The sequence below is a fragment of the Macaca thibetana genome, chromosome 12 (assembly GCF_024542745.1).
Source record: "Macaca thibetana thibetana isolate TM-01 chromosome 12, ASM2454274v1, whole genome shotgun sequence".
In the NCBI taxonomy this organism is placed as follows: Eukaryota; Metazoa; Chordata; class Mammalia; order Primates; family Cercopithecidae; genus Macaca; species Macaca thibetana.
The window spans coordinates 122,929-1,038,731 of record NC_065589.1 but is presented as its reverse complement, the minus strand read 5'-3'; the positions used below and the strand labels follow the sequence as shown (position 1 = coordinate 1,038,731).

General features: G+C 50.4%; 12 protein-coding genes, 3 long non-coding RNA genes, 1 other non-coding gene and 1 pseudogene across 38 annotated transcripts; 11 read left to right on the top strand and 6 right to left on the bottom strand.

The window, feature by feature from the left end:
- Positions 1–18,669: 18,669 nt before the first annotated feature.
- ATG4B (autophagy related 4B cysteine peptidase) lies at positions 18,670–121,100 on the top strand. 2 transcript variants are annotated; one of them, XM_050751979.1, is made up of 14 exons: positions 18,670–18,673; positions 91,374–91,410; positions 104,395–104,496; positions 104,652–104,723; positions 106,875–106,973; positions 107,906–108,007; positions 108,661–108,733; positions 112,395–112,474; positions 114,569–114,762; positions 116,060–116,138; positions 116,487–116,632; positions 119,172–119,228; positions 119,729–119,822; positions 120,662–121,100. In XM_050751979.1, the coding sequence occupies exons 2-14, from the start codon at positions 91,401–91,403 to the stop codon at positions 120,733–120,735; spliced, it is 1,182 nt and encodes a 393-aa protein (XP_050607936.1). In that variant the 5' UTR covers positions 18,670–18,673; positions 91,374–91,400; the 3' UTR covers positions 120,736–121,100. The 2 variants fall into 2 exon arrangements, with proteins under 2 accessions (XP_050607936.1, XP_050607938.1); XM_050751981.1 differs by lacking the exon at positions 18,670–18,673 and adding an exon at positions 96,818–96,943.
- Positions 23,156–35,012, top strand: BOK (BCL2 family apoptosis regulator BOK). Its single transcript, XM_050751990.1, has 5 exons — positions 23,156–23,270; positions 23,723–23,971; positions 26,225–26,353; positions 32,189–32,352; positions 33,724–35,012. The coding sequence occupies exons 2-5, from the start codon at positions 23,752–23,754 to the stop codon at positions 33,847–33,849; spliced, it is 639 nt and encodes a 212-aa protein (XP_050607947.1). The 5' UTR covers positions 23,156–23,270; positions 23,723–23,751; the 3' UTR covers positions 33,850–35,012.
- On the bottom strand, positions 45,560–736,996 carry THAP4 (THAP domain containing 4). Of its 14 annotated transcripts, none has more exons than XM_050751954.1 (6): positions 736,987–736,996; positions 76,509–76,589; positions 66,514–66,673; positions 63,220–63,329; positions 62,167–62,270; positions 45,560–45,857 (listed from the first exon to the last, which is right to left on the bottom strand). In XM_050751954.1, the coding sequence occupies exons 2-6, from the start codon at positions 76,510–76,512 to the stop codon at positions 45,738–45,740; spliced, it is 498 nt and encodes a 165-aa protein (XP_050607911.1). In that variant the 5' UTR covers positions 76,513–76,589; positions 736,987–736,996; the 3' UTR covers positions 45,560–45,737. The 14 variants fall into 14 exon arrangements, with proteins under 14 accessions (XP_050607911.1, XP_050607912.1, XP_050607914.1 ...); XM_050751955.1 differs by lacking the exon at positions 736,987–736,996 and adding an exon at positions 644,128–644,137; XM_050751957.1 differs by lacking the exon at positions 736,987–736,996 and adding an exon at positions 243,268–243,277.
- DTYMK (deoxythymidylate kinase) lies at positions 124,215–136,075 on the bottom strand. Of its 3 annotated transcripts, XM_050751988.1 has the most exons (6): positions 135,760–135,922; positions 134,869–134,977; positions 131,927–132,043; positions 129,047–129,137; positions 126,917–127,114; positions 124,215–124,696 (listed from the first exon to the last, which is right to left on the bottom strand). In XM_050751988.1, the coding sequence occupies exons 1-6, from the start codon at positions 135,887–135,889 to the stop codon at positions 124,586–124,588; spliced, it is 756 nt and encodes a 251-aa protein (XP_050607945.1). In that variant the 5' UTR covers positions 135,890–135,922; the 3' UTR covers positions 124,215–124,585. The 3 variants fall into 3 exon arrangements, with proteins under 3 accessions (XP_050607945.1, XP_050607943.1, XP_050607944.1); XM_050751986.1 differs by lacking the exon at positions 131,927–132,043 and having other exon boundaries at positions 135,760–136,075; XM_050751987.1 differs by lacking the exon at positions 131,927–132,043 and having other exon boundaries at positions 126,917–127,042; positions 135,760–136,007.
- Positions 136,049–176,686, top strand: ING5 (inhibitor of growth family member 5). The gene is made up of 8 exons (XM_050751985.1): positions 136,049–136,220; positions 151,810–151,881; positions 156,715–156,881; positions 158,873–158,984; positions 159,467–159,560; positions 169,898–170,033; positions 170,169–170,230; positions 171,947–176,686. Exons 2-8 carry the CDS (start codon positions 151,854–151,856, stop codon positions 171,987–171,989), a joined length of 642 nt encoding a protein of 213 aa, XP_050607942.1. The 5' UTR covers positions 136,049–136,220; positions 151,810–151,853; the 3' UTR covers positions 171,990–176,686.
- Positions 179,298–179,648, top strand: LOC126932808 (uncharacterized). 4 transcript variants are annotated; one of them, XR_007718323.1, is made up of 3 exons: positions 179,298–179,343; positions 179,495–179,570; positions 179,609–179,648. It is a non-coding gene; the product is annotated as an uncharacterized LOC126932808 (long non-coding RNA). The 4 variants fall into 4 exon arrangements; XR_007718320.1 differs by having other exon boundaries at positions 179,457–179,532; XR_007718321.1 differs by lacking the exon at positions 179,495–179,570 and adding an exon at positions 179,419–179,494.
- D2HGDH (D-2-hydroxyglutarate dehydrogenase) lies at positions 180,953–214,870 on the top strand. 2 transcript variants are annotated; one of them, XM_050751969.1, is made up of 10 exons: positions 180,953–181,069; positions 181,505–181,913; positions 187,797–187,854; positions 188,789–188,928; positions 189,978–190,171; positions 191,079–191,247; positions 196,970–197,113; positions 198,022–198,164; positions 203,142–203,307; positions 213,817–214,870. In XM_050751969.1, exons 2-10 carry the CDS (start codon positions 181,598–181,600, stop codon positions 214,074–214,076), a joined length of 1,590 nt encoding a protein of 529 aa, XP_050607926.1. In that variant the 5' UTR covers positions 180,953–181,069; positions 181,505–181,597; the 3' UTR covers positions 214,077–214,870. The 2 variants fall into 2 exon arrangements, with proteins under 2 accessions (XP_050607926.1, XP_050607927.1); XM_050751970.1 differs by lacking the exons at positions 180,953–181,069; positions 181,505–181,913; positions 187,797–187,854 and adding an exon at positions 187,861–188,182.
- On the top strand, positions 242,948–249,760 carry GAL3ST2 (galactose-3-O-sulfotransferase 2). The gene is made up of 4 exons (XM_050752929.1): positions 242,948–243,225; positions 243,932–244,021; positions 247,161–247,416; positions 248,705–249,760. Exons 1-4 carry the CDS (start codon positions 242,948–242,950, stop codon positions 249,524–249,526), a joined length of 1,446 nt encoding a protein of 481 aa, XP_050608886.1. The 3' UTR covers positions 249,527–249,760.
- On the top strand, positions 254,698–260,217 carry NEU4 (neuraminidase 4). 2 transcript variants are annotated; one of them, XM_050751973.1, is made up of 5 exons: positions 254,716–254,763; positions 256,468–256,540; positions 257,454–257,657; positions 257,835–258,090; positions 258,871–260,217. In XM_050751973.1, exons 3-5 carry the CDS (start codon positions 257,457–257,459, stop codon positions 259,866–259,868), a joined length of 1,455 nt encoding a protein of 484 aa, XP_050607930.1. In that variant the 5' UTR covers positions 254,716–254,763; positions 256,468–256,540; positions 257,454–257,456; the 3' UTR covers positions 259,869–260,217. The 2 variants fall into 2 exon arrangements, with proteins under 2 accessions (XP_050607929.1, XP_050607930.1); XM_050751972.1 differs by lacking the exon at positions 256,468–256,540 and having other exon boundaries at positions 254,698–254,763; positions 257,451–257,657.
- On the bottom strand, positions 285,577–293,509 carry PDCD1 (programmed cell death 1). Its single transcript, XM_050751984.1, has 5 exons — positions 293,353–293,509; positions 286,991–287,350; positions 286,570–286,725; positions 286,322–286,356; positions 285,577–285,816 (listed from the first exon to the last, which is right to left on the bottom strand). Exons 1-5 carry the CDS (start codon positions 293,426–293,428, stop codon positions 285,577–285,579), a joined length of 867 nt encoding a protein of 288 aa, XP_050607941.1. The 5' UTR covers positions 293,429–293,509.
- RTP5 (receptor transporter protein 5 (putative)) lies at positions 303,663–307,305 on the top strand. The gene is made up of 2 exons (XM_050751968.1): positions 303,663–303,872; positions 305,670–307,305. Exons 1-2 carry the CDS (start codon positions 303,715–303,717, stop codon positions 307,240–307,242), a joined length of 1,731 nt encoding a protein of 576 aa, XP_050607925.1. The 5' UTR covers positions 303,663–303,714; the 3' UTR covers positions 307,243–307,305.
- Positions 326,583–334,360, bottom strand: FAM240C (family with sequence similarity 240 member C). Of its 2 annotated transcripts, none has more exons than XM_050751993.1 (3): positions 334,253–334,360; positions 331,143–331,291; positions 326,583–326,934 (listed from the first exon to the last, which is right to left on the bottom strand). In XM_050751993.1, exons 1-3 carry the CDS (start codon positions 334,262–334,264, stop codon positions 326,808–326,810), a joined length of 288 nt encoding a protein of 95 aa, XP_050607950.1. In that variant the 5' UTR covers positions 334,265–334,360; the 3' UTR covers positions 326,583–326,807. The 2 variants fall into 2 exon arrangements, with proteins under 2 accessions (XP_050607950.1, XP_050607951.1); XM_050751994.1 differs by lacking the exon at positions 334,253–334,360 and adding an exon at positions 333,021–333,044.
- On the top strand, positions 513,578–514,976 carry LOC126932809 (uncharacterized). Its single transcript, XR_007718324.1, has 2 exons — positions 513,578–513,727; positions 513,935–514,976. It is a non-coding gene; the product is annotated as an uncharacterized LOC126932809 (long non-coding RNA).
- On the bottom strand, positions 666,479–750,873 carry LOC126932803 (contactin-associated protein-like 4). Its single transcript, XM_050751996.1, has 15 exons — positions 749,778–750,873; positions 745,664–745,844; positions 737,978–738,084; positions 736,476–736,595; positions 732,883–733,080; positions 728,624–728,780; positions 706,565–706,692; positions 699,458–699,628; positions 698,618–698,836; positions 679,608–679,832; positions 677,997–678,130; positions 676,751–676,838; positions 668,795–669,007; positions 668,485–668,556; positions 666,479–667,580 (listed from the first exon to the last, which is right to left on the bottom strand). Exons 1-15 carry the CDS (start codon positions 749,857–749,859, stop codon positions 667,390–667,392), a joined length of 2,286 nt encoding a protein of 761 aa, XP_050607953.1. The 5' UTR covers positions 749,860–750,873; the 3' UTR covers positions 666,479–667,389.
- Positions 750,874–821,895: 71,022 nt separating this feature from the next.
- LOC126932805 (uncharacterized) lies at positions 821,896–825,468 on the top strand. Its single transcript, XR_007718317.1, has 3 exons — positions 821,896–821,984; positions 823,268–823,332; positions 823,951–825,468. It is a non-coding gene; the product is annotated as an uncharacterized LOC126932805 (long non-coding RNA).
- Positions 825,469–827,383: 1,915 nt separating this feature from the next.
- On the bottom strand, positions 827,384–827,483 carry LOC126933316 (small nucleolar RNA U13). The gene has a single exon (XR_007718551.1). It is a non-coding gene; the product is annotated as a small nucleolar RNA U13 (small nucleolar RNA).
- A 21,505-nt stretch (positions 827,484–848,988) lies between these two features.
- Positions 848,989–857,007, top strand: LOC126933140 (disks large-associated protein 4-like; annotated as a pseudogene).
- Positions 857,008–915,803: the final 58,796 nt, after the last annotated feature.

The window sequence follows — 915,803 nt, the reverse complement described above, 5'->3', positions numbered from 1 at the left end:
ATGGTGTTTCCATTCACAAAATAGAGTGATCCTCTATCACTGAAAATGAAAACGTCAAGTCCTAGAAAACACAGCATTCCTACACGTGATGTTAATATTGTTCTCAAACAGTTGTTGGCTGAAGATTCATTTGATAAATTTTTCACAAATAGATTACTCTTTTTTTTTTTTTTTTTTTTTGAGAGGGAGTCTCACTCTGTCACCCAGGCTGGAGTGCAGTGGCACCATCTTGGCTCACTGCAGCCTCCGCCTCCCAGGTTCAAGCAATTCTCCTGCCTCAGCCTCCTGAGTAGCTGGGACTACAGGTGTGCACCACCACACCTGGCCAATTTTTGTATTTTTAGTAGAGATGAGGTTTCACAATGTTGGCCAGGCTGGTCTTCAACTCCTGACCTCAAGTGATCTGCCCGTCTCGGCCTCCCAAAGTGCTGGGATTACAGACGTGAGCCACCACACCCAGCCCCAAATAGATTATTCTAATGATTCAGATGATTCTGATGTTAGTTCTGTTTAGAAATAACTCCAAGAACAGTTTTCTTTTTTTCGAGGCAGGGTCTTGCTCTGTCACCTAGGCTGGAGTGCAGTGGCATGAACACGGCTTACTGCCACCTTGACCCGCTAGGCTCAAGCAATCCTCCCACCTCAGCCCCCCGAGGAGCTGGGACCACAGGTGTGCACCACCACTCCTGGCCTCCAAGAACAGATTTATATTTTTATTTTCACACTGAAAATTAGTCAGATTTGCTTCAGCCTCAGAGTATGTTTATGTAAAATTAAATGAGCACTGGCAGGGAACCGATTTTTCTTCTTCTAAACTGGAAAAAGGTTAAAGCGAGCACCTGAGTTCCATGAACAGTCGGGACTAAGTCCTGCTTCAGATACGAGACAGTTCAACTCATACAGAGAGTATCCGACTTAATGGTGGTTCAATTTAGGAATTTTCAACCTTACAACGATGCTAAAGCAACATGCATTCAGTAAAACCGTGCTTTGACTTTTGATCTTTCCCTGGGCTAGCCGTACGCCCTACCACACCCACGGCAGGGAGCCGAAGCTCCAGGTCAGCCACACCAGGAGAAGGGTGAGCGACTCACTCTGCAGGCTACTGTGTCCCCAGGTGAGTTTGCCCGCTGCAGGCTGATGCTAGTGTTCTGAGCACGTTTAAGGAAGGCCGGGCTAAGCTACGATGGGTGGTAGGTTCTGTGTATTCACTGCATTTTTGACTTGCGATATTTTCAACTTAATGATGGGTTTATTGGGATGCAGCTTCATCATAAGTCCAGGAGCATCTGTATTCAAAATGGATGCTTTATAATTACACTAATATCTCCTATAGTTTCAAATAGCTAGAAGGAGGATACTGAATGTTTCCAACATGAAAAAATGATAAATGTTTGAGATAAGCTAATTACCCTGATCTGATCACTACACACGTATGGAAACATCATTATGTATCCCATAAATATGTACAATTATTGTATCAATTTAAAAATAAAGTAAAATAGGCCAGGCACGGTAGCTCACGCCTGTAATCCCATCATTTTGGGAGGCCGAGGCAGGTGGATCACCTGAGGTCATGAGTTCAAGACCAGCCTGGTTAATAGGGTAAAACCCCGTTTCTACTAAATATACAAAAATTACCTGGGCATGGTGGCGCACGCCTGTAGTCTCAGCTACTTGGGAGGTTGCGGCAGGAGAATTGCTTGAACCTGGGAGGTGGAGGTTGCAGTGAGCCAAGATGGCACCATGCTCTCCAGCCTGGATGACAGAGCAAGACTCTGCCTCCGAAAAAAAAAATAAATAAAAGTATTTAAAATTGAATGCTGAGGCAACATAAAATTATACGAATTCACCGCAATTACATCTGTGTCCCTAACGGGGAGTCCTGGCTGTGGATCTGATGGGGGACACCCCTGGAACGATGGGGGTCAACTGCCTGGGGAGTAGGGAGGGCGGTATGCTTAAGTGTGGAAGTTGTTGGCAGATGCAGAATCAGTAATGTGATATGAGACTCACTGAAGGAACATTCCAGAAACACACGTCAGGCCCAGAGGCAAAGGAAAAGCAAAGCCGATGTGCAGACACTGGGCCGGCAAGGAGAGAGGTGAAAGCCAGGAGGTCCTGGATGAGCCTCCTGGAGGGGGTGGTGGCCAAGCCAGAGGCGAGAAAGATGTCCCATGGGGAGAGAAAACCTTTCCACCAAATTTAAAGGAGTCAGAAAGGCGCTGCTGATTTAGGCTGCAAGGTTCAATGTAAAGGAAGGTGTAATTTGTGTTGTCAGAAACACCCGGAGGTGTGGAGTCGCAGCCACTTCCAGCTTAGCCAGAGGCCCACCCAGAAGCTGAGGTTGGGGGTCACCACACAGGGCAGAGGCCACTTCAAGGGAGGGGCAGGGGGAGAGGGGCAGAGACTGGGCATTGTTCTGAGATTTGAGTCACAGCCCGCAGCCAAACGTAACATGCATTTCAACTGAGCGCTCAAGCACTCTGAGGAATTGGGAGAGTGGGTGAGAGATTTAAAAATCCATGGTTGTGAGAGGATTCATATTTGTACAAAATTCATACGTGGCTCCGAAACATGAGTTTTCACCGAACGTCGTGCCCTGGATGTGTTCCCAGGTGTTTCTTCATGTTTCTAAAGGCCGTGTGATGTCCCCCATACCTGGAACAGAAAGGAAGTGGCCATAGCCAGGTCCTGAATGTGCAGAGTGAGAAAGAAAGGTGCTGGGGGAGGAGGACCTGGACTTCACACTTAACAAGAAGGCTGGGATGTGGCCCACACCTCTCTCCATGCAAGGCCATGCTGTGTGAGGGCAAGGGCCACTCAGGTGGGTAGATGATTAGGCCAAAGACAGAGGCTTGTCTGCTAGAGTTCAGATTCTCCCCTGGGGTTCCAGGGGCAGAAGTGATGCTATGACCTGGGTGCTGGGAATAGAATTCTGCCAGCAACCCCTGCTCTGGGCCTAGGCTGGAGGCCTCTGTGCCACCCGGTGGGCTCTTCCCACTTTGGGAGGGTCAGAGAAGCACCCCCTTCCCGGGGGCTCCCTCATGGAGAACACCGGGGGTGGGAGGTGGGTGGTGAGCGGCTCAGGCTCTCTTTGGGCTTCACCTTCCTGGCCAGGTACTTTGGTTTCTCCCTGGGAGTGGGTTCCAGAAGGGAATCCCCAGGTTCCATGGACCCTGAAAGAGGGGTGGGGCAGACTGCTGACTCTCCCCCAGGAGACCCCCAGTCACGAAGTGGGCCCTCCCATCTTGGCCATGAAGCCTGGTGGATCAAGAGAAGTGGGGGAGCTGAGGACAACGTTGGGGGCTACAGGAGGTCCTTTTGGGGAAAGTGACTCTGATAGCAGGTGTCAGAGCCCCTGGGGGTGTCCCTGCCATGCTCTGGCAGCTCTGCATCATCAAGGAGGATCCCCCAGCAAGGAGGTCTCACCGCCCCCTGGGTTGTCAGGTAAGCTCCTGGGGCAGAGGTGGCACTGGGTCCTCCGATCATCCTGGTGTGTGGGCTCAGTCTGGATCCCTGGGGGTCTTCCCCACCCCCAGACTTTCATCCACCTCCCGGTGGACTCCTCTGTGCAGGCAAGCACTCCCCTTGCTGGGCCTGTTTCTCCTCTGTCCAGTGCTGAGTGGGATTCTCCTTCAGCTTGTGAGGGGGAACTGTCCCCAAACAGGGACACCCTGGGGGCTCCTCTGGAACTGGAAATGCGGGAGGAGAAACTGGCTTTCTCTTCCGAGCCAAAGGGCAATGTTCCTCCAGCTGGGAGGCCACACCCCAGGCAGGCCCCGCCTTCCGCTTGTGATGCGGGGTCCTACCTCTGCAGCTTTGGGTGTCTGAGTCCGAGGCAGCGCTAAGGATGAGGTCACTCTGGAGGGCGGCCCGGGGTTCCAGGTGTGGGGCATTATCAGGCCTTAAGGAACATGAAGGATCGCCTGGGCACATGCCCAGGGCGCGACGTTCAGTGAAAAGTCATGTTTCAGAGCCACACACGAATCACATTTCCTTATCTCTGCACAGTGACCATGGATTTTTTTTTTTTAACTTTTTTTTTTTTTTTTTTTGACCGTGGATTTTTAAACCTCTCATCCGCTCCCCTGATTCCCCAGGGTGCCGGAGCGCTCCGTTGAAATGCGCGTTGCGTTTGGCTGCGGGCCGCGACTGCAATCTCAGAACAATGCCCAGTGTTTCAAAACAACATATTTGTGCAAAAAGAAGGCCCCCAGATCTCAGGAAGCGGGAAACAGCTGAAGAAAAAGAACGCCGGCGAAGGGAAAGGACAGGTGTTCCCGTGGGAGGACCGGGGGACCGAGCCCGCCGTCCGTCGCTCGGCTGCAGGTGGGGCCCGGCCGCCCCCGATGAGCCCCGCACCGCGCCCGCCCCGCCTGCACCCAACGGGCAAGTCCACCGCTCGCCCCCTACGCCAAGGAAAGCTGCAGCCCCGGCGCCCACGGAGGACGACCCGTACCGCGGCCAGGGCGGGGCGCGGTCACGAAGGGCAGGGCCAGGCGAGGGGCGGGGCCTCGGTGGGTGTGGTCGTGCGGGGCGGGGCCGTGGCGGGGGGCGGGGCCTGTCGCCAGGGACGGGGAGAGAAGGGCCGTGGTCAAGAGAGGACCGAAGAGAGGGGCGGGGCTGCCTCCGAGGCGAAGACCGTGGGGGACGTGCTCACGCGGGGCGGGGCCACGTGTGGGGGCGTGGTTGTCAGGGGCGGGGCCACGGGAGGGGCGGGTCCCGGCTTCCAGAGCCCGCGGGGCAGCCGTGCCCTTGCTGGAGACCGGTGCCTGGGGCAGGTGGGGGCCCCGGGGGTTTCCAGCCACAAGGAGAGGTGTGGACAGTTGGGGAATTGGGGCCGGCGCGCGGTCTGCGCTGCCCTCCGTCCCCCAGCAGCAGATCCCTGCCCCTCGCCCGGTCCAGCATCTCGCTCTCCCGCCGCACTCTGTCCACCGGTAGAAGCTTCAGGATGTGCCGCAGAAGGGAAGGGGCGCGGCCGGAGGGACCCCCGCCCCGCGATTCCGGCGCCACCTGACCTGCGGGCACCCCTGTCCTCCTGCTTCATCGGCCCCAATATTCCTCGGGTCGGGACTCTGGCCCCCGCTGCCAGGGCGCCAGGCACGGACAGCGGGGAGGCGGCACCAGGGAAGCCCGGAACGCAGGCTGAGACGCACTGACCAGCTGGGGCGCCACGGGCCGGAGCCTCCGTTTCCCTCTCTGCAAAGCAGGCTCGGCCAAGGAGTAAGCGGGCCCGCTGCGGAGGGTTTGGCAGTGGGGCCAGGGCTGCGCCCGGTGTGTGCGCAAACACCTGCCGCCCGTCCTCAGCGCCCGGTAGCCTCAGGCCCCAGCTCCAGCCAGCGCGCCCTGGCCTGTCCTGCCTTGCACGGAACGTCCGCCCCAACCCCACCCAACCCCCGGAGCTGTGTAACCCAGGGACAAGGGTCTGCCCCTCCCAGGGGACGCCCGGCTCGATCCAGTGTGCCCACCACTGTCTCCGGCGACCGGCCAGCCAGGCATAGAGTGGGCATCCTATTCAGGGGAGAGATGGGTGAAGCACACAGGAAAGGGGCGTGCGGTGTGGCAGCCTGGGCCTCCCGGCCTTGCCGGACTATGGAGATGGCTGCTGGGACGGGCGGGAGTCAGGCTCCTCAGTGCCAGGACTGGACGCTGTGTCTGCCACTCTGGGGCACTCAGCATTTCCAGGTGGATGGCAGCAACGTCCCTCAGTGTCCTTCACAAAACCCTCCCGAGCCGGGACTCACTCCGTGCCCGCCTGGACTGAGGCCAAGCATCCCGGCCTACATATCCCAAGAGGTTGCAGTGCGGGGCAGCACCCCAGGGATTCAGTCACTTCTGTCCTCACCAGAGGCAGCTCTTCACCTGAAAGCTTTTTTCTATTTTTAGAGACAGTCTTGCTTTGTCACCCAGGCTGGAGTGCCTCAGTGGTGTGTCCTCAGCTCACTGCAACCTCTGCTTTCCCGGTCAAGCAATCCTCCTGCCTCAGCCTCCTGAGTAGCTGGGACTACAGGCATGCACCACCATGCCTGGCTTATTTTTCTGGTATTTTTAGTAGAGACAGGGTTTCATCCTGTTGGCCAGGCTGGTCTCAAACTCCTGACCTTGGCCTCCGAAAGTGCCGGGGTTACAGGCATGAGCCACCACGCCCAGCCCTGAAGTTGAATTTAAGTTTTGGGAACATTCAAACCCGTTTTGGTGATGCCCAGGTGCCTTCGGGTGCCTCCTAACTGGCTACCCAGCCTCTGGCTCTCACCCAGCCTCCTGGAGGCAGCCAACACCAACCCTGGTCACTGACTGGACCACATCAGACCCCAGACCAAACACTGGCTTTACCTTCAGAGCCTAGACTCCTTGGCCCTCTGGTACGTAGACCCTGGCAGCGGCTTCTGCGGGATGGCACTCTCCTTCGTCACTTGTTCCAAATGCAGAGCTTTAAAAACTCCCCTTCCCACTGACCAGCGGCTCCACTTCTGAGTGTTAGTGCTGAGAAAATGTCAGATATGCACAACGATGTAGCTCACACGTCACTGGGCTACATCTCAACTTAAATACGCAATGACATGAACAATTTATAGAAGACATCCTTCCCATGGAGTATGGCGCAGCCATCAAACCATTGTGCATAAAACATGGTAATGGCTTAGCAAGGCGCTCACAAGCTACAATGCAAGAGGGGAAAATAGAAGAAGTGCTCCTACTAGGTCCTAACTTCCCCCTTCCCCTCTTCCCTCTCTCCCCCCTCTCCTGTAGTTGTATAAAAACATTTCAAATATTTGGCCGGGCGTGGTGGCTCATGCCTGCAATCCCAGCACTTTGGGAGGCCGAGGCGGGTAGATCACCTGAGGTCAGGAGTTCGAGACCAGCTTGGCCAACATGGTGAAACCCTGTCTCTACTAAAAATACAAAAAGTTAGCCAGGCGTGGTGGCGGGTGACTGTAATCCCAGCTACTCGGGAGGCCGAGGTGGGAGAATCGCTTGAACCTGGGAAGCGGAGGTTGCAGTGAGCTGAGATTGCATCATTGCACTCCAGCTTGGGCAACAAGAGTGAAACTGTCTTAAAAAAAAAAAAAAAAAAAAAAAAAAAGTCAAATATTTATAATGGTTGCCTGTGAACCAGATTATGAGTCTTATGCTAATTCTTTATATTTTTCTGTATTTTCCAACTTTTATAAAATGAACGTATTATTTTCATGAACAGGTTGCCTCTTGGGGACCCAGAAGACCAGCTTCCACTGTGTCCCCCAGCAGCCCTTCCCTCCACCCACCAAGAAGGCTGAGTCACTGACGCAGCCGGGAGTACAGCAATGCCCCTTATCCGTGGTTTCGCTTTTTCATAGTTTCGGTTACCCACAGTCGACCATGGTTCGAAAATATCAGTAAAATAAGTTCAGTAAGTTTGTTTTTTGTTTGGTTCTAGAAACAGGGTCTCACTCTGTTGCCCAGGCTGGTGTGCAATGGTGCAGTCTTGGCTCACTGCAGCCTCCACCTCCCTAGGCTTAAGCGATCCTCCCTTCTCAGACTCCTGAGTAGCTGGGACTATAGGCACACAGCACCATGGCCAGCTAATTTTACAGTAAGATGTTTTGAGAGAGGAGAGAGATCATATTCACAAAACTTTTATTACATTATATTGTCATCATTGTCCTATTTTACTATTAGTTATTGTTGTTAATCTCTTACTGTGCCTCATTTGTAAATTAGACTGTATCATAGATATATATATATAGGAAAAAACACAGTATATATAAGATTCAGTACTCTCTGCAGTTTCAGGCATCCACTGGGGGTCATGGAATTTGTCCCCTGTGGATAAGGGGATTTATGTGTAAAGGAATCTCCAACATAAAGATGAGTTCACAATCAGAACTGCCAAGCACACGAGCTTCCCACTGCGGCTGAAACAGATCGCCACAAATGTGGTGGCTTCAGCTGCACAATTTACTCCCTCACAGTTCTGGAGTACAGAAATCCAAAATGGGCCTCAGTGGGCTAGAATCAAGGAGTCGGCAGTGCTGGTTCCTCTGGAGGCCATAGGAGAGAATCTGTTTCCTTGTCTTTTTCAGCTTCCAGAAGCCACCTGCCTCCCTCAGCTCACGGCCCCCTCTCCACCTACAAAGCCAGCAGCAGAGCCTCTCTCTGACCCTCTTGCTTCCTTTTTTTTTTTTTTTTTTGAGACGGAGCCTCCCTCTGTCACCCAGGCTGGAGTGAGTGGCGCGATCTCAGCTCACTGCAAGCTCTGGTTCCCGGGTTCACACCACTCTCCTGCCTCAGCCTCCCGAGTAGCTGGGACTACAGGCGCCTGCCACCACGCCCAGCTAATTTTTTGTATTTTTTAGTAGAGACGGGGTTTCGCCATGTTAGCCAGGATGGTCTCGATCTCCCGACCTCGTGATCCGCCCGCCTCGGCCTCCCAAAGTGCTGGGATTACAGGTGTGATTTTCTTTTTTTAACGCATTCCCATCGTTAAGCACTTGCTTCCATATTATAAGGAGTCTGTGATGATATTAGGGCCACCTAGATAATCCGAGATAATCTCCCATCTCAAGAGTCTCAGCTTACTCATATCATCACTGTCCCTTTTTGCCACTTAAGGTCCCACATTCACAGGTGCCGGAGATCAGGACCAGGACATCTTTGGAGGCCATTATTCAGCTACCACATCAAGCATGGAAGACGGCCAAGGCAGAAAGGAAACGCCAGCGCAATCGAGGGAAGGAGTCACCCCACTCCCGCCCCTGGGAAACATAACTGAGAAAGCAATTAGGAGATTCTGGAATGTGTGTAGACATCTCGGAGACAGCCAGGGAATGCTGGTGTGTGTAGACATCTCGGAGACAGCCAGGGAATGCTGGTGTGTGTAGACATCTCGGAGACAGCCAGGGAATGCTGGTGTGTGTAGACATCTCGGAGAGAGCCAGGGAATGCTGGTGTGTGTAGACATCTCGGAGACAGCCAGGGAATGCTGGTGTGTGTAGACATCTCGGAGAGAGCCAGGGGAATGCTGGTGTGTGTAGACATCTCGGAGAGAGCCAGGGAATGCTGGTGTGTGTAGACATCTCAGAGAGAGCCAGGGGAATGCTGGTGTGTGTAGACATCTCAGAGAGAGCCAGGGGAATGCTGGTGTGTGTAGACATCTCAGAGAGAGCCAGGGGAATGCTGGTGTGTGCAGAGAGGGATTCGCTGGAGAAAGAAAAGGAACAGTACAAACATGAATTCAAATAAAACGCCACAGTGAAGGGACTGAGTAGCAAAATGGATGAAGATGAAAACATTGACAGGATGAAGACTGAGCCCAGGAAGGAGACTCTGCAGATTGTGGACCTAGAAATAAATTGTCAAGGAAAAGCTGAGAAACTGGTGGCGAGATCCACAAGTTGTTGTAGCCATCCGGCAGGCATTCCAGAAGGGCGGAGAGGAGGGAGGCCCCACCCACAAACAGACACACAGGCGCACACAGATGCACACTCACACACACCACACAGACACACACACACCACACAGACATGCACACCACACACACACACATCACACAGACACATACATACCACACACACACACAGATGCACACACCAGACCCACACTATACATACACACACCCCACGTACACACCACAGACCCACAGATGCACACACACACCACACACACAGATGCACACACCACACAGATGCACATAGATGCACTCACCCACCACCCATACACACACATACAAACCACATAGACACACCCCCCACATACACACCACACATACAGAGATGAACACACACACACACATGCATCACACAGAAAGACAGATACACAAGCATACACACAGATACATACCACACATACACACAGATGAACACACACACCACATAGACACTACCCACCTACACATAAACACACACAGATACAGACACACAGACATACACACACAGGAAAATTTTCCCCAAACTGAAGAGAAATGTAAGTTTTCAGGTTAAAAGGGGAAAACAAAATATTGACCTGACACATGATAGTTAGTCTTTAAAACTGTAATGAGGCCGGGCGCAGTGGCTCAAGCCTGTAATCCCAGCACTTTGGGAGGCCGAGGCGGGCGGATCACAAGGTCAGGAGATCGAGACCACAGTGAAACCCCGTCTCTACTAAAAATACAAAAAATTAGCCGGGCGCGGTGGTGGGCGCCTGTAGTCCCAGCTACTCAGGAGGCTGAGGCAGGAGAATGGCGGGAACCCGGGAGGCGGAGCTTGCAGTGAGCCGAGATCGCGCCACTGCACTCCAGCCTGGGCAACAGCGTGAGACTCCGTCTCAAAAAAAACAAAACAAAACAAAAAAAACTGTAATGATAAAGACAAATCTTAAAACCTGAGAGGGGAATTGTGTCCCCACAAAAAATATGTTCAAGCCCTGCCCCCAGCAGCTGGGAGTGTGGCTTGACTTGGAAATAGTCTTTGCAGATGTGATCAGGTTGACAATAGGTCTCCCTGGATTAGGATGTGTCCCATGGCCAGTGACTGGTGTCCTTAGACAGAGCAGGAGATCTGGACACAGAGACACCAGGAGGAGGCCACGTGGTGGGAGAGGTGGATGTTGGAGCCATGCAGCAGCGAGCCAAGGACTGCCGGGGACCGCTGGCAGGTGCCCGAGCGAGGAGATGGGCATGTGGCTGGCCCTGCCCTGGAGGCCTCAGAAGAGCACATCCCGCCCCCACCCCGACTTCTGGACTTCCAGCCTCAAGAACAGTGAGAGAATAAGTGTCTGCTGTGCTAAGTTACCAGGTTCGTGTCAGGAAACTAATGCAGGAGGCAGGGAGGGAGGGAAGGGAGGAGGAGGAGGAGAGGAAGGCTATGAGGCAAAAAAGGAACACAAATCAGATTGACATGTACAACTGGAGTATAAAGACCAAGGGGTGACGGCTTCAAATCTGTCCGCAGTCATCATCTTTCAAGCATGAGAGGAATTCCAGGCACTTGCCTGGACTCCCACCCTGACTCAGGGAGTTTGCCCCCACAAGCCCGCTTAAGGGAAGGAATGATGGGACAACACTGTCCACGAGAAAACAAAAGGCCCTGGAATGAAGCTGCACAGCAGGCAGAGGCCAGCGAAGTGTGCACCGGAGTCCACAGGCACTGATTAAACCTAAGAGCGCAGGGCAGCCACCATCCCTGTTATCTGTGTCTCCTTAGCCCTCTCTCCCTCCCAAATCCTTCTACGATAATAGGAAAGGAATTGTAAAAACCTCCCCCTAAAGGGGAAAAGTCCACAAGAAAAAAAAAAAAAGCTGGGGAGGAGACAACAGTAGAAGAGAGGTTTTGTTTGTTTTTTGGTGGGGGACTGAGTCTCTGTCACCCAGGCAGAGCGAGCCTTTGCTTCCCGGGTTCACGAGATTCTCCTGCCTCAGCCTCCTGAGTAGCTGGGATCACAGGCGCCGCCACCACGCCCGGCTAATTTTTGTATTTTTAGTAGAGATGGGATTTCACCACATTGCCCAAGCTGGCCTTGAACTCCTGACCTCAAGTGGTCCACCCACCTCGGCCTCCCAAAGTATTGGGATCACAGGCGTGAGCCGCTGCACTTGGCAAGATAAGAGGTTTTGATGTCCCCCACATTTTAACCCAAAGCCGAGGAGGGTGACTGACTTAGCAGGTGTAGCTGTCAGCCTCAGGGGAGCTCTGCTGTGGCAACAAACAGCCCTGGAATCCCAGTGGCTCCGGCAGCCCAGGCTGCTTCCTCACATAGGCACACGCCTATCCCGGATGCTCTGCTGCTGTCTCACACTCCATCCTCCTCCCACTTTACCCCAGGAGCCAGCAGCCCTCCCTGAGACAGAGCTGTCCTGTGCCAGAAAGGGGCACAGCTCCTCAAACATCTGCTGGGAGGGGATGGTCATCACCTGCTCATGCCCCACTGGCTGAGGTACATCAGGAGGCCCAGCCCCAGGCCCACCGGAGGACACCGTCCTCCTCCCACAGGCGCAGATGACAAGCACTGTGACCACGGCATGGATGAACAGCGGGGCTGGGGCTGGGAGCACAGGTTGCTGTGGGGGACCCCACACCCCTTCCCCACCTCCCAAGGCCAGGCCCGATGGCCCTTCCAAAGCTGACAAAACAAGGTCTTCTCTGGAGAAACTGGATCTAAGGGGTTACAGCCAAGGGACACGGGATGGCTAAGACTTGGGGAGAAGGTAGAGGAGGGGCTGCCTCCTGACTTTAGCCCCTGGAACCCTTCCTGCACTTGGCTCAGGCTGCCATTAGCTAGACAGGGACCCCCAACCCCAAGCAGGAGACCTCATGGGCTGTCCTGGGGGATGCTGAACTACCTGGGAAAAAGACCTCCTTTTGGGGTCCCCAAGAAAGAAGCAGGCCAGTCCCCAGGCTCCACCTGGACACCCAACAAGGAGTTGCTAGGCGTGCTCCTTCTACGGAAGGGCAGGCCTTCCCCCACAAAAAGGACCAAAGCACACAGAGGAGCACCTGGGGGAAACTGAGGTGCAGCAAGGAGCAGTGAAAACGCCACCTACCAAAAAAAGTCCCTCAACATGACAATCCTCAGAGAGATAAGAGATGACACCTTGGACCCACAGCCAAGCCAATCTGGGGAAGAAAAAAAAAAAAAAAGGTAAATTCTTTCTCACATTCACAAAAATAGTTCTGAAAACCACTTCAAGCTGGGTGTGGTGGCTCATGCCTGTAGTCCCAGCTGCTCGGGAGGCTGAGGCAAGAGGACTGCTTGAGCCCAGGAGCTTGAGGCTGCAGTGAGCTGTGATGGTACCAATGCACTTTAGCCAGGGTGATAGAGCAAGACTCTGTCTCTAAAATAAATAAATACAGAAATAAAATAAAAATAAAAACCACTTCAGTTCCTGGCCGGGCACAATGACTCATATCTAGAATCCCAGCACTTTGGGAGGCCGAGGCGGGTGGATCACCTGAGGTCAGGATTTTGAGACCAGCCTGGCCAACATGGTGAAACCCCATCTCTACTAAAAATACAAAAAGTAGCCAGGTGTGGTGGTGGGCACCTGTAGTCCAGCTACTTGGAGGCTGAGGCAGGAGAATCGCTTGAACCTGGGAGGCAGAGGTTGCAGTGAGCCGACATCACACCACTGCACTCCAGCCTGGGTGGCAGAGAGAGACCCTGTCTCAAAAAAAAAAAAAACTTCAGTTCCTGAGTCCTGACGTCCTTTCCAAATACCACATAAAAGTAAAATGAGGCCAACATGAAAAACCAAAACAACAAAACACTCGCGAAGGTCAGGAACAAAGCCTGGGCGAGCGGGGCATGGTCTCTGGGTGGGGAAGCCCCGTTCAGTTCAAACCGAGGCTGGAGAGAGAGGATGGGTACATTTGACTCAGAAAATGCACAATCTCTGCACAGGAAAAGAAATAATCTGAAGGGAAAGCCTGGTGAGAAATATCTGCAGCATTTACAACCAACTAAAGCAGTAATCCCAGAGAAATGGGCAAATTCTCTACCTGGAGATCCCAAGAGTCCAATGAGGAGCGGGGGATGAAACACGCTTGGCCTTACAGGCGGCCTGGGATGTGCACAGCAAAGCTACCTGGTGTCACCATTCATCTGCCGGTCAGCAATAAAGATGTTGTAATATCAAGGGTTGGCAGGGTGCTGCCAGAGGGGGTAGGTTCCAGCCAGGGCAGCTCTATCCACAGTGGGAGAGGATGTGGCTGGCCTGGCTGAGCCTGCACATGAGGCTGCATCAGGACCCCCTGGCCTGGCTGAAGCCCACTCTTCCAGACCCCTACTGGGGAGGGAAGGGGGTAGGTGCATGGGGGGTGCTAAAAGCATGAGACTGCGGCCCCTGCTTGCCCTGTGGTCACTTGCCCGTGCCTGGCTGCAAGGCCAGTGGACAAACTCTCCAGCCGTGTGGGTTCCCGGCTGTTTACTTAGCACTCATCTGAGTTTACACAAAACCCTTCTGGTCCAAGCTCTGATCCTTCATTAGTAGAGGAATGAACTTCTGGGAAAAGTGAATGGGGAGGGGCTGTCTGCTCAGGGAGCCACTGGGCAAATGGAGCAACAGGCCCACAGGCCTCGGCGCAGAAAGTGTATGGTGCCCTTCAGTCAGGTCCATCCCATCTGATCATCTCCTACCACCACAGATCCCTGCATGAGCGGCAGACCAGGGGCGTGTCCCCCCTTCCAGATGGGGAAGGGGCTCCAGGCAGCTTGAGGGAGGACAGCCTCCAGCCCAGGGAGCTCCTGTCCCTCTGTCTCTGCACCACGCACCTCTCCCGAGGGGGCCGCTCGGGTCACCTGCCCTGACAGCAGCTCTCACGGGACCTCGTTCAGCCTGTGCAAAGTGTAGGGGCTTGGTGTGCAATGCTGAGCCTCCTGGGGTGTGAACAGTCCCTGGCTCCATGCCCAGGGTAGGATGGGGTGCTTGCAGAAGCACCCGAGAGACCCTCCCTGGAACTGGCCCACTGCAGACTCCGCCCATCACCTCGAGGCCTCTCCTTGGAGGGTTCTGATCTGGAAACCAGGGGAATGATCTCATCCAGAGGCCTGGGCCAAGCTGAGAGGGTTTGCGAATTGATGCCCACTTGACCACTTTATTAGCTTCTGCTGCTGGTTCTCTTAAAACGTCTCCAGGGCTGGAGGATGCTATAAATTTTTGGTCAAGGATCCTCTGGCAGCCTCACCGTGCCAGCATCGGTCACATGGCCCAGCCCTAGACCTCCCAGAGAGAGGCCGGGGCCTGGGGTGCCTTTTCTGGAGGGGCAGATCACACATTCCCTTCCTTCTTGAAGCAGTGTGAGGGCTGCTTTTCTGTGACTCAGAACCAGCACATCCCACCACTCACTGCAGACAGGAAATATTTAGTTGCTTCATGAAGAAGTAGACGTTCTGGACCATGAGAAGGGCAAGGAAGGACCCTGAGGTTTAGAATAAGCTGGTCTCACTGCCGCAGACGACTTGGGGGGACCCACTAACGGGGTGGGGGCACAATAGCAGCAGGCCCTGCTGTTGGCTCAGTCCACTCAGGGCTTACCACAGCCCGTCTGCCTCCCAGGCCCAGGGAAACCCCCAGGAGGTGGGAAGAGCTGGGGGGTGTCCCTCTGCCCAGGAGGAAGGCTTGCACCGGCCACGTGAAAACACAGGAATCCCGTTCTAGTCCTAGTGAGAAGGTTCTGACCACCCTACCCACCCCGTATTCGCCTCGGCCACTTGCGCCAGAGTGGGGGTGACTTGGGGGGTGGGGCGGGGGCGCTCTCTGAGGAATGCTGGGCGGCAGAGTTTGAAGATGGGGGAAGAATGTTCCAGGAGGAAGGAAAGTGATCTCTGAGGAGCAGCGGAGGAGGCTGCAGACGCAGGAGGGGCTCTGGGCTCACTGAGGGTGCCAGGGCTGTCCGGAGGGAGGAGGGGCGGCTGGGACGGGGCAGCAGTGGCGAAGTAGCCAGGCAGCTACCCCAGGATGCATTTTGAAAGGAGAACGAGAGGTGTGGCCCACCCACAAGTGGCTTCCTCCATGCGGCCTGGGTCAACCCCATGCGCAGGGAACTGGCCAATGGGAATGTCCTGGCCCCAGCGGAGACACCAGGCTCTGATCTAACTCAGAACGCCGGACTCCCTCAGAGCGCCGCAGCCCACCTCTTGCATCCGCAGCACACCCTGCACTCCAGAGGCTTCCTGCGAGCTGCACGTGTTCGGCCCCACCTAGTTCCTCTGGCCTGTCCACGCCGTGCCGTGCCGGTCCACACCCCTGTACACACTGACAGCTCAGTACCCCTTAGGGGCTGGGCTCAGAACAGACCCTCTAAAGGAGGCCGGAGTGACCGGGCACGGTGGCTCATGCCTGGAATCCCAGCACTTTGGGAGGCCAAGGCAGGGAGATTATGAGGTCAGGAGATCGAGACCATCCTGATTAACACAGTGAAATCTCGTCTCCACTAAAAAACAAACAAACAAACAAACAAACAAACAAACAAAAAACCTGGGAGTGGTAGCAGGCACCTGTAGTCCCAGCTACTTGGGAGGCTGAGGCAGGAGAATGGCGTGAACCCAGGAGGCGGAGCTTGCAGTGAGCTGAGGTCAAGCCACTGCACTCCAGCCTGGGTGACAGAGCGAGACTCTGTCTCAAAAAAAAAAAAAAAAAAAAAAAAAGGAAAAAGGCCAGAGTGGTGGCTCACGCCTGTAATCCCAGCACTTTTGGAGGCTAAGGTGGGAAAATCGCTTGAGCCCAGGAGTTCAAGACCAGCCTGGGCAACATGGTGAGACTGCGTCTCTGAAAATAAGTTGTTTTTGTTCATTTGTTTTGTTTTGAGACAGCGTTTCGCACCTGTTGCCTAGGCTGGAGTGCAATGGCACGATCTTGGCTCACCGCAACCTCTGTCTCCCGGGTTCAAGCGATTCTCCTGCCTCATCCTCCTGAGTAGCTGGGATTACAGGCACCCACCACCACGCCTGGCTAATTGTTGTATTTTTAGTAGAGACAGGGTTTCACCATGTTAGCCAGGCTGGTCTCGAACTCCTGACGTCAGGTGATCCACCTGCCTTGGCCTCCCAAAGTGCTGGGATTACAGCCGTGAGCCACCGCGCCTGACCCTAAAAAAAAGTTTTTTAAACTTCGCCAGGTGTGGTGAAGTTTAATTCAGTTACTCAGGAGGCTGAGGCGCGAGAATCACTTGAACAGGTGTGGTGAAGTTTCCTCAGCTACGCGGGAGGCTGAGGCACGAGAATCGTTTGAACAGAGGAGGCCAACCTGAACAAGCCACTTCAGCCTGGGTGACAGAGAGAGATCCTGACTCAAAAAAAAAAAAAAAAAAGAGCAGGGCCAGACAGGACCTACCTATGCCTGAAGCTGCTGCAGCTCAACCCCCCATTCCCCGCCCCCATCTCCTGCACGGCTTTTTCCCTGCAAGTATATACTTTCCTCTGCAATGCCAGCGCGTTCAGAAACTCACATCCCACTTTTAAACGCTGACACCTATGACAAGCTCTTCCTCGATGGTAAGGAGCCCTCGGCCACGAGCAGCAAGCCCAGCTTATAAAGGACAAGGGGTTCGTTCGCCTTCCAGCCCATCAAGGATCACTGCTGGGTAGAAACCACGGCTCTGTGGGCCTTGTGGGCGGGTCCTGCCCTCCTCAGAGGGAGCCTGCAGTGACCAGGAGGTGATGGGGGGTGTCAGCCTGGGGCATGTGCAGACACACACCACCCAGCAGAAAGATTCTGGGCAGCTCACCACACAGCCCTCTGCCTGGTTTCGAAAAAAGGGGACCATCTGAAGGCCACCGGGTGGTGGGTGGAGAGGCCAGTCCAGAGTGAGACGGCCGGCACAAAGTCCAAGGGCTCTGCTGTCACTGACCCCAGTGGCCTACAGGCTGAATGCCCGCCCAGTCCCATCCTCCCCTGCGTCACCGACCCCAGTGGCCTGCAGGCTGAACGCCCATCCATCCCCGGCATGTCTTCCCCACTGTACCTGAGACAGGGTTATTTATTTATTTTGAGACGGAGTTTCACCCTTGTAGCCCAGGCTGGAGTGCAGTGGCACGATCTTGGTTCATTGCAACCGCTGCCTCCTGGGTTCAAGCAATTCTGCCTCAGCCTCCTGAGTAGCTGGGACTACAGGTGCCCACTACCACACCCAGCAAATTTTTTGTATTTTTAGTAGAGACGAGGTTTCACCATGTTGGCCAGACTGTTCTCCAACTCCTGACCTCAGGTAATCCACCCACCTCACCTCCCAAAGTGCTGGGATTACAGGTGTAAGCCACTGCAACCAGCTGAGACCGGGTAATTTACAAAGAAAAGAGATTTGGGCCGGGCGTGGTAGCTCACGCCTTTAATACCAGCACTTCAGGAGGCTGAGGAGGGTGGATCACAAGGTCAGGAGATGGAAACCATCCTGGCCAACACGGTGAAACCTCGTCTCCACTAAAAAATACAAAAAAGTACTCGGGCGTGGTGGCGGGCGCCTGTAGTCCCAGCTACACAGGAGGCTGAGGCAGGAGAATGGCGTGAACCCAGGAGGCAGAGCTTGCAGCGAGCCGAGATCACGCCACTGTACTCCAGCCTGGGCGACAGAGTGAGACTCCGTCTCAAAAAAAAAAAAAAAAAGGAAAGAAAAAAAAAGAAAAGTTATTTAATTGGCTTACCGTTCCACAGGCTATACAGGAAGCATGGCTGGGAGGCCTCAGGAAACTTACAATCACGGCGGAGGGCGAAGAGGAAGGAGGTACGCCCTATGTGGCCGGAGGAGGAGGAGGAATAGAGTGAAGGGGGAGGTGCCACACACTTTTAAACAGGCAGATCTCGTAAGTACTCACTCACTATCACGAGAACCGCAAATTCGCCCCCATCATCCAATCACCTCCCACCAGGCCCCTCCCCCAACACTGGGGTTTACAATTTGACATGAGATTTGGGCTGGGACCCAGATCCAAGCTGTATCACCCACACAACTCACTTCAGGGTCTAGCATTGGCAAGGGCAGTTGCCTCTACCCCGAGGGGTACCCCTCAGTGAGGGAAGTCTCTGGACACAGGGAGGGAGGCTCTGGAAGCCTTCTAAGACCGGCAGACCTCCCTCCCCACTCCATGATAGGAGAGTCTCAGATCTGCCTCAGACTCATCAGGCAAAGGAAATGGATGACAGATCTACGCACAGCATCTGGGATTTGCAGCCAGCTGGAGCAGGTGGCTGCATAGAGGAAGGTGCCCTGCTGCTGGGGGGCATCACACATTTGCCACCATGGGAGGGAAGGCTTAGCTCAGTCTCCAAGGTGGCACAAGGCCACAACAGCCTTCCAGGAGGAAAACCAGGATGCCCCTGTTCTGTGCCGTCAGGGGCTGGCTCTGTATGGCAGGGCCTGAGCCAAGGAGGGGAGAGGACCAGGGTAGGGGAGGCAAGCAGCCATCGCATGAGTGATGAGACAGAGAGGAGCCATGAGGAGGTGAATGGCTAGGCTGGGAGAAGCCCAAGGCCGAGGGGCTGGCTTGAATTTGGAATGCTGAATGTGGGCATCACTGGGTTATGGACCCCTCCGTGCCCCACTCTGTGACCACACAGCAGCCTTGAGTGAGCAGGCTCTTACGGAAATCCACCATCCTCCAGGTCACATTCCACAGGAGCTGATGGGGGCCCACCTGCTTCCATGCCACCCAGGGCCAGGTATGAGACCCAGGCCTGACCGCTTAGCACCTTCCCCACGTCCAGCCATAGCTGGCTTGGAAATGGGCAGAGTACAGGAGCTGCCCACCACAGGGGATCTCCCAGAGCTACCTGGACAGCCTGACCTTTTTCCACTGGCAAAGCCTGAACTTGTGAGGTATAGACAGGGAGCTGTGAGCTTTATCCTGCAATTACACCAGGACAGTCTAAGAGTGGAGCCATCACAGAGGAACACAGATGGAAAGTGACTCCTGGATCCAGCTATGCCTGAAACCAACAGACCTCTCTCTGGTCACACAGATCAACAAACTGCCCTGTGCTTAAGCCAGTCTGGTGGGCTGGTATCAGCACTCAGAAGCCTACTCACCAACCAGGGACCGAGTTCCATGCTAGGTCCACACTGGGACAGAGAGAGGGGTCAGATGCATGGCAAGAGTGAATGCAAGGATTCTGCAGAGACAGAAAATCAGGGCCAAAGGTGACCAGAGAATTGTAGGCTCCCAAGAAGTCAAAGCACTCTTGGGAAATTGAGGGCTGGGACTGGGCCTCCTCCAGGTCTCCATGGACAGGAAGACCTCAGCTGACTCTAGCATGACCCAAGCTTTTTAAGGTCTGAATAAGGGTTTGCGGTCTAGGTACTCCAGATTGCTTAATCTCCTAATCTGCTCTCTTTTTAAAATTTGTTTTAGAAACGAGTCTTTGCTAAGTTACCCAGGCTGAGTGCAGTGGCTATTCACAGGCACTACAGCCCTGAACTCCTGGGCTCAAGCAATCCTCTTGCCTCAGTCTCCAAAGTAGCTGGGACTACTAGTGCGGTGTCACTGTGCTGGACTTGATCTCCTCTTCATAAACACTTAGGTCATTTTCAGTTCCTTACTGCTAGCAACGTTCCGTATCGAACATCCAGAGACACAGCTTTACCTGGTTTCTGCAGCTCCTGGGGTACAGAACATGTCTATCAATTATGCCCAGTGACCCACTACCCCCATGTCAGTGCCCAAGAGACAGCTCCAACAGGAGACAGGAAGCAGGAAGTATGAACTCATTTTGCACAGGAGGAAACTGAGCCTGTGAATGGGGCAGGAAGTTGCCTGAGGCTACACAGCGGGAAGGTTGCAGGTGTGAGCTTCCTGGTCTCCTCCCTGCAATTATAGGCTCTTCCCCTGACAGAAGTACTTCAGGAACCATGGAGTCAGACCCCAAGGTTTACAGTCTGGCCATGCCCAGTCTTGCAGTGACTCCTTGGGAGAACTCTTTTCCCTCTCTGCATTTTTATAATGCTAGCTATAAAATACAGGGAATCCCAAACCTGACTGCTCTTCAGAAATTCGAGGCACACACTGTCCAAGGAGCTCTAGACTCTGCATTAAAGAGTACATTAAAATGCACCCTCAGATTTTACAGTATTATAGCTTTTCTGAAAAAGCAGTTAACAATGACTGAGCACTTATTACATGACATGGATTAAGAATTCAGTCCTCCCAACAATCCTGGGAGATAGGTATTATTATTCTCCCTACTCCCCAGTCAGGAAAGTCATAGCAGATAGAGGTTCCATAGCTTTCATTATCTTCTGGTAATGTTCCTTACAGGTTTTGGTATTAATGTTACACTGACCTCATAAAATGAGTTGGGAAATACTCCCTCAGTTTTAGTCTCTGTGCAGGTTTGTATGAGACTGGTGGTATTTTTTTTAACTGCTGGGAATTTCTCAATGAAACCATCTGAACCTAGAATTGTCTTTGTGGGAAGATTTTAAATTACAGATTCAATGTATTTAATTGGTGTAGGACTATCCAGATTTTCTATTTCTTTTAGCATCAGTTTTGGTAAGTTGTGTATCATCTAAAATTTCAAATGTACTGTTGAAAAGTCCTCCATACTATCTTCTTATCCCTTTAATGCTTGTAGTATCTATAGTGATGTCCTCTTTTTCATTCTTGATAGTGAAATTTGTGTTATCTTTGTTCTTACTCAATCTTTCCAGAGGTTTATCAGTTCTATTAATCTCTTCAGAGAACCAATTTTTGGCTTTATTGATTTTCTCATTTTTTCCTTTATTCCATTAATTTCTGCTCTTATTTTTATTATTTCCTTTCATCTTTAGTTTTATTTTTCTTTTTCTAGCTTCTTGAGTGGAAGCTTAGAGCAGTAATTTTCTTTTTCTTTTTCTTTTTTTTTTGAGATGGAATCGCACTCTGTTGTCCAGGCTGGAGTGCAGTGGCATGATCTTGGTTCACTGCAACCTTCACCTCCCAGGTTCAAGCAATTCTCCTGCCTCAGCCTCCTGAGTGGCTGGGATTACAGGCACCGGCCACCACACCCGGCTCATGTTCTTGTATCTCTAGTAGAGATGGGGGTTTCACCATGTTGACCGGGCTGGTCTCGAACTCCTGAGCTCAGGTGATCTGCCCACCTTGGCCTCCCAAAATGCTGGGATTACAGGCGTGAGTCCCTTTGCCTGGCCTAATTTTCAATCTTTCTTCTAAAGCTATCCAATTTCCTCTAAGCAGTGTTTTGGTTGTACTGCACAGCATTTGATATCTTATTTTTCACTGTTCTTGTCAACATATTTTACCCCTTCCACTGTGATTATTGACCCATTGATTATTTATAAGTGTGACATGTAGGCCGGCACGGTGGCTCACGTCTGGAATCCCAGCACTTTGGGAGGCCGAGACGGGTGGATCACGAGGTCAGGAGATGGAGACCATCCTGGCTAACACGGTGAAACTCTGTCTCTACTAAAAATACAAAAAATTAGCCGGGCGTGGTGGTGGGCACCTGTAGTCCCAGCTACTGGGGAGGCTGAAGCAGGAGAATGGCGTGAACCCCGGAGGCGGAGCTTGCAGTGAGCCGAGATCGCGCCACTGAGCTCCAGCCTGGGCGACAGAGGGAGACTCCGTCTCAAAAAAAAAAAAAAAAAAAAAAAAGTGTGATATGTAATTTCCAAGCATTTGCAGATTTTCCAGTTATTGACTTCTAATTCAGAGAGGACACACTGTATGATTTCAATCCTTTGAAATTTGCTGAGACTTGTATAAGGTCCATGGTCCATTTCGATAAACACCTATGTGCACGTGGGAAGAGTAAGTAGGTTTTAGTGTTGTACATATGTGAATTAGGTCAAGATGGTTAATCCTATTGTTCAAACTGTGTGAGGTTGATTCAAGGATAAAGAAAGAAACCAGTGGGATACAGTTCCGAAAGACACACACACACACACACACACACACACACACTTCAGTTATGCTGAGATGTTGGGGACTCCTCCAATTCGGTGAAAAAAAAGTTATGCTTTTCAATAAATGATGCCAGGTCAATTGGATATCCACATGGAAAAAAATGAGCTCTGGCCCCGTACCACACCATTCACAATAATTAATATGTAATCAATCATAGATCTAAATATGAGCCCTAAAACAAGCTTCTAAAACACAGGAGGATATCCTAATAAAAAGTTACTAACTATAAAGAAAATACTGATAAATTGGACATCACTAAGAGTAACTCCTGTTCATCCAAAGCAAAAATAAACCACAAAATAGAAGAAGGCATTTGCGATAACGTCAATCAACGGGCATCCAAGAATCCGTCTACAATACAAAGGGCACGCGTCGGACCAAGAACTCGTATCCAGACTATGGAAAGAACCTCTACGAACGAAGTAGACAGACAACCCGATTTTCAAACGGACCCGGGCGAACACCCAGGCGGCTGGGGCTGGTTCTAGGCCCCCATTGCTCCTCCTTGCAGGGGCCGCTCCGGCCTGGTCGCCGCCTCCGGGCGCATCCAGGGAACTCGCTCGGTCCTCCTTAAGCGGGAGGCGGTCGGAGAAGCTCGGGCCGCGTCTCCCCGACTCCGCCCCCGGGGTTGCCTTTCCCTTAGAAGGCCAAGCCCTAAGCCCAGCCTCTCGCCGGCTGGGAGTCGCGCGGTGCCCCCCTCGCTGCCCAGGACCCCGACGCCGCGGCCGGAGCCCCCAGCGAGCGCGGGAAGCCCCGCGGACCTCGCGCTCCCGGCTCGGGCGCGGACGGGGCGGGCGCCGGGGCGGGGCGCGCGTCCTCGCGGGTCTGAATGGAAGGGTCGAGGTCGGCGGCGGCGGCGAGCAGATCCTGAAGCCAGAACTCCACCCCGGCGCCCGCGCCATGCGGCGGGAGAGGTGAGCGCGGCGGGCGTGGCGTCCGTGCCGGGGTGCCCGGGAACGGCGAGGCCGGGGACACGCGCGCAGGACGCGAGCGGCGGAGGTGGGCGGCCCCGGGCGGGGGCGGGGCGGGCTGGGGTCCGGGCGGTCGCCGTGGGGGACGCGCTGGGCTGTGCCCTCCGCCCCCGCCGCCCACGCACTCGTCTTCGAGGGCGGGCCCGGCGGCCCCGGAGCAACCCGCCGTGTCCCCGCGGCCCCTCCGCTCCCTGGCAGCGGCGGGGAATGTCTGTGGCTGAATCGAGGCTCTGAAAGAACGTGGCGCTGGGTTTTTAAAGATTTGGGGCACAAAAAACGAGAGCGGACCGGGCGCCGGCTACGGCCCTTCCCGAGGGCCACGCCCAGCCCGGCGCCCCGCGCGCCCCGTTCCCCGCGCCGCTTCCCTCCACCCGGCTGAGCGCTTGTGCCCACAGGTGCGGCGCCCCCCACCCGCGTCGCCGCCATGGAGGTGCTGCGGCGCTCCTCGGTCTTCGCCGCCGAGATCATGGATGCCTTTGACCGCTCGCCCACCGACAAGGAGCTGGTGGCCCAGGCCAAGGCGCTGGGCCGGGAGTACGTGCACGCGCGGCTACTGCGCGCCGGCCTCTCCTGGAGCGCGCCCGAGCGCGCCGCGCCTGTCCCGGGACGCCTGGCCGAGGTGTGCGCGGTGCTCCTGCGCCTGGGTGAGTGCGCCCTGGTGAGACCCCCAGCTGCGCCTCCTCCCCTGCTGGGCCGCAGCCTCCCTCCGAGGCCGAGATGAGGGGCTGGCCCAGGGGCGCCCACCCCCTGCCTGGGACGGCCAGGCGCTCGGGACAGGGCCACCCAGGCGGGTGCTCCCAGATCTGCTCTCAGGCCTCCCACGCCACAGGCTCCCCCATCAGCTGCCTGCTCAGCCCAGATTTCAGCCATGCTGGCCATAAACAATAGAAAGCTCCAGAAAGAATAATCTATTAGTGGGTGGCTAAGCTCCCACAGTGACCCTTGTTCTCTGCTGGGCACAGAAACCCTTTGTAGGAGCACGTGTCCCGATGTTTATTTTGGAAAACAGATCCTTGCTGTTACTGGCCGAGATCCCGCCCGCTGCCCTCTGGATTCCAAGGCCTCCGAGGCCCCCCATTGGAAATTGCGCCCAACCGGGCTGGGTAGCCACAACCTCAGTATTCGTTGGTGCTGTGAGGACATCTGGGGGTGCTCGGTTCTGGGGTCACACACAGCCCACTGGCTGCCCCCACTGTCTCCAAGGTCTGGACTGCAGAGGGTGGGACCAGCCGTCCCTCACCACAGCTGGGCTGCCGCCGTCACCTGTGAATGTTTATGAGGTGCCCAAAGAGGGCACATGGGGCGCTTGTGGCTGAGCCCGGGAAGGGGAGGTGACAGCAGCGGTGAAACTCTGAATCGGTGGCTCTTCAGGCAGGGGGTTGGGGTTGGGGTTGGAGGTCACGACCCTGTGAGGGGACATGCTGCCTCCTTTCAGGCTGACGCTGGCATGGGCTGTGGGTGGCCCCTGCCTTTACATGGTGGGCTGGGCCCAGAGAGCAAAGCTGTGCAGACCTGGCCTGCCCAGGAGTGTGTGTGGGGTACACACAGAATCCATGGGGGCCAGCACAGAGCCTCCAGGAGGAGGTGGAGTCCCATGTGAGGCCTAGGTTGGAAGGAGGGAGAGGTCTCTGGGTGGGAGCGAGGTTGTTGGTGGGACTCCGTGAGACCCGCCACCTGCTGCTGCCTCTAGCCAGACTCTGAGAATGACCCTAGGGGATCCTTTAGTGGCCTTCTGGGAAGATGATGCCAGACTCCTGGAATGGCTGAGAGGAAGTCCCAAATGTCCAGGGGGGCCCCGGAGGGACACAGCTCAGACCTGCATCTGCCCTCACAGCTACTCAGGATCAGTCTCCCGAGGCCAGTGCTGTCTCCTGCCCTCGGGCAGCACGGACAGGAAGAAGCCTGGGTTGTGTCCCCACCTTCAGTCTGGGGCCAGCCTGCAGCAGCCCCAGAGGTCTGTGTTTGGGAGCCGCAGGGTCAGGCCTGGGAATTTCCATGTCACCCCCCACCCCCGGTCAGCCTCTCCTGGGCTCTGCTCTGGTTCCAGATCTTAATTAGTGAGATACAGAGCAGCTGGCTCCGGGGAGGGGATGAGGGCGCCTTTATCGGCCAGAATGGTCCGGTCAGCAGCATTACCCTGTTTGCTTTGGCTGGAGAATTGGCTGGGCTGGGGACTCCCAATCCCAGGGCCCTGTGGCATTCCTGGCACCATCTGCCCTGTGCCTGTGCACTGCTGCTACCAAGGGCACCACAGGCAGCACTCGGGGCGGTGGGCCTGTAGGGGGCCGTCCTCGGCTGCCTGGGCGGGCTGATGCAGTGCCACCTCCAAGCACGTCCCCTTGGCAGCAAGAGCCCAGGTGGGAGTGTAGCAGTGCGGGTGGCCCAGGACAATGGCTCACCCTCTGCACCTGAGCAGTCCCTGAGCCATGCTAGGGCCTGAGCCAGGCTCTCGGGCTTCCCCCTGCTCTCACCCCGAAGCTTTCTCTGCCCAGCCCCTCCCCACGTCGGGCTCTGGCCGCCTGCCTGGTCCCTCCTGCTCTGGGCAGCTCGGCTGCCTGTCGGCTGTGAGTCACCAGCAGGCACGGCCCACGCTCTCGCAGGATTCCCGCCCCACCGGCTTGGCCGGCTTGGCCTAGGGGCTGGCTCGTCAGAGGGGCAGGACTGGGGGCACCCTCAGCACTTCCTTGGTCTCCCGGTCTCTAGGGGCCAAGGTTGGGGGACGGCTCAAGGGAGGTCAGATGGGGTTAAGTGGAGGTGGGAATCAGACAAGTTAAGTCAGGAACAGGCCGGAATTCAAGCAGGGTCAGGTGGGGTCAGGTGCAGGGTGTGCCCCAAGCCAGTTGTGTCCCAGGGAGCTGGGGCGTGGGCTGTCTCTCACTGCCTTTGTGACCACACAGGGGATGAGCTGGAGATGATCCGGCCCAGCGTCTACCGCAACGTGGCTCGTCAGCTGCACATCTCCCTGCAGTCTGAGCCTGTGGTGACCGATGCGTTCCTGGCCGTGGCTGGCCACATCTTCTCTGCAGGTATGCCCAGCCTGCCCGTCCCATGGGACCTCAGGGAGGGATCTAGGGTCTGGCTCAGGCTCACAGGGACCCCACAAGCTGGCCCCCACCCATCCTGACGCTGCCCAGTGCTCACCGGTGCCATCTCGCTGCTGCGGGTGTCAGGAGCTGCCCAGCCACCAGCGTGGGCTCACACCACAGCATTCAGGGTCTCTTGTGGTTCTGCAGGCTGGTGGGCCTGCTGAGCAGCTGGCACAGGCTTCTCGAGCAGTGGTGGTTGTGGTCCAGCATCAATGAGGCTGCACGACCTGCAGTCCTGTGGGGTGGCACGTCCTAGGGCTGCTTGGGTTCCTGCAGGGGCCCCCCGCGCAGGGCTTGGGCTTCTCGTAGCGTGGTGCTGTGTCCCGAGGAGGAGTGGCCAGGGGCAGGTTTCCCAGACAGCTCCCGAGTAGATGCTGCCAGGCTGTTAGGATAGACCCTCAGAAGTCACGGGTGGCCGGGCGCGGTGGCTCAAGCCTGTAATCCCAGCACTTTGGGAGGCCGAGACGGGCGGATCACGAGGTCAGGAGATCGAGACCATCCTGGCTAACCCGGTGAAACCCCATCTCTACTAAAAAAAAAAAAAATACAAAAAAAACTAGCCGGGCGAGGTGGCGGGCGCCTGTAGTCCTAGCTACTCAGGAGGCTGAGGAGTAAACCCGAGAGACGGAGCTTGCAGTGAGCTGAGATCTGGACACTGCACTCCAGCCTGGGTGACAGAGCGAGACTCCGTCTCAAAAAAAAAGAAGTCATGGGTAACTGCTGGATTCTGGTGGTCAGAGGCAAGGCTTTAGGGCTCCAGCGTCCAGGAGAGGGGACAGCATGGGGGCAGGAAGTCCAAGCTGACTGGCTCCCGGGGGTGTCCAGAGAACAGCAGTGTGTCTCACCTGGCTGTGCCTGCCTCACCTGTGACCCTCCTGGGCACTCCCATCTCTGCCCTGGAGAGGCAACTCCGGGCCCCGCCTCCCCCCTCCTGCTGCTCCTGGCTGTCCACATGCTTCTAGGCCCACAGGAGGCTCAGGGCTTGTCTCCCCTGCTTGGTGCCCTGCTGTCCACTTGTCCAGCTGCCTCGGCCTGGATTTGTCCAGTGTGGCTTCTGTCCGCTTGCCCCGTGTCGTCTGGTCTGGCCCTGCAGACCTCAGCCCCTTTGACCTCTGTGACCTTGGATCCCGTCCTGGCACCCCGTGCTATGAGCTGCCCCTGGGTGTGGCAGGCGCTGGGTGCTGCCATAGGGGTGAGTGGTGCGCCAGCCCTGATGTGGCACCTCCCTGATCGGCACATCCCTCAGCTGTTTTCCAAGTGCTGTCTGGGTGCTGGGCACAGCTCTGGGCCAGCGAACCCCGGGTGAGCAGGATTCCCTGAAGTTTGGAGGAGGGGGAATGCTGTTCACCCGGGGTGGGTTTTTGGAAGACACCTGGCAGCAGGGAGGCCTTGCACACCGTCGTCTGGGAGCTGGTCTGGGTCCGTGGCCAATCAGCTGTGTGACTGTGGCCCTCTGTCATCTCTGTGGCCTCAGCTGCCTTGTCTGCAGGGCAGTCCTGACAGCAGCAGGAGCCGGGCATCAGGCAGAGGCGCCAGAGGAAGCCACACCCTCGCTGTGGGAGATGCATCCCATACCACGGGGGGGACCCTCAGAGCTAGGGGTCTTCAGATGGCCTCAGGACCTCCACCCACCGGAGGGCAAGGGGAAGAGGCCAGAAGTGTGAGGACCACTGCCTCTCGCTCAGGCAGACCCCACCGTTGCGGGGTGACCTCCAGCTCCTCTCCCAGGCATCTCCTCTGACCCCGGGTGGGCCGGCCGGAAGCCTGGAGACAGAGCAGGGCTGACACCCTTGGCTGGAGGCCAAGGCGGCGGGGGCTGCCAGCGTTTGCTGACAGAGTCCGGCCTCTCCAGTGCCACACTTGCTCACTGCTGACCTCCCTGGACAGAAGTGACTTAGGCTGGGACGCAGCGGTGACCCTGCAGGCTGCTGGAGAGGGAAGGCTGAGTCCTGGGGTGGAGTCCAGGCGAGGTCTGGTCCTGCCCCCAGGCTTGTTTTGTTGCCACAGCATGTACTGGAGTGCCTCAGACCACACTTGGGGAGGGGCAGTGGCCTCAGGCTGTGGTGTGGGGTCAGGAGGCAGAACCGAGCTGGGTGCGGGCAAGACGCCCTGTCTGGCACTCCTTGGGGTGGCCTCAGAGCCTGGATTCTGTCACTGCTCCTGTGTTCCTCTGGGAGATTGTAAATGAATCCTCTTTGGCAGTGTGGCTCCAAGGCCCCCATATGGCAGCCCGGTGGGGCTGATGGTGGGGGGCCGGACCCAGCCAGGCTGAGGCGTGTCATGGAGCAGACCTAGGTTGACTGAGGGTGCATATGGGTAGGGGCTGGGGAGTGGGCGGGTGGTGTGGCTCAGGGGCCGGGTGGGCAGGGGGCAGGGTCCACGGCACAGTGGGCGGCAAAAGCACGGTGGCAGGAGCTGGCGAGCTGGTGCCCGCCCCTCCTTCCCCCAGGGTAGCCCAGGCAGGCACCCGGAGGAGGCAGCGGGTGGGGCCCAGGAAGGAAGCCAGGAGTGGAAGGCGTCCTGGGCTGACGACCCCTCTTGGCCCTCCCTGGGCCGATGCTGGTGCGTGGTCGGCCCCCCGGGCGTCTGTCTCGGGGCTGCTGGGTTTACGAGCCGCAGGCTGGCTTTAAAAGGAACAGTCACTTCCGAGAATGCAGCAGCCTGCCCGGGCCCCGGAGGTGGAGCAGGCCCCGGAGGTGGGCCTCCCGCTTTGGCAGGGAGAGAGGATGGGGCCAGGATGCCCCTGCCCGCCCAGCCTTGCCTGAGCAGGGCCTGGCCTGAGGTGGGGGCGGTTTCTAGGAAGGCTCTGGTTGGTTCTGGGAGGGCGCCTGAAGGCCGGGGAGGGCTGAGGGGAACGGTGATGGCGGGACGAGTGGGCACACAGCTGACAGGGAATGTTGGGGGGCACCGACCAGGTGGTTTGGACCATGTGTAGAATTCAGTTTAAGTCTTGTGGGTTTCACTGGAAAACTGGAGCTGACTTCCCTGTGGTCAACATCCCCCACCCCACCTAGCGCCCCAGGCTTGTCCCATGCAGGCCTGGCTCTGGCCACACGGCAGCCTCCACCTGCCTGAGGGGAGCCGCGCAGGCTGAAGCACAGGAGCTGCGTGACCTGCAACGGGTTTCTGAACCTCCCTGAACTTAGAGCCACCTGACTAGGGAGCTAGGGCAGGGCCGCTCCCTTCTGCCCCTCAGGCCCACTGGCAGCTGCACCCCCAATCCCCTTCACCCTTTGTCCATCCCAGTCCTCTTGGGCCCTTTTGCCTACAGAGTGAGCCTCTAGCCTCAAGGTGCTTTACATGTCCTTGCCTCCCTGCCTGAGGCCCCTCCCATGCCAGCCACCCCTGCACACTCTGACCCCGGGTCTTCCTCCCTCTCTTCCTCTTAGCAGGCACCCCGAGGGTGTGCGCCCGGCCCAGCCCCTCCACTGCAGGCAGGCGGCACGACCTGCACTGGCTGGGGCTTTGGCTGGTGATGTGAGCCACCTGACGGCCGCAGGGCAGGGCTCCGTGGGGGTCTCCAAGTCTCCAGCCCCAGGAGCCTCCCATGAAGGCAGAGGCCAACAAATGTTTTCTGACTGTTTTCATTTAGGGCTTCAAAGTTCCCACTCAGGACTTTGGAATAACTCATTTCCAAAGTGGTAGAACTCATTTTCCTCCCCATTTAAAAGTTGGCAATAGTTTTTTCTTCTTTGAATTTGAATTGTATTTCTATAACTACATATGTAATTTTATATAATTCTTCTAATTATAGTTTTACTATAAGAAAAATTTAAATGGCCGGGTGCAGTGACTCACGCCTGTAATCCCAGCACTTTGGGAGGCTGAGGTGGTTGGATCACCTGAGATAAGGAGTTCGAGACCAGCCTGACCAAAAAGAAGAAACCCTGTCTCTAATAAAAATACAAAATTAGCTGGGCGTTGTGGCACATGCCTGTAATCTCAGCTACTCAGGAGGCTGAGACAGGAGAATCGCTTGAACCTGGGAGGCAGAGGTTGCGGCGAGCTGAGATTGTACCACTGCTCTCCAGCCTGGGTGACAGAGGCAGACCCCTATTCTTTCTTTCTTTTTTCTTTTTTTTTTTGTGATGGAGTTTCACTCGTCGCCCAGGCTGGAGGTGCAGTGGTGCAATCTTGGCTCACTGCAACCTCCATCACCTGGGTTCAAGCAATTCTCCTGCCTTAGCCTCTCAAGTAGCTGGGATTACAGGCGTGTGCCACCACGCCTGGCTAATTTTTGTATTATTAGGAGAGACAGAGTTTCACCATGTCAGCCAAGCTGGTCTCGAACTCCCGACCTCAGGTGATCCACCTGCCTCGGCCTCCCAGAGTGCTGGGATCACAGGCATGAGCCACCGTGGCCAGCCAAAGAGACCCTATTAAAAAAAAAAAAAATGCTGGGTGCGGGGGCTTACGCCCGGCCTGCCTTCTATGGCCGACCACCACATTTATGTATCCATTTATCTGTTGAAGGACACTTGGGTTCTTTCCACCTTTTGGCAATTGTGAATTGGCTGCTGTGAACGTCTGTGACTATTTGTTGGAGCTGGATTTTGTTTTCATAAAAGATCCAGGTTTGCTGCTGTATGAGGGACTGGAGGGCAGTGCTTCATCTTTGCATGTGCGGTGTCCTCAGGCTGACTCCCTCCAGGGATCACTGCTGGGCGGCATGTTTTGTGGCCGTTCAGATACAGCTGGGCTTCCCACCAAGGTTTACAAGGCTTTGCAGTTGCCTGAATCCTCACACTGCCATTTAAAAGCATTTATTTATTTATCTAGAGACGGGGTCTCGCTCTGTCGCTCAGGCTGGAGTGCCGTGGCGCAATCTTGGCTCACTGCAACCTCCGCCTCCCCAGGTTCAAGCGATTCTCCTGCTTCAGCCTCCTGAGTAGCTGGGATTACAGGTGCATGCCACCACGCCCAGCTAAGTTTTTTGTGTATCTTTTGTAGAGACGGTGTTTCACCATGTTGGTCAGGCTGGTCTTGAACTCCTGACTTTGTGATCTGCCCGCCTCGGCCTCCCAGAGTGCTGGGATTACAGGCGTGAGCCACCGTGCCTCGCCTACAAGCTTTTAATGCAATAGATCACATCTTGTTTTAATTTGCCTTTCTTGGGTTATGAATGAAGGTGAACATGTTTTGTGTCTCTGATTTATAATTTTTTTGTGTGAATCAGCTGTTCCAGTTCTGTGCTGGTAGTTCTTTTGAAAGCCTCTCTTTTCTCGCTAATATATAAAATGTCTGTCCGTGTTGAGGCGTTGTGTCCTGCCTTTTGTTCTTTCCCCCGCTGTCGCCATCTTTTGTCTTCTCTTTCAAGGCGGCTTCCATCTCAGTTCAGCCTCAGCATGTTAGGGGTCTGGGGAAGGCGGTTTCTCCGCAGGCCTCAGCTTCTTTATATGTAAAATCTGGATGCCAGGCCTGCTGCGGGAACAGGCTGCCGCGGGGTGCTGACTGTGAGGTCACTGGCTGCTCACTGGCTGCTGCCCTCAGTTCCCTCGCCTCACCCCGCGTTGTAGCTGCGGCCTCCTCCACAGACGTGGGCTGGGCAGGTGTGCAGTGGAGTCCGAGAAACCTGCCTGCCCGAGAACTGCCTGAGAGGGTGGACAGGCGGCCAGCTGGCCAGGTGTCCTGTAGGGGAGCGGTCCCCCTTGGGAGGGTCCCTGGTCATTAGCTGGACAGCAAGCACAACAGCAGCTCAGAGAGGCCCAGCCCCTTCCTTCAGTGCTCCCGTGGGCGGGATTCAAGTTCTGGTCTTGACCATCTCTCTCCTTGCAGGCATCACGTGGGGCAAGGTGGTGTCCCTGTATGCGGTGGCCGCGGGGCTGGCTGTGGACTGTGTGAGGCAGGCCCAGCCTGCCATGGTCCACGCTCTCGTGGACTGCCTGGGGGAGTTTGTGCGCAAGACCCTGGCAACCTGGCTGCGGAGACGCGGCGGATGGGTGAGCGCCTGAGCGCCCGCGGGGGTGGGAGAGCTGGGGTGCCAGGGTGCAGAGGTATGGGAGGGAGTGGCGCGTGTGTGATCACCTGAGCACTGCTGGGGGAGACGGGCGAGGCAGGGAGTGCGGCAAAGGCCGAGACCTACAGGCAGGCCCTGGGCGCTCTCCTCTGCCCAGATCCAGCACTGACTTACCCCCTGACCCTACCCCTGTACTAAAGACCCGCTGCCCCCAGCCCCTGCCCACCCGAGTGGGAAAAGCAAGGCCCCGAGGGGTGAGTATCAGAGCCAAACCCTTCGTCTGTCTCCATGCCCCCAGCTTCCCGCCCTGCCCTGTCCAGACCACAGGTGCTCCTGGGGCCTGGGTATGGAGGGCGGCTCCCCTGCCCAGAGTCCAGCGTTCTTTCCTGCACAGCAGGTGTTGGGCCCGGTGTGTAAATCAGTGGCCAGGGATGACAGGGCTCAGACCCCTCTGCTGGGGCCTTTGGTTCAACATCTCGAGAGATTGAAGTCAAGTGGTCTGTGGGAGCTGCCGTCTCCCGAAGGCTGAATTGGGGGTGGGGGAGGACACTGTCCTAAGATGACACGCGGCTACAGGCATCCCTCAGCACAGAAACCCCAAGACTTCCGTCCCCTCCTGCCTTCCTCCTGTGGAGTCTGGCATGGGGCTGGGCACTGTGTGCCCTGTGGGCGAGGACACTTTGAGCAACGCCAAGGCCACAGGTCCAGGCTGCAGGGAAAAGACGTCATTTATTAGCAGGAAGTGAAGGGAATAAGAGAATTGGATGTTCATTCACTCATCCAGGAGGAACTTCAGAGTCCAGGGAGTCCTTGGGCTTCTGGAAGCGCAGTTCCTGCTGTTGTTCCAGGCAGAGTCTGAATGAAGCTGGGTTTGCCTCTTCCTGGCAGCCCAGGCTCCGAGGCCCCACAGGAGGACGCTGGGGTACTTGTTGCCCCTGGGGCGCAGCAGGCAGGTGGTTGAGGGGAGCTGGCACCCTGGTCTGGATGTCCGGAGCCCCAGCAAGGGCCACGAAGGTCTCTCTCCTGCTTGGCAGGGGCCCTCCGGCCGGCCTGGCCTGGCTTCCCTCTGTCCCCACCTCCGGTGCCTCCTGGCCCTTCACACTGGCTGAATGTGCACGGTGTCGGGTCTGGTCTTGTGCTGGAGACTTCAGTCCAGGCCGCAGACCTCCTTCCCGAACAGTCTCCTGCATTCCCTCACACAATTTGCTGATATTCTGGTGCACAGTGCTTGGGGGCCTGGCGGTTTTGGGGGGCCTGGTGGTGCTGGGGGCCTGGCAGTTTCGGGGGGCCTGGTGGTGCGGGGGGTCTGGCGGTGTTGGTTCTGCTCTCTCACGTTCTCCCTCTTCCCTCCCAGACTGATGTCCTCAAGTGTGTGGTCAGCACAGACCCTGGCCTCCGCTCCCACTGGCTGGTAGCCGCACTCTGCAGCTTCGGCCGCTTCCTGAAGGCTGCCTTCTTCGTGCTGCTGCCAGAGAGATGAGCTGCCCACCTGGGCAGTGGCCGCAGCCTGGCCCCCTGGGCCTGACGCAGGAGGCCCTCAGCACCCGAACACATCTCCCTCCTCCCCACCCGAGCCTGGAGCACTCTGACCCTTGGAGACCCCCTAAGCCCCATTCCTCCAGAGACCGGGGCCCTCCAGAAGGGCTGAGCGGGGATAGGCTTGCCTGAGCCTGGAGCTGGGCTTTGGGGCAGCCTGCGACCCTCCCCACTTGTGCCCCTTCTCCTGGGATCTCTGTGTCTTCCCTTTTCTTTCTGGGGCCAGGAAGTCAGCGTCAACTCCCAGGCCCCAGATGCAGGGGCCCGGAAACACCTGCTCTCCCCTGAGCCCCAAATGCAGGGGCCTGGGAACACCGTGCTGTCACCTGAGCCTGGGGGTCCCATCCCAGGAAGAGGGGCTGTCTCAGGACCTGAGTCCTCAGGGGCCCTGCACATTCAATCTGAAGGTGACCCTGGCCTGGCCGAAGCTGGAAGAGCCGTGGGGACGCAGCCAGTAAACAGAGCGTAAGGCTCAGGTGCTGGTTGGTTAATCCGTTTCTGGAGGAAGAGTATGACCCCCACCTGTGATGGGGTCCTTGTGTGGTGGGGACCGGGGCCAGTGGGCTCCAGACCGCATGCTTAACCCGTGGATGTGAAACCTGCGGCAGAGAAGGAAGGTTGCATGAGTCAGATCCCAGTCCGGTAGTCAGTGGAGGGTGAGGGTGACCCCATCTGCTATTTTTGTGCCCATCCTCAGACAGCCATTTGGGGATGTGCCTATTAGGGCTCCCTAAGAACTCAGATGCCCAGGAAGCCCAGCCCCTCAGGACGTACCCACACGCAGCCTTCCCTTGACGCCTACGTTTCTGGGCACATGAGGCATCTTTCCTGGAACCCCGAGCCAGCCCTGTCCCGCCCCAACGCAGCATGGCACTCAGGAGATACAGGCTGGATGTGGGGCGGTCCTTCTGGGGAGGCCTGGCTTAGCAGCCTGCCCTCTGCACGCTGCCCACCTGAGCCCTCCCTGCCAGGCTTCATGCTGGGGTGGGCCACATGCCAGGACAAGAGGACCCCAGCAGAAAGCCAGCCCCGGACTCACATGGCATTCAGATCCCACTGGGGGGTTGGGGTGGTAATAAACTTCTCCAAATGATCATTCTCATTTTACATAGAATGTCACTCGCGTGTGTTAAAATGGCTTCTACCTACATACAACATGGTAAAAGGTGTGGAACGTTTGCTTGAAAATAATTGGGGGTGGGGGAGTGGTGAGAGGGTGGGGATGGGAGGGTTCCTGGAATTGGTTCTTTATCCTGATTAGATGTGAAGGCACTAATGCTGATTTCTAGTAGTAAAAAGAGCACCAATAGTCCATAGTGTGATGTCCATAGTGTGATGTCCATAGTGTGATGTACCAACAGAGAGATGCATAGTGTCACCACTGCGTGCTGCTCATTAAACACTTGCAGAAGGCAGGGTTCTGGGTCTGGTGGCTTTTGTTTTGAACACTTTCGTCAAACTAGAGTATAATGGGCCAGGTGCAGTAGCTCACACCTGTAATCCCGGTACTTTGGGAGGCAGGAGGATGGCTTGAGGCCAGAAGTTCGAGACCAGCCTAGGCAATATAACAAGATCCCATCTCTACAAAAATAAAATTAGTCAAGCACGGTGGCCTGCACCTGTGGTCCCAGCTATTCTGGAGGCTGACGGGGGAGGATTGGTTGAATCTGAGAGATTGAGGCTGCAGTTAGCTGTGATTGTACCACTGTACTCCAGCCTGGGTAACATAGTGAGACCCTGTCTCAAAACAAAAACAGGTGTGGTGGCTGACGCCGGTAATCCCAGCACTTTGGGAGGCCAGAGCAGGCGGATCACCTGAGGTCAGGAGTTCAAGACCAGCCTGGCCAACATGGCAAAACCCCAACTCTACTAAAAATACAAAAATTAGCCAGGTGTGGTGGCAGGCACCTGTAATCCCAGCTACTCGGGAGGCTAAGGCAGGAGAATTACTTGAACCCGGGAGGCAGAGCTTGCCGTGAGCCGGGATTGCCCCACTGCCCTCCAGCCTGAACAGAGTGAGACCCCATCTCAAAAAAGTATGATGGGAGTGAGCTCAGGATTCAAATTCCCAGCTGAAGTGTCACCTGAATAATCTGCAAGTTATGACTAGCCCAAGAAAGACTCAACTCCTTTAGCTGCGGGTCTGAGACTACTGAAAAACCCAGAATCTCGTCCTTCCAGTGGCTGGATTATAGCACATGTGGAACTCCCAGCCTCACGGTGTCTGCTGTGCAAGTGAAGGCATTGGTTGGCAAGGAATGGGATCCTGTCAGCTGGAGCTGGGATGAGGATGTGTGGGGCGACCCTGATGAACAGTGGAGACCCTGAACCCCTAAATCCTGATGAGTCTTCAACAGTGGAAGAGGCCCCCCTAACCCTAGTGGAAGCTTCCCCAACTCCATCTGAGCAGTTAACCCTGTGTTGTCTGAGGAAATGGGACGGCCCTGAGGCTGCTGATTAGCAAGACCAGGCTGCTGCTCCCCAGGACCTGCCCCCACCCCTTTTTGCTTCTAGACATGGAACTAGACTGATGTGAGGCAGGCCCTAGAGCTGAGATACAGGGCGTGAGCATGAGGAGATGCACTTACCCAAGAGGATGTGAGTTTTCCAGTTTACATAGAAACCCCAGGAACGTGGGAATGCATATTGAGGGCCTGGGAGAAGGGCAGGAGGAACACAGAGTTGGATCAGGCCAAATTTATTGGTACGGGCTCACTAAGCAGAGAGCCTGCATTTAGAAAGGGCTCTGATTGGTTGGTTGGCTGCTTGGCTGAAACATGGGCCAAAACATGGCCCACCATGGAATAACTGGACATGCCTGGTCACCCATGGTTAGTGTGGAAGGGATTCAAAGGCTTAGGAAGATTGGAATGCTAGAGTGGATTTGTTCTCCCTATTCTCCTCTTCCTCCAGCCCTCCACCCTCCTACCCTGCAGCTCTCCTCCTCTTCCTCCTTCTCTGCAGCCCTCCACCACCCTCCCCCTACAACCCTCCTCCTCTTCCAGTCCTCAACCCTCCCCCTCCCCTGCAACTCTCCACCACTCTCCTCCTCCCACTGCAGTTCTCTTTTCTTTGTAGCCCTCCTCCTCCTCCCCGGCCAGCTCTTCTCTTCCCCCTCACCCACAATACTCCTCCTCCTCCCCTTGCAGCCTTCCTCCCTCTCCTCCTCCCCTGCAGTCCTCCACCCTCCTCCCCTGCAGCGCTACTCCTCTTTTCTTTGTAGCCCTCCTCCTTATCTAGCCCTCCACCCTCCTACCCTCCCTTGGCAGCCCTACTCCCTTCCCTCCCTCCTCCTCCTCCTATACTTCTCTCCCCCATCTTCCCTCAGGACCCAGCCCTAATGCCAGTACCCCAAGCCTTCGCTGACCCTCAGCAGGGAGGCTCCCGACTGGGTGCACGGGGCAGTGCCCAGGAACTCTGGTTCAGGCCTGCCGCAGGGCTTGTTTGCCTCTTCAGTGGTGGCTCTTAGGTGCTGCGGTTCCGTGGCTGAGGAGCCACGCAGGAAGGCCCACTACCTGTGTCCCTCTGCTTTGTGCATCTGCTTCTCCGGAACAGGACCCCTGAGGCCAGGCCTGGTGGACCACCCTGCTTCCCATGCGGCCTTGCACAGGCCTTCCTGTGGACACTGCACACAGGTGACTGAACCTGATAGGACAAAACCTGGAGAGTGAGATGTCTCGAAAATCTCCACGTGGGCCGACCACGACCCTCCTGGTGGAGGCTCTCTTCTGCTACCGTGTGCCACGCCAGAGCTCCCCTACCCTGGGAACAAATGCCAGGGTGCCCTGCAGCCCAGTTCTCCTCAGTCCCCTCATCCGTCCAGAGAACAAACGCCAGGGGGCCTTACGACCCGGCTCTCCTCAGTCCCCTGATCCGTCCAGCCCATTTTCATTCCTCTCACTTTGGCCTCCTGTGTGTCCGACTGCCTCTGGGCCAGACTCATTGCAGGGCTACGGGCCTGGGCAGGCCCCACCTTCCTGCTTTCTGATGCAGCGATATTCTTCCCTTTTCAGGACCTTGCTGTCACCCAGGCTGGAGTGCAGTGGCGCAGTCTCGCCTCTCTGCAACCTCTGCCCCCCGGGTTCAAGTGATTCTTGTGCCTCAGTCGCCTGAGTAGCTGGGATTACAGGTGCCCACCACCACGCCCGGCTAATTTTTCTATTTTTCATAGAGATGGGGTTTTGCCACGTTGGCCAGGCTGGTCTCGAAATCCTGACCTCAAGGGATCCACCCACCTCGGCCTCCCAAAGTGCTAGGATTACAGGTGTGAACCACTGCGCCTGGCTGACATTCTCCTCTTAAAGCCTGATGCCAGCTCAGGCCACAGACATTAGCCCTTCTGACAAACCTGGAGGACAAGGTCCCCTCGCACGCCCCATCCTCTCCTCGCCCCTCCAAGGGGCCCTCCCCCGAGCGTCTCCTTTGAAGCCCTGCCCCCTCTATCACGCCCCCCCCAACCCACAGTCTCCAGAAACATGAAGGGAGGACCCCTGGGGTGGTCTGGCAACGTCTGCCTGGTGGACAGCAGGTGGGAGAGAAGGAAAGTGGCCAGTGGGAGAAGGGGCAGAGGAAAGGGGAGGAGGAAGGAGGAAAAGTGAAGCCCACGCTCAAGGTGCCCCTCCTGCCTGGGCTTCCTGCCAGATGCTTCTTGGATCAAATACTTTGTTATATTTCCAGCACAAGAAAGTGATGTTACAAACACTAAGAGAATTCAGAGAAACAGCAGGATTTAAAGTAGCACACAGAGATCTTTGTGTATCCTTTCAGTTAAAAGACAGGATGGAAGAGATGACCCATTTTTAACAGCAACAAAAAGATAAAAATCCTCATGCATGAAAGAAATGTGAAACCCTAAATGGGAAAAACTTTAAATATGCCATAAAGACACCAAAGTAGATCTCAACAATACCATGGTTTGAACGCATTCCCCAAAAGTTCATGAGTTGGAAACCTGGACTCCAATGCAGCAGTGCTGGGATGGGATTCTGGGGAGGTGATTGGCTCATGAGGACTAATCCATTCATGGACTAATGGGTTCTCAGGGAGTGGAGCAGTTATCACCAGGGGGCTGGTTATAAAAGCCAGCTTTGCCGTCTCTCATAAGACCCTCACATAATGCCTGGCATCACCTCGAGGCTGCAGAGTCCCGACCAGCAAGAAGGTCCTCACCAGATGCAACTCCTATACCTCAGCTCCCTGCCTCCAGAACTGTAAGAAATAAAATTCTTTTCTTTATAACTTACTCAGTCTGTGGTATTCAGTCAGAGCAACAGAAAATGAATTAAGACAGACAGAAAGAAATACCATGGTCCTGGATAAGAAAACTCTCCTAAGCAAGACAATTCTACAAAAGTAAATTTATAAATGTAATGTAATCCTTATAAAAACGCCGAATATTTTTCCCGGATCTAAAAAACTAATTATAAAGTTCATGTGAGACAGAAGATGCACAAGAGTGTAAAAATAGCCAGGAAAACCCTGAAAAAGAAATGGGGAGGTCCTCTGCCATGGAACCATCTCCTGGCCTCTGAAATGGAACACATGGCACCAGGACCCACGTAGGCAGGCAGCCCAGGGACATGAAAACCTGGAAACAGATCCCAGTGCCTGGAACATGCAGTCTATAAGGTAGCATACGATACCAGTGAGGAAAGGATGGACTTGTCAGTAAATGTTAACCACTTGGAAAAAGACGAGAATGAATCTGCACTTCATACCATACACGAAGACAAATTCCAAATGGGTCAAAAGTACTAGGAAAAGGTGAATTCCTTCATCACTGGGGAGTGAGCAAAATCTTCCTAAATAGGATTTAAAACCCAGGAGCAATAAAAGACAAAATGTATCCTGGGGAAAATGTTTTATAACATAGAGGATTTTCAAAAGTGTTGGTGACTTGAGTGGGAAGCAGGGCAGAGATTGTCGGGGACCGAGGGCGGGGGGATGGTGTTGAACAGGTGCGGGGTCTCCTTCCGGGGTGATGCGAGCTTTGGAAGCACAGAGAAGTGACGGTTGTACGTTATGAATGTACTAAATGCCGCTAAATTGTAGACTTTAAGATGGTTAAAATGGTGAATTTTTAGACCGGGCGCAGTGGCTCAAGCCTGTAGTCCCAGCACTTTGGGAGGCCGAGACGGGCGGATCACGAGGTCAGGAGATCAAGACCATCCTGGCTAACACGGTGAAACCCCGTCTCTACTAAAAAAATACAAAAAACTAGCCGGGCGCGGTGGCAGGCGCCTGTAGTCCCAACTGCTCGGGAGGCTGAGGCAGGAGAATGGCGTAAACCCGGGAGGCGGAGCTTGCAGTGAGCTGAGATCCGGCCACTGCACTCCAGCCTGGGCGGTAGAGCGAGACTCCGTCTCAAAAAAAAAAAAAAAAAAAAAAAAGGTGAATTTTAAAAATCATCTATAGGACTCTGATAAAAATGTTGTTTTATGTATATTTTACCTCGATAAAAATTATAACTTAAAATGAGAAATATTAGGATTAATATTCCTTATTCAAAAGAGCTCATGAGTTTGGAAAATCAAGAAAATGATTTAAAAAAAAAGAGAGAGAGAAGTGCAAACCAAAACCACCCCAAGACTCCATTTCTCACCTACAAGATTGACCCAAATCCAAATTTGACACCAGATTCGGCTGCTGATGGGGGCAGGCACCTCCTACAATGCTGTGGGGATGCAGAACACTTGGCCCCTTGGGGACAGGGACAACACCCAGACAAGCCGGATGAGCCTCTCCCTGCTGACTGGTAATCCCATTCCCAGAAATGTATCCTTAAGATACGATGGCCAGAATCCACAAAGATGTGGAAATGCCCTTCTAAACAGACTTAGAAGACAAGCACGCTGCAGTCCCAACGGAGGTGGGTCCAACTCTGACATTTGATTGGCCAAAGACTGGAAACAACCCGAGTGCCCGGCATGAGGGGATCTGTTGCCTAAACCATGGCGAGCTAAACCAAACCACGGCGAGCTGAACCACGGCGAGCCGAACCACGGCGAGCCGAACCACGGCAAGCTAAACCAAACCACGGCGAGCTGAACCATGGCAAGCTAAACCAAACCACGACAAGCTGAACCACGGTGAGCTGAACCACGGTGAGCTGAACCACGGTGAGCTGAACCACAGCGAGCTGAACCACGGCAAGCTAAACCAAACCATGGCAAGCTAAACCACGGCAAGCTGAACCACGGTGACCTTACCAGGGCACTCAACAGCTGTACCAGAGGCCTGTGTGGAGCAAACATGCCTGGTTTTACAGTTCCGACAAGAAAGCCAGTCAAATGATTTGCATTTGCAAAACAAATTATAACAATTTCTAGAAATTAAACACATGGACTTGTGTATCAAGTTGGTGACAGAAGCGCAGATTAATTAATCCAATTATGTAATATTTTAACTTTGTGTCTTCAAAGGGAAAAGTCTAAAAAGGCTAGCAGAAAAAACAAACTTTGACCAGTAGCCATTGTTAACAATACCTTTTTTGGTAGAGGTGGGATCTCACTATGTTGCCCAAGCTTATTTTGAAATGATTATATGTATTTATATGTAGAATAAAGCAAATACTGTTCATGTAATGAATCAAGATTTTCAGCTTAAGAGGTAAAATCAAAGAATATTTAAAAACCCTTATAATCTTTTTTTTTTTTTTTTTGAGACAGAGTCTTGCTCTGTCGCCCAAGCTGGAGTGCAGTGGCGCGATCCTGGCTCACTGCAAGCTCCGCCTCCTGAGTTCACGCCATTCTCCTGCCCCAGCCTCCCAAGTAGCTGGGACTACAGGCGCCCGCCACCTCGCCTGGCTCATTTTTATTTTTAGTAGAGACAGGGTTTCACCGTGGTCTCGATCTCCTGACCTTGTGATTCGCCTGCCTCGGCCTCCCAAAGTGCTGGGATTACAGGCGTGAGCCACCGCGCCCGGCCATAATCTTAAAATTTGAATGGAAAACAGTATGAATTCATATTTTTCAAAAATACACGTGTATATCCCATGCTAAAGTAGTTAGGGGTGAAGGGTCCTGATCTCTAATATAACCTCACGTGATTTGGAGAAAATAAACCAGAAATTGTTTTTTTTGAGACACAGTCTCGCTCTGTTGCCCAGGCTGGAGTGCAACGGCGCCATCTCGGCTCACTGCAACCTCTGCCTCCTGGGTTCAAGCGATTCTCCTGCCTTAGCCTCCCAAGTAGCTGGGATTACGGGCGCCCGCCACCATACCTGGCTAATTTTTTGTATTTTTAGTAGAGATGGGGTTTTGTCATGTCGGCCAGGCTCAAACTCCTCACCTCAGGTGATCTACCCACCTTGGCCTCCCAAAGTCCTGGGATCATAGGTATAAGCCACTGTGCCTGGCTGAGAAAATAAATTTTAGAACAATTTTCTGGTTTTGTCCATGGAAAGGCTGGGAAGTAGAGCAGCCCAGCCATCATAAGCAATCAGCGCTCAGTCTGTGGCCTCTAATTCCCACTCCCCACTAATGAGGACCAGGGCTCTGGAGAAATGGGTAGTTCCAGGTTCTGGGCAGGAAGAGTCAGAGGCAGTCGTGGCCCCAGAGCAAGGAGGCATCAAAGCCCAATGGATGGAGGGGCTCCTCCGGCCAATTACGAGATAATCTGAGCATCTCCTGTTTGCCGAAGACATAGGCAGCACTTGATTAAAATGGTATCAAATACAGTTGGCCCTCCATTTCTGTGGATTCAATTGTGTATAAAAAAATTCCCAAAAAGCCCACAATACAAACACCCCAAAAATATACGTTTACAGAGCATTTACACTGTATCAGGTATTATAAGCAATCCAGAGGTGACTTAAGGTTTATGTGAGGATGTGCGTAGGCTGCACGCAAATCCCACGCCATTTTATACAAGGGATGCGAGCATCTGATTTTGGTATCTGTGTGGGTCCTGTAACCCACCCCTGTGGATACTGAGGACAGACTGTATACATGAAAATATTAAGTTCATAACATGAGGAGGGAAGCGGGAAGGGTAAGTGCAGTGGAGTGAGGAACTCTCAGTCCTTTGGCACCACTGGAGGGTGCCAGGACATTCTTACTCCAAAAATCGATCATTAAAGGGAAATAATTAAGTGTTTATGCTGCCCTTCTAGTATGAACGTGCTTCAGGGTAACCCGACTTACCGTAATGGATAAAGGGAGGGTCTGAGAGAATTCCAGCCACTAAATGTCCTTCTAATGAGAGACAGAAGGACAAACATCTGCAGTCCCAGTGGAGGTTCTGGTTCTAGCAATGGTCACCCACAGGTGGCAAAACTGTCAGGGGAACAGTTGATGGGAAATTGACGATAAAGGGGTCAGGCTTCAACAAAGTGAGACAATCAGACATGAGGCTCCTCATGGGCTGTGACACGAGGAACTGAGCATCGCCCAGGTGTGATTCCAGCCACAACTTCAGATCCAACTTCCAGATGACAGGATATAGAGGGGACAGAGGAACAAGTTAAACACTACAAGGATGATGCTGAGTCCAGACTGGGGACACCTTCGAGGACAAGTGACCAGCTCTACCAACAAGTCAAGGGTACAGGGGAGGGAAGAGGAGGACTTTTAGGATCAAAAGGATCCTAAAAGACTTTGTAGCCAAACACAAACGTGAATAAAGCTTTGATAATCCAATCGTATGAGGATATTTCTCAGGCAGTCAGGGAATGCGAATAGGACTGAGTGTTGGAGAACGTTACAGAATTCTTACGCATTTTGAGAAACCACCACCGTGCCATCAGTTACTGACTTCTTGTCTCTTGGCTTGTCTGTGCTCTGCCCTGGGTGCTGCCCTCCCACACTCCCTTCTGGCTGGGCGTGCAGGAGCCCGGGATGCAGGAGCTGGGGCTGGGAGCTTCCTGGCATTCCCAGGTTACTTCAGCATTATTCTGGGAGCAGAGACAGCTCTGAGCCCAGCCTCCAGGTCCCCTGGCACCCCCTTGGCCCTTGGAATACCATCCCAGGCCCTCCTGCCCATCTTGCGAGAACCCCCTCTAAGCTCTGAGGTCCCTGAAACCCCACCCTGGTAACACATTTTGCCCCCAAGCCCTGGAGGTGGTACCTGCGGTTGCCACCCTGGATGTTAACCCCACGCAGCCTGAGCGATACCTCTGCCGACTCTGCTTCCCAACACCCGTGTAGCCTCATCTCCATCTGCCTGGCGAGATTTCTGATATGGTGAGGAGTTAAGAGAAAGCAAATGGCTTTGGTTGTTTTGGGATGCATACCAAAGGATTTAGGTGCAAGTGACAGTATGTCTGGAATTTGCTTCCATGTATTCCAGCAGAAGTGGGGAGGAAAAATGGAACTGCTGTGGGCAAAATGCTGGCAGGTACTGAAGCTGGGTGACAGGTACAAGGGTTTAGTGTATGTTTGGGAACTTTCATAGTGAAAAAAACCCCACAAAAACGAAAGCTGTATTACAGAGTTACAAACTAAAACTTACATGACGATGTTAAAAATCACAGCTAGCCTCTTGGGAATGCTCCATCTGTAAGAAAATATAGACTTGGCTCTTTAAAAGTAATGAAAAAATGACTGCCATCTTTTTTTTTTGGAGACAGGGTCTTGCTCTGTCGCCCAAGTTGGAGTTCTGTGGTATGACCTTGGTTCACTGCAACCTCCACCTCCCAGGCTCCAGGGATCCTCCCACCTTAGCCTTCTGAGTAGCTGGGACCATAGGCATGGACCACCACGCTCGGCTAATATTTGTGGGTTTTTTTTGTAGGGATCGGGTTTCGCCATGTTGCCCAGGCTGGTCTCAAACTCCTGGCTTCAAGCCATTTGCTTGCCTTGGCCTCCCAAAGTGCTGGGATTACAGGTGTGAGCCACTGCGCCCAGCCAACTCTACAGAAGATTTACAAATATTTTAGATCTTGTCAAAACTGCAAGAAGAGCCGGGCGCGGTGGCTCACGCCTGTAATCCCAGCACTTTGGGAGGCCGAGGCGGGCGGATCACAAGGTCAGGAGATCGAGACCATCCTGGCTAACTCGGTGAAACCCCGTCTCTACTAAAAATACAAAAAATTAGCCGGGCGCGGTTGTGGGCGCCTGTAGTCCCAGCTACTCGGGAGGCTGAGGCAGGAGAATGGCGTGAACCCGGGAGGCGGAGCTTGCAGTGAGCCGAGATCGCGCCACTGCACTCCAGCCTGGGCGACAGAGCGAGACTCCGTCTCAAAAAAAAAAAAAAAAAAAAAAAAAAAAAAATGCAAGAAGAAAGAAAAGGAAAGAGATTCATCCCTTCTTAATTTCTCTTTTACTTTTTTTTTTCCAGAGTCTCGCTCTTGTCTCCCAGGCTGGAGTGCAGTGGTGTAATCTTGGCTCTCTGCAACCTCCACCTCCTGGGTTCAAGCAATTCTCCTGCCTCAGCCTCCCAAGTAGGTGGGATTACGGGCGCATGCCACCACGCCCAACTAATGTTTTGTATTTTAAGTGGAGATGGGGTTTCACCCTGTTGGCCAGGCTGGTCTCGAACTCCTGATCTCAGATGATCCACCCGCCTTGGTCTCCTATAATACTGGGATTACAGGCATGAGCCACCACACCCAGCCTCCTTCTTAATTTCTTAGGGAAGACTTTGGAAAACAAACATCAGCAGATTAAAAAAAATGTACATCCTACACAAGTGATAATATTCAAAATCCTCAGCCATAAAAATAAAGGCCTTTTATTTGGTTTTTCTATGCCAGTACAGAAACATCTGGACAACACTCTTGAGCCCGCAGAGGCTCCCGGCCACACCCACTTCTGCTGCAGGGACTGTATGCCAAGGAGCCGAACCGTTGAGACACAGTAGCCAGGCCCTCCTGAGGGCTCCAGAAGCTCTAGGTTACGGGGTCACCTTCTTGTAGGTGACATGAAGATGCTGGGTCATTGGCTGTGTGGTGGTTGCCATGGAGACTGTCTGTTCAAGTTTGCCTTCAGAATTCAGCCTGAACTTCCGGGTAATCTGAGCAGGAGAATGAAACAAAAATACATTAGTTTTATCTCAAAAGATTCAATCAACGCCCGTGTGCCCATCGCATGCCACGCACTCGTCACGGGCTGTGAGCCAGGCAGTGTCCTTGCCAGGGGATGACAGACACAGCCCAGGGCCCCTGGTCACGTCACAATCCAGGTGCCCCTCAGCTGTCTCCAGAAAACCACCAGGTGAACACAGGGATTGTTTATTTAGAAGTCACCTTTTTTTGTCGACGGCCATACCACCCTGAACATACCCGATCTCGTCTGACCTCGGAAGCTAAGGAGAGTTGGGCCTGGTTAGTACTTGGATGGGAGAAGTCACCTTTTTTTGGTCTCTACAAATTATATACCTGATCAGACAAGCACTGAGCTTCCAATGCTTCCCTTCTCCACTGCCTCCCACTTTCACTGTAACTAGAACTGATGTCCAGTGTGTTCTTGGAAAGCTCAGAAACACCATCTTTGGAACAGTAATTCATCAGAATAAATTATAGCAGCTGTTTCCAACAAGAATCCAAGCCTATGGCAGCTAAGTCCCGAATGAGTCAGCCCTGTATGCCCAGAACGTTTGCCAGCAGATTATGAGTGCTCACTGTCAAAAGACAATTCTCTGATGGGCACTCTCTCTCTAGTGTCCCAGACGTGTGGGGGGTCAGGTGGGGGACACCAGAAGTCGATGAAACGGAGTTCTGCTTATGGCCATGGCTAACTACTCTGTAACTGACCAACCCCCTTGCAGATGACCCAGATTTTAAGAAGTTTCCTTAAAGGTGTCAGAGAACCACCAAGTCAGCAAGGACCAGCGCCCCAGAGAAAAGGAAGTGTGGAGGTGAAACCCAGTTTGGAGCAACTGGCCCTGATGCTTTTGCTGCCTAGAAGTCAAGAGGTTCAGGGGTGGAGGCTAAGAGGGATGTGGTAGCTAAGAGGCTGAGAAGCTGAGTGAGGCCTTCTTGGACTCATGGAGCTGGAGGGACAAACACTGGAATTTGGTGTCCGTCTAGGAGGAGAGGCTCAGCCGGGCGTGGTGGCACACGCCTGGAGTCCCAGCTACTCGAGAAGCTGAGGCAGGAGAATTGCTCGAACCTGGGAGGTGGAGGTTGCAGTGAGCCGAGATTGCGCCACTGCACCTCAGCCTGGGCGACAGAGCAAGACTCCGTTTCTAAAAAAGAAAAAATGAAAAAAAGGAGACGCCCAGGAAAGCACCCCAGCTTTGGGTGGGGACCCTGAAGGGTCCCATCCCAGGAGTAAGGGTTAACAGAAACAGGCTGGTAGTCCAGTTTCAAACCAGCTCAGTCTCTTCTGAACACGAGCTGTCCATCCATGACTGACAGGCAGAAGCACAGAACTACTCTTTGGTGAGGATAACATCAAATGAAGCCTCAAGTCATCTCTACAATTTTTCATACATAATGTCTAGAATCCAAGAAAAAAAGAAAAACTCCTTAGGTTACTAGGATATAAGATCAAAAGAAAAAACAGGAAATAGACACCTCCCCCACCCTCACCCAGGGGATGCCAATATTGGCGTTATCAGAAGACAATATGGAGAATTTCTGCAGATAAAATTTATCAAAAAAATAGAAATTCTGTAACTGAAAAACAATCACTCAAATTAAGGCCCCAATGATGAAATAAACAGCAGATTAGACACAGATGAAGAAAGGATTACTAAACTGGAAAATGATCAGTAGGAAATATCCACATTGAAGCCTGGAGAATAATGGAAACTATGGATGAAAGCATAAGGGACACATTGAAAATTGCAAAAGATTGAACACATGTGTAACCAGAGACCCAGAAGAAGACAGGAAAGAAAATGGAACATGGGCAATATTTGAACAGATGATGGCCAATTTTCTGAGTCTAACAAAATATATCAAGCCACAAATTCTAATTATATCACAGCAAAACTTTGGCTGATAATCAAAGGCAAGACAATAGAAACTTGAAAGCAGCCAGGGATGGGTGTAGGTGTAATGGTTAAGTGTCAAACTGACCAGATTAAGGAACACCTAGAAACCTGGTAAAGGATTATTTTGAGTATGTCTGAAAGGATGTTTCCAGAGGTGACTGACCAGGTGAGGAAGATCTGCCCTCCATGAGGGTGGGCACCATCCAATAGGCTGGGGGGCCCAGAGAAAATAAAAACAAAGACAAGGCAAATATATCCATCTGTTTGCTGGAGCTGGGATACACTCTTCCTCCCCTGTCCTTGGACAACTCCAGGCCCCCCGACCTTTGGACTCCCAGATGTCACCAGCACCTCCTCACTCTTCAGGGATCTGAGGCCTTTGGCCCAGGACTGAGAGTGACACCATTGGTTTCCCTGGTTCTGAAGCCTTTGGACTTGGACTGAGCCATGACACTGGCATCCCAGGGTTTCCAGCTTGTGGAGGGGGCATTTTTTTTATTTTATTTTTTGAGACGGAGTCTCGCTCTGTTGCCCAGGCTGGAGTCCAGTGGCCGGATCTCAGCTCACTGCAAGCTCCGCCTCCTGGGTTTACGCCATTCTCCTGTCTCAGCCTCCCGAGTAGCTGGGACTACAGACGCCAGCCACCACGCCCGGCTAGTTTCTTTTGTATTTTTTTTTTTTTGGAGACGGAGTCTTGCTCTGTCGCCCAGGCTGGAGTGCAGTGGCCGGATCTTAGCTCACTGCAAGCTCCGCCTCCCAGGTCTACGCCATTCTCCTGCCTCAGCCTCCCAAGTAGCTGGGACTACAGGCACCCGCCACCTCGCCCGGCTAGTTTTTTGTATTTTTTAGTAGAGACGGGGTTTCACTGTGTTAGCCAGGATGGTTTCGATCTCCTGACCTCGTGATCCGCCCGTCTCGGCCTCCCAAAGTGCTGGGATTACAGGCTTGAGCCACCGCGCCCGGCCTCTTTTATATTTTTTAGTAGAGATGGGTTTCACCGTGTTAGCCAGGATGGTCTTGATCTCCTGACCTTGTGATCCGCCCGCCTCAGCCTCCCAAAGTGCTGGGATTACAGGCTTGAGACACCGCGCCCGGCCGTGGAGGGGCTTTTATACTATTGAATGCTACATTCGTTAAGTGTACATGAAATAGTCATGAAGTTAGGCCATATACTAGGGCATAAAATAAGTCTCCAACTTTTTTTTTTTTTTTGTGAGATGGAGTCTTGCTCTGTTGCCCAGGCTGGAGTGTGCAGTGGTGCTATCCTGGCTCACTGCAAGCTCCACCTCCCGGGTTCACACCATTCTCCTGCCTCAGCCTCCCCAGTAGCTGGGAATACAGGCGCCCGCTACCACACCCGGCTAATTTTTTTGTATTTTTAGTAACGATGGGGTTTCACCGTGTTAGCCAGGATGGTCTCGATCTCCTGACCTCGTGATTCGCCCACCTTGGCCTCCCAAAGTGCTAGGATTACAGGTGTGAGCCACCACGCCCGGCATCTCCAACATTTTTTAACAGACTAAAATATTAGAGGGTATGTTGTCTGGGCTTTATAGAATTGAATTAAAAATCCTAAGCAATAGAATCTATTTAAAAAATTCTCAAATGTGTTTGGAAAATAAGTAACATCTCTCTAAATAACTCTGTTCAAAGAAAAAAAATCACTACAAAATCAGCCCAGTGTGGTGGTGGCGCCTGTAGTCCCAGGTACTCGGGAGGCGGAGACAGGAGAATCGCTTGAACCCAGGAGGCAGAGGTTGCCGTGAGCCAAGATCGTGCCACTGCACTCCAGCCTGGCAACAAGAGAGAAACTCCATTTCAAAAAAAAAAAGAAAAACAGGACACAAAAAGCACTAACTAGAGAAGAAAAAATGGTAACAGAATTAAAACATTTGGTTCTAGACTGGGCATGGTGGTTCACACCTGTAATCCCAGTGTTTTGGGAGACTGAGGAGGGTGGACCACCTGACGTCAGGTCGAGACCGGCTTGGCCAACATGGTGAAACCCTGCCTTTACTAAAAATACAAAAAATTAGCTGGCCACGGTGGTGGGCGCCTGTAATCCCAGCTACTTGGGAGGCTGAGGCAGGATAATTGCTTGAACCTGGGAGGTAGAGGTTGCAGTGAGCCGAAATCACGCCATCGCACTCCAGCCTGGGCAACAAGAGCAAACTCTGTCTCAAAAAAAAACCAAACAAACAAAACAAACAAACAAAAAAACATTTGGTTCTTCAAAAGGAACTGTCTAGGAAACAGAAAGGCAAAGCACAGGATAGGAATATGTTGTTGGCAAGTGCACGTGATAAAGGGCTTACACCCAGAACAAACAACAGACTCTTACAACTCAGGAATAACACAAACACTCAAACAAACGGGCAAAAGATCTGAATGTGCATTTCACAAAACAAGAAATACAAGTGGCAAATAAGTACAACAGAAAGATGATCAGCATCGTTACGCAGCAGGGAAGTGCAAATTAATATCACAATGAAACACCACCTTGTAGTGGCCAGGATAAAACTCAAAGGCCAACCCTTGGCGAGGCTGTGGGACAACCTTGCTGGGGTGTCAAGGGGGACAGCCACTCTGGAAGAGTTTGGTGCTTACCACAGAACCCAGCAGTTCCAATCCCAGGTATGCACCCAAGAGAGAGAAAAAAAAAAACCTGTCCACACAAAGTTAGGTCTGTACATGCTTACAGCTTTATTCATAATAGCCCGGAACTGGAAACAAATCAAATAAACATCCATCAATAGAAAAGATATACAAAACTGACACACTCACTGGTGGACCACCACACAGCAACAAGCAGACACGGCACATGCAGCAGAACGCGTCAATCTCGAGAGTGTTTCAGTGAGGGAAGGAGACCGGAAACAAATGAGTGCCTGTGCTGTGGCTCCGCTGATGCGGAGGAGCGCTAGGACACGCAGAGCTGCTGGGCAGATAAGGAGGAGCGCTAGGACACACTGAACTGCTCGAATGATGACAATGGGCACTAGGACATGCAGAGCTGCTCAGTCTGCAGTGGCAGAAACCGGGCCGGGGGCTGTGAGAGGGCAGCGGGGGCCGCCTGTGGAGCACAGGGACTTTCTAGGGTGCTGGGACTGTTCTCAGTCTTGACTGGGGCAGCATTACAAGATTATAAATGCTTGTCCAAATGTATCAAACTGCACACTTGAAGTGTATGCATTTATTCCACATAAAGTATACCTCAATAGAGATGATTTTTATTTTTATTTATTATTTTTTTGAGACGGAGTCTCGCTCTGTCTCCTAGGCTGGAGTGCAGTGGTGCGATCTCGGCTCACTGCAAGCTCTGCCTCCCAGGTTCATGCCATTCTCCTGCCTCAGCCTCCCCAGCAGCTGGGACTAGAGGTGCCCGCCACCACGCCTAGCTAATTTTTTTGTATTTTTAGTAGAGACGGGGTTTCACCGCGTCGGCCCGGATGGTCTGGATCTCCTCACCTCGTGATCCGCCCACCTTGGCCTCCCAAAGTGCTGGGATTACAGGCGTGAGCCACTGCGCCTGGCCGGAGATGATTTTTAAAAAGTAGAGGCCATGATAATGAAGACAGCGTGATATTGGCATAGGGACTGACAAACAGACCACCTGGAACCAGAGAGACAGTCAGAAGCAGACCTCTGATGAAGGATGCTGAGGGGCTCGGGGGGCGGGTGCGTGGGTGAACGGGGGGCCAGGCTCTTCAGCCAGGGTGCAGGGCAGCTGGCTCTCATCTGAGAACAAGGAGAGGGGACAGCACCTCACACTACACACACCACTCAACCCCAGGTGGATTAATGATCTAAAGGAAAGATTTTAGGGTGAACTGTGAAGCTTCCAGAAAAATTCAGAATACATATTTTGACCTGTTAGTAAGGAAAGGCTGCTTAACTAGGACACGTTAAAAACAGAATCAATAAAAGAAGAGACTGGCAAACTGAACCACATAAAATCCAGAACCTCTGCTCTTCAAAAACAATTTGTAAAACTCAAAAGATAATCGCAAACCGAAAAAGCTATTTGCAACACATTTAGCTAACAAAGAGCTTTATTCAAATTATATAAAGAACTCTGACATGTCAGCCAGAAAAGGCACAGTGGAAGATGGTCACCAGACCTGAATAGGCACCTCACTGGAGGATGGCCCAGCAATGACGTGAAAAGATGCTCAAGTTCACATCACAGGTCGCCAGCGGCAGCCCCGGCTGCAGTTAGGTCCACAGCCACCCACATAAGGCAGGAAGCTGGGGAGGCTCTGCCAGGCCGGGGGCCTCTCTGAGCCTCACTGTAAAATGGGGCCTGGGCCTGGACCTGCCTGTTCTCAGGGCTGCCGCAAGGCACGTGCTGCACAGACCGCACGGGGCCCTGAAGTTATAAAGCACAGACACACACAGCACAGGGAAGGTGCAGTGGGAGCCTGGGGACCCCTCAGGCCCTCCCCTAAAGAGTCACATGAGTCTCTTCAAACACGCTCAGTTCTCCCCTGGGGTCTGCCACCACTGCTCAGTCACCGGACATGAGCGACAAGCTGTCTCCGGGGCAACCCGGGTCCCTCGGCAGCCCACAGGTTCCACCATGCTCAGTCCACAGCTCACGAAGGCATTGCTACCCTCTGTGGGGCCTGCAGTCTGGGCCATGCCCACCAACACCCACACAAACAGTAAAGACACTCACATGTCCCATCCCAGCCTGATTCCCCAGATGCCACGGAGAAGCTAAGGCAAGGCCTTGCTTCCCCAGTACAAGCCTCGCTCTCTTCAAGGGGTTCCAGCCCAGTCCTCCAGAGCGAGGGGGAACAACCGGGTGCCTCTGCATCCACGTGCAGACACCAGGTCTGAGGCTATGGCCGGCAGCATCAATCCTGACAGCCGAGGAGGGGAAATGCCCCAAACCGCAGTCAGCAGGGCCACAGTGCCTAACAAGGGCCTCAGGACATCTGTACGGGGAAAAAGGGAAAATGGGACTGCTACCTCACACTACAGAGAAACAATAATCCCAAATATCATGTTTCTTAAAAGGAAAAACTGGCCAGGCACGATGGCTCACACTTATAACCACAGCACTTTGGGAAGCCGAGGCAGGTAGATCACTTGAGGCCATGAGTTTGAGACCAGCCTGAGCAACAAAGTGAGACCCCCATCTCTATTAAAAATGCAAAAAATTAGCTGGGAGTGGTCCTGCACGCCTGTAGTCTCAGCTACTTGGGAGGGTGATGTGGGAGAATCACTTGAGCCCAGGAGGTGGAGGCTGCAGTGAGCCGAGATCGCACTGCTGCACTCCAGCCTGGGCGACAGTGCAAAGCTCTGTCTAAAAAAAAGTAATAATAAAATAAAAAGTAAAAAAATTTTTAAAAAGATAAAATGTAGATGAAAATCTTGTCACCCAGCAAGCAACCCGGCACAGAGCTCTGAGGTGAGGCCTCCTGGGTGAGGACGGCGTGGTGGCTCCTGCACAGCCCCCTACCAGAATGGTAGTGAAGGAATGCTGTCCACAGTGTGAATCCACAGGAGAAAGAGGAGAGGTGGCACACAGCCACAGAACGCGAGGGGCTGGAAATCAGACGCACACGGGGAACTGACACAGCCGACCGAAGGGCGAGGCTGAATGCAGCAAAGGGGACAGGCGAACAGCCTGCCTCACACCCACAAAAGCTCCATGGCACAGCCTGAGCGTCTCTATGAGTGGCTGTGGATGAAGGCTGAGAACAGCAGGTTTGCTTGAAAATGTGTTTCAGAGGCAATTCAGCATTATTTCATGTATTTATTTATTTATTTATTTATTTATTTTTTTTTTTTGAGACGGAGTCTCGCTGTGTCACCCAGGCTGGAGTGCAGTGGCACGATCTCGGCTCACTGCAAGCTCCGCCTCCTGGGTTTACGCCATTCTCCTGCCTCAGCCTCCGAGTAGCTGGGACTACAGGCGCCCACCACCACGCCCGGCTAGTTTTTTGTATTTTTAGTAGAGACGGGGTTTCACCATGTTAGCCAGGATGGTCTCGATCTCCTGACTTCGTGATCCACCCGCCTCGGCCTCCCAAAGTACTGGGATTACAGGCTTGAGCCACCGCACCCGGCCTTATTTCATGTATTTATTTTGAGACAGGGTCTCACTCTGTCACCCAGGCTGGAGTGCAGTGGCATGATCACTGCTCACTGCAACCTCCGGCTCCCAGGCTCAAGTGATTCTCTCACCTCACGCTCTCAAGTAGCTGGGACTACAGGCATGCATCCCCAAGCCTGGTTACTTTTTGTATTTTTTGTAGAAACAGGTTTTGCTATGTTGCCCAGGCTGGTCTTGAACTCCTGGGCTCAAGCGATCTCCTGCCTCAGCCCCACAAAGTGTTGGGATTACAGGCGTGAGCCACCACGCGAGGCACAGTATTCTTCTTAACAGCCAAGATTCAGTAACAACCAACTTGCCCATCAATGAGGAATGGATAAACAAAATACAGCACATCATCAATGGAATAATTCAGCCATGAAAAGGAGTGAGGCCTGAGGCATGCTCCAAGTTGTATACACCCTGGAAACCTTACACTAAGTGACAGTCTACGGCCCCAATTCTAGGACATGCTCAGGACAGGACAGGACAGGCAATCTGCAGAGAAGGTAGATTAGTCGTAGCCAGGGGTTGGGGGAGATGGAAGTTGGGGCCGACAGTTAAAGGGTACCAGGTATCTTTCTGGGGTATAAAAAATGTTCTAGCCAGGGGTTGTGGCTCACGCCTGTAATTCCAGCACTCTGGGAAGCCAAGACAGGAGGACTGCTTAAGTCCAGGAGTTCGAGACCAGCCTGGGCAACATGGCAAAACTTTGTCTCTACAAAGTATACAAATAAATTAGCCGTGTGCGGTGGCTCATGCCTGTAATCCCAGCATTTTGGGAGGCCCAAGTGGGTATATTGCTTGAGTTCAGGAGTTCAAGACCTGCCTGGGCAAGGTGGCAAGAGCCAAAAAAGCTGGGTGTGGTGGTGCACACCTGTGGCCCCAGCTACTAGGGAGGGTGAGGTGGGAGGATCGCTCGAGCCTGGGAGGCGGAGGTTGCAGTGAGCCAAGATCTTGCTACCGTATTCCAGCCTAGGTGATGGAACGAGACTCTCTCTTAAAAATAAAAAACAAAAAAACTCAAATCAAAAACAAACAAATGAAAAAATTAGCCAGTTGTGGTGGTGTGCATTTGTAGTCCCAGCTACTGAGGAGGCTGAGGTGGGAGGATCACCTGAGTCTGGGGGGGCTGAGGCTGCAGTGAGTCATGATTATGCCACAAAAGATAAATGTTCTAAAATTAATTGTAATGATGGGTACACAGTGCTATGAATATACTAAAACCCACAGAATTGCACACTTGGAGTGATTTGAATAGTATGTGAATATCTTTTTTTTTCTTTTTTTGTTTTCGATAACGGAGTCTCACTCTGTTGCCAGGCTGGAGTGCAGTGGTGTGATCTCAGCTCACCACAACCTCTGCCTCCCAGGTTCAAGCAATTCTCGTGCCTCAGCCTCCTAAGTAGCTGGGATTACAGGCGCCCGCCACTACGCCTGGCTAATTGTTTTGTATTCTTAGTAGAGACGGGGTTTCACCACATTGTCCAGGCTGGTCTCAAATTCCTGACCACAGGTGATATGCCCACCTTGGCCTCCCAAAGAGCTGGGATTACAGGCGTGAGCCATTGCGCTCAGCACCGCGTTATATATTTAAAAAGCTGTTAAAAATACATAAGACAGTCGGGTGTGGTGGCTCGCATCTATAATCCTAGCACTTTGGGAGGCTGAGCTGGGCGGATCACCTAAGGTCGGGAGTTCAAGACCAGTCTGACCACCATGGAGAAACCCTGTCTTTACTAAAAATATTAAATTAGCCCAGCATGGTGGCACGTGCCTGTAATCCCAGCTACTCGGGAGGCTGAGGCAGGAGAATGGCATGAACCCGGGAGGCGGAGCTTGCAGTGAGCCGAGTTCGCACCACTGCACTCCAGCCTGGGCGACAGAGCAAGACTCCATCTCAAAAACAACAACAACAAGAAGGCAGGCACCGTGAGTGGAGCTGGCGGGACTGGCAGTTGCTCTGGGTAAGTCAGTGAGCGAGTGGTGGGTGAATGTGAAGGTCTAGGACATGACCACACTACCATAAACTTTATAAATACAGTACAGTTAGGCTGCATTAAATTTATGAAAATATTTTTATTTTTAAAAAGTAACTGTGCTACATTAAATGGCTTCTGTTACTCATGCAGTAACAGAAATTTTTCAGCTCCATTACAATCTTATGGCCCCACCATCATACATGGGGTCAGTCCGTCACTGAGGAAAACTTCTTTTTTCTTTTTCCCTGAGATGGAATTTCGCTCTTGTCACCCAGGCTGGAGTGCAATGGCACGATCTTGGCTCACTGCAACCTCGGCCTACCGGTTTCAAGCGATTCTCCTGCTTCAGCCTCCTAAGTAGCTGGGATTCCAAGTGCCTGCCACCATGCCTGGCTAATTTCTGTATTTTTAGTAGAGACGGGGTTTCACCTGGTTGGCCAGACTGATCTCGAACTCCTGACCTCAGATGATCCACCCGCCTCAGCCTCCCAAAGTGCTGGGATTAGAGGCGTGAGCCACTGTGCCCAGCTGTAAAACTTCTTTATGCAGCACATAAAGTTACAGAACTCTGAACTTAACAAGGAAGACACATTTCCCCCAATACTCATTGGAAAGATGAGAAACACTGACTTTGTATTTCGCTACAAAGAAAGTCCCAGGAAACTCCCCCAACACTGTAATAACAGGGACAGTTCCTTTCAAGCCCACACAAGCCTAGTAGGACAGACAGGCCCTCCAAGACCCAGCCCTTGCCTCCTTCTCTCCTTCTGGCCCTGCCTTGTGTGTGTGCTTCCTGGTTTCCTCGGTCCTGCTGATGTCAACCCAACGGGGAGGTCCAGCCCCTCAGGTTGTGCTTCCAGCTTCTGTCCGTTAAGTCACTCCGCAGAGGACCCCAAAGCCTCCGGGGTGCAGGGGCTGCATGGCACAGAGCCTTCCCCTGAGCACCACGCCCAGGCTTCCCAACTCCATTGTCTCTCTCCATTCGCAGAAAAAGAGGCACTTTTTAATTAATAAAACCCAAATCTAGTTATTTAGCAAAAATAAACAAGCAAACAAACAAAAATCCTGGTAAAATAGATAACCTTTGGCAAGTGTAATCAAGAAAAAGAGAAAACACACACAAAACATCAGTAAAAGAGAAGTGACACAGAATGGCAGGAGAAAACAGTAACTATTACTTCTTCTAAAAATTCTGAAAATCTCATGAAACAGACACTTTTCCAGGAGAACAATGAATCTGCAGATGAAGCCAAGTAAGAACGTGGAGAGATGAGCAGTCATGGAACAAAGTAAAAGCACAGCTGAGGTCTAGGTCCCAGACATCCTCCCAGAGAGGCCGACCAACTCCCATGGGGCCACCCTTCACCAGAGAACATTTGCAAAAGCTAAGAAGCTCCCAGCTAGCTTGTGAATAACTCCAATATCAAAATGGACAACGATGTCTAAAACCAACATATCATGACAACTCAGGGTTATCCCTGAAAACAAACATGGCCCAGCACTGATGAGCTATTAATATAATTTATTAGAGCAGTCCCCAAACTTTTTGGCCCCAGGAACTGGTTTTGTGGAAGACAATTTTCCACAGCTGGGGGATAGGGGTGGTTTCGGGATGAAACTGTTCCATCTCAGATCATCAGGCATTAGATTCTCATTAGGAGGGAAACCTAGATCCCTCACATGTGCAATTCACAGCAGGGTTTGCGCTCCTATGAGAATCTAATGCTGCCACCTGATGGACAGGAGGTGGAACTCAGGTGGTCATGCTAACTCACCTGCTGGCCACTCATCTCCTGCAGTGAGGGTGGTTCTTAAGAGGCCACAGCCAGTCTGGGGGTTGGGGACACCTGATTTACTGCATTAACAGCTTCAAGAGGAAGGCAAGCAGGGAAAACAGACTAATTCCCAAAAGGTTATAAAAGCATTTGATGAAATTCAAAATTCATTCCTGAATACAATTTTTTTTTTTTTTTTTTTGAGACGGAGTCTTGCTCTGTCGCCCAGGCTGGAGTGCAGTGGCGCTATCTCAGCTCACTGCAAGCTCTGCCTCCTGGGTTCACGCCATTCTCCTGTCTCAGCCTCCTGAGTAGCTGGGACTACAGGCGCCCGCCACCACACTGGCTAATTTTTTGTATTTTTCGTAGAGATGGGGTTTCACTGTATTAGTCAGGATGGTCTTGATCTACTGACCTCGTGATCCGCCTGCCTTGGCCTCCCAAAGTGCTGGGATTACAAGCGTGAGTCACCACGCCCGGCCCCTGAATATAATTCTTTTTTTTTTTTTTTTTTTTTTTTTTTTGAGACGGAGTCTGGCTCTCTCGCCCAGGCTGGAGTGCAGTGGCCGGATCACAGCTCACTGCAAGCTCCGCCTCCCAGGTTCACACCATTCTCCTGCCTCAGCCTCCCAAGTAGCTGGGACTACAGGCGCCCGCCACCTCGCCCGGCTAGTTTTTTTTTGTATTTTTTTAGTAGAGACGGGGTTTCACCGTGTTAGCCAGGATGGTCTCGATCTCCTGACCTCGTGATCCACCCGTCTCGGCCTCCCAAAGTGCTGGGATTACAGGCTTGAGCCACCACGCCCGGCCCCTGAATACAATTCTTAACGTACTAGAAATGGAATCTTGTTAACTTGAAAAAGACTGTCTTTTTTTTTTTTTTTTTTTTTTTTTGAGATGGAGTCTCGCTTTGTCACCCAGGCTGGAGTGCAGTGGCGCGATCTCAGCTCACTGCAAGCTCCGCCTCCTGGGTTCATGCTATTCTCCTGCTCAGCCTCCCGAGTAGCTAGGACTACAGGCGCCCACCACCACGCCCAACTAATTTTTTGTATTTTTAGTAGAGACGGGGTTTCACCGTGTTGGCCAGGATGGTCTCGATCTCCTGACCTTGTGATCTGCCTGCCTCGGCCTCCCAAAGTGCTGGGACTACAGGCATGAGCCACCGCGCCCAGCCTCGAAAAAGACTGTCTTTTTTTTTTTTTTTTTTTTGAGACGGAGTCTCGCTCTGTCGCCCAGGCTGGAGTGCAGTGGCGCTATCTCGGCTCACTGCAAGCTCCGCCTCCCGGGTTTACGCCATTCTCCTGCCTCAGCCTCCCGAGTAGCTGGGACTACAGGCGCCCGCCACCTCGCCCGGCTAATTTTTTTGTATTTTTAGTAGAGACGGGGTTTCATTGTGTTAGCCAGGATGGTCTCGATCTCCTGACCTCGTGATCCGCCCGTCTCGGCCTCCCAAAGTGCTGGGATTACAGGCTTGAGCCACCGCGCCCAGCCGAAAAAGACTGTCTTAACCAAGATATGCACCTGCACTGGAAAACAAAAAAAGTAGAAAAATTTTACAACTTAAAAAAAAGGCTATCCAGCTGGGCGCTGTGGCTCATGCCCAATCCTAGCACTTTAGGAAGCTGAGGCGGGTGGACTGCTTGAGGTCAGGAATTTGAGACCAGCCTGGCCAACAAGGTGAAACCCTGTCTCTACTAAAAATACAAAAATTAGCTAGGCGTGGTGGTGCACGCCTGTAACCCCAGCTACTCGGAAGGCTGAAGCATGAGAATTGCTTGAACTCAGGAGGCGGAGGTTGCAGTGAGCCGAGATTGTGCCGCTGCACTCCAGCCTGGGCAACAGAGTGAGACTCCGTCTCAAAAATAAAAAGGCTATCTTCTTATCTACCAGTAAGTAATTTACAGTGAGCATCTTACAGGTGGTGACACACAGATCTATTTCCACTAGAGTCAGGGACAAGCAACATTCATGCCTGCTGTTCTATCCGTGCTGTGCCTGAGATCCTGGCTGTCCCAAAGTTACACAAGTGGCCCAGTTCGACACAGAGAAATCAGAAGTGTCCACACAATGACCAATAATCAATTTGAAGATTAAACGGAAAAAAATGTATTTACAAGCAACAAAAATGATAAAGCTCTTGAGTTTACCCTAACATGAAATGTACAAGACCTATATGATTAAAACTATGAAGAAATAAAGCTTTTATATATACTATAATACACAAAACATGACCTACAGTCACCATAATACATTGCCATGCTGCTGTATATTGCTATCCATGAAAATACGTTAATTCTTCCCAAATTCACTCATGTATTCAATGCAGTCTTGATGTACATTTTATAAACCTTGAGATGTTTATTCAAAAGTTCATCTAGTAGAGGAAGTGCTTAAGAATGACTAAGAAAATTTGGAGGAAAAATGTGGGAAACATTCCCTTAGACATTAACATGTAATATACAGCTGTGAGAGCTAAAAATGTGTTACCGGTAATGAAGTGGACAAGCAAAGGAAGAAACAGAAACAAGGCTGGGCACAGTGGCTCACGCCTGTAAATTCCAGCACTTTGGGAGGCTGAGGTAGGCGGATCACTTGAGGTCAGGAGTTTGGGATCAGCCTGGCCAACATGGCAAAACCCCATCTCTACTAAAAATACAAAAATTAGCCAGGTGTGGTGGCGCGTGCCAGTAATCCCAGCTACTCGGGAGGCTGAAGCAGGAGAATCACTTGAACCCGAGAGGTGGAGGCTTCAGTGAGCTGAGGTCGCATCATTGCACTCCAGCCTGGGCAACAGAGCAAGACTCCTTCTCAAAAAAAGAAAAAAGAAAAAAACAAACAAACAGGCCCCTATATTTATGTGGATGTGGCTTAATATATGTATGACATTCCAAATCTGTGGGGTCAGGATGGAATTCAATGAGTGGTGTTGGGACCACTGGGCCACTAATCTGGAAAAGTTAGAATTATACGCTGCATCACTCAAAAAACAAATGTGAGACAGATTAAAGGTCTAGGTGTTAATGTAAAAAGGAAAGCTGTAAGAATACAAGAAATGAAAGAACAGGCTGGGCGCAGTGACTCATGCCTGTAATCCCAGCACTGTGGGAGGTCGAGGCAGGTGCATCATGAGGTCAGGAGATCGAGACCATCCTGGCTAACACGGTGAAACCCCGTCTCTACTAAAAATACAAAAAAATTAGCTGGTCATGGTGGCGGGCGCCTGTAGTCCCAGCTACTCGGGAGGTTGAGGCAGGAGAATGGCATGAACCCGGGAGGCGGAGCTTGCAGTGAGCTGAGATCGCACCACTGCACTCCAGCCTGGGTGACAGAGCGAGACTCTGTCTCAAAAAAACAAAAAAAACAAAAAAAGAAAATGAGAGAATGTTTTTATCATCTTGGAGTGGACAACAACTTCCTTAGCAAGAACCCAAATCCAAACATTGTAAAGGAAACAGCCCAGAGGCAACGATAGGAAAGCTGAGCATCTGTGGGGTACAACCCATCATGGACCAGGTCACAGACTCTAGGGAAATATGTGTTGCAAATAAAGCAGACGACAGATTAACCCATGGCATATAGAAAGCTCCCACAAATCCTTGAGAAAAAAAAGGACAATTTGGCCAGGCGCAGTTGCTCATGCCTGTAATCCCAGCACTTTGGGAGACCAAAGTGGGCAGATCACCTGAGATCGGGAGTTCAAGACCAGCCTGACCAACATGGAGAAACCCTGTCTCTACCAATAATACAAAATTAGCCGGGCGTGGTGGCGCACACCTGTAATCCCAGCTATTTGGGAGGCTGAGGCAGCAGAATCGCTCGAACCTGGGAGGCAGAGGTTGTGGTGAGTGGAGATCCCGGCACTGCACTCCAGCCTGGGCAACAAGAGCAAAACTCCGCCTCAAAAAAGGGGCAATGCATAGAAAAACAGGCAAAGACTTTGAACCTCAAGTACACAGAATAAGAAGCACAAATGGCCAGTGAGCATGGGGAATGAGCCCTCCCACTTCTAAGTGAGATTCAAAACAGGAGTAATATTTCATCTTTATTTCTCAGATTTGAAAGGACCGAAATTCTGAAAACATACCACGTTGTTAAGGAGTGGGGAACAAGCTGCCCTCATGCAAGAGATAGTGGGAAGATAATCATGAAGAAATACAATCTGATAGCGTGTATCAAATTTAAAATGTACCTGTCCTTTAATCCAGAAATTTAACTGGGAAAATTTTATCTATAGATACGGATATAGCTGCAGACGTGGACAACCCAAATGTAAAAGGATGTCTGTAACTAACAACAAACCTCAAATAAACCAAACCACCCGCCAGCTGAGGAGAAGGCAATGAAATGAGGGAATGTCCACCCTGGGATGGTCCGAGAAGGGAAGAGAATGAGACAGTGAAGACAGGCCTGTGAGACGCGGTGGCAACACACGCACTACCTCACGGAAGAGGAAAAGGTTGACTCTGCAGACCTCTGCACACACAAGACAGGAGGGCGCTGGGGCAGGGCCGGGAGGGGCTCACCTGCTCTACGTGGGGCTCCTTGGCGAAGGAGATCCTGGCGATGGAGTGGGATGCGATGCACAGCTCCTGCCCGTTCACCTCACCCTCCTCCACCTCTACCACACCTGCAAGAGAAAGGTGGTCAGCTCACCCAGCAGCTGCTCAGCTCGCAGAGAAGCAGCCTTGACTCTCCTTGCCTGCAAGCCAGGACTCCACAGGAGACCCCAACCCTGCAGCCATGGAGGCAATGATACTTCTCCTCCTCCCTGCTTCACCCTGTGGATACAGAGGGAAAGCCACAACTCTCCTCACAGCACAGGCAGGTGCTCTATGGAAGGCCCCTCTTCAGAGGTGCCCAGGGCCCCAGTCCTCCCACCTCCACCTATCAATCAGACTGGCAGAATCACCCCTAGTACATGCAGTGGCAGGTGGGGATGGACATCCAGGAAGAAACACTGATCTAGAGTCACGCAGGCTGGTTTATTTTTTGAGACAGAATCTCGCTCTATTGCCCAGGCTGGAGTGCAGTGGCGTAGTCTTGGCTCACTGCAACCTCTACCTCCCAGGTTCAAGTGATTCTCCTGCCTCAGCCTCCCAAGTGGCTGGGATTACAGGCGTGCACCACCACATCCAGCTAATTTTTGTATTTTTAGTAGAGACGGGATTTCACCATGTTGGCCAGGCTGGTCTTGAACTCCTGACCTCGTGATCCGCCCGCCTCGGCCTCCCAGAGTGCTGGGATTACAGGCGTGAGCCACAGTGGCCGGCCTGTTTTCCAGTGATTCCTAATGAGTGCACATAGCTCATGACCATTTCTGCCAACACGGCACTGGGCAAACGGGCCCTCTCATGGTCGGGGAGTTGCACGCACCCAACCTGTGTGCAGAGGCCTCTGCAGCTACACAGACGGCCCCGCAGGCTCCCACGACCGCCGTTATCACTCAGGGCCATCCCCATGGTCCCCACCAGCACATGTCTCAGCAGGGCTGCCAATGGGCGTCCCCGCACCCCTGCTTAGAATGCAGGCAGTGGCCTCCCATGGCCAGCACCCCCACCCCACAGGCCGGGCCTCACCTGTGTTCTGGGCGCTGACAAAGGCCACCTTGTTGGTGTCGGGCTTGAGGCGGATGAAGCCACACTCTCTGTGCATCGGCTTGCGCGTGTCCGGGTGGAAGGAGTTGAACCTGGATGGGAAGTTGGGGATGGGAAGCCTAGGCACTGGCCTCCAACATGGTGTGGGCTGCGTGGATGCCAGGACTATCCATGCTGCCCTCTAGGTGGCTGTTCCAGCCACGCCTACACACCTGCCTGCCCCCACCACCACTCTGCTCATTTTGGCTGTGTCTGTCTTACCTGTTGACCCTCCACTCCTGAAGATGGGCTGCTCCAGCCACGCCCACACACCTGCCCGCCCCCTCCACCACTGTGCTCATTTTGGCTGGGTCTGTCTTACCTGCTGACCCTCTGCTCCTGAAGACAGGACTTGTTCTTAATCACCTCAGGGCATATCCTTGCCCTAGGCCCATTAGCCCAGGCCTCACACAGTGTCAACCCTAAGCATTCCATTGCAGTAAACTTCACCCTAACACAACCTTTCTCTTTTGAGCTATGTTCTTGTGTAAGACTCTAATCAATTCCTACGGTAAGAAACACAACAGGTGCTGAGATACGGTATGGTTTCTTATCACCCTTCATCATTAGTGCAAATACTCAACAGAAAAAGACAGGCGTGTGCATCTTGAACTGAGGGCACAAACCCATGGCTTAGAAACTAACTCACTGGCATGGTGACTCAGGGCTATAATCCCAGCAATTCCAGAGGCCCACTCAGGTAGATTTCTTGAGCCTAGGAATTTGAGACAGGGTTGGGCAACACAGACCCTATTTCTACAAAAATAAAGACAAAAAAAAAAAAAAGCCTCATTTATCATTTCACCAACCTTATGAGTTTCTACAGGGACTCCGTCTCTATGATTCTTAGAGATAATTTTTTTTTTTTCTGACACTCAGGGCTGGTGTGCAGTGGCATGATCTCAGCTCACGCAACCTCTCCTTTTTGGGTTCAAGTGATTCTCCTGCCTCGGCCTCCCAAGTAGCTGGGATTACAGACATGCACCACCACACCCAGCTTTTTTTTTTTTTTTTTTTTTTGAGATGGCATTTCTCTCTTGTTGCCCAGGCTAGAGTGCAATAGTGCAATCTTGGCTCACCGCAACCTCCGCCTCCCAGGATCAAGCGATTCTCCTGCCTCAACCTTCCCGAGTAGCTGGGATTACAGGAATGCGCCACCATACCCAGCTAGTTTTGTATTTTTAGTAGAGATCGGGTTTCTCCATGTTGGTCAGTCTGGTCTCAAACTCCCGACCTCAGGTGACCTGCCTGCCTTGGTCTCCCAAACTGCTGGGACTACAGCCGTGAGCCACCATGCCTGGCCACACACCCAGCTAATTTTTGTATTTTTTTTTAGCAGAGACACAATTTCACCACATTGGCCAGGCTGATCTCGGATTCCTGGGCTCAAGTGATCCACCCACCTCGGCCTCCCAAAGTGCTGGGATTACAGGCATGAGCTACTGCGCCTGGCCAAGTTAAACTTCTGCTGGGCTAGGGATGGTGCTACACCTTACAGAATGGTGCATGCTCACTAACATAACCCTGACAAAGAAATACATTTATACCATACTCTAGGACACACACACACACACACATATACCATCACATTTACTGAAATATATTTTCCATTCTGGTTCATTTTTCTTCGAATGCTAGTCACAAAATTGACTTTCTGACCTTTTAGTGGGTTATAATCTAGAGTTTAAAAAAGACTGCCTCGGTTCTGGGGTATTTTGTATTATCCAGAATTCTCACCTTTTGGTTTATGTGCAGATATATTACTTTGACCTCAACCATTCAATCAAGAATAATGTAAAAAGGTATGAAATATTTATAAAAACAATGAGATCTTCTAAAAGGGGACAGAGGGTATCAGAGCTGGGGGTCTGAGAGCCAGGTACCCAGCCCAGTTCTGAAACTGCTAGGCATTATACAAACAGTACCAAGTTGGATTAGTAAGATTCTTTTTTTTTTTTTTTGAGACGGAGTCTCTCCCTATCACCCAGAGGCTGGAGTGCAGTGGTGCCATCTTGGCTCACTGCAAGCTCCGCCTCCCGGGTTCACACCATTCTCCTGACTCAGCCTCCCGAGTAGCTGGAACTACAGGTGCCCGCCACCACGCCCGGCTAATTTTTTTTTTATTTTTAGCAGAGACGGGGTTTCACTGTGTTAGCCAGGATGGTCTTGATCTCCTGACCTCGTGATCCGCCCGCTTCGGCCTCCCAAAGTGCTGGGATTACAGGCGTGAGCCACCAAGCCCGGCCCAGATTCTTAACGTACAGTTATGTAATGGAGACTGAGGAGGGAAGAGTTTGCTTTTTATACTTTATTGCTGAAACTTTAAAAAAAACTGTGTATTACTTCTATGATTAGAAAATAAAAATACATCAACCATTCCCCATCCCTGGTGGCTCTCCTCTACTTCAGAGGCCTACATGGCTATCTCCCTAAAAGCAGGCAATTTCTCCAACTGTGGGGTGGAGGTGGTGGGAAGGGATAGAAGGACCTCAAGGGGCTTCTGCTTTCTTGTATGGTAAGAATATGAGAACCACATACTAACAGCTTCCTTGTGATCCCAAATAGGTCAGGGCGTATAAAATACAACTATGCACTATTATTTTCAGTAATACTGGGTGACTAATTTTTTCTTTTTTCTGAGACAAGGTTTCACTCTGTCACCCAGGTTGGAGTATAGTGGTATGATCACGGCTCACTGTAGCCTTGGCCCTCCCTGGGTTCAAGCAATCCTCCCACCTCAGTTTCTCGAGTAGCTGGGACTACAGGCATGTGTCACCACACCTGGCTAAATAAATAAATACTTATAGTAGAGACAAGGTATCACTCTGTTGCCCAGGCTGGTCTTGGGCAGAATGGTGCTGAGCTCAAGCAATCCTCCTGACTCGGCCTCCAAACTGCTGGGATTACAGGTATGAGCTACCACACTGGCCACGGTGATTAATTTTGATACACAAATTAAGTATATGCATTTGTTTTTATGTTTGGATTAATAAGCCTGTAATTTGGTGGTCAGCTTAATATCACCAAAAATATAACAAAACCAGAAAGTACCATTTTTACCAACTCTGTGCCTCAGTTGCACATTCAGGCAAGAGGATGCCTTTCTGAAATAGATGGACAAGTTCCTTTTACACCTTCCTGCTTGGCCTCTGTCTGTCTTTGATCAGTCTGGAATTATTTTCAGAGACCTAGGTGGCCCACGAGTCAAGCAGGGTGGGGTGGAGGGAGACAACTTACGAGAAGTTCAGCATGGGCTGGCCCACATGGGAGATGTGAACCTCTTCCAGGTACTGGAAGGGCTGCAGTGTGGGGTAGGTTCCGGCTCCAGGTGGGTCCGACAGCCAGGTGCCCAGCATCCAGGACAGTGGCTCCACCACTGGGTTCATCTTGGGGGGCTCTGAGGACAAAAGAATGAGACTTATCAGTGGCCTCCCTCCAACAATGCCTTGCTGAGCTTTAAGCGGAATGCACGCTCCATATCGGCACTTGCTTCTGGTGGCCGCAGCTAATCCTGGAGGACCTGTCAAGAGGGGGAGAAAATGGCCAAACAACTGGCAAATGTCATACTGTGAGATCCAGCTTCAGAAGCCTCTACAGTTCCTGCAGAAAAAAGAGAACCAAGAGGTGCCAGGCAGGGCGCAAGCAAAGCCAGAGGCCTCGTGCCCCACAGCAAGGCTGAAAACAGCTCACACGGCAGGCACGGTGCCCTGGCGTGAGGAGTGTGTGAAGGAGACAAAGAGCACGAGGGAGAAAATGAAAAAGGGATGCAGGGTCTCAGAGCAGGAGAGCGTGAGGAGCCCAGGGGTAGGCGGGGCTTGAACGGAAAGTAAGATCTCACTTCCCTGAGGAGGGGCCGGGGCTTCGCAGTAGCCTGTGTAGTGGCCAGGAGACCCCTTTAGAAGGTTCCTGGAAGGGTTCAGTCTCTCATCCCACTAAGTGTGAGGGATGACGCCACGGGCCTGGAACTCAAAAGTGAGGGTGCTGAGAGGAACTCAGCAGGCAGGGGGTGCTGGGTTGGCTGTTCTTCTGGGTGACCCCCAAAGGGATCCCTGCTTCCTGCCCCACTCAGCAAGGACTGGGTGCTCCCGAGCGGCTTTTCAGGATTCACTCACGTGACCCTCGTCCTGGCTGGATGCCTGGGCCCTGCTCTCACTCATTTTCTAAGGGAGACCTGTGCAGGGACCACAGGAAAGCCCCACCGCGTGCTACCCACCAAGGGCGCTGGAAGAGGAGGACTGATCCCCAGAGGCAATCCCAAAGACCTTCTTCCCAGGCCTGCTTATCCCTCAAGTCTCAGTGCTTCAATTGACAGAACGGACACTGAACCCAGGAGGAGCAGCAGGGAGAGAAGCAGCTCTGTGGCCGCACGAGCCTCATCTACGAAGCCCAAAGACGCCCAAGCACAGAGACTGGCCCACACATAGGACTGACCCCCGGCGTCTCCTCCAGGCCCGCGCAAGCAGAAGACGGACTGGCAGGGACAGGATCAGGACTGACCCCCGGCGTCTCCTCCAGGCCCGTGCAAGCAGAAGACGGACTGACAGGGACAGGATCAGGACTGGGTGCACAGGCCTGGCCTTGTTGGGGAGGAACAGGAGGCCAGTGTGGCTGGGGGAAGGAGATCCTTGCCCCTCAGGAGGGCCGTGACCTTGATTCTGAGCAAACAGAAGCCCTTGAGAGGGCTGAGTGGGAGGGACGAGGACTCTGATCACAACCACAGGAAGCCAGGGAGGGCAATGGCAAAAACCCTGGTGGCAGAGGAGGGTGGCCTGGGCCAGGTGGCCGTGGTGGAGGCAGTGGAAAGGACCTAGATTCTGGATCTATCTTGAAGGCAGAGCCACCCGGATGTGCTGATGGTCTGGATGTGAGAGAAGAAGGTAACTGAGGTTTCTGGCCTGAGCAACTGAGAAGACAAGTTACCATCAACAGAGAAAAGGAAGAGTAAGAAGAACCTTGGGAGGTGTGAAGCTTGCTGATTTTCTAACAGCAAAACTCAGTCACCTGGGATAGTCCAAGTCCTAAGATGGGCTAAACAAACACCGCAATTTCTCAGACAACCAGCTACAGCCTTGGAGAACCTTTCAGTTTGGTAGATTTTATGCAGCTCAGCACTGGAAAGAAAGAGGCTTTGGGCCGGGGGCGGTGGCTCACCCCTGTAATCCCAGCACTTTGGGACGCTGAGGCGGGTGGATTACCTGAGGTCAGGAATTTGAGACCAGCGTGGTCAACATGGTGAAACCTCGTTTCTATTAAAAACACAAAAATTAGCCAGGCATGGTGGCGGCGCCTGTAATCCCAGCTACTCCGGAGGCTGAGGCACAAGAATCGCTTGAACCCGGGACGCGGAGGTTGCAGTGAGCAGAGATCGCGCCACTGCACTCCAGCCTGGGTGACAACGTGAGACTTTGCCTCAACAACAACAAAAAAGAAAAAAAAAAGAAAAAAGAGAAGAAAAAGAAAGAGGCTTTGCAAACCTCGAGATTTCGGGCCGGCTCTCTGGCCTGTGCCAAGTGCACCCCACAGCCACGGCCACGGGGCTCTGACTCTCCTGGGACCGAGTAGACCCACTTCCACTGGCGAGCGCAGCCTGCACGGCAGCTGAACCCTGTGGGAAGCGGCACCTGGGCGCTGTGGAGCAGCGATCTCCACCCCTCACGCCCGAGTCCCCAGCACGGCCACTACCGGCGCCTGGGTCCCGAGGGCCCCGGGGAGGCCAAGGGACCTGGCAGCGCCCCCCAGGGTCCCAGTGAACAGGGGCGCCAGGGCCGCGGTACCGGGCGTGGCCTTCGCACTCCCCACGGGGCGGGACAGCTCCGGGCCAGGGTGAGGGGCGCGCGCCCCAAGTCCTGCCTCTGCTCCAGGGCGGCCCCCTCCAGCCTCCGCCGGCCCCGGCCCAGAAGCGCAGCCACGCCTCAGGCGCCGCAGCTCCGCCCCCTCTTGCGCCGGCAGGACCGGGTGGGCCGCGCTCGCCCCCTAGCGCCAGGGTCGCGCCACTGCGCCCTCCTTGGGGAGCGGCGGGGGAGTCGGGGCGGAGGCTGGGCGGCGCGGGGCGGTGGGGCGCGCTCACTGGCTGCCACCTCACCTAGCAGGCGTCACAGGGCTCACTCAAGACCTCCAGCAAGGGCAGAGGCAGGAGCCTCGCCAGCCCCTACACAGATCACAGCGACCGCGCCCCTCGGCCCGCGAGCCCCCTCCACTCCTGCTTTCTGCCGGGGTCTCCTCCGGGTCCCCCATCTACTTGGCAGACGCCTCTCACCGGCACCCTCTGCCTCCCCACGGTCTTTCCGAACTCCCACCACCCACCGTGGAGTCCTCTCCAGGAGGCCCTGTCTGTCCTCCACCCAGCGCTCCTCAGAGGGGCCCGGAGAGGAGGAGCTCCTTAAATGGGGGAGAAAGACGGACAGAGCCAGGGACAGCCAGAGACGGGACAGGGACAGAGACAGAGAGAGACACGGGGATGGGGCCAGAGACAGAGCCAGGGCCGGAGACAGATAGAAAGGGATCTTTCTTTCTTCCTCAAACCTTTCTGGGGGTCTCCGAGGGGGAGACCCACAGCATTACTACCTTTCCCCCCAAGAATTTAAAAAAAAAACAAAAATAACGAAAAACCTTTTCCCTGAACTTGATTTTCAGGGAAAATAGGTCACAGATACAACCCACAGCCACCAAAACGCACATACGGATGCTGTGAGAAGCGGAGGGTCAGTGCCTCGCTGGAGGACAGGAGGGGCCTCTGGGAGCTGGGGCAGGGGTGGCCCCTGGGGAGAGGCCTCAGAGCCTGGCCTGGCTCAGAGACCTGGGGAGGAGGAGTGGGGAGCCCTGGACTTGGAGGCCTGGAGGCTCTTCTGGCCTCCGCTCTGCCACAGGGAGCTCCTGCAAACAGCAGGCCCAGGGCACCCCACGCGTCTGCCCAGGTGCCAAAGGGCCAGGCTGGCCTCCACGCAAGGCTGACCCCGCCCACCATCAAGAAGTAATGTGCCACTCTGAAAGAAAGGGGTGCTGCTGGCCGGGCGCAGTGGCTCATGCCTGTAATTCCAGCACTTTGGGAGGCCGAGACAGGTGGATCATCTGAGGTCAGGAGTTCGAGACCAGCCTGGCCAACATGGTGAAACCTCCGTCTCTACTAAAAATATAAAAAATTAGCCGGACGTGGTGGTGGGCACCTGTAGTCCTAGCTACTCGGGACGCTGAGGCAGGAGAATTGCTTGAACCCGGGAGGCAGAGGCTGCAGTGAGCCGAGACTGTGCCACTCCACTCCAGCCTGGGTGACAGGGTGAGACTCTGTCTCCAAAAAAAAAAAAAAAAGAAAAGAGAAAACGGCGTGCTGCCCCTGAAGACCTTCTGCTTCTCCAGCGATGGACTGTAAGACACTGCTTGAGTTCAGAGATGGACAAAAGGTAACAAGACAACAAGAGCAATAAAACATACAAACTGCAAAATGTTGCTGGGGCAAAGGTGAAACTAAGAGACAGGGTCTTGCTCTGTCACCCAGGCTGGAGGGCAGTGGCATGAATACCGTTCACTGTGGCCTCGACCACTGGGGCTCAAGTGATTCTCCCGCCTCAGCCTCCCGAGTAGTTGAATGAAGCTGCTCCATGAAGAAAGACCACTAACTAAACATGTAACAACTCAGGAGAGAAACGGCAAAGAAAGAGGAGAAGGTGAAACGTGACCTGGCAGAAGTTGAGAAAGTAAAAGAAAACAAGCCACCACCCAAATGAAGCAGTGCAGGGAGAAACAAACTGGAAGCAGTGCAGGGAGAAACAAACATTGGGAAACACAGCAGAACACAAAGGACAGAGATGAGTTTAAAAAAAGATAAAAGATAGAGAAATGGAAACAAAGTTAGAAGGACGGGAATGCCTGGCACACTGCTGATGGGAACGTGGACTGGCACAGCCTAGTGAAGGCCATCTGGCATGTGCTTGAGAGGTTAAGCGTGGAGCAGTGGCCCAGGACTGCCACTCCTGGAGACATGCGTACCCAGCAGAAGTAACACACCCGTCTCCACAAGACGCTGCCCATGAATGTTTACAGCAGCACCATTCCCAACAGCCCCAGAGTGGAAACAACGCAGATGTCCGTCAACCAATGAGTAAACAAACTGCAGTAAATCCCATGAAATGTTATTTGGCCATAAAAATGAAGTACTAATATAAGCTGCAATTCAGATGACCCTTGACAACACGAAATGTGAAATCAGGCTCAAAAGAGCACACATTCTGCAATTTCATCTCTGTGAAAGGTGCGGAACACACACATCTACAGAGACAGTACAGGGGTTGGTGTTTCTCCACAGCCGCGTTCTGTGGCAGAAGATGCTAGAGCCACATGTAGAAGGCGCAGGAGGAGGGAAGGTGACTGGCAAGGACATTATATCTGGCCACAAATGGTCCCTCCGGACCACAGGCACGTGAGCTGGCTCACTGACACATGCAGTGAGTGCGAACTACAAACTGGATTCTGAAAACCCAGTCCAAAAAGTCTTCAAATAATTCAATAATCTTATATTATCGGTGGTTGCCTGTTGAAATAATTTTTAGATAATATAGGGTTAAATAAAATACATTATTAAAATTGATTTCACTTGTTTCTTTTTACCTTTTTAGTGTGGGTGTTAGAAAATATTAAACTACATAAGAGACTCACTCTCTAGACCTTTTAGACAGTGCTGGAATGGAGTTTTCAACCCTCAACACTCAGGGAGCTTTGTTTCTATGTCTTCTCCCTGAGGACATTACCAGCAGATAGATGTCATCAGGAGACAACAGGGAAATGATGCGGAAAGAAACCTCCGTAAACACTGAATGTACTCAGCCAGAAAAAAAAAAAAAAAACGGTTACAGAAATTTTAAAAACTGGTTATAGGTGGTAGATGTCGGGTCATACAGGCATGACACTCAACTCCCAGGACCCTTGAAGGGGCGGAACTCCCCACTGGTCTTGTCCCTGACAGCTGACACCACAGAGGCTTACAAATGAAGTAGCAGTGGAAGATTTCATTTTAAAAACTAGGCCGGTCACAGTGGCTCACATCTGTAATCCCAGCACTTTGAGAGGCCAAGGAGGGTGGATCACCTGAGCTCAGGAGTTCGAGACCAGCCCAGGCAACACAGCGAAACCCTGTCTCTACCAGAACTACAAACAATTGGCTGGGCGTGGTGGCACGTGCCTGTGGTCCCAGCTACTCAGGAGGCTGAGGTGGGAGGATTGCTTGGGCCTGGGAGGCAGAGGTTGCAATGAGCCAAGATCACATCACTCCACTCCACTACACTACTTGGGTAACAGAGCGAGACCCTGTCTCAGAGACAAAACAAAACAAAACAAAAAAAACTAAAACACAACAAGCATAATATAAAATAAGATGACAGAACCAAGACTGAAAATGCTTGAACTCACATATTAAAAAGCTTTTCAGGGCCAGGCATGATGGCTCACACCTATAATCTCAGCTCTTTGAGAGACCGAGGTGGGTGGATTGCTTGAGTCCAGAAGTTTGAGACCAGCCTGGGCAACATATTGAAACCCCATCTCTACTAGAAATACAAAAAAATTAGCCAGGCATGGTGGTGCGTGTCTGTAATCCCAGCTACTTGGGAGGGTAAGTGGGAAGAATCACCTGCACCCAGGAGGTTTAGGCTGCAGTGAGCCAAGACCGTGCCACTGCATTCCAGTCTGGGCAACTGGAATGACACCCTGCCTTGAAAAAAAAAAAAAAAAAGGGTTTTCAGATTGGACACAAAGACAGACCCTCTTTTGCTGTAGATGAGAGACGCACCTAAAATAAAGCAATTCAGAGACATTCCAGAAAGCTGGGCAATAAGCAATAAGCAATAAGGAAGCAGGCTTCCGATCTCACCATCACATACAATGCATGGAACTAGACAATGAACGGCTCTTCCGAATGAAAGGCAGAATGCACAATGAAGACATAACCGCAAGGGATATTCCTGCACTAAGCATAGCAACATTTATAAAGCAGAAATTACTGATGACACACAAAGATGTCGAGAAAGAAACTAAATGAAATCACAGTTCACCTCTAAGTATGAATGAATACAAATAAAATAAAATTCCCAAATAATATAATTAATAAGGTAGTTCTGACTGATACATATTGAACTCGGTAGCTTAAAAAAGGGAATACCGCCAGGCGTGGTGGCTCACACCTGTAATCCCAGCACTTTGGGAGGCTGAGGTGGGCAGATCACCTGAGGTCAGGAGTTCGAGACCAGCCTAACCAACATGGTGAAACCCCGTCTCTACTAAAAATACAAAAAAAATTAGCTGGACGTGGTGGCGCATGCCTGTAATCCCGGCTACTTGGGAGGCTGAGGCAGAATTGCTTGAACCTGGGAGGCGGAGGTTGCAGTGAGCCGAGATTGCACCATTGCACTCCAGCCTGGGTGACAAGAGCGAAACTCCGTCTCAAAAAACAAAACAAAACAAAACAAAACTAGGGAGTGCCTTCTTCAAGTTCCTCTGGAACAGTCATGCAAACTGGCCTTCTGGTCAAAGAAAGCCTGTAAGTTCCAGAAAGCAGAAAGAAGTCTGCTGTCTGATCACAATGCAGTGAGACTAGAAATGAAAGTGAATCTGGTATCCCTTGAAAACACTGTGCTAAAAGAAAGAAGACAGCCGGGCATGGTGGCTCACGCCTGTAATCCCAGTACTTTGGGAGGCCGAGGCGGGTGAATCACGAGGTCAGGAGATCGAGACCATCCTGGCTAACACGGTGAAACCCCGTCTCTACTAAAAATACAAAATATTAGCCAGGAACGGTGGCGGGTGCCTGTAATCCCAGCTACTTAGGAGGCTGAGGCAGGAGAATGGCGTGAACTCAGGAGGTGGAGCTTGCAGTGAGCCGAGATGGCGCCACTGAACTCCAGCCTGGGCGACAGAGCAAGACTCTGTCTCAAAAAAAAAAAAAAAAAGAAAGAAGTCAGACAAAAATGTGTATATTCTATGATTACAACTGGATGAAATTCGAGGCCAGACAAAATGGATGGAGGGTGGGGGAATCTGAACAACAACAGGGAAGGGCTTGGCGGGGAGTGCAAAGGAGAACCTGGACCGCTGGGCATGGGTGTGGCTGCAGAGGCGCCTGCACCTGCCAAAACTCGCTGCAGGAACACCTAGGAGCTTATGTTCCACTTATGCGAATTATACCTCAATTAAAATGTTATAAAGAAAAGCCTCCCCAAACAAACTAATATTTCAAAAAGCAGAAACCTAAAAGCATTTCGTCCCTAGAGTGCTCACTACGTTGCTACCGCAGCACAGGGTTCTGGGCAGCCTCAGAGCAGGGGATGTGGCAGGGAGTGGGGTCAGCCTCACAGCTCAGGGCCTTGGCTCCTGGCCCCAGGGTCTGCCGTCACTCAAGCTGCGGCCTCTACTGAAGATCTAATATTTCGAGAAAAGCCAGAAGCTGATTTGGGACTAAAATATACCAATTTCTAAACATCTGTTCAAATTAAAACACCACCACTGTGGTGTGAGCTGCATACCTTGGGGCGGGTGCAGAGGGCCGGCCAGAGAGGGCTTTTGGAGTCACACACAGTGCCTTGCCCGGTGCCTCCCGCCTCCCACCTCTCCTCTCTTCTCCCAGGCGGGAGTGGGGAGGCCACTGGCAGCCACCCAGCACATCCCCATGCCCCAAGCCCGCAGCTCCCGACATATCAGGAGAGCTCTTTGCTGCCCTCAGCCGTGTTTCTGAGCAGGTTTCGCGTTCCTCAGGATGCTGGGGAGCTGGTTCTAGACACAGGCCCAGCCCAGCTGGCCCGGCAGCAGGGAGGGCGCCCACGGGGACACACTCTGCCCCAGTCCTGCAGTGGGAGCGGCCCAGAGCCCCTGCCATGAGACGCCGGGGAGAACTCGGTCGGGGCTGGCAAGCACAGGTAAGCACAGCTGGCTCCCCGGAAGGACTGGGCTTATCTGAAGTCTGGTCAAGTGGACCTGGACCGTCTGTTCCCTCAGGTGGGCCTGGACGGGCCAGCGCCTTTTATCTAGAAGGAGGACGTGGCCCGGGCTTTCTGCCTCAACCCTGCCTCGAAGACTACCCCAAGGGAGATGGATGTGACAGTGAGACTAGGGGGGTGGGTGGGGTGGAGATGGCCAGCAGCTGGCATTGCTGCCAGCCTGGAAGGGGACCAGTGACATCAGTGAGAAGGGCAGGTGCAGGTGCACGAGAGCTGAGGGCGAACCCTGGCGTCAGGACCGGAGAGGCCCACCACAGAGCGGGTGAACATTGGCGCCGGAGTAGGGGGTGGGAGGGTGTCCCGGTAAGAGCACGTTGGGAGAGGCTGCCTCAAACATTCTGGCTGTAAGTGAGCTTTTGAGTACATTTTGCTACACGCATGCCACGTCAGGGAAGCAAGTCCCGCGGGCCCTGGAGAGGAGCTACCCTGCAGGCGGCTGCTGCTTCGAGTGTGCAGGGCCCACACCACACTTGGGAACAGGAGAGCACGCAGCACTTACGTGGCAATTTCTTTTTAAAAAGACCAGAGAATTCTAAGATGGTTCTGAAATTCAGAAGAAACGCTTTTGAGTAGAAAAAATAACATCTGACTGGAAAGGAAGGAGCACGTGGCTAAGCAGCTAGATAGAGGCTGAGGCTGAAGACTGGCCTCAGGAGGGAGCATCTAACGGCTGTGAGAAATACTTCCCATCCTGTCGCCCTCCTGGGTTGTTATTTGCTCTGAATCTTAAAGGAGTTTAATTTGGACAGGGACAACAGGTCGGGCAGTAAACAAGCAGGGGCGGCACCTCCTCCTGGCGGCCGTTCCCCCTGCACCCTCCACCACTTTGAGCTGCGCGGAACGTGGCAGCTCCCTAGCCACTGTCCCTCCTTGTTGTCACTGAAGCATGGGTGGGGGTGAGGACGACCAGTAAGAGAATTTTAGAATCCAAACATCAGCTTACATGAGTCTAGATATATATTAAGATCCATCAAACTGTGACCTCAATATCTGTGTTTTTTACCCTCTGTAAATTACACTTCATTAGAAAAAAATAAAATTTAAACGTGAAACAAAAAATATTATAAAGGACCTAGTCTATTTGTCACTTTCCAACTCTTTAAATAAACCAGACAGGCTTTTCTAGGCATTTCTTTTCTGATTTCATTTTTCTTTTATTAAAATTTCAACCAAAATGCAAAAACAAAAATTTAAATTTCCTGCAAGAAATTTAAATTTTCATTTTTTGGCCCAAGACACTGAAAGCAGGCTTACCCATCCCTAAGTTTTCTAAACTCCGGACACTCGTCAAGGTTCCTCAAGGTTGTTTTCTGCCAATTGACGGGAAATGTTTGCACCTGGCTCTTAATGGCTCTGCAGGAAGTGAATGCTAACTTTAAAGGGTGCATTCTGGGAACTGTAGTTCCACTATGAAAGAGCTTGTCTCAGAAGAAAGTAAGACAATGACAGCCCAAATCACAGAATTTGAGAGCTGGAAGGAGCTTTGGAGGTCAGGTGAATTTTATGAAAGAGGGACTGGCCAGAGGTCTGGGCGGAGTGAGGAGTGCGGCTTCTACCCTCAGTCTCCTCCACCGGCTACAGCTGAGGAAGGCAACGCCACAGAGCCAGGCACATCCTAAATGCTTTCTCTCTCCAGAGCAGTCCCTCTGGCCACCCCTGGCATGTCCTTTTCTGTCTCCCAGAGGCTGGCTGGCGACTCATCTTCACCTGGATGTGGAGGATCAGAGACTGTTCTGTCTCCTGGCAACTGGCCCGGGAACCCAGGACAGGAAGTGAGCAAATGCACCCACTGGGACCTGGGGACGGCTCCTTCCTGGAGCTCCCACCCTCACATCTCTTTGTGTTAGTGACATGGTGTTTCCTGCCAAGGCACACAGAGAAAGGGACGCTTACTGCTTAGTACAATAGGGTGCATGGAAGCTGAGGCTCCACGGCCGGCACCAGCTGTCCCAGGTGGGGAGGAGCTGTCTGGGAACACTATGATATGTTTGGGTCCACTGGAAAGGCACACCAGTAGGGAACTGTTGTTTTAAAGTGACATCAAGGCCCTCAACTTATCAACCATGAAATGGAAGGAGTTGCACGCACAAGGGAAAAACAGAAATCATAATGGAGAGAAAATACAGCAAGTTTTCTATAAAATAAAAAAAGGACACAAAGTGGGTACAAATAATTTGCAGATGTTATGTTTGATTACCTCGTTAATCTGAGTCTCAATTGAAGAACTATTAGAATTTACAAGTGAATTTGATAAGATGGCCGATTACTAAAATGGGTAGCTTTCCCACACACTAGTAATAACTGAAAAATAATGGTTGGGGAGTAAGCTTCCAGTTTCAACTCCCGCATGTAAAGAGCTTAGGAGTCATATACCATAGCCTTACAACAGCAAAAAACAAACAAACAAACACTGAAAGAAATGAAAATCAACAACTTTTCCTGGATCCAAAAGGAAGTGAGGTTACAAACGTCTCTCCTGCCACAGAGAAAAGCAGTGAGATCAGCTCACGTGGAGCAGAAACTACCGTCTACAGGAGACGGAACTGGTGGGAACTTGATTTGGACAAAATGCTGGAGGCTGAACACGGCAGGTGTGAGAATCTCCTGGGGTCCCACATTTTCATGGGTTTTACCCCCAGGAACCCCATCAGGTTCTCCCCATGAAAAGCCAAGAAAAAAAAAAATCACCTCATGTCTCTGGAGGAGAAGGGGGAGGTGACTACCTTGAAATAAGCCCAGAGCATTCTCCAGGCAAAGGCCTGCTCTGCAGTGAGGCCGACTTCACCAGGAACTCATCTCAGCTGGGGAAGGGCATTTCACCACTCCAGCCCTGCCCGTCTCCCGTCTCACCCAAGCAGGAAGGAGAAAGGGAAGGACACATGTGAAGGTCACAGCTCAGGGACACGGGCCACTAACAGGCTTAAATCGAGTCACAAGCTGGAGCCTGTGTCCTCTCCCAGCCCTGCAGGCTCCAGCATTACATCCTGGGTGGGAATGGCAAAGGCCCAGGTGCAGGCTGTGGAAGGCAAGCTCAGAGAAACTCCACGACAACAGGGAGACAGAACAAGGACACTCAAGGAATTTTACAGGCGCTGCAGGATTAAAACACAGCTGACTGCCAGCCAGGTTAAGGGGATGCCTTCCAATGAAGGCCACTTACTTCACCTTCAGTCACGCAGCACTTACTGATGGGACATGCATTGACAAATGCGTCATGAGGCAAGTTCATCATTGTACAAACGTCACAGAGTGCACTTACCGTGTACCGCGCACCTAGGCTGTATGGCAGAGCCTGTGCTCCCAGGTTACACACCACGGCGTGTTACTGAATACTGTAGGCAGTTGTAACACAGTGCCAAGTGTGTGTGTTCCTAAAACACGTCTAAACATAGAAAACCTACAGTAAAAATATGGTGTAAGAGACAATGAACGGTACACCTGCACAGGGCACTTACCAGCATTGCAGTGTGCAGCGCTGGCAGTTGCTCTGGGTGAGTCGGTGAGTGAGGGGTGAGTCAATGTGAAGGCCTGGGAGATGACTGTACACTACGGTAGATTTTCTAAACACTGCACACTGAGGCTACACTAAATTGATTTTAAAAAAAATTGTACTATGATGTTACAATGGCTACAAGGCTGAGGCAGGAGAATTACTTGAACCTGGGAGGTGGAGCTTGTAGTGAGCTGAGATGGCGCCACTGCATTCCAGCTTAGGCGACATAGCAAGACTCCATCTCAAAAAAAAAAAAAAAACAAAAATTACAAATATGTCTCATGAACACAGATGAAAAATCTTTAACGAAACATTAGCCACTGAATAAAAAAAAAGTATAAAAAGAATTATATGCCATGACCCAGTGGGATCTACTCCAGGTATGCAAGGCTGGCTCCGTGCTCTAAAATCGATTAACGTAACCCGTCACATCAACAGGCAAATCATCTGACCATAAATCACAGGATCACATTAATAGGTGCAAAAAAATCATCTGACACATTCCAACATCCTATTCATGATAACAGTTCTCAGCAACAGGAATAAATGGGAATTTTGTCAACTGGATAAAGGACATATAAAAAAACTACTGCTTGGTGGCTCACGCCTGTAATCCCAGCACTTTGGGAGGCCGAGGCAAGCAGATCACGAGGTCCGGAGATCAAGACCAGCCTGGCCAACATGGTGAAACCCTGTCTCTACTAAAAATACAAAAATTAGCTGGACGTGGTGGCACACGCCTGTAATCCCAGCTACTCGAGAGGCTGAGGCAGGGGAATCCCTTTAACCAGGGAGTCGGCGGTTGCAGATCTCGCCATTGCATTCCAGCCTGGGTAACAAAGGCGACACTACGTCCCCCAAAAAAAAAAAAAAAAAAAAAAAAAAAAAGCAAAACAAAACAAAAAAACAAAGAACCAAACAACAACAAACACTACAGCTAACATCATAAGAAGGAAAAAAAGTTATTCTTTCTACTATCTCTTAACACTTTTTTTTTTTTTTTTGAGACGGAGTCTCACTCTGTCACCCAGGCTGGAGGGCAGTGGCGTGATCTCCACTCACTGCAAGCTCCGCCTCCTGGGTTCAAGTGATCCTCCTGCCTCAGCCTCCTGAGAAGCTGGGATTACAGGTGTGAGCCACTGTGCCCGGCCCTTTATTTTTATTTTATTATTATTTTTTGAGATGGAGTCTTACTCTGTCGCCTAGGTGAGAGTGCAATGGTGTAATCTCAGATTACAGGCATGTGCCACCACGCCCAACTAATGTTTGTATTTTTAGTAGAGGCGGTGTTTCACCCTGTTGGCCAGGCTGGTCTCAAACTCTTGACCTCAAGTGATCCGCCTGCCTCGGCCTCCCAAAGTGTTGGGATTACAGGCGTGAGTCACTGAGCCCAGCTAATCTGGATTTTTGAACAACTTTTTATTGTGAAAAATCTTGAACATTAGAAATTAAACAGAATAGTGTAATAAACCCATACACCTGTCCCTAGTTTCACCATTTATCACTCTTCTGACATTCTTGTTTTGTCTGCACTTCTCCCAACTCTTCACCTTCCATTTATTATTAACAGATTGTTTTTAGGACAGAAAAATCCAGTGGGTAGTACAGAGAATTCACCCTCTCACCCTGTCCTGTTCCCCTACTATTAACGTCTTGCATTAGTGTGGTATGTGTCTCTCAAGTTATGAACCAATACTGATACATTGTTACAAACAGGGTCCACGGTTTACATCAAGGTTCACTTGTTTCGTACTTAGATTTTGAAAATCCAGATTTCAAGAATTATCTGTAGATAATGAATCCATAAAGGAATGAAAAGAAAACAGATTTTGAAACAAGTGTTACATTACTGAACTTAGGAAACAAGTGAATAATATTTAACAGGGGTTGGTATCCTTACTATATCAAGAACATTTATAACTCAGTGGACAAGCAAGACCACAAACATGTGGTTCATAGAAGTGCTAATAATGTATCCTCGCGGAATCCCGGTGGAGAAGAGAACCACGCCCACAGAACGCCAGCGGGCACAGCCTCTGAAGGGTGGCTTGGACCAACCTCTTAAGCCCACTGGCCTGGATCCTTCAGTTTGGGGAACCTGCCCAAAAGTAGACACTGGCTAAAGACAACGAGCTGAATAGAAGTGTGTAGCCCTTTCCACGTAAATCCCTAAAGAATGACCCAAAGTTTCTGTCAGTGAAGAACAAATCCACATGGGCAGCAAGAACCACAGAGAATGCGGACCCTGGGGCCCGCGATACAGGCGGCAACCCTGGGGAGAGGGCGTCCTCTCCCCACCACACCCTCACTCCTGACACCCCTGTACCCATGCTGCACACCCAGCCGTGGCCTGGTCTCACCTTTGGAGGGGCACAGGGCATGCGGGGTGGTGCCTGCGCCTGTCTCTTGCTCTCAGGGGCCTGGCCCTGCACGGTCCTCCCCACTGACACACTCTCCCTGGAGCCACACTCCCTCTGGCTACTGTCTACTTGCCTCACTCTTCACTGCCAAACCTGGCCCTGACCCCTCATCACTGGCCCCCTCTCTGCCCAGCTCCACCGGCCTCTCCAGTGAGATTCCAGTCACCAGTGACCTGGGAGCGCGTCCAGCCCCCTTCTCTCCATTATCCTGGGGCACATTCAGCCCCCTTCTCTCCATTCTGATCAGAGTAGCACCCAGCACAGCGGGCACCCTTCTTTCCTGAATGACCCCTCAGCCTTCCCCTAGACCCACCTCGGCTGCCCCTCTCTCAGCGAGGCCTGCTCCTGGGCCGGGCACTGGAGCTCAGCCTAGAACCACACTAGACCCCAAGGCTTCAAACACCTCTGCCCTCCACCCCCACACTCACATGCCCAATTCCCAGAGGCCAGCTGCTGGCCTCGGACTGTTCAAACCCCGGCCTCAGCACCCAAGAGCATCTCAAACTCTGTTCCTCCCCCCATCTCTTTCTCCTCCCCAAAAGTCTCTCCCACTCAGCATCTTCCAGGTATTCAGGCCTAATCCCTGTAGCTGGCCTGCTGCTCTTTCGCTTCTCAACCCCCTGAACCCAGCCAGTCCTCCAGCACTGCTACCACCGCCACTCCTTCTCTAAAGTCTGAGCCATCGCCAGCTACCCTGGGACTGCCACAACAGTCACCAGCACCCCCCTTAAAACCGTACTGGAATAGGAATTTTTTTTTAAAGTCATGGCTGGGTGTGGTGGCTCACCTGGCCAACGTGGCGAAACCCCGTCTCTCCAAAAAAAAAAAATACAAAAAATTAGCCGGGCGTGATGGCACACACCTATAGTCCCAGCTACTCAGGAGGCTCAGGTGAGAGGATCGCTTGAGCCCAGGGGGTCATGGCCGCAGTAAGCCGAGATCATGCCACTGCACTCCAGTCTGAGATTGTCTCAAAAAAAAAAAAAAAAAAAAAAGTCATTAAATACTGCCAAAAAGGAGAGGAAATTTGGATACAATAAACAATAGTAAGTGAAGTGGCCAGTAAAATGTACACTTCAATCTAATAATCATGGTTGCTTGATGGAGGAATAAGAAGTACCTGGAACTAAGATGACATACAGCCTCCACCTAGGGAGGGTGGCACACAGGACCGATCAGCTCTCAACAATGACACAAAGAGGGGCTCACATGTTTGTTTTTAAAACTGAAAGATGGGCTGGGCACAGTGGCTCACAATTGCAAACCCAGAGCTTTGGGAGGCTGAGACAGGAAGATCACTTGAAGCCAAGGGTTCAAGACCAGCCCAGGCAACATAGTAAGATTCCATTGCTACAAAAAATTTAAAAAATTAGCCAGATGTGGTGGTATGCACCTGTAGTCCCAGCTACTTGGGAGGGTGAGGTGGGAGGATCGCTTGAGCCTAGGAGGTCAAGGCTGCAATGAGCTGTGACAGCACCACTGCACTCCAGCCTGGGTGACAGAGCAAAGCTCTGTCTCTTAAAAAAAAAAAAAAAAAGAAAAAAAAGAAAAAATTGAAACATACCCACTAGAAAAAGAGTAAGAAAATGGTGAGAAAGCCTAACAAAAAATAAAAAGGTAGGCCCGAATTCTCACTTACCAATAATCACAATTATAAATGATTACTCTACAAAAAGACTGGATTGAGTTAAAAATATAACTATAAAATAAGATGAAAAGGTTGAAAATAAGGAAATGAAGAAATAAGACTTTAAATGGGGCAAAAAGGGGTTTCTTGTGTTGGTAACAGGAAAACTTATGCACCAAACAGCATGGGCTTGAGGCAGAAAGCAACTCTTGGACATACAAGCAGAAATGGGCACCTCCAGAACCACAGGGGAGGCCACCTCCCCTTCCTCAGCCATCAGCAGACCGAGGGCCCGGCCTGACAAGAAGCTAGGGAACGCTCTGTCTGCTGACTAAGGCAAGTAAGCAAGTGCCCAGCTTCAGGTGGGAACGATGTAACCAGGGAGTGATGAGGACCCGTTCTTCCAGCCCCACACTGCAACAGTCACAAAAAGGGACTGTGTGAGCCACAGTGAAGTCTCAAAGGATTCCAAAAAGCAGAGCTCCTTCAGACCTCACCATTAGACCCTAATGCAATCAAATTTTAAAATAACTACAAAAAAATTAGCTCCCCTCCCCCAATCTGTGTGCACTTAAAAATCTGTCAACACCCTTTTAAATAGCCACAGGGTTAAAGGGGGCATCAAGGCTGGAATTACAAACGACTCAGAAATGAACAGCAACAAAAGCAGAGAGAGGCAGAGCTATGGCGCATAGCCCAAGGAACAGAAGAGCCACAGCCTCCATTGCAGGGTTAAGGAACATGCCAGGAACCAGAACTACAAGGAAAAAACCCAAGAAAGTAAAAAGACGTAAGGATTAACGAGCATAAACAACAACTCAGAGACACAAAGGGCTGGCTGTTTGGAAAAACCTGTAATGGCGACAAACTTCGGTAAGTTTAACCAAGAGGAACAGAGAGAAGGTGTCAAAAGCAACATCACCTCTGATAACTACAAACAGCTTTAAAATTCAGAGAGAAGTTGGGAGGCCGAGGCAGGCGGATCACCTGCGTTTAGGAGTTCGAGACCAGCCTGACCAACCTGCCTCTACTAAAAATACAAAATTAGCTGGGTGTGGTGGCACATGCCTGTAATCCCAGCTACTAGGGAGGCTGAGGCAGGAGAATTGCTTGAACCCAGGATGTGGAGGTGGTGGTGAGCCAAGATCGCACCATTGTACTCTAGCCTGGGCAACAAGAGCAAAACTCCATCTCGGGGAAAAAAAAATTCTGAGGGACGGCCTGGTGCGGTGGCTCACACTTGTAGCCAACATGGTGAAACCTCATCTCTACTAAAAATACAAAAATTTGCCGGGTGTGGTGATGGGTGCCTGTAATCCCAGCTACTTGGGAGGCTGAGGTAGGAGAATTGCTTGAACCCAGGAGGCAGAGGTTGCAGTTAGCTGAGATCTCACCACTGCACTCCAGCCCAGGCAACAGAGTGAGATGCTGTCTTAAAAAATAAAATAAAATAAAATTCCAAGAGAAAATAGTATACAATTTTAACCTGAGAATCCGAAAATCTAGATTTGACCTGAAAATCTGGGTTAGCAGCACTCAGTGGCCGCGTTCCTCCTCCCGGGACGCATCGAGAATGGGCTTTGTTTTTGGTTGTGCTAATGGCTGTTCCCCTGGGGATCCAGGAGGCCCTGAAAATCTTGTCCCACTATCATATACTTATTGACAAACATTGATCCAGATGAAATCAACAATGTGGTAGGAAAATGGTTTTCCTATGTATATGACAGGCAAAGGAAACCATCTGCCATATGTAAGTATCGAGAAACCAATTTTAAGAAGCACTTAACAGTAAAATGGGGGAAAAAACAGAAATAGAGCTAATAAACATATAAAGATTACACAGGAAATTTTGTTTTTTGAGACAGGGTCTCACTGTCACCTAGGCTGGAGTGCAGTGGTGCCATCACAGCTCACTACAGCCTTGACCTCCCAGGCTCGAGCTATCCTTCTGCCTCAGTCTCCCAAGTAGTTGGTTCAGGCGTGCACCATGATACTCAGCAAATTTTAAAATTATTTATAGAGATGGGGTCTCCCTGACGGAGCTTTCAGTGAGCTGAGATCGTACCACTGAACTCCAGCCTGGGTGACAGAGCAAGACTCGGTCTCAGAAAAAAAAAAAAAGAGATGGGGTCTCCCTAGGTTGCCCAGGCTGGTTTGAACTTCTGGACTCAAGTAATCTTCCCTCTTTGGCCTCCCAAAATGCTGGGATTACAGGCATGAGCTACTGTGCCTGACTTATACACCAAATTTTTAATAACAACAAGCAATAAAACTTGGGAGGTAGGTAAGAAACAAGATTTTTTACCACTTTTTAGTCTATTTTTCTGCAGTTTTAATTTTTGCAATAGAGAATGTATTGTATTTCTTTTTTTTTTTTGAGACAGAGTTGGGCTTTGTTACCCAGGCCGGAGTGCAGTGGCGCCATCTCGGCTCACTGCAACCTCTGCCTCCCAGGTTCGAGCTGTTCTCCTGCCTCAGCCTCCTGAGTAGCTGGGATTACAGGAGTGTGCACCACGCCCAGCTGAGAATGTATTTCAATAGATGTGTGTGGTTTTTTTTTTTTTTTGAGACACAGTCTCACTCTGTCACCCGGGCCAGAGTGAAGTGGTGCAATCCTGGCTCACAGCAACCTCTGCCTCCCAGGTTCAAGTGATCCACCTGCCCCAGCCTCCCCAATAACTGGGATTACAGGCGTGCACCACCATGTGCAGCTAATTTTTGTATGTTTTAGTAGTATCTTTTTCTGTTTCACTATATTGGCCAGGCTGGTCTCGAACTCCTGACCTCAAGTGATTTGCCCCTCTCAGCCCCGCAAAGTGCTGGGAAGACAGATTTGAGCCACAGAACCCAGCCTCAAGGGATGTTTTAATTGAATAGATGTTAAATAATTATTAAAGTTCATGATGATTTAACTTCAAAGATATTCATCAAAACGTAAACGGAAAGAACCTCCTCATGATTTTAACAGTTTCTGATATTTGCTTTTTCTGAGAGTTTACTCTCTTATTTTCCATCTAGCTCCTAACTCATCTGGAATTTCTGTTGTGTAAGGTATGAAACAGAAGCTATCTTTCCCTGTGCACTCTCCACGGAGGCGTTCAGGTGCTCCCAGCTGACGCGCGCTGCCTGCTTCCTTCAGGGCCTACATCCCTATACACACAGATGTCTCTTGTGGGACCGGGTGCAGTGAGCCCTGCTTTCTAACCCGGGTTCCTTCATCTACAAGGTGTGGCTACGACCAGAGCCGCCTCCTGAGAGCGCAGGGAGATTGCGACGCACCCCGCACCCCTCCGCCTCCACCCCAAGAAATGCTCAGGGGACATTGGCCACGTTGCAGAGAAACCCCTCCTAACGGGGCCTCCTGAGAGCGCAGGGAGATTGCGACGCACCCCGCACCCCCCGCCTCCGCCCCAAGAAATGCTCAGGGGACATTGGCCACGTTGCAGAGAAACCCCTCCTAACGGGAAGGGAGCATGGGTACGCGAGGCTCCGGTACTGACCGCGGCTGGGCGACAGCAGGCCACTCGGGTAGGGGACGCTCACTCTCCTCAGCTCGTCCAGCTTCTCCTGTAGCTTCCGCACCTGGCTGTCGGAGCGGCTGACCCTCTGCCGCAGGCTCTTCAGCTCGCCGTTCTTCTTCTCCACCTGCTCCCGCAGGCAGCACACCTGGCTCTTGTTCTGCCGGGAGGAGAAGCAGTAGGAGTGCAGTGAGTCGATAAGCTTGCAAGCCCCCGACGCCGACAGGATGACCTCGTTGATGGACATGGGGCTGGCGTCGCTGTGCTGGCTCTGCACGGCTTCCGTGGCTGGCTTTGGGGTGACGTCGGCGGGAGGGGCAGAGGGGCTCTGGGAAGGCTTCTGCGGTGTCGCGGTAAGTGATGAGCCGGGGGGACTCTGGGCCAGGCCCTTGTCGGGCCCCAGGCTGCTCCCACTGCAGCTTGGTTCCACATCTTTCTTCGGCCTCTTGCGGTCAATGGGCTCTCGGGGGACAGATGGCCTTTCTCGGGTGTGCTTGGAGGAGAAACTGTACGAATGAAGTGAGCCAATAAATTTGCACGCCCCAGATCCTGGGGGCGTAAAGTCATCCATGGAAATGCCACTCTTATCTGCCACGCCCCCTTCGATGGAGGGGGTGGTGCTCTCATCGCCAGCATCTGTGGCAGACACTTCTGCTTTTCCCTGGCTGCCTGCCACCGTGGTGGCCAGTCCGTCTCCTGGAGTTCGTTCCAAGGCTTGCTGGGCCTGCTCCTGGCTGGCGGCCTCCTGGGCCGCCCTGGGTGCGGCTTCACCCTGCAGAGCAGCTCGCTTCAACCTGCGGGACTCTGGCTTGGCCATCGGGTTTCCACTCGAGGACGGTGACCAACCTGTAGCTCCTCTGCCGGTGGCGGCGCTCGAGTGTCCCCTCACACCCTCTGTGGCCTTGCTGGCATCTTTCCTCCGGGTGCGGCCATGGCCTCCAGCCCCCCTCTTCTTCTCAGTCAGGTGGAAGATGGATGGCACAGCTGTGGGCTTCAGCAGGCGATGCTGGTCCTCCAGCCTTTTGGAGAAGCTGTCTTTGGTGAAATGCTCACTGCAGAGAAATGAATACTTAGTGGGAGTCCAGTTATCCCTCTGAACAGCTTTTAACCATTGGATTAGACGTTTTGAGTCCTTTAGCGGGAACCTACGGGACAAACGACAAAGTAATTAGAAATAATTAAATGTCTCCCCTTAAAATAATCAAGTGTAAAAGCAAAACAAGTATTTTTGCAAGCACCCTAAGCTGTATTGAATGCATCCACTTAAAAAAATACTTCAAAAAAATTTAAGAAACATCTTCTACTGGAGTAGAAATCTGAAAGACCCGTTGTCTCTCCATACGGAGCTTACAGTCTGTAGGGCGGATGGGAAAGAAGGTGACCAACTGCTCCCCAGCTGTGGTAAATGCCCTATGGGGACACAGGATGCTGAGAGACAGCGCCTGCACGGCCTCAGGACAGCAGGAAATAGCTCCTAGGAGCTGACTGCTAACTAACCCTCCCAAACTGCCTGGAAGGTAGGACTCTGGGTGCTAAAACCAGGGCCAGCTCCACATAGACTGGGGCGTGAGAGGTCAGGACTGCACCAATGCAGCCCTGGCTGTGCACAAGCGGCTGAGAATCTGGAGACCTCCAGAAGACTCCAGAGCTACAGTTCTGTGTTCCTGCTGCAAGCCCACCTCCAGGAATAAAAATGCTCCTTTTAAAAGTCAACAGCCCAGGGACAGGCCACAGTGGTGCTTGCCTGCAGTTCCAGCTACTCGGGAGCCTGAGGCTTGAGAATTCTTTGAGCCCAGAAATTCGAAGTTACAGTGAGCTAAGACTGCACCACTGCTCCCCAGCCTGGGGAACAGAGCGAGACCCAGTCTTCTCCCCTCAAAAAAAAATCAACCAACCCAGATGAACCTTGAGGACATTATACTGAATGAAATAGGTTAGTTGCAAAAAGACAAACACTGCATGATACCACTCACGTGAGGTACTTAGAGTAATCAAATTCACAGAGACAGGAGAGGCCGGGCGCGGCGGCTCACGCCTGTAATCCCAACACTTTGGGAGGCTGAGGCGGGCGGATCACAAGGTCAGGAGATCGAGACCATCCTGGCTAACAGGGTGAAACCCCGTCTCTACTAAAAATACAAAAAAGCCCGGCGTGGTGGCGGGCGCCTGTAGTCCCAGCTACTCGGGAGGCTGAGGCAGGAGAATGGCGTGAACCCGGAAAGCGGAGCTTGCAGTGAGCCGAGATTGCGCCATTGCACTCTAGCCTAGGCAACATAGCGAGACTCCGTCTCAAAAAAAAAAAAAAAAGAGACAGGAGAATGGGAGTTACCAGAGCCCAGGGAGAGGAGGACTGGGGTGTTAGTGTTTAACGGGTGCAGAGATTAGGCTTTAGAAAATAAAAATAATTCTGGAGATGGATGGTAGTGATGGTTACACAACAATGTGAAAGTATTTACTGCCATGAACTGTACACTGGAAAAAGTGGTAGGAAAGGCTGGGAGCCGCAGCTCATGCCTGTGATCCCAGCTATTCTGGAGGCTGAGGTGAGAGGACCACTTGGGTCCAGGAGGTTGAGGCTGCAGCGAGCTATGGTCACACCACTGCACTCCAGCCAGGGTGACAGAGTGGGGCTCTGTCTCCAAAAAAAGTTAGGATGGTAAATTTCATGTTACATGTATTATACCATAATTTAAAAATTGTGGGAGAAAAGCAACCGGCGCAGGAAGAAACTGAATAGGATGCTTAGCCATTTCTTCTTTATTACCTAATAAAGATCCTTCATAACCATTTCTTCATTAAGGCAAGCTGTGTGTTTAAGAAAACAGGCCTGAGCCTGGCGGGGTGGCTTATGCCTGCAATCCCAGCACTTTGGGAGGCCGAGGCAGGTGGATCATTTGAGGTCAGGACTTTGAGGCCAGAGTTCGAGACCAGCCTGGCCAATATGGCGAAACCCTGTCTCTACTAAGAGTACAAAAAAATTAGACGGACGTGGTGGCGCGTGCCTGTAATCCCAGCTACTTGGGAGGCTGAAGCCGGAGAATCGCTTGAACCCAGAAGTGGAGGTTGCAGTGAGCCGAGATCGCGCCACTGCACTCCAGCCTGGGCGACAGAGGGAGACTCCGTCTCAAAAAAAAAAAAGAGAAAAAACGGAAAAAACAAACAAAAACAAAAACAAAAAATCAGGCCCTAAGGTGCACATAAGGGGCAAGGTGGTCAGTTCTAACTGCTATTTGCTCCACCTGAGGCCAGCATGGACCAGGACAAACCCTAACAGGATGGACCGGGACGTTCTAAGCAACAGGACCTTCTAACCTCCTTTCTGAATGCTTTGTGAGGCCAACTCCAAAGGTACGCCCCCCACCCCCAATTCCGGTGTCCTTTCCCCCCATACCATGTTAGACCGTTGCAACACGTTGCCTTGTTTTCAAAAAATAGCAACAAAACTTCTAGGACACAAGCTCTGAAGGAAATTGTCATCTGGCTGACTTGTGAAATAATCTAAAGTTACTAATTCTTATAATACATTGTAATGATTTAAGACTGACAGCAAACTACTGTGAACTTTCAATAACACTATAAATAACACGTGCCACTGCCGTCTTTAAAACTTAAATAACACCCTGCAACAAAAAACAGAAACATCTACAAAGTGGTTTTCAAAGTCTGTTCGCGGTTCTGGTGCCTCCCGCGTGTAATCCGCAGAAATCTCACTGAAATAGGCTGAACCCACAAGGCCTTAGGGGGGTTTGGGCCCTGCCGCGGGGGCCCACGTGGGAAGCGGCCGAGAGCCCCGGGCCAGGCTCTAAGGGAGCGCGGGAGGATGCGGTCCCCAGCCGGCCGTCCCGCAGGCTCTCCGCGCAGACCCGCGTCCCGGGCTCGGGGGCCCCGTCCCGGAAAGCCCTCTCGGGGGCTGTCAGCAAGGGAGGCGCAGGTCGCATCTGCCCGGCCGCTCCTGCTCGCAGACATCCAGGCCGACCGCCCGCGGTCCGGAGAGGCAGCAGTCGCGGCCGAGCAGGACAATCGGCCCGGGACCTGCGCTTCCAGAACGTGCGGCTTCTGAAGCCGCGACGCCGGCCGGATCGATCGCGCGCAGGGCGGACCCGGGCGGCCGGGGTGGGGGCGGCCGCTCTGCCCGAGGCGCCCGGCCCAGAGACGGCGGCCGGGCCAAGGTCACACAGCGCCCACGCCCGCTCCCCCGCGCCCCGGCAGCCGAGGCCCGGCGCCCCCGCCCCCTGCGTTCGGGCCGGCCGCGGGGCCTCAGTTTCCCCGCAGGGCCGGGCCGGGGCGGGGGCGTGGCGGCCCGGGGCCCGCGTACCTGTGGAAGGAGACGGCGCGCTTCTCGCCCTTGCCCTGCCGATTGGAGCAGTTCACGGCCGCACAGCAGATCACCATTGCGGGCCTTGGCCCAGCCGCGCCGCCAGGCCCCGGCCCTCGCCGCCCGCCCGCCCGCGGACCGCCCCGAGGGAGGGAGCGCGGCGGCGACACGGCTCGGGACGTGGGCCGGCCCGCGGCGTCCGCGCCGTACGGCAAGATGGAGGCGCAGACGCCCGCCGCGGGCCCGCCCCCGCCCCCGCCCCCGCCCGCGTCCTCGCCAGGCGCGGGTTCGGGCGTCTTCGGGACCAGCGGGGCGCAGCCGGCCCCTCGCAGAGTCCGCCGGCAGGCGGGCAGGCGGGCGGTGGAGTCGCCCCGGCGGGGCCAGTCCGTACGGCGACATGGGCGCGCCGGGCACGTCCGTACCGCAAGATGGCTGCTCGGACAGGGACAGAGCCCGCCCCTGCCGCCTGGACAACTGCTCCCGGGTCCTCTAAGAGGAGGAAGCGCCACCCATGGCACGCAGTGTCCCGTCGGACAGCAGAGCGAGCCGTCGTCCCGCGACACGACCCCACGCCGCTCGCAGGGCGCTCCGGGCTCGCGTTGGCCCGGCCGTACGCCAAAATGGCGGCTCCCGCGTATTTCCGCTTGCGCGCCGTATCCACTTTGCCGCCTGCCGCGCGCCCCGATTGGCCCCCGCGGCGTCCCGTCGCCGCGTCGCGCTGCGGGCCCGTCGGAGCGACGCCGCTTGGGTCAGTCGGCGGCCGGACTGGGAAGATGGACGCAGGTGAGGAGTTGCCGGCGGCCTGCCTTTCCGCAGGAGGTGCTCGCCTTATCATCGGCCTCCGCTGCTCGGGGCCGGGCTGCCGCGACTCGCTCCTGGGCACACCGGTGCGGGCCAGGCTGGGCCGGGGCGGCGGGCGCTGCGGGAGCGCGGGGCGGTGTTGGTGGGTGGTGGGCGGTGGGCGCGGGAGGGGGACGGCGGCGCTCTGCGCCGCGGAACCGGCTGTCGGTTGCCCTGGAGCTTCTGCTGCTTTTCTGGTCCCGCCGGGAGCGCTCTGGAGGTTGTGGCTGCACGGGCCCTTGCGCCAGGTCGGCCGTGGAGAGCGGCGAAGCCTGCCGGGCGGGGAGTGGCGCGGCGGCGGACGGGGCGGCCGCGGTCGGGACCGGGAACGCCAGCGGCGGGCGAAAGCGTGGCCTTCCCGCAGCTGAGCGTGAAGGGATGGAAATTCTTTAACTTTTATGAAGTTATTGGTAGGTTGGAGGCGAGAAACATGACATGTCCATCACAATATACGCATATTTTTTGTTTTTGTTTTCAATTTAGTAACCAGTAGGTCCTCCAAGCTGCTTTTCCGTGACGACAAAGAGAAACAGTGAATTTGTGTCATCGGGTCTTAGTTTCTTGGGTTCATGAGAGAGAGATTGTGTGTGTGTGTGTGTGTGTGGAGTGTTGGTGTTTTTGCCTATTCTTTCATGCTTCCGCTCCATTTTTGCTGGCAAGATAGTTTTAAGTCGGTACCAAACCCATCGCTTGCCCAGTAGCCCTTGAAATATTTTTACACAGAAGTTTTAGCCCATTCATTCTTTTGGGAACTGATTTGCCTTTTATCAAGTATCCCCTTTCTGTAAAGAAAGATTTTCATCTGGTTTCATTCTGTCATTCTGAATGTCATTCTTTACTTATTATTTTTCTGGCAGCTACAACACGAATTTATTAAGATCTGAGTAGGAAAACTGTAATGTGTATTGCCAATATCTGTTTAAATCATTTGAAGCTGCTCCCCGCTTAAATGTGGTAGGTGGTTGGAGGAAACAGGAGCCCTGACTCCCTAAGGAGCATGTGTATCTTGTGAAGTTTGTGTTTTAGAATAACTGTCAGACACGGTTGTACTATTCGCAGCTGTGTGCTATTTGTTGTTTACTATTTTACAACTGTTGTATTATATCTTATTAGGTATTATTGTTTGTGATGCAGGATTTTTCTCAGCCACTTTGCCAGCCAGAGACCTCCAGCTGGCGAGGCCCCTGCCCAGGCCTTGCCTGGGTCCGGGCTCGCCGCAGGAGATGCCCTGTCTACTTGGCCCACCGGGTGGCACCTGGTTTGCACTCTGGCACGGATACCATGGCCGCCATGACTTCATGCTCAGCCCCTGGCGGGAGTGGGTGTGTGGGTGAGTGAGTGCCGGGTCCCGCCAGCTGTTTCAAGTGCAGACACCAGAGTGGGATCTGCAGAGCTTACAGCTAGACGTGTGGCAAGCAACTCCCACAGCGGACTCCAGCATCCAGACAAGGGGGCAGTGGATTCTGGTGTCCAGACAAGGGGAAGGTAGTGGCGCCCAAGCAGGGATGCTTGCAACCCTGAAGCCTAAGAGAGGGTGTTGCAAAGTGTCAACAGCCCTGTCACTCCCATTGCCCTGCTCCAGGCTGTAGCTCTGGGGCTACCTCCATCCCCCCAGCTGCTTCCCGTTGCTGTGGGCTGTCACGTGGGGCGACTGCCCTTTCCCAGCAGAGGGCCGAGGGCCATAGTGTTACAGCTTTCTTTGTACCTGCATTCATTGGGTGCTTAGTTCTTGTGCCACGTCCAAGAAGAATGAGATTACACCGACAATCGAAGAGTGAGGAGGGTGGAGAATAGTTTTATTGAGTGATGAAACAGCTCTCAGCAGAAAGGGGACTCAAGGGTGGTCTTCCACCCAAAGTCAGGTGGTCTCCCTTGGTGTGGCTGGGTCCAGGGCTTTTATGGGCTCAGAATGGGGAGTGTGTGCTGATTTGTTTGTGAGTATGCAAAAAAGGCTAAAACAAAGTCACCACTCAAAGATGGGCACAACAGTGTAATAAACCAATTAGAGAAGGGTAAGTATATGTAAAATAGGTGAAGGGTGGGGATTAATTAGAGGAAAGCGCACCAAACAGGAAGAGAGGTTTGCAGTCCAGTCTGTGGATTTATCGGAGACTCGTTGCTTGGCTTTCAGGCTTTAAACTGTGGCTTGAAGGTTGGGTTTCACTGGTGACTCGCCCCTCTCTGCCTAGGATTTGTCTCCCCCCTGCCTCTATCATTTCGATACCTTGACACTGGAGTATCATATGAGAGACTTGGTTAAGGTCAAAAACAGAGTTCAGGGTCGATCACATGACCTAAAATATGAAAATCATGTTCAAGTTAGGAGAACAGTTATGTTGTTACATGATGATAGTTTATTTTTGTCTTTTATTTTCTCTTGACTACCATATTGACACGATGATACTTTAATAGGACACGGGATGCTGCTGCATGCGGAATCAGAGTAGGAAAGTCGCTTGCATTTAAAGGTCTCTGTTTATGCTGATAAAAACATTTATGATGTTTGTAGGATATCATGGGGAATTTTCCTTCTTACTTGATGCTATATTTCCTTTCAGGGATGATTAATGATCTGCCCTCCTCTGATCTCTAGAGTTCTTGAAGATTCTGCCTTCCTTGACCATGTGTAATACAGTTTCTGTTTGTTCTGATAGTCATTCATTCAATACACTGTTTATTACTGACTGTCAGGTATGTGTTAGGCATTGTTCTAGACGCTAGGACTAGAGAAGTAACAACATAGATGAAAACCATTGCCCTGGGGTAACTAACGTTCTACACATGAGACCAGCATTAGCAGCGAAGTGCGTGGCTCCTGGGGACAGTGACTTGGACCGAGGATGAGGAGGATCAGAATTGTAGCCAGGATGGCCAGGAAGGGTCTCACTCTGAAGGTGAAGTTTTGACCAAGCCTCAAGCAGTGTAGGAGGAAGGGCAGGTAGGAAGAGCCTGGTGTGGCTAGGGTGCAGCGGGTGGTGGAGGGAAAAGCAGGAGCTGAGGATAAAGAGGTGACTTAGGTTCAGTAGTGGTGCCTTGCCAGGTCATAGTGGACTTCAGTGTTTATTCTGAATAGGATGGCAACCCTTCGGAAGGTTTTGTTCAAGAGGAGGAGTAACATGATAGACTGTTTAACAGGCTTGCTCTGGCATCTCTTTTGAGAATGTACTGCAGAGGGGCAAGGGCAGAGGCAAGGATTCCAGCTAAGAGACTGTTGAACAAGCTAGCAAGGAGATGCCAGTGGCTTAGTTCACGGTGGGTAAGAAGTTGACTTCTGCATGTGTTTTGGAGGTTGAGACAATAGAATTCGTTTATAGATTGGAAGTTGGGAGAGGGATGGGTAGAGAGGGAGGAGTTAAGATGTCCCCAAAGTGTATGACCTGAGCTAAGAAACTCAGATGGGGAAGACTTGGGGAGGTCCTGCCTGCTGGGAAGCTTTCTGTTGTGAGTTTGGATTTATGTGTGTTGAATGTGAGGTGCCTGTTAGACATCCTTGTAGCAATGTCCAGTGGGCTTTTGGGTCTACAGGTTTGGAGCTAAAAGAATAAGCCTGGGCTGGAGGTAGACTGGAGGTCACATCAGGTGAGGTTACCCAGGGTCTGAATGTGGGTGAGAAAGAAAAGAGGCCAAGGGCCTCTGCGGGTATGGGGAGGTCCAGGAGGTGGCAGGCAGACCACAGTGTGGCTGTGTTCTCCACCAGTTCCAGCACTGTCCCTAAAAGCACGCTCCCTATTCAGAGGACTGGCAGGTGCCAGCACTTTAATAGCCAGACTGCCATTCTTTGAGGACAGAGCTGGTATCTTGTGCTTGCATCACTTGTGTCTGGCATGTGGTTGGTAAAAAAAAAAAAAAAAAACAACTTGAATTAATGATAACCTACACATTCTCCTATTATAAAAACTTCCAGTGTGTAGAGTTTAACATAAATCCTGTATGTTAGCGTGACATGTAATGAATGCAGAGGCTGCTGGGGAGTGGGTTTGAATGTGCACGTTCTGCCCAGTGTGTGCACTGAAACTGTTTTCTAGTTTTCTGATGTAGCTAAATTTGGAGTTCTTTTCTCTCTCTCTCTATTTTCATTCAGGGCTGAACTACTAGCATTCTCATGTAAACTCTTGGGGATTTTAAAAAAAGGAGTAATCGTATGCAAACTGTTATCTTAAAGCTAACAGTTTTCTAAAGGAAAAGAAGAACCCTTTGTTGAATTTATAAAATATAAATCTTTTGGAAAATAACTTCTAAGTGTTTTAGGAAGATTTCTTCGAAATGAAGTGCTTTACAGCAAGCTCTTAAATTTACTTGTATGTTTTTTGTAGTTCTCCCTGGTTGAATGAAGTGTAATTGGTACTAAATGGAGAGAAGTTGGTTAAATTCATTGAGTCCAATTCCCGACATTTCTGCCTGTCAGATTAATAATATTAAGTCACATTTTTTTTAATGGAATTACTATGTTATTAAAATGCCATCTGCCTTCTTCTGCTTGTGATCGCAGAAGTCCCAGGGAAGAGGTGTGGAAAATCATGTGTCTGGGATCCAGCTGACCAAATGGGAGAACTGCTTCTAAGGGGGACTCTTTCTTAAAGTGTACAGTATCTCTCCGTCTTTTTTTTTTTTTTTTTTCCAGATGGAGTCTCACTGTCGCCCAGACTGGCTGGAGTGCTGTGGCTCTATCTTGGCTCACTGCAGCCTCTGCCTCCTGGGTTCAAGAGATTCTCCTGCCTCAGCCTCCCGAGTAGCTGGGATTACAGTTGTGCACCACCATGACCGGCTAATTTTTAAAATATTTTTAGTAGAGATGGGGTTTCACCATGTTGGCCAGGCTGTTCTCGAACTTCTGACCTCAAGTGATCTGCCCACCTCGGCCTCCCAAAGTGCTGGGATTACAGGCATGAGCCACCACACCCGGCCTACCTCTTCATCTTGTTCCTCCTGTGTGTCATCTTATTTTGATTTTTTTGAGGCAGGGTCTCACTTCATCGCCCCAGACTGGAGTACAGTGTGGCAGCCACAGCTCATTGCAGCCTTGGTCTCCTGGGCTCAAATGATCTTCTTGCCTCATGTTCCTCAGTAGCTAAGACTACAGGTGTCCACGCCTAGCTAATTTTTTTTTTTTTTTTTTTAAAGAGAGACAGGATCTCCCTGTGTTGTCCAGGCTGGTCTCAAACTCCTGGGCTTAAGTGATCCTCTCATCTTGGCCTCTTAACGTGCTGGGATTACAGGCATGAGCCACCGCACCTGACCTTGCATGTTATCTAATTTCAAATTAAAATCCTTACCTGGGAGTCTGGAGATGGGTGTGTGTGTGTGTGTGTGTGTATGTGTATATATATATATTTTTTTCTCTGTCATCCAGGCTGGAGTGCAGTGGCGTGATCTCGGCTCACTGCAACAGGGTTTTGCCATGTTGGCCAGGCTGGTCTTGAAGCCCTGACCTCAGGCAATCCACCCACCTCGACCTCCTAAAGTTCTGGGATTACAGGTATGAGCCACTGTGCCCGGCCAATGGGTATTTTTTTCGAAGCTTGACTCCTTTTCTGTCAGGGGCTGCATGAATTACCTTATAAATCACATGACACAGCATGTGAAGATGGTGGAATTATGACGGGCTGTGAAATAAGGCAAGGAAACCTCTCCATGGAGAATCGCTGAGGCAGCTGGCCTGAGGCCTAAGTGGATCTCATTCATCTGAGAGTCAGTGAAGGAGCCTGGCCAGGCGTGGTGGCTCACACTTGTAGTCCCAGCACTTTGGGAGACTGAGGTGGGTGGATCACTGGAGCCCAGGAGTTCGAGACCAGCCTGGTTAACATAGCGAAACCCCACCTCTACAAAAAAATACAAAAATTAGGCACGATGGTGCATGCCTGTAGTCCCAGCTACTCAGGAGGCTGAGGTGGGAGGATCCCTTGAGGCTGGGAGGGGGAGGTTGCAGTGAGCTGAGGTCACACCACTGCACTCCAGCTTGGGTGACAGAGCCAGACCCTGTGTCAAAAAAAAGAAGGAACGTTTGAGAATGGAATCATCGTGTTGGTCGATCTAAATGTTAGTGATTGTGAGCGTTAGTTTTGCACCCATTGTGGGTTCTCACCCCACTGGGAAAACTGGTGGCTGTGCCCCATTTCGTGGGTGAGGAGACTGATGTTGGAAGAAGTCCAGGCTTGTGTCTGTCCTGTAGCTATCGAGCAGGCTCTCAGACTCCAGAAACAAACCTCAGTAGAAATCAGAGGTGTTGGTCAGGTGCGGAGGCTCACACCTGTAATCCCAGCACTTTGGGAGACTGAGGTAGGCTGATCATCTGAGATGAGGAGTTCGAGACCAGCCTGACCAACATGGCAGAAACCCATCTCTACTAAAAATACAAAATTAGCCAGGCGTGAAGGCACATGCCTGTAATCCCAGCTACTTGGGAGGCTGAGGCGGGAAAAGTGCTTGAACCCGGGAGGCGGAAGTTGCAGTGAGCCAAGATTGCGCCATTGCACTCCAGCCTGGGTGACAAGAGCAAAACTCCATCTCAAAAAAAAAAAAAAAAAAAAGAAATTAGAAGTGTTAATTCTAAAAAAGTTCTCCTTCCTCCATTATAAAGTAGGATCTGGAAGGTCATAGAGGTCTCTGTACCATTCTGATGCCTCAGTCCTTCCTCCATCATAAAGTAAGATCTGGAAGGTCAGGGAGCGGTCTGTACTGTTCCAGATGCCTCAGTCCACGGCTCCTTGTTGTGTCTTCCTCTTCAGCTGGAGCTGTGAGGGTGTCCAGGAGGAGTGAGTTCTGCCCGGAGGGCCTGCCTAGCGCATTCCCTCCTGTCCTCCATGAGAGGGACAACGTGGGCCCCCCCAGAGTACAGGGAAGCCGTCCTCATAACTGAAGGGATGCGAGTCTGAGTCTTCGTTGGCTCTGTTGTAGGAATTGCTGCAGGTCTCTCTGGTCCTTGGAGCCAGCCGGTGAAGCGGGGCGGCAGGCTCTTGCTCTCTAAATGCCGTCACTCTCTCGGAGGAAGGTGTGTTATGTTGGATTCAGCGTTAATAGAGACTCACGTTTGGTTGGGTGTCTGTTGACCTTGTACTCTGCTGCACCTCTGCTTACATAATACGTCCATCCATGCCGGGTCTTGACTGCTCACCCGTTTCAGTGGTTTGAGAAGGCTGGCCTTGAGAGAGCGGTCGCTGCTCCTGTGTGGTTTAGAGCTCTTCCTGCACCTTGTCCGTCTCACAGCGAGGACATCAAGTCACAGGACGGTCACTTGCCTGGAAGGCTGCGTGGCTGCTCAGTGGTGGGCTCAGACTTCTGACTCCACAGCTGGTGCTCCGCTGTCAGGAACGTGCTCCAGGTGTGACGTGCGGACACTCCCCACTCGCAGCGTCCTCCACGGTACAGAGAGGAGGGCGCGGTGTGGTGGGAGAAGCAAGGGATCGTGTTTTCAGTGTGTCCGCAGCTAGTCCTAGGGGAATGTGTGACTCACTCCCAACAGAGGGCAGGATTCTGGGGAGGGCTGGAGTGCATTTCTCCAGACGGAGGAGCAGCGCAGCTTGGGGCACAGTGGTGTGGGAGCCCTCCTTAGGGACCCCATGGGTCATGTTTGCCGCGGCCGTGCTGCTCCTGTTCACCGCCAAGCACTGTGACTGCTCCTTGGTTTTGCTCCCCTCGGGTTTCCTGTCTCCTTGATGGTTTATGCAGTGAGGAGTCTGAGGCCACACACCGGTAATTTTCCCAGTTACAGCTGGAGGTGTGGTGGTGTATTTGAACTTAATGGAACACCTCTTATTCTCTTCACTCTGAAGTTGGCTTCCTTGCCTATAAAGTTTACTAATAAATCTAAGAAATACAACGACTTTGCATTTTACTGCTGCCGTGTTGAAAATCTCTCAACTTCACAGCTACTCAGGCCTCGTTACCCTACTTTCAGAGGGAGCCTTTTTCCTTTTCTTCCTTATCTACTTCTCTCATTCCTTTATCATTTATATATATATATATATATTTTTTTTTTTTGAGACGGAGTCCCGCTCTGTCGCCCAGGCTGGAGTGCAGTGGCCAGATCTCAGCTCACTGCAAGCTCCGCCTCCCGGGTTCACGCCCGTTCTCCTGCCTCAGCCTCCCGAGTAGCTGGGACTACAGGCGCCCGCCACCTCGCCCGGCTAGTTTTTTGTATTTTTTAGTAGAGATGGGGTTTCACCGTGTTAGCCAGGATGGTCTCGATCTCCTGACCTCGTGATCCGCCCGTCTCGGCCTCCCAAAGTGCTGGGATTACAGGCTTGAGCCACCGCGCCCGGCCCATTTATATTTTTAATATGGAAAACTAGACATCCTGTTTCTCAGTTTCCAGATTCTGATACTACAGACTGCTATTGATTCAACAATATGGTCCTTTTCCCAATGACATACACCACATTCTTCTGAAATACAGATGGTTTCCAAACTACCATGGTTTGACTTACAGTTTTTTGGCTTTACGAGTGTGAAAGCAGTATGCATTCTACAGAAACCATACTTATGTTTTGAATTTTGATCTTTTCCTGGGCCAGCAATATGCCCCCAGGTACTCTGGAGATGCCAGAGAGCTCCTCGTCAGCCAGTGATGAGGGGGGAATGACCCCTGCTCTACAGGGCACTGTGTGGCCAGGTGAGTTTGCCCAGTTGTAGGCTAAGGTAGGTGTTCTGAGCACATTTAAGGCAGGCCAGGCTACACTGTGATGTTAGGTAGGTTACATGTATTCAATTTTTTTTTTTTTGAGATAGAGTTTCACTCTGCCACCCGGGCTGGAATGCAGTGGCGCGATCTCAGCTCACTGCAGCTACGCCTCCTGGGTTCAAGCGATTCTCCTGCCTCAGCCTCCTGAGTAGCTGGGACTATTGGCGCCTGCCACCACGCCCGGGTAATTTTTTGTGTTTTTAAAAGAGATGGGATTTCACCATGTTGACCAGGCTGGTCTGGAACTCCTGACCTCAGGTAATTCCTTGGCCTCCCAAAGTGCTGGGATTACAGGCGTGAGCCACTGTGCCTGGCCTCAGTGCATTTTTGACTTAAGTATTTTCAACTTACAATGGGTTTATTGGACATGATCCCATCCTGAGTTAAGGAACATCTGTAGTCTACAAAGAGATACTTGCCAAAGTGTTCATTTAGTTCTGCTGTACTTTAAATAAAAGATATGTGTATCTTTAGTTCAAAGCTGATGCCTTGGAACGGTCTCAAACAGGAGAAGAATGTTCCAACAGCAAGATGGAATCATTGTCCTGCAGCGTTGAAATTAGACCGGTGGTGTTTGCATCCTTTTTCCTTGAGAATAAATTTTCTGGATTTTAGTCTATATACTGAATAAAGCCTAGAGGTCAAAGAATAGCAGGGACTTCTGAAGATTCAGGAGTGGCTTTAGAGAGATAGCGGGGACATCATGATGGTTTTCAGCTCTTTAAAAAGATAGGTGTGGGTCAGGTGCGATGGCTGACACCTGTAATCCCAGCACTTTGGGAGGCCAAGGCAAATGGGTCACTTGAGGTCAGGAGATCGAGACCATCCTGGCCAACATGGTGAAACCCTGTCTCTACTAAAAATACAAAAATTAGCCGGGCATGGTGGCGGGTGTCTGTAATCCCAGCTACTCGGGAAGCTGAGGCGGGAGAATGGCTTGAACCTGGAAGATGGAGGCTGCATGCAGCCAAGATCATGCCACTGCACTCCAGCCTGGGCAACACAGTGAGACTCCATCACAAAAAAAAAAAAAAAAAGGCATGGACCTTAATTCATCCCAACTCAGTTTTTGTAATCAAGTGCAGAAACAAGTAACCTTATATATATAAAAAGGTGGGAGAGAATGTAAACTTGGACTTTATTTATTCACAGTCACCAAGCAGTTTGGTTGATACTGTCTCTGAAAGCATGGACAAGTGAAATGTGTAAGAGCAGAGCTCTTGGGGGCCAGGTGCAGTGGCTCATGCCTGTAATCCCAGCACTTCAGGAGGCTGAGGCGGGTGGATTGCTTGAGCCTAGGAGTTTGAGAGCAGCTTGACAACATCATGAGACCCCATCTCTACAAAAAATACAAAAATTAGCTGAGTGTGGTGGCACATGCCTGTAGTCTCAGCTGCTCAGGAGACTGAGACTGGAGGATTGATTGAGCTTGGGAGTTTGAGGCTGCAGCAAGCTGTGATTGCACCACTGTACTGCAGCCCGGGTGACCACATGAGACCCTGTCTCCGGAAAAAAAAAAAAAAGAAAGGAAAAAAAAAGAGCAGAGCTCTTGGACAAAGCCCTGCTGTGGAAAGCTTGCTTCATCTGGCTCCAGCCACTCCACAACGCCTGTCTTCTTGCTCAGGAAGCCACAGCACTGCTCTAGGAAAAGGGCAGAGAGGGGCCGGGGTCTCCCACAGCTGAGAATCCTTTAAACGTTGCCCGTAGGGCCCTCTGCTGTGGATTTGGTAGTTCTGCCTGCACCGAGGGAGATGCTTGCAGGTACTTCCAAACCCTGTTTGGGAATTAGCTGCGCATACAATGCAGGCTTTTAGGTCTAATAAAATGTGTGTGCCTTTGACCCTGTGGTTCTGAGTCCTTGATGTTAATGACAGAGCTGACATTGGAGCCCTTCTGTCTGCCAGCCAGCACCTCATTGGAAGTGTTTCATGGAAACGTCACAGCCACATGCTGAGGCTGTCCTGTTATTATCCCATTTTATGGATGAGGGAACATTCACACCTGGTAGTTAAGTAAGTGGTCCAGGAAACTACAGTTTACCAGTAACCCTAACACAGTTTAGGGTTAGGGTTAGGGTTTACCAGTACCCAAGCTGGGCTTGGACTTCTGACTGCCCCTGCCTGTGTGCACAGCACAGAAGTACACACGATGCTTTGTAGTATCAGCTTACGTGGAGATCTGTGTTTACGTAGAATGCCGTGGAAACCACGGGCATAGTATGATTTCACCTATGAACCTGCGCATAAAGACTCTGGAAGGAGTCATTGCTGGGCCACGAGGCTTCACGTGATTTGTGTATTTTTGTAGTCTTCAGTATTGTTTTATAATTAGCGTGTCATTCATCTCGAAGTGTGGGGTGGTTATCAAATAGTAAATTTAGATGTGGGAGAAATTTATAAGTGATTGATTTTCAAAAGATTGCTGTGAAGTTGCTGGTGAAGGATGAGTGATCAGGCACCATCAGAGCTGGAGAGGCAGCAGATGAGAGTTGTGTGTTCCCGGTTGCCTGAAGAGTAGCTGGAGAGAGATGCCTCTGGTGCCAGCCCAGCATACGCGATGTGCATCTCGTCACGTGGGTGTTTGGGCTGGTGCCTTGCTGCTGGCTGGCGCCTTCTTTTCAGGAACATTGTGGGACATGGGTATCCTCAGCCACAGTTTTGTGGACAGGAAGACCCTGGGCCTCTCTAGTTTCTTTTTTTTCTCCTTCTTTTTGAGATGGAGTTTCACTCTTGTCGCCCGGGCTGGAGTGCAGTGGCGCAATCTCAGGTCACTGCAGCCTCCACCTCTGGATTCAAGTGATTCTCCCGTCTCAGGCTCCCAAGTAGCTGGGATTACAGGCACCCGCCACCATGCCTGGCTAATTTTTGTACTTTTAGTAGAGACGGAGTTTCACCATACTGACCCAGGCTGGTCTCAAACTCCTGGCCTCAGGTGATCTGCCCACCTCAGCTTCCCAGAGTGCTGGGATTATAGGCGTGAGCCACTGCACCTGGCCTAGTTTCTTAACTGAAATAAAACAGAGTAAGATGGTGTGCTGGGCTCATTAGCGCAGCGGGTAAACACCATGGCTCTGCAGCCAGCCGCCTCCTCAGAAAGTGGGGTGTTGCTGGCCGGGCACGGTGGCTCATGCCTGTCATCCCAGCACTTTGGGAGGCCGAGGCGGGCAGATCCATAGGTCAGAAGATCGAGACCATCCTGGCTAACATGGTGAAACCCCGTCTCTACTAAAAATACAAAAAATTAGCCGGGCGTGGTGGCGGGTGCCTGTGGTTCCAGCTACTCGGGAGGCTGAGGCAGGAGAATGGCGTGAACCCTGGAGGCAGAGTTTGCAGTGAGCGGAGATCACTGATGCCACTGCACTCCAGCCTGGGTGACAGAGCAAGACTCCATCTCAAAAAAAAATAAATAAAGTGGGGGTGTTGCCACATGGAAGTGGTGGCAGTGCTTTTCTGGTAGCATTGTTGGAATGAAAACAGGTTCAGTCCTTGATTACTAGGCTCTTTGTACCCAGGTACCTCTGGGGACCTGGCAGAGAGTTCGATCTCTCAGTGTCCAGGGGTGGACTTCCTACCTGGGAGTAGCACCGCATTCTTCTCCAGCACCTGCTCCTAACCAGGAAATTGGGGTAGACCAGAACCCCTAGTCTTCCCAGCAGCTCAGTGTTTCTTGCCCCAGAGCATGTGTGCCTTCATCACAGTGACTGAACATGCTGACAAGGTGCCATTTGGTAAACCTTAGGATGGCCATGAAAAATGACTCCTTATTCTGTTTCTTCTGTGGCTTCCCTCGTGAGCAAAGATGAAGGGGGTGGTTTCATTTTATTTTTGTCCTTTACGTTTTAAACATGTTTTAAGTCTAAAGTAAGTGCTCAAATCGGGTGGCTTTTTATTTTATTTTTTTGCTTTCTTGCCCCTCAGGTTGGCCCCTAGCTTGGCCTCACCCTCGTGTCAGCTGTTAGACACTGACTCAGTGGCTCAGAATATGAAAGGCTCAGGGAGTAGCATGCTGGCCCCACCTCCCTGTCCCCGTACCTTAGCGGAGCAGCTGCCCAGCAGGGCCTTCTGCACTTTCCCAAGAGTTTACTCCATCCATGGTGGGTGTCTTGGTATGCCCGAGATACGAGAGGGTGTGCTGCTGTTGGAAGAATTTACGATTGTTCTCTTCAGCACAGAAGTGCTATAAATGGTTCTTTTGATACTAGTTTATGAAATTATAAATGTCTGATAATTGTGCGTCTTTGGTTTCAACAGCCACTCTGACCTACGACACTCTCCGGTTTGCCGAGTATGAAGATTTTCCGGAGACCTCAGAGCCCGTTTGGATACTGGGTAGAAAATACAGCATTTTCACAGGTATCGGCTGTGCTGGAGCCCACCCTGGTCTGACCGCTTGGCCTGCAGAAGCATTTTGTGATCATTGTTCTCTGCTAACTCTGCCATAACATGTGACTTGCAAACTTAAGGTGTTGTGTGTGTGTGTGTTTTTTTTTCTTTTAAACAACCTCTAGAAAAGGACGAGATCTTGTCTGATGTGGCATCTAGACTTTGGTTTACATACAGGAAAAACTTTCCAGCCATTGGTAAGTACTCTGTTTTATTACAACACGGGACAAAATATACATGTTTTTAGGAAAGAGGAAAACTTACGCTTGTAGATTTGACTTCAGTATGCCACGTGCTTCATTTGAATCTTCACAGCAATCCTGGTTAAATGAATTGGCCGAGGCCTCCCTTGTAGTAGTGGCAGAGCTAGAATCCACGGCCTGACTCCAGGCCAGTGTATTTTCAACTGCAAATCACAATTTATTCCTGCAGCTGGAAGTCAGTATCATGAGTCACGACCAACATTGTTTTAAATGTAGGACGGAATGGCATAGAAAACTGTGTGTCCGCTGTGGGCAGGCAGCATGTTGCTTCAGGGATTTTAGTTTTAGTTGCGTATTTGAATGTGTGTTCTGGGTCACAGCTCTGCAACGTGTTTCTTACTTAGGTCCAGAGTGTTTGGAAGCCATTCTCTGTAGCCCTCGTCTTTTTTAGTATTTTCCACACTTACCTGTGGGGAGATTTGAAGGGCCAGGTGAATGTGACATGTTTTTATGTAACACTAAAGTACGTTCTGTTAAAAGCCATTCATCAGTGTTGTATGCCCTGGAGCTGGAAGGAGATGGGGACTGGTTCTCAGCCTTGCTCTCACCAGCGGAGAACTGAGGCCGGAGGTGAGGGCTGGGCTGGCGTCACGCTTCCTCAGTGCCGGGTCAGGGTTTGGTCCCTCTTCTAGGGGTAGTTTCATTCTTGATCCTGAAGTGAGGTGGAAGTCAAATAGCCACAGTGGCTTGACGTTGGAGAACACTGACGCGTAGGGACATACGACAGTGTCTCCTTAGGTTGATATTTAATGACACACCTTGTCAGATGTACCCTGGGAATATTGATATTTAATGATAGATTTTAATGACACACCTTGTCAGATGTGCCCTGGGAATAGCTGCTCGTTCCACAAGGGCTTGTTTTGCAGCTGCGCTGAACTTGCTCTCTGGGCGGCCTTGGATGCAGGTTTGTCCCCAGCCTCCATCTCCTTCACAGCCACCCTGCTGCGTGCTGGGAAGGAGAACAGGACTGGAGCGAAGCCTTTCTGGTTTGGCAGAGGCCCTGTGCAGGAGGTAGAAGCTGGGGATGAACCCTGCAGATGAAGCAGCCCTATTGCAGTCCTGAAGGTCAAGTGTGGTGTGTTTCCTTCTTAGCCCCACAGAGATGATTTTTTAAAATTATTAATTCATTTTTTTACTAGATGGAGTTTCGCCATGTTGCCCAGGCTGGACTTGAACTCCTGGGCTCAAGCAATTCTCCCTCAGCCTCCTGAGTGTCTGGGACTACAGGTGCACACCAGCACGCCTGGCTCTGAGATAAGTTTTTATCAGCAGTGGAGCGAGGGTGATCATGGGCACTGCTGATTGGGTTGTCGGTGGGTGACAGCCACCACTACCCCAAGACACAGGGTTTATCGTCCTTGCCAGTGCGTGGAGAAGCTGCCGGAAGCCCAAAGGTGGGCACAGGGCGAACCTTGTGGTCTGACCCCTGAATCTCTGCTTCTCACTGTGGTGTGCAGCCACCAGCCAGCCTCTTGCCTGCCACACAGGCGGCCCTCTCTGTTGTCACTGCTGTGCGGTGGCATTCCACTGGACCCCTGCTATGGACTGGCAGTGTTTCCCACGTGCCTGCCACGTGCCGCGCGGTTCCATGGTGCATGTTGTCCATCTTTCTGGGCTCCAGGGAGTGGCTGTGAGGGAAGGGCCCAGGCACCGGTGCTGGAAGGGCTGAGTTGCCGCGCTTGTGGCCCTTCCGGTGCTCTCGGCAGCACTGGTTGTCATCAAACCTTTGAATTTCTGCCTTTCTGGTAATTGGAAAATGACTTGTCTTGTTTAACTTTGCATTTTCTGGATGACTTATGGGGGTCAGTGTCTTCATATGTTTGTCAGACCTTCTTTTTGCCCCGTGACTGACTTGTTCATGTGTTTTGCCCATTTTGAGGAGGTTGTCGGGACATTTCACTCTCCAGTAAATGTGGCCCTTGGCGTTACTGAGTCCTAAGAGGTGTGTGTTGCCCCAAGTGGAGCTGATGGATGAGGGAGTCGGTGCCTGTGGTGTGGGACTGACCCGCTGCCTCCTGCCAGTGGGCTCGTGGCCTGTGGGGCCATCTGGCCATGAGCACTTCTCTCTGTCTGCCATGACAGGGGGGACAGGCCCCACCTCGGACACAGGCTGGGGCTGCATGCTGCGGTGTGGACAGATGATCTTTGCCCAAGCCCTGGTGTGCCGGCACCTAGGCCGAGGTGAGTCACAGCCTTGGGGAGGGCGCATGGCCCGGTGTTCTCAGGAAGCAGAGGGGACTGGGGGGTCAGGGCTTTTTAGAGCAGGTCACAGGTAAAACACAAAGTAGAAATTGAGGTTTTCTTGAATAATGAGCCACTTGTTTTTATTGATTTAAAAAACTGACTTTAAAGAATGCTGATAAATCAGCCTGGGCAACATGGCAAGACCCCGTCTCTACAAAAAATATAAAAATTAGCCAGGCGTGGTGGCTCCTGCCTGTAGTCCCAGCTACTCAGGAGACTGATACGGAGAATTGCTGGAACCCGGGAGATGGAGGCTGCAGTGAGCTGAGATTGCGCCACTGCACTCCAGCCTCTGCAACAGAGTTAGACCCTATCTGGAAAAAAAAAAAAAAAAAAAAGATGAATGCTGATAAATGTTTTAAATTGCTGAAACTGTTTTCTCTACAGATTTGTTTTGATAACTTGGCATATATGTATTTGAAATCCTGGAGAACATGGGTTTTTACTTTTAAAAGATTCTGGTCGGGCATGGTGGCTCACGCCTGTAATCCCAATACTTTTTTTTGCCGAGACGGGTGACCTTGTGATCCAAGGTCAGGAGATCAAGACCATCCTGGCCAGCATGGTGAAACCCCATCTCTACTAAAAATACAAAAATGAGCTAGGCGTGGTGGCACACGCCTATGGTCCCAGCTACTTGGGAGGCTGAGGCAGGAGAACCGCTTGAACCCGGGAGGCGGAGGTTACAGTGAGCCGAGATTGCACCGCTGCACTCCAGCCTGGGTGAGAGAGCGAGACTCTGTTTCCAAAAAAAAAAAAGAAATTCTGAAAAAGGTTTGGATGCCATCTGTATCTTGAGTGAAAGTGAAGACTTGTTTCTTGTTTCTCATATTTACGGTAGAGCATACCTGTAATTTTTTTTCCAATAGATTGGAGGTGGACACAAAGGAAGAGGCAGCCAGACAGCTACTTCAGCGTCCTCAACGCGTTCATCGACAGGAAAGACAGTTACTACTCCATTCACCAGATAGGTGGGAGGCTGCAGATTGTGCCAGGCCCCCCCCGGGCTGTTTGGAGAGGGTGGAGTGGTCGGTGGAGTGGTCGGTTTCCCGTAAGAGATTTTCTGGTGTTGTGGGATGTGGAGCAAGAGGCTGTAAACCTGTAAACACTGCCTCTGACGGCCTGTACACTGCTGTCACATCACCCCCGTGGCATCCCACGTCACCCCCGTCCCACCCCGGCCCAGACCCTGGGCCTTGGCCTTCCGGCTGTCCATGCGGCTTGCAGTGCCTGGTGCTCGGCACGGCCTGGGGAAATTGGCCTCACCCCATCAGTGAATGTGAATGCTCAGATTGGCATGGAGCGAGTAAAGAGGAGCTGGCCTTTCTTGCAGGCAAGGCCGGCTTTTGAGCCTGTGTTTTCACTTACAGAAGGAAGTGGTCCCTTCATTTCCGGCTTCTCCCCTTTTCTAAGTTCATAGCGAAGGACAGTCCCCGAGACCTTGTTTGTCCCTTTACACCTCCCCCAATCTTGTTGGGGCATGCTTCCATCTGAGGCTGGGTAGGGTGCTGTCCAGGCCTTCCTGTGATGTCTCCTGGCACCACGTGCCACCAGAGGTCAGGGCTGGGGGCATTGGGATGGTCGGGGCGGGTGTGTGTCGCTAATCTGGATCTGTTCCCTGCAGCGCAAATGGGAGTTGGCGAAGGCAAGTCCATAGGCCAGTGGTACGGGCCGAACACTGTCGCCCAGGTCCTCAAGTATGTACTGAACTTCCATTGCCGGGCACGGGGCAGCAGGGATGTTCCCTGGGGGTTAAATTCTCCTTGAGTTTTTATGGCTACAGGAAATAAGGGGTCTCTAATTATTTACTTCAGGGCTCTCGGAAGGTTGCCCAGAGGTGACTATGCCAAGTGGTCTTGTGAATGGGAATTTATGTTTTCTAATAAAATGAACACCATAGTCCCTTGTTCTTTGTCTGCTGCATGGATCCACCTGTAATGGTGGCTTCTGATGGGGTGGGCTGCTGAAGCTGGTGGGCAGCTGAAGCTGGTCTGCAGCCATCTGTGCAGGTGCCGGGCCCTTCCACCTCTGCGGGCTTGTTGGAGGCTGCCCTCTGCGGGCCTTGCCACCTGCGTTTCTCACGTTACCCGGAGACTCCCTGCAGCCTCGGAGACTCCCTGTAGCCTCGCTCGCCTTCCCATGCACATCAGCGTCTGAAAGTGCTCTCTGCACCTGCTCCGCACCTGCTTCCTCTCGCGCCTCACTCGGCCCCGTTGCCTGCTTCCCTCTGCGGCTTCCCCGCTCCCGCCCCCCAGATTCCTCTGAGATGACCCTCCTGGCAGTTCCAGAAACTTGCCTGTGGTTTCAGCTTTGTGTCCACTCTTCATTCCTCTTGATCCATCCGGGGTCATTTGGTCTGATTCCAGGTGTCCCGGCATCCCAGCATTTTTGGGGAGGCTCTGGCCGGTTCCCCCAGGACCTGCCCCCTCAGGGTCTCCTCCCTACTGGTCCAAGGGCCAGCGTCTCCCCAGCCTGTCTCCAGCCATGGTCGCTTGAAGCCTCTCCTGCATCTGCCTGTTCTTTATCCCCTCGAGGTCCTCAGGCACCCCACGCTCCACGCTCCTGAGATGGCCCTGTCTCCCCTCACCCACAGCTCGCTCCTCAGCACGGCAGTCACTGCCTCCACCCAGCTTTCCTGTCAGGTTCCTTGGGGTCCTACCCAAGTCCATCTCTCCCACATCCCACGTCACCCGCGTCCACGTCACCGGTCTGCTCCTCCGTCTCCTGGGTCTGCTCCCACGTCACCGGTCTGCTCCTCCGTCTCCTGGGCCCACCCTGTGTTCGTCCCACGTCACCGGTCTGCTCCTCCGTCTCCTGGGCCCACCCTGTGTTCGTCCCACGTCACCGGTCTGCTCCTCCGTCTCCTGGGCCCACCCTGTGTTCGTCCCACGTCACCGGTCTGCTCCTCCGTCTCCTGGGCCCACCCTGTGTTCGTCCCACGTCACCGGTCTGCTCCTCCGTCTCCTGGGCCCACTGTGTTTGGCGTGGCACCTGCTGAGTCCCCACTGCGTGCCCTTCAGAGTCCTCTGTCCAGCAGCTCCCCAGGCCCCACTATACCCCCACTCACACTTCCTCTTGCTGCTGCCTGGAGTGGCCCCATCAAGTCAGTGCTGTTTCTCTGGAAACACCAGGCCACTCACCATGCTCACTGTTTCTCCTGGTTCCCTGCCCGCTCCCCGCCAGCTCCTGCCCCTGTTGCTGGATGATCCTCCCCAACCTGCAAGTGCTGCTGCACCCAAGCACACAGACGGCTTCCACAGTTACACCTGCAGGGCTGATTTGTCCCTGGACTCCAGGCTCAGGTCCAGCTGCTTATTCTGCATTTCCACCTGGGTGTCTGTGGTGCATGGTGACCTGACAGCCAGAGCTCGTGCTGGCCCCAGCCTGCTTCTCCCACAGTGGTCCTTCAGGTGTTCAAACCAAAATCTGGGATTGTTCTAGACCCCTCTTTCTTTTTGAGATGGAGTCTCGCTCTGTTGCCAGGCTGGAGTGCAGTGGCGTGATCTCAGCTCACTGCAACCTCTGCCTCCTGGGTTCAAGTGATTCTCCTGCTTCAGCCTCCCGAAGTACCGGGATTACAGGCGTGAGCCACCGCACCTGGCCAGGACTCCTCTTTCTTTTTTCTTTTTTTTTTTCGAGACAGAGGATAGCTCTGTAGCCCAGGCTGGAGTGCAGTGGCGCGATCTTGGGCTCACTGCTACCTCCGCCTCCTGGGTCCCGGTTCAGGCAGTTCTCCTGCCTTAGCCTCCCAAGTAGCTGGAATTACAGGCATGCACCACAATGCCCAGCTAATTTTTGTATTTTTAGTAGAGATGGGATTTCACCATGTTAGCCAGGCTGGTCTTGAACTCCTGACCTTGTGGTCCACCCGCCTCGTCCTCCCAGAGTGCTGGGATTACAGGCGTGAGTCACCAAACCCGGCCAGTTCCTCTTTCTTTCAATGGGCCGTTCAGAATATGTCCAGACTCTGACCAGCGTTCATCCTTTAACTCCCTGTGCTGGTCCAAGCCCCATCTTCTTCCTTCTTGTTGATCTTCCTTCTCTCTTTGTCATCCTAGAGTCTCTTTAGCAAATAACAGCAGAGTCATCTGCATCAGACACATTGGCCACTGCTCTGCCCTGAACTGCCCTGGCGCTTCGCTGCTGACTCAGGCGGGGTGCTCTACCCCACCTCCCTGGCATGACACCTTGTGCTCCGGGGACACCCCAGCCTCGGGGCCTTTGCACGTGTGGTCCCTGGCACTTGGACCCTGCTCCCCCCACACCTGCCTGGGTTGCGCCCCATGTCTGCGCAGGTACCCTTTGGCACCCAGGGGTAGCTACGTTAGTAGCGCCACTCCCCGTTCCTGCGTTACTGTTCTCTGCAGTGCCGACCACCGGCCCACGTGGCTGTTGCTTCCTTGTTTGCCCTTCGCCAGGTCAGCTTTGCCAGTGCCGCTGTGTCCCTTGTGTGTGGATGCATCTTCAGCGCTGCAGCTGGGCCGGAGGTGGGAGGAGGAAGGTGGTGTGGGGATGGGGCGGGGAAGCAAGCTGTCCTCCCATCTTCTGCACTGCAGCTGGGCTGGAGATGGGAGGAGGGAGGTGGCGGAGTCGGGGGTGGGGGTCAGACTGTCCTCCCAGTAGTCCCCTTTGGGCTTGAGCATTGGGAGGGCCTGTGTGGCCATCCCAGTCCCGTGCTCCACCCCACCCAACTCCCCTCCACAGGTCTTCCATTCTGCTCCCAGGAGCACCAGGGCCTTGCTGCCTCGGGGCCTTTTCTGTTGTTTTACCTTTTGTTGAGGTCCTCTGACCCCACCTCCACCAGACCCAAGAGGAGATCAGAGTCCCATTAGACTTTTGGCTGCAGAATCTGCTCTTCCTGCGGCCACGGTTCCTCCTCACTGGTGTGCACAGTCATGCTCCCCACTAAGCTGCAGGTTTCTCTGCAAGGACTCAGGTTCCTTGGTTGTCAGCTCAGCGTGTTTGGTGGAAAGGAGAGTAGAGCAGAGCATGAAGGTGCTGGGAGGCCTTGCTCAAAGTTGGCAAAACTCACAGTGTCTCAGAGCTGGGTTCATGTTCTAGTTCTTGCCTCTGTGCCAGTGAGACCAGGAAACCAGGCTGCTCAAAACCCTCTTGTGTGTGCTCTCTGTGGAGACTGGGGCAAGGGCAGGCCCCCTGGGCCTCAGGTGAGAAGAAGCAGATTTACTCTGGGCTTTCTTCCTGTCTGTGGCATTGGCTATGCCCCGGACTTTAGGAACCTTGGCCCTTCTCATCCAAGAAGCACCTCTAACGCGACACTGCTTCCCACAGCTGTCACTGCAAAGATGAGACGTCTTTGAATTGTACAAAAGCTTATGGTCATTCTCCTGCTCTCTGTAGGAAGCTTGCTGTCTTCGACACGTGGAGCTCCTTGGCAGTCCACATAGCAATGGACAACACCGTTGTGATGGAGGAAATCAGTAAGTGGCTCAGGGTTTCTGTGGACAAGAAAGTTGAAATTATGGGCAGCACGTGCACTTCCTCGCCTGAGTCTCCACAGGAGCCTCGGCGAGTGTTGTCAGTCGCCCCGTGCCGTGCTGGAGCTCCGTGGGGCCCGCATAAGCCAGATGCACAGTGGCCCCGCTGTCCTCTCCTGGTGGTCATACCAAGAGAGGAGCGCCCAGGCTCTCTGGAGGCCGAGACTGGGTATCTCACGTCAGGTTTTGTGTCTTGGTTACAAATCATTTGTGAAGGCGTGCTGTACTCAGGCGCCCTCGTGTGGGAATTCTGGTGAAGTTCTGTTGCGTGCCTTGATGTGCCACAGATGCAGCAGCCCTCTGGCTGTACCATCTCGAAAGGCGTGTCGTGAAGGCAGAGCTCTTTTCAGCTTTCTGGAAGAAAGAAAGGTCTGCTGCAACCCTGAAGGAATCCAGGCGTGGCAGCGTTTACCTCGAGGAGGAAAACTGTGGCTCAATTTTAACAAATGGGCTCATTGAGTGAGTTCCAAATTCATGTTTCACCTTCCATGATGTAGCCAAGCTGAGAACTCTTAAAAATGCCTCACCACCTTCTTTTACTCGGGGCCACCTTTTTCCCAAGGAACTTCTCAAAACGCCCTCAATTGCAATTTTATTGAAGTTCTACAGGTACACTATTGCCTTGAATCCAGTTTTCCTTAAGAAAGAGCTCATTTAGGCCGGGCGCGGTGGCTCACACCTGTAATCCCAGCACCTTGGGAGGCCGAGGCGGGTGGATCATGAGGTCAGGAGTCCGAGACCAACCTGGCCAACATGGCAAAACCCCGTCTCTATTAAAAATAAAAAAACTAGCCGGGCATGGTGGTACGCGCCTATAGTCCCAGCTACTCGGGACGCTGAGGCAGAAGAATCGCTTGAACCTGGGAGGCGGAGGTTGCAGTGAGCCTTGATCACGCCACTGCACTCCAGCCTGGCGACAGAGTGAGACTCCGTCTCAAAAAAAGAAAGAAGAGAAAGACCTCATTCAGAGTCACAGATTCACAGTGGGAGTGGGTCCTGCCCTGTGACTGGGTGTGCCAGGTCACCGCACAGGTGTGTGCTGGGTCACAGACGCACCCCTTCCCTGCCTCTCTGTTTGATGCAGTGTGCCGCGTGTCACTGTCCGTCTTCACTGAATGTGCAGTGTGCCGCCTGTCACTGCCCATCTTTTGGATGCTTGATGGTCCCACCTTTGGCCAGTGGCCACCTCAGTCTGGCGATGTCTTTTGCTGTGTTGTGGCGTTTTCTGGGTTAAGCAGATGCTGCAGGTGCCTCTGAACGTTCCCTGCCTAGCCCTGGAATCAGTCTGGCTCCTCTGAGTGGGGAGTGGTGCTGAGAAACCTCAGTCCAGGTGCCGGGCATGCTCCGTGCTCCTGGAGTGTCTTCCCCATCACTTCACCCTCCAGCTGATGAGTTCTCCGGACTCACGGGTGTGTGTAGGTGGAAGGGGTGGGAGCAAGGAAAGAGGTTGCTGAGGAGGCCCGGAGGGAGCGGGTTCCGGCTGTGCTGGCACTAGCCAGGCTGGTGGGCTGCGCGGGTGTGGGCTGCGTGGGTACAGGCTGGCGGGCGGGTGCGGGCTGGTGGGTGGGTACGGGCTGGTGGGCTGTGCGGGTGCGGGCTGACTGGCTGCGTGGGTACAGGCTGGCGGGCGGGTGCGGGCTGGTGGGTGGGTACGGGCTGGTGGGCTGCGCGGGTGCGGGCTGACTGGCTGCGTGGGTACAGGCTGGCGGGCGGGTACGGGCTGGCAGGCTGCAGGCACTTTTATTTCTGTGATTTTCCTCTGAAGTGCACATGGCTTTTTCTCGTACTGTTCTGTGTGTGTGCTTTATTTCACAATAAAACAAATTAAGTATGCATAGAAAATATGTCTTTTTTCTCTTGGTGGCAAGATTATGAAAACATTTTCTTATGCTTTTCTATATTTTCCAAGTTTGAATTTCAGTGTAAGTACCTGGCTTTGTAATGCCCTTTTTCTGTTACACAATCATAATTTGCTTGCTTGTGGGAGCACTTTTGCGCAGCTGTGCTTGGTTAGTGAAAGCGTGTCTCCCTTTCTAGGAAGGTTGTGCAGGACCAGCGTTCCCTGTGCAGGAGCCACTGCGTTTCCTGCAGATTCCGACCGGCACTGCAACGGATTCCCTGCGGGGGCTGAGGTCACCAACAGGCCGTCGCCGTGGAGACCCTTGGTGCTTCTCATCCCCCTGCGCCTGGGGCTCACGGACATCAACGAGGCCTACGTGGAGACGCTGAAGGTGCATCTTGCCATGCGGCGCTTGCCCTGGGTCCTCGTTCCCTTCTCCCAGTTTTTAGTCACTTTCAGTGCGTCATCGTCATGTGGCCGTTTGTGCAGCCAGCTCTCGGGGGAGGGGTAAACGACCATGGTTTACACCATTTCCCAAGGGGTGGGTGGGCGTGAGGCACGTCCGTCAGGAGACATGCTGCTCTACTTCTACAAGTGTCAGGGCGAATGTCGAGAATGAAAGCATGAGGCACTTGTTGTAGGGGGTCCTCGGAACCAGGTGCCACTCCTTGGCCTGACAGGGAACCCTGCCCCTCCCAGGTCTCCACTGTGCCCTAGGCATGCCCGCCCCACTCCCCCACAGCCCTCTTGGCCTGAGCTCCCTTTGGAGGGTGGGTTGGCCTGTGGTGAAGAGACTTGTGGGCTGGGCTTGGGGATGGGCGGGGCTCTGTGAGGAACTCCAGCCACAGACTCTCCCCCATGTCATGAAAGTAAAAGGGGGCCAGGCCCGGTGGCTCACGCTCGTAATCCCAGCACTTTGGGAGGCCGGAGCGTGCAGATCACGAGGTCAAGAGTTCGAGACCAACCTGGCCAACATGGTGAAACCCCGTCTCTACTAAAAACACAAAAATCAGCTGGGCGTGCTGGCACACACCTGTAGTCCTAGCTACTCAGGAGGCTGAGGCAGGAGAATCGCTTGAACCTGAGAGGCAGAGCTTGCAGTGACCCGAGATTGTGCCATTGCACTCCATCCTGGGTGACAGAGTGAGACTCCATCTCAAAAAAAAAAAAGAGCAGAAGGGAAAACCATCCTTTCTTCAGTTAACTCAAATTTTAGACTGAGGAGTCACATTTGTATGGAACTGAAATGTAGCTTTCTGTTAAAATTTTTCAGTTGTCTGAACTTGGCCCCTCCCTCCAGCCTTCTGCCCACCCTGTTGTGTCCCTGCTGCCCCCGCACGTGGGCCCCATCTCCATCGCTTCTGCCCTGTCAGGTCAAAGCACTCAGCAGGGCCGCCTCCCCCACCCCTGCTCACATCTCCTGCCAGCCCCCCTCACTCCCAGCCTCCCCAAAGCCCACCTCCGACATGAAGCTTCCCTGGGCCGAGCCTGCAGGTTAGGTTTCTTGCACCTGTAGGATGTCCCGTGGTCTTTCCTGGACAGTAAGTTCTTTGGGACCTTGTCCCCTCCTGTCCCCTCTTGTGTCACCCAGTTGGGTCTCAGCAGGCCCTTGGGCCCCCTATGGCAGTGGGTGGGGGGACCGTCTGCTCCCGCCTGGGACCTGTGCTCAGCTTCCCGCCCCTCCACAGCACTGCTTCATGATGCCCCAGTCCCTGGGCGTCATCGGAGGGAAGCCCAACAGCGCCCACTACTTCATCGGCTACGTTGGTGAGTCGGGTTCCCACCGTGTCCCTGTGGGCCTGTGCCCTTTAAGGGCATTCTGTGAGCAGGTCCCACACGCCAGGTGGTCACTTGAGGCCACCAGTAGAAAAGCAGCATGCTCTGAGTGGGGGGGTTCACGTGCAGCCTGGCCACTGGCAGCCTCCTGCATACCCCGTTCCCTGATGGTCCCATGCCCTCTGCTCCCTCCCCTCCTCCTGCCCGCTGCTTCTCAGCATGATGTGGGTACAGTGGGTCTGAAACGCGGCCACCTCTGTCCCTTTCCTCTGCTGGCTCGGCCGCCCATCTGCCTGCCTGCCTCGTCCTCCCATCTGCCTGCCTGCCTCGTCCTCCCAGGTGAGGAGCTCATCTACCTGGACCCCCACACCACACAGCCGGCCGTGGAGCCCACTGGCAGCTGCTTCATCCCGGACGAGAGCTTCCACTGCCAGCACCCGCCATGCCGCATGAGCATCGCGGAGCTCGACCCGTCCATCGCTGTGGTACGTGGCGGTCTCCTGAGCACTCAGGCCCGTATTCCCAGTCGTCTTGTACTGAATGCTGTTTGGGAATGACGAAGAAAATCAGATTTTTGCATTTTGGTTTTTTTTCAACGTGTTGGGATGAGTATTGCGTTCACGGGGTTGGGATTCTGAAGGGCACAAGAGCCTGAACCGTGTCCTCGCACCTTCACGTCCCTCCCCCAGGCACCACCTCCTGCGCAGCCTTCATGGCCTTCGAGTGGCCCGGAGAGGGTGTGTCTGGGCGTGAGCGTGTGTGGGCACATGCTGAGTGTGCGTGGATGAGTATGAGCCATGGTGTGTTCCCCTCACACCTACATTTAAACACGCGGGTGGCTCCTCCACCCCCTCCTGTACTCCCTTCCTCACACCCACACAGACACACGGGCGGCCCCTCCACCCCCTCCTGCGCCCTCTTCCTCACACCCACATTTAAACACGTGGGTGGCCCCTCCACCCCCTCCTGTGCCCCCTTCCTCACACCCACACAGACACACGGGCGGCCCCTCCACCCCCTCCTGTGCCCTCTTCCTCACCCCCACGTTTAAACACACGGGCGGCCCCTCCACCCCCTCCTGCGCCCTCTTCCTCACACCCACGTTTAAACACGCGGGCGGCCCCTCCACCCACTCCTGTGCCCCCTTCCTCACACCCACGTTTAAACACACGGGCGGCCCCTCCACCCACTCCTGTGCTCCCTTCCTCACACCCACGTTTAAACACACAGGCGGCCCCTCCACCCCCTCCTGCGCCCTCTTCCTCACACCCACGTTTAAACACGCGGGCGGCCCCTCCACCCACTCCTGTGCTCCCTTCCTCACACCCACACAGACATACGGGCGGCCCCTCCACCCCCTCCTGCACCACCTTTTGTTTTCCGTAGGCTCTGACTTGATCTCTCTGGGGGATTTCCTAAGAACGAGCTTCCCTGTTTCTTCATTTTGATTACCTAGTTGTGATTTTTGGTGTGTGATTTATGCAGACCTGCCTGCCCTCAAATATATTTGATGGTGAAAGAGACCAAAGAAAAACCCCTAGAAATCATGAATGACAGTGACATGCTTAGGGGAGCAGTTAACTGAGTCAGGGGCTCTGTTGTGGATGCTCTGCCCCGTTTAGGAGGAAGAAGGCAGATCTGGGCCTGAAATGGCACAGTCTCTGAGCTGTGGCCCAGCCCCAGAGCGCACACCACACTCTATGTACCTGCTGGGCAGGGTGGCAGGAGTGGGGAACATGGGCTAGAGCTCTGTGGCTCACACTTTTTTTTTTTTTTTGAGACGGAGTCTTGCTCTTGTCACCCAGGCTGGAGTGAGTGGCGTGATCTTGGCTCACTGCAAGCTCCGCCCCCCGGGTTCACGCCATTCTCCTTCCTCAGCCTCCCAAGTAGCTGGGACTACAGGCTCCCGCCACCATGCCTGGCTAATTTTTTGTATTTTTAATAGAGATGGGGTTTCACTGTGTTAGCCAGGCTGGTCTTGATCTCCTGACCTCGTGGTCCACCTGTCTCGGACTCCCAAAGTGCTGGGATTACAGGCGTGAGCCACCGCGCCCGGCCTGGCTCACACTTCTTACCAGAACCTAGTCACGAATACGTCGTCTAACTAGAATTAAGTATGTTTGTTACCATAAATGCAGCTTGGTGGTTTACAGTGATTGGCAGTCTCTGAGTCAGGTCAGGCTAGAGACGGGAGCGGACGCGTGAACATTGAGGAGTTGAGACCAAAGGGGCCGCCCGGTGGGATAACTGTCCTCACCTGTGAGGAGGAGGAACGTCCCCTGTCCCCCGGGGAGAGTGCTCCCACACAAGCCGGGGCCGCGGAAACGGCGTCTTCAGAGGAAGGGAGTGCCCAGTTTGAACTTCTCCCATTTCGTCTTTGTTTTCCCCGTTTCTTTTTCTTCCTGTGTTAACATCGGCACGTCTGGCAGCGTTAATCCCTAGTGACTGTCGTTACAGGCGGCTTCCTAGTGACCGTCGTTACAGGCGGCTTCCTAGTGACCGTCGTTACAGGCGGCTTCCTAGTGACCGTCGTTACAGGCGGCAGCTTTAAGGATGTGATTAGGGTGATCCTCGGCAGGTCCCCTGTCTCCTCAGCAGGAGGCTCCCCATGGCAGTTCTCAGTGGCCTTTGCCACCAGTTGCCACCAAGCTTCCAGGGAGATGCTGAGTGAAGGCTGAGACCCAGCGGCCCTGCCTCACAGTCGCACTTGGCCCTAACTCATAACCTGCCTCATTCCTGGAAGATCGGTGAGGCCTAACAAATGCACACCACATACCATCTCATGGGTGAATGAAGGCAGAGCAACATAGTGGAACCTGAGGGGAGCCGGGCACTGGTGCAGCAGGCCGTGCACAGGGCACCCTCGGGGCTCCCTTCCCGGCCCCAGGAGGCGAGACAGGCCGGAGTGTCCAGCACATGCATGCTGGGGGCCTTTGCTGCGCCACTGGCCGGGGGAACGGGAGCCCCTGCCTCTCTTCGCCGACTGCAGATGTGGGTGTTCTGCTCATAGTCATTTCGTTTTAGGGGTTTTTCTGTAAGACTGAAGATGACTTCAATGACTGGTGCCAGCAAGTCAAAAAGGTTTGTAGCCGCCCCACCACCCGCAGCCGAGCTGGACCGCCCAGGGAGACAGGCAGCGGGGTGTGCAGGGGCCGAAGGCCAGCGTCCGGGTCTCAGGCAGCCTCACGGGCGGGGGAGCTTTGTCCTGCCTGGCACAGCTGTGCGGCTGAACGGGGTGGGGTGTCCTGGATTGCCCACCTGGCAACACGGTTAACAGCCCTGGGGACGGATGTTGCGTGTTGACTTTAGAATGAGATTTCCAGTGTCCTCATCCGTCTCCTGTTGAGATGGGGGTGGTGATGGGGTGCCGAGCTGCGCTGGCTGAGTGCGTGTGGCCCACCCCCCTCTGCCATCGTGGTCAGACTGTGTGTTGATCGCCACACTGGGTCCTCATGTAGCTGTTAGTGTGGAAGCTGCCTCTGTTCTCATCAGTGAAGTGGAATGACAGGTTTGGCCCCTTTCTCTTGGCTGCAGCAAGCACTGGGGTGAGGCTGCCCCTAATGACCATGTCTCACTAACAGCTGTCTCTGCTCGGAGGCGCCCTGCCCATGTTTGAGCTGGTGGAGCAGCAGCCTTCACACCTGGCCTGCCCCGATGTCCTGAACCTGTCCCTAGGTGAGAACTGCGGCTGCAGGGCCAAGTCCAGGTGGGGTCCCTCGGAGGTGGGGTCCCTCGGGGGTGCGGTCTGTGCCTTTGCTTCCCCAGTCCTGGCCCCCTTGGTTTTGACTATTAAGGTGTGTGTGAGCCTCAACTGTGAGCACTTGGCAGTGGTTTGCCTGTGAGACCAGGGGCAGAGTGGAGCGTCCTCTCCTCCAAGCCTGCGCCCAGCAACCCGGGACCCCCCTCGCCTTCCCCACCCGCGCTGCCTGCCCAGGGCACTGTGGAGCTGGGCGTGCTCCCATGGGGTCCGCACGGCTCTGGAGCAGACAGAACACACACTCTGTGATGACGCAGTCCTGGGTGGGGGACTCGTCCACTTGGGCACCACTGGCCATGGGTGGCGTAGACCGCTTGGACATGGCTAACGTGCCGAAGGATCCGGCCTGGGCTCGCGCAGTGAAGCGAGTGTGTGGCCGCGAGCTTGTCGTCCTCGTACCTGTCTCACCGTGAGAAGCTCTACAAGGCAGTGACAGTGGAACCACTCCTGATGACCACGAGGGTCAGGGTGCAGCGTGGGAGACACAGGACAGAGGCCCCCTCAGGCCTGAGATTGTGCCCGCCGCCCCCGTCTTCCTCACCCTGCCCCGCTCCTCTTCCCTGCTCCCTCCCCCCATATTCGCAGGTCTCCACAACCCTGGACCTTTTCACAGCTGCTTGGGGACAGCTGTCTGTGGGCCCCTCAGGGTGGGGCTGCAGAGCAGGTGCTGCTCAGTCTGCCCCATGCCACGGGCACTTGACTCACACGGAAGTAGCCCACCTGAGATGCCTGATGAGCTATGTCCTGTTCCTTCTAGATTCTTCTGATGTAGAGCGACTGGAAAGATTCTTCGACTCAGAAGATGAAGACTTTGAAATCCTGTCCCTTTGAAAATCCTGGGGTCGGGGGTGGCACCTGTGAGAGCCTGGGGCTCCTGGTGCCGCCGCACTTCATCCATCCCGCCCGCTCGCCTGCCGAGGGCCGCGCCCCGTGCTGCCTCCCCCCAGAGGGCCACCCGCTCCGCTCGTGGACTGAGGCTGCGCTGCCCGGGAGGCCTTACTGCTTGGTGTCCGACTGCCCAGCTCAGAGTGCCCGTCAGGGCCTGTGCATCTGCACACGGAGCCGTCTGTCAGGAGCTTCCAGAGCGTTCTCTGGACACTGCCAGCCCCGCGTTAGCGCCTGGGCCTCAGTCCCACTTGCTCCCAGGCGCCGGTTCTGTGGTTGGTTTGGAATTAAAGTCCTGTTTGAAGTTGTCAGACACAGACATGAATTTCTGGGGCGCCTCCTGAGTCAGTCTCAGAAGACCTGTGCAGGCCGGCGTGAGAGGAGCAGCAGCCACGCTGCGGCCCCACGCCCAAGGACCGGGCTGCTCTCGAAGGGGGCGCCCATGGCTGTGTCCTCTGCCCAGCCTGGTTACCAAGGGCGACCTCAGTGGGAGATGAGGTCGGAGGAACAAAGGCAAAGGTTGCTTTGGGGAGAGAAGTATTCAGGAAGTGGGTGTGTGGGAAACCTGAAGATGGCGTGCAGAGGACACGGCGTGGGCAGCCTGGGCAGAAGGGCGGCTGGCTGTCCTGGGGCTGTTGCTAGAGTGCCTGTCCTCAGAGTGTCCCTTTCCAGGGCTCTGGCATTCTGTGGTGGCTTCCCCAGGTGTGGCGAGGGGTGGGGCGGGGCCTCCACCTGTGACAGTCGGGCTCGGGGGTGGACAGTGTGCTTCTCCTAGGAGCCTTCCCTGTGTCCTTGCCTTGCTGAGAATTGCCCTCCTGTGTCACTGAGGTGTTAGGTGGTTTAGGGCCCAAAGGGGAAAACCACCCGAGCCTTGTGGTGTGTGATGGGCAGACATCACAGGGTGGCATCCTCTGGTGGCATTTCCGGAACCTCAGCCCTGATTCCAGAACCCACCACCGCCTGACCCTGTGTAACCTGCTGTCCTGGGTCCCGGAGTGCACTCCGCCCCGCTGCTGTGCTGCCTTCCTGGGGAAGTGGCTTTGCCCCACTAGGGAATGTAAACAGGAGGGCTTGGGGAGCGTGGGCACGGCGAGCATGGGCACCTTTCTCATGAGCACCTACTGTGGCGTTGGCAGGACTTGCTGCTGCTGCTTGTATAGGTGTGGGGACCGGAGATCCCCTCAGGACACACGCCGCCCGCTCTGCAGTGAGTGGCCCACCTGGGTAGCAGAGGACACCATCCCCAGTCCCCCCCCAAGACATAGTTTATTTCCTCGTATCCTTTCTCCCTTGGGTGTAGTTGGGGTGGGGAAGGAGGGAAGGCTGGAGCGATCTTCATTCCTTGGGCTCTGCGTCTGAGTCCATGGTGCACCGCTGTGCTGGGAGCTGTGGGGGCCTGCTGTAGTGGGAGTGTGGAACACCTTGACCAAAGGGGAGCTTTTTCTTGTGTGTTTTGAAAAAGGCTTAATGAAGAGAATGTTGTTCATTCTTAGTAGTATAGTTTGCAATTCTTAATGGCAAATAATAAGTTTCAGTAGAAAACAAACCTTGTGTCTATTTTTTCCTCAAGTTATAATTGTGATTTCCAGAAAAAAACCAAGTGAATGTTTCAGCCCATAGCATCACGTAAAGGATGTGGCTGCCTGCGTGGTGGGCTGTGGGAGCCTGAGCAGGTACGTCCCCAGCCCTGGCAGGCGGCCTGTCCTGCCTGTAGCCTGGCTGTCTGTGAGCCGTGACATCCGCCCTCTCATACAACCCTAGAAGGAAAAAGTGCAAGGAAACTAGGATTTTAGGAAAGTAAAATGGTTCCCATTCTTCAACAGGAGGAAGTTGCAGAAAGTGCCCTGAGTTGTAGGTTTGGCTCAATTTGAATCACAGCAAAGCCTTCCCCAAGCAAGCAGTGACTGGCCTGGCCTGTGGGAGGGCCATGTCTGGGACACAGCAGGGGGCTTGGTGAGGACATCGCTCACTCTGGCCAATGCGTCCCTGTGGGCAGTCCTGGTATAGGTGCGAAGGGCCCAAAGCCAGACAGGAGGGGGCACTGCTGGGGCCCTGGTGAGCTGGCTGAGGACTTGCAGCCTCTCAGATGCTCTTACTCGCTTCCTGTGGCTGCTCTAGAAGATGACCACATTCAGTGCCTGAAACAGCACAGCCTCTTCCAGACCCGGAGGGCAGAGAGCCACCTCGTGCTGTGGGCAGGGCTGCTCCTCTAGGGGAGAACATTGCTGTGTCTTTTCTAGCTCCTGGATGCCAGAAACTGCTTGGCTCATGGCGCTTTCTTCCAACCTCACAGCCAGCAACATGGCATCTCTCCAGCTTCTGTTGCTGGCATCTCACTTCCTGACTCGAACGGCCTGCCTCCCTGTTAGGCGGACCCCTGTGATGGGCCAGGCATGGTGGCACCAGCCTGTAATCCCAGCACTTTGGGAGGCTAAGGGGGGAGGATCACTTGCGCCCAGGAAAGAGAGGCTAGTGAGTCAAGACTGCACCACTGCACTCCAGCCTGGGCGACAGAGCCAGACCTCGTCTTAAGACAACAAAAAAAGGCCCCTGTGATGACACTGGGCCCACCTGGATAGTCCAGAAAGGTCTCCCATCTGAAGGTTCCTCACCCAGGCCCGTCCCACAGCCCATGGCAATGCTTACCCAAGTGAAATCCTTTTGTTTTGCCTGGATTTGTCTCTTGGCCACAGAAAGATACTGAGACCCACAGCTGCTGCCCCCACAGATGGGGGACCCTGCCTGCCTTCCACTCCAGCACACTGTATGCTGCTCTCTACCCAAAAAGTGCTCTGTGGGACAGATTCTACCAGGAGTGTCAAATCATTCCAAGTGTCACTTAAAAGGGAATGCAATGGGCCAGGCACGGTGACTCATGCCTGTACTCCCAGCACCTTGGGAGGCCGAGGCAGGTGGATCACTTGAGCCCAGGAGTTTGAGATGAGCCTGGCTGGCAACATAGCAAAATCCTGTCTACAAAAAATAAAAAAATTAGCCAGGCATGGTGAAGGCCTGTAGGCCTACCTGCTCAGGAGGCTGAAGTGGGAGGATCACCTGAGCCCAGCAGGTCTGCAGAAGGCTGCAGTGAGCCACGATCGTGCCACTGCACTCCAGCCTGGGTGACAGTGAGACCCTGTTTCCAAAAAAATAAAAAGGGATAGGATGAAAAGTTAAGCTCCAGGGTTGCAATGAAAATAGCAGAGTTAACTTCGGTGAGTTCAGGATGTAAGCTGTGGTGACACTCGGGCGTAGCCTGGCTGGAGCCCAGGGCATGGCTGCAACCGTTCAGACCCACAGTGGGACTCCCTCAACTAGGCAGGAACTAAGGTCCAGAAAGGCCCTACTGGGCCCAATGAAGGCGCTTCTCTCCCATTCAAAGCCAGCTCTGTCCTCAGTCTAAGAAAAGTGAAGCGTTCCACAAACAATTTTCAGGTCAATTTTTACTAGTGTCTAGAAGACATTTAGGAGAATTCCAACTGATTACCATTTACAGTGATCACAATGAAACTACTCAGAGTTATCACTGAACTTCAGTAAAAAATACAACAGAGTACCATCAGGACACTGATGGCAGCGAGAGGGCAGGAGACTGCTCCATCACTCTGCTCATGTCTATACTGCCAAGGTCCCCACCACACCCCCGCCCGGGGCAGAAGAGGCAGCGTGCAGATCTCTGCTGCCGGGAAAGAGCTCCTGAAGTCGTGGGATCTGGATACCGCTGGAGACGGGGCCTTCCGCGGGTCTCCCACCTCTCGAGGGACTACAGGGGGAGGCGTCTCCAGTGGGCAGCCTTGGGTCACTTCCACAGCTCCCCCAGCGGCTTCTCTGTGGCAGTGTGGATGGCGTCCTCAGAGAGCACACGGATGTCCTCGTGGACAGCTTCAATGCTTTTGGAAGCATCCACCATCTGTTCCCACCGGGGTTTCGGGAGAAAGAGGCTCATCAGCACGTTCCAGGCTGGGCATGGGAGCCCACACCTGTAATCCCAGCACTTTGGGAGGCCCACGAGGGAGGACTGCTTGTACCCAGGAGTTCAAGACCAGCCTGGGCTACACAGGGACACCCAACCTCTGCAAAATAATTGGCACCACTGTACTCCAGTCTGGGTGACGCAGTAAGACCCTGTCTCAAAACAACACCATGTTTCATTCTGTCCTCTGTGCTCGTGGCGGATTTCACACAGGCCAGGCTCTGGAAGGCCAACCTGAACCTCCTGGCAGTGTGGTGACCTCTGGGATACCCCACACCTCTCTGAACCTCAACCTTGATAGTGCCCACGGTACAAAGCCACCCGGCATTCCTGCCACAGCCCTGATGCAGGAGAAACATGACATGCCAACTGCCCACTCCTGCTCTCAGCCGACCTGAGCCTCCTTGTGACCCCAACCCCGATGAGTGCCCACTTGCAGGAGTGAGGCATAGCCCTCAGCACAGCCAGGCCCACCCAGCCCACCAGCTCGCAGTGAGTGGGAAGCACAGAGGGCAGACCCTGCCCTGCCCACGCTCCTGGGCACTGCCTAGAACGTAAGGAAGTTCCGCAGCAGCCAGACAGGACTGATGCAACACTGGGCCTGACCCGTCCCTGAGGGGAAGACGAATTTGGTCCTAACAGCTGTGCCGTACAATGGCGTGAATGGTGCGAGGAACGTGGGGAGGGCATGAGCACGCGGGACGGCCTTCTCTGCACCAAGGCAGGCAGTGAGAGGAACTCGGAAGCACTGGCGTCTCAACGGCGTCCCGGCTTCTGCTGTCAGGTGGCGCAGGACCCTTCTCAAGCTTCTTGAGAGATTTCCGGGATACCCTACACCTCTCTGAACCTCAACCTCAACAGCAAATTCTAGAAAATCTGCCAGAAGCGTGGAAGGCACTGGGAAGAGTCTAACCATTTCATGAGGTGTGACTGTGATGGAAGGAGAGTGACCCTCTACACAAAAGCCGCCTTCCCAGATGCCACTCACCGGCCACTGTGCAGCCACACAGCTGTCGCCCAGAACCACCCAAGATGAGCCTCTCCGGGCAGCTGACTGCCAGAGGGAATGCCGCACGGCCAGAAAAGGGTGCTGCTATCCCGCCTGTGTTCCGGGAAACGAAAAGCTGTGACCAGCATCATCTGCAGGCACAGCTGGTCAGGCTGGGGCAGGCCCTCGAGCACTGCTGTGTGGAGCTCAAGGGACAGAAGCTCTGCGGGCCGTGGCCACGACGACAGTGCTGGCGCCGGACGTGCCAGAAGCCGTGGCTGCTGTCTGGAAAGAGGCCACGTGGGCGGCAGTGGGCACAGGCGACTGGAGCCTGGGGGAGAGGTGGGGGCTGTGGTTGGGAGGAGCAGAGGCGTGCCTGCGTGTCCACTGGGAGGGGAGAGCCCAGCGTCCTGGGAGTAGACAGAGTAGAGCCAGACCTGGGACTGCTGAGACTGAAGGAGGCAGGGCTGAAGGGAAAGCCAGCACACGGCACCCTCCTGAACTCAGCCAGGTGCGGCCGCAGCGCCCACGCCCAGCGGGAGGCCTGCACCAGAGGACACAGTGGCAGGAACAGCCTGGCACTCATGTCTGAAGAGGGGCTGAGGCTGTGGAGGATTGCGCAGACTCTCACCTGACCCACCAGACAAAGCGCCAAATGTCAACATTTAGCAAAACTCACCGGATTAGAATTTGCTGGCACTAGCTGGGTGCAGTGGTTCACACCTATAAACCCAGTACTTTGGGAGGCCGAGACGTACAGATCGCCTGAGGTCAGGAGTTGGAGACCAGCCTGACCAACGTGGAGAAACCCTGTCTCTACAAAAATGCAAAAAAAGTTAGCCAGGCATGATGACAGGTGCCTGTAATCCCAGCTACTCGGGAGGCTGAGGCAGGAGAATCACTTGAACCCAGGAAGTGGAGGTTGCAATGAGCCGAGATGGCGCCACTGCACCCCAGCCTGGGCGACAGAGCAAGACTCTGTCTCAAAAAAAAAAAATTTGCTGGCACTGAGAACCCCTGAACGACTACTCCCGGGGCTCCGCATCTGGGAAGACCAGACAGAACGGCAGCAGCTCTGCTGGTGCGCCTGTGCCAGTCACCACAGGGTGTAATCCTGAGCCACTGCTCGACGGTTCCTACTTCCTACTGTGCAGTTCTGGGATTCTCACCTTCCAGTTCAAAGTCGTGTCTCTCATGAGCTGGTGGAAACACCGGAGGGCCCGCTCCTGGAAAGCCCTGTTCTCGTAGCGCTCATGGCCATACGCTCCCCGCTTGGCAGCATCTGCCAACTGTAACTGGAGGAACAGGACCAGGTCGGGTTTGGGAAGGCCCACGTCTGGCTGTTTACACCAATCTAGGGAAAAATTCTGCCAACAAAGAACCCAACAGTTAAAGCTTAGTGTGGTCTAGGTTTTTGTTTCAAAAGTCATAAAAATGGGAAAAAATTTGGGGACATTTGGTGAGGCACCAAGACGTGAGACTGTTTATATGGTGGCTCGTGTTTAATTTTTAAAACCTCAAATTAAAGGTTTTGCTTTCTCCAATGTCACCTTCTCGTTTTTCCTTTGTAAACAGACAAGTGGACAGAAACGTAGGCAGGTAGAATGGCTCCCGGTCCCCGCCACCCACAGCCCAGGCCCCACGGAGGCCCTCCCAGCGCAGCTACAGGCCCGGTGGCCAGGAGGAAACAGCCTATGTACAGAGCCCCTGGAGACCCCCGGCCTAGGACGCCTACGGCAAAGAGCAGCTGGGTCCGGACACAGGCACGGGGTCCTTGGCAGTGTCCTTTCTGCCATACACAGGCCAGGGTCTCATCCCCCATGGAAGAACAGGAAGGAGACAAACTCCTAGAGCCTGCTGTGTGCCAGCCCTGTGCCAGCCTAGCCTCCCCCACTGGCCCTCCTTGCCAGGGCTGTGCAAACACCCTCTGTCCCTCCCTTACTCATCCCATCTCCCTCCAAATGCTGTCCTGTTTCCGGAGGAAAGGTAGGACTGGAAAGGCTGTGACTCCAGGTCATCACACAACAGCACCATGAGCTGAGGGAAGGCGTCCACCAGCACCTCCCACAGGGCCTGCGGCTGTCAGTCGATCCGCACAGCAGGAAGAAGCAAAGGAATCATGAGTCTTGTTCTCCTTATTATACAACTTAATACTTCAGAGGGGAAGGACTCAAGCTAACACATGAGAAATGGCAGAATTAAAAAGTGAGGGCGTGGCCAGGCACGGTGGCTCACACCTGTAATCCAGCACTCTGGGAGGCTGAGGCGGGCAGATCACAAGGTCAGGAGATCAAGACCATCCTGGCTAACACGGTGAAACCCTGTCTCTACTAAAAATACAAAAAATTAGCCAGGCTTGGTGACGGGCGCCTGTAGTCCCAGCTACTTGGGAGGCTGAGACAGGAGCCAAGATCGCACCACTCGTACTGCACTCCAGCCTGGGTGACAGAGCGAGACTCCATCCAAAAATAAAATAAAAATAAAAAGTGAGGGCGGTTATCATGAAACATAACCACATTATCTTTCTTTTTACTGTCTCTTTAAGGGACAGAGCTGGGCGCAGTGGCTCACAGCTGTAATCCCAGCACTTTGAGGGGCTGAGGCAGGAGGATGACTTGGGCCCAAGAGTTGAAGGTTACAGCAAGCTTTGATTGTTCCACTGCACTCCAGCCTGGGCAACAGAGGGAGACCCCCTCTTGCAAAAAAAGGGGAAAAAAAAGTACTACAAATGAACCATCTTTGAAAATGCATCTGTGCGCTGGGCGCAGTGGCTCATGCCTGTCATCCCAGCACTTTGGGAGGCCGAGATGAGTGGATCACTTGAGGTCTGGAGTTTGAGATCAGCCTGGCCAACATGGGAAAATCCCGTCTCTACTAAAAATACAAAACTTAGCTGGGCACGGTGGCGTGTGCCTATAATCCCAGATACTCGGGAGACTGAGGCACGATAATCGCTTGAACCCAGGAGGCAGAGGTTGCACTGAGCTGAGATCACACCACTGCACCCAGCCTGGGTGACAGAATGAGACTCCATCTCAAAGGAAAAAAAAAAAGAAAAGCATGTGGAAAATATAATCCAAATAACAACTGTGGTTCTATCTGTGAAACAATCTCTAGCTGCATAAATGTTTGCTCTTCTTATTGATAAAACCAAATTAATCTAGCAAAGAGATAAAAGGAATTTAAGAATCACAAAACTCTGCAGAGTAATCGGAGGCATGTCACTCGTACTCGCATTCAAGGGCAGTCCTGGGTCCACACACCTGTGCTCGCCCGACAGGAGGCCAAGTGGCACTCACCTCCTTGGCACCGGTGAAGGCCACACCAGAAAATGCATATCTGTCCACGATGAGGGTCACACCCTGGCTCAACTTTTCCTTAATTAAGGGCCTGAAAAACAGAGGATGCTCCTGAGCCCTGGTTCTGGTTTCATAGGCCTTGAACTGTCAAGCTTAAATTATCCCAACAGGCCGTGCGTGGTGGCTCACGCCTGTAATCCCAGCACTTTGGGAGGCTGAGGCGGGTGGATCACAAGGTCAGGAGATCGAGACCATCCTGGCTAACACGGTGAAACCCCATCTCTACTAAAAATACAAAAAATTAGCTGGACATGGTGGCGGGCGCCTGTAGTCCCAGCTTCTCAGGAGGCTGAGGCAGGAGAACTGCTTAAACCCAGGAGGTGGAGGTTGCAGTGAGCCGAGATCACACCACTGCACTCCAGCCGGGGTGACGGAGCGTCTCGAGACTCCATCTCAAAAAAAAAAAAAAAAATTTATCCCAACAATACAACTCAGAAATCTCATACGACAACAGATACAGCACAGTGATTTGTAACCTTATTTTTAATCCAAAAAGGTCGGGATCTTCTCCAGAAGATGCCATTCCCACACCTCCAACAAAACCCGACATGGAAAAGATAACCTCACTAAATAGTAACAAACACAACTGGTAAACTTCAATGTTCCAGAAACACCGCAAGGGAAAGGGGAAGCATTGTCAGCCGTCTGGGCAGAAAGGCCAGCACTACCCTGTCCAGGAAGAGGAAAGCACAGGCAAAGAAGAGAGCAGAGGATGGTGGCAGAGGAAGCGCGGGTACAGCCAGCAGGTGACTCGTCCATGCTTATGACCCCTAACCTGGACTGCAAGGATGTTCTCTACCAAATATCACAAGTCCACCATCACCCCTACAGCCGCCAAGATCACGGATGTACAAAGACATGGGACCCGACACTAGTGAGAAGCACTGCTCAAGACAGAGAAAGAAAAGTCTGATTCAATCGACTCAGCCAGTCTCACTGGGGCCTTCAAATCACAGGGGCACCCACATAAGGAGTCAACTGGCCTCTGACAAAGCAGCAGAAGGACGCAATGGCGCAAAGGCAATTTCCTCAACAAACGCTGCTGGAACAACTGGACATCCTCATGAAACAGCATAAATTAGAGCAGACCGTATACCCTCCACAAACATAAATTCAAAATGAATCACAGGCCGGCACAGTGGCTCACGCCTGTAATCCCAGCTCTCAAGGAGGCAGAGGCAGGAGGATAGCTTGAGCCCAGGAGTTCAACACCTGCCTGGGTAATATAGTGAGACCCTGTTCTCCACAAAAAGGGGGGGAAAAAAAAAAGACAAAATGAATCACAGACCCAAATGTTAAATGCAAAACTATGTAACTCCTAGACAATAACACAGGAGAAAACTTAGATCACCTGGGGTTTGGCAGACTGTTTAGATACAAAACCAAAGGCACAACCAATGAGAGAGTTGATTAAGATGGACTTCACGAAAATAGAAAACTTTCTGCTTTGTGAGAGACACAGTCAAGAGAAGGAACGGAAGCCGGGCGTGGTGGCTCATGCCTGTGAGCCCAGCACTTTTGGAAGCCATTTGGCGGGATGGATCCCTTGAGGCCAGGTGTTTGAGACCAGCCTGAGCAACAACAGTAAGACCCCCATCTCTACAAAAAATGTAAACATCAGCCAGGGGCCGGGCGCGGTGGCTCACGCCTGTAATCCCAGCACTTTGGGAGGCCGAGGCGGGCGGATCACAAGGTCAGGAGATCGAGACCACGGTGAAACCCCGTCTCTACTAAAAATACAAAAAATTAGCCGGGCGCGGTTGTGGGCGCCTGTAGTCCCAGCTACTCGGGAGGCTGAGGCAGGAGAATGGCGTGAACCCGGGAGGCGGAGCTTGCAGTGAGCCGAGATCGCGCCACTGCACTCCAGCCTGGGCTGGGCGACAGAGCGAGACTCCGTCTCAAAAAAAAAAAAAAAAAAAAAAAAAACATCAGCCAGGGATAGTGGCATGCACCTATAGTCCTAGCTACTCCAGAGGCTGAGGCAAGAGGATCACTGGAACCCAGGAGTTTAAGGCTACAGTAAGCTGTGATCATGCCACAACATTCCAGCCTGGGCAACAGAGCAAGACATTTCTCTTTAAAAAAAATAAATAAATAAGGCTGGGCAGGGTGGCTCATGCCTCTAATCACAGCACTTTGGGAAACAAGACAGGAGGATTGCTTGGGTCCAGGAGTTCAAGACCAGCCTGGGCAACAATGGTGAGATTCCATCGCTACAAAAAAATTTTACAAACATTAGCCAGGTGTGTTAACATGCCTGTAGTTGCAGCTACTTGGGAGGCTGAGGTGGGAAGATCACTTGAGGTCGAGGCTACAGTAAGCTGTGATTGTGCACTGCACTCAGCCTGCATGACAAAGAGAGACCCTGTCTAAAAAAAGAAAGAAGAGAAAAAGGAAAAGACAAACCACAGCATAGGAGAAAATATGTATAAAAGACACATTTTATAAAGGACTGGTATCTCAAGCATACACCGAATTCTTAAAACTCAAAAATAAGAAAACAACCAACCCCCTTAAAAAGTGGGTCAAGGCTGGGCGTGATGGCTTATGCCTATATTCCCAACACTTTGGGAGGCGTAGGCATGGTTCATCACTTGAGGCCAGGAATTTGAGACCAACCTGGACAACATGGTGAAACCACATCTCCTCAAAAAATACAAAATTGGCCAGGCACGGTGGCTCACGCCTGTAATCCCAGCACTTTGGGAGGCTGAGGTGGGTGGATCACCTGAGGTCAGTTCAACACCAGCCTGGCCAACATGGTGAAACCTCATCACTAATTTAAAAATAGAAAAATTAGCCGGGCATGGTAGTAGGCACCTGTAATCCCAGCTACTTGGGAGGCTGAGAAAGGAGAATTGCTTGAACCTGGGAGGCATAGGTTGCAGTGAGCCAAGATCGCCCCACTGAACTCCAGCCTGGGCGATGAAAAAGAAACTGTCTCAAGAGGAAAAAAAAAAAAAGAAATACAAAACGTAGCATGGTGGCATGCACCTGTAGTCCCAGCTACTTGGGAGGCTAAGGCAGGAGGATCGCTTGAGCCTGGGAGGTAGAGGCTGCAGTGAGCCAAGACCGTGCCACTGTACTCCAGCCTGGTTGAGACCCCGTCCCAAAAAAAAGAGTGGGCCAAAGCACTTAACAGATACCTCATGAAACCAGATATACAGATGGCAAACAAGCATATGAAAAGATACTCCACATCATACGTCAACAGGGAAACGCAAACCAGAACAATGAGGTACCACACACCCCTTTCAGAATGGCAAACATCCGAACACTGACACCACCAAATGCTGGTGAGGATCTGGAGCAGTAGGAACCCTCGTTCACTGCTGAGGAGAATGCAAAATGCTGCAGCCACTCTGGAAGACAGTTTAGCACAAGCTTGTCCAACCCGAGGCCCCCAGGCTACATGCAGCCCAACACAAATCCATAAGCTTTCTTAAAACATTATGAGATTTTTTTCTTTAAGCTCATCAGCAATTGTTAGTGTATTTTATGCGTGGCCCAAGACAGTTCTTCCACTGTGGCCCAGAGAAGCCAAAAGACTGGACACCCATGGTTTAGCAGTTCTTTACAAAAATAACAGTCTTACCACATATTAAAGCAATGGTATTCCCTGGCATTTACCCAAAAGAAGTGAAAGCTTATGACCACACAGAACCCTGCATGAGGATGTTTATAATGGTTTTATAACTGCCAAAACTTGGAAGCAACAAAGATGTCCTTTAGTAGGTGAATGAACTATGGTACATCCAAACAATGGACTATTAATTAGGGAAAATAAGACATGAACTATTGGTCGGGCATGGTGGCTCACGCCTGTAATCCCAGCACTGTGGGAGGCCGAGGTGGGAAGATCACTTGAGGTCAGGCGTTCAAGACCAGCCTGGCCAACATGGTGAAACCCTATCTCTACTAAAACATACAACTTAGCTGTGCATGGTCGTATGCGCCTGTAATCCCAGCTACTCAGGCAGCTGAGGCAGGAGAATTGCTTGAATCCGGGAGGCGGAGGTTGCAGTGAGCTGAGACTGCGCCATTGCACTCCAACCTGAGCAACACAGTGAGACTCTTGTCTCCAAGCCATGGTTAGACATAGAGGAAACTTAAATATCTATTAGGGAAACAAGTAACCTGTAGCAGAACAGATGGACAAAAGAGATGTAGCCTTGGGTACCTGGGATAAGATTATCTAAAAAGTAAAATCAGGATTATTCTTCATTTTAAATTGGGCATACATATACGTGTTTCATCACTTTTCTACAAAGCCACAAAAAGCAAAATCAGAAGAACAATTGCCTCCATAAAATCTAGACGTGTTAAAAAGATTATAAAAATTGTCTCATTTTCATTTAAGACTTCGAGTGGGAATAGCCTTTCCAAGCAAGACACAAAGCTAAGCCAGAGGAGAATAATGCAGCGTTTCATGTAACACGGATGAGGAGGAACCAGTGAAAGTTCACCAGCAGGGAACAGGCTAAATGTACCGTGGAACAACTTTTCTAGAGAACATGCTACAACAATGAAAAAGCATGAGAAGGGCAGAGTTAGGGGATCTGTCAGTGCAGAAATCTGTAAGGCAGAGTTAGAAAGTTGCCAAATAATTTGTATGGTATGACCTCATTTATGTTAAAAAACAAAATTCTAACTATAGTAGTTTCTACATATGTATATAAACATAAAAACATCTGAAAGAACACACATGAACATTAAGTGTTGAATGAAGAGGAAACCTACTACGATGACGTAAAACAAAAAAGGTGGTAGGAGAGTTCATATAAACTATAACCTTCAGTTACTAATGTATCAATATCGGTTATCAATTTTAACAAATGTAACATAATACAGCACATAAATAATAGGGAAGGGGGAAGGCAGGGGTAGTATGTAGGGAGCTCTCTACATACTCTACTTTTTGATCAATTTTTCTGTATACCTAAAGCTATCTTTAAAACATTAAGTCTATGAGGCCAGGGGTTTGAGACCAGCCTGAGCGATATGGTGAGACCTTGACTCTACTTAAAAAAAAAAATTAGCTGGGCTTGGCAGCATGCACGCACGGTCCAACCTGCTCGGAATGCTGAGGTGGGAGGACTGCTTGAGCCTAGGAAGTTGAGGCTGCAGTGAGCCATTATCGTGTGACACTGCACTCCAGCCTGGGCCACAGAGCAATACCTTGTCTTAAAAAAAAAAAAAAAAAAAAAAGGGCCAGGTCTGGTGGCTCACACCTGCTGTAATCCCAGAACTTTAGGAGGTCAAGGCAGGCAGATCACAAGGTCAAGAGAGACCATCCTGGCCAACACCGTGAAACCCTGTCTCTACTAAAAATACAAAAATTAAATTAAAAAATAAAATAAATTAAAAATACAAAAATTAGCTGGCTGTGGTGGCACGCGCCTGTAGTCCCAGCTAGTCGGGAGGCTGAGGCAGGAGAATCCCCTGAACCCGAGAGGCAGAGATTGCAGTGAGCCGAGATCGCACCCTCTGCCTGGTGACAGAGTGAAACTCCGTCTAAAAAAATCCGAAAAACTTAAGTCTATTAGTTATGGGGTGTGGGGAGCAGAAGGAAGAAACAGCATTCGTTAGTGCCCTTTGGGAACTAGGGGCTTCACCACCTCTGATCACAGGACTGCTAAATAAAAGAACCTGAGGCCCTAGCATGACTGTCATTGTCATTCAGAATCAAGTGCGGCATTCACTGTATCTCAGGAGGAAGGAAAGTGGCCGGGGCAGGGGCAGCAATGTACAATGGTTTTTACACTTGTTCCCAGCGATTTGCAGAAAAAAGCAGGTGCACCGCGTGATCCTCCACGTCACTTTTCTTTTCCAAGTAGGAACTCAGAAGTTTGCCGATTTCCGTTGATCTTTCTAGAAAAAAAGAGAAACACACAAAATACAAGTGAGATCAGGCTTTCCCTCTACATGACAATATAGTTTGGGCTGAATTTCTCCTGGACTCAAGTCTCACTTTGAGTTTTACTTTACTAAATCTCTAGACAGGTTTGGCTCTTCTGCGGAAGTCAAAGGAATTTCTCTGAGAAAGAAGAGCAATCTGCAGACAAGCTGGGATGAAAAATGCTTTAGGAAAAAAGAACTCGGGAAGAAAGTGGAGACTTCAAAGCAAGCATTTATAAAATTTGTGGACTGGGTGGCCTAGGATTAAGGTCAATGCTTCACTTGAAAACTTTAAAATATATGCTATAAAACCCCTGAAAGCGCGAACAGTCATCAAACAAAACACAACACCCGAAACATCCACAAAAATGACACATGGACTACAAAAGAACTGGAGGAAACTTTTGGGGTCGAGACCACGGTTTCGCGCGGGTTTACACGTCAGTCATCACCATACCCCGCACTTCAAGACACGCAGCGTGGGCCGGGGGCGGTGGCGCGCGCCTGTGGTCCCGGCTACTCGGGAGGCTGAGGCGGGAGGATCGCTTGAGCCCGGGAGGTCCAGGCTGCCGTGAGCCGAGATGGCGCCACTGCATTCCAGCCTGGCCGACACGGCGAGAGCCCATCTTTTAAAATAAAAACCGCGCAGTTCACAGCACGTCGACCGCAGGCAACTAAGCTTAGGAGCAAAGAGTCCCTGGGAAGGCAGAGGCGCCGAAAGCCGCCGCGCACCCCCACCCGCCGCGCGCACCCACCCGGGAACCGGAGCAGTTCCGCGCGGTGGCCCGCGGCGCACAGCGTTTCCACCAGCTTGCGGCTCTGCGTGCTCTTCCCCGCGCGGTCCACGCCCTCCAGCACTATGAGAGCCCCGCGCCGGGCCGCCATGACTGTCCACCGCCCGCCCCCTGCGTCTCCACATCTCCTTCCGGAGCTCCCATTGGCCGGCATCAACAGCGCGCACCGTGATTGGCTCGCATTTCCCGGCCTCAGCCGGATTCGAAGGGATTGGCCGGGGCTGGGGCGAGGGCGACGCGCTGTGGGACCGACACTCGCGCCTGCGCCCTGGGCCTTGCCGTCACTGGATTGGGCGTCCTGGGCTTCCGGGGCGGAAACCGGTGCCCCGTGTCCCGTGCGGGCCTCCGTCCTCGGGCTAGCAGAGCCTTTCGCTTCGGGAGAGCCGGTGACGCCGCGCGGGCTGGATGGCTGCACACGCTGGGTCAGGGCGCGGACGAGCGGGGGGCAGGGTCGGAGGGGCTCCCGGGCGCTGCCCGGGCAGCGTCGCCTCTCGTTGGCTCCTGGCTGCGCGCAGCGGGCCCGACTCTCACGGCCCTGCGGTGCCCGCTGCACGCGCGAGGGCTCCGGTCCCGCGGCGCGCGAGACGCACGAGCGAGATGCCTTCCGAAGCGCGGGGCCCAGTGCCCAGGCTCAGCCGGGGCGCCTCCCAGAGCTCACCTGGAGCCCACCCCGACTGCGTTCTGGAAACGCTGTGTTTGACAGCAGGGGCAGGATAGGGGGCTGTGTAGACACTGGCTATCTGGCAGTTGTAGTAAAACCGTGGGGTTGATAAATGTTCACCATTGTTCCTGAAGCGCAAAACTGCAGGGCTCTGAAAAGTCCGTGTGTGTGTTTGTGTTGTTGTTTTGTTGTTTTTTGTTGTTGTTTTGTTTGAGGCGGAGTCTCGCTCTGCCGCCCAGGCTGGAGTGCAGTGGCGCGATCTCGGCTCACTGCAACCTCCGCCTCCCGGGTTCAAGCCATTCTCCTGCCTCAGCCTCCCGAGTAGCTGGGACTACAGGCGCCGCCACCACACCCGGCTAATTTTGTGTATTTTTAGTAGAGGCGGGATTTCACCGTGTTAGCCAGGATGGTCTCGATCTCCTGACCTCGTGATCCTCCGCCTCGGCCTGCCAGAATGCTGGGATTACAGGCGTGAGCCACCGCGCCAGGCCAAAAAGTCCGTTTTAAAAGGTGATGTATACAAATTATAGCACGGAGAGAGAACGGGCAAGTTGTTTCCTCTTTCCATGCCTCCAACTCCTCTGAAATGTGGGTCATGATGGTAAGAGGAAAAACTGTCTCTGCTATAGAGAGGTGGAAAAAGTCCCGCGAAGTGTCCCTGGCATCTAGAAAGCGCTCAGTCGCGTTTGCTGTTATCTTAGGGATATCTGGCTGCCTGGACATTTCTCAGATGAGACTTTTTGTTATTTTAGATACCTAAATTACTACTATCTTTATGTGCCAAATTGTCAGTTGTCAGCTAGACCTCACTTTCTGCTTAGCAGAAGAAAAGGTAGGAACTGCATTTCCCAGAATCATCTGTGTAGCTCTGTATTACAGCCTGCCAGAGAGAGGCACTCATACCTTTAGAGGCGATTATTCTTGGGAGGCACTCTCAGCCAGAAATATAGATGAAATTCAAGGCTGTTTGCTAATGAGCTTTTGAGAACCACCTGCCTCACTGATGTAGACCAAGAGATTGCTGGTAGCTTTCTAGTGTTGAGTTTGCATTGGCTTTGCCATGAGCTCTTGAGACCTCCACCCACTTCAGTGCTTTGGGCTGAGGTCATTGGCAATAATTTCCCTGACTTTGCTCCCAGCCTTTGTGTAAGCCCATTATCACTGCATACCTAGAGTAGCTTTGTGTTTTCCAGTAGCTGAACCCTGCCCAATTCAGTTTGGGGTTCTGGGTTATATTATTATTACCAGTTATGCCCTTTTTTCCTTTTTAATTTACTTTTATTTTTATTTTTTTTGAGATGGAGTCCTGCTCTGTCGCCCAGGCTGGAGTGCATTGGCGCAATCTCGGCTTACTGCAACCTCCACTTGCCGGGTTCAAGCGATTCTCCTGCCTCAGCCTCCTGAGTAGCTGGGATTATAGGTGCCTGCCACCACCCGCCTGGCTAATTTTTGTATTTTTAATTTATTTTATTTTGTAATTTAATTTTTTTTTTTTTTTTGAAACGGAGTTTCTCTCTTGTGGCCCAGAATGGAGTGCAATGGCATGATCTCGGCTCACTGCAACCTCCACCTCCCGGGTTCAGCCTATTCTGCCTCAACTCCCAAGTAGCTGAGATTACAGGCGCCTGCCACCACGCCCAGCTAATTATTGTATTTTTAGTAGAGATGGGGTTTCACTATGTTTGCCAGGCTGGTCTCGAACTCCTGACCTCGGGTGATCCACCCACGTCAGCCTCCCCAAGTATTGGGATTACAGACGTGAACCACCGCACCCGGCCTGCCCTTCCTTGACGTCCAGCTTAGCTGTGAGACTTCCAAATGGTGATGTAAAGTATTCTGCTGTCTTGTGCCCCGTTCAGGCAGAAGCTCTAAAAGGTGTTTTGTGGTTTAGTCCCTCCCTTTCTGCCCCCAGCATGAACACAGCATGTGCACAGTGAGAGCTGATTTTTCACCCCAGATCCTGTAACAAAGGCACGTGAAGTACAGCCGTCAGCAAGAAGTAAGCCATTGTGATTTCGAGTCACTGAGACTTTGGGATCCTTTGTTACCACAGCACAACCTAGCGAACGCTTACAAGTACTAAGAATGGTACTTATTATTCTCTTACATAGATAATCAAAGTAATATCCTTTTTTTCTGATTGATACCTCCTTATAAAATACCATCTTGTTGCCCTCCAAAGGATGAAGGGGATTGTAGTAAGGAAGACCACGTTCCCGGGGCTGGGCGAGGCTGCAGTACTGCCTCTCGTCAGGTCCAGGAGGACTCAGCAGGCTGATGAGGAGGAACACAGGGCATCCGTGTTCCTGCATGCATGGCTTTCCTGGCTCCCCTGGGACGGGAGGAAGGTGAGGATGGAGGGAATCTGGCTGGCTGGGCCTTGTATACTGGGGAGTGGAGGACCCTTTTGACTGCAGGGATTGCTGAAGCACATGAGCATCTTGAAGTGTGTTAATAAGATACAAGAAACGCTTTTGCCTATTCCAGCACGGTGTACCTCTCGTAGGATGCTTTTTAGCACAGGTAGCGGAATACCAGCCAGCCCACTGTGGCTCAGAGCATTAAGGTATTCAGTCATCTGACATTACATGAAGTCCAGTGTTAGGCAGGAGCTCTGTGACTCAGGACATCAGGTTGGTCCACATTCTAGCAGTTCTCTTGGTGTTCCTGCCTGATCACAGGATGACCGCCACACCCCGGCCTGCTGACCTCAGTCCTGGCGTGGGCGTAGGAGGGTCTATGTGGCTGAGAATCCAGTGTCCTTCGTACTGCCACGCTGACAGCCTCAGCCTGATTTCCAGCACTGTCTGTCCTGGAGCAATGGGTGCGAGAGTCACTCCACAAGACCCTGGAGGCCCGATAGGCGAGTAGATCCACTTCATGGGTGAAATGTGGGATGCTGGGTCTGTGTGGTCAGAGATAATAGGTGAAATGGAGTTGGCCACAGGCTGATAATTGCAGAAAGATGCAGGTGGACACATGGGTTCATTAGGTTCTCTGCTTGCTTGCTTTTTTTTTTTTTTTTTCTCCAGACAGAGCCTCGGTCTGGGGACATTTGGATTGGGATGGGGGTGCTAACAGCATCTAGTGGGTATAGGCCAGGGATGCTGGGTAAACATCCTATGAAGCATGATGTGGCCCCACACAGTGAAATGTCATCAGACCCAAAGTGTCCCTTGTGCCAAGGTTGAGAAACTTGCTCTAAGCAGACCACAGCAGGCACGAGCCATCTCTCTGGCAGTTTTGTTTTGTTTTTTTTCCAGACAGAGTTTTGCTCTTGTTGCCCAGACTGGAGTGCAATGGCGCAATCTCGGCTCAATGCAAACTCTGCCTCCCAGGTTCAAGGGATTCTCCTGCCTCAGCCTCCCAAGTTGCTGAGATTACAGGTGCCACCACCACGCCCAGCTAATTTTGTATTTTCGGTAGAGATGGAGTTTCACCATGTTGGCCAGGCTGGTCTGGAACTCCTGACCTCAGGTGATCCACCTGCCTCGGCCTCCTAAATTTAGTATTGGGATTACAGGCGTGAGCCACTGTGCCTGGCCCTCTCTGGCAGTTTCTAAAATAAGGTCCCTTCAAAAGCGTTTGCCAGTTTTGTGTGTGTGAATGAAAGAAGACAAATTGGTCTCTGGGAGAGTTATATTTAATATATGATATGTGAGGGCCAATAACCCTTAATAATAAATATTTTTTTTAGACAAAATACATGAAGACCAGTTTCTACATAGAGAATCAGTAAAAGATGGCCGGGCGCGGTGGCTCACGCCTGTAATCCCAGCACTTTGGGAGGCCAAGGCGGGCAGATCACGAGGTCAGCAGATCGAGACCATCCTGGCTAACACGGTGAAACCCCGTCTCTACTAAAAATACAAAAAATTAGCCGGGTGTGGTGGCGGCGCCTGTAGTCCCAGCTACTGGAGAGGCTGAGGCAGGAGAATGGCGTGAACCCGGGAGGCGGAGCTTGCAGTGAGCCAAGATCGCACCGCTGCACTCCAGCCTGGGCGACAGAGCGAGACTCTGTCTCAAAAAAAAAAAAAGAGTCAGTAAAAGATATAAAGCAGAAAAGGATGGAAGAACTACAAATAGGCAACAAATATGTTTAAAAAACGTTTAGCTTCACTTAAAATGAAATAAATATGATTAAGACATTTAAGGTTGGCTTCCCCCCCCACCCATGAGTTTAGCGAAGGTTAAAAATTTTAAAAGCCTGATGAAATCTAGGGTTGGCCGAAGTATGGAAAACACAACCAGTGGCCATGCCGCTTGGTGTAACCTTCCCTTTGGGCAATTCATTTAAAAGTATCAGCCCTTAAAATGTGCAATACTAGGCCAGGCATGGTGGCTCATGCCTGTAATCCCAGCACTTTGGGAGGTCGAAGTGGGTGGATCATGAGGTCAGGAGTTCGAGACCAGCCTGGCCAACATAGTGAAACTCATCTAATAAAAATACAAAAAAAATTAGGCTTGGTGGCGGGTGCCTGTAATGCCAGCTACTCGGGAGGCTGAGGCAGGAGAATCACTTGAATCTGGCAGGCAGAGGTTGCAGTGAGCTGAGATTGCGCCACTGCACTCTAGCTTGGGCAAAACAGACTCTGTCTCAAAAAAAAAAAAAAAAAAAAAAAAAAAAGCAATACTCTCTGAGCCTGCAGTACTGTTTCTTTCTTTCTTTTCTTTTTTTCTGTTTTGAGAGGCGCCCGGCCCTACCAGTTCTTTAGAAAAAATTATTAGAAATGTACTGCAGGCCAGGCGAGATGGCTCACGCCTGTAATCCCAGCACTTTGGGAGGCCAAGGCGGGTGGATCACGAGGTCAAGAGATCAAGACCATCCTGGCTAACATGGTAAAACCCCGTCTCTACTAAAAATACAATAAATTATGTGAGGCTGAGGCAGGAGAATCGCTTGAACCCAGGAGGTAGAGATTGCAGTGAGCTGAGATCACGCCACTGCACTCCAGCCTGGCAACAGAATGAGACTCCATTGCAAAAAAAAAAAGGACTGGTGAGACAATGTGATATCCTTGCTCCTCCTCCCATTGTTCGGTAGGGGTATAATGTTTCTCCCATTCAATCTGGGTTGGCCCCAGTGACTTGCTTGACCAATAGAATGTAGTCAGGTGATGTCTTGGGGCTACCAAAGTGAGGTCACTCAGGCGACTTCCACCCCAGCCTCCTGGGACTCAGACCTCCTGCTGCTGAGACTGCTGTGCTGGAGAGGCCACGTGGGTGTTCTGGCCCACGGTGCCAGCTGACGTCAGCCTTCTAGCCACCCCGGTGATCTCTGTTCTGTCACACTGGACAGGATTACCCAGTGGAGCTGCTGAAATTCCTGGCACACTGTCACACGTAACAAAATGGTTCTGGGCCGGGCATGGTGGCTCACGCCTGTAATCTCAGCATTTTGGGAGGCCGAGGTGGGTGGATCACAAGGTCAGGAGTTCAAGACCAGCCTGGCCAATTCGGTGAAAGCCCATTTCTGCTAAAAATACAAAAAGTATCTAGGCGTGGTAGCACACGCCTGTAGTCCCACCTACTCAGGAGGCTGAGGCAGCAGAATTGCTTGAACCCAGGAGGTGGAGGTTGCAGTGAGCCGAGATCGTGCCACTGCAGTCCAGCCTGTGTGACAGAGCAAGGTTCTGTCTTAAAAAAAAAAAAAAAAAAAGGCCGGGCGCGGTGGCTCAAGCCTGTAATCCCAGCACTTTGGGAGGCCGAGGCGGGTGGATCACGAGGTCAGGAGATCGAGACTATCCTGGCTAACATGGTGAAACCCTGTCTCTACTAAAAATACAAAAAACTAGCCGGGCATGGTGGCGGGCGCCTGTAGTCTCAGCTACTTGGGAGGCTGAGGCGGGAGAATGGCGTGAACCCGGGAGGAGAAGCTTGCAGTGAGCCGAGATCACGCCACTGCACTCCAGCCTGGGAGACACAGCGAGACTCCGTCTCAAAAAAAAAAAAAAAAAAAAAATTTGTTTAAACCACTAGGTTTTCAGGAGTCTGTAAGGCGGTCTGTAAGGCGGTGATACATAATGGTGGCAGATACACGCAGTTATATGTATAGCCATGTTCATTAGAGCATGATTTATGATACTGAAAGATTGGGGACATCTGTAAGGAGTTTGTTGAAGTCTGATACGCCACCACAATAAAATAAATCTAGTCAATGGGACAAAGCAGGGTGAGTAAAGCAGGGCCAGATGTTCACAAGGAGTATTCAGCTAAATACGTAAGTCAGCTCACACCTGTAGTCCCAGCATCGCGAAGGCCAAGGCAAGAGGATTGCCTGAGCCCAGCAGGTCAAGCTGCAGTGGACTGTGATCACACCACTGCACTCCAGCCTGTGACAATGTGAGAGCCTGTCTCAAAAAACAAAACAGGCTGGGCTCGGTGGCTCATGCCTGTAATCCCACCACTTTGGAAGGCCGAGATGGGCAGGTCATGAGGTGAGGAGTTCGAGACCAGCCTGGCCCCACGTAGTGAAACCCCGTCTCTACTAAAAATACAAAAAATTAGCCGGGTGTGGCGGTGGGCGCCTGTAATCCTAGCTACTCGGGAGGCCAAGGCCGAGGAATCGCTTGAACCTGGGAGGTGGAGGTTGTAGCAAGCTGTGATCTCGCCGCTGCACTCCAGCCGGGGTGACAGTGCAATATTCCATCTCAAAAACAACCTACAAACAACAAAACGAAAAGTAAGTAGTAGAAAAATGGTACTGTGACTCAATAAAAGAACAACCCAATGAAAAAATGGGCAAAAGTGCTGGGCACGGTGGTTCATGTCTGTAATCCTAGCACTTGGGGAGGCTGAGGCTGGAATAGTGCTTGAACCCAGGAGTTGGAGACCAGTCTGGGCAACATAGATACCCCAACTCTACAGAAAAATTTAAAAATCAGCCAGGTGTCACAGTGCGTGCTTATAGTCCCAGATATTCAGGGCTGAGGCAACAGGTCCTTTGAACCCAGGAGGTGGAGGCTGCATGAGCCATGATTGTGCCACTGCACTTCAGCCTGGGTGACAGAGCGAGACCCTGACTCTAAAAATAATAATAATAACGGAGGCTGGGCATGGTGGCTCACGCCTGTAATCCCAGCACGTTGGGAGGCTGAGGCCGGCAGATCACGGGTCAAGGAATAGAGACCATCCTGGCAAATGTGGCAAAACCCTGTCTCTACTAAAAATACAAAAATTAGCCGGGCGTGGTGGCGGGCACCTGTAATCCCAGCTACTTGGGAGGGAGAGGCAGGAGAATCGCTTTAACCCGGGAGGCAGAGGTTGCAGTGAGCTGAGATTGCACCATTGCACTCTAGCTTGGGTGACAGAGCGAGAGACTGTGTTTCAAAATAATAGTAATAATAGTAATATAATAACCAAAAATTGGAAACAACCAAGATGCTCTTTGATAAGTACATGGGTAAACTGTAGAACATCCAGACATTGGAATATTTTTCAAATTAAACATGAACTAGCTATTAAGCCACGGAAAGGCATGCTGGGGCCTTAAATGCATGTTGCTGAGTGAAAGGAGCCATCCTGAAAGGGCTCACACTGTATGATTCCAATTACACGACATTCTGGGAAAAGCAAACTATGGAAACAGTAAAATGATCAGTGGTTGCCAGGGGCTTCAGGGGAGGGGAGAGGGATGAATAGGGAAGCGCAGGGGATTTTTAGGGCCATAAGACTATGCTGTATGACATGTAATGGGGGCAGCTGACATCATACGTTTGTCAAAACCTGTAAGAATGCATCAGGCACCGGGCGCGGTGGCTCATGCCCGTAATCCCGGCATTTTGGAAGGCCGAGGCTGGTGGATCACCTAAGGTTAGGAGTTTGAAACCAGCCTGGCCAACAGGGCGAAACCTCATCTCTACTTAAAACACAAAACTTAGCCAGGCGTGGTGGCGCCTGCCTGTAGTCCCAGCTACTTGGGAGGCCGAGGCAGGAGAATCGCTTGAACCCAGAAGACGGAGGTTGTAGTAAGCCAAGATTGCACCACTGCACTCCAGCCTGGGCAAAGAAGCCAGACTCCATCTCTAAACAAACAAACAAATAAATAAAGCACAAGGCAGAATGAACTCTTATGGAAATAATGATGGACTTTGGCTAATAATTATCAATATTGTTTCATCAGTTGTAACAAATGTAACACATTAATGCAAAATGTTTATAATAGAGGAATCTGTGTGTGTGTGTGTGTGTGTGTGTGTGTGTGTGTGTGTGTGTGTGGCAGGGGGAGTATATGAGAACTCTACTTTCTGTTCAATTTTTCCATAAACCTAAAACTGATGGAAAAATAGTCTATAATTAAATGAAGCCAGTAAGGATGCACTCAAACTGCTAACATTAGGACTGAAAGGTGAAAAAGGCAATCACAGTCCTGCCTCCTGGGGAGGTGGGAAGCTACAAGTTCCTGTATGGTTTGATTTTTTTGTTTTTGAGACGGAGTCTTGCTCTTGTTGCCCAGGCTGGAATGCAATGGCACAATCTCGGCTCACCACAACCTCTACCTCCTGGGTTCAAGCGATTCTCCTGCCTCACCCTCCCAAGTAGCTATTACAGGCAGCTGCCGCCACACCAGCTAATTTTGTATTTTTATTAGAGATGGGGTTTCTCCATATTAGGCTGGTCTCGAAATCCCGACCTCAGGTGATCCACCCACCTCGGCCTCCCAAAGTGCTGGGATTACAGGCGTGAGCCACCACACCCGGTCAATTTTTTTTTTGTTTTTTGTTTTTCTTTTTTTTGAGGAGTTTCGCTCTTGTTGCCCAGGCTGGAGTGTAATGGCCTGACCTCAGCTCACTGCAACCTCCACCTCCCAAGTTCAAACGATTCTCCTTCCTAAGGCTCCCAAGCAGCTGAGATTGCAGGCATGTGTCACCACACCCGGCTAATTTTGTATTTTTATTAGAGACGGGGTTTCTGCACGTTGCTCAGGCTGGCCTCAAACTCCTGACCTCAGGTGATCTGCCCACCTCGTCCTCCCAAAGTGCTGGGATTACAGGCATGAGCCACCGCACACCAAGCATTTTTTTTTTTTTTTTTTTTTTTTTGAGATGGAGTCTTACTCTGTCAACCAGGCCGGAGTGCAGTGGCGTGATCTCAGCTCACTGCAACCTCCGCCTCCCGTCATTCTCCTGCCTCAGCGTCCTGAGTAGCTGGGACTACAGGCACCCGCCACCACGCCCAGCTAATTTTTTTGTATTTTTAGTAGAGACGGCGTTTCACCATGTTAGCCAGGATGCTCTCCATCTCCTGACCTCATGATCCGCCTGCCTTGGCCTCCCAAAGTGCTGGGATTACAGGCATGAGTCGCCACACCCGGCCTTCTGGCTCTGTTGTCCAGGATGGAGTGCAGTGGCACGATCTCGACTCACTGCAACCTCTGCTTTCTGGGCTGGTTCAAACAATTCTTGTGCCTCAGCCTCCCAAGTAGCTGGGACTACAGGCACCTGCCACCAAGCTTGGCTAATTTTTTTTGTATTTTTAATAGAGACGGGGTTTCACCATGTTGGTCAGGCTGGTCTCCAACTCCTGATCTCAGGTGATCCGCCTGCCTCGGCCTCTCGAAATGCTGGGATTACGGGTGTAAGCCACCATGCCCGGCCTGCATTTTTATAATGAACATAATAGTGGCAACAACATTGTTTCTGGTTTTCAGTATTTGACTGGGGTTTAGGGAAGAGTTCACCAAGGGGGACATAACTTGTTTTTTTAGATGGGAGTCTCTGTCACCCAGGCAAGAGTACAGTGGTTTGATCATGACTCATTGCAGCCTAGACCTCCTGGGCTCAAGCCATCCTCCCACCTCAGCCTCTCATGGTGATCATACAGATTTGAGTCACAGCACCTGGCTTACTGTCTTTAAAAATGCAGTTTAAATAATGAAAATACTGCTCCTGGCTGGGCGCGGTGGCTCAAGCCTGTAATCCCAGCACTTTGGGAGGCCGAGACGGGTGGATCATGAGGTCAGGAGATCAAGACCATCCTGGCTAACACGGTGAAACCCCATCTCTACTAAAAATACAAAAAACTAGCCGGGCGAGGTGGTGGGTGCCTGTGGTCCCGGCTACTCGGGAGGCTGAGGCAGGAGAATGGTGTAAACCCAGGAGGCGGAGCTTGCAGTGAGCCGAGATCCGGCCACTGCACTCCAGCCTGGGTGACAGAGCGACACTCCGTCTCAAAAAAAAAAAAAGTACTGCTCCTTTGATCAGGTTATGCTAATTTGTGTGACCAGCAACGCTGCATCTCTGAAGTCAAGGACGTGGCTGGGGGTGGGGCGGGGGGTTCTGGGGCCTCTACACTTTCCATCTAGTGGTCATCAGTTCTTGGGGCCTGGGGAGCCTTTCGGATGTTCTCTTGAGATCACAGGGAATAGAGACAGGACTGGGAAGTGACACACACTTCACCCATTAAAGACCTGCCAGAGATGAGTTGGAGTCCCAGCTTGGGGGTGTCCAGCTGTGAGGTGGGAAGAGGAGAAACATGGGTACTGGTGAACACTGCATGATGATGCTACACAAAGTTAGGAGGCAGAGAAGAATCCCCCCAAAAACTAATATTTAAACATTTTTAATTATTTTATTTTTTAAGATGGAGTCTCGCTCTGTCACCCAGGCTGGAGTGCAGTGGCACGATCTCAGCTCACTGCAACCTCCACGTACCGGGTTCAAGTGATTCTCCTTCCTCAGCCTCCTGAGTAGCTGGGATTACAGGCACCAGCCATTATGTCCAGCTAAGTTTTGTATTTTTTTTCTGAGACGGAGTCTCGCTCTGTCGCCCAGGCTGGAGTGCAGTGGTGCAATCTCGGCTCACTGCAAGCTCCGCCTCCCAGGTTCACACCATTCTCCTGCCTCAGCCTGCCGAGTAGCTGGGACTACAGGCGCCCGCCACCACGCCTGGCTAATTTTTTTGTATTTTTAGTAGAGACGGGGTTTCACTGTGTTAGCCAAGATGGTCTCGATCTCCTGACCTCGTGATCCACCCGCCTCGGCCTCCCAGAGTGCTGGGATTACAGGTGTGAGCCACCGTGCCTGGCCAGTTTTGTATTTTTAGTAGAAATGGGGTTTTGCCACGTTAGCCAGGCTGGTCTCGAATTATTGACCTCGTGATCCACGGGGTTTCACCCTGTTAGCCAGGATGGTCTCGGTCTCCTCACCTCGTGATCCGCCCGCCTCATCCTCCCAAAGTGCTGGGATTACAGGCGTAAGCCACCGCGCCTGCCCAATTTTATTTTACTTTTGAGATGGAGTCTTGCTCTGCCACCCAGGCTGGAGTGCAGTGGTGCAATCTCGACTCACTGCAACCTCCGCCTCCCAGGCTCAAGCGATTCTCCCGCTTCAGCCTCCCTAGTAGCTGGGATTACAGGCACCTGCCACCATGCTTGGCTAATTTTTGTATTATTATTATTTTGAGACGGAGTCTTGCGCTTGTCACCCAAGCTGCAGTGCAGTGACGTGATCTCGTTTCACTGCAGCCGCCACCTCCCAAGTTCAAGTAATTTTCCTGCCTCAGTCTCTGAGCAGCTGGGATTACAGGTGCCCGCCACCACGCTCCAGTAATTTTTGTACTTTTAGTAGAGACATGGTTTCACCACGTTGGCTAGGCTGGTCTCAAATTCCTGCCCTCAAGTGATCTGCCCGCCTCGGCCTCCCAAAGTGCTGGGATTACAGGCGCGAGCCACCGCGCCGAGTCCTAAACATATTTTAATTATGTTTCTCCAGTATTTTTTTTTCTTTAAAAAAATTTTTTTGGAGACAGAGTCTTGCTCTGTCGGCCAGGCTGGAGTGCAGACGTGATCTCCGCTCACTACCACCTCTGCCTCCCGGGCTCAGCCTCCGGAGTAGCTGGGACTACAGGCGTGCACCACCACGCCCGGCTAATTTTTTTTTTTTTTGTATTTTTAATAGCCTCGGGGTTTCGCCACGTTGGCCAGGCTGGTCTCAAACTCCAGGCCTCAAGTGATCCGCCCGCGTTGGCCTCCCAAAGTGATGGGATTACAGGCGTGACACAGCGTGCCGGCCCTCTCCAGTATTTTTGCATGCATCTTACTGCACACCTTTGCACGCCATCTTATTAACTATATCATACTGCTTGCACGTGCCGTTTCGGCCAAGGCATCCAGATGGTGCGGGTGCTGCCTGCCTCGACAGGTGGCAGCAAAGGAGCTGGTGCCCTCACTGGTGCTGGGCGGGGCGGCCGCTTTCCTTTGAGGGAAGGGGCGGCCTTGCCCGGGGAGGGCGCCAGGGTCCAGGCCCTGAGGGAGGGGACAGCTCGCTCCGGCCACGCGGTGCCGGCCCTCGGCTCAGGCCGGGCTGAGGCCCCGGAGGCTCGGGGTCCGGAGGGAAGGCGCTGAGCCAGACAGGCCCCAAGGAGCCTTCGGGAAGGTGGGGCCTCGTGGCGGCCTGTCCGGGATCCTGGCCGGGAGCAGCGCCGTCAGGACGTGCGCGAGGTCTCCGGGGCCACGTGTTGGCGTCTGGTGGCCCTGGGGTCGCTGGCAGGTTCGGAGGGGAGACGCCCACCTGGGTGCCTTGGGCTGTACGGCGGGCGGCGGGGCCGGGAACCCCTGCTCCTCCTCGGCCTCCGATCTGCTGCGGCCCTGGGTCCAGCTCGCTGCACGACGCCGCCACCACGACCTCCACCCGGGCCCCGCAGCCCGCTGCCCGCCGGAAGCCTAGGGGCGTGTCCGGCCCCGCCCCCGACCGCGGCCAATCAGCGCGCGCGACTCATGAATAGTGAGCGCGCTGGCACCGCCCCGCCCCCGCCTCCCGCGGCACCGCCCGCCCGCGCAGACCCCGAGCGCGGCCGCGGACGAAGATGGCGACCGCCATGTACTTGGAGCACTATCTCGACAGTAAGCGCGCTCCGCGGGCCCCGCGCCCGCCGCCCACGCGGAGCTCCCAGTGCCGCAGCCCCCCGCGCGCCGGGCACCGCATGCAGACCCCGTGGGCTCGGGAGGGCGGCGGGCGCTGCCGGGTGCGACTTGGGGCGCGCGGACGGGGCGGGGCAGGGCCGCAAGAGAGGGGAGGGCGCGGGGGGCGGGCGAGGGGGGGTCCCGCCGGCTCGGCCGCGCCAATTCCAGGTGCGTCACGGCGGGGCGGGGCCGGGTGGGGCGGGGCTTGCGGACTCGTCCCGCCCATAGCTTAGGTCCCGCCCCCACCCAGGCCCCGCCTCGTCTCCGCCCCCAGCTCCGGCCCCGGCCCCGGCCCCGCCCGTTCCCGGCCCCGCCCGTCCCGTCCGGTCTGCAGGTCGAGCTGACACCCGCTGCGGGGCTCCGGGGCTTGGGGGCTCCGGGGTTTGGGCCCCCGCCTGGCTGTGCGCCGGCCTCTTGTGTGACCGCGGCTGGGGAGGGCGTGCGGGCCACGGGGCGTCTCTCCCCGGCCCTGGGGACGGCAGCTCGGAGACGGGGAGGGCGGTGCTGTGTCCAGGTGGCAGCAGGTCGGCGCCCCCAGCGGCTGAGCGATGGTGCTTTCCCTCACTCTACAGACCAGGGAAGGCCCAGCGCTGCCCAGCAGACTGCTCAGGGTCCCCCGCTCGTAGAGGGGCAGAGCCCACGCGGGACCCCTGACGTCGGCCCGGAATGGGCACAGCTTTGGGGTCGCGGTGTTTGGGGTTGTGCTTGGTGACTCTGGAGGGCCCTTATGTGGGCGCTGCACTGGGGATCTTCATGGTCTTCGGCCTGGCACTCGCCCAGGAGCTGAGACAGTGGCGAGTGAGCCGTGGCCTGGAGTTGGAGACCCTTGCCCTAGAGGGACGCCCTGTTCTGCCCATGTGCTCTGCTGTCTCGTGGGGGTCTGAGTAGTGGGGGGTTCCCCGGGTAGAAGAGTCAAACCCGGGAGCACGCTGGAGGAGAAGCCTTCTCCATCCTGGTGCCCAGCCAGTGGGCTGGCCTCCCAACGAGGGTTGACTGTGTGTGTGCCTGGGAGGCTGCGCCTCTGTCCTCTAGGGGACGTGGGAAAACACGGGCTGGAAGCATCAGATGCATAAGATAGTGTTAGGTTTAAAATGATTGCCTGGTAACTGTGAACAGCAGATAGGAGGGTGGCCAAGACCGGAAGAGGCAGCCCCCCTCAGGAGCCTGTGTCAGCTGTGCAGGGGGCAGAGGTTGGCCTGCTCTAGGGGATATCAGTGCAGACTGGAAAACAGCACGGGGGTCTTCCTGGCAGACTGTTGGGGATGATTGCGATAGCCACAGGGACTATTTAAGTAAAATTAAAAATTGAATAGCGTTAGTTCCATTTCCAGTGCTCAGTAGCTCGGGATGGCCACCACTGTCTTGGGCAGCTCAGAGAGAGAGCATTTCTTTTCTTTTTTCTTTTTCTTTTTTTTTTGAAATCGAGTCTCACCCTGTTGCCCAGGCTGCAGGGTGTGATCTCAGCGCACTGCAACCTCCGCCTCCCGGGTTCAAGCAGTTCTCATGCCCTAGCCTCCCGAGTAGCTGGGACTGTAGGTGTGCACCACCATGCCCAGATAATTTTTGTATTTTTAGTAGAGACGGGGTTTCACCATGTTGGCCAGGCTGGTCTTGAACTCCTGACCTCAAGTGACTTGCCTGCTCGGCCTCCTAAAGTGCTGGGATTACAGGCGTGAGCCACTGCGCCCGGCCGAGAGAGAAAACATTTCTATCCTTGCATAAAGTCGCGTGGACAGCGTGGCTACACTGCTTGATGCACTGGATTTCTGGGTAAAGTCGGGGAAGATCAAGGAGGACCCAGGGTATTTTGGCTTGAGCCTTGGAGAATGCTGCTCCCTGAGGTGGGGTAGCCTAGAGGGTGGGGCCAGGTGGCCTCCTCTGCCTCTGCTGTTGGTTTCCAAGTTTCCCTCTCCCTTCTTTGACTTCTGACAGCTTTTGAAGTGTGTTAGCCTCTTATCAGCACTATTTGGTACCTAAGTCAAAAAATGATATCACAATCCTGGCGCTCCCCAAACCCTAACAGAAACAGAAGACAGAGTGGGCTTGTCATTTTAAACTTTAAGTATAAAACTTTTGGCCAGGCCTGGTGGCTCAACGCCTGTAATCCCAGCACTTTGAGAGGCTGAGGTGGGCAGATCACTTGAGGTCAGGAGTTTGAGACAAGCCTGGCCAACCTGGTGAAACCCCGTCTCTACTAAAAATACAAAAATTAGCCGGGCATGGTGGCATGTACCTGTAATCCCAGCTACTCGGGAGGCTGAGGCGTGAGAATCACTTGAACCTGGGAGGTGTAGGTTGCAGTGAGCCGAGATTGCACCACTGCACTCCAGCCTGGGCAACAAGAGCAAAATTTTGTCTCAAAAAAAGAAAAAAATACAAAACAACCTTTGAAGGTGAATTTTTGTCCTGCTACTGAGAGGTACCTGACTTCCATGTTTTTGTGTTTCAGGTATCGAGAACCTTCCCTGCGAACTTCAGAGGAACTTCCAGCTGATGCGAGAGCTGGACCAGAGGACAGAAGGTGGGTTTAGGCCTCTCAGTACAACCAGAACTGGGTTCTGACAGCTGGGAGCCAGCAGCTCCTGAAGGCTGGGGGCAGAGGGTTTTGAGGGGACCCAGGTTAGTGGGGCATTGGCCTAGCCCTGGGCTGTGGGTATCACCCAGTGTCTTGCAGTAGGTGTTGATACTTTCAAAACCACATTTAGTTTCTTGGGTTCTTACACATCTTTATATCATGCTCTTATAACCATCACCCTTTCCAATCAAAATATTTATTGCCATTTTTTTTCTTTTATAAATTTTCAATTTTCAGAGTATGTAGTGTGTGCATTGTTTTAAAAGTTTGGTAGTATTTTTTGGCCTTTTGGTGTTTAACTCCGTTTTTTTTTTTTTTTTTTTTTTTTTGAGACGGAGTCTCTCTTTGTCGCCCCGGCCGGAGTGCAGTGGTGTGATCTCAGCTCACTGCAAGCTCTGCCTCCTGGGTTCACACCATTCTCCTGCGTCAGCCTCCTGAGTAGCTGGGACTACAGGTGCCTGCCACCACGCCCGACTAATTTTTCTTTTTTTTTTGTATTTTTAGTGGAGATGGGGTTTCACTGTATTAGCCAGGATGGTCTTGATCTCCTGACCTCGTGATCTGCCTGCCTTGGCCTCTCAAAGTACTGGGATTACAAGCGTGAGCCACCATGCTTGGCCCTAACTACATTTCTCTTTTTTTTTTTTTTTTTTTTTGAGAGAGTCTTACTCTGTTGCCCAGGCTGGAGTGCAGTGGCACGATCTTGGCTCACTGCAACCTCCACCTCCCACATTCAAGTGATTCGCCTGCCTCAGCCTCCCGAGTAGCTGGGACTACAGGCACATGCCACCTCACCTGGCTAATTTTTTGTAATTTTAGTAGAAACAGGGTTTCACCATGTTCACCATGTTAGCCAGGATGGTGTTGATATCCTGACTTCATGATCCACCTGCCTTGGCCTCCCAAAGTGCTGGGATTACAGGCATGAGCCACCACGCCCGGCCCTTAAACTCCCTATTTCTAAACAACATGTTTTAGTTGTTTCTTATTTTATCTCTTGTCAGTTTTAAACTTTGTTCAGCCATATATGGCACATGCAGCTGTACTTCTCCAGTGGCCCCCACTAGCTCACCTGCCTGCACCTTGCTCCCCCATCTCCTGGCTGTAGTTAGTTGGAATTTGTGGTGAGACCAGTGATGGGACTTCCATTGGGCAACCGTGTAGGTGCTTTAACACTGAGCCATGCCACCTGCTGTGCTTATATATTTGACCCCTTTTGAATAAGTCTGCGTATTCTTTTGTTGTTTTTTTTGTTTTGGTTTGGTTTTTTTGGGGACAGAGTCTCGCTGTGTCCCCCAGGCTGGAGTGCAGTGGCTCACTCGGCTCACTGCAAGCTCCGCCTCCCAAGTTCAGGCCACTCTCCTGCCTCAGCCTTCTGAGTAGCTGGGACTACAGGTGCCCGCCACCATGCCCGGCTAATTTTTTTTTGTATTTTTAGTGGAGATGGGGTTTCACCATGTTAGCCAGGATGGTCTCGATCTCCTGACCTCACGATCCACCCGCCTCAGCCTCCCAAAGTGCTGGGATTACAGGCGTGAGCCACCGCGCCCTGCCAACTTTGCGTGTTTCTTAGAGTTACTCGTTGCCTTGTTTCTTGGCTTTTTTTTCTGCATTCTACCCTCGTCTCCCAGGCTGGGCTTTTCCGTTTGGTCTGAGTGTCAGGCTGTCTACCCTGACAGTTCTGTGTGTGTTTTCTTTCCATGGAACCCTCTGTCCTGGAGGCCACAGTCCTGATTGTTTCTAGGCCTACTGCACACTTGTTGCCCTGAGGTTTTCCTAGGATCTCCTTTCACCCCTCTTCAGTGTGGGACCCTCTTCCTGGAATCTTAAATGTCCTCTTTTTTTTTTACTTGCTCTCCTGTTTTGATAGAGCCTTTCCTCTGGTAGGTTCCTGAAAAAGGCCCATAGGAAGGTAGATTTTCTTGGCCGGGCACGGTGGCTCACACCTGTAATCCCAGCACTTTGGGAGGCCGAGGCGGGCAGATCACCTGAGGTCAGGAATTCGAGACCAGCCTGACCAACATGGAGAAACCCCGTCTCTACTAAAAATACAAAATTAGCCGGGTGTGGTGGCGCGTGCCTGTAATGCCAGCTAATTGGGAGGCTGAGGCAGGAAAATCACTTGAACCTGGGAGGCGGAGGTTGCGGTGAGCCGAGATCACACCATTGCACTTCAGCCTGGACAACAAGAGCAAAACTACATCTCAAAAAAAAAAAGAAAAAAAAGGAAGGTAGATTTTCTTGTAACGTAACATGTCTGGAAATGTGTTTGTTCTAGCGTCATACTCAGTTGATAGTTTGGTTGGGTATAGAATCCCAGGTTGACAATTGTTTTCACTCAGGAAGTTGGCGGCATTGCTGCCTTGTCTCCTCGCTTCGACGCTGCTGCAGAAAATCTGGTGCTGTTTGGATTCTTGGTCCTTTATATGTGTGATCTTTTTTTGTTGTTGTTATTCCTATTCAGAAGCTTTTGAGATGTATCTCTGAAGTTTTAAATTTCATGGTAATGTGTTTTGGTGTGGGAGCCTTTTTTTTTTTTTTTTTTTTTTTTTTTTGAGACGGAGTCTCACGCTGTTGCCCAGGCTGGAGTGCAGTGGCGCGATCTCGGCTCACTGCAAGCTCCGCCTCCCGGGTTCCCGCCATTCTCCTGCCTCAGCCTCCTGAGTAGCTGGGACTACAGGCGCCCGCCACCGCGCCCGGCTAATTTTTTGTATTTTTAGTAGAGATGGGGTTTCACTGTGGTCTCGATCTCCTGACCTTGTGATCCGCCCGCCTCAGCCTCCCAAAGTGCTGGGATTACAGGCTTGAGCCACCGCGCCCGGCCTATTTTTTTTTTTTGAGATGGAGTTTCACTCTTGTTGCCCAGGCTGAAGTGCAGTGGCGCAATCTCGACTCACCACAACCTCTGCCTCCCGGGTTCAAGTGATTCTTCTGCCTCAGCCTCCCAAGCAGTTGGGATTACAGGCATGCGCCACCATGCCTGACTAATTTTGTATTTTTAGTAGAGACGGGGTTTCTTCATGTTAGTTAGGCTGGTCTAGAACTCCTGACCTCAGGTGATCTGCCCGCCTTGGCCTCCCAAAGTGCTGGGATTACAGGCGTGAGCCACCATGCCTGGCCTGAGATTTTTTTATGCATTATGCTGGGCACATTGTTTTTTTTTTTTTTTTTGAGATGGAGTTTCGCTCTTGCTGTCCACGCTGGAGTGCAATGGCATGATCTCGGCTCACCACAACCTCCACTTCCTGGGTTCAAGCAATTCTGCCTCAGCCTCCTGAGTAGCTGGGATTACAGGCATGCGCCACCACACCCTGCTAATTTTTTGTATTTTAAGTAGACATGGGGTTTCTCCATGTTGGTCAGACTGGTCTCGAACTCCAGACCTCAGGTGATCTACCCGCCTCAGCCTCCCAAAGTGCTGGGATTACAGCCATGAGCACCGCGCCCGGCCTAGGCACACGTTTTGCAAGACTGAGATAGCTGTGTTTTTTCGCTTAGGTACAGCATCTTGACTAGGGAATATAGAGAGTTATTTAATTGCGAAATGTAACATATATTCAGAAATGAGGTACAACATTTATAGATTGCTTAACAAATATTACCAGGTGAACCTCTCTGTTTTCTGCTACTGAGATGGAGAAATCAAGCCCTTTAGCACCTGAAGACCTTTGTGACCCTCCTAGTCATGACACCCATCCATCCAAGAGGTGACCATCTTGAGTTTGGTGATAGTCACCTTCCACCTTTAACAGTAGTTTTCTTTTTTTTTTTTTTCTGAAACGGAGTCTCGCTCTGCCATCAGGCTGGAATGCAGTGGCACAATCTCGACTCACTGCAACCTCTGCCTCCTGGGTTTAAGTTATTCTCCTGCCTCAGCCTCCTGAGTAGCTGGGACTATAGGCGCGTAACTCCACGCCCAGCTAATTTTTGTATTTTTAGAAGAGGCGGAGTTTCACCACGTTGGCCAGGATGGTTTCCATCTCTTGACCTCATGATCCACCTGCTTTGGCCTCCCAAAGTGCTGGGATTACATGCGTGAGCCACCGCGCCCGGCCTTCAACAGTAGTTTTCTTACCTCTCTAAACCAAAGAGTTACGAGCTGTGTCTGTTTCTGCCCTTTGTATTAATGGAATCATCCGGTATGTTTTCTTTTGTTTCTTGCTCTTTTTGCTCTGTGTCACCTTCTGTGGGAATCATCCGTGTTGCTGTGTGTAGCTGTGGTTTGCTCTGTTTGTTGCTGAGTAGCACTCTGTTGTCTGAAGGGACCACATCTGATTTCTCCATTTCACTGAGGATTGGACATTTGGGTTGTTTTCTGTTTCCTGCTCTTATGAATGTTTTCCCACGTGTATTTCTTTAGGTTACATAAGGTTTCTTTAGGGTGTTTAAGAGTAGTATGTTCTTTCTTGACTGCTCTACCGAAAAAAAAAAAAAAAAAAAAAAAGAGTAGTATGCCAGGGCATAGGAAAGGTGACTACATAATTAATTATTCACACAGGATGTTTGAGAGTCAAAGAGGGCACTGTGACCACCTGCTGTGTAACATTCAGAACTGGGACTGTTCTGGGCACGCTGCCGTAAAGTCTGCACATCCACATGATCCCAGACTGTTTGTGCAGAACGGTTCTGCCCACTTGCACTCCCACCAGCACGGCGTGAGTTCATGTCAGCCTACGTCTTTGCCACAACTTGGTGTTGGCTGACTTTAGTTGTTGCCGGTCTAGTGAGCCCATCGTGGTGTCTTGTGCAGGGCTAGCTTTTCCCCCATTTCTCCATCAGATAAGAAAGCAGAGATTGACATCCTGGCTGCAGAGTACATCTCCACGGTGAAGACGCTATCTCCAGACCAGCGCGTGGAGCGCCTGCAGAAGATCCAGAATGCCTACAGCAAGTGCAAGGAATACAGCGATGACAAAGTGCAGCTGGCCATGCAGACCTATGAGATGGTGAGGGTGGGCGGGGGCCACGGCACCCGCAGACCTATGAGATGGTGAGGGCAGGGCGGGGGCCACGGCACCCGCAGACCTATGAGATGGTGAGGGCAGGGCGGGGGCCACGGCACCCGCAGACCTATGAGATGGTGAGGGCAGGGCGGGGGCCACGGCACCCGCAGACCTATGAGATGGTGAGGGCAGGGCGGGGGCCACGGCACCCGCAGACCTATGAGATGGTGAGGGCGGGGCGGGGGCCACGGCACCCGCAGACCTATGAGATGGTGAGGGCGGGGCGGGGGCCACGGCACCCGCAGACCTATGAGATGGTGAGGGCGGGGCGGGGGCCACGGCACCCGCAGACCTATGAGATGGTGAGGGCGGGGCGGGGGCCATGGGTCTTCCTCCGACCTCTACTGCCTCTCATGCAACAAAATGTAAAAACTGCCCAGAAATGGGCATAGCCAAGTGGAAGGCTAGCTTTGGTAGCCTGACGCTGCTGGAGGAAATACAGACAAGATACACTTCATGTGGGACCATCCTTGTTTTTTTTCTTTTTTTCTGGACCCTTTTTGTTTGTGTATCTGCTCGGAGGAACCATTTGGTTTTTTTTTTTTTTTTTTGAGACAGTCTCACTTTGTCGTCCAGGCTGGGGTACAGTGGTGTAATCTTAGCTCAGTGCAACCTCCGCCTCCCAGGGTCAAGTGATTCTCGTGCCTTAGCCTCCCAAGTAGCTGGGATTACAGGCATGCAGCACCACGCCCACCTAATTTTTACATTTTTAGAAGAGACGGGGTTTCACCCTGTTGGCTACACTGGTCTCGAACTCCTGACTTCAAGTGATCCGCCCGCCTCAGCCTCCCAAAGTGCTGGGATTACAGGCATGAGCCACCATGCCCAACCTCCAGGTGGCCATATTTTATTTTATTTTACTTATTTTTTATTTTATTTTATTTTATTTTTGAGACAGTCTTGCTCTGTTGCCCAGGCTGGAGTGCAGTGGCATGATCTCAGCTCACTGCAACTTCCACCTCCCAGGTTTAAGCGATTCTCCTGCCTCAGCCTTCTGAGTAGCTGGGATTACAGGCATTACCAACAGGCTAATTTTTGTTTTTTGTTTTTGTTTTTTTTTTGGAGACAGAGCTTTGCTATTGTTGCCCAGGCTGGAGTGCAATGCCACTATCTTGGCTCACCACAACCTCCGCCTCCCTTGTTGAAGCGATTCTCCTGCCTCAGCCTCCTGAGTAGCTGGGATTACAGGCACGCACCACCAAGCCCGGCTAATTTTGTATTTTTGGTGGAGATGGGGTTGCTCCATGTTGGTCAAGCTGGTCTCGAACTCCCGACCTCAGGTGATCCTCCTGCCTCAGCCTCCCAAAGTGCTGGGATTACAGGTGTGAGCCACCGTGCCTGGCCTGTATTTTTAATAGAGATGGGGTTTTGCCATGTTGGCCAGGCTGGTCTCGAACTCCTGACCTCAAATGATCCACCCGCCTCAGCCTCACAGAGTGCTGGGGCTATGGCATAAGCCACTGCGCCTGCCCTAATTTTTGTATTTTTATTAGAGACGGGATTTTACCATGTTGGTCAGGCTGGTTTCGAACTCCTGACCTCAGGTGATCAGACTGCCTCGACCTCCCAAAGTGCTGGGATTACAGGTGTGAGCCGCTGCACCTGGCCTCCAGGTAGCCACATTTTAAAGTAGGATTCAGCGTCAGATATCCCAGGCCTTGTTCACCGCATTTCACAACTCTGCTTCTCATTATTGCCCACACGCCTGTCTTTTCCCTAAATGGGATTCATTCCACTGCAGTCAAAATATGCAGAAAAAGCACAAGACCTTGCATGGACTTGGAAATAGTGGGCCTGGATTTAGCAGAGGTTTGTTCATTGACGACTCAATTAAAGGGCAAGAAGGCATTTCCTAGTAGATACTTTTGTACATTTGTGATTTCTAAGGTGTTTCAGTTTTACTTTAAAACAAGACTTTGGGTATCCTTTTGTAGGTGGATAAACACATTCGAAGGCTTGACGCAGACCTGGCGCGCTTTGAGGCAGATCTGAAGGACAAGATGGAGGGCAGTGATTTTGAAAGCTCCGGAGGGCGAGGGTTAAAAAGCAAGTCTGTTAAATTTTTTTCTTTATTACTGTTAACTATGGCGTTTTGAAGTTTTGTCACAGTAAATCATTAAAGTATGATCACTAGGGTAAGTATCATATTTGGGTAAACCTTGTCTTGCAAGCTGGGCACAGTGGCTCACGCCTGTAACCCCAGCACTTTGGGAGGCCAAGGCAGGAGGATTGCTTGAGGCTGGGAGTTTGAGACCAACCTGGGCAACATAGTGAGACCTCATCTCAACAAAAAAGTTAAAAATTAGCCGGGTGTAGTGGTGCACACCTGTGGTCCCAGCTACTTGGGAGGCTGAGGTGGGTGGATTGCTTGAGCCTGGGAGGTCAAGGCTGTGGTGAGCTATGATTGTTCCATTGCACTCCAGCCAGCCTGGGAGACAGAGCGAGACTCCTTCTTAAAAACAAAACACAAAACTTGCCTTGCTTTAGTGAATTCTATAAAAATAATTTTCATCTTGATTGTTTTTCAGAAGGCCGGGGTCAGAAAGAAAAAAGAGGGTCCCGGGGCCGAGGCAGGAGGACATCAGAGGAAGATACACCAAAGAAAAAGAAGCATAAAGGAGGGTAAGAGGCTTTCCCCTCTTTTTCCCAGAAGAACAAATACCCATAGCCAGTATCCCGGATGTAGAAACACTGATGGAAGCTGACCCTTGAGTGAAGTGCACTCCGTGTGCTGGGTGGCATTCGGGTTCTTCTGGTTCTTATGCTGTGTGCCTGTCATCAGCCCGTCCTCACCGCAGCCATGGAGGGGGTGCCGTTGTTGGGCATTTTCCGTGTCGCAGGGACCTGCCCAGGCGTTAGAGCTGCTGTGGTGTGGCTGGGCCTGCACCTGGAGTCTGACTCCAGTGCCTGTCTTCTTAGCCACGGTGTGTGCTGCCCCGCTAGGGACAGTAGGTTGGTGAGCGTGTTGTTGACAGAGGCCAATGTAAACCACTCTTCAAGTAGCTAGATTTCTGTGTATCTGTCAGTTATTTTATGTGTCAGTATATAGTTTGCATATATTCATTGTTAAATTACGTGGCCACATTTATTAAATAGACATGTCATTTAACTTGAAGTTCTTTGAGATACTTTATTTAAAGCATTCTCCCACTGACACCCTCCCTGCCAAAGGTATTGTGTACCCTCCAAAGAGATCAGAGCATTACCTCGGAGGAGTGACATTTAGACTAAAGAGAAAATGCTGAAATGCCACAAAGCCTCTATGGAGATGATTCTGGTGGGGAGTGGTCAAAGAGTGTCAGTTTTGGGCATGGTGGCTCATGCCTATAATTCCAGCACTTTCGAAGGCCAAGGCGGGAGGATCACTTGAGCCCAGGAATCTGAGACCAGTCTGGGCAACAAAGTGAGACCCCCATCTCTACAAAAAATAGAAAAAATTAGGTGAGTATAGTGGCGTGGGCTGTAGTCCCAGCTACTAGGGGAAACTGAGCTGGGAGGATCGTGAGCCATGATCGCACCACTGCACTCCAGCCTGGTCCACAGCGTGAGATTCTGTCTCAAAAAAAAAAAAAAAAAGAGTTCTTCATGACAAAAAAGGCACCATTTTCAGTTTTTTTGTTTTTTGTTTTTTGTTTTTTTTGAGACAGGGTTTCACTCTTGATGCCCAGGCTGGAGTGCAATGGCACAATTCTCCTGCCTCACCCTCCTGGATAGCTGGGACTACAAGCGTGCACTACCATGCCCAGCTACTTTTTTGTATTTTTAGTAGAAATGGGGTTTCACCATGTTAGCCAGGCTGGTTTCGAACTCCTGACCTCAGGTGATCCACCCGCCTCAGCCTCCCAAAGTGCTGGGATTACAGGCGTGAGCCACTGCACCCGGCCCAATTTTCAGGTTTTTTTTTTTTTTTTGAGATGGAGTCTCACTCTGTCACTCAGGCTGGAGTGCAGTGGCACAATCTTGGTTCACTGCAACCTCTGCCTCCCAGGTTCAACCAGTTCTCCTGCCTGAGCCTCCTGAGTAGCTGGGACTACAGGTGCATGCCACCACAGCCAGCTAATTTTTTGTATTTTTAGTAGAGATGAGGTTTCACCTTGTTAGCCAGGATGGTCTTGATCTCCTGACCTCGTGATCCACCTGCCTTGTCCTCCCAAAGTGTTGGGATTACAGGTGTGAGCCACTGTGCCCTGCTGCAATTTTCAGTTTTGAAATCTAGTGCTTAGCCTTTTGGCCAGGCGCAGTGGCACACGCCTATAATTGCAGCACTTTGGGAGGCCAAGGCGGGTTAATCACCTGAGGTCAGGAGTTCAGGACCAGCCTGAGCAACACCGTGAAACCCTGTCTCTACCAAAAATGCAAAATACTTAGCTGGGTGGTGGCATCTGCCTGTAATCCCAGCTACTTGGGAGGCTGGCGCAGGGAGATTGCTTGAACCTGGGAGGTGGAGGTTGCAGTGAGTCAAGATCGCGCCACTGTACCCCAGCCTGGGCGACAGAGCGAAACTCCATCTCAAAAAAAAAAAAAAATCCCTATATTCTTGTATTGTAAAGTAGTGCACAGATACAGAAAACCGCACAGAACAAACATGGTTTAATTAATTTCCGTAAAGTGAAGGTCTTTGTAACTAGCACCTAGTCAGTGGTTAGCTGCAGTTGGAGGGCCTTCCATATGCCCTGTTAAAATCATAAACTCCTTCTGTCCCCAAATAAACATGATGCAGATTTCTAGTGTTTATTTCCTTGTTTCTTTAATAGTTTTATAGTGCCTTCCTAGACACTATACATTATAGTTTAGTCCTGTTTTTCTAACTTTTTAAATTAACTTTATTAAGGAATAATTTACATGCAATGAAATGTTGTTCTAAACGTACAGTTTGATGCTGCATTCAGTTCCTTTAAAGCTATGGAAGTTTTCAGGCTTTCTATTTCTTCTCGGGTCAGTTTTGGACAAAATCTGTGTCTTTCAAGAAATTTGTTTCATGTAAGTTGTCAGATTTTGTTGACATCAGGTTGTTAATAATTTTGCATTATTATGGTTCGGATGTAGTGTCTGTGTTGATGGTCCCTCTTTCAGTCCTGATATTGGTAATTTATGTTTCTCTCATTTTATCTTGATCTTTTTTTTTTTTTGAGACAGGGTCTCGCTCTGTCACCCAGGCTGGAGTGCAGTGGCATGATCTTGGCTCACTGCAGCCTCACCTCCTGGGCTCAAGATATCCTCCCACTTTGGCCTTCCAAGTAGCTGGGACCACAAGTGCATGCCACCATGCCTGGCTAATTTTTTATATTTTTGGTAGAGATGGAGTTTCGCCATGTTGTGCAGGATGGTCTCAAACTCCTGAGCTCAAGTGATCCACTCACGTTGGCCTCCCAAAGTGCTGGAATATAATTTTTTTTTTTTTTTTCGTGAGACGGAGCCTTGCTCTGTTGCCCAGGCTGGAGTGCAGTGGTGCAATCTTGGCTTACTGCAACCTCTGCCTCCCGGGTTCAAGCGATTCTCTTGCCTCAGCCTCCTGAGTAGCTGGGATTAGAGGCATGTACCACCATGCCTGGCTAATTTTTTTTGTGTGTATTTTTAATAGAGACAGAGTTTTGCCATGTTGGCCAGGCCGGTCTTGAACTCCTGACCTCAGGTGATCCACCTGCCTTGGCCTCCCAACATACTGGCATTACAGGCGTGAGCCACCACACCTCGCCTAGAATTTTTTTTTTTTTTTTTTTTTTTTTTGAAACAGAGTCTCCTTGTCTCCCAGACTGCAGTGCAGTAGTGCGATCTCGGCTCGCTGCAAGCTCCACCTCCCGGGTTCACGCCTTTCTCCTGCCTCAGCCTCCTGAGTAGCTGGGAGTACAGGCGCCCACCACCACCCTCGGCTAATTTTTTGTATTTTTAGTAGAAACGGGGTTTCACCGTGTTAGCCAGGAGGGTCTCAATCTCCTGACCTCGTGATCCACCCGCCTTGGCCTCCCAAAGTGCTGGGATTACAGGTGTGAGCCACCGCGCCCGGCCGCATTTTTTTTTCATGCTATTTCTTTGCCTTATAACTTATGTAGAAGTATGTGTCTCAATTTCCAAATAATTTGGGATTTTTCAGATACCTTTCTAATTTTAATTTTTAGTTGAGTTCTGTTGTAGTCAAAGAACATTATATAATTGAAATCCTTTGAAGGCCAGCTAATTTTTGTATTTTTAGTAGAGACAGGATTTCACCATGCCGGACAGGCTGGTCTCGAACTCCTGACCTCAAATGATCTGCCCACCTTGGCCTCCCCTCCCTGTAAAGTGCTGGGATTACAGGCGTGAGCCACTGCACCCAGCCTTCATTGCAATATTTGGTCTATTCATATTTAACATAATTAATGATATGGTAGAATTTAGATTCACCATCTTGCTATTAGTTTTCTATTTGTTCCTTCTGTTCCTTTCCTGTCTTCTTTTGGACTAATCAAGTATTTTTTCAGCATTCCGGTTTTTTTCCCACTCTTGTCTTATTAGCTATACTTCTTTTTTTTTTTTTTTTTTTTTTTTTTTTTGAGACGGAGTCTCGCTGTGTCGCCCAGGCTGGAGTGCAGTGGCCGGATCTCAGCTCACTGCAAGCTCCGCCTCCCGGGTTTTTACGCCATTCTCCTGCCTCAGCCTCCCGAGTAGCCGGGACTACAGGCGCCCGCCACCTCGCCCGGCTAGTTTTTCGTATTTTTTTTAGTAGAGACGGGGTTTCACCGTGTTAGCCAGGATGGTCTCGAACTCCTGACCTCGTGATCCGCCCGTCTCGGCCTCCCAAAGTGCTGGGATTACACTTATTAGCTATACTTCTTTGTTTTTTTTTTTTTTTTTGAGACGGAGTTTTGCACTGTTGCCCCGGCTGTAGTGCAATTCGCAATGGCGTGATCTCGGCTCACTACAACCTCCATTTCCCAGGTTCAAGTGATTCTCGTGCCTCAGCCTCCTGAGTAGCTGGGATTACAGGCGTGCGCCACCACACCTGGTTAATTTTTGTATTTTTAGTAGAGACGGGGTTTCACCATGTTGGCCAGGCTGATGTCAAACTCCTGGCCTCCAGTGATCCTCTCGCCTCAGCCTCCCAAAGTGGTGGGATTACAGGCATGAGCCACCGAGCTTGGCCCAACTTTTATTTCTTAATATTTATTTTCTTTCTTTAAAAATTTATTTTCTGTGCATATTCTGCTTATGTATATTTCTTTATGTGGATGCAAATTTCTGTCTGTTGTCATTTCTCCTCTACTGAAGAACTTTAACATTTTTTACGGTATGTGTATGCTGATGGTGATGAATTCTCTTAAGTTTTTATTTCTCTGAAAATGCTTTTATTTTGCTGCATATAGAATTTTTGGTTAACCTTTTTTTTTAATCATTAAAGGTGTTCTCTCGTTTTCTTCTTTCATTGATTCTGATGATAAATTAGTGATAATAATTATTTTTGGTGATTTTTTTTTTGCTTCTAAGATTTCTCATCGTCACTGGCTCTTAACAGTTTGGTTATGATGTGTCTTGGTGTGATTTTTTGTGTATATTTTGCGTGGAACTTGTGCGTCTTTGAACTGTTGGTTTGTACTTTGCATCAAATTTGGAAAATGTTCAGCCAGTTCTGCAAATATTTTTGTGCTCTCCTTTCTCCCCTTCCTGCGATCCAGTTCCCTGTGTGTTTCTTAGTTTAGATTTTCTCACAGCTCAGTGAGGCTCTGCTTACTTTCTGTAAGCTTTTTTCTTTCTGTACTTCAGTTTGATTTGTTTCTATTACTTTATCTATTTATTTATTTATGAGACAGGTTCTGGCTCTGTCGCCCAGGCTGGAGTGCAATAGCACAATCTCGGCTCACCGCAGCCTCCGCCTCCCGGGTTCAAGCCATTCTCCCGCCTCAGCCTTCCAAGTAGCTGGGATAACAGGTGAGCGTCACCACACCCGGCTAATTTTTGTATTTTTAGTATAGACGGGGTTTCAGCATGTTGGCCAGGCTGGTTTCAAACTCCTGGCCTCAAGTGATCCGCCCAGCTTGGCCTCTCACCTTCCCTTTCCTCCTTTCCTCCTTTCTCTTTCTCTCTTTCTCTCTCTCTCTCTCTGTCTTTCTTTCTTTTTTTTTTTTTTGAAGGTCTTGCTTGGTCGCCCAGGCTGGAGTGCACTGGTACAATCTTGGCTCACTGCAAGCTCTGCCTCCCGAGTTCAAGCGATTCTCTGCCTCAGCCCCCCAAGTAGCTGGGATTACGGGCGCGTGCCACCATGACTGGCCAATTTTGTATTTTTAGTATAGATAGGGTTTCACCATGTTATGCAGGCTGGTCTTGAACTCCTGGCCTCAGGTGATCTGCCCGTCTTGGCCTCCCGATGTGCTGGGATTACAGGTGTGAGCCACTGTGCCCGGCCCTAAGTTAGTTTTAATCTCCTTTAATACAGTTTTCATTTAAGAGATTGTAGGGCTGGGCGCTTTGGCTCACGCCTGTAATCTCAGCACTTTGGGAGGCTGAGGTGGGAGGGTCATTTGTGTAGCCGGGATTACAGGCATGTGCCACCATTCCTTGGTAACCAGCTTTTAAAAAAATAATCAGTCCTATTTCCCGGCTGGGTGTATATGTCTTATGATTTGTTATTAGTTCTCCGAACTTGGGTATAAAGGAAGCGTGGAGAGGGAAATTTCTGTTCTCCCCAGGATGTATTTGCTCTGTTTTAGTCCAGGCTGATAGGCTTGGGGGCCTGGGGCGGGGCAGGGTCTCAGCTTCAGGTCCACCCAGGCCCCTCGAGGACCCTGAGCTCTTGACTGAGTGCCCCAGGGAGCCTGCGGATTGCCCTCTGCGGAAGACTCCGCCCTGTAGTTCATCTGCACTTCAGTGGGTTTAGATTTCCTCTCTCGCCTCCTGCCCCCAGCGGCTTCTGCAGTTGGTAGAAGTACGGGGTAGGAGACTGGCGGTGCCGAGCACACCCCTTCCTCGAGAACTCCAAGGCTGCAGGGATTTTCCATCTGCTTTTAGTGGCTCTGTGCAGCCTCTGGACTCTGTAAATGGTGGGGACACAGCCGCCATGTGTGTCTGTGTGGGCTCAGTGTGGCCCGGTGGCCAGCCCAGCCCTCACTCAGCGCATGAGGCAGGTGGACACCCGCCCCAACACCCCCCAGCACCGGCTGCAGGTCATCCAGCGCTTGTTCTCCACAGCTCCCCCACATCTTTGAGAATGTGGTTTTTGTGACTTGCTGGGTTTTGTGTTTTCTAACTCAGTGAGAACAGCGTTGAGTCTTCCTGCTCCTTCCTGCTTGGAACCTGAAGGCCCTGTCCCGACCGTGCCTTTTCTGTGTGAAAGCGGAGCTCCTCCTGGTCTCTTCCTCACCCAGCACTGTTTCTCAAGGGCATGCTAGGCATGAGGAATGCAGGCACCTATGGTGGTGGAGACCCCAGCTCCCTTTCTCAAGGGCATGCTAGGCATGAGGAGTGCAGGTACCGGGGTCCTCGTGGTGGTGAAGGAGACCCCAGCTCCCTGTTGGGGTTGGGGCTTCCTCCCTGAGCGCTCTGCCCTGCTTCAGAGACCTCAGGAACAGCCAGCACCTCTGCAAACCCAGGAAGATCCACCGTGGCCTCATGGCTTTTCCTGTCCTGACAGTGCGCTGACTAGCACTGTTTAGTAGCAGTCGGAGCCTGGGAGCTCAGCGCTGCCTGCCGGGCAGGTTGCAGTAGTGACAGATGAGGGGGTGATCACTGATGGCGACAGTTGCGGGGCTCCTGTGGCTCCGGGCTGGATCTAGCTTGTGTGCGAATCTCTTTCTTCTCCATTCCCCCGAGTGGCAGTGCTGCTCCTGTCCTGTTGTGCTCCCGAGTGGCACTGCTGCTCCTGTCCCGTTGTGCCCCCGAGTGGCAGTGCTGCTCCTGTCCCGTTGTGCTCCCGAGTGGCACTGCTGCTCCTGTCCCGTTGTGCCCCCGAGTGGCAGTGCTGCTCCTGTCCCGTTGTGCCCCCGAGTGGCAGTGCTGCTCCTGTCCCGTTGCAAGACGTCGAGACAGGCTGGCAAGGCGAGCTCTGAAGCTGGGCTCTAACGCCCAAGGTGCCAAGCAGGCCCCTTCCAGAGGGACAGGAAGATGGTGCAGGTGGGCAGACAGGGTGTCCTGAGGACCAATCGGTTGAACCCAAAGCCTGGGCCCGCTGGGGCGGGAGTGTGCACTCATGTGCCTCCAAGGGCATCATCCTGGGTGTGCGCAGGCGCCCGCCTGCCCCTGGGCTCTGGAGCTCTGTGGAGCTCTGTGGCGCGCGTTCCTGACCCATCAGCACAGTGTGTTTTCACGCCCCTCTTGGTCACGCTGTGGTGCCAGGCTGCTCTGCTTCAACGCAGGTCCTGTTCCCTGCTGGGGACCTGGGAGCATGCGCCATCCTGTCCCTGTGGCCTGCCCTCTTCAGGCCTGTTCCCCACGTGCCCAGGGCCCTTCCTGGAATGCAGTGTTCTTAGACCGCACAGATGCTCCGTGTCTCGTCTGAGATTCCATGACCTGAGGCTGCCCCCTGCGCTGTTGCTGCCCTGTGGCCTTGCTCTGGTGTGTGGACGAAGGGCAGTGTCACCTGTAGCACCTGGAATCCCGGAGCTTGGACAGGCAGCCAGTCCCCTGCTAGGAGCTACGTGGAGTGCTGGGAAGCCATTGGGGCGGGGCGTGGAGGGGCTCACTGGCACCATCTGGCGAGGGTTGCCCGCCATGCCCTGGGGAATTAGCACAGAGGGTGCCTCTTGTGGCATTGGAGCTGAAGGGAGTCAGAGAGCAGCTGCTGACAGCTGGGGTCAACCCAGCCTGTGCAAGGGACAGGGCTCCCCATGGCCTCCTGGTTGCCTCCCTCAGGGCTGGTGGTAGCACTCCCTGGCCACGCGCCATGGCGCTCCCTCAGGTGAGACTGGAGAGGCCAGTGAGGCCTCCACGCCAGCCTCAGCTTCTGGGGTGCCCTTGCTGGGTGGTCCCCTCATGCCCCCAGCCTTCTCCCACTACCGTCAAATCTGGCCAGCGCCCTCGAACCCGGTGATGCCGAGACACAGGTCAAGATGTCGGTTCCGGCTTTGTGGACAGAATTGGACTCGGCACAGAAGAGGAGGGCGTCACAGAGAGCATTTCGGGGACCGTTGGCAGCAGAGGGTGCTGCCCTGCTCTCCACGGGTGAGAGGTGACGCGAGGAGACTGCAGGAGCCCCTTGGAGGTGAAGCCACAGGTGTCAGCCCGGAATCAGCAGCTGGCTGAGACGTAGACCCTTGTGTGCCGCTGTCAGAGGAGAGGCCCGAAGACTACTTGAGACTGTTGCTTGAAAGCAGTATCGGCGGCACCTGGACCTGGACTTGTGACAGTGATGGATTTCAGCTCTAAAGAGAAACTCTTGTCTGGTCCCAGACAGAAAGAGCAGGAGAGCAGATTACCCGCAAAGGACAGACTTAGATGGGTACCCCTGTGCCAGAGGGCAGCGGGGAGGCTGGGTGCATGCTGAGCCCAAGTGTGTGTGTGTGTGTGTGTGTGTGTGTGTGTGTGTGTGTGTGTGTGTGTATACAGGCAATTGCAAAGGCGTAGAAGAGCTTTAGACAGGTGTCTGAGGAAAAGCTGAGTGTTGATTCCCTCTAGGAACCAGACTTCTCCTCCTTGGCTCTCCCTAATCGCAACTGTTTTTCTCACCGCCACGTTCCTCCCGCTAACCTGCCGTGTTTATGTAGCAACTAGATATTCTTGGGTTGGAGGGTGGGATAGGGAAGATACTTCTTCTGTCTGTACTAACGGGAATACACTGTCTATATACTACCTGCAGCTTGTACGTTTATTTGAAAAATACTGAAATATAAAAGCATAAATTTCCCCCTAAGTGCATCCCTTTCAAACGGGAAAGTCTCCACCTGAGGTCTGTGGTCCTGGTGGGGCGGCCATGGTGCTGCAGGTGGCAGGCTTGGAGGGAGGCATGGGCAGGGTGGAAGACCCGCCAGGCTGCTGTGTAGAAACCCACGTGGGGAGTGACAAGGGTGGCGTGTGGTCAGAAGGGGCCCTGTGCCAGGTGGACAGCTGGATGGGTGGTGGGCGGTCCAGGGAGTGTGTGGGGAGCTGCTGGTTTAGTGAGATTGGGCCAGAGGTGCCTGAGTAGGTGCGTGGAGGGCCCGGGTGCAGGATGCACAGCTGTTCTCGTGGGAGGAGGTCATGGTTACGGGAGAGCTGTTGACGGTGCAGGCCGTTCTGACACCTGTCAGTCTGGGGTGGGAGGCTGGCAGGCTTCTCTCAAGTGTCAGCCATCTGCTGGTGGAGGTGACATGTGCTTGTCTCCAAAGGGGCTGGGGTCTTTGGAGGGATGGCCGAGAAGTGGGGTGAGTCCAGAGATCCCCGGGGGAGTCCCATCTGGGAGGAGGGACCGAGACGAGAGTGGACTCGTCCCCAGAGTGGGACCAGAGCCCTGGTGCTATGGGTGAGTGCTGTGCTTCACGACCTCTTGGGTGCCATCCGTGCCCCTGTGTCCCCGCCTGGGTCCAAAGGTGGGTGTGATGTCTCCACCCCTGTGCTGCCAGCTGCTACTGTTTCTGGATTTTTGTGGGTAACAGCTTGCTTTCTAGCATCAGCTGACAATCTTTTCGTATCCTTAATGATTTTCTTGCTGCGCCTTCTGAGAACATTGCATGTTCAGAGGGGTTATTGAGGTTTTGAAAATGTGTGCTCCAGGAAGAAAACGTCCACAAGGTGTGTATTCAGTTAGTGCATGACTGCAGTGGCCGGCCCTGGAGTCACATTCGTTTCTGAAGGACAATAGGAAAAATGCTTTAAAAAAAGCATTTAAAAAAAAGCATTAAAAAAGCTTATTCATTATGTGTCGCTCCGAGCACGGTACAGATTACCCCCTTGGAATGATCGTCATCAGAGTTTTGGGGTGAGGGGGCCTTAAGTCAGAGGCAGAAGGGCCCGTGGTGTCTGTGCCGCCTCACTTCCCGCCATGGCCTTCAGCGGTTCCTGTGCCTTGTCCCCTGCAGGTCTGAGTTCACTGACACCATCCTGTCCGTGCACCCCTCCGACGTGCTGGACATGCCGGTGGACCCAAACGAACCCACGTACTGCCTGTGCCACCAGGTCTCCTACGGGGAGATGATCGGCTGTGACAATCCAGACGTGAGTGTTGCCTGCGGGATTCGCGCCATGGGGCACGGTCTTGTGTGGGGCAGGGCTGGCGGGTGTTGGCATTTCCTGTGTTTTGCGTACAGAACATGAGGCGTGTTGACTGTGGTTTCTTCCTTTACTTTGCAGTGTCCAATTGAGTGGTTTCACTTTGCCTGCGTGGACCTTACCACGAAACCCAAAGGAAAATGGTGAGTGGGGATGCTCGCTCCGTTTTCTCCCAGCCTGCTGGGTGTCGGGCTGCTGGCCTCCCCAGGAGAAGGCGCTCGATGGCGGGATCTTGCCAGGCTTAGCGGGGCGCGGTAGCCACGTAGGCATGCCCCACAGTGGCCTCGAGGAGTGTGGCTGGCTGGCTGGCTGCTCTGGATGTGGCTTTTTCCCTCCTTCGCTGCTGTGCCTGTCCGAGCCGGCAGAGGGATGTCCTCACCCCGGGACAGCGGTTACCAAGTTACGTAATATTCACGTTCACGGCCCCTCCTGAAGGACAACCTTCCGGACTCTGCGGGAGGTAGGGATCGTCTTAAATCAGAATGAGAGGTTCTTGTCCCCTAGGGAAATCTGGGAAGGATAGCACGAGAGGTGAGTCCTGAAGCCGGGGCGTGGATCTGGGGCCCGTGGCTCTGTCTGGTGGAGAAGAGTGCAGGTGCCAGGAGCAGTTTATCTTCCTGACCCTTGCATCCCCTTGGCGATGGCAACTTTCTGCATTGTCGTTCCTCAGATTTCATTTAAATAAAAACTTATAGTCTGGGCAACATCGAGAGACCCCAGCTCTACAAAAAATACAAAAATTAGCTGGGCGTGGTGGTGCGTGCCTGTGTCCCAACTACCTGGGAGGCGCAGGCGGGAAGGTGGCTTGAGTCTGAAAGTCCAAGGCTTCAGTGAGCTGAGATTGCGCCACTGCACTCCAGCCTGGGCGAGAGAGCAAGACCCTGTCTCAAATAAATAAATAAAAAGATAAAAACCTGGCTTTGTTTGCCTGTGCTGAAAATCTAAAAATGGATATATGTTCTGAAAATGAAATCGGAATGTGCTCTTCTGTGTGGCACTCAGAGGTCATCGTGGCAGCGTGTTTGAGACTCCGGCAGACTCGCCCGAGTTGGTGAGAGCCAGTTATCCTTGGTGTTCGGTGTGAGGACACAGAGGGAAAGGATGCTGTGTCTCGGAGGCTGGCCGAGCTCATGGTGTCATGTGGCATCAACACAGGCTGCCCTGTCACGGGGACACATGGCACTGCAGTGCCCCACGCTGTGCAGCCGAGGGACGGTGCATCAGGGTTTGGAGAAGGGGCATGGCGGCTATTAGGGCGGAGGGCCCTGGGCAGGCTCGGCCTGGGCCAGGCGGGGGTTGACAGTTGCCTTCACATGCAAGTCGGCTGCCTCCTGCGTGGGGAACCTATGGAATGTCCTCTGTGGCCAGCAGCTGCCTCTGTTCAGGAGTTCCCGGTGCGTGTGGCTCCGGAACTTGCTCAGAGTCACCAGGGAGCACTTGTGAGACGGCAGCTTCCAGGGCCCGTGCAGGGTGCCTGGCTGGGTTTCTGTGGGCCTGAGGGGCTGCCATGCTCATGCGTGCTTGGTACCTGCAGCCCCCAGACTCCAGACAGAGGGCGCCAGCGACCCTGCCATCGGCCGGGGAAGGAGGACCCACCTGTTAAGGAGGAACGCCTGGGTGTCAAATCGCTTTTGCTCATTGCTGTGTATCTGTCAACTTCAGAACCAACCTCCCGCATAGAGCCGCGCACATAGGCGCGTTTTCCCTGCGGGAAGGCCGCAGCCCCACTGTGTGTGCCTCTCCTGGTGCCGGCCCCCCGGCCTCCAGCAGGCCTGGCAGACATGGGGAGGCGGGGCCTGGGCACGCTGCGCCCTGGTGGAAATGGCAACCAGGGCCTCACTGCGCCTTTCTTGTCACAGGTTCTGTCCACGGTGTGTCCAGGAAAAGAGGAAGAAGAAGTAGGAGGAGCTGTGTGCCCGGATCCGAGGAGCAAGTTAATCTCTTCCTTCATTCGTGTTGCAATATTTCCCTTCATTTTAAAACTACCTTGTTCGGTTGATACTTAGTTAACTCCGTGGCCAGTTGAAATTCTGGATGTTTCCTAGAACAAGAACCCATCAAACCCTGTTCGCACAGAAGGGCGACCTTACAGGGACTCGCCGCCTTGACGTTAGCGTGGCTTTTACAGGACCCCCCCGCGCATCAGCAGGGACCCCCCGCGGATGTGGCGGGCGCGTGAGCCCGGGCTGCCAGGCGAGCTGCGGGGACGTGGTAACCTGGTCCACGGCCGCCGCTTTGCAGCGCGCGGCGCCACCCTCGCGTAGCTTTCCTGTGGTTTTCCAGGACTGTTTGGTACAGCCCAGGCTCCCTGCGCCCCAACGCCGCTGGAGCACGCCTGCCACTGAGCCGCGCGGGTGGGGCCCGTGCCTCCTCCCACTCAGCGCCGCGCCGCATCCGGCCGCCGTGCACTCCTGCTTGGGCGCCTCTGACGGCCCGGGAGGGCTGGGGGCCCTTTCTCCGAGGAAGTGGCCTCCGCTTCACTGCGCGCTGCCTTTTTAGCTTGGACTTCAGTCCTCCCTCGGGGGAGTCACCTCTGGAGTAAACGGCTCTTCATTAGCTTGGAGTAGCTGTGGGTCCTGTGACCAGCACCCACCAGACCCTGGAACAGAGCTGGGCTGATGTTCCGTTTCTCTGGGAATTGGTGATGTTTTTACTGTGAAGATGAAATTATCCTAATAGCATGAAGATCATGGGTCTACGTGTGTCTGTGAAGTGAGTCCCGTCTGCCAGGAGCTGATGAACCACGAATGCCTCTGCTTGTGCATTCCCAGGCCCGCAGCTCCCGTCCAAGGGGACTCTGATGTGAATTTGTTGTGAATTTATTGTGCCACAATAGCAGTTCTGGAATGAAGCTAGGAAACTCAAGTGTGCTTTTTGTTTAATCAGCATTCACCAAGCTGAGCTGGAGCCGTCTTTTCGGTGGTAGTTGGGGAAGGCTGTGCAGATTTGCTCTGCTGTGATGCGTTGGTGACGGTGCCTAGCCTGCGGTTCCCGACAGCAGCATCGCAGGCTCTCGGAAATCCTCTCCTGTGCCTTTAGAGGAAGGAGAGGATTCCTGAGGAATGCAGGGGAGCCTGTTTCTGTCCTCACACCACAGAAAGAAACCTGAGGGAAAACTGAGATGTGAGGTTCCCAACTTAAGCCTGGTTTTCTTCATGGTGGGGGGCCATTTCGAATGACAGCCTCACTTCCTCCTGATGGCTACATCTATATCTTTTCCTCCTGTTTTTAATGTTTCACTAGGGAGAGGAAATAAAGCAGAAAGGAACGTGTGAAGCTCTGTGTCTCAGACGGGGCCCTCCCCACGAGAAGCTGGTAGTCAGTGAGTGAGAACAAGAGAACAAGAACATCCTGAACAGTCCTGGTTGGAATGGTGTCCACATTCTTGTTCTGCGTTTCTTGAACTACATGGATGTCTCTGGGCCACCTGTCCTTTCCGGGAGCCGGCCGAGGGTGTGGGGCAGTGGGTGGGAGTGGATCCTCTGGGCGCAGGTGCCCGGCAGGTGCAGGCGGGCAGTGGGCCACTGCTGCTGCTCGTCCCTGCCAGTGTCTGGACCTGAAGGGGCTCCCTCCAAGCGATGCCTTCCTGTGGCTCAGAAGGGAAAGTGTCAGAGAGGGCAGGCTACACTGTTTCACACCCTCAGCCACGGCTGTGAAAATGGGTGGGTTTTGTTGGGTTTTTTCCTTTTTGAGACAGCGTCTTGCTTTGTCGCCCAGGCTGGAGTGCAGTGGTGCGATCTGGGCTCAATGCAAGCTCCACCTTCTGGGCTCAAGTGACCCTCCCACCTCAGCCTCCTGAGTAGCTGGGATTACAGGCATGCACCATCAGGCCCAGCTAAGTTTTGTATTTTTGTTGGAGACGGGGTTTCACCATGTTGGCCCGGCTGGTCTCAAACTCCTAGGGTCAAATGATCCGCCTGCGTCGGCCTCCCAAAGTGCTGGGATTACAGGTGTGAGCTGCTGTGCTCAGCTGGGAGATGGGTTCTCACGTAATGACTTAACTTTTTGTTAATAGGTTTTGTGTGTGTGTGTGTGTGTTTTTTGTTTTTTGTTTTTTTTGAGACGGAGTTTTGCTCTTGTCACCCAGGCTGGAATGCAATGGCACCATCTTGGCTCACTGCAACCTCTGCCTCCTGGGTTCAAGTGATTCTCTCGCCTTGGCCTTCCGGGTAGCTGGGACTACAGGTGCCCACCACCACGCCTGGCTAATTTTTGTATTTTTAGTAGAAACGTGGTTTCGCCGTGTGTGGCCAGCCAGGACTCGAACTCCTGACCTGAAGTGATCCACCCGCCTTGGCCTCCCAAAGTGCTGGGATGACAGGCATGAGGCACCACACCTGGCCAACACAGATGCTTAATGATCGTGGAGAATACATTGTGGAAAATTTTCTTCTCTCTTTTACCTTATTATGAGACGGAGTCTCCCTCTGTCACCCAGGCTGGAGTGCAGTGGTGCGATCTCGGCTCACTGCAAGCTCCGCCTCCCGCGTTCATGCCATTCTCCTGCCTCAGCCTCCCGAGTAGCTGGGACTACAGGTGCCCACCACCATGCCTGGCTAATTTTTTTGTATTTTTTAGTAGAGACGGGGTTTCACCGTGTTAGCCAGGATGGTCTCAATCTCCTGATCTTGTGATCCACCTGGCTCAGCCTCCCAAAGTGCTGGGATTACAGGCGTGAGCCACCGCGCCCAGCCCTCTTGTACCATTTTTGTGAAGAGGGATAGGTAAGTGCAGGGAGTTTGTGCTGAAACAGTGCCTGGCAATTTTTCAGAAATGAGTTCGATATTTCACTCCACCTTTGAGCTGTTCACACCCATGGCTACCCCTGGAAGGAGCTGGGGTTGTTGATGCTTTTGGCTGCCTGGCTTCCTGAGGTCTCGCTGTTTTCTGGGGAAAGATGACTGGCTTCCACGTGGGAAGCTTCTGTCTAACACGTGATGATGTGGTCCTGCCTGCCACTGTGCACCTTCCCAGGTATTGAATTTTGACCTTTTCACGTTTCTGTGCTTATGTGTTTTTAATGTTTACTTTTGCCACTTACAATAATATCACCAAAATAATATGCAGAGAGTTTTGGAAGAAACACAGAAAACATGAGCAGAATGAGACAATTCCTTGGGCTGTAGTTTGGACCCAACTGAATCCTGAGTACTCTGTGGCTGATGCTGTGCTAGCCGTGGGAGAGACACACTCAGGAGTGGCTGTTTGGCCAGAAAAGAAGGTCATGGCCCCTGGCCTGGCCCCAGCCCTGCAGGGACACAGGAGCCACACCATTTGCAGCATCCACACCTTGCTCCAGAAGGCCTGGCTGCCTTTTCCCGGGGGGTGATTCAGGGATTTAGTCTTGGACCAGACCCCCCTCCACAGCTGCCCAGCTCCAGACCCATCTCCTGGATTGAGAGTGTCTGGGCTGGACCCAGTGGGTCACTCTGGCAGCTTCATCTGAGCCGAAGGTGTGGGTCCTCTGTGGCTGTGTGATTGACCTCTATGGGAAGGAGCGTTCTGCCCATTTTCCTTGTTTTCAGTGTTGCGGTATCAGACAGTGATCTGAGGAAATCCTGTAGGGGAAGGCAGGCTGCTTTGAAAACAGGAGCTGGTGAAACTGAGCCCTCTGCATCTGTGAATGTGCCCCAGGTGCTGCTGCTGGGGACATGGATGCCGAGCAGAGGCCTGCATGGCCTCCTGAGCAGCAGCTGACCACCTGTCTCATGTTGGGCGGGACCCCTGGGCGGGTGGACACGAGACCACTGTTGGCCAGGGACACCGAGCGGAGGCCTACGTGGCCTCCTGAGCAGCAGCTGACCGCCCGTCTCATGTTGGGTGGGACCCCTGGGCGGGTGGACATGAGACCACTGTTGGCCAGGGACACCGAGTGGAGGCCTATGTGGCCGCCTGAGCAGCAGCTGACCGCCTGTCTCACTGTTGGCCAGGGCTTTGTGGCGTGGGTGTTTTCCAGTCTGCCTGGAGCAGCGAGCAGCAGCTGTGCAGACCAGTGGCGGTGGGAGGGTTTGCCGGGACAGATGGGGACACTGGCCAGCTTGTCTTCTGTCCAGCAGCCCCACTGTACTTGGCCTCCTGTCCTGTCATTGGGAGCCCTGGCTGGGGCTGCTTTGAGCAGTGACGCTGGCCCAGAGCAGCTTCCCACATGACCACAGAGCCGAGGGTCTGCCCTGTCCTAGGTTAGGTCTTCATGGTTTAGAATAAAACTGTGAGAGATGTTTATTATGGGCATTGAAGACTTAGGTTTTCCTAAATTTTCAGTGACCAGTGATCGGCCTTCAATACCTGTGCTGAGAGGAATTTTAAGCCAGGGGAAATGTGAGAAAATGTTCCCATTCAGGAGAGACTGTACTGGAGTTTCTTTCTTCCTCTGTATTTTGTGGTGTTCACCTTTAACCACATTTCATCCAAAAAGATGACGCAGCTTTAACATGAATGTTACATTTTTATTTTCAAGGAATTATTATCTATGTTCCCTTTGTAAAGGAAATATTGTAAATCTTTTTATTAGATAATGTAAAGATGTATATCAGTATTTTTGGATCATGTTATAGATTATGGATATATTGTTTAATAAATAAAGTATTTTTTGGAACAAACAGTTGAAAGTGCATCTGTATTAGCCCGTTTTCACGCTGCTGATAAAGACATACCCAAGACTGGGTAATTTATAAAGAAAAAGAGGGTTCTTTAAAAAAAATTTTTCGGCCGGGCGCGGTGGCTCAAGCCTGTAATCCCAGCACTTTGGGAGGCCGAGACGGGCGGATCACGAGGTCAGGAGATCGAGACCATCCTGGGTAACACAGTGAAACCCCGTCTCTACTAAAAATACAAAAACTTAGCCGGGCGAGGTGGCAGGCGCCTGTAGTCCCAGCTACTCGGGAGGCTGAGGCAGGAGAATGGCGTGAACCCGGGAGGTGGAGCTTGCAGTGAGCTGAGATCCGGCCACTGCACTCCAGCCTGGGTGACAGAACGAGACTCCGTCTCAAAAAAAAAAAAAAAAAAAAAAATTTTTCTTTTCTTTTTCTTTTTTTGAGACAGTCTTCTTGCTCTGTCACCCAGGCTGAAGTGCAATGGTACTGCGTGATCTCGGCTCACTGTAACCTCTGCCTCCCGGGTTCAAGCGATTCCCCTGCCTCAGCCTCCTGAGGAGCTAGGAGTACAGGCGCACGCCACCACACCCTGCTAATTGTTGTATTTTTAGTAGAGATGGGGTTTCGCCATGTTGGCCAGGCTGATCTTGAACTCCTGACCTCAGGTGATCCACCTGCCTCAGCCTTCCAAAGTGTTGGGATTACAGGCGTGAGCCTCTGCGCCTGACAGAAAAAGAGGTCTAATGGACCCTCAGTTCCACATGGCTGGGGAGGCCTCACAATCATGGCAGGAGGCAAAAGGCACATCTTACATGGCGGCAGACAAGAGAGAATGAGAGCCAAGTGAAAGGGGTTTCCCCTTATAAAACCATCAGATCTTGTGGGACTTATTCACTACCACGAGAAAGGTATGGGGGAACCACCCCCATGATTCAGCATCATTCTGGGAAATGGGTGTAAAATGTCAGTATTGTGCCCAGAGACAAGTGTGTGAAGTTGAATTTTGAAGGGGTATGCAGTGATTGGAGAGTGGTTTGCGGAGCTTGCTGGCTGGGGGTCTGCGGAGGACCCTGTGCCTTACCTTGGGTGGTTGCTCAAGTTCACTTCCAAGGAAGACGTGTGAGAATGCTGCAGTTGCTCTAAGAGAGTACTGTGCTTGCTCTGGAAGGGCAAGACTTGCTGTGTTGTACTTGCCCTTTGGAAGCTGCTGGAGTCAGCTTGGGCTCTGTATTAGTCCATTCTTGCATTGCCAGAAAGAACAACCTGAGACTGTGTAATTTATAAAGAAATGAGGTTTAATTGACTCACAGCTCTGCAGGCTGTACAGGAAGCATGGCGGGGAGGCCTCGGGAAACTTACATCACGGCAGAAGGCGGAGGGGAAGCAAGCACATTTTACCATGGCGGACCAGGAGAGAAAGGGAGCAGAGGGGAAAGGTGCCACGCTTTTAAACAAGCAGGTCTCCTGAGAGCTCACTCATTTTCACAAGAACAGCAAGGGGGAAATCTGCCCCCATGAGCCAGTCACCTCCCACCAGGCTCCTCCCTCAATATTGGGGATTACAATTCAACATAAGATTTGGGTGGAGACACAAATCCAAACCGTATCAGGTTATCACAATGTCACAGACTGGGGGGCTTAACAAAAATGTCTCTTATTTCTGGAGATTGGTAGTCCAAGATTAAGGTGCTGGTGTTGTCTGGTGCCTGTCCAGGGCTCTTCCCTTGGGTTGCCAACACTGCCTTCTCACGTGTGCCAACATGACTGACTGGGAGAGGGAGCTCTCTGGTGTCTCTTATTTTACGGACGCATGTCCTGTCGGATCAGGACCCCACCCTTGTGACTGACTTTAACCTTAATTACTTCTTCAGAAGTCCCATCTCCAAATATGGCCATATTGGGGGTTACAGCTTCCACATACGAATTCTGGGGGACACAAACCTAATAGGAGCTGATGGGTCTCAAAACGTTGCCTCGAGCAGTGCATTAACAGAACCTGGGAAGAGCTTGGTCCTCACGAGGTACAGTCGGCCCCTCACCCACCATCCAGGTGAAACCAATCTGCAGACCAGAGTCCTCGCTGGAAGAGGAGGCTGATGCTGGGGGAAGGGCCCCACAACACTGAAACCAGCACATGCCATGTTTTCCTCCAAGCATTCTCCAAGGGTACATGTGGGCTTTGCCAGGGGTCTGTGCCCTGGGAAAAAGAAAAATCAGTTGTTATTATTTTTTGAGACAGAGTTGTTTTTTTGTTTTGTTTTGAGACAGAGTCTCACTCTGTAGCCAGGGCTGGAGCGCAATGGTGTGATCTCAGCTCACTGCAACCTCTGCCTCCCAGGTTCAAGCCATTCTCTTGCCTCAGTCTCCCGAGTAGCTGGGATTACAGGCGCCCACCACCACCCCCGGCTAATTTTTTTATTGTTGGTAGAGACAGGGTTTCACCATTTTGGCCAGGTTGGTCTCAAAGTCTCGACCTCAGGTGATCCACCTGCCTCAGCCTCCTAAAGTGCTGGGATTACGGGCGTAAGCCACCGTGCCTGGCCAGAAAAATCAGTTATTTTAGGGGGTGGTATGGGTGGTAATCTTTATGAGTTCTGAATCATTCCTAATCCCAGGGGTCCAAGATGCCACTGGCCTGCTAGTCAGAGGGAGGGCGTGTGGAGGTCAGGTGTAAGGGGGTCCACAGGAGGGCGTGTGGAGGTCGGGTGGCAAGGGGGTCCACAGGAGGGCGTGTGGAGGTCGGGTGGCAAGGGGGTCCACAGGAGGGCGTGTGGAGGTCGGGTGGCAAGGGGGTCCACAGGAGGGCGTGTGGAGGTCGGGTGGCAAGGGGGTCCACAGGAGGGCGTGTGGAGGTCGGGTGGCAAGGGGGTCCACAGGAGGGCGTGTGGAGGTCGGATGGTAAGGGGGTCCACAGGAGGGCGTGTGGAGGTCGGGTGGTAAGGGGGTCCACAGACCTCATCTGTGGTTCTTTCCAGTTCCTGAATGTGTAATTGAAACAGTCACACTTGACAATGGGAGACTCCCACACCGGCCTGCAGAGGAAGGGCCAGCCAGGTAGGAAGGGCCAGGTGGACGTCACCTTCCCAGGGTTGTAGTCCAAAGGCAAAATGCATTGCTGACTTGGAAGAGCCCTGCATGGGTGATTCACCTGGGAAGAAGGTGAGTGGCCCTTGGGGATGTGGTTAAGGAGGACGGGAATGACTCCATTCAACTGCTGCTCCAGAGCCTCATCACCAGGACAAATCCAGCTTGCCGGTTTTCTGTGTGACTACCAGGACCCATCTGCTGTCATGGGCGTAGCCTTTGCCTCCTGCACAGCTCCACAGTCTGGCCTCTGGACCGAGTGCGGGCTCCTGCTCTCTGCCCTCATCTGCTCAGAGATCTGCATCGTCTGCACCCTCTGGTTCTATGGAATTGGGTGAGCTGAAGTAACAAGTACTTTGGGAGGTCGAGGCGCGCGGATGGCTTGAGTCCAGGAGTTCGAGACCAGCCTGGGCAGCACATGAGACCCCCCCCCCATCTCTACAAAAATACAATAACAAAAAATTAGCCGGGCGTGGTGGCACACGCCCGTAGTCCCAGCTACTTGGGTGGCCGAGGTGGGAGGACGGTTTGAGCTCGGGAGGCAGAGGTTGCAGTGAGCTGAGATCACCCCCGGAACTCCAGCCTGGGCAACAGAGCTAGACCCTGTCTCGAAAACCCACAAAACAAGTGCTGGCGATGCCTCAGGAAGGGGAGCCCAGGCCGGGAGGCTCCTCGGGACAGCAGGTACTGCGTCAGGAGGCCAGGAGCTCCCCAGGTGTGCGAAGGGTTTGAGGGCACGGAGGGCTGAACAGGCGGAAGCGGACACGGAGGCAAGAAAACACCTGCAGGAGGCAGCTGCCCCCTAAGCTAAGGCTGGGGGCCCAGGAGGGGTGGTCCGTGCAGGAGCTGGGGGAGGGAGGCCGCTGGCGAAAGGGGCGCCCCCTGGGCACGGCCTCAGAGGAGCGGGCCGGCCCCCAGGTCCCTCAGCCGAGCCCCCGTACCGGGCCTCGTTCTGGAGAACGCTCCGGCTGCTGCTTGGGCGTCTTGGGCTGCGCTCAGCCTAGTCCCTTCCCTACCTGAAGGGAGGCGCCCGACAGCCTGGACGCCGGAGGCCCTCCGGGAACGCAGGACGAGGGAGCGGCGATTGACCCTCCGAAGCCAGTCGGGGCGGGGCTTGGACGGCGGGGCGGGGCATGGAGGGCGGGAATGACGAGAGGGGCGGGACCTGTTAGGAGCGCGGGGCGGGGCTTCGATGGCAGGGCGGAGCCGTCAATGCGCAGGCGTGGCGTCGTCCCGCCCACTCCGGCCTAGCGGCTCTGGGCCTGCGGTGGGCGCTGAGGGTTGGAGCCCGGGACGTGGTCGCGGGTGCGTGCGCGCGGCCGCCCGGAGCGCTCGGCTGAGGTTCCCGGGCTGCGGTTCCACGGCGGGTGGGGGTCGCGGGGCGCGATCTCGGGCGCCTCCAGCCAATCTGTGCCTGTGAGCGGGGGTGGGGGCGGCACTGCAGCTCGTCACGTGACCGCGTGGAAGGCGCGCGCGTCCGCGGGGTCCCCTTGGGGGCGAGCGTGGCGGCTTGGGGTCCGGGGCAGGTCCCGGCGAGGCCGCCGCGAGCCTGCGTGTCGCTAAGTCCAGACCGGCTGCGGGGCTTCGCGCGCTCGCGGGGTTGCGGGCCGGGCCGGGGGAGGGCCCGGGTGCTCGGAGCCTTCCCCTTGGCTGCCCTCCTGCCCCTCTCCCTGCTTCTGCAAGCGTTTTTCAAGTTGTACAATGTGCATAAAACGTGAAATTCCCCTTGGCCATTTCCAGGCGCGCAGCCAGCAGCTCCCGGCCCTTGCCCCCCGGGCCCTGAGTACCGGCCTCGCCCCGAAGGAGGAGCCCGAGGCCTCCGTCCCGGCGGCGATGCTGCCCCGTCAGCTGCTGGCGCGGCCCGCGTGGTTGTTCCGGTGTCCCCCGGGGCCGCGCGGGGCCTGTGCCCCGGGAGCCGCGGGTTCTTGGGGTCGGCCGGTTGGCCCCCTGGCCCGCAGGGGCTGCTGCTCCGCCCCCGGGACCCCGGAGGTGCCGCTGACCCGGGAGCGCTACCCCGTGCGGCGCTTGCCGTTCTCCACGGTGTCTGAGCAGGACCTGGCCGCCTTTGAGCGCATCGTGCCCGGCGGGGTCGTCACGGATCCGGAGGCGCTGCAGGCTCCCAACGTGGACTGGATACGGACGCTGCGAGGTGGGTGAGGCTTGGGAAGCTGCGGCGGGGCCTGCTCTCCTGCGCCTTCTGGTGGAGGCTTCAAATCGGGCTGAGAACGAGCTGGGTGGGGGTGCCAGCCCCTGGCTGCGCTGAGAGGGGCGTGTGCACCGCCACAGGCTGCTGGAGTAAAGGACCACGAACGAGTCGCTTAGAACAACCAAGTTTTTATTTTTTTATTTTATTTTATTTTATTTTGAGACGGAGTCTTACTCTGTCGCCAGGCTGGAGTGCAGTGGCACGATGTCGGCTCACTGCAACCTCCGCCTCTCAGGTTCAAGTGATTCGTCTGCCTCAGCCTCCCTAGTAGCTGGAACTACAGGCGCCCGCCACCACGTCCCGCTAATTTTTGTATTTTTAGTAGAGACAGGGTTTCACCATATTGGCCAAGATGGTCTCAATCTCTTGACGTCGTGATCCGTCCACCTCTGCCTCCCAAATTGCTGGGATTACATGCGTGAGCCACTCCGACAACGCCCGGCCAGCAACTCAACTTTGTCGGGCACAGTGGCTCTGCCAGTATTCTCAGCTGCCCTGGAGGCTGAAGCCAGAAGTTCAAGACCAGCCTGGGCAACGTAGCAAGACTCCCCCACCGCCGCTTCTCCCCCATCGTCTCTAAAAATAAAAATAAATAAATAAATAAATAAAATCAGCCAGCCCAGGATTAAAAAAACAAACAGTAACAAAGTTACTCCAGCCCAGGAGTTCAAGTTTGCAGTGGAATGTGATCTCACCACTGCATTCCAGCCTGGGCAACACAGCAAGACTTCATCTCTAAAACAAAACAATTCCCCTCCCCACCAAACCCCACAAGTTTATTCTTTAAGCTCTGGAGGCCAAAAGTGTGAAATCAGGGTATCACAGGGCTGCGCTCCCTCCACTCCCTCCAAAGCCTCCAGAGAAGGCTCCTTCCTGCCTCTTCTAGCTCCTGGTGGCCCCAGATACCAAATTACTCCAGTCTCTGCCTCTGTTTTTCATACAGGTTTCTCTTCTCCGTGACACTTCTCCATCTGTCTTATAAAGACACTTCTCATTGGATTGAGGGCCCACCCTAATCGGGATGATCTCACCTCAGTACTGTCAACTTAATTACACCTGCAAAGACTGTTTTTCCTTTTTTTTTTTTTTTTGAGATGAAGTCTCACTCTTGTTGCCCCGGCTGGAGTGCAGTGGTGCGATCTCGGCTCACGGCAACCTCCCTGTCCTGGGTTCAAGCAATTCTCCTGCTTCAGCCTCCCAAGTAACTGGGATTACAGGCGCCCGCCTCCACGCCTGGCTAATTTGTATTTTTAGTAGAGACGGGGTTTCACCATGTTGACCAGGCTGGTCTTGAACTCCTGACTTAAGGTGATCCACTCACCTTGGCCTCCCAAAGTGCTGGGATGACAGGCATGAGCCCCGGCGCTCAGCTGGACCATTTTTTCTTTTTCTTTTTTCTTTTTTGAGACGCAGTCTCGCTCTATCGCCCAGGCTGGAGTGCAGTGGCGCGATCTCGGCTTACTACAAGCTCTGCCTCTTGGGTTCACTCCATTCTCCTGCCTCAGTCTCCTGAGTAGCTGGGACTACAGGTGCCCGCCACCATGCCCGGCTAATTGTTTTTGTATTTTCAGTAGAGACAGGGTTTCACAGTGTTAGCCAGGATGGTCTCGATCTCCTGACTTCGTGATCTGCCTGCCTTGGCCTCCCAAAGTGCTGGGATTACAGGCATGAGCCACTGCGCCCAGCCCCGTTTTTTTCAAATAAGGTCCCATTCACAGGTCCTGGGGCATTGGGAAGCGGACATATCTTTTTGGAACCCACTAGGTAAGATGAAGGGCTCCTGGCTGGCCACGCCTGCTCCTCTCCTCCCACTGCACTCCTGCCCACTGGCTTACAAGTCTGTGCATGAATGAGGAACTTCTCAGCCTCCGGGGCTGGCACTTCCTTTTGGTAACAGTGCCCAGTTTTCTCTTATTTTTATTTTATTTATTTTTTTGAGACTGAGTCTTGCCCTGTCAGGGTGGAGTGCAGTGGCACAATCTCCGCTTACTGCAACCTCCACCTCCTGGGGTCAAGTGATTTTTGTCTCAGTCTCCTCAGTAGCTGGGACTACAGGCCTCCGCCACCACAGCCAGCTAATTTTTGTATTTTTTTAGTAGAGATAGGGTTTCACCATGTTGGCCAGGCTGGTCTCGAACTCCTGACCTCAGGTGATCACACACCTCGGCCTCCCAAAGTGCTGGGATTACAGGCATGAGCCACCACGCCTAACCCAGTTTTCTCTTATGAAATGATTGCAGGCTGGTGTGGCAACTCACACCTGTAACCCAGTTCTGTGGGAGATCACTTGAGCCCAGGAGTTCAAGACCAGCCTGGGCAACATGGTGAAACTCTATCTCTACAAATAATTAAAAATTAGCTGGGTGTGGTGGCGTGTGTCTGTGGTCCCAGCTGCTTGGGAGGCTGAGGTGGGAGGACAGCTTTAGCCTGGGAGGTTGAGGTTGCAGTAACTGTAACGGTACCACTGCTGTCTAACCTGGGTGATAGAAAAAAATGATTTCTGAGATAACATAACCTATGTGCTTACACAATTAAAAAAAATCAACATGGTATTCTTGCTAAAATAGTAAAGTGAGGTAGAAGAGAATTGGTTGACTCTAATTTACAACAAAATGATATATTTAAACCTGTAGCACTGGCACCAGGTCCTGGGGCTGAACGTAGGGTGTGCTGTCATTGGGAAGATCTGGAATTTTTTTAATCTTTTTGTTGTTGTTGTTTTGGCCCTTGTAGAAGATTGAAAGTATTAAGAATACTCAGAGTTTCCAGACCATGTAATCTGGGAGTGCAGTGTATGTTAAAACAGTTCAGAAAGTTAGCAAGTTGAACTGGGGTCTAGGCTCAGATAATGGAAGCAGCTCTTTCCCTGCAGAAAGGCTGGGAGTCACTGGAAATCGCTGGACCAATGGTCACTACGTAGGAGCTCTCTTGAGTGGAACGGCCCCCACCCTCACCCTGCTCCCTAAATAAGGATCCCTCTGGGGCGATCTCAAGCTGCAGCCTTGAGTGTCCACCATGGCCCAGGGCCTGAGTGTTGTCCCTGGAGCCAGGTGAGGATGGACGCCCACTCTGGGCTTGACTGAGTCAGGCCCCAGTCCTGGCTCAGCACTGCTGCCTGGGTGACCCTAGGCAGTTGACCCTCAGTGCCTGCCCTGCAAAATGAGGCTTGGAGCTGCTGCCTTGAGAACACCATGTGGGTGAGTGGGGCAGGAACCTAGCGTGAGCCTTGAGCACAAGGCTTGGATTCCTGTGCTCCCAGCCTGCACAGAGGCCAGCACCCTGGGCTATGCTGCTGCTGCCCTAGTGGGCAAGGGGGCTCTCCCAGGGCTTGCAGGAGTGGGGTGGAAGCTATAACTGAGATTGAGGGGTGGCTACACTATTCCTCTCCCCTGCCTTGCCTGAGCCTGACTGGGCAAGAATTGGCTGTCCCCCTGGGACCCCTCTCTCCAGTCAGCACCCTTTTTGGATGTCCGTGGCCATGGACACCCTGTCTTGCTGCAGGGCCGCCCCTCAGTGTCTGTGTGCGCCTGTGGGAGGGCACCTTCCTCTGCATCCTGCTGCCCGGAGTTTGGTGAGGGTAAGGCTGAATTTCACTCATCTTTGAGTCCACAGGTTTGATCTTGAATGTCTGCTCAGTAGGTGTTTACTGAGATGAGGCTTAGTTGTTGAATTTTAGATGAATTGCCCCTTAGTGTGGCTTGCTTTTGGAGAGAGAGCATGTCTAGACTTCTGAAAACTCATTAAGCATCATATTCAAAAATCTAGACCATTTGCTCCGGATGGATGTTGCAGACGTTTAGTGAGCATGCCTGCACTGGCGGGAAGGTGGGGGTTTCGCGGTGTGAAAACAGGCTGCACCCTTGCGTCACCTCTGGCGGCTCTGCCCCCACGGCCCCCTCTCTCTTTGTGGGGCTCCCATCGTTAACACTGGACCACTGGGAGGGAGCCGTCCTTGTTATCCTTCCCGTTAGAAGGTAAACATCACGGGAGTGGGAAATTCTGTCCTTCTGTCCGCATTCTGTGTCTGGAATGCGGCCTGGCCTGCATTGTGGGGCGCACTCATGTATGTGTTGACAACCCTGTCACAGGTGCGTCCCAAGTGTGCCCAAGTCGAAAGCTTTGCCATGAGTCCTGGGGCTCCCGAGCTGAGTTGGGGACAGGGATGCAGCGAGCGCAGGTGCCACAGTTCCCTCAGGTGCTGCGCTGAAGTGTCGGCCAAGGCCCAGGCGCCCAGCAGGCCCCTCTGCAAACATTGCTGGTTTGATGAAAGAGAGATTAAGTGGCTTTCCGATCAGAAAAGTAAGGTGGACACCACAGCCTGGTTCTCAGAGCTCCGTGAAGAGGTGACAGGCACCTGTGACTGCACCTGCCGTCTGTCTGCAGCCCCCATCACCTGGGAAAGTCATCTCAAGGAAACCCAAAGGCAGAAAGACGCCAGCTCACTTGGGGCAGCAGTGGTTAGCAACGCCGGCCAACTAGCTTAGAGGGCTCCTATTGGTCACATCCAGGCACTCAGCAAATAAGGCAGCCGAGACTTACAGCCCAGTGAATAAAATGAGAAGCCAAGAGCCCTCATCACTGTGAATAAGCAGCTACGTAAACGTGTCAGTGGGAGCGAGGGGAAAGCCCTCCCTCGTGGCAGAGTCAGCTAAGAGGCCAGGCGCAGCGACTCATGCCTGTAACCCCAGCCCTTAGGGAGGCTGAGGTGGGTGGATTGCTTGAGGCCATGAGTTCAAGAGCAGCCTGGGGAACATGGCAAAACCCTGTTTCTACTAAAAATATCAAAATTAGCTGAGCGTGGTGGCAGGCACCTGTAGTCCCAGCTACCTGGGAGGCTGAGGTGGGAGGATCACTTGAGGCCAGGAGGTTGAGGCTGCAGTGAGCTGTGATTGTACCACTGCATTCCAGCCTGGGTGACAGAGTGAGACCCTGTCTCAAAAGAAATAAAAGGAAATGTAGGTGGACGATTGGATTTAGGAAAATCACTCGTTGGCAACCATCCTAGTAACTGATTCAGTCTAAGATAATCAAAGATGTTAATGGGTGAAGCTTGAGGAACGACAGGATGTCCACAAGGTCTCAAGTGTCTGCGTGTGAGGTGCGCACACATCACGAAACGAAGTGTGGTGGCGTGGCAGGAGGGAAGCCTGCAGACAGCCTGTTACCATGGAACCGAACTGACCTCACCACAAGTGAGTGGGCAACCTCAGAGCCGCCAATGCCTGGCCTGTGGGACTCTCGTCCAAGGGCCCAGCCTCACCCACCTCTGCACACTGCCCAGTGCCCGGCCTGCCACCTCCCACGTGGGACCTAGTTTTGGTTTTTTTGAGACGGGGTCTTGCTCTGTCACCCAGGCTGGAGTGCAGTGTTGCGATCATAGCTCACTGCAGCCTCGACCTCCTGGGCTCAGGTGATTCTCTCTCCTCAGCTTCCCAAATAAGATCACTGTCTGGGGGCTGGGCATGGTGGCTCACGCCTGTAATCCCAGCACTTTGGGAGGCCACGGTGGGCAGATCATGAGGTCAGGAGTTCAAGACCAGCCTGGCCAATGTGGTGAAACCCCATCTCTACTAAAAATACAAAATTTAGCCAGGTGTGGTGGCGGGTGCCTGTAATCCCAGCTACTCGGGAGGCTGAGGCAGGAGAATTGCTTGAACCCGGGAGGGAGAGGTTGCAGTGAGCCAAGATCGTGCCACTGCACTTCAGCCTGGGCAACAGAGTGAGACTCCGTCTCCAAAAGAAAAAAGCTCGCTCTGGGGAGAGCGCCCACTTGCCTCATCTGCAGCTCCCCCAATGCTGTCTCACGGGGTTTCCTTCCTGTCACAGGCTCTAGCAAGGTGCTGCTGAGGCCACGGACCTCGGAGGAGGTGTCCCACATCCTCAGGTGAGGTGGTGGCGCCCGGCTCCCCCAAGCCCTTCTGTGTTGCCTGCCGGTCATTTCCTCGTGGAGCCTGTGGGCAGCTGGGGTGACGTGGTGCGAAGCCAGCCGATGACATCTTGGTTTGTGTGTCTCAGTGTTTGTTCTGTGGTTTTTAAGTGCTATCTCAATGCATCTATGGTGTGTAATCATTTCCCCCCATTTGGCAATGCCCCTGCACATTTCTTGGCACCATCTGTAACAGCAAAGATCCTCCCCCATGGACACGCTACAGGGTGGCACTCGTCTCCAGGTTTCCATGATTGTAGACAGTGCTTTAGATCATCCTCAGCAGGTACTTTGTGGCAATTTGCACTTACTCTGTTAAACTCCGTCCCTGGGGCTTGCCTCCAGGGTTTATTTAATGTACGTGGGCAGATTCCTCTCTCCAGGTCAGGGAGCTTTGGTTTCTCCAAACCCTTACCCGTTGGGTGTGCTCAAGGCTTTGGGGCTTTGCAAAGGTGCAGACTGGTTGGGAGGGAGGTGTCCTTGGGCACACATCTGGGGGATGACAGGCCAAGGCTGGGGAGATGCAGGCAGAGGGTGGAAGGGGGTGGGGGCGGTGCGGTCGAGGAGCCCTGAGCTGGTCCCTCTGTGACCACAGTGTGAACGGGAAGGATGGGAGCGGGGCGTGTAGGACGTTCTGTCCTGTGCGGGAAGTCTTTTAGGACATAGAATCGGGGCCTCCACTTCCGTCACCCTGTGCACGGCTCCTGGATTGGCATCTGTCCTTCCTCAGAATCCCTCACATGCGTGGGCTGGGGAGAAACCGCCGCCGGGGCTGCAGGCAGAGCAGAGTAATCAGGATTTGGGGTCAGGCACTGGTCCTGTGGCGTGTCCTTGGGGATGGTAGCGTGGGGGTGGGGACAGAGCCCCGATATGCCTCCTGTCCTCATCCCAGGCACTGCCATGAGAGGAACCTGGCCGTGAACCCACAGGGGGGCAACACAGGCATGGTGGGTGGCAGCGTCCCCGTCTTTGATGAGATCATCCTCTCCACTGCCCGCATGAACAAGGTCCTCAGCTTCCATAGTGTGTCTGGTAAGCCTGTGCCGCCCTTCGGGGCCCAGGTGTCCCTCCTGGTGCTGGTGGAGTTCTTCCTTGCCAGTGTCTGCAACTCGCAGTGCTTGGGTGGGCGAATGAGTCAGGGACGGAGCTGGGGAAAGAACCAACGTCTGTAGCCTGGCCGCCCAGCCCCACCTCGCCTGGCCCCTCCAGACATGCCTGCTGTGGGGTCACTTTGATGACGTATGGTGAGGGCTGTCACTCCGGTCCCTTCTGGCTCCAGCCCACTCTGGAGGTGTGTGCGGTGCAGAGTGGCAGGCAGAGGGGATCCTGTGCTCACATGGCACGGCAGACCCAGGGCGCCAGGGCGTGGCAGGCGTGAGGGGATCCTGACCCAGGGCGCCAGGGCGTGGCAGGCGTGAGGGGATCCTGACCCAGGGCGCCAGGGCGTGGCAGGTGTGAGGGGATCCTGTGCTCACATGGCACGGCAGACCCAGGGCGCCAGGGCGTGGCAGACGTGAGGAGATCCTGACCCAGGGCGCCAGGGCGTGGCAGGTGTGAGGGGATCCTGTGGTCACGTGGCGTGGCAGACCCAGGGTGCCAGGGTCTTGCTCTGGAGCTGGGCCTCTCCCCACAAGGCCGGGCTCCAGGCCCCGGTCACTCTCTGGTCAGGCACCTGCACTGTAGAGTGTTGAGCAGCATCCCTCTGCCTACGAGGTGCCCATGGCACCCCCAACCCAGAATGTCTCCAGACACTGTCCCACGTGCCCAGGGCCAGGATCAGCCCCAGCCGAGAATCTTCCCCCTTCTGCTCCTTTCCAGGAGCATGTGTGTGGGTGGGAAGTTTTTCCCTCTCTTTTCATGTTACCCATTTTTCTTTTGTGTCACTGTAATCATAAAGGTGCTGTTAGGCCCGGATGTTTTCAGCCTTGGGCCAGCGATGTGGGGGCGCCTCTTCTCCTCGGCCCTGGCGCTGAGGCTGATGTTCCTTCTGGGTGGGCTGCCTGTGCGGGATGGGGGTGGGCCCCACCAGCCCCGGGCCCACTGGAAGCCGAGTGCTGTGGCAGCCTGGTCGCTCTCTGCAGGAATTCTGGTTTGCCAGGCGGGCTGCGTCCTGGAGGAGCTGAGCCACTACGTGGAGGAACGGGACTTTATCATGCCACTGGACTTAGGAGCCAAGGGCAGCTGCCACATCGGGGGAAACGTGGCAACCAACGCCGGGGGCCTGCGGTTTCTTCGATACGGCTCACTGCATGGGACTGTCCTGGGCCTGGAAGTGGTGAGCTGGGGCGGCCGCTTGGCGCAGAGGTGGCCATGGGGTGTCCTCTTGCGGCTCTCGTGGGCCCACGTGGTAGTGCAGGTGCATGGGGCCCCTCGGGGTGGGAGGTCTTGGTTCCTGGCCCTGGGCCCCTCAGGGACGTGCGGGCTACATACACCCCCATCCTGAGGGAGGCCTGGCCCTGCCCTGCCCTCCCATGAGAGGGTGATTTTGTGTCCACTGCCTCGGGGCCACATGGAGAGGATGCAGTTACAGGGGCCGCCGCCCTGGCAGTGGTGGGCTTCCGGGAGCCGGGTGTGAAGGAAGGCTCATCCAGGGTCAGCTTCGTGACCTTGTGTCGACCGCTGTTCCTCCAGGGCCCCTCCGTTTCCCTGCACCCTCACCAGCCGAGTGTCACGGGCAGAGCTCTCTGTCCTGTTTACCCACGTGGACGAAGCAAACACAAAACCATGCTTTGCTGCCATCCAGTAAATTATGACGCTCCAGTAGCTTTTATTCTGGCCAGCCACTGATTATCTTTATTATAAATTACTTTCTTGCACTCACGAGCTGTAGAAGCCTCCGACTCCCAGTACCAGCACACAGGACACGGAGAGGCCCGCAGCTCGGGAGCTTTGCTGCCTTATGGCTGGTGGGTCCGGAGGTGGCTGGGTCCTGGGCTTGGCTCTTTTCTGCGTTCTCAATGCCCTACTCCCGGGGAGCCTCCCCACTGCCCCCAACCCTGGGCGTGCCCCCTGGGTAGTGAGCTGCTGTGTGTGGGGGGTGTCACTCGTATGGGAGGAAAGTCCATCCATCAGCCTCTTGGCGTGACCGCAGGCTGTTGCAGCAGTGTCACCTGGCCCTGGAGGCGACCGACGCGGTGTCAGGAGGCTGGCAGGCGGGTGAACGCGCCTCTCTTCGCCCCCAGGTTTTGGCCGACGGCACCATCCTGGACTGCCTGACCTCCCTGAGGAAGGACAACACGGGCTATGACCTGAAGCAGCTGTTCATCGGGTCGGAGGGCACTTTGGGGGTCATCACTGCGGTGTCCATCCTGTGTCCACCCAAGCCCAGGGCTGTGAACGTGGCTTTCCTCGGTGGGCTTCCTCGATTTGTGCCTTGAGACGGGGAGTTGGGCTCGAGCGTCTGCTCTGACAGTGCTGGTGTGAGGAAGGGGATGGAGGGACCCCCCCAGGACTGTCGGTTCCCGTATCTCCTGACATCTCTGCTTCCAAGGGAATCAAATCCAGGACCTGGCTTTCCTGGTGGTCGTGGGTAAAGGTCTGGAGTGAGGCCTGTCTCTGTCTCTGGTCAGAGGACACTTCATTTCATAGCAAAACTGAGGCTTGTGTTGCCTCCTTCACCCCATTGTGTTAGTTAAGTAGCTTGTGGTGTAAGACTGAGGGACGTGCTGTCATTTGGCATCAGTTCGGGACACCACTCTTAGTTACCGTGGGGATAAAGAATTCCCTCCTGTAATGGGGGTCTTCCCTAGTCAGCCCAGACTGGGGGTCTCAGCAGACCTGCCTGCTGCCGTGTCTCCACAGGCCTGCTTTCCTCACGGCCGCTGCTTTGGTTCTCCCGGGACGTGCCTTTGTCTCCTTTCTTGCTTCGTTTGAATCGGGCGGGTTTATCCAGCATCTCCTCCTCAGGGGCTCAGAAGTCGCACAGCCCAGCAGTCTTCGCGTGAGTGGTGGCGGGTCTAGCTCACCGACTCCCAGTTCAGTGTCTTGAGCTGCCAGAAGATTGGGCAGCCCTGGAGGCTGCTGAGACTCCGCTTGTTCCCTCAGCACTTACATCTTGCGATGTGTGTTCCGTATTTAAACAGTCTCACCAGGATAGTTATTTTATGGCCACTGTCTCTGCCTTCCACTCTCTTGCGTCCGATCTTCCGTTTGGGAGTATGTTGCAAACACATCCTCGTTCGTTTCCTGAGGTAAAGGTCTCCTGGTGACCACTTCCTCCCTTCTGGTGTGTCTGAAAATACCTTTATTTCACCCTCATTCTTGAAGGCTCTTCTCCGCAGGCACACGGCTGCCGGCTGTCGTTTGTTTTCTTTCATCTCGGCTGCCGGCTGTCGTTTGTTTTCTTTCATCTCGGCTGCCGGCTGTCGTTTGTTTTCTTTCATCTCGGCTGCCGGCTGTCGTTTGTTTTCTTTCATCTCGGTGGAAATGCCGCCCCCTGTCCTCTGGCCTCCTTGCTGTTGGGTACTTCGCTGTCTGTAGGCTCTGCTGTGAGGGGATTCTGCCTCTCTCCCGGCCCCCTGTGGGCCACTTTAAACATCACTCTTTTTGATCTTCTAAAGTTTTCAGTGTGTGGTGTTAGTTCTTTTTCATCTCTTTGGAATTACTGAATTTCTTAAACCTGTGACTTGGCATCTTTTACCAGTTCTAGAAATTCTTAGCCGTTATTGCTTCAGATATTGCCTGTGTTTTCCTCTCCTTTTGGGAATGTGATTCAGGATAGAACGTCTCGTCCGTCTTCTGTGTCTCTTAATCTGCCCTCCGTATTGTCATCATCGTGTCTCTCTGTGCTGCATTCTGCATGATTTCTTCTCATCTGTCTTCCAGTTCACGAATGCCCCCTTCTGCTGTGTTTTATATGCTGCTGAACCCCTCCATGGATGGTTCGCTCTGTCCATTGAGTTTTACATTTTGATTATGAAAGTTTTTTATTTCTAGAAGTTTTATTATTTTTTTCAAATCTACAATGTTACTTTTTATAGTTTTTTATTCTGGGTATTCTCAAGCTCACCATTTGTGTCTTTAAACATAGTTTGTCGTCTATAATCCCAGCACTTTGGGAGGCCGAGGTGGGTGGGTCACTTGAGGTCAGGAGTTTGAGACCAGCCTGGCCAACATGATGAAACCCCATTTCTACTAAAAGTACAAAAATTAGGCTGGGCGCAGTGGCTCACACCTATAATCCCAGGACTTTGGGAGGCTGAGGCAGCCAGATCACGAGGTCAGAAGTTCGAGACCAGCCTGATCAACAGGGTGAAACGCTGTCTCTATTAAAAATGCAAAAATTAGCAGGGCATGGTGGTGGATGCCTGTAATCCCAGCTATTTGGGAGGCTGAAGCAGGAGAATCGCTTGAAACCGGAAGGCAGAGGTTGCAGTGGGCTGAGATTGTGCCATTGCACTCCAGCCTGGGTGACAGAGCGAGACTCTGTCTCAAAAAAAAAAAAAAAAAAAAACTTTGAATAATTTTTTATGATGTTTTATAATCAGGCAATTCCATTTTTTCAAGTCTGTAGTCAGTCTGTAAACGTTTTTTTACAGACAAGGTCTCACTCTGTTGCCCAAGCTGGAGTGCAGTGGTGTGATCATAGCCCCTGGGCTCAAGCCATCCTCTTGAGTAGCTGGGATTACAGGTGCACACCACCATGCCTAGGTAATTTTTTAAAAATTGTGTGTAGAAACAGGGTCTCATTATGTTGCCTAGGCTGCTCTTGAACTCCTGGGCTCAAACGATCCTCCCACCGTGGCCTCCTAAAGTGTGGGGGTTATAGGTGTGAGCCTGAGCCACTGCACCAGCCTGTGTGGTCTGTCTTAGCGTCTGTTGTTCCTGCTGGTTCACCCTCCTGGCTCCTTAGTTTCTCTGTGCTTGGCTGGCTGTGGCAGTGTTCAGCTCGTTACGTCTGAAGAATTATTTGTAGGGGTTCCTGCTGGCTGTGGCAGCGTTCAGCTCGTTACGTTTGAAGAATTATTTGTAGGGGTTCCTGCTGGCTGTGGCAGCGTTCAGCTCGTTACGTCTGAAGAATTATTTGTAGGGGTTCCTAGTTGCCAAAGACAAAGCACCTTCCTCCAGAGAGGGTTTGTTTCTGCTTTTGCTAGGGGGCTTTGGGTCTGTGCAGCCTGGGAGTGACCAAGTTCATAGGATGAAATTCTGTGAACCTCCCAGGCAGCAAGTCAGTGTAGGGCTGTGTAGGGCTGATCGAGGGTCATGATTTATCAGGAAAGTTTTTTTTTTTTTTTTTTTTTTAATATTACTCTTTTGCATATTTTTGAGAGACAAGGTCTCGCTCTGTCACCCAGGCTGCAGTGCAGTGGTGCAGTCGTGGCTCGCTACAGCCTTGACCTCCTGTGCTGAAGGGATCCTCCTGGCTCAGCCCCCCAAGTAGCTGGGACCAGGTGTGTACCACCATGCCTGGCTAATTTTTTTTTTTTTTTTTTTTTTTTTTTGAGACGGAGTCTTGCTCTGCCGCCCAGGCTGGGGTGCAGTGGCCGGATCTCAGCTCACTGCAAGCTCCGCCTCCCAGGTTTACGCCATTCTCCTGCCTCAGCCTCCCGAGTAGCTGGGACTACAGGCGCCCGCCACCTCGCCCGGCTACTTTTTTGTATTTTTTAGTAGAGACGGAGTTTCACCGTGTTAGCCAGGATGGTCTCGATCTCCTGACCTCGTGATCCGCCCATCTCGGCCTCCCAAAGTGCTGGGATTACAGGCTTGAGCCACCGCGCCCGGCCACCTGGCTAATTTTTAAATTGTTTTGTAGAGACAGGGTCTCACCGTGATGCCCAGGCTGGTCTTGAACTCCTGAGCTCAAACAATTCTCCTGCCTTGGCCTCCCAAAATGCTGGGGCCACAGGCATGAGCGCCTGCGCCGAGCTCCATTCTGCATTTTTCTCATTCTGTTCAACCACTTCCCCTGCAGTCTTCAGGGCAAGTTGGTTGGGACAGGCTTGCTTCTGGCCCTGACTCCTAAGATGTGGCCCTGTGGGGGTCTCCTGGACTCCTCACTCTGGGTGGGCTGGGAAGCTTGAGGCCAAACCTGCTGGCGGGGCAAGGGCTGTCAGCCAAGAGCGGCACTGGGCTTGGTGCTGCTCAGCCCCCAGGTCAGGCTCTTCCCTTGCCCTTGACGCTCTTCAGCGTGGTTTTTTTTTCTGGGACAGAGTCTCACTCTTGTCGCCCAGGCTGGAGTGCGGTGGCGCAATCTCGGCTCACTGAAACCTCCACCTCCTGGTTCAAGCAGTTCTCCTGCCTCAGCCTCCCAAGTAGCTGGGATGACAGGCGCCCGCCACCACGTCCAGCTAATTTTTGTATTTTCAGTAGAGACAGGGTTTCACCATGTTGGCCAGGCTGGTCTCCAGCTCCTGACCTCAGGTGATCTGCCCGCCTCGGCCTCCCAGAGTGTGGGATTACAGGCCTGAGCCACTGTGCCCGGCCTCTTCAGCATTTTTCTTAGGTATTTTTTTGGCCCAGCGTTTGTGGTGTTTTCACTGGGTGCTGGGTCACGTGGCCTAGCCCATCGCTGCTGGGTGGAGGCCCCTTCTCCTGGATCTGCCCTAATCGGGACTTGCCCGCTTCACTGGTGCCCCTCCCACCAAGGCTGCCACTCACTGTCCTCCCACCACCAACCCAGCCATCAGTTCTCATTGCCCCTCTCGCCCATTGCCTCTGGCACGAGCCTGGCCTGTGATGCTGCCCCCACACCCCCTTCTTGCCCACCCTCCACCTTCAGCCCCTGGTGGGGCTCCTTACCTCTGACCCCGGAACGGCTGGGGCAGCCCTGACTGCTTCTGCCAGACTCTCTCTGGGTGGCAGTGCTGTCTGGATCAGCGGGTCCTCTTCATCCACGTTTTCTGTTTTCTGCTCTCTGCTCTGATCCCACTCCGACTGCAGTCACTTGTGTGCCGCCTGCCTGTGGTCCTGGGAGCCCGAGGCCAGCCCAGCTGCCGCATCTGCTCTTCCTGCCTCCAGGTCTCACAGAGGAGTCACTCGCCTCTTTGTGCCGCACCCACATCTAAACCGTGTAGAACAGGCCCCTGTGAGGATGGCCCTGGGGTCCCGCGTGCTCGTGGGCTCAGTCCGGCTCTCCAGGGCCCCGGTCAGCCCTGGCTCCTGCCCTCCTGCAGCTGGGGCGACTTCCCACGTGGCACTCTTGTTCCACTTCCTGGGGCTTCCCACCCACTCTGAGCAAGATGCCAAGTCCCCACAGCCAGACCCTCCAACACCACCGACACCTGCAGCCACCGCCAGACCCTCCAACACCACCGACACCTGCAGCCACCGCCAGACCCTCCAACACCACTGACACCTGCAGCCACCGCCAGACCCTCCAACACCACCGACACCTCCCACACCCGGCCCTCTGTGTGTCTGCAGCCACACCCCATCATGGCGCTTGGGTCACAGGCCTCGAGGTGTTCCTGTGTCACCCAGTGCAGGTGTCTGCCTCCAGCCTCTGCACTTGTGAGACCTTCTCTCTGGAAAATTCTTCTCTGATATCCACGTGCCTTCACATTGCTTCCCCATCTCTCCCTGAAAGATGGGCAGGGCCCCCCTCCTGCTGCAGCATCTCTGGGGCTGTCCACCTGTGGACTCCCACTCAGTTCCTTTCCATCTTTATCCTTGAGGGTCGGCTTCCCCAGGGCAGGGGCTTTGCTGGTAGCCCCCCAACTCTGGAGCACCGCAGGGGGCTCAGCGTGTCCGGTAAACGCCTGCTGGATGAGGTCCTGAGTGCAGGGAAGACCTGAGTGCTGACTGTGTTAAGAGAAATGCAGCCGTTCCCAAAGGCTGCCTGTTGCTGGCCCTGTGTTTGCAGAGTTCCCAAGATATACCCCCTCTGAGTCCCACTGCTGCTGTCTCAGGTGCTGTGTGGTTCTTCGGCGCCTTCCCCTCCGGATGCTGGTGGTGACACCAGGCGTGTACCTGCCGGGCGAACCCTGGGCTGTTTCTTGCAGTGCCAGCCCTTGCACTCCTCGCGGCTGCCCAGCTCACCCCACATGAGTCGGGCTGATGTTGCTGCTTTGAAGGGGGACTTGGGTGGTCTGGGCTTGGCTCTGTGCAGTGCTTGACGTGCTGTGACCCGTTTCAGGCTGTCCAGGCTTTGCTGAGGTTCTGCAGACCTTCAGCACCTGCAAGGGGATGCTGGGCGAGATCCTGTCTGCATTCGAGTTCATGGATGCTGTGTGCATGCAACTGGTCGGGCGTTATCTCCACCTGGCCAGCCCGGTACAAGGTACTGACCCCCATGCAGGGCAGCTGGTCCTGCAGCTCCTTCTGCACCTCTGGACACATGGGACGGCTCAGAGGCCCTGGGGGGGTGGAGGGTCCCCGGGCGGAGCGTGGAGTGGCTGTTGGGCTCATATGTAAGAAAGCTGCTCTTAAAATATTTAGGATTTAGGACAAAGAATAGGGTGCCCTGGTCCCGTGTAAGGTTTGTAGTTACACAGATTTCCTGATCATCTGCAAGAAGGACAGGAAGGAACTAAGTGGCTATTTTTGGTGAGTGGGGAGACTTTCTTTCCATTTCTACTTTTCTTTGTTTTCCCACGTTGCTTTCTGTAAGCATGTTTTACTTTTGTGCTGGGAAAAAAGCCAGTAATTTTGTCTGTGGAGGGATGGAGTTTCTCACTGTGGCCCAGGCTGGAGGGCAGTGTCACGGTCTCAGCTCACTGCAGCCTCCACCTCCCGGGTGGAGTTTCTCACTGTGGCCCAGGCTGGAGGGCAACGTCATGGTCTCGGCTCACTGCAGCCTCCACCTCCCGGGTTCAAACGTTTCTCCTGCCTTAGCCTCCTGAGTAGCTGGGATTACAGGCACCTGCCACCACACTTGGCTAATTTAGACGGGGTTTTGCCATGTTGACCAGGCTGGTCTCGAACTCGTGATCTCAGGTGATCCACCCACCTCAGCCTCCCAAAGTGCTGGGATTACAGGTGTGAACCACCGTGCCTGGCCAAAGACAACTTTTTAAACCTCCTGAAAGTCAGCTCAAGCGGACAGCTGTGTGCTCCGCAGGCTGCCTGGGTCCTTCTTGGCCTCGAAAGATCAGTGGTTGCTATCACAGCCATTCCGCCCAAGCAGCCCTGATTTTTGCCCTGGAAGCCGGAGCCTCTGCTCACTCTGCCTTCCTTGCTTACTTCTAGAGAGTCCGTTTTACGTCCTCATCGAGACTTCAGGCTCCAACGCAGGCCATGATGCTGAGAAGCTGGGCAGCTTCCTGGAGCACGCACTGGGCTCCGGCCTGGTGACCGACGGGACCATGGCCACCGACCAGACGAAAGTCAAGGTGCCCCATGTTCTGCTCGCAGGTCCCCTCTCTGTCCGTCAAGTCCAGCCTTGTCTCGGGATGCCTGGAAGGGTCATTGGTGCAGCCTAAACAGTGTGGGGTATGGCTGAAATGTGACTCGGTTTCATGGCTTTAAGAGAGTAGCCTCTTTGGATGGAAAATGTATTCCTGGTGTCTAGGCCATTTTCATTAATATTTAAAAACTACTTCTTCCCTACCGTGTCCCTCCCCAGCCCCATGCTGTGGGATGAGCATGGGGACTGCGCCATTGCCAGTCCCCCGCAGCCTGTGGTTCAGCGGCCAGTCAGCGGCAGCTCTACCTAGAGTTGTGTGGAATGAGTGGAGGCAGGAGGAACCCCTGGGGCTGTGGAGGCTTAGCCCGGACCCCGGGAGTCCTAGGGTGGGCAGTTTTCTGGAGGAAGGGGCCTTGACTGTGTTACCAGATTATTTGTGCTTTTGGACACCAAAGGAAGGAGGGGCAAGGCCTGGGGCACTGAGAGCCCTTGGTCACCGTCACTGTGGCCTGGGCAGTGGGAGCAGCCCTTGGTCACCATCACCGGGGCCTGGGCTGTGGGAGCCGTCGGTCATTGTCACTGGGGCCTGGGGTAGTGGGAGCCCTGGGTCACCGTCACCAGGGCCTGGGCAGGGGAGGAGCCCTCGGTCTCCACTACTGGGGCCTGGGCAGTGGGAGCCCTTGGTCACTGTCACCGGGGCTTGGATAATGGTAGCCCTCGGTCACCGTTACCAGGGCCTGGGTGGGAGGAGCCCTCAGTTACCTTCACTGGGGCCTGGGCAGTGGGAGGTGCCCTCGGTGACCATCACCAGGGTCTGGGCAGTGGGCAACCTCTGTCACCGTCACCAGGGTCTGGGCAGTGGGAGGTGCCCTCGGTCACCGTCACCAGGGTCTGGGCAGTGGGAGGTGCCCTTGGTCACCGTCACCAGGGTCTGGGCAGTGGGAGGTGCCCTCGGTCACCATCACCAGGGTCTGGGCAGTGGGCACCCTCGGTCACCGTCACCAGGGTCTGGGCAGTGGGAGGTGCCCTCCTGGCTGCTTTGCCGGGGTGGCAGTCATGCAGCGCCCCCACCATCCCCAGGAGGGCTACCCTGACACCCTGGCCTCCACACATCAGCCCCCATGACTCCCACAAAGGAGGGCTGCCCTCGACACCTCCAACCTCCCTACCAGCTCCCATGCCACCCCCAGGGCAGGCTGCCCCCCACGCCCCCAGCCTCTGCACATCATCCCCCACACCACCCCCAGGCGGGCTGTCCCCGACGCCCCCAGCCCCTCCACAGCCTGGTCCAGTCCTACACTTGTGCCTTGAACATTAATGCCCAGAGCCGGGTTCATGACCAGGACAGGGCCGGGCGGGGCTGGTCCTGTGTTCACAAAGTCACCTCCAGAAGCTTCCTGGGACAGGTTTGGGAGAGACTTTGCGTGTCTGTCAGTACCTCATTCCGGCTCACGCTCCACAGGTGGGTAATCTGGCCTTTGTGTTTTGCAGAGAGCAAAACCGCCCTTTCTTAGGTGTGCGGCTTGGCAGGTTGACCCGGACACGCGCTTGTGCGCAGCTGCCCTGAGGCTTTTCTCTGCTGTTGTCCGGCGTTGGCGAGGCTGTGGGCAGGTCCTGAGCCATTCTTCTCTGCTTTCCACTTTGTTGTCTTTCCTTCTGGGAGCCCTGGGTTTTTGGACATGTTGAGAAAATGGGGCTTACGCAGGTCCAGCCGCTGCTGCAGGGGTCCTGTGTTTAACGGGGGACTCTCAGCCCTGCCCAGGCCCCGCTGTAGCCTCAGCCCACCTGAGTGGAAGCCACACTGGTCATGCCAGACGCCCCGGGCTCTTCTGAGTAGTGACCACGGCGGGTCTCATTGGCAATGCCTGTCCACCCGTCATGTGTCACTCAGCAAACCTGTTAGGGAGATGCCTCCTGTGCCGTGTTCCTGCTGGGTGACAGCAGTGACCAGGGCGGGAGAAGCCTTGACCCCTGAAACTCACACAGCAGAAGGAACAAGCTCAGCCCATGGCCCCTCAGAGCCAGGAAGCGCCGGGGAGGAGGGCCGGGCCAGGCAGGGTCATGGGGTGTGCCTGGGAGTGCCAGGAGGGCTGGAAAGATGACCCTGAGGGGTCATTTCAGCAAAGACTTGGTGTGGGGAGCAGAAAGTCTGGAGCAGGAGCACCAAGGCCCTGAGGGGGCGTGTGCCTGCCATGTTCTAGAACCTTCCAGAGATGGTGGGCATGGAGCCAAGTGACTGAGGCCTGAGCAGGCAAGGGGAGACCCCATCTTGTGGCCACAGGGACACACGGGGCGGCTGGTCTGATGAGGTGAGAAGGTCCGGCAGGCAGCAAGGTGCCCAGCAAGCCGGCCTTGCAGCCGTGCCCGTGCCGCTGTGACGAAGGGTCCGTAGAAGGTGCGGTGGTTGCTCAGGGCATGTCGTGACCCAAGGTGCTGATCTCACCAAACTAGCTCTAAAAAGTTATGAGAGGGACCGGCTGGTGGCTCATGCCTGTAATCCCAGAGCTTTGGGAGGCCAAGGCCAGCTCGGTCGGGAGACCTGAACCCCGTGGCGTTAGAGGAGTTAAAGACACACACTCAGAAACGTAGAGGTGTGAAGTGGGGAATCCGGTCTCACAGCCTTCAGAGCTGACAGAGATTTACCCACATATTTATTAACAGCAAACCAGTCCTTAGCATTGTTTCTATAGATATTAAATTCATTAAAAGTATCCCTTAAGGGAAACGAAGGGATGGGCCGAATTAATTGCAGCAGGAACACGCCCTTAAGACACAGATTGCTCAGGCTTTTGTTTGTGGCTTAAGAATGCCTTCAAGTGGTTTTCCGCCCTGGGCGGGCCAGGTGTTCTTGCCCTCATTCCCGTAAACCCACAACCTTCCAGCTTAGGCCTTATGGCCTTTATGGACGTGTTACATTGCTGCAGAGATTTTGTTTATGGCCAGTTTTTGGGGGGCTTGCTCCCAACAGAGGCAGGAGGATTGCTTGAGCCCAGGAGTTTGAGACCAGCCTGGGCAACATGGTGAGACTTCAAAACAATAAAAAATTGGTGGTGGGGAAATGGGGGAATTTTGGACACTGGCTAGATTCCCAGTGGTGGTGAGGAGTTGTTATTTTTTTAAGTGTGAGTGTGGCTTTGTGGTTATGTCAAAAAAACAGAGTCTTTTTTCTTTTTTTGAGACAGAGTCTCACTCTCACCTAGGCTGGAGTGCAGTGACACAGTTGCAGCTCACTGCAGCCTCGACCTCCTGGGCTCAAGCGATCCTCCCGCCTGAGCCTCCTGAGTAGCTGATTCTACAGGTGCCCACCACCAAACCAGCTGATTTTTATTTATTTGCTTTTTATTTTTATTTATTTTTTTTAAGACAGAGTCTCGCTCTGTCGCCCAGGCTAGAGTGCAGTGGCGCAATCTCGGCTCACTGCAAGCTCCGCCTCCCAGGTTCATGACATTCTCCCGCCAAAGCCTCTGGAGTAGCTGGGACTACAGACGCCCGCCACCACGCCTGGCTAATTTTTTGTAATTTTAGTAGAGATGGGGTTTCACCGTGTTAACCAGGATGGTCTCGATATCCTGACCTCGTGATCTGCCCGCCTCGGCCTCCCAAAGTGCTGGGATTACAGGCGTGAGCCACCAGGCCTGGCCGATTTTTATTGTTTTTAAGAGACGGGGTCTCCCTATGTGGCTCAGGCTGGTCTCAAACTCCTGGGCTCAAGTCATCCTTCTGCCTCAGCCTCCCAAAGCTCTGGGATTACAGGTGTGAGCCACTGCGCCCAGCCAAGTCTTTCTCTTAGAATTTCCTGAAATGATGGGGTCTCTGGAGGGGCAGGTGCTGGGCTTGAGCCCTGGGTGGGACCCTGCAGGGGAGAGGTGGTCCTGCAGCCCAGGGAGGATGGCCTGTCTTCTTGTGGTGCAGATCTCCACAATGAAAGCTGGAAGCAAGTGAAAGCCCAGCAAACCACAGGCCAGTTGATCTGAGCCCTAGGATTTGGCCCCAGGTTCCGCTTCAGCCGCCAGCACTGTCTGTTCCTCTTCAGAATCCTTCCTCCCTCTTGGCCTGACCGCCGTGTCCCTCCTCCCCCATGACCCGCCCACCATGTCCTTCCCTCCCCCACGATCCGCCCGTCGTGTCCCTCCTCCCCCACGATCCGCCCACCATGTCCTTCCCTCCCCATGGCCCGCCCACCATGTCCTTCCCTCCCCCACGACCCGCCCACCATGTCCTTCCCTCCCCCACGATCCGCCCGTCATGTCCCTCCTCCCCCACTATCCGCCCACCATGTCCTTCCCTCCCCATGGCCCGCCCACCATGTCCTTCCCTCCCCCACGACCCGCCCACCATGTCCTTCCCTCCCCATGGCCCGCCCGCCGTGTCCCTCCCTCCTGCCCCGACATGCCCCTTGAGCTGCCTGGGCCCTGCTGTCTTCCCGTCTGCCTGGGTGGCTCTTTGTGCCCCCTTCCCTACCCTGCCCTTCTCTGGTTCAGGGAGTGTCCAGGGCCCATCCTTGTCCTCAGGGCCTTCCCTGGCCCTTGCCACTCTGTGCCGTGACCTGACCTGAGGCTGCAGGGTATGCGCCTCCCCCTTCCGTCATCACTGCCCGCCTGATTGCCGGAGTCCCAGGGTACTCGGTGCTGTCGTGGAGCCTGGAACATTCACCGTCCCGGATCGATTCCGGGATCAGAGCTACACCTGGTCTGGGGCATTCGCCATCCAGGGTCGGAGCCACACCTGGTCTGGGGCATTTGCTGTCGGGGGTCAGAGCCACACCTGGTCTGGGGCATTTGCTGTCCGGGGTCGGAGCCACACCTGGTCTGGGGCATTCACTGTCCTGGGTCGATTCCAGGGTCGGAGCCACACCTGGTGAAGATACAGAACTTGCCACTGCCCTAACCCTGTGTGGTGTGCTCCCCGTCCCCGGGTGCTGTTCCCATAGCCAGCCCTTGTCTCATCTCGTCTCATCCTCTAGATGCTGTGGGCCCTGAGGGAAAGGATCGCAGAGGCGCTGAGCCGAGACGGCTACGTGTACAAGTACGACCTCTCCCTCCCCGTGGAGCGACTCTACGACATCGTGACTGACGTGCGTGCCCGCCTTGGCCCACATGCCAAGCACGTGGTGGGCTACGGCCACCTGGGTGAGCGGCGCCCTGGGGCCACGGTCCTACGTGTGCTGGGTGGTGGGCGCCATGGTCACCGTCGCCCCGCCAGGCTGCAAGGCAGGGAAGATTGACCATGGTCTCTGGCTTAGCATATCTCCGGTAGACACTGGCAGGACCACGGTGTCTAACAGGGAAGGGAAAATCCTAATCATTGTCACACTCATTTTGAGTATTTTGGAAAAGACTGCCATTGTGCACTTTTGATGGCAGAACGCATGGCTGAGCTTGCCAGAACATTACGGGATCTTCACTGGGATGCACGGTTGTAGGGCATCAGCCTTAACCTGAGTCCAGGACGCGGGTTTCAGGGGACTCCTCTCACAGGGCCCGGCCCCAAGGCCTTTGCTGTGCTTGATTCGCAGCCCCCAGCTGCTGCCACGACTTCAGATGGGAGGATTTCAAAACCACATTCAGATCATCTTTTTTTTTTTTTTTTTGCAGAAAAATCATGCTTTAACATGCAAGCTGTTAATTCATAGGAAGAAAATGTTTCAATCCTATCAGTTCTTTTTTTTTTTTGAGATAGAGTTTCGCTCTTGTCACCCTGACTGGAGTGCAGTGGTGCAATCTTGGCTCACTGCAACTTCCACCTCCCGGGTTCAAGCAGTTCTCCTGCCCCAGCCTCCCAAGTAGCTGGGACTACAGGCGTCCACCACCAGGCCTGGCTAATTGTTGTATTTTTAGTAGAGACAGGGGTTTGCCATATTGGCCAGGCTGGTCTCAAACTCCTGACCTCCGGTGATCTACCCTCCTCAGCTTCCCAAAGTGCTGGGATTACAGGAGTGAGCAAGCATGCCCGGCCATTTTCCTGTCAGTTCTTGGGAGCCTTGGAGCGAGGCATCTAAAAGGCCAGCTTATAGGGCAGGGGTGGGGGTGGGGTGGGGGCAGGGCTGGGGGTGTGGAGCGTGTGGGGGCAGGGCTGGGGGTGTGGAGCGTGAGGGGGCAGGGTGGGGGTGTGGAGCGTGTGGGGGCAGGGCTGGGGGTGTGGAGCGTGTGGGGGCAGGGTGGGGGTGTGGAGTGTGGCTTTGGGGGCTGACAGGTGCTCAGTCTGGCTTCTTCCCTGGCCTGGTGGCACTGGGGCCTCTGACCTGAAGCCTCCATCCACCTGCCAGTAAATGGGATTCAGATGCCACCTCTGTGGTTACAGGAGGGTCTAGGGTTTTGTGCGTGACGATAGTAATATGTATTATGTATGAAGGGCCTGTGCCGTCCCAGGCATCATTCTGAGCACTTGATGTGGAGAAACTTCTCTGCACAGCAGCTTTTAGGACTGGTGGTGTTGCTTCCCTTTTACACACGTGTGAACAGGTTCAGAGAATTTAAGTAACGTACCCAAAGTTGCCCCGCCTGCGGGACGGGTACGTCTGGAGGACTTGTCATAGACTGGATGGTAATCTTCTGTGATAGGAAGGCAGGACTCCTGAATGGTAAGGGGGTAAGGGCTTGATGGGTGTGTCATCCAGAGAAGAGAGGTACGGGAGCCCCAGTAATTCAAAATATGACTTCGAGCCAGGAGGTTTCCTGCTCTGCAGGTAACTTCAGCCTCTCTTGGCCACAGATAAAGCAGATCACCTTGGTCAGAAATTGAATGAGCCCCCTGTTACTTTGTGAATGCAAGAATGGGCCGGGCGCAGTGGCTTACGCCTGTAATCCCAGCACTTTGGGAGGCTGAGCCGGGTGGATCACCTGAGACCAGCCTGGCCAACATGGTGAAACCCCGCCTCTACTAAAAATAGAAAAAATTAACTGGGCGTGGTGGCAGGCACCTGTAATCCCAACTGCTTGGGAGGCTGAGGCAAGAGAATCGCTTGAACCCAGGAGGCAGAGGTTGCAGTGAGCCGAGATCGTGCCACTGCCCTCCAGCCTGGGTAATAGAGCGAGACTCCATCTCAAAAAAAAAAAAAAAAGTCCAGGCACAGTGGCTTACGCCTGATTCTCTTCTGATACTGTTTATCTTTTTGATTACTTCCACTATCTTTTCTTTTATTTATTCAACATATTAAATGTAGTTTAGGCCAGGCGTGGCAGCTTATGCCTGTAATCCCAGCACTTTAGGAGGCTGAGGCTGGTGGATCACCTAAGGTCAGGAGTTTGAGGCCAGCCTGGCCAACATGGTGAAACTCCATCTCTACTAAAAATAGCTGGGCATGGTGGTGGGCACCTGTAATCCCAGCTACTCGGGAGGCTGAGGCAGGAGAATCACTTGAACCCAGGAGGCGGAGGTTGCAGTGAGCAGAGATCGCACCACTGCACTCCAGCCTGGGCAACAAGAGTGAAACTCCGTCTCAGAAAAAAAAAAAAAAGCAAGAATGAATGTTGAATTTTTTAAATGCTTTTCCTGCATCTACCATGGTGACAGGTGCTTGTCTACTGATCCTTCTGGAGGCAGATGAGTCTGTGTTTCTGGGGTAGGCCCAAGGTGGCCGTCACCCTTTTTGTATCGTGCTAGATGAGTTTATGTTTGGTGTGGGATTTTGACAGGGGTCTTGGTGGGTGATTCTGTTCCACACTGTTCCTTTCTTCTGTCCATGCTGGATTTTGGTATCAAAATCATAACATGAATATTATGCAGAACTTGCCAGTGGAGCTGTTTGGGCCTGGAGGTTTTTTTGGGGGCAGTATTTTAAAATTATAGCTCAATTTCTTCAATAGCTATGGGACTTTCTAGTTTTCCTTTCTTCTAGATTGGTTTTTCTGGTTTTTTTTTTTCCATATTGGCATAAAGTTGTTCAAATATTCTTTTGTTTTCTTTGTATCTAGCATTTGTGGGATGCCCCCCACACCCTTTTTTTTTTTTTTTTGAGGGGACAGGGTCTCGCTGTCACCCAGGCTGGAGTGCAGTGCCTTACCACAGACTCGACCTTCTGGGATCAAGCAGGCCCGCCACCTCACACACGCCAGCAGCCCTGGCTAACTAAAAAAAAATTTTTTTGGCCGGGCGCGGTGGCTCAAGCCTGTAATCCCAGCACTTTGGGAGGCCGAGACGGGCGGATCACAAGGTCAGGAGATCGAGACCATCCTGGCTAACACAATGAAACCCCGTCTCCACTAAAAATACAAAAAAATTAGCCGGGCGTGGTGGCGGCGCCTGTAGTCCCAGCTACTCGGGAGGCTGAGGCAAGAGAATGGCGGGAACCCGGGAGGCGGAGCTTGCAGTGAGCCGAGATCGCGCCACTGCACTCCAGCCTGGGCGACAGAGCGAGACTCCGCCTCAAAAAAAAAAAAAAAAAAAAAAAAAAATTTTTTTGTAGGCCCGGTTTGGTGACTCACACCTGTAATCTCAATACTCCGGTAAGCCAAGGTGGGAGGATCACTGGAGTCCAGTAGTTCTAGATCAGCCTGGGCAACACAGTGAGATCTGATCTACACTACACACATTTGTAGATCCAGAGTCATGTAGAGCCAGTTGTGTGGCCAGGCTGGTCTTGAACTCCGGGCCTCAAGCAAGGCTGCCTCCTTGGCCTCTCAAAGCCAAAGATTACAGGCGTGAGGTACTGTGCCTGGCATCATTCGCTGCTTGCATTAGCATTTCTTCTTTGACCCACGAGTTATGCAGAAGTGTATTTCTTAATTTCCAAACGTGGTAGTTTTCTAGTTATTTTTAAAATTATTGATTTCTTTTTTACTGCATTATACCCGGGAAACTTGGCCCTTATCAGATCAGATTTTGGAAACTGGATCCGTGGCCAGCTTGTGATCAGCTTTCGTAACCGTGGAGTGCTTGAAAACACTGTGCTCTCTGCAGTTGGTGGAATCAGTGTTTGTACAGATCCATCAGATAAAACGTGTACGTCGTGTGCTCATTCTGCATCCTGCTGACCTGCCACTCCCTGAGGGAGGTGTTAGAATCCGCTGACAACAGACTCATCCGTTCCTCCTGTAGCTTTGCCAGTTCTGGAGTCGTGGTCTTAGGGGCACAGGACATGAGGTTCGTCTCTTCGTTCTGGGAAACTGAATCTCTTACCGCGCTGAACTCACGCTTTGTCTCCAGCATTGCGCGTTGCCTTGGTGTCTGCTTTGTTTATTACACGGTGGTGCTAACTTTCTTTTATTTAGTGTTTGCCTCACGTGTTGTTTTTCCTCCTGTTACTTTCAGCTTTTCTATCCGTAATGATTTAGACGTGTTTCTTGTGGACGCCCCCGGACAGGTTTTTCGCGTACTTGTTTGCCGTCTCGAATGAGAGCGTTTGGCTGCTGAGCAGGTCCTGCGGCGCGTTGTTTGGGTTTGTTTACTTCACCCTGCTCTTGGTCTCTCACTTCTTGTCTGTTTTTTTCCTCTGGTTTTTGCTCTTCTTGTGGTTTATGTTCTTTGTCATTTAGCTTTTTGCCATTTACTAACTGTTGGTGGTCGCCCTGGCAGCATAGCGGGCGTTTCTAGCCCTCTGGGTTTGAGGTTAATCAGAGTCACTACCTTCCTCCCAAACAATGTGTGATGGTGAATTCTCTGTGTCCGCTTGGCTGGGCCCTGGTACCCTCGTTTGGTCCAACTCCAGTCTGGATGTTTCTGTGAAGGTACTTTTTATGTGTGATTAACATTTAAATCAGTAGATGTTGGGTACAGGAGATCTCCCACCACAGTGTGAGTGGGCCTTACCCAGTCAGTTGAAGGCCACAAGCGCAAAGGAAGAGGGGATTCTGACCCAGATGGAGACTCGAGCTGCAGCACCAGCTCCGGCTGGGATCTCCAGCCTACTGACCTGGACTTCAGATTTTAGACTTAGCTCCCTCAGTCCCATGAGTCAGTTCATTAAAATCAGTGTCTGTCATCTACTTGTGTCTCTGCGTCGCTCCGTCTTTCTCTGTCTCTTCCTCTAAATATGTGTAATCTCACTCTCTTGCTCGCTCTCTCTGTAAACGCACATCCTGCTGGTTCTGCCTCTCTAGGGGCCCTGATGGCTGTGTGGCGTGAGGACTTCAGGGCCCCGTCACTTTGGCTGTCGTTTTCCCCCCGTCTATGGTTAGCCCCTGTATTTGCGGGCTTCACATCAGATTCAACCATAAAAATAACAATACAACAGTAAAAAAAAAAGCAACAATAAAAAATAAAGATGATGCAGTGTAACAGTGACAGACACAGCATTTCCATCGTACCAGGCAACGTAAGTAATCTAGAGGTGATTTAAAGTATACAGGAGGGGCCGGGCACGGTGGCTTACGTTTGTAATCCCAGCAGTATGGGAGGCCAAAGTGGGTGGATCACCGGAGGTCAGGAGTTCGAGACCAGCCTGGCCAACATGATGAAACCACATCTCTACTAAAAATACAAAAATTAGCCAGGTTTGGTGGCACGTGTCTGTAATCCCAGCTGCTTGGGAGGCTGAGGCAGGACAATCGCTTGAACCTGGGAGGCAGAGGTCGCAGTGAGCCGAGGTTGTGCCACTGCACTCCAGCCTGGGCAAAAGAGCAAAACTCCGTCTCAAGCAAAAAAAAGGATACAGGAGGATGTGTGTAGTTTATATGCAAATCCCACGCCATTTCCTGTCAGAGACTTGAGCATCTGAGGATTTTGATATCCGAGGGGTCCTGTATCCAGGCCCCCAGGGACACTGAGGGGCACCTGCCTGCTGTTTGGGGGTGTATTCTGGTCCTGCCTTGTTCAGCCAAGCATCACCCTGTCACCATGTTACTGTCCTGATTCTGCGTAGCCAGTCTGCACACAGCCTCTGCTTGAATCTCAGCCTCCAGAATTTTCCCTGGCATGGAAAAATAGGTGACGGAACAGCACAGGTTTATTTGTCTGGAAATGATTTAGTTGATAAAAATGTCTTTTCCTCAGTGGATTTCAATGGTTCTGGGTTGACAGTCGCTTCCCAGTGGCAGAGGGGAGCTTCTGTCCTCTCTTCGATGTCTGCTGTTGCCGAGACAGCCTCAGTGCAGGGCAGTTCCCTTCGGGGGAATGGAGGGGATCCGCTTTTTCTTTCTTTCTTTCTTTGTTTTTGAGATGGAGTCCCGCTGTCACCCAGGCTGGAGTGCAGTGGTGCGACTTCGGCTCACTGCAACCTCCGCCTCCCGGGTTCAGGCGATTCTCCTGCCTCAGCCTCCTGAGCAGCTGGGATTACAGGTGCCCACCACCACGCCCGGCTAAATTTTGTATTTTTAGTAGAGATGGGGTTTCGCCATATTGGCCAGGCTGGTCTCCAACTCCTGACCTCGTGATCCACCCGTCTCGGTCTCCCAAAGTGCTGGGATTGCAGGCGTGAGCCGCCGCGCCCGGCCGGCTTTTTCCTTCTTGCTGCTTTCAGCTCCTTCCGTCCGCCGCCTTTGGGGTTCTGCAGTTTCACTCTGGTTGGGCCGGGTGAGTGTTTTTTACCTGCCTGGCACTTGTGGGGCTTTGGGGTCTTGCTGGCTTTAGAAATTCCTCAGCCACCAGAGCCTCTTCAAACACCGTTTCTCCCCTCCCTCTCTTCTCTTCCTGGAACTCAGTCCAAGCCCCCTTGTTTCTTGTGTGCCGCTGCTGGGATCCCGCCTCTCGCATTTGGATGCTATTTGCAGTGTCTCGGGCTTGGCGTCCTCTGCTGTGTGTGATCGGCCGTCAGACCTGTCTGTTCAGGTCCACAGGCCAGCCATGATGCGTTTCACCTCCAGAAGATTGGCGTGGATATTTAAAAACTGCTTGGTCAGATTTTGTGGTTGTATATTTTTGTCCCTTATTTCTTTACATATGACACCTTTGTGTTCTGTGTCTGGAGATGACGGCGTCTGAGGTGTTTGTGGGTCTGATTCTGACCTTGCCCGTGGCGGTTTGTCTTCTTGTGTGTGTGTTGTTGGCACGAGCTCATGTTCGTTAGGTCTTTATCTGCAGGAATTATTTGAGGCTTGCAGGGGAGGTGGTTTGCTTCTGCTGTGGGTGGAGAGGGTGAGGGCCTGGGGCCCCCCCGGAACCTCTTTAATCGGCACGTTCTCAGCTGGGTTTGGGACCCGAGGCAGCGTGCGTTTCGGCTGCAGACCCGGGTACAGGCTGGCTGTTGGTCGGGAATACAGTTGGGTGTTGCTTCATGACGGGCATGCGTCCTGAGAGATGTGTCATTAGGTGGTTTCGTTTTGCACTAGCATCACGGAGGGCACTCACACCCAGATGGGACAGCCTCTTCCACACCAAGGCTGTGTGGTGTTGCCATTACCCCAGGTGACAAACCACAGCTGTCATCCACGTAATGCCGGAAGCAGTTGTGAAGCGGTGCTATGTGCCTGAACACAAAAGCTAATCCTAGAAAAGGGACCATAAAAATACGGTATAAAAGGTAAGAATGCCACACCCGTGTAGGGTGCCCATCATGAGTGGGTCTCGCGGGACTGGAGGTTGCTCTGGCGAAGCCGTGGGTGAGGGGTGAGGGATTGCAAAGGCCTAGGAAATGACCGGACCCTACTCTAGACTTTATAAACACTGCACACTGAGGCTACCCTAAACGGATATTAACAAGTAATTGGCCAGGCGCGGTGGCTCATGCATGTAATCCCAGCACTTTGGGAGACTGAGGCAGGCGGATCACCTGAGGTCAGGAGTTTGAGACCAGCCTCAACATGGAGAAACCCATCTCTACTAAAAATACAAAATGAGCCGGGCATGGTGGCCGGTACCTGTAATCCCAGCTGCTCCCAGGAGGCTGAGGCAGGAGAATTGCTTGGACCTGGGAGACAGAGGTTTCAGTGAACCGAGATTGCACCATTGCACTCCAGCCTGGGCAACAAGAGCGAAACTCCGTCTAAAAAAAAAACAAAAAACAAAAAAAACAAGTAATTGTGCTACAACATGGTGACATAATTAAGGTGATGGCAATTTTTCAGCTCCATTTTAATGTTATGGGACCAACATCATCTCTGTGGTCCGGTGTTGGGTGAAACATTGTTATGAAGCGTGACTGTATTCACATACTCTGGACGCCAGGCACGTGGCTCATACCTATAATCTCAGCACTTTGGGAAGCTGAGGTGGGAGGACTGCTTGAGGTCAGGAGTTCAGGACCAGCCTGGGCAACATGGTGAGACACCCCACCATCTCTGCAAAAAAAACAATTAGCCAGGCATGGTGGTACATGCCTGCAGTCCCAGCTACTCAGGAGGCAGAGGTAGGAGGACTGCTTGAGCACAGGAGGTTGAAGCAGTGAGCTAGGATCGCTCTACTGCACTCCGGCCTGGGTGACAGAGGGAGACCCTGTCTCAAAAAAACAAAGCGAAACGAACATTTTCTGTGGATGTGGTTTTTCTCTTTCACAACCAGTCCTCCCTGGGCAAGTCCCTCCCTCTCTGGCCTGAGCAGGCGTCTGTGGGGACTGGGAGGGGTGGGGACTGTGGGCGGGGTCCCTGCTGTACTCCCTGCCTCGGGTTTGTTCTCGCAGGGGTGGAGAAATCTTTTTCTATCTACCCTTTCTAGTTCCCAGCTGGGATGGACCCTGCAGCTACAGGCAGATTCATAGGACAAATATGGAGGCTCATCGACATGCGTTTCACGTCTGCTTGGGATTGGCCAGGGAATGAGGGATTCTCAAAGAGCTGGCTGTGAATTCAGGCCCATGTGGCGTCCTCAACAAACAGTCAAGTTTTAGGGACGTCACATGACAGGACATGGACTGCGAGTCTCCGGGAGGCATCTTGGAGGAGGCAGGGAGGTGGCAGAGGACGGCTGGGCCTGAGGCTGCCTTTATCTTTGTCGGTTCTGGTGGAGGGACGGTCTTTGCCCTTGTCATTCCTGGGCTGCTCTTAGGCAGGACCTGAGTCGGGGGAGCTTTTGTTGGATCTGCCGCTTCTCGGTTGCCTTTGTGGGAAAACAGCCCTCACCCCAGCATGGCACAGTTGGGGGTGGCGCGTCCCGGTTTACCTCTGGGGCTCCTCCTCAGTGTGCAGCTCTGCGTTAAACGCCACTGGTCTTGTCTGGGCAGCCCTCGAGCTGGTTTCTGGCTCCCTCTCCTGCTGGCCCGGAGGTGGGGCGGGATCCTCACTTGGCTCTGACCTTGGCTCTCCCCAGCCTCTTCTCTGAGCCATCCCCTTGTTGACCTCTGAGGTCAGAAGAGGAGGTTGTGCGTGGGGTGGGCCAGGACCAGGGTGTGCTTGGAGAGCCACCACCCTGGGGGCTCAGTGTGGGGTGAGTGGACCAGAGAGGAGGCGGCTGGGAGCCAGGGCTTTGTCTGCAGCGGGCACTGGCTAGGCAGCTCCAGGGGAGATGTCCGTGGGGTGGGGGCATCCAGATAGCCCTGGGCGCCACTGCGGACCCCTCCATCTGACCGGGTGCTGGGGGTACAGACTGGGAGACTGTCTGGGCTCTTCCAGGTCAGGAGGGAGGCAGTGGCAGGCAGGCCATGCAGTTGCTTATGTGGTCACTCTCTGCCTGGGGAGATGGGAGCCCTGGGCAGAAGGAGTAGGAAGAGGGGGGAGAACTTGGGGAGATGGGAGCCCTGGGCAGAGGGTGTAGGAAGAGGGGGGAGAACTTGGGGAGGTGGGAGCCCTGGGCAGAAGGAGTAGGAAGAGGGGGGAGAATTTGGGGAGATGGGAGCCCTGGGCAGAGGGAGTAGGAAGAGGGGGGAGAACGTGGGGAGATGGGAGCCCTGGGCAGAGGGAGTAGGAAGAGGGGGGAGAACTTGGGGAGATGGGAGCCCTGGGCAGAGGGGAGTAGGAAGATCGGGGAGAACTTGGGGAGATGGGGGCCCTGGGCAGAGGGTGTAGGAAGATCGGGGAGAACTTGGGGAGATGGGAGCCCTGGGCAGAGGGAGTAGGAAGAGGGGGGAGAACGTGGGGAGATGGGAGCCCTGGGCAGAGGGGAGTAGGAAGATCGGGGAGAACTTGGGGAGATGGGGGCCCTGGGCAGAGGGAATAGGAAGAGGGGGGAGAACTTGGGGAGATGGGAGCCCTGGACAGAGGGAAGTAGGAAGATCGGGGAGAACTTGGGGAGATGGGAGCCCTGGGCAGAGGGAGTAGGAAGAGGGGGGAGAACGTGGGGAGATGGGAGCCCTGGGCAGAGGGAGTAGGAAGAGAAGAGGGGGGAGAACTTGGGGAGATGGGAGCCCTGGGCAGAGGGGAGTAGGAAGATCGGGGAGAACTTGAGGAGATGGGGGCCCTGGGCAGAGGGTGTAGGAAGATCGGGGAGAACTTGGGGAGATGGGAGCCCTGGGCAGAGGGAGTAGGAAGAGGGGGGAGAACGTGGGGAGATGGGAGCCCTGGGCAGAGGGGAGTAGGAAGATCGGGGAGAACTTGGGGAGATGGGGGCCCTGGGCAGAGGGAATAGGAAGAGGGGGGAGAACTTGGGGAGATGGGAGCCCTGGGCAGAGGGTGTAGGAAGATTGGGGAGAACTTGGGGAAAGAAGCAGGGAGAAGCCAAGGTAGCAGCAGCCCCAGAGGAGGGGTCAGCACGTCCGGGGCGGGTGACATGAGGGTGAGGCTCAGCCGGGGGTCTGAGGGTTGCTAGGGAGGGGATCTTGGGAGGGGCTGTTGGGGGAGGAGTGGGGTTCTGGGGGCTGCCCCGCCCAGCCTTACCCGTGTACTTTGTCCCTCCAGGAGATGGTAACCTGCACCTCAACGTGACGGCGGAGGCCTTCAGCCCGTCGCTCCTGGGCGCCCTGGAGCCCCACGTGTACGAGTGGACGGCCAGGCAGCAGGGCAGTGTCAGCGCAGAGCACGGCGTGGGCTTCAGGAAGAGGGATGTGCTGGGCTACAGCAAGCCACCCGAGGCCCTGCAGCTCATGCAGCAGCTCAAGGCCCTGCTGGACCCCAAGGGCATCCTCAACCCCTACAAGACGCTGCCCAGCCAGGCCTGACGGCCGCTCCCACTGCTGCCAAGGCCCGCTGGGGGTCAGCGGATGGCTCTCGGGCGGGAGCGTAGGCAGTGGCTCTGAGTGATGAGCCGGCAGTGGGCGGGGGACCAGGCACCTAGTCGGAGGGACTGGGAGCCCACACTGGGGAACTGCTGGACGCAGGCCCTCGGGCAGGAGCATCTGGCAGAGCGGGGAACGCCGCAGGCTCCCTCCTTTGCAGGGAGAGGTGGGGCCTCTGCGGCCATCCTGGACGGGCCAGGGTGGAAGCGGGGCTGGGTCTCACTTCCCTGGTGGTGGTCCCTGGCTCCACCTTGCCTGCTGCAGCCCGGGGAGCTGGCACTGGGTGGTTCTTCCGCCTATTTGCTGCTGGTTCCCCGGGCAGTGCGTGGGCAGCGGGGGACTGTGGGCAGGACCACGTGGGCCGTGATCGTGGGTTGCCGAGATGACCGGAGCGCTACGGCTCTGCTGAATGGAGCGAGGCCCCTCAGGCCGTGGACGCCCTCGGGAGGGGTGACTGTGGCTTGTGTCTGGGCCTGAGTGACAGGAACGTGTCATTGCCCCCGTCTTCTAGAGGCTGCTGGCTGGGAAGACAGTTATCAGGGCGAGCTGTGCTCTGAGTCTCAGGTTCTGCTTCTGTGAAGAACGTGGTGCTGTGGGCGAGGGCCCCGGCGCGGACAGGAGCCCCTGCAGGGTGCGTTTCTGCTCGTCAGCCGCCCCGGGTAGCGGATGGGCTGGGCGATGCAGCTGGACGCACATCTCTTTCTGTCATGAACGTCCAGTAAATATCTGAATTGGTTACAACCTTCTCTTTGCTTCTGTTACTGGAAATCATCTTGCGAAGCCCGTCATGAAGGGCCTGTGCATCCCGTTTGCAACCCCCGGACCCCTGGGCCATGGTGTGGCCGGGCCTGATGCTACTGTGACTGTCACTGTGCCCCCTGTCCCCATGCACTGTCCTGGTGGCAGCTGAGCTCCCACCGGCTTCACAGGGCAGGCCTGGGCATGGAACGGGCACCTTGTAACCCTTGGTGGTCCTGGAGGCCCTCAGTGGCTGTACCTGACCAAGGTGGATCCGTGGGCCCCTCCTGTCTCTGTGGGCGTCTAGGATCTCGGATCCTGCTCAGAGGGGGAAAAGTACCTCTGACTCACCGCCCTGCAGAGCCCGCCTGCCCAGCTGGGGCCTCTGTGGACCAGCCACATCCTCCTGGTGGAGGTTCTCGGGGGTGGGGTGGGGGCCTTCGTCCAGCATTATTTTTTTTTTTTTGAGACAGGATCTCACTCTGTCACCCAGGCTGGAGTGCAGGGGTACAGTCAGCTCAGTGCAGCCTCAACCTCCTGGGCTCAAGTGATCCTCCCACCTCAGCCTCGTGAGTAGCTGGGAGTACAGGTGTGAGCCGTCATGCCCAGATAATTTTTTTTTTTTTTTGAGACAGAGTCTCACTCTGTCACCCAGGCTAGAGTGTGATCTCGGCTCACTGCAAGCTCCACCTCCCGGCTTCACGCCATTCTTCTGCCTCAGCCTCACAAGTAGCTGGGACTACAGGCACCTGCCACCACGCCCGGCAAATTTTTTGTGTTTTTCGTAAAGATGGGGTTTCACCATGTTAGCCAGATGGTCTCGATCTCCTGACCTCATGATCCGCCTGCCTCGGCCTCCCAAAGTGCTGGGATTCCAGGCGTGAGCCACCATGCCTGGCCATGCCCAGATAATTTTTAAATTTTTTTTGTAGAGATGAGGTCTCCCTGTGTTGCCCAGGCTGGTCTTGAACTCCAGGCCTCCAGCAGCCTCCCACCTCAGCCTCCCAAAGTGTTGGAATTACAGGCCTGAGCCTCTGTGTCCAGCCGACCCAGCTTTTAAGGCACAAATGAGGGGCACTTTCATGCCCCTCACGCTGGCCCAGCAGAACCAGTGGGTTCCAATGCCTGAGCTGCTCCCTGCTGTGCCTGGGGGCACCTGGGGCTGTCCTGCCTCTCTGGCCAAGGCCCGGCTCTGTCCCTGAGCTATGGCCACTCTTCTGCCATCCCAGGCTGGGTTACCCATGGGCAGCCCTACAGTATCTGTTGCACAGAGCAGAACTCAGGCTGCATGGGTGCCTGACACAAAGCCCCACATGTGCCCGTGTGCCCCGAGGTCAGCCAGTAGCTCCTGCCCTTCCCTCTGACCTCTGGTTGGGGGCTGGCCGTTTTTCCGCTTGTTCCTCCAGCTCTGCTACCGGGCACATGGTCCCTGCTGGGTAGGCTGCAGGCCAGGGTGACTTGCTGACCTTCTGACCCTGGCTGTGCACCTGCCGTCCTGTCTGGGTGGCTGCTCCTGGCCCAGGGGTGGCTTGGGGGCTTTCAAGTTTCTGCCCATGCTGGCTGCACAACCCCATATCCCACCCCTGGGTAGGGACCTGTGATTCTCAGACCTGGGGTCCATCGCCCTCCTAAGGGCCCCCTCTGCCCTGGCCATGGTCTAAATGCTCACTCCTGTTGTTGGAGAGGCCAGCCGGGTGACAGGGAAAAGCCCAGAGCCCCAGGCTTCCTGTGAGGATCTGGGCTCAGCACGGGCTATGGTACAGAGGCCTGGCCTGGCCTGCTAAGGGACACCGGCTGGCCTGCAGAGGGCGGAGGGGGAATTTCTCCCTCTAGTGCCCTCTGGACCCTGGGAGAGCAGGACCTCTGCGTCCACACTGCCTGCCGCCGGGCCTCTGGGGACTGGGGAAGCAGACACAGTCCCAGGACTGTTGCGGGAGGAAGAGGCTGTGGCTGCTCTTTCCCGGGGATCTGGCTCCAGGAGGCTCCGGTGACCATTGGGCTGGAGCAGACCAGTGCCGGGCACGTCCTGCCAGTGCCAGCCCCGCCGCCAGCCATGGGCACTTGTTCCTGGAGCTCCGTGGCTGGGTCCTACCATCTCCACTGCTGCCCTGCCCTGCCATGTTCACCTCCAGTTTATCCAGCAATGGGGAGGGGCTTCTTAGAACCCTCTCAGGCTTTCCTTTTGTGCCTTTAGATGACATGAAATACAGCACAGCCAGGCAAAGCAGGTGCCAGAGACACCTGGCTGGCCCAAGCTGGCCCGAGGAACGGCCTGTCTGCCGTGGGGAAAACCCACACCGCGTGGTGGCCGGGAGGCCAGGAGTGTTCGCATGCCGGAAACCTGTTGTGTTTCTCTACCTGACAGGAAAATCTGGTAAGACCCGGTCACATCCAGGCGGACTGTGTGCCTCGCAACCCGCAGGTTAACAGACTCCGAGTGACTGATGCGGGAGAGCTCGGTGAATCTGCATGAGGCCGCCGGCCTTGGTGCCCCGAGACAGCTCCCCCAGCGGCCACGTGACGGTGATGCGTGTCTGTGGTCAGGTGTGTGCAGAGTTCTGCACCGCCCGACCTCCCAGCGGGAGGCTCTGACAAGACCTGCGTCCACACGGAAGGAGCAGTGCAGAGCCCAAGTGTGTGGGGAGGAAGGCGGGTTCTGACCCCATCCTTCTGCAGCGGCTCCGGCCAGGGTGGTTGCGACGGGGGAGGTGCTGAGGGGGGCCTTTGTGTTTGGATTAGAAGCTGGCGATTGTCACATTAAGACCTCTAAGCTGCTGCAACGTGAGAAGATGTTACACAACCAGGGCCCCTGGGCTGAGGCTGAGCAGGGGGCCAGGGGAGTGGTGGGAGGGGCCCCAGGCAGGGCCAGAGCTGCCTGTGTACAGCAGGGGAGAGGGGAGAAGTTGCAGGCCTGGTGGTCTCAGCCCCAGGGAGAGTGCAGTGTCGGGGAGGACACTGCCCGTCCCTTCACTCCCGCAGGACGGCTGGCCCCTGGGAGAGCCCCTGGGGGAGCCAGTTTCCTGTAAGCAGAAGGGTAAGTGGTTGGGATCCAGGGGTGTCTGACGGTTGTGGACTCAGGCCCCAGAGGAAGGGTTTGGGATTTGGGGCTCCTGTGACCCCGCAGGTCCCTGAAGATGTCCATCAGGACCCTGGCTGTGTGGAGGTGTAGGGTCCAGCCCTACAGGGCTTAGCGGATGTTTTCCCTGTGTGTGGAGATGAGAGATTGTGATAAATAAAGACACAAGATAAAGAGAGAAAGAGAAAGCAGCTGGGCCGTGGGGACCACAACCATCAAGACGCGGAGACCGTCTCCGGTAGTGGCCCCGAACGGCTGGGCTAGCTGATATTTACTGCATCCAAGACAAGGGGGCAGGGTAAGGAGGGTGAATCTTCTAAGTGATTGACAAGGTGAAGTCAGTCATGTGATTACAGGATGGGGGCCCTTCCCTTTTCGGTAGCTGAAGCAGAGAGAGAAGGCAGCATACGTCAGCGTTTTCTTCTCTGCACTTATAAGAAAGATTAAAGACTTTAAGACTTTCACTATTTCTTTTACCGCCGTCTACTACGAACTTCAAAGAGGAAGCAGGAGTGCGGGAGGAGCATGAAATGCAACGAAGAGTAATATTAAAAGCTAATGATTAATAATGTTTATAATAATGATTGATAATTGTCCATGATCATCTCTGTATCTAATTTGTATTATGACTATTCTTATTCTAGCTGTTTTCTTTATTATACTGAAACAGTTTGTGCCTTCAGTCTCTTGCCTCAGCACCTAGGTGCTCTCACCCACATGGAGGCAGAGGTGGCAGGCGTGCAGGGCAGCGTGCCCGGACCCAGATGGCAGGCACGTCACTGACCGGTGACCGGGGCTCTGCCCACCTGGCCCGGCGCGTTGGCCCCCTCGCTATGCGGCTTTGCACTGGCTGCTTTCCTGAGTCATCAGGGTTTAGGCCCTGTTCTGCTGCCTCTGAGCGCCTGTGACCTGCCAAGGCCTCTACCCTCGGCCTGGGTCCCTTGGGGTGTCGCTGACTGTCTGGGACCCTGAGGCTGCCCGTGTGGTAGGTGTGTCCACCCCTACACCCACCCAAGCAACGCAGAGGAATGAAAAATAATGCCTCGAGGAGCTGGTCCAGGGCCGGGAGCAGTGGCTGACGCCTGGAATCCCAGCACTTCGAGAGGCCGAGGTGGGAGGATTGCTTGAGCCCAGGAGTTTGAGAACAGCTTGGGCACACATGGTGAGACTGTCTCCACAAAAAATTAAAAATAGCCAGGTGTGGTGGCACGCACCTAGAGTTCCAGCTACAGAAGGTGGCATGCACCTAGAGTTCCAGCTACAGAAGGTGGCGCGCACCTAGAGTTCCAGCTACAGAAGGTGGCACGCACCTAGAGTTCCAGCTACAGAAGGCTCTTACAGGGGAGGCGGGACAAGCCTGAGCTCAGGAGGTCGAGGCTACGGGGAACCCCAGGTGATTGTACCACTGCAGTCCAGCCTGGGTGACAGAGCGACGCCATCTCTCAGGAAAAATAAAAAGGAGCTGGTCAGGGAGGCCTAGAGCAAATAGCTGCTAGAATGTGGCACTGCCCAGGGCTGGGAGGGCTGGGGGTCCTTGAGGTGGACCAGGAGCCTGAGTTGAGGGTTGGGGGCAGGTGGAGGGGCCGGGAGGCCCGGGGCTGTCTTAGGAGAGCCCTCCTGACACCTAGGCCCTGGGCCGGGTTCCTCCTGGTGGAACATCCCAGACCTGAGCCCTCCCGCTCACTTTTCCTTGGACCTACATGCAAGGAGCTGGAGCAGCCGTCTGCCCCCAGGCTGAGGCCCCAGGACAGGCCCCTCCTCACTTTGGTGGCGGTCAGACCCAGGGCGGGTGCAAGCCCTTGGCAATGCTCCCGACACTGCCCCTTGGACCTCAGGGGTGTGGGGAGGACAGACCAGGGCAGGACCCAGGAGGCCACGAGGGTGGGTGGGAGTCACGGTCCTGGCAGCCCCACATTCAAGGGCTCTGCCCTCCTGTACCCACCCCCGGAGGGGGAACCTCTTGAGGGAGCATGGGCCCTGTCTCCCCGCCTGCCCTTCTGGGAGATCAAGAGTTGCTGTGAAATTTCTAGAAGTGCCCGGCCTGGCGGACAGGCATGGAGGCACCTCCTGGGTGTGCCCTGGCACGGCCTGACAGGGCTGGAGTCCTGTTGGGCTGTGGGTAGGTCCTCAGATGGCCTCCCGGCTCCTGCCTCACCCCCTCCCCATGGGCCCTGTGCCAGCAGCAGGTCCTCAGACGGCCTCCCGGCTCCTGCCTCACCCCCTCCCCACAGGCCCTGTGCCAGCGGCTGTGAAAACAGAGGCTAGGAAGCGAGGTGATGCTCCCTTTGTTTCTGGCAAAGCATGTGGCACCTGGAGCCACCTTCCGGGTTCACGGCCCTGGGGACGGAGGGAACGGAGGGAACGGGGTGCACAGTGGCCAGGGATGTTCAGCGTCACCGGGGGAAGGGGTGATACCCGTTCTTCCTGGTGTTGAGGGTTTGTGCCTTGACTCCGGAAAGCAGAGACTGTGGAGCAGGGCCCACTTCAAAGCACAGGGCTGGGGGCTGCGACCTTGGCCCTCTGTGGACAAGGGAAAGGTGGGTGGCCCTGGACTGGTGAAGGACTGGCCAGGAGGAGTTCTGTAGGGGCCCCCCTCCTGCCAGCCCCCAGCCCACAGTTGACCATTGCCTGCCCTGGAGCAGGAGACTTCCTTCCTGCTGCCCCGGACCTGGGATCTGAGACCCAGAAGCCGACTCCATCCTTTGTCTGTTCTGTTCTGAGGCTACCCCTGCCCCTACCTCCAGGTGGCCCTGGGCTTGCCTGCCCACCTGCCTGCAGTGTCGGCTGAAGAGGGTAACATGCTTGCGCCCTGCTGGCTGCTGCTAGCTGCTCCTGGCTGCTCCCTAGCGGCTCCCTGGTGGTGCCCTGGTGGTGCCCTGACTGTGCTCCGCTGGCCTTGGGTCTGGTGGGCGTAGCCCTCCTGATGGCACCAGGTCACACGCTGGAGCATGTGGGCCTCGCCATGCTGATGGAGGCAGGTTCCTGGGCATGTGGAGCTGTCCCTTACACGAAGCAGCTGAGGGGCCTCCGGCCAGCCGGCCCCCCCACCCCAGGGGTTAGGGCTCTGCCATGGGGGTGTGGACATCTGCTCTGACAAACGACATGTGCATTTGATTGGTGTTCCTGAGTCACCGTGGTCCAGGCAGCCTGCCAGAGCGGCTGATTCTCAGCGGGGAGCTGGGACCGGGCAGACACCCTGACTCCCTGGGGCCCCCAGCAGGGCCCCCCCCACTGGCAACAGGCAGCCTCCTCCCTCTGGCTGCCGGGCCTCTGTGCCTTTCCCAGCCTGGGGCTGGGGCCACAGCTCCACGCCACACCGCACTGTCCTTGTCTGCCCCCGCAGAGCGCGAAGGTGGCTGGTGGCTGAGGACCCCCTGCCCAGGCCCACACTTCTTGCTCAGGCCCCATAAGTCGCTTGGGATCTGGAGAGCTGGGACTTCGACCTGGGAGGGAGGCACCTGGCCATGACCCTCAGGCGTGTGTAGGGAGGTGCCTGGCTGTGACTCTCAGGCCGTGACCCTCAGGCGTGTGTCCCTGGCAAGTTGCTGTCCACCGGCCCCGCCGTCTGTCACGCGGGGCTCGGCCAAGGTGATTCTGGGGTAAAGACCCATGAGGCGCCATCTTCTTTGTTCCCAGGCTGAGCCTGTGGTGCCCTGGGCAGGGTGGGTGGAAGAAGCCGCGGGGAGGCCTCCTTAATGGTGGAGTGAGCGCCCACGTGGATGTCTCTTGACGGTGGAATGCAGAGGGCGCAGGGCGTGCCGGGTGGAGAGCTGCCCAGCCATGCTAGCAAGGCCCCGGCATCCCTCCCACCTGCCATTAGCACCGGGAGCTGCTCTGCGGGCCCCTCCCGCAGACTCGGGCTCTGGAGGTCTACAGAGCAGCCGGGAGGGTGATGCCCAGGCAGGGTGGAGGCCCCAGGCCCCTGGGTTGCAGGTGGAGGTAAATGGGGAAGGGGGGCTGGGGGTCTCTGGGCCTCTCACCAGCAGCTGCCCAGCCCAGGGTCTCTGATACCAGAGAGTCCACGTCTGCTCGGTCCCTCCTCCGAGCCCGTCAACCCACCCTCATTCCTGCCTCCGTGGCTATGTGGTCTGCACCCACCCAAACCAGGCACTGGCTGGGGCAGGGAGGCTGCCTTGGGCTGGGGCCAATCCCGGAATCCAGGCTCAGTTGGCACCAACAGGGAGGTGTGATGGGAAGGTGGAGAACTTGGCGTCGGAGGGCATGGCGGCCACCAGGGCTGGTGGGATGGGGTGAGGGTGGTGGTGACTCGTGGCCTGTAGCTCTGAGGAGCATCTGGCCTTCCTGTGGATTCGCTGTAGCACCTGGTCACAATGTTGCAGCATTTCCCTGGCTGCTTGTCTCTGAATTAATATCTGTTTCCTGAAGAGAGAAATTAATTTTCATGCCGTAAAATCTAAACAAATATTTCTATTTATTTTGCACTCCTGTTGTCCTGTTTCAGAACTTATTGTCCAGCCCAAGATTTTAAAAAGTCAGATTTTCATTGGTGTGAAGCAGGCGCAGGAGGAGGAGGGGGAGGAAGAAGAGGAGGAGGAGGATGGGGAGGAGGGGGAGGAAGAAGAGGAGGAGAAGGGGCAGGAAGCTGGGGACTCGGGCTGGGCTTTCCTTGCTCATCCTCACAATGGCCGCAGGGCCCGCTGCCCTCTCGTCTGCGTCAGGTCCTGAGTTCCGAGTCCAGAAGCCCTCGCTGTGCTGTTGGAGCCCACCAAGTCCGTCCCTTGTGGGGACAGCTCCCTCCAAGCCCCACTGGGGGATGGACACTGAGGGTGGGGCAGGGGAGCAGGGGTAGGTCCCAGGCAGGTCCTCCCAGGGCCTGGTGAACACAGCGGCCCATCGAGGGTTCCCCAGACTCCCTCAGCCAGTTCCTCCCGAGAACAGAACAGTTAAGACCAAGCCCTCCGATGGAGGTGCGGGGAGAGGGCGTGGCTCCCGTCCCAGGAGGCAGGTGAGCTTCTGGGGATTCCAGCTCACCTGCCCCACAACCGCACCCTGACTGTGCCTGTGCCCCGGGGAACCCAGAGCCGGCAGGGGTCGAGGCGGCGGGACCTCGGGGGAGCTCAAGCCTCGACTGTCCCCTCGCTGGAGGCTGGAGGCCAAGATGGTGTCCACGCTGGGCGGCTTGCAGAGGTAAGGGGGTCAACTGGGCCCTCCCAGGTGGACAAAGCGCGTCATCTGTGGCTATTCTGAGAGACTGACAGGAGTGGGTTTTGCGTTTGTCTTTCAAAGGAAGTGACTTGGATTTGGAGGCTGTTCCTAGTCAGGTTTCCCCGAATTCACCTGCCTTGGCTTCATTTCGGACGTAGGGGGCCCCTCCTGCCCAGGCCTGGGGCTGCTCCTGGGTATTTGGGGGTTCTGGGATGTGGGGCCCAGTGAGGAAGCTGTCCCCCAACACTGTGGCATGGAGATGCTCGAGTGTCCAGGTGATGGCCGGGGAGGGCGAGACCTGCTGGGCTTGGGACCTCCCAGTCTCAGTCTGTGGCTCAGGCCCGTGGCTGGGCTGTGGTGGTAGGAGTGCCGGGTGCTTGCTGGAACGCTGGTCATGTGTGCGCATTAGAATGCTCCCGGGGCTCTGGGTGGTGAGGGGAAGCTGGGCTCTGCTGTGCTGTCTGCCTTCTATAAACAGAGGGGAGGTGGATTTCTTCCCAGTTAGGTTTGAAGGGGAGGTAGGTGTAGCTAGGAATGCCTTGCATTTTCCTTCTCCTGCTCACCATCCTGTTTGGGGTGATTCCAGGGCAGTTCGAAGCCGTTCCTGTGCTCGCAGGTCCCTGCCTCCCCAGGGCCTGTGCCGCCATGAATTCAATCACCTTCCTTTAAGGGGTGACTTAAAATCAGCTGTTGGGGCACTGGCCAAGGACACCCCATCACAGGGCTGAGAGGTGTGGGGCCGGCTGCCTGGCCTGGACCGTCCTAGGTGCCCCCTCCTGTGAAGGTTGTGGACATATTGTGAAGAGGCCCAGGGCCTGGGGAATCAGGCTCACTTGATTAGCTGGGGCCGAGCTGAGGCCCCTCTGGCTACCCTGGGGCCCCCTGAGGTCGGCCAGGGCGGGTGTGCCTGACCCCAGCTGAGACTCTGTGGGTGAGACCTGGGCAACAAGAGTGAAATTACATCTCCAAAAACAAACAAAACAAAACAAAACAAAAAACCCACACCCACAAAACGTTTAATCTCAATTTTTTTCCCTTTTCTTTCTTTCTTTTTTTTTTTTTTTTTTGAGAAGGAATCTGACTCTGTTGCCCAGACTGGAGTGCTGGAGTGCAGTGGCACGATCTTGGCTCATTGCAAACTCCGTCTCCCGAGTTCACTCCATTCTCCTACCTCAGCCTCCTGAGTAGCTGGAATTACAGGTGCCCGCCACCACGTCTGGCTAATTTTTTGTATTTTTAGTAGAGACGGGGTTTCACTGTGTTAGCCAGGATGGTCTTGATCTCCTGACCTCGTGATCCACCTGCCTCAGCCTCCTGAAGTGCTGGGATTACAGGCGTGAGCCACCACACCTGGCCTCAATATTTTTTTCTAAGGAAATCAAAACTTAATAGTAATATGACAACTTGATCATATAAAATTTTTTTAATGTAAATCCTCTTATTGTGAGTTACATAGACCTTTCATTTCATGTTTGGATTTTCTCGTTTGTCCTGAACTTCCCTCCATCTTAAACAACCAGTCATTTTATTCTAGGACTAAATTTACCATACAAGATTCTTTCTAATATGAAATTATTTCTTTTTAAGCTTTCTTACCATAAAAACTCTTTATTTTTATAACTTTCTGTCTTGTTTCATACATAACCTTTAAATAAGCTTTGAATTAGACAAAAATTATTCATCTTTTTAAAAGGATGCCTTTTTTTTTTTAGCAAGAAAGTTTTCCTACAATATATTTTTATTGGAAAAATACCCAAATTTGAAATATCTATTGTCTAATTTAATATAACTTTAGATTCTAAATTATGACAAGTTTGTCTACAAGTATTTATCCTAATACCTGTACCTAATTATTTTATTTTAATCATTTACTGATTTATGAAAACTGTGATATTCATCATTTAAAGTTATGAAACTGCCCTTGCAGAATTATCACTGAGACAGTAGAAAACATCTGCCCTAACTGACTCCACGTTGCTTCTAACCTCCAGGCTGTCCTTGTTCATTCCTGGGTGGAGGCTGAGCTAACTTTGGGAGGAACAAACTTAGTTTATAGTTTAGCTTTGAAACAAAAATGATAAGAGTCCTTTCCCAAAACAAACCTCCTTACTGCCTGTGAACTAGACTGTGTAAAACCAGAGGATTAGAAGTTATGGTAATCTTACTAAATTCAAGCTGTAGCTATGGATCATTAAACCAATATTAATGTCTTCTTTTTTTTGTTTTTTGAGACGGAGTCTCACTCTGTCACCCAGGCTGGAGTGCAGGGGCGCGATCTCGGCTCACTGCAAGCGCTGCCTCCTGGGTTCACGCCATTCTCCTGCCTCGGCCTCCCGAGTAGCTGGGACTACAGGCGCCCGCCACTACGCCCGGCTAATTTTTCTGTGTTTTTAGTAGAGATGGGGTTTTACTGTGTTAGCCAGGATGGTCTCAGTCTCCTGACCTTGTGATCCGCCTGTCTCGGCCTCCCAGAGTGCTGGGATTACAGGCGTGAGCCACCGCGCCTGGCCTAAAGTGTTCTTTATTAAAGATTACACAAATAGAGACTATTCTGTCTTGGGCTGCGTTTATAGTTTAGTAACTTTTATGCCAAATTTTGACACCTTGTAGTATTTGGCAGGGATAAGTATGAAATTGCTCGATTAATCAATGTAAACAAAAATGGATGCCGGCAAATTCTTAGGACATTTCTAGTATTATTTACCAATAATTTAAAATCCAGCTTATTAAAGATTTGACTTAAGTCGAGTGAACTTGAAAAGGCATTTGACTAGTTTTTTTCTTTAGTATCTAAGTACTTTAATTTTTTAAGCCACTTAATTGAGCTCTTTTATATATTTTTACTAGTGAAATATTGTGCACACAACACATGAATACATAGACATATTAGGCATGCTGATAGAAGTACATCTTAACAGATTTACAAAGACTTTTTCTGTCTTTATCTTAGACTTTCAGATTCTTAATAACCTGTTTCAGAACCCTAGGCAGTTGTTAGCTAGAGTCTTAAATTTGCATATTAAAGGAAACAACTCAGGTGAAAATCAAATAGCAAAATTTACAACATATGGTATGGAGAGAAAAAGTCTGGTGTGCTAGAGGAAGATTAAAGATGGATGCCAAATCAAACATAAAATTATAAAAATCCACCATTGGATTATATAAGGAGACAAATTTTATTTTATTTAGATAGGGACTATCCATCTTGTAACTGGACCTCCGAGCTCTGGGCAGAGCCCACAGTGAATCCTGGATTTCCAAAAAGGGAGAATTATTATGGGGCTAGATCGTGTGATGCTTTTACAGGGCACTTTTTTTTTTTTTTTTTTTTTTGAGACGGAGTCTCGCTCTGTCGCCCAGGCTGGAGTACAGTGGCCGGATCTCAGCTCACTGCAAGCTCCGCCTCCCAGGTTCACGCCATTCTCCTGCCTCAGCCTCCCGAGTAGCTGGGACTACAGGCGCCCGCCACCTCGCCCGGCTAATTTTTTTGTATTTTTTAGTAGAGACGGGGTTTCACTGTGCTAGCCAGGATGGTCTCGATCTCCTGACGTCGTGATCCGCCCGTCTCGGCCTCCCAAAGTGCTGGGATTACAGGCGTGAGCCACCGCGCCCAGCCTTTTTTTTTTTTTTTTTTTTTTTTTTTTTTTTTTTGAGATGGAGTCTTGCTCTGTCACCCAGGCTGGAGTGCAGTGGCCGGATCTCAGCTCACTGCAAGCTCCGCCTCCCGGGTTTATGCCATTCTCCTGCCTCAGCCTCCCGAGTAGCTGGGACTACAGGCGCCCGCCACCTCGCCCGGCTAGTTTTTTTTGTATTTTTTAGTAGAGACGGGGTTTCACCGTGTTAGCCGGGATTGTCTCTCGATCTCCTGACCTCGTGATCCGCCCGTCTCGGCCTCCCAAAGTGCTGGGATTACAGGCTTGAGCCACCGCGCCCGGCCAATTTTTTTTTTTTTTTAAAGAAAGACATGTCTAAGTGTCTAAACTACACTCTTCTGTAAAAACCCAAGAGTAGCCTCTGTTTCAAATAACTATTTTAGTCAATAAATCAGGTAACACAATACAAAAGCAAGCAGTTTAAAAGCTAAGACAGGCTGGGCGTGGTGGCTCATGCCTGTAATGCCTGCATTTTGGGAGGCCGAGGTGGGTGGATCTCCTGAGGTCAGGAGTTCAAGACCAGCCTGGCAAACATGATGAAACCTTTTCTCCACTAAAAATACAAAAAATTAGCCGGGCGAGGTGGTGGGCACCTGTAATCCCAGCTACTCAGGAGGCAGAAGCGGGAGAATCGCTTGAACCCAGGAGGAGAGGTTTTAGTGAACCAAGATTGCGCCACTGCACTCCAGCCTGGGCAACAAGAATGAAACTCCGTCTCAAAAAAAAAAAAAAAAAAAAAAAAGGCTGAGATGAACTTGTCTGTTTACACATTTGGGGGTTCCATGGGAACACAAAGGGAGTCTAGCGCCTTCTTAGTTTCTTTAAGGAACCCCAGGCTCTTATAAACTGTTTTAGGTCTCTCGTGCAGCAGAGGGTGCAAGAGAAAGGAGAGACAGCAGAAGTAGATAGAGAAAAACAGAACTCAGTCAACTGAGAAAAAAAAAATTTTTGCTCAAAAACAGGACAAGGTCCCAAAAACATGAAGAACATGAAGAAGGCCTTTTAAATACACACGCGCACACACACACACACACGCGCACACACACACACCCCTTGGAGATTAGCTTTTAATTAAGCTGACTTTAACCATTGAGCTCCTTTAAAAAAATATTTTTAAATCTCATTACCATATTTCACCTGGGACAAATTGCTGCTGTTTCATAAATACAGACATTGCCCCTTCAATTTGGTCTGGCTAGCAAAAAGGTGGTCTTGTTATGTAAATAAAGTCCCTTTAGTGGTCAAAATAAAAAATATTTCCTCTTTTTTTTTTCTTTTGACTGGCATCTTTCTCCCCCACCACACCACCTTTTGTGTGTGTGTGTTTGGGGCTGAGCGGGGCGGGGGGGACCTTAACCGTTTGAGAGGCCTTGTTCCCAGTAATTTGGAATTTTCTTCAGATTTGATAAAGTCAGATAGAGTTGGTCAAACCCAATGGGAAAAAGATTGAAAAAACAACAAAAACAGAGACAACAACAACAACAAACAATTCAGTAAAACAAACAGTCACACAACTTATATGATTACTGAGTGCTCTAATGGTAAGGAGAAATTAAGACCAGCTGGTTGATAACTTTAGCCAAGACAGAACCCCAATTCGGCTACTTACCTAGGGATGGGTCTCAGGCTGAAGATATTCTCTACCATCTTAGAAGCAGGAAAAAAAGAAAAACCTCATCTTCCCTGTTGGAAACAAGCTCAAACTCCATAAAGGAGTTACCTGCCCTCCATCATCACGGCAGCAGGAGAACTTGCCTTCTTTGTTGGAAGCAAGTAAAACTCCAAAAGAACAGGGAGTTGTACAGCAAAAGCAACTTTAGATTTTGACCAAATTTTGGGAGATCAGGGATTTTTTGGAGGGGGTGCTCCCAGACCTCAGCAAATTGTCCTATTGGTTTGAGCCATAAAGTTAGCTCATGTCAGTACCAGGCGCTGATAGGAGGTTTGCCAAAGGTCAGGGGCATCTCCCCCAAGAGTCCCTCCGTCGTTACCGAAATGCAAACCCTGAAAATTTGAGATAGGTCTACAAAAGGAAAGTATCTTGGGCTCCCGAAATCACTAAGCTAAAGCAAAATGTCAAACTGGGAACTGCTTAGGGCCAACCTGCCTCCCATTCTCTTCAGTCTCCCCTCTGATCATTGAGACAAATGCATATCTGACTGCTTCCTTCGGAGAGGCTAATCAGAAACTCAAAAGAATGCAACTGTTTGTCTCTTACCTACCTATGACCTGGAAGCCCTTCCCCACTTCCAGTTGTCCCGCTTTTGCTTCCAGTTGTTCCACCTTTCCAGACCAAACCAATGTTCATCTTGCATATGTTGATTGATGTCTCATGTCTCCCTACAATGTATTAAAAAAACCAAGCTGTGCTCTGACTACCTTGGGCACATGTGGTCAGGACTTCCTGAGGCTGGGTAACAAACGTGCATCGTCAACCTTGGCACAATAAACTTTCTAAATTAACTGAGATGTGTCTCAAATTTTTAGGTTCACATTTTGGTAACCACAGAGGGATTCTGACCTTTGACAAACCTCCTATGGTGCTTGGTACCGGCGTGAGCTAACTTTATGGCCCAAATCAACAGGATAATTTGCTGATGTCTGAGAGCACCCCCTCCAGAGAATCCCTAATCTCCCCAAATTGGTCAAGATATAAAGCTTATTTTGCTGTACAACTCTTCTTCCTTTTTTTTTGGAGTTTTACTTGTTTCTAACAAGGAAGGCAAGTTCTCCTGCTTCCACGACGATGGAAGGAAGGTAACTCCTTTATGGAGTTTGAGCTCACTTCCAACAGAGAAGATGAGTTTCTTTTCCTGTTCTAGGATGGTAGAGAGCTGTTTTCAGCCTGAGACCCTTCCCTAGGTAAGTGAGTGAACTGGGGTTCTGTCTTGGCTCATGAGACAACCAGCTGGTCTTAATTTCTCCGCACGGTCAGAGTGCTCAGTGATATATTGTTGGGTTTTTTTTGTTGTTGTTTGTTCTTGTCCTTCTCTCATTGGATTTGACCAACTCAGCCTGACTTGGTCAAATCCGAGTGAGAATTCCAAATTGTGGGTAACAAGGCCTCTCTAATTTGGCTAAAATTCCTTGTAGCTGCAGAGGCGGAAAAAAGATCAAACATAAAAGCATGTGTTTGGTTTCTGTGTTTGCTTTCTGTCTTAAAAAAAAAAATTGTTCCTCCATTTACTTTTCTTCTACCCTATACCTCCTTCCCCCTTTGCCATCTGCAGTACCAAAGACTCTTGAGAAGACTTCTAATGACTTGAACTCTTTAAAGAATTCAGAACAAAGGCCCCACTCAACACTTTATGGTGTTCTGTCTTCATTGTGGTTTCAAGAGTCATGGGCGGGTTATTCTTAGGGCTAAAGCTCTGTTTTCCTGTATTGCATGACCTGACCTCTTTGGCTTTGGGGGTACCGTAGATGCCCTTGCACTGTGAGAGGATTTGGCCTTGGTGTGTATAATGGCAGATGAGAGCTACAAAGTTATGGGTGGCTGAGTACAGTCTACAGGAAGTGGTCTTGGCTGTTTTTTTTTTTTTTTTTTTTTCTTTTCTCTCCTAGGAGGTTGTTGTTTAAGGATCCTAATTCTAGTTTGGAGATGTATTCTAAAGGGTCTTCTCTATTGCTTTTCTCTCAACATTAATCTCAGTTTGGTTTGTCTGTGTGCATTTGTGTGAGGAACTGAACTGTTGTTTTCATAGGTAAATGAGAGACTGAGTTTTTCAGCTCCAAAGAGAAAGGGTATTTGCTTCTCCCAGCCAAAGGGCCTCTGGGTGACCAGGGGGCCTCATGGGAGTATCTAGGGAGTTGACCCCCCTGTGATGTGCAGCAGCCCTTCAGGGAAATCCCCCCAAAAGTTAATTTAAAACTAGTTAATCCAGGAAATGCATATAAAGGCTGATCACCCAGCGTTTTGAGCCCTCTCTGAGGTCATAGACCTCTGGAGAGAGAAACTGAGACTTGTAAGAGGGCAGAAATGACTCAGCAGTGACACACTGTGGAGTCCTGCCCACAAGCAGCACACATCAATCCACAACACAAAAACCTAGGCCACAGCTCAGTTCCTCCTTTTGAGACAAAAAAGCGGGAAACAAATAATCCCAGAATGAGGAGAAAACACAGAGAATGATCCCCTTTTGAGCACTCTGTAGGTTTTAAGGCACATCTACTTGCCAGAGTAAAATGGAAGTAATACAGTCTTTGTGCACATTTACATTACGGAAAAAAGAGCCCTAAAGTCGACCCTAAACCAACAGAGTTCCTACGTCCCCTTTTCCCCTGTTTTCTTTTCTACCTGCTTTAAATCTGCTGTTACCTTTCTACTGAGATAAAAACCACTGTTTTGATCTAACAGGTCTTTTTTGCAAGCCGGTGAACTTATATTTATCTCACGGCTAAAGTACTGAAGTAAAAGCTATAGAATCTTTGTGTGTGTGTCTGAGTGATGTATATGTCTATGTGTGTATATAGTTGAAGACCTTTATAATAGCCTTATATAATTTTATGTTCAATTGGCAATTAAGTCTGCTTTAGTTTCCCTCTAGCTCACCAGACTTTCTCTTCATATCTTACTATGTAAATTTTGCTATTTGACTTTCATCTGAGTTGTTTCCTTTAATATGCAAATTTAAGGGTATTTAGCTGACAACTGCCTTAGGGTTGTGAAACAGGTTATTAAGAATCTGAAAGTCAGCCAGGCATGGTGGCTCAAGTCTGTAATCCCAGCACTTTGGGAGGCTGAGACGGGTGGATCACGAGGTCAGGAGATCATGGTGAAACCCTGTCTCTACTAAAAAATACAAAAAACTAGCCGGGCGAGGTGGTGGGTGCCTGTAGTCCCAGCTACTCGGGAGGCTGAGGCAGGAGAATGGCGTAAACCCAGGAGGCGGAGCTTGCAGTGAGCTGAGATCTGGCCACTGCACTCCAGCCTGGGCAACAGAGCGAGACTCTGTCTCAAAAAAAAAAAAAAAAAAAAAAAAATCTGAAAGTCTAAGATAGGGAAAAAGTGGTGTTTATGAATCTATAAAATGTACTTCTGACTGGGTGTGGTGGCTCACGCCTGTAATCCTAGCACTTTGGGAGGCCAAGGAAGATGGATCACGTGAGGTCAGGAGTTCAAGACCAGCCTGGCCAACGTGGTGAAACCCTGTCCCTACTAAAAATACAAAAATTAGTGGGGCATGGTGGTGGGCACCTGTAATCTCAGTTACTCAGGAGGCTGAGGCAGGAGATTTGTTGGAACCTGGGAGGCAGAGGTTGAAATGAGCTGAGATCGCATGCCATTGCACTCCAGCCCGGGCTGGTAACAGTGAGACTCCATCTCAAAAAAAAAAAAAAAAAAAGAGAAAAAAGATGTACTTCCATCAGCATGCCTAATATGTATATGTATTTATGTGTTGTGGTGTTGTGTGCACAGTGTTTCACTAATCTAAGTAAATGAGTAAAATAAGATAATTAGGGAAATATAATAGGATAAATACTTGTAGACAAACTTGTCATAATTTAGAATCTAAAGTTATATTAAATTAAAAAATAGATATTTCATTATTTGAGTATTTTCCAACAAAAATATATTGTAGGAAAACATTTTTGCTGAAAGAAAAGGTGTCCTTTTAAAAGGGTGAATAATTTTGGTCTAATTCAAAGCTTATTTAAAGGTTATGTATGAAACAAGATACAAAGTTATACAAATAGCGAACTTTTTGGGTAAGAAAGCTTAAAGAGAAATAATTTCATATTAGAATCTTGTATGATAAATTTAGTCCTAAAGTCAAATGACTGGTTGTTTAAGAAGGAGGGAAGTTCAGGACAAACCAGAAAATCCAACCATGTCATGAATGGTCTATGTAAGTCACAATAAGAGGATTTATGTAAAAAGAAACCAAAAACTTTTATATGATCAAGTTGTCACATTATTATTAAATTTTGCTTTGCTTAGAAAAAAACCTGGGATTAAACTTTTTTAAAACTAAGGTTATTACATCCGTGTATCTCTCTATATGTGCTTTTAAAGTACTTCTGACATGAGTTACAGGACTTTGACTCCCGCATGTGAAAAGGACACCAAGTCCTGCTACATTTTCAACACTGACAGTAATTAAAGCCCCATCTTCTGGCCTGATAGAAGATGTCAATCAAAATAAACTGCATTCTTGAAACACAGAGTCAGAAATTAAAGCTATTCAGCCAAGTGTGGTAGCTCACGCCTGTAATCTGGGCACTTTGGGAGGCTGAGGTAGGTGGATCACCTGAGGTCAGGAGTTCAAGACCAGCCTGGCCAACATGGCAAAACCCCATCTCTACTAAAAATACAAAAAATAGCTGGGTGTGGTGGCAGGCACCTGTAATCCCAGCTACTTGGGAGGCTGAAGCAGGAGAATTGCTTGAACCCAGGAGGTGGAGGTTGTAGTGAGCAGAGATCGCACCATAGAACTGCAGCCTGGGCAACAAGAGTGAAACTCCATCTCAAAAATAAACAAGTAAATAAATAAATGAATGAAAAACAAATTTAATTGACTTCATGATGTTTTTATTAGGGTTTATTGTTTGGAACATTAAATCTCCTCTCTCAAAGAAGGCTTTTGCCTTTTTTGAAATCCTTGAGTTACCACTTTGTTTAAATGGATAATCCAATTTGTGATATCAAGTGTTTTAAACCTTTGATATTTGGCAAACTTGCAAAATCCAATTATAAATTATGTCTTTTTCTGACTTAATTAATCCTTTAAGACATTAGGTTCTCTAAAGTCCAACAATGACGTAGTTTAGCTTATTTGGTATAAAAATTATACAGGAGGCATTGTCAAATATGAAATGGTATTTGGTTTTCTTTAGGCTGTGTTTGTATAAATATGATATTGGTATGTGTTCCAAAATTATGGGAAACTCCTATAATTCTGATATAACTTAGTATGCTTTATCAATAACAATTATAATTATTATGTTAAATTACTGTGTGCCACAGAGGAAACAAATTTCTTTGTCAATTGTGTCTTTGACTGTGGTTGCCCTAAAACTTTTTGTCATCCATGGACATTTGTTTTCTTGTTTTGGTCCTCCTTAGATGGTGGTTTTGTAATCTGCTATAGAACTCTAACAGGTGTTCTTAAATATAGGATTCTGATAACTTTGGAGATTGTGGCATTAGAATAGAGAAAGAAACTTTCCAGAGTCTCTTGGAGAGCGGAAATGTTCTTGAATATCAAGCAGAACAGGGGTTAACTGCGTAAACTGAACCGATAGAAGACTAAAAAATCTTTGTGACCTTTGCATTAAACGTTGCTGATTCTTTCTTTTGTATTTTTCAGAGCTGAGAAAACTTTTGAGCTATTGACAGGTTTTTACAATTCAGTATACTCCTATGAACAAAATTTGGGGTATATTTGTTTCTCTTGAGGACTAAGCTCTGATTTTGTATCTTGCCCAAATTCCTATCTAAGAGGTCTGGGGAGTCATGTCCTACAAACCATAAATTCTCATCAGATGGGTTTTATTTGACCCTGTATATCATGACTTACTTCCCAATCTGACTCTGGCATAACAAGGAAGAAATAAAAACGTTTTACCCCAAAATATATTTCCTTACCATACCTTGAAATTGCCCTGCAACGTCTGTTGTGGGAAAAATTCACATTCTATAGAGAATCACCTTTCTCCTTTGTTTTCCTTTCCTCTCAGATCCAGGAGATCATCAACTAAGAGCCAGGCATGCTTTTAGGTCTGATAAGAAACATTTTACAACCTGCTATCTCTCTGAAGTCTGCTATCTGAGAGCTCCCTCTCTGCACAATAAAACTTGGTCTCCACAATCCTTTACTTTAACCTGAACATTCCTTACTGTTGATCTCAGGCCTTCAGATAAACTCAATCAATTGTCGTCCAGAAAATATTTAAATTTCCCTATAGCCTGGAAGCCCCTGCTTTGATTTGTCTCACCTTTCTCGATCAAACCAATGTAGTTTCTTAAATGTATTTTATTGATGTCTCATACCTCCCTAAATATGTTTCAAACCAAGCTGTACCCCGACCACCTTGGGCATATGTTCTCAGGACCTCCTGAGGGCTGTGTCATGGGCCATGGTCACTCATTTTGGCTCAGAATAAACCTCTTCAATTATTTTTACAGTTTGACTCTTTTCTTTGACACTCTCTACCTGGTTTCCCCAGAATTTGGAAACTATTTGTGAATATTTTTAATTTATGGGAGTACAGTTATTTATATAAGTGCAATAAGAATCTGTTTTCATTTTGCAACAGGACACAATTGGAGAAACTGGTTATTGTACTAAGGCTTTGACTGGAATGGTGAGCTTTCATTTAAGGAATCAAACTTGACTTATGGAGCCAATAAAAACCCGTTGGAAAAACTGGCCTCATACGTTTGTCTACAGAGTCCCTGTACAGGGTTCCTGACCTGTGGCAAGAAAAGAATATCACTTTCTGACAGGTCCAGGAGCCCCAAGTTTATCCTGGAACCTCAAGAGATGAGGATCACTCAACTCATAGGTATTTGATGGCACAAATTCATGGCTGGGCTCGGCTTTAAAAAAGTCTTATCTGAGATTCCTCCTATGGAACAATGTTCCATCAAAGCCAATTTAAAAGCCTATGTAGGCCGGGCACAGTGGCTCACACCTGTAATCCCAGCACTTTGGGAGGCTGAGGCGAGTGGATCACGAGGTCAGGAGATTGAGACCATCCTGGCTAACACGGTGAAACCTCATCTCTACTCAAAATACAAAAAATTAGCCAGGTGTGGTGGTGGGCGCCTCTAGTCCCAGCTACTTGGGAGGCTGAGGCAGGAGAATGGAGTGAACCCAGGAGGCAGAGCTTGCAGTGAGTGGAGATCGCGCCACTGCAGTCCCAGCCTGGGCGACAGAGCGAGACTCCGTCTCAAAAAAAAATAAAAAATAAATAAAAAAAAATAAAAAATAAAAAAAAATAAAAGCCTATGTAAAAAGTAATTATTCTTGCTGTACTGTATGCAAATAATTAGGCCAGGTACAATAAAGCAAACCAGTCTTACCATGATTTGTCTTTAGTGAAAATGGGAAAGTGGAGAGAGAAAAATTATGTTTCAAAATTATGGTGCACCTGTTTTTAGATTCTAGTCTTGCCTAATGTTTTCAATTTTTATTATTTTCTACAGTTTGGACCTAATTCTAATTTTCCTTGGCTACAAGTCTTCAAAATAATGTTTGCAATTTTTTTTCCTTCACTTGCCCCCTCCCCATTTTTCTGTTTTCTTTTCTTTCTTTCTTTTTTTTTTCTGAGATGGAGTTTTGCTCTTGTCACCCAGGCTGGAGTGCAGTGGTGTGATCTCAGCTCACTGCAACCTCCGCCTCCTGGGTTCAAGCAATTCTCCTCCCTCAACCTCACTAGCAGCTGGGATGCTACCATGCTTGCCTAACTTTTGTATTATTAGTATTATTTAGTAAAATGGGGTTTCACTATGTTGGCCAGGCTGGTCTCAAACTCCTGAACTCAGGTAATCCACCTGTTTCAGCCTCCCAAAGTGCTGGGATTATAGACATGAGCCACCACGCCCACCCACCCCCGTCATTTTTCCTAATTTGGAGTCACTAAAACCTAAGCTGTGTTTTCTTAAAGCCCTGTGAACTGAAGCCAGACAACTTAAACTTCAGAAGAAAATAGCAGCAACCTATTTATGTACATAAGCTACTTTCATACCCATCTACCAATGTATGGACTTTAAAGTTATGTGGCCTGTATCAATTTTTGCAGGATTATTCTTTGGTTTGTTGTTGTTTTTCTTTCTTCCTCCCCCTATTTTCTCTTCCTAGGACGTGAGACTTCACAACTTGCTAAAAATGAGCTTTCTTAATAACTCAGGACCTTCCCGTCTAGGAATAAACCATCCTAGTCGTGAGAGATCAGACGAAACCTGGGAACAGACTCATTTTCTTCTAAAATGCTTTCTCCAAAAGATTTTAAAGAGAAAATGGGGGAAATGTGAAAGGAAAATATCTGGAGCCCCCCAAATCACTGTAAGATAAAGGGAGGAGTCAAGCTGGGAACTGCTTAGGGCCAACCTGCCCCCATTGTATTCCAAGTCTCCCCTCTGCTCACTGAGATCAGTGCATATCTGACTGCCTCCTTTGGAGAGGCTCATCAGAAACTCCAAAGAATGCAACCATTTGTCTCTTACCTACCTGTGACCTGGAAGCCCCCTCCCCACTTGGAGTCTTCCTGCCCTTGCTTCGAGTTGCCCCGCCTTTCCAGACCGAACCAATGTTCATCCTGCATATGCTGACTGATGTCTCATGTCTCCCTGCGATGTATAAAGCCAAACCGTGCTCTCACCACCTTGGGCGCACGTCATCAGGACCTCCTGAGCCTGGGTCACGGGTGCGCGTCCTCAACCTTGGCAAAATAAGCTTTCTTTTTTTTTTTTTTTTTTTTTTTGAGACGGAGTCTCGCTCTGTCACCCAGGCTGGAGTGCAGTGGCCGGATCTCAGCTCACTGCAAGCTCCGCCTCCCGGGTTTACGCCATTCTCCTGCCTCAGCCTCCCGAGTAGCTGGGACTACAGGAGCCCGCCACCGCGCCCGGCTAGTTGTTTTTTTTTTTTTTTTTTTTGTATTTTTTTTTTTTTAGTAGAGACGGGGTTTCACTGTGTTAGCCAGGATGGTCTCGATCTCCTGACCTCGTGATCCGCCCGTCTCGGCCTCCCAAAGTGCTGGGATTACAGGCTTGAGCCACCGCGCCCGGCCAAAATAAGCTTTCTAAACTAACTGAAGCCTATGAACATCCCAAATTTGAGACAGGTTTCAGTTAATTTAGAAAGTTTATTTTGCCATAAAGTTCATCCATGTCCAGTGAGCTGGTCAGAAGGAACTGCAGGGGGATGTATGTGTCTGTGTGTGTGTATGTGTATGTATCTGTATGTATGTGTGTGTGTGTATTGTGTGTGTATATACGTATTGTATATGCATGTGTATATGTGTGTGTGTATGTATGTACATCTGTGTATGTGTATTGTGTATGTATGTGTATGTGTGTGTATTGTGTGTATGTACGTATTGTGTGTGTGTATATGTATGTGTGTATTGTGTATGTGTGTACGTATTTATATGTGTATATGTGTGCATATATGTGTGTGTATATGTGTGTGTATGTGTATGTATTGTGTGTGTACATATTGTGTGCGTACGTATTGTGTATGTGTGTATGTGTGTATTATGTATGTGTGTATTGTGTATTGTGTGTGTATGTGTATTGTGTGTGTGTTGTGTGTATGTCTGTGTATCATGTATTGTGTATGTGTGTATATTGTGTGTGTGTGTATGTATGTAGTGCGTATGTGTGTATGTACATATTGTGTATGCATATGTGTATGTGTGTATATGTATGTATGTGTGTACTATGTGTATTGTGTATTGTGTGTATGTGTGTATGTGTATCTGTGTTTGTGTATTGTATATTGTGTGTGTGTATGTACATATTGTGTATGTGAGTACGTGTGCATATGTATGTATGTGTGTACTATGTGTATTGTGTATTGTGTGTATGTGTGTATGTGTATCTGTGTTTGTGTATTGTATATTGTGTGTGTGTATGTACATATTGTGTATGTGAGTACGTGTGCATATGTATGTATGTGTGTATTGTGTATTGTTTGTGTGTATGTGTGTGTATTGTGTATGTGTGCATATGTATTGTGTATGCGTGTATGTGTGTACGTGTATGTGTATGTGTGTGTATTGTGTGTATGTATTGTGTATGTGTGTATGTATGTATATGTATGTATGTGTGTATTGTGTATTGTGTGTATGTGTGTGTATTGTGTGTATGTGTGTGTATTGTGTATGTATGTACGTATTGTGTATGCATGTGTGTGTATATGTATGTGTGTGTATTGTGTATGTGTGTATGTACGTATTGTGTATGCATGTGTGTGTGTATATGTATGTGTGTGTATTGTGTATGTGTATTGTGTGTGTATGTGTGTGTATTGTGTGTGTTTATATTGTGTGTGTGTATTGTGTATTGTGTATGTGTGTGTGTTGTGTGTGTTTGTATTTTGTGTGTGTGTGTGTGTTTAATCCTGGAGTGTGAAAAACCATCGCCATAAGAATTTGTGTGTCTTCCTCACAGTCATCAAGGTTTCCAAAACCAGAAGTTCCCTGAGCTGGAGATAGGATGTCTTAAGGCGTGTGTTTGTTTTTTTTTTTTTTTTTGAGACGGAGTCTCGCTCTGTCGCCCAGGCTGGAGTGCAGTGGTTGGATCTCAGCTCACTTCAAGCTCCGCCTCCCGGGTTCCCGCCATTCCCCTGCCTCAGCCTCCTGAGTAGCTGGGACTACAGACGCCCGCCACCTCGTCTGGCTAGTTTTTTGTATTTTTTAGTAGAGACGGGGTTTCACCGGGTTAGCCAGGATGGTCTCGATCTCCTGACCTCATGATCCGCCCGTCTCGGCCTCCCAAAGTGCTGGGATTACAGGCTTGAGCCACTGTGCCCGGCCATGTTGTTGTTGTTGTTGTTGTTTGTTTATTTTTTTGAGACAGAGACTGGCTCTGTCACCCGGGCTGGAGTGCGGTGGTGAGATCAAGGCTCACTGTAGCCTCAACCTCCCTGGCTCAGGTGATTCTCCTGCATCAGCCTCTTGAGTAGCTGGGACCACAGTCTCGAGCCACCACACCCGGCTAATTTTTGTATTTTCCATAGAGATGGCGGCCTCACTATATCACCTAGGCTGGTCTTGAACTCCTCGACTCAATTGATCCTCCCACCGCAGCCTCCCACAGTGCTGGGATCACAGGTGTAAGCCCCCACACCTGCCCAAGACTTTTATTACTCCTAATTTTAGATATTTTGTTGGTTCTTACTCAGAAGTTGTAGAATTCTCTCTGAATGCCCTGGGAACTGCTGTCCTGCAGGCACTCACGGGTCACTGAGTTGTACTCGCAGGGCCGGGGCCTGGGCCTGGTGCCTCAAGCCGTCCCCTCTGTCCCCACTGGAACTGGGCCAGTGCCTCCCTGGCCTCTCTGCTCTTTCTTTTGGGAGCCTCAGGGACTTGCCAGGGCCATCTGTCTGGGGCGGGTGCACTGTGGCCCCCTGATGGCCCTGTGTGATCAAGAACCATCAGTCCCAGCAACCTGCCCAGAGCCGGAAAGCCAGATCTTCTGGGCGCTCCCAAGGAGGCAGCAGGTCAGTGGCCTCCAAGCCCCGAGGCCCCAACAGCAGGAAGTTTGAGGCCCTTTGGGAACCACTGAGCTACTCTGGCAACCCCCAGAGCAAAGGCAGCAGGGCCTGGCCGCAGTCCCCTCAGTTATGAGTCCCATAAGGCAGCTTCAGCTTGAGGGGAGGGTCCTTGGGGACTTTACGAAGCCCCTAAAAGCTAAAGGCACTTGAAAGCAATGTCAAATGGTTTATAATTTTTGGCAATATTTCATTTTCCCCCACAATCATTAGCTTTCAAGTTTTTTAGCAGCTGAACTCTAATATTTTGAATTGATTTTTTACTTTTTTAACAGGCTTATTAGGATGCAATTCACATACTAAAGAATTTACCCAATTACAGTGCACAATTCAGTGGTTTTTAGTAAATTCACAGTAGTGCAGCCACGGGCTCTCCTTAAAGAATGTGTAACAACGTGTAACTCCTGGTGTAAGGACAGAAACACCATCTCTCTGCTTGGTGGAACACATCACCCATTTACTGCCCCACAGTCCTCTGGGTCGGTCAAGTGCACCTGTGGCTGGATTCACCTCCTGGGCCCCCTTCCCGGTTGCTCCAACATTGACCGCCCTACCTGATCCCTGCAGGCGTGGGACTAGCAGGTCCTTTGGCAAGGGAAGAGCCCGCCTTGAGAAAGCTGTGGCATTTCTCTGGAGACGTCATTGTTTTAATTGGGCAGTTGCAAAGAACAGAGACCAATTCATGTTGCCCCAAGGCCAAGGTGGGTGTTGTAAGTGTGAAAGCAGCTCTCAAACAGATAGCCAGTGTCTCCCATAAAAGTGCAGAGGGGCCATAAAGGTGCAGAGTGAGGGGCCATAAAGGTGCAGAGTGAGGGGCCATAAAGGTGCAGGGTGTTTGAGGAAGGAGTTGACTATAGCTGAACGGAAGTGATGGCCAAGAGTGGCAGCTGAGAGACCCTGCTGGTGTCCTGCGCGGGCCTTGTGAGGAGCCGTAAAACTGCCCTTCCCACCCCGGGCCTTATCAGTGGGTTAATCTCTAACTGTGCGGAGCCGTACAACTGCCCTTCCCACCCCATGCAGCCGCTCTGCCGGGGAGGGTCTTGGGGAGTCCGCAGAAGGGACCCAACGGCAGAGCAGGAGCTCCGCGGTCAGTGTGGGGCCTCGTCTGGGTGTGGGAAAACATGTCCTCTCTCACGAAGCTGTGGGTGTCTCCAGCGGGACCCTGACCCTGCCTGGGGTGCATGGCCCTCTCTGCTCTGCGGCCCCTCACGCTCCCCTCCCTGTGCCTGGGGATTCTAGTGTTTACTGGGCCTTGGCCGCTGGGAGCCTCTTCAAGGTGGTTGCATTTTGACTAAGGACTGGAGGGTGCATTGAAGAATTGTAGAGTGGAGGTGAAGGGAGGGCCGGAAGCTCCTGTCCCGTCTCCTAGAAGCGTGGCTGTGGTAGAGCCACGGTGGTGGCACCGGCATTGGTGTCTGAGGTGCCGTGTGTGCCGTGAGGATGAAGTGTGAGATATTATGGGAGTTCCTGGTTCTACCATCCCCAGTGTCTTCGAGACCCACACCCTTGGTGTGGAAGAAAGGAGACAAGATGTCATACGAAGAGGTTCTGTTGAAAGCCGCAGTCTTGGAGCTGGAGGTTCCAGTGTGGACTACTTGGTGGTTCCCGTGAGGGGCTGGGCTGTTGGCGGCCCTGAGCTGGCCCCATGTGGGTCAGCTAGTGGCTGGGTGGGGCAGGCACTTTGACCAGAGCCTTGCCTGCCAGCTCACTGCTGTGGCCACAGCCCCAGGGGTGCCTTGAGGTCCCACGCAGGGTGAGGGGACTGCGAGGGGCTTGAGGTCCTGAGGGCTGCCCCTGTTTGCTGTCAGAATGCACCTGGCCACCCTGGCGCAGCCATCCTTGAAACATTCCAACAGCAATGTTTCAAGAAGCAGAGATGGGGTCTCACTATATTGCCCAGGCTGGCCTCAAGCTCCTAGGCTCAAGCAATTCTCCCACCTCTGCCTCCCACAATGTTAGGATTACAGCCGTAAGCCGCTGTGCCTGGCCTGAAACATTACATGTTTGCCCGATTTGTCTTTCTTTTCTTCATAACCTTTTGGTTTTGTGTCTTGCTTAGATGGCAGCCTCATTCTCTTTTATCCTCTGACTTCGGTGGTTTTATTTTTTTACATTAAATCTTTGACCCATATGGAACTGATTGTGATCTATGGAGTAGATCTGGGAGAGCCGACGTTCGTTATCATGACTGTTTAGAATTTTTCTGGCCATCACTATATGTTTTTTGTCTATTTGAACTTTAGAAGTGACTTCTTAGTTAAAAATTCTCTTCTTGGAGATTATGCTAAAATTCAAGATTGTTTTATGCAAAAATCATCTCCTTTCCCCAAAAGGAGAGGAGTGCTGGGCCAGCGTGTGGGAGTGAGGACCTGCCTATCAGGAACTCTTCTTGGGCAGGGGCCAGTGGGGCGGGGCAGAGCCAGCCCAGCCCTCCCCTCTTCTCCCAGGCAGAGCATGAATGGTCGTGTGACCACTGAGCAGCGGGGCAGATCCTAACCCAATTCCACGCCCCGGGAGGGTGAAAAGTAACGTCGCACTGGGCCTGGGTCCTGCCTCCCTGCTGTTCTAGCACCCCCAGCCCCCTGACCCACCTGCCGCCTGCCCTCTCCTCCAGCTGCTGGGCTTCTTGCCCCGCTTTGCCTTGGTTACAATTCCTCCTTCCCCACTGGCTTGTTGTGCTCCTATGTACCCTGTAAGGCCCCATGCAAAGGCCCCAGTCCAAGCAGGAAGCTCACCCCTTGTGTCCTCTCCAGATGCTGAGCTCGTCGAGTGTAGGTGTGGTGTCTGCTTCCCTTGTAGCCTGTGCCTGACCTGCACCGAGACACTATGGCCCACGTGGCACCCCCAACCCATCACTGAGGAACCACGGACCACGTGGCACCCCACGCCATCATTGAGGGAACCCGGCCCACGTGGTAGCCCCACCCCATCATTGAGGGGCCTCTTTGCTGCTATCACCTGATGGGGGGCTTTGCCCAGTGGATGGGGGACCCTGGCTCCCTGCCCGACTCTGCGGTCAGGACTTATCCAGATCTGCTCTTCCCTGATTTGGCTGCACCTGCCGGGTTCCTGGGACCCAGGCCAGGCCTCCTCAGGCCTCCTCGTGTGGGCCCCGCCTCCCTGTCTGGAGGCATCATGCTTCCTTCAGGCCCAGTCAGCCCGGGCTGCCACAGCAGACACCACAGACAGGATGGCCCCAGCAGCAGACATGTGCTTCTCACGGTTCTGGAGGCCGGAAGGCGCGTGACCTCAAGCCAGCGTGGCGGGTTCCTAGGGAGGGCCCCCCTCCTGGCCTGCAGGTGCCACTTTCTCTCTGTGCCCCCGTGTAGGGAGTGAGGGTGGGGAGTGGAAGCTGCACTCTGGTGTCTTCCTTGTCTCAGAAGGACACGAATCCCATTACAGGGTCTCCACCCGCCCTCACAACCTCGTCCAACCCTGACATGTCCCAGAGGCCCCACCTCCAGGCACCGCCACGCTGTGTGTTAGGGGTTTGGCCCGTGGATTCTGGGGGCGCACAGTCCATTGCACCAAACTCTCAGCCTCTCCAGATCCCCTGGGGTGCAGAGCTCAGGGTCGCCGTCCCATCACAGTCTCCCAGGGGGCCCTGCCTGGGTAGAGGTCCCCTGACCTGCTCCCACCTCTGGTCCCAGGAGCGCAGCCCTGTCAGCTCCCGAACCCCAGGGAAGGGGATGGCTCATCCACTAGGCTCTTTCCAGCCCTGAGCCATTCACGGGTGGTCAGGGTGGGATCAGATTCAGGCCTGTCCTGGGTTGAGACCCCCTAAGCCCTGGGCCGGCACCCAGTGGATTTGAGGACAAGATGTTACAGAGATGAGGGGAGGCCCAGACCTGTGTGGCCCAAGGACCTGGGCTTGGCCGAAGGATGGGAGGTGGGGTGGGGTTGGCACAGCCTGGCCTGGGCACTCATGGGCTGCCATTTCCACAGGTACTTCCGGGTCATCCTCCTCCTCCTCCTGGCCCTGACTCTGCTGGTGCTGGCCAGATTCCTTCTCACGGACTTAGAGCTTGTCACACCGTAAGTCCTGCCGCCACCGTAAGTCCTGCCCCGGGCAGGCGCCTCCTAACAGCCCCGAGGGCAGAGCCCGGGACCCCAGCATGGTCACACCTCCCCACTGGGCCTGAATCCCTCTGGAAGAGGAGGGACAGATGGGCCCTTCCTCGGGGGCACCCGGAGAGTCTCCTGTTAACCACAAACCTGCCTGGGCCTCTGGGGAGGGCTCTGGGGAGCAGGGGCCGGGTCTGGGTTTGGGGGCAGAGCCAGCTAGTGTGTGCAGAGGGTCCCTAGTGTGGCGGGCAGGGCTGGAGGCCTCCTTCTTGCTCCCCACAACAGAGGTGGCCTGTGGGCCTGGGCTGGGCCTGGGCTGGGATCTGGGAAGGAAAAGGTCGGAACTGTGCTCAGGACAGACCTCGCAGCCCTGGGCCCGCCTGGAGACCCTCTCCTCTGCCCGCCTGTGGTACATCCTCTGTGGAGCCCCTGTGCATGGAGGTGCCCACCTCGCAGCCCAGCTGTGCCTCCAGACAGGGCTTCAGCCAGGCTGCTGGGAGGGTCTTCCAGGCCCTGCCACTCCCCAGCCCCTCTGGTTGGAAGAGAGAGGAAGCACCAGTCCCCTCTGGGCCGAGCTGAGCTGCCGGAGACAGGTCCCAAGGACCCTGTCTTTGCTCACCCGTGTCGCCCAGGCTGGTTAGGCCTGGAGACCCTGACCCCACCATCCTGGTCACTCCTGCTGGCCCTGCTCTGGGGCAGGGAGGGCGCCTGCTACTCCAGGCCCACTGGGTAGGTGTTGTGATGGGTTCCAAGAGTGGGCCCAGCGTCTACTCCAGCCCTACCTCTGGCCGCCAGTCTCGGCTTTGGGGTCCTTCCTTTTCCTGGTGTGAAGGGACTGCCAAGAAGCACCGCATGTGTGGCTGAGGTCACATGAGGTCACATGATGTCGCATGAGGTCACAGGGCCAGCTGCACGTGCACGCCTGGGCGCCAGGGAGAAGGCTGGGGTGACGTGTGGGCCAGAGGGTGTAGCCCCTGAGGGAAACAGAGGTGGGTCTGAGGGCACTGTCTCTGTGGGGCCCTGAGGCCGGGGCTGAGGGTCTGTAGGTCGGGGCGCAGTGCTGGATCTGGTGGGGGTTCCTGGGTTGGGGGTGTCAGCTGAAGAATCATGACATCTATAAATTTGGAGAGGAGACTTTGTTTCTTATAAAGTGTGGACATCCCACAGGCTGGGAGCACAGCCGTTGAAAGGCTGTGATCGGACACTTCGAGGGAGGGCGTGGGACGGGGACATACTCTGAATGGCTTGGCCAAGTACACGTTCAGCAAGTGACGGGAGGAGCTGTGGATATTCGTAAAGGGGGTCCTGACGCATGTGTCCTGAACAAACACGTGTGTTACATGTGACCCACGTTCACCTTAGGGTGGAGACTGCATATCTAACTGCGTTACAATTAGGCCCTGCACGTCAGAAGGTGAAGCCGGGACGGGAAGCACTCGGTGTGCAGCCTCTGTAAACCGCCAGAACCGGTTCGGGGCTGGGGGTCCCTGCTCAGGAGACAGTTACTGAGATGAGGCTTTTGTCCGATTGCAGCTATGGTTCTGGCTGGTGGAGCAGGGGTCAGCGAGGCAGCGTCTGGCGGGGGGTGAGCTGCACCTGCTTTAATGTTGTTCATCTCAGGGCCAGCGTTTGGCTGCCAGAGACAAAGAAAAGCTTGTGGCAGGGAGAACCTGGTTTCTGCTTTAAGTGCAGTGTGCGTGACTTAGCCCCTGCCTGGCGTGGCCTCAGGCCCTGTTGGTAATTTGGTGTCTTATGACCACAGTCGGTTCTGCTGGGCTATTGGTCTCTTTTCATTTTTTAATTAAAAGGAAAATTTTACTTTAAGTTCTGGGACACAGGTGCAGAACGTGCAGGTTTGTTACACTGGTATACACGTGCCATGGTGGTTTGTGTCTCACGCGTCCGTGTGAGGAGACCACCAAACAGGCTTTGTGTGAGCAACATGGCTGTTTATTTCACCTGGGTGCAGGCGGGCTGAGTCTGATAAAGGAGTCAGCAAAGGGTGGTGGGATTATCATTGGTTCTTATAGGTTTTGGGACAGGCGGTGAAGTTAAGAGCAAGGTTTTGGGGGCAGGGGGTGAAGCTCACCAAGTACATTCTGAAGGGTGGGGAGAATTACAAAGAAACTTCTTAAGGGTGGAGGAGATTATAAAGAACCTTCTAAAGGGTGGGGCAGATTACAAAGGACATTGATCAGTTAGGGTGGGACAGAAACAAATCACAATGGTGGAATGTCATCAGTTAAGGCTATTTTCACTTCTGTGGATCTTCAGTTCCTTCAGGCCATCTGGATATTTACGTGCAGGTCACAGGATATGATGGCTTAGCTTGGGCTCATAGGCCTGACAGTTTGCTGCACCTGTCAACCCGTCATCTGGGTTTCAAGCCCCGCATGCATTAGGTATTTCTCCTAATGCTTTCCCTCTCCTTGCCCCCCCACCACCCCCCCCGACAGGCCCTGGTATGTGCTGTTCCCCTCCCTGTATCCACGTGTTCTCATTGTTCAAGTCCCACTTATGAGTGAGAACATGTGGTGTTTGGTTTCCTGTTCCTTTGTTAGTTTGCTGAGGATGATGGTTTCCAGCTTCATCCACGTCCCTGCAAAGGACATGAACTCATTCTTTTTTATAGCTACATAGTATTCCATGGTATATATGTGCCACATTTTCTTCATGGTCTCTATTTAACATTCACACTGGGCAGTTGCTGTGTCTAAACCGCAAAGGGGAGGGGGTGTGATGATGGGATGGGTCTGACCTCCCATCCCATCACTGCTGGGAACTCAGTTTTAAGGTGTGTCTGGGGTCCCCTTGGCCAAGTTGGGTTTCATGTAGGGTTTTATTTTTAGTTCTCAGGGGCACAGAGTTGGGGAGCATGGTTATGGAAGACAGTTGGGGGAGTCTGTGTTTGGGCCACCAGATGGGAGGTTGTGGAGTGGGGCAAGGCTTGGGGCCAGGGTTCTGTGTTTACCCAGTGGGCCCCTGGCCTAGAGTTGGGGGGCTCAGGTTGGGAGGTCTCTCGTTGCGGTTGCCGGGCTGGGGTTCATTGTTGAGCGGGGATCGGGGCATCTGCACCCTTGCTGATGGTGGCCTGTGCCTTCCCTCCCAGCCTGTTTGGGGGCCAGGCCAAGGGGCCGCCCGTGACCAACATCATGTTCCTGAAGACGCACAAGACGGCCAGCAGCACGGTCCTCAACATCCTCTACCGCTTTGCCGAGACCCACAACCTGTCCGTGGCACTGCCCGCCGGCTTGCACGTCCACCTGGGCTATCCTAGGCTCTTCCTGGCACGCTACGTGGAAGGCGTGGAGCTGCAGCAGCACTTCAACATCATGTGCAACCACCTGAGGTTCAACCTGCCTGAGGTGCGGTGGCCCGCTGGGGAGGAGGGTGGGCTGCGGCTGTGGCTGTGGCTGCGGCTGTGGCTGCAGGGTCTGAGTGATGTAGCCTGGAGACCGGAGAGGAGGTGGAAGGCTTAGGGGCGGGGCATGCAGAGAGGGGGTGGGGAGGGCCTGGGCCGCACATCCTGCTGAGCCAACCCCTGCCCCTCCAGGTGGCCAGTAGCCTACAGTTGCTCTTGGAATGAGACCTAGGAGTCCCACAGCCCCTGCCCAAGGGCATCCCCAGTGCTCTCCCGCTTCTCTGGCCTCCTCTGGTACTGCACAGGCCCGGCTCACCCCACCCCGCTCCCGTGGCTGCAGGCCCTCCTTTGGGTCCCTCAGGTCTCAGCACAGAGCCCTCTTCCCCCCAGGGCTTCCCTGACCTTCCTTACAAAAGAAGCAGGGCAGGGAGTGTGGGCGGGAGGGCTGTGGGCAGGCACAGGTGTTTTAGGGTCACCCCCAGCGCTCTGTGGAGAATGGCCAGCAGAGGCTAGGTGACGAGGTGAGGCCAGAGGGAGACCCGGTGGGGAGAGGTGGTGGGTAGAGAGCGGGGCAGCTTGGGTGTGCTGTGGGTGGGGGCCGTGGGGCAGAGGGAGGAGGAGGGGTCAGAAGGAGAGGAAAGGAAGAGGGTGGGAGCAGGGAGGAGGCCTCCCACTGTTCTCTCCCTGGGTTTCTGAGGATGGAGAAGCCAGCGGTGTAGTTGGGCATGGCTTTCTGCATGACTTTACTTTCTGTGGGTGGGGTATATCCTCCAGGACCTCTGAGGGGGCACAAGTGAGGGTAAGTCCAGACCCACCCTGTGGGGAACCCGGGTCATGGGCCTTCTCTGGGCCTCAGTTTCTTTATCTGTTAGGTGGGTGTCACCCTGGCCTGGCAGCTGGTGGAGTGCTGAAGGCCCCCTGTGCCAGGGGCCCGAGGAGGGCCCTTCGTGTTGGGTCTGTGCCCCACAGCATCCCACCCCTAGAGGCCTCTGCGTCTTCTCGAGGTGCCATTGGGAGCTCCTCCTCCCTCCTCCTGCTGAGGCCCCATCCTGGCGTCCTTGGCCTCTGTTTTGGGCCCCAGGGAACCAGTGACCGTGCTACAGGGCCTGCGTGTGGCCCTGGCTCTGCTCCCGCAGCTACTGCACGAGGAGGTGCCAGGCCCTGGTCCCTCCGCAGATGTGTGGATGGGGGGGCTCCCCGAGCGGGTGTGGCCAGGACGCGCCTCCTCCCCGCGGGTGGGCCACCCTGGCCCGGGCCCGCGGTCCGCAGCCCGCCTCTCTGTCGCCACACAGGTGCAGAAAGTCATGCCAAACAACACCTTCTACTTCTCCATCCTGAGGAACCCCGTGTTCCAGCTGGAGTCCTCCTTCATCTACTACAAAACCTACACCCCCGCCTTCCTGCGCGCCCCGAGCCTGGACGCGTTCCTGGCCTCGCCGCGGACGTTCTACAACGACAGCCGCCTCCTCAAGAACGTCTACGCCAAGAACAACATGTGGTTCGACTTCGGCTTCGACCCCAACGCGCCGCGCGAGGAGGGCTACGTGCGCGCGCGCATCGCGGAGGTGGAGCGGCGCTTCCAGCTGGTGCTCATCGCGGAGCACCTGGACGAGTCCCTGGTGCTGCTGCGGCGCCGGCTGCGCTGGGCGCTGGACGACGTGGTGGCCTTCAGGATCAACGCCCGCAGCGCGCGCTCCGTGACCCGCCTGGCGCCCGAGACCCGGGAGCGCGCGCGGAGCTGGTGCGCGCTGGACTGGCGCCTGTACGAGCATTTCAACCGCAGCCTCTGGGGGCAGCTGCGCGCCGAGCTGGGGCCACGGCGGCTGCGCGGGGAGGTGGAGCGGCTGCGCGCCCGGAGGCGCGAACTCGCGACCCTGTGCCTGCAAGACGGCGGCGAGCCCAAGAACCGCACGCAGATCAGAGACCTGCGCCTGCGCCCCTACCAGTCCGGCAGGGCCGACATCCTGGGCTACAACCTCCGGCCGGGCCTGGACAACCAGACGCTGCGCGTGTGCCAGAGGCTGGTGATGCCTGAGCTCCAGTACATGGCCCACCTGTACGCCCTGCAGTTCCCGGAGAAGCCCCGCAAGAACATCCCGTTCCTGGGGGAGTAGAGGGGCCGGGGCTGGGGTCGGGACCTCCTGCGGACAGCAGCCCCTCTCTCCGCCATCACCGGGGAGGCCGGGGATCCTCGCAGGGCTTCTGGGGCGTTGGGAAACCCAGGCCCACCGGCTACGGCTCTAAAATGAAGAGGGTGGAGACCCCAGTAAGGAGCCGCCCACCCCGACGATCCGCCCAGATCCCTCCCAGAGAGCGCCCTGAGCCCAGGCGGCAGCCCCCCTCCCCCCGCCCCCGGGTCCGAGGCTGTGCCTCTCTTCACTGAATAGGACTGAACAGGAAGGCGGGGGAGTAGGGGAAGCTGGATGGCAGGTCAGCACCTGCCCGGCAGGACGCGCATGCCCATGAGCCCCGGGTCTCCCGAGGGTCCTGGGCACTGGGGCTGTGGGTCCTCGGAGGAACTCAGAGTGGCTCCCCTGAATTTCCCGGCGCTGGCAACAAGGTGCTGGTCCCAGAGACAGCTGCAGGCACAGGCAGTGCCACAAAGACCAGCCCGGAAATGGGGCAGGGGCAAGGGGTCAGCCGCTCCCGAAAAGCTCCCCATCTTTAGCTGCAGGAGGTTTGGTTCTGATGGAAGGACGTTTTCTACAGAGATGGCACAGCTGCTCACAAGACCAGAGCTCTAGCTCGGCTCCACGATCCCTGCTGGTCAGCCCCTAATGCCCCGTGAAGGAGAGGACGTCTCACTTGCCAAAGGAGTGGTTGGGGGTCCACATACCCTTGGTTGCCTTGGAGACCATGTTGGGTGTGGTGCCAGAGGGCAGCTGTGGGCAGCCCTCTTCGTCATTCACACGGAGGGACAGAGCCTCCCTGCCTGGCAGGACGTGATCCCTGGCTGCCAGGGGCTCAGCGGGTAAAGGGGTGCACATGCTGGGACCAGCCGATGCCTGGGGCACCCAGGAGATGCAGCTACTCTGCTGCACGCCAGCCTGGAGGTTGAGACCCCAGCAGTGGATCTAGGCCTGCAGGTCTAGGTGTGTCCTTGCTTTTTTTGGGGGGGCAGGGAACCAGTATTTCAAAGAAGAGAGATAACCCAAACCAGCAGCATAGGCAGCTCCCTCGGACCCCAGTGTAATGGGGGAGCTTTGAAAGGAATGAGGCACATCCCCCATATATCTCCCAACTTCCTGAGTCCAGCACAAACACATTCCTCCATATTTCTTTCAAACTTCAGAAAAACATCACCTGGGAGATATCCGATAAGGAATGCTAAATGTATAATGTTAACCAATTGTAATGCTGTAACCGAGAGGATTACCTTGTTCCCTGTAACTTTACATATCCTGTTTACATCGGGCTATAAAAAGCAAGCACTCGCATTGTTCGAGGCCCTCCTGTATGCCGTGGAATGGAGGGACCAAGTTCGAACTTGTAGTAAAGATCCTTGCCGCTTGGCTTTGACTCTGGACTCTGGTGGTCTTCTTTGGGGAACAAACAGTCTGGGCATAACAGCTTCAGGAAGAGTGAATTTTCAGTGAGAGTCGGCTGTGAAGAATGGCACGAGCTCCTCTGAGTCAGAGTCAGCCAGGGACCTCAGCAGGTCACCCTCCCTCCTCAGCCCAGGGACCTCTGCAGGCCGCCCACCCTCCCTCCTCGGCCCAGGGACCTCTGCAGGCTGCCCACCCTCCCTCCTCGGCCCAGGGACCTCTGCAGGCCGCCCACCCCTCCCTCCCCGCTCAGCCCAGGGACCTCTGCAGGCCACCCACCCTCCCTCCCCTCTCAGCCCAGGGACCTCTGCAGGCCGCCCACCCTCCCTCCCCGCTCGGCCCAGGGACTCCTGCAGGCCGCCCACCCTCCCTCCCCTCTCGGCCCAGGGACTCCTGCAGGCCGCCCACCCTCCCTCCCTCCTCGGCCCAGGGACCTCTGCAGGCCGCCCACCCTCCCTCCCTCCTCGGCCCAGGGACCTCTGCAGGCCACCCTCCCTCCCCGCTCAGCCCAGGGAAGCCACAGGAGGGCATTCCGCCAGGTAAAGGGAGAGTGGCCCTGGAGGAGCCCACGTGCCAACAACAGGAGTCCCAGAAGACAGAGAAGACCACAGATGAGAAAGCAGGTCACGCCGAGAACAAAACATTTCCGGACCACACCCAGGGTCGGGCTGCTCATTCCCGAGGCCCGATAGCGAGATGCAGATGGACTGGGGAAGAAGAGAGATTTTATTTCTGTAACTTGTTACAGGGAGATGGCCCGGAAACAATTACCAGACTTAACTCCAGATTACAGAGTTTTTCCAGAGCTTATAAACCTTCTAGGCTCTATGTCTACGTGTAAGTGTGATTCATCTAAAGACATACGTGATTAAATTCTTCTAATCTATAACTAAGTTCGAGTCCTGAAGATCTTCCTCTGGAACCTCAGTAAATTTACTTGATCTAAATGGGTCCAGGTGTTTACCCTTATCTTCTCTTCTGCTAAATCATGGAGGTTTGGGGAGTTCCTTCAGAGCCCAGTAAACTTGTTTGTGGAGGCCTGGGGAGTTTTTTCAGACCCCCCCAATAAAACCTGTTTAATACTAAACGGGTCCTGTTAAGAATTCCTTCATGATCTCGTCATGCTTCAAGGCCCGGGAAAGCCCTGGGCAGAACTCTTGGTGGGCTTTTGTTACTTCCCAGCTTTGTATGAGGCGCTGGCTCTCAGCTTCTAATATTTCACTTCACCCTCAGTCAGTGCCGGACAGTTGTCCGGAGGAGGCCTGCGTCGGTGAGGCCTGGCCTGCCGTGGAAACATTCCCCTGAGTTGAAGAAAGACTCACGGTTTTCAGCATCCAGTTACCCTCTGAGCATCAAGCAGAACCTGCCGGCCCCAAAACCAGGCCCCCTTGGCACACCGGGCCCAAGTGAGCCCAGCAGGAGGAGGTCTGCTTCTGAGCAGAGCTCAGGTCGTCTCTGGGAGGACGAGCGAGGGTTGGGGCAGTGGCCGCTGCGGTGGCAGCCCTGTCCCCGAACACAGCGCAGGTCATCTCTGGGAGGACGAGCGAGGGTTGGGGCGGTGGCCGCTGCGGTGGCAGCCCTGTCCCCGAACACAGCGCAGGTCATCTCTGGGAGGACGAGCGAGGGTTGGGGCGGTGGCCGCTGCGGTGGCAGCCCTGTGCCCAGGCATGGACTCTGCCCTCAGCTTCAGGCACCGAAGAAATGAAGTTACAGGAGGGGCACACTGTCCTTTTGTCTCTGCCTTCCAGGTTGGTGGGAACTGAAACTGGTACCATCTTTTTGAATGGAAATTTGGGGTCTTTCTGGCGACGTAAAATGGTGTGTGGTTTGCAGTAGAGTGTTGAGAACAGCCTGTCCGGGTTGTGCATTGAGAAGGGGCGGTTAAAATGCCGCCACATCGTGCAGCCATGAAAGGGGGAACACAGTGTGGCCGAAACTGCTTTTGGGGAGGGGGCACATCCCAGCCTTCCGTGTGATGCTGGGGTCACGTGGCCCCTCGGCTGCCAGAGCTCACGAAGGCAGTTAAGGAAAGCTTCCTCCCGGTGGCTTTCATCCCACAGGGACAGAGCCTCAGATGTGCCCAGGGACCTCTGAGCAGCCATGGGCCACGGGGTGACAGTTGGGGGTGGTGGGACCCGTGGCTGGCATATACCCCAGGTAGACGGTGGCTTGTCCAGGCAGAGATGCCCAGGGGAAGGAGGTGGCACCTGAGGGCAAATCTGGCTTTTCAGGAGAAGCTGAAAACACGGGCTTTTCTGTGAAATCTCTAGATTGAAAAAAGTGGGCTTGAAAAGCCTCAAGCAGAGGGAGTGAGGCCTGCCCCCCATCCCAGCTCTGTGGGCACACCCTGGTCAGACAGCCCTGCTCCAGACCCAGCCTCTGTCTCAGGGTGGCCCAGGAGGGGCTTTGCAAGGTGACGTGGGGGCTTGGAGGCCCCGTTTCCCTATGAGCCTGGGTGCTTAGGGGATGGCCCTGGTCAGACTCCACCAGGCCCAGACTTGGGGCACAGGAGAAGGGAGATGGGCCACCCAGTTCTGGTTGGGCTGGGGTGGGGCTTCTGAGAGGTGGGGAGGTTGTCCCTTCCCACCCACCTGCCCCAGTATTCTTGGCTGTGAGCAGGAGGATGTGTACAACGGCCAAGTTGCCTGGACTCGGTGCGCCCCTCGGGGGTTGTGAGTGCACAGGGCACTGGTGAGTGGCCCACGGGGGTCACGTGGCCCACGGGGGGGCGTGCAGATGAGTCGGAAGGAGCTGGGGCCCACTCCTCCCACTTCCTTCTCTCCCACATCCTCCCCGGCCCCCTCTCAGCTCCCCCCAGTAAATCCCCTCAGGCTCCAAGACCTGGAGGGACGCAGCAGGTTTATAATCTCAGCCTGGAAACCACATGACCTCCCTGTTTCCCACCACAGCACCCCAGGTTTCAGAAGCAGTTGAGGACGCCCCTCGCAGGGGAGGGAGGGACAGTGAGAAGGGAGGGTGTTCAGGGCCCAGGGAGCCCCCGCAGAGGCTGCCCCATCAGAGCGCACTGGGGACCTGTGGCCTCCTCTGAGATTCTGGCCTGGGCAGTGGTCATTTGAGCATCGGTTACCAAGGCTGCCTCCAAAATGGCAGGCCGGGGTCAGGCCAGCATGAATGGGGCTGGCAGGAGTCCTGCAGGGGCAGCTGTGCTGGGGAGGGGTCACCCTGGGCCCTGAGAGGCACAGGACATGGTGATGGGGTGCTGGCCTACCAGAAGCACAGATACGGAGCTGGAGCCCAGCAAGGCCCCAGGGGCCACTGTCCTGTGCTGTGAGGGTCTGTGCTGTGCCAGGGGAGGCCCCACACCCAGGAAGCCCGGAAGAGAGTGTGCACTCACGGAGCCCTCCTGCCAGGGCTGCATCTCTTGAGCAGCAGACCCCTGTGTCCCCCTGGGAGGTCCACTCATGGAGCCCTCCTGCCAGGGCTGCATCTCTTGAGCAGCAGACCCCTGTGTCTCCCTGGGAGGTCCACTGTGGCCTCACCACAGCCCTTGTTGGAGGGCACATCCCTGTGTCCTCAGCACCCCAGTGTTGAGCGTGTCGACCTGCAGAGGGGAGCCTGTGCTGGCCCCAGGCATCTGTGTGGCTCGTGGGTGCCCATCTGCACCCCTGGCCCCGCTCTGGGCTTCAGTGGAGCTGTGCCACCGTGGGAGTGTCCAGGGTCCTGACGTAGCCCTGGGACGTGGCCAGCTCCCTGGCCTGCTGCCCGCACAGTGGGCCCTTGTCTCTGCTCTGGGTCAGGCGAGGCAGCCACCCATGATGAGCTCTGCAGCCTTCCCGAGGTGGCCGGTGAGTCCCTGCCCTTGGCACCCCCAGTGCCCTCACCCCTCTACCCTGGTGCTCGGGGCCAGGACCCGCTCCTGAGGGATCTGTCCCGCTGGCCGGCTCCTCTGTCTGGGGGTGCTGGACGAGTCCCACCGCTTGCCAACCCCATGGTGGCTCCTCAGCTCTCAAACAAGGGGCGGGCTGCATGGATTCCGAGGGCCCCTCCAACAAGAGGTCCCACACGCGTCTCCCAATGGGACAGTTTCCTGGCCCACAGGGTGGGTGTGACACTGAGGGTTCCTGGGGGCAGATTCAGGGCATGGGATGGAGGCAGACGGGTTGTGAGAGGCCCAATGCAGGGGGCCGGCGCCAGCCCACAGGGTCGTTCTGCAGATGGGCTGGTCGGGGATGCTCTACCAGGTGAAGGGTCTGTGGCTGGCCAGGGCACAGGACGTTCACAGCGCAGGCTGAGGGTCAGAGCCGCCGAGGGCCCCCGCCGGGATCCTGCGCAAAGCTTTGGCCTCTGCACTTTACGTGGGCGCATGTGAATGCCCCTCGCCAAGGTGTTCCTACACCTGACGGGTCCCAGGACAAGAAGTGCTGACCCCAGACGGTGTGTGCGGAGGGCCTGGGCTGACCTCAGGGCTCTAGGGGGGCCCACACAGGATGGGCTGCGAGGGGTGGGGGTGGGAGGTCTGTGATGGCCCCCTGCCAAGCCAGAGTGAACCCTACAACCGGTCCAGGGGTCCAGGGGCCAGAAGGCCAGGTTCTCCTGGAGGTCCCATCTCCCCTAGGCCTTGGTTTTCCCTTCTGTGACTCCACAGCCCTGAGAAGGGCCCTGTCAGGGAGGGCGGGGGCACTGGTTAATGTCCAGGACACAGCCATCCCAGTCAAGCCAAACCTCTGGAACATGCTGAACTGGCCGCACTGAGCAGGGCTGGCCTCTGAGACGGAGGGGCCTGCTGAGGACACAGAGGCTCTGTGGAACCCAGGGAACTGGCCGCACTGAGCAGGGCTGACCCCTGAGACAGAGGGGCCTGCTGAGGACACAGAGGCTCTGTGGAACTCAGGGCCTGGCTGTGGCAAGGATACCCCAAGCCAAGTGTGTGGCAGCCTTGTCCTCTCTGTGGGCCTCAGTTTCCCCTCTGTGCAACGAGGGGAGTGACCAGCTGGTTTCTGGAGCCTCCTTCCCTCCCTCTCTGTCCCCAGGAGCGGGCCTGGGCCTCATGTCTGCAGGGGGTGCTGACGCCGGCTCCTGTGGCCCGGGCCTTGGGGAGGGAGCCAAGTGCCGAGAGAATGTCTTGCTTGTGCCTGCTCAGCCCAGAGGGACACGTGGCGTCTGCACCTGCTTCCCGCTTGGGCACAATTGCCCTTTGAGAGCAGAGCCAGGGGCTTCTTGGGGACAGGAAGCTGCTCTCAGAAGCCGCACACTGGTGGTGGGGGAGCAGCAGGAAGGGGCCGGCCAGCTGTCCTAGCCAAGAGCCTTTCAGGAACCGGCGGCCCAGGGCAGAGGTGGCTGGAGGTGGAGCTGTCTGTTCGGGCCTCAGGTGTAGGGGCAAGGCCTGCCCGGGTTTTGCACGAGTGTTGCGCCTTTACCTGGGTCTCCATCGGTCCCACCTGACTCGTGAGTGTGCGTGGGTCCCCGTTGTAGGCAGGCGTTGTGCCCTGGCCAGGTGCGGTGCTCAGCATCCAGCCATCTCCCTCCTCCCTCCTCCCTCCTCCCCTTAGCCTCCCATCCAGGTGCCCCGTGTGCCCAGCCTGGGTGACTGGCCGTGGCTCTGACCGCTCCGAGTCCTGCACGGTGGGTACCAGCGTTCCCACCTGTCTGCAGCTGCGCCACCTCCCTGTGCCAGGCTGTGCGTGCTCACGCACGGCCCGGCCTGGCTTTGTGCGGTCAGACAGAGAGACCCCCAGGCAGGTCCCGCCTGCAGCAAGCAGACCCCATATGTGCCCCAAATGCCCGCTCACCCGGCCCCTGCCCTGGTGGGTGTTGTCTGGGAGCCCCACTCAGCTTTGGGGCTTCTGATTCCTGTGGGTGCTTCTCAGGTCAAGGCCTGCAGGTGCAAAGCACCAGGCAGTGGGGTGGGGGCACTATGGGGCCAGCTGCCCTGCAGGCAGGGGTCTGACCACCGAGCACCTGTCCCCTGCAGGATCCCTGGCTATGGGCGACCCGATGACGTTCAGGAAGTGGGAGTGGGTCCCCTGTCCCCATGGCTCCCAGCAGTCCCTGTGAGCTCACCTCTTTGTGTCTCTGTTTGCTGTGGCCTCTATTCTGGGGACACTGAGGCTCTCCTTGCTTGAGGTTTTGGGTCCTGATTGTCCACATGACCTCCTGCTGGGTGAATTCCGGGATGACCTTGTGTCCTGGGCACATGGCTGGCAGGTCCCGGGGCTCTCCGGCCAGCCTCCCCTGCACCTCCGCACCAACTAGCCTGGCCGAGGGTCAACTCCCAGAGCCGTGTTGAGAGGGGAAGGTCTGATTCCATAGACATTTGGGGTACAGGGGTTGTGAGGGTGGACTGGGGAGGGGCTGCTCCAGATCTGGGGTGAGGGAGTCAGAAACAGGCCTGACCCCAAGGTGGGTACAGGAAGAGCCCTAGGTGTGGGCAGGAGCTGTCTGCACCTCCTGAGCCCCTTCCCCAATCCAGAGGAGGAGCGAGTGTGGGACTCCCTGGGCCTGCCTTGCTGACCTGTGGCCCTGTACTGACCAGCAGAGCATGGGGGCCCCTCATACCCCTTCACGGACAGTGCTCTTTGAGCGGGAGAGGACCGGCCTGACCTACCGCGTGCCCTCGCTGCTCCCCGTGCCCCCCGGGCCCACCCTGCTGGCCTTTGTGGAGCAGCGGCTCAGCCCCGACGACTCCCATGCCCACCGCCTGGTGCTGAGGAGGGGCACGCGGGCCGGGGGCTCCGTGCGGGTGAGTGGCCGGGCCCACTGGGGCTGCACACCCAGGGACAGGGGCGGGGGTGGCGGTGGCAGGCGGGTGCCCGAGATAGAGATGAGCAAACCAGGCTCAGCTGTCTCGGGTGCCCCACGGGGGGCTGTGCCCAGGTCCCTGGACATCCTAGTCAGTGGCACTTCCTCCTCTGGGCAGTGGGGCGCCCTGCAGGTGCTGGGGACAGCAGCCCTGGCAGAGCACCGGTCCATGAACCCCTGCCCCGTGCACGACACTGGCACAGGCACCGTCTTCCTCTTCTTCATCGCGGTGCTGGGCCACACGCCCGAGGCCGTGCAGATCGCCACGGGAAGGAACGCCGCACGCCTCTGCTACGTGGCCAGCCGTGACGCCGGCCTCTCGTGGGGCAGCGCCCGGGACCTCACCGAGGAGGCCATTGGTGGTGCCGTGCAGGGTAGGCGGGCAGGGTGCCAGTCTGGGTCCCTCGGATTGGCCACGGTCCACATGGAAGGGAGATTCCAGCTGGAAATGTCCATTCTGCCCCACCCCCGCCCCTGCCTCCAGTCATAAGGGAACCAACCAGCCCTCTCCCCAGGACTGTCCTGGGCCTCCCGTCCCAGGCAAATGGGTACTGGTCGCCACCCAGTCCATCTGGTGGGCAGGAGCAGGCCCTCTATGGCTGATCAGACTCTCATCCCCCCAGGTCATCCCTTTATCTGCAGAGGAGAAGACTGAATGCTGAGGTGTCTCTCAGCTCCCAAACCAACAGCCACCCTGCCCCACCCCTTCCTCTTATTCTTTACTCCCTTCTCACCCCGCCTAGGGCCTGGCCAGGCCTCGCCACGGCTTTCCCTCCACCCCGTCCTCTGTGGCCACCTGACCCTGGCCTGTGGAAGCCACAGCAGGGAGTGGAGCAGATACATGGCGGACCCCAGGACCCCACCGCAGGGCCTCACTCCCCCGCCCGCCCTCCGCTGTATCTGTATGGGCAGTGCTCGCCAGCCTCCCTGGGTGCTGTCCACCTGGGCGCGGCTGCTAAGGGCTGGGAGAGGCTTGTCAGCCTGGGAGGACTCAGGGCGGCTGCAATGAGTTGTGTGGAAGGGTGGTCAGAGTGTGACGGTCCTAACCCGAGGCACCAGCCCCTCCTTCCCCGACCCCTGTGCCTTCCTCCATCCGCCCCCCCCCAACCTCGGGGACTCAGCAGCCCCTCCCACCTCCGCCCTCCTCCCCACAGACTGGGCCACGTTCGCCGTGGGTCCCGGCCACGGCGTGCAGCTGCCCTCAGGCCGCCTGCTGGTGCCCGCCTACACCTACCGCGTGGACCGCCGAGAGTGTTTTGGCAAGATCTGCCGGACCAGCCCCCACTCCTTCGCCTTCTACAGCGATGACCACGGCCGCACCTGGCGCTGTGGAGGCCTCGTGCCCAACCTGCGCTCGGGCGAGTGCCAGCTGGCGGCAGTGGATGGTGGACAGGCCGGCAGCTTCCTCTACTGCAATGCCCGGAGCACCCTGGGCAGCCGCGTGCAGGCACTCAGCACTGACGAGGGCACCTCCTTCCTGCCCGCAGAGCGTGTGGCTTCCCTGCCCGAGACCGCCTGGGGCTGCCAGGGCAGCATCGTGGGCTTCCCAGCCCCGGCCCCCAGCAGGCCACGGGATGATGGTTGGTCAGTGGGCCCCGGGAGTCCCCTTCACCCTCCACGCCTTGGTCCTGGAGTCCATGAACCCCCAGAGGAGGCTGCCGGAGACCCCCATGGAGCCCAGGTGCCTGGTGGGCCCTGCAGCCATCTGCAGCCTCAGGGGGACGGCCCCAGGCAGCCTGGCCCCAGGCCTGGGGTCAGTGGGGATGTGGGGTCCTGGACCCTAGCGCTCCCCATGCCCTTTGCTGCCCCACCCCAGAGCCCCACGTGGCTGCTGTACTCCCACCCAGTGGGGCGCAGGGCTCGGCTGCACATGGGTATCCGGCTGAGCCAGGCCCCACTGGACCCGCACAGCTGGACAGAGCCCTGGGTGATCTACGAGGGCCCCAGCGGCTACTCCGACCTGGCGTCCGTCGGGCCGGCCCCTGAGGGGGGCCTGGTTTTTGCCTGCCTGTACGAGAGTGGGGCCAGGACCTCCTATGATGAGATTTCCTTTTGCACATTCTCCCTACGTGAGGTCCTGGAGAACGTGCCCACCAGCCCCGAGCCGCCCAACCTTGGGGACAAGCCTCGGGGGTGCTGCTGGCCCTCCTGACAGGCCTTCTGGCCGTGCCCATGCCCCTTGGGTGCCCGGGGCAGAGGGGTGGAATATGCTGGGGTGCCCCAGGATGGATGTGGGGGGGCTCTTAGTGCAGAATCCTGTGGATTAGAAGCAAGTTTCTCCTCAGAGTTCTCAAGCAGGGGTTGCTCTTCGAGAAGGGGAACAGCGGCTGGGAGTGAGCAGGGCAGGGTAGGGGCAGGAAGTGGGCCCTGGGCGACCCCCCACAGCTCCCTCCCGAGGCTGCAGGGTCAGGCACAGGACTGCAGGTAGCCCAGGGTGTTGTGGGTGGCAGCACTTGCTTGCTGGCTGCTTTCTGGCTCGAAATAAAGGAATCGTGCTTGTGTCGGGGTAGACGTTTCTTTCCTTTTCAGGTTCCAGCCCTGGGGAAGGAAGCTCTGCTCTAACCCGCTTCTCTGACCCCCATCCCAAAATCTCATTGCCTTGGCAAAGCTCTGCTTCTAAACATCCCGGGGCCAGCAGAGGGAGGGCAGGAGGGAGGAAGCGGCTTCCACCCTTGGCCTCCTGTGCGGTGATTTGCAAGTGGTCTGCCGCACTCTCTGAACTTCCTACCAGAGGAGTAGGAGGTAGGGCCTCTTCCCGAAGAGCTGGACACCAGGAGGGGGTCACCTTCCAGGACCAGCCCTGTGTCCCGCTCCCCTGACCCCACCCTGCAGAGGGCTTGGGCTCCACTGGGGCTGTTTCCCCAGGGAAGTTCCTTTTTATTTATTCTCCTTTTAAAGTCTTAATTTCTGATGACAAAAGCAATATGTGCTTACTGTAGAAAATCTGGAAAATGAGCCGGGCACAGTGGCTCACGCCTATAATCCCAGCACTTTGGGAGGTCGAGGCAGGTGGATCACCTGAGGTCAGGAATTCGAGACCAGCTTGGCCAACGTGGTGAAATCTCGTCTCTACTAAAAATACAAAAATTAGCTGGGCATCGTGGTGGGCACCTGTAATCTCAGCTACTTGGGAGGCTGAGGCAGGAGAATCACTTTAACCTAGGAGGCGGAGGTTGCAGTGAGCCAAGATTGTGCCACTGCACTCCAGCCTGGGCGACAGAGTGAGACTCAAAAAAAAAAAAAAAAAGAAAGAAAGAAAGAAAAAAAGAAAATCTGGAAAATGTAGAAAGCTATAAAGAAAATATAAAGAAAAAATAGAAGTGAGCCCTGGGCCCCTCTCTCCACGGGCCCTTCCTTCTGGCTTCAAGTGCTCCTGCCCAGCCTGCTGCCACACCCGTGGACGACGGCCCGGCCGGGGGATACACACGTGTGCCACCTTCTTCCTGGCCCTGAATTGTGTGTGATGGGCTTCTTTGCGTGTCTCTGGGTCTGGTCACCCTTTGGGCTGGCTTCGGTGACCATTCCCAAGGGCGGGGACCCACGGCCAGCCCCCAGCAGTGAGGGGCATCCGGGTGGTCTCTGAGTCGCCGAAGGTCCCCAGGGGAGCAGAGATGACCTCCCCTTGCGGCCCCCTTTTCCCCAGCAACTACTCTGCTGGGAGGGCTCCTGCCTGAGAGGGGCTACCACTGGGTTCCAGGCAGGGGCAGGCTGGGGGCCTGGATCCGGGGCCCCTGAGAGCCCTGAGTTCCCACAATCACCCCGGGCCCCTCCCCACCTCAGGCAGCCTCAGCCTGTCATAGGAGGGGCCCCTTGCCCAGGCCCTGGCAGTGCTGGTTTTAGGGGGTCTGTGTCTTAGTGCCTTGGGGCTGCTAAAATGAAATATATAGACCAGGGGGCTTGGAAACAACAGAAATGTATTTCTTATGGTTCTGGAGGCTCAAAGTCCAAGGTCAAAGTCTGTGATCATGAGAGCAGATTCCGTGTCTGGTAAGGGCCCTGTTTCTGGCTCATGGATGGCGGCCTCTGGCTGTGTCACACACGGCGGGAGGGAGGTCTCTCCTGGGTCTCCTGTATGGGACACTATCCCATTCATGAGGGCTCCACCCTCCCAGGAGGCCCCACCTCCTGACCTTATCACCTTGGGGTTAATATTTCAACATGGGAATCTAGGGCGCACGTGCAGATCACGTGTTGGGTGCATCCTGTTATGCATGTGTCCTGGCTTGTAGCGTGTGTGTAGGTGGTGTGGCTGGGTGCATCCTGTCATGCGTGTGTCCTGGCTTGTGGCGTGTGTGTAGGTCGTGTGCTGGGTGCATTCTGTCATGTGTGTGTCCTGGCTCGTGGTGCACATGTAGATCACGTGCTGCGTGCATTGTGTCACATGTGTCCTGGCTTGTGGCACGTGTGTAGGTCATGTACGGGGTGCATTGTGTCATGCATGTATGTGTACTGGCTTGTGACGTGTGTGTAGGTCACATGCTGGGTGCATCCTCTCATGCGTGTGTCCTGGCTCGTGGCCCATGTAGATCACGTGCTGGGTGCATCGTGTCACGCGTGTGCCCTGGCTTGTGGCCCGTGTAGATCACGTGCTGGGTGCATCGTGTCACACGTGTGCCCTGGCTTGTGGCTAGTAGGGTCATCACAGTCCACTCTTCTGCCTTCAGATCTGAACCAAAGGAGCCACAGGCCTCTGGTTCTGGAAGCTGTGGAGCCCAGTGGGGCTCTGCACGGCCCATTCTTCTTCATTTGCTTCTATGCTGGGGTGAGCGGCGTCCCCAAATTCTGTCCCTCTGGAAGCTCAGCCTGCTGCCTTATTGGAAGGAGGGCCTTTGCAGACATGATGGAGTAAGAGGAGGTCATACTGGATTGCAGTGGGTTTAGCCCAGTGATGACTGTCCTTGTGAACCATAGACGCAGGGAGAAGCCGTGTGAAGGTGGAGGCAGAGGCTGCAGTGACGCCACCACCAACCACAGGGGCTGCTCAGAGCTGGAAGAGGCTGAAGGACCCTGCGCTGGAGGCTTCAGAGAGGGTGCGGGCCTGTCACCCTTGGCTTCAGACTCGGCCTCCAGAGCCGCGAGAGGACACATTTCCATCGCTTCAGCCGTCGGTCAGTGAGATTTGTTGCGGCAGCCTAGGAAGCAGCACACCTTCCCGCCTTTGCCCTCTGTCCGTCCGTCCGTCCGTCTGTCCACGTGGGCCTCAGACCCTGGGGGTTCCTGGCCGTCACTGCCTGGCTGTGTGCAGCCTCGACCTCGTGTCAGACCGACTTGGGCTGGAGGTCCCCAGGAGCTCCAGTCACTGTGGCAGAGCCTCTCGACGTCCTGGGCTGTCTGCAGCTGGGGCACCCTCCGAGCTGGGGTTGGGTCCTGAAGGAGCCAGGGCCTCGGAGCCCTGGTCCCACCTGAGAAGGCACTGGCTCCTCCAGGTCTGGGCAACTGCTGAGAACCGGGGAAGGCTCTGCCAGGTGTGATCCCCCAGGCTGGGAGAGGGTGTGTGGGGAGGCTGCCTGGCTCAGGGCAGGTTGAGCCCTTCCTCCTGCCCTCCTGCCCCTGCCCCAACTGGAGCAGGACCTGCCAAGGGCTCAGGACATCTGGGGTCTGCTGGTGGGGGGTCGCTGTGCACTTTCCTCCTACTGCACTGGGAGTTCCTCTGGCATCCTGGGAGACCTGTGCCTCCAGAGAGACCACCCCCTAGATTCCTCCCACTGCAGGCAGCTCCCCTGGCACCCGACCAGTTCCTGAGCTCCTGCCCCACCTCCGCACTCCTGACAGCTGCTCTCCCAGCCGCCTCTTTTCCTTCCTTCCACCCCTATATGGTTTGGATCTGTGTCCCCTCCCAAATCTTATGTGGAACTGTATGTAATTCCCAGTGTTGGAGGTGGGCCTGGTGGGAGGTGACTGGATTATGGGGCAAATTCTCACGAAGGGTTTACTGCCTTTGCCTCGGTGCTGTCCTCACGACAGCGAGTTCCCCCATGACCTGGCTGTTTAAAGGTGTGCGGCACCTCCCCGCCTTGCTCCTGCTTTCACCATGTGATGCGCCTGCTCCCCCTTCTCTTCCACCAGGATTGTGGGTTTCCTGGGGCCTCCCCGGAAGCCAAGCAGATGCCAGCACCACACTTCCTGTAGAGTCTGCAGAACCGGGAGCCGATTAAACTTCTTTCTTTAAGAATCGCCCAGCCTCTGGTGTTCCTTCACAGCAGGGTGAGGGGGACACCCTGAGCCTTAGGGGCAACGCCTGCTGCTGTCCCCAGGCCGGGCCGGGCAGTGGCTCAGGAACGTGGCTGGGAACACAGTGCCAGGGCCGGGGTCAGGGCTCTGTCGTGGAGGTAGGATGTCTTTGTGGTTCCTTCCTAACCCTCATCCTTTTACCTCTTGTCCTGGCTTATGGGGCTGGCAAGGACCTCCAGGAAGACGTTAAACATCCTTGACGTCTGATAGGCCAAACAAGCGCTTGGAAGCTGTCTGCGTCCTCACTCCGGGGGCCTGCACCATGACGTCACTGCGAAGGGCTGCGCAGAGGGGGCCAGCTGAGGGTCTTGAGGTGAGAAATCATCCTGGTCATCTGGGTGGGTCCAGGGTCTCACCAGGGTCCCTATGGGAGGGGACAGAGGGTGGGAGAGGAGGGAAGACGCCTTGCAGCTGGGTTTGAAGATGGAGGAGGGGCCACAGCTGAGTAGCTGGTAGCCACTGGAAGCTGGGAAAGGTAGGAAGTGAAGCCCCCACAGCCTGCAGAGGAAACAGCCCTGCGGATGCCTTGATGTTAGCCCGGGGAGGCCATGTCAGAGCTCCAGCCTCTCGAACTGCTGGGGATGCATTTGTGTCATTTCAAGCTCCAGATCTGTGTGATTTGCAGCCTCGGGAAACAGTTGTCGGGCCACCAGGGTCCCGCCCTGCTCCCACCTTCTGGGCTCCAGGACGCGGGCGTTGGACCTCTCACCGTCCGTGTGGCCCTCTGCTGTGCACTCTCCTCCTCGTTGGTGTCTGTGCCGCATTCTGGTTGGTTTTTCTCGGCTTTTTTTTTTTTCCCTATTCACTAATTCTCTCTTTGCTGTGTGTAATCAGCTGGGAGTTACTCTCTTGCTCCCTCTCTCCCTCCCCCATCCTTTCTCTGCCCTTGTCTCTCTGTCTCTGTTTCTCTTTGTGTTTGTGTCTCTCTCTGTCTCTCTGTCTCTGACTATCTCTGTGTTTGTGTCTGTTTCTTTCCATGACTCTCCCTCTGTGTCTCTCTTTGTGTCTCTGACTCTGTGTCTCTGTCTCTCTGTGTTTCTGTCTCTCTGTGTCTCTGAGTCTGTCTCTGTCTCTTTGTGTCTCTGACGCTCTCTGTTCTCTCTGTGTCTCTGTCTCTCTGTGTCTCTGTCTCTCTGTGTCTCTGTCTCTCTGTGTCTCTGAGCCTCTCTCTGTGTCTCTGTCTCCCTGTGTCTCCCTTTCTGTTCTTCTCCACGACGTTCTCTGTGTTTGACTTTCTGCTCCCGCCCTGTGCGCAGAGGGACGAGGAAGCTTTTGCGCATGCGCAGAAGGCTCCTACGCGCCACGTGCTTCAAGCGCGTGGTTCCATTTAGGATGAAATAACGCCCCGCGGGGTGGAGAACGTTTGTGTTTTCCAGATGTGGCGATCACGGCCCAGCAAGTCCTCTGTTGTTCACGGTGCTCAGGTGGTAGAAACAATCTCGCAGCCCACCTGCGTGGCTTCCACAGCCATTCTCTTAAGCGTTTTCCACTTCGTGTGATTAAAAGAGTTGTGATGGCCCCAAGCACTTGCTTTACCTGCTCAGGTGTCATTCCATCCCATTCATTCCACAGCTTTCCCCAAATGCACACAAATGAAATGTAAATGTGAACGTGTGTGTATCTATCTCCCATTTCTCCCAAAGTGAGATCGTCAGCTGCAATCACTGCACAGCCATGCAGGGACCAGGCCCTGCCCCTTCAGCCCGAGGCTTCGGCCCCCAGCGTTGTCTCCGGAGGCTCATGCCTGACCCTTCGTGCTCAGCTTTTCCTGCTTCTTTGGGTTCCCAAGGCGTCCCAGTCAACTTCCCACCTGCAAACCCCCACCCTGGGAGCTTGACCAATGACATCAACATCTTTCAGTACTTGAATCCTTTCTTCTTCTTCTTCTTCTTCTTCTTCTTCTTCTTCTTCTTCTTCTTCTTCTTCTTCTTCTTCTTCTTCTTTCTTCTTCTTCTCCTCCTCCTCCTCCTCCTCCTCCTCCTTCTTCTTCTCCTCCTTCTTCTCCTTCTTCTCTTCTTCTTTTTTTTTGATAGAGTCTCTCTCTGTCGCCCAGGCTGGAGTGCAGTGGTGTGATATCTGCTCACTGCAACCTCTGCTTCCCAGGCTCAGGTGATTCTCCTGCCGCAGCCTCCTGAGTAGCTGGGATTATAGGCGTCTGCCACTATGCCCGGCTAATTTTTGTATTTTTGTATTTTTTTTTTTTGAGACGGAGTCTCGCTGTGTCGCCCAGGCTGGAGTGCAGTGGCCGGATCTCAGCTCACTGCAAGCTCCGCCTCCCGGGTTCACGCCATTCTCCTGCCTCAGCCTCCCGAGTAGCTGGGACTACAGGCGCCCGCCACCTCGCCCGGCTAGTTTTTTGTATTTTTTAGTAGAGACGGGGTTTCACTGTGTTAGCCAGTATGGTCTCGATCTCCTGACCTCGTGATCCACCCGTCTCGGCCTCCCAAAGTGCTGGGATTACAGGCTTGAGCCACCGCACCCGGCCTAATTTTTGTATTTTTAGTAGAGACGGAATTTCACCGTGTTGGCCAGGCTGGTCTCGAATTCCTGACCTCAGGTGATCCACCCACCTCAGCCTCCCAAAGTGCTGGGATTACAGGTGTGAGCCACTGGGCCCGGCCTCATTTTCCTTTTTTTTTTTTTGAGACGAAGTCTCACTCTGTTGCCTACGCTGGAGTATAGTGGCGCGACCTCTGTTCACTGCAATCTCCACCTCTCAGGTTCAAGCGATTCTCCTGCCTCAGCCTCCTGAGTAGCTGGGATTACAGGCATGCACCACTATGCCTGGCTAATTTTTTGTATTTTTAGTAGAGATGGGGGTTTCACCATGTTGGTCAGCCTGGTCTTGAACTCCTGATCTTGTGATCCATCCGCCTCGGCCTCCCAAAGTGCTGGGATTACAGGCGTGAGCCACCGCACCCGGCCCTCATTCTTCTTAATAATTGCATGAGAGCTGCTGGTGGGAGTGTGAAATGGTGCAACCACTGTGGAAAACAGTAGCCATATCACTTCTCAGAAACTTAGAGATGGAATTATTGTATGAGCCAGCAGTTACCCTGCAGAACTGAAGGCAGAGTCTCAGAGATACGTGTGCACCCAGGTTCACAGCAGTGTTATTCATGATAGCTAAAATGGGGAAGCAGCTGAAGTGTCCATCGATGGATAAGTGAACAAAACGTGGTCCATCCATACAAGGGAATATTATTCCGTCCTAGGAAAGAAGGGGATTCCGACAGTTATTATGACATGGATGGACCCCGAGGATGTTATGCTGAGTGAAATAGGCCAGTCACAAAAGGCCAGATATCATGTGATTCCACCCATATGAGGTACCTGGGGGAGTCGAATTCTTGAGACAGAAAGTAGAATGGTGGCTGCCAGGAGCTGGGGAAGGCGGAGTGGGAGCTAGCATTTAACGAGGGCAGAACTTTAGTTTTTTTTTTTTTTTTTTTTTTTTTTTTTGAGACGGAGTCTCGCTCTGTCACCCAGGCTGGAGTGCAGTGGCGCAATCTCGGCTCACTGCAAGCTCCGCCTCCCGGGTTCACGCCATTCTCCGGCCTTAGCCTCCCAAGTAGCTGGGACTACAGGCGCCCGCCACTGCGCCCGGCTAATTTTTTTCTATTTTTAGTAGAGACGGGGTTTCACCATGGTCTCCATCTCCTGACCTTGTGATCCGCCCGCCTCGGCCTTCCAAACTGCTGGGATTACAGGCGTGAGCCACCGCGCCCGGCCAGAACTTTAGTTTTTAAAGATGGAAAGTTCTGGAGATGGATGGCGGTGATCGCTGCACAACACTGGCAATTAGTTGAACGCCACTGAATCACCCACTTAAAAATGATTAAGATGGTGTATTTTATCACAATAAATCATTAGCAACAAACTTGCATGGTGAATTCTAGAGTATAGATGTGCTGAAATTTATCCCACATTTCCTTATCGAGGGACATTCAGATTGTTTCTAGTTTTTTTCCCCCTACCACTACAAAAATAGTTGCAGCAAATATTCTTGAACATAGGTTCTTACAAACTGGAATTCTGATTTCTGTACGATAGATTCCCAGATGTGGGGTGACTGAGCAGAACATCTCTATCATTTTTATTTTAATAGAGAATTATTTCTCAGAGGAAATGGCCATCCCTGTCCCATCAGTCGTGCGTGGGAAGGCTTATTTCCCTGCACACTTGCTGGTGCTTCACATCATCTGCCTTTTAGCTTTTTTTCCAGTGTGATGGGCACACCAGGGCATTTCACAGTCTTGGTTGTAGAGCAGGTGAGAGTGAGCTTCTTGGCCAAAAGACAGCATCCAAACCTCCCATTCCATGCTTGCTAATTTCCCTTTTCCTTGCCAGAAAACATGATTCTATTAGGCTCCATGCAATAGAAACTCTCCACTACCATATTTGAGGTGGGTGTCCTTAATAGATGGCATCTGCAAAACAAAACAAAACAGAGACAGAGTGCAGCGGCTCATGCCTGGAACCCCAGCACTTTGGGAGGCCGAGGAAAGTGGATCACTTGCAGTTGGGAGTTTGAGACCAGCCTGGCCAACATGGTGAAACCCCGACTCTACTAAAAATACAAAGATTAGCTGGGCATGGTGGCGGGTTCCTGTAATCCCAGCTACTTGGGAGGCTGAGGCAGGAGAATCGCTTGAACTTGGGAGGTGGAGGTTGCAGTGAGCCAAGATTGTGCCACTGCACTCCAGCCTGGGTGACAGAGTGAAACTCCATCTCAAAACAACAACAACAACAACAAACAAACAAACATACAAACAAAACTGAGCCGTGGGTTGGGAGAGGTCTCTGGAAGGCATCAAGAACAAAATTGTAAATAATGTGGAATGAGGTGGGGCTGCTATCGTCATTTATCTTCAAAATCTGAGCTATTTATGAAGAATGGTTTGGATGATGGGGAAGGAGGGAGGACTGTCTACACAGGCAGGTCCCATGGGGAAGGGAATAGGAAATTGGCTGGGGGGTTTCTTCCAGGGTGACCAGGATAAACTGTGCCCTCCAACTGGCATTAATGAAACAGGGTGGACATGAACCCTGGAGGCAGGAGTCCTGGGTTCAGACTCCACTTCCAAGCAGAATTACCATGGAATTCCTCAGAGCCTTTTCCCTCATCTAGGTTGGTGGTCCAGAGTAAAATGCAGGACCACCTTTCTGCTTACCAGGCTGTGAGCTCTTTGAGTATGGGAACCAAGTCTTTGTCATCTTCCTGTTTCTCCTACACACCCAGCACCTCGCTTAGTGTCTGGAATATGAGAAAAACTCCATTAATGTGTGTGGAATTAATTGTCAAATTAAGGAGTGAATGAAGCCCAGGCAGCTTTGACAGTACCTTAGTTCTCCCTAAGCTACTTTCACAGAGAGACAGTTTGTGTGGTTGTACTGGGACTGCACAGCCTTTTCTGCGTAGAGCTGAGGGTGGTGGCTCTAGTCTGGGTCTGTAGAGTTTTAACACTGGGATGCCTGTGGTTGCCTATGAACTCCAAGCAGAATAAACCCAAAGAAAACCACACCTGAGCACATCATAGTAAAAACCACTGAAACCAAAGATGAGAAATTTCAAAGTTGGCCAGAGAAATGGATTACCCTGAAAGGCAAGCCCTACTTTGAAAGGGGCCACATTTAGATGGAAAGTTGACTTCTCAAAAGAAACAATGGAGACTGAAAGACAGTGGATACCAGTCGTCAAAAAGTGCAGAACGGAAATAACTGCCAACTTAGAATTCTATACCTAGCAAAAATGTCTTTCATGAATAAAGGTAAAATAATGACACTCTCAAATACACAAAAAAGTGATTTTGTCATCAACAGATTCACACTAACAGAGATATGAAAGGGGGTTCCCCAAGTAGAAGAAAAATGATTCCAGATGGAAGGCCAAATGAAGAGCAATGGTAAACATAAAAAGTGGGTGAATCCACGAGGTCAGGAGATCGAAACCATCCTGGCCAACATGGTGAAACCCCATCTCTACTAAAATTCAGAAAATTAGCCAGGCATGGTGGTGCATGCCTGTAGTCCCAGCTACTTGGGAGGCTGAGGTAGGGGAATCACTTGAACCTGGGAGACAGAGGTTGCAGTGAGCCGAGATTGCGCCACTGCACTCCAGCCTGGGCAACAGAGCAAGACTCCGTCTAAAAAAAAAAAAAAAAAAAAAAGTGGGTGAATCCAAATGAATATGAACTGCAGAAAATTACAACAGCAGCAATATCTTGTAGGGTTTTGACTATATATAGACTTAAAATACATAATCAAAATAGTACTAAAGTGGACAGGGAGGTAAATGGAATGAAAGTGTTCTGAGATCCTTGCATTGTTCAAGAAAAGGTGAAAGTACCAATTTATATTAGCCAAGGATGCATGATGAAATCCCTAGTGTCAACACTGAAAGAACAGAATTATATGATTACCAGACTGATAGAGGTGACAAATGAAAAAAATAGAAAATGGTCATTTTTTAAAAGACAAGGGATTAAAGACTTAAATGTTAGACCTAAAGCCATAAATACCCTAGAAGAAAACCTAGGCAATTCCATTCAGGACATAGGCATGGGCAAGGACTTCATGACTAAAACACAAAAGCAATGGCAACAAAAGCCAAAATAGACAAATGAAATCTAATTAAACTAAAGAGCTTCTGCACAGCAAAAGTAACTACCATCAGAGTGAACCGGCAACCTACAGAATGGGAGAAAATTTTTGCAATCTACCCATCTGACAAAGGGCTAATATCCAGAATCTACAAAGAACTTAAACAAATTTACAAGAAAAAATCAAACAACACCATCAAAAAGTGAGCAAAGGATATGAACAGACACTTCTCAAAAGAAGACATTTGTGCAGCCAACAGACACATGAAAAAATGCTCATCACTGGCCATGAGAGAAATGCATATCAAAACCACAATGAGATACCATCTCACACCAGTTAGAATGGTGAGCATTAAAAAGTCAGGAAACAACAGGTGCTGGAGAGGATGTGGAGAAATAGCAACACTTTTACACTGTTGATGGGACTGTAAACTAGTTCAACCATTGTGGAAGACAGTGTGGAGATTCCTCAAGGATCTAGAACTAGAAATACCATTTGACCCAGCCATCCCATTACTGAGTGTATACCCAAAGGATTGTAAATCATGCTGCTATAAAGACACATGCACACGTATGTTTATCGTGGCACTATTCACAATAGCAAAGACTTGGAACCAACCCAAATATCCATCAATGATAGATTGGATTAAGAAAATGTGGCACATATACACTGTGGAACACTGTGCAGCCATAAAAAAGGATGAGTTCGTGTTCTTTGCAGGGACACGGATGAAGCTGGAAACCATAATTCTGAGCAAACTATCACAAGGACAGAATACCAAACAGCACATGTTCTCACTCACAGGTGGGAATTGAACAATGAGAACACGTGGACACAGGGTGGGGAACATCACACACTGGGGCCTGTCATGGGGTGGGAGGGGGGAGGGATAGCATTAGGAGAAATACCCAATGTAAATGATGAGTTAAGGGGTTCAGCAAACCAACATGGCACATGTATACATATGTAACAAACCTGTACCTTGTTCACATGTACCCTAGAACTTAAAGTATAATAAACAAAAAAATTACCTGACACAATGTAAATATCCCCAAAATATAAGCTACTATATGCATCAGAATTATTAAAATAATTTTGTGAGGAATCAGAAGTACAACCTCATATCAGATGTACTTTCCTTAAACAAAATTTTTGAACTTAGCACTACTAATTGTGAGATTTGCAGTTAATGAATCATTTCTTCCTACTATGAAAAAATAATTAGGCTCCCAAAAATCAATGGAAAGCAATTTGGATATTTTTATTTTACTTTTTTATTTTTTATTTCACTAGCTTTAGGGTACAAGTAGATTTTGGTTATAAAGATGAATTGTATAGCGGTGAAGTCTGAGATTTCAGTGCACCCCGCACTCAAGTAGTGTTCACTGCACCCAATAGGTAGTTTTTCATCCCTCACTGCCCTCCCAGTCTCCACACTTTTGAGTTTTCAATGACCATTATAACATTCTGTAGGCCTTTGCATACCCACAGCTTAGCTCCTGCTAATAAGTGAGAAGCTACTTCACTTAGAATGATGGCTTTCAACTCCATCCAAGTTGTTGTGAAAGATATTATTTCATTCTTTTTTATGGATGAGTAGCGTTTCATGTGTATATCTACCACATTTTCTTTATCTGCTTGTCAGCTGATAGGCACTCAGGTTGGTTCCATGTCTTTGCAATGTGAATTCTGCTGTGATAACCATGCACATGCAGGTGTCTTTTTGATATGATCACTTCTTTTCCTTTGGGTAGATCTGGATTGCTGCATCAAATGGTAATCTGCTTTAAGCTCTTTGAGAAATCTCCATACTGTCTGGTGGAAGAGAATTTGAAATAGTTTATATAAAGATAAACGTTGGTTTACAGATGTTCTAAGTATAACAAAACAATAAATCATTTAAAAAAAAGACAAGAAATGAGAGAAAATATACATAGAATAGGCAAGGCCGCCGGAGTGGTGGCTCACGCCTGTAATCCCAGCACTTTGGGAGGCCGAGACGGGCAGATCATGAGGTCAAGAGTTCGAGACCAGCCTGGCCAACATTGTGAAACCTCGTCTCTACTAAAAATACAAAAATTAGCCAGGCATGGTGGTGAGTGCTTGTAGTAATAAAATATAGACTCTGTCGCAAAAACCATAGAATAGGCAAGGCCAAAATAGAAAGAAATATTATGACATCCAATTCAAACCCAAATATATCCGAATTACATTAAACATAAATTGATTAATATTCCAATTAAAAGAACAAAATGGCCATGCAGGCAAAAACCAAAAACCAAACAAAAAAAAAGCCTTCCAAAACACAACTAAACTCCACTGACAGTAGATATAGAGAAGATATCAAGATTCAGAAAGAGTGACAGTAAAGAGGGGAAACTAGACCATGAGAATATCCACATAAGCTCTCTTTACATCTATAAGTTCCATGTGTTGAGCTACCATAATTTTGACCTCAGTCTCTGACTTGTAGCAATTAGCTACGTGAAATATAAGCATTTTGTTAAAACCATTTCAGCTAAGGAATTTAGAGACTTTGATGTGCTGCTGTGCTTTTTGTGGTCTTTTTAGTAATTTGTCCTAAGGCGGCCAATACCTTTTTAATTGTATCTCTATTTGTATAAATCCCATAACTGGGAACAGCTGTATTCTGGAGGCTGTGTCACTAGGTGTCTTCACATCCTCTTGGTAATTAAGTCTATGGGAAGCAGGAAATTCTTTAGAGGGTTAGGTTTGGAGGGATGTAAAGGGAACCACCTAATGGCCCAGGAGACACAGTCCCTTCATTTGTCAGCAGTGCAGGCATCTGTGCACTGTCCTTGATTTGGAGAGTCTAGCTAGCTTTTTCTTTTCTTGAGATGGAGTCTCCGTGTGTCACCCAGGCTGGAGTGCAGTGGCATGATCTTGGCTCACTGCAACCTCTGCCTCCCGGGTTCAAGCAATTCTCCTGCCTCAGCCTCCCAAGTAGCTGGGATTATAGGCACGTGCCACCATGCAAAGCTAGTTTTTGTATTTTTAGTAGAGACGGGGTTTCACCACGTCGGCCAGGCTGGTCTCGAACTCCTGACCTTGGGTGATCCATCTGCCTTGGCCTCCCAAAGTGGTGGGATTACAGGCGTGAGCCACTGTGCCTGGCCTGAACTAGTTTTATCCTTTGAAGCCAGCCCTCACCATCTCATGCCCCCTCCTCTTCCTCAGCAGTTCCTGGGCCTAGACAGAGGGTGCTTGATATGGTATATCTTCAGCAACAGCTCCAGGAAACTTCGAATGAGGGAGATTCGAGAGATAAATGGCATTAATACTTTGAGTGGGAGAACTGTAACGTACAGTCATAATGTGTCCGGAGTTGGTTCATTCAGTGGGTTCATGGTCTCGCTGACTTCAAGAATGAAGCCACGGACCTTCGCAATGAGTGTTACAGCTCTTAAAGATGGCACAGATGCAAAGAGTGAGCAGTAGCAAGGTTTATTGTGAAGAGCAAGAGAACAAAGCTTCCACAACGTGGAATGGGACCCGACCAGCTTGCTGCTGCTGGCTGGAGTGGCCAGCTTTTATTCCCTATTTGTCCCCTCCCATGTTCAGTTTTTGTCCTATCAGAGTGCCCTTTTTTCAATCCTCCCTGCGACTGGCTACTTTTAGGATCCTGCAGATTGGTGCATTTTGCAGAGTGCTGATTGGTGCATTTTACAGAGTGCTGATTGGTGCATTTTACAATCCCCTTGCTAGCTACAGAGCTCTGATTGGTGCGCTTTACAATCCTAGCTACACAGTGCTGATTGGTGCATTTTACAATCCTCTTGTAAGACAAAAAAGTTCTCCAAGTCCCCACTCGACCCAGGAAGTCTGGCCGGCTTCACCTCTCAATAAGAATTTACGTGCCCCTAACAGGAAGAAAGGAATCAACTCCATTAAGGAGCCAACTAAAACGGTCATGAAGAAAAATTACAACCTAGATCTTCTTTAGAGATGTGTAGCCAAGAGATAATTCAAGACTCAGTTTGAATTATAGGCAAAAAATAAAACTCAAGAACAGTGGTCAGGGCTGGAATCGAAGAACAAGTGTGTTATAGTTTTCTTTTGAAACATAATTCTTTTCGTCTCTTTAGTTTCCCCTTTCTACCACAGAGAAATAATAGTAACACCAATTTGTGTACAAAATAAGTTTTAGTCTCACTCTATTTGGCTTGATCATTTGTGTAAATTGCAGCAGGAACAGCAGCTGGCCATGTAGGCTCTTTTTAAATTGGCTTTGCTGGAACTTTATCTGAAAATATGTTATTTCAGTCAAAGGTCTTGTTAAAATAATGTCCCCAAAGTGTCCTGTTACAAAAGAAAATGTATTCTTATTGAATTTATGCAAACAACTGTATTGCTGTAAGTAAGAATGCTCATGAATAGTTTTTGAATTCTAGGGGTAGAAGGTAGCGAGAGAAAGCTGAACTTTGTTATTTCACTCAGTTTCTGAAAGCTATAAATAGGTTAAAATAAAAAAGTTTTTCTTGACTTTGGAAAACAAAACAAAGAATCAGTAACATTTTAAACAAAAAGGCCATAAGCCCTGTTCAGTTCTGATAAGGACAGGAAAAGGAAGCTCACAGGTAGCTAAACATCTAAATTACACAGTATTAAGACGTAGAACAAACTATATTAATTCAGATAGAGGGAACATTATGATACGTCTTAATGTCTTGGAGTACAGCCCCAGCCCTGTGTCTCATGAAAGCCGTTCACTTTGATGGCTGCCTTCTCCCAGATGTGAAGCTTGAGTTTGGTTTCAGACACCAGTGTGGAATGTTCAAGATTCAGCAGGAGTTGGTGCCTTTTTTAGATGATGTGATGTGGTTTGGCTCTGTGTCCCCACCCAAATCTCATCTCAAATTGTAATCCCCAGTGTCAAGGGAGGGACCTGGCGGGAGGTGATTGGCTCATGATTTCCCCCACGCTGTTCTCATGACAGTGGGTGAGTTCTCACAAGATCTGATGGTTTGATAAGGGGCTCTTCCCCCTTTGCTCTCTCTCCCCTGCCATGATGAACAGGATGAACGCAAAATTAAATTAAGACGTGCCTTGCTTTCCCTTCACCTTCCACCATGATTCTAAATTTCCTGAGGCCTCCCCAGTCATGGGGAGCTGTGAGTTAATTAACCCTCTTTTGTTGATAAATCACCCCGTCTCAGGAAGTGTCTTCACAGCGTGTGAAATCGAACTCATACAGGATCTCAGAGCATTTGTAGCTGGAATGCTCCCTGCCTGGGATGCCTTTCCTTTACATCTTCCTCTGGCTGTCACCTCTTTTGTTTATAAATTACCCAGTCTCGGGCAGTTCTCTATAGCAGTGTGAAAACTGACTCATACTCTATGTGTGCCCAGGAGTCAACTCTCTGTAACTTGGTAGCACATGGATTTGTTAACAGTACCTTATAAGGACCCTTCCAAAGTGGGGGGGAAAGAGGTCCTGTAACTGATGTCTTTCCAGTGTATGTAATCACCAGGCTGGAGGTGGTGATTTTGGAGTTCATGACCTGACTGGAAGCTGCAAAAAGGTTTTGCAGGCCAGGTGTGGTGGCTCACTCCTATAATCCTAGCACTCTGGGTTCACTTGAACTCAGGAGTTTGAGGCTGCAGTGAGCTATGACTGCACCACTGCACTCCAGCCTGGGCAACAGAGTGAGACTGTCTCAAAAAATGTGTATAATCTTGTAATGATTCATTTTTAGAGCTTTGATGATCCTGCCTGCAATAAGTCTAAGTCAGATGCTTAATGTAGGATTTGATTTTGAGGACTTTTGTGAAAGATGTTAAAAGGCTCAAAACATTTGATCAAAATAGAATCCTAGATCACTGTAAAATAATAGTTACTCATGTAACCATTGCCATCTTCAATGGCAAGACAGAAAGTTACACGGATGTAAAAACAAACTCAGTTTTCATAAGCAATCAAAAAACCAAATAAAAATGACACTGGAAATTATCTTGATAAAATGCAAAATCTTCGTTTTTTTAGGCCAGTTACTCAAAAGGCAAAGAAATGCCTTCTGCAGTGACTGCTTCTCCTGTGGAAGCCCATTGAGCGAACCTGGAAGTCAAAGCTGATGAAAAAGGATATTTGAATTTAGTCAGGAGCGGGAAGATTGGGTCCAGGGCCATGAGTGTACATGATATTATGGAGGAAAGTAAACAAGAAAACAGAAACCTTGAGCAGGACAATGCATTACTCTTAATAACAGCATGAGAAGTTTCCTGGCTACACTGAACAGTGCGGGGAAAAGAAAGAGAGATCAGCCTGTTACTGTGTCTATATAGAAAGAAGAAAGAAGTAGACATAAGAGACTCCATTTTGTTCTGTATTTGAGATGCTGTTAATCTGTGACCCTACCCCCAACCTTGTCCTTGCAAGAGACATGTGCTGCGGTGACTCAAGGTTTAATGGATTTTGGGCTGTGCAGGATGTGTTTTTGTTAAACAAGTGCCTGAAGGCAGCTTGCTGGTTAAAAGTCATCACCATTCTCTTAGTTTCAACTACCCAGGGATATGTACACGGCCAAAGGTCACAGGGACCTCTGCCTAGGAAAGCTAGGTATTGTCCAAGGTTTCTCCCCATGTGATAGGCTGAAGTAATGCTAAAAGGTTTATGGAGATGTTTGCATATGCATCTCAAGGCACAGCATTTTCCTTTAAACTTATTCATGTCACAGAGGTTTTTGTTCATATGTCTTACTGCCGATTTCCTTCCTACAATGATCCTATTGTCCTGCCACTCCCTTATCTTTAAGATGGTAAAGATAATTATCAATAAATACTAAGGGAACTCAGAGACCGGGCCGGCGTGGGTCCTCTGTAAGCTGAGCGCTGGTGCCCTGGGCCCCCGCTTTTCTTTCTCTATACTTTGTCTCTGTGTCTCATTTCTTTTCTCAAGTCTCTCGTTCCACCTAACGAGAAACACCCACAGGTGTGGAGGGGCAGGCCACCCCTTCAGAACAGTGTATAACAAGAAAAGCCAAGAGTACAGAACCAAGTTATATTGAAGGAAAACAGTGCTTTTCTAGACCTTTAAGATCAACATCTCAGCATCAGGCCACAACAGTAGTTACAACTGCAAAAGAAAGTTATAGGAGCTGATGAAAAGGCTGAAAGGGAGGGTTAGCATCCCAACCAAGCAAAAAGATACACCTTGGCAAGGGCACAACAACAGAAGGCAAGGATGAACGCAGAATTAAACATTTAAAAAAATTTTTTTTTGAGATGGAGTCTCGCTTTGTCACTAGGCCGGAGTACAGTGGCGCGATCTTGGCTCATTGCAACCTCCGCCTTCTGGGTTCGAGCGATTCTCCTGCCTCAGCCTCCTGAGTAGCTGGGATCACAGGTGCCCGCCACCATGCCTGGCTAATTCTTGTATTTTAAGTAGTTTTAGTAGAGACGGGGTTTCACCATGCTGGTCAGGCTGGTCTTGAACTTCTGACTTCATGCACTCTCCAGGACTCCCAGAACACAGGACGCCAAGACTGGCCCCCGATTTGGGCCGTGGACCCTGCGTGACGGGGCCAGCTCAGTGCAGATTCGTCAGGCAGCAAGTACTCTACACCAAGGCAAGGTGCTAGCAATAGGGGCACAGAGTCTGCGTGAGGGGCGAGGCGAGGGGCACACGGGGACTCCGTCTACTTTCCGCTCAGCTTTTCCATAAACCCCAAACTGCTTTAGATAGTAGAGACAATTAATTTTTTAAAAAAGTATAGCTATAAAAACTCCAAGAAAAGAGATGGCAGAAAGTGGATGACAATTGGTATAATCTTGAGGGCACCCACGTGGCCGATGGACTTGTGAAAATGTGATCGGCTGCAGGCCTACCTTGGCTGAGGGACCCCCTGCGGCACCGGTCACTCCCTCCTCGAGCCCAGACGTCCTGGAAGAGCTGGGGTCCTGCTTGCCACCTGCCCCACCTCCTTCGGCCTGCGATGGTTCATTCTGTGTCTGCTTGGCCACAGGACGCTGATGGTGGTCAAACACCAGTCCAGATGTTTCGGTGAAGGTATTTTTCTTTTTTTTTTTTTTTTTTTTTTTTTTTTTTGAGGCGGAGTCTCGCTCTGTCGCCCAGGCTGGAGTGCAGTGGCGCGATCTCGGCTCACTGCAAGCTCCGCCTCCCGGGTTCCCGCCATTCTCCTGCCTCAGCCTCCCGAGTAGCTGGGACTACAGGCGCCGCCACCACGCCCGGCTAATTTTTTTGTATTTTTAGTGGAGACGGGGTTTCATTGTGTTAGCCAGGATGGTCTCGATCTCCTGACCTCGTGATCCGCCCGTCTCGGCCTCCCAAAGTGCTGGGATTACAGGCTTGAGCCACCGCGCCCGGCCAGGTATTTTTCGAAGATAAAATTACCACTGAAATCAGTAGACTCTGAGTCAGCAGGTCAGCCTCTGAGACACAGGAGTCTCATCCAGTCTACCAAGGCAGGAGAGAAAGGAGGACGGAATCCTGACTGCAGGCGTCTTTGGACTTGAGTGGCTACTTCAGCTCCTCCTGCGTCCCCAGCCTGCCTGCCTGCCACAGTCACGTGAGCCAGTTTCTCCCAGTGAGTTTCTCTCTTTGTCTCCACATTCTATTGGTTCTTTTTTTTTTTTTTTTTTTTTTTTTGAGGCGGGGTTTTGCTCTTGTTGCCCAGGCTGGAGTGCAATGGCTCGATCTAGGCTCACTGCAACCTCCACCTACTGGGTTCAAGTGATTCTCCTGCCTCAGCCTCCCAAGTAGCTGGGATTACAGGCATGCGCCACCACACACGGCTAAGTTTGTATTTTTAGTAGAGATGGGGTTTCTCCATGTTGGTCAGGCTGGTCTCGAACTCCCCGACCTCAGGTGATCCGCCTACCTCGGCCTCCCAAAGTGCTGGGATTACAGGCGTGAGCCACCACGCCCGGCCTATTGGTTCTATTTCTCCAGAGAACCCTCACTACTACAGCTACCCCTCCCTGGGCCTCAGTTTCCCCTTCTGTCCATCAGTGAGGCTGGAGGCTGCCAGGGGCCGACGGCTCACACCTGGCCCTCCTGCCCCTGCCCCTGGTTCCGGGGCAGCCTGCACAGGCCAGGCAGTGGCCGAGGCCCACCTTCCCCACCCAGCCACTGCGGTTCAGCGGCTGACCTCCCAGCCCAGAAACGGAAGCTCTTTTTCTGTTGCAAAACGGAAAGTGTCCCCATTAAAAACTCACTTCCCGCTGGCTCCTCCCGCCCCGGGCCCCGCCGTCTGCTTTCTCTGCCTATGAACCGGCCCACTCTGGGCGACCCACTCTGGGGACCTCGTGTGCGTGGAGTCACACAGTGTTTGTCCTTTTGTGGCTTGTGCCCCTCGGTGTGACGTCCTCGAGGTTCCTCCACGCTGAGGTGGGTGTGGGAGCCCTTCCTTCCTTCCTTCCTGAGGTGACTCCCTTTGTGTGGCATCACCGCGCTGTTTGCTCCTTCTTCCCGCGGTGGACCCCGGGCTGCTGCTTCCGCCTGGCCGCTGATGTGAATTGCGCTGCTGGGAACGTGGCGCACCGACTTCCATCTTTTTAAGGCTGATCCTACTCCGTGTATGTAACAACTTGGTTTTGCAGGTTACATTGGGATTGAAAACGTAAGACCCCAAACCCACCTTGGGTTCTGTGCCTTAGTTGGGGACGGTGGTGCCCCTGTGCCCAGGGCAGGCGTCCTGCGCTCTCACTGCCCTGGCCAGCGGCCCCGGCAGTGCCCCTCCGGCCACACTCCGGCCAGGTTTTTTAAGGCTGGACAAACACAGGGGCCCCACTGGCGGGTGGGGAAGACTGACTGGGGTCAGAGGTATGGGAAGAACACGTGGAGATCCACTCAAGAAGGGGAGCGATTGTGCCACAGTCGAGGGGGCCACGGGGATGGTGTGGCCTCGGTCACCCTCCGGAGGACCCTCCACATCCTGAACTCGCCAGAAACTCGGGAGCCTCACCCAGACGCAAAGTGAGGTTCGTCCACACTGGAGCCCTGACGCATGAGGGCTGAGACCACCAGGACTCACACCGCAGCCCCTCATGCGGCCCCACCAGCTCCCAGGGCCTTGGCGCTGCACCCAGATGGCCAGCCCTGTCTCCTGTACCCGAGGGTGGGTTCCCTTCAGAGGTCCCCCCGCTCATCTTCGCTCCTGCTGGGAGCCCTGACCAGAGCCCTCCCCCTCCCGCCCCCAATTCCAAGGACCCTGGGCTCCATCCACGCGCCCACAGCACCTGTGGTCCCCGCGCACAGTGAGGCGTCTGGGGTGGGGTGGGGCGCAGGGGTGGGGGCGGCGCTGCAGGGCGGGAGGGGGGCGCGGGGGAGCTGGCCGGCCGCGGGGGCCTGGGACACGGGGCGGGGCTGCTCCTCTCTCGCTCTGGATCCCACGTGCTCCGGCCTCGCTCAGCGCCGCCCGGGAGCCCCGAGGCCGGCCACACCCAGGGCGCTCCTGAAGCCGCAGCCGCTGCTGTGCTAGGCCGGGAAGACCCGCCCGGGGCGCGTGGGTGGGGCGGGAGCGCAGCCGCAGCCAGGAGGCGACACACGCCCGGGCCAGCCGGGGACGGAAAAAGTGAGTGCGCGGGGCGGCCTGCCGGGAAGGCGGGAGGCGAAGTGCTGACTGCGCCGCGTTCTCTCAGCCGCCGCCACCGCGGACGCCCGCCCGGCCCGGCCCGGGACAGCGACCGCTTCCTCCCTCCCCTCCCGCCTTGTCTCTTTTTGTGAGTATCGATCTGAGCTCGCGTTCCTTTAAACAGACTCAAAGTGTGTCAATCAATTAGGCTTTTTTTTTTTTTTTTTGACAGGGTCTTGCTTTGTGGCCCAGGCTGGTGTCAGTGGCACCATCGTGGCTCACTGCGGCCTCGACCTCCCGGACTCCAGGGATCCTCCCGCCTCAGCCTCCCGAGGAGCTGGGACCACTGCATCTGGCTAATTTTAAATTGTTTCTGTAGAGACAGGATCTCACTTTGTTGCCCAGGCTGGTCTCAAACTCCTGAGCTCAAGCGACCCTCCCGCCTCGGCCTCCCAAAGTGCCACCGTGCCAAGCCTCAATTAGGTTTTTAATTTTAATTTGGCATTGTGTGATGCTCAGACTGCTGCCGTGTCATTTTCACACGACCCTGCCTTTGGGGACAGCGAGTCGTCCTGTCCTGCGCATGCATCCCCTCATGATCTCGAGTGACCTGACCCTCTGTGGGGAGCTCTGAGCCTCCTCCCGGCTCCTGCTGCCCCGGCTGTCCGCTGATGGAGACTCCAGAGCGGGCTCAAGCCCCCAGCCAGCTTTGGACGGCTTTGCCTTTGCCAAGCCAGTGCCGTGAGCCCGCGTGCTCTCTGTCTGCACATGTTTGCCGGTGACCCCTGGGAAGTGTTTCTACGAGGACAGGGGGGTTGACGGGGCAAAGGGCAAGTGCCCACCGCCTACCGGGCAGCGCCAGTGCGTCTCCAGCTCGGCTTCCCCGCCAGCCCCTCGGCCTGCTCCCTGCAGCCTCTCCAACGGCTGCACCCTTGTCAGAGCTCTGCCAGCCTGGTGGGTAGTTTCAACGTGTATTTTTGTTATTATGAGAGAAACTGAACATCCTTTCATTGTTTAAGGGATATGTGTATGCACACATGCACTGCTATATATGCATATATTGTAGATACACACGCACGTATGCATACATACGTCCGCACACCTGTACACACACATCCACACACATACCCCTGTGTGAGTATGTACACATACACATGTGTTTGCACACATATATCTACACGTGTGTAGACACGTGCACATGCAAGCACGCACACACATTTTCTCTGAGCTGTTGGGCTGCGTCTCCTGCACTTTCTCGTGTACTTTTGACCTTGCTTTTTCCAGACTCTTAGATCTTCCCACGACGGGCATATTCGCTCTTTTGTGGTGGTGCAAATATTTTCCCTCAGTTTGTTTATGATTTTTTTGCCAAGCTAAAGTTTTTTGTTTTCCAATATATGGAGTTCAGTGTATCAATATTTTCTTTAATTGCTCCCTAATGTCCTTTATTTGTTGGGAATGCCTTCCCTCCCACACTGCAAGAATGCACCCACGGTTTCTTGTTTCTTGTAGGATTTTTTTTTTTTTTTTTTTAGAGATGGAGTCCCGCTCTGTTGCCCAGGCTGGAGTGCAGTGGCGCCATCTCGGCTCACTGCAAGCTCTGCCTCCCGGGTTCCCGCCATTCTCCTGCCTTAGCCTCCCAAGTAGCTGGGACTACAGGCACCCGCCACCACACCCAGCTAATTTTTTGTATTTTTAGTAGAGACGGGGTTTCACCGTGTTAACCAGGATGGTCTCGATCTCCTGACCTCATGATCCATCCGCCTCGAGCTCCCAAAGTGCTGGGATTACAGGTGTGAGCCACCGCGCCTGGCCAGGGTTCTTTTTTTATGCTTCTCTCTCTGCTGCATTTGGGATTTGTGCCTATGAGTCTAACTTAGTGCTTTTCCAAATGACTATCCCTATCCCTGGGCCGTTGGTTAAAAAGTCTTTTCCCCCCTACTGATTTGGGTCTCAGGGACTGGGCCTGTTCCTCTGTCTTCTGGTGCTTATACTACCCTGTTTTCATTACAGTAAGTTTCCCCTGAGCTCATAAAGCTGGTCCTCTTTCACTTTCTTTTCATGTTTTTTTGGCTGTTACTTGCTTATTAATTTTTCCATATGAGCATAATAGTTCCAGAAGTGTGGTTTTATTGGGATCGTATTAAATTTACGAATTGCATCGGAAGAATGTGCATGTTTGCAGCTGTGGCGCCTCTTCGGGGCCCGGGGGTCAGGGTGCCTTTAACTTCAGCCTCTGCGGCAGCTTTCCCACGTTTCTGGCTAGGTTTATGCTGGGAGCATCTTCTCTCTTGCTGTCCTGGATGAAATATCGTCTGCCACTCCATCTCCTAGCACGCTGTGCTGTGAGTAGGTGTCTGAGAGCCGTGAGTTCTGGACGCTGATCTCACATGCACCACTCTACAGCTTTCTCATTGCCTGTGGTCATTGTCCATGGGGCCTATTGGATTCTGCTGGTGGAAACCCACATCATCTGCACAGCCCCTGGGCAGCATTCGCAGAGCCCCTGGGCAGCATTCCCTCCCAGGCCTGACCTGCCGGATCTCATCGGGAGTTCCCACGGGTGGGAGGTCTCTGTGCCGGTCCCTGACACAGGCATGGGGATTCTACCGCTCGTCCCCTCCAGGACCGGGCTCCAGGGTGGCAAGCACAGAATGAGCCCCAGGGCGGGGCAGTGGGTGGGTGGCTGCGGGGACTGGGGGCCTGGCAGGGCTCCCTTCCTGGCACTGTCCCTGCTGCCAGCTGCCAAGGACCGCTGCAGGGCGATGGGGCTCGAGCAGGCGCAGCTTTGCCCCCCCGCCACCCCCACCTGTGTACTTGGGAAGGGACCCGCAGATGCTGTGTCTCTCATAGCCTAGGGCAGCCTCCAACCCTGCTGTGGGGGCCCTGGCACCAGGCACCACCCCTGCCTGGAGGGACTGGCAGGCATGGGGACACGGGGGCGCTGGAGCGGGCACAGCCACTCAGGGACGCCCATGCCTGGCCAGGAGGCCTGGGGGCAGGGGGTCATGGGACCCTCCAAAAGACCTGGGCTTGGGGAAGATGGTGCCCCCCGCCCTGTGATGTAGGAGGGATTTCTCACCCGAGGACTGTATGTGTGCGTGGGGCAAACAGGGCGAGGAGGGCCTGTGTGTTTCTGGGACAGCGAGGGAAAGGCCTGACTCAGGCCAGGATCCAGGGTAGCCGCCAGCACTCTACGCGAAGCCTCAGCCTGGCCCCTCCCTGGAGGCCTCCCTCCCTCCTGCCCATGGCCCCCACAGCCGCCTGACAGGACAGAACTCCTTAGCATGCTCTCATATTTAATTATAATTATAATATAACAGAACCACAGGGAAGGGGGGGTCCCTTGTCCCAGCCACTCAGGTGCCCGCTGGCCGCCTGGAAGCTGGTGGCCCTGCCCCAGGAGTGGGGGTGCAGTGTGTGGATGTGAGGCATGGCCAGGCCGCGGTGGGGGTACTAGGCCGAGGAGGGGACGCCTGTACCTTCCCACCCAGGCCCTGGTGGGAGCCTGGCCAAACTCCTTTAAATAATTTCGTGAATGGGTGCCAAGGACAGCCCCCACGTTGGGCAAATGGGGGGGCCCTGGGTGCCTGCACCTCTGCCCTCATAACACCCAGGTGGCCACAGCTGGGAGGGGCCTGAGTCAGCCCCAGCCCTGCCCTCCTGACCTTGGGACCCTAGGATATCCCTCTCCTGAGTGGTGTGAGGGGCTGGGGTGGCATGGGGTGGCGGGAGGCCAGAGTGCTGACTGGGCCTGAAGGGCCTCCAGCTCTGCCTGCCCTCTTACTGCCTCAGTTTCCCTGCCCCATAAAGGGCCTGAGATGCTGCCTGGGCATGTGTGAAGGTCTAGGGGTTTCCTGCCCCGCCCGGCACAGCCAGGAGCTCTTCTGGCCTTCCCTGAAAACTTCTCTAGGCCTGTGGGGAGCAAATGACTCTCGGGGAGCCCCCAGCCCAATGCACCTCCTACCCCTGTGCCCAGTCTTGGACCCTGCATCCAGGGCGTCTCGGGATGCCGCTGCCGGGGGCACCTTGGCTGCTCCAAGGCAGTTTCCAGCCAGCCCCAAGTTCAGGCAGGAGGCTCCGGGGGCAGCAGGCAGGGCCGCAGCACCTTCAGCCCCGGGCCGCAGGCAGCAGCAGCAGCAGCAGAGTTTCAGGGAGCTGGGCACAGGCAGCTCTGTGCAGGCAGGACTTGAAGCAGTGACTGCATCTGGCCCTCCCTGTAGGGGGTGGTGGCACCTGCTGCCTGGGCTCACTGTGGGCACTGAGACATGAGTTCTGTGGTGGGGCTGTACCTGGCAGGGCTGTGCCCGGCGGGGCTGGTGCAGGTGCAGACTGGTGCGCCCATCGCCCCCAGGCAGCTCAGCCCATGGGCGGCCTGCAATGGCCTGCACCCTGCCTGCTTCTCCTGAGGGAAGGCGCTGACCTGGGCTCATGGTGGAGGGTCTGCAGAACACCAGTGGCCAAGGAAGCCGGTCAGAGGGGCCAAGAGCAGTGTCCATCCTCAGGCCTCAGTGGCCGGGGACTCCGAGGGCCGTCGGCTGAGCCCCTGCGGGCCGGGGACGAGGTGCCCAGCCCACTAGGAAAGACGATGGTGGCGTACTCCGTCTGCTCAGGGACACAGGGTGCCGGGGGCTCCGGGGTCTTCTCTCGCCACTGGAAATCCAGCTCCCCATAGTCCACAGAGAACACAGGCACGGCCGAGGGGTCCTCCTTCTTTCAGGAGAAAGAGAGGAGGAGTCAGCCCCCATGGCCCACCCTAGGAGGGAGGCCGGCGGCTCCACAGCCTGGCTGCAGCGCTCACACTGAGCCTGGGCCCCCCACTGAGAGCCGCGTACCCTGGGCTGTCCCGTCACTGCCGTCTGTGTGATCTGGGGGTGCCACCCCTCCTCTCTGGCTCAGTGTTCCCGTGTGAAATGTCCCTGGCATTCTTGCAGGTTTAGGATTCCAAAATGTCACTTTTCAAGGCGTCCTGCCTCCAACGTAAGATAAAAAATGACCACGCCCACCCCACACCCCCGCAGGCAGGCGCACACGGTGGGCTGGGGCCCCAGGTCGTGGCTTTAGGGATTGCGATTGCTGCCTGGGGGCCAGAGAGGTGGGGTCCTGGCTGTAACAGAGTGTGAGCCCTGCAGGCTGTGTGGCCCCAGCCTGTCCTTTCACCTCTGCCCACCCAGGAAGGAAGGCACCGTGGATCACGCAGGAAAAGAGTGAGACTCACCAGGGGCTGGCCGGTGCGCCTGGCTTCTATGGTCCCTGAAGAGAAACACACTTGGGGTCACCAGACCGACCCTGAGCCGTGCTCCCCAGGTGGGGGGTCTTAGCCTAGGGGCTTTCATCGGGACTTAGTCTGACGAGGAGGTGTGGGGGAGGTGGATGGGGTGCAGGAAGGGTGGAGGGAGGGGAGGCGGGAGTGAGGCCGCCAGCAGGGTTAGGGCAGGGCAGGACGAGGTGCTGGGAAGACGTTACCTTGTGCAGCCCGGGAGCAGATGACAGCCAGGACCCAGACTAGCAGCACCAGGCTGCCCAGCAGGCCGCCCACGACACCGACCACCAGGGCTTGGAACTGGCCAGCTGGCCTGGGTGAGGGGCTGGGGTGGGCTGTGGGCACTTCTGCCCTTCTCTCTGGAAGGACACAAAGGTCAGGGGTTAGGACGGGGTCAGGTTGGAGGGTCAGGGCAGGGGTGAGGGCAGACTAGAGGCACTGGGGTGCTTCCAGAGCGAGAGGACAGGGATGCCGGTAGCGTTCCCCGGGTGCGGAACAGAGCCCTGGACTGGAACCGGGAGGTCCCTGCCCTACGACCCTGGAGCTCGTGATCCTGTGCAGGAGAGGACACCCGCCCCAGGACCGGCTCGGCTCGCCCCTGCCCCGGGGCCTCTGAGGCCGCACCTGTCACCCTGAGCTCTGCCCGCAGGCTCTCTTTGATCTGCGCCTTGGGGGCCAGGGAGATGGCCCCGCAGAGGTAGGTGCCGCTGTCGTTGCGCCGGGCCCCGACCACGCTCATGTGGAAGTCGCGCCCGTTGGGCAGTCGTGTGACGCGGAAGCGGCAGTCCTGGCCGGGCTGGCTGCGGTCCTCGGGGAAGGCGGCCAGCTTGTCCGTCTGGTTGCTGGGGCTCATGCGGTACCAGTTCAGCACGAAGCTCTCCGAGGCGTTGGAGAAGCTGCAGGTGAAGGTGGCGTTGTCTCCTTCGGTCACCAGGAGCAGGGCTGGGGAGAAGGTGGGGGCGTTCCAGGGCCTGTCCGGGGATTCTGAGAGATGGAGAGAGGTGAGGAAGGGGCTGGGCGGCCCCGCAAAGCCTCCCCGGCCACCTGCCCACATCCCTCGGGCAGCAAGGGCTCAGGAAGGGCCAGCCCCGCTGGAATGTTGTTGAGAAGTCTCTGCTGGGGCCGCCCGGGGACGGGCACTCGCCCCCACTGTAGAGCCACTTCCTTCTACGCGAGGCTGCCCGGGGACGGGCACTCGCCCCCACTGTAGAGCCTCTTCCTTCTACGCGAGGCTGCGGCCTCTGCCCAGAGCCTGGCTCTGACTTGGGTCCCCCCGGTTTCCTTCTAAGAGTCTTCACCCCCTTCCCTGTTGAGGCCAGTCCCCCAGAAAGGGCTGTTTGGGGGCTACCCATCCCCAGCCCCTGACCCTTGGGCATCCTGGCCTGGTCCTGTCTGCACTGCTCGGTCACAGGGGAGTGTAACTGGGCGGGTGGGTGGAGGGCTGCCCACGGAGACCCCCGCCTTGGGAGGAGTGCAGCCCCTCGGCAGGCTGAGGGTCCAGTCTGTACCCCCTTTTCAGCACAAGCTCAGAGCTGGGACCATGTGGTATGGGCATTGCTGCCCTGGGCAGTGGGCAGTGGGGCCTCCACATTTTCCAGCAAGACAGTGGGGACTGGAGCTCACAGCAAACATGCTTCAGAGACGAGGTGGGCCATTGCCTCGGATGTGGACAGACACGGGCCCCTGACCCTGGGCTTCCCAAGACAAGGACCTCCTGAAACATATGCCTGCCAGGGCCAGGGCCTGGGATGCCCACATGACAACCTGGGGGTCGCGGCTCTTCTGCCAGGCGCAGGCACTGACACAGGGGCTTAAGATCCAGGCCCGAGATGCCATGCAGCGGGGTGATTTTCCCGGCCCACCCACATGTCCCATGCCACAGGGTTCCCCAAATATGGCACTAGCCCTGCACTGTCAGACGTGGGGCACTGTCACTCAGCTCCATCTCGGGCCCGGGAATGGCCCCCCAGGAAGTGATACAGAGACCAGGCCCTGGTTGCCGCAGCTGCGGTCCCTCTGCTTCCTGGGACAGGCGGCCTCTGTGGCGGGGGGTGGTGATGACTCAAGGAGCAGTCAGCTCAGAGGAGGAAGGGGCTGCTGCCCTAGCGGCCCAGGGCGTGCTGGCTGGACACCAGAAGTGAGTGGGGCTGTCATGTGACCAGGACCAACTCCTAGTGCCAACCTCACTGGGCACCTCCCAGGGGACAAGTGAGGGGTCTGAAGTGACCTTGAGGCCACCCGGAGCGTCCCTGTTCCCTTTGTGCCCCATGGCCTCCTGGCTGCCCAGCGCTCACCTCCTTCACCTGCATGCCTGTCTCCCAGCTTCCTGGTGGCGTGCCCAGAGGTGGCGGGGGGGGCCAGCTACACAAGGGGCTGCTGAGGTGGACCCCCTCTCTGAGACCGCCCTTGTCTGCTGGCTGGCCAGGGGAAGCTCCCTGCAGATGCGTGTGCAGGGTGGCCCCGGGGAATCTCCCAGCCACTCCAGAGTGGATTTTGACCAAGGAGGGCAGTGGGGTAGTGTGACTCTCAGGGCCAGTGGGCAGCCAGGTCAGGGCACTCAGAGATCTGCCTGAATGGAGGAAGATGGGCTCCTGGCATCAGGGCCAAGAGGGCTCCTGGGAGGTGGCCTGGGACAGGGCGGGCTGCAGTCCTTACTGGGACTAGGCTGTGGCTGGGTAGACTCAGCACAGAGCAGGGGAAATGCCCTGCCCTCTGGGTTTCTGGGAATGCAGTGGAGACCCAGTGGCACCACCACCGCAGGCAGCCCCTTGGGGCCTCCATCCAGGCAGGTGAGGAACAGGGGGCCATCACGGGAACTGTAAGCAGGGACCCTGCATGGTTAGGAAGTGCTGGGGGACCCCCAGCTGTAGGGCGAGGTGCTGGCGACAGGACCAAGGTCGCTGTGTGTCCACACCGCAATGTCCATGGAACCATCTGTGCATTGTTCGTGTAACTAAAAACTTAACTGCTATTTATTTGCACACGTTGGTGGAGGGACCCGCTCTTGACTTGATCTGTGCTGGTCGATGACAGGCTCAACCCTTTTCCTGTCTGGCTCGCACCGGCCCTCGGCCAATGGGCCTCAAGCCAGGACCCTGGGCTCTGTGCCCCGTCCCCCCTCATTTTGGAATCCACCCCGGGGAGCAGGCCCAGTTGGGCTCCTCGGCCTCCACTGCCTCTACTGACTGGCTGGGTGGGGTGGGGGCTAGAGCTTGGTGTCTGCGGTTCAAGCAGCCTCTCCCCCACCTCCCCCAGCCGGTCTCAGAGACTCTGGCTCCCAGAGAAGCCCCGAGTGGCGACCCCCAGGCAGGGCCTGCCTCGCCTCAGTCCTCAGGCCGCCTACTCCAGGAAGCCTTCCTGGCCTGCCTTGGCTGGGAGAGTCTACTAAGAAGGAGAATATTCAGAAATGACCACGGGCTGGTCCTGGGTCAAGTTAGATTCGGGGTGTTTCTGTGGGATTCCATTGTTTCCCCAGCTGCTCCCTCTGAGATCCATGTAGGATCGTGGGTTGATGAGAGAGGGCTGTGCCCTATGCAGGGTCAGGAGGGAGAGAGAGCCTGTCCCAGGGATGTGGAACAGGCCTGTGAGGCGGTGGGGGCGCAGGCGGGGGGTGCTCCCACAGAGAGACCCCACTGCAGGACGCGCTTTCCAGAAGTGCATAGAGAACGGTGTGCCTGCCCCAGGGGGAGGAACCTGCTGGTCCAGACCAGACCATCTCTGACTGTGGTCCCATTAGGGACAAGGAAACTGGCCCACGGGATGTGCAGGGACGCGGACAGCGAGCTTGTCCCTAGAGGACCTGGCAGGGGCGAGGAGTGGGGTCTTCCAACTCCTCACAGTCGTGTGTGTGTGGAGGTGGGAAGGGCTGTGGGCCGACCCGTGTCCCCGCAAATTCCTATGCAGAAGTCCTAACCCCATGACCTCAGAAGGCGGCCTTATTAGGAATAGGGTGACGGCAGCTGGGACTAGGTAGAATGAGGGCACAGGGCCAGGTGGGGGCTGACCCAGCACCCAGCACGCCTGGTTTCCTGCAGTGAGCCGAGATCACACCACTGCACTCCAGCCTGGGCGACAGAGCAAGACCCTGTCTCTAAAAGAAACAAAAACGTGTCAGGGACTGGGCTGGGCAGTTTCCACACTCACCCGTGCGGAGATGAAGGCAGAGCCCAGGGGATGCTTCTGAAGCCTAGGAACACAGATGGTGGCCACAAAGCCCCCCAGCCAGGAGAGGCTGAGCACAGCCCTCTCGGAGCACGGGGAGCCGACCCTGTGGCCCTCGGTCCTGCACGTCCAGCTCCCGACAGCGGGAGGGCAAGCTCTGTTTTTAAGCCACAGCTAGGAGAGGCTGAGCAGAGCCTCCTCAGAGCGCCGGGGAGCCGACCCCACGGAGCTCCATCCTGCGCGTCCAGCCCTCGGATGGTGAGAGGGCAGGCGCTGTGTCAAAGCCACTTGGTCGGTGGAGCTTTGGTATGGCAGCTCCAGCCGCCCAGTCCCCAACGCAAATGTGTCAATATTCTCAGTTACTGATTCCAGGTGAGGGATATTCATTGTCGTGTTTTTAAACTTTTTTTTGTATATTTTTCAAAATAGTCATTTTAAAATCTAACTTTAAAAATTTGACTTTAGGCCGGGCGCGGTGGCTCAAGCCTGTAATCCCTGCACTTTGGGAGGCCGAGATGGGCAGATCATGAGGTCAGGAGATCAAGACCATCCTGGCTAACACGGTGAAACCCCGTCTCTACTAAAAAATACAAAAAACTAGCCGGGTGCGGTGGCGGGCGCCTGTAGTCTTGGCTACTCGGGAGGCTGAGGCAGGCGAATCGCTTGAACCCGGGAGGCGGAGCTTGCAGTGAGCTGAGATCTGGCCACTGCACTCCAGCCTGGGCGACAGAGCGAGACTCCGTCTCAAAAAAAAAAAAAAATTGACTTTAAAGATCGGACTTTAAAAACATGTGTCATGGAGGCCAGATGCAGTGGCTCATGCCTATAATCCCAGCACTTTGGGAGGCTGAGGAGGGAGGATCGTTTGAGCCCAGCCTGGGAAACATAGCGAGGCCCCGTCTCTACAAAAAATGGAAGAAATGATCCCGGCAGGGTGGCGCGTGCCTATGGTCCCAGCTACTCCAGCGGCCCCGGAGGTTGAGGCTGCAGTGAGCCGAGATCACATCACTGCACCCCAGCCTGGGTGACAGAGCAAGACCCTGTCTCTAAAAGAAACAAAAAAGTGTCAGGGACTGGGCTGGGCAGTTTCCACAGATGACCCGATTTAATCCTCAGGACGCAGCATCACCAGGAGGCGTCCTCACCCATGACCCCAAAGCACACGGAGAAGTCAGTAAGGAGCCAAGTCCTGCCAAAGGCCCAGAGCTCAGCAGCGGTAGTGCTGACTGGAGCTCACGGGGGTCCCACGCCAAAGCGGAGGCTCTTATTTACGCTCCTGCCCCCGGACAGGGGCCAACAAGCGGCTGGGTTTGGGATATCTCATAAAACACAAGGGGAACACACACTGAGGTGGGAGTGGTGACCGCGGGAATGACAGAACGGCAAACGCCGTGAACAGATCAGGAGGGAAACGAGGCATGCTGGAATGAAGACCGCTGCGGCCGGGGTGGCCACATCTGGGTCAGGACAAACAGGACCCCAGTCATGCTGACTGCGCCTTGCTGAGTGCCCTGTGCTGAGTGTTACCGGTGGGGAAACCAAGGCACGCCGCCTGTGAGAGTCTTGTCCGGCACAAGCGCAGGCACCTGAGGCACGAGTGTCCGGCTGCAGACACCTCGCTCTTATCTTTCCCGCCTGGTCGGGGAGGGTGGGGTCTCGAGGACGTGCCTGAGGAGCCAGGGCACAGGGGAGAGGCTCAGCTCCCCTCCTGCCTCAGCTCCTCCTCCCCTGTGACGAGCGCCCCTCTGCACTCTGGTTCCCCCACGAATGTCTCCCTGGGGTGCCTTCTGGCCGCAGGCCCTTTGCCCAGCGTCTCCAGTTCTGAGTCCTGAGTGACCCGTGGGCCTCCCTTAAGAGGTGGTGCGAAGGCAGAAAGGCAGGGCCCCTGGCAAGGATGCCGCCTCAGGCGCTGGGGAGCAGGCCCCAGGAGAGGGGGCTGAGGTGGGGAGCACCTAGTCGCCTGCCACAGTGAAGGGGCACCAGGACCCCCAGGATGGGAGCCTCGAGGGGACGTCAGGGCAGCCCCAGGGTGCCCCTCATCTTGTCCTCCCAGTGGCATCACACCCCAGTACCCAGAAGGACCGTAAACCACCCTCCCCAGGCCTCGGCATCCCCAGGGGCAGGCTGGCTGGGCACTGAGGGTCCAGGGGTGGGCTGTGGTCACAGTGGACACAGAGGGTCACGGGCAGCCCAGGAAGAGGCTCCCCCTCTCCTCGATGCAGGAGCGTGAGGCCAAGGCCTCCCCCAGGGATGGTCTGAACAGGGCTCGGGGAGAGCCCTGGAATCTGGGCAGAGACCCAGGCGGGCACAATGCCCACCCAGGAGGGATCCTGGACACAGAAGAGCTGTCCTCACTTGAACAGGCACACTTTTGATATAATGAGAAAAATATCACCAGTTCATCTAAACTTTGACGTCGTAAAGCCAAGGTTAGTCCCACATGGGACTCGTCCCACCCTTAGGAAAACCGAGGATGCCCGGGCAAGGCAGAGCCGCCACACAGACTCGCCATGAACAAGGTGTGGGGTTCTGGCCAGCCTGACCCGTCATTCTACAGAATCACGCAGCCCCAAGGACCGGCTGGGAGGGGACAGAGGTCCTGCCTGCCCAGGAGCAAAGAGGGCACTTGGGCCAGGGGAGGAGTTGGGGCCCAGAGAGGAACCCAGGAGTCTGAGCTGCCCAAAGCCGCACAGCTCAGGGTATGGGGCAGAGCTGGGCTGCCGGGGGCCGGGCCCGCCACAGCACCCCCCGACCTGCCAGGGACTGAGGGGGGACGGTCCCTCCAGACTCCTGGCTCCGGGACACCTGACCGCGACCCCACCTACCTAAGAACCATCCTGGCCGCCAGCCCAGTTGTAGCACCGCCCAGACGACCGGCCAGGGTGCCTGTGGGATCTGCATGCCTGGAGCAGCTCCAGCAGTGCCGCCGGCCGCCTCCTCCGCTGCTCAAGCTGAGGCAGATGTGAGCGGAAGGGAAACTGTCCCAGGTCAGGTCGAAGGGAGGGTGCCCGCCCCTTGCTCCCGCCCCCTCTTCCTCCACCTCCACGTGGGCGGGAGTGACAGAGGTAGTGCTGGGGGGTGGGGATGAGGAGGGGGTTGTACTGGGGGAGGGTAGGGGACGGAGACAGAGACAGAGACGGGGGTACAGAGGAGATGGGGAGGAGTGGGCCCGTGGCCCCCACGTCCTACTCCGTGGGGGTCTCCCCAGCTCAGGGCCCCTTCCTCTCTGTGTCTCTGCTCACTGCTGTGGCCTCTTCATATCCCGCATCCCGCTGGAGCTGCCCCTCCTGAGGCTGTGGGGTGGGGGCAGGCCCTCCCCCTCCCCCTTCCCCCCCATTTCCCTGGGGGCCGGCCTCCCTGCCTGGGGAAGGTGGGTGGCCCCCTCTGGGCTCAGGTTCCTGGGCTGCAGTGAGGGGTGGGCTCAACCCCACTCCCATTCTGTCGGAGCCTCTGGGAGCCTCTGGGCTGCCCACAGCCTCTGCCCCTGCTGGGGGCAGGTGTCTGGCCCCTGGCCCCTGCCTTCCCGGCCCAGCCCCCTTCGCTGGGACACAGGTGGCCCTACTGAATGACAACTGTCCATGGCTAATCGGCTCCCCCTCAAAGCTTCCACCTTCTGAACAGCCCCACACCATGGCCACGGTTCCAGATCTTTCCACCGTGTGATGCTTCCAACAGTCTGACGGGGGGCCGGGGCGGTGGCAGGGGCTGGCTGTGAGGCTGACCTCACCTTCCAGCCTTGACCTTCTACCCCGGGGCCCTGCCCTCCAGCCCACTTGTGCCAGGGCCGGGTGGTTCAGCGGGTCCAGTGCCTGGGCCTGGCTGATGGCATTTGTGAAGCGGCTTGCTCATCTCCTTGTATTCTGCGCTGAGCATTTTATTACAGCGAATGGAAAACAGGAGAAATGAAACTGCTGATATTAGTGATGAGATGCGTCAGGCTCATCAGCTTAAAATAACCGAAGCGAGGCTAGAAACCGCCTGACAGCTGCGCAGCTGCCTGGCTCCGAGAGACACTCGGCCCGACTGTGAAGGGAAAACATTAAAGCACTGAAACGGTGGAAAAAGAGCATCAAAGATGATGTCTGCGAGGCGCGGCCACGGCGAGGAAGCTCTCGTTTATGAACAAAGGGCCACTCCCGGGTCTCGGAGATGTGAGGCTGCGTGGGTGGCCTGGCGGGGGGGTGGGGGGCCCAGCTGGCCGGGGGGGGGCTTGGCGGGGGGCCCCCAGGGGAGCCTGGCAGCGCCCACTGTGCTACCAGACAGCTAAGGTGGCCGGCAGCAACTGTATCCTGGCACACCCCCCCTCGTGCCCCAGGGGCTGGGGCTCTGGGGGTGGAGACGTGTTGGTCAGCAGGTGCCTCCGTAGCCCTGCGCCTCGCCAGGCTGTGGCTGAGTGGCTAAGCTGCCCGTGCTGGCTGTCCTTGTCCCGAAGGCAGATTCTGGACAGAACCGCCCTCTGCCCCAGCCCTGTGGAGCCGTGTTCCAGCCTGTGTTGAAAGCTGTCTCCGCTCCAGTGCAGCCTCCTCAAGGCTCCGAGCTTCATGGGACGGGGAATGCTGCGGAGTGGGCTGGAGGGGGGACTGGGCCCAGGTGGTGGGCTCTGAGGTGGGAGATGCTATCAGAGCCCTAGAAGGTCTCCTCACCACCAAGGCCCTGCCCCCGAAATTCCACCTGCCAGGGCTTGGACATGTGTCCTGGAGTAGGAGGCAGGCACAGGGAGAAACCCAGCTTCCATCCCGCCCCTTCCTTCCTTCTCCTTCTCGCACCCGTCCCCTCTCTCCCTGCAGTCCCTCTCTGTCACCCGCTCTCCTTCCCTCTTCCCCTCAGTCCTACTGAAGGCCCCGGGCCATGGGAGAGGAGACCTGGTGGGGTGGGCCCAGCGTGGAGCCAGGGGACTGTGGCCACTGAGGCCAGGGCTGCCTGATGGTCTCTCTACACCGCCACTCACCGGAGCACCTGCAAAGGGACACGTGGACCCAGGGAGGGTCTGCAAGGCTGGGAGGGGTCTGGGGTCTGAGCCTGGAGAGCACAGGGCCTGCAGGGATGGGCACTGGGCCCGGACTAGTAGGCTGGACGTACAGGGTCCTGGGACCCCATCCAGAAGTAGATAGGCGATCCCAGAGCTTAGGTGTGGGGTGGGGACTCATGGTGCCTGCACCCCAATATCACACTCCAGACCACTTATCAACACCCTCCTCCAAACACATACACTGTCCCCAACACACGATTTCCAACACACCACACCCCAACACACACAGTCCCCAACACTCACACAATCCCCAACACACAAAAAATCCCAAACACACACAATCCTCAACACATATACAGTTCCCAATACACACACAATCTCCAACACACACAATCCCCCCGCACACAGTCTTCAATGCACACACAAAATTCCCAACACACACAATCTCCAACACACATAATCCCCCCCGCACACAATCCTCAACACATGCACAAAATTCCCAACACACACAATCCCCAACACATATACAGTTCCCAATACACACACAATCTCCAACACACACACACACACAACTTCCAACATGTGTAGAATCCCCAGCACACACAATCCTCAACACACACACAAAATTCCCAACACATACAATTCCAAGAACACACACAATCCTCAACACAATTCCCAATACACACACAATCTCTAACACACGCAATTCCCTCACAATTCTCAACACACACACAAAATTCCCAACATGCACAATCCCCAACACACACACAATCCTCAACACACACACAAAATTCCCAACACACAATCCTCTGTACACATTGTCCCCAACACACATACAACTCCCAATATGCACAGAATCCCCAACACACACACAAAAACACACAGTCCCCAGCACACACACAAACCCAAACACACACAATCCCCAGCACACACACAGAATCTCCCTCCCCACAATCCCCAACACATACACAGTCCCCAACACATACACACAACCCCAACATGCACATAATCCCCAACATACACACAAACCCAAACACGTACAATCCCCACAATTCTCAACACACATAATTCCCAACACACATAATTTCCAGCACACATAATCCCTAACACACACAACCCCAACATGCACATAATCCCCAACACACACACACCCAATTCCCAACACACACACAATCCCCAACAAATACACAATTCCCAACATACAATCTATAACACACACACACCACAATCCCCAACACACATACACAATCTGCAATATACACACAATCCCCAACACACATGATTTCCAACACACACAACCCCCAAGCATACATGCTCCCCAGCACACACACTTTCCTCCCACACACATCCTAAGCCCGTGCCTTCCACCCCGTAGGCTTCCACTGTCTTCTGTCACAAAGAGGAAAGGCAGGTGGAGTCCGGGGAGCAGTGTAGATGGGGCTGAGGGGCCCTTGGCTGGCCGGCCCTGCCCACCCCTCCCCCATCTCCTTTTCTCACCCTTCCTTCCCAGGGAACCTGGACACCCAGGCCGTTCCCCCGGCCTGCTCCTTCCTCGCAGAGGGTCATGCCCCCTCCCAATCACTGGCCCTGGGACAGAAGTGGCCAGATTCAATCCAGGCTTTCAGTTAAAAGATAATTTACAACAAGCAAAGTTGTATGTGGTTTTTGTCTGTTTGTTTATTTTCTTTTAGAGACAGGGTTTTGCTTTGTCGCCCAGGCTGGAGTGCAGTGGTGTGATCTCGGCTCACTGCAGCCTCGACCTCCCGGGCTGAAGTGATCCTCTGACCTCAGCCACCTGAGTAGCTGGCATCCTGTGGCCAGCTCATATCTAACATTTTTTTTTTTGTAGAGATTGGGGTGGGGCAGGGGAGGTCTCTCTATGTTACCCAGGCTGGTCTTGAACTCCGGGCCTCCAGCAATTCTCCCACCTTGGCCTCCCAAAGAGTTGGGATTACAGGCGTGAGCCACCACAGCTGGCTGATGGTTGTATGTTTTGGTTGAGTATTGTATCATTTACAATTGAGACACTTGTAGATTTACTTGCAGTTGTAAGAAATTACACAGATGCTTCCTCATACACTCTGCTCAGTCTCTCTGAATGATACAGTTTGGAAAACCACAGGACAATGTCACAACCAGGTTAATGACTTTGATGTGATGCCTCCATCCCATCCTGAGTCCCCGTTCCTGGCTGACGTGTGCCTATCAGGGGCTGCACAATGTCCGCACAGGCGAAGGCTCCTGCGTCCCCGGACAGCGAAGCCACAGAACGTCCCCATCACCACGGGGTCCTCGGGTGCCCTTGGCAGTACACCCCGCTCCCTGCTGCTGGCCGCGAGCCTGTCCTCCACCCCCATCACTGTTTCATTCCAGCGACAGCCGTGGGAAGGTGCAGTCGGCGTCCTTCCGGGATTCCCTGGAGATGCTTCCAGCGCGTGTGTTTCAGCAGCCGGTTCCTCTCTGTGCTGAGCCATCCGGGCTGTGGTGTGGACGTAGCACACCACAATTTAGTCAGCCATTCTCCAGTTTGAGTCTGGGTGGACTCCATTTCTTGGGGACTGTGAATAAAGGCCCCGGAAGCCCTCTGTGGACGAGGCGCCCAGGAGGCCAGGGGCTCTAGGACTGCCTTCCCAGACAGGGGCCTGGAGAAGGTTCCCCTCGCTGGGGGCCCTCCCCTCTCCTGGTCTGAGAAGAGAAACCTAGAGTTTCCAAGGGGCCTGCATGTCATGACGCATGGCGCCCTGCACACGGCGGTGATGAGATAGGCCCCGGGGGCTGGAACATGAGCCGGCACCGATGGAAAGTGGCAGGGGGAGGGGATTCCCCGCTCGCCCGGGCAGCGGGAAGTTTCCATCCACGCAGGGACGGTCCGGGGAAGCACAGGAAGCAGCAGGACCATCCCGAAACTGCTTCTGCAGTGGGAGGCGGCGGGCGCCAGGCTGGCCGGGTGGAAACGACGCTGTAGCCGCCCGGGCCAAGGGCACCGCGGTGGGGAGGCAGCGCCTGATTCACAGCCATTTCTGAGGTTGGAACAGGAAATGGTTAATAGTGTTTGCAAATAAAAACTCTCTGTTCTATCCTGTTTTCGAAACATTTCCCAGAAGTTGAAAAATAACAACCAATTTATCTGCCCAATTTAAGAATAAACTTTTAAAAAATTGAATGAGATATTTCCACAATTTTTTATACACAAAAATAAAAATAGTTGGGCGGTTTGTTAAGGGGGGGTGGCAGGTGATTTCTACCCCCTCCGCTGTTTTCTAAACTTTCTGGAATATGGTGAGTAGTTTAAATGTCAATTTATGTTTTAAATCTCCCAGTGTGTGCATGTATGTGTGTGGGTGTGTGTGTTTACATGTACTGTATGTGGTATGTGTATTTTGTGTGGTGGTGTGTATGTATCCTTGTTCATGTATATTGTGTGTTGTGTGTTGTGTTATGTGTGTTGTGTGTAGTGTATGTGGTATGTGGTGTGTGTAGCATGCATGGTATGTGTGTAGTGTGGTGTGTGGTTGTAGTGTATGTTGTGTGTAGTATGAGTGCTGTGTGTACTATGTGTTTGTGTGTGATTGTGTGTTGTGTGTGTAGTGTGTGTGTTGTGTGTGCTGTGTGTGCTGTGTGTAGTGTATGTGGTGTGTGGTGTGTGTTGTGTGTGAGCTATGTGTGACATGTAGAGTGTCGTGTGTGTGTAGTGTGTGTTGTGTGTGTGGTTTGTGTGATGTGTTTGTGTGTAGTGTGTGGTATGTGTGTTGTGTGTGAGCTGTGTGTAATGTGTGTAATGTGTGTGGTGTGTGTGGTGTGTCTAGTGTGCGTTTGTGTGTGGTGTGTGTTGTGTGCCTGGTGTGTGTAGTGTGTTTGTATGTAGTGTGTGTGGTGTGTGTGGTGTGTGTAGTGTGTGGTGTTTGTGTGGCGTGTGTAGTGTGCATTTATGTGTGGTGTGTGGTGGGTATAGCTTGTGTTTGTGTGTGGTGTGTGTAGCGTGTGTTGTGTGTGTGGTGTGTGTAGTGTGGTGTGTAGTGTAGTGTGTGGCATGTGTGGTGTTTGGTTGTGTGGTGTGTGTAGTGTGCGTTTGTGTGTGGTGTGTGTAGTGCGTGTGTGGTGTGTGTAGTGTGTGCGGTGTGTGGTGTGTGTAGTACGTGTGTGGTGTGTGTAGTGTGTGTGGTGTGTGGTGTGTGGTGTAGTGTGTGATGTGTGTGATGTTTGGTTGTGTGTTATGTGTAGTGTGTGTGGTGTGTGGATGTGGTATGTGTTATGTGTGGTGTGTATAGTGTGTGTGGTGTATGTGGTGTGTGTAGTGTGTGTGTGGTTCTATAGTGTATGGTGTGTGTTGTGTGTGTGGTGTGTATAGTGTGTATGGTGTGTGTGGTGGGTGGTGTTTGGGTGTGTGTGGTGTGTGTAGTGTGTGTGGTGTATGTGGTATTGTGTGTATGCTGTGTGGTGTGTGTAGTGTGTGTTGTGTATGGTTTGTGTGATGTGTGTGTAGGGTGGTGTGTGTGGTGTGGTGTGTGTAGTGTGTGTGTGGTGTGTGTAGTGTGTGTTTGTGTGTGGTGTGTGTGGTGTGTAGTGTGTGGTATGTGTGGTGTGTGTGGCATGTGTGGTGTTTGGTTGTGTGGTGTGTTGTGTGTGTAGTGTGTGGTGCGTGTAATGTGTGTGTGGTATGTGTAGTGTGCAGTGTGTGTGGTGTGTGTAACGTGTGGCATGTGTGGTGTTTGGTTGTGTGGTGTTTGGCTGTGTGGTGTGTGTAGTGTTTGTGTATGGTGTGTGGTGTGGTGTGTGGTGTGTGGTGTGTGTAGTGTGTGTGGTGTGTGGTGTCTTGTGCGTGTGTGGCGCCCCTGACTTCTCACTCCAGGGCAGTGGGTGTCACTCAGGCCCCTGCTGGGCTGAGCTGGGGAGACACGCAGCGGTGACTGAGAGGCCCCCCAGGGTGGGATGCCCGGAGGGTGAGTGCAGGAGGTCCCTTGCATTGCTCCTTGGGAATGGCCTCCCCAGCCCCGCAGGACCTGGGGTTGGAGGGGAGAGCAAGGGGCCTCTTGGACGGTGGAAGAGCCTTCAGCAACAGAATGGCTGGACAGAGGCTGCGTCCCCAGCTGCGGTCCCGGGATCCCCACCCGCCTGGGCGGTGCAGGGGCAAAGCCACACGGAACCTTGGGCCAGGAACAGCCCCTTGCCCGTGGGGCCCACGGGGCTGCAGGGCCTGGGGTCTGGGAGGCGGCCCTGTCCCTGCCGCTGCAGCCACGAGCTGAGGTCTGTGTTGGGAGGGTGAGCCCCAGCTGAGGTCTGTGGGGGGCGGGTGGGCCCCAGCACCTGCGAACGGCCACCGTTCTCTGCCCGGCTCCTTTTCCTGTCCGTCTCTTTCTCCCTCTACACACAGACGGCATCCTGCTGAGCAAGGACCACCATCCCATCAGCTGACCGGCGCTCTGGCCCCACCAGGCCTTGGCGTTCGCTCCTCCCTCACCGGGAGCTGCTGCCTCTGCTCCTCCAGGCCCAGGCTGTGCATCCGTTCTGGCAGGAGACTGTGTTGGGACTCACCTGAGCTGCAAGTTCTGCTTCCCAGCAGGGAGGGCTCCTCCCGGCCTGCCATCTGCCCTCCCCAGAAGCTGAGCTCAGGAAGACGGGTACCAGCGTGTGAGGAAGGGGCCCCAGAAGGACAGCATGTCTGGGGGGAGAGGGAGCGCTAAGGCCCCGCACCAGGTGGGCAGCAGTGCTGAAGGGGCACCCGGCTTCCCCTGATTGTTTCCTTTCCCGGTGGTCTGATCTCCCACCCACTTCTCACCCTGTCCTGGAGCCATCCCTTGGGGAGGCTGGGCAGGGAGCGGGGTCAGAAGGCGTCTGCCCCAGGCCTGGGTCCCAGGGCCTGTCCTTGGAGGGACCACACAAGCCTGTCGAGAGGCTCCCGTGGCCGGCTCCAGGTAGGCGCTGATGCAGGGGGCCCAAGGACGACCCTGCCACATGTTGCAGGGACCCGTGGGTGCTGTGCACACCCTCCCTCATCCATCCCTGGCGAAGAAGCGGGGATGCTCATCGCTGGCTGATGGTGAGGGGGCTGTGTAAGCAGCTCTTGCAGGGCGTGGCTTGTGGGCTTGGGAGACAGACAAACGGGCAGACAGACAGCGGCGTGGACAGGATGCCCTCTCTGTTGTCCGCCACCCAGGCCTCTGGAGGTGTTCTGGGATGGGTCTAAGGAAGGCTCAACAATTCTTGAGTGAAGAATGCCTGGGCAACCAGCTCCCTGCATTTCATAAGGGCCGGAATTGCCATCCAAAAGGTTATTTTGGGTGACTGTGGTCAGCCACCATTCCAAAGCTTTTCCCTAAACTCTGAGCCACGTGTGGCCTCCAGGGCTGAGGAGCTTGAGAGGTGGGACTGTGGCAGGGCTGTGGCCCCAGCATGGCAGAATAGCAGCCAGGAAACACCAGCTCCAGAGCGCTGTGGCGGGAGGAGGTCCTCTGCAGGGGCCCCTGTGGACTGAGGCTTTGGAGGCAAGTGGACAGCAGGTGTCTCTTAGACCCCTGCAGGGGCACAGGACCAAGACCACAAGGGGCTCACACACGCACAGTGGCCCGGAGCCAACCAGCAGACCCCAGGACCTCAGGTGCAGCCCGGCGTGCGAGTTAGAATAGCTCCGGCTGGCTGTGTGATCACCCACAGTGACCACAGTGGCAGCTGGCTTACATCTCGTGTGAACAGGAAACCCAGAGGTGGGCGACCCTCCAGTGGTGTGACAACTCCAGCTGTCACCACGGCCCCGAGCTCCCGCCTTCCTGCTCCTTGGGCTCACAGCTCCGTGCTGCAGGCGGGCCTAAGACTGGCTGGAGGGCGGCCATCCTCCCAGCACTGATGGACAGAAGAAAGTGAAGCTGGAATGAGAACACGGGGCTTTCCCTGGCACTCTGGCCCTGCATGGAGGCCCCTTCCCAGAGCGCTTCCTAATGGCTTCCTCTTCCATCTTGCAGTCACACCTACCTGCAAGGCAGGAAGATGTCACAGATTTGAAAACTATGACAACATGCACTCACTTGCCAGCGTGAGCTGCAGAGTGGACAGAGACGAGGAGATAATGCGTGAAGTGGTAGAAAAATGAGAAGAGATTGTTCAGTGTGCAGAGCAGAGAGATGGTGAGATGGGAGCTGTGAGGAGAGCCGGGCGGCCTGGAGGCTCCCGGGGGCAGATCTGTGCTGAGCTTTTGTAGGGATCGCCGGCTGCCTCCGCCCCTGCACGTCCCAGCTCCTTCTCAGCTCACCCTTTCTTGTTGTGCCCTGACAGGTGGCTGCCATGCACAGCAATGCCACTGAATCTCACAAACTAACCTGAAAAGGTGTGAGAAGCTGGGCACACACATGGGGTGTTTACGTGAAGCTCAGAAGCTGCACAGCTAAAGGGCTCAGTGAGGGAGGCATCACAGGTGTTGAAGCCTCATCGTGGTCCGTGCAGGCACGGCCAGGCTGGTGGCACCTCTGCCAGGAGGGTGGGGGGTGGGGGTGGGGCCGCGGGCTGAAATCGGGAGCGAACAGGCAGTCGGCTCTGGAGGCTGGCAGAGCGAGGTTCTCTTTCTTCCTCTGGGAGGTGGTGACTAAGACTTTAGAATAATTTGTGAAACTCTGCATTTATGTTTTAGGCATTTTATGTAAATATTTTATATTTCTCACTAGTAAAACGTTTAAGAGAATACACCCACGGGACAATCTGCAGTGATACACGTTCTATAAAGTTCTTCTCAGCTTTGTTTGTGTGAAAAGCGTTAGTGCTGTTTGCAGAGAGAAGCTGAGTGAATAAGTTACATGACAGCCACAAGCTGGAAAAATACGAAGTGTTCAGCAAGGGATGAGTGTGGGCCACTGTTCCTGGTGCGCAGTAGAAAGAGAGGGCTGGGGATGATTCCTTAGAGCGATGTGTGGAAACACCTGGGCCTCTACACGCACAGGTCTGGGGAGGCCCCTGCGTGTCCACGGGCCCCCCACGGTGCTGCCACCCCCATGGTGCTGCCGCCCCCACGGTGCTGCTGCCACAGGGATGCTCTCTGGGTGGTGGGGTCATGGGAGATTGCATTGTATTGTATTTTTCCTTTCTGCTTCCCATTTCTTGGAGACAAATCTGGTTGCCATGGAGACCGTGCTGTTGTCAAGGTGGCTGATTGGCCGGCGCCGGATGCAGGGATGCTTCCTTGGGCCCCCGGCGGGCGCAGCCCTCAGCCCGCACTGCGGAGCCAGGCGGCAGCATGGACGGGGCTGGGGCAGACATGTGGGCCAGCACCTTCACCCTGGCCATGGCCGAGAGGAAACCCCAGGACGTCTGGGTTCTGCTACCTGAGCACAGCCTGGTCCCAGGACGCCTGGACGGCGGTGGCGTCCAGTACCTGCTGGTGGGGCTCTCGAGGTGCGGCCAGAGGCTGGGGACCCTGGGAGAGGGAGGGGGCTGAAGGTGCTTTTCCACAGGACTTTGGGTGGTCCCAGAGGCTGGGTGGGGCTGTCGGGCCTCTTCTTGTCCCTGAGACGGGAGGGGGGACTGGGTGCTCCTTCTTTCTCCCGTCTGAGCCTCTGCCTCGCCATGCTGGGCACACGGCTGCTGACGCAGGGATCCCGGGGAAGACATGGCGGGTGCCTCGTGGAGGGTTTGGTTTCCCTCACTCGGCTCCTCAGGCCAGCGCTGCCCTTGGACACAGGCTTATCTCCTGTTTCCATGGCAGTGCCGTGGCCTCGAAGCCGTCTGTGCTGACAGGTGGGCCCTGGGGCGTGCCGGTGCCTGTGGTCACCATCCAGCCCTGCGCTGCAGACGGCCCTGATCGGGGGCCTGGGGTGGCTGTGAGTCACATGTGAGCCTCACGGGCCATCGTCATGGTCGTGGTGCCGTCAGCACAACAGGGTGGGCCCCATCTCCTTCTCTACCCGGCAAGGCATCCACAGCTCTGCCAGGAGCCAGCTGGGAGGGGCGCAGGGCAGCTCCACAGCCTCGCAGACGCCCGGCCTGACAGGCCCCCAGGCTGCCGGCTGGTCAGTCCCTCTGTGGAGATGCCCTGGGCAAAGGGGGAGTCATCCTGCCCTTGGACACAGCCCCTTAGTGCCTGAGACCCCTGGGGCCAGGTGTGTGCAGAATCCCAGCTTTTTCAGAAGTTGGGAAAGTAATAACCCGTGTTGGGGTCTGAGAAGTGCTTGGAAGCACATCACCGTTCCCACAGCCAGGCGGAGATGGCTCTGAGTGGCTCCCAGCTGGCGGAAGAGAACTGAGGACGGGTGCCCCAACATGAGCCCCAGCGCCTGTGGCTTTGGCAGGCTCCTCAGTCCCATTTAAATACAGTCAGCAGTTCAGTTCCTCCAGCACGACCGTGTCCACGGGCTCTGTGGCCAGTGTGGCTGCCGGCTGCAGGTGGGGCAGTGTGGCTATAGAACATTCTGTCATCCAGAAAGTTCCACTGCGTGGAACTGAAGCAGAGCCTCTCATTCATGCAGGGTTCCCTGAAGCTCACAGCTGCTTGTGTGGTTAGCAAATGGTCACCGGTCTGGTGACTGCTGTGGACAAGCCAATCTCTCCCAGTGCTCTCCCCAAATCTCCCCTCGCCTGGCGACACCCAGCAGGGCTGCCTGGGCCATGACCGCAGGCCTCAGTGATGCCCTTTCCCTCAGCTGGCAGGTGACGGGGGGATCACCTCCTCTCAGTCAGGACAGGGACCCCCACTTGCTGAGCCCCCAGGGACAGCCCCCAGATGCATGCTTTTCCCCTTCTAAGTGTGTCAGCTGGCCTGCCTCTTCCTGTGTTAACCCCAACTCACAAAACACCAGCAGAGCCACGCGGGCGGCAGGTGGCCGACACCTCACAGAGGCCAGGCCAGAGCGGGTTTTGCTGCAAAACTGCTGAGAGGAGGTTTGCTTTGCTGAGAACAGCGCTCCAGATGAGGGGGTTGCAAGCTAGCGTGCATGGGCCTGCGTTTGCCCGTGTGGCCAAGGGGCTGGTGGTTTCAGAGCCTCAGCACAGGCAGGAGCAGGTGCTGGGCCGCCTTGGCCGTGGCCCTGGGTGGCTGGCGGGTGAGGTTTGAGGTTTGGGGTTTGAGTGTGGGATGCGAGGCAGGGGGCAGCGAGGCGCTGGGGTCGGATGGGCAAGGAGGCCACAGAACAGAGCGCGAGGCCCGGCCGTGGGGCCTCCTTCTGCTGCACTCACATGCACCTCTTTCCCCCGCAGGCTCCAGTGCAGTCGCTGTCCGGGGACCTGGGACTCGGCCCACGTGCATGTCCTTTTCCACCTGTGGTGGGACAGGGCCGGCCGCCGGGGGCTGGTGAAGATGCGCATCTGGGGCCAGCGGTGCAAGCTGTGCCCTGCGCCCGGAGACTGCCAGGTGAGGCCCCCAGGCGAGCGGCCCTTCCTCAGCAGGCTGGTCTTGCACATCCTGCAGGACTGCTACGGGGATGGCCTCGGCCCAACCCGGCACCCCAGGGAGGCCTACGAGGGCTGCTGTGAGGCCTGCGAGCTGGGGGTCTGTTTCCTTCAGAAGGCCCCAGACCCTGCCTGGAGCACCAACACCACGACAGGCAACTTCCCTGCCACGGCCTGGGGTGGCACCGGCGCCGTCTCCAGGGGCAAACAGCTGCCCACCTCCGGCGATGACCTCGGCAAGGGTGGTGGTGTCATCGCCATCCCCTTCTCCCTTGTGCGCGCCAGCAATGACCAGGTGCCCATCGCTGAGGGCCCTGCAATCCCTGCCTCTCTTTCACAGGAGGCCTCTCTCCCTGTGACCGGCAGCCATGGGGCTCTGGTCATTGGCCAGGGCTCCATCTACCTGTCTGGGGATTCTGTGGCCATGCCTGGGGGCAAAGGCTTCCCAGTGGCCATTGGAGACCCCCTCTTCCATGGCCCCGGCCTCCTCGGCAGCAGTATCCAGACCTTCGAGCTCAAAGGTTTCCTTTTCAAGGGCCGGGGTTCCCTCTGTAGCCCCGTTGGCGTGGCCCAGGGCTGGGGCCCCGTCTCCCTCAACAATGGCCTTGTCCCTGCGGGGAAACACACGCCAACCATGTTCTACTGCGTCGGCCTCTCGGCCAGTGGGGAGGGCTCCCTCACCTTCCCCTCCTCCCTCACTAGCATCTTCACCAACATCTTCTCAGAGGCCACCGATGGCCCTGTGGCCACTAAAGAGGCCTCCATCACCCTCCCCTTCATCTTTACTGATGTCAAGGACGCCGTTGCTGAAGTGGCTGAAGGCAACGAGAAGGAAGGAGGCGGCCAGGGCCTCATCCCTGTGGGTCACGACCCCCTGCCAGAGACCAACGCTGGTGGCCTCGCCTCCCAGGTCAAGGGCTCCCTCGCCCTCTCCTTCCCTGCTGATGTCCAAGGCAAAGATTCCTTTACTGACGTCTCTGAAGGCAAAGAGAAGGAAGGTGGCCTCGTCACCGCGGGTCAGGACGCCCCTCTGGAGGCCGATGCCCAGGGCCCCGTCACCGTCAGTGAGGGCTCCATCACCATCCCCTTCTCAGTCTTCGATGTCATAAAGCACAAGGGCGGTGGCCACGTTGCCTACGGCCCCCAGGGCAATGGCTGCGTCTCCCAAGGCTATTACCAGAAGAGGCGGCTGAGGTCCAGGTTCCACAAGGCCCGCTGTGGGTGCCGCTGGGAGGAAGACGAGCGCCCTGGCCGCGCCGGTCGCAGGCCGCACGCCGAGCCCTACGAGGATTTCTGGATCTGGGTGTCCATGACCGTGTGCGTCTTCTGGCTCATGTGCATGTGTCGGCTGAACCCCGGGATCTACCCGCAGCAAGTGTGACGCCCCGAAGTTCAGGCAACCCTCGCCTCTGGGACCCCGCCTCATCTCTGGGACCCCCGCCCCTGCCTCTCAGACGCCCGCCCTGCCTCCGAGGCCCCGCCCCCCCGCCTCCGAGGGAGACCCCACCCCTGCCTCTGAGACCCCCGCCTCCGAGGCCCCGCCCCATCACCTCCGAGGCCTCACCTTTGAGACGCCTGCCCTGCCTCCAGGACCCCACCCCTGCCTCTGAGACCCTGCCCCGCCAGCAGCCCAGCCTCTCCTGTCGCTCGCTTCTAGTGGTGTTGTGGGTCTGCCCTGAGCTGTTCCTGTGTGCTCCAGGCTCTTCCTATGTGTGTAACTCCAATAAAATCAAGCAAAGCCAGCCACGCAGCCCTCCACCGAGGGAGGTTTCCAGGCGAAAGAAACCTGGGCCGGTCCTTCTGTCCCTCCACCCTGCAGGGGCCCCTCACGCCCACCGCTTCTTCCCCTGGGGAGAGCTCCCTCTTGGGGATTCCACATTCCTGGCCATGTGTGCCTCCTGGGATAGGACAGGAAGCTCCAGCTCCGACTCGACTCCGTGTCAGGTGCAAATTAACCTCCCTCCTGTGTGGACCCAGGGGCCTCGTGGAAGAGGCCACTTACCTCTCTCCAGGAAAGACTCGAGCCCCCGCTGAGACTGGCTTGGCACGCCCTCCCTCTTCCCCCCATCCTCAGTGTAGCCTCGGGAGGGATCTTGGCCCCTCTCATCCATAGGGGTGGGGGGCCACGGTGGGGCTCTCAGCCTGTCTGCGTTTGATAAATTCGATCCATTGCAGATGACAGAAAACTCTCCTGTTACTCAAAGCCACACACTGGATTTTCATTTTAAAAGAGCCCAGGTTCCATTTTCTAGGGGCGGGGGGTGTTGGGACACCCGGCTGTCCCAGCCAGGTGGGGGCCTGACCGTGGCAGTGTCTGGGTCCGACTGTCCGGCAGGGTCCACCCTGAGGGTCCTGGGAGGTTGGGAACTGCCTGGGGAGACCCTGGCGTCTGCAACTGGGGAAGCCCTGCCCGGTAGAAAGGGGAAGCCTCGTCCAGGGCCCCTGCTGGGGAGGGGGGCCAGCACCTCCGGAGATTCTGCCCGCCAGGCTGGCCTGGACCCCTGGGGTGTGCGGGGGAGGCGTGGCGGGGGGGCGCTCTCCCACACAGCTGTGGTGGGCTCGGATGCAGGTGGTGGGGGGGCTTCAAGAGGAAGCAGTGGAACCTCTCATCCCAACCTGGCACCCTCTGCTTACCGGGCACCGATGGAGACCCCATGGGCCCCAGGAGGTTCCACCCCACACAGAGGCTGGAGACAGCAGCCAGCCTGCAGGTGACACGGACGAGGGTCCAGGAGAAACCCGAATCCAGGCCTTGGGGCCGAACTGCAGGGACGAGGGTCCCAGGAGAAACCCCAATCCAGGTTTTGGGGCCCAACTGCACGGACAGGGGTCCCAGGATAAACCGGAATCCGGGGCTTTGGGGGCCCAACTGCAGGGTGGCAGGAACCCCACACACCGACTTATAGGGCCCAAGCCAGCCTCATCCTGGGATGGGATTTGGGAGTCTGCTTTCCTCTAGTGGACCAGGGGCTCTGGGGGTCTCCTGGGTGGGCAGCTTGGCCGCCTCAGGCCGACAGCAGGTGCCCCTCGCCACCCCTTCTGCCCAGCGCTGTGGGGCAGTGGTCTCAGGGGCTGTGGGCGGGGGACTCACAAGAGCACCTGAGGCCCCAGGCAGGGGGCACAAGGCCCTGACCTCTCCCTTCTCCCATCGCCTGCCAGGCCATCCCTGGCTGGGAGCTTGCTGGGGCCCTGAGGGTGGGTGAGTTCTGGGGCCCAGGGCAGGGAGGGCACAGGGAGGCTCTGTGTTCTGGACCCATGCCCCTGCCCTCAGCGCCACACACCCCAGAAGCCTGTGCACAGGTGTCCTCATATGAGCACAAGAGGGGCCACCCTGCAGTGACCTCGCTTGGTCGCATGGCTACTAAAATGTGGCCACTGAAGAGGAAGAAGGCAAGGCTGGTGCCTTCTCCACAACCTACCCAACTCAGCCTTCAGGATGGCTCCCGGCCCATCCCTGCCGTTGGTCAGCTCCCAGCATCTGACCCTGTCAGGACACAGGACATGACTGTCACCTGGGACCCCCTTCCTTGTGGGCCCTGGGGGCAGGCGGAGCAGCCTCAGCAACAGGTGAGAGATCCCCACCTTTCCCAAGGGGATTCCTTCTGTCTGCCTCGGGGCTGCCCGGAAACTCCTGCCCTTGGGGTCCTTCCGCACCCTGCTAGGGAGCCCCAAAGGCTGCAGGCACCCGCCCATCCTGGAAGAACCCCCCCAGGGTTTCCAAAGGCACCTGGGACACCCCAGCTCCCTGGCCACCGCTCAGCTCCCTGGCCTGCTTGACCCCAACTCCCCCGACACCTGCCCAGGGCCCCTGTCCGGCCCTTTGACTCCCACCCCCCATGACCCTCACTCCTCCCCCTTCTCAGCCACTTCCTGGTCCTTCTTTCCTGACCCTCTCCCGACCCTCCTTTCTCGGTCCTCCCAGCCCTCTCCCGGTCCCTCTCCCCTCCTCCTGTCCCTCTCCCGCCCCCTTCTTTCTCCATTCCCCTTCCCTCCCCTTCCTCTTTCTCCCTCCCCCTCCCGGCCACACGCCCCCACCCCGTCCCTCTCTCTGCTTCCCTCCCTGTCCCGACTCCCCCACCCCATCCGTCTCCTCGCTCCCCTCCCTCGCCAGGCCTCCCCACCCCGTCCCTCTCTCCCTCCTTCGCCCCCGGCCCACTCCTCGCTGTCCTGCGGCGCCCCCGTGTGGCCGCTATAGGGGACGAGCAGATCCTGTTGTCGAAGGCCTGGGAGGGCGCGGATCTCTGGGGACGCTCCCTTGTCCCCAATGCTGTCGAACTGCTTCTCGGCTTAATCAGATGAGTTCGTTAAAACTAACAGACTACCCATCATCAGCATTGTTACCATTGGTTTCATTAGTGATTGTATTTATTTAATTAATTGTTACATTCACCAGTAAAAATGGGAGCTGAGGCCACGGGTGCACTCACCGGTGTGCGGCTCACCGCTGTGAAGGCAAATACGGTACTGTGAGTGCTGAATGCACTGCCGTGGTCGCGGGAAAGCCGAGGCACAGACACCAGCTCAAAAGCCAAGGGCAGGCCTGGGGCTCACATGCCAGGCAGCCCAAGCTGAACGCTCACCCTGAGCCACACCTGAGCGCTCATCTGAGGCCGCACCTGAGCCCGCACCTGAGCCCGCACCTGAGCCCGCACCTGAGCCCTCACCTGAGCCTGCACCTGAGCGCTCACCTGAGGCCGCACCCGAGCCCGCACCCGAGTGCTCACCTGAGGCCGCACCCGAGCCCGCACCTGAGGCCGCACCTGAGCTCTCACCTGAGGCCGCACCTGAGCTCTCACCTGAGCCCGCACCTGAGCCCTCACCTGAGCCCGCACCTGAGCCCGCACCTGAGCCCGCACCTGAGCCCTCACCTGAGGCCACACCTGAGCCTGCACCTGAGCTCTCACCTGAGCCTGCACCTGAGCCCGCACCTGAGCCCGCACCTGAGCCCTCACCTGAGGCTGCGCCTGAGCCCGCGCCTAAGCCCTCACCTGAGCCCTCACCTGAGGCCGCACCTGAGCCCGCACCTGAGCACTCACCTGAGGCCGCACCTGAGCCCGCACCTGAGCCCACACCTGAGGCCGCACCTGAGCCCTCACCTGAGCGCTCACCTGAGGCTGCACCTGAGCCTGCACCTGAGCCCTCACCTGAGGCCGCACCTGAGCCCGCACCTGAGCCCGCACCTGAGGCCGCACCTGAGCCCGCACCTGAGGCCGCACCTGAGGCTTCGCCTGAGCCTGCACCTGAGCCCTCACCTGAGGCCGCACCTGAGCCCGCACCTGAGCGCTCACCTGAGGCTGCGCCTGAGCCTGCACCTGAGCCCTCACCTGAGGCCGCACCTGAGCCCGCACCTGAGCGCTCACCTGAGCCCTCACCTGAGCCCGCACCTGAGCCCTCACCTGAGCGCTCACCTGAGGCCGCGCCTGAGCCCTCACGGGAACCTTAGCCTGAGCCCTCACTGGAACCTGCACCTGAGCCCTCACCTGAGCCCACACTGGAACTTTAACCTGAGCCTATATCTGACCTCTCACCTGAGTCTCCTGTATGGTTTGAGTGGCCAGGTTGGGCCTAATTAAATATGAGGTAGCAGTAACGACTTTAGGCAACTGAATTGATAGTAGAGATATTTAATATCAAAATCAAAGATGAAGGGCAGACACACTTTTAATGTAATTGCTATTAGTTCAGCCAAAGTTGAGGGGACTCAAAGTCTGAATAATTTCCTGACTTTAGGTACATTTCCTAGTGATGGGGGTCAGCTCGTCCAGGGTCAGATGTCGTTCCCGCTGAAACCAAGTCCGCCCAGAGCGTGTGAGGCTGAGCACAGGCTTGGGGTTCCCTGGGAGGGTCAGTGGGAACTCCAACAGCAGCTCCCATCACCCTGAGGTGGATAAAGCGAATGCAGCTCTAAGTGTCTGGGGTCTGTGCTGATTTATGTAACTACCTGTTGCAGGGTTGGGTTAGGATCAGGCTGGTTACCCTGGACCCTGGATATTCAGGTGGACAGGCAGGCCTTGGCCTTGGACAACGGCTGGATGGGGTGGGCTGGGGCTCCTTTACCTGCAGCTTTGGCAAGGGGAGCAGGAGGAGGCCAGGGAAGTCCCCAGGAGGAGTGACCACCCGGCGATCCGGGTCCCAGGATGGTTGGTAGGTGGAGGGTTACACCACTTGGGCCTCAGTGAGAGGTCCTAGCTGGAGCAGAAGTTTGGGTGTCTGTCTCCTTCCCTTTCCTTCTGGTGCCTGGCACTTTGCACCTCTGTACAGGAAAGGCAGCAGAGGGCTGGGGTCCTGGCGATGCCTCCACCCTGCCTCACAGCCTTTGGGGAATGTCCCCACCTGTTAGTGGCAAGTGTCCCTCTTTGCCTGGGACTTTGGAGGCCAAATTGGAGGCCTTTCACTTTTCCCCCAAGTTCTTCAGCACACTTAGAAGCATCCGCCCACCCAGCTACACCCCTACATTTTTCCCTTGATGCCCAGGGCCAGGCATCCTATAGGCACTTGATTACAGATGTCTGCAGGTGACAATCTGAGTGCCTGTATGCTACTCCTGTGGGCACCTAGCACCCTGGTACCCCTGGGAACAGAGCGTGAATGCCTTTAAATCTAGTTGGAGCAGAGAACCAATTCCAGACACCCAGAGCTATTTACATAACTCATTACTAGGGTCCTGGCCCTGTGATCACTCCCAGGACTAGTTCTGTGTCTGTCCAGGTGTGATCCAGGAGTGCAGTGAGGGATGTGGATGTGGGATTGGCCCAGGACTTCCACCTGCAGAAGAAAGGAAGGGACGGGAGGTGAAGAGAGGGCAGGGGAGCAGAGGAGAGGGGCGAGGGGAGCAGTCTTTCCAGCTGGGGCTGGCCTACGCTGCTGGGGTCATTTGGGAAGAAAAGGTGATTTGGAGTCGGGGACACTGAGGGTGCCCTGGAGCCAACATCTGAGGAGAGCGACAGGGGTTTCCTCGCTCCACAGCCCCAGGTGGCCTTGGTGGGTACAGGCAGAAAATGACATTTTCAAGTCCAGTTCCAACCCAGAGCTGGTTCCTAGACCCAGCGCCAATCAAGGGGGACCAGGGAGGCAGCAGAGGTTCCTGTGAATCCAGTGCAGAGTGACTGCCAGACAACCCACATCTTTTCTCAGCAGACTGAAGGCCACCCCACACTTGGGAGAAGCCTGGGTGAGGCACCTGGGGAAGACCCTCAGCCCTGGGAGAGTCCCTCCAGGGGTGAGCAGGGGTACTGCCCCTCGGGGTGTGGCTCGTTTAGCTGGTTTTATAAAATAAGAAAAAGCGCCCTGTGAGCACCCCTTTGGGAGCCTCGTGACACCCCCAAACATATACCTCGTTTCCAGGTCAGAAGTAGTGAAATGACCATTGCCAATGCAAGCGGAACTGCCTTAGGACACAAGGGGGAGGTTAGGGCCTGCTGAGGGGCCTCCGATGGTGGGCCCCGAGGGACCCCGAACACCTGTGCCCACCACCTCCCAGGTCATCGCTGGGCCGCCTCTGTCTCCTGGGAGGCTCTGCCTCGGGGAGCACTCTTCCCATGCTCCCAGCAATGACTTCCAGGCCTCCCTCAGCATCAAGAGGAGCCACGTCTTCTCCTTGTGACCCAGCAGTATAATTCACCCTAAATAATGGCAGAATGGGCTGTGTGTAGTCTTTAAGAGTCAAAACAATTTTACCACAACAGGAGTCATTCAGCAGTGGCTAACACTGCCCTGACCTGTGTGGTGCTGGGCTCCAAGGCGGCCCTCGGCACGCATGGGGTTCACCGCGCCCCCATGACCATTCCCGGCAGGAGGCCGGACAGAGGACTGCGTTATGTCTCCCCTAAAAGAACATCACAAAAGTCACACACTCCGGGTGCCACGCGTATTACAGACGGAGGGAAAGCAGATGAGCGGGCGGGACGACTACACCCGAGCGGGCTCGCCACACCCAGGCAGCGCGGGTCGGGTTTCAGCTTCCTCCGCCCCTTCCTTTTTCTCGGTGCAGCCTCAGTGACGCGGGATACAGCTCTGCCCTGGGGCCTCCCAGAGCCCACCTGGACCCCACACTGGGTCAGCCCTGGTGCGGAGGAGGCCGCCCTGGATGGGCACGGGGGGGCAGCACGCGATAGGGCGCTGAGCAGGGGCGTGGCCGTGCGTGTGAGGGCGCTGAGCAGGGGCGTGGCCATACGTGTGAGGGGGCTGGGTAGGGGCGTGGCCGTAAGTGTGACGGCGCTGAGCAGGGGCGTGGCCATGCGTGTGAGGGGGCTGGGCAGGGGCGTGGCCACGTGTGAAGGGGCCGTGCAGGGGGCGAGGCCACGCGCGTGAGGAGGCTGAGAAGGGGGCGTGGCCACGCGTGTGAGGGGCTGGGTAAGAGGCGTGGCCGTGTGTGAGGGGGCTGGGAGGGGCGTGGTCATGTGCGAGGGGGCGTGACCACGTGTGGAAGGGGGCTGACCGGGGGTGTGGTCACATGTGAGGGGGCCGGCAGGGGGTGTGGCCATGTGTGAGGGGGCTGGGCCGGGGGCGTGGCCACACGTGAGCGTGCTCTGCTGTGGGCTTCCTTCCCTTCCTGTGCAGGTGGTGGTGCCCTCTGCGCCTTCACTGGGGTGCAGCCACGTAACTGAATCCAGCCAGGATCAAGGGCAGACGGTGGCACAGGTCTTGCCACTGTCCCCAACCTGGGTTTCAACACAGCTGAGGCCTGGCATAGTCTTTCTGGCGCCTCTGGCTGGCTCGGTCTGAAAGGTGGGACAGACGCAGATGGGGCCTCCCTGGGTGCAGCGTGGGTGGCTCCTGGCCGGGGAAGTGAGAGGCCCCTGTGCAGTGTCTCTGAAGCAGCCCCAGGCCAAGGCTGTGGCGTGCTCGGTGGTGCTGCAGGCCCAAGATGTTTATGGGTCGAGGGTCCCCGGGGCCGGGATTCTGATCCCTGGTGAGAGGTGGTGGGAGGAAGTACAGACGTGTCTTTGGTGGCTGTTCCTCACATTGAGGTGACACCGCGTCTCCAAACATGTGACCTGGCTGGAAGCAGATGCTGCTCTCCAGTTCTCCCTCCTCTCCGTCCCTGCCTGGGACATGTGGATCTCACCCCCAGCCACTTCCTTCTGGCCTCTGTCCCCTGCCTGGGACACGTGGACCTCACCCCCAATCTCCTCCTTCTCGCCTCTGCCAGGTCACAGTCTGCACCAGAAGTTTGGCGGATCTCAGTGAGGCGTTAGTTTGCATTTCCTCGCGACGGGTGAGTTGAACACCCTTTCATGAGGGTATTGATCACCGTGTACCTTCTTCGTTGAAATGTTGTCAGTGTTTAAAGTAACAAATCTTCCTCTACCACTATGCTACAATTTTTGTGTAATATTTTGATGAATATTTGAAATACGTGCCGATTTTCTTTGGATTTCTTCTTTGACCATGCTTTATTTAGGAAACTCTCTTTATTTATGTATTTATTTTTTAAACCCCCTATTCTGAGAAGCATATTTAGAAGAGTCTTGCCCACTTTCCAAATATGTGGAGAGTCTAAAAGGGATCTTGCTATTACTGATTTAACTCCATTTTGATGAAGGAACAAACTGCAGGATCTCACTTTTTAAAATTACGGAGACTTATTCTTACTGTTTAACATAAGCCCTGGCCGGGCGCGGTGGCTCAAGCCTGTAATCCCAGCACTTTGGGAGGCCGAGACGGGTGGATCACGAGGTCAGGAGATCGAGACCATCCTGGCTAACACGGTGAAACCCCGTCTCTACTAAAAATACAAAAAATTAGCCGGGCGAGGTGCCGGGCGCCTGTAGTCCCAGCAACTCGGGAGGCTGAGGCAGGAGAATGGCGTGAACCCGGGAGGCGGAGCTTGCAGTGAGCTGAGATCCGGCTCCTGCACTCCAGCCTGGGCGACGGAGCGAGACTCCGTCTCAAAAAAAAAACAAACCATAAGCCCTATCTTCGTAAATGCTCCATGCACACTCGAAAATTACGTGTGTTCTGCAGCTGTGGGGTGGGACGCTCTCCAAGAGTTAATGAGGTGCAGCTGGTTGACAGTGCTCTTAAAACCGGCGAATCCTTCCTGTCCTGTCTGCTGTGCTTGCAGAGCCATTACATCTCCAACTAGGACAGTGAATTTCTCTATTCTTTCAGTTCTGTCCTTTTTACTTCGTGTATTTTGAAACTTATTATTTTTTTAGGCATTTAGGATTTTTCTGTGATCCTCACAGAGGCTGACCATGGTGTCGTCATGGAACATCCCTCTTTATCTTCAGGGGTGCTACCTGGTCTCATGTGCGTGTCCCAGGGCTGCTTTCTTATGCACAGAATTGGCGCTCTGTATCTTTTCCTTTTTCTATTCTTTTTTCCTTTTATTTCCTTTTTTAGATGAATTCTTGCTCTGTCGCCCAGGCTGGAGGGCAGTGGTGCGATCTCGGCTCACTGCAAGCTCTGCCTCCTGGGTTCACGCCATTCTCCTGCCTCAGCCTCCCGACTGGTTGGGACTACAGGCGCCCACCACCACGCCCGGCTAATTTTTTTTTTTTTCATATTTTCTTAGTAGAGACAGGGTTTCACCGTGTTAGCCAGGATGGTCTTGATCTCCTGACCTTGTGATCTGCCCACCTTGGCCTCCCAAAGTACTGGGATTACAGGCATAAGCCACCGTGCCCGGCCACTTTTTTCCTTTTTTTTTTTTTTTTTTTTTTGAGACTAGGTCTCACTCTGTTGCCCAGGCTGGAGTGCAGTGTTGCCATCTCGGCTCACCACAGCCTCGACCTCCTGGGCTCAAGTGATCCTCCCACCGTAGCCTCCAGAGTAGCTGAAACCACAGGTGCACACCACCATGCCAGGCTAATTTTTTTTTTTTTTTTTTTGCATTTTTTGTAGGCTGATTGCCCAGGCTTGTTTCAAACTCTTTTTTTTTTTTTTTTTTTTTTTTTGAGAAGGAGTTTCACTCTTGTTGCCCAGGCTGGAGTGCAGTGGCATGATCTCGGCTCGCTGCAACCTCCACCTCCTAGGTTCAAGCAATTTTCCTGCCTCAGCCTCCCCAGTAACTGGGATTACAGGCACGTACCACCATGCCTGGCTAATTTTTTGTATTTTTAGTAGAGACAGGGTTTCACCATGTTGGCCAGGCTGGTCTCGAACTCTTGACCTCAGGTGATCTGTCTGCCTCAGCCTCCCAAAGTGCTGCGATTACAGGTCAAACTCTTAGACTCAAGTGATTCTTACAGCTCTGCCTCCCACAATGCTGGGACCACGCCTGGCCCACTGTGGATCTTTTTCTATCCTTTAGACACCAAACCTGTCTTTGTATCTTAAGTGGGTGTCCATAGATGGAGTTGGGTCTTGGTGACAGTCTCCACTTTGCACGTGGAGTTTCTCCATTTGCCATTCCTGTAATGATTGATGAGGTTGCTGTACATCCTCCATCTTGCTACTTGTTTTCTAAGTGTCTTATCTTGTCATTTGTTTTCTATTTGTCATATTTTTGTTCCTTTGTTCCTCCATTCCTGCCTTTTTTGGGTTAATTGAAATTTTTTAGCACTCTGTTTTACACCTCTGTTGGCCTTTTAGCTGTGTCTCTTGGTATTACCATTTTTAGTAGTTATTCTAAAGACAACAAAATGCATCCTTAATTTATCAGCCTATTCATGTCACACAAAATGTTGGAAACTTGTAACAGTGTAATTCCTCTAACCCTGTTCTTCCTGTTATAGTTGTCATATGTTTAACTTCTACCTACATCACAAACTCCATAACACAATGCTGCTTTTGCTTTGGACAATCTTTTAAAGACATTAAAGTTCCCTTTTTAAGAAATTAACCGTCTTTTGGGTGTGGTGGCTCATGTTTGTGATGCCCAAATTTTAGGAGGCAGAGGCAGGAGGATTGCCTGAACTCAGGAGTTCAAGAGTGGTTTCAGAAACACAGTGAGACCTCGTCTATTAAAAGGAAAAGAAACTAGTTGGGCGTGGTGGTGCGCACCCGTAGTTTCAGCTTCTTGGGAGGCCAAGGCAGAGGGATCCCTGGAGCCCAGGAGGTTGAGGCCGCTGTGAGCCATTGTTGTTTTCCTCCCGGTCTCCCCCCTCCGGCCCCCACACAGCTCCTTCTCTGTTGCCCCAGGCTAAGCCCAGCCCTGGCGCTGCCCCTCCTCTCACTGCGGCTCTTGTTCTCCCTGCGCTCCGCCTCCTATGACGGCAGATGGGGAGGAGAAGGGTGGGAAGCGTGGCTCACAGTCAGCTCCATCACAGTGGCCCTGTATTTGTCCAGTTTCACAGCCATTTGCTAGAGGAGCGCAGGTCCAGCACTGGCTACCCTGTCATGGCAGGGGTGACCTCTTACCAGCCTAGCAGCCCAGAGGCGCCCCAGGCGGGGAGGCGGCAGGTGGACACCGGGCCCGGCGTGTTGTGGCAGTGACGCCGGCGGCTCACCAGAGCTCCGACAGCAGAGAAACAGGCTGCGAGTGTAAACGTTGACTTGCTGTGAGCCAGGGCGCCATGGCGCCGGCAGCATGTGCTGCAGAGACGTCCAATCAGTCAGCCCCTCCGTGCTTGGTGGGTGAGGCGTTGCTGTACGTGCACCATTAAAGAGCTCACAGGAGAGAAATGCAAACTCCTCTGGGGGCCCCAGGGTGGACTGCACCACTCAGCACGAGGCTTTCCCAGCAATGCGGGCTTTCTGAGGCTGTCATTTTGAGCATGTCTTTCAAGGCTGCAGCCCTTAAGCAGCACAGCCTGGGTGTTCAGCTGGATAATCCTGTAAATGAGGTTTAAGTGGTTTAATTGCCCACAGCAGCAGGTGGGAGTCTGAGCCTCTGTGCAGGGCTGCAGGCTGTGGATGGATTATGCAGGTGCTGGTCTTTAATGAGAGGACCTTCAGAGAGATGCAACAACACCGCATGTGAGGCAGAAATGAAGCCTCCAAGTCGTATTGGAAGAGCTGCTGTCCATGCAGCCACCGCCCCCCTAGATATTCTGTGAGGGTCCTGGCTCCAGTCCATCTGTCCATCATCTCGGGAGCAGCCCATGCCAGCCACATTGTCCTCCAGGCTTCTCCGCACAGACCTGGCTGCTGTGGGGTGCAGGGCATTCTGGTTGCACGTGTGCACTCCACCCCCTTTCACACGTGTATTCTCTGTAACACTCAGGATAATCCCGTGAACTAGAAGTCAGGTCCCCTGCTAAACTGGAGTAGGCCTGAGAAAGATCTTGGAGGATTAAGGCAGAGCTTTGCCCTGGATCTGCCTCCAGGGAGGTACCTGAGTCTCCACAGGGGCTGTGCCACAGAAGTCCCCCTCAGCTTTTGGAACCCCAGAGCCCTTCACTGCACATTCAACCCTTAGCCTCAGTCTCCAGGGACCTGGCAAAGCCCCAGCGTCAGCTTTTATGTTCTTCTGCATCACCGCGTCCTCTGCCTCGCTATGAATGAGTTTATCGGGCCTCCTCCTTGAGGAGTGAGGTTAGGGCAGGTGGCAGACCTCAGGGCCACAGAGAGTCATTAACTAATCTCATAGTGAACATGGCCTGGAGTCTTGTTTTCCAGGTGGATAAAGGAAAATTGGGCAAAGTTCGTAGGGGAAAACACCAAGTTTTGTGGTGGTTGTGTTGATGGAGGGGGCTGGGCTGAATCCGAGAGGCAAGTACATTTTAAGCTTGGCTGCCACACTCACGGACACTGCAGAGAATGAGGAAAAATGGCTGGTTGTGTTTTCTTTCTTCTGCACAAAAGAATAATTGCTTTTGTTTACAGATTTTCTGAAATGTCCTTCCAATTCCATTGCCCCTGAATTATGAGCTGTGCCAGCTTGTGTGCAACAAATGGGTCTTACTGAGCACAAATACACGGGTGCAGAGCGTCTTTCAAAGAGGAGGCATCAGGGAACCTCCTCTGGTCTCCACAGCCCCTGCCAGGAGGGTGCTTCTCGGGATCCAGACCTGTCTGGGCTGCTTCAGTGGCCTCCCCATCTTTCCCGGTGCGGCAGATCTGTGCCCACAGCAATGCGTCCCCTGCACCTGCACCACCACTCTTCCTAAGGCCCAGTGTTGATCTCTGTGGCCCCAGTGAGGACATTTTTGAGGCTTTGTAATCTCTGTAGGATGCCGTCCCGACCCATGCACACAGCAGGTGCATCCGCGAGGCACACCTCATATCTCAGCACTGCTGTGCCGTGATGCAAGTCCTCAGGGAGCTCGGCTCCACACTGTCATCAGGGATCCAGCAGACCCTTCCACCTGTGGCGCTGCCCTCCTCCGGGTTGGCGTCCTCTCCGATCAGTACACAGCTGGGGAGGAAGGTGAGGAGGCTGTTGCGAGGGTCTTATGAGCCAGGGCCAGGAGTGGACTGCGTCACCCCTGCCCACATTTCTTGGTCAGAACTAGCTGTGTGGCCAAGGTGAGCCCCTGAAGTGGAGGACGAAGGCAGGACCTGCCTTTCTCTCTCTCTTTCTCTCTCTCTGCCATTTGCCCCTCACCCCCACCCACCCCACCACCTGCGCCCTCCAAGGAAGGTGCCTCAATGCCCGTTAGTAACCCACTCCTGTTGTAAAAATTCCACTCCATTTCCTCTTCAGAGCGACTGCCAGAGAAAACCGGATAGTTGTGCCTTTCCCTGCGTTTCCATGGTGCTTTTATAATCCTGGTTTTAAAATATAAAATAGTGCGTGCTGGTATTTGCTTTTTAGGGTTGTAGTAAGAAGGTTAACAAGGTCCCACAAACCAGGTGGCTCAAAACAGCAGATATTGACTGTCTCACGGTTCTGGAGACCAGAAGTCTGAAACAAAGTGGTGGTGGAGTCTGCTCCCTCCGGAGGCTCTGAGGGGGAGGCGGGTGGCTCTGAGGGGAATTCAGGGGTTCTGAGGGGGAGGCGGGGGGCTCTGAGGGGGAGGCGGGGGGCTCTGAGGGGGAGGCGGGGGGTGGTTCTGAGGGAGGACGGGGACTCTGAGGGAGGACGGAGACTCTGAGGGGAGGCGGGGGGCCTGTGAGGGAGAGGTGAGGGGTGGTTCTGAGGGAGGACAAGGACTCTGAGGGGGAGGCCGTTCCTGCCTCTCTCCGCTGTGCTGGGGATCGCTGCGCCTTCGTGCTCCTCTGCTTGTGGATGCGTCACTCCAGCTCCGTCCTTCTTCACGCAGCATCCATCTCCCTGCGTTCTCTCCTTTATAAGGGCACCTGTCATTGGATGCAGAGACCATCCTAATCCACCATGATTCTATCTGGAGAACCTGAACTTAATTACATCAGTGAAGACCCATTCTCCATGAGGTCCCACTCGCAGGTTCTAGGGGGATATGTCTTTTGGTGCCACCATTCCCCCCGCTCCGATGCTCCTGTAAACTCATTAAACTTCATGGAGGGGATTCAGGTGGGGGTGCCCTTGGTCTCACTCTGTGGGCGTCAGGGGGCGCATCCCCTGCAGGCCAGCCCTTCTGCCCTCTCAGAGGCAGCCACAGCTCAGGCCAGGCTGGAGGGTGGGGTCGGCTTCCTCCCTCCCTCTCTCTCACTGTCTCCCACCCCCGCCTTCTTCGTCCCATCCCCCGCCCCCTGCTTCCTCCCATCCTCCCTCTTACTGCCCGCCCCCTGCACCTCCTTCCTTCCATCCTCCCTCTCACTGGCCCCCCTCCCCCGCCAAACTGCTTCCTCCCTCCCTCCCCCTCACTGCCTCCCGCTCCCTGCCTGCTTCCTACCATCCTGCCTCTCACTGGGCCCCCCACCTGCTTCCTCCCATGCTCCCTCACACTGACCCACCGCGTGTTAAGTGTCTGTCAGGCTGGGAGGCAAGAAGCAGCAGGTGCCTTCAGTTTGGCCTCATACATTCGTTGTCACGAGCTGGGTCTGCTTCCCTGGCTCAGACCTTCGATTTTCAGGGTCTGATGAAAATCTGATGAGTGGGGGGTGGGCACCCGGGGCAGCTGCCCAGGGATGGCTTCATGCGATCTCTTGGTGGACATCAGCTGCTGTCTAGCTGGGGCTCTGTTACTTCTATTCTTCAGGTCTGGTGCCTTTTTATGCCATTGCATATGGAATTGTTTAACAATTTCATTTTCAAATTGTTCATAGAAATATAGGAAGATAATTGAATTTTGTGTGTTGATCAGATATCCTGAAACCTGACTAGATTCACTGAATCGTTTTCAGTAGTTTGTTTTGTCGATTATATAGGGTTTCCTCAATACATAATCATGCTTGCAAATAATGGCTTTCTTCCTCTTTTTCCCCTCCCTGCCCCCATCTTGCTTTCTGATTTTTATGCTGTTTCCTTTTCTTGCCTTATTGCATTGGCTGGGATCCCAGTACAGTATGGAACAGAAGTGTCAAAAGTGACCTTAAGTATGGTGGTGTTAGTTTTCTATAAATGTATTTAATCGGGTTGTGGAAGATCCCCATTATTTCTGGTTTGCTAAGAATTTTATCGTAAGTACCTACTGAATCTTTTTTTCCTGCTACTGTAGGCTTGGGGTTTTCTTTGTGGGAAGGGTTTTATGTACAAATTTAATTTCTTTCATAGGGATGGGGTTATTTGCAGCTTCCCCCTTATTTCCAGTATTTCAAGAAGAGGCAATTTTAATGTTACATTGTGACAACCAAGACAAACCCTGGTTTCTAATAGAGAAATGGCAGATTTCTGGTTGGGGACAGCCAGCGTGCACAAGGGTCTCAGAACGTTTCATTGTGCCTGAAGGTGAGGGGCCTCTTCAGGACGAATGGGGCCTGTGGAGAAGACAAAGAGCCAGTTTGAAAGAGGTGGCACTGATGTAATCTGGGACAACCTGAGCATCAAAAAGAATGGGTCCATAGTTAACTGGGATACATCTAATCCGTTTACATCCATGAATCCACAGTGACACTCTAAGGAAAGAGAACGCCTGAAAAACTCACCTCAGGCAGATCTTAAACCAACTCTTTATTTTGAATATTGGCGGCCAAAGGGAAAAATCGAGCATTATCTTGTTTGCGCTAGAAAGACGAGGCCAGTATAACCAAATGGCTCTAAGTATGAGGAAAGACCTCCTTTAAAAAGGAATGTTGGGCTGGGCATGGGGTCTCATGCCTATAGTCCCAGCACTGGATTACAGTGTTAGGGAGGCCGAGGTGGGTGGATCACCTGAGGTCAGGGGTTCAAGACCATCCTGGCCAACATGGAGAAACCCCATCTCTACTAAAAATACAAACATTAGACAGGTGTGGTGGCACATGCCTGTAATCCTAGCTACTTGGGAGGCTGAGGCAGGAGCATGGTGAAACCCCATCTCTACTAAAAATATAAACATTAGCTGGGTGTGGTAGCGCATGCCTGTAATCCCAGCTACTTGGCAGGCTGAGGCAGGAGAATTGTTCGAACCCAGGAGGTGGAGGTTGCAGTGAGCCGAGACCGCACCGTCGCACTCCAGCCTGGGCAACAGAATAAGACTCTGTCTCAAAAAAACAACACAAAGGAATGTTGGCCCGTAAACGTGAATGAGTGACTGAGTTAGAAAAATCATCTTTTCCAAACACCACTGAAATCACGGACCAGGGCAAGGTTAGCCCGTGAGTGTTTAGACCGTGAGGTGAGCGGCTGCTGGGACAGGGCCCTCATCTGGTATCGGCGGCAGGGAAGGCTGTGAGCCTTCCCTCGTGTGGGCATCAGCCTCAGCCTCCCAGCGAGGGTCACCCAGGGAGCGTATTTCCTGGTGGGAAGTGCAGGAGCTTCCCATCCCCTGGATACGTCACAGCTGAAATGTTCACCACGAATCCAGCAACGTGTGGAGCTGATTTCCATTTCTAAGGAATGAGGGGGGATGGGAAAGAAACCCCCAGGACAGCAATGCCAGGCCCGGTGGGGACCTTTCCCGGACACCCGGCCTTCTCGGCGGCGAGGCAGGTGGTGGGACCGACAGGCCCGGTGGGGACCTTTCCCGGACACCCGGCCTCCTTGGTGAGGCAGGTGGCGGAACTGGTTCCACGTCTGATCTTCCTTAGACAAACCTGCCCTCAGAGGAAATTGTGGACAACTGGAGAAATTGGAAAATGTACTAGATATTGGCTGATATTGAAGGATAGATGTTTTGTTAAGTATGGTAATTCGATTTTGGCTCTGTGGGGAAATGCTCTTATTTTAAAAAGATGTGCACTAGAGAAAAAAGAAACAGCATGTGGCAAATACATCCATGGATGTCCTCCTGGTTTAACTGGTTCTGTGGCCTTGGTTTCTGCCTTTCCAATGGCACCTCTGTGATTGGAGTCCAGACCCCGGCATCAGACCGGCCTCCGCAGGGAGGAGCTGGGGTGCCCAGGCCAGGCCAGGCAGCTCCATTGCCCACTGCCTGGGCCTCACCTCATGAATGCCAAGCACTGTGGCAGGCATGGGCAGAGCCAGGCGGCTTCACGCCCACACCGGCAGCTCCTCAGTCCCTCGCCCTCCACTCCCAAGTCCGGCAGTTCTGGAGCACGGGAAGCTCTCTAGGGGCTGCTGGGCAGCAGGACCTGGTCTGAGTTTGACTGAGTCTGCCTGGGTCTTCGCGTGCCTGACTGAGTGTGAGCGTGTCTGAGTCTTACCGCAGAAACGTTAAAATGCTTGGTGACAGGTGTTAGGAGACTCCTGGGATCTGCACTGCAGCGCTTTTCTAAAACTGGGAATATTCTGAGTCTCAGAGCTTGTCTGGATGAGGAATCCCGGGGCCCGATTCTAGACAGGAACCTGAGGCACCAGCAGCAAAGGACGTGGCCCAGCCTCGGAGCCCCAGGCAGCTCGGCCGGGAGTGCGTCCTCCTACCTTCCCAACCCCGTCGCAGTTACGAAAAAGGAACAGTGCACGATTCCAAAGTTATATTTAAATGCCAACTGCATTGAATTTGGCAACATTTGCCAGGAGTTATGGAAAGCCTTTCAAAGATTTAGCAGGACAAAAACAAACTAGCAAGCGAGCATTGTCGGGTGCTTTAAAAGTAAACAGGCTTGAGCAATGGTGTTTGTTTTAGAAAGCTGACGAGCCTTGCAGGTGGATCATGGCAGTGCCTGTAATTACTGGGTATTCAGCTAAGATCCCCTCTGGTCCGTGCCTCATGAAAAGAAGGCATATTCCGCTGAAATTCAGCTCCTGGAGCTAAGATTTCAGAAATGCCCTCTGTACACCAGGTAAATTGCAAAGCGGCAAGGTGTGAGGAGGGATTCCGGGCTCAGGACCCTGGGGGCTGGCGTCCCTCTCCTCTCCCGGAAAGCTGGCCCAGCCATCCCTCTTCCCCTCGCCCCTCTCCCACCCTCCCTGGTCTCCTTCTCTCCCTGTCTCTCTTCTGCACTGGGCGCCTTCCAGCTTTGGGAGCTGGGCCCAGCTTTGCCTGAGGATTAACGACAAAGAGAGTGAAGATGTGGCTGGCAGACTGCCCGCTGCCCCTGTGGCCGGGGCCTCTACTGTCGATGGGAAGGTGACTGCATCATTGGAGAGTAATGGGGTCATGAGGCAAGCAGGAGGGGGTGGTGGTTCTGGAAGGTTCTGCCGGGCCAAACTGTGATGAAGATCGCAGCATGAATACGCCCTTCCATCCTCCAAAAGACCAGGGTGACACCTCAGTTTGTTACGGTGTTGACAGTAATAGTGTTCTAAGGACATCATCAGATAAAATCACTCCTCCGCAGCCCGGGGCTTTGCAAAGATTAGCGAGTGGTTTCTGTGCATGAACCATCTTCAGGGCTGTCAGTCGCCTCCCTCCCTCCCTGTGAATCCCCGAGTCACCAGCGGTGAGGGTGGGGCCCGGTGCTGACCTGTGACCCCAGCCCTGGACATCTCCGTGGCGGGTGTCACGAGGGCCCTGGCTGCGCTTCTGCCCACTGACTGGCAGGCCAGGCCCCCAGGCTTTGTGTCAGGTTCCGATCCTTCTTTCCGCACGTGCTGTCTGTCCAGGAGTTCATGGTCAGCCCCAGAAATGCACACTCGTGATGTCGTGGGCCTGCGCAGAACCTGCACGTGGTACAGCAGGGACCTGGCTACGCTATCCTCTGGTTAGTGCTTCGTTGGGTTACCCGTGACCGGCAAAGCTGGGGCTAATTTCCTTGTCTTTGACAACATGACCAGAGGGTCCAAACAGAACAGAACCCGAACCCCATAAACATCTTCGACCGTGAGACTCCACGGCAGCCCCAGCCAGCCGAGGCCCCAGCACTTCCGTTTTCCTGAGGGCTGATCCCTGCGGCTGCAAAAGAGTGCGCGCGAGGTGTGGGGTGCGGGTACAGGAGTCAGAACTGGCCTCGGCTGCAGCCAGCACCCTCCTCTGTCCAGGAGACCACCCCAGGTTCTCGATCGTCTGGCCTCTGGGCAGTGTGGTGGCCCCTCTCCCTCCCTCTGACCTGTTCAGCGTGGTTGCAGCCTGCAGTGGGGCTCCCAGGGCCCATGCCGAGCACCAGGAGGTGAATCCCGGCTCCAACAGCCCTCGTGGCCTTGGAGATGCTGCCCTTTCTAAACCTGAACTTTTTCAACTGTAAAAATGAGGATATTTAATTTTCTGAGATGTCTCAAGTACTAAATATGAACTAAAGGAATTTTGGAAAAGGACAAAGCTTTAGCAATATAAGGCATGTCCTGAAGTTGAAACTTATGTACATATTTTGATCAAAGGTGAAATAAAATTGCATTTAAATCTGCAGATCGGAGGTGGTCAGGCAGCTGAAGAGTTCCCTGAGATGCAGTGGTTTCTTTACATGGCTTATTGCAAGTTTGTAACATCATGGCAAAGGTTTACTACATATGCATCTTAAAGATAGGAAGAAAATTTAGCAGGAAACGTTCAATCCAATTGACTTAGGTTTTATTGGGCACCAGCTATGTGCTGGAGAACCCTGGGACTCTGCTGCAGCGCGGACCCCGAGGTGGGGTTGTTACGGGGTCAGCGAAGTGCGGGCCATTTCCATGGTGAAGATCCTGTGAACTCTGGCGTGGGTGCTTGGACCCCACGCGTGGTGTTCTTTCTCCATGACCCTCCGGAAGCTCACGCAGAGCCTGGAGCTCGCAGGCCCTCAGGCTGCCATCTTGTCCTTGGTGTGGAGAGGCTCAGCGACCTCTGGGACCCCGTCTGGGCACCTCCCTGGGCCCTGCAGCATCTTGTTCCTCCCCTCCAGCTGCTCAGCCCATCCCACGCGGAGCCTGGGGCAGGGTGACAATTTCGTCATTGTGAGTCAAGCTTTTGGGACTGAGTGACAGCCAAGCCTGTGTCTCTCAGCACCTGGGCACCTGTGAGAGCAGGAGTGTGACACTCGCCGCTGGGGGGGGTGTCACCGTGTCCCTGCCCAGCCGGCAGCTGTGACCTTGCTGGGTCTCCCAGGGCCCTGGTGGGCCTTGGCTCAGGCTGCTGCCCAGTGGGGGAGGTCTCACTCAGGACCCTCCTCACAGGAGAGGAAAAAGGCCTGCCCCGGGAAGCAGCCTGGGCCCCCACTTCTGGAAGCTTCCGAGCCCCAGAGAGACTGCGCCTGAGCTCCAGCTCTTGCAGCCTCTGCCTCTGCTCTGCTCACCGAGTGGCAGGTGCCCTCACAGGACGGGGCGGCCTCTGTGGCTGCCTGGGGCCTGCCTGCCTCCCTGCACCCTGCCCGGCTGCCTGTGGGTGCCCACTTCCTTCTCGCTTGCCGGCCCGCCTCACCTGCCCAGCCCGGCCACAGTGGACGGTGATATGTTGTGATCTCAGCCCCACGCAACGGGGGGACCTGGCGGCAAGAATGGCCTGGTCAAAGTGGTCCAGGCTCCCCGAGACCTGGGCAGATCCCCACCTGCCCGTGGCTGCCGCTTCCTTCAGCCTCAGGTGTTTTTGGCTTTAGATGTTGGAGAGTGGGGTGGGTGCCCGGCTCCAGCCAAGGGTGAGCTGTGTCCATGAGGACACTTGTCCCAGATGCCCAGAACCCAGGTGACGATGGCGCTGCTGAGTGGCAGGCGGTATAGCCCGGATGGCTGGGCCCCACGGTGATGGTCCCCGAGCGACAGCTACATTCACCCTTGCCAGGCCATGGCTGCTGACTGGCGGGGCCCAGGACAGCTCCATGCATGTCCTGGAGTCCTCGGCCCTCACGGCTGGCCGCCCATCCCAGAGAGGCTGCCAGGACAGCCAAGCCCGTGGTGATGGAACCAGCGGCCTCTGTCCCTCCACAGGGGACCGTGGTGTCCCGAGCCAGGGGCTGTGGATGGCCAGTCTCCCACATGGGCCAGCTTCTCTCTCACGGCAGCTTCCCAGGGTGGGCCTGGCCCATGGGCTCACATACGGGACCCTCTCAGCTTTCTGGGCTTCATGCAGGGAGGAAAGTTAGGCTACTCTCTAACGGGAAACCTAAGAGTGACCTTAAAAGTGATGGTTGGCCCCGTGACCTGGGGAGAACCGGGCTATGTGGGTGAATGGAGGGGGGTTGTGCACATGGAGGCTCCGCCGGCCCCTGAGAGAACCCAGTGCCTGCCTGGGACACCAGCCTCCATCTCGGGGGCCGGAGGAGGCAGCGCAGACACAGTCCCAGGGCCTGAGCCCACTCCTGGGACCTGCACCTGGGCAATGGCCAGAGGTCCTGGGACCTGCACCTGGGCAATGGCCAGAGGACACCAGGGTACATGGCACATGCAGGCACATGCGGAGGCACGGGGAGGCACGCGGAGGCACACGCAGAGGCACGCGCAGGCACGCGGAGGCACGCGGAGGCACGCGGAGGCACACGTGGAGGCACGCGCAGGCACCGGGAGGCACGTGGAGGCACGGGGAGGCACGCGGAGGCACACGTCCGGGAAGCACAGGGCAGGGTCGAGGCAGGGCCTGTGGGGCAGGCACTTGGCGGCGGGGGGGCCTCTCTTTCTCCTCCATCTGCCGAGTGCCTGCCTGGTGCTGGGCTCTGTGCTGGGTCCCTGTCTGTAGTTGGGTAGCTGGTGAGTGGGGAGGGGCACCCTCAGGCTCTGGGGGCCGCCTCAGGCTGAGGAAGGAGCACCACGGCTCTCTTGCTTGGGGCTTGAGCACCAAGGGCTGCCTGGAGCCTCTGGAAGCGCCTGCTGTGTGCCAGCCAATGTCTTGCAGCAAATGAGGAGCTCCGCTCCCCATCCAGCTGTCCCTGAGCAGTGGCTACACCCTAGGTCGGCTCAGGGTCACCCACTCAGCACCCACAGACCCCTGGGCTTGGCCCTAGGAGAGAAGGGCGTGCTGGCTTCGTATCTGCCTTCCTGAGCATGTCTGCTAGGAGGAGGAAGGGCACAAGTACGGATACGTCACTCAAGGGCAGTGACCTCAGAAAAACAAGCCAGAGAAAGACATTTCCTTCTGGAAAAGTTCCTGTGATCCTGGATGGGGTGTCAGGGAGATGGCAGGGGGAGGGTGTGTGGGTGAAGGGAGTGTGTATGTTGGGTTGTGGGTGAAAGGATTGGGTGAAGGGATGTGGGTTTTGGGATGTTGGTGAAGGGGGTGTGGGTGAAGGGGGTGTGTGTGTTGGGGTGTGGGTGTTGGGGCATGGGTGAAGGGCATGTGGGTGTTGGAGTGTGTGTGTTGGGGTGTGGGTGAAGGGGGTGTGGGTGTTGGGATGTGTGTGTTGGGGTGTGGGTGAAGGGGGTGTGGATTTGGGGTGTGTGTGTTGGGGTGTGGGTGAAGAGGGTGTGTGTGTTGGGGTGTGGGTGTTGGGGTGTGGGTGAAGGGGGTATGGGTGTTGGGATGTGGGTGAAAGGGGTGTGAGTGTTGGGGTGTGAGTGAAGGGGGTGTGGGTGTTGGAATGTGGGTGAAGGGGGTATGGCTGAAGTGGGTGTGCGTGTTGGGGTGTGGGTGTTGGGGTGTGGGTGAAGGGGGTGTGGGTGAAGTGGGTGTGCGTGTTGGGGTGTGGGTGTTGGGGTGTGGGTGTTGTGTGTTAGGGTGTGGGTGAAGGGCGTGTGGGTGTTGGGGTGTGGGTGAAGGGCAGGTATGTGTTGGGGTGTGGGTGTTGGGGTGTGGTTGAAGGGGGTGTGGGTGAAGTGGGTGTGTGTGTTGGGGTGTGGGTGTTGGGGTGTGGGTGTTGTGTGTTAGGGTGTGGGTGAAGGGCGTGTGGGTGTTGGGGTGTGGGTGAAGGGCAGGTATGTGTTGGGGTGTGGGTGTTGGGGTGTGGGTGAAGGGGGTATGGGTGTTGGGATGTGGGTGAAGGGGTGTGTGTGTTGGAGTGTGGGTGAAAGGGGTGTGGGTGAAGGGCATGTGGGTGCTGGGGTGTGTGTGTTGGGGTGTGGGTGAAGGGGCTGTAGGTGAAGTGGGTGTGCATGTTGTGGTATGGGTGTTGGGGTGTGGGTATTGTGTGTGTGTTAGGGTGTGGGTGAAGGGGGTGTGGGTGTTGGGGTGTAGGTGAAGGGCATGTGTGTGTTGGGGTGTGGGTGTTGGGGTATGTGTTTTAGGGTATGGGTGAAGGGGGTATGAGTGTTGGGATGTGGGTGAATGGGGTGTGTGTGTTGGAGTGTGGGTGAAGAGCATGTGGGTGTTGGGATGTGTGTGTTTGGGTGTGGGTGAAGGGGGTGTAGGTGAAGGGGGTGTAGGTGAAGGGGGTGTATGTGTTGGACTGTGGGTGAAGGGGGTGTGAGTGGGGATGTGGGTGAAAGGGGTGTGAGTGTTGGGGTGTGAGTGTTGGGGTGTGATTGTTGGGGTGTGGGTGTTGGGGTGTGGGTGAAGGGGGTGTGGGTGTTGGGGTGTGGGTGAAGGGGGTGTGATTGTTGGGGTGTGGGTGTTGGGATGTGGGTGTTGGGGTGTGGGTGAAGGGGGTGTGGGGGTTGGGATGTGGGTGTTGGGGGTGTGGGTGTTGGGGTGTGGGTGAAGGGAGCGTGGATGAAGGGAGCGTGGGTGAAGGGGGTGTGGGTGTTGGGGTGTGAGTGAAGGGGGTGTGGGTGAAGGGGGTGTGGGTGTTGAGGTGTGGGGGAAGGGGGTGTGGGTGTGGGTGTTGAGGTGTGGGGGAAGGGGGTGTGGGTGTGGGTGTTGGGGTGTGGGTGAATTGGCTGTGGGCAGTGGGGTGTGGTGTTGGGGTGTGGGGGACGGGGGTGTGGGTGTTGAGGTGTGGGGGAAGGGGGTGTGGGTGTGGGTGTTGGGGTGTGGGTGAATTGGCCGTGGGCACTGGGGTGTGGTGTTGCCTGGAGAGCAATGTTTGATCTGGGCTCCTGGTCTCATGGTTAGCAGTGTGGTGTCTTGTCATTTCCCACTTACTGTTCCGAATGTGATCACTAGGCTGTCAGTTTCCTCCTGGGTTGACTCTTTACACAGGTCTGGAGCTGAGGGGTTTCATGGTGGGTTGAGGGCTAGGGCTGTGTCCAGGCACACTGCTGGCTGGGCTCTGCCCCTGGACGATGAGTGCGGCTCAGGCACAGGGGTCCCCCACGCACTGTACATCCTGACTCACTTGTTCAGGGCGCTCCTGCGAACCCTCATGTCCTCGTTCTGCAGGTGTCTTGCGTGATGCTCAATTTTTTTCTCCCAAAACATCTTTATCCCACCTGAATCATATGCTACTCTTCCAGGATTCTTCAGTGTGAGGCTTTTACTCATTTTCTGGAAAATAAAAAGTGGAGAAGAGCTCAGCCACCTTGTGCCATTCCCATTGAGGAGTGTGTGCTCCAGCACCCGGACGGCAGAGGAGCTAGCTCAGCCTGGAGCATTGTGGTCCCCACCTTTCTGGCACATGGGGGATGGCGGAGCCTGCCCTCTGAGACTCAGGCCTCAGGAGGCTCCCGGCTGGCTCTTAAACAGTCTACCCACTCTGCCTTCTGGAACAGTCTCCTGGGTTGGCAGAAGTAGAAACGGAGGGCAAATTCTATTTTGGGCTTTTAGTCATTTTAAAATCTAAGCAATGATGCACTTCTAACTCTGTGTGTTAGTGTGGGTGATCCGCGGTCCCACCAGTGAGGCAAGTGTTTCTCAGATGGGGCTGTGGCTCCTGTGCCAGGTGAGTCCATCCCTCGTTTTTGAGACAGGGTCTCACTCCCGCCGCCCAGGCTGGAGTATGGTGGTGCGATCTCCCCTCACTGCAGCCTTGACCGCCTGGACTCAAGTGATTCTCCCACCTCGGCCTCCTGAGAAGCTGGGACTATAGGTGTGCACCACCCTGCCCGGCTAATTTTTGTATATCTTGTAGAGATGGGGTCTCACTATGTTGCCCAGGCTGGTCTTGAGCTCCTGGGCTCAAGCAATCTTCCTGGCTCAGCCTCCCAAAGTGCTGGGACTACAGGTGTGAGCCAGCGTGTCCGGCTCAGTCGGCCTCTCTCGACACTTGGTTATTGGGTACCTTTTGGTTTGAAATACGTAAACCCGGGAGTGGGGTTAAATGTGGCAGGTTATACTGAAAAACTTCAGCTCTGCTATTTGATGTAATATGCTAAAGTGAGGCTGACTGAAATGTTTACTTTCCAATTATTTTGGACTCCAGCATCTCCAGGACACCAGCAGTCTTAGAATATCAATCTACAGCCATCAAGAATGTCCAAGGCTGGGCGTGGTGGCTCACGCCTGTAATCCCAGCAGTTTGGGAGGTCAAGGCTGGCAGATCACTTGAGCTCAGGAGTTAGAGACCAGCCTGGCCAAATGGTGAAACCCCATCTCTACTAGAAATACAAAAATTAGCCAGGATTGGTGGCGGGTGCCTGTAATCCTAGCTACTTGGGAGGCTGAGGTAGGAGAATCGCTTGAACTCGGGAGGTGGAGGTTGCAGTGAGGTGAGATTGCACCACTGCCCTCCAGCCTGGGTGACAGACTCCGTCTCAAACAAACAACTAAAGAATGTCCATGACAAAGGGCAAGTGCCTACAGCAGCAGCCTTTACTGGAGCCCACTTGCTCCGGGTCAGCTCTCCCTGGGAGGCGTGGAGCCTGGGTCCCTGGGCGGTGCCTGCCCTGGCCTGGCCCCAGGTCTCTGTGGACAGCCCTGCTCTGTGCTTGAGGATGGGGTTTACACAAGGGAGCCAGAGCCACGTTTCGGGGTGCAAGGCAGCGGGTCTCCAAACGAACGAGGCATCCACTGTTCTGGGGCCGCCTGAACCCCTAAGCCGCTATCCGGCAAGCTCCTCGGGGCCTATCGGGTGGACGGTGCCATTTCTGCAGCCCTGGCTGCCTCCCTCAGGGCACTTTGTTCTTCACTTTGGCCTTGCTTGGCCTTGGAGGCATTTCTCTTTCCCCGCCCCCCACGCTTCTCTCTTGCTGGGGAAGAACACGGGCAGCAGGAGTGTGGCCCGAGGGGAAAACCAGGCAGCTAAGACCCGCGGGCTCGTTTCCTGCAAACACGTCACCTGCTTCAGGTGGAGAGGGCGAGGCTGCCTTCTGGAGCTCAGCTCAGGCTGCAGTGAACAGGGCTGGGGACTCCTTCCAGGAGCTTGATGTGACCCCTGGCTGGGGGCTTCCAGCTGCAGAGGTGCGGACACTGCGGCCTGCGCAGCCTGTTGTGATGTGGGTGCTGGGCGCTTTGCTGGGAAGCTGCCCCTGGAGGGCCACAGAAATCGCTCATCGATGCCACGCCCTTTGTTCCAGAAACTTAGACATGCAAAGTTGATCACGAAGGGACTGAACTCAGCCATCCTGCCTGTGCTGAGGACGCTGGCGCAAATTCAATGAGTGGAAACTCAGCCAATGAGGAGGGTGGGATGCACGGACCCCATCAGTCAGGGCCTGCCCAGTTGCTTCCCCGGAACTTCGCGCCTCCTCTGGTGTCTGGGCAGATGCCTCCCCGAATGAAGCCGGGGCTGGGCTAGTGTCAGATTCAAACCAAGTTAACAGCTGGAAAACATCTGACAGCTGAGACCTGGCTGTACTTGGCGGGGGCTTCAGAGAGCAGCGTGGGCGTTAGAGCTTTGGCTCTTAGGATGCTTAGCCTCCAAAGGAAGCCCTTTAAACCCTCATGGGACGAAAACAAACCAGCAGCAAAAGGGAGAACCAGCAAACTAGCAGAGACAGAAAAAACAGACATGCGGCCGGACGCGGTGGCTCACGCCTGTAATCCCAGCACTTTGGGAGGCCGAGGTGGGCGGATCATGAGGTCAGGAGATCCAGACCATCCTGACTAATATGGTGAAACCCCGTCTCTACTGAAAATACAAAAAATTAGCCGGGCGTGGTGGCGGGTGCCTGTAGTCCCAGGTACTCTGGAGGCTGAGGCAGGAGAATGGCGTGAACCCAGGAGAGGGAGCTTGCAGTTAGCGGAGATTGCACCATTGCACTCCAGCCTGGGCGACAGAGTGAGACTCCATCTCAACAACAACAACAACAACAACAAAACAACAACAACAACAACAGACAACGGTGTGCATTGGGAGGCAGGTGATGGAGACATTGTCCCCCGAAGGCGTTGACGTCAGGAATCCCAGTGGAAAGCAAAATTACAAAGTTTAATTCCCCCAGCGAAATGCGGGTGGGCTCACGTATTGTGCCAGATATCTCAGGTACTCTGTTCACATTTTGGGGGTCCCCAAATGCAGCGCCAATCTCTCAAGCAAGGACAGCGCCTGTCACATCACAAAGAGCTTACTTTTCCAACCATTTCTCAGCGACCGGCCGGTTTTCGCGTCTGCTGAGGGTCCTCAGCCTGTCCCCTTCCGGGATGCACACGCCTGTATCTCGCCTGCCGCTCTCTGTTATATGGGCTCGGTGACACGCATGCTTGGCGTCGGTTCAGTCCCAGAAAGACGCGCTGCCCTCTGTCTGGGCACCGTCCCTGGCAGAGCTGTCCGTCCGGCGGGCAGCTGTTGGCAGCATAGGAATCTGGAGGGCAGCCAGCTGCGCCTCCTCCGCTCTCAGCCCCCACAGGACTGTTTTTCTTCTTTCGATGGTTGCTTCCAGGAAGCTGCGTGGGTGGGAGGGAGCCGGTGTCTGGCAGGGGCGTTGGGGCATCTGGAAGTCCCTGGTTTTGCCCAGGCCTGTGTCTCAGGAATGGCGGCCTCTGCACTTAACGCAGGCGAAGTGTCTATCACAAAACGACGAGGCAGACACACTCGAGGCAGACACAGAAATGCTTAGGGTCTCTCTGCCCGGCCCATACGTAGATTTACGTATTTATTGTGAGGAGCTGGCTCTGGTAGTGACAGGTGCTAAGAGGTCTCGGGATCTGCCGTCTGGGACTCAGGAAGGCCTGCGGTGTCAGTCAGCCCGACTCTGAGGGAGGTTGGTGTAAATTTCAGACCTTGGTCTAGAGACGGTGAGATGAGGCGTCCTGGAGCAAGCAGGAAGGCAGGAGAGCAGGGGCCATTCCTCCTTCCTCCACTGAGGCCCCTTCAGGCCGTCAGAGGATTGGATGATACCCAGCACGCGGGTGTCACCCCGTCCACCAATTCCGATGCCAGTCTCATCCGGAAACACCCTCCTAGCCACACCCAGAAACACTGTCCTGGCTGCCGCCCCGGCGCCATCAGGTCGATGCATAAAGTGAAGCCCCCCTACTTTGTCCTGGACGGGGCTCCTCTCTCAGGCTCCATCCCTGGAGGCCTCAGGGAGCCGGCAACAGGGCCCGGGCCAGGGCCAGCCTCCATGATTTCTTTCCCATCTCCCGGGTCACTTGGTTCTTTACGAGGTTTCCAAGTAATTGATAGTTTCAGGTGAAAGCTTTTGGGAAAATTTCATTTACTATCATAAAGCAGACTGTACACTTATTTTTTATATTATCCTTCACAGTTTTTTTTTTTTTTTTTTTTTTTTAACTGGAGTTCTGTGGGTGTCATCAGTGGGTTGGGAGCTGTCTGTGATTTCCCGAGTCCTGGTGTGTGCTCAGGACACCTTGATCTGTGGCTCCCTGGAAACTGGGGTTCGGCTTCACGACCCGCCAGGACGTGACCCAGCACACAGAATGCACGAGGTGGAAAGACGGCGCTCAGGCAACGAGGGTGGAAGACGCCGGTGGGAACCAGCAGCTGCTTCAGAAAAGCCGCTGCGTGCAGCACAGATGGGAGGAAACGACCTAAAAACGGAAAGGAGTGACCCCAGGAGAGGTGGGGGGAAAGGAATGACCCCAGGAGGGCGTCTCCAGCCGGACTGCGGTTTTGTAAAGCCCGTGGTGGTCTCCCCAGGTCCTATGCGTGAGCGCCACGGGGATCCTCCACCTGCTCTGGACACACGGGAGGAGGGAGCCAAGAAGCCAAACCAACCAACAATCAAAACACCGGCCTAGGGCTTCGAAAGGTGCCTCCAGGCCCTTCATTCTGACTTGTGCGCGGAGGGACGTCAGGGCGCCACGTGCTGGCCCTGCCTGATGGCGCTGGAAGGTCGCGGGGAGCGCATTCTGATTCCCCCTGTTTCGGAGTTTGCAGGTCGAGTTTGCACTATCTGCATGATCAGCCAGAGGGAGGAGGAGTTTGGGAGAATGCATTTGCCCCACGCTGAGGCGTTTGCATTTCTTCCTCTTTCCTGAGCTACCCCAGTGCAGTGGGCTCCGGACGATCCTGTGGCAGGAGGTTCTGAGTGAGAGGCGGTCGTCCAGGCTGCAGGGCTCCAGCTGCCGGGCTCAGCCGCCTTCTAGCCCAGGAGTCCCGCCCGCCGCATCCCCTCCGCGCGCCGGCCGGGAACGCTGCCTCGTAGCCTCCTGCGCCAGTCCCGTCCTGCGCCCCTGGACCTGGGCTCTGTGACGGCGAAGCCGGCGTCCTCACAGTCGCAGCAGCAGCGCAGGCTGAGCCTTCCCCGTGTGCGGCATCACCCAGCGCTGTCCTTCGAGCCTCCCGGGAGCCCAGGGTGTGGGGGCCGCCAGACGCAGGACCTGAGAACCTGGACCCGGGCCCGGTATGCGCAGGAATTGGCAAGTGCTGAGCACCGTGTCCCTTTGCATGGCCACTCTGGGGGCTTCCACCCGCCTAAAGCACAGCTCCTGAAGCACCCTGGCCCTGCACTCACGGAGCCACGCTCAGGTGGTGTTGAGGCAGAAAATTAAAGAAAAATAAAATTAAAAAGAAAGAGAAATAAGATTTCCTGTGTTAGGCTGCCTTGTCCCAGAGGCAGCAACAAGCACAGCCCAGACCCAGGAAAAGTCTTAATAATAATATTATCGAATGTGCCTGGAGACTCTCCCGGCACTCCCTCAACATAGGAAGGAGAAAAACAAATTTTCCTTTGTTTTATGGAATGAGTTTATAAATTCCTGTTCTCTGTAACTAGCGACTTCAAGTATTCTGTGTAAGCAGTAGAGTGATGGTCATGAGCCTCTGAGCAGGCCTCAGTTACGGCCACCTGGGTGCCACAGTGAAGGTTATGAATAAGCTCCTGCCCAGGCTAACCTAAATAACGGACATCTGGGTTGCTTCACAACAGTCATGTGCAATCCTGAGTTTGTCCTGCCTCGGTATCCCTGCTTTCACACCACTGTAAGCTTGCTTCAAGCTAGCCCACCCCCTTTTGTGAAGTGTGTATAAAAGTCAGGCACTGTCTTTGTTCTGGGCCCAGTCTTTGGACGTTGAGTCTGCTGGGTCTGAGTGCACTCAGTGATAAAGATATCCTCCTGTATACACTCTAAGGTCTCTCTCTGGTCCTCCTGATCCCGCAAGAGTGCTAGGTCTCCCTAAAGGCCATCGGGCCCCTGGCTGGACCTTGGAGTCTTGCTCGTTTTCTCAGCCATGCTGTGCACATGGCCTCAGCCCGGCCCACCCTGGGCTGACAGGAGCCGCCCCCCGCAGGTCCGTTTCCTGCACTGGCCCCAGCACAGGGGTGTCCCCGCAGGGCAGCCCAGATGGGTCTTCACGCTGGCTGAGGGCTCCCTCAAGGGCAACCTGACATGGCTTCCAGTCTGGTACCTGTTCTTCCCTCACAGCACGTGTCTGTGTGCACACAGGGTATGTGTATGTGCGTGTGCTTGTTCAAGTAGGCAGATGGCTGGGAATCTGTCTCCTGCCCTCACAAGGTGGGTTCCCACCTGCAGGATCGAGGGAGGAGCCCCTTCTGGGCCCCCTGTTCCTGACTTCTGACCCCTGGCGCTGCCCCACGGTAAATGCCAGCACTTTTAGGCCACTGGGTTTTTGGTTATTTGTTATGTCAGCAAAAAAAGAACTAATACAAAGAGCACGTAAATTGGAATAGCCTCTTTACAGGGTAATTTGACTCCATCTATAAGAATGTAAAATGCAGACACTGTTTGACCTGGAAATTCCACTTTTAGCATTTAACTTTTAAAAATATCCACACCTGTTATCATATATGTGCACGCAAAGATGTTCACTGTGACATTATTCTTTAACAGTGAGAAATTGTGAGCATCAAACATTTGTAAAATACCAATGAACAGAATGACAGAACACATCATTATATTTTTATGCATGGATCGGATACTGCAGGGCACTTAAGAAGATAGTGAAAATATTTCCCAGACGTTTTGTTAGGGTATGGGTGTCCCAGGACAGCAGCGCCTGCATGACCCCACTTAGGAGGAGGAGGAGGAAGTCAGACCACCCGTGAGGCCCTGCCCAGGCCCAGGTGGGGACGCCGCTGCTGGGAACAGGGTCACCTCCTTGAGGAATGTGGAGAAATGGGGTGTGAAGGGGTTGTCACTCCTTGGTTTGCAGGTTTTTATAACACGAAGGTCCTTTTATATTTTTGGTTCCATTTTGAAAATTAAATGGAAAAATGCACGTGCATCAAAACATGTGTGGTTTGGTTTTGGGGGGGATTCCCAGACCCACTCCCCACCATGGAATGCAGGCAGACTCCTGTCCAGATTAGTCCTGAAGGAGGTCTGTGCCTGATGGGAAGGCAGAGCCTCTCGCCTGGCCTGGCCTCGGCTGGCTTTTGGGGTGCTCTGCAGCAGGGCAGGCACGTGGCCAGCGATCAGGAAAGCCAAGGGGACTTAGCCCTGGAAGCGGCCTCGCTGGTTCAGACGTGGCTGTGGGTGCCAGGCCTCCTGGGGAGCAGCCTGGGGACAGGAGGTTGCCTTCTCTCTGCCTGGCTGCCCTCTGCGTGGGGTGAAATGTTCCCGCACGTCCGTGTTGCTGTCTGACTTTTACACAGTGTACTAAACAGAGGCTTTGCCACGTCACAGCTGCGTGGATCTGTGGAGCCAGTGGAGACTGACAGCAGTGAGCAGTCCTGGGAGCCCAGGGTCTGACCCCCGTCGTCCAAACCCCGACCCAACGTGTGCAAAGCCCTCCCACCATCCACTCGCTGCAACTTTTCTTTAAATATGCCCATCTTTTTACTCAAATTTACTTATTTAAAAGTTAATTTTGGGCCAAGTGCAGTGGTTCATGCCTATAATTCCAGCACTTTGGGAGGCCGAGGTGGGCAGATTGCTTGAGCTCGGGAGTTTGAGACCAGCCTGGGTAACACGCTAAAATCCCGTCTCTACAAAAAAATACAAACAGCTGGGCCTGATGGTGTGCAGCTGTGGTCCTGCTACTCAGGAGGGGAGGATTGCTTGAGCCTGGGAGGTTGAGGCTGCAGTGAGCCATGATCTTGCCACTGCACTCCAGCCTGGAAGACAGAGTAAGACCCCATTTCAAAAAAAAAAAAAAGTTAATTTAACAAACCCCTTTCACTATTTAATTGAACATACTTCAAAATTAGTTAAATTAGGATCAATAATTTATATAAAAATTGTAGAAATACCAGAACAAAGTGTAGATGAACATTTTGTCCCAAGGGGTCTGGGCCATGCTCCACAGCCAGGACTCAAGTGGGAGAGGCGCTCACACTCTCAGAGCATTGAGCATTGAGAGGCAGCATGGCTGCAACTGTGAGGAAATATAGGGAGCCACATGACCAAGCAGGAGCTTACCTACTGACCACTCTGCCTGAGAGCCACCTACTGGATCACATCCCAAAGCTTCAACACCAAAAATGCCTCTCTAACATACCCCTGCTGTAAAGCCAAAGACAAGAGTCAGATACAAATAAAGACCCTGCACAAAGCTTCAGCCCTGTGAAAACATCCAGAAGTCTATTGATTGTATTCAATTTATACCACAGGTAAAGGAACACCCACATGCAGAGATGAGAAAGAGCCAATGCAAGAACTCTGGCAACTCAAATGGCCAGAGTGACTTCCATCCTCCAAACGATGGCTCCTTGTTCTCCAACAAGAGCTCTTAACGAGGCTGAGTTGGCAGAAATGACAGAAATAGAATTCAGAATATGGATAGAAACAAATATTATTGAGGTTCAGGAGAATGGCAACACTCAATCCAGGGAAACTAAGAATCACAATAAAAGGATACAGGAGCAGACAGATGAAACAGGCAATGTAAAAAAGAGCCTAACTGACCTGGTAGAGCTAAAAAATACACTACAAGAATTTCACAATGTGATCACGAGTATTAACAGCAGAGTAGACAAAGCCGAGGGAAGAATCTCAGAACTTGAAGACTGGCTCTCTCAAATAAGACCATCAGACAAGAATAGAGAAAAAATAATAAAAATGAATGAACAAAATCTCCAAGAAATATGTGGTTATGTAAAGAGGTCAAAGCTATGAATCATTGGTATCCCTGAAAGAGATGAGGAGAAAGCAAACAGCTTGGAAAACATACTTCAGGATGTCATCCAAGAAAAATTCCCCAACCTCACTAGAGAGGCCAACAGTCAAATGTAGGAAATACAAAAAACACCTGCAAGCTTTTACACAAGAAGATTATCCTCAAGACATAATCATCAGATTTTCCAAAGTCAAAATGAAAACAAGAGTGTTAAAGGCAGTGAGAGAGAAAGGGCAGGTTACCTACAAAGGAACCCATCAGGCTAACAGTGGACCTGTCAGCAGAAACCCTACAAGCCAGAAGAGATTGAGCATATTCAACGTTCTTAAAGAAAAAAAAACTTTCAACCAAGAATTTTATATCCAGCCAAAATAAGCTTCCTCAGCAAAGGAAAAATGAGATCCTTTTCCAATAAGCAAATGCTGTTCACTCACACCAGACCCACCTTACAAGAGATCTTGAAAGGAGCACCAAATAAGAAGAGGAAAGATTGTTACTGGCCAATACAAAAACACACTTAAACACACAGACTAGTGACACTATAAAGTAACTACATGAACAAGTCAGCATAATAACCAGCTGACAACATAATGACAGGATCAAATCCACACATATCAATACTAACCTTGAATGTAAATGGGCTAAATGCTCCATTTAAAAGGCATGGAGTGGCAAGCAGATAAAACAGCAAAACCCAACAGTATGCTGTCTTCAAGAGACCCATCTCACATGCAATGACACCCATAGGCTCAAAATAAAGGATTGGAGGAAAATCTATCAAGAAAATGGAAATCAGGAAAAAGCAGGGGTTGCTATCCTAACTTCAGATAAAACAGACTTTAAACCAACAAAGATCAAAAAGAAGGGCATTACATAATGGTAAAGGGTTCAATTCAACAAGAAGACCTAACTATCCTAAATACATATGCACCCAACTCAAGAGCACCCAGATTCATAAAGCAACTTCTTAGAGACCTACAAAGAGACTTAGACTCCCACGCAATGATAGTGGGATACTTCAACACTCCACTCACAGTGTCAGACAGATCATTGAGGCAGAAAATTAACAGACATGCAGGATCTGAAGTTAGCATTGGAGCAAATGTATCTGATAGACCTCTACAGAGCTCTCCATCTCCAAACAACAGAATATACCTTCTTTTCATTGCCACATGACACATACTCTAAAATTGACCACATAATTGAATATAAATCAATTCTCAGCAAATGTAAAAAGAACCAAAATCATACCCAACACACTCTCAGACCACAGCACAATAAAAATAGGGGTCAAAACTAAAAAATCACTCAAGACCATGCAATTACATAGAAATTAAACAGCCTGCTCCTGAATGACTTTTAGGTAAATAATGAAATTAAGGCAAAAATCAAGAAGTTCTTTGAAACTTATAAGAACAAAGATACAACATACCAGAATCTCTGGGATGCAGGAAAGGCAGTGTTAAGAGGAAAATTTATAGCACTATATGCCCATATCAGAAAGTTAGAAAGATCTCAAATTAACAACCTAACATCACAACTGAAATAATTAGAGAAGCAAGAGCAAACCAACTCCAAAGCTAGCAGGAGACAGGAAATAACAAAAATCCGAGCTGAACTGAAGTAAACCGAGACATGAAAAACCATTAAAAAATCAATAAATCCAGAAATTGGTTTTTTGAAAAAAATTAATAAGATAGGTCCCTTGCTAGACTAATAAAGAAGGAAGGAGAGAAGATAAAAATAAACACAATTAGAAAGGACAAAGCAGATGTTACTACTGACCCTACAGAAATACAAATAACCATCAGAAACTACTGTGAACACCTCTATGCACACAAGCTAGAAAACCTAGAAGAGATGGACATACACACTCCCCTAAGACTGAACCCAGAATAAATTGATTCCCTGAATAGATCAATAATGAGCTCTGAAATTGAATCAGTAATAAATAGCTTATCAACCAAAAAAAGCCCAGGACCAGATGGATTCAAAGTGGAATTCCACCAGAGGTCCAAAGAATAGCTAGTATCATTCCTACTGAAACTATTCCAAAAAATGGAGAAGGAGGGACTCAACCCCAGCTCATTCTATGAGGCCAGTATCATCCTGATACCAAAACCTGGTAGAGACACAACAAAAAAGAAAACTTCAGCCTAATATCCTTGATGAACACTGATGCAAAAATCCTCAACAAAATAACTGCAAACTGAATCCAGCAGCACATCAAAAAAATAATCCACCACAATCAAGTAGGCCTCATCCCTGAATGCAAAGTTGGTTCAATATACACAAATCAATAAATATGATTCATCACGTGAACAGAACTAAAGATAAAAACCACATGATTATCTCAATAGATGCAGAAAAGGCTTTTGATAAAATTCAACATCCTTTCATGTTAAAAACTCCCAATAAAATAGGTATAAAAGAACATACCCAAAATAATAAGAGCCATCTATGACAAATCCACAACCAACATCATACTGAATAAGGAAAAGCTGGAAGCATTCCCCTTGAAAACTGGCTCAAGACAAGGATGTCCTCTCTCACCACTCCTCTGCAACATAGTGTTGGAAGTTCTGGCCAGAGCAATCAGGCAGGAGAATAAAATAAAGGGTATCCAAACGGGAAGAGAGGAAGTCAAACTATCCCTGTTTGCAGATGACATGCTTCTCTATCTAGAAAACCCTATAGTCTTGGCCCAAAAGCTCCTTAAGCTGATAAACAACTTCAGCAAAGTTTTAGGATACAAAGTCAATGTACAAAACTTAGTAGCATTCCTATACACCAAAAACAGCCATGCTGAGAGCCAAGTCAGGAATGCAATCCCATTCACAGTTGCCACAAAAAGAATAAAATACCTAGGAATGCAGTGAACTAGGGAGGTGAAATTTCTGTACAATGAGAATTATAAAACCCTGCTTAAAGAAATCAGAGATGGCACAAACAAATGGAAAAGGCATTCCATACTCATGGATAGGAAGAATCAATATCATTAAAATGGCCATACTGCCCAAAGCAATGTACAGATTCAATGCTATCCTATCCAACTACCAATGACATTCTTCATAGAACTGGAAAAACTATTTTAAAATTCATATGGAACAAACAAACAAAAAAAGAGTCCAAATAGCCAAGGCTATCCTAAGCAAAAAGGACAAAACTGGAGGAATACTGTTATCTGACTTCAATATATACTACAGGGCTGCAGTAACCAAAACAGCATGGTACTGGCACAAAAACAGACACACAGACCAATGGAACAGAATAGAGGGCCCAGAAATAGGGCCACACACCCACAACCATCTGATCTTCAACAAACCTGATGAAAAGAAGCCATGGGGAAAGGACTCCCTATTCAATAAGTGGTGGTGGGATATCTGGCCAACCATATGCAGAAGATTGAAACTGAACCCATTTCTTACACCATATACAAAAATCAACTCAAGATGAATTAAAGACTTAATTGTAAAACCCCAAACTATAAAAACTATGGAAGGTGACCTAGGCAATAGCATTCTGCATATAGGAACAGGCAGAGATTTCATAATGAAGATGCCAAAAGCAATTGCAACAGAAGCAAAAATTGACAAATGAGATCTAATTAAACTAAAGAGCTTCTACACAGCTAAGGAAACTATCAACAGAATAAACAGACAACCTACAGAATGGGAGAAATTTTTGCAAGCTATCCATTCGACAAAAGTCTAACATTCAGAATCTATAAAGAAGTTAAACAAATTTACATGTCAAAACCAAACCACCCCATTAAAAAGTGGGCAAAGGGCCGGGCGCGGTGGCTCAAGCCTGTAATCCCAGCACTTTGGGAGGCCGAGACGGGCGGATCACGAGGTCAGGAGATCGAGACCATCCTGGCTAATATGGTGAAACCCCGTCTCTACTAAAAATACAAAAAACTAGCCGGGCGAGGTGGTGGGCGCCTGTAGTCCCAGCTACTCGGGAGGCTGAGGCAGGAGAATGGTGTAAACCCGGGAGGCGGAGCTTGCAGTGAGCTGAGATCCGGCCACTGCACTCCAGCCTGGGCGACAAAGCGAGACTCCGTCTCAAAAAAAAAAAAAAAAAAAAAAAAGTGGGCAAAGGATATGAACAAACACTTTTCAAAAGCAGACATACATGTGTCCAACAAGCATATGAAAAAAGTTCAATATCACTGATCGTTAGAGAAATGCAAATGAAAACCACAATGATATACCATCCTACACCAGTCAGAGTGACCATTACTAAATAGTCAAAAAATAACAGATGCTGGTGAGGTTGCAGAGAAAAAGGAACACTTATACACTATTGGTGGGGTGTAAATTAGTTCAACCCTTGTGGAAAGTAATGTAGTGATTCCTCAGAGAGCTGAAAATGAACTACCATTTTGACCCAGCAATCCCATTACTGGATGTATAGCTGAAGGAATATAAATCATTCTGCCATAAAGACACATGCACGTGAATGTTCACTGTAGCACTATGCACAATGGCAAAGACATGGGAGCAACCTAAATGCCCATCAGTGAGAGACTGGATAAAAAAGTGGTACATATGCATCACAGAATACTACGCAGCCATAAAAAGAATGAGATCATGTCTTTTGTGGGAACATGGATGGAGCGGAAGGCCATTATCCTTAGCAAACTAATGCAGGAACAGAAAACCAAATGCCACGTTTTCTCGCTTATAAGTGGCAGCTAAATGATGAAAACTCATGAACACAAAGAAGGGAACAACAGGGGCCTACTTGAGGGTGGAGGGTAGGAGGAGGGAGAGGAGCAGAAAAGAGAACTATTGGGTACTAGGCTTAGTACCTGGTGATGAAATAATCTGTATAAGAAACAGAAAAGCAAACACTACATGTTCTCACTCATAAGTGGGAGACAAGCCATGAGAACACACAGACACAGGGAGGGGAACATCACACACTGGGGCCTGTCAGGGGGCAAGGGGCAGGGGGAGGGAGAGTATTAGGACAAAGACTTAGTGCACGCGGGGCTTGAAACCCAGATGACGGGTTGATGGTGCAGCAAACCACCACGGCACATATATACCTATGTAACAAACCTGCACGTTCTGCACACGTGTCCCAGAACTTGTAAAGAGAAAAAAACGAGTTCAGATTCTGATCTTGGCTCAGGTGTCCCCAGGTGCACTGCAAACAAAATCAGAAAATAAACTCCACATTTTAACCACAGGAAGACCCAAGGCTGGGAGGTACCAGTGCATCTCCATCCCTGGGACAGGAGGCCGGGAGGTGCCCGGACGTCTCCATCCCTGGGACAGGAGGCCGGGAGCTGCCCAGACGTCTCCCTCCCTGGGACAGGAGGCCGGGAGGTGCCCGGACGTCTCCATCCCTGGGACAGGAGGCTGGGAGGTGTCTGGACATCTCCATCCCTGGGACAGGAGGCCAGGTGGTACCAGTGCATCTCCATCCCCAGGACAGGAGGCCGGGAGGTGCTCGGATGTCTCCCTCCCTGGGACAGGAGGCCGGGAGGTGCCCGGATGTCTCCATCCCTGGGACAGGAGGCCGGGAAGCACCAGCACATCTCCCTCCTTGGACTGCACCATGGAAAACCAAGGCCGTCTTGAGGGAGGTCTGGACTTACAGGGTGGTGGCATGGTGTGTGTTGGGGAGCCCTTTGTCTTTTCCCCGGGTGCCATGTGGAGAATTACACATGCACGCAGGAGGGGAAGGTGTTAGATACTCATGGTGGCAGGCAGGTGTGAGACAGGCAGGGCAGGGCCTACTGCTGTGTATGGGCAGTGGGAGGAGTGTGGTTTAAATGATCTTCCATCGAACATGCTAATGGCAGCCTGTTACTGGGATGAGGTCCCAGTGGCAGATTAAGGTGGTAAATGCCCCCATACTGTTTATCAAAGTTAATTGCAAAAGGAAGCCAGAGTTGTCTGTACTATTGGTTTGCACTTCATCCGTTGCCTTTTAAAGTGAGCAAATCAGTGACTCGTATTTGCTTTACAAGGCAATTAAAGTGGACCAGCTTCATACACAGGCAGGTGAGGGGGCACCATCTCTCCTGCTTATTGCTGGGCTGTCATGGGAAGAGCTGTGTCAGCTAATCCTGTGAGTATTATGGTTTCTCCTCAGTGTGGCTTTAGTGGGTCTAGAAATGGGGCTGCAGGAAACACAGAGTTAGCACGGAAGGGGACCCTCACCATGGAATTTGGAACTAACCACCTGCAGACATGAAGCTGGGCTCAGTCCTGCAGCAGCTGTGCAGCTAACCATGTGCAGACATGAAGCTGGGCTCAGCCCTGCAGGTTCTGTGCAGCTAATCACCTGCGGACATGTAGTTGGGCTCAGTCCTGCAGCAGCTGTGCAGCTAACCACGTGCAGACACGAAGCTGGGCTCAGCCCTGCAGGTTCCGTGCAGCTAACCACGTGCAGATGTAAAGCTGGGCAGCAACGTCTTATTCTCATAACCTCTTTACCACTATGAAAACCAAAACAAAGTTACTGGTGAAATGTAACTGTAGATTTCCAGAAAGTCAATCCATATCCAAGTAACAACCCTTATGTAATGGGGTAGACAGTGGTGTCATGCTAAAACCAAGTTGCAGTGTTGAGTTTCGTCAGAAATTTGTTCCCTGTCTGAATGTTATCATTTTGAGATAGAAGAATCATTTGAATCTTCATCATGACTGTCATTATCTTTTAACAACTTTTTCATTTTACTGATTGAGACATCAGGTTGATGGGACAATCAGTTCAGCAGTACACCCCAAACAGCACACGGGGAAAGTAAGATGGCATTTGTGAGGAAATCCGCCCTCCTTGTTTGCTGACCTGCCCGACACAGGCAGCTTGTCAGTTGTTGGTCGGTTGGCGTGGGCTCTGTGGCTCTGTGGCTGATCCCCTTTGTGCTGGTGGTGACTCTGTCCTCCCACTTTCTCTTCACACCACATCACACACACTTTGCTCTCAGGGTGCCGCACGAGGGCCCTAGCATCTGTCCTGGAGGGTGTGATTTTAAACCCACCTGCAGGCGTCTGCCCTGAGACCATGTGGCAGCGTTCCTCTTTGAGCTGTCATCTATATGAGCCAGAACACTGTTGTTTGTGGTTTTCAGATTATCATCAAAATGAAACACACACACACACACACACACACACACACACACACACACCCCCCTCATGGAGCTCCTAGATCCCTGAGAATATGTCCTTAGCGTTCCTGACCTCACTGTGGGAAGGGCTGGGGCAAGGCCCAAAATTCCTGCCTTCCTAAAACCTGTGACTCCAGGAGATCCCCCACCACATGGCCCAACTGGGTGGGGGTCACTGGATCCTCAAATCAACAGTATTCGACTCTAAGAGACACAGAGCTGGTTTAGAATAGAATAGAAGTCAAGATTTTGCTCGTGACAGAAAACCAAATTCAAGAAGCTCGAGTGAGAAAGAGTTTTACTGGGACACACCCTGAAAAAAGCCTAGGGATAGGTGGCTTCAGGTGTGGCTGGATCCAGGACTCAAACAAGGTTGTTGGGAGCAGCTTTCTTTCCTCTGGCTCTTGGTTCTGCTCCTTTCTATGGTCATTCTCAGGCCTCCTGTCCCCTCAGCCAACTTCCCCTTGGTCCAGACCCAGCAGAGGAAAGAGTTGCTATGTCCCCGTGGGCCAGGGCCAGGCATCCTGACCCTGCGGTGTGCCCCGGGGGCGCTGCTGGGTACCCATCGTCCTCACCTGGTGCACGCGGCTGACAGTGGAGGAGAGGTGGACTCCCACTGACAACGGGGAGCTGGTTTTCGAAGAAGCAGTGCCCACACTGGGACACCCGTTTGGCATGGAGGGTGGATTTCGAATCTGGCGGGCACTGTGTCCCCGTCACACCAACTCCCCGCTTGTTGGCTGTCAACCTGAGGCCCCTAAGAACAACACTGTCTGTCCTCAGGAGGCCCCTGATAAATATACATTGATTGACTGATCAGTTGAATGGATCCTGGCTCTGACTGCCACATCGGCCTGTTTGACGGAAAGGCCATTTAACACCTGAGAGAAGCGAGCCGTGTGCCCGGTCCCCAGCTCAGAAGACCGATGTTGGAGGGTCACCGCAGAGCGCCTGCTGTGGAGAAACTGAGGCTGGTCCTTCCTGACTGTGCTGCGCGCTCCTCACCACGCGTTTACGGGGAGTGCCGCCCTTCCTCCCAGCGGCTGCACCAGGCTGAGTGGCTGCAAAGGCTGAGTGTGAACCCACAGCCCCTGCCGCTGGACCACAGATGTTTATCCCCAGAGGGAGGATGGGCTGTGATCCAGTTCAAACTGCCCCATCGCGAAGGAGAACAGCGGGGATGCCGGGGAGCAGAGGACTAGGAATTCCTTTTAGGATTTTGAGAAAGTGCTGAGAGCAACGAAACCAATCTTCTGCGCTTTGGGTTTTGCAAGTGGCCCTGAAAGCTATGCCGTTATTTTAAGTAAATGAAAGAGAAGCCTGTGTTCCAGGGCTGTTGATAAACGGGGTGGGGTTGTTCTAACATCCTCAGTGACAGGCACCCTGGCTTTTTGAGAACTCCTGGCTCTGTCGGCTCAGATCTCAGATTTCATAAAACTCATGTGGTTGTGGCAGGCAGTCTGTCGTAGCTGGTCTGTGTAATGCGGTCCATGCCTTCCAGGCAGGCTTGAACTCTTCTTCCCCTGTGATCCGCTCTGGCAAAATAAACCAGCCAGGTCTGGGATGGCACCTGCCCCGCACTGACCCTCAGGCCTGCCGTGGGCTGAGCACAGGGTAAGCAGGTGGATCCGCGCTCTCTCTGCCCCTCACTCCGTCTCCCCACTCCATCGCATTTCCTATTGAAGAGGAGGATGAAACACTCAGTATTTCACGTCTCGCCGAGTTATCCCACACTCTTCATAGACACCACACGGAACGCCTGCATCACATCTCAGCGTCTGTGCGTTCACATTCATTTACCGTGGTTTCTGTTTTGGCTGATTTTGTGTGTGCAGAGTGTTCGGGGGTGGAGTTCACCTGGGAGAGGGTAGATATTTCTGGGGCTCCAGACGCACAGTCCTACCTCGTTCCAGGAAAGTCTGTTGGTGAAGGCCCCGCCTGGTGCTGGGTGCAGGGGTTGGGGCGAGGCAGAGCTGACGGGCTGGGAGGATTTGGGGGCTGTGGTTTAGGTGCAGGAGAAGGTGAGGATGGGAAGCCCGCGTTGCCAAGGGGGAGGAATAGGGACTTAGGGATGCAATATTGAGATGTTGGCTATTGTTCTCAGTCCATGCCCAAATTTAAAAAAAATAGTCAAATACAGATGCAGTTTGCCTGATTTCAGGGACAGGGGAAGACGGGAGGCAGCTGGGTCAGCCCTGGATTTTGGTTCTGAGTCCATGCTTGTCTCTGGCTGCCAGACACGCCTCTGCTTCACACAGGACTGCTCATAAATTTAACAAGCTCCCTTCTGATTCAGAACTACCCCTTCAGTCTGGAGAACACCCGGATCCAAGGTCCCCCCGTTAAGACTGACTTTACAGGGACCCCAGGGCCTCGGCAAGGCTCTGTCCCTGGAACCCGCCCGCAGAATCGTACACCTGGTTCCTGCCTCAGTGCCCAGAGCTCCTGGACACCTGCTGCCGGCTCCACAGGCTTCTTGGCACAATGAGGGGTCTGATGCTCCTGCCCCTTGTTGCTGTCCTCAGCAGAGAGCAGAGCATGGGAACTCCCAGTCACCTCTGTCTATTTTCTATTTTTCGTGGTGGCCGGGACGTGCGTGTCAAAGTCGAGTCCTCCACAGCCTGGCCTCCGATGAGTCAAGCCGTCACCACCTGTTGGTTCGTCTCTTTTGTCGCTGGGCTGCTTGCCCCGTCCTTGGGTGTTCATTAAACTGATGTGTGCCTGTGGCTAAGGTCAAAAGTTTTTAGCGTGAAGGCGGCCAGGTGGAGGCTGCTTAGTTACAGCAGTTCAGGGGGAAACACGGCCAGGCGCAGCTTTAGGCCTGTTTTCCTTTAGACCGAAAGTGGGTTCTTGGATTTCCGATGGAGACCCGTCTTCAACTTGTTTCAGCTTCTTCTGATCTGAGGTCTGGAATCCCCCATGAATAAAACACCCTGGCAGGAGCTGCCCACGTCAGCGGGCTTGGCTTGGCTTCTGTTGTCTGCCTTTGCCGGCTGGACGGGGCTGGACGGGGCAGAGGAGAAGGCCCACTCGGGATTTCTCGGGATTTCTCGGAGTCTCACTCCTGGGTCTTCAGGGCCTTAACAACTCCTCCCCTTAATTAGTAGGCGTTAAAGACAGCATGAGAAAGGCAGAGGCCAACACGGTACCTCCCACTCCTCACAGTGGTGGGGCCCACTCCACCCCCACTCACAGCAGACAGGTCCACTCCACCCCACTCACAGCGGAGGGGTCCACTCCACCCCCACTCACAGGAGACAGGCCCACTCCACCCCCACTCACAGCAGAGGGGCCCACTCCACCCCCACTCACAGGAGACAGGTCTACTCCACCCCCACTCACAGCAGAGGGGCCCACTCCACCCCCACTCACAGCAGAGGGGCCCACTCCACCCCCACTCACAGCAGAGGGGCCCACTCCACCCCCACTCACAGGAGACAGGCCCACTCCACCCCCACTCACAGCAGAGGGGCCCACTCCACCCCCACTCACAGCAGAGGGGCCCACTCCACCCCCACTCACAGGAGACAGGCCCACTCCACCCCCACTCACAGCAGAGGGGCCCACTCCACCCCCACTCACAGGAGACAGGTCTACTCCACCCCCACTCACAGCAGAGGGGCCCACTCCACCCCCACTCACAGCAGAGGGGCCCACTCCACCCCCACTCACAGCAGAGGGGCCCACTCCACCCCCACTCACAGCAGAGGGGCCCACTCCACCCCCACTCACAGAGAGGGCCCACTCCACCCCCACTCACAGAGGGCCCACTCCACCCCCACTCACAGCAGAGGGGTCCACTCCACCCCCACTCACAGGAGAGGGGCCCACTCCACCCCCACTCACAGCAGAGGGGTCCATGCTTCTGGAATTTCTTTTCCTGAGTTGGGAGGTCTGTGGCTGCCCTGCCTGGGTCTTCCCAGCCCCTGAGGGTGGCGGGAGAATCACTGGGCGTCCGGTCTGGGCTGAGTGTGGTGGAGAAACCTGGCCTCACTGTCTGATGCTGACCAACTGAATTAATCACCAAGTTTCTCAAACCTTTCACGTGGACAAAAAATCCAATTAAAATCTTCCTTACTGAATATTTTCTTTTTTGGATACATCTCATTTCACAGAAAGATTAAAGGGTGATTTTAGGACTTCCACTTCCATCCAAGGTGGAGTAAAAGGAACCAATTTACCCTCACCCCAGAACCAAAACCAATTACGACACAAGAAAAAAATAAGCCACGGTTTTTAATGTATTGGATACGAAGTAATGAAGGACAGTGATCACTGGGAGGCAGGAAACAGACAGGGTGAGACCTGCTGATGCCACAGCTCAGGAAAGAGGTTCCAGGCCGTGGTGCAGGGCGGGGAGCCGAGGCAGAGCCCGGGGCTTCCTGAGTTAAGGGGATGGAACTGGGATCCCAAGGGCCCAAAGCTGGTGGAGTCCATGGGAGAAGCACCCTACAGGTGGGAGGGGCACGGAGGCCTGGGGAGAGGGCCTCGTCTTCCGCTGAATGTGCATCAGCACAAGCGTGTGAGGCAGCTGCCCGGGAGGAAAGCCTCTCAGAAAGGATTACAGCTCCCCTGTGACTGGACCTGGTCCCACTCCCACTGGCCAGTCTTATTAAAGAAGATTTAAATGTATGCTGATCATGAGAAACTGACTTTAAAAATAAAGGCACAGGTAGGTTATAATAAAGATATAGACAAAGATATGTCATGCTAACACTACTCAAACAAAACCTGGACTTACTTCATTAATGTCAGATACAGCAGAGACCTGATGGAGCTTCGTTAAACACTCCACCCGACAGCAGCAGAATGCAGGTGACTTCCAAGTAGACCTGGAACATTCACAGAGACACAGCTGTGTTAGTCAGGGGCCTCCAGGGAAGCAGAGCCAGGAGGAGATGCTTCTCAGAGATCTCAGAGAGAGGAGAGACAGAGAGAGAGGAGAGGGAGAAAGAGAGGAGAGAGAGAAGAGAGAGAGGACAGAGAGGAAGGAGGGAGGGAGGGAGAGAGAGAGAGAATTATTATGAGGACTGGGTGGGTGCAATTATGGAGGCAGAAAAGTCCCAGCATCTGCTGTTTGCAAACTGCAGATCCAAGAAAGCCAGTGGTGTAGCTCAGCTTACATTTTGAATCTCTGACAACGAGGAGAACTGATGGTGTAAATCCCAGCCTGAAGGCAGGATAAGATGAGATGAGATGTCCCAGCTCAACAGTGAGGCAGAAATAAGGAAGCCCCTTCTTTTTTCCTCTTTTCTTCTGTTCAGGCTCTTGGTGGGTGGGGTCATGCTGCCCGCACTGGGGAGGCCCATCTGCTTTGCTGGGTCCCCAGATTCAAATGCTGATCCCATCTGGTAACCGACTCACAGACACACCTAGAGATGATGTCCAATCTGGGCATCCAATGACTCAGTCAAGTTGACACATAAAGGAACAAGGCCCTATCTTGAGCCTTAAAACAAATACAAATTTTAAAAAATCAAATCACACAAAGTATATGCTCTGACCACAATGGAATTAAATTAAGAGTTAATATCAGAAAGTTATAGGAAAATCCCCAGATATTTAAAGACTAAATAATAGATTCATAAATAACTTATGGGCCAAAGGAGAAATCATAAGCAAGATAAGAAAATACTTTGAACTAAAGATGAAAACCAGGATATCAAAATCTGTGGAATGCTGTGAAATCAGTACTTATGGGGGCATTGAAAGCACTAAACATCCTTATTAGGGAAAAATAAAAGTCTCAGAGCAGTGACCTTGGCTTCTACCTTAAGAGAAAGAAGAATAAACCAAATCTAAAGTAAGCAGAAGAAAGGAGATAATGAAGATCAGAGAGGAATGGAAAGCAGTAATACATTGTAGAACAATGAATGAAGCCAAAAGCTAGTTCTTTGAGAACATCAATAAAATTGATAAACCTCTAGCCAGACTAAACAGGTGAAAAAGAGATAAGACACAAATGATCAATGTTGGAAAGATAATGTCCAAGAGAAGTGACACTACTACAGACTCTACAGTCTTAAAAGGACAATAAAGAGATATGATGAACAAATTAAATTCTACAATTTAGATGAAATGGACAAAATTCTTGCACAAACTACTGAAACTACTCAAATAAATTAAAATAAAAAATTAAATAATATTGTATCTATTATTGAAATTGAATTTGTGCTTAAACATCATCCCATAAAAAAAACTCCAGGCCCAGATGGCTTCATTAGGAAATTCGATCTAGCATTTCCTAGTGAGATGCTATACCAACTCTAACAAACTCTGCTAGGAAATTGAAGAGGAGGGAACACTTCCCAACTCATTTCGTGAGGCTGTCATTACTCTGATATTAAACCCAGCTAATGGTATTACAAGAAAATAAAAGTATAGACCAATAGTCTTTAAGAGCAGAGATGCAAACATTATTAACAAAATTTTAGCAAATCAAATATAACAACACATATAAACAATGAGGTATCATGACCAAGTGAGGTTTCTCTTCAGATGTGTCATTCACATTAGCATTGAAAATATGACATACTTGTGGATAAAAACTGGAAAACACCACTGAAAGAAATCAAAGAAAATATAAGTAAATTGGGAGACACATTGTGCTAATGGGTTGGAAGATTCACTTTTTTTTTTTTGGAGATGGCTCCATTTCCCAGGCTGGGGTACAGTGGTGTGATCATGTTTCATGCAGCCTCGAACTCCTGGGGTCAAGAGATCCTCCCACCTCAGCCTCCCAAGCAGCTGTGACTATAGGAATGCATCGCCATGCCCAGCTATTTCTTTTTTGTAAGACTCACTGTTTTTAAGATGATTGTAAGATAATTTAAAAATTCTATAGATTCGACACAATCCCAATAAAAATCTCAGCAAGCAATTTTGTAGAAATGTTGTTTGTTCTGAGGTTCATCTTAAAATGCAAAGGTCATATTATGCCCAAAACAACTTTGAGAAAGATCAAAGTTGGAGGACACTACCGGGCTTAAAGTTTATTATAAGGCTACATCAGTGGGCTTGCCAAACACGTTCGGGGCCTCACACCCGGATTCTGATGCAGCGGCTGCAGGCAGGCTCTGGGAATTTGCCATTCTAATAAACCGTCTGGAGCTGTGGATGCTGCTGGTCCATGGATCCCATCCTGAGCCACACCTCTGACTTACGGTGACCACACCGGGTACTTGTCTTCCAAGCCAGGACTCCTGAGATGAGAGGACAAGCTGGAGAGGTGGTCTTCTCACCTCTTCGATCTTTGGTCTTCAAAATCTCCCAGTTCCATATCTGTACCGAGTGCAGATGACCATCAAAAAGCTAAAACTTGAGTCTCATACAAATATGGGAGGAATGTGTGTCTAGGATTTATTTAGCTCATTAATGAGGGAGCCAGCAGGGTAGTAGGGCCAATTTGAAGAAGATTTAGAGAGACGGGTTTACACTGTCCCCCGACAGGGTGACTGGTTGAACTGTGTGGAGTTAGAGACTGGACTGGCTACTGCCCTCCAGGACGTCACGTCACAGCCCTGGACCTTCCTTTTCCACAGGACAGCAGTTGTTTGCATTTCTTCTGTACAAGCATCTGCTCTCTGGTGACGGTGGGTGAGAGGCCGTCCAGTGTCCCCTGGCTCTGGCCTTGCCCTGCAGCCACCGCCCCTTTCAGCAGGAGCTGTGTCTGGGGAGTTCTGGGCTGTTGCTCTCTGCTGCTGGTGTTTTCTCTCCAGCTGTGACCTGCTCCCCAAACTCAGAACCTTCCCTGGGCTGAGGAGTACGCTGGAGACAGCAGGAAAGAGACTCCGTGGAGCAGATGTGAATGGCAGGGCCCCGTTTCTTCCCTCCCTCCCTTCCCTTTCTTTTTCTCTTTTTCTCTTTTTGAGACGGAGTCTCGCTCTTTCGCCCAGACTGGAGTGCAGCGGCGCGATCTCAGTTCACGGCAAGCTCTGCCTCCCGGGTTCCCGCCATTCTCCTGCCTCAGCCTCCCGAGTAGCTGGGACTACAGGCGCCGCCACCTCGCCCAGCTAATTTTTTGTATTTTTAATAGAGATGGGGTTTCACTGTGTTAGCCAGGATGGTCTTGATCTCCTGACCTCGTGATCCGCCCGCCTTGGCCTCCCAAAGTGCTGGGATTACAGGCGTGGGCCACTGTGCCTGGCTTTTTATTTTTATTTTTAATTTTTTTAATGGAGCCTCACTCTGTGGCCCAGGCTAGAGTGCATGATCTCGGCTCACTGCAACCTCCGCCTCCTGGGTTCAAGCGATTCTCCTGCCTCAGCCTCCTGAATACGTGGGACTGTAGGCAGTGGCTACCACATCTGGCTAATTTTTGTATTTTTAGTAGAGATGGGATTTCACCATGTTGGCCAGGCTGGTCTTGAACTCCTGATCTCAGGTGATCCACCTGCCTCGGCCTCCCAAAGTGCTGGCCAAAGTGCTGGGATTACAGGAGTGAGCCACTGTCTGCGACTTTCTTTCTGTTTCTCTCTCGCTCTCTCCCCCCATTTCTAACTTAAAAAGTAGCACTGACACCCTGAACTCAAGGTGCCGGCAGGATGGAGGGTGGCCAAGGAGAACTGGGGTCCCCAAGGCACAGTCCTGTGTGTTTTCTGGGAAGTCGATTTTGCTTTTCTACCAAACAGGAAAGACACCACCACAGTTCTCCAGAACCTTCTTCCGGGGCCGACTTCCTAACTTCTTGGGCTTCTCCAGAAAAAAATATTTTTACTGATGTAATTTCCCAGATTATTTTTTTTTTCCTCCCATTACCTCAGGAGACTTTCCAGCAGACGAGTTAAATGAAAAATCATCCTTGGGAAAGAAAAAAAAAATCCTTGAGAATAGAGAGAATGGTCCAGGCCTTGCCGCACCCACACTCTGAGTGTGGAGTCAGACAAAGGGGTTTGAATCCACTTTGCATCTGGAGGGTCTGGGAGACCCAGGGAAACCCTGCAGCCCCCGGTCAGCTCCACATCTGCAGGACGGACCGGACAGCAGTGAAGTCTCATAGCCTCGGGGACAGAATGAGACTGTGTGGGCAGGGGGCACACGTGGGGGATGGGGAGACATCACACCCATAGAGACCTCTGTGCCCCCTCCCCATGACCATGGCCCCCCGAAATGGCATAATGGTCTGATTTCACAGATGAGAAAAGTGGAAAGTCACTGGTTCAGTGTGTGAAAGTCAAAGACACGGCCACGGATCAGAGCCATGATCTGAGAATAGGGAGCAGGGCCTGTGGGTTGCACCAGGACGCCTGCACCGTCATGTGACTGCTCCTCTCTTGCGGCTCCAAACCCAGGCCCAGGCCGCCACGCTCAGGTGGGCACTGGCCTGTGGTTGGTGAGGTGGAGCAGATACCACTGGCCCCTGGGATTCTCGGGGACCGGAGAAGGCAGAGAAGGCAGAGAAGGCTGGACCGATCGCGGTTGGTGAGGTTTAGAAAATGCCTGTAGTCCTGAGGCTGAGCTGGAAGTCTCGGTACCAGTGCAGGAAGGAAACAGTGGCTCGCCCAGTGGCACACCCAGCAGCTGAGTCCAGGCACCTTCTGTGAATTTGTTCCTCCCTGGGAGGAAGCAAGGCTTCTTGCCGACATGGCTGCTTGTAGCTCGGGGCCAGGGAAGGGACAAGGGGACCCTCCTAACACCTGTTGGGAGGCGTAGAGAACCCAGAGCAGGTGCCCACAACAGAAGCCCCTTGATGCCTCAATCCTGTGCCTCTGGGTGCTGACAGCAGAAGCCCCTTGGCTCCCCTGGAGGGAGCCTCACTCATCGGCTGCTCAGTAGTGGGTGAGGGACAGTGTTTCCTTCTGGAAGTGGCCCAGCGAATGCAGAGGGGACAGGCCTGGAACGGCAGCACTCTGGAGCCCCCGTGGGAGTGGTCCTGGTGGAGATCCACCGCCGTGAGTACCCCAGAGAGGCCTCGGGTGCCAGGTGCCCTGGTTGACTGCACAGTCCCCCTTGAAAAGTCTCCCTGACACTAAGTTGACCCATGACCTGATAAAGCCCCCATCTCGAACCCCCAGTGCAGACCACTCCGGCTCTCACAAAGGCTCAGACAGCAGCTAGGCTGAGTGGGGAGTGGGCAGGTGGCGCCCGGCTGGTGGTGCCCCTCCCCTCCAGCCCCCTGACCCCTGGACTTGAGTGCACAGTTGCAGGGACCTGCCTGGGAATTAGTACCCTGGGAGGGGTGTGGGCACGTTGCCTCTTACCCTCCTGGACCCTTCTCCTTCCTGGAAACCTTGGCCTGGGGCGGGGTTTGGGGGTGGTGGTTTACTGGGCTTTCCAGAGCTACTGGGACCCAGCCTTTATGGAGTTGACTTTCTCAGAGCCTTGTGAGGTGAGAGGTTCCGCACAGGGAGCAGAGCGCCCGACCCGGGAGACCGCCGTCCTTCCTAGCCCCATGTGCAGGACGGTGCTGTGCGGCTCTAGGTGGAATGCACTGGGCTGGTCCTGCCCGCTCTCTCAGCCCTGAGACCCAGGAAGGCCCTGGCCGTGCTCGCCTCACATCAGCCTGGCACTTTTCATCTGGCATGGAGAGTTCCAGCCTTTAGGGTCGTCCAGGGCCGCGGAGGTGGCCGGTGCAGAGTATCCTGTTCCAGCACATCTCAGCTTTCCTGGGACAGGGGTCGCGGCTAACCTTGCGCCTTCCAGCCAGGCAGCCTCCCCGTTGGCCCGTCCCTCCAGAAGGCCATGCCTTGGCTGGAACCCGCAGCTTTATTTAGCAAGGTCCTGGGTCCAGGCTGCCCTGTGACTCACAGGTAGCCGCCATGCCCATAGGGGAACGGGATGGGCCAGGATGCAGGCCCAGGAGCGGCTGCTACATGGGAGGAGCTTCAGGATGACAAAGCCCAGTGCCTTGGCCTCCGGCAGGTGGACAGAACTGACCACAGTAAGGGTTTCGGAAGCAGACGTCAGACTCAGCTGGTCCTCCTCCACCCCGAGGAGCACAGGCCACTCTTCCTCTGAGCTTTGCCCAGCTCATGCCCAGCCCCCTGTAATCCTCCCTGGTCAGGGACGTCTGCTCCCTTGTTGGGAGAGCTTCACAGCCTCTGAGTGGCCAACACTTGGCCTCTGTGTCTGCCCCAGAGCAGGAGGATGTGGAACGGGGTGTGGCCAGGCGTCTGAGCAGGGCTTTAATTAGCTGATGTCAGCTGAACTCCAGTGCCTGGTTTAACGGCAGAAGCAAATCTTTCAGTTGAAGTTCTTTCAAAGGGAGAGAGAAAATTCATTCTGAAGCTGCTCTGCAGACCACACACACCAAGGGAACATTCTAGAGAGAAAACAACTCATTAACACATTCCCAAAGTGAGTTTTGAAACCAAAGACATGTATCTTTAAAAAAATGTATTCATTTTACTTTTGTGTTTATGCTGACAAATGTTACACACAAGCAGAGAGAGTGAGATGAAGACAGTCATAAAATGCTGTTTATTTTAGGCATTTAAATTCCTTTCTGCTCAAAGGAACAGCGTGAACGGAATGCAGGGCAGATGCCAATTGAGCTGGATTCCTTTTCTCACCGATGCTCTTTTGGTCAGTAAGATTCTGTGAGTGCGTCTCCGAGGACGGGCTGAGGGCGCAGCTCTCCTGGCTCTTCTGCTCGGTGACATCCACAGTGAACACGCCCCAAGTCCCAGCCTGGGAGCCACAGAATCCTGATCTTTTCCACTTCTGGGAAATAAACTTGTTTTCTCCAGTTCAGCTGAGTTGAACCTCTACAATGTCTTGCTTTACAGGTTTTGATGCTGAAAATACATGTGTGTTTTTTGAGATGGAGTCTTGCTCTATGGCCAGGCTGGAGTGCGACGGCGCCATCTTGACTCATTGCAACCTCTTCCTCCTGGGTTCAAGCAATTTTCCTGCCTCAGCTTCCCGAGTAGCTGGTACTACAGGCGCCCGCCACCGAGCCCAGCTAAGTTTTGTAGTTTTAGTAGAGACGGGGTTTCGCCATGTTGGCCAGGATGGTCTCGATCTCTTGACCTCATGATCTCCCCACCTTGACCTCCCAAAGTGCTGGGATTATAGGCATAAGCCACTGTGCCCGGATGAAAATATCTTTTACTTATTAGAAAGAGATTGAACAAGAGGCTCTTCAGACCTCAGTCAGAACTGGGTCTGTCCAAACGTCAAGGAGCCCGAGTGTGCAGAACCTGAGGCACCTGCCTGTCTCTCCTGTAAGGATTAGAACAGCGGCAAACGCAGAGCTGGTTGAAGCTTCCGTTAGGGCGGGGTGCCTGCTGGCTCTGCCCTCTGCATCCCGGTCTGGAGCACAGGAAGGCTGCCCTGGGCCCATGAAGCCCCTCTGGTTCCTGCTTTAGACTGTGAAGTTGGCAGCAGGATAGGGTGGGGGGGGGTACCAGGGTGGTCTGGGTGCCCCGGTTTCCCCCAAAACCAGTGTCCTCAGGTTTTCAGCCCCATGCAGGAGGTGCTGGCTTCAGGCATAAACAGGAGTGAGGCTACAGGTCATCCTGTGGGCAGGCAGCTGGCCTCCACCTTGGCTCCAGATTTGCGGTGTCTGAGAAACTTGTGCCAGAGTGGAGTGGCCCGAGCTTTGCTCTAGGGTCTCATGGTGGGAGATGGATTTGGGCAGGAAGGTCTGGCCTATACCAGGCTCCTTCTTCGGAGCTGGGGCCCAAGATTACGGGGCAGGAGAGGGTGGTTGGCGGAAAAAAATCTTTGCCCAGAGCTCCTCACCAGGATTGACTGTCCAAAAACCTCAAGGGACCGCAAGATGTTGGTGTTACCAGGTGAGCAAAAGGGTGAGGTCTGTGAGCTGCAGACAGACCCCTACTCTGTGTTTTTTGCACAAATCAAACCCTTAGATTCAGTATGGTGATTTGGTAACACCAACTGCACCTTCACCAGCTGTAGGACCCAGCCAGTGGTGTAATTTTGACTAATGAGCTGCGAGGCGGTCTTCTTTTGGGCTTTGGACAGGATTTTGTTATTCTTAAAAGACCATGGACAAACAATAAACAGTTGGAAAATGAAATTAAACAAATTCTACTTACAATGTCAGCAAGAACCATGATATATATATATAATATAAATATATATAATATAAATATATATAATATATAAAATATATATAAAATATAAAATATATAAAATATATATTATATATATTTAACATGGTGTAAGACCTGTGCACTGCAAGCCACACTGCATTGTAGAGATAAATTAGAGATAACATCAATACCTGGAGACAGATGGGGATGCTCAGTATGCATGAGTCATCAGTTCTCTACAAATGGAACCATAGATTTAATGCAATCCAAGCTGAAATCCAGCAGGCTTTTTCTGTAGAAACTGGAGAGTTGGTTTCATGACTTACTATAAAACAACAGTAATGACACCATGGTGCTGCTGTAAGGATAAACACATTGATCAAAGCAACAGCAGAGTCCAAAAATAGACCCACATGTGTGGGATCAATAAGTTTTTGTTAAAGGTGCCAAGATGCCTCAGCAGAGTGAAGAAAAGTTGCTGGAATAACCATGAGTGTCCACATGGGGGAAAAAAAGAACCTTGATCCCTACCTCACACTACACATAAACTTAACCCCCAAAATACTAAAACTGCAAAAATTCTAGAAGAAAATGTCAAAGAAAATCTGTGTAACTCTCAGGCAGGTCAGGGGAGGCTGACTTTTTCTGAAATGGGCAGAGAGTGAATATCCTGGATTTTGTGGGTGGCAGGTCTGCGGCAATGACTGAACTCAATTGCTGTGGCTTGAAGGTGGTCCATGCAATGAGTATGTGAGTATGGCTCTGTGCCAATAAAACCTTATTGACAAACACTGGTATCCGGGCCATGGCCATAGTTTTCCAGCCCCTGAAGTAGGCAAAGATTACTTAGACAGGACACAAAAGGCATTCATGAAAAACAATGAGATAAACTTGACATCAAAATCAACAAATTTTGCTCTTTGAAATGCTTGTTTCAAAATGAAAAGACAAATCACAGACCCGCACACCCTGCCTCGCAGCTGGGGGCTGTTTATGGACCTCCCCAGGCTCAGCAGGTGTGCAGGTTGGTCGTGTGTCCACTGGAGGCCACTTTGCCACAGGGCCCTCAGGGAAGGCCTCCAGCCACCTCTGCTCACCAGGATAGGCTCTGGAGGCGACGGCCGTGTGATGGCCATGACAGGCCTGGCTGGTGGGCAGGGGGCGGGGGCTCCATAGCCCTGCAGCTCGTCGGTGCGCACCTTCCCCTGCCTGTGACCTCTGACTCCTCCCGCCTCTCCCGCAGCCCTCGGAGGGGAGGATGCAGGTGGGGACAGAGTGGCTGCTGTGACTCTGTCTGCCCTGTGGGTGCACGATGGGCCAGGAGATGAAAACTCACTTGCACCTGCTGTGACAATAGGTGGCAGACAGTAGGGAGACCTGGAGTCTTCGGCAAAGACCTTGTTTTCCTCGGTGTTTCCTCTCCTCACCAGTTCACAGCCCCCGAGTGCCCTGGAAGCCACAATGGAGATGCCTTTTATATACTCACCTGCCACACCTGGAAGCTGAGTTCTCCTTTCCACATGTCAGAGCAGTAGAAGAGGGTAGGAATGATTCCCTTGGGGGATTAGAATCCTGGACTCAGGATTAAAGGTGAAGTTGAATTTGCACGCACACATTCTGTATGGTATGTGCAATGTGTAATATTATATACGCATATGTGGGTATATGTGATGACAGATGATTTGGCTTCCCCTGAGACATGGCCAAGGCCTGGAGCTCTCTCTCATGTTCTTAGGGAGCCCAGGGTACCTGGGGGTCTTGCAGGCCGTGTAGACATCGGTCAGCTCTACCTGGGGTCCATGAACTCACGCTCCCGGAGATCTTAGGATGCGTTGGAATAGCTCTTCTCTGGCCGGCCTTGTGGTGGTCATCCTGACATAGAAACCCTGTCCTGAACGTCCTGGGGACTCTGCGTGGTGGCAGTTCACATCAGCCATGTGCTCATCCCCACCCACCAACCCCTCAGCCTCCCACCTTGTCTGTCTCACAGTAGTGAGCCGTACAATATTGTCACCAGCAGGGGAACATGGAACCAAGGCCAGCAAGCTCCCGTTTACACCATGAGCATTAAGCTAATGGTGTTGCCTGTGTTTCAGGGCTACACTGATTTTTAAAAAATGTTTTTATAGAGACACAGTTTTGCTGTGTTGTCCAGGCTGGTCACGAACTCCTGGGCTCAAGCAGTTGTCCGGCCTCAGCCTCTGAAGGCACTGGGATGACAGCTGTGAGCCCCCGTGAGGACCTACACTGAATTTTCAAAAGCAAAAAACCAGAACCAAAACCAAATCAGAACTCAATACATGTGTCATCTGCTTGAGGTGTCCACACTGCTGGAGGTGTCTGTACTTCTAAATAATCCGCTGGGTCCAAGAACAAACCACAAAGAAAGGTAGAAAACAGTGATGGGAATAAAAATGAAAACACAACACTAAAATATACGAGATGAAGATAGCTGTGCTTAGAGGGAACTTTCTGGCATTACATTGCAAAAGGAGAATGATCAAAATCAATGATGCAGTTCTGACCTTAGGAAGCTGAGAAGTAGGGTGGATTTATCTAGGATTGAGTAGAGGGAGGAAATAAAGTTAACTCACTGGTTAGATTTAGAAAACGGGAAAGCAGTAAAACCAGAAAATAGGCAAACAATAAGAAAAGTAATGAACCCAAATGTAGGTTGTTTGAAAAAAGCCAATACAATTTGATAAACCTGTAGCAGGTAAGATGAAAACAGAGGAGACATTACTGATACTGTGAATGATAGAGGGATGTCACTTCAAATCCTAGAGGCAGTTAAAAGGGTCATAGGGAGCAATTTTACCACAATCATTCAACAGAATCTTTGTAAGTCTTTAACATCTTTGGAAGACACAAATTATTAAAACTGACTCAAGAAAAAATAGAACATCTTGATAGCCTTATAATTCTTGAAGGAATTGAATTTGTAACTTAAAAACTTCCCAAGAAGAAGTCCAGGCCCAGATGGCAGCACTGGTGAATTCTGTCAACCATGATGGAAGAAATTATATCAATCCCACCTGAACTCCTTCAGAAAATAGAGTGCATGGAACACTTCCCAACCCATTTTATGAGTCCTATGTTGTCCTTGTTGGGACTCAGAAAATGATACGTCAAAATAAGGAGCCAAAGAAGAAGCCCCAAGGTCTCTCTGTGCCCCAAAATCTCTTGAACCCTTGCCCCTTTCAAGCACAGGAGAAGGCCACTCTCCCAAGGCTCTCGTCTACCAAGAAACGAGGCCCCCCAAAGAGAAACAAAATTGCTTTCCATTCTTTCCCTGAAATTCCATGAACCACAGAAGAGAAAAATTCACATCACAGAGGAGGATTCTGAACATCAGACACCACACCTAGAGCCCAGGTGAACTTCCTAGAGCCCACATAAATTTCCTGGAGACCAGAGACCAGGTGAACTTCCTTGAGACCAGGTGAACTACCTAGAGCCTGGGTGAGCTATCTGGAGCACGGGTGAACTTCCTAGAGCCCACATAAACTTCCTGGAGCCCAGGTGAACTTCCTGGTGCCCATGTGAACTTCCTGGAGCCTGGGTAAACTTCCTGGAGCCCACGTGAACTTCCTGGAGCCTGGATGAACTTCCTAGGGCCCAAGTGAACTTCCTAGAGCCCAGGCAAACTTTCTAGAGCCCAGGCGAACTTCCTAGAACCTAGGCGAACTTCTTACAGCCCGAGTGAACTTCCTGGAACCCGAATGAGTTTCCTGGAGCACGTGTGAACCTCCTAGAACCCTCATGAACTTCTTAGAGCCTGGGCGAACTTCCTAAAGCCCAGATGAACTTCCTGTAACCTGAGTGAACTTTCTAGAGCCAAGGTGAACTTCCTAGAACCTGTGCGAATGTCCCATAGCCTGGGTGAACTTCCTGCACCCAAGGTGAACTTCCTGGAGCTGAGGTGAACTTCCTGGAGCTGAGGTGAACTTCCTGGAGCTGAGGTGAACTTTCTAGAGCCCAGGTGAACTTTCAAGGTGAACTTTCTAGAGCCCATATGAACTTCCTGGAGCCCAGGTGAACTTCCTGGAACCAGGTGAACTACCTAGAGCCTGGGTGAACTACCTGGATCATGGGTGAACTTCCTAGAGCCCACATGAACTTCCTGGCACCCACGTAAACTTCCTGGAGCCCATGTGAACTTCCTGGCACCCACGTGAACTTCCTGGAGCCTGGGTGAACTTCCTAGAGCCCAGGCAAACTTTCTAGAGCCCAGGCGAACTTCCTAGAACCCAGGCGAACTTCTTACAGTCCGAGTGAACTTCCTGGAACCCGAATGAGCTTCCTGGAGCACGTGTGAACCTCCTAGAGCCCTCATGAACTTCCTAGAGCCTGGGCGAACTTCCTAAAGCCCAGATGAACTTCCTGTAACCTGAGTGAACTTCCTGGAGCCTAGGTGGAATTCCTAGAGCCAGGTGAACTTCCTGTAACCTGAGAGAACTTTCTAGAGCAAAGGTGAACTTCCTGGAGCCCAGGTGAACTTCCTAGGGCCCAGGTGAACTTCCTGGAGCCCAGATGAATTTCCTGGAACCTAGATGAACTTCCTGGAGTGTGGGTAAACTTCCTAGAGTCCATGTGAACTTCCTAGAGCCTGTGTAAATGTACCAGAGCCTGGATGAACTTCCTGCACCCAAAGTGAACTTCCTGGAGCCAAGGTGAACTTCCTGGAGCCCAGCTGAACTTTCTAGAGCCCAGGTGAACTTCCAAGGTGAACTTTCTAGAGCCCATATGAACTTTCTGGAGCCCAGGTGAACTTCCTAGAGCCCATGTGAACTTCCTGAAGCCCAGGTGAACCTCTGGAGCCCGGGTGAACTTCCTGGAGCCCAGGCGAACTTCCTGGCACCTGAGTGAACTGGCAACATTGTCCCAAGCCATTGTTTGTTCTTAGGTTTCACTCAATTACCAGAGAATCTTTCAGAATGCTGTCTCCGGGGTCCATTCACTCCCTTCTGAAAATCATTTCCTCTCACACCCCCATCTCCCCTCCCCTGTGAAGAAGGGTATGGACCTCACTGGGTTATTGGGTAATTATACTCCTGTGATTCTCCCATGCTGTTCATGTTAAAATAAATGTCTATGCTTTTCCTCCTATTAATCCACCTTTTGTCAGTGTATTTTCTGTGAACCTTTAGAGGGTGAAGGTGGAAGTTTTCCCTCTTTGCTCTGGCATACTGGTACAAAAACTAAAGCCATTGCAGAGAAAAAACCAAAGACCAGGGAGTCTATGAATGTAAATGTGAAGTCCATAGTAAAACATTAACACCTCCAATCCAGCAGAGGGCAGTCCACCCCAACCTAATGTGGATCATCTCAGGAATGCAGGGTTGGTTTCACATCTGAAACTCAATCCATGTAATTCACAGTATTAAAAATAATGAGGAAAAGCATCCCAACAAGACAGAGTATGGTTACTTCAATAGATACAATACAAGCATTTGATGCGGTCCAACAGCCACTCGTGAAACAAGAGGAAACAAAGCACACAGCAAACAGAAAAAGAAGGAACATTCCTCAGCTTGGTAAAGGGTGTTCATGGAAAACCTGCAGCTTTCATCATCCACAGCCTCCACCTCTGGATGTGCTTCCCCATGCCTAGAACAAGGCCAGGACCTCTGAGTTGAGTTACATTAGACTTAGGTTGCGCTGGAGAGCCTCATGGGCAGCAAGGCAAGAAAATAACTCAGGCATCCACGTTGGAAAAGAAGAGGAACCACTTTCTTCTGTAGGTGCCATGATCAAGTTTATGGAAATTTTAAGTTTCAAGTTTAAGGGAAATTTTAAAGTTGTTAGAACATTGGTTCTGATATTAAATTACTAATTATTGAATTGGCTTCAAGACCGCAAAACAGAAGGTCAATATTCAAAACCCAAATTTTTCTGAACAAATTTTTCTACACCAGCACTGAACAGCTTATAATAGCTTCAAGCAACATAAAATATGTAGGGAAAGCGTTGAATAAATACGTGCAAGACCTATGCACTGAAAGCTACAAAACACTGCTTGGATAATTCAAAGGAGATGTGAAGACGTGGTGAGACGGGAGACTCAGGGGTCAGAAGGCTCTGTATCGTGAAGCTGTCATTTCTCCTTGGTTATCTGTAGGTTCAAAGTGTCACAGTCTAAATTCCAGCAGGCTTCTTTGTAGAAATCACAAGCTGATTCCAAAATTGATGTGGGCGTGCAGAGCCCAGAAACCCAAAACAGTCTGCAAAAGAGGAGTAAAAGCAGAGAACTTTAAAGCCTGCTGTGATGTAAATGGAGATGGGGGCTGTGGGGAGGGTGAACCAGGGACCCACAGCCCCCTGGGGGGCGGGAATGCACTGACTTACGCCACCCAAGGCCTTGACCCCAGGTCTGGGTGATTTGGGGAAAGACGTGAGCTTCTCCAACCACCTTTTGGGCTGCAGAGCCCCTTTTCAAAACTGTCTGTCCCACTGGGTGCTTCCTGCCTCAAAGCGTCAGGCCTGGAAATGCTCATGAAGGGTGCTTCTTGTCTGCCTCTTTCATCCCAGGATGAGCCTTGGAGCAGAGCTCTTCATGCCGAGCGGGGGGAGGCCGGGGTGGGAGAGACGAGCCAGCGTTGGCAGACCCCGAAGATCTCTGTCTGGGTGGAGAGAGCTCTGGGGTGGGGGTTTGCCTGCTTGGCTTACAGGAACCAGTTTTTAGAGGCAATTTTTAGCCTCCCCTTGGCCACTTTGTTCATTTAAGCTCTATCTGTGAGCTGTCCAGGCCACGCCAGGCTCTTCTCCAGGGGTCCACGTTAACCCCACCCCCTCAGGCTCCTGGCCAGCCTTGGTCAAGCTGCCCTCACCGATGGCCCCGTGGGAGCCAGTGTTGGGCAAACTGAGGAAGAGTGCAGGAGCTCAGGACACCTTGATCTTGGAAAAAATAGCTAATATTTTTGAAGATTTAACAAAGAAACATCTCCCCCTTGGCCGGCCCAGGGTCAGCCCTGCTGGGCCGTGGCGCACATGGTGCCTGCAGTCTGCGTGGAGCTCACTCAGACCCTGGAAGTCTGGGTTCTCACGGGCTCGAGGGGATGCTGAGGTGCTGCCTGCTGGCCACGCATGGACAGTCGTGGGTCTCTGGCAATGTGGTCAAAGTGCTCCTGGCTACAGCAGTGGCCTCGTGGGGACTTGCTGACACTTACATTCTTGGCCCCGCAGGCCCCCCACAGAGGAGCTCCAGGCTTGAGGCCCAGGTAAGTCTGATGCGCCCTGAGGCTTGAGAACTGCTGGTCTAATGTGAAATTTCACAGGGTCTGAGAGCCGCAGCTGGCGCCAGAAAACATCACACTCAGCAAAGCACTGTGGGCTGCACCTGCGTGAATTCCTCACTGTTTCCCGTGGGGGGCCCCCCACTGGCCTGGGCTTTGCGCCGAGTGGGCCTGCCTCCTCTCTGTGCCCTGCAACCCTTCTGCAGGGTAGGGGTCCTGGGCAGAGCCTACCGCAGCCCAGGCATTCCACGGGGGGGCGGTGGGGTGAGCGCCACAGCTGGGACTTTTTAAAGCTTTGGGCATGACTCAGTGCCAGGTCAGGCCAAGACCCACTGAATGAGCAGCTGCACTGCAGGCCACTCACAAGCTCCTGGTGAGACAAACGTTTTGATACCGTGTCACGGCTGAGACATCCTGCAGCTGGTGCTGTGGCCACTGCACAGCCCACAGGTTCTCCGAGGTGGGGCCTGCCTTGCTGTGTACAGGCAGGGGCCGTGTTCTGACATATCCGGATGTTCTCCTCAGAACCACAGAAGGTGGGAGCTGCACTGTCCAGCCTAAGAGTAGTTCCTGACCCAGTTCTGGGCGCCGGCGTTGCACCTGGGGAGGGCAGAGGCCGGGCTCCTCGCTGAGTCTCTGCTGTGCTCCTCAGTCCTGGTCAGGGAGCTTCGCTGAGCTCCTAAATTGCTGGTGTTGAGTCGTCCTGGATGTGGCCTGCTCTGGCCATGCCTGTCCCCAGGGCCTTGGGGGGACAAACTAAGGTGCTCTTCAGACCACATCCTGGTAACACGGCAGCCTTCTTGCCAGGTGGCCGTGGAAACGCCTGGGGGCCCTGTGTGGCTGGGGCCAGCACAGCCTGGGGACTCAGGCAGGGACCACCCACGCCAGCTGCCTCCAGAGGCTCGTGGGCTCCTGCTGTGGCCGGAAGGTGACGGGGACAAAAGGACCTGCCAGGCAGCTTGGGCTTCACAGGTGCCCCTGGCAGGGCTAGCCCCTGACCACCCCTCATGGCTGCCTCCTCTGACTTTCATGAGGGGCGGTAAATGTGGGCCTGGGGCTCAGCTGAGAATGCTTGCCCACACAGGGACGGGAACCTCCTGGACACCAGCCTTGACTTCCTCCCCTGTGAGGTTTGGAATTTCAGCCTCTGCCGGAATTTTACTGAACATACCCCCTGGTGGCAGCCGACCGGCTCTTCCCAGGTGAGACCCAGCGCTGGGGGAGGCTGGTCCCTGTGGTGCCTGCCCCTCAGCCCAGTGGCTGGGAGCAAAGTAGGACCAAGATCTTCACTGCTGCTGTCTTTGGTCACATGTGGGACGGGCCTGGGTATCTGGATGAAGGCTGGTATCTGGGCGAAGGCTGGCATCTGTGTGAATCCTGGCATCTGGGTGAAGGCTAGCATCTGGGTGAAGGCTGGCATGTGTGTGAAGGCTGGCATCTGGGTAAAGGCTGGCATCTGGGCGAAGGCTGGTGTCTGGGTGAAAGCTGGCATCTGGGTGAAGACTTGTGTCTGTGTGAAGGCTGGCATCTGGGTGAAGGCTGGCATCTGTGTGAAGGCTGGTATTTGGGCACAGGCTGGTATCTGGGTGAAGGCTGGCATCTGCATGAAGGCTGGTGTCTGGGTGAAGGCTGGCATCTGGGCAAAGGCTGGCATCTGTGTGAAAGCTGGCATCTGGGTGAAGGCTGGTGTCTGGGCGAAGGCTGGCATCTGCATGAAGGCTGGTATCTGGGTGAAGGTTGGCATCTGGGTGAAGGCTGGCATCTGGGTGAAAGCTGGCATCTGGGTTAAGGCTGGCATCTTAGTGAAGGCTGGGTGAAAGTTCACAGACCCTGGTGACCCTCTGCAGTCTGGAATAGCTTCTTCCCCGAGATGTGAGAAATCAGTTAGAATGTGGAGTCCCATCCCAAATGTGAAGATTCCTGGAAATATTTATTTTTCATTGCACGGCCTCTGGGAGGGAGAGTTTGTTGCTTCGTCCTGAGGATCCTTTTGTGAGTCTTCCTGTTCTGCCCGTCCACTTGCCTTGGGGATATAGTAGGGTGTTGCTGGCACTAGTGCAGTACCTGGCATTGGTGCAATGGCCTGGAATATGGATGTTTCTTTAGCTGTGGCCTTAGCTGCTCTGTCTGCTGGAGCATTTCCTCTGATAATAGAAGCGTGTCCTCTGAAGTGAATAACTATTACCTCCTTTGGGAAGTGGACAGCATCCAAGAAAGCTCCAGGATCTCAGCGTGATGTTGTGTGGGGACCCCTTGGCTGTTAGCAGCCCCCCTTCTTTCCGTATGCCAGCATGAGCATGGAGGGCAAGGAGCCCATATTCGGAATCAGTCAATACATTGATGCCTACGTCTTTCCCAATTGGAGTGCCCAGATTATAGCAATTCGTTCTGCTTTTTGAGCAGAAGTCTGGCCTCCCTGCCTTCTTATTGGCCAGCTCCCAGAACCCACCTTTCTTCCTCTCCCATGCACAGAGCTACCCCATCTGTAAACCACTCAGCATCGGGTTAGGCAGGGGCTCATCTCTGAGGTTACGCCTGCTAGAGTAGGTCCGTTCTATGGCTTCCAAATAAGGAGGAATGAGGTGGGGATCTGTTTCTCGGGACATGAAGCCCGACAACAGGGTAGTCAGGCTTAAAACTCACTGCACTTGAAGGTTAACATCTAGGAGGTCAAGCAGAAGGGCCTGGTATTTAAGTAAGTGACCTCCTTTTAGCCATCGGTGTCCTTTTGCCTCTAGGACCCCATGTACTTGCTAGGGAGCGATGACATCTCATTGCTGTGCCCAAGAAAGCTTACTGGCGTCTTCTGCCAATAGAGCGATGGCAGCCACAGTGCTCAAGCATCCTGGCCACCCAGCTGCCACCTGGTCCAGCTGTTTAGAAAACCAAGTCACAGGTCTGAGGCTATTCCTGAGCCTTCGTGTTAGGATACCCAAAGCCGGCCCTTGTTTCCCAGCTACATAGAAAGGTTTTTCTAAGTTTCGGAATCCCAAAGCAGGGGCCGTCCCCAGCTTTTCTTTTAGAAGTAAAAACACCTGTTGGCAAGCTCTGTACCAGTTCAAAGGCTCATGCTCGTTCCCTTTAGAGCTACCTAAAGCAGCTTTGCTGTGACCCCAAACCCAGGAATCCAAATCCAGAAGAATCTAGCTGTTCCCCAAAAGGCTCTTACATGTTTCTTAGTCTGAGGGGCTGGAGTGCCAGGATGGTCTTGTTTCACTCTTGGGTTCAAGTCCTTGTCTCAAGAGTGAGCACATATCCCAAATATTTAGCCTTCTGCACAGAGATCTGGGCCTTGTTGGGGGATACCCGATACCTTCGCTTTCCCAGGACAGTAAGGAGCTGGGATGTGTTTCTGTCACAGTCTTCCCTAGCAGGGCTGGAAATTAATAGGTCACCACAAATTGCAAAAGGGACCCATTCTGTTTTTTAGAAATCTTTTTCTCCCATCTCTTTTTCCTGGTATGGACCCGTTAGTTAACTGTAGTGACCTTAACTCCGTAGGCCAATGCATTGTCAAAGAGACCGGGACTGTCCTGGGGAAGGTCAGGACTACCCTGGGGAAGGACCATCCAGGTAAGCCGAGCTGCAGCATGAGTGTCTGGGTCCATTCACGCAAAAGCAAACGTACAGTCAGGCGCGGTGGCTCACGCCTGTAATCCCAGCACTTTGGGAGGCTAAGGCAGGCGGATCACCTGAGGTCAGGAGTTTGAGACCAGCCTGGCCAACATGGTGAAACCCCGTCTCTACTAAAAATACAAAAATTAGCTGGGCATGGTGGTGGGTGCCTGTAATCCCAGCTACTCGAGAGGCTGAGGCAGGAGAATTGCTTGAACCCGGGAGGCGGAGGTTGCAGTGAACTGAGATCACGCCATTGCTCTCTAGCCTGGGTGATAAGAGAGGAACTCCATTTCAAAAAAAAAAAAAAAAAAAAAAAAGCAAACGTACACTAGAGGGAGTCTGGTGTAAAGTAAACAAAAGAAAATGTCCTTAAGCCCAACAGTGGGAACCAATGAGCATCTTCAGGGGCTTGGTAATATTGTGTAAAGATCAGGAACCAGTGGGTGGGCTGGGACGACTGCCCCAAGAACTGCGCTCAGACCCTGAACAAATCTGTGTTCCCCATTTGGGCGCTTTATAGGTGAAATGGGGGTGTTAATGGGGACTGACAGAATTGTTGTAATCCATACTTTAGGAACTTCATCGTCAGAGGCTGGACGCCTCCTGAGCCTCAGGTCTCTAAGGCTATTGTTTGTTCCATGGGCAATTAACACTGGGCTTTAAAATAAGCTGGATGTGGGTGTGTTCACAGCTCTACCAGGAACTTCCACGTCCCAGACAGAGGGTCTACCTGAGAAGCAGCATGCGGTGGAGTGGGGGGGTCTTCTCGCTGTGTTGGGTGAGCACTAGGAGCTGGGGAGGGTCCCTTCCTGGCTCATTGCCTTCTCATGAGGCTCTCCTGAGTGTGGCCCCCCATGGTGCAACCAAGGGGGTGGTGAATCTCTTAATTTTTGGCCGGCCATCAATTCTTGTTACTGTGCAAGAGCGGGAAGACAGCGGCCCTGAGAAGTAGGTGGGAACTGAGCAGGCTTGTGTGTCCAGTAAGCACTCAGTGTTTCTGGCTGCTTCATGAAGGGTGGCCTGAGGCGTCTCTCTGGATATGGCAAGGTGTCCATTGGGAGCTGTAGGGACCCTGGGCCCATCAGTTTTCTGCTGTGTCCGCCATTGTGGCTCTGGGCATCTCAGACCTCCTCTCACGCTGGGGCAGTCTTTCTTCCTGGGCCCTCTTGCTTTGGAAGGCACAGTGGCGTTGGCCTAGAGGCTGGTGACTTGGAGGCTTCTGGCATCCCAGATGCTGCTGTCCCCACATTTCCTCAGGGTGGGTAACCCGGAGGCAGCAGGGGGCCTAACGCAGCTGCTAACGCTTGTGCTTTTTTTGCCTATTCTTTTTGTTTTGTCTCTTCTTCTGCTTCATCCCTTGATTGTAAACCCCAAAAGCAAAGCCCAAGAATTGGCTCCTGGGGGTTTGGGTTCCTACTGCTACCTTTTGTAGATTCCTCCTGATGTCAGGGGCAGACTGAGGAACAAAATGCCCACCCAGGAGAGCTCGCCCTTCTGGGGAGTCTGGGTCTGTCTTAGGGTATTTCCTGAGTGCCTCCACCACGTGCTCCTGAAACAGAGTAGATTTTCCTCTTTTTCCTGAGTTACTTCTCTAACTTTGTCAAAATTAACTGGCTTCACCACACACTTTTTCATACTGTTTTTTAAACGAGTTATCATGTGATTTCTGTCTCCATGGGAACCCCTGTGGTAATCCCACTGAGGGCCCAGATCTGGAGCTGCGTCTCCTTCCACACAATAAATGGTATGACCTGGGTTACGGAGCGGCCACCCCGTCTGCATGTCCCTGGGCAGTGCCTGGAACTCTGTTCTTCCTCTACAGTACAGCAAGTAGATAATATTTGCATTTCATGCCAAGTTAAATCAAAGGGCATGGTCAACGTCACACATTCCTCTACAATTTCCCTGGATTCCCCGAAAACTCACCAGGTTTCTCCCTGCATAAAGCCAAAGTGGACATGGAGAAAGGCCATATCCTCCACTCCCCCATCAGCTGCCTCCTGCGAAGGGCACAGGTTTGATTTTAGGGGCTGATATGGGGCCCTGCTCCTGGTGGCACTGGTTGGGCTTGCTTCCTTGGCAGCGGGGGACGTGGACCAGTGCTTGGTGAATAACAGGGAGGGGACCCTGATGTCCCAGGGGTGGAACCCTACACTAGAGAACTGGTGGGGCCCCTCTCACAACTGGGGGACTGAGGAGGCTCTGAGGGAGGGGCATGGGCCTCCTAGGAGGGTCATCTGGGCTCTCTGGTGTAGCTTCTGGGAGTATCATGAACCAGACACACCCTGCAGTGAGCACTGAGGTCGGAGTCCTGGCTGAGGGCCACAGAAGCTTCTTCCTGTTTTCCTCCCTTTTACAGAACAGTCTAATGATAAATATCACTATGGTGTGAGGAAGGAACCATGCTGAGGCCAGGTCTGTCTGCTCACCAGTTTACTGAACCCAAACATTGTTGCAATAGAAAATGAGGTTTTCCTTTTTCAATCTAATTCAAATTTGCTCCAATTACCTGAAAGATGCCCCCATGGCGAGTCTCTCAGGACGCTCACTGCTGTCCCATGTCCAGTAAGGATCCCACGGGGGTGTCAGTTGGCCTCAGTTTATGGAATGCCTGGTTACTTTTCCTCTTAAATTCTCACTTTCTACAAAGAAGGTGCAATAGCTTGCAAGGTGTTGCAAAAGCAGATTATGAGCTGTGGATGGGCAGTAGAATGATGAACCTGAGCTCCAGAGAGGCAGGGAACATGCCTTAGGCTGGGCAGAGAGGGTCCAAACGCACGGTGGCTGTGGAGGGAGGAGTGGGGAGGGGGGTGAGCAGGATGCGGGGGTGAGCAGGATGGGGGGGTGAGCAGGATGGAGGGGAGAGGGGTGAGCAGGATGGAGGGGAGAGGGGTGAGCAGCACGGCCCAAGGGGAGGCCTCAGAGGCCTTGATTCCCCGGAGAACCTTCTCGGTGACGGAGACACCAAAAACAATGTTTGAGTGGCCACCTGTCTACCATTGTAGGTGGCCGTCTGTCAGGCCAGGGGCCCAGGAACACCCAGTTCCTTCCACTAAGGGGCTTAAGCAGTTATAAGACGGTGCACAGGAGGCGGCCTGCAACTGGCTCTTAGAAAAATCATAACTTCTAACTTCAGAGCAGGAAAAGGTGAGACCAATATTCCCCCCGGGGGAAGGGCCATAACCCACAGTCCTAGAGAGAATGTCAACACGGTGTACCCCAGAGCCTCTAGGGGCAGTCAGCAGCACCTACTGGAAAGCATGAGAGACCGAGTATTGGCCAATGAGGGTCCCCTCTCGAAACACTGAAAACCCCGGGGCCCCTGGAGGGCGGCCAGCAGTGAACCCAAGGCCAGGCTGGTCACAGACCAGCGCGACTCTGTCGTCCCAGAGTCACCACAGTGGGGAACCTCTCACAAGCAAGTGTCCTGCCCTAAAGAACTGCCCAAATGCGGTTAACAGAAAGCCAAAAGCAAACATCAGGCTGCAGACACAGCAGACATTTTAGGACTGAAAATGGCCGTAAAAAGCAGATGCTTGGAGAAATTATAATCACCACTGCTGAATGGTGATGCTCGTGTGGATAACGTGTAGATGGGGCGGGAAATAGGGCTGGGTGAAGCTTTCCCTCCTGGCTGGGCCTGCAGCCTCCAAGCCCTCACGACCGTGTTTCTAACCAGAGCACAGTTGCTGGCCAGCACTCCAAGCAGCTGACCTGATGGAACGGGTGAGTCCCGGGGCCCTGCAGACTGACTGTGTGCACCTCCGTGTCTACACCCGTCTCTGGCTCGGAGCGCAGCTCCCAGGCGTGGTGTCTCTGGGTAAGGGAAAGGTGACATCGTTAGGAATAGGGCCCTTGAGTGGTCATCCGTTATTTTTCATAAGCAGCGGTGAGAGATGGCTTTTGCACACTTTTCCCTTCCAACAAGTTCTTGGCTTTTCCAGCTTGTTAATCATGAATAAAAACACACTGGAATCTAGAATGAGTAAAGTGAAGCAAAACAGAAATAAAAAGTAAAGGAATTTTAAAAAAACAAGATAAAAGACTGTCTCGAACCTCAAGATTTATATATCTATTTAGTTTTTATGACTTGCTGTGGAAAGTTGTACAGCACAGAAAAGTCCACAGCACATGGGGAAGATTTCCCATCACCAGCCCCTCGGCAATCCAGGCTCTTTAAAAAAAGAAAAGAAAAAAAAGCTGCCATAAACTGACAAATATGTAAGATGGATGACGCCGTAGTATACACCTCGCAGGAGAGTGCAGCACCGCTGAAATGATGGCCCTTGAAAGGAGACTCCCAGAGCTCCTGGTCACCGTCTGCAGGGCTGGCACGGTGGGGGCCTGGGGCCTGGGGTCTGGGGTCTGGGGCTGTACTCGACCGCACTTCTCGAGGGCAGTGTGACCTTCCCTCACTGCCTGGGAGGGTTGCCTGGGCAGTTAGGACTGGGAACCGTGATTTTCTCATGGTACAGATGACTGTGGAAGTGAAACCTCTCCAGACATCGATGAAGCTCTCCAGGGATTAACCTCATCGCTGTGACTTCCCTTGTGACTCAGGCCTCTCCTCAGGGGCCAGCTTCGGGGTCCCGCTGGGACGCAGCCCTGGACATTTCTCCCAGACCACTGTGCCCCTCAGGCGCCTGCGTGCATACTCCTCCCGGCACCTGGCCCTGGGACCCCCCCGGGTTGCGGCCTGGTCTCGTATGACAGTGCAGAGCTGTGGCAGAGGGAGCAGCCGGGACACAGACCCTCCTTCCCACCCCCGTCGGGCAGGACGAGATATGGCAGAGAGTGGCCAGGCGAGGCCGGCGGCCGTGGGTCGGTTTAGGGCAGCTCTGGAGCCTCCCGTGCACCGGCGGTGAAGAGCTGAAGAGCGCAGGGCCAGGCACCCCGCTTCGGCACCCCGCATGTGAAATCTGAGCACCGGCTTGCAATGCTGCAGCCACACTGGAGACTGATGGTTTCTGGAAACTCGATTTCTGTGCCTGAACACACATATTTGAGAGTGTTTTAATCCCCCAGCCTGTTTTCCAAGAGCCTCCGCTCTTGTCCTCTGTAGCTTTGCAGCCACACTCCGCCCAGGGGTGTGGTCACCGTAACTGGTGAGCGGTGGCTGGTGTTGGGAAGAGGCTGGGTGAGCCCCCGCCCACCCCACCAGTCAGCGGGGAGGACATCAGTGCAGCAGATTAGACTCTTGCGAGAGGGGCCAGGCATCAGGAGACTGAGGACTGCCCCTGCGGTGGTGCCCTCATTGCCTGTCCCCCGTGGCACAGAGGCCTCAGTCCAGCAGGAGGCTTGCAACCGTGGGGTTTGGGGCTGGAGCAGGACATAGGCTATTTGTGGGTGGCCCTCAGGCAGTATCAGTACCAGACTGAACTTCGGAGGGAGGACCTTCTTGTTTCTGAAAACCCCTTTAAGGTGGCAAAGCTCTGGTCCTTGGTCTGAGAAGCCTCAATGGGCCTGTGGGGCTGGGGTCCACCGTAGGGCTGGGACTGTTGGGGGCTGCTGGGGAGGAGGGCGGCAGAGCCACCCTTTGGTCCCTTGCATGGGGCCAGCTCCAGGGACCTCAGACCCATTTGAGACTCAGCTCCTTCCCTCTGGGGGTCATTCAGGCCAAGATGCCGCCTTGGCCGCTGTCACTGGGGGGACATGGTGGACCCAGCAGGCTGCAGCTCCACAGAAATGCTGCTTTTGCTCTCATGAACGGAGACCCAATATTCTTCTTGAAAACTCTATCTGAAGTTACAAGAAACTCTTTAAAATTCTTTAAAATTCTATCTGAAGTTTTAAGAAAAGGAGAAGGCTACACTGTGTGGGACGTGTGCACTATCACAAGGACTTTCTAAAACCCACAGGATTCCTGCATTCCGCACAAGCAGCTCATGCCTTTCTTCCTTTCTTTCTTTTTCTTTTTTTGAGATGGAATCTTGCTCTGTCTCCAGGCTGGAGTGCAGTGGCACAATCTTGGCTCAAGGCAACCTCCGCCTCCCAGATTCAAGCGATTCTTCTGCCTCAGTCTCTCGAGTAGCTGGGACTCCAGGTGCGTGCCACCATGCCCAGCTAATTTTTGTATATTTTCTAGAGATGGGGTTTCACCATGCTGGCCAGGATGATTTCACTCTCTTGACCTCGTGATCCGCCTGCCTCAATCTACCAAAATGCTGGGATTACAGGTGTGAGCCACTGCACCCAGTCTGCGCCTTTCTTGTTCTGCACATCTGCACATACTTCTGTAACAAGATTTATCATGAGAAATTCTTTAAGCCTGCAGCCTTCCAGATAAGATGCTCTTTCAAGAACACTTGATTGGCAACGCTGTCTCCACCAGTGAGCTCCTCAACTTCTGTGATGAGCTTCATGACCAACAAACTTTGTTTCAAAGCAGCTTCCAGGGGCTTTTCTCTCCTGCCTTCGATAGCCTTCCTCCCCCAAGTTCTTGGACGTACATGTGACCTGTCTGAGGTGGTGCAGTCCGATTACCGCTGCCCTCCATTCCCAAGGAAGCCTAATGTTACTTTTGAGAGCTCATCTCTCTACTGTCATTTAGGTTGACAATGGAAACACTGAGTATCAGCCAGGGTTCTCCAAAGAAAGAGAGCTGATAGGATACACGGGGACCCTTGAATGTGGAGATAGGTCAGGGACGCCAACCCCTGCATAGTCAAAAGTCCGAGTATAAATTTCGACTCCCCAACAACCAAACTACTCACAGCCTACTGTCTACTGGAAGCCTTCCCAGTACCCTAAGTAGTGGATTAACACCTATTTTGTGTGTTCTATGTATTGTATGCTGTATTCTTACAATCACATAAACTAGAGAAAAAAATGTTATTAACAAAATTGTAAGAAGGATGAAAATATATTTGCTATTAGTGAAGTGGGAGTGGATCATCCAAAAGGGCTTCTTCCCCGGCGTCTTCCCGTTGAGGAGGCTGTGGAGGAGGAGGCCGCTGGCCTTCATGTCTCAGCGGTGGCAGAGGTGCAGGACATTCATGTATAAGTGGCCTCGTGTGGTTCAAACCCATGTTATTCGAAGGTCAGCTGTAAGTAGGTCCTGGTAGTTCTGCTTCTTTCTCTTTGTATGGAGAGAGTTGTTTTAAGGATTGGCTCACACACCCAGGCCAGAGCTGCTGCTGCCATCGTGAGGTGGGGTCCATCGTTGAGAGGTCCCAGTTTGCTCTTTGGTCTTCACCTGCTTGGACAAGGCCCGCCCCACCGTTGGGGCCTCCTTGGATTCCATCAGCCAATGGCGGGTGTTAAGCACATGTGCAGAAACCTTCACACAACACCCAGGGAGGATGTGACTGCATTGCTGGGTGCTGGGTGCTGGGTGCTGGGTCCTGTGGCCTGGCCAGGCTGACACAGGAAACAAACCATCACAACTCTTTCAGTGAAAGGCTGAGTCAACGGTTGAACTTGGCATCTGAAACATGGCCTTTGACATTCAGAGCAGAGATTCTCCCCAAGCCTGAACCCCTCCCACGTGCTGGCTGAATTCTGCCAGAGGAGCTCTCGGGGAGGCCGGTGCTTATTTCTGAGTTTGGGTAATGCTCACTGTTACCCAGGCCCATGGGTTGGGGAAAGGGATGGAGCCACCAGTGTCTGAGACTCAGTCATGCCCACTCCCTTTCTGCCATGCACGCTGGACATGCTGGAGGAGAGGCCTTCAGGCAGGCTCTACAGGTGCCAAGCACCAGCCTGGTACCCATGGGAGGGGTGTGTGTGCATGTGTGCATGTGTGCCCATGTGCCCATGTGGGCATGTGGGTGCACGTGTGAGGGTGTGTGTGCATGTGTGGGGGTGTGTGTGTGTGTGGGTGTGTGTGTGTGTGCCTAGGTGCCCGTGTGTGCCCATGTGGGCGTGTGGGTGCACATGTGAGAGTGTATGTGCATGTGTGCCCAGGTGTGCATGTGTGAGGGTGTGTGTGCATGTGTGCCCATGTGCCCAGGTGTGCACGTGTGAGGGTGTGTGTGCATGTGTGCCCATGTGTGCATACGTGAGGGTGTGTGTGCATGTGTGCCCATGTGCCCAGGTGTGCACGTGTGAGGGTGTGTGTGCCTGTTTGCCCATATGCCCATGTGTGTATGTGTGTGCACATGTGCAGAGACCAATGCCTGCTGTGTCTCCTCAGAAAGGAATGACTCATTCTACCCACAATTTAGAGAAAAGGAAACTCACTTACCTTAGAGAGAGGGACATCTGCCCTCAGGTGACCTCGAGTGGCATTGGGCATCCTGTGACATCACCGTCCTGTAGCTGGGGCAGAGCCAGGCCTGTTTCTGAATGCCTAAGCCTCTGCAGTGCTCTGAGCCAGTGTTCCAGCTCTGAGCGTGTGGTCATGGGGCAAGAAGAGTTCATTTCGTCCTGTGTGTAGATTGCAGCAGGAACAGTGGTATCACTGGCAAGTCCCCAGCAGAGGTTGACTGACTGAGGCTTTTTATCTTCTCTCAGAGCCTATCCTCATGTCTGGGACCCTGGGGAGCAGCGTCTGGATCAGAGGAGGTGCTGACCAAATTGCACAGTGTCCCTGCCAGTGCTTTGAACACTCGCTGTATGTTTTCTCTGTGAGGAAGGGAAAAAGTCATTCACTCTGCAGTGTCTCCGAATTTAATGGTTGTTAAGCATCGAAGTAACTTGTGGTAGATGGGCTCACAGCAGTTGAAATAACCTTTTTACCCTCTTGGTAAGGAACGGAAGCCCTCCCATGGGACCCCATGTGGCCTTGCTGTATCTGCAGCACAGTAAAATGTCCCTCTGCTATTTTCTGCACTAAAGAAAAGCCATTCTTTGCTTTTTCTCTCTTCTTTAATCAACACATTGCAATTGTACATATTTATGGGGTGCAACTTGATGTTTTGATGCATATGTGTTGTTTGATGATCCAATCAGAGTGTTTAGCATGACCACCACCTTGAGCGTTTATCATTCCCTTGTGGTGAGAACATTCAGAAGCCTCCCTTGCAGCTATTTTGTAATATACAGTATTTTACTGTGAACCGTTGACACCCTACTGTGCGATACAACACCAAAGCTTCTTTCTCCTCACTGTAACTTTGTACCTGTTGACCAACCTCCACCATCCTTTATTAAAGAGGAAATTGGGAGCAGATGGCGGCCTTGGGGCCCAGCCATCTCCTGCTAGGAAGACAGCAGCAGGAATTAGGGGTCTGGCCCTGCCACAAGCTCCTCAGCTGACTGGCGCTTAGGAAACTTCTCTCTACTCAGCATAGCCATGGAGGCCTCTGCACCTGCAAACTGAGCTGCAGGCAGCATCCAGAGGCCATGGGAGACCAGCCAAGGCCTCCTGAAGGCTAATGTAGAAGCCACCCCAGTCACCAGGCCCGGCCAACTTAACAGGACTCACCTAAGACCTGGAAACAGAGAAGGTGGACTGAAGGTCTGATGTTTGCACCCTCATAGCACAAAACTGAGAAGAAAACTTCTTATTTTAAGAAGATAGGATGCTGATTTAGGGGTAGCTTGAACTTAATTTAGATGGACCCAGGTTGCACCTAACACTGGAGGGAAGAAACTTCTTTTCTGTTTTAGTAACTTTTTGTAAAAATGAGTTTAAAAATTATATTAAAAAGACCCCTCAAGGGTGAGAGCATATGTTTGAGCATCTCTATAAAAACATTTTTTTCTTCACATAATGGAAAATGTGATAAAAAATGATATTCACTCAGAAAATATGAAGATGGATTCTCTTGTCAAAGCAGTGTGCAAATTAAAGACATAGTGCTTAAGAGTCTGGGCCATGGAGCCCAGGAACCTGGGATGAATCTTGGCTCTACCAGTTGCTCACTGTGAGACCCAGTGTAGGAACAGTTGAGCCCCCACACAGGCCATTTGAGAGATTTTCATATAAGATGCTTAGCGTGGCACCTGCTATAGTGGTTATGTGTGTGTCTTAAGCTTTCAAGTCCTGGTATACCCATTTATTTATGTAGGGGTTCTTTAATTTCTCTCAGCAATGTTTTCTTTTCTGTCTGCATACATCTTGAACTTATTGTATTAAAATTTTCCCTCAACACATTATATATTTTATTTTAAAATGTTTCATTATATATTTTAAAGAATTTTAGTTTCCAGTCATTCATAGCTAGTATATGGAAATACAATGAATTTTTGTATAATGATCTTGTATCCTGTGACCTTGCTAAAGTTATTCTTTATTTCTCTTTGCTTTCAAAAACATTTCTTAGGATTTTATTTATTTATTTATTTATTTATTTTTTTTTGAGACGGAGTCTCGCTCTGTCGCCCAGGCTGGAGTGCAGTGGCCGGATCTCAGCTCACTGCAACCTCCGCCTCCTGGGTTTACGCCATTCTCCTGCCTCAGCCTCCCGAGTAGCTGGGACTACAGGTGCCCGCCACCTCACCTGGCTAGTTTTTTGTATTTTTTTTAGTAGAGACGGGGTTTCACCGTGTTAGCCAGGATGGTCTCGATCTCCTGACCTCGTGATCCGCCCGTCTCGGCCTCCCAAAGTGCTGGGATTACAGGCTTGAGCCACCGCGCCCGGCCTTCTTAGGATTTTTAAATGAAGAATAGTATCTTCAAGTAATTTTACCTCCTTCTTTTCCTTGATTATTGCAATACTTAGGGTCTTCAGTAAAATGCTGAGTAGAAGTGGTAAAAATGGGAATAATTGTCTTATTCCTGATTTTTAAGGGAGAATATTTAGTGTTTCACCACTAAGTATGATGTTAGCTGCACTTTTAATAGATTTTAAAAGTCTGATTAATGAAGTTCCCTTCTTTTCTTAGTATATAGATAATTTTTTAACACAAATTTGTGTTGAATTTTGTTAAATACTCTCTCTACATCTATTGAGAGGATCATGTGGTTTTCTTATATATTTTTTCTCTCTCTTTTTATATTATATATCTCAAAATATGTTGTTGCTATTTTTGCTTTAAATGTATAAAGAATTTTAAAAATGAAAATTATGTATTTTTCATTTACTCACTTATTTGCCATTTCTGGTGTTCCTCATTAATGTATGTAGACCCAACATTCCATCTGGTATACTTTCCCTTTTGCTTGAAGAATCAAAAAGATATATATGCAATGAGAATTTGCTGGTTATGATTCCTTTCATCTCTTTCTGTCTGATAAAGGTATTATTTCATTTTCCTTTTTGATGTCTATTTTGGTGGATATAGACTTTTAGGTTGGCAATGTTTTTCTTTCAACACTTTAAAGAGGTTCTAGCTTTTTCTTTTCCTAAACTGTGCTCCAGTTCCCCACTTTGTTTGCTCCAGAGCCCTTTAACCCTCACTTCCTCAGCACGGCCCCTACAGGTCTCTGGGTTTCTTCTCTGTGTAGCTTTCTGGAAGCTGCTTGCAGATTGAAAGCTGTGAGGCTGCAGGGCTCACTTCCTTTGTCTCCCTTCTGTAAGGGACTACAGATCTGTGCACACTGTTGTTAAATGTTGGGAGCTTTTTTCACATTTAAAGAAGTTTTATCATTGTTTACAGTGAGAGATTAAGTCCTAACTCTGTTTTGCCATTGTGACTAAAAATGCACTTCCCCATATACTTTTTCAATCCTTTTTCAAATCTACAAAATAAGAAAAATGTCAGAAATGTATAGAGTGCTAGCTCTGTGAAGTTAAACAATAGCTTCTCAACGTGGAAGTTAATCTAACGGTGCTGTTGAAGTACTCCCTGCTTTAGAATATACACAACAAGGAATTTGTTCTTATATCAGCCTCTGAATGGAATTAGTTGTTAGAATACTCAAATATTACAGGATGGGAATTGAGTATTTCCTCATCAATTCAAGCATCCTAAGGATGTTCTGTTATTGGGAGATCAATTTTTCATTTCACGAAAACAGAACCACATGCAAAATGTTAGAGTGAGTTAGGATGAATCCCTGTGTCTCAAAGCCCATAAAGACCACTGGAGTATGAAGATAATTGACACAGAAAAATAAATAAGAGCTTCCACCGACTGTGGTGGAGAACGTTGGAGGAGCAGGGAGGGCTGCTGGAGCAGTGTGGTGGGCTTGCCCATGGCGAGGGGCTGTGTGTGTCCCTGTGACAGGGCTGTGGCTTACTCTTCAGGAAGAGGGATGTGATATTTCATAACTGAGTCATGGGTAATAGAATACCAATGGCAAATGACAAATTAGGACCTGAAGTATTTCTTGTAATCTGTAAGCAATATATTTGTTTGACTCAGCATCCAAATGCATTGAATTGATTACATAGTATGGGGCCAATTCACACTTTCCCATCATCCCCGATAGATCCCAGTGATTTGCTCTCCTTCCGGCATGTGAAGAAGCCCTCTTCAAGGCAGGTATGCATTGTCTTTCTAAGGTGCTCACCAAATGTTTTCTGAGCAACTTTAACTGTGTTGGGCACGGGTGGCAGACCCAAGTCACATGAAGAAAGACACATTCCCTGTGCTCACCTGACCTCTGGTTTCTCTGAGAGTAAAGCATCAGGGTGCATGGAAACAGTGATGTGATGGGGAAAAAAGACCTGCAGAGGGTGAGAGGAGCTGCTGGTTGGTCACCTGTGCCTGAAACCCAGGTGTGTCTGCTCCACATTGTTATTCAGAGAAATGTTGACACCATGATTTTTTGTGTCTTAAAGGACATCTTAAAGGACATTTCTAGTTGATGTTAACTTTTTAAGACAGCAGATTGTTTGTAAAACTTGAGAGAAATCAGTGTTCGTTTTCACCATTTGAAGAGCCTTCTTCCTGAATTGTGTGATTTTAAAGAACTGGATAAATTGTTTTCATTTTGAAACCTAGAATTAATAGAGTTTCAATTTTGATGTAAGACACACCTTTTTTCCCACCATGGCTAACTTTTACTTGGGGTATTAGGCAGAATATTCTACTATATGGGAAGATTTTAAAAACTGAAATTTATTTTGTGGCATGATATATGATCCTGGAATTAACTACTTTAGAAGTATAATACAGATATTTACAAAATTACAGACACTGTTAAAAATCACATTTTCATTCAAGATGTTATTTCTTTCCTGTCTATTGAGCTTATTATGACACTGACTGAAATGTAGACCCCATGATCTTATTATCTATAATGATTAAAACATTTGACGTGAATGCAAAAGAGACATTTTGAACTGACTCGCAGCAGAACACAGAATAAGACAAGCGTTCCTGCAGATAGACAGATAGACATTCGCTTAACCTTCAACAGTGTTAAGTAATTCATGTTGTTCTGTATTTGGTAGCCCTTGAGTCATATGGTTGTGGATGGCAGGCGGTGAACAGTAACAACAGACCCCAGCTGAAGTTTGTGAGGAACTTCTGTTGAAAGATCACAAAATACTCCAGACAACTTTGTCGAACACTGTTTGTTGACAGTGAGAGGTGATTGAAAATCAGATCCAGAAACCAACTAAAGTCCTGGAGGGGGTAGATTTTCCTACCCAGACACAGCCATGGGACAAAAAAGTTTACTTCCACCATTAGCATCTATTTCATTCAGAAGCATGTGAACAACTCTAAACCAGGCGTTGGCAAAATTTTTTGTTGTTGTTGTTTGGTAAAGATACAGACAGTAAATATATATATAATATATTAATAATTTTTTTTGCTTTGCAGGCCACAAGCGGTCTCTGTCACATACACACCTCTTTTCTTTTTTAAAAAAAATTTGTATTACGCATCTATCACCACTCATACTGGTGAGTAAGACCTCTAGAACTTGTTCATCTTGTAACTGAAAGTTTGCACCCTTTGACAATCTCTCCCCATCTCCCCACCCCCTAGCTTCTGGTAACCATCCTTCTGTTCTTTGTTTCTATGAGTGCAACTTTTTAAAGATTCTACAGATAAGTGAGATCATACAGTATTTGTCTTTTAGTGTCTGGCTTACTTCACTTTGCATAATGTCCTCCAGGTTCATCCACATTGTCACAAAAGACAGATTCTCCTTTTTTTTTTTAAGGCTAAATAGTATTCCATTGTGTAGATATGCAGCTTTTTTAATCCATTCATGTGTTGATGGATACTTAGGTTGTTTCCATATCTTGGCTGTTGTGAATACGCTGCAATGAACACAGTGGTGCAGATGTCCCTTTGTGATAGTGACTTCATTTCCTTTGGGTACATATCTACAAGTAAGATTGATGGACCACATGGTAGTTTTATTTTAAAATTTTTGAGGAACCTCTAAACTGCTTTCTACAATGGCTGTACTGATTTACATTCCCACCAACAGTGTGCAAGGGCTCCTTTTCCTCCACACTCTTGGCCAGCACTCGTTATTGCCTATCATTTTCATAGCAGGTATCCTAACAGGTGTGAGGTGATGACTCATTGTTCGTTTTCTTTCTTTACAGAACTTTAAAATCATGAAAGCCATTTTAGCTAAGGGACCATACAAAAACAGGCTGTGGGCTGGATTTGACCTGAAGATGGTAGTTTTCTGACTTCTGCCATGAAAAAAGAATCTAGTGCTGGTATTGGCAGAAGTGAGAAAGGGTTGGAAAGGAAGCTGATGGTTGTATCTGAGGGACAAGGTTTGGAGTACGTGTGGAGTGCATGATGGTACAAATCCAGGTGCATCAGCCAGTGACTGTGAATCCTCCCACAAGACTACTCATAGTCTACTCTCCCCATCCCCTGTAGACATATGCTTGATTTGTGTGTGTTGATTTTGTATCATGCAACCTTGCTGACCTCACTTGTTAATTCTGGAAGCTTCTTTGTAGATTCCTTAGGATTTTCTACATAGACCATCATGTCATCTGTGAATGAGGTCCATTTTATTTCTCTGTTTCTGATGTGTATGCCTTTTATTTCTTTTTTCTTACTTTGTTGCACTGGCTAGAACTTCTAGGACAATGCTGAATAGGTGTGGGGAGAACAGACAGGCTTGCCTTGGCTCCAATCAAAGGAAAAGCATCTAGTCTTTCACAAGTAAGTAGGATGTTAGCTGCCAGCTTTCCTCCTATTTCCAGTGTACTGAAAGGCCTTATCACAAGTGTATACTGAATTTCATCAAATGCTTTCTCTGCTTCTTTTGAAATGATCATATATATATTTTCTTCTTCAGTCTATTTGTTTGCTGAATTACACTGATTACTTTTAGAATCCAGAAGCCTGTAACATTCCTTGGATGAACTCTATTTTGTCATTTTAAAAATACAATTTGCCAATATTTTGTTGATGATTATTGTATGTGCGTGCCCATGAGGAATCTTGCTCTATGTATGGTTTTCATATCAGGGTAATGCAAACCTCATGAAATAAGTTGGAAAATGCTCCTTCTTCTTGACTTTTCTGGAAGAATTTGAGTAGAATTGGTATTATTTCTTCTTTAAATGTTTGGTAGAATTATCTGGGAATGAAATTTTCTTTGTTAGAAGTCTTCTACTTACAAATAAGTAGAGGATTATCAAGTTTACCTGTTTCTTCTTGAATAATATTGCTAGTTGTGTCTTTCAAGCATTTGGGCCATTTTTCCTAATTAGTTGAACGTGTAGTATAACATTGTTCATAACACCCCTTTATTATCCTAGTAAGATTTGCAGGATCTGTACTGATGTCTCTTTTTCGTTTCTGATATTGGTAATGTGCTTCTTCTCTGTCTTTATCATGATCATTCTGGCTAGAGGTTTATCAAACTAGTATTTATTTCATAGAACCAACTTCTGCCTCCATTAATTTTCTCTATTGGTACTTGTTTACAATTTCACTGATTCTTGCTGTTGTTTTCATTATTTCCTTCTTTCTTCCTGACTTGGGCATTGTGTTAGTCCATTTTTACACTGCTGATAAAGACATACCCGAAACTGGGTAATTTATAAAGAAAAAGCAGTTTAATGAACTCACAGTTCCACATGGCTGGGAGGCCTCGCAATCATGACAGAAGGCAAAAAAGCACATCTTATATGGTGGCAGACAAGAGAGAATGAGAATCAAGTGAAAGGGGAAACCTCTTTTAAAACCATCAGATCTCATGAGACTTTCACTACCATGAGAACAGTATGGGGGAACCACCCCTATGATCTAATTACCTCTCACCGGGTCCCTCCCACAACATATGGGAATTATGGGAGCTACAATTCAAAATGAGATTTGGGTATAATATGCCCTTAATGTGGCAACTTTAATCATTTACTTGAGAACTTTGTTTTTCCTAATGGAAGCATTTATTGCCATAAATTCCCTTCTTAGCTTTGTGTTAGACACACATCACAAATTCTTATGTTGTGTTTTCATTTTTATTTAAAATACAATATTTTCTCATTTGTCTTAAGAGTTTCTATTTGACCTTTAGGTTATTTAGAAGATTTCCTTTTTAATTTGTGAATCTATCATGTTTCCAGATATCTTCCTGTTATTGATTTTTGGTTTAATTCTATTGTGGTCAGAAGACATATGTTGCATGATTTCAGTTATTTTAAACATATTTAGGTGAATTTTATGGCTTGGGCATGCTGTATTTTCATGAATACTCCATGTGTACTTGAAAAAATGTGTATTTTTTTTCACCAAGCTGTTGGCTTGGGTGTTTTATAAATGTGAATTAGGTCATGCTAATCATGTGGTAAACATTTTTCAGTTCTTCTCAATGATTGCTGATTTTCTTTCTACCTGTTTCTGCAATTATGGAGAGAGAAATGTTGAAGTCTTCAACTCTCAATGTGGACTTGTCATTTATTTCTCCTTTCCATTCTGTCAGTTTTTGATTCATGTATTGTTAGGAGCATACATGTTTAGGATTCTTATGTCTTCTTAGTCAATTGATGCCTTTATCATTATGTGGTGGGCCTTTTTACCCTTAGTCATAGTCTTTGTCCTTAAGTTTTGTCTTATATTAAGCCCCTCCATCTTTATATTTTATTTCTTTTGCTTCTAACCTGTCTACGTCTTTATATTTAAAATAAGTGGGCTTATTGTAGACATAATACAGTTGGATTTTAACTTTTTATTCATTTGGACAATATTTCTCATTTAATTAGTCTAATTTATACTTGATGCCATTAATGATAACGCTATACAATATTAATGACTGAATTGTAATCTGACATCTTACTGTTTTCTATTTGTTCCATCTGCTCTATGTTTGCTTCCCCTAGCTTTTTATCTGCTATTGGATTAATAGCATTTTTTTATGATTCCAACTTATCTCCAGGATTAACTTTCTTTGTCCTCCTTTCCAACATTATTTTGAGTGGTTGCCTTAGGGTTTACTACACATATATATTTAGTTATTGACATTCTATTTTCAAATACTATGATACTGCTTCTTGCATAACATATGAATCTTAGAAAGGTGCCCTTCCGGTTCCTCCTTCTCATACTTTGTGCTGCTGCTGTCACACATAATAATTTTACCTGTGATATAAACCAGGGGTCAGCAAGCATTTTCTGCTAATGGTCAACTGCTGAACATTTTCGGATTTATGGCCATTGTGGACACCGTCATGTGAAAGCAGCCATAAACAACATGTCCATAATGAGCCTGGCCAAGAGCCAGCAAATCTCTATGAGAAAAATCCTGGTGGCGGGCAACTTTGCCATCTCTGCTGTAAACACAATGGGTTGCCATTTCTTTCTAGATAGTCTCATATCTTTTGGGGTGATTAAAAATAAGAACATAATGTCTTTTATATTTATTTTCATTTTAACTGCATAGAGATCTTTGTGTAGATCCAAGTTTCTGTCTAGTATCATACTTCTCTCTGTAGAACGTGCTTTAACATTTCTTATGGTCTAGTTCTGCTGGTAATAAATTCTCTCATTTTTTGTCTGAAAAAGTCTTTAATACTATTTGAAAAATATGTGTTAAAGCATACATATTTGAAAAATATTTTGTCAAGTATAGAATTCTGGGTTGACTTTTTTTCTTTTCTACTGTCTTCTGGCTTGCACAGTTTCTAACAAGAATTTTGCTACAATCATTATTTTTGTGACTCTAATAAAATGTATCTTTTAATTCTAATTTCCAGCAAGATTTTCTCAGTTCAAATGTAATTCATCTAAGTGTGTGTGTGTCTTCATACTCATGCATTGTTTTTTAAAAAAACAAAGGTACTTTGGGAGACCGAAGCGGGTGGGGGGTCATTTGATCCCAGAAGTTCAAGATCAGGCTGGGCAACATAGCTAAACCCTGTTTCTACAAAAGATACAAAAAATAGCTGGGTATGGTGTTGCATGCCTGTAGTCCCAACTACTTGGGAGGCTGAGGTGGGAGGATCACCTGAACCTGGGGAGGTTGAGGTTGCAGTGAACTGTGATTGCACCACTGCACTCCAGCCTTGGTGACAGTGAGACCCTGTCTCAAACAAAACAAAACAAAACAGAACAAACAAACAAACAAAAACCCTACCCCAAAACAACGAACTGGACAGAAGTTAAAGGTAGATTTTATTCATAAAACTACAGGGGAAGAGAGACTCCAGTATAGAGCTGGACTCAATTCCAAATAAAACCAGAACAAGTGGAGATTTTTAGCCAAAAAACAACATAGAGGCTTGGAGAACATGGATGGATGGAAATTTGCCAAGAGGAGACATCAAATCTGGGAGGATTCTGGCTGAACTGACCTGATGGGATTATTGCCAAAGGCAGGCAGGCAGTCAGGCATCACCTGGGAGATGGTGGAGGTGAGGAGTTTGATCAGATATCAGATATTAGGGGTAAGGAATTCTCTCCTAAACCTACTTAACAGTACTGCTATAGAAACTGGATTCTGCAGGGAAGTATGTGACAGGCCTTGTTGGGGAGAAGGCTCGAGGCAGCCTGGTTAAAGTTTGGTCAAGCAAAGAATCTTGGTCGGTGTCTTGGCTGGGCTTCTTGGAGTTTCCTGGATCTCTGGTTCAATGTCTTTTACTATTTTTAGAAAACTTTAAGCCATCATATCTTCAAATATTCATTCTGACCCATTTCTCTCTCTCCTACTTCTGGGACTAAATCACACGTGTGCTAGAGTGCTTCACGGCACTCAGGCTCTTGGATGTTCTGTTTTTTTTTTTTTGGTTGTTGTTGTTCACATGTTTCTGTGTTCCATTTTGGATCATTCTATTGACCTATCAGATTTTGTGGTTTCCTTCCTCAGCCATACAGTTGACTAATAATCTCACTGAAGAAAGTCTTCACATGTTTTGCCACATTTTCTTGTATCTATGATTTCCTTTTTATCTTTTCAACACAGCTTCTCTCTCTGCTGAAATTCCCCCTGTATTCAGGCATGTTGCCACCTTTCCACTAGAGCATATGTTAGTGATATGTCCATTTATTTAATTATTAGTTTATTTATTTACTTATTTGTTTAACTATTTACTTGCTTATTTTCATTTATCTGTATCATTGTCATAAAGAGCCTGTCTCCATTTTTTGCTGTTTGAGTGCTGATAGCTTCTGAGCTCCAGCCCTCCCTCTTTCCCTCTGCCCCACATTTGGGCCGGCTGATAAGAAAGACCAGATTTTCCCTCCTCTGGTGCTTGCAGGAGGTTCAAACCATGCAAGCCCTTCCTGTGCACAGGAATCTTCACCTGGGGCCATCCCCTGCCACCATGAATCCTCAGGACTGTCCCAGCTCTCTCAAGCCAATTTTGGGCCTGCATGGGAGATCTGTCCCAATTTTCCCAGAATGCCTCATTATGTAGGTAAAATAAACCTTTAATACCCTCCTGTGGTATGTGTTGGCCTCATTAGTTTCAACATGTGAACCAAACTTGGGGTGAGAATCCATCCTCCATGGAGAGTGGCCACAACAAACTGACAGCAAATTTCAATGTTTAAGTCATCTCTGAGTCTGGTCCTGTTTATTATTCTGTCTGTTGACAGTGGTGTGTGTGTGTGTGTGTGTGTGTGTGTGTGTGTGTCACGATCTTTGAATGCCAGACATCTTGCACAGAGTAGCAGCGGCTGAGGCACATGTGATGATGGCGGGGCCTTGAGCTCACCTTCTCTCAGGTCGCGGTGTGGTGCTGAGTCGGTCTGGTCAGAGGTGAGCCGGGCTTGAGCTGTGTTGCTTCCTTGGCGCCCTTCCTGGGAGCATTGGCTTCAGACGCCTCCAGCGTGACCTTACGTGGCCTTGCGTGACCTTGTGTGGCGCCATCTTCAGCCTTCCCTGTGCATCTGCACTGGCCCCCCGGGGCTTTTTCTTCTCCTTGAACGACTGTGTCTGGTCGTTTTCTGGGGGCTGCGAGTTGAGGGTGGGCGTAGTCTTGTTTCTCCACCCAGCCCCAGTCTGAGAAGCCTGGTGTCGCTGGGGCTCACAGTCCGGGCTTTCTGGGTGACCCGCCCCTGCTCCCACCACAGCTCCCCGCTGCCCGTGTGGGTGGTGGGTCCCGTGGCGGGATGCGGAACAAGCCTTGTACTTACTGGGAATCCAAGAACCTGGAGAACTGCCATCACGAAACGCTATGAGTAACATCGTCCTGAATTCCATTTCTTAGTTTTCCATCTTGTGTGATGTAGGGTCCAGCCCTACAGGGTCTGTGGGTTTTTCTCGTGTGCGGAGACGAGAGATTATAGAAATAAAGACAGAAGACAGAGAGATAGAAGAAAAGGCAGCTGGGTCTGGGGCACCACTACCACCTGGATGCGGAGACCGGTAGTGGCCCCGAATGCCAGGTTGCGCTGTTATTTATTGAATATAAGGCAAAAGGGGCAGGGTAAGGAGTGTGAGCCATCTCCAATGATTGATAAGGTCGTGTGGGTGACGTGTCCACCGGACAGGGGCCTTTCCCTTTTAGGTAGCCGAGGCGGAGAGAGAGAGGACAACCGACATGATTTCTTCTATGCTCTTCTCAGAAGATCAAAGACTTTAATACTTTCACTAATTCTGCTACTGCTATCTGGAAGGCGGAGCCAGGTGTACAGAGCGGAACATAAAAGTGAAACAGGAGCGTGACCGCTGAAGCACAGCATCACAGGGAGACGGTTAGGCCTCCGGATGACTGCGGGTGGGACTGACTAATGTCAGGCCTTCCACAAGAGGTGGTGGAGCAGAGTCTTCTCTACCTCCCGGGAGGAGAGGGAGGCTCCCTTTCCCCATCTGCTAAGTAACGGTGCCTTCCCAGGCACTGGCGTTACCGCTAGACCAGGGAGCCCTCTAGTGGCCCTGTCCAGGCGTGACAGGGCTCACGCTCTTGCCTTCTGGTCACTTCGCACCGTGTCCCTTCAGCTCCTATCCCTGTATGGCCTGGTTTTTCCTAGGTTATAATTGTAGAACAGAGATTATTATAACATTGGAATAAAGAATAATGCTATAAACTAATGATCAGTAATATTCATATATAATCATATCTATATTCTGTGTCTAATACAACTATTCTTATTTTAAGTATTTTCTTTATTATACTGGAACAGCTTGTGCCTTCAGTCTCTTGCCTCGGCACCTGGGTGTCTTGCCACTGACAGTGTATCAGAGGCATATCGGGGGACCATGAACAGCGTCACCATGATGAGTCAGCAGTCACTTCATGGTGAAGCCCTCACCGCTAAAGATATTCTGGGGCAAAGAGTAAAAGATGTTTCTTCTTCTGATGTTAAAGATGCTTTGCTGTTGTTTCTAAAGAAGCACCCAAGATGGAGTTCTTTCCTGTGACAGCCCCTCCATTCAGGGCCACAGTGAGGAGCCCTCGACACCATGGGGCAGGAGATGGTCAGGTTGAAATGCAGCTGCCACAGTCACGGTGTCTCCTAGGCTCGTTGCGTGAGTCCTGTGAACATGTGTCCACACTGAGTTTGCACGGTGACATCCGAGCATGAGGAAAGTCTGTTGAACGTTGCCAGAGCACACCCCGCGCAGAGCCCACCCCGCACAAAGCCAATTCTGTGGATTGCAAGTGGTGGCTCCAAGGCAGCCTGCTCAGTGTGAAATGTGGCTCTGCCTCCAAGCCAACTCCTTGGGAAGCTAAAGATCGACCCAATGCTGTCACCCTCCATGTGGAAAGTGGTGGTGCTGAGCCTGGATTTCAGCATGGATGCCCCTGATATTGGTGACCTCTTTCCAGATTCTTAGGATGAGGAGCTTAAATTTGAAGAGATCATAAGTAAAATCAACCCAATGTTGCTGGAGTGCTTTCCTTCAGACCCTGTTGTGAAAACCACAGCTGGACCACCTAGCTGTGGATACATGAGCTTTCACACTTGGGGTTAAGATCTTTGCCAAAAAAGTGCAAGAAAGATCAAGACAGCTTCCAGGATGAGGTTGAATTGATAAACATGTGGAACATTTGATTACATCTGTTATGATCATGATCATGTGCTGTTAAGCTCCTCCTGCACGTGAGAACCAAACTGGGTGTGAGGTTTTATTCTCTGGGATGTGGGAGCCTTGATCATACTGAAGCCCTGTGACAGGTGCTGAGATACTCGCTCCTTGAAAACCTGGGCTCCCTCTGTGGCTTCCATTTTCACGGGATTCTGGAAGCCAGTGTGGTGGTTTGTGCAGCCTGTCCAGGACGGACTCATAAAATACATAAGTAACACCTATAACTCCAAAATAATAAGAAAAAGCAGTTTAAAATACGGGCAACAGATTTGAGCAGATACTTCACAAAAGAGCACACACAAATGACCAATAAGCGCACCACAAAATGCACAACTGATGAGCCATTGGCGAGATGCAGGTTAAAGGGGGAGATGCCCCTCTAGGATGGCTAAGTGGGAAAAGGCCACCGTAGTGTCTGGTGAGGACACAGGAGAATGGGAGAGCTCACACGTTGGTCTCAGGAATTCACGACAGTACGGCTTCTCTGAAAGACCTTTTAACACTTCCATGTAAAATAAACATACATCTACCAGATGGCCTACAATTCCGGTCCTCGATGTTTATGCAAATAGAAACAAAAACGTGCTTACACAGAGCCATAGGTGACTGTTCCTAGCAACTCTACAGACAAGAGCCTCAAACTGGAGACACCTGAATCGCCATTAGCTGTGGCTGGATAAACATATTCACTGCATTCAAACAATGGGATACTAAAGACTCTCAATCTAAGCTAGAGAGCTAATACATACTGTAAACCGCAAATAAAATTCTAAGCTCCCACACTGATTGATGAACCCTCCCCTTGGCCAAGGGCATTCCAAAGTTAACCGGAAAGACTATTAATAGTTGAGGCCACGATGAGAAGGGGGAGTTGAACAAGCCTCAGTATACCCTCCTTCCTTTTGGAATTCAGGCACAGCTGACCAGCATTCATATCAGCACAGAGACCTTAAGGCTGATAGAACAGACTCTTTAAGTCTGATAAGGAACATTTATAACCTATTCTCACGGAAGCCTGCTACCTGGAGGTTTCATTTGCATGATAAAACCTTGGTCTCCACAACCCCTTTTCATAACCCAGACATTCCTTTCTATTGTTTCCAGGTCTTTAGATCATAACCCAACCAACTGCCGATCAGGAAATATTTGAATTGGCCTATGACCTGGATGCCCCGACTTTTCCAGAACAAACCACTGTACATCTTACATGTGCTGATTGATGTCCTATGTCCCTCCCTAAAATGCATACAACCAAGTTGAGCCTGACCACCTTAGGCACACATTCTCAGGATCTTCTGAGGCTGAGTCACAGGCCGTTGGTCACTCACATTTGGCTCAGAATAAATCTCTGCAAATATTTTACAGAGTTCGACTCTTTTCACTGATAATGTCCAACACGGATGGATTTCAACAGCATTGTGCTAAGCGGAAGAAGCCAGATGCGAAAGACTGTGTCCGTTCCCATGAAATTCTAGATGTTCAGATTCCAGCCGTCACAGAGAACAGGTCCTGCTTTCCTAGGGCGGGTGAAGAGCATCGCCTGCCGAGGCCAGGAGGTATCTTTAAGGGGAGAGAAAGGTTCCGTGCTCTCTCTTGATTGTGGCAGTGGTTCCATGACAGTAAATATGTGTCAAAACTAGTCCAACGGTACACATAAAAGGTGTAGATTTTTAAATTATACTCTAGTAAAGATATTTAAGATTTAAAAACAAAGTATAACATGATTCAAGGCCAGGCGCAGTGGCTCACGCCTGTAATCCCAGTACTTTGGGAAGCCAAGGCGGGCGAATCATGAGGTCAGGAGTTCTAGACCGGCCTGGCCAACGTGGTGAAACCCATCTCTACTAAAAATACAAAAATTATCCGGGCATGGCGGCAGGCACCTGTAATCCCAGCTACTTGGGAGACTGAGGCAGGAGAATCACTTGAACCCGAGAGGCGGAGGTTGCAGTGAGCCAAGATTGTGCCATTGCATTCCAGCCTGGGCACAAGAGTGAAACTCCATCTCAGAGAAAAAACAAAAACTAACAAACAAAAAAACATGATTCATAGTGAAACCACCTTTGCAAAAATGATAACTGAGAAAATTATGACAGTGGAAGAGATGAGACCTAACTGAGCCCATGTTGCTTCTAACCCCTAAACTGTCCTTGTTCATTCCAGGGTGTAGGCTGAACTCACTTTGGAAAGGAATTTTGTGTATAGTTTATATGATAGCCCTTCCCAAAAGGCTAAACTGTTCTTGTAAAACAGATGAAAGGCCACCAGCCACCAAGTCGAGATGAAAGGGGCTGGAATTCCAAATATTACCAGCCATTATTTCGGAGGTCATAAGATTTGCAACTTCCTGAATGACTCTTGCAGGTAACATCACTGTTGTGAACCTAAGATCGGCCTTTTGAGACGTCTTTTCAGGTTTTTGCATTTCTAACAACTGGATGGCCCCACCTGGACCTGCCAACCAGATCTGTGGCCCCCACCCAGGAACTGACTAATGAGTTCATTCCTGAGCCAACCAATCAGCACTCCCGATTCATTGGCCCCACCCACCAAATTATCCTTCAAAACTCGGGTCTCCGAGTTTTTGAGGAGTCTGATTTGAGTAATAATAAAATTCTGGTCTCCTGCACAGCCGGTCTGCATGAATTACTCTGTTTCTATTGCAATTCCACTGCCTTGATAAATGGGCTCTGTCTAGGCAGCAGGCAAGGTGAACCCCTTGGGTGGTTACAACAGGTTTAGTAAATGATTTGGTGAATAATTTGTAAAGAAGTATATGCCAACCTAAAGTAATCAAAAGGCTCAGGATCCAGTTAAAAGAGTTTATTAAAGTGCGAAGTGTGAGGGCTACTGTCCTCGTAGTGGATCTTCACCAAGGAACAGGGGATCAGTGCCCTGATGTGGGGAGAGGCAGAACCAGGGGGGTTGAACAGAATGACAGCATTTTCCTTACAAAGGCAAACATATGGATACCACATTTGATTGTGGTAACCAAAAATAAAATCCTAAGCCCCCCAACTGATGGAACGGACTCTCTCGGCCAAGGGTACCTCAGAGAAACTTGAAAAACTGAATTCTTGGCCATGACAGGCAGGGGGCCAGACACACCTCCTCACCCTCCCTTTTGGGGTTTAGGCACAGCTGAGCAGCATTAACCTTGAAGTAGAGATCATGAGAGTGATAAAGCAGACACTTTGTGGCAATAAGACACCAAATTCCAGCCTGACTCTGGTGTGGCACCACAGGACAATTGGGAGGCCCTGAAGGAAATCAAAATATTTTACTCCAAACTATATTTCTTTGACATATTTTGAGAGGGCCCTGCAAAACCATCTTTTGTGGGGGAAATTTGCATCTGTAGAGAATCTCCATTAATGCAGCCAGGCCTTCCTTTCTAGGCCTTTCCTGGATCTAGGGAGATTAAATGAGAGTCTGACACTTTCAAAGTCTGAAAAGAGACATTCACCTTCTATTCTCTCTGAAGACTGTGGCCTGGGAGGCTTCATCTGCATAACAAGAACGGTGGTCTCCACAACCCCCTTATGTTTTTTATTTGAGACGGAGTCTTGCTCTGTCACCCAGGCTGGAGTGCAGTGGCGCTATCTCTGCTCACTGCAATCTCTGCCTCCTGGGTTCACGCCATTCTCCTGCCTCCGCCTCCTAAGTAGCTGAGACCACAGGCGCCCGCCACCATGCCCGGCTATTTTTTTCTATTTTTTAGTAGAGACCATGTTAGCCAGGATGGTCTTGATCTCCTGACCTCATGATCTGCCCGCCTCGGCCTCCCAAAGTGCTGGGATTACAGGCATGAGCCACCACACCCGGCCCACAGCCTCCTTATCTTAAACTAAGCCTTTCTTTCTACTGACTTCAAGTCGCTAGAGAAAGCTTAGCTCTTTCAACCGACTGCCAGTCAGAACCAATCAGAAAATCTTTGTATCCACCTACGACCTGTAAGGACCCCTCCTGTCCACTTGGAGATGTCCCACCTTTCTAAGCCAAACTAATGTATACCTTAACATGTATTGATTTATGTCTTTGCCTGTAGTTTCTGTCTCCCTAAAATGTATAAAACCAAACTGTAACCTGACTGCCTGGGCACACTATCTCAGGACTTGAGACTGTTACCCAGGCCATGGTCACTCATATTGGCCCAGAAGAAATCTCTTTAAATATTTTACAGAATTTGTTTTTTAACAGTAACATTGGCTACCATTAATTATACTCTAAGGAGGTTGTTTAACATTCTATTGTAAGGACAGTCACGGGGTGGGGCTCTGGAGTGGGGTTTGTCTCCACATTGCTGAGCCTAGGTTTGAATGAAGAGTGGGGAGCCTGGCTGAGGTCTCACATCTCAAAAGAAGGTCAGGAACCAACAGTCATGCACCAGGGACAAAAAACAGCTGTGTTACACGACTCAGTCTCCAGGGCTTAACTTTTCTCTTTGTCACAATAAATTTGGAAAGTCCTGAAATTTTCTTTTCTTTTCACATATACAAATATGAACATTAATGCAATATTGATAAAAGAGAAATAATTTCTAGAAGTTTTTTAAATTATACCTATTGTTTTGGTTTTGAAAATTTAGGCATTAAGAGAAGTTAAGGCGAAATGCATCGTGTGGATTCTCAGCGGATCCTGAGAGAAGTCAGAATATTTTACACCAAAATACATTTGACATATTTTACCAAAGCAATGAATAATAAGGCACATCTTGGTTTTCTTGATGTCCAGGTCAGTGTTCTTTTCAACAGAATAGCCTCTTTTGTTTTAATGCCTCCCCCTCAACAAGCAAATATTTGATGAGTACCCCTGCCATGTATTTTTGGTCGTGTATCCTGGAGCTTAATCATGTATTTAACCAGTTTAGAAATAAAAATAAAATTCTATGCCCTCTAACTGACCGATTGGATCCCCTCTTGGCCAAGGGGACCCCAGAGAAACCTCAAAAACAGAGTCCCCACATGACATCCAGCACATTCAGAGAGCAGCGGGTTAGAGACCAACCTGAGCAACACGCATGATCAGAGACAAGACGGAGTGTCGAGAGGATGCGGCTGAAATGGAAATAGAGGCCAAAGCTGGTAACAGAGGCCACAGTTATCATAGAGGCCAACGTTGGTAACTGATAAGAGTTTGGATATCTATAACCTAAGTTTCATGTTGAGATGTAACCCCAAGTGTCAAGAGGTGGGGCCTGGCGGGAGCGGTTTGGATCTCGGGGGCAGATCCCTCAGGAAAGGCTTGGGTCATCTTCTTGGTGATGAGTGAGGTCTGGCTCTGAGTTTACAGGAGATCTGGTGGTTTAAGCATGTGGCACCTTCCCCTGCCCCCCACTCTCTTTCTCATGCTCCTGCTTTTGCCGTGTGAGATGCCTGTTTCCGCTTTCCCTTCTAACACAATTGGAAGCTTCCCAAGGCCTCCCTAGAAGCAGATGCTGGAGCCATGCTTCCTGTACAGCCTGCAGAAAAGTGAGCCAATTAAACATCTTTTCTTTGCAAATTACCCAGCTTCAGATATTTCTTTGTAGCAATGCAAGAGCAGCCTAACACCATAACAGAAGCCAACCTGGAAGATAGCTCCTCAGAGGACGGGGTTGTGACTAGGACAGACACTGTATGAAGCTGAGGGTTCATATAACAAACATTTGCTCTACCCTGTCTTCCAACTCAGAAGAGAATTGCAAAAGTGTTCTCACCGAACAGAGGAACATAGGCATGAAAGAAGCAGATCCACTTCACTTTGGCAGTGGAATTCACATGAGTGCAGGTCGTCCGTTCTGGGAGCAGCAGGGGCAGCCCTGAAGAGGTCCCTGTGCAGTCCACCGGCGTCAGCAAACTCCTCCCGGCAGCCCGGGTCCAGTTATTGTCAGCTGCCTTTTGAGTACATGGCCGGACTGAAAGTCGTGCAGGTAAAGGTTCTCAGCATGGACTCAGATCCACTTGCCTTTCAGCTCATGGATTTGAAGTCAGATGGCAGCTGATGAAACTTTTCAAACTTCACATCTGTCCCTTTTCCGTGGGCTTCCATGAAACTTGTTCATACAAAGGGTCTGGGGAAATAAGATGCAGCTGCAGGAGGCAAAGATCTGCACAGACCTGGCTGGAGGGCACCTGAAGCGTCAAATACCGCTGCTCAAGGTGGTTTTCTACTCAGGGTCTTTCTAAGCTGTTGCTGCCTGCTCTTGATCATGCATGACTGCCGGAAGCAGGAACACAGATAAATGCCTCATGGGCTGGTATTGCAATGTGGGTTCTTGGGGATTTCCCAGATAATTATTTACATCTTCTCCAAAGGTTGGGCAGAACCAGGACTGTAGAAAGAAATGTAATCCAGGTGTGGTGCATATTCCTTGTGTTCCTCAGCTCTGGAACTCTGTGACTTACAATGACAATAATCAAGAGTCTATTCTCCTTTCCCAAAAGTAACCATTAACTTGACTTCTAATCCTAATGTCCAGTTTTGCCTGTTTGTGAATTTAAAAAGTGAAATTGCGCATATTCTCTGTCTATTAAGTAAAGTTCTATATATTATTGCTCACAGTGTCTGAGGGTGAGGATGGCTCAGATGGGCAGCTCTGGCATGGGGGGCCTCTCATGGGGTGGGTCAGGCAGACATCAGCCAGGGCTGCACTCACCTGAAGATTCAAGTGGTGCTGGCAGACACACCTCCGACATTCCTCACTCACACAGCAGGCAGGTCGGTTCCCCTCCATGCAGGTCTCTCCACAAGTCTGTGTGAGTGTCTTCATGCCACCGTGGCTGGCTTCCTCCAGAGCCTGCCATATGGGCCGGGAAGAACTGCATCACTTAGGATCTGGTCTTGGAAGTCACAGCATCATTTCCACCACATCTGAGGCATTGGAAGAGGGTCACTAAGACTGGCCCACTTAGTGGGGAGGGGAATTAAACTCCAGCTCTTTACAGTGTGAGTGTCAAAGAATTTACAGACATATTCTAAAATAACCGTGCCAGGCAACTCTGTCAAAGAACTCCATATGGCAAAGATGGAAAGGTGTTGGCATTGCTGATTGGGATTTTGTATGGTGGTGATGCCTAGATTTCAAAATTGGGTGTTGCAGTAAGATTCCCTAAACTCTACTGCTCTTTACTTCCACACAGAAACATACACATGAATAAAAATTCTTATGCTTTTATAAAAGAGACACATTCCTCCTGTGATCTTTGGATAAGACCTCACCTTTCTAAGAAGGATGGTCATCACTGCACACACACCTGTCTCATTACAACACACCAATGCACACACACACACACAGACTTCATTCTCATTTACTAAATGCTGCTTAACACTTGGCACTGCCCTAGTGGGACTCAGCAAACCTGGGCTCGTAAGATTAGCCTGCTGCTAACCTATAGGGTGCCTTGAAGAGAATCTCAACTCTGACTGCACAGTAGAATTACCTGGAGATTAAAAAAAAATCCTGAAATTCAGGCTCCCAGCTGGGCCAGTTCATTTAGAATCTCTGTATGTGAGGCCCAGCATCAGTAATTTTTAAAGCTCCCTAGGGTATTCTAAAGTACATCCGAGGTTGGAACCCATGATTTAACCACTTTGACTCAAATTCTTCATCTATAAAATAATGAACTTGAAGCACACAATTTGCAACCCTTGATCCTACTTCTGAAGTTTCATAATTTGTTGTCCACTGAGAAGCCTACTGTCACTCCAGCCATTCTCTCCTCCTTGGTTACCTCATACCCAGCCATTGGTGTTACTAGTGAAGATGGCTTCTTCATCCCCTAATGTTATAAGCTCCTGGAGTTTGTTTAGGATAATTATTACAAATTATGATCAGTAAATATGTGGAAATTAAAGCAAACTTGAGTTTTTCTTCATATTAGGTTGTATGCTTAGTGTCCTGAGAAATACAAACAATTCTTATTACTTCTGATTACATTGCCTTATAAAGACTGAATTTACATAATAAAATAACATCTTGTTCTTTCTTCTTTAACACCAACTGTTAGGCTTGGGTATGTCAATATTCCATTTAAATTGAAGTTTTACAACCATATCTTAGGTCTCAGACTCATAGCTGAGTGATGATAATATGGAGGCTAATTTCTCTTTATCTTTTCTTGTGGTATAATCTTTTGAAATTTCTTAATTGAATATAACACTTACACACACATACACACACATACTCACAATTACACAGCATATATAGGTACAGTTCAACGAACCATCACAGAAGGAACCTTGATGTAAGCTTTGCCCAAGTCAAGCCATAGAACAAGACATAGAACAGCTACCCTGGAAGCATTCCATCCCTCCAACTTTCAGGTCTCATTCCAATCATGAGTCTATTCTCCTTTCCCAAAAGTAACCATTAACTTCACTTCTAATCCTAATGTCAAGTTTTGCCTGTTTTTGAATTTAAAAAAGTGAACTTGTGCGTATTCTCTGTCAATTAAGTCAAGTTGATTGATAGTGTTGTTTAGTTCTTTTATATAATTTTCATCATTTTATTTATTTGTTCTATATAAATAAATACAACAGAAAGAATTGGAGTCAAAGTGGTTAAATCATTGGATGCACTTTAGAATACCCTAAGTAGCTCATATTGTTTATATAAACAAAAATACGAAAGAGAAAGATTAACATTTACAACTAGAATTGTGAAGCTTTGAATTTAGTCTTTCAGTTCTGTAAGTTTTTCTTCAAGTGTTTGAAGCTATGTTATTAAGTGTTGTTATATCTTCCAGATGAACTGATCTTTTTAATTTTATATAATGTCCTCCGTTATTCTGCTAACACTTTCTTTTTTTTTGAGGTCATGGTGTCCGGTAATTATATCGCCACATTAACTTTCTCAAGGTGAGTGTTTTCATAGTATGCCTATTCTTCTTTCAGTGTAAGCATTTCTTTATACTTAAAGTTACTTAGAAACAGTATAAAGTTGAATTTCACTTTTTAATCTAGTCCAAATATCACTGCCTTGTATTTTTGGTGTTTATTTCATTTACGTTTATATAATTATTGATAACTTTTGGTTTAGGCCGGGCGCGGTGGCTCAAGCCTGTAATCCCAGCACTTTGGGAGGCCGAGACGGGCGGATCATGAGGTCAGGAGATCGAGACCATCCTGACTAATATGGTGAAACCCCGTCTCTACTAAAAAATACAAAAAACTAGCCGGGCGAAGTGGCGGGTGCCTGTAGTCCCAGCTACTCGGGAGGCTGAGGCAGGAGAATGGCGTGAACCCGAGAGGAGGAGCTTGCAGTGAGCTGAGATCCGGCCACTGCACTCCAGCCTGGGTGACAGAGCAAGACTCCGTCTCAAAAAAAAAAAAAAAAAAAAAAAACACAAAAAAACTTTTGGTTTAAGGACATCATTTTGATGTATACATTTTCCCTCTTTTTTAACTTCTTATTTTTGCTTTCCTGCTTCTTTTTGGATTTCAAATGCATTTTTTAGTAATCTATTTTAACTCTTCTATTGGCTTTTAAGCAGTATTTCTTTGTTTTATTTTACTAATGGTGACTTTAGGGATTATAACATGCATTTTAAACTGATCTCAGTCTGACCTGAATTGATAGTACATCAATTCAAGTATATTACATCGTACTACATCAAGGCATGATGTAGTATATCATTTTCTTGTAGTAGTTTTGGATTCCTATGCTAATCTTTTAATTAGTATTTTTCATTATTAATAATAATTGGTGTTAGTCCACAATTATTTCATCTACAGTATGAGTCCCTTATGAGAGTATAAATTCATTTTCCATTCTTCCCACTATTTGTGGGATCAATGTTTCATTTTGTGGGAGGTTACTGAGCTTCTTGGATCTTTGAGTTTGTGTCTTTCATTAATTTTGGAAAATTTTTATTCATTATCTCTTCAAGTATCTTCTAATTAGTTACTGAGTATATGAATACTGCTAATTTCTGTATTTTAAGTTTGTGCTCTGGTATATTACTTAACTCTTTCATTGCTTTAATTAGATTTAGCATTGGTGTCCTAGGGTTTTCTAGAAATATGCTCATATCGTTTGTAAATAATGATATTTTAATTCTTTTACAATTCTTACACTTCTAATTATTTTCTTTTGTCTAATTGCACTGGCTGATTGATTGCTCCAGTACAATGTTGAATGATAGTGGAGATAGTGGATGTATTACTATGCCTGGGCTATCAAAACACAGTAACACAGATTGGGTGGCTTAAACAATAGAAATGTGTTTTCTCACATTCTGGATGCTGGAAGTTCAAGATTAAGGTGACAACAAGCTTGGTTTCTGATGAGGTCTTTCTTCCTGGCCTGCAGACAGTACCGTCTCACTGTATCCTCACATGGCTGTCCTTCTGGGCATACTCACTCCGGTGTCTCCTTTTCTTCTTATAGGGACACCAGTCCCACTGGATTAGGGCCTCATCCGATGTCTTCATTTAACCTTAATGACATCCTTGAAGACCCCATCTTCAAACAGAGCCACATTGTGGGGTAGGGGTTCCACATATGAATTTGGAGTCAGAGGCACACTCAGTTCATCACAGAGAGTATCCTGTTTTATCTGATTTTAGTGGAAATGTCCCAAGTATTTCTTCATTAAATAAGATGGTGGCTTTAGGAATCTATTATAGTAATGAACTATCCTTCCATTCTGAAATTCTTGATTAAAAATTTGGAACTGATATTAAATCTTATCAAAGCTTTTCCAGAATTGACAGAGTCATATTTTTGTCTTCAGATCTATTAATATGGTTTAAAAGGACAATGGCTTTCCTAATATTGAACAAACATTCAAGGCATGATGTAGTATATTATTTTCTTCCAGTAGTTTTGGATTCTTATACCAATATTTTATTTAGTATTTTCTCATTATTATTATTATTTTTTGAGATGGAGTTTCACTCTTGTTGCCCAGGCTGGAGTGTAATGGTGCAATCTCGGCTCACCACCACAACCTCCGCCTCCCGGGTTCAAGCGATTCTCCTGCCTCAGCCTCCTGAGTAGCCGGGATTACAGGCATGCGCCACCATGCCTGGCTAATTTTGTATTTCTAGTAGAGATGGGGTTTCTTCATGTTGGTCAGGCTGGTCTCAAACTCCCAACCTCAGGTGATCCGCCCATCTCGGCCTCCCACAGTGCTGGGATTACAGGAGTGAGCCACCGTGCCTGGCCGTTCCATCATTTTTTTTTTTGAACTGTATTTCCCTCTTCCTTATCTGCCCAGTTGCATCATTTCTGCTGTGTCAGAACATATTAATTTTATATATTATTTTTCCACTTTTTACCCACGCAAGACAATCTAGACCTATAACTGAATATGCCGAGTGCTCACCATTAGCCCTTTTACCAGATCCCACACTCATTTCCCATGTGCACTTCTGCTTCCACCAACCTTTAAAGCTGTTTTCCTGCAGGCTGGTATTTGAGGGTAGATACTAAATACTTGGTTCACACTTTCCTGCTTTTCTTGAAAATAAGATTCATTGCTTCCTGGCTTTGTGCATTGCATGTTGCTTATGCTGCTAGTAAATTCTTTATTTATTTATTTATTTATTTTCCTGGAGGCCCAAGGGATTTTTTTCTTTTTCTTTTTTTGAAAGTCTTCTATTCATGGCCTGTAAGAGCCGGCATCAGCTCACACATAGGTAAGCGGACCCCTCAACATTATTGACAGCCTTGTGAGAACCCAGCAGCACATAACACATAGGTAAGCAGAGCCCTCATCATTATCATGGCCTTTTGAGAACCCACATCACGTAACACACATGTAAGTGGACCCCTCATCATTATTCACGGCCTTGTGGGAACCCAATACCACATAACACACATGTAAGCAGACCCCTCATCATTACTCATGGCCTTGTGGGAACCCAGCATCATGTAACGCATATGTAAGCAGACCCCTCATCATTTTTCATGGCCTTGTGGGATCCCAGCATCACATAACACATATGTAAGCGGGCCCCTCATCATTATTGACAGCCTTGTGAGAACCCAGCATCATGTAACACACATGTAAGCAGGCCCCTCATCATTATTCATGGCCTTGTGGGAACCCAGCATCATGTAACACACATGTAAGCAGATCCCCCATCATTATTCACGGCTTTGTGAGAACTCAGCATCACATAACACATATGTAAGCAGACCCCTCATCATTATTGACGGCCTTGTGAGATCCCAGCATCACCTAACACATATGTAAGCAGACCCCTCACCATTATTGATGGCCTTGTGAGAACTCAGCATCACCTAACACATATGAAGTGGACCCCTCCTCATTATTCATGGCCTTGTGGGAACCCAGCACCAGGTAACACGTATGTAAGCGGACCCCTCATTATTCACAGTCTTGTGAGAGCCAGCATCAGCTCACACATATGTAAGTGCAATCCCGTGCCTCCCCTCTGGTTGCTCTCAGTAGGATGGGAGGCCTTAGTGAAGCAGCTGGCTGTGTCTGTTAATGCGCCCTTCCTCCCAGAGCAGAGCCCAGGTGATCATTAACTAAAGCTGTATTCCAGGTGGCATCAGCAGGTTTGATCATTAAAATTTCCTTTTGGCTTTAGGAGGAACATGAGAGTCACCTGATTCGGAGCCAGTCTCTTTGAAGGCTGCACCTGACAGCGCTCTGTTGAGTGACAATGCCGGCTGTGGGTGCCTGTCTTCACAGGGTAGGGTGTGAATCTCCAAACACCCTCACTTCTCTGTAGTCTCTAGGAACCACGTACTTCTCATTCAGCTACCGTGGCTTTTTTCCATTGGCTGCTGACTCTCATCTTTGTGGTGAGTCCTGCTCCACACTCTTCTGGAAAAATATCTCCTTCCCTGCTGCGTCTTTAGCGGCCCCCTCTAGGCCTGTGTTTCAGCACCAGCTCCTTCTGTGTCCTCGTCCCACGTCCATCACAGGACGAACCGGATGCTCCCGCCGTTGCCAGTACCGCCCGTGTTCCATAGTAAATGATGTTCCACCCCCTCCTTATATGCCAAGGGACCTGACGTGCCATATACACATTTTAATGCCATTCCTGATTAGTTGGTTTAATTTCCAGTGATGAAGCCCACTTTCAAATCACTGTATCAGGAACTGTTTCCACTGGAAATCACGTGAAAGAAACGTTTCAGCGTTGTAAACATAAAGATACCGATTATAACTGTTACAACAGTATGAAACGGTGATTCTTTTTGGGGGGTAGGTGAGTGGGCAGAATCCTTGGCGCATAATACTTTCAGAGGCGCTGTTTGCTTTGGAAAGAAACAGGTGAATAAGGTCAGTCTTATTCGTTGTTTCTAACATTTGCACCCGTGAACTGCGTCCACCCTGCATCCCACTCGGGGCCTGCTAAGCCTGACAGCGGATTTGAAAAGCATCCTGTCCCGCGACCGCCTCCATCTATGTAGATGCGTTGACATTGTTAATTCACGCGGTCATTTAAAAATTAACCTAAAGGATTCATCCGAAGACAGGCTGCTAAGCTTTCGCCAGTCAGAGAGAGGCCGCGGAGGGGCGGGCGGGCCTGCAGGCTCTGAGGCGGATGGAGCTGGGCCCGCTCCCGTCAGGAGGGAAGGCGCGAAGCAGGCGCGGGCAGCCAGGCCTTTCCGCCGCCTCAGGTCTCCCGGCCGCAGTCCGTGCAGGGACCCCCGAGGCGGTAGGAGCCCCCACACCGGGGGGCTTCCCGAGCGTCTGGCGGTTGCTGAGGGGAAGCGGCGCATTCTGTTCATTCCCGCGTTTCACAAGCCGCGCAGAAAGAAGCTGCTTCCTCCCGCCGTTCTCTGAGTGGTTCACGACACAAACCCCTGAGCGGCCAGGGCGGCGGCTGAGCACTGAGGAGCCCAGGCGGGAGCAGGAAACGCGAAGGCCCGGCTGTTCCACCAACACGCGCGCCCAGACTCGAGTTCCCGCCAGCGCTTGAGACCCAGAGGTGAGAGGCGCGGCCCCACCCAGCCACCGGAATTCACTCGCCAATTCTCAGATTTGGTTTTCATCTGAACACATCTGCGGATTTTAATTAAAATGGTAGGAAAAAGGCCAAAAGTCACTTCAGAAAAAAATCTATATAGCAGAGCAGTCGAGAGTTAATTCCTGTTAAAGAGGGGGTCTCACACACAGTGTCTGTGGCTGTGTGAGGCAGGGTGTGTATGGTGTGTGTCTGATGTGCGTGGTGTATGAGGTGTGTGTGTGTCTAGTGTGCTGTGGGGTGTGTGTCTATGGTGTGTGTCTGGTGTGGGGTGTGTGTCTGGTGTGGGGTGTGTGTCTGGTGTGGGGTGGTAGGTATGTGTGGTGTGTCTGGGGTGTGTGCGTCCTGTGTGGTGTGTGTGTCTTGAGTTGTCTGCTGTGAGGTGTGGGTATGTCTGAAGTGTGTGTGTTTGGATGGTGTGGGATGTGTGTGGTATATCTGTAGTGTGTGTCTGGTGTGGTTTGTTGTGGGGTATGACTGTGTGGTGTGTATGGTGTGGGGGGTGTGGGGTATGTCTGGTGTGGTATGTGGTTTGTGGTGTGGTGTGTGGTCTGTGGTGTGTCTGGTGTATGGAGCGTCTGCTGTGGTGTGTGGTGTGTCTGTGACGTGTGTGTTTGATGTGGTGTGTGTGTCTGGCGTGGTGTGGTGTGGGGTGTGTCTGGTGTGTGGTGTGTCTGTGGGGTGTGTGTGTGGTGTGGTATGTGGTGTGTCTGGAGTGTGTGTGGTGTTTGTGGTGTGTGGTTTTTCTGGGGTGTGTGTCTGGTGTGGAGTGGTGTGTCTGGAGTGTGTGTGGTGTTTGGTGTTTGTGTTGTGTGGTGTGTCTGGTGTGGAGTGTGGTATGTGGTGTGTCTGGTGTGGAGTGTGATGTGTCTGGGGTGTGTGGTGTGGTATGTGGTGTGTCTGGTGTGGTATGTGGTGTGTCTGGAGTGTGTGTGGTGTTTGTGGTGCGTTGCCTTTTCTGTGCACAGATGCCATCATGGTACCATCAGCACAGTCACGTGCTGTGCAGGAGCAGTGGGCTTTACCACACAGCCAAGGTGTGTAGGAGGCTGTGCCATCTAGGTTTGTGTATGTGCACTCTCTGATGTTCTCACAATAACAAAATTGCCTAACACATATTTTTTAGGACATATCCCCATGGTTAAGCAGTGCTTGACTGTAATGTTTGTTTTTTTTTAGAGACAAAGTCTCACTGTTGTCACTCAGGCTGGAGTATAGTGATCCGGACACGATCTCAGCTCACTGCAACCTTCGCCTCCCATGTTCAAGCAATTCTCCTGCCTCAGCCTCCCGAGTAGCTGGGATTGCAGGCACGTACCACCATGCCTGGCTAATTTTTGTATTTTTAGTAGAGACAGGGTTTCGTCATGTTGGCCAGGCTGGTCTTGAACTCTTGACCTCAAGCTATCTGTCCACTTTGGCCTCCCAAAGTGCTGAGATTACAGGTGTGAGCCACCACGCCCAGTTGGTGACAGTAATAATGTTCTTTTAAAGAACAAAACACGTTACTCATTTGTTGCGTTGGGGGTTTTGTGGTGGTAGGTGGCGTGGTGTTGCCCAGTGGGCAGGCTGCAGTATCTGGGGCAGGAGTCCCCTTGTCTGGGGCACCCCGAGGACGTGCATCTTTTTCCAAGGAGGAGCAAGGATGCTCAGGGTGGAGGTGAGGGGGCTGTTCCAGGCAGGGTGGAGGCCTCAGCCAGATGGGGAGTGAGTGTGGGCTGCACAGTGGCTGGAGGGTCACAGGCCTGGGGCGTGCAGCTTCTGGTGTTGATGGGGACTTCGTCGGGGATTTCTGAGGCCCCATTTTCTGATCCTAAGACAGCCCTCATCACTGACAGACATTTAGAAAATACTGTTCAAAAGTGTTTAGGGCTGGAGGAAAATCAAGAGGTATGAGAATCTAGCCTCTCATTTGTGTTTGTTTTTAGAAAAACAAAGACGTATTGGCCCATCAAAGCCCCAGTGGATTATCCTATGGAGGTCTTAGGTTGTGGTTTGCAAAAACATGTCAGCTGGATGCTTAACAAAAAAAGGCAAAGAGAAAACATTCTGTGCAACGTAACCTGTTTTGCAAAATTCTCTAAATTTCACAACTTGTACAATTTTGGCAGATGTATTATGATTTAATTCTGACTACTTCAGCCACTGTTTGACATATTGCTTTTCTATTGTGAATATTTTGGAGTATTTCTCTCTATGCTTTGTTTCATCACACTGCAATGCCTTTCCACCTTTCAAGTGAAGGGATTTTGGGCATAGGGAGCGGGGCCATGCCCCTCACCAGCATCCCTAGGCTGCCATCTGACATAACCTGGGTAAGTGCCGGACTGAAAGTTAATGCTGGTGCAATGCTGTTAAAGCACAGATTTTACCTGCCTCTGCTTCATTTTCCACATTGCTCCTCCCCTCGAGGACGTGTCCTGGATGTGCATGGAATTGGCTGTCCTGCGTCCTGCATCCTCTGACCCTCCACTCTCCTGGGTGGCAGCTGCCCCCTCTATCCTGTCTCTATGATCCTGATGCGTTTGGAGAGCATTGGTCGGTTATTTTGTAGAATGTTCCTTAACTTGGGTTCCTGGGAGACTTTCTCATGATTAGTCTGGTGCTATGCTTTTTTTTTTTTTTGGGTGACGATACTGCAGATGTAGTGTGTGTCTTTGTGAATGCACCGTATCAGCCCTGCTTAATACTGGCATGGGTGAGGATACCGCAGACGTGGTGTATATCTTTGTGAATGCACTGTATTAGCCCTGCTTAATATTGGCATGGCTTATTGATGGTGGTGCTGACCTTGACTGCCTGATTAGCAGGTATCTGCAGGTTGCTCCACAGTGAGTTATGATTTTTTTCTTTTGTAGTTAATAAATATACTAAGGAAACTACTTTTAGACAAAACAAGTACCCACCTCTCCCCAGACAGCTGCCTACGAGTCCCAGCAGCCCTAAGGACATCTTGCCAGAAGTAATAATTACTGTGGTGTTCTAATGCTGATTTCCTTTTCCCTTCCTCCCTTCCCTCTTTCCCTCCCTTCCCTCCCTTCCCTTCCCCTTCCCTTCCTTCCCTCCCTTCCTCCCTTCCTCCCTTCCTCCCTTCCTCCCTTCCTCCCTTCCTCCCTTTCCTTCCTTCCTTCCTCCCTTCCTTCCTTCCTTCCTTCCTTCCTTCCTTCCTTCCTTCCTTCCTTCCTTCCTTCCTTCCTTCCTTCCTTTCTTCCTTCCTTCCTTCCTTTCTTTCTTTTTCTTGAGATAGGATCTCACTCTGTCACCCAGGCTGGAGTGCAGTGGTGTGATCACAGTTCACTGTAAGCTCAACCTACAGGGCTCAGGTAATCCTCTCACCTCAGCCTCTGCTGGGACCACAGACATGTACCATCCGGAAAGATGGGTGGGGCTGGGGTGTGACGAGGGAGCCTGGGTCCCGAGGCTGCTTAAATTCTAAGTGATAATGACTTGGTTTTCTGTGAGATGCTGAACCCTCATCACACCTTACCATGGCTGGAGTATATGAGATATTTCTGTTTCTAACAGCCGAAAGACTCAATTTTGTGTTTTCCAAAAATCTGAAATTTTAACAATGGTGACAGAGAGGGGCTGCACATGGAGTGGGGTTTAGTTCTAAAATCTGCAGTCACCTACATGGTAAAAATTCCACATCGATAAACTTGCCGTTAAATACGCTACAGAGAAAGTCCAACACAGGCAGACTTCCCTCTAGCATCACAATAAACCAGGGTCCCTTCAGGGATGAGCCACGTTGTGTGAAAAAGTTTCCATCTTTAACAGTCAAATTGCACTTGGTCTGACTAAATGATACCACCAGCTAAGATCAACTATACATGCTAGGGTGCATTTTGCTAGGTATATGTGTTGGCGTGTTGGGATTGGGGCCTGAAAAAACAGGAGGTGAATCTGAAATGTGGGAGACCAGTTGACTTTCTGTAGCTGGTTGTGCTGGTGACCATCAACTTGAGTCTGTGTGTAGTTCTTGGTTTTAAGTGCATCGTTTGAATTCTTTCTAGCAGTCTTACCATGTGATAATTTTTTTTGTTGTTGTTAAAGAAAAGCTGTTTGTCGACAGACCAGCTGTTTGGAACATATGGTAGATCTTGAGAAACATTAAGAAACCAGAAATAAGTATCTTACAGCTTTCCAAAAAAGTGTGCTTCAAATCACCATATGGGAAAGTGAAGCTGGAAGCACCTCAAGCATTCTCCTGTTGAGAATGATGAGAAATGCTTGGCAAAATGCAGGCATTATTTGAAGCTATCCAAGAGATACTGAACATTAAGAACAAGAAGAGGAGGAGGCCATTTTGGAGGAGGAAGGGGATGGGGCTAGGAAATGCCTAGAGTTTTGATGGAGACATGGAGAGTCTCACGTGCAGCTGATTTTCCCCTCAGAATATGTGTGTGTTTAAATATATATATTTAATTCTGGAGCAGCACAGGGTAGGATGTTGAAAATCTGGAGGAAAAGCAGCATGGAGTTTTGACAGCCTTGAAAAGCAGGGAATGGCTTTAGGACCTGCTTGGAAAGGGGATCCCAAAACAAAACAGAATTTCAGTTGAAAGCATGTAGGACCAAGCTGCAGGACTGGCGGATGAACTGAAGGTAGATGAAGGCTGCAACCCAGACTGAGGGGGCAGAGTCACTGGGACAAGGTGAACAGCCACCACTGTCTGCCTGCATGAGGGTAACATCATCTCAAGCCTTGATGGTCCTTTATATGCAAAGATTAATAGACACACCGGAAGATACCATCAGATTACTGAAAAACAAAAGAAAACAGACGATAGAAATAAACCCATGGGTGATCAAGATATTTGAGTCAGTGAACAAGGTATAAGGTTTTTGTTTTTTGTTTTTTGTTTTTGTTTTTGTTTTTTTTTTTTTTTTTTTTTTTGAGACAGAGTCTCGTTCTGTCACCCAGGCTGGAGTGTGGTGGTGCAATCTCAGTTCACTGCAATCTCTGCCTCCCAGGTTCAAGTGATTCTCCCACCTCAGCCCCCTGAGTAGGTGGGATTACAGGTGCATGCCACCACTCCCTGCTAATTTTTGTACTTTTAGTAGAGACAGAGTTTTGCCATGTTGGTGAGGCTGGTCTTGCTGACCTCAAGTGATCTGCCTGCCTTGGTCTCCCAAAGTGCTGGAATTGCAGGTATGAGCCACCATGCCCAGCCAACAAGGGTTTTAAAATAATTATGATTCAATAAGTCCAAGGCATTTAGGGAAACAGATGGAGAAAAGAGTTAAAAAAATGAAGTATCAATTGAACAGTCTAGAATAGAAAAATATAGTATCTAAAATTAATAACCCATTAAATTGACTAAGTCACAGAGTAGTCACAGCAAAACAACAGCTTTTATGAATTAGAAAGGAGGTCAATAGAAAAAATATAACACTAAAACATCAGGATAAAAATATATAGAACAGACAGACTGCCTTCTCAAGTGGGTCCCTGACCCCTGAGTAGCCTAACTGGGAGGCACCCCTCACTAGGGGCAGACTGGCATCCCACATGGCTGGGTGCCCCTCTGAGATGAAGCTTCCAGAGGAATGATCAGGCAGCAACATTTACTGTTCAGCAATATTTGCTGTTCTACAGCCTTCATTGCTGATACCCAGGCAAACAGGGTCTGGAGTGGACCTCCAGCAAACTCCAACAGACCTGCAGCTGACGGTCCTGACTGTCAGAAGGAAAACTAACAAACAGAAAGGACATCCATGCCAAAACCCCATCTGTACGTCACCATCATCAAAGACCAAAGGTAGGCAAAACCACAAAGATGGGGAAAAAACAGAGCAGAAAAACTGAAAATTCTAAAAATCAGAGTGCCACTTCCCCTCCAAAGGAACGCAGCTCCTTGCCAGCAGTGGAACAAAGCTGGACGGAGAATGACTTTGATGAGTTGAAAGAAGAAGGCTTCAGATGTTCAAACTTCTCTGAGCTAAAGGAGGAAGTTCGAACCATCGCAAAGAAGCTAAAAACCTTGAAAAAAGATTAGATGAATGCCTAACTAGAATAACCAGTATAGAGAAGTCCTTAAAGGACCTGATGGAGCTGAAAACCATGGCACAAGAACTATGTGACGAATGCACAAGCTTCAGTAGCCAATTCAGTCAACTGGAAAAAAGGGTATCAGTGATTGAAGATCAAATGAATGAAATGAAGCAAGAGGAGAAGTTTAGAGAAAAAAGAGTATAAAGAAATGAACAAAGCCTCCAAGAAATATGGGACCATGTGAAAAGGCCAAATCTACGTCTGATTGGTATACCTGAAAGTGATGGGGAGAATGGAACCAAGTTGGAAAACACTCTGCAGGATATTATCCAGGAGAACTTCCCCAACCTAGCAAGGCAGGCCAACATTCAAATTCAGGAAATACAGAGAACACCACAAAGATACTCCTTGAGAAGATACTCCTTGAGAAGAGCAACTCCAAGACACACAATAGTCAGATTCACCAAAGTTGAAATGAAGGAAAAAATGTTAAGGGCAGTCAGAGAGAAAGGTCAGGTTACCCCAAAGGGAAGCCCATCAGACTAACAGCAGATCTGTCAGCAGAAACTCTAGAAGCCAGAAGAGAGTGGGGGCCAATATTCAACATTCTTAAAGAAAAGAATTTTTCAACCCAGAATTTCATATCCAGCCAAACTAAGCTTCATAAGTGAAGGAGAAATAAAATCCTTTACAGACAAGCAAATGCTGGATGGTTTTGATACCACCAGGCCTGCCCTACAAGAGCTCCTGAAGGAAGCACTAAACATAGAAAAGAACAACCAGTACTAGCCACTGCAAAAAGTGCCAAATTGTAAAGACCGTCGATGCTAGGAAGAAACTGCATGAACTAACAAGCAAAATAACCAGCTAACATCATAATGACAGGATCAAATTCACACATAACAATATTAACCTTAAATGTAAATGGGCTAAATTCTCCAATTAAAAGACACAGACTGGCAAATTGGATAAAGAGTCAAGACCCATCAGTGTGCTGCATTCAGGAGACCCATCTCACGTGCAGAGACACACATAGGCTCAAAATAAAGGGATGGAGGAAGATCTACCAAGCAAATGGAAAACAAAAAAAGGCAGGGGTTGCAATCCTAGTCTCCGATAAAACAGACTTTAAACCAACAAAGATCAAAAGAGACAAAGAAGGCCATTACATAATGGTAAAGGGATCAATTCAACAAGAAGAGCTAACTATCCTAAACATATATGCACCCAATACAGGAATACCCAGATTCATAAAGCAAGTCCTTAGAGACCTACAAAGAGACTTAGACTCCCATACAATAATAATGGGAGACTTTAACACCCCACTGTCAACATTAGACAGATCAATGAGATAGAAAGTTAAAAAGGATATCCAGGAATTGAACTCAGCTCTGCATCAAGCAGACCTAATAGACATCTACAGAACGCTCCACCCCAAATCAACAGAATATACATTCTTCTCAGCACCACATTGCACTTAATTCCAAAATTGACCACATAGTTGGAAGTAAAGCACTACTCAGCAAATGTAAAGAACAGAAATTATAACAAACTTTCTTTCAGACCACAGTGCAATTAAGCTAGAACTCAGGATTAAGAAACTCACTCAAAACTGCTCAACTATGTGGAAACTGAACAACCTGCTCCTGAATGACTACTGGGTACATAACGAAATGAAGGCAGAAATAAAGATGTTCTTTGAAACCAATAAAAACAAAGACACAACATACCAGAATCTCTGGGACAAATTTAAAGCAGTGTGTAGAGGGAAATTTATAGCACTAAATGCCTGCAAGAGAAAGCAGGAAAGATCTAAAACTGATACCCTAACATCACAATTAAAAGAACTAGAGAGGCCGGGCATGGTGGCTCAAGCCTGTAATCCCAGCACTTTGGGAGGCCGAGACGGGTGGATCACGAGGTCAGGAGATCGAGACCATCCTGGCTAACATGGTGAAACCCCGTCTCTCCTAAAAAAATACAAAAAACTAGCCGGGTGAGGTGGCGGGCGCCTGTAGTCCCAGCTACTCGGGAGGCTGAGGCAGGAGAATGGCGTAAATCCGGGAGGCGGAGCTTGCAGTGAGCTGAGATCCGGCCACGGCACTCCAGCCTGGGCGACAGAGTGAGACTCCGTCTCAAAGAAAAAAAAAAAAAAAAAAAAAAAAAAAGAACTAGAGCAGCAAGAGCAAACATATTCAAAAGCTAGCAGAAGACAAGAAATAACTAAGATCAGAGCAGAACTGAGGGAGATAGAGACACAAAAAACCCTTCAAAAAATCAATGAATCCAGGAGCTGTTTTTTTGAAAAGATCATCTAAATTGATAAGACTGCTAGCAAGACTAATAAAGAAGAAAAAGGGAGAGACGGGCGGATCACGAGGTCAGGAGATCGAGACCATCCTGGCTAACAGGGTGAAACCCCGTCTCTACTAAAAAATACAAAAAGCTAGCTGGGCGAGGTGGCGGGCGCCTGTAGTCTCAGCTATTCGGGAGGCTGAGGCAGGAGAATGGCGTGAACCCAGGAGGCGGAGCTTGCAGTGAGCTGAGATCCGGCCACTGCACTCCAGCCTGGGCAACAGAGCGAGACTCCGTCTCAAAAAAAAAAAAAAAAAAAAAAAAAAAAAAAAAGAAGAAAAGAGAGAATAATCAAATAGATGCAATAAAAAATGATAAAGGGGATATCACCACCGATCCCACAGAAATACAAACTACCATCAGAGAATACTATAAACACCTCTATGCAAATAAACTAGAAAATCTAGAAATGGATAAATTCCTGGACACATATACCCTCCCAAGACTAAACCAGGAAGAAGTTGAATCCCTGAATGGACCAATAACAGGCTCTGAAATTGAGGCAATAATTAATAGCCTACCAACCAAAAAAAGTCCAGGACCAGATGGATTCACAGCTGAATTCTACCAGAGGTAGAGGGAGGAGCTGGTACCATTCCTTCTGAAACTATTCCAATCAATAGGAAAAGAGGGAATCCTCCCTAACTCATTTTATGAGGCCAGCATCATCCTGATACCATAGCCTGGCAGAGACACAACAAAAAAAGAGAATTTTAGACCAATATCCCTGATGAACATCGATGCAAAAATCCTCAATAAAATACCGGCAAACTGAATCCAGCAGCACATGAAAAAGCTTATCCACCATGATCAAGTGGGCTTCATCCCTGGGATGCAAGGCTGGTTCAACATATGCAAATCAATAAATGTAATTCATCATATAAACAGAACCAAAAACAAAAACCACATGATTATCTCAATAGAAGCAGAAAAGGCCTTTGACAAAATTCAACAGCTCTACATGCTAAAAACTCTCAGTAAATTAGGTATTGATGGGACGTATCTCAAAATAATTAGAGCTATTTATGACAAACCCACAGCCAATATCATACCAAATGGGAAAAAACTGGAAGCATTCCCTTTGAAAACTGGCACAAGATAGGGATGCCCTCTTTCACCACTTCTATTCAACATAGTGTTGGAAGTTCTGGCCAGGGCAATCAGCCAGGAGAAAGAAATAAAGCATATTCAATTAGGAAAAGACAAAGTCAAATTGTCCCTGTTTGCAGATGATGTGATTGTATATTTAGCAGACCCCATCGTCTCAACCCAAAATGTCCTTAAGCTAATAAGCAACTTCAGCAGTCTCAGGATACAAAGTCAATGAGCAAAAATCACAAGCATTCTTATACACCAATAACAGACAAACAGAGAGCCAAATAATGAGCGAACTCCTATTCACAATTGCTTCAAAGAGAATAAAATACCTAGGAATCCAGCTTACAAGGCATGTGAAGGACCTCTTCAAGGAGAACTACTAATCACTGCTCAACAAAATAAAAGAGGACACAAACAAATGGAGGAACATTCCGTGCTCATGGATAGGAAGAATCAATATTGTGAAAATGGCCATACAGCCCAAGGTAATTTATAGATTCAATGTCATCTCCATCAAGCTACCAATGACTTTCTTCACAGAACTGGAAAAAACTACTTTAAAGTTCATTTGGAACCAAAAAAGAGCCCACATTGCCAAGACAATCCTAAGCCAAAAGAACAAAGCTGGAGGCATCACGCTACCTGACTTCAAACTATACTACAAGACTACAGTAACCGAAACAGCATGGTACTGGTACCAAAACAGAGATATAGACCAATGGAACAGAACAGAGCCCTCAGAAATAATGCCACACATCTACAACCATCTGATCTTTGACAAATCTGACAAAAACGAGAAATGGAGAAAGGATTCCCTATTTAATAAATGGTGTTGGGAAAGCTGGCTAGCAATATGTAGAAAGCTGAAACTGGATCCCTTCCTTAGACCTTATACAAAAATTAATTCAAGATGGATTAAAGATTTAAATGTTAGACCTAAAACTATAAAAACCCTAGAAGAAAACCTAGGCAATACCATTCAGGACATAGGCGTAGGCAAGGACTTCATGTCTAAAACACCAAAAGCAATGACAACAAAAGCCAAAATTGACAAATGGTATCTAATTAAACTAAAGAGCTTCTGCACAGCAAAAGAAACTACCATCAGAGTTAACAGACAACCTACAGAATGGGAGAAAATTTTTGCAATCTACTCATCTGACAAAGGGCTAATATCCAGAATCTACAAAGAACTCAAACAAACTTACAAGAAAAAACAACCCCATCAAAAAGTGAGCAAAGGATATGAACAGACACTTCTCAAAAGAAGACATTTGTGCAGCCAACAGACACATGAAAAAATGCTCATCATCACTGGCCATCAGAGAGATGCAAATCAAAACCACAATGAGATACCATCTCACACCAGTTAGAATGGCAATCATTAAAAAGTCAAGAAACAACAGGTGCTGGAGAGGATGTGGAGAAATAGGAGCACTTTTACACTGTTGGTGGGAGTATAAACTAGTTCAACCATTGTGGAAGACAGTGTGGTGATTCCTCAAGGATCTAGAACTAGAATTACCATTTGACCCAGCCATCCCATTACTGGGTATATACCCAAAGGATTATAAATCATGCTGCTATAAAGACACATGCACACGTATGTTCATTGCGGCACTATTCACAATAGCAAAGACTCGGAACCAACCCAAATGTCCATCAATGATAGACTGGATTAAGAAAATGTGGCACATATACACCATGGAATACTATGCAGCCATAAAGAAAGGATGAGTTCTTATCCTTTATAGGGACATGGATGAAGCTGGAAACCCGTTGTTCTCAGCAAACTATCACAAGGACAAAAAACCAAACACCGCATGTTCTCACTCATAGGTGGGAACTGAATGATAAGAACACTAGGACACAGGAAGGGGAACATCACACACCAGGGCCTGTCATGGAGTAGGGTGAGTGGGGAGGGATAGCATTAGGAGAGATACCTAATGTAAATGACGAGTTATTGGATGCAGCAAACCAACATGGCACATGTATACATATGTAACAAACCGGCATGTTGTGCACATGTACCCTAGAACTTGAAGTATAATAATAACAAAAAAAAAAAATAAAGAAAATGAGTGAAGAGTTACTGGCTGGGGATTTTCAAAACAGACGAAAGATGTATGAAGCTTCCTAAACCCACGAAGAATAGAAGAATAAGTAAAGCGAGAAGATCATACCTAGGCATGCCATCATAAGATGATACAAGCCAAAAACAAAGATAGAAACCTAGAGGGAGCTGGAGGGAGATGAAAGGGATGCATGACTTCAACAACATCACGGTTGCTTTTCAGCAGAAGCCATGGGAACCAGAGGCCACGGAATGGCCTCCTCCAGCTGCTGAGAGGCAGTCACCATAGAACTTCTGCTGCCGGGGAAATGGTCTTCAACAACAACGCTGAACCAGTGTTAGAAAACTCAGAACATGAGCGAAATGACAAGGACTCATGGACACAGAGGGGAGCAGCACACACTGGGGCCTGTTGGAGGGTGGAGGCTGGGAGGAGGAAGAGGATGGGGAAAAATAATTAGTGGGTACTGGGCTTAATACCTGGGTGATGAAATAATCTGTACAACAATGCCCCATGGCACCCATTTACTTATGTAGCAAACCTGCAGATCCTGCCTGCAATGTATCCCTGAACTTAAAATAAAAGTTGGAAAAAAGAAAACTCCGAACATTTATCACCAACATAGCTGAACTAACATAAGTCCTAGAGGGCGTTCTTCATATGGAAGGAAATTGATGAGCGAGGGTAACCACAGCAGTGTGAGGGTGTGAGTGAGCTGGGTGGGGAGGGAAGGCTCATCGTGAATATCTCTCGACATTCCCTGAACACCCAGCACAGAAAACAGTAACAGCAGTGTTTTGTGGAGCTTTGTTAAATGTGTTTAAAATATGTGAGAAAAACAACGAAAAACGTGGAGGTAAGTGAAGTTAAATTGTTTTAAGATTCATACTTCTCCAGGAGAGTGGCAGGAGTAATACTTCAAACTAGACTGGAAATTGTCAAGGATGAGTGTTTAAATATCTGGGATAAGCACTTAAATTTTCATAAAATAATTATAATAAAAAATTGCTAAAGGGGAAAATGGAATAACATTAAGTTAATCAAAAAGAGGGAGAGAATGGGGATAGAAAATAAAAACAGATGATTCAAATGAAAATATATAGTGAGATAATAGTTATGAATTACATGATTTTTATAATTATATTAAATGCAAACTGACTAAAGTCCTCAAAATTAAAGGACTTTGTCAGAGTAGATAGAAAAGCAAAACAAACTATGAGAGGTATAGTACTGTAGATGAGGAACTGAAAAGGTGGAGGTTAAATGTCTGGAAAGGACTGTAGCATTCAATAGCAGCATTTTAAAAAGATTGTAGCTGTACTAACATAGATAGAATTAAAAAAAGAAGGTTGTATACTTAAAAAAGATGTCAAGCCATCAGGGAGATATCACTTCCTGTTTGTGTGCACTAGATAACAAAATACACTAAAAAATGACAATAGAAATAGGCAAATTGACAATCATAGTGTCAGACTTTAACACACCTGTCTCGATATCTGATAGTACATGCAGATCAAAAAGCAACAGGTCTAGACTGAGCACATTTGACCCGATTAATCCACATGGAGCACTTTAACAACAAGCAATAACAAATGGCAGAATTCACTTTCTTGGTGAAAAGAAAGAAAAAAATTCACTTTCTTTTCAAGTGAAAATTGGAACGTTCATCTAAAGTAACCATATACTTGGTCACAGGGACTCAACAATCATCAAGTGATTTAAATCAGAGTACACTTCCTGAACACAATGTAGTTCAACTAGAAATTTATAAAAACTAACAAGAAAACCTCCAGTTGCTTGGAAATCAGTCTATAGATTTCCGGGTAGTTCATGGGTCAAGAAATCACCCACTTAATGAAACTGTGATTTCATTAAGAAATGACAATAAATGTTTCAATGCCTCATGATACAATAAAACCACAAAAATTTTCTTAACAGTTTAAAAAAAAAATGACAATAAAAAATAGAGAATATTTTGAACTGAATAAAATGATAGGACCTCTGAAATCCACCTAAATACATATTTAAAAGGAAATTTATACCTTAATTAAATGTATTAGATAAGAAGAAAGGCCGAAAAGTGTTTTTTTTTTTTTTTTTTTTTTTTGTCTAAGAATCTATAAAAAGAACAGGAAGTCGAACCAGAAAACATAGGAGTGAAATAACAAATCAAAGAACTTACCTGCTCTTTTTGCATGCCAGCTTCTAGTTCAGTGATTTCCTTCCTAGTTCAGTGATTTCCTTCCTAGTTCAGTGATGTCTGCTCTTATCTTGATGACCTTATCTCTGTCAACACAATTTTGAGGCCAGCATAAGCTTGATACCACGCTCTGAAAAGGACTTTTATTTATTTATTTTAGATTCAGGGGCACACGTGCAGGTTTGTTTTATAGGTAAGTTGTGTGTCATGGGGACCTGGCGTACAGACTGTTTTGTCACCTAGGTAATACCTGTTGAGTATTATGTTTATTGCCAGGACTTTAATTTTTTTGCTTTTTAATTTTTCATTTTTATGGATACATAGCAGATATATATATTTATGTAATACGTGAGATATTTTGACACAGGCATACATGTGTAATAATCACATCGGGCTAAATAGGGTATCCATCACCTCAAACATTTATCCTTTCTGTGTTACAAACATTCCGGTTATTTTCAAATGTACAGTAAGATATTGTTGACTGTAATCAACCTGTTGTGAATACCAGATCTTATTCATTCTATCTAACTCTCCATTAACTATCTTTTCCCCACCACTGCCCACTACCCTTCACAGCCACTGGTAACCATCATTCTACTCTCTATCTTGATAAGTTCAACTGTTTCAATATTTAGCTCCCGCTAATGAATGAGAACATGCCGTTTGTCTTTCTGTCCCTGGCTTATTTCACTAATGTTCTCCAGTTCTATCCATGTTGCTGCAAATGACAGGACCTCATTATTTTTTTTATGGCTGCATAGTACTCCATTGTGTACCTGCACCACCTTTTCTTTATCCACTCATCTATTGAAAGACACTTTGGTTGCTTCCAAATCTTGGCTATTGTGAATGGTGTTGCAATAAACATGGGAGTGCAGATCTCTCTTAGATGTACTGACTTCCTTTCTTTTGGGTATATACCCAGCAGTGGGATAGCTGGATCATACGATAGTCCTATTTTTAGCTTTTTGAAGAACTTCCGTACTATTCTCCATAGCAGTTGTAATACTTTACATTCCCATAACAATGTACGAAGTTTCCCTTTTCTCCACATCCTTGCAAGCATTTGTTATTGCCTGTCTTCTAGATAAAAGCCATATTAACTGGAGCGAGATAATATTTCATTGTAGTTTTGATTTGCATTTCTCTGATGGTCAGTGATATTGAGCACCTTTTCATATGCCTGTTTGCCATTTGTATGTGTTCTTTTGAGAAATGTCTATTCAGAGTTTTGGTTCATTTTGAAATTGGATTATTAGGTTTTTCTCTATTGAGTTGTTTGAGTTCCTTATATATTCTGGTTATTAATCGCTTGTCAGATAGGTAGTTTGCAAATATTTTCTCCCATTCTGTGGGTTGTCTCTTCACTTTGTCATTGGTTCCTTTGCTATGTAGAAGCTTTTTGACTTGATGTGATCCGATTTGTCCAGTTTTGCTTTGGTTGCTTGTGCTTTTGGGGTATTACTCAAGAAATCTTAGCACAGATCAATGTCCTGGAGAGGTTTCCCAATATTTTATTTTAGTAGTTTCATAGTTTGAGGGCTTAGATTTAAGTCTTTAATTCATTTTGATTTAATTTTTGTTTATGGTGTAAGATAGGGGTTTAGTTTCATTCTTCTGCATGTGGATATCTAGTTTTTCCAACACCATTTATTGAAGAGACTGTCCATTCACTGCTGTATTTTCTTGCCATCTTTATAAAAAATGAGTTCACTGTAGATGTATGGATTTATTTCTGGCTTCTCTATTCTGTTGCATTGGTCTGTGTGTCTGTTTTTATGCCAGTACCATACTATTTTGGTTACTATAGCGCAGTAGTATAATTTAAAGTCAGGTGATATGATTCTTCCAGTTTGTTCTTTTTGCTCAGGATGGCTTTGGCTATTCTAAATCTTTTGTGGTTCCATATTGATTTTAGGATTAGTTTTCCTATTTCTGTGAAGAATGTCATTGTTATTTTGATAGAGGTTGCATTGAGTCTGTAGATTGCTTTGGATAGTATGGACATTTTAGCAATATTGATTCCTCCAATTTGTGAACATGGAATATCTTTCAATTCTTTGGTGTCCTCTTCAATTTCTTGCATCATTGTTTCATAGTTTTCATTGTAGAGATCTTTCATTTCTTCAGTTAAGTTTATTCCTAGGTATTTAATTTTATTTGTAGCTATTGCAAATGGGATTACTTTCTTGATTTCTTTTTCAGATTGTTCACTTTTGGCATATACGAATGCTACTGATTTTTGTGTGTTGCTTTTGTATCCTACAACTTTACTGAATTTATCAGTTTTAATAGTTTTTTTTGGTGGAGTCTTTGGGTTTTTACAAATATAGTGTCTTATCTCTGCAAACAAATATAATTTGACTTCTTCCTTTCTAATTTGGATGCCCTTTATTTCTTTCTCTTGTCTGATTGCTCTAGCTAGGACTTCTAGTACTATTTTGAATAACAGTGGGCATCCTTGTCTTGTTCCAGATCTTAGAGGAAAGTTTTTCCCTTTCCAGTATTATATTAGTACATTCTCACACTGCTGTAAAGAACTCCCTAAGACTGGGTAATTTATAAAGGAAAGAGGTTTAATTGACTCACAGTTCCGCATGGCTGGGGAGGCCTCAGGAAACTTACAATAATGGCGGAAGGGGAAGCAAACATGTCCTTCTTCACATGATGGCAGGAAGGAGAAGGAGAAGTGAGAGTGAAGCGTGGAAAAGTCGCTTATAAAACCATCAACTCTCGTGAGAACTCACTATTATGAGAACAGCATGGGGGAACCACCCCAATGATCTAATCATCTCCCATGAGGTCCCTCCCCCAACCCATGGGGATTATAATTTGGATTACAATTGAAGATGAGATTTGGGTGGGGACACAGCCAGATCATATCAAATATGCTACTAGCTGTGGGTCTGTCGACTATGGCTTTTATTGTGTTAAGGTATACCTAATTTTTAATAGTTTTTTTTTTTTTTAATCACAAAGGGATGTTGAATTTTATCAAATGCTTTTTCATCATCAATTGAAATGATCCTATGGTTTTTGTCCTTCATTCTGTTGATATGATGTATCACACTAATTGATTTGCATATGTTGAACCATCCTTGCACCCCTGGGATAAATCCCACTTGGTCATGATGAATGATCTTTTTGATGTGTTGTTGATTTTGGCTTGCTAGTATTCTGTTGAGGAATTTTGCGTTAATGTTCATCAGGGATTTTGGCCTGCAGTTTTCATTTTTTGATATGTCTTTGTCTGATTTTGGCATCAGGATAATACTGGCCTCATAGGATGAGTTTAGAAGTGCTCTCTCCTCCATAATTTCTGGAATAGATGGAGGAGGAATAGTGTTAGTTCTTCTTTAAATGTTTGGTAAAATTCAGCAGTAAAGCCATTGGATCCCCAGATTTTCTTTGCTGGGAGACTTTTTATTACTGCTTTGATCTCATTACTTGCAATTGGTCCATTCAGGTTTTGGAATTCTTCATGGTTCAACCTTGGTAGGTTGTGTGTGTCTAGGAATTTATCCACTTCTAGGTTTTCCAATTTATTGGCACATAGTTGCCATTGTCTTTAAAGATACTTTGAATTTCTGTAGTATCAGTTATAATGTCTCCATTTTCATCTCTGATTGTATTTATTTAGGTCTTCTTTCTTTTTTTCTTAGTCTGGTGAGAGGTTTGTCAGTTTTATGTTTCCAAAAAACCAGCTTTTGGTTTCATTGATCTTTTGGATTTTTTTTTTTTCATTTCAACTTCACTTATGGGACTTTTTTTTTTTTTTTTTTTTTTTTTTTTTTTTTTTTTAGACAGAGTCTCACTCTGTTGCCCAGGCTGGAGTGCAGTGGTGCAATTTTGGCTCACTGCAACCTCCACCTCCCAGGTTCACATGATTCTCGTGCCTCAGCCCCCCAAGTAGCTGGGACTACAGGTGCCTTCCACCATGCCTGACTAATTTTGATATTTTTAGTAGAGATGGGGTTTCACCATGTTGGCCAGGTTGGTCTCGAACTCCTGACCTCAAGTGATCTGCCCACCTCAGCCAACCAAAGTGTAGGGATTACAGGCGTGAGCCACTGCACCCAGCCTCACTTATAGGACTTTTAAATAAAGAAAAATTCCAAACCAATCTCTTTCATTATCATAAATGAAAAAAATCCTGAACAAAATATCAGCAAAATTATATACAAAAACTGGCACATCATGATGCCATGGGGGTGTACTGCAGGAATTCAATGATGGTTTCGCACTAAAGAAGTCAATGCTATTTACCATATTATTACAATGAAGAAGAAAAACCTTTCTCTCAATAGATGAAGAGCATTGATGAAATACTGATGCCTTTCATTATCAAAACCTTTAACAAACTCTAGCAATAAAAGGAAACTTCCTTAATTTGATAAAGAGTACATGTGAATGCCCTGCAGCAAACTTCGCATTTAATAGTGAATGTGTAAATGCTACCATCATGTCTACGTAATAGTCCCATAGGGAAAAAATGCAGGGGATTTGAAGAAAAGAAATAAAACTCATTTTTCACTGATGATTGTATATATAGAAAAAAAGAGTCCGTTCAAAAAGTCTTAAAATTAGTAAGAATTGATCTGTAGATCAATAATTAAAATTCAATTGTACCCCTATATACCAGCACCAAGTAGACAATGTGATAAAAAATGTAGTAACTTTTCCAATAGTGCAAAAAAAAAAAAAAAAAGTACAGCAACATGTGCACATCCTCTACTCTGAAAACTGCATATATTCACTGAAGGAAATTAAAGAAAACCTAAATAAAAAAGACTAAATATTTTTGAAACATCAATTTTCCCCAAACTGGTTATAAATTTAATGCAACTATAATCAATATCCTCCTTAGTTTCTTTTCTTGGAAATCAACAAGCTTATTTTAAAACGTACCCGTGTGTGGTAGTCAGCTTCTGAGACATCCTCCAGTGATGTGAACTCCCGATTTCACGCCCTTCTTCAGTCCTCTTTTGAGTGGGGGGCTGCACCTGATGACTCACTTGCAGTGAATAGAAAATGGCAAGTGATGGAGTCCACGTCTGAGCTAGGTTATAACAGGCCTAGCCTTCTGCCTTGGGTGCCGCCCGGCTGGCTCTCCTGGATCTCCAGCTCATGCCTGTAATCCCAGGACTTTGGGAGGCTGAGGCGGGCAGATCACTTGAGGTCAGGAGATAGAGACCAGCCTGGCCAATATGGTGAAACCCCATCTCCAATAAAAATACAAAAAATTAGCCAGGCATGGTGGCGGGCACCTGTAATCCCAGCTACTTGGGAGGCTGAGGCAGGAGAATTGCTTGAACCTGGGAGGCAGAGGTTGCAGTGAGCTGAGATCGTGCCACTGCACTCCAGCCTGGGTGACAGAGTGAGATTCCATCTCAAAAAAAAAAAAAAAAAGATAAGCAGAACTTTCAAAAATTACATTTTAATGCAAGTATTTAAACTTTTTTTTTCTATTTGCAAAATCAAAATGGAGCTAGGAGTTTTTAAAAGCATAACTTCAAACCAACAGCATGCCCTGGGTGTCTCAGGAGCTCATAGAATGTGTGTGGGCACAGGCTGCTGTGGGCATAGGCTGGCTGTTCAGGAATGTGTGTGGGCACAGGCTGGCTGTTCAGGAATGTGTGTGGGCACAGGCTGGCTGTTCAGGAATGTGTGTGGGCACAGGCTGGCTGTTCAGGAACGTGTGTTGCACAGGCTGACTGTTCAGGAACATGTGTGGGCGCAGGCTGTCTGTTCCGGAATGTGTGTGGGTGCAGGTTGGCAGCTCGGGCTTTCGGGGTTTGTGCTGGAACTTGTAGGCAGAGGCTGAACAACCCAGTAGTCACCACATCTTCCAAGAAGGAGGACATTGCCAAGAATACTGCTTAGTCATATTTGTTGATTTGTCAACCTGAAGACTTTGTGATATGAAACAACTGAGTAGTTGATTATAATTAAACTCATGGCAAATACTTTTGATTGAACACTTTCCCTCTCCAATATGCCCTATGAAGAGCCCACCTTTTTTCTTCTTCACTTAAATGTTGTCAACCTCAATGTCCATGTAGCAACTATGGTGTTTTGCTTATAAGACTTCAAAGTCCATTCACTTTTAATCAAGGCCAATAAGCAAATTTCATTACAGCTTGTGGGCATTTTCACTGAATTCAGTAGCCAATGCTAGCAAAAAAATCCCAACTAGTAAGCACCTTCAGATTACTTAAAAGTAAAGCATTTTTATCTCGTTGAAACTATTGATTGGATATCAGTGGAGGGCATTATATTTTGATTTTCATAGTGAATAGTGTTTCAGTATTCAATATACCTTGTTCCAGAAATATTAGAGCCTGGAATTTATGACAATAACGAATGCTGTTTTATTGAAATAAGAGAGAAAAATGGATTGCAGGAAATAAACGTGGTAAACAATAAGTCGGACAACTGCTGTGATAAAATCATTCATTTTGGGGCAATATGTACCACGTCTGAAATTACGAAGCACTTGGATATTGCGAGATTGAAACCAGAGTCGTTGTGCAGAACTTGGCCCAGCACCAAGGACCGCTGACTCCCAAGCCGAAAATGAAGGATGAAAGTTGCTGCATGCAGTGTCACGGTGATGGGAGAAATTCTGTTGTTTTTTTTTTTTTTTTTTTTTTTTTTTTTTTTGAGACGGAGTCTCACGCTGTTGCCCAGGCTGGAGTGCAGTGGCGCGATCTCGGCTCACTGCAAGCTCCGCCTCCTGGGTTCACGCCATTCTCCTGCCTCAGCCTCCTGAGTAGCTAGGACTACAGGCGCCCGCCACCGCGCCCAGCTAATTTTTTGTATTTTTAGTAGAGACGGGGTTTCACTGTGGTCTCGATCTCCTGACCTTGTGATCCGCCCGCCTCGGCCTCCCAAAGTGCTGGGATTACAGGCTTGAGCCACCGCGCCGGCCTGTTTTTTTTTTTTTTTAATTTTTTAATTTCTTGAGACAGGGTCTTGCTCTGTCACCCAGGCTGGAGTGCAGAGGGACAATTGCAGCTCCTTGCAGCCTCAACCTCCTGGGCTCAAGCGATCCTCTCACCTCAGCCTCCCAAGTAGTTGGGACCACAGGCATGCACTACCAGGTCTGTATACTTTTAAAATTTTTTGTAGAGATGGGGTTTCACCATGTTGCCCGGGCTGGTCTCAAACTCCCGGGCTCAAGCCATCTTCCCGCCTTGGCCTCCCAGCGTGCTGGGATTACAGGCATGAGCGGTGGTGCTGGCAGAAACTCCTTTCCTGGAGTGCATGCCTGGCTTCGCTCTGCTGAGGGTGACCTGGCTGCAGGGTCCCCTGAGATGCCAGGAGGGAAAAGTGTTCTCCACCCCTCCCTCCTTCTCCATTCGATGACAGCGTGCCAGCTTCTGATCTGCTCTGCCTTTAGCCACTCCTTACCCCAAAAGAGTCACCAACCTTTGTAAGAATTGTCCATCTGTCAACCTGATAGACTTTAAACCAACCAAACAAATAAATGACCCTTTGTCCCGGGACTGAGGAAACAGGGCTGATGACGCCGTGCACTGCAGCAGCTCAGGTGAGCGATCTGGTGAAAAGGAAGACAGGGCTGTCTTTCATTCCCGCTGACCTGCAATTCCCCATCTGGGAATTTGCCCCCAAAATAGTCCAGAACATATGCTCAGATTGAACCAAATCACTGCACTGTTTTCGGTGTTGGGAACTTGTTAAACTATTCTCACCGTGTTGTAGAAGAATGTTTAACAACGTAGAAGGCTATGGAATGAGACCACGCCATGGTTTTGGTCAGAACCCCAGCAGCCTCGGGGCAGATGTGGACGGGAGGGCTCCCAGCGACACAGACACGAAGACATTGCCGCAATGTTGGGGACCCAGGGAGCAAAAATCGACTCTGCAGTGCTCTCTTGGTCCAGCACTCCGCGGCGTGGAGGTTTTGTGGAGATGGTCACCAGGGACCCCTGGAGAGGGGAAGGAGGATAACGGGGCCCTGAGTGGTCACCACTTGGCACGACAAGGGCCTGAGCCTCCTGTGTAGACGCCTTCCATATACGGCAATGGAGTTGGAGCCATGTAGATGGGCCTCGAGGGCAGCCTGATGCGTTGGGGCCCCCGATCAACAGCAAGAGGCTGCGGGTGTGGCCCAGGAAAGAGGGGATGGGAACGTCCTGACCATACAGGGACCCAGCCAGCAGGGTGGGGAGGAGGCAGGAGTGTTGAGGTTGGGGAGCCGGAATGGAACCCCCCACCGGCCTCCCTGACGCCCTCTTCGTAGCAGGCCTGTAAGCCTCAGGGAGAGGGTGTGTCTGCTGTGGTGGAGGCCGGTTGGGACAGGGACCACACCCTCCTGCTGCCACTGACCTCTCAAGTGCCCACTGGGATCCAGAGCCCCAGCTCGGGCGACCCTGGAAGGGCACAGCCTCCATTTCTCTGGCCTTTGCAAAGCCAGACTTTGCCACCTCACTTGCAGGTTGAGAGGCCACGTGTCTCCTTGGTAACTTGGGAGCCCGGCCATCCATGGTTTTGGGCAGATGGTGTCCCGGTCATGCCTGGCAGCTGGGTGTGCATAGGCCCCATGACCCTCTGGCCAAAGTGCCGTCTGAGCTGTGTCACGTGTTTCTTATGGAGCTGCAACTTCTTGGGGATTATTTATCTTATTATTTTGAGATTGGATCTTGGTCTGTTGCCCAAGCTGGGACTAGAGTGCATTGGTGCGATCATAGCTCACTGCAGCCTCAACCTCCTTCAAGCGATCCTCTCCCCTCAGCCTCTTGAGTAGCTGGAACCACCAATGCCTGACACCGTGCCCAGCTAATTAAAAAAAATTTTTTGATAGAGGTGAGGTTTTGCTATGCCACCCAGGCTGGTCTCGAACTCCTGGACTCAAGTGATCTGCCTGTCTTGGCCTCTCAAAAGGTTGGGATTGCAGGTGTGAGCCACTGTGCCTGGCCAATATTTTGAATATGATGAAAAATGTCTGAGGCTGGCCAAGTTTTCAGTGAAGAGAGAGTGGAGTAGGTTTGCTGGGGCAGATGTGAGGAGAACTCAAGTTGTTTGGTGACTGTAGCCCAGTGAGAATCGTTGATATCTATGGAGTTAAATGGGCAAGTTACAAAACCATGTAATATGTAATGGTTTTTATGAAAGAACTGTTCTTTTCTATAGCAACTTCTGCCACTGGAGGTTTATGGTCTAAAACACATATGTACACACAGGCAGTAGCACACATGTATGCATGCACACACATGTACACACATGCACACAGCAGTGTGTCAGCTCCAGGAGGGCAGTGCTCGGCCTTGCTTGTTCCCTTGGTGTTCTCAGGACATAGACCCAGGCCTCGCCTGTCATGCACGGGCCTCAGGAGTGCTGATTGCAGGTGCACCAGTGAGGGAAGGGGAGGGATGGCGAGAGGGGTGAGTGCCAGCCAGCGGGAGCGAGGTCCTCATGCCTGAGACACTTGCTCAGGAGGGCCGGCCACAGGAGGGGCCTCTGGAGGGAGGGACCCTCTGTCCCCGCAGCCCAGCTGGGCTTCCAGGCTGCTCCTCTGCCTGGCTCCTCGTGGTTCCCTAAGGAATACTGCCTGCTTTGTGCTAACCCAGGAAAAAACGGAAGCACTAAGACAGCAGTAATGGTGTCTAATGCCAAGGCATGAAATTTATTGCTCATAATACTGCTTGCTTTTAACAGAAAAACGAAATGATGTATAAAAATTAAGCTTCAGGGAGACACAAAAAGTTAATAGAAAAGATAAAGTTGACAACTGCAGTCACAATGAAATGAGAAAAATAAATCCTATGAGAAATAACAATTGTTACTGAAGAAAGAATAGGATTAATCAAAGGAAACTCTTTACAGCCAAGGAGAGAGTGTAAACAATCTATTATTGTTTTCAGACTTAATTTTGTGTGACTACATATTAAGTTTTGCAGATTGTATTCCTTTATCAGATATTTTGTAGATCTGAGATTCAAACATCAGATTAAAACATTAAATCCAATTATGCCTTTCTATTAAAAAAACTAACTCTTATAAAAGTTAACTATTTTTTACTGCGTACGAGAAATCTGCAGGATTAAAATCTATTAGAGAACAATGGCTTGTCCAGGTGCGGTGGCTCACGCCTATAATCCCAGCACTTTGGGAGGCTGAGGTGGGAGGATCACTTGAGCCCAGGAGTTCCAGACCAGCCTGGGCAACATGGTGAAACCCAATCTCTGGAAAAAAAAAAACAGAAACAAAAATTAGCCAGGCGTGGTGGCACGTGCCTGTATTCCCAGCTACTCAGGAGGCTGAGGTGGGAGGATCGTTTGCTCCTGGGGGGTGGAGGCTGCAGTGAGCCGTGATTGTGCCACTGCACTCCAGCCTGGGTGACAGAGCGAGACCCTGTCTCCAAAAAACACAAATAAACAAAAAAGACAACAACGATTCCTTACTTTTTGACCAAAAAATACACTTACATGCAAGGGATGGAGATTACCATTTCCTCAGGTAGTTGAAAGTCCATTTTTCCGTGGGACAGTGTTTGCTGACAGGTTGTGGGGACTGGAGTGTGGGCGTTTTGGGGGCATTCATCCCAGGGCAACAGGCAGCCCTGATATCAGAACCGAGAGAGGCAGCAGCTGCCCTGAGACCCGGGAGTGAGGAGGGGGATTGGGCTCCCAGCGTGGCAGAGCTCAGAGGACGGCACTCCCCGGCAGGAGGAGGGGGATTGGGCTCCTAGTGTGGCAGAGCTCAGAGGACGGCACTCCCCGGTAGGCACACAGGCCCAGAGGGCGGGGGAGTGTGACTTGGAGGTCTTGAGCCCCAAGGCCGGGCTGCAGCGGTGACATGAGACCTGGCAGAAGCTGGAGCCGGTAGGGTGCTAGAAGGGAGGGTGGCCGCCTTCTCTCCCACCTTCCAGGTCTCTGCCAGTGCTGCTGTTTGGCAGAACCTGCCGGAACCTCCCTGCTGGCGGGATCTGGGAAAGGTTTGCAGATCTCAGTCCCAGAATCCCAGAGCAGAATATGGAAGTGGGGACTCCAGTGGGAATATTCAAGCCACACACCCTCCGAGAAACCCTGACTGGGAGATTCTGGGACGGCAGATAGTATTTATTCTGTAGACAGTGTTTTTATCACTGAGACTACTTGACAACATTCTGCACGTGGCGAGTGAGGAGGGGTGGCTCAGGGTGCACCCAGGGTGTGTGTTTGGCACTGGGTCTTTGCATCCTGCAGCGGGGCCTGACTTGGTCCCGCAGGCGGTCGGGAGTCGCTGCCAACCCGAGGTCGATTCCCAGAGGGTGGAAGGCTGTGGAGAAGTGTGGGCAAAACCCAGTTTCTCCCTTTAGATGCTGTTGTGTAAACTGTGCTTACATATCAGGGGTATGTAGATTCCATGAGTTTATCAAAAGCAGGACATACGTTCTGAGGTGCAGAGCAGATGGCGTTCTACTGAAATTGGCGGGGGAGTTGATGCCAAGCCATACCCAGGTCGTACTGACAGGTGGCATGGGTCAGATGGCTCCCAGGAGCTCCGTGGAGACTGCAAGGCGGGCGAGGGACACAGGTAATGAGAGGCCTCCGAAGAGGCCATTGCATACAGTCTCACAGTCTAGGCTTTGTCCCTACCCCATGTGGAGTGCATTTTCCAGGACGCGTGGAACAGAGAAATCCATGTGATGTTTGCCTTGAGAACAGCTTATTCTTATTTACATTTTTATTTATAGAATAGATATTTTTTTTTTTTTTTTTTTTTTTTTTTTTTTTTTTTTTTTTTTTGAGACGGGGTCTCGCTCTGTCACCCAGGCTGGAGTGCAGTGGCCAGATCTCAGCTCACTGCAAGCTCCGCCTCCCGGGTTCACGCCATTCTCCTGCCTCAGCCTCCCGAGTAGCTGGGACTACAGGCGCCCGCCACCTCGCCCGGCTAGTTTTTTGTATTTTTTAGTAGAACGGGGTTTCACCGGGTTAGCCAGGATGGTCTCGATCTCCTGACCTTGTGATCCACCCGTCTCGGCCTCCCAAAGTGCTGGGATTACAGGCTTGAGCCACCGCGCCCGGCCAGAATAGCTATTTTCTACAAAAACATTACGATTTTATTTTATCATGGAACCACACTATTATTCCATGATAACAGTGTGGTTGACTTCGTGGGGAGCCGGGAGTGGACAGAGGCCGGCGGCTGGTGGTGGTCGTTATATAACTGATGGATGGGAATTTGCACGGAAAGTCCGAACATGGTTTCACAAGTGAGCCAAGGCAAGCTGTGTAGACAAGAGAGTTGTGTTGTGCTCTTGGGGGGAATATCCAGCGTTCACTGATGGCCCTGGAGCACCTGGCAGAGACCGTCAGCCGTGAGTGGCCAGCAGAGACCACTGCGGCCATGGGGAAAGGAGCCATTAGACTCAGCACCTTCTGTTCCTGCTTGGTGATCTGCCTGGTCCTGGCAGGAAATAGGTTAACCACAGCCAGGGCAGGACCAAGGCGGCCCCGGTGCCTGGAGGCAGTTGCCACCCGCAGCTCTGCTCCCACCCTCCTGGATACGGTTTGATGCGTCCTTTCCAAATCTCCTGTGGAAACGAGACTTCCAGTATGGAGGGAGGCCGTGGGGCGGATCCCTCATGAATGGCTTGGCACCGACCTTGCCATGGGAGCTCGTGTGCAATGTGGTGGTTTAAAGAGCCCGGTACCTACCCCCGCTTGCTCCGGCTCTTCCCCTGTCATGCGCGGGCTCCCTTCACCTTCCACCACCCGAGGAATCTTCCTGAGGCCTCACCAGGAGCCACTCCCAGCGCCAGGTTTCCTGTACAGTCTGCAGCATGGCGACCAGTTAAACCTCCTATCTTTACACTTCACCCAGCCTTGGGCGTTCTTTCATAGTAATGTGAAAATGGACTGGCACAGGCCTTCTGGGCAGCGCCCAACAAACCCAAACCAAGCCCCAGCCGGAGCCCGCAGTGGGTGTGGGCCGGGCAGGCGGGGCTCCGGGCAGAGGGTGCAGGGCAGGAGAGCGTCCACGTGGAACCAAGTCGTCCAGCGCCACCCAGGGGTTGCTGTGGGACCGGTGGGCGTCTGTGGCTTCCCCAGGGTCGCTACATAGGGACCGTGCACAACAGCTCTCAGATGCACCACGAGGCCTGAAATGGATTTGCACAGGTGTGGGGACACTGCGGCCAAAATGAGTTCAGATGATCCTTTTCAGGAAAATATTGTCTCAGCAGTTTGCAGCACCCATGGACCATGGTCACCCCCTACCTGTTTTACAGACCTCACTGCCTGTGAGAGGATGTGTGATCGGAACTAGGAAGTGTGGGTGAAATGAGCATGCACGCGTGTGTGTGTGTGTGTGTGTGTGTGTGCATGTGAGTGTGCATATGAGTGTCCGTGTGTGCATGTGTGTGTAGGTGTGTGTGCATGTGTGGGTGTGCGTGTATGCATGTGTGCACGTGTGTGAGTATGCGTGTGAGTGTGCATGTGTGTGCGTGTGTGTGCATGTGAGTGTGCGTGTGTGTGCGCGTGTGAGTGTGCGTATGAGTGTCCGTGTGTGCATGTGTGTGTAGGTGTGTGTGCATGTGTGGGTGTGCATGTGTGGGTGTGCGTGTATGCATGTGTGCACTTGTGCATGCATGTGAGTGTGTATGTGTGTGCGTGTGTGCATGTGAGTGTGTGCGTGTGTGCGTGTGAGTGTGCGTGTGTGTGCGTGTGAGTGTGCATGTGTGCGTGTGTGTTTGTGCATGTGTGTGTGTGGCCGTGGAGGGAAGTTCATGCCAGTGAGCTGGCCTGTCCCGAGAGGCCTTTAATGTCAGGACGCGTGGGGTCTGCAGCTCACCCGTTACCCGCTCCACATAGGCTTTGCTGAGATAGGCGGCTAACTTCACCTTTTTTTTAAAGAACAGAAAATCAGTGTCTCACAATGTATTTTTATTATGCAAAATCAGAACTCATCTACAGTACTAAGGAGGTTTAAGGCTTTCTAAGGAGACGGGAAAGGACAAACCCGCCCGACCGAAAAAAAGACAAAAGGAAAGTGGAAGCGTGTGTGGGAAGCAGAAGCCACAGGAAAGGAGCACTGAGTGCGGCGCGCCCCGACTCCCGTGCGCCCAAACCCCCATGTCCATAAACCCCGGGGTGCCCAAACCTCAGTGCCTAAACCCCAGAGCGTCTAAACGCCCGTGTCCCTAAACCTCCGTGTCCCTAAACCCCAGTGTGCCACCTAAACCCCGGACTTAGCTGTTCTTTAAGCTTCCCTATTTTAATAAACTTCCAAACAATTTTAGTGGAGTTTTATATTTATAGGAGGATGGAGAAGAAGGCAGAGTCCCGTGGGCCCCACGCCCACGTTCCCGGACTGGTACACGTGTTGTAACTAACCAGCCCACACTGATCCATCATTACTGACAGGACAATACTTCATTCCGGTTCTGGTTTTCTCCCTCTTTCTGTGCCAGCCCTGCGTCCGGGACTACATGTGACCCCTGGGGCTGCCCTTGGCTGGACGTTTCTCAGGCTTTCCTTGTTTCTAACGACCTTGAGGGTTTTGAGGGGTTCCGTTAGGAACTCTGCGGAGCGCCCCTCTTGGGGTTTGGGTTTTCTCATGCACCGACAGGACCGTCTCTGACCCCGAGCTGGATCATGTGGCGGGTTCTCCTCGCCCAATAGTACATCTGTCCAGTTACCTCTTTCTATCAGTGTGGACCTGCAGAGGCTTATGTTACACCTCGGGTACCACCCAGCGCTGCTCTGTTTTCTTGTTCAGTGGTTCCAGCATTGGCCCTCGGAGGCGCTTTCCACGAGCCCCTATGTCACTGCGGCGAGCCCCATCATTGTGTGTGTTTGTGCATCTCCTCACTTTCTGACACTGCAAATACTTCCAGTGTCTCCAGCTCCAATCTGTTGGTCGCCCCATGGATCATTCTGGCCCCGCCCTTTGCCCCTGCAGCCCCCCACCAGAGTGAAAAACCCACACCCCCACCTGCCATCCTTTCATGTTGCTGCCCAGATCCAGTGTTCTGTAGAGGTTTCAGAATTTCACACGGTGTTTCATTTACTGTTTGCATGTGTGTGTGACGCGGAGGCGATGGAAAGCGTTCTGTTCTGTCTGTGGCCTGGGGTGAGGCTCCCCATGGCAGGGCCGTCTGCCCGTGGGCCTGCCCAGACCTGGGCTTACCGTCCTGGAACGGGGAAAGGAATCATGAGCAGTGGTTTCTGGGAGGCTGGGAGGGGCGAGGCCCGTGGAACGGCGCTGGGGGCAGGGAAGGAGGTCACATGCTGTCTTCATAGGCTTTGATATTTGAGGCATGTGGCTTGTTACTGTTTGAAGATAAAATTTGAAAACCGTAGCATGAAGGACTTAGGATAGATGTCGGAAAGCACTTCCTGGCAGTGGTTACGGGGCAGGTTTCTGAGCTTTTTCTAAGCCACTCTGTCACTGTGAGGGGGAATTCCCTCAACCTGCCCTCCAGCTACAGCCTCCACCTCATGGCCAACCCCCGAGGGTGGCTTCTGGGGCTCGCCCAGCTGTGGGTGAGGCCAGATTTGCTCCCCACTCTCTCTGGACTGCGTGGGACTGTCTGCAGCCTCCTGGACCCTGGCTCCGAGTCAGATGAGGGTTCTCATCTGGTTCTTGCAGAGTCTCCTGCTGAGACTGGTCTTCTGTCCACACCTCGGTGGTGGAGGCCGCCCCAGGAGCCTCTTTCTCCCCCTGCACAGGAGGCCTGGTCTGCTCACCCAGCGCCCTCACCTCGGGTCGGTTAGCTGTGCATGGGCAAGCGCAGCCCGGCGGCCACGTCGGCCTCCTGTGAGAGGTTCGAGGGCTCCAGCCCCACATGGGACTTGAGCTGAGCTTCAGCGACTGCCATGTAGCGGGCACTGCAGTACATTCTGCCTGAGACTAAAAAATCATCCACATCAAAAACTTGGAGCCCTAACAGGAATTAAAGTCTGATTTTGTGCCACTCGAAAAATGACAGAAGAGGCGAGGAAATGAGAAGCAGAGCTGAAGTGGACGCTTTTTGGCTGAGTCTGGGGAGCTGACGTTTTCTAAGCTTTACGATCTCTATGTCAGCAATGAGAAATCGCCTGTGTCTGGAACACGCGTGTTACCGTAGGTGGGGACAGCGGAGTCTGTGTTCCTGTGTCTGGGAGTGTGACGTGTCTGTGTGTGTGATGATGTGTGTGTGTCTGTGTGTGATCGTGTGTGTCTGTGTCTATATGTGATTGTGTGTATGTCTACATGTGATCGTGTGTGTGTTTCTATGTGTGATGTGTGTGTGTGTGATGGTGTGTGTGTGTGGTAATGTGTAATCGTGTGTGTCTCTGTGTCTGATTGTGTGTGATCATGTGTCTGTGTGTAATGGTGTGTGTCTTGGTATATGATGGTATGTATGATTGTGCGTGTGTCTGTGATGTGTGTGTGTGATCGTGTGTGTGTGGTATGTCTGTGTCTATATGTGATTGTGTGGGTCTACGTGTGATCGTGTGTGTGTCTATGTGTGATGTGTGTGTCTGTGTGTGATGGTGTGTGTGTCTGTGTGTGTGATAATGTGTAATCGTGTGTGTCTCTGTGATTGTGTGTGATCATGTGTCTGTGTGTAATGGTCTGTGTGTCTTGGTGTGTGACGGTATGTGTGATTGTGCGTGTCTGTGTGTGATTTTGTGTGCGTGATGTCTGACTGCACATGTGATTGCGTCTGTGTGTGATGGTGTGTAACTATGTCTGTGGCTGCACGTGTGTGTATGTGTGATGGTGTGTCTGGTGTGATGGTGTGTGTGTGTACATGGTGTGTGTGTGTCTGCATGTGTGTGTGATGGTGTGTGTGTGTGATTGTGTGATGGGGTGTGTGTGATTTTGTGTGATGGTATGTGATTGTGTGTCTGTGTGACTATACGTGTGTGAGGTGGGCGAGAGGGCTGCGGGGCGCAGGGCAGAGGAGAAAAGGCGCACGTGGGTGTTGGTCCCTGGCTGGAGGAGGCTGGAGAAGCCCTTGTGGGCAGGGAGATGGTGGCCTCCCCGGACCGCTGTGCTGCGACATCACAGAAGGAGACGTGGTCTCTGTCCAGCTTGTGGGCACAGAGCTCCCACTCTGGATCTTCCTGCTCTTTGATGCTAAGGGGGCGGCTCCTGGAGGGGGGGCTGGTTGCCAGTAGAACCGGTGCGGGTCAGCTTGGCGCACCCAGTCCCACCTCACCCTAGAGGGAGAAGCCGGATAGGGTCAGTCCCCAGTGGCCTGTGGCCTAATCGGTCGTGTCTGGAACCCCATAAAAACCCCAAAGGAGGGTCCAGGGGCCTGCATGGCAGTGACCATGGTGGTTCCTGGAGGCCCCCCACCTCTCCTGTGCCTGGCCTGTGCCTCTCCCAGGCGGGTGAGAGTGAATCGCCTCCGGGTCCTGGGAGCTGTTCGGCTGAATTCGGAAGCCGGGGGTCCACGGGTGCTCCAGGTACCGTGGGTGTTGGAAGTGGGGGCGTCGTGTGGGCTCAATGCCTGTGGAGAGTGGGGAGCCCTCCCTGGGCTGGGCGGGAGCTGAGGACCTGCTGGTGTGAGAAGAAACCTGCACAGTGGGGGTCAGGGGGCCGTGGGGAGAGCATCACCCGGTACCCCACCTCACAAGGGGGACGGAGGCAGAGGGAGCCAGGGGAGGCAGGAGCCCCGGCCTGGGCTGGGCTTTGGGTGAGGTCCTGTCATCTCTTATGTGCCCCCTCATCCTTGCTGGCCCTAACTCCAGTTCCCACATTGCTCTGAGAGAGGAAGTTCCAGAAATGCTGTGTGAGCCAGCCACCAGTGCCAGCACGAAGCTGCGGGGGCCCCAGCACCCCCTGTCCTGGGAGGTCCCTGCTCCCCCACAGCTTGTCCCCCTGAGAGGAGCCAGGCTCCCCCATCTCCCATACCCCTAGAGAGCCATGCTCCTCCCATCCCCCATCCTCCCTGAAGGGAGCCGTGCTCCTACCATCCCCCCTGAATCATCCTTGAACAAGGCCGTGATCCCCCATCCCTCTGCCCTCCCTGAAAGGGGCTGTACTTCCCCTGTCTCCATCTTCCCTGACCACAGGTGCTCCACCTGGCCTGTGCTGGAGGCTGGGAGGGTGGGCCCAAAGGGCGAGTGTGTGTGAGGGAAGCGTGTCCTGTGTGTGTGTGTGTGTGCATGAATGTGTGCACACATGCAGCTGTGTGGGTTTCTCTGAGTTTCTGTGTGCATAGGTCCGTGCATGAGCACAGATGTGCATGTGTGTGTGTGCATGGGTCCGTGTGTGAGCAGATGTGCATGTGTGCCTGTGTGCATGGGTCCGTGTGTGAGCACAGGTGTACATGTGTGTGTGCATGGTCCGTGTATAAGCACAGATGTGCATGTGTGTGCATGGGTCCATGTGTGAGCAGATGTGCATGTGTGTGTGTGCATGAGTCCGTGTGAGCACAGGTGTGCATGCGTGTGTCTGTGTGTATGGGTCCGTGAGTGAGCACAAGTGTGCATGCCTGTGTGCACAAGTGTGTGTGCGTGCTGTCTCAGGGCTTTGTGCATACAAGTGTCTTTCTGTGTTTCATGGTTGTGTGTGAACACGCGTTTGTGTCTGCATGTCTGCGTATATGCCTGTCTCTGTGTTTACCCGTGTCTGTGTGTGCGTGTTTGGGGTGGGTGAGGCTCCATTGTTTAGGACGTGTCTGACCTGTCTCGCCATCTCCCCCTGCCATCCTCTGGGTCATTCTTGCACAACACTGGCCTGCTGTTTGGAGCCGAACAGGCACAGTGAATAATGTGTTTCATTTGTTTTCACAAACCTGTGGTTGCAAAGCCAGCGTGAGACGCAGGTGAGGACGTCACACCCCTTGTCCTGGCGGAATCCACGCCTCCTTGGGCCCCTGCTGCCGGGACCCGCACCTCTTTAGAGTAAATAAACCTCGGCGTACGGGCAGTTTACGGAAACAGAATTGTGTCACTATCGACCCTGTGCACAGGTTTGACTCTTGGGTTTGAAGAGCCCTGGTGACGTCTTCCTGATGCCGCTGCGGCCTCATGTCAGTGAAGGGAGTGGGAAGAAGCAAAGGCCTCCAGCCCGGGCTGCATGAACCCTGCAGCGGGGCCTCACCGTCCCGGGACGCAGCTCCGGCTTCTGTCCACTAGGTGGAGCGCGTGCTGTTTGCCGTGAAATCGTGGCGCGTTGGACGTTCCCAGGCCGGCGAAAGGCCAAGCGGCGCTGCTGGTGCCGGTCGGCGGGCGGGGCCCGTGCCGGTGGGAGCTGCCGGTCGGCGGGCGGGGCCCGTGCCGGTGGGAGCTGCCGGTCGGCGGGCGGGGCCCGTGCCGGTGGGAGCTGCCGGTCGGCGGGCGGGGCCCGTGCCGGTGGGCGCTGCTGGCTGAGATGGAATGGCGATGCCGTTGGGATATTCCGCGTGGGAATGCAGCTGCCGCCCGCAAGCCCCTGTGACCTTTCTCGGGGCAGAATGTGGAGCCCAGAGCGGGGTTAGGGCGTGTGCTGCAGGGCGGGGCCTCGCCTGGTCACGTGGCAGCCTCGCGGTTTGTAGCCGGGGATGGGGTGAGAAGCAGCTGGGCCCCACTAGCTCTTATCTGCATTTTCCCTCCTTTCACCCCCAGAAGTTATCCCTGCACTGTAAACCCCATGGGGCCTTGAGCCTCCTATTTTCTGCGCCTGCTTCACAAGTTGAGAGTATTTGCTTAAATGCAATGCTTAAAGCCTCCCAGATGTTTGAGAAAATGTTTAGTGAGAAACAGGAGGCTTCACCCCAAAGCATTTAAGGCTGCTGTGAGAAATTATCCCCATCCTTAAAAGCCTCCAGATGTTTGAAACTCCTGTTTTGTGTAAAATAGCAGCAACAAATAAGTAAAAACAAAAACCTCCATACCGACTGCATTCCTTTCAGGTGTTTAACTGTTTAACTTCAAAGTCAGAAGGGCCCTAAACTCAAAACAGCACCAACAACTACTTGAGTGGGACTCTGGTTTGCAGTCACCAGGAACTCAGTTCAAGCTGATAAAAGCCAGAAACAGAGTATCATTGAAGGGGTAGGGGTTGTTGATGTTTGCAATTACTAACTGCAAAGAGGCATTCAGGAATGGATGGATCTAGGGGCCTCAGTTGTCTCTGTCTCTTAACTACGCCTTCCTCTGAAATGAGACGCCCAGATTTCTCCTCCTGCCAGCTCCTGGCAGTCACGGTCATTTCTTTGCAGCCTCAAGTCGACTCAGAGATTTCCTCTTCCCAGCAGTTCAAACACGAGCCTCTGATTGAGATGCTTGCACTGGCTCGGGCCTTGCGCCCACCTCTGAGCCTGCACTGTAGCAGGGCATTGGGTGCTCTCATCGGCCAGGCCTGGGTCACGGGACCATCTTGGGAGGGCAGGGTGGGGCAGCCTACGGAGCCCAGGCTGCGTGTCTCCGAAAGAGAATCGAGGTGGAACTCGGGAGCGGTGGGTGCTGTGCAGGGAAGGTAGGGAGTACTCAGGGCATGCTTTAGCGGAGGGACCTGGAAATGCCTTTGGCTGTCTGTGGTCAGTTTCCTGCTCCTTGCACGTTCAGAGAAAGAAAGGACTTTTTTTTTTTTTTTTTTTTTCGCTCCTGTTGCCCAGGTTGGAGTGCAATGGCGAGATCTCAGCTCACTGCAACCTCCGTCACCCGGGTTTGAGTGATTCTCCTGCCTCAGTCTCCATAGTAGCTGGGATTACAGGCGGATGCCCCGATGCCCAGCTAATTTTTGTATTTTTAGTAGAGACGGGGTTTCACCATGTTGGTCAAATTGGTTTCCAACTCCTGACCTCAGGTGATCCGCCCGCCTCGGCCTCCCAAAGTGCTGGGATTACAGGTGTGAGCCACTGCGTTCGGCCAGGAAAGGACTTTTTTAAGCTTTGGATTACAAGAATGGGTGATGATATCTCTTGGCTTGCCTGGCATCATTTTGTGAGAGGGTTGTCTGTTAAACCCTTTCAAATACAAATAAGATGCATATTAATGTTTAAGGAAATCTAATGTTTTCCACCACATGACTTCGAGAGCCTTAAGCAGTTTCTGCCATTTGCATGTATGTCTACTGGGGACAGAACTGTGCCGTTTGTGGAAGCCCCAGCCTCACTGTGATGACATCTGGAGGTCGGCCTTTGGGAGGTGCCTGGGGTGAGATGGGCTCATGAGGGTGGGGCCACGTGAGGGGATTTGTGCCCTCCTAGGAAGAGGAGGAGACCAGAGCTCGCTCTCCACCGCCTGCTGGCCAGCCAGCCGCCCTAGCAAGAACCCATCCCGGCCGGCCACTGACCTCAGACCCGCGGCTGCCAGACTGTGAGCAGTGGAGGTCTGTGTGAGCCCCTCTGTGGTGTTGGCTACAGCAGCCCCCAAGACGAAGAGTGAAGAGTGTTTAGCTGGTTCTCTGGGAAGCAGCGCCTGAGATACAGGCTCAGGGCTGCCGGCTCAGTAGGGAGTGAGGCTCAGGGGAAAGGGGGTGGAGGAAGAGCAAGGTGGGGGCGGGGGGAGGGAAGGGAGGGTGAAGGGGGGAGGGAGAACAGGGAGGGGAACTGAGGGGGCGGGGGGCTCAGCACATGGGGCATCTTTCAAGCAACCACATAAATGAGAGCAATGCGGGTCCACCCTAAGGTGCGCGGGGAGGTTCCCCTCCCGGCTTCCACCTCACACATGATGCTGTTTCCCCGAACGCAGCTGCTCCTGGAGGGTGAGAAGTGGTTGCGGTGGTTCTGCTCAGGGCCAGGCGGGGCAGGAGGCCGGACTCCTGTCTTGGTGGACGCTCGGCCGCTGCCCTCTGTTGTGGCCTCAGCAGTGACTCCAGCCGAATCTATGGCCAGAGGCTGTGGGGAGTGGAAGCTGGAGGACCCCAGGCTCTGCGGGCCTCTGACCCAGGGAGCCCGCAGCAGGCAGGTCACCCCCACTTCTGTCCCCGTGATGCTGCAGGGACCCCGGCTCTGGGAGAAGCCACACTACTGTCCCCAGAGAGAGGACCAAGTGCTCAGCCGCAGAACCTGGCCGAGGGTGCTCGGCTACCATGTCTGCAAAGGCCTGGAGCAGATGTGCCCGGGCCGCGGGGAGGAGCTGGATGTGCCCGGGCCACGGGGAGGAGCTGGATGTGCCCAGGCCGCAGCTGTCCTGAGGTCTCGACTGGCCCGTCGCTGTCCTCTCTCCTGTGCCCGCGTGGCTGCCCTGCAGGCTCCAGTGAATATAATTTTCTCTTGGCTTAGCTGCATCCTGCAGTTTTGATGTGTCTTGTCTTCATCACCATTCATTCAACATATATCCACATTCTGCCATGATTTCTTTTTGACCACTGGATTATTTAGAAACATATTGTTTGATTTCCAGGAAGTTGAGCATTTTCTAGTAATTTTTTTTTCACTTCTGACTTTACTGAGATCAGAAACTGCTCTGAATTTTAAATTTAGATCCTTTGAAATTATTTGAGGCTCTCCACATGTCCCAACATATGGACATTTTGGTGAATGTTATATGTACACTTAAGAAGAAGAGGAATCAAGCCATTTGGGATACAAGGTCTGAGGTAGAACAATTGAGTCACTCTAGTTAATTATGTTGCTCGGGTCTTCCTTATCCCGACTAATTTTATGTTATCCCAGTTACCGAGAAGGGCCTGTGACAATTCCCCTATGCTTGTGGATATTTCTCTTTGTATTTGGCTCTCATTACTCTTAGCAGGGTGCTCCAAGGTGGGATTTATGTGTATCCCCCTTGGGATCTACTGATCTTCGTGAATCTGTGGATTAACGTCTGCCAGCAGTTTTCAAATATTCCCACCCATTATCGTTTCAGATATTTTGTCTGTCCCAGTAACTCTGATCTCTCTCTGGGATTACACAGATGTCTGACCTATTGACTGCGTCTCGTCTGTTATATTTTTCCTTTCTGGATTTTCTATTTATTTTTTTCCATTACTTTCATTTGAGTATTTTCTATTACTTCTGTTTAGGTGTTTTCTAATGACTTGTCTTTAAGTTTACAAATTCTATCTTCTACTGTGTTCAATTTTTTATTAAACCCACCAATTTCATTATTAATTTCAGATATACTTTTCAATTCAAGAATGTCTGTGTTATTGTTTTAAGGTTTCCATTTCTTCGTCGGGATCCCTTATTTTCCCATCTCTTGTCACTGAGCTCATTCATCACAGCTGTCTTTAAGGTCCTTCTCTGCTAACCCCAGTTTTGGATCACCTGTGGGTCCCCTTCTGCTCTTTGTTACCAGTCACATGGTCTTTACTCCCGACATACTCAGGTCTGTACCGAATGCTGAAGCTGGCGAATTATCATAACAGCAGTGCCCTGGTGGTTCCAAGCCACGTTGTCTTTAAGCATAAAGTACTCACCGTTTCCTCTTCTGAGGAATGGAATGAGGTCTGATCATTCTCGGTGGAGGACGGAGCCTGGTGAGAGCGAGCTGCACTTTCTGTTGCACTGAAGCTCATCCAAGCTTGTCCTGCCCCTCGGGGTGGCTTCCCAGGGCTTCCAATCCAGAGCCTGGTGGCTTCTTGTCTCCTTAGTACTGGAACAAGTAGGACAGTGAGGCAGACGTTCAAGGGAGGGAGACGCGGGTATTCAAGGGGAGTGACGCGGGTGTGGAGGAGAGAGGCGTGAGTGTGAGATGCGGCCATGCACAGGAGGAAGCTGCCCTGCTGCAGGACAGGCATCCACCTCTTCTTGATCCTCCCCTTTCCAGGGAAGAATGGGATCGACCTGTCCCCTTTCCAGGGATAGGAGGGGGTGGAAATCTTTTTGACACTGCAGGAAGCTTAGAGTGGCCGTCCCTTGGTTTGCCAGGGGTGAGGGTTTTTGCGGAAAGGGGACATTAAGTGTCTTGGCGTCTGATTGATTGGACACCGTGTTGGCCTGTTGTTTACGGTACTTCTTTACATCCACCCCTTAGGATCCTTTCTCTCCTCCCCACGGGTGCGTGTCCTCGACTTTGGCAAAATAAACTTTCTAAAGTAACTGAGACAGGTCTCACAGCCTCAGGAGGCCCTGACGACATGCTCAAGGCAGTCAGGGCACAGTTTGGTTTTATACATTGTAGGGAGACATGAGACATCAGTCAGCATATGTAAGATGAACATTGGTTTGGTCTGGAAAGACAGGATGACTGGAAGCAGGGAGGGGGCTCCAGGTCACAGGTAGGTAAGAGACAAATGTTTGCATTCTTTGGAGTTTCTGATGAGCCTCTCCAAAGGAGGCAGTCAGATATGCACTGATCTCAGTGAGCAGAGGGGAGACTGTGAAGAGAGTTGGGGGGCAGGTTGGCCCTAAGCAGTTCCCAGCTTCACTTTTCCCTTTAGCTTAGTGACTTGGGGGCCCAAGATTTGTTTTCCTTTCACACCTATTAGGCATTTGGGCTGTTTCCGCCTTTCGTCGGCTGTGATTAATGCTGCCATGAACGTACATGTACACACTTTGAGGCATGAGGAACAGCAATGAACAAACTGCTCAACTGTCTGCCTTCAGGGGCCACACGTGAGGAGACCAACCCTACACACCACCAACAGCGCACACGTGAGGATGATGGGCCGACGTGGCAGGGTCAGGGCAAGGGCTTCAGTGGAGGGGACAGGTAGAGAGGCCTATGAGGGGCAGATGTGGAGAAGGAAGGCAGGAGTCTGCAGCTCTTAAGGGGTGCCTAGGGGCACTTGATGTGAGGGGTAGCTAGGATGGGAGGTGGAGAGTGTTAGGGGGAGCTGGCCCAGGCAGTGGATGTCATCAAAGACCCCCACGAGCACAGGTAGGGCTCACCCAGGGCTGGCTGGGCAAGGGCCTCGCCACATCGTTTGTGTTGGACAGAGACTTGAAGGCAGCTGGGCTGGGGGAGCTTCACAGTGGAACAGGCAGCCCTGGTGTCCCCTGGTGGAGGCAGTGGCTGGGGAGAGTGGGGCGGCCTGTGAGCTTGGTAATGGAACACACATGGCTCTCCCATCTTGGTCCTGAGTTGAAAGGTGATGAGGAGTCCAACCCAGGAAGCCACAGTCATCGACCAAGTCCTGACTGTCTGGGCCATGGCAATGTGGCCCACAGTTTAGCATCACTGGACTCCAGCCTGGGCGACAGGGTGAGACCCTGCATCTGAGTCTGTTCTTGCATTGCTGTAAAGAGATACTGAGGCTGAGTAATTCATAAAGGAAAGAGATTTAATCGGCTCATGGTTCTGCAGGCTGTACAGGAAGCATAGTGCCAGCATCTGCTTCTGGGGAGGCCTCAGGGAACTTCCAGTAATGGTGGAGGGCAGTGGGGAGGCAGGATTAGATGGCGAGAGCTGGATGGTGGGTGGGGGCAGACTCTTAAACAACCAGCTCTCCAGAGAACCAACCGAGCAGGAACTCACTCATCACCCAGGGCATGGTGCTAAGCCATTCACGAGGAATCTGCCCCCATGATCCAACACTTCCCACCAGGCCTCACCTCCAGCACTGGGGAGCACATTTCAGCATGAGATGTGGAAGGGACACTCATCTAAACCATATCACTCCATCTCTAAAACATAACAGGAGTTTATTCTCACTTTTGGAGACCAGAAATCTGAGACCAAAGTGTTGGTGGCCACACCCCTTTCCCAGGCTTGAGGAGAGGAGCCTTCCTGCCTCTCTTAGCTCCTGGTGTCCCCAGGTGTCCCTGGGCCCGTGTTTTTGTGCCTGCATTGTTCCCATCTCTGCCTCGTTCATGTGGCTTCTCCACTTTCCTCTCTCTTCTCCTGTTCTGTCTGTGCCAATCTCCCTCTTCCTTTCTCTTATAAGGACACCAGTCAGTAGATTTATGGTCCACCAGGGCAACCCAGGGTGATCTCATCTCAACATCCTTCACTTAATTACATCTGCAATGACCTGATTTCCAAATAAGGTCATATTCACAAGTACTGAGGTGTATTAGCGCATTCTCACGGTGCTGTGAAGAAATACTCAAGACTGGGTAATTTATAAAGAAAAGAGGTTTAATTGACTCACAGTTCTGCATGGCTGGAGAGGCCTCAGGAAACTTAGAATCACGGCAGAAGAGGCAGCAAGCATGTCCTTCTTCATATGGCGGCAGGAAGGAGAAGTGCCCAGCAAAAGGGGGAAAAGCCCCTTATAAAATCATCAGATCCACTAAGCATGGTGACTCAGGCCTGTAATCCCAGCATTTTGTGAGGCTGAGGTGAGCAGATCACAAGGTCAGGAGTTTGAGACCAGCCTGGTCAACAAGGTGACACCCTGTCTCTACTAAGAATACAAAAATTAGCCAGGTATGGTGGCGGGCACCTGTAATCCCAGCTCCTTGGGAGGCTGAGGCAGAAGAATCACTTGAACCCAGGAGGTGGAGGTTGCAGTGAGCCGAGATTGTGCCACTGCACTCCAGCCTGGGTGACAGAGTGAGACTCCATATAAAAAAAAAAAAAAAATCAGCTCTCACGAGAACTCACTTACTATCATGAGAACAGCATGGGGGGAACCGCCCCATGATTCAATCACTTCTCATGACACGAAGATTATGAGAACTACAATTCAAGATGAGATTTGGGTGGGGTCCTAGCCAAGCCATGTGGGGTTAGGACTTAGACATATTTTTTGGAAAACATAATTCAACTCACTATTCCAGTCTTCCCTAACTCGGCTATGTATCAGACCCTCTTGGGGATCTTATAAAAGTTACATATTATTGTAATTTCTGTTCCAAAATCCCAGTAAGTTGCTCGGTGCCTGTTTCTGACGCCATCCTTAGGAGCCTGTGGAAGTTGCTGACGCCAGGATGCAGTCGCTTTCCCAAAGCAGAGCGGGAGATCACGAGGAAGGGAGCCTCGTGCAGTGTGTCTGCGGTAAGAGCAGTTGCGCAAACGCTCTGAAGGTCCTTAATAAGCCTCTGTGCTGTGATAAGAGCTGTTATGAGAACTCAGCACAAAAAAGTCCAGACGAGTGGCTTCTAGGCTGATGCCTCCCCAGCAGCAATCAGCATTTCCAATGAGTCATCAGCACCTCCTGCAATCAGTCTCTGAAATCGATACACTTTGTTTAGTAAAAGCTCACAGGAACTTTTCCCTTTTGCCTTTAAAAGCCTCCCCAGTGATGCCTGGGATCTGCCCGGCTCACATGTTCAGGATTACAATCCGCTGCCATTTCCAAATAAACTCGCTTATCCTGAGAGCCACTCCCTTTGCTATTCAGAATGGCACAATCTGGTGCCAGAAGTAGGACCAGAAGCAAGATGGCCTTCAGAAGGAAGTGACGTTCTTGGAACTGCTGTGTGGTGCCCGCCTGAGGCCTCTGAGCTCGTTGTTTCCACGGCCCACCTCTTCTGCCCACGTGCATCTTCTCCCAGGCTGAGAGCCCTCCTTCTGGCAGAAGCTTGACTTCGCTCGGGATCTGCCTTGGACGAGGCTGCCTTAATATAGGACCTCGCATCCCTCCTGGGACCCCGCGAGGCTGGGTGGTTCTTTCTGGTCCTGGGGAGTGCTCTGGTTTGTTTGTTTCTGTGCATCCGTAAGTGATTAAGTGGTTTGGCTTTTTTTAACTTCTGCTCTCCCTGCTTGTTTCAAAAACATCTTTAAAGAGCAAACATCACATACAGGGGTTATACGAATTTCTTTTTTCTTTCAAAAGTGCAGTAGGAGACAGAATGGGATTCTCAAAGTGTAAGGCACGCCCGGCTTTCAGGGGCTCAGCTGGTCATACATTCAAACATTGTGGTCCTTTGTGCATATTTTAAGCCCATGGATCGATGACACCAAGGGTGATTTGGAATTCCAGTGGCCATTTGAGAATCATTCCAGCTCCCCAAACTGGTTTCCTAGAACTACATTAGAAAGCTGCAGCTATTGGGTTAAACAGTCTGAATGAGGCACATATTTTTAATTGCCATCTGAAGGCTTCAAAGTGCATTCAGGACTTTAAAAAGGCCTCACTGCAAAGTGCTGTCTCCACGCCAGCCAAGGCAGCTCCTTCCCAGAGCCCTTCCTTCCCCTTCCCACAGGGCGTCCTCCTCCTCCTTCTCTGGCTGACCTCCTCCTTCCCAGAGCCCTTCCTTCCCCCTCCCACAGGGCGTCCTCCTCCTCCTTCTCTGGCTGACCTCCCCACCCCCTTTATTCAGAGCTCCCCAGCTTTTCTCCACGACCACCAATTCATCTTTTAACATGTGGAACCTCTAGGGAAGTTCTAGAGGAAGGAAATAAAGTAATTAAATACGCTATTCTGGCGTGTTGACAATTTAGTTAGAGTCACTCGAAAAACAGCAGGCTTGAGTCTTTTTCAAAGCTACCCATGCTGATTGCAGATGTAAAAAAATGTTTTCTCCCCACTGTTTCTTAATAGGCTCTACCCTGAAGTTAGCAATCTCATCAAGAAACAAGCAAAGTTGAAAAAACTGCCTGTCAAACTAAACACGTTTCAGCATTTAGCTGGCTATCTTGAAACTGTTTTGTGAAAACTCACATCTATAAAGGAAAACAATCTTGGGCTTCCGAGGCAAAAACTATGAGAATAAATGAGTGAAGTAAGATTTAATTAGGATTCCCCTGGTGCCATCTCTGTGCCGATAAGAGTTGTGTCCAGTTAAGAAAATTAATATCCTTCTTTAGATGGAAGGAAAAATGGAGCCCTTCCATTGCTACTTCTTCATTGCTTTTAGCAGAAAAGAATATTTGTGTTAAAGAAGCATCGTCTGGGATGGTACTTCCTGACTCCTTCAATGGCCAGTTTTGATTAAGAAGGAATTAAAGCATAATTGCTAAAACCAAGTAAATTAGGTGAATGTAAATGACTTCAAAGTTTATAAATCAACTTTTCAATGACAGTGATTTTATAAACTGTGTCTACATAAAATTAAGTCCAAACATATTTTGGGTGAAACTTGAAGTTTTAAAATGAAATTAAATAGAGATTCATAAAATGAGTCATTTTAAAATAAGATAAAACCCACTGCTACAACTATAATTAAAACAAAACTAAAAAATATGCTGATTTCAAAGCTACCTGGAGGTTTTTAATCCTCACGAGCCCTAGCTGAAATGTAAACATCCAAGAAATTAACTTCTACACCCATCAGAGACCATAAATAGGGGGGAAGGAAGGAAGGAAGGAAGGAAGGAAGGAGGAAGGAGGAAGGAAGGAAAGAAGAAAGAAAGGAAGGAAAAGCAGCCTTCTTATCTTGAAGGATGAGAAGTTGAAGCAGAGAGAACACTGTACAGACCTTGTTAGATAACTCATATATTTTAAGCCCCCGGGAATGATTTAGTGAATTGATAACTGCCTCTCTGGGGTCTTCATTTCCATATGAGGGCTCCCATGCTCTGTAAAACCTGTATGATGCTTCTCTCCTGCTAGTCTATCTTATGTTAATTTAATTCTCAGACCCGTTAAAGGTCTGGGACACCCGCTCTGTCCTCTCCCTGGAACCTGCAGGTGGGATTCCAGGAGCCCTGACACAGGGCAGAGGCAGGAATTCTCACCAGAGTCAGCTCTCTCACGCCACTATCTGGAATGCCTGGTTGAGAAGGTAAAAAGTGTTCTTGTCCCTTCTTTTTAAAATTTGGAGTGGAAGGAGAACATTGTAAGAAGTGGTTCTTTAAATGGTGACTCTTGTGAATTTGGTGCTGGGTGCCCGTTGCGTTTTGGCCACAGCTTCCCAGAAATAGCTGCTGTTTTCTTTGTCTCTGCTTTTTGTGCGATTTGTCCTAAGGCTTGTTTTCTGTCTTGAGAACTTGGTCATAACCAGTGAGGATGCTGTCTCTGGTCTCCGCCCACTGGGAGATCCAAGTTGCCAGGCGTGCTTCTGACGGGAGTCACCGGCCAGGACGGAAGCGTGAAGTGTCTCTGTTCTACCACGGCAGCTCTCGGGAACTTACCTTAACTGCCTCACTGTGGTTGCCTTGTTACCAGTGAGCATCTTTACTTCCTTAGCCTATCTTCAGGAGAAATTTTGGATCCTGAAGGGGACTACATCCTTTGCATCCTCTCTGGGGACCTCTTGCATTCGTGGTTAAGCCATACAGGGCTTATTAATTTTGAATCACAGCTGAAGTAGGTTTACCTTTGGTTTGGAACTTGGTTAATATTTGGAGCATTACAGGAACTTTTTGTTTGTTTGACTTTCTGTCCTAAGCTAAAATGGAACTAGATGGGAGGAAAGAAAGACTTCAATACCACCGGCAATGTTTACTGTTGACCTCATTAAAAGCTGATAATAAGATATTTGAAAAAGGACTTTCTTTAGAGCTCCCTGATGAGAAGTCAGGCTAACTGGAAGCTGATGCTCAGGCTATAACTCTCGGTGGCTCTGTTTTCTCCGCCAGACTCTGCTTCTTCCCCTGGGAATTTCTCAGTCAGCCGAGCCATGCTTTCCTAGCACTGCTGACTGCGTGCTGTGCACATTTTTTGATTGGCTTGATTCTTGACTGTTTTAAAATGGAGCAAATAAATTATCTTTAAGGTATTTCCTACTCAGTAAGAGGCATTGTTTAAATTGACTTAGAAATAAATGAGCATAGCTACAACTGTAAAAAAGAATAGGAACTAACCCAAATGTTTTTAAAGTTCACATGACCTGAGGTAACCTTTGGTGAATAAAGGTGAGTTTAGATTTGCTGGTTTAATAAAAGCAGGTGTCTTCAGAGTCCTCAGCGTTAAAGATGATGCAGACACACAACTTTCATCTCTGCTAAAAAATTGTAAAGCATGAGTCTTACCTAAAAACAAATGTGTCCGCGGAAGTGTGGCGGCACACCCATTCCTTCTCACGTCCTCGGAAGTGTGGCGGCAGCCCTGTTACTTCTCATGTAGGAAGCGCAGCAATGAAACAAAGCGCTGTGCATTTAACTCTTCAGTTTCTTGATTTTGAGATGACCGCCTGACAGTCACATGCTGTAAAAATGGTTAATAGGAAAACACCTCAAGATGATGGCTGCTTAATATCTCAGGAAGTTTCTCATGAGTAACCCAAACAAATTAAAATACTAAAACATTAATCACTGAACATAAGTGTAAGCTTATTCCTGGCTTCTAAAGTTCTGTGGAAAGATAAAATTTATTTGGGTCTATTAGAAAACATTGTGTCTTGTTCTACATTGAGAAATTGTTCTATGAGGAAGCACATTTCTGAAAAATTATAAAATATGTATTCATAAAATGTTATATAACAGTTCAAAATTGCTTTCTTCCTAGGTTCCACTAAAAATTAAGGGCACTAAGATTTAAAAATTCTAATTAATGTGTGTCATTCTATATGCAAAGTATGAAAAATAATGATACAATTTTTGGTAAAAAAATTATAGAAAGACATGAGGGTTGTTTTAGAAGAAGAACAATTTTGTCTAATTTGGAGGTTATTTAAAGGTTGCTTGAAAATGTAAATTTTGAAAAGAAATAGAAACAAGGCAGAAAGGAACCAGTAAATAGGACAAAAATAAGCAAAGAAAGTTATATCTTTGGTAAGGAAAGTTGAAAAGAAAAAGAGAATAAATTTATTTTTTATATGAGAAAATCTTATGTGGCCAAAATTATAAGGGAAAAAAGAGTAAATTTTTATCCTAAGTTAGCGTGATTCGTTGTTCCAATATAAAAAAGATGAAGTATAGAACAAAACTGAAGGTTTGAACAAATTCTAGAAGGTTTGAGAAAATTGCAAAAGGTTTATGGAAGACGAATTTTATGAAATACATTGTGTATGTGATCAAGTTGACTAAAATTAGAAGGAAATAATTTATAAGTCTTTCTAAAATAGAACATTAATATTTAGGCTGGCTGTGGTGGCTCATGCCTGTAATCCCAGCACTTTGGGAGGCTGAGGAGGGCAGATCATTTGAGGTCAGGAGTTCAAGACCAGCCTGGCCAACATGGTGAAACCTCTTCTCTACTAAAAATACAAAACTTAACCGGGTGTGGTGGTGCATGCCTGTAGTCCCATCTACTAGGGAGGCTGAGGCAGAGAATCACTTGAAGCTGGGAGGCGGAAGTTGCAATGAGCAGTGCGCCACTGCACTCCAGCCTGGGCGACAGAGCAAGACTCCATCTCAAAAAAAAAGAAGAAAAAAGATCAAAAGTTTGCCAACATGAAACTAGAATTTGGTCTTCTCTGTTAATATGACAAGATTTTCTTGTAGTATTGATCTACTCCTGATTAAAAAATAATCAGAGTGTTCCTTACCTTTTTGGTAACTGTCACAGGTGAGTGGTGACCATCTGGGGCTGGTGGTGTGGTGAGAAGAAGAATTTACCAAGACAGTTGCAGATAAAGAAAGGCAGATTTATTAAAGAAAGTATGAAAATACGTTGCAAGAGTGCAATGGGCAAGTTAGCAAGGGAGGAGCTGACTGCAAGGAGACAAAGACTTGGTGGGGGTTTAATAAGACAGTGTTTATGCTGTGAGCTGAAGAGGGCTTTGTACGGTGCTGATAACGCCAAGGTTGCAGTGAGCTAACTTGTAATTTTTCTGTCAGTCAAGGATCTGGTGATAGCTGGAAGATTGAGTTATTTGTGCAGGAGGATTATGTGTTCTGGACCATGAAGAAAGGCAGACTTAAAGCTTATGTGTCTTCTCTTTTTGCTTCCTTCAGTCCCGCCAGCTCCACTCTCCCTCACTAATGAGGCCTCCACAGTAACTGGCCTAGAAAAAGTTATCAAGATAATGTCGTGTACTTTGTGCTGTCTTTATTAGGTTTTTGATCACTTGGAAAAATTCTTCCTTTAAAGAGTTAGGGTTATTTTTTTTTTTCATCTGTGTAACTTTCTGTATTTGCTTTAAAAGTATTTTAATTATCACTATAGTTAAATGGGTGACTATTATTTCACAATGACCTATTATCCTGTTTTAAACCTTTGACATTTTTGACAAGCTTTCCCAAGAACAAATTCTAAATGAAATCTTTTTATTCTTACATTGTAAAAGAAATATATTAAGTTTATTTGACACGCTAAATTATTAAATATGTGGGAACCATTGTAAACATAAGAAATGATGTCTAACCTTTCTTTCTTTCTTTTTCTTTTTCTTTTTCTTTTTTTTTTTGAGATAGAGTCTCTCTCTGTTACCCAGACTGGAGTGCAGTGGCGCGATCTTGGTTCATGGCAAGCTCCACCTCCCAGGTTCATGCCATTCTCCTGCCTCAGCCTCTTGAGTAGCTGGGACTACAGGGGCCCACCACCACGCCTGGCTAATGTTTTTGTATTTTTAGTAGAGACAGAGTTTTACTGTCTTAGCCAGGATGGTCTCGATCTCCTGACCTCATGATCCGCCTGCCTTGGCCCCCCAAAGTGCTGGGATTACAGGCGTGAGCCACTGCGCCTGGCCTTAACCTTTCTTTAAGTTATATTTGTATGGATACAGTATTAGTGTATTCCAAAAGTTGTATAAAGTTCTTAAATGTCTGATATATCTTGGTGTAATGTTATCAGTAGTAGTTCTAATTATTGTGTTAAAATATTCTATGCTATGGAAATAACCAAAGTTCCTTGTCAATTTCTCATTATAATGAACTCTCATCAGACTTTCAACCATGACCCGTCTATGTTTTTGTCATCCATATAAAAATCCAAATCCAAATCCAAATTATTGTTTTGATGTTTCTCTAAAAGCATTTGCGTCAACTACAGTCCAAATTGCTTCTAATGAAATGACTTTGGCAGTCCTCTTGAACTCTGATTGCTGATTCCTTTGAGATCATACCGTTGGACAGAGTAGATATTTTCAGGGCTATGTTGAAGAAACTGATGGGTTCATAAATCTGCTAACCTAGATGAAGCAGAATGAGAATTAATTACATGGGACCGAATGAACTGATGAAAAGGAATTATGGGTTTTTATAGTTTTAATTTAAAGGTTTTTTGGTTCTCTGTTTTAGTGTTTTGTTTTCCAGATTTAAGGAAAATATTTTTCTTAAGCTATCTATAATTTACACCAATTTGGTAAAGTATAACTTTGTGAACAAAAATGGAAACATAGGCTTCTTTCCCTACCTTATCTCTCCAAAATTTGTGAACTATTTGTGAATATTATTATGTTTTTGGCAATATAGTTATTTGTGTAAGTTCAATGAAAGCCTGTTCTCTTCAGAGCAGCATACAATGGAAAATACTGGTTATATTACCAGGTTTTGACTGGAATGCCAGGCTTCACGTTGCTCAGAAGTTGCTTCCATGAGGACGTCTCCCAGCAGCTGTCAATGTTTCCAATGAGCCATCGCCAGCCCCTGCAATCAGCCTCTCAGGCTGGTAAGTTTTGTTTCAGAACTGCTTACTCGAGCTTCTTTTGCCTTTAAAAGCTTCCCCTTGCCCCAGCCTCCCAGGGAATGCCTGTGATCTGTCATGGCTCACATATCCTGGTTGATAATCCACTGCTGTTCCCCACGGAATGCCTTCATTTTGAGAGCTGCTCTCTGCCTGCTGTTATTTCAGTTGATGGCCCGCTGCTGTGTGCAGAGTTTACCAGCCACTGTGGTGTGCAGCACAGCAGCTGACCTGTCTGCCCTGTGGTTTTCTAATTCCATCGAGGGGATGTCTTAGACGTTCTCACCAAGAATGCACAACAGTTCTGGGTGGGCCACACCCTTCCTCGTGTTTGGTGCCACCAGTGTTACAGATTTTGGCTACTGTGGGTGTGTGGGGTGGTTTTCATTGGTGTTTCCGTTGCAGCTTCCTGGTGCTCAAGTCTGTTGAACACTTTTTCGTGTGTTTATTTGCCATCACTTGGTGAAGTGTTCAAATCCTTTGACCATTGTTTCACCAAGTTGTTTTATTATGAAATTTTAGGGGTTACTTATTCTGGATGTCAGCACTTGGATAAATGAGAATATTTTTTGCAGTAAATGACATCATTTTATGTGGGTGAACAGAATATTTTAATTTTGACGAAGTCTAATGGATATATGTGATGTTTGTATATTTTGAATGCATACATATGTATATTTAATGCACTCTTGTATGACGATTGTGCACTTCATATGAAATGCGGCAACCTTGCCTGGCCATCCCGGAGGCCCCTGGTTCTCTGTTCTGTGGTGTCATATGCACTACGCTTACTCACACCTTACGGCACGGTTTCTTTTGCTCTAAGCCGGCACATGCGTTTTAAAGGTAATTTCCTCCGTTAGAGAAGTCGCGTACACTCACCCTGCTATTTGCCATTTCTGGAGCTCTTTATTTCCTTCTTCATATCTGCATTTCCCTCTGGAATCATTTCCATTCAGCCCGAAGAACTCTTCTGCCTGGGATTCCACTCTCTTTTCTAGCAGCTGGGCTCACTGGGAGCTCTTCCTCTGCTGGGTCTGGCCAGGGGACACTGGGTTTTCTGTTAGGGTTTCAGTTGCCCCGTGTGGTGTCAATGTCAACGTGTCTGCAGGCTGGAACCAACAATGAGCACCCCCTCGGCCTGGCCCTGAGCTCCAAGGCCCCACTCCCACGGGGTCTTGCTGCCAGGACCCCACTGTCTGCATCCTGTCCAGAGTGTTGAGGAAGGCAGAGTCCAGTGGGATCTCTCGGCCTTCTCAGGGTTGAGTCCATGCTCTCACCTTTCCTGGGAGGCGCTCAGAGCCAACAGAACAACAAGGGGCCTTTCCCCGTGGCTCCCTCCCCTCTGGAGAAAATGGGTCAGACCTGGTTTCTCCATAGTCACTGTCCCTAAAATGAAGCCGGGCTGCTAGAGGCAGTTACATCTTCCGGCACCAAGACCCCAGAGTCCCTGTGAGAAAGAGGACCAACGACGATGGAAGCCTTTCTCTAATGTGCGCACAGCCGGGCCGCTCCTCTGAAGGTGCTGAGCCGCCTCTAATCACAGCGCCACGCTGGCTGCAGGTCGCTCCTCTGAGGGTGCTGAGCCGCCTCTAATCACAGCGCCACGCTGGCTGCAGGTCGCTGGGTGTAGGATGAATCCAGCTGTGAAGAGGCTGCATTTTCTGGGAGGTTTCTGTGAAGTTACTGAACAGCCAAAAGGTAAGCAGTTTTAATTGATTTGTGAGTCTTCAATTAAGCACAGCAGAATGCTAATGAAATATTCTCTGTTCTTTAAATAGAGAATGCTTTAAATAATTCAGCACCATCTTTGCATAACTCACACCTTTCAGCTGAAGTGCCTGTCAGCAGTGAAGTGATTGAGAGCACACACTGTCCGGAAGACACAGCCCCTTCCCTCTGGGGACGCGCAGCCTGCAGAACAGATGTCATCTGATGCAGGACTGTGGTTTAAAAACTCGTTACGGGAAGCATGAGGCTGGACCCAGGGGACCCTGGAGGCGATGCAGGGGCTTCAGCAGCCTAGAAGCTGTTGGAGGAGGAGCCCTTGGTGGAAGAGGGGACAGTTTGAGCCTCCGGCCTCCAATTCCATCCCGCTGGCTTCTGGGCCGCACCTCCAGGAGTCCAGCTAAACCCACAGGGCTCTGACGTCCAGACTTTATTAAATGTTTCCTCTAATAGTTCTGGCCATTCTGCTGGGCCATTAAAGGCCACCCCAGGGCCACAGATATGAGTGTGGTGTCTGTATGTGGTCCTTTCATGGAGGGCAGGAAGCATCATCATTACCTTTTTAATCGTTTTCAATTTGTGTTGACAAAGAGCCTTAGTGAATCTGTTGAAAGAAGAGCGACTTGAAAATGAACCTGACTCCCTGTATCTTAGGAGTCCATATTCTCTGATACAATTAACGTTTTCCTTCCAACCTCTTAATTGCACAAAGTGGTATTTTAGCTATTCACTGTTTGACACTTTAATAGTTTTGATTAGAAATTTCAGGATGTGGAATTGCTACACTGCCCCAGGTTCCTGTAGGAGCAGCAGCCTCAGCCTATGGATGGGATGTGAGATCTTGGTGTTCTCCTGGAGGAAATGCTATGCTGCTGTGTTGATGACGGGGCATGTGTGGGGTTGATGACAGGGCGTGGGGATGATGATGGGGTGTGGGGTTGGTGACGGGGCATGGGGTGGATGATGGAGCGTGGAGTTGATGACGGGCCGTGGGGTTGATGACGGGGTGTTGGGTTGACGACGGGGCATGGGGTTGATGGCGGGTGATGGGGCGTGGGATTGATGACGGGGCGTGGGGTTGATGACGGGGCGTGGAGTTGATAATGGGGTGTGGGGTTGATGGGGCGTGGGGTCGATGACGGGCCATGGGGTGGATGATGGGGTGTGGAGTTGATGACGGGCCGTGGGGTTGATGACGGGGTGTTGGGTTGACAACAGGGCATGGGGTTGATGACGGGGTGTGGGGTTGATGATGGATGATGGGGCGTGGGGTGGATGACAGGGCATGGGGTTGACGATGGGGCGTGGGGTTGACGATGGGCTGTGGAGTTGACGGGGCATGGGGTTGATGATGGGTGATGGGGCGTGGGGTTGATGACGGGGCATGGGGTTGATGACGGGGTGTGGGGTTGATGACGGGGTGTGGGGTTGATGACGGGTGATGGGGCGTGGGGTTGATGATGGGGCATGGGGTGGATGACAGGGCGTGGGGTTGACGATGGGCCGTGGGGTTGACGACGGGCTGTGGGGTTGATGGGGCATGGGGTTGATGATGGGTGATGGGGCATGGGGTTGACGATGGGGCATGGGGTTGACGGGGCATGGGGTTGATGATGGGTGATGGGGCGTGGGGTTGACGATGGGGCATGGGGTTGATGATGGGGCCATGGGGTTGACGGGCCATGGAGTTGATGACGGGGTGTGTGTGGGGTTGACGATGGGGTGTAGGGTTGATGATGGGGCGTGGGGTCGACAATGGAGCGTGGGGTTGGTGACGGGGCATGGAGTCGACAATGGAGCATGGGGTTGGTGATGGGGTGTGGGGTTGATGATGGGGCGTGGGGTCGACAATGGAGCGTGGGGTCGACAATGGAGCGTGGGGTTGGTGACGGGGCGTGGAGTCGACGATGGAGCGTGGGGTTGGTGATGGGGCGTGTGGTTTATGACAGCTTGTGTCAGACGAAGCCACATCAACTCATCCTGAGCACCCCTTTTCTCAGAACATAAGGATGAGCATGATCAAAGTCCCGTAACTTTTTTCCTGAGCCCCTGAGATGGATGAACTACTGCTGGTAGGTGGGTAGATTAACAAACAGAGGTGAGGAATGTTGGTATGAATAAGCTCCCCAGGCTGCCATGTGACTGAAGCTCTGACTGGTCGTGCTGGTTAAAGATATATCTGAGCAAGATTGGTTGCTGACAGGCAGGTGTGTAGAAAATAACCTGTATGTGGTGGTCCATTTTCAATTGTAAGTGCCTTCATATAGGTTTAAGTAGGCTATGTGGAAATAGAGAAATAAAGAAGCAGAAATGTACTGTCACCACCCCCCTCTCCTTCCTGCTTTCCCTTTCACCCAGTGGCCAGGTGCCTATCAGTCGGGGCCCCTTCAACTACCCTCTCCCCACCCCACCAAAGCATTTAGTTTAGGCTAGCTTGCAGCATAAATAATTATACTCTTTCTTATCAGCTACATGCAGCCACTAGGGCCATAGTCAAATGTTTGAAGAGTCCTGAGACTGTTGCAAGCATGGTGGGCTATAATAAAATGCAGTAGAAAGATCCTAAAGAACATACTTGAAACCTTAATCCAACTACCAATAGGTGATGCTCAGGAAGATTGTAACCCCATTTACTCAGCCCATGAGGAACTGGGGGAGGGACCTGTGCACTAGGGGATACATTGCTTGTTGAAACTCTGCTGGGGGTACCTGCATGCCAGCCAGACACCCGATCTTGCAAGACCGTCATTGAAAATCTCCGTTTCACTGTTCTCCAGGTCTCTGAGTCCATTCTTTGGGTTTGGACGGGTGAGTTTGTTTCTCACAGGTGCGACTGTCTCTATTTGCATCAGGTTCAGTTTCTTCCTGGTTGACCTTGTGGGTGTGAATGTTGTCACAGACCTGCTGGGCCATCTTTCTGCAAGAAGATAAAAGAAGACCAGGAGTGCCTGCCGAGCTCCTGCAGAGGAAGTCTAGGAGAGGAAAGGGTGGGACCAAGGGCACTGCTGTGGGCTGAAGGTTTGCATCCCCCCAAATCCTTATGTTGAAATCCTTAACCCCACTGGGATGGTGTTTGGAGATGGGACCTTTGGGAAATGATTAGGTCATGGGGTGGAGCCCCATGAAGGGATTAGTGCCCTTGGAAGAAGAAACACCAGAACCAGCCTCTTCTCCCTACTCACCATCCGTCCTCTCTGCTGAGGACAGAGACGAAGATGGTGTCTGCAAACCAGGAAGCAGCCTCGCCAGACACAGGATTGGCCGCAACCTTGACCCCAGACTTCCAGCTTCCAGAACTGTGAGAAATAAATGTCCATATTAACTAGGGGCACAGGACATGGGGGAAGCTGGTTCCAGACCTGCCTCCTGGGAAGTGGGAGGGGGCACTTCAACCTGTTAATTTCTCAAATTAAATAGTCATTCAAAAAGAGAAACAGAAACACCTCATTAACTCTGTGATTGCCAAATTATTGATCAATTCTCATAGAAAGTTTTTTCCCTTCTGGTACATTTCTGTTAAAAAGAAGGTTGTCTTTCCAGCCTTATGTTTCGTAGTTTATTTTGTCTACATTCATTATAATCCATTATTTAATACATTTTTCTTCCAGTTGATCATGTTACTTGCTGATAGGAAGGACTGAGTTCATTTTCAGTGTGTCTGGTTTTTCCATTTCTGTGCCTGGGAAGGTGGGTGGCTCCATCATCATCCATGGTCTCTGAAATATCCGGTGTTACCAAGGCCTGCTTGTTCCACCAAACTGCTCCATAGGCAGTTGTGACACCCAGAAAGATGCTGATATGGTTTGACTGTGTCCCCACCCAAATATCATCTTGAATTGTAGTTCCCATAATCCCCAGGTATCTGGGAGGGACCTGGTAGGAGGTAATCGAATCATGGGTGTGGGTTTTCCCGGCTCTTCTTTTGATAGTGGATACATCTCGAGAGATTCTGATGGTTTTATAAACAGGAATTTCCCTGCACAGGCTCTCTTGCCTGCCGCCATGTAAGGCCTGCCGCCATATAAGACCTGCCTCTGCTCCTCCTTCACCTTCTGCCAGGATTGTGAGGCCTCCCCAGCCATGTGGACCTGAGTCCATTAAACCTCTTTTTCTTTATAAATTACTCAGTCTCAGGTATTTCTTCACAGCGCTGTGAAAATGGATTAATACAGACGCAGCTGGCATGAGGCAACTGTCTTTTCCAACTTGGAGTTATTCTCAGAAACTGCAGTAACTCAACGTTGGGAACAGAAATGCACCACCCTGAGGTCAGGGATTTTAGGAGACAGTCTGGAAGCTTCTGTTGCCCGGGTAAGCCCTCAGTGCCCTCACTGATGTGCGTGAAGCTGCTCTTTCTGTGAACGGACCCTATCCCAACCAGGTGGCCTGGAAGCTGCAGCTTTGAGGTTTTGATTTTTATGGAAGGAGTCCTTGGTGGTCCTCACAATCTGGAGGCTGAGAGTCCAAGGTCAAGCAGCTGGTTCCTCTGGAGGCTCCGTGGAAGAAGCCCTTCCATGCTGGTCTCCTTCCTCTCGAGTTCCTGGCAACCCTTGGTGTTCCTTGCCTGGTGAATGAATCACCCACCGTCTGTCCATGGTGTTATCCCTGTGTCTCTGCCCAAATCTCTCTCTCCTTATGAGGACGCCAAATGGATGACCTCATCTCAACTGGATCACATGTGCAAAGACCCTGTTTCCAAATGAGGCCACATTTTCAGGTGTGAGGGTTAGAACTTCAGCTGTCTTTCTGGGGGACACAGCACCATCCGCAGCTGTGAGGACACTGGACAAAGCCCAGCTCGGACCTGGCTCGGGTCGGAGGGGAGGGGCACAGGCAGATTTGCCTCTTTCCTGTTTTGCCGTTTTCCACGTAACTCATGTTTTCTACTTTAGAGGAACCATTTACGGAAAACTACAGGATAAAGGAAAAACAAATGGTGGAGGAAACGAAATCTGTCAGCAGTCAGCGAGATTGTTAATTTCCTCGTGAGGAGCCAGTTGATTGAAGGGTGCCTGTAATTTACAACTTCAGCCTTGGGAAAAATGTGCACAGTTATTTTTCCGTCTCCATGAAGGAAACATTTAGATGGGCACTCATGGGGCTGGTTGCCGATTCAGAGGAACGTGCAGGGGCACCCACCCTCCAGGCGTGGGAAGAGAGAAGCGTGTGCGTCCCTGGCCTCTCCGGGCTCTAAGTTAGTTTTATGGGAGCTAAAGCCTCCCTGCTTCCCGAAGCCTGGGGATTTGGGAGTGCTGGCCCCGGGCTCTGTGTGGCCTGGGACTTCGACTGCAGCTCGGAATTCTCAGGCTCGGTGGTGGCAGCTGGTGCCCTTCTCCAGGCATGGCTCTGGCCGTGTGCCCGGAACAGCAGGCAAGGTCCTGGTGCCAGCCCCATCACAGGTGGCACGGGACCTGAGACAGATTTGGCCCTCTCTGCCCAGGCCCCCTTGCTGGGAAAGCAGAGGCTCATCTGACCTCCGGGAACCCCCACTCTCACCTCGGAGGATGTTTTGGGCGATGCTGTGTGTTGCCATCTTTGGGGAAAACTAGTTTAATGAAGGAGTCACGAATTTGGCGAGGGGCCGCCTCTGCTGACGGTGTTTCCTGAGTCCCCGCCCGTCACTGGGGCCCGAGGGCACGTGTGACTCCATTGGATGGGCGGGACTGGCTGTGACCAGCTGTTCCAGGTGACGCTGCGCTGGGACAGCTCCGTGGCAGGGCCCTGGGGTGAGCTGGGCAGGGACCCGGGAGGTCAGAGGCCCCTGGGTCGTGGCCAAGCAGCTGGAGAGCTGGTGCTGGGAGTGTGTGCTGAGGGGCAGCACGGGCCCAGGGGCTCCTTCCCACCGGCTCTGGTGGCTCAGCCTGGAATTGTGTGCAGGGACGCGTGCTGGCCACACATCACCGTGAGGATGCACTTGACTGAATCTGGAAGGATCCCAGGGCTGTGGAAGATTTTGGAAGATAAAATGCCCCCAAGGAAGCATGCGTTAATAAATGAATAAATATGCCCAGGCTGAAACGATTTCCTGCAACAACTATTCACTGGGCAGGCCCTGGTAGGGTCCTCACCTTCCCCACGCCTGTTTGAAGTGTGAGTCCTTCTCAGAATGGGCAGAAGGAGCAGGTGGTACTGATGAGATGCAGCCATCGTCACCCACATTCCCGCACCTTGCCAGGATGAGCATCTCCAAAGCCGGGCAGAGCTGGGCTCCGTGAGTGAGCACTGCATTGAGAAACCACCTTGTGTAAGTGCAAAGAGGCTTGTCCCACAGCTCCTGGTCACCAAAAGCTGTAATCTCCTCTCATCAGACCTTGGGTCTTGGGCACGTCCTTCCAGCCTCAGTGCCCCAGGAAGGAATTCAGAGACAGTGGCTTCAACCTCCCAGGGCCGTGTAGAGGCCAAACCAGAGCGACTGTGGGTGGAGCACCTTGCCCCACCTGGGCCCGGCTGCAAGGGTATCACAGGCCAGACCCTTCACTCTGCCCTCCCCATGTGCCCAGGCCCTCCGGGAGCTCTGGCAGTCCCAGCTGAAGGTAGAAATCTTCTTACTGTCCCCCACACTGTGTCTGTACAAAGTGAGACGCTGACTTCCCAACTCACCCACCCGCTGCACTGGGTCAAGCTGATAAGAGCAGCCCCTGAAGCCACAGAAAAGTCCTAGGCATGCCCGGAAAACGCGAAGCCCCTGGGGGCCCTGGGATGTGAGCTCTGCGCATGGAGGCGTGTTGGCTTGGGGCGATCTTTCCAGTGCACTTCAGAGCCTCTGGGAGACCAGAGAAGAGAGCTCCGGGACAGGTGGGCACAAGCACAGCGTGGGGTCAGCTTGTCTCCCCCGGGAGACTCCACAGTCCAGAGCTCTGGACAGGTGGGCACAGGCACAGCGTGGGGTCACTTGCCCCCCTGACCCCAGGAGACTTCACAGTCCAGGCAGAACTCACTAGAAGGAAACAAACTCAGGCCTGCCAGGGCACATTTTGCACTTGCCATGAGTGTGGTGGTTCTGTTAACATTCCCAGTAAATCCGCTGTCCCATCAGGACACAGGGATGGAGGTTCCTGTGGCCGGGGCCTTGCCAGGGGGCATGCGACTTCTGGTGGAGCTCTGGGCCCCGCAGGTCCGGACATGGCTGCACTTCTTCATTAGTGCCGTCTCTGGGCCATGACGAAGAGTCTCTTTATTTTTATTAATTGAATAATCAATTAATTTTTGCCTAAGGAAGTTGCCAGGTTTTAGTTCCTGCAGAGAATTCTTAGTTTCCCAAATAGGCATTCATGATCAAAGCTCATTTTCAGACGTTGGAGGGGGTGCGAAAGGAGATGTAATTGCTAATTATTTGGAATCATCTGAATTGCAATCACTTGAATGGCAGATGATTTATGCAACGGCCTGGAACCTTGAAGCTTGTTTGGAATTCTTCCAGGTTGGGAGGCTGGGAGGGGCCCTCTGCCTTTCAGGATCCCTCCTGCCACCGTGTGTGGACTGAATAACCACAGAGTGAGGCCCATGGGAACCCAGCAGTGCACAGGGAGGAGCGGATCCCTCCTGCCACCGTGTGTGGACTGAATAACCACAGAGTGAGGCCCACGGAAACCCGGCAGTGCACAGAGAGCAGCGGACCCCTCCTGCCACCGTGTGTGGACTGAATAACCACAGAGTGAGGCTGACCGAAACCTGGCAGTGCACAGAGAGCAGCGGACCCCTCCTGCCACTGTGTGTGGACTGAATAACCACAGAGTGAGGCCCACGGAAACCCGGCAGTGCACAGAGAGCAGCGGATCCCCTCCTGCCACTGTGTGTGGACTGAATAACCACAGAGTGAGGCCCACGGAAACCCGGCAGTGCACAGAGAGCAGCGGACCCCTCCTGCCACCGTGTGTGGACTGAATAACCACAGAGTGAGGCTGACCGAAACCTGGCAGTGCACAGAGAGCAGCGGACCCCTCCTGCCACCGTGTGTGGACTGAATAACCACAGAGTGAGGCCGACGGAAACCTGGCAGTGCACAGAGAGCAGCGGACCCCTCCTGCCACCGTGTGTGGACTGAATAACCACAGAGTGAGGCCCACGGAAAGCTGGCAGTGCATGTCTGTTTGTCATTGTCAGCTTCAAATACTTTTTAATTTTGAATAATTTTAGATTTTCAGAAGGGTTATGAAGATCGCGCAGGCAGCTTCTGCAAGCTGCTCCTGATTTCCCTCAGCGTCCACGTCTTCGTTGCCATGGTGCACCTGCAGCAGCCAAGGAAGCCGCGTTGCATCGCCACGAACTCAACTCCAGGCTTCGGATTTCAGAGCTTCCATCCATGTCCCCTCTCTGCTGTCACCCCATCGGGGGTGCCACCTTGTGTCTGATCCTCCTGTGTCCTCGGCTCCTCTGGTCTGTGACATTTCTGTCTCTCCTTTGCCACGACCCTGGCAATGCAGAGGAGCCTGTTGGGCACCCTGTGGATGCCCCTCCGTTTGGGTTCATCTGTCCTTTTCCTCATGGTTAGCCTGGGGTGATGGGCTTTGGCAAATAATACCAGGGAGGTGAAATGTCCTTCCCCTCACAGCCTCTCGAAGGCGTAGAACATCCTCTTGACTTCACAGGCGGCATTAACCTGATCACTTGTGTGAAAATAACGAATTGGGAGGCACTAGGCTGGGGCTTCAGTACCTCAGAAGCAAACCCAATTCTTGCACACAGAAACCCCATTCAGGGTAAGGGGTCCTGTCCTAGGAAAGAAAATTCAAGTTTAATCAGAGACTGCCAGCTAACCTCAAAACGGGGGCTTTAAGATGCCATTTCACTTTAATCAATCCCTCTTTCTGTTCTTCCTTCCAAGAACACTTGGCAAAGGTTTGTTTCCCTCGTGCTCCTTGGCAGAGCCCAACCTGCTGTAGTGTGGTGCTGCCCAACTCATGGATTCCTGTCTCCCCAAATAACTCCTTAAACTTCCATGTGCCTACGTTCATCTCTCAACACTTGGATCCGGTGGCGTCTGCCAGGTGTCTTCGCTGTAAAGTCACCATCTTCCCTTCCACTGCTCCACTCTTTGGGATGAGTCACTAAGCCTGTGCTTCCTTCAGGGGAGGGCTGGGGAAGAGGGAAGCTCCATCTCCTGGAGGGGCTGCCGCGTATGATGTTATCTGGAGTAAGAAAGATTTGCCTCTTCCCCACATTTACTTGTTTATTCAATTATCTATTTATACCAGTATGGGCTCATGCATATTTACTTTATATTTTGGATTATAATTCAATCATCCAATATATTATTTCTTTTGTTGTTCAAATTTTTCCATCTTTGGCCACTGGCAGCCCTTTCACATGGTACCTGTGTCCATTGGACAATCCCCTTCCTTTTGTTTTTTTTTAACATCTTACTTTTTGATATCATGAGATACTCCAGGCTCATCTTGTCTTTTCTCTGATCCACCCTAGAATCAGCCCTGGTTCCCCTCGTTGGAGAATGATATTTAGAAACAAAAACCTGGGTGTTGGGTGTGCTCAGTGGGACTGGGGTGTCATTGCCTCCAGCCCTGTTAGTGAAGACAGCTGGGTAATGTGCGTGCGGCTAATACCCTATGTGTGAACATGTACTTCAGATTATTTCTGGATCTGTCCATCCTTATATTGATGCTAAGCTAAATATGAGTTCACATTGATGTCTCTGATTCTGATCTAGTACCACAGGATTCAGTCTAAACTTCCTTATTATAAATAATCTTCCCTTCCAACACAAGAAGTCTGCCTCCCATGGTTTGCCACTTGTTGACTTATCTGTTCAATCCCAGTGTATGTGAATTGTTAACTTGTACCCCTGTGGGAAATAAATTTACCAACGAAGGAACACTATTAATGTCCTTTTGTCTTTAGCTTTACAATTTCCACTCAAAACATCACATTCTGAAGTGACTCAGCTCAGCTTCCCTTTTCTTTAAGTTTGCCCTCGTTACAGTTCACGCTTTGTGACGTGCAGTGCTGGGTTCTGACAAGTGCACAGAGCCATGTGTTCCCACCCCAGTGCCAGACAGAAGAGCTCCTTGTGTGGCCCCTGATGGCCAAGCACTCCCTTCCCCAGCCCCTGGCAACTGCTAGTCCAAGCTTGTCCAACCCACAGCCATGGGCTGCACGTGGCCCAGGATGGCTTTGAATGTGGCCCAAGACAAATTCGTAAACTTTCTTAAGACCTTATGAGATCTATGCATGGACATTGTTTTTGCTCAAGAGCTATTGTTAGTATATTTTATGTGTGGCCCAAGGCACAATTCTTCTTCCAACGTGGCTCAGGGAAGCCAAAAGATTGGACACCCTGGCACCAGTCTGTTCATTCCTACCGTTTTAATTTTTCCAAAGTATCATATGCATGGAATAATGCAATATGTAGCCTTTGGGCCTGGGTTTTTCACTTAGTAGAGCACATTTAAGATTCATCGTTGTTGCTGTGTGAATCGATAGCTGGTTCCTTTTATCGCTGCACAGCACCCACTGCACGAAGCACATGTTCTCCATTTCATTGTGGGGAGACCATTGTATGGGGCAGTTTGGAACAAAACACCATGGACTGGGAGGCTTACACAACAGAAATTTATTTCTCGCTCTTCTAGAGGCTGGGAAGTTCAAGGTGCTGGCTGCATATTCATTCTGAGGCCTCTTTTCCTGATGTGCAGGCAGCTGCCTTCTGACCTGTGCTCACACTGGAGAGAGGGAGCCAGCTTTGGTGTCTCTTCTTGTAAGGGCACTAACCCCATCCACAAGGGCCCCACCCTCATGACCTAATCACCCCACAAAGGTCCCGTCTCCAGACACATCACATGGGGCAGAGCTTCAACATACGAATTCTGGGGTGGGAGGTCACAAACCCTCCATCCACAGCAGACATCTTGGTTGCTCCCAGTTTTTAGAGATTAAGAATAAAGCAACTGTAAACATTTACGTGCAGGTTTTTGTGTGAACAAGTTTTCACGTCAGCTGGGTAAATAGCTAGGGCTGTGATGGCCAGATCCTGTGGTAAGATTCTGTTCCACATTCTAAGAAAATGACCAACTGTCTTCCACAGTGGCTGTGCCATTTTGCCATTCTGACAGCATGGCTGGCAATTCTGTGGCTCCACAACCTCATCAGCATGGGGCGTTGCTTGAATTTTGCGTTTTAGCCATTCTAATTGGTGTGTAGTGGTTCTCATTTGGGGTTCAATTTACTTATTCCTATTTTTTTTTTTTTTTTTTTTGCAGGCTGGACATCTTCTAGAGGGCAATAGATTCTGTTTTTTTCTGTGTTTTTAGACAGAGTCTCGTGCTGTTGCCCAGGCTAGAGTACAATGGCACCATGTGTGCTCACTGCAACTTCTGCCTCCCTGGCTCAAGCAATTCTCCTGCCCCAGCCTCCCAAATAGCTGGGATTACAGATGCCCACCACCACGCCTGGCTAATTTTTGTATTTTTAGTAAGGATGGAGTTTCACCATGCCGGCCAGGCTGGTTTTGAGCTCCTGAACTCAAATGATCCACCCGCCTTAGCCTCCCAAATTGCTGGGATTACAGGCATGAGTCACCGCACCTGGCTGAGGGCAATCAATTCTGAATAAATAGGTTTTGAATTGGAGATTTTCATTAACCCTGCCCAGGGCTGGGCTGTGTGTTGCTGTGGGTGTGTGGGACTTCAGATTCCTCTGTGACCTCCTTTTGTCTCCCTTTTTGGTTTTGGACTTTCCTTTGCTGTTCCTCGAACAGCCTGTGTCTCTCAGGTCACTCAGCTGTAATCCAGCTATCCCAGAGCTTGTGAGTCAGAGGGGAGGGAAGGGTGGGGGAGAGGCAGTTCCCTGGTCTCCGCCTTTGGACTTCATGGGGCCTGTGCCCTCCTCCCCGTGGCCTTCACAAGTGTTTCTGTCCCCGCTTCAGAGTGAGGCGCCGCCCATCCCCTCCCCAACCCTCCCCCAGCCTCAGCAGGGATGCCCCGTGTTCCTGGTCTGTGTCCTGGAGTCCAGCATGAAGACCTTTGCTTGTGAATACCCTTCCCTGTGATCAGGACCCTTGGGGAAATGCCCGACCCCACATCTGGGGTAGGAGAAGCACAGTTGACCTTGGGAGCTGTTGCCCTGTATTGCAGCTGCTGTGTGCAGGGGTCACGCAGGCCACGCAGGGGTGCGGCGCTTCCATTCAGCTCAAAGTGCACTGTCTGCTCTTAGGCGTCCTTGGCAACATGTGATCCCCAGTCCAAGGCTGGTGTGTATTAAATCCCCATTTCTTTGGAGAGACACAAAAGATGGAAAGCAGCATTGCTTGCTGAGCCCAGGAAATGCAAAGCAAAGGCAGGCCGAGGGGGAAACCAGTGTCCACAGCGGAGGTGGCTCTCTGATAAGCTTGTGGAGCTGGAGTTTGGAGGGCAGGTGCTCAGACATCCAGAAACCCTCTTTCCTCTGTAACTCAGCTATCCACCACCAAAACCAAAGGAATGGCCTACATTCGCAGCCCACTCTTGATTTCTCCCTTTTGCAACGCCAGGGAGGTGTATTGGTCTGTTCAGCGAAATACCACCGTCTGGGTGGCTTAAACAACAGAGGTGTGTTTTCTCAGCACTCTGAAGGGAAGAAGACTGAGGTCCGGGTGTCGGCCGGGCTGGGCTCTGTGGAGGCCTCTCTCCGTGGCTTGCAGATGGAGCTTCTTTGCTGCGTCCTCACAGCATCGTCCCGCTGTGGGGGTCTGTGTCCTCATCTCTTATAAGGACACCAGGCAGGTTGGATTAGAGCCCACACTGGTCACCTCATTTTAACTTTATCACCCTTTTTAAAAGGCCCTGTGTCCCAAAACAGTCACATTCTTTGGGGCTTGGGGTTAGAGCTTCAACACGTGAATTCAGGAGGAGCATGACTCTGCCTGTAACACCAGCAATAGATTCGGGCCTGTGGACTTCAGCAGTGTTGCCCTTCGTGTGGAAGTGATGGCGTCAACCTGCCCCACAGGTTCTTGGGTGTGAGCTTTGGCGGCACGTGAATGGTCTATTTGGCGACTCTGGCCACACTCTTAGGACAAAGGACATGGATTGACAAGTGGTGGGCACGGACTGGGGTGCAGATGGTGTCCACGGACACGACAAGTCCATGAGGCCCGCAAGGGCCCCAACCACCCTGGCCTCACGTTCCCTGAGTCTGTCCTGTAGGCCCAGCTTCCCGCCCGTCAGGGTGTAGAAGCCAATGTTAAAACCCAGATTCTAGCCTGGGAGGCCTGAGGTGGGCCTGAGACTCTGCATTTCCAGCAAATGTGCGAGTGACGTGCCAGCTTCTGGTTCTCACGCCATCTCTGTGTGCGAAACTCTAACTCACTCGTGGCCGGTGCCCCTATCTCCTTGTCAGTCTGCAGAGAATGCAGTGGTGTCGAGTTCAGAGTTCAGTTGAAGGCTGGTGGCCAACGTGCTCACATGGACACCCACAAAGGGACCACCCAGACTGTGGTATTTTGTTGAGCTAAACAGCTCCCTGGCATCGCAAATAGAAGAAATCAAGAGTGAGTTGCAAATACAGGCCATTCCTTTGGTTTTGTCCGCAGATAGCTGAGTTACAGAGTAACTGTGTAGTCTGTGTGGTGCAGGGGGTGGCAGAGGGGAAGGGGCAGGTAAGGCTTGGCATGAGGGGCTTCTCATTGGAGGCACAGGCGGGAGTTCAGTGGAGGAGTAAGACCCAGGGAGAGCCCGGCTGAGCTGAGGCTTGTTTTCTGCATGATGGCTTCCACGGTGAATAATGAACTAAGTGTCATTTTCACTAAATCTTTCCTTTGCACCAAACTTACTACCATTCTCATGGAGTCTTTCTGGGGTGTCTGTTTGCAGTGGCTCCTCTGGGAACAGGAGGGAAGGACAGTCAGTGTCCAGCTTGGCTGGTAGATGGGTGGGTCAGATGGAGATGAGAAAGGCCTTTTCCCCTCACCACTCTCACAGTTAGTCCAGAGCCCCTTAGAGAGGTTTACAACCGGAGCTCCTATTTAAAGGCCTAAATGCGAATGTAATAGTAATAACGATCCTCATTTTTATTCTCAGCTGACAGAGCAAGGGAATGTGTGTGAATGCGAATTCAGGCACATACATGTCTATAAATATTCTATGTCAGGCTAACTTGGGGTTCACACCAGAGTCTCCAACCACAGTCCATCCCCACTGGGGTCCTTCCAGCTCACTTGGCTTCTGGATGTGTGACTCCCACAGGTGGGGAAGGCCCCCAGGGAAGTCTGCTGAAAATTGTTATTCATGAATGGAGGTTGGACTTCTTCAGATACCCTTCCTGCGTCTGTTAACACGGTGATGTGACGTTTGCCCTTCAGGTGACTCATAGGCTCTATTCTGTTAGCTACCAATTCTGCTGCTTTAAATAAAAACACCATTAAAAAATAAAAAGAAAAGAAACAGATTGTAATAAAATATTTGCACACATATAAAATCTGAAAGACGTGTATCAAAATATAAAGGTCCTTTACAAATCAATAAATAGTTCTTTTAAAAAAAGCAGACAAGACAGACATTAGACAGAAGGTGATACAGAAATGACCAACAAGCAGATCGAAAGTGCTCAGTGTCCTCGGCCATCGGGAAATTCACCTTCACATCATAACGGGATGCTGCGTGAAAATGCTGCGTGACGGACGTTGAAATAACTGGATGTGAAGAGCCTGGGCCCGCCCTGTGCCGGGAGGGTCTGGAACGTCTGGAATATTCACGTCGCCGGCAGGGGGGAGGTGCACAGGCACAGGCACTTTGACCATAGTGTGGCAGGTGCCCCACAACTCTACGCACACCTGCCTGTGCCCAGCAAAATGTACATGTCTTCCACAAATCGTCCTGGACAGGGCCGCTCACAGGGGCTTTATCTGTAACAGCCCACACCTGGAGCTGTCCGTAGTCCTGGATGGGGTCACTCACAGTAACAGCCCACACCTGGAGCTGTCCATAGCCCTGGGCAGGGTCACTCACAGTAACAGCCCACACCTGGGGTTGTCCATAGCCCTGGGCGGGGTCACTCACAGTAACAGCCCACACCTGGAGCTGTCTGTAGTCCTGGACGGGGTCACTCACAGTAACAGCCCACACCTGGAGTTGTCCATAGTCCTGGACGGGGTCACTCACAGTAACAGCCCACACCTGGAGTTGTCCATAGTCCTGGACGGGGTCACTCACAGTAACAGCCCACACCTGGAGTTGTCCATAGTCCTGGACGGGGTCACTCACAGTAACAGCCCACACCTGGAGCTGTCCGTAGCCCTGGGCGGGGTCACTCACAGTAACAGCCCACACCTGGAATTGTCCATCCCCCCCCTCTGGAAAGGGGTCACTCACAGTAGCAGCCCACACCTGGAATTGTCCATAGCCCTGGGCGGGGTCACTCACAGTAACGGCCCACACCTGGAAGTGTCCGTAGTCCTGGATGGGGTCACTCACAGTAACAGCCCACACCTGGAGCTGTCCGTAGCCCTGTCCGGCCCTGGGCGGGGTCACTCACAGTAACAGCCCACACCTGGAATTGTCAGTAACAGCCCACACCTGGAATTGTCCATCCCCCCCTGGGCAGGGTCACTCACAGTAACAGCCCACACCTGGAATTGTCCATAGCCCTGGGCGGGGTCACTCACAGTAACGGCCCACACCTGGAAGTGTCCGTAGTCCTGGATGGGGTCACTCACAGTAACAGCCCACACCTGTAATTGTCCAGTGTTCCTCCACAGGAAACAGTTAAAGAAATTGTGTCTCACCACACAGTGGAAGGCCACTGGGCAATGAAAATGCATGAACCTCTGGCGTCCACAAACTCGTGGGTGAATCTCAAAAGATACTTGGAGCAAAAACATCGGACACAAGCATCCGTGCTAGCCCTGCAGGCTGCCTGTGTGCCAGGCTATCCCGTGCCATCTGATCCGGGAGAAGCAGGACTTTCTTGCACAGGGACTCAGCGCTGTGGGAGGAGCCGGGAGGGCCCTGGCGTGGGTGGGCATGGGGAAATTGTAGGGGCTGGAAATATTTCATATCTTATTTATTTGGGGTGGTGTTTACAGGGGAACTTGACAAACTCATCTAATGGTACAATCGAGACGTCTGTGTAAATAAAGTGTCAAAAATCATCCTGCTGACACCCACGCTCCCCGCCCCAGAGCGTCCACACTGCCTGCCCCACGGCACTTCCTGGCCCTCAGCCCTCCCGTGCAGCTCCTGCCCCCTGGCCAGGGGGTCTCCCAGACCAGCACCAGGCAGCAGGCACTGTCCTAACCCCAGAGCCTGTGGGGCCGGGCACCAGTGAGGAGGAGGCTGAGGACCCATGGTTTGCAGGTCGCCCCAGGAGACCAGAAACCCGGTGAGGAGAGGCGTCATGAGGTGAGGTGAGAGGCGTTAGGAGGTGAGGTAGGAGGCGTTACGAAGACCCCGAAAGCTGCCTGTTCGTTTGGTTTTAGTGGGGAGATAGTTTTCCAGTACAGAATTTCTACCAGAATGCCCCATACATAAAACATAACAATGACATGAGATGCTTTGGGGCAGCCTTGGGGCGGTTGGGACCCGTGTCCACCTCTGCAGTCCTCACAGGCGCCTCCCGTGTGGGTCTCACGCTGAGATGCGCGGAGCCAGCTGGAAAACGCCGGGTCAGGGGGCTGCTCAGCGGCGGCTTCTCTTTAGGTAATGTCAGTGAATCCCGACGGCCAAGCGTGAGGCATCGGGGAGAACACAGAGAGGGTTGAGGGACTCAGGCCCAAGCCTGGGGTGATAAAATCTTGTAAGTGGAATCATAGAGTATGTAAGATGGTGCGTGTGTATGAGAGAGAGAGAGAGACAGAGAGCGGGGGTCTTGGTAACCTTTCGGTCACATTTGGCCGTTTACTTTAAAAATAAACCTGCTTCCAAATTAACAGGCCTTGGAGAGGTCCGTGACTCACGGGCACGTCCTGTTGGAGTGGAGAATCTCACCATGAGCTTGAGGCACTGATCAGTGCTGCGCCCACTGACGCTGAAATGTTGCTGATTTGTTTCTGAACCATGAAATGTTGCTGATTTGTTTCTGAACCATGAAATTTCACAGAGTTGTTTCTGAACCACGAAATGTTGATTTGATTCTGAGTCATGACATTTTGCTGACTTGCTTCTGAATCACGAAGCTTTGCTGGTTTGTTTCGGAATCATGAGGCTTTCTGATGGTCTTGCAAGGAGGTATTTTAGCCCTCAGGGTGTAATCTGTCTGCACTGGCTGTGCCCTCCGCCCTGTCCCCCCATGAGAAGGATGCCTCTGGTGTGAGGAGTCCCCTCCCTTCTCCTCAACTTTCCCACAAAGGCTCCACCTTGTAGCCGACCCCAGAACATGCTAGTTCTGTGGGCATCTTCCCGAGTGGATCCCCATGTTCAGCTTTCAAAAAAACTTTATCCAGTTAATTCTGCCTGCACAGGCTTAATGTCCATCAACAGTCTACACACGTGTACATGTATAGAAACACGCACACAAACACACATGCGTGTGCACACACACACTCTTTGTGTCTGGCTATTTTTACTTACAAATTTTTTGTCAGCCTAACAGGTGAATCTGATTTTGATTCTTTAGATGCTGCCTAAGGAAGTTGAAGAAAAAAATTCCTTTGTTTTGGTAGTAGCTGGATCTGTATCCAAAATTTAACCTATTGTAGCTCTCCTCCTGTGCCAGGCTCAGTTTGTTTTAAATATTTCCCAGAGAGGACGATTCAGAAAGAGGCTCTGAGGGTGTGGCGTCCTCTGCACACTGTGGGTACCACCAGCTGAAGTGTGACTGTGACTTCACGGGCGGTGGCCCAGCCTGACGTGTCCCGTGGCGCTCCGTCTCGCTCCTGCTCACGGGCGGTGTCCACGTGCTCCGTCTCTCTCCTGCTCACCTGCGGGGCTTTCATCTCTGCCCGGGGATGAAGCCATCATGTGGCTTAATTGATAGTTTGTGAAAGCTGCAAATCATGTGTGGAGCCCTGTCATTAATTCCTGTTGGCTGACTTTCTATTTTCTGCAATATTCTACAACCATATGTACAGTGAAAGCTGTCCACATTTTACATTCATGATTGATGCTCCATAAATATGCTGGCTAGGTAAAGCCACAGCTGTTAGGCAAAGGAAAGAAAGAGCCATTTATCTGAGACCCGAGGCAGCTGTAAGCAGCGGGAAAGTCCCTGAATGCCATAAAGAACCCAGAATGACCGACTGGGATCCAGGTGGACAGGACGCGGGGGGTGGACTCAGACCCCACCTAACCCACACCTCCTATCGTTGCACCGTTCCGGGGATGAAGTGGATTTGGGGAGCTGAGCACAGCGATCCGGCCGGCGCCATTCAGTGTACTCGGAGATCCGGTCAGTGTACTCGGAGGTCCGGTCAGTGGTGTTCGGTGTACTCGGAGATCCGGTCGGTGCCGTTCGGTGTACTCGGAGATCCGGTCGGTGCCGTTCGGTGTACTCGGAGATCCGGTCAGTGTACTCGGAGGTCCGGTCGGTGGTGTTCGGTGTACTCGGAGATCCGGTCGGTGCCGTTCGGTGTACTCGGAGATCCGGTCGGTGGTGTTCGGTGTACTCGGAGATCCGGTCGGTGGTGTTCGGTGTACTCGGAGATCCGGTCGGTGGTGTTCGGTGTACTCGGAGATCCGGTCGGTGGTGTTCGGTGTACTCGGAGATCCGGTCGGTGCCGTTCGGTGTACTCGGAGATCCGGTCGGTGCCGTTCGGTGTACTCGGAGATCCGGTCGGTGCCGTTCGGTGTACTCGGAGATCCGGTCGGTGCCGTTCGGTGTACTCGGAGATCCGGTCGGTGCCGTTCGGTGTACTCGGAGATCCGGTCGGTGCCGTTCGGTGTACTCGGAGATCCGGTCGGTGCCGTTCGGTGTACTCGGAGATCCGGTCGGTGGTGTTCGGTGTACTTGGAGATCCGGTCGGTGCCGTTCGGTGTACTCGGAGATCCGGTGGGTGCTGGTCAGTGTACTCGGAGATGTGCAACCTTAACCACAGTTAATTTCACATTTTCATCACCTCCAAAATAAAACCACACAGCCTCTCCCAGAGTCCTCAGCCCCTGGAAACCATTTCTCTACCTGTGCCTCTGTGGATTTGCCTGTTCTGGACAGTTCCATGAATGAGCTCATATAGCATGTGACCTTTTGTGACTGGCTTATTCCACTTAGCACGATGCTTTCAAGGTTCCACCATTTGTAGGAAGCATCAGGTCCCTTGTACCCTCACTGGGCCACTCTCCCTGCAGACCCCGACTCACCCGTCGGGTTCCTAATCCCGTGCCAGGCTGCGTTTCCAGGAGGATACTCTCCCTGCAGACCCTGACAACTCACCTGCTGGGTTCCTAACCCCCTGTCCGCCTGTGGTTCCAGGAGGACACCCTCCCTGCAGACCCTGACTCACCTGCCCGGTTCCTAACCCCGTGCCAGGCTGTGCTTCCAGAAGGGCACCTAAATGTTTAAAAGCAAAGTCATATTTGTATCAACAGAAGTGCCAGGTACCATGCACTGATCACTGACTAAGATCCAATAGTGCTGCGAATGCAATCGATCCTAACAGGTCAACAACCAAACCCTGACCGCCAAGCTCATCGCCGAGCAAGCAAAGCGTCCACCAGCAGCTCCCAGTGCAGGGAGGAATTTTCTCTCCTGTTTCCATTTGCTCCTCAGACCCTGGGTAAGTCATGAACAAGCTCAGTGTGCAGACACAGCAGCGTTCGAAGCAGAGCCTGGGGGCTGCCTGGCCTTCCTGCTTAGGAACTTTGTTCTCACAAACGAGGCAAGCTATGGCAATTTTGCAAGAAAAGGTTCATTTCATGTAAATGTGCAGGACTGTGGGAGCTGTCCTTAGCTGTAGGTGCATCTGTGAGTATGTGTTTGTGTGTTGGTGTGAATGTGTATGAGTATGCGTGTAGGAGTGTGCATGTGTGAGAATGTGAGTGTGTGTGAATGAGTATGTATTTGTGTGTTAGTGTGAATGAGTGTGTATGAATATGTGTGTGCATGTGAGTATGAATGTAAACAAGTGTGTCTATATTAGTGTGAGTGCATGTGAGAGTATATGGAGAGAGTGTGGGAGCGTGGGCACGAGCGTGCAAGGGCACCTGGCTGTGTATGAGCATGTGTGAGTGTGGGCATCAGTGTGTGAGGGCATCTGGGTATGCGTGAGTGTGTGAGAGCATGGGCGTGAAAATGCGAGGGTGTCTAGGTGTGTGTGACAGTGTGGGCACGAGTGTCTGAGGGCATCTGGGTGCATGTGAGCGTGTGAGAGCGTGGGCATGAGTGTGCAAGGGCATCTGAGTGTGTGTGAGAGTGGGGGCACGGGTGCACAAGGGCGTCTGGGTGTGTGTGAGAGCGTGGGCACCTCTGGTGTGTGCATTGGGTCTCACAGTGTTAGATTGTTATGCAAACAGGTGACTCCTTCCTGGCTGGGGCTGATTGTCTCTGGAGGTTCTGAGGTCTCAGCACCAGGCAGGGACGCGTGACATCCTCCCTCCCTGACTGTGGACACCAGGGTGACTTCCCAGCTCCACGTGGACGGGCAGCTGCCCGTGTGCTCCTCAAGCCTCCACACCATGAAGAAGAGATGCGGCTCGGTCCTTCCGAGCATTAATAAAAAAGTCCCTCAGGGGCTGTTGAGAAACAGGCCAGAAATACCAATGCAGGAAGGACAAAAGAAAAATAAATATGTAAGCACAGCTCAGTACAACACCAAAAACAAAGCAGATTAATAAAGAAATGAATAAATACAATTTAGTAAAATTAATGGAGACATTGCCATCATGAATGTTCTGAAACATGTCAAACATTCACAGAAGACACTAGGAGCAACACAATATTAAAAAAGTAAATACCTGTAAACACAGTTAACATTTGCCATGCTTAATGGATTCATCCTGTTCTGCACTGACCACAGTAGACATTTCTAACAGCTAAAAACATTGAATTCAGGACATGAGGGTTCATAGAAACACAAGACTAGAAAAGTGATAAAAGTGATGAGCTTGATTTCTGGGCGAATATATTTCTGCTTGGGAGAGTGTGTATTTTTAATATTACAAGAATTTGAAAAAAAGATAAATTTTCATGAAAAACAAATGCTGTCTTCCACATACACATTTGTAAACAAATACTTCCTTTTAAAGGACGTGCATAACTCTAGAATATTATGAAGTTACTTTTCCTTCCTCAGGAGAATTTTGGGCAATGTAGAGTTTTGGGAAAAAGTCATTTCGTATAAATCTGGAATATTGATATTCTACCAAATATGTATCATCTGTGTAAAATAATGATAATTATGATTTTCTTTCAAAAATATTTAATGTTTTAATGTTTCTGATTCTAAAACCTTATAAAAATGTGAAACAGGAGAGTAAAAAAATTAAGCCAGTAGCAATTTTTCCTCCTGAAACAACCCTTGTCCACGCTTTGACGCCTCCTGCCCTCGTTTCCCACACATTTCACTGTAACTTGGGAGAACCGTGTCCTCTCCAAGCCTCGTCCTGAGACTTTCCCTCAGAGCTCTGCATAATCATTTTCCATCTAATTAAACGTGAGAGAAATGAAAATGCAGGCCTGGTTCCTTCTGCAAAAGTCCAGAAACCTTTTCCAAAGAGCCAGGTGCCGAGGCACAGCCGGGAAGCCTGGGAAATCTGGAGTTGGCATGAGGATCGGATCCCAGCCTCTGCCGTGCACATCAGCCTCTGGGGACTAAAAGACGCACCCAGGTGCCTTCCCGGGGCCATGCCTGTGCTGCAGCTGTGTGGCCAGGGAGACGCCCAGGGCTCCGTTCCTCAGCTCCACAGGCCTCCCGGGAAGCATAGCTGCACACACATCCCTGCAGAAAACTGTCCTGGGTAGCGGGGGACACAGGGTGGCCTCCAGCCTCACGTCCTCTCCAGCCCAGCCCACGCCGCCCAGCCCGGGAAAGCCAGCACCGCTCCAGTGCTGAAGCAGGGTTAGTGTCAAAACTGACAATATGGTTTAAATACCTGATTTCAAAGAATTAAATTTTAGTGAATTTTATAAAGAAATTATTATATTATATGCAATATATAATTAATACATGATCATATTAAATAAACAATCTGCGATGCTACATATAGCAGGATATTATATTATATTACATTAAACATCTCAGCATGAGTGGGGCATTAGAGGAAAATCCTGCTTCTTCATCCCAGTTTGTGGCAACACTGTTTACGGGCATCCTGCATCCCAGCCTGAGCATGGCCTCAGTGATTTGACATGTTTCTCAACAAGCTGACTAGGCTGCATCTGAAATAACTCACACAGTTTGTTTTCAGAAGTAAACAGAAAGTTTTGATGAAAAGTCAAACTTCAGATACAATGAAGATACAAGTTTGAAACTGACAAATTACTTAAATATTTACAGAAGTCCTACTGGTTTTAAAAGTGCCTGTGTGAGGAAAGAAAGCAAACACCTTGCGAGTCGGCCATCGCTGGATAAAAGCTGGTGTGCAGCGGTGAACACCCAGAACCTTGGTCTGCAGGGCACACCCCGTCCCGACGCTCACAGGCCCCCACGTTGCAGCCCCTGGGGACACCGTGCTCCTGGAACTGTCGGGTGAATGGGCTGCTCCTGAGCCTTTCCCTTTCCCGGTGTTGGGGACACGGTGCTTCTCGAATTGTCGGGTGAACGGGCTGGTCCCACAGCCTCCCCGGTGTGTCCCGGGCACCTGCTGCCTCCGTTCCCTGCAGCTTGCTGCTCTGTCGCCTGGGGTGGCACCTGCCCCTCCTCTGGGCGGATTTCCTTCCCCGACGCTCATGCGCAGAATGTTTTCAGCAGTCACAGACCTTCCCAGATGCCGCTGGATGAGAAACACCGGCAGACGACAGAGGGTGGCCCCGGACCCACGCTTGTGCCCACCCGTCTTCATTCCGTAGAGAGCACCACCTTTCTGGAGCACCTGGAGTGAAACCACATCTTCCGGGACGAGGCATAGAACAGGAGCCACCAACATTCTGGAAAGTTCTCAGCACAGGAGCTGCAGCCCAGGGTCCGCAAAATCCGTTTCCTAATAAAATGACAGAGGAGTCCAGAACTCTGATCCACCTGCAAAAGCAGGTCTCTCCCCATTGACAGCAGTGGCCTCAGCACCCAGTGCAGCCCGGCTGTTCCGGGGCCACACCCAGTGGCAGAAACTGCATCTTCACTGAGTGAGGAGGAACTCTGTGCGTCCTCCGTGGCCCAGTCCCACGGGAAACTGGAGGCCACTTCACAGCCCCCGTGTGCAGAGAGCAGCTCCCATGAGTGAAGCAAACAACTTGATGTTTGCATTTGTGAGAGGAACTATGATTGTGCCAGGGTTTAGGGACGGGGTCTTCAGGGTGTGCATGAGAGTCTGGGGTCCATGAGTGGAGAGGGAGTGGTGCTGGAGGGTCAGAGCCCATGGGCGGTTCCGGGACACGGGAGCTGGTGTGGAGTCAGTCGGGGACGTGGCCGCCGCGGCACAGCCAGGGTGGGTGTCCTGTCTCTCCAAGGTGAAGCAGGAGGGGCCTCTTGTTTCTCTGCCCTCGCAGCTCTGACCAGGCTCACTGCACATGGTAATGGATATTTCCAAATGTTTCTGTAGCCAAATGAACCTGGAAAATGCTACGCTAAGGCGCTCTTGGGAGTTTTTTATGGATTGCAGGTTTCGCCATGTGTGTAATGTGGCAATCTGCACCGTAAACCCCGAGCTGTGCAGCCTGGCGTGGCGTGCGTCCATAACGCATTTAACCACCAATTTATTGTTATTATTGTCATTTTTATTATTGTCATTATTTGGGTAATACTAAAGAAGAAGTGTGCTTTATGTGGCTTTTGGTCATTTTTTAAGCCAAGTTGGCAGTTTTTTGTTTTATGCATGTTTCTCTAAGTTTTAATTTCTTGAACTGTTCCTCTCCGGGTCCTAGAGGCAGATGGTGAATAAGTGTTACACATTTTCATATTTCCAAAGAAAGGATGGGGGAAGTCCTGGAAAGATGTGCTAAATTTAGGAGCCAGGGGTTTCAGAAAAAGCAATTTCTGTTTTTGCAGAAAGAAATCAGGCATTTCAAGTGAGTTACTATATATTTAAGTTAATCATTTATTAAGCTATTTTCATATGATGCCAATGTAATTGCTGGAAATATATGTTAAGTCTAGGAAAAAACTAGCATTTTTATTAATTTAACTAATTAATTATCAGAAATGCTGAATTGTGGCCAAGGTATGTGGTGTTAACTCATCAGAGTCCCTAAATCTAGGACCAGACAGGGCTGGCAGCAGGACACTGACCCTCTGGGGGCGTGGGATCAAGGGCCACAAAAGAGCAGGTCCCCTGAAACCCTGAGAGCTTAGCAGAGGCCCAGCCTTTGTTGGGAAACTGGTTCCCTTCACAGAAGAGCAGCCCTGGACACATGCTCTCCCCTCCACAGGCTCCACTGCACACATCAGGTGAACCTGACACCGGCTGGCACAGAGGGAGGTGAGATCTGTGTCCGACTCAGCTCTGCTGCAGTGGAGAAAGCTCCACGCCTTGTGACCTAGTTCACCATTTCTCACCTCTGAATTTGTCTAAACCTGCTTCTCCATCTATTCTTCTGTACTTCTCTCCACTCACCTCTCTCTATAATAAACTATCCATCCATCCATCCATCCATCCATCCATCCCATCCATCCATCCATCCATCCATCCACCCACCATCCATCCATCCATCCATCCATCCATCCATCCACCATCCATCCATCCATCCACCATCCATCCACCCACCATCCATCCATCCATCCACCATCCATCCATCCATCCACCATCCACCATCCATCCATCCATCCATCCATCCACCATCCACCATCCATCCATCCATCCATCCACCATCCATCCATCCATCCATCCATCCATCCATCCATCCATCCATCCATCCATCCATCCATCCATCCATCCATCCATCCACCATCCATCCATCCATCCATCCATCCATCCATCCATCCACCATCCACCATCCATCCATCCATCCATCCATCCATCCATCCATCCATCCACCATCCACCATCCATCCACCATCCACCACCATCCATCCATCCATCCATCCATCCATCCATCCATCCACCATCCATCCATCCATCCATCCATCCATCCATCCATCCATCCATCATCCATCCACCCACCATCCATGCATCCATCCACCACTACCATCCATCCATCCATTCATCCATCCACCATCCATCCACCATTCATCCACCACCCATGCACCATCCATCCATCCATCCATCCTTCCACCATCCATCCATCCACCATTCACCCATCCATCCACCATTCATCCACCACCCATGCACCATCCATCCATCCACCATCCATCCATCCATCCACCATCCATCATTCATCCACCATCCACCATCCATCCATCCACCATCCATCTACCATCCACCATCCATCTACCATCCACCATCCATCCACCATCCATCCATCATCCATCCACCCATCCCTCCATCCATCATCCATCCATCCATCCATCCATCCATGCATCTATCACTCTGTTCTTCTACCCACCCATTTAGCTACCCACCTCTGTCCATCTGTCATCCCTGTCCAGCTATTTATACACATCAAGATGTGATCTGGCACTGCTGGGCAAGGTTGGTGCTATAGATTAAAATAAATAAAAAAGCTCTGAAATGTTTTCCACAGAGGCAACCTTGGCACTCAAGTGACCAGAGTCCCCCTGTATTAGCTTGAGATGCTGTAACAAAATCCCCTAGATTGGGGCTTACCTGCCAGGAATTCATCTGTCACAGTCCAGAGGCTGGAAGGGCTAGGGCTGGCAGGTGCCACGTTCGGTCTCTCTCCGTGGCTTGAGGATGACCCCCTTCTCCGTGTGTCCTCACAGCAGGGAGAGAGGCAGCTCTGGCCTCCTTCTCATCCTATAATCACCCCACAGAGGCTCCACTCCTAATCCCATCGCGTTGGGGTTAGGGCTTCAACACGTGGGTTTGGAGGGGACACATTCCCTCCACCCTACATTCAGCACCAATCCGGGGAAGGAAGGTGAAGTCAGAAATCGCCAAGCTGTAAAACCCTGAATGGGAAAGAGAATGCTCGTCTGCCAGTGGCTTTGGGCTTTAGTTTCACGTTTTGAAATTCAGACGTAAACCAGGTCTTTGCCATTTGATATGAAGGCGGAGCCTGGCGGGAGGTGACAGGATCACGGGGCCGGATTCCCACCAGTGGTTTCGCACCGTCGCCTCCGGGACGCCCTCGTGGCCGTGAGTGAGCAAATGCTTGTGTGTGTTTGAGACTCTGTAGCCCCAGCCCATCTCCCTCCCGAGGGGCCCGCGTCCCTCGCCTTCCGCCAGGACTGAACGTTCCCTGAACTCCCCAGAGGCCAAGCAGACGCCGCCGGCTTCCTGTGCAACCCGCAGAACCATGAGCCGATTAAACCTCTTTCCTTGATAAATGACCCGTCTCGGGCATTTCTTTACAGCAGGGTGAGAACAAATGAATAACCATTCTAAGTATTAGTACAATAACCTGTCCACTGGTCTCACAAAACCTACCCTGTATATTAACTTTGTGATGTGTATTAATTTATAAGTGCATTTGAAATTCTTTGGCAATGTTCTATTTTTATAAATTAGATATGTCCTTAGTTCTTTTTATATTTGAGGAAAACATGGAGTCTTCCAATGAGTGTCATAACAAAATAGGTTTTTAAACTTTGTATACAAATATTATATACAATACTATAGAGAGATATTTTATAGAATGGGTCCAATTTTGAGAAGTTAAAATATTTTTATTTTGCATTGGGTAGAAAAAAAGGAAATGGGATAGACGCAACCTCTGTTAAAAGACATTTCTCTTCCGCTTGCATCCGTGATGTGTAACCAGCAGTGCAGGGGTCACGACCTTCCCTCACCCACACAAAGGGTAGGGAAGACCCCGGCTCTTCTTGAGTGGGGGATTTTTAACGTTGCGCTGAAACGGAGATGTCAGCTCTATAGAGGGTATCATACTTCTAATTTTTAATGTAATGCAATTTCTTTTAAAGACAAGATCTTGCTCTGTCACCCAGGCTGGAGTGTAGTGGCACGGTCAGTCGCGGCTAACCGCAGCCTGGACCTCCAGGGCTGAGGGCTTCTCCTACCTCAGCCTCCTGAGTAGCTGGGACTCCAAGCACAAACCACCATGCCTAGTATATCATTAAAAAAAAAATTACACTTTCTTTTATCTGTTTTAAATAATATTTTAATTATGCATTAGATATTTTAGTATTTCGTGTGCAGAAGTGGCTTTTGAAAGTGTATTAAGAATTGCCTCATGGTTTCAAAATGCATATTTTTAAAAGCATCTTTGCTTTCTAAGAAGTGCTGGATATCATTGTACAAGGTTGTTTGACATATTTGGATGATTATAATGAAATAAATATTTTAGTTATCCTGTGTATACTGAAAACACATTGGTCTATTATCACATAGCTATGTTACAATTATTTAAATGATTTGTGTTGTCCATTTGTATTTGAACTTTTCTGGATGGAAATGTTTGTATTTGGCTTACCTGAGATGGAAAACACTTCTGTCTGGGGTTTGAAGAGGGCAGGGTGTCTGGCGCTGGTGACGTTTGCAGCCGGAGTGCTGGGTGTCCCCAGGACCCATGGGCAGATTCAGCCTGTCCCAGCCTCCGCTTCTCCTGCCCCAGCCTCCGCCCCTCCTGCCCCAGCTGGGAACAGTTCCTAACTCGAGGCTTAGTCCCAAGCCCGGTTAGCAGAAGGCCAGCTTATTCCCTTGAATCCCCTAGTGTCAAATGAGAGGCCCTTCCTGGGTAAAGTTCCTCCTCTCATCATGGAGATCGGGATTGCACTCCCTCCACTCGATGGTCACAAGCTGCATGAACCACTGACGGGGCAACTCTGATGACAGAAACCCCCGTCCCCCAGCTCCCGAGGGGGCTCAGACCACAGAAACCCCGTCCCCCAGCTCCCGAGGGGGCTAAGACCACAGAAACCCCGTCCCCAGCTCCCGAGGGGGCTGAGACCACAGAAACCCCGTCCCCAGCTCCCGAGGCGGCTGAGACCACAGAAACCCCGTCCCCAGCTCCCGAGGCGGCTGAGACCACAGAAACCCCGTCCCCAGCTCCCGAGGGGGCTCAGACCACAGAACCCCTGTCCCCAGCTCCCGAGGCGGCTGAGACCACAGAACCCCTGTCCCCAGCTCCCGAGGCGGCTGAGACCACAGAAACCCCGTCCCCAGCTCCCGAGGCGGCTGAGACCACAGAACCCCCGTCCCCAGCTCCCGAGGCGGCTGAGACCACAGAACCCCTGTCCCCAGCTCCCGAGGGGGCTCAGACCACAGAAATCCCCGTCCCCCCCAACTCCTGAGGCTGGACATCCAAGGCTAAGATGCCCAAGGGCTTGTTCCTTCTCAGGCTGCGAGGGAGGCCTGTGCTTGGCCGTCTTCCCCCTATGTCCTCACCTTGTCTTTCCCCTGTGCGTGTCTCTGTGCCCAAATTTCCCCTTTCCTTGAGGACCCCAGTCACTGTATCAGGGTGCACCCTAATGAACTGAACTTGAACTCTGTGAAGATGCCATCTTTAAACAGTCACGGTCTGAGGTCCAGGAGGTCCGGCCTCCAGCATGCCTTTTTGGAGGGGCCCAGCTCAGCTGGCACGACCCGCTCTGGGCCGTGCTTATGGCGTTTGTCCCTTATGTGGCACCACGGTCACCCCACTGTCACGCCACGCACTGACACATCCCCCTGGGGGCTGGGGCTCTGCTGGACATTTTCCAAGTTATCCAATTGGTTTCTGAGTCTCTCAAGGATTCTTGAGAACGATGAACACCTCCTTTCAGGACAGAACTCCTGGCGGCTTCTGCTGGGTCCACTCCTTTCCCTGGAGCCAACCGTGCCTGCTGGGCTCTTGGCCACTGGCAGTTGCAGAAGGAGATGGGGTGGGGAGGGGCCCACCGTTCTCCTCATATTCTGATTCTTGCTGAAGTGATGAGTAAGGCTTCACTCGGTACCTCTGCAATAGGGGAGGAGGTCACACTCAACTCCGAATACAGTCAAGACGGCTGGGACTTGTGCCGATGAGCACAGTGGGGGCGTTGGGGGACAGAAAATGACCAGAAGGAGATGTCAGGGCACAGGTTTCTTGCTGAGGGCAGGGCAGCGGGATCGGACAGGGAGAGTGAGGGCAGGGCAGCGGGATCGGACAGGGAGGGTGAGGATGGGGAATTTGGTCAGAGGGCACAGGTTTCTTGCTGAGGGCAGGGCAGCGGGATCGGACAGGGAAAGTGAGGGCAGGGCAGCGGGATCGGACAGGGAGAGTGAGGGCAGGGCAGCGGGATCGGACAGGGAGAGTGAGGGCAGGGCAGCGGGATCGGACAGGGAGAGTGAGGGCAGGGCAGCGGGATCGGACAGGGAGGGTGAGGATGGGGAATTTGGTCAGAGGGCACAGGTTTCTTGCTGAGGGCAGGGCAGCGGGATCAGACAGGGAGAGTGAGGGCAGGGCAGCGGGATCGGACAGGGAGAGTGAGGACGGGGAGTTTGGTCGGACACCAGGAGTGGAGTGTTCTGGAAAAACGGACGTCACAGGATTCTTGTCAAGGCTGGGCAGGCCCAGCAAGCTCAGGGTGGACCCAAAAGGTGGAGGTCCAGGTGCATCAGGAGAGGTTCAGAGACGCCCAAGGGAAGGAAAGCTGGTCCAGGAGGGACCTTCGCCACCACCGAGGTCCTCTGACGCCACCTCATCTGCTCGACCCGGCAACGTTTCCCCCTAGGGAGGTGGTGGTGCAAGTGTGGAAGCGTCTCCTGGACTGACCGCCCACCCTCATCATCGGATTCCATCTACAGGGGCTGAAGGTGCCGTGCACAGTGGGAAACGGTTGGAATTGGAACTTTAACCAGAGTGATAACCGTGAGCGTTACCTCGCAAACTGCCTCCGATTCTTCTCTTTATTTCAGAGTCAGCTGCTCCCACACTCTGTGTCCGAGATGCTCGGACGTGGGGCTGAGAGTGGGAGTGGCAGAGCCTTCTTCAGCTTCACCTGTGGCTGCCGGCCACATGCTCTGACAGCCTCCAAGGCCTGCGTCTCCAGATCGCACCTTCTGTGGGAACTGCTTTGTATTTTCCCACAATTGGACTCATGCCCTGTTTCTCAAACTGCAAACCTGCCAAGGCCATGCAGGTGCCCTGGCTCTCAAAACCGGCTGGAATGGCAGGGCTCAGCCTCACTCCGAACCACCTGCATACCCAGGAAAGACCTGGTACAGCCAAACCTCGGAGGAGGAAAGGCAGCGTTCTGAGCAAATTAGAACGGAGTCACAGGAGAAATTCATACACACACACACACACATATAAACACACATATACAGGCATACATACAAGTACACACACATACGCATGCACATACCCACATACACATACATACACACATACACATACATACACACATACACATACATACACACACACACACACATATACACATATACATGCATACACACAGGTATACACATACACATGCACATACCCACATACACATACATACACACATATACACACATATACATGCATACACACATATACACATACACATGCACATACACATATACACGTATACACACACAAGTATACATACATACACACATATACACACATACACACAGGCACATTGGCGTATGCATGTATACATAGTGCTAATCTCAGTTTACACAAAGTAGTCTTTTCAAATGTTTGCCTTGGAATAAATAGTCTTTCTCTAGTATTTTTAAAAAATAAAACCACAGGCACTGACAAGTCTGATGCAAAGAACGAAGCTACCTCTAATCCGCCTGCTTCTACGTGGACAAGATTGACTCTGGGTAAAAACAAGAGAGAGCAGGGAAAAGCTGAAAATAGTCAGGGACGGAGCCAGCCTGCAGACACTGCCTTCCTGTCCCTCCCTTCTCCACTGCCTGCCTGAGGAGCAAAAAGCCTCGTCTGAGGGAGGCTCGACAGAGTCTAAACGGGTAAGTCAGCAACGCAACCGCTTCCGGGGGCGCGAGCAGCAGGTGCAGGTGCTGGGTCAGCACCCCTCCCCCCACAGCTTTACTGAGGAGAGCGGCAGGACAAAGCCAGGCTTACCTGGGCTACGTGGGGCCTAAGTTCTGCTGTGTGGGAAGGGCGGGCGCTGGAGGGGGTCCCTGTGTGCAGAGCATGGGTCTCACCTTGGCTTCTGTCAAAGCTCAGCCTGCATGACGTTCCCAGGACGCAGGTGGCGATCGCATCCGTCCCAGGAGGACACAGTAACTGGTATCCCGGGCACTCCTAACGTGGCGTCTGACGCCTGGGGGTCTCTATGGTGATCTCGGCTCACTGCAACCTCCTCCTCCCAGGTTCAAGCAATTCTCCTGCCTCAGCCTCCCCAGTGACTGGGATTGCAGGTGCAGGCCACTACATCCAGCTAATTTTTGTATTTTTAGTAGAGACGGGGTTTCACCATGTTGGCCAGGCTGGTCTTGAACTCCTGACCTTGTGATCCACCCGCCTCGGCCTCCCACAGTGCTGGGATTACAGGCGGAAGCCGCCACACCCAGCCCACTAGCTTCCTTCTCAATGTGCTTTTGTAAAACTTGCTCACAAGCATTGTTTGAATCTTGTCTAACAATCGACACATTGGTCATAAACAGAATTTGCTTCTCAGAGGAATTCGCACTGTATTTCTCAACAATATTCTTTGTGCGGGACTCCCAGGTTCCCATGGCACGCTGTGGGACACTGTGAGACCTCCCTTGTCCTGGGGAGTGGGTGGTGGCCTTTGTCGCAGGCAGGGCTGGTCAGAGGAGACGCCTGTCCTGACCTGCGTGTCACAGCCAAGTAGGCACCAGGCCAGAAGCTGCAGAGCCCAGGCGGCATTGCTTTGCTTGTCCAGCGTGTTGTCTGTATTTATGGGAAGTTTTCAAACAAGCATACAATGTGTGATGTTCAAGTCAGGGTCACTGGGGTGCCCACCGCTTCCGACATCATTTCTTTGTGTTGGGAACGTGACTTTCTCTTCCATCTCTCTGAAATACACGATAAGTTACTGTGACCTCTACTCACCCTACCGTGCTCCCGAAGGCTGGAACGTATTCCCTCCATCTCACCGTACGTTTGCGCTCGTTCACCAACCGCTCAGCCTTTTCCTGCTTCTGCCTGTGAGTTTAGAAGCGACAGAGGACACGCTGTTTATATGTTGGAGCTAACACTAGAATTGCTAATTATTTTTATCATTACATTTCACTTTATTTTTTAACTTACTAGCTAAACTCATTGCTGCGTTAATTTTGTGGTTGCTTTGGGTTTCTGATACACATGGTTAACGTACCACAGTCTTCCTCCAAGCAATGCTGTGCCATTTCACGGCAGTTAAGGGCCCGGGAAGAATCCCCTTCCATTCTCTCCCACAGCCACGGTGCTATGACCAACGTATGTTTTATTCTATGCGTACTATAAACCCAGTGATGCGCTGATACTAAACTTGTTTTAGGAGGTCGATTATCTTTTAAGTAGATTAAAATAACGAGAAGTGTTTTCTGTGAAGCGTGCAGGAGCCATTTCCCGTATGCTCCTCCCTTGCTGGGGGGCCAGCTCCTTACTCAGCACCCTTGACTTCGCTCGGTGGACGTCCCCCGTAAGTGCCATGCCGCCAACGCTGGCCACGGATGTCGTCATCTTTTCTGCTTGTGAAAATGTCTTCGTGGCACCCTCATTTTGGAAAGAGGAACTTGCTGAAGAAATACTCCAATTTGACCGTGTATTCTCTCGTTACTTTAAGACCTCCCACTCTGCCTGTTTGCTGGGTTTCCTCACCATTTCTCTCTGTATTGTGCCCTTTTTCTGGGTCTGTGTAGCAGGAGATTTTACCATTTCCGTAGAATGTTCCTTGGCATGCTTCTCTTCACGTTCCTTGTGCTTGGGGTTCATGGAGCTTGCTGGATCTGTGTTGATAGTTTTTATGAAATTCTGATGTTTTGGCCAGTTTTTTCCTACACATTTTCTTATTTTTGCCCAAATCCACTCTCCTTTGTGGACATCAGCTTTGAGTATATGAGGCTTTGTGAAGCTTCCCACAGCTCACAGGTCCTCTGTCTCCGTTTGAGGGGTCTCCGTGGCTGTCTTTGAGTGAAACGATTTCTTCTCTTGCAATGTTTACTCACCCTCCACCCACCAGATTTGTTGTGTTTTTATTTCTGACCCACATTTTTATCTTCAAACTTTGATTTTGGCCTTTCTGATTTTCCCTGGCTCTATTTAATGCGTCCTGTCTTCCCTCTTCCTTCCTGAACATCCAGGACACTATCCAAATGGCTGTTTTAATGTCTGTATCTTGTATTTCTATTTTCTGTTCTGTTTCTGGGTCAGTTTCCATAGATTGATTGATTCTCCTCTTCTTGGAGTCTGTCGACCAGGGGCTTGGGGTGGGTGGCTGTCCAGACACCCTGTGCTCGTCTCCAGATGGAAGTCTTATGAGACCACTGCTCTCCCAGAGGGCAGAGGAAGCTGCACGGCTCTCACAGCGTCCGCAGGATCCCCCAGACCCCCGCCCGATCCCAGGTCTGAGCCCCTCCTCTGAATGGACCAGGCCTGAAGACAGCGTTCAGAGGAAGGGGCTCAGACCCCCTGACCGGGTAGTGTCTTCTTTGAAAGAATATGGCGCCATGTTTGGGGTTGGCAACTGCGGCCAGATCAATACATCTTCACTTTGATCAGCTGCGGCCAGATCAATACATCTTCACTTTGATCAGCTGCGGCCAGATCAATACATCTTCACTTTGATCAGCTGCGGCCAGATCAATACGTCTGCACTCTCATTCCCACGTGCCTGTGCCTCTCTGCTCCTCAATGCAGGGCCCTAGATGAAGGGAGTGAGTGCTGAGTTTTGTCTAAATCCAATCCTTGCAAGAGTCAGTGAAAGTAACATTATAAATTGTTTGCAAGAGGCCTTTGACACCCCTGAAAACTTGGCCACGTGACTGTTGTGCAAAAATCCTGCTTTCACATCTACGAGTTGCTTATTTCCAAACTTTTTGGTGAGAATAAAGTTATTTAATACTCGGTGACTTAATGCTGTGTCAGTTTTCTTTTATGGCCCTTTGCATCAGTCGAGGAAATTTCCTGTTTTGTGTGAAAAGCGCTCTGCTTTCATCAAAAAATCACAGCTCTTGAATTGTGCGCATCGCCCAAAACTTAAACTTTCCAAATGTGTTCAAAATTCTGTAGTATCCTCCGTGTGACCGTATCCATAACGGCCTTAAAACTCTTGCAAAAAATAATGTGATGAGTCCTTTTTTTTCAACCAACGAGATTGCCTTCAGATCATTAAATGTGTACGAAATGAACAGGCAGAAAGGTGTTAAGAAAGCAAAAGGAATCCTCTTTCTCCAATCTGTCCTGAATATTACAAACAACATTACAAATGATAGCATGTATAAATCTACACTCAACCGTCAGAAATAACCCAGAAATAATGGCTGGTACACACTCACATGAGTCCTGTTCCTGCAGCTGTGGCTGCCTCCTCCGGCGTGACGGGCAGTGCACGCTCAGCTCTCAGTGCTCGCTTCCTGGGTTGTCGACGGGAAGCAGCATTCGGGAAGCCGGAGTCCAGTTCATGACACTGGGGTTTACTCAACATTGCTCAGTGTCTGCTGTTTTCCCCCGGGAGGCCTGGGCGGGACATGCCCTTTAGAGACCAGAATCAGGGCTCCCAGGGGTCAGGTCAGTGCTCGGCCTCAAACCATCCCCTGGTGGACTTTCTCCCTGGGCAGGCCGGTGATCTCGGTGTGGTGAGAACACAGCTGCGTGGGGTCTGTCCTGCTCTGTGGTCCAGGTGAGCCCGCTCGCCAGCTGCAGGCAGGAGTGATCTCGGTGTGGTGAGAACACAGCTGCGCGGGGTCGGTCCTGCTCTGTGGTCCAGGTGAGCCCGTCGCCAGCTGCAGGCAGGAGTGATCTCGGTGTGGTGAGGCTGCGCGGGAGTCCTGCTCTGTGGTCCAGGTGAGCCCGCTCGCCAGCTGCAGGCCGGTGATCTCCGTGTGGTGAGAACACAGCTGCGTGGGGTCTGTCCTGCTCTGTGGTCCAGGTGAGCCCGCTCGCCAGCTGCAGGCCGGTGATCTCGGTGTGGTGAGAACACAGCTGCGCGGGGTCTGTCCTGCTCTGTGGTCCAGGTGAGCCCGCTCGCCAGCTGCAGGCAGGAGTGATCTCGGTGTGGTGAGAACACAGCTGCGCGGGGGTCCTGCTCTGTGGTCCAGGTGAACCCGCTCACCAGCTGCAGGCAGGATGAGAAGCTCGTGGAAGAGGCTTCTGCAGGTGTGGTGGTCACCACGTTCTCTGACTCGGGGAGGCTGATCCTGGTCTTGTAGCCGCTGGGCACAGACCCTCAGGCTGGATGCGAAGACCCCAGTCTTCTGCCGCCTTGTTCCACGGTCCCCCGGCACCCAGTCCCAGATGGTGGATCTTCTCCTGTGCTACCAGGGGGTGGTGGAAGGGGACGCTGAGTCTGCCCCCGGCCCCCCGGCTCCATATAGTAGCACATCCCATGTGCAGAATTGTGTTAGAATAGTCTATGTTGATATCTTAACGTGGTGAATCCTAGACTCAGGATGAATTAACATCTCTACCAGGGTCTAATGTAATATTGAACACACGTGTAAAGTGCTTTAAAGGTGAGTCCACACTCCAGACCCAGCTCTTGTTCTTCCTACGTGCTGATTACCTATACATTGTACCTAAATTTGCATATAAACCAAATAAACACCAAAGTATCGTCCTTAGATCCATTTTGGGTGGAAAACCTCATGATTATTAGTCTTCTAAAAGCAAGTATTTGCCTGCTTGGGGTCATAATTATTATCCTAATAGTGTCATTTTTGAGTCAAAAAATACTAAACACAGAGCATGTAGAATCAGAAATTGCATAGATTTGCCTCAGAGAAAGATGCTCCTTTTTATAACAAACATAAAATATAAGACATCTGAGAAAAGCTGGCCCTGAAAAATTATCTTATGGTCACATTTGGTTTCCTTTTTGCTAAAAAAGTGTATTTTATGACTTTTTTTTTTTTTTTTTTGAGACGGAGTCTCGCTCTGTCGCCCAGGCTGGAGTGCAGTGGCCGGATCTCAGCTCACTGCAAGCTCCGCCTCCCGGGTTTACGCCATTCTCCTGCCTCAGCCTCCCGAGTAGCTGGGACTACAGGCGCCGCCACCACGCCTGGCCAATTTTTTGTATTTTTAGTAGAGACGGGGTTTCACCGTGTTAGCCAGGCTGGTCTCAATCTCCTGACCTCGTGATCCACCCGTCTCGGCCTCCCAAAGTGCTGGGATTACAGGCGTGAGCCACCGCGCCTGGCCGACTGTTTTAATGGAAACATTAAAATTTCAATTATATTACGGAGTAAAAGTGATAGACAGCTCACGCTAGTGCAATTATACGTAAATTATTCAACCTTTAAAGACAACAGTGTCTCCTGAGTTTCAAAAAAATACAATTTTTAATTTTAGCCTTTTCTCCAATACTAGGAGGATATTTTAGTCTACCAAATTAAATAATCGAAGCTGAAAGTTGGATTTCCTTATGTAGCACTTTAGATATAACAATCTCTCATAAGTCTAGCTACCTTCAAAAACAGTTGTGATAAAACAATTGTTTACACCTCAGAAGCATTTTTGAGATTTATATTCTGCTACTTATGTTAATATTCTGAGGATTATATTCATCCCATTTTTTAATGGACCTCAAATTCATTTCATGAGAAGTAAAGACGCACTCAGCCGCAAAGTCAGACAGCTTGACATGTCATTAGAAACCTCATTCTCTTCCTCTGTTCCCCCTTCCACAGTGAATTTCTATGTAATATCTTCACACCTCCAGGGGAGAGATGAAATCAGCTTTTTGAATCATTCCTGAGAAAAGAGGTGTGTGAGAAAACACAATTGTGAAACGTTGTACCAGCCAAACCCAGATGCCCACAATGCCCTGGCCAGCTTCCCTCGGCCGATCGTCTTCTCGTTAATGCTTCTTAGTGAAATGCATTAATGGAATTTTAAAAAGGATGCTCCATTTACTTTAGACTTGGGAAGAACAAATTCTCATTAACTCTTCTTTACCCAAAATACAAATGGCCGCTGTTTAATCTTCTCAGGGTCTATTTTCCTATTAGTTTAGCTTATGGTAAGCCTCATTCCCGAGCTGTGCAATTCATCCTCCTTGGGATTCCTGCAAAAATTGTAGATAAGGATGGAAATTTTCTCAGAAACACAACAAAACCTACTGGAGTTTTGAATGGAGTTGTCTTGAGTTACCAGTGAGCTTGAGGTGGACTAAAGTGGAGTCTTTCAATGTAAAAATAGAGTGTACCTCTCATGTGTCTAGGATTGACTTAATTTCTGTCAATAGTATCTCATGATTTTCTGTGTAAGGCTCTCACATATCCTGCTTAGATTTTTTCCTACTTATTTATAGTTTTCCAATTTCATTTTCTCTGTTTCTGATATAAAATTGTGTTTTTGTTTCACTACCTTGTATCCAACACACTTACTCAACATATTAATTAATTCTCATAATCTTTCCATAAGTTCCTTGTGGTCTTCTACAAACACAATCATGCCATCTTTGAACAAAATGAGTTTATGTCTCATTTTCTAATATTTTAATTTTATATATGATGTGAGGTTATGATCAAAGTTTCCTTTCAGAATTCAAGTTTTCACTGTTCCAGTGCAACTTATTAAACAGATTATTCATTCCCCACTGAATTTCCTTGGGAAACTTTGTTCAAAATCCATTGACCATATGTACCTGGGTCTAATTCTGAACTCCTGTCCTGCTCTGGGGACCCCTGTGTCTAGGCCACTCTCCAAGGCCATGGGGATCCCTGTGTCCAGGCCACCCTCCAATGCCATGGGGACCCCTGTGTCCAGGCCACCCTCCAAGACCATGGGGACCCCTGTGTCCAGGCCACCCTCCAAGACCATGGGGACCCCTGTGTCCAGACCACCCTCCAATGCCATGGGGACCCCCGTGTCCAGGCCACCCTCCAAGACCATGGGGACCCCCGTGTCTAGGCCACTCTCCAAGGCCATGGGGACCCCTGTGTCCAGGCCACCCTCCAAGACCATGGGGACCCCTGTGTCCAGACCACCCTCCAATGCCATGGGGACCCCCGTGTCCAGGCCACCCTCCAAGACCATGGGGACCCCTGTGTCTAGGCCACTCTCCAAGGCCATGGGGACACCTGTGTCCAGGCCACCCTCCAAGGCCATGGGGACCCCTGTGTCCAGGCCACCCTCCAATGCCATGGGGACCCCTGTGTCCAGACCACCCTCCAATGCCATGGGGACACCTGTGTCCAGACCACCCTCCAATGCCATGGGGACCCCTGTGTCCAGGCCACCCTCCAATGCCATGGGGACCCCTGTGTCTAGGCCACCCTCCAAGACCATGGGGACACCTGTGTCCAGACCACCCTCCAATGCCATGGGGACCCCTGTGTCCAGGCCACCCTCCAAGACCATGGGGACACCTGTGTCCAGGCCACCCTCCAAGACCATGGGGACCCCTGTGTCCAGGCCACCCTCCAATGCCATGGGGACCCCCGTGTCCAGACCACCCTCCAATGCCATGGGGACACCTGTGTCCAGACCACCCTCCAAGGCCATGGGGACCCCCGTGTCCAGGCCACCCTCCAATGCCATGGGGACCCCCGTGTCCAGGCCACCCTCCAAGACCATGGGGACACCTGTGTCTAGGCCACTCTCCAAGGCCATGGGGACCCCTGTGTCCAGGCCACCCTCCAATGCCATGGGGACCCCTGTGTCCAGGCCACCCTCCAATGCCATGGGGACACCTGTGTCCAGACCACCCTCCAATGCCATGGGGACCCCTGTGTCCAGGCCACCCTCCAAGACCATGGGGACCCCTGTGTCCAGGCCACCCTCCAATGCCATGGGGACACCTGTGTCCAGACCACCCTCCAATGCCATGGGGACCCCTGTGTCCAGGCCACCCTCCAATGCCATGGGGACCCCTGTGTCCAGGCCACCCTCCAAGACCATGGGGACACCTGTGTCCAGGCCACCCTCCAAGACCATGGGGACCCCTGTGTCCAGGCCACCCTCCAAGACCATGGGGACACCTGTGTCCAGGCCACCCTCCAATGACATGGGGACACCTGTGTCCAGACCACCCTCCAAGGCCATGGGGACCCCTGTGTCCAGGCCACCCTCCAAGGCCAGGCTGCCCCAATGACGCTGGTCATAGTTTGTCCATCTGAGATAGTTCCATGAATTGAGCCTCACTGGATCTGCTTAAACTGTTCATTTCTTTTATTCTAAGGAGATTCTGCTGATATCCTCCTTCCTCCTGGGTATCTGATTATCATCGATTACATGTCAAACATTTTAGTAGAAAAATCGAAGAGGTAATTTTTCTTACTAAAGTGAGATAAGAAGGAAGAAAGAAGTAACATTTGCTCTGTAGGGCATCTGCACATTCTGCTAAAACTTTGGGGTAATTTTGGTCCAGTTCTGGAGACCGAGTTGACTTATGGGGAGCTGTGCTCTCAGGGAGGACCAGCCAGGGGTCCTGTGGATCTGGGCTCGGCCCCCAAGCCCCTCACCAACGCTCAGCCTCTGTGGTTCTTCAGTTGGGAAACAGCCCCAGGGAGGCTTGTCCCCGAGTGAACACTCCCCACCGGGTCCCTGTTCTACTGCACATTCCGACTCAGCCGCCCCTTCCTTACTATCAGCCCTCTGGCGTCTTCAAGAATGTTTTCTTACATCTTTTTCCAGACTTTTAGTTGTTTTCTGTTGGAGGGTGGTATGGGGTTACTTGGTAAACCCACATTTGAAGCTTTCCTCTTTTAAACGAGTACAGACATGTAGCGGTCAAGATAAAAACCAAAATAAAGAAATCAAAAAGCCCAGAGAAAACAAATAATCAGAGAATATGGATAATTTCAAAAAAAAAATAATGACTACCCTCTAAGAGATGATGGGAATATGCATTCATGGAACAAGAACAGATTGCTGAGAATAATCATCCAAGTATTAAGTGTAGGAGCTTGAAAAGGCTTGGCTCTGTGTCCCCACAAAATCTCCTGTTGACTCCTAGTCCCTAGCATTGGAGGTGGGGCCTGGCGGGAGGTGCTTGGGTCTCGGGGTGGATTCTCGTGAATGGCTTAGCACCATCCCTTGGCACTGTCGTCGAGCTGGTGAGTGTGTCCTCACGAGATCCAGTCATTTAAAAGCATGTGGCAGCTCCCACCTCCCTCTTCCTTCTACTCTGACCATGTGAGACGCCTGCTCCTGCTTTGCCTTCCACCATGATTGGAAGCTTCCCAAGGCCTCCCCAGAAACAGAAGCTGCCATGCTTCCTGTGAAGCCTGCAAAACTGTGAGCCAACTAAACCTCTTTTCTCTATACATTACCCAGTTTCGGGTATTTCTTTATAGCAATGTGAGACTGGACTCACAGAGAGCTCTTCCTGAAAGAAAAAAGAATGAGAAACGCAGTCAGTGATCAAAGGATCAGGTAGGAAGTTGTAACATTTGAGAAGGGCCTGGGAAGGCGGAGGTGGCAGACGGCATGGGAAACCATCAGCAAGAGGGTGGAGGATGCGTCCCAGGCCTTGGTCCCAGTGTGATGGATGGTCCCAGCGTGAGAGGACCCCCAAGGCTGGAGCTGGGTGAGAGGGTCAGAGAACCCACTGAAGCACCCTGGAGACTCCTTGGGGGAGGAGACCCCATGTACTTCCAGAGAGAGACAGATGGGATTTCCCAGCCCTCACACATCCGGGGCCTGGGGCGAGGGGGTGCTGTAGCAGTGGCACCGTTCCCCTCGGACTCGCTCACCAGGACTTCAGCACTGCCACCCATGGGGACGTCGGCACACACAGTGTCCTCGGCACTGCCCTCCGTGGGGACGTCCGCACACACAGTGACCTCGGCACTGCCCTCTGTGGGGACGTCTGCACACACAGTGTTCTTGGCACTGCCACCCACGGGGACATCCACACAATGTCCTCGGTACTGCCACCCATGGGGACGTCGGCACACACAGTGTCCTCGGCACTGCCCTCCATGGGGATGTCCGCTCACACAATGTCCTTGGCTCAGCTCAGGTTAGGAGCACTTGCTTTGGAGGCTTGTCTGTGCTTTTGTAAAATTTGACAAACAGTCATTCAGTAGGCTTTATTTTTTGTTTCTATGACCAATTCTGCTAATTTCATGTAGCTTAAACACTTGAGAAAATAGTAAAGAACACTTGGAATCCCTGAGGATTTTCATAGAGTTGAGTGTATGTGATGGTATTCCTCTGCGGTGTTCCCCCCACCCGCTGTGTCCCCCCTCCGCTGTGTCCCCCCTCCGCTGTGTTCCCCCTCTGCTGTGTTCCCCCGCTGTGTTCCTCCTCTGCTGTGTTCCTCCTCCGCTGTGTTCCTCCTCCGCTGTGTTCCCCCTCTGTGTCCCTCCTCCGCTGTGTTCCTCCTCCGCTGTGTCCCTCCCCCGCTGTGTTCCCCCTCCGCTGTGTTCCCCCACTGTGTTCCCCCGCTGTGTTCCTCCTCCGCTGTGTTCCCCCGCTGTGTTCCTCCTCCGCTGTGTTCCCCCTCTGTGTCCCTCCTCCGCTGTGTTCCCCCTCTGTGTCCCTCCTCCGCTGTGTTCCCCCGCTGTGTTCCTCCTCCGCTGTGTTCCTCCTCCACTGTGTTCCCCCGCTGTGTCCCTCCTCCGCTGTTCCTCCTCCGCTGTGTCCCTCCTCCGCTGTGTCCCTCCTCCGCTGTGTCCCTCCTCCGCTGTGTCCCTCCTCCGCTGTGTCCCTCCTCCGCTGTGTCCCTCCTCCGCTGTCCCTCCCCCGCTGTGTTCCTCCCCCGCTGTGTTCCTCCCCCGCTGTGTTCCTCCCCCGCTGTGTCCCTCCTCCGCTGTGTCCCCCCTCCGCTGTGTTCCCCCGCTGTGTTCCTCCTCCGCTGTGTCCCTCCTCCGCTGTGTCCCTCCTCCGCTGTGTTCCCCCTCCGCTGTGTTCCCCCTCCGCTGTGTTCCCCCTCCGCTGTGTTCCCCCTCCGCTGTGTTCCCCCGCTGTGTTCCTCCGCCGCTGTGTTCCCCCGCTGTGTTCCTCCGCCGCTGTGTTCCCCCGCTGTGTTCCTCCGCCGCTGTGTTCCCCCGCCGCTGTGTTCCTCCTCCGCTGTGTTCCCCCGCTGTGTCCCTCCCCCGCTGTGTCCCTCCGCCACTGTGTTCCCCCGCTGTGTTCCTCCGCCGCTGTGTTCCCCCGCTGTGTCCCTCCCCCGCTGTGTTCCCCCGCTGTGTCCCTCCTCCGCTGTGTCCCTCCTCCGCTGTGTCCCCCCTCCGCTGTGTCCCCCCTCCGCTGTGTTCCCCTGCTGTGTCCCTCCCCGCTGTGTTCCCCCGCCGCTGTGTTCCCCCGCCGCTGTGTTCCCCCGCCGCTGTGTTCCCCCGCCGCTGTGTCCCTCCCCCGTTGTGTCCCTCCCCCGCTGTGTCCCTCCCCCGCTGTGTCCCTCCCCCGCTGTGTTCCCCCTCCGCTGTGTCCCTCCTCTGCTGTGTCCCTCCTCCGCTGTGTTCCCCCTCCGCTGTGTCCCTCCTCCGCTGTGTCCCTCCTCCGCTGTGTCCCTCCTCCGCTGTGTTCCCCCTCCGCTGTGTTCCCCCTCCGCTGTGTTCCCCCTCCGCTGTGTTCCTCCGCCGCTGTGTTCCCCCGCTGTGTTCCCCCGCTGTGTCCCTCCTCCACTGTGTCCGTCCCCCGCTGTGTTCCTCCGCCACTGTGTTCCCCCGCCGCTGTGTTCCTCCGCCGCTGTGTTCCTCTGCCGCTGTGTTCCCCCGCTGTGTCCCTCCTCCGCTGTGTTCCCCCACTGTGTCCCTCCTCCGCTGTGTCCCCCCTCCGCTGTGTCCCCCCTCCGCTGTGTTCCCCCGCTGTGTCCCTCCTCTGCTGTGTTCCTCTGCTGTGTTCCCCTGCTGTGTCCCTCCTCCGCTGTGTTCCCCCACTGTGTTCCTCCGCCACTGTGTTCCTCCGCCGCTGTGTTCCCCCGCTGTGTTCCCCCACTGTGTTCCTCCGCCGCTGTGTTCCCCCGCTGTGTTCCCCCGCTGTGTTCCTCCGCCGCTGTGTTCCCCCGCTGTGTTCCTCCGCCGCTGTGTTCCCCCGCTGTGTTCCTCCGCCGCTGTGTTCCTCCGCCGCTGTGTTCCTCCTCCGCTGTGTTCCTCCTCCGCTGTGTTTGCCCGCTGTGTTCCTCCGCCGCTGTGTTCCCCCGCTGTGTCCCTCCCCCGCTGTGTCCCTCCTCCGCTGTGTTCCTCCTCCGCTGTGTTGGCCCGCTGTGTTCCTCCGCCGCTGTGTTCCTCCGCCGCTGTGTTCCTCCGCCGCTGTGTTCCGCCGCCGCTGTGTTCCGCCGCTGTATTCCTCCGCTCGGCGGGGCCACGTGCCCAGGTCTTTGACGGGACATTACTCTGGAGGCCTCTGGAAGGCGCTGGATGGGTGAGCTGTGGGTAAAGAAGAGGAGCCTGCATAGTGTGGGTGGGTCTCCTCCGATCCCTTGAAGGCTTGACTAGAACAGAGATAAACCCCCTCAGCAGGAAGGAATTCAGCGTCCGATGGCTTCAGACCAGACCCTCAGTGCAGGCTCTTCCCCGGGTCTCCAGCTGAGGGCCCATCCTTCAGACTTTGGACCTGCCAGCTTCCACGATCACGCGAGCCATTTCCCTAAAACTAAATCTCTCTCCGTGTCTCTGTCTCCCTTCCTAGTTCCACATTGTCTCAGCCCAAGTCCTGTTAACAAAAGGTGGCCTTTAACCTTTAACAAAAGGCGACCTTTAACCTTTAACAAAAGGTGACCTGCTGAGAAGTCCTTGTGCTCTGTGCTTTGAAATGAACATCAACAAAAAGGCACTTAGTGTTTTTAAACTGACCAATGGACAAGCCTGGAGCAGCCTCTTCGGGGGCCTCGATGAACTAGGAGGGGGTGGCTGCTGTGCCCCCACCCAGGTGACAGATTGGGGTGCCGGCACCTCCCCTGAGTCTCAGAGCCTGGGTGGGGGGTCACAATTCTACAGGGAAGACAGAAACACACAAAAGTGAGCATAAAATAATCATCCATAGAAGATTGGTCACTTCTCACAAGCACCCGGGGCAGGCACTGTTGCTGGCACCAGGGAACACCCCGGGAACAGAGCAGATCCAACGCCAGGCCCAGGAGAGTTGCCTCCCAGTGATACCCGAGATGTCTGTGGACTCCAGGCAATACTCATGCTCGAGGCCGTGGGGGCCGACGGGGAATGACAGTGTGACTGTGTGATTGCCAGTGTGCACAACACACAGAAGGAACAAACAGTGTGACTGCGTGATTGCCAGTGTGCACGGGGGACACACAACTGTGCTTTGGGAAGGACCGACTGGTCCAGGGGAGGAGCCATGAATGGTCATTTAAAACCATTTTAAACCTTTTTATTAAAAAAAAAAACAGAAATCACAAAAAAAAGGGAAAGCGAAAGTCAAAATTATACAACACAAAGTTGACGTTTTCAAAACCTAAAAATTGAATGTGTGTATTGAAGGGAGTTTCATATCTTTCATAAATGATCACTAATGCAGAAAATTTCACCTTCGATTACTGTCAGTGTGTTCATCGCTGTTTTGGAATTCAGTTCATCTTAAATGCCTTCTATGTTTGTAGGTTTTTTTTTCTGTGAATTAGAACATTTTAAGGCATGTGTACCTGTATAAAAACAGATGCATGGCAAACACTTCGTAAATAGAAGGTTTCTTCACTCTAAGGATGCACACAGGTTTTTACGTTACTGTAAGTTTTTACTAGTTACCTACTCAGGTAGCAAGTTAATAAGATCACAGTCAAGATTGTCTACTTATGAAAATATCAACCAGGTAGACAATTATGGGATAAAACAACGTCCCGACAGGACTTGGGGCTGTGGTTTGCTGAGACTCGTCAGAGACGCCGGACACCAGTGCTGATGCCAACGGAAAGGAAGAGCGTCAGCTGCATGGGGGGCTGCGGGTTTCCTCATGTTATGACCACGGTTTCCTGCGGGGGCAGCGCGTTCTCTGATGCAACGACCACAGGTTCCTACGTGGGGTGTGTTTTCTTCATGATCGCAGGCCCTGTGTTTTAAGTTCTGTAACCAACATTTCCATGGAGTCTCTTTCATACTCAAAACCCATGTTTACATTTCTAAAAGAAAATGTATAGTTATCTATTTAAACCTTCCAGTGGATAATAACGAAATGCTTTAAAACACAAGCCACTAGGCAGAAAGTCTACACCAAGGTGCTGGGGTCGCCTCAGAAGCCGACAATGCCAGGAGCTCCGTCCAGCCCAGCAAACTGAGGCAGGAGGCTGGGTTTCAGGTCCCGACCGGCTCAGAGAGAGGGCGGCTTCCAGTCTGGGTTCTTCTCTTGCTGAGAATGTACTGTGGGTGCAAGGTTGGTACGGGGCGAACAGATGCTTAATTCACTGCGGCCCCTTCCCTGGGCAGGAGGCCCACGGGGCTGGGGAAAGTCAATGAATAAAAACGACCACCTAGTGAACAGAACCCAACCCAAACCAAGGCAAATGAAAGCAGCCTTCCGTGTCACTGGTGCTGTAGAGGGTGGAAATTACTAGCAACTTCTTCCATATGGTTGACTTTTATTCTTAATAGTTGGTGTTTTCTACTTTCGAGATGTTGTCCTTGGATGCCATGCAGAGGTCATGCTGGAGTGGATAATCCCAGCTCCACGCCCGTGCCCCACGTCCAGGTGACTTTGGGTGTGAACGAGGCGATGGAATGCTAGACTGACGTCTTCATCCTGTTGACCAACAGCTTCCCAGTGATGGCAATGGTGGGACAGGGGGTCTTTCTGTGGAGAGTCGGGGCGGGCGCCGTGTTTTCAGAGGTCACAGGCTGCCACCGTCCTTCTTCGAGCTCCAGGTTCGGGGTGGCGGCACTGAAGAGAGCTTGGACTCTGTGAAGGGCTGTGTGGGGAGGTGCCGTGGCGAGGAGCAGCGGCCAGGGTGTTGATAAATGATGATTTTAAAAATTTCTGTTGAAAGTGAGGAATGCATAAGAAGTGGGTGGTTTTCAGTTCTGCTCTTCATGGCTCCCACGTGGCTGGTTACAGCTCCATTTCCATCTTTCTCTTTCTTTTTCTTTCTTTCTTTTTTTTTTTTTTTTGAGATAGAGTCTCGCACCATTGCCCAGGTTGGAGTGCAGTGGCGCGATCTCAGCTCTCTGCAACCTCTGCCTCCCGGATCCAAGTGATTCTCCTGCCTCGGCCTCCCAAGTAGCCAGAGTTAAAGGCACCCCTGCCACCACGCTAATTTTTTGTATTTTTAGTGGAATCGGGGTTTCACCATGTTGGCCAGGGTGGACTCGATCGGTGACCTCATGATCCGCCCGCCTAGGCCTCCCACAGTGCTGGGATTACAGGCGTGAGCTGCTGCTCCTGGCCCTTCCATTTCCATGTTTCTTACACTGAGCTCTTCGTGAAATATTTTTTTATTATGTAGCTTTCTCATCTAAATCATTCCAACTCTCCTGCCAACATTGCATTAAAATGACCTTCCTCTTCTGAGATCGTCCTGGGGCAGTAGAACGTTTTATACCGAATTTTAACCTCAGAATCGCAGTTTTAGGGGGAGTGAGAAGCCGTCTTCACTGTCAATCACGCTCTACTTTTAACACATCTACAACATTCCCGTCCGTTGTTGGACTAAGATTTGATTAAAGCAAAACAGAAAACTGCTTTGAAACAGGGATGACGGCTGCATCCCAGGGGAGCCTCCTTCACCGCCTCAGGCTGGGCCACGCGGACCCCCGCCAGGGCTGCCCCACCCCACCGCAGGCTCCAGGGCTGGGCCACACAGACCCCCGCCAGGGCTGCCCCACCCCACTGCAGGCTCCAGGGCTGGGCCACGTGGACCCCCGCCAGGGCTGCCCCACCCCACCGCAGGGGACTGAGGGCTTCCACAGCAGGAACCTGTTGTCTCACAGTTCTGGAGGCCAGAAGTCTCTGAGATCAAGGTGTAGCCGGGTGTGGCAGCCGCGCCTCTAGTTCCAGGTACTCAGAAGGCTGAGGCAGGAGAACTGCTTGAACCTGGGAGGTGGAGGTTGCAGTGAGCCGAGATCACATCACTGCACTCCAGCCTTGACAACAGAGTGAGACTCCATCCACACACACAAAAAAAGGGAGGTTCCAAGCACTATGAAGAAAAATAAAGCAGGCTGGACTTGGTGGCTCATGCCTGTAATCCCAACACTTTGGGAGGCTGAGGTGGGAGGATTGCTTGAGCTCAGGAGTTTAGGACCAGCCTGGGCAACATGGCAAAATCCTGTCTCTCCAAAAAAAAAAAAAAAAAAAAAAAAAAGTTTATCTGGGTGTGGCGGCGTGTGCCTGTAGTCCCAGCCACTGGGGAGGCTGAGGAGGGAGGATTGCTTGAGCTCAGAAGGTGAAGGTTGCAGTGAGCCAAGATCACACCATTGCACTCCAGCCTGGGTGATAGAGCCAGACCCTGTCTCAAGAAAAGAGAAAGTAAAAAGATAGAAGGAAGGAAGGAAGGAAGCAGAGATGGGAGCTTGCAGGGAGGGACTGGGTATGCAGGGGAGGGGCTGGGGACACAGGGGAGGGGCTGGGGACACAAGCTTCCCTGAGCTTCCACAGTTCTCGGCTCCTCTCCTGTCTCACGGGGCGTGGGCCACCTGGGGCTTGTGGTTGTTTTGCGCCAAGCTAATGTCTTGTTCTTCCCAACAGATGGAGGCCGATTGAGGCTTCTCTGTCCTCCACGGGGAACAGCATTAGCCTAAACCTGCAGACACCATTGCAAAGTTAGCTCAGGCGAACCCGCTGGTGAAGAATGACTCCAGCGTGGGGACACAGAGGCCGACATTTCTTGCCGTGGGTGATTTAATGTTGGGCCTCAATTTTTCACTCCCCCGGTAAGAGTATGACACAGCTCGCAGCTGCAGCCTAGCCAGGGCCTGAGGGAGGGTGGATGGACTTATCCATCCCACAGGTGTTGCTCGTGGCTGGGTGACTTGCTTCTGCCAACGAGATTTGCACGGACACGGCACAAGCAGAAGCCTGGAATGTGCTGGCACTGCCAGGCCTGCCCTCTGAGGCTCTTGATTTTCCCCATGAGATGACTGTGCCCCAGGGAACAGCGGCTCTGGCTGCAGGATGAGAGGCGTGTGGAGCACACATGGTTCCCACGCTCAGCCTGGAGTCAAGCCCAGACTAGATCAGCCTAAGCCCAGCCACGCCACAGGTGCAGGAGTGAAGAGCAAATGCTAACTGTCCATGACAGTGGCTTTCAAAGGGGCTTGTCGTGTGCCTCATCCCAGCAACAGTGACGGCATTTCTCTGTCAGTCAGTCGGGAAATGATTATTGACAAGCAGTGTGCTGGGAAGCTGGAGTGATTTGAGTAGATTCGGCCTCTATTCTCTCGGAGCTTCCTTTCTAGAGGGGAAGGCAGATGATGGGTGGATGAATATAAATGATTCTAATAGGTTGGTGCAGCAGTCATTAAAAGTAATGGCAAAAAAAAAAAAAGAAAAGTGGGAGGAGCTGGTGATGGTAACGGCAAAAACCGCGATGACATCTGCACCAACCTAACACGGTGATCACCGGTGTGAAAAATGTGGCAGTGGGGACGTTCCGAGTGCTAGGATAGCATCTGGCTTCCTGGAGTCAGGAGACGGGGGTTGGTAACCGAACCAAGGTTAAGTCCCAGTGAGGGGGGTGGGCAGGGAGCGATATTTCAGCGGAGACTCCAAGGATGAATGGTATTGAGAGAGTAAACCCCGATGGTGATGGGGGAGTGTGTCTGGCACAGAGAAGAGCCTGTGCGAAGGCCGGTGGGGCAGGAGGACACCGTGTGTTCATCTACCTGAGGGGCGACCAGCAGGCTGGAGTTGAGCGAGCTGAGGAGGATGCGGAGCCCAGGAAAGGCACCCCAGGCAGAGGGCACAGCAGGGCAAAGGCCCGGAGTCAGGCCTGAGCCTGTGTGGTTTGAGGAACTGACAGAGGCCTGTCCGGCAGGAAGGGAACAACAGAGGGGAGAGACCTTAGACCAGAGCAGAGGGCAGGGCCATGAGGGCACTGTGGGCTGTGGATGGGAGCTGGCATTTAAGTGGGGAGACCATAAGCCAGGGCAGAGGGGAGAGGAGGGCCGGGCTGGGCACCAGAGTGGAAATCATAGGCCAGGGCAGAAGGCAGGGCCGTGCTGGGCACTGAAGCCTGTGGATGGGAGCTGGCATTTAAGAGGGGAGTCCACAGACCAGGGCAGAGGGCAGGGCCGTGCTGGACACTGTGGGCTATGAATGGGAGCTGGCATTTATGCTCAGGTGATGGGAACATGTTAAAAGATTTTAAGGAGGGGAGTAACATTTGGGATTAATGTGTATTCTGGGAATCTCGACAAAGTAAATCCATAGTTTGAATTTTCATAAGACTTCTGCACAGGCAGAGAGAAATAAGATCGCGTCTACAGCTGTGTGATGATCATATTAAAAAATATTACTAAGTTTTTAAACGTCATTTCAAATGTTGTGGTTCTACCTCACATTGGACATAAGTAGATTGCAAGGTTAATGGAAAGTAGAAAAGTTAACTCATGAACATAAAAGAGACATTGATTTGACAACAAAACATTATTTATTTACTTCCGCTGCAGTTTTCTTGACTGCTGAATTTCACGAGAAGGGATTGTGCAGGGAGGGTTGTGGGGCTGAAGACCCGGACAGGAGCTGGTGCTACCACTGTTCAAATCTGAGGGTGGTGGAGCTGGAACCTTGGGGAGGAGCCGACGCTGCCTTTTAAGTCTAAGAGTCATTGAGCTGGAGGTCCACGGAGGAGCTGGTGCTGCCACTGAGGTCTTAGGTTGTGGAGCTGAAGACAGTGAAGGAGCCGGTGTGGCTGTTCCTCTGTGAGGGTCGTGGAGCTGGAGATCCAGGGGGAGAGGTGACCTAGTTTGAGGTTCGTGCAGCTGCAGACCCAGAGAGGAGCTGGGGTTTCTTTAGTTTGTGGGTCGTGCAGCTGTAGAACCTGGGAGGAGCTGGCATTTTTCTAGTATGAGTGTCCTGCAACTGGAGAGGAGCTGATGTTCCAGTTTGAGGGCCGTGCAGCTGGAGACCCTTTGAGGAGCAGGTGTTTTTTGGTTGGAGGGTCGTGCAGCTGTAGAACCCGGGAGGAGCTGGCATTTTTCTAGTATGAGTGTCATACAGCTGGAGAGGAGCTGATGTTCCAGTTTGAGTGTCCAGCAGCTGGAGACCTGGGGAGGAGCTGACGATGTTCTAGTTTGAGGCTCCTGCGTCTGGGGACTCAGGTAGCGGGTCATGTTTTTCTGATCAAAAGGTCATGGAGCTGGAGATCCAGGGAGGGGCCGATGTTCTAGTTTGAGTGTCCAGCAGCTGGAGACCTGGAGAGAAGCCGACGTTGTTCTAGGCTGTGAGTTGTGCAGCTGCAGACCCGGGGGGAGCTGATGTTATTCTAATTTGAGGCTCCTGTAGCTGAAGACCCATAAGAGAGCTGATGTTTTTCTGATCAGAGGGTCCTGAAGCTGGAGACACCGGGAGGAGCTGATGTTTTCCTATTTCAAGCATCGTGGAGCTGGAGACCCCGGGAGGAGCTGGTGCTGCTCTTGTTTAAGTCTGAGGGTCATGGAGCTGGAGACCTGGGGATGAGCTGATGTTCTAGTTTGAGGCTCCTGCAGCCGGAGACCCAGGTAGGAGTTCATGTTTTTCTGATCAGAGGGTCACGGAGCTGGAGACACAGGGAGGAGCTGATTTTTTCCTAGTTCGAGGGTCGTGGAGCTGGAGACCAGGGGAGGAGCTGCTGAAGTTCTAGTTTGTGGGTTGTGGAGCTGGAGATCCGGGGAGGAGCTGGTGTTTTTCTAGTGTGAGGGTCGTGCACCTGACCCTCAAGTGACCTCAAACTAGAAAAACACTGCCCCCCCGCCCAACCCCAGGGTGTCCAGCTCCATGACCCTCACACTAGAAAAACACCAGCTCCTCCCTGGGTGTCCAGCTCCATGATGCTCAAACTAGAGTAAAATCAGCTCCTTCCTGGGCGTCCAGCTGGGCATGACTCTCAAACTAGAAAAACCCAGGGAGTTTTTTCAGTTTGCTGCTGTTTTTCTAGTTTGAGGGTCATGCAGTTGGAGACCCAGAGAGGAGCTGATGGTGTTCTAGTTTGACGGTTGTAGAGCTGGAGACCCTGGGAGGAGCTGATGTTCTAGTTTGAGAGTCGTGCAGCTGGAGATCCAGGGAGGAGGTGACCCTGCGGTTCAAATCTGAGGGTCCCAGAGCTAGAATCTACGGGAGGAGCCAGTGCTGCCTCTGACGTCTTAGGCTGTGGAGCTGGAGACCTGCGGAGGAGCCGGTGTTGGTGTTTCTAGTTGAGGGTGGTGGAGCTGGAGATCTGCAGAGGAGCTGGTGCTGCTGTTCAAGTCTGAGGGTCCCGGAGCTGGATCCCCCGGGAGGAGTAGGTACTGCCACTGATGTCTTAGGTTTTAGAACTGGAGACCTGCGGAGAAGCCGGGCTGGTGTTCTAGTTTGAGGTTCGAGGAACTGGAATCCTGGTCAGGAGCCAGTGATGCTGTTTAAGTCTGAAGTTCATGGAGCTAAACATGGAGCCGATGTTGGGGAAGAAGAGAGAGAGAGAGAGAGTTACAGGACCCCACTTGAAACTGTACATGTAGCTGAATCCCAAGCAAGTTAAGCCTGGGAGCTTCTCAGTCCTCGTGATCAATACATTCCTTTTTCTCTTACACAGTTTGGATTTGTTTTCTGTCTCACGAGACAGAAAGATCCTGATTAATACCCATGGGAATTGAAAAGGTTAAAAAAAATTAAAAGATATTGGTATAATAGTAATACAAATTAAACTATGATTATCCTGACAGACAAAATCACACACCACACAATATATATCTTTTCAATCAGTTAGTAAAATGAAATATAAATTGAAAAATAGACCCATGCAAAGCTATAAAAAGTTATTTCTTGGAGAAGCGATGGATGACCGAGATTAATCTGAGAGTTACTATTAATGGAGAACCAGAACTTACCGTTTTTCCTGTGAGGTTTCGGTGCTGATACTGATGTTCTGTGAGTTCTGGCAGCTGAGTCCGTTCGCACAGCCTGGCGATGCAGCAGGTGTCACAGAAGGACCCTGTCCCAGCTGGTCCTACTCCCCTGCTATGATGGTGCAGCCACTGCTCTCTGACTGTGTCATGAAGGGAGACCAGGCCCTTGATCACAAGTGTATCCATGGTGAGGTTCTGTGGATGGAACCTCATGGATGTTCCTTCCTGATGTTCATCGGCCATCTTGCTATTGAATGCATATCTTGTTTATAACTGTCTTCTAAATATTGAATAGAAATGAAGCATTGATATAATATGGGTAAGGTATAAAGAATATTGACACATTGGACACAGAGGATCTCCGCCAGGTTTAGGGAATAGAATGTGAAGAGACATAACTTTGGATGCTCCCTGGAGGCCCTGCCTCAATCCCAGTCCCTTCCCTTCTCCTACAGAGGGAATCACTTCCTGCTTTCGTCTTTGTTCTTCCTGTACTTTTCTTCACAGTATGTTTCTTTCACCGTGTATGTGTACATCCCAAAAAATATGCCATTTAGTTTTTGAACTTTCCATTGTCTTTTTGAGGCAGGGTCTTGCTCTGTTGCCTCGGCTGGAGTTTTGAACTCTGATGTGAGGAAATTCTCCTGCGTGGCTGCTCCTAGGCTGCATGGCTCTGAGCATCTGCTCGATGCCTGTTTCTGTCCTCCATTCTCCCCTGAGACCCACCCACACTGACGTGGTTCATTTTCATTGCTGCGTGATCTCCCGTCTCCATTCTCCCCCGAGACCCACCCACACTGACATGGTTCATTTTCATGCTGTGTGATCTCCTGTCTCCTTTCTCTCCCTGAGACCCACCCACACTGACAAGGTTCTTTTTCATACTGTGTGATCTCCCATCTCCATTCTCCCCTGAGACCCACCCACACTGACATGGTTCATTTTCATTACCGCATGATCTCCCGTCTCCATTCTCCCCCAAGACCCACCCACACTGACATGGTTCATTTTTATGCTGCGTGATCTCCCGTCGTCTGAGTGGAGCACGGGAAATGTGTTCATCTTCCTGTGGATGAGAGTTTGGCCAGGTTGGGGCCCTGAGGACTGTGTTTTGCTGGGAACGTTCTTCGGCATTTTTTTTTTTTTTTTTTTTTTTGGTACACAATGCAAGTTTCTTCTGGTCAGTAGCTTTCAAGATTTAAAATTTCATCCCAGGTAAGAAATGTAATTTTCCTTGTAACCCACAGCACACACCCTTTCATATACAAGCATCACAAAAATATATTTCACAACCGTTCTTAGCAGTGCATGGTGTTCCTGCTACTCTCCATTCTCCCCAACACTGGCATTGTTTGGGTTGTGGGATTTTTGCCAGTCTGGTGAGTGTCACGTGATATCTTCCCCGGTTAGGCTGAGCCCCTCTTCGTGTTTTCATTAGCCATTCCTCCACATTTCCTCTTCTGTGGCAGGCTGGTTCAGCTCTTTTGCCCAGTTTCTGTTAAGTTGTTTGAATTTTTGCCTTTTTCTTTTATTATTACTATTATTATGTTTTTGAGACAGAGTCTCACTCTGTCACCCAGGCTGGAGTGCAGTGGCGCAATCTCAGCTCACTGTAACCTCCATCTTCTGGGTTCAAGTGATTCTCCTGCCTCAGCCTCCCGAGTAGCTGGGATTACAGGTACACACCACAACACCCAGCTAATTTTTGTATTTTTATTAGACATGGGGTTTCACCACGTTGTCTGGGCTGATCTCAAACTCCTGACCTCAGGTGATCCTCCTGCCTCAGCCTCCCAAAGTGCTGGGATTACGGGCATGAGCCACCATGCCTGACCTGCCTTTTTGTTTTTCAAGAGGACTCTTTATCAATTATACCTATTCATTCCGGTGACTATCTGTGTGGCAAAGATGGGGTTGAATCCACCAGGATGAATGTGCAGGATCTCCTCTCTGGTGGGAGAGGAGACAGAGAGGAGTAGAAAGGTACGGAGAATCAGAGCCGAGAGGAGGATGAGTCAGGTGAGGATTGCAGGCTGCTGTGAGGACTTGGCTCCTTCTCTGAGTCAGGTGGGATTAGCAGGGGATTTAAATAGAGGAACCATGGGATCTCCCATATGCATTTCTGCCATGGTTGGCTCAGCTGAACACACCTCTTGAACAAGACTTGGCCTTGGACACCCAGAGGCCCTTGGTTGAGGGTTTACCTCCTGGCATGGCCACTGACACATCCACGTTTGGCACCCACATGACTGGGCAGCCCCGAGACCTCCTCTGTTTGGGCTTCTCCTTGGTGGCATTTCTCAGGTTTGTCCTTTCTCAAGTCTGCCCCATCCGGAAAACCAAACACCTCTCTCTTCTACACGGAAACCCCGTCAGAACCTCCCCCTGACTCACAGCATCCCGTCAACATCACAGTCCCGACTTTCCCACACGGAAAAGCCCACAGGACCCCCGATGGACCAGGACAGCATCTGCACTAAGACATGCCCTGAAACTCACAGGAAGGGTGGACCAAGAAGACGGGAACTGCCCGGGGCACGGGGAGCTGCAAACACCCAAGATACTGTCAGAGACGGAAAAAGGTATGGCCGTGGCTGACACAAAATGTTACTCAACATTTATCACAGGCCTAAATGGAGAATATAACGCTATAAAACCGTTAGATAAAAACACAGGGGAAAATTTGTATGACCTGGGGTTAGGTGAAAAGTTCTTAGACATGACACCAAAAGCATGATTCATAAAAGACTGACAGATTAAATTTAGTCATAAATTTAAAATTATAATTCTATAAAGCAATATAAAAATCTAAAGAGAATGAAACACAAACTGTGGTCTAGAAAAAAATATTCGTGAATCACACATCTCACAACATACTGGCACACAGAATATATGAAGAACGATCAAAACTTAACCATAAGAAAGTAAAAACCCCAATATTAAAGAGAGGGCAAATATTTGAATGGAGGCCTCATCAAAGAAGGTTTAAGGAGGGCATATTGCCCGAGAAAGAGGCTCAACATGATAGAGATGCTGGAGAAATGCCAGTCAACAGTAGCTCTGCAAATCTATTAAAATGACTAAAAACAGACAAAAACCATGGACCAACCCAGCTTCTAGTGACGATGCAGAGGAACTGGGACCCTCACAAACGGCAGTGGGAATGGGAGGGGTCCCGCCGGGCTGGACATGGTCCAGGAGTTTCTTATTAAGTTAAGCACATCCTTACCACGTCATCCAGTAACCCCACTCCTGAAATTTCCCCCAAGAGAAAGCTTAAACGTGCACACACAATCCTGCACTCAAGTGTTTAGGCCTCATTGCTCATTGCCAATAACTGAAAGAAAACAAAACGTCCATCGGCAGGAGAAGGCGTGAACCAAAGAGGATGCTTCTGCATAGGGGGCACCAACCAGCAGTGGAAACATGCACCCCAAATGCCCCAGGTCTCCCAGGCCACATGCCTGGTGAAGGAAGTTAGTTTCAGTGGGCACAGGCCGAAGGATGCTGCCACGTGGCATCTTGGAGAACACAGTGCTACCATGTCCGCGAGCAGGGCAGTGGTTTCGAGGGGCTACGGGTGGAGGGGCGAATGGAGGCGCTCTCTGGGGCGAAGGCTGAGCACCTGCACCTCACTGTGGGCTGCGGCTGAGAGGCTGTACAGCAAACACTGGCTTCAGTGCACGCAGACTGAAGGAGGAAGGCGCCCACAAGTCAAAGACGGAGGGTGTCACCTCCATGAAACAAAAACATTAAAAAAAACCCTCCTAAAATTAAGAAAAAAAAAAACACAAAAAGTATTTCATAAGCGCGCTGGACTTTGAGTTGACACAATCTGCCTGGGAGCATGGAACTGAAACCACCGGCTTGGTGACCCTGGAGGGAGAGGGCAGAGGGTTTAGACCTCAATTGAAGGGCTCAGTACCTGGCTGTAGGAAATAACAGATTTAAAAAGCGGCAGGGAGGAAATAATTTCTGCTGATGAGGTTGCATTTCTCCAGATAGCTGGCAGAGTAAAGCAATATAGTAAAACAGTGCACACCTTGATGGAATCTCAGGATCACACAAGGTTGTGTTGAAGGAGATTGAAGACGTCCAGGAAAGAAGAAAAATGAGCTGAATCTTGCAGCTGCCCTTCAAGGGTGGCTTGGGCCGGGTGGCCGTGATTCTCCGTGACGTTGCAGGAATTCTCCTGGCTGGGTCCTCAGGAGCCTTTTCTTCTTGTCCACACTCACCTTTGGGGGCTGGTGTGGGTCCCTGGTGGTCATGTCTGCGCTCAGGGCTGGGGACCTGCTGAGGCTGCTCTCCCTGTTCCCAAAATGCAGGGGTTTGTTCCAGATCCTACTGCTCAGCACACAGAAAGCCAGTCACTGAGACGATGGTTACTGCCAATGAAGAAGGCATGCATCAGGGTCTGCAGGCCAGGAGTTGGGACGTCAGCCCCAAATGCATCTTCCTGACTATATAGCAGGGAAGAAATGTGACTATGTGTAAGGAAAACAGGAATTAGGGAGAGTGAGGAAGAGGAGTTGGTCAGGAGGAGGCAGGTGGCTGGTCAGGCACTCATGATGAGTGAGGGGTTTGGCATCTCACCATCCAGATGCCATGATCTGGTGAGTCTCTGTTCCTTCACACTACCCGGGAGGCCTGATGGTCAGTTTCCTGAGAAAAGAACTCAAATAAGACAAATGTCACTTTCTCAAGTTTCAAGACCACAAGGATCCATTTCTATGTTATTCAGAGAAACCATGAACATCAGTTCTCTGGGAGAGTCGGGTCAGTTCAACACCAGATCCGATCTGCCATGACGCCTGCTGCTCAGCCCTCAGATAAAGCCCAGAATCCAGTGTCCTCTCCCCCACCCCAGCCTGGCCCCACACCCACACCTCCCCGCTACGCCCTGGGCCTCATTGCTCTCCCACTGCAGAGGGGTCAGGGAGCTGCACACGCCCCACGTGCACCTGGGCACAAGGCGAATTTCAGATGCACCTGGTGTCACTGTTCGCACAAACCCGAGTGGGAAGAGATCCAAATGCTCGTTCACGGCAGATGGATAAGGACGTCCCAGCAAATCCCTCAGGGGAGTCAGCCAGCACAAGGCGAGTGAGGGACCTCCGGAGACATGAGTGTGTCTCAGACAATGTGTGAGTGGACGAAGCAACAAAAACACACACTGCTCGTTAATTCATTTATGTCAAGCTCAAAACAGTCCACATCAAAAAGACTGTTTGGGGCTGCAGGAATTGAGTGGACAATTGCAAACCAGGCAAGGGAAGGAAGACCAGAGAGGTGAGGACGCTCCCTGTGGGGGTGGAGAGAGTAAGACCTGGCACTGCACGTGGGAGTGGGGTCCCGTCGAGGCCCCTCTTTGCTTCTGAGAGTCTGTTTTCATGGACCGTCTTCTACTAAATGTACACGGCAGTTTTTCGGGGCCAGTGTCACCGGGATTCTTCTTTACACCTCCCCAGCCCAGGAGCCACCACCTCCACCAGCCCGTCCACATGGTTGAATCTCATCTCAGGTTCTCTGGAGCCCGATCCCCCACGCACACTCTCCTGGTCTGGGCGTCTCACCTGCATCCGCACACGTGCCTCGGGGAGGGTGGAGTGTCCGGTGCTCAGCGCTGGAGGCCCAGTGACTGCGCGGGCAGTTGCTGGCCTCTGGGATGAACGAAGCATGAACAAATCCCGATACTGTCGTCACAGCTTCTCCCCACGCATCCCCGCAGAACGTTGTGTAAAAACCACACCAGGATTCATACATGCCAGAGGACTGAACTTTTCTGTGTCGAAGATAATTCATCTTCCCGAATCACTGCAGATCTACCATACGGTTAGCCACGGAATAAACACGCGGGAGAGTAAGCCCTGACGTGACAGGACCTCACGCTTCTTCCGTTACCATTTACAATTAAAGGACACTGACTTCATAATTGTGTTTCTCTTGTAAACGAGACTCTCATGGAAAAATCAGCTATGTAGGCAATAGCTTTGTATACTTTTAGATTGAAATGTCACTTCGATTATTTCAAGTGTAAAAGTGTTTCAGTATTTTTGAGGTATAATTGCCACACAAAGAGCTGCACACATTTAATGAGTGCACTTCGGTGAGGCTTGACCTGAGCAAACACCCATGAAACCATCACTGAGTTAAGCAGTCGAGGAATTCTGCACCTCCTGGAGGCTTCCTTACACCTGTGCCCGTGCTGAGAACACAGCACGAGATCTTCCCTCTCAGCCAATCTCAAACGGCCAACAAGAAAATAACACTAGGCCTCCTGGTGAACACACACCCTGAGATTTAATTGTTGATCTTTTTAACCTGGGGCTCACATTCTTCATTCAGACTATGGCAAAGACTTGAGAAGTCATCTAGAGTATCAGTAATTTGAAGTCCTTTAATACAAAAAGTATAGAATATTACCTTTTGTAACATAGCAATAGGGAAATGAAAAAAGAAAATCGACTTATGTTCTTTAATGGCTAGGAAAATATTCTTAAAAAGATATCTCATGCGCAGGTGAATCTAAGAAATGACCAATTTCTTTCTTTACATAGATAAATATAAGGTTAGATCCCTGTAAATAAATGAAGCCATTAAGGGTAGAGTCCCACAGATCACAGAACTGACCCAGCATCCAGCTCTGCTCACGATTTCAGGGAGTAATTTCCAGGCAGAGGTCGAGCTGGAGAAGCTGGGGACCCTCATGGCCCCACTGTCCTTCCTGCCTCATAGGGTCTCTGAGGGGTGCATAGAACATCTCGTCTTGGGCTTTGAAGACCATTTAACTTATGTGACATTTTCCAGGTGCCATGGACCCGAGCCCAGAAACTTCACGGTACCAGAACAACCCGAGAGTCAGGATCACCCGAGACAGGGCAGAGGATAGACAGTGGCTCCCCAGGATCGAGCACCAGGCACTGTCAGGGGTTCTCTCCCCAGCACATTTACAAGGACTTGATGGGTTCTTCTTCCTTCGGGAGCAATCCCAGTGGGCAGCAGGAGGGGACGGGAGGCCTGGCAAATGCTCCTCCCCAGCTCCGTTCCAAGCTCTATGGGGCTCCGGCAGGCCCCACATCTCATGCAGATGAGGGATTAGGGTTCCTCCCCAGCCTTGCTGCTCTCAGGCCCTGAGGGGCACCTCTCCCCACCCCCGTGCAGCTGGTGGACTCTGCTCCCAGCTGTTCTCAGGTTTCTCATCCTTCCTGGACAATGCCGTACCTGGGGCACCCGTTTCTGTGACACCCCCAGCCCTGCACTGCAGCGCTCACCCCGTCACCTCCACGGCAAGACCATCCTGGAACCATGATCAGCCCATTGGTTTCATCCACCGTCCTCCTGCCCATTTTCTGTGCTTATTTCTTGTTCCCAAAACTCTTGCCTGTGATTTAAAACTGAGTCTGAGTCCTGTCTGTTACAATGATATGGACTCCAGATCTTCGGAATCAGAATGCTCCAAGGTTTAACTCACAACCTTGTCTTCTTTACTTTGCATTTTACATGAATGCCTTTGGTAATACCATCATTGGTTGGGCCCAGGAGGGAGCAAAGATCTCATGGTGTTGGTTAAAGGGAGAGTGGCCCAGAGCCTGAGGTCTGAGGAGGAGCCCATTTCTCGGCGAGGTGGAAATAACACAGACCGCAAAGCCCACCTTGGGGGCACTGCAGAGGAGAAAGCAGCCACGTTACCGAGAGGCCACAGAATAACTGAGCTCGTTTAGGAGTGAGAATGAGGCTGCATCTCTGCCCTTCGCTCTCCCCTGCCCTCATTCTCTCTCTCTCTCTTTTTCTCTTTCTTCCTTTCATCTGGGTCTCACTGGGCTCATTTGTCTTCAGCATCCCTAGGAAACTTCATGAAACCAGGGTTATTATGGTCAATTTGCAGTTTAAAAATTCAGAGCAGAAAGGTTAAATAAATTGCTCAAGTTTGCCCAGCCAATGTCTGGCAGTGTCAACGGCACTGGAATTTCAGGTATGACTACACGTTTTGTGGTCTTTCTATTCTGATAAAGTTTTCATTTAAACAAGACTTATTAGAATGCATAGCACAGTTTTGAAAGGCGAAGACAAAGTGAGGTGCACACTAGGGGGCACCCTCCCCTGCGGGAGTGAGGTGTGAACACTCCCGGGAACCAGCAGCCGGCAGCGGGTTGGGCCCGAGGACAGAGCCTGTGATTCCACCTGTGATTTACCAGTGAGGTGTGAACAGTCCCGGGAACCAGCAGCCGGCAGCGGGTTGGGCCCGAGGACAGAGCCTGTGATTCCAGCTGTGATTTACCAGTGAGGTGTGAACACTCCCGGGAATCGGCAGCCGGCAGTGGGCTGGGCCTGAGGACAGAGCCTGTGATTCCACCCGATTTATCGGTGCTTTCAGCTATGAACACTCGTTAAATAGAGCTGTTTTCAAAACTAAATGAACAGTACATTCTTTTCAGCATTTCCAACTAATTGCAATTCCTTTTTCTTTTATTTATGGATCCAATAGTCTATACCTTTTAAAAACCGATATTCCCTCTAACGAAGCCTTGTGGTTTCACTGAGTGTCGGGTTTGGAATGTTGTAAACTACATGTAACACTCATCACATTCTAAAGGTGTAGAAATTGATTACTAAGAGGTACTCACGAGAGTTTTGCGTGAAAGCTGAGGCAAAGTGATAGTTGATGCTGGTGAAAATATTTAATTTCATAACCTTTAATGAATAATTCAGTTTTCAGGTCACATGAAAGAGACACCTTCATTTGCATTACACATCTCTGCCCCCAGTCACGTCAATGTGTCTTTCCTGAATGCAGTTTTAGGATAAGGACAATCCTTGGAAATCCACCTTCCAGAAGGTTCCACTGTTGCAGTTTTGGGATCAGGAGAGGGGATTTGCAGGAAGGGACAATTAAGAGGGCTTCTTCTCCCTGCTATGGAGACACAGAGGCTGTCTGTACTTCATGGGACCCCCTCCTTCGGATCCAGAAGACACTGAAAAGAAATGGAGGGCTTTGAACCTGGGCCGGGGCTCCTGGGGCTGGGCGGCTGCTGCCTCTCGCTAAGGGAATCCACACACTTGAGGCAGCACTTTGCACAGCAGGTCACCTCAACTCTCCCATGATGTCCGCTAGGCTTGTTCGTGTCTTATTACGATCGAGAAGACGGCATGTGATTTTATGAACTCCCCATAAAGAAAACCCAAAAGCCGTGTTCATGGATTGTGGCCTTGAAGTGAGCCCTGGTACGTTTGTAGACTAAGAAACTCGATCCTTGCCGGGCAAAATGAAAACCGTGTGAGAAAGGCTCTGTGACCCAGATTTCAAGGGCGTCGGCCGAGATCTGGGAATCTGGTTTGGCTGTGGTGGCCGCTTCTGTCTGGTCCACAGCGGCTCTGCTCAGGCCCAGATCCAGGCCCTGGCGTGTGACCTGTCCCCCCACCGTGAGCTGCTGGAGCCATGGCATGTGACCTGTCCACCCACCGTGAGCTGCTGGAGCCTTGGCATGTGACCTGTCCACCCACCGTGAGCTGCTGGAGCCCTGGTGTGGGTCCTTCAGCCTCTGCACTGAAGCTTCCACGTGTCATGTCAGCAGCAGGCTGGGCTCACTGTCGTCAGGATGAAGAGCATTGCCCTGGGTGCACCTGGGCAGAGCGGAGGTGTTAGCTCCTGCCATTCATACGCCTGTGGAGGGCCCAGCAGCCCTGCAGACATGCCTGTGCGTGTGTGGAGCATCGTGAGGGTCACTGGGGGTCACTGGGGTGGTGCCCACTCCCCAGCACAGCCACTGAGCTTCCGCTGCTCAGTGAGGACAGCATGGATGAGGGGCTCAAACAGTGGCCTCTCGGGTGTGGCCTCCCAGCCAAGCCAGGCATGTGGAGGAAAGTGAGGGCTTCAGCCAGCTGTCGGGCCCCTGGCTGGTGACACAGGAACCCTGGACCCTGCCGGAGGACCTAGAGCAGTGATCCTGGAGCACCGTGGTCAGGACACCTCTGCACCAATAGCTCGGCTGTCGGCTGCCGGCCACACCCAGGCCGAGGCGGCCTTCCCTTCCCCAGGCTTCGCTCACTCCAGGCAGATTTCTTCCTGACTCGGTGTCAACCTCCCCTGTCCAGAGCATTGACTTTGGAAAATGTAAAATTGTCAACTCTCTCTGCCTCTTCCAGGTGTAAATCTTCTTCCAGCCGCTTGCTAGTTCCACAGCCCAGGAAATGTCCTTCTCCAGGCCTGGGAGCTGCCTTGGAAAACAAGGCATAGAGGAGGAAAGGGCCCAGCCCCCAGGCCCTGTGGGAGGGCAGAAGCCTGACTCCACTGAGGAGGGTAAGGGGGCCGGCCCCCTGCTGAGACCTCCAGGGCTCTCCCACCTGCTCGGTGGCCCCTCAGGCTCCTCAGCCCTCCTGCCATGTGCTGCAGGGGAGTTGGGCGCTTTCCCTTACCACAGTGGTCTTGAATAAAACCTTTCTTGCTTGTTTAAAACCATCTGATACAATTTTTTTTCACTCCAATCACTTGTTCTCATAAGAGACCTTGCATCGGGGTGGTCGTCCCCACCTGTGGGTGGAGACAGGGTCCTGAAACCCATCAGGGTCCTGAAGCCTACCTGCATCCTTCACCAGGGCATGCACAGAAAGAGTTTTGGAGTCACCAAAGAAGCATCCACTTGACACTCAGGAATAAAGGAAGGATGAAAACAGCAACGCCTACAGAATTTAAAAATAATGGTAAATGGAATGGTACCTAAAAGAAGAGTGTGATTAACATAAACGAGAATAACAGATGTGCACACATGCAGGTGTCCACCCTCCCAGGTAGAGACACCCATAAATCACATCAGAACCTTCTCCAGGGCCAGAGCGGTGAGCAAGGTACGCAGAGAACGGGGATGAAGGGAAAGGACAAAGAAACCCACCTGGGACAGTGCGTCACCTTGGTGGGGACAGCATCCTGTCGGGTGGGGCAGCTGGGGCAGCGACCCCTCCAGGTGTCTAGGCAGAGAGTCACACAAGGGGCTGAGAACCCACAATATGAGAGGGTGGGTTCTCGACTGAGCTCCAGGAGTGATTTGGGGATTAGGAGAACGGCCATATCAGGAACCCCACCCCTGAGGTCCCCCGGCCCCCACCATGCTGCGTTCCAGGGTCGTTCCAGACCCCAGCTGCTGTTACCACCCCTGCTGCTGCAGAAACCCGGGTCCCATTTAAACCCTGACATGGTTTGTCCGTGTCCCCACCCAAATCTCATCTTGAACTGCAGCTCCCACAATTCCCACGTGTTGTGGGAGGGACCCAGTGGGAGGTGATTGAATCACATGGGTAGGTCTTTCCTGTGCTGTTCTCATGATGGTCTCATGAGATCTGATGGCTTTATAAGGCAGAGTTTCCCTGCACAAGCTCTCTTCTCTTGTCTGCTTCCATGTGAAATGTCTTTCACCTTCCGCCAGGATTGTGAGGCCTCCCCAGTCATGTCGAACTGTAAGTCCAATAAGCCTCTTTGTTTTGTAAATTGTCCAGTCTCAGGTGTGTCTTTCTCAGCAGCATGAAAACCGACTGATACAAACTCCCTCTGGCGAGGGCCAGTTGTGGCTGCTCAGCCACTGGGGAAACCTGGGTTCACTGCCACAGACTCAGTGGGGTTTCCAATTCCAATTCCAGCCTGGAAGATGATTGATGGGCTTTTGATCATAGAGTTAGAAATACACACATGTGGCCAGGCGCGGTGGCTTAAGCCTGTAATCCCAGCACTTTGGGAGGCTGAGACGGGCGGATCACGAGGTCAGGAGATCAAGACCATCCTGGCTAACACAGTGAAAACCCGTCTCTACTAAAAAATACAAAAAAATTAGCCGGGCGTGGTGGCGGGCGCCTGTAGTCCCAGCTACTCGGGAGGCTGAGGCAGGAGGATGGCGTGAACCCGGTAGGCGGAGCTTTCAGTGAGCCAAGATCCGGCCACTGTGCTCCAGCTTGGGCCACAGAGCAAGACTCCGTCTCAAAAAAAAAAAAAAAAAAAAAAAAGAAATACACACATGTGTGACTCTAAGAAATTAGCCAAGAAGCTATCACTGTGTGCCCCATAGAAAGTAAATGCTAATTTTTTTGTGAGAGAACTGAAATCTCTGGTGTGGTATTTGGAGCACAGAGCCACTTGATAGGAAGGCAAGGAGGCCCAGATGGAAGTTCAAACCTCCTGGTAGGCAACAGAGCAACAAAAATAGAAAAGGAGAAAAATAACAGAAAACCAAATGAGGAGCCATGGAGAAAGAAACCCAGGATGGAGCAGGTGTGGCTGTTACCCGGGGATGGAGCAGGTGCGGCTGTTACCTCAGGATGGAGCAGGTGCGGCTGTTACCCGGGGATGGAGCAGGTGCGGCTGTTACCCAGGGATGCAGCAGGTGTGGCTGTTACCCGGGGATGGAGCAGATGCGGCTGTTACCCGGGGATGGAGCAGGTGCGGCTGTTACCCGGGGATGCAGCAGGTGCGGCTGTTACCTGGGGATGAAGCAGGTGCGGCTGTCACCTCGGGATGGAGCAGGTGCGGCTGTTACCCGGGGATGGAGCAGGTGCGGCTGTTACCCGGGGATGCAGCAGGTGCGGCTGTTACCCCAGGATGAAGCAGGTGCGGCTGTCACCTCGGGATGGAGCAGGTGTGGCTGTTACCCGGGGATGGAGCAGGTGCGGCTATTACCTGAGGATGGAGCAGGTGCAGCTGTTACCCGGGGATGAAGCAGGTGCGACTGTTACCTCAGGATGGAGTAGGTGCGGCTGTTACCTGGGGATGGAGCAGGTGCAGATGTTACCTAAGGATGGAGCAGGTGCGGCTATTACCTGAGGATGGAGCAGGTGCGGCTATTACCTGGGGATGGAGCAGGTGTGGCTGTTACCTGGGGATGGAGCAGGTGTGGCTGTTACCTAAGGATGCAGCAGGTGCGGCTGTTACCTGAGGATGGAGCAGGCAGTGGCTGTTACCCATGAACTAAATGCAGGTCTGCATCAGAGAAGAAAACACAGTGAATACAGCAGTCCTTGAATTGACATACTTCACATTTAGAAACATACACTCTATAGTCAGAATTTCATTTGCCAAATTAGACACACTTTGCTGACACTTATGGAGGTTTGATTGCTTTGGATGAAGGCAATCTATCATAGCATAATCGGTTTTGCCCTCCCACAGAGCTTCTCGGGAGACTGTTTAATCAGACTTCCTTAAAGCTCCCCTAAAAGAGGTCTCCTCCCTCCCCGATACCGACATCTGAGAAACCCAAGCTACTCACACAAATTAAAGATATTCATCACCTTTCCCAAATTTACGGTTCTGGCTCCTTTCATATCCTGACGTGGGGCATTTTGGTCTGCAATGCCCTCCTAACCCCAGTGCCTCCTCTGATCAAATTCCACCCGATTCCTTAGCTTTCCTTTCCCATAAATGTCATCGAAACACTGAGCTTGCCTCCTGATGGAGAGAGTGATTTTATGCAAATTTCTTTACTCATCATTAATTTTAAAGACCAACATTCATCAAGGAAAGAAAACTGTATCTAAAAGGCACACACATCTTATATGAAACATTGCTTCATACAAGAAGATCTGATTTTGTGGGAAGCATTGCTTTGAAATAGTTTCTATATCCAGTAATTTGATGCCATTCTATGGGATTTTAAGACAAAGAGAGCCTCTGCTAGTAGAACTGGGGCGGGCACACGGGGAACTGGGGTGAGCACGCAGGTTCAGAGCTGCCCGCGTTTGCTCTCAGCTTGCATATCCCAGAATGCATTTCACATGACGCTATAACAATTACAGACATCCTTCACAAGGCAAGGGCTGATGAACCTGCAATTCTGGGGAATCCGAAACAAACATCTGGAAAGAAGGCAACCAGGCCGAATGAATGTGCTCATCAGACACACTCACTGAAGTCTTGCTCATCTGGCGACCTTGTTGCTCCTAGAAGCAGGGGCCCCTCAGAGTTGCCAGGAGTGGGGGAGGGGTCTCCATAGACATCAGCCTGGGGCTTCACTTTGAGCCTCCTCAGCCGTCAGGGAAGGGGAGTGGGGATTCAGCAAGCCTGGACCTTCCCCCAAGATGCGGCACTGGGGAGTGCGGGGTCACCTGTGGCTCCCCCAGCCCAGCTATGGAAACCTGAGCTCATCCCTCTCAGGAGCTGGGCTTCCCTCGGGAATCTTCTTTCCTGACACACACTCCATGTCAAGGGGTCGCTAACCCAGGACTGGCTTGGTGTCAGAAATAGCTGCAACCTTTTTTGTGCCCCGTGAATATGCAAAATCAGGTAGACAGTCATCTGAAGTCTCCACACCCAGTGTCACCTCCACACAGACCCCACAGGGGCCCTCGGTCCAGCGCACCATCGCCCAGCCTTGTGGACAAGTCCCCAGGCTGCTTTGGTGTCAGAGACAAAATTACAACAAATCAGTTTAAAGATTGAATTGGCTTCTATTTGTGATTCTAGACTTGGAAACACCTGGCCCTGGAAGCAGGATGGGCACAGTGAACTGAGCGGGGGTGTCCCATGAACTGAGTGGGGGTGTCCCATGAACTGAGCGATGGTGTCCCATGAATTGAGTGGGGGTGTCCTGTGAACTGAGTGGGGGCGTCCCATGAACTGAGCGATGGTGTCCTGTGAACCGAGCAGGGGTATCCCGTGAACTGAGTGGGGGTGTCATGTGAACTGAGCAGGAGTGTCCCGTGAACTGAGTGGGGGTGTCATGTGAACTGAGTGGGGGTGTCCCGTGAACTGAGGGGATCTGCAGATGAAAGGGGCCTCCGGAGAGTAGGAATGAAACACAGAAGGCGGGTGGGTTTTTCAAGGCTACTTTCAAGGGTTAAAAAATAGAGGGCTTCTGTGTTAGGTGGACTCAGGTTGATTTCAATGGCCTGCAATTTTTTGAAAACTGCCCATTTCCAATGTTGGTTTGGTGATGTGGGCCTTAGCACAAGGGACTCCATTCTGGCTTGGTCTATTCTGCTGGGCCTAGAGCAGGACACTACACAATGACTGGTCCAAAGTTGTTAACCAATTTTGTTTAATAACATTATTGCATACTATGGAGATTAATTTGGTATTAATTTGCAGTAGTTTGCTTTAAGATAAGATTTATATTACATCTCTAGAATAACCACTAAGCAAATAACTTAAAAAGGAGTAAAAGATATATCAAAATATTAAAATTGTATAAATGAAATATCTATTTAACATAAAAGTAGGCAGTAAAAGAAGAGTAAAGAAACAAAACAGGCCGGGCGCGGTGGCTCAAGCCTGTAATCCCAGCACTTTGGGAGGCCGAGACGGGCGGATCATGAGGTCAGGAGATCGAGACCATCCTGGCTAACACGCTGAAACCCCGTCTCTACTAAAAAATACAAAAAAACTAGCCTGGCATGGTGGCGGCGCCTGTAGTCCCAGCCACTGGGGAGGCTGAGGCAGGAGAATGGCTGAACCCGGGAGGTGGAGCTTGCAGTGAAACGAGATCGCGCCCCTGCGCTCCAGCCTGGGCCATAGAGTGGGACTCCGTCTCAATAAAAAAAAAAAAAAAAAAAAAGGAAACAAAACAGATACAAGCCATAGAGAAAACAACTAGTAAAACAGCGGATGCAAATCCCACCTTTTTAGTCATCGCATTCAATGGAATCGCGGCCAGAAAGCAGAGGGCAGAACAGGCAGCAGCGCAGCCCAGCGGTGGGGTGTCCGCAGCAGAGACGCCAGAGCCGCGATGGGCTTCCCACAGCTGAGAGACGCCAGAGCGCGATGGGCTTCCCACAGCAGAGAGACGCCAGAGCCGCGATGGGCTTCCCACAGCTGAGCCGCCAGAGCCGCGATGGGCTTCCCACAGCAGAGAGACGCCAGAGCCGCGATGGGCTTCCCACAGCTGAGAGACGCCAGAGCGCGATGGGTTCCCACAGCAGAGAGAGACGCCAGAGTCGCGATGGGCTCCCACAGCAGAGAGAGACGCCAGAGCCGCGATGGGCTTCCCACAGCAGAGACGCCAGAGCGCGATGGGCTTCCCACAGCTGAGAGACGCCAGAGCGCGATGGGCTTCCCACAGCTGAGAGACGCCAGAGCGCGATGGGCTTCCCACAGCAGAGACGACAGAGCGCGATGGGCTTCCCACAGCAGAGACGCCAGAGCCGCGATGGGCTTCCCGCAGCTGAGAGAGACGCCAGAGCCGCCATGGGCTTCCCACAGCTGAGAGAGACGCCAGAGCCGCCATGGGCTTCCCACAGCTGAGAGAGACGCCAGAGCCGCGATGGGCTTCCCGCAGCTGAGAGAGACGCCAGAGCCGCCATGGGCTTCCCACAGCTGACAGAGCCGCCAGAGCCGCCATGGGCTTCCCACAGCAGAGACGCCAGAGCCGCGATGGGCTTCCCACAGCAGAGACGCCAGAGCCGCGATGGGCTTCCCGCAGCTGAGAGAGACGCCAGAGCCGCCATGGGCTTCCCACAGCAGAGACGCCAGAGCCGCCATGGGCTTCCCACAGCAGAGACGCCAGAGCGCGATGGGCTTCCCACAGCAGAGACGCCAGAGCCGCGATGGGCTTCCCGCAGCTGAGAGAGACGCCCCAGCCGCCATGGGCTTCCCACAGCTGACAGAGACGCCAGAGCCGCCATGGGCTTCCCACAGCAGAGACGCCAGAGCGCGATGGGCTTCCCACAGCTGAGAGAGACGCCAGAGCTGCCATGGGCTTCCCACAGCAGAGCCGCCAGAGCCGCGATGGGCTTCCCGCAACTGAAACGCCAGAGCGCGATGGGCTCCCACAGCAGAGACGCGTCAGAGTCCAACGGGGAAAGGTGGAAAGAGACACACCGTGTAAACAATACCCAAAAGGGACATGGGGGGGCTGAATGCAGACAAAATAGACTTTAAGACAGAGTCGTTGTTTGAGACACCAAAATGACATTTTATAAAAACAAAATGGTCAATCTCTCCCAAGACGTGACAAATATGGACACACATCACCCAACACCGGAGCCCAAACTACGCAAAGTAAAAACCCACAGAATTAAAGGGAGAAATAGACAATCTGACAGTGAACGTTGGTAACTTCACTGGTCCCACCTTGAATGAGTGATGGAGCCACTAGGTAGAAGATCAACAAGCAGACGGGAACAAACCCTTTGAACCAGTGGATCCAGCAGACGGGCCTCTGCCAAACGGTCCACGCACAGCCGCAGCCACGTTCCTCTGGAGAGGAGAGGGAGCCGTTCTCCAGGGTGGACCACACAGGAACGCCTGAAGAAGCCTCAGGAAATGGAGGACTGACATGCCAGAGTTATGCTCCCTGAACAAAACGGAATGATAGGAGGAATCAATACCAGGAAGGAACTTGGGAAATTCAAAAACAGGTGAAACAATGCAAATAACCAAAGAATTCAAGAATACAATTTAACAACATTGTAAAATAACTGAATACTAACTAAAAGGCAAACACAAGATACTAAAATTTGTGGGAAATAGTACTTAGGAGAAAATTTAACGGTGAAAATGCCTGTATTAAAAAAGAAATATTTCAAGTCGATAACATAATCTTCAATCTTAAGAAATGAGAAGAATAAACACAACTCACGTGCGGCAGACACAAGGAAGGAAATAAAGACACGATGGAGGGTAAATTAAATAGTGAATTAAACAACAGTAGCAACAATTGGTGAAACCAAAAGTTTTTGAAAACCTCAGCAAATTTAACAAACCTTAACAAACCTTAGACCAAGGAATGATAAAGATTAAAATTACTAAAATCAGCAATTAAACAGAGGGCATTAATACTGACCTTAGGAAATGAGGAAGATTATAAGCAAATATAATAAATAATTGTATGCTAAAAATTCAGTAAACTAAAAGAAGTCAACAAATTTCTTGAAAATCTCCAAAAGAAATAGAAAATCTCAATAGACCAATAACAGTAAAGAGATTGGATTAGTAATCAATAAACTTTCCACAAAGAAAAGGCCAGCCCCAGATAGCTTCATGCATGAATTCTACTAAATATTTAAAGAAGAATTAATGCCAGTCACTCAAAACATGTCAAAAGGCCAAAACCAAAACAGAAGAAGAGAGAATATTCTTAACTCATTCATTTGATAGTCCCAGTATTACCCTGGTACCAAAACTGCACAGAGAAATCACAAGATAATAATCGATATCACTTATGAATCGATATCTCTAATATCTAATATCTAATAATGAATGAATATTTAGAGATATAAATATTTGCAAAAATATTAGCAAATTGAATCCAGCAATATATAAGAAGGAATTATACACCATGAATGATTGGGATTAACTTCAGGAATGCACAGTTGATCTAACATAAGGAAACAAATGAAAGCAATACACTGTATTAAAAGAATAAAGAAAAAACATAATAATCTCAAAAGATGCAAAAAATTCGTGTGACAAAATCCAACATCTTTTGAAGAGTGTGAACAAGCTAAACATAGAAGGAAACTTCCTCAATCTGATAAAATCCTTCTAAGAAAAGCCCATAGCACACTTAAATTTGAAAGCCTGAATGCTTTGCTTTTAAGATCAGGAACAATACAAGGACATCCACACTCTCAACTTCTATTTAACATTGTCATCGATGTTCCTGTGAGGCAATTAGGCAAGGCAATGATATGAAAGTCATCCGAATTGGAAGAAAGAAGTCAAACTCTATTGTGGATGACATGACCTTGTATATGGAAATCTCTAGAAACACACACACACTGTTATAAGGAATAAATGACTTCAGAAATGTTGCTTGGTACATGAACAATATACAAAAATCAATTGTAGACCTATATGCTAGCAATAAAAAATTCAAAAATGAAATTAAAGCAATTTCATTTACAATAGCATCGATGAATAAAATAGGAAGAAATACAGCAAAAAAGTTATGACTCGTTACTGTAAACTACAAAACACTGTTTAAAAAATTAGATAAATAGAATGATATTTTATGCTTATGGATTGGAAAATTTAACATTGTTAAGAGCAAATTGATCTGCAGATTCAACAAAATCCCTTTCAAAAATTTTAGCTCAGCTGCTTTACTTCTGGAAATTGACTAGTTAATCCTAAAATTCATATGGAAATAAAAGGAGTTACAAACACCAAAAACAATCTTAAAGAAAATTTTAAACAAAGTTGTTGGATTCGTGCTTCAAAATTTCAAAGTGGCACCACCAAGCTACAGTAGTGAAAACAATATGATAGAGGCATAAAGATGGAATCACACATCAATGAAATCGAACTGAAAGTCTAGAAATAAGCCCTTATATTTATGGCCAATTGATTTTTGACAAGTGTGCCAATGGAATTCGAGGAGGAAAGAATAGTCTTTACAACAAATGGTGCTAGGACAACTGGATATCCACCTGCAAAAGAATGTAATTTGATTTCCACTTCACACCGTGTACAAATTTAATTCAAAATGAATCATAGGTCTAAAAGTAAGGTTAAAACTATAAAACTTTTAGCAGAAAACAGAGGAGTATATTCTGTGTGACCTCGGATTTGGTGATGATTTTTTAGACCTGACACCAAAAGCACAAGCAACAAAAGACAAATCAGATAATTTGGACTTTATCACAATTTTGTAAATATTCAAAATAAATTTAAAAATTATTTTGCAGTTTCAAAAGACACCCTCAAGTATATGTAAAGACAACACACAGAATGGGAGAAAATATTTGCAAATCACAAATCTGATAAAGCACTGGTATAAAAAATATATAAAGAATGCTAATAACCAATGATAAAAAGAAATACAAGCAAATTAAATGAACAAAAACTAGATAGTTCTCCTAAAAAGATATACAAATGACACATAAGCCTTTGAAAATGCTCAAAATTATTAGTCATTAGGAAAAAGCAAATTAAACCACAATAAAAGATCACTTCACAACAACTACATTGACGAGAGAGAGAGAGAGGTGAACATATCAGAAGCTTCAATCATTGCTAACGGAACTGGAAAATGCAGCCACTTTGGAAAACAGTTTGGCAGATCTTCAAAACTGCAACAGAGTTACCACATAATTCAGCTATTTCACTCCTGAATGTGTACTCAGGAGAACTGTGGTAATATCCACATGCAAAAGCTGGTACACAAATGTTCATAGCAACATTTGGTATTGATCATAATACCAAAAAAAGGAAACACATCAAATGTTCAACAACTGATAAATGAAGAACCAAAATGTGGTATATTCATGCAACAGATTATTATCAGCAATAAAAAGAAATGAAAAAATGTAAAATAGATGCACCATCAAAACATCACTTTAAATGAAATAAACCAAAGATTCTATTTGCATGAAATGTTAAGATTCCATTTGCATGAAATGTCTGTAATCAGAAAATCCACAGAGGCAGAAAGCAGACTTGTGGTAACCAGGGCTTGGGGGAGAGGCAGGAAGCAGAATGACTGCTATTGAGTCCAAGGTTCATTTTAGGAGGATTTAAATGCTGTAAAATTATATAGCAGTGATGGCTGGATATCTCTATGAACACACTAACAATGCTGAAATATATACTTTAAAATGGTGACGATCGTGGTCTGTGAATTACATCTTAACAAGCCTATAATTCAACAGAAACTTACAGGTAGCCACTATTATTAGAATCATAACAGAGAGAAGAACAATGAATAAGCTTCAAGAAACTGCGTTATATTTATGAATCTGGAACAAAGAATGAAATACAGAGCCTGCAGCCTGAGTTCTAAGCTCCGTTTCATGTTGGCAGCCAGTGACAGATACTGAATGTCAGATGGTGATTCTCCACCGTGTCTCTTCTGGACGCAAGGGTGTGACGGGGATTTGCCGGCAAACTTGTGCTTCCTCCATGGGTTGACGAGGGGCTGGTCATTTACAGACTGGTCGGGAGCAGTGCCTGACACTCAGGGGTCTGGGGCAGTAGGGATCCGATTATGACATTTTAGGGAGTTTAGTATTGACTTGAGGTGGGAGAGATCGCTGAGGACTGCAATGGTCGCTCTTGTATTTGAACAAAGTGACGGCTGCCAAGGTGTTGGGCTGATGGAGGGAGACCCTCAGTGTGGAGAGCACTGCCCCAGACGCCTTGCAGCATCACAGATGGGCACTGCTGTGGTTGCAAAGGGGCACCCATCGCTGACGGGAGCGGGAGAGGGCAAAGCAGGCAGCATCCAGGGCTCTCGTGACCAGGAGAAAAGGAGAATGGGAAGGTGGCCACCCGAATTCTCACCTGGGTGACTCCAAAACTGGGGTCATAGTTAACTAAGATCTGGAATTGGAGGGAAGAACCACGTTTAAACATAAGTGATCTTTTTAAATATAAGGATGATGATGATGATATTTGTGTCTGTTTTGATGCATGTCACATTAAAATCTTGGAGTCTGTGAGCCATGAAGTTGACAATTTCCAATAAGCATAAAATGTGTTTCCTTAGCTAAGAAAATAATTTACAATAAAGGGAATGCTAATGTGTGTTTCATCACTATGTACAAGGAAGCTGAAGTTATTGATACATCATTTCTCCCAAGGAGAATTGTGGCTTCAGTGGAGCCAAGAGATGTATCCTTGGGAAACCAACATATTTAGATACAGGTTAAGAAACAGGTGCTCCTGAAAACACAACCTGAGCCCACTCGGAGACATGAGCAGCCTTTGACTATTTGGAGGCCCAAATAGACCTCCAGCAGCAGGGTTGGGATGGGGCCCTCTGTGGAGCTTCGAGGGACTCCCCAGGATAGACATGGGCCACAGAATGTAGGCGGCTCTGTCAAGACAGGGGGTGTTTGGAGAAAATCAAGGACAAAGTGGACAGAGGGATGGAAACACAGAGACAGAGATGCAGACACACAGAGAGACGAGACAGAAGGACAGGGACAGAGGGACAGAGTCACAGAGAGACAGAGAGGCAGAGATGCAGACACACAGAGAGATGAGACAGAAGGACAGGGGACAGAGGGACAGAGACACAGAGAGACAGAGATGCAGACACACAGAGAGACGAGACACAGAGAGACAGAGGGACAGAGACACACAGAGATGCAGACACACAGAGGACGAGACAGAAGGACAGGGACAGAGTCACAGAGAGACAGAGAGAGAGAGAGAGAGACAGAGAGAGGCAGAAGAGATAGAGGGACAGACACAGAGAGACAGAGAGAGAGATGAGACAGAAGGACAGGGGACAGAGGGACAGAGTCACAGAGAGACATGCAGACACAGAGAGATGAGAGAGACAGGGACAGACAGACAGAGACGGGACAGAGATGGACAGAGAGATGAGACAGAAGGACAGGGGACAGAGACAGAGACAGAGACAGACATGCAGACACACAGAGAGATGAGACAGAAGGACAGGGACAGAGGGACAGAGTCACAGAGAGACAGAGAGAGATGCAGACACACAGAGAGATGACAGACAGAAGGACAGGGGATAGAGGGACAGAGTCACAGAGAGACAGAGATGCAGACACAGGACGAGACAGAAGGACAGGGACAGAGGGACAGAGACAGAGAGAGACAGAGATGCAGACACACAGAGAGATGAGACAGAAGGACAGGGACAGAGGGACAGAGTCACAGAGAGACAGACATACAGACACACAGAGAGATGAGACAGAAGGACAGGGGACAGAGGGACAGGGGACAAGGGACAGAGGAACTGATTCTTCCCCCAACTGTTTGTTCCCTCTTCTTCTTTTGCAATGAGCTAAGCCGTCCTCTGAAACTATAAAATAGTTGTCATATATCCTGCAAAACTTTTGTTCCTTAAGTTATGTCAGGGTATAATTTTCTCACATCTCAGTCTTTCCAAAGAATATTTACTCTCCTTAGAAATTTGTTATTACAAGTCCTTTTTGTAGAGACTACTCCCTAGTTGAAAAAGTATTGCTAAAAAATTATATGCTCTCATTGATGACTATCAATTGATGTCATTTGACAATTATAATTCATACTGTATTGCCACTTACAGCTAAGTGTAGTTATTTATTTAGCACTAAATTGTTTTGAAGGTTACTCAGAACAGTACCAATTTATTGTATGGGATGGTATAATGGCATTCAATGGCATAAAATACTACATGCCTTTATCATCTTTGTCATATTTTATTACAACACTTCATTTTCCATTGAAATATGTATGATAGCAATTTTGCTGCATAAAAGAGAATTTTATATTTTAATAGTATGACTTTCCCTTGAGAGATAACATCATCCCTTTGAATGCAGCAGGAGCCCTGCACGATGGCTGTACGTGTGGAAGCAGCGGGTGAAGCCTCGCTCCTGTCATCTGCTCCAAAAACAAGCACGTGACGGGCTGGAGCGCACACGAAGCTTCTCTGCAAACGTTGGTTTCCCACTCGGATTTTCAGCAGCACACGGCCATTGTAAACAAGATGCTAAATGACCTACCCTCAGAGCTGCGCCCCTCGATGACACAGAAGGAATAGAACATAAGGTCTGATTGAATGGCATTTAGTTATCCGTGCTCGCCATGCTTAAACACCTCCGGCAGGGGTGGAGGGGGCTCCCTCTTCCTTTTTACACTTTGACTTTTTGACTTGGAACCTGATGTGGCTCCGTGACAGTCCTGAGTGGCTTCATTCCTGGTGACTGCCTGTGGATGTGCTCCTGCCAGGCTCACCTCAGAGGAAGCAGAGGTCGCTGAGGTGTGCAGTCACTAGAGCTGTGGATGACCTCAGCCCCCAGGGCCCAGAGTACACTTTTGCCAAAATGTGGAGGTAACATGCATGGCCCTGAGGACCAACTGAGAGCAAGACAGAAACCAAGAGCAACCAGCAGGAGTTTGGCCTTGGGATCGAGCCGTGCCTGAAGCCTCCCCTTTTTGAACTGTCCAGTAATGAGAGTTCATTTTGTCCCTTTTTTGCATAAGTGCATTTTGGCTGATTTCCCTCACTTGTAACTCATGCAGAGATGGTACTGGATGTGGGCCTGTTCACGTCACAGACTTCAAAGAGGAAATGAGCGGAGGTAAGTGTCTCCTGGCAGGGGAGGCTTGAAGCTTTGTCATGAGGTAGGAAGACTCCTGCCAGACCTCACCTGGGCCCGTGGGGATCCGGACAGCTATGTCTTCCCAGAGAAAGGGCAGCTCAGGGGAGTTTGTGGTTTGGAGAGAAATGATGTGTCCAGCTGATGTCAGAGGAGACAAGGATGAGTCCACTCCCAGTTAGGTTCTAGGAGTGCACGGCCCACATTCCTAGGTGTGAGCAGGACGGGAGCCTGGAGCCAGGCGTCCTTCCAGTCCATGGCAAGGGGGCTGGGCTTGCTCTGAACAGAGCCGGAGGCCAGACTGGCTTGAATGGGGGAAGAAGAGCAGCGGCCGGGGAAGAGTGGGGGTTGGGCGGGGTCGGAGGGCTTCCGAAGGGCTGAAGGGCATCGCTTAGAAAACAAGCGGGAACAACGCGGGACCCACTGGGAGCAGGCGTTTGTCCGGCCTTGGAAGTGGGGCGGGGACCCTTACTCAGGTCCGGGAGGCCGAGCGAAGGGGGTCTCTGGCCCCCAAGGCTCCTGACTCGGAACTGGACGAGGGTCTACGGTTCTGGGGTAGGGTCGGTGCCTCCCACCATTTGTGCAGAGCCAGCGGCCTACGTACGGGACCCAGAAGAAAGCTGTGCCCTTGCTCCTGGCGTGTCCCAGATGGGCCGCCCTGGGCCCGGGCGCCCAAGGGCTTTGCAGCCGACATCCTTCTCTCCATGGCGCCTGGGGCCTGCCCTGCTCAGCACCACTCCCTGGGTAACGGCGGGGCCTGGGGCGCTGCTGCCGGGAGCAGGCGACGAGCAAGCCCCTGTTCCCAGGCTCCACCCTTTAGGCCCTGACGGGGGATGGTGCTCCCGGGTGCGGCCGTCCTCTCCTCCGCCTGCGGAGCAGGGCCTCTCTCCGGATGGCCCAAGCGTGTCCCTCAGAACTAAGCTCTCGCCAGGCAGACCTCTGTCCCCATGTCTGTCTATGAACCTGCACGGGGACCCGGGAAGTTAAGCCATTCAAGCGTTCAAAAAATAAAAGCGGTGAAAACATTTCCTAAACTTAAGAAACTGCACATTTTCTGGAACGCACAGTTAGGACGGGTTTATGAAGGGCGATGTAAAGCGTGTTGCAAAGTCCCCAGAACCTAAAAAGGACCCAGAAAATACTGACTGCGTCCTCCTGGATATAATCTATGTGCCTTGCAGGCGCTAACACCGCCTGGCCAGCGAGAATGGCTGCTGGCACATCCTGCGGGCTTTATGGAGATTTACTCCCATAGAAAAGACACACATACCTAAAAGCACTATCACCAGCAGCGTTAATCACCTGTTGGACACACAACGCTGCCGCACACGCCAGATCCGGAGCCGCCTCCAGGTCTGCGGAGCCTGGCGGGGTCAGAGGCATCCAGCTCTTCAAATGACGCTTTCTCATAATTGAACAGCCTTCAGCCTATGAACGATAATTTAGTATTTGTAAAGGATAAAAGATATGTCTTTTTATAAATTTGTTGAAACGTAAGGTTTACTTTTTTCTCATTCCCTTCTTTTCCTTCCATCTCTTCTTGATTATTATTTTTTGAGGTTACTTTAATCCAGGATTAAATACAGTAATTAGAAAATAACATGCATTAAATCTTACAGAATATTAGAGAAAATAGTAAAAATTAATAAAAGCAGAAAGTCCTCTTTTGTAAAGAAAAAAATGAAGAAACTAATAGTCTAGAAATATGCATATGCATTTAGTGCATAAACATGGAAAATGGAGGGTAATTCCGTGCAAGCTGGACAGCTGTATTTGAATAAGTAATGAAAAAGGGCCAACCTATTTTATTTTATTTTAAGGTGAGGATTCAGGGGGACTTGGAGGGCTGTGGGCACCTGTGTCTTCCAGAGGCAACCCCTGAATGAGTTTGTTTCCATTTCTTGCAGCAGCCGGCTTAGCTAACCACAAAGTCTGAAAGATGCCTGAAGTTAGTTAAACAGTCCTCACCCATTCAGCCATAATTCACCCAGTTAGGTGACAGGTCCAACCTGAAGGACCTGGAGAGGCTCTCGCAGTCATCACATCTTCTTTTTGGCGAGTTGAGAACTGGCTCCGACTTGGAGGCTTGGGGGGCCCTGCACAGACCCAGGGGAGCTGCTGGGATGGAGCCCATCTCAGGGGTCTCAGACATCGCCTCAGACTCGCCTTTCAGTGGAACATGCTGGGCTGACAGCCTTGTGGTCTGCTGGACTTTGAATCGGGTCTGTTTGGCATATTTGCTTAGAGACCTAGTCTTGAAGAGTTCGATGGTTTGGCTTCAGAAATTGTTTTAGAATATTTTAGAACAGGACAGAATGATCAAGGGATAAATGCTGGATAGGAAACACTACCATGTAAACATGGAAACTTTTAAAGAGCTAAAATATTAAAGTACTGAAACAATATGAAGATGTTTGATTTACTTATTTTCACACACACGAGATGTGTGTGTCTGTGAGTATATGTGTATCTATGTGCATTCCTGTGTGTGTGCATCTGGGTGTGCACACCTGTGTGCCTCTAAGCACTGTTCTCGCTGTGGGAAACAGCAGTGAACAATAGTCTTTGCCCTCCTAAAGGGAGAGAGAAATAGGAGAAACAGGTAAGGAGCCTGGTACGAGTCCAGTGATAAACGCCGTGGAGGCGAGTGAAGCAGAGGGGCCAGGTTCCTGGGACCCCAGGCAGGGTCCAGCACTGAGGTTTTAAATTTAGGGGATCGGGAGGGTCATTTTGGTCAAACAGGAGGGGAACTGCAGGAGATGCTGTGCTCTGGACGAGGAGTGAGGCTGGCAGGCCTGGCCAGGGCATCCAGCTCTGTGGACCTGAAGCTTCCGTGACTGTGGCACTCATTTAGGGATGACAAGCCTTAGAGCCCCAAAGGTGGAGGTGAGTCCGAGACCAGGCTGAGCAAAGCCCCATTGGCCACGAGGCTTCCCAGAGAGCAGGGGGCCTGGAGGACACAGGAGCATGAAGGCAGGAGCGCCGAGAGCGAGGGGCCGTGCCGGCGGGCGAAGATGCGACTGATTGTCTGGGAAGGGAGGCCAGTGCTGGGTGACGGTGTGAACCCGCGTGCCCTTACATTTTGTGGTAGTCATATTTAGAAAAACAAAACAGTAACCAGTGAAATTCCCGCTGCTGATGTATTTTACTGAACTCAGTATATCAGAACAACTATCAATTCACCTTGAAATCAACACAACACATCTTTGGACATTTGAGACTCTATTCCACATACTAAGTCTCTAAAATCCAACTTGAATTTTACGTCTATAGCCCCCCCACCCCATGCAATCCAGGGCAGCATTGGAGTGCCGTGTCCCCAAGTCCACACAGCAGCACTGCAGCCCCCGCCCCACATTGAAGTGCTGCGGCCAGTGGCCCCCAGCAGCCCGCGTTGGAGCCTGGGTGCTGACGTCCTGGCAGGAGAAACTGGAGGCACCAAAAGGAAATGCCTTCTTCAGTAGGGGAGTGTCCCCCGCCCCACTGCTCTGGGAACAGCTGCAGGCAGGTGTCCTCTCTCCAAGCACTCTCAGACAGTGCTGTGATGAGGCCCATGTCATGGGTATTTGCGGGGACTCTGTGTCTTCTAGGAAAGGCTCCCAGGTCGTAGTCTCCCTGCCAAGTGTCCTGCACTGTGCAGGTTGCTCTCCTGATCCTCAAATGTGCCCTGGAGCTTCCCCTGGACCCTGGACAGCCCAGCACGTGGGTGAGCCGATGTCCAGTGCAGGCCGAACACAAAGTGCATCCACAGTGTGGGCCAGTGGTCATCCTGGTCAGGGCCAGCCTGCAGTTACCACTGCCTGGTGAATAAGACATGGAGTTCGGGAGGGCTGGTCGCCTGCTCCTGGTCATGTCATGGAACATTCTGGAACTGAGGCTCTATGTCGAGAACCAGTGCCTGCTGGTGTCCCTGTGAACTTGGAGGCCCATCTTCCAGGCCAGTCCTTGGTTCCGGCATAATCATTATGATACTGCCTTTCTTCTTCATAATTTTATAGAAGCTAACTTCATTTTCATTTCTCTAGTATATTTTTAAAAAACGAAAAGCAAAGTAGAAAGAATAATGTAAGACAAATACCATTTGTTTTCTACCCAATAATATTCTAAAATAATTGTAACTCTGTTTTAACAAAATAAAAAACATGAACTGTTGCAGGCAACCCTTCTGTCACCCTCCACTGTCTTTGCTATTTCTGATCTTTGCCAGAATTATCTTTTAAAATTTTATTAGTGGTGAAATAGGAAAGTTTCCCACCTAAGATCGGAAGCAGCAGAGGGCTGCCTGCGCTCGCAACTGCCGTTCACGATGGTGCTGGGAATCCTAGTCGGCTCACTCAGACAAAAAACACATCACGTTTGGAAAGAAAAGAGTGAGATTATCATTATTCACAGAGGGCATCATCGTCTGTAGAAAATTCTGCATAACATGTAAACCAAAAATAAATTCTAAACCTCTCAACAATCTAAACAGACCCCTCCCCTTGGCCAAGGGCATTCCAGAGTTAACCTGAAAACTAGCTCAGCCCACGATGGGAATGGGGTTGGATGAGCCTCATCATTCCCTCTCCCGTTCGAATTCAGGAAAAGCCGACCAGCATTAACATCAACACAGATCTCTTCAGTCTGAGAAGAAACATTTACAGTTTATACCTGGAGGCTTCATTTGCATGATAAAACCTTGGTCTCCACAATCCCCTATCACAACCCAGATGCTCCCTTCTATTGAAAATAACCAACTGCCAATCAGAAAATCTTTAAATCTTAAATGACCTGGAAGCCCCCACTTGGAGTTGTCCCGCCTTCCAGATGAAAACAACGTACATCTCACATGTGTCTCCCTAAAATGTGTAAAACCGAGCTGCCCCTGGGCCCACCTGGGGCACATGTTCTCGGCATCTCCTGAGGCTGCGTCACAGGACATTGGCCACTCTCATTTGGTGCAGAATCAGTCTCTTCAAATACTTTACAGAGTTTAACTCTTTTCATTCACATAAAAAAAATGACTAGAACTAAGAGTGAAGTTACCAAGGCTGAGAATACACAGAACAACTGTTTCTATAAATGTGCAATGAACAATTGAGAATTTACATTTAAATATCATTTATAAAGTCATCAAAGTATGGAACATTTTGAGAAATGTTTGACAAATATTTTTAAGACTTGCAAAATGAAAACTAGAAAATATTGCTACATTTTAAAAGACCTAAATAAACAGAGAGGAAAAGCAAGTTCATGGACCAGATGACTGGATATTTGGATGATGTCTTTCTCCTTAAATTAATCTATTCAAAGCAATCCCAATCACATCTCAGTAGGTTTTTTGTAGTAATTAACATTAATTTTCAGCTGCTTCTTAAATTCATATAAAATAGCCAACAACAGGCTGAACAAGACTAGAAGGCTTACCCCATCTGATTTCAAGACTTCCTCTAAAGCAACCACGTTTGGTACTGTGGTATTGGCCTCAGATAGACACTCAGATCAAAGAGACAGAACAGAGCTCAGAAACAGGCCCATAGGTCCCACAGGTGTGGACCTGACTTTTCAGCTGGGATGCCGGTGACTCGTGAGAGCATGCATGTGTGTGTTTGGTTTTTGCTCCTGGGATATTTCCTTTATTTCCTCTAAGCCTGGAAACGAAAAACACAATCAGGATCTAGTTAATCCATAGCAGGAAGTTTCTTAGAATATCCAGTCTAAAGGTGCAGAAAATCTGCATGTTTACTCATTCCTGAATGTCTGCAGGGCTCTGGGCGTTCAGCCAGGTGCTTCGCATGCATCTTCCATTGAATCCTCCCAACAACTCTGTGAGGACATTTCTGCAACCAATCCTTTTACAGGAGCCCAGAGACTTGAGCAGCTCGTTCTCCATCACGTTTCAAACCTGTGTCAGAGCAGAGAGTTGGTGTCAGGCCTGTGACCTCTCCGTAGCCCCAAATGGACTCATTTCAATGATTGACAAGTTCAAAGAATCCCAGACAGGAGATCAGCTACTAGAATCTCGACAATTAACACCCTCACCTGGGTGCTTCACTTATATGTTAATAGCCTTGCAGTAAAGCTGCACAGGAAGGCAGGGCAAAATCAATCGAGCCTGCCAAAGGCATAATTTAAAAAAAGACCCCAGGAGATGTGCTTGAGGCTGACAGATTCTTCTGTGCACCCACATCTGTGAGCCCGTCATTTCCCGATTTCCATGGCATGAGCCCGTCATTTCCCAATCTCCACGGCGTGAAGGGAGGCCTGCTCTTCCTAGATGCTTCAACAAGAGACTGGTGAAGGAAGATTAGGCATGGAAATGGATCCTGTATCTCAGTGGCCTTGCATATTTGAGTTGAAAACAAAATAAAACAAAAGGAGAGGGCTCCTCTCAGCATCTCCATCTTCCTTTTCTTACCCGGGATGAAGGTTGTGATGGGCATTAACAAGAAACACGAGGACCCCCCTTACAGACGCACCCAGGTGGGGGGTGCGGTACCAGGGTGCCATGAGGACCCTCCCCAGACGCACCCAGGTGGGTACCAGGGTGCCATGAGGACCCTCCCCAGACAGCACACCCAGGTGGGGGGTGCAGTACGAAGGTGCCATGAGGACCGTCCCCAGACGCACCCAGGTGGGGGTGCGGTACCAGGGTGCGTGGCTCATTCGTTTATATTAATCCGTTCAGGGCATTGTACCAGTGCCTTGGCCATACCAGAATTTAGGAGATGATTTTTTCTTGTGAATGAGCCCATCCGTCTTTCAACAGTGATGATACCTTCATGGAGAGAAAAAAAGTGCAAACAAGCCCCCAGCACAAACACACCGGCATGGGAAGGGGGTGACGTCAGGATGATGTCTTCTGTGCACGCAGAGCTTTACAATTTGCTCCATGGAACTCGAAAATATGTTTTTTCCAAAGAGGATAAGTTTCTCATAATTTCTGCCTGTTATCCAAACATCACTCATTCTGTTTGTTTTCAAATGTTTCTCTTACCAGGCGGTTAAGCACCTTATTTAAAGAATGGTCTGCTCCATTTGAGAATCTAGTTTTTACTTCTTAAATGTGTGTGTGTGTGTGTGATGGAGTCTCACTCTGTCGCCCAGGCTGTAGTGCAGTGGTGGGATTCTGCAACCTCTGCCTCCCGGGCTCAAGCAATTCTCCTGCCTCAGCCTCCTGAAATGCTGAGATTACAGGCTTGCACCACCATGGCCAGCCAATTTTTATTTTGTAATTTTAGTAGAGACAGGGTTTCACCATGCTGATCTCAAACACCTAACCTCAGATGATCCACCCACCTTGGCCTCCCAGAGTGCTGGGATTACATAGGTGTGAGCCACTGAACCCGGCCTCATTTCTTAAATTGTTTAGTTATGATTTTTCTAACACATTCAGCCTCATATGATGTCCTAAGGCAATGTGCACCAGATAATGTATTGATTGGAAAATGTAGTAAAATGTTTTACTATATTTCAGAATAAGTAGATTCACAATGATAAAGTAAAAATATCAGAAATAGTCAATATTTATTTCACTAAACATTTTCTAGGAAATAATATCTTGCAATTTGTGAACCTCAAATGTCTGAGACAGGTCTCAGTCCATTTAGAGAGTTTATTTTAGGCCAGGCGCAGTGGCTCACGCCTGTAATCCCAGCACTTTGGGAGGCCGAGATGGGTGGATCACGAGGTCAGGAGATCGAGACCATCCTGGCTAACACGGTGAAACCCCGTCTCTACTAAAAATACAAAAAAAATTAGCTGGGCGAGGTGATGGGTGCCTGCAGTCCCAGCTACTGGGGAGGCTGAGGCAGGAAAATGGCGTGAACCTGGGAGGCAAAGTTGCAGTGAGCCGAGATCACGCCACTGCACTCCAGCCGGGGACACAGAGCAAGATAAATAAATAAAAAATAAAAAAATTTAAAAAACAGAGTTTATTTTGCTGTGATTGAGGACACGTGCCTGTGACCCAGCCTCAGGAGGTCCTGACGACGTGTGCACAAGGTGGTCAGGGCACAGCTTGGTTTTGTACATTTTAGTGAGACAGGAGACATCAATTCATATATGTAAGATGTACATTGGTTCCATCCATAAAGGCAGGAAAACTTGAAGCAGTGAGGGGACTTCCAGGTCACAGGAAGGTAAGAGACAAATGGTTATATTCTTTCGAGTTTCTGATTGGCCTTTGCAAAGGAAGCAATCAGATACGCATTTATCTCAGTGAGCAGAAGGATGACGTTGAATGGAATGGGAGGCAGGTTTGCCCTGAGCAATTCCCAGCTTGACTTTTCCCTTTAGCTTAGTGATCTTGTGGCCCCCAAATTTATTTTCTGTTCACAAATTGATACTATCGTTGACCAAAAAAAAAACCCCCCCAAACTCTATAAAATATGTGAAGAGGTTTCTTCTGAGCCAATATGAGTGACCATGGCCTGGGCAACAGTCTCAAGAGGTCCTGAGAAAGTGTGGCCAGGCAGTTGGGTCACTGCTCGGTCTTATACATTTTAGGGAGACAGAAGTTACAGGCAAAGACATAAATCAATACATGGAAGGTGTACATTGGTTCGGCCTGAAGATGTGGGACATCTCCAGGTGGGGGCGCTTGCAGGTCGCAGGTGGATACAAAGATTTTCTGATTGGCAGTTGGTTTAAAGAGCTAAGCTTTGCCGGGCGCGGTGGCTCACGCCTATAATCCCAGCACTTTGGGAGGCCGAGGCGGGCGGATCACAAGGTCAGGAGATCGAGACCACGGTGAAACCCCGTCTCTACTAAAAATACAAAAAATTAGCCGGGCGCGGTTGTGGGCGCCTGTAGTCCCAGCTACTCGGGAGGCTGAGGCAGGAGAATGGCGTGAACCCGGGAGGCGGAGCTTGCAGTGAGCCGAGATCGCGCCACTGCACTCCAGCCTGGGCGACAGAGCGAGACTCCGTCTCAAAAAAAAAATAAATAAATAAATAAAGAGCTAAGCTTTGTCTAAAGACTTGAAGTCAGTAGAAAGAAAGGCTCCGGTTAAGATAAGGGGGTTGTGGAGACCAGGGTTCTTGTTATGCAGATGAAGCCTCCCAGGCCACAGTCTTCAGAGAGAATAGAAGGTGAATGTCTCTTTTCAGACTTTGAAAGTGTCAGACTCTCCTTTAATCTCCCTTAGATCCGGGGAAGGCCTAGAAAGGAAGGCCGGGCTGCATTAATGGAGATTCTCTACAGATGCAAATTTTTCCCACAAAAGATGGCTTTGCAGGGCCCTCTCAAAATAGGTCAAATAAATATGGTTTGGAGTGAAATATTTTGCTTTCCTTCAGGGTCTTCCATCTGTCCTGTGGTGCTAACGTCAGGCTGGAATTTGGTGTCTCACTGCCACGAAGAGTCTGCTCTGTCAGTCTCATGATCTCTTCTTTAACGTTAATGCTGCTCAGCTGTGCCTAAATCCAAACAGGAGGGAGGATGACTAAGGCGACGTGTCCGACTCGCCTTCCTATTGTGACTGGGAACTCTGTTTTTCAGGTTTCTCTGGAGTCCTCTTGGCTAAGAGGGGATCTGTTCAGTCAGTTTGAGGACTTAGGATTTTAGTTTTGATTTACACTATTAATATAAACATGAACCTCTAGAATCTGTCACTGAGGTGAGAATTGAGTGACAGTGCCTCTGCAGAACTCAAGTCCTCTAAAATGTGCCTGCCCAAGTGTCTCCACGTCACGTTACTCAGATAGGCTGACATAACACTAGTTCATTAAAAAAACATGAACTATGTGATTTATTTTCTGGGAATCATGAAAATAAGAGAAAAACTGCCTAGGGACCCTTTCATAACACAGGCGTCATCACCTGCAGCCTCACACTCCAACCAGGTCCTCAGCTCTGCCTTGCAGGGGCTCCTGCAGGTGGGCGGGGCTGGGCCTGCAGCGGAGCAGGGACCCTTGGGCCTCCCACCCTCCACCTTGGCCCCTCACAGAGCCAAGCATCATCCCAGAACCTCCCAGCATCCAAGGCAGAGCTGCAGAGGATGAGAATTGAGCCTCCTCTGACTAGACCTGGATAAAATGTCAGTGCAGCGTATGAAACACCTGCAGCCAGTGCCTTCGCGGTGGAGGGGGTGGAGGGACAGAGGGACTGGCCTGTTGGGACCACATGTGCCCCAGCAGAGGGAGCCCAGGTCAGCCCAGCACAGCTCAGGAGCTCATCCTCATGAGAACAAAGCTACCACGCAAGTGTCACGGGTGCAACTGACAGGGCCAGTGTCACGAGTGGTAAAAGAATGTACCAAGACTGTTTTGGGTAAGGAACGGCAGATTTGTTAAAGTATAAAGATGTGTTGTAAAAAGTAATGGGCAGCACAGCAGAGAAGGAGCTGTCTGCGGAGTGGGAGGGGCTCGGGGAAGTTGTAGAGGGTCTGCTGCGGGGGCTCGGGGAAGTTGTAGAGGGTCTGCCGGGGGGGCTCGGGGAAGGTGTATAGGGTCGTGCCGCTGGGGCTATGTGGGGATAGGGTCGTGCTGCTGGTGCTATGTGAAGAATGAGGTGTTTGGGAACCGGATGTTGAGCCAGCCAGTTTTCTGTAATTAGTCATCTCAGAGCAATTGTTCTCCCCGACCTGGGGCCCCTCCCAAGGCTCAGCTGGGAGGACACCAAGCATGAGCACCTCCAGGGCAGCCCTGAGGACCCACCATGGAGGCCGCACAGCCCAGCCCCTACCCCGAGGCTCACCCTCTACAGGAACCCCGGCCTGGGCCCAGCCTCATGGCCCACAGGCAGGTCCTGAGGACACCCACAGCATTGCCTTGAGCTACTTCCTGCACAGCACCCGGGCAGGGTCAGGACACAGCGTGCTCGAGCCCCCACCCTGAAAACCCCATTCTTCCCAGAGCCCAGAGGCCAGGGCAGGTCCCCAGCTGTGCACAGCACTGTTCAGCCCAGGCCCTTGCTCTTTGCACCTGGCCTCCGGGAGAGTTTAACACAGAAAAGGCCCTGCCCTGGCCTCCTAAGATGGAAATCTAGTTGGGGAGGGGGGAGCACAACTGTAGTTAAACACCTGTGAGCAAAGCACTGTTGTGGACAGATTTGTGGGGAACCCATTGACACCCTACCCTTTCCACACAGAGAAACACAAACATACTCATGCACACTCACACACATGCACAGTCACACATGCATGCACACTCACATGCATACACACACATGTTCACTCACATGCACACACATGTTCACAGTCACGCATACATACACATGTTCACACACACACATGCACACACACCCATATGCACCCATGCACACACTGACACAGGTTGAAACGCACCCACACCTGCATACACACAATCATGCATACTTACAAGTACACACATATGCACACACATTTGCATACACACAGTTGCACACAGAGAGCTTCACACATGCACACACACACAGGCATTCACAAGCTGTCCCACACATGCACATACACACACACTGACACTCTCAGACACACATGCACACTCACGCTCACACTCATGCACACAACACAAGCCACACGAGCAGGAGCCAAGAAGCACATGGGGTCAGTTGCGCCCTCCCTCAGCTCTGACCCAGCCAGGCGGCATCCTGCATTTTAAATACATCGTGTCCCCCCAGCCCTTCAGGTCTTCTTCTCACCGATCAAGTGTGTGTTCACGCGTGTGTTCCTGACATCCCCTTTGGCATGGGGCTGTGCTTCCAGCCTGCAGAATCTGCACGTGGCGGGTGGGAGCGATCCCAGGGGACATTGCCAGGAGGCCTCCTGCAGCCGGGAAGCAGAGCTGAGGCATAGGAGGGAGCTTCTCTGGGGTGGACGGATTAACTGAAACTGTTAGGCATGCTCTCAAACGATCACGCAAATCCCTGTTTTAAATCACAATATCCCTGACTTCAGAATTTTTATCTTGTTTTCAGGTAAAAATCATCTTGTTCTGCTGAAAGTCAAAAGCAGCCCCTATTGTTGTTTTTTAAATAACTCTCTGGTTAAGACCAAACAATTCTGTAGACTCTTCCATAGGAAATATATTCATGAGGCTGATGCTTATAGAAAGTTTTATCTTGTGAGTTATTAAATAAAAATGCATTCAAATTTCAAGAACTGTTTATTGGGCCGAAGCATATTTAATATTGTCAAATATTGAAGACGTTTTAAAATTGCACATGCTGGGTTCACGTTGCTGTTCCACTGATCCACAGGAGTTTACACAGTGGCTTTGTCATGCGGCGTTCACAACGCGAGTGTATTTTTTCATTTCAGGTATTCAGGGACACACGATTGGATCTTGGAGCTTATTCTTTAGATGAAATTTATATATTTAATATGAGGTTGAGTTCAATAATCCAGAATGCTCATGGAGAAAGCCTTCTTTTCTATTAGTGAGATACTGGAGATTTTTGACTCTGGAAATGCATGTCTTGCCTATGGACCCAAAAGTGGGCTAATTCACCCAAGTGTTTCCCAGAAGTTCTTATCAAACTCCCTCATGCAAGGTGGAGGATTTAATGATTATAGCTGGAAGAGGTGATTTCATGGGTGACTAAAAAGTCTTTGATTTCTACTGTCTCATATCTAAAATGTCATTACAGCTTAAATGATTCCCTAGAAAACTTTTGTCCCCAGGGCGAGCATCTCTTCAGAAGTTCTTAGTCATTTATTCCTGCAATCTCAGCCTCGGGCCGATGGTGGAAGTCAGTGAAAAGCCTGCTGACCACTGGCAGAAAGGTTTAGGGCTTCACATCAGTGTTCCGATTTGAGTTTACATTTTATGTGTTTTTTTTTTTGTTGTTGTTGTTTTTTAAAAAGCCTTCAAATCGAAACAAAACAAATAAAAATATTAGACACCCATGTACATTTCTAATTCCTTACAAAAAAAAATGCATGTTGTGGACTGAGAGGTTGGAGAAGCAATGGCAAGAATCACCCCTTCTGGCAGGTTCTGAAGTTTTCTTCATCAAGCAGGACCTTCCATTTGCCATTTTTCAGTAGTTCCACCACATGGTGCTTGGCCCATCCCCTCTTCCTCCTCCAGGAGAGGCGGTTTCTGAATTCTGAGACCCCCCCTCCGAGTGCGAGTCCCATCCCTTCTCCATACTGCAGAGCCAGAGTGCTACACTCTTTTTAAGTATTTGATTCCCTGTGGACATCATGGCTCACGTCTGCCTTGCTGCGGCCATCTGCCCTGTCTCATTAAAGCTGACCAAGACCCACTAGTCCCCTGTGGGGAGTTTTGGAATCACCCTTGTGACTACAGTGAAAGTCGGTATTTTTCCCTCAGCTGTCACTTGCCACCTGAGTCATGCAGAATTGAATGGGAAATGGGAATTTGGTCCAATCCTGGGCTTAGCCACTGACCACGCAGTGGCATTGTCTATATGAATGTCGGTGATATATTTGACAATTTTCAACGTTTAGCCATTTTGGTGCTTCTGTTAAAATTAGAGACTGCACAGTCTTGGCCAAGGCAGTGAGCTCTCTGGCAGGATGGGGTCTCTCTGGCAGGATGCGTCGGAGGAGTCTCCAGGGCAGCGGCGCCTCCCGTCTCGTGTTGTTGCAGCTTCAGGTGGTTGGAGTTAAGCTGACTTGCACAGGAGGCCCAGGGGCCGGGTGAGAACCCAGGTGGAGTTGGATACCCTCTGCAGCTCTCCTCCGGGGCGGGAATCTGCCTTGGAGGTTACAGCTGGAACAGCCTCTATGGCCATCTCTAGGAAAGCCAGGGTTTCTGTGACACCAAGAAACTGCCCTGGGAAGCCTGTGTCCCTTTCCACGTGAGCCACTTGTAGGGACATGGCTCTGGGCTTGGCCCACTCTGAGCTGAGCCCATGCGTCTGCTGACACCCACGCCAGGGCGCCTGGACCTGGTAATGTCGCTTCCTAGGAAATAACGAACATTCTCCTTACCTTCCTTTCTCTCGGTTTTCCTTCCAGCCTTAAGTTTCCCGGGGACTATCATGTGGAAGTGAGTGATCTGGACGGAACTGAGGCAGCATTTCCTGCAGAACGGGGACAGCGGGCGCCACCCACACCCACACTCGACCAGCAGAATGGGGACAGCGGGCGCCACCCACACCCACACTTGACCAGCACACGTTCACTCTTCCAGGACATCTTCTCAGGAAGAGGGAAGATGCACACCACTGCGTCAATTCCGGGAAACTCCTGGAACACCATTCGGTTTGTTTCTGAAGGCTGCCTTAAGCACCACAGACCGAGCAGCTAAAACAACAGACACTTATTTTCTCAGCCCTGGGTGCTGGAAGCCCGAGGTCAAGGTGCCTGGGTTGGTTCCTTCTGAGGCTTCTCTCCCTGGCTCACCCTGGGCGTCTCCTCCCAATGTGATGTCCTCACATGGGGTCGCTCTGAGCGTGTCTGTGTCCTAGTCTCCTCTCCTTATGAAGACACCAGTCAGATTGGGTCAGGGCCACCCTAGCAACCTCATTTTAACTTGATTACCTCTTTAAATACTCTGCCTCCAAATACAGTTACATTCTGAGTTTCTGGGGGTTAGAACCTCAACATATGAATTTTAGGGGGACACAGTTCAGCCACAACATCCTGTGTCCACCCTTCCTAACGATTATATCATGATCCTTAATCCAAATCCAAACCAGGCCCCCTCCACTGGGTGCCTCTGCATTGAAAGACGCATGTAAACCAGACCACAAAACTGCAAACACCCAACACCACTGAGGCCGGGCTGGGCTTTTCTCCGCTGCATGAAGCCAGCCGCTCAGCTTTGTCTTAGCATAGGGTGACTGCGCCGGCGTCCGGGGGCAGGGTATGTCGCTGATATTTTGGGGAGTCAGCCGTGGATGACGTGTGAGTCCCATGCACTCTGCCAGCCAATGTCTATGTTTATGAACCCCCCAGGCTTCCCCACAGAAGTGGGTGTGAGGAATGATTTGGGAACTCTGGGGTGCTTTTTCCCGGGAAGTTCACCCTCCCAGCAATAATGAAAATAAAAATAAAATGGCAAAAGATCTCGGTGTTGTCTTGACCATTCTATGTTGTAGATGAAGCAGCTTTGTAAATGCTCCCACTTTTCTCGGAGAATAATTTCTTATCTAAAGATTTGAGAAACCTGTCTCACCACATGAGCGCTCCAAAGCAAAGAGATTGGTTCACACACGTGCCAGTCCGTAGCATGAAATGACAAATAAATCAGGTGGAGAGTAATTCAAACGTTTAATCTCTCTGTGAATTTTGAAGTGTGGAAAGGCAGAAGGCGCATTTTCCGATTAGGTTAAATGTCATTCACCCGACTCTCAGAGGCCCGTGAGCGCCTGGCAGCTCCGCCGCCTGCAAAGCACAAAACACCTTTTCCAGGCACACCTCTGAGAATCCAAAAAGCCCGTCCCAAAGCTATTGTAATTAGAAGAGAATTTGTCAACAGAAGAAACGTGGAGCTAGTTACAGGGAGGCTGTAAAGATTCCCCTGGGGCTTCCTAGGCAAACAGAATTGATTTCTGTAAAGCAGAAACGACTGCCCTCAGCAGAAAGCCAGGTTGGCGCTGAAGCAGGCAGGTTCCCGTAGGACCCTCTTGATCTGCGATGGCAGGAGGTAAACAGGTTTGGACCCTCACAGCTTTGGGTAGAAACTCAACCGGGTGTCCTCCCACATGGCCGGGGAGTCAGCGACAATGAGAAACCGTGGGGGGAGACCAGCTTCCGCGTGGGGCTGGGTCCAAGCAGGCCTGGGGTGTCTCCTTACAGCCTGGATCTCACAGGAGGGGAGCAAGGAGAGCCCTGTCCAGTGGGGAGGACGACGACCAGTGAGTCCTCTGCTTTCACCCTTTGACGAGCTCAGCAGACAGGCAGGCGGGGAAGGCCCACCCATTTTTTGCCTGTTTGTTTTATTCTGAATGAATGAAAGATAAACAAGGAGAGTGATGGGAACAGAATGTGCTCGGCTTGGTTGGAGGGACTGGACGAAGGTCGTCTTGGCAAATCCGGGTAAATGGGTGGATGACGTAACACAAACAGTCAGACAGAGACAGAGAAACAGAGAGAGACAGAGAGAGACATAGAGAGACAGAGAGAGACAGAGACAGAGAGAGACAGAGAGAGAGATACAGGGACTCAGGGAGAGATAGAGGCCCAGAGAGACACAGAGACAGAGACAGGGAGAGACAGCGCATCCACTCTCTGTCTGGTGTCTGTTTTCTATTTGTTGCACTCTTTGTGGTGTTGGTTTCCTGTGAGGGTGATGCGGGGCAGGTGAGCCCCAAAGTGGGGTTAGCCTGGAGGGTTCCTGGCTTTGCTCAGGAAAGAGTTCACAGGCAGCCAGGAGGTGGAAGGAAACAGCTTTACTGAAGCAGCAGCATCACAGCTCCCTGATGGCTCGTGCAGAGCAGGGCTACCCCACAGGCTGAGAGCAGCAGCTCAGGGCAGGGCTGCAGTCATGTTTATTCCCAATTTTAACTGCATGCAAATTAAGGGGCAGGCTATGCAGACATTTCTAGTGAAAGGGGAGTAATCATTGGGTCGTTGCCGTGGCAACGGGCGGTAGCTTCCACATTGCCATGGCAACGGTAAATTGACATGCCACACTGGTGGGCGTGTCTGATTGAAAGCTGCTTTCTCCTGGCCCTGGTTTAGCTAGTCCTCTATCTGGTCTGGTGTTCGAGTCCCATCCCTGGAGTCAAGTCCTGCCTCCTACCTCAAGGGCACAGTGGCTGCCCGAATGTATCGACTTTTATCAGACATTGCCTGCTTCTCCTTGAATTAGCACTCATTATCATCTTTATCGTTATCACTATTCTCCTTGAATTAGCACTGAACATTATCCTGAAGGGCCTGAAGACTGAGAACATGCAAATCACCCCTAATATGTTGAACACAGAATTGCCATGTGTTTTCCAAATTTTTTCAATGCATAGCAGTACTTGATCCCAGAACCACCTGGGGCAGGGGCTGTGACTGTCCCCATTGCACAACTGAGGAAAGTTGGGCATAAAGAAGTGAGTGAGGCCCAGGGACACACGGCAGTGGGCTTCTGAGAGGGAACCACAAATCCAGGGAGTCAGCTTTGGAGCTCACGTGCTGGCCCACTCCCCACAGGGCAGCGGCCGCCTTCACGGGGCTCATCCCAGAAGGCCCAGGGGACCCTTCGTCAGGGCGAGGCTGGACCAGGATCCAGGAGCTTTGCAGTCGTCTCTCCTTGCACGTGCACCACACCTGCACCCCTCTGTATCCATCTGGTCACGTGCTCCCCCCAACTCTGCTCAGAGGATGGTGTTACAGGTGAGTGGTGATTATCTGGGGCTGGTGGCGTGAAAGTAAGGAGAAATCACCAAGACAGTTGTAGGTAAATAAAGACAGATAAATCTAATAAATTAGAGCAAGTATAAAAATACATTGGAAGGGAGCAATGGGCAGGCCAGCAAAAAGGAGCTGACCACAGGGAGACGAAGGCTTGCTGGGGACTTTATAGGATGGTGCTTGTGCTGTGTACTGATAACGCCAAGGCCGCAGTGAGCTAGCCTGCAGGCGTCTGGTGATACCTGGTGATATCTCGGCACAGGAAAATTCCGAGTTATTTGCACAGGAGGGTTATTTGGCCTGGACCATGAAGAGAGGCAGACTTAGATGTTATCTGCTTTCTCGTTTTGCTTTCCCTTCGTCCTGCCAGCCTGACTCCTACTCCCTAATTAAGACTCCATAGACAGGGTCCACTCTCTAAACCTCCAGCTACCCCCGACCCCTCCAGGCTGGGAAGTCATCCAGCGTCTGCACCTCCTGGGATTCACTGCTCTGGCTCCATCACCGACGTCAACCCTCCTCAACAAGACCTGTGATTTTCCTTTCCTTCCAGGCACATGAACCCACATGTACCTCAGGCACAGGGGAAATGAGCCTTTGCTCTTATAAATGACTAGGATGGGGGATTGTCGTTATGACAGCAAAACTTCACTGAACCTGAGATGTTTTCCCCAACAGCTGCAATTCTTCTTAGCTCTTACTTGTACAGAGGAGGTAACTTAAAAGTAAATACAGGCTAAATTCAAATATAGCTTCACATATTACGATACAGTGTTATTTGTTTATTCAACCAGGGATTACTACCTGAAAAGAGCAATACTTATTTAATGATGAAATTTCATTTATCATTGACCAACCCATGGCAAGGGGTGGAGGAGATTTACAGAGAAATATAAAGGTAGGGCACGATTTCCATGTCACTTTCACATCGCAGCACATCAGTGCATGGAAAAACCCTCCTCTCTCCTGGCAAATGTCCCCAGAGAGTGATGAAGACTGAGACTTAATTTTTACTAAGGGCAGTTCAAGAAGAAACATGAAAAAGTAGGTCACGATTGTCATTGACCAGCCAGGTGTGTTAGTGAGCTGATCTGATGAACGACCGATGGGGCTGCCAGTGTGCAGTTCAGTTCTTATTCCCGCACCGAGCTGGTCTGATGAACGACCGATGGGGCTGCCAGTGTGCAGTTCAGTTCTTATTCCCGCACCAGAAGCTGATCTGATGAACGACTGATGGGGCTGCCAGTGTGCAGTTCAGTTCTTATTCCCGCACCGAGCTGGTCTGATGAACGACTGATGGGGCTGCCAGTGTGCAGTTCAGTTCTTATTCCCGCACCGAGCTGGTCTGATGAACGACCGATGGGGCTGCCAGTGTGCAGTTCAGTTCTTATTCCCGCACCAGAAGCTGGGGGGGAGCATGCATGCTGGGAGATGGAGGGTTTTCCTCCATGTCTGTGAACTGCAGTTTGGTCTGTGTCTGTCTCTGACCCAAGTGTGACGCACACAGGTGAAGAAGGCTGCGTGGAATCTGTCAGTAGAGTTATGATGCTCCAGAAAGATTAGGAAACTTCGGAACACTTGAGATTGAAAGTGTTTAAAGTAAATCAATGAAACACATCCATTTAATATGTAGTAAATTGATTATCGCGCCATGAGGGTATTTATTAATAATTAGTAATTACCATCACCAGAGAATGTATTGGTATTTCTATATTAATTGATTGGTATTTATATATTAATATATCTGTCTACTATATTGTAGAATTTATTGATGTACATGCATATGTATATTACGGTCCCCATAACCGCCCTGGGGTGGGGCAGGTGCTGTGGCCTTTCCTATCACACAGCTGAGGTGCCCATAACCACCTGGCGCAGGGGCAGGTGCTGTGGCCTTTCCTATCACACAGCTGAGGAAAGTTGAGCACTGAGAAGTGGGTGACGCCCGGGGACACACAGCTGTGAGTGTGTGAGAGGGCGTCACACATCTGGAGAGTCGTCCTGGATTTGTTGGCCAGGATATCTGAGACTTGTCAAAAATCAATTTATTGTTAAAATAAAAACTACTCAAGTAAAATTAACTGAAAAAAATAAGAGGTAGTATGTTGTCCAGTTTTCAATAGTCAAAGCATTTTCTGCTGATGAAAACAAACAGCAAAACAAAAGCTCCAAAATAATCATGTTGTGAAGGTTTAAGCAGCTGCAAGAAGGGCATAATTTCTAGTGAAAAATAATAATAAACTATGAAAAGAAGCAGAAATTAAGAAAGAATATATGAGTTTCAAGCTAAGTATACTGACATTATGGATAACAATATGCTTCTCTAAAAATATATAGTATTTACTAATAGTTCTTTATATAAATGAATATTTTAAACTAAAATATATACTGTAAATATATATAACATATATATTTTATAATACTATAAAATACATATATTTAAACTAAAACACATAGGTAAATTTAATTAAGAATGAAAAGCTCAGAACCAACAGAACAACAGAGGGAAACACGCCTGAGAAAAACAAAAATAGATGTTCAGGGACATATGAAACCATTATAAGAGATTTATATTTTTATTATTGAAGTTCTAGAAGGAGAGAAAAGAGAAGGAAACATTTTAAAAATGCATTTGAAGGGATAAAAAACTGTAAACTTCCCAAATTTGGAAAAGATATAAAATCATCAGATTCAGGAAGCTGACCAAACTCCAAACAAGACACACCCAAAGAAAGCCATGTAAAGAAAATTCTTAATTAAATGCTGAAAACCAAAGACAAATCTAAAAGCAGCCAGAGAAAATGGACACCTTGGCCGGGCGCGGTGGCTCACGCCTGTAATCCCAGCACTTTGGGAGGCCACGGATCCAAAGGAGAAGCCATGGTGAAACCCCGTCTCTACTAAAAATACAAAAAATTAGCCGGGCGCGGTCTTAATTAAATGCTAAAAAGGCAAAGTGAGCCAAAATCTAAAAGCAGCCAAAAAAAAAAAAAAAAAAAAAGAAAATGGACACCTTATTTGTAGGGAAATATATTTGAATAATGCTGAATTACTCATCAGAAACTAGAGGCCAAAAGGAAACAATATTTTGGAAAGTGATGGATGAAAAACGTTGTCAACTCAGAACCCTACATGTGTGAAAATGTCCTTCAGGAATGGAGAAGTCAAGATACTCTCATGTGAATAAAATAAAGACAGTTTATCACCAGCAGACTTATCTTAAAAGAACAGCTCAAGGAAGTTAAGTTCTCTATATAGGGATAAAACAATAAAAGAAAAAATCTCACATAATAAGAAGAAAAAAGCACACAATAAACAAAAACATGAGTAAATACAACATGTTTTCTTCTCTTCCTGAGTTTTCTAAATTATATTTGGTGGTTGAAGCAAAATTGTTGCATTGTTTGGTGTGAGAAGACATTAAAGACAATTATAAATGGGGAAAGAAAAGAGATATAAAAATAGGTTGTATTTTTATACTCAAACTGGTAAATGACAATGGATGGAGAATATAAGTAATGTCTACATAATGTGCAATTAAAATACTATAGAAAAATCAAAATGAAATTCTGAAAGTGTCCAAGTAACCCATGGAAAGATTTAAAAAACAAAACAAAAACAGAAAAATGGCAAACTGATAGAACAAATGCAAAACAGAAAATAAAATACCACATTTATACTCTAATGTTTAAATAGCTACATTCAATTTAAATGGTTTAAGTATGTCAATTTAAACACAAGAATTGCCAACAGAAGTAAAAAACATGGCCCAACCAAATGCTGTTTACAATAAAAATCACTTTAATGCCATAGGCAGGTTAAAGGAATGGGACTAGGCAAGTCAATCATGCAAACATTAATTTTTTAAAAAGTGGATGTGGCTATATTAACATCAGACAAAGTGGACTGCAGAACAAGAAAATTAGAGACAGACATTATATAATAATAAAAAAGTCAATTCATCAAGAAGACGTAGTAATTCTAAATGTGGATGCACAAAATAGCTGTGGAATACATGAAGCAAAAGCTGAGAGAACTGAAAGAAAAAGTAGATAAATTTATAATTAGAGTTGGAGACTTTAACGTGTCTCTCTCCGGAATTGATAGAACAACTATACCAAAAAAGTCAACAAACAGAAAACTAGAAATAACTAAACAGCACCATCAACCCACAGGACCTGCTTCATGTTTACATACGCATTTATTGAGGTGCCACGGAAAGAGAAATGGGCCGAATCCTGGGCCATGCAGTAAACTTCAACAAATCGCAAATTATCAAAATCATACATATAAATGAAATCAATGCAGAAATCCACCACAGAAAGGTAACACTGAATTCTCCAAACCCTTGGGAACTAACACATCTACCCCAAAGAAATGCAGGCTTACATTCACACAAAAACCTGTTCGTGAGCATTTATTGCAGCCTTGCTCATAGCAGCCTCAAAATGGAAACAACTTGGTTTCCTTCAGCTGGTGAAACACACTCTGGCAAGCCTGGACCGCGGAATGCTATTGAGCAGGAAAAAGGAGGCAATATTATCACACTCACCAACCTGGAAAAATCTCTGGAGGATTATGTTGAGTGAAAAAAGCCAATACAAAAGGTTCATACTACACAATTCCATGGGATATCATTCTTGAAATGGCATAATTATAGAAAAGCAGAACAGGTTGGTGGTTGCCAGATGTCAAGGCACGGATGGGGAGAGTGAGCGGGATCCTTGGTGAATGGGGGTCCGTATCTCAACCCTATCAATGTCCACATCTTGGCTGTGACATTGTCCTATCGTTTTGCAAGATGTTACAGTTGGATGAAGGGTACATGGGTTCTCTCTCTACTATTTCCTACGTCAACATTGTAACTCTACAGTTATCTCAAAGTAAAGAGTTAAAAACAAAGATTGATAACAGCAGTGAATCAAAGGATATGAGTACTATTCGAGCTCCTGATGCTAAAAGTGCTTTGGGCTTTAATGTCATAAAAGAATTGAACACTTTTTTTAGTTTAGGAATTATTTCTCAGAAATGTCTAATAGTAATATTAAGTTTCTCTTTTTATAGGCATCCCACCTAATACGGAAGAAAATATTGAATTTCAAAATCATCATTTTGCAACTTCTAGGGAAATAATCTAGACTTTGATCATCAATAATGTCTAAACCTACCAAATTAATGTCATGGGGTTAAATTTACAATGGACGGGCATCCGGACACAGAGAATGCACTGATTCATCTAAACTTTACCAGAGGGGGAGGATCAGACACTGGGTGGGCTCTGATGAGATGCAAGGGGTCCGTCCACGCCCCCAGTGTCAGCCTCTTGCCCAAACCACACTTGAATCTGATCACACTGCTGTCAGCTTATAGGAATGTCCCAGAAGACAAAGGATATGGAGATTGCAATCAGCAAATCCTATAAGCCAAATAACACAGATTGTCCTACAAGTAAATGGAAATAAGATGGGGGCTGCATATTCAACGAGACCGAAGAGACACCAGACAAGTGCAGAGCTTGGAGGCTCCTTGGATCCTGATATGAACAAGGCAACCCCAAAACGCTTATGAGACAACTAAGAGAATTTCAACACAGGCTGGATATTGATGATGGCAAGAAATTGTGAGTGTACTGCAGCTGTGCGGGTGGCGTTTTGATGTGGTAAAGCAGTACCTGGCTTTCAGGTGTCTTCCCTGAGACATCCATGAGTGACACAGTGTGAGCCCCAGCAGTCAGTAAGCTGAAGTCGGGTCATCGGGGTGTTGACAGTGGTTGAATCTGGGTGATGGCTGCAGGGGTTCACTGGTTTATCTCCTCTACTTGTACGCATGTTTGAAATTTTCATAATAAAAAGTTAAAAATCCTTTCCTGGAGCCCTTAATTGATGGAGAGCAAGTTATAAGAACAAGGTGGAATTGTCAGGGCCCCAAGACTCAGCAGGACCATCTCGTGGCATTCACGGGCTCAGTTGCCAAGGCTGAGAGACTGTCATCCGTCTCTGCTCTGCTCCTCCTTTGCAGGCTCATGTGTGGCTGTCCCAGGTTCCATCTCAGACCATCCACGGGGGCCCGAGGAGGATTCCCAAGGCCTCTCTAAGGCTTTATCATCTTCTCTTGCCTGAAGCTGAAAGATGCTGTTATACAAGAACATGGCTTTCATTCTGTTCAACCTAATGGACCTTGAAATTAAAACACATGCAATCTACAGCAAAATAAATAATGCATTACTCAAATAGAAGAGTGGTTAACAATTTCCAAACTTGAAAAAAAATATTCTCGAGAAAGATTTCTTAGGGAATATAAGTAGACAAGGACATTTCTGGATTATGCTTGTGGAATACGAGTGATGCCCCATGGATTCCATGTTGCAGGACCCCTGGACTCCCTCATTTCTTCAGTTTCCAACTTTTCACATCTGTGCTACGTGCAGTTGGGCACAGATGCTGAGTGAGCTCAGTATGGCCCTGCTCCAAAGCATCTCAGGGTGTTAGGTGGAAGGCGTCCAGCCGTGTGAGAGAAAGTGAAAAATGGGTTAGGAACCATGAGTCCTAACCCATTTGTGCAATGTTAGTAGCTGAGGGGTGAGCCCTGTTTGACCACATGAGGATGGGCCTGGGCCCAGGACACCTGCTGACGGAGAGAGGAAGCCTCGCACCCTGGGCCGGGCCCACCACCACCTGCCTTCTCTGTCCTGGACTCAGTGCGGCCCCTTTGCCCTCCTGGAGAGCAGGTGTCACGCGGGCCTCAGGCAGTCCCTGCTTCTGCATTTCAGACCCCGCTGGGGAGGGGTCAGAGCCCTTTGCCTGCAGCATGTGCTGGGCTCCTGGACACCGTCGCCCGTATGGGCTTTGGGACAAGACACCCAGGTGGCTATGGGCTCTTCCTCTGCCTCCCCCATGTGAGTGACGCGGTGCCCAGCAGGACCTGTGGGAATCGTGTCTTCCGTGGTGAACCCAAGGCCTCTGTGTCCCCCACACACCAGCCTGCGGCCGTGGACATCCAGAAGGGCTTCCCGTGACTGTTGCAACACGGCAGGAATGGACCCCACAGTGAGGCACACACCCTTGTCCAGGGACCCCCTGAGCCTAGGTGTGGCTTCTGGAAATGCAGGTCCAAGGCCATGTTCCCACCTGGAGGAGCCCCGCAGGGCTGCTGGGCCCTGGACCCGACTGCGAGCTCTACCTCGGCTTTCCCCGGTGGCCACACTGTCAGAGGCTTGTGAACCAGAGCAGGTCCACTTTGAATAGGAGCTGAGTAAAACGCGGCTGAGAGCTACTGGGCTGCATTCCCAGACAGTCAGGAGTTCTGAGTCACAGGGTGAGAGAGGTCAGCACAGATACAGGTCATAAAGACCTTGCTGATAAAACAGGTTAAAGAAGCGACCAAATTCCACCAAGTCCAAGATGGCGAGAAGAGTGACCTCCGGGCGTCCTCTCTGCACACTCCCACCAGCTGGGTGACAGTTTACAAAGCCATGGCAACGCCAGAAAGTTCCCTATAGGGTCTAAAAAGAGGCGGCATGAATGATCGCCCCCACCCCTTGTTTAGCATCATCAAGAAATAACCAGAAAAATGAGCAATCAGCAGCCCACGGGGCTGCTCTGTTTTCGGAGTAGCTACTCTCTTGTTCCTCCACCTTCTAAATAAATTTGCGCTCACTTTGCTTTATGGCCTCGCCCTGAATTCTTCCTAGTGCGAGATCCAAGAACCCTGTCTTATGGGACCCCTTTCCTGTCACAGCACCACGACCCCCTGGGCGGGTGCAGCCGTGTAGACCTCGCCTCTGCCCAGAGGCGCTCCCGGGGGGCCACGGCCTCCCCCTCCCCACCTCGGAGCTCGCCCTGCCCGGCCCGTCCCGGCCTCCCTCCCTCCCCAGGCCCCCTAGAAACTCCTCCCACCCTCCCTGGACCCCCAGAAACTCCGCCCTCCCGTGGAGGAAGGCGGCGCAGGCGCCCAGGCCGAGAGCTCCGGGAGCGGGGACGGCACGGGCGAGGAGGCCGTAGGGCTGAGGGCGCGGCAGGTCCCGGGGCAGCCGCAGGGACCCCAGACCAGACCGGGAGCTGCGTCTCCCCGAAGGCCCCGCAGGCGGAGGCGGAGCCCAGGAGCGCGGCTGCCCAGGGAGAGGCCCGAGCGCGCGGGAGGAGGCGGAGCCGCGGAGGGAGGCGGTTCCCTCCAGGGGGCGCGGGCGGCGATCCCGGGGCTTTTCTGCTGGGCCTTCCCCGCCTCGGGTCCGCATTGTTTCAGGATGAAATCTCCACACGCTGCAGAGCTCGCCCAGCTGCACAAAAGGCTGGGTTCCTGGAGACAGGTCGCTCCCCTGGGGCGACTTCCCCGGATCCCGTGAACTCAGGGGGCTGTCCCCGTGTGAGCGGGAGACCCTGGGGGCAGGGACGGGGCACGGCGGCTCCTGCAGCCTGGGGCCACACCGCACGGAGCCCGTGTGTGGAGCCCAAGCTGGTGTCTCAGCTCAGGGCCAGGTTCCTAAATCAAACCGTGATTCTACTTCCCCTTGTCTGATCCTAAGTAATCCAAATCCTTCAGAGCACACAGGAATCAATCATCTAAATTTCACGCGTGCAACTTAGATCTACAAGAGAGAGTCAAGGCCAGGTGCAGTGACTCACGCCTGTAATCCCAGCACTTTCGGAGGCCCAGGCCGGCAGATCTCTTGAGGTCGGGAGTTCGAGACCAGCCTGGCCAACATGGTGAAACCCCGTCTTTGCTAAAAATCCAAAAAATTAGCTGGGAATGGTGATACAATGCTTGTAATCCCAGCTACTCGGGAAGCTGAAGCAGGAGAATCGCTTGAACCCAGCAGGCAGAGGTTGCAATGAGCTGAGATCGTGCCAATGCACTCCAGCCTGGGTGACAAGAGCAAAACTCCGTCTCAAAAAAAAAAAAAAAAAAAAAGAGTCAAGATCCCACATTTTATAGTCAGGGCCCTCGTGTGTCTAACCTGCTGTATGTTTAGATATTCTCTGTCTTCCCTGGCATCATCTGTTTTATTTAGATGCTGTATTTAGAGATGGTCTCCGGAAATATCATTCTTAAGAGTATATTCCGTATATTTTTTAACTAATAAAAAAGTTCATTAATTCTGAAATTCAAGGAATTCTAAGGGTGTCTTTAAACCAAATGTTGTGGCAATCACAGAGTTACATTTAAAAATGAAAGATTTAAAGTCAAAAGTACTTTTTGGTTATATTATCCTTTTTTTTTTTTTTTTTTTTTTTTTTTTCCTTTTTTTTTGAGACGGAGTCTTGCTCTGTCACCCAGGCTGGAGTGCAGTGGCCGGATCTCAGCTCACTGCAAGCTCCGCCTCCCTGGTTCACGCCACTCTCCTGCCTCAGCCTCCCAAGTAGCTGGGACTACAGGCGCCCACCACCTCACCCGGCTAGTTTTTTGTATGTTTTAGTAGAGACGGGGTTTCACCGGGTTAGCCAGGATGGTCTCGATCTCCTGACCTCGTGATCCACCCGTCTTGGCCTCCCAAAGTGCTGGGATTACAGGCTTGAGCCACCGCGCCCGGCCGGTTACATTATCCTTAAAAGAAGACAGTAGGGTGTGCTGGGAAAGATGGAGCTTGGTGTCATCACTGCCTGGAGATGTGCTGAGGTCAGTGGAAGCTGAATCTCCTGCCCGACTTCACGGGGTCACCCCAGAGAAGAGAGCTCCTTCCTTAACCTGCTCCAGCCTCAGAGTGCCTTTTTCATCAGCAAGCACCTGAGAGATGGAGGGTGAACAAGTCCCCACTTGTCAGCTACTGGATTTGGAAGAAGAGGCCAAATACACGAAATGAAAACTTCACTTCCAAGTAATCACCTAGAAACGTTTAGTCAGCATGACCTTTGCAACACTGGATACAAGTTCAATACTAGGTACAAATTCAACATCGTGGCAGTTTGAGGTTGTCGTTATGAGATGCACAGGGACTCAGACACACCTGGCTCCTTCCAGTTAGGTCCTGGCTTCCTCCGCAGCTCCTTGCCTCTGAGAAGTCTTGTTCGCAGGTAGCCTGTGGGGAAATGAGTCTGTGCTGCCTCAAGGGCCTCTGTGTTTCTGTTGCTTCGTGCAGAGTCTGCAGGTGCCCGTGAGGGGTGAGCTTGTTGGCGTGCGCACCTGGTGGTGGAGACGCAGAGGTGGTGCTGTGTGGGTCCTACAACACTGCCTCGGAGGCTTGCAGGTTTGTGGCCACAATTGCTCACCCCTCCTACCCTCAAAGTCTCCGCTTCTCTCCCAGAGCAAATGAGATGGAATTTATGTCAGAGAGGAGTGGTGATCATCCCGTTTCAGGGCAATGGAAACTGCTTCACCCTCTGTGAATAGACGTTTAACACCAAACAGTTGTTACTGTTCTCTGTTTTTAATGCTAATGGCTATTAAGCAGCCCCTAGATCCCCAATGCTTTGATACTTCAACTTTTATATAAGTTGACTGTTATTGCTGCTGGTAAAAATGCCAATTGTTCTTAAACACAGTGACTACACTTAACACTGCAGCTCCTGTAAATCTTTGCTGGCTGGTTATGTGCTGTGTGTGAAGACAGTTTATTTAATTTGTTCAATATTATTCAGCTATTAGCTTTATATAATGACTTCTAATTTCTCAATTTTGGCTTCATGGAACACAATCAGGTTTTTGTGTTAGAAGATAGTCTTCAAATGGTAGATCAGTTAGCCTTTATATAGAAGGTTAATGTGTGTTGACTTTCAGTGCTAGAAATGTGTAGAGCCCTCAAAGGATTCACCACCATCACCACCACCACCATCATCATCACTGTCATCACCATCACCACCATCTCCTCCACCATCACCTCCACCATCACCACCATCACCACCATCACCACTACCATCACCACTACCACCGTTACCACCATCATCACCACCATCCTTACCATCACTACCATCCTCACCATCACCACCATCACCATCACCACCATCACCACCACCATCATCACCATCATCACCATCACTACCATCACCATCATCACCATCACCACTATCACCACCACCACCATGTTTCTATTGCAAGTGAGGCCACGCTTTAAGCACTTTACGTATTGTTTCATGTGATTTTCAAAAAAAGTTTGAAATATTATTATTGATAATAATGAAATGAAGGTCGAGTGAGATACAGAGATAATATGCAAGGGTAATGTGATGGAACTGGTTATTTCTGAGACCTGAGACCTGAGGTCAAAGAAGACTTACACAGAAAGAACTGCCCAGAGCAGAGGTTGTATTTGATATATATACATATTTATTTTAGACAGATCTCACTATGTTGCCCAGGCTGGTCTCAAGCTCCTGGGCTCAGTGATCCTTCTGCCTCAGTCTCCTGTCTTAAAATCAATTTTAAATAAGATATAATTCACATACAACAGGATATGGCCATTTCCTCTACAATTAAAATTTACATTTAGCATTTTTGTAACAGAGATTGGCTAGTGTTAGATTATTTTGGGGTTTCCTTGTCTAAATATGTATTAATTTTGATTTAATGTTTAAGAATATTTTTACTAGCTATATAGTTTGTTTTTGCTGTCTCCCATTTCTCTTCAGCACTTTAAAAATGTACCCCTGTCTTCTGGGTTACAGTGTTTCTGATAAGAATTGTTTGATCTTTATCTTAGTTCTTTTACATATAATTTCCCCCTACCTACTCTTAAGGTATTTTTACCATTTTAATACTGTGACTACTAAGCAATACCCTGTAGCCTGAAACTTTGTCACCATCTCTGGTTTTCAGGGATTTGACCACAACGGGCCTGGTTTCTTTGTGCTTATTCTTCTCAGGGTTTATTGGTCTTTTAGTTCTGTGGGTTTGCATTTTTCTTCAAATTTGGAAAATTATCAACAATTATATATTCAGCTTTTTTCCATGTTCCTTCTTGTCTTGTGGATCTCCCTTTACGTATTTACTGAACGCTTGAGACTTTCCCAGGGGCCACTGCAATTTTCCCCGTGTTGTCCTCCATCTCCTTCCTCTCTCTGTTTTCTTTTAGATTGTTCCTAGTGCTGTGTCTTCAAATTTCCTGACTGTTTGGTTCGGCAGCGTCTAGTATGTAACTAATTCCATGCAGTGAGTTTTCATCGCACAAGGTGCTTTCTCGTGATCGCAGGCTCTTGATTTTAGGTTTCATTTCTAATCATTGTTTTTAGCTTTTTCTTTAATTTTTATCATGTTTACAATGGATGCCTTAAAGTTCCTGGCTGATGGTTTTATCATTTCGGTCTTTTGGGGGAAACTCTCTCATGGCTGGTATCTCCCCTGTGGGGTCTGTGCCCTTATTTTTCACGTCTTGGTCATTCTGCTTGGCTCCCTGATGTGACGGGTTTCATTTGGCTGTGGGTGGGTTTTGCTGCCCTCCTTGAATGAACGTCATACCTCCTGGCAGGCACCTTGGTGACCAGCAGATCCGTGCTATCACTTCCGGGTGTGGGATCCATGGCGACCTCCAAGTCTAGTGATTGGCCCAGGGACCTTCAGGACTCAGCAGCAGGTTGTGCACCACGGAGGTTTATTACAAAGAGGATACGGAGCAAAGGCAGCAGGAGAAAGACAGGCATCGGGCTGAGTCCAGGAAGGCCGAGGCCTGCCCAGGCCCCAGGAGCAGCAAATTCAAGGTCATCTCCACCCCAATGCCTGTGCCAGCCTTCGGGTCTGAGGCTTCTCCAGACAGCTGTCCCGTGGACGCGTTCTCCTGCACAACCTGCTGTGCCAGCTCCAACTTAGGCCCCTGGCAACGAGAGCCCAGCTCAGTCTTGCCAAGCAATCCTGACAGGTCCTGAGGAGCTGGTGCAGCCCGCGGTGGCTCTGAACGGAGCCAGCCAGTCAGGCTTCCTCCCTAGAGCAGCCCAAGGCCCCGTTCCCGGAGCTGGGCCAGGCACAGCACAGGTCCCGGTGCCTCTGGATGCTGGAAAGGGCTCAGGTCAGCCCCTCCCTCACAGGGACCTGGGAGCGCTGCCTGGGCGGTGAGCAGCATGGGTTTCCAAGTCTGTTCCAAGCAACGGTTTACAACCCACTTTCCCGCGTGGGGGGCTGTGAAGAGGCTGCCCAGGCGCTCTTTGCTAGTGGGTTCCCTGCCACCTGGCACTTCAGGGAAATCTTCCCGCCCTGTGTGGGGGTTCCTGTTTTCCCCAAGACCCTGAGTCCCTCTTGACGGTGGCCTCCATCCTCTGTGCCAGGCGTTGGTGGATTTTTTCACCTCCTCGCCGTGCACTCTGCTGAGGCTTCAGTGGGTCACCAGCTCCATCTCCATCTGCGTTTCTCTCCTTTAAAAGGTTGTTCCATCTCTATAGTCATAGATGGGGCTCCACGTCTTACCCCAAGTTGATGCCAGATTCTCTTGTTTTCCATTTTTTCTTTTTTCCCCGAACTTATTTCTTCTCTCTTTTTACTTCACAATTTTTTAGTACAAAAAAATTAGAGTTTCATGACTATGTAGTCATGAAGATATTAGTATCTTTTCATAAATGCAAGAATGTGTAGCTCTGATTTGCTATGTAAATTATGAAAACTGCTTCTGGAACCACACGAGAATTTGCATTCACTTTAACCACCTGGAAGAGAGGTGCCTTTGACACAGGATTTTCTATGAAGGAAATACATTTGCATTGTTTAGTGTTTTTGGATTAGTGAACTGTAATATAGTTACAGATTCAGCCATTTCTAATCCTTATTTTCCAAAACCAGCCAAACTTGTGAATATAATAGTTATTTATTTTAAAATAAAAACTAAATATTAACCGTTCTCTGGCCTTCCTGAGAAATATTCTTTATGAAAACAAAACCTCTGTGCTCAGGCTTCACTCCTTATAGAGAGCAGGCGAATTGCAGGGCCGTGGGTCTGTGGTACCCAGTGAAAGGCCACGGCGTGTGGCCCCAGCCCTTTCCCAGAGCTAGGAGACCAGGATGTTGTGACATGACCAGTCTAAAAATTGTAATGTCATTGTCCATGAATGGAGCTTCCCTGGGATGCAACCTTGTCTGTCTTGCTTTCCAGCCGCAACAACAGAGTTAGGAATTTGCAAAAGAAACCATGTGGTTCAAATGCCCTGGCCCTTTGAAGAAAGGTTTGCTGATGCTTGATTTAAATGGGCAGCCAAAAGTATGCAACAAATTTAGCTCTCATTCGTGATGACAACTCACAGCAATCTACCAATAGAAGGGACTCTCCTCAGCCTGATAAACAGCGTCAGTGAAAACCCTGAAGCTAACCCCATGCCCAGTGGTGAACAAGGCCCCCTAAGATCAGGAACAAGGGCATCCCCATCTCTTCTTAGAGAAAAATGCAACTTTCACAGGGTGTCTCACCATGTTTCGTGGCCAGTTTGTAAGAAGTGCCTTTCCGGAGGCTGAGGGAAAAGGATCACTTGAGGCCAGGCGTTTGAGACCAGCCTAGGTAACATAGCAAGACCCCATCTCTGTAAAAATAAATTAACAAGTTAGCTGAGCATGGCGGCCCGCAGCTGTACTCCCTCGGATACTCAGGAGGCCCAGGCGGGAGAATTGCTTGAGCCTGGGAAGTCCGGGCTGCAGTGAGCTGAGATCGCTCCACTGCACTCCAGCCTGGGTGACAGAGAGACCAAAACAATCGTGTGTTTGATAAATGTTGTTCAATTTTATTTTAAAATATACCTTAAAATTAGAGAATTTGGAATGATTATAACTCTTTGAAAAATAATGTGAACAACCACCTCTTTTTGTGGATGACTAGGATGCATACCTGGGAACACTCACGTACAATAATTAAAGAAAGCTGTTAGTGATCAAAGATGTGGCCAGGTACGCAACACACAACATATACATTGTTACACATCGTTAAATGTTGAGTGTACTATCAATGTATTATTACAAACAGGATATGGAAATAGTGAAAATAGCCAAAAAACAAAAACTTCATAATACTTAGGAACTGACTTCATAAGAAAGGGACAAACAAACACACCAAGGAAATGGCAAAAGTTTTAGTGATCAATAGAAATGAAGACTTGAGTAAGTGGATAAAGGTAGCCTTTTAAACAGGAAGATGGTAAAAATTCAGATACTTCCCTAGTTAATATGTGAATATAATGCATTTTAAATAGAATGCTAATAGAAATAAGTTGGAGCTTCACAAAATGATTTGAATTTTAAATTAAAGAATTAATGTGGATGCATATCCTGGAAAATGTTATAAAATGATACTTGGTGGTGCTGAAAATGGCAAGATATTAAAGAGTTTTATAAAGCTGTGTTTTAAGTGGCTTTGTATTTATTCAGAAAAGGAAAACATAGACTTATGGAACTAAATCAAATCAAGAAACTTATCAAGAAGCAGATCTAGGCACATATGCAGTGCTTACATATGACAGTAACACAAATTATTAATGTAGTAGATACGGCACCAATGGCCAGCCTTCTTCTGTGAGAAACAATGTTAGGACCCTCGAACATAAATATAAATAACTTCTAGAAGAATATATAGAGGTACATTATAGTTCAAGGAATGTTTCTTAGGATGAAAATGCCCAAATGAGAAAAATATTAGGTACATATATTTTTATTTTTATTATTGAGACAGGTCTCGCTGTGCTCCCCAGGCCAGCATGCAGTGGTAAGATAGCTCACTGCAATGTCCAAATCCTGGGCTCAAACCATCCTTGCACCTCAGCATCCGGAGTAGCTGGGACTACAGGTGTGCCCACTACACCTGACTATTTATTTTTATTTTTTGTAGAGATAGGGTCTCACTATGCTGCCCAGGCTACTCTTAAACTCTTGACCTCAAGTGATCCTCCTGCCTTGGCCTCCCAAAGCACTGGGATTACAGGCAGGAGTCACCACCCTCAGCCTACATAAATATTTGTAAATACCTATTAAACATGTAGTTATAAAATTACTAAATAACAAAAGAGAAAACAAATCTATTTAGATATGTGAAATGTTTGGGCCCCACAGGGCAGCTCACACCTGTAATCCCATTGCTTTGGGAGCAAGGCAAAAGAGCCTGGGAAACAGAGCGAGACTATCTCCAAAAAAAAAAAAAATTTATAAATTTATTGCACATGTAAACAAGGTAAAAATAAAATTGACAGCATAGAAAAATATTTAGAATAATATGCAAGACAAAATTTACCTTAGCTAATAAAAAGCCTCTGTATACTGACAAGATTTTTTTAAAAAATACAATAAAAATTGGGCAAATATAAAACAGTTACTTATAGAAAAATAAGTGTGAATGTCTAAAAACATTATAAGGTATGCTCAAGCTTATTAGTACTCAGGGAATACAAAATAAAGTAACAATAACATAGCAATTTAAATGGGTTAGTTTGATAAGCATTGAAGTGATCATTTAATATGTTCTGGGAGTGTGAATTGTCACAATTTATATTTAGAAAAAAAAATCTGGAAATTGTTACTGATGTTAATTTTATTCCAACTTATTAAATCTATTCAGAAGAAACAAAATATCAATGTATTCTGCTAAATGTGCAAGAATGTTCATGGAAGCATTCTTTTATAGTGACAACGAACAAACCACACCGGCAAGCGAAAAGTTCACCAACCAGTAAATGATGGGATAAAGCACATTTCATTTAAACTGTGGAGGGCCGGGCGCGGTGGCTCAAGCCTGTAATCCCAGCACTTTGGGAGGCCGAGACGGGTGGATCACGAGGTCAGGAGATCGAGACCATCCTGGCTAACATGGTGAAACCCCGTCTCTACTAAAAAAATACAAAAAACTAGCCGGGCGTGGTGGCGGGCGCCTGTAGTCCCAGCTACTCGGAGGCTGAGGCAGGAGAATGGCGTGAACCTGGGAGGTGGAGCTTGCAGTGAGCCGAGATTGCACCACTGCACTCCAGCCTGGGTGACACAGCGCGAGACTCCGTCTCAAAAAAAAAAATAAATAAAAATAAAAAATAAACTGTGGAACCATATGGGAAAATGAAGTCAACCAGTCTGTATGGATGTAGCAGGCTTGTGCGGTCGGTTGCTACATAAAACAGTTGCAAAGTATTATACACACTGTCACCCTGTTTCTGTCAAAAAGAGATTAGAAAAAGAATAGGGTAACATATAAAATAATTAATAATGAGATAACACGACAATGTTAATATACTTTTTTACTTTTCCCTGGATACTATTATATTATAAATAAACGATTTAAGAAAAAGTTAAAAATAACATTCCAACGATTATAGGTAGAGTTTATTCCTGTAGATAACCCTTCTACACATAAAAGTATAGACTGCTTGGCTGCAGCCACAGAAGTAAATCCCTTGCTGGAAGCCTTGACCTGTGCACATGGGCACGGAGCCAGCAAAGAGCTCCCAGGGGAGGGAAGGGCATTGGGATTGCACCAAACGCTCAAAATTCAGCACCTTTCACGGTCTGCGGTCGATGTTGATACAGCAATGGGCAGGCGCCTCATTCAATTATCGAGAGTTGTTGTTGTTGTTGTTTGTTTGTTTGTTTTGAGATGGAGTCTCGCTCTGTCACCCAGGCTGGAGTGTAGTGGTGTGATCTTGACTCGCTGCAACCTCCACCTCCTGGGCTCAAGCGATTCGCCTGCCTCAGCCTCCTGAGTAGCTAGGACTACAGGCATGTGTTACCATGCCCTGCTAATAATTATCAAGAGTTTTAAAAGAAGCTCTGAAATTATGGACAGAGGGGATGGACTGTGCCTGGGGCAGACAGGGTAGGAGTAAGTGAGGGCAACTTTCCTTGCCCTTCAGATTCCCTCTCTTGTGCTTAAATGGTTAATGTACACGTTCAGTCTCATGTGAAAAGGTAGAAAATCTCACTAGCAGGGTACTCATTAGATAGATTGCCTTACGTTGGTAACGTGGAATGCACTAAGGGCATTAAAACATGACCAAGGAAAATTCTATATCTATTGAGATAGCTAGCCACAAATATTGTTAATAAAAAAAATTAATTTTTGGAAAATGCAGACACTGTGGCTCTCTGGGGGGCGAAACATGACACTTCTGCTTATGTATGCTCATACTTTTTATGTACATGGAGTACACATGTTTAAATTTTTACTCTTTTATACTGAAGGCATTTTGAACAACAAAATCTTTTTATTCAGTAATAAATTCATATATATACACTTACACATAGATTTATATATGTGAGAGTTAACGAGATGTATATGTGTGGGTGCATATGTACCGCAGTATCCGTAAGAAACAAATGTGAAGGGACCACACCCGCTCTTGCTGAGTTTGCACCCTATCACTTGGGAGAAACCACACAAAACATGGAGAATACCCAGTGTGGAGGCTGGGAGACCCGAGAGGAAGTTTATTGCCCCCCTTCACCTGTGTGTTTCGAATCAGTCCAGCCAACCTCGGCGTTACCAGTAAAGCAGAAACAATGCCTTGTAGAGAAGCTTTGTAGCACATGGTAGAAATCAAGGGGAGTGCAGATAATTTTAACATTCTAGATGACTGCTCTCCTCACTCAGTGTGCTATTAAAAATCACACTTTTAGATACGGCTATATAAAATTCCTTAAGTAATCATTCCATACATTAGTTTACAATCAGAGCACATTCCCCAATTTGGCTTAAGCAAAATGAATTTGCATTTTTACTGATATGTTTAAAACTAGGTTTTATCATAAAATGTTCCCAATTAAACAGTTTGGGATTAAATTTATACTTTTTTGATGAGGTAACCATTTTTTAATCAAAAAGCTTAAGTCAGGGGTTTAGTCTGTTTTGAAATCCATGTAGAGCTTCTATTGATAAGGACATCATATTTCATTTATATTACACAGACTTTTTAACCTTTTGGTTACTGATGTGATGATTTCTCTTATGCTTGCAGAATATGCTTTCATGTAAATCCGTCCACGTCATCAGGATGGGTATGACCTTGACAAAGAAGGATTGAAGGTCTCTGTCTTCTCCTTCCTGGGAAAAGCTCTGTTTTTTGAACTGAGGTGACTTTGCTTCCTAAGTCAGCCGCCTACCCCAGCACGGACGAAGAAGCCTCGTACACTGTAGTGGGAATGTGAATCTGCAGCCGCGGAGGAAAACGGGACAGTAGCTCCTCGAAAAACTCAACATGGAACCACTGTAGGATCCAGCAAAACCACTCCTGGGTTTATGTCCCAAGGAAACAAAATCAGTACATCAAAGAGACACCTGATTTCCATGTTCAGTGCTGCACTGCTCACGATAACCACGGCACGTTCACTGCTGCACTGCTCACAATACACACGGCACGTTCACTGCTGCACTGCTCACAATAACCACGGCACGTTCACTGCAGCACTGCTCACAATAGACACGGCACAGTCACTGCTGCACTGCTCACAATAACCACGGCACGTTCACTGCTGCACTGCTCACAATACACATGGCACGTTCACTGCTGCACTGCTCACAATAACCACGGCACATTCACTGCAGCACTGCTCACAATAGACACGGCACAGTCACTGCTGCACTGCTCACAATAACCACGGCACGTTCACTGCTGCACTGCTCACAATACACATGGCACGTTCACTGCAGCACTGCTCACAATAGACACGACACAGTCACTGCTGCACTGCTTACAATAGACACGGCACGTTCACTGCAGCACTGCTCACAATACACACGGCACGTTCACTGCTGCACTGCTCACAATAACCACGGCACGTTCACTGCTGCACTGCTCACAATACACACGGCACGTTCACTGCTGCACTGCTCACAATAACCACGGCACATTCACTGCAGCACTGCTCACAATAGACACGGCACAGTCACTGCTGCACTGCTCACAATAACCACGGCACATTCACTGCAGCACTGCTCACAATAGACACGGCACAGTCACTGCTGCACTGCTCACAATAACCACGGCACGTTCACTGCAGCACTGCTCACAATACACACGGCACAGTCACTGCTGCACTGCTCACAATAACCACGGCACGTTCACTGCAGCACTGCTCACAATACACATGGCACGTTCACTGCTGCACTGCTCTCAATAACCACGGCACGTTCACTGCTGCACTGCTCACAATAGACACGGCACGTTCACTGCTGCACTGCTCACAATAACCACGGCACGTTCACTGCAGCACTGCTCACAATAGACACGGCACGGTCACTGCTGCACTGCTCACAATAACCACGGCACATTCACTGCTGCACTGCTCACAATAACCACGGCACGGTTACTGCTGCACTGCTCACAATACACACGGCACGTTCACTGCTGCACTGCTCACAATAACCACGGCACGTTCACTGCTGCACTGCTCACAATAGACACGACACGTTCACTGCTGCACTGCTCACAATAACCACGGCACGTTCACTGCTGCACTGCTCACAATAGACACGGCACGTTCACTGCTGCACTGCTCACAATAACCACGGCACATTCACTGCAGCACTGCTCACAATAGACACGGCACGTTCACTGCTGCACTGCTCACAATACACACGGCACGTTCACTGCTGCACTGCTCACAATAACCACGGCACGTTCACTGCTGCACTGCTCACAATAGACACGGCACGGTCACTGCTGCACTGCTCACAATAACCACGGCACATTCACTGCTGCACTGCTCACAATAACCACGGCACGGTTACTGCCGCACTGCTCACAATAGACACGGCACGTTCACTGCCGCACTGCTCACAATAGACACGGCACATTCACTGCCGCACTGCTCACAATAACCACGGCACGTTCACTGCCGCACTGCTCACCATAGACACGGCACGTTCACTGCCGCGCTGCTCACCATAGACACGGCACGTTCACTGCCGCGCTGCTCACCATAGACACGGCACGTTCACTGCCGCGCTGCTCACCATAGACACGGCACGTTCACTGCCGCGCTGCTCACCATAGACACGGCACGTTCACTGCCGCGCTGCTCACCATAGACACGGCACGTTCACTGCCGCGCTGCTCACCATAGACACGGCACGTTCACTGCCGCGCTGCTCACCATAGACACGGCACGTTCACTGCCGCGCTGCTCACCATAGACACGGCACGTTCACTGCCGCGCTGCTCACAATAACCACGGCACGGTCACTGCTGCGCTGCTCACAATAACCACGGCACGGTCACTGCTGCACGGTCACAATACACATGGCATTCTTATTTAAAAAGAAGGAAGCATGTGACACGGTGGGTGAGCCTGGGGGAGGCTGCTCAGCGAGGTAAGCCAGACACAGACAGACACATTCTGTGTGATCTCCCTTCCATGTGGAATCTAAAAAAGCCAAACTCAGAGAAGCAGGGGTTAGAAGGCTGGTGCCCAGGGACCGGGAGGGGAGGTGGTGCTGAGATGTTGGTCAGTGTGCACCAGCTTTCCATTGTAAGTGGAATAAGGGCTGGGGTGGTGATGGATGTGTTGGTCAATTTTATCATAGTAATCAGTGCAAAATGTATCATAATCACCTCACCATATTGTACACCTTGAATGTATTCAACCTTTATTTTAAATGAAATGCTTTTCTTTTCAAATCAGAACACAACTTTTTAAAAAAGTCACTTGCCCATTGCAGGTGATTACATTTTTATTGTCACCCAACCAAGGTCCTTCCTAGCAAAGCTCCCGTAGCTCTGACCTGGGGAGGATCAGCCTCTTTCCTTACCCTGAAATAAAGGAGACCTCGATGTGCCATGGAACCCACCTACGCTCGCACTTCCCCTAACACTAAATCATGACCGTTTGACATCTGACTGAAACGGCTACCCGCTTTATCCCACTACCATTCTTCAAGAGGATGTGAACTCACATCCTGCCTCCACCTTTTCAGAACCTAAATACTCCCACAATAACACCAACGCCAAATGCAGTAAACGTTGAATCAGGGATCCTTTTCCAGACGAACCACATGAATGATGATCTGAAATAAGTCTTTTATGTTTTAAAAAAGTAATTACTGAGGTCTCTGAAGCTGCAGATGCGTATGGTCTCATCCTGGGATTCAGGTAATATCACAGTAACAGGAAGCGCAAAGAGCTGGGACCGGAGAAACCAGGAGATTTCTTAGTGGAGCTTTTCACCCACCTTATTTTCTGTTTGCTTGCGGAAGCTTACCCTAGTGTGTTATTGAAACAGACTCATAACAATAAGTAGAGATTTTTGAATTATTATGTGATGAAGCCCTGGGCACTATTTCCAGTTCCGTATTGGGTGGACCTCAGCCAAAAGAGCAATCACAGTCGTAGAAACTGATCTGACGCTTGTTTTGTCTATTCCATCTCTAAGTCCCGCTGCACCTTGAACAAAACCGTTTTTATTAGTTTCCACAAATGTTGGTCACAGCATCACACAATCTGAGATTATGCTGCTTCCTTATCTATCTCATTTCTTTGTGATATGCATAAAACAGGTAGAGTTAAATGAAAAAAATTACATTTTCATTTTTATCTTGACAAAACGGAGAAAGAATGTCTATTAACATTTTCAAATTTTAAAGTCATCATATTAAGAAAAGTCTTACACACGTTTTCTTTTTCCTTTTACTGACACGTAACCGTACAGCCCCAGGAGTTTTGACAAAGTCTGCAGCCACATAACAGTGCTCCAACCAAGGATAGAACCTCGCCGGCATCCTGGAATCACCCTCTGCTCCCAGTGACGGCCGCTCTTCTGATTTCCACCCCTGCCTTGCATGGGCTGCCGTTCATGGACTTCCTACAGGCGGGTGGTGCTAGAGGTACTGTTCTCACCTGGCTTGTTTGGCTCAAGGTTGTGGGAGTCTCATTACCTGCAGCACACAGCTGGTTCACGTTGGGGCCTGGTGGTATTGCTTTGTATGGATACTCTACCATTGTTTATCAATCTTCCTATCGATCGATAATTAGGTTTCTCCACATTTTTCCCATTATGAATAAAGCTGCAATGAAGAGTACCGTAAAGACAGTTTGCGGACAATTATTTTCATTTCTTTACAAATACCTAAGTGTGAAAGAGCTGGATCCTATGGTAGTATATGTTTTGTTTTCTGTGGAAATGCCAGTTTTCCCAAGTGGTTGCACCACTGCATGCTCTGACCAGCAGTAGATGAGAGTTCCAGTGGCTCCTTTCCTTGCCAACATTCGGTACTATCATTAAAAAAAGATTGGCTATGTTAATGGGTGCTTAATGGTACTTTGTTGTGGTTTTAATTTGCATTTGCCTAATGGATAAGGATGTGAGCCATTTTTCATATTTATTATCCCATGTGGTTTCTATCTTTATTTACATGCTCTGTATCCGAGTTCTTTGCTCTTTTCGTTTGGTTGTTTGTATTTTTAATGTTAATTTTCAGAGAATATCTATGTATTCCATCTGTGAATTCCTCGTGTAATGTGAATATTTTCACCAGTGTCTGGCTTATTTTTTTATGTCCTTAAACATTTTTTTAAAAAAATAAACTGAAGTCATCAATTTTGATGAAGTCATGTGTATAAAACATTTTAATTTTTATACCTAGTGCTTTGTTTTCAGATTCTAAGGGATTTTGTCTATCCAGATCTTGCAAAATTTCCCCTTAAGTTTTCTTCTCCTGGGGTGTTTCAAGGGTCAGCTTTGACACTTTCATCTCCATTCCACCTCCAGCTCATTTGTATGGATTCCTTAAGCAGAAGTCAGATCCCAGGTACATTTTAGTATGAGACTGTCAGTTTATGTGAAACAGGATGGCTGAGATTTTGACTGGAATGCCACTGAATCTACCTGACAATTACAGGAGAAGTGATCTTTCCAATATTGAGTCCTCCAACCCATGAGCACAGCACCTGTTTCTACTGATTTACATCTTCATTAACTTTTCTTGGAAATGCTTTGTAGTTTTTATTGTAGGGAATTTATACATCTTCCAGTAAATGTATTCCTATGTGTTGTATGGTTTTGATGCTATTTTAAATTGTTGATTTTAAAATGTAAGCTACCAAATGTTTTTAACTATCATACATGTAGAAATATAATTTTTAATAGACCATGTATTCTGTAGCCTTTTTTTTTTTTTTTTGAGACTTTTTTTTTTTTTGAGATGGAGTCTCACTCTATCACCCAGGCTGGAGTGCAGTGACATGACCTCGCTCACTGCGACCTCTGCCTCCCGGGTTCAAGTGATTCTTGTGCCTCAGCCTCCCAAGTTGCTGGGATTACAGGCACACACCACTACACCTGTCTATTTTTTGTATTTTTAGTAGACCCGCACCTGGCTAATTTTTGTATTTTTCGTATTTCACCATGTTGTCCAGGCTGGTCTTGAACTCCTGACCTCAGGTGATCCACCTGCCTTGGCCTCCCAAAGTGCTGAGATCTATTTTTAGGTTTAGTTCCTGAGGCCTTGGACTTTTTAGATGTGCAACCTGAGTCCTCCTCTGCAATTAGAGAGGGGCTTGCATGGGTGTAATGAGCAGGTTCCATCTGTATTGACAAACTTTATGCTAACGTCAGATTGAAATGGTGAACACGAACATTCTTCTGCACCTCCATGGGAAAGAGGTGATGATTTCATTATTGAGTCTGATGCTAGCTGTGGCTTTTTATGGTGCCCTTTATCAGCCTGAGGATGTTTTCTTCTTTTCTTACTTTGCTGAGAATGTTTTTCTCTACAAACATGTTTTGAATTTTAATTCTATTTTATTCTATATCACCCTATTACATCTCTTCTTTATTCTACTAATATGAGGGGTTGATTTTCAAATATTAATGCTGCCTTGAATTTCTCTAGTAAAGTACTTTTTAATATGACTAGATTTTATGTGATAATAATGTGAGAAGAGTTTTTACACCCATATTCACAGAGGATGATCATCTATGCTTTCCTTTCCTCTAACACCAGTGTCAGATTTGGGACTAGGGCTCTTCTGGCCTTGTGAAAGGAGCGGGAGGACCCTCCTCTTTGTACTCTAGAGGGTTTCGTGTAGGGTAGGATGATTTCTTTCTTTCTTTTTTTAAAATTATACTTTAAGTTCTGGGATACATGTGCAGAATGTGTAGGTTTGTTACATAGGTATACATGTGCCATGGTGGTTTGCTGCTCCCATCAACCTATCATCTACATTAGGTATTTCTCCTAATGCTCTCCCTCCCCTTCTCCTCCACCCTCCGACAGGCACTGGTGTGTGATGTTCCCCTCCCTGTGCCCATATGTTCTCATTGTTCAACTCCCACTTATGAGTGAGAACATGAGGTGTTTGGTTTTCTGGTCCTGTGTTATTTTGCTGAGGATGATGGTTTCCAGCTTCATCCATGTCCCTGCAAAGGACATGAACTCATTTTTTTTATGGCTGCATAGTGTTCCAGGGTGTATATTTTCCACATTTTCTTTATCCAGTCTATCATTGATGGGCATTTGGGTTGGTTCCAAGTCTTTGCTATTGTGAATAGTGCCACGATAAACATACGTGTGCATGTGTCTTTTTGTAGAATGATTTATAATCCTCTGGGTATATACTCAGTAATGGGATTGCTGGGTCAAATGGTATTTCTGGTTCTAGATCCTGGAGAAATCGCCACACTGTCTTCCACAATGGTTGAACTGATTTACACTCCCACCAACAGTGTAAGAGTGTTCCTATTTCTCCACATCCTCTCCAGCATCTGTTGTTTCCTGACTTTTTAATGATCACCATTCTAACTGGTGTGAAGTGGTATCTCACTGTGGTTTTGATTTGCATTTCTCTAATAATTAGTGATGAGCTTTTTTTTTTCATGTTTGTTGGCCACATAAATGTCTTCTTTTGAGAAGTGTCTGTTCATATCCTTCACTCACTTTTTGATGGGGTTGTTTTTTTCTTGTAAATTTGTTTAAGTTCCTTGTAAATTCTGGATATTAGACCTTTGTCAGATGGATAGATTGCAAAAATTTTCTTCATTTTTTAGGTTGCTTGTTCACTCTGATGATAGTTTCTTTTGCTGTCCAGAAGCTCTTTAGTTTAATTAGATCTTATTTGTCAATTTTTTTGTTGCAATTGTTTTTGGTGTTTTAATCATGAAGTCTTTGCCCATGCCTATGTCCTGAATGGTATTGCCTAGGTTTTCTTCTAGGGTTTTTATGGTTTTAGATCTTACATTTAAGTCTTTAATATACCTTGAGTTAATTTTTGTATGAGGTGTAAGGAAGGGGTCCAGTTTCAGTTTTCTGCATACGGCTGGCCAGTTTTCCCAGCACCATTTATTGAATAGGGAATCCTTTTCCCATTGCTTGTTTTTGTCAGGTTTGTCAAAGATCAGATGGTTGTAGATGTTTGCTGTTATTTCTGAGGCCTTTGTTCTGTTTCATTGGTCTATATATCTGTTTTGGTACCAGTACCATGCTGTTTCAGTTACTGTAGCCTTGTAGTATAGTTTGAAGACAGGTAGCGTGATACCTCCAGGTTTGTTCCTTTTGCTTAGGATTTTCTTGGCTATATGGGCTCTTTTTGGTTCCATATGAAATTTAAAGTAGTTTTTTCTTATTCTTTGAAAGAAGTCAATGGTAGCTTGATGGGAATAGCATTGAATCTATAAATTACTTTAGGCAGTATGGCCATTTTCGTGATATTGATTCTTCCTATCCATGACCATGGAATGTTTTTCCATTTGTTTGTGTCCTCTCTTATTTCCTTGAGCAGTGGTTTGTAGTTCTCCTTGAAGAGATCCTTCACATCCCTTGTAAGTTGTATTCCTAGGTATTTTGTTTATTTATTTATTTTAAAATTATACAGGCAAAAGTTTTAATAATGCTACAGTTAAGAAACCCTGCATTACATCAAATTCTATCATCACACAATTAAACAATAAAAATCCCAAAATAATTTTTGGTGGGAAAACAAAACGTCTTTATACAAATTTTAATAATATAATTTTTGTCCAAAATTCTACTTAATTTATCACTGAATGTGAAATAGTGGGCACTTTTTCCTTATAAAAATTGTATTACCCTTTTTCCTTAAATATTTATTTAATGAGCATACTTATTATGCAGATTTTTAACCATTTTGTCAAGTAGTGTCTTTTCAGGTTTGAAAACAGAGACATAGGAAGAAAAATCCAACAGAAAACTCACAGAAATGATAAGTTTTCACTAGGCAGAAAAACTGAAATTGGGGCAATTCCTTAATTTTGCATATTTTAGAAACATGAGTGATTGTAACATTTTATACTCAAATATTTTATCCACTTTTACTCCAGCCTGAGTTCTATACCTCTGTCTACACTATTCCTATTTTATCTCCTTTACAAATACACAGCAAAGATTCTGTTAAATTCAATTGTATTTGGCCAGCTATAACTTTCAGAAAGGCAAGTCCACTATTTTTATTTCTAAGGAATTACAACGTATCATGGGAAGGGAGTGTGACCTGCATCTAAGGACAGTGATTGGTTGAGATTTCAAAGTATAGTTTTGAAGATAGCATATACTTTTTGCTCACTTGGTTTTCAAGCCCAGTCATGCTGTCTCCTCTTCCCTACACTCTGAGACTTGTGCCAGAGTCCTGGGGAGAGGACCTATCACAAAAACCATTGTCTTTCCAGCATAAGAAAGTCCCATTGATATTTTATTCTCTTTGTAGCAATTGTGAATGGGAGTTCACTCATGATTTGGCTCTCTGTCTATTATTGGTGTATAGGAATGACTGTGAGTTTTGCACATTGATTTTGTATCCTGAGACTTTGCTGAAGTTGCTTATCAGCTTAAAGAGTTTTGGGGCTGAGACAATGGGGTTTTCTAAATATACAATCATGTCATCTGCAAACAGAGACAAGTTGACTTCCTTTTTTCCTATTTGAATATTCATTATTTCTTGCTGTTGCCTGATTGCCTGGATAGAACTTCCAATACTATGTTATTTACCCAGTAGTCATTCAGGGTCAGGTTGTTCAGTTTCCATGTATTTGTGTGGTTTTGAGTGTGTTTTTTAATCCTGAGTTCTAATTTGACTGGACTGTGGTCTGAGAGACTGTTTGTTATAATCTCCGTTGTTTTCCATTTGCTGAGGAGTGTTTTACTTCCAATTATGTGGTCAATTTTACAATAAGTGCTATGTGGTGCTGAGAAGAATGTAGATTCTGTTGGTTTGGGGTGGAGAGTTCTGCAGCTGTCTATTAGGTCCACTTGGTCCAGAGCTAAGTTCAAGTCCTGAATATCCTTGTTAATTCTGTCTTGTTGATCTGTCTAATATTGACAGTGGGGTGTTAAAGTCTCCCACTATTACTGTGTGGGAGTCTAAGTCTCTTTGTAGGTCTCTAAGATCTTGCTTTATGAATCTGGGTGTTCCTGTATTGGGTACATATATATTTAGGACAGTTAGCTCTTCTTGTTGCATTGATCCCTTTACCATTATATAATACCCTTCTTTGTCTTTGTTGGTTTAAAATCTCTTTATCAGAGACTAGGATTGCAACTCCTGCTTTTTTATGCTTTCCATTTGCTCGTTAATATTCCTCCATCCCTTTATTTTGAGCCTATGTGTGTCTTTGCACATGAGATGAGTCTCCTAAATATAGCACACCAATGGGTCCTGACTCTTTATTCAATTTGTCAGTTTGTGTCTTTTACTTGGGGCATTTAGCCCATTTACATTTAAGGTTAATATTATTATGTATGAATTTGATCCTGTCATTATGATGCTAGCTGGTTATTTTGCCCATTAGTTGATGCAGTTTATTCATAGTGCCGATGGTCTTTATAATTTGGCATGTTTTTGCAGTGGCTGGTACTGATTATTCCTTTCCATGTTTAGTGCTTGTTTCAGGAGCTCTTGTAAGGCAGGCTTGATGGTGACAAAAATCCCTCAGCATTTGCTTGTCTGTAAAGGGTTTCATTTCTCCTTCACTCATGAAGCTTAGTTTAGCTGGATACGAAATTCTGGGTAGAAAATTCTTTTCTTTAAGAATGTTGAATATTGGCCACTCTTTTCTGGCTTGTAGGGTTTCTGCAGAGAGATCCACTGTTAGTCTGATGGGCTTCCCTTTGTGGGTAACCTGACCTTTCTTTCTGACTGCCCTTAACATTTTTTCCTTCATTTCACCCTTGGTGAATCTGACCATTATGTGTCTTGGGGTTGCTCTTCTCAAGGAGAATCTTTGTGGTGTTCTTTGTATTTCCTGAATTTGAATGTTGGTCTGTCTTTCTAGGTTGGGGAAGTTCTCCTGGATAATATCCTGAAGTATGTTTTCCAACTTGGTTCCATTCTCCCCATCACTTTCAGGTACACCAGTGAAACGTAGGTTTGATCTTTTCACATAGTCCCATATTTCTTGGAGGCTTTGTTTGTTCCTTTTCATTGTTTTTTCTCTAATCTTGTCTTCACACTTTATTTCATTAAGTTGATCTTCAGTCTCTGATATCCTTTCTTCTGCTTGATCAGTTCAGCTATTGATACTTGTGTATGCTTCAAGAAGTTCTTGTGCTGTGTTTTTCAGTTCCATCAGGTCATTTATGTTCTTCTCTAAACTGGTTATTCTAGTTAGCAGTTCTTGTAACCTTTTACAAGGTTCTTAGCTTCCTTGCTTTGGGTTAGAACAAGCTCCTTTAGTTCGGAGGAGTTTGTTATTACCCACCTTCTGAAGCTTACTTCTATCAGTTCATCAAACTCATTCTCCATCCAGTTTTGTTCCCTTGCTGGTGAGGAGTTGTGATCCTTTGGAGGAGAAGAGGCATTCTAATTTTTGGAAGTTTCAGCCTTTTTGCATGAGTTTTTCCTCATATTCATGTATTTATCTACCTTTGTTCTTTGATATTGGTAACCTTTGGATGGGGTTTTTGTGTGGGCATCCTTTTGGTTGATGTTGATGCTATTGCTTTCTGTTTGTTAGTTTTACTTCTAACAGTCAGGCCACTTTGCTGTGGGTCTGCTGGAGTTTGCTGGGGTTCCACTCCAGACCCTGTTTGCCTGAGTATCACAAGTAGAGGCTGCAGAACAGCAAAGATTGCTGCCTGCTCCTTCCTCTGGAAGCTTCATCCCAGAGGGGCACCCACCAGATGCCATCTGGAGCTCTCCTGTACAAGGTGTCTGTCAACCCCTGCTGAGAGATGTCTCCCAGTCAGGAGGCACAGGGGTCAGGGACCCACTTGAGGAGGCAGTCTGTCCCTTAGCAGAGCTTGAGCACTGTGCTGGGAGATCCTCTGCTCTCTTCAGAGCCAGCAGGCAGGAAGGTTTAAGTCTGCTGAAGCTGTGCCCACAGCCAACCCTTCCCCCAGGTGCTCTGTCCCAGGGAGATGGGAGTTTTATCTATAAGCCTCTGCCTGGGGCTGCTGCCTTTCTTTCAGAGATGTCCTGTCCAGGGAGCAGGAATCTAGAGAGACAGTCTGGCTACAGTGGCTTTGCCAGGCTGCGGTGGGTTCCGTACCCAGTTCACACTTCCTGGTGGCTTTGTTCACACTGTGAGGGGAAAACTACCTACTCAGGCCTCAGTAATGGCTATGCCTCTCCCTCACCAAGCTCGAGCTTCCCAGGTCAACTTCAGACTGCTGTGCTGGCAGCAAGAATTTCAAGTCATTGGATCTTAGCTTGCTGGGTTCTGTGGGAGTGGGATCCATTGAGCAAGACCACTCAGCTCCCTGGCTTCAGCCCCCTTTCCAGGGGAGTGAACGGTTCTGTCTTGCTGGGGTTCCAGGTGCCACTGGGGTATGAAAAAAAAAATCCTGCAGCTAGCTTGGTGTCTGCCCAAATGGCCACCCAGTTTTGTGGTTGAAACCCAGGGCCCTGGTGGTGTAGGCACCTGAGGGAGTCTCCTGGTCTGTGGGTTGTGAAGACCATGGGAAAAAGCATATTGTCTGGGCCAGAGTGCACGGTTCCTCACGGCACAGTCCCTCATGGCTTCCCTTGGCTAGGGGAGGGAGTTCCCCAACCCCTTGCACTTTCCGGGTGAGGCAACCCCCCACCCTGCTTCTGCTCTCCCTCTGTGGGCTGCACCCACTGTCTAGCCAGTCCCAGTGAGATGAGCTGGTACCTCAGTTGGAAATGCAGAAATCACCCGCCTTCTGCGCTGGTCTTGCTGGGAGCTGCAGACTGGAGCTGTTCCTATTTGGCCATCTTGCCGGCCCCCACAACTGCTTTCTTCAATGTTGGGTAAAATTTACTCAGGAAGCCACCTAGGCTGGTTTTCCGTTATTGCTATAGACACGGTGGCTGTGTATTGCCTGCGATGCCTGCAGTGTGTCTGCGGTTTGTTTTTTCCTTGCTTCCTCTCTGTGTTGCATTTTGGTGCCTCTCTCATGAACAGAACGTAGCTGGGTCGTTTTTCTCCATCCATCCTGACAGTCTCTGCCTTTCAGCTGCAACACTGAGACCAGCGTATTCTTGATGTACTTGGGCCTAGTATCATCTTGTTGCTTCATTTTCCATCCCCCACTCCACTATTTCTTTGGCATTTAATCCTTTTCTCCTGACCTCTTTGGAATGAAGTGAATATGTGTTTAGTTATGATGCTACATCTACTGGCCTATTATCCTTAACACAGTCCATACAAATTAATATTGCACCTCTTCAAGTTTAAAACAGAAAAATTCCATGTGAATCCTGAATAATTCCGTGTGAATTCTAAGACAGCATAGAACCAGCAATCCCTCTTCTGGGTATAGGTCGAGAGGAAACTAAATCTGTCTCATGGAGAGATGCCCGCACCTGCGTTCACTTCGGCATCATCCACAACAGCCACGATGTGGAAACCACCTCAGTGTCTGTCAGCAGGTGAATGGAGTAAAGAATGTGGTACCTATAGACAATAGAATGTTTTTTACCCTCTAACAAAGGAGATTGCTGTCATTTTTGACAACACGGATGAACCTGGAGGACACTGTGTTAAGTGAAATAAGCCAGACACAGAAAGACAAATACGACCCGATTTCACTTTAAAAAGTTGAATATATAGAAACGATGGTTGTTACCAGGGCTGGGGTGGGTGTGAAATGAGGACACGTTGATCGAAGGTAGAAAGTTGCAGTCATGTAGGATGGAAATGTCTAGAGGTTTAATTTCAGCATGAGGACTGTAGTCAATATTGTTCCATATACTGAAAATCTGCTAAGAGAGATTTTAGGTGCTCTTACCACCAGAAAAAGTACCCATGTGAGGAGCTGGATGGGTTAATTTGCTGTTTTATAGTAATAATTTCACAATATAAATGTGTATCAAAATATCCTGTAGTACACCTTAAATATGGACAGTAAAAAAACCCAGAATAATTCCATTCACTTCTCATCTTCTGTGCTCTTGTTTTAATAAGTTTCATTCAATATAATGATGTTGCTTTTGCTAGATATAGTCAAAATTATAATTTCTAAAAATATTTACCCAGTTAGTTGCCATTTTGGGGCATCTCGCCATCTTTCCTGTAGACATCAGTTTCTGACTGGCATCATTTTATGTCTGGCAATAACAAAAAATAAAAATAAAAATAACTTCTACAATTATTTTAATGCAGTTGCTGGCAACGAATACTGTGTGTGTGCATGTGTGTGTGTGCATGTGTGTGTGCGCATGTGTGTGTGCGCATGTGTGTGTGCATGTGTGCGTGCACATGTGTGTGTGTGTGCACATGTGTGCGTGCACGTGTGCATGTGTGTGCATTTGTGTGTGCATGTGTGTGCACATGTGTGCGTGCATGTGTGTGTGTGCATGTGTGTGTGCATTTGCGTGCATGCATGTGTGTGTGTTTTCAGCTTGGCTTCATTTTCAAAAAATACTTTTACTGGATACACAAGATCTTTCTTTTCTCTCTCTCTTTTTCTTCTTTTTTTTTTTGAGACAGAGTCTCGCTTTGTTGCCTAGACTGGAGTGCAATGGGGCGATCTCAGCTCACTGCAACCTCTGCCTCCTGGGTTCAAGCGGATTCTCCTGCCTCAGCCTCCCGAAAGTTTTCTTTCTTTCTTCCTTTGAACATACACATCTTCCAGTGTCCTCTGTCACATACACGTCTGGTATCCGTTTGATTTCTTGGTTCATTTTTTGTGTTTTTCCTGTGTATGGTTTGCTGAGCTTCCGGGCTCGGGGGACTGACTTTTCTCTGTATTCTTCTCGCTGCTCTGCTCTCTTTCCACGCAGCCTCCAAGTCCACGTTTGCTGCATCTCTTGATGCTTCCCTTGCTGCTCGCCGAATTGTTCAGTCATTGCCTGAGTTTTATTTTATATTATCTCTAGTGACATTTCTCCAAATTCTGTAACTCTTCTGCAGGGTTTGTCTTGTAATTAAGCCTATCCAATATATTGATTTTTTAAATCAACAAATTGTATTTCTAGTTCTAGAATTTTTTGATTAGTTTTAATGTTTTAAGAAAGTCTCCACTTTTCTATCCAATTCTTCGTCATCTCTGCATTTACTGCATTCATCTTTTCCTGGAAGTCCTCTAATATTTACAGTGGATTTTTAGAAGTCCTTCTCTGGCAGTTCTGACACATTGATCATTTGTACGTTTGTGCCTGTCACACTTCTTTCCTCTTCTTGTTCTTTCCGATGGCTTGTGAATATTTATCAAAGACTTTATTGTATATTTTATTATAAAAATAAAAAGCAATGGATGCTAAGGAAGCAGTAAGTGTTAACATTATTCCGATATCTCCGTCCAATGCATCTGCAGTGGGGCTATGGTATCAGGAAGACGAGGTCACCTGCTGGGTACATGGAGCCCACCCTCCCAGGCTGCCCCTTCACAGTGCTCTGACCAGCCTTGGGTGGGGTGGGGGTGGGGCCACGAAATCCCCTGGTGGCTCCTTCCTGCTGGAGCCTTGCAGTCCTTGGCCCAGGAGCCTCAGGGAGGGGCTTCTTCAGTCACACGGAGTGGGTGGGAAGACCTGTCAGGTGGAAGTCACGGTTTTGCTGACTGGCCTTCCAGCTTTCAGCCCACACCCTCACCAACATCTCTTCTGGCCTCCTCCTGAGCCAGTGAGTCACCTTGGACTGTGATGGGCAATGTTCACCTCCCACTCAAGCCCAGGGTGGTGTTCACCTCCCACCCATAGTCAGAGCCATGTTCACCTTCTGCCCATGGCCAGAGCCATGTTCACCTCCCGCCCAGACCCACGGCCGTGTTCACCTCCCGCCCACACCCACGGCCATGTTCACCTCCTGCCCAGACCCACAGCCATGTTCACCTCCCGCCCATAGCCAGAGCCATGTTCACCTCCCGCCCAGACCCACGGCCGTGTTCACCTCCCGCCCAGACCCACGGCCGTGTTCACCTCCCGCCCATAGCCAGAGCCATGTTCACCTCCCGCCCAGACCCACGGCCATGTTCACCTCCCGCCCACACCCACGGCCATGTTCAAGGCTCCTCATACCCCTGGGATTCCTAAACAGGAGGATCATTTTCATGTTATTGGGATTTCTCTTGGCACTGACATAAAGACAAAGGTCTTTTGCATCCTTTGACATTCCTTCCAGAAGTAGAACTTTCCACATAGGCTTTTCACTTGTGCTCTATGAGATGAGCTAACGTAAAATGGGCCAGGTTTGTAAAAGTGGGTGGAATGCATTTCAGAAACACAAACTATGCAAACGCGGAAGATGTCACGTGCTGGTCGTTTTACTATGAGCTTCTCTAGGATGTTTCCACAGAACACCCTTGGCCATTTCACTTTAGACAGATTCCTCAGCTCATTAAATGTCATTTTCCTGTTTCTGTTTTCATTCCCAGGCACATCAGGATAAACACAAATAGAATAACTCATTAAACTTGCTTCAGGAAACCAAACAAAGGAAAAGCACTTTTCTTGGCTGATTCATCCCTTTTGAGGGACGTAGTCTGCCAAACCTGTATTTATTTTAGCTACAAAACATAAATTTTGGCAAAGTCTAAATTTAAGATCAAAGTCTTTGGGTGAGACAGTGATATTTTCCAGTCTGTAGTCTAATTAAATCAGCATTATCCTACACCTAGGAAAGGCTCCCTGAAGCATCAATAAACCATGATTTAAATGTGGCCTCTGGTGTCCTGATGTTTCCTTCTGTGATTGGAGACTTGGTGGGGTGAGCATTGATAACGGCCCAGTCACCAGACCTGGCATGGGCTGGAGGCTCAGCCGGTTCCTGACTATCTGCCTTCCACATATGAAAGGCAAAAGCACGCATTCCAGTGAGTGTGAGGACCCAGATACAAGGAGTTTGCATCATCTGAGGCACTAGGTTTGTCAAAGTAAAATGCCCACGAGCTCAGGTCCAAATGCTCCCTACATCTCTGGAGCACGAAATCGCACTGCAGACCCAACTTAATTTCTGCCTGAACACTGATGTCTGTTTCTCAAATCCCAGCCTTTCTACCATCACCCCACCCTTGCACAACCGGGACTGTTTTTCCCAAAACATGCACATGGGGAAGACCTGAGCACCACGTCCCATGAAGGTCCTGAGGGCACTGAGGCCCGGCACTGGGATGGGGGAGAGAGTCTGGGCCTGACTGCCCCCCTGATTTGCCCCCAGATGCTGCAATGAGACGGCCAATGGGGGCTCCTCCCTGATGTCTCCCTCCTCTCTTTGTTGCTTAACAACAGACTTGAGTGTTGGGAGAAGCGTGTCCTCACATACAGCAGGAGCCAATACCATATCTGCCCGTTTAGTTTTTCCCAGGATTTGGATTCTGGGTAGAGCACCCTCAGCGAATAGTCAAGATGTCACAGGCTTCCAGGCATCTGAGCTGTGAGGAGAGCAGCCTGGCAGAGGACACCCCACAGGAGGATGGTGTGCGGGGTGGACACACAAGCAGACAGCCCAGTCAGAGCTGTCATGATCAAGATAATCACCAATCTCTATTTAGCGTGGTAGAGAATGCTACTGCCTGGAGCCTCATCACTTTTAAAGTCCTAGAAAGAAGCAGACGGAGCCAGGGAAAAGCGTGCTGAACAGATCCGTCTGTGGTCATGAGGCTTGACCACCAGGAGCCACCGGAATGTGAGGAGGGCATGATGCCTTTTGGGTTTGTGTTTTCAGAGGCTCCGCGAAGCCTGGGGCAGCTCTGACTATGGTCTGGAGATCCTTCCCCCAGGAGGCACAGCACCCTGTTGGTCCTGTTGTAGCTGGAAAGGCAAATGACAAACCTGCCGCCCCTGAAACCCTTTACGGGATTAGTGAAGCCACGGTGCAGAAGTCATGGGGGAGCCCCCAGGACAGAGGCTTTTCCCAGGACACCCTGCAATGCAAGCATTTCTGGAGAGCTGATGGGATTTGTCTTTGTAAGTCCCCAGTGCCAATTTAAAAAAAAAAGCCTGGGGAACGGTGGCTCATGCCTGTAATCCCAGCACTTTGGGAGGCCAAAGCGGGAGGATCTAGAGGTCAGGAGAGCGAGACCATCCTGGCCAACACGGTGAAACCCCATCTCTACTAAAACTTCAAAAATTAGCTGGACGTGGTGGTGGGCGCCTGTAGTCCCAGCTACTGGGGAGGCTGAGGCAGGAGAATGGCGTGAACCTGGGAGGCGGAGATTGCAGTGAGCCGAGATCGCACCACTGCACTCCAGCCAGGGCGACAGAGCAAGACTCTGTCTCAAAAAAAAAAAAAAAAAAAAAAAAAGACTCGAAGGCCACGAAGGATGTAGCTAATAGAACAATTAATGAGCTGGATGAATAGACACACAGGGGCCTATTGTTCAAGATGCTCTCCTAGAGCAGCTCTCAGACGTTCTCCCTGCTGCTTTAACATCGAGTCCCAAAACTCAAAGACTGCATAGCACAGGCAAAAATAAAACAGGCCCAGTGGCAACCACCGGGTGCAGGTCATGCTATGGGGGTCTTGAAGATGGTACTTTGGCACCAAGGTCTCCAATATTAAAGATAAACACAAAGTTCCCAGGTTCCCCTCCGTGGTCCCATGCACGCACAGCCCACCTGGAAAACAGGCTTGGCTCACAGACCAGGCTTGACCTCTAGCCCACCTTAGACTACTTAACTCGAGTGCACACGTATGAATCCATGCAGAGCCTGGCTGTAAGCAGTGTGGACTGTGGGGACCTCACTGGCGTTTGCTTGGTGTGGAACACTGTGCGGGTCCAGGCCCTGCTGGAGCTGTGGGCTCATCACCCACTGAGGCCGTGGACTTTCGACTCGCCAGTTTCTCAGCGAGACACGCTGGCCCAGGCCACTGCCAGCCCCGCCTTCCCTGGGCCCCGCCTTCCCAAGGATCTGCCTCCCACCAGCCCCACCTCTCCTAGGCCCCCGGAATCCCCACAGGCTCCACCTCTCCACAGGCCCGACTTCGCATCAGCCCTGCCATCCCTGGGCCACGCCTCCCCGAGGCCCTGCCTCCCCACAGACCCCACCTCCCATGAACCTTGCCTCCCAACAACCCCACCCCGTCAATCCAACCTCCCCTGAGCCCCATCTCCCCTAGGCCCCTTCTCCCCTAAGCCCCACCTCCAAAGAACTCCACCTCCCATCATCCCCACCCTCTCAGCCCCACCTTCCCTAGTACCCACTTCCCCTAGGCCCCACTTCGCCTAGGCCCCACCTCCAAAGAACCCTGCCACCCCTCAGCCCCACCCCCTCAGCTCCACTTCCCACCCCCATGTCCCAGGCTCTGTGCAGCAAGTCACTCATAACCACAGTTAAAAAGTTTAGGTGGCTCACGCCTATAATCCCAGCACTTTGGGAGGCCGAGGCGGGTGGATGACCTGAGGTCAGGAGTTCGAGACCAGCCTGACCAACATGGCAAACCCCCCCCATCACTACTAAAAATACAAAAATTAGCTGGGCTGGTGGCGGGCGCCTATAATCCCAGCTACTCAGGAGGCTGAGGCAGGAGAATCGCTTGAACCCGGGAGGCGGAGGTTGCAGTGAGCCGAGATCGCGCCATTGCACTCCAGCCTGGGAGACAGTGAGACTGTCTCAAAAACAAAAAAAGTTTAGAAAAACTGAATTCAACAGAGCTCAATATAGCAAAGAAGAACTCTCCATGGAGAGCCCTAGATCCAGTTTCAGAGCCACCAGGGCTGCCCCAGGGCCGGGAGCCTGGATGGTGGAAAGGAGGTGGCCTCAGGAAGCAGAGAGGACGGTGGGCGCGAGGGCCCTCGTAGCGCTAGAGCCGGGACCTTGCCATTGGCTGAGGCTCAGTGACTGCGATTGGGTCAGACCCAGCTGCTGTGATTGGCCCAGACACAGCCTCTGTGATTGGCTGAGATTCAGCTGCTATGATTGGCTGAGATTCAGCTGCTGTGACTGGCTGACACCTGGATGCTGTGATTGGCTGCGACTGGGCGTGTTGTCCTGAGAGCATGCGCAGTTCTCACTCTGCAGCTGGCTCTCCCTGGGTCGGGCGCTCTGCGCCCACGTGAAGGCTGAGCTTTTCCTCTGGCTCCTTGAGCCGCGACATCAGGCTCCTCCTGCCCTCGGACACCGGAGCTCCTGGTTTTCGGGCCTTTGGACTCGGGCTGAATGACTCCTCAGGCTCCCCCAGCTCTCCAGCTTGCAGAGGGGTCTCCATGGTGATGTGGATCGGCTCCCGTCAGCACCGCCTCATGCCTGCACCGCCTGTGCTTGCCGTCCTCTGAGGAGCCCTGGCTGGTACCCGGGGCCTGCTGGGCCCTCTGCGTCCCTCTCTTCCCTGGACCTGGTCCCCAGCCCTTTCCCCTCCCCGCCACAGCCCCTCCCTGCAGACCTCAGAGGCCTGGGCTTAGGCCTCAGCCAAGGCTGCTCCCAATCCAGAGGCGATTTTCAGCCTAGCCTTCGGGACAGGATCTCCTCAGCTGCCGCCATCGAGAGTCCACGTGTTGAAACCCAGCCTGGACTCCTCCCCTCCAGGGGCAGAGGCGGCTCCATCGCTCCTGGCAGACCTTGGGCACTTTCTCGGCTTCTCTGATGCTCACCTCCTACCTGCTGGTTTTATCTTCACAATTTACTAGCCCGGCCAGGCCCCCGCGCTCCCTGGGCCGCCAGCGTGGCCCAGCCTAGTCCAATCCATGCCTCCCTGGCGGGTGGCAGTGGTGGCCTCTGAGGTTCTCCCTGGTCCCACCTGGCCTTGCTCTGGAGTCCGTGTCTGCTTTCAGTTGAGCCGTGGGGGATCCGGTTACTCCATAGATCAGAGCCCTGAGCGACTCCTGGTTCAGCCGGAGAAAGAGCCACGCTCTTCCTGTGGCCCCCGCTCTGCTTGTCCCTCCAGACGCCTCACCCTGACCTTCCGGCGTAAGCTCAGGTCTCTGCCCCTCACGGAAACCTTCCTACCCCACCGCCCCCATTTGGTAATGAAGCTTCATCCTGAGCCAAGGCGTCCTGGCCCCTGTAACCTGCTCTGCTTTCCGTGCCTGTAGCACCCATCACCTGACTTTAACTTTTCATGTCATTGTTGACTGTTAAGCTCCCAAGGCAGAGGTGAGCTCTGATTTTCTTTAGGGACATATGCCAGGCTCCTGGAAGAGGTCCTGGCAGGTTGCAGCTTTGACAAATTTGGATGGAACTGAGGAAGCTGGCGGAGAGGACAGAGATGCTCAGTTGCTCGAAAAATTGTGGGTCAAGCACTATTGGATTCCAACATGTCAGCAATCAATCAATCAATCACCTTTCTTTAAAGTGTGAATTCCTTGACTCCAGTTTCCTAAAAGAGCAAGTAAAAAGTAAGGGAAAATACAAATTAAAAGTAAGTGGTGTAATTCTTCCTGTATTATTAACAAGAGAGAGCCCTGGAACCTTTTCTCAGAGCATTTACTGTAAAACTTGTAATTGAAAGTTCTTTGTCTCTTTGAAATGTGTACAACTCTTTTAAAAAGCTAAATAAGCTTCGTGACAGTTTTACAGCCCAGGAATGTCTTTCTCAAGGACTTGGGAGCCATCCATTTGAAACAGTCGTCCAGGAAGGCAGCTCCAGGTTCCCTGGGAGGTTTGGGCCTAGAGTCAGCTGGCAGGGCCTCAAAGTTGCAAACCCACCTCCTGTTGTAAAGGTAAGAGTTTATTTTTCCTTCCAGATAAAACCAGTTAACTAATGATGGCCATCCCAATTGCCAGACAAATCTGGGGTGAGCTATGAGTGGCAAGTGGTGGCGTGGTGTCCTCTCACCTGAGTCCGAGTTCTCGCCCATCTGAGAATGAGTGTGGTGGCTGCACCTGCTAGCCATGTGAAGGTGACGTTTCTTGTCTCTGCAATCTCTTAGCAAGTCACCTGTGATGCATGTCGTATTCTGGTTTAGTGTTTATTCTAACATAAAACTGTCTTCTTTTTCTTCTACCATTGTGGAGATTGTCCCAGTTTGTCAGAAGATCCCAGTGTTAATTATATTCCCCTGAAAAAAGTCGCAAAGATGCAGTTGTCTTTGCAAGACCCTTGGCACATGGGGCTTCTGTTTCTCGTGGTGGGAACTTCCAAAGAATACGCTTTGTGGAAGGGCAGTGACAGCCAGGACTTGGCTTTTTTCCACAGCCATGAAGGGATGCCCTCGAGTCGCTAATGTCACTGCCCAGCGGGTTCCCCCTGCCCTCTGCCTAGACAGAGCCGATTTATCAAGGCAGAAGAGTTGCAATAGAGAAAGAATAATTCACACAGAGCTGGCTGTGCAGGAGACCAGGGTTTTATTATTACTCAAATTAGTCTCCCCTGAAACGTGGGGAAGGGTCAGAGTTTTTAAGGATAATTTGGTGGGTGAGGCTTGGGAAGTGGGGAGTGCCGATTGGTCAGGCTGGAGATGGAATCATAAGGGCTGGAAGTGGGTTCTTCTTGCTGTCTTCTGTTCCTGGGTGGGATCACAGAACTGGTTGAGCCAGATTCGCGGTGTGGGTGGCGTTAGCTGGTGTCTGCATGGGAACCCAGGGTCTGCAAAACCTCTCTGATCTTAGGTTTCACAGCAGTGATGTTATTCCCAGGAGCAACTTGCAGAGATTCAGACCCTGCAGCCGGAGGCTCCATGGCCCCTAAATCGTAATTTCTCATCTTGCAGCTAATTTGTTAGTCCTGCAAAGGCAAACTGGTCCACAGGCAAGAAGGAGGTTTATTTTGGGAAAGAGCTGTTTTCATATTTGTTTCAAAGTTGAACTATAAATGTCTGCCTGAGGTTAGTTCAGCCTCTGCCAGGCATGAATAAGGACAGCTTAGAAGTTAGAAGCAAGAAGGAGTCAGTCAGGTCTGATCTCTTTCACTGTCGTCATTTCCTCAGTTATAGTTTTTGCAAAGGCAGTTTCAGTCATGCAGCCAGGGCGTCGTTGGCTCTGGGCAGGGGTCAGCCAACCATGGGCTGCAGGCCGCATCTGGAAGCCCTGGTGTATTTGTCAGTAAAGTTTTATTTATGCAGCCATCCCTATGAGTTCACATGCTGGTTATGACTGCATTTGTACTAGGATGGCGGAGTTGAGTAGTTTTATTTCAATACGCTGGTTTGCTACTAGAAAAGAGAAAGTGTATTTCGTACATGATTACCTTGATGCTGGTGATGTTCACTTTGTCTTCTGTTTAGTGTGTTGTTACAGATTTTTTAGTCCAATCTGATCATTTCTATCTTGAACAGTAAGTTATCATTTGCATGTGTTTGTAATATCATTCATAGTTTTGAAGCAACTTTAGGCATATTATTTGACTTTTTAAAATCTTACTGTAGGCCGGGTGTGGTGGCTCACACCTGTAATCCCAGCTCTTTGGGAGGCTGAGGATGGATCATTTGAAGTCAGAGTTTAAGACCAGCCTGGCCAACATGGTGAAACCCTATCTCTACTAAAAGTACAAAAATTAGCTGGGCTTGGCGGCATGTGCCTGTAATCCTAGCTACTAGGGAGGCTGAGGCAGGGGAACCTGGGAGGTGGAGGTTACAGTGAACCAAGATCGTACCACTGTCCTCCAGCCTGGGCAACAGAGTGAGACCCTGTCTAAAACAAAACAAAACAAAACAAAACTGTGTGTGTGTGTGTGTGTTTACCTTGTAAAAGGTATTTTTTTGACTTTTTAAAAACTTTTTTTACTTTGTAAAATGTGCAGTGTATTTTTTAAATTATAGAAAACTTGAAATATAGATTAAATCATATATCTATGTCTACTGAACATCCATTTGACCAACAAACAAATAATTGGGTATCAACAGAGTCTCATTTGTTTCAGATCTCTAATTGTAAAGGAGCAGGGCATTAGAGACAGCCGAAACCTCAGCACCCACTCTTCCTCCCCACCCTGCATGGGTCTCCCCCGCCAGGTGTGTGTCCGCTGCTGGAACTCAGAAGGCCAGGCGGTGAGGGAAGGCTGTGGTGCCCAGCTGAGGAGCAGGTGTCCCTGAGAACCCACCAAGGAAAGCAGGGTCAAAGTGCGAATGCAGTCAGCAGAGCCAGAAAATTAGGTTTAAAGCAGCTTAGATATGGGAGGTGGCACGGCTCTCTAGGGCTGACCCACCACCGCCCAGGAGCGCCCCCATGTACATCCTAATAAATTCATCTAGCCGCCAAGCTGCACCTGTCTGAGTCATTCTTTAGTCACTTGGCTCCCTCCCAGTCTCGGGGGGACATTGCGGTCCCAAGGTTTTCAGGTTAACAGGTCACCTCTGACCTGAAGCTGGTATCAGCTGTCCCAACACGCACGTGTGCCCCAGTGCCACCAGTGCACCTGTCCCTGCCCCTCCCCTCTCTCTCCGTCTGTTTCACTGTCTCTGTCTCTCTCTGTCCCCCTCTCTAACTCTGCCCCATCTTTATGAAAGCACAAAGCAGGTGTAAGATGAAGATATGCCTCTGTGCTCTGTGCTTTAAACATGCACAGACCACAGAGGCTGTGGCACACGAGTCCTCACGGAACTGCGGTGCCATTGGCGGCTTCTGTTTGGGAGACGCACCCATGCTGGTCAGTGTGGATCCCTTTATCAAATGTCACTCCACTTCCTGGTCTGAATGGTGGCCGGTTTGCATTCACAGATGTCAGGTGAAGTTTATCTTCCCTCGTTTTCATCTTACAGCAAATGAGCAGGAAAGACTTAAGAACAGACACCCACAGTTGAGCTGTGAGTTTGCTCGTGGGGTGAGCACATTCCCAGCTCATCTGCAGTCAGTCTGCATGGCCTCCGAGTCCGTGGCCCCGTCCTCGCCAGCACCCACCGTCTCTATTGTGGTGAGAAGCTGGCACCAGGCCTCGTGTTTCCCCATCACGTCAACCCTCCACCTCCTCGTTCCCATGGGCCTGGGCATCCTTCCACGTCTTAATCGGCCATTCTGGGTTCTTTTCATGCAGATTACTCGTTTCTATTCTCCTTTCATTTCCTTCCAGGCAGCTTGTCCTGTTCCTCACTGAGGTGGGGGGTTTGTCTCTATAATTATGTTACACAAAGTGGGTCACGGATGTCTGTGTTGGAGGCAGGGGTTCAATTAGTTGTGGTGTCTTGTGTCACAAATTTTTTAAATTAAAATCTTTTCTGGTAAGCTTTGCACTTTTTGTGCTTTATTTCTTGCATTCCATTTGTGTTGTTCAGAGAGTCTGGATGTTTTCACAGTTTTCAGGTCCATGTTTACGCTGCTGACCCACCGGGGATTCGCCTTTGTGTGACGGGCGAGTGGTGGCTCTGCTGTTTCTTGATGTTTCCATGTGGCTCAGCGCTGCTGATGGGCACCGGCCCCACTGGAACCTCCCCTGTGGTCGGGCTGTCGGCCGCCTCTGTCTCCAGCGGCGCTTCCCGTCTAGGGTCTTTCACTCTGGGAAACGGTTTCCGTCATCGCGGCGTTTCCTGCAGCCACCGGTCACCTGTGAGATGCTCCCTGTTTGCTCTCCTTACCCTTTTGTTTCTTTGATATTCTTGGTGTTTCCACCCTCCATGTGAATTTTAGACCAAATTTATAAAGTTCTATGAAAAGTCACTTAGGGCTTTCATTAGAATTAGATACATTTTCCAGATAAATCTATCAGTTCAACATAATTAGATCTCTCTGTCTACGTATGGATTATATTACACATCACGTATTACATATGCAATTGATCTGTATGGTACATTCCTAAAATTATTACCACACGTGTATTGAAGCAGTTCATTGATTTTTTCTCTCTGGAGGTCATTACCGTCGCACCGTTGCTGTCCTGGTAGATGATGCCTTTCCTCATACCTTTCATGGTTGCTTTTCTTTGTTTCTTGTTTACCTCTCTCTTGCATCTGTCTGACTGAGGGATTTCTAATCTTTTTTTTTTTTTTTCATTAATCAATTGGAAAGCTTTAGGTCATGTTTTTGTTCTGTTACTGCCTACCCATATAGTTTTAATTGCATATGTGACTACATAGTTCCCATGTAAATCTCAGCTATTTAACTTGTCCCAGGTAATCTTGTGCATCTAAGGTCAAGGGCACAGTGAGAGAACACAGGAGCCTTCGGTGTCCAGGGTGAGGGCTCCCGTGCTGGGTGCCGCAGACCAGCGTTCTGGTGGGCGGGTGTTTTAACGTCCCCACAGAGCTGAGCGTGGATGAGAGACTTCCCAGCATGTTGCCTTCTCATTGACTGTGGCGGGAACAGGTGTGGGAAAGAAGAGATTGTCTTAGAAATTAAGTTAAGGATAAAACCTTGTAAAAATTGTACTTCCTAAAAATACTAAAAATAAAGGCCAAAAATACACTTGGCAAGTACAGTTCACACAACATTTTTCCTGCTATTCAGAAGAGTGACTTTGGACTTGGTAACGAGAGGATTTCGTGTCCCTGCCTGTCTCCGCGTCTCGCCGTCTTCCTAGCGTGCTCCTCCACACTCACCGTGCAGACACAGGTGCACGCCCGCGGACCCACAGAGGCAGCGCGTTCCAGGAGGAAGTGAAAGAATCCCACGTAAAGAAGATGAACGGTTTCATAGGTTTCACTTCTGATGTTGTTCGCTCAGTGAGAACATAATTAAATGGTACTCTTGGGCGAATCCATGAAGATTATCTTTTAAATATAGGCTATTTTGTTTGATTCCCAGTTACTTTGTTTGATTACCAATTACTTCAAAGTTTGTCTGAGAATTTAGTTGGGTCTGAGATTACCCTATCATATAGTTGTGTTTTATGATTTTCAAACACGTTTTTCTTCTGACTGATGACGTTAAATAGTGGACTTTGTTGCCATCTGATACTTGCTCATGCACCTACTCATAACTTTTCTTACCCCCGGCTGAGATGGGGACAGTCTGGAATCACTACTTACAGTGGAGTTTTGAAACAATGCATTCGATTGAAGAATAGTCCATCTTTACTAGATATTTTCTTCATAAGAAAATATATAAATGCCAGTGAAGCTGTCAAATCACACACATGGAAATTGTACATTGGGGGAACTAGTTTTGGGCATTTGACCCCAGCAGTGAGGGATCAATGACTTTGGAAAAACTGTAGCAATATTGTTCCTGGGCACATGTGAGGTATTTTATCCTCAGCTCGGAATCATCTCTCTTAGCTGTTTGATGTGAATTCTGATCTAATAATCTACATTTTGATCTTTCCATGTCTTGTCTTTTTTGAGAATATTTGTATTCAACCTGCCCTCGAGTTTATACCCAAGGGCCTGAAAGTCTGCAAAATGCATATTTGGTTGAAGTTTTATTATCACTCAAAGTTAAATTTTTCAAAGAAGTCCTGAATAAATTATTTAAGTTAAGCTGTAATGCATGAATATTTTAAATATATCTGTAATGAAGCTGCTGAAAACCGAGTATCAATCTACTGGTAGTTTGATGTGATAACATCATTTTCAAAAAACTATGAATTTTTGCTCAAACAACCCATGAAGTGTTGAAAGGTTGGAAAATGTTTGTCTCTACAACAGACGATTTCATTTCACCAGTCAACATTCCATGGTTCATATCTGTGCGCTGAACACAGGCAAACACATAGGTTACAAACAAAATATAAAGCAAATGGCAAACATGGCCTATCAAGTTAAATGTTGTCGATCATGTTTAATATTTAAAAATTAAATTTTAAGGCTTAGAGCAATGTATGCCAGTGATTGAAATATTAATCTGGAAATGAATAAAATTTAATTTTAAAAAGTCTCCCAACCCCCACTCAATTGCTGATGCTTTCTCTCTAAAGTGATGTTACCAGATTCTTGTGTGCTCTGCCAGAACAAGAAGCCAGCCCACATTCAAACCAGGTCTGACCTGGCGTCCACACAGTCACTGCCCACGTGGCATGGCACTCGCGGCTCTGAGCCTGGAGGTGCCTTCACTTTTTGGTGTTTCCTATTAAACTCGCCAGGCCTGCTGGAGGGCAGGTGCAGTGCAGGCACCTCTGAGACCCCACACTCCTGCACACAGGCCATCTGCCCCCAGGCCAGTTGGAGCAGAGAGCCTGGGCCGTGGCTGGTTCTCCCTCTGCATGTCCTCCTGACAGGTGGCTTTCTGGGCGTCCCTGATGCCTGTTGGGAACAAATTAGCTAGTCAAATAGTTGATTAATTAATGAGTGGGTGTCCGATAAACATGACTTCTGATTGACACTCCTGTTAGAGCCCATTTGAGAGGAGCAGATGGGCCTGTCAGATAGTATCAGTGAAAATCACAGGGGGCTGCAGGAGCAGGTCCTGATGTGCATGTGGCGTGGTGGGTAAAAGGAAACAAAATTTCCACCAGATTCTTTGTTTTCTGCCCCCCAGAGCCCACACTGCCTGGGTGTCCCAGTGAACCCAAAAGTCAGACACTCTGTGTTTTGTGGTTGATAGAAAGAAAAAATAAGTCAGTTATTTACTCTTAGTATGTTTCAAACTTTCAATTTTACCAGATGGAGAAGTCCTCACTGAGGGATTTTTAAGGATTGTTTGTGCTTGACAATGGGATCCGAGTGCTGGGGCCATCAGGAGCCAGGGGTGTTTCGGATGGGGCCCTAAGTGTCCCGCTGCCTTCAAAGTGACAGAGATGGACGAGCAATGTCCCCTGCTGTCCCCAGCGCCAGAGCAGTACAAGCTGTTTCCATCTGATCGCACGGGCAGGAAGGAAGCCCCCACTGTGACGACCGCCTTCCCATGGCCACCACGTGGTGTCTGCACACACCCTCGCCCACTCCCAGACCCAAGGGGTCCCCGCGTTAACCTTGAAAGGCGGCTGGGAGCTGTGTTTATCTTCTTTATTCGTAAGGATACATTTCTTCACTCTTTCTTACTGTTTCTCACAGGATCTGGCTATTTCTTCACACAGCACATTCATTTTTAAGCACTCATATTTGTTCTTAAAATTTAGGAAAATATTATTGTTCTTTCATAACATTTCCTGAAGTGCAATATCAGGGCACTAGTTACAGTTAGAGGTAGTAAGTAGAAGGCGTTGTTTCATGCTAATAGACACATCACAGGCTTGTCTGACCAGCATGGTTTGCTGGTAAGGCAGGTCACTTACCTGACCCGGGTTTTCTCAGACGTCGTGGCTCTCATTTCTCAAATCACCAGAGCTGTGATTAATGGGCACGGAAGCACCTAAGTTAAACGGAGGGCCACAGCTGAAGGCAGTGGTGCTTGGGCCAGCTCCATGTTTTAGCCACGAGGCTGAGCCCGCACAGGTGTGGTCTTTTCACCTTCACCGTCGTTGACTGCTGACCCTGCTGTGGAGACAGGAAAGAGAAATGCTGGGCAGTTTGTCAGAGTCACAGATCCTTCCCCCAAGAGGTGCATCTGTTCTACTGGAAGTCATACCCTGCCAGCCGGGTACAGAGGCTCACACCTGTAGTCCCAGCACTTTGGAAGGCTGAGGTGGGAGGATCGCTCAAGTCCAGGAGTTTGCAGCCTGGGCAACATAGTGAGTCCTCATCTCTGCTAAACATAAATAAATAACGTGGTGGCACGCACCTGTGGTCCCAGCTACTCAGGAGGCTGAGGTGGGAGGATTGCTTGAGCCCAGGAGGTTGAGGCTACAGTGAGCCTGCACTCCAGCCTAAGGGACAGAGAAAAGAGAAAAATCATATGCTGTTTCTCTCACACACCAGTATATCCTTCAGAAGGAGCACGGCAGTTCAGGAGAGCGGGGACAATGCCCTTGGGCCCAGATGTCTGCTAAGGAAGTGAATTTTACATAAGGGGATACAGCCCAGCCATGACTGTGATGGACGAAGTGGGTCATGGGCTGGGGCCCTGGGAAGAAGCTGCTCACTCTGGCAGGAAGGGCAGGTGCAAGGGGGGAGCCCTGCTCTGGGAAGAAGCCAAGCTGTGTGGACAGCACAGAGCGCACAGGAGAGAGCGCCGTGCGAGGATGAGGGTGGAGACTGCAAGGTGGAGCTCCAGGGAGGAATCACCAGATCACCCTGCAGATCCGCAAAGCACCAGAGCCCAGGAGAGGGGAGCAGGTCCTTCCCCACAGCGTCAGAGGCACCCAACCTCGGCTCCCCGCACAGCATCAGAGGCACCCGGACCTCGGGCTTCTGCCTCCAGGGCTGTGGAAGAATTCCTTTGTGTGGCTATAAGCCGTCCAGGTTCCTGGTAACGTGCTGTGGCATCCCTAGGAGACGGGTGCAGGCTGGGAGCTGAGAGAGGGGGGCTACTGCAACAGACACCCAGCAGCGTGGACACGGCTTTGGAACTGGGCATTGGGTGCAGGGGGGATGAATTTTTAGAGGTGAGGTAGAGAAAATCTAGATCATCTTGAGGAGACTATTGGTAAAATACGGATGTTGAAGCTGTGGACCCTCAGGTGGAAATGAGGAACGAGCTATTGGAAACTGGAGCAATGGCCACCCTTCTTACAAAATGCAGAGAATTTGATTGAACTATGTTCTACTGTTGAAAGGAAGATGGAAATCACAAAAAATAAATGTGGGTGTTAAGCTGAGGAAATTTCCAAGCCAAATGTGAAAGGCATATCTTGATTTCCCCTTGCTTCTTGTACTAAAATGCAAGAAGAAAACTATAAAATGGAGGAAGGAACTGCTCACCAAAAAGGAGCCTCCATGATGACTTGGGAAATTCTCAGCCCGTCCAGAAAGTGTGCACAGGAAAAGGGGCCAAGCCTGTGGCCGGACAACTGTTTGCTAAAGAAATTAGGCATGAGATTCATGGCTCCTTCAGCCACCTCAGTGGAAATTAGGAATAGACATGGAGTTGTCCAGAAAGGATCTGTCGAGAACCCTCATGTTTAGTGGTGATAGCCCCAGTAGCTACATAGGAGACCTGTCAGGGCCTTGAGAATTGTATATCAGCAGAAACAATGCCAACTTGTTCTGCAGAGGAGAGCAATAAGATGGAATGAAGGAATAATGGACCTTAGGGCAGAGCTAGAGATGCAGTGAGCAGAGCAGGTGGATCGCTGCCCTGGAGGCCCATAGGACGGATGGAGACGCAGTGACCAGAACGGGTGGATTGCTGCCCTGGAGGCCCACGGGACGGATGGAGATGCAGTGACCAGAGTGGATGGATCGCTGCCCTGGAGGCCCACGGGACGGATGGAGATGCAGTGACCAGAGTGGATGGATCGCTGCCCTGGAGGCCCACGGGACGGATGGAGACGCAGTGACCAGAGTGGATGGATCGCTGCCCTGGAGGCCCACGGGACGGATGGAGACGCAGTGACCAGAGTGGGTGGATCGCTGCCCTGGAGGCCCACGGGACGGATGGAGACGCAGTGACCAGAGTGGGTGGATCGCTGCCCTGGAGGCCCACGGGACGGATGGAGACGCAGTGACCAGAACGGGTGGATCGCTGCCCTGGAGGCCCACAGGACGGATGGAGACGCAGTGACCAGAACGGGTGGATCGCTGCCCTGGAGGCCCACGGGACGGATGGAGACGACCAGAACGGGTGGATGCTGCCCAGAAGGACGGATGGAGACGCAGTGGGTGGATCGCTGCCCTGGAGGCCCACAGGACGGATGGAGACGCAGTGACCAGAACGGGTGGATCGCTGCCCTGGAGGCCCATAGGACGGATGGAGACGCAGTGACCAGAGTGGGTGGATCGCTGCCCTGGAGGCCCACGGGACGGATGGAGACGCAGTGACCAGAGTGGGTGGATCGCTGCCCTGGAGGCCCACGGGACAGAGCGTGGTTCCACAGACAAGGATTCTCAGGCTGTAGAGTCTAAGGGAGGAACATTCCCTGCTGGGTTGCAAACTTCCCATAAACTGATGACCTCTCCATTTCTTTTCTTGAATATATTCCTTTTGAAATGGGAATATTTATCCTATTCCTGTCACTGTCTTGTATTTTACAAGGAGACAACTTGTTTCTTCGGTTCACGGGTCCACAGGTGGAGAGGCATTTTTCCCAGGAGGGACATATGTGGAGTGTCACCCGTACTGGATTTACATCATATTTAGGTGAGACTTTTGGATTTACAATCAATGCCAGAATGGGTAAGATTTGGGGGGATGTTTGGATGGGGTAAGTTTATTTTGCATATGGGACAGACATAAATTTGGGGGAGACAGTGGATTGTACTGGGCTGAAAAATGTTGCCTCCCCCAGAATGTATGTCTTTTCTGGAATGTCAGTATATGAATTTTTTTGGAAATAGTGTCTTTGCAAATGCAATTAAACACATTAAGATGAGGTCATTCTGGAGTAGAGTTGGGACTAATTTTGATATGACCAATGTCCCTATAAGAAGAGGAGAAGAGGCACAGAGAGACGGGAGATGGCTGCCTGAGGGTGGAGGCGGGGCTGCCTGAGGGTGGAGGCGGGGACCGGGGCAATGTGAGCACAGCCAAGAGTAAAAGGATTGTCAGGAACCCCGGGAGCTGGAGGAGGCAAGGAAAGATGCTTCCCGGGATCCACCCCCATGATCCAAACACCTCCCACCAGGCCTCAGGTCCAACACTGGAGATCACATTTCAGCACGAGTTTTGAGGGCACAGACACCCAAACCATACCGTTTTTCCCTGGCCCCCCAGATCTCATGTCCTCACATTGCAAAGTGCAATCGTTCCCTGCCAACAGCCCCACAAAGTCTGAACTCACTCCAGCCTCAAGTGCAAAGTCCTGTCTCATTCAAGACTCATCTCCTTCTACCTATGAACCTGTAAAATCGAAACGAGTTATTTAGTCCCGAGGTACCATGGTGGTTTAGGCATTGAGTAACATTTCCGTTCCCAAAGGGAGAAATTGGCCCAAAGAAAGGGGCTACAGGGCTCATGAATTCTGAAAGCCAGCAGGGAAGGTATTAAACCTCCAAGGCCCAAAACACTCTCTTATGACTCCATGTCACGCATCCAGGGCCCAGTGCTGCAAGGGGTGGGCTCCCAGATCCTTGGGCAGCTCCATCCCTGTGGGTTTGCAGGGCGCAGCGCCCCAGCTGCTCTCATGGATGGGAGCTGACTACCTGCAGCTTTTCGAGGCGCTGGGTGCAAGCTCCTGGTGTATCTACCATTCTGGGGTCTGGAGGACAGTGGCTCCCTTCTTAGTTCCGCTAGGTAGTTCCCCAGTGGAGACTCTGTTTGGGGGCTCCAATCCCAAATTTCCCCTCAGCGCTGCCCTGGTAGAGTCTCTCTGTGAAGGCTTTACCCCTGCAGCAGGCTTCCACCTGGGCACCCAGGCTTTCCCACCCATCCTCTGACATCCAGCTAGAGGCTGCCAAGCCTCCTTCTCACTTGCATTCTGTGTGCCTTAAGGCTTAGCACCAGGTGAAAGCTGCCACAGCTTATGACTTGCACCTTCCAGAGTGGTGGCCTGAGCTGTGTCTCAGGCCCTTTGAGCTGAGGCTGGAGCCGAAGCAGGGGCTTTGCAGGGAGCAGCCTCCTGAGGTGATACAGGGCATTGGTGCCCTGGGCATGGTCCATGACATCATTTTTCCCTCTTAGGCCTCTGGCTCTGTGATGGAAAGAGGCTCCCCCAGGATGTCTGAAGTGGCTTCAAGGCCTTTTTCCCATTTTCTTGGATATTAGCACTGGCTCCCTTTTAGTCAGGCTAGTCTCTCTAGAAAGTGGTTGCTCCACAAGCCACTTGAATTCCTCTTCTGAAAACACTTTTTCCTCTTCTGCCACATTACTAGGCTGCAAATTTTCCAACTTTTTATGCTCTGCTTTCCTTTTAAATATAAATTCCAACTTTAAGTCATTATTTGTTCCCACGTCTGACCATAGGTTATTAGAAGCAGCCAGGTCACATCCTGAACACTTTGCTGCTTGGAAATTTCTTCTACTAGATACCCCAGGTCATCACTCTTAAGTTCACCCTTCCGTGGAGCCCTCAGGCACGGACACAGAGCAGCCAAGCTCTCTGCTAAGGCACAGAAATGGTGACCTTGGCTCCAGTTCCTAGTAACTCCCTCATCTCCATCTGAGACCTGGCAGCCTGGTCCTCACTGTCCATTCCTCTATCAGCATTTTGATCACAACCATTTAACCAGTCTCCAGGAAGTTCCAAACGTTCCCTCATCTTCCTGTCTCCTTCTGAGCCTTCCACACTCTCGAGCCTCTGCCTGTTACCCAGTCCCAAAGCTGCTTTCACATTGTCAGGCATCTTTTTAGCAATGCCTCCCTCCTCAGCACCCATTTTCTGTGTTAGGCCCTTCTCACGCTGCTTTATAGAAATGACTGAGACTGGATCTTTTATAAAGAAAAGACATTTAATTGGCTCATGATTCTACAGACTGTACAATAGGTGTGGTACTGGCATCTGCTCCTGGGGAGGGCCTCAGGGAGCTTCCAATCATGGCGCAGGCAAAGGGGAAGTAAGGATGTCACATGGTGAGAGTGGGAACAAGAGAGAGAAGGGGCAGGTGCCAGACTTTTTAACAAATGGGTCTGGCATGAACTCAGAGGTGGAATTCAGGCATGACCCGAAGGGTGGCCCAAGCCGTTCACGAGGGATCCGCCCCCGTGCCCAAATGCTCCCACCAGGCCCCACCTCCAACATTGGGGATCACATTTCAACCTGAGATTTGGAGGAGACACATCCAAACCGTATTGGGAGGGACTGTTGATGTGGAGATCAGGCTCCTCTGCAGCAGGTGAAGGTGTTGGGGGCAAGCAGCGAGCAGGGAGGAGAGCAGGGGTGCGGGGGGCTTGGCTTCAGATGCAGGAAGGTGGTCTTTCACAAGAGTGATGAGAATGATTTTGATTCTGCCTAGACAGGAGAGAACTGGGAGTGGAGAGAGGCCGGCCTCATCCCAGTTTAGGGAAGAATCTCGGAGGTCACAGCACACTGGGGTCTGCTCTCCGGGCGTGGAGACAGTGTGTCCTGGAGGACCTGGCACGGGGTTGCTTCTGAGGCTGCCTCGGGCGATCGTTACAAAAGAGCTCTGTCCGTTTGCTTTGGTCTTGTTCTCTGTGAATGTCGCTGTTTCTAGCGCTTCACTTAAACCTGCTGAGAAAGGTGCCGCCCTTTCTGATGGGCGCCTGGACCACGAGTGGATCCCTGCAGAGATGCTCATGGCGTGCCTGCCTCACAATCGGCTGATTTACATCGCAGATGATGCTATTTTAATCCTGAAACCTGGCTGCTTCTGGCAGGGGTCTCTCAGTTTGAGCCTCTCATTCACGTTTGTTACGGCTTCGTCGGGGATTTCCGGCGCCATTCCTGGGGGCCTGGCCTGCAGGTGCCCTTTCCCGCTGTCCGCCCTGGCATGCGATGTTCCGCAGCTCACAACAGGGTCCCAGGCACGCCGCCTCCTCTGCTCGGAGAGGTTGTAGCCTAGTTATTTTCTTCAACGAGTTCAGAAAATTCAGATATAAAATAGTATTCTCCTGTGTTTAATTTGTGTGTAGCTTTTTTGGAAAATGCCTGCATATCCTTCATAAGAATGAGCTTGTTTAAATTGCCTGTTTATGTACATTTTACACAACTCTTACGCCTGAGTTTCTGATTGCCGCAGCAGCCGAGCACCGCGAGCGCAGGGGCTTCACACGCACATTTAGTATCTTACAGTTCTGGAGGCCGGAAGCCCCACGGCTGTCACTGGACCAACATTAAGGTATCCGCAGGGGCAGTCCTTTCTGGAGGCCCCGGGGAGAACTCATTTTCTTACCTTTTTGGTTTTTCATGGCCCCCTTCTCCATCTTCTAGGCCAGCGTGCCGCCTTCTCCCTGAACGCGGGTGCCTGTCCCTCTCGCTGTGAATTCAGGAAGATCCTGTGACCGTAGGGCCCTGGTGCTGACGCGGGTCCCACTGGGCTAACCCAGGGCAACTCCTCACTTCACGGCTCATTACTTGATCCCATCTGCCAAGTGCTCTTTCTTGTGTCAAGCAGCAGTTCCACAGGTCCTGGGGTTGGGATGCAGACGTTTCTGGGGGTCATTAGTCCACTGACCCTCCAGATAATGCATTTCTTCTCAGCCTGTGATTTTGAATCGGTTTTTAATTGGACGTGTTTTCATTTTTCTTTTTCTTTCTTAAAGGAGTGGTCAGGTGATTTTCCAAGCACACTTGCCTGCGTTCCGTGTTGCGTTCCATGTTGTGTTCCATGTTGTGTTCCGTGTGGTGTTCCGTGTTGTGTTCCGTGTTGCGTTCCATGTTGTGTTCTGTGGACACATTTCCTAGATCCAACGTCAGGTTGGCTGTGTTGAGTTTATGCAGCTCTGTTCTCTGCACCAGCTGAACCGGTCCTGACTCACCTGCTTGAGTGCTCTGCTCTTCGCTGAAGCTGGAGACCATGGTGGTGCATGATGACCAGGGATGCGAGACCACCAGGGCACTCGAGGGGCCCCAAGTCCTCCATGCTGTGGGCTGACTTCTCAGGACTCCTCACGGCTGCAGGATCAAACGACAACACATGTCATAAACAGAGAGTAACCTTTTACTCACGTCGGACTTTGCACAGGCCAAAACCCTACGGCAAATCCTTGAGGAGACAACAAATTTTCCAGCTAATTTATCCTTGTGATCAGATATTTTTGTTTTATTTTGCATTTTCATTTTTAAAACATTCCCTTGATTAGTAGATCTGTCTCTTACACAGGCCTCACCTGTGGATACTCTGACCCCAAACACTAGTCACCCGTTCGCCTCTATCTATATATAGATATATGGATATATAGATATATATATAGATATATATAGATACATAAGATACATAAGATACATATCTATATAGAGAGAGGAGAAGAGAGTACAAACAAAATCACATGTCTTGTGTTCCTTTAGAGCCTTGAAAATGAACAAACTTGTTGAGAACACATCTAAACTATTAAGTGGCACCAGCCACGCACGCTATAAGCTGACTCAAACTGACTCAAAATATCCTAGATGTTTCCAAAACAAACCCATGCAACAAGGCAACATGAAACTAAAACCTTTTATCCACTGGGGTTAAGTGAAATTCTCTGCCCAGAATCTCCAGATACCCAGTTCCACTGTTTAGCGGGGGGAGAAGCTGGCAGGGACCACGGGCACTTCCCCATACGGCGAGCAGCTTCTCTCCCTCATTCCGGGAAGATAACGGGTGAAGGATAGAACCAAGATGGTCCCAATCAGGACCTCAGGGAGAAAGGATCTACACACAGGAGCTCAGAACTGGCTTTAAGGCTGTCTACGTGAGGATTGCAGAGCATTCCGGCGGAAGCCGCACCAGGGAGAGGGGCGAGGGCCTCAGAGAAGGCAGCTTGCCCAGGTACCGTGAGACGCGGGCACTGAACCCAGAGGCTGAGGCCTCGCCCTCACTGTCATCCCCCAACCCCCAGCATCTTCACCAGCACCGCACAGTGTCGTCACCAGCAAGGCAGCCCCTGGCACCAGGCTCTCCTAAGCTCTCATTGCTAACACAGGAGCAAGCTGAGCTCTGAGGGTGTTGTGGACCCAGCCGAGCCCTCCGCAGTAAGTCCCTGAACCCTGCCACCATCCTGGGGCCCCCGAGCCCTCCGCAGTAAGTCCCTGAACCCTGCCACCATCCTGGGGCCCCCGAGCCCTCCGCAGTAAGTCCCTGAACCCTGCCACCATCCTGGGGCCCCCGAGCCCTCCGCAGTAAGTCCCTGAACCCTGCCACCATCCTGGGGTCCCCGCTGATTCACAAGTGGAGGCAGGCGGAGGACACGGGGGATGGCAGGTTTTTCTCATGGCCCCAAGCAATGGACTCAGAAGTAGGAGAAATTCCAGGGAGGTGCAGAAGACGCCTTAAGCCAAACTGATGAACTGGGGGTTTCTCGTGGTGGCCACAGGACGCACTTCCTTGGTGGTGACCGGGCAATGCCCGGGGCTGCTTAGTGGGGACGCTGGAACGTCCTTGCTGGTGGTGATAACAACACAGGCACGGCGTCTCCGCTCCAAGACAGACACGGTTTGTGCGTTCCGGTATCAAGGGTTTTAATTCTCAGAGAAACACAGTGCGGGTCGTCAGATGCCAGTGTCCTCATTTTAAAGGGAGTGAAATGACTTGAGTGAAGTAGTTTGTCCACAGGCAAGAGCAGGGACTGAGGAGTGAGGTTCAGACGCGGACAACAGCAGCGACTGAGAAAAGTGAGGTTCAGCCTCGGGCATTGTGGCCCCAGCCCGGCTGCTAAACCCTGCACTGCAGCTCAGGCTCCCCCAGCGCGGGCAGCAATGGGCTCGGGCCCTTCCCACGGGGCCTGTGTGCACCTGAGTGTTCCCATCCCACCGCCAGGGCTCAGGCTTGCCTGAACGTTGCACTGCAAGCCCCCAGGGGTCCCTGTAGAGAGGACGCTCCAGGCACCCTCGGGTCACGCTGTTTGAATAGCTCCTTGGCCCTGTGAATGATTTTTATCTTCCAATTTTAACTAAACCTCAGAAACTGGAGGAGAAAATAATCATTGATACTATTTTAATTTTCACACTGAGGATTAGTTTTCAGAGTTTCACAGTTTTTTGTTTTCTTTATGTCACAAAGTGATTTTTCTCATTTCTAATGATCACATTAAAACAGGTGTGATGGAATGTGTCCTCCCAAAATCTCTGTGTTGAAGCCCTGACCCCAAATGTGATTGTATTCGAAGGCGGGAGCTTTGGGAGGTGATGAGGGTTAGATGGGGTCGTGAGTGCGGGAGCCCCGTGACGGAATCAGTGTCCTTGTGAGAACAGACCCCCGAGTGAGTTCGCATGCTCCCTCCCCCTCCCTCCCTCTCCTCCTCTCCTCTCCCTCCGCCCTGTGAGGGCGCGGTGAGCAGGTGGCCATCTGCAAGCCGGGAAGAGGGGCTCATCAGAGCCGATCACGACCACGTCACGCCAGCACAGTGACCTTGGACTCCTGGGCTCCAGACGGTGAGAAATAAACATCTGTTATCTACGCTGCCCGGTCCACGGTATTTTATTACGGCACCCTGAGCAGACAAGGATAAAAGTCAGTGTTTTCTAAAAATGACAATGCAGAAAATAAGGGAACCACTCATAAATAGTACCCAATTTTAAGTGAAGTGGCTTCAGCTTTGTCTCAATTTCTATAAGTACTCGCAGTTTAAATATCTCAGTGGAAAGCTTCATTTATAAAGAGTATTGGGATCCTGAAACCCTCATAAATCTTCATGAAATTGAGGCTTCTTTATAAACAGTCATTAGCGAAAGACTCTGCCGTCTCCCTCCCCCCTCTCTGTCTCTCCCCCCCCGTGTCTCTCCCCCCCCGTGTCTCCCCCCCCCCCTGTGTCTCTTTGTATCTTAGTGGGAAATACATAAATTTCCACCAATACACCAAGGTATATGGTCAGTAACTTTTACTTCCGGTGAAGAATTACAAAATGCCCCAGCAGACCAGAGCCCTTATTTTGTCTGAATTAATCCCCTTGGCATGTTCCATCTGAGGAGGCTTCTGCCATGAGAACTCTGCCCTGCGGGAGCAGTGGGCGGGGTGGAGGGGACACAGTCCCACCTTGCTCCTTGTTTTCAAACTTGTCCTGGCCATTCTTGCATCTTTTCCCTTCTATGCAAGTTTCGAACGTCACAATTCCAAAATAAGCAAACACCAACACACAAGCAATACCCACACTTTATGCGTTTGGAGTCTCCGTGAATTTGGGGAGAATGAAAGCTTCATGTAAGGAGTTGTCCTATCCGTGAAAATAGTGTCTCTCTCCACAGGTTACAGGCATCCAAATTATACACCTGGGGACTATGCAGAGGGAGGGGTTGCAGCTCCACTGGACACACCTGAGACCGTGACCCGAAACTCTCACCTCCCCAGTCTGACCAGCAGGATATGTGGGTGCTTTGGTGCCGTAGAAACCGTCAGCTCCAACACCACACCCCACACCTCTGGCCTGGACCGTGCCCACTCCAGCCTGAGGTTGCGTGGAGGAACTGTTGGGGCTCTCATTGTCTACACTTGCAGAGGCCTGGCACTGGCTTTTCACTGTCTACACTTGCAGAGGCCTGGCACTGGCTTTTCTTGGGTGGACAACAAGGGGCCCGAGGACTGTCCTGATCATGCTGCTGGTTCCAGGGTGCAGACAGGAGTGGAAACTCATCATACTGTGCATTTTGAGTAAACGCGGTTTAGTATAGTCAGTTGCACCTCAGTGAGGCTGTGGACAGAGAACCGGATATTTTATAAAACAGCACAAAAGGCCCATCTGCATCCCTCCTGCATTCCGCCCTCTCCAAGAAGACCCTGCCCTCCTCCCATCCAGGCCTGGAGTCCGCTCTTCACCCCTTGCCTCTGGACTGGCCAGTGGCTCACTTTGTCAGATCAAATGTGACTTTGTAACCGGCATCAGACCCCCTAAGAGGCCTGGCGAGTTTTCAAGGCCCCTGTTAGAAGCCTGCCCATCCTGGAGGGGAGCACGCCCACGGCAGCCTGCAGGATGCGAGCCGAGGCTCAGCCACTGGCCCTTTAGTCCACGGCCGGGCAGACACCGGCTCAGGGCCATTCTGGACCTGGCCAGCAAGCCCAGCCTCCTGCCAGCTCAGACCCATGAGCAGACCCTCGGCCGGATACGCAGAACCCTGCACACTCATCAGCCATCAGAAGCTAATGTTTAAGGTGTTGAGATGCAAGTGGTTATCTATGGAATGACGTCTACACTCCCCTGGACTTACACAGCTTGGTTGCAGAAAAACAAGCAGCTTGTGCCCCAGACAAGATGAGCCTGGGGTCCCGGGCGTCTGCCTGGAGCTGCTCTGCCTGCCCGTGGGTTGTGAGATGCGGCCTGAGCCTGCAAGCTCCTGCTCAGACCTGTCTGCTGGGTGTGGTTTGTGACTTTCTTCCAGTTTGGAAAATTCTTGGTCATTTTTGCTTCCAATATTCCCTCTGCCCCATTCTCTCATCAGACCCTTTCATCATTAGACCTTCCGACTGCAGTTTAGGCATCTCTAACATGCCTCTACGCTGGCATCTTCTCTTCCCTACCTTCTTTTTTGTGGTGGGGCAGGGGGGAGCAGATTATTTATTTTGAGTTTTCCTCCAGTCCTTTGTGACCAAACTCCTGTCAAGCCTGTGGATTGAATTCTGAACTTCAGTTATTGCATCTCTGAGTTTTATAATCTTCATCTGATCCCTTTTTGAAATTTCTAGTTCTCTGCTGCTCTTCTCTATCTTGTCATTGTATTTGTAAGCATAAGTGATCACACTCATTTTAAATTCTTTTCAGCTCCAGTATCTGCCTCTCCCATCGATTTGTTTCCACTGCTCTGTGTTTCCTCTTGGTTGTTGACCAGGTCTTGTCTTCTTTCAGGCCTGGTTGTGGTATGTTATAGGGACAGCTGCATGCCACAGTGCCATCGTCCCCCTCTGGATGGTGTCTGTTCTTGTATCTGCTGAGGGTTAAACTGAGGGCCAATTACTTCAGGGCCATCAGAATTGAGCTGCTCAGAGCTGGGCCAGTCCCTGCAAGGCTCGTGTTCTCCATTGATCTTTGGAGGGTCTCACCTGGTAGCCGAGTATTCTTACCAGAGTAGCTTCAATTGGGTGTTGAATGGTGGATTTCCCATCCCTGTGAGACTCTGGCTTATCTGTCCCAGTGGCAGCTCCTGAATCCCAGTGCTGCTCAGGGAACTGTGGTATCTCCCTGAGCCGAGCATCTCTGGGCTCCTCTCCACGCTCTCCCAGCCCCAGGGCATCAAGCACTGGTGGCTTCATGGTGCTTCCAGACATTTTCTAGATCAACTGTGCAAACGGCAGATGGTCTGGAATGAGTCAAACCCCAGGAGTGGGGTTTCTCTGCTTTGCCCAAGTGAGTTTGTTCCAGAATTCACCACAGATTTATCACCAGATAGCATTTTTGGAGCTGGATTCCATCACAGCCTAACAACCTCCCAAGAATGAAGGGAAGGTTCTAGCAAACGGGGTGAGATTTTCAGCCCTAATGGAAACACCAGGAGGAGCTTGTGGCCCCACAGCCAGGACCAGAGAGTGGGTGCAGAGGGATGGGCTGTGATCTTTCCCTGAGCTCAGTCTCAAATGACCAAGGACTCAACACAACGTTCCTAAGCCAAGACGTGTGCATAGAGAAAAATGACGAGACAAGTCTCAATCATTTTAAGAGGTTTGTTTGTCAAAGACCCCAGGAGACAGGTCTATGCCCTTCTCTGAAGATGATTTTGAGGACTCCAAATTTAAAGGGGAAAGGGTGAGATATTGGGAAGTACACGATTTTCATGTAAGAGGCGGGTAGGGAAAAATAGTCATTCGTGCCTTTGGTTCAGTGAATCTGCATTTTTTTTCACATAAGACGACATAGACGAAAATGGGGCAGGAAAGCAATCTGACATGTATTTTTGTCTGACAGGCAGGAGGGTGACGGCACCTGTAAAGATAAGCCACCAGTTTACATTCCGTGGAGAAATTTTAACAGAAACACATTAAAAGACCTTGCAGCTCTAGGAATTTTCTTGTGGGCAAAATATGGGGGAGAATGGTGACTTTTCATCGTGTAGCCATGTTATTTAGGAACCAAAAGGGAGAGGCAGGTCTGCAGGACCCAGTTCCCAGCTTGACTTTTCCCTTTGGCTAAATGAGTTTGGGGTCCCAGAATTTAATTTCCTTTCACAGACTGAAAGATGCCGCCGTGCAGGAAGGGATGATAGATCCCAAGACGGCTCTTACTTCACTGTAAATCCCCACTTCTGAGCATTTTAAATGGCAGTGCTCATCCCAATGAACAATGAATAAAGCAAAATAGTTTAGACTGCGGTCCCTTTGAACAGTCCTCAAGTTTAGGATTTCCCTCCTCAGTGGCCCCAATTGCTAATCCCATTTTGAAAACCAAATCTCTAATGTTGCTGTGTATGTTGATTTGTTAAGAAATGATACGGGAACAACACAAAACAAAAAGCCCACACGCCAAAACCCAGAACGAAAACAAAACCTCGGGGCGTGTTGACTGCAGCTGCTCCGTGTAAGTGTCTTTCAGTGTGGAGGTGTTTGGTTTGCTTTTGTTTTCAGACGAGTCTTGCTCTGATGCCCAGGCTGGAGTGCAGTGGCGTCCTCTCAGCTCACTGCAACCTCTGCCTCCCGGGTTCAAACAATTCTCCTATCTTGAGTAGTTGGGATTACAGGCATGCGCTACCACGCCTGGCTAATTTTTGTATTTTTAGTAGAGACGAGTTTTACCATGTTGGCCAGGCTGGTCTCGAACTCCTGACCTCAGGTGATCCACCCACCTTGGCCTCCCAGAGTACTGGGGTTACAGGCATGAGCCACCGCACCCGGCCCTCAGTGTTGAGTTTTAAAGTAATTTTGCCATCTATGTATTTTGAATGTTTAACTCATTCTACAAATAATTACAAACCAAAGACCCGAAGAGGGAAATATTTGCTACACTAAAAAAGAATGTTAGGTAACAGACTCACCCAGGTGGAGAGCTGGTCACCGAATCTCCTTTGGCGATTCCAGCCTGCAGAGGTACCTGACAGGCCCACGCCAGGAGCTTGATCAAGGCCGATCGCCAGCCTTGTACACTCGCCTCCTAGTGGGTCTCTAGACAGAAGTTGAATGGGATGACATTGTGTGTCTTTTTTTGTTTTTTGTTTTGAGACAGAGTCTCGCTCTGTCACCCAGGCTGGAGTGCAGTGGCGCAATCTCGGTTCACTGCAACCTCCACCTCCCAGGTCCGAGCAATCCTCCTGCCTCAGCCTCCTGAGTAGCTGGGATGACAGACGCGCACCACGATGCCTGGCTAATTTTTGTATTTTTAGTACAGATGGGGTTTCACCGTGTTGGCCAGGCTGGTCTCGAACTCCTAACCTCAGGTGATCCACCCGCCTCGGCCTCCCAAAGTGCTGGGGTTACAGGCATGAGCCACTGCGCCCGGCCAACATTGTGTTTTATAGCAGCAATCAGTTCATTCTCAGGGCAAATTTTTAACGGAAAAGTGTGTTTGCACTTTTAGAAAGAAAATCATTTTCAATTCCTGTGTGACCGAGGAAGTGGCGACCGCCTGTCCACATACCCTGTGCCACCTGCTCTCACAGGCGCCTTCCTCTCTTTCTTTCTTTTTAATTTTTTCTGGCATCTCTGTTCAACAGAAAAGTAACGATTTATTAATTAAGCACAAAACAAAGTTTCTTTGGTCTAATCTGCTGGCCTAGGAATGGTTATTGGGATGGGGACTCTCAGGTTGGTTTGTGGTTACAGCTCCAAGTAGCATTTGCTTAATTCCTGTCATTGTGGGACAGCAGCTACTTAAAGCTTCCCTGCACCTGCTCAGGGAGGGCTGGACCTGAGGGCCAGGAAAAGTCTCCGCAAAATTCTTCAGTGCTGTGGTCGGTAAGGTGGCGAAAGCCGTCGGTCTGGGAATGTCCGTGCCTTATGCCATGTAGCTGTGTTCACATGGAAGCCATAACGTCAGGTTCCATGTGTGAACCGGGCCCTTTCTCTGAGGCTTACGTGGAAGTCGCCCAAGAGAGGCACTGGCATTGGGGTCAGAGCCGGGGTCAGAGCCAGGGTCAGAAGGAGGCCCCTCCCTCACACCCACACCTGCTCTGTGTGTCTTCAGGGCCTGGCCCCTCCCTCACACCCGCACCTGCCCTGTGTGTCTTCAGGGCCTGGCCCCTCCCTCACACCCGCACCTGCGCTGTGTGTCTTCAGGGCCTGGCCCCTCCCTCACACCCACACCTGCCCTGTGTGTCTTCAGGGCCTGGCCCCTCCCTCACACCCGCACCTGCGCTGTGTGTCTTCAGGGCCTGGCCCCTCCCTCACACCCGCACCTGCGCTGTGTGTCTTCAGGGCCTGGCCCCTCCCTCACACCCACACCTGCCCTGTGTGTCTTCAGGGCCCGGCCCCTCCCTCACACCCGCACCTGCCCTGTGTGTCTTCAGGGCCCGGCCCCTCCCACACACCCACACCTGCCCTGTGTGTCTTCAGGGCCTGGCCCCTCCCTCACACCCGCACCTGCGCTGTGTGTCTTCAGGGCCTGGCCCCTCCCTCACACCCACACCTGCCCTGTGTGTCTTCAGGGCCTGGCCCCTCCCTCACACCCGCACCTGCCCTGTGTGTCTTCAGGGCCCGGCCCCTCCCACACACCCACACCTGCCCTGTGTGTCTTCAGGGCCTGGCCCCTCCCTCGCGTGGGCAGTGGGGAGGTCAGTGGTCACTTTGGCACTGAACACACAGTGTGGGGTCTGGGGCTTCTGTGCAGTCGATCATCGAATCCCTCTAGGGGACAACTTCAAAGTACAACTGGAAAGTTTTAAACTTGAAAAAAGTAGCCATCATAGCTACTAGTACTGGGGAGGGGTTTGACTGACGGCCATTCATTAGATGTGCATGAGGGCTTTGTGCATGAGGACACTGCGGCCCACACACGATTATCCCAGAAAGTCGAGATGCTGGGAGGGGGAAGAGGCGTGAGCTTGGCGCGATTCCCAGACAAATGCGGGGACGAGCGGGAGGTGAATTGGGAAACCTGGAGAAGGGGCAGCAGCTTCCTTCCCTGAGTCTGACCTCACTGAGTTCAGGTGCGATTCCCATACAAAAGCAGGGAGGAGCGGGGGGGTGAATCAGGAAACCTGGAGAAGGGGCAGCAGCCCCCATACCTGAGTCCAACCCCATCTGTGAGCTGCCCGTCAACGCTTTCCCACAGGAAACAGGCCACAGCGCCGGCGGCATTTCAGATGCTTGGAAACAGAGTGAGTTATTTGGGAGGGGAGGGGAAGGTCTTTCTAGACTGAGAGAGGAATTCTTGTTTTAATTCTTGTTTTAGATCCTCTCCTTCCCTATCCCTGTGGCCTCGCATCACACAGAAGGAGCTGGTATCCCAGGAGTGTTGGCCCAGGGCTTGGGCGTCCAGGGGAGCCCCTGCTTCCATCGCTGGGGTCGCCACACCCAGGAAGAAACGATGACGACGGGGTCGGTGGGAGGGAGACGCCAGGAGCATCATCGGATCTACCGTCCTCCCTCCAGTGAGAAACAGAACACAGGGAAAGTGCACTGTTAGCATTGTCACTAACGCCTCTATGTGGGATTTTCTACTGACTTAGCAAACAGGAGCTTGAATTCCGGTGAATGTCTATATGTGAAGGGCCCGTCTTGGTTGTGGCACCGAACTTTGCACTACACACACAGCTGATGGTCTGCGGTTTCACGTTCACCCATTGAGTGTGTCTTCCAAATAGAAAGAGCTGGACCAATCTTACCCCTTAGTTGGCAATTTATAATTCCCAGTTTTAGTACCTCTAGGAGTGGGGTTTGATTTTTGCCATTTAAATAACAGTATTTATTTTGCAAGTTAATGATGTCAGTTAAACCTCGTGGATTCGTAGCAGATGAACTTCCAGGCAGAGCTGATTTAGACGAGATTCAGCACAGGGTGAGCTCTGCCCGCAGCCCGGCTGTCTCCCCTGGACAGGAGCCTGGGAGGCCTGGGTGTGAATGTCCCCTCTGGGCTCCGGTGTCTGTGGGGTGGTGGCCTGGCTCCGTCTGCAATCCTGATGTGAACTTCTGGTGCTAGGAGCAGAGGACCTTCCCCTCGGTCAGGTTGGAAGGTTCCGTTTCCCCAGACGTCACTGCCATTTCTTCCGGCAAATGACCTGAGGGGCTGAGCAGAGCCTCTATCGGGAGGGGGTTTGCGGGCTCTTTCTCTGTCTGGTGGCTTTTCCTATGAACAAAATGTGGTGGAAGAGCCTTGCAGGGAGAACCCCTCATGCCCTTCCCACCATTTAACCAGCGTGGATGCCAGAGCAGAGGACAGGCCACACCGAGGGCACAGGAGCTCATGTAGCTGGTCCAGGGGTCGTCAGAGATCAGCCGCACAGACACACGGGGGACACATGTGCAGGCCAGGGACGGTGGGCTGCTCCTCACACACCTGCGTGGGGACCGGATGTCCTGGACCTGGGCCCTGGCTCTGTGGTCACTCAGGGCTCCTGGTCAGAGGTCCAGCTGGGCCTTGACTCTTCCTGCTCCCAGGGCAGCCCCAGCCCAGCCTCACAAAGCAGAGGAGAGGGGAGGCGCAGTGACCAGCAAACTCCATGTCCATCCCGGGCTGGATGGCCAGAGACGTGGGGCCCTGCAGAGAGGCTGGGGTCCCTTGAGCAGCCACAGGGTTTGGTGCCTCTGCAGCTGTAACTTACCTGGGCGGCACAGGGCGCAGTGACTTTGCATCTGTAACTGGCATCCCTGGGCGGCCACAGGGCACGGTGCCCTTGCAGACGTAGCTGGCTTCCCCTCCCTGCTGACCACGACCTGAGGCCCGGCCGTATCTTTGTGGGGCTGTGTTCTCGTGTGTGGCCTGGGTGCTGTGTCCTCATTGGCCTGTGGGGTCTGCACACGGTTCTTGACAGGCCACCCTCTTCAATCTGCCCCATTGGCCAGGCCCGGCAGGACAGTGGCTCTGGGGGGAGCCGGCACCTCTGTCCCCGCTCCTAAAATCCTGGTTGTCTTTCTCATGAGGAGGTCACGTGCTGTAAGCTCTCTCCACACCCGTGCCAGGGTCTTCCCATCTCCATCAGGTGAGCAGACACATCCCAGGGACTTCAACACACTTTGTCTCTGCTGAAATGAGCAGCGTTCCTGATACCACAGCTGGCGGCCATGGTGGGGGCTGTACCTGCACCTGCTTCTGGCCTTTGTTGATTTCACCACGCGGACCCCTCCTTCTGGCTTGTTTAGCTCAGGCGGACCCCTGTGTGCCCACTCAGCTCAGGCAGCTCTAGGTAAACAGCTCCGCTGGTGCCTCGGTGTCCCTGGCCATGCTGTTGGCCGGGTCCTCTGACATTGGCCGTATGACTCTGAGTTCTCCCAGCACCTCCTTGGGGGCACAGGGTCGTCTCCACAGCACCACAACTGTGGGCAGCAGGGGTGGCAGCCAAGCCTGCGGGTCTCGGCGGGACCCTGGGGTGGGGTCTCTGGGCTCCCAGACTCTTCCGTGGGGCCTGGAAACCCAGACCTGCCCTGGACCCCCGAGGCCTCCTGCGCTCTGGGGCCTCTGCACCCCGACGTGCCTCGGCTGAGAAGGGGACTGAGGGTCGGCACCACTGCCCCATCAGTTCTTTGAGGAACATAAAATCTGAACTCAATCTCCGTTAAAAACACATCCTGTCTTCTCTTCTGAAGCTGCAGCCTGGTTCTGAGGGAGCGGAGACGCCCACCCCTGGATGGCAGCCCCTGAAAACAAAGGAAGGTGAAATTCCTCGCAGCCTCTCAACAGTCCTGACCACAGTGAATGAAGTTACCAGAAACGCTTCACCAATGACACGGCCAGAGACGGCATTTTTAATCCTCCAGCATTTCATGCCCACAGCAAACTAAATGGATATAACCTGGAAACACAAAGAAAGCGAAACTGCAGCCTCGGAATTCACACTTCAGAAAAACCCACCTGATTCCTTTTGCTAATAGGAGCCATTTGCCTACACTACGGAGGCAGCTGGAGAGAGCTCGGGGTGTGGCCGTGGGTAACGGCGCCTTGAAACCCCTCTGCGTGTGCCAGCCCTGACCCGGGCGCGCCCCTGCCCAGCTGCCCAGCTTTCTAAAGAGCCCGTGCCCTCCTCGCGTCTCGGGGAAGGACTCTGTAATCTCACCTCGGAGGCAAAGGCCTAGGACCTCCTTCCCCGCGAGATGCCGCACCCCGAGTTTGCAGTGAGCCTCCCAAATACGCCAGCATCCCTCATCCTCTGTCCCCACCCTTCTCCTTGTGCCTGTATTTAATGATGACTGTTTTGGTGGGTTCCAGCAGGAAGCAAAGATAAAAGTGTAGGTGTTGTTGTCTAAGATGTTTAATCCTAAGGCCATGGTTAATATCCTTTCTGAACTTCAACTTTAATTCTAAAGATGTGTCAGTGGGTGAGGCAATAAATATGAACTTCGCACTCCTCACTCTGCACCAAAATCACTTCAATTCTCCTTCCTAGGCACTGCAGCTCTCCCCATGGCCAATGAGTTCACTTTTCAGTCCCCTGCTAGGATTCTCTGATTTTTTAGAGCTCTAACATGAGGCAGGTGACATAACCTTTGCTAAACCTTTGCTTTATATAGAAACTTAAATTTGTCTTTCAACACTGCTTTTTCCATTTCTACATAAATATTTATCAAGTACTATGATTTTGCATCATTTGCTGTGTGCCTTTTCAGGAAAAATATTTATGAATTGTTAATATGTTGAAAAGACAAAATGTCTGAAAATCAAATTTTATATACATACATGTATATATACACACACAGACACACAGATACACATATATATACTTTGAATCAGTGTGATGTCTAAAAAATATAAAGCATTGATCTTTACTTCAGTGAGGATGATGCTGACTTGAAAACTTGTGTAAGAGTTTTACTGTATGTGATTGATAGTACATTTTCTTCATTGTCTTTTTCTTTGACTAAAGATAAGGCTTTTGCTGTTCCGAGGATTCCACACCTGACATAAATATTTGGAGGGAAGTGACCAGTGATTACAAACCCTTAACATCTGGAATTTTGGCTTCCTTTGTTTTGAACTGAGAATAACAGCATTGAATTCTTATGTAAAATAGTTTTTTTCTCACTGTGAGCCTCAGTATTAATCGCGCTGATACCTGTCACTGAATGGCTGTTGCTCTCAGATCAGCTTCCCCAGCTGTTTCCGTTTCATGAAGGTAGAAAATAAGTATAGCTTGTTTTTACGGAACATCAATTTTACTGGAAGACTGTGGGGGAAACTATCATATATTCTGTCAATATGTCATAAATGTGAGCAAGAAACAAAACAGCCTTTTAGGTTTTCATTGAAGCTCATATTATCTTTTCTGGCCAAACCCAGAAGGGTAGATGCTGTGTCTGTGCCGTGCATGTTATGAGTCTGTGCTTTGGAATGTGGACGTTCTGTGGTGAGAAACCCAGTGACCGGGAGCCGCTCCACGGCGAGACCAGCAGCAACCTCAGAGAGGAGACAGGCGACAGCGCCTTGGCCTGGGCCTTGGGCCAGCAAGCCAGAAGACCCCACTTCATGGTGAATTTCCACCACAAAGAAGCATGTCAGGCTGTATTTCGGGAGCTCAACGATGCAGCCCACAAGGTATGACTGAGTACAGTGAACCACACATGTTTAAAATGTATGAGCTGGTAAATTCAGACGTGTGTGCACACCATGAAACCGTCACCTATCAGGACGGAGAACGCATCCACCATCAGAAAGCTCCCTGTCTTTCTTGCTCATTTTCGCCCATATTCCGTCTCCCCCGAGCCTCCCTGCCTCTTCAGTTATAGATCCGCTTTCTATCCCTATAAATTAGTTTGCAATTTCTAGAATCTGTGTAAATGGGATTATATGTAAGATTATCCACTCTTGTTTCTTGGCTTCTTCAGTGAGTAAAACCATTTTGAGATTGACACCTGTTCTTATATGTAACAATACTTCATTCTGTTATTACCAACCAATACTCCATGGCATGGATATACCACAATTTATATTTATAAATATAGCTGCTAGGAACATTCATGTAACACGTTTTTTAAAGTACCTAAGATTAATTTTCCTATGGGTAAATATCTAAGAGTCAAATGATTGGGTCATATAATACCTGTATGTCTAACTTTATAAAAAACTATCAAACTATTTTCTAAAGTCATCATACAGTTTTACACTCCTACTGGCAATGGGTGAGAATTCCATGTCTTCACATCCTCTCCATGGTGTGATCAGTCATTTTAATGTTAGGGTAGTGATGTCTCATTCAGTTTTAGCTTTCTTTTCCCTAAGAAGTAATGAGAATCTTCTCTTGTGTTCATTTGTCATCTGCACGTCTCCCTTGGTGAAGCATCGTTTGAATCTTTTCCTACTTTTTATTGGATCATTTTCTTCCCTAATACTGAATTTTGAAAGTTCTGTGTATGTGCTGGATACAATTTTTTCTTTCATATGGATGCTCTGAAAGTATTTATGACAGTCAGAAAGGCTGGCCTTTTTATCATCTTAACAGTGTCTTTCAAAGAGCAGGATTTTAATTTTAATGAAGTCTAACTGTGACGTTGCTGTCTTATCTAAAGAACTTTTGGCAGTTCTGAGGTCCCCAAAATTGTGTACATTTTTTTTCCATCAGTGTAATAATGTGAAGTTGTGGTTTTCTGCTGATCTGTGCATTTCACACACAGGGCACATCAATGTTCGTTCACTCATGTGCACGTCCAGTTGTTCCAGCTCCTTGTTGATAGGCTCTTCCCTCTCCACTGAATTGCCTTTGAACTGTGGCCAACAGCATCTATTACTGCTGTTCATTCTAAAAAATTTTTTCTCTTCTATGTTTCTTTGTGGGTGATTTCTACTGTAAACATTCAATTTCATTAATCACCTTTTCTGAATGTTCAATCTGCCATCCCGTATATTAATATTTTCCACCTCAGTCATTTTAGTTTAAATCTCTAGAAGTTTGATTTGGGTCTTTAAAAAAATATCTTTCATGTCTTCACTTACCATTTCAAACATATGATATAGTGTTACAATAATACATTATAGTGTCCTTGTCTGCTAATTCTAATATTTGTTTTAGTTCTCGGCCAATTTCAATTTATTTTGCTTTTTATTGCAGGTTTCATTGTCCTGCTTCTTTGCATTTCTGGTAATTTTTCACTGAATATTAGACATTGTGAATTTTTGCAGGCTGGATATTTTTACACTCCTAAAAAAAAGCCATTGAGCTATGTTCTGGGCCATGATTTAGCTATTTGGAAACAATTTAATCTTTGCAGGGATTTTGGTCAGGATGTTAGATGGTACCGAAGGGATTTTGGTCAGGATGTTAGATGGTACTGAAGGGATTTTGGTCAGGATGTTAGATGGTGTCGAAGGGATTTTGGTCAGGATGTTAGATGGTACCGCAGGGACTTTGGTCAGGATGTTAGATGGTACCGCAGGGACTTTGGTCAGGATGTTAGATGGTACCGAAGGGACTTTGGTCAGGATGTTAGATGGTACCGAAGGGATTTTGGTCAGGTTGTTAGATGGTACCGCAGGGATTTTGGTCAGGTTGTTAGATGGTACCGAAGGGACTTTGGTCAGGATGTTAGATGGTACCGAAGGGATTTTGGTCAGGATGTTAGATGGTACCGCAGGGATTTTGGTCAGGATGTTAGATGGTGTCGAAGGGATTTTGGTCAGGATGTTAGATGGTACCGCAGGGATTTTGGTCAGGATGTTAGATGGTGTCGAAGGGATTTTGGTCAGGATGTTAGATGGTACCGAAGGGACTTTGGTCAGGATGTTAGATGGTACCGAAGGGACTTTGGTCAGGATGTTAGATGGTACCGCAGGGATTTTGGTCAGGATGTTAGATGGTGTCGAAGGGATTTTGGTAAGGATGTTAGATGGTGTCGAAGGGATTTTGGTCAGGATGTTAGATGGTACCGAAGGGACTTTGGTCAGGATGTTAGATGGTACCGAAGGGACTTTGGTCAGGATGTTAGATGGTACCGAAGGGATTTTGGTCAGGATGTTAGATGGTATCGAAGCAGTGTTGAATCCAACCTGAAGTCCTCCCACCATGGAGGCAAGGCTTTCCTGGGTGCTCTGCTTAGTGCCCTATGAAGTAAGGGCTTTTCAGTCTGGCTGGTGGGAATGGGCACCACCTTCTCAGCCCTGCATGGGTCTGGGCACTGTTCCCTCCTGTCATTTCGAGTGGTTCTGTCTCTCCCAGGCCTCCGGTAATCTCCCCTCAGGACTCTGTTGAGTACTCCCCTCCACTCAGAACTCTGTTGAGTACTCAAGGAGGACCCTCCACAGAAGTTCTGGGCTCTCCCTCCTTTCTGGTTCCCTGTTCTTTGAACTCTGCCTGCCTTTGGGTCCCAGAGCTACCAGCTGCTTCTTCTTACCACCAGGTCCACTCACTCTGACGCAGCCTGAAAACCCCCCCAGGAGGTGAACCAGGGCAGCCTTGGGGCCAATCTCACTTGTTTCTCGTCCTTCAGTGCCTAATCCCCAGACTCTCGAAAACTGTCACTATTTTTCTGAACAAATACTTCACTTGTTCTTCTGGTTTCTTTTGCTGCTGTTGTTTCAGACAAGTGAGTGAATCTGCTCCCTAGTTTTCCATCTTGGCCAGAATTGGAAATGCCTATGTAGCTATTTTTTTTAAACTTAACATGTCGTAAGATTCAGTTCTTTAAACTTTTTAATTTATATATAAAATATTATTCCCATAATTTTAAATTCTTTTGCTTTTTGCATATCATAAAATGTTTAGCTTATAATCCAAAGCTGTATTTAATTCCCCTGCTTATTATAGTGAATTCTTAATACCAAAAATGCACCAGTAACTTAGTTTTCCATAATATTAATGGGGTTATGTTTTATTAAATTTCTTATGCTTTGTGCATATTGAAACAGTTTTTTTGAGCTGGATACAGAAGTGCTTGAAACCTAATTTTAACAACAATAAATATATGCAAAATAATGAGGAGAATTCAGAATATTCTGAAGTCATTGGAGGTGGCACCACAGGAGAGCGAGGGTTGCTCCTGAGCCCCACACGAGAGGCTGTGGCTGAGCAGGAGGTGAGGACATCTGGAAGGTGGTCCCCGCCAGCATCTCCAGGGCTCCCCACGCATCCTGGCAATGTGTGCGTCGTGGGTGTTTGATAAGCATGAGGATGTCTGGAAGGTGATCCCCACTAGCGTGTGCAGTGCTTCCCACGTGTCCAGGTGATGGGCGTGTGGTGGGTGTTTAATAGGCGTGAGGACGTCTGGAAGGTGATCCCGCCAGTGTCTCCAGAGCTCCCACTTGTCCTGGCGATGGGCGTGTTGTGGGTGTTTAATGGGCGTGAGGACATCTGGAAGGTGATCCCGCCAGCATCTCCAGCGCTCCCACTTGTCCTGGCGATGGGTGTGTAGTGGGTGTTTGATGAGCACCAGGCACATCTCTGCAGGGCTTTTGGTCACCTGCTCATCAGGTAGGGGCCGGAGGGTGCAGCCCCTGCAGCCGCTGACTGGAGAACACAGAGACTCAGCGACCTCACCTCTGAATTCTTCTTCTTTGTCCCATAGATTGGAGAAAGAGCCAAGTAAATCAAACCATGGTTTTAAAAGTCTCCAGAAAATCTCTCATGAAATAAAAATGCCTTTGAAGGCTTCCTTCGCTGCAGTCATATACATTAACAAGGGAGAGGCTCTGATCAGGAATGTTTATCACATCTCACAGGTGAAGCAGGGAGAGAGAGAGACAGAGAGAAAGGAGAGCAGGGAGGGAAGGAGGGAGGAAGGGAGGAGACCTTTAGAACAGAGAACTCAAGCCAGGTATCAGGAATGAGTTCCTTCTTCAGCACTGTTGAGACACAGGACACGCAACGCTGAGTTGTGTAGAGATTTTTTTTTCTTTTTTGACAAGGCCTAATAGTCATTAACAAGGCAAAACTCTAAACAGTCTTACTGGATATATGAACCTTCTTGAAAGAAAATAAAGTCTGAAGTGTAGATATGACTTGTTCAATGAGGCTGTGCATCATTAGACACTCCTCACTTATTTATATATAATAGTAATTAAAATGTTAGTGATAGAATAAAGATTATCTGCCATCTTAATTGAAAAGTCCATCGTGTAGAACTCCCTTATAATGATGACCGAGCTGGGGTTTGATCACATGGAAACTGCCAAGTGCCCTAGGACTAATCATCATGGCTCTTTGATCAAATTGTGTGGATTTCATCAAAGCTACTTATTTTTAGTGTAACCTAGAAAGTCCTATAAAAGCCTTCAGCCTTTTATCCACATATTTATGGACCGTGGCCTTTGAAAATATCAGGAAATGCACAGAGTGGAAAGCTGCCATGATTTGACACTTTCCTAAACTCAGTGTGATGTTCTGAAACTAAAGACCTAAAAAGGCCTCTTTCCATATACCAGGAAAACGGACAGGGTGTTTCATCTCGTTTTGCCGGCTACTCTGTTGAAACATTATTTTAATGTTAAAATGCAGATATAATATTGAGATGGACTTTTGTTGAGCACTAGCTGTACTTTTAAATCGTCAGTGACAGGAATTCACATTTCTACGGCACTAGGGGAACCTCAGAGAGCAGGTTTGAGAAATATAAATGTCATATGCAAGAAAACGGGCGGTGGCGCTCAAGCTTCACCGGGAGCATAATTACAAACGGGTTTCCCTCCCATGATTCTAATGTGTTCTGTTTCCATTCACATACATTAGCAAAAAAAAAAAAAAAAAAAAAAAAAAAAAAAAAAAAAAAAAAGAGAGAGAGAGAGAGAAATGTTTAAAGTGGCTTTGTTTTTGTATTATTTGGCAAAAACCTGCTCATTTTATGTTGGCATCAACTATGTTCCCACATAATACACCCGCGTTATTCTGTGCACGAGCTTGTGTGGAAAGAGATTCCGGGAAGAACCTGAACTCCACGAACCCCGATGGGGGCGGCGGAGCGAGAGCTGGTCTCGGGGTGAAGGTGGAGCCCGCGCTGGAGACCAGGAACCGCGGCGCTTCCGTCCCAGACTCCGGGTTGCCTGTGGGGGAAGACCGAGGGGCTTTATTCTCCTTCTCTTTCTCTAGCCGCCTCTTGGCCCTTCGTGAAATATTTATCTTTATTTATTTATTTATTTATTTATTTGTTTGTTTGTTTGTTTGTTTGTTTTGGGACGAAGTCTCGCTCTGTGGCCCAGGCTGGGGTGCAGGGGCGCGATCTCGGCTCACTGCAGGCTCCGCCTCCAGGTTCGGGCGATTCTCCTGCCTCGGTCTCCGAGTAGCTGGGACCACAGGCGCCGCCACCACGCCCGGCTGAGTTTTTGTGTTTTTAGAAAGCCTGCAGATGTTTTCCAACAGTGTCTGCAGGGCACCGACTCAGCTGTCCTCTGCCAGCTGTCTGGTGGCAGAAGAAGCAGGGGAGGAAAAGACACCGTTTTCTTTCTTTTCTTTTCTTCTCTTCTCTTCTCTTCTCTTCTCTTCTCTTCTCTTCTCTTCTCTTCTCTTCTTTTCTTTTCTTTCTTTCTTTCTTCCTTTCTTTTTTACTTTTGTTTCAGGTTTGGGGGCACATGTGCAGGTTTCTTACAAAGGTAAACTTGTGTCATGGGGGTTTGCTGTACAGATTATTTTATCACCCAGGTACTAGGCATAGTGATCTTTTCTGCTCCTCTCCCTCCTCCCACCCTCCACCCTCAGGCAGGCCCCGGGGTCTGTCTCTTCCTTCTCTGTGTCTGGGAGTTCTCATCATTTAGCTGCTACTCATGACTGAGACCATGTGGTATTTGGTTTCCTGTTCCTGTGTTAGTTTCCTAAGGATAACGGCCTCCAGCTCCATCCATGTTCCTGCAAAGAGGTGACCTTGCCTTTTTCATGGCTTTCTTTGACGTTGGGCCTCCTGTCTGGTCGTCTCTAACTTTCTCTTGAGCACGGTGGTCCCTGGGAGGTGTGAGGAGCCCCCATGTCTGGCCCCTGTCGGGGAGCCCCCGTCCCCTGCATCTTCCTTCTCATGGAGGATCCTTTTGTTCTTTTAAAATAAATTTCCTGTCCATTATCATCAGCTGCAAGTTCACGTGGCTCTTTCAACACATCTATTTCCCTGCCAGCAGGAAGCCTGAAGCCCACGTTTTTGTGAACCAGAAGCTTCTCTTCCAGGTCTGGCCTGGTCCTGTGGCCTCTCCTATCTGCCCTTCACCTTGGTGTGCAAGTAAATGCCTCGGCAGCAGATAAAGAGTTGGTCAGGGCGGGAAGATTTACGCAGCACTGAGTCCCCCGCACCAAAGCTCGTGCACCCAGGCAAGGTTTCAGCATCACAAACACTGTAACGCCTGCACGTGCAGCCAGCGGCCTCCAAGCCAGTGCAGGCTCCCCACAGGCTCCCCACAGGCTCCCCACAGGCCCCCCAAAGGTACCTCACAGGCTCCCCACAGGCTCCCCACAGGGACCCCACAGGCCCCCCACAGGCTCCCCACAGGCTCCCCACAGGCCCCCCACAGGCTCCCCACAGGCTCCCCACAGAGACCCCACAGGCTCCCCACAGGCTCCCCACAGGCTCCCCACAGAGACCCCACAGGCTCCCCACAGGCCCCCCACAGGCCCCCCACAGGCTCCCCACAGGCTCCCCACAGAGACCCCACAGGCCCCCCACAGGCTCCCCACAGGCTCCCCACAGGCTCCCCACAGGGACCCCACAGGCCCCACAGAGACCCCACAGGCCCCCCACAGGCTCCCCACAGGGACCCCACAGGCTCCCCACAGAGACCCCACAGGCCCCCCACAGGCTCCCCACAGGGACCCCACAGAGACCCCACAGGCCCCCCACAGGCCCCCCACAGGCTCCCCACAGAGACCCCACAGGCCCCCCACAGGCTCCCCACAGGGACCCCACAGAGACCCCACAGGCCCCCCACAGGCTCCCCACAGAGACCCCACAGGCCCCCCACAGGCTCCCCACAGGGACCTCACAGGCTCCCCACAGGCTCCCCACAGGCTCCCCACAGAGACCCCACAGGCCCCACAGAGACCCCACAGGCTCCCCACAGGCTCCCCACAGGGACCTCACAGGCTCCCCACAGGCTCCCCACAGGCCCCACAGAGACCCCACAGGCTCCCCACAGGCTCCCCACAGAGACCCCACAGGCCCCCCACAGGCTCCCCACAGAGACCCCACAGGCCCCCCACAGGCTCCCCACAGGGACCCCACAGGGACCCCACAGGCTCCCCACAGGCCCCCACAGGGACCTCACAGGCCCCCCACAGGCTCCCCACAGGCTCCCCACAGAGACCCCACAGGCCCCCCACAGGCTCCCCACAGGCTCCCCACAGGGACCCCACAGGCCCCACAGAGACCCCACAGGCTCCCCACAGGCTCCCCACAGGGACCTCACAGGCTCCCCACAGGCTCCCCACAGGCCCCCCACAGGCTCCCCACAGGCTCCCCACAGGCCCCCCACAGGGACCCCACAGGCTCCCCACAGGCCCCACAGAGACCCCACAGGCTCCCCACAGGCTCCCCACAGGCTCCCCACAGGGACCCCACAGGCTCCCCACAGGCTCCCCACAGGGACCCCACAGGCTCCCCACAGGCTCCCCACAGGCCCCCCACAGGCGCCCCACAGAGACCCCACAGGCCCCCCACAGGCCCCCAACAGGCTCCCCACAAGCTTCCCACAGGCTCCCCACAGGCCCCCCACAGGCTCCCCACAGAGACCCCACAGGCCCCCCACAGGCCCCCCACAGGCCCCCCACAGGCCCCACAGAGACCCCACAGGCCCCCCACAGGCCCCCCACAGGCTCCCCACAAGCTCCCCACAGGCTCCCCACAGGGCCCCTCCCTTCCTGACTCTCAGTCCACACAGACACCAGGCTCCTGCCGCCTCACACTACAGAAGGCTTGCTCTCCTCTTCTTGAAAATGTTCCTTTGAAAAGATTCTCATGTTTTCTAGTAAGATGCTTTCTGGCCTCAGAAAAATAGTCACACACACACCCAGGAAAATAAGTCTTTAAGGTAAAATTAAAATTAAAATTAAAAAGCATGGATACCAAAGAAATGGGCTAAACATGAGCGTGAACACATTCGTGTTCATATTTACAACACATTCTTGTTCTCAGACCTGGAAACAGAGACCAGCTGTACATAAACTCATCAGGATGTTGCAAGTGCATTTAGAGAAACTATGAAAATGTGAATCTTGTGTTAACATGCTGCACATTCAGAGAAGAATGTCCAGGCCCATCACCACACTGAAGGGAAGGCTATGACCACTACCTCTCAGCGTCTTCCCACCACAGTCAGAATGGGCAGTGCTGGAGCCCCAGGACCCCAGGGCTGTGTCTTGTGTCTCCACAGGCAGCTGCCACGCTCCCTCTTGGTGTTGACATCCAGGGAATGGAGATGGGTGGGGAACCCGGGGAGGCGGCGGGTGGGGAACTCGGGGAGGCAGCAGGTGAGGACTCAGGGAGGCGGCGGGTGGGGAACCCGGGGAGGCGGCGGGTGGGGAATTCGGGGAGGTGGCGGGTGGGGAACTCGGGGAAGCCGCTTTCTGGGATGGAGGTTGGCGGTGGGTGCCCTGCCTGCCTCCCTGGGCGGGACTCAGTCACACGGCCACACCCGGCAGAAAGGAGGCCGCCGTCTACCCGCAGCATTCTCGCTCCTGTTCTGTTCCGCAGGGTTTGGGGCAGGTCCCTTACCGGCCCACTCAGAGAACCAGCTTTTGGTCTTGGTTGGGTTTTTGACTTGGTTTGATGTACTGGTTTGCATATTATTACTCTCGACTGTCTTGCAAATTTCCTTGGTGTCTCCCCCAAGCCCCTGCACCCTCATTCACACGGAAGCCAAGGGGTTGCTCCTGCAGTACCCCAACTTCCTGCACAGGGCTCCCCTCTACTCAGAAGAGCTGGGGGGCCTAGGAGAGGTGCCCTGAGGCGCCAGAGGGTTTGTGCTCCCCAGGAAGCAGCCCTGGGTCAGGGCAAGACAGGAGCTGGAGGATTTATGTGGAAACCTCTGTGCGCCTCCACTGGGTATCACCAGACCACCCTACGTGGCGTCCTGAGGCTCCCAGCGGGGTTGCATCTAAGCCGCCCCTCGCAGCAGTCTCCGTCTGACCAAGAATTCTGCGGATGCCTCCCGTCCTTGGCTCCTTCCCACGGCTCCTCCCCAGCTCCTCCCAAGAACATTCGTCCTCTCTGAGTCGGCCACTGGGCCGTCCCCTCCGAGTCGGCCACTGGGCCGTCCCCTAAGTCAGCCCTGCAAGGGGGTCCTCAGGATGGGAATCCAGAGGGGTCTCACCCACTGGCCAGAGCATCACCGGGCCACTGCGGGTGGCGGGCAGGTGGGCGGGAGCCTTGAGTTGGGCAGGTTCTTGGTCAGTCTGACAAGGTGAGCAGGTGGAAATTCACCCCTATGCAGGGGCCAAGTGCTGGAGAAAGGAAGGAGACGGTGGCAGCAAGGACTGTGGGGCGACCTGGCTGTTGTGGACTGTGTGGTGACCCGGCTGTCATGAACGGCAGGAGATTCCCTGGAGGAAGAAATCACCAGGAAGAGGCCAGCAACCGTCAGCTCAGGGCAGTGCGAACCCAGGGCCTCTGTGGCAGTCATCAGAGACTGACCGGTCTTCTGCACCCAGAAAAGGGGCTGTGCTGGAAAGCAGGCCCAGGACTGGACTCGAGGTCACAAGGTTACAACCCCCAAATCCCCATCACAGACCATCTTCTACACCACGGCTGGCACAACCCCCAAATCCCCATCACAGACCATCTTCTACACCACGGCTGGCACAACCCCCAAATCCCCATCACAGACCATCTTCTACACCACGGCTGGCACAACCCCCAAACCCCCATCACAGACCATCTTCTACACCACGGCTGGCACAACCCCCAAATCCCATCACAGACCATCTTCTACACCACGGCTGGCACAACCCCCAAATCCCCATCACAGACCATCTTCTACACCACGGCTGGCACAACCCCCAAATCCCCATCACAGACCATCTTCTACACCACGGCTGGCACAACCCCCAAACCCCCATCACAGACCATCTTCTACACCACGGCTGGCACAACCCCCAAATCCCATCACAGACCATCTTCTACACCACGGCTGGCACAACCCCCGAACCCCCATCACAGACCATCTTCTACACCACGGCTGGCACAACCCCCAAATTCCCCATCACAGACCATTTTCTACACCACGGCTGGTACAACCCCCAAATCCCATCACAGACCATCTTCTACACCATGGCTGGCCCCGCTGGGCAGGGTGGAGCCTGAGATTGGCACATTTGTGTGGAGGCTTGTGGCCTGGGAGCCCCGGGACCCTGAGTCCCTGTCACCTGGAGGCCTTGTCAAGGATATATTCACAAGATGATGACGGTTGTCCTCAAGACCTGCCCTGAACCCTTGGCCTCAGATTCATCTGTGGATCACACCTGGCACCTTCCATAAGGAGGAATGGGCTCCCTACTGCAGGAACCAGCTGAGAGGCCCAGCCCACAGGTACGCAGGAACAGGTGTCTTGACAGCATGGGGCCAGAAGCTCAACATACTAGGCTGGAGAGGGAGGATGTGGAGGTTGAGTGCTATCCTGTGACTCCGGATCCAATCCTGGGAGGAGAGCCTGGAGTTGGGCCAGAGGGTCATGGGGAACCTCGGAGCCTGGGAGCCATAGTGGAGCATGAGACCCAGGTGAGGGGCTGCCGTCAGGGGAGGGGCTGCTGTTAGGGGAGGGGCTGCTGTCAGGGGAGGGGCTGTCAGGGGAGGGGCTGCTGTCAGGGGAGGGGCTGTCAGGGGAGGGGCTGCCATCAGGGGAGGGGCTGCGTGGGGGAGGGGCTGCTGTCAGGGGAGGGGCTGTCAGGGGAGGGGCTGCTGTTAGGGGAGGGGCTGTCAGGGGAGGGGCTGCTGTTAGGGGAGGGGCTGCGTGGGGGAGGGGCTGTCAGGGGAGGGGCTGCTGTCAGGGGAGGGGCTGTCAGGGGAGGGGCTGCCATCAGGGGAGGGGCTGCGTGGGGGAGGGGCTGCTGTCAGGGGAGGGGCTGTCAGGGGAGGGGCTGCTGTTAGGGGAGGGGCTGTCAGGGGAGGGGCTGCTGTTAGGGGAGGGGCTGCGTGGGGGAGGGGCTGTCAGGGGAGGGGCTGCTGTCAGGGGAGGGGCTGTCAGGGGAGGGGCTGCTGACAGGGGAGGGGCTGTCAGGGGAGGGGCTGCTGTCAGGGGAGGGGCTATCAGGGGAGGGGCTGCTGTCAGGGGAGGGGCTGTCAGGGGAGGGGCTGTCAGGGGAGGGGCTGCTGTCAGGGGAGGGGCTGCTGTTAGGGGAGGGGCTGTCAGGGGAGGGGCTGCTGTCAGGGGAGGGGCTGTCAGGGGAGGGGCTGCTGTTAGGGGAGGGGCTGTCAGGGGAGGGGCTGCTGTCAGGGGAGGGGCTGTCAGGGGAGGGGCTGCTGTCAGGGGAGGGGCTGCTGTCAGGGGAGGGGCTGTCAGGGGAGGGGCTGCTGTCAGGGGAGGCGCTGCCATCCCGTTCATTGGGTGGGTGAGGCAAGGATTGGACAGGTGGGCGTGGTCAGGGAATGAAATGTGTTAACTTCTTGTACAGCCCCCACTGGTCTTTCCAGTGAGTAATTTGCATCGCCTTCTACACAGACTGCCCCCTCTTTTCCAATGTTCCTTGAGCGTAGGTTTATGGAACTGCAGATAGTTTTTAGAAACGGATTAATTTTCCGCCTGCGGATCAAGGTGCCCTGCCGTGCGTCTCTGTTGTGTTACACAGCGGGTAATGGGGCCTGGACGTCAAGAGAAGGAAGCTGAGCCAGCCCACCCACACCTGGGGTGCGCTCTGCAGAGCCTGGTGGAGATGAGGGAACCCAAGAGGGATCCGCGGGCCTAGCAAGTTGAAGTGTCAAGGGCCAGTGCTTGGAAGCTGAGGTGGCTGGACTTCGTTCGGGAGAGTGCGGGAGAGGGGGGAGGCGTGCTGTGATCGCTGCCGGAAAGAGAAGAAAGCCTAAAACCTGCCAACAAGCCACAAAAAGGATAGGTCATTAAATGGAAAACCGAGCAGAAGAAAGTAAACAAGAAGCATGAGGGGAAGTACCAATAAAATGCAAAGTAACAATAGAATCCATAGAACAAAATGTTCAAAAAGATGGATAAAATGGAGGCAATTCAAACCAGATTAGTCAAAGTGGAAAGGGTGGGGGGAGAAATTTTGGCAAATCAGTAGTGGCAAAATAAATATAGAGGTCCTACAGATATTAATATAGAATTAAGGGGCTAGTACAAGAAACCTTTATGCCAGTATGTATGAAAACTTAGATTACGTGGAAAAAGTTCTTGAAAGATACAAATTACAGAAAGTAACACAAGAAAACTAGAATATCTGAATATTCCTGTATCTATGTTTTTACTTAGATGAATTATTTCAAAAAATTATTTAATTAGGCTGGGCGCAGTGGCTCACGCCTGTAATCCCAGCACTTTGGGAGGCCAACGTGGGTGGATCACATGAGGTCAGGAGTCAGAGACCAGCCTGGCCCACATGGTGAAACCCCATTTCTACTGAAAATACAAAAATTAGCCAGACATGGTGACTCATGCCTGTAATCCCAGCACTTTCAGAGGCCGAGGGGGGTGGATCACAAGGTCAGGAGTTCGAGACCAGCCTGACCAACAGGGCGAAATCCCATCTCTATTAAAAATACAAAAATTAGCCAGGTGTGGTGGCATGTACCTATAATCTCAGCTACTCAGGAGGCTGAGGCAGGAGAATTGCTTGAACCTGGGAGGTGGAGGTTGCAATGAGCTGAGATCATGCCACTGGACTCCAGCCTGGGTGACAGAGCAAGACACCCTCTCAAAAAAAAAATCTTAAATTCAGTTTTTAGTAAGACTTCCACACTTCCACACCTATATTCACAAGGGACATTTACTTGTAAATTCACTTTTTGTGCCATCTTTGCACATTTGCCATCAGTGGCTTGGGATGAATGGGAAACTTTTTACTCCATGCTTTAAAATGGGTTAAATAACAAGCTATGTATCTGTTTTTTGAAAGTAGAAAAGCTTTCCAAAGTATTTGTGTTCAGTGCCACGTTTATTTTGATGGTGACTGTGGAGAGGAGGATGTGAGTTTCTGATTAGCTGTTGTTTATTTCTAAACACTCATTTATATTTTCTTAGAAATGCATTTATTTAATTTTTCAAATGTATATGCTTATGCCCTTGTGAAAGTTTTCTCTGTGCAAAACTACAGACGTCATCCTGAGTGAAAAAGTACTCACGGCTCGTTTCATAATCTGTTGTAAAAGACTAAGAGATAAATAATTAGACTTTATCAATATTCATTTGGATTCTTGATAGTCACACCTGAGCATGGTCTGATTTACGGGCAGCTACCGTGAAAGAAAGACTTATCCTTCCGGCGTTCCAGGGCTCAAGATAAGCAGAGATGTGGTGGTGTAAACGGCATTTAAGTTGTTTTGATTATTTTAGCCTGACAGAGACAGGAGGAGGAAGTGGGGCCTGCGGCTGTTGAAGTCAGGGAGAAGGAGGTTTGAATCCTGGCTCATGTCACTCTCAGAACTGCCTTGAGGAGCTACTGAACCTCTCTTTTCTGATTCTGTGGAGTGAGTGAAGTCATACTTACTTTTCCAAATGGCGAGAATTAAAGATCTCCTATGGCAAGCGTTCAGCCACCTGCAGGTTCAGCAAGCTGCCCGGCGTGTAACAGTCCTCAGAGCAGGTTCAGGAAGCTGCCCGGCATTTACCAGGTGCTTAGAACAGGTTCAGGAAGCTGCCCGGCGTGTAACGGGTCCTAGAGCAGGTTCAGGAAGCTGCCCGGCGTGTAACGGGTCCTAGAGCAGGTTCAGGAAGCTGCCCGGCGTGTAACGGGTCCTAGAGCAGGTTCAGGAAGCTTCCCGGCGTGTAACGGGTCCTAGAGCAGGTTCAGGAAGCTGCCCGGCGTGTAACGGGTCCTAGAGCAGGTTCAGGAAGCTGCCCGGCGTGTAACAGGTGCGTAGAAACGGCAGTGAGCAGAAAGTGAAGAACACTCCAGAAAACAGCTCATCCTTTAACTTCTGTGGTGAAGGCCCTTTACTCTTTCATAACTTTTGGATTCACGATACTGAATTGGTTTTCTGATTTGCTATCGTCAGCACCAAAAAGTAAATGCATTTTAAATTATGTTTCTATTTTATTGATATCTTGAGGTGACCTTCAATTTTTTATCTTAAAATGTTATTTGCTCTTTAATATTAATTTGAATAAACCCATACATTGGAGGTATTTGCCTAAATGCATTATTCCTACATGCATGTTTTATTTATAGAAGGATCTAATCATTATACGTTAATGCTTTAGCTTTAATAACCATTTTGTGCCTGTCTTATATAAAGCCAGTGGAACATAATACACAAGATAAAATAAGCCAAAAATTGTCTTTCTGATGCTTGTGAAACCGAGGTTGCGCTGGTGACCTAGCAGATACGGAGCCATAAAATGATGTTTGACTTTGGAGGCCTCAGGTGCACAGATCGCAGAGAGCACTGGGGTGGGAGGTTTTCTAGGTTGTTTGGTCAAGGAGAGCTCCAGGGCACAGAGGGTCCTAGACCTGTGCAGAGCTCCTCAGAAGCACAGCTGGAAGCCGGCTGCCCTTCTGATGCTGGGCAGGTGGATTCGGGAAGGGCAGGCAGAGTCATTTGGAAAGTAGGAGGGAACCCTGGAGGGTATCATTATGAGTGAATTACTTTTCCAGTTTCTCATGAAACCAGGTCATGAGTAATTTCTGAATAGCCAGAGGTTTCCATTCGCACTCATGGCAAATGCACAAACTTGTCACAGAGCTGGAGCCACAAACACAGAGAGGGCTGTCGTATAACTCACCAACGGTGCTTCCCAATGACCCTATACGCCAAGGCACAGGAGGAGGAGCCAGGAGAGGGGAACCCTGTGGAGTCCATATGGGGTCAGCCAAGTCCATATGGGGTCAGCCGTAACCGTGGGCTGGAGAAGTGAGCGGGACTGAGCTGGGAGAGGCAGCCGCACCCCAGGCCAGCAACCACAAAACGTCACTCCGCTGTAGGGAAGAAGCAGCAGGCTGCTTAGAGGTGATTCATGATGTTTGTAAAAGTAATTTTATCCTGGAAATGCATACTTCTAGCTTAAAAGCATAGTTTTTAGCCTGTTAAAAGCAGAAAACCTAATGTTTATGAGTTGTATTACTCCCACAGGCTCCTGTGGTCTTAGAAATTCACTAAAAGGAGTTTAATTGATGGAAAAAATTTGTGTTATAATTTTCATCCTCAGGTAGCTACTAGTTAAGCAAACGCCATCAGTAAACAACAACAACAACAAAAGAACAGGTGAAATAATTCTGTACAAGTTTTGTTATTCTTGACATAGGATTTATTTATGTTTGCTCATACATTTTTGTGAAAAATTCCAGAGATCTGAAGGAGGACTATAAAGCTTATTAATGTAAAGTTTATGCAATGTAAATGTGTAAATGTAAATGTCACTGCAGGGAAGAACCAAACTTAAGATTTAAAGCTTCTTTAATCCCATCATAACCGAGAGTTCTAGTCAGGCAATTGTTCCTAATAACTCACTACTCTCTCCTCTTTTTAAGTGTGAAATGTAGTAATTCATGCACAGCAAAACGAAGATTGAGACCCCTTTATCTGCAAAAAGCTGGAAGCAAATTCAGATCATCACAGGTGATATAATAGATAGGTTTTGTTGGAGTGAAACCGTTAAGTATTTTGAATTTGTCTTAAGAAAAAAAAATCTGCATTGTTATTGATACCTGGAAAGTCAATAGTGAAGGCTGTTCAGGCGATGCATCTACCCTGCTTTTCGATGTGGAACTCAGGGGCTTAGTGAACAATATCATTCCAAAACAATTTCCCTCTTTTCCTAGGTGTCCATTTTGCAGACTATGGGGTATGACTCACCTACCATACAGACGAATGCCACAGCCACCCAGCACCGCACCGAGCACCTCCTAGTTTTAAAATTTTTAATATCAAGTTTTCATTTTGATCCTGGATCAAATATGCATCTCCAGCATTAAGATTAATGAACCTGTTCTGTTTTATGTCACGTCCCCGAGTGCCTCTCACCTTTTAAAGCAAACATCACGTTCCACGCTCCACGGTTGTTCAGCCTTTCCCTCTCCCCTCACCCCTCCGGCTTGTGACGGTTGACCCTGAAATGACTCTCCAGCCACGGAGGTCAAGCTGGCATGTCCCCAGGGAGGCATTTCCCTGTGCTGGAAGCAGGCCGCCTCCCCTCTGCAGATCACACGAGCTGCATCCTTCACTGAACCGACCTGCCCAGGAGCTGGCCACCCCTCCCTGCAATGCTGCCCCACCCTGGGTCTGACTCATTCCCAGTCCTCTATTGCATAGTTTCAGGTTAGAAGGACCAAAATCTGAAAGATCAGATAGTACAGGTGACTAGAATGGTGAGCCGCAGAGAGCCCCAGCTCCAAACCAGGAACTATCAATACACGAGTCATTGGTGTCTTAGCTTGAACTTGAACTAATCGCTGTCAGTTAAATTAAGCATCCTTCTACAAAAGCCCAAACCTGCTTACTGTGTGTTGATGGTTGACTCGTGTTCGGCCCTTCTGAGGGTCGGCGGTGACGTGTTTCCATTAAGGGTGATGTCCCCGCAGCTTCTCTTCCTCCTCAAACGCTTCTGTGTTTTTCAGATGCACCTGACAACACTTTGAACCCCTGAAAGGGTTTGTGTGAAGACAATCATGTCTGCTTCATTTCAGCTTTGAAAAGGATCTCAGCACGAAAAGTAAACGAAATTGGAATAGAGTTTATGTGGGCTGGCTCCAGGGCTGGGCCTTGGAAATACGTGTAGAGCCATGTCACGTCTATTAACCGATCACACAGGATCAATACGAGATGAAGTTTACCGCTTGCCAGATGTGTCAAAAATTCAACATTTACATCAAATAAGTGTTACACAATGGAGTGTGTTGAAATAGCGTTATTGCCACAGCCTGTGCCATTGAATTTCTTCGTTTCTGCATTAAATGCCATGCAGGGTGAAGTGATTTTTACGATGTTTATTGAAGCATTTAGAAGTACATTTGTCACATCAAAAACAACTGTCCCAGTCAATGCATTTTCTCTACGTGAACCCACTTGCAGCCACCACCCAGGTAGACATCAACACACAGAACACCTCAGCACATCCTCCCAATCCCAAAACCGCTTACCTAACTCATCACCACCACCACGGTCTCACCACTGCACTACCAAGGTCTCATCACCACCACCACGGTCTCACCACTCCACTACCAAGGTCTCATCACCACCACCACGGTCTCACCACTCCACTACCAAGGTGTCCTCACCATCACCACAATCTCATCACTGCCACCAAGGTCTCATCACCATTACCAGCTCCAGCCCTGTTCCCAGGGGAATTGATTGTGATCAACATATTCAGATGAGAAATAAACGAACATGCCTTTCATTGTGTAGGACTGAATCTGCAGCCAGGTGGGTTTCTCACCCTCAGAAAGGCTGTAGCGTAGGCGTGAGGGAGCTGTGAGGACCAGACCTGGTCAGCGCGAGGGAAAGAGCACAGGGTTGTGTCAAACCTACTGTTCCTGTTTTTTCCTGTAGGGTGAGGATTTCCGTATAAACCATGAGAAATTAAAAATGTTAACTCTGATCTTTACATCTCTGTTTCCAAAATTGTGGGCTGGTCCCTGCACTCCAGAACTTAAATTGTCTTTTTTTTTTTTTTTTTTTTTTTTCCAGACAGAGTCTCACTTTGTTGCCCAGGCTGGAGTGCAATGGCACAGTCTCAGCTCACTGCAACCTCCACCGCCTGGGTTCAAGTGATTCTCCTGTCTCAGCTTCCGGAGTAGCTGGGATTACAGGTGCCTGCCACCACGCAAAGCTAATTTTTGTATTTTTAGCAGAAATGGGGTTTCACCATGTTGGCCAGGGAGGTCTCAAACTCCCAACTTCGGACAATCTGCCTGCCTCGGCCTCCCAAAGTGCTGGGATTACAGGCATGAGCCACTGAGCCCGGTCAGATTGTCTCTTTTCTGTGAGTACATGAGGCTGGACCAGCATCAAGAGATCAGCATCCCTTCCCGGCTCCCAGTGCCCTGGTGACCCCACCATGTACCATTCCTGTGTCCAGCAGGCACACGTCCCTCCTGCTGGTGCCCATAGCCACATCTGTCTCTCTTATTCCTGCAATTATAACACACTTGAATGTCTTGTGCAGATTTTAGAAGAGAATGAACTCTTTGGCGAATCTGCATGACCACAGGGTTTTTTTTTTTTTTTTTTTTTTTGATTGTATTAATTACTTGTGTTTACTTAAAAATATATGCAGATAAATAGATAGAGTATGGATAGCTATCTGATTGATTTAAATATATTCAGATATATGTAGATGATAGGCAGATGGGAAGGTGAGTGGGTGAATGGATGAAGGATAGATGATAAGTGAATTGATAGATGATATATGGATTGAGAGAAGTTAGTTATAAATAGGTATAGATAGATGATAAGGAGATGGACTGATATAGATAGATTGATAGACAAATGTGTGGGTGAGGGATGTGTGAATGGATGATGATGGACAGAGGGATGCTAGTCAATGATGGATGGGTAGCAGGTAGAGAGGTGTGGATGGGTGGGAAGGTAGAGAGGTGTAGATGGGGGGAAGGTAGAGAAGTGCGGATGGGTGGGAAGGTAGAGAGGTGTGGATGGGGGGAAGGTAGAGAGGTGTGGATGGGGGGAAGGTGGAGAGGTGTGGATGGGGGGAAGGTGGAGAGGTGTGGATGGGGGGAAGGTGGAGAGGTGTGGATGGGGGGAAGGTAGAGAGGTGTGGATGGGGGGAAGGTGGAGAGGTGTGGATGGGGGGAAGGTAGAGAGGTGTAGATGGGGGAAGGTAGAGAGGTGTGGATGGGGGAAGGCAGAGAGGTGTGGATGGGGGGAAGGTAGAGAGGTGTGGATGGGGGAAGGTAGAGAGGTGTGGATGGGGGGAAGGTGGAGAGGTGTGGATGAATGGGAAGGCAGAGAGGTGTGTTCAAATGTTATGTGTATTAATTCCCTTTTTCTTGGTGATTATGTTGTTCCTGTGGAATAAAGTTATGTTCAATTTCTGCAATTTAAACTTTTCTTTTGTTGTTGGTTCAATTTAACTTTACTTCTGAGTATGTAAAATGTTCACAGGGTTTCATAAGTCAAAAGATACCCACAGGCATAGGGCAAACGCATTCTCTCCCCGATCCCTCCTTTGTCTCCTCCTGGAGGTGACCGTGTTCTAGAGATCCCGGCATCTCTCCTCTTCTGGTTTTTATACAGAATGTACTTGCACAGGTGTGTTCTTTCTTCCCTTTCCTTCTGCAACGTTTAGTGCACTGTCTAGACTCTGATGTTAACTTTTCAGTTGCTCGCCATGGAAATGCCTCCCTGGTAACTCACAGGGTTCTTCCATGAGTTACAGGTTTGGCCTCAGCAAAGTTACATGGTACTTACTGTGTGTATTGGATTAATATTTACCATGTTTCTCGACCCGTGTGGTCTGTTTAATGCTATTTTTTTAATCCTTTCTTTCTCATCTAAGAAACTCATACCCTTAAGCCCAAATCCTGGTAACACTAAAGGATATAAAAGAAAATTACCTGAATTTGCCAAAACCAACTCAAAATTATAAGGCTGTTAATTTTGCTCCTTGACTAAGGTTTCTGTTTTCTTAGACCTTTTGTTACTACACTTCTTCAGCTATGTAGGTTTTTTTCCAAATATATTTGTGCTCTCTTTGGATCTCTTAGCATTTTATTTTCACAGAGATTCACCTGACCAGCCTCCCAGGACCTCAACTGAGCTCGCACTGGCAGAAGGAGACATGGAGGAGAAACACCGAATCTGCAAATATTTAAGACATTTTTGCTAAACAGATGTTTCTAATAACATTTGGGCGCCAAAACCTACACATTATAAATACGCTCCGAGCTCTGTGGCTGCAGCCCTGGGGAGCCGCTTCTTGGCTGGGGACCAACTAGGCAGCAGCTGGTTTGAGGAACTTAAAAAACACATTTGGTAGCTTTTGCCATCTTAAAATAAGCATTTATTTGCTGGGGCAACAACCAAAATACTTAGAAAAAAGAATGGCTAATTAAACATTGTTTGCTTTGGATTCCAGATTAATTAACTATGCAAATGAATTTAAGCCTTTCTTTGAACTTTTTATACAATCTCTGGTAAATATCTAATTGTAAGACTTTTATAATGGGAAAGTTTAGGACAAGGAAAATAATTCCCATTTTATAATGGGAATTCAGGACCACCAAGTCGCCAGCCTCCCTCTCCGTTAGTACAGGTGCTATCTGAAGAACACGGCCAATTACACATTGTGGCAGGTGGGGTAGGGGCTTCCCGGGTTGGGTTTAGAAGTTGATAAGGTCTGGCTCTGTGTCCCCACCCTAATCTCATCTTGAATTGAAATCCGAATTGTAACCCCCACATGTCGTGGGAGGGCCCTTGAGGGAGGTGATTAGATCATAGGGCAGTTCCCCCATCCTGTTCTCGTGATAGTGAGTTCTCACAAGACCTGAGGATTTTATAAGGGGCTTTCCCCGCTTCGCTCTGCACTTCTCCTTGCTGCTGCCATGTGAAGAAGGACGTGTTTCCTTCCCCTCTGCCTTGACTGTAAGTTTCCTGAGGCCTCCCAAGCCATGCAGAACTGTGATTCAATTAACCCTCTTTCTTTTATAAATTACCCAGTCTTGGGTGTTTCTTCATAGCAGCATGAAAACAAACTAATCCATGAGTCTAGCTTGGTTTTTATTCAAGACTTGCTCAGGATCAGACTCGGCACCCTGGGGAGCTCACAGTGGATACAGATGACGGTTGTGTTTAATACCAGGTGGGTGTCTTGGGCATGGAGGAACACATACTCTACTTTTTTCAGACAAATCCTTTCTATTATGGGACAGCAAATACCCTTGAGATGCCCTTGTCATTCTGAGCACACTGAGGATGCGCTGGCCAGCCTGTTCCATTCTGTCCAGAGAACTCACGTCCTAGCGGGAAGGCGGGTGTGCTCACATCGCTGGGGCATGTGCTCGTGGAAATAAGCTCAGCTTCACGGAACCTAAGGCAGGAAGGCAGTGTGTGGGTGCAGGCAGCACACGCGCAGGGTGTGATAAGGCTGTGGAGCGAGCCAGGCCAACCAGGGAGAGAGCAAGGGGTGAGCGTGCTGGTCCCACCTTTGAGGGCTAGAGAGGGAGACATGCGTGCAGGGCCGTGGGGAGGAAAGGCCAGCAAGGTGACCCAGGGGCCGGGCAGAGGCACTTCGGGCTGAGGGGCAGCGTTCTGGGGCCGTCCACACCTCAGTGCCCCAGCATCCCTGTGCCGTCTGGAGAGACGAGGTGCCTGGTTGAGCGTTGAGGATGAGGCAGAGTCAATGGCGCCTCTTCCAGTGGGAGGGCTGGCCGTTCCCTGCAAAAGGTAAAGTGAGCAGCCTGGAAATCCCACCGTTTTAAGGCACCAAGTCAAAGCTCTGCTTAACCTTATAGGGAAGGTTATCATACAGTATTTCTAAAAATGACCCAGAGTTTTTCTTTCCATCTGAAAATGACTACAAAGAATTTCCAAGACCTTCAGCTCAAATGGTATCAAATGTAAAGGCACAAACCCCTCCTTTCTCTTGTCTGTGTTGCCACTTTCCAAGTGACAAGTCACTGTTAGCTAAAATGGGGCTTTCCTTTTGATGCAGACGGCATGGACCCTGGAATCTGTGTCCACCTGCCGCAACACCGGTGTGCTGGCCGGATGTGAGCACAGTGGGGTCGGTGCATTACAGGAACAGACATGAGATGCGTGGCCACAGCAAACCCTGCTGTCCATAAAACCCAAAGCTGCCCTGCGCCGCCGACCCCTCACCTCCTCAGCACTTTCCAAGGCTGTGCTTACATTTAGACCACGGAGACGGACTGTGTCTCGGATCTGTTTTGGTGAAGGATTCGTTTTGAAAAGTAAAATCACGACTCTCTGAGAAATATGAAAAGAATGTGTGCCAAAGATTTTCTTTAACTCATTAATGAATGAGGAACCCAGTAAGATGTTAAAATTGGTTAAAGGAGAATCTAAAAGTGGTAAAATAAGATCTTCCTACAATGAAATGAAATTGGTCCAGCCACAGGGCACAGAATGTAGCCTGGAATAACCTCTTCCTAGCATCTCTGCTGGAAAACAGGCGTTCGTGTCTCTGTGGGCAGGAATCATTTTCCTGGCTGTTTTCTAAAACTGACAGTTGTGGGACAGCCCAGTGGGAAAGGTAGGCCCTGCAGAGAGGGGTGGCCCCAGGGTGGGAGCACAATGCCCGGTCCACTGAAGGGACACCAGGATACTCTATGCCCGCCCCAAAACCCTTTATAAGTTTTGTGATGAATCTAACCTTTCAATACAGTCATGTGCTTTCAGAACAAAGCAACCTGTTACCTTAGCCATAGAAACAGCTTTGAAATCACCACTAGGCCGGGCGCGGTGGCTCAAGCCTGTAATCCCAGCACTTTGGGAGGCCGAGACGGGCGGATCACGAGGTCAGGAGATCGAGACCATCCTGGCTAATACGGTGAAACCCCGTCTCTACTAAAAATACAAAAAACTAGCCGGGCGAGGTGGCGGGCGCCTGTAGTCCCAGCTACTCGGGAGGCTGAGGCAGGAGAATGGCGGGAACCCGGGAGGCGGAGCTTGCAGTGAGCTGAGGTCCGGCCACTGCACTCCAGCCCGGCGACAGAGCAAGACTCCGTCTCAAAAAAAAAAAAAAAAAAAAAAAAAAAAAGAAATCACCACTAGGAGAGCTTGGAGGAGAGGCCGATTGTTCAGAGCAGATCCGGCCAGGACGCCAGTCCTATGGACACCACTGGAGCCGAAAGTCTCGGTGAGGTGCAGCCTGGCTCTGTCTGGAGACAAACAGAGAGAGAGCTCCGTGTGCACCTCGGCCTGGAAGGCGCCCACTGTCCCTGGATGGGCATCACAGTGGCGAGGGGTGTCCTGCGGAGGTGACACACGGAGAGGGATGGTGCCCGGGCTCTCATTTTCTTTTTATCTTAAACATATGTTGATTGCAGATACAGCACTTAATATCACTTTGGATGTTCAATGCCATTCACAATATGTCATCGTAGAACCAGCATTTAACCACTGGGAGGAATTTATGTAAATAAATGTGGAATGCTTGAGGAACCATAAGCACCAACATAAATTCTTTACTGTTTATTAAGATTGTTTTAAAGGAAGACCTAAGACCAACAACCCTTCTCAAATAAAGACAGAAGGTGGATTGGATGCTCCAGGTCCAAAGGCTCGCAGTCTCCTCATTTCACTCCTGGTGTGCAGGTTCTTTTTTTTATTTCTTTGTCTCCAAGCAATTTTCTGATTCGCCGTCCCTAATTCCAGCATCTTTCACCCAGTGGCAGATGTCCCTGGGCCTGGCCTCCAGAAGAGAAGGGCGGGGCTGAGCCTCTTCTGTGTCTCCAACTCCAGAGCGCACCTGCCACATACATTGTGCGGGGAGGGCGATTGGCAGGTGGTGGGCACTGCAGGAGGGACGTGACTCTGGGTGAATTTTACTGCAACAGCGATAATGTTCTGCACTGTACTTACACTAACGCACTGCCCAGTCAGTACAATAAGGCAAGGAAAAGAAACAAAATGTGTATTGATTGGAGAGAAAGCAGCAGTGTCCTTATTTGTAGGTGACATGATTTTACACATAGAAAATCCCAAGAAACACAAAAATTAAATAAATTAAATAAATAACTCCCAGAAATAATGAATGAATTAGCAAAGTAGAATTTATGATCAATAAACCATATTTCTACATTTACATAGAAAGCCAATCATATTTTTTACATAATAGCGATGTATAATTGGAGATTCAATATTTTTAAAAATGCCTTTGTATAACAGTTCCAAACAATGAAACATTTAGGTATGAATCTTTCCAAACATGTACAGGATATCCATGTACTACAAAAGGCCTATAAGGACAATTTTTGCATATATGTATATATGTATAAATAAATGGAGAAACAACATGTGTGTAGATTGAAAGACTCAACATGGTAAATACGTCAGCTCTCCCCAAATTGATCTGTAGATTAATGCAATTCCAATTATAATTCCACAAAAATTTTTACACCAGGTTGATTCTAAACTGTATATGGAAAGGCAGAGAACAGAGATTATACAACTGAATACTGAAGAAGAACAAAGTTGGAGAAAACATAAAATTAAAAGTACTTTAAGACTTACTATAAAACTGCAGTGATCAAGACGGTGGCATTTGCAGAGTAGCAAACATATAGATCCTGGAAACAGAATACAGTGTCCAGAACACAAATATGCCAAATATGCAAAAGTATTTAATGGAGGGAAGAGTCTTTCCAACAAATGGTTATGAGTCATGTTGACAGGCAAGTGCAAACATCTGTAATCTAAACCTCACATCTTATGAATATTTAACTAAAATTAATCATAGATCTAAATGAAAACTACAAAGGTATAAACATTTTAGAAGAAAACATAAGGAGAAAGCTTCATGACCTGTTATTAGGCAAAGAGTTTACCATAATCAGGCTTAAAATTTGATGCACTCCATCAAAATGTTTAAACTTTGTACTAAACGATATCTCAATTCAACTGCACCCTGGTAAAAAGCCAATTCTAGCTGGACGTCTCAGAATCCTCCGCACCAAGTGTGGAAGGGATGCTGGCTTCCCACACCTGCTGTAGTCAGTTACCAGAAACCCAGGGGCTTAAAGCAATCAAAGTTTCTTCCCCCACAGCTCTGGAGGCGTGAGGTCCAAAACCAAGGTATGGGCAGAGCCTGCTCCAGTCAAGGCCTCTCGGGTCTGTGGGTTGTGGTGGACAGAGGGGACGCCTCTGGGACGGTCTCATATCAGTCACAGCAGAAGCACCTGTGCTTCCCGCAGCATTCTGAAGAAAGCTGTGGGGGAGCAGTCGGCTGCTGTGCCCTCTCTGTTTTAGCAGGAAGCTGAATAAAGGCACAGGTGGCTGCAGCTGCATCCAATGCCACCAAATGGAGCCTTTGTGAGCTATGGCCACACTGAAGGACCTCAGCATCTTCAAAGTGCTCAGACATGGCAGAAAATCAGTTGGGAGGAATATTTGCTCCCGCACCGACACGCAGACAGCCTGGCTGTCGTGTGAATACAGAGACCGGGGTTCCTTCCGAAGGCTGTTTAAATCCCTGTCATGTTTTCAGCTGGGCATTCATTTAGTGGTCTTGGCTTTGTGAATTATAAAAATAAATGCTTTGCTTGTTTTTGTCCCTCGAACACACTCACTTAACCTTCTCCCATTCCCAGAGCACAACTAACAAACCCTTAAACTGCTGGTCGGCTCAGTCATTATCCCAACCCCACCTGATGATGGAACCATCAATCCAACTTACCTTTGATCCCTTTTCCTCCCCCAGCATGGGCTCGGAGGCCAGCGGGCTCCCACTGGCTGGGGAATGCCGCCCAGGCCCCAGGAGCTTCACCCCCTCCTGATGTGATATGCGGGACTGGGACCCCCTCACACTTCTGGCCCTGCAGCCCCTTCCCCTGCATGCCCCTTCCTGTGAGAGTCCCAGCAACTGCCCAAGAGCCTACCTGGCCTTCTCTCTCCATGACCTTCTCCCAAGCTCAGATCGGCACAAGGAAAGCCAGTGATGGACAGCTCAGGCCTCAGCTTCCCCTCAGGGTGGCCCCAGGTCCTGGGGTGGTGATTGCCCCAGGCTCCTCAGGTGTGGTGGGCAGGTGTTGCTGCTGGTGTTGTGGTGGGAGGGTGTTGTAGTGGATGGGTGTTGATGAGTGTTGTGGTGGGTGGGTGTTGCTGTTGATGTTGTGGTGGGAGGGTGTTGTGGTGGATGGGTGTTTATGGGTGTTGTGGGGGGTGGGTGTTGACTTGGGTGTTGTGGTAGGTGGGGATTATGGTAGGTGAGTGTTGTGGTGGGCGGGTATTGACTCAGGTGTTGTGGTGGGTGGGTGTTGCCACGGGTTTGTCACTTCCTGCTCCAGGAAGGTGCTGGTTCCCAAGAACACTCCCAGGCGTTGCGTTGAGATTTCCCACTGTGGGACCCAGCACCAGTTCTGGCCCCAGGGAAATTCTCTCTGGACACTGTGCTCTTACCCCGTGCGTGGACATTGAGTTAGTGGTAGTGCTTTACAAACAATACTGGGTCCACTATTCTGAGAGAAGCTGAGCTCCTGTGTGAGACACCACATCCGAAACACCAGGGCCAAAAGCCGGAACTGTCCCGGCCAGAACTGTCAACCTCACTAGGTGCCAGCTTTCCTTGACGGATCCGGCTGTCTGCTGGAGAAACTGGACTCTCCTGACCTTGCCAGGTCTGGCCATTTATTGGTGAAACTGGACTCTACTAGCCTTTCTGGGTCCGGCTGTCCGCTGGCGAAACTGGATTCTCTGGGTTTTCCTGCATGTGTCACAGGCCAGTTGTGTTGCAAACGGTAAGATGCTTCCATTTTACCTGTTATCGTTTGATGGGTTTTGGCAAAATAACAGTTGGAAAACAGAATGTAGTAACTGGCTAGGCTGATTCCCATTTTTCCTTTTTCCTTTCCATTTTGGCAGCAGCTTCATTAGATGCAATTTACCTACCATACAATTCACCTGTTTACAGTACATAATTCCTTGATTTTTAGTGATTCACAGAGCAGTGCAACTATCACCATAATCAAGAAGAAACCCCACACCCTTAAGTTATCACCATCAAAGTCTCCTGAGTCCTAAGCAGCCCCTCATGTACTCTCCATCTCTAGAATTTGCTTATTCTGGATGTTGATAAAAGTGAAATCGATGTGTGGCCTTTCCTGGCGGCTTCCTGCCTGGAGCATGAGGTTTTGAGGTTCGTCGTGTGGCCATGGCTGTGGCCATGGCTGTGGCCATGTCTCCTTCTGTCCTGTGACCAAGCAGCTTCCTATTATGCGGGATTCTTGCCACTCAGCACTAAAGAGTCAAATAAACTAATGAGGCAACTCCTCATACCGTGGAGCGAAGCGGCTCAGTGTCATGATTCCTCACTCCAAGGCCCTTCACAAGCCGCCTGCACTGCACCTGGTTTTCTCCTTTGTTCTAATTTATTTGTAAGAAACTTTCAAAGAGTCTGCTTACTTGTTATTTGTATTTTGACAATATTTTTTTAACAAATAACTTTCTATTTTGACATATTTAAATGCATTAATCTTTTTCTTTCCTTATTTATTTCTATATTTATTTTTTCTTTATTTTCTTTAATACTTTTAAGGATTTATTTTCAACGATTTTTGTTTATTATTGAATTTATGTATGGATTTATATCATTGAATTTATTGTTTTGGGATAATGTGAGATTGGTGACTATTTTCCAATCTGGAATAGACTCATTCTAATATTATTGATTAAAGAGTAGATTTGTCTTTTTCCTTCCTATTTAATAGAATTTATATCACATACCAATTCCTGTTGAATAAACAATGCTTGTTCCACTTTTATTGTCTCTTTATTTATCAGTGTCTTAATGCTCTAATTGATACTTAATAATCAGTATTTCTCTCTGGTAAGGCATATATTACCTCATTGTTCTTTTGATTAGAAGAATCAAAATCATCTTGGTTTTACTTGGACATTTGCCCATGTATAACAATTTTTAAACGTCAAATTTGAGTTCTTTTGTGATTTTTAGAGTAATAAATTGCCTTTGAAAATATCTCAATATTATTAAAAGTCTTTTAAATTGTGACTTGTTCTATGACTCCACTTGTTACTTTTAAGATTCTTTTCATTATTTTGCACTCAATGTCTTGTGTCTTTGATTGTTATTGATAGCATAATCCATGATTCATTTGCATTTTCTTATTATTGGTCTTTACTTGTTAGTATCACACTACTGATTTCTGTTTATTAATCCTACCCCTGGCAACTGTGCAGATCTCAAAATGTTCCTAGTAATTTGATGTGTTTGGATTTTACATCTATCTTTCTTAGTATATTCACAGAATTGTGCATCCAATGTCACAATCATGATCAATTTTAGAATATATTCATCACCTCAAAAGAAACCTGGGACCACTACCCACCTCCCTCAACCCCTCTGGCCCTCTCAGCTCCGTTTTTAGCAAACTGCTAGTCTACCTCCTGTGTCTATGTATCTGTCACCTCTGGGCACTTCATCTAAATGGGATCACACAGTGTGTGTTTTTGTGTGACCAACTCCTTTCACCTGCTGTCATGTTCTCCAGGGCACCCAGGCTGTAATATTAAAATTATGCTCTTCTTGGCAAAACCTACTTAGTGAAAGACTGATTATCTTCGTATACTAATGGACATGACTTCCTTGTGCCATTTGGAGTTCCGGTGGCCACACACATCTGGACATGCATTCCGTGTGGTGGCCGCATACATCTGCACGTGCATTCCCTGTCTTGGTGGCGCACATCTGGACATGCCTTCCTTGTGCCATCTGGAGTTCCGGTGGCCGCGCACATCTGGACATGCGGGGCTTTGTTTTCTTCACTGTCCTGAAGGTACTTTCGATATCTTCTAAAAACAGATCCAGATCCATTCATCCAACACCGAACAAACCCCTGTTAGGCACCAACCACATTCTTCAAAACAGGGCGATTTTAAACAGGAGGACCACGGGAAGGTGGACACATTGTTTACAAAGATGACACCTGGGCAAAAAACCCAGACTTTAAACCTACAGTCTACACATGGTGGGGTTGTTCAGTGTGAGTTTTCTGATGCAAATATGTGTGGCTAAAGCCTCTGATTGGACCTGGACTGCCTGATCCTGATACCACTGAACCCCGAGTGATTATTAAGCTATAATCTAATGATTACCAGCAAGCTCAACCAGATCAACCTTTCCATCAAAAATAATTAATTGTCATTGAATCCACTTAGAAATCCGTATCAATTTGTTCTCAGCTAGCTCATTGAGTATTTACAAATGTGCAGCCTATAGATCCCCACTTCAGCAAATGAGACCATTTATCAGAGCTTTGTTTCTAAATTTAAACTCTTAGACCATGTCCAGGCTCCTCTAATACTACCTTTATTACCTCTGCCTTTTATGTCTGATGAATGAGGAAATTTCGTATTTGATTCTTCAGTCCAACAATCAGAAAAATGACATTTCATATTAGTTTTCTCCTGATAAAAAGGCCTTGCTTTCATTGTATATTCTTTTAAAATTATCTTTGACACCAGTCTTCTTTGCACTTTGCTTTACAGTCAAGATGAGTGAGTACTGAGAGGCAAATTTCCATTGCAGATTTTCTGGGGCAGCTGCAAATCTTCCTGTCGGCAGGACATTCAGCTTGACTTTCTGAGAATCAAGGAATCGGCAGTTCCTAAAACAATTTCCCACCCATAACCCTGCAATAGGATCTGATATTCTCAGGATTCCCTTTTCAAGGTGGTTGAAAAGTCTTGTGAAAGTGCAGACAGCCTGCCCACCAGGCCGGAGCAGCATTTTCAGCTATGATTCGCATCCGACCCCTTGTCTCAGCTCATCCGCTCCATGCAGGCTGGAAGGCAGGACGCAGGACTGGTGGGTTTGAGAGGATATATAAGGGTTTATTTCTGGACTTTCAGTTTAATTTCATTGGTGTATGTATCCATCTTTATGCCTCTATCATACTGTTTTTACTACTGTAGCTTGGTGGTGCCACTTTGAAATCATGAAGCACGAATCCAACAACTTTAAAATTTTCTTTAAGATTGTTTTTGGTGTTTGTAGCTCCTTATGTTTCCATATGAATTTTAGGATTAACTAGTCAATTTCTAGAAGTAAAGCAGCTGCGTTGGAATTTTTTAAAGGGATTTTGTTGAATCTGCAGATCAATTTGCTCTTAACAATGTTAAATTTTCCAATCCATAAGCATAAAATACCATTCTATTTATCTAATTTTTTAAACAGTGTTTTGTAGTTTACAGAAACAAATCATAACTTTTTTGTTATATTTCTTCCTATTTTATTCGTTGATGCTATTGTAAGTGAAATTGCTTTAATTTCATTTTTGAATTTTTTATTGCTAGCATATAGGTCTATAATTGATTTCTGTATATTGTTCATGTACCCAGCAACATTTCTGAAGTCATTTATTCCTTATAACAGTGTGTGTGTGTTTCTAGAGATTTCCATATACAAGGTAATAGAGTTTGACTTCTTTCTTCCAACCTGGATGACTTTCATTTCATTGCCTTGCCTAATTGCCTCACAGGAACTTCGATGACAATGTTAAATAGAAGTTGAGAGTGTGAACGTCCTTGTATTGTTTCTGATCTTAAGAGGAAAGCATTTGGTCTTTCAAATTTAAGTGTGCTATGGGCTTTTCTTAGAAGGATTTTATCAGATTGAGGAAGTTTCCTTCTATGTTTAGCTTGTTCAATGTTTTACTCCTCAAAAGATGTTGGATTTTGTCACATGAATTTTTTGCATCTTTTGAGATTATTATGTTTTTTCTTTACTCTTGTAATACAGTGTATTGCTTTCATTTGTTTCCTTATGTTAGATCAACTGTGCATTCCTGAAGTTAATCCCAATCATTCACGGTGTATAATTCCTTCTTATATATTGCTGGATTCAATTTGCTAATATTTTTTCAAATATTTGTCTCTCTATTCATAAGGGATATCGATTATTATCTTGTGAGTTCTCTGTGCAGTTTTGGTACCAGGGTAATACTGGGACTATCAAATGAATGAGTTGAGAACATTCTTTCTTCTTCTGCTTTGGTTTTGACTTTTTGGGATGATTTGAGTGATGAGTATTAATTCTTTAAATATTTAGTAGAAATCATGCATGAAGGTATCTAGGGCTGGCCTTTTCTTTGTGGAAAGTTTATTGATTACTAATCCAATCTCTTTACTGTTATTAGTCTATTTAGATTTTCTATTTCTTTTGGAGTTTTTCAAGAAATTTGTCCACTTTAGTTTATCCAATTTTTAGCATACAATTATTTATTATATTTGCATATAATCCTTCTCATTTCCTAAGGTCAGTAGTAATGCCCTCTATTTCATTGCTAATTTTAGTAATTTTAATCTTTATTATTCCATGGTCAGCCTATCTAAAGGTTTGTTAAATTTGCTGAGGTTTTCAAAAACTAACTTTTGGTTTCACGAATTGTTGCTATTGTGGTTTAATTCTCTATTTAACTTACCCCCATCGTATCTTTATTTCCTTCCTTGTGTCTGCTGCACATGAGCTGTTTGTTCTTCTTCTCATTTCTTAAGATTGAAGATTATGTTATCGACTTGAAATATTTCTTTTTTAATACAGGCATTTTTACCTTTAAATTTTCTCCTAAGTACTATTTCCCATAAATTTTAGTATCTTGTGTTTGCTTTCTAATTAGTATTCAGTTATTTTACAATGTTGTTAAATCGTATTCTTGAATTCTTTGGTTATTTGCATTGTTTCACCTGTTTTTGAATTTCCCAAGTTCCTTCCTGGTATTGATTCCTCCTATCATTCCGTTTTGTTCAGGGAGCATAACTCTGGCATGTCAGTCCTCCATTTCCTGAGGCTTCTTCAGGCGTTCCTGTGTGGTCCACCCTGGAGAAGGGCTCCCTCTCCTCTCGAGAGGAACGTGGCTGCGGCTGTGCGTGGACCGTTTGGCAGAGGCCCGTCTGCTGGATCCACTGGTTCAAGGGGTTTGTTCCCGTCTGCTTGTTGATCTTCTACCTAGTGGCTCCATCACTCATTCAAGGTGGGACCAGTGAGGTTACCAACGTTCACTGTCAGATTGTCTATTTCTCCCTTTAATTCTGTTAGTTTTTACTTTGTGTATTTTGGGCTCCAGTGTTGGGTGATGTGTGTCCATATTTGTTACGTCTTGGGAGAGATTGACCATTTTGTTTTTATAAAATGTCCTTTTGGTGTCTCAAACAACGACTGTGTCTTAAAGTCTATTGTCTGCATTCAGCCCCCCGATGTCCCTTTTGGTTATTGTTTACACGGTGTGTCTCTTTCCACCTTTCCCTGTTGGACTCTGACGCGTCTCTGCTGTGGGAGCCCATCGCGCTCTGGCGTTTCTGTTGCGGGAAGCCCATGGCGGCTCTGGCGGCTCTGCTGTGGGAAGCCCATGGCGGCTCTGGCGTCTCTCTCTGCTGTGGGAAGCCCATGGCGGCTCTGGCGGCTCTGCTGTGGGAAGCCCATCGCGCTCTGGCGTCTCTCTCAGCTGTGGGAAGCCCATGGCGGCTCTGGCGGCTCTGGCGGCTCTGCTGTGGGAAGCCCATCGCGGCTCTGGCGTCTCTGTCAGCTGTGGGAAGCCCATCGCGGCTCTGGCGTCTCTCTCAGCTGTGGGAAGCCCATCGCGGCTCTGGCGTCTCTGCTGTGGGAAGCCCATGGCGACTCTGGCGTCTCAGCTGTGGGAAGCCCATCGCGGCTCTGGCGTCTCTCTCAGCTGTGGGAAGCCCATCGCGGCTCTGGCGTCTCAGCTGCGGGAAGCCCATCGCGGCTCTGGCGTCTCTCTCAGCTGTGGGAAGCCCATCGCGGCTCTGGCGTCTCAGCTGCGGGAAGCCCATGGCGACTCTGGCGTCTCTGCTGTGGGAAGCCCATCGCGGCTCTGGCGTCTCTGCTGTGGGAAGCCCGTCACTGCCCTGGCGTCTCTGCTGCGGGAAGCCCATGGCGACTCTGGCGTCTCAGCTGTGGGAAGCCCATCGCGGCTCTGGCGTCTCTCTCAGCTGTGGGAAGCCCATCGCGGCTCTGGCGTCTCTCTCAGCTGTGGGAAGCCCATCGCGGCTCTGGCGTCTCTCTCAGCTGTGGGAAGCCCATCGCGGCTCTGGCGTCTCTCTCAGCTGTGGGAAGCCCATCGCGGCTCTGGCGTCTCTCTCAGCTGTGGGAAGCCCATCGCGGCTCTGGCGTCTCTGCTGTGGGAAGCCCATCACCGCTCTGGCGTCTCTCTCAGCTGTGGGAAGCCCATCGCGGCTCTGGCGTCTCTGCTGTGGGAAGCCCGTCACTGCCCTGGCGTCTCTGCTGCGGACACCCCAGCGCTGGGCTGCGCTGCTGCCTGTTCTGCCCTCCTCTGCTTTCTGGCCGCGATTCCATTGACTGCGATGACTAAAAAGGTAGGATTTGCTTCCGCTGTTTTACTAGTTGTTTTCTCTATGGCTTGTATCTGTTTTGTGTCTTTACTCTTCTTTTACTGCCTACTTTTATGTTAAATATATATTTCATTTATACGATTTTAATTATTTTGATTTTTTTTTTACTCCTTTTTAAGTCACTTGCTTAGTGGTTATTCTGGAGAACATAATTATAATCTTATCATAAAGCAAACTACTGCAAATTAATACCAAATTCATCTCCATAGTATGCAATAATGCAGTTGTTAAACAAAATTGGTTAACAACTTTGGACCAGCCATTGTGTAGTGTCCTGCTCTAGGCCCAGCAGAACAGACCAAGCCAGAATGGAGTCCCTTGTGCTAAGGCCCACATCACCAAACTGACATTGGAAATGGGCAGTTTTCAAAAAATCTCAGGCCGTTGAAACTAACCTGAATCCACATAACACAGAAACCCTCTATTTTCCCTTGAAGGAAAGTAGCTTTGAAACACGACCCACCCACCTTCTGTGTTTCATTCCTGCTCTCTGGAGGCCCCTTCTGTCCGCAGAGCCTCTGAGTTCACAGGACACCCCCTCTGAGTTCACGGGACACACCCTCTCAGTTCACGGGACACCCCCACTCAGTTCACTGCACCCAGCCTGCTTCCAGGGCCAGGTGTTCCCAAGTCTAGAATCACAAATAGATGCCAATTCAATCTTTAAACTAGATTTGTTGTAATTTTGTCTCTGACACCATAACAGCCTGGGGCCTCATCCACAAGGCTGGATGATGGTGCGCTGAACTGAGGGCCCCTGTGAGGAGGTGACGGGTGTGTAGAGTTCAGACAACTGTCTACCTGATTTTGCATATTCACGGGGCACAAAAAAGGTTGCAGCTATTTCTGATGCCAAGCCAGTCCTGGGTTAGCAACCCCTTGACATGGAGTGTGTGTCAGGAAAGAAGATTCCCGAGGGAAGCCCAGCTCCTGAGAGGGATGAGCTCAGGTTTCCACAGCTGGGCTGGGGGGGCGCCACAGGTCACCCAGTACTCCCCAGTGCCGCATCCTGGGGGAAGGTCCAGGCTCGCTGCATCCCCTCTCCCCTTCCCTGATGGCTGAGGAGGCTCAAAGTGAAGCCCCAGGCAGATGTCTATGGAGGCCCCTCCCCTACTCCTGGCGACTCTGAGGGGCCCCTGCTACTAGGAGCAACAAGGTCGCCAGATGAGGGAGAGCTCAGTGAGTGTGTCTGATGAGCACATTCATTCAGCCCGGCTGCCTTCTCCTTTCCAGATGTACGTTTTGGATTCCCCAGAAATGCACATTCATCAGCCCTTGTCTTATGAAGGATCTCTCTAATTGTTACAGTGTGATGCACGAATGCATTCTGGGATGTGCAGGCTGAGGACAAATGGCAGCCCTGAACCTGCATGCCCACCCCAGTTCCCCGTGTACCCACCCCAGTTCCCTGCGTGCCCACCCCAGTTCTGCCAACAGAGGCTCTCTTTGTCTTAAAATCCCATAGAATGGCATGAAATTATTGGATATAGAAACTACTTCAAAGCAATGCTTCCCACAAAATCAGATCTTCTTGTATGAAGCAATGTTTCATATAAGATGTGTGTGCCTTTTAGAAACAGTTTTCCTTCCTTGATGAATGTTGGGCTTTAAAATTAATGATGAGTAAAGAATTTGCGTAAAATCACTCCATCAGGAGGCAAGCTCAGTGTTTCTATGACATTTATGGGAAGGGAAAGCCAAGGAATTGGATAGAATTTGATCAGAGGAGGCACTGGGGTTGGGAGGGCATTGCCGACAAAAATGCCCCACGTCAGGGTATGAAAGGAGTCAGAGCCATACATCTGGGAAAGGTGATGAATATCTTGAATTTGTGTGAGCAGCTTGGGCTTCTCAGATGTCAGTATTGAGGAGGGAGGAGACCTCTTTTAGGGGAGCTTTAAGGAAGTCTGATTAAAGAGTCTCCCAAGAAGGTATGTGGGAGAGCAAAACTGATTATGCTATGATAGATTGCCTACATCCAACGCAATAACACCTCCACAAGTGTCAGCAAAGTGTGTCTAATTTGGCAAATGAAATTGTGACTATAGAGGGTATGTTTCTAAATGTGAAGTATGTCAATTCAAGGACTGCTGTATTCACTGTGTTCTCTTCTCTGACACGGAGCTGCATTTAGCTCATGGGTAACAGCCGAATCTGCACCATCACCTCAGGTGATCCACTTGCCTCAGCCTCCTACAGTACTAGGATTACAGGTGTGAGCCACCACACCCTGTCACTGATGGTTTTTTAAATCAACAATGGAAATAAATTGTATCGAATTTTATTTTTAAAACTATCAAGACGATAAAAGCATTTTTGTCCTTTTTGCCATGAATTTTGTGATGTACGCAATTGTTTTATTGGATCTTATCCTTTTCAGATATCGTGACATACTGTCTGCAGGCATTTCTCAGTGATGGTGGGATCTGTGTTCAGGAAGGAAATTGTCTGTGATTTTTCTCTCCTGTGGTGATGGAATCTGTGTTCAAGAAGGAGATTGTCTGCGATTTTTTTCTCCTGCGATGGTGATGGGATCCATGTTCAGGAATGAGAGTGTCTGTGACTTTTCTCTTCTGCTATGGTGGTGGAATCTGTGTTCAAGAATGAGATTGCAATTTTTCTCTCCTGCTGTGGTGATGGGATCTGTGTTCAGGAAGGAGAATGTCTGCAATTTTTCTCTCCTGCTATGTTAATGCCAGCTTTTGGTCTCAAGCTATTGCTAGATTCAGAAAGAGTTTAAAATGTTTCCTTTTTCTTAATTTCCTAGAAAAAGTTGTCAGATTGTGATATTGCTTCCTAAGTATTTAAAAAAATCACTGATGAAATCATTTGGAGTTTGTGAAGAAACTTTTAATTTTTTGTTGTATCTTAGTAACATTTCTATTGGTTAACAGATACTAGACTACTGAGATTTTTCTCGTTCTTCTTCTCTCAGTTTGCTAAGTCATGTTTGTCTTAGGACTTTGCCCATTCCTTCTAAACTGCTAACTTTATTGGATTAAATTTATTCACAATATCCTCATTGCCTTTTGATACATGAGAATTTGTAATCATGCTCCTTTATTTATTTTGGATATGAGTTATACGGTTTTCTCTTCTTCCTGGTCAGCCTTGATAGGAATTTATCAAATGTGTGTATTTTTTGTGTGTGAAAGAACTAACTTTTGGCATTAAAAAAATGTTTCTTATCATACATTTATTTTCTATTTTACTGCTTCCTGGTCTTATCTTTATCACCTACTTCTGAGGTTGGAGACTGACAGGACTTGTTTTCTGATCACATCCTTGCTGACCAACAGAAGATTTAGTCCATATAGGATGAAGTGAAGAACCCAGCAGATGGTGAGAGGGCATCAGCTGGCTGCTCTCATTGCTCATTAACACAGGACACGTCCACCAGCACCATCACAGTTTACAAATGCCATGACAATGACCCAGAAGCCACCTCCCCTTTCCCTAGCAGTGACCTGGAAGTTACCACCCCTTTCCTAGAAAGTTCTAAATAACCCACTCCTTAATTTACATTAACCTGCCCCTTAATTTACATGTCACTGAAAGTGGATATAATTGAGTATAAATACAGTTGCCAAGAGTTCATACATTGCTGACTCTGGCTGCACTATGATTTAGCTCTGCTCCACAAAAAGCAAGCTGTTCCATAAAAGTTGCTGTTTAACACCACCGGTTCACGCTTGCATTCTTTCCTGGGTGAGCCAAGAACCCACCTGGGCTAAGCCTCAATTTTGAGGCTTGCCTCTCCTGCACCACTTCCATTAAGTTTGATTAACAATGCTTTATTTAGTCTGTTGAGATGGAGTCTTACTGGCTTTAAGCCATTCTTCTCTTCTATTATGTGCATCTGAGGCTATGAATATCCTTTGAGTACTGCTTTAGCTGCATCCTGGTTTGATATGTCAGATCCACACTGTCAAATGGTGCAAAATATTTTCTAATTTTTAGTTTGACTTCTTTTGATGAAAAATTATCTAATTATGTATTGTTTACTTTTTAGCTAGTTATTTTCTAGTACTCTGTTATTAATTTCTAGCTTTGTTCCCTTGTCCTTTAACATTTTACACTCTGAGTTTTAATTTTTTTTCAAAATTGTTAAGGTTGTTTTACTGAGTAGCCTATGTTTAAGTAAGTGCTATAAATTCACTTGAAAAAAAAAGAGTCAACACTATTGTGTCAGGAGTGGCCATACAAGAACTACACTAATTGGATCATTTAGATATTCCGTATCCTTATTGGTACTTTATCTGCTTACTAAATCAGCTTCTGAAAGGGGCAGGTTGGCATCTGGCTCTAGGATTGTTGATCTGCAAGTTTCTCCTTTCAGTCATGTCATCACTTTTCCTGGTAAATTTGGAAGCCAATGCACTGGGTGCCTACAGATTAGAGCAGTGATGTATTCCTTGTTGACTTAGGCCTTTATGATGATGAAATGTGTTTATTTTCTCTAGTCACACCTTCTGCCTTAAAGTCTATCTTATCTGCCTTCCATATAGCTATCCAAGTTATCTTTGGATTAGTATTTGTATGTTATATTCTTCTCAATCTTTTACTTTTGACCTACCTGTGAACTTAAAGTCTAAATTTTGCAGGAAATATTAGGTTATGTTTTAGAATTAAGTTTCATGCCCTTACTCTTGGACATGAGTATTTAGTCATGTGCAGCTAATACAAGCGTTGATGCAGTTTTTTTGCATGTTTGTCTCATGTTTTACCCCCTGCATTATACCATTTTCCCCCTTTTTGTCTTCTTTTGTGTTATGATTTAATTAATTGGATTGCACTCTGTCCAGTAATTAGAGAGTTAGATCAATGACTCAATAATGCTAACATTGTATAATCTTCAACCCCACTCACCACCCTCTGACTCTGCATCCTTATGGCCACAAATTTGTCCTGAGTATGTTAAATTTCATGACAGCACCACTCTTATTTTATACAATTGATATTCATTTATGTCTCCTCCCTATTTATCATTTCTTGTACTCTTCATTCTGAATTTTAGAGTTTTCATCTGGAATCAATTTCCTTCTGGCTGGGGGGCTGCCATTCACATTTCATTTGAGGAGCACTATCCCTTCCCATGAATTATCTCAGTGCTGCTTCCTTATGGACATCTTCATTTATCCTTTGTAGTTGGACCCATGGCACCTCCTCACTGGGCATAGAATCCTAGGCTGGGGCTGTGTTCCTTCAGCACCTGGAGACATTGTCATGTTGGATTCCAGGTGCCGTCACTTGCTTGAGGGTCACTCGTCAGGCTCACTGTTGCTCCTCCTTTGAGAGAGCTGTTTCCATTTGGCTTGCCTCTTTGGTAGTTTTGCTGTGATGCATTTTGGTGTGTGTGTGACTGTTGGCAAATTCTGGGCTGCGGCTGTTTCATATCCCTATCCCTATCTGTCTCTTCCTCCTGTTGGAACTTTCATCATGCAGTTGATAAACGTTTATCAATGCCATTTTATCATTCCTGTTGATTCCAGTTCTCTGATGGTAGTTTCCATCCTTTGTCTTTTTGGTTTATCTTTCCCTCTACTTTATTAAAACATTACACATTGTTAGTGTAGAATCCTTTTTCTGCAATTATTGCTGGCTTTTCTCTTAGTTGTCTGTCTGGGGAAAGTTGAGGTCATAGGTTTCTATATTCTTGTGCCATCTACCTGGGGCACACCCCTGTTATTATGGATGGGAGTTTAAAAACAGGGCCCAGGTTCTAAGACACCCTCCCAGTGAGCAGTGGAGTCGTGCTCCCCACATCCTACCTGTGCAGGCAGAGGCCTGTCACGCACAGCTCATGAAGGGCAGGGTACCTGCAACTTCTGGGACTGGGTCATCACAGGTGGCATGGTTTGGATTTGTGTCCCCACCCAAATCTCAAGATTGAGACCTTTGCTTATCTTGGTGTCAACTAACTCATGAGATCAGGTGCCCACATTTTCCCTACAATAAGCCAATGACCTAATCCCAGGAGAGGTGCAGCTTTGCACCAGGATCCAGTCAGCATTTGGGGGAAATGGGCACTAATCATAAACCCAAAATTAACATTGCAGTGGTGAGAAGTGTGGGCGTGACTCTTGGCCAAATTTGCATTCTTTGGTTCGTGGGTAAGTCACGAAATAGAGGTTATTAGGACACGTGAGAGGAGACCCTAACGGCTGCTTGCTTCCACGGATGCTGACTGCCTGGCAGAGGTGTCACCTGCCCCTGCCCTGCTTCCTACAGGAAGGCTGAAATCCTGATGTAAGGGAGTCGCCCACCTGGGTGTGGTTCCAGCGCTGGCTCGAGGGACAGGAGTGGAACAATTGTCTACCATGAAGCTGATGTTGAGGAGATGTCAAAACCCTTCACCTTTACTAAAACGTTAGATGTCAGAAATTTGTTTTTAGATATTTGACAGGTACCTATTCTCAGCACTTATCTCAGACCAAGGAAGTTCACAATATCCTTTTACTCCATGAAAATGACCAGTTTCCTAACCTTTATTAAACTTACTTCTTCCCAATACTATGAGACTAACCCTATTTTTAATACCCTACATTTAAAAAATGGTGTTTATCCATTTTTGGATGTTTTACACAATTCTACAGCTTTGACATTTCGGAATCAGCAGGGTTTTGCCTTGCTGCACTTGTGGCTGGGTGGCCAGACTGGTCCAGAGGTCTGTAGTCTCCAGGTATTGAACACCCCCTGGGAAGTCATTGAAATGCAGATGCTGGGCCCACCCCAACAGCCTCATTTAATGTGTACCCACCTCTGGAAAGACCCCATCTGCAAATAGGGTTCCGCTGTGAGGTGCTGAGGTGAGAACGCTGACAGGCAGATTGGGGGCACACCCCCAGTTAGGGGGCCCCTAACCCCCTACATTCTGGCTTCCTTCTTAGCCCCACACTCCCAGCCCCATCTTCAGACCCTCTGAGCTAGAGGCCCAGGCCCTGCAAATATCCCTGGAAGACTTCTGAGTGCTCTGGGCTGTACCCAGGGCCAGCTGCTGTTCTGAATCACAAGAGGGCTTCAGAGTGACCTCCACATTCCTGGGCTCAGTGCGGGCCCGAATTTGCAACCTCCAGGAAGGAGGGGATTGCTAGAAAATTTATAATTACCATTGTTATAACTGCTTCCATTTGTTCTGAAGATGGTGTGGCTTAGTGATCACTTATCTGAACGTGCTTTAAATTCTGTTCCACCTTGATGCAAGTGTGCAATACCTTTGACAGGAGGTGAACTTAGCCTCAATTTACTTCAGTTGAAGCTCATCTTCCTTCTTTCTAACTGCTTTTAAATGTGGAGCTTTAGTCTATAACAGCTGGCTGCCTCATCTTCTGAGGTCCACGGCACAAGCCCTTTGTCAGAGTGGTTGCACCGAAAATGTATAGATCAGATTCCGGATTAAAAGTCAGAAGCAATTTGTATTTTAATTTGTATTTATGGGGGCTCAAAAATTACCTGGGAAGGATTCTTGGAGCTTGAGCCTGAACTTCTCAATTACAGAAGAACAACATCCTATTACTCGGCCATTGTATTTTGAGGGTTGCTTTCAGATTCTTGGAAGAAAAGTCACATTTACATTTATAACACCTGGGCTCAGTTCCCAGGTTCCTGGAAAATGCCATCCATGTCTCGGCAAAGCAAATGCTGGCATTGAAAGCCCAGAAACTAGAGACAGGACTCACATATGGCTGAGACGGGCATTAAAGTTTGAAGTGAAAATAATTGCTACATCATAGTTGCTAAAGTTTGAACCTAAAAAGGATCACAGGGAGGGTGTGACCGAGGCGTGAAGGATATGCGACCTGGACTCCCATCAGGCATCTGAACCCATGAGCCCACAGACCCTGTCCACATCACAGGAAATACCTCACAAACATCACCAATTCCATCTCGAAAATACGTGGCCCCAAATCACCATAATGCAGAGAGAATGGGTCCTGGGGTGCTCTGTAAACAGCCTTGAAGTTCTGACAGCAGCTGGGTCATCCCCATCCAGACGCAGAAGCAAAACCTGTAGTGGGAATACACATTGACTGGGGGGTTCACCTACACAATGGGGGTGGCTCAGTGGGTGAGAGGTCCATAGGGCAGGCTGCCAGGAGTCTCTGACCCCCACGGCACTAGCGGAAGCCAGTTGCCCATGGGTGTTGGGAAGGAAGGCCCTGGGGAAGCCCTGGGCTCACACTCATGGGCCTCCCAGCTGATGGAGCCAGCCCCACCGGGGATCATCTCCCTTTGAATTAACCTGAAGTTGACTGATTAGGGGCTGTAATCACATCTGCTTCTCAGCAGCACCCAGGCTGCCTGTGACTAAGTGTCTGTTAAATATACCTGTGCCTCCCTCCACTCGGGGAGCTGCTCTAACCACACACTAGCAGCGGGAGGCTAGACACTGTGGCCCTGCCTAGCCACATCCACGCATCTGAGCTACCCACAGGCTTTCTAAAACCAAAGCCAAAGCCAAGTGCAGTGTGAACTGAACTACGGTTCTGTTGTTCTCATTGTACTAAGTGTAGAAACCAAATTTGTCAACTCCTAGGTGGTGACACCATTTGTTTTTCCCTGGGAAATCACCCCTTGGTCATTTCTGGGGAACCCTCTCTCCATTGCCGTTCATTTCTCCCAAGGGGCCTCAGTCTCCATTTATGCTGGGAACTTGCCTCCCATGGCTGCTTCCAGCCAGTGGCTGAGCACAGTGGGGATACTGAGGCAGACGATCCATGTAGTTCCCAGGTCTCCCCTGCTGGGTGGCTTCAGCCTGAGGACTCCTGTGGATGTGGTCAAAGCTTCCTTTGAGCTGTGGTAGAGCCTGAGGCTCCTGTCCACCCTTCCCACTTCCTGCTGCACAGGGTGACACCTGCCCAGTGTCTGGCATTCCACATGTTTCTGTCTCCGTGAGGAGACAGTGTAGGTTGCTGCAACTTGTCCGTCAACTTTGAAGGGTCATGTTGACATTCTTCAGACCAAAGTGCTTTCAAAACGTCACTGAGAAAGCAGGACCATCATTGAAGATGTACCTTCCCCCCTGTGACTTGCACATGCCATACTAGAGGCACCTGCAGGGCTTGCCTCGTACTGACTGGCAAGTGCCATTGGCATTGGTGAGGCATGACGGAGCAGATGGTGTGAAGCCACGGAATGCCAGGATGGGTGATTCCTATGGACTAGATTAAAGCAAGGACTATAATAATCAGATTGCTTTGATGGGGCATGGTGGTTCATGCCTGTGATCCCAGCACTTTGGGAGGCTGAGGTGGGCGGATCACCTAAGGTCAGGAGTTCCAGACCAGCCTGGCCAACAGGGGGAAACCCCATCTCTACTAAAAATACAAAAATTAGCCGGGCGTGATGATGCATGTCTGTAATCCCAGCTACTCAGGAGGCTGAGGCAGGAGAATCGCTGGAACCTGGGAGGTGGAGGTTGCAGTGAGCAGAGATCATGCCTCTGCACTCCAGCCTGGGCGACAGAGGGTGACTCCATCTCAAAATAAATAAATAAATAAATAAAAAAAAATAAAAATAAAAATAAAAATAAAACTGTCTTGAGGCAAGGTCATGAACTTTTACTCTTAAACATGCCATGCAAAGGAAAACTATTTTAAGAACATTTTTGTAGCCAAATTTAAAAAAAAGTATAAAATTTATTTTGCGTTGAGATACAATGAACACACCACAAAACTCACCCTTTCTGTGGCACACAATTCAGAGGTGTCCAGCACATTCACAAAGTTGCAAAACCATCACCAGGATCTGAGTCCAGGGCGTTTTCCTCACTCACCCAGAATAAAACCCATACCCATGGGCAGTAAATGCTCTGCTCTCTTACCCCATTCCCCGGCAACCACTGACCAATTTCTATCTCCATGAGTTTTGTCTGTTCTGGGAATTCCATGTAAATGAACTCATAGAGTCTCCTTTTGTATCTGACTTCTTTCATGTCAAGTATTTTTAAGGTTAATCCATATTGCAGAATGTCTCAGTAATTCACTCCTTTTAAGGCTCAGTAATATTCTATCAGAAGGGTATACCACATTTTGTTTATTCAATTGACAGACATATGAATTATTTCCACCTTTTAATACACAAATAATACTGCTGTTTTTAGTGTGGGCATATGGTTTCAGTTCTCTTGGGTACATACCTAGGACTTGAATTGTTGAGTCATCTGGTAACTTTAACTTTTTGAAGAACTGCCAAATTATTTTCCAAACTGGCTGGACCCTTTTAAATTCTCACCTGTAATGCATGAAAGTTCCAGGTTCTCCACATGCTTGCCAACACTCGTTATTTCCATGGTTTTGGTTATAGTCATCCAAGCGAGGAAGCAACCCCTCATTGTGGCTCTGATTTGCATTTTCCTAATGACTAATAATTTTGAGCATTTTTTCTTGTGCTTATTAGCCATCTGATTATCTTCTTTTGGGGAAATGTCTATTCAAACTCTTTAACTATTTTTTAATTGCACTATGGGTCATTTGATTGTTGAATTTTAAGTGTTGTTTGCATGTCATCACACCAACGTATTAGTCAATATGGGATTCCAAATATTTTAGCTCATTCTGTGAGCTCTTTTCACTTCACTGATAGTGTCCTGTTGAGTGCAAACTTTTACATTTTGACAAAGTCCAATTTTTCTAATTTTGTCTCTGTGTGTTTTTTGTGTCATCTAAGAAGGCATTGTCAAATTCATGGTTAAGAATGTGTTTTCTTCAGAGTTCTATGGTTTTAGCCCCTCTGTTAGCTCTTTGATTCATTTTTGGTTTTGTCTGCAGTGTAAGGGCTCGGCCTCATTCTTGGGTATGTGGGTGTCTAGTTCTCTCAGCACTATTTGTTGAAAAGACTGCTGTTTCCCCATTGAGCAGCCTTGGCACCCTTGTCAAAAGTCAGTCAACTATGGTTATACACGTTTATTTCTGGGATCTCAATTCTGTTTCATTGATTCTATCCTTATGCCAGAAATACACTGTCTTGATGACTGTAGTTTTCGTAGGTTTTGAAATCAAGAAGAATTCAACATACTCTGGTCATTCCAGATCCCTTACATACCCCATGCACATTTTAGTTTAATTCCCATGTGCTTGTTAATTTCTGCAAAATAAAAACAGAGGAAGTGGGAGGCACTGTAATTCGATAGGAATTCTGCAGAATCTATAGGTCATCTTGGAGTGTAATGCCTTCTTAGTATCTTGTCTCCATCCATAAACATGAATGTCTTTCCATTTAAGTCTTCTTTGATTTCTTTCAAGGATGTTTTGTACAATTAGGTATACCAGTCTTGTACTGCTTTTGTTAAATTCATACCTAAGTATGATATTATTTTGATGCTTTTCCATATGGATTGTTTCTGAATTTCATGTCAGAGTTCACTGCTGTGGAGAGGAATAAAATTGGTTTCTGTATTTTTCATACTGCAAGCTTGGCCTAAGAGTTGCTTTTTTATTAGCGCTATATAATTTTTGTGGATTTCTTAGGATTTTGTGTATTCAAGATGATGTCATCTGTGAGTAGATGGAGTGCTGCTGCTTCCTTCCCAGCCTCGGTGTCTTTGACTTGCTTTTATTGCTTGATCGCCATGGCTGGGACGTCCAGCACAATGATGAACAGAAGTGATTGGAGTGGACACCCTGTCTTCTCCCTGATGTTAGGGGAAAGCTGTCAACTTTTAATGACGGGTTGAGCAACCCAAATCTGAGAAGAAAAGCAGTAGAATCAGATTTTCCTCCTTATGTTCAAATCCTTTTAAGTCTGCCTTTGTACAGTGAGGCCTTTCTCTACCAAATAAAATATGAAATCTGTAGACATGCTTTTGGCTTTTTTAGCATGAACTATTAAGAAATACTTCCTTACACAAAAAAGGATCCTAATTAGTACTCTAAGGTCATCTGAAAACAAGTGCTCCCAAATCTGACCCTTAAAGGAGATGCTCATTGGAGCATTTCACATTTTGGATTTTCAGATTTGGGGTACTCTGTTGGTTAGTATAATGCAAATATTCCACAATCTGAAAAATACCCAAATCTGAAACTCTTCTGGTCTCAAGCATTTCGGATAAGCGATTCTCAACCCGAATCAGGTATGAGGTTCACCGTGGGTTCATATGTTTTATGGACTGCCTTTCAGCAGGTTAGGTATTTTCCTTACATTCCTACAGCCTTGGGATTTTCATGAAAAATTTTTAAATTTTGTCAAATTATTTTTCTGTTTCCATTGAGGTGGTCGTGTACTTTTTGTTATTTGTCTTATAAACATGGTATATATACTGATTTATTTTTGTACGTTGAGACGACCTTGCATTCCTGAGGCAAACCATGTGGTCACGGTGTATGTGTGCTGCTGACTTTGGTTTGCTAGAATTCTGTGAAGGATTTTTGTGGATGTATTATATAGACACAGTACTTATTCATATCACACACAGATTCATCAGTATTATTTGGGTCTGCAGTTTTTTCTCTCCCAATGTTCTTTTCTATTATTTCTGTCAGGATAACACTGGCCTCACAAAATGAGTTGCAAAGTTTTACCTCCTTTTCTATTTTTTAAAAGAATCTGTGAAGGATCAGAGACATTTCTTCTTTAAATGTTTGATAGAATTCACAGGGAAGTCATCTTGTCTCGTCTAGGTAAGATTTTGTGATTGAAACTCCGTTCTTAAACACTCCACACATTGTTGCAGGCCTTGCTTACTTTCCAGAATTCTGAAAAAAGTTAATTTGTATTACTATTTTTTAGTGTTCTAATTGCTTTCATGAAGGAGGGGATTTTTGGAGGTACTTCACAATTCCCAAACACAGTGCTGATAAAGTTGGTGTAAAAGAAAAGGCACATTCTAGATCAGTGATTGCATGTCAGATGCCAGGACGTCGTGTCAATGTTTCTCCAGGTACGGACCTGGAATAAGCACTGGGATTGAAACGGTTTTATCTGACAACCTGTGTTCACTATCCAAGACCCACTCACCAGCCACTCAGGCTAAAGAGGCAGGTGAGGAGGGGGTGGAAGGAGCCACCCCTGCACCTCTCATGTCTGAGCAGGGCCCCATCTCTGCAGCCCCCCAGGACACAGGAGCACTCTGGCTTTACTCTGGTGAGCAGTGGGGATCCAGGGACCTCTGTGGTCCTGCCTGGGGGATTCTCCTCTCTGCACCTGGGGGAGGAAGATGGGAGTCCTGGCTGCTGCTGGCGTGTCTGTCACAATTACATTTTCAGGCACTGAGAGCTTAAGTTCTCAGTACCTGAATTCTGCTCAAAAACAGCTGACATGTATTTGAAAGCATTTTCTATGGTAAAACTTTTTCAATTTTTCATGCCATCATAGGAGCGTCTCCTTAACCCCCATCTTCTGTTGTGGAGGCTATCTGGTCCTGTGAAGCTCGTGGAAGGTAAGAAGGAGGGGGTCCTCCGTGCAGCCCCGGAGGGGGTAGAGTGAGTCAGCCTCGCAAATGCAGCACAGACCTGTGGGGCTTCATGACCATGGCCTTTACCCAGTGACAGTGTGCACTGCTCATGAGGGCTCCAAATGTCCATCAGCCCCTACACTTCGGGAGAAGCAACACTTCAGGTTTTCACAAAATATTACAGGAAACACAGTATTTTTCAAAGAAAGGAAAATGAAGATTGTCTGTGGGAATGCTTCAATTCAATGTGGGCACAGTTAGATGAATAACTAGTTTTCCCCAACTGATTTCATAAAAGCTCCCTGGGGCCTTCTCAACCTCTGTCTTGCTTGTTTTAACTTGGGGCAGTGCCAATTGCCAGCTACAGAGACACTGCGTTACCCCAGGGACAGTTTATCGATGAACCAGATGGTCACAAGACCAAGTCACCTGAGATTCTGAGACAGAAATAACAAAACGTCAACTTCAATAACTACCTACTCAGGAATTTTTAACTTCTGCATATTTCTAAAGGAAAACCCATATGAGGGCATGAAAAATTGAAACAGTTCACCAGGCTTCCCCACCTCTCCCCGAGGCGGACAGACAGGGTGGTGGCCAGAGGAAGGAGACCAGATTTCCCCACCTGTCCCCAATGTGGACACACAGGGTGGTGGCCAGAGGACGGAGGCCAGGCTTCCCCATCTGTCCCTGAGGCGGACACACCAGGTGGTGCCCAGAGGATGGAGGCCAGGCTTCCCCACTTCTCCCTGAGGCGGACACACAGGGTGGTGGCCAGAGGATGGAGGCCAGGCTTCCCTACCTGTCCTCGAGGTGGACACACAGGGTGGGTACCCAGAGGACAGGTCTTTACCGAGCTGGCTTTATGGGACCTTAACAGGGGCCCCGTGTGATGATTCGTTGATCAGAGATTTGAAATTAAGTGCAGGATAGAGGGTAGCGGGTGAACCTCCTACCCGCTGTTCTCCTGGTTTGCACACTAAGAAGGCATAGACCTTGCACCCTGGTTTTGGAAAGTCTGAGAAATGGACCCCCACATCCTGGAACTGAGGCCAGAATCACGGATTTTGAGATTTTCCTGGTGGTCCTGGTGAGCACAGGATTGCAGCTGAAAGTCCAACACGCGCAGGGCATTGTGACAGCCAGCAACGCACGCCGGGGTCCGAGCCCGAAGCAGATCCAACCTCTGAAAAGGAGGCACGACACAGCCAGAGGCGCTTCAAACACTTGGGAGTGGAGCTGCCTGCGGTCCTGTGCCAGGACAGAAGGAAAGTCACGAGAGCCCCGGGGAGCATCAAGTGAACACGCAGCAAAAGGAGCGTTTATCGCTACAAAGAAAACCCACATAATCACCCAAGAGTTTAGGGAAATAAATTTACTATTATGTATCATTCAGGTATTGCAGCTGCAAATAAAAATACATTTCATTATTAAGAATTTGTGGTTCTACTGCTCTTCAACCTTAGTTGAAAAAGAGAAGGCAGAAACCTTTGTGAAGTCAGCATGAGTCAGGGCACGGCTGAGAGGCTGGAACCATCAGTACTGGTCTCGGTGACATTAGAAGAAAACAGAGCAGAGAGCGTGCGTGGTTAACTCCGGCGTGTTGCTCCACGTGGATTTTCAGTTTCACAGCTGAAGACTGGCAGTTAGTACCAGACATTTCCATATTCATCACGAACATTTGAATAGGAAAAACTAAACAAAAGCAATGCAAACAAACCGAAAAATAAAAATCTCAACAGAGGAGTAACACTTTGCATTGGCCAGCAGACAGCAAGGCAGACAGGCTGTTGATTTTTGGCCCCTTGGCTATGGCTCGCAAGAAGACCTAAAAATTCAACAGACACAGTCAAGAGGAAGCTTGGTTCTGTGGAAACCAATAGCAATGACTATAGGCAGCCTGTGTGTGTAGACCAAGTGAAGCTGCAGGTCCTACTGTGACAGAGAACTCAGAACTTGAGCAAGTTTCCCTTCCAAAACTCACAGTCGCTAAGCAGGTTAAACGTCCATGTAAAATCACATCAGGGCATGGGAAACTAACCCAGATTATGAAGCTGTCTAACTCACGGTCATGTGAAGGGCATGAAGGAGGGTAAAGGACAATGTCTCGGGACGAGGCCCCAGGCCCTCTGAGGGGGCGTCTGTGCAGCCTGACTGCCTTGAAGCCTGTTGCATTTGCAAAGGTCATTTCTGGCCATGGAGAGCCCTGGTGAAGCGCCGAGTCACTGCAGTGAAGTGTTGCCCCTCGTTCCCGCTCAGACAAAGTGCTCCTTCTGGGTCCCCCGCGCTGCGTTCTGCACGCTGAGCTCGCGTCGGAGCACTGCCTCATTGGTGCCGTGGCTCTCTGGTGGCGCCTCTTTGGGTGTGTACAAGTTCTTCTGCTGATACAGGCGGACGGCAATGGCAGCCAGACAGAGCAGGAAGAACATCACAACGGCAATCACACCTGAGGCAGCAAAAGGGAACCCCGGAGTCAGGATGTGCACACTGGCACCGTGCCCAGCACGCACAAGGCTGACTGCACTGCCCAGAGCCAAAGCAAAATCACTGTGCATTCACCAAGCCTATGCTTTATTGTAAACTGGAAACATCACAATTTCAGGGATTCTAGGTCAGGTAGAATCCTAACATTTAGTTGACTTTTCAGTTCTAGCAATCTGCTGGGTGTAGCGTTGTTTTATGCATTTACTCTATGAGTCTTACGAGAGTAATTGGAAGCTTCCAGAAGAAAACACACATTTGTCTGCCAGGTCTCATGCACTGCACGCTCACAAGCAGAGACTCACATAGCTTTTAGAGTACAGGATGCACCACATCATGCCATCAGGACTGCTTTCCAATAACCTGGGCAGGGCATAGTGAGTCACAGCAATATGTGATTGAACCTGTTCATACGTGATTCAGTCTGCACCCAGATATGGACATCCTCGAATGGTTCCTGCTGCTAAGTTTACTGTAGGAATATATGAACTATGGGAGTTTATGGGATCTAAGTTATTTGAAATTGTCTGATTAAAACCAATGCCACGCCTGTAATCCCAGCACTTTGGGAGGCTGAGGCAGGTGGATCACGAGGTCAGCAGTTCGAGACCAGCCTGGCCAACATGGTGAAACCCTGTCTCTACTAAAAATATAAAATTAGCTGGCCGTGGTGGCACCTGCCTGTAATCCCACTTACTCCAGAGGCTGAGGCAGGAGAATCGCTTGAACCCAGGAGGCGGAGGTTGCAGTGAGCCGAGATCGCCTCACTGCACTCCAGCCTGGGTGACAGAGCGAGACTCCGTCCCACAACAAAGAAACAAATAAACAAAAACCAATGCCTGTGGGTCTCAATCTTGCGGCACAGTCACCTCCAATCACTGCGGAGTCTCCTCTGGTCTCGCCAGCTATGGGTTCGCCCTCATCCACCGGACCAGGATATTCTGCAGGGGAAAAGCAGGGTGGGCAATGGTGAGACATTCTCAGGAACCTGGAATTTGTGTCGTTTCAACTTTAAAACTGTCAGCCACAGTGAGACTGGATATCATCCGTCAATTTTAAAATATGTGGGCAAGACAGCGGAAGGCTGAGGTTTCAGGAGCCGCCGGCGTCTCCCCGGGCCTCCGGCCTCTCACCTGAGCCCCCCGCCCGGGGCTCCTTGTCTGGGCCCGCGGTGCCCACCTGCTCGAGCGTGCGTGCGTTCCCGCGCCGCGTCCTCCCCGGCTCCACAGCTCGACCTGGCCACGGGGCCGCGCACCGAGGCGCGCCCGGAGCGCCCTGGAAGCAGCGCAGCCTTCAGCGGGGCCACGCGCTGGAACTGCAGCGCCGAGAGGCAGCCGGAGAAGCCCCGCGCGCCGGCCCGTGCAGTCTCCGCGTCCACGTGGCCGCCCGGCTCTGCGGGACAGAGGGAGAGGTTAGCAGGCGCGCGTGTGTGGGGGCGCGTGCGTGGGCCTTGGGTACCCGGTGCAAAACAAGGGTGCCTGGACAGCGGCTGAACACCAGAGCAATAGCTTCAGCCTTTACCCTCTCCCAAAAAATAATTATCAGTTAATCACCAAATAAACTGAATACCAACGACAGCAAGGAAATAAAGCAATCTGTGAAAAAATTCCTAAATTTTAGATTTATAATTATGCTGCTAAAAATAAAATCATACTGTGTACAAAAATAATGGATATACTGTTAAATTTACATCACATTAAAAAATTACATTAGTACATATTTATTGGCCTGGTTCATGAACACTAACATTATGGTTTGTGTTTTTGAACCTTAACTATTTTAGAATTTAACTAGAATTTGGTGACGTTCAGCCAACAGTCCCTCAGCCTTCTGGGTGCGGATCAGAGCACACAGTGGACCTGCGTTTACTCACCACACCCATTTCCAAGCCAGGTATCCGAGTATTCTCAGCCACTGAGGCTGAACTACGGAGAAGTAAGTGTGTGCGCCAACAGGGACTGAGAGGTCCCCTCCTCATGCATGTCCTCCCTCCTCATCTTCCCTTGTTCATTTCTGCTCCAGTTTGGCTTTAATCGATCAGAGCAATTTCTCCAACATTTGCTTCTGGGGTGTGGTGGGGTTTCAGTTGTTGGCTGAGGACCCAAACTTGATGCCCTGAGGAACATCACGCCATCTTCCTTTGTCATCACACCATCTTCATCATCACGCCACCTTCCGTCGTCATCATGCCACCTCTGTCCTCATTTCGCCACCTTCCTTCACAATAATGCCATTCCCTCCACTGTTGTGGAGATGTCTTGTGTCAGTCTGATGTTTTATCTTCATAATGTTTTGTTTCTGCATGACAATCCGTATGGCTTCCTCTATGTGGAGTTTACACATTTATCAGCTGTGCTCAGGCATTTCCATGAATGCCACCTGGGACTCCTGGATCCCCTGTACCCCGTACACATAGGGGTCTCAGTCAGCCCTGGTGCTGTCACAACACACAGACCAGGTGACTTAAACAGCATACATTCATTTCTTACAGATCTGGAGGCTGGAAGTCTGAGAACGAGATATGGGCAGATTCGGTGTCTGGCAAGGGCTCCCGTCCTGGAGTGTGGACGGCAGCCTTCCTCTTGTATCCTCAGATGCCCAAGAACAGAGGAGGAAGAAGGGAGAACTCCTCTGTCTTCCTGAAAGGGCACTAATGCCAATCAGGAAACCTAATCACCTCCTCAAGGTCTCATCTCCAAACATCATCCCTATTTATCGCTTCACCTTGAAAGTTCCTCTCATTTCAGAAGAGTTGATTTATTAGAACTCATGCTTGTTCCTTCACAGAATTAACAGAGTCCTAATGGCACAGAATTCTTCAGCCTCAGGAGAAGCTGCAGGACCCAACCAGGGTGTGGTGCTTTATGAGCATCCCTATTTGAGGCATGTATTCCTGGAAAGAGTTAAAGCTGGAAGAGTTCAGGTTTAAAGGAAGCTCACTCTGTGACCATTGTAAAGAATGAGAGAAGACAACCAGAACAGGCACCAGTGACTGAGACCCTCCCAAGTGGTGACACAAACATGCATTTCAGTCGGACCATGACCCTGGGCTAGTCTGTTCTCACACAGCTAATAAAGACATACCTGAGACTGGGTGATTTATAAAGGAGAGAGGTCTAATGGACTCACAGTTCCACATGGCTGGGGAGGCCTCACCATCATGGCAGAAGGCAAGGGAGGAGCAAAGGCAGGTCTTACATGGCAGCAGGTAAGAGAGAGTGTGCAGGGGAACTGCCCTTTATAAACCCATCAGATCTCATGAGATTTATTCACTGTCATGAGAACAGCATGAGAAAACCCACCCCCATGATTCAATTACTTCCCACTGGGTCCCTTTCATGGGGATCATGGGAGCTACTACTCAAGATGAGATTTGGATGGGAACACAGCACATCTTCATGCACCTGCAGCCACAGCCCCACCATGCCCAGCCTGCACTGCAGGCTCTGGGAGGGAGGGCAGGAGTCCTTGGCAGGGGCACTGGCTGTGAAATCCACATGGGAGATGCTCGCAAGGGCCAGCCTAGGGAAGAAATGGAGCTCGAACCACGGCTCCCAGGAAGGAGTGCTGGCCTCCAACCTCCATGTAGAACACATCCCTGAAAATGACTGACTCTTTTCTCAGCAGACCTCAGCAGGCTTAGGTGAGGAGGCACTTCGTGCACCCCTCTAACCCGGGACATAAGCCTGGAGTTTTATTGGGCTTACAAAATGGTTTGGAGGTTTATTAGGCTTATGGTAGAACACATCTTAAAATAAAACTACCAAAACATGAGAAGTGTCATTAGAACTTGGTCAAAATCCATGCCCTAGCTGTATGGTAAATGAATTTTTATTTAAAATTTCATGAAATCCAATTGCCTCAAGCTATAAAATTTACAGCTCAACTTTAACTTCAAGCTTACATTTTCAAGTCTGAATAATACACCAGTGAATATAAAACTCTTGCATAAAAATATCAATACATTCAAAGTCAGTCTAATATTCTTTACTCATTTAATTGGAGGGAATACAGGTATATATAAAATTAATTTTATACTTGCATTTTCATTCATTCGTTATACTCATATGATGTGGTTCATTTTGTCTGTTACACAACATATTGCCCATTACTTCACAGAGGTGTTTCATCCATCACTTTGACATGAAATTTGAATCTAAGTTGTATTTCTTAAGAAATCCTCCTGTGAACTTTTTAAATAAGGTGCAATGCTTCTTACCTTTGTGAAACTGTGTGTGTTTTATCTTACTGCTTAGACTGTGGCGTCTGTGAGGTCAGGGATTTGTTCATGTTTAAGCCACACCATTCATCATTTACTGAACTGAGAAGCACTTAATCAATATGTGTGTCTCAATGAATGATCAGCCAGCTCCCTGGAGAAAGTCTCTTCTCGAATTCCCAGAACGCCTCTAGTCAGTGAAAAGGCAGCCTGGCCTGTGGGTGCAGAGCTGGGACACACCTGTGACTCCCAGGTGTGGGGCAGAGGGAAGAGCTTGGCAGAGGACAAAATTGGGCTATGTCTGCCGGGCTTGGGTCCCTTTCTGGGGAGGCCGCCCTCCCGTTCCTCCTGGAGGTGCCCCCACTGCAGGATCTAAGGTGTCCCAGTGGCCCCATAGCTGGAGTGTCCAGGGAGCAGGGGAGGCTAGGACAATTCTATGGCTTTTGATTTTTTAGGACTTTTCAAAAATTTTCTGTGCCATAATTTCAAAGATGGAATAAAATAGATGCCATTATTAGAGATAAAATGAAAATCATACAAGATGAAACAACATAGCCAGAGTTGTAAACGGGGCCCTGCTTCTCACTGCACGAAGGACTGAGAGTGATAAATATCTCCCACCAGGTACACACCTGGGATGCCCTGACGTGTCCCCGCCCAGACCTTGGCCTCGTTCCACGCCTGCTTTAGCTCTCGGTGACTGAAAGGCCTCTCAGTTCTGACCCCCAGAGGTGGCTCTGCCCATGGCCGGGCTGCTGCTGGTGAGAGCAGGGCCCTGGGCTCCGTGTCCATCCCACTGGGGGGTCCTGGGCTCCATATGCACCACATCAGGGGGTCCTGGGCTCCGTGTCCACCACATCGGGGGGCGCTGGGCTCCGTGTTCATCACATCCGGGGTCCCTGGGCTCCGTGTCCACCACATCGGGGGGCGCTGGGCTCCATGTTCATCACATCCGGGGTCCCTGGGCTCTGTGTCCTCTGCATCAGGGGGTCCTGGGCTCCGTGTCCACTGCATTGGGGGGCCCTGTGCTTTGTGTCCTCTGCATCAGGGGGTCCTAGGCTCTGTGTCCACTGAATTGGGGGGCCCTGGGCTCTGTGTCCTCTGCATCAGGGGGTCCTGGGCTCCGTGTCCACTGCATTGGGGGGCCCTGTGCTTTGTGTCCTCTGCATCGGGGGGTCCTAGGCTCTGTGTCCACTGCAGGGGGGCCCTGGGCCCCGTGTCCATCACATCGGGGGTCCCTGGGCTCTGCATCTGTCACATCGGGGGTGGTCCTGAGCTCTGTGTCCACTGCATCGGGAGGTCGTGGGCAGGTTCTCACTCACTCCGCTGCACGCATGGGTCAAGGGCATCATCCTTGCCTGGATGACTAAGCGGACCCTGACTGGACTCCGCAGCTCCCATCCCACTGCAGCCGCCTGGGCAGCCTCACAATGAAAGTCCTTGCCCTTCGGTGGCCCCACGTTTAACAGGAATAAAGTCCGTGGCCCTGTAGTGGTCTTAATGCCTGTAAGGCCTGCGTGATCTGCATCCCGCGTCAGGCCGCCTCGCTCCCTCCAGCCCCGCCGGTCGGTCTCCTGCTCCTGAGTCCTTGGGTCACACGCCCAGGCTTGGGGAGCTCACCTCTCACCCCCTCGCGACACCACATGGTCGGCCCTGGGGACAGTGCTCCACGCTCACTTCTGTGTGACACGATCCTGCCCCTGGACAGGAGCTCCTCGAGGGTCCTTGCCTGCTCGTCCACTGACATGGCCTCACCACCCAGGACACTGGCAGGTATTGGCTGATCAATCGAGTTAGTTGAGCTGTCAATATGGAATACACCCCCCCCCCTTTTGTTTGTGCTGCTGTTGCCATTTTCTCAAGGGAGGGTTGGGCCACTGCGTGTCCAAGTGTGGCTTAAGAATAAAACTTGTAATCACAGGACAGGATTCAGTGTGCAATCCGTGCATCTGTTACTAAATTATCAGGGGCCGGAGTTTTAATCAAACTCTAAAGCATGTTCTCAAAGCAGATTCAACACTTTAAATCAACTTTGTTATTCCATGTTTTTCCTGAAAGCAACTAATCACTGTAGCAGTCATCGGAGCTGTGTGTGTGTGTGTGTGTGTGTGTGTGTGTGTGTGACATCACAAGACCCACTTTGAATATTCAATTAGGCAACATAGAAGCAATGCCTTTCACATACTTTTCCTCTACCTAACAAGGCAACCTGGTGGAGCGTGGCAGGTCATGACTGTCCCCAACCGAAGAATGGGAATGTCTCGCTTCAATGCCCCACGTGGTGTTTGAAAATACACGGGCATTAATAGAGTTGGAAACCTCGTTACCATGCTTTTCAGAGATTGTATCGGCTGCCCAAGTGTCTCCTCATACACTCGGGATTTTCAGCTTATGTCTGAGGAAGAATATGAATGAATAAGAATATAGGTACACATAACTGAAAAGATTAAAACATCATTGTCTTAGACAAAATGTATCACACTAGTGCCAACATAAGACCAGAAGTATGAAACAAGCCTCAAAACTATCCTCTGCAGAGTGATACGTAAGTATCCATGATGTTTATAGCTCATTAATTTTTTAAAAAAGCAAACTTTAAGACAATGTGCCGGCCTTTTCACTGTGCGGCGTGGAAACAGGAAGGGAGCTGTGGCATGTGACCCGCCATGGCCCCGCCTCCCTGTCCTGCACTACGCCCCACGTCATTGGCAGTGTGATGAGACTCAGGTCATTCAGAAATGCCTGCACTTGCCTGCAAAGCCGAGTGGGGCCTGTGCCACTGGCCTGAACTTCAGGGCAGCAAACACATGGTTTCTAAATTTCTCCTCTCAAATGTCATCCAGGCAGGGTTTCTGAATCTGCACTGTTTGATCTGTGACCTGTGAACTACATGCCTGCCTTGATCACTGCTTTTCTTTGGTGTATGAGAAAATCACTGCAGCCCCTTGTGCTTGGCTGCCAGAGAGAGAAGCGTGGAGCTCCTCACCCATCGCCTCAGAAGCATTTCTCCTGCAGCCCCTCACGACTGTGTGCGCATGAAGACACAAGTACAATCTCTGCCTTGACTGACACCAGTGGTGTAACTGACATGAAACGAGGGCCCGGCCTGTGCACTGGTGACCAGCCCCATGCATTGGTGGCCAGCCCCGTGCATTGGTGGCCAGCCCCGTGCATTGGTGACCAGCCCCGTGCATTGGTTGGCCAGCCCCGTGCATTGGTGGCCAGCCCCTTGTATTGGTGACCAGCCCCCTGTATTGGTGACCAGCCCATGCATTGGTGACCAGCCCCGTGCATTGGTGGCCAGCCCTGTGTATTGGTGACCAGCTCATGCATTGGTGACCAGCCCGTGCATTGGTGGCCAGCCCCGTGTATTGGTGGCCAGCCCCTTGCATTGGTGGCCAGCCCCGTGCATTGGTGGCCAGCCCCTTGTATTGGTGACCAGCCCCGTGCATTGGTGACCAGCCCCGTGCATTGGTGGCCAGCCCCGTGTATTGGTGGCCAGCCCCGTGCATTGGTGGCCAGCCCCGTGCATTGGTGGCCAGCCCCGTGCATTGGTGACCAGCCCCGTGTATTGGTGACCAGCCCGTGCATTGGTGGCCAGCCCTGTGTATTGGTGACCAGCCCTGTGCATTGGTGGCCAGCCCCGTGTATTGGTGACCAGCCCGTGCATTGGTGACCAGCCCTGTGTATTGGTGACCAGCCCTGTGCATTGGTGACCAGCCCTGTGCATTGGTGACCAGCCCTGTGCATTGGTGGCCAGCCCTGTGTTTTGGTGACCAGCCCTGTGCATTGGTGGCCAGCCCTGTGTATTGGTGGCCAGCCCCGTGCATTGGTGGCCAGCCCCGTGCATTGGTGGCCAGCCCCGTGTATTGGTGACCAGCCCCGTGTATTGGTGACCAGCCCCGTGCATTGGTGACCAGCCCCGTGTATTGGTGACCAGCCCTGTGCATTGGTGACCAGCCCGTGCATTGGTGGCCAGCCCCGTGCATTGGTGACCAGCCCTGTATATTGGTGACCAGCCCCGTGCATTGGTGGCCAGCCCTGTGCATTGGTGGCCAGCCCTGTGCATTGGTGACCAGCCCTGTGCATTGGTGGCCAGCCCTGTGCATTGGTGACCAGCCCTGTATATTGGTGACCAGCCCCGTGCATTGGTGGCCAGCCCCGTGCATTGGTGCATTGGTGACCAGCCCCGTGCATTGGTGACCAGCCCCGTGCATTGGTGACCAGCCCTGTGTTTTGGTGGCCAGCCCCGTGTTTTGGTGGCCAGCCCCGTGCATTGGTGACCAGCCCCGTGTATTGGTGACCAGCCCCGTGTATTGGTGACCAGCCCCGTGCATTGGTGACCAGCCCCGTGCATTGGTGGCCAGCCCCGTGTATTGGTGGCCAGCCCCGTGTATTGGTGACCAGCCCCGTGCATTGGTGACCAGCCCCGTGCATTGGTGACCAGCCCCGTGCATTGGTGACCAGCCCCGTGCATTGGTGACCAGCCCTGTGTTTTGGTGGCCAGCCCCGTGTTTTGGTGGCCAGCCCCGTGCATTGGTGACCAGCCCCGTGCATTGGTGGCCAGCCCCGTGTATTGGTGGCCAGCCCCGTGTATTGGTGACCAGCCCCGTGCATTGGTGGCCAGCCCCGTGCATTGGTGGCCAGCCCCGTGCTTTGGTGGCCAGCCCCGTGCTTTGGTGACCAGCCCCGTGCATTGGTGACCAGCCCTGTGTTTTGGTGACCAGCCCTGTGTTTTGGTGGCCAGCCCCGTGCATTTGGTGTGCATTGGTGGCCAGCCCCTGTGTATTGGTGGTGACCAGCCCCGTGCATTGGTGACCAGCCCTGTGTTTTGGTGACCAGCCCTGTGTTTTGGTGGCCAGCCCTGTGTATTGGTGACCAGCCCTGTGACCCGGGGTTGGGGGGTGTCTACTTGCCTAAAATCCTGCCCAGCATCAGGGATTTGATGGCTCTGAATGCTGTACCTGATGACAGACTCACTTGTCTCCAAGTTTTCTGGTTCACCTGCCCGGGAGAAATAAACACCAGATGTTCTGATTCACCAGGGATAAGGCAGGAAGTGAAGGAAGATAATAAAGCAAAACTGATGAAAAGCCTGTGGTGCCCCGTGCAGACAGAACCGCTCCGGGAGCTCAGGACCCTGATGGGCACCAGCTCCACAGTTTTCATCTCGCAGATGCCCTTCCCCGCAGCCCCTTCTCTCCCATTTTCTTCACAGCCCTAGCTATTTCCATACAATGCAAACCACCAGGAATCTACAGAATCCACAAAAAGATGCAAAAGCCCAGGGTGTTGGGTTCAAGACCAGAACGTCTACAAATCTCAAAATAAAGCCGGAAATATGAAGCCAAATGATGCTTTCCATATAGACAGAAAATATGCCAAAACTCCCTTCAAAATCCTGACAGTGCACAATTTCACTCGCTCTGCAGCAAATCAACTCTACTTTGTTAGAACAAAAATGGAATCATCATCATTTTCTATATAAGCTGTCTCTTTAAATTATTATAACATTTGTTCCCATGGATTCCCACTGAAGAATTATTTAAAAAAAACACACACACACAAAAAAACTTCCAGCCATGCGCGGCAGCTCACGGCTGTAACCCCAGCACTTGGGGAGCCTGAGGTGGGTGGATCACGAGGTCGGGAGTTCACTACCAGCCTGACCAACATAGCAAAACCCCGTCTCTACTAAAAATACAAAAATTAGCTGGGCATGGTGGCACACACCTGTAATCCCAGCTACAAGGGAGGCTGAGACAGGAGAATCACTTGAACCCAGGAGGCAGAGGTTGCAGTGAGCTGAGATCGCACCACTGCACCCCAGCCTGGGTGACAGAGCGAGACTCCATCTCAAAAAACAAAATGGAACAAAACAACAACAACGACAATAACAAAAACTTCTAGCAATTTACCGTGAGAAAACAGGCATTTCCCTAGTTAGTAAATTAAATAAGGAGACATGTGAATAAGCATAATTTTATACTGCAAGTGGCAGATTTCCATTGCTAAAAAATAAAAAATACCAGACACAGTTTTGACTTTTTGCCCATGACACCTGAGAATAAAACAGAAAAGGGACCAGCACTGGGCTTCATTACGAAAATCCTGCCTTAGGTGATGCCGCGAGCGGGGCTTATGCCAGGAACGAGCCGTTACCTCGACAAAGACCACCCCGTCTTCTCTGCTGATGTTCACGTGGTAAAGTTTCCCATCTGCCATGTTCCTGAAATTCAAGTTAAGGACATCAGGGTCTTGATGTGTGTCCAGCTTGTACCTGATCTGCAAACTCCCTAAAGGGGAAAATAGAACATTTTTGAAACAACGAGATATTTTTACAGCTGCCTTTCCGCACTCCAGAGAAGTTGTTACTATTCGTGTGCTTCCAGAGGAATGTTTTGCAGATGGAGTCCGTTTAGGGTTCCACTGGGATGCGCCCCTGTGTTCCCAGTCCTCGCTCTCCCTGGAAACGCGTTGCCTCCTGGTGCCGCCGGGGGCCACCGCTGCTCACATCATGCTATTTTAAGGTCAAGGCAAAGTTGCTGTTAACAAGAACTCTCTTTCCTAAAATGCTTAATTTTCTAAAAGTGAACACCTGAATCGCACACATGCTGGAGTCTAAAGCCCACGCCACTTTTGCAAAAAGAATTAGGGAATGCTGAAGTTGCAACTTTGTGAAACGTTGTCATTTTCTGTTTGTCTGTTCCTGTCTCCTTTATGTGCACATCCAAGATTCTGAAAGGTGAATAAGAGACACGCACAGCTGGCCCTGAAACATGCGTTGCTGTGAAGGTGCTGAGTTCCTGAGGGGCTGTGATGAGTCCAGCTGGTGGTGGCCACGGATTAAACGCTGGCCTAGACTCCATCCTCGTTGCCTCTTTACTGGTTAAGAAGGCGACCACTTTCCAGGTTCCTTCCAGCCTGGGGACGAAATGTTCCTACTGCGTTCGAGGTTCCAGCCATACGTACTTTGGATGCCAGAACCCCGGGGCTGCACTTGAAATGGCAGCATGTTGGTTTGACACGCAGTAGGTTTCAGTTCCAAAATCACATCGGTAACCAGGACATGGGGATGTGAGTACTGTGATATGTTTTTGCCAGGAGGCAAGGTCTCTGTGGATCCATAGCTCCTGACAGCTTTACCTGCTTCAAGAGATTCAGACCTGTGTTCTGATGGCCACAGGGGAAGTACTAAAATTCTGTTAGCCAGACATTTTTGTAAGTTCCTCCAGATATTAAATCAGCACCCTCACATTCCAGTTAAGATGCTTAAAGCTGGGCCTTATTTCCCACCGTGGAAACGCAGGAGCTGGTTGACGCTTGTGATTTTGTACTTTCATTGTCGAGTGGATGGGGCCGGGCCCACCACAGGACCCTGGACAGGGCAGGACACTGCTGCTCAGGACACCTGCCTTGCCAGGCTCCCGCCATATCAATTCTTCTCCTCTTTCCTTAGAAGAAGGTGAAAATATTTTCCACATATAACCAGACACCTTATACTTCTAATGAAGACCTTCCAGGGATAATACGAGTTCTCTTTACATGAGATATACAAATTTATCAAAAACTTTACAGAAGGATCTTACACAATTACTGAAATGACACTGTTGCAACAATGTTTGTATAGTCCCACAAAATAAAACACATACAAGCAAAATGACATTTGGAGAACACACAATTTTTTCCTCATTTGTAATTTGAGAGGCATTAAACATGTCGTCATATTACAGTTGTAATAATTTACTTTTCTGACACCAAAACGACACTCACCGTTTTTGGCAAGGATGACGGAAAGGTACTCCTTGTAGAAAGAGTCCACGTAAAGCAGCAGGCTCGGGGCTTGCACTGTTCGGAAGCTGAACGCGATTGTCTCTTGGGTCAACGTCGTCTCTCCCTGGAATGAGGCAGCGTGGGAGCTGGCATTCGTACTTGGGGAATGATATTCCTGAAAATTGTAAGTCACCGAGGAGCCAGTTCCAAAATACGCAGAAATCTCTGAAATAATACGCACATTTTAAGTTGTTAAAGACTAAAGGCTCATTGCAAGTATACCTATTTTTAGAACATTTGAATAAATAGAAGAGTAGAAATTGGCCTAACAAATGCTCATGTATCTCGGAAATGACTATCACAGTTGACCGTTGCAAACTTCAGGACAGTCCTTATTAAGTCTCAGTGTTAAAATCACACAGGCTTTTCCTTCTGGGCAGTGTCACCATTTCAAGCTCAACGCGCTCCTGTTTGGTTTCAGGCGAAAGCCAGGCTTCCTGGCCATCACCTGCTGGGTCTTCAGTTTCCTTCCTTAAATCTCCCTCCATGTGAGGCTTCGCTTTGCAGTGGCAGTCTTCTCCAGGAGTGACAAAGGAAGGAGCTCAGAGGGCCCCTTGCCCTTCAAAGACCCAGGGACAAATGTCCAGTTATTTCAGTCTGACTTACTTGATGACCCGCAATTAAAATTAGGATAATGGCAGGTAAAATAGTTCACACAGTCTCGATTTCTCAGGCATCTATGGTGCTAGTATGAGTTAGTTTTGTTGTCAGTATTGGGGAAACAATATATAGGGCCAGGGAACTAATTAGGGAAATAATTACAAGAGCGTGGTCATGGAAAGTGAGCAGTTCTTCTATAACAGGGGATGTGGCATCTTGAAGGCCTAATTGAGCAGGATAAGCCAGTAAGACATATGGGATGTAACCTATAAATTGACAAAGTTATGCAATAATTTTACTAATATCTTATTGAGAGAGTCATAGAGGTTATGGAATTGGCTTGAAACCAGTTTCTGGGGGTTCAATTCCTTCCTTTCTCCTTTGGGCTTTCACACAGGTGAGCTCTTCGAATGTATGGTGAGCTGAGGGCAATACCACGAATTTGGGAGAGGAAAGTGGTCATCTGCACGTCCAGGCACCAGAGGGCCATGCAGCTGTTCCTACGTCAGTTCCTGAAAGGGTGTTTTTGGCATTAAGTGACATGACCCCAGATGCAGTGTGTGTACGTGGGGACAAGAGGGCACTGGTGGTTCCAACACTACACCGGCTCTTCTCTCTCTGGCTACAGCAGGTTCCTACCTGGCGGGCAGAGTCATTGAGTGACCTCCCCCAAACCCACCCCCAGGTCACACCGGTCACTTCTTCATTGTCCACAATACAATGTTCACAATACAGTGAAAACATTCTGATTGCACTGAACAGAAGCAGATATGGAACCATTAAAAAGTGAGATCTGTGCTCATGTGGACGGGACAAAACACCTTTTCATTGACTTTAGTGGGACATAATTAGTACAATAAACACACCCAAGTAGAGGAAAATAGGAAGAGATTTAGGAGATGTATCCACCCATGAAATTACCGCCACGACCAGTATCAGAACATCCCCACGTTTCTCCTCTGTGCTCTTGGCAGTGACTCCTTCCAGAAGCCCGTGCCAGGCCTCACAGATTTGCTTTCTGTGACTCCACACTGATTGGCATTTTCTGGATTTCACGTAAATGGAATCACACATTGGGAGCTCCCTGTTTCTTTTTGCCTGACGTCTTTCACTGAATGTGAGGATTTTACATTGATCCGTGTTGTGGAAGAGTAGGACCTGACCGGACCAGGCACAGATCCGCTCGCCCCTTCAATCTTCCTAATGTTCACGTTGCTTCCAGGTTTGGAGATGATGAATCAATCTGCCGTAGGCCATTGTGTGCAACTTCAGGGACCTCTACATTTTCACTTGTGTTGTATGAACACTTAAGAATCACGGATAGCAGAATCATTGATGTTTCAGAAGCTGCCCAGGAGTTCTCCAAAGTCACTAACGTTTACCCTCCTACCAAGTGTGCATTGGAATTCCAGTTCCTCTGCATCAGTTCCTATACTTGGCAGCGTCAGTCTTCACAATTGTAGCCATTCAAGTGCTTGTGCAGTGCTATCTAAATATGGGTTTAACCTGCATTTCCCTCATGACGACGACGCTGGGCACTGCTCGGGTGCCCATTTGCATCTGGAGCTCTTCTCTGGTGGAGTTATGATTGTAAAAGTTACTCATATATTCTGGACCTAAGTCTTTCAGTAGATACCCATTATGTGAGTACTTTAATCGTTCTATCATAGTAGTTTTTTAATGAGTGAAAGTCATTAACTTTGATAAAATTCGTTATGATTCATGGTTTTTTTTTTGTATTCTAAGAAGCTTTCCTACCTCAGGGTGACAATTATGTTCTCCTTGGTTTTCTACTAGAGATTTTATAAATTTAGCTTTTACATTTGTGTCTACTACCCATTTCAAGTGAATATTTGTAGTGGTATGGGTTAAGGGTTACGTTATGTATATTTTTCCCATTTGGCTATCCTGTTGTTCTAGAACCATAGCTTAAAGCACTCTTTTCCCCTTTGAATGCCCTTAACACTTTATGAAGAATCAATTGAATATCTGTGTCTATGTCTATATCTATATCTGTATATACATGTATGTATCTTCTGTCTCTTCTTTTTAAAAAAATGCCTTGCAAAATCATGATCCCATGCATTTCCATTTAAAATTAGAATTAGCTGGACAATTAGGCTAAAATTTTGTTTGGAACACTCAGTTTATAGATCAGCTTGGGAAGAAATGATACAGTAATAACACCGAGTCTTCCAGTTCATCCACACGTTATATTCCTCATTTGCTTAGATGTTCATTTATTTTAGCAGTTTCCACTGTAGAAGTCTTATACTTATTTTGTTCCATTTATCTGTAAATATACTTTTTACCATATTTTAAATAGAATTTTATTTTGAAAATTGTCCCATTGTTGTAATAGTAATAGAAATTCAATTAATTTTTGTATATTATTTTCTGTGACTTTTAGTTGTAGTAGGTTTTTGTAAATTCCTTATGACTTTCTATTTAGATGATTATATGTCCTATGACTAAAGAGAATTTTATGTTTTCTTTCCAATGTGTGGCTTTTTATTGTTTTTCTTGTCTTATTGCACTGGCTAAGACTTGCAGCATGTTGAAAAGATGTGGTGGGAAGAGAGATCTTTGCTTTTTTCTCCGTTTTAGGGGAAACCATTCTTTCTTTCACCAGTAAGCATTTTAGTAAAAGGATGTTAGATGTAGTTAGAAAACTTGCCTTATATTCCTAGTTGTCATACTGTACTTTGTCAAATGTGCTTTCCACTAATATTGAAATTATTATCTATTTTATAGCTTTTATTCTGTTAATATAATGACTGTCCTTATTTTTGAAAATTAAAACAGCATTGCACTTCTGATATTAATACCACTTGATTGGGGTGTTATTTTTTTCACATTATTTGATTTGCTTTGCTAATATTTTGTTAAGCATTTTCGTGCCAGTATTTATGAAGAATATTTCTATGGTTTTTTTTTGTTTTGTTTTGTTTCTTGTAGAGTTTTTATTAGATTTTAGCATCAGATCTTTAGTTGGCTTAGAAATGGTGCTGGAGCATATCCTCTCCTCCTTTCTATGCTTAAACAGCTTGTGTCAGACTGATATTGTTGTTTTCTTAAATATTCTCTAGAAATTAATAGTTAATTATCTGAACCTGAGATTTTTATGCTGAGAAGGTCTTTACTTAGAAATTTAATTGTTAGTGGTTACAAGTTATTCATTCTTTGTAGGTCAGTTTTATAATTTGTGCTTTTAAAGGAATGTGCCCATTTAATCTAAGTCGTGACATTTATTGTCATGATGCTGTCCATGATATTCCATGGTTATTTTGGAGTCTGTAGCCTCCGCCTTGACATCATATCTTTTTTCCTGACATTTGCAATTTGTGTCCTCTTTCCCTTTTTCTTTTTCCTGAGTGTCTTCGTAGAAATTTATCAATTTTATTGATCTCCTCCATGAACCAGCTTTAAATTACAGGGATCTCTTCCTTTGTCTGTATTCTATTTCATTTATGTCTACTCCATCTGTTTTTCTCTTTTAATTTTTTTGGGTTTATTTTGGTTTTCTTTCTCTAAATTCCTAAATTAGAAACTTATATTATGAAGTTTACACGTGCATACTTTTGTAATAGAATAATTTGAAGTCAAAAATTTTCCTCTAAATACTGCTGTAGATGTTAGCAGTCAAATTTTGATGTGGTGTATTTTTATTATTGGTCCATTTAACTATTTTCTAATTTCATTTATGAGCTCTTTGACGCATGGATTGTTTAGAATTAAATTATTTAATTATTGATGTGGTCACACAAGACTCCGAGGCTCTCTTCACTTTCCCTCAGAATCTTTCCTTTCTAGTCTTCAGTTGGGGGATTCTTACTGCCCTGTCTTCAAGTTCACCGATTCTTTCTTCTGTTGAGCCCGCAGGAATACACAATTGGTTCTTCAATTTCAGTAATCGTATCTTTCAGCTACTACATTTCCATCTGTTTTTAAAATGGTTTCCATTGCTCTGTTGGAGTTCCGCATCAGCTTATTCATTGACGGTGTATTTTCTTTATTTCTCTGAACTTCATTTTCTTGGAGTAATATATAATATCTATTCAGTGTCTTTGCTGAAACAGTGAGAAAAGTGGGCCATTCAGAGTCAGTTCTCAGTAACCACATCTTCCCCATGCATGTGGAGTATAATTTCCTGATTGTCCGCATGTGTGGTGTGTATCACTGACAGCTGGACACTGCAGAAGCCTCGCTGCAAACGCCCTTCTTTCTTGCCCTTGCTGCCTCTGCATCTTTGCCCTGCTGTTGGCCTGGTGGGTGGTTCACATGCCCGGATACAGCTGTGAGTCTGTTTCCCCCTGGGTTGCCCTCCGCGGATCCCTGCTGTCCCGGCGGCCTTTGAAGGTCTTCCTGAGGCTGTGGAGCTTGGGGATCAGGCGATGATTTGGGCAGAGACTGCATTAACACTAGGGGCTCGTTCATTCTGCTGTTCCTTTGCTTCTAGTGACCTGCCTTTCCCAATGTGTACCTGCTCTGCTGCCCTTGGCTCTGCGGGGGAGGCTTGTGCCACCAGCCCCTGTGCTGACATCATCTGAGGTTTTTTTTTTGGAACAACTGGATTTCTCCTGTGTCTTGAAATGGTGAGAGATGACTTGGTTTGTCAACACAGAGTTTTCTTGAAGTATAACATATAATTGTATTCTCACTATTTCTAGGCAGTTAATTCTTTTGAAAATCAACAGCTGATCCAATTTGGCATCCAAGCTTATACTCCAAAGCCCAATGAATGATGCTGCACAGAGATTCCTGAGTGAAAGCGCTGGGTTTGTTTCATGGTGTTTTCCGTGCGTGCCCACGGGTGCATGAAATGCATCAGAACGTTCCCAGAATCATGCACATCTTACAACAGGCTCCTTCTATCTTGGCAAAGCATGGCTTATAACTTCTTAGGTGAGGGAGGCTGAAAAATATCCTATCACTTTGATTGTGTCACAAGATTATCAACAAATCCCAGAGCAAGAGGTTTAAGTGATTCTGTTACAGTTGTTTTGATATTTAATGGAAAATGTATTTATTATACTTGTCAAATATATTTTTGGAAAGCATTCTTCTTGTGACACTGGAAGGTATTACCTTAAATAATAATGTCATCTGAGTAGGTTTGAAACAGTCAAGGGCCATATGGGGCAGATTTTTAATAATATGTGATCTGAAAACATAAAATACACAGATAGTATTTCAATAAGACCACGGGATCAATACTGAATTTTACAGTAGAGTCACATTTCCTTCTAATTAACAAAAAGATTGGCTGTAAAACAGTGATTTACCACAGGAATTTAGGAATTGAGATTCTTTTATGAAGTAGCTACACAGAAAATGTGTATTAAATCTTAAATGTCCACACAGCCCACACGCTGCTGTTGGCCCCGGTCCCCGCTGGCACTCACCACTAGAGCAGAAGGGCCCCGTGTATGCAGACAGCTCACAGTCACAGGAGAAGCCCTGGTGCCTCTCGCGGCACTGCCCCCCATGGAGACACAAGTGTCCGTAGGTGCTGCAGTGCCCAGGGCACCCAGGCTCCACACCAGGCGTGACCTTGGCCCTTCCCTCCAGGTCCAGGGTCCTCCCGTTCACCTGCAGTGCCCGAATGCAGCCCAGGAAGCCTCTCTGCCTCGCGGCCGTGCCACCTGAAACAGAGGCACAGAGCACAGCCAGTGACCTCGCCCGGGGGCTTCATGGGATGTGTAAGCGTCGCGACTTTCAAAGGTTTTAGGAACAAACATAACTTTAGAAACATAAATTTGGGGAATCTCCAGGAACACTGAAAAATTATTCCTTTCTTGAGAAAAGTTGAGTTTGGTTCATTTTATTCTAAACGATTCCATCTTAATTAACCAAGGAATTATTTTTAAAGTAGTCTCATTAGAATGAAGGACAAAATTTAAGAAAACACCAATATTACAGCAATAACTGTAACGCAATGTAGTGTACATTGATACGATTAGCTGAAGTGTGAAATTTTTTTCACATCATTGAAAACAAGCTTCTGTGGATGTCTGACAAAGACAGAGTGACAAGGACTAGGTTTACTCTCCCACTTTAAAAACAACGTAAAAAGCAGCTAACCACACACAAAAAACAATAGTTCTGGAGACGCTGCACATGAGATGCAAATGTCAAGGATCCCTGGGAGACGAGGGGATAAAGATGGAAGCCACAGGCATCTGCCTGGAGGGGTTCCCAGGACAGAAGGGAGGTGGTGAGAGCCAGAGAGGCCAGCGGCACTCAGCATCTGAAAGACGGGTGGGGAGCAGGGAGCTGGGGAGCAGGGAGCTGGGGAGCAGAGGGGTGGGGAGGAGGGGTGGGGAGCAGACGGGTGGGGGGGAGCAGAGGGCTGGGGAGCAGGGGCTGGGGGAGCTGGGGAGCAGAGGGCTGGGGAGCAGAGGGGTGGGGAGCAGAGGGCTGGGCAGCAGAGGGGTGGGGAGCAGAGGGCTGGGGAGCAGGTGGGGAGCAGGGGCTGGGGAGCAGAGGGGTGGGGATCAGAGGGCTGGGGGGCAGAGGGGTGGGGGGCAGAGGGCTGTGGAGCAGAGGGCTGGGGAGCAGGGAGCTGGGGAGGAGGGCTGGGGAGCAGAGGGGTGGGGAGCAGAGGGCTGGGGAGCAGAGGGGTGGGGAGCAGAGGGGTGGGGAGCAGAGGGCTGGGGAGCAGAGGGGTGGGGAGCAGAGGGCTGGGGAGCAGAGGGCTGGGGAGCAGAGGGCTGGGGAGCAGAGGGGTGGGGAGCAGAGGGCTGGGGAGCAGAGGGCTGGGGAGCAGAGGGCTGGGGAGCAGAGGGCTGGGGGCCAGAGGGGTGGGGGGCAGAGAGCTGGGGAGCAGAGGGCTGGGGAGCAGAGGGGTGGGGAGCAGAGGGGTGGGGAGCAGACGGGTGGGGAGCAGAGGGCTGGGGAGCAGAGGGCTGGGTGGAGAAGAGTCCGGGCATCTGGAAGAGTCCACACCAGCACTGAGCTTAGCACTGGCTGACACATTCCACAAGAAAAACATCAGGGGCCAGGGACAGGGGGACTCAGAAGTTTAAAGGCAGCAGCCTCAGGGGATGCACTGGGCCATCTCCACAGCCACAGCAGAGATGAGCCACAGACTTCAGGGGCGCCTGGTATAGGACAGAACGAAGTTTTCTCTCAATAGTGAGAAACATTAATACTAAACTAATTGCTCTTCAGTCACACCTAAAAAAGCTTAAGAGCAAGACCACAAAAAACCAGGCTGTTTTCAAATACCTTCATTTCATTCCAGAAGATAGCTAAAAAATTTGCAAAGAGGTACACAAATATCTAGCATCCAGCAAGGTAAATTCACGAGGCCTAGTATCTGGTAAAGACAGACAGGTATATAAAGAAGCAGGGATGAAAGGCAAGTCCTGGGGAGAAAAATCAACCGATTGACACTTATCTAGAAATGGCACCCACGAGGGAATTCACAGAGACGAATATTTTAAAAAGCTATTATGACTAAGCTAGAGGAATAATTGAACATTTAGAGACGTGAAAGATATTTCAAAACCCAAATTGAACTTTCAGAGATAAAATCTATAATTTTTGAGAAGGAAAAACCACATCAAATGAGATTAAATATTAAACATTTCAGAAGAAAAGATTAGTGAACCTGAATACTTGGCAATGTAAAGTAGACAAAATGAATCACGGGGACCAACAGGCTGAAAACAATAGCAGAAAAGTAGAGATCGTCCATCAGATCTGGGGAGATTTTAAGCAGCCTAACGGATGCTAGTGGCAGCTCTCGAAAGGGGAGAAAAATATTATGGCTGAAAATTGTCTGAATTTGATTCAAGCTGTAAACCTACAGTCTATGAAACTCTCTGAAATGCAAACACAACAAACAGAAAGGAAATAAACTAAGGCCCATCACTAAAAAGTTGCTTAAAAGTTCACATACATAAAAAATAATAAAATGAGCCAGAGACCAAACATCAAAGACAAGGACCACAGGAGAAGGGAAGCCAAAGCCAGGCCACTGGGCGGTGTCTGCGGAGGATGGGAAGGAAGCCACTGCCCGCGTAGAATTCTTCACCATAAAGGCTGCTTCCAGAAGTAGACGTGAGAGAGGCTTTTTCAGATAACAAAACCCGAAAGAACTCCTCGCCAGCACATCTGCACCAGACAAATGCTACAGCAGAAGGACGGGTTACCCAGCGGAGAGCTGGGTCTTCACACACCGTGTGGGTAAATCAGAAAAACATTTCTGCATTATCGTTAAAATATAGTGGACTATTTGAAAATATTCACATTGTCTTTTTTTTTTTTTTTTTTTTTTTTTTGAGACGGAGTCTCACTCTGTCATCCAGGCTGGAGTGCAGTGGTGCAATCTTGGCTCACTACAAGCTCCACCTCCCAGGTTCACACTATTCTCCTGCCTCAGCCTCCCGAGTAGCTGGGACTACAGGCGCCGCCACCACGCCCTGCTAATTTTTTGTATTTTTAGTAGAGATGGGGTTTCACTGTTTTAGCCAGGATGGTCTCTATCTCCTGACCTCATGATCCACCTGCCTTGGCCTCCCAAAGTGCTGGGATTACAGGCGTGAGTCACCATGCCGGGCCACAGTGTCTTCTAAAGCACATGTCATGTAGAATCACGATATCTGACAACAAAAGCACAAAGGCAGGGGGAGGAGATAAAAATGCACAATTCTAGGTTTCTGTTGCTGTCCATGGAGTGCTAACAGGTCACCTGAAGTTGGACTCTAATATGTTAAAGACGACTATACACCCAAAACAACCAGTAATCTCTCCCACACACCCCTGAGCTACCACTAACAAGCCAGTGAAAGAGAGAAAATAGAATCCTATAAATTATTCCATCTAAACGAAAGCTGAAACAGAAACAGAAAAGGAACAGATGGGACAAATGGAAGATAAATAGTAAGTTGATAGATTTAAACTGAGTTGTGTGAAAAATCTTATTAAATATAAGTATAAACACAAGTGCAATTAAAAGACAGAAATAGATTGTTTAATAATACAATACTCCACTAAATGTTGCCTAAACAATACCCACTTTAAATATAAAGAACAAAGAGGTTACAAGTGAACAAGCTGAGAAAGATACACCGTGGTAGCACTAATTGAAAGGAAGCTATAGTGGTTATAGTTATTTCAGAAAAAGTCCATTTCAGGCTGGGTGCAGTGGCTCACGCCTGTAATCCCAGCACTTTGAGAGGCTGAAGTGGGTGGATTGCTTGAGCCCAGGAATTTGAGACCAGACTGGGCAACATGGCAAAACCCCATCTCTTCCAAAAATAGAAAAAAGCATTGGTGTGGTGGTGCATGCCTGTAGTCCCAGCTACTTGGGAGGCTGAGGCTGGAGGATCAATCCCTTGAGCCCAGGAGGTCAAGGCTGCAGTGAGAACAAGACCCCATCTCAAAGAAAAAAAAAAAATCTCATTTCAAATAAAGGAAATCCCTAGAAAATGTCCAAGTAGTTGGAAAATAAACACAACACTCATAAAGAACACATGTGCCAAAGAAGAAATCAAAAGGAAAATTAAAAGTATTTTGAATTGAATGAAAATTAAAATACAAGCTATGAATATTTGCAGGTTGCAACTATAGCAGTATTTAAGTGACAATAGTTAGCAGTATAGGTCTATATTAATACAGAAGAAAGGCTTCCAATCAATTGCCTCACCTTCTAATTTAAGAAAATAGAAAAAGAAGAGCAATAAAACCTAAAGAAAACAGAAAAAAAAATCAGAGTATTAATCAATGAACCAGAAAACATAAAAGTAGTAACCAATGAAACCACAAGCTGGTTCTTTGGAAATACCAGTAAAATTAATAAATGTCTATCAAGACTGATAAGGTGAGAGGGAGGGAAGGAGAGAGGGAGTTGGAGAGAGTGAGCGAGTGAGCCGGCAGATTACAGGGCTCATCAGTGGAGAAGGTGATAACACCTTAGTTTTAATCAGTATCACTAAAGGAATGTGAACATTTTATGCCAATAAATTTGACAAGTTGGCAGAAATGGAAGAATTCCTTGAAAGACTCAAACTACTAAAGTGCTATAAAGAGTAAATACACAGCCATAAAAGCTGTGTATCAATTAAAAAAATAAATTTATACTTGGAAACCTTCCCACCATTGAAACCAAGAACAGAGATGGTGTTAGTGTTGAATTCTACCAGATATTTAAGGAAGAAATAATTCTAATTGTACATAAAATCTTCTAGAAAAATATAAAGAAGGGGACTATCTCCCAACTTATTCTATGAGGGAGCATTACACTAATACCAAAACTAGACTGAGTATTAAAGGAAAAGAAAATTACACAGACATTCCTCATGAAAACAATACAAAAATTCTAAAAAGAATTTTAGCAAATCAGATCCAACAATATATATCAAAAAAGGATAATTCAGGCTGGGTACGGTGGCTCACACCTGTAATTCGGGTGTAAGCATTTGGGGAGGTCAAGGTGGGTGGATCACCTGAGGTCAGGAGTTCGAGACCAGCCTGGCCACCATGGTGAAACCATCTCTACTGAAAATATAAAAATTAGCTTGGTGTGGTGGCACACGTCTGTAATCCCAGCTACTCGGGAGGCTGAGGCATGAGAATCGCTTGAACCTGGGAGGTGGAGGTCGCAGTGAGCTGAGATGGTGCCACTGCACTTTAGCCTGGGTGACAAAGCAAGACTCTGTCTAAAAATAAATAAATAAATAAATAAAATAAAATAAAAAATAAAAAAAACAGAATATGCATCATGAGATCAAGTAGGTTTTATCTTAGTAATGAAAGTATTTTTCCTTTTTTAAATCAATAATATCTCAATATAATTCACCATGTTAATAAAATCATTTAAAAGAACAGACATCTGATTACACCAATGAGTGCAGAAAAAGCCTTTGATGGAATCCAGCGTCCACTCCTGATAAAGTCTCTCAGCTGGCTAAGAATAGAAGAGAGGCTCCTTAACCTGTGGTGAGGACATTGCCAATATTACGGCACTGGTGAGAGGCTGAGACCTGTGAGGTCAGGCAAAAATTCTGTTCTGAGCACACCTGTGCAATTTGTACTGGAGATTCAAGCCAGTGCCATAGGCAAGAAAATATGGGAACAAAGCATCCATCCTGGAAGGAAGAAGTAAAGCTGTCTTTATTTGTACATCCCATGATTTTCTATGCAGACCATTTGCTGGAATCTACAAACAAGCTACTAGAGGCAATAAGTAGATTTAGCAAATTTGTAATTAAAATCAAAACAGAAAAAAATCTGCTGTATTTGAAATGTCACTTACAGTGACATTAGAATATTAAATTATCAGGAATGCATCTAATTAAAAAGGTATAGAAATATTTTACATGTCAAACTAAAATATAGTATTGAGAAAAGAATTAAAGAACTAAAAGATACGCCATCTTCATGGAACAAATTATCAATATTGTTAAGAAGTTAATCTGCCCCCAAATTCACTCACAGATTCAACACAATTCCAATCAAAAGTCAAGTAAGGCTATTTTTTGCAGAATTTGACGAGGTGATTCTGCACTTCATGTGAGATGCCGTGGGTTCTGGGATAACAGGAACAACGTCACGAGCTTGCAGAGTGGGTGCGTAGTTTCCCAGTGGGTTCAGTGCCAGCCTGGCACATGCCGAAGCTACAGGCACAGAAGGCATATGTGAGTAGACTTCCCACTGTCTCATGGTGACTTTTGGTGGAAATTTACTTTTTCTTTGGTTGCCCATGAGGAAAAAATTTGCCGTAGTCCATTTATCCACTTAAAAAACAGAAATTGTGTGTCTTTTGACCAAGCAAAATGGAGGCATTGCATCCCTTATTTCGATTCTGCAATGGCTTCTCATTGCCTTAAGCTGACTATTCAATGGGCCGTGGGACTCGCAGGCCTTCTGCCCAGGGCCTTGCTCCCTTCCTGACACTGGGGCTTCTGAGGCTTTCTTCTGCTTTCCTTGGACTGTGCTCCTCCTGCCACACGAGGCTCCTGGTGCCCTGTCTGTGTCCGGCTCTATTTACAGGAGCCCAGCTGGGCTGAGGCTTCCTGGGCCCTTGGCCGGCCCTCAGCCAACCCTCCCTGGGAGTCCCAGCCTGCCCCTGGGCCTGGCCTTCCTGGTGCTGGAGCATCTGGTGCTGAGTGGCCAGGCCCAGGCACGTTTCCCCAGGTTCCTCTGCATCTGTGTCTCAGTGCTGGACACAGAGTGGCAGGTGGAAAGGGCAGCGTCTTCACAGTGTCAGGTGAAAGGCGAGTGTCCTCAGGGTGTCAGGTGGAAAGGAGAGTGTCCTCACAGCATCAGGTGGAAAGGCGAGTGTCCTCAGGGTGTCAGGTGGAAAGGAGAGTGTCAGGTGGAAAGGAGAGTGTCCTCAGGGTGTCAGGTGGAAAGGGGAGTGTCCTCACGGTGTCAGGTGGAAAGGAGAGTGTCCTCACGGTGTCAGGTGGAAAGGAGAGTGTCCTCACGGTGTCAGGTGGAAAGGAGAGTGTCCTCAGGGTGTCAGGTGGAAAGGCAAGTGTCCTCAGGGTGTCAGGTGGAAAGGCGGTCCTCAGGGTGTCAGGTGGAAAGGAGAGTGTCAGGTGGAGAGTGTCCTCAGGGTGTCAGGTGGAAAGGAGAGTGTCAGGTGGAAAGGAGAGTGTCCTCAGAGTGCTCTGCGTCTCCCCCAGCCTGTGGCCAGGTTTAATCACCTTTGTGTCCCCAGTGCCCTGAGTGTCGCCTGGACATGGTAAGAATGCAGTCACTGCAGGAAACATGGGCTGTGGTCTGTCTGTACCTGGAAATGGGCGCTCCTGGCTTCCCATGAACTCAGAAGGAGGAAGGGTGAGGCCACAGGGGGCTGGGCCAGGGCTGTGCAGGCAGCGTCTGGGAGGTGACCACCCTCCGCTCTCTCCCTCACATGGCCAAGTGGCGGCTCACACCAGCTGGGAGGAGGCACAGAGCCATCCCCGTTCATGTCTCTTCCATGTTTCTAGCTCGACAGAAGCTTGAGCACAACACGTGATATTGAGAACGCCTCTGTGAGGTCCAGGGTTGGGACCAACGAAGGAAGTGCCAAAAAGATGGGCCGTGCACAGGGTGGATGCAGGTGGCGGCCAGGCTGCTCCAGCCCAGAGCTTCAGAGAGGCCACTGGCAGGAGAAGACAAAACCTCACTGCTGTTCACAGGCTCAGCAGTTATGAAACAGGATTGGTGATTTAAAAACCAAATATACACACAGGTAGGTAACTTCATTCATAAATGATAACTCATTTTTATTTTATTTTTTTTACTTTTAAGAATTTAAGAGTCTCTAACCAAAGCTCTGACTTCATTTTCTCAAGATACGATACCTGGATGAACATATAAAGTTGAACATTTTTTTTTTTTTTTTTTTTTTGAGATTTCTTAGTTTAAGTAAAGGTTACATTTAATTTTAAATACTATTTTGGGACATGGAGTAGTAGGTAGTAGTATCTTTTCAAACATTTGGGGAGAGAGGCATTGCCGGCTGGAGTGGGCATCAGTGCTTCAGTCAAGATTTCATCTTTCTGGCAGGCTCTTTTATGGGGGTTAACGATATATGCTCCCAAGAGCTGGTTAGGAAAACATGCCCAGGGTGTCCGTGGCCCCAGGCCTAAGGGAAGGAAGCAGCTGGGACTTGACCCTCTTCCCGGAGACACCTGTCTATGGAAGCTGCCGGGATGAGCCGTGCAGCCCTGACTGGAGAAGGACGGTGGAGGTGAAAGCCCAGACCATGCGGGCCCTGCGTCTCCTCCATTTACACCCCAGCACTGCCTTGTAGGGGCAGCCCAGCCCCACAAAAGCACCTACGAGGGGAGGCGAGGGAAACCTTGAGGGGCCACTCAGTTCACGAGGCCGTGCTGTTAACCCTGGAGCGGGAGCAGGAGGGAAAACCCGGCCGGGTTGGTGGAGACCTGCGGCCACAAGAGCAAGTGCCATTTAATTATGCGGCGTCCACCACATTCAAGCCTCTCTTGTAGAGACAACGGGCATCTGACTTCTTAAAAACGACGTTGTTTTTCACATACATAATATTCTTCCTCACTGGCATTTGATGGCACAGAAGACGGCTTTCTAGAATTTGTTAACTATGGGCTTCGGATACTGTGTCCAGCCCCAGAAACCTCTTAAATTCGTATCCTATGTTAGAGACCCTGCTCTGGCCAGCACCGTCTATGAGATGCTGCTCTGCTGGGCCCACATCCTTCAGCTGCTGTGGGTCTCTGCTTCCAGCCAGAAGGTGGCAGGTCCTCAGCCCACTGTGGTGCCCAGAAAGGTCTGAATCTCCTCAAATGCAGCAGTGCCACACTATCCGGGGGGCCTGGATACCTGACACAGCCCAGTGAAATTGAGAATGTAATTTAAATAAAAATAGCGCTTATCTAAATAAGACAACTAGTGGTTTTTTTGATGAAACTCTTAGAGGTAACATCTCGTGACTTCTATCCCACACGAGGGTGAAACTTCCTCCGTTTCCTATTTTTATGCTACACGAGAAAACAGTTAACTTCCTATTTTTTCAGTGGTGTCTTATGTTTTTGAAGATGTTTCTTCTGTGTAGTCTGCGATAAATGCTATTGTTACAAAATAAAGCAACAGCCACTCTGAAAACACAGCACAGTCTTCGTGACGCCTGCGTGTGCCCCAGCTACAGAGGACAGCTCAGTGCAAGCAGGTAATGTTCCCGAGGAATTGGTATCTGAGGCACAAGGCACTGTGAGCTGTGACCCTCGCCCTTGCAAATAAGGACAATTTGAATTTCTCTGAGCATTGGTGCTACAGACATCTCACTCTAGACCAGATTCTGCCTCTGAAGTCGGGGCTGGCCGTCGAGGGGCTGCCGCAGTCTTCACGGCTGAAGCTGATAGCAGCTGTCTCAAATGCTGAGTGAGCCCAGGGCGAGCTGACCCCAGAAAGGTGGGCTGGGTGGCCCAGGAAGGGCCCTGGACACTCCTTTGGAGGGGAAGAGAGGCAGGTGCTGCCTGCACCCTGGGGAATGAGGTGGGAGGCAGCCGACCAGCTGTCCTCAGAAGCCCACCTCTCAGCCATCTTGTTCTCATTATCAAGAATATAATAAAGACATTGTAAATTTCCCTGAAGATAGACAAAAGTGCAAACGAGCAATACAGTCAAGAAAAGGTGGGACCTGTTTGGAAGACAGTGTTTGGTGAATCACTGAACCAGAAACCAAATTGCTCTGCTAGGTTTATCTGGAAATTGTGGCATTTTGTTTGCATTGAGGCAACCTTTTATTTTTTCTCATCAAAGTAGGTAAAATATTGAGTTACTGAAATCAAACCCAAATTTCTCTCATCTTATAAGAAATTATAAGATTATATAATTATAATTGAGAAATAAATGACATTTTGAGAAAAGCAACCCTTTCAAAAATGTGTGTTGTGCTCACTTAATTTCCCATAAATAATACCTGCAATTTTATTTGCATTAAACAACTGAGCCACAAACATAAGATTAAATTAAGGGATTCCATACAAATGTCTCCCAAAATGCATATACTGTGTGTGCGTGTATGTGTGTGTGTGAGAGTGCTTGCGGGTGTGAGAGAGCATGTGACTATGTGTATTTGTGAATGTGTGTGTGCCTGTGTGTGAATGTGTGTGTGCCTGTGTGTGTGTGCCTGTGTGTGAATGTGTATATATACTTCCATGTGTGCGTGCCTGTGTGCCTGTGTGCGTGAATGTGTGTATATACTTCCATGTGTGCGTGCCCGTGTGTGTGTGCATGTGTGCCTGTGTGTGTGAATGTGTGTATATACCTCCATGTGTGCGTGCCTGTGTGCGTGTGTGTGTGCCTGTGTGTGAATGTGTGTATATACTTCCATGTGTGCATGCCTGTGTGTGTGCGTGTGTGTGTGCCTGTGTGTGAATGTGTGTATATACTTCCATGTGTGCGTGCCCGTGTGTGTGTGCATGTGTGCCTGTGTGTGTGAATGTGTGTATATACCTCCATGTGTGCGTGCCTGTGTGCGTGTGTGTGTGCCTGTGTGTGAATGTGTGTATATACTTCCATGTGTGCATGCCTGTGTGTGTGCGTGTGTGTGTGCCTGTGTGTGAATGTGTGTATATACTTCCATGTGTGCGTGCCTGTGTGTGTGTCTGCGTGTGTGCCTGTGTGTGTGAATGTGTGTATATACTTCCGTGTGTGGGCATGGTGCATGTTCGTAACTACAACCGAAGTGCCCTGGAAGAGAATCACAGAGAGGAGCCCTGTACCTGGACACAGCAAAGTGCTCCATCCCCAGAGCTCCCTGAAAATGTCTTGGGTTTGATTACATTTGGGAATTCAGAAATTGAAAGACTTGACTCATTGGGAGGGTGTTTTAAAACATCAGGGACTGGCAGATGCGGCCAGTCTCTGACCTCACAGGCACTGGCTGTGCAGGGGCTTCCCTGCTTGCAGCAAATCTCTCCTGAACTCAGCTTTGGGAAGGCTGTGGACACCGGGCATGGTGGAAGCAGGTGCAGCTCCCGGGACCTGACGTGGGTGGCCACAGCCCAGAGCAGACTGCACTTGCCAGTTTGAGGACAGTTCCTGTCTGCTCCATTTTTCAGAGTAGAAAGGCCACTTCTATGGTTTTAATTGTGGTGCCAGGCTCAGGAGAGGAGATGTTGATGTGAGACCCAGTCTGAGATTTCGCGTTAAGGCAGAATTTACCACGAACTCACCAAATATAAAAACCAAGACAGCTGGCCGGGCGCGGTGGCTCACGCCTGTAGTCCCCCGCACTTGGCCGAGGTGGGCGGATCATGAGGTCAGGAGATCGAGACCATCCTGGCTAACACGGTGAAACCCTGTCTCTACTAAAAAATACAAAAAATTAGCCAGGCGTGATGGCAGGCACCTGTAGTCCCAGCTACTCGGGAGGCTGAGGCAGGAGAATGGCATAAACCCGGGAGGTGGAGCTTGCAGTGAGCAGAGATCGCACCACTGCACTCCAGCCTGGGCGACAGAGGGAGATTCCATTTCCAAAAAAAAAAAAAAAAAAGAAAAGAAAAGAAAAGAAAAGAAAAGAAAAAAAACCGAGACAGCTAAGTGGGGTTGACAGACTTTTCATCCTCAGAACACAGGGTCCCGGCGGCAGAGTCACCCTATGAATTTTCCGCATAGTATTGCAGAAATTGTGTTATTTTATTTATAGGTACTCATAACTTATACAACTATATATTACACACATTATTCAAATGTGGCCATACGATCTCAATTAGGGCATTCGGCACAGTGCCTAAGTATCTCTTTAATAGACTAAAATAGTTCAAAAAAGTAAAAAAATACACAGAAAATACTAAAATTAAACGTTTGTAAAATTAACAATAAGCTTTTTTTTTTTGACTAGCGAAAGCTTGTAGATGATTGCTTAAGCACAGAAATGTGTGGGGATCCTAAAAGTTCAAACATCCGCCTCACTGAGATTCCAGCAAGAGTCCGTGATTATTTTTCATTGATTGGAGTTCCTGATAAATAGCTTTTTTATTCTTTTGAAAATGCGGAGGAGTAGTCAGAGGGAGTAATCCTTCTGTCTACTTGAAGCCAAATGAGAATAAAATCATTTGTGGACAACACAACACAAAGCCAAAACCAACCAATAAGTCAGGATAGGAGGCCCCGAAACCAACCAGTAAACCAGGGTGGGAGACCCCAAAACCAACCCTTAAGCCAGGGTAGGAGGCCCCGAAACCAACCAGTGAGCCAGGGCAGGAGCCAGGGCCCCCACTCCAGGCTGCGGGGCAGTCACAGCAAATGGCTGCCGAGGGTCTGGCTTGCCTGGAAATGTGAGCAAGCGACGGGGTAGGGAAGGAGGTGGGGAGCAGGAGGAAGGTGAGTGGGCCGTGGCCACCTCCCTCCTGGTTTCCTTCTGGCCCCAGTATTGGGGCACCCAGGGGAGCACCTGCTGCAGCTTCCAGGCGGGCGTCCACCTCCAGGTAGAGACCAGTGGTTGGTAATGGCTGCCACACCATTCACTGGGCAGGACGCAGCCAGAGCAGAGTGCCCCGGAGCCGGTCCTGGATGAGCTCACCGCCGAGCACCCGGCCGGAAGTGGGGACGCGGCCCGGGGGATGAGCTCACCGCCGAGCACCCGGCCGGAAGTGGGGACGCGGCCCGGGGGATGAGCTCACCGCCGAGCACCCGGCCGGAAGTGGCGACGCGGCCCGGGGGATGAGCTCACCGCCGAGCACCCGGCCGGAAGTGGGGACGCGGCCCTGGGGATGAGCTCACCACAGAACACCAGGCCGGGTGTGAGGACGCGGCCCTGAGTGGTGCCTCAGCTGTCACCCAACCCCGCCTGCTCTCTGCTTCCTCTCCAGCTGTCTCTACAGCACCCGCGGGACTGGGAAGCCAGCAGCGCGGCTCGCACTCACCCACGAAGAGCTGGCTGTTGAGCTGCAAGAGCCTGTGTCCATCCTCGGGGGCCTGGCGGGTGCTGGGGGGCAGCAGGTCCACCTGCAGCAATGCCTCCTTCACGTTCCTCTCGGCTCGGACCAGGTGCCACCGGTTGTCACTGAGGGGAGTGGGCGACTGCACCGTGAGCTCGCAGGGCCCGTTTCCCACGTCGAACGAAAAGGCCACTTCTGCGGGGGCTGGAAACATCCCACAGGGAAGCAGTGTCGGCGACAGCCGAGGAGGGGCCTGAGCTTGGACCATGGGGAGGGCTCCCCGGTGGCAAGGGCGTGGGGCCCTCAGGCGGGGAGTCGACTTTTGGAGTCGGGTGAAAAGGCAAAGTTAACTTATGTATACGGGAAAATAAGCTCAGAATGTACAGTTCAGTTTACTAAGTAAGGAACTGGAAAGGTAATGACCTGTGGCAGAGAAACTAAACCACCTGGGTCTGTGGAGAATTTCGTCCTGAACCTCACACAGTTTGATGAGCAGGTTGGGGGCATTGGTCGTAACACGGCAGGTCTGTGCCACGAAGGGACTGGGAATTCAGGAACGCCTTGTGGACGCCCTGGTGGGACCCAACGCCCTGTTTGTACCCAGCTGAATGCAGACAGGTCCTGCCCACGGGCTGCCAGCTGTGCTGCCGCGGCACATGGCCGGTCTCTTTGACCAGCGGTGAGTGGAACTCACAGACCTGAGGGCTGGAAATGAACCAGTCGGGGTGGAGCTGATGACAGGGGCAGGGGGTGCTTCACACACAAAACCGCCCAAGAGCTTACAACAAAGTAACAAGTGCCCCGTAGAGCTTCCCAGACACTCACAGCGCAGCTCCAGGCTGATGAAGTCCGTGATCCCCAAGTTTTCCAGAAACACCCCAGAGGAAGCCGTCGTCTTGAAAAAGAATGACACATCAGCGCTGAGCTCTCCATGGAAGGTGGGGAAGTGAAGGTAGGAGGCCTCCGTGTGGAAAGACGCCGAGTTCCAGAAGGACCCTGACGGGAGAAGGGGGAGAAGGCAGCAAACCCGTGAGGCATGTCAAACGTTCGCTGCTGAGTGCAGCCGCAACCTAACAAGGCCGCGTTTGTGTTCTTTGTGACGTTTTCCTGAACATGAGGTCTGCGCGCAGAGTCGGCGGTTGATGAGAACCAGGAGGTGCGGGGCCCGCACGGCACAGGAAGGAATTCACCTTCGATGTATGAAGTGTCTTCACTCTGAACGCCTTACCCAGGCAAATCACTTCAATAATGTTCCACCATACTTTTATTATCAAAACATTGGTTTGTTCATCATTTGATATTTTAAGCACCTTTGTAAATTTAAGTTAAAGAAAATATCCTGCAGAAACCCCCTGAGCTGGCCACGCTCACCTTCCCACCCAGGCGTCCGGAACTTCTTCACACCCAGTCAGGGCCACCACCACGTGGCAGGAGCCCCGGCTCTCATCCAGGCCTGGGTGGTAATTCCTCCTCCAATGAGAAGATTCATCAGTGGAACCCTCGCCTCATGCTACGACTGTGTCTCACAACACACGCTTTTCATCCAACAATCTCCACGGCTCCTCAGAAAACTGGATTGGAAAATAACCACTTTTTTTATACTGGTTTCTGTTAGTGTAATTTCTTTTATTATTATTATTATTATTATTTCTTGAGACAGAGTCTTGCTCTGTCACCCAGGCTGGGGTGCAGTGGTGCGATCTCAGCTCATGGCAAGCTCCGCCTCCCACGTTCACACCATTCTTCTGCCTCAGCCTCCCCAGCAGCTGGGACTACAGGCGCCCACCACCACGCCCAGCTAATTTTTTTGTATTTTTAGTAGATACAGGGTTTCACCGTGTTAGCCAGAATGGTCTCGATCTCCGACCTTGTGATCTGCCCACCTTGGCCTCCCAAAGTGCTGGGATTACAGGCGTGAGCCACTGCGCCCAGCCTGTTAGTGTAATTTCATATCACTTATGATCAATGCAGAATAAATGGCTTAAAACATTTTAACAGTGCTCAAGTTGATAAAAGCATCTTCCCGAGTGATTAGCACATTAATGGAAATGGAATTCCAAAGGCATGTAATATAATCCTGTCATATGTAGTAGATTTAAATGACTGTCCATTCATGGTTTTTATCTGGACTTTCATTCCCTCTATTTTATCTGGTTGTCCACAGTTGCCGTTCTGAGGCAATGCCGTGAGCTTCTCTGGATTTAGCTTGACACTGGCTTTCGTGGAAGGCCTGTGGTGTGGTGTGGTGGTGAAGTGGGACCCAGCGGCTGTGCATGACCCTGAAGACTCAGCCAGGTACTGGCTATGCTGTCCTGGACTCCAAAGCTGCTGGTGTTGCCTCGAAAGTTCTGGGGCATCCATCGTAAGCATAGATCGTTATGCGAACAGCCCATTCCTTGTCACTCCCCAGACTTCATAACATCCTCACACCTAAATTACTTTTCCTGGAGAATGAGTTCATGCAGAGTGTCAGAAAAACAGCCACATCCCACTATCCATTCCCTCTGTTACCACGGGGAGGGAGACCCCACTTGCCTCTGCTCTGAGCAGGCGCAGATCCACGTTTGGTCCCATCTGGGGCCGAGGATGATGCTCCACTCATCCACCTCTCAGCTTCACCTGGAGGAACTCATATTAAGGAGTCCGTGCTCAGGTTTTCGGCAGCTCACATGCAGCCAGCTGCCCGTTTGCTGGGTTTCCGTTGAGAATTCTTTCTGAAGATGTTTCATTTTTCTCTGGAGCAGTCTCTGGTTAAATGAAGCTACAAGCACATTTCTTAACTTCTGTGTTACTGTTGTTCCTGGGCTTGGCCATAGTGAATGTGAATTAAGGTGATGCCTGGCACCCGGCTGGGATGTGAATTAAGGCGATGCCAGGCACCCGCCGGGAAACCCCACGTTTGTAGTCTCAGGCGAGTCCCTGGAGATGCCTCGAGATCATCACAGTGCTTTTAGTTGAACAATTGCAGAAAAAAAAAAATATGTGATTTAAGATGGCAGGAAAGACAGAAAATCAGGCCTATTCCCACCCTGGCCACTGTCAGGAGTGTCTGGGTTCCTTAAAATCCCAAAGTAGAGGAAATCGTGAAAGGATGTCTCTTATTTCATTTTAGCTTTGTGAGCGGGGGGCTCGTTTAGTCCAGTGGATGAGAATCTGCTCCACACGCTGCCCGTTTACACAAGGGCCACTCCAGGACAGAACCTTCGGCTCCCTGAGGGGCTGAACCTCACAGGAAGTTGGTCAGCTGGGAACCGGAAAAGCAAATGCGGCTGCCCCCACGCCGTTCCACACACACCTGGAGCCCTGGGGTCCTCTGCCCCGCGTACAGGTGGGCAGGAGAGGGTGCCGGAGGCTCTCTGGGGAGTGGCTCCAGGGTGTTCCTGGCAGGAGCCATGGCCTCTTGTGCTATACAGGGCTCAGGTGGAAGCACAGTGGGCCCAAGTCACCCACCAGGAAGGGCTCAGCACAACCACACGAGCCTCCGCGCAGCAGGGACTTGGTGACAGCCCTGCTCCAAGGTGACTTCCTGTGTGTGTGTGTAATGCAAAGGGTTACAGAACCCAAAAACAATTTCCATACCAGAGAGGGGGTGGAAGCTGCATTCACTTGTGTGTGTGTGTGTGTATGTGTGTGTGTGTAACCCAAAGGGTTACAAAATCCAAATACAATTTCCACAGCAGAGAGCGGGGTGGAAGCTGCATTCACTTGTGTGTGTGTGTGTGTGATGCAAAGGGTTACAGAACCCAAGTGCGAATTCCACAGCAGAGAGGTGGGTGGAAGCTGCATAGTGGAGATGTGGAAATAAACTCTACAGACACAGGGTCTAAGACGGGGCACCCAGGGACTGTGCACGTACAGTGTGGATGATGTCTGTGCATGTGTAGTGTGGATGACACACAGATGGTGTTCACCTTTTACACGAAGGGTGGATGTGTTGTGCGCATATTGTACATAACTTGGTGAACCTCCACTCACAAAGTTAAAATGAAACAAGAGACCTGCCTTCAATGTTTTTCTCCGATAGACATTGCCCATTCGGGAAAATAAGTTTTATTAGCCCTATGGGATTAAGGTTTATTTCATAAATATTTTCTTTTTTAAATTTCTATTTGATCTACAAATAAACCTTCCAAATAATAAATTAATTATTTTTTAAAAGGAAGAGAAAACTTGTTAAAAGGCAGGTGGCTTTATAAAGCAAGGATGCTTACTTCCAAGATCAAAGACACACACAATGTAACCATATGTTTCTTAAAACTAGGAATAGAAATTATAAAATTGCTGAGGTACTAACTTTTTCTTTTCAAATTTGCCTTTCTGATTATTTACAAAAATGAACTGGTAAGCCTGGCTTTTTAACAAAAAGAAAACACCAGGAGTGGTTATAATTTCCCTGTTGAGAGCACAGATACTCTTGATTTTAGACTTCAATGGTTCCTCTTTTGAAATTTGTAATGCTGTTTCCTAATGTTGGGGAAAATTATAGGAATCAAATATAAAGCAAAACAAAATGAAAATCATGCAATATGCTGGATATAATTACAGTTTTTGGTTGGTAGAACAGCTGGAAAGAGAACAAAGCTATTCATGAACATGTGCATAGAAAAGCCACCCTCGTCCGGAGACACGTGCAGCATGAAACTGTCAGGCCGACGGGGAGGGATCATTACTCTCAGAAGTCATCCCTGACGGCAGCGCTGAGGAGCCAGCTCAGCAGACACACGGCTGGGTCTTCTGTGCACACCTTTGCCTCCAGGTTAGAGGGTGGCGTTTCTGACATCAGCAGCTCGACACAGACTCCGGAGGCACAGGCCTGCGTCCATCACCTGCAGCAGAGCAGCACACACCGGGCCGTTCCTCTGTTCCACCACTGTTCATTCTCACAGCCACCAAGAATCAGCCGGTCACAAAGGAGTGGAAAGAAGCAACTCTGGACCCAAATTTCCGTCTGTGCTCCCGTGTGACCGGTGCAGGACGTGGCGTGGAGGGAGCCCCGGGCCTCTGTTCAATGTTCCTGTGGATTCCTTGGGCTGCCGCAGGCTCCTAGCCGACAGGTCCAGGGGCACCTCTGTCCTGCAATGTGGCCCGGCGGCACCGGTGCAACTGGGCACACTCTCTCCCTGCCCTGAGGCCCGCCGGGGTCCTCCTCAAAGCACCGCTGCTCAGAACTTCTGGCCCATCCCACACGCCCACTGCCCTCTGCCCTGGAGGGCTCTGCCCTTGGTCCTTCCCTTCCCCAGATACCCACTGCCCTCTGTTGCCTCCCCCTCCAGCCTCCCGAGTCCAACACCCCCCCTCTCTGCTCTGCCCATGCCCATCTTGGGCTTTGGAGCAGCTCACACCTGAGCTCTGCACACAGGTCCCAGGCTCTGCCACTCAGACCCAACCCTCAAGGCTGCCGGACTCATAAATCACATCCACTGCCCATTCAATCTTTCTGCTTTTATCTTCGGATCCAGCCCCAGTTCGATCCGTACCACCCGGCCTCTGTTGAAGCTGCTTCAGCTCAGACTGGGTCACAGCAACCCTCAGCCAGGCCCCACATGCTTGGTTCCTGCTGAGCAAGACTCTCTTCCTCGTGTGCTGGATGCTGGACCCCCCCGTCCTCCTCAATCCAGGCCTTCTCCCGGACGCAGCCTTCTGTGGAGCCCCCCCTTGCCCCTGCCCTTCCCTCCTCCCCGGTCCCTGGCACCGTCCTGTGGGTGTGGGGTGCACCTGTTCTCTTCCTCACTGTGGCCCCCCAGAGAGTGGTGCCACCATGGCCTCCCTGTTGCATCACTGGAGCCACTCACATATTGCTTCACTAAAGGACTTGGCAACGTTTCCTGTTTTCTTCAGCCACAGAAAATTCAGAATATGCCTTTCGTTTGGTTTTATAATGTGCCCTCCAACAAACCCTCCTGTGCTTCGCGGATCAAATGGAGAGAGGGAGGCAGGGAGGAAAGAAGAGGAGCGGGCAGGCAGGTGACCAAAAGAGAACAGTTCCAAGCAGAGCGAGGGATTCAGAATTTCAGACTGGGATGGATTCCTGGCCCTGGGCAGGTGGCCCCGGTGCAGCCCCAAAACCTTTTTGTGAGGGCAGGGTTGATCCCCTTCGCCCAAAGTGGTTTAGGCACAGCAGTGCCCGAGGGGAGAGAATCAAGGACAACGTTGTCTAAGGGGCAGCCTCCTCCGGGCTGCACGGCTGCACGCCCTGAATATTCATGCTCTCTGGGCAGCTAGGATTTCCCAGACAGCTGCTCCAGTCACGCAGAAGAAATGAAAGAGCCAATTCCAGCAGCTCAGCCATGGTTTTTCCTCCCACAGGACACTTAGAGGAAGGTTTTCCAATGCCAGGTAGCAGCAGGGCCGATGTTTACATTAAATTTAAAATGATCAGAATTCAAATGTCAAAGATTTATAATGGCTTTTCAGGTTAATCATCAAACTGAACATGAAAATAAAGTGTCTCTCTCCCGCTTGTGAAAGGTTGGTGCGGCGTACACACCTCTGGGGAAGGAAGGTGCCGTGATGGAGCCGGTTCACAGAACTTATCTCCCCGAAACACTGACCAAACAAAGAGCTATTCGTAAAAATGCAAAAGCACAGCGGATGACCAACAAAGCAGCTTTCAGGGGCTGCCCGAAACCCCGTGTGGCTCCCGCCTGATTTCCAGGCTGACATCTGGGCCTGTTCTGATGGCCGTGGGCTGCTTCTGGTGGCCAGTTCCAGCCTGTAAGGCGCTTACCCAGCACGGGCATCCTCCCTGCCAGGACCCACAGACTAAAAACCTAAGAGAGATGTGAACAGAAGAGACCCCAGTTCTCTCATGAATCATGCTGAGCTTGGAGCAGTGGAGGACTGCTCTGAGCCAGGCAATCAGAGAGAAACTAGTGAAAATCTTGGGGGAAAAGAATCTATGATCAACACAGGGCAGGCTGAGGGGTCACTGAGATGCGAGGATGGAGCCAGAGGCAGGGGCTGAGGGCACAGAGCAGGAGAGAGCAGCTGTCAAGGAGCGCCTATGACAGGCAGGTGCGTGGTGGTGCTTGTATGATCATCGATCACATCTGTTCTTCCAAACTCCTACAATCCTACAACAACACATCACAAATGTGTGCTAAGGTTTTAATTTAGAACAAATAATTGCTCTGTTTTTAAGTTCCAGTTAAGAACTTGGACCATAAAATGTCTGAGAAAGGTAAAAAAAAAAATGTGGGTGGTGAAGCCACTGAGGTGCGTCCGAAGTCACCAGATGTCTCAGAGGGAAGTGAGGTTGGGCGTGCAGTGCCTCACTGTGAGGAGGTGCTCACAGGGACTGGGGACTGGTCTCCACCTGGGAAGGTCCTGCTGCAAATGCATAGTGACCATGAAAGCTGCAATTACATTTAAAAATATTGCTTTAGGTTGCAAATATTGTGAGAAGATGAAATCACAGGAGCCACTGTTACAAAAGAGGGAGAGAGAGAGAGAGAGAGAGAGAGAGCGCTAGAGTTGCAGAAATCAAGAAGTGAAAAAGCGAAATGCACTTCGTTCGTTTGTTTCCAGCCAATGTTCTGATCCCGCCATCCGGGTAGTGAGAAGCCGAATGCATGCCTGGTTTCAGGCCCCAGTTCCCTGACCAAGCGATGGAGACAGGAGGCTGGGTCCGTGGACAGATGATGCCCGTGGAGTCTGCGGAAGCTTCTCTTGCAGGGCGTGCTGCACACACTCGCAGGGGCGTCTCCCTCAGCCGATGCCTGGGATGTTTCCAGCTGATGGGGAGGCTTCTCAGGGCTCCCCTTGCCTCTCCCGGTAACGCCTTAGACCAACCACTGAGTAACAGCCACGCGGCGTGCGTCACTTCCCTCATTTTAAAAAGGCGCATAACTCCTCGTTTTCCATCAACCCCCCCATGGAGGCGGTCTTTGCGCGGACAGGCGCTGTCAGGAGAGAGGTGTGGGCGCTACCTACCGTCTCCCTGGCACTGCAGTGGTCCCAGCTTGTAAGCTGCCTCCGAGCCTGGGCGGTCCGCGTCGGTGATGACGATCTGTGTGACTGGCAGGTGCTCACGGTGGGAAAGCACGCGCACGTCGCTCGTCCTGGGGGAAAAGACACCGCGTGACGCTGGGCAGGGCCAGGATTACCCAGCTCCACCTGCAGGGACATGCCAGGCCTGGAGGGGCCACCACCCAAATGCCAGGCCCAGTAACACCCTTGATGCGTCCTTTTGTCCACATGGGGACCACAGAGAAGGCAGGCAGCAGACTCTGAAGGTGGCCATCTGTCAGCCCGAGATCGCAGCTTCAGCAGAAATGAGTGGCAGATTGTGCTTCTAAATGTCGGAGTACGAATAAATACTGCTAAATAAATAATAAATAATAACAAATGCTGCACGGAATGCAGTGTTACGTGCCTTGTGGGCAACTAAGTGAGGGGGATTGTTAAGTATTAATAAAATATAGTAGTCTATGTAATACATCAATAAAAAACGACTTTCATTCAGATTTTTATTTTAATTATTATTATTTTAGAAAGCTACCTTGTGTTTGCTTTGTCCTTCTTTATTGACTTTTATAACTAAAAAAAAAAAAAACTGATTTGAAACCGAGTTGGGAATCCAGTGCAATGCAATACTCTCTAAACTTTAATCAGTGGGATGATCTGAGAGTGAGTGCTCGGTCAATACCTGTCCCTAGAGGTTTCTTCCAACCTGAACTGCCCACTCTCTCTTCCCACAGGTGACAGGTGTGATCCTTCCAGGGATGTTTGCGCACTCATTCCTGCTATGAATGGCTTTATAAAACTGAGTGTGTGCTGGAGATAAATGAGCGTCTCTAGGAGAAATGCAGAGACGGCTGGGATGGGACAGAGAGCCTGGCCCCGGCTGCCACCGCCTCCTCTCTGGCTGGTTTCCATATTTCCCAAATAAGGGCATTGTTTACGTTTTTGCTGCATCTTTGCTATTTTATGATGGACTTCACTTTCATGTGGATTTCTGATTTATAGACCATAGAGAATCTGATTTGAACCAGAAATACCCTGAATCCACAGGGAGAAATAAAGCCATTTCTACCGTTTAGATGCAGCCAATTCTGCCTCCATGTAGATTTGGAAGAAAGGGCCAAGGTGCTGAATGTGTGGCTATTCCTATTTTTTTATGCAACTAAAAGTTCCTCATTTAACAGAAAAAAATGTTATCACAGTTAACAAAATTAAGCATTTTATTTCAGATTAAGCTTAAAATTGTGGCTTAAATGTTTTATTTCAGATTAAACTTAAAATTGTCTTAAACATTTCCTCTTACATTATCAATAGTATGTCCGCTATATTTAGTGCATATACTGAGATACAAAGGAATAAAAATTAAAATATAAACAGTAAGACAGTGAAGGAACTGGATCATTTGCCAAATTTAACCTCAACAATCCACTGCTTTACTTAGTTAAGCTTCTACTTCTTTTTGGTAACAAGGAAGATACAACACAGATTTTCCAAGTCTATTAAAGCTTGATTTCGGAATACTAGAGAGCAGGCACCAGGAGCACGGCTTATGCGGAGTGTGAGGGGCCGGCCTGGGACGTCTCTGAGGTGGTGGAGAGCGGCCACATTAATCACTGTCTGACCGTCCGTCTCTGACAGCACAAACACCCAAGTCCCGGGAGGCCAGGAACACTCCTGGGAAATGCAGAGCTTGTGGTCATTCAAGGTCAAACCTTGAAGTTTTTAAGCATAACTTTGCAGAATGCATGCCTTTTATTAAGAGTTTAACGTCAGCAATGTATGTAGAGTGCTGAGAATAAGTAAATGTAGCTCAGTGGATGCATATGGGTGGAGAAAGGTGATGAAATACTAATATGTCTTTGGTCAGCGTTGGTTTGGAAGCTGCTACTGCTCAGCTGCGGGGAAGAGTGGCCTTCTACATTGTCATGTGAGTGCAAACTCCCCGCTTCATTCAGGGGATTCACGATAGATTTGCCAGGCTCACTGAAAACTGCTGGTTCACAGCCACGCCTGACTCCTCTATGTTCTCCTTGCAGGTTTCACTGCAAGACAGACACAGACACAGTGAAGCTGCCACGGGTTCCCAGAGGTCTCCAGAATCCAAGAAGACAGCATTTAAACTTCCTTCATAGACACTCCTAAACTACAGAAAATGTTAAGGGATATTTTTAAACATTGGAAAGGAGGAACGTGGAGAAATGTCTGGCCAACTCTAACATTTACTAGAAGAACAGAAATGTTACCATTGTCCACAACAAAATCATTCAGAACCTTTTTTTTCTTTTTTTTTTTTTTTTTTGAGACGGAGTCTTGCTCTGTTGCCCAGGCTGGGGTGCAGTGGCCGATCTCAGCTCACTGCAAGCTCCGCCTCCCGGGTTTACGCCATTCTCCTGCCTCAGCCTCCTGAGTAGCTGGGACTACAGGTGCCGCCACCTCACCCAGCTAGTTTTTTTTTTTTTGTATTTTTTAGTAGAGACGGGGTTTCACCGGGTTAGCCAGGATGGTCTCGATCTCCTGACCTCGTGATCCGCCCGTCTCGGCCTCCCAAAGTGCTGGGATTACAGGTTTGAGCCACCGCGCCCGGCCTAGAACCATTCTTAGGGCCAAATTTGAAGACAGCTCCAAGTGAATGGAGCAGTTTTTACTTTCTTATGAGAAATGTGACTTACAGAAAAATATATCATCACCAAAAACTTTCTTGATCAATTAAAATTTTACTTTATGAGAAACATCTCAGGCATTTAAATGGCTTAAATGAGAACATAAAAAACACCAATGTACCCATCTAACTTAATAACTAGAATATTATGATTGTAAAGGAAAAACCAAAATTACAATAATTATGGATATTATATATGTAGAAAATACAAAATAATTTACAGACCATAAAAATTAATATGAGTCTAGCAGGGCCAATGGATAAAAAATCAATGACACGAAAACAGACTGTGTTTCCATACACCAGCAACACCAACTCGGCGAACATGAAGTGCAAAGCGACTTGGCTCTCAGTAGCATCCAAAACACAAACCCCCAGGAGTAAAACCAACGAAGGCACGTGAGACCTCTACACTGAGCGCTATACAAAGGTTACTGAGGGAATATCCAAGAGTTGGAACACTCAGTGCTGTGAAACTGTGAACTCCCCAGATTTTTCTGAAGCATTAACACAGCCAATGAAACTAATGTCAAGTGTCAGCTGCAGCAGTGGAAGGTGCCCCAACAGTGCTGGCGAGACAGGGAAGCTCCCAAGGTGTCCTCCAAGACAGAAACAGAGAACCAAAGGCTAGAGAATAGCCCCCGGAGCCACACGGCCCGCAAAGCCGGGAGAGGAGCCGCACATGGCTGCTGTGCACACAGACGGTGCAGACAGTGAATCGGGCCCAGACCCCGCCGCAGACCTCGGCAGAGACAGGGCAGCTTGGAGAGAATGCATGTGAAAGAGAAAAGGGAAGGCATGAACAGCGAACCTAGAACTGATCTAAAATCACCGCCAGAGAGAAAGTCCACTTGAGGGTGAAAATACTGGAAAACGGCACATAGATCGGGGCACTGGCTACAGGAAGGGGCTGGGCACACTCACGCGCTCAAGAAGGTGGCTTTGCCAAGACAAGAGTCTGGGGGAGGGAGGATGGAAAGGGAAGTGCCCTTTGGAAACCATGTGGTATAATGGAAGGGATGTTAGAGAGAAACTCTAGGATCCCAACAGGAAAAGGAAATTGTGAAAAACTAATGACGGTCACAAAACCCTTCCCCTTACACAGGACTCCATGCAAGGACCATGCTGACTGCAGCGGTGCCCGTAACCCAGGACCCATATGTCAACCATTTTCTACAACCAGCCCTGCCCACAGAGATGCAAAGACACCGTCTTCATAAATGTAAAACAAAACAAAGTGAAAACCACCTGGGTGGAAATCTCCCTGGGACACCAGCAATGAGTGAAAAAAAATATAACAGAATCTTCCAAATGGACTTAAATGTCTTTAAACAAGCATAAGAAGGTGTGACAAGGTACTATGAATCCGAAATTCACAAACTAAGAAGAAACGTGGACCAACCATCCGGAAGAAAGCAAGCAAGGGAACAGAAATTACAAAATAAACCCAAGAAAACTACAAAACCATAGAAAATGAGGAATAATTACAACATGCCCAAGAGAGAACAGATTCAGATAAAAATGTAATAAAGGTCATTGGATAAAAGAAAAACAAACAACTCAAAGAAAGCAAATCAGATAAATAAAAAATCAATATGAACCAGAAAGTAGTGGAAATAGAAGACAAAGAAAACCCAATTTATATGTAACCAGAGATAAAGAAAAAATAAAACAGAACTAATATTTAAAACTATAACCCAACAAGTCTTTCTGAAAGCAAAGGAAGACCTGAGCTGTACACACAGAGGAACCTGACCTGGAACAATCAACTCTGCGGTTTATCCTAGTAGAAGTGTTAGACTTAAAACACAAGGAAAGGGCCGGGCGCGGTGGCTCACGCCTGTAATCCCAGAAGTTTGGGAGGCTGAGCCGGGTGGATCATGAGGTCAGGAGTTCAAGACCATCCTGGCTAACACGGTGAAACCCCGTCTCTACTAAATATACAAAAAATTAGCCAGGCGTGGTGGCAGGTGCCTGTAATCCCAGCTACTTGGGAGGCTGAGGCAGGAGAACAGCGTGAACCCGGGAGGTGGAACTTCCAGTGAGCTGAGATTGTGCCACTGTACTCCAGCCTGGGGGACAGAGCGAGACTCCATCTCAAAAAACAAACAAAAAAACACACAAGGGGCCAGGCGCGGTGGCTCAAGCCTGTAATCCCAGCACTCTGGGAGGCCAAGATTGGCGGGTCACGAGGTCAGGAGATCGAGACCATCCTGGCTAACCCGGTGAAACCCTGTCTCTACTAAAAAAAATACAAAAAACTAGCCGGGCAAGGTGGCGGGCACCTGTAGTCCCAGCTACTCAGGAGACTGAGGCAGGAGAATGGTGTGAACCCAGGAGGCGGAGCTTGCAGTGAGCTGAGATCCGGCCACTGCACTCCAGCCTGGGCGACAGAGCAAGACTCCATCTCAAAAAAAAAAAAAAACCACACACAAGGAAACAATGACCAGAGTTTCAGGCCAAAATGGTGAAATAATGTACAAGGGCCTCAGATTTCTCCAAAATAACATACATCAAGGTAATGGTAGAAGATTATTTTCAAAAGTGTGAAGGAAACATGAACCAAGGGCTTCACATCCAGTCACCTCCCTTTGGATGCCAGGTCACAATATGAGGCGGGTGCTCCCCAGAGCTGCAGGGATTCTACACCCAGAGGCATCTGCTCTGCCTTTGAAGAATTTACTGGAGCACGAACAGCAGCCAACCGGGAGATGACTGGGCAACTCCAGCAGAACTAATACGCGTGAAGATGGAGGATGTTTAATTGCAGACCTAAGAGTGACACAGAGCTGGCCACGTGCATGGCTGGTGTCAGTGGGATACCTGTGGGCGTGGTTAGTTTTATTCTTGCAGAATGGAGAGGATGCAACAGGGAGGAGGCAGGAGAGGGAGACAGGGCTGAGCAGCACTGAGGGCTCAGCAATGAAGGAAAAATTAAAGCCTATAAGCCAAATAGCAATGGATCAGATAAAAGAACAGTAGAATAAAGTCACTTTAAAATAAATAACTATAAAGGTAGAAAGCAACACTCCTTAAATACCAAAATTTTTGTAAAGACCAGAGAAATATACACCATGTAAGAAAGAAACAGCAAACACAGTAATTTGCATAATAACTATTCCATAGAATAATATGATGGTGTTGAACCCAGACATATGAGTTTTAATAATAAATGCTAATGGCCTCAACTCACCTTTTGAAAGTCAAAAGGTTTTAAATTTGACCCCCCAAAGCAAGACACAACAGCACACTCTATATATCAGAGACAAAGAATGATTTTGAAAGGGTGTGGTGAGAGGACAGAGGCCTGCCACCAACAGACAACAGAAAGAGCGCCCCTGGGTACTAGTCTGGGACCAGGAGTGCAGGGCAGCAAAGCCAGCAGACGCCCAAGTCCCTGGTAAGAATGTAGCATTTGCTGCAACCTGAGCCCATCTCACCATCTAGAGCATCCATGGATCACTCATGACGCCCAATGTGACGTAAATGCCATGTGAAAGCTGTTATACTGTATTACTTTTTTATTTGCATTACGTTATTGTTGTATTTTGTTTTTATTTTGTATTTTGTGAGATGGAGTTTTGCTCTTATTGCCCAGGCTGGAGCGTAATGGCGTGATCTCAGCTCACTGTAATCTCTGCCTCCTGGGTTCAAGCGATACTCCTGCCTCAGCCTCCTGAGTAGCTGGGATTACTGGCATGCACTAATTTTGTATTTTTAGTAGAGACGAGGTTTCTCCATGTTGGTCAGGCTGGTCTCGAACTCCTGACCTCAGGTGATCTGCCCACCTTGGCCTCCCAAAGTGCTGGGATTACAGGCGTGAGCCACCATGCCAGGTCCTGTTGTATTGTTGTTTTCATTGTCTTTTTCTCTGATATTTTTCATCTACCAGCGGATGCAGAGGGTGGACTGTGAGCAGGTGGTGGTAAGGCTGTCACAGCAGTTACAGCCCATTTGCGGGGGTGACAAGGACACACTCCACTACCCTCCTGGATGCTGGAGTCACAGCCTAACGTGGAGGCAGAGCTGTGTCAGTACCGTCACACAAATGGCAGACCAAGGCTCTTTAGGAAGCAAAATCTACAGGAAACGAGAGGTGTCAGGGATGGAAACACACTGGTAATAGGAGAATTTAATATAAAAAGAGACAAAAAGTAAGTAGAGATATAGAAGGACTCAATAACATAATCAATGGAGTATGAGAATATATCAACAGCTACACCCAATAGACAACACAGCCTCCCCTGAAGCTCACATGGAATGTCCACACACCTGACGATTAGTTTACCACAGAGAGAGAAATATAAATAACACACTGTCATCAAAATGTGATAAAACACAGAACTACTGCAGGAATATACCAGGAAAGCCGAGTGAAACCAGACCCTTTGAAGGAAGCGGATTGCTCCTGCAGGACCCAGGAGACACCCCAAATACCATGAGTGCCCAAGCTGTGAAAGTAGGAAAGGGGGGATCATCTGCCCCCAAACACACACCCTCACTGGGGAACCTGAAGATCTAGCTCATAAGAGAAGGATTTGACCTTCACTGGGAAAACACAGGAAGAAGGAAATCTCCAGCTGAACTTTGTAACAATTTGAACTGATTAAGAAGTCTCCTGGGCCGGCGGCGGTGGCTCAAGCCTGTAATCCCAGCACTTTGGGAGGCCGAGACAGGCAGATCACGAGGTCAGAAGATCGAGACCATCCTGGCTAACACAGCAAAACCCCATCTCTACTAAAAAAAAAAAAATACAAAAAACAAAAAAAAAAACAAAAAAAAAATTAGCTGGGCGTGGTGGCGGCGCCTGTGGTCCCGGCTACTTGGGAGGCTGAGGCAGGAGAATGGCGTGAACCCGGGAGGCGGAGTTTGCAGTGAGCTGAGATCCAGCCACTGCACTCCAGCCTGGGCCACAGAGCAAGACTCTGTCTCAAAAAAAAAAAAAGTCGTCTCCTGGCCAGAAGTTGGGGGAGGGCATGAATCTGGTGTACAGACTCCACAGGGTGGGGAAGCATGAAGTCCTACCTGTTTTCACACCTGGGAGGCAGGCAGCCTGGGGCAAGTTCTCAGCCCTGCTCGCCCACTGCCTGGAAACAGACTCGGTGCTGTTGGCGGGTGGGGGGCACGGTGGGAGTGAGACTAACCCTTTGGGTTGTGTGGGAGCTGGGTGAGGCCTCTGCCAGCTTTTCTCCACTTCCCTGATAACTTGCATGACACAGCAGAGGCAGCCATAATCCTCCTAGGAGCATAACTCCATTGACCTGTGAACCTCACCCCCATCCCCCACAGCAGCCACAGCAAGACCTGAGCTCAGACATGCCAGCCTCACTCCCACCTGATGGTCCTTCCCTACCCACTGTGGTAGCTGAAGACAAACAGCATATACTCTTGGGAGTTCTAGGGCCCCGCCCACCAGCAGAGCCTCTCCATCCCACCACAGCCCATGCTCTCTGGAAAGCGCCACCTTCTGGCAGGAGGCCAACCAGCATGAAAATAGTGCTTTAAACAACCAAAACTAAAGACCCTCACAGAGTTCATTTCAGCTCCTGCCAACTCCACCAGCGCAGGCGGTGGTATCCATGGCTGAGAGACCTGAAAATGGTTCACATTGTCTGAGCAGACAACCCCCAGTACAAGCCTGGAGCCTGGTAGACTTGCTGGGTGGCTAGATCCAGAAAAGAGAAAACAATCGCTACAGTTGGGCTCTCAGGAAGCCACCTCCATAGGAAGGAGGCGAGAGTACTACATCAAGGGAACACCCCGTGAGTCAAAAGACTCTGAATGGCAGCCTTGAGCCCCAGATCTTCCCTCTGACATAGCCTGCCCCAATGAGAAGGAACCAGGAAAACAATTCTGATAATATGACAGAACAAGGTTCCTTAACCACCCCCCAAAAATCACACTAGCTCACCAGCAATGGACCCAAACCAAGAAATCCCTGATTTACCTGAAAAACAATTCAGAAGGTCAATTATTAAGGTAATCAAGGAGGCGACAGAGAAAAGTGAAGTCCAATTCAGGGAAATCAAAAGACGATACAAGAAATGAGAGGAGAAATCTTCAGTGAAATATAGCATAAATAAAAAACAACCACAACTTCAGGAAATAAAGAACACACTTAGAGAAATGCAAAATGTCTGGAAAGTCTCAGCAGTAGAATCGAACAAGCAGAAGAAAGAACTCAGAGCTCAAAGACAAGGTTTCTAAATTAGCCCAATCGAACAAAGACAAGGAAAAAATAATTTAAAAAAATGAACAAAGCCTCCAAGAAGTTTGGGATTATGTTAAATGCCCAAACCTAAGAATAACTGGCATTCCTGAGGAAGAAGACAAATCTAAAAGTTTGGAAAACATATTTGGGGGAATAATCAAGGAAAACTTCCCCAGCCTTGCTAGAGACCTAGACCCCCAGATACAAGAAGCTCAAAGAACACCTGGGAAAGTAATCACAAAAGGATAATTGCCTAGGTACATTGTCATCAGGTTATCTAAAGTCAAGATGAAGGTAAGAATCTTAAAAGCTATGGGGCAAAAGTACCAGGTAACCTATAAAGGAAAACCTATCAGATTAACAGCAGATTTCTCAGCAGAAACCCTATAAGCTAGAAGGGACTGGGGCTGTATTTTCAGTCTTCTTAGGCAAAACAATCATCAGCAAAGAATTTTGTATCCAGTGAAATTAAGCTTCATAAATGAAGGAAAGATACAGCCTTTTTCAGACAAACAAATGCTAAGAGAACTCACCACTACCAAGATGGCACTAAAAGAACTGCTAAAAGGAGCTCTAAATCCTGAAACAAACTCTAGAAACACATCAAAACAGAACCTCTTTAAAATATAAATTTCATAGGACCTATAAAACAAAAATATAATTTAAAAAATCAAGGTATACAGCCAACAAATAGCACGATGAATGGAATAGTATCTCACATCTCAATACTAATGTTGAATGTAAATTGCCTAAATACTCCACTTAAAAGGTACAGAATTGCAGAATGGTAAGAATTTGCCAATCAAGTATCTGCTGCCTTCAAGGGACTCACCTAACACATAAGGACTCACATAAACTTAAGGTAAAGGGGTGGAAAAAGACATTCCATGCAAATGGACACCAATAGTGATCAGGACTGGCTGTTCTTATAAAAGACAAAACAAACTTTAAGGCAAGAGCAGTTAAAAAAGACAAAGAGGGACATTATATAATGACAAAAGGCCCTGTCCAACAGGAAAATATCACAATACTAAATATATGTCCACCTAACACTGGAGCTTCCAAATTTATAAAACAATTACTACTAGACCTAAGAAATGGAATAGACAGCAACACTGTAATAGTGGGAGACTTCCATACTCCACTGACAGCACTAGACGGGTCATCAAGACAGAAAGTCAACAAAGAAACAATGAATTTAAACTATAACTTGGACCAAATGGACTTAACAGATATTTGTAGAACACTCTCCCCAACAACTGCAGAATATACATTCTATTCATCAGCACATGGAACTTTCTCCAAGATAGACCATACGATAGGCCACAAAACAAGTCTTACTAAATTTAAGAAAATCAAAATTATATCAAGTACTTTAGACTACAGGGGAATAAGACTGGAAATCAACTCCAAAAGGAACCTTTGAAACCAGGAAAGTACATGGAAATTAATAAACTTGCTTCTGAATGATCATTGGGTGAACAATGAAATCTAGATGGGAATTAAAAAATTCTTTGAACTGAATGATAATAGTGATGCAACATATCAAAACCTCTGGGATACAGCAAAGGCGGTGCTAAGAGGAAAGGTCATAGCCTTAAATGCCTACATCAAAAGATCTGAAAGAACACAAATAAATAGACGATACGGCCGGGCGCGGTGGCTCAAGCCTGTAATCCCAGCACTTTGGGAGGCCGAGACGGGCGGATCATGAGGTCAGGAGATCGAGACCATCCTGGCTAATACGGTGAAACCCCGTCTCTACTAAAAAATACAAAAAACTAGCCGGGCGAAGTGGCGGGTGCCTGTAGTCCCAGCTACTCGGGAGGCTGAGGCAGGAGAATGGCGTGAACCCGAGAGGAGGAGCTTGCAGTGAGCTGAGATCCGGCCACTGCACTCCAGCCTGGGTGACAGAGCAAGACTCCGTCTCAAAAAAAATAATAATAATAAAAATAAATAAATAGACGATCCAAGGTTACACCTCAAGGAAATGGAGAAACAAGAACAAACCACACCCAAACCAACAGAAGAAAGGAAATAACCAAAATCAGAGCAGAATTACATAAAATTGAAACCAAAAAAACAAAAGATATATGAAACAAAAAGCTAGTCCTTTGAAAAGATAAATAAAATGGATAAACCATTAGCAAGATTAACCAAAAGAAGACAGAAAATCCAAAGAAGCTCAATTAGAAATGAAATGGAAGATATTACAACCTATACCACAGAAATACAAAAGAGCATTCAAGGCTACTATGCACATAACTAGAAAACTTGAGGAGATGGATAAATTCCTGGAAGGATACAACCCTCCTAGCTTAAATCAGGAAGAATGAGAAACCCCGAAAAGACCAATAACAAGCAGCATGATTGAAATGGTACTAAAAAATTACCAACAGAAACGTCCAGGAACAGCTGAATTTTACCAGACATTCAAAGAAGAATTGGCAACAATTCTATTGACATTATTTTATAAGAGAGAGAGAAAGATGGAATCCTCCCTAAATCATCCTGTGAAGCCAGTATCACCCTAATACCAAAACCAAGACAGGACATGACAAAGAAAGAAAACCACAGACCAATATCCCTGATGAACACAGATGCAAAAATCCTTAACAACATACTAGCTAACCAAAGCTAACAGTATATTTAAAAGATAATCCATCATGATCAAGTGGGTTTCATACCAGGGATGCAAGGACGGTTTAAAATATGCAAGTCAATAAACGTGATATACCACATAAACAGAATCAAAAACAAAAATCACATGATCATCTCAATAGATGCAGAAAAAGCATTGGACAAAATCTATTATCCCTTTATGATTAAAACTCTTAGCAAAATCAGTGTACAAGGGACATATCTCAAGGTAATAAAAGCCATGTATGACAAACCCACAGCCAACATAATACCGAATGAGGAAAAGTTGAAAGCATTTTCTCTGAGAACTGGAACAAGACAAGGTTGCCCACTCTCACCACTTCTATTGGCACTGGATGGAAGCCCTAGCCAGAGCAATCAGACAAGAGAGAAATAAAGGGCGTCCAAATTGGTAAAAAAGAAGTCAAACTGTTGCTGTTTGTTGATGATATGATTGTATACCTAGAAAACCCTAAAGACGCTTCCAAAAAGCTCCTAGAGCTGATAAATGAATTCAGCAGTTTCAGGATTCAAAATGAATGTACACAAATCAGTAGCTCTGCTATACAACAACAGCTACCAAGCTGAAAATCAAATCAAGATCTCAACCCCTTTCAAAATAGCAATAAATAAATAAAAATAAGTAAGTAAAATAATTAGGAATATACCTAACAAGGAGGTAAAAGATCTCTACAAAGAAAACTACAAAACACTGCTGGAAGAAATCATAGATGACACAAACAAATGGAAACACATCCCATGCTCATGGATGGGTAGAATCAATATTGTGAAAATGACCATACTGCCAAAAGCAATCTACAAACTCAGTGCAATTCCCACCAAAATACCACCATCATTCTTCACAGAACTAGAAAAAAAAAGTCCTAAAATTCATATGGAACCAAAAAGGAGCATGCAAAGCCAAAGCAATACTAAGCAAAAAGAACAAATCTGGAGGCATCACATTACCTGATTTCAAACTATGCTATAATGCTATATTCACCAAAGAAGCACGGTACTGGTATAAAAATATGCACATAGACCAATGGAACAGAATAGAGAACTAAGAATCAACCCAAATACTTATAACCAACTGATTTTTGACAAATCAAACAAAAACATAAAGTGGGGAAATGACACCCTATTCAACAAACAGTGCTGGGATAGCTGGCTAGCCACATGTAGAAAATGAAACTGGATCCTCATCTCTCACCTTATATAAAAATCAACTCAAGATGGATCAAGGACTTGAATCTAAGACCTAAAACTGTAAAAATTCTAGAAGATAACATCGGAAAAACCCTTCTAGACACTGGCTTAGGCAAAGAATTCATGACCAAGAACCAAAAAGCAAATGCAATAAAAATGAAGATAAATTGCTGGGACTTAATTAAACTAAAGAGTGTCTGCACGGCAAAAGGAACAGTCAGCAGAGTAAACAGACAACCCACAGAGTGGGAGAAAATCTCCACAATCTATACATCTGACAAAAGATTAATATCCAGAATCTATAATAGACTCAAACAAATTAGCAAGAAAAAAATATGAACAATCCCATCAAAAAGTGGGCTAACAACACGAATAGACAATTCTCAAAAGAAGATACACAAATGGCAAACAAACATATGAAAAAATGCTCAACATCACTAATGACCAGGGAAATACAAATCAAAACCACAATGTGATACCACCTTACTCCCTCGAGAAGGGCCATAAGCAAAAAATCAAAAAATAACAGATGTTGGCATGGATGTGGCGAAAAGAGAACACTTCTACACTGCTGGTGGAAATGTAAACTAGTACACTCTCTATGGAAAACAGTGTGGAGATTCCTTAAAGAACTAAAAGTGGAACTGCCATTTGATCCAGCAATCCCACTACTGGTATCTACGCAAAGGAAAGTAAGTCATTATTCAAAAAAGCTACTTGCACACCTATGTTTACAGCAGCACAATTCACAACTGCAAAAATGTAGAAGCAACCCAGGTGCCCATCAATCAACAAGTGGATAAAGGAACTGCGGCGTATGTACATACATGATGGAATACACTCAGCCATAAGAAGGAATGGATAAGGAACTGTGGCGTATGTACATACATGGTGGAATACACTCAGCCATAAGAAGGAATGGATAAGGAACTGCGGCGTATGTACATACATGATGGAATACACTCAGCCATAAGAAGGAATGGATAAAGGAACTGCGGCGTATGTACATACATGATGGAATACACTCAGCCAGAAGAAGGAATGGATAAGGAACTGTGGCGTATGTACATACATGATGGAATACACTCAGCCATAAGAAGGAATGGATAAGGAACTGCGGCGTATGTACATACATGATGGAATACACTCAGCCATAAGAAGGAATGGATAAAGGAACTGCGGCGTATGTACATACATGATGGAATACACTCAGCCAGAAGAAGGAATGGATAAAGGAACTGTGGCGTATGTACATACATGATGGAATACACTCAGCCATAAGAAGGAATGGATAAAGGAACTGCGGCGTATGTACATACATGATGGAATACACTCAGCCAGAAGAAGGAATGGATAAAGGAACTGTGGCGTATGTACATACATGATGGAATACACTCAGCCATAAGAAGGAATGAATTAATGGCATTCACGGTAACCTGCATGGGATTGGAGACTATTATGCTAAGTGAAGTAACTCAGGAGCAGAAAACCAAACATCGTATGTTTTCACGCATAAGTGGCAGCTAAGCTATGAGGACACAAAAGCATAAGAATGATACAATGGACTTTGGGGACTTGGGGGAAAGTGTGGGAAGGGGGTGAGGGATAAAAGACTACAAATTGGGCTGGGCGTGGTGGCTCACGCCTGTAATCTCAGCACTTTCGGAGGCCAAGGCAGGCGGATCATGAGGTCAAGAGATTGTGACCACCCTGGCCAACATGGTGAAACCCCATCTCCACTAAAAGTACAAAAAAAAATTAGCAGGGCGTGGTGGCGTGCACCTGTAGTTCCAGCTACTTGGGAGGCTGAGGCAGGAGAATCGCTTGAACCCAGGAGATGGAGGTTTCAGTGAGCTGAGATTGCGCCACTGCACTCTAGCCTGGTGACAGAGCGAGACTCCGTCTCAAAAAAAAAAAAAAAAAAAAAAAAAAAAAGACTACAAATCTTTACTGCTTGGGTGATGGATACACCAAAATCTCACCAATCACCACTAAAGAACTTACTCATGTAACAACAACAACAACAAAAAACTTGATAAAACTGAAAATATTAGCAACCCTTTTAAAGAAGTTCCTTTAACTTGAAAATTTCAAGGCTATTTTAAAAAAATTGCCATAAAAAGGGAAATACACATAAAAATTACAGAAGTACTAAAATACTGGTAAATAAAGCAATGCATTTCAGATTATTTAATGCATTGAAATTGGTGAACAGAAGAAAACCCAAACTCTGAAATATTTTTACCAGCCAGAAGTAAAGAATGAACACAAGTATATTTACTTGGCACCATAAAGACTGGTATAAGCAACAAAGAGAATAAAAAAAGCATAAAGAAAAAATTTTAAATGTAAAAATTAATAAGGTGAAGAATAGAAAAATAATACATCTAAATAGTAAATCAAAATACTTTTTAAAAAATAACATACTACAAAGACAAATATATCGTGTATCTGGACAGCCCCAGATAGTTTAATCAAGAAAAAAGGCAGAAAGGACACATATACAAAATAGTAAAATTTTTTAAAAAGGGAAAATTATTAAAAGGGAAAAACCATAAAAAATAAACTACTTTTCAGACCTCTATAGGAATGAATTTACCTCTATAGGAATGAATTGATATGCTTTACTTTTTTAAATTAATTAATTTCTTTATTTATTTTGAAATGGAGTTTCACTCTTGTCACCCAGGCTGGAGTACAATGGCATGATCTTGGCTCACTGCAACCTCGCCTCCCAGGTTCAAGCGATTCTCCTGCCTCAGCCTCCTGAGTAGCTGGGATTACAGGTGCGCACTACCATGCCTGGCTAATTTTTGTATATATTTTGTTTTTATTAGAGACGGTTTTCACCATGTTGGCCAGGCTGGTCTCAAACTCTTGACCTCCGGTGATCTACCCGCCTTGATCTCCCAGTGTGCTGGAATTACAGGCGTGAGCCACTGCACCTGGCCCTGAATTTATCTTGTTACTAGTGAAAAGATAATTTACTAGGAAAATTAAGTTTAAAGAAATTGATTCCACTGGGTTTATGTAGTTTAGTGTATTCAATTCTGTAGAAACAAAACAAAAACGTATCAACAAAATGTGCCACAGAAGTCCCCGGTCAAGGCAGATTCACAGAGAAAGTCTAGTAAAACTTCAAAAATCTAATAGTCCCAATATTCCAAAAAAAGAAAAATTCTTCCAGAGCACTGAAATGAAGGAAAACATCCCAATTCTATGAAGCAAGTGTGACCTTGACACCTAAATCTGATAAAGACGGGAAGAAAAGGAATGCACAGACTGGCCACCTGCGAACCTTGACACAAACCTTCTAGCTGTATTATCGGTGCGTGAAGAATGTAATTCCACACAAAGAAAGACACAATATGGCCAGTGATCTATTCCAGTTTCAATATTAGGAAATCATTAATATGTTTGATCGAATTAAGATATCTAAGGAAAAAAATCATTTGATTACTTGCATAAATGCTGAAAAAACCTTTGATGAATGTTAACATCCATTTCTCATAAAACGTTCTGGATGATAATTATGAACAGACACTTTCTTGACGTGATTCCATAAATACACACGTGCACATGATCAGTGTCTTTATTGAGGCGTACATGGTATCTACACGCGTGACATTCACATGTATACCCTCTAAGTGCCTCAGCCCTAAAGACAGTGTCTCACCAAATGGGCAAGAAGAAAGAGTTCAGTGGAACCGGATATGATGAGACCATGCTTTCACATACACCAATAATCAAGGACTTAAACGTAAGACCTGAAACTATAAAAATTCTAGAAGACAACATCAGAAAAAACATTCTAGACATTGGCTTAGGCAAAGATTTCATGACCAAGAACCCAAAAGCAAACGCAATAAAAACAAAGATAAATAGCTGGGACTTAAACTAAATAATAACCAGTTAGAAGATAGAATGATAACTCGGTTTACAACACCAGAATGGGAGATACAATTGTTTAGGGCTGAATTTAACAGAAGACGCACCACAGGAGCGTGGAAAGAATCTTCTCCAGGAAGGACGAGCTTAGAGCAGGATGCGCCTGGAACCTGTTGGGTAAAATGTAAGAAAGTGCTCAGAGGAGGATGGGGCCTGGCAGGAGGACACGGCTGAAACCTGCCTCACCTGGGACAGCTGCAGCCCCAGATGACGTCAGGACAGGAGACAGGACACGTTATGAAGAGGGAGAGAGACCCTGACAGTCGGAATGTCGACTGAGAAACGTGCATACGAGGAATAGTGTTACTGAAACAAAACAAACAACAACAACAACAACAACAACACCACCACCATCTGAACAACAATCAATAATAATTGATTCAGGCAGGATTAATTAATGGATGCTAAAATAGGGCTGAATCTGAGGCATAAGAGAGTAAGAACATGGTTTCCTACATCCCTGCACAAAACACTATTGATCACAAATGCAAAAATGATCATTCATAGTGGGGAATCCGGCAGACGTCACCCGAACCAAACTGTCAAATTAACATCAACAGTAATGGGGCATTATGGGAATAATTAGAGAAATGTAAATACAAATTATGGGTTACAAAATAGCACTGGATCAATATGAATTTCCTGATTTTGATTTTTGGACTCTGGTTATGTAAGAAAACAGCTTTGCTTTTGAGAAATACAGGACGAAATATCTGAGGTTAAAGGAGCATCATGTCTGCAATGGACTCTGCAATGATTCAGGACCCGTATACTTATGTGTGTCTATATTGAAATAGAGTGAGAGAGAGACGGAGGTTGAGAGGCAGGTGGGAGGCAGAGGAGACCGAACTCGCTTGGAATTACAAGATGGAATTAGAACCCTTGGAGATCTGGATCGGGGATGCTCTCCGGTGCTTTCTTCTAGAATTGTTATTCTTTTGCCTTTCATATTTGATCTGAAATCCAACTGGAATTGATCTTTATGTGCTGTGAAGTAAATATAAAGGTTTACTCCTTGCACGTGGATATCTAGTGGACCCGGCTCCATTTATTAAAAAGACCAAACTTTCCACACTCCCTGGTGCCGCCCACAGGACTGTGCACCTGTCTCTGGACGCTCCTTGGTCGTTTGATTGTTTCTCTGCACCGACGCCTCCACACACACCACACACCTCTGAGTCATTTTACAAATTTTTGATCTTTTATTTTGACCAATGTCAGACTGGCAGACACACCGCGCGACAGTGGAGAATCCCCGTGCACGCCAGTCCTTCCCTCGCACGCTGTGGGTTGCTGGGTTGAGGCTGTCCCTGATGTGCACGGGCCCTCTGGGCATCCCTGGCCGTGTCTGCCACAGTCCGTCCTTCACGCTGCCCGGGCGCACTTGTGGCCAGGTTGCATCTCCTCTGCCCTGCGGCTGACTTCAGCGTCACAGCCGAGCGATCCTTACTGGCTAACCCATGGCTCCCGTGTCAGCCCTGGGGTCTTCAGCAGATTCACCAGCTCCCTCCTTTGCTATCAATCCCGACACCCAGCAGGGTCCCAGGGAGCATGCACCGTGGGACACTGCATGAGGGCAGCTTCCCAGTGACCGTCGGTCCCAAGGCCGCGTGGGCAGCAGCTCCCGTGCACTGAGGACTGTGGGCTGACGAGCGGCCCCTGCCATCCCACGCAGGCCGCAGCCTCCACGGCCAGAAGCCACCTGCAGGCAGAGCTCCTGAGGTCAGTCATAACCGGACACAGATCAGGGCCCCAGAGGCCAAATCCCGCCTCTCCGGGTGGGTGGGGTCCACGCTGCCAAAGCGTTCACTTCGCCCTGACCTCTATGTCCAGGGAACATGGGCGGTGCAGCCCCGGGTGTCCGAGGACTGAGGCTGGCCTGCTCTGCAGATAGGGCTCCTGGTCTCGCAGCCTCAGCCTCGGCTCCATGAGGAGACCGCAGCCCCTGCAGGCCCCACAGGCCCCACACACTCTGCAGGCCCCGAAGGCCTCCCCTACAGGTTACTTCCAGACTCGCACCTTCCTGGGCACTGACCAGCAGCTGCCCACCTGCTGGCGGTTCCTGCTCATCCTCGCCGAAGGGACACGTGTGGTGTCTAGGGAAACGTGTCCTTCCACACCTGCTTCAGGACCGGGGTCCGGCTGTGTGCACTGCTCTGCCCTTGGGGGGCGGGGTGGGGGGCACATTCCTTTGCCCCACTCAGGAGCATCTCTGGGGTGGACATGGCTGTGGCCGACAGGGCTCTGCCTCTCCTGCACCAGGACTTGTCCAAGCCCTTGGGCCACCTTTGCATCCATCCTGAGTCCCCAGCTCCTTCAGCAATGGGTCGCTGCTGTGCTCACCCAAATCCACGAGTTGATGGGCCCACAAAAGCCCGGCCCGCAATGGGCAGGGGTAGGTGCCCAGGTAATTGACGCCCTGTGGCTGCCTCCAGAGTCCTTCCCACTGGTTTTCTCATCGGGCTAGCGTGGCCTCTTCCCTGAGCTGCCAGGACAGTGCTCTGAGGTGGCCTCACAGACGGAGTGGGTCAGCACGGCCGGGGCGAGATGCAGAGGGATTTCAAGGGCCCTTCCCTACTGATGTTGAGAAAAACGTTTTGCTGAATCAAGAGCCACTGTTTTAGTAAAGGCACCGCACCTATCACACCGCTCTGATGAGGCCCCTTAATTTAATCTTCAGGATCCCCCATCTTCCAGCATCGTCGGTTTTGATTTTTCAGGCGCCCTATCAGTGATTTCAGGGGGAAATGATTGAGACCACCGCCTGCCATTCTTCAGGTCTGCAAGGGTGGCGGGGGTCTCCTCACTGCTCCTGGGAGACGCTGCTCTGCGTTTAGTTTCTGGGGAGGGGAGGGGCTGTTTCAGGAGCTTCCATGTGGGTCTTCTCACCGTGAGGTTTCTACTGCGCAGGTCAAGGGGCCTTGGTGGGCTCTTCCGGCAGGTGCACGCTCATTCCAGCGATTCTCAGGGACAAAAGAAAATACTGAAAGGAACGGAGAGGGGACCAAGCTCCACTCACTGCCTGGCTGCAGATGCCCACCCTCAGCGGGCCCAGGTGGTGTTTCCAATCCCAGTCGGCATCACACGGACCCTGTAAGACCCAGCAACTGTAGGGCACTGGCTGGGGCTCTCGGCTTCCCTGGTTGGGGTGGGGGTGGCTCACGCTTACTGGGCATCACAAGGGCCTTCCTGTGTCACTGGATCCTGCGTCCAAGACTGGACGAGGGCTCAGGATCCTCCACTGCAGCCTCCAGGTCCCCAGGCTGACCCTTTCTGCCTGCAAGTCCAGCAGGACGGTCATGGGCCGCCCTTTTTCCTTACCTCCTCTGGGTCCACCAACCGTCCTGCGGCCCCTCTGACCCTGGCCTGGCCACCACCCTGGCCGGGCCCCCTGGGAGAGGGTGCGTCCACATGGCTCCTAGGCTACGGGATTCCATAATCTAAATTGCTCCTGTGGCATTTAGCCCTGCAGCTGCATCCCTGCCCACCAGCCTGGCCTTCCCAGCAGGCCAGGGCCGCCCTGACTGGTGCCCTCTGCCCGTCCTGGAGACCACGGTCAGGAGGTGGGTCCTTGGGAAGTCGCCCGATTCCAGCGTGTGTTCTGGTCTGGGTCTCCCGTCCCTTCCCAGTCTCAGGGACTTGGCTCCAGCACGGCATTCCCCACGGTAGATCAGCACGGTTTTCTGTAAAGGGCCGGATGGTAAGAATTTCAGGCTTTCAGACCACAGGGTCCCTGTCTTGACTCAACCCAGCCGTGGGACTGAGAGCAGCCGTAGTAAAACGTGAAGGAAGAATGCGGCTGAGTGCCAGGAGAACTTTGGAAGATCAGGTTGCGGACAGGACTTGGTTCACAGGCCAGAGTTTGCTAACCTCTGCCTGAGGCCTTCACTGCCGCTGTCTCTGACACGTGCATTTCCGCAGATCTTTCAAATTCTTTCAGAATATTCTTAAACTGATGTGTTCCAGCTTTTGTTCATGCCAGGTGAGCAAATGAAAACCTTGCAGTTACAACCGTGAGATCATTTCTGAGTGAACTGATTCCTAAGCTTGTAGACATTCTGTAGCCAAATAAATCATATTGACCAAATTGTGTGTTTTTTTAAGTGATTTTGGTGTTCATGGCCCATATTAAAAGTCTAATAAAAATACAGTATCTGAAGCATTTGAGCTATATGAAATATTTTTTATTGGTGATAAACATTAAAATATGAATCTAGAGATTTGAAAATTCTCACTTTATAAATATTGTCTTGTAAATAAAAACATAAAATCAACGGGGATTCCAGTATTATCCTCAAATATAATAAGCTTTCTGATTTCACATATTGTCTACATATGTGAGGCAATTCCCTTGTTTAGCCATTTTGAAGATCATTTTTAAGCCCTTGATGCTCTGTATTTCCAGAGTGTGGGCCACACTGAGAGATACTTTTCATGTAAACATCCATAAGTCAGACCAGCAGCTTCATCAGATCACGTGGGACAACTCCCATGGGTCCAGCAGTATTTATGCGGGACTTCTCAGAGCCTTTGCTGTGAAAGCACGCACTACGCCTTTCAGAGGTGACACCAAGGATGTGTCACCCCCAACACCCAGGTGATCGTGGACCTGAGGACATGTCACCCCCAACACCCAGGTGATTGTGGATCTGAGGACGTGTCATCCCCAACACCCAGGTGATCGTGGATCTGAGGACGTGTCACCCCCAACACCCAGGTGATCGTGGACCTGAGGACATGTCACCCCCGACACCTGGGTGATCGTGGACCCGTTGGTAGTTGAGAGTGTTGGAGGCCACACTTTGGAAATTGGTTTAGAAAATATGTCCTGTCCACATGAGATTACTTAAATGGACTAAATTAGGTTGAATTTAAACCTTTTAATCCTTTAATGAGGTTATCTTATTGAAGAAATAAAATGTGCATGATTTGTGATAAATTTTTCACAACGAACCAATGAAGTGTTGACAGATGAAATGACGTGATATGTGGGTTTTCTCCACAATCACTGGGATGGGGTGACGAGGTGGGCATATCTACGGCCAAAAGCTGGCCGTGGGCAATGGCTGTTGAGGTTGGGCAATGGGCACGTGGGGGTTCATTAGTACTATCGTCTCTACTTTTGCATAGATTTGACCTTGTTCATAATGAAAAGGTTAAAAATGAGAAACAACAAACTAAGATAAGAAAGAAAGGAAACCAGTAATTCATTGACCGTAATTTTTAGGCTTCTGGTCACTTGTATCATAGTTCATCAGCGTACATGTCTCTAACTTGTGAGGACGCAATGGAACCTACATCTGTCCTACGCTTCAAGCAATAACAAGAGCACATCTTACGGAGGAAATCACATGCAATTCACCATTCGTCCCGGTCGGCATCACAGTTACAGCCGTACTGAGGATCCAGGCAGTCCCTCTCTAACCCACAGGCACACTGGTGGGCGCCGGGAAAAGATCCTCCCCAGTAAGTGTGGGTCTCGTTGGCTCTTCCAGCCCACCAGCTCAGCGCCGTTCCATCTAAAACACAAATCGGAGAAAGGTGACAGCTGCCTGGCCCACTGTCCACCACCCCCAGGGACCTCTCGTCTCCCAGCTCGTTAAGAAACCCACAGAGCAAAGAGAAACTCTGCTTTAAAATGGTTTTATTCTTAACACCGTAACAGAATATTGCTTCTTTAAGAATTATAACTGATCTGTTTTGTTACACTGTATTTCTTAACCCATCACTGGACCATGTATTTTATTAGGAAGTAATACCTAACTCCTTTCGTCACGGTAGCACATAATTTGGAACAGCAAAGTTGTGAAACTTCATCAGGAACTGCATTAAGAAGTGAGTTGCCATCAAAATAAAAAAATGAACAAACAATCGAAAAGTGATTTGGAAGCTAAAGTTAACCTCTGTGTGAGATCCCGAAAGGCCTGTTGCAATAGAAACAGAACGAAGGCAGCACGTTCCTCTGAGCCCTCAGTCGGCCCCATGGGTTATTACCGAGCGGCCCTGGCTGCAGGTCTGACCCCAGCATCCTGTGACTCCCGGGTGGGGTACACCCTGCTGTGGCCGGGGGGTTGTTTGGGGCTGAGTTGCGCTTGCTGTTCTGAGAAGGCGCCTGTCCACCTGCAGAGCCGCAGAAGGGAGGGGCAAACCCTCCACCTGCCTGACACAAACACCGTGTTGGGAAACCAGCAACCCTAGTGCCCTCTCAGGGATAAACAGGAGCCTCTGCATCCTGCCTGGGATCCCACGTCGGAGCTGGACCTCTCCGGAATGCTGCAGAATGAGAGACCTGGGCAAGGAACGCCCGCAGCACTTAGGAGAAGACGGCCGAGAAGGGAGAGGTGGAGTCCAGCATATGCTGACCCAGGAAGAGGGCCCCCACCTCAGAGAGCCAGGCAGGAGGCAGCTGCTTCCGAGGCGCTGGCCATTTCCTGAGAGTGAAACCAAGGGTCCCATGAGGACCCGGAGCACGTGCCAATCCCCCGGTGCCTTCTGACTCCACCCAGCGAAGCAGCCTTGGCTCACACGCAGTCGCCTCCCTGGCCAGCAGCTCCCAGAGGTGCTGGGATGAGTGCTGTGAGCATCACCCATGAAGACGAAAGCTCACCGCTGGGAGGCAGGAGGCGTTTAAAATGTTTAATAGATATTTTTGATAATAACCCTTTAAAACTTTAATTACTTCACCATTATGCTTTCAAAAATCAGAGGAAGGACATTATTGTATTCCAACTTATAACTGTATTTTTACCATCTAAATTACTCATCTAATAACACTGGAATTATCAAATGGCCATAGTGATATCAAGGGTCTTCAGTTGCATTTGTGAGTTTTTAAGCATTCCAGAGATTTGGGGAAGGTTGAAGAAATAACAAAACAAGACAGCAGAAAAGAAAATAAGAAGAGAAATAGGAACCAGTCTACTGAACCAGGGAACGCACCCCACAGGCTCCCAACCCAGTCCCGGCCGGGATCTCCCGCCCAACCTCAGGGCCTCAGCCTCACACCCAAGGCCCTCCCTGCAGGGCTGGCCCCGGCCTGTGAATGTGCATTTCTGTATTCTTTGCACTCCTCCCAGACCCATCACGGGGACCTGCCGGAGCCCCCACTGCCTCCTTCGCCTCGTGACCTGCACACCCCGACCTGCAGCCCCACCTGGACCTCACTTCCCAAGTCCCCTTTCTTCCCACCCTGTCTCCACGGGGACCAGCCTGTGGGCACCCTGGATGCTGGACCCCAGGGACTTCCCTTGGATGCTTTTCTGGTCCTCTGACTGCACTGAGCCCCCCCAGGGCAGCCTTGGTGACAATTCCCTCAACCACGCGAGGCTGGGGCCTGGGCCGTATCTATCCGAACCCAGTGACAATTCCCTCAACACGCAAGGCCGGGGCCTAGGCCGTATCTATCCGAACCCAGTGACAATTCCCTCAACCACGCGAGGCCAGGGCCTGGGCCGTATCCATCCGAACCCAGGGGCATCAGGCACTGGCCGCCATCACATAAAGCCCCAGGTTCTTATCTGCCTATTCAAGGACCCCCGCCCAGACCATGTCCAGTCCCTGCTCTCCCTCCTCATCTCTGCTCTCTCCTCCGGTGGCTTTGCCGGACTCCGCATCCCAGATCCCCCCAGCTCCTCCTCTTCTGGGGCTCCCCTGGGGCCTCCCCATCACCATCCAGAACCTGCTTCTGTGCCATTGTCCTTAAGAACACTCCCAGAGGCCGGGCGCAGTGGCTCACGCCTGTAATCCCAGCACTTTGGGAGGCCGAGGCGGGTAGATCATGAGGTCAGGAGATTGAGACCATCCTGGCTAACACGGCGAAACCCCATCTCTACTAAAAATACAAAAAATTAGCCGGGCGTAGTGGCGGGCGACTGTAGTCCCAGCTACTCGGGAGGCTGAGGCAGGAGAATGGCGGGAACCCGGGAGGTGGAGCTTGCAGTGAGCTGAGATGGTGCCACTGCACTCCAGCCTGGGCGACAGAGCAAGACTCCGTCTCAAAAAAAAAAAAAGAAAAAAAAGAAAAAAAAAGAGCGCCCCTAGACCTCCAGATCTTCCTCTGGCAGGAACGCTCCCCACTCTGGCTTCCCAAACACCTGCCTGTCCTCCTGCACTCGGCCAGGGGCACTGTGGCAATGGGGCTCACCTGCCTCCATGGTCACCTGTGCGATTTGCATTGAGCTAAGCCACACCAGGGAGCTGGGAGCTGAGCCATCTGTGTGGGGACACCATGGAGGAGCCTGTGGGACCGTGGGATCACTCTGTCTCCAGAATCCACACCTGCACGGTTGGGGGTCCAGCCTCAGGCCACATATTCAGCCCAGAGGATCCTCAAGTGTACCAGGCAGCCCCCGAGGACGCGATGGCACATCCTACCCAGGGAGGCCAAGGCTGTCCCAGGACACAGGACCTGCCCCAGAGTCCCCTGTGGTCCCAGCACAGGCTTCGGGGTGGATGCCCCACACGGTGTGTGCAGTGCAAGGGCTGTTTGTGCGGAATCATGAACACTGAAACCCGAATGCTGACCTCTCCTGTGCTCACCCCAAGTTCCAACCCTGAGGGAAAGGCCGGGCCCCCTCCCTGCACCCATCCCGGCACCTGTCCCCGCACCCCTCCCAGCACCCCTCCCTGCACCCCTCCCCGGCTCAGAGGGACCCAGCACAGCCCTCAATCCCGCAGCTCACTGTGGCCGACGTGGGACCTGGCCTCTGATATTCCGGACATGAATCCCAGGGTGGCCTGAGCCCCAGAGTGTAGGGGGGTCCGGGAGGAGGGCTGGCATTTGGGGAGGGTGGCAGAAGGGCCACATCCACAGCAAGCTGCCCCAGGCTTGGGAGACCCGGTCCCTTGGTGTGCATGAGGCCAGCAGCTGGCCCGACAGGACGGGGCTGAGTGGGCGGCCGCCTCCAGTCTCACTGGACACAACACACACGCGTGTGATGTTCACAGGCCATGCTTCTGCCAAGGGCCAGGCGCCCTGTGGGGTGCTGCCCTTAATCCTGTAACTCCATCTTTTACCAGAAAAGGCGCTGAGTGAAAATGACATGGAGCGGCAGTGGCTTTATTTGAGGCCAACTTCACTCTGCTCCAGTTTCTCTAATTTATGAAAGGATTGATTTGCAAAATCCAAGGGTGAGTGATCATGGTTATGGATCAATTACAGCCTGACACCCCCACACTCCAGGCTGAGGAAAAGCATGACATGCAGCGGAGCTAAGGCTCAGTGGGGTCAGCCCGGGGTCCCTGGACACTAGGTGGAGGGGTCTGTCTGCTCAGCAAGGCTCTAGAACTTCCTAAATAGGGCAGTGCCCTGCGAAAGCAGAGCCCACAGAGAGACACGTCTGTCCTTACAGAGGAAATATGGGATTGTTTGGAAAACCCGGGAGGACCAGCAAGGTCTCAGGACGGTGAAGACCTGGGGCATGAGGAGCGGATGGGGGCTGAAGAAAGTCGGCACCTCAGTAAAATATTCTAAAGGGAGAAAACACAGCATCCATCAGGAACGTCTCTGCCCGCCATGGTGTTCTGCGAGCTGCCCCTGGATCAAGCTCTTCCTGAAACCCTCGACTGTGACACCCACACCTCCCAGGCTCAGGTCAGGAAGGGCTGGGAGGGGCTGCCTACCTCGAGGGTCCTGCAGCCGAGACCTCCGACAGTGGAGCTCCAGCTCCTGTTGGCAGTGCCTGGCGTGGTCTACGCTGGCCAGCAGCTGCTCTGCACTGGCCGTGTACTGGAACACTGCCCGGTGCGGGTTCTCCAGGCTCGCGCCCTTGACCCTGGTTAAGGCCGAGCCGTTGTGCTGCAGCACTGTCCACGGAACATCTCCAGGGCGAGAGCAGGAGAGAGAGGAGAAGGAGTGTCACTAGCAGCACACACAGACCCCGGGTGCCCACTGGTCCTGAGACGTCGGAGTCCAAGAATCAGATTAATAGGATTCTAGAACATTAGGTCCTGAGAAGGGGTGGCCTCTTGTTACGATTTGTGTTACTCAGTATCCAAGGGGATCCAGCCACGAACATGCGTGTTTCTAGGTATTTAGCCAGATGGAATGTTATAGGCGAAAAAGTAGAAGAAATGGTCATTAACATTTTGTAATGATCTAAAATTATGCAAACCACACCTTCTCTACTCCTAAAATGTGCTTCTCACTGCTGCACAAGAGCCCTGTGGGCACCCCTGGTACCTCTGCAGCCCTGATCCTCTGGGTGTTCCCTTCCTTCCTCACTAGGCACCACTCAGGAGGCCACTGGCCCAGAAGGGTCGGCTCCATGGCTTAGGCCCGGAAGGGCAGGATGAGGCTGGTCCCTCCTGTGCCTTGGCCCTGGCCCAGCTTCCCTAGTGTTGAGAATGAAACCTGCCCTGCACGCCGAACGCTGTGCGGGAGGAGGCATGTGGCCGCTCCAGCCCCACCCTGCGTGTGCAGTCCAGACGCCTGGCACCACCCGAGACTGGAGGTTATGCAGTATGTTCTCATCGGGACTTGTCAAATTAGAGCCCGTGACACCGTCATTGGACTTGGATTTGTGCCTGCCCCTCTGTTACCCTCTCCTTGCAGAGGCCCCTCCTGTGTGTCCTGGCGAGTGCAACCTGGACCAGGGGAGTGAGACGCAGCCACAGACGGCTGCCAGCTGCATTCCAGACCACTCCACCCTGAGGCTGGACCCCTAGCCCTGGACCCTCTACTGGTCCCAGTGTGACTGACAGGTGAGGCCTCAGAGCCCAGGAGAGCAGCGAGGGTGAGGCTGGCAGCCAGAAGGGTCCCTGGAGAACCACGGCCTGGAGTCTGCAGAGAAACACGCATGGGCCATGAAGGCTGTGGCTGAAGGAGGCGCTGCCCACACCACCCAGCCAGCAAGTGGCTAGCCTGTTTTCCCCGCCTGGGACTCCCAGACGCACCTCCTTTCCCGTCCTCTCCTCTACATGAAGCCCCAGTGTTTCATCTGGCAGAAAGGTGGGGTCCCAGTGACCCCAAGAGGGGCCGGGTGACATTTTGATCATGGGTTCCGCGCCTGTGGCTCGATGGCAGGAGTCGTCACGGGGCTCACTCTGTCTTCAGTGATAGGGTTCCCTCGAGGCAGAAAATCGCCCACCCGCTTTGGAGGTAAAAGTGTTCTTGGCCGAGTAGAGGCATGAGTTGCAAACAAGGCGGGGCTCTGCCTGCACGACCCTGGACACACTGCTCCTTTAGGGGATGGCCACTGGAGAAGCCAAATTCCAGCACAGCCAGGGGTGCTTTGCATTGCCAGCCTAAGTGTGGCTCCCAAAATTCATGTGCTGACATGTGAACATGTGGAAATCTGAGGTTCTAACCCCATGACCTTGAATGTGGCCTTATTAGGAGCAGGGTGGTTGCAGATGAAATTAGACAAGGCAAGGCCAAAGTGGAGCAGGGCCAGCCTGATCCAACCCCACTGTCCTTGTGAAAGGGGAGATTTGAACACATACACACACACGCACACACACGAAACACCACCACATGAAACAACACCATGGAAGGATGCAGGCAGAGATGGGGGTCTGGGGGTCCCTAACAACCATGAAACACCAAACACTGGGAGAAATCCTGGGAGCAAGGGAGAGACCTGAACAGAGACCCCTCAGAGCCTCCGTGAACGGAGAGAGGCCTGAACAGAGGCCCCCTCAGGGCCTTGCGCACCGACCCTCTGACGCCTTGGTCCTAGATGTCCAGCCCCCACACTGCACAAGAATGCGCTCCCGTTTCTGCAGCTGACCAGTCCCGCTGCTTTCTTCCAGATCCCAAGCCGGCTGCCATTCTAGAGTTGGACAAAATGGAGCTGGAGGGGCCTCTGGCGTCGCCCACCAAGTCTCCCTGTCCCAGTGCCAGCGTGACCAGGGGCCACCTGCCTGTTGCCGCCACCCCATCCTCAGGCTGCTCCGTACCCTGGCCTGGCTCGCTGTCTCTCCGGGGCACCTGCCCGACTTCCTGCAGACGCTGGGCTACAGGCAAAAGCTGTCAGACTTTATGGGGGGTACTGAGGGGACGAAAATGAAAAACTTCCTTAGGATTTTTTAACCTATTCAAGTCATCGTAAGAAATATACCCATAAATGAATATTTTAAGGTAAATTAAGTTCCTTACAGGCCATATTAGTTTGCTTGGGCAGCCCGAGCAAAGTACCAGACCAGGGGCTTGGAACAGAAATCTCCCCCAGTTCTGCAGGCCATGGGTACAAACTCAGGGTGCCAGCTGGGCCGCGCTCCCTCTGCAGATGCTGGTGACACCCCTTCCTTGCCTCTTCTGGCTTCTGGGGGTGCCAGAAACCCTTGGCTTTGTTTGACTAGCAGCCACATCACTCCAGCTTCCGCTGGTCTTCACACAACCATGTTCCCTGTGGGCGGGTCCGGGTCTCCAAACTTCTCTTTCCTCCTAAGGACACTGGTCACTGTGTCTGGGGCCCACCCTAATTCCGTACAACCTCATCTGCACTGATTAAGTCTGCAAAGACCCTCTATCCAAATAAAGTCCCATGCAGATTCCAGGTCGGCATGAATCTGGGGGGCATTGTTCAGCCTCGTGCATGGGAGACACTGAGATCCGGGTGGACACCTGCACCTGCTTTACTTTTTGTTGTTTCTATGGTTCTGAACATTGATCCAAAACTTGGCAGAGTGGAGAATTTGCAGAGGTAAACGTTCCCCTGCCAGGTGCAGCAGGTGGGTTGCCTGCTCTGTCGCAGGGCAGTGAGGAATATACTTCAGGGTGGAGGCGTCTGAGCTGGACCAAGGGACACAGATCGGCATTGAGGGGAGGGGAGGCACAGTCGCTGGCTGGGACAGGATACACAGACATGGCCATCGTTATAGAAACAGACCCCACAGTGCTCGGGATCCAGGGCCAGGCTCTACTCAGGCTCACAAGAGCTCAAACGTGAAGGCATCTCTGCTCAGGCTCAGGAAAAGTGCAAATACTCTTCCGACTGCACATCCACTCATCCAATCAGGTAAGTCAGGAAACGTTTTGTTTTGAAATTTGACAGGCCAGGTTTTACTATTAAATATTTCACAAAAAAGAGCACTTGCACAGAAATAATATAATTATGGATTTTTGCTTTTGTACTATCTGTTCAAGTTTTATAACTATGACTTTTATTGAATAATGACTTACCTAATATACCTTCTAATAAGGTAAATTTCTACTAGGTGAGCTGCAATTGTGAGTTTAAGCTGTCACGCTTAAATCAAACATTGTAACTCACCTGTCATGTTACAAAATGCCTGGAACGGCTTCAGGGGTCCGCTGCCATCTGGGTCGATGTTGTAGAATCCTGAAGCGTGGCCGAGGTGCTTGTAGGCCTCACAGGAGGGCTCGTAGAGAGCTGGGGGTCATCCAATCATTCGCCATACACAAAATAAAATGTAACAGAACTCTCAACGTTTCAAATTAGGAGATGAGGGAGGTTCCAAGTCCTGCCTTATGGTAAATATCCACCCTCCAGGGGAAAATGTGAACATGTATTAAAATACAAAACTATTTTTGACATAATATGTGTGCTAATATACTTAACTGTAAAGAAGAGGAGTGTTGCAACTATTTTTATAGCACTTTTAAATCCCTAAAGTCAAATAAAATTACCCAGTCTGGTGGAAAGTTCTGTTCACTGTTACCTTATGTGACAAGGAAACAGGTCGAGAGCTGGGCTCAGGCGCACTCACAGGTGGGAGTGGCGTCTTTACTGTCACAGGTGACGGGATTCTGTTTGGCTGGGTCCCCCTCCTGCCGCCTCCTTTTCGAGAGCGGCCTCCCCGCCTCACCTCTGAGAGCCGACTCCCCGCCTCACTTCCGGGAGCGACCTCCCTGCCTCACCTCCCAGAGCAGCCTCCCCGCCTCACTTCCGAGCACGGCCTCCCCGCCTTAACTCCGAGACCTACCCTCCCCGCCTCACTTCCCAGAGCAGCCTGCCCGCCTCACCTCCCAGAGCCGCCTCCCCGCCTCAACTCCGAGACCTACCCTCCCCACCTCACTTCCCAGAGCTGCCTCCCCGCCTTGCCTCTGAGAGCCGCATCCCCGCCTCACTTCCGGGAGTGTCCTCCCCGCCTCACCTCCGAGCACCGCCTCCCTGCCTCGCCTCTGCGAGCGTCCTCCTCGCCTTGCTTCCTAGAGCCGCCGCCCCGCCTCAACTCCGAGACCCACCTCCCCGCCTCACCTCCCGGAGCTGCCTCCCCGCCAGCCACTGGGGATTGGCTTCCCCATCACCTCTCTTTGCTCTCCTTGGAAGAGCCACAGTGAAGTCGGCTCAGTGTGAATTCGCTTGTGGGTCACAGTTAAGAACCACTCTCTTATCTTCTGGTGGTTTTCTCAGAGTGCTTGGAATCACAGTTGCTGATAACCATTAAGAAAAATGGATGCCCCAAAGCATATTGATGGGGGCACCTGCTCTGTGGGTGATGCTACTGGGCATGACGGAGGATGACTGTGAAGAGAGGATGGTCCTTGTGCCAGCACCTCCGCCCCGGCCAGGCAGCGAGGCTTGGGTTCCCAGGTCTGACCTCCAGCATCAAGTGAGGGGAGCTGGTCCCAGGGGCTCCCCGTGCAGGGCCCTCTGGTAAGTGTGCAGGGTGAGGGCAGGTGCAACGGTGCAACGGGACCCCCACCATCGCCTCCCCTCCCTCCCCTGCGCTGAAGCTGCTGTGTGGACCCGTGGAGGGAAGCTGCTTATGGAGGTGACAGGTGTGGACCCCGGGGAGAGAAGCCGCTTACAGCGATGGCACGTGGCGCCCGTGTACCCAGTGCTGCTGCAGTCACAGTGGAAGGCCATCCAGGTCTGGGAGCAGGTGCCCTCGTGCTCGCAGTAGTTGGGTAAACACCTGAAAGAAGGGCAGAGATGGTCGGTGTTCACACTTGGTCACTGTGAAACGTGGGTCTTGTGGCAGGGCGAGTCCAGGTGTGGGCACAGAGTTCAAATGGCCGGGGATGTTGAGGGATGTCCTTAAGAACTTTGCTCCCAACTCTAAACCTCAAGCTAATAAACCTGTCAGGCTCAACTGACTGCCCTGTGTTTGGCTTTGAGGCAGCGGGACTTGCAATTCTTCCCTTGGTGTTGGACAACTCTCTGTTTTTTATGTCACAATAACACAATATTGACCTTACATGTGGCCAGGAATGACAATTTCTTATAGAAAATAACAGTGGTATTTTATCATATTGAAATGTTCTGTGACATTAATTCCTAGAAGGAAGACTGGAAGGGGAGGGGAGAGACTGAGAGGAGAGGAGGGAAGGGAGGGAGGACAGGGGCCGAAGGGACAGTCAGGTACACTTCCGTCTACACATGGCGCTGGCCCGGGACCCATGGATCCTTCATTGCAGGCCTGGATGCCATTGTTATGATTCTTTTTCCATTTAGAATTTAGAATAAAAGCCAGCTACCACCAGAGTTTTATGTGCATTTTGTTTTCCCAAGAAAATTGAATAAATCTGGAAATGGAAAACCCAACGGCCATCTAAGCATGGATGGGTATTTTGCCATAGGCCTCATTAACGTTAAGATTGGGACACTTGAAATTTCACTTACAGGACTTTTGTAATTTTAGTAGATTATGGTAAAACTAATTTTCTTGAATACAAAAAAGTAAATGTTTTATTGTTATTATTCAAATAACCCAGAAAAGTACAAAAAAGAAGGTAAAAGTCATTTGAAATCCTAGCATATAAAATAACCACTATAGTTATACATGTGTTGATGCTTATATTTAAATATATACAATATAAATGTACATGGCAATTTTGCAACCTATCAATGATTCATTAGTACGCCATGAGTATTTCTGTGTTGACAAATTTACATTAGCAATTTTGATAGTTCAAAGAAATCTATTAACATAGTTATCATCATGGACTTAAAATGTTATATATTTGAATTTAATAGAAACCAAGGGTGATAAAGAGAATTGATGAACAATTAAAATCGATAGCAAAAACACTAACACTACTGATTGATCGGATACACAAATGACGAACTGTGTGTTTTTCTAGATGTAAAAGAGATTTGAGCCTGTGAGGAGCTAAGTTCCTTGTGTAGAAACCGAAGCCTGAGTCTCTGTCTGCCAGCAAATGGGCTGTTTCCTCACTCATCTGCGTTTCCCAATCCACTGGCTCAATCCCTCGTTTGTATTTTAGGGTTGGAATGAGACTGCACTGTTGTAAAATAAAAGGAGGAAGAGTTAGCTCAAGACGGTCCCCCTGGTGCGCCTGGACCTGGATAAATCGCTGCCCTGTGGCCTCCACCTCACCCAACGCCCCCCATGTCTCCACCCCAAGTCCTTCTAGCCCCTAAAGCGCTGCCTGAGACGTCCCCATCATGATTTTCATCTTGTGTGAACTTCTCCAGATAAACAAGCCACCCCTCCGAAGGTGAGGTTGTATGAAAGAGCCTGACGTGCACCAATTCCCTCCCATCTCTGTCTTCATTTCCATTACAAGAACCGGAGCAGGGATTCCCGGAAGCCAGTGGGTGTCCTTCTCTGCCTGCTCACGCCTCCCCTCCGGAGTCCAGGGATGGGGAAGGGGCAGCAGCATCTTCCCAGCCCCCAGCCTGGCAGCACTTTCTTTCCTCCCACCTGAGCCCCTGGGCCCGCGGCTGGGAAGGTGGTTTCAGACTGCACCCATTGTTTCTGGAAACGGGAAGGAAGGACGCGCAGCCAGTGCTGGTGGGCGTGAGTGTGCGTATGTGATGTGTCAGCGTCTGTCACACTGCGTGTTCTGCCTGTGTTTGTGTGTGTGTGTGGAGACTCCTCCCTCAGTGTGCAAGATCTGGACTGTAGTGATTGATGAGTTTGTTATGACTTAAAACATGGATTCTGCACACACAGAGCGGGGCCTTCCCTTTCTGAATTAGTGAAGTGCTGGTGCCGTTTCACAGGAGGTTGTGTTCCCATCAAGTCCTGTCCTGGCAGGAACAGTTGTGGGGGTTTTCCCCAGTTCTGAGGGGCAACGAGGGGCCGGACCGATGCATCGTCACTGGGCAGAGGCACCTGGGGCCTGCAACTCTCCTAACACAGAGAAATGAATACTTACGGGGACTTTAATCTGAAGAAGAAAGTGTTCAGAAATCAAGGTTTTCAAATACTTGAATTGCGAATGTGTGCCAGAGGGCGCAGAGGCGGTCAGCTCAGCCAGACGTAGACAGAGGTAAATGGTGCTCAGCTCAGTCAGACGTGGACAGAGGTAAACAGGTAGATACACGGAATGGAGCCACCAGTGACGGGCAAGGCGAGGTGACAGGGACAGGGTTTACCTCCCACTCGACACAAGCACACACAGTGGCCATGCACATGGGGTGGTCACTTGTTTTCCAGACACTGGTCATCAGGCAGGGAGGCCGTCATTCCTACGAGATGGGCACCTGGCAGGCGTGCCCTCTGCTCATCCCAGGCCCCTCTGGAGTCTTCAGACTGTGAGGAAGGAAGGCAGTGGGGTCCTCGGGGAGCCTGGAGACCCCGAGTTAAGGAAGGCAGGGAGGGCAGCTCTGACAGCCAGGGAGAGCTCTACAGATCCAGAGGGGCCCCGAGAATATTCAGTGCTGGTCACCGAGTGCAGAGGAGAAGCCGCCTGGGGCCAGGGAAAGGACCGCCAGGATCAGCAGGAGCAGCAGCCTGGCTGGCACCAGGCAGGGCACCGGCTTTCACAGGAAGGAGGGCAGCCCAGCCACACAGAGCATGGACTCAGAGCATCTGGCCTCAGCCCTGGAGAAGAGCGACCCTGAGACCAAGTGCTGCTCAGACTCACAGATCTCACAATCGAAACAGAAGAGGAATGGCTGTGTCTGGTAACAAAGCTTAAGAACACTGACAAAATGCATGTCATGTCACACAGCACCAAGTAAGGCGAACCCCAGAGCGTGTCCCTGAACACTCACAGGACGCACGTCACACAGCACCAAGTAAGGCGAACCCCAGAGCGTGTCCCTGAACACTCACAGGACGCACGTCACACGGCACCAAGTAAGGCGAACCCCAGAGCGTGGCCCTGAACACTCACAGGACGCACGTCACACGGCACCAAGTAAGGCGAACTCCAGAGCGTGGCCCTGAACACTCACAGGACGCACGTCACACGGCACCAAGTAAGGCGAACCCCAGAGCGTGGCCCTGAACACTCACAGGACGCACGTCACACGGCACCAAGTAAGGCGAACCCCAGAGCGTGGCCCTGCATCGAGCGTGTGCAGGCGGGCAAAGGAAAACCAATCAACCAAACCAACCCCAAATGTAGATGCTGCTCTCATAGACAGGGAATTTGTTCTCGTATGTTCGGAAATTAAGTAGAGACATGGAAGTTATTAAAAAGCACCAACTAGAGATGATATTACAAGTCTAACATGAAAACAACACTGAGTGGCTTTAAGATTAGATATTGCCATAAAGATGAGTGAACACAGAAAAATAAAAAGAAATCATCTGAAGGAGACAGGAAAGATAACTTTAAAAGCAAAACCAAAGCATTTGTGGGCTGTAGGACAACTCCGGGTGGTCAGTTCTACATGTCATTAAGTTCCTAAAGATGGGAAAGAGGGGAGAAGAAAAAATAGAATAAATAATGACAGAAAATGCCCCAAATTTGAAAAAATTAGAAACACACAGATCCAAGAATCCTAATGTCCCACAAGCACAATATATAAATAAAGCTACCCTAAGGTACCTCATAATCAGATTGCTTAAAATCAGTTAGAAAGACAGAGATCTTACATGCATCTGTAGCAAATGGCACATTTTGTCCAGTGGAACTCAGGCAAGGCTAACGGAAGATTACCTGTGGGCGGCTGCCATTAAAATGAGGAGGGAAACCCTCTTAGGACTTTATGCCCGGTGAGAATATATTTCAAAACCAAAGGTGTAGGAAAGATGTCACCAGGCACAAAAATGCTGAATGAATTAATTCTCAACAGCCCTGAAAAGTGAATGTTAGAAGAAGTTCTGGAGATGGATGGAAACGGACACCAGACGGTCATACTCATCTACACAAAGCACCCGGGGGCAGCGGGGGGACTGACGTGTGTGCGAGTGTGTGTTATGTAAAATGTTTTATGAGAGACTTGACTGTTTAAGCAAAAGTAAAAACGTGTGAGGACTGACAATGTAAGCGAAATAAAACAGCAATGATGCACGCAGGCCAGGGAGGAGTGAGAAGACAGGTCTGTGGTTCTTCAGCTGCGCTGGAAGTGCCGTAATCTCCTTAAATTATCTGCAGATTCAACAAAATCCTAAGCAGACTCTCAGAAGAATCATCTAAAGGAATTTACAAGCTACTTCTAAACTTCATGTAAAAGTGGAAAGGCCTAAAGTAACCAAAGTGATTTTGAAAAAAACAGAGTAAAACAACCTGATTTTAAATATTATCGTTCAGAAATCATAATTCCTAAAATGTGGTATTGGCATAAAGTTGGAAAAATAAAGGAGCTAAATGCAGAGCCCAGCTATGGACCCAGATGTGTTTATGGACAAATGGATTTCATGAAGGTACACAGGCAGTGAAATGGGGAGAGGACAGGCTTTTCATCCAGTGGCGCTGGATATTTGCGTGCAAAGCAGAACAAAACGAAACAAACAAAACTCTGCATAGCTTGCTCCATCTATAAAATAATCCAAAATTAATCACAGACCTAAATGAAATCTAAACCACAAATCTCTAGAATTAGACATAGCAGAAAATCTTTGTGATCTCACGTTAGTCAAAGATGTCTTAAGAATAATCCATAAAAGAAAAAAATAACTTGGACTTCATCAAAATTAAGAACTTGTGCTCTTCAAAAGATACTTTGTTAAGAGAATAAAAGAACAAAAGGAAGACTGGAAGAAAACATTTGCAAAGCATGTAAAGAACTTCTATCCAGAATATCACAAAGGACTCTCAAAACTCACTAAGAAAACAAGGGATCCGGCCGGGCGCGGTGGCTCAAGCCTGTAATCCCAGCACTCTGGGAGGCCGAGGCGGGCGGATCACGAGGTCAGGAGATCGAGACCATCCTGGCTAACACGGTGAAACCCCGTCTCTACTAAAAAAAATACAAAAAAAAACTAGCCGGGCGAGGTGGCGGGCGCCTGTAGTCCCAGCTATTCGGGAGGCTGAGGCAGGAGAATGGCGTAAACCCGGGAGGCGGAGCTTGCAGTGAGCTGAGATCCGGCCACTGCACTCCAGCCCGGGGGACAGAGCGAGACTCCGTCTCAAAAAAAAAAAAAAAAAAAAAAAAAAAAAAAAAACAAGGGATCCAATTCAAACAAATGTGCGCAAGGTTTGAGTAGACATTTCTCTAGAGCACGTGCTCAGATGGCAGGTGAGCCCATGAGAAGGCCATTCGCGCCATTCGTCACCAGGTACACACAGGTGGAAGCCAGGGCGACAGACCGCCGCACACCTGCTGAGTGGCAGAAATTGAAGATGGACCGGACCACGTGCTGGCAAGCATGCAGGAAAACTGGAATTCTCACACACTGCTGGTGGGAACGTGAGAGTCGCAGTCACTTTAGAAAAGTGTAGCAGCTTCTCAAAAAACATTCAGCAGCCTCTCCATAGTTTTCAGCTATTTCCTTACCAATGTTTACCCAAGGTCAATGGAGCCATTTCTACAGAGACGCTTGTCCTGGAATGCTCACAGCTGCTTTGTGTGCAATAAGGCCGAAGCGGGCAGATCACCTGAGGTCGGGAGTTCGAGACCAGCCTGACCACCATGGAGAAACCCCAACTCTACTAAAAATACAAAATTATCCAGGTGTGGTGGCGTGTGCCCGTAATCCCAGCTACTTGGGAGGCTGAGGTAGGAAAATTGCTTGAACCTGGGAGGCGGAGGTTGTGGTGAGCTGAGATCACGCCCTTGCACCCTAGCCTGGGCAACAAGAGCAAAACTCCATCTCGAAGAAGGAAAAAAAAAAAAAAAAAGAAAAGAAAAATTGGAAACAATCAAAATGTTCATCAATGTGGAAATGGAGAAACAGACGGTGTCCTCACACACAACTGCAGGGCTGTGTGGCTAATGTGTGGGCTTCCTTCATTATCTCCCAGAGCACACAAGGATAAGACATGCTTTTAAATGTTAAAGACAAAACCTATCGAGACACAACCCGGTCCAGGGTTACTACTATACATAACTGTATCTGTCATGCAAAATGCTACTTCTGCTTTGTATTACTTCCTTAAATCTCAACCTGAAGTTGGATTTTAAAAACTAAATTCACATCCATGATCTTTGTTTAAAGTTCACAAATATTCGAGTATTTTATGTGTGGTACTATAATGACAAATTTGTCCATGTGGTGTTTAAAATCTACTTTACTTAATGAGTCTCACATCAAACTGGATTAAACAGATTCTGTATGAAGAACTGTCATCGTGTTAGGATATTTTCACACAGAGGTGGGTGGGTGAATTGCCAAGTTACTAAAAGAGCTTCCCGTGAGCTGAACGTTGGTGGGCACAGCAAAGCCCAGGCTCCCAGCACTGCCTGCGGGTCAAGACACAGGGAGGTCCCCTGGCCCTGCCAGGCCTGTTCACTGCGAGGCTCTCCCACCGCCAGGGAGCAAGATGGGGAAGCCTCGTCCTCAGCAGGTCTGTGCCCCGGAACTGCGGGGCCATGACTGACATGTGAGGCCACAGTTTTTACACCCAAACACCACTTAATCAAAAACTCGAAGTTCAGGTTTACTGGCTAAAGTCTTCTTATACAAATTTTTATCAGAGAATTTTCCACTTAAAATCAGTGTAATGTGTACATATGGGGAACTGGCTCTGAGTTTAAAAAGTGGCGGGAAGCCATTTAAGTGGTGGGAATTGTGTTTTCTTTATTGTCAAAGATGATTTGTAAATGGTAATACGTTTGGTGAAACACAGCACTGGGTTCCAATGATTTTTTAAACGAGGACTAGGAGATTCGATACACCTGAAGAGAGATTTAAAAGTATTTGAATGCTTTTTCTGACCGAATTCCTTGCCCAGGTGAAAAAGGAGTGTTTTCAAACTGCAATGTTTATTCAAAAACATATTACCACTTACAACAGGAAGGGCATGGGCCCAGCTGTTCTGTCTGCCCACGTAATTCCGGTTCAGAGCCTGATTGTCTCTGCCACACTTCAGCTTTCCCAACACTTCCCCGTGTTTTTCCCTCCAGAGGCTCCTCTTCAAGGACCCATGGATGCCTGCGGCGCCTTCCACCCAGCACCGACCGTCACCTGAAACAAGCTACTGTGTGCAATTGTCGACACTGTCTTCCTGACTTTTCACGGGAAACAGCCCTCTCACTTCCTGTGATGCGGGCTGGGAAGAAAAATCGTTTCCTTTGTGGACGTCCACTCCGAGCCCTTCCAGGTGGGGGAGACACCGTTTCCCCTGTGGACGTCCACTCCGAGCCCTTCCAGGTGGGCTGCCCTCACACTCTGAGCCCTTCGCTGCCCTCACCTGTCCAGGATGCCGCAGGTGTCAATCAGAAGGTCGCTGAAGTTCCCCACGGCGCCCTGCTGCACCGAGATCAGATCCACCTCCTGGCCATCGATGGAGATGAGCCGCAGACACCCCTGGAATCCGCCCAGTGGTCCCAGCGATCGGCTGCAGTCAGAGCCAGAGCCGTGAGCGGGGCACCCTGAGTTTCAGAGGCACAGGAGGCAAGAGGAAGAGGGTAATGGGTGGATACAGTGTTGGGGTGTGGGCGGCCGGTTGCACTCCCCCTGACGCCAGGCTGCCTTCCATCTGTGGGCGGGGCTGCCTGCTCATTGGGAAGAGGGAGGATGAAAGGTCAGCAGAGCATAAAATAACCCTGGAGGCAAGAATGTAAGAAGATGAGAAACCCTGAGAATTTAAAATTCACCCTGAACTCAATGCCCTTTCTTAAAGTATACTAGAAATTTAACTCTTTTTTACCATGACAGATCTTAAGGGAAAAACCTAAATGCACATGGATTTACAATTAGAAATGAAATAACAGGTCTTATTATTGTACATACAAACAGCTAAAATGTTAGAGTCTGGAGAATATCAGGCCAGAAGGTGACTGGGCACCCCCACTGAGGCTGGTGTGCCGACCACACACCACGGCAGCCTCGCCCGTCAGCTCAGGTGTCCCAAAGACTTGCTTCAGCAGAAAAAGAAAAACTTACATGTGTTTTTATAACAACCATTTTTGTTTTGGGTGAGTTGGTCAAACATATAATCAAAAATTAAATTTCAACATGACATCTTAATACCATTAAAAAGTAACAGTCATGCAATAGCAGATACCTCATCCAAATGTGTGGTGAAAGAAGGAAGCTTCTTGATTCTCCGAGTTAGGCCAGCATCGTTTTCCCAACCACAGCCCTGGACCCCAGGAAGCAGCTCCCGAGCCTCACCTCTGCCCGGCCGCCTGGGACCCCTGCGTCCAGCTTCCTGAGGTCTGTCCTACCCCCTCCCTCCCTGCCCCCAGCCCTGCCAAGGAGAAGGAGCCGCTGCCAGAGGGGAGCCTGCAGCCACAGGCCAGGGTGAGTGGCTCAGCATGGCGGCCACTGGGGTCCCCGCGCGGGGAGCACGACACCCCAAGTCGGTCAGGGGGTTTCCTAATCAACACCACATGCAGAGAGGCCCGGTCCCATGCATTTCAGCATTCATGTGGTTTCATGCCTGTGACGGTTACTACTGAGTGTCCCCTTGGTTGGACTGAAGGATGTGAAGTACTGATGGGTGCGTCTGTGAGGATGCTGCCGAAGGAGACCCACATTCGAGTCAGTGGCTGGGGAAGGCAGATCCACCCTTAAGCTTGTGGGCACCACCTAATCAGCTGCCAGCAAATATAAAGCAGGCAGGAAAACATGAAAGAGATACGACCTAACCTCCCCGCCCACATCTTTCTCCCGTGCTGGACTCTTCCTGCCCTTGAACATCGGACTCCAGGTTCTTCAGCCTTGGCACTAGGACTGGCTCTCCTTGCTCCGCAGCCTGCACATGGCCTATTGTGGGACCTTGTGATCGTGTGAGTTCATGCTTCATAAACCCCCTTTCGCTAGTTCTGTTCCGTTCCTCTAGAGAACCCTAATCCAATGCCAAACATTCTTGAGAGAATCTGGTTTTCAGACCTTAGCTCTTCTACCTCACAAAATAATGACTCATTAACCTCTAGCACCAGAGCATGATTTTCCCCCTAATTACAGATAAAAAGTACTTGATAATTGTTTTAAATTTAGAAAAGCTTCCACTTATTTAAACACGAGAAAGTACTATACCATATTCCTATGTAAAACATAGGTTTATGGTCATTAGATGCTCTCTGCTTAACTGAAATAAGTCATTTTGGGAAGCATGGAGTTCACCCACCAAATGTAAGGGTTTTTTTTTAAGAACTCCCTTGTGGCCCTCTGTTAATTGTCAGTTGTAAATGTCTAAGAACTGAGGATAAGGGAGTAAGAATCACGCTGCATCTTAATTCTTGCCCCAGTCATACTGGTTTTCCATGAAAAATTACATACTAAGTTTTCCTCTATGTTTGAATAACAGTCATAACTATTCAACACTTTCTCTCCCAATAATTTACATTCGTATGACAGATGAGCTCATGCATGCCTCGCCTCTCTCCAGTCATTGTAAAGCACATTACTATGCTTTATATCAGCCTCATGGAAATTTGAGATTTGAAATTAAAAATGAGGTCACAGGAACCTGGGCAGACGCTGAAGCCTCCCTTGGTCATTTTCTCACTTTAGGGGTGAAACCCGAAGTTCAAGTGGTTCGGCGTCCACCGAAGCTCGGGCATAATAGATTTGGCTTCTCTCTACGGACGGGGTCTATTTTACCTTTTCCCTTATCAAAAATGCCTGGGGCCCAAAATGCTTCAGATTTGGGATATTTTCAGATTTTGGAGTATTTGCATTACACTTACCAGATGAGCACCTCAAACCTGAAAATCCAAGATGCAAATTGTCCCCATGCTGGCCGGGTGCGGTGGCTCACGCCTGTAATCCCAGCACTTTGGGAGGCCAAGGTGGGTGGATCGCTTGAGGCCAGGAGTTCGAAACCAGCCTGGCCAACATGGCGTAACCTGTCACTTCTAAAAATACAAAAATCAGCCAGGCATGGTGGCAGGTCCCTGTAATCCCAGCTATTCAGACACTGAGGCAGGAGAATCACTTGAACCTGGAAGGTGGAGGTTGCAGTGAGCCGAGATTGTGCCACTGCACTCCAGCCTGGGCGACAGAGTGAGGCTCCATCTAAAAAAAAAATGCTCCCATGAGCATTTCTTTTGAGCATGATGTTGGCACTCAAAACGTTTTGAGTTTTGCAGCATTTTGAATTTTGGGGTTTTGGATGTGGGGTGCTCCATCTGCTTTTACCGACCGGGGCTGGAAGGACAGTCACGCCGTACAAACCTGGAGTAACCTTCAGATTCCAGAACAGTAACGGCGCTGAGCATCTCCCTTTTCCTTAAAACATATTCTCTCACTCTTTCCGAACAAACTCAGTTCTGAAACTTTGAACAAAAGTGGTGATGGCGGTCACAGGGAATGGCCGTGTGGCTTCACGGAGAAACGCGTGTGCAGCTGGCTGACGGCTCCACCAAGAGGGAGCAAGGAGAGCCAAGAAGGGGTCGGCTCCACCCGCTCTCCGCAGACACGAGAGCCCCCAGCACCGAGATGCGCGGCAGAGGCGTCCGGCCTGGAGCCCCGTGCGGAAGCGCCGAGATGTGACGATTCCTGGGGAAAGCCTAATCCTGGAGGCCGCAGGTTCTGCAGCTCCGAGGGGGTGAGCCGCGCTGTGACCTGGTGTCTGCACCAGGAATTCTGACCCGGGACACTCAGAGAGCTCAGAGGGCAGCCCACAGACCAGGTGCCACCTGCCCAACGCCAGCACAGCGTGAAGCCGATGGCTCTGGCACCCACCAGGGTTTACGGGGATTTGCCATCTGCATCCTCTGCTCAGGGTCTGATGGAATAAACATGGAAAGTTGCCCCAGAATGCAGTGGAGCTGCCTGAAGCTCACTTCACGAGGAAAGGAAGGGGAGGTGACCAGTAAGCCAGTGACGGCCCCATGTGCACGTGACAGGGTGGCACTGCTGTGTTCCTACCTGGACCACCTGCGGCCTAAGGAGCCCGACTGAGTAGCTGGAGGCCAGCGCGGACCACCGACGTGTGGCAGTCACACTAGGGGCCGGCCACACATGCCTCCCGCGGCAGCGTTACCGACCGCCGTCCTGACTCGAGGGCAGTGCTGGAACTCTCGGTCAGGGCTGTGCCGCAGGAGAGGCAACGGGAAGGACACCAGGGGGGTCTCAGAATGTAGCGTATGCAGTATGAAAAGACTCGGGCGGCAAGCCCTGAAAATACGACCTGGCAAACGAGATCCTGGTGGTGAGGGGCTCTCAGCTGTTAAATGTAAATTACACTCAGTAGAGCTGCTTGGGAAAAAAGTGAAGTTCTTTATATTTGCTGAACTGCTGGAGAATTAGCCACACGTGATACAGCAACAGTAATAAAAATAATCCCAGCCACCACATGCAAGGTGGGGAAGAGGAACACAAGGAGCCTGTGCATTCTCAGCCCCTTCACTCACCTCCAAAGTGGTAGGCATCGCCCGGGTGGACCCCCACAGGTACCGTGGTGTGGACGGTGGAGGCCACGTCATCGTCCACCATCACGCTCAGGTGGCCCCACGTGGATGTCACTGAGACAGAATGCCATTGCCCGTCATTTAATCCAACACCTGTGGAAACCAAACCAGGTAAGACACAGCCATAAACCACAAACCTTGTAATTAGTTAGTTAGTTTGCTTATTTAATTAATTAATTAATTTAGAAACAGAGTCTCATGATCTCAGCTCACTGCATCCTCCACCTCCTGGGTTCAAGCGATTTCACCTGCCTCAGCCTCCCGAGTAGCTGGGATTACAGGCGCCCACCACCACGCCTTATTAATTTTTGTATTTTTAGTAGATATGGCGTTTCACCATGTTGACCAGACTGGTCTCAAAATCCTGACCTCAAGTGATTTGCCTGCTTCAGCCTCCCAAAGTGCTGAGACCACAGGCATGAGCCACCATGCCCAGTGTAAGTATTTTTAAAAAGTGATACAAATCAGTGACTGCAACAAGCACAGAAATCCGAACAAGGAGAGTGGAGGGAGCTCAGCCCGTCCTCTTCCCCCACAGGGCACATTCTGCATGGAGAGTGGAGGGAGCTCAGCCCGTCCTCTTCCCTGCCAGGGCACATTCTGCCCCATCCCTAATGTCTGACATGCCCCTCACTTTGAGTAGGGGGAGATCAGCCCATCCTCTTCCCCCCCAGGGCACATTTCTGCACCATCCCTAACGTCCGACATCCCCCTCACCTGGCCCAGGACACCTTCCTGCTCCCACTCATGCAATTTGACTTTTGGGAAGGCACATAGAAATACCAAACTCTCCTCAACTTCAGCATACATTTTAAAAAGCCTTATGTGATTTTTCTCCTATTTCACAAACTTCAGGTAAGGACCCCGAATCTCTGTAGTAGCTACCGTGGTAGCTGAACCACCACGCCGCTGCGCTCTGTAAGGCAGAAGGTCAGTCCGTGTGGCACGTCTAAGCACAGAGACCAGGCCCGTCTCTCCTCACGCATCTGAAACGGCCACAGATCCCTCGCCTGGACAGAAAGGGACTGATGCCTCCAGATCGCTCATGTCAGCGCACAGCTCCACTGGGAGGCTGCTAATACTGAACCTCAGCCAGGAGCACGGCTACAGGGAGGCGTGGGGTCCCTGGAAGGTGGGGCTGCACCAGGGGTCAGGGAGGTGGAGGAGGCTGAGGAGGCTCGGGGCTGGGGGTCCTCAGTGCCCGACCTGGGGGACCTGGCTCTGGCGTTGCTGGTTCTGGGCAAGATGGGCTTTCTTGTGTTTTCCACCCTCCCTGTCCTATGCTGACACGGCAGGGGCTGCAGCGAGGGTGCACGGCTGGGTGGGCTGGGTCGGTGGAGGAGGGCGCAGCTCCACGGGAAGCCGGGACTCCTTACGGTCACCAGATTCCCAGTCTGTCAGACGAGGCCAGACATCTGGGTTTCATTGCTGAGTATCTTGATTTTAAAATGTTGGCTGCTGTTTTAAAATATTATTAAAAAAAGAGAAAAAGCTCTGTCCAACAAACACATACCTGAGGGCAGCCGCTGCCCGGGACTGGCAGTGTTGGGAGCCCTGAAGGCAGAGGCAGAGCAACCAGAAAAGACATCCGGTTAGGCATTTATTCATTCAGTACAATCTCAATCGTGAATCGCTCTTCAATTGTGGGTTATTCCTTAGGATCCCATCGCCTTTCAAATGACTTTCAGTTTGATATTCACACGGGGAGTAAAGATTGAAAAGCATTTCATGGCATGCATAATTATATTTGACCCCTAATTGGTTGAAATAATATTTTTAAACAGTTTAACATAAAAATTTGCAAAGTTGGAAATTATGTTGAAAACTTTACCTTCTAATTCAAAACTTTGTGCAAATTACAACTCAACCCAGCTCCATGCTCAACACAATTTAACTATAATTCCATGTAACAATCTTAATACATAACAGATTACCAGTTTAAATCTCTAATAACTAAGGAAAAAACCCTTATTTAATAGAAAATTGTATTTATTATAATAATTCATAAGTATATTATTCTAGTTAAAAAGCCACTATATTGAGTTCCTATAGCTGTGCTTAAAATAACACCCGAATTATCAAATGCTGATTGTGTGAGCCATAGGTTAAAAATTTTTTGGTAGGCGCGGTGGCTCACGCCTGTAATCACAGCACTTTGGGAGGCCAAGGCAGGCAGATCACGAGATCAGGAGATCGAGGCCATCCTGCTGGTCAACAGGGTGAAACCCCGCGTCTACTAAAAATAAAAAATTAGCTGGGCATTGTGGCAGGTGCCTGTAGTCCCAGATACTTGGGAAACTGAGGCAGGAGAATTGCTTGAACCCAGGAGGTGGAGGTTGCAGTGAGCTAAGTTCACACCACTGCACTCCAGCCTGGGCAACACAGTGAGACTCTGTCTCAAAAAAAGAAAAAAAAATGTGTATATTGTGAGAAAACTGTCAAATCATCTATGGTTTAATCAGATATGCTTCAAATATAACATTTGCTTGCTTTGCTAAATCTAGCAATAAACAATAATTTTTTAAAAAAAGAAAACTAAAAGGTGGGAATTGGTAGGAAAAATTCTGGTTAAAGTGTCCAAACTTTGATTTATCAGATGAATGGGTTCTGGAAATGCATGCACAGCATGGGAATGATAGTGAATCATGACCGTCCCTTGTTGGGTCTGGCTGGGGACTGCCCTCTGTCCCTCCCCACGTGAGCCTCTCCACGGAGGGCTCACAACACAGCAGCCAGCTTCACCCAACAGAGGGAGAGCAACTCCCCAGTCAGCAGCTCTGGCTCCGCATCTTAACCTCCTAAGTGACAGCTATCACTCTGCCACCTTCTTTCTATCAGACAAGCCTCCAAATCCAACTCGCCCTCTGCACAGAGCCGACTGGTGGCAGCAACCCCAGGGGATGGGGTCCCTAGGGCCACCTGGGTGCCCACCAGAGACTCATAATAAATTCCTTCTGCAGGAGAGTAACATTATTATAAATACTGAAACATCTATTATAATCTTATTCCCAGCAGTTTTTCAAATATTTACACCAATAGACTAGTTAAAAATGAGACTGGCTTTGTGGTGCTTATTAAAGTACCATCGCACTGATGCAGGTTCTTTCAGATGTTTAAAATTAAGCCATGCTTGAAATCTCTGCCAAGGACATCAGATCCATCACCATGAGCCATGTGATCATGACACACCTACTATAAATTAACATTTTTCTGATGATAATCTCGAAAGCTTGCTCACTGCTAAGATAGTGAATCTGATTTCTTTCTTTCTCACAAACCTAACTCATGTCAATTTATCTCATTATTAACATTAAGCAGGTGATCAAAGGACGGTGCTTAAAAATATCAAAGGGACTAGTAATTTTGGAGCCTCCACTTATTTTTCAGTGATGCAGGGAGTACAAACAGAAGTAAATTTTAGAGCTATCTATAGAAGTGTGCATGCCTGCTTTTCTCCCCATTTCGCTTCCAAATCTCTTTCTTGCTCAGTTTCTGGCGATGTCCTATTTTGTTGCTTTGGGCACAGATGATGAGACAAGAGAGAGTGGACCCAGCGTTCCTTAAACATTCATGTCTGATGATTCCATGGAGGGCCTGGGCGTTATTCTAAACCAGCATATGTGTGACCCTGATCCCTCATCAAAGATTCCAGCGGCGGCCGGGCGCGGTGGCTCAAGCCTGTAATCCCAGCACTTTGGGAGGCCGAGACGGGTGGATCACAAGGTCAGGAGATCGAGACCATCCTGGCTAACATGGTGAAACCCCGTCTCTACTAAAAAATACAAAAAAAAACTAGCCGGGCGAGGTGGCGGGCGCCTGGAGTCCCAGCTACTCCGGAGGCTGAGGCAGGAGAATGGCGGGAACCCAGGAGGCGGAGCTTGCAGTGAGCTGAGATCCGGCCACTGCACTCCAGCCTGGGCGACAGAGCGAGACTCCGTCTCAAAAAAAAAAAAAAAAAAAAAAACAACAAAAAAAACAAAGATTCCAGCGGCGACACGCAGAAGCAGTGCAGCCCTGCTAAAAGCTGTGCTCCAGCGTGGACTACGCGGGCCACAGCGTGTCAGAGATGGCACACCTGACCGTGCCAACGATACCGTGGAACTCAACCTCAGGGGCAGCACCCAGCAGCCAGCGCTCCCTCCATCCTGTGGAAAGGTGTTTATCGAGAGGATGTACGTGAAGGAAAACGTGTTACTGTGTATAGCTCACCTCCCTGACACCTGCCTCACCTCCCGAGTGTAGACACTCCATCCCAAGTGTAGACCCTCCAGGCCCCAGCACCTGCGGGAGGAGGCAGAGCTGGCCTGGGCACTCCCTCCGGAAAGGGCATGGGGAAAGGTCCCTCTCTTGGCCCCGGCCTTCACACATCCCCCTCCTTCATCTCAGTCATGGCAGCTCTCTGCGTAATGGAGGCATCTCTTCCCGCAAATGTGCAGACACCAGGGAGACCGCAGCTCTGGGCGCAGCTCTCAGATGCGACGCCGCTTGCAAACCCAAACGGGCTGGGCTCCAGGATCCCGCTTCCCGGGGGCGGGCACCCTTTCTCCGGAACCCAGGTGCTTCCCGTGGTGTAGACAGCGGGCGCCTGTGTTCCGGGGAAGCGGGGCTCCCGGGGGTCCCTAAAATCCGCGCTCCCTGCAGAGCTGGGGCCGGGACCCCGAGTTACCTGTGCGGGCGCCGCTCTGCGCCTGTCCCGGGGATGCGCGCGGACCCACGTGGAGCCTCCCGTCCTGGAGCGCGAGGAAGAAGCCCCCGGAGCCCGGGCGGGTCCCCCAGGACAGCAGCAGCCCCGCGCGGTTCCACGTGCGAAACTGGAAGCTGACGGAGGCCGCGTCCGCCCCGGGGGAGCCGGGCAGCGCCAAGTGGCTCTGCGCGCTCAGAAACGTGGCGGGCACGGTCTGGGGGTGCGCACAGGCAAAGGCGACGGTTCCCTGGGAGGGGGAGATGGAGGGCGGCACTGAGGGTCCTCCCGGTCAGGGGATCCCTCCCGGCCCCACCAGGCTTGGCCTGTTCCCATCTGGATGCCCCGCGTCCCCTACTCCACGGTGCCCACGGGCCCCACACTTGCACCCGGCAGACCCCAGGACGACCCAGCCGAGCCCACAGCCCCGCTCCCAGCCTCTGCTGCCCTGGGTCCGGCCCACCCTCTTCCCGGAGACGCAGACGTGGTAAAAACGTGTTTTCACTGGGCGTGGGGAGCTCGCTTCCTGCGTGCCGGGGTGAGCGGCCCAGGGTCCCAGGGCGGAGCCACAGACGGACCCGGATTTCGGGGCAGGCCTCAGCGGCCGACTCCTGCCCCGGGGCTCAGCCCACGGTGAAAAAAAGATAAATTTCAGGAGTGGACCCCATTAACAGAGCCCGGAAGACTGGGGTTTTAACCAGGATACCAGGTAAAGGGATCCGGGTAAGGGCAGCACTGAGGCTGCAGATGTGCCCTGAGGCTGGTCCTGGGTCCAGCCGGCCTCCCTGGGTGTAAATGCACCTGCCCGTCCCGTCAGTCAACGAAACCGTTGCACTGGCGTGTTAGCGACATGAAAGCACAGCATGTTAGTTTCATGCTCATGTTCAAACTTCCATGGCAGAAGCGTTATTCCAAATGTCTCGAAAACACCAAGATATTTAACCCCAGGGAACCAGGGGCTCCGGTATGTGCCATGGTCCTGAAGCAAAGCTGCTTGCAGGGAATTATGCGCCAAAAGACTGGCCTCTGGGGAGGGATGATGCCTCCACAGAAGGAAATCATGCACTGAGGCTTAATTTTATTTTAATCAAATACAGGTCTCTTCGTCTCATGCCAGAAACAGCATGAGTTGTGCTCACGCCGGTCTGCTTGTGCTCGCAGCTGCTCGGAGGAGGCTGTTAAAGTCACGAGCCTCACCTTAGACAAGGACACGGTTGGGAGTTGGAGGCACCGACTTCCTCGGGGGACTCTTACCGTGACGAGGATCTGTGGTCCCTGCTGCTTGGCCAAACCAATGACATCCTCTCCATTAAAATTAATGTTTTCTAGGCATCCACGAAAGTTTTTCCTTGGAAACACCATTGGCTTTCCTGGTGCTAAAATCCCTCCAAAGCTGATCTTAGAAAGAAACATAACATCAGTAATATTCTTTTTTTTTTTTTTTTTTTTTTTTGAGACAGAGTCTCGCTCTGTCACCCAGGCTGGAGTGCGGTGGCCGGATCTCAGCTCACTGCAAGCTCCGCCTCCCGGGTTCACGCCATTCTCCTGCCTCAGCCTCCCGAGTCATAACATCAGTAATATTCTTTATTACTGACAATTTCTGACAATTTGCTTAAAACATTGATGATTCATAAATGGGGCAGGCTCGGTCTAGATGGGTTAATTTTGTGTACTTCTATAAAATTATTCTGTTACTTTTGAATGAATCTAAGACATAGATTCTAAAACATCTTACATGAGCTGATGTCAACTGGCGCCAGAGCCTCTGCGGCTGTCATTTGGGGAAAAGGTAATTTAGCATCAAATGGAGCCCTTGGGAGGGGATGGGGCTGTTTCTACTGGAGCTGGACGGCAGGTGGAGGGTGGCCGGGACTCAGGGCCCTGAGGACACCGGGCCACCCTGGCAAAGGGAAACATTGCCAAACTCTTCCAGTTCTCTTAGAAAGTGATTTCCCGGTTACAGAGGTCGTGATGGTGGTGAGGCTCACGCCCATGTTGCAAATGCTCCTGCGAGGGGATAGGGACGGCATCTGCAGCCCTGAACATCAGGAAGGGCCCATCCACTGTGCTGCTCCTCCTGGGCCTAGATGGAGTTTGAGCTGCCAGGTCTGTGCAAAGGATGAGGAAGCCGCACCTCAGGGTCCAGGTCCGCATGGCACAGCTCCGCCGGTGCCCAGATGGGTCTCGAGTGCCTGTCCACTGTGAGGTTCAGGCCCCGGCCAGAGCACTCCAGCCGCACTGTGTGCCAGTGCCCATCGTCCATCAGGCTGCCCAGCGCCAGGCCACCCTGGCCAGGTGGTGAGGGTTGCGTGGCGTTGCCTGGGCAGAAGGAAGGAGATGCTGTCAGGTCCCATCCAGAAGGGGAGGTCAGCACCCTGGTCCTGGGAGTGGCTGCATCTGACCTGGGCATGAGGCCCTCCCACCCCGGCAACCCCATTCTTGACCCTCTCTTTTCACCACCTTTTACGAGTCTGTCACAGACTCGTTTTCCTGGAAAACCCTTGTCTGTGTTGTGAACTTTCCTTACTGCTGTGGCAGCCTTGTCGTCCGTAGCATGGGACAGTGATGGTCAGTCAGGGATCACTGTCCCCAGGGCACATCGGGCCATTCTGGAGACATTTCTGATGGTCATGGCTTTGGGGTGCTCCTGGCATTGGGAGCAGAGGGGGCAGAGAGCAGGACATTGTCCACCCCCCGCCAGTGCACAGGAGGGCCCTGCCCAGAGAATCATCTGGCCCGAAACGTCTGCTGTGCTGGGGCTGGGAAACTGTGGGATGGAGCTACGGAGTGGCACTGAAGGACGTGAGAGCCCAGTGATCCCCTCCCGTACAGCGGTCCCACCTGCACCATTTCCATGAGCCGACACAGGCCCTTGCATCCGTAATGACTGCTTAAAGATTACATGCAAAAATATTTCGACATAAATTATGTCTAAGTAATCAGATTATTGAAGTCCTCGACTGATAATTTTACCTGAATTTATGAATAAAATGAGTTTTCCTTTCACTAATTCCAGGGTGATGCAATTCCCATTCCGTCCGTCCCTGTGGAATAGAATCCCATCACTCTGCAGAGTTTTAAATTTCAAAGAAATGATGTCTGTTCCTGGACTCCTGGTATTTTGAATAAATCGGTAAAGCAGGGAACTTTCTCCATCAAAATCAATCACTTCTGATCCTGCAGAAGAGATAAAAGTTGTGCTAAGTGTTAGCATGCTGCCATTAACATTCTTAAACACACAGAGTGTTGTAGGCACACGCAGGCACACACACAGGCACACACACACACAGGCACATGTACAAACTAAAATTAAACGTAACAAAACTATGCACACACACAGACACGTAGACATGTGCACAGAAAACCACTCATACGCACAGGCACACAGACACACACATGTATACACAAAACCACACACATAGACACACAGACATGCACATATATACACAAAACCATGCACACGCAGGCACACACATGCACATGTATATACAAAATCACACACAGGCACACAGACACACACAAAACCATGTACACACAGGCACACACAAACACACAAAATGTGCAGCACACATACACAAATGCACTCACAAGCACACACACACAGGCACATGAGCACACAGGCACACATACAGGCAGAGCCTGCATGTCCACACGAAATACACGTGCCCACAAAGAACGCATTTCCAGTCCAGCCATCAGATGAGGCGTCTTTCCTTCCAGCAGGTGTTGCTGCACCTAAAGATACATTTTTTTCAAAGTCCGCCCTTGGGAATCTCTGCGCCGCTGCGTGAACGTCTACGGCCTCAATCGTGGACGCCCCTCACACTGGCCAGTGTCGACCACACGGAAACTCTCGGTGCCGCCTTTAAAAGTTTTCATTTTCTGGCGACTGGTGAACATTCAAACGTCTCAGGGTAACGAGGGTGCTGCTCCTGGCAGATCTGACTTCTTCTAATTCTCTGGTCCATCCTCCCTGGAAGGGCTGTGTTTTCCCTCCGTGATAGATCCTCACCTGGTGACACCCCCTCACCCCGGACTCATCGCAGGAGACCCAGGCACACGTTAGGGGCCCTCCACGGAAGGGCGCGTCCTCCTCCCACCGAGGCTGGGGGTGACCACACGAGCTCTGTAAAGGGCCCTGTCCTTATGGGCAAGGGCTGCTGGGCGTCCTGCGGTTTCCTGGCCCAGGCGCTGCCACGGTTCTCCACTCGGACAGCATCTCACGTGCTCTCGCCCCAGGCCGCATCACTCATTCCTCTCTGAAAAACGTCAGGGCATCGCTGACACCAAGGGAGCAGCTGCTGTGTCGCTGGAAGGAGCTGCAATCCCTTCCGTGGTGCACGGTTGGGGAAGGGGAAGGAAGAAACGCCTCCTTGGGAAGTGGCCGTGCGTCCTGTGGGGTCACAGGGAAGCCTCGGAATTCTCAGAACAGGGTGGTGTTTGCAAAGGGACCATTTGTGAAGTCCTGTGGTTGGGAGCCTGGCAGGGTTTGGCTCTGTCTCCACCCAAACCTCAGATTGTTATTGAACTGTTATTGAGTGTTATTGAACTGTTACTGAGTGTTATTGAAATGATATCCCCTGTTGGAGGTGAGGCCTGGTGGGAGGTGACTGGATCCTGGGGCGGGTCCCTCATGATGATTTAACACCATCCCCTCCGTGGGGTCCTCGGGATAGTGAGTGAGCTCTCCGGAGATGCTGTTGTTTAAAAGTGTGCAGCGCCTCCCCCGCCCCTTGCTCCTGCTTTTGCCATGTGAGACGACTGTTTACCATTCACCCTCCACCATGAGTAAAAGCCCCCCAAGGCCTCCCCAGAAGCAGATGCCGCCATGCTTCCTGTACAGCCTGCGGAACGTGAGCCCATTAAACCTCTTTTCCTTATAAATTACCCAGACTTGGATCGTTCTTTACAGCAATGCAAGAACAGACTAACACAGATCCCCAAGCAATGGGGCAGTGGGCAGGACCGGGAGGGAGAGTGGCCACCAGGGGACCCCGCGGAGCCATCCCGAGTGGCCCGGCTGCAGTCACAAGGTGACCTCTTAGGCAGAGAGCCCAGAGCACAAAGGGCTCAGCCGCCCTCTCCATGACCTCACTCCCTCCGAGGGCTCCCCACACTCCAAACCCAACCTGATGCACACAGGGACCCGCAGAGCCTGCTACAGCCAGAGACACTCACACACACCCATGCACAAGCGCACAGACACAGAAACAAGCATGCATGCACAGGCACACACAGAGACACACAGGCACACACACAAATGCACAGACACATCACAAACACACACACATGCACACACACAAGCACACACGCACAGGGATGCACACACATACACACAGAAATGTTGGGAGAGAAGCTGAGGCAGGGCTTCCATGTCTGCTAGACATGCTGGCTCCTTGCTTCCAGCACTCCCATTATCTCTCCTTCACTTGATACAGTTTCCTTTCAACCCTCACATCCTCACTAGCTGTTTCTTTGAGCACCAATAAACAGTGTGGGCTCCCAGAGCTCGGGTGCAGCCTCCACACTGGTGATGGCCCCCGTTCCCCCCCACCACTCGTCCCACTTTCTCGAACTGTCTTTTTCTTATTCCTTTGACTCCACTGGACTTCATCGCCCCCAGGACCTGGCGTTGGGTCTGATCACCGCGAAGCACAAACACACACGCGTGCACGGGAGAGCTCGTATGTTACATGTGGACTTTTCAGGAAGGGGTTTTCTAAAACCTGAAAGCCTCTCGGGGGTCCTCAGGGTACAGTGTTTGGGAACTCATCTCAGGCCTCTGGTTGAGGGTCCCCACTGCCCACGGTGGGGTGGCAGCGAATCGCCCGCCTCCCTCCTGTGTGAAGCCCACGCCTGTCACCAGCTGTACCTAGAGCCGTGCCCACTCCTCAGTCACCGGCTTCCTCCTTGTAAAGCTGGTGCTCCCCACTGGTGAGTGGCTGCGGTAACACCAGCAGCAGCCTGGCCCCCACCTGTGGCTGCTACAGAAATGCACCTTTCCCAGGCTCCAGGGAAGGCGGCTGCGGCTGTGTCTCCCAGCTCCTGTGTGCCCTGGATGTGGAAGGCCTTCCACGGGTGGGTGCACAGATCTACACGGTTCACACCATGGAGGACCCTGTTAACTGCCAGCATTTTCCTTTTCAGGGTGGGTTCCTCTCCCTCCCACGCTGTTTTATGTCCTCTCGAGGTTTCCCTAATGGAAACCGACAGCAGCGGACCCGGGCCCACAGCAGGCAGCAGGCAGGTCCGCCGCGGCTCCGAGTCTGTTTTTCTCGTCCTTACGAAGCGCACCTTCTCATTTTAAACAGCTTTGCCGCAGTGTTCATCGTAAACTCATGATCAGAGCTGGAGAACCCGTGCTCCCTCCGCGGCAGGCGGCGTTTCACCAGATGAGCCTCACGCCTGAAAGCTGCTGTTGCTGGGTCCACCCGAGCCTGCCCGCCCTTCCTGGTTTGGCGTCCGACCTAGAGCAGGTCTCGGGGGCTGCCTCGGGCCCGGGCAAGCCCTCTCCTGGGCCACACCTCTGCTCTCTCCACCTCGCCGAGGAGGCACTCGCCTGCACATCCACTCGTCCATCAGGAGATTCCCAAGCACCTGCCACATGGCCCTGGGTGGTTTCAGTTGCCATGGGGATTGATCAGGTTGCCACGGGGACACAGCCAGTTGCCAGGGGAGCATGTAGAATGACACCTGGCCCGGAGGGGCTTGCGGGGGACCCGTGTGCTGATGGAGGAGTCGGTGGGTAACGGAGGGTGGGGTGAGGGAAGACAGCAGAGAGGCACCTGCTGAAGCACCCCTGTGTAAGGAGTTCGAAGGTGGGACGTGTCCCTGCTAAACTGGTGACTGGTGGGCGAAGGGTCAGCGCTGGGCACAGGGAGCCTCAGGACGGGTGACGCTCCGTTCTGTGGTCTGGGGATGCTTGTGATGTTGTGAAAACTTATGCAGTGCACATATTTACGCTGTGTGCACATTTCTGTATGTACCTCAGAAAACTTATTCCCAAAAAGTAATGACTGAAGGTTGGGTTGGGGACTGTGCAGGCATCGGTGGGCGGGTTGGGCGGGGGGCCTGACGCTACTGCAGACGACTCAGGGAACCTGGGCCCCAAGGAGCTAAAGAGACCGATGAGGAACAGAAATCCTGGAGTTTTCAGGATGTCAGATAAGAGAAGAAACAGCTGAAAGGCGGAAGCGTCCTTCTCTCGTAAGAAAACAAAACTGGCTGAAATGGGTTGGAACCCAGTGGCCGGCTGAGTCCACACGGAGAGAACCAGGTAGCGTGAAGAGATCACGGCGCCTGCCCCGGGACAGTCCAGACTCCGCTTCCTTCCACCCATCACCCGCCCACCCCAGAGTCCACCCCCTGAGGTTCCTCTAGTGAAAATGCTGCCTGGAAGCCACGTGTGTGGGAGCCTGTGTGTACTGGGGCCTGTGTGTGTCAGGGCCTGTGTGTGTCCTGTGTGTGTGGGGGGCCTGTGTGTATGTTGGGGCCTGTGTGTATGTTGGGGCCTATGTGTGTTGGGGCCTGTGTGTGTCACAGCCTGTGTGTGTTGAGGCCTGTGTGTGTCGAGGCCTGTGTGTGTCAGGGCCTGTATGTGTCGAGGCCTGTGTGTGTTGAGGCTTGTGTATGTTGGAGCCCATGCGTGTTGAGGCCTGTGTCAGGGCCTGTGTGTGTCGGGGCCTGTGTGTGTTGACGCCTATGTGTGTCGAAGCCTGTGTGTTGGAGCCTGTGTGTATTGAGGCCTGTGTGTGTCGGGGTCTGTATGTGTTGGGGTCTGTGTGTGTCGGGGTCTGTGTGTGTCGAGGCCTGTGTGTGTCGAGGCCTGTGTGTGTCGGGGTCTGTGTGTGTCGGGGTCTGTGTGTGTTGGGGCCTGTGTGTGTTGAGGCCTGTGTGTGTGTTGGCACCTGTGTGTGTCGGGCCTGTGTGTGTTGGGGTCTGTGTCGAAGCCTGTGTGTATTGAACCCTGTGTGTGTCAAGGCATGTGTGTGTCGAAGCCTGTGTGTATTGAGGTCTGTGTGTGTTGGGGCCTGTGTGTCTAGGCCTGTGTGTTTGCGGCTCGTGTGTGTCGGAGCCTGTGTGTGGCGGGGCCTGTGTGTCTTGGGGCCTGTGTTAAGGATGTGTGTGGAGATGACTGCACAGAGCAGCCCGGGCCTGAAGGGGCTTCCTTTCCCCAGTGGAGCTTATCCTGGCAGAACCATCTGCACCCAGCGGACAACACACCTCCCTGCTGGCCCAAGCTCCTGCTGGGTCCCCGGACCTCCTGGGCGGCTCCACCTGCAGCCGGGTCCTTGGCCTGCACATCCAGTTCAGGGAGAATTCTGCTGGGTCAGTGTCCAGAGAACCCTGGGCCCTGAGATCCGACCCCACTGGGCTGCCTCAGTGGGGCTCCTGTGGAGTGGACTTAGCCAGAATCCCCCACCCTGAGGTCTTGGCTTCGTCGTTTTCCGTCCCAACCTTGATTCCTGACCTTGACCTTCCCGTGTGTGGGCTGCACCCCCAGCTGCTTCCTCTGCTACACCTGGTGGGAGCCCGTCTCTTCTCCATTGTAATCACCCTGCAGGACGTCTCTTCACCTTCCCAGCAAGGTCTTCCCTGTTGTAATCGCCCTGCAGGACGTCTGCTCGCCTTCCCAGCAAGGTCTTCCCGGGCATAATCGCCCTGCAGGACACCTGCTCGCCTTCCCAGCAAGGTCTTCCCGGGCATAATCGCCCTGCAGGACACCTGCTCGCCTTCCCAGCAAGGTCTTCCCGGGCATAATCGCCCTGCAGGACGTCTGCTCGCCTTCCCAGCAAGGTCTTCCCGGGCATAATCGCCCTGCAGGACGTCTGCTCGCCTTCCCAGCAAGGTCTTCCCGGGCATAATCGCCCTGCAGGACACCTGCTCGCCTTCCCAGCAAGGTCTTCCCGGGCATAATCGCCCTGCAGGACGTCTGCTCGCCTTCCCAGCAAGGTCTTCCCTGTCGTAATCATCCTGCAGGACGTCTGCTCGCCTTCCCAGCAAGGTCTTCCCTGTCGTAATCGCCCTGCAGGACGTCTGCTCGCCTTCCCAGCAAGGTCTTCCCTGTCGTAATCGCCCTGCAGGACACCTGCTCGCCTTCCCAGCAAGGTCTTCCCCATTGTAATTGTCCTGCAGGACGTCTCTTTGCCTTCCCAGCAAGGTGCAGGATACACTCTTCTTCAACACCAGGAATCCAAAGCGTGTACGAGGAAGCCTGGGGTGTGATGCAAAGGGGCATGGGAGACCCACAGAGCCCTCAGTCGAAGCCACAGAGGTGAGACCCAGGGGATGTCCCCCTCCCCGCTGGGCCTCCAGGGCCCGAGATGCCGCTGGGTTTATCCCAGTGCTAAGGATGGGCCTGGAAACAGCAGCGTGCGCAGGACCGAGGCTGGGGGAGCTGGACAGGACCGAGGCTGGGGGAGCTGTTTCCTCCACATCTTCCAGGGCGAGGATGAGCATGGAAACCTGGGGGGTGGGGAGCAGCATGAGGCGTTCTCCCCAGCTCAGGACAGCATACGGAGGACGGGGCCTGGAGTGGGGTTGGAGGGTGAAGTGGGAAGAGCTGGTCTCCTCTCCAGCTGTGGCAAGACCTGGCATTTCCACCTCCCGGAGCCGTCCCGGGGCCACTTTCAGAGTCCTGCTGGTGCACTGTCTCCTGAACTCCCTTTTGCCATCTCCCATGTTGCCGGCAGCGCAGTTGCTGAATTTAGGGGTTTTCTGATCCTGGGCCCTGAGGGTGCCATCTGCTCATGCAGCCAGGGAGTCTAGGGCTGAGAGCGAGCGGCCCGAGGTCCCTCCTCCCCAACGGGCGCTCTGCCCAGGAACAAGGAGCATGAAGGTGCCGACTGGGGCGGGGAAGCCACAGCCACGTGTTCCCAGATCCAAGAGACCCTGCATGTGGGGGTCTCAGCTGGAGGGAGCGCCTTGTGGACTCAGAGGTGTCCAGGGGTGTGTGGAGGTGGTCAGAGGAGGAAAAAATGGCTCAATGTCCCTGAGCCGGTGGCCAGGCCAGGAAGGACGTCTGAGCCTGCTGCGGGGGGCCGGGCAACATCAGCACTGCCGGCCCTTCTCGGGGCGTCTGTCCCAACAGTCCCAACAGGCTCAGCTCCGGGCACCCCCACGTCAGATTCTCCTGGGACAGGACAGTCTGTTCTGTTGCTTTTCACAGCTGCAAGTACCCCTTGGGCCCTGAGAAGCAGCTTCTCGTCCCTCCACTGAGCCACTGGGTCCCCCCCTGCCGTTTCTCACTCTGGTTTGCACAGTCCCAGCTCCGCTCCTTCCTTGTGAAGAAAACACTGTGCACTCATCTTCCACATCAACCCAGAACATTCTCTTCCCATCACCAGCTCCCGACAGACGTGGATGTGGTGAGTGAGTGATAGCACAGCCGCCACCGGTCGCAGGCAGGCCACCCCCGGACCTCAGCGCCCCACCAGAGAGGCCACCCCTGGGACCTCAGCACCCGGCCACGCCACCCCCGGACCTCAGCACCCGGTCAGAGAGGCCACCCCGGACCTCAGCACCCGGTCAGAGAGGCCACCCCAGACCTCAGCACCCGGTCAGAGAGGCCACCCCTGGGACCTCAGCACCCGGCCACGCCACCCCCGGACCTCAGCACCCGGCCACGCCACCCCCAGACCTCAGCACCCGGTCAGAGAGGCCACCCCAGACCTCAGCACCCGGCCACGCCACCCCCGGACCTCAGCACCCGGTCAGAGAGGCCACCCCCGGACCTCAGCACCCGGCCAGGCCACCCCCGGACCTCAGCACCCGGGCAGAGAGGCCACCCCGGACCTCAGCACCCGGCCAGGCCACCCCAGACCTCAGCACCCGGTCAGAGAGGCCACCCCAGACCTCAGCACCCGGCCACGCCACCCCCGGACCTCAGCACCCGGTCAGAGAGGCCACCCCCGGACCTCAGCACCCGGCCAGGCCACCCCCGGACCTCAGCACCCGGGCAGAGAGGCCACCCCGGACCTCAGCACCCGGCCAGGCCACCCCAGACCTCAGCACCCGGTCAGAGAGGCCATGAGGGGTTGTGGCATAACTGGATGCAGAGAGAGACAGAGAGACAAAGAAACTGAGAGCGAGAAAGACAGACAGAGAAAGAGAAAGACAGAGACACAGAGAGAGAAACAGAGAGACGGAGAGAGCCGCAGGCAGCAGGCTGTGGGCTGTGAGCAGACTCGCAGGGGCCGGTCCTGTGCCCCATGCCCCGGGGCCAAGCACTCACTGTGGGCACATCCGTAGGCCTCCACGCGCATCCCAATCCTGCTGTCTGGGTTCCAGGCCACGGGCAGGAAGCGCAGGTGCCGGGCCTCCAGGGGTGGCCACAGCCTGTGCTGTACCACGCTGTCCGCATTCGCATTTCCCAGAAAGCCCTGCAAGAGAGGGGGCTCAGTGGCCGGGGTCTGCCCCTCCAAGGAGAACAGGCTGCAGGCAGGACCCTCCCTCCCCGGGGTCTCTGCCCCTCTCCTCTTTTCAATCTCCCGTCCCCAGCCCACCCGCTCCCCAGGCAAAGCGGCTCGCGGATCACTCGGACTGAGACGGTGCCGCAGCCACGGGCCCCCGGGTTCCTACATTGAAATTTAACCCCCAGACAATGGTTTTGGAGGTGGAGCCTTCGGAGGTGTTGGGGTCTCAGGGCGGAGCCCACGATGGGATGGGTGTCCTTGTGGGAGAGACCGGGGCAGAGGTAACCACCAGAGAGGGGCCTGGACGTCCACCCTGACACCAGGTTTGCCATGCCCTGACTCCGGGCTGCCGGCCTCTGCACTGAGAAGCGAGTCTCAGTCCTTGATGAGCTGCCGCACCTGTGCTGCTTCGTTGCAGCGGCTTGAACAAGGGACCAGGGCACACCCCATCAGGAGGCAGGAGATGAGAACTCCCTCCAGCTGTCCTGGGGCTGTGGCAGTGACCGGGGACGGCCTCCAGCCCTGACCCACAGGGTCTCACAGGTCTAGGCCCCGGCAGGAGCCAGGCTAGGCCTCAGCTCAGCAAAGCCTCTGCCTCTGCCCCCGTTTCCCTCCTGGTCACGCTGTTCTGAGGCCTGCGAGCCGGCCAGGCGGGTTCACTTTCTGAGCGGGAGATGCTGTCTGGCTGCCCCACTCCCCACAGAGAAGCTCCGGTCCCAAGGCCTTCCCCGCAGAGGCTCCGGTCCCAAGGCCTTCCCCACAGAGAGGCTCCGGTCCCAAGGCCTTCCCCGCAGAGAGGCTCCGGTCCCAAGGCCTTCCCCGCAGAGAGGCTCCGGTCCCAAGGCCTTCCCCGCAGAGAGGCTCCGGTCCCAAGGCCTTCCCCGCAGAGGCTCCGGTCCCAAGGCCTTCCCCGCAGAGGCTCCGGTCCCAAGGCCTTCCCCACAGAGAGGCTCCGGTCCCAAGGCCTTCCCCGCAGAGGCTCCGGTCCCAAGGCCTTCCCTGGTACGAGGCCACTCTAAATGTTCTCAGCACCATCCCAGCGCCCTGACCAGGGCGTTTCTGTGAGGCTTGTGTTTGGAAAACAACGCGTAAGCTTCATGCCTAATCTCCAGGTCACAGAGTTTCACCGTAAAACACACGCTGAGGACGCACAGGACGAGAACCGCAAGGGTGAGACCCCCGGAGTCGCAGTCAGAGGAGCGTGTGCTGGGGCAGGGCGGGGCGGGGGGTGTGGGGCCACAGTGGTTCCAGCCTCTCCCTCCCCTTCCTGCAGCCTTGGCTTAGGGCACAGAGGGTGGGGTAGGCGGGAAGGCCACGCACGGACTCGGGAGGCAGTCTGGGCGTCGGGTTTCCCAGAACAAGACAGACTCCTCAAGGATACCCTTTTAAAAATCTCTATCAACGTTGAAAATACTTAGCACAAAGCGTTATAATATCAGGATGTGAGGACATCCCCAGACACCAATATCAAACGCCATTCACGAAGTCAGAGTCAAGGGCACCTTGGGAGGGGTTATCTGCAGCGCCGTGAGTGAGGAGGACGCGTGTAAATTCGGGTTACTATTAAAACACAGAGGCAGCGCCGTGAGTGAGGAGGACGCGTGTAAATTCGGGTTACTATTAAAACACAGAGGCAGCGCCGTGAGTGAGGAGGACGCGTGTAAATTCGGGTTACTATTAAAACACAGAGGCAGCGCCGTGAGTGAGGAGGACGCGTGTAAATTCGGGTTACTATTAAAACACAGAGGCAGCGCCGTGAGTGAGGAGGACGCGTGTAAATTCGGGTTACTATTAAAACACAGAGGCAGCGCCGTGAGTGAGGAGGACGCGTGTAAATTCGGGTTACTATTAAAACACAGAGGCAGCGCCGTGAGTGAGGAGGACGCGTGTAAATTCGGGTTACTATTAAAACACAGAGGCAGCGCCGTGAGTGAGGAGGACGCGTGTAAATTCGGGTTACTATTAAAACACAGAGGCAGCCCTGTGAGTGAGGAGGACGCGTGGACGCAGCTGAAAGTTCTCTGAGCCTGTGAGTCGGCGAGCGGTGAGAAGGGTCTGACAAACGGTAAAATGCTCAGCTTCCCAACTTCACAATAACAACAGAAAACAAATGTAAAGAGCAAGAAGACCCCATGTTTCCTGATCAATCTGAGACGGCTCAACAGGCTCCTAAGCCTGGGTGAGGGGTGGGGCGGACACCCTGGGAGTGGGGTGAGGGCTGTCCCTGCGGAATCCACTGGCCCCGGCAGCCGGGAGGCCAGGGTGCTCAGGAAGCTGAATGAGCCGCCACAGCCTCCAGTCCTCATGGCATACTTTGAATCACATGTGAAATGGAATTTTTTCTAAAATATTTGTAAATTGAGGGCTGTGTGCGTGTATGTGCAAGGGTGTTTGCATGTGTGTGTGTCTATGAGTGTGTGCCTGTGTGTACATGTGTGTGCATGTGTTTGCGTGTGTGTGCATGTTTGTGTCTGCATGGGTGTCGGGGGTGCATGTGTGTACGTGTGTGCGTTTGTGTGTGTGTTTGCGTGTGTGTGTATGTGTGTGCATGGTACCTCTCCATCATGTAGGCGTTTCTGTCTTCCATGGACAGTTGTTCTAACCTCCAATGTGGATCAGAATCGCTTTGTGGGGATTTCTACGTGGAGACTCTGGACTCATCACTGCAGGACGGTGGAGGTGGCAGCCACGGGCTGGGAAGGCCCAGCTTGGGGATGGTCGTCCGGCCAGAGCCCTCACTCCGGCCCCTGCAGGCTGAGGTGGGTTGGTGTAAAGCTGCAACCAAATTTCAGCTTTAAAAATAACCATATCATTACAGTGTAAATAATTCACTTAAATTTAAAAAAACAGTTCAGTGAAAAAAGTAAAGATTTAAATTTTGCTCATGTCCATCAAAAGCAGGAAAACACTTCTGTGGGAACTCTCCGTCGGCCTCCCTGGGATTTCTGTTTTGAGGGTCTTTTTTTCCCATGAGGATCACATTGATGAAAGAGGCGCCTTTCACCGGGGTCAGAGGTGCCTTTCACCAGGGTCACTCTGACAGGCGCCTTTCACCAGGGTCACTCTGACAGGCGCCTTTCACCAGGGTCACTCTGACAGGCGCCTTTCGACTCCTAGTTTAATTGTTACTTAATAACACGAAGCAAAATACAGTCATGTAACTTCCACGCAAAAAGCTCCATTAACAAGGCATCGATTTAGCATTAAAATTCCAAGCAACGGCGGCATTCTCAGCGCCATGCCAATCATCCTGACAGCTGTCAGTGCTGGAGTCCGGCCTCGGAGGTGCACGAGGGACCCGGGTTTACACCTGATCACTGCCTGGTCTGGGAGAGCCTCCGCGCCTCCAGTTCTGTGAGCACAGAGCATCCTCGAGTGCTCTAATCCCTGTTTCGAAAGTCAATTGAGTACTGAATAGTTTTCCCAGGTGGAAATTTAAATTTGCATTTTAGAAAGAGAATCAAAACTGACAAAACTTTCCAAGTGTCCTGATATTGTTCTTACCCTGCAAACAATACGTTTAAGTGCCTTGGATGAAGGATTCCATCAGCCCCTCTGGACCTCTTAAATCCAGCCGGAAGCCCTCACTTTGGGCCTGTAAGCTCTGTTCTTGGTATTCAATCAACGGCACCACATGGTTACATGATCCTGATGCATTCTCCCATGCTAGGGGTGGAGAGAGGCCCCAGAGCCTGAGTTAAGCTTCCTTCTACCTGGAGCCTGAGCAAAAACTCCGCATCCAAGCCTCCATCACGTGTCAAAGGAAGTCACAACTTAAGCCCAACAGCAGCCCTGCTTAAGCCTCCAACATTAGAGACCCCGAGTTCCACGCACTGCAGAACAGGAAGGCAGCAGTGAAATGAGCCCTTTATTGGATGTGCCCCACCTTCTGATTCTGTACATTTTGATCACATAATCACAGTTCACCGCACTGAGGTCAAGGAAGGAGGCTCTTCTATTCTGTAATAATTGGATCAATGAGCATGACGAGCAGAGCTTCCTGTCTATCGTCTTCTACTCCAGTGAGCCCTGAGTTAGCAGGTCATTGCCCTGCCTAACGGAGTAACCCTGGGGACTGGTGTCTGAGCCCAGGAGTCCTCATCAAACAGGACCATGGACAGAGAGCGAGAGCTACCGTGGGAGCACGGTACATCCCAGGAGGTGTCACCACTATCCCTGCAGCCCCCAAGGCGAGGACTGTCCGACCACACCTGTGAACGGAGACTTAAGACTGATCTCGCAGGATGATTCGCTAATGAGCCTTTTGGTCCCAAGCACCTGCGAGATTCCTCACTGCCAGCCTCGGTTTTGTGTCTGTAAACAGGCCTGGAGATGCCTCCGTCCCGCGGCCACCAGGGCGGTGCCCACTGTGAGGCCTCAGGTGAGCGGCCACTCCAAGGCTGCTGTGTGGCTACTGTCACCGTTCCTGCCGCTGAACCCACTGAGCCAGACTTGGGGTTCATATCCAATGCGTCCCTTTCAAGAGAGAAGATATAAATAGCAGCTCCTATAATCAAAAACATATCATTCAATGCTTATGATATCAAATGCAAATTTTATTTAAAACTACTAGCAATTTTGAACCCTAATGACAAGAGATATTAAGGAAATCAGCCTAGGCTGTTGACCTCCCATTCTGAAAGCAGGGCTCTATTTGGTGGGATTAGAGGCCAAAAGGGAAAAAGGGCTCTCGAGCTGCCCATTCCATCGTTAGTTCAATGGAAGCAAAATACGCTAATTAGTATTTTTATTTGCTTGTTTGAGAAAAGATTTTGTATTTCATTTCCCTAAAAGGAAAACTTAAGTTTTCTAAATTTGGGGGGGGAAAAAATTTAAACCTTTGTGTTGACTACACCAAACAATGCACAGATGGTGTAGCTTTCACCTGTGAGCCCGGAGTCGCTGGTCTTTGGCTCTGTCACACTCTCTCTTTGTACACAGGTGTGCACATCCGTGCATTCACACACACCCACACGTGTGTATGCACATGGCACGGATGCACACACATTCATATCACCTGTGCACGCACAGACACGCAGACATGCACACATATGGCTGGTAGTTGTGGGGCCATTTGAATAAAGCTGTAGACTTCACCATCCTTCATCCTAAACTCACTGCACATCTCCTAAAAACAGACCTTCTCCAAAGTGACTAGAATATCATTGTTGACACCAAGCCAATAATAATGTATAGGATATAGCCCATATTTAAATTTCTCCCCAAATACAGGACAGAGCCCATCTTGTGTTTTTGGCTCATGGTTTTGATGTTTTGAAGTGTCTAAGTCAGGGGACCCATAGCCCCTGGCATGTTCTGGGTTTGTCTGAGGGTCCCTCATGGCCAGGGTTGGCCACACTTTTTTGGCAAGAACACGACATGAATGGGCTTGTGGGCCTTTTATTGTGGCTCATGAGGCACAGACTCAGACACACCACTCCTGTTGACATTAATTCTGATCATGTGGGGAAGGAAGTGACTTTTCTCTTTGCAAGTAACTAATAAGGGCGGTCTGATTCTGAGAGCCTGTGAACATCTTGCTCAGGAAGCAGCGTATGCAACGGTCTCAGCGCCAGCTGGGATCCTCACCTGGGTCAATGACTGCACTGGGTCTAGAGGACGGCAATTCTCTATCGTTAGCGTTTTTACAGCCAGGGCCCTCAATGTCCTCCCGTCAGAACGCCCTCCCTCCTCCTCCCTCTGACTGTAAGATGCTGATGGTTTAATGCTCCCATGGGATCCACTGTGGTTGTTACCGTTTCCTATGTTCAAACGGCTCCACATCTGCACATGAGAATCCCTTAGGTGAGTCCTTTCAAGCACCAAAGTGCTTTCTTGTCTGGTGTCATCAGAAGGTGCTCCCAGCTCAGCCTGGGCATTACCCGTCCCTGCCCAGAATCAGTCACTTTTCTAAGGAGCCCTTAAAATACACATTCCAAATACACATTCTGACGCTGTCATCTGCTTTAATATTTCATGAGAAGTAGCATACAAATGTGTCATTTCATAAATCTTGTTTCTGTTAAAAGAATATTTAATGAATTTATATTTGTTTTAAATATATTCGGGTCTTATATTCATACAAATGCAACTTATTTGAATTTTAAGAATTTGCATTCTGAAAGTTATATATAACTGTAGCTATTTCCTTAAGCTCTCAGACAGAACAATTGCTCTTATAGATAAATAAATGGAATCAAATATGTTCTGAGGAACCTGGTGACCTAGATTTTGGAACTTATTAGTGTGATGGTCTTATCTCTTACACCAAATAACGATTGTCTAGAAAAAAACAATACGTAGAGTCTGGTGTACCCTATATTCAAACCTGGCTTTGAATCTTCCAAAGCGGGCCCGGATTCTCATGAGTAAGACAATTATGAATGAGTGGACAGCCACAAAGATTTATCCTTGCTTTATTTTCTCAAGTGTGAAGATGTGTTTTCTCTAATAAATGGAAATAACTTTTCTCTTTGAACGTACAGTACCTTCAGCCATCCTTCAGAAGTTCAAACCCTGATACAGCAAGGCAACTGAAGAGTGAGGCAGAATTGCAGGGTTGAAGCTCAGCTCGGAGATGTGTAATTAAGAGGTGGTGTGATTCCTGCTCTCTTAGCAGATGGGGACTGGGGGTCTGTGTTGTGGCAAAGCTGCATGAAGGGTTTACCTGAAGGGGTTGTAAGGACCGATGGGTTTGGTGCTAACGATCGGAGCCTACTCACATCTGACACTTTACAGTTTTTACTTACTGGAGACATAGGAAAATCTCAGTTCTGTCCTCAGACATCAGATCAATTTGCCGTAATATCTACAGTTAGCCAATAGCTTTACCATCTCCACAATCACTCTTAAAATTCAACAATCAAAACCGATTATTGCTGAATAAATGATCTGTTTCAGTAAGTCATAGTCTTTGGTGATGTATAAGAGTGACCTAAAGTAGGGTTTTCCGTCTGCTTATTTGCTATAACTGGTTTTAAAATAATATCTTCAGGAATTAATGCCCAATATTAAAGATTAGTCAAATCCTTATTTCCCTTTGTTTGTCAATCCTGCTACTAAAATCTAAATAACCAAGCATAATATCCTAACTCAGGATATCTAAATAATTTTACATTTTCTACACAATTAAATTGAAAATGGGAACAAATAAAAACCAATTATATTGTCCCTGGGCTGTTCAGATGGTCTCTGGAATTCTGTAACCTGTGCCTTCTGATTGGGGTCCAGATAGATCATCACAGCCCAAAATGACCTGTCAATAAGAAGTTTATTGATAACAATTTCCTTTCAGAAACTTTTGCATTTGCCATTTTTGTTTAGAATTAAAGAGTTAAACTCCACTTATTTCTGAAACACGTATGTCTTCAGAGAGCATTTGATTTAAATACATGAGGGATGCTTGGTTAGAATGATGAATCCCATTAAAGAATGTTTTTGTTTGTTTTTGATAAACATGCGTTAAGTTTCTAGATGTGAATACTGATCAGTTGTACATGTGATCTCATTTTTATACTCAAAGAAAATGTTGTAGAAAGCGTGTACCAAGCCACAGGCGTGGGTTCCCACGGGAACATCATTGGTGATGATTTTAGAGGGATTCTCCTCTCACTTACGCAGCTCGCCCTTTTTAAAACTGTGCTGGTTGAACAGCAGGATGCCATTTGGACCTAGAAGCTCACTGGAGTCAGGCATTCCCATCTGGCCTTGGTGTCTTCCCGGGCTGCCCTGGCCAGCCTGGTCTGAGCTCTGCCTAGTGTTTTGTTCAGAGTTTCAGCAAAGCCGATGGCACCTAAAAACCAGTCACAAGAGGATGGGGAGCCAGCAAAGGTGCAGGTGGGGGTGAGGAACCCAAGGGGGTACTGCCAGCACCCAGGGAGAGGGTGACCCAGGAGCCGAGGGCATGGCTCATGCAGAGCCCCATGCTGGAGTGATGACTGGGGGATGCACAAGCCTGGCCCAGAGGAAGACAGCGTGGGCGAAACCAGAGGAAGAGAACTGTGGGTGAAACCTGCTCCCTGACTCTGTACCTTCACCCTTCCAGCACCCTCCATGCACTCAGGGGCCTGGCCCGGCTGAAACCACCAGCAAGAGCATCACTGCACAATTTGGGAGGGGTGGGGGTGCAGAAAATGGCTCTGGGGGAATCTGCAGAGGCCCCTGTGGGCCCCACTGTGGTTGCCTGGACCACGGTGCTGGGGTATGGGGTCTGCAGAGGCCCCTGTGGGCCCCACTGTGGTTGCCTGGACCACGGTGCTGGGTATGGGGTCTGCAGAGGCCTCTGTGGGCCCCACTGTGGTTGTCTGGACCACGGTGCTGGGGATGCGGTCTGCAGAGGCCCCTGTGGGCCCCACTGTGGATCCCTGGACCACGGTGCTGGGGATGCGGTCTGCGGAGGCCCCTGTGGATTCCTGGACCACGGTGCTGGGGATGCAGTCTGCGGAGGCCCCTGTGGATTCCTGGACCACAGTGCTGGGTATGGGGTCTGCAGAGGCCCCTGTGGGCCCCACTGTGGATCCCTGGACCACAGTGCTGGGTATGGGGTCTGCAGAGGCCCCTGTGGGCCCCACTGTAGTTGCCTGGACCACAGTGCTGGGTATGGGGTCTACAGAGGCCCCTGTGGATCCCTGGACCACAGTGCTGGGTATGGGGTCTGCAGAGGCCCCACTGTGGTTGCCTGGACCACGGTGCTGGGTATGGGGTCTGCAGAGGCCCCACTGTGGTTGCCTGGACCACGGTGCTGGGTACGGGGTCTGCAGAGGCCCCTGTGGGCTCCCTGACCACAGTACTGGACACAGCTTGTGTCCTCCAAGGGCTGTAAGAGTCCATGCAAGGTGTTAGTACACTGGCTTGTGCATGTTAGCAAGATTGCTGTTATCTGGTTAAAATAACTTGATATTTATAAATCTGTTGTATGAAGACACTAATTAGTTCAAGCATTAGAAATATAATTACCCTAGCGCCAGCGCTCCGTGGAAAACTGGGAAGCAACTAAAATGCCGCCGCTCTAGATGCCTGAACACAAGTCACTACTCGTGTGATCACATTTATCACGTAATCATGTGACATCATCACACGAACAACATCAGCACCAGCGTGTACATCAGCTGGCTTCCTTTTCCTGGTTTGGGGATGCAAGGAGTTTGGAAGTCGCCACTGCGTCCTAACAACAAGTAAAAAGCTGAACAAACTGAAAAATCAGCAACCCTTTGTAGATCTGGTGAAGAAGTGAAGTCACAGTGCAAACCACCACCTCCTAAACAGGTGGGCACAGAGAATCGACACTTTCCAGAGCGGTAACCCACAGGGCCTGGCACCAGGGCAGGGGCTGGAGCTGGGATTCACACCCTGCTGCACACTTGGTGTGGGCCAGTCTGTGCGTTAAAGCTTCAGGGGACCCTGTCTCAGTGAGTCCAAAACTGGTGTGAGTTTTACTTCCGAGAGCTGGACCAGATTCTCACAGTGAATAGTAGAGAAAAACCCTCATGCTTCTGGCAGGGGAGGGAAGAGGGAACCTGCTGCTCGTAGACTGGCCTCTCGAGAAACTTTAGAATAAGTTTCCTACAGAGAAGAAAAATAATACAGGTCAAAAACTTGTATCTGCCAGAGCCTGGGGTTCTCTTAGCAAGGCCTGCCCTCCAGAGACAACAGGTAACAGAGTGTAAACCACAGGGTCCCATCAGGACCCAACAGCCCCCCACCCATCCCGTACCACCCAAGGGGGACACAGAACTGACCTGCCCCGGGGCACAGGCTCTGGAAGGCTGAGGCTGGTCCAGCTTCCCCTCCCCATATCTCAGCAGCCCATGCCACTAAAAGCTGCTTTGCAGCCATTTCTGTTACTCATTATATCATGTGGGCTATAAACACAGCATTACAAGGCACACCGCAAAGCAAAAGGCAGTTTAAAGAAACAGTTCAAACATCATGACCAGACTCAGATACCACAGGGATGCTTTAATTCTCAGACCAGAAATTTAAAACACCTGTGACTAATCTGCTAAGGGCTCTCATGGATAAATTAACATCACAAAAAACCATGGACAACGTAAGCAGACAGGTAGAAATCCGAATAAACAGCCAAAAAGACCAGGAGCTGTCAGTCAGCAACAAGCACTGTGACAGGAGCTGTCAATCAAAGCACCATGACAGGAGCTGTCAGTCAACCAAAGCACCAAGACAGGAGCTGCCAACCACAAGCACCATGATAGGAGCTGTCAATCAAAGCACCATGACAGGAGCTGTCAGTCAACCAAAGCACCTTGAGAGGAGCCGTCAGCAAAAGCACCATGACAGGAGTTGTCAATCAAAGCACGATGACAGGAGTGAAGGGCTTGGTCAGGCTTGTGAGTGGACACCGCTGGAACCTCCGAGCTCAAGGTTGCAAAAAAACTGAAACAGAAAGAGACAAAGGCTGAACAAAAAGCCAATAAAATATTCAGAACTATGTGAAAACCAGAGGAGAATAAACAGGGAAAGGAACAGAAAAAATATTTGAAACAATGATGACTGAAAAGTTTTCCCAAATTAATGTCGGGCACCAAACCACAAATTCAGGCATCCAGACCTATCATTTTCAAGCTAAAGAAAATCAAAGATAAAGAAAAAGTTCTGAATGAAGCCAGAAGAAAAAGAAACACCTGACTGCCAGAGGAGCAAAGATAAGAACAGCGCCTGACGTGTCCCCAGAAACCACACAACAAAATGAGAGTGGAATATTGAAAGAGACTGTTAAGAGAAGAAAACCACCAACCTAGAATTCTGTTCTCTGTGAAATTATCTTTCAAAAATGAAGGAGAAATAAACATTTTCTCAGACAAACAAAAGTTGAGGGAATCTGCTGCCCGTAGACTGGCCTCTCAAGAAACTTTAGAATAAGTTTCCTATAGAGAATGAAAATAATACAGGTCAAAAACTTGGATCTACATAACAAAACAAAGAGCATCAAAGAAGCAATCAGTGAAGGTAAAATAAAAACATTTTTCTCATTCTTATTTGACCTAATGGTACAGTTTGTTTAGAACAACAATAGAAAAGTGTATTTTCTTTTTTTTTTTTTTTTTTTTTTTTTGAGATGGAGTCTCGCTCTGTCGCCCAGGCCAGGCTGGAGTGCAGTGGCGTGATCTTGGCTCACTGCAAGCTCCGCCCCCCGGGTTCACGCCATTCTCCTGCATCAGCCTCCTGAGTAGCTGGGACTACAGGCGCCCGCCACTTCGCCCGGCTAGTTTTTCATATTTTTTAGTAGAGATGGGGTTTCACCGTGTTAGCTAGGATGGTTTCGATCTCCTGACCTTGTGATCCGCCCATCTCGGCCTCCCAAAGTGCTGGGATTACAGGCTTGAGCCACTGCACCCGGCGAAAAGTATATTTTCTAATGCATGCATATATACATATACATGTATATATTATATATTTATAGGTATGCTTACCTGTCCCACATACAAGTGAATGGATTGGAGCAATGATATCATGGATGGGGAGGAATTAGGGTTCCTTCAATACTGGTGATGTGGCATACTGTTATCTGAAAATGGACTTGGATTAAATGTAAACGTATATTGCAGAACCTGGGGCAACTATTAATTTTATCTTTAAAGAAGTATAACTGAGGCCAGGCATAGTGACTCACACTTGCAATCCCAGCATTTTGGGGACGCACAGGTGGGAGGATCACTTGAGGCCAGGAGTTCCAGACCAGCTTGGGCAACAAAGCAAAACTCTGTCTCTACAAGAATTTTTTTAAAAATGTAGCCAGGTGTGGTGGTATGCACCTGCAGTTCCAGCTATGCAGAAGGCCGAGGATTCTCCTGGAGAGATGCCCATCCTGGAGGTGTTTTTCCCAAGCCCCGGGACCTGACCTCCCCATCAAAGCTCTAGGGGTGTGACCTTCCACCTCAGTGGGGCTGGATGAGAGCTCTGACTCGAAGATTATTCTCAGGCCTAAAGGTTTGGATGTCTCGGGCAGCCACTTTTCTTGCCATTCTCTCCCTTCTGGAGTGGGAACGTCCGTCCCGTGCCTGTCCCACTTCTGTACTTTGGAAGCATGTGAACTGTTTGACTTCACAGTTTCACAGCTAGAGAGCAGTTTCCCTCAGAATGAGTTGTACCTTGAGTCTCACTCATGCCTGATTTAGGTGATCGTTAGAGGAGACTCTGGGCCTTCGATGCTGAATTGATGGTGGAATGAGTTAAGACTTTGGGACTGTTTGGAAGGGAAGAATGTGCTTGGAATATGAGTAGGACTTGAATTGGGCAGGGGAGGACAGAGGCAGAATGCTGTGTGTTAAATGTTTGTGTCCCCCTAGATTTCACAGGTTTCACAGGTTGAAGTCTACCTTGGGGAGTGATGATATTAGAAAGTGGGGCCTTTGGGAGGTTGTTGGGTTGTGAAGGCAGAGCCCTTGTGAATGAGGTCAGTGCCCTTGTAAAAGAGGCCCCAGAGAGCCCTCTCTCCCCTTCTGCCTCGTGAGGACATGGTGGGAAGACGCCACCCAGGTACCAGCAAGTCCTCCCCAGACAGCAAATCTGCCGGCCCCCTGGTCTCGGACTTCCAGCCTCCAGAACTGTGGGAAGGGAGTGTCTGTGGCTTAGTCTGCACCCTCAGCCACGTTTCATTACAGTGGCCCACGGGGATGGACACGGCCACTAAACCACGTCACTGTCACGTGGTCCTGTTAACAAACGTCCCTCGGTCCAAATGTGAGCTGATGAAGATGATGCCTGGAATTCCTCTCCCAGATCAGGGCACTGCAGTGCCGCTTTCCAGGGCCCCAGACTTGGCCTAGACCTTCCCTACCCAGACCCTCCTCAGTCACAGGGAGGCACATTTAGGAAGATGCAGCAGAACCCTGCACACCAAACCCAAGCAAGCTCCCAGCACAACCACGTTTATCCTCAAAGGCAGACAAGAGGCATTGCAGTTGCTCAGGAAGGTTCATATTTTCCTTTGATCCTGATCTTTCTCAGATGTTCTCCCAAATGCAGTGGAAATATAAGAAAACCCATCGAAAGAGTGGACCGAGGCTGGCGGTGGGAGGCTGAGGCTGGAACTGCTTCCCCCTCCTCACAGGCCCTGCAAAGGGCGGTGGACGCAGCGGGGGTCATTCCCAGCCTGCCTCTATGCCGTCTGTGCTCCCCAGCTCTGATACCTGCCTCGTCCCCTCCAGGGTACATGCTGATGGACAGTGAGAATCATTGTTAACTTTGAGTCAAAAATGCAAACGTTAAAATTAATACGCAGATGGCAGGTGCCATAAGAGCTTGGAGTGCTCCAAATTCTCAGTCTCAGGGGCTGAGGGAGACTTGGTTCTTTTTGTTGAAAACATCCGCAGTTTTATAAAACTGAACAGCCTGTGATGAATGGCATTGAACACATTCCACCAGCCACATCCTGATTGAAATTTCCACCCTCATCATGATGATACCAGTTCACACTTTGATCTAAAAATAAAATGGAAGGTCCAGAAAGGAAAATGAGCATAAGAAGCAGCTTGTGTGTGAGCACAGGGCTGTGTCAGTGCCGTTCCAGAGGCCACAGCTGGGAGGGCTGGGCACGGAAACGCCTCCTGTGTGAGAGACGGTGACGACACCCAGCGTCACACTGGATTACTGTAGAGCAGACGCAGAGGCACTTTGCTAACTATTTCCCTGCTGGGAGATGACCACAGCACTGATGGCATAAATAGCCCGGAGAAGGGTCTCCGCACAGTCTTCCTACATCACCGATTTTTTGGAAATCAGAAGACCTGAGGTTTTGTGCCAGTGGATCACCAATAAATTTGATCTTTGTCGAGTAAATTAAACGTATCTGGTCCCAGTCTTCCCCACCTGACCTAACGTAAATGACGTGAATGAATGAATTATGCTGCAGGAATGAATGGATTACGCTGCACGAATCATGAGATCTTTGGCAGCATTCACAGCATGCGAATGAGGTGAGGCCAGCAGTGTCAGCAATACGGCCGCACCCGCTTCATCAACAATGTAGAGCAACGAAGACATTCTTTAATTTGAGTTCAAAAATCACGTTTGTAACTACTGTCTAGCAGCTTGGTTCCAGGCGCTTCTGCAGCACGACGTGTCCCGTCACAACAATCTCATCCTGTAGACCCCGTCTGGGACCTGGTGGGGGCGGAACAAATCGTGTGCATTTTTGTTGAAGGCCTTTCAGGCAGCAGCTTGGTTGGGGAGTAGCAGCGATGGTGCCCCGTGGTGGCCGAAGTTGATCCCCGTGGGGCACTGTCACTCACGCTCAGTCTGCAATTCAGCTCAGTCGCCTTCCACGTGGCTTCACCCTCTCTTGCATGGAGGGGATTAACTACACATGGGAGAGGCTCAGGCAAGCGTCTGCCCAAAAACTCAGAGCAAGGGAACATGGTCCCGAATCTGCTGTGATCTTCATTTCCTTGCGTATCAGTTCCTGTTGTTCGGAGAATAGAAATGTAAACAAGATTACGAAACCATCACTGAAGACCTCCATGAAGGCGTGGCAGGGCTTGAACGGACTCCTCAAAGACACAGATTGAACCAAACAAAACTCATAAGCAACCATCCCAGGGCTCTGGAAACCAACCAAGGTACTCAACACACTGAGAGGCACTTAGGAAAAGCTGTGGAGCCTTAGCAAGAACGGTGATGTCTATGGCGCTCCTCATGGAGAGGTCTCACCCCTGGCTCATCCACGTTTCCATAAATGGTGGGGGTTGGCCCTGAAAAGCACCGGCTTCCGGCCAAGAGCTGCCTTCACCTGGTGAAGGGAAGACCCTGTGCCCAGCAGAGTCGTCAGCACAGTGGGGACCTGGGAGGCAAATGGGAAGGCTGGGGGGCCCCGGCACACTAAGGTGTGGTCTGTAAGGCGACCAGCTCGCTGCCCAGACATTTCACAGAAAGTGCTGGAGGAGGAGACAGCAGAGTCCTAGTGAGCCCCACCCTCCTCACCTGCTGGAAAGGCTGGGCTCGGTGGAGGTGCCTGTGTTGCTTCTGCATCCACACTGACCACGGGACCAGGCACATGTGCAGCAGGATCCACCAGAGCCCAGCAGCAGGGAGCCCTGGGCAGAGTGAAAACCCCAGCGCCCAGCAGGGAGCCCTGGGCAGAGTGAAAACCCCAGCGCCCAGCAGGGAGCCCTGGGCAGAGTGAAAACCCCAGCGCCCAGCAGGGAGCCCTGGGCAGAGTGAAAACCCCAGCGCCCAGCAGGGAGCCCTGGGCAGAGTGAAAACCCCAGTGCCCAGCAGGGAGCCCTGGGCAGAGTGAAAACCCCAGCGCCCAGCAGGGAGCCCTGGGCAGAGTGAAAACCCCAACACCCACCTCCATATCATGGGGAAGCAAATTCCACAGACTTAGCACACGCAGGTAACTAAACAGACAGAAACAGCATAACAACCACCCCTCAGCAGAAAGGAAAATTAGAATCCAGGGTTGCACAATCTATTGTGTCAGAATGTTAAAGGCCTGTGAAGGAGCAAGAAAGCACGAGCTCAGGTCCAGGTGGCCACGGACTATCTTCATGGGGACCCAGATGCTGGGCTTGGTTGATAAATACTTCAATACAACGATTATGAGTTATTTATAAATAAAGGAGAATGTTACAAAGGAAAGTGTAGTAACAACGGCTCAACAAATGGAGACATTCAACAGAGAAAGAGACACTTTGACAATGGAGTCAGACTCTTTATCACAATTTGCCTCTGAAGTTTGACTGGAAGCTTCCCAGATCTGGGCAGAGGGGATGAGAGTGGCATGGGGTTCATGTTTGATGTTGCTGGCTCATAAACCCATCCCTCCCTCTTCCCCCTGCGCTGTCTGGGCAAGATGAGAAGAAATTCCAGGTGCTCTCTCTTCTGGTGCTGGTGGGAGGCTTAAAACCCGCAAGCCCGGCCCATGTGTGGAACCCTCCCTGCCTCCCGTAAAACCCCTGATCAGCTTCCTTTTTCCATGGTGAATTCTGTCAAATGTTAAGAAATGAATAACGCCAATCCTTCTCAAACTCTAATCCTTTTAGAAAGTGCAGTTGGAGGAAACGTTTCTCCATGCATTCACTTATGAATACAGATGCAGCAACAGCTAACAAAATATTAGTACATCAAACCCAGGTACGTATGAAAACATGTGTACCACAGCCCAGTGGGATTCGCCCCAGGAATGCAAGGCTGGTCTAGAATGAAAATTAATTGGTGTAACACACACTTTTTTTTTTTTTTTTGAGACAAGAGTCTTGCTCTGTCACCAGGCTGGAGTGCAGTGGTATGATCTCGGCTCATGGCAACCTCCACCTCCCGGGCTCAAGCAATTCTCCTGCCTCTGCCTCCTGAGTGGCTGGGACTACAGGCATTTGCCACCATGCCCAGCTAATTTTTGTGTTTTTAGTAGAGATGGGTTTCACCATATTGGCCAGGCTGGTCTGGAACTGTTGACCTCAGGTGATCTGCCTGCCTTGGCCTCCCAAAATGCTGGGATTACAGGCGTGAGCCACCACACTCGGCTGTAACACACCATTTTAAAGGACAGTAATACCTATGTGTTCATGTTGACGGATGGATAAAGAGAATCTAAAAACCTGACAACCATTCATGACAATTGTCCCAACAATCTCACAATTGGAAGGTCCTCCTCCACCTGATAAGGTGCCCAGGGACACCTACCCCTAACCCCCTGGTCACCAGCAAGAGGCCTTTCCCAGTAGCACAGTAAGTTTCATGTTATCTGGAGTTTCTGCAGAAGAAATCGAGCCTTAGAGTCATGGTCTCACAATCCCACCCAGGCTGTGAGGCACAGAGCAGGTCCACCATCTGGACCCCAAGGGGCTCTCAGGCCCAGCAGGGCACACCTCTGGAGAGGTGCCACGGGGCTGGGTGGGAGTGAGGCTCCTGCTCCACTCCAGAGCTCCTGAGGAAGCCACTCCCAGGGCAGCCGGGACCTGCCCTTATCCTGCCCAGCGCCATGGGTGCCGGCTTATTCACAGTGAAATTTGGAAACGGGATTGTGCCGTGAGTAAGCTTAGACTAGGGTACAAAGAGCCGACCCTGGGGGACACGTCAGGGAGTGTGGAGTCTCCTAAACTCTGTAACTTGGAAATAATTTCAATTTCTAGGACTAAGGCCAAATGATGATGATGACAGGACAGAATTAAAGGCGCCTGGGACGGATGTCAGCAAATGTTCCGGAAGATGAGGCCAGCTCTCAAACATGGCTGAGGCACTATGTGCTAGGAAGTAGTTTTTTTCAGTGAAAACACATATTTTCAATTATAGTGGAAGTTAGGTGATATGAAATAGTCTCTTTATTAATATATTTTAGAAATACATTAACTGCATTGACAAGATTCATTGAGAACTTAGCCAACTGTATTAATTATAGAGGAAAAAATCTAATTTCAATGTTTTTATGTTCTGTAAAATAAATTTAAAACATTTTTAAAACATCTTTTAAACATGTCTTAAGCAATTCTGTACTGTGAATCTGAGGATGCTTCGGGGAGTTTATTCTCATCCTAGTGCTGTTGAGATGCTTCACATGGCCCCACTGGCTCGTTCAGAAGTGAAGAGGGCAGCGATGCGGCGGTGTCTGTGAGAGACTTTCTCCTGTGTCAGAGCTGGATGCCAACATCTGTAGTGAACTTCCCCAGCTCCAGCACAAACACGCACTTGGGAAAGGAGCAGCGTCAGTGTGTGTCTGAACACCCATGATCCTTCGACTTCACATCGGGATTCAGCCGTCTGCTCCCACCCATCACAGACCCACGAGCCTGCGACTTCACATCCGGGTTCTGCCCTCTGACTGCTCCCACCTGTCACAGACCCATGATCCTTCGACCTCACATCCGGGTTCCGCCGTCTGCTACCACCCATCACAGACCCACGAGCCTGCGACTTCACATCCGGGTTCTGCCCTCTGACTGCTCCCACCTGTCACAGACCCATGATCCTGCGACTTCAGGCCCAGGTTCCGCCGTCTGACTGTTCCCACCTGTAACGTCCGGGTTCTTCCGTCTGAGTGCTCCCACACGTCACTGACCCAGGATCCGGCGACTTCACATCCAGGTTCTTCCGTCTGACTGTTCCCACCCATCACATGCGGGTTCCGCCGTCTGACTGTTCCCACCCATCACATCCGGGTTCCGCCGCCTGACTGTTCCCACCCATCAGGGACCCAGGATCTTGCGACTTCACAGCCGGGTTCTGTGGACTGATTGCTCCCATCCGTCACCGACAAGGCAGGGTTGTCATGAAACGTGGGCTCCGTGGTTGATGTGGTCACATCCAGCCCTCAAAGTAGATTCCGCCGTGGAAAAATCAGCAGGATCTGGCCCCAGGTCTTTCAGGCCCCGTGTGTTCCTGTCTGGCCACTTCCTGCGGGCCATTCTGCCAGCACCCACGGAGCCTCCGTTCACTCCCAGGGGACGCTGGGCAGGATGGAGCCGTTGCAGGAACTCTGAGAAGGTGGGAAGAATGAATTAAAGCGGATCTTCTTGGAGAACTGCTCTTCCTCCGCCTGCGGGAGGGCACGGGCCTCTGTGGGGTGCCTCAGTCCACTCTCTCCCACCTTCATTAGTCTCTAGACAGCCGTGTTAAATATCGACATCCGTTGCTGATTTAGGAGAAAATCTCCCCTCAAAGCAGATTCCAACAAAAATCTTTAAGGAACACTTTGAATTTACTGCTCAGACTAAGAAACACACCAAAATCATGAATATTCATGTCATCCCACGTGGCTGCATTCAGCGTCTGCACCAGGCCTTAACCTGAACAGGGATGCTGAGAATATCGTTTCTCTCTCTGTAACTCACCAACTGCTGCGGTGTTTGACCTCAGTTCCCTCAGCAAATCCCAGCAAGGCTTGGAATCAGAGCAAATGCACATGGGAATTCTCCAAGGAGATGTGCAGTGGGGACGACAGACCTCATCCTGCATGGCTGATCTTCTGCGGGGACGATGGACCTCGTCCTGCCTGGCTGCTGGGGAGGGCGCCGAAAGCAACAGGAGCTGGCAGAATGTTTCCGATGACATCATGAAGATGGTATTTTTTTTTTTTTTTTTTTTTTTTTTTTTTGGAGACGGAGTCTCACTCTGTCACCCAGGCTGGAGTGCAGTGGCACGATCTCGGCTCACTACAACCTCCACCTACCGGGTTCAAGCAATTCTCCTGCCTCAGCCTCCTGAGTAGCTGGGATTACAGGCACCTGCCACCACGCCTGGCTAATTTTTTTGGGGTTTCACCATGTTGGTCAGGCTGGTCTCAAACTCCCAACCTCAGGTGATCGGCCTGCCTTGGCCTCCCACAGGAAGATGGTATTTTTAAAGCATTTGTAAAAGTGATGGGTGGAAACACTGCTAACGTATTTGTCTGCACTTCAGTGGGTCAGTCAGTCCTTACTTAACAGTCAGCTTGCAATGCCCCCAGGAGGCCTTGTTAACTCCATATTGAGATTGACAAGGTTGCCTCAGGTCCCTTTGATGCAGGTTTATCACGCAATGCGGCCAGGTGGTGCTGCCTGTGTCCTGTGGCATCCAACGTTCTTTAGTGAAGACCCTGTCCCAACCGCGGTCCGGGCGAGAGGAGCCGAGCCTGCCTCCTTCAACCCCGTGCGGTCCTGTGGGGACTCTGGCATGAGAAAGTTATCCTGCATCTGCTCCGTGCAACATAAGGCCCGTTGCCCAAAGTGGCGCTTGACTGAGCACTTGAGATGTGCCTGGGCAGCCCTGGAATTGAACTTTTAACTTGATTAATTTTAATTGATTTGAATTTAAATAGCCATATGTGGCTAGCGGCTGCCATGATGGTCAGTGTAGGTTTGGAAGCCCCACAGCCCGTGAGAACAGTATCTTGTGGCAACATCATCCGCGATTTCTGGGTCCTCACGGGGACAGGTGGTGTCTAGGTGTCTGGCACTTGGACAGCCTAGAGCTGTCTTCCCAGCAGGTGTCAGGGTTCACAGTTCACAGTGCATGGTTCATACTCTGTCTGGGGTCACTTGACCCTAAGTGACATCACAGCTGTACCCCACCATTATGGAGTATCCAAGGACAAATGGCTAAAACGTTAACTCCAGGTCAAATTTATCCATCAAGAAAGAAAAAGTGTTGTGTTAATCTTTTACACATATAGCTTATTCGTGAGAACCAGATAATTTATTTTAAAAAGTATAAAGTGTATCTCATGTTAAAGAATTCAAATAAATCTTTATATCTGATGATTTGGGGAAATATAATTTTCACTTGCCAGTAAGTTTGTTTATAAAGAATAATTTTTTTATTGAAATAAGTAACTGTAATTTTGTCATACTGTTCATGAATAATTGCTACCTTTATACAGTTATAGTTCAGCATATTGTTTTTAAAAGAACTACATTAGTAACCTTTCAACATAGCTATACAATATACTCAGGGTACCACATGGTCAACAGTGTGTGCGTGCTGACTTCCGATAACTCAAGAACTGCTCATCCATAGTGACACAAACCACTAATGGTCCCTCATGGAGACCCAGATAGCAAGGAAGACAGAGCTGAGCCACTCCACCTTCGGTCAGCATTGAGTGAAATCCAATGCAAAACGACTGGCTTATTTAGAACAGTTTAGCAAGATTCTCATTAAGGGAGTGCCATAGATCTTAAGCAACATCAGTATTTGTTTGTTTATATATAAGAACATGTCTTTTACATTGTTGGTGGAAGTGTAAATTAGTTCAACCATTGTGGAAGACAGTGTGACAATTCCTCAAAGATCTAGTAGCAGAAATACCATTTGATCCAGCAACCCCATTACTGGGTATATGCCCAAACAAGTATAAATCATTCTGTTATAAAGATACACACACACGTATGTTCATTGCAGCACTATTCACAATAGCAAAGGCATGGAATCAACCCAAATGCCCATCTATGATAGACTGGATAAAGAAAATGTGGTACATATACACCATGGAATACTGTGCAGCCATAAAAAGGAATGAGATTATGTTCTTTGCAGGGACATGGATGGAGCTAGAAGCCATTATCCTCGGCAAGCTAATGCAGGAACAGAAAACCAAACACCACATGTCCTCACTTATAAGTGGGAGCTGAACAATGAGAACACATGGACACAGGGAGGGGAACAACACACACTGGGGCCTGTCCAGGAGGTAGGGAGGGAGGGAGAGCATCGGGACAGATAGCTAATGGATGCTGGGCTTAATATCTGGGTGATAGGATGATCTGTACAGCAAACCACCATGGCATAGGCTTACCCATGTAACAAACCCGCACATCCTCCACATGTACCCCAGAACTTAGAAACAAAACAAAACCTGTCACTGAAAAAAAAAAAAAAAAGAGAACGTGTCCAAATGAATGTTTTCCATAATTCACCATTGAGACATGTTCTGAAGGCAGCTGGCTCTGCATTTTTCAGCTCTTTGGGATCCACAGGCCGTGCACAATCCCTTGTGATCTGGGAGAACCTGAGTGTGGCTGGGGAACCTGAGTGTGGCTGTGGGATCCTGAGTGTGGCTGGGGAACCTGAGCGTGGCTGGGGGATCCCGAGTGTGGCTGGGGGAACCCAAGTGTGGCTGGGGGATCCCAAGTGTGGCTGGGGAAACCTGAGTGTGGCTGGGGGATCCCGAGTGTGGCTGGGAAACCTGAGTGTGGCCGGGGGATCCTGAGTGTGGTTGGGGATACCTGAGTGTGGCTGGGGATACCTGAGTGTGGCTGGGAAACCTGCGTGTGGCTGGGGGATCCTGAGTGTGGCCGGGGGATCCTGAGTGTGGCTGGGAAACCAGAGTGTGGCCGGGGGATCCTGAGTGTGGCTGGGAAACCTGAGTGTGGCTGGGGGATCCTGAATGTGGTTGGGGATACCAGAGTGTGGCTGCGGAAACATGTGTGTGGCTGGGGGATCCTGAGTGTGGCTGAGGGATCCCGAGTGTGGCTGGGGGATCCCGAGTGTGGCTGGGGGATCCCGAGTGTGGCTGGGAAACCTGAGTGTGGCTGGGGATCCCAAGTGTGGCTGGGGGATCCCGAGTGTGGCTGAGAAACGAGTGTGGCTGGGAAACCTGAGTGTGGCTGGGAAACCCGAGTGTGGCTGGGGGATCCTGAGTATGGCTGGGGGATCCTGAGTGTGGCTGGGTGCTGTCTTTGGTCTTGGGGACCTCACAGTGGCCAGCCGACTTCTAGTCTTTGATGCAGTGTCTCCAACTCTAAACCTCCAACGTTGCCTTTACTAGACACACTGGATAGTCAGAGCCTTCTTATGAATCTTTATTTATTTATTTATTTACTTACTTAAAACATTCATTGCATGAGTCTCGTTGAAATGCTGCAGGTGAGCCGCACTACCCTCTGGGGTTCAGGCGCTGTTCCATCATGGAATGTACACCTGAATCTGTGGCAGACAATTTTTAGGAGCCTCATCTGCCCAGCCCTGGTGGTTTTTGCCTGTTAGCCCTGATACCCCAGTCTTACTTCCTCGGGCACCTGGCAGGGCGGCCGCATTTGCCACAGGTCGACTCTGAGGGTGGCAGGCCTCAGAGCCATGGTGGCAGTGCCGTGTGCTAGTCTCACATTGCGACATTTTCCAAACGACGACGCTCCCTTCACCATTTTGCTTCTGCAGCCAAGACCAAAGAGCCCTTTCACTCACCCTCAGTGATGAGCCAGTGAGGAATTTCAACCGCAGACACTGTTGCTGATGCCTGGCCACACGCTGGTGGGGGCACGCCCTGGAAGGGGCCGGAGAGCCTTCACGAATGGACAGTGACGAACATCGTTAAATTCAGGACCTGAGAAAGTCACCATTCTAATTGAGAAGCTTGCCTGGTTTGTTTATTTCCTAGCCAGAGAGAACACCAATAAGATTTGATGTATTTAACCTATGTAGGTGCTTTTTCACCTGAGATTTGCAGGAAGCCACACTTTCTGTTTAAGCCACGCCACATTCTCACCGGGTATGGGCTTTAAATATTAAATTAACTGGTAAGTGCAATGGATAATGATCCAAGAATAGTCAGGGCTAGCAGATCCAGAGAAATCTTAGAAGAGTTCTTCCAATTAAAAGGTTTGATTTCTAAGTATAAAGAAATACTTGTAGAGGAAAAGCTGGGCCTGGCTCAGCGTTGGTGCCATGTTCATTCTCCTCGATAGGATGGGAACCTCCTCTGTGGATGTGAGACACACAGGCTGCTTTCCAAGGCTGTGGCTCCCACCTGACCCCTTCATGCAGGGCATGAGAACAACCATGTCCTGAGATGAGGCCTCTGTGAACCTGGGCACTGCCAGCTGACAGGCACCTGCTCACTGCTAATTAAAAACAGTGGCATCCGAGCCCTGGCCAGCCTCACATCTTTGACGTGGAGCATGGAGCTTCTGCGAGCGCGGTTTAAGATGCTTGACTTACAGCACACATCACATGGCACTTAAAAATACTGGGATTGTGTATTTATCAGAATTCATTTATTTAATCACCAGGTATTGCTTTTTGAGTCATTATTTATGTGATTAAATGTTGACATATTTAGAGAAACATAAACTTGGTTAAACTCTGAGCAGAAAAGGCAGTGAAGCAGAGGCCAGGGGACACATGAGGGGTCCAAGTTGCGAGAGGGAAAATCTCAGAGAGAGCAAGGGAGAGCAGCAGAGAGGAAGATGCCTCGGGATGGGTTCAGCAGAAAGACCAGCTTAAAGTCCAGCTTAAAGTCCAGCTTCAAGGGTTGCCCGTCATGCTCAGGGAGGAGGCCACGACGTGAGTGGTGGGGCCGCCCCTGTGGCCCCAGACACCCTCCCCGGCTAAGACAGACGCCCCTGCCCCAGGCCTGGCAGAAGCTGCCCATGCCACGAGCAGTTCCTGCCTTAACCTTTATTCAGATGAACATGTGTGCTGCTCTCTCAGGTTCTGATTACGAGACTTTGAGAATTTTGTATTATAGAAGAATGTTACCATTAATTGCGCTTAATAAAATGTGTGAAAAATTGATGAAGCATGTTGAGATATTACTACCTATTAATAGGTTCTATTGCATTGCGCCACACCTGGTGTAACTAATACTTACACAACCCCCGTGGGTGACGCACACCGGAAATGCAGATCATTGATAAACAAAATGTTTTTAAAGCTGCTGTTTAGCCATATCTTTAGAAAACATTTTCTAGACAATAACTTATAAACCCAGACTACATAAAAGTACATTAAATTACTTAAAAATAACTAGAAGATAAGACATCATTGTTTATCAAAATATTTATTCCATTGACAACTGTTCTCCAAACCTCAGTTTCAGAGCTCCTGGATCGTTTTCCATTTCTTTGGGGGAACCTGTTCATTTGGAACTGGGGAGAGCAACACACGACCCATAAACAGCCACACGCACGACCCATAAACAGCCGCACACACGACCCGTAAACAGCCACACGTGCCACCCGTAAACAGCCGCATGCACGACCCGTAAACAGCCACACGCATGACCTGTAAATAGCCGCACGCAAAATCCGTAAACAGCCACACGCACGACCTGTAAATAGCCGCACGCAAAATCCGTAAACAGCCACACGCATGACCTGTAAATAGCGGCACGCAAAATCCGTAAACAGCCACATGCACGACCCATAAACAGCCGCACGCACAACCCGTAAACAGCCACATGCGTGACCCGTAAACAGCCGCACGGCAACCACGTGGCCGGTAATGACCCTCCCAGGATCAGCGCAGGCCCCACACGCCTGACAAGAGAGAAGCACTGATTCCAAGCTCTTGCTATTGTTTACGCGAAAATGCCTATTTGTTTACAAGTGGTGGAAACTTTTCCATTTGAAGAAAATGTTAATCAGTCAGGGTCTAACCAAATATGTTTGAAAATATCTGTGAAAATCAAATATCTACTCTTCAACTAATGTGTCTCCAAAGCCATGCTGGGCTTTTTCTTGAAAAAATAAAGATGCCTCGAGTCAGCAATTCTATTAAACAAAAATAACTACAGCCCTTTCATTTCACTCTAAATTCAAAACAAAATCTTGCAGTGCAGGCAAATGGGAGGAAACAGGAAATAAGCCTCCTCTCCCTGGGGAAAGGGACCTGGGAAGGCGGAGCTCAGCCGCTTCCCTCCGTTCCCTCTGGGCCTGCGGTGCAGTGACCAGCCTGGCATGAGGGGGGCCTGGTCTTCGGGGCCCTGCCTGCCTGTCCGTCTCCTCCTGGGCTTCCAATTGGCCAAATCGCTCCTGTTTGGTAGAGACAGTCACACATTTGGGGTTTTTTCCTTCTATCTTCAAAATCTTCAATCCAAAGTTAGCAAAATACCTGTTGAGCATCCGGGTGGTGTTGGGGGACTGTAGCCTCTCAGGCGTCCAGCACAGGCTTCCCCGAAAGCACCCCCCGAGGTGGAGAAGGGACACCCCGCGCTGCAGGAGGGGGTCCTGGCCTCTCCCCGAGAGTGTCCCATGCTGTGTCGTGGGGAGAGGGGTGGGCAAGGCCTGCAGCCCCAAGCACACAGATTCTTGGATGCTTTGTCTGGCTTTTTGTTTCTTTCCAAACTTTTTCTTTATTCTAACCCAATTCTTGCTGGTTTCTCACTTCTCAGGGTTCTGAGCATTTGAGCTGAGAGGGAGAGAGGCCTTGGTGTGTGGAGGGCGTGTCCGTGGGGGTGGCAGGAGCTCTGCAGGTGCCTTGGCTCCAGACCCGGCCCTCGTCCCACAGGACATGTCATCTGCTTCTGTGGAGGGCGGCCGCCTCTGCCGATGCTGAAGTGAGGACCTAACACAGCCAGTGCAGGTCTCCAGAGTCATGTCCGCCCTCACCTGTCTGAGATCCTGGGGTTTATGCCTGTGTCAGGGGCCGGCGGGGCAGTAGCAGCCTGCAGGAGCTTCTAGGTCACTGGGACGTGGAAACTGAAGACAGAGCCAGTCCACCTGCTCCAGGTTCATCCCACAGGCCCTGCATCCCGCTGGGAAAGAGTCAGTCCACCTGCTCCAGGTTCATCCCATGGCCCCCCGTGTCCTGCTGGAAAGAGCCAGTCCACCTGCCCCAGGGTTTGTCCCTCAGCCACACGTGTCCCACTGGGAAAGCAGCCAGGATGCCCCTGGGGAAGCTGGGAGCTCGGCCTGTGCATGGCTCAGGGTAGGTGGGGCCTCGGCATGGGCAGGAGTCTCAGGGTTGGCCGAGAGCTATGTCCACACCACACCTTAGTCATGAGACTCATATCCATGAACTTGCATTGAAACCACTCGCTGAGGGCATTGCAGTTCCTTCCCGCCAGGGAATGCGATGGTGTGGACACGCGGTGCCTCCCTTGTGGTGTGACGCGCACCATCCGCTGCTCCTCCCAGGCCTCTGCAGAGGGGTCAGCCCGGTCCCAGCGGGACCCACAATGCCCACAGCCCAGGGCACCTGGGACCGCAGCCCCACCAGGAAACCCGGGCGGGACAGAAAGAATGGCGGGCAGCGGTGGAAGCACAGCCCCGCAGCACCGAAGCCGCTCCGGAGAGATCTGTGGGGCGCGTGGATTATTTCTGCTCCGAGTCAATTGTTTTCCGCAAACACCCTGATGGGCGCTGTGAGATATGGCGCTGAGGAATAACACAGGGCAGGAAATGTCAGGAAGCCAATTTGCCGGTTCCCCCGCAGGAAATATAACAAACAAAACCAAATCCAAAGCCGCACCCCACGCAGCTGTCTCCCCTCTGCAGAAACGGGTCTCTTCAGAGCCAGACATGAGCACGAGGGGACAACCAACTTTCCCATCAAGAAGTGTCCATAGAAATCGGCTAATTATCTTTCAAAACTGATTTTCTTTCCATTTGGCAAGATGAAAACATCTTTAATGGTCTCTGGGCATGGACAAGTGAGAAGCCACTAAGTGTGTGCAAAGCAGTCTCAGCGGCCGCCTCTCTGGAAACTGGAGCTTTGCTGCGGGCCTGGAGGGGCTGATGAAGAACAAACGTGTGTCCTCCCGGTGCCGAGCCGTGCTTGGTGCCCCGGTGTGTGGTTGGGCCTGGCTTGACTTGCACCTGACATTTTTTAAAGCAAAAATCAGAATCATTTTTCAATCCTAGGTGTTAGAAGCAAACCGCGTGCGCGTGTCTGTACCTTGCAGGCCACACAGATTCCCAGACTTGTCAGGTGCAGACCCAGGTGGCCTGGATCTGCAACCCCCAGCGGCATCACCGTCACCCAATGCTGGTTCCTGGGGAACCCGCCCCAGGACACTCTTCTTAACTTGCGCATTCTTCTGAGACACGTTTCAAACAGAGCAAGGCCCCAAACTGTCAGAAAAGACGAATGTGATTTTAGTGTAAATATCCCACAAACCCCTTGCTCTTGAGCTGCTTGAAGAAACCCTGGCTTATCTCTGGGATGATTCCTTCTCCCGGCTTCGGTGGGCGTTTCTGTGTCTTCCCACGGACTCTTGGAAGAATCACAGGTGCCGTGGTAAGCGGCGGAGACTGTGCGTTCCTGGGTGGCTCAGCCCGAGGTCGCCTCCTTGGACACCTGTGGCCACCGCTCAGGGCTTCCAAGTCCTCATCTTCCCTCCGCAGCTGGTGCCTCTGGAAGGGTGGGACGATCACAGACTGAGGGATGAGGCCAGGGAACCACATTCTCCTCCTCTGTGCCAGAGCAGGCAGGGCCCAGCTCACGTCCACAGAGGGGGATGAGGCCTGTGGCTCAGGTAGGCAGGGTCCAGCTCGCGTCCACAGATGTGGATGAGGCAGGCAGGGCCTAGCTTGCGTCCAGAGGCAGATGAGGCCTGGGGCTCAGGCAGGCAGGGCCCAGCTCGTGTCCACAGAGGGGGATGAGGCCTGTGGCTCAGGGCGGAGGCACCTGCTCCCGGGACCCAGGGGCACAGACAGAGGCAGGAGAAGCCAGGTCTGGGGCTGCCTAGAGGTATCTGGGGTTCCCCTGCTGAGGCAGCTGCGGCTGTATCAGGAGGGTGAAGCCACCTGCACACCCTGGGTGTCCCGGTGACTCCACACATGCACATCAGTTTGCCCTGACCCCATATCAAGACTCGCTGGACACAGCCTGGAACGCATAGCACGTCCCACTCTGTTCTGCACAGCCAATCACTGAGCAACATCCAGGTCTACACAGAGGGTGAGGCTCCAGGTGTGCCGCTGTCAGGAGCCCAGCTCTAGGGCACTCACCATCACCAACACATTCCCATCTCACAGATTATTCACTTAAGCCACAGAAAGTGTCGGGGAGGGAGAAAGACAGCAGAAAGCCAGACCATCACCCTGCAGCCCTGAGCAACCAGCAGCGTCTCCTCCATCCCCCTGCCGTTGTTTCTTTGGCCACAGCTATACTAATACATCATTTTCTATCTATAATTTAATGCCAATGGCTGCTGTGTAATCATTACAGAGAAATAGCAGTTGGAGAATGTGTCAGATGACTCACTCAGAATTCTGAGAGGGAGAGAGGAAGAGAGACAGGAAGATGGAGAAACAGAGAGAGAGAGTGAAACAGAGACAGAGACAAACAGAGTGACACAGAGAGATAGAGAGAGACACGGGGAGACAGAAACCCACAGAGAGAGATAGAGAGAGACACGGGGAGACAGAAACCCACAGAGAGACAGGGGGAGACAGAAACCCAGAGAGAGACAGGGGGAGACAGAAACCCACAGGGAGAGACAGAGAGAGAGACAGAAACCCACAGGGGGAGACAGAAACCCACAGAGAGACAGAGACACACACAGAGAAAGAGACAGAGGCAAAGACACAGGGGCAGAGGGAGGACCCACCCCAGCAGAACACAGGCCATTTTGTGCACGAGGCTGACCTCCAGTGCCACCTGCTCTCTTTCATAATTCAGGTGGAATTTTCCTGCTGGCAGACGCCATACCTGCTTCTGTAGCCTTCAAGAAACTATAGGGTTCGTGTCCTTTCCAGGGCAGAGTCAACTAAAACCTTTCCTGTGATGACCTCCTCCCAGTTTGTTTTCTGGTTGCATTTGGAAGACATCTGAGAACATTTAAGTTGTAAATGATGCAATAATCCTACTGAATTTTGTTCTGAGTACATACTGGCATATAATTCTTGGAGGCAAAAAGAAAAGTGTCTATTAAATAAAACACTGTTTTTATTCTAAAACTGATGTTTGCTTTAATGAATTTGCTGTCTGTTCTTTTCGAATATATTTTCCCAGAATGTCATAGACGGGTGTATTCATCACAGAAGAACTTGCACCATGGGGAAAACCTAACTTGAGTTTTAAGTAATCAGTGAATCCCGAATAACTCACATCTCAAATTCATAATAGGTGACTTTTAAATGAGGGCTCTGACAGGCTCTTCATGGGAACGGCACAGCTCCCATTTTTATTGCAGAAACTACAGATTCCCCCGAAGTACAGCCTCTCGGGTTCATTCAGGAAAGCAAGAGGAAGCCACATTTCCAGCAGCCTCGGAGCCACAAACCAGGTGTGCGGCGGCGGCAAGCCACGGTTCCCCCACGGACTGAGTTCTGGCCGGTGACACCTGGACAGTGTTGGCCACGTCCTGGGGCAGGTGGGGCTGTGGGGGGCATCCCAGGCTGGACAGGGTCAGCCACGTCCCAGGGCAGGTGGGACTGCGGGGGGGCATCGCAGGTGCAATAGGAATTTCCTTTCTAGCAGCTGGAAGTCACCCCAGGGAAACACTGCAAAGGAGCTGCTTGCTCCATCCATTGTGCTCCTGGTGCCCGCAGGGGCAGTGGCATCCCTTCACCCTCGCCAGCCCCTGCCTTTGTAGGGGAAGAGAAGAGCCACAGTGGGAGGCTTTAGAGCTGAAAGCAGAGGTGAGCAGGGAGAAGGGAAATAGGTGTGAGGGCATAGCCCACCCGTGGTCGGGTGGGGTCCCCACAGGCAGGTCGGGGGGCATCTGGCTGACGTGGTCTCATAGCTGCAGCTTTTCCCTTTGCTAAGGGTGAAGCCACAGGGACGTCCACGTGAGCCAGCCAGCCATGCCCATCCTGGGCCTTCCCTCCAGAAGCAACTCACCAGATAACTAACTAGCTGCTGGTTAGATACTTAGAGGACTGGTTTTCCAGCAGTGGGGGACACACCACTGAAGGCTCAGGTGACTCTGCGAGTGAGACAGGAGGTTGGAAGGACGGGTTTCCCAAGACAAAGGTACCAGACCTCTCTGGTATAACAGGGTGGGGACTGAAGCTGGCCAAACCCACCAGAACCAAGACAGCAGCAGAAGTGACCCTGGGTGCCTTGGCTGCCTGTTATACCTGATTATAATGCAGTCGCGGCCGAGGACATCCACCAGCACCAGCACAGCTGACAGACACCCGGCAACCTCGGGAAGTCACCCTGCATGGTCTAGAAAGGGAGGGACCCTCGGTGAGGGGAAGACTGTGCCCCTTTCCCAGAACACCCGTGAAGGCTGCACCCCTTTCCCGGGACACTCGTGAAGACTGAGCCCCCCGTTCCTGGAATAATCACGGAGGCTGCACCCCTTTCCCAGAATATCCATGAAGGCTGCACCCCTTTCCCGGAATATCCATGAAGGCTGCACCCCTTTCCCAGGACACCCAGAAATCACCCAGCCCCTGTTTAGCATGTGATAAGAAATGAGCATAAACAGCTACCAGCAGGCCTCGTGGCTCCGCCTATGTAGCAGCCTCACAAACTCATTTCTACTCTGCCCTGTCACTGGCTCTTGAATTCTGGCCTGTGATAAGCTGTGTCTAAAGCAAATGCTTATGGAAAGGGAAGTCCTAGTGAACATGTGTGACTCACTGTACAGGCGGATAACCGAAGAACTGTGTGGATGATGTCAGTATCGTGTGTAAGTCACTGTACAAGTAGACAACCGAATAACTGTGTGGAAGATGTTGCTATCGTGTGTGACTCACCGTACAGGCAGACAACATAATAACTGTGTGGAAGATGTCGCTATCGTGTGTGATGCACTGAACAGGCAGACAACCAAAGAACTGTGTGGAAGATGTCGGCATCGTGTGTGACACACTGAACAGGCGGACAACCGAAGAACTGTGTGGAAGATGTCGGCATCGTGTGTGACGCACTGAACAGGCGGACAACCGAAGAACTGTGTGGAAGATGTCGGCATCGTGTGTGACGCACTGAACAGGCGGACAACCGAAGAACTGTGTGGAAGATGTCGGCATTGTGTGTGACGCACTGTATAGGCAGATAACGGAAGAACTGTGTGGAAGATGTCGGTATCGTGTGACGCACTGTATAGGCGGATAACGGAAGAACTGTGTGGAAGATGTCGGTATCGTGTGTGATGCACTGTATAGGCGGATAATGGAAGAACTGTGTGGAAGATGTTGGTATCGTGTGACGCACTGTATAGGTGGATAACGGAAGAACTGTGGAAGATGGCGGTATCGTGCGTGACACACTGTATAGGCGGATAACAGAATAACTGTGTGGAAGATGTTGGTATCATGTGTGACTCCCCGTAAAGGCGGATAACCGAATAACTATAACTGTGTGGAAGATGTCAGTATCGTGCGTGACTCAATGTACAGGTGGATAACCGAATAACTGTGTGGAAGATGTCAGAATCGTGTGTGACTCACTGTAAAGGCAGATAACCAAATAACTATAACTGTGTGGAAGATGTTGGTATTGTGTGTGACTGATGGTAATGGTGAATAACTGAATAACTATAACTGTGTGGAAGATGTGGGTATCATGTGTGACTCACTGTACAGGTGGGTAACCAAAGAACTGTGTGGATGATGTCAGTATCGTGTGTACGTCACTGTATAGGCGGACAACCCAAGAACTGTGTGGAAGATGTCAGCATCGTGTGTGATACACTGTACAGGCGGACAACCGAAGAACTGTGTGGAAGATGTCGGCATCGTGTGTGACGCACTGAACAGGCGGACAACCGAAGAACTGTGTGGAAGATGTCGGCATCGTGTGTGACGCACTGAACAGGCGGACAACCCAAGAACTGTGTGGAAGATGTCAGCATCGTGTGTGATACACTGTACAGGCGGAAAACCGAAGAACTGTGTGGAAGATGTCGGTATCGTGTGTGATGCACTGTACAGGCAGATCACGGAAGAACTGTGTGGAAGATGTCGGTATAGGCAGATCACAGAAGAACCGTGTGGAAGATGTTGGTATTGTGTGTGATGCACTGTACAGGCGGATCACGGAAGATCCGTGTGGAAGATGTCAGTATCGTGTGTGACGCACTATACAGGCGGATCACGGAAGAACCGTGTGGAAGATGTCGGTATTGTGTGTGATGCACTGTATAGGTGGATCACGGAAGAACTGTGTGGAAGATGTCAGTATCGTGTGTGACTCACTGTAAAGGTGGACAACAGAATAACTACAACTGTGTGGAAGGTGTCGGTATCGTGTGTGACTCACTGTAAAGGTGGATAACGGAATAACTACAACTGTGTGGAAGATGTCGGTATCATGTGTGACTCAAGTATAGGCGGATAACCGAATAACTGTGTGGAAGTTGTCGGTATCATGTGTGACTCATTGTGAAGGCGGATAACTGAATAACTATAACTACGTGGAAGATGTCAGTATTATGTGTGACTCCCTGTAAAGGCAGATAACTGAATAACTATAACCATGTGGAAGATGTCGGTATCGTGTGTGACTCACTGTAAAGGTGGATAACCGAATACCTGTGCGAAGAAGTCAGTATTGTGTGTGTCTCACTGTAAAGGCGGATAACCAAATAACTATAACTACATGGAAGATATCGGTATTGTGTGTGACTCACAGTAAAGGCGGATAACTGAATTACTATAACTGTGTGGAAGATGTTGATATCATGTGTGACTCAAGGTACAGGTGGATAACCGAATAACTGTGTGGAAGATATCCATATTGTGTGTGACTCACTGTACAGGTGGATAACCAAATAAATGTGTGGAAGATGTCAGTAGCGCATGTGATTCACGGTAAAGGCGGATAACTGAATAACTGTGGAAGATGTCGGTATCATATGGGACTCACTGTACAAGCAGATAACCAAAAAACTACAACATTGTAGAAGATGTCAGTATCAGTCAGTATCGTGTGTGACTCACTGTACAGGCTGATAACCGAATAACTGTGTGGATGATGTCGGTATCGTGTGTGACTCACTGTACAGGCAGATAACCGAATAACTGTGTGGAAGATGTCAGTATCGTGTGTGACTCACTGTACAGGCAGAGAACCGAATAACTGTGTGGAAGATGTTGGTATCGTGTGTGACTCACTGTACAGGTGGATAACCAAATAACTGTGTATTGTGTGTGACTCACTGTAAAGGTGGATAAATGAATAACTGTGTGGAAGATGTCGGTATCATGTAAGGTGGATAACCGAATACCTGTGCGGAAGAAGTCAGTATCGTGTGTGACTCACTGTAAAGGCGGATAACCAAATAACTATAACTACATGGAAGATGTCGGTATTGTGTGTGACTCACAGTAAAGGTGGATAACTGAATTACTATAACTGTGTGGAAGATGTCAGTATCGTGTGACTCAAGGTACAGGTGGATAACCGAATAACTGTGTGGAAGATGTCCATATTGTGTGTGACTCACTGTACAGGTGGATAACCAAATAAATGTGTGGAAGATGTCAGTAGTGCATGTGACTCACGGTAAAGGCGGATAACCGAATAACTGTGTGGAAGTAGTCGGTATTGTGTGTGACTCACTGTAAAGGCAGATAACCCAATAACTGTGTGGAAGATGGAGGTATCGTGTGTGACTCACGGTAAAGGTGGATTACCCATAACTGTGGAAGATGTCAGTATGGTGTGTGACTCACTGTAAAGGCAGATGACTGAATAACTGTGTGGAAGATGTTGGTCTTGTATGTGACTCACTGTACAGGTGGATAACCGAACAACCATAACTGTGTGGAAGATGTCGGTATCATGTGTGACTCATGGTAAAGGCAGATAACTGCATTGAATAACTATAACTGTGTGGAAGATGTCGGTATCGTATGTGACTCACTGTAAAGGCAAATAACTGAATAACCGTGTGGAAGATGGCAGTATCGTGTGTGACTCACAGTAAAGGCAGATAACCGAATAACTGTGGAAGATGTCGGTATCGTGCGTGACTCACTGTAAAGGCAGATAACCGAATAACTGTGTGGAAGATGTCGGTATCATATGGGACTCTGTACGAGTGGATAACCGAAAAACTATAACATTGTGGAAGATGTCAGTATCGTGTGTGACTCACTGTACAGGCTGATAACCGAATAACTGTGTGGAAGAATGTCGGTATCGTGTGTGACTCACTGTACAGGCAGAGAACCGAATAACTGTGTGGAAGATGTCGGTATCGTGTGTGACTCACTGTACAGGTGGATAACCGAATAACTGTGTGGAAGTTGTAGGTATCATGTGCGACTCACTGTACAGGTGGATAAATGAGTAACTGTGTGGAAGATGTCGGTACCATGTGACTCACTATAAAGGTGGATAACTGAATACCTGTGCGGAAGAAGTCAGTATCGTGTGTGACTCACTGTAAAGGCGGAAGTCGGTATCGTGTGTGACTTACTGTACAGGCGGATAAATGAATAACTGTGTGGATGATGTTGGTATTGTGTGCGACTCACTGTAAAGGCGGATAACCGAATAACTGTGTGGAAAAGTCAGTATCGTGTGTGACTCACTGTAAAGGTGGATAACTGAATAACTATAACTATGTGGTAGATGTCGGTATTGTGTGTGACTCACGGTAAAGGTGGATAACTGAATAACTATAACTGTGTGGAAGATGTCGGTATTATGTGTGACTCACTGTAAAGGCGGATAACCGAATAACTGTGGAAGATGTCGGTATCATATGGGACTCACTGTACAAGCAGATAACCAAAAAACTACAACGTTGTGGAAGATGTCAGTATCAGTCAGTATCGTGTGTGACTCACTGTACAGGCAGATAACCAAATAACTGTGTGGAAGATGTCAGTATCGTGTGTGACTCACTGTACAGGCAGATAACCAAATAACTGTGTGGAAGATATCGGTATCGTGTGTGATTCACTGTACAGGCAGAGAACTGAATAACTGTGTGGAAGATGTCGGTATCGTGTGTGACTCACTGTACAGGGGGATAACCAAATAACTGTGTGGAAGATGTCAGTATCACATGTGACTCACTGTAGAAGTGGATAACCAAATAACTGTGTGAAAGATGTTGGTATCGTGTGTGACTCATTGTAAAGGTGGAAGTTGGTATCATGTGTGACTCACTGTACAGGTGGATAAACGAATAACTGTGTGGATGATGTCGGTATCGTGTGCAACTCACTGTACAGGCAGACAACCAAATAACTGTGTGGAAGATGTCGGTATCGTGTGTGACTCACTGTAAAGCCACATATCTGAATAACTGTGTGGAAGATGTTGGTATCATGTGTGACTCACTTTAAAGGCAGATAATGGAATAACTATAACTGTGTGGAAGATGTCGGTATCATATGTGACTCATGGTAAAGGCAGATAACCGAATAACTATAACTGTGTGGAAGATGTCAGTATCATGTGTGACTCACTGTAAAGGCAGATAACTGAATAACTGTGTGGAAGTTGTCGGTATCATGTGTGACTCATTGTAAAGGCAGGAGTCAGTATCGTGTGTGACTCACTGTAAGGTGGATAACCGAATAACTGTGTGGAAGATGTCAGTATTTTGTGTGACTCACTGTAAAGGCAGATAACTGAATAACTGTGTGGAAGTTGTCGGTATCATGTGTGACTCATTGTAAAGGCAGAAGTTGGTATCGTGTGTGACTCACTGTACAGGCAGATAACTGAATAACTGTGTGGAAGATGTCAGTATCGTGTGTGACTCACTGTAAGGCGGATAACCGAATAACTGTGTGGAAGATGTCAGTATCGTGTGTGACTCACTGTACAGGCAGATAACTGAATAACTGTGTGGAAGATGTCGGTATTTTGTGTGACTCACTGTAAGGTGGATAACCGAATAACTGTGTGGAAGATGTCGGTATTTTGTGTGACTCACTGTAAAGGTGGATAACCGAATAACTGTGTGGAAGATGTTGGTATTGTGTGTGACTCACCGTACAGGTGGATAACCAAATAACGGTGTGGACAATGTTGGCAGGTATCATGTGTGACTCACCGTAAAGGCGGATAACCTTTCTGTGTTGAAGGTGTCGGTATTGTGTGTGACTCACTGTAAATGCAGATAACTGAGTAATTGTGTTGAACATGTCAGTATCGTGTGTGACTTACTATAAAGGCGGATAACCGAATAACTCTGTGGAAGATGTCGGTATCCTGTGTGATTCACTGTAAAGGTAGATAACCGAATAATTGTGTTGAAGATGTCGGGATTGTGTGTGACTTACTGTAAAGGCAGATAACTGAATGATTGTGTTGAAGATGTCGGTATTGTGTGCGTCTCACTGTAAACGCAGATAACTGAATAATCATGTGGAAGTTATAAGTATCAGCCCTGTCTTATTTTAAATGAGGATCATAGTATAACATTAACACTAATAATTATCAGCTAGAGAGATTTTGCTTCTGTAAAAGTAAAAATATCTATCGTTAAAAGAAAATTGAAAAGAGAAGACATTTAGATTAGAAAGTAAAATGGTAATTATAGCTCAGCTGATATTATGTATGGAGAAATTATTCCAGCATAACTTGTTAATATCCTTTTAAAATATAAATAAAGTAAAACAACAAAAGGCGGAAAAGAACCGAACGCATCAGAACCGAACATGCAGGTTCATCGAAAGACGGTGTCGGCCACTAAGAAGCCACTCATGGAACAGGAAAAAACCCAAGCAAATAGAACCGAACTCGCCGGTGCATCAAAAGATAGTGTCAGCCACTGAGAGTCCACTCACCGAACAGGAGAAAACCCAGGCAAATAGAACCAAACACACAGGTGCATCAAAAGAAGGTGTCAGCAACTGAGAGGCCACTCACTGAGCAGGAGAAAACCCAGGCAAATAGAACCGAACACATGGGTGCATCGAAAGATGGTGTCAGCAACAAACACGCCACTCATGGAACAGAAGAAAACCCAGGCAAATAGAACCAAACATGCAGGTGCATCAAAAGACGGTGTCAGCAGGCCAGGTACGGTGGCTCATGCCTGTAAGCCCAGCACTTTAGGAGACCAAGGCAGGTGGATCACGAGGTCAGGAGATCGAGACCATCCTGGCTAAGACAGTGAAATACCGTCTCTACTAATTAATATAAAAAATTAGCTGGGCGTGGTGGCGGGTGCCTGTAGTCCCAGTTACTCGGGAGGCTGAGGCAGGAGAATGGCATGAACCTGGGAGGCATGAACCTGGGAGGCAGAGCTTGCAGTGAGCCGAGATGGCACCACTGCACTCCAGCCTGGGTGAAAGAGGGTGTCAGCAACCAAGAGGCCACTCATGGAATGGGAGAAAACCCGGCAAATAGAACTGAATACACGGGTGCATCGAAAGATGGTGTCAGCAACCGAGACACCACTCATGGAACAGGAGAAAACCCGGCAAATAACACAGATGACAGAGGGTTAATATCCACAATACAGAATGAGCTCCCACAGTTAAACAACAGCAGTAAAAATGATCTGATTTTAACAGTTGACAAGGGACCTGAATAGACATTTCTCCAAAGAAGACACAGGGAGGCTCCACCAGCAAGTGGCACGCTCGGCATCACTCACTGTCCAGAGACGCAGCTCAGAGCCACAGCGAGACAACACCTCACCCCCAACAGTGCCGCTGCTACTAACCAACACACGCCACACCCAGTGTCGGTACAGCAGGGCGGCGGTGTGCGTGGCTGGGGATGTGAAATGATGCAGCCACTATGGAAAACAGTAGGGCGTTTCCTCAAAAGATGAAAACATGGTTCTACCACATAATCCAACAATGCTGCTTCTGGATATGTATGCAAAAGAATTGAAAGCAGCTTGTAAAGAGATGCTTGTACACCTATGTTCACAGCAGTATTATTCATAATAGTGAAAACATGGGAACAACCAAGAGTCCCTCAATGGGTGAACGGACAAACAAAATGTGGTCTATCCATACAACAGAGTGATTTACCCTTCAAAAGGACATTCTGACACATGTACGATGTGGTGAAACCTGAGGGTGTGGTGCTAAGTGGAGGAAGCTAATCATAAAAGACAAATACTGTCTGATTCCACTTCTATGAGGTCCCTAGAGTCGTCAAAGTCACAGAGACGGTGAGTGGGATGGAGGTGCCGGGGGTGGAGGGGTTGGATAGGGAGTGAGTGTTTAATGGGGACAGTCTCGGTTTGGGAAGATGAGAAAGTCCTGGAGATGAATGGTGTCCATGTTTGCACAACAATATGACACTTAGGTCACTGAATTACACACTTGAAAACGAATAAAATGGTAATTTTTTTGTTATATATATAGTGCCACAATTTTTAAAAGCCAAACAATACATGGCATCTGCTTATAATTACAGGCGCCTCACAGGAATACTGGACAGATGAGGGCCACGATGACAGTGCAGTCACACCCTTTGCAGTTGGTGCATCCCTCTCAGTGTGGCCTGGGCTTGGTCCTGATGCTGTTTCCCCTGAGGAGTCAGCAGGAAGAGGGATGCCGAGAGCACAGCTGGAACAGGAAGTTGAGAATTCCCACAGTGTCTCCAGCTCCCCTTTGTTCTTTTTAAATTGTGCCAACAACCCAATCTTAATATAATTAGTGCTGACGTGCATCCCGCAGTGGTGGCCTGTCTTTGAAGTTACTACTCGATTTGTAACTAGAGTCACAGCTGGTCTGGCATCTGTTCCCAGGACGGGGGTGGCTGACCCCTCATTCATGTCCCCTCCCTCTGCTTTGGCCAGGGTAGTCCCAGTCCTGACTTATCCCAGGGCCAACCCAGCCCACGTCCTCCATCCACGGAGGACACAGAGCCGGGGTCCGGGAGGTCCATGCAGGGGACGTGGTTGACCCATTAGAGCCGCTCCTGGGCTCTCTGGCTCATCTGTGCTGGTCACGGGAGCTTCGCCGAGAACCTCTGTTTTCCCTTCTTGTCAGGGTGTCCCCAAAGAGGAAATGCAGAGCTGCCCGAGTGTGGCACGGAGCTCGCGGCCTCCTCCAGTCCCTGTTGCCTTCAGCTGGTGTTTTAAGTGAAGGCTGATGCCTTGCCCTGGCCACAGCCCCTCACATGAGCTCCCCTTAACATCCACTCACAAACATCCACCACCCGCGCCCTCGGTTCTGTGGTGGCCGCTGTTTGTAAACAATGGTCACCAGTGTCTCCTTTACTGGGGCTTCACTTCAGCCACAAAACTGAACATTTTAAACCACTCTCCAGGCTCAGCAACGTTAAACTAATGTGTCTGGGATACTTCAGTAACTACGTAATGAAAGATATGCAGAAAATCGCATGTCTTGTTAAAAGTCACAAGCTAGGCAAACAAAAACATTTTGCCCCAAAGAAGCACAGGTGTGTGACAGTTTAGGGACCAGAGACACAAGGTCATTGAATCTCAAGGCAGTCTCTGCCCAAAAACCTACTGAATGTGGCCGTGGGACAGAGGACAGAGTCCACAGAACGGTTGTCCACAGGGAGACGGGTCCATCCGTGTCTTTCAGAAGTTCAGGCCAAAGAATTTGGGGTCAGGCTGTGCTCACTGGGTTCATGTGAAGCGATGTGGCCCCAACACCACCCTCCACATGACTGTGCGAAACACAGGCTGGTTACACACGATCCCGCCCATGGTTTTAGTAGAAACCCCAGGCTTTCCTCCAACCTCCACATGACGGCACAAAACACAGGTTGGTTACACGTGATCCTGCCCATGGTTTTAGTAGAAACCCCGGGTTTTCTTCCCGTTTCCCACTACGCCATGGAACTGTTTTACTATTACATACTTACTAAACTGTGCATGTTTTGTGCATCTCAAAATGCAGGAAACCTTGGCCAGGAAATCCTGGAGCTGCTTTTTCTCTACCAGAGCCAAGCCCTCCAGGGCTCCCTGGGGACATTCCTGCAAGCCAGGCCCTAGGAGCCAGTGATGCCAGGAAGGGACCCACCGAGATGCTGTCCTCCCGTCAGGAACCTACTGAGATGCTCTTGTCCCACCAGGGAACTACCAAGACGCTGTCCTCCTGCCAGGGACCTACTGAGACACTGTCCTCCTGCCAGGGACCTACTGAGACACTGTCCTCCTGCCAGGGACCTACTGAGACACTGTCCTCCTGCCAGGGACCTACTGAGACACTGTCCTCCCACCAGGGACCTACTGAGATGCTGTCCTTCCACCAGGACTCACCGAGACACTGTCCTCCCACCAGGGACCTACGGAGATGCTGTCCTCCCACCAGGACCTACAGAGACGCTGTCCTCCCACCAGGACCTACAGAGATGCTGTCCTCCCACTGGGGACCCACCGAGACACTGTCCTCCCACCAGGACCCATCGAGACGCTGTCCTCCCACTGGGGACCCACCAAGACACTGTCCTCCCACCAGGGACCTACTGAGATGCTGTCCTTCCACCAGGACCCACCGAGACACTGTCCTCCCACCAGGGACCTACGGAGATGCTGTCCTCCCACCAGGACCCATCGAGACGCTGTCCTCCCACCAGGACCTACGGAGATGCTGTCCTCTCACCAGGACCCATAGAGATGCTGTCCTCCCACCACGACCCACTGAGACGCTGTCCTCCCACCAGGGACCTACTGAGATGCTGTCCTCCCGCCGGTACTGCTTCCAGTTCCTGCCACTGTCGCTGAACATCAGGATGTAGCTGGTCACCCAGTCGGAGCTCCCGTACCCGCCCTGCGTCGCCACCGCCGTGACCTCCACCCTCTCTCCAAGGTCGATCTGCAGCCATTGGTTCTTATTTGATACGAGTGGGGTCCAGCCCCCAGCTCCTGTTTGTGGAGAAAGACACACGAAGAAAACGGGAAAGAGGAGAAACTATTAAAATCCATCTTAACTGGGCGAACCCTCGGTACAAACACACCCCTATGCTGCTTTTAAGAAAATTCCTTTTCTGAAATGTAGAAAAAATGACCTCATGGTTATACGTCTCATATTAAAGGACAGAACCCGAATTATTTGTGTTCTAGGTTGGGTGGCCTCCTCCTACCGAAGTCCAGGTGCCCACTGAAGGGTCTGGGTGCTCGGTGTGATGTCCTCCCGGGCCTGGCCGACTCGCTGGCTGCTGCTTGGCCTTTAGACATCACAACTGGATACAGAGTGCCGTGAACGGAGGATGGCGCAGGACGTCTGCCTCAGACACCCCTGCCTGAGCTGTGACCAGCACTGGAGATGCAGAGACCTTAAGACCCGGCCCAGCCTCCAGCAGCTCGCAGGCTCGGGAAGCTGGCATTTAAGGCAGGAGGAGGAGCTCGGGGGTGCAGGCTGCCTGTGAGTCCCTGCAAGGCTCGATGAGGAAAGGAGCTTGAGGAATGCCCCTGGGAGGGGCAAGCATCCCACGTCCCCAGAGGACAGAGAGTCACTGAGAATGAAGGAGGTTGAGCCACAGACCTGCACAGATGCCCTTGAGAGGTGGAGCCGGGGCCAGCGTCACTGAGGCCCACAGGGCAGGGAGCAAGCCCAGGAGGCAGAGCCCACCCAGTCACAGCCAGACCCCAGGGCAGAGGCCTGACTTACAGTCCAGTCTCCCAAACACAGAGTTCCTGGGGGAGAAGAAGGGGGATGGTGGAGAAGGGGAGCAAAGGAAAACAGGATGACTTTGGGACTGCAAGACAGAAGCAGACCCCACAGCTGAGGTGCAGACCCTCCCGCTGAGAACAGCAGCACAGAAGCCCCCGGCACTGCGGGACTGGAGGAGCTGGGCGCCATCAGGCCAGAGCCTTCTATGTCACCCACCGTCACCAAAGAGAGGGAGAAAGACAATTTACACAGAGCTGTGTCGGGAAACCAGGGGGCAAATGTTCACCAAAGCCGAATGAAGAAAGCTCCCCAAAAACAGCCACGAGGCAGAGAAACATGTAAGTCAACACCCCTGAGAAATTAGACATCCTCAAGCCAGCCTTGGAAGATCTGAAAAGCCACCTTGAATCAGAAATGTAGAAATGTAAGATATGGGCGAAAAACAGAGTAATAAAAATAATTGATTTAACTCAGGAAATAAATGGAAGAAAAAGACAAAGTTATCTTAGAAATAAAGAACACATACCACACACAATAATAATCTTCCGTGTGAGTTATAAGAACTCTTTGCATAATGAAGGAGCACCTCATAGAACAGCTTGACTCCAACCTGAGCCCCACCAGCAGCCAGCAGGGACGTGGAACAGAAACGCTCGTTCCTGCTGGGGGGAATGCAAATGGCCCAGCTGCTGCAGAAGATGGTGTGGGGGCTTCCTACAAAACTGTGGTACGTCAGACACTGCAGGGAATCCAGCACTGGAAAGAGCTGGACCACGAGCCACACACACCACGGAGGATTTCAGCGCACATTCGTAGTGAAAGCAGCCCCTGTGAAAAGACCCCAACCTATGGTTCCAACTGCAGGACCTTTGGGAAAAGGCAAAACTCTGAAGACAGTGAAAGAAATCCATGGTTCGAGGTTGTGGGAAGGGAGGGGTGAACCGCTGGAGCACAGAGAATCTTAGGTGGCACTGTGGTAGGGGGCACACCTCTGCGTGGCACTGTGTTAGGGGGCACACCTCTGCATGGCACACGTCATTACACATTTTCAAAACCTCTGGAATGTGCACCAAGTGTTAACCCTGATGTAAACCATGGACACTAGTTAATGATAATTTATCAGTATTGTTTCATCAGCTATGGCAAATGCACCACACTAATGCACGGTGTCAGTAACAGGACCATGTGTGCCTCTGAGGGGGTTCTACGTCTATATGGGAGCTCTCTGCACCACACCAATGCAAGGTATTAATAACAGGACCATGTGTGTCTCAGAGGGGGTCGAACGTCTATATGGGAGCTCTCTGCACCACACCAATGCAAGGTATTAATAACAGGACCATGTGTGTCTCAGAGGGGGTCATATGTCTATATGGGAGCTCTCTGCACCACACCAGTGCAAGGTATTAATAACAGGATCATGTGTGTCTCAGAGGGGGTCATATGTCTATATGGGAGCTCTCTGTATTTTCTGCTCAGTTTTACTGTAGACCTAAAAGTGCTCTTAAAATAATACATTTAAAGGTGCCTGAGGAAAATAGACTCAAATCTCAAATGGAAATGTGATAGGGGACATCAAAGAAAGGCAGAAAAACTACCAAGAGAATGTAAATGACAAAACAGAGTGTCAGGGAAAGTGGTGGTGACAGGAGGCAGGAAGACGAGGACTCGGGCCCACATCATCAGATGCCTGAGAAGAATGAAGAGTGTACAGAGGCAGGAAGAGGAGGACTCGGGCCCACATCATCGGATGCCTGAGAAGAATGAAGCGTGTGTGGAGGCAGGAAGAGGAGGACTTGGGCCCACATCATCGGATGCCTGAGAGGAACGAAAAGTGTACAGGAACTAATGTTTAAAAGTAAAATCTATGAAAAGCTTTTCAGAAATAGAGGCCCCATCAGACAGTACCACAAACCTCTAAAATCACGCAAGTGTGGTTCATAAACAGAAATTCCAGAAATAGACCCAAATATGGTGAAAATTTAGTCCATGACAGAGGGGAGTCTCTAAGCTCCGGGATGAAGATGGTCATTTTCTTAACGGATCCTGGGACTACTGGGCAGCTGTTTGGAAAAGGACAGAATTAAGTTTCTATCTCACATTGTACATAAGAATTAACTCCCAATGGACCAGGGATCTCCATATTTAAACAGGAAACCACATAACTACTTGAAGAAAACAATGAGTAAATACTTTAACGTTGGTTCAGAGAAAGTTTGACTATGACTCAAAATCTGGAGGTAACAAAGGAAAAAGACTGATAAATTTGACAAATAAACCACTTTAAATGCATGACCGAAACAACAAGTCAAGGGCAACTAACAGAGAAACTACTTGTCACGTACATTGCACATTCTGTTGTGTGGAAGGGTGGGTTGAATGAACAGGTGAATTCACATCACAGGGCGCTGTGTGGCTTGAGGAAGGAGGAGGGTCCCTGTGAGGAGAAGCAGACGGGTTTCCAGGGTGGACTATCCAGTGAGAGAGACGCCCTAAGAACATCTGTCTCCAGTGCTCCCACACGAGAGAAGGAAGGGGAACAGGATCACACACAGCTGCTGCCTGATCACTAACTGAACCAGAAGCCTTAGAAACCGGTTCCTGCACGGTGGGGGTACCAGGGAGTGGGAAGGGGTGTCAGGACAGGGAGAGGCTGAGCATTTTTGCTGAGTCTCTTTCCTGATAGCTTTGATTTGAAGAACAATCGTGATGTTCCCCATCCCTCCATCTGCTCCAGAAACGAGTGACTGTGACCCACCAGGACCTTAGATGGGGGTAAGCTGGGATGGACGATGGTCACAGACAAATGAGTCTCACACACTGCAGAGGGAAAGATCCTGGAGGGCAGGGAGATGCAACCGACCCAGGCACCCCGGAAACAGCCTTGACTGGGCGCAGACACTGCAATCTAGTGAGTAAAGGTACTTATCGTAGCATGTGGGTTTGCAATTCTGAAACTAGAATCAAACAATATGTAAATATAAACAAGGAGAGACATCTTTTCACTCCTGAAGACAATGAACAACTCAGGCTAAAATAAACCCTGTGTTGTTAGATTGGAATCAACGAGACCTGGGGTCCTTGGAGAACTGACGGGTGCCAGGGCTGAGGCAGGGAAAATCCAGGACCTGCTTAGAGTATCTTGTGTTCCGGGAACCAGGGACGTGCCCCCAGAGAGGGTGTGTGTTTGTCAAAAGAACACAACGAAGAGCCTGTCCAGCCTGAAGGAGCTTCTAAGGGCCAGCGTGGGACAACTGAGGCAACAATATTTTTTAAAACGTATTTTGTGCCATAGCGTATAAATACTCATGAGTCCATACTGATATAAGTAAATAATCAAATAAACGCATGTGCAGAGTGGAAGGGCCAGCTCCTTCTCACTGGAGAAGCCCACCAGTGATTCAACACAGAGCCACGGTTAAACTCCAGTAATGAAGGGGCAGGGAGGTCCCCCGATGGATGTGGAAGCTGCTGGGTGGAAGATGGAGAGAAGCAGCATTCGCATCTCTGAGAAGTCCACAGGTGAGTTAACAGCGTCAAGGTTAAACTCCACAGTAGCCAGGGGACAGGGAGGTCCCCTGATGAATGTGGAAGCCAGTGGGTGGAAGATGGAGAGAAGCAGCATTCGCATCTCTGAGAAGCCAGCCAGTGAGTCAACAAAGAGTCACGGTTAAACTCCACCATAGCGAGGGTGCAGGGAGGTCCCACGATGGATGTGGAAGCTGCTGGGTGGAAGATGGAGAGAAGCAGCATTCGCATCTCCGAGAAGAGCAGCTCCCCAAGATGCTCATCACCATCGAAGGACCCCGGCCCATGTCCCCACTGACAGACGACCCCACCTCAGGACGCCGCGACTGGACACTTGGGAGGCACAGCTGGGCTCCTGAGGGGCTCCCGCCAAAATTCCACAGCCTCACCCCAGTCAGGAGAACACACGGTGCAAATGAAACCCAGGCCGATTCTGCAAAACAGCTGAACCGCTGCACAGCAAGAAGCGTGTAAGTCACAAAAGACAAGGGGAGACGCTGAATTCTGGAGGATGGGAGGAGACGAGGGGGAATATGGAACGAATCATGTGGGATCCTGGACGGACTCAGGGAGGCGCTTGTGGGAAAAACCGGAAGTGGCTGCGTAGGGGCCGCCCTTGCTCTGCGCAGTCGCACCAGCGCCGGCGCCCAACCCGGCAGCGCCAGGCGCCAGCCAGTCAGCCAGGGGCGCGCGAGCCCGCGCTCTGCGGCGGTCCTGTGAGTCTCTCGTCGGAGTAAAATAAAACGTTTGGAGAGCGTGGGATGAAAAGGGAGAAAGCTGTAAGGACTCTGCACTGTGCATTTTAGGAAGGGGGACGCATCGCCACCATCGAAGGCAGCAGAGTGAAGAAAAGCAAAACGGACGCTGGGCCAGGAGAGGAGGCCTTGCTGCCCACGGCGACGCCCTGCTGCCCACGGCAACGTCCTGCCTCCCACGGTGACGCCCTGCTGCCCACAGTGATGCCCTGCTGCCCACGGCGACGCCCTGCTGCCCACAGTGATGCCCTGCTACCCACGGCGACGCCCTGCTGCCCGCAGCGCCACAGCCAAGGCATTTGTGTCTGTCAGACACAGCATCACCCTCCCGAGTGTCCTGTATAATAAGATTTTATAACTAACCTTTGAGACTTACTGCACAGCAGGACTTTTTAAGCCGGGTGGTGCCCGAGTAAAGTCTGTGGCTCACCAGCTCGGCCTGAGCAGCTTTTGCAAGTTGCTTCTGTTCTGTCCTCACTGCCCAGCTGCCCTGAAATTCAGAGACGCCCCTGCTTACAGATGAGCTCTCACCACGTGAGGGTCACCTTCTAGAGTGTGTGAAGTCCCAGGTAGTGATGAAAACATCATCCTCCCATCATGACTTGAATAATAAATCGTACAACGATGAGGGTCAGATGAGACCTCATCTGCTGAGATGAGACCGCTGCTGAGTCTTTTTCGATAGCTCTGACGTGAAGAACAGTAGTGATGTTCCCCATCCCTCCATCTGCTCCAGAATGAGCGAAAGGAATGGCTACTCCAAGGGCTCCTAGTAAGGAGTGAGCTCACAGAGGGCCTGCTGAGTTCTGCATTAAAAATATCCCTATAACCAGGCATGGTGGCATGGCCCTGTGGTCCCAGCCACCCAGGAGGCTGAGGCGGGAGGCTCACTTGAGCCCAGAAGTTCAAGTCCAGCCTAGGCAGCATAACAAGATGCTGTCTCTAAAACAATAAAAAATAAATAAAAATAAAAATCCCTAAAAGGCCACAGGTGCAGCAGCTCTTTCCTTTGTTGCCTGCCATTTTCAGTCTGTGAGGGGCTGAAGTTGCTAACACCATGTCATGTGCTTTTCAATGACTAAAGGAGTGGACACCTCCATTGTGTGCAGAGGGATCTTCCAGAAATTTCTGTGTACACCATCTTAACTCCTCGGCATTTCTAGAATGACTCCTCAAAAAGTTAAACACAGAATGACCATATGGGCCAGCAACTTCACTCCTCAGTATATGCTCAAGGGAGCTGAACACAGGTTCCTGAACAGATGTCTCCACACGAATGTCACAGAAACATTACCCACAACAGCCAGGACATGGAAGCAACCTCAGTGTCCACCCCCGAAGGACAGAGAAGCAGGTGGGGGTCTGTTCCTACAACTCAGTCTGGCGCACTGAGGGATGAAGTGCTAACCCAGGTCCCCCACGGATGAACCTGGAACACAGGACACAAAGGGAAAGGTGCCAGGCACAGAAGCTCTTATGCTGGGTGACTCTTCTTATATGAAGTATCCAGAACAGCTAAATCCAGAGACAGAAAGAGTGGTGGGTGCAGGGGTGGGAGCGGGTGGGAAGCGCCTGCTGCAGGGTGCAAGATTTCCTTCTAGGGTGAGAAACATGTTGTGGAACTGGACAGAGGTGGCAGTTTGCACAGCACGGAGGGTGCTAAATGCTACTCAGTCTTGTAACTTAAAATGGTCAATTTTATGTTGTATGCATATAAAAGTATCTAGAGGACAACTTATCATCCCTCATTTACAGATGAGATGATGGATTCAGAGATGGAGCAAATTTGACCAATTTCCTGCAGTTAGTGGTTGTGTTGTTTTAAAATTTTGAGCATGTTATTTTAAAAGCTAGACTTTGTCCACTTAGCCAACTTCGTAATTATATAATGATACTCCTGCCACTCCTAGTGGTGCCTTCTATTCCAAATGTGTATGTAAATACTTCATCAATTACGCCTGCTATCTGGCTGTAAGTGGTGTGGCCAGATGTCTTTATAAAGTGAGTTCCTGTCTGGTTTCTGCTCTGTGTCTGCCTCAGTAGGGAAACGCTCCCAGCAGGAGGGGCTCTGACATTGCCGGGGGGTCACGGGGGACCTTCAGGATGGTGAGCACAAAGTTCCCTGGGAAGTGGGTGCCGGAAGGTGAAACTGCAGACCCAGCCTCCTTGGAAATGATGATAGATGATGGACAAATAGATGATTGATGGATGGATGGATAGATAGATAGATAGATAGATAGATAGATAGATAGATAGACAGACAGACTGAGGGACAGACTGATAGACACATAGATACATAGACAGCCAGATACTGGCCTACCTGGTCACCTTTCTGAGAGCCCAGTGACGTGCATCATTTGAAACCATTGCCAGCACTAATGAGCTTGGGGATAAGGGAGGAGCCGAGTTGGGTCCCCCAAGGTGCACCCAGTGTCCCCCGGGACACCACAAGGCCTCTGGGTCTCCTCCCCACAGTGGCTGTCCTGTGGGCAGGTGCATGCTGCTGGTCCTATCCACACCCCAACCCAGCCCACAACAGAGGAAGAGCCACCCACGGGAGATCCAGGCTGCTACAGCTCCTCTCAGTTCTCAGTGCTTATGTTTTAAATCCAACATGTGTTTTCTGATTTGGACAACATTGCAACAGAATTTCACTAATGATTTGCCTTAGGAATGAAGCATGAATGACCTGCAGAGCCCCAGGGAGTTCAGGATGGGGCAAAAACAGTTATAAGAGAACCTGGGCAAGGGTGTTTATGTGCCATGAAATCTGGGGTAAGCAGCTCACACTGAGAAAATCACATTTGTTCATGCAGAAGACCAAAGACCAACACCACTCCCCAAGTAATGGACAGAAGGTAGGTCCCTGCACCCTCCCTCAGAGTCTGAGCCCCCTGCCCTTTCTCTTGGTGATTTGGAGGGACACCTGCCATTTCCCTCTGGCCCACTCAGGATGGTGGTGGCAGGACCCCTCCCCCCTCCCAGGATGAGCCAGTCGTGGCTTTCCTGTGGCAGCATTTCCCGGGGAAAGGGACCTGAGCCACTCTAAGGAGACTGGCTCCATTGGACAAGCACATTCTTTGCCAGGTATGTGTGTGGTGAGTGTTTTCTCCAAGTCCATGGCTTCACTTTTCCCTTTGCCAATGGTGGCTATCAAAGACTATTTCATTAAGTCTGCTCTGCTTTGAGTGTGAGTCCCAGAGTTCATGTGAGGGAAACTTAATTCCAAATGCAACAGCGTTGGGAGGTGGGGCCTTTGCAGGGTGAATCTGAGCCCTCGTGAATGGATTCCTGCTGCTATCACAGGAGTGAGGTAGTTATCACAGGAGCAGGTTAGTTATCCTGAGAGTGGGTTAGTTATCACAGGAGCAGGTTAGTTATCAGTGGAGTAGGTTTGTTATCATGGGAGTGGGTTAGTTATCCTAAGACTGGGTTAGTTATCCTGAGAGTGGGTTAGTTATCCTGAGAGTGGGTTAGTTATCACAGGAGCAGGTTAGTTACCAGGGAAGTAGGTTCGTTATCATGGGAGTGGGTTAGTTATCCTGAGAGTGGATTAATTATCACAGGAGTAGGTTAGTTATCCTGAGAGTAGGTTAGTTATCATGGGAGTGGGCTAGTTATCCTTAAAATGGGTTAGTTATAATGGGGGCAGGTTAGTTATCCTGAGAGTGGGTTAGTTATCATGGGAGTGAGGAGCCTGGTCCCTTCCTTCTTGCTCTCTTGCCTGTCCACCTTCCTTCATGGGATGTGGCAGCAAGAAGACCCTCGTCAGATGCTGTCCTTCAACCTTGGATTTCCCAGCCTCCAGAACCATAAGAAATAAATCCCTGTTTTGGGCCGGGCACAGTGGCTCATGCCTGTAATCCCAGCACTTTGTGAGGCTGAGGTGGACGGGTCACAAGGTCAGGAGTTCGAGACCAACCTGAGCAACATGGTGAAACCCAATCTCTACTAAAAATACAAAAATTAGCCAGGTGTGGTGGTGCATGCCTGTAATCCCAGCTACTCAGGAGGCTGAGGCAGGAGAATCACTTGAACCTGGGAGGCGGAGGTTGCAGTGAGCTGAGATCACACCATTGCACTCCAGCCTGGGCAACAGACTGAGACTCTGTCTCAAGAAAAAAAAAAAAAAAAGGAAATAAATAAATCCCTGTTCTTTACACATTAGCCAGTCTCAGGTATTCTGTTATAGCAACACAAAATGGACTAAGATAAGGTCCAAGTTATTATTTTTCTTTTATGTCTTATACTCTTATGTCCCATTTAATAAATCATTGTCTAACCAAAGTTCATAAGGACATTCTTCTACATTTTCTTCTAGAAGTTAAATACCTTTAGGGGTTCTGTTTTATTTAGGATTTTATCCAGAAGATATAAAGAACTATTACAACTCAAAAATAAAATTATCACTTAAAATAATGAGCAAGAGCTATGACTGGACAATTTATGAAAGAAGATGTAGGAATAGCCAATAATTTTATGAAACAAATCTTGACACCGTTAGTCATCTGAGAAGTACAAATTAAACTAAAAATGGAATACCACCACATACTAGAATATGGGAATTTAAAAGACTGATGGCATGGGTATTGTGAGAACCTGGAGCAACCAGAATGCTCACACACTGCTGGTGAGAATACAAAAGGCACAGCCACTCAGGAAACTGTTCTGAAAGGTCAAACACCCACCTACTTACTATACGACCCAGTCATTTAGTACTTGGCATTCACCCAGGAGAAATGAAAATATTTCCGCAGAAAAACTGTAAGTGGATGTCTGCAGAAGCCTTATTTGTAAGAGCAAAACACCGGGAATCACCCGGTATCTGTGGACGGATGGATGAATTTACTGTGGTTTATTTCAGGTTGAGATGCAATGGAGAGGCCTGAACTCCCGACACCCAGAGTGCCTCGAGGAAGCTCACATGCCCGGGTCTCACGCACGCCCTGGCCGAGCCTCTGATAACTGTTGAGGGATTTACTTCTCTGAAATTCACCAGCCAGCCCCACCTGGTTCTGGGCATATGATCACGGCATGGGGCTACCTGGGGTCATGACCTGTGAAGGGGGGTTCACTGCAGTGAGGCCCATTCATGAACAGGGCACAGACGGCAGAGCTAACATCGAGGGACTGCGGGGTCTGGGTGAGTGGCTGTGGAGAGGCCAGGATGCCCGGGCATGGCCCTGAGGGAGGGCAGGGTTAGGAGAGGGAGCCCTTGTTTGTTTTGTGCAGAGGGAGTTGAGATACGTGCTGTGAAGTAATGCACAGTAGCTTCTATCCTGAACTTAGGAAGAGAAGCCAGGCCTAGAAATGTGGAATCCCAAGGACTTAGACATGGAGATGCTGGTGGAATGACCCAGTGGATGACACCAATGAGAAACACAGGGGAGGGCCCAGACATCCCTCGAGGCCAGAGCTGACGCCGGGGCCAAGTGGAGGCAGGGTGGGCAACTCCACCTGGCTCAGGGAACTGGCGGCTGGTGACACGCTGAAATTAGTCGCTTCGTACCCTTCTTGGACCAGGATTGAACCAGGAGACCCCTATGCCGGCCCCTGGTATGACAGGACAGGGTGGCAGGTGCCGTCATTGCCCAGGTCAAACGAAGGGTCTGAGGCTGAGGGGTTGGAGACGTTTGTCCAGGCCCACACCAGTCACAGGTGCTGAAAACAGAGTGCAAACACCGTTACTCTGAGACAGAGCATCTTCCTACTCTCTCTGGAAGGAAGGTGGCCCCTCCAAGGAATCCCGACCCATGGATTCCCAGTAACCACGGCAGTGCCTGGAAGGAAAGAACACCACCTCCCTGTCCAAGCAATGATGAAGGGACAGGCACAAAAGGTGAGATGTGTTTCCAGAGGTGATCGCCTGCCCACAAAGAGCAGAGGGTGTGCAGGACACGGGACGAGGCAGTGACGATGCCCAGGAGGAGCTCCCCACAAGGCCAAGGGCCCAGAAGTGCACCACGAGGGCCGGCCACACAGGCAGGTCAGCTGCCAGTAGTTGAGTTACTAACATGCACATAGAAAGGGATTTTAGGAACAGTCGACTACAGGAAGGCGGTGTCCAGTGGAGGAGAAAGGTGGCCGTGGTGGAGGCCCTGGGAGGGGAGGCCCTTTTGCCGCCATCAGCTGCCCACTCCACAGGTTTCCCTCTCCCACGAAGACGGCCCCAGCAGAGCTCACGGGTGATTAGGGAGGAGGCAGGAGGGCCTGGGGTCTCCTTCCTGAAGTTCTGCATTTGGGCATTAAGGCTGGAGACAGGAGCTGGAGAGGAGAAGCTGGCAGGGCATTCAGACTCCACCTGAATCCATTCCCAATATAAAAAATTCTCAATAAAGAACAGCAGAGAAATTCTTCAGCCTTGTATCAGGCATCTATGAAAAACCTATGAGTATAACCATACTCAACAGTGGAACACTGGCTGCACCCTCATGCTCAGGAACAAGGTGAGGATACCTGTGCTTACCAAGTCTACTATCTATCACGACAGATATTCTAGCCACAGCATATGGAAAGAAAAAGAAACAAAAGAAATCCGTATCAGAAAGGGAGAAGCAAAATGGTCTTTATTCACAACAACATGATCAGATATGTGGACAATGTTGTAGAATCTAAAAACTGGATTGAACAAATATGTAGTTTTAGCAAGCTTTCAGAATATACTGTCAGAATGCCAAAGTAAAATTGTATGTATTTTATTAGCAAGGAATGTTATAAAATAAAATTTAGAAATCCATTTACAAAAACATGACAAAATAAAATACACTTAAGAGTTAAATCTGACAAAAACTGTGCAAAGTGTGCATAGCAAATACTAAAATGCACATCTATTAAAGAAGACCTAACTCAGTCAAGACATGTTCTGTCTCCAGGGATTTGAAGAGCCCACATGGCCAAGATGTCAGCTCTCCCCACATCGACCTCTCCATTCAATGCAATCCCAGTCAAACTCTCAGAAGCCATTTTTTTTGTAGAAATTGACAAACATTGTAAAGTTCGCAGTGAAGCTCAAAGGACCAGGAATAGTGAAACTACCTGTTGGAGAAGAAGACATACACCTGGCTGTACCACCTGACGACTATGTCCTGCGAAGCTGAAGCACACTGAAGAGCCTAGCACTGGGCGAAGACAGGGACGTGGACCTTTGGGGCAGGAGGCCAGATGTCGGCTAGTCGTATGTGGCCAACTGCCTTTCCAGTATCCAACATCCATTCTTAATTAAACACACACACAAACACACACACACTTTTTTTTGCAAAGACAGTTGAGTGAAAAAATAACTATTTTCTAAAAACTATGCTAAAAAAATTGGATATTAGAAAAAGGACTTTGTTCCATGCCACACACTGTATAATTTCTTTCTTCAAGATGAATCATGAAGTTAAATATAGAAAACATATGGCAGAAGACACAGGAGAAAACTGTTGCAACTTTGAGTTATAAGAAGTATTTTATCTATGCTACCACAGAGGATAATTTCTTTATAAAATGATACATTCATTTTCATGAAAACAGGAACTTGCTCTGCAAAAGACATAAAAAGGTGAGCAACACGCTGAGCGAAAATATCTTTATCTGCAACTCACATATCTGAATATACAGAGAACTCCCAGCACTCAATAATTCCAAAGCAAAAAACCCAACAACCCAGTGTGGTGAAAACACCGTAAGTGTTGCACAAACTCTTTTCCAAAAAAGATAAATACAGGCAGAATGAGCCATGAAATAGTTCCTGACAAGGGGACTACAAAAGAGAATTAAAACCAGATGCCCCAGTAGGTCTACTGGAATGTCTAAGATGACTAATCAAACCAGGGGTGAGATGATACCAGCCACTGAAAACTCTCATACGCTGCTGGTGGAAATGCAAAAAAACCTCATAAAACACTTCAGCAGTTTCTTAAAATATTTACCATTAACCCACTGAATTACCCAGCAAGGCCATTTCCAAGTATCTACCCAGGAGACACAAAAGCGTAAGTGCGCACGAGACCTGTGGAGCGGTGCTCAGAGCAGCTTCATTCCTAACATCCCACACTGATAACCACACCAACGCTCCTCAGCTGGAGAAGAGACACACAAGTCGCGACGTATTCATACAAGAGACATGAAAGCATACGTGTGCACGAGACCTGTGGAGCGGTGCTCAGAGCAGCTTTATTTCTGACATCCCACACTGAAAACCACACCAACGCTCTTCAGCTGGAGAAGAGATACACAGATCGTGATGTATTCATACAAGAGAACAGTGCTCAGAAAATAGGAACAAGTAACCCCAAAAAGTGCAGAAATATCAAAATCATTGGGTAGAGTGACAGAACCCACATTCAAAAGAGGACCTAACAGAAGATTCCAGCATGTTCAACAGCAGGAGCAGCCTGCTAAGGAGGAGGAGGCCAGGGCAGTGACTGTCCTGAGTTGGGGGCCATGCGTGGGGGCAGCATGCACAGGGTGGGGCCACTTTTTAGGGGGAGGAGTGTACTGAATTGCCTTATTGGTGAGGTAATCACAGGAGCGCATGCATTTGTGAAGTTAAAGGTGTTAATTTAAACAATATTAGGAAAATAGGTGAACATTTCACTCTTGGGTACATAGACATTTACAGCTAGAGTCCTCTGTCCTCTTCCTTAAAGAAAAGAGTGTTTTCAAACCATTCATAATCTTTAATTAGTAGGGGGGAGAGAGAGAGAGAGAAAGAGATTGAGAAGGAGAGGAGAGGAGAGGAGAGAAGAGAAGAGAGTCTTGCAACTGAGGTAGTAGGCCTGACTTGACTCTGGAAGGGGGGCTTGAACCCTGGACCAGATTGAGGACTAGCTAAAGCAGGGAAGAGACAAAAGTCTCCCTTAGACACACCCTCCAGAGCCATGTCACTTTACAATTGCCATGGCAACACCTGCCATGCCCCTTTACATGGCAACAACCCAAAGACCCAGAAGTTACCACTTCTTTTCTAGGAAGTTCTGCATAAACTGCTCCTTGATTTGCAGGTAATTAAAAGTGGGTATAAATAGGAGTGCAGAGATGCCTCTGAGCTGCTGCTCTGGGTGCACTGCCCATGGGGTAGCCTTGCTCCATGAGGAGCAAGCAGGACCTCTGCTGCTGCTGTGCACAGCCACCACCTGCCACCACGGGCCACCCTGGAATTCTTTCCTGGGCAAAGCCAAGAACGTTTCTGAGCTAAGCCCCAATTTTGAGGCTTACCTTCCCTGCGTCACAACCATAACATGTCAAAGCATCAGAATATGGAGACAGAGTGACAGTGAAAGACAAGAACCATAGAACATTTTAAACCTGTTAATGTTGTATTTCAAAATCTCAAAAATTTTTGTTCTTCAAAGTTCAACAATGTGATTATTTCTGCAATACTAAATGCATTTCAGATTTACAGGAAGACCACTTTTAGTAAGAACTTAAGTGTTAAATACCCAGGCGATGTTCATCTTAGCTGTTGGTACAATGGTTCCTTTTACTTTTACTCTGGGAGTATCTGAAGGGATCTCAGATTTCAGGATAAGAATGGCTCCATGTGCCTGGAGGAAAAGAGAAACCCCCAAGTAGCTGGTTCTTTTTCCCTGGTGTTTAAAATTCCATCACATTTATAGTAGCCTGGTGTTTATCTAGATTGGAAGAGAAAAAATCACTACAGAAACTGTTTTTTCCTAATATTGCAAAATAACCATCATATGAGGATCAAAGCTGAGCTGAACCTGCTGGTGAAGCAGGTCCTGGGTGTGAGTGACCACTTGCCGCACACACGCGCTGTCTCTAGAGAACACGGTGTGGCCCAAACTCGAACCCGCCAGGGACTCAGCACACAGGAGCCCCCATGTAGTTAAGTCAGTAGGGAGGCTACTGCAGAGGAAAACGGTTTTCAATCCTCATGCAAACACCTGACTCAGCTGTGACCACGTGCGTTCACCGCACAAGCCCAACATCAATTTGCTTGTGATGTAGTTTGGTTCTGTGTCCCTGGGAGGAGGTGAGGGGATCGTGGAAGTGGATTTTTCATGGACGGTTTAGCATCGTGCCCTCGGTGCAGTGCTCTTGGTAGTGAGTTCTCGCGAGACTTGGTTTTTACAAGCGTGCGGCTCGCGCTCTCTGGCCACGTGACCACCTGTCCCCTTCACCTTCCGCCATGATTGGGAGTTTCCTGAGGCCGCCCCAGAAGCAGAAGCCGCTATGTTTCCTCTACAGCCTGCAGAACGGTGAGGCAATGAAGCCTCTTTTCTTTATAAATTAGCCAGTCTTGCTTCAAGCGTTCAGAAACTAGCCACTGCTGGAACTATTGATGGGCTGTGGGGATGGTTGAGAAGCCATACTTGATTTCACTTGTGAGATAAACACTCGCATTTCCTGAAGCGGTTTTTTATGCATTGTTATTAAAAGTGCAAGTAACTCCTTTGTTCTGGGCACTACAAATGGTTCTATTTTAACAACCTTATGATTGATATTAATTAATTTTTAAAGTTTTACTTGATGTGCCAAATAAACTGCAAAAATATTTTATAAAAATTTGAATTGTTGACTCACGTTAATACTAGGCTTCGGTGACTCTGACTGTGAACGTTGAGGTCAAACTGTTTGCCACATCAGCATCTCACATTCCCACAGGCAGTGGAGGAGAGCTCCGTTCCTCACACCTACCTGACGCTTCTTATTTCTGTCTCTCAGATGATGGTCGTTTTAGGGGGTGTGAAATGGTGTCTTGTGGTTTTGATTCTCATATCCCCAGTAACTATCAATGTTGATAATTTTTCAGTGTGCTTATTGGCCACTTGTAAATCATTTTTGGAGAAATGCGGTATTTTGACTACTATAGAATTATTTATATTTTATTGTTGTCAGAGTTTTTAAAATATTCAAGTTACAATTATCTTAGATATATGATTTGCAAATATTTTCTCCCATTCTGTAAGTTTTCCTTTCACTTTTTTAATGTCCTTTGAAACAAAAAGTTTATTATTTTTAAATAAATATAACGTCTTTTCTTTTTTTTTTTTTTGTGAGACAGAGTCTTGCTCTGTCACCCAGGCTGGAGCGCAGTGGCCGGATCTCAGCTCACTGCAAGCTCCGCCTCCCGGGTTTACGCCATTCTCCTGCCTCAGCCTCCCGAGTAGCTGGGACTACAGGCGCCCGCCACCTCGCCCGGCTAGTTTTTTGTATTTTTTAGTAGAGACGGGGTTTCACCAGGTTAGCCAGGATGGTCTCGATCTCCTGACCTTGTGATCCGCCCGTCTCCGCCTCCCTGGGATTACAGGCTTGAGCCACCGCGCCCGGCCTGTCTTTTTTTTCTTTTGTTGCTTGTGCTTTTAATGACATGTCTAAGAAGCCATTGCCTAAAGCAAAGCCATGAAGTTTCGTGGATATGTTCTGTTAAGAGTTGTATATTTTCATCTCTTACGTTTACGCCTGTGAGTTATTATGAGTTACTTTCTGTGTCTAGGGTGCATGAGTAACCAATCTCACTCTTTTGCATGTGGCTATCCAGTTATCCCATTCTTTCCACCACTGGACTTTCTTGGACCCCTTCTTGAAAATCAATTTGCCGGAAAGGTGAGGAGTTATTCTGGACCACACACTTGATTCCACTGATCTGCGTGTTTGTTCCTATGACAATATGTGTCCTGATGACAGGAGCCTTTTTTTTTTTTTTTTTTTTTTTTTTGAGACGGAGTGTCTGTCTGTCCCCCAGGATGGAGTGCAGTGGTGCGATCTGGGCTCACTGCAACCTCTGCCTCCTGGGTTCATGCCATTCTCCCACCTCAGCCTCGCGAGTAGCTGGGACTACAGGCGCCTGCCACCACGCCTGGCTAATTTTGCTTTTGTATTTTTAGTTGAGATGGGGTTTCACCGTGTTAGCCAGAATGGTCTCAATTTCCTGACCTTGTGATCCACCCGCCTCAGCCTCCCAAAGTGCTGGGATTACAGAGATGACTGGAGCTTTGGAGTCAGCTTTGGAACCAGCAAATGGGAGTCCTTGCAATGGCCCATTCGGGTGTTTGAGGGGTTCGTGTCCCTCAAATTCCTGTGTTGAGATCGTAACCCCTAACGTGGTAGTGCCAGCAGGTGGGATCTATGGAGGTGATGAGCTCAGGAGGGCAGAGCCCTAGGGGTGGGATTAATGCCCTTTGAAAAGTGACGCAGAGAGCTCCCTGCCTGCCTCTCCTCCAGGTGGGAATACGAGAAGAGGAGCCTGCAGCCTGGAAGGTCCTTGCCAGAGCCTGACCATATGGACACCCTGATATCAGAGTTCACACCTCCAGAATTGAGAGAAATAAGTTTCTGTCATTGATAAGCCACCAAGTCTATGGTACTCTGTTATAGAAGCCTAAACTAAGACAGTCCCCTGAATTTGTTCTTTCTCAGTGTTGCTTTGTATTTTATTGAGGGTCATTTGCACTTTGAAATAAACTTTAGGATCCGCTTGTTAATTTGTGAAAAAAAAGGTCATTGGAATTTTGAAAGGGATTTCATTTCCTGTGGATTCATTTGGAGAAATAGCACCATTTTAAAAAATGTCTTCTAATGAATGATCTGTCTTTCCATTTATTTTTTCTTTAGTTCTTAACAATGTTTTGTGTTTTTCAGTATATAAAATTTGTGCCTCTTTTATAAAATGTATTCCAAGAGATTTTATGCTTTGTGAGCATAAAACAAAAATTTTTCTTAATTTTATTTTGAATTTTTATTTCTGAAGTACAGAAATCCAATTGATTTTTATGTTTTGCTCTTGTAACCTGAAAACTTGCTGAACTTGTATATTAGCTATAGTAGCTGTGTGTGTGTTTGTGAATCCTGAAGACTGTCTGCATACAAGATCATGTCATCTACAAATAGAGAAAATGTTACTTCTTCCTTTGTAATATTGATGCCTTCTTCCTAATGTTCTTGTCCAGTTTTCCTGGTGAGAACCTCTAGTACAGTGGTACCCAACCTTTTTGGCACCAGGGACCGGTTTTGTAAAAGACAATTTTTCCATGAACTGGGGGTGGAAGGAGTGGTTTTGGGATGGTTCAAGCACATTGCATTTGTTGTGCACTTTATTGTTATTATATATTGTAATATATAATGAAAAAATTATACAACTCACCATAATGTGGACTCCGTAGGAGCCCTGAACTTGTTTTCCTGCAACTAGAGGGTCCCATCTGGGGGTGATGAGAGACAGTGACAGATCATCAGGCATTAGATTCTCATAAGGAATGCGCCACCTAGATCTCTCGCATGCACAGTTCATGATAGGGTTCCCACTCCTATGAGAATCTAATCCAGTCGCTGATCTGACAGGAGGTGGAGCTCGGGCAGTAATGGGAACACTGAGGAGCAGCTATAAATACAGATGAAGCTTCACTCACTCACCAGCTGCTCACCTCCTGCTGTGTGCCCTGGGTCCCAACAGGCCATGGACCAGAACAGGGGTTGGGGACAGACCGCTGCTCTAGTACAATATCAAATAAAATTGGCGAGAGCAGGCAATCTTGTCTTGTGGTTGCTCTAAGGGGGAAGCTTCTGTCTTTCACCATTAAGTGTGATGTTAGCTGTTGGTTTTTGTAGATATCATTAAAAAGTTATTGAAGTTTGAATTTATTTCTAGTTGGTTCATTGTCTGTCATGAAAGAATGTGGGATTCTGTTAAATGCTTTTTGTGCATCTATTGATATTATGCATTTGTCATTTATTCTGTTAATACGACGCATTACATTGATTTACTTCTGAATATTAAACAAATCTTGCATTTCTGAGATAAGCCCTACTTAGTCATGGTGTGTAATTCCTTATGCATACTGCTAGATTCAGTGTTCTGATATTTAATCGAGAGTTTTCGCATCCATATTCTTAAGAGATATTCGTTTGTAGTTTTCCTGTGAGGTCTTTGTATGACTTTGGTATTTCAGTAATATTGGCCTCATGCAATGCGTGGAGGAGCGTCCCTTCTTCTCTGTTATTTGGTAACAGTTCTGAAAGATTCGTGTGAGTTCATCTTTATATGTTTGGTAAATGTAGGCATGAAGCAGTCAGGTCCTGAGTTTTAGTTTGTGGGAATTTCATAATTACTATTTTAATCTCTTTTTTGTGATATGTTCAGATTTCCTTTTTTTCTTGAGTCACCTGTAGGTTTGTCAGTTTTTAAAACATTTTTAAATAACCGTTTGGTGTTTTATTTCCTTCTCTTTATATTATTTTCTAGTCTCTATATCATGAATTTACACACAACCCTATGATTTCATTCTTTTGTCTCTTTGGGTTAGTTCTTCTTTTTCTAGGTTCCTAGAGTGTTAGAGCGTTGACTTAATATCCTTCTTATGTTTTAGACATACGCATTTAGAGCTATAAATTTCCCTCTTAGTAATGCTTTGACTACATTCGATAATTACATTCAATTTTTGTATGTTGTGATTTTTTCTTCATCTCAAAATTAGAAAACTAATTTACTTCCTGATTTTTTGTTGCTTAATTGATACATAGTGATTAATTCCCCATATGTCCTTCTGCTGATGATGCCTAGTAATTCCACTGTAGTCACAGAAGACACTTGTGTGCTTTCATTACTTTTAACTTTAGTCAGGTTTCTTACATGTCAGTGTGTGATCTTCCTGGAGAATGTTTCATGTGCAGTTAAGAGTGTGTGTTCTGTCGTTGAAATGTGGAGTGTTCTAGAATGACCACTTAGATACAGCTGGTTGATGGCACAGGTCAGTTCTGTGTCCTTGATGATTTTCTGTGTGGTTGTTCTAAAAACTGTTGGGAGAGGGGCCTCAAGTTCTAAGACTTATACTTTGAGATTCCTCTATTTGTCCCTTCACCTCTATTAGTTTCTGCTTCACATCTGTGCAGGTCTGGTATTTGGTGCACAATTAGCATACACAATTAGTATTGGTATATATTGTTTTGAGGTTAACATTTTAAACATCACTGTATAAAGTTCCTTTCTGTATTTGGTAATTTTACCTGCTCTTAATATCAATATAGCAACTCCTGCTTTCTTTTGATTAATGTTTGCATGACATTTCTTTTCCCATCCTTTGACTTTCAACCCGTATATGTCATGATATTTGAAGTAAGCATTTTGTAAATTGCATAAAATTGGGCCATGTTTTAAAATCTATTTTTCAAATATCTGTTTCTTAATTAGTGTGTTAGTCTCCTTACATTTTATGTCATTATTGTTATGCTAGAGATTAAGTACAGCATTTTGTTTTTTTGTTTTCTGGTTCTTTTATTTTTTTTGCTCTGCTTTTCATTTCCTTGTTTTTTTCTACATTCTATGGCAAGAAGCAATTTTTAACATTGTCTTTTGGCTTATTTTTGTATATTTGTGTTTTTCTTTCATCTTTTTATAGTGATTGCTCTAGATATTACAATCTATATACATATAAATTATATATAAATAATAATACAGTATAGAATATATAAAATCACAGTCTAGCGACATCATCACATGACCAGTTTGATTACAATGTAGAAACCTTATCTCCTTCTCGGTTCTATATTGCCTTCCCAATATATAACAGAGCTGTCTTAGATATCATCCCAACAGATATTTAGAACCACATCAGAACCACTTTAACCATCAATGAGTATTTATTCATTTTTTTTAAGTTCATGTCAGATAAATAATGTGCTAACGTCACAAGGTTGGAGGGTGACACATCTCACACGTGTGCATGAGTGTCCAATCGTCATGCTTATGAGCTAAAAATGATCGTATTTTTTTGCTGCTGTATTTTTCTTCCTTCAGGGTCATATTAGTTATCTAGGCTTCATAACAAAGCACCAAACTGGATGGCTCAAAACAGGAGAAGTGCATTGTCTCTTAGATGTAGAAGCCAGAAGTCCAAAGTCAAGGTGCCAGGAAGACACATCTTCCCTGAAGCCCATAGGCGAGAATTCCTCCTGGCCCCCGCCTGACTTTTGGTGTTGGGTATCGATCCCTGGCATGCCTTGGTGATGCCAATCTTAGCTTCTGTTGTCACCTGGTGTCCTCCCTGTCTGCCAGTTTCCAAATCACTTTCTTCTAACCATAGCAGCAATCATATGGGATTTAACACCCACTCTACTCAGTATGACCTTATTTCATCTGTGAAGACCCTATTTCCAAATAAGGTCACATTCACACATAGGACGAGCTAGGGCTTTGTATCTGTCCATTCTCCGACTGCTATAAAGAAATACCTGGGACTGGGTAATTTATAAAGAAAAGAGGTTTAATTGCCTCTTGGTTCCACAGGCTATACAGGAAGCATGGCTGGGAGGCCTTGGGAAACTTACAATCGTGGCAGAGGTGAAAGGAAAGCAAGCATGTCTTCACATGGCCAACAGGAGAGAGAGCATGAAGGGGGAGGTGCCACACATGTCTAAACAGCCAGATCTCCTGAGAGCTCACTCACTATCGTGAGAAAAGCAAAAGGAAAGTCCCCCCGGGACCCAATCACCTCCATCTTGGGAAGGTGTCATCCTCCTCCAACATTGGGGATTAGAATTCGACATGAGATTTGGGGGGATGCACAGAGCCAAACCATATCAGACTTAAGCGTAGCTTCCTGAGGGGACATAATTCAGTCTGTAACACTGATGTGCCAATAGCCCTTCTCATTCCCTTTTTGTTTAGAGAACTTCTGGTAGTAGGTTTGTTGGTGGCAAAGCCTCTTCGCTTTTCTTCTTCTGAGAATGTCAACCTGGGTTGACAGTTCGTTTCTTTCAGCACTAAAAATGTTGTGCCACTTTGTTCTGATCTTTGCAGCTTCCAATGACAAATCCACTCCCATGTCAATTATTGTTCCTCTGTGAGGAAGGTGTCATTTCTCTCTTGCTCCATTCAATCATGGCTTTTGTCTGTCATGAGTTTTTATGCATTTTACTATGATGTGTCTTGTAGGAAGTTCTTTGGTCTAATCCTGTTGTGGGGGTTCACTTGGGTGTTAGAATCTGTGGATTTATGTCTTTGGGAACATGTGTAAAGTTTTCAGCCACAAAGTTTTCAACTACTTTGCAACCCCACCCTTTCCCTCTGCTCCTTTCAGGAATCTGATGCCACAAGTGTTAGATTTCCTTATTACAGCCCCACAGATCCCTGAGTCTCCGGTTATAGATTTCTTATTACGGCCCTACAGATCCCTGAGTCTCTGGTTACAGATTTTTTATTACATCCCCCCAAGATCCCTGAGTCTCTTATTATAGATTTCCTGATTATGTTCCCCACAGATCCCTGAGTCTCTGGTTGTAGATTTCTTATTACAGCACCCACAGATCCCTGAGTCTCTGGTTTTCGTTTTTGTCATCATTGTCATCCTATTTTCTGTCTCTTGTTCAGACTGATAAACTTCTATTTCTATTGTTCTATCTTCCAGTTCACTGATTCTTTCTTCTTCCTGTCCATTCTGCTGTTGAAACCACTAATGAGGTTTGTGTGTGTGTGTGTTTGGTTTGGTTTGGGATTTGTTTGTTTTTAATTTCAGCTATTTTATTTTTTGTTTCTATAATTTTATTTGGTCATTATTTTATATCTTCCATTCCTTTACTGAACTGTTTTTATTTTTATTTGTTTCAAACATGTTTTAAATTGTTTATGGAAGAACTTTAAGATGGCTGCCCTGAGGTCTTTGTCAGATAATTCTTACAGTGCTGCCGCTTCAGTATTGGCATTTACTGATTGCCATGTTTTACTCAGCTTTATATCCCTGGTTCTAGGTATTACAAGTAATTTATTATGAATATCCTTCTTATTTAAACCTCATTTAAACCGCTTATGTAACTGCCTTCCAGGGACACTAGAGGGAAAGGCATGTGCAGCTGATGCCGCCAGGTGGAAGGGGATCCCCATGGTCCCTGCTCAGCCTCCCATGGTCCTGGGAGAGGCTACCCTGCATTCCTACTGCGATGGGAGGGGGGTCTTTCTCTTGTTGCTGATGCACATGAGTGCAGAGGGTCTCATGGATGCAGAATGCACTGTCATTCCAGCAACCACCTGTGCATTCCAAGGCCTGATTTTCCGCCCCCAAATTATCTCGCTTTTAGTAGTTCATGGGGACTGCCTGATTGACTACATCGTGTATGTTAAAAGACCAACACACATTTTATTTAAAGAGATACATTAAAATTCAAACTATACCTAAACTCCACACACAGAAGCAGTGACTAAGCAATGACTAAATGGGAGTCAGCTGTGCCGCTGTAGCATTGCTGGAGTTATCACTGACACTGGCTGACTGTTATATTCTTCTTTAGCTATGAAGTCTCTCGCGGGCCACTGAATTCCCCCTACCAAGGAAACTGAGCAAGTCTCTTTGCTGAGAGCATGGTGGCTTCGAAGCCCACCAGAGCAGCATTCCGGGTGAGAGAGGACCTCAGAGCCTCTCTCCTCTCCCCTGGGGACAGTGAAGTGCCCTACACTGCTGCCGCCTGCCCTCTGTGACCCGGGCACAGCCACCCTCACATCCTGAACCCCTGCCCCGCCCTGGAGACACAGACACAGGAGCTGTCCACGGCGGTACCCCTCATCCTAGGTTTCGCTCTTTGCAGTTTCAGCCCCCTGAGGTCAACAGCAACTTCAGGAATAATATTTCACGAGTTTAAATCTCACCCTGCTCTAAGAAGCCTGGTGAAGTTGGCCTCAATGTGAATCACCCCCTCATCCAGTGTATTCAGCCGTCTGGGTGACCATTAGTCATGGACACTGCCTGCTGCTGAGGCCGGACCACCAACACCGTCACAGCGTGTGGACCTGGGACTACCACAGAGGGAAGTGTCACGTGGCCCACGGCTGCAGAGAGCGTGAAGACCTGGGGCAGGACAGAGGAAGTGTCATGTGGCCCACAGCTGCAGAGTGTGAGGACCCGGGACAGGACAGAAGGAAAGATGCCACATGGCCCATGGTTGCAGAGGGCGTAGGGACCGGGGACCACCACAGAGGGAAATGTGTCATGTGGCCCATGCCTCAGCGTGTGTGGTTGCTCACCTCTCTCAGGAGGTGGGCATGTGGGCGTCTCAAGAAGGGGCCTGCCATACAATGATATATTTTCAGGGAGAGAGACCACGTTCACAAAACTTGTATTACAGTATTTTGTTATAGTTCTATGTTATTATTAGTTTTGTTGTTAGTCTGTTATTCTGTCCACTTTGTATTTAAACTTGATGGTAGATCTGTGCATACAAGCAGCAGCGTGTTCTGTGTTGGTGCCACCCAAGATTCCAGGCACCCCCTGGGGTCTTGGAGTGGATTCCGTCCACAGGGAAGATGCTGTGCTTGGAGCATTGCTGGCTTTCTGCCTGTTCCTTCTCTCACTGTGAGGTCCCAGCATGGCTGTGGAAACCTAATGTTTTTACGTGCTCCTGATGCTGAGTAATTTATGTTTTATTGGTGTCCTCATTCGTGCCCAGATCACTCGTGCAGCCATCATTCGCAGCCCAATCCCAACCCAATGAGAAATGCGAAAACACCAGAATGCCCTGCGGCCTCTGATAACTCACTCTCAATTTGCAATTCTTTCTTGAGGGCTGCAGGCTATCAAGAGGGAGAAAAATAGAATAAAGCCCAATCAAAAACAATGAATTAACAAGTAAGAGATAATTAAAATGGGCTGGTTTAAACTTAATTAACATGCAAATGAAATTCATTGAGGTTGATATCTGGCTTCATTATGAGCTCTGGGAAAATAGAGACTTAAAATGATTTCTGTCGTGGCGGACCCTGATCCTCGAGCCACTCAGGCTGACGACCTCACCCTGCCAGCAATGAGCCCAGACGTATATCTGTTCCTAAATTTACACAGAAGCGCGGAGGATAAGCTTAGTGATTTCAATATGTTATCCCCTTTCATTGCATAAGCTGTGAAAACTTTGAGAGTAATTGATTGAAGTATAGACTTTTCTAGTTTATTTCCAGAAAAAATATTGTGTGTCTTCTAAATGAGTACAATGATTAGGACTCAAATAAGAATGAAAAATGAATTTTCCTAAACTATTTCTCCTTTTGTTGTGTTTCAGTGGCACAAAAATATCCCTTTTCTTTGCTGTGACAGTGTGGATAAGCCAGTTGGCCAAGGAATGTGGCTGTAATCGCATCTCGCTTTGTGTTCAGGGATAAAGCTAATCCACTTAGAGACAGATATTAGAAATTCAGATGTAATCAAATAATATCATTTGAAGAAAAAGAAAGACTGCCAAATGAAGCATGCATGGAATAGCTCCTTTGAGTGCATTCTGAACAGAGAATGGCACCAGGTCGGCCCTGTGGCTGTGATCCTGTGGGGCGGGCTGAGGTGTGAAGGTGAGGTGGGCTGAGGTGTGAATGTAGGCCGGGCTCAGGTGTGAAGGCGGGGCTGCCAGGGCTGCCAGAGGGAGTGGTGAGGAAGCAACAGCAAGGGTGTGGGGGGCGGGGGAGGGTTGGGGAACACTGCTGCAGGGCAAGGGGTCCTGGGTGTGGGGCTCATACTGGAGCTCGGCCTCCCTGGATGCTGTCATTTAAGGGGCCCAGTCCTGTGGGGGCAGCACCCCAGGAAGAAACGTCAGATGGGGCCCATGATGAGCTGAGGCTGGGACACCTGTGAGTGGAGGGGAAGCAGAGCCGCAGGAGAGCGGGAGTTCACGGAGGCCTCTGCTGGGTCCCAGCCTGAGTCTACCCATTGAGGTCCTGGCCCAAGTCTACCTGCTGGGGTCCCGGCCCAAGTCCAGGGAGGCCCCTGCTAATGTCCTGGCCCGAGTCCAGGGAGGCCCCTGCTGGGGTCCCAGGCCAAGTTTACCTGCTGGGGTCCCGACCTGAGCCTAGGGAGGCCCCTGTTGCTGTGTCAGCCCAAGTTCAGGGAGGCCCCTGTTTCTGCTTAGAATCTTTTGTGCAGGGGAAGCCGTGGGATCCCTGACTGCTTGTCCCACGAGGCAGTCACAGTGGGAGGCCAACCCCAGTGCACAGCCATGACCCGTGGCGAGATACTTCCCACAGGACTCCCGTTCCTACCTGGTATCCAACACAAATGCCAGAGACCTCTGTGTTCACACAGCTCATGCCACCTCTTCACCAAAGACGCCTTATATAGTGAAATGATTTTTAAATTGTAATTTAAAATACAAAATGACAAGGTGTCATCACATGTGTGCATATCTGTGCAGTAATAAGCACTTTGGAAACATCATTTATCTACCAGTCTGCCTGTATTAAAATGTAAAATATCAAAACATTGCATACAAATTATGTATTTTTGTGTCACCCAATGTTCACTGTAGTAAATGTGGTCCAGTGTTGAGCACCAGCTCCACACAGATGAGAAGGAAACAGGAGAGTGAGCGTGGAATGTGGCCCTAGAGTCCTCCCCACATGGCCTGAGGTTCCTCCCCACACAGCCCTGGGGTCATCCCCAAGTGGCCTTAGGGTCTTGGGGTCCCCCCTACATGGCCTGAGGGTCCTCCCCATGCAGCCCTAGGGTCCTTCCCCATGTGGCCTCAGATTCCTCCCCACACGGCACTGGGGTCCTCCCTACACAGCCTTAAGGTCCTGGGTCCTCCCCACTTGGCCCAGGTTGCACAGGCACCCCCCATGTGAGCAGCACTGGGCCAGCTGGATCTCCCTGGAATCTGTGCACAGATGTTCTCTCGTGCACTACATTGCAAGAATTGCAGCACTCTCGTCCCTGTCTCTGTAAGTTTTATACCCCTTCCTTTCTCCAGAGCAACTTGGGGCTCAGTTTTGTGCATTTGTCTTTACGCAGGGGCACACACCGCTCAGCACAATCCCAGAGAAGAAGCCTCGACTATGGGAATAAAATGAGCCCAGAGGGCCACAAACGCAGTTTCACATTTGCACTCACGACAGAGAGAAGGGATTAATTTTGCTTTGCTTTTAATTGGCAAGCATTTTTTAAGACCACTCTTCTAGCTCTCGGTGGGGGGCAGAGCACTAGCCCACGGAAGATGCCACATCTGCCCCCAGAAGCTAGGTTGGGGCTATCTTGTGTGGCAACAAGGCATGAAAGCTGCCAGTCATCTGACCAGGACACTATCCTGGTATCCAGGGGCGGGGGGCAGCGTCGTCTGACCAGGACACTATCCTGGTATCCAGGGGCGGGGGGCAGCGTCGTCTGACCCAGATGCCATCCTGGTATCCAGGGGGAAGGAGGTAGTATCATCTGACCCAGACATGTTTAAATGGGAAAGAGGAAGATAGAAGAACCAGGGCTAGAGGGATGGATGGAGAGAAAACTCCGTGGCCACTGCTGGTTTGAAGCTGGGGAAGGGACCATAAGCCAAGGAACAGGTGCCTCCAGGCATGGGAAGGAGGAAACAGATGCTTCCGGGTGCCTCCAGAAGGACCCAGCCCTGCCCACACCTTGACCTTAGTGCCGTGAGCCCCACTGCAGACTTTGACCCCCAGAACTGCAAGGGAATGAATCTCAGTTGTTTTGAACCCTCCGAGTTTCGTGGAATTGGCCACAGCTGTGATGGAAATGACCACAGCTGTGATGGAGATGACCACAGCTGTGATGGAGATGACCACAGCTGTGATGGAGATGGCCACAGCTGTGATGGAGATGACCACAGCTGTGATGGAAATGACCACAGCTGTGATGGAGATGACCACAGCTGTGATGGAATTGGCCACAGCTGTGATGGAAATGACCACAGCTGTGATGGAAATGACCACAGCTGTGATGGAGATGACGGCTTCCAGTTCTGTTCGACTTGAAGAATAACTCAATGCGGCTTGTGTACCCCAAAAATTGAATAGTTGTGATAGAAAATACGTTTTCCAAGATAAATAGAATCTGGTATATGCCATTTCCTGTGCACATTTTCATATGGAACTGGGTATACTCAATGCTTAGGCACATGCCACCCGTGCCCTGTCCTGCCCAGTCCCCTCCACAGACCAGTACAGAGAGAAACCCGCACTGCCAATCTTGATCTATGGATAGAACATTTACACGCTATGCATTTCTAACAGAAACATACCTGCAAACCTGTTTAATACTCAGAATTTTATTTTCTGCGCATTGAGTAATTTACTTATGACCCCTTAGCAAAAGCGATGCTGATTCTTGAAACTGTATGAGCTCCACCATGGATCAGTAAGAGATGGGAAGTGGACCTACCGTCCCTCCGGTTCAGTCTGGCGAAGCTGGGACTGTGGCTGCTGGACAGCTCGGAGGAGCTGCTGAAGGACGACGAGGGTAGGGTGGACACGAGGGGCTCCTCACAGTGATCTGCGGGGAAACACCACATCAGGTCAGCACCTCGTTATGGCACAGGCTCACGTGTGACACGCTCACACACGACATGCTCACATATGACATGCTCACATGACATGCTCACACACGACACATGACACGCTCACACACGACACGCTCATACATGATGCACTCATATGACACACTATGGCACACCCATACCGGACATGCTCACACATGACATGCTCACATGACACAGTAACATGACACACACATGCCACGCTCATACATGACACTCATTCTAGCATGCGCTCACATGTAACACACTTATGAACCCCATAGATGACATGAGCCTTCCTGGGGAAGATGAGCTGGGGTTGGAAAGGGAGGCCTGCCCCCCGGCACTCCCATTGAGCCATGGAGGAGTTAAGTTGTAGATGACAGAAGAAAGGAAAGGAAGGTTCGAGACACGGAAGGGTGATGGAAATGTCCATCACTTAAAGAAGAACTAATAATAAAGTCAAATTATTAGAAACAAAAAGATTTCATGAAAAAGTGGGCTCGATAATGAACATTCCAATATTGACCACATCCCTAGACCCCTAAACGGTTAAAAATATAATTTAAAATAATCACGTACAGCCACAGTGAAAATGTAGAGTCCACGAGAACACGGCTCTCAAGACGCCATAGTCTCCCCGTTACCCGAGGTTTCTCCTTCCCAGGTTTGTTACCTGTGGTCAACCTTGCCCCTCAAACAGCTCAGTACAGTACAGTGAGAGATTCTGAGAAAAAGGGAGACCATGTTCACTTAAATTTTACTACAGTATGTAGTTAAAATTGTTCTGTTTTATTATCTGTTTGTAATCTCTCGCTGTGCCTAATCTATACGTAAACATTGCTGTCACTGTGTGTGCAGGAAAAGTTGGAGCCTAGTGGGGGTTGGTGCTAGTCACCGCCTCAGGCACCCACTGGGTATCTTGCCAGCCTTCCTCCACTGATAGGGGAGGCTACTGTATTCAAGACAAAGCAGACAAAATTATAAAGCTTTACTGGGGGACACTACTTAGGCCCTATATGGCAGAGACTGGTGCTGTGTTCATGAACCCTGCAATCATGTTGTTCATGTGTGAACTTGGCCTGCTGCTGGGCCCTGGTAGAAACTGCACATGTAACCATGGGCCCTGAGCTGCCACATGAGCCGGGTTTATCTTATGCCCCAATGTCGTAGAGTCCGGCATGCACAGCTGCTCTCGTCACCAAATGGATGTGGTGTGTACACGGTTGTGGTGTAAGCCCTGAAGGCACGAGTGAGGAAGTAACATCCCTGGTCCCCACTCCTGCCACGCGGCTGTCTGTCTCCTGTACCTGTGGCCTCATGGAGAATTCCCTAGATCAGTTGACAGAAGACAAGTAGACTCGGGCCAGTTTTCCAGAAGGTTCTATGCCATGTGCAGGCATCGCCCAGAAGTGGGGGATGGCAGCACCGCAGCCCCTGCCCAAGACATCCCTGAGGGCAGTGGGGAGGCGAAATCCCCCCAGTGGTCAGAACTTCAGGCAGTGACCCTGGACTCAGCACCGTGGACGCCACCCACCAACGCTGACCGGTTACCGCCACCGCCGAGTGCCATCAGCTGGCAGCAGAGGCCAGCACAGAGCCCCAAGGTGGCACCATTCCCCTGGGGTCGGCCAGCTGCCTGGAGCAGGTGGTCACATCCACGGCTTCCATCAGGGAGCAGCAGCTCCCTGGGGAGCTTTTCTGTCCTGACTGGAACAGACACTCTGGGGCATGGATTTGCCTTCCCTGTGTGCCACACTGTGGTCAAAACTGCCATCCCTGACTCAGAAAGCCCCACCCCACCATGGGGTCCACACGGCATTGCTTCTGACCAAGGACCTCACTGCACAGCCAAAGAAGGGCAGCCATGGGCCCTGGCTCCTGGAATTCCGAGTTCACCACGTCCCCACCACCCTGAAGCTGTGGGCTCGGTGGGACAGGGGGCAGCCTTCGGTAGTCCAGGTACCGTGCCTGCTCGGTGGTGATGCTGGCAGGGCTGGGGTGAGGCTCTCCAGAGGCCTCATCGGCTCCAAATGAGGCTCCAGTACATGGAGCTGTTTTCCCTGAACCAGGGCTTGCTGGACCAGGAAGAACTAGCAGGTGTTTTGGGATTTTCATACAGTAACTTCTGTTCAAAGTTAGTTATAGTGCACAGGAATACGTGCTATCGTGTGATTTCCATAGAGTTATAGTGCACAGGAATACGTGCTATCGTGTTATTTCCGTAGAGTTATAGTGCACAGGAATACGTGCTATCGTGTTATTTCCACAGAGTTATAGTGCACAGGAATACGTGCTATCGTGTTATTTCCACAGAGTTATAGTGCACAGGAATACGTGCTATCGTGTGATTTCCGGAGAGTTATAGTGCACAGGAATACGTGCTATTGTGTTATTTCTGTAGAGCTACAGTGCACAGGAATACGTGCTATCGTGTGATTTCCGGAGAGTTAGAGTGCACAGGAATACGTGCTATCGTGTTATTTCCAGAGAGTCAGAGTGCACAGAAATACGTGCTATCGTGTTATTTCCACAGAGTTATAGTGCACAGGAATACGTGCTATCGTGTTATTTCTGGAGAGTTATAGTACACAGGCATACGTCCTATCATGTTATTTCCATAGAGCTGCAAGCGGACTTTTCAAACTGACTTACAAAATCATCCGGCTTTCCAGTTCCGCACACTTACTGCTTAATATGAAAGGAGATAAGACAGACTGAGATGTCACTTTGCTGGCCATAAATAAATATTAAATACAGTGTCAGGTAACATGATTTTCAGTATTGCTGTTACACAGAATATCAAATCCTATTTTTAAGAAAATCCTTAAAAATAATACAGGATGGGGAGTGAACGAATGATCTGAAGAGAAGTGGGAGCAGTTGAGAGTGGGCGACTGGCCCTCTGTGTGTGGGGACGTTCGTGTCCAGGTGTGAGCAGATGCTGGGAGGTGGGGGCGCGGCCGAGGCCCAGACGGTGCGGTGAGCATCACACTCCCAGGCACAGCCAGACACTCCTCCCACCAGTTTATCAGGCAGCAGCATCTGCCACCATTGCACTGTCTAAATAGAAAGAATGAGGAAAGAACCTGCAGCCTCAACTAACCAAACTCTTCCACCTGGGGGATGCCACAGTGAGGCCGACTCTACATCACGCCCACGTGCTTTTCATCTAAATGCTCTCACGGGTCTGTCTCTGCCCTGCTCAGGTGATGATGGTTCTGAACAGCTGCCGAGGCTGGACAGACCCCACTGTGGCCACCCTGTCCCGCTGAGCCCTCAGGGCCCTCGTCTGTGTGAGCAGCATGGACACAATTCCTGTGGCTCCACCGCTTCCTGCCTCCTAGGACCCTCCCAGATCCTGTCTGTTCAGTGGAACCCCCACCCCGTGTTCATGCCTGCTCCTCTCTCCCCCATCAGCAGAACTTCACCCCTGGCAGGATGGCAGACGCCCGTCTCGTAAGCCACTGTGTGTGGGTGACCTGTCACCCAGCATGGCCGTGGCAACGGTGGGTTTGCATAGCAGACACCCAGCCCAGAGTGGAGGGCACTTGTCACCCCAGCATCCCTACCCCAAGGTGCTGAAAGAGCCTTCTCTCCTGTGATCTCAGCAGACCATTCTCACAGGCAATGCTCATGCTCCCAGCAGGTCCCAGAGGGCCGGTCCCAGGGCCACAGCTGACACTTCATAGATCAATAGTACAGCCTTCCGACGGCTTCCCAGGCCTCTGCGGGAGCCTCTCCTCTCTGTTCTTACTCCTGCTCCCTGGGATCGCCTCTCTGACACTACAATCTCATCAGCACAAGGCTCCAAAAACAGTTTTTCAATCACTGAAAATAAGTTTCCATTTTTGGTGCCATTTAATTGTACATATGTATGTGTGCACGTGTGTCTTGTGATGTGCACATATGCACATGTGATGTGTATGTGTGTACGTGCGTGTGAGCATGGCACATAGGTGTGTGTGTGTGCATGTCTGAATGTGTGTGAGCCTGGCACATATTGTGTGTGTGTGCATGTCTGTATATGTGTGTGAGCCTGGCACATACGTGTGTGCATGTGCTTATGTGTGTGTGCATGTAGGTGTGCCTGCACATATGTCCATATCTATAGTGGACCCACAGTGAACCCTGGCACCACATATTTGCTTCGTACAGATCTAGAATCAGCTCATTTTACCAACCACAGCTTTCTTCCATGAGGCAAAGGCAACAGAATCTAATCAGAGAAAAGAATTATCAAATAAGTCAATTATTGAATTAGGGCAGGTAAAATGTTTTAAAAATGGTTTTAAAAGATTCCAACTTCAGAATTTCCAGGTGATGATCTTAAAACATCACTTAGGTTCTAGTTTTGGGGAAAAACTTTTCCCTTCAGAATGAGATCTATTTTTTATTGAGTCCATAAAAATGAAATTCAACTTGGGGAAAACTACCACATAAAAATAAAAATGTGATGTTTTCCGAGTTTCTCTAGAAAATTAAACCAAAAGTTAGTATTTAAATAGGCCAAATAAGATTTTTAAGTGGAAGCTCTCTGAACATAGATTGTTCCCCTGCTGACCTGTTCAATCTGGAGTGCACCTTGGTCAGAAGACCTGTGCAAAACACACAGATTACACACAAAAGTAAATTCGAGAATGTGTTTTCTAGACTGACAAAAATGAACATTTCATTACAAAATTTTTTTCTTCTTAAATTTCTACCTGTGTGTGTGATGTGGTGTGTGTGGTTTTTTTTTTGTTGTTTTTTTTGTTTGTTTGTTTTTTTGTGGTGTGTGTGTATAGAATGTGTGTGGTATGGTGTGTGTGTTATGCCTCTGTGTATATGTGTGTTTGTGTGTGTGGTGTGTGTATAAATGTATGTGGTATAGTGTGTGTGTGCTGTATATATGTGGGTGTGTATGTGCTGTGTCTGTGTATATGTGTGTTGTGTGTATGTCTATGTACATGTGTGTGTTATGTGGTGTGTATATAAGCGTGTGGTGTGGTGTGTGGTGCCTGTGTGTATTGTGTGTGTATAAATGTGTGTGGTATGGTGCATGTGTGTGGTGTGTGTCTGTGTGTATTGTTTTGTGTATAAATGTCCAATCCAATGTGTACAGTATTTCTGTGTTGTGTGTGTGTCAATGTGGTGTACAGTATTTCTGTGTTGTGTGTGTGTCGATGTGGTGTGCAGTATTTCTGTGTTGTGTGTGTGTGTTTAATGTGAGTCACCACTCGGCCTATGGGAATAAAAAAATCATAGCTCTTCTTGGCTCTAAATATTCCATAGAACAAGTTAAACTGGAATAAAAAAAACCTAAAGACATTTGTTGGGAGTGAGATGCACGACGTCCTAACGTAAATTCCAGAACTGAACACATCAGCACGACGTGGAGGAACGGAAACCCTCAGGGTGCTGGCCGGAGAGTTCAGTGAGCAGCCACTGGGAGCTCCTGGGCTGTAACTGGTCGAACTAATCCCCTTCTCCTCTAACAAGCCCGCTCCTGGACCTGCACTCCACAGAAACAAAACCTAAGTCCACCAAAGACAAAGAATGCCCAATGCAGCGCTATTCACGATGCCTCCGAAATGGAACCCCCAAAGGCTTGCCCAGATTAGAATTTGGAAACAGGCTTTGGTGCCATTACCGATGGGATTCCATGTCGAAGTTTTGATGCCTCTATTAAAATGGCACAGGTGAGCCTCAGCCACTGTGTTGGGCACAGTCAAGCCTGACAGCAAACCCTGTGATTTCCCAGACGTACAGCCCCAAATAGGAAAGCCATCTTTTTGGTGATGGAAACCAGAATTGCTGTCCCTGAAGACTCCAGGGGTGCACTTGGCTGCAGGAGACACTCTCAGCTTTGAGTGGACAGGGCCACACGGGCCTGTCAAATTTCCTCAGCTCACCCAAAAGCGAAGATGTGCTGCAGATGGGGCAAGAGGCTGGGTCCGGGTGTCCCGCGACTGGCCCTGACGTGGAGGGGACAGTGCCTCCGTCTCTGAGGGACTTGGGGTGCCCTGCCACTGGCTCTGATGTGGAGGGGACAGTGCCTCCGTGTCTGAGGGACTCAGGGTCCCTGAAACCGATCATCAGTATCAGCAGGCCAGATGTTTGGAGATTTTAGAGGAAAAAGATGACGTGCTTAGAAACAGCCCATCAGGACAGAGAGCCAACCAGCTGTACAGGCATTTGCTCAATCTGCAAATAGTTTAAGAGCCTGTTGTTTTTCCTTTTATGGAATTGATGAAGATGGTTCAAATCCGGTTCAAACAATAATGATCAGTTGCTGACTCGAGCCAAGTTGAGTCTGGAAAATGTTGCCTTGGGTCCACAAAGACCCACTGAGACCAGGGGCACAGGTGGAATTCACGTTCGAGGGTCTCAGGATCCCACTCTCTGACTGTTAGGAACTCAGGGGCCAGGCGGACCAGGCAGCCCCAGGCGGCCGGCTGCATCTAGCTTCTGCAACAGTGCATTCACCATATTTAGAGACAAAAGACACAATGTCCCTCAAATAGATCTGGGTGTTTTTGCAAATAATATTCAAATGCATTTTAAAAATTAAACGAGCAGAATAGCATATTTAAAATACTGAAATCTAAACATCACTTGCCCATCAAGGGCTGGTCAGTGAACCACCTCCCAGTGACCAGCTGGTGGTTCTGGGCTATAAATATGTAACTCAGACATACAAAAATACTATTCAATAAAAAGTGTTCTTTCTCTTTTCTTTGTCAGGAAGCATCTGGACTCAATTTATGGAAAGGCAAAGTCCGTGTATTTATAGCTTTGCTGAGGAGGCGCATGAGTCCTGGCCTTGTGGGCTGTTCCTTATCACTGGAGATGCCCAGGGGCACGTTTTACACCCGGCCGCCTCGTCTGCGGTGATACCTGGAGGAAGCAGGAGCACTGTGTGTGAGTGCTCAGGTCTCTCAAGGGGCACATTTTACACCCGGCCATTCTGTCTGGAGGAAGCAGCTGCACTGTGTGTGGGTGCTCGAATCTCTCGAGGCACATTTTATACCTGGCAGTTCCGTCTGGAGGAAGCAGGTGCATTGTGCGGGTACTTGAGTCTCTCACGGGGCACATTTTACACCTGGCACTCCGTCTGGAGTGGTACCTGGAGGAAGCAGGTGGACTGTGCTGGTGCTCGCGTCTCTCAAGGAGCACATTTTACACCCGTCTGCTCCGTCTGGAGGAAGCAGGTGCACTGTGCTGGTGCTCAGGTCTCTCAAGGAGCACATTTACACCTGGCCGTTCCGTCTGGAGGAAGCAGGTGCACTGTGTGGGTGTTCGCGTCTCTCAAGGGGCACATTTTACACCCGTCTGCTCCGTCTGGAGTGGTGCCTGGAGGAAGCAGGAGCGCTGCGCAGGTGCTCAAGTCTCTCAAGGCCGCTTGGCCATGCAGTGGCACAACTGGGGGACCTGGGCACAGGATGGGGGGCTCGGCCTTTCTGGTTGAATTCTCCACCCACTCTGGGACAAGGTCGGTGAGTCTGTGATGCTCGCCGTTGGCTGCCACACATCCCTCGTCACTGAGAAGAACAGGTGGAAAATGACATGTGTGGTCTATCCAAAGACCACATCTGGGAGCACCTCGCTAACCATCAGGCAGTAATTCCATTTTAACTTCCAACCCCTAGAACTCGGCAGGCAGTGGGCAGGTGCTGGGTGAGGCGTGCATAGCGTGTCATGTTAGTTAGCTGTGATCTTTCACTCTCTGAGACCCTGATGTCTACACAGCAAGGACACACTGTAACCTTGACTCCCATTGGGCACACATCTTAAACACGTAGGAATTCAACAGGTTTCTGAGGGAAAAGTATTTAGCCCCCGCCGTCCAGCCAGGTGCAGCAGCAAGTAGGGGAGGCCTTAATAATATTTCTGATTAAAGGAAGAAAAGTCAGTGAACATCCACGATGCCAGGAAGTGATTCACAGGAAGCATTATTTGGAAGGAATTCACACATTGAGGTCACAGAATTTTCAAATTTGCACACTCTGCACAGCAGGAACATTAAAAAGACACAGCTGGACCAGCAGTTTGCAAACATTAACTTCAAACACAAGAAGGGTTTGAAATTAGTTATTTAAAGTGGGGCTGTGGGTCCAGAGCTGGCTTCACAGACAGGGCCCAGGCCCCCCAGGTGGCCCTGAGGACCCACATGGGACAGAGGAGCCAGAGGCCCAGCCTCAGGACACTCCATGTAGGGGGTCACTGACCCCCAGCACCTCCAAGACAGCCCAGGGAGTGTTTCCAGCTCAGTGAAGGGGAGGCTGTAGTCACACACACCATCACACACGGGGTCTGACCTGGAGCAGGGATCTCAGGCAGTCAGGGCAAACACCGACTCCAAAGACAGCGTGGTGGACAGCCACGGGCAGCAGGAGACACCCTGGAGGGAAGGAGGGGCTCAGACAGGAGCAGGGCTTCAGAGAAGCCCACGAGAAGATGGGTGCTGCTGACTCCCATGCTCAGACACTCTCGCAAGCATGCACACCCACAGATGCACTCTCACACACCACATAAGTGCTCACACGCAGACACACGGCCATGTGCACAAGCATGCACACCCACAGGTATGCTCTCACACGAGTGCTCACACTCACGCAGACACACGGCCATGTGCATATGCATGCACACATCCACACACACATATGACACCCTCACACATGTCCACACAATAACACATTCACATGCAGTTACATACACACTCAGGTGCACACACTCATGCCCAGTTACAAAATATCACATGCACTTACACATGTGCACATTCATGGCTACCCATGGACACACAAACCCATGCTCACACTCCTGTCCCTGTGGCATGACTGGCAGCCCTGGGGACAGGCACAGCAGTGGTACCTATGAAGGGCAGGGTGTGACCCAGGGAACCAGGGGCGTCGGGTGGAAGGACAGAAGGAGCCAGTAATCTGCAAAACCAACGATCCAGGAAACAGTCTTGGAAACTCAATGACCGCTGCATGTCATCATTTGAATCTTGCCTTAAACATGGAGCTTTAAAACATTATATGTATCCCAAAATGAATTAATGTGCTAAAATATAAACTGGAGGAATGTCTTGATGGTACAGATATTTACAGTCTTAATGTCAAGAGTCACCACCCAACATTTGGCAAGCTTTGCTTCAGTTATCAGAATGATAACAGAACTGATGTAACTGCAAAGAAAATATGCAATTGACAGCTGTTTCTGATGAATTTTTGTTCAAGAGACATAGCATATACTCCTTGTCACATTCACATGATCTAATTTCGTGCATAATAATACACAACATAATGTATATGGAGAAGTATTAAAAATAAATACAATTTTCAAACCATTACACTAACTTTGATAATGTAATCAGTTTATAGTATACTGAGTTACAGGAGAAATAAGAATAGGACTTTATGACATTTGTTCTATATCCCAAGTAACACAAAATAGCACTCATTTAACAAAATACCTATCCCCATTGCATCCCTAATTTAAAATTCACAACAAAAAGCGACATGTGTGGGTGCAGCGATGTCACAGTGGGGCCGTGGGTGATCCTGGCCAGTATGGCGTGGGCCACAGCCTCTCCGTGGCCACCCCTCTCCCTGGGCACTGTTCAGGGATGGGCGAGCTGGTGGACAGTGGAGGCTCAACCACAGGGGCCTTGCGCATCATGGGGCAGGGATGGGGGAGGCTGAGCTCAAGGGATCGGCTGGGTGTCAGCTAGAAACAGAAGAGTTCCTCACCCTCCAGCCAGACAAGAGCTCAGGGGATGATCCCTCACCCTCCATGCAGACAAGAGCTCAGGGGATGATCCCTCACCCTCCATGCAGACAAGAGCTCAGGGGATGGGCCGGGCATCGGCTAGAAACAGAAGAATCCTTCACCCCCCATCCAGACAGCTGCAGGTGCCCACCTAGAGGTCCAGGACTTTGTGCAGAGCCTCCTGGAGGGCTTGTGAAAACGCGATGGCTGGGCCCACCCCAGAGTTTCAGATTTAGCAGCCTGGGGAAGAACCAAGGCTACGCATTTCCAACAAGGTCCCGGGTGAGGCTGGCACTGTGCTCTGGGGCCGCACCATGAGGACCACCGAGGAGCTCATCTGGAGAAACCCTGGGCACCCAGGAGCAGCCAGGGAGGGCAGAGCCCAGGTCTGAGCACGGGGAACCGAGGGCATCCCAGGACCCCATTCTGCTGCTCAGAAAGCCACTGCCAGAAACATTCCAGAGTTGGAGTCTTCTTGGGGAAACATATGAGATCCAAGGAAGCTTCTCTAGACCCAGAGATGCCAGCTCAGCACCTGGGTAAATGGAACGAAGCAGTTCATAAAAACCCACGGTGCCGCTGTTGACCAGGATGAGGAAGGGAATGTGAAATGGGGACAAGTGACAAAGGAGAGTGACTTTCTCATCAGACACCGTAAGCCCAGTGGACACCGACTACAGCCAAATAATCACAGGGCCACCATCGGACACTGACCACAGTGAGTAATTGCGGGGCAGCCAGCGGACATCAACTACAGCTGAACAATCACAGGCCACTGTCAGGCTCTGACCACAGTGAATAATCACAGGGCAGCCTTTGGACACCAACTACAGTAAATAATCATGGAGCCACCATCAGACACAGACCACAGTGAATAATAACAGGGATAATCACAGGGCCACCATCAGACACCAATTATGGTGAATAATCACGGGCTCACTAGAGCCAGAGTCAAGGGCAGGGTCTCCAGGGAGGCAGCAGAAGATGGTAGCTTTTCATCCCAGGCTTGCTATTATGATTTGATTTTAAATTATATGTGTGGGGGTGTGTGTGTGTGTTTACAGGCAGACATACATATACAAACGCATCTATATTTATATTTATATATCTATATGTACCCAATTTTGATTTAAAATTTAAAAAATAAAATTAAACAATATCAGAGTGGGATGTGCCGAACACATTATGCCTACTTATAAAAACAGGCAGCTGAGAGTTTCCACAGTGGGCTACTCTAGCTGCAGATGTTCCTCCATTTTGGGTATAGAGACCTGCAAAAGATGAAGTGACTCCCATTCTAACAATGAGATAAATTGTGACTTTTCTGGAGCTTTTCAGTGAGCTGAGGTCACAAGACAACCAAGTAAACTGGGTTTCAAAGATCCTTCAGGTCCTTGGAGCAGAGGTGTACCACGTGGTTGGCCCCACCTTTGGTGGAGAACAGGAAAAAATGGTGTCTGCCCTCAGGGAAGGTGGGAGGAAAGTGGCTATAATTAATTTTGAAGGCTGGCTGTGGGCTTCTGAGGCAATTTGGAATAACTGAGGCTTCAGACCTAGCAGCCCTCTGGCAGACCCCAGCTCTTTCTCTAGGCCTCACTGGGTGCTCACGAGAAAGATGGGGTACAGAGGAGGAGGCTGGAGAGAGCTCCCCTCAGAGGCACAGGTGTCCAAGGTGCCCAGCTGCGACTGAGGACAAGCCCAGGCCAGCCTGCCTCTTAGACAAAATAAAGACCATGGCCTACAGGGCTCAGGCCCAGATCTACATCTGGGGAAGGGGAGAAAGCAAAAGCCATGAGCCTGCGGGATGGGGAGGAAATATTTTTGGGCTCAAGATTCTGCTCAGATAGAAGCAGAGCTCTGCGATTAGTGGCAGGAGGCAGAAGATCTTGGCTGAACGAGGCACAGGCAGCATTTTGCTGGGAGGGGGCTGGACAGAACACAGTGCACACTGCGGAGGCCCAATGCACACGACATGCTGGATGCCATGCCTGCACCCGGAGAACTGAGAACACCGCTGCTCCAACCCAGGCCAGGCACTGAGCAGCAGGCAAGAGTGTTCTGCTGTGAAGGAAGGTGCCACCTCAGTGACACAAGTCACACAGAGCTTCCAGAAGCCAAAGGTGTGGCAGGAACACTGAGAAAAACCCTCCAGCACTCCAGATACTACACTGAGCCCAAGGCAACCACAGCACCCAATGGAGGAATTTTAAGTCCGTGGTGCACAGAAGGTGACCACAGCAACAAGAAACCCAAACGTGGCTCAACTAGTGACCAAAGTAACTCAACAGCACTTAGGAAAAGGAAGAGGCATGCTATCTCAGGAAGGAAATACTAGTTATCTGTCTCTTAGGTTTTTTTTGTTTGTTTGTTTTGCATGTGGTACCTATTATTCAATCAAAAAGTTCAATACAGAGAAGATCGAAAAATATAACCTATTGTCAAGAGGTAAAACAGTCAACAGAACCAGACACAGGGAAGTCCAAGATGTTTCATCTCTTGACTGGAAGTTCCAATGACTATAGTCCATGTATTAAGGGAACTAGAAGAAAAGGTGAAAAATGTTTTTTAAAAAGCAGGTGAGGGGATTTCAGCAGAGAGATGAAATCTAAAACAGGCAGAGGAAAATGCTGGGAATAAAAAACGTGGTATCAGAGATAAAGAAGTATGTTGACAGACTTATAAGCTGGTTGAACCTAGCAGAGGAAAATCAGTATACTTGAAGATAAATCATTTGAAATTGTATAAACTGAAACACAATGTGGAAAAAAGAAAAGAGTGTTCAAGAGCTCAGATAATATCAAACCAATATATGTGTAATTAGTGAATAAGAGGAAAATGAGAGAAACACAAGGAAAGAGGATGTATTTGAATAGACAATGGCCAAGAATTTTCCACTTTCAATGAAAGGAAACAAAGTACAGATTCAAATATCTCAGCTAAAACCAAGCAGTGTAAATAAAACACAAAATCATATTTATAGCAGATGCATCATAACCACACTACTGAAGAACAAAGGTAAAGTAAAGATCTTGAAGACAACGGGAAGGGGAAAAGATGCCTGTGTACCAAGGGAAAAGACGAGAATTAGAGCAGAGTTATCCTCATGACTGTACCATCAGGAAACAATAAAGCAACCCCATTAAATGCTGAAAGAAAAACGGTGCCAACCGAGAATCATGCACCAGCAATAGTAGCTTTTAAAGTATTATTTCAAGGTGAGGTAAAGACATTTCCAGATCAGAAGAAGCTGAATAATTCATTGCAGGTGGGCCTTCACTACAAGACATTTTAAAGGAAGTTACTCAGGCAAAAGGAGCATGACATTAGTGGAAAGTTTGGACCTAGACAAAAGACTAAAAAGTTCTGGAAATGGTAAAAACAGGGGTCATTATAAAATATATAATTTTAAAAGTTTCTTTAAAATGTAATTGTCTGCCTGAAGCAAAGATGGTAATGATGTATCGTGTGGTTAACAAATGTGTAGCAGTAGAATGTATGGCAAAAACAGCACAAAGGAAGGAAAAATGGAAGTTGTTTACCTTTGAACCATACACAGGTTGGTATAATATTATGTTCATTCAGACTTGAATAGGTTAAGTATGTATATGTTAAGTCTTACAGCAGACAGTAAAAATTTTTTAAGGGCTACTGTTAATAAGCCTATCATGGAAGTAAGATCTGACATAAAAATTACTCCACAAATTCAGAAGAAAATAATCGTCTAGGATAGCTTCAGGATTGCAAAAGAGAAATGTGATTTCAAGGATTCCTTTCCTGTGACCACACCAGTTTGCCTGTGTCTGTATCCAAACCCAGCTGAGTCACAACCATCTGTCATCCTCCTGCCAGGTCATCTTACTGGGGGACAGCTCTGTGGCCGCAGGAACATGGTCCTCTCCGCACCACACAGCCTGCTGACCTAGACCAGCTTCTGATGCGAGCCTGTGTTCAATGTAGAGGATCTGCATGGCCACTTAATGTCACCTGAGCACTCAATTTTCTCCCCTGGATTTGTGGACAAGGATCTAATTTTCACTGTTAGATTACTGTGGAGATTGTCATAATCACATTTTAGAGCACTGCTGAAATAATAGTGAACTGGTTAAATTATTTTAAAAATAATAAAACCCACAGTAATTAAGAAATAGGACAAAAGAGCCGAAGCAGAGTCTGGGTGAAGGAATCACTTCAGGACATCAGCAGCCGATACCTAAGAAGGCAGCTTTTTAAACAGAAATAAGCGAGATGTCTGCCGTGCCTTTCTGCACCTCGCACGGCTTTTCTATGGACCTGGAGATAAAGTTACGGCGTTTCCCTAGCACGTGTGCGATCCTTGAAGCCAAGGCGATTTCGCCTGTGAAACTTCAGTGTTGGGCACTTTAAAATCCTCAGGAGGACTCTGATGTAGTAAGAGTGTCTTCGACGTTTGTGACACATTCATATTTTATAACACAATTAGAAAACTTTCCCCTGTGATGTCAGTTACTCTCTGAGGTAACAATACTATCAAATTCACTTCAGAGATGTGGTTTCTGTTTTCAGGTGTTTAACATCAAACCTAAATTACACAAGAAATACCTTTTTCATCCTTCAGAAATACAGTTTTGATAATTTGGACACTCTCAGAGTATAAAGTGAGTTGAAGAAAATAACTAAAATGCCCCTTAGCCAGGGACCCCCAGCGCAAGACCAGGACGAGGCCACTTTAGGAAGTGCCCGTTCGCGTCAGCAGGTGAGCGAGTCGGAGGCTCTGTGCTCCCCTGGGTGTCTCCAAGGGCACCTGCCCCGGCCTTTGCTTTTTCCCTCAGGGTCTTCCCTGGGATGGTTCCCAGGAGCCTCTGTCCATGAGGAGATGGCATGTCTTCCCGGGAGCCTCTGTCCATGAGGAGATGGCATGTTTCCCGGATAACCTTGTACCAAGAGGGAGTAACACTCATTTGTGCTGGACAAGGACGTTTTCCGGAGAGCACTGACAAAATCCAGGCTTCTGATTTTTTTTTTTTTTTTGAAACAGAAATCAGCAATCAGAATCTGAAAAGGAGGTGGCAGCTTGCAGCTGTGAGGCAGCACAGGGCATGGAGCTCCAGGGGCAGAGCCCGGCGGGACGTGGGATGGACACGGCCTGAGTTTGTGTGTGGTGGACCAGAGAGGCTTCCAGCGGACCTACCCCTGGCAACGAGGAGACTGCCTGTAAGTCATCCCCAGGCCAATAGTCAGGGGTCCGCACCTGCAGACAGGGGATGGGAGGGACGTCGGGCTGCACCAGGGTCTCAGGGAAGGACCCAGCTGACCCCACCAGAGCACGTGGTACAGGCTGGCCTTGTGGAGGCATCGGGAGTCCAGGGGAGGGGTCAGCCCTCTGTGCCCCTCACTGTCTAGCAACCGCCGTGGGCTCCCCTGAAAGGAGCACTAGTGAGGCCAGGCGATGCTCTTTAGCCAAGGGAATTCCTGGAGACAGATGGCCGCAGAGGCTGCTGGCAGAAGCTGGGGGGTGGCCGCCCATCACAATGGTGACGGGGACAGCAAGTCACAAATTCACTACAGGTGCTTCTGTAGCAGCAGTCCTCAAAGCATGGCTCCCTGGAACCCCCGAGGTTCCCCAAGGCCCTTCAAGGGGACACATGAAGTCAAAGCTATTTTTATAATAATTCTAAGACATTGTTTGCCTTTTCACTCTCTTTTTCTAACAGACATACAATAGAGTTTTCCGGAAGCTACATGGAACATCTGTACCTGTGAACCAGGCGTTGGAGAGACCGGCACAAAGAAGTAAGGCTCCTCACTATTTGTTCTTTTGTTTTGGAAAATGAAGCTTTCTGAAGAAAGTATGTTTTATGTCAGCCTGTAATGGGTTTGTAGTGTTATTTTAAAATCAATTAATATATGTTTAAAAACATTCTCAGTATTCATGTCTAATATAAATATCAATAGATACAACCCCCCAAGTCAGACATTTTTGGGGGTCTTCAAATGTCAAGAGTCAAGAAATCTGGAGGCCACGAGGCTCAAGAGCTGCCGTGTGGAGGACATTGCGGCTGGCAGTCCTTGTGTGGAGGACATTGCGGCTGGCGGTCCCGTGCGTCCACAAAATCAAACACACACATTGGACAAACACCAAGGTACCTTCTACAAAATAATCATTTCACTTGATGTTGAATCAAAATCATACACCATTCCTATTACAAAAGCAGAAACTTAGATGATATTCAAAGGTGTGTGTACCCAGGGGAGCAGGGAAATTGGAGGACGTTTAAATACCTGAGGGGCGGCCGGGCGCGGTGGCTCACACCTGTAATCCCAGCACTTTGGGCGGCTGAGGCGGGTGGATCACGAGGTCAGGAGATCGAGACCATCCTGGCTAACACAGTGAAACCCCGTCTCCACTAAAAATGCAAAAAATTAGCCGGGCGTCCTCCGGTCCCAGCTACTTGGGAGGCTGAGGCAGGAGAATGGCGTGAACCCGGGAGGCGGAGCTTGCAGTGAGCCGAGATCGCACCACTGCACTCCAGCCTGGGCGACTGAGCGAGACTCCGTCTCAAAAAAAAACAAAAAACAAAAAACAAACAAACAAAAACCTGAGAGGCCGGGCCTCATGGTTTTCATTCATCCATTTATATAACCTACACAATGACAGCTATTTACATGTTTCATACGATTTTCACCAGGATTGGCTGATAATTGTAGACAGAAAGTCACCTGAGGAGGCTACTTGAAATAATTTCATCTTCCATGAAGGTGGCAAGTTGAAATACTATTTTCCTCAGAAATCAACAGAAAGTTTACAACCCTACCATGCATGTATCTTGCATTTTTCTTTATAAATATGAACCTACATCCACAAGTTTTAAGAATGATTTGAGGCTGGGTGCGGTGGCTCACACCTGTAATCCCAGCACTTTGGGAGGCTGAGGTGGGCGGATCACGAGGTCAGGAGATCAAGACCATCCTGGCTAACATGGTGAAACCCCGTCTCTACTAAAAAATACATATGTATATATAAATTAGCTGGGCGTAGTGGCAGGTGCCTGTAGTCCTAGCTACTTGGGAGGCTGAGGCAGGAGAATGGCGTGAACCCAGGAGGCGGAGCTTGCAGTGAGCCGAGATTGTGCCACTGCACTCCAGCCCGGGCGACAGAGTGAGACTCCATCTCAATAAATAAATAAATAAAGAAGAATTATTTGAGGCCTCCAAAATTAAATCCATTTACAGAAACATTCACGTCTTCAGGGAGAGATACTGCCATTACGCGCTTATTGAAGTTACACAAAAATAAGAAAAAATAAAACTACAGTGCCTGATAAAATCTAATGTCTTCTTTCATTTAAAGAGACTATGTAAAATAGCTGACAATTTGAAACCTTGACAAACGTCTGATGGCAATAATTATTGCTGAAATCTGTAATGACGCTAATAACTCCTGGAAACCACTTTTCACTTGTGAGTAAAAAGCCATGATTGCAATGTTCTAAAATGGTGGAGATGGATAAAGGCGCCCCCATAGCACCATGGCGGAAAATGCGAAGTTGGGACCTGGCCCTATGTTCCTCTCCTGGCCACTAGTCTACACCCTCTGTAACAAACCAGGAAATGTGAGTGTTTCCTGGGGTTCTGTGAGACGTCCTAGGAAATGACCCGACCTGAGGAGGTCAGGGGAACCCCCACTTTGTAGGCGAGTCAGACAGAAGTTACAGTGAGATGGAGCTGGGACCCCTCTTAGGGGCCTGCCAGGCCACCCCAAACATGGAAATAAAGGAGAATCTTGAGTTCATTCAAGGAAAATTACAGGCACCAAGCTGGCCTTGAAAACCAAACAAGCATCCTTTTGTTCTAAATTTCTTCCCAAGGGGCCTGAAGGAGGAGATCCCCACAGTCTACAACTTGGCATTTGTTTCTGCTGACCCCGGAGTTTTAGACACAGCTTCTTCTTAACCAATTATAAATCAGAGAATCTTTGAATCCACTTGTGACTTGTGGGATCTCACTTCAAGATATCTCGATCTCGATCTCTCTTTTTTTTTTTTTTTAAGGTGAAACCAATGGTTAGCTTGCAAGTATTGATTTGTAACTTTGCCAGCAGTCTCTGCCTCCCATCTTTAAAAAGTGTTACCTGTAGGCCGCTGAGGAGCTCAGGTCTTAGCAAGAGCTGTCCGATTCTCCTTGCTTGGTGCCCTGCAGATAAACATCTTCTTTTCTCCACTGCAAAACCTCAGTGTGGACGTTTGGCCTTACTGCGCCAGGCAAGAGAACACAATTCGATTTGGGAGTGGTGTCCAGCACCCGCAGCTGGTGTCTGAGGCAGGCAGTCTGTGGGACATGCCCTTAGTCTGTGGGGTCAGTGCTGGCTCTGGGTAGTTAGTGTTGGGATCGAGTTAAACTTTTGGACACGAAGTCAGTGTCCAAGAGAACTGAGAAATTGCTTGGATGAAAAAACCCACAATTGGTTTCAGAAGTGTTGTGCGTGTGGAAAAGTCATTTTCTTTTAGCCATCAACTCAACTATACATTTAAAAGGATTTTTAGGTGCACCGCACTGGCCGGAGGAGAGGCATGGGGCACCCGTGGGCGGGGGCAGGGCGGGGGCCGGGGCCCAGGTGCGCGGACCTGGGAGTGGACCCCACAGGAGGCGGCGGTGCAGCAGGGTGGCCCAGCGCAGGGGGAGGTGGCCAAGGTGCCCGGTGGGGGATAGCTGCTGCCTGGGAGAGGTGACCCGGGCGCCCTGCTAGGGTGAGGGCCCCAGCCCTCGGATCATAAAAAACCTCGGTGACAGTCGCCCCCGCCACCTCTCCGACAGCCTAGACCCACCCCACGAGCCCCTGTTTGCAGGGACTGACCGCAACTCCTACCTACTGTCTCCCACGGAGGCCTTCGCCCGCGAGGCCCCCTTCCCCGGACAGAACACCCTACGGGGGGGGCCTCTTTCCCCTCAACAACCAGCTGCCCCCGCCCAGCAGCACCTTTCCCCGCATCCACTACAACTCCCATTTCGAGGTGCCAGAGGAGAGCCCCTTCCCCAGCCGTGCCCAGGCCACCAAGACCAACCGGCTGCCCGCCAGCCTCCTGGCCCAGTTTGAGAGGCAGCTGCCCATCCACCGTGATGGCTTCAGCACCCCCAGTTCCCCGTGGCGAGGCCCTGGCGGCATCGGCCACCTGGTCCACTCAGTCCAGCGGCTTTTCTTCACCAAGACACCCTCACTGGGGGCACAGCGGGCAAGGTTGGTGGCAATGGCAGCAAGAAGGTGGCATGGAGGACAGCAAGGGCCGGAGGGCCAAAAGCAAGGAGCAAGCCAAGGCTGGGGAGCCCAACAACGCAGCCGCTCCAACATCTCAGGCTGGTGGAGCTCTGACGACAACTTGGATGGCGAGGCCAGCACCTTCCGCAGCAGCGGCCCAGCCTCCGGGCTGATGACACCAGGCCGCCAGGCAGAACGCAGCCAGCCACGCTACTTCATGCACGTCTACACCACCATCAGCAGGCACATGCTCAAAGCCAGCAGGAACACCACCACCGGGCTGACCGCCCCACCACCCCCGCCTGCACCCCAGCCACCTGCCCCAGCCTTGGGGTGAGCACTGATACCAACTATGCCATACGTGGCTCCTGGTCCACTCCGACCCTCAGCCACGCCCACAAGGCCGGCCAGAAGACCTCGGCCACCTTGGATAAGAGCCTGCTCAAGTCCAAATCCTGCCACCTGGGTCTGGCCTACCATCACCTGCAGGTGCCCCCCGGCGGCGAGTGGAGCACCACGCTGCTGTCCCCACGCGAGACGGATGCCGCGGCTGAGGGCCCCAGCCAGTGCCAGCACACGTGCAGTGGTAGCTACATCAAGGCCATGGGCAACCAGGACAGCGACAAGTCCAGCCGCAGCCCCAAGCCCTCACCCAAGACCGCGGCTCGGGCCAGAGCTATCTGAGGGCTACACAGCAGTCACTGGGAGAGCAGAGCAACCCCCGCAGGAGTCTGGACCGCCTGGATCCAGTGGACATGCTGCTGCCCTCCAAGTGTCTGAGCTGGGAAGAGGACTGCACCCCCGTCAGCGACAGCCTCGACGACTCCAGCTGCATCAGCCGGATTTTTGGACAGACCTCCCTGATTCCCCAGTTGTTTGAGCAGCAGGTACAGGAGGCAGAGCTGACTGACCAGTATGAGGTGGGCTGCAGTGAAGCGGAGTCCACAGCCTCGGAGATGCTTGACTTGCCAGTGCCCAGCTACTTCCGCTTCCGCAGCCACAGCTGCCTGTGTGCCGTCCAGGCAGGAGGAGGACAGTGTCTCCCAGCAGTCCCTCTCCCCACCGCCCAGTACCGGCGCCTCAGCAATAGTCACATGCTTCCAAGTTCATCATGCCTAGTGGCATATAAGAAGACCCCGCCACCCTCCACACACCACTTCAAAGCCGTTCATCTCAGTCCAGAGCAGTACTGAGTCTGCCCAGGACACCTACCTGGATAGCCAGGACCACAAGAGCGAGGTGACTAGCCAGTCGGGCCTGAGCAACTCATCGGACAGCCTGGACAGCAGTACCCAGGGCGGAGTCACCCCAGCCCTTGAGGCCCCAAAGCCACTCCCAAAACATGCAACTCTGAAAAGTGAACAAGGGACGCTGACCAGCTCTGAGTCCCACCCCGAGGCCGCCCCCAAAAGGAAACTGTCATCAATAGGAAGACAAGTTGACTGCATTCAGCCAGTGCCGAAAGCGGAGCCCAGTCCCGCTCCCGTCGGGGTTCAGGTAGAGGACGACTGGCAAAGCAGCGTCGCCTCTCACGGGATGTCCTCCCGGTGGGACAGGGACTCAGATACCCAGGATATCAATGACTCGAGCTGTAAGTCATCTGAGAGGAGCCTCCCGGACTGCACCCCTCCCCCCAACTCCATCAGCATTGATGCCGGTCCCTGGCAGGGCCCCAGGGTTGCCCAGATGAAGTGTAACCTTCCCTATGGAGACAACAGCGACTCTGCCCTCGAGGCGTCCTCGCTGCCCCAACCTGACCCCTGGCTCGAGACCTCCTCCAGCTCCCAGCAGAGCCGGCACAGCCAGGGCCTGCCGCCAAGACAGCTACTGGTTCCTAAAGCTACTGCAGGCAGAAACGGAGCAGCTGGAAGACTGGTGCTGCCAGATGGACAAGGAGGCCGAAGAGAACAACCTCTCTGAAGAAGTCTCAGGAAAAGTCCTCAGTGTTGTGGGCAATGCCCAGCTACTGATGTCCCAGAAATTCCAGCAGTTCCGGGGCCTCTGTGAGCAAAACTTGAACCCTGATGCCAACCCATGCCCCACAGCCCAGGACCTGGCAGGGTTCTGGGACCTGCTACAGCTGTCCATCGAGGACATCCGCATGAAATTTGATGAACTCCACCACCTCAAGGCCAACAGCTGGCAGCTGGTGGTGACCCCCAAGAAGAGGAAGGAAGAGAAGAAACCACCCACTCCGGTTCCAAAGCAGCAGCCAAATCCAAGCCGGCCGTGAGCCGCAACGAGGCCTCAGACGCCAGCGACAATCAGCACCAGGAGGCCCGCGAGAGACTCCCGGTGGCCAAGCAGGCAGCTTCTGTGCATCAGAACTCAGCCGAGAGCATGGACAGCATCGAGATGTATGTCCCGGAGGCCCAGACCAGGCTCTGAGACGCAGGAGGAAAGAAAATCGTTTTAAATCATTAAAAAACACGAAAACTAAGTGTGAACGGAAAATGAATAAATAAATAAATAAAATGATATTTACATAGATCGTCTGGGACTTTGAGGTATTCTGCTGTGAACACCAAGCCTGCCTTTCTCGGGGGATGGCCTCCGTCTGCCCTGAAGTTTTTGTCTCTACAGTTCTGATTTTTTCTTGTGTGTCCCCTCTGTCTGGAAACTGGTGTGACATTTTGGGAGAAATTCTCGGCTCCGTCTTCTCACTCATTGAGGATCAGTGTGATAGTAATCCTGCTTCCACAGCAGTGAGGGATTCCTTCATTTTCCCGATATCCTGCTGTTTATTTTAAGTAAAACATCCTCCCCCTCAACCTAAGTATCAGGCCCGTGTCCTCCAAAGGCCCTTTGTCAGCTGTGACGTTTTTCCTCCTGGGATCTTTACTGCTCTGATGGTTGACCTTCTCTTTCAGGGTTGACTTTCTTGAACCCGGGGCTCTGGTGTCTTTCGGGATGGTGGTAGATGCTGGTTGGAACTGGCTCCTGCAGGCCTCCGACGGGTTTCCAAGCTCTTGCTGGGGGGCCACAGCAGTCTCCCAGGTGCAGGGCCGCACACCCCTGGTGTCTGTGGTCGGGGGCAGGACCCTGCCTTTCCAGGGACCCTGTGCTGATCACACCCAGTCTGGCCCCTCAGGATCATGGGCTTCCTGGTCCCCACACCCTAGGGGGATGCAGAGCTGGCATCCTCCCAGGCCGTGGCTGGCTCAGCTGGTTCCCCCAGGGCTGCTCCCATCCTTGCCCTCTGCCCCTTCTAGGTTTGTCATCGTTTCCTCCCGAGAGGTTTGGATGCTTCTTCTTTAATCCAAGGCTGAAGAGTTTCTATTTGCAGACTCTGTTTACATCCCGGTACCACCACAGCGCCCCTTCTTTTCTGATATGATTCTCAACCTGTTTGTTACCTAAGGACGTTTGTTGTTGGAAAGGCCGTGCCATGCCACCTGACAGCGGAGGGCACAGGGTGACTCTCTGGGCTGTGTCCTCCATCACGTATTGGGCCTATTTCCTGTCTGACTAGTAAGGACCCCTGGGAGATGGTCAGAGGACAGGTTCAATAGTTGCCCTTACTGGGGAAAAGCCACATCCTCAGAGACGATGCTGAAGGTGTCCTGGGGGCTCCCTGCCAGTGAGTGGGGGCAGGTGCTGAGCCAAAGGGATGGGACAGCACAGGACGCCCCGCAAACAACAAAACCTCAGTGTGTGGCTGGCGGCCCCGTGTGCTGATGCCCTTGGGTTACCACCGCGGAGCTCGGGTGGGGTGCGGTGGCCGCACAGCCATGCAGTGGGGACGGCGCCTCTTGGGCAGCCACAACTGCTGTGGTGTGAACGACCCACCCACCACACACAACCCCAGAGCAAGGCTGTGTCCCATAGACTTTCATCGGGATGCTGAGGTCTGAATTTCACCTAATTTTCACTTGTCACAAAATATCATTCTTCTTTTTCAACCATTGAAATATGGGGAAAAACGAACCCCCCCCCAAAATTCTTAGCTTGTGGACCAGAAAAAAAGAGGAAATGAGCTGAATTTGTCCCCTTCTAGAGGTGTTAAGAAGCAGGAGGTCATGACCTTGAAACACAGTAAAATGTGTATCACAACTGTCTACTCCACATCATAAAAGCGTTTTTATGGGCTGTAAAATACACAGGCTTTGAAACAAAACCAGAGTGGCTCCCTGCCTTGTGCTGTGCCTCTCCGCACACCACACACACGCAGGTGCTGGACACATGCACACAGGTGCACACAGGCGCTCCACACACACACAGGTGCTCCACACACACACAGGTGCTCCCCACACATGCAGGTGCACACAGGCGCTCCACACACACACAGGTGCTCCACACACACAGGTGCTCTGCACACACACAGGTGCACCGAAGTCCAGCAGGAAGGCCTGGGGTGTTCACTGCCCAGCATATTCACCGTCTGACCCGGGGGCGCCCGGTGCCGGAGCTGGCGATGCACACCCAGGAGTCTCCCTGCGCCCTCCCAGCCCCCCTCTTCGTGGACCTTTTTCTCCTGTGCAGATTTTCCCAGCACAGCAACGCGGCTCCACCGTGACAGAAACACAGTGCAAGGCCTCGGTCGGTGTCCCAGACACGCTGCTGCCGCTCCCGAGAGTTCCCCTTAAATCACCCAAATTCCAGAACCCCAGGCCGTGGACGCGCACAGCCCGCGAGGAAACGGCCTTCCCACCGCGCCTCCCGCCCGGGCCCAGGCTTGGCTTTTCCGGCTCGGGAGGTCCCGTCTGACCGTCTTCTCTTCACCTTTGCCTGGGAAACGCCATCATTCGATGTACACGTTTATTACCGTGGAAATAAACACAGACTCCGCCTCTCTGCCGAGTTCCTGCCGGGCTCGCGCCGCTGGAAGACGCAGGGAAGGTTCGAGGACGGAGGCGGGTGGGATTTTCCCACGGAGGCAGCTGCTGCTTTAACCTCCCGCAGAAGGACGCGGAGCCGCCCTGGGGGAGCGGGGGTCGCAGGGGGTCGGGAGCCCGGGGAGGCCTTTCCCGTCTCATCTTCCGGGGTTCCGATCGCGCGGCTCCTGCTCCCGGGCGGCTCCTGTGCTGCGCCCCGGGGAACGCGGCGGCGTCTGGGTTCGCGCCCTGGCCCAGGGCCTCCGTGAGAAACGCGGTGTCTGCGGGCTCCGAGCGCAGGCGGCCTCCGTCCCTCCCTCCCTCCCTCCCAAGGCGGGACGATGGGCGGCCCCCCAGGCCCGGTGTCCACTCACTGCCGCACCCACAGCTGGACCCCCGCCCCGGCCACCTGCATCCTGCAGACGGCTCCGAACGGGCGCCGCAGACTCGTTTTGTCTTCATGGATTTGTCCTTCTGAAAGGTCGCGGTTGATGATAATGTGTAAAAGTTTTCAAGGACGTGATTAAAGGAGCGTCTCCCCCGGGGGCCGACAGGCCTGGAGGCGGGTTTATACCACATGGAGAAGGAGGGAGGGGGTTGCACAGGGTTCCCAGCCCACACGCCAGCCGCAGCCCCGGGACAGATGGAGACGTTGTAAAACCCCAGGAGAAAGGTCAGCTTCCCGTGAGGGTCTTGATTTAGGCCTGGGCGTCCCTGAGCTTTGAGCGGCAAGAGGAGGGGATCAATGCACTGAAGGAATTCACTCAGGGACCCAGGACTCAGGAGTGTGTGAAGATGCGTGAGTGTGCAGGACATGAGTGTGTAGCATGTGAGTGTGTAGGATGTGTGTGTAGGAGGTGAGTGTGTAGGATGTGTGTAAGGTGTGTGCAGGATGTGAGTGTGTAGGAGGTGAGTGAGTAGGATGTGGGTGTGTAGGATGTGTGTGTAGGATGTGAGTGTGTAGGTGTGTAGGATGTGTGTGTAGGAGGCGAGTGTGTAGGATGTGTGTAAGGTGTGTGCAGGATGTGAGTGTGTAGGAGGTGAGTGAGTAGGATGTGAGTGTGCAGGATGTGTATGTAGGATGTGAGTGTGTAGGTGTGTAGGATGTGTGTGTAGGAGGCGAGTGTGTAGAGCTGAGTGTGTAGGATGTGTGAGTGTGTAGGAGGTGTGTAGGTGAGTGTGTAGGAGGTAAGTGCAGGATGTGAGTGTGTAGGTGTGCAGGAGGTGAGTGTGCAGATGAGTGTGTAGGATGTGTGAGTGTGTAGGAGATGAGTGTGCAGGATGTGTGAGTGTGTAGGTGTGCAGGAGGTGAGTGTGCAGGATGTGTGTGGAGATGAGTGTGCAGGATGTGTGAGTGTGTAGGTGAGTGTGTAGGAGGTGAGTGTGCAGGAGGTGTGTAGGATGTGTGATCAGGAGGTGAGTGTGTAGGATGTGAGTGTGTAGGAGGGGAGTGTGCAGGATGTGTGTGTGAGTGTGTATGATGTATGAGTGAGCCAGATGTGAGTGTGCAGGAGGTGAGTATGCAGGAGGTGAGTGTGCAGGAAGCCTGGGTGAGCAGGATTGTGAGTGTGTGAAAACAGCCGAGTACACAGTGGTAGAATAAATACTTGGTGCTAATTCTAACATTGCCTCCTCCAAACTGCATCTCAAAAGGTCTAGAATGTGCCACCCACGAAATGTCTCTCAGCACACGGACTGTTTTCAGCTGAAGGTTTCCAAGAAACGGCAGATGTAGGGCGGGTCCTCTGCTCGCCCCTTTGTGCCTGAGCAGTGCACACTTTTCCTAGGAGAAAGGTGTCCTCTGTCCAGGAAGAAGGACATGCTTATGGCCAGGTTTGTCGACACAAACAGACCTTAACAAACACCCTTCACCACGTTCCGTCGGTGTTCTGCAGAGGTTTCCCGGCCACTTTCCCACCGTTTTCCGCCCCTGGAACCACAGCCACTCCGAATGTAGTTACTGCTCACTCTTGATCACTCCGTGTTAAAATGGTCTCTAAGCCCCAAGCCTGGCTGCTTCTGAGTGATCTTCACGTCCTTTATGAAGCCTCCCGTGCCGTATAAAACATTCACAGCAAATGAAATGTGTGCTCTTTGCCTATTGATGTCTTTTGTCAGCTTAATTGCAGGTCCTGCTAAACCTGAGAGGGCAGCGGAAGTTTCTCCTCCCCCACAGACGGCACAGACTGTGGATAAGCTTTTCCTGATTTTCCATCAGCGCCTGCTTCTGCCTCCCTGCACACTCACACCCAAACACACCCCACAGTCACCACGGCTGCCATCACCTTCTCATCCACTTTGCTGTGAAATCACTGCCCCTTCTTCTGCTTACCTGCTTCCTTGAAAATCAGTCGATACCAAGGAGGTTATTTCTGAGCACTTCAGGTAGCGCCTGATTTAAGAGATCTCTAAAGGTGTAAATTGTGTTTTGGACCAAATCACTACATATTTGACGAAGAATCATGCCACGGTTTGCTCACACTCTCACCACCTGTTTAAGGGTGAAACATTGTAAGTTTGTACAGAGAGGACAATGGGGCAACTGTGAAGATGCAGCATTGAGTGATCTGTTCATCACCAGGCCATTGAGAGGGTCCATCCTGAGGCACACACTGATGCAAAGGCTAGTTATCAACCCTTTTGCTCTAACACTTGTCTAAAAAGAAAATGAAATTTTTTTTTTTTTTTTTTTTTTTTTTTGAGATGGAGTCTCGCTCTGTCGCCCAGGCTGGAGTGCAGTGGCCGGATCTCAGCTCACTGCAAGCTCTGCCTCCCAGGTTCCCGCCATTCTCCTGCCTCAGCCTCCCGAGTAGCTGGGACTACAGGTGCCCGCCACCTCGTCCGGCTAGTTTTTTGTATTTTTAGTAGAGACAGGGTTTCACCGTGTTAGCCAGGATGGTCTCGATCTCCTGACCTCGTGATCCGCCCATCTCAGCCTCCCAAAGTGCTGGGATTACAGGCTTGAGCTACCGCACCCGGCCAAGAAAATGAAATTTATAAAACCCTTCTCAATGGGATAGAACGAGAAGATAAGTCACGTAAGAAAATTACAAGTGATGTATTTTATTAAAAACTACATAATACATGTAATTGTAGAAGGGAAACCGATTTAAATAATGGACCTGGATCTCTTCAATCCTCCCTTAAGCCCCGTTTTTAATGCTGTTGTTTCCGGAAATCCCGTCTGTGGGGTCCATGACATCACACTGTAATGACTGCTGCCAAGTAGTTACATGTGTTTATAAATACATGTAATAAATGTAAATTATATACACACTCACATACTTTTTTTTTTTTTTTTGCTTTGGGATTTAAAACCTCAGAGGTGGTTTTCAACCCACTCTATTGAATAGTTTTGGTGTTTAAATAATTGTTACATAGTTACTGACAAAGACTACTTAAAATGCCAAGTGTTTCCAGCTTCTGCCACTTCTCAGATTATGATGCTGAAAGTGCCGGTTAATGCGAACATGAAGAGGGCTGCCTCCTGTGGTTTTATCACTTTCCTGTTTTATTACTCCCAGTCTTATTTTCTCACGGACAATAAAAGAATACCATTGAGGAACCCAGCCCCGCACTAGCGTGTTGTCCGCTGAGAAAGTGCCTTCACTGCAGGCCTCCTGGGCTGTGTGGAGCTGCGGTAAGCTTGCATACACACTCCTTACTCTTACAAAACACAGGTGCTTATCTACCGGAGGGAAAGAGCAAGAAATTACCTGCTCTAGAAATGAAGCCAGAGAAACTGTATCCTTATTATCTAAAATCATATCACACTTCGCCACATGCCTCCTGGGAGGGTGTGTGTGTGTATGTACCTGTGTCTGTGTGTAAACACACACACTACAATTATTCTAAATGTTGGTCAACCAGAATGGCCCAGAACCATTGACACTTCAATGCTTTTTCCCCACAAAAAAAGCATTCAGTCAAATGAGGATATTCTCAGTCACTATGAAGAACGTTGGGTCCTGACATCAGAGCTATTAAACGACCCATAACAGAGATGAGAGAACAGGGCTGGTGTGGTGGCACACGCCTACGCTCTCGGCTACCCAGGAGGCTAAGGCAGTAGGATCACTTGAGCCTGGGAGGTCGAGGCTGCAGTGAGCTATGATGATGCCACTGCACTCCAGCCTGGGGAACAGAGCAAGAATTCATTTAAAACAAGCAAACAGGCCAGGTGCGGTGGTTCACGCCTGTAATCCCAGCACTTTGGGAGGCCAAGGCGGGCGGATCATCTGAGGTCAGGAGTTGGAGACCAGCCTGACCAATGTGGTGAAACACTGTCTCTACTAAAAACACAAAACTCAGCCAGGAGTGGTGGTAGGTGCCTGTAATCCCAGCTGCTCGGGAGGCTAAGGCAGGAGGATTGCTTGAGACTGGGAGGTCAAGCCTTCAGTGAGCTATGATCCTGCCACTGCACTCCAGCCTGGGGGTCAGAGCAAGAACTCATTTAAAAACAAACAAACGAAACTAAGCGGGAGAACAGGCCAACAGTCAATCCTATTTTTCTTCTGTAATGCAGTTTATTTGAACCTAGACTTGTAGGAAAACTATTTGTCTCATATTTCTCAAGAGTTGATGAAACTTATTTTTAATCATTTCATATTCAACTTACATTCTTTTGTTTGTTTTTGCTTTGAGATGGCGTCTTGCTCTGACCCCCAGTCTGGAGTGCAGAGACCTGATCTCAGCTCACTACAACCTCCACCTCCTGGGTTCAAGCAATTCTCCTGCCTCACCAGTAGCTGGGATTACAGGCACCTGCTGCCACGCCCATCTAATTTTTGTATTTTTAGTAGAGATGGGGTTTCACCATGTTGGTCAGGCTGGTCTTGAACTCCTGACCTCAGGTGATCCACCCGCCTTGGCCTCCCGAAATGCTGGGATTACAGGCGGGTAAGACACTGTGCCTGGCCTACATTCTGGATTTTAAAGGAAAAGTAGTGAATTTAAGCTCCTTTGATTATTTGAAATTTCTCTCCTTGGTCTCTACTTACTATATGACCTATTTTAAATGTTCTTTCTGATTTCAGAATAAACGCTATTGTTTCATAAGTGCTGTTATACCTGCTTAGCAAGCACAGACTTCCTAAGCCCTAAGTTTCCTGTATTCGTGGAATATGAGGAAAGTGGAATCTGTGGATCAGAATTTGTTGCAACTCAAAATGACAAACTCTAACTTCGGTATTTTTTACCAAAGATAATTTAAAGATGATGGATATTACTCTTAACTGTCATTTTATTAATTAGATAGCTGTTAAATTAAAGAGCAACTTTAAAAGTTAGCAATTGAAATGTTCACTGACACAATAGTCTGTACTTTGTGACTATTTCCCCCCAATCCTCGTTAATTCACTAAACACCTATTCTATTAACATGCACTCAACAATATATCCTCTACCCATATATTTAGAAGAAAAAGCCAAATTCACCTAGTGTACAAAGGTAATAAGGAAAAATAACAAGAATCAAAATATGGAGATATTTATAATAAAGCCATTAATTGGATAAATGAGACAATTAAAACATTCATCCAGCAGTTCTAAAATACAGATGTGGAGGTTGCTTCTGGCAGCCGGAGAGCTTGTGCCATTCTTTTAGACACGCATGGAAGCCTGCTCTTCCTCTAACAGGAGGGAAGATGCAGGGCACGTAACGAGCCCCGGGGTCTCCTGGAATCTCGAAACTGCCCTGTTTGGAAGTGATACAAGTTCATGGCACTTCCAAACAGCGGCAGAAAATAATCCCAGGATAATAGTGGCCGCCCAAACACAGGTACCTTCACACACACTCCCCCAAAACTATAAGCCAAACAAGATTGCAAATAAAATTCCGCACACCCCTGCCTGTGGCATGCGGTGGACGAGGTGGCATTGGTGGGTGGAGAGGAGAGGGGAGAGGGAGAGAAAAGATTGCTTCTGGGGAGGGAGGTGGGGGGAAAAGAAAGCAGCTCCTGGAGACCAGGCCGCGAGGAAAGAGGAAGTGAGACAACTGGGAAAGCACAGGCTCATTGTGGCAGCCGCTCCTTCCACCCACTCACTGCAACCAACGCCGCCCACTGAGAATTTAAACACCGTCCCACCAACCGAGGGGGCATCCTGGGACAGGACCCCACCCACAGAATGCCTAGGTATAAAACAAATCAAAAGAACACATTCAGATAACTCTGAGACAAAATATAAAATGAGAATGAAACCATTTCAGCTGCTGAACACCTCCAAATGAAGGCCAAGCACAAAGCCTTGGAAAGTTATAGACAATATCCCAGACAGAATTAAATATCCTCAAACAAAAATGTGTAGATACAAAGAAAAGTCTAGAATCAGAAATGTATTTATAAAAAATAATATAAGTGGACCGTATAAAAGAAATTGAGGGAGAATTGATCTAATTCAGAAAAAAAAAAAATTTATCAATTAAGAGAAATTTACAGGGTGCTCAGAGAGAGTTTATGCAAATGAAAATTTAATGAAGGACATGGAAGAACTTCAGGAATACATGCTAGAAAATGAAAATAAGATTTTGAAAAACTAGTCAGAGAAAGGTGTTTATAATGAAAGGTAAGTAAAACAGTTCCAGGTCAGGTGCGATGGCTCATGCCTGTAATCCCAGCACTCTGGGAGGCGGAGGCAGGTGGATCACAAAGTCAGGAGATCGAGACCATCCTGGCTAACATGGTGAAACCTCGTCTCTACTAAAAAATACAAAGAAAAAACAAATTAGCCGGGCTTGGCGGTGTGCACCTGTAGTCCCAGCTACTCAGGAGGCTGAGGCAGGAGAATGGCATGAACCCAGGAAGTGGAGCTTGCAGTGAGCCAAGATCACGCTACTGCATTCCAGCCTGGGTGACAGAGCGAGACTCTGTCTCAAAAAAAAAAAAAAAAAGTTCCACATATATTTATGAGTTCTAAAATATAAAATAAAATTAGAAAGTAATATTTAACATTTTAATCCAGACAACCTTCCTAGAAATAAGAGAAAACCTAAAATTTCATTTTGAAAGGAACCACCATGTGCCTGAGGATATTGACCCAGAACATTCAGATTCAAGAAACACTCACTAAAACTATTAGGATTTAAATATGAAATAAAAAATGATGATCCCTAGATTAAAATGGCCACATTACTAGCAAAGTGAGTAAAAAATCTGACTGAGACACTTCTCATGAGCCACACATTATGCAGAGACAGCAATAGATCAGCCCACCTAGGACACACATGGAGAGAAAGTGTAAGACAGGGATTTTATACCCTGCTAAATTGCCCTCCCAGCATCAACGCTGTAGAAAAGCAGATTTCAGTGTTTATGGCTTCTGGGGACCCAGAGCACAAATACTTCCTCAGGAATTCACTCTACAGCAATTCTCTGTATGGAGACCTGAAGACTCCATCAGGGGTCCAAAATGCCAGGCCATTTATATAAATATATTAAGATTATATTTGTCTATTTGTCTTAATTCTCTCTGAGTGTACCATGAGTTTACAGAGGATTCATGACATAGCCAAAATTATCTAAAACATCTGTCAAAACTGCACCTTTTCCCAATCAATTACTTATTTGCATGAGGCCAGCTTTGCTTCATATACATCCATTGAAAGAACATCAGAAGTTAAATGCAAGAAATGTGAGGATTCAGGTGTCTTCCATGAAGCTAGGCATTAAAATTTGCAAACACAAACCCATATTATTATTACTATTGTCTGTGATTTAAAAATAAAGTTAATGTTAATAAAACATATTATTCTATTAACATGTAATTTGCATGCAGTTGCTTTTAACAAATGTTTTTAATTAAACATTTTTAAATTTTTCAGTTTTAATTTCTACTATGGTAACTATGGACAGATCTAACCTACATAAGTAAAAGCTAATTGGGATCCTCAATAAAACATGAATAAGGGTAAAGTCACTCTGAGCCAAGAATCTGAGGGACACTCCACAGGTGAGCAGGTTTCATCTAACCCAGAGATGACCGACGTTACCCTCCACAGGTGAACGGGCTTCATCTAACCTGGGATGATGGGGGGGGGTCACACTCCACAGGTGAGGGGGGCTTTGTCTAACCTAGAGATGACCAGGTCACTCTCCCCAGGTGAATGGGCTTCATCTAACCCAGAGATGACCGACGTTACTCTCCACAGGTGAGCGGGCTTCATCTAACCCGGGGATAATGGGGGGTTCACACTCCACAGATGAGGGGGGCTTTGTCTAACCTAGAGATGACCAGGTCACTCTCCCCAGGTGAGCAGACTTCGTCTAACCAAGAGATGACTGAGGTCATGCTCCACAGATGAGGTGTCGTTATATAACCCAGGGGGTGACCGGGATCACGTTGACACAAGGACTGCCCTCCCCATTTAATGTATTTAGCTGTAGATTTGAGATTAAACCACAGGTGGAGTTGTGGATGGAAGAACAGTATATAATTATTGGATGTCCTGAGAAAGTAGAAAGAATACAAGAAAAATATGGGCATAGAACAAGATAGAAAAGCAGGAGAAGATCATTGATTATTACTGTGATACAAAGTTGATCCCAATATCATATAAAACACACAAACCCAACTGTAAATGCCAATAAGAGCATCACATAAGCTACAACTGCAAAGATAACCAGTAGAGCAAAAAGGTAAACCTCCCAAAGAAGGTTTTAAAAAGAAATTTAAAAAGAAATTCAGAAAGAAATAAAAAGGAGCAAACATGGCAAACCTCCGAGAACAGGGACATGCTGACTGTAGAATCCCAGTGCAGAATTCTAAGCTCAATCAGGGTGTGTGGGTGCCTAGCACGCTCACTGAAAGGAAGAGTGGAGGGAGGCTTCGAAATTGTCTCCTGAAGGAAGAAGTCTCCATCTGCTGTGAATACAACAGACACAGCTGAGGCAGCATGACTCACCATGACCCAGACGGGCTGCAGCAGCCTCGTGACAAAAGCAAGGACATAGAGAGTGGCTGAGCAGCCCTGACACAGGACAGGGTAGAATTCACGGCTTCAGGTGCAGACCCAGAAAAGACCATTCTACAACCACAAAGCAACAATTCACAACAATGGAATAGTGATAAATACCTTTGAGTAGATAATACAGCAGCCACCCACACACAGCAGAAACTACAGAATGATGCAGAGAAACAGAAGTACTAATTGCAGATCTTAAAACAGTCCTCTAAGAACAAGAGGCAATTAAGTAAAATATACAGGATGATACAGCCTAATCAGTAAAGAAAATCTTATAGACATAACTAAAAACCTATATCCAGATAATAAGAATTTTTCTCTTAAGAAGATATGCAGCCTCCACAAAACACTGGTCATATAATTAATCAAAAAATTAGTAATTCTCATAAAACAGGAATGTTATGAATATTAATATCTGATCACAATGTAATAAACAACAAATTAAAATGAAACAAAATGATCCTTTCAGATGGAAAACATTAAATCCTCCATTAAATAATTTTTATATAAAAGGGGAAACTAACAAAATACAAGAATTCATATAAATTAGTGACAATGAACACACTACATTTCAGATTGATTCTTGGTGGTACAGTTAAAATAACCAGATGAAATTTTATACCCTTAAAAATATACATCAATATAAATAAAATAATGAAAATATAATGAATCAAACTGTCCACTTAAATAGCCAAAGAACCACTGTTTAAACCAAAATAAGGCCAGGTGCAGTGGCTCACACCTGTAATCCCAGCACTTTGAGAGGCCGAGCAGGGGGGCAGATCACGAGGTCAGGAGTTTGAAACCAGCCTGGCCAACATGGTGAAACCCCATCTTTACTAAAAATACAAAAATTAGCAGGGCGTGGTGGTGGGTGCCCATAATCCCAGCTACTTGGGAGGCTGAGGCAAGAGAACTGCTGGAACCTGGGAGGCAGAGGTTGCTGTGAGCCGAGATCGTGCCATTGCACTCCAGCCTGGGTGACAGAGTGAAACTCTATCTAAAAATATATAAATAAATAAAAATAAAGCAAAAAACAAAACAAAACAAAAGAAAAAATAATATAGGTAAAAGCTAAAGTTAATAAAGTAGAAACAGGAAAAGAGTGAATCAAATTAATAAAATATAGGTTCTTTGAAAAAAATTAACATAACAGACAAACCATCAGACAAATAATGAAGAAAAAATAAGATAGCACCAAAACCCCAAATTGAAAATAAGAAATAAAAATTGCACCAACATGGCACACGTATACATATGTAACAAACTTGCACATTGTGCACATGTACCCTAGAACTTAAAGTATTAAAAAAAAAAAAAATTGCAGGCCGGGCGCGTTGGCTCACACCTGTAATCCCAGCACTTTGGGAGGCTGAGGCAAGCAGATCACGAGCTCAGGAGATCGAGACCATCCTGGCTAACATGGTGAAACCCTGTCTCTACTAAAAAAAATACAAAACATTAGCCGGGCATGGTGGCAGGCGCCTGTAGTCCCAGCTACTCGGGAGGCTGAGGCGGGAAAACGGTGTGAACCCAGGAGGCAGAGCTTGCAGCAAGCCGAGATCACGCCACTGCACTCCAGCCTGGGTGACAGAGCGAGACGGTCTCAAAAAAAAAAAAAAAAAAAAAGAAATATTGCAATAGAAGACATTAAAGATACAAAGCTAATTTGTACATCATTATGCAAATACATCTGAAAAGCAGATGGAATTTCTAGTAAAGTATAGTTCGGCAAAATTAGAGATAGCTTAAATCAATTTATGTTAAAAAAAAAAAAAAAAAAAAAGTGAAGTTACCAAAGAGCAAACCCATGCACAGAATGGTAAAAAGCACCAGGCCCAAAGGGTTGTATGGGTCATTCTTCCAAACTCTGAGAGGCAGAATAATCCTAATGCCACATAGATTATTCCAGACACAGAAAATGGAGAAAAAAAATGCAATTCACTCTGTGTTGGAGGAATTATTCGATATAATTAGACATGAGAAAACCAACAGAGTCAGCCTAAAAAACTAATGAAGAAGTAAAATATTTTTCTTCTCAGATGAATCATATATTTGGAAAACTTCACAGCATTAATGACCAAAAATAGCTCAAGAATCCAGTAATGTAACAGTATAGAAAACCAATATAAAAGGATCTTTCATGTGCACAGAAAAAAGATTAGTTAGAAGACATAATGAAAAAGAAAACTCAATTTACCACAGCAAAAAAGTACATATGAATAAACTTAATAAGTTGTAAAAGCTACAGAATTAAAGTAGAAACACTGATGAAAGACAGAAGCATACACTTGGAAACAAGAAAAGACATTTTTGTTCAAGATTTCAAGAATTTATTTATCCATAAGTTAATTTAGAATTTTAAAGTAATCTAGTTCAAATCCCAACAAGCTTCTTCCTCTTTCTGAAGCTAGAAAAGTTGACTAAAATACTTTGGAAAAATCAACACACAAGCATAATGGAGAAATTATATAAATATGTATATATACACATATATTCCAGGAAATATCCCATGAAAATATTAAAATGTAAAGTTCTTCAAAGTGGACAAGTAGAAAGAGTAGTTAGACAGAAGCAGATGTGAGTATACCCAGAAAAATCAATTTTAGTGTAGAGATAATTCTCACAGCACTGAGGCAGCATGCTTTTAGTAAATTATGCTGTGGTTCCTTGGTTGCCATTTGGAAAAATTTTCAAGTTAAATTTTTCTTCACACCACACACAGGAATAAATTCTAAATGGATCAGAGATAAAGATGCAGAAAATAATGTTTCACTCAGATGCCAGGATGGGGGCCCCTAAGTTTGATGAAATTTCAAAAGCTGTAGATTAGCTTCTACCCCTCCAAAAAAGTGGGAACCGTGTAAACAATATCAAGAAAGAGATAACAAGAGAAAATATTTGCAAGTTATGTCATAAAGAGCTGATAGCTCTGATAAATAGGGGTTTTTAAAACTGAAGTAAAACAACAAAACCTTACAAAAATGTAAGTGAAATTACTGGACAATTCATTTATAGATGGCACTTAAATATATGAAAATATGCACAACTTTACTGATAATAAGAGAAATGTGAATCAAAACCACATTAAGATCCTATTTCCAGCCATCAGGTTGGGGAGCAATGGGCCTCTCAGACATCGCTGGGGAGTATCTGGTAAATGGGAGCAAAATGGTAACCTCCAGGGGAGGGGAACTGAGCAATACCCATCAATGTACTCACCCTTCGACCCAGTAATCTCATGTCTGGGAATTGGCCCTGAATGCATACCACCACCAAGTTAAAAATGTGTAGGCAGAACATTATTTGTGACCTTTTTATTTTAGTCCCCAAATATTGGAAACTATGTATATATACATATAAGAAATTGGTACAGTGATAAAACAGGTGCTGTGCAGTCGTTCTAAGGAAAGAAGGGAATTTTAATGAACTGACGGAGAGTAACTCCTGGGATATACTAAGTGAAAAAACAAAGGAACATACATAGCATTTTGTGTAGCAAATGAGAAATTTAAAAATAACACATATAGTTGCTAATGTTTGCAAAAGCACAGAAAGTATAAATTAGAAACTAATGAAGGTGGGTGAAAAACAAATCGACCCCAAAGTGGAATCAAACAGCAACAAGCATACGTGAACATACGTCAAACAAGCAACATAGCCACCCTGCAGGGGGGGGAAACCCCAGCAATGTGTGGATGCAGCATCTGAAAAAAGGAGGACGAATGGAGCTACAGACAGGTCTTGAATTCTTGTCGCTTTAATGCATCCATGCTGGGAGACAAGATTCTCACTGTGGAAGATGGAAGAAGCATAACAGAAACTTAAAAAGAAATCATGGGCAGAGCACAGTGGTTCACACCTGTAATCCCAGCCCTTTGGGAGGCCAAAGCAGGAGGATCACATGAGGCCAGGAGACTGAGACCAGCCTGGGCGAAATAGTGAGACCCCATCTCCACAAAAAAAACTTAAAAATTAGCTGGCAGTGGTGGCCTGTGCCTGTTAAGGTGGAGGGGGGGGGGAAACAAAAAAAAAAAGCATGAGCATTGGAAGGCAAAATAGGACCCTGTGGGGCGGGACAGGAACTGAGGTCAGGGTACCTGGCATTTGTGAAGTTGGCCACGATGGGTCCAGATCAACAACACCCCAGCCACCAAGAAGCAGCTCCCAGCACCAAGTCTGTGTCGAAATTCCATTTCCCCCGGAAGGACCTGGGATTCCTGGGAGAAATGGTTGTTCTGGAGCTGGGCGGGGACATACTGAGATAATGAGGACACAAGGCAGAAGCCACAGCAGGGGCTCCACTGGCCGACAGGACAAGCCAGGTTTCAGCATCAACAGGAAAGGGAAGGATTTCAGCCCAGTGAATTCCCATTGAAAACAGGAACGAAGGAGAGCCCACTGCAGGCAGGTGGGTGCTTACTTCAGGGAGTAGGATCACTGTTGCACACCCAGGAGTAACGGCAGAGGGAATGGGTGAGAGATGAAGCCAGCATTTTGCAGCCCTATGGTAAACAGAGTCAGCTGACTGGTGCTGATGAGTCTAAAGGGAGGGACATTTGGTCCAGGTGTTGTTAGAGGGCTGTGCTTCATGCCAGAGCTGAGATCGGACCCCAGAAATCTGTGATTTCTGGAAGAGAAACAGGTGTGACTCCTCGGAGCTGTCAGAAAAGGCACGTTCTGCTATCAGTGGATCAAAAACAAGGTTTTCTAGGCAAAAGGCATCGGTTTTCCCCTGCAGCACAGAGCAAAGATGTCCATGCCATATTGGCTTGGCTGTAAGGAATCTATGCTCTGGGAAACTTTTTTTTTTTTTTTTTTTTTTTTTGTAGAAGGAGAAGTAAACAGAAGATCCTAGTGGAAATTACATAACAAGACAACTTGAAATTTATTCTGTATCCCCGATGCTCAGACAGAAGCTCTCAGCCTCCAGGACAGTTGTGCACCAACGCCACTCCCCAGGAGGTAAAACTGCCACCCACAGCCGGAGCAGGAGCCTGTGGACACATCAGGCAGGCCAGATACCCAATGCTACTGCTGTGTACTCGACAACTGAAGCACTAACCCTAACCCTAACCCTAAGCCCTAACCCTAACCCTAACCCTAAGCCCTAACCCTATCCCTAACCCAGAGAAGAGGTTCATTTAACACAGTCATCCCTGGCGACAGGAAGGGAGCACGGCATGCCCTGAAGGACAAGGAACAGTCCTCCCAGGTCAGGACCCTCTCATTGGGAGTCCCTCTTGTGTCATGAGACCCTCAGTGCTCAAGGAAAAGTGCCCCAGGTTTGGGGCAGCCCCACCGACCCCAGGCAGCCAGGGGGTGCAGAGGGTGCTGGGTGGCGAGAGGAAGGGAGCATGGGGCCATGTGGTAGCCGTGCCTCTCCTGCTCTCCGGGACTGTGTCAATCCGCCAAGTCAGTGTCTTGTCTGGAGGAATCATGTGAGTAGTTCAAACTATTTTTCAAAAGGAAACAACGTGTGTCACCTGAGACCACATGCATGTGGTGTCTTATTCATGCACTGAATTTCATCTTTGTGGAAACGGAATTTTCATTTCTCAAGTCTGCACCAGTATTTCTGCCACTTACAGAATCCTGTCCAATTAGATGAACAAGCAATGACCACATGCACATCTCTCACTTCTAAAAATGGACTTTGTTCCTCTGAAGTCATCAGATTCCATGGAATTCATGAAGCACTGTAACCTCCACCCTACAGAGGAAGGCACTTTGGAAGCAACCACCAGCCCCTCCGCGTCCACCGAAGCTGTGTTCATCCCCAACACCCACAGCTCCCTGGAGGGGCAGGTCTGACAGGCGTGGAGCCTCCCGGAGGCCTGCGAGTGACCTCTAGTGCCCGCCAGGAGGTTATCGTAAGCCGCCCCTTGGCAAGTTACTTACCCATCGCTTCTGAGAGTCATACTTTTTTCCTTTCTTTCTACAGAAAGTGCCAATGTCACTGCAGGGCTCAGGCACTTCTGCCATGTGCGTTAATGTCTCCTTTCCCTAAATCATGAGTTCTCATAATACAGCTGAACTTGCGTCTGGAGGACAGTGCAGTGCCTGCCAACAGGAACCAAGTTCCGGGTTCTGGGAGCTGCCACCCTGAGGGCACTCGGGCCCTCCTGCCCAGGTGTGCGGCTCCTGGGGCAGAGGCCCCTGGGAAGCCCTCTCCAGCCCCCAAGGTAGGCAGTGCCACCCACAGCAACCACCCCCAGGGGGCTGCCTGCATCCCCAGTGCCTGGGCTCTCCCCTCGCAAACTCCTAGAGGGGCTCACCACCTGGCTTGGCACATGTGCCCACTGCCTGCTCTCATGCCTGAGCCCTCAAAGGTACTTGGCAGGGAGTCTGTGGCAGGGTCTGCCAGGGAAAGAGAAAAAGTGTGATTCGAGGAGGAGGAGAGAAGGTGCTCTGTCCCACAGGGTGTTGATTGGGAAGAGGGACAGTTTCTTGGCAGATATTTCTAGCCAGGCATGACTCCTAAAACACTTTTCTGATGCGGTGAGATGCCTGGTGAATTGTGTCCTGAATTACGTTGGATAACATCCTTGGGTTAGATCCACAGTGCTGGTCTAGAAATAAAGACTAATCCCTCTGAACTGACAAAAACAGAAACGGGAGACTGAGTGAACTAGAAGGAAATAAGATGTCACCACACAATTCAAAGGATGATCATTTCCGTGACCCTTTCAATGACTGGCTATTTGCGGGAGAGCAAAAGTGGGGAGTTTTCCTTTAAGTGAAATACTTCTTTTAAAAACGAAGCCTTGGGAAGCCTTTGTCAGGGACGCCCAAGCGATGCTGCCTCTGAGGCTGGAGCGCCGCACCTGCCGGAGCGGGCAGCGTATCCAAAGCACCCAGGTGTCTCCTTAATGCTGACGGTGTAGCCTGGTCCCCCGCAAGCCTGAGAACGGCTAACGTCAAAGGCAGCCGGTTCGGAGCCTGCCTTCACTTGCCCCTCCGACCCGTTCCTCTGAAACGAGTCCTCCGAAAGGAACCGACCTGCCCGAGTCCGGTTTTACCACAACTCGCGCTTTCCTAAGGAATATTCAGGACCAGCCGAGGGCACCACGCCGCTCTTGGGCTGAGCCGGGAAAACAGCGCTGCGGAGGCGAAGCCGACCTAAGCTGGTCCTACTTGGGGCTGCACTTAGCAGGTTCCCGTTCGTTTTATTTTCAAGATGATTCATTTTCAGAAACACGTCCTGTGATCCCAGCTCTAAACACCAACAACAGAATAAAACCACACGGCTCAAAGTTCCGGGGCGCCCTTGCAAGTTTTAGATCATTTGCGGTACTTACACGGGCTTCCTGCCAGGGCTGCGCCCCAGCTCTGCGCGGATAACACAAGCAGCGTCTGGAGGAAGGCTCCGGGGACCGACCCCATGGTCCCGTCAGGCTCCCGGGCTCCAGCCGGTGCTGCTCCGTGTCGGAGCCTGCGCTGCTCCTGCTCCTCTCCGGAGCTTCTCTCTCTCTCTCAGCTGCCCCCTGTCTCCTTCTCTCTCCCTCAGCAGGCTCCAAGCACCAGGCCAGCCCTGCCTCTCCCTAGCGGGCGCCCCTCCTGACTCCCCCGCAGGGCAGAGCGTCCCTGGCCCGCGTCCCTCCTGCCTGGACCCGCGGACAGGTGGGTCTGAGCAGAGCCAGAGCGCTGTGGCCGGCACCAGCCAGACTCGGCTCACCGCGCAGCTCCCTCCTCCGGCTCCTTCACCAGCAAACCTCAAACCTTCTCCCCACAGCTGCGCTGGGGAGGGAGAGGCGCAGCTCCTCCCCTCGCGGGCTTCCCTCTCTCTGCTGCTTGTCCCTGGCGGAGGGAGCCGGGAAGGGGCCAGACCTGCCACCCCTCCTGCCGGGGACATTCCCGTAGAACTGTGTCCTATGTCAGCTCAAAACGAGGCGGAGCAGGGAAAACCAGGCCTCGTTTGTGTAACAGGCTTCTGGGAAGCGAGTTTGTCCTTTTCTGTTTCTATAAAAGGCATTGTTTTAGCGGCAACGTCTTTCCCAGGTAAGTTTCTGTCACCTGGCAAGAGGCACGGCCTGCTGGTTTGTCAAAATCCTGCCTGATGTTCCCAGAGGGTGTTTCTGTTTCTTGTTTCCACGCTGGGAAGTGAGATTATGGCAATTAAATGTATCAAATGACTTTAACTTGGTAGATTTCAAATTTTAAAATGAAGGCTGGCTGTGGCAAAGGAGGCTGACTCCCTCAGATCCCATAACCACTCCACAGAAGGGTGGAGTCGAAGGGGAGTGATCCCAAAGAAAAGGCTGAAGACCCTGCACAGGGGCAGAGGCAGGGTGGAGGGTCGGGGTCTTTGAGGAAAGCTTCCTCCAGGACAGGCGCCCTCCGGAACAGCATGTCGGACACTCTTTGTTAAGGACGATCAGAACAGAGTGGCTGGTGTCCTACAGAATAAACACATCAGGAGCATGTGCACCACAGAGAACTTCGGGAGAAACCGGCTCCTTCACAGAACAGGTGGGGAGGCTGGACCCCGGGGTCCTGAGGCCGAGGCTATCCCGTGCCAGGGGGCACAGGTGCCTGATCCCCGAGGCAGCAGCAGGGCCAGTGAAAGGGCCTCTGTTCCCATGAATAACAGCCAAAGAATCCTCATTCCATGGAAACTCTACGCTGGATTTTTCACATGGAAGGGATTCAGAGGAAAACTTAAAAGGGATCAACACACCCATGACCATGAAAGGCACCCGGGAGCACTGGACCCAGAAGCACTTTTGGGACAGAGGATTACTTTTCCCGAGGATCACCCAAGAGGGGACATTGCCTATTGGAGAGGATGAGGCTGATCCTGAAGGGCGGGGGGCTTTCAGAGGGGATCTCCCATGGGAGGACCCCCACGGCTGCTGACAGCAGCAGGGCCAGGGCCAGTCCCAGGGGCTGGAGGCAAGGCTGCAGCCCCTCCCTCCACGGTGCTTTCCAGAGAATCGTCCCCCACTGCAGCGATGCCCCAGCTTCCATCTGAGAAGTGCAGAGGATGATACCTGCTCCCAGGCCTGGCCAGGTGCAGCTGGAGGAGGCATCCTGAGAGCCTGGCAGGAGCCCACCCCTCAGAGACAATGTGCTGGGTACACAGGACACTGCTCGTGGCCCCCACAGCAGCTCCACATCCCTGCGCCAGGCCCTCCTCAAGGGCGTCCCAGGGCCGAGCCGTCCATGCTCAGGAAGTGCCAGGCCCAGGAGGTGCACAGGACCCCCTATGGCGAGGGAGCCAGGGACTCATGGCCCTCACAGCCCTGCCAGGCCCAGAGAGTATGCAGGTACCCCCATGGCGTGGGAGCGAGGGGCCCATGACCCCCACAGCCCCATGGTGGTGGGTTGACCAAAAGCGCCCTCTCCACGGTGTCCCGTCTGCTGTCAGGAGACATTGGAGACCTGTACTGTACCTCTGGCGTTCTGAAGGTCCTGTCTCCCTGAATGACCACTCTCGGTGCGTCTGTGTGAGGGTGTTCATGTTTCTAATTGCTACTGACTGCAAACTGGAAACAAAATTAGACATTACTCATCAAAAAGTGGCAGGAAACACATATTTCCAGTAAGGGTTGGGTGCAAAACTTGCCTGGAAAGCTGGGAAAGCCCAGCACTGGTCCCACCCCAACCGTGCAGGTGCAGCGAGCGTGGACTCGGGGGCTGCCGCCCGTCTTCCAGGAAAGAGCCTGCTGGCCAGCTCAGGCATCACAACTCACCCCTTTTGGGTTTTTATTAAACAATATGTTCCCCTTTATTTCAGCATTTTATGCTTAGAATTTGGAATGTATTTAATGTTTGCCTCCAAACTGCAAATGGCTTTGTCATGACATTCTCTGACAACTGAGACAATTGTCGGTGAAATATCAGGGTAGCTGCAGGAAGATTTGAGTTATTTCTGATCCCACAGGCAAGGAACCCTGGAGAACAAGGTCAAGAGATACTCCAGGTTGACCTCTCTGCCCAGAGCTGACCTGCAGCACTGTGGCCTCCTCACACACTCTCGTCAGCTGTCAGAGTCTGGGCTTTACCAACCAAGGACTGAAATCAACCTGGTAGGGAAATGACTGACTTCCCAAATGCACTATTTAGTGGTCGGCCTGCCTGAATGCACCACGGCTCTGATCCACATCACAAGTGACAGCACACCCGGGCGAGGTCCTCCAGGACGGCAGGGCCTCAGGCTTCCTGACACACGAGCAGGAACACGCCAGGCCATGGCACCCGCATACACACATACCCCTTGCACTCGCTGACTCTGACCTCAGAACTCAGGGAGGCTGCAAAGTGGGGATCTCGGAGTTGGCCAGTCCAGTGAAAATCTCCACAGAAATATCCCTGAGAAGGGGTCACCCCACATGCCCTCTGGGTACCTGGCGATGGGGGGCTTACGGACAATGTTCCCTGTGGACCCCAGCCAGGGGGTCTCACAGACAACGTGCCTTGTGAATCTCAGCCAGGGGGCGCTCACAAATAATGCGCCTGAGGGAGAGCAAAAGAGAAACCCAGCTCCATACACTCCCAAGGCAAACTGAAGACTGGCAGGTTCATGGAGACCGACCACATGAGTTTTTGGAAAGAATGTTTTCCTGATACCATGAAGGATATCTGGCAAAGAAAAATGACCTCATCACTCTGGGGATTGGAGGAGAAGATGAGTTTGTATTGTCCTATTTTTTCTTTACCAAAAATAATGTATAATGTCAGTATAAAATGAGCTTCAGTGGACTTACTGGAAATTCTCTTTGCACAACTAAGCGCCGTTCTGTGCAGTAGCTGAGCACTAGAGGCTCCTTCTGTACAGAAAAGAAAAAGGGGTTGTTCCACGCGTTTGTCACCAAATCACAGACACAGTACAGAGCATGGGGATCTTTTAAAATATATAGGTTATTGTTACAAAAGAAAATCTGTGATTGTGCCAAGTGTAGTCAGATACTAGACAGCGTGCTTTAAATTATGGGCCTCGCTGTTTAAATTGTCAGGCTTAATGGTGTACAGCTGAGAAAAATGTCAGTGGCCGACGTTTACAACATATAAATTTTTGCATCATCAAGCAATTACAAATAGAGATGGTTTCAGGGGAACACTTGTTCCTATCACAGGAAGATTGAATTGAATATAAATACTTAAGAATTTGATCCAAGATACAAAACACATTTTCCAAATTTAGTTGTGAGTGGAATTCGCTGTGGGCTGTAAATCCACCTGTGGGGGGCCTGGCAGGGGGGTGGGCAGAGCTTGCGTAGGCCTGAGGACTCTGGCCCCGTCCGTCCCCTCCGGCTGTGCAAGGCTGAGGAGTTCTGAATCCACCTGTGTGAGGGGCGGAGCAGGGGGTGGGCAGAGCTTGTGTAGGTGTGAAGACTCTGGCCCTATCCGTCCCCTCCGGCTGTGGGAGGCTGAGCGTGAAGACTCCGGCCTTGTCCTTCCCATCTGGCACTGGGAGGCTGAGGGGTTCTGAATCCACCTGTGTGGGGGGCGGAGTGGGGGGTGGGCAGAGCTTGCTCAGGCACAAAGATTCCCTGGCCTGTCCATCCCCTCCGGCACTGGGAAGCCAAGGCTGCAGCCCCGGCCACGGTGGCTTTGCTTTGGAGCCACATTTGTGTAACAAGTGTTTTATTTTACTTTCTGGTTGAAGGACTCCAAGTCCTTTGAAATAAATGCCTAGGAGTGAATTTTCTATTGTTCTAATTGCTCCTCCAAGCTGTAAACATTTTAATCAAGCTTAGCAAAGTAACTTTGTTAATGCCAGGCTCTGAATTGATCAGATTTTTGGAATTTAAAGCTCTGAAAATGCAAGTTATTAATATTTTATCAACCAACACGATTACACAGCATTGATTTATCTGACAGTAAAAAATACAGGCAGCTTATGTGTTTGAAATACTTAAAAGTGTTGAAAAATAGTAAATACAAGAGATAAAAATAGTTTATACTTTGTAATTTTACTTCTTCCTACTTTTCTTAGTCACTCAGGCCAGGTGCGGTGGCTCACGCCTGTAATCCCAGCACTTTGGGGGGCCGAGGTGGGCAGATCACCTGAGGTCAGGAGTTCAAAATGACCCTGGCCAACATGGCAAAACCCTGTCTCTTCTAAAAATACAAAAATTAGCTGGGTGGAGTGGCAGGCACCTATAATCCCAGCCATTCGATAGGCTGAGGCATGACAATCTCTTGAACCCGGGAGGTGGAGGTTGCAGTGAGCCGAGATCGCACCATTGCAATCCATCCTGGGTGACAGAGCAAGACATCATCTCAAATAATAATAATAATAATAATAAACTGCCACCCAACTCCAAAACTTACTTATCTAGTTAACAGAAACAAGTAATACTTTACGTTATATTTTAGCTACTTGTTACACAATTCAAATAGAGTTAGAAAGCCATGTATATACACATAAAATTAAAAGTAACTTTTAATCATTTTTTATATTTTTATAAACATATATAAAATGACTAAAAGTAACTTTCACTATTTGTGGAGAGCTTTTTCTTAAATACTATTTTTCTGGAAGGATTTGATTTCCAAAAGAAAGACCTACCTACGGTAAAAAGTGAAAACTTACCCAAGGAAATGTTATAACACCGTATGCACCTGTGCACACACACTCACAGCTTGTTACAGGCAGGCACAGTCACACTCACGCCTGCACGCACACACTCTCACACACTGCTGCTTCCACGCTGATCTCTCTGGTGGGTGGGGACACGGCTCTGCAGGAATCAATTTTGTAATTTCTACAGTAAGTCAGGTGCTTGCCTCCAGGTCAGCGGCTCTGAACTGCGGCTGCTTGCCCCCTGGGACGCCACCTGCAGACACTTTGAATGATAATACAGGGGGTGCTGGGACCTATGTCCCGCCTGCAGATATTTTCAGTGATCACACTGGGGGGTGCCGGGACCTGTGTCCCGCCTGCAGACACTTTCAGTGATCACACTGGGGGGTGCCGGGACCTGTGTCCCGCCTGCAGATATTTTCAGTGATCACACCGGGGGGTGCCGGGACCTGTGTCCCGCCTGCAGATATTTTCAATGGTCACACTGGGGGGTGCCGGGACCTGTGTCCCGCCTGCAGATATTTTCAGTGATCACACCGGGGGGTGCCGGGACCTGTGTCCCGCCTGCAGATATTTTCAGTGATCACACCGGGGGGTGCCGGGACCTGTGTCCCGCCTGCAGATATTTTCAGTGATCACACCGGGGGGTGCCGGGACCTGTGTCCCGCCTGCAGATATTTTCAGTGATCACACCGGGGGGGGGTGCCGGGACCTGTGTCCCGCCTGCAGATATTTTCAGTGATCACACTGGGGGGTGCCGGGACCTGTGTCCCGCCTGCAGATATTTTCAGTGATCACACTGGGGGGTGCCGGGACCTGTGTCCCGCCTGCAGATATTTTCAGTGATCACACTGGGGGGTGCCGGGACCTGTGTCCCGCCTGCAGACATTTTCAGTGATCACACTGGGGGGTGCCGGGACCTGTGTCCCGCCTGCAGATATTTTCAGTGATCACACTGGGGGGTGCTGGGACCTGTGTCCCGCCTGCAGACATTTTCAATGGTCACACTGGGGGGTGCTGCCCATAGGGAGGCTACAGTTCCACGGACATGTAGATGAACAGCACACATGCCTCTCAGCCATCAGCCTTGGCTGAGCCAAGAGCGATACCTCACCATGCAGAAGGTCCAGAAATGCTTTCGAGGGTGTGGAATCCGACCTGGATCTTGACTGACACAGGGGCTGGGGAGAGGAAGGAGGGTTTCTAAGCAGGGCTGCTTGCCAAGCGTAGCCTCCCTACACCCCGTGTAGCCCCTGGGCCATCCCTGAGGGCTGTGTTATCAGTGGCTTTCACCTCTTTACTAAAAACGAACATTTTATGAGAGACGATGCTGTGCTCACGTTGGACGTCCTGTGAAGTGCATTTCTCTTTGGTTTGAATGCACAAAGTGTTTCCCGAGTGGGTTTTGGGGTGGGCATGAGGCCCTGCCGCTGGGGCTTCCTGGAGCATCCTGACCTAGGCTGGGCCCAGCCATGTTCATGCCTAAGGCTGGAAACAAAGTTAGAGAGGTTAGCAGGGAAGAATTAAATCAGCTCTACACGACCCAGCCAGATTTGAACTTCCACAAGCCGCAGGCTCTGACCATTGAGTCCCCTTCCCTATCCAGCCTTGGCAGGAGGGGTGCGCTGCTGGTGTGTGGCTCTGTGGCTTCCTTGGATTTGCTCTGGTGATGGCATTAAATAAGGAACAGCCTTTTCCAAATCCTTCAAATAAGTTATGGCTATCGAGTTTAGAGAACGTACATGGGGCCCCTGAATTGCTTTGGAATTTCTCTTGGGATATTTTAGGATTAAATAAATAAACAATTTAGTTTAATTGAATCCCATTTGTCTATTTTCGCTTTTGTTGCCATTGCTTTTGGTGTTTTAGTCATGAAGTCCTTGCCCATGCCTATGTCCTGAATGGTATTGCCTAGGTTTTCTTCTAGGGTTTTTATGGTTTTAGGTCTAACATTTAAGGCTTTAATCCATCTTGAATTAATTTTTGTTAATTCAAAATATAATAATTGTATAAGGTGTAAGGAAGGGATCGAGTTTCAGCTTTCTACATAAGGCTAGCCAGTTTTCCCAGTACCATTTATTAAATAGGGAATCCTTTCCCCATTTCTTGTTTTTGTCAGGTTTGTCAAAGATCAGATGGTTGTAGAGGTGTGGTGTTATTTCTGAGGGGTCTGTTCTGTTCCATTGGTCTATATTTCTGTTTTGGTACCAGTATCATGCTGTTTTGCTTACTGTAGCCTTGTAGTATTGTTTGAAGTCAGGTAGCATGATGCCCCCAGCTTTGTTCTTTTTGCTTAGGATTGCCTTGGCAATGTGGGCTCTTTTTTGGTTCCATGTGAACTTTAAAGTAGTTCTTTCCAATTCTGTGAAGAAAGTCATTGGTAGCTTGACGTGGATGGCATTGAATCCATAAATTACCTTGGGCAGTATGGCCATTTTCATGATATTGATTATTCCTATCCATGAGCATGGAATGTCCTTCCATTTATTTGTGTCCTCCTTTATTTCGTTGATCAGTGGTTTGTAGTTCTCAGCAAAAGAAACTACCATCAGAGTGAACAGGCAACCTACAGAATGGGAGAAAATTTTTGCAATCTACCCATCTGACAAAGGGCTAATATCCAGAATCTACAAAGAACTTAAACAAATTTACAAGAAAAAATCAAACAGCCCCATCAAAAAGTGGGCAAAGGATATGAACAGACACTTCTCAAAAGAAGACATTTATGCAGCCAACAGACACATGAAAAAATGCTCGTCATCACTGGTCATCAGAGAAATGCAAATCAAAACCACAATGAGATACCATCTCACACCAATTAGAATGGCGATCATTAAAAAGTCAGGAAACAACAGGTGCTGGAGAGGATATGGAGAAATAGGAACACCTTTACACTGTTGGTGGGACTGTAAAGTAGTTCAACCATTGTGGAAGACAGTGTGGTGATTCCTCAAGGATCTAGAACTAGAAATACCATTTGACCCAGTCATCCCATTACTGGGTATATACCCAAAGGATTATAAATCATGCTGCTATAAAGACACATGCACACGTATGTTTATTGCGGCACTATTCACAATAGCAAAGACTTGGAACCAACCCAAATGTCCATCAGTGATAGACTGGATTAAGAAAATGTGGCACATATACACCATTGTATACTATGCAACCATAAAAAAGGATGAGTTCATGTCCTTTGCAGGGACATGGATGAAGCCGGAAACCATCATTCTGAGTAAACTATCACAAGGACAGAAAACGAAACACTGCATGTTCTCAACCATAGGTGGGAATTGAACAATGAGAACACGTGGGCACAGGGTGGGGAACCACACACACCGGGGCCTGTCATGGGGTGGAAGGAGGGGGAAGGGATAGCATTAGGAGAAATTACCCAATGTAAATGAAAAGTTAACGGGTGCAGCAAACCAACATGGCACATGTATACCTGTGTAACAAACATGCACGTTGTGCACATGTATGCTAGAACTTAAAGTATAATAAAAAAAATAGAAACGGGGACAAAAAGAAACAATTTAGTATTTGGTTTCCTCTTAACAATTTGAATCATGGTTCACTTTCAGACCTGAGATGTGTGATTTGTTTATGAGCTTTTCCTGTTTCTTCCCCCATCTTTGCTTCATTTATATTTCTTCACTTCCTCGTTTTTATTGGCTCTTGCACATGAACCACACTAACTGCTTTCTCCCCCGGACGGTGAGTGAGTGAACACATCACCCCTGTCTACCCCAGACGGTGAGTGAGTGAACACGTCACTCTTGTCACCCCGGATGGTGAGTGAACATATCGCCCCTGTCTACCCCGGACGGTGAGTGAACATGTCACCCCTGTCTCTCCCGGTGAGTGAGTGAACACGTCACCCGTGTCTCTCCCAGACGGTGAGTGAGTGAACACGTCACTCTTGTCACCCCGGATGGTGAGTGAACATATCGCCCCTGTCTACCCCAGACGGTGAGTGAGTGAACACGTCACTCTTGTCACCCCGGATGGTGAGTGAACATATCGCCCCTGTCTACCCCGGATGGTGAGTGAACATATCGCCCCTGTCTACCCCGGACGGTGAGTGAACATGTCACCCCTGTCTACCCCGGACGGTGAGTGAACACGTCACCCCTGTCTCTCCCGGTGAGTGAACACGTCACTCTTGTCACCCCGGATGGTGAGTGAACATATCGCCCCTGTCTACCCCGGACGGTGAGTGAACATGTCACCCCTGTCTACCCCGGACGGTGAGTGAACATGTCACCCCTGTCTCCCTGGATGGTGAGTGAACATGTCACCCCTGTCTCCCCTGGACGATCAGTGAGTGAACACATCACCCCTGTCTCCCCCGGACGGTGAGTGAACACGTCACCCCTGTCTACCCCAGACGGTGAGTGAACACGTCACTCTTGTCACCCCGGATGGTGAGTGAACATATCGCCCCTGTCTACCCCGGACGGTGAGTGAACACATCACCCCTGTCTCCCTGGACGGTGAGTGAACACGTCACCCCTGTCTCCCCCGGACGGTGAGTGAACACATCACCCCTGTCTCCCCCGGACGGTGAGTGAACATGTCACCCCTGTCTCCCCTGGACGATCAGTGAGTGAACACATCACCCCTGTCTCTCCCAGACGGTGAGTGAACACGTCACCCCTGTGGACCACAGGTCCCCTGGCTCCCTGGATAAGTCTGGGTCCTGCAGTGCTGGCCGCACTCTCTGGAGGCTGTGGGCTGCCGTCCATGTGCCCAACACCAATGGGAGGAAATCATCTCAACAGCCTTTCACATTTTCCTGTATTTTTTTCTGCCAGTTTCTTTAACGTCAGGAAGATTCTTGATGCTTCTTACTATCCTTAGAACCTCGTTTTCAGCGGCTGTGATCTTTTCCAAACGTTTCCAGCCAACACCATCACCAGGACTGTGTGCCTGTGAGTGACAGCCGTGGGCTCCCAGGGCAGGTCTGAGGCCAGCGCCAGCGAGCCTGGGGTGCTGCTCTCATTGTTCTGAGCTTTGTTTAGGACAATCACTTTTAACTGGGCCGGCCTTTCATAAAACAATAGCGTGTAATTCACCTGCCCCCCGCACACCCCAGTGTAGATTTGGCTTCTTCTCTGAAGCAAGGAGTGTCCTGGGGATTGCTAACGAAGAAGATGCTGCACCCACTCCCTTAAGATGCTCCTCCAAGGTGAGCTGAGACTGGCAAGGGGAGACTGTGGGCTTGGTCTTGTCATCAGTGTATTCTCTAACGCGACCCCAAGTTATCTAGGAACACGAATGAGTAATTAGAGTAACCTTCCAGGAAATATTGCAAAGGAGCATGTGATATGTTTGGCCTGTCTTGGTTTCTCTTTGATAGGGAAAATATTTAATATCCCTCAAAAATCCCTTCTTAAGCCCCTACCCCCTGCTAAATGGGATGGGGGATGCACGCGGATAGGTATGAAAAATCAGCCCTGCTGGGTGCCGGTTGTGAAGCAGATGCACAACAATCCCGCCAAAATCATTGCAGGGAAATGTTGAGGGAGGATCGCGGGAGGGCGCCCCTGAGGAGGGGGGGACCGCGGGAGGGCGCCGCTGAGCAGGGGGGAATCCCGGGGGGGCGCCGCTGAGGAGGGAGGGACAGCGGGAGGGCGCCGCTGAGGAGGGGGGAGCCGCGGGGGGGCGCCGCTGAGCAGGGGGGAATCCCGGGGGGGCGCCGCTGAGGAGGGAGGGACAGTGGGAGGGCGCCGCTGACGTGGGGGGACCGCGGGAGGGCGCCCCTGAGGAGGGGGGGACTGCGGGGGGCGCCGCTGAGCAGGGGGGAATCCCGGGGGGGCGCCGCTGAGGAGGGAGGGACAGCGGGAGGGCGCCGCTGACGTGGGGGGGGGACCGCGGGAGGGCGCCGCTGAAGAGGGGGGGACCGCGGGGGGGGCGCCGCTGACGTGGGGGGACCGCGGGGGAGGGCGCCGCTGAGGAGGGGGGACCGCGGGGGGGCGCCGCTGACGTGGGGGGGACCGCGGGAGGGCGCCGCTGAGGAGGGGGGGACCGCGGGAGGGCGCCGCTGAGGAGGGGGGACCGCGGGGGGGCGCCGCTGAGGAGGGGGGACCGCGGGAGGGCGCCGCTGACGTGGGGGGACCGCGGGAGGGCGCCGCTGAGGAGGGGGGACCGCGGGGGGGCGCCGCTGAAGAGGGGGGGGGACCCGCGGGGGGGCGCCGCTGACGTGGGGGGACCGCGGGAGGGCGCCGCGCTGAGGAGGGGGGGACCGCGGGGGGGCGCCGCTGAGGAGGGGGGACCGCGTGAGGGCGCCGCTGAGGAGGGGGGGACCGCGGGAGGGCGCCGCTGAGGAGGGGGGGACCGCGGGAGGGCGCCGCTGAGCAGGGGGGACCGCGGGAGGGGGCGCCGCTGAGGAGGGGGGGGACCGCGGGAGGGCGCCGCTGAGGAGGGGGGACCTGCGGGAGGGCGCCGCTGAGCAGGGGGGGACCGCGGGGGAGGGCGCCGCTGAGGAGGGGGGACCGCGGGAGGGCGCCGCTGAGGAGGGGGGGACCGCGGGAGGGCGCCGCTGAGGAGGGGGGGGGACCGCGGGGGGGGGCGCCGCTGAGGAGGGGGGACCGCGGGAGGGCGCCGCTGACTGACGGGGGGGACCGCGGGAGGGCGCCGCTGAGGAGGGGGGACCACGGGGGGGGGCGCCGCTGAAGAGGGGGGGACCGCGGGGGGGCGCCGCTGACGTGGGGGGACCGCGGGAGGGCGCCGCTGAGGAGGGGGGGACCGCGGGGGGGCGCCGCTGAGGAGGGGGGACCGCGTGAGGGCGCCGCTGAGGAGGGGGGGGACCGCGGGGGGGCGCCGCTGAGGGGGGGGGGACCGCGGGAGGGCGCCGCTGAGGAGGGGGGACCGCGGGAGGGCGCCGCTGAGGAGGGGGGGACCGCGGGAGGGCGCCGCTGAGGAGGGGGGACCTGCGGGAGGGCGCCGCTGAGCAGGGGGGACCGCGGGAGGGCGCCGCTGAGGAGGGGGGGACCGCGGGAGGGCGCCGCTGAGCAGGGGGGGACCGCGGGAGGGCGCCGCTGAGGAGGGGGGACCTGCGGGAGGGCGCCGCTGAGGCAGGGGGGGACCGCGGGAGGGGCGCCGCTGAGGAGGGGGGACCTGCGGGAGGGCGCCGCTGAGCAGGGGGGACCGCGGGAGGGCGCCGCTGAGGAGGGGGGGACCGCGGGAGGGCGCCGCTGAGGAGGGGGGACCTGCGGGGGGGCGCCGCTGAGGAGGGGGGGACCGCGGGGGGGCGCCGCTGAGGAGGGGGGGACCGCGGGGGGGCGCCGCTGAGGAGGGAGCTGTGACGTCGAGAGGCCTGATGAAGGGCCACCAAGCCAACCTGGGCGGGGGCACAGGAGCCAGCGGCCCCCAGTGAGACGGAGATGGAGGGAGGAAGAGGAGAGGAAGCGGGGCGGGGGTGGGGGGGTGTCTACACATACCCGGTGTGTTCCCGGACTTGAGAAAATAACAAGGAATTATTTGCTGCTGGTATCTGAGGCCCCGGGATCAGCCCTGCAGAAATCATCTCGCTGTCAGCCTTTTTCTCTGCGGTCCACTCAGTCCTGGCCTGGCACGTCCACCCCACTTACAAGGCGGCGAAGGTCTGCCACTCTTGCCCTCCCCAAGCACCCGAGGGGCCCCACGGCGTGACCCGGGGCCCAGGATGGTTTGGCCCCCCGTCCATCCTTGGCTCCATCCGTCCCCCAGCCCCACTCCTACCGGAAGGTGGCCGTGGGTTTCGCAAATGCAGGTTGAGGGCTAGGGGAGGGGGGGCACCTTCCCTCAGAATCACCTCCTCCCATTGGACCCTCGGGACCATCTGCTGCCTTCCACTAAGGGGTTGGGTCTCCCCAGGGCTGCCTCTCAGGCCATTTGTGGAGGAGTTCCTTATGGAGCCTGAGGCTGGTTTCCCCGAGTGAAAATTCAAGAAGAAACAGCAAGATACCTCAATAAAATGCTCCGATGCAATTTTATGTTTCGAATAAACTATACTAAAATGCCAGCGTCTGGTGGAATCTAAGAAGTGAAGGTTCAGTGTGGCTTTTCAGAGGCATTAAAGGTGTGGGCCTCGCTGGCCGTGGACACCTACAGCGTGAGAGTCAGGTGTGCAAGCTCAGCCGCTTCTCCGTCACACACAGCCGGCTCCACGCACAGGTGTGCAAGCTCAGCTGCTTCCCAGTCACACACAGCCGGCTCCACGCACAGAGCTGGCTCCAGAGCGACCTCTGCTGGTGAATGAATCGAAGGTCGTGAGGGGTGTTGAATTAATAAACGGAAGTTAATTGCATTGCCAGGTCTGAGAGAGGATGAAGCATCCCTCAGCCAAGAGAACAGCCATAAAGGGTCCCAGGTGGAAGATTTAAGATGATTTAAAGCACGAGAGGCCTCTACCCACCGCCTATAGGACCAGAGGGAAACCCTGTGTTTCTCTTTCTCTCTTTGCTGATGCCTGGGGCTCTAATGTTTCCTCTCTGTCCCATGGAACATATTTAACTTTCAAAATGATACTAAAAATTAAGAGAATAAAAAGACAAGCCACAGACTGGGAGATAATATTTGCAAAAATATATATCTGTTAAAGAACTGGTATCCAAACTACACAAAACTCTTAAAATTCAACAATAAGGAAACACAAAACTCAATTTAAAAAATGAGAAAAAGATCCAAATAGACATTGCACCAAAGAGACAAATAGCAAATAAGCATATGAAAATGTGTTCAGCATCATTCACCATAAAGGAAATTCAAATCAAATCAATGAGAAGCCACTTCATACCAGGTGGTGTGGCCCAAATCCAAAACACTGACCCCACCAAATGCATCAAATGTGCTTTGGGACGCTCACCGATAACTCTCCATGGAGCAGCAGGAATGCTGGTGGGCGTGCAAAATGGTGCAGCCACTTTGGAAGTTAGTTTGGCAGTTTCTTTCAAAACTAAACATGCTCCTACCATAACATCAAGTGCTCAAACTCCTTCGCATTCACCCAAAGAGTTGAAAACTTATGTCCCACGAAAACCTGCACACAGATGTTCCCAGCAGCTTTCTTCACAAATGTCAAAATCTAGAAGTGGCCAGGATGCCCTTTTGTAGCTGAGTGGATAAATAAACTGTGGTCCATACGGATAATAAAATATTACTCAGCACTAAAAGAAGTGAGTGCTCAAGCCCTGAAAAGACATAGAGGAAACTTAAATTCACGTTACTAAGTGAAAGAAGCTCCTCTGAAAGGCTTCATCTTGTATGCTTCCAACCATAGAACATTCTAGAAAAGGCAAATCTATGCAGACAGAAAGAAAATCAGTGGTTTCCAGGGGTCAGCGGGACGAATGAATGGTTGGAGCACGGAGGGGTTTTAGGGCAGTGACACTATTCTGCCTGATACTATTGTAAATCAAAAATAAAACCCCTGGCCAGGCGCGGTGGCTCATACCTGAAATCCCAGCACTTTGGGAGGCCAAGGCAGGTGGATCACCCGAGGTCAGGAGGTTCGAGACCAGCCTGACCAAGATGGTGAAATCCTGTCTCTACTAAAAATACCAAATTAGCCTGGCGTGGTGGTGGGCACCTGTAATACCAGTTACTTGGGAAGCTGAGGCAGGAGGATCGCCTGAACCCAGAAGGCAGAGGTTGCAGTGAGCCAAGAGCGTGCTACTGCACCCAAGCCTGGGCAACAGAATGACACTTCATCTCAAAAAATAAAAATAAATAAATAAATAAATAAATAAATAAATAAATAAATAATATCCCAAGCTCCCCCACCCCAATTGTGACTGAACAGACCCCTCTTGGCCAAAGGAACCCCAGAGAAACCTTTAAAACTGAGTTCCCAGTCATGATGGGAAGGAGAACTTGCCTTGTCACCGCCCCCCTCCTTTGCAGTTTAGACACAGTAACTGCCTAGCATGAATGCTGAGATAGAGACCAAAGGCTGGCAGAACCAACTGTGGCAATAAGATGCCAAATTATCAACAGGACCTGAGGCCACACCAGGGAGGGGTTAAGTCATGCACGCTGCACTAAAAGCAGAAACAAGGTTCTCCCTGCCACAGATTTTTCTTTTTCTCTGACAGCTAAACACTGGCCTTGAGATGAACAACGTTAAACCAGGTGCAGCTCACCCCCCCCGCCCCCGCCCCCGCCCACCGCCCCTCTATCCCTTTCCCCCCAGATGCTGCCTTGCTGACCCCTGCTCCACAACCACAACTGTGATTGGACAAGTGCCTCATTTCAGTAATGTTCTCCTGAGCAGGGACCCCCATCCCTGGACTGGTTCTGGTGGTTTACAGAGGCGGCCCACTGAATGCCTTCCCATCCTGGCTTCACCATTTCACGTGCAGAGCTTAATTGTAAAGCATTAAGATGTTAAGTCTCCACCCCGATGTGAACATGGGTTACATGTAACATGCATGTTTGTTCAGGACACATGCATCAGGACTGCTTCATGAATATTCATAGCTCCTCCTGTTGAACATGTATGCCTGGCCAACCCGTTCTGCATAAACCCCTGTCCTTCCCCCTCCCTCAAGGCACCTGCTAATGGCTTCAGCAGGAGGCGGTGCTCCCCAGTCTGTGGGACCGCCGCCCTACAAACTGTCACCCTTTACCAGAAATAACGTGCCCTCTCCAAATTTATGGATCCTGTGATTTTTACCTTGACATACATTTGTCAAAACCCACAGAATGTCAACACCAGGAGTGAGCCGGAAGTAAACTGCTGACTTTAGTTAACAGCTTATCAATATTGGGTCATCAACTGCAACAGATGTAGCACACTAATACCAGATGTTAATGATGGATAGCAGGGAAGCTAGACAGAGCTAGGGGGTTAGAGAACTCTGTACGTTTCACACAATTTCTTCTGTAAACCTAAAACTATTCAAAAAAGCCTACTAAGTTTTAAAGAAGTCCTAAAGGCTTTGGCCCAGTCAATGGTGGGGCTCTGTGGAGACGTCTGCTGTCCTCTGTCCTGTCTGAGGGACGAGGAGGCTCAGAAGGGCGGGTCCTAGAACGACCCTCCTCCTGTGGCCCGGGAGGTGACAGGCAGCTTCCTCCCAGCTTTGGCAACAAACACAGCATCAGCCTCACAGGCCCTTGTTAACTTTGTTCTATTTATGTCTGAGTGTATTCATTTAACTTAGGAAATCATCTGCCCATGCCTCTTTGGAAGCAAGTCATAGTGAGTAAATATCTGCATCCAACGCTCCAGTCACTGCTGGAGCCTCCGAGGTTTGTAAGCACGGGACGTGGGCTCCATGGAGCTGGGCTATCTCTGGAGTGGATGGGGTTGGGTGTGGACTTGGTGAGTTTGTTTTGCTTATGACTAGAAGGGACAAGCACAGCTTTGATTCCTCAATTCTGAGCATGAGCTGACCTTGCATCGCACCCCTGGTTCCACATCTCATTTTCCAGGTGTTAGAATAGACTGGGTGTCCCATTGGAGCTCACACCCTCCAAGCATCCCGGGGAGTGTGGAGACAGGTCCACTGTGGAGATGCAGGTGCTTGCAACCCTAGTTCACTACAGACTTCCCTCCCAGCGCCTCGATGGGAGCTCCTCTTCCCTGTGGTGGAGCAGAAAACCCCAGGAAGCCGGGGTTAGGTTCGGGGATAAATGGAGAGGAGCGTGGGGTTGTGTGCATGCACTTCCTGTATTTTAGGCAGCACAGTGACAAGCAGCACTGTCCCCTTAGAAGGGAGGATGGTGGACGGAGGCACAGGGTAGGCCTGGCCTGGAGTGGCTTAAGGGTCAACAGGGCACCAGGCAGGGCCCATGGGAGCCCAGGTGGGAGCAGAGGGAGGGTCAGGAAGGGGACAAGGAGGCCAGACCTGAGGAGCTGCTTCATTTCCGGTTGTGTAAATTTTCATGGTGTCCCCCAGTGTTCTACGGCATCCACAGGATGTACACTTTGAATAACGACACGAAAGGGACAAAAATCAAGAGACAGGAGCTTTTACGTGAAGCTTGAGGACAACCAAGAGCAGATGTAGAAATAAATGACTTCTTGAGTAGACCGAGATGGAGAGATAGTCATAGACACAGGCAGACAGGCACATGCAAACCTTACACGTCTATGTATTTTTCTCGAAAAGCAGAATTGTTTTCTCAGTTTAACAGAGGAAAAATAATTCCCTGGTATTTTATTTTTACCATTTATTTTTGTTCTATCTCTTTATACTTTATACTCTCCCTCTGTTAATAAAATCACATTTCTCAGACATGTGTCCTGTGTCTCTGGACAGAGTTTTGCTGTCTCCTCCCAACCCCCTGACTCTGTTCTTTGTGCTGAATTTAGCCGGTGAGGTCTGACTGCAGGGGTTGGACAGTGACCTTGGGGGCGGAGTTCTGGGGCCAGCTGCGTTTCTGTCCTGACTCCATGGGGTCGGGGTGTTGGGGGCGCCCACTCCACATCATCTCACAATGTAGTTCACGCAAAATCTGCATGTAGATGTGTGACAGAAAGCTTGCATCCAGATAGAAAGCAGGAACGTCTGAGTTTTATTTTTCCATCACAACGCCCTATAGATGCAGTGCATGCCAAGGCCAGGCTTGTGAGCTCTTTATAAGGCAGGTGCCCTGGCTCTTGGTGCTGGTGAAAGGGGGACATGGGAGTGTCCTGGTTCTGCAGAAGGCACCCCTCCCGGCCACCCTCCTGCCCACTCTGCTTGTCCCAGGGGAGATGGGAGTGTTCTGGTCCTACAGAGGGCACCCCTCCCACTCACCCTCCTGCCCACTCTGCTTGTCTCAGGTTGGACATCTGTTATGCTCCACTCTGAGGTTTTGCTTATTTTGCTCTGAAAAACATCATAATACCCAAAAGAGGCATGTAAGTGGTAAACTCTTCAAAATTTAAGGAATTACCTTATAAATTTAACACAATGATCTTATATTTTAAAATCACTCACTATCCTTTGGGGAAATATTTTTATAATTTGTTAAAATTCCACGTGGAAATAGAAAATAAGACAGGTTTTTAAATTTTTATTCTTTATAGAAACGCTAGCCCATCAGACCACACTTGACATAAAATTCCATGCCGAGGGATACGTACAACACATGCACATGTACACACGTGTACACACACGTACGCATACGCACATGCACATCCACATCCACGCAAAAGCAGCCTCATAAACAAATGTCATCAGTTCCTTTTCTACAAAAAGTTTCCTCACATCAGAGTCAATGCCTCTACCAACCCAATTTTCATTTCAAATCAACAATAAAAAATTCCTTTTTTTTTTTCAACGTATAAACCTCTGTTGGAAACCTTAAAGAACTCTGATGTCACATTAAACCTTTACACAATCCTTTTCAGCTCATGCACGGAGGTGGCAAAGCCCCAGCCTCCCAGGCACAGCAGCAGGCGAAGGGGCCCTTCCCAGTGGAAGCAGGTGGGACTGTGCGCTTGGGACACGGATGGCACGTTGTACTGAGTGGGTGTCTCTTCCTGACATCCTTCAAAGAATGGACAAGAAACTTCCTGGAAAGTAAATAATGCTGCATTTCTATGCGAGAGATAAAAGAATGTGGAACAAGCTGATCCATTTTACATTGTTATTTGTTTTACCAGATCTTAACTTTAATTTAAAATCAATTCACAGCATGTTGGAACGTGTAGGGCTCAATAAAAAAGGAGCGATTAGACAAATGGTGTTTTAAGTGCAGATGTTCTACTTAAAGACTTAGGAGAACAAAAGGCCAGACTCTGAATAGCGACTGATGAGAGGCCATGTGGGAAGTGCGTGCACCGTCAGAACAAAAGATTTTCTTCAGATCCAAACTTTGTATTAAGTTTTTAGTAATAAAATGCTTCAACTTTATTATTAAGTGACATTGTGCTGTAGACTCTTTTCTCCAAAGTAATGTATTTAAGGAAGTTAAAATCAAATAACACTGAAAGTCTTATACTGAAAAGCCCGATGTTTCGGCCGGACACCACTCATCCCTGTGTGTCAGCGAGCAGGCACCCTCACCTCTCCGCACCTTGTGAAATGGGGAAGGGTGGGGATCCCGCGAAAACTCTCAGGTCTGCCAAGTGTCACTGGAGCCCACTGACCCTCGCAGTGAGCGCCTCCACTCCTCTCCCCAGGACCCACCTCCAAACTGCTAGTGCTGAGTCTTTTTCTTAGCAGCTGTATTGAGAAATAATTCACATATCATACAATTCACCCATCTAAAGTGTACAACACAACACAGTATTTTTTGCTACGATTTCAGTCTTTTAATGGAATGTTAGTTTCTATCACTTTTGCAGATGAGAAAATTATTTTACAAAGTTTCTTCAGATTGTATTTGAATATATAAACCTCCACGACCAAAGTAAGGGCACTCTTAACTGGGAGTTATCAGCGGCCTCTCGGGGAGCTGCCCTGTGTCTGCACGCTTGCCGCGTGGCTGTGAGCCTCTTGGGTGTGGAGCAGATTTCGTTTGAGTGGAGAGAGCCTCTCCGCCTCCCCACTTTGTCTTCCTCACTGGCTGTGGGAAGTCAGCCCTTGCAGGCTGAGCTGGGTCCATGTGCTCTTAATGAAAGAGAGGTCCTAGGAATTCTCCAGAAAGCAATCGGCAGAAGCTGTCCCCAGGGTCACACGGCAGCAGCGACCAGTCTTTATGATAAAAGAATTATTTCTCGACAATTCTTCAACTAGAAATAGAATACAATAAATGGCTTTCTTACTTTTTAAATTAAAGAACTGTTAAAGATGCTTCATTCATGTTACAGGGTAGAGTATTAAAAGTTGGATGCACTTTATAAAAACCAATTATTTGCCAACTGTTTAAAAAACAGATTTAATTTCATTGTAAGCCTTCAGGATCATTTAAATTTTATCCACAGCCTGTTCGAATAAGTAGCATTTAATTAAATAGAAACAATTATACAAACAGGATTCTAATCTAAAATGTGCTAAATTGCCATATGGTAGCACGGGCACATTACTGTGCACCACCAATGTTCTCGCATCCTTGGATACAAGAAATTCTAGTTTCAGGTGAGGAGTGTTTTTAAAAAAACAAGTCAACACTTAAAAAACTTGAAAAAACTGTCACTTGATATTTGAAGATGAGCATTTTATGTAAATTCATCTAAGAATAGCCACACATTGCATTTGCAAACCTGTCTGATAGTGGCTCCTTGCACATTATTAAACCCATGGCCACGTGTGCGGAGATTCCCGGGGCCTTTGGTTCCAGGGCTGACACGAGGTGTCATGGCTGGAAGCCACGCTGAGGCCCTGAGGCTGCTGTACTGGAGTCCTGGAGTTGGGCCAGCGCCTGTGACTCGGTGCCCCCCTCCCTGGAATGAAGCCTGCAGAGCTGCATGGGGCAGAAACCTGGGTGACAGTGAAGTGCACGGTTAGATCCGAAACTTCTGCAATGTTTTTCTTTTGAAACCTAGAAACGCCGGGCGTGGTGGCTCACGCCTGTAATCCCAGCACTTTGGGAGGCCGAGGCGGGCGGATCACAAGGTCAGGAGATCGAGACCACGGTGAAACCCCGTCTCTACTAAAAATACAAAAAATTAGCCGGGCGCGGTTGTGGGCGCCTGCAGTCCCAGCTACTCGGGAGGCTGAGGCAGGAGAATGGCGTGAACCCGGGAGGCGGAGCTTGCAGTGAGCTGAGATCCGGCCACTGCACTCCAGCCTGGGCGACAGAGCGAGACTCCGTCTCAAAACAAACAAACAAACAAACAAACAAACAAACAAACAAAAAAACAAAAAACCTAGAAACAGGCCTGGTTTTCTATAGAAGCAAAATGATTTAAAAACAAATGATCTACACAAGTCTCTACAATCTGAGGGTGGATGTTCGTCGGTTTTTTTCCCAGACCCTGGAATTCCTCCAAGGGTGGAGGACGGAGCTCTGTCCAGTTTCCCGGGGCTGGGGGCGCCTCCCTGCCCTGCGCTCCAGCACCCACGGACGCCCCTGCCCGGCTGGAAAATTCCGTGACGTTGCTCGGATCCTCTCCAGAGAATCCTGCCCGGCCTCCCTCCGTGCATTTAAGGAAGATCCGAACCCGGGGCACGGGGAACGCACCTCCCCCGCCTGCAGGTGCCAGGGGCGTCCAGGTTTCCGTGGGCACCAGGAGGGGACGCAGGCATTTGAAATCCTGGGGTTCAGGGTTGGAACCAGCGCTGGGCGCCCCTAAACTGCACCTCTCAGGCCACGGGCTTGTATGTCGTCGCGACGGGCGCACTGAGCTAAGAATTAACGAGGGGGCTTCGCTCCAGCTCCACGTGCAGCGGGCTGGGTGGCCTCTCCCTGGGCTGGGCGCTTCCAGGGGCCTCCGGGCCTTGCCAAAGTCGGGTTCGCAGCGCTCGCGGGGCTTCCACCCGCTTCCTACCCCGCAGGGGCCTGGACACAACAGCTCCCAGCGTCGGTCTCCCCTCTGCTGGGAGGTTAGAGGCGAATGCTGAGAGCGTCTGCTCGGTTTCTTGGCTTGTGGCTCGCGCGTGGCTGGGCGCGTCTGTGGGTGTGGACCCGACGTCCACTTGTGTCCGGAATTGGTGGGTTCTTGGTCTCACTGACTTCAAGAATGAAGCTGCGGACCCTCGGGGTGAGTGTTACAGTGTAGAAATATATTTTATGTAAATAAGGACAAGAAAGATGGAGACCTTACTAATAGCAGAAAAACAAATGTTTAGACAAAAATGTTAGCAATGAGGAGGTACCTACACTTTTTCATGAAGCATGTCTCCAGGGGCAATGCCCCAAAATACATGAAGAAAAACTGATGTAAACGAAAGGGAAAAAGAAAAATCCAAAATCATAGTTGAAGATTTTAACACGCTTGAGAAATAAACTACACACAAAAAATTTCAGTAGGGTTACAGAATTATCAACCACCTTCATTTAATTGACATGTATAAAGCACTCCACCTAAAAGCTACAAAAGACTCATTTTGCCAAATGCACAAAGAACACCTGTCTCACTAGGTCGTATGCTCTGCTGCAAAATAAATGTCTGCAAATTCCAGAATATGGAAATGTTAGGGGTACTCTCTGCCCACTATGGCAATATGTCAGAAATCACACAATACAATATCTAACAAAGTTGCTTTATTAAGAAAAAAAAATACTTCTAAACAATAGGTCAACTAAGAAACCACAATGGTGTATTTGAAAATAAAAATAACACAACATATGAAAAATGTAGGAAGCATTAAAACATCACTTAGAATTACAAATCATGATGTCTTTAAATCAGAAAAGCAGAAGGCACAAAGTCAGTCCTCCACACCAAGCTCACCAGACTTTAATTATTAGGTAACAAGTATTTTAGTCTTTGAGGTCCATACACCCATCTTTTTCACATATTCTTGTTTATTAAAAAAAAAAGTAAAACTGAAAAAGCAAACAAAAAACCAAAACAACAACAACACAAAAGCACAATTGGCTTGTGGGTTACACAAAAGCAGGTGAGGGCAAGCCTTGGTCTGTGAGTCACGGTTTGCCTGCTCCTGACTTGAACACACACCTTGGGAAGCTAAAATAGGAAGAGCAAAGCAAATCCGAACCTGTAGAGGGGAACTAACAAATTTCAAAGAGAACTGAAAGAAACAAAAAACAGGTAATAGAGGATATGAATCAGTGGATTTTGTAAAGATTATTTAAATTGATTAACCCCTAGTTAAATGAAAAAAATAAAAAATGAGGCACAAATTAATGTTATCAAGAAGGAAAGCAGAAAGCCTACCAAGTAATACCCAAAAGAATATCAGTTATTTTGAGCCAGAGAGAATAAGTGGAATTTATTGTAAATGCAAGGTTTGAATGCAAGGTTGGTTTTTTTTTTTTTTTTTTTTTTTTTTTTGAGACGGAGTCTCGCTCTGTCGCCGGGGCTGGAGCGCAGTGGCCGGATCTCAGCTCACTGCAAGCTCCGCCTCCCGGGTTCAGCCATTCTCCTGCCTCAGCCTCCTGTGTAGCTGGGACTACAGGCGCCCGCCACCTCGCCCGGCTAGTTTTTTGTATTTTTTTAGTAGAGACGGGGTTTCACCGTGTTCGCCAGGATGGTCTCGATCTCCTGACCTCGTGATCCGCCCGTCTCGGCCTCCCAAAGTGCTGGGATTACAGGCTTGAGCCACCGCGCCCGGCCGCAAGGTTGGTTTTACACTTGAAGATCAACATGATTCACTTGGTGTATTTTGAGGCTTTGTTATGCATTGTGTGCATATGTATGCAGTGCCTTTCTGAGGTATTGTTCCTCTTATGATATCAAATGTTCATCATTATCTTTTGTAATACTCTTGGTCTTAAATCCCATTTTATTTGACATAAAACAAATGCCCCAGCCATTTTAAGCTTGCTTGCATGCCGTGTCTTTTTCTATTTATTTACTTTCAATCTATCTGTTTTTATATTTAAAGTGTGTCTTCTGTAGGTAGCATTTTCCTTTTTACATAGGAATAAAAATACATAAAATATATAAGAATAATTTTTACATAAGGCATATGTCTTAGTCCATTTGTATTGCTTTAAAGGAACAGCTGAGGCTAGATAATTTGTAAAGAGAAGAGATTTATTTGGTTCACAGTTTTGCAAGCTATACAGGAAGCACAGTGTTGCCATATGCTTCTGGTGAGGACCTCAGGCTGCTTCCACTCGTGGTGGGAAGGGAGGGGGCTGGTGTGTGTAGGAATCACATGGTGAGAGAGGAAGCAAGAGAGAGTGGGCAGCTGTCAGGCTGTTTTTAACAAGCAGCTTTCATGGACACATCTAGAGGAGAACTCACAGCTCCTCCCGCACCAGAGAGGCACTCTCTTAAGGCTCTATCTCCAACACTGAGGATCAAGTTTCAAATTTCAGCATGAGGTTTGGAGGGGGCAAACATCCGAACCACAGCAGCATGCAAGAGCTCTACACTGAAAACTGAATAGTGCCTTGGAGAGAAATTACAGATGACATGAATACATGAAAAGCCAAACCACAAACTTGGAGAAAGTATTTGCCACACATATATCAGGAGAAAAGTATTGCATACAAAATATGTAAAGAACCCATGTACAACTCAATTGCTAAACTAATAACCCAATTAAACAATAACCCAACTAATAAATAACCCAATTAAAAGTGGACAAAATATTTTAACAAGTACTGCTCAGATTTATAAATGGCAAATAAATGCATTAAAATGTGCCTAACATGATTAGTTATGGGAAAAATGCAAATTAAAACCATAATAAGATACCAGTATAATCGTACATCCATTCGATGGGCTGAAATTAAAGTGATTAACCATACTAATATTTTTCAAAGTATAAAACAACTGGAACTCTGATGGCAATGTAAAATATTAACACCATTTTGCAAAACAATTTGGTAGTTTCTTTAAAAAAATTAAAACATACATCTAACATATAATTTACTCATTCCATTTCTAAGTATTGACCTAAAAGAAACAAAAGCATATACCTTCACAGGCTTGTGTGTGAATAGTAATAGCAGCTTTATTTGTAGGAGCCAAAAACTGGAAAATACACACATTTCTATTGTATGAATGAATAATCAAATTTCAGCATTTACATACAATAAAATGCTTTTCAGCCATAGGGAGAAATTAAATATGGACAGGAAATAGATGACTTTTAAAATCATTATACTGAGTAAAAAAGTCACATATAGAAAGGTGAACACTGTATGATTCTACAAAATGCAAGCTCACCTGCAAGATATAACCAGAGCAGTCATTGCCTCAGAATGAGAGCAAAGGAATGGAGAAAATACCAAGGAACATAATGAAAAATAGCAAAAATGTTATAATTTGAATGATAATGTTATAATGAAAATAATAAAAAAAGTTTTGTATCTTAATTGTTGTGATATATATGCCAAACTGATAAATTTGTATACTTTAACATGTGCAATTTGTTGTTCTTCAATTATATGTCAATAAAATGGAACTTAAGTAAACAATGCAATAAATTACTTAAAATATCAAAAGAAGGATTTGACAGCAGATCTGACAATGGTGAAGAGAGAATTACTAAAATGGGAAGAAACTATCCAGACTAAAATATGGAACGATGAAACATGGGAAACACAGAGAAGAATAAAAAGACATTAGGAATAAAGTGAAAAGGTTAATCATCCATGTGCTCTGAGGCCCAGTGGAAGAGGAGACAAATAGGGGCATACACAGTATTTAATAAGAAAATGGCAGAAAATTTAGTAAAACCGAAGAAAGATACACATAATGCAGCAGATTAAATAGTGCGACATAGAATAAAAATAAACAAAAGACGACACCCAAACACATCACAGTCAAACTGCAGCAAACTTAATACAAGACAGAAATGTCCAGCTGGCTGGAAAAAAGGAAGCACGTGTTTATTCTGCATCTGAAGGAGTGGCCCAGGGCTGACAGCGGATGTCTCAGCTGAATGGAAGCCAGAAGTACAGGTGCAGGTCTCCAAAGCCTGGTAACGAAACAATGGTTACTGAGAACCTCCAGTTTCCCTGTCAAATGTCCCACATTAATATAATATCCTTAAAAATAAGGGATCATAAGGACTTTTTTTTCTCACAAATGGAATGTGTAAGCATCAGTTTCAAAATAAGCAAATACAAAGGAAATGTCTTTAAAGAGGAAAGGAATGGTACGAAATCACGGAGGTACAGGAGGGGATGAAAAGCAAAGGAAAAGGGAAAATGTAGGTAAAACTAAGCCAACAGTGATCCTATACAACAGAAGGAAGGTCACCTGGTGTTGCCTGTGCAGTGATGAGGACACAGGATCACAAACAGTCACCAAAGCCTGAGGCAGGTCAATGAGACCAGAGTGGCTTAATGTTTCTGCTTATTTGGGAATTGTTTCCATCTTAGAGATAAATATATCAAGGATGAATAAGTATTTACTAGATTAATAACCCAAACATAGCAAACTCATAGGGTTGTATAAAATAATTTTAAAATATTCAAAGGTAGACAAGAAAGGAGAATGAAGAGACACATGACAGAAAAAAACCTGGGAGAATTATTAACATGGCAAACACAAAATCATGTAAATAAGTAGCCTCTTTAAATGTATACAGCCTTAGCTCTGCATTTAAGAGAAAATCTCAGTCTGGATTAGAGAAATGGAAATACAAAGAAATTACAAGATCAAAATGTGTGATCTAAGCATACAGTTCAAGATGTTGGAAAGAGAAAATTTAAAAAGTAAGCAGGAGGAGATAATAAATGATAGAGCAAGGGAGAGATGGGCTTTGAGACTGCACCCACGGGCACTGGTGCTTGCCTCTTCAGGGACAGCCTGGCATGGCCAGGAGATGATCATTCATCCAGCATGGCGTCTGAGAGCACAGGCTGGAGTTCACCAGGACCCTGGTAGGAAGGGTCAGAGGCACAGAAGGAGAGAAAAGCCAGGCCAGGATCTCGACGAGCCCAGAGAGACTCCTCATTCTCGGGAAAAGGTGAGAGACCCCCACCAGTCCACACTCCCACTACAGACTCCAGTAACTGTAGCCAGGGAGAGCCCCTCAGTCCTCACTTAGGGAGATGCCCTGAAACCCTACAACAGTGGCCACTCCAGAGAGGAAGGTCATGCAGGGTCCCACACACACACACAGAACCTAAGCAACTGCGGAACCTTGCGGTTTGGAAAGTCCAGACCCACCACACTTCATCCTGCCCTGTGGCCCAACAGCACCTGCATCTTCACATCGCCAGAACCTCACTGACATACCCCTGCATCCACCCAGAGGCCTGCAGGTTCTCAGCACCAGCCGGACCCAGCCATGCAGCCGGGTCCCCAGCTCTACCTGCACAGGGTCCTACACCCTGGGGAATGGACATCCAGCACACCTACTGTCCCCTGGGATAAAGGGAGCAGAAGCCTGTGCTCCCCTGAGCCTGAGAGCTGCCTCCCTGGGGCTGCTGGTTCTGACAGCAACCCTGGCCCCCAGGGCCATTGTACGGGGCCGGCTCCCCACACCCACTGCCACTGCCAGTACCATCACCACCAGAGCTTACTCCCCAGGAGATTATCTTTTTAATGTGCTCTTGGACATGAATAGATATTTCTCAGAAGAAGACACACAAATGGCCACAGGTACATTAAAAAATGTTCAACATCACTAATCAGAGAAATGCAAATCCAGACCACAATATCATCATACCCTAGTTAGAATAGCTACAATCAAAGTCAAAAAACAACAGATTCTGGCAAGGATGAAGAGATAAAGGAATTCTTACACACTGTTGGTGAGAGTATAAATTAGTACAGCCATTAGGGAAACCAGTATGGAGGTTTCTTTTTAAAAAAAAAATTTATAAGTTGCAGGGAACATGCTGGGGATGTGCAGGTTTGTTACACAGTATAGCTGTGCCATGGTTTGTAAGTTGCAGGGAACATGCTCCGGACGTGCAGGTTTGTTACATAGTACAGCTGTGCCATGGTTTGCTGCACCTATCAATCCATCACCTAGATATTAAGTCCAGCAGGCATTAGCTCTTTTTCCTAATGTTTCTCCCCACCCCCTGCCCTCCCCCAGCAGGCCCCAGTGTGTGGTGTTCTCTTCCCTGTGTCCATGTATTCTCTTGTTTAGCTCCCACTTATAAGTGAGAATGTGCGGTGTTTGGTTTTCTGTTCCTGAGTTAGTTTGATGAGGATAATGGCTTCCTGCTTTATCCATGTCCTTGCAAAGGATATGATCTTTTTCCTTTTTTATGGCCCCATAGTATTCCAGTATTCCACAATAGCAAAGACGATATTCCATACATAGTATTCCAGTATTCCACAATAGCAAAGGTGATATTCCATACATAGTATTCCAGTATTCCACAATAGCAAAGACATGGATAAAGAAAATGTGATACACATTTCAATATCCAGTCTAACACTGATGAGCATTTGGGTGAATTCCACATCTTTGCTATTGTCAATAGTGCTGCAATGAACATATACATGCATGTGTCTTTATAATAGAATATATTCCTTTGGGTATATACCCAGTAATGGGATTGCTGGGTCAAATGGTATTTCTCGTTCTAAATCGTTGAGGAATTGCCACACGGTCTTCCACGATGGTTGAACTAATTTATATCCCCACCAACAGTGTAAAAGCATTCCTGTTCTCCACTACCTCACCAGCATCTTTTGTTTCTTGACCCTTTAAAACTGCCATTCTGATTGGAATGAGATGGTATCTCATTGTGGTTTTGAGTTGCATTTATCTAATGGTCAGTGATGTTGAGCCCTTTTTTATAAGTTTGTTGGCTGCATGTATGTCTTCTTTTGAGAAATGTCTGTTCCACTTTTTAATGAGGTTGTTTGGTTTTTTTGTTGTAAATTTGCTTAAGTTCCTTGTAGATTCTGGATATTAGACCTTTGACAGATGGATAGATTGCAAAACTTTTCTCCCAATTTGTAGGTTGTCTGTTCTCTCTGATGATAGTTTATTTTGCTACGCAGAAGTTCTTTAGTTTAATTAGATCCAATTTGTCAATTTTTGCTTTTGTTGCAATTGCTTTTGGTGATTTTATCATAAAATATTTGCCAGTGTCTATGTCCTGAATGAATTGCCTAGATTTTCTCCTAAGGTTTTGATAGTTTTGGGTTTTACATTTTAGTCTTTAATCCATCTCGAGTTATTTTTGTATAAGGTGTAAGGAAGGGGTCCAGTTTCAATCTTCTATACATGGACATGGCTAGTCAATTCTCCCAGCACCATTTATTAAAGAGGGATTCCTGTCCCCATTGCTTGTTTTTACCAGATTTGCCAAATGTCAGATGATTGTAGATGTGCGGTTTTATTTCTGAGTTATCTATTCTGTTACGTTGGTCTATGTGCCTGTTTTTGTACCAGTACCATGCTATTTTGGTCACTGTCGCCTTGTAGTATAGCTTGAAGTTGGGTAGTGTGATGCTTCCAGCTTTATTCTTTTTGCTTAGGATTGTCCTGCCTATAGGAGCTCTTTTTTGGTTCTGTATGAATTTTTAAATAGTTTTTTTTTTTTCTAATTCTGTGAAGAATGTCAATGGTAGTTTAATGGAAATAGCATTGAATCTATAAATTTCTTTGGGCAGTATGGCCATTTTCATGATATTGATTCTTCCTATTCATGAGCATGGAATGTTTTTCCATCTGTTTGTGTTCTCTCTGATTTCCTCAAGCAGTGGTTTGTAGTTTTCCTTGAAAACTTTACTTCCCTTGTTAGCTGTATTCCTAGGATTTTATTTTCTTCATGGCTATTGTGGATGGGAGTTCATTCATGATTTGGCTCTTTGCTTGTCTTTTGGTGTATAGGAATGCTTGCAATTTCTGCACATCAGTTTTTTTATTCTGAGACTTTGCTGAAGTTGCTTATCAATTTGAGAAGCTTTGGGGCAGATGTGATGGGGTTTTCTAGACATAGGATTATGTCATCTGCAAACAAAGACAATTTGACTTTCGTTCTTCCTATTTGAATACCCTTTAATTCTCTCTCTTGCCTGATTGCCCTGACCAGAGCTTCCAATACTACGATGAATAGGAGTGATGAGAGAGGGCATCCTTGTCTTGTGCCAGTTTTCAAGAGGAATGCTTCCAGCTTTTGCCCATTCAGTATGATATTGGCTGTAGGTTTGTCATATATGGCTTTTACTATTTTGAGGTATGTCCCTTCAATATCTAGTTTATTGAGAGTTTTAAACATAAAGCAATGTTTAATTTTATTGAAGGCCTTTTCTCTATCTATTGAGATAATCATGTGGTTTTGTCTTTAGTTCTGTTTATGTGATGAATCACATTTATTGATTTGGATATGTTGAAACAGCCTTGCATCCCAGGTATGAAGCTGACTTGATTGTGGTGGTTAAGCTTTTTGATGTGCTGCTAGATTTGGTTTGCCAGTATTTTATTGAGGTTTTTTGCATCGATGTTCATCAGGGATATTGGCCTGAAGTTTTCTTTTTGGTTGTATCTATGCCAGGTTTTGGTATCAGGATGATGCTGGACTCATTAAATGAGTTAGGGAGGAGTCCCTCCTTTTCACTTGTTTGGGATAGTTTCAGAAGAAATGGTAGCAGCTCTTCTTTGTACCTCTGGTAGAATTCAGCTGTAAATCCATCTGGTCTTGGGTTTCTTTCGTTTGGTAGGCTATTTATTACTGCCTCAATTTCAGAACTTGTTATTGGAGAATTGTATGAATCCTTCTCCAAGAAGCAAAACCTTTCCTCATTTTCTTTGAACTTAGGTGGCCCGTTAGTAGGCATGAGGCAGCCAGCGTTGTTGTCTCACAGCAGTAAGCACAGAGCCATGCCACCCTGAACTGATGCTGCGTCCTTCCCATCCTCCGGGATTCTTCCAAGTCTGCAGTCTCAGGTTGATTGCCGTCTTTGCCCACGAGACAGGGAAGGCTTAAAATGGATGGTCATCCTGATGACGTTGGCTCCAAGCCCTTGTGGCCTGTTGGCCTGGCGTCACTCGACCTTCTGTCCAAGCAACACCAACACAGACTGGGGACCCTTCAGGGGGCTTCTGGGGTCCTAGATCCAGAGCATAGGCACAGAGGGTGGATGGGGCAGGGCTGTCCACGCAGCTCACCTCAAACTCCGTTCTTCCTACAGCCTGTGCTAAGCAGGGCTGGAAACACAGCAGTGGAAAAGGTTCTGCCCTCCAGCATCTTCTGGGCTTGTGAAAAGGGGTTTACCAGGGGACAGAGGCACAGCAAGGTCAGAGGTGGGTGCTTCCAAGATGCAGTGGGGCAGCCACGTCAGGCCCAAGACACACTCTCCACACCCACAGCTGCGTGGACACATGAGGTGGCCGTCGCTCAGGGAAGTGTGGACGTTCAGGTAGTACCCAGGTCTTCCGCAGTAAACTGAAAACTGTTTGCAGCCCCAACTCTACAAGCATCAAGCCCCCTCCCGACTTTCACTCCTGCTGGCTGATCTTGTCTCTATTTCAGCAACCAGCTCCCTGCCTGGCGTTCCCATTCGGAATTCTCAGCCTCCCCCGACCAGCATTGGTGTTTGGAATTCTCAGCCTGATTTCCACCTCCCGACCCTTTGCCTTCATTTCTTGCTTTCCAGTGCTGACCACAGGTCTCCTCCACATTATTTTATAAATGTTGGGATAACGGTGCACACGTCTTTTTTCCCCGTATCCACCTGGCGGATGCTTCTCCTGGTGGACTGCTGCCTGAGTCATTGTTCTCTCACGACCCAGTCCCAGATCCCTCAGCTCTGACCCTCAGTGGCCTCTGCTCCCTCCTCTGAAGCTGTGCAGAGTCCTTCCCCTGGCAGCGCTTGCTACAGAGTGTACTGGCCAGCGCTCCCACTGGCACAGACCTTGGCTTCTCCCTGCCTGCCAGCATCCCTCAGCGTCCTCCCAGGCTTTGACGCTGCCAGGGCCTGGCCATGTCCTGTCGGGGGCCAGATCCACATCCCTTTACGCCAGCGTCAGCCACGTCTCACAGGGAGCTGCGGCGTGAGGTCTTCAGTTGCACAATTTTAGTAAAGTCGAGTCCGGCTTTTACCCTTAATCAGTAGGTTTATGACTTATGGTGTCTGTCGTTTACTAATTCTTCCAGGATCTCTCACAGGCCCACATCTGGTGATGGGATGTGGGAAGCTGGCTCGCCCCATACTGGTTAACCCATCGGGTCTCCACCACACCAGGGACTCGACGGGCTCTCAGAAGGTCACAGAGCTTGGGCTGTGGGGAAGGGATAGAATGGAAATAAAGTCGTGCACCACCTAACGACGCCTGGGTCAGGAGCGGATCACGTCCACAACAGTGGTCTCGGGACTAGAGTGGAGCTGAACGATCCCTGTCACCCAGGACTTGCAGCTGCGCTCACCTTGTTTCACAACGTTCCCTTTTCTGCGTTTAGACACACACCGTGCTGTTGTGTTACAGTCGCCTGCAGCATTCGGCACAGTCACGCGCTGTCTAGGTGTGTGGCCTGGAAGCCCAGGTGTGCAGCAGGCTCTGCCCTGCAGGTGTGTGGGGGCCTAGGTGTGCGGCAGGCTCTGCCAGGTGGGTGTGTGGGGGCCTAGGTGTGCGGCAGGCTCTGCCAGGCGGGTGTGTGGGGGCCCAGGTGTGCGGCAGGCTCTGCCAGGCGGGTGTGTGGGGGCCTAGGTGTGCGGCAGGCTCTGCCAGGCGGGTGTGGGGGCCTAGGTGTGCGGCAGGCTCTGCCAGGCGGGTGTGGGGGCCTAGGTGTGCGGCAGGCTCTGCCCTGCAGGTGTATGGGGGCCTAGTGTGCAGCAGGCTCTGCCAGGCAGGTGTCCTGTGATGTTCACGCAGGGATGGGATTGCCTAACAAGGCGTTTCCCAGCACGAACTGCCATCTGGTTTCCAGGCTGCATCACTGCTTCTCACTCACCCACATGTGCTGAAGGGAGAGGTACAGGAGCTTGCACAGCAAACAGTTTAATTTAAAAAGTGCATCAGCTAAAAGCTTCATGTTTCATGACGTACATGGCCATAAGATGCCTGATGTCTGCCCTACTTGGCAGCCTGCCTGCAGACTGCTGTGGAGTCCTGAGTGAGTCTGTGCCCCGTGGCCCTTTATCCATGAACACAGTGGCTGCTTCGGGCTGTGGGCCTCGGGATTCAGCTGTGCAGGTGCCCTCGCCAGCCTCCCGACAGCCTGAGGGAGAAAGCGCCCAGACTGGAAGGACTGGAAATTAGGCTGTCAGTGTGGAGGATAACAGAATATCAGTGAGCAGAGCAGGTCACTGTGACCCCGGGAGGGCCAATTTCCCATCATCTGGATCTGTTAGCGCTCTCCAGCCCGAAATAGCACCCTCAGGACTCACTTTATGCTCCCTCTCCTCTAACAGCCTGTTTTATTTATTGTAAATGAGGCCATAGAACCTCTAGCAAGTAGGAGCAAAAAACCATACGCCTGTGCCATATTTCAATTGCAGGAGACGACCAGTTGGATTTCTGCCTGTAGAGTGATCAACTATCCCCCATTAGAGCATGCTTGTCCTGCAAATAAGAGTTAATACGAATTAACTGGTGTCTTTTTCAGCAGATGATGTGAAGGGTCCACAAAATATCAAAATAGGCTCCATCTCACCAAGAGGCAATGGACACAAAAGCCACTTAATGCAGCCTTTTATCTGAAATGCTGCCAGCGCCTGGTCTCCGTGACTACCAGCGAATCCTGGTGCCGTGTGATACCGACACCATCCGGTCTCATTCCTGGGTGTTATGTATCCCATGTGCCTTGAAATCCCAACATGGTAATATATCCGCGTCCATATCTAAATCTAAATCCATACCTTCCTGTATCTGTATCTCATCTAAATCTGGGCTCACACCCATCTACCTGGAGGGCGTAAACACTGACTCAGGGAACTTTGCACGATGGCGTCTCTCAAATGGAACTTTAGGGCAGTGAGTTTGGGTCTAAGTTACGACCCCATTACTTGGGCCATGTGTAATCTGTGGAAGCATAATTTAAAAATAAAATATTGCAAATATCAGAACATCCTTATGAAGCTGCCTTCTGTGGGAACTTTGTCAAGCTGGGCATAACCCGAAGTTCTGCTTTCTGAGATGTGATCGGAAAATACCTTCCCCGTGTTTCCATGCAGAAGAACCCCAGGGTGGAATGCCAGAAAAATAGGCAGGTTCCATTGTTGGAGTAAGATAACATAAAGGTCCTCACATGTTTTTGACAAAACCACCATCCTAAGACAAAATGTGTGAGGTAAAAATAACACTATTACTAGAATATTAAGCTTTGAGTAATTGCATAGAGGGACAGATGCATCTCTTCCTACCCAAACAAGAGGAATAGCAGAATCTGGGCCTGGGAAAGGATGCCTGTGTCCACGATTCCTACCAGGGAAAAGCCCGCATGACAAGTGTGGGCTCAGAGGAACCTACTCGGAGGCCGAGCCCTGGTGTTTTCCTAAGGGATGCATCGTGCTGTGTTTGCAGTCGTGTGCCCGGAAACAAATGTGCTTCCCACTGCATGGTGGGTGTTGGACCATCTTTCCATTTGGTTCCCCCATTAATGTTTTTTTAAAATTGAGCTTTGTTGAGGTATAATTGGTATACCAAAAAGTTGCACACATTTAATATACACATGTTGATGAGCGTGGACCTGTGCATACACCCCTGCTACCATCTCCACAACCAAGGCACTAAACACCCATCACCTCCACAATTCTCCTGTGTGTGTTTATGTTCCATCTCCACAACCAAGGCACTACACATCCACCACCTCCACAATTTTCCTGTGTTCCTTTGTGTTTTGCTTTGTTTCATTTTGTCTGGTTTTGGTAAGAAAGCTAGCATGGGGTCTATCCTCTTAACACGTGTTAAGACTCACAGCACACGTGAGTCCACGGACGTGCACCGCACTGCCGTTACTGTAAACACCATGTAGTGCCGCAGGTCCCAGATCTCACTCATCATGTGTGACTTCAGCTTCGTACCCACTGAAGCTGGAGCAGGTGACCACTGGTTGTCAAGGCCGCCCGACGTCGTGGCAGGCGGGTCCCGTTGGGCATCGTGGCCACGGTGTGGCTGGCCCTGCCTGCCTTTGTCACTTGCTACAGATACACGGGTGGGTCCTTGTGATGGACGTGTGACCGGGTAGGATTCTACACAGTGCATCATCCTTAGTCTCCACTGAAATTCCCAGGATTCCAGGCCGTCCACAGGCTAAACTTTAACTTTTTATGTGATTTGAAGCAGCAAGCCAATTCTGAAAACACATTTGAGCCTCTATCCACACATTAACCACAATCATGGGCCAAAATCAGCACGCACATCCGACACGTGGCATCTGGATTTACATAAGCCTGAACAGTAACCTAAAAACTTGTACTTACTGCTTTTTCTTCTTTCATCGGAAGGAATTCCAAGCTTGGAGAAAATATGCAAGCAATGTAGAAAGACCTCCCCCATCCCCAGATTCTTCTGTGTTTCTCTTCTCTCATTTGCTGTATCAGCAAGGAAGTGAGGAGAGGATGTTTGACATCAGTCAGCACCTAAGCACTCTTAACGTAGGTTGCACATGCTGTGACCCTTTACCTGGAGTGCTTCAGTCCGTCAGGATGGGGTGCTGGCCCATGGAGCCACAGTGAGCAGCGTCTGCACGATGCCTCCGTCTGCTCTGGCACCACGTGTCCCTCAGTCTGTTTCTTTAATGACATTTCCATTTTTGCAGAATAAAACTCCCTTCCAGTTTTTTACACAATGCCGCCCCCTCCCCCACTTTTTTCCAGATGTTTCCTTGTGGTTGGATTTGGGCTGTGCTTCCCCAGAATGAGCTGAGAAGAGCCTCCTGTCCTGGCTGGGCCCCGGCTGGGACCTTGGGTGTGACCGCTGGCCTTGTCTCCTGTTCTCTGCCTGCGTGATGGGCGTCTTCCCTCCACGCCAGAGACACCTGCGGGTGGACAGCGGCCTCCGGGGTCATGAGTACGGGGCTGTTCCCCTGCACATGCCTCTTGGTAGCATTTCTTCATTATCTTGAAACCAGGAGCGTGTGTTCCCTGTTCCACAGTTAAATTTAAAAAGGGGTAATGGGAAGGATGTCCACTCACTCCCCTTTTGCTTTAATAAAACTATTCTTAAATGGCCTGGGTCACCTTTGTCACCCTATAGAACCCTGCAGAGGACTCTGACTCCAGACTCCTCCTGGCCTCTGCAGCTGGGGAGGGAGGGGTTGGGATGCCCTGACCTGGGCAGGGGCTGTTTCAGGAGGTAAAGGGGCCGGGAGCCGGTGGGAACCCAGGAGCCCCTGCAGAGGGTGAGCCTGGGATGTCTGCTCCACTCCCCAGCACTGGGAGGCCCCGGCCCTCAGGAGGCCTTGCTGGGCTCTGCCCTCCCAGAGGCCTGAGCAGGATGGGAGCCTTGGGAGAAGGGAGAAGTGGGGCCCCCAACCCCCATCCCTCACTCAACCGGGACGGGAAGGTGGGTGCCCAGAAGGAGCTGAGGAACTTTTTCTCCCTCCTCAGAGGAACAAGGGGGGCTCCCCAACCAGGTGTCTGAGGGGAATCCCCATGCAGGGTCTGGGGGTGACCTGCCCACTCCATCTCAGTACTGGGACCAGCACTCCGATGGGTGCTCCAGGTCTGGGGAACCCACTCCCAGGCTCACCCTGCAGTTCACCCAGAGCCTCCTGGGTCTGGGGAGAGCCTGGCTCAGCACTGTGAGAGGGTCTCCCAGCAGGAAGTCCAGGTCCTCACCAGTGTTACTTAGGTAAGGAAAAGGCTGGAAAATACCTGAGATGGTAAAAGTCAGCTAAGCCTGCGCACCTGTACTCATGTTCTGTGATGTTGTGGTGAATTAGAGCTTCTCCCTGAATTCCTTGGGGACAGTTTTCCTGCAAGTTTGTGTTTTCTAATTCTTACAGATTCCTAAGGACTGTTTATAGGAACTATTGAGCCTAATTTTTTAATAGGAAGCCATATGTCTTCTACAAGATTGTGAAGATGAATTTCTATTCATTGACACTGCTCATACCTTACTAGCTATGCTCCTGATCAAGTCCTAATTAACCCACTTTACATAAAGGAATGATGCAGATTTTATTAAAGCTACTGATGTAGTTATTAATAAAGCTGCACTCCTATAAGTGTATTTGTAAGAAAAATTAACCCAACAGTTTAAGTTTTAAACATTCAAGAGCTGTAATTCTACTGTGCTTGCCCTTTGAAATTCTGCTTTAGTTCCTAAGTTCAGTTCTTTGCCCCAAGACTGATGGCGACCACTTTGGTGAAGGGAACATGAACAGCTGAACCAAATTTACCCAAAAACCCAGAGTTTAACGCGGTGCGCTTGACCTCTCACCACAGGGGAATCCACCTGCTGATCGGGTTCAGGGGCTCTGCCAAACTCAGGGTGTGCCCCCAAGGCCTGGCACAGCTCCCATGACTGCCCGGGGGTCCCATGGCCACACTGAGAAGCAGCTGATGTGGCTCCCACTCCGCCCACTGCGGGACCCAGGCCCGTGGCCACGCTCACCACGAGGGCAGCAGAGGTGGGTCCTGAGTGCCTGGGAGGGAGAGGAAAGAGGCTTTGTCGGATGCCCAGTTCTGCTGCCCATTGCGGGACCCAGGCCCGTGGCCACGCTCACCACGAGGGCAGAGGTCCTGAGTGCCTGGGAGGGAGAGGAAAGAGGCTTCGTTGGATGCCCAGTTCTGCTGCCCTGCTTCCTGAAGATGACCAAGTGCTCACTCCCCGGACCCTCTCCCTGACCCTCTTTTGGTCCCGCTGCCCAGCACCCCATCCTCTTCCACTAGGAAAACGCTGTGCTGGAGAGACAGGCCCTTCTCCCCGATTGTCTGGTGACTTGTGGGCTTGTGACTTGTGGACTCCCTCTCCGGACGCCAGGCAGCCACTCACCCCTCAATGTCACCAAAGCCGGGTCTCACCTGATAAAATGCCACCTCCACTGTCTGGAGGCCAAGCATTTGTGTGCCACAGGCTTCCAGAGTTCAGGTCCCAGCTGGAGGACACTTGAAAGAGAACGTTCCTGTCATCAAAGACCAGTGAATACTTTTTTTCCTTTTTTTTTTTTCCTTTAAGTGAAAGCAAGTTTATTAAGAAAGTAAAGGAAAAAACAATGGTTACTCCACAGGCAGAACAGCCCTGAGAGAAATTATGACAATTTCTTGATTTCATGCTAAACAAGGGGTGGATTATTTATGAGTTTCCTGGGAAAGGAGTGGGCAATTCCCAGAGTTGAGGGCTTCTCCCCTTTTTAGGCCACATAGAGTAACTTCCTTGTGTTGTCGTGGCATTTGTAAACTGTCATGGGGCTGGTGGCCCTGTCTGCAGACCTCAGGCCACCTGCTAGCCCTGCGGCCTCCGGGCTCAGGGGAAGCCCAGCTGTGAGTTGGGGACTTATCCAGCCCTCGATGGGAGGGTGGGAGCAACTCCCTTCCCGGCCCCTACAACCAGGCAGGAACGGAGAGAACTCCTCCTTGTCTTCTTCTTATTCATTTAAGAAACAAGACGCACCATGAGATGTGAGGCTCCTGCCCTAAAATATTTTTAGCTGCAAAACATGAAAGATTAACAAAAAAACAAGAGAGAAAGAAAGGAAGGAGGGAGGAAGGCAGGGAGAGGGCTCCAGGTGTCCACACCCTTCTGGGGCAGGTGTACATCCTCACATTATTGTAGCTGGCAAAGCCGTAGCTCACCTAGCGCAAAACCTGCAAATTTGCACCTGAGAAAAGTGAAGCTTAAGGACACTAGGCAACCTGTGTGTAGACCTTCAGCAACATTCAAAGCTGGGTGGCTGCTTGCAGGATGGAAACGGGATCCGGGTGTGAAGAGCACTTTAAACTGGGTGGGACGCGTGGACATGACACAGGGCCAGCTGGAAGGAGCCTCAGAGGCCACATAAAAAAGTAAAATAAAAAGGCCTACGGGTCAACACTGGCACTGTTCTCTTTAATGAACGACGCCCCTGCCTCCATCCCTGCATGTTGTGTGAGGGTGTGTCTAATGGAAGAATTAATATTAATAAGCATGAAAGAATGCTAGAAATAGTAAAATCCATTTCCCTATGGCCATAGTAATATAGATTCAGATAAGAGTTATCTATGGATGCAACATCATTGGGTAAAAGATGATCGGTGAATGACATATTTACATAGCATTGAAATGTCATCCCAGAGATGATATTATACATATCAATGCTTATTAATTTTAGACCTAAGAAGTATTTTTAAATGAATAAACCTGGTGGACACCACTTTAAACAAAAGTTCAGCATCAGCATCGCCGCCGGGGGAGCAATCCGACATCCTGCTGCCATTTAGGGCACTGAGAAGGACCCAATACCACTTTTGTAACAATCCTGCCCCAGAAATTATTTATGCTGAATCTCATGAGAAGAACACACTCAATCCAAATTCAAGAGAATTTAGCAAAATAACTCTCCTGGAGGTTTTTTGTTTTGTTTGTTTGTTTTGAGACAGGATCTCACTCTGTCATCCAGGTTGGAGTGCAGGGGCACAATCCCAGCTCACTGCAGCCTCTGCCTCCCAGGCTCAGGTGATCCTCTCACCTCAGCCTCCTGAGTAGCTGGGACTACAGGCAGGCACCACCATGCCCAGCTAATTTTTAAAAAAATACTTGTAGAAATGAGATATCACTCTTTGTCCCCATCCAAAGCTCACCTTGAACTGAATTAATCCCCACATGTCAAGGGTGGGGCCATGTGGAGATAATTGAATCATGAGGGAGGTTTCTCCCAGACTGTTTTTGTGATAGTGAGTAAGTCTCATGAGATCTGATGGTTTTATAAATGAGAGTTTTCCTGCACAAACTCTCTTGCCTGCTGCCATGTAAGATGCAATTTGCTCCTCCTTGCCTTCTGCCAGCATTGTGAGGCCTCTCCATCCATGTGGAAATGTGAGTCAATTAAACCTCTTTCCTTTAGAAATTGCCCAGTCTCAAGTATGTCTTTATTAGAAGCATGAGAACAGACTAATACAGTTACCCAGGTTGGTCTCTGGGCTGAAGTGATCCTCCCGCCTCAGCCTCCCAAAGTACTGGGATTACAGGCATGAGGCACTGTGCCCAGCCCTGTTCTGGAGTATTCAAAATGCCAATATCGTGAAAGATGTAGGAAAGTGAGCTCACAGTAGGAGCCTGAACACAACTTAAAGTCCAGGAAGGAGCCCGTGGAGAAGAAGATGTGATCGGAAAACCAGGCTGCGTAGGAGAATGTGCTTGTTACCAGGAGACAGGTACTGAATTACCTAGGGCGGATGTGCAGGAGAATGTGCTTATTACCAGGAGTTAGATGATGAATTATCTAGAGCGGATTGTCTCGATGTCTGCCAATAATGCTCCAGTTATTCAGCTAAAATCTTCCAAAATGTGTGTGTGGTAAAATGTTAACAATTTGTGGGTCTGGTGAGAGTGAAGGGTGTTCCGCGTTCAATCTGTAGAACTTTCTGAAGGCTGAGTTTTTTCTTTTGGCCACAATGGTATAGTGACTAGTACCCTGTAATGTGAAATTTTTCTTAAAGTAGCTTGAGAACAAGTTTATTAACTCAAACAAAGAGGGAAAAAGGAAGAACCGCATGTCTTCATATGAGATATTTTGACAGAAGGATATTTGTGTTGAAAATATGGAGCTTGAGATGGGATCATGGCTGTATACGCCGGTGATGTGACTCCCAAAAGACTGTGACTACACACTTCACTTCTAGGTTACTCAGGAAGGTGGAGTTTAAGGAGCAAGAGGCCTCCTGAGAGGATTGTCAGGCCGACCTGTGAAAGATGCAGGCTCAGCTGGCATTTACAGCTGGCATTTACAGCTGGCATTTACAGCCACATCTTTCCCCACAGACTTAAAGTTAGTGTTTCAGATACAACCTCAATTTTGTGCTTTCAAAACAAAAGCAAAACATTTCCATGTACAAGTTTAAATATTTTATTGGTTTAAAGGAGACTTCATTTCTTGAAGACAACATATGCTGTTTCTCTATTCAGAAATCCAGACCATAAATTAATCCATACTGATGAGGAAACAGACAACAATTATTAGGTAATAATTACGAATTACATTAATTGGTAATGACCAATAATTACTGCCAATATTATTCCAGCTC

Bases quoted from the DNA above. Each gene is read 5' to 3' on its own strand.
- NEU4 (XM_050751972.1), top strand. From the start codon at position 254,731: ATGATGAGCTCTGCAGCCTTCCCGAGGTGGCCG. The intron at 257,658-257,834 runs GTGAGTGGCCGG...TCCTCTGGGCAG, and splicing joins GGGCCGGGGGCTCCGTGCGG to TGGGGCGCCCTGCAGGTGCT. The intron at 258,091-258,870 runs GTAGGCGGGCAG...TCCTCCCCACAG, and splicing joins CATTGGTGGTGCCGTGCAGG to ACTGGGCCACGTTCGCCGTG.
- ING5 (XM_050751985.1), top strand. From the start codon at position 151,854: ATGCGAGAGCTGGACCAGAGGACAGAAG. The intron at 151,882-156,714 runs GTGGGTTTAGGC...TTTCTCCATCAG, and splicing joins GCTGGACCAGAGGACAGAAG to ATAAGAAAGCAGAGATTGAC. The intron at 159,561-169,897 runs GTAAGAGGCTTT...TGTCCCCTGCAG, and splicing joins AAAAAGAAGCATAAAGGAGG to GTCTGAGTTCACTGACACCA.
- ATG4B (XM_050751979.1), top strand. The intron at 106,974-107,905 runs GTGAGTCACAGC...TTTTTCCAATAG, and splicing joins GTGCCGGCACCTAGGCCGAG to ATTGGAGGTGGACACAAAGG. The intron at 108,734-112,394 runs GTATGTACTGAA...TGCTCTCTGTAG, and splicing joins ACTGTCGCCCAGGTCCTCAA to GAAGCTTGCTGTCTTCGACA.
- GAL3ST2 (XM_050752929.1), top strand. From the start codon at position 242,948: ATGGGGGGCTTTGCCCAGTGGATGGGGGACCCTGGCTCCCTGCCCGAC. The intron at 243,226-243,931 runs GCGCGTGACCTC...CCATTTCCACAG, and splicing joins ACGGTTCTGGAGGCCGGAAG to GTACTTCCGGGTCATCCTCC. The intron at 244,022-247,160 runs GTAAGTCCTGCC...CTTCCCTCCCAG, and splicing joins GACTTAGAGCTTGTCACACC to CCTGTTTGGGGGCCAGGCCA.
- D2HGDH (XM_050751969.1), top strand. From the start codon at position 181,598: ATGCTGCCCCGTCAGCTGCTGGCGCGGCCCGCGTGGTTGTTCCGGTGT. The intron at 188,929-189,977 runs GTAAGCCTGTGC...CGCTCTCTGCAG, and splicing joins CAGCTTCCATAGTGTGTCTG to GAATTCTGGTTTGCCAGGCG. The intron at 191,248-196,969 runs GTGGGCTTCCTC...GACCCGTTTCAG, and splicing joins TGTGAACGTGGCTTTCCTCG to GCTGTCCAGGCTTTGCTGAG.
- THAP4 (XM_050751953.1), bottom strand. From the start codon at position 90,704: ATGGTGATCTGCTGTGCGGCCGTGAACTGCTCCAATCGGCAGGGCAAG. The intron at 66,674-86,294 runs GTCAGTACCGGA...TTTTGTCCTCAG, and splicing joins CCTGCTGTCGCCCAGCCGCG to AGCCCCCCAAGATGAACCCA. The intron at 63,330-66,513 runs GTAAGTTGTCTC...CTTCCCATCCAG, and splicing joins CAGCCCATGCTGAACTTCTC to GTTCAACTCCTTCCACCCGG.
- PDCD1 (XM_050751984.1), bottom strand. From the start codon at position 293,428: ATGCAGATCCCACAGGCACCCTGGCCGGTCGTCTGGGCGGTGCTACAA. The intron at 286,357-286,569 runs GTAACGTCTTCC...GTTTCTCTTCAG, and splicing joins CTGCTCCCGGGCTGCACAAG to GGACCATAGAAGCCAGGCGC. The intron at 285,817-286,321 runs GTGAGTCTCACT...TTCTCCTGAAAG, and splicing joins GGCGCACCGGCCAGCCCCTG to AAGGAGGACCCCTCGGCCGT.
- DTYMK (XM_050751988.1), bottom strand. From the start codon at position 135,889: ATGGCGGCCCGGCGCGGGGCTCTCATAGTGCTGGAGGGCGTGGACCGC. The intron at 132,044-134,868 runs GTAAAAACCATT...CTCTTGAGACAG, and splicing joins GCAAATCGCTGGGAACAAGT to TTTCTTTTTCATCGCCCAGG. The intron at 129,138-131,926 runs GTGCCTACTACC...TCTGTTTTTCAG, and splicing joins CCAAGTAGCTGGGATTACAG to GCCCTTAATTAAGGAAAAGT.
- FAM240C (XM_050751993.1), bottom strand. The intron at 326,935-331,142 runs GTGAGTCAGGAT...ACCCTGCCCCAG, and splicing joins CGCAGGAGCGCCCTGAACAA to GCTCCGCGTGGGATGGGCTG.
- RTP5 (XM_050751968.1), top strand. From the start codon at position 303,715: ATGGACGGGGCTGGGGCAGACATGTGGGCCAGCACCTTCACCCTGGCC. The intron at 303,873-305,669 runs GTGCGGCCAGAG...TTTCCCCCGCAG, and splicing joins CTGCTGGTGGGGCTCTCGAG to GCTCCAGTGCAGTCGCTGTC.
- LOC126932803 (XM_050751996.1), bottom strand. From the start codon at position 749,859: ATGGTGGACGATGACGTGGCCTCCACCGTCCACACCACGGTACCTGTG. The intron at 679,833-698,617 runs GTGAGTGCGAGC...GTATTATTTCAG, and splicing joins CAACAGCCAGCTCTTCGTGG to AGATTTCTGCGTATTTTGGA. The intron at 676,839-677,996 runs GTAACGGCTCGT...TCTCCCGGGCAG, and splicing joins ACGGGGTGGTCTTTGTCGAG to GTGAACCAGAAAACTTGGAG.
- BOK (XM_050751990.1), top strand. From the start codon at position 23,752: ATGGAGGTGCTGCGGCGCTCCTCGGTCTTCGCCGCCGAGATCATGGAT. The intron at 23,972-26,224 runs GTGAGTGCGCCC...GTGACCACACAG, and splicing joins CGCGGTGCTCCTGCGCCTGG to GGGATGAGCTGGAGATGATC. The intron at 32,353-33,723 runs GTGAGCGCCTGA...CTTCCCTCCCAG, and splicing joins TGCGGAGACGCGGCGGATGG to ACTGATGTCCTCAAGTGTGT.